The sequence below is a fragment of the Phyllostomus discolor genome, chromosome 2 (genome assembly GCF_004126475.2).
Source record: "Phyllostomus discolor isolate MPI-MPIP mPhyDis1 chromosome 2, mPhyDis1.pri.v3, whole genome shotgun sequence".
NCBI classification, from domain to species: domain Eukaryota; kingdom Metazoa; phylum Chordata; class Mammalia; order Chiroptera; family Phyllostomidae; genus Phyllostomus; species Phyllostomus discolor.
Window position 1 is genome coordinate 122,077,206 of NC_040904.2, and position 1,095,993 is coordinate 123,173,198.

At 44.1% G+C, this 1,095,993-nt stretch overlaps 6 protein-coding genes, 2 long non-coding RNA genes and 3 pseudogenes across 35 annotated transcripts in view; 7 read left to right on the top strand and 4 right to left on the bottom strand.

Moving 5' to 3' along the window:
- Positions 1-23,587, top strand: part of C1QTNF9 (C1q and TNF related 9) — a 25,298-nt gene extending 1,711 nt beyond the window's left edge. Inside the window, exons 2-4 of the mRNA XM_028533041.2 lie at positions 3,880-4,061; positions 19,444-19,506; positions 22,475-23,587. Coding sequence (XP_028388842.1) covers positions 3,896-4,061; positions 19,444-19,506; positions 22,475-23,244 — 999 coding nt within the window. The 5' untranslated portion in view covers positions 3,880-3,895 and the 3' untranslated portion in view covers positions 23,245-23,587. The remainder of the gene's footprint in view (positions 1-3,879; positions 4,062-19,443; positions 19,507-22,474) is intronic.
- Positions 23,588-26,258: 2,671 nt separating this feature from the next.
- LOC118498961 lies at positions 26,259-29,481 on the bottom strand. The gene is made up of 2 exons (XR_004901452.1): positions 28,672-29,481; positions 26,259-26,756 (listed from the first exon to the last, which is right to left on the bottom strand). It is a non-coding gene; the product is annotated as an uncharacterized LOC118498961 (long non-coding RNA).
- Positions 29,482-36,906: 7,425 nt separating this feature from the next.
- On the top strand, positions 36,907-39,478 carry LOC118498962. Its single transcript, XR_004901453.1, has 2 exons — positions 36,907-38,035; positions 39,160-39,478. It is a non-coding gene; the product is annotated as an uncharacterized LOC118498962 (long non-coding RNA).
- A 4,525-nt stretch (positions 39,479-44,003) lies between these two features.
- CACNA1C (calcium voltage-gated channel subunit alpha1 C) lies at positions 44,004-670,648 on the bottom strand. Its single transcript, XM_036018449.1, is given in 57 exon segments — positions 44,004-49,848; positions 49,850-50,056; positions 51,800-51,928; positions 51,931-52,007; positions 52,010-52,133; positions 53,946-54,049; position 54,156; positions 54,381-54,464; positions 54,467-54,488; positions 56,535-56,663; positions 61,701-62,053; positions 63,558-63,692; positions 64,114-64,241; positions 66,613-66,714; positions 73,353-73,455; positions 75,330-75,426; positions 76,113-76,240; positions 76,830-76,995; positions 104,322-104,413; positions 105,928-105,993; positions 108,169-108,297; positions 111,396-111,428; positions 124,948-125,031; positions 125,627-125,710; positions 144,061-144,171; positions 144,783-144,941; positions 146,509-146,710; positions 148,089-148,235; positions 148,536-148,588; positions 149,914-150,021; positions 150,562-150,649; positions 152,899-153,005; positions 157,305-157,364; positions 157,493-157,552; positions 158,742-158,871; positions 162,145-162,277; positions 168,200-168,269; positions 168,612-168,732; positions 169,421-169,535; positions 171,031-171,151; positions 172,093-172,300; positions 182,793-183,018; positions 184,245-184,405; positions 193,163-193,189; positions 200,575-200,665; position 229,140; positions 229,352-229,523; positions 236,867-236,970; positions 248,128-248,136; positions 248,138-248,223; positions 248,226-248,324; positions 254,699-254,857; positions 291,590-291,729; positions 300,005-300,144; positions 610,372-610,477; positions 614,889-615,210; positions 670,038-670,648. Coding segments are annotated over 57 exon segments (6,558 nt in total). The 5' UTR covers positions 670,087-670,648; the 3' UTR covers positions 44,004-49,752.
- An 80,825-nt stretch (positions 670,649-751,473) lies between these two features.
- DCP1B (decapping mRNA 1B) lies at positions 751,474-805,746 on the top strand. 2 transcript variants are annotated; one of them, XM_036018448.1, is made up of 9 exons: positions 751,474-751,707; positions 757,111-757,151; positions 761,289-761,416; positions 783,722-783,788; positions 786,121-786,256; positions 797,591-797,827; positions 799,984-800,847; positions 803,006-803,254; positions 805,517-805,746. In XM_036018448.1, exons 1-9 carry the CDS (start codon positions 751,558-751,560, stop codon positions 805,595-805,597), a joined length of 1,953 nt encoding a protein of 650 aa, XP_035874341.1. In that variant the 5' UTR covers positions 751,474-751,557; the 3' UTR covers positions 805,598-805,746. The 2 variants fall into 2 exon arrangements, with proteins under 2 accessions (XP_035874341.1, XP_028387871.1); XM_028532070.2 differs by having other exon boundaries at positions 751,482-751,707; positions 797,591-797,719.
- Positions 805,747-832,810: 27,064 nt separating this feature from the next.
- CACNA2D4 (calcium voltage-gated channel auxiliary subunit alpha2delta 4) lies at positions 832,811-961,140 on the top strand. Of its 25 annotated transcripts, none has more exons than XM_036018450.1 (39): positions 832,811-832,895; positions 833,108-833,281; positions 836,449-836,530; positions 838,280-838,405; positions 842,690-842,749; positions 844,043-844,205; positions 844,567-844,698; positions 852,499-852,559; positions 853,184-853,334; positions 854,788-854,862; positions 855,668-855,757; positions 855,868-855,981; positions 856,381-856,459; positions 856,863-856,996; positions 858,515-858,592; positions 859,356-859,436; positions 859,998-860,072; positions 865,846-865,932; positions 866,468-866,539; positions 884,845-884,906; positions 888,107-888,174; positions 890,314-890,359; positions 890,468-890,565; positions 892,136-892,229; positions 910,489-910,584; positions 912,643-912,770; positions 916,528-916,608; positions 942,873-942,934; positions 944,116-944,160; positions 944,401-944,463; positions 952,496-952,566; positions 953,367-953,442; positions 953,892-953,944; positions 954,208-954,263; positions 954,564-954,584; positions 957,210-957,327; positions 959,059-959,171; positions 959,448-959,530; positions 960,251-960,437. In XM_036018450.1, exons 2-39 carry the CDS (start codon positions 833,118-833,120, stop codon positions 960,353-960,355), a joined length of 3,363 nt encoding a protein of 1,120 aa, XP_035874343.1. In that variant the 5' UTR covers positions 832,811-832,895; positions 833,108-833,117; the 3' UTR covers positions 960,356-960,437. The 25 variants fall into 25 exon arrangements, 24 of the variants coding, with proteins under 24 accessions (XP_035874343.1, XP_035874346.1, XP_035874354.1 ...); XM_036018453.1 differs by having other exon boundaries at positions 832,822-832,895; positions 833,111-833,281; XM_036018451.1 differs by having other exon boundaries at positions 832,825-832,993.
- On the bottom strand, positions 919,801-936,245 carry LRTM2 (leucine rich repeats and transmembrane domains 2). 3 transcript variants are annotated; one of them, XM_028532435.2, is made up of 6 exons: positions 935,696-936,244; positions 929,042-929,203; positions 928,410-928,551; positions 925,311-925,901; positions 921,798-922,277; positions 919,801-920,879 (listed from the first exon to the last, which is right to left on the bottom strand). In XM_028532435.2, the coding sequence occupies exons 3-5, from the start codon at positions 928,474-928,476 to the stop codon at positions 921,823-921,825; spliced, it is 1,113 nt and encodes a 370-aa protein (XP_028388236.1). In that variant the 5' UTR covers positions 928,477-928,551; positions 929,042-929,203; positions 935,696-936,244; the 3' UTR covers positions 919,801-920,879; positions 921,798-921,822. The 3 variants fall into 3 exon arrangements, with proteins under 3 accessions (XP_028388236.1, XP_028388237.1, XP_035874368.1); XM_028532436.2 differs by having other exon boundaries at positions 919,801-922,277; XM_036018475.1 differs by lacking the exon at positions 929,042-929,203 and having other exon boundaries at positions 919,801-922,277; positions 935,696-936,245.
- Positions 961,141-972,333: 11,193 nt separating the features above from the next.
- Positions 972,334-1,054,469, bottom strand: ADIPOR2 (adiponectin receptor 2). Its single transcript, XM_028531607.2, has 8 exons — positions 1,054,296-1,054,469; positions 1,019,885-1,020,141; positions 991,873-991,992; positions 984,271-984,442; positions 980,596-980,782; positions 980,170-980,357; positions 977,450-977,643; positions 972,334-975,111 (listed from the first exon to the last, which is right to left on the bottom strand). The coding sequence occupies exons 2-8, from the start codon at positions 1,020,053-1,020,055 to the stop codon at positions 974,983-974,985; spliced, it is 1,161 nt and encodes a 386-aa protein (XP_028387408.1). The 5' UTR covers positions 1,020,056-1,020,141; positions 1,054,296-1,054,469; the 3' UTR covers positions 972,334-974,982.
- LOC114514015 lies at positions 1,027,004-1,033,463 on the top strand (annotated as a pseudogene).
- On the top strand, positions 1,037,274-1,040,325 carry LOC114514014 (annotated as a pseudogene).
- LOC114514013 lies at positions 1,047,850-1,049,047 on the top strand (annotated as a pseudogene).
- Positions 1,054,470-1,095,993: the final 41,524 nt, after the last annotated feature.

The following is a 1,095,993-nucleotide window of genomic DNA, read 5'->3' on the forward strand; positions in this document are numbered from 1 at the left end:
CTTGCATGAGTTAAGATGTAGACTTAGCTGTGTATAAGAGACCCCATGTAATGGTAGCTTAGTTAATAAATTAATAGTGCATTTCTCATGTCAAAGGTGGCCTAGTGGAACAGGTCTGGTCTGTGCAGTCATCAGAGGCCAGGACTTTTGTGTCTCCAAAGCATTGCTCTCCTTTGAGGAGTCCAAGGTGGCTGCCATTGCATGTGCACCCCAGCCACAGGAAGGGGGGAGGGGCAAGGAAGGACACTCCCTTTCCAATTAAGGCCCTAAAGCTGAACACATTCCATTTGCACACTTCTCACTGGCCAAAATCTAGTTTCACAGCAACATGTACACTGCAAGGGAGGCTGAGAACTACATTTTATTGTGGGCAGCCACGTGCCAGCTAAAATTTCTGTTACCATGTAAGAAGGTGAGAAGGGATGTGAGAGAAACTAGCAATCCTCACCAGAGCATTGACAAGGATTAGATTTAATAGCCAGTCACCTCCCCAAGTGATGACCTGCCCACAGTTAGAACCAGAGCAACCTTCCTTCCCTCCTTCTTTCCTTCCTTTCTTCCTTCCTGCCTTCCTTCCTGCCTTCTACTCATTCATTTATTCATTCAGTCATTCAACAAATATTTGACTGTGACATGCTGAAAATAAGAAAGTGGAAAGATACCGTCACCATCTTCAAAAAGCTATACTCTCATTTGGTGACTGATAAGTGACCCTTAGCTGGTGCAGTGTGGAGAAGAGACAATGTGAAGAACAGACCATCAGGGGTGGAGGTGGCAGTGATCAGGATGGGAGGAGGGGAAGGGAGGGAGGGGAAAATGGGATGGATGGTGGCCCTAGCTCTAATGCATTTTGTAGAAATACCAGACAATAAAAGTCAAGCATGGGAACTGGTTAAACTCGCAAAACAGGATCCAACCCATGGTTTTGTGAGAGTGCAAATGTAATTGTGTTATTTTCTGAAGTAACACATTGATACAAATTCCATTGCATGCCTCCTGTAAACCCTTATGTCCCCCTTCTACATTTTCTTGTTAGAGATGCTGTGACACGTTGTTTCACTGCTTGTTTGGAAGACAAATACATTCAATTATTCAAAACCAGTTGTCGAAGGTTGTCTACAGGCTAAGCAAGCTAGCTACAATCTCTGCCTATGCAAAAATGAGTGAACGAATTCAAAAAGAATAAATGCTTGTTTTTGTCTTAGCTCTTCTCTAGCTGGCAAACAAAATGAAGTTTATTAAAATTTGACACCTTTATTAACTTGTAGATTTTTTATTATTTTCACAATTGTAACACATTTTGAAAAAAATTTAAAAAGAAAAAAATACAGGGTCCAGCAGAAGTAAAGCCTGCTTGAGTGTGGTTGGTAGGGTAATAATATGGGTGTAATAACTTATAGTGTTAATTTGAACATTTCACCTAAAATGCCATATGGTGTACTTGAGTGTAATATTGTTATGTTACAGAATTACATGCTTATGATTTTGCAGTAAAAGATTTTGTAATTAAAAAGGGGCGTTATTTGTGCTGGACCCCTATATAAACCCCTGAGAGAGGTTGGTCTGTACAGTTTAGACCTGATTACTACCAGTCCCTTCTGAGTTAAACAAAAGAGGCTGATGTAAATTACTTATGGAATTTAGCTCTAAGAAAAATCAACTCAATTTCCTGAAATGGCATACATTTTTTACTTTAAAGGAAAGCATCTGTATTTCCTTTCCCAAAAGTACTCTGTTTGCTTCAAGCCCTGTGACATTTACAAGCTTCCAGAAGATAGCGATATAATTGTTTTGCATGACAGTCTATCTGAGATACATATATATATCATTTTTATTTTATTTACATATATAGGTATAATGATATATATATAAATCATATTTAAATGATATATATAAAATCATTATATATAAATCTCTCAGAGAGAGAGAGAGAGAGAAATGTTTATAGACACAGTAAAAAAGCATTTTTTCAAAAGGAAAAATGCCATAATCCTACCATTCCAAAGCACCATGTTCAATGGGACCTATTAGCTTCTAGTTTTCGTCGATATGCATGTATGATTACACAGGCACATTCATAGTGTGCATGGCATTTTAGTCTACTTTGAAAAAATTCAATGCCACATATATCTTTTACACATTTCTACATGACCTTCATAATCATTTCAGTGGTTTATAGTATTGCACTTTCTTAATCACTTATTGTTAAACATCATGTAGTATGCACTTTTTCACTACTGTAGATAATGCTGTCATTAATACCTTTGGTGCAGCCCTGGCTGGCATAGCTCAGTGGATTGAGCGCGGGCTGCGAACCAAAGTGTTGCAGGTTCGATTCCCAGTCGGGGTACATGCCTGGGTTGCAGGCCATGGCCCCCAGCAACCGCACATTGATGTTTCTCTCTCTCTCCCTCCCTTCCCTCTCTAAAAATAAGTAAATAAAATCTTTAAAAAAATACCTTTGGTGCACAAACATTAGGCTATTGAGAGGAATTTAGGGGACAAGACCACTGGGCCTTAGACACAAATGTCCTTTCTCTTTAACTTTCTGAATGGCTGTGCAGACTTCCATGCCTTGGGCAGAGGCTCTGGCTTCTGACCAGTTGCCCTGGCCTTAAGTTATTATTTGGTAAAATCCTGGATATCTGCCATGATAGATCCATTCCACTCAACACTGAGTACTGGGAATACAAGAATGAGGAAAACACAGTCAGATGGGAGCCAGATCTTTTGTTATACAATTACATACACAAATGTAGCCCCCATCCCCACTATGGTGCCGTGACGGAGAGGAGCAGGGTGTGACGGGCCCCTTCCAGGGCTGATTTGACTTGGTCAGGTGATCCTACACATCCTGAGTGTTCACACTATCATGGGGTCTTGCCCACATTCTTCTCTTTGTCTAGAACATTCCCTCAAATCTCAGCCCCCACCTCATCAACCAGCGTTATCTTAGCTTCTGCTGAGATTGAAGGGGTGACTTGAAACTGTGCCTCCCGAACTGTGGGGCCAGAGTGCATGAGCCACACCCTTCCCACAGGGGCCTCCTATGAAAACCAAACCTTAAAGGACACATCTAATCACAATGGGACCCCTTGGGACACTTTAATATTTTAAAATTTAATTGAATTTCATTGTTCTAAAACACACATAAAACTTACCATTTTAATCACTTTTAAGCATCCAGTTCAGTGGCATTAAGTACATTCACACTGATGTGTAACTTAGCATAATGTCTTCAGGATTTATCCATGTTGTGGCATGTGTCACAATTTCCTTCCTCTTTAAGGCTAAATAATATCCCTTGCCCCTGATATGCTGCATTTTGTTTACACGTTTATCTGTCAGTAGACACGAGTTGCCTTCACCTTTTGACTGTCATTGAGCAATGCTGGTATGAACACGGGTATGGAACTATCTGATAGAGACCCTGCTTTCAATTTTTTTTGCAAATATACTCAGAAGCAGATTGCTAGATCAAATGCTAATTCTATGTTTGCTTTACTGTTTATAATGTGGTGTCATGCACATGGTGATCAAATTTGGTTTTTACAGCAGCACTGGGAGGTAAGTAAGCATTAGGATGTTCTGTGGCTCTGAAATCTGGTTTGCCCAAAGTGAAATGGTAAATGGAACTGTCCCAGCTTGGAACTTGGTTCTGTCTGATTGCTCACCATTAAAAGTGGTCCCAATCACATGCACCCTTTCCAATGTCCTTCTGACTGTAAGCAGCTTCGTCAACTACTAGCTTCTACGCTAACCACTCTGACCAGGTGTCACTGCAGCTGGGTCCATTTCCCATGGTAACTATGGAGGCTGTGTCCATGGCCCCAGAGACAAAGGTTTCTCCTTTTGTCTTGTGTTTCCTTCTTTCTTCAGCTCTGTCACCTGAACCATGAGGATCTGGTGGCTCCTGTTTGCCATTGGCATTGGCATAGGGAATGTGAACTCAGAGGACACGTGCCGGCAAGGTCACCCTGGTGTCCCTGGGAATCCTGGTCACAATGGTTTGCCTGGAAGAGATGGACGAGATGGAGTAAAGGGTGACAAAGGGGATGCAGGTACTTACCACTTGGTGGCCTTTAACTACTATTCCATTTATTCCTCCTTTTTCCTCATTCATTCATTCATCACCTGTGTGGTCATCACCTACTCACTCATTCACCCACTGTTCAGCAAACGCTATTGAAGGCCTGTTCCATGCCAGATTCTGGGCTAAATGCTGACATTCAGTACAGGGCAAGACCAACAGGAACTCCATCCTCATGGACTTTCTCATCTCACAGGGAAACCCTGTTATTAGCTATCACCTCTGCTACTACAGGACCATTTTCAGGAGTATTTGATCGCTTAGCTCTTCCTGCCTCAAGTGACAGGTATGATGGATCTTCGGCACATGGGGTTTTGAGAAAGACCCAGTTGCTAAGTATTTGGCCAAGAGCACCCAGCTGCAGTGCAGGTGAGGAGTCAATGCCTTGCCATGCTGTAAGGCAAATGACACATAGTGACAGAGAATACAAAAATGGACATACAGCTGCTACTCAGGGATCTATGCCATGTGTTGGAACCTACCACAGGTCTGGGGGATTTAGGGACAGGATCCAGACCCAGGAAAGGAGGTTTGCAAAAGCCAGTATGTGGGAGTGGTTTTCTTTTTTTCCTTTTAAAGATTGTATTTATTTATTTTTAGAGAGAGGGGAAGGGAGGGAGAAAGAGACAGAGAGAAACATTGATGTGAGAGATAAACATTGATCAGTTGCCTCTTGTACATGCCTCAACCAGGGACTGAACCTGCACCCCAGGCATGTGCGCTGACCAGGGGATCAAACCAGCAGTCTTTAGCTTTGCAGAATGATGCTCAACAACTAAGCCATACAGGTCAGGGTGGGAGTGGTTTTCATAACACCAACTGATAGGCTTAGGGTTGTTTATTTAAAAAATATTTTATTGTATTTTTTTCCTTTACCATTTAGTCCCTTTATAACCCCTACTCCTGCCCCAACAATCACCACACTCTTGTCCACATCCATGAGTATTTTTTCCTTTTTGCTTAATCTGTCTACCCTCTACTGTCTTGCCCCCTTTAGCTATCATTCTGTTCTCCATCTATGAGTCTGTCTCTAGTTTGCATGTTAGTTCATTTTGTTCATTAGATTCCACATATGAATGAAATCATATGATATTTGTTTTTCTGTGACTGGCTTATTTCACTTAGCATAATGTTCTCTAGGTCCATCCATGCTGTCACAAAGAGTAACAGTTCTTCTTTTTTATGGCTGAGTAGTATTCTGTTGTATAATTGTTCCATAGTTGTTTTATCTACTCATCTACTGATGGACACTTGGGCTGCTTCCATATTTTGGCTATTGTAAATAATGCTGCAGTGAACATAGGGCTGCTTATGTTCTTTTGAATTAGTGTTTTGAGTTCCTTTGACTATATTCCCAGAAGTACAATTGCTGGGTGAAAAGGCAGATCCATTTTGAATTTTTTGAGGTATCTCCATCCTGCTTTCCATAGTGGTTGCACCACCAGTCTGCATTCCCACCAACAGGGCAAAAGGGCTCCCCTTTCTCCACATCCTCACCAGCACTTGCTGTTTGTTCATTTATTGATGATGGCCATTCTGACAGTGTGAGATGATATCTCACTGTGGTTTTAATTTGCATTTTTCTGCTAATTAGTGAAGTTGAGCATTTTTTCATATGTCTACTGGCCATATGTATGTCCTCTCTGGAGAAGCGTCTATTCAGGTCCTTTGCTGAAATTTTTAATTGGGTTGTTTGTTTGTTTGTTTGTTTTTGGTGTTGAGTTTTGTAAGTTCTTTATAAATGTTGGATATTAACTGATTATCAGATGTATTGGGAAATATCTCCTATTCTGTGGGTTGTCTTTTTATTGTGCTGATGTTTTACTTTGCTATGTAAAAACTTTTTAGTTTGATGTAGTCCCATTTGTTTATTTTTTCTTTTGTTTCCCTTCCCTGGGGAGATATACCTGATAAAATGTTGCTACTAGCTATGTAAAAGGAACTTGAGAAAGAACAACAAACAAAGCTCAAAGTGAGTAAATAGAAGGAAAGAATAAAGATCAGAGCAGAAATAAATGAAATAGAGTCTAAAACAATGATACAAAAGATCAATGAATCCAAGAAATGGTTCTTTGAAAAGATAAACAAGATTGACAAACCTTTAACCAGACTCATCAAGAAAAAAAAAAAGAGAGCAGACCCAATAAATAAAATCACAAAGTGAAAGAAGAGAGGTAACAACTGGCACCAAAGAAATACAAAGGATTATAAGAAAATATTATGCCAACAAACTGGACAATCTGGATGAAATGGATAAATTCCTAGGAACATACAATCTTTCAAAACTAAATCAGGAAGAATCAGGGAATCTGAATAGACAGATCACACTTAGTGAAATTGAAGCAGTAATAAAAAAAATCCCAACAACAAAAGAAGCCCTGGACCAGTTGTCTTCACAGGTAAATTTTATCAAGCTTGTTTTTTGTTTTTGTTTTTGTTTTTAGATTTTGTTTATTTATTTTTAGAGAGGGAAAGAGAGGAAGAAAGAGGAAGAGAAACATCAATATGTGGTTGCTTCTCACACACCCCCTCCTGGGGACCTGGCCCGCAACCCAGGCATGTGCCCTGACTGGGAATCAAACTGGCAACTCTTTGATTCTCAGGCCAGCACTCAATCCACAGAACCACACCAGCCAGGACAGGCTTGGTTTTTGAAAGGGGTTCTTGAGCCCTGGTTTCACCATCAGCATAATGATCCCTTTGGGTTCAGGAAGAAAACATCAAAAATTCTATTGACATTTTCAAAGATAAATTTAAGTTAAGAAAAAAAATGAGCTTTTAAAATATTTAATACAGGTATATATTATTTTGTTGTGCTTCACAGATGTGCTTTTGACCAACTGAAGGAAAGATCCTCCACCAGCAAAATAACATCTTGCTTTATTGTGATACTCACTTTATCACAGTGGTCTGAAACTGAACTGGTAAAATCTCGGAGGGATGCCTGTATGTGAATTGGTATGGGTGGCCCCAGTGGGTCCATTTGCAGAGGGACATGTGTCAGTCAAGGACTAAAATTGTCCTATGGGAAGAGTGGGATCCCCACAGTTCAAACAGGTGGGCTGGGAGCCCTCACACTGTCATCCACTGCCTTCAGCGTAAGGTGGTGTGTGCAGCTGTGTGTGCCCAGCCAGGGGATTTTCACACTATCCTATCAAACCATTGCAAACAGGTGTCTAAACTACTCCTGTCAAGAAAGTGAAGCTCGATAGTGGACTTGACAAGACAAGCATTAAAGACTCACACAAAAGTAGCAACACTGTCGTTTCTAGTCGCAGTGTGAACTCTGCAATAGCACATTACCAGGGAAAAATAATGACACACTAGTCAGATCTGACAAGAAAGTCTGTCAAAACCTAGAAATTAGCAAGACTTAGGGTACATGAGTTTACATTTACATTCATTAGTGTGAACCTCATCCTAACTGTAAACTACACCATGAGATACCAGTTACAAATAGGAAGAACCTCAATCAATAAGACATCTCAGGACTCTGCGTGCCATGTGAACACACCGCACTGCCACTTTTTCTCAGCCATTCATTCAGCATTGCACTAGAAAAACCTCCAAACTTAATGATAAACTTTTAGAAGGCTCTTCTGATACTTATTAACCATATCAGATTATATATTCCTATGTCTATATTAAAATGATTGAAATAATACTCAGAAGGCAGTGTCAGGGTGAACAAAATTAATTATTTGCCAGGAAATGCTGTGGGAATTTGGATTTTTAAAAAGCCTTTGTTAGGTTTAGAAAAACAAGTATTAGAAAAAATACCTAGTAGTACAGGAAGTCTACTGTGCAGATGAGTGAACATCCAGGTGTTTCTCTTTCCCTACGCATGGCATTGGGTGGTCTTGGGCATTATTGGGTGGGCTGCATGAAGCAGACAGGCATTAGGAAGCAAGGCCATTTCCTTTCTACTGTTACCCTGCAAACCTGCTCAGTGGGATCTCCTCCCTGATTGCCTCTCCAGGAAGTCTACATCATTTTTAGGCATTAGACCTGTCTCATTTCTGGGTTGTAAAGTAGCCCAGTACTAGTTCATGGCAACACCTCAACCTTAATGAAATCCTTTATCCTCCTCTCCCACTGGTACCATAGAGTGTGTGTGTGTGTGTGTGTGTGTGTGTGTGTGTGTCCATTCAGGCTACATCCCTGTCTTCCTGATTCTTCCACCTTTCACTTACATTCTTCTTTCTCACTGCAAGGACTGCTTTGACTCCATAGATGGGGCTAAGTAGGGAAGAAGAGGTGTAAAAAGATATTACATATTTGGTGCTATTGAAATCTGGCATTGGTGCCCTCCGAGGAAGATATGACTCAATGCTGGCTTTTCCTTTATGAGATTTTTTGGGGTTCTTTGTGGACCCCCTTCTGCACCATTTCTTAAAATGGGCAATGTACTCATTGCCTCACTGCATCTGAAACTCCCCCAGTCTCTTTACATACTCTCTTGCTGTTGGGGTCCCTTTGCTTGAAAGTGGTTTTTGGGAAGTTAGCCCTTATAAAACATCTCAAGCCTGGCTTCTCTGGATACACCTACCCAGCCTGCCCAGCTTGGGACCTGTGCCCTGCCAGACTCTGAAAGTAGTGGTCCTTCCCCATGCCACTGTCTGTTTTGCTCTACCATTTATGCAGCTTCATTTGGTGGCTTCTCCTTCTCCTTCTTCTTTTTCTTCTTCTCCTCCTTCTTCTTTTCCTTCTCCTTCTTCCTTTTCTTCTTCTTCCTTTTGCTCTTCCAAAATATTTTTAAAGATTTTATTTATTAATTTTTAGAGAGAGGGAGAGGAACATTGGTGTGAGAGAGAAACATCGATTGGTTGCCTCTTGTACATGCCCCAACTGAGGACCAAACCCACAACCCAGGTACAGGCATTGACCGGGAATCAAAACTGCAGCCTTTCACTTTGAGGGACAATGTCCAATCAACTGAGCCATAGTGGTCAGGGTGCTCTTCCAAAATATGATATTAAAAATAATAATTATAAGCAATCATTTCCAACCGCCCACCCTCCCCAAAAGAACCACCTCAAAGTCCACCATTCTTTTAAATAATGCAGTACAGAGCAATTTGGTTTTTACCCTATATTGCATGTGGTCCAGCCTGGTTGTGAATCAAAAGGCTGATGAGATTCAGGTCCTGCCAAGGAGGTGGACTTCACATTTGGGAAGGAGGCCAGCACCTCCTACTCCTTAGAGGTACAAAAGGCAGAGCTTAGGTTTCCATAGCAACCAGGCATCAGGTCCCTGTCATTCTTTGACAGGCCCAACTTATCTTCCATGAGGCCCCACTGGTCACAAGGGGAATAGGAACTGGAAGGGAAGGCAAATGAAATGTGGAAATCAGACTCCCAGAAACTCCCAGAGTCTCATTTAAACATTTGGAACAGATAAATTGATTCAAAAAGGCCCACCTACACAGAAAGCTGTGGTGACCTGACACACATACCGCAAGAGTTTGTGGAACCCTGAAATGGAAGGAAATGATCCATAGTTACTGCTTAAAACCCTCACCAAAACACATACACACACCCAGAGTGGCATCCAGGGATCTGGCCCACTGAGGCTGAGATGTGGAGGGAGCATCCTGACCCCATTAATGTTTTAGGCTTCCAAAATGATTTCCATGACACGGTCTAGTTCATTTCACTCCCAGGGCCCTGAAGCACAGAAGAGCTTGTGAAGAGGTACTATGGGGCCAATGCAGGACTCTACTCTACTGTGGATGTGATAACATCCAGAGAAAGTCATTCTAACCTAAGCCCCTCTGGTACCATGGGCTCAGTGCCTCAAAGAATTGGGCTGGGGCAGCACTTTGTTCTGGGGGCCTGGAGGAGCCACTGGATTCTGAGGGTCCCCGTCTTGTCCATGGAAGTCTCTCAGATCCCTGAGAATAGAGCCACTGGGGGCCAATAAGGAGAAGTACTCTCCATCCAGCATTGGGGAGCACAGGGAACAGGGCAGGTTGGGAGCCAGGCAGAGAGGGGCTGGAGTTGTGGGAGGGTATTGTGGGTGAGGACATACCTGTGGAGGCTGGGTACCGGGGGACCCAGGCTTCACTGGACTTTGCCTAGGGCAGCAGTTTTCAGCCTTTTTCATCTCATGGCACACATAAAATAATTACTAAAATTTGAGGCATACCAAAAATACATTTTTGGCAATCTGACAAAATGTATCATTTTGATTGATTTACAAAAAAATAATAATTACCTACCCTTTTTGCTTCATAGCAACTTTTAAAAAAAATTAGGTGCCTATGTTTTTATATAAGGATTTCTGGTACCAAGAATAAACCAATTAGATGCAACCTTATTATGTGACATGACCAATAAGATGCAAATATATGACCTATATATTTATAGTTAAAACAGGGCATTCACACAGGCTATTGTTGTATCAGCTGTTCTCATTTTTTATTTGACATTCTAAAGGAAAAGAGGTCACTGCCCTGACTAAATAGTCAGGTATTAGACATTTAAAAACTTCTTACAGCACAATGGTTGAAAATCACTGGTGTAGGGAGGTGTGGAGCAGGGCTTGGCCATAGCTTTGCAAACTTGGTGGACCCCAGTCCACTTTTCATCCTCCTCTACCTCCTCCAAGTCCAAGTGTTTCCTCTTTAAGCCTCCTATGCCCTCAGCTGCTTGGTTCAAACTACAAATTCCTGGACCTTTGGCAGCTTTTTGACCTTCCAGTGCTGGGTAGGGTCTTGCTCCAGTCTTCTTTAGACTCTTCTAAAGTTGAAAGCCAGGCATCAGTCATGACTTCACATTCCCAGGGTCACACTTCAGCCTCCTCTAAGTCTGCGTACACTTTTTTCCAGTCTCAAGGCAACATTTCCATAGCTCAGTGCACCTCTGGTGGAGTGTGGTGAGACTCCTGCCTTTGGGCTCTCATCTCCTCTCGGATTCAGGAGTGGATGTGTGTGTTTTATTGTCAAATATATGGAATTTCAATTTTTTATTTAAAATATTTAATATACAAGGAGACCTATTAAAGTACCAATGGCATATTTCACAGACATAGAACAAACACTTCAAAAATTTATATGCAACCATAAACAACCCCGAATAGCTGCTGCAATTTTGAGAAAGAAGAGTAAAGTAGAAGGGATCACAACACCTGACACCAAACTATACTACAAGGCCACTGTAATCAAAATAGCCTGGTACTGGCATAAAAACAGGCACATAGACCAATGGAACAGAACAGAGAGCCCAGAAATAACCCCAAGTCTCTATGGTCAATTAATATTTGACAAAGGAGGCAGCAACATAAAATGGAGTAAAAATAGCCTCTTCAACAAATGGTGTTGGGAGAACTGGACAGCCATGTGCAAAAAAATGAAACTTGAACACCAACTTACACCTTATACAAAAATAAATTCAAGGTGGATAAAAGACTTAAATATAAAATGTGACACCATTAAAGTCCTAGAGGAGAACATAGGTAGGAAAATCTCAGATAGTTCACAAAGAAACTTTTTTACTGACTTGTCCCCTAGAGCAAGGGACATAAAGGAAAGAATAAACAAATGGGACCTCATCAAAATTAAAAGCTTCTGCACAGCCAAAGAAAACAGTATCAAAATTAAAAGAGAACCAACTGTATGGGAAAACATATTTGCCAATGATACCTCAGACAAGGGTTTAATCTCCAAAATATATAAAGAACTTACAAGACTGTACTCTAAGAAGACAAGGAATCCAATTAAAAAGTGGGCAAAGGACTTGAACAGACACTTCTCCAAGGAGGACATACAGAAAATCCAAAGACACATGAAACGATGTTCAATATCGCTAGCTATCAGAGAGATGCAAATTAAAACCACAATGAGATACCACTTCACACCAGACAGAATGGCCATCATAAACAAAGCCACAAACAACAAGTGTTGGAGAGGTTGTGGAGAAAAGGGATCCCTAGTGCACTGTTGGTGGGACTGCAGACTGGTACAACCACTATGGAAAGCAGTATGGAACTTCCTCAGAAAACTAAAAAAGGGTCTGCCTTTTGACCCTGCAATTCCACTGCTGGGACTCTATCCTAAGAATACTAAAACACCAATTCAAAAGAACCTATGCATCCCAATGTTCGTAGCAGCACAATTTACAATAGCTAGATGCTGGAAGCAACCAAGATGCCCATCAGTAAATGAATGGATCAAAAAACTATGGTACATTTACACAATGGAATTCTATGCAGCAGAAAGAAAGAAGGAGCTCCTACCCTTTGCAACAGCATGGATGGAGCTGGAAAACATTATGCTAAGCGTAACAAGCCAGGCAGTGAAAGACAAATACCATATGATCTCACATTTAACAGAAACCTAAATAACAAAACAAAGAAACAAGCAAAATATAACCAAAGACACTGTAATAGAGGCCAGGCTGACAGTGTCCACAGAAGAGAGTAGAGGGAATTTAAGGGGACAGTGGGAAGGGTTCACAGGAACAAACTTAAAGGACACATGGTCATAAACTAAGGGGAGGGTGGTAATGGGAGGGAAGTGGGGAGGGCTGGGAGGGGGGACTGGATTGGGAATAAAAAGGAGAAAACTGTATTTTAACAATGATTAAAAAAATATACACAGGAGATAGGTGATAAGTAGACTAATAGGTAGATAAAGATAAGTGCTCATATATCCAACACCAAATTTCTCTATTTCTCCCCCTTTGACTTTCTCTCCTTCTTCTTCAATGGTGTCCATTCTTTCAAGTTTTACATACTTCTTTAAAGCTTATATATGTGTTTTGTACATAGTTCATATATGCTGTATATACATACATGTTTCTTAGAAGTCTATTCAATCATACATCTCATACTGAAAATTAACTTTGTCTTTATCTTATCGTTTTCAAATGTGTTTTTGTGTATGTTTTATACTGAACATTTTTAAAATATCTGCATGTAATTTATGAATACATAAATGCATATTAACTAGGTACATGTCCACTCTTTGTGACTTGGGGGCCACCATTTTAGAGAATGGGGGAATTGAGAATTAAGCAGAGAAACAAAAAAGAAGGAGGAGAAGAATTATACTTCTTGAGTGGGCCAGTAAAGAGGGAGGGAAATGAAGGAAGAAAATGTAGGGGTGACTATTGCTCAAAGACTCCCCAGTACCCAGCACCTGCCTGGAGTCCTAAGAGACCAGACATCACTGATATACATCTGCCCATGTGAACCCTTGGTCAATACCAGGAAACTGGTCCTTCCTGTCCCTGTCACCCCACAGCTGGGTCAACGGGCCTGAAACCTGGGTTGTCTGCTGCTATAGGGGAAGCCAGAGTCTGGACTGAACCACGACCCAGTGAGCCCTTCTGTTGCCAAGCCTGCAGCCACTTCCAACCTACAGCCACTTCCAACCTGCTGATTTACAACATGGGAAGCGAGAGCTCAGTGAAGCCTGTTCCCAGAATAAGGACTTGTGTGTGTTCAGCAAAACCTGACTCACTTGATGTTCCCAATGGGGACTGCCATGCCAGTTTGTTCAGTGACATTGACTATCACTCTAAAGAATTAGAGATCATTCCAGAAGCCTCCCCTCCATCTCAAACCATGTTGTGTCATGTAACCATAGTCATCTATGTTTTTGTAGTACTCTAGACAAGAGTGATAGAAAAGGAGGGCAGCCAAGTAGATAGAAGTTACATCTCAATTCTAGAGCAATGAACCTGAATAACCAGCTGAATACTAGCTGAACCAAGGGTTTATAGAAAAAAACCACATTGAGAGGATGGAGACAAGAAAAAGGCTGGCCCAGCACTGACGTGCAGCAGTTGAAAATCTGAAGGTATATCTTAGTTTCAGAGGTCCCCCCTGGGGAGTGTGGGGTCTCAATCCAATGCTGGGTTCCCAAGTTCATAGCACCAGAGCAGAGAAGAGGTGCTCACGTAACATCTGGCTGGGAAAATCAGCAGGGATTCTGTCTGCTGGGGAGAAATGAAAGTCTTCTAGAGACACAGGCACCGCCTTAAAGGGCCAATGTATCATATCACCTTCACAGCCACACACCCTGGGCTCCAGCAGAGGAAGGTGGATCAGAGTAGACTGAAGTCGTGTGAGGACAGACTGGGTGTGTGACTCCCAGGGAGAGCTAAAGGGGCAGTCACTAATGTCCCTGTGCTGAGTCCCTCTTCCACAATGCCCACAGAAGCCATCTTTCCAGGGTCAAGCACTCCTCTCAATAAGGCCTCAGCCTGAGGGTATGCACTACCCCTACCCTCCCAATTCCCTGTGGAGAACTCAGCTGCCTGAGTTCATGGTATAGACTTTCTTGGAGGGCTCCTATGGGCAAATTCATTGGGTGTCAGAGTCCAAGTTGTGTGGCTCTGGGGTAGGGGCCATTTCCCTTGCATCTGCCTGACCCACACAGCACCCCCACAGGAGATCCACTAGCCTTATCCTCCCAACTACCAGTGGCCCCACCCTGCCGAATTCACACCCTAAGGAGGAGTCAGCTGGCTGTGGTTAGCTTGGGCCCTCAGCACAGACTCTCCTGGAAGGCTCTCAAGGAGGGAGAGACTGAGTTGTATGGCTCTAGTGCAGGGACATTTTGTTTTTGTTTTTTTAAATATATTTTATTGATTATGCTATTACAGTTGCCCCATTTTTTTCTTCCCTTTATTCCTCTATCCCCTTTACTCCCCACCCACCCTCCCACTAGTGTTCCCCCACCTTAGTTCATGCCCATGGGTCATACATGTAAGTTCTTTGGCTTCTCCATATCCCATATTATTCTTAACCTCCCCCTGTCTATTTTGTACCTACCATTTACCCTTCTTAATCCCTGTACCTTTTCTCCCATTCTTCCTCCTCTCCCTCCCAACTCATAACCCTCCGTGTGATCTCCATTTCTGTGATTCTGTTCCTGTTCTAGTCATTTGCTTAGTTCCTTTTTTTCTTGTTTTTTTTTTTTTTTTTTTTTTTTTTAGGTTCACTTGTTGATAGTTGTGAGTTTGTATCATCTTACTGCTTGGAGTTTTGATCTTCTTCTTTTTCTTAGATAAGTCCCTTTAACATTTCATATAATAAGGACTGGGTGATGATGAACTCCTTTAACTTGATCTTATCTGAGAAGCACTTTATCTGCCTTTCCATTCTAAATGAAAGCTTTGCTGAATAGAGTCATCTCAGATGTAGGTCCTTGCCTTTCATGACTTGGAATACTTCTTTCAGGCCCCTTCTTGCCTGTAAGGTTTCTTTCGAGGAATCAGCTGCTAGTCTTATGGGAACTCCTTTGTAGGTAACTGTCTCCTTTTCTCTTGCTGCTTTTAAGATTCTCTTCTTATTTTTAATCTTGGGCAATGTAATCACGATGTGCTTGGTGTGCACTTCCTTGGATCGAACTTCTTCGGGATGCTGAGCTTCCTGGACTTCCTGGAAGTCTATATTTTTTTGCCAGATTAGGGAAATTCTCCATCGTTATTTTTTCAAATAAGTTTTCGATTTCTTGGGCTTCCTCTTCTCCTTCTGGCACCCCTATGATTCAGATGTTGGAATGTTTCAAGTTGTCCTGGAGGTTCCTCAGCCTCTCCTTATGTTTATTGAATTCTTGTTCCTTCATTCTGTTCTCATTGAATGTCTATTTCTTCCTTCTGCTCCAAACCATTGATTTGAGTCCGTTTCCTTCCTGTCACTGTTGGTTCCCTGTGCATTTTTCTTTATTACACTATGCATAGCCTTCACTTTTTACTCAACTATGCGACCATACTCAGCCACTTCTGTGAGCATCCTGATTACCAGTGTTTTGAACTCCACATCTGATAGGTTGGCTATCTCTTCATCGCTGAGTTCTGTTTTTGGAGCTTTGATCTGTTCTTTCATTTGGGCCATATTTTTTTTGTCTTGGCACACCTGTTATGTGATAAGGGGCAGAACCTTAGGTATTCTCCAGGGAAGGGCAACCTACATTGTTGTGTTGTGATGCTGTATGTGAGGGAGGGGTCCAAGAGGGAACAATGATGCTTACTTGGCTCTCAACTGGCTTTCAGTCCACTATCCCCCAATATACACAAACAAATTGGGCCCTTCTGGTACTGATTCCTGGGTGGGTGGGTTTGTATACATTCTAGGACCCTGTGGATTTCTTTAAAAAACCCTCTTGTGAAGCTGGGAGTTTCTCCTGCTGCCACAAACCCCACAGATTTTTACAGTCAGAAGTTTTATGGCTTTCTTTTCCTGCGCTGGAACCCTGGATTGTGTGGTCTGTTTTGCTTCCCAGTTGTTCCACCTGTTGTATCTGCATGCAAATGTGAGACCACCCAGTCTGCCACCCACCTCACCCACCCAGTTCTCCAGCCCCTGCCTTACCATGTTCTCTCCACCCAGGTTGTCCATCTCCCACCCCTCCTACCAGTCTGAATGAATGTTTCTTCTTTAATTCCTTGGTTGTAGGACTTCCATACAGTTCAGTCTGGGGGCAGTTCTGGTTATTTTTGTTTTTAAATTTGTTGTTATCCTTCTTTTGGTTCTGCGAGCAAAGTGTCTTCATCTTGGCTGAAAAGCCTTGGGCAAGGTCATTCTTCACTCACATGCCCAATTGATGCTACAATTCCTGTACAGAGCCCTCCCTTTACATGGCCAAATCTTAGCCTGTTTGGGCCTGATGAACTCTGCTGGCTACACCCTAATGATTACCAGAGACCCTGCCTCCCACCAAGGTCCACAGGTGCCCAGCAAGTGGTGCACCCTGATACTTTTGCTGAGTGGCCTCAGTCCCAGCATGGGCACTGAGTTTGAGTCTTTGTTAATATGGTGCATACCACTCATCCCTACCTGGTGACTCACTGAGAACTTACCTCACCCAACTTGTATCCCACCAGAGCCTCTTTCAGTGACTGAGCTTCACAGGCAGCCAACAAGCAGAGGCAGATGTGAGAATGCCTTGGGACTTTTGCTGACCAGCTCCCAGGATTCTTGCTGGTGGAAGCCTGCCTTGGTGTACAGGTCAGCCCATACACACCCAGGCCCAGCACAGGCAGCCACAATCTGTGGATCACTTTGTAGCTCCAAACAGGTAGCCCAGGGCCAGTCACAGGAAGTGTCTAACATTAATCTGTGTTCCAAGAAGCCCCAGAACCAACACATGCAGTGGCAGGATTCAAACCATATCAAAGCAACACCCAAGTAACTTCACAAGTGGCACACAAAAAAGGGAGATCTCAGCAGGTACCAGAGCCTTCTGAGGCTACTTCCACTTCATAAGGTCAGTCCCCACACAGGAGCTTTACACTGTGGTTGGAGTCAGTCCTCACAGACAGCCAGCTTAAGAACCATCCCCACCGAAGGGCCAGTGAACAGCAATCAGGACTCAATTACAACAGCAGCTGTCACATAACACACAGGAAGGACATTCCTGGAGTACCTAACTCAGGTCATCAGGAAGACAGAACCACTAAGCCCACAAGATACTACCTGAGGCCATCATACCATGACTGGGAGGCACAGAAGATCTACCTAATACACAGAAACAATTGCAGAGAGGCAACCTAAATGGGGAGACAAAGAAACATACCTCAATGAAAGAATAGGACAAATGCTCACAAAAAGAACTAAATGAAATGGAGGCAAGCAATCAACCAGATAGAGAGTTCAAAACAATGGTTATAATGATGCTTGAGAAACTTAGCAGAAGAATGGATGAGTTCAGTGAGAATTTAGATAGATATTAAACATAAAAAGAGAAATGAAAACTATAAAAAAACTAGTTTAAAAATGAAGACTACAATATTTGAAATGAAACATACACTAAATCAACAGCAGATTAGATTAAGCGGAAGATCCAGTCAGCAATTTGGAAGACAAGGTAACAGAAACATCCAATTAGAGCACCAAAAAGAAAAAAACTTTTAAAAATGAGAATAGTTTAAGGGTCCTGTATGACAACATGAGGCATAACAACATTTGCATCATAGGGGTGACAGAACAAGAAGAGAGAGATGAAGAGATTGGCTATCATCAATAAATCCACAAATAGTAAGTGCGGGTGAAGATGTGGAGAAAAGGGAACTCTCATGCACTGTTGGTAAGAACTTTTGAGGTTAGAACCTCAAAAATTAAAAATGGAACCTTGGACAGTATGGCTCAGTTGGTTAGAGTGTTGTCCTGTAAACCAAAACATCATGAGTTCATTTCCTGGTCAGGGCACATGCATAGGTTGCAGGTTCAGTCCTAGGCTGGGGCATGTAGAAGAGGCAAGAGATCAGTGTTTCTTTCTTGTATTGAGGTCTCCCTCTCTCTCTCTCTCTCAAATCAATAAGCAGGTCCTCAGGTGATGATTTAAAAAATTAAAAATGGAGCTGCCTTATGACCCATTGATTCCATTTCTAGATATATATCTGAAGAAATCCAAAACACTAATTTGAAGGAATATATGTACTCCCATGTTCATTGCAGCGTTATTTATTATAGCCAGCGTATGGAAGTAATCCAAGTGCCAATCAATAGATTGTTGGATATAAAAAGTTGGGGTATATATACAATGGAATATTACTGGGTCATACAAAAGAATAAAATCTTGCCATTTGGGATGGATGAATCTAGAGGGTATTATGCTAAGTGAAATAGACCAGTTAGAGAAAGACAAATACCATATGATTTCACTTACATGTAGAATCTAAAGAACAAAATAAATGAACAAACAAAATTGAAACAGACTCATTGACAAAGAAAACAGACTGATGATGATTTCCAGAGCAGCTGAGTTTGGGGGACTGGGTGAAAAAGGTGAAGGAATTGAGAAGTACAAATTGGTAGTTACAAAATATTCATGAGGATATAAAATACAGCATAAGGAATATAGTCAGTAATACTGTAATAACTATGTATACTGCTGGGTGGGTACTGGAAATACTGGGGGAACACCTTGTAAAGGACACGATTATCAAACCACCATGCTGTACACCTGAAACTAATACAAAATAGCATTAAATTTAAACTGTAATTGAAAAATAAAGTTTAAAACATAAAAAGAAACAAAGAAAAAGAGCAGAAATGAGAAAGCCACCCAGCGCCTCCAATGTGTTGGCATGTCCTGAGCTGTCTTCACATGAGAAAACACAATTGTAATTATCTGTGCACATGCTCCCTTCTTGTCCTGCCTTCTTGGAGCTGAGTGCTTGGGAAGTTCACCGAATTCATTTTATAATTCACATCTTTCACACAACTCAGCACTCTCGCTGCTTGCTCACATCTGCCTCCCTCCACCAGCACATCTGTAGGAGGTGTGTGTGTCAGGGCTGGGGGTCAGTCCCTGGGCTCTCCAGTTTACATCATTGATCGAGACCAATGCCTACAAAAATTGGAACTTCAACTTTTGTCTTTTTTTTTTCTTTTCTACCTAGGAGAACCAGGACATCCTGGTGATCCAGGGAAGGATGGAATGAATGGAGAAAAAGGAGATCAAGGTCAGAAATTGTGTTCCATTTTACCATGCACTAATTCTGAACTATCAATGATTTGGCAATAATTATTACGTTCTTACCAAGGGCAAGTTCTTTACTAGGCTGTGGGGATGATCCAACAATAAAGTGAATACAGTTCTTGCTCTCCAGAATCTCCTAATTCAGTGCAGAGATCAGCAACCTTTTTCTGTAAAGGGCCAGAGAGAAAGAATGTTCAGCTTTTCAAAGCATATGGTCTCTGTCACTTGATTCAACTCTGTCATTGTAGCAAAAATCTGCCATAGACTGTATGTAAATAAATAGGGAAGTGTTGTAGAAAAACTCTGTGAAAACTGAAATCTGAATTTTATACAATTTTCATGTATTGCAGAATATTATTTGTGACTATTTAAAAATGTAAACAATTCTTAGCTTATAGGCCATTCAAAATCAGACTGGAGGCTAGATTTTGTCCATGGGGTATCATTTGCTGAACCTCAGTTAGTGATGACATTGAGGAATGACACTGAATTTTAACTCAGTGTGTCTGGTGGGCCTACATGGAGAGGGTGGCACTTGAATGGGGCAGGAAGAGAAACGAGGACTCTTGGCAACTGTGACTGATGGGGATGGAGAATGGTCATAATGGCAAACATACAACATTCACTTTGTGCTAAGTTGTTCTAAGTGCTTTTCATGTACTGATTCACTTAATATAGCAGCCTATAAATGAAATAATGTTATTATCCCAATATGATGGAAAAGGAGGACAAAAAGAGGTATAGGTGGCTAGCCAGCTTGCCTAACATCCCACACTGTGTGTAAGTGGTGGAGAGAAGACTGAATTCTGATGTTTAACTTCCAAGTCCATGCTCATAACCACTGCCAATCAAGCTGAAGGAAACAGGGAAGCACCAAACTACTGTGCAGAATAACAAATGGTGCAGGACAGTTGGCACAATGGATGGACCAGGCTGGACAGTAGAAGATGCTGCACTGAAGACTTTATTGTTCACTCACATGAAAATTTGGGGGGATGTCACATAATTGAGTGTCAGTTTACTGAAAGTCTCCTGAGTTACCCATATTTTGTCATGTATAATGTGTACTTTTTTGCCCACATTTTTGAGGGAAAAATAATGATGCACACTATACATGGGTATAATGATTACATACCATGGTTATAATAATCCCATGCATAATGCATACAAAAACATGGGTGTGCATTATACATGGTAAAATACAATGATCTGTCCTTTGCTGTTTTTGTTTATTCTAAAGATGTGTTTCTTCAAAGCAGCATTGTTTAGTGGTCAAATATATAGTAGACTTAGATGGTAAAGAGTTGTGCTTTCAGACTCATTGCTGCTTGAACCTGAGTCTCAGACTCTTGCCTTCTTCCTTCCTGAACAGCATGTGCTTCAGCACCCACTCCAGCTTTTCCACAAACTACAGGACCCTGGGCTCTGTGCCATTGCCCAGCCACTGAGTCTGGCCTGCCAGGAGCATGGCCAGCATCTTTCAGCCATGGGGAACTCAAGCTCCCAGATCTCTGTGTCCCACTCCACTGGTGTTGGGGGAGGGGCAGCTGGTTATCTGGGGGCCTGGCTGCAGGGATGGCCAGGCATCTGGTGGGCATAGGCAGCATCCAGAGCATGAAGGAGACTATTCAATGCCTGGATGACCACCTAACCTCCAACCTGGAGAGGGTGAGAAGCCTAGAGGTTTATAATCAGAGACTGGAGAGCAAAATTTGGGAAGATTTGGAGAGAAAGGGAGCCCAGAGACTGGAAGCATTATTTCAAGACCATTGAAGACCTGAGGGCTCAGATCTTTGCAAGTTCTGTGGGCAATACCACATTGTTCTGCAGTTTGACAATGACCATTTTCCTGCTCATGATTTCAAATTCAAGTATGAGATAGCTGGCCATGCACCAGTCTATGGAAAATGACATAAACGGACTCTGAAAGGTTACTGATGACACCAATATTACTGGAGACAGAGATTGAGGCTCTCAAGGAAGAGCTGCTTTTCCAGAAGAATCACAAGGAAGAGGGAAATGGTCTATAAAACCAGATTGCCAACTCTGGGTTGACCATGAATTTGGATGCCCCCAAATCTCAGGACATCAACAAGATCATGGTGGACATCCAGGCACAGTATGATGAGCTGGCTCAGAAGAACACAGAAGATGTAGACAAGTACTGGCCCCAGCAGATTGAGGAGAGCACTACAGTGGTCACCTTGTAGACCACTGAAATGGGAACTGCTGAGATGACACTCAGAGAGCTGAGACATACAGTTGAGTCCTTGGAGATCAACCTGAACTTGATGAGAAATCGGAAGCCAGGTTGGAGAACAGCCTGAGGGAGATGGAGATACGCTATGCCATGCAGATGGAACAGCTCAACAGAATCTGTCTGCATCTGGAGTAAGAGCTGGCCCAGACCTGGGCAGAGGTACAGTGCCAGGACCAGGAATACTAGGCCCTACTGAACATCAAGGTTAAGCTGGAGGCCAAGATTGCCACTTACCACTGCCTGCTGGAAGAAGAGGAGGACTTCAATCTTGGTGATGCCTGGACAACAGCCAGTACAATCCATCCAGAAGACCACCACCTGCAGGACCATAGATGCCAAAGTGGTGTCTGAGGTCAATGACACCAAAGTTCAGAAACATTAAAGGTTGTAGAAGTGGGGCACCCCTTGAGTGGGGAATAGGAGGCCAATAAAAAATTCAGAGATCATTGAACATTAAAAAAGAGGTGTACTTTTCTATGTGAGATCTGACACTAGTTTAGTAGTGTTTTGTGTGGGTGCATGTACAGGTGCACAATTTAGGAGTGAATACGTTCTCAAACCCTGAATATATGTCAAAACTGTACACTGTTTTATCACACCTGTATACTCAATAGTAGAAAAACCAAAGTTGTTTTCACAAGGTAGTGTTTCCCAAATCATTGATTCTTTTGTTCTCTCTTCCCCTACCTAGGAGCAAATGGAAAAGTTGAAGCTAAAGGCATCAAAGGAGATCCAGGCTCCAGAGGACCCCCAGGGAAACATGGGCCCAAGGGACTTGTTGGCCCCATGGGGGAGAAAGGCCTCAGAGGAGAGACTGGTCCTCAAGGGCAAAAGGGGGGGAAAGGTGATATGGGTCCCATTGGTCCAGAAGGGCTGAAGGGCAACACTGGACCGTTGGGCCCAACTGGTTTACCTGGCCCCATAGGCCCCATCGGCAAGCCTGGTCCCAAGGGAGATGCTGGGCCACTGGGGCCTCAGGGTGAGCCAGGAGTCCGAGGATTGAGGGGCTGGAAAGGGGATCGAGGAGAAAAAGGGAAAACTGGTGAGATTCCAGTCTTGCCAAAAAGTGCTTTCACTGTGGGACTCACTGTGCTGAGCAAGTTTCCCTCTTCAGACATACCCATTAAGTTTGACAGGATCTTGTATAATGAATTCAACCATTATGATATAGCTACGGGAAAATTCATTTGCCACATTGCCGGGGTCTATTACTTCACCTACCATATCACTGTTTTCTCTAGGAATGTACAGGTATCTTTAGTCAAAAATGGGGTAAAAGTCCTGCACACCAAGGACGGTTATATCAGCTCTGAGGACCAGGCCTCCAGCGGCATTGTACTGCAGCTGAAGCTTGGGGACGAGGTGTGGATGCAGGTGACAGGAGGGGAGAGGTTTAATGGATTGTTTGCGGATGAGGATGATGACACAACTTTCACAGGCTTCCTTTTGTTCAGCAGCTAATGAGGGAGACATGTTTATAAACCTGCTTTGCCACTCATCAGAATCAGCTCAGTGAAGACATGATTGGATGATTTTTCTGTATTATTTACTCTCATTATTGTAACAATTAGTAAAAAAGGAAAAATATAAAAGTTATTCTTAAAACCAATTCTATATAATTCACAATCTTCCTTAGAGTAAATTTTAAATACTTACATTATTCATTATAGTTCATTTTATATTTTTGATTATTTTTATTACCTGAAAAATCCTTTACATGTGTGCATCTTGTGGAAAGAGTGTTTTGGTGCTCAGAGGAGCCATGTTATGATTTACCTCTCATCTGTATTTCCAAGGACATTAGGGAGAAAGAAAAGGAAAATGTTTTCTCCATTTAGTTACTAATAAAAGTTTTAAGATGGTGACAATGAGACATCCCCAAAATGGGCAGAACACTACATTCATATTCTGAATTAGGTTTCAATTCAATTCAACAAATAGTTGATCAGCAAACCATTTTTGTCAGACTTGAATTAGTATTACATTCCTAAGACTGCCATGACAAAGTACCACAATCTGGGTGGCAACAGAAATTTATTCTTAGTGCTGGAGGCCAGAAGGGCAAAATCAAGGTGTTGGCAGGGCCAGGTTCCTTATAAAGCCTCGAGGTGAAAATCCTTCCTTGCTGCTTCCAGTTTCTAGCAATGCCAGACATTCCTTGGCTTGTGGCAACATCATTCCAAGCTTTATCTCTGACTTCACATCGCCATCTTCACTCTATGTCTGTGTACATATTTCCCTCTTCTTTTTTTAAAAGATTTTATTTGTTTATTTTTAGAGAGGGGGGAAGGGAGAGGAAAAGGGAGAGAAAACATCAATGTGTGGTTGCCTCTCACATGCCGTGGGGCCCCGTACCGGGGACCCAGCCTGCAATCCAGGCGTGTGCCCTGATTGGGAATTGAACCGGTAACCTCTTGGTTTGCAGGATGACACCCAGTCCACTGAGCCACACCAGCGAGGGCTCCCTCTTCTTAAAGACACTAATTATATTGGATTGGGGCCCACTCTAATGCAGTATGATATCATCATAATCTGATTACATATGAAAGACCCTATTTCCAAATAAGGTCATATTTACAGATACCAAGGGTTAGCACTCCATTGTATCTTTTGGGGAGACACAATTTTACCCATAATAGTCTTCTCTCTGGTCCCTTCAAATTCATGTCCTTCCCATGTGCAGAATACATTCATCCCATCCCAACATCCAAAAAGGTCTTAACAATTACAGTATCAACCCTAAGTCTAAAAACCTCATCTAAATATCTTTAACTCAAAGTTCCAAATCTTATGATTTTAATCATTTAAGTCAGTTATAGTTGAGATCTATTGTGTGAACATCCCTGGGCAATATTATTCTACATCTATGGACCTGTGAAATCAGGCAGTGAATTTTGTGCTTCCCAAAACAATGATAACACAGACATAGGATAGATGCTCCATCCCAAAAGGGAGAAATAGGAAAGAAAGAAGGGGTCATGGGTTTCAAACAAGTCTGAAATCCAGCAGGGAAATCCCCATCGAATTTTTTTTCACCATTTATCTTCTAAAATTTTAAATGAGCTACACACGAGAAAAAGGTTATTGAACACAGACACTAGAGTTATAGTTTGAAGACAGAATAGAGTTGAATTTACTAAGAGAGTGGAATAAAAGAAAAACTTGCCCTTCAGGCCTACTGATAGCATATCTTGTTCATACAGGTACCATCCACTTCCCTTTCTTCTGATGAAAGTAGCCTAATGTCCACTCTTGGGCCCCCAGTCTTTCAGATGTTGTAGGCTCTATACTTGGGGGTGGGAGTGTGGGGTAGGGGACATGGGACCCAGGCCTGGGTAATAAGAACAGCACTTCCTTCTGGTCATTGTGATGATTTTTAAGATGGCACGTGATCCAGCCAGAGGCAATGAAATGCCACCTGCAACTGTGGAACACCCACTGGAAAAAAAGGCAAGGTCTTTCTCAGCCGAAATTAGGACTTGAGCTGGTAATCATTTTGCTAATATACGGAGCAGGAGAACCAAGCCAAACAGCTGGAGAGAACCCAGCCATGAGGCCATTGTTTAGGGCCCTAAATCCAGTCGTACCTAAAGGTAGAATCTCTTAGAATATTTTGTTGTGTGAGCAAGCAAATTCTCTCTTTGCTCAAACCAGTTTGATGCAGATTTTTGTTTTTGTTAGTACCACTTTCTTTTAAACGAATCTTAGGTGATTTATGGTCCAAGGAGAGGGGCAGCATGATCACAGTAGAAAAGCTCAAGACAGAATTGAGCTATGGGTTGTTGTTCCAGCCATGACAAAGGAATTTGAATGGCAGGTGTTAGTCTTTCTGTGCCCCAGTTTCCTGTTGTGCAATAGTGGCTTCAATCCTCACAAGTTAACTTGATACACTTTTCTATTAGTAGAAAGCAACTAGAATGCAAGCTCAGTGCATATTCAAGCTACAGTATTTTCTTAACCACCGACTGAGATGAGATGTCTGACATAATGTGCCATTTAAAATTGAGACTTACAGCCATTCTATCCATACTTCAACCAAATCAATGTGGTTGTGGTGATATCTTCATTCTCTGGAAAAGTCAGTCTTTTCTGGATTTTAGTATTTTATGCTTATCTCATAAAGTATTTTTTTAGTATTTTATCTAAAATACTAAAAAATTACTTGCTGGCTAGGGAATATTTTGGAAATAATTTCTATTTATAGGTATTTTATTGGCTTTCCTTATTATATTTTTCTTCCAGAACTGAGCCAGGACTAGGGTGAAGCAGGTAAGGCACCCAGAGTGTAAAGTTTAAGGAAGCACTCACTTTCAGCTGCTGTCACTGCATGCACATGACCCCAACAGTGAGTGTCTCCTTAAACTTTGCACCGCAGGTGAGGAGCTTGTCTCATGCTCTGTCCAACTATAGAATAACTGACTGATCACTTTACTTGCTCATTTAGCCAGAGTACTTTTATTCTTTGGCTTTTTTTTATTATAATAAGCCAAGCTGTTTTTCTCCTGTGGAAAGCCTATCTTTGTTATGGACCCAATAGGGGAACACATATTTTTAGTCCCTCTGTTGAAGACCACGACTTTATAGGCTGAGATAAGCATAAAGAAAAAAATACAACTTATGACTAGGACATGGAATACAAGTTTTTATAAAATAATTTTTATAGGGCAAATATAGAAGATGAGATATAAAACATGTTTTAAAGATCTTCAGAAAGGTAACATTGACTGGGGTGGAGCTGGGGGTCTAATCTGCCATTTGAGATTATTTCTCACTTGTCTGTAAATCTGAACTGCAATTATAAAAAGTCAAACAATAACAGGTTTTCTGAGACAGAAGACACCTTCTTAACTTAGCACAAGTTCATCATTACCCATTGAGGGGGTTTTCATGTTTAAATGTTTGCATTATAAATGGTTGGGTACCCTTGTATAAAAACTATTTTGGGCTAAAGAAAAGCTCTCAGATTTGAAACCCTTTTTATTTATTTATTTTAAAAATATATTTTATTGATTATGCTATTACAGTTGTCCCATTTCCCCCCTTCATTCCCCTCCACCCTGCACACCCTCTCCCACTCACATTCCCCCCCTTTAGTTCATGTCCATGTGTCATAAGTTCTTTAGCTTGTACATTTCCCATACTACTCTTACCCTCCACCTGTCTATTTTCTACCTACCATCTATGCTACTTATTCTCCATACCTTTTCTCTCTCTCTCCTCCCACTCCCTTGTTGCTAACCCTCCATGTGATCTCCATTTCTATGGTTCTGTTCTTGTTCTAGTTGTTCGCTTAGTTTCTTTTTGTTTTTATTTTAGGTGTGGTTGTTAGTAATTGTGAGTTTGCTGTCACTTTACTATACATGTTTTTGTCTTCTTTTCCTTAGATAAGGCCCTTTAACATTTCATAAAATAAGGACTTAGTGATGATGAACTCCTTTAACTTGACCTTATCTGAGAAGTACTTTATCTGCCCTTCCATTCTTTCATTTCTAAATGAAAGCTTTGCTGGACAGAGCAATCTGGGATGTAGGTCCTTGCCTTTCATGACTTGGAATACTTGTTTCCAGCCCCTTCTTGCCTGCAAGGTCTCTTTTGAGAAACCAGCTGACAGTCTGATGGGGACTCCTTTGTAGGTTACTGTCTCCTTTCCTCTTGCTGCTTCTAGCATCTCTCCTTCATTTTTACCTTGGCTAACGTAATTATGATGTGCCTTGATGTGTTCCTCCTTGGGTCCAACTTCTTTGGGACTCTCTGAGCTTCCTGGACTTCCTAGAAGTCTATTTCCTTTGCCAGAATGTGGAAGTTCTCCTTTGTTATTTGTTCAAATAACTTTTCCACTTGTTGCTCTTCCTCTTCTCCTCTGGTACCCCTATAATTCAGATGTTGGAACATTTAAAGATGTCCTGGAGGTTCCTAAGCCTCTCCTCATTTTTTTTTTTTGAATTCTTATTTCTTCATTCTTTTCTGATTGCATGTTTTTTTTCTTTCTTCTGGTCCACTCTATTGATGTGAGACCCAGCTTTCATTCCATCACTATTGGTTCCCTCTGCATTTTTCTTCATTTCACTTATTGTAGCCTTCATTTTTTCATCTAATTTGCAACCAAAATCAACCAATTCTATGAGCATCCTGGTCCTCAGTGCTTTGAACTGTGCATCTGATAGGTTGGCTATCAGTCACTTAAAAGTACTGATTGGGAGGCTTTCAATTCTGTTTGAGCCATCTCCCCCCCTCCTTTGGTCTAGTTGTACCTGTTACATATGAGGGGCAGAGCCTTAGGTGTTCACCAGGGTGGGACACCCCAGTTGCTGGGTTGTGATGCTGTGTGTGGGGTCGGGGTCCGAGAAGGAACAATGGCACTTGCTCTGCTCTTCATTGGACCTCAGTCCCTTCTGCCTCTTTCCCCCCAAGCAAACTGGGCCCCTCTGGTGCCAATTCCCATGTGGGTGGGCTTGTGCACGCAGTGGGACTTTCCAAGGCCCTCTCCTGGGGGGCTAGGAGTATCTCCCTGGGCCTCAACCCCCACAGGTGTTTTCAATCAGTGCCCCAAGGCTCTATTTCCCAGTGCTGGATCCTGGGTTGTTAGCAGTGCCTTGCTTCACAACCGCTGCCTCACTGGGTCTGCCGACTGCCACGCCTTGGCTGGGGTCTGCAAGCTGCCACTTGTGCGTCCAGGGTCTGCCTGCTGCGGTCTTGCGAGCCCTGGATGCCTTACGTGCCCAGTCCCAACTCTCTCTGCTCTCTGCTCCGGCACCCGCACCCGGCTACCCGACTACCCAACTCTGCCCCTCCTACCAGTCTGGATGAACGTGTCTATTTTAACTCCTTGGTTGTCCAACTTCCATATAGTTCAATTTTCTGTCAGTTCTGGTTGTTATTCTGGGAAACCCCTTTTTAAAAAAAATGATAAAATGAGCAATTTTTTCAAAGATATTGATGACTTTTCTCTTTCACATGACATATCTGACATCTTTGTAAGGCCTGCTATCTAGGCATTAGGTCTGCAATGTTGGGTGACTGCCACCAGGAAACATGAGTTCCCTAAGGACCAACCAGATACATATAATGTGATATTAATCAACATGGAGTTAGGGATTTGGAAATTTTAAATAACTTTAAGTCTTTGATTAAAAATTTAGAAGAAAAGGAAATTACAACTTACCATATATACACAATGAAATATGACATTTATAGTTAAGTTGTTTATAGTTAAGGATTGTAGAGGTATTGGATAGTTAATTAAATTTTAATTGTTATTTATCATCATTATCACTTGGGTTTTTCCTCTATTGGCTAAACTGAAAACAAACTCTATTTAAAACTAAACTATTGGGGGAGCAGGGGAACATTTAGAAGCTATTCATAGGGAGCGTGCACTACTCCTGGTCTTCACTTCTGGCTCTCTGGAACTTTGGAGAAGGTTCTTAGGACAGCTCAAACCCAGCAGGCAGTGTTGTTCCTCTCTGCCAAAAACAGTCTGGTGGGATAAAGTTCCAATTAAAGCACATTTAAGAACATGTAACTAGTTCGCCATAGGAATAAAAGAGTTCATTTGGGTTCTTGCTCCTTTGTACAAGTCATGTAACAGTACAGCCAAGAGGAGGAGGCCCAAACAGGGATTTGCAATGGGGTCCAGAACTCAAGGTGTCCAGGAAATATTAGAAAAATACACAGGATGTCCTCACCCACCCCCCCTGACAAAGCTAAGTTGGGGGATGGGATGACACATGGAGCAGGGCCATTGGGAGCTGTGTTGTATAGCAACAGCTTTGCAGCTAACCTTGGCATGGTCATTTAACACATCTATAACCTTTAACTGGTTTCACATATATGTTAAATAACTATGGCCATGCTTTGAGCCAGGGGGATGGAAGTGACTTCCACCCAAGATATAACTGGGAAGCAGCTCCCCCTGGTTACAGCACCTGCATGAGCTTGGAGATGATTGGCTCCATGCCATGGAGCCACACCTGCCCAGACTTGTGATGGCAGCCTAGTAGAGCTGGAAGAATACAGGAATGCTGGCAGGTGTAACTATTATAGAAGGAGTCAGAAATGGGGCTGCAGAGGAAGATTGGTGTGGGGATTTAAATCTAGGCACAGCAGCCATACGAGGGTAGAACCACATGGCTTTGGCAGAGTGGGGACCCCACGGCTTTGGGGTGCTCCCCTTTGCCACATGCCTTAGGAAGCAGGAGAGACTTTGCCTGGAAGAAAAAGGATAAAAGGACTCCTGCTGGTGGGCCATGAGAAGGTGCCACATGGCTTTGAATTAACTGTAAATCATGACAGCAACACAACTGATGGTGCCAGGAGCCCGAATCACAGACTTCTACTTATTTTCCCAGATACGGTACCCCAGACTAGGGCAGAGGGAGAAGGAACAACTGTGTGCATCTGGGGGTATGCTAAAGGACTTTAGTATTTTAATAAAGACATTTAGTCACTACTCTAAGTCTGTATAGCTTTTTTTTAAATTTTATTTATTTATTTTTTTTAGAGAGGGAAGGGAGGGAGATACAGAGAGCGAGAGAGAAACATCAATGTGTGGTTGCTGGGGGTTATGGCCTGCAACCCAGGCATGTACCCTGGCTGGGAATTGAACCTGGGACACTTTGGTTCCCAGCCCGAGATCAATCCACTGAGCTACACCAGCCAGGAGTCTGTATAGCTTTTAAATAAATATTTCCTTTCCTTTTTACAAATACCTGGCATTGAGAGACTTCTTTCCTCTGGCAGCAGGCCTAGTGAAACTAGTGGGAGGTCCTTTTGGTAATAGTACATTGTACATCCTCCTTGGGCCTGTTCTGTAACAGTCACACCTCTGGTATCCACGGGAAATGAATCATGCTTTAATTTGTTCACAGAAGACCAAAGCCCCTAATGCCCTCTGCATTCAGACAATGATTTATCCAAATCATTGAGCATCCAGTTCCTGCGTAAAGCCAGGGTGGAGAGGTGATATTATGAGGAGCTGGCTGGCAGAAGGCTGTATAACAGCTCTCCCTTCTACTTTCCTACATGGTCTTCTTCCCCACACTCAGTCATCTGGCTTCACTTCCACAGAAAGGTCAATTCCCAAAGTATCACTCCAATGTTGACTAATTCAGTAGCCCCATCCACTGAGACATCAAGTGGCAGGTGTCAGGAGACAGCCAGGCAAAATGTGAGAGAGTGTTGTTTTCACAGCCTCCCTTTGCCTGAGTCCCTTTCCCAACTATTGGTTCTCCCCTCTGCCCACAGGCGCCTCTCAGAAGAAAAACACCTTACTGCTGCCCTGGCCAGTGGTTCAATTGCTTGAAGTGTCCTTCCCCTACACCTATGGGTTGCGGGTTGGATTCTGGCCAGAGGTTGGTCAGTCAAGATGTTTTCCTCTCATATCAATATTCCTCTCTTTCCTTTCCTCTCTCTCTGAAATCAATAAACATATCCTCTGGTGAGTATAAATAAAAAAGCTTTAAAAAACACACCTTACTATAAACAAGACACTTAATGTCTGCACACTCCCAGAAGGTACATGAGGTCCCTGGTCAACTGGCTTTCTGCAGACAAAAATGTTTAAGTTCGGCAAGATAAAGCCTCAGAACCTGGGCAATGTCGCCAACTGTGGTGTGACTTCCTCTTACTTAGAGGAAGCTTAGAGAAAGTGGAAGGCCCTCAGGCCTCGCAGGCTGCCTTCTGAGTGTGTACCGCCCCTCTTGGAAGAATTCACCCTTTCCCCCACACACTCCCTAGTCATCTGGAGGAAGGGTAAACCTCAGCCATTTCTCACTCCAGGCGCAAGAGGGCGCGAGACCGCACGGCTGTGGGAGGCGGCAGGCTGAAGCTCTCGCCCAGGGCACGACGACCTGCCAGGGTTCCTGGGGCTTACTTCCTCACCGAGAAAAGAGGGCCTCACGTGAGGCGGCTGGGTAGCTGCCTCGGAAACCCTGTCCCTAGGCGGAGCGCGCGAGCACGAGCGCGGCGGGAGGGAGGGCCGGAGATTGCAGTCCCGGCAGGGCGGGGCTCCTCAGTGGACGCTGTGCGGTGCGCCGGGTGGGGCGGCTTGCAAACCGAGCACTGGTTCTGAGGCAGGCGGTGGTTCCCGCGACGCCCAGAGCGAGCCGGGCTTCCCCTCACAGGGGGCACCACCGGCTGGTGTCCGGTGGGTGCCTTCCTAGTGATCCAGCCCCAGCGCGGGAGGAAGCGCCACTTCCTTTCCAGGAGATAAACTGGCTCCCTTTTCTGTGTGGCCAGCGGGGATTGGGGCAAATTTTTGGAAGGCTGGGAAGAGCCAGGCTGGGGACCCAAGTTGTACAGGAGGGGCCCTTTGTGCTCCTGGTGACCTTATTGTCACCAATTTGAGGGGCTGTGTTAAGGGGGCAGGGGGGCTGGTAGTGAGTGGTCCCTTCACCAAAGTTTGGGACCTAGTATAACAGGGTGCAGCCAAGAGGAGGGCCCCCAAATAGGCATTTGAAATGGGGTCCAGAACTCAAGGTGTTCAGGTGATTTTAAGATGTCCTCACCCCCACCCCCCAGGTGTGAGTTGGGGGAAGGGACAAACGGAGCAGGGTCCTTGAGAGCTGTTTCCCATAGCAACAGCCTTGCAGCTACCCTCTGGGGTAGTCATTTAACATATCTATAACCTTTGACTGGTCGCTTAGATATGTTAAACAGCTGTGGCCTTTCTCTGGGCCAGAGGAATGGAAGTAACATCCCCACCAAGACGTAACTGGGGGGACAGGTCCCCTGAGTTACAGCGTCTGCGTGGGAGCTTGGAGATGATTGGCTCCAGGACATGGGGCTGCACCTGCCCAGACTCATGATGGCAGCCCAGTAAAGCTGGAAGGGTATGAGTTCTGGCATGTGAAGCCGAGTGTGGGAGGAGTCGGAAATGAGGCTGCAGAGGAAGATTGGCGCGGGAATTTAAACTGAGATGCAGCAGCCATTGAGAAGAGAACCACTTAGTCTTTAGCAGAGTGTGGACTCCCGCAGACCTGTGAGAGAGAATCACCATGCAGCTTTAGCAGAGAATTGCCACTCGGGTTTGGCAGGGTGGTGACCACCACCCCCCACCCCCCGACTGTGGCCCTGAGAGGAGAGTAGCACACAGTTTTGCCAGAGTGGGGACCCCCACAGCTTTAGAAGGGGGAACCACCACCCAGCTTTAGCAGAGATCCTGGCGACACAACTGATGGTGCCGGGAACCAAGGGAGGCCTGCCAGCCTAGGACAGGAGTACTGAGAAGAACCAGGGACTGCCTGAGCCTTGGACTTCTATTTCCTTTCCTGAAATACGGTACTCTGGACTGGGCAAAGGGGGAAGGAAGGAAGGACTGTGTCTGTTTGTGGGTGTTTTTAGGGACTTTAGGATTTTGGTAAAGACATTAGGTCACTACTTTAACTCTGTATAGCATTAAATAAACATTTCCTTTCCTTTTCACAAATCTCTGGCATTGAGAGACATCTTTCCTCTGGCGGTGGACATAACAGACCTGGGGGCTTTTTTTCAATAATAGTATATCATCCCAGGCCTCCCCTTGTTTGTTCTGTAACAACTACTTTAAGTTTGTATAGCATTAAATAAACATTTCCTTTCCTTTTCATGAATCTCTGGCATTGAGAGACATCTTTCCTATAGACAGCGGACATAACAGACCTGGGGGTTTCTTTCAGTAATAGTATATCATCTCAGGCCCCCACCTTGTTTGTTCTGTAACACTAGGACCTGTCTCCATGTGAAACCCTTGCTCCACAAGTGAACTGAAAATTATTCGTCTTGGAGATGAATTCCACCTGCCCCTCTGTCCTGCCCTCTCCTCACTCTCAGTTCGTCCACACTAAAGTTCCCCATTTTGTTTCCACTCTGTGTTTGAGCAAAAGAGGCCTCACCTTGTGAGTTCACATGGGTGTCAATTTGTCTTTTTGCAAGGACATACTTGTCTTCAGCCCTGTCAGTAATTCTGTGGATATCCAAAATTCCATCATTTTCTTTTTCAAAGCTTTGGGCTGTTGATTTTCTTTTAAAACAAAACTCTATTGAGGAGTTTAATAACCTACAGTGCAATGGCTTTGGTCATATCCATTTCCTCCTCTAGGAAATTACTGACTGAATTATTTGGCTTCTATTCATTCTGTATCCATGCTGCCCAGCATGGTGTCTGGCATTCAGTAGTCAATCAATAATATTGAATGGCTGAATGAAAGGAGAAACAAAGCAGGCTTGAAAGGGACTTACCTGGTGCCTGTTCTGTTTTGCTTTGGTGAATTTTATGAATTTTAGGTTTTTACTTCTATTATTCCTTTTTAAATTTCTTTACCATTAACTTTTATATAAAGAGGAGTCTGGGATAGATACGATTGCAGTAAACTTAATAGTGTGTGCTTTTTAAAAAAAATCTCATTCATTTCTTTGTTTTAAAATTATTTTTGTATGGAATTTGCCACACTAACTTCCATACAGGTGGTAATGTTAGTATAAGCATAATTGGTGCGAGGAGTTGAACTACTTGTAAGTACTGAGCAGGGAGAAGAGAGGGATAAGCTTGGTTTGGGGCAATAAAACTAAATTTAGCCCTATTTTTCTTTGTATATCATGATTTTAGGTACTGAAACTGATAGGGGACTCAAGACTTGAAAAATTTTAGCTTAAGGTAAAAAGCTGTAAGTCTAGCAAGTAATGTGTATGTTAAGCTTTTGTTTTAGAAACTATAGATGAGGCCCATCTTGGCTCCTGGGAAAAGCAGCCGACCTCCTGGGGCACTGATAGAGGATTACCTCCTGGGGACATGGAACCTTTGTTCTGGGAAGAGCAGCCGACCACCCCTCCCCCTTGGAAACAGCTAACTGCCCAGGACAGGAATGCTGCAGCTTCTGAAGCCCTCACTGCAACTTGCTTGTCCTTCCCCACCCCCTTACAAAAGTTCTGGCCAGGAAAGAGGTGGGAAGATGGTCTGTTAGGGTGTGAACCTGCCATCTTCTCGGATCGCCGGCCATCTGAATAAAGTGCCTATAAAAGATTCAATCGCTGTCATTGCTTATTGGATTTGGTAGTGACAGGCAGCCTGAATGCCGGTGTCTTTTCCGGTTACAAAACTAGATTTTCAGATATGTGATTTGGTTTTTGACAAAAAAAAAAAGGTTTATTTAGTTTTTTAGAATTACCGTAACTTGTAGTCCAAGATTTAGAATTCCCAAGAGTAGCATGGGGAGGTGGACTGGACTGGGAAGTAGAAATAGCCTGTATCTGACTGAAAAGCAGTGTAACGATGAAATTTATTTTTTGTTCTGATTCTACTCTGTCCACAATTGTCTTCATTTTCTTCAGCTTCTTAGTATAGCTTTGAAGAAAAGTTAACAACTTAATTTTCCTTTTTGCAGAAACTGTAGGCCTAATCTGGCCTGAAAGTTTGACCTCCTGGTACTTCCAAAATCATCATGTTAAGCATCTACAAAGTTAATTTACAAAATCTAGCATCTGCTCCATTAATTTTGGTTCATTTCAGTTTCCTCTGTATTAGGCACTGAGTTGGACAGCTGGTTAAAATGATGAAGGGCAGGATTTTTCCTCTAGGAGCTTGACTTCTCAGGAGAGAAGACTTTCAAACAGATGAATTGCAATACATAAGTATGGAGAAAGTGTGGGCTTTGGAGGTGCATGGAGCCCATTCAAGTTCTGATTTTCCCACAGTCATTCAGTGACCTCAGCCTTCTTTTTAACCTCTTAAAGTGTGTTTTATCTGTAAAAGGTGAATGGTAGTTTTTGCTCTGGGATCATGTGGCTTAGGTGAGAAACCTATGCAAAGTACATAGTACACTTCCTGGCATCCAGTAGGTGTGGATGTGTGGGTTTTATTCCTGGCCCGCTCAGGGCTAGAACAAGTGTGATTGAACTGGTACAAGTAAAAGGTCATTGATTTTCTATTAGTAATTTTTGTTTTTATCAAGATATTGAAATGCTTTTGGAAGGTATAAAATTTGCTGCCACCTTTCAGCTTATGACTTAGTTTAACATGCTTAAATTTTCCTGAAATATCTATGGGCTCGATAATCAATTCATTGTCTCTCATTTATAACTGTGGAATAATTGGTGCTTTATACTGAACCTCATTAGATGCCAGACAGTGTCCTAAGAATTTTACATATATTTGCTAATCTAGTACCCGTGTGCATGCTATCAAGATACGTATTGTCATCTTCACTGTGCTTGATGAAAAAAATTAGGCCTAAGAGAAACCTGGCCCAAATCACACAGCTAATAATGACTGTAGCTAACATCTGTGAGCTCTTTGATGCCTTGTGCAAGGTAGCGGACTTAGTAAGACTTGGTGTAAGACTTAAAACTCTGCCAAGCTATTAAAATTTAAAATTTATTAGGTTTAATACTAGACTGTAGGTTAAAAAGGTCTGAACTATTTGAGAGCAGTCAGGTATATAATTTGTTATGGTGAAGTATGTCATTAGGAATGAGAAGAATGTGTAGGAAAAAGTGATATTTAGAACTTGTACTTCAATATGTACATTTAATAAATATGCATGTAATATGTAATAAAGGCATGATTACTCATATAGCAAAGATTATTAGTATGACAAAGATTTTTCATTTGTGAAAATGTTTACCAAAATTCTAATATAAATTGATCTGTTCATTTGCAATAAAATTAATGTTATAAAAACCAATTTTTATAAACCTTTCCAAGAATTTTTTATAATTAAAAATAAGGTTTTTAGATCAAACTGATTGTAAAAGACTTTACGATTTATTTTTGTTGTATTTTTTCCATTACCATTTATCCCCTTCCATCCCCACTCCCATCTACCCCCTGCAATCATGACTTTTTTCCACATTTAGAAGTTGAAATAGAAGTGTACCTAGGTTTTTTCCAACATATATATTAGAGAAAGTCTTGCAATTCTTTTACTGTGTAAGCTGTTTTCTCCTGGGTCATACTATTGTGGAAGAAAAAGGGGTCTGTAATAAAGCTAACCAAAAGTAACCTCAGAGGGTGATCTGATCATAAATTTCTAACTGGGAAGGTCATGGTGGGTAGTCATGCCCCAAGCCTGTAACTTCTTTGGTAAAAGGTTTAAGCAGGTCCTGTCCTTTGTTTCTGTTAACACACAGTTGAAATGCCTTTTTAGGTCCCCTCAGAAGCATAACCACTTTAAGAGAGCACATAATTAACTATCCTAATGATCTGATCATGGAGGTTTCCCTGCCTGCTTTATCCTATTTTCATGTAATATTCCTTATGTTTCCTCCTTAATTCCAAATGTGTAAAAGAAACTGCAAACTGTCATTCAGGGAAGCATTTTCTGTCTGTCAGGGTCTTGCTTCTAGGCATGTTCTCTGTGTGGCTCAAATAAAGTCTAATAAACTCAAAACTTTTCTACACATTTGGACATTCTTAAATTGAGTCTGTAAGTCCCTGAAATATGCTGGTATTTGACCTGTTACGGATCTAGTGGCAACAAGAGGTGATAAATTATGGGTCCAGAGGAGGATGAGTATCCCTTTCAAGGTGACTCTGTGATAGTGTTCTCCAGCCAAGGAAGGCTAGTTATGGCACTGCTAACGTACATCCATTGTCAAGGTATGCTTAGAGTGACTCACAGATTTGAGATTCTCAGTTTCATTTGCATCCTATGAGATTTTTCCACTGAGTTTCAGAGTCTCATTATTTCTCAGTGTCATAACTTTCACATAAGAAAGTTGTAAAGACTGTGAACCTCACTGCTTTTATAATTCAAACACTTGCTCTGTTAAATTTTGTGCTTGGTGTTCAGAAATATTGGTCCCATGGTTTCAAGAAATAAGAGATTATAATAGAACTGCCAATGGAAGCTCTCTGATTCTCAGACTGTAATCTTGAACTTGTCTTTTTCTTTCTATAAGTGCTGCAGTGCACTCAGGAGAGTCCATTACATAGCACAGACCTTGTTATTGCTACTGCCATGATGGTCCAGTGTAGGAGCCACGTGGGCTCTCAAGGCATTTGTTCTAGTAAGTACTTCATCACAGTCAGCCACCGGTGATGATTTAATCGGAATGTCACTGTGCTGTCATGGGTAACTGACATCTAATTTCTTGCTGGTGAGGACCTCTGTGCTGCTCTCAAACCCAAACACAGGACCAAATCCATTCTCAAATCCCAGCTTTGAGTGGCTGTCTCCTCAGACTACTCCCAAGACCAGTTCTACATCAGGGTCCAATCAGCAGACACCAGTAATGTGAATAAAAGAAATTTGCTATGAAGAATTGTGACTTGTAAAAGGTGCTTAACTAACAATATAGAAGCAGTAAGTGCAAAAAACAGTTACTACCTCTAGGTCCAAGAAGAATAATTAGGAAGACACTAAGAACTTAGAAAAGCTCTCTCACCACTTGCCTCAAGGCTGATTCAGACCTCTGGGAGAGAGGTGAGGCTGCCTGGGGAGACCACAGCCTGCCACAGCCAAAGAAACCTGCTGGAGGGTTATGAGCCAGGGCTGACCAAGAAACGCAAGTTGGGTGGTGGTGGGAGGGTGGGCAGTGGAGAAAGTTACTGGAAGTCATCAGCAGCCTGGAGCTGGTCTGTAAGGGTTGCTGAGATGAGCACTCCCTGGCCTCTCACATACAGCTCCACTGGCTACCATGCCTAGAAACAGCACACCAAAATTCAAAAGAAAGTCCCTTTCAGTGCCCCTTCAGTGCCCTCCATTGTCAAAGCCTCTACTGACATCGAGCCAGCTGGCAAAGGAGAAATGTAGTGGTCAGAGGCAATAAGTGGCTAACTGGCAAAGGAGTGAATACATTTTATGTGTTTAATTGACTACAAGATGGCCAGTGTAGCTGGGGAGAGTGAGTGGGACAGAGACAATGGTGGGAAAAGAGGTCTGAGAAGCTGAGAAGTGGTTGAGGTCAGATCATGTGAGGCTTTATAGATTGCAGTAAAAACACTGGGTTTTAATCCAAACATGAAAAAGCATGGACAGTTGAGAGCAGAAATGGGATGTGATCTGATTTATTTTGAAAGGTCAGTCTCTGGATATGTGACTTGGGGGCAAGAGTAGAGATAAGGGAGGCTCTGATTATTGACAGCCAGCCTTCCCTTGCTCCATCTCTTCCCTGGGTTCTCATATGATCACATGTCTTAGTTGGACTGAGACAACTAAGGGGCCAGGCCTTCTTGACTTTCAAAAGTCCTACTTTTAGAGAGCATATTATATGATTACTCAGTACTAACATATGTTGAATCCTCTCCTTTTCTGAAAACGAGCCTGACATTTCAAGGTTCTTAGGTCGAGTTTCAGAGGTGACTGCTGCCTCATTGCTATGTTTGGGGAATGCCTGAAATACAAGGCATTCCTCAGGACCCTCTCCTTCAACCCCTAAGGACCTCCCCTTTCTTCATACCAGCGGGTACAGCCCCATCAACCCAATTCCTGCTGTAGAGAGCTGGCACTCCTCTAGCTCTAGAGAAGACTGGGAGAGTACCATTGACAGCAGCCTGACTTTAAGGACCACCATCCTGACAAAGGAGCTTGCAAAAGTCTTTCCAGAGTTGTAACAAGATGTTTAAGATGACAGCCACGTGCAGAATGTCAAGCCATCTTTCATTCTGCACTGGACCTTGGAACAGAGGCCAGGTTGCCTGCCTTGGCTGACTTCATTGCCTCCCTCACCAGATCAAACTTTTTAAGTAGTTGAAATAGAAGTTGTCTCATGATGCCTCTGTTACCTTTTTACCCAAACCCTCTTGTACCTTTTTTTCATGTTTCTTCCTCTCTCCCAGTCTCTCTCCTTAGTGCTGACAATCATTGTCCCCATTTCCCATCAAAACATGCTCCAAATCTTTTATTTATACCCCTAGACCTTCGGTTTCCACAGGAATATAATGGAAGGAGAAGTTTAAAGAGTTTTCTTTTTCCAAGGACCTTTGCATTTTTTAATAGAAATCAAAGTCTGACATTGTTATAAATAACTTGGTGAGCTTGCTAAAATGCAAATATTGATGGTTCTAATCTCCAAGAATCTGATTTAATAGTTTTGGGGGTAGTGTTCAAGAATATGGTTTTAATCAAGCACCCCAAGTGATTCTGATGAGTAAGTTAGAGAAGACACTAATGCTAGAATTGCATGTGTCAGTTGTGAGAGAAGAAGGCTTTATTGGGTATCAGGAATCATGCACACCAATAATTGCATGCAAATATAATAATGATGTTTTCTGATTCCAAAATTGGGTCATGTAGAGTATCCATGGGGCCTCATTGAAACACCTGGGCTAGATCTTTTTGCCTGAAAGTGACCAGAGGTGACCTCTGAAGATAGTTTGCTATTCACTTGACCCAGAAAACCCACAAAATCATGCAAATCAAGAGGTTCAAATCTCATGTGCAGTTTAAGAACACTACATGAAACTGCTAGGCCAACAAGGTATGCCTATTTGAAAAGCCACTAAGTATCTGAAAGATATCACTTTAAAGAAGCAGTGTATCCCATTCCACCAATACAATTGGTGGAGTTGGTAGCTGCACCCAGGCCAAACAGTGGGCTGGACCACAGTGTGGTGGCTCAAAAGAGTGCTGAGTTTTTGTTGCACGTGCTTAAAAATACAGAGAGTAATGTTGAGTTTAAGGGTTTAGTTGTAGATTCTCTGGTCATTGAGGACACCCCGGTGAACAAAACTCCCAAGATATGGTGCAGAACTTAGAGAGCTCATGGGTGGATTAACCCGCACACCAGCCCTCCCTGCCTCACTGAGACGATCCTACTGAAAAAGAGCAGATTGTTCCTAAACCAGAAGAGTAAGTTGCACAAAAGAAAAAGACATCCCAGAAGAAAGTGAAGAAAACAAAAGCTTATGGCCTAGGAGTAAATTCAGCATAAAATAAATACTAATAAAAGTAAAAAGCAGAAAAAAAAAGAGAAAGAAACACCTGGCTAAATGGTCAACCTACTTGATGGGTAATATGGGTTTTAATGTTATCTAAGTTATTCAAGAATACCAAGTACTACCCTTCCTCTTCTCCCTGTGGGATTGCCCAGGAAATCATGTATATGGAACTGTAGCCAATTAGAAATATAAGTGCTATTTTATTGTTAGCTGGCATAATGTCTAATAATGAGTACAGTACAGGGTTCTGCGAAGGCTGAAGTCCATCATTCTAGCTCTTAGTCAGTTTAGGGTCTTTTACTCCCCCACTCCCCACAGCCCAGATTCTTGCACTGATATGTCAAAATATGCCTGTGAAAAGCAAGAGTGAGTAACTTTGGAGCCCACTTAGCTGGCAAGCCATATGGAAACAGGGTGAGAGAGATAAGAAAAGAGATAGAGATATAGAGAGAGAATCCTTAGTTCTGCTTACTATATGGAGACAGAAAAAATAACATATAAGATAGTGTCATGTATGTATACTGATTTTTTCCTCTGCAGTAATCCAGCGCATTAGTAACTGTGGCAGTTAGTATCTAGTACTCTAACCAATCAGATCAATAACCACATCTCCACTGTGGAAAGGAAGGAAGAAATGGGCAGAAGCAGACCTCATGTCAGGAGAGGGGTTGAAGGTCAGCCAGACCTTCAGACCATAAAGCAGAGGTGAGGCCCTACACACATAAGGGGCATCTTTGCTTTGGTGACACATTCCCATGGTTGTGTTTGATTCCTTCCACCAGCTACACATCCATTCCTTTTATTCCCATTCAGGAAAGCATAGCAAAATCCAAGACAGAGTGACTTCATTATGGGGTAGATCTTGAATCTGTTTGGGTTATTAAAAGTAGGATTTGCAAAACATTGGCACTTTAAGCATTACTGGTAACAAATGGACATCTTGCACTTGGCTGTGATCGGACAATGGGTTGAGACCTTGTGGGCAGGTCCTGGTGGAGCACCCCAAACCTCCTCCAGGAGCTGGATTAAGCGGCAGTTTAAGAGAGGGTTGGTCCTCTGCTACTCTGTCCAGCCCTTGCCCTCCTCTTGTCTTCTCATAGAACCCTAGACTCCAGAGCTCAGGTCTGGGTGGTGGGGCAGGGCAGAGGGAGCCTCTAGGGAGAAAGTAAGGAGGTTGGCTCATGTCCTATAATTCCTGGACCAGACTCATTCATCCATGGGGAGAAGGTGGGAGGGTTTCTGTTCTTACAACTGTAAATAAGTAAGACACATAGTTTCTGGGACAAATTATTTTACACAGGAATTATTCTGAAAGCTTTTTCTGAGTCCGTTTAATAACAAAAAACACAAAAGAACTTGCATTTTTATACTCTTCAAAGTATGTATGTTAATATACATTATCTCTCCCCCTCCCTCCTCTTTTCCCTTCTCTCCCCCCGCTCCTCCCTTCTTTCTTTCATTCATTCAAAACCAATTTTGTGCCTTCCAAGTATTTGGAGGACAGCTCTTCTATTTTGTGGATTGTCCATTTAATTTCTCCTATTCTGTCTCCTTGTCAATTAGGAACCATTTTCTGTAACCTTTTCATTGGAAGGAAGAGATGGATGATGAGATTCATGTTGAAATAAGGTTAGAGATCACCATTGTATTCAGATTTCCCAAGTTCTCCCCTGCCTTTTCCCTTTGGGGAATGAGACAATTATCTGAGAGTTAAGTATATTTCTGTGACATCTAGGAAACAGGAGAAGGGAAGGGATGTTGAAGAGGGAAGATACAATTCAAGGTAACGTTGTTAAGAAATTTATTTGCAATTCTTATTTTTTGTTTTTTGTTTTTTTTAAATAACATTAGTCCTTAGATAAAAATGCAATCTTACAGGAATATACATAGCATCTCACACAGAGATCATCACCCTGAAGCTCTTCTGGAAAGGTGCCCCTTGTAGATTCCCTGGCCTTTCTCAAGGGTAAGAAGGCGCCAGCAGGCGAGGCCTTTGACAACAGGATTATTTGATGATTACAAAAACTGTACAACATATTTACAATAGTAGAACTGCAAATCCGTGGAGCCTGGAGGGAAGGTGTGTGGTATGCAGGTGTGTGGGGATGATGACAGGCATGGGGTGACCATGGAGGCACTGTCCCTCTTTCTACATCTCTCTGAGAACAAGTATGATACAGCTTGGTCTGGGGGCAGGAAGGTAGCCTGAGCAAGAGGACATGAGAAGAGGGATGGATGGGCTGAGCTGTCTGGAGCCTCTTACATGAAGGGGAATTTTGCTTGCTTTGTACCACTGGGGTTAAAAAAAACAACAGGAAAATTATGAGAGTAATAGACATTCCAAGTGGCTCATCAACTGAGGACCTGCCACCCTGCTTCCTGATGGAACTCGTGTGTTTTCCCAAGGTGGTTCTCAACTACTCCCATCCAGATTGTGCAATTCTGTTTATGCTGTTGGTGTCCACAGCCTTCTTCTTGTCCTCCTAGGCACTGGGAGAAAGCATGTGCTCTGGGCAAGACAAGGCAGCAGTATGTATGGTGCATAACCTGGTGAGGAGTCAAGAGACAGAGTTGAAAGGTCGGGGAAAGGGAGGTGGCTGATGTGTGATGGTGTGATGTGAGCAAGAAGGAAGGTGCCACAGCATTTGAGTTGTCTTCTGAAGGAGCCCTTTGCATGGGATTGTTGGTTTACAACTAGTCTGCCCTTCATCTCAAATTTTGTTTTCCATTCATGCTTCAGTACAATTCTTCGTGTAGAGACCACTTAGGGGGAGGGGCTTGGGACAGGACCCTTATTCCTTTGTGCCTCTACACCAAGTAGCCTTCTCTTCTCTCTCCTCCTGGCTTCTCTCTGCCCTCAGGAGGGACTTCCTCCAGGGGCCTTTGAAGTCACTGCCAAGGCTGATGTCTGCTCACCCTCTTTTTCCTTACCCCTCTGCTTCTCAACTGAGGTCTCTAAAAACCTCAGCACCAGAGTTCTCCAGGCCCAAAATGTGAATAGGAATTATTCTGTCCATCTCTGTATTTCCTTGCATAGAAATAACTCTCCCTTAGCACTTACCACTTTTCCCACCAAGGACTGCCTGTGATAATGACGTTTGCTTATTTATGAAGAGTGTGACTTTTACATGACACACTTGTAGCAGATGTCTGATTCATGGTAGATTAAGTGTCAAGTACCCATTCTAGGGGCTTGATACAAATCAGATGATTTACATTCTGAACATCAGGGTGAACAGGAGGCCCCACCGAGGGGAGCACACTTGTGAAGGGGCCAGCATCTGATATGAAGGCAGAATATTTGACTCTTGCTGATGTGACATTTCAGGCCTTTAGTTAATAGTCTTTGTCTTGTTTTCCTTAATTAGTAGAGAACAATGTTAACTATGACTCTGCTCTCAGTGGTGAACTTATTTGTTTAACTTAGCTTAAGATATTCCACTGTAATCTCTAATTTCCTTCTAGCAATGGATTGAATGGCTCTTCTAATACACCAGAAAACTTGAGAGTCGTTACCACTGCATCTGCTGTGAACCAAGCCTCTTAAAGTCATATGAAGGAATGGTCTTGATTTTAGGAGTAGTAGCATTTTCTTAATGTGGATAAATTATACTTAATTCCTAGTAATAATAGGTTCAGATGGCACTGTTCCCAGCCAAGGAAGTTACTCTGGCTCTCTCCCTACTTCTCTCTATACAGTGCGTGCTCAGCCTTCTGGGAAGAGACAGAGTCATTTGTGTAGAGCTCAGCCCCAGCATGGACACTTGTCCCTTAAGGATATGTGTGTGTGGGTGTACATGTGAGTGTATGTGTGTGTATTCATGTGTATGCATGTGAGTGTGTATGTGTGCATGTGGTATCTAAGGGCCTCCCCAACAATGTGGAAATCTGGCAGAAACCCATTAACCTGTTACATTGGTATCTGGTTCCACACAGGAATATTTCATTGCTTTGAAAATAAATAAATAAATAAATAAAGTTAAAAGAAATGGCTTAACAAAAAAACTATGTTAAGAATGGCAAATTCTCTGTCTCTCACTAGTCTGGTGGGCAGGGGAGGAAGGAAAATGGGGGCATGGGGCAGGAGGCTGAAACATAGCAGCTGAGGGAAGGGGCCAGAGCCCCCCACCCCCGCCACCCACCTGGACAGCTGCAGGACACTTCCCTCCCTGTGCCCCTGCAGCTGTGTTATGCTGGAGCCCTGGATGCAGGGGACTGCGAGCTGCACGGGTGCCAGGCCAGGGCTTCACCTCTGCCTCTGACTGGGGCTGTTTCTGTGGCATGCTGGCTAACACAAGGGCAGGGACGTCAGCAGAGAGGCCAGACAGGGGGCAGACACCCCTCATCTAGCCAGATAATGTTGATTTGGTTGGGAAAACAGTGTCAGTCAAAATGCTACTTTTCTTTTCTTCCAAAGTAGATCCTTGAGACATGAGCCTCTGCCCTGCACGGGCCATTGCGAGTAGTTGACCTGGATGTTTCTTTCCATAAAATGGGAGCAGACACACTGGAAATCAAAACACGCCCTTTTTGCCCCATTTCCTTTCCAGTTCTCTCTGGGCTTACACTTTCCCCAGACCAGACCCATATCTTCAGAAACAGAACTGGCCTGGACTCTACCAGCAATTTTTTACTCCCCTGGGGCTTAAAGAGGTCCTCTTAAAACCTTCTCTTGGTCTCCGTGCTAAACCGTTTCTACCTCTTAGATGATGTAGTCTCGTTCTCCTGGCTCTCTGAAGATAGAGAAGCCATCACCTTCCATAGCAACATGTGTGATTTGGGTTTGATGAAGCTGAAACACTGACCACCAGGGTTCTTCTTCATTCCTACCCCAAGTTCTTGTTCTATTTCTTGGCCTTTAGGAGTGACAGGCCTATGTAAAACAACCATCATCCTTTTGATGGCTTCCAAACTCCTCATTTTCTGGGCTCTCTTATTTCTGAAAGATACTACTTTGGTAGTGGAAGGTATACTTCTGTGGTCGCCTTACTATCTTTTGCTGTGTGATAAGCAGAAGTTCTGGAAGAGATGGCTGTGAGGAAGTGCTAAGTAGCTTCACTCCAAACAAGCCCCTGACATTTGAAAGCAGGGTCCCAGGGGAGGATAAAAGACTGAGGAAAGGCTGTCTTGTTCCTTGGATTTCCCAGTCAGAGGGACGTCTGTCAGACTTAGAAGCTGAAGAGGGGACTATAATATCTTCTGAAGCAAAGCAGAAACAAATTCATGAATCAAGCCAAAATCTAGGGGGAAAGTCTCTTTTTTTACTTCAAGGCCAAAAAGAAACTTCTAGGAACAGGCAGAAAGGAGACAACTGAAAATCTCTCTGCTTAATGTAGCCAAAAATGTGAATAATAATTAAAAGACCAAGGGGTAAAAATAAAAGAGGCTGGGCCTGTCAGGTGATGATAAAAATCAAGTTTACCAAAACCCAGAACTTAAGCTGCACTTCTTCAAGTCCTTCTGGTCCTCAGCACTGGCTGTTTTCTCCAGCCACTCAGAAGTTTTACGAGGTCATGAGGAGAGTTCTCCTCTAGACAGAGAGAAAACATCACCTCGTACACCGTGGATGAGGTTCGTTGGTTTCATGACTGATGTTACTAGTCTATGATGATGATAGATACCAAATGTCAGCCCTATAGGAGTCCAGCATGAGGTCTGGCTCAGAGAGGCCCTCGCCTGAGAACTTCCATCTGAAACTCCTTTCCTTTACAGCAGCATAAGGCAAAGTGCCCTGGTCACTGGTGACACAGTTCTTACCGGGGCAGGGAGGAAGGCTGGCTGGTCTTCTGGACAGAGTGGACTAGAGAACAGCAGTGAGCCTCTGGTGTGAGTGGTGAACAGCAAAGGGACTGCACTTAGGCAGGGCCCTGGGAGCAGCTGGAACAAGCCCACCTGTAGCCCCTGCTGCCGGCCAACGGATTTGGTGATGTACATGCAAAGTCCAGAAGGAAAATAGAATACAACATGAAAGGTTGAGTGTGTATGGTCAATCAAGATTCCCAACTTTATCTAGGGATCAAATGTATAGCAAGAACCAAATATTAATCCAAAGGGGCTCCCCTCTCTATCATAACTAAAATCTTAGAGGCACAGTGGCAGACATTTTGGGAAACTAAACAAAGGGTAACAGTGACACCTGAACTTAATTTCTAGAAGGTGGCTCTGAGAAGGAACCAAGAAACTTTGGATGGGTTGGGCTCGGAGAAGCAGGAAGAAACTTTTCTGTTACTAGAATGTAAGCTAACCTGGGAGTTTCCAGCACATTTCTCCACATTTTCATGAATTAGTCCATGAAAACAAAACTCATCTTCATTGAGAACTGGGCTTTCTCTGATTTAAATTTCTCGTTTGCTTACATAAGTGCCAAGAAGGGCTGTGAGGACCCTGGACTGGAATAGATTCTATGGGGAATTCTGGATGAATGGCTGGGTCCTGTTTTTCCCCAATCAGTCCCTTATTAACCATTCATTTTTCAAATCTATTCAAAGGACAGCACCAATAGCAGGAGGTTCTAGGTAGACCCAAACTGGCGTAAGAGAAGCTCCCAGGGAGTCCCTGGTTCCACCACCCCTGTGAACTCCTTGATGATGCCTCTCTTGTTCTGGTCCCCTTCATGGCTGCCACACATACCTAATGGAGGTCTGGAGGAAATCCTGTCCCAGAGTGAAGAAAAGATGGAGAGGTGAGCAAGACACGGTTGACTTTTAGATGGACAAAGATTTTTACCTGGTTGCCTTTTGTAGACCCTGCTTGTATGAGTTTGGGCAGAGCAGTTGCAGAACCAGGATTCCCTCCCCTCCCACCAGCCCAACTCTAATCCCGTCCTCCCAGTCAGAGTATACTTTCCTGAATAACTACTGGGCAAAATTTGTGCTACAGGAGTGAAGAGAAAGGTCAGCCACCCTCTTCTCCCCCTCAAGGGATGCTGAGGCTAGCTCAGGAGGAGAGGGGCTTGGTTAGAATGCCTCATGACCCCTCACCATTGTTCCTAGAGAAATACCCAGTCAGAGAACTGGTACAGAGCAGACAGAGGGAAGATTGGAATGAGCTATGTCTAGTCTCTCAAATGAGATGTAGTACAAATATACCTATCGCATAGCTTTGGAGAGATTGAGGGAAGCAGAAGCAAACACAAGATATGCAAAACAGTAATGTCCAACCCTGTTAGTGGGTAGGTAGCAGGATAATGATTTACATGGGTGATTACCCTTGCCTCATTGTACAAATTAAAAAAAAATCATTCCCCTTCCCCAACCACCTATAGAAAAGCACTTAAGAGTTCAACGGTAAAGCTTGTCACACTCCAAATACAAAATGATTTACTTACATGCAGCAAAATATACAAGAGGTGGATTCAAAAACAAACTTAATTCATTATATTCGCTTGGCACAATTGCAATTCAATTTTAAAAAAATATTTGTAAAATACTGAAACTGACCTGAATTCAAGTATAACGGTTTCTTCAACAGAAACATTATCAATGCAATAAAACATTACACGGAATATATTGAAGCAAAACGCCTTCTTGAGTTTTTCCCTTAAATTTCTGTGTTCTTTAAAATACAGTTTTAATGCCAACAAGACTCACAATTGTATTTTTAAAATGAATATTATTGCATTGTTTTTGCATATCTTGTGGGACAGAAAATGCAAAGAGTTACTGATTCCCGTTTCAGAAGCAGAGACAGTGATTTGTTTTTGCTTTCAAATGGCCCTGGATTCAGATCCCCATTAACTCAGAAACAGGGAGCTATGTACTCACTGGGCGCATGGGGGCACTGTGTGGGCACACGTCCACACATCTGACATACCCACACAGACAACCCGCCACACACATAACACACTCACGGAGACTCTCTCATGCACGCTTGCTCTCTTCTGGCACCCACCAATACACCCGACATTCAAGAGAACCCAGCTCAGTCATCCATCTGTGCAAGACCCTATCAAGTGCATTGCTGATTACCTTTAAATTATAAAACCAAACCAAAGGAATTTTTACTACCTACAGAAATGATAACAAATGGTTGGGCATACACAATGTCTGGTAAAACTCTCCTACAGCAGCTCTAGTGAACCACTGTAGAAAAAGGAAAACCACACCCATTTAAATAATATGATCATACCTAACCTCATTTGCATTTGCAAGAGTGAAAACAGTAAGGTGGGTAGCTACGGACCTTCGTAAACACTCTTCTTCTTCCCCTCCTCCTGGGAAAATAAAAACTGAAACAAACAAAACAAACAAAAAAAAAAACCCAAACAAAAGAAATACAAATTGCAACATGCTGTCAAGAAAAATGTCAAACAACAGAACAAAAGAGCGCTCAGCAGAACCCAGCACCACCTCGCTTTGTCCAGAGCTGGCTGTCCCTTCTTGGCGAGCAGCCTGCTCCCCTGGCCGCAGGCTGGCCAGCTGCTGGTGGAGCTCGGTGGCCCGGTCCAGCAGTCTGGCCCTTGCAGGGAAGGTGATCCTGATGCAAGGGGGTGGCCTGGCAGGGAAGGTGGGGGGTGAGTAGCTGCAGCGGCCACCCCACTCTTCCTCCTGGCTCCAGCTCCTGCCGCCTCTTGCTGCTTCCTCTTCCCTCTCTGGGGTGGGGCTGGGTCCAAGTTGTGCCTGCTTCTTCTGCAAATCCACAGGGCCCTGGCTCTATGGGACAGTGAGGCTTGTACAGAATATGTGCAAAATGATTTTTTTACAAGCAAAGTTGAAAGACACCCGTTTGACAAAGGTCCTTTTGGTGAGGGCTACCACAGGAAGCTGAGGGTCCCTTTTGTGCCCAAGGCAAAGGCTGGTTCCTCGCACAGGACTTGAAGTAAAACGGGAGGGCAGGTAGCTGTCTCCTGTGCTCCCTCCCCTAACCTCCCACCTCTTCTCCTCCTCACCACTCTTCCTCCTTTGACACAAACTGGGTTGCTGCTTTTCTTCCCCCACCCCTGGAAAAGCGAAAAGCTCTACTCTCCATGTCACCCAACTCTGTGTCTTGTCCCAACGAAATGAATGAAGACGCTGTTCCGTTAACTCCAGGTCACGAGAACAGTGAGGCACTTCTGAAACGAACCCTTTAGGAACATTGAAACAAATAAAAAACCCAGCATCTCCCAGCCCTGGCTCCTACAGGCTGCTGACGTAGGCTCTGCTGTCCTGCAGCTCCTCCTCACTCTTCCGACACTCCTGGCTGGGCCCGCTGAGCCCATCCTCTTCGCCCCCCTGCTCTGTCCTGCCCCCGGTCCCTGCAGTTAACAAAAGGTAATAGGGTGCCGTTGGGGCTCTGCTGGTTGCCCCCACTGAGTATGTTGTCAGCAGCGCTCTCCATCTCCTCTATGGTCATGTCGCAGGCGTCAGCCAGCTCCTGGGTTGTGACCTCGATAAACTTGGGATCTTGGGCAAACTGCCCCAGTCCTTCCGAAATCAAGACCTGAAGAGGGGAGGGCCATGAAGAAGATCCAGAAAGGTATATTATTCTTGCAGCTCAATTCACGTTTTCAGGGTTAGGGCAAGGGACTTCTGATTGGGAACTTCAGGAGTGTGTACGCCATGCTGTACTTACAGAGGAGGGTTGAGATTTGGGGGGTGTGGGCTGGAGAGAGAGACCTTTTAGCCGGGGGACTTGAAAATTGTTACCAAACACCTGAAAGCTGGGCTCACTGAGGAGCTGCAGGGATGTTGTCTCATAGCTAAAAAAAAAGGCTGTCCTTGCCTCTTCTCCTCCCTGGCACCCTGTATCAATTATGCTTTCCAAGGCCCCTCATTCTCCTTCGGTGAAACAGCTAGTCCATGCCCACTGCCCATTGCCCTCTGGTTGCCTGTTTAGGGATGAGGGTCCTGAGTATAATGCGTGCAAACACTGTGCATGCATCTGCCTCTGCTTCTGCTGGGGAGGGCCAGCGGGCTCAGCCACGTCACCCTCCTTCCTAGCAGCTGCTTTAGTGACCTGTCTGGGGAAATCGGCCACTGCACCAGTGGGTGGGGAAGCACTAGAGTGAAGTCTGGAACCCTTCCCTCCCAGTTACCTTGCCTGACTTTTCTTCGTTGCTCCCGCCCCTTCCTAACACATCACACGTTTATTCATTATCTGTCTTTCCTCACCACCAGGTGAGCTCGTGAGGGCAGAAATGCTGTTCCTCAGCAGCATCCGGCACCTAGAACACAGCTTGCAGTGGCAGGCGCTCAGTGGAGATGTGTGGACTAAACAAGGAGCAGCCAAGACCACCCGAAGCACAGGGTGTTAGGGTCCGAAGAAACATTAGGAGTCATCTGGTTTAATTCTCTCCCCCTGTCCAACAGCCTGATGACTGGATGGGCACCATCTCCATTTGCACATGTCGACTGACAAGGGGATCACTGTTTTACGGGAATCCGTCCTCATTTTATTGGAAGAGCTCTTTTGGAAAGATCTCCATGTGTGAGCTAAAATTTGCCTGCTTGTCAGTCCTGCATTTAAGACCTCTTGCCCAGGACACAGGACTCTTACAGGTTTGAGATCACTTCTTAAGTCACCTCCTCTCCAACTTTACTTCCCAAATCCCCTCAACCAGTTCTCACAGGAAATGTCTTCTAGGGACCTCGCCATCCCAGTCACCCTCCTTTGGGATTGCTCCAATTTGTCAAAGGTGCCCCTAAGATATGGTGCAAGGGTTGCATTAGGTGCTCTGACCAGGGCAGAATGTGGTGGTCTAGGAAGTGCTCTTGTTCTTGTCTCAACCCTGGCTGTATGTTAGAATCATCAAAAGGATTTTTAAAAAACCCATTTCATTGGTCATAGGCTTCTAAAACTCCCCAGATTATTCAAATGAGCAACCAGGCTTAGGAGCTAGATAAGGACTTTCTCTGTGTGAACGAAGGCAGCCCAAGCTCCCAAGTGACGCGGTCATAGCACACCTACAGAGGAGCCCCACAGCCTTCCTCGGCTTCCCTGGCCTGTGGTAGGGTATGCTGCCTCACAGTCTCTCTCTCCCTCTGCATCAGGCGAGCCCCAGAAGCAGCCGATAGTGCCTCGTGTGGTCAGAATTTCCTGCATGCCATGCCGTCCGGCAGCAGGCCCTGACACCAAGGGTCTATCTGGCCAGGAGATCCAACCTACAATCCACTAGGGAGAGAACCAGGTACTCCCCCCCGACCTTTCCCTCCCCTGTCTGCTGTGCAGCTTGGAGTCCCTTACCGCCTCCACCAGACTGCTGGCACTGCCGTGGAACTGCCTGCCCCAGGCCCCAGGCTGGCTGGGCACAGTGAGGGACACAGGCCGGGCTCTCCGGGTGGTGCTGCTGTTCTCCCCGCAGGGCGTGGGCTCCCAGACCAGGAGCCACAGTGGATGGATGGGAAGCTGCTGTTGAGTTTCTCGCTGGACTCTGTTCCTTCCAGTCGAAGCATGGGATGGGCTGAGGGAGCCAGCCTGGGCTGCCGGGAGTGGCAGAGGATGTGGCAAGTGGCCTGGGGAATGTGGTGGGAGAATGGCTTCTCTGGAGGAGGGGGCTCAGGCCTGCCACTGCCAGTGCCTGTGGACACACAAGGGGCAGTGGTTACTGGGAACGGTCAGGCCCAGAGAGGTTGGCCTCTCAGCAGCTACTGTTTCCCTCTAGTTCCACCTGCCTGGAACTCATCCGCCATCATTTCCACCCACCTGAATCCTACCTCATCAAGACCCAGTATAAGTTTCAACCACCCTAAAACATGTTCTCATTACTCCAGCTGAAGAGACCTCTGTCTCCTCTAAATTCTGAAAGCTGGGATAGACTGCAGTCAAGGCCACCTGCTTCCTGGCACTGGCCTTATCCCCTGCCAGCTGTGACTTCTCTCCCTTTGGCTTTCTTGTTGGTAGAGAGGACGATGGCTGCGTCATCTGTACGACTAGAACACAGTGTCCACTATCTCCCTGCTTTTCAGGGTTGGTGCGAGGTTCAAGTGAAGTAGGGCCTGTGAAAACGCATGCTGCGCATCCAAACAGCTAGACAAAACCAGTCCTGACTGTTTCAACTTTTGCAACTCATTGGGCCATTGGTAATGTCTTGCCAGTCTCTAGCTCACCTTGTTTTTGAACTATTGTTCAAGTCTTACACTGTATTGTGATTAAACTATTCACACAGCTGTGTCCTCTGCCCCCACTGTGCTTGGGTGTCCTGAGGGTGGTCCGTCGTCCCCATGTGAGCTGCCACAACAGCAGCCTGCTCTGATGTGACATGTCCACGGGACAGTGACACAGTGTGGTGGGAAAGGCCAGCTGGAGAGGCAGGGAGGAAGGGACAAGGCTTCAAGGGTGGGAGGGTTGGCAAGAAGGCCGAAACAGAGAAGGAAGATAAAAAGGAGTTCTCTTGCTTTCCAGAATGATAAAATAGATGAGTGAAATCAACTTACAGAAATCTCACAAATATCAAAATATCACACAGTGTCCCCCCAGCCTGCCAGTCTTCCCTAGCCACTGCTCTCAATCATCCCCACCCTGGGATCCTGGGGTCCCTGGGTCCCTGGAGATCACTTGTAGGTAGGCAATGCCACACAGGCTAAACAAAACAGTGCATTTCTTTAAGCTGACATAATATCAACTCTGCCAAGCCATACTGGCAATGCTGTGCTGATTATAAACTGTAATTGGTAGTTGAATGCCTTTGCATAAAAACTTATTATTGAAAGCATAGGCCTGTGGTAAGGGATTAAAGAGGTAAAAAATTTAGGAAGCTCTAGTTTAAAACCTAATTTTTCTGGAGGTAAGAAACTGCCTTAGACAGCTCTTTGATGTTTCCATTAGTTCTGAGACACAAAGAGCATTTCTGACACTGGTGCCTTGGACGTCACTATCTTGGAGTCATCTGTGCCAAGAGAAAAAACATCAGCTGTCAAATCTCCCCAGACCCGTGCTCCTTGGCTATCACTCCCCACTTCAGACCATGCGGCTGGCCGGTTTTGACCACTTCTGTATTTCGGTGGGTGGATTTTTGTGCAGCTCAGTTTCCGTGTGTATTGCGACTCTAGGAGGGCCACGCCTGCGTGGTTGCCCTGGTGGAAGCCGGGGTCTTGGGGGGTGGGCATCTGTGCCACTGTAAGCAGAAAACCTGGGTGGAGTCCCAGAGCTGCTGATCCTTCAGGAACCCTGTGAGGGGCTCCTGCTCCCCAGTATTTCCTAGGTTTCCAACTTGGGAAATGACAGACTTTGTTAAGGCTCTCATCTGTGTAGAGAAAGCCCCTTCCCCGAGGGCTGCTAGGGCCAGCAGTGGGGTTGCAGCCATGGTCTGAGGCAGGAAAGACTGGAATCTTGGCGATTTCTGCCTAGCCTACTAGGAGGTGGCCAGTGGCCCGTCCAAGGTGTGGGCTACCTGATGATGAACCAGGTGCAAGGGCAGGACAGTCTTCTGAGAGATGTCTCCCCCTTGATTCTTCTGCCGCTTCAGACATTCTAGGTGGAAGGAGGCCCTCCGACCTGCAAAGCCAGCCAAAGGAATTAGGATCAGAGCAGGAAAAGAACGGGTCCCTGTGATGATGGGGAGAGGGGTGGTGCTAGTGGCCTGGATACACCTCCTCCTTACCCTCCTCCTTTCTCTGACGCATACTATAGAACATATGTCCATGTCCTATCCCGCAAGCCCTGCCCTTGGAATCCCCTATTGTTGCTTTAGAAATCTGCCCAGCCCACCGTGTGGGGGTTGTTTGAGCCAGGCTACCACAGTTTCTGTCACCCCTGAGGTCCTGACCAGTCATCTGGGGTTGCCCACTGGCTAGCCACATCTGATAGGCAAGGTGTGAGGGCTTACCCAGGGAGCGGAGCGGAGGAAACCCCTCTTTGGAGATTGCCGGATGTCCTTCTTGTCCTCCTCTGGGGGTGTCAGTTGTCGGTGGTTTTGTCATCCTGATAGGACAGCCTGAAACAGGAGAACCCCTGGGGCTAGTTTCCTGGTGACTGAGAAGTGTGCCCCACAGGGACAGCTGCCAACCCAGAAGGTAGTGTGCATTTTTCCTCAGAGAAGGGAACCCCCCACTTTGTGCTTTCATGAAGGTTTGGGGAGGGGTGGAAGGCAAGATCCTGCCACCCCAGGACCCTTCTAGCTCCTCTCACCCTGCCTGCCTACTCTGAGCCCCGCATTCTCTGACGGAGGCAGTGCAGGCGCTCTGGGGCCACAGTTGCAGAAAAAGGCCACAAGGGCCTTTCCAGGGCTGGCCTGGGTCCCTCTCTTCCATGTATTGATGCTATTTACCATGACAAGTCCAAACTTCACCCCAACTTCCAACCCCACTCCATTCTCCCTGGGCCTGCCTACCCCTTCGTCATCAAGAGTGCAGGGCAGTTGCCTATGACACCACCCAATTACCCAGTCAGTGAGCAGCAGAGCTGTTGGGGACCAAAGTGGTGTCAAGTCAATGTTTCCAAGCCTTTTTGGTGGGACGCACAATGGGGACTGGATTTTACACAGTCCATGTGCCGGACACATCTGGCTGAAACTGGACATTAGGAACATACTTACCTTCACGTGTCCACACTCTGATGCTTTCTGTTTTACTTGAGTCCACTCTGTTTCTTTAAAAAATGTCAGTTGCAACCCACTAAGTTGATTTCACTACCCCTGCTGGGCATAACTGTCCCTCCAAGATTGCATTCTAGCCCCTCCCTTTTACAGATGGGACCACTGGCTCTGTTCTTCCTATGACTCTGCCTACTCAGAGGGTAGAGGCTGTGCTGTGCTTCCTGCTCCTAGCTCCCTGACTTCCAGCACTTGTAGATGTTGAGGAAAGGTTTTGAACCAAGATGTCTAAGCCTTTCCTCTCATTTTCAGCTTGGAAAGCCTTCCCTACTATATTTCTCTTCTTATCCAAGTCATATCCATTCTTGAGGACCCAGCTTTTGTTTGACTTTGTGCCTAGTGCCTGCTACGGTCACCTTGACCTTGACCTTCCCCGATGCCTGCATCCCTCATGTTGTACCACCCTGTGGGCAAGCAGTTAGAAAAATCTCCATGTTATTTTCCTCTTCTGAGATTCTCTTAGCTCCCTAAATAGTTTGCAAAATCTCCGAGTGCCGAGGCCAGTGCATTCATGATCTAGCATGGTTCCTGGCTGCCACCAAGCACTCAGTAAGGGCCAAAATGGGTAGAAGCATATGTTTTTTCCTGATTTCTAGATTATGTGGCCATGTATTAATTTGCGTTCTCTAAAAATCTAAAGCCTAAGTGGGCTAACCTTTCCTTATTACAAAGTGCTTTCAGGAAAGCTTCTAAAACAGTGCGTCTTAAACTTTTTAAAGGTAATCTGTATGGGAACTCAGTACACATATACATACATTGCATGAGGGAGAGAAACAATGCTTCACGAAATGGTACTTCCTTTGTGCCATTGGATACGTGTCTTGTTCTATTTTGATCTAGGTTACTTTGTGCTAATCTGTGATATACTTTCTTTTAAAAGTGTTGATCACAACTAAGTAAATGTCAACCTTCTGATGCCTCTAGATCTGCAGTTAAGAAACCCTTAAAAAATTATAGCACTGGACCCAACATCTCAGCCACCATTGCCAACAGCGCCATCTGCTGGGTAGCCTTATATAAGTACCAGTACTTTCATCAACATTTCTTTAATGGTCAATACTGTATGTATGTATGTAACTGAGTTTCACTTTAAAATATATTTATAAGGTGGCTGCACCCCCCAAGATTTAAGAAGCAATGTTTAGAGGTCTCTTCTGTTAGTGCTTCATTGTGAAGAAGAGAGAAGCTACCCAGGGGGCTGCGTGTGTCTGTGTGGGTCGGGCTCCCATCCCCAGTGAGAGACGCGGTGCTTTCACAGGGTGCTCTTCTGATATGTGATCGCCTCCCCCTCCCAGACCAACCCCAGGGGAGGGGGCCCCAGGACCTGCCTTTTGCCCAGACCCTCTCTACACACACAGGCTAGTGGGGGCAGAAGGCAGCAGAGCTCACCTCTCCATGGAGGCCAGGCTGGGCTCACTGCAGTACTCCACGTCCTCGCTTGCCTTTGCCTCATAGGTCTCGTCCTGAGAGAACTCTTCCTGACACACCATGCTTATCGACTCTCCCGCGGAGTGGCACCTAAGATGCCCAAGACAAAAAAACTCAGGACACCACCAGCCCTCTCCCCTTGCCTAGGCGAGTGCATCACACACACGTGCACACACAGTCACACACACAGCCGCTATGGCCACCTCCTCCTACAATCGCCCAGGAAATCAGAGCCACAGAAGCATTAGGACTGGGGTTATCATTCTATGTGGGAAAGGGGTGAGGACCCAGGAAGACCTGAGTTCTGACCCCCACTCAGTTACCCTCTGGCAAAAGTGACATAAGTGGCCATGCCTCAGGATCCCCCTCCGTGAAACTGGAGTAGCACGTGCCCTGCCTGACTCAGAGGCTAACTGTGAGCAATAAATGAAGCAACACATGAGATGGTGCTTGAAAGATGGGATAAGCTTTTTTTTAAATTATTTGTTTATTTTTAGATGGGGGAAGGGAGGGAGAAGAGAGGGAGAGAAACATCAATGTGTGGTTGCCTCTTATGGGCCCCCCACTGGGGACCTGGCCCGCAAACCCAGGCCGTGTCCTGACTGGGAATTGAATGGCGACCCTTTGGTTTCACAGGCTGACACTCAGTCCACTGAGCCACATTGGCCAGGCAGAGATCAGCATTTAAGGAAGGGTGCTGAGCTGCACTATAAAGAGTGGGGTGGGCAGTGCAAGGCTGTCCCTTCCCTCTACTATAGGCAAGTAGGGCCTTTGGGCATTGTTGGGTAGAGCTGAGAAGGTCCCAGTATCCTATTTTGACATGCTCTCGAGTTTGACATTGGACCCTGGAGTGAAGGCACAGAGAAGAAGGCTCACGCTGGAGGTGGGGGGTTGTTCTTCTGAGCATAGGGGAGTGCCCGAATCGCTGCTGAGCTGAAACCACCCCATGTCAGGACATGCTTTAGATACCCGATCTTCCCTCTGGGTCAGAGTCTTCTGCTCACCTGTCTTCCTTGGTTCTGGTCTGGGTATTCTCCTCTTTCCTGTCTCTGCCTAGCTCAGTACCCCCCCCCCCATCTCATTCTTCCTCTAGAACCTGAATACTCAGGTTCAGGAACCTGGGGTCCTCTTCATCCTCAGACTCATGAGGGCAGCAAGAACTATCCCAGTCTATCCTCTCAAAACTGAGTGCTGGATCAGTGCCCCAGCTTTGACCAGGGATGGAGGGCCACTCAGGAAGGGTAAGGGCAGTTCTCTGAGGAGGCCCTAACAGATGGCTGGTCACCCCACAGCCTGAAGGACAGATGAGATGTCAAAGGCTATTGATAGGGTGGGAAGAGAGGGACATGGAAGGAGCTTTGGTGAGGCACAGTGGGGTGTGCTGGACACAGAGAATGGCAGCAGGCACATAACATCACCTCTTGGGGGCCACTGTGAGCAAGGCGTGCTGTCCTGTCCCCAACAAAAGCAAGGCCAGTCCTGGAGCCACCACACCACACTTAGCCCTGAGCTGTGACATGAAAAACAAGCTCCCAGAGCTGGAACTTTTGGTTAAGTTGTCCCTCTTCACCAAGTTGAAGCTTACTGCCCTGAGTGTTGTTTTTACCGACTGTGACGGAAAGGAGGAGCTGACATTCAGAGAGCATTTACTACGTGCTAGGCATAGTTCTAGGTGTTTGCAGGGATCCTATTACATTAGCAGGTGTACAGTATCTGTGGGGAGATGAAGAAATCCCCTGATGTCTCTCTGACCTCCTCTCTAAAATGATTTTTTTACCTTCCTTTATTTCATACAGAACAAAGTTTAATATGAAGATTCCCTTTGAAGGAAGTGTTAGTTGGCAATGACACACTAACGATGAAAACAACAATCCTTCCTTAAGAGGTCTGATAAGGTGAGCAGGGAGAAAAATGGTTGTGAGGACTGAGTCCCTGAAGGATATAGGAGGGAGGGGAGTTGTAGAAAAGGGAGGGGTCACCAAGACAGGCACAGGCCAGCCACTTGAACTTTGACATTCTCCAATGCAAAGGCAGCCTTTCTGATCAGCACACAAGGTGCAGTGCTAGGCACACTGCTCTGCACATAGAAGGTATCATGAGTGTAACCCCAGGCAGGGCTAGTGGTGGGTGGTTCTGCCAGCTAATCTAGGCAGCACGGTGGACAGATGGCCAGTTTGACTTCTCTGTCATCAGACAGGCTAAGTGGCCAGGCTGTGTGGACTTACAAGTGGCCATGCTGGTTCCTTGAATGAAAGAAGCTCAGTACACGTCCATGGATTTAGAACACATTGGAACTTCTCGAGTTTTCTGAGCTCGAGGGTAGAAAAGAAGATTGGCTCAAGAACCAGGCATGCTGGGGCACTGCTGTCCTTCTGGGGTGGCCACCCCACCCTGGAAGAGCAGCTCAGCTAAGTGTGAAGTGGCGAGATGCAGAGGCGTATTCTCTCCTACCCGCATGGGAGCCCAGATCTGCTGACATAAATAGGCAGACCCTCGAGGGCCAAGCTGCATTCCTGAGGCTCAGACCATGCAGAGGGCATTACTGTCCAGGTGCATCATGGCAATGCGTCCTGGAGCACCAGGGAGCAGAGAACAGGGAGGTGGGAGGTGCAGTCAAGACTACCAGGAATGGGATTTCCAGCCAAGATGGAAGCATAGGTAGACACACTGTGCCTCCTTGCACAACCAAGATAGAGACAACAACAATTTAGAAACAGAATAACAACCAGAACTGACAGATAATTGATCTGAATGGAAGTCGGACAACCAAGAAGTTAAGATAGACTCGTTCATCCAGACTGGTAGGAGGGGTAGAGTCGGGCAACCAGGCGTGGGTCCAAGCACAGACAGCAGACAGTGTTGGGATGGGCTCATAAGGCATCCAGGGTGTGTAAAATCTCAGGGAGTGGGCCCTGAATGCGCAAGCGGCAGCTGGCAGACCCCAGCCCGAGGGGGGGGCAACCGGCAGACCCAGCGAGGGTGACGATCGTGAAGCAAGGCACTGTGAACAACTCAGGATCCCAGTGCTGGAAAATAGAGCCTTGGGGCACTGATTGAAAACACCTGTGGGGGTTGAGGCCCAGGGAGATAGTCCCAGCCCCCCAGGAAAGGGCCTTGGAAAGTCCCACTGCATGCACAAGCCCACCCACACAGGAATTGGCACCAGAGGGGCCCAGTTTGCTTGGGGGGAAAGAGGCAGAAAGGACTGAGGTCCAATGAAGAGCAGAGCAAGCGCCATTGTTCCTTCTTGGACCCCGACCCCACACACAGCATCACAACCCAGCAACTGGGGTGTCCCGCCCTGGTGAACACCTAAGGCTCTGCCCCTCATATGTAACAGGTACAACCAGACCAAATGGTGGGGGGAAAGATGGCTCAAACAGAATTGAAAGCCCCCCAATCAGTACTTTTAAGTGACTGAGAGATAGCCAACCTATCAGATACACAGTTCAAAGCACTGATGACCAGGATGCTCATAGAATTGGTTGATTTTGGTTGCAAATTAGGTGAAAAAATGGAGGCTACAATAAGTAAAATGAAGAAAAATGCAGAGGGAACCAATAGTGATGGAATGAAAGCTGGGTCTCACATCAATGGAGTGGACCAGAAGGAAGAAAAAAAACATACAACCAGAAAAGAATGAAGAAATAAGAATTCAAAAAAAAAATGAGGAGAGGCTTAGGAACCTCCAGGACATCTTTAAATGTTCCAACATCTGAATTATAGGGGTACCAGAGGAGAAGAGGAAGAGCAACAAGTGGAAAAGTTATTTGAACAAATAATAAAGAAGTTGCCCGTTCTGGCAAAGGAAATAGACTTCTAGGAAGTCCAGGAAGCTCAGAGAGTCCCAAAGAAGTTGGACCCGAGAAGGAACACACCAAGGCACATCATAATTACATTAGCCAAGGTAAAAATGAAGGAGAGATCCTAGAAGCAGCAAGAGGAAAGGAGACAGTAACCTACAAAGGAGTCCCCATCAGACTGTCAGCTGGTTTCTCAAAAGAGACCTTGCAGGCAAGAAGGGGCTGGAAACAAGTATTCCAAGTCATGAAAGGCAAGGACCTACATCTAAGATTGCTCTATCCAGCAAAGCTTTCACTTAGAATGGAAGGGCAGATAAAATGCTTCTCAGATAAGTCAAGTTAAAGGAGTTCATCACCACCAAGCTCTTATTTTATGAAATGTTAAAGGGACTTATCTAAGAAAAAGAAGATAAGAAAAAGAAGATAAAAAACATGTATAGTAAAATGATAGCAAACTCACAATTATAAACAACTTCACTTAAAACAAAAACACAAAGAAACTAAGTGAACAACTAGAACAGGAACAGAACCACAGAAATGGAGATCACATGGAGGGTTAGCAACAGGGGAGTGGAGGAGGAGAGAGGGGGGAAAAAGGTATGGAGAATAAGTAGCATAGATGGTAGGTAGAAAATAGACAGGGGGAGGGCAAGAATAGTATGGGAAATGTAGAAGCTAAAGAACTTATGACACATGGACATGAACTAAAGGGGGGGAATGTGAGTAGGAGAGGGTGTGCAGGGTGGAGGGGAATGAAGGGGAGAAATGGGACAACTGTAAATATATTTTAAAAGAATACTAGGAATGATCCCACACTGGGGCAGAATGAGCCAGTGCTACAGCGAAGGACGTCCTGCCACCAAAATGCCCTCCCTGGAGGTGTGAGAAGGTATAAAGAGGAGGGCAGTAGCTTCATTCCCCTCCCAATGGGCTAAAGGCCAGGTTTTCTCAGAGACACGGGAAAGGCCAGGGGAACAGCAGCCAGGATGCAAAACATCTTGGGGATCAGGGCCAAGGCTCTCTGCAAGTGTAGGAGTGTAGGATGAAAGAGCAGAGTAGGCTCCATCCTGAGCTATGTTCCTCAGGACACCTGCTGGCCAGTGGGGCCACGGTGCCTCCCCTGAGTTTGGCTGCCACGTGCAATCAAGGGCAGGACTAGGAAGTAGCATTCATCCAGCTCTGTCCCTGGGTCCAGAGCAGCAGTGTCCATTCCAGCTTGAGGGATGAGAGGTAAACGTGGAGGCCAAACTCTGTCCATCCGGACCACCTCTGAGCTGGAATGGCCCCTGTGCATGAGCTCTGGATGCCCCACCTTCCTGCTTACCTCTTGGAGCTGAGCTTCCACGATGCCTCCTGTACTCGGATAGCAGGAGACAGGGGTGGGCCGTGGCCCTCCACAGTGCTGACCTCGCTGGGGTAGCCAGTGGGGCGGGGAAAGCGGCCCAGAGCTGTGTTGTTGGCATTGTTGATGTTGGCATTGGAGCCAGTGGAGGAGTAGCTGCTGGGGGTGAAAGTGGAGTCTACCAGCTTTTCGTGGGATGGCGATTCGGTGTCACCAGGACTGTTACCCGTCTTGTTGATGTGCAGCGGGCGCTGGGTGGTGAAGGTCTGGGGGAAGGAGCTTCGGCCATCGCTTTGGTAGTAGCTGACATGGTTACCGAACAGGCCTCCGGCTCTCTGTAGGCAAGACGGGAGGGGTGGGTGCAGGAGAGCACCCCTCAGCAGCCTCTCCTGCTCAGGCAGGGCACAGAGAGTCATCTGCCCTCCAGAGAGCACAACCACACTGGAAGCATGTGGCATTCTTCACCTACGTGGCCTGGCAGCTGGAGAGGCAGGGCCCCAGACAGTCCCCTCTGAAGGGGCTGGGGGAATGGTAAGGACAGGACACCCTGTGGGAACCAGTTATAGGGGAAGCTGCTGTCCTGGAAGTTTCCACTGAACCTCCTGAAGACCAGGGTTGAGTTTCTAGGACAAGTCTAGGGTAGCAGTCCTTCCCTGCTGCAGCTGCTGGGTCTGGCAGCTGTGAGGTGCTGTGAAGTCTGAGGGGAGGGAGAAGGGGCCAGAAGATTCCAACAAGATTTTTTAAAATGGAAATCCAGCTGGCGCAGTGGGCTAGAAACTGTGTTAGTCAAAAAGTTTTGGAAACAAAGACAGATTTTCTACCTTAATTTTATACAATATTATGGCCTCCTTTCCCCTAGAAGGTTCTCAGAGATTTCAAATCTAGAACTAGCGTTTATTCCCAACATTCTTTCTTGGTCCTGGGCAAGTGGGCAAGTCAAATTTGCAAGGTCAGTCTGCGGGGTCTCAGTGGGGTAGTGTTAACCTGCCGCTGTGTCCCTCAGGCCATTCGGTCATGAACATTTCACAGTGATGGGAATGAGGATGGTGATGACAGGACTGCTGCAAGCAGGACGGGTTCATCTTCACCCCCTGTGTTTGCACAGCCGAGGAGCTCTGGCATGGGGGCTGGGCAGGCGGGGCTGAGGGGGCCCTGGGACAGTTATGGTGGGTAGCTTCTCCTGTGCTAGAGAAGAATGTTTGGCTAAATACCTTCGGAATCAGGCAGGTGCTACCAATGAATGGAGAGATTCTAGCTGTGTTTAGTTCTCACTGTAACACTGGTGGTCAGCTTCCATGTCCAGGAAAGGAGAGGGGGGCTGGGGGAGACTTCTGTGACCTGGGGAACACATGTTCTATCTCGAGAAGACAATTGCTACTTGGTCTCAGTCCCCCAGCTGCCATGTGGGAACACAGTCTGACATTGTCAGACCTTCTGATGTTCTCAAGAGAAGCCAGGAGTCTAGGTCTTTATGTGAATGTGCCAGATTTTCAAATGTTGGCAAACAAAATAGGCCTGCAGATTAGATGTGGCCCAAGGGCCAGCACTTTGCAGTTTCTAATGTAGGTTTCTCCTTGGAAACATTTCCATTAGGAAAACGAGCTTTCTAAACCCTCACCAGCCCATGGTGATCTCTGAGCTGCCATGTCCTGGAGGCCCTGGTCTGAGGAGTCTGGCTCCGACAAAGTGGAGGGATAGGAAATGGAGGAGTGGGAAGAGCTTGGAATCTGCCACAGAACTCAGGCCTTTCTCCCTGGGTTTCCTGGCAGAACAGCAGCCCACCCTCCTGCTTCAAAGGGAACTTTATCAAGGTCAAGAGTGCTGTGTGGCTCCACCTACCCTGAAGATGTCATCCTCGGAGGCAGCAGACACAGCCTCCTTCATGGCCTTGTCCAGCTCCTCCTCAGCTGTCAGGTCCCCTGAGATGGCCCTGCGGATCTCAGGCCCGATGTCGTGCAGCGTGCGCAAGCCCGCCTGGAACCAGAGGCACCTGTGAGGGCCTGGTACTCCCTCACCCAGCGGTCGACCCGCTGTGTGTGCCACGCCTCGGGCTTGCAGAAGGCCTGTCTGCGCATGCTAACCACGGATGTGATCCAGGACCTCTGTCTACTCAGAGAGGGAGAATCCACTCCTCAACCCAAGAAAGGTGGAGGCATGGGGGAAAGGGCCTTCAGCTGAGCTCCAGAGAGCTGGACACTGTGGAGTGGGCTGGACCACGGAGGCCAGTGTGTGCAGAAAGAAGGGAGGAGGGAGAGGACAGTGTCCTCTCTTCTCACACATCTATCTTCGGAAGGCAGCTGGCCTCCAATACACTGGGGAGAGGATTGGGCCTTGGCCAGAGGTCAGAGGAAGGTGAGCAGGCCTTTCCTCGGCTTGTGTTCCCCTGGCCCCTCACCTGCAGGGACAAGGCATTCCTCTGGGAGGGCTTGCCCACGAGGCCTTGCTCTTTGCGCTTCTTGAATTTCCGGAAGTACTCTTGGATCAGGAAAGTCGCATAGAACTTGCCGACCGTGACTTCGTCATCTGAGACGTTTGAAGAGAGGATAGGGGATTGGAGGCAAACAAGGGAAATTCAGTTGGGCTTTATTAATTTGTCTTCAGCATCCTAACTTTTAGATTTTTAAATTTATTTTTTGGAACAGATAGTACATTCACATGGTTCAAAAAGAAAAAAAAACATATAAAAAGTTATATAGTGAAAAGTCTCTCTCCCCCTGCTCCCTTCTGCCATGTTACTACCTCCTAATTGATAATCTTTTTGATTAGTTTTTCATTTTTCCAGAGATTCTTTATGTCAATGCTTTCTGTAAATAAGCAAGTATATTCTTTAACCCCCCTTTTATAACAGAAAAAGTAGCCTATTGTCAAAATGATTTCCCACCTTGCTTTTTTTTAACTGACATTACTAACAAGTTCTTATTTGATTCTAAAGTTTCAGATACCATCATAAATCAACCAGTCCCCTAAGTATAAATATAATTTTGCTTAAAGATAAGCAGAAGGTTTGATAGAAGAAGCACCTTTTTCCTGTACAAGTTTGGGTTTTTCTTTCAACCAAACAGATTGGGTTTTCTCACATGTGGCTTGGCTGGGTTCCTGTTGGGCTGGCCCCCAAGTTACCCAGGGCATCCTCAGTCCCTGTCTTGAGAATGAGCCATGTGGTGGTGAGCCAGTAAGTCTCTAACAGGACTATCGCATGCCTTACAAGGAGCCCCTTTGCTCCACCTCTTAGTTCTCTGTGAAGGAAGGGCAATGGGCTGGGAGACAGCTGGTTGGGTCAGATCTAGGGGCTTGTGATGATTCTCTTGCTTCTAATTATCTCTAAGGAATGCCCAAATCCACAGCAGTGATGGCCTTCCACTGGCAAGGGCCTCATTCTCATGTGGGAGGAAAACCCCCTGAGCCCTTCCTCAGAGCAGCCAGGGAGGAACTGTACCAGGAAATAGAGCCCAGTGTTCTGGCATCCCTCAGACGCAGGTTCAAATCCTGAATCTGCTAGGTACTCACCACATAGCCTTAGGCCAGCTACTTAGTTTCTAAGACTTCAATTTTTTGAGCAAACTTCATGGGAACATTATAAGGAGCAAATAAAATAATGTATGTAAGGTAGTCACCTCTGTGACACCACTTAATCCAAGTCCTGCTTTCTGTCTGGGAAGTGGTTCTCAGCAAGGGTGGTGTCACCTTTTAAAAAGCATTTTGGAAATGTCTGGGACTTTTTTAGATGTCACAGTGACTTAGGGGTGCTGCTGGTATTGAGTGGCAGAAGTGTGTTCTGCATAGCAAATAACAGCTTTGTACTCTGCATGCCTCCCACGTGTTAGCCAGGACAGCCCTATGTGGGAACAACCTGCTTGTAACTGTCTGAGCTGAGAACCTAGCTTCATTTCACATGTGAATACAAAACATTTTTTGCATAGTTTTAATATATCCAGAATATATTAAAGGATATATATATCCAGAATATATATAAAGAATATATATTAATATATTCAGGAAGATAGCCACTGTGTAAATTGATAGAAGACTTTGTTCTGTTTCAGTGGGACCAAGAGGCCTCAGCTTGGAGAGTCGCGCCCCTGACGGCAGTGCTCCCTGTGCCATGGCATTGACCACCGGCTCTGACCACCTGCCGAGGCCTGCATGGGTCCTCTGTGTGCGCACATATGTAGGATATGTATGTGTGCACGTGTGTGCAGTTATTTAAATCCCCTTAGCCCTTACTTCAAAGTGTCAATGATATTCAACAGTCTTCCTTCCTTTAAATGCACTTATTTGTCATAAATGGGCGCACACAAGGAGTTCTTCAGTTAATTTTAACTTCTGGCCTAGTTGTGCCTGAGCATGTGTATGCTGAATAACATTTGATTTTAATACAGTTTGTATGAGTTAAAGCATTATATTAATACTTTGGAAATTATATGCAACAGAAGGTTAGTTACCTGTGAGTTTCATTCAGGACAGCAGCAGGGGTATCAGACCCCATTTGTTATGGAAAGGAGCTGTAGGTGCACTGGGGGGGAGGGGCAACCCTGCTCTGGGAAGGACACAGCAAGTTTCTACCAGGAGGGGCTCTCAGGGCCCTGCCATCACTGGAGCTCTCAGCCCAGTGATTTATGGGGGGACCTTTACTTGTGATTTTCCTGAAGTTCTGCCTCTCCTCTCAGCATCAAGCGGCCTTGCCCATCTTCATCTGGGAGTTGCAGGACCAGACCAGATTTCCAGCCTGACAGCCCATCTCTGAGTTTGTGAAGGGTACGGATGGCACTCTCGTCCCTTCTAGCTGTGAGGCCTTCCAGGCTGACAGGCAGGGTCTGGGAAAGGGGACCTCCTGCAAGCCCTGTAACTCCAGAACAGGTAGGTGGTGAGCATGTGTGAATTGGAAAGCTCTTACCTCCAGCAGGGGGCACCACTTGGTCCAGCAGCTTCATGCTTGTGCGCTTCCAGATCTTCTTGATGATGGCCCGCAATTCCTCATTGGCTTGTTCCAGGTTCCCTGAGGGGAGGGAGGTGGGCGTGAGGCTGACATGACCACCGGCCCCTTGGAGGGCTCCCCATGGGGTGTGCCCCCAACATGGTCCTAATCCCTTGTTTCGCTCTCTTTCTCCCCTGTCTTCTTACTGTCTGCCCCCATCCTCCTCTTTCCCTCCCACATCCTGTCCAATGCTATTCTTTCTCTGCCTGTTGCTCAAACCAGCCAATGGCATCCCTTCACCCCACACACTGCTTTTTCCAAGCTGATAAGACTGCTGGTGCAGGAGGGAGCTCAACAGCCATTGGCCAGGAGAGCACAGGGGCTCTACACAGACGGCATTTCTTATAGCCTGTGGTTGCCAGGGAAACTCGGGTGATAGGGAAGGAGAACAGTCTCCCCCAGTGTCAAAGCCCTTTGCTGAGTCTCTGTGGGGAGGATATGGCATGACCTCAGTGTGGAAACAGAAATCAGAAGACAATGGGTTCTCTTGGTCCACTTTCTCCACTGGCAAAACAGGTGTAGTTAGGTGCCTACCCACTGCAGCCTCTGGGCTATGGGCCTTATTGCTGTATAAGAAGAAAGCTGAGACCTGCAGCTACAAAACAGGATGGGGTAGCAGGATTCTGAGATGCCCCCCAAACTCCCTCTCACCATCACCAATGCATACATACCCTGCACAACCCCTGGGGCTGTGAATATAATGGATTTTACCATGATTAGGTTATACTGTATGGCATATATGACCTTAAAGTAGGGAGATTGTCCAGGTGAACCTGACCTAATCACATGAGCTCTTTGAAAGTTCTTGGGTACAAACTTCCAGTTATAAAATATGTAAGTCCTGGGAATATAATGTACAGCTTGGGGACCACAGTTAATACTGTATCACATATTTGAAGGTTGCTAAGAGAGTAGATGTTAAAAGTTATCATCACAAGAAAAAATTTGTAACCACGTATGATGACAGACGGTAACCTGACTTATTGTGGTGATCATTTCACAATATATACAAATATCAAATCATTATGTTGTACACCTGGAACTAATATAATGCTATATGTCAATTGTACCTCAATAAAAAAAAAAACAAGACAAACAAAATTAAAAAGTAATGTGTGAAGGGGGCCAAAAGGTAAAAGTAGACAGTTCTCTCTGGCTGGGAGCAGGAGTGAGAGAGAGTGGTATGGGCCTGGGAGAAGGCACACACCGTGTTGTGACCCAACGGGGACAGGCAGCCTCCAGGGCTCAGGGCCCTGGACAGGGCCAGCCTACGACAGCAGGACATGAGTCCTGCCAACGGCCTGAATGAGCTGGATGTGGATTCTTGCCCAGAGCCTCTGTAACAGGACACATCCTGATCCATAGTTTGGTTTTGGCCTGTAAGACCCTGAGCAGAGAACTCAGCTACCCCATGGCTCCACTCCTGACCTACAAAACTGGGAGCTGATAACTGGGTGTTGTTTTAAGCCAAAAAATTGTTGGTAATTGGTTATACAGCAATAGGAAACCAATACAGGCAGACCTCGAAGATACTGCAAGTCCTATTTCAGACCCCCTTCATAAAAGCAAATATTGCAATTAAGCCAGTCACATCATTTTTTGGTTTTCCAGTGCATATACACATTATGCTTACACTACACTGTGGTCTATGAATTGTGCAATAGCATGATAGCTATAAAAACATAAATATCTTAATTGAAAAATACTTTATAGCCAAAAATTGCTAACCACCATTGAGCCTTCAGCGAGTCCTAATCTTTTTGTTAGTGAAGGGTCTTGCCTCAGCATTGGTGAAAACCTGGTACGGATCTGTAAGCACAATGATGCAAGGACTGCCTATGCCAGACTGCTTGCTGCTGTTACACAGGGAGGCGGTGGGTCCCGAGCTCTGATGTGGGACTGCCGGACTACAGTCACTCTGTGGCCATGCCAGAGGGGCTTCCCTGGAAGGAAGCCCATTGGGAGCAGGCAGAGTTGCAGTGGAGAGAGTGTGACTGACTCCTGAGTCCCCTGTGTGACTGTCAGATCCAAGCGGGACCTGAAGCCAGAGGGCAGTCCTTAGCATTCTAGTTATGCAGGGAGTCCTTCATGGCTACATTCCCTTGCTGGTGAAGGTAGTTAGTGCTTTCTGACATATGCGGTGAAGGAGTCAAAATTAATGCAACGCTCAAATACACTCATTTTCTGTAGTGGGTTCAATAGTGCCCCTTCCAAATTCATGTCCACATGGAACCTTGGCATATGACCTTAGTTGGAAACAGTCTTTGCAGATGCAATCAGCTAAGGTGAGCTCTACTTGGTTGGGCCCTAATCCAATATGACTGGTGTCCTGATTCAATGAGGAGGAGACACACAGGGAAGAAAGCCATGAGAAGACAGCAGCAGCGCCTGGAGGGTGCAGCCACCAGGAGTTGGGATCAAGGCATGGAACAGATTCTCTCTCAGAGCCTCTGGAAGGGACCTCTGGCTGATGCCTTGATTTTGAACTCTGGCCACCTGAACTCTAAGAGAAAAAAATTCTGTCGTTTAAGCATCCAATTTGTGATAGTTTGTTATGGCAGACTCAGGTAACAAATACATCTTCCAAAAGAATCTTCCATATTTTTTTCAAGCTTCAATTTATTCTCACAGTGATCCACATAATTGTGTAACTTCACCAACAGTCGTTTCACCTCATCTAAGTACAGTACTTACCTTCCTGCTGCATCCCAAAGGTGTGTGTGGCACAGGACTGGTGCTCTGAAGTGGCTGTCATTTTCTGTCCACTTCCTTTCATGCTCAAAATTGAAGGGTAAGGACTGGTGAAGACTTCATCCTCACAGATTTAGATGCTTCCCCTCATTTCTTTCTGGTTGCTTGTAGGAACTCACCTGTGTCTTCTAGACTTAGCGATGAACACTTGGTGGCGGGGCTGGGGGGTACGGGGCTTGTTGCTAATAAACGTTTGCCCCTGAGCTGGCACTATGGACCCTTTGGCAGCTATTCCTTTTCTTTTTTCCTGAATTTTAATTTATTACGGTAAGAACACATAACACAAGCTCTACCTGCCTGACAGAATTTTAAGCATGCAATACAGAGTCATGACCTGTAGGGGCAGTGTTGTGTGGTAGATCCATGTCTTTGTGTTTACAGTCTTAATTCTTGACTATAGTTCCCATGTGGCTGGCTTCTCCTCTTGTCCCAGAGTGCTCACTTCCTGGAGACGGGATATGTGCACCAGCTCCTTCAGCCCAGCTCCTTGCATGCCCTAGGTAGTTGGTATCCTTTAGGTGGGCTTGGTTTGAGCTTACAGCCTGTCTTCAATAGTAAGGACCTGGCTTCCTCCATGAATGAAAATGTCGTACCTTGAGTTACATCAAGCTGTAAGTATTGCAGGATATTCCCCCTAGTAGTCATTAAATCTTATCTCCTTAGAAAAGAAAATCCTTTCTCCTGGATGTAATTGCAATAGTCATTGTAAACAATTTGGAAAGTAATAAAAGTAAAGGAAGGAGGCAAAAGTCCCTGCTCATTCTACTACTCAGTGATAATGCCAACAAATTTCCTTCCAATTTTTCCTTGTTATACACGCAGTAGATTAAATGTGTGTTCAGTCCTTCCAGGGTGAGAAATAGGCCTATTTACACCTACTTCAGATTGTGCTATTGCTCTGGCTACTGAGAGGGTATTCTGTAGCCTTTGTTTCTTTTTAGTTTAGCAGCAGAACTTAAACTATTTTTAATGTTTTTTAAAGATGAGCTCATGATTTTGACATGTATCTTGCTTGTTTGTTCTTGTTTTCTTTCATTTCAGGTGTTTCTCTTACTTTCTGGAAGCCTTCAGCTGAGAGAAGGCACCTCTCTGGGCTGTTTACTGAATTGAGTTCTCACGTATCACTTCATCACCTTCCTTACTTTACAAATGAAGAAACTTAAGTAGAGAGAGAGTAAGTGACATCACATGTGTTATCAGATTCAGGTCTCCCATCTCCCTGCCCAGCAGTCCGGCTATTGTGTGAAAGGACAACACCATGACTGACAGCCTGAGACTCCAAGACTGAAGCATTAGAAAGGACAGACGACATATTGCTTATCTGTTCTGTGTTTTCTCTGATTTCAATACAAGAGGGTTTCAAACTTTAGTTCCTGTATGAATCTTTTTTTAACCTTCCATGTGATCTCCATTTCTTTTTTTAAATATATTTTATTGATTATGCTATTACAGTTGTCCCATTTTATCCCTTCACTCCCCTCCCCCCTGCCCACCCCCTCCCACCCACATTCCCCCCCTTTAGTTCATGTCCATGTGTCATAAGTTCTTTAGCTTCTACATTTCCCACACCATTCCTGCCCTCTCCTTGTCTATTTTCTACCTATTGTCTATGCTACATATTCTCTTATCTTCTCCCCTCTCTCCTCCTCCCACTTCCCTGTTGCTAACCCTCCATGTGATCTCCATTTCTGTGGTTCCGCTCCTATTCTCTTTGTTTGCTTAGTTTGCTTTTGTTTTAGGTGTGGTTGTTACTAACTGTGAGTTTGATGTCTTTTTTTTACTGTTCATATTTTTTATTTTCTTTTTCTTAGATAAGTTCCTCTAACATTTCATATAAGAGCTTGGTGATGATGAACTCCTTTAACTTGACCTTATCTGGGAAGCACTTTATCTGCCCTTCCATTCTAAATGAAAGCTTTGCTGGATAGAGCAATCTTGAATGTAGGTCCTTGCCTTTCATGACTTGAATACTTCTTTCCAGCTCCTTCTTGCCTGCAAGGTCTCTTTTGAGAAATCAGCTGACAGTCTGATGGGATCTCCTTTGTAGGTAACTGTCTTCCTATCTCTTGCTGCTTCTAGAATTCTCTCGATTCTCTCCTTCATTTTTACCTTGGCTAATGTAATTCTGATGTGCCTTGGTGTGTTCCTCCTTGGGTCCAACCTCTTTGGGACTCTCTGAGCTTCCTGGACTTCCTGGAAGTCTATTTCCCTTGCCATATTGGGGAAATTCTCCTTTGCTATTTACTCAAATAATTTTTCCACTTGTTGTGTTTCCTCTTCCCCTTCTGGTACCCCTATAATTTGGATATTGGAATGTTTAAAGATGTCCTGGAGGTCCCTAAGCCTCTCCTCATTTTTTTGAATTCTTGTTTCTTCATTCCTTTCTGTTTGGTTGTTCCTTTCCTCCTTCTGGTCCCTTCCATTGATTTGAAATCCAGTTTTCTTTCCATCACTGTTGGTTCTGTGTGCATTTTTCTTCATTTCACTTATTGTAGTCTGCATTTGTTCATCTAATTTATGACCAAAGTCCACCAATTCTGTGAGCATCTTGATCACCAGTGCTTTGAACTGTGCATCTGATAGGTTGTCTATTTCTCAGTCGCTTAAAAAATGGCTCTGGGGCTTTTAACTCTGTTTGAGCCATCTTTTTCATTTAATTTTATTTTTTCCTTTGGTTTGGTCACACCTGTTACGTATGAGGGGCAGAGCCTTAGGTGTTCACCAGGGTGAGGCACCTCAGTAGCTGGGTTGTGACATTGTATGTGGGGGCGGGGTCGAGAGGGAACAATGGCACCCGCTCCGCTCTCTCCAGGACTCCAGTCCCCCTTGCCACTTCCCACAAGCAAACTGGGCCCCTCTGGTGCTGGCTCCCGGGAGGGTGGGCTTGTGTACTCTCTTGGACTCTATGGGTTTCTCCAAGGAGCCTCCTGTGAGGCTGAGAGAATCTCCCGGCCTCAACTTCCACGGGTGTTTTCAATTGGTGCCTTCAGGCTTTGTTTCCCGGTGCTGGATCCCTGGGTTGCTCGGTCCGTGTTGCGCTGCCTGTTTTTGCTTAGTTTGTCTGTGAGCTAGTTCCTGTATGAATCTTAATGTGGCTAGTTGAAAGGGCAGATCCCTGAGCCCTGCTCTGAGACTCAGGTTTAGAGATCTGGGCTGGTGCTTGGAACTCAGTATTTTAAAAAACTCTAATAGGTGAATTTGAGGTAGGTGGTCTTTTGATCACACTCTGCAAAACACTTTTATAGGCTAGCAGCTCTTGGAGAGCAAGTGCATCTTCTTTGGCACATTTCATATAGCCTTTTACACAGAGTGGTTCAGAGATGCTTATCAATTATACCAACAGCCTGTTATTGCCACCAAAGCTGCTGCAGCCCACTGGGTGCCTATGAGCAAACTAGAAGAAGGTGCCCCTCCAGACGGACACAGGCCAGGGGGAACATGGCTGCCTAGGAGAGCACAGGTGCGACCTCCACCCCTACCTGTTGCTAGCAGAGCCCTTGTGCCATGACATGTGACGACTTCGACCACAGTCTCCATTCGCCACCATGACCCCTTCCCCACACAGGTCTTTTTAATTTAAAAGGAGTGTTGAGCATTTAACAGGCCCACTTGCCAACAAAATTACAATGAGGTGGACTTGGTGTTGCTTTGGCCAACACTCATTTGTTTCTGCTTTTTGAACTGTACCCTGTGACTTCAAGATGGAAAGCTAGAGTTCAAAATAAATAAACTAGAAGGAAACAGATCATTAAAGAAGCAAGGAAGACACAACCAGGCTTCTGCATCCCTGAGGTGCAGGTCATCGCTGGACCACAGCTCTGTGCAGGCAGGAGACCCTGTGACATCGCACAGGTTGCTGACTGCCGTTCTGGCTGGTATTCTAGATCTTCTGAATGGGTGATTCTTACCTTCTGTTTTGATTCTCAGGGCTGTCCGGACCAGGGCAAATAAGGTGGCATTGAACATGACTGTCCCATCACTGTTCAGAGGCATGTTCATGGAGACCAGACGCTGGAGGGGGAGTGGAAGCAAAGCTGGTGATTACAGCAAATGGTTCTCAAAGGACCCACAGAAACAGCACAGCAGGAGGATGCTGGGAGGGAGCCTCTAAACTCGTGGGCACGTGCCCACAGTGGGGCAGCGGTGTCTAATCATGAGTCACTGAAATGTATTCAAAACCTATGCTGGGGGGTCTTGGCTCTGCCAAAAGTACTCTTGCCCTGCTGCACAGAGGGAGGGAGGAATGGAGTTTGTCCCTAGTAGACCCTTGCTTCCGCCCCCTTCCCGTTCAGACACTGCTCACGCACGTGGCTGTGCTCTGTGTGGCAACAAAGGACAGCTGTGTGGCAACAAAGGACAGGCATATGTGGGTGCCCACCTTCCAACCTACATCCTTTTAAAGCCCTGATCAGAGAGAAAATAATGGAAGATGCTCTCAGGAGATGCAGTGTGTCCTTTCTCCTGTATATTAAAAAATCTTCCTCTGTACCAAGCTGGATCGGCAGCCTGCTGTCACTGGATAGGACTGGATGGCCCTCTGTCAATTCCTTCCCACCCCCCAAGGTTGCTACCATTGTGCTGTACCCGGGGGCAGGGCCCTTAGCACATACAGGGTCACTGAGAGAAAGAGCACCATAAGATTCACCCTGGCACCTGTCAGAATGTGGTCAAGGGTACTGTTCTTTAGATCACATGGTGTCCTCCTATTAATCACAGTGCCCAAAAGGGTTGTAATTCCTCTGAGTGACTGGATCTTCTTGATTCTCATGGACAGTGCGATCTTAGAGTGGTCCTCGGAAAGCATAAAGCTCAGGCAGCACCCATGCAGGCCCCTGTGAGGCCCTGAGGGACACACTGTGGCCCCACGCAGGCTGCGCTCCCCCTGCTCTTGTTTTCCACTCTCCTTTCCCTGGCATTTAATTTGTGCTCTTCTTTCCCCTCATACTTTCTATGCCCTTGGAAATCTTCTAAAATCTTTTGTTGTTTTTGGTATGAAGTGGAGGTACAAGTAAGGAAAAATGGAGTAAAACAGAGCATAAACAGAAGGTCCTATATTCCTTCATTTCTCCATTTTCCTTGAGTGGATTATCCACAGAGCTGAATTTTTCTGTTTGTGTTTCTTCCTCTGCATGGATCTCTGACATCACTTCACACAACCCCCTTTTTGACTTGTCACTATTCCAGCATGGAACGCAGAATGGTGATAGTGAGAATTACAGAAAGGGGACGAGAGTGGAAATGAGACTCCGGCAGAGTGCTGGGCTACATGGTAGGGATTACGTGAGGCAAGAGAGGGCACACAACAACTTCAGGGGGCGCTCCCTCTCAGGGTCAGGCAAGACCCCATGGGCATGAGTTGGGTCTAGCAGAACCTGGGATGTCTGTCTCTAACATCATGGAGTCACTTAGAGATCTGATGAACATGATGGACTCTATCCCTGGTGCAATTTATGAGTGTTTCAGTGATTTCATACACAATTGTAGGGCTTCATGTGTCCCTGAAACTGATGCATGGACTCTAATAGCCCTGTGATCCCAGGAAAGCACCATAACCTACCTGTCCTAAACAGGAAGCTTCCCAGGTTGCCTGGGGCACAGCCTGATGGGGCAGCAAAGTCTGCTCAGAACAAGGTCCTTTACTCTGGACTGGGCACATAGCACGCTGCAACATAGGGCATTCACTCCGTTTTCCTTTATCAGGTCTGAGAACTTATTGCTGGAAGGAACCTTAGAATATATTCTGGCTCAAGATCATTTCCTTAGGCATATATAATACTGTCTTCACGCCCTTAAAGGATCAATGGCCTGACCACAGTTACAAGACAAATAGGCATCTCACCCCTCATATTTTTTTCTTTCTCCCACCAACACAGGTTGTCTCTTACTTTGCAAGCCACACGGTGAGGGCACAGCTTCCCAAAACCCAGTGGGGGCTGAATCCGCCGAAGCAGGGTCACCACATCCAGGTGTTTGATACGACCCCTGGAAGAGGAAGGAGGGGAGGGGGAGATCAGTCAGGGGTGCAGTCTTGGTCAGCAGCCCAGGACTCGTGCACCTGAGAGGCGGTGGGGCCCACCTCCAGGAGGAGCTCTCCCAAGTGTAGCCCTATGGGTCAAACTCAGTGCAGAGCTGCAGAATCGCACAGTGAAACTCCAAACCAACAAATACATGTTTAGATTTTAATGAGCCATTTTCAAGTAGTTTATGTTCAGTTCAAGGTGGAAAGGATTTTGGAAGTGTAATGAAATTCTCAACATGTACTTGCTGCTTCAATCAACTAACTGCCTGACCAAAAGACACAACAGTTATTGTCAGCAAAAGGTGATTGATTGAGGAGGGTTTCCTTGGACCAGAGGCAGGATGGAGTTGAAATGTTCCTGGCCCTAAACATCCTAACTTGAGTACCTACCAGTTATTAGTAATACTGGGGTCTTATGTCCTTCCGTTCAACTGAAAATAGCAGGTATGTTCCTGACCTAGCCAAAGGTGCCTGGCTTCTTATTGCTGACCCTTGACCCTTGGCCCTGGGGTGTGGTACAACTCAGTGTTTCCAGTGGATCCACCCAGGCTAACTAACCTATCTTGACCCTGTCCATACCATACCATAGGTATGGTTGTGCAATCCTCTCCTTCGGCTTTGGGATTAGAATTTCCCTCTGGGAACTTACTTGGCTTCCGGGTCATACTCTGCCCAGATTCTTTTAAATTCATCCAGATGGTGGGGACCAAGGATTGACCAGTCCCTTGTCAGGTAGTCAAAGTTGTCCATGATGACAGCTACAAAGAGGTTGATGATCTGCAGAAAACAGAGAGTACAATGAGTCACCTAAGAGGGCCTTCCTGCACACTTGCCACTTGAATCCTCCACTTTGCCAGCAGTGCCCCGTGTGGCAGAGACTGACATTTCCAAAGACCAGTCACATGTCACCACTTAAAACACCAGCCCCTGGAACTTGGGCTTCTTGGCTATGGACATCACACAGCTCCCCTTTGAGCTGTGTGGGGTGAACCCACATGTGGCTGGACAGCTTCCCTCAAACCAGGCTGCCAAGGACAGAGGGCAATGTTATCCACCCTCATTGCCCAGCAAAGTGCCAAAAAGTCTTTGTTGCCTCTAGGCCTCCATGGATATTTCCTGTGTCCTCTGGGACAATGCCACCATGACGATAAGCCAAGAATGGACAAGAGACATGCTGGGTGAAGTCACTCTGGCTCAGGCTTTCTGCCCCTATCTCAGTGTGGCTGGACACTTCTACTAAGTCAGTCTTTCCAAGCCAAATCCTCGGCAGGGTTCACCTTGACCCCGAGCTGCGGGGCTGGTGGGCTCAGGCTGCCCTGAGCTTCACGCTCATTCCCTGTCACTGTTTAGTGCCACCCTGGCTTACCAGGAAGGCACAGAGCATGTAGAAGCTGATGAAGTAGAAGACGGCGAAGCTGCTGCCACAAGGTGTCTCCCCTTCCGTGCTGTTGCTGGGCTCAGACTCCGGGGCACACTTCTTCCCTGGCATGCAGGCCAGCATGATGTCCTGCCATGCCTCCCCAGTGGCGCACCTGGAGCAGAGAGGTGACAGAGCCCAACACCCATGTAGCCAGGTACACACCTGTGGGTCCTTCCCTGACCCTCTGCCCTTGCTGTCTTCCCCATGGGGAACTGCTAAATTGAACCTGGTGTTGGTCATTCCCTGAATGCTCTGATATGTTCACTAAATATGAAAATATATAGCATTGTTTCAAATGTTTTACAACTTTATACAGATGGCAACAACAGTATCTTTTCTGCAAGCTTCTTCTTTTTTCCAATCCATGTTAAGTTTCTGAGATTTAGCCATTTAGATATGTTTTAGCTATAGTTCATTCATTTTAATATGTTATAGGAGTATACTTTATACATACACCATCTAAAAAACCCACCCTCCTGCCAATGTTTTTCTTATCTTTTATTTTTGGCTAATAGCAATAATACTGCAGTAAACACATAGGTCCATGCCTAGGACATCCATGTAGCAGTGGAATTGCCAGTTAATAGGTGTGTCCTCATCTTTACTAGGTGTTGCTGGTTGAGTTTATCCAGGTGTTGGTCCAGTCTGTACTCCTGTCAACAATGACAAAGAAATGCCATTGCTCTATAAACTTATCAACTCTCATTTTTCAGCCTTAGTGAGGTATAATTGACAAATAAAACTGGAAGATACATTAAGTGCACATTGTGCCAATCTGATATACAGATGCATTGTGAAAGGATTCCTCCCACTGAGTTAATTAACACACCCATCACCTCATGTATTTATCTATTTTGTGAGTGTGAGAACACTTAAGTTCCAACTCAGAAAATTTCAATTAGATGACACAGTGTTATCACTGAAGTCACCATGTTTTACATTATGTCTTCAGACCCTATTCATTTTATAGCTGTAGGTCTGTGCTCTTTTATCAACTTTTCCCTATTCTCCCATCCCCACACTCCCTATTTCTATGAGTTTAGATACTAGTGAATTTTTTTAAATGTTGCTGATATGATGGGTATAAAATATTTCGTTGCTTTTTAATTTGGTTTAAAATTGTTAATGGGTTGAGATTTTTATTTCATCTTCTGTTGAATTGCATGTTCATTTCCTTGCCTGCATGTCTCATGGGTTATTTGTCTTGTTTGTTTGTAGGATTCTTTCTATACTTTTCATATTAATCCTTTTTCACCTATATGCATCACAAGACCTTATTCCAGTCCGTGGGTTGTCTTTAACTTTATTTATGGTATGTTTTGATGGATCTAAGTTTTAAATTTCAGTGTGGTCAAATTTATATTTTGTCCTCTGTGTTTATTTCTTTTAACTTATAATAATTTTATAAAGTCTTCCTTTATGTTTTTTTGTTTTGTTTAAAATATTTTTCTTTATTCTGGATCATAAAAACATTCCCCAATATGTTCTAAAAGTTCTAAAATTTTGTTTTTAATTTTAATAATAACCCATTAACCTGGACTATATTTTTGTGCTCCAGATGAGGTGGAGATATGCTTTCTCTTCTTCTGTATAGATAACCAATTTTCTTAATACAATTTATTGAATTGTCCATCTTCACCTACTGATTTAAAATATTTCTTCTGACATAAATTATATTTCCATACATGTGTGGGTCTCATAACACAGGTTTATTTGTCTCTCCTGGTACCAGTGGGCCACAGTGTCTCAGTCATGATAACTTTATAGTTAAATCTTGCTCTCTCACAGGGAATGGCTCCTTCCAGCTTGTTCTTCTTGCAGACTGTGTTGGTTCATCATTTTCCTTTTCTGTTCCATGGACACAGTAGAATCAACTTTGTCACATTCATGAATAATCCTGTTGAGTGTTTTACTGAAGTTGCATTAAAATATAGGTTAACTTGGAGAATTTGACATCTTTGTGATATTAAGTCCCCTGGCCATGAACATGGTACTTCTCTCCATTTATTTAGCCCAATTTCATGTCCTTTAATAAAATTTTATGATTTACCCATATATATCTTTTGTTAGGACATTTCTAGGTGTCTTGTTTAGAATAAAGTATTCTATTATAAATGGTACATTAAAAAGTTATATTTTCTGTTTGCAGCTAATGTAGAGGAAACATAATTGCCTTTAGAGAAGATTCACTGAATTCTCTTATTAGTTCTATGGATTCTTTTGTATAGTCTCCACAGGCAATCAATTTTTGAAAAATGTTTTATTTTCTCTCTCTTTCATATATATTTTCATTGTATTTTTCATTACCATTTAGCCCTCTTCACCCCTCCCTTGCCCCCTACAATCACCACACTGTTGTCCACGTCTGTGAGTCCTTTTTCCTTTTAGCTTCATCCCTCTATCCCCTCACCTCTTCCCCCACTTAGCCATCACCCTGCTCTCTATCTATGAGTCTGTCTCTATTTTGCTTGTTAGTTCACTTTGTTCATTAGATCAACATATGAGTGATATCATATGGTATTTATCTTTCTCTGGCTAGTTTATTTCACTTAGCATAATGTTCTCCAGGTCCATCCATGCTGTCACAAAGGGTAAAATTTCCTTCTTTTATATTTAAAGAAGTAGTATTCCGTTGTATAAATGTCCCATAGTTGTTGTATCCACTCATCTACTGATGGACACTTGGGCTGCTTCCATAACTTGATGATTGTAAATAATGCTGTAATGAACATAGAGGTGCTTATGTTCTTTTGAATTAGTGTTTTAGGTTCCTCTGGATATATTTCCAGAAGTGGGATCACTGGGCAGTTCCATTTTTAATTTTTTGAAGTATCTCCATATTGCTTTCCACAATGGCTCTACAAATTTGCATTCCTACCAGCAATGCAAAAGGGTTCCCCCTTTTCCACATCCTCACCAGCACTTGCTATTTGTTGATTTATTGATAATAGCCATTCTGACAGGTGTGAGGTGATATCTCATCCTGGTTTTAATTTGCATTTCTGTGATGCTCAGTGACATGGAGCATCTTTTCAAATGTGTATTGGCCATCTGTATATCCCTTTTGGAGAAGTGTCTTCTGAATGGTCCTGTGGCCATTTTTTTAATTGGATTGTTTGGTTTTTTTGGTGTTGAGTTTTAAAAGTTCTTTATAAATTTTGTATATTAACCCCATATCAGATGTATTGGCAAATATGTTTTCTCATTCTGTGGGGTGTCTTTTTATTTAGTTGATGTTTTCCTTTGCTGTGCAAAAACTTTTTAGTTTGATGTAGTTCTTTTTGTTTTTTTTTTCTTTTGTTTACCTTGCCTGAGGAGATACATCAGATAAAATATTGCTAAGAGCAATGTCCAAGATTTTACTGGCTATATTTTCTCCTAGAATGTTTATGGCTTGCTGTCTAACATTTAAGTCTTTAATCCATTTTGAATTTATTCTTATGTGTGGCATAAGAAGCTGGTCTACTTTCATTTTCTTCATGTATCTGTCAAATTTTCCCAACACCATTTATCAAATAAACTATCTTTAGCCCATTGCATGTCCTTGCTTCAAAATCTGTGGGACACAGGGAAAGGAATCCTAGGAGGGAAATTCAGAGCATTACAGATCTATCTCAAGAAACAAGAAAAAGCTCAAAAAAACAATCTGACTTTAGACTTAAAGGAACTTGAAAAAGAACAATAAACAAAGCCTAAAGTGAGTAGAAGAAAGGAAATAATAAAGACAGAGAGAAATAAATGAAAGAGTCTAAAAATATGATAAAAAGATCAATGAATTCAAGAGCTGGTTCTTTGAAAAAATAAACAAGATTGACAAACTTTTAACCAGACTCATCAGGCAAAAAAGAGAGAGGGCCAAATAAATATAATCATAAATGAAAAAGAAGAAATAATATCTGACACCAAAGAAATACAAAGGATTGTAAGAAAATATTATGCCAACAAATTGGACAACGTGGATAAAACAGATAAATTCCTAGAAACATACAATCTTCCAAAACTAAATCAGGAAGAATCAGAGAATCTGAATAGACAGATTGTGCCTAGTGAAACTGAAGCAGTAATAAAACAAAACAGAACAAAACAAGACCTCCCAACAAACAAAAGCCCTGAACTAGATGGCTTCACAGGTGAATTTAACCAAACTGAGAATTCTGAGAAGCACTAACACCTCTCCTTCTCAAACTATTTTAAAAATTTAGGAGGAGACTAGGCTCATTTTACAAGGCCAGCATTATCCTAATACCAAAACCAGATAAAGATACCACAAAAAAAAGAAATTTATTGGCTAATAGCCCTGATGAACATAGATGCTAAAAGCCTCAACAAAATATTAGTAAACTGAATACTGCAATGCATCAAAATGATCAAACACCATGATTAAGTAGGATTTATTCGGAGAATGCAAGGTTGGTAAAACATTCGCAATCAATAAATGTGATTCACCACATAAACAAAATGAAGAATAAAAACCACATGATCATATCAATAGGTTCAGAAAAAGCTTGTGATAAAATTTGGTGCCTATATATGATAAACACTCTCAGCAAAATGGGAATAGAGGAAACATACCATATTTGCCACGTATAATGTTCACCTATGTTTTTGGCCCAAACTTTCAGAAAAAAAATTTTTCATTTAAATTTTGTAATTCAATTTTTATTTATATTTAGAAACAAAACTGATGATCATATTCCAGGGTATTATTTTACACACAGATATTGTTATTGCTTTCTAGAGTTATACTTTTAATGCATAAGCATAAATAAAATAATTAAAAACATTTATATAGATACAGAATTAGTAGTACCCATGTAAAATGAGCATCCTTATTTTTCTCTAAAAAATTTGGGCAAAAAAGTGTGCATTATATGAAGCATAATGTGGGTACCTAAACATAATAAAGGCCATATGTGACAAATGCACTGCCAACATCATACTCAACAGGTAAAAATTACATGCTTTCCCCTTAAGATCAGGAACAAGACAGGCATGTCTACTTTCCCCTCTCTTATTCAACATAAGAACAATTATGTAATTATTCACAGATGACATGATATTGTACATACAGAACCCCAGAGATTCCACCAAGAAACTAGTTGAACTGGTAAATGAATTCAACAAAGTAGCAGGATACAAAATTAAAATCCAGAAATCAGTTGCATTTTTAAATACCAATAACAAACAAGAAGGGAAATTAAGAAAATAATCCTATTCGCAATTGCTTCAAAGATAATAAAATACCTAGGCATAAACTTAACCAAAGATGTCAAAGACCCGTACTTGGAAAATCATGACTCTGAAGAAAGAAATTGAAGAAAATACAAATAAGTGAAAGCATATACCATATTCATGTTTCCTTTTTTATTTTGGTAAAATGCACACAACAAAATTTATCATCTTAGCCATTTTTAAGTGTAGGGCTAGTGATATTAAATATATTCACCTTGTTGTACAGCCAGTCACCACCACCCATTCCCATAACTCTTTTCATCTTGTAAAACTAAAACTATGCCTGTTGTACAATAACTCCCCCAGGCTCTGATAGCCACCATTGTATTTCCTGTCTTTACAATTTTGACTAAGTACCTCATTTAAGTGGAATCATAATGGGTCTTTTTGTGATTGGCTTATTTTACATTAGCATAATGACCTCAAGATTCATCCATGCTGTAACATACTGCAGAATTTTCTTCCTTTTTAAAGGCTGAATAACGTTCTAGTGTATGTATATATCACAAGTGCCCATTGGCCTATGGACACTTGGGTTGCTTCCACATTTTAGCTCTGATGAGTAATGCTGTTATGAACATGGGTGTACAGATATCTTTTTGAGACCCTGCTTTCAATTCTTTTGGGTATATTCCCAGAATGGGAATTGCTGGATTGTATGGTCATTGTTTTTAATTTTTTGAGGAACTACCATACTGTCCTCCACAGTGGTTGTACCATTTTATATTCCTACCAACAGCACCCATGGTTTCCAATTTCTCCAAATCCTCGCCAACACTTTTTTTTATAGTAGCCATCCTAATGAGTGTGAGGTGTCTCGCTGCAGTTTTGATTTGCATTTCCATTATGATTAATGATATTGAGCATCTCCTAATGTGCTCATTGGTCATTCATATATCTTCTTTGGAGAAATGTCTATTCAAGACCATTTTAAATGGGTTTATTGTTTTGTTGTTGAGTTTGGCAATCAGTATTTTTGGATTTTAATTTTGTTTCTCCGATTCATACCATTTGATTCATTTTTCTCATCTTATTGCATTGGTTAAAACTTACATTATAATATTGACTAAAAAGTGATAGCATATGATCTTGTTTATTATATTTACTGATTAGTTGTAAGTTGTTATGGACTAAATGTGTTGCTCCAGAATTCATATGTTGAAGCCCTAAACCTCAATGTGCTAGCATTTGCAGGTGGGACCTTAGAAAGTAATTAGCTTTAGGTCAGGTCATAAGCTGAGATCAGTGTCTTTACAAGAAGAGGGAGACTAGAGTTCTCTCTCTCTCCCATCACGTGAGGTCACAATGATAAGGTGGCTGTCTACAGGTCAGCAAAAGGGTTTTAACCAGGAACTGAAAGAACCAGGACCCTGATTTTGAACTTCCATCCTCCAAGCATTAGAAAGCATTGTGAGAAAGAAATGTTTGTTGCTTAAGGCACCCAGTCTATGGTATTTTGTTACAACAGGTTGACCAAACTAACCATTATCAGTACAGAAAAGTGACTATTATTTTATTAATCTTCCACTTTCCCAACCCTATTAATTGTCATAAAGTCTTTTGAGTTGATTTGCTTGAATTTTCTACTTGGATTAGTCCACTGTTTGCAAACAATGACAATTATGTCTACAGATTTTCATATTTTACTTCTTGCCTTTTCTTCTCATAATGGAATGACTAGGGAGGTTCTCTACTACTTTTTATTCCTGGAAAATTTATGTAACAAAGGAATGATATACCCCTTGCTATTTTGGTAGACATTACATATAAAAATATTAAATCTTTGGCTTTTTTGAGGACTAAAACTTTGACTACCTTTTCAATTTCTACTGTGGTTAATTAAAAAATTCTTAAGACAATTTTGTGATTTGTACTTTCTTATATAAAAGCATCTACTTTACCCTGGTCAGGTGGCTCAGTTGGTTGGAGTGCCATGCCATACACCTAAAGGTTGTAAGCTCGATTTCCAGTCAGGGCACCTAGGTTGTGGGTTTGATAACTGTTCAGGGTGCTTACAGGAGGCAACCAATTGATGTTTCTCTTTCACATCAATTTCTCTCTCTCTCTCTCTCAAATCAATAAACATATCCTCAGGTGAGGATTTTTAAAAAATAGTTCAGAATAAAAGCATCCATTTTATCTACATATTCAAATATATTGGCATATATTTGTTAATATTCCCTTATCATTCTAAAAATCACTTCCACATCTGTAAGTATGTTGCATTTCTTACTTCTGATGTTGTTGTGTCTTTTTTAAAAAAACTGGATTTGAGGGATCATTTGAGATCTTGCTCCTGGCATATGTTGTCAGTTTGGCCCCCCAAAACTCATAAAACAATCTCTACAGGTTTAGGTATTTCTTATGTTGACATTTACTTGCCACTGTTGGCAAGGTTGCAAAAAGCCCACCCAGGGCCACCCTGTGGACCCGGAGCCAGTGCTAGGTACAAGCAAGGGCCCACTGTGCCCTACCAGCTTCCCACTTCATACCTGGTGAACTTAGGTGAGTCTCTCTTGGAACCCAGGGCCTCCCTGCTTTAAGCAGCAGGTCATGACTTTATTTGAGCTACTCTTAGAAAATGCTCAAGGTAGATAAGCGTTGTGATAACCCAGGGAAAGGGGAAATACAGGGTTGCTGCTTTTAACTGGATTGCTTACTAAGAGTCTCCATAAAATCTTTGGTGTTTAAATGAGAGACTGAACTCTCTTCAGCCCTGGAAGAGAAAGGATGCTTGTTTCCCCAACCTGAATAGCCAGAGGGGTTATGATAGTAGTTCAGATCTCTGAATCCAGAGCGGCAAAGATGGGTGCTAGGAGTTGCCAAGTATGGTAAGGCAGCTGATCCCAGAGAAACTGACAGGAGCCATGGGGAGAAGGACAGGGCACCCTGGAATGGGTTCACCCTGAGAGAGGAGCCCAAGAGAGGGGCCCATGCCTTGGAAAGCATTGTGGTTCCAGCAGCATCCAGTAAGCTCTCATGGGCCCTTACTTGGGCATTGTCAGGTGATAACAATCTTTGTTGCAGGAGGAAACATTTCCTGTAAGACACTAAGCAGTCCTACAGGGACAGTCACTGCATTGGGTCATCTGCAGATGTTCACACAAGGGCTGGTTTTCCCTAGAAGTTTGTTGACTCTACAGATCTCAGAATTAACACAGACAATCACATCTCTGAGGCTAACAAGTCCCACAACATTCAGCCCCCAATCTGTAACTAAGATGGCCACATGAGGATCCCTCGATACTTCTAAATTAATCTTTTGAAAAAGCTGGCTATAAAATTAGGCAGAATGCATGGAAAGCATGCTTGATTGGTCTACTGAAGCTTTAAAAGAGGGTTTAGATAAATTGATTGACCTATGATGTCCTTCAGGTGTCAACCCAATTCTTTGAGGTAATAAAAACGACTGTCCTTATTTTAAAGGGGGAAGGTCATTGGGAACTTGACTGGTCAAGAACAAATATAAATTGTAAATGTCTCCAAAACAAAATTTGGATCTGATTGTTCTTTCATAAACTAGTGAGTTTTTCTGCTGGCTAAAAGGCCTCTGTGTCTGTCTCTGTGGGTCCGTATGAGTGTGTGTAAATGTGAGATAATTTTCTGCCTCTGGGTGGCATTGTTGGAATTCGTTTAAGGGCAAGCACCTGTAAGAATGAGGTATTCTAAAATTATCAGAAATATGGACACTAACTCAAACACCTTTTAAGTTCACACAATCTAAAATTAATCCTTAGTAAATGAAAGTTAGCTTAAGTTTGTTGGTTTAAGTAAAACAGACAAATCTTTATTTAGCCTGGGTTTTATAAAAATAAGTTCATGTTGATAACAAACTTTGACATCTATGAAAAATATTTCTAGAATAGAATGTTCAAGCTAAAGAATGCTAGTTGATTGCTTCATTTTCATTAGGTAGAGAGGTTTTTCAGGGTTAAAGTCTCAATGTGCACATAGGAAACTTCGAGGGCATGTGTGTGGGCAAGCGATGGTTGGAAGTTAAAGGAGTAGTTACAGTGATGGTGCTGCTTGGTCCTCCCCTGCCCCCTGGCTCCCTGTGTTTTGGCTTTCGTGTTCTTTTACTCATCACAGCGCACTTACTCCAGTCTTAGATGAAGGAATTTATGAGCAGACAACATTGAAAGGAGCCATCTTACATGATTGCCAAGGTTGCTAACTACTTCCTTTCATTGAGAGCTCCCAGGAAGTAAGTCCTCTAGGTTTTGTTTCTTGGGAGGGACATTAAAAAAAGACATTCCAACCTTGTTGGAAGGGACCTTAGCAGGTGCCTAACCATGAATGGACATCTGCCCCTACTCTTGACACTTGCCCCCACCTACAGCGGACATCAAAGCCTTCTCTGGGATGAGAAGCTGCTCACACCAGAGGCTGCTGACAGCTATCCCAAGATATCACCAAGGCCTGTATACCTATGGACTGATATTGAATTCAGAATCCATTTTGTCTGATTGCCTTCACCTGTTTGCTAATGATATTAGTTATAAGAATAGTTAAACATGTTCTATGGGTTTTTCTGCATAGTCTAATTGTTTATGATTACAAACACTGTGTAAGATAATTGTTAATACTCTTCATGGCTTATGTAAATGTTATTATAGATGTCAAATACAGAAATATGAGACAAAGGGCAAAACTTGGATCATGATAGTTCACAGGATAGAAATGATCTAGAGTATTATTTTTTTCCTCAATGAAGGTCATAAGAACTAACTACCTTCCATTTACCTGCCCTTCCCTTCTGAGTTGATTTGGCCTCAACTCAGAGTCCATGGTTGTAGTATTGCTCCATCTCTAGTAGTCAACAAGATGAGGTTGATACTGAGAATTCCTAGGAATGAGTCTTCCTAGTGCTGTAAGACCACACTATCTGATTGAAATGTTGGCCATCAGTACATCCTGTGGATTGATTTGTGACCAAAAGGGGGATCCGTGGACAGAATAAGGGGAGGTCCTATGGAAAGTAACCTCACAGGGTAATCCCATCATAAATTCCTAATGGGGCAGGTGTTGGTGGGTATAAATTTTCAGGCATATAATTTTTTTAGTAAAAAGTTTATCTTTGCCTTAAACAAGCCCTGTCCATTGTTTCTGTGCATCTAAGGTTAACACACTTTTGATATAAGCTATAACAACCTTCAAAAAAGCACATAATCATTTTTAGTCCAAGATGGCAAAATAGATAGAAGTTGCATTCACCTCCTCCCATTACCACATCAAAATTACAGCTAAATTACAGAACAATCAGTCTGAATAACCATCTGAAGACTAGCCAAACAGAAGTCTTATAACTAATAATACATAGAAGAAGCTAAAGGAAGACTGATAGGCAGAGATACGAGATGGTATGGCCCCGCACCCACATGTGTTGGTTGAGAATCTGGAGGCATATCTCAGCTGCAAAGTCCCCCCTTAAAAGCAAGGGGTCTCAACCCCATGGCAGGCTCCCCAGTCTGGAGCACCAGTGCCAGGAAGAGGAACCCACATAACATCTGGTTGTGAAAATCAGCAGCAATTACTCAGGTGATACATAAGGCTACCAGAAACCAAGGAGTCCTCTTAAAGGGCCTGCACACAAACTCTCTTGCAGGCATTCACCCTGATCCCTTGCAAGGGAATGGTGGAAAAGGGATGCCAGAGTTATATAGGGAGAGACAGAGTAGTGAGGCTTCAGAGACAGGGCTGGAGGGACAGCCACCAACGTCCCTGTGTTGAGTCCCTTTCCTGCACCGCAAATGGATGCCATCTTTCCTGGGTTGAGCATGGTCCTTTTAGGGCATTAGCCTGGTGAGCTACACTAGCCCCACCTTGACAACTCCCAAAGGCCCTACTCTACCCAACTTCCTCACCAATGTAAGCTCTGCCAGCAGGAACCAGCCTGGGTTTGCATTACAGACTTTCTTTAAAAACCTTTGACGAACTGCAGGTGATCTTTGAGTGCAGGGTTGGTGGGGAGAGGGTGGTGGGGGCCAGACACCCTCAGGGAGAAACTGAATTGTGTGGTTTAAGGCAAAGTCTGTCTTCCCACATGCCTGACAGGCACCACCATTCCTATATTAAGCCGTCCCTCCCACAGCCAAATCTTAATCTGCTGTAGCCTGACAAATTTACTAGCTCTACCATGATGACTCCCTGAGATCCTACCCAGTACAAAGTCCCGCAGACCCCAGGCTGGTGCAACTAGCTTTGGTATACCCTGAGATTTTTACTTCAGACTCGGCACTGGCTCCTACTTCACATCTGTATTAACCTGGTGAACACCATTTTCCTTACCTGGTGACTCCCTGAGAACCTGCCTCACACAATTCACATACCACCAGAGGCCCTTTCATTGGCTGAGCCTAACAGACAGCCAGTAGGTGGTAGTGGGTTTCAGGGTGCCTTAAGCTTTTTCCTGACATGCCCCAGACCTGGTATTGGTGGCTTCCCTGTCTTAGTATGCAGGTTGGCCCCTCCTACATGTACCTAGGCCCAGCACAGGGAGCTACCAACTGTGAATTGCTCTGTAGCTTTCATCAGGTAGCCCAAAGCTGGTCAGAGGCAGCTTCTGACATTTATCTGCACTGGAGTTCCACCCAAGAAGTCCCAAAATAAACACTCCTGGTGACTGGCTTCAGACCACAATATAGTATGACATGATTAGCTCCTATAAGAAGCAAACAAAAAGGGAGGCCTCAGCAGGCACCAGATCCCTGATGGGGAAAATTCCACCTCATGGGGTCAGCCCCCACATAGCAGCTCCTACACTCTGGTCATGGTCAGTCTGCACAATGAGCCAGCCTGAGGGTCAACCCTACCCATTTACATGGTAATAGCAATCAAGGCTCAACCAGAACAGGGGGGCACACAGAACCCACATGAGAAACAACCCTAGAGCATCCAGTTTAAGGGATCCAGGAGACTATGCTACTGGGTCCCAAAGGACACCGATTACATAAGACCGACATATCAAGACTGAAAGACATAGCAGCTCTACCTAATACATAGAAACAAACACATGGAGGCTGCCAAAATGAGGAGATAAGGAAATATGTCCCAAATGAAAGAACAAAAAATATCCCCAGAAAAACAAAACCTAATGAAATGAAGGCAAGCAAACTACCAGATACAGAGGTCAAAATGGTGATTCTAAGAATGGTGGCTCAAAAAACTTAGTGAGAACATCAACAACATAAAAAAAGCACACAGAAACCATGGAAAAGAACCAGTCAGAAATGAAGATTATAATAACTGAAAAGAATACACTGAAAGAAATCAATAGCAGATAAGATAAAGCAGAGGACCCAATCAGTGATTTGAAAGACAATATGGAAGAAAACACCCAATTAGAGCAGCAAAAAGAAAAAAAAAATAAAGATAATTTAAGGCAGTGGTCCCCAACCTTTTGGTACCAGAGACCAGCTTTGTGGAAGGTAATTTTTGCACAGACTAGGGGTAAGGGGATAGTTTTTGGATGATTCAAGTGCATTACATTCAACCTCCTGCTGTGAGGCCCAGTTCCTAACAGACTCAGACTAGTACCAGTCCATGGCCCAGAGGTTGGAGACCCCTGGTTTAAGGGACCTCTGGGACAACATCAAGTATAACAACATCTGCATCATTGGGGTACTGGAAGGAAAAGAGAGACAGCAAGGGATTGAGAACATATTTGAAGAAAACTTCCCTAACCTGACGAGGAAAAAAGACACACAAGTCTAGGAAGTGCAAAGAGTCCCAAATAAGATGAACCCAAAGTGGCCCTGCACCAAGACACGTCATAATTAAAATAAGAAAAGTTAAAGCCAAAGAGAAAATTATAAAAGCAGAAAGAAAAAAAAAAAAAACAGTTACCTACAAGAAAGCTCCCATAATAATACTTTCAGCTGATTTCCTAACAGAAACTTTTCAGGCCAGAAAAGAATGGCATGAAATATTCAAAGTGAAATATTAATATGCAAGAACCTAAAACTGAGACTACTTTACCCAGCAAGGCTATCATCTAAAATTGAAGGAGAAATAAAGAATTTCTCAGACAAGAAAAAGCTAAAGGAGGTCATCACCACCAAGCCAGTGTTATACATAATGTTAAAGAGATGTCTTTAAGAAAAAGAAGAGGAAAAAAAGAGAAACATAAATGTAAATAATAAAATGGCAATAACTATGTATCTATCAATAACCACTTTATTTTTTTTCTTTAAACATCAATGTGTGGTTGCCTCTCATGTGGCCCCCACTGAAAACCTGGCCTACAACCTAGGCATGTGCCCTGACTGGGAATCAAAATGGTGACTCCCTGGTTCTCAGCCCACGCTCAATCCACTGAGCCACACTGGCCAGGGCTTAATAACCACTTTAAATGAAAACAAATTAAATGCTTTAATCAAAAGACACAGGGTAGCTGAATGGATGAGAAAATGAGACTCATCTATATTCTGTCTAAAAGGGACCCACTTCAGATAGAAAGACACACACAGGCTGAAAGCAAAGGGATTAGAAACAGATATTTCATGAGAATGGAAATGAAGAAAAAGCTGGGGTAGCAATACTTGTATCAGAGAAAATAGACTTTAGTATGCTGGCTACAATTAGAAACAAAGAAGGACATTGCATGATGATAAAGGGATCAATTCAGCAAGGTGATATAACCCTTGTAAACATTTATGCACCCAACATAGCAGCACCTAAATATATAAAGCAAATCTTGATGGACATAAATGGAGAGATCAACAGTACTACATTCATAATAGGGAACTTTAACACCCCACTGACATCAATAGATAGATCATCCAGAGAGAAAAATCAACAGGAAACAGCATCCTTAAATGACACATTAGACCAGATAGACATAATTGATATTTTTAAAGCATTTCACCCCAGACAGCAGAATATCCATTCTTTTCAAGTGTACATGGGACTTTTCCAGGATAGACCACATGTTAGGACACAAAACAAGTCTCAGTAAATTTAAGATTGAAATTATATCAAGCATCTTCTCTGACCACAATGGTATAAAACTAGAAATCAATTACAAAACATAAAAACACCCCTGGAAGCCACAGAAACACATGAAGACCAATCACAGGTTACTGAACAATTAATGAGTTTTCAGTGAGATTAAGAAGAAATCAAAAGATATCTTGAGCCAAATGAAAATGAAAACACAACAACCCCAAATCTATGGGACACCATGAAAGCATTCCCAAGAGGAAAGCATTCCCAATAGCAATACAGGCCTATTGAAACAATAAAAATCTCAAATAAATAATAAAACCCTACACCTAACAAAACTAGAAAAAGAGTGACAAGAAAATCCCAAAGTAAGTAAAAGGAAGGAAATAATTTAGATCAAAGTAGAAATAAACAAAATAGAGGGCTTTTTAAAAGCAATATAAAGATTAATGAAACCAAGAGAAGGTAGTTTGAAGAGATAAACAAGAGCGATAAACTTTTAACCAGGCTCATCAAGAAATAAGAGAGGACCCAAATAAATACAATCATAAATGAAAGAAAAGTAACAACACACAACAGAAATAAAAAGAGTTATAAGAAGATACTACAAACATATGGGAACAAATTTGGACAACCTAAAAGAAAAAGATAAATTTCCTTGAAACATAAAATCTTTCAAGACTGATTCAAGAAAAAAAAAAGCCTCAGTGGACCAATTACAACCAAATCAAATCAAACCAGTAATCAAAAAATTCCAAACAAAATAAAGTTTTGGACAGGATGGTATCACAGGTAAATTTTACCAGATATAAAAAATTTAATGCCAGTTAGGGGGGCCAAGATGGCGTCGGAGTAGTAGGAAGGAGCAGATTCGGCTTCCCTCTGCTCAGGAGAGAAAATCCTGGCCGATCTATGGAGTAGAGAAGCAAGCAACCAACATACTTCAGCATAGGTGAAATAGGGGACCAAGGATTGTGGCGGAACCGAAAAACGGACCCTAAGAAGAGTGCCTGCAACAAGAATAGGTGGAGGCAGTGAACACCAGGATACCCACTGGAAGAGGAAACCCAACAACAAAGGAACCACTAACAGATAACAACAGAAGAAAGTGAAGGAGGGAGTGGTAACCACACAAACCTCAATCCAGGACCTATCTGGAAATACAACTAAACAGTAGAGACAGTACCCAATACAAACAACTGAACAAGAGCAAGAGAGAATTCTTTAAACCTTATACACACAGAAGAACCAGCTTCAACACAACTTGCCCTCACCAGCACAACAAGATACAGGAGGTGGTGGACAGAGTGACCCCTCATTTAACCAGCTGGTGGGAGAAAACCACCAAAGAAAGACTCAACAACAATCAAAACCCAAAGGCAAAACAAAGCCAACTTAAATGACATCCAAGACCAGTGAGCTTGGGAGATCAAGGAAACAGCACCACTGAAACTCGCTGCTATTCTACTAAAGAAGTTCACACCACAAACTCAGGGAGCCAGAACAGACCAATTGAAGAAGCTGAGGCTAACAAGAAGAGTCACGAGAACAATGGGAAGACAAAGAAACAATCCCCAAAATAAGGTAAGGAGGAAGCATCAGAAAGAATGCTAAATGAAATAGAGGCAATTCAACTATCAGATACTGAGTTCAAAGAAATGATTATCAGGAAGCTCAATGAGCTCACAATGAGCTACCAGAACTACAGGGGAGCTACAATGAACTCACTGAAAAACTACATCAACATGGAAAAGGAAATAGAAATTCTCAACAAAGGCGAAGAGGAAATGAAGAATGCCATTTCTGAACTGAAGAACACAGTAGAAGGAATGAAAGCAGGGTCGATGAAGCAGAAGATTGGATTAGCGAGCTAGAGGACAAAGTAGAAGAAAACACCCAGAAAGAGCAAGAAAAGGAAAAGAGGCCTCAGAAAGAATGAAGAGGGATTAAGAGAAATGCAAGACAACATGAAACGTAATAATATCCATATAATAGGGGGTACCAGAAGGAGAAGAAGAAGAGCAAGGGATAGCAAACCTATTTGAAAAAGTAATAATGAAAAACTCCCCTAATATGATGACAGAAAACGTCACACAAATCCAGGAAACACAGAGAGCCCAATCAAGAGGAAACCAAAGAGGCCCACCTCAAGACACATCATAATTAAAATGGCAAAACCTTCAAGACAACGAGAGACTATTAAGGCAGCAAGGGAAAAAAGGAAGTAACATACAAGGGAGCCCCAATAGGCTAACAGCTGACTTCTCAATTGAAATACTCCAAGCCAGAAGAGAAGGGCAAGAAATATTCCAAGTAATGAGAACCAGAGGTCTGCAACCAAGGCTACCTTATCCAGCAAGGCTCCCAATCAAGATAGAAGGCCAAATAAGAAGCTTCCCAGACAAAAGAAGTCTAAAAGAATACACCTCCACCAAAACAGCTCTCCAAGAGATGCTAAAGGGACTGCTTTAACGAAAGAAAGGAAAAGTGAGAGAGAGGAACAAACGTACCTAAAAGGCAATGAATAAGTACCTATAATAATAACCTTAAACATACATGGATTAAATACTCCAATCAAAAGGACACAGAATAGCTGATTGGATAAGAAAAATGACCCACACATATGCTGCCTACAAGAGACCCCACCTCAGGATAAAAGACCTGCACAGGCTTGAAAGTGAAGGGCTGGAAACAAATTCTCCAAGCAAATGGACAGGAAAAAAAAGCTGGGGTAAAAATACTAATCTCTGACAAAATAGACTTCCAAAAAAGGACCATAAAGAGAGACCCAGAAGGTCATTTCAAAATACTCAAGGGAAGAATCCATCAAGAAGACATAAATATTGTAAATATATATGCACCCAACATAGGAGCACCCAAATACATAAATAAAATCTTAGAGGAACTCAAGAAAGATATTGAGAGCAACACAATTATAGTGGGGGATTTTAACACCCCACTATCAAAAATGGACAGATCTTCCAAACCAAATATCAACAAAGATATTGGGGCATTTGAACAACACCCTCAATGAAATGGGCTTTACTGATATATACAGAGCCTTCCATCCCAAAGAAGCTAAATACACATTCTTTTCAAATGTACATGGAACATTTTCAAAGACAGACCACATGATAGGACACAAAACAAGCCTCAACAATTTCAAAAAAATTGAAATCATACCATGCGTTTTCTCAGGTCACAAGGGACTGAAGCTAGAAACCAACCCCAAGGAAAAAAAACCCAAACACTCAAAATCATGCAGATTAAATAGCATGCTATTAAACAATGATGGGTCAGAAATGAGATTAGGGAAGAAATCAAAAGGTGTCTGGAAACAAATGAAAACAAACTCACAACAACCCAAAACTTATGGGACACAGCAAAGGCAGTCCTGAGAGGGAAGCTCATGGCGATACAGGCCTACCTAAAAAAGTCAGAAACATTTCAAACAAACAGCCTAACCCTACGTCTACAAGAACTCAAGGAACAACAACAAAGACAGCCCAGAGCATGCAGAAGGAAGGAAATAACCAAGATAAGAGCAGAATTAAATGACATAGAGACTGAAAGCACAATTCTAAGGATCAATGAATCCAAGAGCTGGTTCTTTGAAAAGATAAGCAAAATCAACAAGCCTTTAAGCAGACTCATCAAGATAAAAAGAGAGAAAACCCAAATAAACACAATCAGAAATGAAAGAGGAGAGATTACAACAGATACCACAGAAATACAAAGCATTGTCAGAAATTAGTATGAAGAACTGTATGCCAAGAAATTTGAAAACCTAGATAAAATGGACAAATTTCTAGAAAAATATAATCTTCCAAAACTCAATGGAAAAGAAGCAGAAAGCCTGAACAAACCAATAACAGCAAAAGAAATTAAAGCAGTAATCAAAAACTCCCAACCACACAAAAGCCCTGGACCAGATGGTTTCACAGGAGAATTCTACAAAGCATTTAAGGAAGAGCTAACCCCTATCCTTCACAGACTATTTCAAAAAGTCCAAAAAGATGGAAGACTCCCAACTCTTTTTATGAGGCCAACATCATCCTAATTCCAACAACAGATAAAGACACAACAGAGAAAGAAAACTTCAGGCCAATATCACTGATGAACATTGACGCTAAATCCTCAACAAAATACTGGCAAACCGCATCCAACAATACATTAAAAAGATCATACACCATGACCAAGTGGGATTCATTCCAGGGATGCAAGGATGGTACAATATTAGCAAATCAGTAAATGTAATACATCACATAAACAAAAGCAAAGACAAAAAACCACATGATCATAACAATAGATGCAGAAAAGCATTTGATAAGGTACAGCAACCCTTCATGATAAAAACACTCAGCAAAGTGAGAATAGAGGGAGCATTCCTCAACATAATAAAGGCCATATATGAGAGACCTTCAGCCAACATCATACTCAATGGGCAAAAATTAAAATCTTTTCCACTAAGATCAGGAACAAGACAAGGCTGTCCACTTTCATCACTTCTCTTCCATATAGTACTGGAAGTTTTAGCCACAGCAATCAGACAAGAAAAAGAAATAAAAGGCATCCAAATTGGAAAGGAGGAAACAAAACTGTCACTGTTTGCAGATGACATGATAGTGTACATACAAAATTCCTATAGACTCCACCAAAAAACTGCTTGACCTAATAAATGAATTTGGCAAACAGCGGGATACAAAGTTGATATCCAGAAATCAAAGACATTTCTGTACACCAACAATGAACAGCAGAAGCAGAAATCAAGAAAAAATCCCATTTGAAATAGAAAAAAGAAAAATAAAATACCAGGAATAACCTAACCAAAGAGGTAAAAGACCTGTATTCAGAAAACTACATAACACTGAGGGAAGTAATCAAGGAAGACACAAAAAAAAAGGAAACATATACCATGTTCATAGATGGAAGAATTAATATCATCAAAATGTCCATACTACCCAAAGCAATTTACACATTTCAATGCAATACCTATTAAAGTACCAATGGATTATTTCACTGACATAGAGCAAACACTTCAAAATTTTATATGCAACCATAAACAACCCCGAATAGCTGCTGCAATTTTGAGAAAGAAGAGCAAAGTAGGAGGGATCACAATACCCGACACCAAACTATACTACAAGGCCACTGTAATCAAAATAGCCTGGTACTGGCATAAAAACAGGCACATGGACTAATGGAACACAACAGAGAGCCCAGAAATAACCCCAAGTCTCTGTGGTCAATTAATATTTGACAAAGGAGGGCAGCAACATAAAATGGAGTAAAAATAGCCTCTTCAACAAATGGTGTTGGGAGAACTGGACAGCCACGTGCAAAAAAATGAAACTTGAGCACCAACTTACACCATATACAAAAATAAATTCAAGGTGGATAAAAGACTTAAATATAAAACGTGACACCATTAAAGTCCTAGAGGAGAACGTAGGTAGGAAAATCTCAGATATTTCACAAAGAAACTTTTTTACTGACTTGTCCCCTAGAGCAAGGGACATAAAGGAAAGAATAAACAAATGGGACCTCATCAAAATTAAAAGCTTCTGCACAGCCAAAGAAAACAGTATCAAAATTAAAAGAGAACCAACTGTATGGGAAAACATATTTGCCAATGATACCTCAGACAAGGGTTTAATCTCCAAAATATATAAAGAACTTACAAGACTGTACTCTAAGAAGATAAGGAATCCAATTAAAAAGTGGGCAAAGGACTTGAACAGACATTTCTCAAGGAGGACATACAGAAAATCCAAAGACACATGAAACGATGTTCAATATCGCTAGCTATCAGAGAGATGCAAATTAAAACCACAATGAGATACCACTTCACACCAGACAGAATGGCCATCATAAACAAAGCAACAAACAACAAGTGTTGGAGAGGTTGTGGAGAAAAGGGATCCCTAGTGCACTGCTGGTGGGACTGCAGACTGGTACAATCACTATGGAAAGCAGTATGGAACTTCCTCAGAAAACTAAAAATGGATCTGCCTTTTGACCCTGCAATTCCACTGCTGGGACTCTATCCTAAGAATACTAAAACACCAATCCAAAAGAACCTTTGCACCCCGATGTTCATAGCAGCACAATTTACAATAGCTAGGTGCTGGAATCAAACCTGGATGCCCTTCAGTAATGAATGGATCAAAAAACTATGGTACATTTACACAATGGAATTCTATGCAGCAGAAAGAAAGAAGGAGCTCCTACCCTTTGCAACAGCATGGATGGAGCTGGAAAGCATATGCTAAGTGAAACAAGCCGGCAGTAAAAGACAAATACCATATGATCTCACCTTTAACAGGAACCTAAATAACAAAACAAGAAACAAGCAAAATATAACCAAGACACTGAAATAAAGGGCAGACTGGACAGTGACCAGAGGGGAGAGAAGAGGAATTTCAGGGGAGAATGGGGAAGGGTTTACAGGAATAAATTTAAAGGACACATGGAGAAAAACTAGGAGGAGGGTGGTAATGGGTAGGGACTAGTGGGGAGGGTTGGGGGGTAGGGTTGGAATGGGAGTAAAGGGAGAGAAACTGTACTTGAACAATGATTAAAATAAAAAAAAATAGAAAGAAAAAAAATTAATGCCTATCTTCTCAAACCAATTCCAAAAATTTTAAGAGGAGAGAACACTCTGAAACTCATTTTACAAGGTGAGACTTTTCCTTATTCCAACATCAGGAAAGAAAGATCATTACAATGAAAGATAATTATAGGTCAATATCTTTGATAAGCATGGGTACAAAATCCTCCTCTACAAAATATTAGCAAAACTAAATTCAACAATACATTAAAAGAGCATACCGCATGATCAAATGGATTGTTCCTGGGATGCACTATTGGTTGAATATCCCCAAATCAATTAAACATGATATACTACATAAACAAATGAAGGATAAAAAACCATATGATCATATCAATACATGCAGAAAAATCCAGTATGCATTTATGACAAAAAAAAAAAAACCTTTCAGCACAATGGGAATAGAGAGAACGTACCTCAACACAATGAAAGCCATATCTGAGAAACCCACAGCTAACATTCATATTCAATGGAGAAAAACTGAAAGCATTTTCCTTACAATCAGGAAAAATACAGGGATGTCTGCTTTCAACACTCTTATTGAACATAGTACTTGAAGTCCCAGCCATAGCAATCACATTAGAAGAAGAAATCAAAGGCATCCATATTGGAAATGAAAGAGTAAAACTGTCATTATTTGCAGATGACGTGATAATATATATAGAAAACCCTACATATTCCACACAAAAAAGAACTGGAGCTGACAAATAATTCAGCTAAGTAGCAGGATACAAAAACATTCAGAAATGGTTGCATTTTTTATACATCAATAATGAACTACCAGAAAGAGAAACTAAGAAAACAATTCCATTGACAATGCATGAAAAAAAAATCTTAAGAATAAATCTAACCAAGGATGTAAAAAACCCTATACTTGGACTGTTCGGGGCCACCCTGCCTGGTCTCAGGAAGCTTGTAACCCCCCATGACTTAGGCTGAGTGAAAGGACCACCGGACCAGGAGCCACTAAGGAGACAAAAACTTATTTCTCTGCACGAACGCTGCCTGTTCTGTGCCGAAACCTCCTAGCTTGATCAGTTAGCCAATGACAGGTAAGATTTCCCATGGAGGGAAATGCCTAAGACAGGCATGATCATGTGGAGGGGCTGTGGAAATGAAGGGGGGTGATGGACATCAAACCCCTGACCCCTTGGCTTTGTCAAAGCCTGAGTCCTTGTTCTTAGATGTGAGAAATCCAAATCTCCTGGCTGCCTTTGTTTTCTCTGCCTTTCTTAGGCCTTCAGGGGCAGCCCCAGGACCAGAAGAACAGACCCCGACCCCCGGGGTGATCAAACCTGGGATATAGAATATGCAAGATCCTGTGATATCTGTTTGCTGGAGGATGTGTTATTAACTTGGAATTTAAAAGCACAGGCAGACAACTTTTGGAACCTGTAGCCCTTTCATATGTTAAAGACCACAAACCTTGCCCAGAATCACAGCAGGAGTTCTGTCCCCACCTTTGTAAGTTGCCTATATCTTTTGATCTTTTCTGCCAGACTGTGAATCCACAAACTAAGTCTGTTTTCTCAATAAAAATCTGCTTGGGTATGGACACAGCATGCTCCCCACTAGAGGGGTGGCCAACAGTGCCCTCCAGGAGAGAGGGTGGCCAAGGCACTCCCCACATGAAGAGTGGCCCTTCTGTTCCTATTCCCCCACAGGACCTGGTTGTCTCTGTATATGTTTTTCTCATGTTTCAATGAGCATCCACAGCCGAGATGGATACTGCAGGATGGTATCCTCCTCTACACTTGACAAATTATATAACGCTGAAGAAAAACACTGAAGAGGGTATAAATAAATGAAAAGCACATACCGGGCTCATGAATAGGAAGAATCCACATCATTAAATGTCTGTACTACTAAAAGCAATCTATAGAGTCAATGCAATTCCTATCAAGGTATCAATAGCACTTTTCACAGAACTAAACTACAACAAATATTCCAAAAATTTATATGAAACCACAAAAGACCCTGAATAGTCACAGCAATCTTGAGAAAGTAAAACAAAGTTGGAGATATCACACTACTTGATATCAAACTATACTACAAGGCCATAGTAATCACAGCAGCATAGGACTGGCATAAAAGCAGGCATATGTATCAGTGGAACAGAATAGAGTCCAAAAATAAACCGACACCTTTATGGTGAATTAATATATGACAAAGGAGGCAAGAACATACAATGGGATAAAGATAGTCTATTCAATAAATGGTGCTGGGAAAATTGGACAGTTACATGCAAAAAGTGAAAATAGACCCCTTTCTTACACCACATCCAAGAATAAAATCAAAATGGTTTAAAGACTTACAAGTAAGACATGAAACCATAAAATTCCTAGAAGAAAATGTAAGCAGTAAAATCTCTGACACTTCTCTTAGCAATATTTTTTTCTGATGTATCTCTTTGGGCAAGAGAAACAAGAGAAAAATAAATAAATGGACTACATCAAAGTACAAAGTTTTTGCACAACAGAGAAAACCATCAATAAAACAAAAAGACAATGTACTGAACAAAAGAAGATATTCTGCAATTATACATCCTATAAGGGGTGAATATCCAAAATCTATAAAAGCTCAGAAAAACTGAACACCAAAAATACACATAATCCAAATAAACAAAGGCAGAGAATCTGAATGTAGACACTTTTCCAAAAAGGACATGTAGATGGCCAACACATATATGAAAAGATGTTTACTGTCACTAATCATTAGAGAAATGCAAATTAAAACCACAGTGAGATGCAGCTTATGCCTGTCCGAATGGCTCTCATTATGCTAAGCAAAATAAGCCAGGCAGTGAAAGACAAATACTATATGATCTCACCTTTAACAGTAACCTAATCAACAAAACAAACAAGCAAGCAAAATAGAACCAAAGACACTGAAATTGAGAACAGGCTGACAGTGACAGAGGGGAGAGGGGAGGGGATACAGGGAAAAGGGGTGTGAAGGGTTTGCAGGAACTTTTATAAAAGACACATGGACAATAACAAAAGGGGGGGTGGGAACAGGGGATGGGAGCGAGGGAGGGCTGGGGGTCGGGCTGGGGGGGGGAAGGCAGAAAATTGTACTTAAACAACAATAAAAAAGCAAGAAACAATAAATCAATACACAACATGTGTTGGGTGAGGATGTGGAGAAAAGGGAGGTTCACCGTTTGTGGAATGCAGACTGATCAGTGCAGCCCCTGTGGAAAGCTATGGGAGGGTCTTCAAAGGATGAAGAATGAAATTGCCTTACTACTTCTGGGTATATGTTTGAAGAAACCCAAAACACAATTATTTAAAAAGATTTTATTTACTTAGTTTTAGAAAGAGAGGCAGGGAAGGAGAGGAGAGGAAACATCGATGTGTGGTTGCCTCTCATGCGCCCCCTCACTGGTGACCTGGCCTGCAACCCAGGCATGTGCCCTGACTGGGAATCAAACTGGTGACCTTTGATTTGCAGGCTGGTGCTCAATCCACTGAGCCACACCAGGCAGGGCCCAAACACGAATTTGAAAAAATATGTGCACCCCTATGTTCACTGTAGAGTTATTAACAGTAGCCAAAATATGGAAGCAACCCAAGTGTCCATTAACAGATGATTAGATAAAGATGTAGTACATATACACAGTGGAATACTACTTAGCCATAAAAAAGAATGAAAACTTACCATTTGCAAAAGCATGGGTGGACCTATTATGCTAAGGAACGTAAGTTAGACAGAGAAAGACAAATACCATATGATTTCACTTACATGCAGATCTAACATAAACAAATGAAACAGAATCAGAATCATATACACAGAAAACAAACTGATGGTTTCCAGGGTAGGGCTGTTGGGGCTGGGTCAAAAAGGGTGAAGGTAGAAATAAGTCCAAATTGGCAGTTACAAAACAGTCATGATGATGCCAAGTGCAAGCGCAGGGAATACAGTCAATAATGTAATAACTATGTATGGTGCCAGGTGAGTTCTTGAAAACAGTAAGGGGAACACTTTGTAAATTATATAATTTGACTGTCTAACCACTATGCTGTATACCTAAAACTAATGTAAAATATATTGAATGTCAACTGTAATTGAAAAATAAAATTAATAAAAAAGAAAGCACATAGTCTTGTTAACTATCCTGTAAACTCCATTCCTGCCCTGCTGTTTCCCATCTCCATGTAATGCTCCCTAAACTTCCTCTTTAATTTCAAATGAATAAAAGGAGGTGGAAAACTGTTATTCTTGGGAGTATCTGAGGTCTTGATCCCTGGCATGTGTCATCAGTTTGGCTCAAATAAACTCTTCAAAAATTCTGAAAAAAAATTGGATTTGATGGAAGTTTGTCTATTTATTGCTCTTTTCAAAGAATTAGTTTTAGACTTTATTGATATATTTTTAAAATATTTTACTAATTTCTACTTTTATTTTAATAAATGCATTCCTTCATTCTTTAGGGTAATTTTGCTATTCCATTTCCATATATTAGTTTAATTATTGTAAACTTTTAAAAATAATTTAATTTTGGCTCTAAATATTTCTTTTGTATTTATTGGTGCAGCTCATAAATTTAAGATATTGTTCTCTCACTCTCATTTCTAAGTAGTTTGCAGCTTCAGCTCTGAGTTATTTAGAACTTTGACTCAAAACAATTAGTGAATAAATTTTGGAGGGACTACTAATTTTATGGTTACTTTTTAATTTTTGGTGTTTTGAAGTCAGAGAAATTGTAGAATTTATTGAATTTTTCTTTTGACTTAAATCTTGGCTAATGTTTGTGACTATTTCTGGGTGCTTAAAAAGACAGTGGGTTGTTTGTTTTTTTTGCTATTTATTGAATACAAATTTATTCAATTAAGTTTGTTAACTGTGCTGTTTGGATGCCCCATTTGATCTGCCATTCTCTGCACGCTGCAGGGACGTCCCCCACTGTGCATGTGTTCGTTCCCCCCTTATGGTTCCATCAGTGTCTCACTGACACACTTCCAAATACATTGTCAGATGCACACAGTTTTAGAATTACTATATGTTCTTGGTGGATTCTATCTTTTTTGTAGACACTTAATATCCCTCTTCGTCTTGTTTAATGCCTTTCACCTGGAATTTTATTTCTACTGAAATTGTTACTACCACACCGTGTTTGGTAAGCATTATCTGGTATTCTTTTTCTATTCCTTTAATTTTATTCTCTGTAGGTCATTTTATTTTATTCTACCTATTATAAACAGGCCAGAGTTAGATTTCTTAGAGCCAATATTAGAATATCTATCTTTTAATAGAGAAATTTAATTTTTCGTGATTATTAATCTTTGTTCTGATTCCTGCCATCTTATTTGATGTTCTCATTTTCTTCCCTCCTTCCGTTAGTCCATCCTTCCTTCCTTGCTTCCTTCCTTCCTTCATTTTTTCTTCTTTCTTTCTTCTTTTGCCTTTCCATCCTTTTGCTGGATTGCTGTAGTTTTCTTTGTCCATTTTTTTTGTCCAGTGATTTAGAATGTACATATTCCATTTCCATTTTTCTTTGTCAGTTGAATCCCATCTGCTTTCTTCCACTTAGGAATTCCTCAATATTTCTGGTTCACTAATAGTACCCTTTCATGTTTTGTTTTTTTCTTCCTAGTACTGTGATGGGTTTTTAAAAAAATATCTTCTGTCATCAAGAACTTCAGAAAAGAAGGGGATATAGACTCATGTGCTTGCTCTGCTATCTGGTCTGAATCCCCTATTTAAGCATGGCATGGGCTCCAATGTTGCTCAACTGCAGTCAGCAGTGGCCCTTGTGTTCTCACAGCCTATAGTCCAAGGGAGGCCGTGATGTCAGACTGGGATGTGAAGGCCCTGCCATTTTGCTGCAATACATTTGAGTAGTAATGATGCTTGGGCTTAGGTGTGAAGAAAGGGTTCTTCAGAACATGGTCAAGATGGGGCTCTCTGAGAGAGGATCCTTGGATCTCCTGGAAAGGAACCCCAGGGGACGAGGGGCTCGCTGCCTTTCCCAGGATGAAAGCACATGAGATACGTGAACAAAAATGACTGTAGAAATCATCTGGCCCAGGGTAGGGTAAATAGTTCTCACCTCCCAGCCCTGGACTAGGTGGGATCCAGGAAAGTGATAAGAACCAAGGGAGCAGATGAGGGGCTGTCAGGAGCCAGATGAGGAAGGAGAAGCAGGCTGCATGCAGCACAGACTTGCGGACACACAGGCAGGTATGAGGAGCACTGCCTCCCCAGCTATACCTGAGGCCCTGGCTGGTTAACTGAGGGAGAACCAAGCACACAGGGACATAACCACCCAACACAGCAAATGGCACCAACACTGGCACCTGTACTTGTTTTATGAGGAAACTGAGGCTCAGAGAAGTTCGCTGTCTTACTCAAGGTCACAGAGCAAACGTGTTGCAGGCTTGGCTTTGAGTCTGTTCAGCTTCCAAACCAGCGTGCGTCCAGGATTGACTTTTGTTTTTAGGTGGTCATAGCAGCTGTGCCAGTGTCCGAGGCTGCTTGGTGGGAAGTTATACATGACAACGAATGACTCACTAGGGCAGCCAGGGGAGGGGATCCAGCACCAGTTCTCTCCCTGTCCACTCTCCTGGAGGGAGTTCCCTCTTGTTCTACACCCAGACTGCAGGGCTGGACCATGTAGGTGTGTCTGTGTGTACCTGTCCTCAGAGACCCACCTGAAGAGAAGCAGCACAGCTTGGGGGAAGGTCTGAAAGTTGTTGTTGCGGTTGATCTCTGTGGTATCATTCAGGGCAATTTTCCCAAACACCTAAAGGGGAAGAGGAAGGGGATTCAGGAACCATGGACAGCACAGCAAGGGTCCTCATTCCTATCCATCAGCCAGTAGTCTCTTCAGGGCTCACAACTGTCCCTGAGACAGAATGGCTTATAAACTGAGCAGAGTTCCCTGATGCAACCTGGCAGGACCTCAAGGGGGCAGGCACCTGCCGCCCTGCCTCAATCCCCACAATGGACCAGTGGAAGGAGAAAGGTGCCCACAGGGAGGTCCCTGTGGCCCAGCAGGAGCTGAGTCTGATAGCAGGTGCGCTCTGCTTTTGTTCAGGGACAGAGGGCTCCGTGGTCTTCTGTGGTGAGGGGCCGCACATTTTTAAGAATATTTTCTCTTTGAAAAGGACTTTACTGAGGAATAATTAACAAACATAATTGTATGTATGTATATATTTAAAGTGTACAATGTGGTGATAATTTGATGCACATATATACTGTAGGATCATTGCCAAGGTCAAAATAATGAATATCCATCACCTCACACAGTTAACTATTTTTTGGTGTGAGAACACTTACAATCTACAACCAGCAATTTCAAGTCTTACAATACTGTATTATTATTAACTATCATCACCATTAGATCCTCAGAATCCATTCTTATACCTTCTTTTCTTAGCCATTTCAGCTCCATATGTCCAAACACTCACTCTTCCAAATTTAGTTCTTGGATTGTGGAGTGATGTGCAATAAGCAATGTGGGGCTGGGGCAAATTTAGTCCATCCCTGAAACCAGAGGCTTCCTCACCCCCCTCCCTGGCTTTTACAGCAACGTTTATCTTAGAAACTGCCACCTTCCCTTGAGCAATGGAAAGCTAGTTCTTTTCATCTCAAAGGGTTGGGCCTATGAATCCTGGGGTCTTTTGGCAACAAGCAAGCAGGGGAATCCTACTCAAGGATCTGCCAAGGAAAAGCTCCTGGCTAGTGTGCAGTGTCAGTCTGGGCTGTTGTGCTGGAATCCTGAGGAGAGAGGCTGGAGAGCTCTGGGCTTGGGGTAGGAAAGGGTACAGTGGGGGCCCCTAGGTGGGGGGCTCAGCTGGAACCTGCTATGTGTTTCATGGGGAGAGCTTGCTTCTTCCCCCTCCCTCTCTCCTAAATGACAGTGGGTTGGGGGCAGTTCTCAGGCCTATGAGACCTGGACTAAGTGAGGGAGGGGTGCTGTCTGACACACATTTCCTGCTGTTCCTGGAGAAGAGCCCATGTCTCTTGAGGCCACTGCATATAACTTGGGAGTGTTTTTCTGAGAGCAAACCCAGGCCTGGGAAAATGGGGAGAGAAACTCTCTGAGCTGTATATTCTGCTCTTCACCCTACTTCCTATAGGATACCATTTGGAAGGAAGTTCCAATTCCTATGAACTTTTTGGTCTCAGAAACTGAAAGAGGAGGGAGAGGGATAGTCAGGAACAGGGGGGAGGTGAGAGGGAGGGGGGTGTCAGGGAGTAGAGGGCTGGGAAAGTAGGAGACTGAGGAATGGAGCACTGGGGAGCCTGTCCTACCTGCATTCCGATCACAGCATAGATGAAGAACAGCATCACTATCAGCAGGGCCACGTAGGGCAGGGCCTGGGAGGAAGTACAAGAGACTGCATGAGGCCGGTGGAGATGGCTGGCGGAGCACACCTGCAGCCCTAGCTGCTGCCAGGCTTGGGGGGCATTTCCAAGGGCCCCATGGAAGTTCCAGGCACCTGGGACAAGGCCTGAGCGATGGCATTGACCCCTCATTTTACTCAGTTTTAATCACCTGAGAAGCAGTTGAGTATTGAGAGAAGCAGGTCTCAGAGTAAAGAAAATAGTGTGATATTACTTAGTAAAAAATGAGCAAAACATCCTCCGACTAGACACATATCTTTGTACAGCAGGGAGAGAGCTGTGGAGGACACACACCAAGGCTTCCTGGGGAGGCACAGGTGGAGGCAGGCCACACCCTTTCTTCGTGCAGCTTTCTGCTGTTCCATTAGTTGTAAGAAAAACATTTACTAAGGAAAACTTAAGTAAACGATAGATCATGGGCTCAAATCATATTTCTGCCACTTTCTAGCTATGAGAGCTGGGGCATTTACTTAACCTCTCTGAAGGGTGCAAAGGGTAACAACGACCTCTCAGGGCTTGTGTGGAAGTTTAATGATTTAAGGTTTACAGACTGCCTTGTGTGTTGCCTTGCATGCAGTTGGGTCCCTCACATTTTGTTCACTCAAGGTGTTGTCCGCCCAGCAGCTCAGACAGCTGAATTTTCCAGAGTCCCTTCCTCTTCCCCTGGGGAGAGGTCCTTGGGACTCTGTGCTAGTGAAGGGTCTGGGGAGCCACTCACACCCACACATGTGTGCCTAGGAACTGCCTGGCTAGGCACCTTCACACCACTAGAGGGCACTGCAAGACCACATGGACGCTCTGGGTCCTTGGAGCTTGAGCTCCAGTCAGGTGCAGCTCCTCACAGGCACCAGGTCTATTGCCTCTTCCTGGCCCAGGAAATTGGGGAGGGTGGTTGAGTATGTTGGGGGCCTATATGGTCATTCACAGCTATGGGACTCCAGAAGTGCATCCTCAGAAAGGGTCAGCCCAGTCTTGCTCCCACAAAAATCCTCAGATTCCCAGGGATTAAGCATGATGCCCGGTGGGACAGGGCCAGAGGAGCAGGGAGGGGCCATGACTCATCATGAAGTGGGGAGTCAGCCTGGGTCTGGTGGGAGGAGGACCGGCTCTGAGTGAGGACAGGCTGGAGCCCTCTGTTGCTGGTTCCACTGTGGGCTCAATGAGGTCCCCAGGCAGGAGGCTGTTTGCAGAGGTGCGTACGCCTTCAGGCAGAGTTCCAAGCAAGCAGGTGCCTTAGGGCAGTGCCCCTGCCTCAGGCTGTAACTTCAGTTACAGCACAGTTGGGTCAGGGACCCATTCCATGCCTGTCCCTGGGCCCAGACCAGCCAGGGCAGGGGGCATGGATGTGATTGTTCAGCGCTGGTGAGCCCCATTGTCTTGGGAAGCCTGAGAGTGGTACTTCCGTGGGCAGGCAAAGCTGCCATCAGTGCCAGCTCGGGAATGCCTGGAAACACATGCAGGGTCCCTGCCAGACTCGTCTTCAAGGAATTCAAGTGACCTGACAGAACTTTGCTTCTCATTAACTTCAAACTAACATAGCGCTTCTCGGAGGTGGCCAGAGGTGGTCATTATCCAGCCTTTACAGATGGAAAATGATGGCTGAGTAATGAGAATTAATCTTAGTGTTGGGCAACCCTGTGCCCATTCCAGGGGACCATGTCTCATTGAGTGGTGTGAAACCTGAAGAGTCTGGCTAACTCTGTTACCAATTGGTAACTCCTGTACCAAGGAGGTACCAATGGCAGTACTGCTGCAATGCCAGAATCGGGTGAAGTCATGGAGTTCCTGTTTTTCAAATTTGTTCCACCACAAAACCCCCTTGTGCAATCAATTCTTACAGAAAAATGCATAAATGAGAGAGAAAGCAGAGCCACTCAGCCTTCCCCTTAGCTTGCAGCCTTCCCTACCTGACTTTGGGGAAATATGGGTCTCCAGAAGCATGTTTTTGAAAACCACAAACTGAGCCCTACCGACTCATTTCAGAAATGAAGCAAGCAAGATGTGGACACAGGAGGTTGCTATCACACAGAACTGAGCAGCAGAGCGAGCCCAGTCTTGACTCCTAGATGCTGCTCATTCCTTCACCAAGTCACCTCCCATTCAGGGAGTCTGGTGGAAGCTGGGAGGTGAGAGGGCAGAGATGGCTACCTGGAAGGACTTGATGAAGGTCCACAGCAGGGTCCGGATGCCCTCTCCACGGCTCAGCAGCTTGACCAGGCGCATGACCCGGAAGAGGCGGAAGAAGGTGATGGAGATGCGGGAGTTCTCCTCTGCGTTCTGGAATCCATTGGCAATAGGAGGTGGTAGTTAACACAGCAACAGAGGCGGGTGGGGCAAGAGCGGGGTGGGCCCTGCTCGAGCAACACAGCCCTTGGCTGGGATGGAGCCAGCTCAGGGCAGGGTTGGCTGCACTAGGTTCTCTCCCCTGGCCACAGATGGGAGGCCAGCACCCACCTTTTTCGAGTGGATGACCCAGCCCCTGAGGTCTCTACAGAGCCAAGTTGTGCCCAGGCCCCTGAACCCACATTCCTTTTCCTGCTTTCCCAGCTTCTCCTTCTTTCCTAGTTGTTGATCTGCTGGTGGGGCCACAGAAGATTCCCGGAGGAACTTCCATTTGCCCTGAAATCTAGGCTGGGACCTGGTCTCTGAGGGTGCCCCCTGCCTTGGCTGCGTGCTGAGAAAGCAGCCCAGCCTCTGTCCCGTGTAGCCTGGCTGAGGGTCCTGCATCCTAAATGGCATCTGGTTCTCTGTGAAGTGGCTGCATAGGTTGTGGCCCCCATCCCCGAGGGTCCTGGTAGGTGGGGTGGGCTGCCCACTGAAAGACCTTGTGCACTTGGCTGCTCAGGACTCAGCACTTCTGTTGTGTCAACTCCTGCTTCCCACAGCCCCTGCCCCACATGGCCTCAGGCAGGAGGTAATGAGGTGTGGCATAGTGCTGGGTGAGTGTCTGGTTTGCAGCCTTTGCCTTCACTGGGGCTCTGAAGCTGTTCCCCTTCTCCTCCCCCTCTGCCCTGGGGCCTCTAGGGGACACCCCTTCTCCAGGTTGCCTGAGACCTGGGAGGAGGTGAGAAAGATGGTTGGTTGGGGTGAGAAGACCAAGGGGTCCAAGCCCAGGGCAGATCATCTCCTCCAGGAAGTCCTGGATGGGAAGGCAAGGGGAAGGGGATGGAATCAAGGCTATAGCAAGCTGAGGTGGGATTATGGTGGACTGTGGGGGGCCTGCTGGCTGAGGGATCACCTCAGCATGCTACCTGGAGGGTCCTGGGGCTTGGGCATGTGCCTGGCCAGGCCTCAAGGCCCAGGAAAGGCTTCTCTGTTACCATCCGCCTCTAGAACTGAGAAAAACATGGGCTGACCCTCCAACCCTCCGACCCTCCTCCTGCCACATGGGCCAAAGAGCTGGGGGTGGTGACCCTAGGCAGCCCCTTGCCTGCTCCCCAGAGCTAGTGCAGCTCACCCAGCCCCGTCAGCATCGCACCAGGAGAGAACGGACCTTTGGGCTTCCTGTTACTGTTCCCATCGCTGCCTCCCTCTGGGTCATTGCTGGGCCCCTGTGGTGGCCCTCCTCACGTCTCAATTCACGTCTCTGGCTTTGTTTTTAATCATTTTCAGGTTGGAGCCTGACATAACCCATGCTGAAAATCCCACTAGCATGACAGCCCTGAAGGGCTCCCACAGGCCCTTCGTCTGAACCCCACTGACTGCTACTGACGTGGCTGGTTGCTCCAGAAGCCACTCATCTGACTGCTGTTCAGAATGGGAGACCCACGGGGGAGGCGGCAGAATTCAGAGGCCCTGCGGCTCCCGGGAGTGCTGCACAGAAACCAGCAGGAAAGGTCTCTCCAGACAGGGGAAGTGTTACAGTATCTCTTCTACGTCCGTACCAGAGCTGTCTCTGCTCCTCATGGGCTCCTGTTCCCCTTGGGCAGGGCAGAGTTGTGGGTGCTGGGGAAGGAAGGGCAGGCAGCCATCCTCATCTTGCCCTAAGCTCTACCCTGCTGTGGATTTTGAAGTCTTTGATGTCCGTAATCTCTGCATTTCTATCACCTGTGTATCTACTTGAAATTCTATTTTCTCTCCCTAAAAGAAGACTGTATGCCCCCAGCGGAGTGTGCAGAGGAGGCTCAGGGTTTTATAACTCAGCTGTCAGTTCCACCACGTCGGGAAATGAGAAGAAGAAAGAACAAGATTAAGCAGGGAACTCTGCTGTGAGTGTCAAGAGTTTGAGAAGTTGTGCCACAGGGGCTTCTGGATCTGATAAGTTAGAAAATAAAAATCAAGCTTGTAGTATGAATCCCACTCTGGGTTCAGAGCCCTCCCCAGCTGCTGCAGTTTCCTAATGCTTGAGAAGGAGAATCAACACGTTTCCATTTGGACATAACAATTTCCTCTCATAAACCAAATGACAATGCAGTGAGGAAGCAGGTCCCAGTGGCCATCCCTGCAAAGTGGGGAGAATCCCCAGGTCCAGACTTTCCCTTGGCAGCCTTCCAAGCAGCCTGGGATGGGCATGTCAGGAAACATACCAACTCACCCAGCCTTGCCTTGCTTGCTGCCTCAGGGCTCAGGGAATCACCCACTCACTAAATATGTGACAACAGCCTTTTGGAGAAGGCCATTCCAAGGACAGCTTAAGGTCATACCAAGTGGCGTTGCTATCACTTTAGCTAAAGTGAATCAGAGACTCCTACATTAAGAGTGATTCAATCAAACTATCGAGTTTGTTTTTCTGCTTGCAGTCTGCTGCAGAAAAGTGGGTATTGTCTAATTTCAACAAACTCGGGATTTTAGAAAAATTCACAGGCAACATCGTTGGAGTGACTGGAAATTCAACCACACTCTCAGTAAGCAGTCCCAGCTTAAACCTTTGCTGTGGCCTTCAACTCCAAGCTTGAGGGAGGCCAGTCCACACAGACACGTGGTGAAGGAAGAACATCACCATCTGCCTCTCTGCCTTCTGTTAAATCATCACCCACTTCCCTCTTCCCCCAGGAGGCCTTACGGTGGCTCTCATAGGTGCCTGTGCAAATGGTCCAATTAACCTAAGGTTAGAGTCTTAGCCAGTAGTGTCCTCAGGAGGCTAAACAGGAAATTTCCCTTGGGTCCAGTTCTCTCCCAGTGGCTCATTAGATAGTTAAGATCACAGTGAATTACCACCCAAAGGGAAGTTCAGGGAGGGAAGGAACACCATGACACACACAGCACGTCACAGCTCACACAAGACCAGGCAGGGAAGGTGCGAGATGGACGCGGTGGCCACATGCAACAGGAGCCAGGCTGGGCTCTGGGAGACTCTGAGAGTCAGGTGGGTAAGAGTGGGGGGTGTCAGAGGAGGTCACAGAAGTTCAGAGCATGGTCTGGAGGGTTGGTCTTACCATAAAGGGAGAGCATTGGGTATGTTCAGCTGGCTTTAAAGAAAGGCAGATAGAGATAAGCTGTAATAAGTCTTCAACGAGGATGTTGGTATTCTAGGTCTTGGCTAACACAGGAGCAACACAGTGGCAGGAGAGGGCAAAAGGAAACAGTGACAGAAATATGCAACCATAGGCCTGGCAGGTTCTGCACCCTGAGTGTGGGCTCTGCAGCGCTGGGCTCACTTCTGTCAAGGACCCATCTCTGGCCCCAAGTTAAATAATTCACACCCATTATTCATGAGGTCTTCTGAATTTTGTGGATGGAGGTTTTGTTTTGTTTTCTAAAACCTGCCATATGTTCTAACGTAAACTTTAAGGACTTGCACTTTATTCTCTCAAGCTTTATCCCAGCATTGCCAGCTGAAGGGGCTCACAGGCAATGACCCCTCAGGTTTAGAGGAAGGCTGAGTTTTAATTCCCACTGAGGAGGATCTAAGGGGGTGGCCCTCAACTCCCTCCAGAGCAAGGTGTTAGTCCTCAACCTGAAGTTCAGGTGGGAGGTGGTCCTGCTTGGCTACCACTCTATAGGTGTGGAGAATGTTGGCCATAGCATGAAAAATGAGTGTGGAATGGTTTTGTAAATTTGAAAGCCCCGCACACAATTTAAGGTATGATTATTAACACCCTAAGAGGTTGTTCTCATGGGCTTGACTGCTGAGCTCATTTGGGGGCAGGTGCTGCAGAAAGTGGCCACAGGTGGTTGTGCCCGCTCTCTGCCCAGGTCCACGCACCTACCTCCGGAAGGTGGAAGGTGCCCCTACTATCTGGGCTCCAGCACAGAGAGCTAAGCCCTGACTGATCCTGAACTTCTGAGCTGTTAACTCTTTCTAGGAGGTCCTGACTGCTTTTACCCTCCACTTTCAGATGGTTGCTCTTGTGTTTCTGTTTTTCAGGTACAAACAAAGAAACATTGTAATGGGATTTCTGAAGGACAGAAATGTGCACTAGACATTGGCTTGCAGACTTAAAATTCTCCTTTGGCAACAAATTTCTCAGCAAACTCCTTTTTGGGGGAAGGGTGGAGATACAGGGCAAGACAAGGGGAGAAAAGGCAAGGGGCACTCTCCAGTCATTCAGGGAGCACAGCCTAGATCTCCACTCCTGCTTCTTGAGGAACACGAGCTGCCAGGTCAGTGCACAGGCCTGGAGGATGAGCTCACTAGAATGCGACTAGCAGGCTGGGATGAAACGTGGAAACACACACACACACACACACACACACACAAACACACACACGGAGGAAATTTCAGGTGGTCTACTGCCTGTGCTCCTGTGTTCATGGGTAAGGAGTTCTGTGGTTTCTGAGGCTGCAGTGAATAAGGGAGGGTGAGGGCCAGACAGAGGTCTACCTCTACTACACACTGTGCCCAGGCATTAGGCCAGGTTGCCAGCAGGTTCAGTTCCACCCTGAGAACTCCCAAAGCCTCCCCATTACTGCTGAGAACCCTGGGCAAATGCTTGAAGGTCTCTGGGTCAATCCCATCCCAAATGGGACCAGAATGAAGACAATTTAGAGAACCCATCTAAGTCACCTGGTACAAATGAATTAACCCCCAATCATTGAAGATTTTAATATTTGTTTTATTTTAGTTTACTTCTTAAATAGTCAGGATGCTTCATTTGGGATTTTTAAATGCCTTTTTCTTATTGATTTTTAGCTTTTTATAGCTCCCATTTAAGATCTTATCTATTTAAGTCATATTTTAGTTCAAAATTTAGCTTTAGGTTGGTTCTAATCACCTTGATCATATCTTATTATTTTAATAACATGTTATTTTAAGAATCCTCATGATACGTCTCTGTAACAGGGAACAGGAAGTAGCCAGGAGGAGCTGTGAGGGCAGCACTGAGTGTGAGGACAGGGAATCTGGAATCCGTGTTGGGTCCCCACCCCTAGTGGGGACAGTGCTCCAGACTCTCACTGTGGGAGAAGCAGGAGACTCGCAGATCCAATTTTTTCTCAGGCTCTAAGCCATGCTTTGCAGAGGGCACTGTGGCTTGCTAGGCAGGGTTGCCTGTCAACCTCTCACATAAGCCTGTTCTGTATGAGTAGCTATGTTTACAAAATCCATGGTCTCAAAAATAACTAACCATTCATAATAAAATCAGAAAGCAATCACAGAATAATTTCTGAGTGGAACCAATAGGGAGGAGCCTCACACATAGGCCCTGCTTTCAAGAACCTATGGTTCACTGACACACTATCAGCCCCCAGAGGAGGTTTCTAGATAACCAGGTGCAGTTGTTTCCATCTTTGGTCCTCTTGCCCAGCTGCAGTGGAACCCCTTGGTGAGCTAGAAGGGAAGACTGCATCAGCTGGACTTAGGCACCTGTGTTTTTAGCACAGAGATGTGTTTGCATTTTGGCCACTCTCTGTGACTCCTTAGTACCTCTTGAAAAACCACCTGGCATCAGTTCCACTTTTTCAGTTAAATTCAGACTTAGCTGGTAGCCTGGAGTACTTGTGTCATCCATCTCTGACCCTTTTCCAGATTTGTACCCAGTTGCCCTGAGTTAGCTGATAGTTTCTCCATTCATGGTCTTCCTAGGGAAGACGTGTGGTAGGATTACATGAAGACGTGTGCCCCATGAGCCTGGAGACCCTGCCGGCACTCCCCTGCTCCTGGAGCCAACAGAGCTGCTTACTTACCCCCAACACTCTGGCTGAGCTTTAATGCTGTGCTTTATCCACTAATGGCGGGTGTGGAGTAAATTTTTGAGCAACCAATTCTTTCATTTTTGTTTTCTAATGATCTGGTAACTTTCAAGAGGTTAAAAATATTGGGTCAATTAACTTAATTTGTTCATGCAAGCTGTATAAATGAAATAAGATGATTATATGTGAGGCAGAAGAAACCAGAATATTTTTAGAAAGAGTCCTGGCTAGTGCTTTCAGCTAACCGTCTCAGGGCAAATTGAAAGGAAAGGCCAATTAACTTGCTGCAATATACTTATGCAGATTAGCTTGTTTTGGTATAATTGGCAAGGATGATAAGAGTGGTGCTGGGCAGCTAGTAAAAGACAGTCTCTGCATAAAGTTCAGGATCAAATCAGAAGTGTCACCTCAGTGGATGGGCCTTGGCTTCTGGAATATACTCACGGTTCCTGCTCACCGGGGTACTGTCTCTAGACTACACATAGGTGCTCAGGGAAGCTCAGGGAATACAGGAGGCTGACAGAGAGAGGCTTCTCCGAGTTGGGGGATCTCCCAAGATGATGGATACGACAGTCAGTGGAATGTGTTTCCCAGTTGTTAACATGACCTTGTCACACTGGGAAACTAAAAGCTCTTAACCGTATGAAAAGGGACTTTCCTCTTCCTTTTCTTTCCCCCACAACCACGAGGTGAAGATTACTAGGGATTTCATGGCAGGGAGTAGATATCGAGGCTGGAATACCCAACCAAGAGAATATCCTCTTGAGATCAGTTGCTTAGAGAGTATTTTGAAGAGTTCATAAGTTACTGCTGCACCTTCCTGGACACGTCGACTTTGAAAGGCACAGGCTACCTCTGGCCAGGGAAGCCTGGCTCTGGGCTGAGTCAGGAACAGGATCCACAAATGGGCTGCCCGGTTCCAATGGCTGCCACTGAGTCAATGGCTATACTATGGTCACTGGAACTCCTCATTCCTCTGAAATATGAGTCAAAAACAATGTCATGGGAGTATGAGGGTCTTTTACTGGCTTACCCTGCATTAGAGCATTGTTTCCCTTTTTTAAATCTTTTGTCTAAAACCTAGGGAGTGGATGTGATATAAATTCGATTCCAAACCATCTGAAATTCAGGTTCCAGCTGGCACTGACTCCACCACTACCCCATCCAAAGCCCTGCTTCTCTGCTTTTGCTGTCTCTACTCTCACCACAATGTGATCTGCAAGACAGGATGGCTAGTTCAGTTGTGAGAGCGCCGTGGTGTGGCGGATGGCTGAGCGGCTGGGGCTTTCTTGGTAAGACCCCAGTGAATCTGGGTGGGAGGACAATGATCAGGCTGGTACACACAGAGAGACCTGGGAATGGCAGGAGCCAGGGTCTTTAAGAGACATGTGACACCACCTTCATGGTCCCCATCTCCCCTTTCAACCAGGAGAAAAGAACACCCAGGAACTAGTGTGACCTACAGGTGTGAAGGAGTTGGGAGATGCTGCATCTTAGAGCCACCAGAGATGACAGCAGGGAAAGGCATTTTCAGCAGGCCAAAGCAAAATATGTTTTAAACTGCAACCTTCCAAAGTTGAATTAAGAGCTTCCTTGCTAAGGGAGACACAAAGTTTAAATACGCACAAGTCAACTGGGATAGAGAAGTTGAGGGTAGGTGTCAATGGCTTTTAGATATAAGGACAAATGAAGAAAAGATAGGCTCTTGAAAGTCATTCTTAAGCAGAATTTCCATTTTGGACTGGAATGAATGGAGAGGTAAATGGATCTGAGGAGGAGGAGGAGGAGTGAGAAGAGGAAGACAGGGAAATCACGAGGGGAACCAAAATGCCGGACAGAAAAGTGCAGGGAACAACTGAAGAGAAGCCCAAAGAAGACAAGGTGGGGAATGGAGAGAACAGCACCCCCACCCCACATCCACCACATTGCAAACCCACTAGATGGCATCTGTTTCTCCAAGGAAAAATTCTAGCCAGCAGAAGACGCTCCTTCTTAAATCTTTGTGGCTACAGCCACCCAAATGAAACACCCTTTCAGAGCATACCCTGAGGGGAGCTTTGGCCCCAAAAGGGCTGGAGGAGAGACATAGAACATGCTCTTCTGTCTCTGTGGGTTGCACTGTGGAGAGGGGACAGTGGCGATCAGCCTGTAGTATTAGCTGCCTAGTGGCAGCTCCTGTGGCTGGAAGCAGCTTAAACTGCAGGAGTCACTGTGTTATTCACCTGCAGCCTGATGTCTCCCCAGGTGCTATTACCTGCCAGATACTCACGCTAAACAAGACTGATTACCAAATCACTAGGGTGGTTTTATTTTCCCTTGGGAAGGACAGCCAGTGTCAAACAAACAAACAAACAAACAAAAATCCCCTTAAAGAATAAATGGATGAAATCAGCTGTCAGCAGTGCTATCAACATGAAAGAATTCTGAGAGGTAGGGAGGGAATGAGGGAGGGAGGGAGAGAGAGAATGCACAAAGACAGAGAACAAGAGTTAAGAGAGAGAAACAGAGATTCGAAAAGGAAACAAATGAAAGCAGGGTGGGGCACAGACAGGAAGAGTAAATGGCAATGCTTTGGGGGCACTTGGGGGCCTTTCTGAGCCTGCCTGAGGTGTAGCTCCCTCACCCTCTCTCCTAGGTCATGGAATATTCTAGGCCCCTTTGCTTTAAAGGCTTTCTGGCAAATATAGCAACCGGAGCTTGCTCAGCCCGTGAGAATTAAAGTAACAGACACGGCTGGACCCAGATGGCTGTCTGGTCAAACCAAGGAGTGTGTTGTGACAGCTTCCTTCCACTCTTCTATTTTAGGTACAAGGAGAAGGTTGTGTATGGATAGAAAAGATGAGAATAAAGAAGGAAAGGAAAGGAAATTAGGGGAAGACAAAAGCAAAGAGTCCTCATTAGAAGGCACAGGGCAAGGGGAACCTTGGTGGGCCATAATGGTCAGATGATCTAACACAGCTAAATGAAGAATCCAAACTGGGATGTCCACAGAAAATCAGGCTTCCATGAGCCTTTCAGATCAAGCCTGAAGGACATGTCTCAAGGCACCAGCTTTGGGAGAACTTGCTTGGATGGGGCTGCTGTATCAGGCCTGTCTATTCCACCACATCTGACCCACAGTGACCCTTTGTCTCTGCCCACACAGTGAGCCTCACCCTTCAGAGGCCTGCGGGCCTTTAAAATGGTCCTTCCATGTTGAGTTGGACCACCTGCCAATGGTCATGTGCTGTCTCATTGCTGGGGATGAGTGGCACTCTGCTACATCTCTTGAAGGCCAGCTTTACTTCCAAGCAGAGGAGAAAACTGCCTATGTAGAACAATTGAAGGCCAGGGAGTATTTTTTTCATCTGGGGGTCATGTTCCTGAAAGTCATATTAGACACACTAGATAGTCAATCTTTAGGTTGAGCATTCCCTTCCCTCTTTAAAGGTAACGTGTCTTTTTGGAAGACACGTAGCAGATCAGTCACTACACCTTAGTATTACTTAGTGTATTAGAAACAGGACACCTTGGTCGTGTTGGTTTTGTTGTGGGGGTGGGAGTGAGGAAGCTGATAGGGAGCTTCATGAGCAACAAAAGGAGGGATCTGCCCTGACCGGTGTGGCTCAGTTGGTTGTGGGTTGTAGGTTGTGGGTTCCATCTCAGTTGGAATGCATATGAGAGGCAACTGATCCATGTTTCTCTCACATCAATGTTTGTCTTCTTCTTTCTCCCACCCTTCCCCCCTCTCTAAAAGTAAATAAATAAAATATTTAAATAAAAGAAAGAAAAAAGGAGGGGTCCGGCAAAGAGAAATGGAAGTGTAGGGAGATTCCAAGGGTCCAGTCTGCCCCACCCACTTTGGACTGACACCACCAACCTTACTTTAATTTACCTTAGAATTGCCCAGGCTACACCGACCATTGTCATTTAGACAATGTCTGGCAATGTCACCATTTGAGCCCCCTGCACTAATCCTAAGAGTCAGACCAAGTTCTGACTTGGCCTTGCTGTTAGAGAGCTGTGACAATGAGCAAGTTGTCCCCTGCCTCTACCGCCAGTCTCCTTGTCTGTGAAACTGGTGCTCCTGGGCTGTGACCCAGGAGCAGCAGGAGCTCAGTGTATGCTCATGGGAGCAATCGGATGGGCGTGGGCCAGATGATCCCCAAAGGTGTATCCAGTCTAACATTTTTGGATGAATCCACTTTCTGCCTTTACCCCTCACCACAGCTCTTGGTGGGGCATTTGGCTTTGTCTTTCTTGTGCCATTCTGGCCCCTCTCTGCTATGGCAGGGACAGGAGCAGGCATACCAAGAGAGCCAGGCCGAGGGCTGGCACAGGCATCATGGGTTGACACAGGGAGAGAGGGCTGGCGTACACCGGCTGAGCTCTCTGACTCAGCCCTAAAGGGCAGCAAACCCTCTGTGACTCAGAATGACTGCTTTTCCTGTCATTCCAGGTGCCGAAGTCAGAGCAGGAACCAAGCTTGCTTTATTATTTGTATGGGAAGCCAGTCAGGGACAGTTATTTAGGGGCTCTACCTGTGAGTCTGTGGTGGAAAGGCACCACTGGCTTCAGGAGCCAGGGTTAGGAGGCTTTGGGGCCAGCACCTGGAAGCCTCCATGTGTGCCCTGAAGCTGAGCCCCATCCCCCTCTCGTCCCTGCTCTTGTCTCTCCCCAATCCTCATCCCATCCCTTGTTTTCCTCTCAAGTCCCATATGTCAGGTGGGCCCACTTGATACTCGATTTGCCCTTGTCTTCACAGCCCCATTAACTAGGCCGTTGATTCCAGAGTGTACATTGCTTTCAGTCTGAGCATTCCCACGGCAGCCTGGATGCCCTTGGTCGGGCACTGGCAGCCCCACCAGGTGTAGAGGAGTTAGACCCCAGGCCACATTGCTGGGAGTGCACTGAATGAGGACTTGTGAGTGGCAGGGGCCCTTTGGTGATGCTGTGTGCAGGCCAGCCTGGCCCAGGGAGTTACCAGTGGGCTCTGTAGAAACACAAGACTCAGTTCTTCCACAGAAATAGATTTGAATCCTAGCCTTGCCAACCATTAGCTACAGGCAAACTGTCCATCCTGAATAGTCTCAGTTTCCTCCTGTGGGCAATAAGCACTTTACGGTGTTACTCTGACCATCATGTGTGATGTCCTGGTAGGATGCCTGATATATGCTCATCAAAGAGCAGCCCTCATTTTCCTCTTTCCCTCTTCCCTTCCTACTCCCTGCCCCACCTTGTGCTAATCAGCTCAGGTCACAGCCAGGACCATCGTTACTTTATTCTCCTGCCCTGCTCCTGTCTGCAGACTAGCACTTTGGCTCCTAAGCAAAAGTTTCAGCTTTTCCTCCCTCTGAACCTTCCCCAGAAGCTCTCCATGCCTTACACCATCTCGGAACTGTTCCTCAGCCTGAAGGTCCCTCCAGGGCCTTCTCTTGGGAGGATTTCCACATGAGCCATCCCAAAGCCTTGGCAGCTTTATGAAAGGAACTCTACCTTAGATCTGGAAATGTGCCTCACAACCAGAAAATGCCCCATTCAGAACCAAGGAGTGGTAGAGTCACAAAGGCCCTGTGAGACCATCTCCACCTGCCCCCCAACTCCATTTGTATTCAAGGAAGTTGAGGCCCACAGAACGGGTTTATTTGCTCTAAGTTACATGGCTTAATAGTGCCAGAACTGGAAACAGAACACAGGCTTCTTAATTTGCAATTTGGGAGTATTTCTCTGTATACGTATGTCATGCAAGAATCCAGGCCTCTCAGCCTATCTCTTGTGCAACAGACTTTAAAATACAGAATGATAAAGAAGAGTGTTGGGTAAGGCTGTTGACCAGACGCCCAAATTGATTCCAGCTTGGGATGTTAGGGAGCAGTTTCTGATGTTATGAGAAAGCCATTAACAATCACAGGTTATGTCTCTGGGTTTTCTCTGGAAAATATGGTTTCAGACCCCAGAAATAAAGTGAGTCCAGAAGCCTTCCTTGGAGTGACCAGAGGCTGCACTTCACCCTCCCAGGGGACACAGAGGCAGGGGAGCCTCCAGCTGAGAGCTAGGCAGTGCCTCAGGGAGGAGAAGGGCAATGGAAGCAGAATGCAGCATAGCTATGCAAGGTGGGGGACTTATGACTGCCCTCTAGTTGCATTGGCAGTGGTTCAGGGGCATTCCTCCAGTGTGAACAGAAACTGAACCACAGACTGGCTCTGAGCACACAGGGTCCCCCCACTTCATGCTGGAGGCCCATCCCGCTCAGTCTCTGGCTCTCTCCTGTCTCTCTCCCTCTGAGCGCTCTTCACCACTGTCATGGCTTTGGATATTATCTACATGCTGACAACTCCATGCCCCGACCTCAGACTGTGTGCCAACTGCCTACCTGCCATCCCCACTGGGAAGTGATACAGACACATTCCAACTGAGCTCCTCACGCAAACGTGCTCCACCTCCTGTCCTTCCCAGTTCACACCAACTCCATCCTCCCATGCTTAGGCTCAAACCTCACAGTCATCCTGGACGCCTCTTCCTTCTGCTCCCATATCCAGTCTGTCAGGAGATGCTGTCAGTTCTGTTTTCAAACAGACTGAGAATCTGACCATTTTCACCACTTCTACCACTCTGCTTTGTTGCAGCGCCCATCCCCTCCCTCCGGGGTACCACATCCACCTCTACATGCTGTTCTGGTTTCCACCCCAACTCCCACATACAACAAGGCCACCCTTGAAAAATGCAAGTCAGATTATGGGACATCTCTTCTTAAAGGCACTGGTGTCTCCACTTCTTGCTCAGCAAAAAAACCAAAATCTGGCCTCCTTCTCTGATCCCCTCCCTGCTCCTTTTCACCTGCTCCTCCTGCCAGAGAAGCTGCCCTCCCAGATGTCTGCATGGGTAATTCACTCACTTCCATCTTATTTGAAATAGCACTTTCCTCACTGCTCCTTAGCACCTCAGATCCCCCTTACTCGACATTTTTCCTTTTCCAAAGCACTTAGCAGTTTTTCACACACTGTACGACTGCCTTATTTTCTGTGCTCATTGCAAAATTCACTGTCTTATTATTCCTCTGACCCTAGAAAGGCAGCTCAGAAGGAAGGGCTTTTGTTTTGTGGACTGATGTATTCCAGGTGCCTAACATCATACCTGACACACAGGAGGGGAGATGATGCGTACAGTGGAATGAATGTATGATGGTTCCTGGGGATGGGGAAATCCATTTCCCAGAGGCAGAGGTGCCATAGCCTGGTAAAGGCAAGGAGGAAAGAGGTGTCTAAGGGAAGTGAGTTTAAATGTGAGTAACAGTCAAAGGGCAGTTAGGATGAACAGGGCTATTAGGTGAGGGTAATGAGAGTTGATTTCTGTAGGCTTAAACAAGTCAAAGATGATGAGTTACAGGTGAAACACCCTCATATCCATATCTTTTAGCCTCTGAGGCTAAAAGTACAGATTCCTGCCAGACAGAACATAGGTCTGGGGATGAATATCTTGGGAGGACAGTAAGACTAGAGGATTCTGGGAAGGCCTTAGCAGCTCCTAGGGAAAACTCCCTGGAGCTATAAACTTCCTCGCACCAGGAAGTGTCCAGACTCATAAGCTGCCAGTGGCCTGCAGTCAGAACCATACAGGCAGACAGAGCTACCTCTGAGACTAATTTGCCATCCCCAATGTTGGCAGCTCTCCAAGTGCAGGGTTACACCAGAACTATGCTTGTCAAACAGGCCTATTGAGGCTGGGGTTATGGGTGGTGGTCAGTAATCTGTGCTTGCTCTGTGCTGGCCATACCTGTTAACCACCTCTAAGAGTCTAACCATATGGGAAACAAGGGTTCAGTGTCTGTGGGTAGTCAGTTATAATGAAATATAATTGGCCAGAGACTAGGCCCTCCTAGCTATTCGAGCAGAGACTGGGGGGAAATTTTGGGTACCACAGTCTCTCCCATTCAGTAGCACTTTACAGTTTACATAGAGTTTTAAAATAGATGCTGTTACTTGAGCTTCAAAACACAGTGCTATAGATATCATCACATTCCTTTGACAGATGAGGAAACTGCCTTCTTTTATAGGAAGAAGCAGCAACAAGACTCAGAAACTTGCCAGCTTTGACTTTATGTCCAGTCCTCTCTTCCCCTTCCATACCACCTTCCTGCTTTGGGGGATGTCATATTTGTTCTTCTGGTTCACAAGCCATTGATTGTGGGGAGAGAAAAGAGTGCTGGGTCTCTGGACACCTCCCCTCACTGCCCCTCACACACACTGCCCCCATTTAATCTCCAGATACCCCTTCAGTGTGACTTTTTGCCAGCTCTTCAATCAGGAGGAGTGAAGAGCACCTCACTGTGGGGTAGAGGGAAGCTGGGATGTTACAGGTGCTTCAGAACTCCAAGGGAGGGCTGATAAATCATTTTTTGTTTAGAATATACAAAAACTTGTGGTTAATTTAAATACAAATTACAGAACATAAGGGCTGAACAAATCCTGGATGGTGGAGGTACAGAAGGTGGGGCGTGTGAGATGTCTGTGCTTATCAAAAGGCATTGCATGTTAGAAAGAATGGGGAGCTGTGGCCCAGGGCCAAGTGAAGTGAGGGGGCACCCCAGGAGGTCTATACTCCAGCTGTGCAGCTCCAAAGGGCACTTAATCTCTCCACCAGCATCTTTAGCAGCAGCAAGCGGGGGAGGCTCCCTCTCACCTGTCAATCCCACAGCACAGTTCAGAGTGACATGAGACGAATGCAACGGTGAGCTGCCAACAGAAAACCAGGCACTAGTGGAAGGGTCTGCACAATGGCATTCTGCTCCTCTCCTGTCCTGCACCCTCCCTCACAGCTCCCAACATAGCCACTTTTTTTCCTACAGAAATTGTAAACCCTAAGAAGTTTCTTTTGCTTTGTCTTTTATTTTCCTTTAAAAATATCAACTGTTCAGGGGGGGAAATGGCACGTCTAGTGTTGATGTGGGCCTTGCTGACAGTGAGAACCCCAGAGGAACCCCTGAGACAGCAGAGGGTCCCCTCCGCATGCAGGGGAACAGCTTGCCGTCACCTTCCTGCCTTTTCCTGCTGTCTATCAGGCTCCAAGTCCCTGGCACAGGTTTCATAATGATCTACACTGCTGTCTGAAAAATTACAGCCTCAGAGGGCAGGGCCTATTGCCGCTGCCTCTTCCCTGTTCCTCCCCCTAAGTATGCCCTCAGTTCAGAGCACTACGCAGTGCCAGCTCCGAGCACAAACGCTCTGGCCTTTACATACACATGTGCAACTCAGGGCCGCGAACAGCACCTGAGAAATGATTTAGGGCTCATCCAGACTGCAAAACCAGGAGTGTGCTCAGGAATGGTGGAGCAGAGTGTGAGGGGAGGGAGGCACAGAGCATATGCAGGAAGACTGATTTTTTTTTTTTTAATAATCTACCATTTACTGGAAGAAGTCAAGGGCAAGTGCGCGAGCGCACACACATGCACACACACACACACACACACCATGAGCTTGGGGGACCTGGGAGACAGGGGCAACCAAATCTACAGCTACAGGGTGAGCAGCAAGGGTACAAGAGGCTAAGGGAGGGTATGAGGAGTGTGACAGCCTCCTCCAATGTTCATCTGCTGAGAGGGGAGCAGACAGGGGCTTTGAATCAGGGGAATTAGGCAGACAAAATAACGTGTCAATTCAACTAATCGGGAGCAAAATATGGAGTGGAGAGGGGATGGTGGGATCAGTGTGGGGAGAGACGGTGGCAGTTGGTAGGGTAGTCTAAACGCCTTTGATCAAAACTGTACAGCATCTGCTCCATGCTGTTATTCAGGGCTCAGTGCATCAAAGGTTTGCACAAACATTACCAAGTCTCTTAATCAAGAAAAAATTATGACAATAAAATTAACACATGTTATAGACGAACTGCAGAGAGCTTGCCTATAGATAAAGAGAGAAGGTTTAAACATGCCAGGTAACAAAAAGACATGTGCAGGAACTGGTAGAAACTGTATAGGAGGAGGCAGCTCTTGGGGGAAGGCAGGCCTTGGAGCAGAGAGCAGGGGCTGGGGTTCTGCCTGAGGCCAGGGAGCCAGGGCAGGGTGTGAGGTGGGTGGGAGTGGGAGAGAACCAGGAGGTGCAAAAGTCAGTTCTCTGGGCAGGAGGGAGGTGCTGCTGCCCCAGCAACAGGGGAAAAAAAACCTCAGAAGAACCCTCTTTCCATGGGTCACCCAGCCACCTGGCTCTCTGGCCACTCCAGGGAAGAGGACTGAAAGCAGGACCCTGAACACAACTGGTTCTCTTCTTCTCTCCCAAATGAGCCTAGAGGGGCTGGGCTGCCTGCATGGGCGGCTGATGTTAAATCAGATGGAGCCCTTTTAATGTGTAATGGACAGGGCCTGGGGCTGATAGAGCAGGCAGAGACCAAACCTTCACTCCAGGGTCCCACTTGGAGAGAACTCCTTTCCAAGATGCTGTGGGTGGAAAGGCAAGAGGGGCAGGGGCAGTGGTCTGGAGGTGAGGTGCAGTGAAAAGAGGTTTGGGTCCCCGCCCCAGCAGCTGCCCAGATGTTGTAAATGTCCCTTGGTTTTCTCACTCCGTGGTCCCCACAGCTGCATCCTCCTATACAGTGTGAGTCATGCCAGGCTGATTGTAAAGGGAGAGAGAAAGAGATGCAGCAATCAAAACTTAAAGGAAAAGGAGGCCTAACTCGTTCCAAAGTTAAAAAAAAAAAAGAATGAGGAAGTTTTCAAAATAAAGCAATATGGAGAAATTCTTAAACCAATTTAAACAAATTTAAATAAATTAAATGAAAATAAGGAGGTGGGGAGGAGAAAATATAATGACAAAAACAACAAACCAGGGAAAGACAATGAGTGTTAGAGCAGGCACGGACAGTCAGGTCCAGACGCCATGTACTTACGTTTACCTCGGTGATTGCTATATCAACAATGCTACCCACAACAATCAAGGCGTCAAACGTATTCCATGCATCACAGAAATAGTGCTGCATGGGGCAGAAAAGCCGAGGAAAGGAGAGAGAAAAGAGAAAAAAAAACCAACAAAGGAGAAAAACAAAACAAAGAGGAAGAGGAAAAATGAAAAAAAAAAAAAAAGCATGAAAGAAAGGAGAGAAGAGAAAAAAAATGAGAAAAGAAAGAGGTTACGTGGGCATATTAAATACTCTCTTACCACTCTACAGTCCTGGTGGCTCAAACCTGGGTAACCTGGTTTTCACAGGGTGGAGAGGCCTGACAAAAGCTGGGTTAGTTCAAAGGTTACGCTGAGCTGTGGCCACCCTGGGAGGGGAGCCAGCGGCCTCCCACCGCCTGCTCCCTCCACTTGGCTCCGAGCTCCTGGGCCCGGCACAGAGGGCTGAGCTGGGACAAGTGGAAAAAAAGGAGGAGAAGCTCCCACTTTTTTCCCTTCACAGGACGACGGCAGGTTCAATAAAAAGCGTGACTGGAGGCGGGTAAAAATAGGAAATTAAAAATAAATAAATAAAAGGAGATAAAGAGAGAGAGTGCGAGTGAGAGGGAAACAGAGGAGGTAGAGAAAGAAGAAAGGAGGAGGGTTCCTGGGGAGGGCAGAGTCATACTCACATTAGTTTCACTGAGAATGACGTCAATTATGCTGCCAATTACGATGAGGAAGTCAAAAACATTCCAGGGATCACTAAAGTAACCCTACATAAGGGAGGGGCAGGCAGGATGGGGATTAAAAAGGAATATTAGACAAGAACAGAGCAACAATCACCATCAGAATCACCGTCTGGGCACCTTGGTGTTGCTGCTGGAGTTCCAACACCCTCTCTGTGACCAAGAGCCCAGGAGCCCAGGAAAGAAGGAGGCCTCCAGGAGGCAACTAGTCTAGTCCTCCTGCCCTGCCTTTCTGTGGCCATGTGGCACCCCTTCCTCCAGATCCATCCCACTTTACTGCCCTCCTGCACAGAAGCTCTTTCTAAATACTTCCCAGCGAGGGAAGCATGCATGTGGGGGGCAGGCAGTACAAGCTACAGTGGTGCAGGAATGTGGCTAGACCCTCTTTTCAGTCCACATTTGGCATCTCCTATGCCCCCAGTTCTCTTCATCCAAGGGCCTGTCTAGAGGGAGGGAGGGAACACAGCTGTATGGCCCCTTGGAGGACAATGGGCTATGGTCCTGTGGATGATCTGGGAACTAAAGAGAAGTAATCAGTGTGGTCCAAAAGAGTGGCCAGGTCACCTGGTTTCCACAATAACAAGGGAACCACATCATTGAAACAATATCTATAAAAAGTTGGACATTATGCAGATAGAATGAGGGTCACCTTGTTCCAGCACTGGGCATGCCCAATATTTTCAGGGGCAGCTGTGTCCTCACAAAGTCTTTCCTACTGAAAGGACATGGAGTCCAGGTCAATCTCATAGTTTGATAGTGTGGGACGTGGCCCTAGACAATGCTCTCAGGGTGTCTCCGAAGCATGTGCCCCAGGCTCCTTTCCCAACACCATCATTCTGATATAGGGTTCCACTGAAATGCAGGTAGCACCAAAATGAATAAAGTCATCAAAGCCTTTTCTGAGGACTAGACTGATATGGGTAGTCTGGGTAGAGGGTATGGGTGGGGACATAGGCTTCTTGGGAAGGAGTGCCATGGAGGAAAGATTCTGGCACAGGACAGCAAGGACAGTGTCCCGATGACACCACTTTACCCTATATGCACAAAACCTTTTTGTTTTCCACCGTATTTAGAAAAGAGAAGAGATAAATGTTTTTGAAAGACTTTTTCTGAGGTACTTGGACAACTGGTCAACCAAGGATAGGTTGTCCCAGATTCCCTAGAGAATTCCAGGTGTCCTGGGTAGTAGACTCTGTACCACAAGTGGGTCGTCTTCCTCTCTGAGAGGTGTGGGAGTCTAGAGAGCAATGCTGTGACCACATGGACATGTGCTCGCAGTTTAGGAAGCCCTGGGAACTGGACAGCCATGGTGTCTGTGGGTGGGGCGGAAAGGACCTAGTACTAAAGACATCTCTCTTCTTTAATAAAAGGACATTTGCTGCTTTGACTTTTTAAGAAATGTCTGCAAAAGGGACAGAACAGGACTGTCCTATTCTGAGCACATTTGCTCAGCAGGACCAGAATTTTTCTCTTCTCTGAGCCACTAGCTGGAGCTCCAGGAGATGGAATTCTTGAAATCAGTGAGTGGAGACGAAAGCATTAGGGTTCCTCTGAGACTTTCCTGGATCTCTCTCCCCAGCTCTCTAGAAGGCTGCCAACTCTCTGTTTTTATTTTTTACTCACAAGAGCTAAGGGTCTGTGTCTTCCATTTCCTACTGGCTCTATCCAGCTCCCTTAACTTCCCCACTTCCCAGCCATGCCCTCTTTCCAGAGGGATCGCAAGACACACTGTCCTAGGGCTGTTATTCTTAGTGTGGGAGGTCAGGTCACAAGGAAAGGGGCCTCTCAGTTCCCAGGCATTTCTGCCAAAAGAAAACAGAAGTGCCATAGCAGAGACTTTGCACGGCCAGACTGGGGAAGCAGAGGTTGGCCAGGGCGTGGGTTAGACGAGGGTCAGTCTGAATATATAGCTTTCTTGTTGGTTTCCCAGAAGATTTTCTGAATGTTCTAGAGTCTTTGAGGCAGAGAGAGACCTCTCTCCCATTTAAATCAGATGTTATATATAGGAAACAACTGATTCTCTCACAGGACCTCAGATATCATTCTCAGGGCAAAAGGAGAGGGCTGACTTTGAATGGAGGAAGGTAAAGCATGAAGGCCCCGAATGAACTATAAATGTGCATGTGTTTTAAAATTAGATTTTAGAAAACACTGGGGAATATGTCTCAAAGACAAGAACACCAGCTTTGTGGGTAGAGTTACTTCAGAAGGGGAGAGGGGTCAAGGAAGAGAAAGGAGAGAAGTCAGAACAAGAGCAGAGTCCAGGATGTTCGGCGTCTAGCCTAGAAAACATGGTAACAAAATGTGATTTGAATGTGGGAGCAGGAGAAGAGGTAGGAAGGCTCAGGGCTCAAGAAAGAAGGAGTCTTTCACCCACCAGAGACCTGAAACAAAATGGGTAGGCTGGTCTTGGTCTGCATCACCTCTGAGAGGAGAAAAGGGGAAGGAGGGAAGGAGGGAAGGAGGGAAGGAGGGAGGGAAGGAAGGAAGGAAGGAAGGCAGGCAGAGAGCAGGCGAAGGCGAGGTTAACACATGGGTTAATCAGCTGGCGAGCACCAGTGGAGAAGCCGAGACCTAAAGGGACCCTGTCAACCTCTTGGTTGGGCATCACTTGTCACCCTTTCCCTTGGGTTTCTGGGAGTATGTGCAGATGGAAGGAAACACAACACAGTCAACTCCTCCTTGACTACGGCCCCCTCTTCCATCCCTCCATTGCTGTCTGCCATTGGGTTGGCTGGGCTCTGCAGAGATTAATGCCTCATGCTTCACCCTGGCCCTCAAGAGGCTGTGCTCCTGGAGGCTTTTGACTGACTTCTCTGGTTTGTGGCAAGTGATGCGGTGGGCCCAGTGCCTGGGCCTCCACTGGCTGCAGAAACCAGCCAGTGCTCTTATTGCCAAGGGCTCCTGTGGACCCAGCCCAGAGGAGATTCACATCAGAATGCAGGGGCGAGGAAGCATGTCTGTGGGTGTTGGTGACAGGATCCCTTTAAGAGGCAGCTTTTAACCCCGACCCATGCACCCACTTTCTCACCCCCCTATCCCATAGCCCACTGATCCTTCAAACTGGGCTGTGAAGACCGTTCAGATCCAGCTTTCAGGTCAGCCTCCTCCCCCAACTCTTTCAACATCCCATTCCTCCCACCCATTCCACACCCACTCCCAGAAACAAGGCTGGTAGCCCCCAGTGACACCAGGTTGACCAAGGAGACACCTGGCCAAACCCTAAGCAGGCAGGAGCTGGGAGAATTATTTTTTCCCCAAACTCTCTGGAGTGTAAGAGCTTAGTGTTCTCTCTCTCTCCCATTCTCCCCACCCTACCCCCACCTCTGTTTTGCCTACCTCCTTATTCATTGGAAACCATGGGTAACGTGGGTTTTGGAGGTATAATGGAGGAAGGAGGATGAAAAAAATCATGGTTTTTTTTTTCTTATAACTGTCACTCCTTTCCCTGGTGACAGGTCCCAAATGGTTGGAAAGATGTCAGGTCAGGGAAAGGGTTTCCCTGGCTCTCCCTGAAGTGGTAAACCAAACCTCTTCACATCCAGCTCCTCAGAGCACGCAGGCATGGTCGTCCAGAAGGGATGGAGCTTTCAGGGCAGTCCCTAAACCCTGCAGAGTTAGATTTCCCCTTTCAAGAAATGGGACTCTCCTCTGGCCATCCTCAGGAGGGTCTCATGCTCTTCCACCCCAGGCTGAGCAGCAGCACCCGGCATCTGCCTGCACGCTGGAAATAACCCATGCCCCTGCATGCCACTGGGCCTTCACTCAGCAGCTAACATGGGCTGAGACCATGTAGACCACATTGAAATGATTTACCTTCAGCAAATCATGATCAGGAGGGAAAAACAGTTGCAAAAGTATCCTGTGATGCATTTAGCATGCAGAAGATTTTTGGATTTTCCTCTCTTTTGGATTACCTCCATCACTGGACCTGTTCCAAGTTTAAAGAGGCAGTGTAGTAATTAAGAAGGTATCTGGGTTTAAATCCTAGCTCTGGCACTTACTAGCTGGGTAATCTTGAGCCAATAACATAACCTCTCCATGCCTCAGTTTCCCGACCTATAAAGTAGAATAACCGTAGGGCAATGGTGAGGACTAAATGAAGATGTCTGTAAGGCAATTACTTAGACCTGCACCTGGTTGAAGTAAGCTCTAAATAAGTGTTAGCTACTGTCATGATTAACTAGGATTCACATGATTAAGTAGGATTCACAGGTTTAATTTGGAGGGTGGGATTGAGGCAGAAGGGATGGAAAAGCCCAGGTGTCTGTGGAAGGAGGAGAGAAGGGCTGAAGTTTCTGGAATCCCGAGCGCTCCTTTCGTCTGTCTCTAAGGCCTTTTCTGCCCATCTTGAGTTACTACTGAGGAGTGTGACTGTCTTGAGACTCTAAAATCTGGCTGGTACTATTTTGAGATTAGTGAGTGTACAAGTTGCCATGGCTAAATTTTGAGGCTCAAGTTCATCTAGGCAGTCAACTGCCACATTCTCAGAAACCACTATTCTTGCTATGAAAGACTCAGTTTCCTCTTCTCTGCCTGGAGGCTGGGAGGAGTGGGCCTGTTCTCTAGTTCTGGTCCTGCAGAGCAGGACTGCTGTGGCAGAGGTGGCAGGCACATGCCTTTGCCCTTGGATTCGGATTCTTAGCTCCCTCCCTGCCCTGAGCAGTGCTCGCCACTGGAGTCTTCATATACACAACACAGACGTGAGAACAAGTTGGTGGTAAGAAGGGATCTGTCAGAAAATCTGTACACTGGGATTATGCTGTGTGTTCTTAGGAATTCTGAGGCAAAAATTATTTTGTTGCCATTACTTTTTTCTTCTCTTCTCTATCCCTTCATGCCTGTTGTCAGTGTCTACCTCCTTCTGGTCCAGCAAACAGGAGGGGAGTCAAAGGAGCACAGAGAAGACCTGGCCCCTCAGATGGAAGTGGACTCTGGACTTTCGGTCTGTCTGGGGTTTGTCCCCAGAGACCATTCCCTTCTAGGGACACATGGGGTCCCAGAGTGTTGTATGGGAGACCTGAGTTGAGATTAGAAGTCGAGCTGCTGGAATTGAGACAGAGAACAGGAACAGACAGGGCAAGCTGAGGGTCGGGAGAGGGTCTGAGAGGGAGGGAAAGGGCAACTGCCCAGAGATGGGGATGGCAGGGAAAGTGAAGGAATTACAGAAATCAGGAGGAGAACAAAGATAAGAAGGGTACTGATGGGAAAGGCAGGTAGAAGGCAGGAGAGGAGGAAAGACCACACAGATGGTAGAAAATGGGGAGCAGCAGAGGGGGAGAAGGGGAGAGAGAAGAGGAGCGGAGGAGAGGGGAGGGGAGCGGGAGCACAAGAGGAGACCATGAGAGCAGGCTAGGCAGGATGGAAAACTCCCAGAGTGGGCCCAGGGCCTTGGAGGTGACTCTGTGATGCAGACGGGAAAGCAGCAGGAATCCATGAAGATGGAGGAAGGGGTCAAGATCACCTGCAGGAGGCCAGGCCTAAAATGGGAGGGAGGGGGCAAAAATTGGCTTGTATTTGACCCAGGGAAAGGGGCTCACTGAGGGAGGTCACCTGGGTGAGCAAGCATTTGTGGCAGGAGGCTGAGTTAGGGCATTTGTCGGGGCTGGGGAGGCAGTGTCCAGGTGCTGGGCACACTGCTCTTCCCTGGGCTCCAGGCTGTGGAACTGGGAGGTCGGTGGGGCTGATAAACCAGGGAATGGAGCTGAACACAGCTGGGAGCAAGGCAGCAGTGCCAACGTCTTAGTGTGTGTGAAGAGTCAATCCCATGGAATATCATGGAACACAATGGTAACTGACACTTAGCAGAGATAATATAAATTGTATTACATTAGGATGCCATTTAAGCATACAGTAATCATAGAAATCAGTGGTGTCTCATGGAGAAAGCATAACTGGAGCACATAGCTGCTCCTGGGCCCTGGCCGCCTGGCAGCCATTGAGGATCTCTGCTTTCCTGGGTCAGCCCCCACACTGTGATGCATTCATTCAGAAGAGCCTGAAGGCTCACACAGCACCTACAGCCTGGGGCAGCAGGGACAGAGGGCCGGAGCAGGCAGGGGTTGCCATGGGGGCCCCAGGGGGAGGTGGTGATGGGGGCTGCTCTCAAAATTGTTAGAGGAATGTATGCTTTGAATGGGACATGATCTGCTTCAATTCTGCTTTAGAATTAGGCCTTTCCCTCCCCAGGAAAGTTTCAACGGCCCTCTTCACTTATCTCACCTACATACATGAGTGCTTATGAGGTGCCTGGTATGCAAGGTGCAGGCATATAGAGTGGGTCAGCCCTGATGCTTGCAGTCTTCCCCACTGCGAGCAGATGAAAACTGGTGGTTATTGACTGAGCTTCTTTGGGAACCTCAAAAGATTCATTCTCTGCCTCAGTTTGCACCAGAGGAAACTGCAGGTGCTCCATGCTCGTGCTGTCCACGAGCCAATCTTCGAAGAACTCCTCCAGGATAGCATGTGACATGGACATGTCCCTGGGGCGGGGCAGGGCAGGGCCAGCAGACACACTGCAGGTATGCAGGCTACTATACATTCACACAAACAGTGTTTCCTGTGAAGAGGTAGGGAAGGCCAAGGCTAGGCAGCCCTGGGAGTGGGAGAACATGGAGGAGCCACAAACAAGCTTGACCTGCAGGATCCCTCTGTGGTCTGCCTGCCTCAAACTCTCTCCTGTCCAGTCCAGCTGACCTAGACTCTCAGAGAGCATGCCAAACCCAGACCTGGCAGGTCCCATCCTATCGTCTCCATGCCCTTCCTGACCTAACAAGTCAGTGCTTACTTAGCAAAGGGACAAGTATGACCCACCAACGACCATGACAGCCACAGTCTGCACCCACTTTAGTGAACAAAATGAACAAAATGTGAACAAAAAGAGCAACTGCCCTCACTTCCAGAGAAGAGCCTTGAATTGTGCAGGCACATTACTATAACCTCTGCTTCCTTCCTGTCAAACAGGAGTGACCATAGTGCCCACCCACAGAGGGTTTGTGAGGATTATCTGAGTCCATTCGTGAAGTGTTCAGGGCCTGCAGGTAGCTGGGACTATTTCTATGGCTGCCGCAGCACTCCGAGAGCTGACTGCCTTCCTGTGCCCTGCAAGGCCTCTCCCTCCCCTGCAGTAGCAGCAGGAGCCCTGGCCTGCCTCAGTTCTGGTGGGTTGGGGTAACATGCTGCTCCGCAGCTTTGGGGATCCCTTTTCCCTTCCCAGACTCAGTGTAGTCCAGTTTCTTTCCCAGCAGCAGCAATGGAGTTGGAATTAGCACACTTTCCCACCAGGCTTCTTTATACATTGTGGATAATTTTCCACATTAAATAATTAAATGTAATAGCTAATACTACCCTTCCCACACAGGGCTTGATGCAAGTCATATAATTATTTTTTATCATTCATAGTGACTTTTAAGATCTCAAACACCAGGCAAGAAAGAAACCTGTCACAGTATTATAACAATATGCAAATCCCTGGGTACAAGAGCAGGCGGGAGGCCCCATGACAAAGCCCATTTATGCCTGTCTGCGTGCACGGCTCCAACAGGTACCCTGTGGGCATTGCACAAATAAATAATAATCAGAGTAATGCCCACTCACCAATCAGGCTGCTGAGAAACAAGCAGGAGCTCTGCCCCACGCAGCAAGTAGCTCTTGACTCAAGGCTGGAGCCACTGGCGGGGGGTGGGGGAGGGGGGGGCTGAGTTTTTCCCTGTTGTCCTTACAACCTCCCTTCCTTCTTCTTCCCTTTCCTACTCACTTGAATGGGACACATATATGTGCTGAGTTTCTGGGTTGAGGGGGTTTCATTTATGGTGGGAGACACTGGTTTCTTAAGAGTTGGGATAAATAGGTTTAAGGAAAATTGAATGAGAGGCTCAATGAAGTCCTACCTTAGCCTAAGGCTGTGGTTCTGTGTGTAGGGTGCATGCCTGCTAGGGGTGTTTGGGAACTTGCAGGGCACCCTTGTATGCTGGAGGCAGAAGTGGCATTTAGGACTGAGTGGGTGGGACCACCAGGGGATACTGTCTGTGGAGCTAGCTTTGGTTTGCTCTCATTCTGGTGACACTTACAAAGCGCCTGATGCTGCAGGTGCTAGTGTTGGGTCCGGAGGAACATAAAGATGGGTAAGAGCTAAACCTGCTCAAGGACTAGCCAGAGCTTTCCTTGTTCCTTACCCTCACATCCACCTCAACACTGGATAAAGTCATGACTCTGCCCACCTCCACATCTACTGCTGTCACCTGCAGGCTTTAACTGCTCCCCTATCACCACACTGTCCATTCTTCACTAGCAGTCAGCACACTGGTTCAAGCCCATAATCAAACAGTATGATGTCCCACATAAGGCGCCTGCTCCCTGTGGCTTCTGAGTGCAGTCAGAGTAAATCCATACCCCTTACAGGCCCCTTCAAGCTTTCACACTCTGGCCTCGCCCACGCTGCCTCTTCACTCACTGCTCTCGGTGCCCAGAATAAACAGAGCTCACCCCTGCCTCAGAACCTTTGCTCTTCTCTGGTTTCTGTTCAACCTCCAGGGCTCAGTTTAACCAGCACCTTCCTGACCACCTGCTCTCAAACAAGTGCCTCTTCCCCCACAGCTCTCCCTGTGATAACCCATCCCACAGCATGGCCCTTGCTCCATTCTGTAACCTCTTTGTTTATCATTTTCTACAGGACACCATGAGTCCTGTAAAGATGGTACCATGTCTCAACATCATCATCGAGGTGCTCAACAGCTATAGAAAGACAAGATGGAAAAAGCAATGCTAACGAGTGGAAATTACAGAGGAGCATGTTCAACTCAGTGCAAAGGAGCATTCCCAACAGAGCTGCCTCCAGAAACAGGGAGTCTCTTACAGCAGAAAGCAGGAATGTGTAGAGCTTTCTGCAGTGATGAAAGATCAATGACCTTAATGGTGTTTTCTAACATTAATATTCTGACTCTCTTTTCCTTGTTCTCCAGTTCTTTAATTCTCATTCATCTATTCACACCTGCATGCATTAAACTTTCACCAAATGCCTCTCATGGCACAAAAAGTGCATATGAAACAGTTTCAAGGAATTCAGTCCTCTAATTTTTGTCTGTGCCACTTGAGAATCTCCCAGGATAAGTGCATGTGTGTGCACATGTGCATGTGTGTGAGTGTACATACATGTGTTCATGCACACATGTGCATGTATGTAGGCTATATTAGACTATTGTTTGACTTTCCTGAGCCCACCCATCAGGTGACTGTCCCATCTCCTGAAAGTACCTGTCACTTCAGATTTGGAAAGGAAATCCAGAAGGTGCAGACCAATTCAGGGGAACATATGGGCCAAAGACAGAATGGGAGAATGACAGGTAGAGGCGGAGGGATATAGGTACAGAGTGGCCATGATTAATTTCCACAGAGTTGCTGCTTGAGAATAGCTTATTTTCATTTAGTCTCTGATTTGCTTATACTTGCTGAGACCCACTGAAGGTATAGCAACATCTCAGCTTGTTCACATTTGTCATTTCAATGGGGGTATAGTTTTAAGAGCTTGGCTTTTGAATCACCTAAACCTGCAATAAAACCCCCCAAAATATCAACAATGAAAAAACTGGCTCTTTGATTTTGGACACATTACTTAGCTTTTTTCTCTGACCTTCAGTTCCTGAAGACCATTTTATTTGTCCTATAGATTGATTGAGACAATGAATGGAAAATGTCTGATTCTTCATAGACACAATGTATATTCCTTCCTTCCTTCGTTCCTTCCTTCGTTCCTTCGTTCCTTCCTTCCTTCCTTCCTTCCTTCCTTCTGAATGTTACACTTAATTTTAGGAATTGACAAAGAACCAGTTAATGTTTTTATACATTGCTTAGGAGTACCAGGCTGAACAGCAGGTTTTCCAGGAATGAATGTGATGGTGAACTGGGGAGTCTACAAGATTCAAGAGTGGGCCGGACTCAGGAAAGTCTGTTCTTCAAATGGCAAACCAACCCTAGGGCTCACAAGCCTGTTTGTAGTCAACATTCAGGCCCCTAGTACCAAACACATTTCGGGGTACATTGAAAGCTCAACACAATACTTGTGGTTTGTCAGTTAACTTTAGGGTGCAGAAAACACTAGCCAAATGGCATACAAGCAAAGAGTTCTTGAAATACATAATATGGAGATGACAAGGCCTAGAGATGAGAAAGAAGGAAGTGGTGAAAAACTGGGCTCAAATCTTGTGAGGCCATTCAACAGTGGGTGGCATTGGTCACAGAAAAGGGCAAGCGACAGTTTTACAAATTAGTAGCTTGGTTTACGCTGCGTCTCACCACAATCAACCTTCAGGGATGCAGTAAGATGAGCCTTGAAATTACATTACAGCATGAGGCAGAAATCTGAGTGAAGGGGTAGAATATACTAGTTCAGGAGGAGAGATGCCAGAACACCGGAAAGTACTAATTTTAAAATGGAAATGAGCAAGAAGGACATGATAAGGCAGAAGGTAAAGTTCCTTTTTGTTCTGAGGTGGAGAGTTGGATGCAAACTCCCAAACTGAGGGATCGTACATGGTATACAGTCTACTGGGACAGCCCTTTCCCTAGAGGCCTCAGTGACTTTTCAGACATTGCTGTGGTCTGAATATTTGTTTACCCCCAAATTCACATGCTAGAATCCTTACTTAAGCCCAGTGGAGTTAGGAGGTGAGGCCTTTGGGAGGTGATTACCTCACAAGAGTGAAGCTTTCAAGAATGGGGCTAATGCTCTGATAAAAGAGATTTCACAGAGCTCTCCTGCCTCTTCCTCCCTGTTAGGACCCAGCAAAAGGGCACCAGCTATGAGCCTGCAAGAAGGCCCACCCCAGAGAATGCAACCACGCTGGTGCCTAGATCTTGGACTTCCCGCTTCCAGAACTGTGAGAAATAAATTTTTTACGTTTATATTCTACCCAGTCTGTGGCATTTGTTACAGCAGCCTGAATGGACTGTGGCAGACATGATCTCACTTTGTCTCACCATAAGCTGCTGATCCAGTCTTCCTACTTCACAGAGAAACTGAAGAATGAGGAGAACAGTACATGGAGGAAATATATACCCTACCTGCCCACCCCCAACTCATTCCAGGTGATGCCAATGTGGGAGCAAGGCTTTCTACTTCTCAATCTACCAGAATTTTCTTTGTGGAATCTGGGGCAGCAAATGATCAAGCAAAGAAAAGCAGTACAATTTGCTCTGTAAAGATACAAAGCCTCACAAAAAGTACTGCATCATGCAGAAATGTACAGCACACTTAAAACTGTGAGAAGGGGGAACTGTTGGTGAAGGGTATGGTTAGAGCCAGAGGTAAAGTTGGAGAGAAAGTAGATTTTAGCAGGTAATGTAATTGTATGGCAAAACATACCAAGTCTTTCAAAGGTCCTCAGCTTTTAAGAGGAGGCAATGGCCCCAGCGTGCATCCTTTCCTCATGGTCACCTCACTTTCTCCTTCCTTCTCCTGTTCCTTTACTAGCTCTAAGGAAAATTCCTCTCGACCACTCACGGAGGAGTGCTCAGGGATCAGAGTCCCTCCTGCCCCATGGAGGGAGCCGGGGCCTGTGGGATCTTGCCTACAGGGTCTTGCGGCCCCTCAGTTGCTGCACTGGTGCATTTAGAGGAACCCTGGCCCTGCCATTCCTCTTACTCCAGCTGCCCGGGCTGCCCCAGGGCCCTGTGGGCTCACTCAGGGCCTTGGTAGCAGGCACCAGCCCTCCCCCTTTTGCTCATTTGTGGCTTGTTTGACACAGGTTTACGCATATCTTTCTCCCATGCCTCTGTTTCGGTCAGAGATGGCAATATTTCAGAATGTATTCTTTAGCAGGCCCTGCACTGGCTTTCTTTGGGGGTCAGAGGAAACATCTGATTTTGGAAGTGAACGAAAACCACAGTCCAAATATGACTCCCTGGCCTGAGCAGAAGAGTGGGCTGGGCTCACAGCTGGTAAAAATGGTTGCTCTTCTCTGGGTCAGACAAGTGAATCTGCCTCTTGAATTGGGTCTTTAATCATCTGCTAGGTGCTCTCCCTGCTTCTCCACCTGCCTGGTGAGTGTCAGGACCCTGGTCCCTTTCCTAGAACAAGAAAATGCCTAGAATAGTGGGTCCATGCCTGAACAATTGGGACCTCCACTCAGCCTAAGAAGTTCCCTTCACATCCATATGGGGTATGGGGGCCCCTGGAGAATGCTAAACTGGCTAGAGATGTAGGCCATGATGTTGTCAGGTTGTGGGAGAAAACCTGTCTGCCAAGGGGAAACCAGATGCTGGATCTTTAAGGAAAGAAGGTTCTAGACATGGATAAAGCTAACAGGGGAGACGGAGGGGCTGGGCTGCAGAGTTTCTTTGCATAGAAATGTGCCCTCTCTGAGTGCTGCCTGCACTCCCCCACCCCACCATGTTCCAGTTTTCCTGCTGCCTGTGTGCAGTTAGACACAGACCTCCCCTGTCCCTTTGGCCACAAGCCCAGTGAAGAGAAGGTAGCCAGTGATGACTTCTTTCTTCTTGACCACACCCTCTGGGTGCCCCCACATGCTGCTCACCTTAGCAGGGCAATAATCCTTCCCTAAGAACAACACAGGATGCAGACAAAAGATTACTCTGGGGCCACCAGAAACCCTGGGATTCCCTGCACTGGACAGGCACAATGAGAAAGAAGAAGGCAGCCTTTGTGCTTGGTAAATCCAAGGTCAGCAACAATGACTCTCAGGCTGAGACTTTAAAGATGCAGAGAGACTGGTCCTGGCTCAGGCACTCTACAGGACTGACCACCACGAGGGCCATTCAGGAGCCTCTTCCTCCTCATGGCTCCACTGCTGCTCATGCCAGTGAGACCAAGCCAGGCTGCACCTGATGCTGTGGTGCGTGGCCCCAGTAAAGGTCCCGAGCAACTCTGATTCTGCAGCATCCCATTCGCCAGGCTCCCTTCAGCCATGGCTCTTCCACTGCTCCCAGCCCAGGGAAGGGCAGCAGGGCCATCGATGGACTCCTCGGGACAACAGCCTCAGGACATTTATCAGCATCACCATGGCTGCCAACCTCACCCTCTTTCTGTCTCTCTGCTGAGAAGCAGCCAAGGTTCCACATCCTCTTTCCTCAAAGATAACAGGGGCTCCCCCAAAGCCCCCAAAGCTGAGAAAATAGGGTGTCAGCTGAATTGCAACTACCCCATTGTTAGCTGACACTATAAAGATGTTGGCCAAATGCCCCATGTCCGAGGGCATGGGAGTCACAGGCCCAGACAATTTGGAAGTTTTGCTGAGAGGCAGGCTGGAGCCTAACAATAGAGGCCACTGGGCAGGGCAAGGGTACCAAGTGCAGTGGGTTACCCAGCTGGAAGTCCCCAGCTGGAGCCCCCTTTGAGTAATCACTTATCTGAATCTAGAAATAATGAGAACCTTCTTTGATGTAATGCGACTGGAAAGCAATAAAAGCTCATCCAGACAAGGGTCAAGGTGCTCTCCCCTTGAGAGAGTGGCCGTGCTGTCCCTTTTTCTCCACAGGACTCAGTAGTCCATGTGAATTTGTTTACCTCATCCACAACACACAGACTCTGGAGGGCTGGAGTCTGCATCAGCTGGTAGAACTGCCCAACTCGGGAGAAAATCCACAGTGGGGACCCCAAGGCAAGCAGCTGTCTCACCCTGTCAAGAAGGCTTCCATTACTAGCAGTTGATCACTGGTAGAAAATTACCAGCTGGAGAGAGCAGGGAGAGTGAAATAAACCCTTCAGTTTCATGAAGCCACAGCAGTCAGGCTGGAGCAGCCAGGACAGACAGAGGGCAGCAGACACTGGGATGCCACGGGAGGAAACAGTGTCCAGACCCACGCTGCCCTGGTAGCAGATGCTGGCCACATGCAGCTAGAGAAATATGAGTTAATTAAAGTAAGTAAAATTTAAAGATCAATTCTTCAGCTGTACTAGCCATATTTCAAGCGCCTAATAGGCACAGGAGGCTAGTAGCTGTTTCATAGACAGTGCATATGCGACATTTTAATTACAGCAGAAAGTTCCATTAGATAGTGCCGGTCTAGAAGCCTCACTTTGTCCCTTAGGTCTGAAATGCCTTTGGGCCCTAATTTGTCCTACACCATGAAAGTTAGCCCCAAGATGTCAGTTGCTCTTGCTCAAGAAAGTTGGGGGCCAGGAAGGTCAGAGAGGGTTTTCACTTTGGTTCCATTCACATCTCTGGGCTATTGCCAGGCTTGGAGAAAGCCGAAAAGATAGACCGAGGCCTTGAAGACAGAGAGCTTCCAGGGTCCAATCTCCCATCCCTCACCCTGCCCAGGTCTTCCCCTTGGGGAGGTACTGAGAGGCAGTGAGAACCACATTCCCTGTGAGCAAGCAGCAGCCAAGGGGAATGAGAATAGCAGTCCCTGCTTCTTCACCCCTCCACAACCCACAGACAAGCCTATGGGGAGTGGGGCACGGCACCTTCTATTTGGGTGAGTGCCTCCTTCCCTGGGCAGATGGCTTTCTATTGAGAAAAGAAGGCACAGCCCCATCCTCTCCTCCTCCTCCCTCCACCCTTGCATCAATAGTAAATCACAGGCAATGAAGTCACATCACCACAACCCCGGTGCTGACACTTGTGCTGAGAGCAGTGTCTGTGACTGGCACTGGTCTGGGCCTAGGTTCCTGCCTCTCCTGATGTCAGAGCTGGCCAGCTGGGTTGAAGCCTTGGAACCACCCACCCAGGGTCATCCTACTGGCCATTCAGTTCTTGTTGGGTGGCCCCCTTTTCTCCTGCCATCCTCACCTTGGGTAAGGCTTAACTTAGAGTTTTAATTGGGACTGTATTGTCTATGGATCAGTTTGAAAATAAACACCATCTCTATAACACCAAGCTTTCCAATTCATGAACATGACATTTTCCCATTTGTTAGTTTTCTTTAATTCCTCTTTCTGAAATTTTATAGATTTTCTGCAGAGATTTGAGGCTTTTTTTGTTAGATTTACTCTTAGGATTGGATATTTTTCAGCGCCTATTGTAAAGTGCATCTTAAGATTATTTCCCCATCTTTTATGATAAAATTCAGTTCATAACAGGAAGACAGTCCAGCTATTTAGTTATTTTCAAACCATTCTAACCAGAAGTTTTTCACACTGACTGACTTAGTCTTGCACAATCAGGTAGGATGCGGGTGCTATCTGCTTATCTCCCAGGTGCTCCTTCTACTCCCAGGAAGAGATTTTCTCTGGCTTGCTGTCAGGTATTCAGACCGGTCCTACTACAGCTTCTTTCCCACTTTCCAGACTTGACCAGATTCAGATCCCTGAGGTTCCCGTGGGGGACTGAATTGCTCTAAACTGGTTAATAACCCATAGTTTCCTATGTGTTTGGAACACAGTGTGATTGTAAGGAGTGGGGCAGTTGAATCTGGGGCAGGGGTTTACTTGAGTAAATTCATTTTCCACAGAATGGTGAGAACAGACAGAAATGAAGAACTAGGGAACATTAAGCTCCATGAAGACAATGAAAGAATGAAAGCAAGAGTACAAACTGACCCACTGATGGACTGACTTACCAACTAATCACACAGACAAAAAAGACAGAGAAGGAAAGTCAAGTAGTGGCAACTTTAAACAACTCCTCCCTGGCTGTGACTGATGTCACACTTTGACACCCTCGCTGCCTAACTGTCCTTTTACAGTTAATGCTTACAAGTGCAAACCCATTACCCATCCATATCATACAGAAACCACCATGCCAGTGAGCTAAAATGTGCAGATGGAATTCCAATGAATGGGGAGACAGGAAAGCTGTTCTGTACTTCAGGTCCCTGCCAGAAGCCCTGGTTCTTGGGCCAAATCCAGCTAGACATTTCTACCAGAGCTACAAGGAGTTTCTGGTATGGTTTTTTGCCTGATATTTTTGGGGATGCTTTTCTTGGAGTCTAATCCTTAATAAAGAATATTGCTTAATAAGCTTTCAGGGAGCCCTGCTCCCCCAGCACTGGGCAGCCTTCTCTGGTGAGCCAGTTCAGTGACCCATCCCCCTCTATTGCCAGAACTCATTATAGAGGTATGCACAGAAAAGGCCCACTTTCCTTTCTGTTTACATCATAAACTTGCCCTGGCCCTGGCAGGTGGAGTGCAAATGGCCCCAGGATGGCTCTCTTTCTTCTTTAGGAAGTCTCTTTTATTTTTCCCATATCTTCACAATGGATAACTAGGGATTGAGGAAACTAGGAGGTACTTTATGGTTTAGACCACCACAATTGGTTAGCTACTAGGAAAATGGCTTGTGCCTAGATGTGCAGGATTATTTAGGTGGAGTGGCTTTCAGGTGGGGACCCTTATCAGGTGGCAGGGGTCAGTATCATTTGCTTCCTAGGGAAGGTTTGCTGAGTGCAGCTCTGCTCATGGGACATGGTTCAGGAGGTCCGCTGCAGTGCTCTCCAGACTGCGTTGGGCATCATCAGAAACACACCAGAGTCAACTGTGAAATGACTCAAGGCTTTGAAACATTTCAACCATATGTCTCATGAAACTAGATGAAAATGATGCCAGTTTCCCTAGCTAGAGGCTGCCATCTGAGACTGAGGCTCAACTTGGCAACGTTTCTGCATTCCTGCCCCCACCTCATCATGTTGCTGTGCGTGGTGAACCTGTCGGTAGTCTTGGGCTGCAGGTGACCAGAGGTGCTGTGGGCCCCACAGAAGGTGGCCAGGGACATTCATGGTCTTCTATCAGCCAGGACAAAAACTTATGCCCCCAAATGGGACTAGGTGTGGGAGGGAAAGTGAAAAAGACTCTCATTGCTGCCCAGGGGGAGGAAGGAAAACACCACTCTTACCACCATATGACCTTCCTTAAGTGTCTTATTCTCTGAACATGAGCCAGAATCCCTAGGCATTCTCTGAGCGAGAGGAAGAATCAGCATTTTAAGAATATTTTCTGTCTTATCTTTGAAATACCTCAAAGCCCATTTCCCTCTTTCTGAAAAGTACTCAGCAGAAAGATGCTAACAGGTTGGTATGGAAGTACATTGACATAAGGCAGAGGTGTCAGATTCTGTTCCAAGTTATGCCACTTAGTACTGGTGTAATTAATATTATATTTAATTGCTCTGAACTTCACTTCCTTCCTCCATAAAATGGGGGGTTCCAAGACCCATCTTATAGGGGTATATAGGGGTGTTTTGAGAATTACATGCAATGAGGTATGTGTAGCACATGGTAGGATATCAAGAAATGTTAGTTGAGTATTAATTCAAAGAGGATGATGAATAGCTTGTCAATGAACATGGATCGAAGAGCCAGGGTGCACTCACCCCCCTACCCCATTTAGTTCTGTGATAAGTAAAAGTTTGAATAAAAATGGAATCTATGGCCATGGACTCCTCCTTTTTTCCTTCTTTGCTTTGTGTTGCATCTGGGGAAACTAATAAAGGAGGGGAAGAGAGGGTTCAGAAAGTCAGAGAGATTTTCTCAAGTTAGTAATGGTACAATTCTCTCAGGGCCAACTCTTCCCTTCTCATCGCTCTCCAACAGGTGTTGAGGCAGCCAGGGGAGCTGCTGAGTTGCTATACATCCTCCCTTAGAAATAGCTTCCCTGTTGTAAATTGCAGGCCAGCCAATGCCAATGATTCTGAACATTCTCGGGGGTGGAAGATGGAAGGTGCTGCTCAATCCAGCCTGCTCCTCCAGGATCCACAACAATGGAGCTGGTTGAGGAGGGCACAGATAATCCAAGGTGATAGGAAGTCCAGCCTTCCCTACCCTGCCTTGTTTATCCAAGGGTTCTACACTTCTCTTTCAAACTTTTTTTGAGGAGCTGCCTACAAGAAACAGAGCACAGATATTTGCAGGTAACTGCCCTGCCTGTACTCAAAGGTGCAAGAGAGCAATGATGTGGCCTTTGAGTGGGAACAGGAGGCCCACATGGGTTATGGCACTGAGCCCTGCGCAAATGCAGCCCCGGCTGAGTTTTGTACAATGAGGTTGGTCTTTGTGGCTGATGAAATGGGAAGAGGGGGGAACAGAGGCCGGAGTGTATCTGGGGGACTGGGCCTGGAGAGGTTTGGTTTGCCAGTCTGTGGGTGTAGTTTCTTCTAGATTATGTACTGGGTGATGCGGCCAGAGACAAAATGAGAAATGGGAGAAGAAAGAGCATCATCTGCTTCCCTCTGGGATGGAAAGGCTCAGCTCAGGGAGGAATCAGCTTCCTGTACATCTCAGCCATGGTCCAGAACATGAGTTGAGATTCTATTTTAAAAAGTTGGCCTGGTCCATTCTTGGCAGGTTTAGGAGTTGGAGCATTTACCTATCATTAGAGAAAATATGGACCTTTATGGATTATTTCTGCCCCTCACTCTCCCTCTTTCGATGCTGGCCCTCTATCCCTCTGGCACCTGTATACCAGATGCCACTTCTCAGAGGCCTACCTTGGGTTTAAAGGCAATGAGCTTCAGAATCATCTCCACAGTGAAGAGGCCAGTGAAGAGCATGTTGAGGATGTTCATGGCAATTTTAAACAGGCAGCTCTGACCATAGTGCTGAGAGGAGGGGAAAAACTGTGAAAACAAGGCAGGGACATCTCTACTCCTCACCCCCTTCATTTCAACAGAGATCTTCTTTGAACTTCCAAGATCTTCCAAGTCCTGGAAGCCCATCCACACCTCTGTGGGCAGGCAAGTGGACTCAAGAACTCGTGAAAGTTCTTCCCCTCTCTGCCATCTCTGAAAACTCAGGTCAGCAGATTCTATGTCCCGGCTGTGACTGGTTATGACAACTTTGTGGAGAATCCTAGAACTCAAAGGGGCTCTCGCATGACTGACCTCCCTGAATCAACCTCCACACGCCATGCTTTGCTGACAATAATGAGCACTTTGAGCTTACCCTCTGTTCTCCATTTTCTCCACCCTCTCCATTTTCTTAACCTAGGGACCTATGGATTCTGTCTTGAGGTCCCAGAGAGGAGCTCATCCTCAAGAAAGAACACCTGTCTTTCTCCACCTGAGATAAGAGGACAGATCTTCTGGTCTTTCAACCTTTGGCCACCAGGAAGACGACAAACCAGAGAGGTCAGTGCAGCCCCTTTCTACTGCGTTTCCTCCCACGGTACTCTCCCCATGAAGGAATCACAGCATCAGGGCCCCAGACTGACCTGCATGGCCAAGCAGATGGTGTTGAGCAGGATGAGGACAAACATCAGGTACTCAAAGTAGGTGGAGTTGACCACGTACCACACTTTGTACTGGTGCTGGTTCTTGGGTATGTATCTCCGCAGGGGCCGGGCCTTGAGGGCATATTCCACACACTGTCGCTGGGAGGAAGGGGGCGGGAATAGGAGAGTGTGGTTATTTACGGGGATGACGTGCTCGGGGTGGCAGAAGAGGGTGGGATTTTGATGAAACCATACACCTGGGGGTAGGGTTCCCTGGGAAAGAGATAATCTACTGCTATAGCTCATTTATAGGCTTCAGGTATTATTTGCACTTTTTTTCCCCTTTCACTGCCTTAATAAGTAGACTCTCGTCTAGTTAATCTTGTTACCAAGCTTAGCTGAGGAGTATGGATCTCCTTTTTTTTAAACTCGTAATGTCTCAAAACACTAAGTTGGCATCTTATTTCCTATGCCACAGACTCTCCTTGGGGCACTTCTCTCCTCAATTTTTCTTTCCTGTCCTGAATCAATCTTCCTTATTTACCAGTGTCCACAGATCAGAAGACAAAGGTCATGCATAGGCAATGAGTTCTTGGGCTAACTAGATTCTTGGGATTCCAGCACAGAACCAGCTCATTTCTCAGCACTGTGCCCAGAGTTCTAAGTCAGGAACCAGGGAGTCACTCCCGCCTCTTCTCTGATCCCTAGTTGCCACGTCCAGTCTCCAAACCTGATCCATCCCATTTCCTCCTATCCTCTCCATCTCTACTATCATTAACCTGGGAGTAGATGAGGATCTTATCATCTCTCATCTATACTTTCTAACTGGCTTCCTTCTTTCCTGTCTTTCTTCCAACCCGAAGTCCATACAGCACCCAGAATGATGAGTCTAACTAAATCCAAGATGTTGACATCAGAATCTGTGAGGGGTCCAGCTGGCCTGACTAGGGTAGAGCTGAGCATCTGTGCCCTGCTCCTTCCCATAGGCAGAACAGAAGTTGCTCATAGACAGGGATTTACTTCCCTACAAACTCTTCTCATGGAGAAACATAGCAGGGGACCTGACCCCAGTGACTACATGCTATTGCACACTCTTAACCGATTCATTCCTCACCAATGAAGCGGCCAGCTCTTGTTCACAAGCTAATAGCTCTTCCCCCATCATGGAGCACTTGAAAATGTCATGCCATGTTATGTCATGGTCCTGGGCATTACCAAAGCATCCCTACTTAAGCTTCTTTCCCACCCCCACTTCATGCACAGGCCTCAGGGTTTTACTTGGCAAACCATTTAATAGTGGTTTTCTAATGCTGTGATCTTCTCCACTCCAAAACTCTTAAGCCCTCATTGTTCCAGTTTCTTTCCTCTTTGCCAGTGGGGCCAACCCATATGGGCACTTTCTAATCATCAGCTTCTAGATAGAGCATGACGTTTCCCCGCTCCCCAGAGTCTATCATAGAGTCTCCTTAAGTAGGCACTTAAGAAGTATTTGTTTGCTGAATGAATGCACTTGGCAGATCTGGGACTTGCATTTCTTTTGTTCGGGCTCCTCCAGAAGACTAGGAGCCCTCTTCTCACTGAGCAGACAGATGCTCACAGTATGCATGTGGATCTGTCTCCTGACTACAGCCTCTTCTGGGCGGGCCTCAGGCTGTCAACTGCTGTCATTCCTCATGTGCACTGCTCCCCTCTCACCACCTTGTTCCTCTCCTTCTGAGGAGGTTACCTGGTTCTTGTCCAGCTCACAGTTCTTGTATTCCTGCTCTCCCTGCTCTTGGAAGGTGACAATGACGAAACCCACAAAGATGTTCATCATAAAGAAGGCAATGATGATGATGTAGATGATGAAGAAGATGGAGATCTCCACCCGGTAGTTGTAGATGGGGCCCTTGTCTTCTGTGTGGGAGTCGATGGAGCGGTACAGCAGCCTGGAAGAGGAGACAGATCCCACAGGGGGAACTGGAGAAGCAGCATCACCTCTGTGGAAAGGCAGCACTGATGCCCCCAGGGGTCCCTGGGCTCAGGGGTGCTAGAAACAGCTCCAGGCTGGGAGTCAGAAGGTCTGAGTTCAAGTCCCAGCTGTGCCACTTACTGGCCTTGTGACCTTGGACTAATCACATAACCTCTTTGAGTCTCAGATTTTTCATCTGTAAAATGGAAACAATAACTCCTGACTTTCCTACCTGGCAAAGTGGTTGACATAATGTATATGAAGGTGTTTTGAAACTGTCAAGAATTATTTTAATGTAACATGAGTCATGGACATTGATTTCAAACACTGGAAATATTGGTAAATATTGAAACAGCTTTGCAAACTGACAGACTCAGAGGATGTTACAGTGAACACAGAGTAAATCTATCAGAGATCTAATATCCATTTGGATAAAAATACTAGATAACCAATGACCTAGGCTTATTGAGATCACCTGCGATGGTTTGGATTTACACTTAGATGGTGTACGTGTGTGCACCCATCTGGGCCTTGGCTCTGTGCCCACCACACTGGTTCCTCCTCATGCACAGGGACTACCTCCACTCCTTCTGTTCTTACCTGGCACAGTACTTGGTTATTCTCTAGGTATCAACTATATTTTACCATATAATATTGGCAACTCTTATCTAAGATCCATGTGCTATTGTTGACTTATAAATATGTACAATTTTCTGAGTTTCAGATGATGATTTCACTGGAATACAAAAGTGGGGGGAAACAGGTGTCTGTACAAAGACATGTAGAGCTCCCGATGGACACGCTGCCTGGTACAGTGACACAGTGTAATGGCCACATGGCTGGTGGTCTAGCCATGAAAACCTTGCAGTGAAACTTGGACCTAGGCTCCCATCCCATACTTACTTCCCACCATAAACATAGGCACAGCTTTCTCTAAGGAGGCTAGTAAACCAGACATCTTCACCCACATTGAGTGCATGCTGGGGGTGATAATCTTGAATCCCATGATGATTCAAGGGTCCACACTGGAGAAGCTCTCTCCACACCCACTCCTGGGTGCCATGAGGGTGATGACAAGACACCCCTATCATTCGGGCTCACTCTGAGGTTGGGAAGAGGTGCTAAAAAAGCTCATTTTTGGTTGGAGTTTCTGAAATGTTGACACCTTCTAGAGAAAGAAGAGTCTGTGTTTCAGCAGTGATGATAGCCTACACACCCACACTCCTGGGGAGGAAGCTGGTAAGCAGGATCTCTGGGAAGGAGTGTGGGACAGGAACAAAACTCAAAGAATGTGTGTGAGGACAATGTCGTGGCTTCTAATATCAGGGTGGATAGGCCTTCATTTGCATACTCACTCCGGCCACCCCTCAAAGGTGGAGACAGTGAAAAGAGCCATCATAGCTGCCAGAACATTGTCAAAGTCAAACTTGCTGTTCTCCCAGCTGCGGGGCTGGATGATGGGGTGGTCAACCTCCCCGTCCTTGTATGTGATGTAGTTACCCCTGAGGAAGGAAGAGAAAGAGTTAATTCTGGGGGTCTCTCATCTCCTTTCACACTTGATCCACCAATGACTCTTGGCATGCTGGGTGCGATGGGACTACTTAGGCTTAAACCCTATAGTTCTAGCCATTGGGAGGAGCTTCAGTGGGTGAACCTGTTACATGTTGTGTCCATGGGACCAGATTACCCCTGGGTAAAAGTCCAGCTGCCACTGCTATTAGAGAAAGAACTGGATGTCTCTCATGTCACCGACCCCCTGAGTTGACCCCATTGGCCCTGCCCACCCACCAGCCTGCACTCACTTGCATTCTGCCTCAGTCTGCTTGGAGCTATCTGAACAGGTGTACAGCTTCCCCTGGAAGGCAGAAGAATAAAGGGATTGAAGATGTTCATTAATCAATGAATCAATAAAAAATGTGCTAGGGCAGCAGTCCCTAACCTTTTTAGCACCAGGGACTGGTTTCATGGAAGACAATATTTCCATGGACTGGGGCTGGGGGGAATGACTTTATAGCCTGCCACCAGATGCAGCTTAATTGTCACTTGCCACTCACTGATAGGGCTTTGATATGAGTCTGCAAGCACCTGATTTATTACGGACCTTGTGCAGTCACATCTCTCTGCTCATGATAATCCATATTTGCAGCCGCTCCCCAGTGCTGGCATCACTGCCTCAGCCCCACCTCAGCTCACCAGGCATTAGATTCTCATAAGGAGCACACAACCTAGATCCCTTGCATGTGCAGTTCACAGTAGGGTTCGTGCTCCTGTGAGAAGCTAATGCCCTGGCTCATCTGACAGGAGGCAGAGCTCAGGTGGTAATGCGAGTGATGGGGAGAAGCTGTAAACACAGATGAAGCTTTGCTTGCTCACCTGACAGCTGCTCGCCTCCTGCTGTGAGGCCTGGTTCCTAAAAGGCCATGGCCTGGTACCAGGCTTGGGAACCCTTGTGTTAGAAAGTGGGGACAAAAAGCACAAGGAGAGCAGCATCCAGGTGGGGAAGACCCGAGTCACATACATAAAGCAGTCAGAGCCACAGGATCCACTAGAATTCAACAAAGGGACCTCCACTCCATGAGCACTGAACTCTCTCTTGAGGAAAAGAACAGTGGAGCTGGGCTTGGAGCGATGAACTGGGTAGGAGGAAATCAGTGGAAGTTTGTTGGGTGGGTGGGAGAGGGCAGGGGGAAGAATTCTTCCAATGGGAGAGTAACAGAAATAAAAGGATTAAGGCAGAAAAGAGCAGAAGCCAAGAAGGATGGCACACCTGGAGCTGAGGAGCCTTGTCAGGAGACAGTGAGAGCGAGCCTGGAGAGAGGCGGGACTCTGAATGTGGGGCGGGAGGGGGTGACTTGGTGCTGTTGATAAAAGGGAACCACCGACGGTTTTGCGCAGGTGCCTGACATGGAGGTTTCAGAGCACAGGGGTCCCTCTCCCTTCCTTGCTAGAAGGAAGGGCAAGACCTGAAGGGCAGGCAGCACCTAGCAGGTGAGGGGTCTTTGGCAGGTGAAGCAATGCCTCCTTCCAAGCCCGTCACTCTTATGGTCTGGGAAGCTGAGAGCAGGGCTGTGACGACTTTCACCACAAGTCTGACCAGGGCACAGCCCTCTTTCTGCTGTATCTGCTGTGTCCCTTTCTCAGGAATCCTGGTAGGAAGAGAAGGAGGAGCCAAGACTTTACCTTAAAGAGCTGCACCCCGATGCAGGCGAACATGAACTGAAGCAGTGTGGTGACGATCACAATGTTCCCGATGGTCCGGATGGCGACGAACACGCATTGAACCACATGCTATAGTGGGCGAGCAGGCAGGAAGGGGATGGGGGTTCAGGAAATGCCTATAGCTGAAATTCCTTTGTCTAAGCACAAGCCTTTCCAAGGAGGCAGCATGGGCAGCCCTTCACCACAGTGGGCACCTCAGACTCAAAAAGGCAAAGCACCTACCAAAGCCACATGGGGATGAACCCAGTGGAATGCAAAGGCCCCCACTGGGCTCTAGGTAACCACAGGGATGAAAGCCCTGCTAACTTCCCATTTTGTAGGTATAGAAACAGAGGGGCCCCATCACCATTGGGGCAGGGGTGTGAGTGTGGGTCTCCTTTTTGCAAAAGTTTTGCTTAGGAGTCCAGATTTTGAGTGGTTGCCTGTTACAGTTCTTGGAGTGGGACCGGGCAAGCAGGCAGGAGAGTTCAGGTTCCAATAGGGCAGGTACTCGATCTGATCATTCCCTCCCCCTATAGTCTACCCCTCTTCTGCTTAGCTTCCTCCAGTCCACAGACTGGTGGGTGCTTGCCGGGTTGATGGCTCCCCTCTCAGGCCTGCCCTTCTCACCTTTAGTCCCTTAGCTCTATTGATGGCTCTCAGGGGCCTGAGGACTCGCAGAACTCGCAAGATCTTTACAACATTGATTGCACTGGACCTGGGAAAGAAAAGCAGGGCAAGGAGTGAGCTTAGCTTCTTCTGTTTTTGGTAAAGTAGCAGATAATGTGGAGAGGGGTGTCCTGGCAGGCCAACCCCAGGCAAAACTGTCAAGGGGGCTTTCTCATCCCAGGACCCTGCTCTCCTCCCAGCTCCCACCCACCTCATGGGGACATGAGGCTTGCCTGACACCTGGACTTTCCTATGGTGAGTAAATATGAAAAGCGGCTCACCAGGAGTCACTAGTAATATCACGTGCTTCTCAGGGGCCTCGAGACTCATCACAGAGATAGCTTTGGACATGCAGACCTGAGTTCAAACCCAGCTCTGCTATGTACCAACAAGTCACTAAGGATCAGTTTCCTAACTTTTCTGAGCCCTTGTTTCTTCATCTGTGAAACTGGGTAGGAATCCCTTCATAAGGTTGTTGCAAGAGTTAAGTAAGATGTGAGTCATCTAACAGTGTGCTTGGATACTATGAACTGAATCAATGGTGGCTTTATTATTATGTATGGAAAGACATCACTGAACTTGAAACACTACACAAATCATGGCACTGCAGGCCTGTGGCCGGAGGCACACAGCATGGCAGGAGATATTTTGGTGCTTACCTCTCAACACATGTGCTAGGTAGTTGCCCAGTATACTTATATGTAAAGTGCTCTGGTTCATAGCTCAGTCAGGACTTGGAGGAATGATTCTACACAATAGGTCCCACACACCTAGCATGCCAGGGCCACAAAAGAACCTCTGGGAGCCTTAGGCCAATGCTGTCCCTAGTAGAAAGGAGGCACTAGGGTGCCAGCCCCCAGCAGGCCCTCTGCCGAGAGGGGCTATCCATCAACCCAGGTGGCCTTATTCACCTTCTCAGCTCGGCGAGCAACTCTGAAGTGAATCCTAACCCTCACAATGCTAACCATCTGATCAAGACAATCTTCTTTAGCTTTTGGAGAGCCTTGTGCCCACCTTGGGACCTACAAATGTATGACAGGTCAGCAAGTGCTAAGTTCCTTCTTTAGGTGGTCAGGGTGATGTGCTCAAGAGGGAGCTGGTAGAAAGATCTGATTTCTCTGGTTATGGCTCTTTTATTATAAAGGATTCAAAGGACATTCCTACCTATCTGGGTGTCTCAGGGAGAGAGTCGGTTTGCATTGAATCACAGTGGAAGGGATTTAAAGGTAGATGGGAACAGCACAAACTAAAGGGGGGAGTTCTTGGTTCAAGGTTAAATAGTGATTTCATGGTTGTGCTGGGATTAGACCTGTAGGCTTAAGGGGAAGATGGTTGTGGGTCATATTATTGATGATTAGAGGAGAGTCTGACTCCTAATATCCATCCCCATCTCCACACTGTCTAGGTTGACCATGAAAACACCCTTGGGAGGGGAGACCCGGAGTTGCTTCTTTGCCATCAGTGTGACCCTGGGTAAGTCTCATCATGTTGTGAAGCTCAGTTTTGCTCTGTATAAACTGGTGATAATTGCGCTTGATATGCCTACCTCATAGGCTTTTCTGGCGACCATAGAAGAATGTGTGTGTGAAAGTACTTGAAAGTTCAAGTGCAGGATTAGCATTATTAGCTGATAAAGCTTGGGAGAAACTTGTAATCAGAGTCTTTTAGACCTGAGCAAGCTTGCAACCTTGGGTATATGGTGGAATCACTTGTAGAGCTTTTAAAAATCTTAAAGCCCAGGCTGTACCCCAGACCAATTAAATAAAATCTCTGGGGCAAATGTGTTTTTAAAAGCTACTTAGGTGGTTCCACTGTGTAGCCAAGATTGAGAATAATTCTTCCCCTCAATTCCTGCTCCTTCCCTCTCTCAACAAGGTGCTTTGACTGCAGACAGAGGTGAGAGGAAGGGAGGGAGGATGGACCAGAGATCCAGGCAGATGGTGGCAAATGGTAGGCCCATGTTGCTGAGGGCAGCCAAGGGCACTGGGCACATGGTGGAAGGGGTAGGAAGGCCCTGGCGACATTCTTCCCATTGTAATTGGGCCTGGCCCTCCTGCCATGGAAAGACCCAGACATTTCACTGTATTCTTCCTGGACTGGCATCCCTCAAGTGTGACACCACTGAGGACACAACACGGGCACAAGAAATGAAAGCTTCCGTGTACAAGTAAGAGGCCCCGCACCAACCCCATCAGAGGCCCACAGGCAGGGGGAAGGAAGGCCCTCCGGAGTCTTCTGTCCTGTCTGACAGCCATTCCTAGCTGCATGCCCCACCGTGGCAGAGGGGGCCCTACTCACTGGATGCCAAAGGAGATGAGGGACACGCTGACCACTAGCAGGTCCAAGATGTTGAAGTAGTTCCGGCAAAAGGAGCCCTTGTGCAAGAAAGCCCCATAAGCAGTCATCTGCAGGGAGGCATGGAGAGACACCAATGTGAGTGGCACCTGCCTGAGCCCCAGGGAGCCCCTCACACCACTCTTCCCTCCCGCAGCACCCCATAGCAGGCCCCGCTGAAGAGCAGAGAGGTGACAGAGGGCTGGGGTGCAGGCAGGACTGAAGAAGGATACAGTGCAAGAAAAGGGTTCTACAACTGTTTACACAGCCACCAAAGAATCCCCAGCTCAGGATCTATCAGTGGCTCCTTCTACCTACCAGGCAACTCCAAACTCTTCAATCCTGTATTTGAGGCCCTCTCAAATTAGGCCACCATCCCTTTCTCAAATTCTCTGTCTACAGTTCATCACATGTCTATGATGCCAGTTCTGAGGGGCCCCATGCTGTGCTGTCCTGACCAACCTCCTCTCCAAATTCCATCTGCCTCAGGGCCAGCTCAGGACACTAGTCATCTGGGGAAGGTGGGCATGTCTGGTAGGGTCACAACCATCCCAGTTTCCTAGGACTTTCCCAGGTCAGTTCTGAAAGTCTGGGGTCCCAGGCAGCTGCTCAGTCTCAGGCAAATTGGGGCAGGTGATCTTCTGCTGCCCAGTGAGAAGTTCTACCAGTAACTCTGGCCATCAGCATCCCTCAATGTCCTAGCCTCAAACGTACTTCTGATCCGTGCAAGTATCCTAAACTCAGTTCTACTGCCTTGCTTCTAGACTGCATGCTCTTGAAGGACAAGAGCTGTGTGTTCACAGGGGCTGTGTGGTACAGTGTTAAAGAGCACAGGCCCTGGAGCCAGGCCCCTGAGTCTGAATCCCAGCCCTATTGTTTTATTTGTATGGTGTGGGCAAGTTACTGAACTATTCTTTGTTTTGGAATGGGGGGAATTGATAATATCTTCCCTATAGGGTTGTAGGCTTCAGTTATTACATGCCAATCACTTAGCACAAAATCCTGCTGATAGTAAGTGCTATGTAAGTGTTGGGGCCAGATGACTTGGATATAAATTCTGGATTCCTTCTGCACAGGGGAAGTTGTTTCCTTGTCTATAAGATTCCCTGACTTTCTGAAGCACATACCACACACCAGAAACCACATGAGAACCCTTGGAAAACCAAAAGGGAACACGTAGAATGATGAGTATTACTCCAGGTCTTGGCTATTATTACCTCCCTCAGAGCTCCATATAAAGCCACTCTAGGCGTTCAACAAATAGCCTTTCCAATTTTGCTGACTTGAACTAAAGGCAGTGGCTTTTCAGGTTGAGGGCTATGAGAGGTCATGGGCCACAATGCGCCAGCTAAGGGGAAACATTTGAAGCTGATGACTGAGAGGCTGAGAGTGGCTCCATGGTCACCGGGGTCCATCTCATCTCTTTGAATCAGAGCATGCCCAGGGCAGCATGTCTGCAGAGCAATTCAAAAGCAAACACAGGGGAAATTGGCAAAAATAGCTCTTGCAACCTAATTCTTTCCATTTATCTCTTGCCACAGGGGGTCACAGGGGACTCAGGCACCTGTGTCCTGCAACAGTTTCTAGAAATGAACAGATTATATAAAAGGTTGCAGGGGAATGTAGTTGGAGAGCTCTCCTGCAGGTCTGCCATCTGGAGGGGCTTGCTGCCCTGCCTCTCCACGAAGACTGGGGAAGCCAGAGAGTAGATTTGGGTGGCTCCCATGGCTCATCTTAACCTAAGTGCTCTGTGCCTGCTGAAGCCCAAGGCCTTCACTAGCCATCTCACTCTTCATCCTAGAGAGGGTACTGGCTCTGCCCCCACCTTGCTCCTGGTGTAAATAGTGTGAGGACACTACTGAGCTCCGACAGAGCCTTCTGCACTGGGAAGAAAGCATTCCTTGGTAGGTGGGTGGCTGGGGCTCAGAGTGCCAACTTCTGTCCTTTGCTTTGGGTTCCTGTTTTGTCAGGGGAAGTAGTGTAAGTGTGACTATGTGCATAGGGGCACATGCCCAGCAGGACCGGAGGAAGAGTGGCTGAAGACAAAAGGCAAGTGGATGCTAAAAAATGGAGCATTTGCTTGAAAACTGCCTCTGGCACTCAGGGCACCAAAAAAGGCCAGGTTCAGGCCCCCAGTGCAAAGTCTGTCCTTTACCCTGTTTTGCTGGCTGCCCCTGCCGCACTGCCCCCACCCACCCCAAGTGCCTGTTTCCTAATAGCTCTGAGCCACTGCCTAGGAAAAGCCCGCTCACTGCTGGGGTGTTTTCAGCCTGAGGAGAGAAAAGGAGTGGGACATAGGATCCCTGACTCTGAGTTGGAAAAGTGGCCATGGGTGACCACCACTTCTGTAGGTGGCAATTGCAGTTATTGAATGCGTTTCATCTTTTGTAATTTCTGCTCACTGGTCCTGGTTCCAGCTCCCTCCTTCTCTAGATGACAGACAGTCCAACTACTGTGGTCCTATAAGCCTTTTCTCTCAAAAGTCCAACATCCCCAGGTCTTTCGTTTGCTCCTGATACTAGGTGCTCCTCTTGGATGACCACCCTTGTCTGTGTCAGGCCAGGACACTCAGCCTTCAGGCCAGGCAGAGGGACCCGGTGAGAAGGAGGTGCAGGGAGTGTACTGGGGTTGGCGTTTATGTTTAGAGAAGCACAATGAGAATAAGAGAGTAGAAGAGGGTGAGGGGGGAAGGGAAGGGAAGGGTCTGCCAGGACAATGCTTGTGAAGAGACCTTTCACTTCTGCTTGTATGGCAGAATTTACAGCAAACGGCACCATTGAAATCCACTGGGAATCTCTGTAGGGGTGCTAGGAATTGAGCTTCAGAGCTTTGCTTGTTGCAGGAAAGAATTTGGGGTGTTCATGTACCTCCCCGAGTCTGAAAAGATTCAGTTCTTCCTGGAAAGGGGGCTCTCCATCATTGCCTCCTAATACAGTCAGGCTGCTCTTGGTCCCCTCTCCCCACCCCAGGGACCAGGACCTACCCAGATCTACTTGGCTGAGCAGAGAGAAAACCTGAGAAACAGTCTTATTAGCTGGAACCAGGGACAGAGGCTGGGGGTCTGGACAAAAGAAACACGAGCACCACACTCACACACAAACACATACACACAACTGCTCCACTCAAATTGTAACTGGAAATGACAGAACTGCCATGCACATGAAAGACTCAGTCATGACTTGGGCGTTCCAGCAGGAAAAGAACAGTCAGGTGTGGGCACTGGTTTGCATCAGCCACCTGAAGGGGCAAAAAGAGAACCTGGACTCCTTGGGAGCAGCAGCCCAGGAGAGTGTCCCAGGAAGAAGACACGAAGCCGCGGCACGTGCTTCAGAGCCTTTGACCCTTCTGTTGGGTTTGTGCTGGGGTTAGGGTAAAGCCCAGGACCTCGCTCTGAGAGGAGGACAAATGTGGAAATGTACTTTTCCCAGGTCTCAGAACCCATGTGCTATATCACAGATGAGCTGGCGTGGAGATGCATTGGTTAGAGGCTCAGAAGTATACTGGAAAAAATTAGTCATCATAATAAAATAAAAGTAACCTATTAATTGTGTATTGATATAAATAATAAGAAAAAACCCCACCTCACCCCAGTGCTGCTCTAGGTGGGTTCTGCCCACTCGGGATAGAGGTGCAGCAGCATTTCTGCAGACGAGGCTGCCTGCCCCCAGGGCTGCTGGCAGTTAGCCCTCAAGTCTGGGCCCCGAGCCTGAGCGCTCCAGATTCGTCCAGCACTTGGTTCTTACCCCCTCTATTTAGGTCTCCAGTATTACTACCCTCCTTAATTCTCAGAGCAAGGGGTATTGCAACAAAGCTTTTAGGCAGGTAACCGAGGGTACAGAAGTAATGTAGAGTTGTCTATCAAAAGCTCTTGGTGGGGAGACTGGGCCCAAATTTTGTGGTAGGCCCAATGTCTGCTGCAAGGACTGAGGAAGGTGCTGACAAAGGGCATCAAGGGGGGTAGCCAGAGTGACTCTGCCATGGCCCCTAAGCTCTTCCACCTGTGCAGTTTGTGTGGCATCTCCTGGGTAGAAGGAGCGAAGGAGGGTTCCAAACAGAGTCCATCACCAACTGCCCGGAGATGGGGTGTGTGGGGCACTGCTCACCGGCCCAGGGCCAGACTCAGTGACAGGACCGCACCAGTGTTAACACCGGCAGCCAAACACCAGGCCAGGAGGAGGCAGGTGTGGGGGTGGGCTGGGTTTCTTCTGGCTTCTGAGCCTGAGCAGAGTGCTAGTGCCAAGTCAGGGGCCCTAATTCTACTGACTTCAGGCTTGAAAGTTAAAGAGAGACAGTAAAAGAAACAAGAGAAAAAAAGAGACAGACAGACAGGATGGAGATAGAGAAAGAATGCATTTCTCAGATTGCATTACCTTAAGAATAATTTCTAATGTAAAGATACTAGTGAAGACATAGTCTGCATTGCCTAGGATCTGAAAAATAAGCACAATTGGATTAGTGGCTCTGAGAGGGAACCGGGCATCAACTCGAGCACGTGTGTTAGGGACAGGCAGCGGCAGAGAGCTTGTGTGCAGGAGGAGTGGGGGGGTCAGGACTTTACCTTCAGAGCAATTTCAATGGTGAAAATGGTAGTAAAAACAATATCAAAATAAAACAGAATCTGCAAAACAAAGAAACAGAGTGGGGATGGAGAGGGAAAGGGAGGAAGCAGGACGGGAGGGGAGGTCAGTGGGTGTTCACCAGAAAAGGTATCACATTTCAAAACTGCAATACATGCCACTTGAGCCTTCTCACATGGAGACAAGTGGAAATGCGTTAGGAGACGAGTGGTGCACACACCACTGGCCCCCAGAGAGTGTTGACCTCAGGTAGCTTAGTGGCTCTGCACACAGTCCCCAGATGTGTGAGGGGGGCTTCCAGGGCAGGCCTCGGCTGGTCCTGAGTCAGCACCGCATCTGGTTTGATGCTTTTCTCATTAATCAAACCCAAATCAGACCACTGAGATAAACACTTGTCAAAAGGACAGAGAGTGGGGTTTGTTTGGTTTTGCAGGAACATGCCAAGTGCTTAACTAACACTTGTGTGACTCAGCCAGTTTTTTGTATTGGTGGAAATCTACATCGGGGTTGTATCTTTTGGGGCACATGAGGGTGCGCCCCCAGGCTGGGGCAGGCTGCATGCTTTTGTGTTTTGTTGTATCTCAGCAGATCGGACCTAAGGCCAATACCCCTCTCAGTTAAAAAGCTCTGGACCAAGCAGGACCGCCAAGTGGTTCACACGGCTATGGCTTTAGATTGGTAGGCCCCTCTCTTCATGCCCACCTGGCTGGGATTTGTTTTGAGCCTCTGAGATAGAGCAGTTCTTATTCTAACCTTTAATGTTGTTCACCGGAGCCCTGGGTGGGTCTCCAAGTTTAGTTTTCTACTCCACAGAAGGTCTCCAAAGCTCTTTTCTATAAGGTCAGCCGTAACACTGGCACCTGTTTGCCAATGCTCCCTGTCTCCCTAATGATTAGGAGCATGGAGGGAGCAAGTCAGGAAGTCAGTGGTTATTCTTTTACTAACTGTACAGGAAACCAGAGCTTCCTGGGGAACATCCACAGAGCAATGAAAGTCCTGACCTTTGCCAATCAGGCTAGCCTGAAGTATTTGGGTACATGTTCTCTTACTTGCTTGTGGTCCTTGGATAGTTTCTACCAAAGCCTTACTCTTGTAAAGAAACGTTTATTGTGCATTTGACTATGAGTTTTGGAGCTGGGCTTCTGACTGCACAATGAGGTCAGCAACAGAAGCCGTGGGGACGGTCATGTTCCCAGGAGGAGGGGTGCAGAGAACAAAGGGAATGCATACGTGGTTCCGGAAGGAGGTGTGCTGGACAGGGTCCTCAGCAGCCAGGGAAATGCTGCTGAGCAGAATGAAGAAGAGGATCAGGTTGGTGAAGATTGAGTCATTGACGATACGGTGGCACTGTAGGCGAAACCTGCGTGAGGCGGAGGAGAGAAGAAGAGAAGCATGTCAGGAAGGCAAGGAAAGCAGCCCCCTAGGTCTCAGAAGCCTCAAGTCCTCCTTTCAGCCTCCAGAAGGTGCTTGTCAGTTTGAGGAGTGGGTTCTTCAGTCTGAAGTCTTAACTGCTGCTGGGGAACAACAGCCACAGCCCTGCCCCCACCACGAGGCCCATCTGTACAGGACTTTGCTGTTCTAAAGCCCTTTCGCTAATAAACCAGGCGGTGAAAGACAAATACCATATGATCTCACCTTTCAGTGGAACCTAATCAACAAAACAAACAAGCAAGCAAAATGTAACCAGAGACATTGAAATAAAGAACTGACAGTAACCAGAGGGGAGGGGGCAGGGATAAGGGGGGAAGGGTTTTCTGGAACAACGATAAAGGACACATGGACAAAACCAAGGCCGGGTGGAATCAAGGGAGGGAAGTGGAGATGGCTGGGGTGGGAGGGAGTGGTGGAGAGTAAGTGCAGACAACTGTACTTGAACAACAATAAAATCATTTAAAAAATAAAAATAAAAACCTTTTAATTGTGAAAAAAATAAAACCTTTTCATTGACAGTAAACTTTTGACATTTTAGGGGATTACATCTGAGATCTTTCAAATACCGCTGTGACATTAACCGGCTTTTGTTGGGGGACTTCTTTTCCCTGTCATTAAAAGACCCACTTTGAGATCTATTTCATATTTTTATGTAGAGAGAACAACAGAGCCACCCAGAGATGTGGACTGCAAGAGAATGACTGAACTTACATTCTGTTGAGGCGATTCCTCTGTGTAATAGTTTCAGGGTATACGATTCAATTCCATACCTAAGCACAATTACAAAGCACTACATACATGGACCTCTGGGCACTCACCTGATAGTACCATAAAAGCTATACCCCTGAATGCCAAGGGTGCTCATGTGCTATCTCATCTTGACAATTTAGAAAGGAGATATGGGTGATACCATTGCTTTCATTTTATAAATAAAAAGAATGAAATCCAAGAGCCCACCCAGAAACACAACCTGTAGAGTGCAAGACTGAGGGCTTGAAAACACCTGGCCTCAGACCTCTGCTCCTGATGCTGTGGCTGACTAAATGCTCTGAAAGACCCTACTGCTGAAGAAGCCCCAAATCCTTGAGAAGGCAAGCTCTTTGAGACAATCCTGTTTTTTTAAAGGATTTTTAAATCCTTTTTTTATACCTGAGGACATTTTTCATTGCTTTTACAGAGAGTGGAAGGGAGAGGAAGAATCATCCATGCGAGAGAGGATCATTTGGTTGCTCCCGTATGCACCCCAGCTACAGATCACACACACCCAGACCTGGGGCCAAACCTGCAACTGACACATGTGCCCTGACAGAGAATTGAACCCACAACCTTTCAGTTATGGGATGATGTTCCAACCAACTGAGCCACACCATTCAGGGTGACAATTCTGGTTTCATGAGAGTTAGGAGATATCTACAATGACCATCTCTTCAAACAGGCAAACAAACAAACAAATCCTTCGACCTGGGGCCTGTGTGGTAGGTAGCCAGGAAGGGCAGGGCTGCCAGCAGCAGCACTGCTATCAGGAAACTTCCTTTCAAGCCAGGAGCATTTGGGAGAAAGCTTCCCCACAATAATTTGGGCTCACAGAATCTCACCAATTAATATGCACTCCTGAGCCACAGTCAAAGATCATTAAACATCTAAGAACATAAGCCACTAAGATGGCAAATCAGAAAAAAACCACAACAAATAAGTGATTTAGACTCCTCCTCTCCACCAAACACTGTGAACATTAAATATATCAGATATGGAATATAGGGCAACTCTATTAGAAATATTTAATGAAATAAAGGACTTGATCACAAAGATGATAAATTAATAGGTAGTTGTTAGATATAGACAGATGAATCCTGAAAATCAAGCAAGAAATGGAACTGCCTGAAATGGAAAATATAATAGTAGATATAAAAACTGATTTAACATAGACAAAGTTGAAGAGAGAATTAAGAAATTGGAAGATATATCTGAAGAAATTGCCCAGCATATCAAAAGAGAGATAAGGAGATGAAAGATATGCAAGACACATTAAGAGAGAGAGTGGGCAGAATGAGGTCTTACATGTGTCTAATTAGAGTACCAGAAGGAAAGAATAGAGAGAATGAGGAGGGACAATAGTAAAAGATTATGGCTGTAATTTTTCAAGAATTAGTAATTCTATTTTAATTTTCAATGTCACTCAAGAACTGAACAAAAATATAAATCCATAGACTTAGGAAGCATGACATATCCCCAGCAAGATAAATGGGAAAAAAGTCCATATCTAGTCACATGGTAGCAAATCTGCACAGTGTCAAAGGCAATGGTAGATGGTAAAAGCAGCTAGAGATAAGAGGCAGATTCCTACAAAGAAATGATAGTAGGAGTCAGGAAAAACAGCCAGTCTCAAAGTGGAGTAACACATTTAACATGCAGAGGGACAAAACCTGTCACTATAAAATTGTGTACATGTTTCAAGAACAGGAAATGAAAACAATTACACATAAACAGAGAGAGACCAAATGAAGTTATCACAAAGGAACTTCAGGAACTTCTCAAGAATGTGCTTTAGGACACCTGAAACTAATATAATATTGTATGTCAACTGTAATTAAAAAGAGAAAAAAATGAATGTATCATAGGAAGAAAAAAATGACTGCAGAAGGATGGACTGGTAAGTTGTATGTAAATCTAAACGTATACTGCCTATATAATAATAATGATAATAATGTCTAACTTGGGTTAAAAACAAAAGTCAAGACTAAACACTAATCAACAATAATAGGTGAGGCAGGAGGGGTTGACAGGACTTAAAACAGTCTAAGCTCCTATTTTGCACGGAGTTAAAGATATTGTGTGGCTTTAGACTTTGTTAAATTAAATAGACTTACTATTACCAAGAATAATCACTAAAAGAATAGAAATAGAGTTTACACGTTTCAAAAGATGAAGAGAAAAATAAATACAGGTCTTCTAATTCAGAATCCAGAACTGTTTTCCCTAAAAAGAGACAAGGGACTGATTACCTACAAAGAAATGATAGTAGAAATGGCAGCTTACTTTAAAGCAGAATAATACATTTAACATGCTGAGGGACAAAATGCCCCTCTTTTCACACAAGTTGTGGGGAGCTAGGGCAGTCCCAGGCTCCACCCAGAGCTTGGCACCTGCTGGCCTTGGATTGTGGAGAGAGCACAGGTCCCCCTACCCCACTGTTCTCACACACCTGTTGTTGGGGCTAAAGATGAAAAATGCACTGGCTTCGGGCATGGGCACTGCCTTTTCCTTGAGGTGCAGCTCAGAAAGTGGGCGTGGGCGTGGGCCCACAGGCATCTCAGGCTCCTCCTCATCCTCTTCTCCTGAAAGAAAAAAAAAAACACATTCTAAATAACTCCCACTTATTTTCTCCACTGTGCTGCCTACTCCAGATACCTTCATACTGACAGGAATCAAAGGTGTCATTATATTTCAAAAAACAGGATACCAACCACAACAGACACTCAGCTCTCTCCCTGCAGGCACTGCTGGAGATCCACCCATGTTAGAGAAAGACTGTGCTGGCAGCACACAATACAGGGCGTTTTAAGTAAGGTGGCTAACTCATGCCAGTTTTCCCAGGACTGTGCTGGTTTTTAAACTGAAATCCCTACATCCCAGGAAACCCTTTAGTCCCATGCAATTTGGGGTAGTTGATCATTCTAGCTGTAATGCACTAGAAAAGGAGACCAGGTAAGACTAGAGCATTGCCAGGTAGGGGAAAAGATATGGCTCAGTTGACTTGTGGGATCCCTTGCAAACAACCCCATCCTTGTGCTCTCCGCATACCTGAAAGTACAAAAAAGTTATGATGGGGCAGTTATGCTGACCGCAACAGGCCCTTCATTCAAATGTCTAGACACTTCTTTGTTCTTCCGGCCAGTGGCCACATTTAATGTGGACCTAAGATAAATGACTTCTCCCTATGCTCGCAAGCTTGCTGCACATGGAAGGAGACCAGTGTATGCCCTGTTTTGATCAACTGCATTTAAAATGTTTGGAAGGGGAATGGGAGTTAAGAAATGGACTCTTCAGCCAATGCCTTGATCTAAATCTTGGCTCTGTGTCTTCCTGGCTACAGGGGTTTTATTTAGTCCCTCTGTGCCTCAGTTTTGCCACCTACAAGATAGGATAATAGTTCATATGTACCTTAGAATGGTTCATATAGCATGTTACCTGTTCTTTTTACTATCTGTTCCCATGGGAGAGACTCTTATCTGTAAATTAGTGCTTAGCATCTTTCTCAGTCTGATCTTTGCCTGCCGTTACTCTCTGACAGAACTTCCACTCACATCACACTATTTTCTGAACACTCGCTGTACTAGGTTGAACAATGCCCACAACATTCATGCCTTCCCAGGGCCTCAGAATGTGACCTAATTTAGGAAATAGTACCTTTGCAGATGTAATTAGTTATGATGAAGTTATACTAGACTACGGTGGGCCCTAAATCCAGGGACTGTTGTCCTTCTAAGGAGAGACACACACACAGGAAGGAGGCCATGTGAAGACAGAAGCAGAGACTGGAGTGAAGCAGCTACAAGCCAGGAACACCAAGGACTGCTGGCAACTAGCAGAAACTAGAAAGAGGCAAGGGGGCATCCTGTCTAGAGTCTTCAGCAGTGTGGCCCTGCCAACACCTTGCCTTCAGATGTCTTGGCTCTAGAGCTTTGAGGGAATACATTTCTGTTACTTGTGGTAATTTGTCATGGCAGCCCCAGGAAATGAATTCACTCACTGTGGGCTTTCTCCTTTCACACGCTCGCTCCCTAATGGAACTGCCCGTCAACTCCCTCTTGCAGAGCTGCAAGGAAGAACCCCCATTTCAGACAGCATCATTCACCTGGTTTTCCCAAGAACCTGGGCTCCAGGGAGTAATAACCTGTGGGTTCCAGCAGCGCCTTCGGCCTCCCAGTTACTTAGGACACAGTGCCTTAGATGCTGATTTTAAATGTGCCTGTTCTACCTCTTTCTGTGCTGAAAACTGTGGAGAGCAAAATCACGCCTGGCACATAGCAGCCCTTATTTCTTTATGATTAAAATTCTACACCAACATTAGCTCTAAAAGAAAGGGGAATTTGCACAAGAAGAGGTCAGGGGGAGACTAAGCTGGTTGGAAAGGTAGTTTGGGAAGTTCATCTCTGGACCAGCCATGCTCTGCACATTCTCCTCTGGTTAAAAAGAAGCCACAAGAAAAAACGCCTGTCACAGAACGTGGTTCTCTATCAAGCAAGAAGTGTTTTGGAACCCAAGGGTTTTTTGGAGGACCAGCAGAATATAGATTGAATAAATCAGATTCTTTCCCTACAGTAATTAGAGCTGACCAGCAATGCAATCAATATTTCCAGCAGAAGAGGGGTACAAGATGAAAAACTGTGTACTGGCCAAGGGTTGAAACTTTTATAACAATCCTGGGCATGTAAAAGAAAGGTAAAATCTTTGACTAAAAGCAAAATAAGCAAAACTAGAGTTTGAGCTAAATCAACTAGACCTAAATATCAATATTGACAAGTGAAATTTAACTAAGGATCTTAAATTTCTTTCAAGCTGTTTGTATACTTTTCAGTTTTGCTCTGAATGACCCAACCCTTTCCTGTTCATGCCTTAATCATTTGTGTTTACAGAAAACATACTTACTAGCTTTATGCTTTCCTGAGGTCCTCATGAGGAATTGGGCCTGCTCTGCCCTGTTCTAGTCTGCCCTGCGCACCTGCTCTGACCCAGCCCTGGTCTCTCACCCTGGCCCTGGCCCTTTTGACCTCTCTGCTCCAGGCACACGAGCCTCTTTGGATTCCTCCACAGACAAGTGTATTTTATGCAGAGGTTCTGCACTTGCCAGGACCTCCACCAAGTAAGCGCCTTCTTCCAATTTCCATGTGTCTGGTTCAGATTTCCGTATGACTCACTCGGCTTTTGGCCCAAATGTTGCATCCTCAAACAAGTCTTTAGGGACCTCACAGCCAAAGCAGCAGCCCAGTGACTCAAACACAGTCCTCGGTTTTGGTACCTGATGTTACCTTTCTGATTGGTTTACTTTTTTGCCCCTTGTCTACCTCCCCACTGAAATGTCAGCCTGCCACAGTGCCTAGCACACAGTAGGTGCTTCCTAAGTAGTTACTAAGTGAATGAATGTCTCCAAGGGTTCTTCTAGCTCTGGGTTTATAACAGTGATATGGTCCTGAAATAACGTCTTCCCTCTCCAACTCTCTAAAGTCAAAGTCAGGCAAAACCACCCTTGCCCATGAAGCCTCCCTGATGACCCCCTCCCCCCACCTCACTGCTCTTCTCCTCAAACCCTCTGCAGCAGTTCAAGTGCTCCCCACAACATCTGGTCCTGTACTATACATTCTCTGGCATCATTCACATTTCTTCTCCACTGTGCTTGTTAATTTTAAGTCTTAATGACTCTCAAGAACATGTGTAGGTCCACTCAAATTAATTAATCAATTAAATAAAAGCACAATCGTGGCACAATGTCTATCTTCCTGGGCAGGTAGATATTTCTAAACTTTAGTGTATGCCAAGCTGGTAGGCTAAAACCAACTGGGGAGCTTTGGAGAGTAAACCAAGAGGGAAGGACTGACTGACTACCGCTGGCCTGGATAGCCACTCTGCCAAATTAGACACAGGCCCCTCCTTTGGGCGTTCACATGAAGGCAGAGGACAGAGGCCTCGGCCAGCAAAGTACAGGCTGTAGTTCAGCCCTTGCCCAGCGGCTCCACACATGACTTTGGGTGCAACCTGGACAAGTCAACACAGCAGCCTGGAGAGAGGGACGATGGCAAAGGGAGACAGGAGTGAGCAGGAGGGGAGCGTGAGGGCTCTCTGGCACTGTCCCTTTTCTCTCTGGAAGCCTGGTGGAAAGTGAGGCAGGGCAATGCTCCCTAGAGCTGCCTCCCAAGGAGCACAGGAAGCTGTGGAAGCAGAAAAGGAAGTAAGTGGAGGACAACAGCAGATCAGAGGAGAAGCAGGCAAGAAGGAGATGGTGACAAGAACAGAGACCACAAGTCAAATGACCTTGGTGGAGTCCCTTGGGTGTCTGCTGCACTGTACTAAGGGAGCATGGAGCTGCTTTGCAGAAGCAGGAAGGGGTACAGGAGGTGGGAGGAGCTGGGAAGCAGAGGCTGATTCAGCCTTGGAGGAGGGGGCAGGGCATTCAGAGCCCTTAGTTTTAAGACCACTGTCCTTGGGTGAGAAAACGGAAACCAGAAATAGTGAACATATGAGAGGGTTGCTTAAAAGCTGGTGTTGAAGGCTGAGTGGTGGTGGTGTGGGGGAGGGGAGTGGCTGAAGCAGGACAGCCTGTTTTCTATGGACCAGAGGTAGGAGAAGCTTGGGACCCCAATAAACAAAGGCCTGGGTATGAAAGAGAATGGAGAGGGGTGGTCATTTGAATGGGGAAAAGGACACACATTAAAAAAATCTAAACAATCCTGAGGAATCAGCAGATTGTGGAAATAGCTTTTCAGTTGAAAGCAAAACCATTCCAAGAATTCTTAAAGCTGGGTAAACAGAGAGACGTTTCTACGATGGCTGATACGATGGCCTTTATTTCACTAGAGCAACAAAGAAGAGAGAACTCAGGAGGATATTTAGAAAGAGGAAACTAGAGGTTATTGTCACAGGAGTGTGTCTGCCCGCTGCCATGTAGAGAGAGCAGCTGTGTGCAGAGAGGTCACCTCCTGAAGCCTCAGGCACATGGGACAGACTCTGCTTAGGGCCCAGACCAGTTTGTTTTATTACTGCCTTTCTTTTTAAACCCTAATAATAACAATCCTGCTTAGGACAATCCTGCAAGTAGAGACACTTGCATGGTGGGCCTCCATACCCAGCTCCAACAAGTGTTGACAGTTTGCCCATATTGTTTCATTTACTTCCCTGTCCCCATTTTTTAAAAAATTGGACTATTTTAAAGCAACTTCTAAATATTTTGGACTCCAGCTATAAAAACTTCACCATTTTAAAAATAGAATTACAAGATGTCATTATACTAATAAGATGAACAGAAACTACTTTAAATCATTTAGTTCCCAGTCCATATTCAATTTCCCCCAATTATCTAAAAAAATGTCATTTTAAAGTTCATTTGTTCCCCTAGACTGAGCAGACCAAGACAAAATTCTCCCATTGCAGTTGGCCAATATTTGTCTTTGAAATTCTGTAACAGTTTCCACCCAGAATGGTTTTAAAACTTCAAAAGCCTTAGTGCCCTGCACCTGGAGATGCCCTTCCTACTCTCTTGTGCCAGTCCCAGCAGGCCCGGTCCTGTTCCCCCAGCAGAGGGAGGTGAAGGAATGAAGTGACCACAGGAAGCCTGCTTCCCAGGACAACAGAAAGTGGCCACTAGTGTTCTTGCAGAGAATCCACCAGAGAACCAACTGGCACAGGGAGCGGAGGGAAAGCAAAAGGAAAACCTAGCTTTGCTTATAAATGCAGAAGGTTGTCAGCCTCCTAATGTGGTTACCAACCCAAATACAGCTGAACCTACACAGAGAAGGAAATGTCAGTGAAATCGACAGTCCCTGGATTGTGTGTAATTGACTGCAAGCTTGAAGGTGGTGATAACATCTTCATTTGTAGGTGAAAGGAAGGCAAACCCAGGGCTGGTCCAGGATGTGGGGTTCAGGAAGCAGAGAAGTGATTCCTGCAGGGAGGCCAAAGGAACTCTGACATGTAATCCCTCCAGAAGGAAGGAGACTGCCTGCCAATTTACATCAGATAGAAGATGAGAAGACTAAGTTGGTACTAGCCCTTGTTATAATCAGAGTCCTGAAAGCGTTTCACAAGCAACAAGTGGGACATCTGTGGTGGCAGCTGTCCTTGTACTCAGCACTGCCTCCTGAGTAAGGACAAGACAGATTTGGAATTTACTATTATTATTTAGTGTGCATAATGCTGCAACATATGTTCTACTAATAAATTAAATAAAGTTAATAATGACTTTACAACATAGGATATAATAAAACCTCAAATACACACAGAATCCATCTTCCAAAGGACACAAAAGCACTGCACAGACATAATTTAATTTATTTAATCTTATACTATTATGAGCAAACCAAGAATAGAGTTTTCCCCCAGATGATAATTGATGACACTTAAGTACAGAGACTGGAGACATTCAGTGATGCAAGGTACTTGTAGGGGAAAATTGGAACCGTTGGTCCCTAATATGTGGTTACTTTCACATAGGTTTAGAATCTGGGTCTCTCCCTGACCACCAGGGTTAGGCAGTGGAACTGTACCTGTAGTTTCTGGGTTGGGGTAGACACTCTTATCTTCATTTTCATTGGGCTGGAGGTCGTCCATGTTGATCTAGGCAGCCAAGGGAAAGAAGAGGAGGAGTCCAGTTAGGTATGCTCTAAGTTTTAAAGGCTTGGAGTAGCTCTGAAATACATTATAGTCAGTGGCTGAGCTGTTGACTCAAAAATACATGCTTATTACGTTTCACAGACTCTCAAAACATTAGCAGAAGGCTGGGATCCAACCACTCTGCTTGCTCTTCACGTTCCTGCTCTCCTGCTCCACCCTTGCTGACCTAGTCCCCCGAGTCTCTTTTACTCCTTGCTCTTTTCCATGGGCATCTGGCCTGGGAAGACCGTGTTCCCCGCCCCCTGCCTCCCTCCCCCCAGCTCCTGGAAGAAGATGGCTCCTCACCTTGGTGGTAGGTGGGGACTCTCCGTCAGCTGTGATGGATTTCAGCTCAATTTTCTCCTCCTTGGTCTCCTCCACTGCTGGCTTCTCCATCACCTCCTGTTTCTTCTCTGGGCTGGCAGTCCTGGCCGGTCAGCAGGGGAAGAAAATAAAGGGATGTTTACTGGAGTGATAGGGAACAGGGACGGGAACTAGCTGGGAGCCAGGGGGAGCGGAATCTCTGTGCCTGTGTCCACCTTCCTCTACCCAGGGCCCGTGCCTCGTGTAGCCTGATCACAAATGCTACTGAGCTGGGCCTAGGATCCAGGCACCGGGCCACACCTTGCTCTGTCTGGTATTGTGGTGGCTGTCTACAGCCCCTGTCTAAACCAGAGAAAGGCATGTGGCCTATGACAGTCCTACCTTAACAGTGACAGAGATAATGTGGGGCCCTGTTTTGCTTTCAAAACGGTGAGGTGGAATCTCTCTGTCACCTGGAGTTGCATTTCTCCTCTGAGCAACTGCCTCCCCCTTTCCCATCCTTTGCTCCCCTCACCTATGGTGACCTTTTTTGTCAAAGGGGAATCCTCCAACTTCCTAGACAGGAGGGGAAATGCAACACCTTCACAGAGACTGTAATTCACGATGATCCCTGCTTTAGAGCAGTGCCTAGGAGTTAGGGGAGAGGTCTAACTTACTCTTGGAAGTGCCAAACCAAGTGCCCTCCTGGGAGGTCACCAGCCAACAGAGGCCGTGCCCACATCTCTCTTTACCACCAGGGGGAGCAGCATTCCAAATCTGGGCCCTGGGCCTGGGTCAGCTCAGAAGGTTACCTGGCCAGCTTCTTTCTTTCCTTCTCTTCTTCTTCCTCTTTTTGGGCAGATGTGAGGCTCTCAGCATCAGCCAGGTTGTCCACAGCAATGGCCAAGAACACATTCAGTAGGATATCTGTTTGCGTCCATTCTTAAAGAAAATGACCCTTGGCCTTGGGGTTTTTTTTGGTGGCAATAGGGGGCAGGAAGGGGGCAGGGCATGCAGGGGTAGAGTTCCCCACAGAGACAGCTCAACAGTGACTCACTTCGAGGAGTGCTGAGCTCAGTGGTGTCCCTCCCCTGTCCCTTTCCCTCCCCATCACCCTATTAGCCACCTGGAGTTTTCTAAGAGGTTGAGAGCAGGCTAGCTTTCAGGCTAGAGCAGGGAGGGATTGAGGCAGTGAGGCCTGCCTCACTCTTTAATTGCTGGGTTTCATTATTGGTTTCCCTGCAGAGATGACTGGCTGTAATTGACATTATAAACGGCATTGTCTCTAGCAGAATGCAGAATGCTCTTAAAAGCTGTTCATTATAACTGGGAATTGAGGAGGCAGCCTGATGTCTCTGCCAACTCTTCATGTTAAGCCCACCCCTACGGAGACCCTTGGAGGGCCCAGTGGGGCTGGCTGAAGCTTGGGAACTCCTCATTGATGCAGCTGTTTGCCCTTCTCTTCTCCCTCCACCCCAGCCTTGAATGGAACACTGTGGGTCAAAGAACTGCAGAATCAAAGGAAGGAGAGCTGAAAAGGATCCTAATGTCTGTTAAGTCTGACCTTCATCCCCAGGCACCCCAGTCACACCATTCCACACACAGGGAAACCACACCCAGGGGCATAGGGGCTTGTCCAAGATGCTGCTGGATACCTGCCCTTGGGCCTTACCCCACTGAACCTCACAACGACCTACTGAGTACCAGGTACTATCACAATCACCCAGTTTATTGTTGGCAAAGGTCACCAGTGCTTTCTGCACTGCCTTAAGCTGTGATTTAAACCCGAGTCTTGGGCCAGAGCTGCCTCTACTACACCACCCACCTCTGCACACAACCCTCACACATTTATGACCAGGAGGGAGAAGAGGGCCTACGTTTGAGACCTTAAAACACTGCCAGTGGCTCTGTCAGGTCTGCCTGATGAGCCCTGTCTTCCTCTGCCTGGGACTAACGTCCCAGAGAGTGATTTCAGAGGGAGGGACATTGATCAGAAAGCAGAGAGGAGAGACTGATGATACTTTTAAGGATGAGGTTAGCCAGGGCGGCCAGAGCTCCCAAACCTAGGTGGGCTCACGTCGGAGTCTGTGTGGGTGGCTGACCGAGATACAGCCGGGGGTGTTCACCTAGAGTACGCCAAGAACACCCCTCCCGCAGCCGGAGCAGAACAGGAGGATGAACCCACCTGTGCCAAAGCTCCAGACTTCCTTCCACCAAGACCCTCCTCCAAGTAAGGTGCTTCTGGGCTGGGAAATGTTTTCTCCCCCAGAACACACCTCCTCCCACTTGCCTGGGGGCCCTGTGGACAGACCACCACAGTTTTCAGCCCCAAGTCAGGGCTCTCGGGCACACCTATTTGGCATCATGCTGTGAGCTGAGGGAGGGTGGGTGGCAGGGGTGGGGAGGCAGGAGCAAAGGATACAGTTTCCACAGATGAAGAGGATGATGAAGTAAATACAGACTAACATCCCTGGAAAAGAGGGGCCGCCATAAGCCATGATCCCATCATACATCACCGAATTCCAGTCCTCCCCGGTCAGGATCTGAATGACACATTCCCACCAATAAGGGACACAGCGTTAGACCAACAGCAAACCCCAAAACTCCCCTGCCCTGCCCCACTCTGCTGACCAGAACGCCTGAAATCTCCTTCCACCTCTCACCCTCCTCTTGCCCCCAGCTGTCCTCCCTGGGACTCTGAGCTAGTACCCTGGCAAGCTGACCCTGTCCTTAAACATGGTGCATGGCCACTGGCACACTATCATGTGAGGAGTGAGGGAAAGGGCTTCCAGGTCAAAATATCTCCTCCTCCCCCCAACACGTGATGCACAAGACGGCCACCACTAGCCGACTCTCTGGGCTCAAGATCAAGGGCCACTTTACAAATGTGAACAAATGTGTTCATTGAGGGAATAATACGCTATCCAGTTCTAAACATTAGTCATCTGGATCTCATTTTTAAGATTTTGGCAACATCCACATTAGTACTCATTTTTATCTGTAAGTTGATCTACTTTTAAACTTAAATAAGTGCTACTCTAGCTTGGCCCTAAGCCAAAATATCTATAAAATCACAAATCTGATGGGCTTGTTATAGTTTTTCTGGGGAGAAGTGTGGTGGGTAGGTGAGACAGAGCTCCATCCTCCCCTCTCACGACAGAGCAGTCTGTTTATTATTTGTTTGTATTTTGGGTTTCCATGTAGAATTTATCTGAATAAAGGGCCCCATGGCCAAGAAAGAGTTTTTAAATCTCTCAATGGTCCACCCAACAGTGAAATTCCACGGGGGACTGTGGGTAGGGGAAACTATGGAACGAACTCCAGGTTCTCCTGAGACTGGGCCCTCCATAGCTGACCTAGCTGGCTTTGGCTGCCCAGTACAAGGGTGAAACCTCCTCTCATTGTCAAGCCTCCTCCTTCCTGCGCCCCCTCCCCCCACTCAACAACCCTCCCAACTGTAACCCCAGCAGAGGAAAGTCCATACCTGAAACACAGTGAGGAGGGACTGGGGAAAGTTATCAAAGGTGCTCCTTCGGGTCTGCATCTCATCAAAGTTGAACTTTCCTCCAAAGAGCTGCATCCCCAGCAGGGAGAAGATGATGATGAAGAGGAAGAGGAGGAGCAGGAGGGAGGCAATGGAGCGCACAGAGTTCAGCAAGGATGCCACCAGGTTGCTTAAGGAGTTCCAGTACCTGAGGACCAAATGAGGGATCATCATCTTCTCCTGTGCCTTCTTTAACTTCATTCCTCATTCATGTACCCACTAGAGAGTTTAAGATAAATTTCAGCCCCCTCTTCTGTTTTCCTTTTCTTGGGGTAGTGGTGGTGGTTTGAATTGGGCTGGCTAGCTGTCAACTGGAACATGCAGCCAGTTGATTCAAGCTTCTAGGATCAATAATGTGTAACGGAGAGGAGATGGAGCTTAGCAGCCAAAAGGCTGGGTTCTGACCTAGCTCTGCCAGGTGCTAGCTGTGTGTGCCTTTGAACAAGTCAGTTAACTTCCCTTCTTTCTGTTTCCCCATCTGAAAAAACAGACTTCATTAAGTTAACGGGAGGGTTACATGAGATTATTAAAAATAAAAAGCCCCCGGGAGACACAGTTGATAAAAGTTGGTTAGTATCATTACCACAATTGGGTCTTAGACAGAAGACACGCTGCTTTTTGTTCTCCCAGAAAGGCTGTCCTCTGCAGAGCCAGGCAGCCGCTGTCTAGCAGAGGCAGGAGTTGGGTCATCCATGGGTAAGAGAGGGTGTGTTGCTAAGCAAAGTTTCCCAGAACTGTTTTTAAAAAAGACTCTTCTGAAGCCCCTGATTCAATAGCTGTAATTTGAGTCCCAGACACCTGTATTTTGAACAAGCATTGCAGAGGATTCTGATAAGCAGGCAATTTTGGGAAAACCTCTATCACCCACAGGGACAGACTGGGCAGATGGGCTGTTGGTGGGGCTCCTTAGGGTCACCAGCCTTCTCTCCACTGTAAATAAACATTGAGATCCTTCATTACAGCATGGGGAGCGTCCCTTTCTTTTGGAAAGTGATGGGGGTCTACTCATGACTGCTAGGTGAAGCTTGGGTTCCTGTGAAAGGGTCCCAAGGATCCTGGTGAAGGAAATGACCTGCAGCAAAAGGGATGCAGCCTTGGACTGCTGCAGCGTAAGGACAGGGAAACCTCACGTCCCCGCAGCTCTGCGCCACTTTCTGCCTTCCAGGTCATGGTCTGGACTTCTTCCACTCAAGATGCTCCCAGCTCACTTCCACATGCACAGTGAAGTTCTTTTGCTACTTAAGAGAGTGACACACAAACCACTCCAGTAGTCTCACAGCTGCCCCCAGCCCCCAATTCTCTCCAGACACCATTCCATAGTAAGTGACAGAACCACATGGCCAACAGTTTAGACGTAAGCATAAACTCCTTCCTGGCCAGGAGCACTTCATGCTTTTCCCCTTCCAAGCTGAGCCAGTCATCCTCCCTCTGTTTGCAGAATATTCATCTACTCTCAGTTGTAGCTGTTCTGCAAGTGCTCTTGAGTGATTTCCATGTGTGACAGTCTTGTCTCACCCAAACTGGCTCTGAGTCCTTGAGGGCAGAGACCAGAGGGTTTTCCTTCCATTCTCCCCATCCCTGTCCCGAAACGAGACTCCCTGGAGCCCCCATTGGCTAGAACACCCTTCTTGCTTACAGCTAAAGCAGTGTTCCCAAATGTGCTGGAGAGGAAGCTGCTCAAAACAGTGATTGGATTTTCCTAAATACTGATTCCCAGGTCCCCTGGAATCATGAAATCCTAATCTCTGCTGCTGGGCCTCAAGTGATTCTCATGCAAACACTCCAACACTCATCAGTCACCTGGTGTTAGAAACCTGTTACTTCAGAGCATACTGGGGATGAGAATTTCCAGCTGTATCAGAAGGGAGTGTCCTGACATGGGAGATCAAGGTGGGAAGGGCAAGTGAACATGCAGTGTGGGTGGGAACAGGGTGGGGTGGTGGCAGGACCCCTCACACGCACATACTTTGTCTAACAGTGAGGAGTGGCCATTTGAACCTCCTCCATGTCATTTCTTTTCCTATAGCTCCCTTAAACTCGTGGGTAGAGTTTCTGAGATTCCGGGCTGTTCCATTGCCAGATCACATGTCAAACTATTATGCAGCAAGAGAAGAGAATGCTGGTTGCCACGGGGTGGTGCTGGGTGGGCAGAATGGGTGAAAGGGGTCAAAAGGTACAGATTTCCAGTTAATAAATAAATTAGTCATGGATATGCAATCTATAGCATGGTGACAACAGTTAATAGCACTGTAGTGCATATTTGGAAGTTGCTAAGAGAGGTAAGTCTTAGAAAGCCTCTCATCACAAAAAAAATGTTGTAACTGTGTGGTGACAGGTGTAACTAGACTTACTGCAGTCATCATTTCACAATACAGCAGTCCCCCTATATCTGTGGGGGGGCACAGTGCAAGACCCCCGGTGGATGCCTGAAACCACAGACAGAACTGAACCCTGTATATGCTGTGTGTTTTTCCTACACATAAGCAGACTTTGTGGCTTCTCTTTGGCATATCTGAATTGCCAGCATCACTACTCTTGCACTTTGGGGACATCATTAAGTAAAATCGGGGTGACTTGAACACAACACTGTGATAGCATGACAGTAGATCTGACAATGAGACAGGTACTTAGTGACTGACAGGTGCTGGGCTAAGGGATGCTTCACGTCATGGGCAGGACAGAACGGGACTGCATGAGATTTCATCAGTTTCCTCAGAAGTGTGCAATTTAAAACTCATGAATTGTTTATTTCTGGAATTTTCCACTTAATATTTCCAGACCGTGGTTGACCTCAGGCCATTGAAACAAAGAAACCATGGATAAGAGGGACTACTGCATACACAGATGTCAAATCATTCTGTGTACTCCTAAAACTAATATAATATCATATGGCCATTATAACTCAATTAAAAAAAAACAGAAAGAAAAAACTATTATGTATCAATTTGCCCTACGGAAAATAGGGTTGCTATGTCTTTGAGACCCTTTGGGATTCCAGAAGAGCACTGTGAACAAGCATGCGTCTCCCTTTGGGAAGAATTCCTATCCAAAACTAAGGCTGAAGGCTTCAGGCACGAGGCCACCTTTGTTGAGGAGGAACTGCTGCCAGGTTCACTGACTCAGGAAAAGAACCCCGCTCATGAAAAACACCTGGCTGAACAGATGCTGCAAGTTGAACCAGTCATGCAGGTGAGATGCGGTTAAGACAAATGGAGATCATGGTTGTTTACGCTGTTTGCTTTCAAATCCCTGTTGCTTCCCATTCAACAGGGGTGGGGTGGGCGTCCGCCCAGGGCTGGTCTGCACCTGTACTTCGGTTCTGTTGAGCAGGACTAAAAGAGCAGAGTTGGTGCCAGGGGCCTGGCATCATAAAAGTACCCAGCTGGTTGAACAGAAGGCTGCCTGTCCCTCGTGTGCACATGATTGGACAGGTTTCATGTGCTCTCTAAAGACTGAGACAAAAGGACTGCTAAAGTGACACTGTGGCAAAGGATGCTCACAGGGCTCAGAGGAGAAGGGCTGGGTTTGCGGCCAAGCATGCCTGAGCTGACAGCATGGTATAGTAGGGGCGCCTCAGCACTGTTAATGTTGGTGAAGTTTGGAGGGGCCAGGTGGCAGCCCCTGGGCAGGGCGACACAGAAACACCATTCAACAGCGGGCCGGCAGCCCTGTAGATCCTCAGACACTCGCCCCTTTAACATAGTCTGGTTCATGACGGCTATCACAGCTATGGCCTGAAGGTCTGGCGATGCCGCAGGTCTCAGTCACTCTCCTTTTAGACACATGAGCTGGTGGTAAACTGGAGAGGTTAATGGCAGATTTACAATCAATGGAAGCTTTTATCCTAATTGATCAAAACTTTGAAACACACACACCAAAAAGGAAAGAGCTTTAGAGAAAAGTGAGCAGGGGCAGAACAAAGTATTTCATGTCTCGGACCTCGCAGAGCAGGGGTGTCAAACTCATTTTCACCGGGGGCCACATCGGCCTCAAGGCTGCCTTCAAAGGGCCGAATGTAATTTTAGGACTGTATGAATGTAACTACTCCTTAACTAGGGGCAAGGAGCTCGGTGCTGCCACCAGGTAGAAACAAGGTGCTGGGCCGGATAAAACAAGGTGGAGGGCCGGATTCAGCCACAGGCCTTGTGTTTGCCACCTGTGTCCTAGAGGAATCGAGGAACTTAGCATCCTCTCGTCAGAACAATGCATGTGTGTTACACACACAGAATTCTGGGACTCAAAGCCCCAGAAGCATAAGCCACCCTGTCATCTTCAGACAGTCTACCAGTACAGCCATCCTTGGGGTTAACTTTTCCTTTCAGTCCTCCTGTGGCTCTGAATCACTCTCTCCAAAGTGTGCGCAGCCACGCCCATTCCCCCATCAGACCTGGCCCATTGCTTTCTCCTTAACGTAAGGTGAAGATCAGGGCTTCTGCCCTGACCGATTTCTGTTACCTAAATTCTCTTAACTTGCTGACCTCAGCTTCCCCTCTGCCTCCCTAGCTTTAAGTTGCTGCCATCTGTTCAGGGGTGCTTGTACCTCTGTTACTCTCTTGCTCCGAATCTGTCACTTGTTTGAGTCCTATGGGTATTCTCCCTTCTCTTCAACCACAGAAAGTAGCCTGAGCTTTGCTTGAACTGGAAATTTTATCTTGTGAGCTTTTTGCTGAAATAGTTCAGGGCCAAGACCTTTTCATTCTAGGTATAGAGCAGAGCTTCGAGCTTGGTATAAAAGAAAGATCTTCACAGTTAACAGTACCAATAGCTTTGGGTGCTTTGCAAATGCACCACCCTACTTCCTCTCTGTTCTAGACAGGATCATAACTAAATTTATACCTGTCCCAACTGTTCTTGTCCCAAGAGGAGAGAAGTAAAAAGGCAAAAACACTCTTTGTGTTGGTGGCAGCGATTTATTGTTGGTAGAGTGTTTATAAAGCAAATATCATGCAGCAAATCTGTGTGGTACTAGCTTCTGTACACTGCTGCCAAGAGCGGGGGTGGGAGAGAGGCGAGGGAGAAAGAATGCGGTCATGTGAGGTAACCTGGGGGAGCAGACAGGTTCATTGGTGAGAAGCCCAGCCTTGCCCTTGCCTCTTCCTGCAACAGCCACAGGGACATTGCATGGTTGTATAAGGACCAATGCTTCAGGAAAATTGGGCTCTGCACCCATCAGACACAACAGAGCCTGGAGGTATGATAGAAAGCCGACCTGGACATATGCTGGGCCAGGAGGAGCAAAACTGAGAATTCTGGACTCTCGTGGTCAGGGTCTGGGTCAGCCTGGGGCTCAGGGCCAAAACTACCAGGGTAGTTCTAGTTGACACTTAGCCTTGCCCCTCCACTCTGGGAGGAGACACATCTTATGGGTTTCACTTTAGAGTCAAACCCTGCCTTGGATAACAAATTCAAAGGTCTTTCTTCCCTGTTTGCATTAGAGGACTTGGTCACACTGAGAACAGAACCTACATGGGGGAATGTGACCTGGTCAACCTGGCAAGGTGGTCTATTGCCTTAGGAGGCTGTCCTAGACAGCCCCTGTACCACAAGTATCAGGGTTAGGGAGGGAGTACATTAATGTCATCCTCACCTGTGCCTTATACCAGTCACCATTCCAGAAAGGGACCACCCTTCATGTAGATAGCCAGTGTGCAGGCCTTTGAGTCAGGGTTACCTTCTCCAGAGACCCTGGCCTGGGAACTGGGAAGATATCTGACCTAGCTCTTTAATAATAGCCCTTTGTGAGCTCTGAGCCTCCATAGGCCCTGAGAAGAATGGGGGCTAGAGGTGGTGGGTGGGCAGGGCGGGGCAGTGTGCGGACAGATCTGAGGCCCTCAGCCTCATGCTGACAGGGCAGTGCGGACATTTAGAGCTGGGAGGATCTGTAAAGGTGGTCACCATTCACCAGTTAGTCTGTGATGAGTCAGCCCAATTTCCCATTTCAGGGCCCGGGAAGGGGGCCGCCAGGAAAAAGCAGTAGGAGAAAGAAAGGGAATTTAAGGTTTAAAAGGTGGCTGAAGGGATTATGGTGCACTTAAAAGCCAATTGTATAAAATAAAGGAGGTATCATTAGTATATTGCAATCACATCTAGATTTAATCTAACTGAATCTCTTCTTCCTTCCCCTATGTCAGACAGGGCTGACAAAGAGTAGACAGACGAGGCATCAAAACTCAGCAACATTTAGAGCACCATCAAAGCAAGAGAAAGAACCCAATCCAACAGGTGCCAAAGGCCCACTGGCATGGGTAATCTACCCAAAGATGACAAAGATCTTGGCCACGTTCATGCCTCTCTGTTCTCCCTGAGATTGGAATCTTATCTTCACTATTCTTTCCCATTCTGGAACTTCTCACCAATAGTACTAAGAGTGCCTAGTAATCAAGTGACTTACAGTCTAGTGCAGGGTTCCTAGTCTTGTTTTTATTTTTTTTTGTAATGAAATCCATAGGATAATGACACTCACATGCACAGTATACTTCCTAGGGCACTCTCAGATGTTCACAAAACACACAAAAAATGTAAGCATGCTAATAATTCCTTTGCTGCACATGACACATTCCTATTCATCATATACCAAACTCCCTTCAAGCTGCATGGGTTAGTGGTACGTCCACCCTGTTCTTGTCCAGTCAGGAAAGCATTTGGGAAGGCAAGTGACCAAGAGGGAGGGTGTTACAAGAACAATATTGAATTTATTTGTGTTTATTTTTTAAAAGGGGAAACCACAAATTTTAATATTTTACCTCATAACAAATTATCTGCCATATACTGTTCAACTGCTCAGACACACTGTCATGTCATGACATCATGGGTGAGAGCCACTGGCCTGGAGCAGCATTCCTGGCTCTCATACCAAAGGCCTGGGTGCAGGAAGGGCAACTTGGAATTATAGGATGGGATCCTCGAATCCATGTATACACTAAGCATTGAAGCACTCTAAATAAATAGCTTGTCTTGAATTGACACTACCACCCTTCAATATATACAGGTGTATAGGAATTAATAAAATTCATACTGATTTCAACACTGCTGAATTCACAGTAGTTCTTTATCATGTGTTTTCTCAGTCAGGAATTATCAAAAGTACAATCTTAACATGGTTAGGGGCTACAATGCAGAGAAGAGAGTGGAGCTGTACGAATTGAGGTTTCCAATGATATAAAAAGGTTCATCTTTTTAGGCAAAAATGTAGACAAAGGACAGCAGCAGAAAATGAGGCCAGTGTTTCTCACAGCAAGGCTACTAGATCACCAACACAGAACCCTCCAGTTGCTGGTCAAAATCTGTAGGGGTGGTGTCTTTAATGAGACCTCCTAATGACTTCAACTAAGTCTGAGAATTGCAATCACTGGTTCAGAATACACTGTGAAAAACAGTAGTGAGACATCACAAAGTATGCTCCGAGAGGTTTTTAACGAAGGAGAAATACATTTGTTTGATGGCAGGGCCATGTGCAGATAACCCCACATCAAGGGACCATACTGTAGGCATTTTCTTGGTCTCTGGGGTGTGTTAGAGTCAAGGTTCAGAGGGAGCATGGGATTCCCCTGCACAGTCACTTTTTGTTGTTTTCCAAAAGCCCCAGAGGGTGTGGAGACTGGAAAACAGGAAGATGATGGCCTTTGCCAAAGTGCTTCCAACTAGATAATGAAATTATTCTGTTTATGGAGTTTATAGTGATCTGAAAATAACACTAATCTTTCTCATAGAGGGGCTATGGGAGGCTCTCTGATAAAGATAGATTGAAAAAAAACAATATCTTGGCAATAGTTTCAGATTAGAAATAAATCATTGATTAAAAATAGAATGAATGTTAAATCTCTTCAAGATGCTATGGCAATCTCTAGGAGCAAAAATTCTTTTCTATAGGAATTTAAAAATCAAACAAACAAAAACCCCAAATATGGACTTTTGAGAATTATTTAAGAGGCACTAGAAACTCCAAATTAAAAATAACTATCACCAGACCCAGGAGGAGAAAGTAGAGTCAGCAATTATCTAACAACAAGAATTAGGGTGCTAAAAATCGCTTAAGTCCTGTCTCAGGGACATAGACAACAAGACAGTTTAGCCATCAACTCTGCACAGAACCTGAAGCTGGGCAGAGAGATGGCCTTTTAATCCCATCGTTGCCCCTGAGCAGTTTGTGTGGCCTTGCACAACTGACTTCACTCTCTAAGCCACCATTTCCTCATCTGAAAAATGAGAACAATGACAAAGTCCCTATCCTCACCCTCTCTTACAGGTAGTTGTTAAGGATTATGGAGCAAGTGCACGTGAGAGTTCAGTCACACTCCTTGGCACAGAGACAGCACTGATGCATGTTAATGATGATTGTTTTTACATTTCTATTACTTTTATTTTAAACCAAGAATGTCTGTAATGCCAAGATATTCAGGACATTCATAAAGAGCTCCTTTGTTGGGGAGGGGGTGGTTGTTCAGGAGTGCTAAACTTGTGGGTTTAAAATCTGCACATACTCTGAGTCCATCGTCTGACAGGAAACCTTCCCCAGGGGTGCTCTCCTGCTCCCACTTCCCACAGCAGGCCTGCCACAGAGTATGGCATGGTGGCTACCGAAAAGTGGAGAGTGTGTGTATGTAGATCACCATGAGCTCTTTTCTCCTTCTTCCTTCCCCTAATAACAACAATTATAATTAGGGTTACAACAGATCTCTGGTTGTTGAGTGTCTCCTGTTCCTGGCACTGAAGTGAACACTTGAAACACCTTTTCCTACTGGACCCTGGGCAATACCACTGGAACAAGCATGTGTGGGTGCGGTTGCTAACACTTTGCAGAGAACAGTGATGTCTTGGGATGCTTCATAGGCCCCCGACTGACTAAGTCACAGTCAGAACACTCTCAGCAGGGCCTGCTTAACTCCAGGTCCCTGAATGGAAGATAACTGATGCCAGCCCCTTCTTCCAACACAATCCAAATGATGGTCTCAGTGCTCCTGTTCAGTCAAGCTACAAAACAGAGATTGGACAGGAGAGGAGGCCTATACCTCTGGGAGGCATAGTGTGACCATGCCCCCTTCCAGATGTTTCTGACATGTCCCTCTAAGGTTGACCACAGCCACAGTGACAAATATGTATTATACTGCAACTCAGATGTATATCTACCTCAAAGGTTTTTATGAAACAATGCATACATTCATGTGAAGCCTTCCGATGGTTTCTGATTCTATTTCATTCTTTCATGAAAAATAAGAATGTAGAGAAATTGCAACCTTTATACAACTGACAGGAATGTACAGTGGTCTAGTCTCTGAAAAATGGTTTGGCATTTCCTTAAAATCTTACACAGGGTTATTAAATGACCTGGAAATTCCACTGCTGAGTATATACCCAAGAGAAATGAAAACATACATGCATACAAAAACTTAAGCATCAGTTATTCACAGATGCATTATTCATAGTAGCCAAAATATAGATATAAACCAAATGTCCCCCAACTGAGGAATGAATAACAAAATGGGATCTATATCCATCCAATGGAATGTTATTGAGCCATAGAAAGGAATGAAGTACTGATCCATGCTACAAAGTCGGGGAACCTGAAACCACTATGCCAAGTGAAACAAGCCAGACACAAACACCGGGCCTTGCATGATTTCATGGGAACCATTGTATGAAACAGGAAAATCTATACTGGTTGCTGCTGGGAGGGAAGGTGGGGGAATGAGGAGTGGGTATGGGGTCTCCTTTTGGGGTGATGAAAATCTAACAATAGATGGTTGAAAAACTATATGAATGCATATAAAAATAAATTATACACTTTAAAAGGGTGGATTCGTTAGTATGTGAATTATATATCAATACAGCTATTTAAAAATGATGGCTGTGGCCCAATAAATGGATTTCATCATCCCAAATGGGTCACAACACAGTTGAAAATTATTGTCCTAGAGCACACCTCCCACTGGCCGTGCCTGTCTTCTACATGAGAATCCCTGATTGACCTGGAGAGTTAGGAAGACGGCAGTCTCTGGGTAGGCAGATGGACAGACAGATGGAGAGGGGTGAACGTGTGGAAGGAGGAATGAAAGCCATCTGTGCAACAATATCCATCACCCTTCTTTAGGTAAGGAATCTTGGCTGCACCTGTGGCATCACGTGCTCAGCTAAAGACCACGTTTCTCTCTCTCTCACCGCTGGGTGGCCATGAGAATAGAGCTTTGGGTGAGATTTCTGGGGAGCACTGGAAGGAGCTGACTCAGTGGGATGGGTGTTCCCTTTGTCCACGCCCCCTTCTTCTTGCCTCAAATCTGAACACGATGGCTCAATCTCCAGGAGCCACCTTGTGACCTAGGGGTGGGAGGCAGGCCTAAGGCTGGCAAAGCAAAGAACAAGAGACTGGGTCCCGATGCCTTCCGGAAGCCACCTGGGCTGCCCACCTCTGGACAGCTTTCATGTGACTGACTAAGCAAATCCCTAATTTGTTCGCACCACAGTCTCTGGAATTAGCAAAGGGATTTCTAACTGATATGTCATCTAAATGAATCAAAGCTCCCCTTACTGTAGGTGAGCTGAGGACAGACCCATCTAGAAACAGCAGCTGCTTTCCCAAGTAGGACCTCTGCCTCCTAGCCTTCTGCAAGAACTTCTCCCTGAGTCCCGTGTCTGAAGGGAAATACCTGGTGATTTTGAATATCCTCAGGAGCCGAACACATCTGAGCACAGAGATGCCCAAGGGAGACATGACCTTGGTCTCCACCAGGATGGTCTCCAGGATGCCCCCGCACACGATGAAGCAGTCAAAGCGGTTGAAGAGCGACACGAAGTAGGCCTGCAGGCCCAGGCTGTACATCTTCAGCAGCATCTCCGCGGTGAAGAGGGCCAGGAGGGCCTTGTTGGCTGTGTCTGGCAGGTTCAAGGGTGGGGTATGATCCAAATAGGTATGAGAGGAGGGAAAAGGGGGAAGAGGAAAAAGAAAACACAGTAATCAATCACCACTGAAAAATGAACAAACTCTCCCTTCCCTTCCCAGCCAGGACACCTCTCCCATTCACTACCACCAAAAAAAAAAAAATTAGGGCCAAATCCACAAGAAAAGGTATCTAGTTACAATCACAACAAATATTTACCAAGTGTAGTAACCTCTCCTTATCCATAGGAGATATATCGCAAGACCCCCAGTGGATGCCTGAAACCATGGATAGAGCGGAACCTTGTATATACTTATTTTTTCCTATACATATATACCCTAACAGGGCGAGATGTCACCATACTACTCAGAAAGTGTGCCATTTAAAAACTTATGAATTGTTTATTTCTGGAATTTTCTTCATTTAGTATTTTTAGACCATGATTGACTACAGTAACTGAAACTTTGGAAAGCTGAAGTGAGAATAAGTGTTGACTACAGTGTCTACTACAAAGGCTTTGCATGACTTATTTTCTTTACTCCTCATAGCAGCTCTCTGAGGTAGTTATTATTGTCATTGAGCCCATTTTTCATATATAAGAAGTAAACCAGTAAGCCAAGGGGGGAAGCCAGGCCATCCAAGTCTGGAATGCAGCCCCTGTGTCTACCAGACTCCATGGGAGTGGTGCTGAGGTGCTGGCTAGTGAGTCCTTCTCCCAGGGCTCCAGGAAAGGGCATGGGCACTGACTACCCATTGAGGACAGCTCCCTGTGCTCAGGCCACTGCTGTCCTTTCCCCTGTGTTTTGCTCACCTTGTCTTCACATACCCTGCAAGCCTACCTGGACTTACCTCCACATGTACCTGGAGGCAATAATAAAGCCTGAAGTATTGAAAGTCAATTCTGGGAGGTTAGCAGCCAAGGGTCTGAGATAGCCAAACAAGGTATGGCATGTGTCCTTGTCACCTGGACCCAACAGTGACTGTTGGGGCAGGCAGATGGTGTGGACCCAGCCAGTGAGCCACAGCTGTTTATGATGAGGTTGTGCATTTTCTTGTGGGGTTCGCAAGCTGCCAGGCCCTTGGTGTCCTGGCATGGCAACTGCCGAGAGCTGTGGCCACTGGCTACTTTCCCATCCACCTTCTGCCTGCACTGCCCCTCCCTGGAATTCAGGGCTGAGGTGGCTAGAGTGAACTGGGAGAGCGCCGGGGCCTGCTTCTCACCTTGCACTTCTGTGAGCCAGTGGGGCTGGTTGTAATGTTCCGAGGCAATGGTGAGCGTGTTGAGGAACACCAGGAAAATCACAAGCCAGTAGAAGACATTGGACTTGACTGCGGCACGACACTTTCTTCTGCAGAACCTATTCCACCGACGCCAGTAGCGACTAGAAAGGGGTAGGCAAGAAGAGAAGGATGGGAGGGAGGTGGCTATGAAATTCAGATTTCTTGCAATCTGAAAGGCACCACTGTGGCTTCCTTTCACCTCATAACTGACTTGGCCTCACTAGAGAGCAGCATAACCTGGCACCAAGGGGATAAGCTTTCAAGCTAACTGGGTTGCTGCCATTTAGCTCTGTGGCCTTGGTTTGTCCCTGCTCCTCCCTAAGCTTCCCTCCTCTCATCTGTGAAATGGGAATAGGGCCAACCTCACCAGGTTGTTGTGGGAATTGATGGACCATGTATGTGTCTGGCATAAAGCTAAAAGTGGTCAAAAATGGAATTATTTTAGAATAATGGCAGTATTAGAAATAATACTGCAAGCACTAGCAGTATTATTACTGTAGTGGTGGTAGTATTAGGACTAGTAATGTGTTGCCATGAACAAAACCTCACGTATGCTCAGTACCATATTAGGTGCCTCTCATTAAGCGCTCCCTAATTCTCTAAATAACTCTACGAAGCAGGTGTTGTCCTAGTTTTGAGGAAGAACAAACAAAGGGCCATGGAGGTTAAGTCCCATGGCCACAAGCACACAGTGGCAGCGGCCCCTTGGTCTTCCCCCAGCACCCCCATCTCTCGCTCTTACTTTATGCTGCCTCATCTGTAAACTGTAAGGGCTGAGTCTGGAGCAGAGCTCCTTTGCTGGATACAGAATCTGCTGAGAGTCTGATGAGTATTTAGATCTTCTGTTCCGAAAAATGAGGGCACCCACACATACACACACCTCCACATACAAGTTCATACAGCACATGACCCCCACAAAGTTCAGCCCTGATCCATACAATGTCCCCTTGGTCTCTTGGTCAGAGACTGCTGTCAGTGCGTCTCAACCCTAGCTGTGCATAGCATCACCTGGGAAAAGCTTAAAAGATGACCAAGAAACTCCACCTAAAACCAGGTCCTAAGCCCAAACCAATTAAATCCAATTTTCTGGGGACTAGGTGCTTTTTAAAATAGCGAAACAAACCAACAAACAACCCCCACCAAAACCTGCTGGTAGTTTTTAAAGCCCCACAGATGATGTTAGTATGCAGCCGTGGCTGAGGGCCATTAAAAGCTAGATGGTCCCGAGAGAACAGACACATTTTATAGCTCTGTGATGGAGGGGTTTAAAGCTTATCCCTAATTTCATCCTCACGATGCAGAGAAAACATATGGCCATATTTGGTAACTCTCTTGACCAGACATTTACCAAGTGTTCACACTGTGCAAAAGACAGAAGGGTAGGGACGCTAGAGCCGTGCTTGGGAAGGAGATGAGGGGCCGTGCTGAGGACTTGGACAGGGAGAATGAATGACAGGATATGATTTTAGAAAACCAAACAACTAACAAAACAACCACTCTGTCAGCTTCTAGGTGAGGAACAGCAGGAAGGGTGCTCTGTCAGACACTCGGTTGAAGAGGATGAAGGCAGTGGTCATATGCATGGAAAAAAGGACACTGAGTTGACACCAATTTTGGAGGCAAAATCAACAGTCCTTTGAATGTGCAGGGTGAGAGAGAAAGGTATGGAAGGAACACCCCAAATGTCTAGTGGGGTGATCAGAAGGGTGGCCCGTCTAAGCAGTACAGGCGCAGATAAGGAGAAGCAGTGCTCTGGGCATGGAGGTTGCTCTGAGGAGAAACTGGGGTGCTCAGCTCAGGAAATAAACTTGAGGTGCTGGCAGATTCTTTGTAGAGAAACCCACCAGGCAGTTGCAGATGGGGAGAAATAAAGGACTGGGTAATAAAGAAGGCATGGTAGGGGGAGGGAACAAAGCAGAATCTTAGAGCAATTGTCCAGGAACATCTGTATTCACATCTGTATTCTAGGTCTCCAGGCAGGTAGACCTCTGCTGTTTATGGAGCCCTTCACTCATCTCAAATTGCTTTCTGGGCTAGCTTGACTTCATCTATATTTCTACCTACTACCCATGGAAAATCCTGTTAGCAAATCTTAGTGAAAATCTATAATGAGATGAGAGAAGTGGGGAGTATATCCGTGAAGGGTGCAGCTTCCTCGGAACTGCAGAGAGAACTCCGCTTTGGGCTTGCAGAGCAAGGAAGGGTTAATTGGGTGGTGTTCTGATCTGGCCCCTGTATCACTGTGGCATTGGGATGCCCTCTTCAGCGAGCGCCAACCCTTTGTAGGGAACACTCACCTGCTACCTAGGGGAAAGTCACCACACACAGAAGAAATGCCTCAGGGTCAGAAAATTAGAGCTTTCAATGCACTTAGGGAGGCTTCCATCCTCTATACACACTGCCCTGGGTAAGAGTGAGGATGTGTGGCAGTGGAGGGAGGGGCAGGGAAAGGGGACAGGAGTCTCAGGTGGCTGGTCCTTAGTGAGCAGGAACTTCTGGAGACAGCCAGACCTCGGTCATGAGGAGTCTCATCTTGCTGAGGCAGGACTCTGCTTCTATCCTATTACTGCGGTTATTGACATTGCAGGGGAATTTGGTAACACCATTTTTTATCCTGAAAAATGAATTTGCAGGACAAACTCATATCTGACCTTAAGAAGCTTACATTGTAGTTTCAAAAAATGCTTCAAGTAGGTACAATGTCATGTTACAGAAATCACTGACATTTGTCATTCGGAATCCAAAGGGATCGAGTTTGCCTTCTGTCACAGTATGTAGGAGCTGACTTGGAGTGAGTTTAGTGCTGAGAACTTAGATTAAGCTTCTCTTCCCCCAAGTCTGGGGCAGTGGCTGCAGGGTGTGATATGGTCAGGCCTGTCCCCTGGGTCTGGAACGGCTCTGGTCCAGCCCCTGCAGGAGTGGCTGTCAGATAGGGCAGGACTCCTACTTCGTGCTGTTCCTGTGCGCAGCCGTTCAGGAGAGTCACGCGGGTTTGAGCTGTGGTGGGGGTAATTACTACCCCGGGAAAGTATTTAAAGATAATTATACACCTCCCACTCTTCAAAATATAGCTTTGCTTGACAACCGGTTTCCTGGCAACGCTTCCTACTGTATAATAAATGTAATGGTTTATTAGAATGTGTAAATTTATTTGTGTTTACATATGCATGGAGGATATAGAAATTAAATGATAAAATAGGGAGGAGAAATGTGCCTGCTGTTCACGTTCCCTTCACACTAACTGGAAAAGTCACTTACCCTAGAAATAGAACTTTCCATATGCAGACATAGGGGAGAGGGATGGCTATGAATGTGTCTAACCCACTTCTTCTACATCGTTGCATTCGATAGGATATTTCTTCTCACTCACCTCAGGTCCTCTTACCTCTTTCCAATACTGGGCCCTACTCTTGCCTTTCCGCCTACTGGGGCTGTACCCCCAGGGCACAGGACCACCCCCCTCCCACTGCTATGTCCTGTCCACCCCAGCTTCCCCACCGTGCACTTTTCTAGTCTTCCCAGACTCAGAACTACTGTCACCCTCTCTCTGCCTTATTAATTTAGTTACACATAAAAGAAATACTTACTGAACACCTACCATGGGCTAGGTACTAGATATTCAACAGTTAACATGCTAAACATGGCCTTTGTCTGCACAAAACTCATGTGGGTAATACAGACCACTAAGCGAGCAATCCAAGAGCAGGATTGGTGCCGAGGTAGGCGTGGCAGAGCACATCAGAGGGCATCCTAGCCAGTCACGGAGGAGTCAGAAAAGGTTCCCCAGAGGAAAGAGCCTCCCAGTTATTCTCTACTGTATGGATCTGCAATGATGTCATAAGGCCCATTAGGGAAAGGAACTGTGTTCAGTGCAGGCCACCTCACACAGTGAGGACACTTGCTGACAGGCTGGCAGAGCAGCGGGGACAAACTACGCAGATTTGGAGACAAGTTTTGAGAGCCTCTGGCCTCTTGTGATCCAGGGATGAGGGTGGGTATGAGGAGAGGGCAGTGCTCCTGAGAGAGTTTGCTTGGCATATAATTTTTGACAGTCATCTATAATAGTAGTGGACACTTCAGGGCCTTTATACTGGCTACAGAACTGAGAACAAGAAACACAGAAAGTCATTAAATTTAATTAGTTTATATATAAGTAACTTAAAAATGGGCCATAGGGCCCTGGCTGGTATGGTTCAGTATGGTTGGGCTTTGTCTTACAAACTGGAAGGTTGTGGGTTCGTTTCCCAGTCAGGGCACATGCCTGGGTTGCAGTTTGGTTCCCAGTTAGGGCTGCATAAGAAAAGCAACCAATCGATATTTCTCTCTCACATCAATGTTTCTCTCCCTCTCTTTCTCCCTCCCTTCCTCTCTCTAAAATCAATAAGCATGTCCTTGGGTGAAGATAATAAACAGATAGATAGATAGATAGATAGATAAAAAAGTAAAAATGGACTATTAGAGATTGGGAAAAATCTGGGTGCCTTGTTGCTCATGGGATAGCAAAAGTAGAGGGAAGCATGGAGGTGCATTTCACTGAATATGGGGCAAGACAGTCCTCCAAAATTTTAGAACCCTGTGGGTTCCACTTTAAAACTCTGTAAAATAGAGATCTGGAAACCTCAACAGGTTATCCGATTAATCCTTTCAAGTTGCATAATACTTTCAGAATTATTTGTCCCCTAACCATGTAAATCCTATTCTGGCCCTGGTTGTGTGGCTCAATGAATTGAGTCCCAGCCTACAAACCAAGAGGTCCCCAGTTTGAATCCCAGTCAGGGAACATGCCTGGGTTGCAGACCAGGTCCCCGGTCAGGATGCATGAGAGGCAACCACATATCAATGTTTCTCTCCCTTCCCCTCTCTCTAAAAATAAATTAAAATCTTTAAAAAAATAATAAATCCTATTCTGAACAGTGAGCCTCAAATGTTGCAAAATTCCTTATTGTAACTAATTCCTGATACTATAAGTCACTAATTTGCAGAATTTTCCCTAAAAGCTCTGTTCTAGTGTTTCTTTTAAATAAACTATAATTTTGTGTCTTTCAGTTTTGCAAATAGAATAGGCCAATTTGAAGCTCAAATTTTGTTATTTTCCATTGTTAAACTGAGTAAATGATCGGGAATACTTTGATTTCTTTTTTAAATTCAAATTTTAAATACTTTGAATGGGGAAGTAAAACAGACACTGTTTACAAGGTTATTTCTGAGTTGCAAAAATTCTCTCCCCAGCCCCCAGCATTAACTAACCTTGCTTTTCTCCCGTGTTCTCTCATTCTATATTTGCTTCCACAATGAGAACACACAAGGACAGATTTTTCTTGCACCTGTAGTGGAAACCTTCGCATCACACAAAAACTGCCCCCGGTATACTTGGACAATTTTGATGGCATTTCCAATTCATTGACGCCTTTGATATTTCCTAAACAGACACCATCTGTGGGCCAAAGAATCTAGACTGGAAGGCCACCATGTGATACCTGCCCAGACCCTTTATGGCCACACTGTCTGGTGCAGTGACCACTAGCCACATATGGCTGTTGAGCACTTGAAATATGGCCAGTCCAAATAAGACATGAAGCAAGCATAAAATACACAATGGACATCAAAGATTTAGTATGAAAAACTAAATGTAAAATATCTCAATAATTTTTATATTAATTAAAAGTTGAAATGATGTTTTAGAAACAGTGGGTTAAGTTTATATTAAGAGTTTCTTTTTATTTTTTAACATAGCTACTAGAAAAATGTAAAAAGTACACGTGTGGCTCACATTATATTTCCATGCAGCAGAACTGCTGTAGAGCTTCCTCCCCAAGCCCAGGATACAAGAGCTAAGCAGAAACAGACCTCATCAGTAGGACGGCACAGTAGTCAGCAGCGTGGGTCCTGGGTGTGGGTGCTGGCTGACCCTCCATAGAAGAGCCACGTGGCCCCAGCCTCTCTCACCCTCAGTAGCCTCATCTGAAAAAGCGTTCAATGACAGTGCCAACCTACCAGTGGTAAGTCTTCTGGGAATACAAAGTCTCCTCACTGCATTTCTCTTGTATCTTGAATAGAAACTGCAGAGGGAGAAACCCCTCCCAGAAGTTAAATAGCTGGTGTACAAGGGGTTAAATATATAGCAGGTCGAGCCAAGTCTCAAGGCTGAGCAGAGTTGGAAGTTTCAGGGCTCACTGTTCCTTTCCTCTTTTCAAAAGCACAGGTTACATCATAAATCACTGGATAAAAAATGTTCCCAGAGCCCCCTGCGTAATTTCTCATTAGACCGAGTCCATACAAACATGAAATTTTTCTTCCATCCTCTAGATCATGTTGATTGATTCCTTAACTCATTCATTTGTTCATTTATGGTTCACTCATTTGCATGTAATGAGAATCATATTTTGGAAATATTTTCAAATGTATTTTTGTCCCTTTACTCTTAATCTATGTGTGGGGTCTTTGGAATTATCAGAAGCACAAAATGCTTTCTCAACTTTGCTGTCCAATTAGATTTTTTGTTTGAGTATGTGTCAAGATTCATTCACTCATTTATTCACTCAACAAATAACAGGGGTGGGCAAAAGTAGGTTTACAATTGTGAGTACACAAAACAGTTTATTCTTGTATTATTATTGATTATTGAATTATTTTCCATATGAACAACTGTAAATGTACTTTTGCCCACCCTACATTTATTCAGTCCCTGTTGTGATCCAGCCACATTCCCTGATACGGGAGATAATGCTGCAAAATCCAAGCATTATTATGGAGAGAAAAAGGACATTTACATCCTGGCTGGCATAGCTCAGTGTATTGAGCTCAGGCTGCAAACCAAAGTGTCGCAGGTTCGATTCCCAGTCAGGGCACATGCCTGGGTTGCAGGCCATGACCCCCAGCAACCACACATTGATGTTTCTCTCTATCTCCCTCCCTTCCCTCTCTAAAAATAAATAAATAAATAAATAAATAAATAAATAAATAAATAAATCTAAACAAAAGGAAAAAAAGGACATTTACATTCCTAGGGCTCTCTTTCATGCAATAAGAGTAAGGCCTGGTATACTTGGCCCTAGATTTTTTTTTTAATGTAAAGCAGGTCTTAAGAGAAAGAAGAAGGAGAGAAAAGCCAAGCATTTTCCAGTTCCAGTGGAAATATGGGAGAAAGAAGGATCAGAAGTGGAGGAGGAAGTCAGATACTGGAGTCCTGGGGGTCCAGCCCCAAGGGCTTAGAGAAGCCTGCTTTAGAAACACAAAGGAGCCCCAGGGAGCCCCAGAGATAGTGGGGCCAGTTGGCAGCCTCTACTGGGTGCATACAGAGGGTCTGCAGAACCCTGGGAGAATGCCAGCCACTGGTTTAGAGCTCTGTCTAGGCTGGTGCAGACACGGTGGTGGGAGGCAGGTAGGTAGGTGAGCCTGCTTAGTGTTCCAGGTTCCCCATAGCTCGTTCATGGAGTATGAGAGACCCAGAAGGGGGTCTGTGCACTCACGTGGGGTATGAGGTGCTAATGTCAGTGGACCAACAGAGCTTGGGGGTCAGAGAACAGAGGTGGATATTGTAAGATCAGATGCGTATATGGGTGTGGGGGGGCATGGGTTCCAATGGTGGATGCCCAAACCAGATGGGCCTGCTGTGCCTCAGCAGGAAGCAGCTCAGACAGCAGCTCAGACTAGCTACTGCACAGCAGAGATAAGCAGAGGACTCAGGGGGCATTCCAGGACCAGTCCTCCCCAAGCCCTATTCACCTCCCGGGGCTTTGAAGTCCCCTGCCCCCATGTATCCAGATTCCAGGCTGGAGAGGTGCTGGGGAAGAGAAAATACGAGAAACTGAATACTTTTACCTTAAGGGACTATTTAAAATACACCATTGGGTTACATTTACCCAGTTGAACTAAAATTCAGTATTATTTACACTCCAGCTACATAGTAGGTGAAGCCAGGGAAACAAGAATAGGCCAATTAAGACATAAACCATCAATGTTTTTTGATGTATACAAACTTTGTGGTAGTAAATGCAATCTCTACATATCCATCCATTCATCCATTCAACACACATGTACGTACAAGCAGCCCACCACTGGCCAGGAACTTAGCAGACTCTCTCAAAGTAATACCTCTGGGGAATGCAGAGTCTATTGAGGGAAATGGGCTTGTGAGCCAATAATTAGTACATAGTGTGGTAAGTGCTATGATATTAGTATGAGCAAAGCACTATGGGAATTGGAGGGGGGGTGAGTAATCTCCCCTGGGGAATTTGCAGATGTCATTGATGTGGTAACATTTGAGGTTCTTAACAAAATCTGAATTCTCCTGACGAAGACATGGGGACACAGTGATTCAGGAAGGAGGCTCCAGGCAAAGGCCCTGACATATGTGTGACAGGACAGGGAACATTCTAGTGAATGCAAGTTCCATGTGGTTGGAACCAAGGGTAGGTGCAGGGAAGTGTGGGAAGTGAGGCAGAAAGGCAGAGGGAGCTGAAGACCACAGCCCCTGTGGAAGGTTTTGAAGCCCAGCAGTGTGGTGATCCTGGGTGCCTTCCATAACCCTTAAAGTTCATATCTCACTGTGTCCATGAACATGAAGTAGTCAGGAAGATTAGCAAGCATCCACATTACATTTATTTCACCTGGACTTCAACTTACAAGGTAGGGAGACGCACTAGGTCTCACAGCTTTGGGATGTGCTACCAAAAAGATTGACAAAGATAATTCAATAAATATCACTCCCTGGGTTATTTGGTTGATGTGACCCAAAAAACTCTTCTTGACAGCTACCTCCTTTGAAGAACATGCCTAAGTCTACTGCCCACCTGGTGGGGTGACTGAGATAGAGCTGACGGGCAGAAGGAAAGAAGAGTAGCATGTATCTCACTTACCTGAACTTCGACTTGGAGATCCGGTGGCTGAAAAAGGAAAAGGAGACATTAGCAAGCATTTCAAGGGTGTTCAGCAATGCCAGAGAAGTTTGATGTCCCCTGATGCCTATATATGGGCACTGGATGGATGTGTGCTGTGACTCAGAATAACTCTGGAGACAGAGAACCCTATTTGTCAGCATCTTCTCATGTGTTCGTGCATTTAAATGTAAAGACTGAGGGTTGGCCCTGCTGAGAAGTCTACAAATCTCGTGTCTTCTAAGTGGAGAGGGAGAGCCCATGTTCTGATGACTAGAGTCTACTGTGAGGTTCTATGAGGTCAGGTTAGGCAGCGTGTTAGGAGTGCTGCACCTTGAGAGGAGCCACAGAGACAGGGAGGCTGGATCCCACCAGTCAGAAGCCACAGGCAGAAACCCATCAGCACACACCCCACACTGTCTGAGCAGAAGCATGGCCAATGCTTGGTACAAGGTGAAGATGGGCAAAAGGAGCCAGCAGGAAATGCAAAGGCCACTAATGTCCTGGCCTGAGGCCAGCAAACTGGGCCTAAAGAAACAGTCACAGGCCCTGGGGAGAAACACAGCATACAGACAGTCATGTGGTGCCCAGAAGACCCTGGGGGACTTTGGGACAGGAGCACAGGACAGGCGTGTTGGTGGCAGATTCGAAGGTCTGTATGAGGGAGGGTCCACTGAAAGGTGAAACCTTCAAGGAGGCCCTAAGACAACCTAGTTCTGATAGAAGAATCCAGGGAAGGCTAGATAGAGGCAGGTTGGAAGAGGGAGAGAAGGAGAGAGGAAAGAAGGGGAACAGATAGGTAGAGAGAGAGAGGGGACAGTACAAGCACATGAGACAAAATACTGAAGGCCATGTGTCAGAAAGGCTTAGTGTAGAGGGAGGAAACACTGCAGAGGTTGCAGGTGGATGTGCAGAAAGGGGATGTGCAGAAAGGGGCAGAATGCAAGTCAGAGGTGGGAAAAGGGATGGAGATGGCAGCAGAGAGAGAGAGACACCGAGAGAAAACAGGAACAGGGACTTGGGAGGCAACTGCTGTGAGCCTGTGTCATCCCAGCTCAGCACAAAGTGAGCTCTGCTGCATAGCAAGAAAACAACCCATCTCATTGTCTTTTTATTAAAAAAATTAAACCAGAAGATGTGACAGGTGGCAAAGCCATCGAGCATGAGATAATTATATCTCTGGGGCACTGAGGATCTGAGCCAAGTGCCTTTACTGCTCTGAACCGTTAGCTAATAACCTTTTTCCCGCCTCCAACGACTGCCTGCCAGGGCTGGAGGGTTTAATCACATGTTAACAAAGCATGTGGGAGGGGGAAGGGGAGCCAGGGCAGCATTTTATTTAGAGCCACAGTTTAATGGGGAAACAAATATTTTCCAGGTGCTAATTGGGTGGTGGGGAGTCAGGGGAGTCAGGGTGCTCTGTTCTGCAGCAGGGCCATGCTGAGCATGGCACCTTCCAGGTCTGCCCTAGGCTTGCTTTTGGGCAGCTCACACTGCTGGGTGTAAACACAAGCCAATGCAGACGATCATGATCCCTGTGATTCTGTCTGCAGAGCCTGGCCCGGCCCTTGGCCTTCTCTCAGTGACCTCTCTGAGGGGCCCTTCAGTGTGGACCACTGGCCCTTCCCCATGAGGCTCTCTCTCTCTTTCAGTCCAGGTGACTCATAAGAAAAATGGGTTATTCAAAACTACCACATGCGGAAACTGAAATCTGCATGTTCATGTCTCCCAAAGAAATGACTAAGAGAGGTGGGCACAGGGAAGGATCAGGGTGAGGGGTGGCTGACTGAGGAGAGGACCGGAGCTGAGTTTAAGCATGGTCATCAGCTAAGGGTCCTTACTGTGCATTCTGGCACATTCTAAAAAGGAGGAAATGGAGCACAACTTCCTTTTCCACTTAGTTACAAGTCCTGATGTATAACTCTGGATACCACACGTGAAGACTGATTTTTGTTGTTGCTGGTCTCAGGATTGTGAGCTCATGCTTTTTGAGTCTAAAACATTTGTCCCTTTTTAAGTACCATATTACTTAAGCATCCCCACTTGAGGAGGGGGAGGGTACTGTTCAAGTGGCATGTCTCTGGAGGCAAAGGAAAACCCTGGCCCTTGGAGAGCTGAGGTTAGAAGTCTCCTAAACCTCAAGTGCCTGATTCCTCATTCTCCCTGTACAAAAATTCCACTTCATGAAAACAGAGGACCCCAATGCCCTGCAGCCCTGCACTTCCTGGGAGGTAACTATTGGCTCAGGGTTTGCAAAGTGGGTCACATTGGTCTCCTGTATGAGTCAGCAAGCCAAGCCGGGGAGTAGGCAGGTGCCTTGTGTCAGAGCACCACTCCACACCCTGGGCTTTTCCACATGTGGCAAATGCTTCCTCCTACTGAACAGTCGAGGCTTCCAGCTTCTGCAAACCCCAATGGGGCAGTCACAGCTTGCTCAGGCTTAATGGCTTTTCTCATCATGTCTTTTCTGCTCTGCTCTGCTCTATTCTATTCTATTCTGTTCTACCCTACCCTACCCTACCCTACCCTACCCTACCCTATTCTAAGAGCCCAACAAGTGGGTTCTTAAAGAGCAGAGAGGTGGAAAAAGTTAATGTGTACCACATAAGACCATCAAAATAGTTCCACTGGGCTGGACCTGGAGTTCATCCGATCCAATATATTTTCTCTGCCCACACCTCCAGGACAAACAAACCTTCTAGGAAACCAAGATTTTCTTTGACATTAAGATTCAAAATTAGAGAAAAACCCAAAACTCTTCTTTATTTTGCTTTGTCACTCAATTTGCATTTGTCGTTTTTGGACAAATATTTGAACTTCTTAGCAGCTCTTTACACTTTCAGCTTCCCTCCCCTTCCTAAAGTAACAAGCACTGTATGTTTATTACCTGCTATGGAAAGTAGTATTTGCCTGAATTGTCCCAATTTGCTTTCGACATAAATCAGATGGCATTGGAGTCGCCATGCAGGCTGACACACATCTGACTGAACCTCCTAGACTCCACAACGACAACACCGACCACAGCTGTTATTACTAGGAGGTCAAACCCCAGCTCTTGTCACTGCAGAGCACTGCTTCCACTACTAGGTACTAGACTCAGTTGTTCCACATCTCTGGCCAGAGTCTCCTCCATCAGCCCTCCTGCTCTTTCACTGGATCCAGTAGTTGCCCTCGCTGGGCCCTCCCAATCATATTGCTCACACTCTTCTGGGCTTGCAGGCTAATGGCAGGCCCGACCTCCAGTTCTCAGCCTGGCCCCACAGTCATGTCTGTGCTGCCCTCCACCCCACACAGACTCCCACGCTGCCTGGGCCTTCTGCCGGGTCTGCTTGGCAAACCCCTCCCTGGTTCACACCACTGTCTGTTTTTAGTGCTTCCAGGCTACAGAGCCTGCCAAAAAATATGTCGAATTGTTCTGCAGCCTGACTCCACATTTACGACGTCAGCCTCCACTGCGGCTTCGGCACTGCTCAGCAATCTATGGCCTCACTAGTTTGGTGACTCACTAGTTTGAATCTCCTGTACTGTCCTTCAGGTTCTTAGGACATCTAGCCCTCGCTTTCTGTGATGAGATGACAGATCATTTGGTATGACTCCTATCATGGACTCTTTTCAGCAGAGCCTGTTTTTAATTCTATATTCTTCAGAGAACTGTAGGCTTCGAGAGCTGGGAAGGACCCTTAGATACCACTGGATCTGTGGTTTGCAATTTACGAAGTGGTATGATGCTTTACTCATATGAAATCTTACATGGAAGCCCAATGTGTAAAAGAGGTAAAAGTGGTCTTCTGTAGTCGCCCCACAGATGGTTCTAGAAGCCCTAGGCCTCTGCTGAGAGCACCTTCCTTTCCCAGAGCACCAGACTGAGACGCAGAGCAGAAGTGCTTTGGTTGGTTGGTTAGCACTAGACCTTAGCACTCCTGATACCAGGTCTCTTTTTCCATTTCCAATTAGTCCCAGGGTAAATGAGCTCCTTCTTCCTGTATGAATCTAGTTCCTCCAACTCTGTTCTTAAAGTCAACACCGTCCCCCCACCCCCACCTTCTTAAACAGTTTCTTTCCCCAGAAGCCCTCATTTCCATTCCAGAGCCTTTAGCTCCTCCCTTGCATAGACTTCTTTTTTGACTTAAAGATCACCCCACTCTTTACTTTCATGAAAACAAGCCTCTTCTTTCTATGCTCCTTTTTCTTCTCTCCCTCCTAGGCCCCACTTGTGCTGGCTCATTTCCACACCCTCTCCTTTGCTGCAACTCCAGATGCTACAGCCGAGTCTTTAGAGTACAGCTCCCGAACACAAAGAGCCCACCTCCTCTGCTCCATTCACAAAGGGGACTCTGGCCTGAGCCAGCGTCATCTCATACCTCGGTGACTGCTCTGAGGCCGCTTCACTGGGAGCCTGCTTCCCTCCTGGCCTCACTCCTTCTCATTCTTTTCTTCACATCAAAGTGATCCCTCGAGAATGCAAAACTAACCAAATCAACCAGCTCCACATTCCATGATTTCTCACAGTCCTATGACAAGACCAAGATCATCAACAGTTCTACCAGGCCCCGCTCCATCTCCAGACTTGGCTCTCCAGTCTCCATTCATGCCACACTGGCCAAACTGGCCTTCTCTCCATTCTTCCGCCCAAGGGCCTGGAAATGCACTGTTGCCTCTGATTGGAACATTCTTCCTTATTCTTCACCTCAGTGATGTATGTTCAATCTTTCAGTTCTCAGATGAAGTTTTATTTCTTCACAGGACTGTTCCTAACCTGCCAGTTTAAATCAGGTCTCTCCTTGGGTCATTAACCCCACATTACAGTTACTTTTTCTTCTTAACACTCACCCCAACTTTAATGACTTATTTACTTATGTATGACAGTGTTCTATCAGATTGTGAGCTCTAGCGAGGGTGTCAATTTGCTCTGCTGCTCTGTACCTCCTTCGCCTAGCTCCAAGCTGGGCACACTACTGATGGAGTGTACAAATGGAGAGCTGTGTCTTGAAATTGTTCCTCCCATGGTTTCCAAGCAAGTGTTGCTGTCAGTTCCCCTAACACCTCTTTGTCTGTTTCATTTACTTCTTCTGATTATTCTGTATGTCCACGTCCCTTCATTCCTCTATGAACAAGCATTGTTCTAGGACCTCATGAATATTTTTTACACTGATAACCTCAAATATGTGACTCCATCCATACTCAAAGCTGGATCTTGGACTTCCATGGCTTGCTGTGTGATCCCTGCAAGTCCCTCGGGTTGGCCCTGTCTCAGATGGCACTTCAGCATCCTTATCGCGTTCGGTCTCCAAACTTTGATGGCTCCTCCTTCTGCGTCACTTGTCTTCTCACCTGCCTCCTTCACCCCAAGTATCACATTGCCATTTCTTTCTCTCTGCCTGCCCCTCTCAAGAACCATCTACATCCTGGCCTCTCACTTCATATAAATCCTTACCTGGACTCAGACCTCATCTTACTACACAACTAGCCTCACACTGTCTCCTCACCACATACCTACTCTCAGCCCCCAGCCTGTTCTCACACTGTCTCTACCACCAGGAATGCTGGCCGTCTCATGCCATCATTGTCTGAAGTGGGGCAGGTGGTGGGTGGGACATGGAGAAAGACCATAATTTATTAAGTACATATTATAATTCTGGCACTGTGACCAGATATCTTGTATGTATAGCACAGCTCTATACATGTGGACATTCATGGGAATAACAGGGACCATTTCTACAGAGCTCCTGGAGCTTGCAGAGTGTATCCTCAAGGCAATGACAGATATACAAGAGGGACTGCCAGCTTCTCTCTGTGGGGGGCAATCATACTCTTTCAACACAACCTCCCGCTCTCCTGAAACACACTGTCCAGTGACGTCCTTCCAGTTCTCCAGTCCCTCCTGGTCTGCGACTTGGGCCAGGCCCAAAAGCTAGAGGTGCAGGGTCCTCAATCATTTTCTCTCCAACCCTCCTTGGTGTCAGGATCACAGAAAGACCTAGAACTGATGGACTCTGAAGTCCTGCAATCTGCATGTCCCTAGTGTAACTGACTGGGGCCCACTTTAGAAACTCAATTGCTTGTTTTATATGGTTCCAACAGAAGAGAAGGGAAAAGAGGCTTGGACTTCTGCTTAAAATGTAATTAGCACTGTATTTTAACAACATTTGACAATAACTGCTTCCCGACAATGCTGAGAAACCTGCAGTGCAGACTCCCTGGTGCCACTGTCAGAGTGAGTGATTCTGAAGGCCCTGCGAACCCTGGAAACAGAAGTTGCAAGAGCTGGTCCGTTCCTAAGTAGCAATTCCCTTCTCCTTTGGCTCAGAGGCCATTCTTAAGGCTGGTGTGCTTATGTTTAGACTCAGCTAACCTTTTAAAAGGGGTTGGGTTTGCCCAGGCTGTGGAGTCATTTAGCAGAGGAAGGGTAAAATAAGACATCTTTCTTCTGATGGAGTGACTTAGAAACTCACTTTTTTTGAGACTGGCCCTCCTCAGAGCCTGCTGTTTGCAGTGCCTATCAGCATCTGGGTGTGCCTACAGTGTTCATGCCTCCCAAAATGGAATCTGATTTGTCCAGGAGAAGGCCTCGTGCTCTAGGTTTATTTTTAGCAGGTAGACCATTCCCCTACCCCTTCTTTTTGAAGGGAACATTTCCTGGGACTGACTACTGGTTTCCATTTTCGAGATTGAACTAAGCTAGGTGATTGTGATAATCCATGTGTGGACTGTTCCTCCTCACACCTGGCACTGTCTCAGGCCAAAGTCGGCTTGCTGAAGCCAGGGCCTGGGAAAGGGAAGTCTTGCACATCTGAGCTGGGGCTTATGTTAGAGGAGTCAGCCACAGTCTAAGCTAAGCATAGGTGAGTTTATTAACTCAAGACTGCATTTCAGGTATCTGTTTCCGTTCACTGGATAGATAACTTAGAGATGCAGGTAAGAACCAACATGTTTATCATCTTGCAGTATATTTTCTTATCTCTTTGCCTTCCTTCCAGGTCACCTTTATCAAAACAGAAAGGGTGGTTAGCAGGACCCAGGGACCCTATTGCAGCTGTCTCTTGTGAAAGGGGGTGGGAGGGGCTGGGGAGAAAAAGGCTTCAGAGACACCCTCAACACCCCCTGTCCCAACACACACACTCTGTATTTCTCTGATGTGGTGGAAAGGAGCTCAAGATCCAAGAGTTGGAGCCTCACAATTGAGGAGCAGTCTTAATTTAAGACCCATTACCATTGCCTAGGGGCTGTAGTCACACCAGCACCCTCCACTCCCCACACAGGTTTCAGTTCTTTGCTGTGCTCTGAACTGCGTCCGCCCTTCCCAGTGACGAGCCATCCCATTCCGACTTCAGGAGCAGCTGCCCTGCCCGTGCCCCCACAAAAGCCCAGCCCCTGGGCTCGCCGTGCCTACTCACGCCAGCCTGGCCCCACAGTTTTCTCCTTCGATGTCACCACCAGCCACATTCTCAGTGTTGACAGACTCCGTCTCACTTGTGGGCATGCTCACTGCAAGAGTCAAAGGGATACAGAACAAGGCATGAGAACAGGGAAGAGACAGGGAGAGAAGAGTATTAGTCTGCAGTATGCCTAATCCCAGGAGGAGCGCTGTGGGGAGGAGGAGAGCCAGTAGCACCTGCTGGTGAGGAATAGGGGTGCTGCTGGGAGCAGGCTGAGGCCCTGGCCAGGCGTGGGGTTTCTGTGAGGGAATGATATGCCTGCTGCTCAGCATAGGGTAAGCTATGCTGCCAAGGACACTTTAAACTAGTGGAATGTGGAAGGAAACCTGGTGATAAGATCATTTACCTTATAGGAGACATCCTGAGAACACTCACCATTGAACCTCTTGCTACCCTCAACTCTGCCCTAGGGGAGGCTGTGGGAGCTTTTCCATTTGCATCCACTACTTGCCATAAAATGGGAAGCTTTCCTGAAAATATTTTATTCCCTATTTGTTTCACCCACCAATTCTAAGGTGAGGGTCCCAAACTGAGGGTCCAGCTCATTTGTAGAAAGGGCATTTCTACTGCCTACATGAACTTTGAGCTAGATTTGGAGGAAGACCCTTACCTATGGTGCACACTGAGGCCCAAGTCTGTTATGTCCAGGACAGGGCCTGACAGAGAACTCAGGCAGAATCAGGCACTGCTATTCAAACTAGCGCTGAAGACCTCAGAAAGGAAGAATCCACCAAACCCGGTTCACATTTGGCTTGAAGATAGACTGCAGGGACACAATCTCCCCTTCCAGTGACCTTGAGATGCCCACCTCAACAGGCTAACTGGGGATATGAACCATCTATTTCCACTAGCACCAACCTCCCATCCATCTCCCGTCTCTTCCTGAGGTGGCAGGGGCTGCATTTCCAGACCAGCAGGACTTTTTTCCTTGGAGTCCATTTGATGGCTTAGAAGAAGCCATTTCTTTTACTATTGTTTTTTAATTCCAAATAAAAATTTACCTCAAGAAAATTCTTTTCTACCCTTTTAATATGACATATCAATGAGTTTTTGTGCCAACCCTTGTTCGCTAGGATAGCCATCCCAGCATGGGTCCTGGTTCAACTTTTCTCGCAGAACACAACTCCTCATGTGGAGAGAAATCACTAGCCCATGGCAGCCAAAGAATCTGCAGCTAGTGAGGGTATGGCATCAGGTGATGTGGGGCCACAGCCCAGGAAAAGACTTCTACTGGATAATGTTGCTGAACATGAATTTTTCTCAGTTTCTTCTCTTGTGGATGAACACAAGATGGGCAGGTGAGAAGACTCATTTCAAGAACACTGAAGATATAAAAATAAAGCCCATAACTTACCCTGTGGTTTGACTGTCATGCATGAGAGACTTTTGCACCTTAGGACTCATTTTCAACAAAGTTGGATAACAAGAAATCTAGATGCCATTTTAAAGATGTTTAGAGCTGGATGGGACTTTAGATATTATTTAGCTCTACCTTGTCCCCTTCAAATCACAGGACAGGAAGGTGAGGTCTAAGGAAGGGACAGATGCCAAGGACACAGTGTTTGGGACCTGGACTGGAGCCGAGTGTCATGACCTCTGCACCAGGCTCAGTTAGACCATCCCTGTGCTGATCAACCCCCTTCCCTACAATCTAGGATGGTTGAGGTTCTTAAAGCCAAACCAGGCTGGGGGGCCTCATCGCAGCATGGTGAGTAGCCAAATGGTAGTGTTGAATGTCACAGCTTTGCATCCTCAAGTTTGAGGGAGCTGGTCAGCAAGACCTGACTAGCACTGGGAGCTGGGAAGATAGACTTTCAGAGCTTTCCAGAATTCTTTACTCCATGCCCATTAATGAAGAAGTAATACAAAAGAAGAACCTTCAGACTTTACTCCATCTATCTGCAGCCATTTCTGACCGAAGACTCCTTTAACTCTTCAGCTATCATTATTTAAAGAGCTGAGCTGTGCACAAAAATCTATCTCACTTTGTGACACTTTGCTCCCAGAAAGCCCCTTAGCTATGGAGTAATGTGATGGTGGTGGTGCTAGGTGTGGAAAGACAACCAAATTAGGAGGAGGCAGGCCTGGGGATTAGGAAGGACCATATAACCTTCTAAATCAAGGCACTGCCTGTACCAGTACCAAGCTGGCATTTACAGTTACCTTAATCATGGCTGGCACTATCCAAAGGAAAGATTCCATGATGGAATAGCTATTGATTATCATATCTGCTGACTTTATAGATACAAAGAGATGACAAGGCAGTGGCTGTGAGTGAGACACATTGACATCTCCTCACAAAAACACACACATACATACACACACACACACAATCACTGCACCACAAGCCATCAAGAAAAATACCCTCCCATCCAGCCTGGTATATAGCAACAGACATTTATTTTACACACAGAGAGCACAGAAGAACATTACCATGGGTTTCTGTAGAGTGACTAAACCAAGCAAACTTCCCTTTCTTCTGATCAAGCAAGCCTGCTGGAGCTCCTCCTTTCACAGACAAGATGGTCATTTTCAAGAACCAGGAACAAGACATCAACAGAGAGCATGCAGTCAGCCACGGGCAAAAGAAAGAAACAGAACTCAGCTTTCACATAGAACATCCATTTTCATCTCCAAAAATAAACTAAAAAATTGTAAAAAGCAGTACACCAAAACAAGTAAGAAAACATAATAAAATAGAACCAAAACCCCAAATCACATGAACTAATGATATGAAACAAATGATGGACACTGGGGAGAAGGAGCTACTCTAGCAGAGGTTTCACTCTACGCTGGTCTATCTAGTTAGTGGCTTGGGGAGAGGGCTTCCTAGGAGGGACCACCCCACACCCCTGTGGCCTCCTTTGGGAGATGCCCTTTTGCAGGCTCCAGTGGGGTAACTGCTAAAATCAAATTGGTGTCCCCCTTTGCCCCTACCCAGCAGCCAGGTGACTGGACTTCTTCCCCACCTGCAGTAGATTCACTTACAGGTGGAAAAGAACTGTGGGTCTACTCGGCCCTTTGTCCAATTCAGTCATTCAATTCCATTTAGTAAAGACCTACCAAGTGCCTCAGGCATGATCACATCACCAACATATATACATCTATTTTTAAAAGGTTTAAAGAGGCAACCAAATTGCTCAATAGCTTGTCAATGGATGGTCTTTTGAGGAGGTTTGTATATAAGAAAGAATTCTGTATTCTTTCTTATTCTTCTCTCAGGCCTGGGCTGTAGCTGAAGAGGGGGTGCTGGTGGGAGTGTAAAACCACTGATTGTTGCAAGTGTAACAGAGGAAGTTCAGTATTTTGCCATGGACTTTGAGCTCTGGATATCAAATGCTTTAGCTAATTCCTGAGTCAGAGAATTTTCCCACTCCCTGTGATAGAACTGTGCCTCCGGCAGGCCCTGTGGAGGGTGCTGGGTAAGTGGGGAGTCAGGCACAGTCATGGCTGGAGAGTGAGGTGGGAAATCTCCTACCACTCATGAATGGAAGCATGTGCCCTGATCAGGAATGGGTAGTAGTGTCCCCCTCAGTTCCAGCAAAGGGCATAAAGGGAAGGTCAATCCAAGCTTTAGATGCTTCTTTATCTCATCCTTTCCCCCCCAGAACTCGGATGATGTCCAATGAACATCCTTGAATGCTACTTGTTGGTGAAAATACTGAAGGCTGGCTTGTGAATGAAAAGAGTCAGGTTTATTTTTAACCTGTGTAAAGGGCTATTTCCCAAACACACATCTTAAAAGACAAAACTTGGAATAAGCATCAACTTCACAATGATGAGTATTGTTTTTTTTTCACTTCTGAAAAATCATATTTGAAAAAACACTGAGAGCTAGGAACTGAAATGAATGACTTGGCTCAAATTTGCCTTCAGGAAAAGAAGATACATCTCAGTTTAGAATGATAACAGCCACTCAAGTGAACATCTCATGAGGGGCCTTCTATTCAGAAGGATGAACAACAGCCTTCCAGTCACCAAGTTTCTGTTCACACAGTTGTCTGGGTGGGGGTGGGGGTGGGGGTGGGGGTGAGAACCCTGACCAATGATGAAAAGCCAGGACCTGTGACCTGCTATACAGAAGCGTTATCCAACTTTTGGCTTTTACATCAATATTTTGCCATCTTGTTCAACTTCAGAAATAACTATAGGATAACTTTAAAAACAATAGAAAGAGCTTGATAAAACCATTGAATCTGACCAGGGCTTGTCTTTCCTGTGGGCAAAGTTGGCAACCACCTGTGGGGAGAGTGATTTGCAGAGCATCTAAATCCTCTCCCCTAACGACAGGCAGTAGTCCCCACTAGATCTGCTCTTTTGGGTGAAGTTATATGAAGATTCTGTGCTGAAATGAAGCAGCAAATAAGATGAGTAAAGATGCAGTTATGTTCCCGTTACTAAGGGATGAGACAGCAGGATCATAGCTGATTCTTTAAGGGACTTGCTACCCTAGAGAGATGAACTTGGATTCCTTCTTGAAAACTGGGTGCCCAAACAGTTGAAAGTTGAGAATTATAAATGCTGGATACTAATTCTGGGGATGAGATAGACAGCCTGACTCCCCCTTGGGACACACAGATGTTGAACTGGATATAAATCAAGACAGAAAGATGGCAAAGAACCTAGGTGCCCAGAGGCACCTCTCCTCTACAGGCAGCCCCCTGTCTGGATGCTTTGAGAAGGGAAGCTTGATGTCTGCTCATCTGCAGAAAATGTGGTAATAATATACCCTCTGTAGAATGAAATGTGCCTCATTGAATGGATTTAGGAAGAATGAGGAGAAAGGCCACTAGAGACAAAGCTAGTTTTCTGACTTTCTAACTTCTTTGTTACTAGGTACTGTGGATCAAATCTGGGTCTCAGGGCTCTCTTGTCCCTTGGCTTCTACTGAGAAGATTCAAAAAGAAAGTGAGATTCTAATGAAACAGTAATTAACAGCTGCCATTGCAGGGGGTGAATAATATAATTACCTATTTAGTAATATCACCAATGGCTACAATGAATTGTCTAGACTTCATCTTGCCAACAACTGATTACATCTTGAATTAGTGTCATCTTCCCTCCAAACATCTACTCTTGGTGGCAACTCTTGCTTGCAATGGTGCTTACTAGGACAATTTCCGTGTCTTAGTGGAGATGCACAGTTCTTTTCTCTCAGTAACCAATGCCTCCCCTGACCTACTTGGAGAATAGTTGTGCAGATACAGGGCGGGGGGATTCTAATAAGCCACAACTGACATGAGATAATCTCCTGAAACTGGAAATCACAAGAATTGTACTGGGAGAGGAGCACTAGATCTAAACTGCTGTGAAGATGGATGTTCCCTGGTATGTCTGGGTTTGCAAACCCTCCAAGGGTTTGTTCACTAAAATTTAGGAACCCTCTATTAAATGCCAGGAAATGCTTAGAATCCATGGCTGCACAGATCAGCTGGCAAGCCCTTCTGCAGCTGTGGGCAACAGAGAAAGGACAAGCTCACAGCATACAATCCTCTATGAAACTAGTGATTATCTCCAGTCAGGTTCTCATGCTGCTTAAAACAAATCTCCACATGGTCTGCTCCAGGCTATTCCAGTGTGTTAATACTCATGTTTTCCATAGCAAGAAATTAGACCTCATTTAGACAACATGATGTAAACATGATATAACATGTGTGCCCAAAGATGGCCAAACTAACATGAATGAAAAATGACTTCAGAAGGGGCCAAGGCTTGAGAGTAAGCAGCTTCAGTATTGATAGAGACAAAGGAAGTCACTAAGGTTACTTACAATCAATCTGCAATGGAAATTGGAAGCAAATCTTCTTAGGTATTCCGCCCTTTACTCTCTTTTTCCTCCTCCTCTCCTTCCCTCCCTCCCATCCTTCCCATCCCTGAGGCTGAAGGGGACATGTGGAAAAGCATCCACTCATAAAATATCTGGCCTTGTTCTTGAGGGCTTCTGTCTCAGATCTTTTTATGCAACGTAATTGACTGAGTGGTGCTAGAGCAAAGCTCCATTGAAGGAATGAGGAATGAACTTGGGGAGAGATGGAGGAAATCTGCCTAGTTCTGAAATCTTGGGTCACACAAAACAGTTTTGACTTTGTTTGGGGATGGGCCTTTGCAGTGCCCTGTTTGACTGGCAGCAAAAATGACTGGCTTCTCTTGAGATTTCCCCAGTCTTCATTCTGGAACTTAGCTGGTAGCCTCATTAGCCAAGAGCAGAGGACTCACCAACTGCTGTCAATCTTTTGTCTCCTCTTATTGGGAGAGTGTTGGTGCACCAGGGCCAGACACCCCAGGCAGTAGATGAAGGCATTTTCCATGCACCCTGAACTTCTCCAGTGGTGTGGAGTGCAACGTGGAGCTGATGGATTGAATCCTGGGTTAGCAAGCCTGCTGGGACCCATTGCCCAGGCATCTGAGCACTCCTACGTTGGGCTGAAGCACTTACTTTGCCATTTACTGCCAGATGTTCATTTTATTATCTTTTTTTTCTGGTATAATAAGTTTTCATTTTGTCAAAGTACTAATTAGAGATATGGCTGACAAGCAAAAGGATTCCTAATTTCCTGCCATACTGACTCTAATTTGGAATCTAAAATTCCCTGCAATTTGGATCCATCCCACCTGTGATGGTGAAAGGTGTCCCCTCAGAAGTTCATATGGTGAAGTCCTAACTCCTGTACCTCAGAGCTGTATTTGGAGCTAGTGTCTTTAAAGAGGCACTTAAATTAACATGAGGTCATGAGGTTGCGCTCTATTCAGTATGACTGGTGTCCTAAGCAGAGGAAAAAAAATGGACACAGCCACTGACAGAGGGAAGACAATATGAAGACACAGGGAAAAGACATCAGTCTGTAAACTGTGGAGACAGACCCAGGGCACGCCCTTCCCTCAAGGCCCTCAGAAGGAACCAACCCTGCAGACACCTTGATCTTGGACTTTCTGTTTTTCTGTTGTTAGGGCAGCTCTACCTGACGAAAGCACTGTCAATTCATCCTCATTTGCCGTTACTGCCAGCAGAAACTCTCCACCCAAGTCAGGCTGCCCTGCTCACTGCCCCTTGAATGTGCTGTCTTTATTCCAATCTGTGGGCTTTTATATCTATGATGTCCTATACCATATCCTCTCCTGGAGTGCCCGACTACCTCCCCTGCCCTACTCCAGGGGTCAGGGAACTACAGCCCTTGAGCCAAATCCAGATTGCCCCGTGTTCTATAAATGTCAAGTCCTACTGCAACACAGCATGCCACTTGCTTATGGGTGACCTGTGGCTGCTTTCATGCTACAACAGAGTTGACTAGTTGCAGAGGAGGCTCTATGTGGCTCACAAAGCCTAAAATATTTACTAACTGGTCCTTTAGTAAAAGAGGGTGCTCACTCCTGAACTCTTGAAAATTTTGCCCACTTCTAGAGGCCAGCCCTGGTCTGTGGAGGCTTTCAGGCCCACCCACTGCCCTGAGTGCCCTCTTCTGAGCTCTGGGAGCACTGGGACTGGTGAGAAGTAGAAAGAAAATTCCAAATTCAAGTTTTAGGGCCACCCTCTCCTGGCTGTGTCATTCTGGGGAAGTTATTTAAACCTTTCCAAGGTCGGCTTCTTCTCTGTAAAAAAAAGGTAACAATACTGTTTATTTCAAGAGATCCTGGTAAGAATTAAGTGAAATATTTATAAAATAACTTCATAAATTGTAAATGCTGTAAGTATTTGCTAATATTACCAACTAATTTCCTTATAGTTTGCTGAATAAGTATTAGATTTATGTCCCTAACTAAATCTTCACTTTCTCAGGGCCAGAGACTTTATATTAGAATTTGCTGGACTCCCTTTCAGATCCCTGTGGTACTCGCTATATTACTGTAACAACAACACTTTATATCTTCATGGAATTTTGAAGGAACTCTTGTGTGCTACACATCATGAGGCTTTGTCCTTCAGACACACTCTCCACCCCTCCCGCCATGCCCTGTATCCAGGAGGCTGAGTGTAAACTTCATCAGTGAGAGATCCTGTGAGGGCTTCCTTCTGCATTGGCCAATGGGAAGCACCAGCAGCATGTCTGTGAGGCCCAAGGTGCTCATGTGCAGGTTGGTGCAGATTGGCTGTGTCTTGTTGCTGAGAACCACAGGTCTGTCATGTGACAGGTCACCCTCCTGTCATGACCACCCTTTCTCACTTCTGGAAACTGCTCCCTTACATCATCCCTTCGGGCCTGTGGTGATAACAGCTCCCTCTGGGTGCTGCTCTCAGGGTTCTTCACTATCCCTTACTGACTTCCTTAAACCTTGCCTGCATCTTCACTAGCTTCTCCTTAAATCAGTTTACCCGCCAACCTGTGTGGGCAAGGTAGATAGGTGAAGGGTAGTCCCCCCAAATTGAAGGTGACAGCTAGTAATGGCAGAGAATGACTGCCCTTGAGTCCAGGCTACAGCAGAATAACTTTGCTTAAATACATATTTGCAGGTTGAGTTATTGGTAAGCACTAGTGATGTAGGGTATTATCCTGGGATTGCTTTAGCCCCATGGCAGAACAGAATTGAATATTCTGGTTACTGCCCTAGGAGGCTCACTTGGGGGAACTGTGCTATAGTTCATCAAAAATTTTTTAAAAGGTTTTATTTATGTATTTTTGGAGAGAGGAAGGGAAGGGGAAAAAGAGAAAGAAAAACATCGATGTACGATAGATACATCGATAGGTTGCCTTTCACATGCCCCCAACTGGGAACCTGGCCTGCAATCCAGGCATATGCCCTGCCTGGGAATCAAATTGGGGACCTCTTGGTTCGAACCAGTACTCAATCCACTGAGCCATACCACCCAGGGCAGTTCATCAAATTTAATTTTCTCTTGCAGAAAAAATAACTTGGGAAGTTATTCCTTACTACTTTTCTACAGTTTGAAATACAGCACATGACTACATGTAGTCTCAAGTTGATGGGTGAAGGAGCTGTTTATTTATCTTTATCCAGCTCAGAGTCTTAGGATTCTCCCTAGTACTGGAAGGCTGGAAAATTCCAGGTAGTCCTTTCCTTGGCCTTGCCAATAGATAGTTTCAAACCCTTGACAAGTCACATGATGATTTGGGGGTCTTGTTTTTCTCATTTCATATATAAATAAATTGAATGAGATGATGAATTATATATCACTTATAGGGGAAAGAAAGAGAGGGAGCGGGAGAGGAGAAAAGCAAATTGCAGGGGGGAAAAAAGGAAAGAGATGGTAAGAGAAAAAGCAAAATGGTCCTCAGCCCAGGTAGCATGTCTGGGTTGAAAGGTCACAGAGAAAGGTGTCACCAGTCTCCAAATCTGTCTCAACAACTTCCTGCCCCACCAAGGCCCAGCATGACTTCCTCCACAGAAGCAATTAAAACCTAGTTGATTCTAAGGCATCAGAAAGTAAATATAAAAGAGGATTAAATATTAAGAAGCCAAACAAAGTGGCCTTATTAAAAAAGAACAATATAAGCATGATGTGCCATCATCATTATTATTACTGCTATAAACTTGGAGGAGGCATGAATGCCTGTCCTTGATCTGAAGCTTTAATCCAAAGAAGAAAACCAGGGTCCATTGTGCTCTCAGCAGGCCATAACACCTAGCAGCCCCAAGTAGAAAATTTCTCTCTTCAGTTGTAGTACCATTCAGTGGGGCGACCTTAGTTATACCGCATCGGGGGGACGTGGACTATGGCATGAAGAGGCAGGGGAAGGAAGTTCAGCTGCATCAAGTACATACGTGGCCCTTTCCCTTACCTTTCCCGCCCCCTCCTCACCTTCATTACAGGTGGCAGGGCAGCGTGGAACTTTCTCAGGCCCTTGATCTGATCACACAGGAGGGGTTGACACTCCCAAAAGAAAACAGCTCACTGCAACTACTGGGGATGTGACGGGGATCTTCTAGACATGGATGACGGGGCCCTTTCTTTGTCAAATTCCTTTGGAAATCCAGTTCTTTTAGGCATGAAACAACTTTTAGGTTGGAGACAGGACATTATTCTCATTCCCAAGGCCAGGTTTAGCAGTAGATGGTCACCCATGTGGTATGGCATGAAAGGAACAGGGAATGACTTGAGTCCCCAGTCCTTCTCCAGCCCAGTCCTGTCATGTGGACTGCGAATTCCCTCATTTTAGGGCCTAGTCCCCTCAGAGTGCAAGTAGCAGTTGTTTTATCTTAATAACAGTAACAGCTCAGTGTTTTACTCACTTGCTCCATGTCAACTCTTTTTCCATGCACTTTACATATATGAACTGATTCAAGCCTCAAAACAACCCAGTGAAGGGACATCTGTCCTCACTATATGTTCCCAATTTATAGGTCAGAAAACAAAGGCTTAGAGAACTAAGTTATTTATTCAAAGTGAACAACTACTGAGATCAAGCATTTGAATGGCAGTAGATATTAAGCCAAGTCAGCCCTCTCAGCTACTAAATATAAAGGATGAATTTATAAAATGCTGTCCTAATCATGAGAGAGGACTAGAGAGTCCTGTGGACGGGCTTATACTGCTAGATGGAGAAGAGGGACAGAAAGTGCCAGTGGAGGTGCATGGAGAAGCCACTCATTTTATAACCCTGTCCGGGGCCTGCCTGCCAATGCTTCTGGGTGAGGAGGGGGAGGCAGGAAGCAGAGCAGTGTGGTTAGGAGCATGGACTCTGGAGCCAGGTGGCCTGAGTTTGAATCCTGGCTCTGCCCCTTTGGAGCTATATGACCTTGGATATGCTGCTTCACTTCTCTGTGGCTCAGTTTCCCCATTGCAAAATAGATTTCAATCATGCCTGAATTACAGGTCTAGATGCAGAAGGGCAGCCCTTCATTTTATAGGTGAGAATGTTAATACCTAGAGGGGGTCAGTGACTTGCCCACAGTCACATAACTAGTTAGTGGTAGAGGTCCAGGCCTCTTTCCACCATCCAGTGATCCCTCCTTTTTTTTTTTTTTTTTTACTTGTTACTTACTTGCATCATGGAGAAGCTGAAAGCCCACCCTTGGTCATCATGACAGAGCATAGACCCAGGGCTCCCTCCCTGGTCTGGAATTCAAAAGTTCCCCTGTGGGTGACTTACGCCTTGTTCTTTCCTGTTGACAATAGCTATGTAGAACTTACAATCCACTCTTTTTTCTTTGGGCTCTGTCTTCCACTTCACTGCTTTCTGCTGCTTAAGATAATTTTGACCCAGGTCACATTTCCTACAAAGAGGTCCTGCAGGGCCCAGCACAATCTCTAAGGAGGTGGGAACCCACAGAGGGGGAGCTATCTCGAGCAAGGTGCAAGCAGTACTTTCTTTGGCAGCATCTTAGTCTTGTCTTCCCTTTCACCTTTGCAAGTCAATTGCTGCCTTAAATTTCTAGGCTGCTTCCATTAGTGGTGTTTATGTGAAGGGAGTCACTTTAGCTTCTACCCCATGATACCTCTCAGCTCCATAATTTCATGAATGAGTTTATGGGAAGCTGTCAGAATATCAATCAACTTGCCCCCTTCTGTGACAAGTCATTTCCTTTAATCTCCCAACTCTGCCTTCTGGATGCTTGCAGTTATTTTTTCCCTCCTTCTTGCCTGGTTGTAAGGCCAAGGACATAGTCTACCTGGTCTACCTTGCTGACTTAATTGTCTACATCTTTCACTGAGAGGTCCTTTAGCAGTATGGGAGGCAGCGTTCCCCACCTCAGCATGTCAGACTTTGTTGGGACAGACAGTCAAAGCTCAGAGCTGCGGTCAAAGAAGGGCAACAGCCGGACGCAGATTCCCGGGATGGCAGAGGGCCGGCTGTAAGTCATGGTCTACAAAGAAACTGGAAAGGTTTAATTCAGATACAGTAGGTTGGGGGACCTCATCACCATCTTATCTTTTCACATGGGAAGAAAGAATAGTTCTGCAAGGAATAGGCATCAAAGAATGAGAATTTTGCCCTAATGCAAGAAACATTTCCAAAATGTTCTGGCTGCCTTGAGAGACTAGGAGTTGCTCATTATTGGAAGTCTGAAGCATTTGCTTGGGGTCTGCAAGGAGACTTCTAGGATTTCTTTACCTTAGAAAAAACAGAATGAGATTTCCAAGCAAGGATGCTCTGCTTGATGAAACACCAGGTTGTTGATCACCTGTGAGGGGGCAGAGACTGGGCCCAGAGAAAAGGGGCTCTTGATGCTCTTATTGAATTCTCTCATCTGATGGACAAGTCTCCCCTCAGCTCCATCTCTTCATATCACATCATTGCCACTCACTACTCTTGGCCTCCAGGATATTCCACGCTTGGTCAGTGTGGTTTCATCCCATTTGTGGAGGGCCTGACACATGCATGGTGCTGGCCAGGTCCTATGCACCTAGATCTGGTCTTTGCCTGGCTGGGACCTCCCTGGGCTCCTCCACATGCACAAGACCCCTTTTCCCTCCAAGGACTGCTGCCTTCATGAAGACTCTTAAACAACAGAGCATTCTTCTTCCAGAAACACATGCCATTTGTGCCATAGGAGTAGAACTCTGGTACACAGAGAGTTTTTTTCCTGCTCATTAGATAAGGGGATAGCACTGTGTAGTATTAGCATGCTCCTGAAATGACCCAATTTCATCCTCACAACTACCTGGGGAGACAGCCAGGGAAGATGATGTCTTCATTCCTGATTTGTAGAGAAGGAAACTGAGGCTTCGAGTGAGCAGAGGAAGCAAGTCTGTCTTCTGACCCCTGTTGCTTCATATCACATGAAGCCACATGTGCCTTTGACTGTTGCTCAGGTAGGGGTGAAGGAGTCAACACTCTCCTCAGCTCACCTCACCAGTGTCACCTGCCCTTCCCTGCTCTACTCTCTTGTCCTTGCATTTCCACAAAAATCTCAGCAAGCATGTCACCTCCTCTGGCACCAAGCTGCCAGCCAGATGGAAAGTGCTATGGGGCTGGGAACAGGACTTGTGACTTCTGCTGGAGGTATGGGAGGCACGCCACAAACACTGGTGAGCACCTGAGCACATACTGCTCATTCAGCTTTCTTCTACTTCTTCACCCTCAGAGATGGGAGGGACTGAGCATATCTGGGATGTGGCCAGGGTCAGCAGAGTTTCATTCATTCCTGTTTCACCAGAGCCGGCACTGGAATGTACCCACTCATGGTTCTTTCCTTCCTCTTGTGCTTTTTAGGGGAAGGGCCAACATGTGACCACAGGTAGGCAGTGGCTGCTCATGCCCATAGCAGCTGGAGTGACTCTGAACCAGGCACCAGGAGAAACCAACCCCAAACAAAATGTGCAAGAACATATAGATTTTAATGGTGGACAATGCCACTTTTATTATCCTGCTGAGCAGCCTCTTCCTCCAGATTCTTCCACTACAGACTAACTCTGAATCAAAGGTATTAATCACCCTTCATACCTCCTTTCTCTTTTCCTTAATCTTAGAACTCTTCTGTAATTTTGTAGGAGAGGTGGGCTTGTAGAAAAGGCTGACTGTTCTCTCTTTAGAAGACAGAGAAAGTTTCTAAAACATATAGAACAGGGACCACAGTCTTCAACAAGCAAAAAAAGCCTGGAGGCGCTGGAAGGAAGTGAAAACACTTCCAGAAATTGACTCTGAATGGGAGGCCAGACTGTTGGTTCACCTGGGCATCCTGGTGGGTGTGGGCTGCCTCTATCTTGTTACTGCTGCCCTCTGACGCCCAGAGTCTATGAGGGTTCCTGCTGCTGGCTCAGTGGCCCAGGGAACCCCAAAGGAAGGAAAGGGTACAGGGGTTGTGGTTTTTAAATGGAGCCATGGTCTTAGGGGGTGGAATAGGGTACAGGCTTTTCCTGTCAGGAAGGGGAGTATTGGCTGCATGTGGCTTATGTGATGAGCAGGTGTTACTGGGTCTGTACAGCAGGGGTAGGGGGATCTGGGGAAAATTCAAACAACTCTATCACTTTTGCAGCTTGAAGCAGCTTGATCCTTACCTATGGTTAGCTAAAAAGGTGGGAAGACAGGGTATTTGCCTAATTTGGGGAACACAGCAAGGAACAGTGGTCTTTTTCTAATTCCAATACACTGTGGGAAAGTGAGCCTCCTTGCAGATGGGAGGGACCAAGCACTGAGGTCATCAGCACTGGTGAGGAAAGAGGGGCTGCATCAGCAGGGTGTGGGAAGAAGAGACAAGGCAAGGAGGTGTCTCGGAAATGGTACCTGCCAGCCAGGGGCCCTGAGTGGTGCAGTGCTGCTCAGCACTGACCCAGTGTTTCCTTAGAAACATGTAACAGCTCAGCACTTCGATCCTGGGTTATTGGGGGGACCAATGAGAAGAGGTGGGCAATGATGTCAAAAGTACACCCCTAATGGGAATGTAAGACAGAAGGAGAACAAAGACAGAAAAATAATTAACAGGAGTCATTAGCTAAGTGAGGATAATTAGCAGTGCCACTGGGAGGTCACAGCTGAACCCATGACGCCTTGGACCAGAGTGTGGAAGTTAAACAGCCCCAAGTGTCGGCTCAGGAGAAGGAAGACTTTTCTAAGAATTGGAGTTGCACAAAATGGAAGGGGTTTCTCGTGGCCTGGTGAGTTCCTACCACAGAGTGTTCCAGAAGGGGAAGGGGGACACTGTAGAGGGGGGGTCAAGCATACATAGGAACCTGAGGTTAGGAGGACAGAGCGTCTGGGACACTTCACAGCGCTCAGATTCTACCATTCAATACTTTCAAGGCAAAGATAAAGTGGGTACTGGCTCTGGGAAAAGGGCAGAGGGTGTAGGCCAGGAAGAGGCTGTGGTTGCTGGAGAGAGGCTGCCCAACGTTCTTACGCAGAGGACGTTTTCTCTCCTGTAGCCACCTGCTGCCTGGCCAGGAGGGAGAGAGCCAGCATCTGCAAAACTACGGCACTGTCTCCCTGTCCCAGCCACCCATCACTTCTGGAATATAGAACCCAAAGAAAAAAACAGTGCCAGAGGGGGTTCCCAGGGATCAGAATACTTAAGAATTTACAGGAAACCAGAGATCATCAACCATTTTTACATGATTAGGAAATGAGGCCCAGAGAGGGAAGAATTTGTTTAAGGTCACAGAGTATTAGACCTGAAACTCGACACCAGATCTTCTGACTTCCTTTCCAGGGTCTTCTTCCCCCTTCCCACCCACATCTCACCTTCCTAGCCTGAGGTACTTTAGGGCTCCTTATTCTTTGTGCTCACCTCTTTGCTGCCTTTATAGTTAGCTAGCCCTGAGTGTGAGTCCTGGCTGGCCTAGTATTGGCTGTCTGGCCTTGGGCAAATTGTCTGAACCTCATCTTTCTCATCTGAAAAAATGGAGCTAATAGCACCAATCTTGGAGGTTTAAGTGAAAATTAAAGATAATGCGAGTCAGAGGAGGTGTTTAATAAGTGGCAGTGGAAGCTGTCATCTATAATATTCAAGAATATTATATATAATAACAGTCTGTGTGTAGAAAGCCTGGACACTGTATATATTTATTGGGAAATGAAAAAGCAAAACACAGATGAAAGAAAAGACCTTCAGGATCACTTGCTTTTCATCTAAAAGGTCGTTTGGAGCCTCAACATTCATCAGTGTTGATACAGGATTCCCAAGGCTGATATGGCCGAAGTTAACCGTGTTCTTTTGGGGCCATCAGTGTCCCAGATGTCTTCATCACTGTGACCAGTTCTTTCATGAAATGTTCATGAAGCTACCATTGTGTGCTCCCAGTAACTTACTGTGACATGGTCCCTGCTAAGCAGCTGGTGAGAAGATCATTTGTAAAAATTTTTAACTATGATTAATCAGGAAGAAATATTTAAGCTCAATGGGAAAAAAGATAGCTGTATCAGCCTCCCTTCTGTGCCACTTTGAAAAAGACCCACCGAGGCTTGTGCTCTGCCCCCATGACCTCTCTCTGTCAGGTCAGAAAGGGTTATGAGACCACAGCCAGGGCACCATGACAGCTTATCCAGCCTAACTCTGGATGCTTCACTTGGGTCCAGATGAGAGCACATGGCTCACAGGCCCCTCTATGGTGGATGGTCACTGCTGCCCATTTCTGTAGCTTTTTGGGAAAGACGTTTTGCTTCTATGAACCAGTGACACTAATAACAGAGTGATATGGGGCCTTGGTTCCACTCTGGTGTAAATAGATTTTAGTCTAAACATATTTTTTAATATGCAACAATTGGGTTAGCCTAATGACAAATGTCATCCCCTGCCATCACCAGAGCAACATGCCATTTCCATTAGGAGTAATGTTTCCTGGCCAGAGTAAGGCATGGAAAACAATATTTGGTCATCAACAATCCCCTTCAGTTTCAATGATCTGATTAAACTTAGCAACGGAAAGAGGAATTTACAAATTAGATGCTGTTCTCTATTTATTACCAAAATGGTTGCTTTCCACTACATCCAGGAGACCCAGTTGAGATCTCATTAAGTCCCAGCTTGTGATAACATTTACTCCATAAATCTCCATTTCAGCCAGTGAATGAAATGAGCATTATGCCAAAGACCACATAATGGATGAAATCAAACCTCTGCCCCCTTAGAAGGCAGTTGACCTTTTCAAGCCTTAAATGTATTCAGCTTTCTGGTCCTAAAGAAGCAGCTAGGAATTTATCCCTGGTACTCTCTTAACCATTTCCTCACTGTTATTCTTAGCTGGCTAGCTGGCTAGCTGGCCTCACTGAAAGAGAGGTAAAACAAAATATTTCTGACATTTTTCTGGGTGTACTTGAAGAAGAAAGGGGAGAAGAGGTGAGTACGTGAAATAAAACATCAAAACAGCACAAAATATTCACGTCCTCTCCTATGAGTGAGAAAGAAATAGAAGATAAAGAATTAATTTGTGTGTCTGATTCGTTATAGAGCCTCTGCATGACCAGATCTGGCCCCATCTGATTTGAGGTCAGACACAGAGACAAGGCAGGCCCCAGCCATCTGTTCTCAGTGGCAGGATTCCAAAGACTTGGAGGACAAGACCTCGATTCTCTCCCAGCCCACACGTGGTACATGTGGGCACCTTCCGTGCTTTGTCCTGAGACAGTGTGGGAACCTGCATGTATCTCCAAGAGACGGTGAATCTGTAAGAACTGTGAACGGGGCAGATCTGCCCTTTTCTGTCTTTAGAAAACAAACCATTGACGGGTCCTGTAGAGGCCCCAGGAGCACTGACAGGTGGAAGTTAGGACAGGGGATGTGTGTTCTGCCCAGAGGTCAGGAAAGAGACTCTGTGACCTGGGACCCAGGATTTTAGGATGCTGTGATTCTTCTGATTGTGATGGAGCCACCCGCTTGGCTACACAAGGCATCCAGGGCCTTATGGAGGGATAAGGGAAGATCACTGCAATGGACTGAACGTATTGTCCCCAAATTCCCATGTTGAAACCCTAATCCTTATACAGTATCTGTAGGTGGGGCCTTTGGGAGGTCATTAAGTTATGAGGATAGAGCCCTTAGAAATGGGATTAGTGCCTTATAAGAAGGGCCCAGAGAGCTAGCTAGCTCTCCTTCCACTGTGTGAGGACACAGCAAGAAGATGGCCCTCACCAAGACCATGCTGGTTCTCGGACTCCTAGCCTCCAGCACTGAGAAACGAAGGCCCATTATTTAAGCCACAATGTTCTGTGGTAATTTGTTATGATAGCCCAGACTAAGGCATGAATAAAACTAAATGTACCAGCCTCCCCTCTTCAGCTTCTCCTCTCTCCCTGCCTTCAGCACAGCCTAACACTGGCATTTCCTTCTGTTTTTAAGAATTCCACCCATCTCCCCAGGGAAGCACCCTTCTGCTGAGCAGGGTCCCTTTAGGAACTCTGTTGTGCCTGACCAGGTTTCAGCCCTGCCTCTCTAACCACAAGGCTTAGTCACAAAGTGAGCTGAATGAGCAGTCCAGAACCTGGGGCAGGTACAAGGACTTTTAAGAGGGGGGAATCATTCCAATACACAGGAACATAAACCTCCTCTGGAACACCGTGGCTACCACCAGAGACCTGTGTATTTCTGTCTGCTCAAGGAATCCTAAAGGTGTAGAGCCATCAAGCCCCATATCTGGGGTTGCTACTCAACTTTTTTCCATAAGCCACATAAGACAGGAATTAAATGAGGCGTTTGGAGTAATTAGAGTTCTACACATGGTGCCTTTCAGGGTGAGGGGACTGCTTGTTGGTTGTATTTATGGCCAAGGACAGAAAACAGGGCTTTGGACAGCAAGGCACAAAGGGCATGACAGGACTCCCCTCTGCTAAGCAGACAGGGACAGACCAGCTCTCGGGAGGGGTTTCCCTCACAGGAGGACAGGAGGTGAGTTTGGAGAGGCAGGAGCTGCTTATCCCAAAGATGGCCAGCTCTGCCAGCCCTGTGACTTGGTCTCATGAGAGCAATGGACCAGGAAGGCCACCTTTCTGATCCGTCTCCTCCAACGACTCTCATTTCAGACCCACCATCCTCTGAAATGACTCATCTCCCTGCTTCCAGCTTCTCCTTCCCTCCAACCAACTGTCCACAATCAGGGACACAGTGACCTTGTGACAGTGACCTTGTACCTCCGCTTCAGTCTCTCTGGTGGCTCCCTCTTATCCAAAGGATCAAGTCCACATCTGAGGCCCTTTGAGACAAGGCCTCCGGCTTCCTTTCTGGCATTCTCCCTCGTGATCTTTGCATTCTCCCTTGTGTTTCCTAAACTAAATCTTTTCTTTGCTTCTCTTCCCTCCTCCTTCCTGCTCCTCCCCATACTGTTATTTGCTTCTACACTTGACATATGCAGCTCCCTCAGCTTACAATGTCCCTTCTCATCCTTCTGGTCTGTAAACTGCTACTGATCTGCAGGCAGCAGAGACACTGCTGTGTGTCCACCCAACTCAATTGTTTTGGCCCCTGGGCACTCAGTGGGACTATGTTCCCCAGCCCTGTGGAAGCTGGTTGGGGCTAATAACTGTGTTCTGGCCAAGGAATGTGGATGGGAGTGATACATTCCCAGGCCTGGCCTCCAACTCCCCACCCCCCCACACATCCCTCCATGCTCCCTCTCCCTTTCCTCTTCTGCTGGCCAGGAACAGGGGTCCTCAGAGACCTCTGTGGCCCAGGAGGTGATATAGCCACTGGAGGGAAAAACCCCTGGTTCCTTAAGACTGTGGAGGTGAATTTCCCTTCCTACCAACACTGAGCCCGCAATGAACCATGCAGCAGAAACAACTTTTACTATAACAAGTGACCGAGACTTGACCTGGGGGGCGCTGCTTATTATAATTGGCCTGCCCTGACTGCTAAGGACCTCCTCAAGAATCATTCTCTGGGTGAGAAGCCCCTTCCACCTTCTTCCAAACTCTGTTCTGCCTCCTCTGTATTTCTCCAGCACTTGTTCATACCTTCAACTCATTTCTGTAGCCTGTTTATTTGTGCATCTGTCTCCTTAACTAGGCTGTACACCCCCTTAGGACACGGATTGTGTTATTTATCTTGGCATTCTGAGTGCCTACTTGGTACTTAATATGTGTTGAGTGGATGCACAAATGTCTCTCTCACCGCAGCAGGACAGTCTGGCACATGTATGGCTCCAGAGGTCTCTCCACAACTGCCATACCCTGAGGCCAGCAATCCCAGTTTCTGTGCTCTTCCCAGTGGCCCCTGTGCCATGCACCCCAGTGTTAGAATCACAGTCTGTGGCTAATCTCCCTCCATTACCATGATAACTTTCCACATCAGCAAGCAATCACAAGGGCAGGAGATGTCACTCTCTTACTCCACTAACAGCCTCCTGACAGATAATGTATCTTGATGTAACACGGGGGTTTTATCTCCTAGTGGTTATGTGCAAGGGAGGGGTGTGGTGGGAGCCAAGGGCAACTGTCTCCCGGGTAGCTCTGTGTGGAAGCTGAGCACTGGTTATTGGAGAAAATGGATCAAAAGAAAATTTAGGATGATTCATCTCCCCTTCAGTCCCCCTGCTGGGCTACTCTCAGCTCCCAGGTGTATGGATCTCTTTGCAAAGCACCAAACTAAAACCAAATCAGCACTTTATTGGGTGCCTACCCTGGGTGAGACTGAGTGGGCAGAGCAATTTGTCAAAGGGTTCTGTGGCTTCAGGTAGGTGACAGGACCTCTCCAAAACTCCACAGATAAGCCTCTCTCTGTGAGGCTGCCCCTGGCCAGAGATCCCTTGCAGCGTCCTACAATGCTGAAGCTCCGGGGCTACTGGAGTCTCAGAAGCGACAGCCCTGCCCCAGCAAAGGCAGCTTATACCATGTTCCTCCTGGTGTACTTGCCAAGACAGGAGAGTGGATGGTCAGTGAGCTGAAATACCTCATTCCCGAGTGATCTGGTCGACCACTTCACGCTTCTAATCAAGTTCAAAAGGAGTCCTAAGCTGAAAGAAACTCTGATAGGTCACAGAATGGATATGCCTCCTCACATGCAAGACTGTCTCTTAAACTATTCCAAATGGAGGCTTTTGATCTGTTGGGGTTTTTTTTTGCTTGAGGAAGGTAATTCCATGACTGCTTTCATGCTTTAAACATACTTCTTAGATCATAAAACTTACCTTTTCTCTCCCCTTTAAAAAAAAATCAAATTCATGCCCCTTTATGTTAATACTTAAAGTCAGTTTTTCCTGCTGCTCTTCTCCTTTCCTCCATCCACTTTGCTTTGCATATTAAACTGAGGCTGATCAATGCAATAACAAAGCAAATGAAGAGGCCCCTCTGGCTGGGTGATCAGAGGGACCCCCTTCTTGCTCCCCTCAGCTGTAGGAGGAGGGCAGTCATGACATGACTGAGGGAGGGACTGTGGTAGAGAGGAGTGTGGTATGGAGTCAGATGAACTGAACTCAAGGTCTACCTACCTGAGGTTAGGTGAGACACACGAGATGTATACCATGGATAGATTAACTTCTCTGAGCCTCAGTCTTCCCATCTATAAGCTGGGGGATATTCATGCTCACATGAGCTGATCTCAGGGAGGAATGAGATCATCTAGATCCTACCTCCTTATATGCCCCCGCCCCACTCCTGGCTCGGCCTGCTAGCCCAAGAGAGCCAGCCCACAGAGGCTCATATGTATCTACTGTCCATCCCCAGGATCCAGAAAGCAATTCCACACATGGAATGGCGATGGAATAATGGTTCTTCTCAGAGAGTGAAAGCGAGGGTGAGCAAGGTCATGCTCCCTGCCCCACTGAACATCCGGTTTCCTCTTCAAATGGACCCATTTCTAACTCCTCCCAGGCCTACTTTTCTAGCCCACTTTTTAAACTCCTAAATAATTTCTACCCACACAATCAATGACAACACACTCTCTGAGGGCCTGCCATGAGTACAGCGAAGACAAGACCAAGGGTGTTATTTGGCCAACCAGGTAGGAATATAGAAACTTAATTATCTTGCTTCAAAGAGGAGTCAATTAAATTCTTCAATACTTTTTGGGGGAAGAAGTTCTACTAAATATAAATCCCTATCCTGAATGCTGAGTGGGAGAGTGAATAAAAAGTTAGCAAAGCACATTCTCTACCTCCTGAGGGCTTTCTACATGACAGCAGGGCTGGCCATCCCCACTCACACTGGTGGGGCAGGCGGAAGGGCCAGAGGGCTCTGCTGGAGCCTGTCCCAAGGGTGCGGGTCGAGAGGGGCGTTAGTGAGAATGTGCTCCATGCACTGCACAGGCAGGCTGGGTGGAAGAGGGGAGGGTGTTCTCGGCAGAAGGAGGAGAGATGATCAAAGGTCCAGAAGCAGCAATCGGCAGGCTTGGTTGGACAGGAGCAGTCTGGTTTATTCCTTTTTAATGCCCAGTGATATTCCGCAGCATGGGTGCACCATTGTTTAATCACACACCTACAGAGGGAGGTCTACTTTGGTTGTTGGGTCTATTACAGATAAAGCTGCAATGAGCAAATGTGCACAGACTTTAATGTGGACGTAACTTTCATTTCTCTGGGGTAAACTGCCAGGAGCGTCACTGCTAGGTAAATATATATTTAGTTTTTTTTTAAGAAATGGCCAGACTATGTTCCAGAAAGCCTATACTATTTTCTGTACCACCAACAATGGATCCAATCTCTCCACATCCATGTCTAGCTTAGTGCTCTCACTACTGTCTATTTTAGCTGTTCTTAGAGGTGTGCAGTGATAGCTCATGGTGGTCTTAATTAGCATTTTCCTAATGACTAGTAATGTTGAACAAACTTATGTAAAGACATGAAGTTTATAATTGGTTTCAGAGTTTCTTTTGGCTAATCACTTTACTCTCTCCAGGCCTCAATTTTTTTCATCTGTAAAATGAGAGAATTTAATTATATGGCCCCTACACAAACCTCCAGCTTTAAAATCCTATGTACCCCTGGATCTACCCTGGGTGAACTTGTTTGCAAGGTGAGGAGCTTTAAATTTTTCCTTTGTGCATCACCCATTCCCATCTGTCAAGGCTTTATTTTGTAGCTATGGAGAGAGAAACAAAGCTTTTGAGCAAAGGAATGACATGTCAGCTCCAAAAAGACTGATTTGTCTGCGTTGTGCAGCATATTTGTGAGGAACACTGGAGAGCAGGGCCGACAGGTGCCTACTGGTCTAGAAGAACAGATGTGTAGAGGAGATGAGGGAGCAGGCAAGAGGGACTTCCTAGGATGCCAATTGATAAGACTGCAAATGATTGAATGCAGGAGTTGATAACCATGGAGGGAGCACAGAAAAGGGAGAAAGGAAGAGACGGAGGAAGAAGAGTAATTTCTTGCCTGGTAACTGGTAAGATGATGAAGCTACTGGAGAGAAGGGGGCTAAGAAGACACTGATTGGGCTGAGACCCTAGCTGGAAGGCAGACAGTGCCCTGGGTTGTGTCAGCAGTAGGGACACAGGTTGAACTGAAGGCAGCCAGCTGTGGCTCTCACAGCAGAGCCCAGCAGACATGCAAAGAGGGGGGCCCCAAGCATGGTGGGAACGTGGAGGGAGAGCTACAGAGGGCCTCTCTGTGGAAGTGTCTACAGTATGATGGAGAGTCCTGTGTGGGGACTCAGGGGACCTGGCCTCATCCCAATAGTTGGCCCTGGTGACTTGTTCCCCATCTTGGACACTAGTTTCCTCACTGATCTCTGTGGCAATTTTCCAGTTAAAGGTTTATTCCAGTTAGAGCTTGATTAGGAGCAGCTGAAAGTTAATGGGAGGGGCAGAAGAGATACCCGGGGTCTGCACAGAGGTGTCTGCTTTCACCAAGTGGTACAGGGTCAGGAAAGCCCTCTGTATAACACATGAAAACTTAAGGGTGCAAAATAAGAAAGGAGTCAGGAGAAAACAATAATTTCTTCTTATACCATCTAAGCCTGATGCTTGGTGGGATTCTGTCACAGAAATCTAGACATGTGGTAAACTGTGACCACAAGCTAAGTCCAAGGTAACAACTGATTGCACTGATTAAAATGTAAACTAAATCTCAAATACTAATGCACTTGCCTTTGACACGTATATATAATCTAAGTCAGTGGTTCTCAGATGACCACTCTCAAGCCATGTGGGGCCCTCTCAAGGGCAACCTGCAGCTCTATCAGCCAGCAGACCTCCAGACTCTGTAGGGCAGGCGGCAACCACGTGGCTGTGTTGTTCATGAAGACTGCAGAAGTAGCTCCTGAGTCGCGCAGTGAATGCCATTGATGTAAATATTCAACCCTGCTTATGTGTGTGGAAGTTCAAGGTTTTGGTTGCAGGGCCTGTCTGTCTTTTATATGCTCATCCACATACATGTCTGTCTTACCCAGCAAGCCTTAGAGGGCTGGAACTGCACTGAAATTGTCTTAATGACATGAGCGAGAGAGATTCCTGTATGGATATATATTTAATAAATGCAAATTTTTTTATCTCGAGGAGAAGAAAGAGAGGAGATTCCTGTCTTTATCTCTTTCTTTGTGGCTGACCTTCTATTGGACTCGATGTGAGCCAGAAAATGACCCTTGTGCCTTGCAACAGTGTATCTCTGCTGATGACAATGACCCCTGTGCAGCAACAACACTTTAGGAATTGGTTCCTTTAAAAGGGATGCTCCTTGCTGCTTGGTGGGAAGGGAAAGGCCTCAGCATTACCCTCTCTTTTCCAGAGAGCAGAGGGGTTTGGAGGCACAAAGGGCAGCAAGGTGCAGGCATGCCCTTGCCTCACCTCCCTTCTGTCTTTTGGGCCCTGAGTATAATGTACTCCTTTTGCCAAGTTCCTGGCACCCACCTCACTTGCCTTCTCAGCAGCACTGCCCCCTCCCTTGACTTTCCCACCTTCTCTCTACCATACCTTTCACCGTCTCCTCTGATGCTTCTCCCTCATTGCCCCACTCTCCAAACAGCAGCGGGTGCAGATCCTTACACCTTTTCTCATTTCTATCTATGCCGTTTCCTAAATATTCTCATCCAGGCAAACAGGTTTAAACAAACACCTTCTATATGTTGTTAACTTCTCAAAATATAATTTGCCCCAGACTTCTCCCTGGCCTCAGATGAATTACCAATTGCCTACTCACCTTCTACATTTGGGTGTCAAATAGGCATTTCAAACGTGAAGATGCAAGGTGGCTTGTTTTCCTGATATTCCTGCCCTGACACCTGTTCCTCTTACTGCCTTTCCTATCTCAGTAAATGAGGATTCCATTGCTATTTACTGCTGTTTGGGACAATTACCTTGCAAACACCCTGATTTCCCTCTCTCCCTCTCTCTCTCTCCCTCTCTCTCTCTCTCTCTCTCTCTCTCTCTCTCTCTCAGATCCCATTTCTGGTATGTGAGCAAATGATGTCATTCAGGAGCCTGACTGTACCACCCCATTGTTACAAGGACAAGGTGCCACCGTCTGCTGAGGTAGGAACCTCCCCTGGCTCCCTGCTTCACCCTTGCCCACCTCCTCTCCATTCTGCATGTGACATCATGTGAGTTCCTGGCAAATGTGGGTCAGGTCACGTCACTTCTCAGTTCACTGAGTTGCTGCTTAGCTCACTCCTAATAAAAATCCAAGATCTCACAGTGATTTTCATGATCTACTTCCTGGTTACCTTGAACCTCATCACCTACCTCTCTCCCCCTTCTTCACTCCTCTGCAGTCACATTAGCCTTCTCTCTGTTCCTCAGATACATCACCCTGCTCCTGCCTTGAGGCCTTTTCATGGGCTGCTCCCTTTGACCAGAACACTCTTTTCCCAAATAGCTATAGGATTTGTTTCCTTACTGCCTTCAAGTCTTCATTCAAATACCACCTTCTCAGTGAGGTATTTCCTGGCCACACCACCTAAATTACTGTCTCTCAACACTTCTGTCCCTCTCTCGCTATTCCATCTTTCTCCATGGTACTTACTACTCGCTGACCATACTACTTAATTTATTGTCTGTCTCCCTACTAGAAGGTAAGTTCCACGGGGCCAGGGGAGTTTGACTGCTTTGCTCATTGCTGTCTCCCTTGCACGTAAAATGGTGCCTGGCATGGAGCAGACCTTCAGTTGGCAGACAGATGGGTGGAAGCATGAACTGGAATTTATTTGTGTATGTAATTTACCAGCTGCATCACTTACTCAAATTACTTAGAAGTACTTCCTAACCATGCCCTTTCTCTCTGTCTTCCTTAGTACTGCTACCTCTATTTCCTCACTGGTTTTTGTACCTTTTCCAGGGAAAATGACTGATTGGGCTCCCACAGGCATGCTCACTACCAGGTAATGAGGTGTCACTGCATTGCCCTGTACTGCAGACACCTGTTCCTCACCAATGTCCTACACCAGTGGCCTCTTGTAAGCGCTGACAGGCTTCTGCCCAGAGGAGAAGCAGAAGCTCCCAGGGACATTGGTGAAGAGTGATGATGCTTTTTTTCCTTAAAGACTACTTAAAAACTAGCTGAAAAGAGTTGGCAAATACACTATAATGTAATCTTTTAGCAATTTCAAAGGCTAAGATACTATGTTAATTGAAAAACATGATTTATAGCAGCATTTCCCCCCCTTGTTTTGTTTCAAAGGGCAAACTATGAACTTCTGAAGACAGGAATATAGTTTCTAAGCCATAAGTTGCCTTTTCTGCAAATCTACTAGGTTGCCAATTCCCTAATAATTGAATCACATCAACTGCTTTTATTGGACTTCCACAATAGACACAGCCCTCTGGACTGGTTTCTTGGCTCCATTACTATGTCTCTCACATCCATTTCATTGCATGGGTCTATTTTATTTGATATCTTGCTTTTTTATGTACTCCTTCCCTTGCTCCACCCCTGTAGAACTCTTCTACCACCATCTCCACTGTGGAAGGAGGCAGGCTCCTATTCCATTCTCCTAAGGCAGGCTGGCTGAGGACAAGAAGCAGATACCAAAGGCTCCTCCAGCCATCAGGAAAAAGTACGAGGTGGGAGGAACAACAGTCTCCAGAGTCTGATTTCATCCATATTCGGGCTTTTGACAATCTTGGCAGAGGTTCTATCCACTGGAGTAGCAGTTCATCACATTTTTCTCAAAGCTTGGCCAGAAATGTGGGTAGAGGAGCCTTTTCCCTGTGATCTGCTCCCCAGCAGCAAAGAATTCTCTGTGCTGGAACTCCTTGGGATTTATTCATTTAATGGCAGGACAGGGAAGCAGCACACTTCTCCTCAGAAGCTCTTGTTTGAGGCAGAGAACAGAATAACTATGTGTATCAATGGGTGGCAACTAACTGCTAAGCAAGTACGCTGATGCCACACATTTTTAATAATATGCTAAGAAATTTGCTCATCAGCATGAACCATGACCTTGGGTCTCCACCCGACTTAGGATGGAGAGAGGGACAAGATACCAGTTTCTGTGTTTCAGAGGTAAGCATCTCTGTGGTATTTTATTTACCATACCACTCCATGCCCAACTAATCAACTCCTCCACAGTTCCAGCAACACTATAACAGAATCTGCCAAGCATTTTTCCAGAAAGACCCTCAGTGGCATCATTGCTCATTGTTACAATCCATTGAAGGCCTTGTCTTCCAACTTGCAAAATGACTTAGTAGAGCATGAAAACCTCCTTAGGTTATTAATTATGTTGTTACCAGTGTCTTGTTGTTTGTGTGTTTTAATTTTGTATTTGCTCATGAGCAGATATCAGAAAGGGAGCAGCTGGTGGATGGATTCTCAGTCTCTGCAACAAGGGAGCAGAGATTCTGTTCTTGTGAACATCTTTGGCTATCTCCTTCCCTACTTCCTCTACCCGACCCTTCTCTGGACTCCCAGTTAGAACTCAGATATGAATGAGTGGAAGCACACAGAAATCAGTCATGAAGCTTGAACACGAGGACATAACTCATGCCTACTCACAAGGCCGAGGAATTAGACTCACTGTATTTATATATTTGTGCTAGGACATATATGCACACACACACTTACACACAGGGATTTAAAAATTGATGGGAAAGCCGTCATTTTCTCCGGGTCAGCTCTCCTGACAGTCCTGCGGCCTTCCTGGCCTCCTTAAGGAGAGAAGCACTTGACCAGTAACGACATCCTGCTTGCCCTCCATCAGTGTCCGTGAGCCTCGGTGGGACTTGTCATCTCCCTCTCTACTCAGGGAATGCTTCTGGCTTCCCACCCTTACCTACCTGACTCCATATAGCAGCCATCTTGGTTGGCTATTTAACCTGTTTGGTTCCTGACAACCTGACATGCTCAATGTTTAGGAACTACTTTTAAGTTACAGTGCTTGAGGACAGAAACGTGCCTGTTCAACGTGTGAAATGAAAGAGAAAGATTGCACACAGAAAGGCAGGAAGTGTATGGCAGTCACAGAGATGGACACCAAATGAATCAGGGAGTAGTTAAAGCTAACCAGTGGTCCTCAAATGTACCTGGCAGCACGATCACTGGCAGGCTTGTTCAAGCCAATTGCTAGGCTGCATCTGAGTCTCTGAGGCAGCAGTTCTGAAAGTACAGGCAAGAGTTTGCATTTCTAGCTAGTTCCCAGGTGCTGCTGGTGCTGCCTGTCCTGAGAACCACTGGGCTTATCTGAGAGAGTCTGAATTCCCATGGTTCATCATCTTGCACAGTCAGTACCACCCATCACCCTCATTTCTGTCCCAGCAGTAGCATAGCCAAACAGTCTGCCTCATGCCCCCAGTGGAAGGGAATTTGGCTCCATTTCTATAACCTAACTGTCCAATGCTTCTGGGCTTCCTCAGTCTTCCCGTTTAGCACTTTGAATCTGACCTCCTTAAGAGAAACCTTTGGCTCCCTTTTCTATGGAAAAAGTGCATGGTGCTTGGAAGTCTACTGCAAAAGGGGCGAGAATCCCTACTTTCTTGCATGGTGCAAATTATTCTTTTGAACAAGGCTGGAGAAAGGCAGCTTACACATCTGCCCAAAGAGATGGATGCTGAAGGAAGATGTCTGATTTAAAAATAAGGGTCCTTTGGCCCTCGGCTCGGTGTGCTACAGGATTGAGCACAGTCTGTGAACCAAAGGGTCGCTAGTTTGATTCCCAGTCAGGGCTGCAGGCCAGGTCCACAGTGGGTGACCACATGAGAGGCAACCACACATTGATGTTTCTCTCCCTCTCTTTCTTCCTCCCTTCCCTCTGTATAAAAATAAATAAATAAAATCTTTAAAAAATATATAAAGAGTCAACCTTAGCAAAATCTCAGCTGTCTTTAAGATCAAAGACTCTACAAGGAATATGAGGCTTTATAGATCAACAGCAATCATTTCACATCTGTGACTAACTTCTATGATTAGCAAATGATTGATATCAATGAGACCAGTGTTGCTCCAGGAAGACAACTGTAAAGAAAGATTGGTGGTGAAAGGTTTCTGCTGTCCTCGCCACCATCTCCTCCCTCTCCCAGAACCCAGTCAAGACAGAGGAGGGCTGCTCACTGTTTCGGGGCTTTTCTCATCCATGCCTTCGTCCTCGTTCTCAGGGTCTATGTCTTCTGCCTGTGTGATCCAGTCCAGGTAGCCTTTCAGGTCCTCTTCCAGCTGCTGCTTCTCTCGCAACTTCTGGAAATCTCCTCGAGCCTTAGCCTTCTCCCTCTCTTTGGAGAACTCTCTGCAGAGAGAGTGGAGTGGACAGGGCAGGGCAGTGCATGGATGGAAGGAAGAAGCGGGTGGGGCATGAAGGAGAGATGGGAACAAGGGGAAACAAAAGTGTGAATTGCTTTGCACTTGAAAGTCTGCCCACGTACCCACACTTCCACAGACAGTTTTCTCTAGTCACCCCAGGTTTTGTCTTTACTCTCCCATAAATGGAGGAAGTCACAGGAAGGGAGGGATGAAATCCATTTCCCTTTTTCCTGGATTATGATTACAGGCTTTGTTTTTAACAACAACTATTCTCCAGTAACCTGGAAATTCCTTCTGAACAGTAACCTAAAAAACCTCCACCAACAGTACGGAACATGCATTTGATTTGCATTTCCCCCAGTATTGGGTGGCAGGAGAAAATGCTTGAGAGCCTCTGGATGACTGAAAGTGTTAGGAGCAGTGGTGTGCTGTTGCCCACCAACCACAGCGGCTCCTGAGAGCCGCCTGTGCACGGCTCTTCCCAATTCTGGCTTCAGTGAGGTGTCCATGGTGGCTTGAAACTGGCCATGGTGGGAATATTTACACCATGGAAAATAGCAAATGTTATAAAGTAGGGCTTCCCCCAACCCCAATGAGCCAATTGGCAATATTTACCAGTATACCACTGATTTGAGTCCCAGAGGACTGAATCCCCTCTGCCTCTATTCTCACGACTGGGTTTCCTTCTGCCACTCTTAGCTGCCTGGAAGGATTTCTAATTTAGAGAAAGTTCTTTCCCACATGGGAACAAATGAGAATTCCAAACACAAGAAAATGTCCTGAGGGTCTCTTTTATGGTTAAAAAAGAAATCTAATCAGAATGGAAAAATACATAAAATCAAGATGATATAAAAGTTAAATGCATTCATTTTTAAGTAATAATGAGTAGAAACTGGAATTGAATTGGGGTTTGCTGGAAGAAGGACCTATTGAAAAATTTACAGTGGCTATTTCTTTGTTATTTTCTATGATTCTATCCTTATTTCCTCTCTAACTTCAAATTCATTTTCTGAGCAAGGCAGGGCTGGCAGCAGAAGGTGATAATCAAGAAGGCTAATTCTTAACTTGCAAAGCCAGGAGCATTCCTGTGTTTGATACACAGTCTATGGGAAGTGGGGCCCTCAGCAGTGTGTGTGTGGCATGCACTGGGCATCTTAATTCTTACAAACATGATTCCTCCTTCTCTTACCAGTAAAGGTAAGAGAAGTATTTCAGGGTGGGAGGCTGCAGAAACCATCTTGCAAGAACTTCTTGCACAAACCAAACTCTTTATAGGAAAGGAACCTTGGAAGGAAAGACACTCCAACAAACTATAGGGAACAAAGGTTCAGCTCCTGAATTCACTCAGTGATGTTGGGTAACTCACCACACCCACTGTCTAGTATTCAAATTTGCTAGTGCCACTTGAGAGAGCACTGATTTTAGCACTCACCATTTCCATGGTGAAATGGGAGTGGGGCTGGGAGTGGCCTAGGGAACTTTTCAAATTAGGAGATGTGGGGGCTCTCAAGCTAATGAGCTCTCTTCAAATGCTGCCTTAATGATGCTCTGGTTTGGATGGAATTTTCTTCTTAAATTTGATTGAATCCATTTCTAATTGGATTGAACTTGCTCTTTCTTGGGCTTCCTGCCAACTGGCAGTACCTTCATTTCCTTCCCAGAGAGTTTAATGCCAGGGAAAAGGGGCCAGATTAACAGCTTGTGGTAAAGATGGAAGCCTTGCTCTGCTTTGCCCCTCTCTCCTTTCGTTATTGGGGGTGGGCATGGAAAGATGCCAGGCCCTCTGCCCCCAAACTTCTATACCTGGTCTCACTGTCCCAGCACATAGGCTTGCTCTCAGGACACAGCCACTTCATATAGAGGAACGCTCCCCATGCAAATCAATTCCAAAACTACACTTCTAGGCCCCCTCTCCTTCTACTCACACACATTTGTACTCTCTATTCTTTTTCCTGTGGAGTGGGTTTAGGCTGTAAGGAAACTAAATAGCTGAGTGTTTACTTTAGCTCTTTTGGAATATTTTGCAGAGTGTTCAAATTCTAGTTTCAAAACAACTTCCCATCCCATCTTCCTAGTTGGGAGACTAGAACTGGGATCAAACTGAAGTAGGGATGATTGACTCAGTCTTGTTATAGCATCTGCCCTCTGGAATAAAAACTCCCCATGTGTACCCCAAGACCTCTGGGGACCCAACATAAACAACCACTGGGAAAAAAGAAAAATGAGGTGTGTTGAGGGTGTGAGGGGCAGAGGAAAGTGGCAGTGGCAGATCTGAAGGCCTGTGGCTCCCCCTTGGCTCCCAGGGAGCGTAAGGTACCATCAGACCCCATGCAGTAAGGGATTCTGTGGGTGGCAGCGCCTGGCTCTCTTTATCTCCTTGCCTGGATATGAGCCATGCATCTGCTCTGGGGACTGAGCTAATGAAGACATGAGGCCCCAGCCTGATGGGCCATGCCCAGGGGCGGGAGCCGGCCAGACAATCAGTCACAGTTGTGGGCTTTGTCATATAGCAGAAGCACATCTCTGGCCAGCAATGGCCAACGTGAAAAATGAAGATGGAGTACAGAGCCAGAGGACCTGGACTCACTAATGCAAAAGCCAGCATACAAAGGAAGGTGCATGTGGAAAGCCCAGTCAATACAGGTGGCTGGGGCTCTAGGCCCTCTCTAATCAATAAATACAGTTGGTCCTCACTATTCAGATTCTGTATTTGTGAACTTGTCTACTTGCTAAAATTCATTTGTAACCCTTCAGTGAATAACTAGTGTGCCTTTGAGGTTATCTGCAGACATCTGTAGAATGGTAAAAGACTGGAGTCCCAGTCCTAGCTGAGGTCAGACAAGCTGATGCTGATGCTTTGTATGCTTGTTTCTGCTAAGACTGCTAACAAAGGTCTTTTTTAGGATCTATTTAGTGCCACATTTGTGTGCCCTTTTTGGTGGTTTTACAGTATAAAATGGCCCCCAAGCACAGTGCTGAAGTGCTGTCTAGTGTTCTTCAGTGCAAGAAGGCTGCCATGTGCCTGACAGAGAAAATATGTGTGTTGGACAAGCTTTGTTCAGGTCTGAGTTACAGGGTTGCTGGCCATACGTTCAATGTTAACAAACCCACATCATATATCAAATAATATGTATTTAAGTAGAAACACACAAAATACAGGTTATACACTGATCACTTGATAAACATATTGTGATCAGAGACTCGAAGGAACCTAATCTTACATTTCTCCTAAGAGCATGTTCAGTATTTGATACTCAGAGTTTCTGGTGACTTCACAGAATAATGAGAATTGACTGTCTATGTTGCCATGTCTTCTGCTTCTACCTGCAGTGCACACATGTCCTGGCCTTTCTCCTGCTTCTTTCTGGACCTGCACATTGTGCCATGGTCTAGTCATGTTCTCAGGCTATAAAATGCCTGTCTACCAGGCTTTTGGGGGGAGAGAGACATGCCCATTTCCCAGTGGGCAGAACTGGATGCCTGTCCATCGAAGAAATCCTGGGCTCCTTGTCAACTAAAGGCACATGCCTGGGGCCCTCTGTTCATAATCACTTAAAAATAAAACGTGACTGGATTCCAGAGTCCAGGGACTTACAACTGATTACGGCTTCCAATGCAATTTCAAGAATCTCATTGTCATTGCCATTTTAATTCTGATAAGATGGAAGCTGAGATTTCTCAAGGGGAAAGCAAATATAACCGGATTCACATCCGTGTAACACCAGGCCTGTGGCTTGTGAGGATCCATAGGTAATGAACATGGAAGCACTCTGAAAAAACCCACAAGATGTATATTCTTTACACTGACTCTATCATCTGGCCTTATCAGGAATAGTGTTCTGGATATGTGAGTATTCCAGGTAAAAGATACCTAAAGGATCCTCTGATGAACAAAATTTTGGATTTCCACCTTTAAATGAAAGCTTTATGGACTGTCATCTTCCCTACATCCATAAGTAGCAAGCTCCGAGAACAATTTAACCTTTTCTTGGTGACTGAAGGATACAGTTTGAGCATAAGTTTCTGTGCTGGGCTGTAAAATATTATTAATTGAAAGCTGTGGGCGTCATGCCCCCAGCCACAGAACACTCCAAGCCTGCAGTGCTACTGAGTTGGGGGCTGTTCTCTCTGAAGGACTATTAAGATCTACAGGCTGGCAGCCCCAGGGTTCACCGCCCTGCTCACTGCAGCTGTCTAGCAGTGGCTCTGCCGCTCTCCTCCTGTGACTCTTGCTCCCCTGACTCCTGTCTCCAGGAGTCTGACAGGGGCCAGTGCTGCTGCCTGCTCTCCCCCTTCCTCATGGTACCTTCCACTCTTCATACCTCCCACTTCTGGAGTACAATTTCAGAACACAGGATTAACCATTCAAATTGGTTGAAGGACAGTATAAAACAGAAGTCAGAAATAGAGCTTATGGGTTCACACTGCAGGGTTTAATCTCAGACCCTCCATTTTTCACCTGTTAGAAGTAAGGTAGTTTCTCTGTGTAAACCTCACTTCTCTTCTTTGTTACATGGAGATATGAATAGCACCCAGCTCATACAGTTGTTGTGAGTACGGCATGAGCTACTCCACCAGTGCTCCCAGCACAGGGCCTGGCATGGAGAGTGCTGGTTACCGTTAGTGTGTTGTCGCTGCAGTGAATTTCATGGGGTTCTGAGACTCCTGAAAGCTCCTGAAAGGTTCACCGAACCAGGAGCCTGACTGATGAATAAGTGGGAGTTTTGCTGCATTCTTGTGATCTTCCCTAATCAAGACACTAACTCAAAACCAAAACTGCCACCACCAGGTGGTTAGCCAGCAGGAGCCTGAGTCCAGGTTTTGTCACTTAATGGACTCAGGGTGGCCTGCTCAGACTGGCTGGCCCTCTTGACAGGTTAGAGAAAGGGCTCCTTAACCCAGGAAGGGGAGCTACTCCCCCACAGACACTTCTCCATCCGGGCAGAGGGTGTGCCTGAGGCCCAGAAAGCCTTGGGAGGTGTTCTGCTGGCCATTCAGAGCTTTGAGCAGCAAGCTGCTGCTGTGGGAATGGGTCAGGAGCAGGTGCTGGGAAAGTCTCCAGGAGAGCAATGTACAAATCCAAGGACCCTCAGGTGCCGAAGTCTGAGGCCTGGTGTTCCTGTTCTGAGTCAGTGTATATGTGAGTATTACTACTCACTAGGCTTTGGGCTAGTGTTTTTACACACCCCTCTCCCTGGGACTGGGTCAGGCCAGGACACAGTCTCCAAATGGCTTTTCTCTCACATCAGCAGCTGCTGTCATTCCATGTCACTGCTTTGACATCACCAGGAGGATGACTTTTCTTGAGGATCCAAGAAGGGCTGTGGGCATGTGCTCTGCTTGAGGAGGGGCCTCCACAATCTGGTTCCTACTCTCCAATCAGATTCTGAGGAGTGTGGTGAGGGGTGGTATTTCACTTACATTTGTTTCTAATCTCTGGGGGAAGAAAATGAAAATATAAGAAAATCTTCTAAAGGTTCAGGGCTCTGGCTTGTGTTACAGTTCAAGTTCATTCAGTATATATCCAATGGGCAATAATGGGAAAATGGGAGTCTTTTTCTGATATTTACCAGCAAAGAGACATCATGCAAGTCACTTAACACCTGTGGGCTCACTTTCCTCATCTTTAAAAGATAAGGTTGGAGTAGTTCTAACTTTTTATGGTTCTATTCACTAATTTCAATTATGACAGGCACTAAGTAAACAGTATCATTGTAATGATAGTGCCATTACTGAGCACTTACTATAAGCTAAGTATTTTACATAAATGATCTTATTCTACCACCCCAACAACCTATCATTATCTTAATTTTTTCAGATGGGTAACTAAAGTTTAAAAAAGTGGAGCTGTTCAACATTATGCATCCATCAAGTGCAGATCTGGGATATCTGAATTTCTGTCTTAAGTGAGGTGATGAGGTTGATTCTGTTCAATGTTTTCGTTGGTGATTTACATATAAACACAAGGGCATTTTCTCATGTTGGAACCCAGATAGGAAAATCCTTCCACCCTCCAGGCAGCTAATCAGGGGACTGTGTTGTCCTCATCAGTCCTACCCCTGAGGGAAGACGCTAGTTGTCTGTATATTCTTACCTTGGCCGAGGCATCCTGTCCTCAAAATCTCTAACAAGCCACCCACCTTGGGAAAGGGTGAGAGTGGAAGCAGAATCCTCCCTTCACCCAATCCCCAAGACTAAATCAGATAATCCTGCTTTGCTTTAGGCTATCGCAGGAGGTGGGAGTAGTTATTCCCAGTTTATTGCTAAGTAAAAATGAAGATCACTCTTTCTCCTTATGCCTGACTTTCTCCCAGCATTAATGTCCCGGGAGATCTAGGAAAAGCTATTGAAAGCAGCTGGCCTGTCTTGAGCAGAGCAGAAATAGATTGCAGCCCTCCCCTCATAGCCAAGGCAGCAGAGCATGTCACCATGAGCAGGTCACCAGGAGCATTTAGGTGTTAGGCCTTGGCACGGCTGGCATGGGCTTGGGAAGACGGAAGCAGGCTGAGGAAGTCCAGGAAGGCTCCTGGTAAAGGTGGCCATCCTGAGGGCTCTTTGATGCCCTGCACATCTGCTGCTTCTACCACTTTTTAAAATTATCTGAGCAAAGGCCAAAATTAGGCAGGCTTTGTACTTAGAGCTGAGGAGATAAACTGAAAGGAAAGTATATTCCTTCTCCTCAGTTCTCATATAATCTAGGGCTTTACATAGCTAAATGTCCTTTCCATTCAGACAAGAGGGTGCCAGATACGGACTTCTCAGTCTATGAATTACAACCAGAGAGAATGCTATTTTTAGTTTGTATTTGTTTATCTATATTTTAAATCAAACTCTTATTACCCTGGTTCAGCACTGACTAAGGGCTCTCTGAAGTCTTTACTGTGAGCCTGGCACATACTGTGACTGGCTCGAAGGGTCAGGCAATGACCAATCTGCAAGACTGCTGCGTGTGTTGAAAGCACACAGTCTATGAATCTTCCCTCCAGTTCCAGCTGCCAAAGCATTCCCAGCCAAAGGGTCACCATGCTACTCCTCGGGTACAAGGAGAAGCACTCTGCCTACCTGAGCAGTTGCATGAGGAAGGGAGGGGCCTGGATGACCTGGCAGGAGATAGGTGGGCCTCGGTATCTCTTGGTGAAGCCTAAACCAGTGGATTAATCCTTGTACATTTGACCCTCTGCCCAGCCAGGCCAAGGACATTCACTTCAAGGCTCCTGAGGTGGCCCCTTATCCCAGGTTCATCAGAGCCAGGAAAAGAATAAAGCCAGGAATAGCAGAAAGAATAAATAAAATTGAAAAATCAAGACCTTTTTCCTTGGTCTTGCTTACCCGCTAAGGACACCGAGAACCAAGTTAAGTACAAAAAATGACCCTATGATGATTAGTGTAACAAAATAGATCCAGGGCCAGTCCCTTCCTACGGCATCATTGACCTGGAAGAATGGAATGATAGTTAGTGAGGCACACACAGCAGTCGAGCACGGCCCAGCACCCATCACTGGCTCCAGACACTGACCCATGCAGTGCCAGGACCCTATCCTCTAGGTGCAAATCAGAGGCCAAACAGCCTGCCAGCCAATGGGTAAGAATTTGCAGTTGAAGGAGACCTTTCCCCCTGGTTTTCCTGGGCCTCATAGGGTCCCATTCCTGAGGATCCTGGCGATGGCAGAGTGGAACCTGGGACCTTGCTCGGCTGCATTGTAAGGAGGACATAGAAATGGTCAGCTTACCCGCTCAACACACCGAGAACCAGATTTAGAACGAAAAAGGATCCAAAGATGACCAGACTGACAAAATACACCCAGGGTAACTCATAGCCCATAGCGTCCTGCATCTGGAAAGATGAAGGAAAGTTAGGAAACAGAGAAAGCAGAAGTGAGTCAAAGCGAGGAGGCAGGTAGAGAAGGGAGTGGAGAGAATCTGGAGGAGACAAATGGGGCTGAACTTGGTCTTTGTGTGGATCATGGTCTATTGCTACCCTCACATTGCATCATCTATATTCAGACTACTTTCCATGACCTTGACCTGAACTGTCAGGGGCTTTTGAAAGGCTCTGCCTTAAGAGAAATCTTGTCTGACTGTCTCTGTTGTTTTATTTTCTGGAACAAAAAATAATTTCCCCAATGTTTTCTACTCACCTGTCTAGGAAGATGGGGTTGGCTCAAAAAATAATTTCTTCCACAAGGAACAGTTTTGGCTCTTTTGGGTTTATGTGGCATTAAATCTTCTATTGCACAATGAGCTTGGTGTCAGAAGTTCCTTAGCTCTTACCGTGAGAGCCAGAGATCTGGAACCTCCAAGGGTGGAGGAAGGAGGCCTTCCCGAGGGGCTTGCTGCCTGGATCTGAGCTGGCCCCAGATTTTAGAGGTGGAATGCCATGGCTTCACCAACACTACAGGCCACAAGCAGGAAAGACGGTCATTTTGGTTTATGTTTTCACAGAATGGTTCCTATAACTACAACCACTGCCTAGATGGACACAGTCCTTACCCTGGAAACTGTGACCTATAATTAACCAAATCATGAGACTTCCCAGGAAAGGCTGCAACCTCCTAGAGAAGCTGGAGGCCATGGTGTACAGAGCTGGTTTCTGTGGGCATTAGAGAGCCACCATGCATTTCCTCCAAGCTCCATGTTCAGTGACTTCACGACAGTAGCTTGAAATTGGCCATGGTGGACAAAAATGGACAAGTGATACAGATCCGCTCCCCTCCATCCTGTGGTCCCTAACAACTGGCCGTTGAACATTCACCAGCACATCCCAGGTTAGTGGGTGGACATGAAAATGAGGGTAGGGCATGGAGCAGCATTTTTATAAAAAAGAAAATTTATTCTGATTTGATTTCTCAAATCTATTTCTTTTGATGCTTTCTGACAAGACTATTTTAGTCTTACCTTCCAAAGATGAACCCCAAGTTTGTCTTTGTGAATTTGGCTTACAGGAATCCAAATTCCTGAGTACCAAGCTTCTTAAATGGTTTACATCACTAGTTCTCAGAGTAGTGTCCTGCAGACTAGCACCATCACCTTCAGCTGGAATTTGTTTTGAAATGCACATATTCAGGTTCTATCCCACAACTCTGGCAGTGGGTCTGACAACCCATATCTTATCAAGCCCTCTAGGTAAGTCTGATGCACGTAAGTTTGAGAATGCCTCTGCTTTATGGACCATTCCTTAACTCCAAATTTTAAATATAAGGACACGGAAAATATTGTGATTCACTACATACCTCTGCTCAGCTGCCCTGTGGTGTTCCTCAAAGTAGGACCCAAAGACCACCAGGACCAGAACCACCTGGGAGAGGTATGAACAAAGCGGATTCCTGGGCCCTTCCCCAAGAACGCAGTGGGCCTCAAGACTCTGCATGTTAATCACCTAGGTGATTCTAAAGCAGGCTGAAGTTGCTGACCACCACCAGGTACGTGAAATGAGTTCTAGGTGTGCTGAGATAGTGCCACCCCCAGCCCTCACACTCTGGGAAACCTCACCCACGTTCCTCAGTATGCTAGACAAATATGTTCTTTGCATGCTGTAAACAAAAAAGTTTAACAAATATGAGTGACCTACCTAATCTAATTTGAAATGTTATATTCCAATATATTCTTTTTTTATTTTAGTCATTGTTCAAGTACAGTTTTCTCCCCCCTACTCCCATTCCAGCCCATCCACCCAACCCTCCCCCCTTCCCCCCCAAAATATATTCTTTGCAAATTTATTACTATTACTATATTTTAGTTAGAGGAATCTACCAAATGTAGTCATGGTGCAAAGCACAAACAATATGCCAAGGGCTTGGGGGTCATTTCTTAGAACTGAGTCAGGAAGGAGAAAAACAATTCCCACCTATGTCTACTGAGCCATGTCAAATTTAATTCAATATGAGTTGTTGATCATTTCCACTTCCACACACCCTCCTCTGTTTTTTACATAGTACTTATCACTTTCTAATCTATAGTTTATTAATTTATTATGGGTTTGTCTTCCATGCTGGAATGTAAACTCCATGAAAACTCGCAGTTTTAATCTTATTTGTTCACTGGTGTATCCCAGGGGCCTAGAACAATGCCTTGCATGTAGCAGGTCCTCAGTAAATGTTTGTTGAATGAATGAATGAACTTGATATGTGTCAGGCACTGTGGTGTAAAGAGGAAGCCCTTGCTTGAAAGGGGAACAGATGAATAAGAGGCAACCACAATGCAAGGTGATAAGTGAAGTCAGGGAAGTAAACATGCAGGATTCTCGAAGCCCAAAGTCAAGAGTGGCTGCACAAGGCAGAAGAAGTAAGCAAGGAAGAGTCAGGCTGGGCAGGACAAGGTAGGCAGGAGCAGAGAGGAATCCTGTGATAGAAACAGGGCTTTCCTAAGAACCTGGCAATTGTTAAAAATAGAGCCTACAGCTGGAAAGCCATCCTGGCTCTGGAATGGAGGCTTTTCCCAGTGGCTGAGCACTGAAATATCCAACACAACAGCAGCTGTGAGGAGGGCAGGGCGAAAAGTTCCATGTGTGCTGGAGCTACCCCATCACAGGGAGTCTGAGAGCCTCCTTCAGCCAGGAGGTAATTAATTATATGAGCCAAAGTTGCATAGGAAACCAAAGCAGCAGAGGGAAGTCTTCACTACCAGGAGAAAAACAAAGCTGCACTAATACAAGGAGGAGCAAGACTGGTGAAGTGAAACTAGGAAGAAGGAAAGCATGGGAGCCACGGGGAGCTCGGGAGCCACACGGCACGTAATGGTGGCTATGATGGTCATGTGATACCAGGGTCTGTATGTCACATTTTATTATGGGGAACTGTGACATAATCCTTCTATAATTCTTGGCAGCGGTCTTGTTAGCGTCCATGTTGGTTCAATAAGTATTTACTGACTACGTACTATGTGTAAGACGTTGTGTTTTGTGCCACAGTGAAAGCCGCAGGGTTGGAAATAGCCCAGAGATAAGAGGAGACATCTGTGAGGAGGCTTCTATGGAAACCTGGGTCCCAGGTCATGTGAAGCCTTTCCTCTCTCAGATTAAATTCTGCCCTTGAAGGTCCAAAGAGGTCCCTTCCTCCTCCTTAACTTAGTACTCCTTTGCTCTTTTGGGAGGGTGGGGAGGTCAGGAAAAGCTGGAAAAAACAAACAAACAAACAACCCAACAACAACAACTGTGGGCTCTCACTAGAGAAAATGCACATACATGTAGCTCACTGCACATAATCTCACGGGTGTTCTGGGCCCCGTGGGGCAGGGCAGTCTAGCCTGCTTGTTCCACACTAACTGCAGGAAAGTGCTTCCTCAAGCATGGTTAGGGGGTCAGGGGTCTGTTCTGAGGAAGTTGCCCAGCTCTGCCTGGGCCACAGACCTCCTTACCTCCCTCAGGATGGCCAGCAGAGGCAGTCCAGGAGGTGACCTCATGCTCACCACAGTTCACCTTCATGGCACTGCCCCAGAGCCCGAAAGGTGGTGAGTGGGAGGCAGGGCTGGTTGGCTCCCTGAAACAAGATTTCTCCTGACTGCTTCCTCATACCCCCTCAATTTTGTGAACACTTAACCTCACAGAAAATGTGGTCCTCCTAGCTACATATATCTGATGAGCCAATAAACCCATGGGCCTTGGAGATATCCTTGGGCCCCTATTTAGTCTGCCTGCACTCTCCTCTGTGCCGTACACAACATGAGTGACTTCCAGCATCATTAAGAACCTCAACTGAGTGGAGCTACAGACCACGTACCCAGAGATATCTCAGAGTTAGCTGCATAACCCATAGATATATCCCGTAGCCACAGCTGTATCCAGGAGACTCATGTTCTCCATCTCTCCCTTGTTGTCCTATGTTTCTACTTTGGGTTTGCCCTTGGCTATGGGATAGCTCTTTCAGAGGTTCAAGATGGGGAATAGTAGGTGAGGGGTAGGAGGACAAATGAGAGATTAACAAGCCTCAAGGTGGTCCTAAGACCCCATCACTCCCTTAGTGAGCAGTGTTCAGCGGCCACCAGAGGGGGATTCTCTGGTCTGCCTGGTTCTGGCCTGATAGGAAAGAGCCCCTTTATTTCCCCTCCTACTTTCTCTTCTTTATTCTAGGCCACTTACTTTTAGGGGCCGACTGGGTAGAGTACATACAATGCTGGGTGGCTCTGAAGTAGGGCAATGCTTGGAGTGATAGAGTGATGCCTTAAATCAGCTAGAATGGAGCTATTGAGAAGGGAAAGAATAAATACATTCACACTTTCAGAAAATGACCCAGATAGCTGACATCCTTATTTAGAGGTGAAAAAGAACAGGCCCTCATGAACCATGAAAGCAAGTTGTTTCTCAGGCCTGTAACAAAAGCAGCTCTCTGACTTTCTGAAGAAAGGCCATGGAGAGCTCTCCTGATGTCCACCATTGGCAGCCTTGGCCTCCAGGACCAACAGCCAGCAGATGGCCCTGCCTTTGCTGAAACACATACCTCGCTACTCCTGTAATCAGTGGACAAAGGGAATACCGAGTGAAAAACACAGAAGATCCTTCTGAAACCAATATCTAATTCCTTGGGGGGAACCCCAGCCTTAAATCAAGGTATAGTTTTCCCCAAAAAGAAAAAATAGAGGGAACATCTCCTGGCCCCCATTCCATCCAGGCTACTCTTGATCTCAGCTGATTTCCATGAGTTTTCAAATTGTGCCACTTTTTTCCTAAAAGGTTCATGGCTCAGCCACTGTGAATCTAAAAAAACTGAACAGTGTCAGTGAACGCTGAGAGAGGCTGTCATTTGCCAACAAAGGCAGGAGGTGTAAACCCATAAAAGTCACAGCACTGTATACAGTGTCATTAGAGGACAGGATTTGCTGCTGTCAAATGCACCAGTGCTATGAGCAATGACTTGATACATTTGTGACTACTCATGACCTCTGCCACCTTGCTTGCTGGGACATGGGGTGTCCTCCCATGGGTCACTGAGTGAGCAGCAAGGCAGGCAACAGGTCCCACCTGCACCTGTTTATTGTTCTGCACAGAGAACCTGTAAGTGCCATGCAACACAGTAAAAAGCCTGGTTTGCATGGGAAAGACACCAATGAGCTCTAACAGAGAGGAAGGCAAGCCAACAATAATAACACCTCCATCTACAATCTATTTTAAAAATCACTTAACTCATATGGGATTGTGCACTGACAACCTGGGGGAGGTTAGGAGCCCTAGAGAGTGTAGTGGTAGCTCCCAGTATGACACTTGTGTAGGGAATAGCTGGCTCATAGCCAAGAAGACATGCTTGTTTGTCCTGAGCAGCCACCAGGCATGGGTTGACTATGACGCCTGGGACTGCACCTTCACAGATAGCCTTTCAACACTTGAGTGAGAACACTATTTTTTAGGTCTGTTGAGAGGCTAAACCACAGGTCTGTCCAGTCTCCTGAACTGTTACATAGCTTACTTTCCCAGGCAGAGGAGCTTTCTCCTGTCCTCCTCATTCAGCTTCAAGAGCAGCAAAATCCCACCTTTCTCTGGTCTGTGCCATGCAACGCTCTCTCTGCCCTCACCAAGTGTACTGCTCTGTGTTACTAGGACACATTTCTTTGTGCGATCCCATCTCTTCAATTAGACCCTAAACTCCTTGAGGGCAGGCCTTTTTCTCCTCCTCACTAGTCCCACCCCAGTTCCCACTCAGTCCCAGGAGCATAGTAAATACTCAACAAATGTTTGTTAAATTGAATTATTGAATAGTCGCAATGACTCACCTAATACCAGTGCAATGAATATAGTAAAACCCATTAACTAAATAAATAATAACTTTGAGAGATGCTAATTATTTTTCTTAATATGTTAATGAACCAATTATTTAAATGTTAGATAACAAATGCTCTGTGTAAAGCTGGCTAAGTGGGTAACACCCTGAGGCAGATTGAGAGTTAAAAGATCACAGGGTCCTAAGTAGTACCCACCACTTTCTCTACTCTGGTACCTGTTAAAGAGCCAAGGATACTGTTTCTGGGTTATTTGAGGATTTTTTTTCCTCGGCTCTTCACTTAGAATGACTATTAGGTCATCAATAGAATTCAGGTCCACCTTTCTGCTTTCCTGATGCCTTCAGAGTCTCATTTTCTATATTCTGTAGTCAAAAGAGAGGGCTTTTTGAAGGAACAATGGAGTAGGGGAAAAAAACAGGATAAAACCTGAATTACAACCTGCTTGGATGCAAAAGTCCTTTGTACTGAATAAGGGATACTTCAACAGCACTGAGACCAGAGATGAGTGGCTTTCCTCTGTGTGTGTGTGTGTGTGTGTGTGTGTGTGAGAGAGAGAGAGAGAGAGAGAGATAGAGAGAGAGAGAGAATGTTTGGCAGGAACATCTTCCCAGCATGTTCAGACATGTAGTGGAGTGACAAAGACAAAGTATAGTGTTGACAACTGACTTATGACTAAGTTAGAACATTATACTTTTGTTCCCAAGCTTTCCAGTTGAACCAAAAGTAATCCAGATACTACAGAAGGTGCTATGGGTGATAAAGGTGCTAAAAATATTTCCTTTAATGATTTCTCATTAAGTATGCTTTCTAATATTATTTGTAAGCACAATTGCTAATATTTTGAAATCAGTATAAGAAACCAAGGGGGTGGCAATGGGTGTTGGAAAGAAGGTGACCCTGATGGTGGTAGGGTGGGGAAGAGCATGAGTCCAGCAAAACACAGACCAGAGTGCTTTTTACTGTGCCTCACAGTGTGCACTACTCCTAGGGGCCCTGGAGCAGAAGGGCTTCAGCAGGGGAGAAGTCAACATGATCCTCTTCATGAAGAATTATGCAGGTGTCAGGACTCCTACAGACCTGGAAAAGTGTATTCTTGTGTGGTGCCTGTTCTCACTATTGCCTCCGTTTTGCACAGTTCTCACGTGTGACCTGCTCTGAGGGTTCCAACCCCAGTTCAATGGCCCTGTTAATCTGTTTGCCATGAGCATGGATGGAGCTATTTCAAGTGCTGGGCCCAAAGCCAGCACTGAACAGATAACTGACTGATGTTAAGCTATTTAATTGTGAGCTAATTGTAGGAGGGATAATGCAGAGAGTTTCAAACTGACCCTAATGTGAGAACCCAACATTTCATCTTGATCTAGCAGCCTCTTACACATTCAGGAAAGCACGTGGCTGAACCATGTAAGACAAGTAGTCATGAATCATATGCAGAAGGCTACTAGGGACCTTTGGTTAAAAAACCAAACACACCTGAAAGTAGAATTGGAAAGCAATGGTCCCTCCATACAACCCTAGCTTCCTCCCTGTCTTGGTGCTTCACTGCTTCCAAAGAAAGCTGGTACTTTCTATGAGATCAGTTCCCCTGTCTTAATTCTGAAGAGGTGTAGTTTTTCTGAGAGTAAATGGAGAGGCTTTGGCTGAAGAAGCCATTTCCTGAGGAAATGACAGTCCAAACCTGAGTTTTGTCTTAGTTTCCAAGTCCCCATATCTTGTCATTTACAGACCTCTGGAACAGGGCACTAAGTACAAGCAATGTTTTAAGCTAATTGTTCAGTTTACTGGGTTCTTGATCTAGTATATGGCCAATGGTTGAATAGCAGAAAAATATCAAGTCTTACTTGACTGAGTTAGGTTTTACTTTTAGTCCACCAACTCTTCAAAATCATAACAATGGGATCAAATAATGGATGTCAGAGAAAAAGGGAAACAGACTCAGTATCTTCCATGGCAGGAGGCAGGTGTCTGCTGTTTGCTACGGTGACCTCCTGAGTCTCTTCTATCCCAGGCAATATCTAGTGATTGAATCAATTGCTTCTTTACTGCTGTGATGATCTAGTATCTCCCTAGGATCTTCTAACTAGCTGTTTGGTGGTTCCGAAGGAACCTAACTCTGGGATTGCCATACTTGAAAACTTGGGTTGGTCCTTCCCATGTCCTCCAGACTTGTCCCTTGGATGTGAAGAAAAATGTATTCTTCTGGGTAGAAGACCCTACTTCTCCAATTTCAATGAAAACTATCTCTCTAGAATGGTTCAAATTCAGAGCATCAAAGCAGCACCACTTGAATTCAATAGTTTAAACTTCTGAGGGTTTTCAAACTCAAGCTTGAGCATCAGAATCACCTGGAGAACTTTTTCAAAATGCAGACACTGAGTTCTAACTTTGGAGCTTATAATCCAAGGCCTTAGAGGGAAGTCTTGGAATCTTCCTTTTAGAAAGTTCCATGTTACACTAAAGCACATGGAGATTTGAGAGTCTGTGGGTTTAGAGATATAGGCCTACAGGCCAGAAGGAGGAATGCTCAAGGGGGAGGAAGGACAGAGAAGAAGGAAGGAAGAGTAAAAATGTCCATAGAAAGGTCAAAGCAATTTTAAAAACTGCCTGAAAGCAGGAGCATTGGGCTGGAAGGTGCTTCCATGATAAACACTCAAGTGCAAGGCTCTCTCTCAGCTTTAGGTGTGTGTGTGCATTTGCATGTGCACACACAACATGGCCAGTTGGGAAAGGTGCTGGGAAAATCAGAGAAAGCCATGTCCCATGAGCCTGGGACTGTTCCTTCACCTCTGACACTTTTTCCATTTTCAGCCTGAGCTCTATCACACACACCCCAGGGGAGAAAACACAACACAGCTGCTTGAAAATTGGTAGTTGCATTTCTGTGCTTGTTCTCATTCCCTATTCCAGCTGTCATTATGACAGTATTTCTTTGGGTCACATCTGGCTGTTGGAGTATCAATGACTTGTAGTCGGGAAAAGGGAGGGAGTGATGAAGGAAGATCACAAAAATACACCAGGGCCATCAGCAAAGTAAATTATACCTATTCCCATCAACCCCACACCCACCCACCCACTGCCACCCTGCCCTCAATTTGCTGCCATGGAAGGTGTTTCCATAGCAACTTAAAGCATGGGTTTGAAACTCACACGATGAGGCTCCAAGGCACAGTTCCATACAATCACATTTTCTGGCCCACAGGCAGAAATTGCCCATTTGCAGAAGGAGGCTCCTGTCCTTGGCTGGCCTGAGGTATCCACCCAGGGCAGAAGCACCAGTTAGGGCCACTGGGAAAGTTGATCAGCTTTGCTAAATGAAATATATTTGCCTAAGCATAACAAGCTCAATTCCTTCTCTTTGTACAAATCATTTAAAACATGGGCCTAAGAAATGTTTTTTCCATGTTTCATTTTAGTTTGAGGAAAGGGTGATTTGACCTTTGTCTTTAGAAGTATCACCACACAGCAACTGCCCAGCATGGCTGCAGCTGTGCCACCATTACTCAGCTACAGTCTAATGTGTTTCCCTAGGCTGAGCTTTTCATTCTGAACTGGATGTTTTTTAGGTCTGAATTCTCAGTACCTAGAGGCATTCCTGGCATGCGAGGAATGTTTAATAAATGTTTGCTCGGTAGAGGTATTCAGGCAGGTTTCGAGTAGTCATTTGCAGAGAGCTACAAATTTCATAGCAACACTGGGATTTAGCATGTGGACTACAGCATAAAAACTGGGAAAAGAGGGTTTTGAATCAATAAGACATGATGTTTATTAAAAAATTTAGAAGCTACAATATGCTATACCACATCTTTGTGCTGTTACAAAACTTTTCTGATTCAGAAAAAAAGTCAACACTCCTTGTGGCATTAGTTCCTTTCTATCTGGCCCCTCTGCTTGGTGGGAGGGCATTGCTGGCCTCACCCCCACTCTCCCCTGCTGTAGTGTGCAGGCATTGTTCCCTAAGCAGGTTCTTATGTGGTTTTCAGGATGGCCGAATAAATTCACTATTTGCAAAATGCTAGGTGAGATGGCATTTTCAGGAATGGCAACAAACATTTTTCACCCAAGTGTTGGAGAACAACACTGGATTCTGGCAAATCATGTCTCATGCTGAAATAGGAGACAGTATAAAGAATTAAATTTTCTGGAGTTTTTACAAATAATGGATTTAACTCTGCCAGAGTAAAGAGAGCTCAAATATGGTGTGTATATCTGCCTACAGGGCAGGCTGTACACAAATCTGGTACTTCAGAGGTTGGCAAACTAGTGTTGGCTGGTGGGTAATAAAAGGGGTATCTTTAAAGTACATTTATTGTTGACTGGTTGACACTTAAGAAGTACTATTTCCAAATAGGTATCACATAAGCAGAAGCCTGTTTTGTTAGCAGTAAAAATGACAATAATGTATTTGCCTGGACTACTCTAATATGATACAGTAAGATAAATATAAGAAATAAAAATAGCATGCCGTAATGTTACACCATTCAATAAAAATGGCTTCTTTTTAGAGGACTAGGCCTCAAAAGGACCAGGCCTTTTCTCTTTAGCCCTAAAAATTAATACTCTATCTGTCTTTTGGGGACAGAGGCAAGAGTGGGTGGGAGAATGAATGGCAACCTTGTTCCAGGCATCAGGGACATGCCAGAATTTCTCACTAGAAACAGTGGAAGACACACTGAAAGATGGCATTTCTCTTAGGCTGGTGGGCAGAGAGAGACTCATTAGGGTGAATATCTCATGCTTTGTCTCTCATAAAAGGCCTGAAAGAAATCAAAGAAATTCATCATCCTCTCCATCAAAATCATGGGAAGGATGAACAAGGAGAGTCGAGGGAAGGAAGTCTTTGTAGCCTTCTGGACTCCCTGCCCCTGTGTGTCACAGCTACATACCCAGTAGAGGCACGTCTGTCCAGCCCTCCATGGTGATGCACTGGAACACTGTCAGCATGGCGAAGGCGAAGTTGTCAAAGTTGGTGATGCCGTGCCTGGCCCGTCCCACCCGGGCTTGCACACGGTGCCGTTCTGACACTGCCGTCCATGGCCTGTCTCCAGAGCACAAGGGGAGGGGTCGTCTTCTGCTGGAGCATCTCAAATGGTCAGGGGAGAGGAGAAGAAGAGAGGGGAGGGAGAGACAGGTAAAGAAAAAAGGAGCAAGAAGTCAGACAGGAAAGGCATAGGATAAGGTTGATGGGATAGGCACAACCACCACGGTAACAGTGATCAGAACACGTTTTCATGTGTTCCCCCATGTATGAACTAAACAATGTAAGGAACTAGGTATTCATTTTAGGGTGCTATTGATTTAGAATGTCAATATGTTCAATCAATTATTGTAAAACTGAATTTTAAGCCCAGCGATTGGTTTCAAAGACAGTAGTGTTATTGCACATTCTGTTATAACATGTCAGCATCATAGTCAAATGGCCAATCAAAAAATAATGATTATGTAACCACTTTGAGTGGAAAATGTCCTGGAAGATGACAGGAAGTCCATGTTTTATTTTGGTGGTAAAATATCTATAGGCACTTGCATTGAAATACCAGACTTTTGAGTGAGGGCATGTTGGCTGGAAGACTGCTCCACACACTTAGCCAACAGATCCCATCCAGTGGCACTTTGAGACTATGTGATGTTCCATAACATATTACATGACAGATACATCACCAGGGATACAAGTCACCTTGTCAAGGATGCCTTATGTGAATGAAGGATAAAGTAAATTCTGACTGTGGGGAAAGGACCAATTGTAGCCATCTTTATTACAGCTCTGACTGAGCACAAGCACCGCTGACTGTTTCATGCAGGTTAGGTGGAACCTGGCAGCACCACCCTTGCCTCACCAGCACGCAGACCTTTCAGAAGAAAGAATCATTTCCTGACCTCAAGTCAAGACAGAGCGCCAGTGGATGGCAGGGAGACCACCGGGCAGGTATGGACAGAGCCTTTCCAGGAAACAGTTCAGCATCTGTGGCTACAGACAGTGCTTGGGCTAATTCTGCATGCTAGAAACAGCTGCCAAAAAAAGTCAATATATTAAGATGAGGTTTATATTTTTGGTGCAGAGATCATTAGTAAATTGAAATAAGACTTGATTGATCCAAGAATTTCTATTATGGTATAATAATAGAGAAATACTGATGAAGTCTTGGCCCCAGCTGTGGAAGGGAACAGTGTAGAATTCACAGAAGTCTGTGAACTTAAGGACATTGTCTCATGCTTGTAGAAATTAACAGTAATAAACAGGACGGACCTCAGTTGTAACAAATAAATGACTGCCTCTAACCACAGTGAAAATATGGCCCCAGAGGGAATTTACTTCCAGTTCTTCATTTAGAGATGACAAGTCACCCAGAATCTTTTCTTGTTTCATACGTATCAAAGCAATGGCACTGTCTAGTCCTTCTGGACTGAAGACTGGTGGTTGGCTGGCTCTTTCTCATTTGTGGCTTCAGATTTGAAACTTCACTCCCAAGTGGAAGACAGGAAGAGAATATTAATCCTTAACTAAGAGATAATTCTTAAGAGAATGGAGTTGAGCAGTATGGCTAGAAATACATGTTAGATTGTGTCTTCTTGGTTTTTCCTTTTTTCTCTTTTTAAAAACAGTTTTATTGAAATATAATGTACATTTCTTACAATGCATGAATGTAAATGTACAGCTCAATTATTTTTAGTAAATGTGTACAGTTGTGCAGCCATCACCGCAATCCATTTTAAAACACCTCCATCATCCTCCAAAATTCCCATGTGCCTGTTTGCAGTAAACCTGCTCCTGTCCTATCAACCTGATCTGCATTCTGTCCCTATAGCTTTGTCTTTCTAGAAATTTCATATACATGTGCATTTCACTGTCTGTTTATCTATTCACCAGGTAGTGGGCGTTTGGGCTATTATGCATAGTGCTGCCTCCTGGCTCATCCTCAGCCGGGTGCTTTAGGTTGTACATGGATATTTATCGAATCACTGAAGTATACAGGTCTGCATCACTCACTGGCCCCTGAGCTGCCTGAGAAAATGAGCGTCCACACCATTTCCCAACTCCAGGGGCTAGCTCCCAGGAGGGTACCATTTCTGTAGCTGAACTCTAGCAAGTTTTTTGTGACTTTTGAAATCTTGAAATCTTTGGAGACGTGGATGTGAGTTTAAAAAAGAGGAGGCTATAAAATGAGGGAAACTAAAAAGTGAATACCAAACCTAAAGAATTAGAGAATGAGTACCTAAAAAATTGAGAGTTGAGAGGCTGGAAAACCAAGAACCAAAGAGATCATAAACTCTGTTGTGTCCCCGCCCATTCTAGTGACAGCTTTCTAGAATGATGTGTTCCATCACTGTTATGAAACTGCTAGAATGATATGAAAGATGTGGTGAAAAGAGAAGGGAAAAACAGGAGACATGCATCCCTTTTTCTCCTGTTTTGCTTTTTAGTGCAATAAAGATGCTATTAATCTTTGCATTGTGACTACTAATCTGTCATCTTTCCCTGTGTTCTCAGTTCCTGATATAAGCAGAAATAAAGAAAACATGAAGGGTGGCAACATGAGTTCTGAGTGTCTTTAAGAAAGGGAAACATATTTCAGGTTTTTAAAACTGTTATGTTGAAAAGAAACAGCATGAAGAGGAAGTGGTCTCTAATAAAAGAGAAAGGGTTAAGATTCAGAAAGATTATCTAAAGGCTCAAGGGCCATTTTGCTATTTTAAATGTCTTGAACAACAATAAAAAAAAAGATTTGAGAACAATTAAGAAGCAGTGATGATCTGGTAAAAATAGGTATCTATAAAAAGGCACTAAAGAGAACACTTAAAAAATGTGAACACACACAAATCAGCAGGTCCTTGGAACATGCACTGGAGAGCGAGGGGAAATTGGCTCTAATGGGAAAATGTGTTGGTTTTCCTAGGCAGAGTCATGACATCCTAGTGGGGGAAAGTCAGAACCTGAGGGAGGAGGAAGAAATAAAGCAATGTGAGTGAGGAGGGGGACCGTCATCCTGGAAAGTCCAAGTTAAGTTTGCTGTAAATAATGGCGGCCAGATTAGGAGAGAGTTTAGAAATGCAGTCAATGCCAATAAAACCATGAAATCTCGGAAGAATACCAGTTGGGGGTTCCAGTGAGAAATACAAAAGACTAAATCAATTACTTTTTTAGGACTCAATTTTAAGGAGTGAATAGAATGAAAGTGATTTCATTTCTAGGTTTTAGTCAGCCTGTTCTTTGCCAGTCTCAGGAGTAATTATTGTGCTGGGGACAGCCATTCAGAGTGACCTGACTCAAAGCACCATCAACCAGATGGGACAACCAAAAACAAAGGGTCCCAGCATATGGTGACAAGTCTGTGGAGGAACAAGGAAGGCGCCTTCCAGATCCCTCAAGGATTGTGGAAAGAGTGCCTCTTCTGAGACCACCTCTCTAGGGGTGCAAGGGCCACGTACACAGAAGAATGGTTCACCTGGACAGCTCCAGATCTTTCCTTATAGATTTTATGGGAAACATGGCCCAAAATCCAATGTAGTCCACAATTTACAAGCACATAAAATTCAGTCAGAAAAATAATCTCAAAATGGAAAAATCTTCCACTTTGAGGAAAATTTGGAATTTGGTGTAAATTTCATTAAATATTCTAACAAGGGCTCACAAGCTTCACATAATCTAAATTTGCAGAAAATATGCTAATTGAATCCAAAGTCTAAATTTTTTTTTAAAAATCACCTATTCCAAAGGTGGTACAAAACTGTCCAAAACACACTGGGATTGGTTTCAAAGATTGAGGGTTTTTGGTTTTCTGCTCTTACTGCATCAAGTATGTCCAGGCTCCTGTACATTTTTTCTCCTCATCAGCGTTCGTCACTGTGTGGGAATAAGAGGCCTTGCCGACAGCTGTGTCAGGTTCTGTCAGGACGATGGAGTGGCCCCTGGATTATCATCAGACAGCAGGCTTAGGAGGGAGGAGATAGGTGAGCTTCTGGCTGCAGTGTGGAGAGGAAAGGCTCCTGCAGCCAAGTGTCCTTAGTCCTTTTTCCCAGCAGAGACTCTGGCTCCACACAGAGAGTGAGATCACCTTCCCAGTGGAGCTGGTGTGGCTCCCCACTCCAGAACACTTCTCTCAGTGTCTAGCCTCTGACAACCTGACTCCCAGGGCTGATGGCTGTGTCCATGATGAGAGCCACCTCCCCTTCTGAACTTGCACATAAATAATCTGATGCATCTTCTGGTACTTTTCCTGGTTCTGTTTACTATCCAAGGCGGATAATAATATGGTTCTATATTGGCCACTGCAATTGGTGAGGCCAGTTCCAGCTTTATCCTAAAAGCAGGGAGGTCACTAACTTTTAACAGGTGAGGAGGCTCTTTCACCAGACTGTCCAGCAGTAGGACGGAGCAGAGTGTCCTGTCCTGTATCTCCCTTGTGTGCCATGTCCACCATTCCTTTGTCATGTGTGGCCACTGAAGGACTCAACAAAGGCCAGTGACTTCCAAGCAACATTCAGGGTTGCTTGCTAGCATAGGCCCTTAGAGGACCCTGCTACCAGGAGAAAACAAACTTTTGCTATTTTCCCTGCAGGCTGGTAGAAGTCATGTGCAGTTTGGGGAATAGTGCCCCTTTCTGAGTGGTGTACAGACACTGGGCCACAGGGCAGGACTGCCATCTTTGGCTGTATGGCAGGATTTCACCATTTCACTCTCCACCGCTTAGTATGTTGTTAGTGAAAGCCATATCATCACCCACTGCTGAGTTGATGGGGGTCTTGAGATACAAGATCCCAGTGACTGCCTGAGGAATTTGGGTCAAGCGGGTCATCGATCACTTCAGTACAACTATACAAACTTTAGACACATTACAGTCAGCTGCTAAATAGGACTTAGAATGAGCTCTAATGAAGCCACAAAATTAATATAAATTTACTGGTTTGGGGCTAGTTACAGATCAAACTAAACATAAAGAAGGATTTGAACTTAAGGGGAAAATACTATTCATTGCATTATTTGGTATTTCTTAAAGCAAGGCTAGAACCTCAGAATTCTAGCTAAAAGCAAGACCTGTTGTTCCAATATTAAAGAGCTTCTGTTTTTTTTTTAACATGATAGTTTATTTTATACAATTATGATCCAAGTAACTGGAAGTTCTCTCTAGAGTAAAAAAAAATAGACTCTCCATCAAAAAAGTAAAAACAGTTGTGTGTTTATGGGTTTATAGTTTTTTGTTTGTTTTTTAGGGACTGTGGCAGTGACCTTGCAAAAACCCAATATATCCAATCAAACCAGGTCATCCAGATCAGGTAATTCATTCTGTTTCCTGACTATGAATAATCCATTTTACTCCTTGTTGTATAGGTGATGTCTCTCCAGTGCCCCAAAGCAGGAAGGGTCAAACTGAATTCAATTTCTGGGCTGAATGGAAATGAGAAGTAGCAGATGGAGAGAAGTTAGGTATCTTTTAATGTTTCAGACACACTCCCCCTTCTTCACTAAGGTGCCAAAAACTAAGATGCAAGATGTTGTTTGAGGGGAAGAAAACATGAAAATTTAACATTAATAACCCCTTGTTGCAGGGGAAGGTATTTTTTCCATCAAATTTTTATGTTACACTACTTTACATGTCTGTTTAAAAGCCTTGTCAATTTCTATTTAAATGCTTTTTTAAAGGTCAAGCTGAGATTTTAGTAACTTAAGACAGCCGTTTATATTATACTCCATAAGTCAAAACTCTAGACCTACTCAAGGAAGTGCTTAATGAGCCAGCATTGCTTATAAAATATATTGATTTATGGAAGGAGCATGGAGAGCAGAATCTCAAAAAGGAAAGGACTGAAGTAGAGCAGTCCTGAGGAAATTGTGAAGTAGAGAAAAACCTCTTCCTGGAGGAAAGAAGTTTCACTGCTGGCAAGGAGGTGCTTCCCCACCCACCATCCTCCTCCCTGCATGAGATACAGGGCCAGGGATTCTGCCTAGGAGCAGAGAAGCATCTGCCTAGGAACAGAGGAGCGGAGGATATTAAGAGCAGGGGAGTTAGGGTCAGCCCGTGAGGACCCAGCCTGCTGGTTACAGGCAAAGCTGCCTTCCTGAAAGGACTTCTGGTGGTAGGCAACACTGGAGAATCAACAGAGCAGAGATCTATAGTCCCCAGGAGAGGTCTGATTCTTAAATGAACATATTCAAGATGGGCTAAGGGATGTTTCTTGAATCACACAGCTCATTTAAACAGTGGTTAGCAGTGCTGGACAAAGCTTGCATTTAGCTATTTTAACAGAGATCAATTTTAGCAAAGACAAAAACTTAAAGAGGAAAAAAAGAATACCAATCTCTGCCTCTCAATTAACCATGGTATGGAGACATGAGCACTGGAGTGGAGGAGCCTTTCCAGGCACCACTGGTCATATGGCAGCAGTGTCCCTAGATGAATGGAAAATAGTGACCACAGAATGAAGCTTCTGGAGAGCTGGCTAGCCAGCATCTTCCCTTACCTGCTATGCCTTCCTGGTTGTAGCAGGTCTTATGCATCTTCCCCATGAAGAGCTCCAGGCCAATGATAGCGTAGATGATGATGACAAACAGCACTAGTAGGGCGATATGCAGCAGGGGGACCATGGCCTTGATGATGGAATTCAGAACCACCTGGAGACCTACATCAACAAATCACAGACAGTAACGACAGTGAGAACACCAGCTTCCATGTATTGAACCACATGCTGTCTTGGATGTCATACTGTCACAACGTCATGCAATCTTCTTAGCAGCTATACCAGTAATATATTATGAGCCGTTTTTTTTAGATGAAGAAACTGAGAGACAGAGCAAGAATCTACATCCGGGGTAGCCTGACTCCAAGTCTCTCCTAGCACCATATCCAAATGAAAAGGCTGGCAGGACTATACTTTGAAAGGAAAGAATATGTTGTTTCACCCAAAAGTATTCAATTTTCTAATACCCCAGCTTAGAGACAATCTTCTCCTAGAGCAGCGTCTCACTGCAGAAAGGGCTCACTTTGACTACAGACAGCCATGCAAGGACTTACTGATCACTCAAGGGCCCATGGCTGACCCATCTGCTATAAAACAGGTGAGCCTGGTAGTATCAGATCAAGGGGGCAGGACTTCCTTTGCTGAAGCTGACTCACACCCTTAGACACATCTGGGTGGTGAGAGCTCCCTGAGAGGGCTGAGGAATTAGCTCTGAAAGCACCTTCTCTAGATAACATGAATGGACCTCTCTTCCTACAGATTTCTGACCAGGGCACTTTCCGTCAGGACCCAAGTCTGAACATCATCATTGCCTTCCATTCGAAAACCCCACTGACTCATGGACATGGACAACAGTGTGGTGATTGCTTGGGGGAGGGGAATATAAGGGGACTAAATGGTAATGGAAAAAAATACAATAAAGATGAAATTTAAAAAAACACTGAAGGAAGTTTCATTTAACAGGCATGGAATTTCAGTTTGAGAAGATGAACAAAGTTCTAGAGATGGATGGTGGCGGTGGTGGTTGCATGCCATGAGTTGACTTAGAGCCACTAAACTGTGCACTTAAAAATGGTTAAAATAGTAAATTTTGTTATGCATATATTATCACAATAAAAATTTTTTAAAATACCCAGATACCTTTAAAAAAGTAAATGAAAAACTCTATTTAGAACATGGGTCTTGTCAGTGTACCCCAAAGGTATGTAGGCTTGTACTGTTGGCTTCTGGGGAGAAGGACCCCTCACTTATAAGCTCAACCGTAAATAATACACCAAGAATGCTCCTCATTTTTTTTAAAGATTTTACTTATTTATTTATTTTTTAAAGATTTTATTTATTTATTTTTAGAGAGGGAAGGGAGAGAGATAGAGATAGAGATAGAGAGAGATAGAGAGAGAGAGAGAGAGAGAGAGAGAGAGAGAGAGAGAAACATCAATGTGCGGTTGCTGGGGGTTATGGCCTGCAACCCAGGCATGTACCCTGGCTGGGAATTGAACCTGCGACACTTTGGTTCCCAGCCCGCGCTCAATCCACTGAGCTACGCCAGCCAGGAGATTTTACTTATTTATTTTCAGAAAGAGGGAAAGGGAGGGAGAAAGACAGGGAGAGAAATATCGATGTGTGAGAGAATCATCAGTTGGTTGTCTTGCATGCCCCCTACTGTGGGCCTGACCAGCAACCCAGGCATGTGCCCTGACTGGTAATCAAACCAGTGACCCTTTGGTCCACAGGCTGGCACTCAATCCACTGAGCCACACCAGCCAGGGCATGAATGCTCCTCGTTTAAAGGGGATTTTGCAAGTTTTCAGTTGCAAATGCCAAAGAGGTGGTCACAGGCAAGTCACCCCCAGGTTACCTCTAATCCTAAGAATGTTTTCTGTCAACAGTGCACCAAGTGCACCAAGTCTTCACATCCTAGGAGAGATGTGGGGGAAAGGCAAGCCCTCCTTCCTTACATCTAGCCAGCTGTGCAGAAAATCCGTGGGCCACCTCTGACACATGTATGATAGGACACTCTCCTCTGAATCACACCACAGAGGGCACTTTCAGTGTTGCTGTCCAACTTTCCCGCCCCCACCATGGACATCGTTCCATTTCTCTAGGTATTGGAAGTTTCACCTTTGTATTCACCCACTGCCCTCCTCTCTGAGTAAACAAAGGCTGCATCGCCACTCCACAGATGGCAGGGCAGTCACTGGCACTTTAAATCTGGTGGAGTGGTTTTCACAAGACTAATGAGGAGAATTATTCCTAGCTATAGCCAAGCTGGGAGAGAAAAAAATAAATAAAAGAGAAAAGCTGGAATAATTTTACCTGTGGAATTAAGGAGTACTTTGCAGCTTCCCATTAGAACAAGATATTTTCAGATCCAAATGATTCCATTAATTAGCAAGTTGTACACATATTAGTGGTAAAGGGGATGCGAAGCTCTGAGAAAGTTGAAAACTGAACCACAAAGCAACTTTGAGAGGTGTCTGCTGTAGGGAGAGCGCACTAAGGGCTACTCACAGACGGGGAGGGAACCAACCCCATCTGGGCTACCCTGCCATGAGGGGCCTTTGCCATTAGGCCTTCAGTGCTAGGGCCTCTGATGGCAAGATAAGAGTGGGACACATAGGACGGGAAACTCTCCATTGTGCCAAGGCCACAGGGTCTGCTATTAGAATAAAGACTGATTCCTTCTCATGCCCTACAAGGCCCCAGAGGGTTCAGCCCACCCACCTCTCCACCCACTTTCATCCCCTGGCCCTCACTCTTTGGACTCCTGGTTAAACAGCTTTTCTTTTACTCAAATATGGCATACTCCCCCTCTACCTAGCTGCCACAATGCTGTTCCCTCAGCTAGAACACTTTCCCACCATTCCCTCCTCCTTACCCTTTGACTCTCAGCCCAAGCGTCTCTCTTCCCTGGGATCCTTCCCCAAACTCCCAGAACAGAGAAGTTTCATTTCTTACATGTCTTCTTAGAGCCATTTCCTTTCCTTTGGAACATTAGTCTCGGTTTGGAGTTGTGTGTTCATTAAGTGTTTTTTTTTTTTCTTTCAACATTTGCATCTCTCACATGGGGGTGAATTTTGCAAAGATGGGAACTGTCCGTTCTTTGCACCAAGGCTAAGGCTTAGCTTGTGTCTGAGCACATGGCAGGCACTCAGTAAGTGTTAGCTGAAGGAAGGACTGCTGCTTAGCAGTCCTTAGATTGGGTGTCTAAGGACTTGGGAAACACTGCTGCTTTCATGGAGCTCTGGTGGGCTTTGCTGCAATGAGTCTGCTAGACAGGTAGGGATGTGAGTGGCCAGGAAGTTCCTGGGGTTTGCAGACTCAGGCAGAGACTGCTGTGCAGGATGCAAAGAAGCCGAAAGGAAGTCATAGCACACTGGGGGCTTCCTTTCCGTCACAGGGATGCTACAGAATTCCTAAAGAGTGCTGCTCCCCTGTCTTTTGTTTCAGTTGGTGGCCACCCCACCCACCTGGGCACCCAGGCCAGGAGACAGATCTTCCAGACTCCTCCCTCCATCAATGAACAAGGCCTGTCAGTTTGATTCTGAAGTGTTATAGGCAAGTTAAATTATTTTTACTATATAAACATGCTAAATACAGAAAAAATGGAAAATACTTATTAAACAGAAATTGGAAAACAATGGGGAACAAAAAGAGAAATTACTCAGTATCCTACCACCCACACATAATCAGTGTTAGCCTTTTGGTATATTTTTTGGATATTTTGGCCCATGACTCATTTTCCTCCTCTCCATCCCTTTGGTGTCCATCATTTGGTTAACTGGTCTCCCCATGTTCAGTTTTGCCCAATCTTCATGCCACAGTTAGAATGCTCTACTAAAGCACAAACTGGAGCATGTTTCTCCCCTACTGAAGTCCTCCAAGGACTCCCATCATGTACAGGTAAAATTCACCTGTCTCCTGCCATGATTTTACCACATCTGATTCCAGTTAATACCGTATTCCAGTAATATATCAAACTGTCTGAACTGTGAGTGCAGTTCATGCCTCCCTATCTCAGCAAATGCTGTTCCCCATGCCTAGAATGCCATTCCCTGACTAACTGAGGCCCTGGAGCTTCACCTCATATTTGCATCAGTGCATAGTGGTGACTCAATGCACACAGAGCTAAATCACAGGTCAGAAGACAGAAACCTCAATGATGAATGAATTTGAAACCATGTCATTTGATGCTCTTTAGAAGGAACTGAGGGTGTATTGTCAAGAAAAGACAAGACTCATGAAATGGAATAAAGTATAGGCAGGGAGAGTGATATCAACGATTTTCACATGATTTAAACTGTGGTTTTGAGGTAGAGGAGTTTGATGAATTCTGCCATGACCATAGAGATGGGACTAAGACCCACTAGGAAGTGTTCAGAATGGATTTGGGACCAACACAAATAAAAACTCTCCAAGAAACAGACTTACGTGAAGGTGGTGTGGGCTGCCTTAAGAGGTCGTGGGTTCCCCCTTCTCATAAGTAGTCAACTACTGACTAAATAAGCTCTTGGGGAAGATGCATTGGTAGGGGTTCAGCCTGGGTAAAGGATTTCCCTGGCACACCAAAGCCCCTATAGCCTCACTGACACGTTCTGAAGACTTCCCATGGATCATGTGCAGTTCTCAAAACTCTACCTAGATTATTCTATTTCCTCCTGGCAACAACATGGAATAGGTACAATTATTAATCATATTTTACAATTGAAAAAAGTGAGTCCTAAGGAGGTTCAATGGCCTGTCCATAACTGCACAGCTGGTGACTGGTGGCACGGAGTTTAATGCCAGGTGGCCTGGCTCCAGAGCCTGTGAGCTTCCCCATGGCCTATACACTGTGATTCTCAGCCTCCATGATCTATGTCTATGAAGCAGTCACACAGGCTTATAACATCTGCCAGGAAGGTACAGGAGCCCACTCCCTGCTTCCAGAAGAGCAAGCCTTTCCAAGGCTAGTCCCAGGAAAGGCTTCACGTTTCTGCCTGCTTTTCTCACAGCCAACCTGGGATAGCAGTAGCCAGGCTGGTGTGTGAAGGCATGGGGCCAGGATTTCTTCTCTCCAGTCTCTTATAAGAATGTGGGGTCTCAAGGCCTGGACACTTATAGCTTCTTCCTGGAACTGGCTCACAGCTGTCCCACACACAGTTCTCGCTCAAGTTCTAATTTGGAAAACACAGTGACATTTCTCCACCCAAGTTTTCTCCTCAGACAGGTCATGCATACAGCTGATAAGCGATTGCTAGGCCCGTCTTCAAGGCTGGCTGATCACACTGGTGGAAGTAAATGAGCCCTTGATAAGCCTGGTGAAACAAGCTGGTTAAAAATGCCCTGTGAACACAAGATCATAAGGTTAAATATATGATGATTCTATGTTCCTCGCCCAAAATCAGGATACAAGATTCTGACAAATACACAAGTACTTATGGATAGAATATTTGATGTGAAACTCTACTGGAAAATTTGAAACATTCAGTTCCACAGAGGTTAACACGTAATCTAGAAGTCCAGTCTCTACTATTTGCAGTTACACGGTCAGATTACCTTCCTCTTCGTGGATGGAAAAAACTACCTAATGCCTAGCTGCCAGACCTTTCAGGGGAGATGGGCTTTGGGAAGTGGCACCATTAAATGCTGAAATTAGAGAAAGGCAGAGATGGAGCTTAGAGAACATATGTAACTTTGCCTTTTCTCCCTCTTATATTGATGTAAGGCCCTCTGACAAATGCCTTCCTCGGGGTCCAACTGAAATTCCAGGCTAGGAAAAACTTTTAGGATCTGCATGTATCATTCTGTTCTTCTTTAAAATAACAAGGGAAACCACCAATTATGGAAAGGAAAGCCTGGTACCTGCCTTTAAGATAGTGTTGAGATTACCCTGGAAAAGACCAGGTGACTAGAGCTGGTGCTTCCACACTTGTTACAGACAGTCCCCCATGATGGATGCACCACTGAGGACACATTATGTTCTTTTGTTTTGCTAAGAGCATCCACTAAGCCTTGCTTTGGTGATGAAACTATTCTGCTCTGGGCCCCAGCAGTAATATCAGAGCCCAAAATTACCTTACGAGTAAGAGCCTGAGAAAAAAGAACGAGAACTTACTGGGGCTGAAAGGTAGTGTGCAGAAGTGTGGTCTGGTCAAGAGCTTGTTTTTTTCCAGCAAACTCTACTCCCACAGTCCCCTCTTTAATTCAATTTTAAGTCATTCTGGTATGAAATGGGAGGGGGAGAGGGAGAAGTAACTGAAGAGCCCAAAATTAGAGATCTTGCTAATGTTAGTTTGATTTCACTGTCAGATTCTACATTGACTTACAGCTTTTTTGTTGGTGGCTAGGAATGCACATTTCTATTCCCAGCTATTCAGACTCCAAGGTTCCGTACAAGCATTAAGAAAGCAATAAAAATCATCAAGGAGGTCTGATCACAGAATCCCATAAGGAAACAATGCTGAAAATAACTGAACTAGGGAGAAGAGAAGTTTGGGCTTAGTGTGGTGGTGGTGGTGGTGCTGGATACAAGCTACTTATAGATGGAGTCAAAGTTTTCAGAACAGGGGGAGGACTTTAGAATCACCCAACTTGATGACTCCTTAATTTTCACTCCTTCAAAGGGTGCCAATTGAGGCTATATTATATGGGCCACCTGCTGTGACAAAGATAGGGGATACTGTGGGGAACAAAAGGCCCTCAGCTTGGCCCTCACAGAGCGCTTACTGGAAGCCAACATTAATCAAATAATCACACAATTGATACATGATTACAAGCTCGGCTAAGATCTTTATGGAACAGAAGGGTATCAAAGGGTCCTCCTTTAGCACTGAGAGTAGAGGAATTCTTCCTCAGAAAGGAAGGTGAAGGCCAAACAGCGAAGATGAAGAGGCCCTGGCCACATGAATGGGCAGGAAGATGGGTCTAGGAGGAGGCAGCTGAAAGTTCCAGGTGAGGACAGTTGCCAGGATGATTTTGGAGTCTCATGGGAGACCCACGACTCCTACCTGTCAGCCTCACGCTTTTACCTTGCCTTTGCTCTGCCTCTTTAAAAAATGAGTGAAAGGAGACTGGGAAACCAGTGTAGTGCTTCTACACAAAGTCTGAGGAAGCAGAAATCACTTTCATTTTCAGAGGAAACAATTCAGAAATCACATGAGAAGTGTTCTCCTAACAACTGCTTCATTTGTGAAATGGAGGAAGTAATCCCCATCCTGTGCAGCAGAGGGAGCAGAGGGAGGCAGAGCTGGGCCAAGGGGTCTCTACTACTGCTGGCTTTGGGAGGCACTTTTATCGCCACGTTCCCGGCTGACTCAAGCCAACTGGAGAGCCATGGCACCACCTACAATGCTGCCACATAACAAGCCTACAACACGGAAAGAGATGTCCTACTAGCCTCAAGCCTGGGAAAAAAATGTGCTAAAATGGGACAGCACCATTCCTGAAACAGTCAGTTTTTCCCAATGAAGTTACCGGTGGTTTCCATCACTGCTGACTCAGAACTCGCAGTGTGTTGTGGTTATTGTTAAGAAGACACATATCACGTCCAGGACTGGGGAGGATTCAGGACTGCCCTCCTAGGACATGCCCAGGAGTTTAGACAACTTCCTGATTTCAGCTGGCTGTCCTCTCCTTGCAAAATGGCAGCCAAAAAAAACATACTAATAATCCAGAAGTATGATTAGCTGAATGAGGATTAACTGAGAGGCTGACCTACCAAAGCAAGTTATACCTTCCATATTAACCAAATTTGAATGAAATTATAAAATCATTACATGGTGAGCCAACTCTAAGCTTCCTCCCCAGCCTCTCCTTGGACGTGGATGCTGTCTGAAAGAAATTTATTCCCATTAAAACAGATGCTCAAGTAAAGAATGTTGCTTTTACCACACCCATTCAGCCCCCTGGACCTCACTCACCTCGAACCTGGGCCACTGACTTTGAGAAAGTGTAGTAGAAATACAACCTTTCCCAGGAGGGGAATCTACAATGAGGGCTTTCCTTCCTCCAGGTCCCATTCTCTCTCTAAGTCTGCCCTGACCGAAATGCCATCGGAGGAGTCCTCCCCTCCCAATGTAGAGAAACCAATAGACCCAGATGTACTAGTTTCTTAACTTCTTCCTCTAGGGGTTAAGGTTGCCTTTCTCCAGTGCCACAAACAGCTATGCATCCCTCACTTGGGAACATTCAGAGCACCTAAGAAGTACCCTGTGAGTTGGCATGGGCAGTGGGGGAAAAGGGGCAGTGCAGTGCAGTGGTTAAAGCACAGGGACCCCTGGAGCCAAATGACTGGGTGAATCCTGCCTCTACCACTTCTCAGCTGGGTGAACTTGGACAAGCTATTTGACATCATCTTAAAGTGAGGATGATAATAGTACCTACCTTACAAAGTAGCTGAGGGGATTGAACAAGTTAATTCATGTCAAGTGCTCAGAACAATGGTTGGCCCATAGTAAAAGCGTTATTGTAAGTGTGGTGAGGCCACCTGTGGAACCCTAAAGTAGTGAACATGCATATGGGATTAACCACATACAGGATTTTGTTAAAATACAGGCTTAGATTTGGTCCCTCTGGGGTGGGGCTTGAGTTCTGCATTTCTGACCAGGCCCCAGGTAACAGTGAAGTTGTCATTCCATGGACTGAACTTTGGGTGCAAAGCCATAGAGCTCTCCAGCATGCTGGGAGGTCACAGCCTCATGTGGCCTGACAGGTCTGTGGTGCTCTAAGCACTCACTGGACTTACACTGGAGCAGGTGACCCTTGACACAGCACTCTTGTTGAATAATTTGTATAATTGGTAAAGCATGTGAAGCCAATGTTGCATACAGAAAATACCACACTCTAACTGTATGAGGGTCCTACAGGGTCAATGCAACTAAAAGTTTTACTTTATGGGTCAATTTTTTTCTAAACACATGATCACTGCAGAGGCAAGAGAGGGACATATGGCCTACATTGGCACCACTGGGGAGCAGCAGTGCCGATGCTAGAGGTCTCTTCTCTTCCAGCTACAATAAATTTAAGCTCCAACAGAGTGATGGAAGGGACTCTGACGTTGCAACCCACTGCTGTGAGGGTTACAGCAAGATAGGTGCAGCTTGACATCAATTTTCCCTCCTGACGGTGGGCCTGTAGCTGTATCATTACCACTCTCTAACCAAGCTAGCATCCTTAAATGTTACTTACTGCCTCCAACTGGCAAAGCCACGCCTTTGCAGTGGCCATTATGAAATTTTCTTCTCTCCTTGTCTCCATGACAAGGGTGGCGGTTTTAGTTTTTCCAACTCTGTAATTAGTTCTTTGCTCCTACTTTCCCACCCTCCCTTCTGGACCCTCTTTAGTCTGAGGAATATTAAAAAGACAAAAAAGATGAAGTCCCTGCCCATGAGGAGCTTTCAGCTACATGGAGAGGCAGACTGAGAACAGCTGATTGCAGAAGAAGGTGATAATGTTCCTAAAATTTGTCCAAAGACTGTGAAAAACAGAAAGGAGGGGAGAGACTACTTTAACCTGGGAGAGTAAGATAAAAATTCCAGTGGAGCTATATCAGAGGTGGGGGGAAGCTTCTTTCTTTGCCCTTTCATTTGGTTAATCTTTTACCCTTTGTGTGTCTCTCTCTAAACTCTCCCTTTATCAGGAATTTCATTCCTTGACTCCCTCCTGAACTTTCAATAGTCACCATTATAAGTGAGTCCAAATTTGCAATACATTTTTTTTTTTGTTTCTTCGGTTTTGAGTAGTTCTTGTTTTGAGTACGTTCAAAACAGAGTAGCTCAACAAGCTACTAGATATTTCTACTGGGTTTGTACCGAGTTCAGGTTTAGATTTCTTGAGGATAAGGAGGATGCTCACTAAATGTCTTTTGACTCTAACTCACTAGACAACTCTAGGTCCTCATATTCCAAAGTCATATGTGACTAGAATCTACAAATGAATTTTCCTTATCAGCATGTGTGGTTGTGACTACCATCATCATCGTTGTTGTCATCCTCATTGTCATCGCCATCATTGCCACCACACCATCATCAGGTTGTGACTATTGACTTATGCTTACTTCTGATCTGCTAACCAGTTCAGACTGGCTAGAAACTGGAGATAAGCCCTGGCCGGCATAGCTCAGTGGATTGAGCACGGGCTGCGAACCACAGTGTCTCAGGTTCAATTCCCAGTCAGAGGCCACATACCTGGTTTGCAGGCCATGGCTCCCAGCAAACTGCACATTGATGTTTCTCTCTCTCTCTCTCTCTCTCCCCCCCCTCCCTTCCCTCTCTAAAATAAGTAAATAAAATCTTAAAAAAAAAAAAAGAAACTGGAGATAAGAAGAACCTCATAGATCATGTTTTGTGCCTTCATTTGGCTAATGGAGCAACAGACAATAGTTTCATAGGCTTAATAACTTTCAAAAGAAAATAGATCTAGAAATAGAAAGAAGGTAGTTCTCTCTTGGGTTAATGAGTAAGTTTGTCACATTGAGCATCAAGGGTGCCTGAAGCATTTTCCTACTGGAACAGAGTCTTCCTATTAAGGGGAGAAGAACTCTTGCCTGGAATGCTTTCCTGCAGTCTCAAGGGCTTTTTTTTTATGTTCTTATTAAAATGTCCTTATTCATTAGAGGTTTTCATTATTTTTAATTGAACCTTTCCATGTTAATAAATTTCTGCATCCCACAAGTGGTTTGATGAACATTAAGGAGGTTGTTGTCTAGGGAAGACATGGTAGATATTCTGTTGCCTAATAAATTTAAACTATGAGAGTAATTAAAATATCAACCTTCATATTGAATAATTTTGTTTTGTAATTTGGGGGATGAGAAAAAATAAAAGGACTCCTGATATTAGAAAAAATTAAATATGGCAAAATGGAGATAAGAGATCCAAAACAAACAACATGATGATAATATTGGCTTCCCTCTCTGGAGGATTCAGTATATGCTTTACATATATCATCATTTCCTTTCATTATTTGACTATCTTGATAAAGATAAATGGACTAAAACAGATAACTTGTCCAAGATTACACCTTGTAAATGCCAGCACTGGAGTTAAAAGTGAAGTCAACCTTACTTTAAATCCTCTACTCTTAGCCACTGTCCTGGCAAAATGGCAAATATAGTACACTACTTCCTGATCCTGGCCATGGCAGATGTTGTTATTAATCACAGTCTCTCCCTCCTGTCCCAGAAAGGGCTTTACAATCCTTCTCAACAGTGTATCTCCATGACAACATGAATTCACTGGAGGTGATTGGATCATGACTTGGTAGCCTCTATGTCCCCCGCCCTACTGGTGATAAACTGTATCTTTTGGTGATAGGCAGAATAGGAAGCAGACCTCTTTTGGTTCCTGCTATGATACAGATGCCTAGGCCTGAACTTTCTCTTCTTTTAAGCAACTTCTTAATAAAAATTTGTGAGACATAGCATATGCAGATGCATAAAAGAAAGATGTTACAGTTTATAATTTATCACAAAACAAACAGCTATGTAACTATCACACAGGTCAAGAATAGAACATCGCCAGCTCCACAGAAGCCCCACTCACGTCCCTTACTGGGCAGTGCCCCTTCCTATATCAAAATAACCAAAAGATTATACTTAATAACAAGATAAAATATAATTCACCACATTAATAAAAACTCATGAATCTGTCAATAGATTTTGAGAATGCCATTTCATAAAATTCATAATTATTTCCCAATCATTTACATTCTTTTTCATATTTCCCATTCTTTTGATTCTCTATGCAGGATTCTCAATATTTCCCCCAATCTCTCTACAGTTCAATCATTCTGTTTTTAGTTATGCCAAGCCTTCTTTTAGATCCGTTTACTTCATTTCTGAATTTACTATTGTATTCTTAATTTCTAAGATTTACATATGGCTCTTTTCCATATTGTCTGGTTACTGTGGGGCCCAGTACTGCAGTCTGCCTGGTCACCTGAGCTGGGTGCTCCAGGTGGCTCTTATGTGGGTTGTGTGTGCCCTCCTATTATAGCTGAGCCTGAAGTGCTGTTGTCACATCAGTGGGAGGGATTTTCCCTCAGGCTGACTGGCTATGAGGAGTGGTTGTGACTATACCAGGCAAGCTATTGTGCAAGGGCTGACACCATGAAGCAGGATTCTCTTTAGCGGGGCTCTGGTGCCTACTGAATCCACCCTTTGGATGTGTTGTGTGTGGAGCTGGTTGGGTGGTACTCTGGTGTGATCTGAAGCCAGACACCAAGTGTGTGGTTTGGGTCCCTCTTGGGAGGGTGTCCTGGTGCAGGACAAAGTCAGCAGCTGCTGTGCCCACCAGGGGTCACCAGTAGGAGTTACAAAGTGATTTGTAGAATGTTGCCACCTGTTCTGGGCTTGGAGGTACCTAGGAGAGGCCAATCTTGAACTGAAGCTTGCTGCTAGTAGTGCCAGGTTGGGGCGCTTAATAAGAGGTACAGGCATGCTGAGGCTAGATGCTGCTGTTTGGGGTTTTGGGAACCTTTGAGACATTTTAGGACAGCCTGCAATGTGAGCCAAACAGGACATATAGGAAGGCTGCAGAAAGAGGTTTGCACCAGCCTGCAAGCTGGGAGGGGCAGGGCCTCAGGGAATCACCAGAGCAGAATGAATGGTGTTAGCCAAGTTAACAGAAAGCTCGGATTTGGTGCCTACCTGTGCCTGCCCATCTCTGTGGGGTTAAGGCTCAACAAAGGGAATGCTCCTTTATTGCCTGCCTCTGGTAGCCAGGGGGCTTGCATCCCTGGGTCCCACAGCACTATAGTAATCAGAAAGACAGTTCTTGGCAGGCTAGCACCCCCTCTCCAGGGCACTACACAGACAGCAGAGTAAAACTATTTGTCCTGGAGCTCCAGCCTGAGGGGCAAACTTCATGTTTGCTATGCATTTAGAAGCTATGGATGTGCTCTCAGGAACATAAGCTGGTGGTGCCATCTTTGACTCCCTGGCTCAATATAGCTTCTGGTACCCAAAGGAGCTCACTATAGCTCCTCTGAGTAAGCCCCAAAAGGAGCTTACACACTAGTCTGAAGCCCCAATTTTGACACTATCATCCCAGTAAACACCTCCAGATTGTCTGGGCTGGATACCAGCAGTTTTTATGATTGTGGTCCCACAAGACCATATATATTTGCATACTTTAAAAGCTGATGCCTAAAGGTCTGGCTTTCAATCTGCCTGAAACTAGGTGCTGACTAAGATCTCTCCCTTTGGAATACTGGCAAATGTTGGTACACCCTCAACAACAGGGACTTGTCAAGAATAAATCAGGCTGCTTAAACAGTCACAAAGTGTTTAGAGACAACCAAAGCTAGAACTAGGTTGAAAGGTAAAATTCATCTCCTACACAAGGACACTCCTTCAAGACTGGGAGAGATAACTGCTAATACATAGAAACAAATGCAAAGAGTCATGCTAAATAAAGAAGCAGGAGAATGTATTCCAAATTAAAAAAAAAAAAAGAAAAAGAAAACCTCAGGGAAAAAGACCAATGAAACAGAGATAAGTAACTTATGTGATAAAAATTTTAAAGTAATGGTCATAAAGATGCTCACTGAACTTGGGATAAGAATGGATAAACAGAGTGAGATCTTCAAAAAAGAGAGAAAATATACTAAAATAATGAACAGAAGTAATAGAGTTGAAGAATACAAGGAATGAACTGAATGAACTGAGAGCTGCACTAGAAAGGCATGACAGCAGGCTAGATGAGACAGAAGGAAGGATCACTGATATAAAACACAAGGGCAGTGTAACTCACTCAAATAGTACAGTAAAAAAGAGAAATATTTTTTTAAAGTAGAGATAGGTTGAGATCTATGGAACAACATCAAGGAGGGTAAATTTTAATTATAGGGGTCCCAGAAGAATAAAGAGAAAGCTGTGGAAAACATATTTAAAGTAATAATGGCTGAACACTTTCCCTGAAGAAGGAGACAGACATCCAGATCTAGGAAGCCCTGAGAGTCAAGACATATTATAATTAAAATGTGAACAGTAACTACAAAAGGGAAACCTTAAAAGCAGCACCATAAAATAAACCTATTGCATACAAGGGAAAACCCTTAAGACTATCAGAAGATTTTTCAGCAGAAGCTTGGCAAGATAGAAGTGAGTGGCATGATATATTCAAAGTGCTAAAAGAAGAAAAAATTTCAACCAAGAATACTCTACCCAGAAAAGTTATTCAGAATTGAAGAAAAACCTTATAAAAAAGCAAAAGCTAAAGAAGTTCATTAAAACTAAACCATCCTTATAAGAAATGTTAAGGAAACTTAGCTATAAAGAAAGGGCATTAATTAGTAATAAGAAAACGAAAAAATATAGAAATATCTAACTGGTAAAGGTGAATATATATGTATAGTGTAGATATATATGTATATAGATAGTGGATTAATCACTTATAAATGTAGTGCAAAGGCTAAAAGACAAAAGTAGTAAAAATAACTATAACTAAAATAATCAGCTGAAGGATACACAAAGTATAAAGATGTACAATGTGACATCAAAAACATAAAATGGGGTAGAGGAGTAAAAATGTGGAATTTTAAAATACTTTCCAACTTAAGTGGTTATCAACTTATATATATATATATATATATATATATATATATGTGTGTGTGTGTGTGTGTGTGTGTGTGTGTGTGTATGCTGTTATATATGCTGTTATATGTGAGCCTCATGGCAATTACAAAACAAAACCTATAGTAGATACACAAAAGAAAATAAGACAGAAATCTAAGCATAACAGTAAGGACAGTAATCAAAGAACAAGGGAAGAGAGCAAGAGAAGAAAGAGACAGGAAGTAAAAAACAGGCAGAAAACATTTTCAATGGCAATAAGTACATATCCATCAATAATTACATAAAATATAAATGGACTAAATTCTCCAACCAAAAGCCAAAGAATGGCTGAGTGGATTTTTTTTTTAAAAACTCCCTTCAAATGTAAAGACACACACAGATTGAAAGTGAAGAGATGGAAAAAATGTTCCACACAAATGGAAACCAAAGAAAGCTGGGTTAGCTATACTTATATCAGACAAAATATACTACAGAGGTGTCCAGCCTTTTGGCATCTCTGGGCCACACTAGAAGAAGACGAGTTATCTTGGCCACACATTAAATATATTGTGGCCCTTAATCACAAAAACAATCTCATAATGTTGTAAGTACATTTACAATTTTGTGTTGGGATGCATTCACAGCCATCCTTGGCTACATGTAGCCCGTGGGTTACAGGTAGAACACCCTTGCTTTAAAACAAAGACTGTAATAAAATAAAAAGAAAGGCCTTATGTATGATAAAGGGATCAATCCAAAAGAGGATGTAACATTTGTCAATATTGATTCACCCCAAATAGGTGCACCTAAGTACATAAAGTGAATATTAACAGACCTAAAGGGAAAAGGCAACAGTGACACAATAGTAGTAGGGGTATTAAAACCCCACTCAAATCAATGGATAGATCATCCAGACAGATAATCATAAGAAATATTAGCCTTAAATGACATTAAAGCATATAAACTTAAAAGATATACACAGAACATTCCATCCAAAATAGCATAATATACATTCACCTCAAGTGTACATGAAAAATTCTCCAGGATAGACCATGTTAGGCTACAAAATATGTCCCAATAATTAAATAAGATTAAATGATATCAAGCATTTTTCTTTTTCTTTTTAATTTTACTTATTTATTTTTAGAGAGGGAAGGGAGGGAGATAGAGAGAGAGAAACATCAATGTGCGGTTGCTGGGGGTCATGGTCTGCAACCCAGGTATGTACCCTGACTGGGAATCGAACCTGCAATACTTTGGTTCGCAGCCCACGCTCAATCCACTGAGCTATGTCAGCCAGGGCCATATCAAGTATTTTTTCTGGTCACAATGGTATAAAATTAGATATCAATTATACGAAGAAAAATGGAAAAATCACACAGATGTGGAGATTAAACAATGTGCTACTGAACAGCTAATAGGTAAACTAAGAAATCAAAGTAGAAGTCAAAGTATACCTTAAGACAAATAAAAATGGAAATACAACTTACCAAAATCTATGGGGTACAACAAAATCAGTCCTAAGAGGAAAATTCATAGCAATACAGGCTTACCACAAGAAACAAGAAAAATCTCAAATAAACAATCTAACTTTACACCTCAAGAAACTAGAAAAAGAACAAACACAAGAAAGAAATCACAAAGATCAGAGAGAAAATAAATGAAATAGAGACTAAAAGGACAATAGAAACAATCAATAAAACTAAGAGCTCTTTCTTTGAAAAAGTAAACCAAATTGACAAATGTTTAGCTGAACTCCTCGAGCAAAAAAGAGAGTTCAAATTAAAAAATCATACATGAAAGAAAATTTAATACCTAGCCTTCTCAAACTCTTCAAAAGAAAAAATACTGAAGAGGAGCAAATACTTCCAAACTCATTTTATAAGGCCAATATTATCTTGATACCAAAACCAAAGGAGGACACCACAAAAACAAAGAAACTCACAGGCCAATATCCCTGATGAGCACATGCAAAAATCCTAAACAAATAGTAGTGAACCAAATTAAATAATACATTAAAAAGATTATATACCATGAACAAACTGTACTCATTTCAGGAATGCAAAAATCATTCAACATCAGCAAATCAATCAGTGTGATACACCACAGTAACAAAATCAAGGGTAAAAATCACACACAATCATCTCAATAAATGCAAAAAAAAATACATTTGGGAAAATTCAACATCCATTTACAATAAAAACTCTTAACAAAGTAGGTATAATGAGAACAAACATCAACATAAAAAAGGCCATATAAAACAAACCTACAGCTAATATCATACCTAATGGTGAAAAACTGAAAGTTTTTCCTCTAAAATCAGAAACAAGAAAAATTGCCCATTCTTGCCACTTTTAATCAACATAGCACTGGAAGTCCTAACAAGAAAAGTAATAGGCATCCAAATTGGAAAGTAAGAAGTAAAACTCATTGATGACATGATTTTATATCTAGAAAACCCTAAAGATGTCACCAAAAAAACCCTGTTAAACTAATAAGCAAATTCAGGAAAGTTACACAGTACAAAATCAACATGGAAACATATATCAGAAAGATATTAAGGAAACTATCCAATTACATCAAGAGAATAAAATTGCTAAAAATAATTTTAACAAAGGAGGTGAAACACCTGTACACTGAAAACTATAACACACTGCTGAAAGAAACTGAAGACACAAATAAATGGAAAGATATTCCATGTTTATGGATTAGAAGTAATATTGTTAAAATATTCATATTGCCTAAAGCAATCTACAAATTCAATGCAATCCCTATCAAAATCCAATAGCATTTTTTTTCACAGATATAGAGCTAAAAATCCTAAAATTTGATTGGAATTATGGAAACCTTAAATAGAGAAAGCAATATTAAGAAGAACAAAGTCCCCTGGCTGGCATAGCTCAGTGGATTGAGCACGGGCTGCGAACCAAAGTGTCCGCAGGTTCGATTCCCAGTCAGGCCACATACCTGGGTTGTAGGCCACGGCCCCCAGCAACCGCACATTGATGTTTCTCTCTCTCTCCTCCCTCCCTTCCCTCTCTAAAAATAAATAAAATCTTTAAAAAAAAAGCTGGTATAAAAAGAATTAAAAAAAAAAAAGAACAAAGCTTGACACACCATGTTCCCTGATATCAAAGTATATGAATAAGCTGTAGCAATCAAGACAGTATGGTATGGACATAAAAACAGACACATAGATGAATGAAACAGAATAAAAATCCCAGAAATAGACCCATGCACATATAGTCAGTTAATTTACAACAATGAGGCAGAATATACAATAGGAAAAGGACAGTCTCTTCAATTAATGGTGTTCGAAAAATTGGACAGCCACAGCCTATCATCATATGACAAGTATCACAACCTATTTCCTTCTGATCTTCCTGGCAGCAAAACCCTCACTTGGCAGATCACAAAAAGGCTAGAAAAAAACCTTTCCAGCCTAAGTGGTCTGTACTTATTGAGGCTAAAACCCACTGGGGAGAACAGAGCCACAAACACACAAATGTGCTTCCCCCACCCCTCCATCCACCAAACCTTTCCACCCTTCTTGGAGGAGCTTGTAGAGGCAGCTAAATTAGCTAAGAGTGGCTCTGCCAGTGGCTTTGGCTACAGAAAGGCAGTGCTGGGAACAAACAGGTCAGAAGACCATAGCCCACTACTTCCAACCATGGGAAAGGTGACCTGAGACCAAGACCACTGGATCATAAGGGGACACCCACCTCTTCAGGGAGTACGGGGTATTTTCCATGGCCAAGGTGACACTGCCCACAGAGATCCCAGTGGTGCAGGTAAAAAAAATAAAAATAAAAACTTGCCTACCAGAAAAACAAAAGATTCTGCGTATCACTCTGCTAAACAGTAAAATCTCAAGTACATTAAAAATATTTTAAAAGATTTCATTCCCACAAATGATCAGGCAGATAAATAATCCATGAAGCACATTAATAGCCAAGGATGTAACTAAGGGAATTCAGAAAGAAAATAAAAAATATATGGAAAAGAAACTTAAAGTCTAGGAAGACTGTGATTAAAATGACAGGATTCAAGACTGCAGTTTTGAGAACATAAAGCAGAAGGGGAAAGGACTGAACTTGCACAGGTGGATGGAGGCAAGATGCAATTAGGAGAAAAAGGACTATTGTACATATGAAGTGTTCTTCTGCTTAAACCCAATGGTAACCACAGAAAAATCTAGAACTGAGACACATAACATAAAAAAGAAACATAAATATCATAGACTATCACCAAATTAAAATAACACAGAGAAACATAAGATAAAAGAAACAATAGAGACACAGAACTACCAGAAAAGATAAAATGTCTATAGGAAACTCTCATATATAATTAATTACTTTAAATGTAAATGATTGAACTAACTAATTAAAGGGCACAGAGTAGTGATGGATCAAAAACAAAACCCAACTGTATGCCTCTTTCAGGAGACACATCTTAGCGGTAAGGACAAACATAAACTAAAAGTGAAGGGGTGGAAAATAATATTCCAAACAAATGGCATCCAGAGAAAAGTAGGTGTAGCCATACTTACCATGTGTGTCCACAAAAAGTACAACCATGTTAATATAATGAGAATGCTTTGTGTAACATTTATGTAACCTGGAAGCCAAGGAGAGTATACTGGAATGTACATATGTGAACAATAACCACTTCACTGTAGTAGTCAGTGGAGGCAGTAGACGCCACTGAATTCAAGCATGTGTACTATGTAGCCATCATATTCAAAATGACTGAGTGAGCAGAGCAACGAATCTACATCTAATTTTGCATTAAGCTTGAACATTCCTCTGCAGAAGCTATATGGATGATTCAGAAGGCTGCAGCTGTGGGCAGCTGGTGATTGGCAGCTTCATCATGACAAGGCACCCACTCATGCACCATGTCTCATGTAGAGTTTTTTGGTGAAACATCAAATCACCGAGGTGACTCAGCCCCCCTACAGCCCAGATTTGGAGGCTTGTGACTTCTGGGTTTTCCCAAAACTAAAATCACCCTTGAAAGGGAAGAGATTTCAAACCATTGATGAGATTCAGGAAAATGTGACAAGGCAGCTGATGGTGATTGGGAGAATTGTGTGAGGTCTTGAGGTGCCTATTTTAAAGGGGACTGAGGTATCATTGTCCTATGTACAATGTGTCTTGTATCTTGTATCTCCTTCAATGTCTGTATTTTTCATATTACATGGTTGGATACATTTAGACAGACCTCATATATCAGACGAAATTTCAAGATTAAAAAGGTAACAAGAGGCAAAGATGGATATTTTATAATGATAAAAACTTAATATATATGCACCCAACCTGGGAGCACCAAAATGTATAAAGCAACTAACAGAACTAAAAGGAGAAACTGATAAAAATACAATTATACAGGACTTAAATACCCCATAGGTAGCAATGGATAGATCACTCAAACAGAAAATCAATGAAGAAATATCAGCCTTAAATGACACATCAGACCAAATAAATATAATCAGTATTTACAGAGCTTTTCATCTCAGAACACCAGAATATGCATTCTTTTCTAGTGCACACAGAATGTCAAGAATAGACCATACGTTGGGGCACAAAGCTAGCCTCAACAAATGTAAGAAGGCTGGAGTCACACCAAGTGTATCCATCAACCACAATGCTTTGAAATTAAAAAGCAACTGCAAAAAAGAAAGCTGGAAAGAAAACACCAATATGTGGTGATTGAGCAACTTGATACTAAACAATAACTGTGTCAAAAAAGAAATCAAAAGATATGTAGAGACAAACAAGAATGATAATCAATCAAACTTTTGGGAATGCAGCAAAAGCAGTAATAAGAGGAAAGTTTATAGCATTACAGAACTACCTCAAGAAAGAAGAAACAAGAAAAATCTCAAATAAACAACCTAATATTTCACCTTAAAGAACAAGAAAAAGAACAAATAAAGTCCAAAGTAAGAAGAAAAGGAATAATAAAAATTAGAGCAGAATTAAATGAAACAGAAAACTAGGAGACAACATAAACAATGCAACAAAGAGCTTATTCTTCAAAAAGACTGACAAACTTCTGGCTAGACTCACTGAGGAAAAAAAGTGAAAAGATTCAAATAAACAAAATCAGAAATGAAAAAGAAGTTACCACAGATACCACAGAAATACAAAGAACTGTACAATATATTATGAAAGTCTACATGTCACCAAATTTGATAACCTAGAAGAAATGGGTAAGTTCTTAGAAATATATAACCTTCCTGCAGTAAATCATGAAGCACTAGAAAATGTAAATGGACAGATAAACAATAAGGAAATTGAAACAGTCATCAAACCCTCTCAAAAAGTAAAAGTCAGGGACCAAATGACTTCACTAGTGAATTCTACCAAACATTCAAAGATCAAACACCTATCCTTCTCAAACTCTTCCACAAAACTGAAGAAGAGGTGATACTTCCTAACTTATTTTAGAGACCAACATTATCTTGATACAAAAGCCTGGCAAGGACTACACACATACATACACAAATTACACACCAATGTGTCTGATGAATATAGATACACAAATTCTAAACAAAATGCTAGCAAACTGAACACAACAATGACTTAAAAAAGGCAAACATCACCATCAAATGGAGGTTCATTCCAGGGGCACAAGATTGTCTAATATAATCAAATAGATCAATAGGATACATTACATTATCAAAGTAAAGGATACAAATCATATGATCAGGACTTCCAGCCAAGATGGAAGTGTAGATAGATACACTGTACCTCCTCACACAACCAAAAGAAGGACAACAACAAACCTAAAAAATAAAAACAACCACAACTGCCAGAAAATCCAAATGAATGAAGTCCAACAACCAAGGAGTTAAAGAAACATTCATCCAGACCAGCAGGAGGGGCAGAGACAGGCAGCTGGGGCAGAGAGGACATGTGGCAAGGTAGCAGCTGGCAAACAGGGTGAGATGATGGCTGGCAGACTGGGGGATCCCACATTTGAGTGTGGATAAACTGGGAGGAAAAACTGGGGAGCAAGTTAGACCACATAACCTGGGGTTCCAGTGTAGGGAAAGAAAGCCTCAAAACCTCTGATTGAAAAAACCTGTGGGGGTTGCAGTGGCAGGAGAAACTCCCTGCCTTACAGGACAGTTCATTGGAGAGACCCACAGTGTCCTAGAACATACACAAACCCACTCAGGAATCAGCATCAGGAGGGTCCAATTTGCTTGTGGGTAGCAGAGGAAGTGACTGAAAGCAGTGAAGAGACAGGCAAGCGGCACTGGTCCTTCTCAGACACCTCCCCAACATACAGCCCACCACACAATGATGTGGTTTGTCCCCCCTCCACACAAATATCTAAGGCTACACCCCTTACTACATAACAGGTGCACTGAGACAAAAAAACACGACCCAAATGAATGGAAGAACAGATCAAAGACCAGAGAAAGTACAACTAAGTGATGAAGAGATAGCCAACCTATCAGATGCAGAGTTCAAAACACTGATAGTCAGGAAGCTCACAGAGATGGTTGAGTATGATTGCACAATGGAGGAAAAAGTGAAGGCTATGAAAAGTGAAATAAAGGAAAATGTACAGGGAACCAACAGTGACAGGAAGGAAACCTGGACTCAAATCAATGATTTGGAACAAGAGGAAGAAAAAAACATTCAGCCAGAACAGAATGAAGAAACAAGAATTCAAAAAAAAAAAATGACAAGAGGCTTAGGAGCCTCCAGGACATCTTTAAAAGCTCTAACATCCAAATCATAGGGAGATGATTTGGGAGAGGGATAAGAGGAAGAACAAGAAATGGAAAAGTTATTTGAAAAAATAATGAAGGAGAACTTCCCCAATCTCTCAAAGGAAATAGATTTCCAGGAAGCCCAGGAAGCTCAGAGAGTCTCAAAGAAGTTGGACCCAAGGAGGAGCACACCAAGGCACATCATAATTACATTAGCCAAGATTAAAGATAAGAAAATAATCTTAAAAGCAGCAAGAGAAAAAGACACAGTTACCTACAAAGGAGTTCCCATCAGACTATCAGCTGATTTCTCAAAAGAAACCCTACAGGCAAGAAGGGGCTGGAAAGAAGTATTCCAAGTCATGAAAGGCAAGAACCTACATCCAAGATGACTCTATCCAGCAAAGCTATCATTTAGAATAGAAGGATACATCAAGTGCTTCCCAGATAAGGTCAAGTTAAAGAAGTTCATCGTCACCAAGTCCTTATTATATGAAATGTTAAAGGTACTTATCTAAGAAAAAGATAAAAATTATGAACAGTAAAGTGACAAAAAGCTCACAATTATCAACAACTGAACCTAAAAATAACACAAAAACAAACTAAGCAAACAACTAGAACAAGAACAGGATCACAGAAATGGAAATCACATGGAGAAAGGGGAATGGGGAAAATGTACAGGGAATAAGGAGCATAAATGGTAGGTACAAAATAGACAAGGGGAGGTTAAGAACAGTATAAGAAATGTAGAAGCCAAAGAACTTATATGTACAACCCATGGACATGCACTAAGGAGGGGGAATGTGGGTGGGAGGGGGGATGCTGGGCAGAGGGGAATAAAGGGTGGAAAATGGGACACCTGTAATAGCATAATCAATAAAATATGTTTAAAAATATCATATGACCATATCAATAGATACAAAGAAAAGCATTTAACAAGATAAACATCCACTTATGGTTAAAACAATAAAATGAGTGTGGAATGAAAGTACCCCAACATAAGAAAGGGCATATATGACAGACCCTCAGCTAACATACTCAATGATGAAAAACTGAAAGCTTTTCCTCTAAGATAAGCAACACGACAAGGATGGCCACTTTCACCACTGTTATTTAACATAGTACTAGAAGTCCTAACCAGAGCAATCAGGCAAGACAAAAAAATAAAAGTAATCCAAGCTGGGAATAAATAAGTAAAATTGTTGCTTTTTGCAAATGACATGATTCTTTTTATAGAAAACCCTAAAGATTCCATCAAAAAGCTATTATCAATATAAACAATAAACAAATACAGTGAAGTTGCAGGATACAAAATCAACATACAGAAATCCATTGCATTCCTATATACTAACAGCAAAATACAAACAACAACAGCAACAACAATTCCACTTGCAATTGCAGCAAAAAGAATAAAATACCAAGGAAAAACCTTAACAAAGGAAGTGAAGAACCTGTACATCAGTAACTATAACACATTGATGAAAGAAAATAAAGACAAAAAAGGACATGGAAGGATATTCCATATTTATGGATTGGAAGAATCAACATAATTAAAATGCCATATTACCCAAAGCAATAAACAGATTTAATGCAAACCTCATCAAAATAACAATGACATTTGTCACAGAAATAAAACAAAAGAATCCTTGAATTTCTACAGATCCACAAAACACCTCAAATAGCCAAAGTAATCTTGAGAAAAAAAGAACAAAGCCAGAGGTATGACACTCCATGATTTCAGATTATATTACAAAGCTACAATAATCAAAGCAGCATGGTATTTGGAGAAAAACAGACACATAGACCAATGAAACAGAATTAACAGCTCAGAAATAAACCCATGTGTATATGGACTATTAATTTTTGATAAAAGAAACAAAAACATATGCCAAAGAAACGAAATCCTCTTCAAGAAATGGTGTTGGGAAAAACTGAAAAGCCACAAGCAAAAGGATGAAACTAGACTGCTATTTGATATCATACACAAAAATAAACCAAAAATGAACCAAAGACCTAGACATAGAAGAAATAATAGGTATGAAACTTATAAAGTTGGTCTCAGAGATTTTATTACCTTGACCCAAGGACAAGCAAAGTCAAAGTTAAAATAAGTGAATGGGACTACACCAAACTAAAAAGCTTCTGCACAGAAAGAAAAAAAATGAAAAATCAACAAAAGAAAAAGGCAATCATCAAATGGGTGGAGATATTTGCAAAAAACATCTGCAATAATGGCCAAATGTCCAAAATATATAATAATGTCACATAACTAAACAGCAAAAAAAAAAAAAAATACTAACAATCCTATGTAAAAATGGTCAGAGAACCTGAACAGACACTTTCTCCAAAAAGACATACAAATGGCCATCAGATATTCGAAAAGATGTTCAACTTCACTAGCTATTAGGGAATTCAAATAAAACCCATAATGAGATACTCCCTCATATCCGTTAGAAAGTCTATTATCAATAAGACAAGAGGCAACAAGTGTTGGAAAAAAAGGAATCATCATACACTGCTGATGGGAATGTAAGTTGATATAATTACTATATGAAAAACAAAATTGAGGTTCCTCAAAAAATTAAGATTAGAGCTACCATATGACCCAGCAATCCCTCTTCTGGGTATCTACCTGAAAATTTTGAAAGCACTTATTTGTAAGGATATATGTACCCCTATGATTATAGTAGCCAAGACATGGAAACAACCTAGGTGTCCTTTGATAGATGATTGGATGAAAAAGACATGATACATACATTGTATACATATATATACATATATACACAAAGATATACATACACACATATATAATGGGATACTACTCACTCATAAGAAAGGTGAAATACTGCCATTTGCAACAACATGAATGGATCTTAGTATCATGCTAGGTAAAATAAGATGGAAAAGGACACAAACCATGTGATTTCACGTACATGTAGAACATAAAACAAAGCAACAAACAAACTCATAGACACAGACAACAATATGGTGGTTGCCAGAGGCAAAGTGGGGGAGGATGAAGAGGGTGATCGGGATCAAATATATGGTGATGGAAGGAGATTATTAGACTATGAGTGCTGAGCACACCATACAGGTGATATATTATGTAACTATATACTTAAAACTTAAATAATATTACTAACAAATGTCACCCCAATAAAGTTAAAAAATAGCCCTGGCTGGCGTAGCTCAGTGGATTGAGCGCAGGCTGCGAACCGAAATGTCACAGGTTTGATTCCCAGTCAGGGCACATGCCTGGGTTGCAGGCCATGACCCCCAGCAACCACACATTGATGTTTCTCTCTGTCTCTTTCTCCCTCCCTTCCCTCTCTAAAAAATAAATAAATAAATAAATTTTAAAAAGTTAAAAATAAAAAATATTCTTTATAAAGAGGATGCAATTAAGATATTTTCACTTTTAAGATAGTGAAAGCTGGGGTGATTCACCAGCACAGACCTGCGACACAGAAATGCTAGAGGCGATAACAGTGGAAGGCAATGTGACTCCACAGAAAGGAATGGAGAGCGCCAGAAGTGATAATGGGTGGGTAACAAAAAGACTATGCTTTCTTTTTTCTCATAACTTACTTTAAAGACAACTGGCTGTTTAAGGCAAAAAATATGAACACTGTGGGGTGGGGTTTATAATATCTGTGTAAGTGGAAGGCGGGTAGCAATCATACAGGACGGGGGCTGGGTAAACAAAATTATGCTGTTGTGAGGTTATTATAAATGTGTACACTTAAAATGCATAAACTTTACTGAATGTGAACAGACCTTCAATAAGGTTGATTGTTTAAAAAATCAAGGGTAAAAATTCCCCTTCCTCAAATCAATCCAACTTGCAGCCTGAGACAGGTAGAAAGGAAGTTGTACCCACATGAATATTAATATCTAATATTTGCTGAATGCTTCTTATGTGTTGAGCACAATTCTAAATGCTTTATAAGCACTTAGTTATTTAATCCTTACAACAACTCCATGAGGTAAGTGCAATTTTAACCCTGATTTATAGGGCAGAAAACTAAGGCACACAGCTAACAATTGGACTCCACTACCTATGTCCTCAACCACTAGTTGTCATGAATCAGTGAGAGGGAACAAACCACAAACAGCAGGTTCATGGGGCTCATGCTCTGCATATTGATGATCTCATGGGACACCAACCTCACTGTATCTTCATTTCCTCTCCCCTCGTTTTTCTCTGCAGCATTATAAAGCATGGGTCACTTGTAAGCCTAAGTGGCCTTTAACATTATCATTATTTTAAATTTACAGTGACCTTGCTACTGGCTGTTATTTTGTGTTTGGGAATCTTTGGGGGAGGGCAGGGCACAAAGGGGAATCCATCACGGAGCTTCCTGAATTGAAAAGTTCTGTCTTCCTTAGTGAGTACTACCACCTGCCACAGTCCTGGATGCATGGTCAGTGCTCAATAAATATTACTCACTTACTACATGACATATCCTCCCACCTCTGGACTGATTGCTACTGTACTGGGGAGCTGCAAGCGTGAAGGCATTTGTCAAAGGTCACACCTTACCCATAACTACATCTAGAATTACTGATTTAAAAATTCTCAGATCACTGCTGTTCTCTGTTCTTGAAGCACAGAATGATACTGCTCAGAATAATTTCCTCAAATGAGGAACCGGGGTCAGAGGTCAAAAGGGAAGGTCACACTACTGGCCAGACTTAGAGCACTGGTCTCCTTACCTGTGGGCCCAGAACACCTCCCCCAATAAAACAAATCCCTCAGGTGACAGTAGTACCATTTCTCTTCAGTCCCTGTGGCAAAGGGGTTCATGGACACTCAAAACATAAAGGAACCAACACCGGAACCATTAACTGTCCTCACTCTCTAAAGCCAGATGGGCACCCTGCTGAGAGAGCTGTGTGCTCCTCCTAACAGCACTGGTCAGAGTGCTGAAGGGTGTATCCTGGACCTGGAAAGGAGTCTGAGCCCTTCTCCAATTACTCCATTACCCCATCGTCATTACTGTAGGAGAAGCACTTGAGATTGTATTTGCCTGTCTATAAATTAGGGACAATGTCCTTACTTTCCTGCACCACGGGGCTGATTAATCCATGAATAAAGCTCTTGGAGTCTGAAAGCTTGGCACTGATGCTATATAGTGCTTCTGGTTGGTGATAACCCTAACATTCATCACCACCTACATTCCATTCTCAAACCAAAATGGGACATTTTCATCACTGGGAGAAATGTCTGTGCGCTTTAGTAAGTTTGTGAAGTTGTTGTGTGATTGAATGCATTCTTTGTCATTATTATTTTGTAAGCTGTTGTATGTAGAACACCACATAATAGAGACTTTCCCAGTGTAGTCACATTCTGTTATTGATATTCAATAACTTCCCAGTAGAACTCCAGGCAGCAGGACCGGAACTTTTGAAACATGCTCATTGTTTAAGTGAGCTAGCTTTGCTGCATCTGGGTCATCCATCTTTCTTTTCTGTCTACCGCATGCTGTGGCTCATCAAAATCCATAAAGTCTCTCTTCAAGAGGTGGATTGAAAAGAGGCATTGTTGCTAGATGCTACAAGACTTTGCAGGTAAAATCTTCTATGTATGCAATACCCATTATTAATATCACTTTGTAGTGATTAACTGAGGCAAAATGCGAAGCAGGGAATAGAAAGGGTGTCAGCAGGGCTGAGACTGTAACTGCACCCCCTGAACTCCAGTCCAGGGTTCCCTTCGGAGGCATCTGGAAGGGAGAGGAACAAGAGCTGTCAAATTAGAGAGTGGGGCTGCAGTGGAAGATCAGGGTTCACGCTGGACGACATGGGTGAGGGCGAGCATCAATTCCTAGATGCAGTAAACATCAAAGGTGTTGAGAGATTAGAGCAGGGAATGTGGGACCCTATTCTAAATTCTGCTCTGTGTCTGACAGGCAAGCCAGACTCTCTAGAGCAAAGCCAGCAAGCCAACTTCTTTGGAATGTTAACAGGTCATGCTGTTCCTAGTTGGCCTCCAGAGGGCTCTGCTCCACCTCAGCAACACAAACCCAGGGCTGCCTGGGGCGGGAGGTAGGAGGGGAGCAGTGACGTACCTGGGGTTTGCTCTCTTGGAGGGGCTGTGAACTGCTGTGTTATACATGAGGCAGGTCCGAAACCTCCAAAAGCTACAAAACCAGAGGGTCCCTTCAGGACTGCCATCAGTCTTAGGTATAGGAATCAAGATTCTGTCCACCTGCCACCAGGGTAGCTCTGTGTGACCTTGAGAAAGCCATTTGACTTGACGGGCTTCACTGTTCCTATCTGAAGAATGGAAACTTGTCGGACCAGATAGCTAGTCTCCTCCCACGCAGACATTCTAACTCAGGAATAGCACTGTGAGATGAACACAGGGAACAAGGTTTTATACTTCCTGTTTCAGTGAATGAAAGAAATGGTAGAGAAGTGGGCCTGGATGGTGCTGCACAAAGATTTCTGAAGGGGTGGGCAGTGGATGGGCAGCCTGTGGCTCTATGAGAATAGAGTGAGAGGTGGATGTATGGGTGGCCTTCTGCCCATGGCTCTGTCCTTGTAAGTAGTAGTATGTGTTCCCTCATTTAGGTCTAAGGTCCTCTGAGATTTAAGACCTCTTTAGAACAAAAGGGATGAAAAAGCACAGGAAGCAAAATAGAAAGTGAGGGGGGAAAGAGGGCCAACTTCAAGTGTATGAAAGGAGAAAAAGAGCAGAGGATGGAAAGGCAAGAAGGCCTGCCAGAGGCAAGGGCTATCAGCTGGTGTGGAGAGGGGAGGAGGAAGATGACACAGAGGCCAGCCAATCCAGGCCCTTCAAGTCACAGATGTGGAAGAGAGGTCCAGGGAGAGAACTGACCTTCCAAGATCACCAAGGTGGTTAGGAGAAAAGGTAGGGCTGGAGTCTGAGTCTTCTGCTCACTTCACTTATGGGCCACTGCACTACCTGCATCATGTGGCACTTTAGGGCATTAAGTCACATTAGACAGGAGTAAAGGCAGGTCTGAGATAATGATGACATAGGCAGTGGAAAAAGCTGGGAAGGGAAGTGGACCTGAGTCTCTGATGTGACTTAGGAATCTTCTCTGGGACACTTTCCAAAATATATAAATTTCAGGGGGCTGGTTACTTGATTTCTGAGTATCAGCTCTAGACAGACTTGCCCCATCGAATCTGGAATGCAGAGGTGTCCTTAAATACAAGTGAGAGTAATGAGCTGTTTGCATTTGCAGGGGCAACTTCTGGTGCCCAGGCCCTTTCCTGGACTAACAGTGCGGCCCCCCGCTGGGCCACAGAACACTATCTTGGGAGCAGTGATGGTCCCAGTGACTGCAAATCCACAGTGGCCTGACTTATCCAAGAGCAAATTTCAGGTAGAATGGCATGACTACTTTTGAACTATCAAAGTGTGAAAACACTCAGAAAAGTTGTTTTCAGTAGCTCTAATGTGCCCCCAGTGGGCCTGATTAACTGGCAATGTTAACTAATCAGTGTGGCCAATTTCACAGTTACCAAGCCCCAGGAGGGGAGAACCCATTCCGGAGGAAAACCTCCATCACAGGATGAGAGTGGTACACCTGGGTACTTGGGCAAGTTTTCCTTTTCAGCAGAAAGTGTGAAGTCAAGGATCCATCCCACCATTAACAATAAAAAGAGAGTGTTAGGTGTCCTGCAGCGTAAGTTCTCTAGCAGACTGCTCAGAGCACAGGAAGCGCAGGCTGGCCTATGGAAGGAAGGTTGTGCAGGGCAGGAGAGTATGCTGCTTTGATCTCGTTCTGAACCCAGTGTGGCTACCAGCAACCTGTATCCGGGCTAGGTTAATGAACCTCCTTGGTATTCAAAGGTCCACCATCCATTTGGACACTCTTTAGGGGATTTCTGAGACATTTAGCTGTTTCTCTGCAGTACAGTCTTTTAAATGTTTTCAATAGAGAGGGAACAGCAGTCGCTGTTTATAAGACTGCCTAATGGTTTGGATTCCTGGACCCACAGTTCCCCAATGACTTCTCTCACCTGGTTCTCACTACTTTTGGGTCCTCACTACTTCCTCCTCCATAGTGGTTTGGTCCACGCAGAGACCTATGTGCTGGCCTGGGCTGGCCTGTACTGGTGACACAAATAAATGAAGTGTTCTCTCCAATGTTCTTCCATCTCCATCCCTACCTCTTCTACATAAGCCTCAAGGTTCATCTCAATACTGACTCCTTCATAACTTCTCTGGACTGCCAGAGTCCCTAGGAACTTGCCCCTTGAATCCATTTCATTACCTATGCAATCATGTAACCATACACATGCCTTTCTGGTGTTTTTAGTCTCGGGTTGATATTTAACTCTTAAATATTATTATCTTTGGTCTTGATAGAGCTCTTGTCATGTAATTTCTATTTTACATGCATAATACAACGTAATGTAATGTAACTGCTACCATTTAACTAGCACTTACCATATACGAGGCACTGTTTAAGCATGTTGCGTGCATTAATTGGTTTTTTCTAACAATGTATGAAATAAGTTCTCTTATTATTCCCATTTTAGGTGAGAAAACTAAGGCACAGAGAGACTTAGTAACTTTTCCAAGGTCACAGGGAAAGTCTGATTGAACAGCTCATGTTCAAAACCATTGTCTGAAGTATCTGCTGGTGCCTTCTACACAGTATCCGCTTACTAGATACTTGTCAACTGATTGGTGCTGATTTGTTTTCAGAAAACAGTTCTAACCTCAGGAAGAACGAGCCTAACCCCTCTCCACACACGGTCCTCAATGCTCTTCACTTTTCAATTAGGAAGCAAACCCTTGTGTAATCACAAGCTGTTTTCTATTCTGTGTGCTTCCAGATAAAACACTTTTAACTGAGAAGAGCTAACCTTAAAAAGTGTATCATAGGAAAACACATATCTCATGAGACGTCTTTAAAGCACTCAAGTACTTTGACAGATGAGGAGAGTATTGGATGAATCTCTGTTTCCAATGCCTTGTTTAGTGCTGGGCTCACAGAAAGTGCTCAGTAAGTGTTCATGGTGAGTGGAGGGTGTTTCCCAGGTTGGCACTGGTCTTGCATAAGGTAACCGACTGTTCAGTTCCCTTCATCATCAGACCAAGGCTGGGCTACTGTGTGCTTCTCACCTCCCTCTGCCCTTTATTCAGTCCACTCCAGAGAGTTTTTCTCCCAAGAGGGCATATGGGACTATATGGAAAGGAGGAACATGACCCCTTGCTTATTGCTCCACAAACAAGGCACTCCTTGTACATACATGGTAAATATTTAACCACAACCCTCTGTATCTATTGTTCATATTCATTGCGCAGTGTTTATTGTTCCATGTGACTGGCCTGTTGGTACAACCTGCATGCATCACAGCAGCTCTGCATGGAAGAGCAGGGCTTCACAATCAGTGGGAACTGATTTCCTTCATTGTGGAAGAGTCTCAATGAAAACAACTGGACAGATCTGACAATTACACAGAATTTCATTGAAAGAGTCAACTCATTTCTACATCCACTGTGAAATCAACCCTTAAACTGTACAGCCCACCTCTGCCAATCCAGGACCACAGTCATGATTCCTGGAACACCCTCCTTGCTTATCCTTCAGGACCCATCCCAACTGCCAACCTCCTCCAAGAAGCGTTTCTTGACTCTAGCCTCACTCCCAGAAGTGTGGTGCCCCAAAAGCATGCTCATTATGGAACTCAATCCATCTTACTTGAGGGATCATTTCTGGTGGTGTGGGGGGTGCTTTGCAATTTTTGTTTCATACCATCGATTCTATAATATTTTTTCTTCTACAATTCAGGCTCTTTGAGAATGCACTTCACATCTAACTCATCTCGTATCTGCTGGGATGGCTACAAAATCTTACTACATAGGCACTCATAGGTTTTTGTTGAACAAATAAACAAGTGACTCACAGACTTGTACTCTCCCCATCATCTCTTCCCTTCCATAATCTGTGGCCTTAAGATTCCAATGGTATTTCATACACATACAGACATTTTTTAAAAAATAAATGGCAGCTTTTGGGGCTTAGTGTTACAGATCCCACAAACCACCCAATTAACCTATTGTTACGCGAAATAACCACTTCAATATCTACACATCTCCTATGTGTATGTATACATACATACAATTTTCATGAAGACTAAATAAGATAGAAGAAGAAAAACCTCTTGGGAAAAGCTAAAAAAGGCACATAAATGGAAAGTCTTTCACGCACCAGCATCATTTCAGCGACCCTCTTAGTTCTCAGTAACGGCTATGTGTAACAATGCTGCTCAGCCACCGGGGGGCCGAGTCACAGTATCCAGCCTTTCTACAAAGAGGATACAGCAGTGACAAGCAAAAACTGTCCTCACGGAGGTATAGTCTTGTGAGGCAAGTGGTCATAAATAAACAAGTAAATATATAGTAGACTGATGGTGAAAAGTGATGTGGGAAAATAAAGCAGGGAAGGGGCAGAAATGTGAGGCGGCCTGAAATAGATGGTAAGGGAAGGGCTCTCTGATAAGAGGTACATTTCACAGAGACAGAAGGAGGTGAGCAGGCCAGCCATGTGGACAGCTAAGTGAGGACATCCAGACAGAAGAAGCAGCAGGTACAAAGGCCCCATGATGCAGTGAGCTTGGAGGGTGGGACGCACAGCAGGAGGCAATGAGGCAGGTAAGGAGGGAGAGAGGGAAGGGTGGAAGGAGATGAGGTCAGGGGGAGGAGGCGATCACATAGGACCTTTCAGACTTTGGGTTCTCACTCAGTGAGGAAGCCTTGTGGGGTTCTAAGAACAGAGACATGTACAATTGTTAAGAGGACCATTTGGCTGCTGTGTCAAGACTAGGCTGTGACAAAGGGCAAGGGTAGAAGCAGAGACTCCTGTTAGGAGGCTGCTGTAATTGTGTGGCTGGCACCAAGTAAATGTGGATGTGGTAAGAAACAATCCGATTCTTAATATATTTTGAAGGTATGGCGGATAGGGTTTTCTGATGACTGGATAAAAGGATCAAAGAAAAGAAAGAAGTCAAGATTTTTGCTGAAGTAGCCAGAGACTGACCATTCATTATCAGGATGGAAAAGACTTGGGAAGACTGGGAGGTCTGTTATGATGTTGTTAATGCAAGATGCTTATTAGATATCTGAGCGAAGGAGTGGGGTAGGCAGGTAGGCATACAAGTCTTCAGTTTAGAGAAGAGGGCTGAGCTTGGTGACACATAGTTGGTGGTGATTAGCAGATACACAGATAATACTGAATGCCATGAGATTAGACATGCTAACGAGGGTCTGAGTATAGATACAGAAGAGGTCTGAGGATGGATCCCTGGAGCTCTCCAATGTTAAGAAGATGAGAAGGTAAGGGGGAATCAGCAATAATTCCTGAGAAGGGAAGAACAAGTGAAGGGCAGGACTAAGAGACAACCGATTCCAAAAGCCAAGTGATTGCAGCGGTTCAAAGATAAGAGATGACCCAATGCTGCAGGCAGATCAAGCAAAAGGCATGAGAACAGACCACTAGATTTGGTAACGTGGAAATCATGGTCTCAACAAGAGATGCTTTGGTGCAGTGGTGAGGAAGAAAGCCTGAGTGGAGTGGATTCAAGAGAGATGGGAAGACAGAATGGGAGATAACAGGCAAAGGCAATTCTTGGGAAGAATTTTGCTGAAATAGAAAAGGAGACAACCTTAAGTTATAACAAATGGGAGAAAGAGCCATTTGTCTAGGTTTGTAGTATAAAAGATATTGCTGACATTTTCCTAGATAATATCAACCAAACTAATACAGTGCACACACTCACCTTGGTCTACTTCAGTGCTTCAAAAAGTCACACAGACACTATTCTACTGAGAAAGGGTGAAAAGCTAGATTAGCCCTTCCTTGAAGCTCCAAAAAGAGCTATTCCCTTTTTATTGGTGACCCGCAGAAAACAAGACACGGTTGTTAGCCCTGTGCAGAAGCACAGAGTGACCTTTAAGGCTGCTCACCACTCCAAAACCATCTCAGTGTTACCACCTTTCATGACAAAAATATTTTCCTGAACTGCATGGCAAGTAATAATGGGACCTTACATTTGAGGGGCTTTATCATGTCTTCACATTCCTGATGAGAGAATTCCAAACAGTGTCACCTGTTCCTGACCACAGCAATACAGTTTCACCATTATTTAAATGCATGTGGAGACAAGACATCTTCTGTAGGAAGTTTCTCCTAAGTGGAGCCCCAGCTATTCTATCTAACGCTCCATTTTAATGCACTAAAGCATGAGTGGCTCTCAACCATATGCATCTCTAATCAAGAATCTCTGTACTAGAGTAATTACTGTAACTATTTCTGTTAATAACAATCTCCTCAATCCCTCTGTGATAGACTAGTATTTGTTCACAACTGTGCCCATGCTTTTCTATAAATACAGTATATTTCTTTGTCCCATTATCTTTGGGACAAAAATAACCTTGTGACTTGCTTTGGCTACTGGAACGTGAGCAGCTGTGATATAAGCTATATTTGAGCAAAACAAAATATGCTCATGTGGTTTATCTCTATGCCACTTTTGTGAGCATCTATCTGCCCTCTGCCACAAGAACAACATGGCCTGTGTGCTGGGTGCTTCTTCAAACTGGGCTCTGGAATGAGATGGCATGCAGAACCTGGCTGAGCCCAAAACAGCTACAGCTGGCCAACATCCTCATGTACCACAAGCCAGGTGTGTTTCTGGTTTTAAGTCACTGTGAGTTTGGGATTGTTTGCTCTTGCAGTGAAAGCTGGCTGATACACTCTTTTATTAGATTGTCCCATTACTCAAATGAAGGAACCATATTTATTCTTTGTGATATGTCCCCATACCCAGTGCAATGCTCTGAAATTGGGGGCCCCTAGTAAGCACATACACAACAGGGTAAGGTTCATTATGTCCATTGCAGCTTAGTTAGCTAAAGTTTGAAATCAATTCATGGTTCCTATCACTGAAACATCAGCTGCACCATCATGATAAGCTCCTTAAAGTCACGTTTAAAGCCATTCTCACCCTGCCTTCTCACTTCCAGATTGTGGTCTACTGAGTTATGGCTGATTGACCAAGAAAACTCAAATAATTTAGGCTTCACAAAAGGGCAATTGGGTCTTGGCAATCATATACACTATTTCTATTCCTAGACATCCCAAATGGTTAAGGCCAAATAGAAAGAGAGAGAATCTGCTCTAAATGCATTTGTGTGACTTAGCTCTATGTCCAGTTTAAGACAGGCCATACGCCTTGCCCAGAGGGCCTCACTGCAAAGAGTCCAACTCTTGCTTCATTTATCCAGTAAATTCTCCTACCTTGTACAGAGACCATTTAGGCACTGTGCAGAAATCAGAGGCAATATAAGGCATAGTTCTGGGCTTCAGGGGAGAAAGGATGTATATGCAAAAGTCTAAGATAATCAAAAGTTAACTCTTTACAAGAGGTCTTGTGATATGGTAGGAAAGCATTAGTTTGAAAGTCAGGAGACCTGGCTCTAGTCATGCTCTGCCACTGGTTAAGTTACTTTGACTCTGAGAACATCTTTTCACTCTTTTGTGCATGGAAAAAAAAGGACTGAACAGTTTAATGTGAGGTCCTTCATATTTCTATGGTTTTATGACTTTAAGTGATATCACCAACCAGTATAATGTCAATAAGTGCTCTGTTCCTTGTGTAGGTAGAAAGGTGGGGTGTTCAGAGGACCTCTTTGTTTTCTTGATCCCTGACTCCCAAACTGGTGTGCTTTCAGCCTGGTCACAGGGATCTCCTCTGACTTAATTCTTGAGCCAGATCTGATGGAGATGACCTGAGAGTGTAGTCTCTGCAAACAAGTCCAGAATTATGCTCAGATACCACAAATCAAGCTGTCCAAAAGCTGACTTAGACCCCAGGAGCAACTCTGGCTGGGGTTTCCTGCCGCTGATGCAGGTGCCTGAAGCTGCTGTGTTCAGTGCCCAGGGCTCACCCGTGACAGGGAGGCTTCTGGAGGCACCTCGGAAGGGGGTCTGTCCACGTGACTGGTGACCTGAGAAGGAGTGTCTTTCTAACTCCCTCCTACTTGTGTGAGATTACTGAACTCCCTCAAACCCCTGAGTAAAACCGGTTCTCATTATGACAGGCAGAATCCATAAAGAGGGCTTCTGAGGCCCCTTTTCACAGGAAAGGAGGAAGGGGCTGGAATATGGAAAAATAAGTTTCAGAATATCCACTTGTGCTTTCCTGATTGTTCTTTGGAAAAATACTGAGATTAGAGTTAATTCCATTGGTTAAAATACCCTGTGAGCCTTGGGGATTAGCTGTGTCTGCTCACCTGGCTCTTCTTGCCACAAATGCATTTAAATTCCCAGCCCAGAGCCTTGCAGGCATTGCTCAGATGGCCAGAGGATTGTTTTCTCTGTGTAGGCTGTCTTCATTTGGCTGTGTGAGTGCTCTCTTTTTAAATTTTTTTCCCCAAGTGTTTACAGGAGTTGGGACCACAGTGTGTTTTAATGGACTCACATCAGAATTAGGTTTTTAAAGCAAAGGAACTCATTTAGGAAAAACCTCCATTTATACGAAATCAGGTATAAATCTCCCCATCTCCTCTGCAAAGTGCTCTTTGCATTTGGGTGAAGGAAAGTGGGGGTGGTGACAACGTAAGAAGAATGGCTCTACTTACTCGGGACTCCAGACACCAGCCGCAAGGGGCGCAGCACGCGGAATGCCCTCAGCGCCTTCACATCAAATCCAGCCCCTTTCCCTCCTAGAGCATTTGCCCCATCAGCTTTGGTTGCTTGTTCTAAAATTGCACTAAAAAGCCTGGAAGAAAGAAAGGAGAGAAGGAGCTGTCAAAACAGTGTTTCTTTGCCCAGTTGGGCTCTGAATTCTCTGAAGGGAGCCTAGGATAGCAGAGATTGTGACTGTCTCCACTCCAGGAGCAAGTTCTGAGGTGTGTGCCCAGGAGAGTCTGTGACCATCAGAAATTGACAGTGTGTCAGTGTGGGTAACACCCTGGCCACGGGCATAACCACTGCCCAGAGAGCTCTGAGTGAGGCCACGGTCAGACCATTTGCCATCATAAAGCTGTGAGAACACATCTGGCTTTGTGTGAGCTAAGCAGCCCTCAACATAGTAAAAAGCAAGTGAAATTTGCTGCCAGGGAACCCTGTCCCTTTGTGGTGCCCTCTGACCCCCTCCATGGTATCCTAGCTCCTGCTCTCATGTGGCCTGGAGCCACATTCTTTCTCCTCCCCATCTCTTTGATTTGTACCTAGGCACAGATAAATGATCCAAAAGAACTCTATTTTGTGCTGGCACGTAATAGATGCTCAAAAGAAATATGCATATGTTGAACAAATAAATGACTGATCGAGTGGTTAAATGAGTAAGTTTTCAGTGGAAGTAAATCCATGCATTAAGGTGTGTAACCTGAGACATGGAAACTTCAGCTGTCACACTTGTGTTTCTGCTTATATATCCATTCCTCCAACAAACACAAACACCTACTATGCACCCAGCAATGTTCCAGACACTGAGGCCCCAGCAAAACAGACAGTCCTTAATTTCTTGGAGTTTGCACTCTAGTAGAAGAGTCAGAGAATAAACCAAATAATCAGTAAATGAATATCACATTTAGAGAGTGATAAATGCTAAGACAACAAATGCAGCAAGGAAGGGGGATCTGGAGTGGCCAGGGTGGGAGACCTTTCTGTTTGATATCAAAAGGCTGGGGAAGGAAGGAACTGGCTCCTAGGCTAACATTTGAACAGAGACCTAAAGAAAGTGCAGGAGTAGGCACAGAGCTATGTGAGGTAACTGCTCCAGACAGAGGGAGCAGTATGATAGTACGTTACAGGGACAAGAGGCAGGGTGGCTGGAGCAAAACAGTAAGTGGAGAACAGTGGGAGATGCAGTTGGAGAGGAAGTGGAGCCCCATGGTTTTCTCTGAGTTGGAAGGTATTGGGGGAGTTTGAACAGGAAAGTGACATGATTTGACTACAGTTTTAAAAGAATCCCACTGATGCTGTGGGAAGAGTAGCCTGCAGTGGGACAAGGCCAGGACAGGATGCTGTACTAATCCAGGGCAGGAGGCGTAGACTGGGGGTGGTATTGGAGGTAGTAAGAAATACTTGGATTCTGGATTTATTTTAAGGTAGATGTGATGGGATTAGTTGATGAACTGGATGTGAAGCGTAAAGAAGGCAGAAGAATAAAAGACCGCTACAAGGGTTTTGGCTTGAGCAACTGGAAGAATGAGTTATGGGGGATGCACATCAATGGTTCTATTTTGAATGTTGTTGTGAAGTTTGAGTTGTTGTCAGCTGGACATCTTGAGTAGGCTCTACTGGGTCCAGAGTTCTGGGGGGTGGGGACTCCAGGCTAGAGAAAAACATTTGGTAGTTGTACGGATGACATTAAAGTCAAATCCTACAAGACTGCCCAGGAGGCTGTGATAGGCGTGAAAGTGAAGACGTGATAGGACTGAGACCTGGGGCTCCAACACTGAGGGGTTGCAGAGAGGAGAAAGCAGTAAAAGGGACAAGTGGACAGATGGTGGGCTGTGAAGGAAGTGGTTGCAAGAAGGCAGCAATTAACTGTGTCAAGTGCTGCACATACAAGGATGGACACTGACCACTGAATTTAGCAAATGAAGACCACTGAGACCTTGAAAATGGGTTTTGGTGGAGTGATGAGGACAAAGCCTAACAGATATGAATTCAAAAGAGGATAGGAGGAGAAACTGAAGACAGAGAATAGACAGCTCTGTCCAAAAGAAATATAAGGTAAGCCACACATGTGAGCCACATATGTAATTTAAATTTTCTAGTAGCCACATTAAAAAGAAGTGAAAAAAAAAAAAAGAGCCCTGACTCATGTGGCTCAGTGGATTGAGTGCCAGACTGCAAACCAAAGGGTCATGGATTTAATTCCCAGTCAGAGCCATGCCTGGGATGTGGGCCGGGTCCCCAGTAAGGGGAACTCGAGAGGCATCCACACAGTGATGTTTCTCCCCCTCCCTTTCTCTAAAATTAATAGAATCTTTTTTAAAAAACGTAAAAAAAGAAATAGGTGAAATTAACTTTGATAATATATTTTATATAACCAAAATATCATTTCTAAATGTAAATAAAAAATTATTTGTCACTGTCCTTTGCTCTAAATCTTTGAAATCTGTGTATTTTGCATGTATAACATATCTCAGTTCAGATTAGCCATATTTCAGGTGCTGAAGGGCCACCTGTGGCTGGTGGCTACTGTATAGACAACTCTTTTGAGGAATTTTGCTATAAAACAGAGCAGAGGAAAAATGGTGGCTACCAGAGGGGATATGGATTCAAGAGTTTTGTTAATTAATTAGTTAATTAATTAATTAAATCCTTGTCTGGGAGTATTTTTATTGATTTTAGAGAGAGAGGTGGGGAGAGAGAGAGATAGAGAAACTTCAATCGGTCACCTCCCATGTATGCACACCAACCAGAGATCGAAATGGAAATTTATGTAAGTGCCCTGACCAAGGATCAAACCCACAACCCTTGGTACATGGGATGACACTCCAACCAACTGAGCCACCTGGCTAGGGCTTGTTTGTTTTTAAATGGAGATATATCAGCATTTTTGTGTACGATGGGACTCATCTAACAGAGACAGACAATTTTATCATGTAGACATGAAAGAGAACAATTATTGGAAGGTCTGACATCCTTTAGTAGTCAGGATGGGGACCTAATGCACATTCAGGGATGCTGGCCTTATATAGAGGCAGGGAGGTCTATTATGATTCAGATAGGGAGGCACATTATAGGGGCACAGATGTGGTTGTGGGAACACATGGAAATTTTCTTCTGATTACATCTGCTATCCCAGGAAAATAGGGAGCAAGGTCATCATCAGCTGAAAATGTGAATGGGGAGGAGGTATTGGAATTATGAAGAGAAAGCAAGGGTAAAGAAAGTAGAAAAGCAAACTGGTAGGAACATGTAGCAGGATTGCCAGGAGTCATGAGGAGCCTATTTGGAGGTTGGTGGTCATGAGTGTAAAGTGAGACCCATCACCTCAACTTTGCATATTTCTCTACCCCTTTCGATGGCACAGCTTCAGGTACCAAACAGATCTCCATCTAGTCAGATTTTATTAGGACTGATGAGCAAGATAAATGAAGGGAGGAATAGAAGGTGATTATAATAAATACAGGTGAGAGTTTACAATGATGGGACATGGCATCTGAGCTGGCTGGAAGGAGGCATGCACATGATGGCAGGGACAAAAGGAATGTGGCAGGATGAATGGGTTGTTGGAGTTAATTGCTAGAGAGAGTAAACTGGAAAAATGAGTGGTACAGCTTAGAGAGTAGGATATTTGGTTTGGGTTTCTAGGGAGGGTATAGTTATTAGGCACTGCAGGGATACTGGCTATGACCATGGGAGTGGGCAGTTGAGATAGAATGGATCCCCAGGGAAGAAGCTATTGAAGAACCAAGAAGACATTTGTATGGCAGTGGCAGGAGTAGTGAGCGTTGGAGAAAGTGGGGGTGAGCCAAGAGCTCATACCTTCAAGGAACAGGGAGTAACTCAAAGGTCTATGGAAAGCTACAATAAGGAGAAGCAGGGCGTAGAAGTGTCTAATGACACAAATATCAAAACTGGAGGTTTTTAGTGGGAGGAACAGTGGTCGGAAAGCAGAAATAAGGAGAAGCAGGGCTCTTCTCCTGACCTCTGGGCTGTGGAATGGGGAATCTGATTGAGAGAGGCTGGCTTACCTCTAGAGGAAGAAGGACCCTCAAGTTAGAGCCAGAGAGTGAGCAGAGTGATCAGAATGAACTTGCTTTGTAAATAAAGTTTGCCTGGAATCAGCTACACCCATCCTTACATAATCGCTGTTTTCTCCCTACAGTAGTTGGGACACAAACTGCATGGTTCACAAAGCTGAAAGTTGTACCCGGCCCTTATAGAATTGTCTGCAGCCCCTGAATGGGAAGGTGGACTATAGGGAACAGAAGTGCACATCAGAGGAAAGGTTCAGAACTGGGTGGAGAGGAAAAAGGGTTTAGACCAGAGGATGCACAGACCATGTGGGATGGGAGTCTGGAGTCTTAGACTCTTTGCAGTCACTAAGAAAAATGGGGAAAAGGGTACCCAGGGAATTTCTGTCCTTTGCACCCTGAGATGACTATATTGATTCACTGTCAGTAGAGTGGGTGCTGGGTCATGGCCTGGGGTCAAGAAGGAAGTCCAGGTATCAGAACTGGGTCCCCTTATTAGACCTGAACTTGGGGCCAGAGCAACTTCTTTTTGAGGACTAGGCTCAAGCCTTAAACAACTCATGCCCCAGGGCACCATCTGGAAACTGGGAGGCTGCAGGTATAGGCTTAACTGTTCAGGAGCTCAGCTCCAGGCAGGACCCAGCAATGATGAGGTTGGACCAAATAGAGGATTTTCAAACTGTGCTCCGTGGAACCTGTTAGGGACTTCATGGGCCGCGAGGCAGACATGAGTGACTGGGGTTCTGGCTCCTTTCCCTGTATTTAACAGAGCAGGCCCCCTTTGATCTGTTTTATGCATCATGCCTCTGAGTAAGGCTTGGTTTTAACAATGGGTTCTGCAGCTCAAAGGAGTTTGATAACCCTGGTCAGACCACATCTAAAGTCTCTGCTCCCTGATTCTCTCAGCTCAGCTTGGCAATCTGATGGTTTCACATGTTGGTTGGTGATACCTGGAATCCCAGGCAAGGTTACCAGGACAGGGGAATGGGCTCCTTTCTCCACAGAGAAATATTCTTTCCACTCAAGTCTAGATCTCTGAAATGAAGATCAGTTTGTAAATTGGTCAAATAACATTCCAAATCCAAACCAGATCTGGTTACTGATATTTCCTGGAAGAAAGCAATATGCCTACTGGAGTGCAAGATGTTCACAAAATGTTATTCAGTGAAGGGAGTAGAGATTGGACAACTTTCCTCTCTTTTAACCCCTGCCCCAACTTGATGCAGACTCTTATTAAGTGTCTGTGTTTAATTTTGAAGGGGTAGAAAATGCAGGAATCGGTCTAGGGGATGCTTGTCTTGGTCTGCAGGAACTGATGTTCTCCTCAGTTAGACACTATAGAGGTAAAAACACTGCTTTGTTCCTACCTGTCCCTAAGGGCCAGGTTCAGATGTGGATGTTTGGGGAGGGATTTCTACAGGAGGTGTGTCTGGCAATTCCTTAGCTAGACAGGAGAGCTTTTAAAAGAACAAAACAATGAGGCTCTAGAGGGCCCAGTGAGTCAGAGCCAACATATTAGGAGGGTGACAAAGACATAGCAAAGGCCTTGGTGGCTACAGCAGAATCTCTCGGGCAGGTGGACCTACCAAAGGTTCCTCAGTTCTTGGGGTAGTGTCGGGGGATATAATTCACAGAGGGCCCAGAAGTCCTCCCCACTTTCACTCAGCAGTACTGTCTCCCCTCATACCAAGGAGAAAACTCCACTATAGGAAGGAAATGTGTGGGGAGAAGGAAACACCTCTTGTCAAAGGCCACCAGAATGGCAATTCAGAGATGACAGTGGGCTCTCAACCTGACACTCAGGCAGCTGACAGGTGCACCTATCTCTATGGGGATATGGTAGGCTCCCCCGATATGCAGGAGGTCAGGAGAGCCCTTTCTTAAATAGCTGTGGGGGTGCCAAGGAGAGCAGATGTTTTCCAGGAGATGCAAGGGAAACAGGGATGTCCATTTAATATTGCAAAGGCAGCAGGAAAGGAGGCATGGCTGAAGACAGATGGCTGAGCTATACCTTCTGTGGGGGGATAGGTGCCATTTTTTTAATTAGTAGGATGGGCTGAGATTTAGACTGAATGGAAAGCCCCCAGGACCAATACCCACAGAGAGGAGAAAGTAGGTGCCAAGTAATAATTCCACTATTACCAAGTGTGGAATTAGTAGGAAGAACCCAAAAAGTCTTGGTGACCAAAAGGTGAGCAAGTGCTGGCATCATAACCTAAGTGGCTTCAATAGTCAACGAGGGGCATCTTTTGGAAGAATGCCAACCCTGAATGCCTCCCTTTCTTCATCAGCCTCATGGCCTAGACTCCAGAAAGATGTGACCAGAATCTGGTTGTGGGGAGGACCAGCAGCCCAAGGGATGCAGCAAGGTCTAACCAAGCCGGAGGCTAGCAGGGTTGTCCAGTGTACAGCACATGATCAGGAACCTGCCCCCTCCTGCCCTGGGCTCCTGTTGGATGCCTGCCCAGTAGCACCTGTCCTCATCTCCTGTGCTGCAGTTAAGTCCGTGCATGGGGCAAAGCAGTGGGTCTGGTCAACTCTGACTCATTCATAAATATGAGAAGATGTAGCATCTCTGCCGAAACAAAATTTGTCCCTGCAAGACACCCCATCTCTCTATGGCTCCCAGAAGCATCAGATCTCAAGCCTGGATCTCTTTTCCATATATGTGTGAAAGGTTCCCAGGAGACTGAGGCCTTGAGAAAGATGCTGGATTAAAAAGGATTTAGGGGCATTTGGAACATCACTGAGTCAAGGCATTTGATGAGTCACTCTTTGTTTATTCTGGCATGAACAGAAGCAGCCAAATCTCTCATGTAGCTGCCTCTTCACTCCAAGTCCTCTAGAGCCAGATACATACCTGACAAATACTCTCATTTTAGTATTCCTCAAGCCACCCACATATCCCTGATGTTAATGAGGCCAAAGTGTGTCACTCAGTGGTCAGACAAAAAAGGGCAACAAAGAAAAATCCCTAAAACAGTTCCAAACAACCCTAACAAGCCATCCAGATGGCCAGAGACAAGGACATGACATCTAAATAACCTCGATTTGCTCCTGTCTTATTTCCTGTGGGACAGACCAGACATTCCCATGAGATCCCAAGCAATGAGTGCTCTGGAGAAGACCCACGGGTCTTGGTCTTCACTGAGACAGCACAAAAACATTCATGAAAATAGTTTCTTAGGATAAGAGCCAAATGATATATTGACTTTGGCAATGAAGCCTATTGGGTCTCCAGGGCAGTGAAAATGCAAGGTGGCCACAACTGGACCACTCTCTGGGCTCAAAGTAACAACAGATAGCTCAAAGAAAGCATGCGTGTTCTTGAGTGAAATCTTACTGCAAAGGTATCCTCCCTTATAAAACAGATGGTCAATGGAACGTAAGCCACTGGGTGCTAACCAATTAAATTCTCACACAGCAGACATAGGCTGGTTGGTACAAATATTCCTATAGGACTTTCTATAAAGTTACACTATTCCTTGATAGAAGATCACTTCTGAATTTTATTTAAGATTTCTTACATTGCTTTTTTTTTTCTCATCTGATACTAATGCAGCTGAGTGTCATGGGGAAGCTGTGTTTTGATTTGGGTTTGGTCACTCATCGCCTTGGTTCTTTCTTCACAGTTTCCCTGTGTTCTCCTCTCTGATCTGTCTTGGTGCAGCCTGGTTTCCTTGGCCACAGCACATGGCCCACTGCAAGGGTGAGAAAGGGCATCACAGCTCTTGTGGTTGTCAGCCCCAACCATGCCCATGGACTGCATGCTCACAGACAAGCTGAACTGAATCTGCTCAGTGAGATTGCAGGGAAGCTGGTCAGAGGAGCTCTCAGGCCAGACATTGTCAGAGATGGACTAAAATACTTTACACAGAGGACTTTCCTCAGTTGCGTGAAAGACTCTGGGTTCCACCGAAAGCACTCAGATTCAACTCGTGTGTGTGTGCACGTGTGTGAATGTATGTGAGTACAACGTGCATGTGGAACAGGGGTAAGGAGGTTCCTAGGAAATAGCTCCTCTTTCTTGGAGAAGTCTGAATTTGAAGAGATATTTAACAGTCCTCTCATCCTGCCTAAAGCCCTAGTGCCCACTGTGACCAAATCAAATTATGCATATATGTATAGCTCTGGACAGAGACAATGATGGGCTGAAGGAGGGGTGCTGAGTAGAGAGGGCAGATGCAGGGGGAATGAGGACATCTGTAATAGTGTCAACAATAAAATATTTTTAAATAAAATTAAAACAAGGAGATATAAATACAGATAGGAAAAAATATGCACTGGTTGGTGGCAGGGGTGAGGGAAAAGAAATAGAAGGGTAGCTATACTTACCCTACAACCACAATTATAAAATCTAGTAAATTCCAACCATTGCGGAGATAAGCATTAGGGTGAAAGAGAAGTCCATAGGCTATTACTTTTAAAAATGCTTCCACAGTAAAAATGATGAGAAAGAGATATTCCACTCGTTCCTAGGGGGAAAAAAAAATAGGAGAGAAAAAGAAAATCATTAGATTGGGGATTTATAAAGCTCTGCCCCAGCAGACCTCATGAGGAGGTGGAGGAGAATGCTGCCCCGCCCCATGGGAGGAGTTAAAGAAACACCGGGTGGAACCTCAGCCCTCCCCACCCTCCCAACCCCTGCCGCCCAGGACAAATGGCGAAGTCAACAGTTTGTTCCTCTATTAGAACTCCAATCCGCTGGGTGTTAAGCTATTTTTTTTTAAGTCTTCAAATGTCCTCAGTTTAAGTGCAAATATTAGGGCGGTCAAAAAATTACAAATGTTTTGGAAACATCTTATTTAGTTAATCAGTGAACACGTCATTGTACCTTCTTAGAAGAGAACCCATAATGTCTTGATTTAATGGGAAGCAATGCCTAGACAGAGGAGAAGGGTGCTGAGAGATGGGGTGGGACATGACCACAGGAAAAGTATGCCACAACTTCAAGATAACAACCCCTGAAAATAACAAGACAGTCCTGGGGAGCAGACAAATCTGAGTTCTCCAAAACAGAGCAAAAACACAGCTGCAAAGCAACAGAGCCATTGAAGATCTCTCAACAGCAGCTAAAATAGGCAAAACTGCTTACACCCACGGATCCAAAAAGTTGAACTCCCTCTCTTTCCCAAGAAACTCTGTGTCCAAAGACAGAGAGGTGGTTAGCAGTGAAAACCAGCATTTCCAGGATGGAGACAGGCACTGGGAGTGGGGTGCGGACAGTGAATGGAAAAGGCTCATCTCTTTTTTCAAGGGGCAGAGATAGGTAGTCTTTTCGTCTCTCTGCCACCTTGAAGAACAGCTTTGCATTTAAGGCTGCAGCTTCTGACCCTGGGAGCCCTCACTGAACAGGACAAACTCACTGGCTCCATTAGAGTGAACAAATTCTGTGTTAATTCAACCAGCTTCTTGCGCCGCTATTTGCTTTCTCCCACAACCACCCTCAGTGCGGATACTTACTGGCCCCCACCAGGCCAAGGCTGCTGCCTAGAGGCCTTTATGCTCCACTGCTCGCCTCTGCAGAAGCCTCAGCCCATCTCTCACTGGAGCCACAAAACACCAGTCCATGTGGCATTTGGCCATAGGTCTTCTAAGCAGGTCATCCACAACCTCCAGGAAGCACATGACTCAGAACCCCCAAACCTATTCTCCCACCCTCTAGCAGGCCAGGTAGGGCTCACTGAAGACCTCCAGTTCACTCACATTGTGAAGTGTGCGCATTGCCCAAGGAGGCCTTCCTCCTTCCACCTTGCCTGCTGGAGGGTCCTCCAAGACTGGGCATTGGGAAACTGATAGGTGGCTCTGCATGTCTCTGTGTTCCCTTCATTCTTTCTGGATCCCCTAGACATTTGGTGAGTATTGGTCTCACCCCCCGGGGTGAAGCAATTTAAGGATACAAAGTTTAAAAAATGCAGATTCTGGGCCCCAACCAGACCTACTGAAGTAGATCTCCTGGCTATGGAGCCTGACAATGTGCATTATAGACAATTTCCAGATGTCTCTGAGGCTTAAGAACCTCTGACCCATGTGCTGATGTGGGCCCAGATCAGACAGCAAGCTGGAAAGGGAACAGAGAGGTCGGACTGAATCAGCACTTCAGAAGCAGGCCGTCCCATCCTTTAGTTTCTACCTATTAGAACACCGTAAAGTTGATCTGGGGACACGGCTGCCTGTGGGCTATGACCCAGGTACAAATCACAGTGTGTGGGAGTCTCCAGTCTTTTAAAATTAGGTGATGTATTAAAATGAACATCAGGATAGTGTTGAAGGGAAAGCACGTTAAGAAAGGGCACAGTGCCACCTGAGGAAGCTTGTGGAAGATGGGGGAGCTGTCAAAGAGCCCCAGTCCCCACCCCTATGGTGGTCACAGCTTTTATGTTTAGCACCAGATGACAAGACTACCTCCTCTGGACCCCGGAAACCTCCATAGAAATTCACAAAGTTGGAGCTGGAATGAGAAGGGAAGAAAAGGAAAGGGAAACAAACACGAGCTGGGTGCCTACTAGGTGCCAGGCACTTGCATGTGTTCACATATATGTGCTAGTTACTTTTACACGTCCACCCACCCATCCAGTCATTCATTTTCACTGTGGCACAACCAGTTGAATTATTTGAAAGTGACTTTGGAGCTCTGCCTGGTGTGTCTGGACAACAAGCTTTCTGAGAGAGCACCCAAGCTTAGCACCTCTTCTCCAGGGTAGAGAGAACAGTAAAATCGCAAAGGCTCTGAGGGCCCTATGTGCTGGGAAGCCAGCATTCCCAGACAAACTCCTGTGAACAGCTTGCACCCCCAATCCAGACTGCCCAGCACCAAGTATTCTGTTTATTCCCCCATCTACAAGGCTGCTCTGTCTTGCTCGACTTCCCTATAAACAGGGAAAGCCATTGGGGAGGAGGGCCCTGGTCCCCTGGGCTGCAGTGCTGCCCCATGCCTCACGCCCAGTGGCTTCCTGGACCTAGCACACCCCCTTGTGAGGTCAGGGGGCTTAGGGGACTTGCAACTTATCTTGTGATCTTTGGTCTTTTTGGTTCTCCCAGTGAAGTTTGCACTATGTGATATTTGTCCCATACCCTGGCACGTAACACGTGGAGGTCCAGAAGGACCCATCTGATATGACAGTGAGTCACTCAAACATTCACAAACACGTTTATGTGCTGGGTGCTGAAGATTTGCGAAAAAGAGCTCTGAAACTGACCCTTGGTAAGTTGGTACAAGGGATCTTTTGGTACAGTAAGAGACAAAGGAACAGATGATTCCAGTACAATAAGTAAGTGGTGCTCTGGAGGTAAGCACAGTTTGCTGTGGATGGACTTCCCAAAGGTCAGGATCTCCAAGGTGAAGCCTGAAGGTGAAGAGTTGTACAGGTGAAGAACGTGGGATGGGGTCAGGTATTCCAAGTGCGGGAAGAACTAAGGGGAGGGGAAGTATGGAGAGTTTCAGGAAATGCAAACATTTGATTTGGCTAGAGTGAAGGCTGTGAGAAGATGGGGACGGAGGGGTGGGTAGGAGCAAGATGACCAGGCTGTGTGGCCACACCTAGACACTTGGACTCCATTCTAAGGAGATGGGAAATGGCTGGGTCAGATGAGCACTGCAGCATGGCTTTGCAGTAGAGCATGGTAGCAGTGACAGGTGTGGAGAGGGTGGGCAAGTGACCCAAGCAGAGATCACAGAGTCTCGAGTCTCAGTAGAGACAGTGGAACTGGTTGAGAAGTAGGTGATTTGAGAGATACTTTATAAAAGATGTAATTTGGTTTCTGGTTGCATGTAGGGATTGGAGGAAGAGACAGTGAAAGAAGAACATGGTCCCCTCCCTGAGTTTTCTAATTTGGTGGCTCTGAATGGTGATGCCTGTCACTGCAGTAGTGGACTTGGAAGAGGAAGGGAGAGAGACACCATTTCTGGACTTGCTTAATTTAGGGCACCTGTGAGACATCAAGACACACAGAGGTGTGGGTCGGAGGAGAGTTCACCTTGCAGGGAGGGCTGAATGAGGTGGCTCTGGACAGTGTTCAGACTAAAGAGAGAAAGGTTGAGGCTGGAATCCAACTGTGTAAGGGACAACCTCATCCCTAGGAAAGCACTTCCACATCACGACATTCATCTCCTAGGCAGAGGTTACAGGATCCTGCTTCAAGCCATGAGTCTGAGAGAGGAAAGGATCTTGGAAGTTATATAATTAACCTCCTCACTTGAAAAAGTAGGACACTGACAAGATACCAAGGGCAGGGAGGCACACGCTGAGAACAGAACCAGGTTTCCTGACCCTCATCCAAAGGGCCAGGCATCTTATCTGACCTCCCTGGTCCATGTTTGTCCCCAAAGACACAACTGAGTCACACTCCTTTTGCTAAGGATCTGAGATAGAACTGAAAAGGGGCCAGAGAGTCAGTAAGAAAAGGGCTGGACAAGAACCCAGCGGAAGGGCAGTGCCTGAGGTTACAAAGTCTGGATATAGACACCTGTGCTGATTGCCACTACAAAAAGCATTGTGTTCACTCTGATCTTAGGGGCATGAATGCCCTTACAGAATTAATTTTTTAAAAAAGTGAAAACAAACAAAAAAATTTAAATAAATGAAACAGCTTAGTTAATCCTTTCAAAATATGTGTTGTAATTGCTATAGAAACATGTAAGGGTGAATATGAATGGAGTAAAGAAGATCAACACTTTGTCACAGATCATTCTCTCGCAGCTGGCGCCTCAGTGACCCCAGTCCTGTGCGTACACACTCCTTTATGGCCCTCCTCCTGAGGCCAGAGCTCCGTGGGCCCTCCTGAACCCTGAGGGGTGGCAGAGCTCTTAGAGACTGCACCCAATAGTCAGCACAGGCACTGGCCTTTTCTGTGCTCTTGGGAACAAGGGAGCTTTGGAGGCCCAGGGAACAGACTACTATTCTGTGTTGAGGTTGGAAAGGGTAGAGGAGACAGAAAAACTGCAGAAGGGAGAACAAGCAAAGCACTAGACTCTCAAGGCTATGAGTGTCAGGACCGGATTCCACAGGGCTCCTGGAGGAATCCTTCCTTGGGGCAGTGTGAGGACTTCACCCCGTCAGATGACTCCTGTCTTTCTTCTTCCTTTCTATCACTTCTCATCCTCTCTAGTGCTATTTTCCTCCTATTGCTACCTTTCCATTTCCTTATTCTTCTCCCTTTCTTTCCTCTCCCTGCTCACTTCTTAGGGCTACCATCGGCAACCAAAGCCCACGGTCACATTCCTTTCTGGAATATTTAGGAAAATTAATGGAAAGAGAGCCTCAGTTCCCAGGAATCATGGCATCTTCTAAACACTTGTGGACTAAACACTCAGTTTCCAGGAATCATCATGTCTTCTAAACTCTTGTGGAGCTAGTTTGACTCTGATGAACACAGACTACCTTGGTTTTCCCTTTATCATTTTACGTATTCATATCCAGCCTTTCAAGTACATCATAAACTTCTAGAAGACAGAGACTCAATTATCTTTTGATAGTAATAACCTTGATTTTGGCACCAACTGACTCTGTGTGTCTTTGGGCAAGTCATTTTACTTCTCTGAGACTATTTCCTCATCTGTAAAAAAACCTGTTAGGCTTTTAAAAAATATACAGTGCTGCCAAGCCCTAGGTTTCTACAGGGCTGTTTTGGGAGCAGTTACAGGTTAGGGGAAGACAAAGAGAGTGGGGCTTTGGTTCCTCACCCTGTGAACCAGAGCAGTGCCATTTGAACCCACACGCTAAGTTGTCCAAAGCTCCTAACACTTGAATGGAGTTTAGAAGTCAATCTGATGGGGGCGTAGACAGAGAATATACATAAAAAAGTAGCCACTTCTTCCTAATGAAGCTGGGAGGTTTTCACTGGCTTTATACGCTGGGTTCTGAATCAGATTTTATTTGATAAGAGGAATCACTGCTTTTGTGTTTTTCTTGGAACTTTGAACGCCACCTCCAAAGTGGTAGATGACACACAAATTCTCTTCAAAGTTCTATGGCAATTGAGGATGCTAGTGCCTGGTCTGCATGCAGTTCTGCCTAAGGCACAGTCAGATTCCAAGACACGGAAAGGAACACAGAGTTCCTGTCCTTGTTGTTCTAATGGTCACCATAAATACAAATGGATTTTATAATAAAAATCCTTCATTAAAGAGATTAGTAATATTTGTGCTTTAGGAGAACATGGACTCCCTGTGAGCAAAGGCCATGCCAGGGCAAAGCTCCTAGGACAAGGACACTCATGGAGAGCCTGTCTATTCACATGTGCACATTTCTGCACACACGCATGCATGGCCTGTCTGGGTGATGCCCACCATCTGTGTTGAACACTGTACAGCTTACATCTGCTTTATTATAGACCAGGGGCATGAAAATTGATACTAAGCCCACGTGCACCCTCTTAGATTTATGCAAGTGTACTTATTAAAGCTGCCAAGAATTCTACACCAAATAAATTTATGAGAAGCTCAGTCATACAATTCTATTTCAGTACAAGGTGAAAAGATAATAAATACAATAGCAATGCTTCAAATAGCACCTTGTATTCAGATTGTTTCATAACTTAAGTACCATTCAATCTGACCTCAAATTACAGCCTCTTCCTAAATTCTCTAATGACGGAGAACAAAGGAACTAGAAAACCATAGTTTCTCACTCTCCAATTCTCTCATTCATTCATTCAGTAGGACACAAATATTTCTTGAGGGTCTGCTCAACCCTATACCACTTGTGACATTGCCCTCTTAGGACACTGACAGACTTGTAGAACAAGAAGTAAGGATACACATTACAAGCTCCTCATTATACAGGCTTAAGGGTACTTGTCCAAGGCCTCACATCTTTCCCATTTGATGAGTACTCAGGTTTCCTAATGGCTACTTGGTGTTCCTTCTCATATAGTACAGCTTTTTCTGTCTGTGGGCTGATTGAATCCCTGAATTACTGTGTCCATGAGGGGCCACTGAGCAATAAAAGGCCACCTATATGGTGTGGCTAGAAGAATGGGCTGCAGGGATCCCGAAACTTCCTCCACCCTGTTGGTGTTTGAAAAGCAGCCATTAATAAGCCTTTCTTCCATCAGTAAATGACTAGATAAACACAATGTGGGGTGTGTGTGTGTGTGTGTGTAAAATGGAGTTCTGACACATGCTACAACATGGATGAGCCTTGAAGACATTGTGCTAAGTGAAAAGGCAGACACATTCCACTTACATAAAACACCTAGAATGAGCAAATTCGGAGACAGAACATAGATTAGAGGTTACCAGAGACTGGAAGGAGGGAGAAACTGTTTCAAGGAATAAAAAACTTTGGAAATAGTGGTGATACTGTACAACATTTTGAGTATAATAATGTCACTTGAGTATACACTTAAAAATGGTTAGAATGGCATATTTTATGTTATTTACCACAATGAATAAAAGATCCATTCCTTTGGATCTTAAAGATCTTCTAACATTTAGAAGCCTCTACCTAAAATACCTGAGGTCATATTTAAACTTGTATCAGGTACCACCTTGAAAGGGACTAATCCCCAGAATGTTGACAGCATAGCTTTTTGTTGTGAGATCCTGCCTGGATGTCTGGGTTCCTGGATTGGAAAGAGGGAGGTTGAGCAGGGAGGTGGGAGGCCAGTGAAGACAACTGCTTCAGTTTCACAATTTTCTAAGGGCAGGCCCTTCCCAAGGGCCTTGTATGGAAGCCTATTTAGAAGGTGCCTGGTGTTCAGATGCTGTGGCCTTAAAACTCAAGACATCTGGTAAAGGAAGAAGGGATAGGATAACCATTTAATAGCCTAAGAGTAAAGCAGTCTTGAAAAGAACATTTGACCGATTTATCAAGGGCAAGTAGCAATTGAGGTGAGTTGAAAAGTACACCAGTGTTTTACAGTAGCTCAGTTTAAGAAAACCAAAAACTCTCCTCCAATGGCTCTGTTTTCTTTGGGCTTGCCCATGATGCTAAGTTGAAGTGGCTTGCTCGCTTATTAATTTCTCACTTTCATGTCTACTTCTCCAGAGGTTGGTCTAGCCTCAGCTGCCCCAGCACCTCGACACAGGCTTCATCTCCAAAGCGCACCAAACGTGCTGCCTCAGTGGTCTGGGTACTGGCCTGCCCTTTCCTTCTAGGCCATTCACTGCCCCTGTCCTTGAGACAGCATCTACATCCATCCATGGGGCAGGCTGCTTCCTAGACTACATTGCCCAACTGCAAACCCCCACAGGACAGATTGGCCTGCTGGGGTTCTGTGTCTGGTGTCCCACATATGAATGGTAGAGAGGGAACAATCAGCCTTTGTCATATGCTGCCGGCATCGCTCTCTTGGAGTTCAAAAGAAGCCCAGGTTTGCACAGGCCAGTCTCCAGGACACCTCAGGAGTTCCCTCCACCTCAGGAGGTCACGCCCTTCTGAGGCTGACATCCTGTCACTGGGCAGCTCTGCTGTCAGAGTATGGCGAGCCCCTCCCTCTCCAAGGAGTTTCCTCTGGCTCAGGGATATTACCTTTTCTTTGGGGATAATGGAGTGGACAGGGTGACAGATACTACCAATCAGGGCTGAAGTATTCCTGAGGACAATGAGGCATTTGTTTAGTAACCTGTGGCCTAGTGTATCATTTCCCAAATGGAGGGAGGCTGCAGCAGTGGCCTCAAAACTCTCTCCTAAGAGCCCACCTTCTTTTGAGGAGTAGAATAACGACTAACACTTAACCCAGGGAAACAGACCCTGTCTCTTCCGTTCTCCCCACTGTCTGTCTCTATCCAGGCCCCCAGTTTAATTTCCAAACTGGTTGTTTGGATATTAAAACAGCTTCCTAACTGGTCACATGGATGTCTAGTCTGTTTTACCATTTAAAAACCTTTACGGCTCCCCTCTGCATTAAAATGGAATCCAGTATCCTGTGCCTGGCTCCCAGCTCTGTCACAGGCTGACCCCACCCTGAACTCCAGCCACACCAAAATTTTCACTCATCACACCCAAACCAGACAGGTTATTTGTGCAGCTCTCCTCTTCATGCCTGCCAAGTCCTGTCCCTTTCTCCTCAGGCTCCTGGACAGCTCCTTCGTCATCACCTTGTTACCCACCCAAGCCTCCCTGAACCTGAAGGGGCAGATTAGTTAGTACTGCCTCCCAGTCGCAGTGTCCTCTCTTCAGAGCACAGTGAGGGCAATTATTACAATGTGCTTTCTAGGTGCTTCTCCCCTGCAGGGAGGAAGCAAGTATCTTTGTCACCTTTGGCTAAGAAGTGTCTTTAAATGAAAAGCAAAATGCTAGAGGAAAAGGGCTTTGGATTCAGACACATTTGAGATAAATTTCCCTATAACAAGCTACATAACCTCCCCAAACTCTGGTTTCTTCACCAGTAAATAAGGGAGAGCCTGGGGGGTAGATTTGAGAATTAGAAATCACATAGCCATCACTCAAATGGAGCTGCTGGCATTACTGTAACCTTAGTGCCTGCACACAGTAGGTGTTCTGCCCATGTCTTTAGAGAGTGAATGTTCCAGCTGCAGTTGACTTTGAGTGTCCTCTCCAGAGGTCCTGGCTCTGCCTGCCCCCATGGCCCCCTGCTGTCTCTCCCCCTCTCCACTCCTGCCCTGGCCCCTTCAACTCTCTTGGCCTCTAAGCTGATGGCACAACTCATTTCTGTGTCTCTTTTGATCCTCTTGACTTCAACAAAAAGCAGAGAATTGAGGCCTCACATCTATTATCAAAGACAGACAAAACAAACACATAATGTCTCTGTAGACTGTTTGCTGGGTTCCCTGCATCGCAAACGTCCTTGCCCTACCTCCCTCCTTAGCCCTCAGATTTGAAGTAATAGGTTCTATTCTGGCTTAAAGCGCCTCCTGCCCCAAAGCCCTGTGAGCATTTCCCTGTGTCTCTGGGAGCCTGCCAATCCTTTGCCTCCTGAAATGACTTATTTTACCTATGTTGGACAAGGTGGAGGGCGACAGTCAGTGCTCTCAGGATTTCGGTTTGGCAACTAAGCAGTAATTAGCACAGTGATAGATCATTAGGAAGTACTTTACAGTTCACAAGGTACTTTCCATTCCTCCAAATGTTGAGTCTCATGATCACTTTGTGACGCAGAAAGGACAGACACATTTCTTCTCCTCTCACTCCTGCTTTCTTTGACTCCTCACAAAACCACCACGACCACTGTTACCACTATCACCATCACTACTGCCATCTTTACTTCCACCAGTGTCACCACCCCCACCAGCATTATCACCACCACCACCATGATCACCACTACCAGGCATGTGCCCCAACGCTGGCACTATCATCTTTTCTTTAGCTGGACATACTCATGTCCATAAACGAAGCCTGGACCCATGGCAACCATCTGGGGACCATGGAGACTACTAGTTGAGGATGAGAGAAACAAGCTGAGGATGGCAGAAAGAAAAAGTGAAAATAACTGGCATCCTGGTTAAAATTGCTGAATTAACTCAACCAATGAATTACCTTAACCAGCTTTGGTGCCATCCTAACTTGGGGCTTACTTTATGTGAAGTAGTTTCCTTATTGTAACATTCATTTCAAGGGGAGTTTTCTTGTGCTTGCATCTGAAAGCATCCTTATTGATAGGCTCTGTTTGCTATCTCTACACACTACTCCCCCTCCCACCTCTTTATCCCACTCCTGCTCAGTGCTCCCATGCCTTATCAGCCATATGCCCACATTAAAACTAAGCTGAGTCTCATCATCTAGGAAGGCAGGAGCTTGTAAACACTGTAAGACAAATGCTCCCCTGTCTCCTGGTTAGCTCTCAGCCTGTGCGTGAGATGCTTATTTCAGATTACTGTCTCAGACTAGATCTAGGGAGATCGCACCAAATCCCAATCAGACAGCAGCCATGTAAGCTGTGCTCGGCCTCTTGTCCCAGCACAGGGATGTTGAGACGAAGGGCATGGCTACATAAACAGTAACGCTACAGTCCTACAAGACACAAGGTGGGAGGCAGGGAGGAGCTCCTCAATATCCCAGTGGCAGAAGCCTAGAGATAAAGGACACACATGCAGACCTGGTATTTCTCTCCTTAGGGTGGGTTTTTTCCTCAAAGGATGAAGGAGTTTCTGAGCACAAAACTTTCCAGAATCCCACTTTCATCGCGCTACTTCCCTCCTTGGGAACTTACAGGGACTCTGCGTCAGGCCTCAACTTCTCTGCTTGAGTCTTTCCCTTCCCACCTGTATACCTGTCTTCTGATGCCACTCAAGTTATGATGTTACCTCTCTCCCTACTTAGTTCCATGCTGGCCTCTGTGGCTCACTTTCTCCAGGGCCAGAAGGATTCCACCACCTATTAGGGAGTTACTTTGACTTTTCCAGAGCTCTCAATCTCCTTTTCCTGTGGGTCCTATGGTCATATGGCCAGTCTGTCTGTGCTGTTCATTTGGATTTTTATATATGATATTATGGCATGTTTTATAAGTTCTCTCATCGCAACAAGTGTCCCAGATCTCTCTTACCCATCAGCACTCCAAGGGCAGAAGCTATGTCATTCTGACCCACAGTGCCCTGGACTGGAGGCTCCCAGAGTGCACAGTTGGAAGGACACTTAGAGGCCACCAAGGCTGACATCCCAGTCTCAGACTCTCTCAAAGACACAATTCATGGTTTACAATGGGCTTTCACATCTTCCTCTATCAGCTCCCTAGACATCCTGTGAGTCAGCTAGTTGGCCTTCTTCCTCAGCAACCTTCCTCTCCTACCCCCACAGGAGCACCAACAGGCCACGGAGTATCAGCATCATGGAGACCATGTACAGAGGGACCCACCCTGAAGGCCTCTGAGACTGAGGACTGTGATTATAAAGCATGTAAGATGCTACCTCTGCCCTCTAAATGCTCACAGTCAGTCAAGGAAGCAGGAAAGGGTGCCTGGTGGAGAGGAATTAGGACACAGGGTCACATTTGCTACTTGCCAAATGAGTACTGTGGATAATAAGCAATTTAAGAATTTGGAGAAAAGGCAGACTGTTAAGGGCTGGAGGTCAGGATAGGTGGTATGGGCTGGGCTTGCTTGAGGGTGAGGAGAGACTATAGGCTGAGCTTGGGTACAATGAGGTGATTTCCATATGGGAAACACAAATTCTCATGGAGACCCAAGAAGCAGACAATTTTTGCTAGGAAGCTGACATTGTGGGAGGTAAATCTGGGTAGACAGGAGGGCTTAAATTAAAGCAGTAGCAGGACAGAGTTTGTAATTCATACAAGGGAGTTGTCCCAAGATTTAAGGTCTATGGTGATTTGGGGTGATGATTTGTGATCAAGGGGTGATATGTGCCAAGCTAAGATAAAGACAAATGTGGAAAAACCCCACAGATGGATTTGGGAGACTCTGCAGTAGTCTAGGAATAGGTGATGGCTGTTTGAGATAGAGAGGGACAGAGCAGAAGGAGAGAAAAGGCAAAGGCAGATTCAGAAAATGCTGGGACTGGAGGTGGGCAGAGAGAGAACCATCAGACATGACATCAAGACTTCATTCAGAATGGCTAGAGGAACAAAGGTGTCATTTGCAAACAAGGCCGGAGCTGGCCAGTGCCAGCACAGTGGCTTGCACATTTCAGACATGCTCTCTGGACTGCCATTTCTTTATCTGCCAACTGTAAAGTTTGGCCAGATAATCTCCACTCCCCTTCCTGCATCCAGCTAGAAGACGACCCAGTGTAGCAGGAATTCCGTGGCACTAGCAGATCCGTTTTAAATTTTAGATCTTCTACAACTATTGCACCTTAGCCAAGTTATTTAAGTTTCATATGCCTCCATTTCCTTAGCTATAAAATGGAGATAACATTTTTCTATCAAGACTCCACAGGACTGAGGGAAAAGTATATGCTAACATGTTAAACAGAAAATATTTAAGAAATGTAGCCCTGGCTGGTATAGTTCAGCGGATTGAGCGTGGGCTGAAAACTAAAGGGTTGCTGGTTTGATTCCCAGTCAGGGCACAAGCCTTGGTTGCAGGTTAGATGAAGCCATGAAGGTTATATGAAATCCATGAAGGGGGTGTTGGACCAGGATAGCATTTCTCAAGACTATCACCAATTTTACTATGTCCATGTATGTGTAGTATGTATTTACTTAATACTTTTCTTTAAGTCAACTACCTTCTCTTATATAAACATTTAGAAATAGTTTTTAATCATAAGTATTGCTGTAATTGCTTGCCATGATAAAAGGTGCCCCCCCCCAACCAAGTTCACATTCATTCCACACTTGGGGAAACATTGGGCTCAGGGACTCTCCCTTAAAAGGATCAGGCTAACTCCATGTTGCTCCAACAAGTAGAAGAAGGAAGCAGGACATATCAGTGGAACTGAGTGGAATTTTGCCTCAGAGAAGGAACTCTCAAGGGTTGGAGCTCTTCCATAGTAGCAAGGGTTGCCTTTGGGGTTATATGCCCAGACACAGGAGTAGGTCACCTGTGGGTGTGAATTCATGAATTCAGGCCTCAGTTGGAGAGTTATACCACATCTCCTTCAAGGTTCCTGTGATAACTAGCAGTCCTTGATGCCATTCGTGAGTAAGAGGAAAGCAAAGGAAGTGAGTGAGTGAAAGAATGGGTGAATAAATGGATGGGTGGAGGCAAAGAAAGTTTATTCGTCAGATAGGCATGAATGCAGAGCAGTGCAATGCTTCTGCTATCATGGCAAGCCCCTCTCCTCCCCACCCACTGGGGGCTGCCAAGTCTGTGACTGCTCCCAGTCTTGTGTCCCCAAAAGAGCATTGACCTAAGGAGACTATCTCTGGCTCTCTGCCCCATGGATCTACCAGGCTAGATTCTCTTTTGCCTCAGCTCCTCAGCCTGCCTCTGAATCTGAGATAGGCAAGTGGCACCATAGATCCAGGCTCCTCAAAAACCAACAGGTAAAAAAATGAAATTCTCACCAGTGACAGCCCGACCACACTTCCTTTGTAGTTCAGGAGGCATTAGTGTACACATCAACTTCAACCAAAAGGAGCCTTGCTTGGGCAGCTGGCTCCTCCAGTGCTGGCTGTGGGGGCACTGGGACTCTGCCTGTCTAAGGGGCTCAGGCTCCTGCCTCAAAGAGAACGCTTCCCTCACCTAGCCTCTGTCTTGGCTTTGTTTGACCTCTTGATGCTCTGGTTCTGTCCTGGTGGTTTGTTCAAAAGGCTGGGAGGGCCACCGGGCTATGTGGTGTGCAGAAGCATCTGGGCACAAAGCATCTGAGTGGAACTGGAAAGCTCCTTGGGTCCAATGTCTTAGTTTTCCAGATGAAGACAGTAAGGCACAAAGAAAGGAATGACTTGCCAAAGCCACAACGCTGCCTCACATAAATGACATGGTAATAATGCTCATTTACAACATTCTATTTTTAATCCTTACCTGAGGATATGTATTTACTAATTTGAGAGAGAAAGAGAAACACCGATCGGTTGCCTCTCATATGCACCCCAGTCAGAGATCAAACTCGCAATCCAGCTATGTGCTCTGGCCAGGAATTGAAACTGACCTTTTGATATATAGGACGATGCTCCAACAAATTGAACAAGTTGACCAGGGCGACAGTCCATTTTTTTAAAAAAACATGTTGCTTCTATGTCTTTTCTAATCTACCACCCAGAGCATGTGCGAGTAATCCATGAGCTGATCTTCCACAGCACTTCTCTTGAAGGAATCAGTGTAAGCACATCATACTTCTGGCCTTTCTGGAAATCAGGACCCACGTTTCACCATGTATCCACACACCTGAAACAATGGTAGAATACTGGACAGGGAACTATAAGGACTTGATCCACTGTTTGTTACCACAGTTCCTGGGTATATCGCTTTGCCTTTCTGAGCCTCAGTTTTCTCTGTAAAATGTGATGACCAAACCTACCTCATAGCAATGTCATGAACTTGAAATAAAAACCAAATAATATTTATTAAGATATTTTATAACTGTCAAACTACTATACAAATGAGTTATCATTACTCTAAAAATAAGCAAAAAATTATCTAAATATGAAACAAGCAGTGAGGAATACTGATTTCTCAGTCAAGACTGAAGCATGCAGCACCAGAGCCTGCTACAGCAAATCCCACTCTATGGGGTCAGCTCCCACACAACTAAAGCCAGTCAGCTTTAGTGTCAGTTCCATCCACTGATGCACCACCAGCAATCAAGGCTCAACTGAAACAAGATAGCGGACACAGCCCACACAAAGGACATACCCAGAACACCCAGCTAAGGACCAGGAAGACTGTATCACTGGGCTACACAAAACACCTACTACCTAAGGCCACCCTGCCAAGACTGGGATAAATAGAAGATCTATCTAATACATATAAACAAACACTGGGAGACAGCCAAAGTGAGGAAACAAAGTAACATGTCCCAAAAGAAGGAATAGGACAAAACCCCAGAAAAAAAGAACTAAACAAAATGGAGATAAGCAATCTACTAGATACAGAATTCAAAACACTGATTATAAAAATGCTCTCAAGGAATTTAATGAGAACTTCAACAAAGAGATAGAAAACATAAAAATGGAGATAGATATTGTAAAAAAGAACTAGTCAGAAATGAAGAATACAATAAAATGAAAAAAACACTAAAAGGAATCAACAGCAGATTAGATTAAGCATAAGATCAAATAAGAAATTTGGTAGAGATGGTAGCAGAAAATACCCAATCAGAACAGCAAAAAAAAGAAGAAAATTTGAAAAAATGAGGATAGTTTAAGGGGCCTGGGGGACAACATCAAACATACCAACATTAGCATTATAGGGGTACCAGAAAAAGGGAGAACAAGGGGTTGAAAACCTATTTGAAGAAATAATGACTGAAGATTTCCCTAACCTGGCAAAGGAAATAGATGTACAAGTCCAGGAAGTTTGGAGAGTCCCAAACAAGATGAACCCAAAGAGGCCCATAGCAAGACACATCATAATTAAAATGCCAAAATTTAAAAACAAAGAGAGAATCTTAAAAGCAGCAAGAGAAAAGCAGTTAGTTATGTACTCCCATAAGAGCTCCCATGAGACTGTCAACTGATTTCTCAACAGAAACTTTTCAGGCCAGAAGGGACTGGCAAGAAATATTCAAAGTTATGTAAAGCTAGGATCTACAACCAAGATCTACAAGCTAGGATAGCTCCACCCAGTGAAGCTATCATTTAGAATTGAAGCACAGATAAAGAACTTCCCAGATGAGAAAAAGCTAAAGGAATTCATCACCACCTAATCAGTTTATAAGAAAAGTTAAAGGGACTTCTTTGAGAAGAAAAAGAAGAGAAGAAGAAGAAGATCTAAAAGTGAATAATAAAATTACAATAACCACATACCTATCAATAATTACTTTAAATGTAAATGGATCAAATGTTCCAATCAAAAGACATACAGTAGCTGAATTGATAAGAAAACAAGACTCATACATATGTTTTCTACAAGAGATTCACTTCAAATAGACACACACAAACCGAGAGTGAAGGGATAGAAAAGATATTTCATGTAAGTTGAAATTTTTAAAAAGCTGGGGTAGTAATACTTGTATCAGACAAAATAGACTTTAAAACAAAGGCTATTAGCAAGAGACAAGGAAGGACCCAGCAATTCCATTTCTAGGTACTTATCCAAAGAAACCAAAACACTAATCTGAAAAGACATGTGCATCCATACGTTCATTCCAACATTATTTACAATAGTCAGGATGTGGAAGCAAACTAAGTGTCCATTGATAGACAAATAAATAAAGATGTGATACATATGGAATATTACTCAACCAGAAAAAAGTGAAATCTTGTCATTTGTGACAACATGGATGGATCTAGAGTATTATGCTAAGTGAAATAAGTCAGACAGAGAATGACAAATGCCATATGATTTTACTTATATGTGGGATCTAAAGAACAAAATAAACAAACAAAAGAGAAACAAACTCATAGATACAGGGAGCAAAAATGGCACCAGATGGGAGGGGACTTGGAAGCTGGGTGAAGGGATTAAGAAGTACAAATTGGCAGTTCAAAATAGTCACAAGGATGTAAAGTACAACACAGGGAATATAGTCAATAATACTATAATAACTATGTAACTATGTATGGGGTTGAGGTGTACTAGATGTTTTAGGGGATCACTTTGTAAGTTACACAAATGTGTAACCATTATGCTGTACACCTAAAAGTAATACAATATTGAATGTAATTGTAATTGAATTTTCTAATTAAAAAAAAAAGAGAGAGACTGCAGCAAGCATAAGAGAAATGGCTTCTCCAAGGTCAAACAGGCAGGCTATGAAGAGCCCCAGAGTGGGGCCTCCAACCCCCTGCTCATGTTCACTCACATTTGGCCTCACTTTGACTCTCTGTTAGCCTCAACCACCCACTCCCCAGGGTCCTGACAGAGCAGTGTCATGGGTGGAGAATCACAGACACCTAGAGCAGGAGAAACCACAGAGTGCAGAGTCCCTTCCCCTTCCCCTGAGTTGCTAGAGCAGGTCTCCAGGTTGGCCATGAGAGGGGTGGTTAAACTATTTTCATCCCCCGTACATTGAGGGCATCTGGCACTGTAGTGAGTACCAGGGCACCTACCATGCAAAGATGTGAAGATACGGTCTCTGCTCTACAGAAGCCCATGGTCCACTTCCTGCTCTGGGAAGTCAGTGAGTTTATCCCTGATGACCACTCCTAGCCCCTCTGCTGACCACAAGTCACCTAAAAGGGGCTCAGTTGCCTGTCCTCCAAGTCAGACTTGGCTCCTCACAGTCAAGCTCTTCTTGGAAACTGGCTGACGCCTACACTGAAGGCAGATCTAATTTAATAAGTGTTTCTTGCATGCTGCAAACAGTCATAATTTTGGCTTTTTGTAGCTGTCTTCTTTCCCTTGTAAAAAGGGGCCTGTTCTGCTTGCTGATCGGTTCAATTAGAATGATATAAAACAGAGAGCAATAAAAACTGGGGACATGCCCTAAAAAGGGAGTGTGGTAACAGTGATTCACAGTCATTCCCCTTGGGCACCAGTAGGGGTGAGTGAGGTGAGCTATCTCTCCCATGTGAAGATGGATTTTGTGGCAGGTGAGAAGGAGGGTGGGAATCTCAGGATCCAGACATCAGAGACCACAGGGCCCAGGGTCCTGCCCTCACCCGGACATTCCCTAAGCCCTGTTGGGGAGCGCTCACTGCACAGCAAGCTGTGCAATGAAGCTGTGTACACTGCCTGTTGGTGAGGTTTCCACCCACCCTTTCAAGGCAAGTGAGTGAGGTGACTGGACTTGAACACCTCACGAATGGGCAAACTCTTGGCTCCAACTTTTGTCATATGCCTGGTCTGGCACACAATACTTTCCAGAGGTATTTCACAACAGCCCTGGCAGGTGGATGCCATCATTATTTTCATGTTGCAGGACTGGAACTGTGGTCTGCCTGGCACCACGCTGCTGGTTTGTGCTTCTCAGCATGCACCAACACATTTGGACCCCTGGATTCCATAGGCCTCTTGTTGCTTTTTCTCCCTCTGGAGACAACAAGTCAGCTGTGGCAGTAAGAGTACCACCCTGGAAGTCAGAAATCTTGGGTTCTAACTTTAGTTTTGCTATTAATAAGGGGGGTGACCTTGGGAGGCCACATAGCTCTGTGAATCTGATTTTTTTCATCCACAACATCCACAAAATAAAGAAGTTGGATTTTATCAGTGGATCCCAAATTTTAGTTTTCTGATGGCCACCTAGAAATGTCCTGACCAATGGTTAAAAATATAGCCTCCTGGCCCCCATCCCAGATGTGCTGAATCAGGATAGTCTGGGAGGGGCCTGGGAGTCTAGATTCCTTACATTCCTCATGGGTTCTGAAGAGCCCAAGTTGGGAACTACAGGTCAAAATGGTCTCCATAGTTGCTTTCAGCTACAAGATTCTCAAACTCATCCCTGCTTCCTGGGAGCAAAGGTCCTCTGCAGGGAACAACCTAGACCTCCCACACCTGACAAGAAAGGCAGAAGAGGTGGGGAGAGGCAGAAGCACTGCCTGAAGCTGCCCACAGAGGAGGGGCATGTGGCTTATACAGAGACCTCTGAGGGCAGTCACTGTGCTGGGACATGGAGTCAGCAGTGGGTGTGTTTCCAGGGTGGGAGGTTCAGGAGCAAAGGGCCACCACTCCTGCTCTCTGCCATCAACCTGTAGCGGAGGCTCTCAGGTCAAGAGGCAAGCTTGTTCTAGCTGAATGCATTCCACTGCCAGGCTAAAGGGGGGCTTCTCAGCGGGAGACGGAACAGCCTGGTCAGGGAGGGCTGCTGACGGCACAGAAGGAACGTGACTCTTTTCTGCAGGCAGTGTTGAACCAATAATGTGTAAGTGAATCTGATGAAAGCACTATTCAGGCAGAATTAAAACAGATTTTCAATTTACAAGCAAATAATACAAGATGTAGTCTTTCCTTTGAAAGTGTTTCTCAGCTTGAAATCCCTAAAGTGATGGAGCTAAATGTTTGCTCTGATAAGGCATCACTAATATGTTATAAACATTCCAAAAGAGACATTATCTTGCTTTCAAAAATCTGCCTCACGAAATGCTAGTCATTCTAGGCCCAGCCATGACCCGCCGCCCCTCGGGATGCCTTCCTGATGGTGCAGGTCTCTCCCTTCTGCAAATTCTTCTCCTTAATAGTCTGTCCAGAAATTCCCAGGCTCTTGTTGTGATTTCATGATTCAGTAAAATAGCAAAAAAACAAAAAAAAATGCTAGGGATGGAAGTAGGGTTGCCAACTTTTTATTCTGCCAAGTAGAAATATTAAAAATAACAATGACCATTTATTATCCCTTTGTTTCATAAAAGGAGAGAAAAACAACCCCAGAATAATGGGCAGTTGGCAACCCCCGCTGCCATCACCATGGCTCCTAGGCACACACTGCACTCTGCTTCTTTTTCCATCTAATGCAGCCTGAAAAATCTTCACTGCAGGTCAGCACAGGTCAGCAGGCGGCCACTGGGAAGCTTAGGTCCTTCCCATCCTCCAGCTCACTGCATACTTCCTGCGTCCTTCCCACTAAGGTGTTCTTTGCTATGGCACCCAAGGCTGTCTTAAGATTTGCTTCTAGCTAACCAATCAGTGGAATATGGCAAATAATGACTACAATATTTCACAGCTCTTCTTATCAAGAATCAGAGTCTATTTTCCCATCTCTTGAATCTGTGCTGACTCTGTCACTTGCTTTAACCAACAGAATACTGTGGAAGTGACAGTGTGCAACATCTTGAGGCCTTGCAGCTTCTTCTCTCACTCTGGGGCCTTCCTCCCACCACGTGAACAAACCGACGAAAGCGTGCTACAGAACAAGATGCCATGAGGAAAGAGGACTCAGCATACTAGTGAACCCAGCCAAGGCCATTATGAAGTAACTAGTTTCTATAACCCAGCATCTGACTGTAGATACTTGAGCAAGCCTAACAGACCAGCTGAACCTTTCTGGGTCCAGAAGAACCACCCAGTTGGGCCGAACCCACATTACCAACCTACAGAAATGTGAGCTACAGGAATGGTTGTTGTTTGAAAGCCACTAAGGGCTGAGGGTTTTTGTTATACAGCACCAGCTACCCATCACATCACCTTTCCAACCACAACTTGCATGTGCCTTCTATACCCTCTACTGCCCTTAAATACAACTTGAGCTTTCCTATCTCTAAGAATTTGTCTAAATTATCCTCTTCTAGGCTCAGGCCTGAAATATCTATTTCCTTTCTCCTCAGATTTTACCCATTCTTCAAGATTCAGGTCAACTGCCTCCTTCTCAGAACCGTAGCACTCACTGTCTAAGCCCCTCTCTGGGCTCTTAATCTCATACGCATCACCTTGTGGCATGTCTTATATACAGTATGTTAACTTTACATGTGTTTTTTACATCTTCATTTCTCAATAAGATTGACAGTTCTTCATGAGCAAAAGCTTGTCTTATATTTAACTCATTTTTAACCCAATATCTTGTGCAGGAGAAATATATTTATTACTCATTGATTGATGAGACTTGGAAATTCAACGAGTATCTGAGAATAACCACAGGAAGTCAGTTTTCAGTGACACACCTCCCATGCAGCTTTGAGCTATGTCCTGAATGTTCCTCCTTTGCCATGAGGTTGATCTCATTGCTACAAATGCTTTCTAGACGGGTGCAGGGCAGGCAGGGTGGGGTGGGGGGCATCCTCTGTTCCCCCTACACCTGTATCATGGGAAGTCAGAGAGGTGCACCCGAACCAAAGCACACAAAACCCTCTTGCCAAATTATACTTGATTTTCCAAGTCTCCCGGGACCTTCCAGAACTCTCCAGAAACTTTCCCTTCTCATTTCTGTGACCTTTCATTTGTCCCAGGCACTGGCATTAGATAATCTTGGCTTCCTTTGCCTTTTAGCCTTCGAGATGGTCTTTAAAGTGAACTACAAAGCTTCCAGGAAATAACAGATAAAAAGCTTAGCATTGCAAATGAGGACAGCATTAAGCCTGGGCTCCAAAAGAGGTAGGTGCATTCCAAAGAGCTCTGAAGACTGGCTGCTAAGGACTGAACAGGGAGGGTAAAAGCCAAGGTTTCTGGCTCTGCTGGTCCAGTCCTATGGTTACTTTTTCTTAAATAGCCCATAACAAAGTCAGCACTATGTGTTTTGTTATGCCACCACCCTCCCTTCAGGTGTCGCCTGCCCTGAGATCAGTGCCCCTGAAGTCCCCATACTTGAGTCCCTGTCTTTCTTGTAATCTTGATCACTTTATTTTCTAAAACCAAAGATAGCAAATCAGTTTAAAATCTAAGAAAATTCTAAAGCAAAAAAAAAGGAAAATAAAAATGAGCCATATCCTATTTCCTTTCTTTGTACATATTTTTGTCTTTCCAAAAAGACTGCCATCATACTGTTCATATTGTTTTATAACCTTTTTTAATTTTTGCTTAACAGTGGGTTTTACACATCTTCTACATTATTCAATTTTGTTTCCAGTATCACTTTCAATAATAACTTTATAGCATTCTAGTGGAGTGGATAGGTGTACTATAGTTTATTTACCCAATTTTCTGGTTTTGGTGCTTTAGGTTTCTGAGCCACACACAATTTGGAGCATGCCCCTCTTGGGGAGGTAGATGGCCAGCAGCCTGCTTTAGCCCCAGGGCTGCTGTATGAGCCTACTTTGGACTCTCCTCCTTCCCCTGGAGCAGAGTGCCCAGCTCAGTCCAATGGACCCTGCTTTCTCTGGGGTTCAAGGGAACCACTGTCTTCTGATAGGGTCTGAGTGTCCCCTGCAGGCAGCAATTAGAGCTCCCTGAGGTGCCAGGGCTCAGGAGCCACTGACAAAGATCAAGCATTCCTGCTGAAAGAGATCTTAGTGAGCATGTAATCAAATCCCCCATTTTACAGATTAGAAAAATGAGGGTAAGATATAGGGAATGATTTGCCTGGATCCTGGGACCAGGACTCCACATTCAGTACTCTTGACTCTACCTGCTCCTCCTCTACTTGACAAGGCACCTGTCCTAGTTGGGGTGTAGGGACACTCCCCACACTTCTTGGCCCTCATGAAGCCTCTGTGCCCATTGCCTCTGCCAGCTCAGACTCCAACGAAAGGCTTCCCTCACAACCCTCTGTGAGTGCCCTCAGGAAGTGCCCCTAGGAGAGGTGCCCCACCATGGACCCTGATGCTTCATGATGCAACAGGAAGAGGGAGACAGGCAGGCAGGCAGGCAGAGGGATCCTGCAGGTCCTGGCTTTCCTGAAGAGATAGGACTCCACCCATCTGGGGCTGGACCCCGGACCCTCATTCTCTTTCTTGGAACACTCAAAGTCCATGAAACATGGAGTCTTCCCAATCATGAGAACACCCAATCCTCTGGGGACTGTGGCTCTGGTGCTCAGGTGGGCCAGGGTTCTCTGTCTCCATTCTTAGCACAGCACAGAAACCCACCCCCACTTCCCTGAGAGCACAGGAAGCTCTAAGCCTGTGCTTTCTGCAAAGTGTCACATTCCTCCCTGCCTCCTGGTCCCTAAGACATCATTCAGCCAGCATATTTTTAGTCAACACACCAAACATCTAAGAAAAAAGAACAGTTTCTATCTCACGCTGGGTCAAAGTAGCCTGTCCTCCCATCTCCTGTCCCTGTGTGCAGGCTGTTGGGTCTCCATGCTTCCATTCGCCTTCTCTGGCTCTTCTCTCTGTCTTACCTCCCTCTGTCCTTCATTCTCCCTCTCCTCTCTGCCTTTCCAGCCTGCCTTTTCTTTTTCTCACCTATTCCTTCCATTCCCTTCTTCACTACTCTCAGGTTTTTCTTTCTCCACCTAAGGGATGGACAGCTGTGCACATTCAGCACTCTCTGAGTCACACGGGAGTTCAGCTAATTGAAGCATTTTTTGCAAATTGCTTAAAATTTGTGCAGACACACTGAAAATGGAAAAACACAGCCGCAAACGTCAGCATGTGCCATTAAGAAACACCAGACCCTGCTAGGTATGGACTGAGGGAAAATTTCCCGACCATTGTGGAACCACATAATGAACATGGGTTACTAAAGAAACACTGATTCTTGCGTAGCCCTGATTGAGACAGGGGAGAGAGGGGCGGAGTGAGCGTGATCCATCACCCGACCACTGTGAGCCCACAAGTACAACGATGGCCTAAATAGCAGTCCTCACCCTGCACTCACTGTCTTTACTGGAATGGCCTGAAATTTAGGAAGGAGAAGTTGGAGCTCCCCAGCTAACATTCTCTCAGTGCTATCCATGAGTGAAATATCTCCATGGCCTTCATTTTTCTTATTCTCACACTTTCTGCTCCTGACTTGTGAACATCAATCCAAAGGTAGACAGGGGACAATAAATTCAAGGGTTCTATATAGACGCTGAGGGCCACAGTACCTGAGAAGAGTCCTGGTTATGCCATTTGCCTGCTGGTTACCCTCACCACACCTCTGCTGCCGTTACTGCCCCCCACCCCCAAACACCCACCGCTAGCCCAAGCATCCTGCACATATGATTTCCTCTAATCCTGACAACATCATGATCCTACAGATGAGAAAACTGAAACATGCAAAGATGACACAGGCTCACCCAAACCCTGCAGATCAGAAGTGCTATGGCAAGTGCTTGAACTCAGGCAGTTAGTTTGAGCCCAGAGTGCTGTTACCTTACCTTTTTAGCTTTAACTTGTTCACTCATACAGTGAGGGTGAGAAAAATAAAGCCACAACATGTGGCTATGGGTACATGCATAAAAATGCCCTGTGAACTGTAAAGTGCCCTATGGAAATACTAGTTGGCATCAGCTCCTAAGTGTAGTTTCCTTTGTGGGCAGAGAGAAACTTCTCATAAAACTGTCATAGAATGACATGATTTTAGAGGTGGGGTGAGATATCATCTAGCACAATTTCCCACTAGACACAAGATTAGCTAGATTCATGAAACTGAAAGAGACATTGGAAGTAACCTGGCCAACATCAGATAGGACTCTTTCCTATCTGATCACTTATCCCACCCAAGAGGGCACTGAAAAGTAGGAGCAGAGTTAGGTCTAAACTCAGGTCTCCTGGATTTGCTCCAGTATTCATTCCATCACTTCAGTGAGTCCTGTCCTTGCCCAGAGGGCAGATGCTGCCTGGCTATCTCCATGGCTTTACCTGCTGAGCCACATGACCTCAGAAACCTTTTCAACACAGCACTCCAGGCAGCTGCTGTCAAGCTATCAGAGTCAGCTTACATGTTGACACTCTTTCACTCTCAACTATGTGATACACAAGGCGACCATGTAATTTATCATTCCAACAAGGTCACTTTGGAGAGTGAAAAGAGGGCACCTTTTGTAATTACATAGGGACACAAGTGTGATCTAGAAACTCTGGTCCCCCTAATTATACCTCAGCGAGTCTCCTGAAGCATCCAGGATACCCCTAACTCCTTGTAGAGTAAAACTGCTATGAAAATGACTTGAAGGAAAGCTTGCTGGGAGCATCCTCAGGATGGTGGGGAGGTACCAATGGGACACCAGGGAGAAAGAGAAGATATTCCTTTGGTGAGAAAGAATGAAAGCCCACCTTTGGTTCATAGACTCGTCTATAGAAGCGATGCTGCTATCATGGGGTTTTCTTCCATTCTCTTCTCATCCCCTCCACTCCGCTGGCTCTGTGAACGCTGCAGCTTCTTCCTCCTCCTCCTCCTCTTCTCTCCTCTTTATATTGAATAATTGTTTCTATGGTACTTTAGCCAATTATGAATGTGTTCAGGCATTGTATGAAGGAAGAATCACTTAATTTACTTGTTGGTAATTAAAAGGGCTACATTTGATTCCTGTTTTGGGAAATTTATGGGAATTTTCTAGATGGCAAAATTGAAAAATTAAAGTCTAATTATTGATGGAGTTTTCCAAATAGAAAAACAGAACAAGATATTTCTTTATCAAGTTCACTGTCTCTTAGCCTGGCCATAACAAGGCATAGAGAATTATAACAATACTAATGACCATTAAAGGCAAGCTAGGGGAGAGAAAAAAAGAGTTATGAGATTCAATGGAGAAAAAATCTTTTCTCGTAACGAGATTAAACTCTTGGACTATTCTAATAGGGCTATGTTGACTTTTTTCTTCTCAGCCCTTGAAAGTTCTTCTCAGATAACTCCATTTGCTCTGACAAAACACATTTGTCCCTCAAGAAAAGAACTGTGACTAAAAGATTTAATTAATAACATTAAACTTCAAGTGTGGAAGATTCTAATCAGATGTGGCCTCTAATTTGCTTTAGGATATCAACCAAGTAAGTCTTATTTTATTCTTATGTTTTCTCATTTATGAAGCAAAGTTTTAAAAAGTTATCAAACTATTGAATTAACTGAGTGGATTATTCCATAAAAACGGTTGCAAGGCCCGTTAACACAGAAAATATTATAATTACAACATGTTTTAAAAATATTTATAAGCTTCCTGTTAGAGTGTTTTGCTAAGCTTTACATTTCTGACCCTTTGGTTTGGGAATATGAGAAAAATAATCTGATTATTTTATTTAAAGGCAAATAAAAGTCTTTTTAGTCAACGGATACAGGTGTATAATACAGTATACACCTTTGGCTATTATGCCATTTAAATGTAACTCACAGGACCTGGCATAAATGTGTTTCCTGCATGCAGGGGAGAGGAAGGGGCGGAGTTTAGTGCTCCACTAGGACATCTCTGGCTGCAGGACTGCACCAAGAACTTCACACACCGCATTTCATTTCTTCCTCCCAACAACCATCAGAGATTGGGCAGGTGGTCTCCAGACAGGGAAACTGGGCTCAGAGAGGTTGGTGCCTCGGGGGAGCAGGGCTTGAGTCTAGCCCCGGTTCCCACCTAAGTCCTGGCTGTATTCAGCACACCAAGCAGAGAGTCAGTGTGGAACAGATCATGTCTGCCCATCTCCATCTCATGCTTCAGTGTGTCAACATCCACACAACATCCTCTGCTTAGAGAGACAGTGAGCAAATGAAAAGTTGCTTTTGTTCCTCACTTACAGGGTACACCTAAAGGGACTTGAGGAGTTTAGGTCCCAATAGCAACACTCTCCTCTTGCCTTGGCCCAACCACCTCTGCTTCATGACTGAGACAAGTGGTCATGGTGTGGTGAGAGGACAGAAGTCAGCCAGAGGACACAGCTTAGCAGAAGCTTCCCTTTTAGTAGGGTACCAGCTCTGTCTAGTGAAGGTGGGTGGCCCAAGTCAACCCCACCATCCCTCTGGCTGCCTTGTCATTACAGGCTGGTGGTGTCTCCCTGGTCCAATCTCCCACATGAATTAACAGTGGCAGTGAAGGGGAAAGCCTCTTCCCAGGGTGGAGGCAGAGAAGCAAGGAGAAAAGGGAGGGAAAGGAGAGTAATTAGTGGGAGTGGCTCCACGTCCCTTTAGGCTCTGTAGCTCTTTAATCCCCTTACACTCACTATTGCCCTTAATTGCCACCTCTTCCCCCTCCCTAAATGGTCACTCACACCCCGTTTTGCCTGATGCTGGTTACCATGTCCAGCTGAATTATCCTGGCTTGCAGAGGGACAGGGTTATGGCCAAGTGAGCCCATAAGAAAAAGCTTGGCAGTGCCCAGGGCAAGGTTGAATAAGTTGTATGTAGGCCAGGCTGGAGAATGTGGGAGATGAAAATGGTGGGAGAGATGCCTGCATGGGGCAGGCCCAGCACCTGCTATAGTGTATCTCTAATGTCCCAGCTCAGCCTCAGCACCAGCTGTCCTCTCTCCAGCTTGGCTGCAGTTGAGCTGCAGTCAAAATCTCCTAAGAGGAGGTGTGGGTCCTATTCTCTTCCTTAACGTCACAACTGCTGTTAATGAATGGCTTGCTTGTGTGCCTTGCACATGAGGGTGGGGGAGGGGGGAGCTTGATCAGTGCTTGTCAAATACATGGCTAGAAGGAAGTCTGACTGGGAGTACATCCTTGCCACCCCTGTGCCAGTCTTTGTCACAAGCTGCAGAGGTGGCCGCTAACAGAGGGGACTGTAGCACAGTGAAAAGTCTCCTGCCCCCAACACTCTCCTGCCAGTTCTCTGACATTCTCAGCATTCCCACTGCTCACTTCTCAAGGGCCTTCTCAAGGAGATGCGATTTTTAACTGAATGAGACCACGCTGCTACCTGGAAGGGACAATACATTAGCATGGATTAGTGTCACTGATTAACAGCCTCATTACCTCTCCCTTCTCATCTGCCTGGACCCCCTCATAGCCATGTCCTCCGTCACCAGAAGACATGGAGGACAGGAATCTGGGGCTCCTGGCTCCAAAAGGCTGGGCAGAGGCCATCAATGCTTGCCCCTTGGGGAACCTTAAAAAAAGTGTTGAGCCCCATCCCCAGAGATGAGGTTAATTGGGACTGGGAGGGGCCCAGGGCTAAACATTTTCAAAGCAACCCACAGGATTATATAGTCAGCCAATGCAAAGTGCATACTGACCAGTCACAGCTACCTGAAGCCCTCCCTGCCTTTTACAGATTTTGAGGTAAAGGTAAATGATGGTGGGGCGGGGGGGGGGGGGGGGGTTGGTGGTTGGGGGCAGATTGCAGTGTTTTGATGCTGCTCATCCCAGGCAACCTCTGCACAGGACCAACCAACATACCACACAACACAGTGTTGAGTACATAGGGGCCCCACTGAAGGATGGCTCCATGTTCTGGAAAATTCTCCTCTACTGGAATGGTATGAGCTGAACCTGATTTTACCATTGAACCATGTCATATCCTTGCCTGAGGCCCAATGCTCAACATTTTATAGAAATAACCATAGCCCATATTTAGGCAATTATAAGCACACTTGTGCCATGCATATATAAAACAAGAATTTTCAAAACAGGGAGATGCATTCACTCATGATGACAGGAGCATCTTTCATGGACAGCCAAGTAGCATGAAGAACAAAGAAAACCCTGGATTTAGAACCAGGAGACTTGGGTAGGGACCCGACCTCTGTTTCCACTGGTTATGTGACTGGCCAGCCCCTCAGCCTCTCTGATCCTCAGGGTTCTCATTTGTGAAAGGTGACACTGCTGATACCTTTTTCAGAGGGTTGTGATGAATATGAAGATGAAATGCATGAAATCCTGCATATGGCCTGACTCCCACAGTAGATGCCAAGTAAAAGTGAACTTCCCTCCTCCTGCTCCTAACAAACACAGGCCCTAGAACAGCAGGTGGAGCCCCCAGTGCCACCAGCCTTGTGCATACTATTGGAGACTCAGAGCATGGTGGTTATGAGCCCTGTTTCTGGTGTCAGACTGCCTGGTTTTGAGTCCAGGTGCTGTCACTTACTAGTGGTTTGACCTTGGCCAGGCTACCTGAACATTTTGCTCGGTTTCTTCATCTGAAAAGTGAGATAATAGGAGCTAGCCCATGGAACTGTTTGAGGATTCAGTGGGTTAATATTGTAAATAGTATAAATTATCCCTTTCTCCCTCCCTCCTTTCCTTCCCCTCTCTCTTCTTCCCTTTTTTCCTTTCTTCCTTCCTTATTTCCCTCTTTTTTTTCTCTCCTTCTTCCTTCTGGCCTTTCTTCCCTTCCTTTCCAGTGGAGCTTTTCCAATGTGCCTGACACTGGTCCAGGCCCTGGGAATATAGCTTTGAACAAAGAAAGTGAGAAAAGGAGAACAGGCAGGAAAAGGCTCCTGCTCTCACAGAATTTGCATTTGGCAGGAAGAGAGAGACACTGAACGAGGGAAAAAATACGACATTTTTTATAGTGATAAGCTGTCAAAAGAAATCCACAGAGAGAACAGGGATGGTCTCTTTGAGTAGGAGCCATGTGCGCTACGACCTGAGGGACAAAAAGGAACAGGCTCCATGTACTTGGAGGTGTCTGCTTCCCTGAAACTCTGAACCCAAGTAAGCCTGAGACCAGGGCTCCTCCGGGAAGACTGAGGGAGGGGGCAAGGGAGGGGCCAAGGAAGGGGCAAAAGAAGGAGCTGACTGTGGACAGTAAAGATCAATAAGCTGCAGGGAAAGGCAGCAGGAACTAGGCCAGGGAATGGGGGGCAGAGAGAGCATCAGGGAAACAGCAGCTGACCATACCTGGAGGAGAGAAAGAAGAGCATCAGCAGAGTGTGAGGGCTGAAGGGAGAAGCAGCAGGGATGTAAGATTGTTAGTTAAGCCACTGTAAAACAGTGAGAGCAGACATGCTCAGCCTGGGCCATGGTGGTGAGCCTCATACCCAGGGATGGCTCCCACACCATGATGGCTACCCTCTGATGCTCACGGGACTGATCACATTGGAAGGTCTTGGGTTCCAGAGCCTGTTATTGGTTGTTAATCTTGTGGTGACTTGTTGTTCCTGCCACTATTGTTGTTTTAAAGTTTCATTTTCTGTGGGCTTGGAGAAAATTGTGTAAAACATTTCCAGTTGGAAGAGAAGTCGAATATTTCATTTTCATGACCCCAGCTCAGGACAGCAGCTTGGAGGACAGCAGGGAGCCTGCCTGGGCCCCATGAGGGCAGAGAAGTCAGGGTGGCAGCCAGAGTTGAATTTGGAGACTTGAATTGAGAGTGTTGATGTGGCTCATGGAACATCAATAGGCAGGGGGTTAGTGTGCTCACTGGGGAAGAAAGAGGATGAGGGGTAAAATGCAGATAAAAATTGCTTGAATGAAAAATTGAAAAGTAAAAAAGAGAATTAAAAGGCAGAACAGCCAGGAATAGAAAATATACATGAGCAAGAAAGAAAACTGTAACATCCGTTGGAGTCAGCTTACTACCCAGAATGGACCAGAAGAGCAAGAATGGACATCCAGGGTTATAGTTCCCACAGCCACACTTAGAATGCCCCAGGGGAGTCTGGTCAACAGCAGGGGTGTGCACACATGTGTAATGGATACACAGCACACACAGGTGCCACGCCAAATGTGCACTGGAGAAAGAGCCAGCTGGGGATAAATACGCATGTCTTTGTCCACACTGCCTCCAGGAGCCCACAGGTAACCTAAATGGACATGGAGGATCACTGTTCTGGTTCTCTGGGTAAAGAGCTGGCCACATGCATGTATTCTGCACAGAAAGAAAGTCAGTGATGCCAGCACCTCTGCCCAACTGAAGCCAGGGTCCCCTAGAGACATTTGCCTACCTCTGGCTGGAAGTCACTCACCCCTCTGGCTTAGGGATGGTCACACTCGGTGAGAGGTCAGAGCACAAGCAACGTCTGCTCAAGGGCAGACACCCACTTCCGTGTCACCTTATCCTACAGCTGCCCTCTCTGACTCCTAGGCAAAGCACTCCACGGTCAGCTGAAATACACTCCATGTGCCTGGCTGGTATCAAACACACTGCCAATCCAGTCAGGTGCTCAGGCCTCAGGGCACACACGTGTTCATAATTTCAACAAACCTGGATTACTTACCATGACCCAGGAACTGTGCTGGGCCCTGGGGAGCCACAGGTGAAGAAGTGGCCCCTGCCTTGAGGTGCCTAAGCCCAAAGAAGGATTGGGACAGAGTGATGAGGATGAGTGAGACTCAGGGCTCTTGGAAGGTCCCCTTTCCCCTAACACCACCAAGAACCAAACAGGGCATTTCAGTTTTATTCCAGACCACCCACTCAGTGTCTGACACTCCTTGAACCACAGAATCCTTTTGTTTTTTGTTATCTCAGAACAGCTATTAACATCACAAAGCACACTGGCTTACCTCTGAGACGAGGGTGGGAAGCCCACTTCCCAGCATAGGCCTTGAGCTGAACTAGATTAATATTCAAACCACCTTAGAGTAAAGCACCACCCCCCCCCCGCCCCCACCCTTCAGTCCTCTATATGCATGTTACCCACCAGCACAAGCAATCACAATCCAGTCAAAGCAACATTCAGGAGCTGGTGTCTTCCCCGTAGCTTGCATAGTTTTGATCATTTGTGCAAAACTCCCATTCCCAGTGGGGAATCAAGAAGGAACAGAAGGTTGTGCTGATAGGTCTTAGTCCATTGAAAGTGACAGAGCCCAGTGAGATAGGAGAATAAAAAGAAAGAGGCTACTTGAGTGACTGCCACGTGTAGACACAGTAAACCAATGAGTTCCCAACATGCGGGTGACTAGTGTGATCCCATCTTACAGAGGAAGAAACTGCAGCCCGGTGCAGTTAAGCAACCTGTGCCACAGGTTGCTGGTCTTAAAGCAGCAAGGTCCCACAGACTAGGAATAGAACCTGGGTGTGCCTTACTCTGAACCCCACTCTCCTTGCACCATACCATGTTGCATCTCCTTTACCCAAGGCACCGCACTGAGTGCAGGGTCTGTGGGGAGACTTAAATATTCATCAGGCAGGCTCAGCTTTTAAGGAGTCTGTGGTCTAGAAGGAGAGGGTATCATATAGGGCTGGCTCTTGAAGAATGCAGTTGAAAATCCACATATGACTTGACTCCCTCAAAATTTAACTACTAATAACCTCTTGTTGACTAGAAGCCTTACTGAAAATATAGTCAATTAACACCTATTTTGTCTGTTATATGTATTATATATTTTAGTTTTATAATAAGTTAAACTAGACAAAATATATTTTTTAAGAAAATCATAAGAGAAAATACAATTGCAATGTTTACTGGAAAAATCCACGTGTAAGTGGACTTGCACATTTCAAACCCACGTTATCAGGGGTCAACTGCACCCAGGTGCTAACAGAACGTGTGGAATGCGGGGAGTGCCTTGGAGGGAGGAATGAGAGCTCATCTCCAGCTCAGAAGAGTAGGGTAACACTGCATGGAGGGGCCAGCAGGGGATCTGGGTCTTCAAGAACTGGTAGGGTCCTGGTAGCTTACATGGCAACAGAGGGCCTTACAGATAGAAGGAACACTGTGAACTCAGTCATCGAGGTGGCTTCAGAGACCCATGTGGCTCATAAGAAGTTTGTGAAGGGGCAGTGGGACTTGTGACAGATGGCAGGGTAGGGGCCAGATCCTGCCAGAAGCAGCTATGAGACCCCAAACACAGCAGCTTCACAGTGGCAGGGCATGTGGTTTCCAGACAGTGGGCTTTGGAGTGGCACGTAGGAGCACTTTATCAGAGCTATGTCGACACATGTCTGATTCAATAAATTAACATTTCCATCTCAGCTGCCTGCACTTGGCAGGAGCAATAAATTCATATGGCAATTGAAGCAGCAAACAGGAAGGGTGCAGGAGGGCATGGGGTTGGAAAAGAGTGAGAGTCATTCACAATTTATCAAATTATTTTTATTTCTTTGGTCATTCACTCGTCAAAATTTATGTTATAAATTTCACCTACATTTTAATGTATTAGGGTTGGACATAACTACATGCTTTTCAGAGTCTTTTCTCAGTGACTCCTCATCTACTCACTCTGCCGTACCACCATGAAGGGCAGCTAGGCTGGCATTCATCCAACAGATTAGGAGAACCTGGGTTCAGGCACTGTCTTTTCTTCCAACACAGCCCCTCCTTCTGACTTCAGTGTTTGAAAATGTATTAAATCCATTCTATAGGCATCTGTTAAATATCTACTTAGTTATATGTTGATGAAGATATTTCTTCCCTGGTTCAAAAAAAAAATGAGGTGATTTATTGAGCACTTACTATGGACTGGAGATGAGTGAACCAAATTGAACTGAATTAATGGGAAAGACAGAATCAGACTTCAGTTTCCATACAACCAGACTTCAATTTCCCTATGCACAGTTCAGTGTTCTTCCGTCTGCACACAAGCAGAGCCTCCAGGCCTGCCTGGCTCCAGGCAGTGTGCTGTCTCACTCACGGAGTGAGTCTCCTCACAGAGGCCCAGGTTTGAGTAGCCAGGTCTGCTGGGCATTGCCCCCTGTTCCCCATACCTCAAAAGATACAGAGAGGGCCTGACAGGCACTCGTTGGAATACAGTCACCCCTCGCTATATTGAGGTTCACTTATTGCAGCTTCACTGTGTGAACCGCGACAGAGCGAGGGACAACTGTATACTTCACTGGTGAGTACCCATATAGAAGTTTATATGTTGTTAAAATTACGTAGGTTCAAGAGTATAGAAAGAACTTAAGAGCATATGAAGTGTTTATAAGAGTGTGGGAAAGGGTTATAGAGGTGTGGGAAGGGCTTATAAAGCCTTAAAACACATATGAATAATAAAATAAATATAACACCTCTACTTCTCGGATTTTCACCCATCGCAGGGGTCTCTGGAATGTAACTCCCAAGACAGGTGAGGGATCACTGTGTTGTGTCATAAAACATACTGCCTGATGCCAGAGTTTCTCTCAGAAACTTCCTAACAGGTACTGAGTAGAGAAGCCCTCTCCACAGCAGTGGTTGTTACCTAAGGGACTCGGTCCCTGAGCCACAGTACGTTCTCTCAGGTATGATGCTATAGGTGAGACATGACAGGTCTCAAGTCAGAAGGACAAATGAGGACAAATGCTGGAAGACATGATGTGTCTGTCCCCAGGATGCCAGGCTATGATGGGGAGTTGTGTGAGAGCTACTAGTAGCTTCTTTTTCTTCTGTCCAGGTCCCTGAGGCTGACCTGTGGGATCCCCCGTTTTCCCTTGGACTGCTTAGCCTGGGGCAGGCAGTGACGATGCAGGAAGCAGACTGGACCCTGGCTACTCTAGCCAGTCAGATGTGCCCAGTCTATGCCCCAAGCTCATCTTGCTCTTGCAGCCTGTCCAACCTTTGAGCTGTCTGTGTGAGGGTGGCCCCAGGAAGGGGCTGGCACTGCATCTGGGTGGCCTTTAAAAATCTGGGCTCTGGCCATGTCCTAAGACAAAGACCCTGACCTGAGGGAGATGGGGGTAGGGCGATGCTGCCCAGTCTTCCACCCAGGACTGCACTGTGCTTGCGCAGCTGTCAATCAGAGAAGGTAGTGATCCTTTCCAAGGGGCACCCTTCCCACATGCTCCCCTTTCCTGGTTCCCCTTCTAGCTGTGTAACCTTGGGCAAGGTACTTAACCTCTCGGAGTCTGTTTTTTAATTTGTCCAGAGTATATAGTAATTATAATAAGATAATAGTGATGTTTATATTTCATGGTTGTATGCAATTTAAATGAGAACTATGTTGAGCTGACATTCATCTGGGCCACCCCACCAAAAGTACACAGGTCATTTTTTCTGTTAATCTGCTCTAACTGGTCAGCCAGCACTCCACGCTTGTTATGTATTTATCATTCCCTGAATGTATAAAAATTGAGTCTATAAGTGTGCAATGAATGGTGATTACTATTATTCCAAACTAGGGAAAAGACTCCCAGAGGTTTGTAACTTTACATAGGACACTCAAGAAAGTTAGTGACAGAAATGGAATGAGATCCTAGGACTCTGACTCCTGGCTCTTTCCTCTCCCACCTAAGCCAACAGTTTATGGAGATTTTGTGGGGTTAGCTTAGGCTGTCTCCTGTAGCAGGTGCTGGCTTGGATTCACTGCTAATTGAGGAGGTTGACATGGGTGGAGGTGGGCCAAGGCCATTCAAACACTCCAAACACCCCTCAGGACTCTGGTCAGAAGCTGAGTCCTAGCCCTGCACACAGCATGTGTCAATATTTGTGTGAAGACTGAGCTGAGCTCTGGGAACCTACTAATTTCCTCAGACTGGGGCTGCCCTCCCAGCTGGGGCAGGGGAAGGCCTGGTGCGAGGTGCTCCTGGAGAAAAGCGGTGGCCTCAGGGCTGTGGCAAGGGAGGACGAAGAGAGTCCCCCTACTCATGAAGCTGGTTTTGCTGTGGACCACTGTGGCTCACACTGACATACAGCCTGTCCAGCCCCAGGCAGCTCAGAGTACAGAGGAGGGGCAGGCTGGTGGGGAGGAACCTGGTGATGGGGAGACAGGACCAAGCTTGATTGAAAAGATGGCTCTGGGCCCGAAAGGGCTCTTCCTGCCCCAGAATGAGAACTCTGAGGGAGAGCCAGGAGGGAGAGCTCGTGCAAGCTCAAAGGCTCTCACCTTTTGTGGTCGCAGACTGCCCAGATGGTAGAAGACAGCCTTCTGAATCCTCGTCCAGCACCACCACAGAAGGAAGCCTAGCTTCTTCCTCTTTCTCCTCACTGAGGACAGGTTTAAAGGCATGATGGTAGGGATCACAAGAGGGAACCTCAAAGTAGGCTAGAGGCTTGCTTTGTTAACATACAGCTCCTCTGTTGCCAGGGGCTCTGCAGTCTTTTTGTCATGGAGACACATCTCACAGGGACCTGGGATCCCTGACTAAGAGGTGAAGGGTGGCCAGGCCATCTCATGGCTGGCTTCTGTAGCAGCTGGGAGGCTACAGCCAGCGCCGCAGCAATCCCAGGGCAGGTGAGGCCAGAAGGGGCACAGCATGAGGCTCCAGTGCTCTGCCTCTCAGGGTCTTAGTGGCTCAGGCCACACGGGCAACTGAACCATAGTAGTCCCCAGAAGGACCAGGGCTTCTGTAGTAATTATCTGTAGTTTCTATGCAGTGGACAATAGAAGCAAACATTCTGGAGTATCTGCCATCTCCAGCCCCCATTCTCTCATGCTAAATAGGCCTATTATGCACCTTGTCCCCAAAGGCCCAGGGTTCGCACTCCCTGTGAGCAGTGAGTTCGTAGGAGTTACCTTTCCCACAGCAATCCAGAGAAAAGCCTGCTTTCACTCCCACCTTGCTGACAGTTCTGCTGGGGTGGGACCTAGCACTGCAGCTGGGAATTCTGTCCTTCCCTTCTCCCAGGTGGTGGAAACTCTAGTTTAAGAGGTCAGGGAGAGGTGGGCTCTGCCGGGGAAGGTTGGACCCCACACACCCACCTGGGGGAAGTTTGATGGTGGGGGCCATTGTGACGGTGGGGTGTGCGCTGACCCAGACCCTTCTCAAGCCAGCAGAACAGGTCTCTCCACAGAGTGACAGACCCTGGCTGTCTCATGGACAGGGACAGGGCTCTTGTCTTGCAAAGGAGTGCAAAGAGAGGAAGGTGAGAGCAAGGAGAAAAAAAGGATGGGGAGCCATGTTTATAATCAGCATCATCTCCTGAAAAACATGTATGCTGAGTGTGCACACACGTGAGCACACACACATACTCACAGGGTCTGGATGCTTTTTACCCCCGCCATGCTTACTCTCATTCACTCAGATGTTTGGGTGTGACTTCCTTTACAAAGTGATCCATGGAAATCATGGTCCTTTGGAAATGAAAACTGTATCGTGTACCAATTCCTTGCAGGGATCCATTTCTTTTTTTTTTACATTTTTTTAAAGATTTTATTTATTTATTTTTAGAGAGGGAAGGGAGGGGGGAGAGAGAGAGAGAGAGAGAAAATCAATGTGCGGTTGCTGGGGGTTCTGGCCTGCAACCCAGGCATGTGCCCTGACTGGGAATCGAACCTGGGACACTTTGGTTCCCAGCCCGCGCTCAATCCATTGAGCTACGCCAGCCAGGGCTAGGGATCCATTTCTTGAAAAACTCTTAAACCAATGTCCAGTGATTTTGGGTGGGGATACTGGTTCTTTATGCCCTTTCCTGTTATGGACAGTGGGAAGCCAGGGTCTTATTTCCAGAAAATGGATGGTAAGTTCCCTTAGCATCTGCTAAAACAGTGCCCTGCAAGCATCGAAGATGATGCAGATTCTGTGATCAAAATGGGCATTTGTGACTGGCTCAGCCATGCTGTTCTGAGGAATGACTCTGTCCCTGTGGCTGACTTTACTAGGAACAGGATTCAGAATGCCACCATGCAAGTCTGGCAGCTAAAAACAACCCAGAGTCTGAGAGAGGAAGAGGCTGCCAGCTTGCTAAGGCCTGGTGGCTGACAGGTGAGGATGATTCATCTCCACCCCACAGAAAATTCCCCTCTGTTTGCATTCCTGTCTCCCCAAGCCACCCTGCTCATCCATCTCACCATTCCGTCAGTTCTCCCGCATGCTCCTCCTTTCCCTTCTGCCCCATTTTCTTTCTCACGTTGTTTTTCCTCTTACTCTGAAAGAAATTCTGTGCATCACACCTGCATTGCTTCCACCTCCCCTGGTGGACAGCAGGCCCTGGGCTAGCTCCTCTTTCCTATATTTGGTACAAGAGCCATGGGAGGCATAGAAAAACACAGGTAACTTCCTCTGCTAAGGTGAGTATTTCAGCTTCAGGAAGGAAGGGATGGGAGAGGGCTGTGAGGAGATGGCACAGAAGAGGCAAAAGAGAAAGAAGATCTGTGACTAAGATAACTTCAAGGGGAAAATGAACAAAAATCACTCATAATTTGGGTACTGCTCCAAGTGCAACTGCCAATGAAATAAAAAATTATGGTTGCACACCCCAAACAGGAGTCTTAATGGAAAGTCTACACATACTGTCCATCAACTGCTGGTCCCTCCCCATCAACAGACAACCATCAAGGAGATCTGCCTATGGTGACACCTGTGTTTTCAACCCTCACCCCTGCCCCCCATTCTGATAATGTCTTGACTTTATTAGTGGTATGCAGCTCAAACATAAAGCTGGTTCAAACAGGAAGTGCTCATAAGGATGACTGAATTTTCCTTCCCTCATTTTAATGATAAGAAATCTGAAGCTTGGGAAATGAAATGATCAGCTGGTTAATGACAATATGAGGACTAGAACCCAAATACCGTAATTTAAACCCATTGCTTTTACTTCCATACCAGGGTTTTTCACCCAAGGAATATTTTAAAAACTGGCAGTTCTGAGGAGGACAAAAGGACAAGTCCAACCTAAGTATGTTTGGTCACACATGTTAATAAAAGTATGAATTGAAGAAATGAACAGTTAGGGCAAGAAGAGAAGTGTCAGCACAAGTAGAATGAATAGTTTTGATTGTGAGAGTGTTACAGGGTGCAGCCAAGAGGGGGGACCCCAAATAGGCATTTAAAATGGGGTCCAGAACTCAAGGTGTCCAGGAGATTTTAAGATGTCTTCATCTCCATTCCCCAGGTGTGGGCTGGGGGAAGGGACACGTGGAGCAGGGCCTTTGAAAGCTGTTTCTCATAGCAACAGCCTTGCAGCTAACCTCTGCTGGTTGCTTAGATATGTTAAATAGCTGTGGCCAGGCTCTGAGCCAGGGGAGTGGAAGTAACTTCCCCACCAAGACGTAACTGGGGGGCAGGTCCCCCGAGTTACAGCGCCTGCGTGGGAGCTTGGAGATGATTGGCTCCAGGACTTGGGGCCACACCTGCCCAGACTCATGATGGCAGTCCAGTAAAGCTGAAAGGATGTGAGTTCTGGCATGTGGAGCCGAGTGTGGGAGGAGTCGGAAATGGGGCTGCAGAGGAAGATTGGCGCGGGGATTTAAACCCAGAGGCGGCAGCCATTGAGGGGGAGATCTATGCAGCTGTGGAAGTGCAGAGAGGATCACAGCCATTGAGCAGGGGGAGAACCACGTGGCCTTGACAGGGTGGAGACTCCCGCAGCCCTGAGAGAGAGAATTGCCATGCAGCTTTAGCAGAGTGGTGACCCTCCCCCCCCCCCCCTTGCAGCCATTGCTCAGGGGGAGAAGCACACGGTTTTGGCTGAATGGGGACTCCTGTGGCCCTGGGAGAGAGGACCACATGCCTTTGCCAGAGTGGGGACCCCCACAGCTTTAGAAGGGGGAGCCACCACCTGGTTTTAGCAGAGATCCCGGTGACTGAGCTGAGGGTGCCGGAAACCCAGGGAGGTCCCCCAGTCGAGATCAAGTACTAACTGGGAAGAACCAGAGGACTGCCTGAGCCATGGACTTCTATTTCCTTTCCTGAGATACGGTACTCTGGACTGGGCAAAGGGGGTAGGAAGGAAGGACTGTGTCTGTTTGTGGGTGTTTTAAGGGACTTTAGGATTTTGATAAAGACATTAGGTCACTAATTTAAGTTTGTATAGCATTAAATAAACATTTCCTTTCCTTTTCATGAATCTCTGGCATTGAGAGACGTCTTTCCTCTGGCAGAGGACATAACGAACCTAGGGGCTTCTTTCAATAATAGTATATTGTCCCAGGCCCCCCTTGTTTGTTCTGTAACAAAAGGACACTAGTCCAACACACCTGGGCTAGCATTACTGAAACATGGGGCAAAAGAGGCGCTGGGAGTGAAATGCTACAGTGGATGACCACAAGCTACTCCTCTGCTGTTAGAATGCTGCTCTGCAAATGTCTAGAAATTTTAACATCAGATTTCAGACATAGCAGCCCTTGCTATAAAAACAAAAATTCTTTCGGCCATAGTTTTATACAGTAAATTGAAATAAATGAGACTTCACTAGCTACAGAAAGAAATGAAACTTGGACAGAACTCTTTCCATAAAATGGAAAATGATTTGGAGACTTCTGCTTTGGAAAGGTAGACATATTTTTTCCTACTCCTCCCAAAAAGTGCACCTAAAATCCCTGAATGTTATCCATATAACAAACACAAAAAGACTAAATGATGGGGAGGAGAAGACAGACTGGCTAGGAATTCCCAGGACCCGAGAAATGACACCACTGTGAGCTTCCTGGGTTTCTGGGCAACCCAGAAATGCCTCAGGTACAGACAGACAGACAGACAGATGCACCCAAGTGAGGTCTGCTCTCTTTAGCCAAAGGGCGAGGAAAGGGGTACCCTGACAGCACAAAAACTTTTTCCAAAATTTTAGTAAAATATACATAACATAAAATTTACCACTATTAAAGGTTTATTTTATTCTCATTTGAGAGAAAGGGGAAGAGAGAAAAAGGAGAAAGGAGACAGAGAGAAAAGAGAGAGGGGAAAGAGTGAGAAAGAGAGAGAGATCGAATGCCTTCCACACGTGCCCCAACTAGGAATTGAACCCACAACTTAGGCATATGCCTTGACCAGGAATTGAAGTGGTGACCTTTCAGTTATGGGATGGTACTCCAACCAACTGAGCCACTCCAGCCAGGACTTAACCATTTTTAAATGTACAGTTCTGTAGCACAAGTATATTCACACTGCTATGCAACCATTGCCACCATCCATCTCATGAACTTTTTAATTTTCTCCAAGTGAAGCTCTACCCATTAAATAATAACTTCCTACCTTTACTCCCTCCCAGCCCCTGGAAACCACTATTCTCCTCTTTGTTTCTAAGATTTGACTATTCCAGGTACCTCCTGTAAGTGGAATCATACCATATTTGTCCTTTGGGGTCTGCCTTATTTTACTTAGAATGTTTTTTTCAAGGTTCATCCATATTACAGTATGTGTCAGGATTTCATTCCTTTTTAAGGCTGCATAATATTCCACCATATGGATACACCACTTTCGTTTATCTATTCATCCATTGATGGACACCTGACTTGTTTTCATGTTTTAGCTACTATGAATTATGCTGCTATGAATATGTGTGTAAAAATATCAGCAGTCCCTGCTTTCAATTGCTAGATTCATAATGTAGTTCTATGTTTAGTTTTTCGAGGAAACATCATACTGTTTTCTATAGCAGCTGTGCCATTTTATACTTACACCAACAATGCATAGGGGTTCCACCTTTTGCATGTCCTTGCCAACACTTGTTACTTTCTGTTCTTTTCACAACATCCATTCCAATAAGTGTAAAGTAGTTTCTCATTGAAGCTTGATTTACATTTCCCTAATGACTTATCATACTGAGTATCTTTTCAAGTGTTAATTGGCCAATTTTTTATCTTCTTTGAAAAAAATGTCTATTCAAATTCTTTGACTATTCTTAAATCAAGAGAGAACACTTCAGATAATAATCATTCTACTCCAGCCAAACACCTACCACCTCTAGCAAAGGCCACATGAAGAGCCAGACTTTCATCCTTGCCAGGCTATAATGAGGTTCCCTAACCTGCTGCTGGGGTAGTGTCACACAAGGCCAAGTGGGGAGCCAGGACATCTTCCCTACTGTGTAGTAATAAAGCTCCCCGGCACCCCCATGGTGTCAGTGGAGACCACGTGGAGAGTCAGAAACTGAACTTCTACTCTGACTTGGCAGCAATGAGGTACACCTCTCTCTCCCTGCTGAGGCAGGGTCAGGGGAGGCCCATTGGAGAGTGAGAACCTTCACCACTGCCCATTGGTTATGAGCTCTCTCCTCTGCTATGGTGCCCCAATCAAGGAGGTATCAGCAGAGCTCTCATGGGGAGCCTGAACTACCACCACCAGTAATGAGGAAGACCTTGCCCTACTGGATGTCAGAGGAGGCCTAGTGAGGAACCTGGACGTCCATTCCCATAACAGAAGGTTTCAAATAATATCCAGATTCTTATAACATAATACCCAGAATGCCCAGGTTTCCAGAAAAATCACTTCTCATAACAAGAACCAGGAAAATGTCAACTTGAATGAGGAGAGACAGTCACCACATACCAACACTGAGATGACCCAGGTGTTAGAATGACATCTTCCCTAAAGGGGGAGAACAATTCCAATGACAGCAGATTTCTCATCAGAAACCATGGATGCCAGAAGGAAGTGGCATAACATTTTTCACCTGACAAATGAAAAAACAGTCAACCCAGTGGAAATACTCTTTAGAAATGAAGGGGAAATAAGTGCATTTTTAGAGACGGAAGAAAACTAGTAATGTGTCACAGGCAGATCTACCTTTAAAATGGCTTAAGGAAGATGTCTAAATAGAAAGGAAATTATTTTTTTAAAAAAGGAGTCTTAGGTCACCAGGAAGAGCAGAAAGAACAAAAATATGGGTAAGTACAATAGACTATCCTTCTCCTCTTGAGCTTTCTAAATTGTTCATGGTTAAAGCAAGACTTATAACACTGACGTGTTTCTCATATTTGTAGAGAAAACATCTAAGGCAATTATATTATAAACAGGGAAGGTAAGGGGAGAAAAGCTACCTACACTTTATTTGAAGTGGTAAAATTAATACCAGTAGACTCATGATTATGTATATATAATGTTAACCTGAGAGCAGCCACTAAATGAGCTATATAAGGAGATACACTAAAAAACACTAGATATAAATAAAAATGGAGTTCTAAAAATGTACAATAATCCACAGGAAGGCAACAAGAAGTCATTTATATAACATTCTTAAAATGACAAAATTATAGAGATGGAGAACCGATTAATGGTTGCCAAGGGTTAAGGATGGTGGGGAGAAGAGAATGGGTGTGACTACAAGGGGGTGGCACATGCAGGTCTTTGTGGTGGTGGAACAGCTCTGTAACCTGATCGCAGTGCTGCTCACATGAATCTGCACATGCGATAAAGTGGCACAGAACTCTCTACACACGGAGCCAATGTCAGTGCCTGGTTTTGATATTGTACCATAGTTATGGAAGATGTAACTTTAAGGGTACATTGGACCTCTCTGTGCTGTTTTTTTTCAAATTGTCTACCAAATATTTTTATTTTCCAAAAATAAGGTGTTTGAACTATTTATAATGTGCTATCTTTGTGTGGACCCCAAGAAGACAGATTCATTTGATATGGTCCCGAAGAAGAAATTTACCTGCTGAGATAGATTCCTATGGCCAAGCAAAGGCCCAAGTTTTATAAATAGTAAGAGCCAAGTGGCCATTTGCTAACAAGAATTCTCACATACTCTGTACCCCAGCAAGAAACTCAGATTGAACCCTCAGCTTCCCACACTATGCCCAGCTTGTTTATGCCATCTGAGTCAACCAGCACTAGAAAACCCTAGTTCATCTGTCCACCAACAGGCTGAGACCTGCCCCACATAATCAGAACTATACAAACTGCATCCTCATTTGCAGCTGTACCAACCAATCAGGACTATGCTATTCAGACTGATCAGAACTATATGAATGTTGGCATCTCATTTACTTAAAACAGACCTAATAAGGAACTTGGCCAGGAACTCTCTGTATAAAAGACAACCTCCCCTCTGTCTCAGAGGAGCATACTTTCTGCCAGAAGCTTCATCTCTTCAGTTTGTAAATTTTAATAAAAGTCTCTCCTTTTTCACTCCAGTGTCTTTTGGATTTGTTTACATTTGTAAGTTCCTATAAGTCCCTAAATATTTAAAAAGAAAAAACAAAAAATAAATAAAGCGATTTGGATCAATAGAACCTATTCATGTCTCCTCCCCTAATTTTTCCTGCTTTCCTTCTGGGAGTAGCTCAGTCCTTCATGGAATCCAAACCAGCAAGCCTTGGTTGTCAGGTAAAGAAACTGAGGCAGGTGGTACCTCCCCCCACCAATAAAATAAGTTTCTCTGTGCAGTTTAACAATGCTTTTATGGAAACACCTGTTTGTGTCCTGAGCACTGTGCTAGGCATTTGAGGGAAAACTAAGAATAAGTACGACATGGATCTCTCCTTAGTCCCAAAGCATGTCTTTTTCTGGACTACCTCTCAGTTTGTCATGCTTGGCTCTTAAAAAAAATGGCCACAAATTGTGTAATCTTTCAATGGGAATCTCCATTTCTTCATTTCTTCCCATATAAACAAGCAATCCCCCAAAAGCTGACAGGTTATGTTTGTCCACTTAATCTTCTAGAACCCAATGTACATAATTCATCAGATTGGGAGCTTGGTTCTTCCTTCCCAGCCACATGAGAAGGGTTCACCTTGGAGAGGCACGCACAGTATGTCAGACCTCTGAGGTGAGATAGAACCTTGCCTTCCCATTCAACATTGAATTGTTCTGGATAGTACATGTGTGAGCATCCACAACTTAATCTTGCCTAGTCAATACTAATTATAACTACACAGGGCACATGCCCCCTCATGTGCAAATGCCTGCTCTGTGGACCCCTTATGACTTGGGTAGAGTGCTCCTTCACCCAGGGAAAGGAACACAGAGAATGTTAGACTGAGGAAGGGGGAAGAAGGGGGTATATGCTCTAGCCAGAAAGAGTGGTTTAGGCTGACCCCCATGAATATTTCTGGTTAACATAAGGAAGAGGTGACAAGGTGCACCTGACAATCTTGAAGAGCTGAAGACAGATGCCCTATTTCCCGGGGTGGTTCAATGACTGCCTTTGCTGGAGGCCTAGGAGAGACTAGCTCCCAGGATTCTCACCCTCCTTCACAGCGAGGAACACAGAGGAAATCACAGCATTTTCACAACATCTAGGGGATGCCATGGATGAGGTGCCCATGGCCAGCAGGAAGTAACCACCCAGGGACCCTGTGTCCCAGACCTAGCCTGGCCAGACTGCGCCCATGCTGTACAGCAATAACCAGCAAGGGAGTTCTGACTAGAAGACTTCTAAAGAAGCTTTCAGGACTGAGAATTAAGTGTTTGCCCCGGGCAGAAATGGGAAGCTATGACAATGCCCCTGGGGCATCAGGGAAGGGCTATGGTTCCTGGGACAATGGCCGTCTTCCATTGGCCACCATCTTCATCATCTTGCAGCGGGCAAAGGTGATGAAGCTCCCATGCTCCATAGGTCCCTGAGGGACAGCAACAGACATCTACCTGTGGCTTGTGAGTGAGAGAATTGAAAAGATGGGGGGAGGTTGGAAAGGTGGGGGCTTCAAGTGTTGACAGTCATCTTCTCATCTGTTATTTACTGTACTTGTCCTAATCATACAGTGTCAATGCATCTATAAATTACCTTGTCTCTCAGCAGCTGCCAGAAGTGATGAAAGCTGTCACTTAATCAAAAAAGTTTAAATAAAGGGAAGGGAAGGGAAGGGAAGGGAAGGGAAGGGAAGGGAAGGGAAGGGGGAAGGGGGAAGGGGGAAGGGGGAAGGGGGAAGGGGGAAGAGGGAAGAGGGAAGAGGGAAGAGGGAAGAGGGAAAGGAAAAGGAGCCTTGGAATGGTTGTCTGCGACACACTGCCAGTGTGGGAGCCATGTGCCTGCTGTTCTGTGACCAAGTTGCCCCAGATCCCACCTTCTCCACATCCTCAAAAACACCATCCTCATTCTGCCTCCCACACCTTCCTGCTACAGCCCCTTCTGCTCCCTCCACAGATGAGTGAATGCAAACCTACCCAGGTGGTTAGCTCTGTGGCAAGACCAGAGGTTAATAATACAAGATAAATCTTTGGCCTAGAGTTGCATCTGCTTCAGCTTGATTTGGGGGAGGCTGAAACACTGATCAGAAAGGAATTAAGAGTACTGAAAACAGGTAGACCTCTAGGAAACTTTGAGAAGACTGTGGTTTCTCCCTTATTATTCCAGTCCTATATTCTGGTTCCATGTGCCTCTGTGCTGCCACCTAGATACCCAAGTCCCTCTCCCTTGTCCCCACAAGGCCATTCTAATTTCCCTAACTCCAACACCCTCATGATCTGGCTGTCCCTTTCAACTCTCACCCCTCTCAAAAAAAACAAACAAAAGAAAACAACCTTACTCCAAGCAGGGGGTCAAATAGGTGGGGCAAAAATCTAATTAATTTATTACTCATAAGGTATTCTAGTAATTGATAATGACTTAAATAATGACCCGAAGAATAAATCCTCAAAGGCAGCAATGCTCTGGTGATGGTGGTGCCACAGAACCTTCCTGTGGCCCCTGAGACCAAGCCACAGAAGCTCCCGGACCCCAATCCCACAAGGATGGTTGCGGGTGGAAAGTCATTGCTAGCACACCACCCATTATCTCCAGTGTACAATGATATCAGTGTAACACTTAAGATTTATAAATTTTTCATGTGAAAAATTTAGTAGTCAGAGCCAGTATTAATATTCCAATTTCCCAGACAGGAGCCCTGAGACTCACAGAGGTGAAGTGCCTTGTTTACGGCCCACAGTAGTAAGTGGCAGAGTAAGGCCCAGGAAACCAAGCTCATTGTTTTCCACATTCACACTGCCTACAATGGCACCTCTTACCTTCCTCTTCCAGCTGGCTGGCTCCTGTTTTCCAGAGCCTGGGGCCTGGCTCTGACACCTAGAAGCACATGGCATTGCCCCTTCAAACTGAGCTCTCCAGCCAAGGTGCCTACCCAGCCACGTTGCACACGACACTCTCCCCTCACTTCATTATCATCCTCAAAGTGCCAGGAACAAGAGGAGAGGCTTAACATTAAAAGCCTGGAGTGCTGCCAGCCAATAAGATAAACAGTCAGAAAGGTCAGGTACTGCTTGGATAATGATCTAGCTTTGGGTAAGCCATAAAACCAGGCTGGAAATCAAGGTTTTCTCAAGCAGGATGTTCCAGCATGTGCAACTCACACAGACATCTTATTATCAAGACACTGTAATTCAGCTTGTGTTCCTGCTCTCTGCCCAGAGACATGGATAAGAAATATTCATGCACAGAGGACATCCATGATGTTTTGGGCAGGGATTTCAAATCACAGGCTCTCATCCTCAGGAGGCTCACCCACATCTGGGGCCTCCTTTAAAAACTAAGGGACACATTGTTCCCTTCCTTTTTATTATGGATATGTTCAGAGGTACACTAGAGGAGACGATAGAATATAAAGAACCCCTTATACACATCAAGGTGTGTAGTTTTACTGAATAAATATTCAGTGCTTATTATATGTCAGGCACATAAGCTAATAGTTGCTTTGTGGATATTAACTCAATTAATCCACATAATGATCCTAGAAGTATTATCATTCTACCCATTTAAAAGATGGGAAACCTAAGGCATAAATAATTGTCAAGGAAACAAAACTAAAAAGTTGGGGAGCCAGGATTCACACCCAGGCAGTCTGGCTCTAGACTCTGCCCTTCATCACTGACGTATCACCCAGTAATTGAGGGCAGAAATCCTGGTTGCTCCCCTGTCTGCTAGCTCTGTAACATACACCCCATGCAGACCTGTCCTGCCTATCAACCTTGTAGGCTGGTTATGATGATCAGATGAGGTCATAGAAATGAAAACATGTCTGTTTTAAAAGTGTGTCTTATCAATATCAGTATAATAAATTTTATTTCACTCATCTTTAAACACAACTTAAGTCCTCATTGGTGTGTCTGTTTTGAATTCTTGAATTTGAAACTAATCAACAGGCCTGTTAATCTTATTTGATTCCATGCCTACCAGAGGACCATATGTGATCCTCTGCCAAGTGCCAAATACATATTTTGGGATGCATGGTTAGATATTGATGGAACACGAAAAAGAAAAAGGCAAATGTTAGCCCTTTCTTCAAAAAACAATTTAACCACTCTTTTAACCTTGATCATGAAGTGTCTAGTGGGCAAGAAACAAACTGAAAGGTGAACCCCACACCCACGTAACACACCTGAAAATTGAGTTGCGAGCATCCATATTCACCGCCCAGCAGACTCAGTGCTCCTGAGAGCCTCCTCACACTCAGCCTGGCACTGGGCCTGCTGGTGGAGGCAGGAGAACATGTTCCCACCCCCACACCCCACAAGGAGGTCCAACAGACCCAAAAGAGCTGAAGAGACAAAAACACGCAGGCTATAAGTAGTAAGAGAATAATTCTGTCCTGTACCATGCCCTGAGATGTCACCAAGAGCACCCCAGTTACTCTGAAGGTCATGGGGAAGTCGCTGGGAGAGACTTAGATAAGAAGAGGTGTGCAGAGAGTTCTCACTTTTCCAGGTGGGAAACCTGAGAGAAAAGGCTAAGAGGGGGAGGTGCCTGGGCATGGTAGGCAGAGGCAGGGCAGAAAGGGATGATGCATCAGGCTCAAGTGCAAAGTAGGGTTTCAGAGCAGAAGAAACAACAGCAATAATAGTTTTAGCTAATAATTAGCCACCAAATATTTACTGACTTTTGACCAGGTGTCAGGCTGGGGACTCAACAGTAAGCAGGCCAGATGGGGCACTTGGTCTTTGGTAACTCGAGGAGGAGGCAAATGGGTAAGAGGAAATAGTGCATCATATGAGAGCAGAGAGTTCTGTGGGTGCGTAGTGGGGGCCCTCCGCTAATCTGGGTGGGCAGAGAAGACACCATGCTGAGCACTGTATTTGCATTATTCCGCTCAATATTCAGAGCAACCCTATTAGAATTAACATGTCACAGATGAAGACCCCAAGGCTCAGAGAGGCCAAGCTCACACAAATAACAAGTGGATGATGGAGCAGACCCTCAAACCCAGGTCCCTCTGACTCCAAATAGCATGCTTTTACTACTAATGATAACCTGTAAGAGAGATGGAGACAGTATGGACCACACTATACCCGGTTCTAGAAACCACCTGAAACCTGCTTCTCAGTGAGCTATTCCTCATTCTGGTTTAGCCTTTGGGGTAAGGCTAGAGCTAAATGAAGCTGTTTGAATCCAAGTCTAGCAGTGAGGAGTTGTACAGGCTAGTTATTGAACTTTGCCAAGCTTCAGTTCTCACTTCTGTAAAATGAGTTTAACATTACCCACATCTAGACTCTGCCCTTCACACTGATGTACCACGGGGGGGCGGGGGGGGGGGGGGCGCTTCAAGGCCACTCGCCCTCCCTGGCCAAGGGCACCTCCCACCCTACACGGCTCCACACCCTGCTGCCCACCACCCTGCTGCTCCAGGCATATCTTCAGACCCGCTGCCAACTCCCTGAATAATCTGCAATCTAAACAGCTTCAGCAATGATACAACTCACCTCCCTCTGGGTGCTGGGATAATGTAGTCAACATTACTAATAACAATCCTGCTTAGTGAGACAAAACTGGCTAAACACACCTCTGTTCTCCCATTCCCCCAAGACATTTTCATTCCAGCAGCCTGTCGCCTGTCTGTTTCCCTTATTTGCATGTTCTGTTCTTTGACAGGTCCTGGAGCCAAGTCACTCTTCTCTTAAGCTCCCTGTAAAACAAAACAAAACCTTCCCTCTCCCACCCCTGTCTGCTCAGTCCGCTGTGCGAGTTCTCCCCACTTTCTGGTTCAACCCCAATCCTTTAAACTTCAGGGAGAGAAGCTGCACCGAGACAGAAACAGTCCACCCCTAATGCTCTTCAAGCAGGCTGCTAGGGGACGGCCGAGGTCCTCCTCGGGGGCTGGCTCCAACCAGCTGAACTCTCACTCTTCCTGAGGATGTCAGCAAGGAAATTGGAGAGAGTCAGAGATTAGAAATTGATGCCAGTTAATTGTTTATTAGGTCAGAGGAGAGTCCACTGTGATGATGGGCAAGAATGACAGGATGGCAAGGGGCAGGGACCCATGGTTTAGAGGCCTTTTTCCCCTTTGGCCCAAGGCAGTAGCCCTAAGGTTCCTTCTGGCTCAGGAGATCCTTCACTTACTGCATCCCTGAGCCTTGCACACTGCTCAGCCTCCAAGATGTGGGGTGCTGGGCCCACCTTGACAAGCCAGGCCACTAATGCAGTGACAAAGGGTCAGGCTGAAGGTTCTGCTTACTCACTTAGACTCTGAAGGCTCCTATGAGTCCCCATGAGGAAATGGCCATTTGGTCTCAGAAGAGCAGTGATTTGGAGACAGAAGTGAGACATGAACGTCAGCCCAGTGTACAAGACCAGGGAGCGAGGCAAAGTAAGCTATGGTCAGCTGGTCAGTCTGTGTTTCCCCAGCACTTCCTGGAAGTCAGGCACAGTGCTCATGAACAAGAGTAGGTCAATGTGGAACCTGCTTGGGGACTCTCTGCCTAGTGGATCCAGGATACACGCAGAAGAGAACTGATCTGTGAGTTCATGAGAACAGTACTACCCACGCAGGACCAGGAAGGCCAGGGGGACCAGGGAAGGCTTATACTACAGAGGTGACATCTGAGTCGCTCCTTCATGGGTAGTGAAGAAGAGCATTGTAGGCAGAGCAGACAGTGTGCCGAGAGCACCGGGGAGGTTTGAGAAAGGGCAGTGGTTTTGATTGGCTGCAAGGCGTATGCTGTGTATGGGGGGCAGCAGGGTGAGCAGACCAGCACTCTGAGGGCCTTGGATATCGTGCTCAGGAACAAAGACAGTTCCTTGGGCCATGGGAGTCACTGAAGTCTTCTTAAAGGGACGCTGCACTATCAAGTTTGTATTTCAGAAATAAGACCCTATGAGTCAGTCAAAGTATGGTTGGCACTGAGTTATTGATGCTCAGGGACCCAGAACTGTCGGCCTCTCCCAGGGAGTTTCTTTCCTTGCCTGCCCGAAGGATTGCTATTTCAGCCTCCCCACCACAGCTTTAAGAACCCTTTCTGTTCTCACAGCTCTGAGTGAGAGTATGGGCTTGCCTCCAGTCTCCTCAGTTTTCTGACCTGGTGGCTCTGCCAGCCGTCTGGTCCAGGACCCACTCGGTATGGCTCTAGAGCCTGTTTGCCCTTTTATCTGGACCCAGCACATCCTTGCTTCCTTCTGCAGCTTAGAAACAGCCCAGGCAACTCTCTTCAGGTCTGGAATGGCACATTTTAGTGTTTCCATAGACAGAATCTCAACCAAGAATGACAACGGTGGAAGGTGTGGAGGACCCAAGCTGTCCAACTTTCACATGAGGAGATGCAGCTCTCAGAAGCCATCTGGCTCCCAAGTGGCAGGTCCCCTGACTCACGAACCAGAGCTCTGCCCCCTTGTTTAGAGTTCCCCAACCTCACTGTCCTTCCCTTTACAAAGGTCAAGACCATCTGTTGTTTAAAAAACATCAATAGCAGTCAGACACCTTAGCAAAATATTTGTGAGTATCTAATAGGGGAGGCTGGCAAAAGTGGTGACATCACTCACGTAGACAGCAACAGACCAGCTGTGACCACTTCTGCTCAGCTGAGCACAGGAGACAACGTGGGACAGAAAGAAAGGCTCCGTGTGCTCCCCACAACTAAACACAGTCAGGTACCCACACTCATGCCCAAGTCTTGGCCACGTCCCTCCTCCCAGGCCCTTGTTTGCAGCCAAGCATCTCGGGATGCTTAAAGGGGAGGGATAGTCTTTCAGAGGCATCTATCCAAATATAGCACATAGTTTGGAAAACCTTACTCAGTATGATAACTTTACATGTACAGGTGAAAAAATACTTATTGCTTTTCTAATACAAACTTTACAAAGCCAAGCTTGACACAGCTTTCTCATCCAGGAGGCTCGAAGTGTTGGGGATTTTTAGGGGGAGGGGCCCTCAGGGCACTCAATAGGCTTCATTACTGGGGTTTGCCCAAGGGCAATGGAACTAGAAGATGCAAATATGACCTTAAAAGCATGCATTATTTTTTAGAGCACAAAAGGGAGAAGCCCTCACCCACCCTTTCGAAAAGGCCCAACAGCCTCTTCCTCCTAACTGCCTTTCCAGCCTGCCTGAGTTTGCCCCAACCTTGAGCCTGTCCTTGGGCAGACACCAGAGATTTTCAGGGACTTGGCAGGAGGACCCTTGGGCCAGCCCTTGGGGTGCTCACACTTCAGGGCCCCTCCTGTCCCTCAAGGACACCTGCTGCAGCTCACTTGGGGGACAAATCATGCCATCTGCCACAGCTAGCTGTCCAAACACCTAATTATGCTTTCTCCCCACTGTCCTCACCTCCCCCTAAATCAAAAGCTCTGGGTGAGTGGTGGGGAGAATACATAAGATTTCCCGAAAGGCTCTTGGCTTGAGAAACCAGCAGGAAACTCTCTGTAGACACCAACACCACTCACCTGTAACATGGTGTGTTTATTACTCCCACCATCTATACCATCAGCCCTGTTTAGTTTATCGTGCTCCTACTTCGTACAGTTTAATTCCTCTGCAAACACAAGCTTGGTACCATTTACAGGACCATAGTTCTGGACTCACCGGGACCACAGAGTCAACAGTAATCAGCACCTGAGTGCAGCTGTGTTCCCTACACAGCTTGTGTTTCCCTCAGTATCAGCCATTAGCAACAGCTGAAAACCATTCCTTGCCCCAGGATGCTGTGCCTGACTTGCTCCCAGACCTCTAAAGAACCTGGAGACTCTGAACAATGGCCCTGGAGTGACTCTCTCTAGAGGGGCCTGTCACTCAACTGAGCTCCCATTCTTGCCTGTGAAGTCTGAGGTGATTCTTAAGGCTTAGGACCCATTCTGCAAGTCAAGGCCTTCTGGCATTTCAGAAACAAAGCCCTGTTTACTCTTCTCTGTGAGATAACACCCCAGTCTCAGTGTCCAACCCTTGAAGCTGCTGTTTACCACTGGGATTCTCAATGGGGACCTGTTTTTAGAGGATGGCTTTGTAAACACCTTGTGATTTTAAGTAAAACTAGGCATTTCATGTGTGTGGGTACATTTTTCTAGGGGAAGGAGCACAAAGCTTTCATCAGATATAAAAAGTGGTTCATGAACCCCAAGTAATTAAGAGCTACTAACAATAGGCTACATAACTCGAGAGAGACAGATGTACAGCAGAAGTATCCAGGAGAGGAAAGAGCTGAGACAATGCAGCAGTCCTCCCCAGGCCTCCAGCCTGGACTTCCAAGGGACCAGATTCCTGGGTTTGGGATCCTTCAACAGTTTGGTTTTATTAAGTGTTCACGTACTTCCGAATGGCGTGCCCCAGCCAAGCTTGGACCTATGCCTTTGGAAAACCACTAATGAAACATTAAATAGTTGGAAAGGCCTAGCTGCATGCCAGAGCTCTTGGCCAGGAAGAGGCTGCTGTGTGGCCACAGGCTGGGGCAGCTGGGTCCCCAGAAAATTTAATAGGTGGTGACAGGGCAAGTCCTGGTGACAACAACTCACCCTGTTCACAGGGGCCCTAGGTTTCAGGATCCTCAGCTGGTGTCTTGGAGGACCACAGGCCTGGGCAGCAAGCCTCTGCTCAGCTGAATCAAAGCTCAGCACATTCCCCAGGCCGCAGGCCCCGTTAGCCTGCCCAGCACTCTGCTCGGGCTGGACTGTCTTTCTGCCTGCCCCCCAAGCACAAAGAAAAGAACCCCAAAACCTCTGTTTGGACAGGCCTTTCTGTCCTCCGGCTTGGAAAGGGAGTAGAAATGGCTCTGCTATGGATACTCTCAAGAATAATCAAGCTGCAAGTATTTCCACATTTCCCAAAGGGACCCATCTCTTCAACTCTTTCCGTTGTTCCCTCTCTCAGAAGCCTTGGAGAGTGGATGCAGGTCACTAAAACATACAAAACTGGCTCAGCACCCTAAAATGCTTCCTATGTTGGACTCAGCGGCTAAGATGTACAAACACACCATTCACATGCACTCCCTGTGTCAGCTGAACCTCTTCAACTGGCCCGGCTATCCACTGCTAAAGTTCACTGTCAGGAGAGCAGACCATGGGGCTGGCACTCAAGCTCCGTTCAGTCAGATCATTATGTACTCACTATGCAATCCTGACAAATTATTCTTATTAGCCTCAGTTTCTCCACTTGAAAACTGGGGACCCTCATATCTGATCCTGGCTTCAACTAAATAACATAATACATGTCAGTGCATTCTAAGCTCTCGATAAAAGGCAGATATGAGTATGAGTAACTGCTCACTTGGCTCAGATCTGGGCTGATACAAATGCAAAGGAGGTCCCTGTTCACTGCCTACCTTTTCTCAAATCATAGGATTCAGTGATGCACACAAAGGTCCTGCCTTGTAAGGTATATCTGGTAAACTTCAGATAGAAAGAAAAAAACTGCTCCAGCCCAGAAAATCTGCAGTCTCCAGAACCACCTCTCCAAGGACTCTGGGGGACACTGGGCTCATTTTCCATGTAACTACTACCTAATGGCCACTAGGGGCACACTTGATTCCCTCTATCTTAAGAGTCATAGGAAAAAAATCTCTTTGCCTTTATTCGGTTAAAATAAAGCTGGGAATTTTCATATGAAAATTTCACTAGGAAACTAAGAAAAAAGACAACAAATACAAACTACAAACATGTGGAATTAGACAAGTTGACAGTGCAGAATTTGGATTCTAATTGAAGTAAAATTTAGCCTCAGACTGGTTTTGCAGATGCAGCTCATGGTATAGCTAGCCTAGTTGTCAATGGGAAAACGAACCATTCCGACTTCTAACCAGCTACAGACTGGGTTGGCATTACCCACTGCGTCTTCTCTGAAGATAGGCTTCCAGTCTCCTCCTGGAGCTCTTCCTGCTGGGCCCCACCCCTTCCTCACTGCTTGTCGGAAGGCTTGCTTGAGTAGGCCTAGGGGAGAGGCCTTCCAGAACCCCACCCATGGTTTTACAGTATTAAAACCACTTCACATTTACATATACAGTAAGTGAGATGATGTCATCTCCACAAAGGAGAGAAGGTGTCCATTTTCTCCAGGCAGCAGGGGACCTGTTTATTTTATAGGTAAGTAAAAGGTTTAATGTATACAGGTCTACTTGGTGGGAGAAGGCCTCGGGTTTGTTCTACTTCTTCTCTTGAAAATAAAGTCTCAAGAAATAGATACATTTTAATTTTGTTCGTCACGTTATTTTTTTTTCTGAGCCCCTAACATTCTGAAGCCTGTATTTATCACGGCTGTGACCAGGTAGACTGGGAGTTAGGGCATGGTTCCCGTGTTCATAGCAGAGAGAAGCCACATCAGGGGCAGGGAGAGGATAGCGATGGACCGCACAAAGCTGGCCTCAGCCCTGGCCCAACTGTGGCTCATCTGGGGTCTTGACCAAATTGCGTAGCTTCTTTCTTTCCCAGGTGCCGTTTTCAGTCTCATTTAGAGATGCAGACACTATCCTGATGGGTTTTTGGAATGACAGAATTTTAGATCTTATAAACTTACAGGTAAGAAAACCAGGACCCAACAAGGACTTTAACCTGAGAGAATAAGGGAAATTTAACATCTACTGAGCATCAATTTTGGACATCTGATATACATCATTTATTCTCTACAACAATGCTGAAAGTAAGTATTTCTATCATCTTTTACATGGTTTGCCCCAAATCATATAGCCAGCAGGGGGTGGAGGTGAGATTTGGGCTATCGGACTCCAAAGCCCTTTTCACTCATCATTTGCCAAAGGTCATGCAGCTAGTTGATGGCAGAGCCAGAAAATGAGGATTCCAGCAGTTGGAAGCCTGTATCCTATCCCTATCACTAGGTGCCATGGCTTTCTCTAGAGAAGCAGGTGTTGAGACCCAGGCCAGCTGGGGGAAGCCCATGTCTGGGTCTAGAGCTGGAAGTCACTCACACACTGCCTGGCCCTCTGCTACTCATTTAAGGAGGCCTCCTCAGCCCAGGCGTCATGTTTTTCAGGCAGCCTCTTATTGGTCTGGGGGCCTTGCCTCTCCCAATGTGCCAGATTTCTGGGGAAGATGAAGTTGTAGCCTTAACTTCAGTGCAAGGCAGTGCACTTTCACGGGCTATTCAATCCAGGAGCGGCTACCAGGGTGAGTTAGGTTGAAGGGCATTATCTATCTGGGTGTCTGAAGTGTGGGGCAGTATTTTGCTGTGAGGACTAATATTAGAGGGTTAACAGCAAGCAATGTCACAGTGGTCTTATTAGATTGCCCTAGGAGTTTAAGCAAACTAATGAAGGCCAGATGGACATAGAGTAACGCTCTCTGGTTGCCACATTTCTGCTGAATATGTCCACAAACACATCCATGTGGGATGGGACTAACCCTGAGAAATATCCAGCCAATGTGCCCTCCTCCCCTAGGTAAGGGCCACTGGGTATCTCCTCAGGTACAACCTTCTGTCTCGCACCTGGGCATGAGCAACACTTCTCCAGCCTGTGTCCAAGTCCTCTCCACATACAACAATGGAAAGACCTTTCAGACACAATCATCTTGGAGACATAAAATTGCCCAAAGACAAATTCCCTTTGAAGGATAAAGGGGAAAGTAGTTTAGGGAGAAATGAGAAGTATTCTGGGTCTGTGCCCAGAAACAATGGTTTCTCAGAAATCTGCCACCACCCGATGCATACACCCAAGGAGCCAGCAAATTAGATGCATTCAATCCCCACAGCGGAAGGTCTGCTCGAAAATGCCCAGACAGGTGGGAAGCTAGCAGGGATCTCTAGCTTCCTGGAAGGAACAAACTATGTTGCCAAATTTTTCTAATGAGCACATAACTATAAAAAAAAATAGAAAAATTAAGTTACTGTGGATGCACAAAGGCTAATAATTAGATGGAAATAGTTTGATGGTAACTATGAAAATGCTGTAAATAAATGGTCCATCAGGAATAATCCACTTATTTATACTTCTCTCTCTCCCTCTCTTTTGTTTAACATTATGAAACAATTTTTTTTAGGTTGATGTCTGGGGATAATGTTGACTTTAAAATTATAACAATTCTTCAGAGTATCGGATTAAAATATCATCTGGCTTTCCTCACTTTAGAATTAGGCTTGGAAATCAGATTAACACTGATACCACACAGAATTCCAAAAGGCAGGATTGCGAGGATAATCAAATGCGGTGAAGTCTACAGCAATGTGGCCAAGAGGACTTCTGTGACGATGGAAGTGCTCTGTGTCTGCACTGTCCAATACAGCAGCCACGAACACGGCTAGTGAGATTGAGGAACTGAATTTTTTATGTTATTTAATTTCAACTAATTTATATTTAAGTGGCCACATCTGCCAGTGGCTGATATATTGCAGAGCACAGGTCTAGAGGGCAGAGTCAAGTCTCCATTACACCAAAGAGCCCAGAGTAGGTGTTCTTTAAGAATTCTCTGTAAGGAACAAACTTGGAGGACACATGGACAAAAACTAGGGGTGGGGGGTAATGGGGGGAAAGAGGGGAGGGTTGGGTGGGTGGGCTGGAATGGGAGTGAGTGGGAGAAAACTGTACTTGAACAATGATTAAAATAAAATTAAAAAAAAAAAAGAATTCTCTGTAAAAAGGGACTTCCTTAAGACTTCATTGACCTGAAAGGAAATGCTTTTCGTTAAACCCTGGCTCACCCTCAAACTTCAAACTTTCTCCTTTCCTTCAACTCCAATGTTAAAGGAGTAGGCTACACTTTGCTATTTCCTCTTCCCCTCTGCCCATCCCACTCAAACCATGGCTCCTGCCCAATCACATTGTTAAACTGTTGTTTTAAAGATCCCAAAATGAGCATCTAGTTTTGAGACCCAGTGGCCTCTCTTTGGTCACCACTGGTGTCACTGAGTGTTTTTCTCTCCCAGCTTCCTTGACAATCTTCCTAACTGCTCTCTCTGAAAAGCCTTTCATGGTTCCCTTTCCTTGCAGTTAGGTGTTTCCCAAAGATCAACCCTCAGTTCCCAACTCCTCTCAGTGCCACTTGTTCCCTGCTTAACCCCATCTACCACCACATCTTCAATCAGTTCCCTGAGGAATCAGCATCTGCAGCAAGAATCTGTCCCCTTGGCCCCAGGCCCAGAGATGTGATGGGCATCTCCATGTGGCTGCACCATAAGCACCTAAACACATGTTCCCAACTGCCTTCAGTAATGCCAGACCCGCCTCTTATCACTCCACGTCTCAGCGAACAGAAGTCTCATCTTCTTTGACTTCAAAGTAGACTCCTCACATCTTGATACCTCAGCAGTCCTCACCCTCATGCCAGGCACTAAGTCCCATCATTTCTACTGTCAAATTCTCCTCCTTGACCCTGCCTTAGTTCAGGACCATCCCATTCCTGCCGTGTCAAGAGTCTTCAAGCTGGCTTGCCTGCCCCCAGTCATTCCCTACTCTGGACTTTTCCACACCGTCACTAGATGTGTCTAGTAACCTTCAGCATGCCACAGCCCTGTACTCAAACAAAAGACCACAAACGCATGTAATTAATGTCTCCAAAGGACCCCAATCTGTCTCCCAACTTTCTCTCCTGCCTTTCTCTTTTCTACATGCTGTGCTCTGATCACACCCTATCTTCACACACACCCCCCGCCCTTAACCCTGCTCCCAGAGAAGGCCTGACCCTTCACAAAGCCTGGCTCTCATGTCGCCTCTTCTGATTTTTCCACCCAGCCAACCTAGTCACTTCTTCTGTTGTGTTCCCAAAGCACTTAGTTCTCACAGCTATTCGTCATCAAAACTGAATTCAAAACTTATCAAACTGAATTATGCCAAAATGAGTTTGTGTATCTCTTCCCCAACAATTTATAAAGTGAAGGATTATATCTTACTTATCTTTAGTTCCAGCATCTAGAACAATGCCTGTTCTACAGTAAATGCTCAGTGACTATCTCCTGATGTTAAACATTAGCCAAAAAAGATTTTCTCAGGTTCTGTCCACCATACTCATCACATGTAGATGATGAGATATCACAGCTAGCCCAGGACAGTCACAATTGACCTCAATTGCCTGGTGTCCTATTCGGTGAGGGCCCCCTTTTGTTCTCATGTAAGTATCCCTGTTTGAATGCTAAATTACATGGTCACCTTAATCATAAGGCCTGGGGTGTAGTCTTTTACACAGAAATATTAAAGAAGAAGATCCATTTATAAAGTTAGAAACTGAACCACCTAGAATAAGGGAATGGGTTAGATAATCTCTCAACCTACCCTAGTAATAAGGTTCTAGGATTGTGTGATTTCTAGTAGTTTTAAGAAAAGCTGTAATGAAAATTCAGCTACTTTAACATCCTCAGCCTGAGAATAGGGGGCACCCTGAGCAGTGTTCTATAAACTCTGATAAATGAGAAATGAGGGAGGCAGGAAGCACACAAATACATTCTCACCCACTGGGAGAGGGAAGGAATGGAGTGATGCAGGGCCAGGGGGTTAAAGAGATGAGAACGCATGGGCCGGAGAGCAGAGCAGGAGCCAGGACAGAGCACCAACACTTGGAACTAATGAGGCCCCCAAAAACTCTGTGACAAGGAGCTTATTTTAAAAACTCTACCAAGGAAAAGAAAAATGAAGGCCCAAAGTGTGGGCAATTAGAGGCAATGAATAATCGGTAGAAGCAGTAATCAATGAGATGAGGTTAGGCACTTTGACAATTCTACATGTCTATCAGGTCAGACACAGGGTTACAGAATAACACTGATCATATAAAAGGTCCCTCCTTTGTTCAGAGGGAAGGCTTGCAATCTTCCTTTTTGTTCTAAATTCAGTCAGCTTGCTTCTTCTACTTGAAAACAAACAAGCGACAAAACCAGAAAACTTTCCTTGATGCTACAAAATTCTCCTCCATATACTGCCCTCTCTCACCCCTCTTTGCCAGCCCTGTGTCCTGAGTTTACCCGCTTCCCTCCATCATCTCACTCCTACCTATGCAATGCAGTGTATCCTGGCCTCTGCTCGCTCACCACTCCACCAACAGTCTGGCTGAGCCCACCAGTGACTGGTATGTCCTCAATCCAATGGCCACACCTCAGTCCTTCTTTTACTGACCTGTCCTATCAGCAGGAGCATGGGACCCTGTTGCCACTCACTCCTCCAAACATGCCTTCCCCCGCTCCCATGACCCCACACTCTCCTGGTTTTCTCTATACCTCTCACTCCATTCTCCCTGGAACCAATGGCCTTGGTTCCTATGGCTTCAGTTACCATCTGTAAGTGAATGACCCTCAGTCTGTATTTCTCTCCCACACCTCTCTCCTCTTAAGTTCCAGATCCAAAAACCTAACTTCCTCCTTGATAACTACACTTGAGTATGTCACAGACACACCAACTCCACAAACCCAAAAGATGAGCCCATGAACCGACCAGCAATCCCTGTCTCTCTAAGCCTTCATACTGCCCTCACCTCACCACCAAATCCAATTGTCATGTCTCGTGGGTCTGCTTCTTGAACCCATTCCCTTCCACCCATCCCAACAGCCTTGTCCTCTACTAAAGGCATGGTCTCCTGTCCTATCTTGTGTCTTGCACCACAGCTGCAAGTGAGTTCTCATAAACCCAGATCTAATGGTGGGGTTCCCCTGCTTTATGTTTTCAGGGGTGTTCTACCATTTCAAGGACAGAACCAAGACACCTGAAAATATCTTCCAAAGACCCTTCTGGTCCTGGTCCCTGACTGATTTCCCAGCCTCAGCTGTCACTATTCACCCCCAAATATGTTATGAGTCAACTTCTTTCACTTCCTTAAGCCTGCTAAGCTCTCTCAGGATACGGAGCCCTGAACTAGGATATTCCAGCCTCATGGAACATCTTTCCATACATGCCCCCTTCCTCAGGTGTCTGGCCAGACTTCATCTGCTCTGGAGACTTCATCGGCTCTGGGAATCTTGTATGTAAGCCATAGGCCAGGGGAGAAGCCCAGATCCAGGCGCCTTCCATTCTGCAGCACTCACCCAGTCAATGGTCAGTGCCTCCTTCCTCCTCAGAGTCACATGGCTGCAGGTTCTGTGAGACAGTCCCCAATGCCCATGGTAATGTTGGTGTTATCAAGCGAATAATGAATGGAGTAAAAGTCTTGTAAGTAAAAGAAATGTGAGAACAATCCTTATACTGTGCTCCATAGCAGCAGGACAGAGCATAGTCCAGTCATTGGTGTGGAGCAGGGAAAGGCTGGGTCAGCCAGGTGCTGGAAAGCAGAGCACTGCACAGGGTCCAGGGAAATGATTTCATCCACCCATTTATTCATTCAGCATGTGCTGAGGTCACCCATGTGGCCTTGGACCAGGAGTGCAGATGAGCAGGTCCTGGCCTTGTCCTCAAGATTCTCCCTGTCTAATGGTGGAGGAGGAGATACAGACAGTGAGGAGTGCTACAAAATTTTGTTAGAACCACAGTGGGAATATGTACAGGTCATAGAGGCAGGGTGGTGGCCTGGGGGGTGGGGGAGGTACTAGGAAAGGATTCCTGTGGGACAGATTATGGGGTCACATTCTGGAAAACCTAGAGGTGCTGGCCAGAGAGACAAGGAAGCAACAGGCATTCCAGGCAAAGTGTCAAGGAATAAAAATTCAGAAACGAGAAATAATGTGGCACAGTTGGGCCAGTGCACATGGTCCTGTGAGGCTGGACTGATGGAGGCTGGGGGAAGGGAGGAATCTTCCAAGAGGGTAGGCTGGAGAGGCAGTGAGGAGCCAGATCCTGGCTGCAGGTTCTCAACTCTGGCTGTTCATGAGAATCAACTAGGGAGCCTTCAAAAAATTCTGTCAGTACCCGAGCCCCACCCAGTGCTAGGAATGTTTAACTGGGTTGGGGAGGGGGCCCTGATTTGTAGCATTCATCAGTTTTTACAGTATGAATACTCCCACCCTGGCCAATTTCCAGCTGCCGATTAGAGGCCAGTGAAGATGGACTGGGAAAGGGATGCACAGCACTGTTCTACAGTATTTCTACCACACAGTTACAGTCGGTGTAAATAACCTCAGGAGCAATGTTAGCAAAAAATGTGGCAAAATCATCACAAAGTGATGAATTCTGAGTGTTTATGACCTTTGTTTTAATATAACTTAACTGTAAGCTTATCTAATTTCATCTTTAATAGCAGTTGTGTTTTAAAAACCCACTTGCAAAATTCCTGAAAACTGACCGAGTAGCTCTCCTGAGCCAGTGACAGCACAGCACCACCTGCCCCCGGGCTGATGCTGTGGGATCCTCCACTTGAAGCAGGCACAGGTGCCTTTGAAATCTCCAGGTGCTGCTAATGTGCACCCAGGGGCACAAACCACTGGTTTGTGAGCCATGTTAAGGAGTTGATAGTTATCTTAAGGGGAAACTGGGACCATTGAAGTTAAGATTTAAAGGAGAGAAGTGATTTTATCAAGACTGCATTTTAGAAAGGTAACTCTAGCTACAGAGTGGCAACTGGATTAAGACTGGAGGGAGGTGGAGAGACTGGTCAAGAGGCTGTTGCTATTTTCCAGGCAAAAGATGGCGGGGATTAAATAAGGCCACAGAGGGAGGGTGGGAGGGCGAGGTGGGGTGAGGGATGCCGGGAAACACAGCTGTAGGTCCTAGCTGTTCTGGGGGACACAGCAAGGGTGGGTCTAGGAACACATTTATTTGCTGGTGACTACTGAGAAAATGGAGGAAGTTATCTGAGAATCGCACTCTTTTTTTTGTATCTGAAATTAGGGATGAGGTTCACCTGCAGAGAGAGAGGGGTGAAAACAGGACAGAAGACTCGGGCTAACAGTCCTGGCCCCTGTCCTGTCCTGCAGTCCCTGGCCCTGTGAGCCTGGTGGGCCAGCTTTCCTCATCTCCCAAAATGAGGGAGTTTGAGCAGATCCCACTGAAGTCTCTTCCAGCCTGGAGACTATGACTCTGCCACATTGGCAACTGCTCATGCTGTCACTTTCTTCACTTCCTACTGACTCAACTTACAACCTGTTATGGGTCTGAAGACTCATTTGCTCTGGGAATCCAGATGGACACTATGTAAGCCTCCAGCACCTCGCAAGTGAGTTCCAGCCCTGGGAACAGGCACTGGCTTGCCTTTCTTCATCTCCTTTTCTTTGCCCAATTGGTTGGCTCTCAGGCCAGAAGCTGATCATTCTGACCCCTTTCCAGATGGCTTTGAGCAGCGACTATTAAAGCCAAATGGGGCACAAACATGTCCTTTGAATAAATGCTTTGGTGGTAAGTTCCAAAGGACCAAATAGTAAAAGGTATCTGCTAAAATGAAGAGTGGGATCTGTTCAGATTGCAGAGGAATTTCCCTGCAGACCTCTGAAGGTTCCTGCCCCAGAGTACCCTGTCCTTGCAGTGTCCCTCACTGGCACCGGAGATGCCAAGGTGAGAATGAAGACTTCAAAGAAGCTGATAACCCAAGTTCAGATTGGCCACGTTGCTTACTCTTCCTTAGCTTCCCTTGCCTGTCACTCTTGCTGCTCAGATGAGGAAAAGAATGGCACTGCCTACCAGGGAAAGAAAAGCATGCCACAGGGGTGAAGGGAGACTGGGGTGGACACAGAGCTATGTGCCAGACAAGATAACCATCCTCTTCTTCTATACAAAGAGTGGCTAGCAGGGTGTTAGGAGACCTCTGGAACTGTGCCCAGGGTTCAGGGTCAGAAAGGACAACTTGTCCAGACAGGGTGAGAGATGCACAACTGTGCAAGTAGCTGGAGGACCAACAGTGGAAATCAGATGTAATGACCATCTTTGAAAATATGAAGGACTCTTACAGAAAGATGATGACCAGTAGAAGAAGCAGATAGGTTGCAGGCAAGAGAACTTGGGTTGGGGGAGTAAGTGTCCCTGGTGGTGCTGCTGCTAACTTGTGTGGTGTGAGATCAAAAAGCCAAGAAAAGTAGCTTGTCTGAGAGTTAAAAGTCTGACAGACCCTCATCACTTTTCTGGGGTTCAGCTGAGGTCCTTCAGGTAGAGGTGGTGGCAATAGCATAACTTCTTAAAGACCTTGCACCAAAGACCTGTGATGTCCCTGCTCATTAGCACCTATGACAGAAAGGGAAGCCAGAGAAGCTGGGAAGCAAAATGCCAGTCAATTAGATTCCCTGTGCATGAATGGCCCTTCTGAAGTAATTAAAGGGCAAAGTTAAAGTCAATAGATAAATTCAGAACCTGGCTTCCCCTCTTCTTCTGCACCCTAGGCCCATTCATTTGCAGTGGGCTGTCTTTGTCCTGCTTTCTCTGTGAAGGCCACTGGGGCAAAGGGTACCTTGCTGTATTTTTGGTTCCTTTTTTTTCTGACCTGGTTTGAGTGTCTAACACACCCCAGGAAGGCATGGGAAAAAAGACTTTTTCCTACCCTGGCTCCCATACAAAAAATCCTTCCTTATAATGACAACGAACATTATCATTACAAGCAAGGCAGTGACAATTCCCAACTTACTCTGCTGTCTCACGGACTCCCCCTCCTCTCCGTCTGGGAATTTATGCCTTCTATTTATAACTCAAGGGGTTTATTCCTGAGTCACAGCTGACCTCTCACTCAACTGGACATGAAGGTACACACCACTCAGAAACCAAGGAGAAAGGACACACTCCTAGCACCCAGAAAGCTGCAGCCACATTGCTGGTCTTTTGTCATCCAGGAGCTGTGGTGATGAAATTGACAGCAAGGGCAGGTAAAAGGGAAGTTCTAGGCTCTAAGTCTAAATGTTTCCATAAGATTCCCTACTTCAGTCTCCACTGCTCCCCACCCACCCTTCTTTTCCTGAGCCTTCCAAATACTGCAGGGATATCCACTGTGACAGTGTAATAGCCATACTTGTTCAGTGCTTATGCCAAGCCAGGCACACCTCAGTCACCTACCATCCCATTCTATGGGTGAGAAAGCTGAGGCACAAAGAGACTAAACAACTTGCCTAAGTCACAGAGTTAGTGATAGTGCTGGGGCTTGCATTCCAGATTGAAAACTACTTCCAGATGACCCTAGAGTTCATGATTTAACCAACAGAGACACTGCCCCCTCCCACATACTGGAGGCCCCTGGCAAGCCCTGAGTAACCCAGAGACCCAGCTCTGATCTAGGTGATTAGTACGGGAGGCTCTCTCCCTCCTGTGAGACTCTAAGGGGCAGCTGAAAGTCGGTTGATGAGCTCTGCTCTAAGTCAGTCAGTCTCACACTGAGGCAAGTTCCTTTTCAATACTCATGGGTCATTTTCTTATTTAATGAGGAAGTAAAAGTGTCCAAGGCAAAATCATTCTGGGGTTTGCCAAGTTTGGAACCTTTTCCTGCAGGGTATGTGACTGGTTTCAACTCCTCTTAGAACACACAGCTTGGCTCCTAACTGCTCCCTCCCTGGACTCTGTGTCTCCCATTGGACACTCATATTAGTGCAGGGTTCGGCCCATAATACGAGCCAGACATAAGCAGCACAGGATCGAAAGTGAACTGTCCATCTGCAGCCTTTTTGTGCTCTGGATGCCCTTGGCAGAACTGCTGATCTTGTAGCTCTCTTCTGAGAATAGTGTTTTTAAAGGAAATGAAGCATTGCAAAGAAAACCAATTATGCTGAAATACAGTTACCAAAAAACTTTTAAAAGGCAAGTTTGTAATATACAAATATATGTGCTTCTTGGTTAATGTATTAATAACAAAATCTAGTGGACCAGCAGAACTCAAAGTAGCAGTGAGGGAAGCAATCCTTTTGAGATATCTGTAGCCATCATAACATGATAGGAAAATATCCATAGTTTTTAGGGATGGACAAAGTCACAGAAACAGCTAATACCATTGTGGCTTATTGCCGATATTCACCAAAAAATAACATCACAAATTTCAGTAAGAAGTCTGTGAAAATAAAGATCTAATTATTTCCCAACCAAGTTCACGGAGCCTCTGGAATTCTACCTACAGACCACTTGGGACCCAGGTTAAGAACTTGTGATTCAAGCATGGGGAGTGTTTGGGAAAACAAAGGAGAAGGAACCTGTGTTCACTTGGCTGGAGGCAGAGCTGAGGTGGAGGAAAGTTCCACTGAGTCTTGGAAAGTTCCTGGGAATCAGTGTCTCAGAATCTTCCTAGATGCTCAATTCTCAAAAATAGTTGCTTCTATTTTCTCCCAGGATTCCTTCAAGTACTCTGGGAGATTTTCTCAAGCATTCCCAATAGTCAAACTCATTATTACTTATCAGTCAAATTTCAAATGAGACATGTTGTCTGTCCACTGCTCTGCAGATCAGCCTACCTGAGAGAAAGCTATAGGACGGGGACTTGAGAGATGATGGACTTAGGGTGGCTGGTGAGCTTGGGAAGACAGGTTTAGTTCCATATTATGGGAAACCACTAAGCTGCCCAGAAGGAGGGATGGTCTTCAGGGTTACCCCAGAACTGATACAATGTCCTGGAGACTTGCATTGAGGATAACCTGAGGAGAGAAACCAGCTCCCTAGAGCTGCTAGACATCAGAGCCACCCCACTTAGGGAGCATTACTGGGGGACCCCTTAGTGAACTGTTTTAAAGCAGTTAGTTCTGGGGCACTTGACCCAAGCGTCCGTCATCCATTTCCCTGACCCCAATACTTTAGGTCTAGAAGAACAGGAAACATCCTTGAGGAGTGTCTCTTTCAGTGGCCCTTAATATTTGATCCAGGGACCTATTTGAGAATCAGATGCAAACAACGGTCTTTTAATCACTGAAAACTGCCCGGAAGCACATTCTCATTCTGCGTATAGTTTTGAGAACTCCAAGGACTCTGAGGCCTGTCCAGGTTAATAATTTTTGACTTAACTCCCACACTCCCCTCTTCATAGAGGACAGAGCTAGGGCCAGAAAAGCTAGGGTCATGCCCACAAGCCCAGGCAGCCAGAGAAGGTGGCTGCTGTGTGGTTCGCACAGGCCCAGGACAGTAGATGGCCAAGCACTGGAAAATGCTCCTCTTCTTTTACATGCCTCAGCCCCCCTCCCCTCCCCACACTCAACCAGGAGAAAACACACATCCAAGGACACAGGCCTGGCTCCGAAGGAGGCTGCACCTTCGCTAGACTGCCCTTGGAAGATGTGCCACAGTCACAAAACACCATCCATCTTACTTGCTGTAATGAGGACATTGCCTTCCTCCTTCCAAACCGGGGCTCCCAAAGAGGCCAGCCCTATTATTTAAGGCTTTATCTCTGTACAAATAATAAATGCAGAGAACATGGGCCTTGGCAAATTAATTAGTATTATTATGTCTTTAATTCTAATGTTGGTCACTGGCAGAGCCCTTTCATGCCAGCTTTCATTCCAGAACAAACCTCTGTGATACCCACTTGGACAAATTCCTCTGCAGCAAGGGCTTTTCTTACACAGAAAAGGGCCAGGGTCTTTCCTTAGGGTTGCAGAGTTGGGCAGGTGAGGCTGCTATGAACAAGTTCCTCAGTGTGGAAACCCCCTGAGGTCCACCCAAGGTGCTCAGTCACAACTGGAATGTCTAGGGTCTGCAGACATGGGTGTTCCACCTCATGGAACAGGAGAGTGTGTCAGAAGCTGCCCCAAATGGCTTATGTATTTGCTCTGCAGGGATGAAAGAGGAGAGAAGAAACATCTGCAATCTAGTCAACCTATTTAAGGACACAGCTTATTAGAAAATGTTAGTAGAAGGCTACCAAAGGGGTAAAAAGCCAAACAGAGAACTAATGAATGCCTCCAGATGCGCAGACTAAATGCTTGCATGTCCTCTCACTGTTAGTCCCATCTTTTGGAAACTATATTTGAATCAAAAGAACATTGTCCAGATACTGGTTCTTGGCCACCCAAATCTCATTGTGCTAGAAAGCAACGGACAGCTTCATAGTAAGACTGCAAAACCAAGTCCCAAAAGTGACCTGTAAGTACTCAAGCCTGTTCTGTTCCAGGTAGGGTCCAACTACACAGATGCTACACAGAGCAATTTACAGAGAAAAAGAAACGATACTTGTTTTTACAAGTATGCAATCTACCACCAATAATTCTGACATAGAAAAGTGTGCAAGGGATACTCAACCATTTTGGCAGAGTGTGAAACACATGACTGAACTGACTTGCGTACTGAGTGGCAGCAGGGAGGGGCATCAGGGCCCACAAAAAACATGGGGGTGTGGTAGAGGGCTCTCTGAGGGGTGAGCAGAGCTCCACCTCACCTCCAGAAGGATCTGCCCCACATCTGCCACCTGACTTGGGTGCTTAACCCAGGGTGTGCTTGTCTCCCTGGTGAAATGAAGGGTGCACTGGACAATCTCTAGGGCCCGGACAATCTCACTCCTCCACAGGGCAGGCCAAGAAAAGGCCATCCTAGCCCAGAGTGTCAAGATCCTCCCACTTACTTACACTTTTAACAACACATCTTCTTCCTTACCCCCAGCCCCATGTGAGTAAAATTCTCAAGGTTAAAAGCTTTTCCCACTTATGCTAAAATGTGGAAAACTGATAAAGGGATGTGAACGGTTACTTAAGATTTCTCTAAAAGGCTGAAGGAGCTAAATAAAGGGTCCATGATTATTAGCCCAGGACAGCCTATCATCATTGTTACATGGACAAATTGTATTGTATGTCAGAGCCCACAGAAGATGCACAATAATTTATCAGTCAGGGCCCAGCAAATTGTACAGTACTCGCACCTCTGCAGCACCACGCACCCCTGCCCTGCCGCGTCCTCCCTCAGCTCTGCTTATAGGGCCACTGCCAGGAGAGGCCCTGGATTTAAGCCTCGGCTGAAAAGAAAGCACTTGCAAAACTTGCAAAAACCCAAAATGAATGGAAACACTTCTGTAACACTTATAAGTAAATAACAAAAGGAGGAAAGTAGTAGTTTCCTTCCTAGCTCCCTCCATTCCTGGGGTTTCCCACCATTCTCAAGGTAGCTGCCTAAAGACAATCACAAAAAACTCAAACTGTGCAGTAAACATGGGGCTGACCAGGAGACAAATAAAACAGACTGTGGCAGTCTGCTGGCTAAAAAAGAAACCATCCCAACGAAATCTGAGAACAACCAAGCAAACAGCTGACAGGAAAATGCAGACCCCAGCACACTCACAGGGTGGTGGTGTGGGGCACGCAGCTTGCCCTTGAGGAGGAGGAATATTTTATCACTGATGTTGTTTAGAATTGCCAGGACAGGATGATAATAAAAAGCAGACTGATTTTTGTCAGTTTTATTATCATTTTTAAGTTGTCCACTTGCCTGTCCAGAGTGGACAACTCCCAGCGGTGACCTTGGCATGGCCCTGGATGTTCGATGGCATGTTCGATGGGTGATAAAGAGGGCGGTGCTGTGGGAGGCACTGTCTAGCCCTGAATGGCTCTGATGCAGAAACAATTTTAAAAGCCTCCAGGCTGGAGACACCATAGAGGTGGTTTCATCTGCCCACCCACCTGGGCACAATGCACTCACGTGCATGTGAGGGCCCAGCCATTCCTTGGGACACACCCCTCCTTGCAAGCTGGTTTCTATTTTCCCAGCTTGTGTTTCTTAAGCTATTTCTCCCTCTGGAATCCATTCCCAAGACCCATTGCTTTACTCATTCCCAAGTAGTTATGAACCCACTTGTGATCATTAATTGTACTATTTCTTTGTCATCATATTTACTGAAAGAAGCTAAAGCCCAAAAAAGGGCAAGTCATTTTGGCGAGCTCCTGAGCTGAACAGAAATCACAGCTCAGCTCTGTTGAGGATTCTGCTCTCCTCCCACCCCCACCACCCCCTGCTCAGCTCCGGACACCAGATTCCTTGGCAAGCCCACTTTCCTCAGCTCTTAGGCTAAAAGCTCATGTGGAGGCCTCAGGATGACCTTCTTTCAGGGGATCTTCCCACACAAGTGAGCCTGTGAAACTCTGCAACCTCCTGAAGGGAGATGCTAGCTGTCTGCAGAGCAGCATGGAGAAAGAGAGAGGTGTGGAGTCCAGCAAACCTGGGCTTGTGCCCCGTCTCCACCACAGTAACGGTGAGAGCTTGGACCAGCCGTGAAACACCTGCGGCCTTCTCTTTACTCAGCTGTACAGGGGAAAATACACCCTGTCTTTCAAGGGTGCACTGCAGGTTACAGGAGAGAGAAAACACATTAAGTGCTCAGTGCACAGCATTGGTGGTTGTCTTTTGGTCAGTGCTTCCTGGCTGTCTCCCCACAACTACAGTGTCAGTTTGAACAGTCCTGATAGTAAACGAAATGAAACCCTAATTCCCTCTGAATTCCAGGCCCACCACACATGGTGATGGCCTGCAGAGTGTGCTCAGAGAGCACTCGGCAGGGCTCTACTGGGAGGTGAGTCCCCTGTGGGCTGGGCCACTGTTGGGAGGCTGTGAGTGGGTCTGCTGCTGCGGTGCTACTGGGACCAGGCTCATTTGTTTTCTGTCATAGTGTTTGTCCTCACACTGTACAGGATGCCTTGGAAGCCCCCGACTGGGCCACGACAGCAACATATCTCAGTGGTTTTTCTGGAAGTCCTCCATCCTTGCCAGAATAAACTATACTCACAAACAGGAGAGGAAAGGGGGTGCTGAAATTCACCAAAGCCCAGCTTCTCGGGTGAAACCCACAGCTCATGCTGAAGTTGAAATGCTAACTGTGGGTTCCCAGGACAGCCCATTTAATTTCTCCTTTTGTTGGCTGGGTTCCAACAGTCCCTTCTTCCCCAGGCCCCTCCCTGAATATCACACCAGCTGGGGAACTGCCCCACCCCTAATTATTACCCTGGGGCTGCCAAGATGCAGGCTCCACCATGAGGATGGCAGCAAAGCAGAACGTGACAACAGCAGCAGCAGGTGGGCCCTGCAGAAAAGGCCAGATTATCCTCTCCGTGATTACTGTCATCCATCTCCAGTACAGCAGGCAGGGAGCAGAGCATGCTCCATGCTGGCTCTGCTGCTCCCCGCACTGGGGCCGCCTTCCACCTCCTCTCTGCTGAGAAGCTGGGGGCTGGGGTGTGCTGTGCAAAAGGGATGTCTGGAACACACTCCTCTAGTGAGGGAGGGAGGATCACTTAGCCAGGGTGGCAGAACCTCAGGCAAGGCCTGGTGCCAAGTGACCCTGGGGTGGTCTAACCCTCCACTCACCTCCCAAAGGGTGAGTGCTCTTTGGGCAGAAATTGACAGCAGGGCGCCATTTACAGAAAGACAGGACAACTCTTTCTAACAAAATGAGGTTTATCTTCTGCAGGTCCCAGATCATTCCTTGTCCATTTGTCTGTCCCACTGTCTCCCATCTATTCATCTATCCAACCACCCTGTTTTGTTCTGAACCTGTTAAGTGCTGGTACTGTGCCACATGGAGATATAAAGGTGGTTAGACCTTTACCTCTGCTCTCTTTCCTCCTTGCTTCCCAAACTCAGGCACATTTTGTCAGGACTTGCAACAAGTCTGAGAAGAAGGGGTGCCTGTCCTCACAAACCAAGGCTCAGCATTCAGTGACTTACCCAAAGTCACACATCAGGTCCAAAGCTGGGGCTCCAACCTGACCTTTATAAGCCAGTGCACTCTGGGGGGCACCATGCTTTCTAGGGCAAAAAAGATACCACTTACCCAAGGCTAAGCCTCAAGGGGAACTCTGGCTTTGACTTCAGCCTCTCCTATACCTGAGCAATCATGGCAATTCAACCAATATTTGCCAAACTCCCGTCAGTGCCAGGCCCAGGCAATGCAGCACCGCATGGGGTCCTCCGGCCCACTGCCCGGCCCTTCTCATTTGCTTGCTTGGTGGTTTGCATCTTCCCTGACAGTTTCTAGAGTGTTTTACTCTTTCACAATCCTCCCATGTGAGAAGATCCTGACTGGCTTCATCCCTGGAGGAAAAGACAGCTCTCAGTCCAAGTGTCCCAGAGCAACTCTCCCACTCTGAAGGGCAGTTAGCCTGGGGGCCACGGATGGTGTAGGCAGCACCAGGAGGGCTAATGGCTCTGCACTGCTGAGGGGACTACTGTCAGAGAGCCACGTTCCCTACACTAAGGCACGGAATCAATTTAATAACAATAACAACAATAACAAATATCCTCCTTATGGTGTGATGTGTGAAAAGGAGACACAGGGGGCCTGAGAAACCCACAGGTGACAATTCATTACTGACTATAAATGAGAACTTGAAAATACCTCAAAAAGGAAACACCTGCTCATCCGAGAAGAGCTTTCTAGATCACAGAATGATATCAATAAATGTGACTAGTCCAATTCTTTCACTTGGTATGAAAGCTGAGATTTAGTCTGCATATGGCAGACGCCTCACCTAAGGTCCCAGAGGGACTGGCCAGACCCCAGTCCAGGGCTTCCCAGTTGAGCCACAACATGGGACATCACTGTCATCAGGAGTTCCCAAGCTGAGCCCTACCTAGGCCCAGGGTGTCCCTCTCCAACCCAGCCTCCCGGGGTGGCTCACAGGAGAGACACTCTTCCTCTTTCTGTAGCATCTCAGCTGGGCTTTTTCCTGGCTGCTGCTCAGCACATCAGCCTTCCAGAGAGAAGGGCAGCCTTGTGAGAAGCGAGCCTTGGAGCCAGGTTTTCTTCAGCCAGGTCACCTTGGGTGAATCACTGATCCTCTCTCAGTTTCAGTTACCCCATCTGAAAACTGGGATAATAATCTTATCTTCAAAAGTTTTTATAAAGATTAAGGTATGTATTATCACTGAAAGTACTTTAACGTTGTTACTGCCTGACTCCCAAACAACACTGCGGAACTCTGAGGCTCTCCTGCCGCAGGCCCTGACGTGGGACCACCCAGTGCTCCAAGAGTCCAGCTTGCACTGGATGCCTGACTTGGAGCTGGAAGGAATGAGTTTCAACCTTGTTTGCTCTCCCAACTGTGCTGGTGGGACGCAGCGGGGCTGACATTGAGAAGCATGGTGTGTTTGTCACCTAGTGCTACTGTGTCATCCTTGCAGCTGCAGTTATTACCTCTTAGCATTATCTCACTGATAAATGACGGGCTGAGGGGTTGGCTCTGCAGTGGACAGAGGAGTGGGGAGGAGGAAAGGTGGGAACCTACACGTAGGTGTGAACTGGAGTGTCAAGACTCAGGAGTGGGCAAACCAGCTCCAGCTAAATTCCTACCCTACAGCCCAGGCCGAGACTGGGCTACGTCATGTGGGCTGGGTGTGCTACCATGAGTGCAGAGGGTCGGCAGCCTGGAAGGCCATGTTCTAGTAGTCTCCATAGCACATAATCATCCCATTGCATAGAGCTGTCCATGAACAAACACTACCACCCAGGTCCCAGTCAGGAAAATAAGCGGGGCTTAGGAAGGCACGGAGAATTTAGGAGGACTCCAATGGGAGCCACAAATAACTTGTAAGCAGAAAGGGGCAAAAACAATGACCACTACCACAATGAAAACCACAGTATCACCAAAAATGATGGCCCAACCTCTCATATACTGCAATCAACATCCCAATACCAGAAAGTTCTAGCACACTAGGTAAGAGTGGCAGGGCCTGGAGAAAGGTAGAAAAGAGTAAGCAGAAAACAGACACAAGTGGTACGTGAACACACGTGGGAAGGGTTCTGATACCACAGGCTCAGCCCCTAATTAGCTGTGTGACGTTGGCCAGGTCACTTTACGCTCCTGGTGCCTAGGCTTCCTTATTTATAAATGAAGCATTAGACCTGGTGTTCCGCCAAGGCCATGTTGCCTTCAGAATTCTATGCAAAAGAAATGTCCCTGGAAAGCTGGCATAACAAAGTTTAGCATGCACAAGGGAAGAATGTTGGGACCCAACTTGTTGAGCCTGGAAAAAAGGATGAGTGTGACTTGCAGATCATCTCAAGCACATGAAGGGCAGCAGATGTCTTTTCTTCATTACCACCAATGGAAAGGCACAGGAAATGGGCTGCAAGAGGGTTAAGAGGCAGCTGAAGCAATTTTAAAAATATGGGTCTGATTCTGTTATTTCCCTGCTAAAATACTCTCAATGGTGCCAATATCTTTCATTTTAAATCCAATTTCTTCCCGTGGCTGGCGAACCCTACCCATGTGGTCCCTGGTTCCACTCCAACCACCCCCTTGCCACTGCCCCCTGAGTTTAGAACACTCCACAATACTTCTTCAGTCTCTGCAGCTGTCCCATGGGCTCCTTCGTGCAGTCAGGTCTCAATGTCACCTCCAAAGAGCCCTGCATGGACTCAGCGTGCAGTCCCTGCTTACTCCCTATCACGTCACCTTATTTTATGTCCATAATAGCACTTTTCACAACCCTGACATTTTCCTTTCTTTGTTTACGGTCTATCTCCGTATTAGAATGTAGGCCCGAAGAGAGGACACCTATTGATGCTATTCAAAACTGTCCCTCCAGGGTCCAGAACAGAGCCTGTTGTGTAGATACTCAATGGGTATGTGTTGCATGAATGAATGGTGACACATAAGTCACTGAAGGAGAAAAACATGGGAATGTCTTCCACAAGGAAGCCTGTAAGGCTCTCAAGTGGTTGTGGGAAATCATGGGCCCTCCTTCAATGAAGTCCTTTAAGAGCCTACAGGATTCTTTTCTGTTACAGACAATGTGGGCTAATGTCCCACACTGCCTTTTACAAGTCCAGATTATGAATATTCCCCAGAACTGCAGGCCAGCTCCCCACTTAAAACACAGACCGGCTGACATGTCATTTCTTTGGAGATGAGTCAGGAGGGTCTCACCTGGGGCTGCTCTCCCATCTATTTGTTACTGTTGCTAATAAGCCTCTGGAGCAAACCTTCATGCAGAAAAGGCAGGCTTTCAGCATCTGCTCGGAACTGCCACCACCAACATGATCCACACCATGGGTCTCTGTGGCCCATGGGATCTCTCCCCTGAAGCCTGCCAACCCTGCTGGACAGGCTTAGAGGGATGGCAGGCTGATGGGTGGAAAAGGAAATTGACCTTGAAAGGGGTGCAAACAGGAATTGACCCTCCAAACTATACCTTAATCTGATGGAGACATTAAATAATTTGGTTTATTTTTGTAGGTTAAAAAAGGATGTGTGAAATTATTACTACTAGCTTTGGTGAAATGAGGAGTGGAAGGCAGGCAGGAAGGACAGGATGGGTTGTAGGACAAGAACCTTTTTCAGTGCTACATATGCCCATCTCTCCTAGATGGACTGGAGATCAAACACCACTGCTCAAGATCTGCCTGTGCTAGAAGGTGCAACCAGTCAACCTGATGTTGCTATAGGAACCAGATTGCTCCCCAGCTCCATGGCAACTGACTCCAGAGTGTGTTAAGCACACAATCTGTTCACACTCCACATCACAATCTTGAGGAGAGACCAGCAGGAGGTTGGGAAAGGGATGGGGCAAGGCAGTTCCTTCCTAAACCAATTAGCTAAAATTTCAAATAAATGAGGTTCACTTTGAATTGAGACAAGCACAAGAGGTGGACATCTTCATTAGAATTACTCACACCAAGGACATCATCAAAGTTTTGGGGTCTGTCTATAGTGCTCTATGTCATAAAGTATCTTCTGTAATCATAGCAAGGTGTTTAACTGAGGGAGGCCTCCTTCTGGGGTCAAGAAAAACAACAAATGATAAACAGCCAATCAACCAACCAACAAAATAAAACCCCACAAAGCCAACTGTGTGCCAACTTGAAGTTCAAGATCAATACAATGTTCCTTCATGAAGGTCTAAGTGACAATGAACTGCCCCACTTTGTAAGAGCACCTGCTTCCCTTAGAGTCTTTGAATGATCAGTATCACTTTATTTGGTCTGCCGGTAGGGCTGTCCTATCATTAGGGTGAAAATGTGAGTCCATTCAGACTCTGAACAGCCTATAATTGAATTCTACAAATTTCAACAGAATAGTCCGACTCGTAGCTAAGAAAGTCAGTTATTATTCAGTATGTGTCTGCCATACCCCATATATTGTTGCTGGGCTTTCTATATCATTAAGCTACAGGCTCAATAAAACTTCCATATTTGCATATTTGTTTCTATTGACCTAAATTTAGTGGTTCTCAAAGTGTAGTCCCTGAACCAGCAGCATCAGCATCATCAGGAGCTGGTTAAAAATGTAGATTTCCAGGCCCCACTTGCTCAATCAGAAACTGGGGGTAGAGCCCTGCAATCTGTGTTCTTCACAAGCTCATGAGGAGGTGCTGCTGCACAGAAAAAGCTGAGAACCACAGTCCTGAGAATCAGTGCAACCTCCAAGGTTTTACCTGCCCACCTAGACCTCCCATCAGTCACTGATGGGTCTTTCCATGCCTCCTAGGCCAATTTCTGCCCGATGTGGCCTGTCATTACCACCCCAGCAGGAGGGCCTTTTGGCCTCTGCTGTTTGTCCTGGTGAACCCACAACTTTCCAAGATGAACCCTTGTTTTCTAACACATCTAACTGTTACAACCCAAACCTTACATTGTTCTAAAGTCTGCCCCCTTTCAAATCCTCCCCAAGAACTAGTCTGTTTCCTGAAGTCACTCAGAAGATGAGATGAGGAACCTCCTCATGCCCCTAGAAACAAGGTAAACAATGCCCGAGATGTGCCTGGGCCTGCGCAGAGCACAGGCGATGGCTGCCTCCCCACCTGGACACCACAGATGGTCGTCAAGGCAGGCCGGACACATCGCCCAGCCTGCGAACAGCTGAAGCCCCCGGTGTCTTAATCAATGCCATAGTTAAGTCAGCCCTCTTCCTTTCTGTTTTCTGAGCCTGAGCACAGAACTTTGCAGTTCTAATAATAAATATATTTCATTTCTTTTGGTCCAGAACTTTTATTCATAGACTACTGAATTTATTTTTATACTGCATAGAAAATGTGACATTATGCCTATTTATTTCCCTTTAAACTTTGTTACTATGCTGTCCATATGTTTTATATCCCACTATTAATGTAAAATGAGCACTTCACTTGTAAGCTTTAAAAACATAATTTTTATTAACTCATCCCATAAATTATAACACAATTTATTTAAACATTCCCCTTGATGTTAGGCTACTTCCAATTTTTTTTCCACTATCCATAATGTTGCCATGAATACCACTGTACAGGTATATAAATCTTTACCTGATTATTTTCTTGGCCTAGATTCCTAAGAGAAAAATTATTAGTAAAATGGTATGAACATTTCAAAGACCTTGATACATATTATTAAATTGTTTCCAAAAAGGTTATATTTTTCTATTTTGACCATAGTATATATGACAGCTTATTTCACCACAACTTTTGCTAATGCGTTATGTTTTAAAATAAATCTTTGTCAATTTGATAAGTGAAAATGGCATCTTGTTCTGATTTGCATTTCTCCTTTACTGGTGAGGCTATTTTAAAAACATAAGTTGACCAATATGTAGTTTACCTTTTGTGAGTGAAGCTGCTCATGTCCTTTGCCCAGTTTTCTCATGGGGGTGTGAGTGTTTCCCTTACTAGTGTCTAAGATCTTATCCAACAGAAATATTGAGCCTTTATCTGTCATTTCTAAAAATAATTATTTTCCTAGTTAATGTTTGCCTTCTAAAGTCTCCTATAGTTTTTCTGTGGATAAAAATTGTACATTTTTATGAGTTGAATCTCTTAATCTTTCCCTTTGCATTTTCTTCCACCACTTTTATGTTTAAAAAGTCCTCTCTAATTCTAAGAGCAGTTAAATATTCATTTTCCCACCACTTTTTAATGGTTTATTATTTTGCATTTAAGTCTTTAATGCATCTGTAATTTGTTTTGGCTAAATGTAGAAGGTAGAAAAGTTAATGTTTTTCTTCCAAATACTTAATAATCCAGCCCCTTTCCCTCACCCACCTTCCCCTGGACTTACTTTTCTCCTTTATTATATGCTAGTAGGCTCTCAAGAGCTGTATTTGAACCTAAGTCAAACACACACTGATTTCTCTCTTTTCTTTGAGAAAAATTTCGGAAATTTGCTACGCGTGAACTGGAGGTGACTTCACACTGACTTTGAGAGGGAAAACAGGGTTTGTTTCCCAGTGCACAGTGTGGGCGACAACGGGAACAGGCAAGTCTCCTCCCACCCTTCCACTGACCCACTGTTTCAGGGTTGTGGGCTTCCACCTGAAAATGGTACTATTGCACACAAGTTATTTTGGACACATTTCTTTTCAAAAATCTTATTCTACACACCAGCCAATGTCATTACCAGAGTTTGTTTCCTAGCTGCTCTGTTTCCCTGCTCTACCTGCGGGCTCCATTGCCTATACTGTTCTATTTAACAAGAGGACTACATTTTCTCACATAGAAAAAGGTCCTTTCCTCTGCAGTGTTCTTTACATGTTTTCATGGCTACTTTCTGCCTGTTTATTCTTCCGGATAAACTCTAGACTTACTTTTGTCAAATACCCTCCATCTTCCTCTCCCTCCCCAAAACACCCTGGGCTGTTGATTGGAATAAAAATTATGAATTAAACTGGGAAGATACAGCATCTTCATAATGTTCAGCCTTTGCTATAGAAATATGATTGTTTCCATTTATTCAAACTGTTCTTCTATATCTTTCAGTTAAATTTTATCATATAGACTCATGTACTTAATTTTAGATACATAAAAAAGCTATTGATTTTAAAATACTTATGTTATATCCAGCCACCTTTTGGGGTGCTTTTATGAGTCCTAACCATTCTGCGTTAGATTTTCTAGGACTACAATCACAATGTTTGCACAGGTCAACTGATCTCTTCCTCCCCACTTCCTGCTTTGTCACACCCTCTAGACCTTCTACAGTGCTAACTGGCAATGGTTTAGTGAACATCCTTCCTTGTTCTTGATTTTGAAGGAAAGGCCTCCAGAATTCCATCACTAAATGTTTGCTGTTGTCTTGAGATATTCTTAATCATATTGAGTAGCATTCTATTTCTAATATATTCTTTTTAAAATAATATTGGATTTTACAGCATGCTACACTTTCAGCTGATTTTATGATGTGATATATTATAGTAATAAATTTCCCAATATCAAATAGTCCTTGAGTTCATTAGATATATCCTACCTAATTATAAATTCACTGGATTCAATTTTTCTTTCACCTGTGTAGGTATGTGAAATTATTGCACATTTTTTGTGTGTTTATTAACATCTTTGTCAGGATAGTGCTATGTTTACTAAATAAATTTTTAACTTTAATATTTTCTGTATTTTGGGACATATTATCTATAAATTGAAATTCATATTTTTACTGAAAATTACTATTGAGATTTTCAAATGTCCTAGCATACAACTGTGAATAGCATTAATGCTCTTAACCATAAAATCTTATATGTGTATGTTATTATGTTTCCTTAATAATTTTATGATTTGTTTCTAAAATTTCCAGAGGTCATGTAACTTTTTTTTTATTTCATAGCACTAGCTCTTAGATTTATTTATCAAATCTATTCTTATACTGTTTCCTATATTATTAATTTTATTTTTAGCCTTTTGGTTTTGAGTGTCTTTCTTATACAGAATATAACTGGGTTTATTTTTAAAGCTGAATCTGAAAGTCTTAGGCTTTCAATAATAAAAACATTTAGCCCACTTACATATTTTACCATAATTGATATGCTTGACCTTACTTTTGCAATTTTGTTTTATGCTTCTGGATATTTTTGTGTGTTTATTTTCTCATTTTTTAATTCCACAGACTATACTTTATTTTAGCCTCCTGGTGTTTTTGAAAGTAGAAAACCTGATTTTTAGTCTTTATGCTATTACAGAAATACACAGCAGAAACTTCTATAATCTAACAAGTCCAAAATGAAGTTCTGACTCCCCTCCTTAAGACAAGTATGTCACATGCTGTATTTAAATAAAAGCTGTATTAACTACAGTTTCTCCTAGCACCCACTATGTCCTTGCCATTATTAATTTAATCATGTATTACACATGCAGTTCCTTATCATATAATTATTTATGAAAACAGGATATTTAAAACTAAATTCTAATGTCTATTTTGTAACCACAGTTAACATAGTTATTTTTATTAATGATATTAACAGGATCAATAAGAGCTATAATTGATTGGGTACTTGCTAGGTGCCAGTTGCCACACAAAGCACTTTACCTACATTTTCTTCTTAATCCTTACAGAAATCTCACTTTTCCCATCTGACAATTAGTAAGAAGCAGAGCTGGGATTCATTTGCTGGTCTCTCTGATCCCAGGCCTCTGCTCTTAATTATTATGTCCTAGCTCTATTTAATTGCTCCATTTCAAGTTCGGCATTGGTCCATTTTATACTGTCCTGGAGTCCTTGATTTCAATGCATTTCAGTCACCTGGAACATTAGTACTAATTGATTCACTGTCTTAGAAGGACAACTTGAATGCTTTATTGCTGAAACCTTGCATATCTTAATATGTCTTTATAATACCTTTCCATCTGAGTTACATCTTGTTTAACAATCCAGTTCTTTGTGGGCTGTCAGTGAGGAATGTAGGGCAGGAATGAGCCTCTCAATCCATTCATTCCACTTGTCCTTTGATGTATGCTCTTGACTGCTCCATAATTTATAATGTGATTGCCAATTTTAAACATGTTGGTATATTTATAGATATTTTACTTGGAAGTTCTTAGGAAGCATATCAAGTATGCTTTTTAAGTAAGAAGCCAGTATGAGTTTTGTAAACATTGTTTTCTATTCATGGACTGAGTCATCTATCACAACTTTGCATCTTCAACAAAGTTTCCTTTTGCAGTTTCAATGGTAGACATGTTGATTAGGCCTGAGCCCCATGGCATTGAACTCAAGACCTCTCTCCAGACTGACATCAAGCTGTAATCCACATTCTTTAATCAGAGTTGGCCAACAAATTACAAACCTGTTTCTCAAAATTTTTCACAAAGAAATCCTGATATATGTTCCCAACTGTTTTACTGAAATCAACACTATCTTAAGTATTCTTCTAAGTCTAGTTACCCCACGAAGAAAGAAAATCCAGTTAATTCAATATGTTTTCTAAAATTACTAATTTCTTTCTAAAGCACACACATGCCATGTTTTAGGGAATGTATTCCAAGAGTTTGCCAGACAGGAACATAAAGCTTACTCCTCTACAGCCTCTGAACTATAGAAAATCAAAATGTTTGCTTTCTCAGGCCCCTAGGAACAGTCCACATTTCAGTGGAATCACTGTCAAAAGCTCTAAGAAAATGTTAGGAGGTTCTTCTCCTACTTCAGATAAAATTAGTCAAGATAAACTTTAACCCTCTAAATGGGCAAATATTGTAAATGCATTTGTTCAATTCCTCTGTAAGTGTGTGGGTTGTACTGCTTCTTCTAGTCTGTTGGCCATTCTCACTGATAGGGGCCTGGAACCTCCTTGTGCTCCTCCTTGCCTTACTCACTGCAGGAGCCCACCGGTCTCTCAGCATTCCCCACCAGCTCTGCTGGTCCAGCTCCCCCTGAGCCACCTTTGCTTTCAGAGACTCTCGTGGAATCACAAGACCATTCTCTTCTCTGCACTTTCTGAAACACTTCCTGACATCAAAGGGCTGCATTGTATGTAGTAGTCTACTCCTTTCAGGAGGAGGAACCCTAGAAGCACTGGCCACTCTCCTCCACAGCATCCTCGCTCAGAATTGGGTCCCGCATGGCAGTCTCTGCTGCTCCCCTCTCTTTCTGAGAGCTGGGACTCCCTGTAATCCATGGCAAGAGTATATTTAGATGCTCTGCTTTTAGCCTAACAAGTCTTCTAGCAGAAGATGAGACTATTTTGCCTCTGCAGCTATTTTATGAACTCCACCAAGAAATCATTCTTTATGCCTTTGTTTATACAGGTAATCTGTGGTACATTTCCACATAACTGAAGCTCTTCCTTCTTTTGATCCTTGCTGCTCTGCCCTAGGCCACTGTGCTCAGGTGGATGGGTTTGTACAGCAACACAGGCCTTGTTGGAACATCCAGCCTCACTCCCAATCTCTTCCATGGCAGCTGCACCTCCCAAACAAGCTGTACTCCATGACTGCCACTGCCCAGTCTGGAATCACATGCCAACCATCAGAGAAGCCTGTAAAAATTGCATTTTTCCTTTTATATGAACATTTCTAATTTATTTTCTTTATTCTTATAACCATTCACCTAGAGTCTGTCAGATCACATCAATTATGGAAGAAAAAAGAGCTAAAAGGGGAGATGGGTTGCCATCCTTCACTGTGATCTAGCCTCTCCGTGAGTTCTGAGGACTCATACCAGAAGCATGGACCCTGGGGCTGGGACAGCTGCCTGATGAGTCAGGGCTGCCTTTCGCTGACCCAGCACTCAAAGCTCTGCATCCTCACCATGGCCAGACATGGAGTAAGTGACAGCGCCAACCTCCTGGCTTCCAGGCATGCCGCTAAGTTTGGGATCATACAAACAGTACTTCACTGGCAGTTTGCATGAAATGCACAGGGTTTCTTTACTCCATACTCTCTGCCCTGCAGAATCTTGGTACACACTTCCACTCTTGCCAACAGGCTCAGGCAGATGAAAATCCCTGGGCTGAAAAAGAACTCCCAGGTTACCTTCCTTAACCTCCCACGTGTACTTCATTTCACATCCACTCTTATACAGGGGTTCCTGTCAGAAGGAAAGAAAGAAGGAAGACAGTGCTGGAAAACAGGAAGAGGGGAGGGTGGGAAAGGGCCCCATGCTGGGCGTGCAGTGAGCATTTGTAAGCACTCTTCCACTGAGTGCCCAAGCAGACTGGGAAAGAACTCACTGAGAAGGGAAAGAACCAGATAACCCTCACTCCTCTGACAACTCTCACTGGTTCTGTTAGTACGTTATTTGGAATGGACTATGACATTAGTTGAGCCAGGTCAAAATAACATATGATTTATAAAACTAGGAATACAAAAATGATACAAAGGAGGAAAAAAAGTATCATTCTAGTGTTTTCCAAGATCTTCCCAGTATTCTCCAATTAGCCAAGGTGGATTTCAAAGAGAATTGGAAGCCTACCAAGGTGACTTGTCTCCTGATCCTCACAGGTAAGCTTGAGAGTGAACAGTGCTATGAGCCGGCCAAGGAGAAGGCGTGACAGGGGCAAGAAGAGTTGAGGGTGGCTCCGGGGGTGAGGGCTATGGTCTCTCCGAGAGCTGAGATGTGAATGTGTGGGATTTCAAGAGTTCACTGCCAGCAGAAGGAGATAGCCCATCTTGGCCGCCTGGTACCTGCTCACCCCCAGGCCACTATTGCACATGGCTAACAGCATGTTCTAGTCACTTGGAGGGTTTGACCAAGGAAGTTCTCCTTCTTCTTCTTCTTATTTTTTTTTTTTGAGGTAGCATTGGTCAATAACATTATATACATTTCAGGTGCACAACATTATATCCACATCTGCATTCACAACAGTGTGTTTATCACACAAAGTCTAATTATTATTCGTCAACATACATTCGACCCCTTTTACCCATTTCACGTTTCCCCTACACTCTTTCCTCTCAGGTAACCTCTAATCTGTTGTCTGTATCTGTGAGTTTATTTTCATTTTGTTTTGTTTCTTCATTTGTTTCATATCCCACATATAAGTAAAATCATGCAGTTTTTGTCTTTTCTGTCTGACTTATTTCACTCAGCATGATATCCTCAAGATCATACCATATTTTCACAAGTGGAAATATATCATCAATAGATGAATAGATAAAGATCATGTGGTATGTATATACAATGGAATATTACTTGGGTAGTTCTTTTGTGTGGAGATTTCCTTCGGGTGACAAACTACTTCTTATCGTTCAGTTCACACCTAGGAAGGAGGAGGCTTACACATGGCTGCCTGGCACAGGGGCAGGGGACGTGTGTGCCTCTGAGCCAAGCATCCCTTGCTCTGCTCACTCCTTCCCTTTCTGCCTCATTATACAATTTGCAGCCATGTGAGACAGAGAAAGGCTGGATATTGCAGGCGACAGAGAAAGAACACAGGCCTCATCAAAGCTCTCATATAAAAAAAATTTTTAACCTGTAAAATTCTGCTTTCTCAACAACAAAGCTGGGCACCTACCACATAGTCCACATAAAAAAATGATAAGATCTGGTCTCTGCCTTCAAGAAGATTGTAGTCCAGCTGGAGAAAATGGACACACACACACACACACACACGTGCACGTGCGCACAAGCAGCTACTACTTTTAAACACAATGTGCCAGGTGCTAATTACATGTTATAAATATGATATCTGATACTTATGAATAGCCTGTGAGGTAGAGATTATTGTCCTAATTTACAAGTGAAGAAACTGAGACTCAGGAGGGTAATTTGGTCGAGGCCATGGTTAATCAGAGGTAGGAATATCACACCCAGGCTGCATCTGTTCCTTTGCTGTATTGAATCAAAAGTCCACTGTGCTGCCCTGACCGGTGTGGCTCGGCTGGCATCATCCTGCAGAAGCCCACTGTGCAGAGCAGTTCAGCCATGACACCTGCTCTCAAGTCCATGCTTTGTCCTTGGCTTTCACTCTCACCCTCTTAGCCAGCCCACCTAGAATCTATATGTAACTCAATATTTGGTTCAGCCGCATAAATAAAACAAAATTATTGGTGATTTTCTTTTTCTCTCAAATAAAGCTGTCTCCAGGGAAATGGGCTGGGGTGGCTGCTCCTTGGCCATCAAGACTCAGGCTCTCCTCTTTCTGCTCTGGCATCCTCAATACTTGGCTTCTATCTTATGGTCTAATGTGGCTGCTAGAACTCTAGACATTTACAATTGCATTCCATGAGGACAAAAGGAGTAAGAAGGGAAGAAAAGGGACTCATCCTTCCCCTTTAAGGAGCCTTCATTAAATTACAGCATACAGTACTTTAGTTTATGTCTCTCATTGGCCAGAAATTGCTACCAAGCCTTACAGAAGACTACAAAATCTAATCTTTTTAGTCTAGGTAGCAATATGCCAGCTGGAAATCAAGGTTCAATTACTAAGAAGGCTATATATATCAGATGCTGGCATAGACAACTATACATTTTTATTATACTCAAATTTCAATTATTTTTTTAAGTATCAAGGTGTGGCTGGTCTCTGACAGCTCAGGAGCAAAGTTAATAATTGACACTGGAGCTTCTTCTTCCCCATTTCTCCTCCTCCTCCATCCTCCTCTCTTCCTCTTCCACCTCCACCTCTTCTCCTTCTTCTTTTGATACCACTGCAGCCAGGAACTCAGCAGGGATAAAGCAAATAAAGCTATGAAATGAAGACCCCCCGCAACATTCCTGTTTGTCCATGAACAGAACTTTTTGATTATAGGCTCCACATTTAAAACATATAAAAACTGTCCCAAGGCTGACGAACAGGATCTGTAGTTTGACATGCTGCCACCGAATGAAAGAAAAGATGGTCCATGGTCCCAGGTGGTGAGCAGCAGGCTCACATACGAGCTAACTGGACACAGGCAGAGTACTGTATTCTTCCTTATGCATCTCAAGTCTCCCAAGACAAATGATGGAAAAACAGACAAAAATTACTTAATTTAAAATATTCCACTATGAAATACTGCACCGCATCTAAGATTATATACTTTTCAAGATCAGTCAAGCATTGCAATTCTTCAAATGGCCAGTAGAGACAGAAAGCTGGAGTTGGAAGCTGTTTAGAGATGATCTGTTTGGCCTCTTACAATCATGGAAGACACTGCAACCAAAGAGGTACAATGACCTGCTCATGTGCAAAAGAGACATCGGCTCTCGGTTCCCAGGCTCCTACCATTCTAACCCCTTGGGGCCGACGGTGGGCTTTGGGGGACTACTCAGTATTGGAAAACTCCACAACAGTGGTATTGAAGACTTCAGATGCCAGCCATTAAAGTTAAGAAAAAGAATGTGGGGTGGGGGTTTTCTCCAGCACCTTCATGCTTCTGCCTAAGGAGAAGCACAGGGTTTCTTCAGGGCTGGGGACAGCTGTTTTCTGGGCCCTGGAAAGGTTCATGAATGTTGAGAGAGCTTGATGGGCACTGAATAGAACAATAGGCATTTGGGTGGGTGCCTCCACACACCAGCCCTTGGTTCTCAATGAGCCTGAGACTCCCCTGGAAAAAAATTGTTAAAAACAGACTCCTGGACTTCCCTCCCAGAAATTCTGAACCACGAGATCTGGATGTGGCCCAAGAAATTGTATTTTTAAGACATGCCCAGGGGATGCCAATGCTGCCATCCAGGCACCTTACTAATCTGAGGACAAGTGATGGGATTCTCTGCACACAGTGATTCATGGGTAAGACTCCTTCACCAGTCAGTACGTCTCACTGGGGAAGACGCTGCCTGGTGGGAGATGTCAAGACCCATTCCTCATGGCATTTGCCACACTCTGTGGTAAGTTCCTCCTGCATTCACAGTCCCCTATTTCCATATTAAGCATCTTTCCTTCTCTTGCAATAATGGGAAGCCAGCTAATCACCAGCCTCCACATCCTAACCCTTCACAGACTTGAAGTCTATTACTAGGTCACCTGTCAGCCTGCTTTTCTCCCAGTTAAATAATCCCCCTTCCTCTTACTTCTCATCCATGGCCCCATTTTCTAGCCCATCAATCATTTCCACGCTTTCCTCTAAATGCTCTTCAAGCTCCCTCCAGTCCTCTCGAGTTGTCTTTGTTTCCAGTTCTTCCCTTGAACAGTTTGTGTCTTATGAGATAAAAGAAAAAAAAAATCCCTGCTCCAAAAGAATTCGAAGGCTATTTTGACAGGATTAATTTAAGAAACCTCCCTGCAGCACCACAGCAATCCTGAAAGAGGGCAGGTTGCATAAGAAAGTCTAAGGAAGGGACTACAAGAAAGACTCCATCATCTCCATGGCCACACACCCCAGAAGTTTCCTGAGTGCTTGATGAAGCAACAGGTGTGTCCACAGGGCTGAGGGTCCACCAGACAGGTAGTCAGAAAGACAGGAGGGACTGCTGAGCTTTCTAGTTGATCCAAGTGAGGTAACTCAGGGCAGGCTGGCGTTCAGCAACAGAGCCAGTGGCAGGAACATAATGGAACGTAGGAGCCAGAGAGTCTTGGGAAGCAGTGTGAGAGTTGGGGTGGGTCATTAGTAACCCCAGGGACAATGATGTCCATTCATTGTAAGCACAAGGTCACTTTTTTTTAAAGATTTTATTTATTTATTTTTAGAGAGGGAAGGGAGCGAGAAAGAGAGAGAGAGAAACATCAATGTGCGGTTGCGGGGGGGTCATGGTCTGCAACCCAGGCATGTGCCCTGACTGGGAATCGAACCTGCGACACTTTGGTTCACAGCCCGCGCTCAATCCACTGAGCTACGTCAGCCAGGGACAAGGTCACTTTGAGGAAGATTTTTTAAGGGATGCAACACCTTGTCAGGGATATGATACAAAAAAAAAAAAAATCAGCAGGCAGGAAGAAAGGAAAAAGGGAAGCAAAACAGAGGGTAGAATTCAAAGAGAAACAGAGTTCAGTGGTCCAGAAAGACCTATTGTTTTCAAAAAGCAAGAAAAAATGAGAAAATAGCAAAGAGGAGACATGGCAACAGAGGAGGCAGGGAAATTGAGAGAGAATTTGCCTCCGCAGCCTCCGGGGGCCTGGAAGAACTGCCACACCACCCAGCAAGGAAAGTGACTATGGAGCTTTGCCGAGGAAGTTAGGAAGTGGGCTTTGGTTCTAAATATTTCCCAAGAGGTGATCTCACAGGACAGCCAAGTGGGTGAGTGTACAGTGCTCACTCCCACAGCCGCCCACAGCTTCGTGGTTAACCTGCATTGTGCTGCTTCCAGAAGGCCGAGTGCACTTACAATCTCATAATTTAGTACTTTTTTTCTTTTTGAATCCTTTCTCAACAAAATTGGCATTTATGAAAGACAAATTTGTAAGACTATGGGCACTGAATTTGGAGATCAGTTAAATCCTGGTACTGCTACTCACTAGGCATATCCTTGAGGAAGCCTACAAGTCTTAATGCTCAATCTCTGGATCCAATAAATGGAAAGGGCTGTAATGAGATTTGAAAAGAGGTGATGTAATTACATGCCAAGAAGTGTTAGTTGAATATGGATGCCTCTATCCCTTTCTGCAGCAGATATATTAAAGATGAAAAAAGGGACAGAGAAAGAAAAAGAAAGAATGAGAGGGAGAAACAATGAGGGAAAGAGAGAGAGAGGTACCACTTCCTCTGGGCCACCAGTGACTAGCAGATAAAGTAGGATGAAGCACACCGTTCTGAAGAGAGACAGCCCAATCTTTTTCCATTCTGTGATGAAGCCAGACATGCTGTTTGAAAAGCCTTTCTTTCTGGGGCTTCCACTTCTAACAAGATAAGGAATCACATGAAATCCTTCCTCACATAGCGAAAACGTGCTGGGTATGGACATTCCCGGTGTGACTATGATAAATCACCAATGGGAACATGTAGATGTTTCACTGTTTCCTTTTTTGGAGGTGGGGGGTGTGGAGAAAAAGCAGACTGAGGTCTTTCTCTTCCCTTTCATTCAATCCCAAACTATGGCCCGATAGCTAATTTTGTTGGTTGGCCTCTTTGTTCACTAACTAGTAATTGTGAACAGCTGGAGAGGGATTGCTCACTTCGAGTAGAGGGGATTGTGTGCTCAAGAGAGAGATTGCTTAGGGAGAAAAGTACCTCTCCAGTTACAAGATGAAACTAAGCATGCCCAAAATTAGATGTATCCTTAAGAGGGCCAAGAAAAGAAAAAGAGCTTTATTTGCCTCCCATGTGGCCAAATGCCGCCCCCCCCTGGTTTCTGGTAGTTCCACTCTAGCATCTCACATCAGGAAACAGAAATACCAGCTGCTTCCACGCAAGGTAATTCTCTTATAATTTTAGATCTGCTTGAAACCAGGGAATATAGCTGGGGAAGCACAGATTATTCTGGATGGAACAGAAAATCTAATCTTGAAAAGAAGGAAAAGCTCCAATTCTAACCATAACAAATTTTGGCTTCAGTCTGTGAGTGAAACATAAAAAGCCCAGAGATCATTGTATATATTCCAAGGATAGTTTTAAAATACCTGGGCAGAATGGCCCTATGTTTTCAAGACTCTTGATGAGAATGGAAGGACGGGTAGAAGCTGAATTTTTGAGAAGTAGAAGGAAAGAATGAAGCAGTGTTCTAGAGTGGGCGAAGTGTGGACTCTGGGTTTGAAACCAGGCTATACCACCTTCTAGCTCTGTGATCCTAGGCAAGCCATACAACCTCTCTGTGCCTCATGGCCTCATCTGTGGAATGGGAATACTGATAGAGGGGTAAATGAAACAACGCACAGGGAACATAGTATATTTGGGGGAGTCACACAAAGTGACCAAGTCCAGTCCTGCCTCAAAGGAGGTAAGAATTTATTGTTCCCGTTTACATATGAGGGACCTAGGCCCACAAGTCTCTGATATAACAGGAATATGAACACTTTTTTTGTGGGTTACGATTAGGCAAGAACACTGATTTGCTTCAAACCATACTGCCTCTTGGTATAGATTTTGGACAGTCCTGCACTTTTCCAAAGCCTCCTACAAAACAGAGTAGGGACACAGCAGCAGTTCTTAGCCCCATCTTTTTGGGGTCAGTGAGAAAGTCACTGAGATGCACAATAAATTAGGAGCTAAAACTACTTGCTGTCACAATTTATGAGCCTTTATGTTCACACTTGCACCTAAGCCCCTGCATTCACCTTCTCACAGGCCTGGTCTGGGCCACCAAGACAGGCTTGAGCTGCACCTTTACTTCCTGTGAAGCAGCAGAAAGACTGAGCTACCGCACAGGGTAACTGGTGGGTTTGCCTAATGATCGACAGGGTAGCTTAGGTTCAATTCAACTTAATTCAATTTAACTAAATGAATTTGATTCAGTGCATTTATTGAACGTCCAACTAAATGCATAGGATCACCATGGTTCCCAAGGTGGGGCAGGGAGGAGTGGGTTGGGCATGATCCAAGCAGCAGTGCCCTGCCCATAAGGAGCGCATGGATAGCAGCTGGACAGACAGAGACTCACAGGTCTCTTTGAGTACTGGGTTTCTCCACTTCAGCACTGCTGGGCTGGATAATTCTTTGTTGTGGGTCTGTCCTGCATACTGTGGGCTGTTGAGCAGCACTCCTGGCCCCCACCCACTAAGTGCCAGTAGGACTGTCCTCTAATGTGGGAACTGAGAGTATCTCCAGACACTGCCAAACATCCCCTGGGGGGATGCAGTGTGCAAAACTGCCCCCACTGTGAACCATCCCAGTAGTATGAGGTTACCTATCATCAGTTCTATGAGAGAGGTGTAAGCCAAGTGTCGTGTGGGTGATGAAGCCGGTGACTCATTCTAACCAGGACAGACTTCACAGACAAAGTTACATTTGGGCTGGGCCTAAGAAAGCAAGTGGGGTTTTGATAAGCATACTTCTATCTTAACAAAGGAAAAATAAGGGAGCGGGAAGTGCTAGGATCCAGTGTCAAGGAACTTGGCATAACCTGCAGGCCACAGAGGGCTTCTCAAAATATTCAACCACCAGTGTGGCCTCCCCTGATGGCACGAGCCTGAGAATGGGCAGGAGCAGAGTCCTGCACAGTAATAGCCTTTAGTTGCGGAAATGCAGGGGCATGAGAGAGCCCTGGTGAGGGATGGTGCAAGGCCTTTGTGGGGCTCAGGGCAGCTGGCATTTTCCAGTATTTAACAACAGATAGGGTCACATCTGCTGAATGCCAGATTGCTTTGCCCCCTCAGGAAGAGGACACACCCAAAGCTTAATCTACTCTTGGTCTTAAATGGAGGCTTAAAACAGGCTTGGCCTGACAATGTCAAAGAGCTCCTTTCCAATTCAACAGTTTGTGCTGGTGGCACATCCAGCACAAGTCAATACTATGAACACTGGGGGAGGGCAAAGCTAGTATTGCTGCTACAGTTTTAGTAGCCAACTTTACAGAACGTTGCAGTTCCTTGGCCAGTGCTCTCCTGCACCCCCACCCCCTACCCCAAAGCTCCCATTTGGCTTCATTTCTTTCAGAATCCTTAGCCTGCCTAATGTGCAAATGTGGGTTATGTGGAGTTAGTCACCAAAACAGAAGCTAAAGCTGGACCAAACTCACCAGCTCTGAAATGCATGTGTTATTTGAACGAGAAAGGCGGAGAGGAGACCAGTGAGGGAAATGAGTCTGATGCAGACCTTGTGTCTGGAGAGAACGTACAAGGGGACGTCAGGAACAGCTATAATTCGGCATTCTCTTGCCATGCTCAGAAAATTAAATTACAATTCACCCCATGGGCAGGAGTGCCTGGCTGTCCCCGCTGGGGAGGAGGAAGGAGTGGACCCTGTTTCCAGTCTCTTCCACACCACAGGCCTCTGCACCAATGCTGAGCCATCCCTACACCGGACAAGCGCACACACTCCCGCCCTCCAGCAGAGTCAGGGAGACGCTTCCCCTTGCGGACGCAGTTCAGCTGCGAACTAGATTCCCAGTCCCTTTCTGAAACAATCTCCCATCCTACCAGCATTTCAGCACTGATTGCACACTGTGGCAGCATGCCTGGAGAGCTGATCTGCTTGCTCTTCTAAAGAAAAACCTGGCTGATCAAAACTGCAAGCAGGTGGCTGGAGAATGACCCAGAGACCCTGGAGGGAACATGGAGCCACATGTCCGACCTGCTGCCCCCACCCAGTTCCTGCTCTGTACCAGCAGCTGCAGCAGCTCAGACCAGGGAAGTGAAGAGCCATAGTCCCGAGGGAGGGGACTGCCTGACTGCCTAATATGCAGAGTGGTTATGAAAGGTGGGGGTCCCTGCTTTAGAAGTTCCTGGAAAACATTCACGTCTTCCTAAAAACCCCTCACCCCACCCCAGCTGCAGTTCAGAAGCAAACCTCCAATTCTGTCTTCTTCACCTGGCTCCTGGACCAGAAAAGATCACCTGATGGGCATCTTTCTTCAGACTCCTTCCTCCGATCCTGTGAACACAGCTGCCAGATCAATCACAAGGAACACACCTAGCATCATTTTACATCACCTTTGTCTGCACACTCACAAGGCCCCACTGCCTCTAGTGTGACGCTGAAACACTGTAATCTGACATTCAGGAGCTCCTCTCTACAGGCTCTGCTTCAGCCTGGCAGATCTAATCATAATCCCCCAGACAGGCCCTGTCCACCCAGCCCCACCCCTGGGTGTCACAGTGGAGGCACAGTTTACGTTCTGCTTCCTCCAGGAAGCCCTCCAAACCAGAGTATGCTCCCTGACCCCCAGCACCATTGAGGGGGCACTGGGTACTTCCAAGGGATGCCAGTCTGACAGCCTCCTCCATGAGACCCTTTAGGCTTTGACTTGCTTAAAGCAGACCCTCCCCTAACAAGCCTTCCCCCAGGTCAGGGTTAATCCTAAACTAGTTCTCTTTCCCAAACATTCAACTGTCTGCAGAATGTGTTTCCTTCAGCCAGTAGTCTGGTGCTGATTCAGTGGTCCCCCCTCCCACCGCCCCGCCCCCCCCCCCCCACCGTCCCCCCAGACAGACAATGAGGCTGTTACTGGCAAAGGCAGGGTGACACCAGCAAGACAGGGAGTTCACCTGGCATGTTTTGTGAAGGCCTTCGAACACCACCACTCTTTATCAACTTTCCAGCAACCCACACACATCAAATGCAGGCAGCCAGTTTTGTATGACTGATGATGACTTTTTTCTAACAAGACTTTAATTACAGGGGAACTACATTCCCAGAGGGCCTGTCAATTGAGGACTCACCATATAGACCTTCTGACAACCTCAGGCAGCCAAGGAAACCTCATTAGCTGAGCACGGGAGGAGAGGAGAAGATGGCTGCGACACACCGGGTGGCGTTTCCCAGCAGGGGTCTCTTACTAAGGCCCACCACAGAGGTTCTGGGACACTAGGTGGGGGTCTAATCTAAAGATGCCACACACTGAATCTTCTCACTGAGCTGCTGCAGAGTAGAGGGTGTGGCTCTGGGGACACCAGCAATTGCTGCATTTGGGGTGAAAGCCGGGCATTCCAGTCAACACATTTCTGAGTCAGGCCACATGGCACAGCGCAGGTGACTCAGCCTCCTGCCCTAGTGGCCGGAACAACCATCAAGAATCCTGTTTCTGTGCTTAGGCCTTTCTGGAGATGGAGACCGCTCTTTCTTGCTCCAGTCTCTTTGTCGGAGAATTTCTGGGCCCAGGGTGTGTGGGAGAGGCGATGGGTGTGGATCTGGGGCTGTAGGTGGGGAAGGAACCCTCCAAAGCAAGGCAGAACTACAGAGCCCACAGCAAGGAAACGTGTTCTCTTGGGACCAAGCCAGGACAGAAACGCTCATGATGTTCTCCACTCTGCAGCACTGGAGACACCAACCCGCATGAGAGAGTTGCTGCAGAAAAGTTCATGAGAGAGGATAAATGGGAAAGAAAATATTAGAATCAACCTGGTCCCCCCTTTGCCTCATATTCTCTCCATCCCTAGGGAAATCCTCACTCATCTAGCTGCATTAGGGTCCCTTGAGGAGGCAAGGACAGAGGCAGCAGGGACAGGGGCCAAAGGGTGGGCAACTCCAACTCCTGATGACAGGGCCATGGAAGAAGCCACACTACTTTGGGGCCTAGAGGTAGCTCAGAGGACTCCTGGCTGTTCATGTGAAGCCAGGACGCAGCACTTCAACAAAGGCCAGGTGAAGAAAGGTGATTTCTCTTTAGCCAATGGGCATTGGAAGCTGGGGTATAGGCCGCCCTCTGAGCAGCTGGCAAAGCAGAATGAGGGCTATGACTCTCAACCAGGGACAATCTGTCCTCCTTACCTCTGGGGACAATGAGCAATATCTGGAGACATTTTTAATTGTCACAACTGGGGAGGAGGGGGTGTTACTGGCATGTTGTGGGTACAGGCCTGGGATACTGCTAAACATCCTGCAGTGCACCAGGCAGCTCCTGATAACAAAGAATTACCTGTCCCCAAATGCCAGGAAGGCCAGGTCGAGAAACCTTGAACTAGAGTACCTGATACTTCCTTCAGCAACTACCTTCGGAAAGGCCCCAAGGGGCAGCACAGAGGACCTGCTGGCATAGCAGCTGAGCCACTCACAGCCAGTCAGTCTTTGGCTTGAGTTTATGAACAAGAATGTTCTAATGATTAGATGGGTATTTGAAGAAGCCTCCATGATCCTTAGATGCTTCAACAGGCCCTTCAAAGGAGACTGCAGAGGGGCAACTGAGTTGGGTGGGAGAAGGAATGGGTGACCTCCCTGGTCCTTTCCAACTCAGGGGACTCAAGTGTCCATCCGTTAGAAGGCTATGAGGCCAGGAGAGGATGAATGGGTTGGGAGGCTGACTGCATGGCAAAGGGGCAGAGTTCAGCTATTACTCAGGGGATAGGAGCTGGAGAAAAGAGGGACTTAACAGTTCAGACCAACACCAGCTGAGCCTGCAAGGAGCATCTGTTACCCATTTAAGATGGGGTGTCCAGCCATTTGAGCATTTGGGCTACTCAGGTCCCTGAAATCACCAGCTACCCAACCCAGGGTACTTCCCCTTCTCTTTCCTGTCATTGTGAGGATATTAAGCCCCACTGTCTCCCCTTCGTCCTTCTCTTTCTACTACCTTAAAGGCAGTATGACATAGTGCTTAAGAGCACGGGCTCTAGAGCCATATGCCGGGGTTCAAATCCCAGCACTGCCAATGACTATTCATCAGATTTTGGGCAAACTGCATGACCTCTCTAGTGCCTCAACTTCCTCACTCTAAAATGGGGTAATAACAGCGTCCTACCCCCTAAGATTGCTGTGACATACTCAGTATCCTGGCTAACACATGACAATCACTCAATTAGTGTTGGTTAGTGTTAATGTTGTCACAACCTACCCCTGAAGAAGGTCCAGTCAGGGACCTCTCTCAGCACTGCATCCTTGACTGATGGATGTCTCTGGTCTCAGCAGTAAGAGAAGCATGTGTAGCAAGAAGGAACTCCTTGTAATCTACACTGAATTGAAGGATGTTAGTAGAAGGAAAGGGTCACTTCACTAGAGCTTTCTGTAATTACCCAAAAAGGAATTCTGAAACCTATCATGAAACCTGGGCCACTCCTTTTTCCTTGCTCATTTCTTTCTCTGATATTCTCTGTAAGTAGTGTTAACTATACACCCTGACTCATGGAAAATCACTCTTCTTTCCTCCACAAGACTAAACAAATAGCAAATTTACAAATTCCTAGTCAGATGGCAGTATTTCCTGAGCACCTACTGTATGCAGAGCACTTTCAGAGGACACCATGTGCCATCTGCTGTGCACATGCTGTCCTGCCCCTACTCCGTGGAGGAGGGAAAGCAGGCTCAAGAACTGAAATAGCTCCAGTCTCTCTGAAGCAACTCAGCAGCAGATCTGGGATGTAAAGGCAGACCTACGTGCATGCAGAGAGCCCTTCTCACCTATCTACAGTCCCTCTCTCCTGAGGCCAGGTGCCACATGACATGTCCCTGACCATGACCATGGCCATGCCCATGCCACGAAGAGGCTGAAATCTCAGGGGGAGGGCAGAGTGGAGGTGTTGGGGCTCTTCCTACCTATGCACGGTGTGTCCCTACTAAAAATACCTCTGATTTGGCAGAGTCAAGCACTTGCCTGTACAAAATTCATCCCACGGTAGCTCTTCCATTTTCCTCCTTAACCTTTTAAAAGATGGTCCCAATTGAGACTGTGCTGGAAACTCCCTGACATTCTGTTGAAATTTCATAGACAGTTGACGCCCAGTGTGAACTGCTTCCTTATGCTAAAGCGGCTTCTGCCCACTTTCCAAGCCAAGTCTCAGTCTATGCAGGACGCCAGAGCTGCATTGTAGTGATATCTCAATCCCAAGGGTGGCTTCATTTTCCACCCTAGCAATGTGTTAACAATCTATGGGAGGCAGCAAACCAATCCTGTAACCTAGAGCCTTGGCTCTACTGCTGACAGACTATGTGACCTTGAGCAGGGGCCACTCAGTCTTTGGGCTCAGTTTCCCTATCTGTCAAATGAGGGGACAGGATAAAATAACACACAGTCCTTTCTGTGGCCACCAGCCTTCAATTCAATATAGGTCAAGACACAGCCATCCTTTTCACTGCTCTGGGCTTGCTAAACTCCACTCCAAAGCATAATCCTTGTAGTTAACACCCATAAGTCTCTAAGATGACACCCATTATTACAGGGGCATTAAGGGATTGGGTGGACTTCAAAGGAGGGCTTTTCCTGATGGAATCTGAATGCTGAAATTACTGGGTCACATCCACACACATCCCCATTTCACATTTGGGAAGTCCAGGAGAGGAGCAAGCTCTGAGATCTCTTTTCCAATGTCTCCCGGGTCCTGAGAAAGGAACCTTTCCCCCAAGACACTCCCAGCTTCTTCCCCAGGGTACCCTACATTCCAGGTCCATCCGGGAAAAATCTGAGAGTGTGGCAGGCAGACGGAAGCATGAGTTTATATTAAGCATGCCAAACATTCTCGGGAGGACTTCTAAACATAACCAGACTTAATATAGTGTATCTTCTTGTGCCAACTACTCGCCTGAAATCCTTGCCCACCCGCTCATGAGCCCTGCTCCCTTGGGGAAACTATTTGTAGCCCTTTACCAGGTGCTCCAGCTCAGCGAGAAGACACCATCCATGCCAGCAGGAAAGGGGCTCTTAAATATGCAAATCACCTCCATGTTTGGGTTGTCTGACTAAGTTGCTACGAAGCTACATGACTCAGCCATGGGCTAGAAACCACTGGAAGTCCCCTGCACACTGAGCTTGAAGGGTCTGGCTCACTGTGGCCTGTCTGGGGAACTGCCCTGCCTTTGCCCCGAGGCAAGAAGTAGGCCTGTAGGCCTGCACTCTACCTGCGAGCAGGCCTGAGGGGTGGGGCACGACAGGCCTGGCCTTCAGCACCTAGGGCGCCTCTGTCAGTGACAGTCCACTGGCAGCTAGCTCAGTTGCCCTCTGACTTGCACTACACAAGGAGAGGTTCATTCATAGCTCAATTGTGGGCCTGCTGCAGAGTCCCCTCTCTGCTGTTTCTGGGACAACCTTCTCTTCCTGAGAATATGTTCCTGGCCAGCAATGGCTCTCCCCGCACATTCCAATGGCTGTTTCCAAAGGCTGTTTCCAGTGGCCCTAAGACAATAGCCCCCTCACTCCCAGCCCCACCCAGGAACCTGATGTGTGACATCACCCCACCCACTATTCACATCCCCCCTACAGCAGGAGGTGGGGAGGAGGGATGGGGACCTGGGTCTGAGACCTGCTCCCCAGGTGGGAAGGGGCCCAGGGAAGTGATCCTGCTATAGGAGCTGACCAGAAATGTCACTGGGCACATCTGGCCCAGTGTCACAGCTCAGGCTCAAATCAGGCAGAGGGAGAACAGGACCAGATGGCCCAGTACCAGGATCCCAGAAGGTTAACGCATCCAGGAATTCTGCAGACAGGAGCAGTGAGGTCAGTCCTGATCCTTCCTGGTTCCTGTCCTCTGTGGTTCTCAGATCCTCAGAGCAGTACTCCACTGACCAGGTCAGAGGAGTTCCTGAACCACCAGCACATGGGCGTCAGGCCCAGGGCCGACTAACACTGGTGATTCTGAGCTGGCTACGCGCAAGACCTCTCTTGAAGCTTTTTACTAAACCCACAAGTAAACATGTAGAGCCTGGCTTCCTTTCTCCCTTCCTTCCTTCCCCCATCTACCTCCAGAAGGTACAATCTTATGCAGCTGGCCAATGCCTCAGAGTTGTCTTCAAGATGGAATGAATTACGGAATGTTGTGAGTGTGCCTAGCACACAGCACCCAGATGTCAGCTGAAGTAGAAACAAAAATGAGATAATCTGGAAGGCAGGGACTCACAGTGCTGGTAAGTCTCATTTCGTTCATTCCTCACAGATAAATGTGGGAAAAGTGCAGGATTTGTGAGGAGGTGAGAAGGAATACTCATTCATCCACTTGCATACTAACTGCGCACACGTGGCAGGCTCGAACCTCCGGAGACAGAACTAGCAGTGAGGCATGGTCTCCACCCTGGGAGAGCTGGGGGCAGCAAAGAATTACAACGAGGGGGGAGACAGACAACAACAGGCTATGCTACTGCATGAGGAGCGCACCTCTCTCTCTGGGAGAGAGGCAGATGTCCCAAGTCCTATAAGTGTCCTGTGGCACTAGCCAGAAGACCCGGGCTACATGGGGCACTCAAGGTTCTATACAGGGATGAGGAGTGACACAGACAAAATTCAAAGGTGAGATGACTCAAATCCTGGGGCACCCCCAAAAAGCCTCTGAGGTGAATGTGAAACCAAAATGACCAACATACACTGTTTTGTGTATATTTGTGTACATACCTATACATTCTCATCATGTAATGGATGCAAAGTCCAGGTTTATCAGAAATAAACTTGATTTCTAAAGGTTACATTGTAAGACCTCCCACACCCGCTACCGAGACCCAGCAAACCTGTGCCCTGTCTTGTTAGAAGAGAAAGAGTCCCTGCCAAGGCTTGGGGAGCCAGTGGCTGTGCTCCTGGCATGCCCTGTGCTCAAGTGGGCTTCGCACAGAACTAGGGCATTCAGAGGAGCTGAGGGGTGATGGGCTGAGTCACAGCCCTCCTGACGCAGCATCAGCTCTTTCTGGGGCCTCGAATTTTAAAAATAACAGGGCCTTTGCCCTAAAGCCCTGAGACAATGAAACATTTCCCTCCAGGACCTGTGAAATGTGAGCACGTCCCAGGCCTGGGGGCACACATGTGCATGCACACATACAGAACACATATGCATGTGAGCTCTCTCTCACACACACACAGTCTCTCCTGCCTCAGCTCTGCCCACAGACAGCCAGGCTGTGGCCATCACCTTAAGGGAAACAAGGTCTGGGGAGCAAATGTTCCAGAGAGCCTGGGAGGTGGGCTCCCTGAGCCCTCTGAGGCGTCAGTGGTTCTGGATGGAGTACAGAGGCTGGGTGTGCATCCTAAGGCCTCTCCAAGTCTCCTCTGATTGCTACCATGTGGCCTGTGTTCCTTCACACACTGTAGCCAGTGTTGGAGGGGTTCCTGTGCTGAGCAGGATCCTGAAGGGTGGGCTGATTTCTCACTTCTTTCCTCCAGGTACCAGACCTTGGAATTAGGCAGGGAAGAGGGGAGAGGCGGAGTCTGTGAAGGCCTCAATGTCTAAACATACCTTATTCCTTTTTAGAACCTCAGGGAAACATCACACTGTGACCCAAGCTGTTCTGTCACTTCCCTGTCACTATTCTGAAATGAATGGTTTCTGGTGGCCAGCCCAATCAACCTCCAGGGAGGGTCGCAGGCAACTTGCATACAAAATCACCTTGTAATTAAGAGCAGAGGGGTTCAAATCCAGCTCCACTATCTTCCAGCTATTAGATCCTAGGGACATGATTCAATGGCTTAACAGTATCAATATCTGTGAAACTGTGATGTTAACATAGTGTAACTCCTACAATTATTTGAGAAGGTTACCTAAGTTAATATATGTGATAAAGCACTTAGGAGTTAACTGAGTATTTAAACTATTAAAATATTTCAGAGCTGATTGATTAATAGCTACCGCCCTAAAGTCCCCAAGAAGCTCCCACCCCTGGCCCTTCCTTGGGGCCCCAGGACTCCCCATGATGCAGGCAGGTGGAGGGAGTAGAGAGAGCAATGTCGGTGTCTGTGAAGGGTGATGGCTGTGCCTAGGAGGGTTCCCCGTATTTTGCATGTCACCCCTGCTCCACAGATTCTCAGGAACTCCTTCTTTGCCTCTGCACACTCTGCAAGTGCTTGCAACACTCCCTCACAGTGCTCCCAGAGAAAACAAGCTTTCTAGTGAGCTTCAGCTATTCCCACGATGCACTGGTGAGAAGGGCACCTCTGCTCGGCTTTCCGTTGGTTCTGAGCAAGCGGTTCCTTTCCAGAAGGATCACACCTGGGGACATGAGAACATGGCCACAGAACTTGGCCTTGCATGATGCCCATTTCTAAATGTTTGGGGAAAACTGGAGCTTCATTTCTAAATGTTTTGGGAAAACTGGAATCAGTGTCCACACTTCTGTGAAGCTAGGAAACTCCCAAGGCTAGTCTCAGGGTCACAGCATAGGTTCCTCAAAGTAAATTCTTTTTTATTTTTTAAAAAAGAATAAATAAAAATTTATTTATTTTTAGACAGAGGGGAAGGGAGGGAGAGAGAGAGGGAGAGAAACATCAATGTGTGGTTGCCTCGCATGCACCTCCTACTGGGGACCTGGCCCACAACCCAGGCATGTGCCCTGACTGGGAATCGAACCAGCGACCCTTTGGTTCGCAGGCCAGCACTCAGTCCACTGAGCCACACCAGCCAGTGCTCAAAGTAAATATTTGTTTAAGAAATGGGAGTTCAATCCCTGTAATCCCACCACTGTGCACCATCTTCCTCCCCTGGTTTGTAGTCATTGTCTTAACTGATGACGGGGAAGGTAACAAGTGTGACAGCAGAGTCAGAAGGTGTAAGTTCAAATCTCAGTTCTGCTGCTTATTAGCTGCAGGTCATGAGGCAAGTCCCTGGCTCCCTCAGCTCTACACACATGTCCCCTCTGGGAGCAGGGATGCTGTGGGGAGGAAGGGAAGATGTAATCCCCACCACGGGACCAGGCACCTAGTTGGCACCTAAAAACCCACTGAGGGAGGAGGTTTGGACTGTGCACATCCAAGCACATCTTATGTATAAAAAGTACTCAAAAATTAGTTGAACATAAATTTCAAAAGGGAGCTGCTTGGTCCTGAGATATGTAATATAAACCACCCAAAAAAGAAAAGAGAGAGGAGAGAGACTGGGTCAAGGCCAAGAGCCACATTCCTGCTCTCATGAGCACAAGAGACCCAGAGCTACCTTCACAAAGCTTCATGGCAAACGCTGGGTGTGAAACATGTGTGCTCAGGATGCCCAGCCTGCTGTATCAGCCCACTGAGCAGGCTAGCAATTTTCAACATATCCCATAAACATCCTTCATCAGGGAATGTCACAGCAAGTTCCCTAATAGCAGGGAGAGATCAGCCTCAAAATCAGGACTTGTGAGATTTCAATAAGACATTATTGGGAAAAAAATGACATCCTAGATTTCAAGAAATTGTGGACTGCCTAGGGGACATCTTGAGTAACCTAATTCCACTTTTAAAACAGGTTGCTCCCTAACTTGACTGCCTGAGGGAACCGAATATTTTCAAATGGCCACTGACAGTTCACCCTGAGAGTGTGGGGAGGGAGGCGCTCCCCCTCTAGCCTCAGCACAGGAACCACCTGATCATTACGTCAGGCAGGAGATGAAACACTGTCGGATTTGAAAAGTAATTTACTTTTGGTCAAAGTAAACTGACCCTTGTTTGGTTTGTGCACAAGTCTCTGGGCCTCATCCTTTTCCAGTTTGCTGTTCTTTTTTCATGCAAATCACTCCTCCAGCTGGCTGCCAAACCATTTCCCTGCTGCCATGTAAACAGCAGCTCGAGACCCATCTTTTTCAGGAAGCATTATCTAATTAACACTATAGATTCTACAACCCCAGTGTGTTTTCCCAGCCTGCTGGTACACAAGGCCCCACTGTCATGCTGTGCCAAGACCCCTCACATAGGCAGAGCTGCAGACACAATACAGGCCACCAACTAGATTTGATTTTCAGATAGACAAAAAATAATTTGTTTTTATAAATGTGTCCCAAATATTACATAAGAAATATATATACTTAAAAAACTGTCATTTATCTGATATTCAATTTTAAGTGGGCATCTCAGGTGGAGTTTTTTTCTGAATCTCGCCACTCTATCTACTATCCATCTTCCTTGCTTACACATCAGAGAAAGAGGAGGAAAAGGTCTGTGAATGGCCAATAAAGACAGGTCACAAAGCCTGTGCCCTAAGTCTCAAACAGTCTTCAAAGGAGAGCCTCTTAGCCCTTCCTGCAGTCTTTTTCCACCCAGTGTTAAAGGGGTGTGCAGCAGGGCACGGCACAGGACGGGGAGGAAGGCAGGGCGCTGGCACAGAAAGAGCTGAGACCTGGTGCTGAGTCCCACTGTCCCCCTTTCTGGCTATGGGATCTCTGACACACTGCTAACTCTTAGAAATGTCAGGGGGGGCTTCCCCCACTTTTTATCAACAAATTGGTCTCCCATCCAAGCACTAACCAGGCCCGACCCTGCTTAGCTTCCGAGATCAGACGAGATCGGGCGCATTCAGGGTGGTATGGCCGTAGACAACAACAAAACAAAACAAAACAAAAAACTAGCAAAATATAACCAAAGACACTGAAATAAGGGATAGTCTCACAGTGGCCAGAGGGGAGAGAAGAGGGAATTTCAGGGGGGAATGGGTAGGGATTACAGGAACAAATTTGGAGGACACATGGACAAAAACTAGGGGTGGGGGGTAATGGGGGGAAGGGGGGAGGGTTGGGTGGATGGGCTAGAATGGGAGTAGGGGGGAGAAAACTGTACTTGAACAATGATTGAAATAAAAATAAAAAGAAAAGAAAAAAAAAGAAAAAACATTGGAAAAAAAAAACCCCAAATTGGTGACGATCCTACCTACCTTGCAGAGGTAGGTGGGTAAACTTCATATGAATAATGCATATGAAAAGCACTAAATAAGTGTAAGATACTTGTGATCACAAAAACACAATGACAGAATAAGTCAGTTCAGCCTAACACTGACTTACAAGTCATGCAGGGAAGGAATCAATCCATAAAAATCAAACCTAAGAGTCACAAAGAAAGCACTCTGAACATACCTAACACAGGCACAGAGGACCCTGTGCACCTCAGTAAAACAGAGGTGTCACCACATCTCACAACAGCACTGGTGTTCAAAATGACAGCTTTTGAGGTATCAAGAAAGACTGAATTACATTTAATATATTCTGTTTAAAAAGGCATACAGGCAAATCCATCTAGGCCCAGGGGCCCCAGTATTGACACAGCCCATCAGGAAGCATGGGTTGCTTTCTTAAAAACACTCATGAAAAACCTCATGTGTGCTAGGCATGGCCATGTTCATGTGCTTTGTTCAAAGCCACTGGCTGTTATCTTTCCAGTAAACATTCACTGAATGAAGAAGTGGAAGGACGAATTTCTGGGGTGAACTCATAGAGTGCTGGAAACATAAGAAGGACTCAGGGTACCACTGTGGCTGGATGAACTCCCCTGATACGAGAGGCGGCAGTGCACGGTGGGGAGAAGAAAAGGCCGCTGTATGGGGCGAAGTAGGAACACAAGGAGCTCCACTCCATCACCAAAGGGCACCCGACATAAGGTAAAGGAAAGGTGACATACTTCGAAGTACAACTCAGCAACTGCATTCATACTGCACTCTGCCAGATCAGACTGCCTGATGGACCAAAGGAAAGACGGGTCTAAAGATTGTATTTAAGTGGTCAATATTTAATGAGTCATACTACTTCTCTATACCTGGAAATAACTGGTTTGGTTTTGTTTTCCTAACACATGGATGTGCCCCCCTTCACCATTCTCATGGTTCTATCCCAGTAGAGGCCTGCCTAGCAACACAGGATTAGCCCCTAGAAGGGTTCCTGCAGGAGTGACATGCAGCTCCAAGCTGAAGGCGTGCTGTGGGGTTGTGCAGATGAGCTGAAATAAACCAACCTCAAGCTGCATGTATAGGAGGACATCACAGCCAGGACCAGCAAGGCTGACCCACTGAAAGAAATCCCTACCTGTCAAACTCCCTATAAACCAACTAGTTATGCCTGAATGTGGTCCATCAAGCAGGTGACATGAGCTAATGCCGCGGGAGTGTCAAGGGAGATGACTGAGAGGGGTCTGTCCTCGGGAAATTCATTTTCTAAACCAGACAACAAAACCCATGACAAAAGCCATGAAGGCAAAAAGATAATCACAAACTCTAGCTAAAGAAGCACATAAACAATGTCATTCTAAAGGAGGGCTGAGCAGAAGAATGCCTCAGGCTGGGGACAAGGCTTGTGGCAACCTATATGAAATGCAAAGCCAGCAAAAACATCACCTCCCTGAACCAGGATGCTATAGCTATTCTAAAACATGCTGAGAAAGGGAGGATCTCACTTACACTGCCCTGAAATCCTAAGGAAATTATAGATCTAAAAGGATTCTTAGCAATCAGTTAATTTAACCCCTCATTTGAATACATGATAAAGCAAAAGGGCAAAAGTAGAACTATGACTGGGTGCCAAACTCTTAAAATGCTGCTTAAACCTCACCAGCGATTCCAAGAGGTATGTAACATAATTGTTTTGCATATCACTTGCCCAAAGTCAGACAGCTAGTATGCAGGTGAGGAACTCAGCACTGCCTAACAAATGCCCAGGCTCTTTCCTCCTTGCACCAAACCTCCACAGGTGAAGGCCAGCAGGGCCTGTCAGGTTGCAGGTACTGAGCAGCACAGCCAGGCTCAGCCCAGAGCCCCTGACTCAGCCAGAGCACTTTCCACTTCACGTCACTGCTCCGGACCTGGTCTTGAAGGAGTGTGTGGTTGGGAAACAAAGGCCAGTCGAACATTTACCAGGGCATCTTTTTTCAAGGAAATTTCAGATATGGGTCAAATCAATCCCCTTTCAGCACATTTCTAGAAACTATCCAAATTCCTCTGTTGTAGCAGAATTTTGTCTGTCTTACCTATAGGTAGAAATAAGGATGTCTTTGGATGGGGTCTGGCCATATTTTGCTAAGGGGTAAATATTAAAATACTTTATATTTACATTTAATGACACAAAAGGATGTTCATAGTATGTAAATAAAGAAAAACAAGGTCACATAGTAGTATGTGTCAGAATTTTTTAAAAATTATATATTTCTATGTTTGTATGGTAAAGGCTGGAATGATATATGCATAACAAAATATATGAGGTCTGGGATTTTGAATGGATTTTTTTAACTTTTTAAATGTCTTAATTTTTCTATAGTGATTATGTATTACTTGTGCAATTATGATATACAAATTGTTTAAATTAAAACAAAGTCTATTGCTGAAATTTGGGGGAAAAAGAGGGAAGGAAGCACTTTTTCTATAAACCAATATTGTAACTGTTAATAGGTGATCAAGTTAACCCATAAAACGTGTTAAATCAGTATTTTAGAGTGATCAATGTAATAGCTCCATTTGGGAATGTGCTGTGGGGAGAAAATGGATTTCATTGAGGAAGGGACATGGGTGAGAGAGTCCTCTCATTTCCTTAAGCCCAAGACAAGCCCTGATGCCCCTATTCCACATCCAAGTGTACCCCCTTTAGGGCATCCAATATTCTCATGCCTCCTGAACCCTGGATCACTCACTGGGCTCCACTCTCCCAGTCCCTGTCTGCTCCAAATTAACTCACTTCCAACTCTCCTTCCCCACCAAAACCTATCCTCTCAGGTTTCGCCCAGTCTCTGGGGAACAGCAACAGAATGGCTTCTGCCAAGAGACCAGCCTGTGGTCACTGCCGCCTGACTGAGGAAAGGGTGGCCACGGCCCCAGCTGCACCTAGTTCCACTGTTGTTGGGGGGCGGAAGTCGGGAAACAATCCTGGCTTGAGGCCACTTTGGCTCCAAGACATCCTGAGGAACACACCCAGTCCTGCAGAAGGTACTGGCCCACTGGTCTTTGAACAAACATTCCCTTTTCCTCCTCAGCGTCTATTTCAGGCAGTCTTTCCTCACAAGGTGCCCACCCTGGGGCCTCTTCTTGCTTTTGACTCCATGGCAATGTTGTTTTGCCCACACAGATGCCCATTTCTGATAAGTAAGTTCAGATTCTCTAGCTTATTTAGAAGGGGTTTGCTACTCATTAACTGGCCCATGCTAAACACCAAAGAGGCTACAAAAAAAGGAGTTGCCCCTTTCCCACCTTGCATAGAGCCAACACTGGGATCTACAGCTGACCATGCAGGCTCCAACAGTGCAGAACAGTCCAGCCTGGCTGCAGAGAATGTATCCAATGGCAGTGAAGGGTGGGGTATGCAGAGAGGGGACTCTGATATTGAGAGCTTGGACTCCATCAGGGGGAGTTAATCTAGGTGCTGAAGGAGGACAGGGCACAATTGGAGATCAAGGTGGGGTTAGAGGAGAGGATGTGGTCACTGAAGGATTCAGAGAGAGTGGCAAAGGCCCAGATCCTGGCCCAGGACTGAAAAAGTCCTGCACCTGGCCTCACCACCCACAGGCGCTGGAGCCTGGTCCTCAACTTCTCTGGGCAGCCCATTTTCCATGAGTGACATGCACGTGACAACCCTGTCCTCAAGTGGATCTCACAGAACTGCTGTACAGACCTTTGTTAAACTGTAGAGTGCTATGCAAATGTTAGCTATTATTATTAAATATCTGAGACAGTATTTTGTCAGCAGCTTAGTTCTGGCCAGTTGAACACTACACTCCAAACATCTCACCAAATACCAAATTGGACTTTATTATTTAGGGAAGAGATTCAGGAGCTTTCATGGAACACTGGAAAATCTAAACAGCAGCTAAAAACACAACTATCCCAGCTTCCATGTAAAGCGTCTTCACTCAGATGGGGCTGGGAGTGCCTAATTGTTGGGACCCTCCATAGCCAGAGAGAGCCTGAGGGTGCTTAGCTCCAAAGAGGGATGAGGGTCTGGGAAAAAAGTATGAGGAGAGGGGGGTGCTCACATGGCCCCAGCCATGTGGGGTTGTTTATTCAGTGATTTACCCTGAACGCTCAACTGCCTCTACACAAGCAGCACCTCTACAGAGACCACTGGAAGTGCCAAAGTTCCTGACTTAGAATCATAAAATCTTAACCTTGGAAGGGATCTTGTAGCAAGACTGCCTCTCTTCCTGTCTATCTTCCACCAGGCTATATCATTCCTTAGGATCTATAAATGGGCCCAGACTACTTTCAATGTATACACTGGATGCTTGTATAACTGGGTGCTTGGATGGACAGATGGCTGCATGGTGGATGGATAAATGAATTCTACAGCATTTCTGAACCAGTCTCTGATGAAGAAAATACCAATCTGCTGCTTCCCTTCTTTCAGAGGAAGCCACCTTTGTCTTCTAATTTCTTACTCTTAAAAGAGAAAAACCTGCTCCCTGTGAGCCTCACCTGCCCCGACACCTACATTCCATCGGCTTCTTCCCTCCACCATTTCTGCCTATGAGGAGGCTGTTCTGTTAACTCTAAGGGCTGATGCGACCCAGAAACCTCTTCCCCAGGATGCCCCGGAGGGCTCCTAAAGAGAAGAAAATGGCTAATGACTTGGCACGCGTTCTTCCCTGAGTGTGGGATGGGAACTTTTAGGGATCAGGGGAGAAAGCCCTGCAGAAGGGTAATAGATTTCTATTTAAACATTATGTTTCCACTTTCATTTTCACTAGGCACAAGGTTCCCTTTAAAGCCTCATCTCCTGATAAACAGACTATTCCTGCCCATCTGAGTCACGCATCTCTGGGCAGCCAGATCTCCTGACTCACTGGCATTGAAATCTCAGATTCACAATACCACAGAGCTGCTAAGAATAGGAACCATGTACCTGGGCCCCAAAATAGGACCGAGACAAATACGGCTCTTTAAAAACGACTGCCCTACCTATAACATAAAAATCCAACAGGGACTATAACTGACCTCTTTCACATGGTGTTCAACTTAATAAAGCCACCTCGAGTCCTTTGGGAATCAGCAGGCTGCATGGACGGATAGGACAGGCAGTAAGACAGGTGGGCAAAGATGAAATAATTATGCCTAACACATTATAGTTGTTTTTATTACAAAATTCTAGATCTTTAAATTAGCACAAGGATATTTTCACAGCAGTGGCAGGGAAATGAAACCTCCCTCCATGCTTTCTTTGATGGTGATTTCTCCCTTGTGAATCGATACGGCTTAAAATAGTTTGCAAACTGTCACTGAGAAACAGAGAGGATGCTTGAGGGTTTTGTTGTTTTGTTTTGTTTTGTTTTATTTTTTGAGTGGTTTTATACTTCCTAAACTTCTGAGGTATCCTGATGTTAAAATCTTAGAGCTTTTTTCACTTACAAACTATTTGCGCTTGAGTGGCCTTTGGGCCAACCTTGATTTTATTTCAGCCTGACATCTTGAGCAAAGCCATCTACACTACTGTCACATTTGTTTGTTTGTTTGTTTGTGTGTGTGTGTGTGTGTGTGTGTGTGTTTCGGCAACACTTGTGACAACTGACTTCATTCTGAACCGCTGCTCTAGAGTGACCATTGCTCTGCCTCACCTGACCTCACCGTAACCTGGAGTGAAGTCAGGCCACTGTCATCACTCTCAGTCTGCAGGTGAGACTCTCATGCTGGAGGACAAAATACTCAGAGGGACAGGTCGCCCAGCAGGTGTGTGGCCAGGCCAGGCCTCAAACCCAGGATCTCACCCATGTGTCACACACACATGGAGATGCACCTGAGGGAAGAGCATAGAGCAGACCTGCTTCCCAGGGACAGGAGGACCCAACATTTGGACATCTTGCTCTGTCTGATAGGTTGTTAACCACGGAAAAATGCCTTTTCCTCCTCTGTATCTCCATGTCATTTTACATTTCAAGTCATATTTTTAGCTGATGGGCTCAACACAGAGTAGGTGACCTAAAGACAGTCACCTCTGGAGACTCTCTTCAAAAGGAAGGAAATAGCTCTTAACATAATAAATCACAGCTGTTTGTTTTCAGTGGTGGTTTCAATTTCCAGTGACTTCCGGCAGGTGGGACGCTGCGGGCCTGTGGGCACAGAGCACTGGGATAAGGGACATAAATCACTTATGCAGCACAGACTGAGGCTCCAGCAGCCACGGTGAGACTGCTGGAGGAGTGACGATGACAACAGGTAGCCCAGTCACACTCTGGCCTTTGGGGACTGAAACACTATGAGTGCCAACCTCTGGATCATCGTCAGATAAGCCTGGGGCCCATGAGTGGCCACCGTTAGCTCAGGGCACAGGTATGGGTCCCTGAGTCTGGCTCTCAGAGGCCTCGTCCTTGAGGTATTCTCTTAGATCTATGGAGGTTTGGGGGCAGCTGGAAGAATGAAGTGAAAGAGGCCCTGGAAATGCAGCTTAGGACATTTAAAAAATGAATCGTGGGCTGGTCTGTCTCGAACGCACAGTGGGAACCCTAAAATGTAATATTCCCACTTAAGAGTGAAATAAAATTGATGAGAGTCGATTGTGGCAGGCTTCTGGCATTTGCCGTCTCATTAGTCCTTGTAATCATACCACGAAATAGTTTGTGTTACTGCTGAAGAAACTGAGACTCAATGAGGTTAAAGATTTTGCTGGAAGTCACGCAAGTAAGAAGTGAAGTCAGCATCTGTGCCCTGATTTGTCAGACTTCAAAGTCCACTTTTGTCTCATGCCAGCACAATTCCTCTCTTAAAAAATTTGCCCAGTCTGCCAGAGGGAAGCTGAGTCATCCTAATGAACCAACACCACTGTCTTTTTGAGCCCAGAGTGAGGTCTTTCGTCTCAACCTAGGTCAAGCTTTTCCCTCCCTAGCTCCCCTCAATTCCAGGCGCTCTAGCACACGCTGAAGAACGCCTGCGGTGTCACTGTGAGGCTGCAGCGCCTTCATTTCAGGGTGGGCTCCTCTGGGACAGGACAGACTAAGGGGGGCAGGCAGGAGCTTCCACCCTCTTTCTCCTTCAATAAATCTTTTTGACTAGTTGGGAGTAACCTGCAGAAGAAAAGTTTACAGGTATGAAGAGCCCACCTTCTTGAGGTAAATTAAGGTGTCAAGGCAGGAGCAGTGTTGGAAGGAGCTAGCTCACCTTCCTGCCCTGGGAGGGATAACAGGGAACCTTGAGGGCAGAAGAAATGACCACGGGAATGTGATGTGGTCTGTCTGAGCCTCTGTTTCCTCCTCTCCTGCTCTGCCTTTCTCAGGATGTTCTCATGGGAGCCTGACCAGGCAACCTGTGCAACAGTGCTTCAAACACCAAAAGAGATGCCCAAATGTGAGACAGTTCTTCCGAAGGCTCTCTGAGGAGCATGAGTGGGGTCTCTGTGTAATTTATTTGTTTATCCACTCTCGTTGTTGTTGCAAAGAGCTCTGGAGGCCAAGCTCAGTCTGTCCCTGCAATGTCCCCTACAGTTATGCTGCTTGAGGGGACAGAGGGCACAGGGGCTAATAGCAGGGTTCCTTGCTCCTTGAAGGCTTAGTAAATCACCTTTGGAAGTGGCCTAGATGGTATGTTAATACTTTTGACACTTAAGCAGATAGTTTTACCTTCCCCTTAGGCCACTGTGGGATGAGAATTCCAGCAGCAGCAGCAGAATTCTTATTATTTATTGTCAGCCTGAGCAAACCACGGTGGGGAGGAGGAAACAAGCAGGCTGACTGGTCAGGGTGGCAGTGCAAAGACCAGCAGCTGAGCTGGCCCTGCAGGCATGGCCCGGGGCTTGGCAGGACAGGAAGTAGGAGCACAGGTTCGGAGTCACTCCACCCTAGGGGAGCTCCCGCCTGAACTCTTAGGAAATGTTGGCATTTAATCTCTCTGAGACTCAGTTTCCTCATCCACTAAGGAATTAAAAGAGATTCTGCAGTGCCCAGCATGACTCACAGGAGGGCCGCCCTCCAACCTGTCCTCCTCCCTCCCAGTCTTCACCCCTTTCTCAGGTGCTGGGCCTGAGGCCAGTCCAAGGGGGCTCCACAGCGCTGTAGGGAGGACTGTCCACACTTTACTTTCTTCGTGCGGCCACAGAAAGGCTCAAAATCTCATTGCTACTCTGTTATTGCTGTTGTCTTTTTGGCTTAAACATATTTGCTTATGATAAAAAAATGTGATATTATTGAAAACTATTAAAAAGTAAGACTTTGACTTACATTCTTCCGTAATTTTAATGTCTATTTTGATGTAATTGAGATTCTACTACAAACACATTATATTCCAGTGTTTCACGGGACATTATCCATACATGGTCATATTATTAAATAGTCTTTGGAGACACCACTTAGTAGGGTCACACCAGTCCCCACTGTTGAATATTTAGGCTGCCTCCAATTTTTTACTTTTGAAAGTAACTCTGCAATAAGATATTTGTGAGTAAATCTCTGCCTAGTTACATATTTCCTTTGAGTAGAAGTGGAGCTAAAGGTTATAAATATTTTTAAGGTTCTTAACACAACTCACCAAGTTGCATTCCAGCAACAATGGGCCACACTGCCCCTGCCAGCAGGGCTCAGGAGTGCCTGCTTCGCCCTCACGGCCTGCTGCTCTCAGCCCTCAGCCTTGCCAATTCTAGAGGCAAAATGGCCCTTGCTATTGTTTCATTTTTTTATCTTGAAATAATTTCACACCTACAGAAAAATTACAGATATAGTAAAAGGTACTCCCATATTTTCTTCACCTAAATTGCCCAATTGTTAACATTTTGCCACATTTGTTTCAGATATCCTCGCTAGACAGGTAGATAGATGTAGAGATACATATACATATGTAATATATTCAAACATATGTAAATATATAGTTTTTTCTGAGTCATCTGACACTATGTAACAAAGGCAATGGCTCTTTCTATCTAAATACACCAGTGTGTATTCCATAAAAACAGTCGCCTTCACATAGTATGATTAGCAAATTCACAAAATAAATACTGTATTTGAAGGTCCTAAATTTCACCCAATGTCCTTTATAGCAAAAAAAAAAAAAAAAATTCAAGCCCAGGATTCAATCCAAGACCATGTATTACGTGAAACTGTCATATCTCTTCGGCTCCTCTATAATGGAACAGTTCTCTCAGTCTTTCTGTTTCATGACCATGACATTTTGTGAAAAGGACAAGCCAGGATATTTGTAGAATGTCCCTCAGTTTGGGTTTGTCTGATATTTCCTCATGGTTAGATTAAGATTATGCATTTTGGGCAGGAATACGCAGCAGTGAAATTGTCCCCATTTTAGGGTATCATGATATCGGTCTCTGCCATGGTGATGAGGTCAATCTTGACCCCTTGACTAAGGTGGTATCCAGGTTTCCCTGCTGTAATGTTACTATTTAACCAACAAGCAATTTATTGGGAGATACTTTGAGACTATGTGAATGCCCTGGTTCTCATTAAAGGTCCACCTGCTGGTTTTCGCAGACCTTGACAATTCTCGTTGGAGCAATGGGATGGTGGACAGGTGGAGACTTGCTACTCCATCATTCCTTCCGCACTGGTTAGCATTTTGTTGCAAGAAAAGTTGACTTCATTCGTTCCCATTTATTTCTTCATTACTTTCCCTTTATCAGTATAGACTCATGGATTCTTATCCAATCTATTAATGTCATCTATTTTAAAGTTCAAATTGCCTCAGATTTGGCCAGTGGGGGCCACTGTGAACAGACTCCTGTGTCCTTCGACATCCTCATCATTCTGTGAGTACTACTTTCTGTCACCAGATGTTACAGGCTTCTCTCTGGCTACTTAGCCTACTTAGCCTTTGTTTCTTCTAGTGGAGAATAATACTGAGAGACCAAGATCTGGATGCTAGATTTGTTCATTGCTACCAGGGTGTCACTTCTAAGGCCTTTTCAACAGCTAGAGAGCTAGGAAATGTCTGATAGGTGTGACTATTCTATGTCATAATATGTGAAATATGCATAATGCAATACCTAAGATTATACATAAGATATATGCACATATATAATGATTTTCATGTGGCATTTATTTATAAATTAGAATTTTTTAAATTATTATTCAGTCAAACATTCTATAAGTGTTTATTAGGGCACTGTATGTACTTATTTCCCTTTTATCTCTCACAGTCTTTCTATTTCTTGTTCCTTTAGACATAATTTAAAACACAGATATAAGACAAAATATACATTTGTGGTAATTAATTTTTCAAATTCATTATTTGGCTTTTTATTCCTGAACTTCTAACTTATTGAAGTTAGAACTATGTTCAGCTTTCACTAATTTGTTCCATTGTTCTGAGCTATTAAAGTCCTCCCCCAAACAGAGATTTGATATTCATTTCTGTTTTCTTCTTTTCCCATTAGTTTACTTAATCAACTAGGAATCTGCTGTGGTGAACTCTATGAGATGAGGACAGAAACCGCTTTGATATTTTTCCCAAGTAGCTAACCAATTGTCCCAGCACCGTTTATTATATAATCCTACCCTTCATCACTGATTTATCATTGTTGTTTTTAGAAATTGTTTTTTGTATCTCCATCTGGCCAAGTGGTTTTTAGAAAGGTTGCAGGGCAAGCTGCATTTCTCCCCTAAGCTCACGTAACTTAGAACCTTGGAAAAAGAGCAGACTGGCTGAGCACGTGGCCTCTGCACTAGAGCCGGGCTTCCCGGGCTCGGGTCCAGGTCCACCACGTTCCCATGTGTAAAATGGCGGTAACGGTGTGTGAAACAAAATAATTAAAGTACTTAAAATGGAACTTAGCACATGGAAGAGCCCAATAAATGTTAGTCATTATCATAATTATTTTGTTGTTTTTTATGGTAACCTTTTATATCTTAGATGGGAAACTGAGGCTCAGAAATGTGTGCTGACTTTCCCAAGTCACACACCCAAGCCCTTCCATGCTGCCATGTCTCCCACAGAAGATGCAGGTCCTCTCTCACCTCCTACTCAGGCAGTGTCCCACTGTCAGTGCTTTTAACGCATGCAAATTCTACTGAGAGAGAGGAAGGGGGACAGAGGATAGGAAGAGGGGAGAATACAATTCATGCGGATGATGCCATCCACCCCTACACTCAACACAGGTGCACCCTCTGCAGGTGGGGAGATACTGACCAGCTGTTGACCTAGTCTTTCTTAGCTCCAATGAATCTTTCTGAGAGCTATCGTCTCACCACATTGGGTGGGTTGCTAGTGTTTACAGATGTGTATTTCTTAAAACAGCATGGCCCCTAAATGCAAACCAACTGTTGTACTTCTCTCTGGGGCTCAAGTGTCCCAGCAACAGACTTCTAATCCGTACACAGCAAACCCAGCTGCCAAGGCCTTACGGAGAAGTGGAGTGCCATTCCACAGCCTGGCAGTGTCCTATAGGATTTACAGGGGACTTTTTATTCACCACAAAGACTGACAATAATGTCATAGCCACTTAACTGGTACGTTTTTGTCCTACATCTTGTCCCTGTCCAGTTCTGTTCTTCAAAGTAAACTTCATAAAGTACATAAGGTACAATGAGGGGCTCATATATTTCTGGAGGCAGGTCACTGAGTGCAACTCAGGCTCTGAGAAGCCCTGGTACCGCACACTCATTGTTTTCAGATGCTCCAGTTTGCACAGTTACAACTTTAAAGAATAACTGTGTTATTAGTTCATGAAACTGAGAAACAAAGCAACTATAGCAAAAGATAAGTGAACTGTAACTTCCCACTCTGAAAGTTTCCCTGGCTCCCCACTGCCTAGTGAAGAATGGAGCTACTCAGCCAGGCTGTCCCATTCCGAGTCCCCAGCCCTGCCTGCTCCATCAAGATTCCTTCTAAGGACACCCAGCCCAGAGTTTGCTGAGTAGGCAGCAACATTGTGACACCTCCCTCCCAGTCACAGTTGACTTGACTGGGGTGGACACATTGCCTAATGTCATCCAGTAAGAGTCTCTCTCTCAGAAAACGTGGTACCATGAGACCTAAAGATGACTGTCTTTGCTCATCACCAGGTTTGTGAGATGAGTAGCTATGCTGGGCTGGGCCATGAGAACAATAAGGAAATAGAGGAAACCGGTGAGAGTAAAGGAAGAGTGAGGCAGACAAATAACGAAAAGTAGAGACAAGAACTCACTGCCCCTGAGAGACACAAAGAGAGCCCTTGAGAAAAAAGAGAGGAAAGAAAGGGAGGGTGGGAAGGAAGGAAGGAAGGAAGGAAGGAAGGAAGGAAGGAAGGAAGGAAGCAAGCCATGGTTTAAACTTTCCCATCCTTAAAACTTCTTACCATGTCCCCACTTTCACACAGCCACACAGCCTCCATAGCTGGTGAGCTAAAATGTTTCCCTTTTGTCAGTATGCTAAACAACAGATTTTTTTTTGTAAAATCAAAGAGTCTGAGGTGACAAGTAGGGTAGATTGTGTGGCACACGCAGAACAGGAGAGCTTACTTGACGCCAGGCCTGAAGGCACTGTGTCTGTTCCTGAGGTGGGCACACCAGTGACTGACAGCCTTGACAGTGGCCCACACCGGCAGCTGCAGCGCCAGGCAGAGGCCCTGAGTCCTTCCTTAGGAGTGAGGTTTCATGCTTGGCTTGAGCATGGCAAATAGCCTTTACACTACAAGACAGAGGACCTGATTCTGGCTAATATACTATAGAGTTACACGTGTTTAAAAATTAAAATAATTAAAGAGTAGAAAACAATGATTCTATTATCCCACTAATCAAAACCATTGTGAGATTATGCACATGAAGCAGCCCTGGTTCCGGCAGAGAGAACGGGTAGAGACTAAACTGCACTCATGAGAACAGCAGCACCACCAGGGACTGTGGTGTCTGCACATCAGCTAGGTGGCCGGAGGGACCCTGAAGCTGTTACACACAACATCACCATCAAGGGCTGCCTTTTGTTCCCTCTCACAGAACCAGGACACACTCACAGCAAACTTTGTTCACACCCATACTGTTGTTGCTCCTGAAAAAACCCATGTGAGAGGTACAATAGAACAGGGTGACAAACAGAACTAATTTCACCCGGCTCATCTGCAGGCACATTACACTTGGTCCCAGATGAGACACCGTACCGCTCTCTAGTCCTCCTGTGGAGGCTGCACTGATGGCCGTGTCTACCTGCTCTCCTTTCACAGGCTCTGTTACAGCTGGCCAGGGGCATGATGAAGAAGACACATTAACAATAACTAAGACAACTTTCTAATTGGCTGACACAATAAAACTCCCATCTAGTCATCACTATCTAATTGTGTCAGGACAGCAACTGAGTGAACAGACCCAGTGGTATTCACTCAGCTCCCAACTTCTGTGAAACGCACCAAGCCACAGGCCCACCTAGGTTCTCTGTGCTGAAGCAGTTCACATGGGTCGGACGAGAGCTAACCTGCCACGCACAATAGCACACATCTAACAGTCTGGGACTAGCCATCCATCTCCACCTTCAGCTCATTTCAACATCCATTCTGGGGGCAGAACTAAGAGAAACCTTAGGACAAATTAAAAGGGAAGAAGGAATAAAAACACTACAATCATAGTGACTTTATTGCTACAAAAACATCATGCCCCACTGGGCAGACACTGTCCAATTAGGGAGCTGAATACCCACAGAACACTCTGCTGCCTGGGTACCAATAACAAGGACTGAGCAAATCATCTTGAGAGACACATGCTGCTTGTCTGAACCTTCAAAGCTCAGGAATCATTTGGGGGGCAACAGATATCACAGTCACTCTCTCCACTCTCCATGCATGGGGAGAAAAGGAGCAAGCGGCCTTGCCTCTTTCATGGATCCAGCAAGACTGCTGTTTTGGCTGACATTCTATCAAAATTCCCCTTGATGAAGAAACAATCCCCTATCTAGGGCACATGAAAGACGCATTCTCCTAAGAAGTAATTACATAATCTCATCTTTTGAATTAGATGTTTAGGGTGACAGGCCCCAAATGAAGAAAGAAGATAAGGTGAAAAAGCCACTTGTGGGTTTTCCCTCAAGGTGCCAGTTTTCAGGTATACCTTCACCTCCCAGTGCTTTCATGTCACCGGGTTTAGTCATATTAACTTTTTTCTTCTCTCTCTTGTTTTATGGGTATGCATAATGAGGCAACTGAACTTTCATCTTGCTTTTGACAAGCAACCTTCCAAGTTCACTATCGTTCAATTAAACTGTTGCATTGTCCCCAGTTCCACCTCTTTCCTAGTCATGCTACAACCAGCAGTGTCACTGGGTGAGCTAACCAATCAGGTCCATGCATCCTAAACTCCTATCCACACCACACAGATGCCTCACAGAACTAAGGTTAGAAATGGATGGGGTGTGGAGGTTTTCTGGTAAAAAACTGTGCTTCTACAGTAGGCCACAAGTAGTTCCACAGAGCTAGCTACTGACAGAATCAGAACTTCTGACTCTACCAATGAACTTCACCGTCTTTGTGTAGAAACAGGACAGTCAACCTAATCAATCAATTGCTCAATCAACCCAAGTATTTGCTGGGTTCATTATGTATACCTGGCAGTATGTTTAACTTCGTAAGATTTTCTAAGGATGTATAAGCACAGTGGTTACTAGTGAAAAGATTTCATGACACTACTGAAAAAGCAAGAACAGGCATCCAACATTCCAGATCTGAGTTTCAAGAGGGAGGTCTGAGCCTTCTTTTTTTGTGAATTAAACAAAGTACAAATTTATGTCTTCTTTCTTATGTAAAAAGCTAAATGTAAGTAGCCACACTATACACTTTATAGACACAAGATTCCTCTAGCTCACCATTCTATCATCTCCAGGGTGTGTACCTCCTACTCATGGGCAAATATGGCAGCTGGAGCTCCAGCCATCACATCCACATTCCTGGCAGATGGAAAAAGGGAGAAAGAAGAAGGCAATAATGGATACTAGAGGCTAACTAATATATTTTCCCTAGTACTATAGAGAGAATGTTCACCAAATCATGGGCTTCCTTGAGCTTGGCCTTGCCTATTTTTAGAGAGCTTCCAGAAGAGTCATTGATATACCCTCCTGCTTAAGGACAATTAGAGTTGATCATCTTTCAGGTACCTTCCAGCCAGAAGCCGTTCTGAATGACATGAAACAAGAAAACATCAATGAAGTATCACAATGAGCTGTGTTTCAGACAGTAAATCCAGCGGGCCAATTAATGTAACCAGGCCTTGAGAAGTGGATAAAATAAGGACTGGGCCCTCAAGGCCAAGAACAACGCTGAGAGTTGCAGAGGATATTTACTAGGAGACACAGCATATGAGGAGAGCTAAGAGGTAGGGGTCATACCAATTAAATTCATGGAAAACAGTCCCTGTAGTCTAGGAACAGTGGGGCAGCCCCTCCACTGAGCTGGGTGCCCAGGCAATATGCAAGGGGATGAAGAACCTGCCCTTTAACCTGCCTTTTCCAGGGAAAGGGACATGGGTATTGGTTTTGGTTTTGTTTTTGTTTTGAGAAACCAGCATCTCAGAGGCCCAGCTAAAGTTTCAGTACTTCTCAAAGTGTGGTCTCCAAATACCTGCATCAAAATTGTTAGAAGAGCTTGTCAAAATGCAAACCCTGGGTCCTGGCTCAGACACTTCAAACATCTCAGATGATAGTTAATGAACCTGAGACCAGCGTTCCCTCTGAAGGAAGGCCAAGTCACACACCACATCGCCTTCATCCTCTTAACTAATCCTCCTGTTTCCAGTTCCTCTTCCCTCCTCTTCTCCATATGCTTTTTCACTCTCCCTGACTTTAGTCCTTCCCTCAAAATCCCTTCCTAAAAAATTAGCGATGAAAAATAAAAACACTCCCCCTGAATGTGGGTGAAGCCTGCCCTCAGCCTGCCTACTAGCTGCCCGCAGAGCCTCTGGGCACCCTCACATGTCCTTCCCCCACGATGACCAGCAGAGGGTGCAAGCAGGCTGGATCCGCTGCGAATGGTGGGGAGGACCCTTTGGGAAAAGCCAGTAGCAGATGTAGTAGGGGGCTGTGTGTGGTGGTCTGAAGAAGGTCCTACTTCAGTCCTCCTCTTCCTCCCTGCTCTAGGAAAAGCTTCCTGCCACCTGTAGAGCCAGCAGCACGAGAACCCCTAAGAGGATAAGGGCGATGTCACACCATGCATGTGGCAGAACTGGTCTTACTCATGAGTGAAGTTGGCAGCTATTACGTGACTTGCAGGAAAGCAGAGAAAAACCTGCATGCCCTCAAAAGAGATAAAAGTGAAACTACTCTGTGCTGTATGTGCTATATGGATAATTTCACTTAATCCCTGTGTCACGAGGGACACAGTGTTGAGCCCAGAGAGTCTGTATAGTTCACCCTGTTCACACAGCTATTGAGGATCAGGATCTGGTGTCTGACTCCAAGCCTGTATTCCTTCCAATAAACCATATACCATGAGCCAAAAAAGAAAAAAACGAATTCAACCATTAGGTAGTTATTTGTTAGGGACTGTCTCAAGACTCCTCTGTCAAGATAAATGTTGCCTAAGGAAATGCCCTGTTAGTGAACTAATCTACCATTTTGTGATCTCATGTTCTTACTGTATCGGGGAGTTTAGTGGATAACCCCCAGTGTGAGAGGAGCTCGGGGGACTGGAGGCTAGACAGTGTTAGTGCTGGGCAGCAATTGCTCAGGAAGGGCTGTGTGGTGAGGGTGGCACCTCTGGACACTAAGTGGCACAGAGATGTGAGGAGAGGAGCTGGGACCTGGGACGGGGCAGCACACGTCGCCTCATGGCACTAAGGAGGGTGCTCAGATAGAAAAGCTCTTTGGAAAGAAAGTCCACACTCAGGCAGAGCTTTGGAAGTAGACCTGGGTTTCAATCTTTGTGATCTGGGGTCAGTCACTTAACTTCTCTGAGCCTTGGTTTTCTCACCTATAAAAGTGGGGGTGAGAGTTCCCTTCTCAGAGGGTCACTGTGAAGGTTAAATAACTAATGTAAAAGTGCTCATTGCAGCGTTCGGTGCACAGTAGGTGCTCACAGCTCTTCCACTGGGTTCATCAGGTGGGGCACAGGACGAAGACAGGCCAACGGCAGAGAAATCCCGATGGGCTCCCCAGGCCCACTGCCACCCGCCCCAGCACCCTGCCAGGCAGGCCAGTCTCAGAGCTGATTTATGGAGGCCTGCTTCTTTCTTTTCACTTTTTAATGACCTGTGGAGTCTAACACAAGCCTGCCCAATTTCCTGCTTCAGACAGGAGAGCACAACAGAAAAGCAGCTGAAGGCATCAGAATCCTGGCATCTCCTCCTCCAGCAGGTGAGGGCTGCAGGGCGCATTTCCTCCTGGGCAGGCAGCCTGGCAGCTCCGAGCAGCAGGAGGCCGGGGGGCACTCCTCATGCACAAATGAAGCTGTGTGGGGCAAAGCAGGGCAAATCCAGCATGTCAGCCAGGTACATGCTCAGATGTCACGGGGCAGGGCAGGTGCACAGTAAGGTCATGACTATTCCCTCCTTGGCCCAGAGAAGAGAGAATGTGAAACATGAAAAAGAAACCTCCAAAAAGCAAAATGAATACAGAAACAAACACCTGTCAGTCTCCTCTAGGTGTCACTGCCCTGCGAGAGGTTTCATATTTGATGCAAGGCCCATGGGGGTACTAGGGGGACAACCCCATCAGCTGCTCTGTGGAGGGAAACTGAGGCTAGCATGAGTCACTCTGAAGCATCAGAGCTGGGACTTGCACTCATATGTTTATACTTGAAGGAAAGGATTGACAATTCTCTGGACATTTGGGTTATACAAAGAGCCAACTGGCTTGCTCGCAAATGGAAGTGTCCAGACTGACTACACAACCCAGACTCACCAGAAAAATGGAAAGGGTGACGGCACTGGGGTTGGGGCAGAAGGCCTCAGATTTCATTTGCTTAACACCCTTCCTTTCCCACCACCACCCCACTCCAGCCCCTCACGTGTGCTGGAAACAGGGGAGCTTCTGGTCCCAGAGGGAGACTCCATCCCACAGCCCTAGAGGTGGTCTGAAGGGGGCCTCCAGAAACTTGCTGAAAACCGACTCCCTGGCCCCCATAACCTCTGACTGCTATTAGAGTCCCTCTTGAACCAATGCAGTTTCCCCGAAGTTCCTGTTGCTAAGACACAATCTTTCAGAGGTACCTTGTTGAGGTAAGCCAGTTGTCACTTGTCAGAGTCTGGTCTGTTGAAGGTTGAACGGAACAAGTTCCAGGAAGAATGGTCAGAATGGTCAGCATGTGGAGGAACTATGCGGGAAAGGCAAGCATGGGAAGGTGGAGTGGGTGGGGCTGTGGCCAGCCTGAGGTCCTTTTACCAGTGTGGCTTTAAGCCAATCCTATTCTGGATGGCCCACTCTGCATGGCACCCAGTCACGCCCCACCCCCACTCTGTGGGTACTGTCGTTTTCCACACAGAGAAGCCTGGACCCTTCCCGCCCCTACCGCCCACTCTGGCCTTACCAAGAGGGAGACAAGAGTGGTGGGAACAAACCCACTGGGTCAGGTTTCATTCTTTCCTGGGAGAGCAGAGCCCAACAAAGGCTGTTCAGGTGTTTTTGTAATTTTTCTGAATTACGAGTTTAAAGAACAACTTCTAAACTTTAAGCTTACTTAGAGATGGGATCTATGATGTTGAGAAAGAGGAAGCAAGTTCTGCTGGAAAAAGCTGCAGCCAATAGTGTTTGGCACTTCTGCACATGTACAGAGGAGCAGGAAAAGAGGAGGTGGCGGAGACAGTGGAGGACTTGTGGACAGTGATAGTGAACAGGTAGATAAGTGGAGAGAATCAAGAAAAGAAGCACGTGGACCAACGCTGCGGGGACACGGACCTTCAAACAGCCTCAGCAAGGACAATGTGGTACAGGGGAGGCGTGGCCTGGCATACAATGACAGGAGCAGGTAGTGTTCACGGCATGCTCACTGCAGACTAGGCACTGCTCTAGCACTCTGCTTGTATCAACTCAGCCTCACAATTACCTCAGAAGACAGATGCTTGTATAAGCGGCTAAAGGATGGAGCTGCAGTTCGAGCCCAGGCTAGCCGGCTGGCACCAACACCACACTCCCGACCACAGTACAATACTGAATGGTAAGCACATGCTCCAGAAAGAATTTGGGATGAGCAGAAGGAAGGAAGGGAGCACCAGGGGAGGAATTTCTCAATGTGAGGCCCATCTCTACCGTGGACAGCCAACTAAGGTATGAAATTTCACATCTCTCATCTTCAGAATGAAGGTAGTGAGCCCTCTCTTGCCTCTCACAGGCTTGTTCTAAGCTCCAGTGAGGTGGTGCTGGTGGAAGTGAACTGGGACCGTACAGCTCCACAAGCACAAGGGGCATCACACTGTCAGGGGTCATGGGGCCGCTTTGTAGCGGTGGGAACACACAATCCCTGGAGTGTGTGTGCCACCCCCTCCCAGCCCCAGTCAGGCCTCTAGCTCCTCCAGTAGGAAAATCATTACTACTTTAATTAAAGACACCTTAATCTGAAGTGGCTCTGGAACCACCTGAGATTCACCCAGGTGAGCAAGTGACCTCCCCATGTTCCTGAGCACTGCTCCTTGTTCATCCGTGAGCAGACACATCTGCATGGCAATTAACTCATAAAGGTAAAACATGCACACGTAAGTGCAAGGCAACTCAGTCAAACAGAAGTAGATTAAATCAATTCCTTAAGATAGCTCTGGTCAACGTGGGACACCCACCGGTATGCAGCTCACCTCAGGTGCAGGTTCCCTAAACGTACACGCCCAAGTCGCCTCAGGATTTGATGTGAACTTGATCTGCACTATTCCACTGAGGCAGGACCCAGTTACTAACACAGCATAACCTGCTCCTTCCTGCCTCAGCTGCATTTGCTGTCTCCTCTGCCCAGAATGATCTTCCTCCAGGTTCTTTTTCTTAATTCAGGTCCAGACTAATGTCACTTTCTGAGCTACGACCCCATTTATTTTACTTTCTTCATAGCACATACACTATCTGAAATAACCTTGTTTATTTACTTATTAACTTGCTCAATTGTCTGTTTCCTCCACTATCTGCCAAATGCACACATACCAAAGGAAAGCTCTATGTTCCTGCTTCATCCCTGGTACCTAAACAGTTCACTCCTGGTACCCATCAGTGCTCCATGTTTAGTGAATCACCAGAATTAACTAATTAACTAATGTCAACACAAAGCTAAGCAGTACTGCACCAATTACTTCATTTGTCTTATGAGATAAGTATATACCCCCATTTTACAGATGAGGAGCCTAAGGTCCTGATCCAGGTTAACGTAACTTGCTGATTATGGGACCCCATGCCTACACTGCCTTAACCAGGGAACAGAGTGGCCAAGGCCAGTATGGGCACCAGCTCCTTGCCCTATCACATCCCTGGAAGTTTGCTAGAATGAGGTTCCCCTGGAAAAGTGGGAGGGTCTGAAGAGCCAACTGGGCTGATGCCAGTAGCCAGAGCAGCTGGTGTCCACTGAGCCCTCTGTTGGACAGGCCTCTGTTGGCTGGAGGACAAAGATAAGCCTTGCACACCTTTAATTTTCAATAATGCAGTGACTGTACATATGTGATTAGGGGCTATAGTCTCAGCCATCCATAACCTTAAACAATTATTGCTACAGTGGTCAAGGCCACTGAAGTACTTCCCCTGATCAAGGGCTGTGGGAGACCTAGCAGGTCTGGCTCTCACCCAGGACCTGTGACTGTCCCCAAGACATTAGTGGGAGGAGACAGTGAGGGTGCAGAAGGACTGAGGTTTGCAAGCATGTCAGCAATGGCGTTCTTCTTGTCTTCTCCTCCTCTGGGCTGCCATGGCCCAAATACCTGACTGAAACTGCAAACCCCAAAGACTTGCTTATGAGGTCTGAGCACCAGCCCCCTCCTGGAGAGGAAAAGCCCAAGGAACCAGTCCCCCTTTCTCCTTCCTCTGTGCCCCTTACAGTATCCATTGATGCCACATGCACGCTAACCGAAGGAGTGGGGGGCCCAAGGGTGACTGATCCTGTGCACACTTCACTAATTAAAATAATTGCCACTTAATGCTTTGTGTATATTTCCTCAGACTGAGAGTGTGTATGTGGTGCCTGATGCAATAGGATATGATGGTATTTGGGTATTTGCTGCCTTCTCTTTTCTTTTCTTGAAGAAATATATATTCAACAAATGCATGGGAAATAAATGAAAACAAGGCTAGCAAACAGCCATGCAGGGCAGAGCCTCAGACCTCTGGCTGCCTGGAATGAGGTCAAGGCTGGGGAGCAACAAAGGAGAAGGCTAGATCCCACAGGACCCAGAGTCCAGGATTGGAGTGCAAGTACTGGCTCACCACTGGAAATCCAATTTTTCTGCTCAGTTTGGAGCCAAGGGTCAGTAACAATGTGGCTTGTCCTCAGGCAGGGGACACACCCGGTGGCTTGAGCTCCAGGCCAATTAGAAACAGAATCCCCAGAGGGGCAGGGGTGGAAGAGGCTGGCTGTCTGAGAAGGGAAAGGAAACATGTGATGGCAGAGACTATCCTGCATCAAAGCCCAAGGGGACTGGTGCTTCAGAGGGGTGGGAGCTGTGCCAAGACCAGAATAGCTCCCGGGGCTTCCTCAGCCCTGGGAAGCATTTGTATTTTCCCCAAACTGTCGAAATGACTTCCGCATAAGGAACTGAAATGTCCAGTGGTCTTCCTGTGTGAGGGGTGCCACTGAGTTGTCTCAGCGTCTGGCCCCTTCCACCAAGTGCCCCTGTGGTGTCCTTCTCAGGGAATGCTCAGCCCAGCCCAGAGCACCCCACCATGATCCCCCACCATTTGTAAGTGCATCAGATCAGACTAAAATTCACAGCACGAGCAAAGAGTAAAGAAAATGTTTGAAGAGCATCTGACAAGTGGAAGGAAAAGATGACACCTGCTCTTGGAAGGGTGCGTAGATCTGAGCTGAGACCCCAGAAATGAGCAGCAGCCATACCCTCACGCCTGAGGCGCACCTGTCAGCCTAGCACGGGGTGCATGGAGGCAGACAACCAGGGCTGCCAGGCCCTCTTCCAAAGACTAAGAGAGTATGGGGCACAAGGAGTATCAGGGATCTGGGACCACGGAAGAGGCCATCAGCTTCCTGAACCACTGGTGGGAATGTGATCCACTCCTGTGTGGTTCGTGGCCACTGCACATCCATGGCTACTGTGGCCAGGGGAGAGAGCCCATGAGGCTTCAGTACCCAGAGGGACCCTGCCTAGTCAGAACAGGTCACAGAGCTGTTGATATACCTTGGGATAAACATACTTCTTTTCTTAAAGGGGGGCGGGGGTGGGGGGCAGCGTGTGAACCTAGTTTTCAAGAAAGAGCTGGTAAGACTTTCAAGCACCCTTCTGGAGATTTAGGATTAGTCCTCTGGAAGATATCACTACTGTCAGAAAAAGAGCTCAATTCTGAATTTCTCAGTCTTTATTCCAGAGTAGGACTTAGAGGAGTACGCCAGACTCTCCATGCCCCCCGCTCTCACCTCCCTATCTCTCCCTCTTTTGGCAAATACCTTCTGCTAGCACCTTTCTAGGTGTGGCTGCATGACTGCCACCTGCCATGCAGTATCTGTAAACTTGCCCAAGCCATGTATACCCAACTACAGGTACATCCAAGATACATCCAAGCAGCCACGCTGATTCCTTCTTTAGACTATGAACCCCCTGATAGCAGGAGCCATGTCCTTATGGACAGTGTGGCCAGTGGCCAGCATAGCACCTCATACAGAGAAAGCACTTGAACAGTGCAGGCTGGTTGGGGGAAGGATGGATGATGCCTCTCCTTGGCCTGTGCTGCCATCCTGAGAAAAAAGACCTATTTATCCCAAAGTCATTGAATCTGTCTGCCCTTCATCTTCATCCTGGAAGGAAGTTGCTTGCCATTGAAAGTGATTTTGCCTCAGGATTTGTTGCTGGGTCATGGCTCAACAGGGCCAGCTCGCCAGACTAGGAGAATTCTCCGCTGCCACCTTGCTGAAAATCATGGTTCAAGCTTCTGCAGAGTAAGCGGTCTCCTCTGACTTACAGCCACCTGTCAGGTTGTAATTACACATCATGCTTCTAACAAAACCTTTTCTGATGGTGTGGGCTCTGGCTCCAGAAGTAGAAAGACTCAACTGAGGGGCCTAAGGATAGTTCTGTAAACACCTCAGGAACTTGATCAGGCAATGTCAATTAGGCCTTGAACATCCGTGCACTTTCCTGACCTTTGGCAGTTGTAACCAAGCCACTTCCAGCTGCCAGCATTACTCCCAGCCCCAGGCAAACCTTCACATGTGTCCTGGGATCTCCAGCCCTGTTGCTGTCCTCTTGCTGCCTCTGTGGCATGTGTAGATGGCACATTTCCTCAAGCCTCAGCCTCCCTGAGCTCTCCCCGCTAATTATACCGTGATGTCAGTTACTTATTCCTTAGAATGAGTTCAAGTCGCTGCTGTGTTCTCACCTCTCCCAGGGCTGGTTTCAGTTAATTATGAAAGGAAAGGTGATCACGTTTTTCTCCCTGCTCTCCTGAAATCTCCTCAGAGAGCAAGGAACCTGAGGAGGAGCAGCCAATCCCTCCAGAGCCCGACTCTCTCCTCTGTGTCCCCAAATCCAGTCTCTAGCAAAACCCTCCCAATATCCCTGGCCTGTGGTGACCACACACTCCAAGACATTTCTCCTGTTTAAGCTGGATTCGGATGTAGTAAATATTTATTTATTGAGTTTTTGGGTGGTTTTTTTTGAAATTAGAAGGTTTTAATATCAGAGTTATGCTGTAAAAACTAGGATAAATGTTAATAAATTAACAATAGGGTTTTTCTTTTTTCTTTTTTTTCTTTCTTCTTAGGAGGTGATATTTATTTTTTTAATATGTTTTATTGATTATGCTATTACAGTTGTCCCATTTTACCCCTTCACTCCCCTCTGCCCTGTCCACCCACTCCCACCCACATTCCCCCCTTTAGTTCATGTCCATGTGTCATAACTTCTTTAGCTTCTATATTTCCCACACTATTCCTGTCCTCCCCCTGTCTATTTTCTACCTATTGTCCATGCTACTTATTCTCTATATCTTTTCCCCCTCTCTCCTCCTCCCACTTCCCTGTTGCTAACCCTCCATGTGATCTCCATTTCTGTGGTTCTGTTCCTGTTCTATTTGTTTGCTTAGTTTACTTTTGTTTTAGGTATGGTTGTTACTAACTGTGAGTTTGATGTCTTTTTTTACTGTTCATACTTTCTATCTTCTTTTTCTTAGCTAAGTCCCTTTAACTTTTCATAAAATAAGGGCTTGGTGATGATGAGCTCCTTTAACTTGACCTTATCTGAGAAGCACTTTATCTGCCCTTCCATTCTAAATGAAAGCTTTGCTGGATAGAGCAATCTGGGATGTAGGTCCTTGCCTTTCATGACTTGGAATACTTCTTTCCATCCCCTTCCTGCCTGCAAGGGGATGGTCTCTTTTGAGAAATCAGTTGACAGTCTGATGGGAACTCCTTTGTAGGTAATTGTCCCCTTATCTCTTGCTGCTTCTAGAATTCTCTCCTTCATTTTTACCTTGGCTAATGTAATTATGATGTGTCTTGGTGTGTTCCTCCTTGAGTCCAACTTCTTTGGGATTCTCTGAGCTTCCTGGACTTCTTAGAAGTCTATTTCCTTTGATAGAATGGGGAAGTTCTCCTTTATTATTTGTTCAAATAACTTTTCCACTTGTTGCTCTTCCTCTTTTCCTTCTGGTACCCCTATAATTTGGATATTGGAACGTTTTAAGATGTCCTGGAGGTTCCTAAGCCTCTCCTCATTTTTCTGAATTCTTGTTTCTTCATTCTTTTCTGTTTGGTTGTTCCTTTCTTCCTTCTGGTCCCTTCCAATGATCTGAAACCCAGTTTTCTTTCCATCACTATTGGTTCCCTATGGGTTTTCCTTCATTTCTCTTATCATAGCCTGCATTTGTTTATCTAATTTATAACCAAAGTCAACCAAATCTGTGAGCATCCTGATCATCAGTGCTTTGAACTGTGCATCTGATAGGTTGGCTATCTCTCAGTTGCTTAAAAGTACTGGCCGAGGGGCTCTTAATTCTGTTTGAGCCATCTCCTCCCCGCCCCACCCCGCCCACTTTAATCTGGTCGCGCCTGTTACATGTGAGGGGCGGAGCCTTAGGTGTTCACCAGGTCAGGGCACCTCAGTCGCTGGGTTGTGACGCTGTATGTGGGAGCGGGGTCTGAGAGGGAACAATGGCACCTGCTCCGCTCTCTCTAGGACTTCAGTCCCCTTTGCTGCTTCCCACAAGCAGATTGGGCCCTTCTGGTGCTGGCTCCCAGGAGGGTGGGCTTGTGTACTTTCTAGGACTCTATGGGTCTCCCCAAGGAGCCTCCTGTGAGGCTGAGATTCTCCCGGCCTCAACTCTCACAGGTGTTTTCAATCGGTGCCTTTAGGCTTTGTTTCCCAGCGCTGGGTCCCTGGGTTGCGAGGTCTGTGTTGCTGCCCGTTTTCACTTAGTTTGCACGCGAATGTGTGGCTGCGGACAGACAGCTTCCTTGTGCACCTCACTGGGTCTGCTCCTTGCCTCCTGCGCCCAGGGTCTGCCACCAGTCTTTCAGCTGCCCCTGTGCTTCTGGAGTCCGCCAACTGTGGTCTGCACCCTGCGTGCGAGTCTGCCAGCCACCACTTTTTCCTGCTGGGACCCCTTGACCCCTCTCCGTAGGCCTCTGACTCTGCCCCTCCTTACTGGTCTGGATGAATGGTAGTGGTTCATTTCTCTCTGTTCTGGTTGTTTTTTGTTTCTAAATTTTTGTTGTCCATAGTTTTGGTTGTGCGAGAAGGCACAGTGATACTACCTATGCCTCCATGTTGGCTGGAAGTCGAGTTTTTGTGTGTTTTAAATTGTTTCTTATTTTTTAAAATTGTGGTAAAAGACACAGAAATAAAAAAAATTACCACTTTAACCATTTCAAGGGTACAGTTCAGTAGTGTTAAGTACATTCACATCATTGGGCAATCAATCTCCAAAACTCTTCATTTTGCAAAACAAACTCTCTCCCCACCAAACAATGACTCTCCCTTCCCACCCCTGGCAGCCACCATTCCGCTCTCTGTCTCTGTGACTCTCACTGCTCCAGACACTCACACAAGTGACATTCATTATACAGTATTTGTCTTTTTGTGACTGGCTTATTTCATTCAGCATAAAATCCTTATCCATGTTGTAAACTGTGTCAGAAGTTCCTTCTTTTATAAGCCTGAATAGTATTCCCTTGTGTGGACAGACTGCATTTTGTTCACCCATTCATCGGTGAGGGTGCTTTGCGTCTACATTTTGGCCATTGTGAATAATGCCTCTGTGAACATGGGTGTACGAATACCTCTTTGCATATTTTCAATTCTTCAGGATACATACACAGAAGTAGAACTGGTAGCTATGGAAATTCTATTTTAAATTTCTGAGGAACTGCCATTCTGTTTTCCATTTCCCACTCCCACCAATAGTGTGCAATTTCTTTGCATCCTCAACAACACTTGTTATATTCTATTTGTTTTGTTTGGTGTTTGTTTTAATAGCAATCAACCTAGTGGGTGTAAGGTAATGATTTTCTTTCATGTTTCAGACACTGTGCTGGGCACTCGGCATGTATAATCTCATTTAATACTCGAACACACCAACATTCGGTTGGTGGCAGCCACCTTCTTATCTGCATCGCTGCTCATCTTTTTATGTGTGTATGTATTTCTTGCCACCAGCAAGCCAGCTCTCTTTAGAGCCTGCACATGCTGCACAGTCATGCAGGTTGCCAGCACAGCCTTGACTTAGCTGATACTTCATGAACTAACCAGTGGTATTGCAGGCTTAACGAGTAGTTAAGGATGTCTCTTTTTGGGCTGGGGACCCCTAGGGATCTGACCACACAGGTGCTACTCTCTCCATGCCTGAGCCCAAGCCCAGCACATGATAACAGGACCACGGCATTCCTTGCCAGCTGAAAGCAAACTCTTAAGTAATGACGAGCCCTAACTGAGCACTATGTGTCAGTACTGTCTTGGCTTGTGCATAAAGCAGGTACCCAAAAGCACGTCCAGTAGTAGGTGCCTGACAAATGATTCCTCTAACAACAATGAAAGCCAATACTTTTGTTTGTTTACCGTGTGGCCTGCCCAGTACATCACTGACTGATTTAATCCCCATGACCTAGTGGGGCAGGTATGATCCTCTCCATTTCACAGGTGCAGAAACTGAGGTCTCAGAGGAACATGGGCACCTTCTCTAGGCCCACAGCTAAGACGTGGCAAAGCTGGGATTTGACACCAGAGCCCATGCTCTTAACCACTCTGACCTGCCATCCTTCTGGAGGAGTCCAGCTTTGGGGGCCTACCCCAGCTCCATGAAAGGGGAACACAGGCCCAGACCTCATTCTCTCAGTGGAGCCAGTGGCCTCTCCAGTTGGATCACAGGCCCCAGTCATCTGCTCCCTGTCCACAAAGGCCCTGCCCTCTGTCCACAGCATAGCTGAGTCTTGCCCTCAGAGGTGGCCTGGAGAGCCCAGGAGAATCTTTCATACCAAGAACTGTACCACTGCTCTTTCTCTTGTTGCTGTTGCCCTTCTGCCTGATGAGTACAGATTCCCCAGGGTTAGGGAACACTGAGGGACTTTGGCCAAAAAGACATGTACTCTTAAGGCCCTTTCACCCCTAGATCTAAGTAAAATCTCAGACGATTTTTGTTATGGGGAAGTGAGCAAAAGCTCTTTTAATTGAGTTTTAAAAACTAATCATTCATTCATTCATTTGCTCAGCCAAATATATCCACATGGCTAAAATAATTCCCAGAACCTAATCTTTGCTCAACAATAGTTTTTTCTTCCCTTTCCCAGCCCTCCCCACAAGCCCTTCTAAGGAGGCTGGATGGGCGACTCCAGCGAACCTGCAGCTCTGTGCTGGGCACAGGAGCTTGAAGCTCTGCCTTCGCTTCTTTCCATAATGAAAACCACCAGTGGCAAAAAGGGCTGCTAGAGCCCATTCTTTCCCCTCGGCAGTCAAACACATTGACAATACATCAAGAAAGATGGGTAGCTGGAAGGAAAAACCACAAGTATGGGGCACGCTCACCTGGGCATGCATCAGTCTAGTTGAAGGAGGCTGGTCCCTATTGTCATCAGTTCAATTGTAAGTAAATACTCGCATCTCTCCCATTCCCACACTGCGGGCGCAACGTGAAAAGCATGCAGTTGCAGATGATATCCATCAAGGAAGGGACAGGAATTTATGCTTGTCCAAATCCTCCAGAAAAAAAAAAAATAAGGAAAAGACGACCCCTCTGGTCATCTGGGCTTAAACATCTGGAGTTCCATTCAGGCACTGGATGAAAAACTGTCAGTGCCTAAGAAGGGGCTGGGGGAAGTTTGAGGGTGATAAGGAGGATGAGTCCTTTTACCCACATCCATTGAAAGGAAGAGTCCTTCACAGGCTAATGGAAAGGTTATCAGGTAAAGGGCCGAATGATCCAACCTTTCTGACTTTGGATAAGTCAGACCTCTGTGTTTCCTTTTGTAAAAGCAGGATGGTAGATGGGGGCAAAGTAGAGAACTGTTCTTAGGTTCTACATTGGTAAAGACTCAGTGGTACAGCCATTTGCAAAACCAGCAATAATAAAGCTAAACATACACACTGATGACTCAGTAATCCCTTTAGGAATTACACTCAACTGAAGTACATGCATATGTTTACTATTTAAAAAAAAAACAACTAAGTATCCATCATAGCAGAATAAATAAAAACACTGTGGTCTATTCAGGCAGCAGAAATTTACAGAGCAACAACTATAACCAAATAAAGCTATAGGCCACAGCATGAATGAATCTCACAAAAATTATTTAAAATGAAGAAAGCTAGACCAAAAAAATACTCGGTCTAGCCTCGATTCCATTTATACAAAATACAAAAAATGGCGAAACTGTTCCACACAGTTAGAAGTCAGAACAGTGGTTACGGGAGAGAGGTGGCACAGGGGCACACATCCAGTTCTGTCTCCTGACCTGGCTGCTGGCTTTGCCCGAGAGAGCTCATCAAGCTGCACTGCACACTTACAGTTTTTGCATCCGGCCATATGCAGATTACAATTCAATAACGCTTAAATTTAAAGTATTTATTTTAAAATATCAAATCACAGACCTGTGGAAATTTGAACTAAAATAAAAAACCCTCAGTAAGATAAAAATGTGACCCTGCGGTAACCCCTATTTTTAGGCATCTGAGTAGATGAGCAGCCTTGCTGGTCCCAAGAATGAGAGAAATAGGGGCTCCCCACCAAGAGAGATGGCTGGCTTCTCAGAGAGAGCAGGTAACATGGTTACATGTTCTAATGGTGACAGGATGCAAAAATATGGTCACCAGCCCCAAAGAAACCAAGACAGGGGAGGACACAGAAGAAAGAGGAGGGAGTCCTCCAGAAAGACGGCACCCAGAGCCGGGGCCCAGGGCCCACAGGGCCAGCGGGAAGCTGTGGTCTTCTCCACAGCCAGCCTGGGCAGGAGATGCCCGGCACGTGATGGAGTTGCTGTGCCAGTAATTATGTCCTGCTCAGACAGGAAGGTGATAGATCATCTCAGGGGAGGCTCCTTAATTGAAAAAGTGTCAATAGATAAAGAGCAATAAAAGCGTTCTCAGCTGAAAGCCTGCTTCCTTAGCTCTGTCTGCTTTAGTTTCGACCAACCTGCTAATGCTGCTCCACCAGGAAGGGCCCTCTTGGGTCCCTTCTAGCTCTTCCCTGACACACTCGTGTCCTGAGGGAGGGGATGAGCAAGCACGTTTCTCACTGGAGGCCAGGCCTCCACCCTTTTCAGTCAGGAAAGTCCGCTGCCAAATCTCGGAATCAATGTTCTGAATGAACCAATGAGTAAATGTTGTCCCAAACTGTCACTCAGTTTATCCATACTGATTACAAGAATGATCTGGAGACATTCTAGACCCTTAACTTTATGTTACTTCTCCTTCCAAAGTCCTCTGAAGTCATTTCCTACCAGAGGCAGCAGGAAAAAATAATTCAAAGCCCCCACTTTACTCTGGGAGCAGTTTTGAAGAAAGTCTTTTTTGGTGAAGAGGAAGCGAAGTCTGAATTATCACCTACCCAAAGGTTTGGGGATGGCCACCATCTTCACTGATTAACTCGCCCACAGAATGTACTGGACACCCACGTGCCAGGCCCATGCTCCTCCTCCAGCCTGCCCTGCCTGATACAGGAAGCACCCATTTACCCGCTGTGGGGCAGCGGCACCGTCAATCCTTGGGAACACAGTGGAGACCCACGAGCTGAATGATGGGGCTAAGTGGATTCAGAGCTGCTTTATCACAGCCACAGAGCTTGATTAATGGTTCGCTATAAATTGAAAAGGTGGTCTCCATACTTCCTGGCCCAGTCCTGGACATTTCTATCAAATTGTGATATACAGCTACGACTCAGATGAAGATGTACTCAAAGCCGGGAAAAGAGAGTGGGATATTGAGTCGGGAATCAATATCTCAGTATCACATGGACTAATTCAACATAATGAATTATAATAATGCTTATGGTACCTGTCTGGACTTAGGTTAAATAAATTTACCTGACTTCAAGATTGGGGAGCACTAGCTCAATAGCCATTTATATATTTTCTAAAAAAAACGGAAGGATTTAGGTAACCATAAGCTTTTCTTTTTAAAGACAAGACTATCATATGATGGTTAAAACATAACATCAAGTTACAGCGTTGGATGTGTGCGGTCAAACGGAACAGTAATAAATTCCATGCACACATCTCTGAACAGACCACTGTTCATATTGTGTTTAGTCTGGCTCCACTCTGAGGAGCGACTGTGAGCCCGAAGAAAGTAGCCCAGGACAGTAAGGGGTCTGGAAGCAGTCTCATGGGAGGAGGATTTGAGAACTGAGGACAATCAAAGGAGGTTAAAACAGAAACAGAAAGTTCAAATTCATTTTCAAATTCTAAAAGTATTTTGGAAGAGGAATTGGCACTTTACCCTGTGTAATAGAAGAGGGTAGAATGGGGGCCAATGAATGAGTTACAGGGATTTGTTTTAACATAAGGAGGAACGTCCAACAATTAAGAGAGTTGGAACACGACAACAGAACAGCTCGTGGGTCCCGCCACATGAAGAATTTTTAAGTCCCTCCCCTCCTTTAGGAATTGGGTAACCTAGAGTCTCTCCTACTGGCTATAGTCAATAATGACTTTAGGTAACCACTGGTTCAGCTCTTCTTAATGGTCCTTGCCATGAGTCACCTGTCAAGACATAGAGGGGGTGTGAGGGATTGGTCTGTCTCAGGGGCCTGGCTTCCTGGTATTTTCCATATATACCCTTGAGACACCCTGGCACTGTGTGAAACCGTTCCCAGAAAGCCACAGCTCCACCCTCTTGCATGACTTAGAAGGTGTGAGGGACAGACCCAGGGGCTCTCATAATCCCAAAGAGCCTCTGCAGTCTGATCATCCTGCTTTTTTATTTGGTAGGTAAAATACAATAATCATGAAATTTACCATTTTTAAACATAAAGTTCAGGAGCATTAAGGACATTCATATTGTTATGCACCAGTACCACTATTCAACTCCAGAACTTTCATCCTACTTTTCAATGCCATAATGAAGCTAAAAAATTATCCCCCAAAGCTGTTTCTAGTATCATCAGCCACATACTAGATTCCACTGCTTTCTCTGCAGGCTCACCATAGACGTGCCTGTCCCTTTCTTTGTGCATACTCGTGTTCCTAGTTAAACAAGCTGCTGGCATCTGCGCAGCAGTAACGAGGTTCATGCCTGTCCCTGATTCTAGGTGAACATGCGATGCCCATGCACGTCTGTCTTCTGTTTGCTTTGGCAGAGAGGGTAGCTCACGGGAGCCTCTTTTTATGTGGGGACTGATGACCATTCCTGGGGAAATGGGTCAGCTTTGGTCCAATCTCACATTTTTCTGAAGGTAAAGGGGAAAAGTGATAATCAAGGGTTCAGGGAGTGTTCCAGTTGATCTGACTGGCTTGGTGTTAATGTAAACAGTTAGTTGCAGGCTTGTAGGCCTTGGAGAAACCAGGGTAGCTTTAATTAATTCCAGTACATGCCTTGCAATGTTTACATTCCAAATTACCTTCAAGTCAGAAGTATGTGGCCCAGAACCACAGTTTGGGGGCAATAAAATTCCACTGGCGGCTGCTTCCAGCATCTGGAAGTCATTTGCTAAAAGAGACAGAGTTTGCTATTTGGAAAAGTTAGCTGTGCTTCAAGAGAGATGAAGTGACACTGGCTTTCCCCTAAGTTGCTGACATACGGAAAGAACCAAACTAGTTCCGGAGTAAGAGTGAAGTCCTATGGATTCTGAGCAGAGGGAGGAAACCCCTACCATTTGCTGACCTCGGCATGAAAGGAAGTCTAGGAGAAGGGCCTGGGGAAAAGATGTTATACCAATAACCAGGATTCAATTTCTCGAAATTATTTCATGTTGGTACAGATGCCAGCCCTGGGGTCTGCTAAAACTGGGGGTTGTCTTCCTTTTTCCGCTCCTTTTCTACCTCCCACCCAAGGCCCCCTTCCAGGATTCACAGAAAACTCCACCTGCATTAAGAAGGGTGTTCAATAGCAACAGTTAGTTTTTCTGATGAGGCGCTCAGAACACTATGAGCTGCTTGCATGATCTCTAAAGCACACTGGGTCCCAGGCACTGCTTCTATGTACTGAGAGCTGGAGCCCAATGAATGAAAGAATCCTGTGAGTAGAAGGCCCTTGCAAATTTCATCTAGTCTGTGCCCCTACCTTTAAGCAGAGTGAAATATAAGCCACTCTAGACTTTCAGTCACCTACCATATTAGTTCCCTCTTCAGGTCTAAGAAAGAATGGCTGGATTATGAAAAATACTTTGCATTTGCTCCTTTGGAAGTCAACTTTCCAAATGAGTCAACAATAGTAAAGGATTTACAGTATCTCTAAGCAAATCAAAACTTCATGTAAATCCTATTATTTGTCAATGTCACTTTGCCTCCCATTCGTTCAAAAGCCAAAGTAGATGTGTTGGTGATGCACTTCAAGAGTTCTATATTCTCTCCTTCTGTCTACCCAGGAGGCAGGGGACAGGATGTTGCCCCACCTTTCCACTTGTGGGAACTGAAGGGAATAAAAGTGGCCCATGGAGTCAAACTGACCTGGATTGAGGACCTGACTTGGGTTAACTTATTTAGCTTCTCTGAGCCTCTGTTTCATTGTGTGTCGAGTGGAGATAATACTAAACTCCTCTGATGGGAGTGTTAAAAGATTAAATGAGCTAACTGTTGTGAAGGGCTTTGTACACTAAATGCTCCCTGCATGGAGCGGTCCAGGCAACTGAGTGGCTCCCAGACCAATGTATGCGACTGCAGGTGGCGCTGGGCCCACCTCAATGCTCCCTCCTGCAAACTGCCAGACCTCACAGTCCCATGCACTGTGTTGCTATGTGTCACTCCACCTCCAGTTCTGCTGACTTCCTCATCCCCTCCCTCCTGTAAGGAGTGGATCAGAAGTCAGGGACCACACCTATGTGGACCACACCTCTGTGGATCACTAGTGCAGTACAGTGCTTGCAATGCCACCTGTAATGCGATACTCAATATACTTTCAAAATGATCAAGATGACATCACTGTTACATGTTACCCACATTAAAAATTAAAATGCCTTACTTCTTTCTCTCATTCACTTGGACAATCATGGACTGAGTTCCTCATATCCTAGCATGTGGGTGTTTAAATGATTCCTATAATTAACAATTTGGGGTCTTCATTAGGTAAGTCGGCATTTCACCAAGTGTAGTCCAAAGTTGAACCACATCAAAACCACGAGCGGTGAGGGTGGGAAGAGGGCATACAATGAAAAATGCAGATTCCTGGTCTGCACCCCAGACCTCCTGAATCACAGTCTCTAGGGAGAGAGCCTGGGATCTTCCCTAAATAAACTCCCTTGGCATAGCCTCTGTGGTTCCAGGGGCTTCTGTTTCCACCCTTACTTTTTAGAGTCTACAACAGTGGGCAGTTGTATTGGTCTTGGGGTATTCAGGGTGTGGCCAATTAGTCACATAAGTGGGCTTAAACCAGAGAAATTCCACCTCCTCCCCATCGAGAGACCATGCCAATCCAAGGCACCAGAGGGCAGGCAGTCTCTCAGGGCTCCAGCATCACCAGGACACAAAGAACACTCTGTCTAGAGCCTTGGAAGATGAAGCGTCCTTCCCAGGCAACATCACCGGACTTGTCCTGAATGGCCCTCGTCCTTCAGGATGAGTGGCTCTGTAATTTTTTAGGAAGTGCCCTGGGTGTTTATGCTGCATAGTAAAATTTGAGAACCACAGTTTAAAGCCATGCACCTCTACCCGCACCCCCGCCCCCCGCTCTGACTAGAGGAAACACCATGCAGAGGGGAGCTGGGAGCTGGGCTCTAGCCCTGGCTGTGCTGTGCCCAAGGATCTGCTTGATCTTGCACAGGTTCCTGAGCACCTTGGAACCTTAACTTGTCTTAACTATTAAATAAGGGGAGTCAAACTAAATCAGCAGCTTTCAGATTTTGTTTTGGCAATGAAATCGTTCTTCCAGAGGCAACCTACCCAGTACCTGGATACAGAAAACAGACTGAAGTGCAGGACAAGCACTACCTGCAGCAGCCCTGGGGCCTCCTGAGCAGGATCCTGGATGACCCAGAATGCAGCTCTGCATTCTCTGAGCCACTTGAACTAAGGTCCAGGTCGGACTTGTAGGTTTATATATCCCCAGACTCCATCCCAGGAGTAGACAGATAGTCATCAGCACAACCACGAACTGACATGAAGAGCTGGCTGGCAGGAGGATGTCTCATGGTTTCAACCAGGTGTCCCACAGGTGGCTATATGTGGACTCTGGGTAGCAGGTGGTGGTTTGGGAAAGGAGGTCCAGCACCCCTGCCCAAGTCTAGCCACAGGGGATGTGGAGGCCCAAACAGCCTAATTCCCCTGACAGCAAGCGATCATCGTTTTGTTTCCTATCACTGCCAAGCAAGAGCTGTTCCCAGAAAAACAGACCTTAGAAGCACTTCCTCACCGTATATGAGACTTCCTGCAAAGCATATCTGCATATTAAAGACAAGGGTGGGAAATCAACCTGCTTAGCATGTTTTTAAGCCATAAAGTTTCAAACTTTTTTGAATGACCTTTTTTACAAGTAAAATTTATTGAACATTCTTTGGAAGAATGTGAAACACAGAGGTACTGTTTCAGGAGAGGGTTCTGGGAAAAGATTGACATTCTGAAGATTTAGAGGTGGGGAGAGGCAGAGGTGGAATTATTTTTAGGGTTTCTTTCCCCTTTGATTTTATATTCTATGGGACAAAAAGACTACAAGACTTAACTTTATGAAGACTGAGGTCCCAGGACTCAAACCAGCCATCTGTAAGCCATCTCCAGGTCCCTCCAGTTTGCTCTCTGGCAGAATCTCAGGACAAGGGCCACCAGCACCAGGCATCACTTCTCCCAGAAGGCCGCCTGCTGGCCCTGCATTTAGCCCCGGAGTGTGTCAGGCTGCAGAGTACACAGGCTGCAGGGGTGCTGTATCTGCTCATTCCATGCTGCCCACCATGGACCACAGTCTGGGAAACATTTATCTACACAGCCAAACACAGCTCCTGGAAGTTTCCAAAGTCCCTTCCCCATCTCAGCAGCCTATCACCCACTAGGATGAGTGGCACAGCAGCCTTCCTTCAAAGGTGAGACAGGAATGGTTAACAGCATGGGATCTAGAGCAAGACTACCTGCCTGCGCTCCAATCCTGGCTCTACCACCCAGAGCTGCATAACTACTGGCAAGTTCCTTAACATAAGTTAACATAAGTAATATGCTTAAAACAGCGCCTGGCATACAGGAGACACGAGAATGGTGCCTGCTGTTGATAACATTATATCACAGTTTGGCCTCACTAGCAAACTGTTTTGGGATGGAGAGGAAGAGATGGCCTAGCCTGAGCGGTTTCTGAACCTCTACAAATATGCATAGCTGAAGGGAAGGCATGATGAACAGGAGCACATTCAAAATAAGACAATGATGCTCACACAGGAGAGGAGCTCCAGGCTGGGGGCCAGGAGAGCTAGCCTCCACCTGAGGCCCCACCATGAACTGGCTTTGTGACTATGGACAAGTCTGAGCCTTGGCTTCCTCCTGATGGAAATGATGGAGTTGACATAAGTGATCTCAGAGTTTCTCCCAGTGTTTAAATTCCATGATCCTAGGCCAGGTACTGGGTACAGGAAGGGCTGGTGGTGGGTTTGCAGAAAGAGCCAGACTGAGTGAAGGACCACCCCCATGTTATGCACCTGTGTGCAGGCTAGCAGCTCAGGGAAACGGATGTCCAGACACCTTCCTCAGCTCCAGCTGAGGAGTCTCTGCCCTATGGTGGTCCTCGAGCAGCTCAGGATGGTGCTGATGCCCGGGCAGATAGTGTCCTGAAAACATACTTGCACAGCTGCCCTCCAGCTACTCAGAGCTGTGCTCAACTAGGTAAGAAGTTAATGTCATGTTCAAGATGAAAGCTTTGTAACAATGTAAAGCTCCCATGTGCAGCTGCTTCTCTCACCCACATCCAGTCCTTGGTTTGCTGCACACAGCATCATTTTCCCCAACCTACCCCCTTCTTTGTGCCCAGGTGTTGACACAGAGCAAACCTCTCTTCAGCTCAGTGTTTGAATGCAAACAGCATTTTTTTCTTTCAACTTTATTTTGTATTGGTTTCAGGTGTACAGCTTAGGAGTTAGAAAATCATATACTTCACAGTGTTCCCCTCGATACTTCCAGTACCCCAACTGGCACCATACATAGTTATCACAATATTATTGACTATATAAGAAGTACAAATTGGTAGTTACAAAATAGTCATGGGGACATATATAGAGCATCTTTTGAGTTTAAAAGCAAGTGGCCATTCTCGCAGGAACCTGTGTGCCTGTGTGGTGCAGAGGGCTCGTGCACTGGGAGGTGCAGACATGCGAGCCCTCTGGGAACGCCAAGGAGCCTGTAAAGAACTCTGCTCTCTGTACCTTGACAGAGAGGAGAATGAGAAGGGGGTGGAGGCTCCCCTGGATACTCGCTCACATGAACTGGTGTGGGGTCACTCTGTCTCAGCTCATGGGGCAAAACGGTGACAACACAGGGGGACAAAATATGTTACAATGGAGGGCATTTCACATATTCAGAGAAATCTGGCACCAGGAGATATTCCAACAGTGATGGCTTAGTACATCAAAGGTGCTTCTTGTTGCTGCCATTGCTCTCTTGGCAAGGCCTGATGAGTGGAGGGGAGGAAAGGATGTGCAACTTCTTTTAGGGCTTATCCCTTCCCAAATGCCCTGTACCTCTTCATACACCAAGAGGCACACGTGCACACACATGCATGCCACACACGTGTACATGGGGTCTGTACTGACTCCGGCTGATAGAACTGTAGCTCACCAGAGTCCACTCTCTGATGTCTCACTTCCCACCGCAGTTCAGAGCCCTTGACAGACATCCTCTCACCTGTCCTCTGAACTCTCAGAGCTCTGACAGGATTGACACACACTGCCTACTCCCACTGTGCCTTTGGAAGGTGAGGGAGGCTGACCCATCCACCAGGCACACATGTAGCTCTTCTTGAGAAAGTGTCCCCCTCCCCACAAGCTCCATCTCCATCCACCCACTCAAACACAGTGCACACTCCCTGTGAACAGGGAGGCATGGGGAGAAAAGCCCAATGAGATCTGTCTCAACCCCAAAGCAGCTCATTGCCCCAAACACACTAATTTTCAGGGCCACCACCAGTCCTGGGGATGATTCAATGGGACTTATTGGACAAAGGAGCTCACCTTCTGCACAACCTTCCAAGGCAGACCTGCTCAGGTAGACATATCCACTGATGTGCTTGTTCTCTTACAGCTAAACATGACCTTCCAAATTCACACCCTCAGTACCTCAGAATGTAGCCACATTGCAAAATAGGGCTTTTACAAAGGTAATTAAGTTAAAATAAAGTCTTTAGGGTGGACCCTAATCCAATTTGACTGGTGTCCTTCTAAGAAGGGGAAGTTTGGATGAAGGCACACGTAGAAAGAAGACAACGTGAGGACACATGGAGAAGACAGCCATCTACAAGCTGAAGAATGAAGCCTCAGAACGAAACCAACCCTGCCTACACCTTGATTCTAGATCTCTGGCCCCAGAAATGTAAGAAGACTCATCTCTGTTGTTTGTTTAAGTCATCTGTGGTACTCTGTTACAGCAGTCCTGGCGGACACAGACAGGTCACTCCACTCATTTTCCAGTCTGCAAGGCTCCTGCGTGGCTGGAAGCCACTAGCTTGGGCCAACAGAACACTGGCTCTGACACTCACCATGGCCTACTGGTTAATGTGGAGGCTCCACTGCACGATGCTGGTCTCTGTCCTTGGCTAAAGGAGGAGATGCAGAGGACAGGAGGGTGGAGACAGGTCATAAGCAGGCGAGCCAAAGGAGGAAACAAGGTCTGCAGCAGCACCCACAGCACCAGGCTGCTACCTCCCCACAGTGTGAAGGGCCAGCTCTGCATCTTGCTCTCCAGCCTCCGCTACTGGTACTGGGATTCATGTGCCATGTTTACAAAGCCTTCAGGCACCACACAAGCCCCTCACCAGAGTGAAGGCAGTGATATTCAGCCAGGGCATTCAGTCTCAAGGCCACCAACTCTGAGAATGTGCCACGTGCTCTCCAATCCTCAGTTACAACGTGAAGGGCAGAGAAACAAAAGGACCAAAATACCACCTTCTCATGAGGTGATGTTTACTGAAGAGTATAGATATATATGAATGAATCTTATGTGAGATTCAATATGTTCAAAGCACTAAAAGTAGGTCTAGATATATTTTGGTGAATTAGCTTTAGATGTATTCAACCCTTTTAAAAAAAGAGCCTGCATGTGTAGGATGTCAGTGACCACACCTTATCCACATGCAGCCCACCCTACCCCTAACCATGGCTCACTCTGGACCATCAGAGGCAAGAGGACACAGACAGAAGTAGGACAACCCCAACCCAGCAAAGCAGAAAGTCCCTCAGGCTTCCAACAGGGCAGAGACACAAGAGAAGAAACTTCCAGGAACTGGTGATGTCTTAAAACTCACCTTCGGAAAAGCATGGAGTAAAACGAGGCAGAGGCCGCAGCAGCTACCCTCTGCAGCCTCTGGAAGATAAGCCTGGCATTCATTCTCAGCAGCTGAGCCAGCCTGGCACTCATGGGATGGAGGTGGAGGGAGGGCAGCCATGCACAGCCTTATGCTCCTAATATCTTCTTCCCCTCCTATCAAAACACAGGCCAGGCAATCTCTAACCTTATGTTCCAATGGTGGGAGAGTCCCTCAGCTGAGGGCCACGGATGGTGAGTGGAAGGCTGGGGCTGGCGAAAGGGTTAAATAGCTTCAGGTGAGGTCTCTGGGTAGGAATTATCTGTGCAAGGTTCACAGAGTAGCCAAGGTGGTCAGGTTTTAGTTCCTAAACACTTGTCGATCACAAAAGTCATCCAGTCTCAAAAGCTGTATCCTTTTCAGAAACCCAAATACTTCTTCTTATAAGTGAACCAAAAGTTACAATTTTTTTCCTAATAAATCAGTTGGGTCATACTCCTTTTGTAATATTACTGACCCAGAAACAAATCCGAATTGTTTTCCCAATCACCTCCCAACCACAGTGACAGTTCACTCAATGGCAAAGCCTGCCTACAGTCTCCTCTCACTCTTACTTTCAGTCAGTTAACAACCAAAGAACATTAAGTCAGTAGTGAGACCTGAGCTCCCAGCCACCTCCACAGCCAGGCTGGGAAATCTTGGGAAAATCTCTTCAGTGTCCAGGGCCTCTGTAGGCCTTACTTGGAAAATATCTGTAAGGTTCCTTCAAACTCTGCTTTGTGGGACCTTATTAATTCCAATTTTTCCAAAGGAGATTAGCCTAAGACACTAGTTTCTTGGAATGTTTATAGGTGCTATGTGTGAAGTCAAGACAGTTTGGAGGTAACCAGGGCTCTTCACTGTAATGCTGCTCTGAACCTTAAAAATGCTAATAAGCATCTCTGTGATTCTCCAGGAGCAGAACTAAGCCTGTAGCATTTCTGATATAAGGGAAAAAAGCTAACCACTTTTAGAGATTTCCCAAGATTGGAAAGCTCTTAAGACTCGCAGTTAGGAAAGCAGGACGGGGAGTTGCCTTCTAGGACAGAAGCTTCTACTAATATCCCTTAAATGGCGGCACGGAGAAAGGATGCCAGCTGCCCTGAGTTAGCCCAGCCCCGGAGCTGAGCGCCTCCCCAGATAGTGTTCTCAGGGTGTGCCAGGCAATGCCCACGGCTTCCTGCACAGACCCAGCTCTGAGTACCTGCACAGGACAGAAAGCGGGGTACATGCCCACAGACCACGGGGAGCTGTCCAATGTTCACAGAATGAAGTGGCCCTGACTAGAAGTAGCTATGTGGCGTGGGGACCCTGGGCAGGCCAGCTGCCCGTGATCTCCAGTCTCAGCTGCGTCACTCTCATCCTGGCCACTGCCCTTTGACATTTCCTGTCTTTGGATTTTCTGGCAGTTTTCTGACTCGGACCCCTCTGCCCACCCTCTCAAGAGGCCTTCTCTAACTATCTTCAGGGCTCACTGAGTCCTGGCCCTTGAATCCTTTAGCCTTGGAGAGTCTGAATGACACAATTTAGCATGTAATTATACATCGTCTCATTTTGGTCCTGTTCTTCAAAGAGTGACAACTGTGCTTTCCAGACCAGATCGCAAATGCCCTGAAGGAAAGGAATGTCATCTTATTTTATGTGATACCACCAAACACAAAGCTGAGTAAATAGTAGGCACTCAATAGTGAATGTTAATTCACTTTGGATGGTAATCAGGACCTGTCTTCCCAGCAATGGCTTTTATTCATTACATATGTCTTGAGTGTGATGTGTATAATCTTGCTCCAATGCTCCTCAAAGAGGTTCTTGGTTCACATACAAATTCAAAACCAACTTAGCTCCTAGAGTCACCACAAGCTTCAGGGCCAGAATTTTTGTGTTCATACTATTTACATCTTATAAATTTCTCTTTTAGCCTACAGCTTCTATTTGAGTTACAAAATGATGACATTAATGATGATGGTGATGGTTAGTTTACTAAACATCTATGATGTGCCAAACACTTTAAGTGTATTAACTCATTGAATTTTCCCAATGCTTTTATGAAGTGGGTACCATTATGGTTCCCATTTTAGAGATGAAGAAATGAGGCTGAGAGAGGTTGAGTATCTTTCAGGTCCCACAGCTCCTAAGGGGTCTATCTAATGGCCCAAGAGCCAGCCAATGATCAAAAGGAAAGAAAAGTCTTCTCTCCTGGAAAAGGAGGACTGAGTCTCCCTCCCAGTGGTTTCTAAATCTGGTTGATTATCAAAATCAAGTAATAATAATAATAAAGACTCCCCTTCCCACCCTCTGAGATTCTGCTTCAGCAAATCTGATTGGAGCCCAGATATGTATTTTCTCAAAGATCAGTGGGTGGCTCTGATGATCATTCGGGACGGAGAAGCACCAATCTTGCCTGCGCCCTTCTGTCCACAGCACCTGATTTAAAACACGCCAGACATCAGACAAGAAACCCCTGGGGAAGACTTACAGAATACCCACGAATGGCGAACCACTGGCTGGCATGCCAGCCTCCCTCCTCCCCTCCCTCACACAGGAAAATGTACTTATTTTAGTCCAGTGGGCTGCAACCCTGGCTACATGTTAGAATCACCTGGGGAACTGACACAAATACAGATGTCTGGGGAGGGCGGGAAGAGCAAATAGAGAGGCGAGGCCCACGCTCCCCACATCAATATTTTTAAAGCTTCCTTGGTGATGCTAATGGGTAGCTCATACACTTGTCTTTTTTAGGATGAAAGACTCTGGCCATTCAATCTTGCCCTTTGAAAGCTCCTTTCTCAAGCATAAACAAAATGAGAGGTTTACTTCTTAACAGTGCACCTACTTTTAGAACTAGTAACACCAAAATGTTTTAATATCCTCACTAGCTCAGGTCAGACTCATGAGGAAGAGTAAATAAAGAGAGTCTATTATACACACAGACACACACATACAACTTAGAAAAGCAAGTCCCTATGAGATGGTCCCTATTTAACATCAATGTCCTTCTTGAAATCACTTTTCAGCATGCTACCATGCACAACAAAACTACTGGGCAGAAGGCCGGGGCTGGGAAGGGCTTTGGAGAGCCCCTCAATGAGCAGGCTGTGGTCCACAAGGAAAGTGACTTGCCTAGACCTGGTGGCAGCACGAGGACTGGACCTCAATTCCGTGGTCACAGACAGGGTCATGGCCTTGGTGCAGTCAGCCTGAGAGGCATCTGGACTCTACTCTTCACACTCCAAGTTCCAGGCAGAATTCAATAATATTGATCATTGAAGCCTTAGTGTAAGATTCTGTCGCCTAAAGGATACTTGCATTTTAAACGCTAGCACTGATCATCATCATAGGAATGACTTTTTCCTTGCTAAGGAAACCTGAGACCCTTTTTGAGCACTTTCACAGGGAAGGAGGGATCTATGTTCCCTTAATTCAGCATTCCAACAACTGATGAGCATCAGGAAGGACTGCACCCTTCCTCAGACAGGGACACTAGGCTTGGACCAGGGTCACAACAGCACACAGGAGTACCTGCAGCAACTGTCTGACTCCAGAGCTCCGTCGGTAACCACTGGGAACACTGTCTCCTTCAGATAGAATGAGCCAAGGAAGTATGTTTGGAACAATTGTTAAGGGCTCTGAAAAAGAAAGGATGACCTCTTTCCGGTACTTTTCTTTTTCCCTCCCTCTCCTCCTCTTCCTTCTTCTCTTTCTTTAAATGTGTGGGGGGTGGTTGTTTGGGGTATTTTTCCAGCCAAAGGTCAGAAGAAGAGGACCCAAGATTCTCAGGGACACAACCTGAGTGATTTCAATTATTAAAATATCACTCACTAATCCACAAGCACATTGTGAGGCTTAGTAGTGGTGAGGATATACAGCATCTGGGTGTTCAAATTTTACAGAAGAGGTTCCTTAGTACCTCTCCCCCTTTAGTCTTTCCTCTTGGGAGCCAGAAGAAACAGCCCATTTTCTCACAACCTATTGTCTCTTGAGGAATTAAAAATAACCACCATAATAACAGCTCTAGCGAATCAAGCCAGTGTACTTGTCCACCAATGACAACCCACTGATTCTGCCCATGCTTTTCTACTTGTCCTGTCCTTCTGGTGCAAGCAGAATTCTGTCTCAAAGCCCAGCCAATGCTGTGGATGAGACAACCAGCCTTTGAAGGCCACTGGTAAATGCTGTCAATAAGGAGGCTCCAGCAGGGGCAGCCCCCATGTTTTCTGGGTGCTCTGTCTCTAGAGAGTAAATAACAACAGAAATGTGGAGGGTAGGCTGAGAGGGTCATACTCAGGGAGCTTGGAAACATACAGGAGTTGCTTTTAGTATTGATTTGTTTGCTTCCTTTTCCTGAACACGACATCTTTCTTCTTATCATGGATATTTTTCTCCCAGTATCATGGATATTTTTCTCCCAGAAACTAGCCGAGGGCTACACCCCCAAGGCAGGACCCAGGCAAAAATGGTGATAAGACAAAGTTGGCTTCTAAGCCCATCTCCATTTCCTCAGTCAGTTCTGTGTATTTATTTGATCTGTGATGAACTGAGTGATTCTGATAAGGGTGTTAGCAAGTTCAACTTTTGTCTTCCCTGGAGGATTATAAAATAATGAAAGCAAAGCAATGTAAAGCAATAATGGTGGAAATTCAGGCAGTGGGGCATTTACAAGGAAGACAAATTTCCGCCCCATACAGACAGATGTTTCCCTATTGCTGGACCACAGACCAACTGGGGCACTTTGTATTACTTTGTGTCCCTTATAACCCTTGTTTCCCTTTCTCTTTCCCTCACTCCGTGGATCCATGGTAGAGAATTCATATCATCTCTGTTTGATGTGGGAGACCTTAAAGCACAGAGTCGGGACAGAGAGCCTGGCTGCAGTGTGGATGTGGATGTGGTGGTGGAGCGGGGGGGTGGGGGGGCAGCAATGGTCAGGTTGAGGATATTTGAAAGCAGCTGCAAGTACTTCCTTGGGTTGACTTGGAAAAGGAGGGACAAATGGGCCTGTACCTCTTTTGACCCTAATAACCTTCCTCCAGCTTTCTATCTGTATAGAGTTGCAAGTGGCCTTGGACTCCTTGAGGGTCCAGAGGCTAAAGAGCCAAAACCAGTATCAGGGTTAACTTTTTCTACATAACAACCGTCTTCACTGTCTATAACCTATCTTTTGGCCCATGAGGCTGGACCATTATAGAAATGCTTCATCCCTTGTTTGCAGCCAGGGATTATAGTTTCCTCTGTCCCTAGGGTGAAGATTTCTTGTACTTCCTCATAACCACTAGAGTGCAGTGGCTATCATGTCCCCACTCCATTAGCATGGATAAACATTTGTACTCACTCATCACCTGTCAACACCTCTCTCTTCCCCACTCCCTTTCCATTTTTCCATCTTTACTCTAAGGCACAGGGTACAAGTCATCCATTTTTATGACACCTCCTGAGCAACACCATTTTTCCAAACACTCTGGATTGTGACACCCCCTCCATTCTCCTGGCTTCTCACCAAGTCTGCTCCCATAATCAAGAGGAGGGCAAGATTCAATCACAGGGATAAAGAAACAACATGTTAAAAAAAGAAATGACAAAAAAAACTCCATGCAATGTGCGATAGGAGAAACAGACAGAGGATGCACACTGAGAGTGGAAGAGTATGGATTTAGAATCAGACAGTTGTTCCACTTCCACATCTGCCACTTTCTGGCTATATGACCTTGGGCTTCCCAGCATCTCAGCTTACTCATCTGCAAAACAGAGAGATGGCCAACCCACAGAGTAGTCATGACAATGAAATCATGTGATGACTGTAACAGGTCTAGCACTGTTACCAGGAGATGTAAGAAAATGCCCTGCCTGGAAATGAGCACACAGGGACACCTGCCATGTGCCAAATGTGTGCTGTGCACAGCAAGGGCTGCAAATATCAGAGAGGGATGCTGCACTGAAGGAGGCTGGTATGAATAAAACCCTGAAAGAAGATGGAGAGGCATTTTAGATGGAGGTGACAGAGGTGGGAAGCAGCATGATAGAAATAAGGAATTAATCAGGCTGGCCATTTTGGCAGATTTAGAAAGGAGAATAATGGGAATAGGTTTGGGGATGGGTTCCTAAGGATCACCTATCAGATTGAGGATATTTATTGTCTAGACTTCAAGGAGCAAAAAACAGCTTTTTTAAAAAGGAGATTAAAGGCAAAAACTCTAGCAGAAGCCTACACAAAGAGCTGGTAGTGTGAGGCTGTATGCAGGGAGCCTGCTGGAAATCTACTGCAATAATCCAGGCCCCAGAAGACATGAAGAAAAGGAAATAGGAAGGAGAGTAAGATGGGAGACAAATGCCAACCAAACCCCATCCCTGGGAAGAACTTTGAGCCCAGGTACTGCTTAATTGACCATGGAGACCCCACAACTAGGGCAGACATGATAGGCCACATATCAGTAGAGACAATATGGCACACTCATGGCTTGGTTTTCTGCATAATCAATGGTGAAAGTTGCTGCGCCTGCTTGTCTGGGTCAGTGTGATCAACACTGTGTCTGCAGTCCCAGCAGCCACTAGAGATCTTCACATTATGGTGACATATCACATATTAACTAACAAAGTCACTGTAACCAGCAGCTTCCCTTGGATTTGTCTGGCTTTGATGGCATGAGCTCTACTCTCAGGGACCACCCTCTCCATTTTCTGGCCCTACTGGTGTTCTTCAGGCTCTATGGTGTGCTCCAACAGCAGGTACAGAGTCTTCCCTACCCCACAGAACCATTTCTTTTTGGACCTGCTTTCTACCTGGATTCCCACCCTCACAGATGCAGTCCAGGTGCTCTTGACCTCTCTGACCTATCATGACGGCTTCCTCACCACTCTCTCTCCCGCCACCTTCTCTCCACCACTACCAGAGGAGCCTTCCCAAGGCTCATCAGGGCACTGCCAACTGTCCACAGGAGCAGATCCAGTTCCTTCCTGGAGAGCCAAGGCCTCCATGCTCTGGACCCAGCCTACACATCTAGCTTCCTGTCCCTCACAACACTCCCTACTGAGGGTTCCTCAAACAGATCAGCCATACTTATGCCTCAGGCCATGGGCTATCCACCCTTTTCTCTGCCAAGACTACTCTTCCTTTTTTTACTCTCCACCACCACCACCACCATTTTTTCCTGGCCAACTCCTACTTAGCTTCAAGCTTTGAATCAAATATATCCTCTATGGATATCTCACCTTTTACACTAGGCAAAAAGCACTCCCTCCATTTTAAATTATTAATGTATGCTCTATATTACTATGTTAATTGATATTTAATTTTAGATTATAGAAAGACTATATCTTTATATCAATTTGAATGTATGCCCCCTCATGTGGATGGTGAATGCCCCCCATGACTAGGACTGTGCCTTCTATTACTTTGGCTGGTGCATATTCTTATATAGTTAATAAATGATTAAATTAATATATTAGTACATATAGAAGAAGACTTGATTATTAGAGTTACTACAAGACTTCCCTTTCACCTTGTGCATAGGCACTAGCACAATCTAGAAGTGGCTATAATCTACTGGTCATTCAAACAGTATTGTTTATAACAATTAAGCACTATTCTAAGCTCTGGTAGAGATATAAATAAAAGTGATAAATGTATTAAATTGTTTGGAAAATAAAGTATATGCATATAAAAATAAGTAATAACCAAAACAAGCTATTCTAAAGGTCAAATGGTTAAAGATTCTAGGTTTGGAGGCATTTATGGAGCCACAGGATTGAAAAACACTAATTACATCAACACTTACTAAGTTTACTAGACATTTTGTTTATCCCATTGCCTACAGATAGAACCACACTTACGTCATCATGTCACAGTCAAATGAGAATCACTCATATTTACCAAAGCTTACTGTTAATAAGAAAAATGGCATTTTTATCCCTATCAGGAAAAAAACTACATGTGTCTTTTCTAGTACACCTATGCTATGCCTGAGCCCATTTCTTTTGGTCTTCAGAGAAGATTTTAAAAGTATACTGTTTTGTGTTAAGATGTCATCACAGATAGGAGGACTGTCACTTACGTACCTCTGGCCCTCTGGGCCACTGTTAGGGACAAATGCTCAGACATGAAGAAGAAACAAGAATACTAGTCCATGTGACACACTCAACCTCTGGCTCCTTGAGATTTCCGTGTCCAGGTGCCTTCTTCCCTTCTCCTTTTTCACTCTTTTCCCTCTCTCAACCCTGAGCCAAAAATGCACCACCAAGGCTCAGATTTTACAACAGCCCCATAAAGAGCCAAATAATAACACACAAGAATTTGTGCCTAGGCATATACCAAGGAAGGTATAAAGGAACTACAGAGGGAAGTGGAATTTCCTGAGTTGCCAAGGGCTTTTCAAACCAATAAATATGCCAGAAAATAAAAGAAAGGAAGCAATTATGGAAAGCTCCTTGGCAGTGCCCCTCTAACCAGGCATGCAGGTTCCCACCAGCACTCCAGTGGGTCTAGTGCTACAGGGCACAGACAAAATGGAATGAGGAGGAAGGCAGGAAGGGACACTAAAATGCCCTCCCCTTGGTCCTTCAGCAGGGTCTGCCCATTTGAGGCACAGATTTGGCAGAAAACTAGAAGATCCCTAGGCCACTTAGAAAAGACAGCTGTGCTCAGATATTGCTCCCTCAGGAGCAATACCCTGTTTCCACCCTGTTTACCTACATTTGCACATCCTTTATGCCTCCAGGTACCCCAGTTCTTCTAAATTGTCTGCTTTGGCCACCATAACACCCCAATGCCCTCACAGTAGATAATCAATATATGTTTGTTAGTTGACCACGTGAGGCTGTAGAGAGGTTCAATAACTTGGTCAAGGTCACACAACTAAGTTCTGCAGGTTTCAAATGTGGGCAGATGCCTGAAATAGTGCTTCTGACCTCTGTGCTGTACCAGCTGGGAGTGGGAGAAACACAGAGGGTACCCATCCTTATTCTTCTCCAAATACCTCAGAGCATCTACAACAATGATCTCTACACAGAGAAAATACACAATAAGTATACTTGAAATTGAGTCGTCCTCTTAGAGATCAGGAACCACATCTAACTAAACATATGCATACTTCCTTCTGAACATTCCAAAAAAGAACGGCCCTATCTGATGGGACTCATCATTCACTTCACTATTGTGTACTTGTTTAGCACAAGTTTGTCTCATTTCCTAAACTATCATCTTCTTAAGGATAAGGTCAGACCCTATGACTCTTTGCCTCCCCAGGAACCACCACAAAAACTGACACTTAGTAGTGCTTAATGGATGTCTGTCATTTGATTTTCTTTTATTTCCAATCCTAGTGAAACCTTCCTACTATATTTACTGACAGTTAAGCTCAGAGCAGCCCCAACCTAGGTCAAGTCATTAAACCCAACTGAGCAATAAGCTGAAACGACCCTTTCTTTTTTTGCCTTCTCAGTAGGAAAGATCTTTTCAAATTAAAACTCAAGACAAAATGTGGCATATTTCCCCAATTTGGGTCTCTCTGTTCTTCTGGCTGAGGATTCCTGGGAAATTCTTCTTCCTGTATGTTTATCACTTTCCCCATGTAGTAAACAGAGGTGACATTTACAGCAAATGGACCAACTTCAGCAGGCTTCTCTTGCTTCTTCCAGGGGACAAACAGCAAACCAGAAGTGGCCTGGATGTACTTGCAGAAAAGGCACTTCTCAGAGCTGCCATTTGGAAGTCACATCTACCTCCCATCACAGCCAAATCCTGCATTCTCCACTGCAGGATGTGGCTTTGACAAGTTTTAATAAAACTATATTTATGCCAAACAAAATCTCCAGACTCTAACATCTTATTTACAAACATCTCAATTTCAGGTAATCAAAACAGTTGCAAAACTACTAGTTACCTTGCTTTTCCTCGCCTCCCACCCACCCCCCCCCACCCCCCTTCCTGGCATCCTACTCAACAAGGAGCCAAAGCCAGAAAAAGGGTTTGTAGTTTCACAAAACTACCAGTGAGTGGTGCAGGCAAATCTTCCTGCTGGCTCCAGGGCAGGGCTGTGCAGTAGGGAAGCAAAGGGCCCTGGACAAATACCTATCTGGGTTCTGTTTTGATTGTTTTGGCTGGTGTTTCTGGATTTTGAGGCTCCCTCTTTAAAAGGCTGCTCCATTTCCAAATAACTTCTTTTTTGGCTTCACAGGAAGGACCTTTAATTATTTTGTTTTAATAGGGATAACCACTTAAGTGTTGCCTATGACTTGGAGACACTACTAGGTGCTTTAGATACTATTAATCCTATGATGTATTGATTATCACCTCCTATTACAAAGGATCTAGGCCTCAGCAAGTTTAAGTAAACTCCCCACATGGCTGGCAACTGGTAGAACTAAGGATTTAAATCAGTCGACAGAACTTCAAAATCCACACCAAAGCCACCAGTTTTCCCCCCAACAGGTTGGCTGGTTCAGACAACCATTTGGGAAAGCCAAGGACATGCTACCTAGAGCAGCTAGGAAGTCATCTTTGCCCCAGAGATCCTACGGCCAGTGCTGACAATGCTCAAAATTTCATTCCTGGAGCGTCACTCCTTTTATACCCATCTCAGATGCCTGTGAAAAGTACCCCCTTCTCCAGACAAAGTTAACAGCTTGCTCTGGTAGGAGTCCTGGACTCCTTTTCTCAGCACAGGTTTGACTCCTCACTCTCCATGACACTGTGTGAACAGCCCTGGGTCCAGCAAGAGGGGTCCTGAGTGGAGCAGCCCTGAGCATGTTGCCATCATAAAGCCCAGACGGGAGTTACCTGGTCACTTCTCATGGATAGTAAAATAAATAATGTTACCACTGAAGCTTTCCCACATGCCTTCCGGCCATCTTCCCCAGATCTGCATGGTTGGGACAGAAACTTCTTTACCCGAAGAGGTGATTTTCTCTACCTCCAACTAGCACTTTCTCCTTCATTCTTATACTTATCTTCCAATGTTTCACTCAAGGAACCCACCACCCTGCAGGGCTTTCAAGAGAGATCATTTACATCTCTCTCTCTGGAAACAGGCACCTGCTCTGCTGAGACCAGACGGACCCAGAGAACAGTGTCCCAGCATCTTCCCTTTCCTGATACCCCAATCCCCAACTGCCTTAACATCTGCTGAGGGGGTCAGGTGCTGGCTAGAGGTCTCTCTTTGATGTTGATTCTCCACCTGTCCACACCTTCCCACTGCAGACTACTGCTCTACTGTGCCAATTAAAATACTAAGTCTTCAGAGTCAAAGCAGTTGGCCATAAGTGCCCAAGAAGGTCACCAAATTGGCTTCATTTTTGCAAAGGTGACACCATAAGACAAAGTCTAATGAACACTGGGCTGGGAGTCAGGAAAGCAGATTTCCATCCAAGCTTTATTGCTACCCAGCTGATCCTTTCGGGTAAGTTCCTTAACTCCTCATATTTAAAGTAGGAGGAGTAGGCCAGGTCATCTTTCAAATGCAAATATTCAGTGACTCCACAAGACTTGACAAGAACTTCATCCTATCAGTAGAAGAAAAACTTGAGCTGAGTGTATTTGAAAAGCAAAATAGGAAAGTTGTTTCTTTGTAAGCAAAATAAATAAATAATAAATATCTGGGTTTAAGTGCTTAGGATCCTGAAAAGTCATTTCAAATCCAGGTGTCCTCAGTGCACCATCACACACACCTTTGAGCACGTGGCCCTGGTACATTTAGCACACACTACCCTTGGATGTTCATATCCTCTGATGGTACAGGAATATCCTCGATGGCAGGGAGTGCCTTTGTCTCACCCACTGCTGCATCCCTGATGCCTAGCACCATGCCAGCACATTGTAGTAACTTCATAAATATTTGCTGTATGAATGAATTTCCATTGTGCACATCTGATTTTATTAACATACCAGAGCCTGGGCAGCAAGCACACATTTCATAGTTCTGTAGCTCTTTCTCAACCCTTCCCTGGAGATTTCCATAGGAGATTACTCTAACAATGAGCTTTGCCCCAGAGATTTGCCTCCGAAGACAGCTGGTTCCCCTCCTCTGGCCCACTCTCTCCCAGGGGCCGCAACAAACTGGGAGTGACTACCTGGTTCAAGGTCTTGACAGCCACATACCCCGAAGGATACATCCTTTGATGGTAGGTCATGCGCTCTTCTCTCTGACATGACACATTTTCCCACACAAAACCTTGACCCTCACAGCCTCCCTCTGTGCAGCCTGCACCCTTCATACTGCATCAGGGGAAACCCAGCATTCCATAGCAGCTTCTGGTTCCAGGGGCACATTGTCCCCATATGGGATGCATTTGGTACACAATTAATCAAAGACATCCAATTTCAGTGAAGCCCTGGTTCTCATATGTGGTCCATATTGCATGAGGGAACCCTCTTGCACTGACTGGCAACTTCGCAGGCTGGCATTTCTTTATCCTTACCGGCCAGCCAATATGAGAACTGACGTTTTAAATAAAATTTGCCTTCGTATACATGTGTTGCCCTGCCATTTACATTGTATTTTTCAGGTCACACATATATGTAAGTGCTGCGTATTGGTGGCTGGCAGTAGCAGCCCTGCCAAGGAATACTACATAAATAATCTGCTCACTGGGTGTGGGCACCCTGGAGCATGGGGAGTTATCTGTATACCGACCCCCTCCCAGGGTGGAGACATAAGCACGGGGCAGTGAGTGGCCCTGGGAAGACCAGACCAAGGAGGCTCAGATCTCCCAAGGACACAAAACATAGAACACAAGGGCAGTTCTCTGCCCAACACCCAAACTGGGCAAATACAGCCCTTCCTGAAGGCCTTGGAAAACACAGACCCCATCAAGAACCACAAACCCAGGACCACAGAGTAGGTTCACAGAGGAAAATGGAACTGCAAATACACTTGATAGGGATGAGGGGAAAGGGCACTTTTGGGGTACAATCATCCTATCCCAGAGCACCTGACTGTTTTCCAGGTTGCCAGTGCTAGCTGGTTGATTGATTTCTGAATGCCCAAGGGGGCAGAGACTGCACAAGAGTTTCAACCTTCAGAGTGAGTTAAACAGCCCATCATTATGTATTTGGCAAGAAATCATCAAAGCTCAGAGAGAAGCTGGCTAGGGAAGGGAAGGAGGCTTAGGGCAGATGGCACTACTGCCAGCAGCCTGCTCACATTCTCACTCAAGGAACAGGGGCAGGAGGACAGAGCCTTCACTTCACTTCTGCAAAGGACAAGGAAAACTGCTGGTCAGGGCTCTGTTCAGTCATCAGAGGAACTCTTAGAGGCCTCTGTCACTTCAACATGGCGCCTGGCACACAATCTGAACAGTGAATAGTTATCAGGTGATGCAATAAGTCATTGATCAGAAATAGTTTTAGCCATGGCTGTACATTAGAATCACCTAGGGAGCCTGGAAACATTCTGATGCCCAGGTCATGCCAGCAGAGATTCTAAGTTGTCAGTGAGTTATTCACACTGGTGATTCTCCAAGTGTGGTGCTAAACCAGCAGCAGCAGCTGGTTATCTGTTCCCTATTACTGGCAATGTCTTACTCCACAGGAGCCTACAGCAGCAGATCCTTGGGTGTATACCTACAGACAGTGGCCCTTAAAATCTGGCATCCTGCCTAAGACACATTTCCATCTGCTTGCTCCCCTCAAAAAAACTCTATTCCAGAAATACCAGCCTCCAGGACATTTCCTCAGATTCCTTTATTACAGAAAAGGTAAGAACCTAGGAAAATCAAGGTTCTTATTTCCTATTCCCTTTTCATGTAAATAACCAAACCTAGTTCTCAGACCTGAGTTTGAAATTAACTCTAAACAGAAAGTCAAATAGGCCAGTCTAGTTTCAAAGTTCTTTGCAAAGACAAAGGACAAGTAAAGACAGAAATGACCAGACACCGATGATGACTATTTAGCTCCTGGAAACTGCCCATTCTACATCTCCAGTAGTCATCCCCAAGGCACTCGCGATAATGGCCCTTTCAAAACTTAAGCGAGAAAAGAGGCCAAGGCACTGGGAAAGCTTAACTTTTGTTAGTGTGCAGCCATTGGGAAACCTCTCTGCCTCGGCTTCCTTGCCTATAAAATGAGGGCTACCAACCTCTAGGTGACGTCCAACCTCCCAAGGTGATGACTTAAAATATTGCAAAGTCTGAAAACCTATGTTATTTAAAAAGCACTTCCCTACCTCCAGTGGAAAATAACTGAACTCCATCATCGGTGTGGTACTCCTTGGACCTACAGCTTCAATTCCTAATAAAATACCCCTACCCCATCACACCCAAAAAAGCTCTAGGTGGATATGTATCAACCTCTCTTTGAATGAGCAGACTGGTGGCAGGCTGTTAAAAAAGAGTAGAAATGATGACAGACAAGAAGATAAGTTTTGGATATTAGGGAATGGTGGGAGGGGATGGAACAGAGACTAGGAACCCTGAAAATAAGTCTGTCTGCAACTCAGCCTGGAGTTAGTCCAGCTCTGTTCCAGAGCAGAGGCCTCAAACAGAGGGACTGTATCCACCCTCCTGGGGGGAAAAAGTGTCCAAAGAGAGTCCCAGAGGACAGAGGTCCTAAGTTCATCCAAGCTCCTCAGTGGCAGCCAGCACAATCTATGGGGAAGGAAGGAGGATTCTTCTGCTACCGGGGCCCTCCCTCACCTCTATGTCACCTTCACAAGTGGTCACAATTGGGGGTTTGTTGGTAAGTACTTAACAACCATCTTCCTGGGGGACAGTGGGAGGGAAGCCCTGTAGCATTTGCCAATTTCCGTGGTGTAAATACTCCTACTGTTGTCCATTTCAAGCTATCGGTCTGATAACACTGAATGCAGAGTTCAGAACTATGAGTTCGATTATCTCTCATGACCAACCCACCAGATCCAAGGGAGAGAAAATTCCTGTCAGGTAAACTGGCAGATGGAATGGAGACACAAGAATGTTTCTAAAAAGGGAACAAGCTGCTGCCAACCCTTAGTGACCCCTTTTCCCCAGGGCAGGCACCACAGGAGACCAAGCCAGGATCCTGCAGACTTGACCCCAGGCCCCTTTCACTGCTAGGAGTACTCTTACCAGAGGGCAAGCTGGAGGGAGGAAAGGAGACACAGCCCTGGTCAGCCTGTTCCATGGCTAACAGGAAGGTAGTGGGGAGGAGGCTTGAGGTGCTCAGAAAAATGAAGTTTGGGAATTGCCAGTGGAAGTTAATTACTCCTGCCCTTGGAGCAGCAAGTGTTGGCAGTGGCCTCACATTTGAGCAAAGCTGAACTGAGAGCCTTATAGCTGAGGGACAGGAGAACTGCCTGGTCCAGCTGCCAATCAGTCAGGAAACCAAATAAAGCAAGGTTCCATGGCGGGGGGGGGGGGGGGGGTAAGACCCTGAATTATGGTAAATTATAAAGAAACAATAATCATTTACCTGTGAACATATATTACAGGGTACATGTCAGTTTCACATACTCCCCCTCCCCCTTTTCTTCCTTTTGATGCTGGGAGGAAGACCAGTACAGACAGTTCTTTCCGCCACAAAATCTGACAGCATGCCCCAACCAAGAACATTGCTGTGTGATGGCTTTGGGCTCCATCCTGCTCCCCTCACCCTCAGCCCCTCACCGCCTCTTCCTTCAGCAGCTCTTCTCATTCACTCCATCTTGGCAGCAGCCTCTTGTGTAACTCAAACCACAAGAAACTTTTTGTTTGACTTTAATTCAGAAGAAATTCCAGTAACTCAGTTCCTGCTACTTATAAGAAAAAAAAAAAAAAATCCAGAGCTCTGCTCTAGAGTTCAGCTTTTTCCCCAGGCACAAATGTTCACAGAAAATATATTTCCCCTTCCCTTCTCCAAAGCCCCACTTGAAGGCCACGCAGTGTCAGGGAAGCTGAAACATCTAAAACTCACTGGCCCCTCATGTAGCCACTGAGTCCCCAGCACTTCTGGAAGGCCAAGGCTGAGACTGGGGTGCAGTTTTTCTGCTTCATGGCTGGAGCCCAGGGAGTTAAGAGTTGTTGAAAGATTGGGTTGGCTTTTGTGGGTATGCTGCTCATTTTGTTTTGGGCAGGCAAGGGTCCAGGCAAGCAAGAGATCTACAGGCAACCAAGCCCCTGCCCTGAAATAAGCACAGCCAGCTCCTCCACTTCCCAAGGTCTACATCTGATCTGCTAATCTGCTAACATCCTGTCATGAATGAAGTAACCACTGGTAAGTTAGGGAGAAATACTTAACTCTGTATACTTTTGGCACTATCTATTCAAAGTGAGGTCCAGGACCTGCAGCAGCAGCATCACCTACAAGCTTGTTCAGAAAGCAGCATCTGGGATCTCTATCCTGGATGGACTGAACCACAATCTGCACTTTAACAAGGACCCCTTTGTTCAACTGGGCAAATTGTATACACACTGCAGTTTCAGAAGCACTGTATTTAGAAAATGTGCTAGTAATATTTCACTTTACCAGGCATTCTTCTGGGCACTGCTACTGTGCTTGGTGCTCAGGCAATGAGATTCTTTCAGTGCAATTCCAGCTCTGTGAAGTCACTCACAGCCTGGCACACACAACCACCCAACTTGGGACAAGAATACCCTCTCCCTATGGGCTAGGTGTGGACATGGTATAAGCAGGTCCATGGTCCTCCCTTGTGGACAGAAAGGCTCTAATCTGTCCCAAGTCAATCTTGTTACTTCAGAAGCTTCTGTAGCCTGCATTTTTAGTAGAACTCTAGCTAACAATTTCCTACCCAAATTCTCCCCTTCTATCTTCTCTTTTGCCCCTTCCACTATAAAGGCTGAAAAAGTGAGGTACTTTGTCAGCCTCTCTTGCAGCTAGCTATAACCATGTCACTGAATTCTGGTGAAAAAGACGAAGGAGAAATAGTATGGTACCTTGCTACTCAAAATGTGGTTTCTAGCAGCTTTAACATACACTGGAAGCTTGTTCAAAACGTGCAATTTCAGGCTCTCCCCCTGATCTATGAAATACAAACCTGTGTTTTAACAAGATTCCCCAGATGGTACTTCTGCATATTGAAGTTCAAGATGTATTATCCTAAGAGAGTTCTGAGAAAGTCTCTGTTTCCTATTAAAAGGCAGAGAGTGTTACTGGCACCATGCCTTCTAATTGTCCCTGCCTCAAATATGGGTGTGATACCTGGAGTTGCATCAACCACCCTGCAAGAATGACAGGCTTGGTATGAGAAAGTGGAAAGAGATAAAGGCCCTTGGTCCTCAGTGGCATTTTAAGCTGCTGGACCAATCCTAAGGCTACTTTCAGACCTTCCAGCCAACCAACCAACCAACCTTCCTTTCTTCCTTCCATCCATCCATCTTCACCTGAGGACATTTTTTCATTGCTTTTAGAGAGAGAAGAAGGGAGAGAGAAAAACATCAATGCAAGAGAGAAACATCAATACAAGAAAGCATCAATTGCTTGCCTCCTGTACATGCCTGGACCAAGGATTGAATGTGCCTAGAACTGAACCAGGGATTGGGAATCAAACCTGCAACCTAGGCATGTGCCCTGACTGGGAATAGAACACGCAAACTTTGGTTACAGGATGATGCTCCAACCACCAGAGACATCCCAGCCAGGGCTACTTCCAGACTTCTTAACATCCTATTACTTGTAGCCTGAAGTACATTCCTAATTGACATGTACTCTAAGTCCTTGAGAATGAGGGAGAGTCTTAATGAAGTTGACTGAGCCTGAAGAAAGCTAAATCTCCAAAAGAGACCTGCCACAGCAAGACTGCAGGTCTCCTTACCCCACCCCCTTTTCTGATAGGGATTAGTTGAGCGTCACCTATTCAGCTCATTCAGTGGGCCCAGCTGGTTCTGACACTGCACACACATGTACAAAGCATGCTTGTTCCTCCTCCTCCTAAGCTCTTACATGGACCACTATTCTCCCCTCTGATGTGACTATAGGGGAAGAAGGTCATGGTGACCTCCTTCCAAAGTCACTGTCCCAGGCAGGGCTTTCAGGCCCTACAGGGGAGCCTGAAAGTTCTCTCCCGAGTGTTTACCTGACACTCAGCTTGCAGAGCTGTCAGTCCTGCCTCACTCCTCAGGCTCCTTTCCTGTTGAGAAGGAAATCCATGCATTGAGTTCTGCAATCCAGGGAAGCATTTGGGATGACACCTCTTGGCTCACTTCAACTGTCCTTACTTTGAGGACAGGAAAGAAAGAAAATGAGAAGTCAAGAGAAACTGGATGCATCCCAACCCAGGCTCCAAGGTGTGATGCCAGGCAAAGTTCACCAAATTCCAGAAATGTCACCCCTGGATTTCACCCCTATAGAATCTTCAACCACTAGTCTGGCTTTGGGGGTGGAAGATGATGTGTTAGCCTGTGAAGTACAGATTGAAAACCTTGGGTTTGTTTTAAAATAATAAATATTATCTAATTATTAGGTAGATCTACCTAGGCTCTTCTAAAGGAAAGTGAGGAGGCAGGAAGGCAGAAGGGTGGGTAGGTGAGAAGACAGGAGGCAAAGAAGGAAGGAAAGCAGAAAGTCTTAGGCTTGGTGTATGGAATTTGATCTTCTCCCCTAATAGCTACAGCCCTTTGGATCAATCACTTGCAAATCAGTGAAAGGACTATGATACACCCATGCAATGGATTACCACTTGGCAATAAAAAAGACACGAACAGCAGATGCATGTAATAACATGGATGACTTGCTAAAAGCATTTTGTTAAATTGAAAGAAGACAGATTCAAAAGGGTGTATGATCCCATTTACATAATTTTTTGGAAAAAGCAAAGCTATAAGGACAGAAACCAGAACAGTGGTTGCCAGCTACTGGGGAAAAGGAGTACTGTATTTTTTGGACTATAAGGCTTGGGGAAACTTGTTCCCCCAAATTTGGGAGGAATAATGGTTGTTAATGCTGCTGTTGATTTCTGTTTATACTTACATTGGTGAAATATTATGTTATTTATGTTATTAAATATTTTACCACATTTTTTGCTTCAAAATTTTTTTTCCTATTTTCCTCCTCTAAAACCTAAGTGTGTCTCATGGTCTGAAAAAATGTGGTAACTACAAAGAGGCATGAGGGAACTTTCTGAGATGAGAGAAGCATTTTTCTATCAGATGTGGTGGTGGTTATGTGATTACATAAATTTGACAAAATTCACAGAATTGAAGACTTTTGCTTCTGCCTCAGATGAGATAATGGGGTCCAAATTTGCACTCTCACATGAAACTGCCAAAACCAAAAACAAAGTAGAAAAAAATTATATGAACCAACAGTTTTCAAGACACTGGACATAAGTGAACAAAGGACAATGTTTGAGATCCACAGGACACAGGAAACAAACAAGGTAAACTTTATGGCTGCCCCAGCTTACTGCCTTGGTAGAGTTTCCAAGCCACAGCATAAGTAGGGAAAACAAATTTAATTTTAAAAATATAAAACCACAGATTCAAGAAGGTTAGTGAATTCTCAGCATGAGAAACATGAAAAAATACACATCAAAGCATATCATAATCAAATCAATCAATATCAGTGATAAAGCAAAAGCATTAAAAGTAGCCAGCAGATAAAGACAAATTCATGTAGAAGAACAAAGACAAGCATGTCAGCAAATTTCTTGTTGAAAACAATATAAGCAAGAAGAAAGTGAAACCACACTTTAAATTATTGAAAGAAAAAACTGTCAACTTAGAATTCTATACTAAGTGAAACTATCTCTCAAAAATAAAGGTGAAAAATAAAGACTTTTTCCCAGACATATACAAGCTAAAATATTTCATTACCAGCATACTTTCACTACAAGAAATGTTAAAGAAAGCCCATTTAAGCAGAAGAAAAGTGACAGGAAATGGAAATGTGTATCTACAGAAAGGAATGAAGAATACCAGAAATGTATATATGATTTTTTCTTTAACAGCCTGCTTAAACAAAAATAGTAACAATGTACTGAGGTTCATAACAAAGGCGTAAATAGAATGTATGACAATCACAAAAAGTCATGAAGAAAGAAACGTAAGTATAGCATGGTAAAGTTCCTATACCATATGTGAAGTGGTATAATAACAATTGAAGGTAGGCTGTGATGAATTAACAGTATATACTATGAACCCTAAAGCAACAATTAAAACAAAACAAAATTTTAGCTCAGGAGCCAACAAGAGGTAAAGTGGAATTAAAATATTCACTCCAAAAGGAGATAGCAAAAATAGGGAAAGGGAAACAAAGAACTTAAGGGAAACAATATCAGCCAGTCAGAGAAAGGCAAATACCATATGATTTCAATCCTATGTGCAATCTAATGAACAAACTGAACTAACTAGCAAAATAGAGATAGGCTAATGGATAGAGAGAAGGCTGACAGCTCTGGGGGGCAGTAGTTAAGAGGTAGAGGGACGGAGAAAAAGGACTCGTGGACATGGACAACAGTGTGGTGACTGCAGAAGGAGGGGGTTTAAGGAGGTAAATAGTAATAAAAATACAATAAAAAATAAATTTAAAAAATTTAAAAATAGCAAGATGGTACACTTAAACTCAACTATATGTCAATAATCATATTAAATCCAAATGGTCTGAATACCTCAAAGTCAGACAATTAGACTGGATAAAAGAGCAAAATACAACTATATGCTTCTTATAAGAAATCCACTTTAAATATAAATACACAAATGGGTTAAAAGTAAAGGATGGAAAAACACATATGATACTAACATGAGTCCAAAAAAACCTGGAATGGCTATATTAATATCAGGCAACATAGAGTTCTGAGCAAAGAATATAACCAGGAACAAAGAAGGTATATTCACACCAACAAAGAGGTCAAAGTCTCCAAGGAGACATAACAATCCTAAATCTTTGACAGAATTTCAAAATACATGAAACAAAAACTTTTTTCCTAGAAATTCACAAGCAGATTCTAAAATTCATATGAAAATGCAAAAGACCCAGAATAGTTCCAACGCTGTTTAAAAGAGAAAAAAGTTCAAAGAGTAACTAACGCTAACCTAATTTCAAGACTTCCAAAGCTATGGTATCAAAACAGGATGGTGTTGGGAAAAAAGACAGGCAATGGGTCAGTGGAACAGAATGGGGGATCCAGAGAGATCCACACATTAGAAAAAACTGATTTCCAACAAAAATGAGAGAAAAGGCAATCCACAGACAAGTAAAGTATTTAAAAAACACCTATCTAATAAAGAATATATTATATAAATAACTCTCAAAATGCAATTATAAGAACACAAAACAATTATAAAATGGAAAAGGATATGAACAGGCTCTTCACCCAAGATATGAGGACGGCAGATAAGCATATGAAAGATGCTCAATATCATTAGTTATTAGGAAACTACAAACTGAAAACACAATGAGGTACCACTGCATACATATCATAATGACTAAAACTTAAAATATTGACTATACCAAGTATTGGTAAGGATGGAGAGGGACTGAAACTGTCATATACTGCTGGTGGAAGTGTAAAACGATACAACCACTTTGGAATACAGTTTGGCAACTTCTTAAAAGTTAAACATACGATATCATATGATGAAATTACCCCATTCCTTAGTATTTACCAAAAGAAGCATATGTCCATACAAGATTTGTATATAGATGTTCACAGTGACTTTACTTAAATAGCTCAGAACTGGAAAAAACCCAAATGTCCATCAACAGGTGAACAGGTATGGTACACGTGTGCACAGAATGGAATACCACTCAACAACAAAAAGGGATGAACTATCAACACATCCAACAGCATGCATGAACCTCAAAGTAATTACACTGAATGAAAGAAGTCAGAGTACATACATAAAAGGTTTAATGTATGTAAACTGTACAAATGTAAACTATTATGACAGAAAAGAGACAGAAGAGGGTGGGAGATGAGCTAGAGGGATTGACAAGGAACGAGAGAAAACTTTGGGGTGATGACAGGTAAGTTCACTATGATTGTGGCAGTGGTTTCACAGGTGTGCACACATGTCAGAACTACTCAAAGTGCATGCATGAAACATATATGGTTTGTTGTATGCTGATTATTTCTCAGTAAAGCCAATTTTCTAAAAGTTCATAGAATTGGAAACCTAAAGTAAGATCATTTACTCTATGAAAATTATACCAAACAAAAACATCTTTAAAAATAAATGGCAGATATAAAAGCCCGGAGAAAACATCTGGATATCTGGTGACTCCATCCAATGGTTTGTTCCTGCAGAATTAAAAATCAAGTGTTCTTCTGTGCCCTGCATGTCTCATAGCAGCAGTAGGGACAAAGTTCCCTGGATCTATTCTCCCTGTTGGAGACTGCCCTGTCTGGTCTCAGGAAGCTGTAACCCCCTGTGACTTAGGCTGAATGAGAGACCTCCGGATCAGGAGCCACTAAGGAGACAAAATTTATTTCCCTGGCATGAATGCTGCCTGTTCTGTGCCTGACCTCCTAGGCTTGATCAGTTAGCCAATGACGGGTAAGATTTCCCATGGAGGGAATCATCTAAGACAGGCATGATCACTAGGAGGCCTCTGGGAAGAGACTCGAGGCTGTGGAAATGAAGGGGTGATGGACATCAACCCCTGCCCCCTCAGCTTTGCCAAAGCCTGAGTCCTTGTTCTTAGATGTGAGAAATCCAAGTCTCCTGGCTGCCTTTGTCTCCTCTGTTAACTCAGGTCTGTGGAAATAGCAAGGGTGATGCAGTCCAGACCAGAAACAGCAGACCCCCGGGGTAATCAGGCCTCAGACATAGAATATGCAAGTCCTGTGAGACCTGTTTGCTGGAGGATGATTAGATTAGAATTTGAAGGCACAGACAGGAAACCAAAACTAGCCCTTTGAGCCATGTAGTCTTTTCATATGTTAAAACTCCAAGCTGTGCCCAGAATCACAGCAGGGGTTCTGTCCGCACCTTTGTAAGTCACCTACTTCTTTTGTTATTTTCTGCCAGACTGTGAATCCACAAACTAAGTCTGTATTCTCAATAAAAATCTGCTTAGGAATGGACACCAGGCGCTCCCCACTAGAGAGAGTGACTATTCCATTCCTACTTCCCCACAGGACCTGGTTGTCTCTGTGTATGTTTTTCTCGTGTTTCGATGAGCCATCCACAGCATTCCATGATCACTGCAGGCTGGTGAGCACGCGTCACTCCCAGTATGGGCAGGATGGGGAGTGAGGGTGGGTCCTTGCTACAGGCCTGAAGCATGCCAGGAATCAGTGCGCTGGGTGCTGGTGGCCAGGCCAGACGCAGTCTTTGCTGAGAGTGGTGGTTAATATGCAACCAATTCGGTGTGACCAGATTAAAAACAGTTTGTGCATCTAATGTAACATCTGAGGACCCTTCTGCTCTGATGTCAGTGCAAGTACAACAGGTTCAAGTCCAGGAATTAAATGTTACCACACAATAAAGAAGCATGGCCACAAACCCATCTGTGATGAACAGTTGGGGTTGGAGGAAGAGGACAGGAGCTACCTGTCCATGAGGTAGAGATGGCAAGAGAGAGAAGGCTCCCTCAGCTACCTGGGGCACCACCTGGTCAAGACCCAGAGGTGAGGGACTCCAGCCACACTGAGCTGGGGTGCTTGAGAGAAAAGGTACTGGGGACATCCTCTTGGAGTTCCTCATGGGAAATGATAGTAGAGTTGAGCAGGCAGGGCAATGCTGCGGGCTAAAGCCTCCTGAGATTTCTGAGCAGAGCTGGGGGTTCTGAAGATGGTGCTGTTGTCATTGTTGTTGTTATAGAGCAAAGACAGAGAAACCTGTTTAAAAGCAAGGAGCAAGATCCTTCTTCCTACCAATTCTCAGAGCAAAAAAGAGAGGTGTGTGTGTGTCCTGTCTGCCTGTATACTAAAAGGAGAGAGAGATGAATTAAACTAAATGCTTTTAGGGCATGGGTTGATAAATGTAACTGTTAGGAATAATTGTTAATAATGATGCTTCTAAGCAATGTCTCATCCTGTATTTCTACATCTGTAAAATGGGGATGATGATAATAATAGAGCCTTACATGGTACTAGCAAAATCACCTATCATGAGAGTCTTATAAATTGCAAAGTGCTATGTGAATGTCAGTTCTCAGTATTAATTGAGGGCCTATTCCTGATATGAAAGCTTAATGCTGCAATGTTTTTCAGTGATTTTGCAGCCTTTGTGACATGCTGAAAAAGTCAGCCATGGCAGAAATATTGGGGTTTGCATACTCTAGGCAATTTCACTCAGTAGCTACAGTTTATGTGTGAGACGTTCCCTGGTCTCTCTGGTCCCTGCACCCCTAGTTCAGACACTGAGCTTCCAGGCTTCCCTGTTTCTTGACCTACTCTGCCCTGAACCCACAGGCACCCCAGCTGAACCTGACCTTCCCATGCTGCAACCATTTCCTTCTCTCTCTAAGTAGCTCTTTAATTCAAAAACTATCCTGCCTGGAACCCCATTCTTTTATAGTCTTAGTCTCTGCCTTCAAGTGCTCTGACAAACCAACCCATGCTGAGGTGTAGAGGCCATGAATGTTTCATCTAGTCACCTGCCCTGGTAACAGGGGCCTTAGATATCTTCTCACTATATTCCATGGAGCACTGAAGGTTCTAGAGAAATGCCTAAGGGGCCTTCTTATAGAATCAGGGAAGCTGAACAGGGGCCTCCAGATCATCCATAACTCCTTAAGCACTTGAACCAAAGTGTCCCTCCTCTTTTCTGTTCTGTGTCAGGTTTTGCCAGAAGAAAGAGTTCTTTGATAATTAAATGTTTGTTAATCCCTGACTTACTCCAAAAGGCAGTGCTGAAGGTAGGGGCCCAGGGAGGAAATGGCAGACCCCCAGACACCAGCACACAGGCAGCTTCCATCACGAAACCAGCCGGTCCACTGCCTTTGGAGAGAATGCAACAGAGGTCCAGGTGTTAGCCCAGACCCACTGCTGTCCCTCCTCTAGGCCTCAGTTTTCTCACATAATGAAGTCATAGGCTCAATAACCTCAGAGTTTCTTTCTGATTCTAAAGCTCTTGTTCTTGAGTGTTCACTATGGCAACCTGCTCCAGAGAGGGCCTACTGGCGTACACCTACTCCTGGGAAGGACCAAGGCCCTTGCCATTCTGCAGTGCTGGCTCCCTTCTCCCCACCTAAGCTTCCATGGCAGTGTGGTGGCTCCCTTTTCATCTTGACCTGGCCACAAGAGCAAAGGCCGATACCCAGTTTGACTGAGGCTGACCTGCCCATGGAGAGTGATGCAAAGGTCTGGTGGTGCAGCAGACTGAGGGACATCAGGCTCTGCTCTCCTGGCTTCTATGAGTGGGTGCAGGCCCCTGAAAGCAGATGGTGGTGGCAGGTCAAGAGGGAGAACTGGGGCTGTGTGTGGTCTACAAGGCAGAGTGGGGGAAGCTGTGCATGAAAGGGAAGACATATGCCTGTGTGGTGGGGGAGAGTAGAAGCAGGAAGGACAAATAAAAATAGGGCAAAAGAGTTCAGGCTGGAGGTTCCCTGGAAAATCCATGGGGGCATGAACCTTCTAGGAAGACACAGCTCACAAGACTGGTCCATCTTAGGGTCATGGTGAGGAGACAGGGTACATGGATGGACAGGTAGACAGACATACCATCATCCACACAGAAACTGCACAAACTGGGAAAAGGAGGGGAAAAAAATCACATTTGCTGGGCTTACATTGCTGATGATGGCTGCTCACTAGCAGGACAATGATTACATACCAACCTCACTGCAGCAACTAATTTCCAAGCATATCAAAATAAATCATTAAACAAAACCATTCTGACAGCAGAAAAATGTGGAAACGTGTTAAGAGGTAATTACAGTCCTTTTCCCTATTTCACCCACGTTTCTCCTGCCACTGGTGCACGTGTTGAATCACAGCTGTCACTCCCTGTCAAGAGGCCCATGCATGCTAAAGGAATTGTATAGGGTGTGCCGGGGCTGGGAATGCTGCCAGCATGCTTGGCCGCCTGGGGACCAATGTCTACTAACAAAGACATCAGTCCCAAGTCTGACACCAGAGGACTGGGGGGAGCCTGCATCCCATCCCAGCCAGGAGCTCCCGTGCAGCCAGCATCTGCTGCTCCTTGAAAACAAACTCCATCACCTCTCGCTCCAGACTACACCCTTGCACTAGCCACAGGGAACACAGCCTTGGAATCAGACAGACTCAGGCTTGAATTCCAGCCCCACCAGCTTCCAGTTAAGTGTCCTTGGGAAAGATATCAGCTCTATAAGCCTCAGTTTCCCCATTAGGAAATAGGATTTAGGAATGCCTATCTTTTGCAGTTGTGAGAATTAGAAATGATGCATGTAGAATACACCCACCTGGCATGCTCTGTGAAGGATTACCATATGCATCATGATTGTTACAGTATCTTTATCAAGTCTGAACTGACAGTCACCAACCACTGAACCCTTTGATTGCACCCAGTGTGGATGTGAGAGGCTTCCTGGTAGCTGCGGTGTCTCAGGACCTTTCTCCATGGGGCAAGGATGAATGTTGCGTTTTCCAGAGCAAGCCTCCTTCTATTGACTGAAGGGAATGCTCACAGCTCAGAAACCTCTGTAGATACTTCACAGCTGAATGAGTGAAGCCAGCAAGAGCAGTTCTTATTTAATAACTACTCAGGAGTCTTAATATCTTGTGGATGCCTGGGCTCCTCAGCACTTTTTGAGATGACAGCTGAGTGTCCAGGTTAGAAATGGGATGAACAGAGTAATGACTTGCTGCTAAAAAGCAGGAAGCCATGTAGGAAGCAGCACAAGGTGTTAGATGATGATGATGAAGACGATGCTGATCATCATCACTGGTCAAGCACTCGAATATAATTTTATGTTACTCTTAACACCAGAGCCAAAGTAATTCCAGCTGAGTACTGCACAGAACTCAGGTGAGCCAGCGCCACCTACTAGAAGCTGCAGGTAAAATCCATGTCCCTTGCATTGTATAATCAACAGCTCCCCATCAAGTGCTCAGCAGGGTCAAGGACAGAATCTCCATAAAACTGATGTCCAGGCACTGGTACTGAGAGAAACAGAGAGTCCCCTTGCCCCCAACCAGACCCTACCCCTTACGTATGAGAGTCCATCTTTCAGGCCTGCCCAAAATGAGCATCTAGAAGCATCCTCAGTACAAGTGCAGCTCTCCAGCACATCAGCTTCTACACTATATGGCTTCCCTTTGGCATATCTGAACTCCCAGCATCACTACTCTTGCACTTTGGGGACAATATTAAGTAAAGTTTACTTAACACAAGCACTGTGATACTTGACAGTCCATTGGATAACCAAGAAGGCTAGTCAGTGACTAGCAGGCACAGATCATACGCAGTGTGGATGTGCTAGACAAAGGGACGATTCATGTCCTGGGCAGGATAGTGCGGAATGGTGCAAGATTTCATCATGCTACTCAGGATGGCATGCAATTTAAAACTAAAGAATTGCTTATTATTGGAATTTTCCACTTAATATTTTGAGATGGTGTTTGACCACAAGTAACTGAAACCACAAAAAGTGAAACTGCAAAGAAGCAGTGACTACTAAAATAACAATAGCAACTTGTTCAGTACTTTATATATGCCAGGTTCTGTCCTAAGCATGTAGCATGCCTTCACTCAGATCATTCTTCCACCAGCCCTCTGAGGTGCGTATCATGGTCATCACCATCTTCCAGACCAGAAAACTGGGACCAGAAGTGGTGGAGCCAGCTTCCCAGGCAGGCAGGCTGGCTGGCTGGCAACTACACTGTGCAGCTTCTCATGAACCAGCCACCTCCACAGGGCCTCCCACTGGACGTCTACTTTCGCTGTTACCTCCTGAGCATGTGTGACTCTTCAATAGCTGGGAAGGTGGCCCTCTCCCTTCTTGCAGGCACACTCCCTATGCTGCCCATTTGGATTTATAAGTGTCTTCCTCTTAGCCCACAGGACATCCTGCAGAGTTCCTTGAACATTCCTCTGTCTACTTGGGCTTTCTTTGCCAAGTTATTCCAAGAAGTCTACGTTTTTCTTCTGATTTCACTCTGATTTAATCCCAGGAAAGATCAAGGTTCTCTCCCTGTTCTGAAAGGAACGGCTTGTCCTGTTGATCCTAACCCAGCACCCAGAAGAGCTCCCCTGGATGCAGACAGAAGCAGGTTTCAGGGTCCCAGTTTCTTCTCCACCAGTTCTATTTCTTTCCCTAATGTCATGTGCCTGGTCCCTGGGTCCCCAGTTTGAGATGCTGAAGTTTAGATTTGAGGTGATCAAAAAGTTACCTGGGCAAATAACCCTTAGCCATTAATCTATACTTAATAAATGATGCTATCAATGAGACATTCTATTTCTAGTAGAGACAAAATTAAGTGTAATATATCGGCAAAATATAAGTTTCTTTTTAAGAGCCAACATTAGAGTATTACTTGCCTACAAATTGATTTCTTGTAGCTGTGGACTTATTCAACTTCTGGGTCTGTGACCACAGGCTCAATGGGACAGATAAAGACACTATAGTCCTGGTCATGCAGTAGCTTGCCTCCGTTTCAGGAAAAGACAGAGGTAGAGACGGCAGCGCCAGTCCCTCTGTGGCCATCCCACAGGTGCATGACATGCAGAGTCACTTCTGTGTTACAATAATGGAGTATTGAGAAAAACAAGAAAGAAGTCAACTGCTTGCATGTAGACACTCCTTTCAGAACCAATTGTGCAACTCTGAAATGCGAGGCCCTAGGAATTGCATCTACAAAGTTTCTCCTTTCTCTGTATTCCTAAAAAAGATTCAAAACATAGAAGTAAAAGGAAAGCTGTAGTGGGGGCCTCCGAAGATTTCCCTGGTGAGGCCAAGGTTTTGTGGCAAGAAGTAGGTAAGGCTGGGTGCCACACTTTGGAGAGAACCCAGACTATAACTTCAAGCAAGCAGCCTCGCTGAAGGAAGGTTTCTGGATGACAGACAGGCCTGGGGATGCTTGTCTCCCCAGTGGTCTCACAGGTGCCCCATCTCCCCAGGCCCTGGAGGATGCCCTGCCCAGAAGAGTCCGCCTAGTGATCACAACAGCAAACTTCGGCACTCAGCGCTCTTCGCCATACGTTACGCACTTTAAATCACTTAGTCCTCAACCAGTATCCTTAAGGTAGATAGGACGATGGTCCCCATCTTATAGATCAGGCAACTGAGAAACTCAGACACTAAATAACTTACACCTGCTTGGAACTGGCAACACAGGATGTGACTTCAAGCAGTCCAGTTCATGCCCCTCAGCCACAATGCCTCTAGGGGAAGATCCTCTCTGGGTGCTTTTCCCAAGCGCTGTCTCCACTGCTGTCTCCATTTTCTGTTTTGTGTCAAAATACCAGCTCCAGGGCTGCACCCTGTACTTAAATCTACACAAACTCTTTCCATTCAGGACAGAATTGAGAAGGAGAAACACAAATGTGGAAGGAAATTTGCGTTTCACCCAAACTGTCACTGGAAACCACAAACTTGGATTGTACACTCCACCCTACCTGGGTCATTCCCACCCAGCCTGAGCAGCAGGCTTTGAGGTTTTATAACCTCAAAAAGGTTATAAAGCCCACCTGCCCCAGGATGTCACAGAAGCACAGTGCTTGGCAAGATTCAGAGTCCAGAGATAGCAACATGAGGAAGAAGAGCATCTGCTGATATCCCAAACAGGTCCACTTCATCCTCAGCAACAGGTGTGTCTGGTGCCCTTCATCTCCCCTCTGGTTCTCACCTCACCTTCACCTCCACCCACCACCAGGACTGCTGCCCCTATGCTGCTCCAGACCTTCGCACCTGGCCAGGGAGTTAAATGACCATGCAGTCCTTCTGGATATGCTCATGACTTCACATGCCCTCCCTCTTAGATTGTTAAAGATCTCACCCCAAAAAATAACCTGAATGGTGGCAGCACAGACACCATGACCTCAGGTCGGCAGAGACATATCAGGGAGGGCCATAAGCTGGAGGACATGCCATTGTTCCCACTTCTGCTTTCAGGCTCCTGCCCTCCATCTAGCTGTGCAGCTGCAGTCTTGCACTGTGAGGACTCACTGTCACCTTCAGAGTGCTTGTGGCCCTTGTTGAGCCAGGTCGCCTCTTTTTCTCTCACAGAAGAGCTCGGGCCACTCGGCTGCATGGCTACCTTGTTGCCGTTTGTCAGTCTGGAAGTGACGTGATGAGGATTCTGAGTCACCATGTTCTGCAAAGTGTGAGACACTGTACAGAGGTGCGTGCATGAAAGTTACTGGAGACAACTGGCAATAAAAGACTCGGCTCCTGCCCTTGTACAGCTGGTACTTCACGGAGAAAGGAGGTGCATGTGGGCATTTAGGAATTCCACTTTAGTTTGTTCAGTGTGTTTTGCAAGGCACACAGGCTAGTCTTGGGGACGGAATAATTTGAAAGTGGGTAACCTCTTTATAAATTCCTCTTCTCAAGATGGCCTTTCCAGAATTGCTAAACTAACCTAATATTACAAATAAACTCTTGCTCTGTCCACTCTCCACCCTCCTCATCCCTGTGCTGTGCCTTGGAAGGTGACACCTTGGACTGTGCATCCCACGCTCTACTGCTGTCTGGCTTCAGGCTGGTTTGGCCCGTGAGGAGCACCAACATGACACTGGCACATAGGAGGAAAGACAAGTAAGGGTGTTGTCTTTCCATGGCCCCAGATATAGTGCCATGGTCCTGGCAGTGGCCACACCTGGCATGACCCCAGTTTCCAGCTCATGCCCCTCCCCCAGCTCTCTCCCCCACTGAGCTGCAGTAACACTATTTCCTCCCCTCAGACTTCAGGTAACAGCTGCCCTCGATCGCTAGCCCCAAGTGCCTCAACACCCTTGCAGGTTCCCTTGGCCCTCTGTAAATGTGCTCTTCCATAAGGTCTTTTCAAGTGAACTGTCCTTGTAAAATTCCATTGCTACTGTGATGTGTATTAAACACTTGATACCCATTCTTTGTATTTAATCAAGGAAAGTTAATAAGAGAAAACACAAGGCTTCCACTGTTGGAGGCTGACTCCTACCCTCCAGTAGTGATGGTAACTGAACCCGTCCTAATTAGGCAATCAGCATTCTTGTCTTCAAATTCTCCACAAGGCAACACATTTCCATTGTCCAGAGGACAGCGTGTGATTTCAAATGCAAAACCCAGGGGTTCAGAGTTCCTCCCCCACACCTTTGGTCAAGTACAGCAGAGACAGCCTTTCAGACCAGGTCAGCCCATCTCCTTCAGCACACACGTGAATGGTAGATTTAGCCTGGCTGCTTGCTTTCAGCTGCCTATAAATCAAGCACTAATCCCTATTACTGCTCCTGCTCCAGGATTAGCACTCCCTCTGGCCTCCGTGGAATGTCTTTTTCATATTGAAGTCATTTTGCTCACTGCTCACCCTTCCCTGAAAAGATGTGAAGGCATTTTGTAACTGTCAGTGCTTTGACAAAGTATGAATATTTAATCATATGCCCATTACACCCCTCCTCCCATGACATACGGGTTTGATGTACCTGCTGCCAGGGCAGGACAGTGGGCAGAGAGCAGGCAGTCCTACCCAGGACTGAGCAGAGTAGGGGTGAACCAAGGAGGTGAGATCCTCCCTTTGCAAGACACCGGGCTTGCCCAGGACTGTGTCAGCCTTCACTTCCCCTTGAGGAAAGGAATCCTCGGCTCAAGTGAACAGAACCAAGATTAACTAGGACAGAAAGAACCATCTCGTTCTTTCCCTTGTCTCTTCCGGATATAAATCATCTTTGGCAGATGGTGTTTCTAGCCATGGTCTCCCTGGGAAACCTCCCCCAGTGCCTAGCAACCTTCAGCACTGGGAAGTCCTGCTGTTGCAGTCTAGCCCAGGACACTCCTAGCCTCAGGCATCCATATGCCTCTCTCCACCAGACACAGCACTTACTGGAAGAGGCCCTTGGGCGCACCCTCACAGGAGTGAGGACACCACAGTCCAATTGTTCCTGCCCTGGGAGCCTGGGCCTCCAACCAATGAATATGCGACCTCTGCACACCCCGCCAAGCCCATCCTGCCTACACAACAATCCCCAGCGCACCTGCCCAGGATCATTTCCCTCTGCGGCCTCCTCCAAAGTTGTTTCTTTAAAAAATTGTTTCTTAAAAAGAAATAATTTTACAAATCCCAGGGAGTTAATCCATGAAATCCTCTAACAAAAGCAGCTGGCCCGGGCTCTGGGTAAGTCAATCAACAAACATGCCAGAGCTCCACATGGTTCAAAGTGTTCTCTGTTCCAGCTAATGGGCATGGATCTCACTGGGTCCTGCCGGTGACCCTTGCCTTGCAGAGCCTTACCTCTCCACTTCTCAGTCCCACCGTCAGCCCCGCTCCTTGAAAGATAAACTCCCTTCAGAGGGGCGGAGTCATCATTTTCCTCCACAGTCTCTCTCTCTCTCTTTCCAAAACCACTCTATGGAAAATCTTTGGAGCAAATCAAGGTTCAATGACAAGTGAAAACAAACGGGTTCCTTGCAAAAGGCACAGGCTGTCCAGTGTAAATGGAGGGCACATATGGTTGTTATTCTCAGAGAGAACCAAAGACCCTCAGACCTGTTTCTTAGAAAACAACAGGGGGGAAAAACCAAAAACCTGTTTTTAAATACCCACTGTTCATCTCATGTGCAATTGATCCTGAATGGTGTCAGATGTTTGGCGAGTACTCCGAGAAAACCAAAAGAACAGTCAGAGAAACAGGGCCGGCAAGACCAGCCAGACATCAAGATTTCCCAAGAATTACAGAGGGGGAATACCCCCTCCCAGATGTGCTGCACAAAAGGAATTCTAGCCCTGCTCTGATTCTTTCTGCCCTTGGCAGTCAGAGACATTCCAACCCCCCTTCCTACTCAGAGCGGGAAGGGACGCAGTGCAGGCAGCCACACAGGGCCGAGGGTCCAGCTCTGAGGTGAAAGAAGAACTTGGGGCAATCAATTTCCTTCACGTGGACTCTTATAACTCAGAACTGAGCAGCCCTTCAGGTTCTTTCTCTCTCTGGACCTCAGTTTCTTGTCTACAAAATTGGTATTATAAGACCTATTTTGTGGCCATCACGAGGGATAAATGGTGCATCCAGCAGGCGTTCAGAGAGGCGTCCCTCTCTGCTCAGTCCTGCTCACACACCATCCCCAAACTGCCAAGGAAGCTCTGACAAGTGCTGTGCAGTGGGGCTGACTTCACCAATTCCTAGCTGTGTGACGTTGGGAACATCACTTAGCCTCTCTGGGCCTCATCTTACTCATATGTAAAAATGGGCATAATAATCATACATACCTAATAGATTTGTTGTATGGACTGTATAGATGGTGAGTGAAATCCTCAGTCTCGCTTTATTTCATGAACATTCTAAAGCAGCTACTATGGGCCAGGCACCAGGTTGGCTCTGGGACCCCAGTGGTAGATAACATCTACGGAACCCTGCTCTCACACCACTTACTGTCTCTCCCCAGGCATGCATTACACACACCAACAAAAATCCACATGAAGTAATATGTGGCTGCAAATTCTGCTACATTCTATGGAGGTTTTATAAAGAAAAAGAATGGGTCCTGGCACATAATAAGCATTCTATAAACAATAGCAGCTCTTGTTATTAACAAGATGTAGTTTTAATATTCCTCAGCTTACAGATGAGTAAAGAGAAACTCTGAACAATTAAATATGTTTCCCCAAGTCACACACCCTGAAGGGAAAGGCCAGAATTCAAACCCAGGCCTTCCTAGTTCTAGAGGCCTTGCCCTTCCTTTGGTATCCTATGACCTCCATACAAGGTACTGTTGTTTGATATGAAAAGTTCCTTTAAGCCTCCCCAGGTGCTTTCACATGATCTCCCCAGACCCTTACAGCATTCCTGGAAATGTGAGGACCCCATTATTATCTCCTTTCTGCTTTCAAGCAGAGCTCCACAATAAGGGGAGTCATAATCATTTTGCTGATGAAGGGTCTTGCCTTCGACTTGTAAAAAACGCAATGTCTGTGAAGCACAATAAAAGTAAGTATAATACAACGAGGTGTGCCTGTAGAGGGAAACTAAGGCCCAAGGTCACTTGCTTAGCATGCCAGAGCCAGGTCTATTTGTACTACAGGACCACAGCAGCTCCTGCTTCTTTTGAAATCCAACATGCCTTCCTAGCTCCCAAGTCCATAAAGGCAGCAGGGGTGCAGGCGCATCACGCCAGCCCCAGCAGCACCAACTTCAAGAGTCCCAGGTTCCATCTAACAGGTGAGCCCTGAGCATGGGAAGGACTCTTCAGAAGGAGCATAACAGCAGGTGTTCAAGGCCCCCTGTGCCATCCTGAATCAATATTCACAGCTTAATTACTTTCAGAACCTGGCCAGTTGCTAGCACATCCAACTTGGAGCTCTACACAGGAAAACAAGGCCATATGCTCCCAACACCAGCCCTCCCAACATATTCTCAAAAGCCAACACGCCCAGAAGCATTATTCTGGAGGCAGAGGTAGCTTTGGAGAAAACAGAGGCTTTGGGGCAGAGAGAATGTGCTTTCGCCTAATGCTGTGCATACGGCCACCTGCATGCCTGCCTGTTCCTCCTTAGCAGCCCGTGTTTTCTGAGCTCTTTGACAGCGGGATAGGAGAATTGCTACTCTGTGTCCACAGATTCTGAGCATGAGGCATTTATCTCATCAGATTGTTGAGATACAGTGTGGGTGCTTTGATGTCGTCACTGCACAGATCAGTGTGCAGTGCAGCGGAGTGTAACACAGAAACCTTTTTAAAAAATACTGAAAATGAAAGACTACAGAGAACTACAGAATGAGCCAGAAGCTCCCTCCAAGATTGCCGGCCTGCCCGGCACCCACTTTCTGTAGGAGACTGCAGCCCAGGGAGTGAGAGAACTTGTCAGGTGGACCCTGACAGGGAGAGGGTAGAGCTCAGGCACTCCCAGGTGTCTTCCTTCTCATTCCCAGGCTCATTCTATCACTCCATAGACTTGAGTTCTGGGATCTACAACAGAGAAAAGATGATGGTAGAGAAGCAACCTCACCCTGTATTTGCAGGCAAGATGGTCCCCAGAAGGTGCCATTCAGCAACCACAGAATGAAAATGGTTTCCACACCTACAAAGAAGGGATGGGGTGAAAGGAGAATGAGATAAGGACACAGGAGTCCCTGATCCTTGCTCACATCCCACCTCCCCCACTATCCAGCAAAGTGGATGCTGAGGAGGACAATGCCAGACAGAGAGGGCACCTTTCCTCCTTGCCTTAGAATAAAGCATCAAGCACCTATGGGTTCAGAGAGGCCCAGGTGTAGGACTTTCTCATGAAACAGGACTGAAATAAATGCCTCAGTTTGCTGGTTCCAGCTCTGTAAGGCTCAAACCATTGGCCAGGAGTAGTGGGTTGGGAACCCTTTCCATAGAGAGGCTGACATTCACGGTTATGAGTAGTTTCCTCCCAAAGCCTTGTGTGAAGGTCAGGATTACTACCTACTTCCAGAAGGGCCATGGGCCTCCTGCCAGGCCAGCAAAGATACTGATCTTCAGGCTCACTGTCCTGGAATCCCTGGTATTGTTGCTCAATTCACAAGGTCACTTGAGGGTAGGAATAACTTCAGCTCATCAGGCAGACATCCTGAAGCTGATATTTAAGGAGAAATCCAGAGGCAAGAAGCAGTGAAGAAAGGGCACCTTGGACAACTGGAAGGACAGAGAGATTTGCAGAGAACAAGGAAGACTGGTATGGGATGGAGCAGGCCAGAGGAGATAGCTCTGGGATGGGGTAGAGTGAACTCTGGCAGATGAAGAACACCTTGGACATGAGGAAATAAAAGCCAGAAAGGGTACCATTGATTTTAAGAAAGGTATTTCTTAAGAAATTACTGGCTGTCAAGGGATTGATGTTTCATCCAATGGGGTAGCCAGATTGCCAAAGGGGCTAGGTGACCTCAGGGCTGACGACCATTCTCTGAACCCTGACCTGGCATCGACACACCCATGTGGAAGAAGGGAGGGAGACAAGAACTATGAGACCGCCGTCATCTCTAAGCTAGTACATTTGGGAAAAGGCCCACTTCCTGCCATGGTAGCAACAGTTAAGTTATTTGCCCTTCATGACCTAGAAGTCTTAGAAGTCCTAGGTCAGGAAGCTTCTTAACTTGGACAAGTCACTGTGTTCTCCGGAGCTCTGTAAAAAGAAAGGATTGGACAAGATGCTCTTTGTGTCAATTCTGACATTCTACAGATCTCATCAAGAACTTGTGATCTGCCAGTTCCACCTCCCTGGATAACTGCAGTCATCTAAAGACAGGCCCAGGAGAACAACAGTGCCAGAGGACTGGTCTGGGAAAAGCAGAGCCTGGATCCTCATCAAAAGGCCCTCTGGGAGCTCTTGCAGACACAGTCCCAGTCTTAGGGGCACCATAACACACAGTGCATCCATTCCAATCCCAGCAGGGCCTCACCCTCCTCTGCCCACTCCCTGGCAGTCAGCCCTATTCAAAGTAAGGCTTGGAGCATTATCTTCTGCAGCCCAGTAAGCAGCACCAAGAGGGAGAAGGGAGGAGTGGATGCCCCTGGGTGCTTTTCTTTGGGTTTAGGGCCAGGGTTTGAGGCTGCTCTGAGATGCATTTGATCCCAGGGGTAGGACTTGGCTTCACAGGAGCTGCTGCTGGTTCTCTTTCTCCTTTGCACCTCTCGGGTCATTTTCCTAATTCTCCCTGCCACCACTTGGGCCTCTCCAGTCCTTTCCTTGATGTCTTCACTTGGAAACCTCAAACTAATGCGTCCAAATCCCAATGCCTAAATTCTCCCCAACTCCCAACCCTCTCCTGCCCATCTCAAATAATGGCTATCTCCAGCCCTCCAAGTTGCTCAGGTCAAGAAACTCAGAGTCAATCTTTATGTCTCCTTATCCCATACCTAATATTTAATATGCATTGTTTCAGCTGTACTTCTAAAATATATTAAGAATCTAGCAACTTCTCTCCACCTCCACCATCACCACCCTGGTCCTGGTTACTAACATCTGCCTTCTGGATTATTGATCTAGCCTCCTGACTGATCTTTCTGCTTCTGCCGGCCCCAATACCCTCCTCCTTCTCTTCCCCTCCCTTTAAAAACATCATCAGATCATGTTGCTCCTTCATTTAAAACCCTTCACTGGCTCCGCACTTCACTCAGAGGAAAAGCCATAGTCAACACAACAACCTACAAAGCCCGAAATGTTCTTCCTCTATTCCTCATTGACCTCATCCCACAGGACTTGCTGTACCCCAGTCATACTTGCCTGCTCCCTGCTCCTCAAACATCTGGGGACCTTGGCACCCACTGCTCCCTGTCCCCCTCTCCAGATAGCTACAGAGCTTACTTCCTCGCCTCCTACAGGTCTCTCTGCTCAAATGTCATTTCTCAATGAAACCTTCCCTCACACCTCTCTCTTCAAAATTAGTACCCCATCCTGAAGCACCCTATCTCTCCCCCTGCATTTATTTCCCCTCTGTATCTAATACTATATATTTTACTATTTTTTTCTTTTTTCTCCTTTCCTTTATTTTCCTCCTCCCATGAAAGTATAAGTTCCTTGAGGGTGGGGCTTTTGTCCTTTTTGTTCACCAATATAACAACTGAAATAACAACAACAGTGCCTGACTAGTAGGCACTCAATAAATATCTGTTCACTGAATAGTAGCACCTACCCTGTAGGTACCTGGAGGTAAGCACTAGAGCCAGTTCCCAGATCTGCCATGTGTTTCTGATCTTCTACTTGCTGTCATTTTTTCCCCGTCTCCACTAACTCTGGATTTTTACCATTTGTCCCACACTTCAGACATCCTGACCCTGACCTTGATCCTGTGGAGCATCACTCTGGTTTCCGGCCACCTCCTGGTCTTCTCCATCACCAGTCTCTGACTTGCTGCCTCTGCCATGCACAGATGCTGATCTGTATCATGATGGGCATTGGTGCAGGTCAGATTCCTGGTCCCAACTCCTTGCCCTTCATCCTATGGCCGTACACACTCACTGCTGACACCAGAGATGCAGGCCTTTGGAAAGACAGTGCTAGCTATCACAACTGCAAGTCTGAGCCCTCACACTGATTGGTCAATGTTCCTGTGTTCTTTCCCTTGGTAAGAGACCAGGGAAGAAGCAGAATGGGGACTCAAAACACAGCAGGTATTTAATAGATGGCTAAGTGAAAAGAACTTCCAAATTACATGCCAACACAGCAGCTTGCTACAGCATTCAGCCCACTGCTTGCATTGTGGCTTTTGGATTCAAAGAAAGGCCAAGGGAAAGCTGGTTGTGAGTGCCAGCTGACTGTCACATGGCATAAGTATCCAGATGGAAGGACAAAGACATGGGCTCTGACCCATGTCTCCATCCTAGGTTGAGCTGACAAGTCCTATTTCTAGCCACTGAGTCCTAAAAGCACTACACTGTGCCCCCTGGAAGGCCCCTGCAGATCCTGCTCTTTCACACCTTACCCTGATTCCACTCTAAGTCAGGGTACGCAGGGACAAGTCCGGGCCCTGGTTTTGACTCACCATGGACCACAGTGACTTCCCTTGGGGATACTGAGAACAGGAACAAGGTGATGGAGAGGCAAGTTCTTTGTGACATCTTCAGGTTATGTTAGCATCATCCCCATATTAGTACCTGTGCACACATCCCAGCACTGCAGCCTGAAGCACACCCAGGTGCTGTCAGGGCACTCACTGGCCAGAAGAGATGTCACAGGACTACTCTGCAGCAGCAACACCTGCCAGTGTGTGGGTTGTACAAGAACCCTGCTGAAAGCAGAGCCAAGTTCTCTTCTGGAGCTCAGCCTGTATATGTACAGAAACCGCCTCTGACACTGTCTCCTAGCTAATGGCAGTGTTTGTAATGATAATTTATGGTTCAGTAAGGCAGTACACTAAACTCTAGTCAGGATTTATTGCCTCAGTGGTTCTCAAAGCGTGTTCCTAGAACGTCCCTCAGACCCTTCCCAAGCGTCTGGCAAAGTTAAAACTATTTTCAGAATAATTCTAATGCTCTCACTCTGATGCTCTCACAAGTATACAATGGAGTTTCTTTCCCATGTGCTTTTACAACCAACATATTGAGCTAAAAAGTAGCTATTACAATCCAAGTGTCTTCTATTAAGTCAGACCTTAAAGACATGTTTAATAATGTAAAGTGATATTATTTCTCACTAAATTTTATTTTTGTTTTGGAAAACAACTATTCTTTTATCATTGTAAAGATATTATTTATGTTAAGTTATAATAACACTTCTTTTTTTCACGAATTAAGTTTTTCTAATATAGTAAACATTGACAGCTATAACCCACATAAAAAAACTCTTTGGGGGCCTCAATAATTGTTGAGAGTATAAAGGAGTCCTAAAACCAGTAAAGCTGAGAACTGCTGCATTAACTCACTTAATTTTCAAAACAATTCCACACAGCATATATTGTTATCGCTCCCATTTTAGGAATGAGAATATCGAGGCTGAGAGAAACAATGGCTTCTCTAAAATCACACATTACCAAGTGGTCAAAACACAAATTGAGCCAAGTTCCATGTGGATCCCAAGTGCATGATCTTGACCATGATGTTACAGACTCCAGGTCAGGTGTCTGGCCTCACAGGCAGCAGCAAATCTTTGCCTTTGTAGGGTTGGCAGTGCACTCTTTCTTCCCCAGACTGTGACAGCAAAGTGCCTATATCATGCAAATGTGCCCATCATAGCGGGAGAAAATGACCTCATGGAAGAGCAGGACGCCTCCTTGCCTCTGGATTGCCAAGACTGCGCCAGTCAGTCCTTGTGAGGGTGCTCCCTGCTCCTGTGCACTACTGTGCGGTCTGGGGGGTGCTGGGCGGGAAACAGGAGTTCTCTGAGTATGGCCATAAAAATACCCAAGAAAGCAGAAATCTAACTAATGCTTCTTTTGCTACAAAAATAATAATAAGTTTAATTGACTAATTATTCATGATAAAATTTTTTCAAAGTACAACTCTTGCACTAAATTATACAAAAAAAGTTACAAACCTAGACCTGGTACAATGCTTAATTCAACACTGCTGGGCTCCTGGCCACAGAAAACAGTCTTCCCCCAATTTCCTCTAGCCAACAGGCCCTTAGAAATTCTCTCCTGATCTTAGCTCTCATTCTATCACTTTGGAGAAATTTTGCTTCTTAGAAAAAAATTATTTCCTGCCCCAGCCAGTGTGGCTCAGTTGGTGGGGCATCAACTTGCAAACCAAAAGGTTGCTGATTCAATTCCCATTCAGGGCACATGCCTGGGTTGCAGGTTTGGTCCCCTGGAGTGCTTAAGAGAGGCCACAGGCTGATGTTTCTCACATCCGTGTTGGTGTTTCTCACCCTCTCTTCCTCCCTCCCTTTTCCTCTCTCTAAAATAAAAACTAATCATTTCCTTACAGGTAACTTATTTCTAGTCTGTAACCACTAACTTGTAAGGTGTTTTCACTTGTTTGTTTTTAAGGACAAAGGCATTAATTTCCCTCATTAGCATTTTTAATTTGTTCAGGGATATTTTTAACTACCCTGTTCCTCTCCAAAGGAGGTGGCTCCCAACTGATCTCAGAGGCTGTTTTAAGCGGAATCGTCACAAACCTTAGCGTGTGTTAGAAAAGCCTTGTGTGCTTGTTAAAATGCTACCTGTTGGTCCCACCCCAGTGGGGCTGGTTCTGTGGAGCCAGGGCAGAGCCTGAGATTTTGCATTTCTAAGAGGCTCCCAGGTGATTTTTAATGTTCTTGGTTCAAGACCTCATTTTAAGGACCACTGCTTTAAGCTACCATTCCCTTTTTCTCCCAGGTGCAAGTAAAACACTTTTGGTTAGGAAAGGCCATCGCTGGCAATCATGCTTACTCACAAGTGGAATTTAAGAGCATACAGGTTAATTTATATTGAATTTATAACACTTGTTTATTAATCCATCTATCAAATCTACTTTTTAAAATTGCTTTTTGCCTTTTTCCATCTCTTTTGAAAACTTAAAAACTCATTTTAATGGAACAAAACTAATCAGAATTTGACTAAAACTATAGTGATTTCCTTATAAGGGGATGATGCTCATGCATCTGTAATAATAAATAAGATAGAAAATTATTCAAGTCTCTTAAAATACAGGAGGGAAGAGAGTAAAGTGATAGTGGGCCGTTGGGAAAAGGCAGCATCCCGGAGAGGAAGGAGCGCTGGGGTCAGACCTGGGCGGGCACCAGCCCAGGCCTGCACTCAACAGCTCCATGCTCTTGGAACACTCTTTTAAGTTTTATGGACCTCAGGTCCCACCTGTGTAAGATAAAGATAATAAAGTCTCCTTCAAAAGACTGTCATAGTTAAATTAATTTTTTATCCCACATCATTTTTAAAAAGGCCTTAAAAGTCTTTAATCTCACATCTTAAAAGAAAAAGGAAAAAATGACAATTAAAAATTAGTAAGTAAAATATGTTTTAAAAAACAAATATAACAACCAAAAGCATACTATAATTATTCTGACTAACCACAAATACCAGCCTAAGCTTCCTGGCAGTTAAGCTAAAGACGAAATTATTATATAACTTGCACTACCTCATTAATCGAGAGTCAAAAACAAACCATTCTTCAAAGCAAATAAATGAGATAATGTATGTGAAAGCTTTTAGCAAATAACTAGAAATAAGGTGGTGTTATTCAGGTTCCAGGAAGAGGCGAGATATGAGCTCACTGTTACGGTGGGACAGGGCAGACCCACATACCTCACTCAGGTAACAGGATTTAATGTAAGAAATCTCTGCCTACCAGGCACTGAGAATGTGCTTAAGTGATGGCAGATCCCAGAAGAAAGTTGAGAGTATAATATTCAATTGAACCATATAAAAATGCCATTTCTGTAAGACAAAAAAAATATCAAACAGCAATATGAAAACAGCAATTCCATGTACTTTAGCCTAAGAGGAAAAGCAAATGAAGTGGAGGAAGAAGAGAGATGAGGGGAAGGAGGGACTGCTGTAAGGAATATACAGTTTCAAGGCCTTCCTTCTTTGCAGTTCTCCAAGTATAAAAGAATTCGGGAGAGGTTGATGAACATGATTAAAGAGCTGTGCAAGAAGGCACTGTGCTAAGGAGTGTGGTAGAGCAGAGCTGGCTGTTCATGACACCCAGTTCCTGTGGCCCCTGGATGCTTAGATTGACCACACTTCCCAGCCTCTTTCACCACACATGTGACCTCTGGCCAATGGAACGTCAGTGGGCGTGACAGTCACCAATTCCGGGCTTGGCCCATAGGAGACACTATCATCCTTCCCGCTCATTCCTCTGGCTGACTGACTGCTAGATGCTCACAGCAGGGAGATCTTGAAGGCCATTTGTCTGAGATGGTAAAGCATCCGTCCCTCAATAAGTAAGGAGCAGAACCACTGAGCCCTTGATTGGACTTACATGAATGATAAACTGTTAAGTCACTATGATTTCAGAGTTCAACTGCTACACAGCTAATGTAATAGAAGAATGGATAAAGGAGTTGATGTTCTTGTGCCCCCAAAAGACAGAACCAAACTAAATGGGGGAATGCTGTTCACTATTTACAAATATAGTGTGCTGGTTCCCAAACCTGGTAACGCAGAATCACCAGGGTAGATTTTTAATCAGCACAGATTCCCCTACACCCTACCCTGGATCTCTTGAATTTTCCCAGGGTATTTTTTAACTTCTTTACTAGGTTGTGACTCTGGTCATCCAATTGGAATCAGAGACTGGCTGCCCAGGACGTGGCTCCAGCCCTGCCCCCTATCTATGTCTTCATTTCTCTATACCTAGGAAATTCATCTGCTCTGCATCTTGGCCCTGAATCGTACACCTTCTGCTCATCTCTAACTGGTTAACTGGTAGGTGTGTTTTATCAACCCAGGAACCCTGTAAGTTCATCAGGGACCAAGATCACAGCTTTTATATTTCTTTCTGAGCTAGTATGAGCTAGGCAGATAATAAAAGCTCAATCAACACTTCAGTTCATTTGATTTGTGCAGTTATTTTCCATACAACCAGAATGAGAGGGGGAAAAGGGCTTTCCTAACAAACTAGACAGAGGAGGCTAGATTAACAAAACCATTCCAAGTATAGATGTAATTCATTTTTCAGACACCAGTGTGCTCAGGGGAGTGACTGATCACTCTGCTTTGATGGAGAGGTGATTAGTGTCAAACTTTAATGTGCCCAAGAATAAACTATAAAACTTATTTGAAATGTAGGCTCCTGGATTTAACACCTTGATATTCTTTCTGATCTAGTAGTTCTGGGGTGGAACCCAGGAATCTTCATTTGTGGCACCCCTCCTCCCACCCCACCCAAATTCCTATGCAAGTGGCGAGAAACAACAGGTGCAGTTGTATCTTCTGTGAAGTGAGGTCAGGATCAGGCCTGTCCTGTTTAATATTACATCCACAGGGCCTAGCATACTGCACAGCTCAGAGTAAAGCTTAGTAAACCTCAGAGTAAAGCTCAGGGTAAACCTTTTGAATGATACTCATCTGTCAGATTTATCCTAAATACGCCCCCTCAGAGAAAGGAAATGAAGTAGGGGACCCCTCTGGTTCTCTGAAGGCCATCAGCTCACTGTCACACACTTAGTAAACTGGGAAGTGCCCCTCCTCAGACCCATCTGCTCCACGTTCTAATTGAGGAGCCCGACCTCCTTTGATTGGCACTTCCCTCTTGTTCTGCCAGAGACCATCTGTCCCCACCACCTCCTGACAGCTCAGACATCCCTTCCTCTCTGCTGGTGCAGACGGGCAAGGGCACTGGTAATAGATCCAGACCTGGAGTGAGAGCCTGCCTTTCACACTCTGGGATGACCCCAGAACCGTTCACAAACCATGCACGGGCTCCCAGAACACCCTGCACCTGGGAAATAATGCTTTTAAGAGGCAGTTTTTGTTTCTGTGGCAGAACTCCAAGCACTGCATTCTGTGATCTCAGTCACTCTCTCAGTACCTCAGTAAAACCAATAGGTAGCAACTGTCTTTATCCACATTTTGCAGGTGGCAAGCAGAAAGGAAATTTGACTTGCCCAAGGTCACACAACAGGTCAGCCGTGAAGCCAGCAAGGGCATCCAAGCTCTCTGCATCCAAAGCCCCTTCTTTCCCACAAAGTGCCTTTAGGTTTATGGGGAGTCATGGCTGCTTTAATGCAAGGCTGGAGCTCCTGAGTTTTGCATCAGGGCATATGTTCTTTAGAAAAGAAACACCAAGTTAACTTTTGTCTCCTCTCATTTAAAAGACCTCTGGGCTGAGTCTCTTTCAGAGAAACCCCTCTTCAATTGTCATCATAGGTGAAGAGAGGAGAAAGGAATAATGCAAGCTCTTGACAGTGGAAATAAACACATAGGTCTCAAGATGGGGAGTGGGTGGTGGGACATAGAAAATCATACAGGGAACGTTTTCAACACACATCTTCTCTCTTCCCCAGAGATTCTGACAAGTGTCAACGAAACTGACTTCAACCCTGACTCTATAATAACATGATGGAGCAGGTTTCCCTCATCCTGTGGGGTAGATAGTAACAGTCAAAGAGAACAGGTGAGAAGTAGGGGAAGCCCTGGTCCCAGGCAGTCAACAGCACAGGGTACTGGAAAAGACATGCAAAAGCCACAGGGGCCCAGACAGTTAGTCGCACTGGTTGTCTCAGATCCCACATCTCCATTCCTGGACTAAGAGACAATGGGAAAGTGCAGGGTCACAGACAGAGTGCACACCCAGAGCTAACAAAAAGAGGCAAGGACCACTGGAAGCAAGCAATGAACTGGTAGGACTGCTCCAAACAACCAAAAGCATGAGAGCAATGAGACCTCAGGCCCTGTCCTCAGGAAGCTTGCTGACTGACAGGGCTCTGTGCAGCTGTAAGATGCTCCTCTGTGCTGGTATTCCCCTCCCTGGGAGCAACTGGAGTGCACATGCCTGTCTGGAGGTTCCACGGTGATGCACACAGTGCTAGGTGCGCACAGTAAAGTTCCAGGAAAATGAATTGATTTTGCACTCCAAATTGTGGGAGAGAAAACTCTGCATTACTATAGGATACCTCCAGTAGCTTTTCCCCGACCTTCTCAACTTTTGCTTTAAATAAAGCACTCATGCATGCCCAGATGAGGTCAAACAATGGGTACTTCTAGGCCCATCACTGCATCCCACCTTCTCTGGATCCCTGCTGTTTCTCTTCCCACTCAGGACACATCCTTCACTTTTCTCTATTGGCTTTGAAGTTTTCTCTTTTGAGTGGTATACGGGCTATGGAGTTTTCTCACCATGTATTAAGCTTATAAACTGTTCCTAATGAGATAAAAGAAATGACCATCAATCACAAGAAAGGCGTGTTTTAGACTTCAGAATGAACTTTCTGACAGCAAGCACTGCACAGGCAACCAAGGGATCAGAGAAATGGGCATTTGCTGATGACCTAATTTGTGCAGATGTGTGTTATTTCACTTAGTCCTCAATGACCTCCTGTCAGGCAAGTATTATTTCAGAGATGAAGAAAAAGGAAAATAATATTTCTATAGCAGACATTCTCAGAAAACAGGAGCCATAGACTTAGGTTCTGATTAGTTTTAGATAGTACTGTGGAGGGAGAAAAGCATCCACAGATGTCAGTCGCTTGGCCTCCATTACACCCAGAGCTGTTCAGACAGGCTTCTGTGTGCATTCATCAATGAGCAAGGAGGAGGTCTGAAGCTTTGGGTAGTGGCCCAAAAATAATAATCCTCTCTTCCCTTATAAGTTCACAGCCAATTAAGAAATAAGATATGGAGGCACACAGATTGAAATCAAGCTAAAAGCTTTATTACAAGCAAATTCTAAACTGGAGGAAATGACTTAGATGTGTGGTTATAAAGGGCTACTTAATATTTCACCAGAATTAAACTTACACAACCAAAAAGTGGGACCATTGTAGGCTGTCTACAGGGCCAAAGCCAGCCCCAGCAATTTGGCAAAAGTTTCTTTGGGAACAAATACATTTTTAAAAGTCCCAGAAGACGCTAAACTAACCCACAAATCAGAAGGGTCATTTTCTCCTCCCCTGGGGTCAAGGGCCTGAGGGGACAGAGAGAAGAACTGTTCTTCCCATACCATTCTCTCCTCCCACCCATGGTAACACAGGAGTAGAGAGGAAGTGGTAGTCTTCTATGGGGGGCGGGGGGTCACTAAAGAGTTCAAGCTAGCTTGAATGTATAGGGAGGGTAAAAAAGTAGTGTAATCTGTGAACCAAGCAAAGGGACGTCCTCTAAGTGAGGACACAGAAGTCTGGGAAGGACCCAAGAAAGTGCTGGGAAATAAAATATAAATGGGGAAGAGTAGAAGCTTGGAGAAAAGGGGCTTGACCCAACCAGTCTGTAATATAAAATATACACTGTCCATACTGATACCATGATCAGATATGGCATTTGCTCTAAGTAGAACCTGAATAATCTTTTGGACAAAGCAGGCCTCTACCACCTACAGGGACAACTTTGACATTCAAAGCTCATGCCCTTGTCCCTGCTTCCTGATATACAGCAAAGGTTGTACCTAAGGACAAGCCACAAATCATGGCCACAGGTTTTCAACCCTGCTACAGTGCTCCCCAACCTCTCAGCTCTCAGCTGGCTGGTTCTCCCTTTTCTGTCCCCTCCCCTCTCCCACTCAGCACTCTGCCCACCCTCTTGCATCTTCTTTCCAGACTATCCTGGAGACCCAAACATTTGTGTATGATATCAGAGCTGATGACTTGAAGAGGCCCATGACTGTGGCCAGATCACAGAGGCCACTCTGAATAAACCAGCCCTTTTTTGGACTTTCTTCTTAGGCAGACCGAATTATTTACACACTGGGAGCAGGCCCCACAAGAGCTCCTCAGCAGATAATACATTCATGCAAGCAGGCAAGCAGTCATCTCTGGTGGAAAAAAATCATTATTAATTGGGGTTAGGGCACTCATTTTCACTGCAGCGGGAGCTGAGCTGACTCAATTCAGTGGTGTGCAGGCTTTTTCTGAACTCTAGTGGATACTTCACAAATAACAATAAAAATGTTCACAGTAGTAGGACATATAAGGAGTAGGCTACACAGCTTCACTCATTAGGCAACCTTCATCCACCATGCAGAAGAATTCAAGCAGTTTATGGGGCTGGCTGCTTTGCCTAGGCCTGAAGAGAAGAGAATCAATCTTCACAGTGTGGAGTTACAGAAAGAAACAGGTTTCATTAGCCCTGTTTAACAGATGTAGAAACCCAGGGCCAGAGGAGAGGAAGTGATTTAGGGTCATTCCAAGGTGGGACCAGGAGTCCATCTAAGCCCATCTCTCACCCCAGCCCTTATTCTGCTTTGATTTCCAACGTGTTTTTGCTTCCATTCACACTTTTCCAAAGTGTTTGAATGGAAACTAGGAAGATTCCATTCTCTGGTGAACTATAGGGCAGCTGTTTCTGATTATTTGTCCAAGAAAGACACACAATGAAAGCAATTTCTTGTCCTGCCTACTAGAAGTTATGTATATACATTCACATGGGCTGTGGCTGGGTTACACTGCAGTGACAATGTCTAGAAGGACTCCATTGAATCAGGAAGGTTAGTAATGAGGAACTCAGGGCTGTGACAGGTCCATATGGGCAAACACCAGGATGTCCAGCCGCTACCTAGTGGCCCTGCTGAACTACCTCAACCTCTCTGCTTTGGAAGCCTCTGTCAGAAATCACAAAGGAGTCCTTCCCTTAAAGCACATGCTTTTCATTATGAAGGGGGTTTCAACCTGGCTCAGCTGAGTCCTTTTATCTCAATGCAATAGCAAGCTGGACATAGGTCTGGCTAGCTGTCAAATACTCCCCCATGCTGAACAGCAGTCACATGGTCTACTGGTAACTCCACTTCCTTTTGTCCTTCATCCCCATGACCTGTAAACGTGTTCCATTTTCTCCTGTGCTCTTCAGATGCTTTCAGGAATTATTTTCCAGTCTCTGGATGCTGATGAGATAGAAATTAAATAATCAAGGGGTATCCACACACACACATACACACACAATCGGGGCTTTCCAAAGTGACACGACAACTCTACAAAAGAGCTGAGCTGACTGAAAACAAACAGTCCCCGCTTCTGCCTCACATTGGAAGCAGCTCTAAGGTGGAAGTCACTATAGTGATGGAGTAGTCTGTTTTTCCAGCAAAACCCCCAAAACAGAAATGCTGGCCTAGACTACTGGGCAGGGGACAACTTCAGGGCTGAAGATTGAAAAATAGAGTTGTTTTTTGGGTAGCTTCTTCTCATCACTACTGTGAGCAGAACAGACTCATATAGCACACAGAGTGTCTGTTACAGCCCCAAAAGTACAACAGCGAGGTTCATTACAGAATGGAATATGTGAGTGAGGTGCCTGGTGTTGGCCTCACCTCAGTGATCAAGACAGACAGCAACTGGGGGAGGGAGAATAGCTGAACTGAGCTGACAGATCGGGACTCCACTGCTGGCCCAGCCATGGGTTTAGCACATGGCTGTGGGTGAGAGTTCAGCTTCAGCTGTTGGGCACACCATCACCCACCCTGTCCTCCAAAGCAGTTGCTGTGAGGATCAAATGAAATCACAGACCTAAAAGTGCTCAGTGAACCAGAGGTCAGTTATCCCCAGCCACATGCATGACCCTGACTGAAAGTCTGGGGATAGGATAGGGCCTTGGCCTATGCCTTCCCAAATTCCATACACATGAGCCACTAGGGGAGTTCCTGGCACAATAATAAGCCAAGCCCTCCCAATTCTGCAGCAGGGAGGTGAGCAGTCAGATCTGGAAATGTCTTCACATGGACAGCTCAGTGCTGGGGCTGGCAGGTGGGGTGGGAGACATGAATTCAGCGGACACCACTGAGGCCAGGCTCCGTGTGTCACACTGTCGGTACCACAGGGAGAAGAGCAGATACAGGGATGGAGACACAGGGATACGGAGATGGCCATTCCTTGAGGAATCCACAGAGGAGGCGAGGCAGATGTTTCTGATGCAGTGCCACTAGCAGCACGAGCCCTGAACTAGATTTAAGGCCTGGCACTACCATGAGTAGGTCACTTATGTCCACCAAATCCCAGATCCTTCACCTGTGAAAGGGGAACAAACACAGCTGTCTGTACCTACCTCACAGGAAGAGTGCAAGGGTCTGCTGAGGCCACAAACCAAAGGGACAGCAGCGGTAATGATAGCAAACACTTATCCAGCACTGACCCTGTGCCAGGCCCTGCTTAAACCTTTCATAACCAGAAGTCCACAAACTTTCTCCGTAAAGGACCAGAGGAAAACTATTTTAGGATTTGTAGACCAGACAGCCTCTGTCACAATTACTCGTCTGTGCTGTTGTGGCAGAAGAGCAGCCACAGACAACACATAAATGAAAGAGAGTAGCTACGTGCTACTAAGACTCTTTTTACAAAACCAGCTGGTGTTTTTGCCTGTTGGCCAGAGCTTACCAACTCCTGCTTTATACACCTTTTCTTAATGACCCTATGAAGTGTACGAGGTCTGTCCAGAAAAAGTCCAACCATTGTTAACATAATGAGAATGATGTTTGCACAACATCCATGTAACCTGGCAGCCAAGGAGAGTAGACTAGAATGAGCATGTGTGAACAATGATGACTTCACTGTACTAGTCAGTGGGGGCAGTAGGCACCAGTTGAGTGACCATTTGTACTGTGTGGCTGTCACATTCAAAATAACTGAGTGAGTAGAGCAGTAAATCTGCAACCAATTTTGCATTAAGCTTCAACATTCCTCCACAGGAACTATTTGGATGTTTCAAAAGGCCACAGCTAAGGGCAACTAGTAATTGGCACCTTCATCATGACAACGCACCTGCTCGTGCATCATACCTCATGCAGAGTTTTTTGGCAAAACATCAAATCACCCAGGTGACTCAGCCCCACTACAGCCCAGATTTGGCACCCTGCAACTTCTGGCTTTTCCCAATACTAAAATCCCCTTTGAAAGGAAAGAGATTTCATACTGTCAATGAGATTCAGAAAAATATGATGGGGCAGCTGATGGCAATTGGAAGAACTGAGTGAGGTCCCCAAGTGCCTACTTTGAAGGGGACAGAGGTGTCATTGTCCTGTATGAAATGTTTCTTGTATCTTCTTCAATATATTTCTCTATTTTTCATATTACATGACTGGGTACCTTCTGGGAAGACCTCATATAATCCCTTGCACTCACTGGGCAGATGAGAAGGGTGAGGGCCAGAGTTGTCAGTTATCTTGCTCGTGGTTGTACAGCTAGCAAATGACAGAGCTGGATCCAAAGGCAAAGTGGTTCCAGAGTCTGTGCTCCTTACCTCTCTGCTGACAGCCTTCTCAGCATACTAATAATGAGATGTAGTAACTACTAAATAAAACTGAGATGCCAATCAAATGTGACAATAACAACAGCCAAAATTACCCCAAAGCCTACAGCACACCAGGCTCTGTGCCAGGTCCTCCCCAATATAATCTTCACTGCAGCCCTATGAGATCAGTGCTATTATTACAACTGTCATGTTTCTGATGGAGAAACTGAGGTTAAGAGTTGCAGCCACTTGTTCAAAGTCCCAGTGTTGGTAAACATCCCAGCTATAATTGAAGCTGAGTCTGTCTACTCTGGGGCCTGTCTTCACCTCGTCCCTGTGAGGCACTACAGCAAGAGGCTGTATCTGTTCCCTTCTTAGGTTCACCTCCCTCTGAGCTCCTTTTGAAAGTGGAGTTGAACATTGTTCTCAAGAGATTATGCCCCCTAAGCACACCTACCAGAGAGGAATAAGGGCATTTTTGTTTGCAGCCATCCCCTCTCCAGCATCAGCTCTTGCTTTTCCTGGATGTTACTTAGCAACACACATCACCTGTCAGTTTCCTTGGCACCATGGGCTTAACACATCACCTGTAGTCTGCTAACTAAAAATATGGGAAGTGGAGCCAAGGAATGGGCCCAGCTCTTTCACAATGAAAAGGATGTTCCTCAGGCCCCTGGCCCTGCTGTAAAGGAATATTCCTTGGAAGAACATGAAGATTCCCAATATTCCAGCTCTAACTCTGGACTCATCTGCTCCTCTCCTTAGCTGGTCAGGAGTTGAGTAGGCAAGAGACACTGATCACTGGTTGTATTTGTAAACAAGACTCCATCAGCCAGCAGGTAGAACTCAAGTGTTATGGACTGAACGTCTGTGATAGTATTTGGAGGTCATTAGGTTTAGATGCAGTCATGAGGGTAAAGCCCCATAGTGGGATTAGGAACCTTATAAGTAGAGAAAGAGATACTAGAGCTCTTCTCTCTCCGCACCCAGGCACGAGGAAAGGCCATGTGGGCACACAGTGAGGACGCTGTCTACAAGCCAGGAATCTGGCTCTCACCAGAAACCAAATTTGCCAGCACCTAGGACTTCCAGCCTCCAGAGCTGTGAGAAAGAAATGTCTGTTGTCAAGTCCCCCAGTCTATGATATTTTGTTATGGCAGCTCGAGCTGACTATAACAGTAAGAGAATGTACAGTATAAACAGAGCATACAAGGCTTGCTTCTTACCAACTTTACAAGAGGCATTTGGGCTAAACCTCTACAGGTTACATAAGTTGTTGTGGTATTCTCTTTCCCTCAATAAAAAGAAACACACACGTATGTATATACAAAGGGGTACCCCCCAAAAACCCTAGAATTTATTTATAAAAATTGTGTATTTATTCTTACATGTTTAAACTTCAATCACCTTCAAAGTATTCTCCATTTCATGCACTACACCTACCAAGACATTTTTCCCACTTCTCAAAACAGTTTTAGAACTCATCTATTTTTATGTCTTTTAGTGCTTCTGCCATTTTTTTGTTTCACCTTTTTCACATCAGCAAAACATTTCCCTTTGAGAACTTTTTCATCTCAGGCAACAATAACAAAACAACAAAAAGCTCCTCAAGGTGGATCAGGTGATAGGGAGGGTGGGGCACAGGGGTCATGCTGTTTTTGGCCAAAAAACTGCTGAACACAGTGTGGTGTAGGCAGGTGCACTCATAAACTACCCATCAAGAAATGGGCAACCACATGGAAAGAGTCTTCAAAAAATTTCACTGAAGCTGAACGTAGCCTCTCACAACAAGGCCAGCTGGTACACTGATACAGATGGGTTCCTAGAGCACTCACCTAGCAGGGAAGCCTGTACTACAAGGGGCTGGCCATCCAGAAGATAATCCCTTTTTGGGGGAGGGTCCCCCCTCTCATACACACATATATATAACTTTTGAGTTAAAGTAAGTTCTGAGTGAACAAAGATACCCAATAATCCAGCTCAATTTTAGAAATAACTTTTTTTGAGATTGGGAGAGGAAAAAAGAGTTTTGTTCCTGATCTGCAAAGGTTCTCAACCATCTGTCCACCTACTGCAGGGGTTGTAGCACTTTTATCCTTTTTCCATGTTGTGTTTTGTTCCTAAAATCCAAGCTATCTTCCCTTAGAGTAAAGAAAAAGAGCAGCAGGTAAAAAGAAGGGTAAGTGGGATGACTGAGAATTAAAGGAAGAAGGAAAAAGAGGCTTGGCAAGGATTTGGAATTTAAGAAGAAAAAAAGAATGACTGATTAAAGACCTAAAAAATTTCAGCAAAGGTTTCTTTTGTTCCTTTGCAAAATCTAGCTATCATAATCCACAGGGAACTGAGGAAGAACAAGAACAGAGGACCCTACTCTGCCTGCTTACCAGGAAGATCAGGAAGCCTGGAGCTCTGCCACAGGGACAAAGTGCCCACCAGGAGGACAAAGTCTGCAGTCACACTGCCATGTTAGCTGGGACATTCCATCACAATATGACATGGTTGTGCTCTCTTCCAACCCAGAAATCCCAGAGGAACTTCCCAACAAAACTTACATCTCATTTGGCACATGCAAATTTAGATAATTAAAGTCTATCCAGAAAATGGAGTCCAAGGACAAGAGAGAATCAGATTTATAAATACTGGGTTGGCTCGGTTGTTTTTTTTTGTTATGTAAGATGGCTCTAGGAGCGCTAAGTTGTCTTTACCTTCATTCAAAATAATTTTGTTAGATTGTATTGTGACAGCTATTATATCAGTGTGCATTTAAAACAAAAACATCAAAATTGGTGAATTTTCGTACAGTCATTTTAATATTGAAGATGGAAGAAAATATACAACATTTTCAGCATATTATCTTTACTATTTCAAGAAAGGTAAAAACACAACTGAAATGCAAAAAAAAAAAAAAAAAAGATTTGTGCAGTGTATGGAGAAGGTGCTATGACTGATTGAACATGTCCAAAGTGGTTTGTGAAGTTTCATGCTGGAGACTTCTCGCTAGATGATGCTCCACGGTCAGGTAGACCAGTTGAAGTTGACAGTGATCAAATCGAGACATTACCTGAAGAACAACCAACGTTATACCACACGGGAGATAGCCGGCATATTCCAAATATCCAAATCGATTACGTTATTGGTGAAAGTGCAAAATATATCTTTTACTTTATGGAAAAAATGAAAGAAACTTTTTGGCCAACCCAATAAAACTGCCTTTTGGAGCTGACAGGAGAGAGGAGGGGCAGAAAGTCCAAGAGTAACCTGGGAAAAATGGGAGGAGCTCCAACTTCCACGAATTGGGCCATGCCCATGCAAAGAAAGCAGGTTTATAAAAGGCCACCCCCACCACTCAGCACATTTTTAACAAAGAATACAATTTGTTTCTGTAATAATTAAGGTAAAAACTGAAAAAGACAAACGTGAATGGAGTAAAGGAAATGACAGATTTTTAGGAGTCAAAGGATTGAAAGAAGGCAGGATTAACGCAGCCGTTCTTAATTTAGAGTCTTAGCTTTGCCTAATTGTGAAAGAATTTTAATTCTACCTATCAGGGAGTTATTCCAGGGCACATAATACAAAAAATGTGAGTGCTTGAGGGAAGAAAGGCCTGGGAATGGGTGGGAGAGGGGAAGCAGGGGTATAGCCTCTAGGCATGAAGCTGTCAGCCAAGGGCATCAGTCTCCTTGGAGACATCAAATTACATTTCTTATTGATTGGGTCATAAACTTCAGGACATCACCCCTACTGCCCCTGTCTAATGTGCCTCGGTCACCAACTGTCCTACTGCACCTCCCTCCAACACCCTCCCAGTTTCCAGGGGCAGAGCAAAGTGCTCACTGAAATCATTGGAGCTAATGGGTTTCTCCACACCCAAGATGCAGTGTTGGATGCAGCTTTTTAAAAAGCTTCATTTCCAGGATATGTGGAAAAGTGTGTTAAGGCACAGGGCAGCAGTTAAAAGTACAGACCTTGTTAGCTGGGTTCTCACTACAACCTCTACACTCACTATGCAAGGGACCCAGGGCAACTGACCCACCCACCTAACTTTTCTGTGCCTCAGTTTCCTCATCAATAAAGTGAGGATAACAATAGTATCTATCTCACAGAGCTGCCATGTGTCAAGTACCTAAAGCATTGAGAACAGGTCAATAATCACATATAAAATGCTCTATCAGAGTTAGCTGTTTTTATCCAAACATGTTTCAAAAAAGAAAACATGGCTCATAAAGACAAGGGAAGCCTGGGATTTAGGTTCTAATTCATCAGCAGGTGACTCCTCTGCTCTGAATTCAGCCATGGCCTCCATGTCTACAGAACTGGGTCTGCTGAGCAGTCAGGGCCTCCAGAATCCAGGCCTTCCTACCCTCCTCCGTTCCCCCCCCCCCCCCCCCCCCCGCCCAGCTCCCAGGGACAGATGCCTGCCTCCCTTCCTTGTGGATGTCCCATGCTCATCCCAGCCTCTGAACATGAGTTTCCTGCTACCAGGGGCTCCCCTCCCCCACTTTCTCTCTTGCCTAGTTAGGGCCTATCCTCTCTCTAGGACACCCCTTCTCATGAACAGCCCCAACTCCTGTCCTCCTGCAACACTGACTATGGACCCTCTTCACCTTAACTGTCACCTACACACTGCCCTGGAATGTCATTGTCTGCACCAACTACTTTTTCTTTCTTTGTTGTGCCTTCCTCTCACCACCACAGGGCAGGTGCCTAATGAAGACTCTGGACAGGCCACTGGGTTCTGTGACCACCTCACCACAGGTGCACAGAATAGGCATATCAAGGTGCTGAGGTTTCCTGCTAACACAGTTAAAGTGTGCCCCTGGTACTCAATGTACACAGAATTTTAGAGAGGGCCACTGTCTCTTATCATAAATGCTTGGGGACAAGTGCATTTCAGAATTCGGAATGTTTTAAGTTCTAGAAAGGTATTTTGTGCATATATTGTGTATAAAACCACAGTAGAGTGAAGGATCCCACAAGCCAACAAGTTTCTGCCATAAATCATAGAGTCACTCTAAGCAGGTTAAATAAAGACTCTCACCTCCCTCGTGTCAGTTTAGGCCGATTTTGGCCCCACATGAATTCCGTCAAGTTTTGTTGGATTTCAGAATTACAAAGAAAGGACTATGGACCTATACTAGCTACTAGAGGACATAACAAAAAATAGAAATAAAAAGAAACAGGCACTATAATTGCTGCCTTCAGGAGGCACAGTGAGATAAATACAGGTTCATATATGTTACCAACCACCATCTCTGAGCCTCAGTTGCCTTATCTGGAAAATGGGATGGCACATACCTGACAAGTGAGATTTATAAAAGTGCCCAGCAAATCTCTGTCCAAAGATTTTGTAAGGATTTTTTCCTTTACTACAACTTCCACACTGGATGGCTGAGTGCACATGTGTTGAAGGAATCACTCAGGAGAACAAAGCAGAGGACAACTCATCCAAGAAGCTTCCCGGAGGATACTGACTCAGAAAACCCTATGCCTCTGTTTGTTGCATACAAAATAGGAAAAACAGAACACCATTCACTGAAATACCTCCTTTAAAGAATATAAAATTCCAAGTAATAACACATATTGCATTTGCTACCACAAATGGCATAAGCCTCTGCACTTGGCCATGCAATATCGGCCTGTCTGCTCTTCAATACTTTCCTAAGACACTTTCATTTCTAAAGACATCAAATACACAAACACAATTAGACAATCATCTCAGCAGTGGAATAGAGTTTACGGGCTGTGAAAGAAGTCGGTGGGAATGGTAGGGTAAGAAGACAAGATAAAGGCCTTGGACTTGATGAATCTGGGCTTACAGTTCACTCTGTTTGTTTTTGTTGATAAAAGTAAAGTCTTCCCCCCAAGTCCACTGTAAAGAAGTTCCTTTTTGTATAAATGAACCTAATCCCCCTGTTTATTAACATTAAACTTGACATTTATGGCCCTAGTGCTTTACTGGCATTAACCAATAATCCTCGGCACATTCCTGTGGGGTGGTTCAATGTGAGGCTTTGAACTACTCAACAAGGGCCTTCACACACAGCAAAGCAAGGACATGACTTTGCTCTTAGAGGAAGGCACTTACAGCACCTGCCCAAGGCCTTACACTTCATAAGCCCTACACATTAGGACTCTGCATACCCTTCTGCCAGCAACCAGAGTGAGAAATGTGTTAAGACTCAGTGATACTGAGCACAAAGAGGTTGACAGGACAATCCTAAGCCACTGCTGGGCCTGGGGAGCAGTTCAAGGAGGAGCTGCAGTTCACAGGAGAATCATGGAAGCCTGGCCTGTGCTGACCAATGGGATGAGGGGAGCTGTTTTTACCCGACACTCCCTCTATGAAAACAGGTTTCCCTGCTGGTGAAGCACACAGGCTCAGGGACCTACCTGCTTCGGTTCTATAACAGAGCTGCAACCAGAGGCCATATTACCTTTGCACTCTAATTAATGAAGGCCACAGGGAAGAGGATCTTGGAACAAGTGCCTGACTACAAACTGAGAAGGCTGAAGGCTCTGAAACAGAAGGGGATTCTAACAAAGAACAGGGATGGATGGACTCAGGGGATGGGTGGAGCCTCCCAGAGCAGCCAGCGACCATTCTGTTACTCACTCAGCTGAGGCTTTGACCAGATCCTTAGTAAAGAGGAGCTGGAGTTTCATCATAACTCAGCCATGTAGCCACAGTTGTGTATAGCTGGCCTTAAGTTTAAATTGAAAATAGCTCTCTTTCCATTACATAGACCAAGTCATTTTCTGCTTATTTTTATTGTCTTCATAAAATCTCAAGTTAAAAGGCTCCTCCAGGTACTGTTTTAAAGGAATATTTGGAATTAGTGAATCCGGTCTGATGCTTGCAGGGAAGAATTCAGTGCCCAGCATTGGCAAAACCAGATAGACAGTGCTTTTATGAGTTTCACTCTAACAAAGAAATTTGACTGTTGTGCATTGCACTGAGTGCCCAGTCTGTGCCACGCACCATGAAGATGCATTAGCACACGTGATGTTATTAGCCTTCCTCACATTCACTGAGGTCCACATTGTTATCCTTGTGCGGTGAAGAAGCTGAGGCTCAACAGTTAGATGGCCCACAGCCAGGAATTAGTCAAACCCAGATCTGACGCCAAAACATCTTCATGTCATTCGATCCTTCCCGTCTCCCAATCTGGTGACCTTGGATGGTAACCATCTCGATGGCAGCTGCCACACATGCTATACTGCACGTGTGACTACTGGCTACCAGTAGACTATGAATGGAAGGTTTAGAATCTCAGTCACCAGGCCTTGACTTATCCTCAGGCACAGCCTGGCTCTGGTTTTGAGTTGTGGTTCTTTCTCAAACGGCATCACCACTTTCCTTCACTTCAGTTTATCAGCAATTATTTACCAAATGCCTTGACAGGCATTTCTGCATTAGCTTTCATACCTGGCTCCAGGTATTCACAGTCTGGTACAATAATCATTTATTAGATAATCCAAGATCCATTACCATGGTGTCGATATGTATGGCATATACTTTATTGTAATAACCCATGTAACAACAAGCTCCTTCCTCCTCCTTATGTACCCACATAGTACCTAACAGTTTACCAAGATAAAGGAACTTATTGTATCCAAAGGTTTAAAAAAACAAATAAACATAACCCAAACCTCAAGAGATGAAAGATCCAAATGCTTGGTTCTGCTCTACCACTTACAAGCTGTATGGTCTTGGGTAAGTCATTTAACCCCTGTGAGTCTTGTTAAATTAAGATTAATAACACTTTCCAAGCCTGCTGCACAGGATTCTTTTGAGAGTCAAATAAAATCATGTATATAAAAGCACTTTGAAATTATAAGCCAAGCAACTGAATATAGGTCAAATATTATTGCTCCCACTTACAAATGTGGGAACTCAGGCCAACAGCAGAACCAGGACTAAAGAACAGGCCTTCAGACTCTAGTCAATGTTTCTTCCACTGCATGATGCTGGTTCTCAAGTTCTAAGGACACTAGGAAGGGAAAGAACCAGCTAAGCCTCAGTGATCTAGGAAGACTCTTTGGAGCAAAGGTTAGACACCAGAGACCAACAGGCCAATATGAGCCATGGATGTGTTTTACTGGGTTGGCACAGTTGTTTTAAAAAAAAAAATTTCAGCCAACATTTAATAGGAAGTAGGTTTCACCTAAATTCCATATTTCCTGTCTTTGAAAAATTAAGATATATAACAAGAGGTAGATATTCCTTCACGGTGGTAAGCTACTATAGCTACACCTTCAGGGGACCTGTGTTCTTGAGTTTGTCACAGGCCCTTCATCCCCTCCAGGTTCTCTAATATGGAGGACAAGTATTGATAGCTCTATACCATTATTCTTGCATTGTTGTTTTCGTGCAACAATGAGAATGAGCATCCCTCTGGGAAATTGAATCTTCTTCCTATACCTGGCCTGCTTCACTTAAGTAGCTTTTCACATGGCTCCAGTAGGCATTCGAGTTTGCAACCTCTGACCTGAAGGTCAAAGAGAATCCTGGGGGAGCAGGGGGAGCCTGTAGCAAGACCAAAGTGAGGCTGAGAAACCAGCATGGGAGTATGGAGACCCTGAGGCAGCAGCCTGCACAGGAAGAGGGGAATGCAGATGGGGACAGGGACAGTGGCAGGCCTGGGAAGACATCTAGGTCAAAAAAAAAAAATGAAGTTGCATTATGGAGAGAGCATCCTGAGTAATGATGGTGTCTACCCTTGAGGTGTAGAGGAAAAGCAGATGATGATGGCTCGGAACTAGGAGAAATACTTTTCAAGGTCATTCATTCAATGAAATCATACTGGGCAGTCCCTGTGTCCTAGGCACTGGAGTATAGGAGGGGGTAATATGAGACAAAACCCTGCCTTGCATGGCATGTACAGCCAAATTGGGAAAAATCTTGCCACAAACCCCTTGTTAATAATTGTGCCCCATTAGCCAAGAGCCTTGGATGAGCAGGGAAAGTGTTTTTCAGCAGGGAAAGACAAATGGCAGAGTTGATGGTTTTCCCCCAGAGGACTGTTGAACAGATTGAGGGAAAAATGTGATGGGGTTGAAAATGATCCGCCTGCCGCTGCTCAGCACATGAAAGCACAAAGCAACTCAAAAGCCCACTCATTAATCTTCTAAGATGTTGGACAAACTTCAGAATTACAGTGCCAACAGTGGGTCCTGTCATTCCTTTGGCCTATTTTTCCAAGCTTCTCACATTTGTGATTGATCACATATATACTCCCCCACGCAGGGGCTCTCTTCTGCTCACCCACTCTAGCTCTTGTGTGTGTGTACGCACACACACTCCCCATCTTTGAACTTTTCAGAAGGGGTCACCTTGACAAGATAATCTCATTAAGGAGTATTCTGCTATTGGGAAAATGGGGAAACATACAAGTTCCAGCTCATGGCACCCCATGATAATTTCTTTCGTTCCACTGGGGGAGGAGACAGAAGTAAGTACTGGAGCAAATAAGGAAACATGACTGAGTCTTCCCATGTACAGCAGAAGTGTGATGAAAGCTTTCTTCCACTGAAGAATGGCCAGGGGCAATGCAAAGAGAAGTGTTCATAATATTTCTTCCCTTGAATACATACATCCACAAACTATACCCACCAAGGACCAAACGCTGTCTACTCGTTTTGCTTACCAGCCCCTAGTCATCAATCACTGCAGAGCTGAGAAAGGCAAATAAAGAAGGAGCAGCTGGTGCAACCTGGTGATGTGGAGGGAAGGAACATGAATTGGGAAGACACAGCAAGGAAAACAGACAAGATGGCATCACAGGTGAATGCCTTCTGTAAATTTCTGTGCTTCCTAGTCAGACACTAGGGTTGCTGGGGTTTCACCCAGAGTGGGAGGGGAGTGGCCAAAGAACAGAACAGCTAAGATGGTAGCTGATAGGGAAGGGGCTAAGGAGGACAGAGAAGCTTGGACAATGTAGGCAGACAGGGTATTAAAGATGAGGAGGTCCTGCAGATGAATGAGCAGGGAAGTGACTTGAGCAAAGGCTACAGCAGACACATACAAGAGAGTTAGAATCAACCGGGAGAAGTCGTGTGCACACATGCATGAATGCACTATGTTGATGAACAAGGGGAGAAGAAAAGAAAAAAATGATATTTTATAATGGACAAATCTGAAACTGGGATAACTGGGATTTGAACTCTAGCTCTTCCATATAACTTTGGGCCAGTTAGTTAATACTAAGTTTCTGTGTTCTCATACTTAGAAATGAGGGTAATACTACCTCAGAATTTTGATGAGGGTTAGATGACATAATCTGTATGAGAGGACACAGCCAGTCCTGCACCAGACACAGTGGGTCTGCAATACATTCCATCCTTCTCACTGTGTTCTTTGCTCCCTGACTCATAGGAGGAGTTAGGCTTCCTGATCTACTTACAAATCAGAAATAAAGCTTCGAGAAACCTTCAGGGAAATGCCTCTCTTCTCTACCCGTCACTTCATGTTGTTAGGAGAGATGCAGCTAAGACTAGTTATGTGAACTGTGCCTCTCTCTGGAATTATTAAGAAATACTTGAAATCCCCTCAATAATAATTCCATTTGGGTTAGGACATAAATTCTCAGTAACTCCTTGTTAAAATGCAAACATAATCCCTGGGAGGGATCCCGCAATCACCCAAACACCCATTAAGATGTTGGGATGAAGGGACCTGAGCTCTGTGAGGCATTTTCACAAAGGGTAGTAACCAGGAGGGGAATTTCAGAACAAGAGCCACAGACCAAGAGAGGCAGCCTGGGTGAGTGCTACAGAATGGGGCTCTGGGTTGCTGGAGATTGGGCATGGGGGGCAAGGAAAATGGCAGAAAGAGAGTAGAAGAGAAGGGATTGAGGAGGCCAACATGGCCTACTTTACCATTTGCTAAGAACCAGTCATGGATAAAGAAGGCATCCATTCTTTTGACAAACATCCATCAGTAGCTGCTATGTGGAAAGGTCAATCTTTGGGAGATAGAAAGTGGACCCAACTCTGATACTGGCATCCAAGACCTTAAAAAATGCTTTGCCCCTTCAGGGGTCATTCCAGGCAGCATGGGTGCTCGGTCCTAAGTGCCCAGGATATAACTACCACCCCCACTGCAAGCCCTGCCACACATACAGAGCCCAGGTGAATAATTTTTGTTTGGATTTTACTGACTTCAGTAAAGTTGCCAATATAGCCTCACACATCATGGACCCCACCAGAAGATTTCCAGATGAAATCCAAATTCTTCTTCAATCTCCTTACTTGTCAAGATTGTTCAGAAGACAGTGGCATACCTAAACATGATACTTGCCTCCTCCAACCACCACATCAAAATTACAACTAAATTATAGCAGAACCAACATTCAAGATGCCCTGAAATTGAGCTGAATGGAAGCCGTACAACTAAGAAATTAAAGAACAACTCACATTGAGACTGGAAGGAGGGGTGGACATGCAAAATGGGCTGGTCCTGCAACCACATATAGAATTTAAAAATCAGGAGGATTATCACTGCTTCAGAGGACTCCCCCACAAGGAGACAGAGGTCCCAGCCCCACACCAGATCCCCCCAGCCCAGGGTTCCAGTGCAGGGAAGAGAAGGTCCCATAACTTCTGGCTGTAAAACCCAGCAAGGATTGAGGCTGAGAGTGATGAAGGGCTTCTAGAGTTCCAGGCAGTTCCTCTCAAAGGGCCTGTGCACAGACTTACACAGACTCACTCCCTCTGAGCTCCAGCACTGGGGCAGCAGCTTGAAAGGCACCAGAAACATACAGGGAAGAAATGAATTGTCCAGCATCAGGGAGAGAGCTAGGGAGAAGCTTTCTCCTAGACAGAAGTGATGGCAGAGGCCACTTTTCCTTTGATGAGCTCCCTGGTGATTCCTTGTGGCCCCACCTCACTCAATTTGTGGGCCCACCCAAGTTATTTCCAGTGGCTTTTCCATATAAATGGCCTGGCTTGGCTCATGCTTCAGATCTTCCTAAAATCTCTTAAACCAGCAGAATCTGGCCTCAGTGAGCCCTATACCTCTCACTAAGAGGCCCCAGGTCCAGTGCTGGTGGCAGCCAGCCTCAGTTCACAGCTTGGCCTTACCTAGACACCTCCAAGCGCAGCACAAGTAGAAGCCATCTACAGATCACTTTGTAGTTTATGCTGTGCAACCCCAGACAGAACATAGGTGGTGGCTGACCTGGATGTGCTAATAACAATCAATAGTGTACACATCCAACACTGGGTGCACACCTCTAGTGCCCAGTTCAGGTGATTGGGGAGGCTGTGCCACTGGACCCTACAGGACACCTCCTACATATTAGGTCACTCTACCAAGCCCAGGAGATGTATCAGCTCTACCTAACACACAGAAACAACCACAGGGAAGCTACCAAAACGAGGAGACAAAAAAACATGGCCCAACTGAAAGAACAGAACAAAACTGCAAAAAGAGAATGAAACAAAATGGAGACAAGCAATCTTCTAGATGCAAAGTTCAAATATTAGTTATAAAGATACCCAGTAAATTTAGTGGGAACTTTAATAGCATGAAAAAGGACCAGTCCTAAATGAAGGCTACACTAACTGAAATCAAGAATAATTTATAGGGAAACAACAGTCAAGTAGATGAAGCTGAGAATCAAATCAGCAATTTGGAATATAAGGAAACAATGAACACCAAATCAGAACAGCAAAAAGAAAAAGAATCATATTGTAAGGAGCCTCTGTGACAACTTCAACCATAACAACATTTGCATCACAGGGGTGCTGGAAGGAGAAGAGAAAGAGCAAGAAATTGAAATCCAGCTTGAAAAAATGTCAGAAAACTTCCCTAACTTGATGAAGGAAATAGACATATAAGTCTAGGAAGCAGAGAGAGTCCCAAAGAAGCTGAACCCAAAGAGGCCCATACCAACAACATCATAATTAAAATGCAAAAGGTTAAAGACAAAGGCAGAATCTTTAAAACATCAAGAGAAAAGCAGTTAGTTACCTACACAAGGGAGCTTCCATAAGACTGTCAGCTGATGCCTCAAAGGAAACTTTGCAGACTAGAAGGAATTAACAAGAAATATTCAAAGTGATGAAAAGCAAGAACCTACAACCAAGATTATTCTACCCAGCAAAGCTATCATTTAGAATCAAAGGAAAGATAAAGAGCTTCCCAAACAAGAGAAAGCTAAAAGGGCTCATCACCACCAAACCAGTATTATATGAAATGTCTTTTGAAAGAAGAAAGAAGATCCAAAATATAAATAATAAAATGCCAAGAATTCGTATCTGTCAACATCATATCTAAAAACAAAATAAATGAATGAGCAGAACAGAAACAGACTCACAGATACAGAGAACATTTTGAGTTGCTAGATGGAAGGGGGCTTGGAGGCACGAGTGAAAAAGATGAAGGGATTAAGAAGTACAAATTGGATGTTACAGAACTGTCATGGGGATGTGAAGTACAGCATAGGGAATATAGTTAATAATATTCTAATAACTGGTGTCAGATGAGTGCGAGATTTATTGGGATGATCACTTTAGTAAGTTATATAATGTCTAATCACTGAGGTATACACCTGAAACTAATGATAATGTATGTCAACTATAATTAAAAATTAAAAAATGATCTCACTTACAGTAGAATCCAGTGAACAAAATAAACTGAGAAACAAAATAGAAACAGAGGCATGAATACATGGAACAGACTGCCAGCTGTCCAAGGCAGGGGGCTGGTTAAAGGAGTAGCCAAAGAATATATATGCATGACCCATGGACATGGACAATGGTGTGTTGATGGCCAGAGGGAAGAGGGGGGTCAGGGGCTTGGTGGAGATAGACAAAGGGGAGGGGAGAGGGGACATCTGTAATAGTGTCAATAATAAAAGAAAAAAAAAGGGAAATAAAAGTGATAATAAAAAATATTGTTCAGTATCACTGATTTCAAGAAGGACTATGTTATGTCATTTTTTTAATAGGGGAAAATTCCAGAACCACCACCCACTGTGAACTCCAATGAGAAAAGCAGTAATGGAAAGAACCCTGTGAGCAGACCAGGCAGTGAGGCTGCAGTTTCACTGCACCTCTGCAGCTTACGGATCAAGCAGAGCACTGAGTTATCATCCCAAGCCATTTGTGCTTCATGTAATAATGACCTAATGATTCAATTAGCATCGATTCTTCAGGAGCAACAATATTTTCTGACTGATCAAGCAATTTAGCACTCACTGTTGACTGATACAATTTCTATGAGTAATAAAGCAGTTTAAAAGAAATGTGTTTAATTCTTCACAAATCACCTTTTAAAACATTTTAATTTAACTTGAATTCCATTTTTCTTTTTTTTTCCTCCACTGTAGGTCACAAGGACCCTTCATCCTCCACCTAGCACCCCTGCCTAGGTCCACCTAGCCCCTTGTCTAGGTGTCTTCAGCCTTTGCCACCCCCCACTCCCCTGCAGATGCCTGGTGGCTGCAGCCAGAGGAACAGATGGGAAACAATCATTTAGCCTTTGTGAATGGTGTCCAGCACACAGCCATTGTGGAAATGGCCCAGGCCAGAGCCACTGAAGCAGGCTTTCTGAAATCTGCCCTGGTAACACAGCTATATTTGGAAATAAGGCAGGGTGTGTAGGGTGACAGAGTGGGAAGCTAGTAAGAGAAAGAAGGGACAATCAAAAAGAGAAAAGGGAACTAAAACAGACTGTGGCATACAATTTCTTACCCGTTAAATACTGGGCTTCCCAGGAAAGGAAATAAAACCCTAGGCTGGTGAGAGAAGCCCTAGGAATGAACAGTCTTTGTGCCCCAGGGATTGGGCAAAAGGAACCAGGCTGTAGCAGCTGACCCCTCTGTGGGCTCCATGCTAACTTATTCTGATGCCATCTCCAAGCCCATCTCCTCCCACAGTGCCTCTCCCACAGTGCAAGCTGTGGCTTCCACCAAAGGCCTTTTCCAGGATAAAATGTGTATATAGAGAAAAGCATGTTTTGATGGAAAGCCTCAGGTGCTCAGAGAGGTTGCGTTGTCCCAATCTCTGCTGTCTCCTAGGCAACGCATACATCACACAGAGGCCAGTGGGCCCAGGGTGTGTGTGTGTGGGGGGGGGGGGGGGGGGCGGGGGGCACGGAGATGGAACCAAAGTGGAAAAGTGGAGTATTCTGTAGACAACTGGTCCCTATACAGTTCTGTACCAACTCTCATGTGTACATCTGGCCATCTCTACAGCTTCCTTCTTGTCCCAACTACACTTTCCCACTCAGGCTACTGTACTAGAACTACAAGTAGTAATAACTTCTAAAATTTTAACAGCTACTATGTGATAGGCATGACATTAGTAAATGACTCACATATATTATTTCATGTAATCCTCTTAACAACCTTCCAGAAAAAAATTATCCTTACTTTACAGGTGAGAAAATTAAGTTTTAGGGTTATTATGCAATTTTATCAAAGACATTTAATAAGCTCAGAAGCTAAACTACCATATTTTTTCAGACCATAAGATGCACCTAGGTTTTAGAGGAGGAAAACAGGAAAAAAAATTTTGAAGCAAAAAATGTGGTAAAATATTTAAAAACATAAATAACAAATATTTCACCAATGTAAATGTAAACAGAATTCAACGGCAGCATTAACAACCATTATTCCTCCCAAATTTGGAGGGGGGGTGTGCATCTTATAGTCTGAAAAATGAGGTAATCAAAATGAAAAACCCTGATCTCTGAAACTAAGGTTAGGGGTTCCACAATACCTCTGGATTGTCAATTCCCATATTTCAACCATAGCACAAGGAGATTTTCTCCTAACTTCAGCTCTTCTACACTCTCTGCAAGTAAAACCCTCATACTCTGGTCTCAAAAAAGATAAAAATGGATAACACCTTTTAAGACTCCCTTTGGACACAGTGACCCTCCATCCGAAGAACCAAGGAATCCATACCCCCACCCCACCTCAAGAACATCCAATCCCTTCCTCTCCCAGGTCACTTCATGGGTCCATTCCAAAGTCCCTGTCACATTCACCTGACCCTTAAATGTCCAATCAGAGCTTCCTATTGATTCTGACTCACAATGGAGTTATTGTGCCTGATTCCCTCCCAGTCTTTCTCTAAGGCTGAATGTGATTTGGGTGGAATTCCTACCACAGCCTCCCATTACCCAGCCCTTTTACCCTTCAGCCTGAGAATGGGTTGGTAAAAATTTGGGGTTTGCAGACCAGAAATCAGATTCAAGAGAAGGGTAAGAGACACACTTTTTGGCCATGCTCCAGTTCTTTTTAATTTCAGTAAACCTTTCCTCCAGTGTATTATTTCTGTGGGAAGATCATGTCCAAATTAACCAGTTATCAGTTACTCCTTCACAGGAATCACTTCAGAGTTAATATAGACATCATGCATACTATCCATACTCATACTCAGGGCGGGCAGGGGTGGGGGAGAAATGCTTCTTCTGCATAATGGCTTCCCAGTTTCATGAGCATGAGTCTTGCTCCCAAACCTGATTCTGTTGGCTCTGATGAAGAAGACTACAACAAAGAGGTCTGGAAACAGCAGTATTGTCTGGCTTTTAAATAAACTTACATAAAAAACACATGGACAGGAGCAATAGTTGAAACTGCATTTGGGATAGGTATGTAAGAGTAGAATTTAGGAGGGTAGAATTATTGTGAGGCAAACAATATAGGTCTTAATTTATACTGACAAAAAATTTGTCAATTACTGCTCTATCCAAGAATGTACTTTCCTGAAGTCTGGCTCAGCAGTGAACACAGGGTTATTAGCTAACACTGGTTTCTTAAAGCTTAGATATAAAAATGAAGTGTAAGCAAGTGAGATTAAAATCATTGTCTGTACCCAGTTCTTCCTCAGGTCACATTTTCATAAAGCAAATCATTAAAAATGAGATTCCACAAGAGGCAGGAAGGCCTTCCCCAGCTGATACTGTCTCAGAAGAGGTCAATCATAGACCACTGGGAATTGAGTGCTCAATGTCTTCTTAGAGACTGAGCACAACATTCTGAAGTATATCCATATCTAAAGGTATGTTTCAAGAAGTCACGTGGCCAAGCTAATGAAACTTAGTTCATTGTTCCCTTTCTGTAAAACAATAATAAGCAAAACCAGCATTAATGTTCCTTTGGGTCATTTTGGTTTCTTTTGTCTCAGCTCCATTAAACATCAGGCCATCTCATGGTTCTTGGTGAAAGGCTACAGGGTGCTTCTCTGATGGTGTCATCCAAATGAGATGGACAGAATGAACCCATGCCATTGCTCCTGAGCAGTGGAGGACTTGGAGGAAGGCAGAAAGGAAAGCAAGGTGGAGAAGATTGTTCCAAATGATAGAAATCGGCTTTTTTCCTTAACATACAAAGTAGGAACCTGATTCCAGAGAGTCACATTTTCACTGGTTCCACCCAAGGCTAGCACATGTTGGAGTCTGGTCTGACCCAGCCCATTGACTACTGAATTTGCCATATGCTCCACACCACCAGTAAGCAGATAAACCAAAAAATTGATGCATTAACACAGCAAGACTCAGATGTAGTTATCCACCAAAACTCAAACCAGAAGAACAAGAGTATCCCAAGGCACTGAAGTACTCTCATAGTGTTGGATGTTTAGGATCAGAAAACTATCTGAGGCTAACTTCAAGATTCCAGGAAGAAGGGAAGGCCTGAGTGCTTGAAATCTTCAGAGCAAATGAAAGCCCTTGCTGTAGGGGTGAAGATACAGTAGCCTAGTATGGGCAGGATACCACCTTCCTCCATTTCTTAGGAGAACACCTTGATTCGCTTCAACTTTCAGCTCTGCTCAGTTGCTGGGCACACTCAAGAATCAAAGGATGTGGTTTCCATGGTGACTCTGCTTTTGTGATGGAATTTAACTTTATGTTTGACCTCTTGTACACTGCTAGGGTGTGGTTGGATGAATTATATATATTCGTGCCTCAGAAAAAAATTAGGACTGAAACCAGACCAGAAGTGCTGAGATAAGCCCATGAACAAAGAAAAACAGGGAAAAGAAGACATAATCTTTCCATTTTCTAGTAAAGTCCTAGGAAACTTTGTTTTTAAATAAATATTGGTTACTCCCAGCTACTATAGTCCTTTTATTTTTCCCACCCCTCGATTCTCATAGTTGTTATTCTAAATGTAAGGGTCTTGACAACAGCCAGGTAAGTACAACCATCCATGAAAACCATAGAATACTATGCTAAGGCTTTGCTGCTTAATGTGTGAACCATAAATCAGCCACACTGACATCACCTGAGAGCTTGTAAATAAGCCTCTCAGGCCCTACCCGAGATCTGCTGAATCAGAATCTATACTGTATCATGATCCCTGATGATTCACGTGAAAATTCAAGTTTGAGAAGCACTGTCCAAAAGGGCATTGTGAATTCTCCTCTGAAAACCCTGGGGCTGAGATAGACTACAGACTATACCACTGACAATATGACTTTGGTATAGCAGACAACTCTTGAGGCCAAACATCCTGGCCTCAAACCCTACCTCCAGAAGCAAATGTTTGTGAGCAAATTTTTTAACCTTTCATTGCCTCAGAGCTCCCATTCATAAAACAGGGATAATAGTATTACCTACCTCAAAGCATCCTGTGAGCATCAAATGAGTTACTATATGGACAGCACTTAGAATACTGCCAGTCACCAGGAAGCACTATATATGCTGAGTGGACAGATGGTAGAATGGATGTGAACTGAAACTAAAGAACAAAACCAGAAGCGGCTTCTGTATTTCCTATACACCTAACTGCCTCCATCCAGCCTGAAAAGGATAAGGCTTTATTAATTATTCATTCCTTTGTGCTCTTGCCACCCCAATCTGACATGGCCCTGCTCTACACCCCATTCCCAAGGAGCCATAGACAAAGCCTGAAGAGTACTACACTTCATCTGGCTATTACCCTAACTAAACCCTCACCACACTGAGATGGTCTAGGTAGAGAAACATTATGCAGACAGCATGTGGGAGAGAGGGCTGGCCCTTCCAGTGATCACATGATCTCCTGATCTCCTACCAGGAGAGGAAAAAAAAAAAACAGCTTCAAAATAAGCCTTCAATTTAAAAGATATAATCTATGATTTTCTGGGTGAAATAATGAGCCCTGAGTGGCTCCAGGCCTTGGCATCCTCATCCTGCAATGTCCAGGTTAGTGCAGTGCCCAAATGCTGAGCTGGGTGCAAAGGCGGAAAAAAATGCATGCGGGAGCCAGGTGGAATGGCTTTCCTGACTGGTAGCTACAGATGTTAGCCTGTCATGTAGAGCAACTGAGTTAATTAGGAATTTGTGTGGAATCAGAAATCAAAGTGGAAGGGGGGAAACAGAAAACAAGAATGCAAGAATGGCTACCCTGCACTATGAACAGCATTTCCTCTCCATATCTTCCCTTAGGACTGGGAGGGAGACAGAGGGAGAACACGACCCCTTCAGAGAATCACATGTAGAGACAGCTGAAAATGAAGAATGGATGTTTGAAAATTAAGGAGTAATGTACCATAATCCTTCTCCTGAAGAGAGGTAGCTTGCCCAATCCCATGAAGATTGCAGCATAGCAAGGGATATCAAAGGCTGCCATCACAAGGACTTCAGCCACCGCAAGATGTCAAAGCATCTACGATGGCAATCAGTTATGATCCCCATCCCCAACTTCTTGTCACTTCTATTGTTTTACCTGAGCCATAGCTCCTGGGAGGGATCTTCCCCTCACTGTCCTCTACCTCTTTGCTAATCTATGCTGTCTGTAACTTTTAATCAAAATAGTTAAGCTATGTAGGTCAGGTAATTTAAAATTTTCAAGGGCAAACCACCACAGTACAAGCAGGATGGGGCATACAAAGCTGTTTTCTAAACTGGATTTCATGTAATAAAATAGATGAAAAAGAGAGAAGTCGGCAGGGGCAGAGAGACAGAGAGAGAGGAATTTTCTGTAAAAGCACCAAATAAAAACTGAGACTAAAAACTGAGATACTAAAGATTCATGTCTGTGATCCAGCCCCTGGTCATCTCCAGGATCAGCCTCCTCAGATGATGACTTCACATGTTAGAGAGCACGTCCCTAGTCGTGTGTTTTTGACACCTCTGGCAAATGGATTCTCAGATGCCTGGACTTTATGGTCTTTTTCATGGAAAGGAAGCTGATCCATATTGACCACAGCTCATGGCAATCAACTTGACCACAGATCCAGGGTTTCGTTCCTCCCAAGAACAGGCAGTAAGTTAGTTGGCCATTGTGTATACACTTCACATGCTGGGAATACGCATTTGTGCAGTGACACAAAAGACTTGTAATTTCATATATGTCCGAAAGGGCCAATCAGAAGAGAATATAATAGTTAGCATGGATTTCTAGTATTTCCATCTTTTCCAAAAAATAAAGGAGACCAACTGATGTTTCCAGACAACTGACTTGTTTAAAAGGATTGCATTTTCCCACCAAGATCCCAGGATCCCAGGATCCCAGCAGAATCCTCTTTGCCAGGGACATCTTTCTGGGCTATGAAAGTGATTTTTAGTTGATTTATGCTAAAAAAAAAAGAAAAAGAAAAGAGTCAAAGGAAATACTAATAATCAGCCAAAGTGGGAAGCACTGGAATAATACTAGATTGTATTAAATCAGATAGAAGTATAAGAGATGGGAGTAAGGATAAAGCACTTCCAAGTGATCTTAACTGACATCATTGTTAATCTCCTTCAACTGGAACCCAGATCCATCATGATGTGTAGGTGGAGTATATTAAAGTCAGGCAAGAGAATCTTTCAAAATACATTTTGCTGAAGGGATCGTACTGGGGTCTGAGAGCGGTCTGAAGGAGAACTCCTGTCCCATGCCCCAGCCTGGTGGGAAAGGGGAGTTCTGAAGATTGAGCCCTACTCTTGCAGCAAGCTTCTGCCAGCAGACTTTCTTTCACATGGTGGTTAGAGTAAACAGTCAGCATCCAAAAGTCAAAGCATTGGTCTCCAGTCTCCTGCATGAGGCCTAAGAATCAACCACTCATGTGTCAGAATTAAGTCATGGACAAGGTTTCTAATGGCACCAAGAGGTACTATGCTAGGGAATAGCCTCTTCATATTCTAACAACTTCTGAGTCTGTAAGAAAAATTAAAAATCCTCCAGGCTGAACTTAGAAGGTTTAGAATGTTGAATAATCTGAAATGAGTTCTCATAATATTCAGTGACCAAAATAAAGGAGTATTATCTCCAAGATTTAACAGAAGATACAATATTACAAGATCCTAAGGAGCAGAACTTTACTCACCATTGTAAACCCAGCACTGACCAGAATGTTTAGTGCATAGTGTGTACTCAACACATATTTTACTTAATGCATGAGTGAAAGAATAACACAGATCATAACTTTAATTTAATGCAATTTAAAATTACCACCAGAGAAGTCACATGTACATGGTGACAGAACCATTGAGATTCAAAGTGGCAGGGTCACAATTACAACTGACAAGATATGGAGCTCACTGATTCATAGTTAAAATGTGATATAAAAAAATAAGTTGATAGCCATGAGCACGCCTAGTGCCCAGGTCTTGGTTTTAAGTACATTCTCCAGTAAAAAGAACCAGGGCTTCTTGGAGAAGTGTTTGATTCCAGGGGCGGGGCAGGAAACATTTAAGGTGATCCTGGAGCATCTTATGATCCAAAAGCAAGAAAATGGTTCAGAAAGGACAAGGGCATATCAAAGGGTTCAGGAGCAAGCCTGAAACAGTTCCCAATGGTCAAACCTAGAACAATTTGAACAAAAGAATAAACAACAGTAGTACTGGATTATAACTCATAGAGCAATATAAACATGACAGTAATGGAAACAATTGAATAAAAAGAGATGGAAAAAAAGGAATAGCTCTTCCTAACAGAAAAATTCTAATTAGTAGATGTAGAGAGAAAGAGGACAACAGAAAACCATGATTAGGTAAAACAGTTGCAAGCAAGATCCATGATGCATGCTAAAATTATTAGCAAGAGTTTGAGAAGCAACGAGGTATTTATATAGTCTCAAAATACCTGCCCCTGGATATTCATTGATTAGAAATTAGGAAATAGCAGCTTTACAGTGAAGAAAACTCAACAGACACCACCTTCACCAAGTGATGAAGGTTAACAGCACTAGGAAGAAGACAACATTATTTGTCCCCAATGATAGAGACTGCGATGGGCACATCATTTCTGTGATTTTCAGATGTGATGCATGTATTCAGTATGTGCAAATGCATAACCTCAATCTAATAATGAGGAAACATCAGACAAACCCAAAGAAAGGGGCATTCTCTAGGACAACTAACCTGTACTCTTCAAATGTGTCCAATTCATGAAAAACAAGAACAGATTGAAGGACTAGCACAGATTGGAGGAGGACTAAGGAGACTTGATAAATGCAAGTGGGATCCTGAATTAGATCCTGGACCATGAAAAGAATGTAGGTGCAAAAGTTTAGCAAAGTCAAAATAAAGTCTGAAGTTTAATTAAAAGTATTGTACCAATGATAATTTATTAGTTTAAATCATTATACTATGATTATGCAAGATGTTAGCAAGAGGAAGCTAGGTGAAGGGTCTATGGGAACTCTCTTCATTACTTTTCAACTTTCATGTAAGCCTAAAATTACTTCAAAATAAAATGTAAAAAAGAAAAAAAAGATAAACTAAGTAGTGTTTATAAACATAGTTGATTTACATTCTGTCACAAGCTCACGGTCTCACCATGGATTGGTAACTGGTATCTGGTCTGCCAGCTGGGGACCACATTTTCAGTAGCACTGTGCTAGCTTGTCTGCAGTTTGCCAGGAATTAAGGAAAGAAAACACTCTGTTCTTCATGCTTAGTGAGTATCGTTAGGTCCCGTGTTCAAGCTTTTCATGCATGTGCACTGATTGCTCACAAAATGAGGAATCAGAGGATTTTGGTTCTGATCTCTGCTGATTTAAAAACAAAATTTAAAAAAACATAACATCTGCCCTGGCTGGTGTAGCTCAGTGGATTGAGCACGGGCTGTGAACCAAAGTGTCGCAGGTTCGATTCCCAGCCAGGGTACATGCCTGGGTTGCAGGCTACAACCCCCAGCAACTGCACATTGATGTTTCTCTCTATCTCCCTCCCTTCCCACTCTGAAAATAAATAAATAAAATCTTTAAAAAAAAACCATAAAATCTGTTTGTGACCCTAGGTAAATCACTTGTCTCTATCCTTGCTTTTCTCATCATAAAATTGGGAAAATAACATGTATCCCTATCCCCCCTTACAAAGGTTGGTAGGAAGATGAAATGAGATGAACTGTGTAGAAGAGTTTTGAAAATTGTAAATGCATTACTCAATGTAACCATCTTATGATTCACATATTTAAATGTTCTCCTTTCCACTGTTTTCAGAAATGAATGGCTTAAGTGAGAATTGGTTACCAAATCCATCCATCCAACTTCAGAAACTATTTCATATTTAATGAACATCTACTATGTTTAAAGCATTGGCTTAGATACTATAGTAAATACAAAAATGAATTCCACATGGACTCTGGCCTCAGTGATTTTCCAGCCTTAGGAAGGGAGTCACATGCATGTCAGTAAATGACAGCATAAAACAGGAAGTGGGAATTGCCAGCTGCCAGGCAGGTACCCCACACAGATATGGGGGAAAGGGACATGAGCCAGCTTTTTTTTTCCTTCTGTGTCCACATAATTCCTTTGTGTATATTTGTACAAATTATTTCCAAAACCTCCTTCACAAAGTTCTACATGACGAATAAGAAATAATTACAAGATTGACAAAGGAAAAAGAGATAAGGCTTATGGAGTCAGAAGCATAAGTTCAAATAACAGCCCCAGCATTTACTGGCAAGGTTTTTGAGCAAGGTCCTTAATCTGAGTTTCTCCTTCTGAAAATGGGATAGTATGCTGCCTATCTCACAGGATTGTCTGAAGATTAGCAGAGCTAATACAAATCAAGTATTCAGAACTGTACTAAGCACTATGTAAGAGTTAGTTGTTGGTGTTACTTTCTTCTTGTCTTGGGGAAATGTATTTATGGCTTTGTGACTAACAGTGGAAAAAAACCCACAAAATCAAAATAGAATAGAATTCTAGTTACAAAAGCCTTTGCTCCAGAAAAGTGCAGATCCCCTTGAGCGACCAGGAGAGAAAGAGGACAAGTCAGCAGTTCCTGATGCTGTTGATTATCGGGGTGGGTGTTGTGTAACTTCATTCACCCCTCCCATCTGTCACCACTTAGCCTTTCAGACACTTCAGGTCACACTTTCAGCTTTCAAGTTCTCAGATTCTTCTTAGGGTACTGGGGTGGTTCAGTACACGCCTTTGGAATTCCTTACTGATCAGCCATGTCCTTCTAGGCTCTCACCACCCCCTTCCCCAATGAGAATTCCCCTTCCTCCTTGTCAGGCACAGCAGTAAACTGTGGCTCAGACATCCTGTTGTTTCAGAAACACATCAGTGCAATGTGCCTTTCCATGGCCCATTCAACCACAGTCTGGACATGTTCAAGGCCCAACCCCAGACTGGTGGACAGGCTAACAGCCCCTCTCTTCCTGCTGCACATTCCAAGTCCACAGTGATAGGAAAACACACAAAAATCAAAGATGGGCCAACCCACAATGTAAACCACATTTCTCCAGACCTCCTCTTCCTCTCCCTCTGCCTCTCTCTTCCCCTCCTCTACTGTCCATTTTCATTTAGCCTTCTAACCCAAGGTACCAGTAATCTCATCCCAGCTGTGAACTATTGCTGAGATACAAACACATGCATGTGCACACATGTGCACATACTATCCTTCCCCCAAAGATTATTTCTCCACTCAGCAGCCACATTCATGTCATATGTTATATAACATATAACCTGATTATAACATATTATAACATTCATGATATCATGTTATGATATGGCAGGGCTTGGCACTCCTTTGCTCAAAATTTCCAGTGGCTCCTGCCTCATTTCAAGTACATAAAACCCAACGTCCTTACCATGGCCTACAAGGCCCTGCTCCACTGGCCTCTGGTTAGCCCTCTGTTCTCACCTTCAAATAGCACTCACCACTGCTCAGGCCACCCCAGGTGTGCTGGCCTCCTTGCTGTTCCCTGAGCATGCCAGGCTCATTGCTCTTGCAATTCCCTCTCCCTAGAATGCTTTTCTCCCAAATATCCACCTGGATGGTTCCTTCAAACATCCCCTTGGGAAACCTTCCCTAATCATTCTGTTTACAATGTAAACCTCCACTCACAACCACAACCCCATTTTCCTGCTTTACTTTCTCAATACCACTTGTCACCATCCAACAAACTATGTGTTTTACTTATTTATTTATTGTCCCTCCCCGCTAAAACATAAGCTCCCTGTGGACATGGATGTGGGGGTGTTTTAGGTCTGCTAAATCACTGATACCTAAAACAGGTGCTCAATAAGTATTTGCTGAATAAATGAAAGAAACATATACACAAATACATGCCCATATATTCCCATGTATACATATTACAGCTGCTACTTATTGAACACCAAGTACATCCCAGACACAGGATGAGGTCTGCATGAAGCACAATACTTTACATGAGAGTCAAATTCATTCTTTCAATCAGCCTGCAAGAAAAATATACTTACCCACATTATAAAGATGAGGAAACTAAACTTGTCCAAGTGAGTGGGCAAGGAAAAGACAAAGCTTGGCTCTACCCTTCAAAATTCCAAATTCTATATTCTTCCCACCTATCAGCAAGGTGTCTCAGTTCTCATGCCCCCACAACTCCTGCCTGTGACTGCTAATTGGCCAGTACACCCACAGCCTTTTCTACCAGATCAGACACTCCTGGAAATCATGGCAGTGTCTCCCCTGTCTCTGTTCAGGACCTACATATACAGGGAAGTTCCTGGCACACAGTCAGCCTTAACTGCTCATTGCTGGGAATGCTTATTTTCTTCCCATCTGAACTGACAGATCATCAAGCACTTACTCCTCTTTCCCTGGCAACTGGGGCACATCTGACTCAGGACAGCAGGAAAGAAACCACCTGCTGCTTCCATCCTGAGGAAAGAAAACCACAAAGGAACAAGTGCAACCCTGCTCCTGCCAGGCAGCCACAGCCCCCTCCCCGCCCTCCCACCTGTTCTGCCCAAGCAGGGGTCCCTGCTGACACAATGAGAGAGGTGGAGAGATAGACTGAGTGAAGAAGGTGGATAGGAGCTGAAAGTTCACTTGGGAAGGCTCAACATCTGCACTGTTTCTCTCCTTTCCATTCTCCCCTACCTCCATAATCCATAACCTACCACTCCCCAAATCTTTAGCACATGACATGTCAACTAGATTTTCAATAAATTCAAATGGATTCAGCTCCTGTGCAGTTTTGCTGTTACTGCTAGCTAAGGCACAGCGGGGAGAATGCAAGGACCACATAGCTGGCTCAGGCTGGGAAAGAGGAGCAGGACAGAGTGAGTTTGGACACTGACAAGTCAGTTAACCATTAAGCCTGTGCTTCCTTGTCTGTAAGCTAAAGATAAATTTGCATCTACTTTATAGAGGTATTGCACTAATTAATAAACTTTATATATGCCAAGTGCTCACCCCAATGCCTTGACACACAGTGATCACTCACTGTTTATAAAAAGCCTGACCTGCATATTATTATGTGAGAGAGGGGCCAAACAGACACAAAGCTGCTGCAAGTCCCCTGAGCTCAGACACAAAATGCAATCCTAAGCGCTGCTGACCCCGGTTCAAAATGTCCCAGGAGCCCAGGAAACTCCTCCTCAGCTGTTCCTCCACCCAGGCAGCAACCTGCCACAAAGGGGTGCTGCACAGGTGACCCAACAGAAAGAGCCTGGGAAGCCTCTGCATCAGGAGTCACCAGATCAAAGCAGCTGTTTGACATGTGAGAGGATTTAAACTCACATTTTTTTTATTTTTTAAATTCATATTTTAAAAAATAACTACCGTATTTTATTTTTAAAAAAAACTAGGGTTATTTTACATAACAATAACAAAGAAAAATACTGCAACTAAACTGTAACACATCATCTTATAAAAGGCATCCCAATTTTAGAGGCAATGTCCTTGGGGAAAATTGACACTGAAGGGCAAAAATCATTTTTCCAGAGAGCAGGCCTTGGTGAGTGGGAAGAGGAGCCCAGCAGGAGGTCCGGGGCAAAGTCAGGAAGAGACGATTTGGGAAAGGAGGAGACTCACTAAAAAGAGGAGGCCAGGGCACAGAGAGAACACGGTGGCCCACAAGCAGTTTGGGAGTGAATTCAGCTAGCATCACCTCCCTCCACCATGGGCCACAGTGTCAGTCCCAAGGGCAACGTCTTTGATCAAGCCCAGGACAGGTATATTTTTAAGACTTAAGCATCTTCCACCTGCACAGGAAACCAGATGCAGCTCATTCAGACTTACTGCTTACACAGGCATTCATTAGAAAAGAACTGCGCTATGATAGAGCGTTTTTCAACAGCCCTCCTCACACCAGTAGAATACTTGAAACCCTTACTGAAAAACAACAGGGAGGAAGCTTGAGAACTAGAGGAAGATGGGAGTCAAGCTCCATGAATTTAATAGCTACCGAAGACCCAAGTACAGTGAAGGACAAGTTCCTGGCTTGCTAGCTTCAGTTTGGAGTCTTCTTGGAGGAAACAATGACACTATGTAATTATTAAAAGCAGAAAGTCAGGTTTTAACCATACTGTGTGCTATGATGACAAATAATAATCATTTTAAAATATGAGATATTAAGATGAAAATCAGATATCTAGATGCAGCTAGATAATTTGTCATTGACAGTTGGCCTTTTAAATACAGGTGGCTTTAGTGCTGACAATCTTGTAGAGAGAAAGGCATAGCGAGGGAGTAAATGCAGAGTTCAACAACCTCGTCTCTATCTTAGATTTACACTGGTTCTGTGACCTTGGCCAAGTCATTTAACCTCTGAGTCAGTGTCCTCTTGTGTACAGTGGCAATTATCAATAAAAGTCTTGCCTACCTTGAGGCCTAGGTTTTGTTGTCAAAGGAGATCACATTAGCAAAACGGTGCTATAAACTATGAAGAGAAACACAAATAATAGCTACTTTAATTAATTTTCTGGCAGGTTTCACTACCCCTCTATAAAGAAAATCGTATGTATGTGTAAGACCATAGCTTGGGGGTTTGGTTTCTCTAAGGAGCAGCAGGGAATAATTTAGTACGTAACCTAGAGATCATCACCTCCTTCTCTTAGCACTGGGGAAACAAATGGCCTTCTTCTCTCTGGGGCTAACTCTTCAAAGCATTTAGCTGATGGGGAAGTCAGACACACGTAGGCTTGTAAAAGTTCCTCAGGTGATTCACACACAGATGAATCAGTTGGAAGGCATATAATGTGTGACTACAGTGTTCAGAGAACGAAGGGGCAATAACCACTGCCCTGGAGCACATCTCTAAAGCGCAGGCCTTCCTTCTTTTGGGGTCTCAAGCCTCAATGCCTGAACCTTAGTTGTGTTGAGGGAGAAGAGACAATGACGGGAACCTGGATACCAGAATCCTCTCCTTGCTTGGGTCCCAGTAGACAATATTTGACAATTTCATTACAGAAAAAAAAGGTTCCTGTAGCACTTAGTTCCAGATAGGCAAGAACTTCCCAATTATTTTATCTATAAATTTTTGATGTGAGTTCCATCTTGAAACTGAATTTCTTTCCATATCAGTTCTTCTTAATTATTTATACACTGTTATTTGTATCATATAACACAAAGATAACTTTTAAATTACTGCTCCCCTTAGCTGCCTAGCTTCTTCCTTTTTAAGAAGATAAATCTTCCTTTTTTAGAATATAATCTAGCAGGCAAGGCAGGGACGTAGTCTTTATGATTCTTTTTGTACAGCACCACATAAATGCTGAATAAAAGCTTTTAATGATGCTGCAGCTGAAAGGGTTCCACACACATTACCTTATTCATATTGAAGATATCCCGACAAAGTGAGCAATGTCTTACAGATGGAGAAACAAAGAAGCAGAAAGGTGTAATGACTTGCATGAGAACAGAAAGCAAATCAGACATGAAGGCCTGACTTTCTTCGTACTGTTCAATTTGGAGTGCTGTTGTTTATTCATTCATTCTAAAAAGCCACAACTTAAACATCCAAGTTCTCCAGCCCTGCAAATTCTGAGTGTGATAAAAAGCACTTTATAAATTGGGCAAGGAAAAAAATAGCCCTAACAGTTGGCTCAGGTACATGTTGTCTCTTTCAACTGAAACCACTTCAGAAACAAATACTACATTATCACACCCCTCATGACAACAACGGCAGCAGCACAGTGATGTCTACATGAGACCTCCCACCTCTGGACCCCAAAGTGCTTTACAATGTAATTATCTCCAACACTGCTCTGTTTGCTTATACAAAGGAAGCCAAGTTGCCTTTCCTTCATCAGGAAATTGATGGCAAACTATGTTTTGCCCAAGATCCCAAAGTGAGTCAGCAATAAAAGATCTTGACATCCAAGGTCACCTTTTTAACACAGGACTCTAGACTGATCTCCCATCTGTCCCCTAATAATAAAAAATAGTGAAAGTGACCACCCTTGTTACCACCATGAGATGTGAAGCAATGGAAACGGTGGGGAAGTTGGGGACTCACAGTGAAGGAGAATGGGGACATGACAAGTTGTTTTACACTTAAGTCTAAAGAATGCTTGAGTAACCAAGTTGAGATGCTCAGCTACATGTATTAGAAGTACAGGAGACCTGGTCAAAATGGTGATATAGGCAGACATGGCTTGCTTCTTCGTACAACCACATCAAAATTACAAGTAAAATTAGAAAACCATCACTTGGGAACATCAGAAATCGAGTTGAATGGAAGTCTGACAACTATGGGATTAAAGAAACCACGTCTATCCAGACTAGTAAGAGGGGCACAGAGGTGGTACAGGCTGGTCTCACACCCATGTGGATAAAAATTTAGGAGGGATATCATGGGAGTAGGGGAGTCCCACACCTACACCAGGCCCCGCAGCCCATGATTCCAGTGCCAGGAAGATAAATTCCCACAACTTCTGGCTGCAAAAACCAGCAGGGATTGAGTCAGTGAAGGAGGCTGCTAGAGCCCTAAGAAGTTCCTCTTGGGGAGCCCACATGGACCACACATAGACTCACATACTCAGACTCACTCCCTCTGAGCTCCAGCACTGGCAGCTTGAAAGGCACTAGTGGTATACAGAGAGAGACTGAAGTATCTGGCAGCAGGGTGAGCAGAGGCCGCTGTCCCTTTGCTGAGCCCTCTCCCCCACAGAGCCAGTAGGCTGGTGCCATATCTGAGACTCCATCAACCTAACACTGTGTTACCCACCTTGGAGATCCACAGAGACTCTACCCACCCAATTTACAGGCACACCCAAGCTACTTTCCAAGAGAAGGGCTGGTCTTAGCGCCTAAATCCTATCAAATAAGCAATAGCTGGCTTCAGTGAGCCCTAGGGGCAGCTAGATTAGAGTCATGGCTTGGCTTCACTTCCCAGTCCAACACAAGTAGCATCCATCTCAGATTGCTTTAAAGCTCAGACAAGGTGACCCAGGCAAAACACAGTTGGAAGCTAACCTTGGCCTTGACCATCTGGGAAACCCCAGGGGAACATACCCAGTGGACAGCTACAGACCACCAACCTGCCCATGCACAGCTGATCCTCCACAGAGGGTAGAGGCTGGTGGTCAGTGGTCACAGCTAGTCCTTGCAGCCAGCTGGCCTGGGTAAATCCCTCCCATTGATCTGCCAACAGCAACCAAGGCTCAACTACAAAAGAGGGGTGTACTCAGCCCACACAAAGAGCACATGTCTAGTACCCAACTTGGGTGACAGGGAAGACTGTGCCACTGGACCCTACAGGACACTTAGTACATTAGGCCACACTACCTAGATGTGGAGTCAAGCAGCTCTATCTAATACATAGAAACAAACACAGGGAGGCTGCCAAAATGAGAAGACAAAGAAATATGGCCCAAATGAAAGAACAGATCAAAACTCCAGAAAAAGAGCTAGATGAAATGGAGATAATCAATCTATCAGATGCAGAGTTATAAGGATGCTCAAGGAACTTAGTGAGGACCTCAGCAGGAAAAAAAAATCCAGTACAAAACAAAGGATACACTAACTGAAATAAGTAACAATTTAAAAAGAAACAACAGTAGCATGGATGAAGCTGAGAATGAAATAAACAATTTGGAACATAAGGAAGCAAAAAACAACCATGCAGAACAACAAGAAAAAAGTCCAAAAAAATGAGGATAAATAGCCTCTGTGACAACTTTAAGAGGTCCAACACTCACCTCAGAGGGGTGTGAAGAAGGAGAAGAGGAAGAGCAATAAATTGGAAGTCTATCTGAAAAAAATAGTAAAAGAAAAATTCCCTAATTTGGTGAAGGAAATAGACACACAAGTCCAGGAAGCAGAGAATCCCAATTATGAGGGATAAACAGAGGCCCATTCCAAGACGCATCATTATTAAAAGGCCAAAGGTTAAAGATAAAGAGAGACTCTTAAAAGAGAAAAGAAGTTAGCTACCAGAAGGTTGCCAAATGGAAGGGGTGGGGGGGAGAGAATGACTGAAGAGGTGAGGGGATTAAAAAGTACAAATAGGTAGTTACAGAATACCCATGGGGATGTAAAGTACAGCATAGGAAATGGAGTAGCCAAAGAACTTATGCACATGACCCATGGACATGAACAATGGTGGGGGGATTTACTGAGGGAGTTGGGGGTGCTGGTGGAGTGGGGCCAAGGGGGCAAAATCAGGACAACTGTAATAGTATAATCAATAAAATATAATTTAAAAAAAAGAAGTACAGGAGAGAATTCTACAATAAAGATAAAGAAGTATGATCCAGTATTACATACAGGTAATACTGAAGAGGAGATCAGAAATCATACTTTTTCATATGGGTCTCTTGAGAGAAGATTATAATAAAACTCCATTTCTGAGGTCTCAGTTGTAAACGTCATTGAGAAGTGAAATTACAAAGAGAGGCAAACCAGGGTACAGGGTCAGTTGTAAGAAATCAGCCAGTGGGCAGCAGGTTCAGTTTATAATCCAAAGGCAACCTCAGGTGGGAACTTTTACCATCTCTACGTGTCAAAATCCCTACTCTTCTCTGAGGTCTATCTCAAAAATTACATTCAACTTGCTTTTTCCTGATTTCTCCAAAAAGAGGTATTCTCTCTCCCATCTGCAAGCCCCCAAAGGATTTTACGTGTGCCTCCTTTATGAGCTGCATCACTATCTGACTGGGATTGTAGGTATCTATAAACTAACCCAGAATGTACTTTATATTACTGTTGATTCAATAATTACTTATTGAGTTCTTGCTATAGACTTAAGCTCTTAAAATAATGTGTAAATTTCTTGAGGGCTGAAACCACAATTTATTCACTTTTCTACCCAAGCAGCACCTAGTACAGAGCAGGATCTCATTAATGTATGTGGTATAGAATCAAATTTGAAACCATCATTAGCGCAAAAAAAAAAAAAAAAAAAAAAGCTCAGCTATGGGGCAGAGTAATGGAGGAATTTAAGCATATACCTATAGAGTCAGAGAGACCTGGGTTCAAACACTTGGGTTAGTAACTTTTTAGCTTTGTGACCTTGGGCAAGTTACTTAAATCTCAGTTTCCTTGTCAATGAAATGGGGACAGCAATACTTTCCTCCCAGGGTTAATACAAAGATTAACCAAGATGATGTAATAGAGTACTTGGCACAGTACTCAGCACATAGTAAATGCCCATTAGCAGGAGTTGTCATTGTTGTCATTATCCTTCTTGTATGTCCTAACAAGTGGGTCAGTAGAGTCATCTACAACAGGGAGGACAATGTTATAGCCAATGAACTGCACTATGGGCACAGCTAATGGGAAGCTCCCAGGATACTTGTTCCAAATGGCAAGTTCAGGGTTCTCTTCTCAAGGTCAGAAGGTACTACAGGGGCTCTGGCCAGTCAGTTGGGTGTCGTCCCACAAAGAGAAAGGTTGCCAGTTCAGTTCCCAGTTGGGGCACATGCCTGGCTTGCGGGCTTGGTCCCTGGTCAGGGTGTATATGGGAGGCACATCAGAGTTTCTCTCCCTCTTTCTCCCTCCCTTTCCCTCTCTCTAAAAATAAATAAATAAAGTCTTATTTTTTAAAAAAAGAAGAAGGTAATACTGAGTAACAGGGCAGTTCAAGCCAGTAGCCATTACCCATCTTGGTAACTGGTGAGTGCTGTATTTTCCACACCTCGACAAGGCTGGGAGTCCCCAAAGGAATAAACCTTAGGGAGGGTCAGGTTTGGCTGCTTGATGTCCCTTTTCACAGAAATGCTCAGCTGAAAACAGGGACTCAAACCCCCATGCGACAGCCCCAGATTCATTCTCTATACAGCTTTTCTTTGGAGGGTAACTCTCCATTAAGACATCTTAATGTGGACAGCACTATTCAGTACACTGGGAGTACTGCAGAGCCAGGCAGAATGTCCCTGGCCTTGAATAATTCTAGAAATTAAAAATCAAGTGTCTGTTACTCTTCAGTGTTTCTGTGCATGTCCATCCCAATATGTGAGGACCAGTTTCAGATCCCAGTGTCCAGCATCCATTAAAAAGTAAATGTCTCATTTAAACAGGCAGTCCATTTCTCTGTCATCCTTATTCTGACTGGTACCTCATTCTGCTCAACTCCTTTGCAGGTTTATTTCCCAGAAGTTTATGTAACAGACAGATCAGCCAAGTGATCTATCAGAGGGATTCCGGGTACAGTTGCTGCTGAGATGGCATTTCATTTACAGCTTTCCAGTGAATAAGAAAGCGTTCCTTATTTGAAAGCTGCCAGCCACTTAGGACAAACAAGCTAATTGTACCTTAAATTCAAATTGTTTGCTTTTGTAGGCACAAGGGATCAGAAGTGAGCTGACCTAACACTTAGTCAAAGTGTGGCCCGTCATTGAGTTAGATGTACACTAGAATACACACGAATGATCCCCCCAAACTACATCTGTGCCTCCATCTAGTCTGTGCATGAAGCCTGGGACCATGGAATATTAATACTTATACTGTGTTTTCCCTCCTACCAAATGTTTTCTAATTCCCTATCATTTAATCTCCACAATAATTCCATGAAATCATTATTACTGTTTCATTACCATCACTCAGTCTAATTACAAAGTAAAGAAACCAATGGTGTGTGTGTTAGAAGCTAAGTGAAAGTGGCAGAGCTGGGATTCCCGCTCCAATTTTTTCTGACTCAAACCCAGTGCTCTTCTCGACACGAACTTTCTGAACACAAACACTGCCCAAGGTATGGCAGGGTATTGAGGAGAGCCATTAGCTCACTATTTGTTCACTATTCCAATTTATACTCAGACATGGTGAAACCGTCCATCACTAGGTTTTAAAAATTATACCTTTTTACCTTTGATTTCATAATATTTATCATAGAAAATAGGGAAGAATCATAACTATTCAGAAATAAATCATTTGTAATTTCATTCCCAGAAATGGCTTGCTGTTAATGCTCTCCCTACCAGCCATGATCTAGCCCCTGCCTACCCTCCTGACCCCTTACCTGCCACCTCCCGGTCATTCACTCTGTGCCGCCAGCCTTGCTCTTCTGTCTCTGACACACACACCAAGCCTGTCCTCAGGGCAGTGGTACTTGTTGTTCTCTCTCCCCAAAGGCTCTTCCTTTCTTTCCTTGCAAGCCTAGCTCCTTCTTGTCATCCAGATTCTAGAAGGGTCTTCCCTGGCCACCAACTTAAAGTAGCTCCCTCCATACAGTCACGCTGTCCCATCACTCTGCTTTGCTTCTCTTAGATTCCTTTTTCACAGCACCTTCAATAACAGGAAGATCTCTTATTCGTGGATTTTCTTACTTCTATATTTTCTGTCTCTTCCCCCTTCCCCCACATGCAGTGAGAATGTAGCCTCTTGCTCACCACAGCATCACCCACCCATGCCCACCAGAGTGCCTGGCACATAGTGCATTTTCAGTAAATGCTTGTTGAGTAAATGAATGCAAAGAAAAGAATAACTTTAGTACTGCCCTAACCAAGCATAATAGTATATCTGAGTCTAATGTACACCATATCACCTGCTGCCTTCCAGAAATGAGGAGAAAAGACAGGAGGCACCACAAAGAACCTCGAATCAAGACTGATGGGTAACTGGAGCCCCCCAAGCTCAGGCTGTGATGCTTCGTCTGCATGAGACAGGTCTAGCAGAATCTAACCACACGTCAGATATAGATTCTTTGCCCTGGAAAACAAAAAGCTCTATCCTTTAGAAAGTCATCTCAAATAGAAAAAATTTTACCGTAAGAAATTACAATGTATATGAATACACCTGAGAGTGCATTCTTAGGTGTTTTCATAGTACAGTTGTTTAAACTGTTCAATAAGACATGCATAGGGCATACAGCTGTTTTTCAGGACTTTAAGACTCAATGTATTAATGAAACAAAAATATTAAAAAATGTACATATCAGGACAGCAAGAGCAGTGGACGGGCTTGCAGTGCCCAGCCACCTCAGCACTCCTGCATCCTGGGCGGCAGTAGCGATGCAAGTACCAATCACCTGCTGCAGAGCCCTCGCCGGGGAGCCCGACCACATGTAAGCCTCCCAAACTCCCTGGAGCACTGTATCCCCACTCTTACAGAATAGGAAACTGAGGTCACAACAAGGGAATTTTTTCAAGATCCCCAACACATACCTATCTAACTCCAAATATGTGCTTTTTGCACAACAGCCCAGTTTGCACACAGCAGTCAGTTTGAGAACAGGGTGACCAGACTCCCAGGCCCTCACCATTTCTACCAGTACATGCTGATTTTAGATGTAAGGGGCAAAGAATAATTTCCCCCACCTCTGAAGAGCAGAAAATCCCTCCTACAGACAAGAGCAGCTTTCCATGTATGATTCTTCCATCAGTGTCCAGACAATCTCCAGAGTTACCCAGTGCAGGACTGCTCTTCAAGGGCAGCCACTCTCCTGGGCGCTGCAGCTCTGGGTCAGTGCGCCAGACAACTTGTTCTCCTCACTCTCCCAGGGACCCTCCCTGAGACCGTGACTCTGTAAACCCTTCCCAGCCATCATAAAGCCCATGGTAGGTGTGAGACAAAATGTTCCCAAAGTTTTAGGTGATCCAAAGAGGAGCTTTCACAGTCATTTAAAAAAATTAGATTAGAGCTCTAATCTTCATCAATGTGAAGAGGTAACACCAAACCAATTGCGGGGAAGAAGGCTGGAGCACCCCCTCTGGAGGTCTGACAGGAAATGCTGCACAAGAGATACACCTGACCATTTTTATTTACAACCAAGAGAGCAGCACAATCCTCAAACATACTTGATCTCGTATTTTTTTAAGTAAATAAACAGCAACAACAAAATGCTTAGTTTCTAGTTGGCCAGGTAAACCATGAGAAAGGAGTTCTCTGAACTCAGTGAGCAGCCCTATTTGCTGGTCTCTGCTTCATTGAGGTCCTCTGAAGGGTGTGGACAGCAGTTGAGTCAGGACAGAGGTGCATGGAAGCCGTAAGGTACAGAGACACCGTGAAAAGTAAAGCAGTTGTGTGGGCTCCTTCCCCAGATCTCTGCATGGCCCACCAAGACACAAGGGTGGTCCTCTTCTGACAGCCACTTGCTTATAGCGATCACAGAGGGTACCCTAGTTTTGGAAATGAAACCCTACCATTGATTTTTTAAATGAATAGCCAGACACCTATTTGCTGGATCAGTTTAATTCGGCACAGGTATAGACGCAACCCTTCCTCCTGTATGTCAAGGACACAAATGCACATCACCAATTTAAAAACATAGCCTCCATCCCATGCCAAGTGTCTTGTTTTACTAGAAAGGCATTTCCCAGATCATTGATTTTCAACCTTTTTCATCTAGTTAGCACACATATTTATTAAAATTCTGCAGCACACCAAAAAATATATTATTATTTGCCAATCACAAAAAATTATAATATTGATTCATTCACACTGGACAGCTGTTGTTGTGTTAGCTGTTGTCATTTTTTTATTTGACAATCTAAAGGGAATGTCCCTGACTATATAGTCAGGTACTACAAGAATTTAAAAATTCTTGTGCCACACCAGTTGAAAATACTGAGACTTATGCAACTCATACAGTGGTGTTCAGGCTCCTGGACACTTGCCTAGTCAACCCATGGTCAGCAACTGCCAGGAGAGGGTCAGTGGGATTAAAACCCAAATCGAAAGGATCAGGTTCCTGTGTGCTGACATAAGGACCTCCCTCCCACCTTCCCCTATTTATTCCCTGTTGTTCTAACAAAACCGATCTTCTAAAATATATTTCACATATTGCAGTACCAGTAGCCTGGACATCAAATGCTTCCCAGACTTAAATTAAATATAGCATTTTATTTGGAACAAGGCAGCCTAACTCAATTTTCCCTCCCAGCATTGCCACACAGAGACCTTCCATTTGGCAGCTAAAAGATTTGCTCAGCTCTGGGCTGGACTTAGAAGTTCTTTCTATGCTCTTGATAATCCATCTGTCTCCTCTGTCCCCAGTCCAAGTTCTTCAGGAGTCACAAAGGGGCAATCTGTCCCTTTGTGCCCATGCATTGTCTGTAGTGGAAAATATCCCTCTCCCCCCAGCAGAATCTCTCCAAGCACCTCGAAAACACAGCGCTGCATCATTGAAAATTTAACTTCCTAGCAAAGGCCAATGAGTTTGCCATGGAGCAGCCTGACCTGGACAGATGGAGTGGTTCATATCTCTATGCTCTTGCATGCTGCTTAACCTAACAGGAGAGACCTCAGCAGACTAGGAATCTCACTGTCCATAAACATTACTGCACACCCACCAAGGACTCTGTGCCCCTTCAGGTAGGGAAAGGGGATGGGGAAGCAACAATGTCAGAACCACCAGGCCCATGAATCCAATGTGCTCACTTTATAGATGCAGCCACTGAGACCTAGAAAGAACAATGGTGCTCCCAGGGTCCCAGCATGGGCAGCAGCCATAGTGATTTCCCAAATCTCAGGCCAGGGCTGCTCCACAGCCCTCTTGTAAGTTTAGACAGGGGCAGCAAGCAAAGAGCAGATGCTTCTAACGAGGACGCTTGCATATCTGTTGAGGCCTATGTTGATGCTTTAATAACAACTACCACTTCCTGAGGGCCCAAGTGGGTAACTTGGCATCTCTTATCTTTAATTTCCAAAACAACCTTGGGACTTAAGCTCAGCTTCAGACCCAAGGTCACAGATCCCGAATGTCACAACTGCAATTTGAACCCAGTTTGTCTTCAACTCCAAACCTGATCACACTGTGACGCCTAGCTAACGTACCATTTCACTTAGCTGTCCCCTGAAATGGAGTTTCCTTAAGAAATGAGTATTAAACCAAAGCAAGTCCAAATGAAACCCAGTGAGCAGTCACACACACAGTTAGGGCCAAAATAAGTGTTTGTATATGTTTATACACATGAAATTAAAAAAAATCCATCTAAACACCAAGTGGTGATTTTTAATCACCATTCTTCTTCATTAATTTGTTTTTCTAAAACGTGAAAATAAACAGATGATTCTTATTAATATGACATTAAATTTTTTAATTTGGTAAAATACACATAGAAAACTTACCATCTTAACCATTTCTAAGTATACAGTTCAGAGCCATTAAATACGTTCACATTATTGTGCCACCAGTATCACCACCGTCATCTCCAAAGCACTCTCATCTCACGAAACAGAAACTCTGTCCTCATTAAAAAGTAACTCCCCAAGTCCCTCCGTCCACCCCTGGAAACTAGCCTTCTACTTCCTATCTCTATGAATTTGCCTCTTCTAGGCACTTCATATAAGTGAAATCATAGTATTTGTCCTTTTGTGTCTGGTTTCTTCCACCTAATATAATGTCCTCAAGGTTTACCCATGTTGTACCATGTGTTAGAATTTCACTACCTTTGGGGGCTGAATCGTACTCTGCTGTATGTGTGCACTCCATGTGGCTGACCCACTCACCCCTGACAAACTGCTGGGGTGCTTCCACTACTGGCTATTGAGAATAACATTACTATGAACACAAGCATACAAACAGTTTTATTAAAAGCACCTAAACTTCTTAAATTCTGAAGTACATTTTCAGAATGTGCCATAGTAGATTAAAACCAGGATATGTCTTCAATGGGTTTCAACCTGGAAAACAGAGCAAATTCTATGCTGGAGCCTGCAGATTTTGCCTTTTGTCTTTAAACACACTATAACCAGTGGTTTTCAACCCTGGCCATACATTAGAATCACCTAGGGATGCCTTTTAAAAATACTGATGCTGGACTTCCGGCAAGATGGAGGAATAGGTGGACACACCGTACCTCCTCGTACAACCAAGATTAGAAAACCAATAATTTACAACAATAATTTACTATCAGAATAACACCCAGATCCGGCAGAGGATTTATCTGAATGGAAGTTGGGCAGCCAAGAAGTTGAAGTAGACGCGTTCATCCGGACTGGTAGGAGACGACGAGCCAGCGGGCGTGGGGCTGGCTCAGGTCGGCGGCGCGCGGAGGTCGGGGGAAGGTTTGGCGCAAAATCGGTGCAAAAGCCATCGGGCGCGTAAGAAGGCAGCGGTGATCCCTGAGTACGCAAGCTGCGGCTGGCAGACCCAGAGGGGCAGCGATTGTGGACCAGGGCAGAACTCGCGGCCCAGAAGCCCAGACAAGGGTCTGAGTCCAGGGGAACAGAACTACCGCCATTGTTTTCTCCCGCTCCTGCCCCGCCCCCACATATAACATCACAATCTAGCGACCGGGGTGCCCAGCCCCGGTGAGCACCTAAAGCTCCGCCCCCCACCGTAACAGGAGCAACCAGACCGGGGAAAAAAAAAAGGAGAGACAGGGGAAAAAAAAACAAAACCATGTTTTCAACAGAGCAGATCAGTCCCCCAGGACTCATCCTTTTGAGCAACCAAGAATTAGCCAATCTATCAGATGCGCAGTTCAAAACACTGGTGATCAGAAAGCTCACGGAACTGGTGGATTTTGGATGAAATCTAGATGAAAGAATGCAGATTACCATAAAACAGATGCAGGAAGACACGCGGAAGAGAGCCAATAGTGAAAGGAAGGAATATGAGTCTCAAAACAATACAGTGGACCAGAAGGAAGATAGAATCAACCAAGCAGGAAAGCATGATGAAATAAGAATTCAAAAAATTGAGGAAAAGATTAAGAGCATCCAAGACACCTTTAAACGTTCCAATATCCGAATTATAGGGGTACCAGAATCAGAAGGGGAAAAGCAACAGATTGAGCATGTATTTGAACAAAGAATAAAGGAGAACTTCCCCAATCTGGCAAAGGGAACAGTCTTCCAAGAAATCCAAGAAGCTCAGAGAGCCCCAAAGAAGTCAGACCCAAGAAGAAACACACCAAGGCACATCATAATTACATTAGCCAAGGTAAAAACAAAAGAGAGAATCCTAGAAGCAGCAAGAGGTAAGGGGACAGTCACCTACAAAGGAGTTCCCATCAGACTGTCAGCTGATTTCTCAAAAGACACCTTATAGCCAAGAAGGGGCTGGAAAGAAATATTCCAAGTCATGAAAGACAAGGACCTACATCCCAGATTGCTCTATCCAGCAAAGCTCTCATTTAGAATGGAAGGGCAGATAAAGTGCTTCTCAGATAAGGTCAAGTTAAAGGAGTTCAGCATCACCAAGCCCTTATTTTATGAAATGCTAAAGGGACTTATCTAAGAAAAGAAGATAAAGAAAAGACATGCATAGTAAAAGGACAGCAAACTCACAAATATCAACAACCACACCTAAAGCAAAACCAAAAGAAACTAAGTAAACAATTAGAACAGGAACAGAACCACAGAAATGGAGGGCACATGGAGGGTTAGCAGCAGAGGGGTGGGAGGAGGAGAGAGGGGGAAAAGGTACAGAGAATAAGTAGCATAGAATGTAGGTTGAAAATAGATAGGGGGAGGACAAGAATAGTACGGGAAATGTAGAAACTAAAGAACTCATAAGTATGACACATGGACACGAACTAAAGGGGGAAATGTGGGTGGGAGAGGGGTACAGGGGGGAGGGGAGAGAAGGGGGGAAATGGGACAACTGTAATAGCATAATCAATAAAATATATTAAAAAAAAATACTGATGCTCAGGTCCCACTGAAGATCTCTAAATTTTGATCTCTGGGTTGAGGCAGAGGAAGTGGATATTTTTTAAAAGTCAGCCTCCTAACTTCCCGATCATTCTGCAGGAGGGAGCACTGCTAAAAACTCTTTTTTTGGGGGGGGGCTTTTCTTTATATACAAAATCTCTGTCCTGTGAGTCACTTCTCTCCTCTTCTCCCATCAGTAGTGAAAGGGTCTGCAAATCAGTCAATGCCCTAGTTGTTTGATTGATTTCATCTGAGAAAGATTCCTTCTACAGCATTACCTCCTCCGGTTTAAGCCTTTTATCTCTAATTGTGCAGTAGAGCCGACTTCTTTCTAGGAAGGAATGTTGATATGAGTAAGCACATAGGGAAGTATTCCTAGACCTACTCAGTCCTTGAGGTAATTAAAATTTAGTCCTTTTAGGGCAGCAGGAACAAGAAGAAAGACAAAGATGTGGTCCCAGGGCCAGAAGGAGGATGCTGAAGAAGCACAGTCCCTGGACTCACTGGAGAAGACAGAGAATCTGCATCATCCTCACATTCCTCCAACCTTGAATCTCCCCTGGACCTGGCCTCTCTCACTCTCACCCAAGACTCCCAGGCACTTTGAGGTGTGTCCTGGGGACACTGAGTGAGGTTTTGTCCAATTCTGTATTGGATCCTTTCCCCACTGTAACCAACACCCTGGAATGCATCCCCACACTGCCCTGCTCTCTGATTATTGAGTTCTTAACAACAGAGAGTGTCAATAAAAGAGGAGCACAGTTACTTCCCCAGTAGGATAAGCCCTATATACCTTCATCAGAAACTTCACCGCCAAAGACAGACATGACAGTGGCAGCAGCAGGACTCATCCTAGGACGCAGATTTTCCCTCTGCTGCTGCTCCCTGTGGGGCTCCCCTCTCCAGTGAGCACACCTGGAACTCTAAGACTCTTCACCTTACTTTGGGGCTCTTCTGACTCTTTGAGGACAGTCCTCCAAGCAGGATATTGGAAACCATTCATTCTATAGCCACAGCAGCAGCTCCATACTCCCAAGGACTGGCCCATTTGGGATCTGACAATAGTGTCCTTCTCTCTGCCAGGCCTGCCCTTGCATCTCAAGTCTAAGGGGCTGGGGCATGCCCAAATCCTACCAGAAAGGTCAACTCTGTTTCCAGAGGCTAGCTCTTCATCCACATGAAATGCTCATGTAATAGAATGTCAACTGTGCTGGGGGCAGGAGCCATGCAGGAGGTCAGAGGAAAGAATGAGCTGGAGGAACCATGGCAGAGAGGAGGCAGAGTGTGTGTGTGGGGGGGGGGGGGAGGGGGGGCCCATGGAGGATGAGGTAGATGAAGATGATGTAGCCAGGGCTACAGAAGGGAAGAGTGCATTTGGCACAGGGGACAGGACCATTGCAGGTATGGCTGGAATCAACAAGCCAGCTCTGAACTCTTCTGTCCTCTCAGGCATACTGGCCCCACCAGAGCCATGAGCGATCAGGTTAACAGGGCATTTGGCACCACGATAGATGGCCAGAATCTATCCTAATAAGTGGACAGGCTCATAGAAAAGGAAGGGAGGGGAAGTGTCAAGAATAAAGGAAAATGAAGACTGAAGCCCTCAATAATGCAACAGAACACTGACAAATAGCATAAGATTAAAGCTAAAGCAGGAAACTCAAACTGGCATGTCTCTGACATTCACTGAATAGGAAACCCAAGATACGTAACCATGACTGGATTTGTCTCTCCATCTAACGTAGCAAATCCTTGGTGAGAACCTACCTATGCACTCGCATACTGCTCCCCCTGCCCCCGTTCTTATGCCACCTTTCTGCTGACTTCCCACCCATAGGGTGCTCAAGTCCAGATCCAGAGGGTACCTCTCTGCCACATAAAGGGAGAGAAGAGGGAAGAAGCAGCAGTGAGACAGTGAACAGTATTTTTATCTCTTCTTCAGTACCTCTTCCAGGTGACAGTAGGACAGAATATAAGGGATGGAGTTCAGATGAACCTCATACATCAATAAGATTATGTTTGTGAACTGGAAGGGTCTGCCTTTGGACTACCACTGGACCTGCAGGGAAGAGAGGAAAGAGAACTGGGTGGGAGGAGGCCATCATGAAATTTAAATATTATAGTGGCTCCTAGGGAGTTAACTCCAGCAGCGTGACTGTGGTGGAGAGCCACTGCTGAGTGTACTTGCAGAAGAGAGGGAATGCAGCAGGACTGAAAGGGCACAGGGGTGCGAATGCAGCAGACAAGCCCAAACCGCAGCTCAGTGACATTGTTTGCTCTGACTTTGGACTTCAGCTTTAGGAGTAATAAAACACTCGTTTAGGAATTAAAAAGGATTGTAGTATTATTATCCTGGTGACACTCAATAATAGATCACTATCACTATTACCTTATTGTCAGTAATAGGCCTTCTTAATGAGCTTGTATCACAATCATTCACTTACTTATGTGGCATAAAAACTCAGTAAAACTTTTAAGTTGCCTATTGAAAATGATTGAGGTTGTTCACGTATTGATAAGAAGTAACTACCCAGATATAAAGAGGGGAGAAACAACCACAATGCAGAGCAGAATGCATAAGTGTTGCTCTCAGGAAGAAAATAATAATCGATCGATATGTCTGTGTTCACTCAGGTGTGGGTCACTTCACAGGGAGAGGCACTAGAAGGCTGGGGGGCAAGGGAGAGGGGAGGCTTTCCACTGTATATCCTTTTGTGTATTTTTTTATTATGTACCACATGCATGTGTTACCTTTTAAAAACTACACAGAATCGTTTACTTGAAAGAACTGAGCAGTTACAGGGAGCTGAAAATTTTGAACAAGCTAGCAGGAGTAAGTGGTGATGCACTTTCTTAGCCCAATGGTGAGGCAGTAGCCAGGATCCCCATGTCCTGAGAAGCCGTCCCCGGCCCCGTAGAGGTGCTGCAAGGAGTCCAACTCCTTCACTGACACAGGGCCTTGCCACCCCACACTCAAGGTGAGCCTAACAGTAGGAGCCACCTCCTTGGGGTGACACTGAATAATGACTGGAAGGAACCCTGGCTCACGCAGCACCTTCCATCCAAGGAGTACAAAGTGCTCGTGTACATTCACAAGGCTCCAAAGCCATCCCAGGGAAAGGGACAGCTCAATGGCTGTGAGGACTGGACCCTGAGGGGCATGGGGGGTGAACCACCACCAGGCTCACCAGGGCTGAGCCACCTAGGCTTCTAGCCAAGAGCTGTCCCTTCTGGGCACCTCTCTATGCCTCAGTTTCCTTCTTTGTAATTTGAAAATACAGTCATACCTCGGTACTCATCAGCTTCAGAACTTGTCAAACCTGGACTCATCTCATTTTGAGGAGAAAAAAAATGTTTCAGCCCTCACCACTTGCTCAGGACTCATCACACGGGTACGAGTCACAACATCACCCCCCAAGAGAGAATGCTTCATTGCTCCTTTGATTGGTACTCACTGGTTTCAGCACTCGCCCCGAGCTCCAGAACAAATCGACGATGGTACAGTACTTATTTTGTAAGCTAAGTGTGAAGATTAAATAATGACCAGACAGAATAATAATTAGTATGAGTGAACCATTATTTCATGCCAGGCACTGTTTTAAGCACTCAACACATATTTATCTATCATCCTCAGTTTATAAGTGAGGACACTGAGTCTCCAAGATGTCCAGGAAGCCACCCACATATAGGTGAGCAGGAGCCTGGAGCTCCTCACACAATCCCTCCTCCGCAGATTGCCACTGAGGACCATCAAGATTTCAGATTCCACCACTTTCTAGGTGGAAAGCTGAGGCACAAAGAGGCTGCAGCAGATTCCACCTGCTCTCTCTCCCGTGTTGTCATCAGACCATGGATGGCGGCCTCCACAACAGATGTCAGAGAAAGCCAGACTATGACTGATTCTCAGCGTGAGGGCCATGTGCAAGCTGTCACTCACGCTGGGAGCCCCAGCTCCCTCCAACACCAGCAGCAATCTCCCCTCCTCAGGACTGAGATTCAGAGGTTTGCTAACCGACTACAGAAAAGGAGCCATAAAAATTTGCCCAAATCCCGAGATGCTGGCACATGAGAGAACTGGTATTTGTTCCACAGCCTATGGCTGCCACTGACAAATGTGAAGGAAGTGGCCTGGTGGGAGGAGGGGCGGCATGTGAAGCCAGCAGGCCCATCTGTTAATACAGAGTAAGTTAGGAATATGTAAGCACAACTACGAGCCCCTCCTGGTCCCTGCCTCTGTTCCCTTCCTTAGCCGCAAGGGCCTGGGAGGCCTCTGGAGAAGAGAGGAATCTAATGTTTAGCCTCTGATGGCCAGAGAGGTAGCTGCACACAGAGTGTCTGTCACAGAGCACCGGGTAAAACAGACACACTGAGAGCTTCACTCATTAACACTGGTGTTGCCATGACAATAAGCTGTTGCCAGGTAGCAACGAACTAGGAGAAGAGTGAGAATTAGCAGAGCCTAAAAATAAAGCCGTTATGTTCCTCCCCAGTCTAGATGTCCATGTTTAATAGGCAATAATCCTGCCACTCCTCACCTGAGCTCCTCTCCCCCGCCCTGGGGGCCCACCTGAGACCACAGCACCCCACGCAGAAGGGCAGGTGTCTCCTCTCGGAGGCAGTGAGGAGGAAGCACCTGAAGACACACAATGGCTCATCTGAAGACCACCGACAAGCAGTACTGGAGAGAGCTGCAGGGAAAAACCCAGAAGGCACATTTCCTTCCCGTGGGGAATTGCTGACCTGGGAGGTCAACCTTGACTCCAGACTGAGGGAGGCTGTCACATATTCGCCCAACTCCTTAGCTCTGAAAGAACAGAAGTGCTGGTTTCCTCTCCTAAGCGACCACTGTTCTCTTGGAAAAATACCTAACTAGGCCCAGGCCCCAGAGGTGTTTGTGGGAGCCAGGAGCCTACAGCAGGCAGCGTGAGTGTTTGTGGTTTCTTTTATAAGTCTGATACCACCAGAAGCAGTCAGGATACTAATTCTAAAAACTAAGGTACTGTACAATAAAAATCATTGAACAGTTTTTAAACATCTCCAAGGGGCAGACAATGGAATTATCTACGGTATATTCTGGGTTGGTTCTGGTATCAAAGGAGAAAATGCATAGTTTCCAACAGTTGTATGTTTCCTTTGTCCATCTCTCTTACCAGGCTTTAAGGTCCATGAAGGCAGAAAGCACATCTGACTATTCACCTCATAACTTAGCATCTACTGTCATCCCAGACACAAAGTCAGTGCACAGTAAACACAATGAAGAAAGGCTGGGGATGGGGGGGACCAACTAACTCAAATATAACAGAGAGCCTCGTGGGCAAACAGCAAAGACATTTACAGTAATAATATTGGACCTACATAAAATACCTCTCTAAAATTACAAACTCCACATTCTAAGAACTAAATCCTATTCCCTACTCAGGTTCTTAGTCTCAAAAAAGTGATTTCTCATACATACAGGTATGTCATAAGCAGATCAGATAAATTAAAATTCAGAATTTTGTTGGCAATAATTTCCTTTATAAGTAATCATAATAAGATTTCCTCAAATGTACACTAGTCTCATTTCTTCAAAGTATGATTTGTTTAATTTGGATAGTATGTGATCATTTGAATCTATACTTTGAGTGAAGCCAGCAGCAACAATTGAATTCCTGTTTTATTCCCTTGTACCACTTCACCCTTGAGTTCTCTCTTTCTACAACTGGTCGATGTGCACTCAGCAAAGGTAAACAGTAGCTAATTTTAATATCTGTGCAGGAAGTACATACTGAGAAAACTAAAGTCATTATTCCCCTCGCCATCTCCTCAGAACAATAGAACAAAACTTTTCCTGGTTCTTAGACTGTTGGATTATCTAGTCATTAAACCTCAGACAAGTTCTCTGCCAATAAACTAAACATAGCACAGACAGAATGACAAGTGACAGAAGGAGCAGAATGGCTGAGGATCTGAGAGCAAGCCCTGCTGAACGTCTGCCCAAATCCCAACCTCCGAGCAGATCAAAGCTGTATAAATTAAGTTACCTACGCTCTTGAGACAATGAGAATCACCAGGTGGGGTCCCACTGCACAAGTTACAGAGATGCACACAACTGCTGTATTTCAACAAGACACCATAGAGGTTCATATTTTTACAATAATAAAGCAACAACAGCCATCAAGTCTGCTTTTAGTACTGTCTCTACAGAAGGTATATGGACACATCCCTCCTTCTATCAAAATGACACACTCCAGACCTCTACTGGAGGTGTCCCAAGTTCACAACACCTGATATTCTCATAGCCAGGCACAATCTGACAAATCCAAATATGCTGCTAGAACATGGTTTCTACAAGTATAAGAGAGTAGGTTAGCCTAAAACACCAATTCAAAAGAGCCTATGCACCCAATGCTCATAGCAGCATTATTTATAGCCAAATGCTAGAAACAGCCTAAGTGCCCATCATAGATGAGCGAATAAAAAATGATGGTACATTTACACAATGAAATACTATGCAGCAAAAGGAAAGAAGGAACTCCTACCCTTCACGACAGCACGGATGGAATTGGAGAGCATTACATTAAGTGAAATAAACCAGGTGGTGAAAGACAAATACCTTACGATCTCACCTATAAGTGGAACCTACTCAACAAAACAAATGAGCAAAATAGAACCAAAGACATGGAAATAAAATACAAATCGACAGTGACCAGAGGGGAGGAAGAAGGGGGATAATGGGGGAAGGACGGGGAAGGGACAAGTCAAGGAACATGAATAGAGGACTCATGGGCACGGACAATGTGGAGGATTGACTGTGGGAGTCGGGGTGGGGACAGGGCAGGGGAGAGCAACAGGGAAAAAGGTGGGATAACTGTAACTAAACAACAATAAAACAATGAATTTTAAAAAATAATAAAAAATAAAAATAAAAAAGAAAGTGGGGTAGCATCATACAAAATATAGAGTCCAAATTGTATCTGGCCCTGACCTGGCAGCCTTGGGTGGGCTCCTAATTCAGCAAGACCTGCCTAATTTATTGCTCTCACTATTGAAGCTGAGGTCTCCTGCATGCCAATTCCCACCTGGACCCCTGGGTTTCATCAGGGCCTTCGTTTGACAAAACAAATGCAAAACTCAGGCCTGACAATAACTACAGATAAGGGCTCTTTTGAAAGCATTATGGTTCTTTCTGCTAAAATAATCCCTCAAAGATAGCTCTTACCATCTCTATACCACCATCTTGATACCCAAAATCCCAGCTTGTCCTCACTACTCATCTGTATGCTTCCTTCCTTCTTTACGGCATGAAACATCGAGTTACAGCAGATTCCAACAGAAAGGAGTTACTGGAGAGCAGGTGACATTGCACCTGGCTTCCAACTACCTCAAGTATAGCCTTCAGTACTATGCTGGGCACCTAACAGGAGATCAAGAAATCTATGTTGAATAACTGAATGACTAAATGAAAAAGTAACTTAATAATTTTTCTCTAATTCACTTGATCAATGGGATGCTTCCAAACTTAGAAACTTGAGATTCTAGCTCTTTGAGATTCCACCTGTCTAAAGTTAATCAAGTTCACCTTATTACTGACTTTGAGATCATACACACTAGCACCAAGGTCAATGTCAGCCCTATGAAAACAAAAGTTGAAATCCTCTGTAACCTTGAGTCACCTAACCCTCCACCACATTTCCAGATTTCAGAGTGGAGGTACTACCAACAATTTTATGCTCCCTCCTGGGAAAGGGGAGCAAGGCAAGTTACCTGGGTGCCTCAAAGGAGGATGGCATAAAAATTAATGCTGTTGTGATTAGCATTATTGCCACCATCCCCACTGGATCCTACCCCACATTCAACTCCCCTCATTGTAAAGAGTTGTACTTTCCATCATGGTCCTGGTAAAATAAATCTTTTAACTATGACCCCAATAAAGCAGTTGAAACATAGGCAGGCCCCCAACTCTCCACTAGACCCTAGACATTGTTACAAGAGCAGTATGACAAAAATAAATCACACCACACTGAAGAGTAGCTGTCTCTCCCTGCCTTTCCTTCCTTTCTGCAACAGATAAACTTGTTTTCTTACTTTGCATTTGCCATTTTTAGAAACGGGTTAAAAGTAAAATGCAAGCTTCTCCTGCAGAGAAGATAAGGATATCAGTGTCTCTCTCTCCTTTTTCTCTCCCCTTTCTGTCTCCTCTCTGGCATGTGTTGCTAAATTTTAAATAGCTGGACTTGCTGCATTCCTGGTACAAGCTGCTCATACACAATATAACCAGACATACATTTGTAAGGGTACACAGCACATAGAATAACTGAATTTTAAAACTCCTGGTTTTATTTCAGAATTTGATTGGGGGACAGAATGGGTCCTGGCACTTGAGAAAGCAAGGCAATTACTGCTTTACAGAAATGCATGAGTAGTTCTTTCAGGAGGCCATGGACCAATATGCTGAAGAACCTGACTTGCTTTGTGCCCCACCAGACCCCCTTGGGAAGTACAAATATCCTTCCAAAGACGGTTTCCACAGATAAGTCTTCTGAAGCTCAAGACAGTTATTTTAAACTTCAGCTCCTTAAATTGTATTTCTAAAATAATTAGGGATTCTTTATCCTTGGCCGAACAACTGCTCAATAGTCGAAGTCAGTTTTAAGAACCTTATGAAACAACCCCCAGTTACACAGTGGCACTTTCATACTTTCTCACTTTCTCACTTCTTCTCTCCCTGGGCCCTACCCCTTCCCCCTCCCCACATCACCCTCTCTCTCTCTCTCTCTCTCTCTCTCTCCCCCCCTCTCTCTCACATGTACACATAGATGGAACACCACTTGTCTTCTGAGAGCCATCAAATTTCAGGCACATGGTGACCCCTCCCAATGAATTCATTATTACAACCATCAAACAGACCACTTCTGACTGTTTTTGTCTGTTCATGAGGTCTGTTCATGTTAGTGTTTGTTTTCCTTTGGTTTTCTTTTGAATTACACTGGTACACAGAGCAGATGCTTACAAATTTTTGAAAGGTGATTGACTACTGTTTTTATTAAAATAATTCTAATAATAACATACCTCACACAAAACCAAGACTTCAGTGAGGCATAGAATGACTGGTTATTTCTCACTGGAAGGAATGAGGACCAGTGGGTAGCACTTAGAATCGCCCACCATCAGAATGGACACCGCCAGCTAAAAGAGCTGGCCTGGGGCTCAGGAATCCTCTGCTCTGTTAGGCATACTTCTTGTATTTACTGGATTCAGGAGAGGTCTGGGGTCTAGGGTAGGGGCCAGAGGAGTGAAGGCACTTGAATGAGAGTATGAATGCTCAGAGTGGTTGGAAAAGGTAAGAGGTTTCTCCTTTATTTCTATGTAGGGTACTCAGGCCTTTGGTTAGACCTTCAGGACAATCCAGGCTGAAAAACCCTAGAGAAATACAAGACCTTTTTAATGGAGTAAAATATATCCTCTGGGATGGGGTGAGGGAGAATGAATAACCTATACCATAGCTCCATTGGCTTACCCACCTCAGGGGTTCTAATTTTAGCTAATTTTCAGCTACTAGGTATGATAAGTATATACTGATCATTAAATACTAGACATTTCTGTACTGGTTAGTAAATAGCCATTGCCCTAAGTTTCCCAAATGTCCTCCACTACCCATGACCCCTTCCTAAGACCCCCTGGGTCCTACCCTAAATCCTGCAAACCTAAGCCCCGCACACTGGAAGGCTCCAGAACCCACACTAGTTCCCCTGGCCAGTGGCATCCTTTCTGGTGAGGACTGCAGGACCAGCCCTTCATGATAATGTGCAGCCCTAGTCAAAGTCTTGGCTGAGTGCAGCTCATCTAACACAGCTATCCAAGCCATGCCCGGCAACCTCTCAGATACAGGCCCTCCTCTCCACAGTGCTTCATTTGGCAGTCCCTCTCTTTTAGCACCTTTTAACTTTTCTGCCTTGAATTATGTTGTATGTACATGTTTTGTTTGGGGCATTTTTTTTAAATACGTCTTCATATTCCTCTCAGACTTAAAGAGGTTCAAGGTAGACATCAGGTAAGTTTTCTCCTTTTGTTTTTGGTGTTTTTTTTTTTTTAATTAACTTAACACAGCACCTGATATATCACAGGAATGTTCACTGAAAGAAACTTTTCAAGGCTGAAATTCCAACAGCCATGGCCTATAAGTTAATTCCCATCCTATCCAGGCCCTGATGTTCTTAAAGGCCATGCAGGGTCTTGGCCCCTCCATGAAACCTCTCTGGGCTCTCCTACCCCACAGCAATTCTGCTTTTTCCAATTCCTCTGAACCGAGACCGTCCTGCACACTCCAAAACCTGATCTGACAGTGTATCATCTTGAGTTGTTCACATTCCTTCTATAGCAGTTCAATTCTGACTGTTTGTCTCATTGCCCTGACTAGACCACACATTCTATGAAGACAGGAACCATGTGTATAACAGCACATGTCAGGAATCCATCCCTGAAAGTCAGACACTCTGTGGGAAATGCTAACCTTTCCTCATTATTTGAAATAGGAAAAGTTATAATGTGTTGTATTACATCAACCCAAAACTAATTTCCTAAAATGTAACAAAAATACATAATAAGGTAGTTCCTAAAATGCAACCAAAATATAGCATGTCTATTATATAGTATCACTTAATATTATATAAACTATCATGTGTTAGTATCATATCAAATAAACTATCACATTAAGAAAGAAAATATTTTAAATAGTTTCTGATCTCTCAGTTTTATGTGCAGAGGCCCGTCACCGGGTTTCTCTCAGCCCTTCCAAAGGGCCCAAGTGGACAACCTCCTTCTAGGAAGAAAGCCAGAAAATGAGAAAGGATAAGAATGTGGGTGTGCTGTAGATTGGAATAGTATGCTGGCTTCTCAACGCCCACCCCCCCACAACCACATGTGGCCAAGACCCCCACCCCCCAGGAATAGATGAATGTTCTTTAAGACCATATGTGAAATTTCAACATGCATTCTGAGAGAAACGTAACTTGGTTCTGATTCATTCATAACTCATCAAATTGTTATTTGCAAGTGCCATTGGATGCCCAAGAAACAGCCAAGTCTCCTTCACCTGTGTCCCTCTTTGAAGTAGGGGGTGTGCAGATGTCACATGCAGCCTCTGTGCGCACTGAAGAACAGGGCCCAGAGGTGGAAAGAGGCAGACCTGCTGTGAGGATCCTTCAGGTCACAATACCCTGTGCTGCCTCTTGGGCACTGTTTAGCAATCTCTGCGATTTGGAAAGTGTCTCCAGAATGTATAAATGAAAGGTCCATGGATATGAGGAGAGGAGAGAAGTGGGGAAAACACTAATCAATGGTCATTTTATTTGCTAACTAAAGCCATAATGTGTCAGTGGCCAGGTGAACATAAAAGGGAAATGCCCTCCTCCTGCAGATTCAGAAAACTTCCCTAAAAACAGGAAGTAAAAGGACAGGGTCAGACATACGACTAAGTTGAGCTTCCAAATTCTGCCTCTTAATTAGTCAATGTCTAAGCAACATTCTCAACCAGGAACAGCAGGTACCCCCAGGAGGTGGTTAGAAGCCAGTGGGGCTCTACTGGCTGTCACCACACCTGCATCGAGTGGAGGTGAAAGCCATGGGTTCTAAACACCCTGCAGTGGGTGAGACGGGCCCTAATGAAGAATGGTCCTGGTCAAAGTGCCGACTGCACATGAATGAGAGCTGCTGTAACAGAAAGGAGACAGGTCTGTAGCTGCTGCATACAGTGGCATGGGGGGACGGTGGCACAAAGACAGGACAGGGAGACATAAAATTTACACCATCTTCTTGGTACAGCTGCCACTTCCCTGACCTAATGGTCTGAACAGTCCAGAGGCATGTCCCTTTATGGGAAAAACTACCCATGGCTCATCTGAAACAACCCCGAATGTTTCTAATACTCTAGGCAACTTTCATAAGATCCTCATGATGATTGTATTTGCATGGAAAAAAAAGAAAACTCTTGCAGAAGAGCCACATCCCAGGTTTCTGTGATCATGCACTTAGACTTTCAGAAACAAAGCATCCCAATACGGAGAAGAAGAGTCTGTCCTGGACTGTGGGACACGGCAGACTTTGTCAGGCAGACACCTTCCCCTGTAGGGCTTGGAGCATTCTCACAGCCCTCAGCCCTCTCTCCGTGAAGTCATCTCAGCCTCTGCTCATGGAGGACAAGACTCCAGAGCTCAGAACCTACCCACGAAACATTGTGAAATCAAATGAAGGTCTAAGGTTGGTGTCACACAAAACGCTTTTTCCCATGCGAGCCAAGGTCCCTTTCTCTTCTCGACTGTGGCTGATGAGAGGGCTATGGTCAAGCTTGACTTCAAAGAAGAAGGCAGAAGAGGTGCCACCCAGAAGGTGTAATTCTGAAGGACCCAAAAAAGAACTGAAGGTCTCCTACCACCCCCCCCAAAAAAAAATAATGCCCAGACCTCTTAATAAGTGCTTGAAATGATTCAAGGGAAGACTTGAAATATAAAATATCTAATATTCATGCTAGGGTATAAATGACTACTATTTAGTTCTTGTGCAGTTCTACCAGACATAAAAGGTAACACATGCACAACAGCAAGATTACCTGGAGGGCAAGGGGACCAAGCATCACAGGAACAGAAAAAGGACACAAAACTGGACATGTTTGCCATGTGAGGCACCAAAGGCATGCTTCTGTAAACTAGCTACGAGATGCCCTCCACAGCTTGAGCCTTGGTTTCCCTATTTGTAAAATAAAAGGAGTGAGCTAGCTGTCCTTTAAAGCATTCCGAATCTAAAGTCCTGTAGGTCAACCTAATTCATCAAAAGGCATATCTACACACTGCCCAGGTCCCAGCTCAGGCAAGGAGAAAGAGGCCAGAGGTCCTCAAGTTATCATTTCTCTAATCATTATAACTTTTTAAAAAACCCACATATTTTTGCACATGACAAAGGACTACAAAAATATGAATGCTCAGAATTCTCAGAGTCCTTGCCATGAAGAATAATGATGAAACTGGAATCACTGCCCCCCAGAAGTAATCCCTCTTTCTCTCCAGCTGGTAGGGCTCAGATCTTGTTTGGGTACCCACCACTCCTGAGTGATCAAGGCAAATTCTAGTTCATCTAAACCAGTGAAAACAAGCCATTCTCCTTGCTAAAGGAACATCTGACCAGCCCCTGGCCAATGAAACCTGGCGGGTGTCTGCTGGACACTTCCAGGAAAGGTTTCCTGGAAATCCTCAGGGAAGAGGTGCCTCCTATTTCCTTGGATACTGTGGCTTCTGCCTGTGGTTTCTGAAATGGTGATTACCTTGTGATTTCAAGGGGACCTCTCTGAGGACAGAGCTCCACATGGAAGATGGCAGAGCCCAGAAAGATCAGGGTGCCTCAAAGTCTGTCAGGACGTGATGGTGATGACAGAGTGACTGAGCAATTTGGAGCACTCTTTCAAGGTCAAAAGGGACAAACTCAAAACAGGTATCAGGAGAGATACGGTAGGTAACCAATACTTAGCTTACAAAGGCTAAATTATTTGTGTCAGACATTTTCTTGACAGAAGATTTGTGGAGATAAAGGGGACAAAAGTTTTACCACCCCAAAATATGACTTTTGGAATGGTGATTTTAAGCAGGTTATTAAGAAACAAAAGACTCAGAAATAACTTTAGACACACCCTACTCCTTACTTGTCCGAGGGAATTCAGATGGAAAACCTGCTTCAGGAAGAGCAGCTTAGCATATCTGCCTCAACGGGCATGAATTAAGTGTGGCAGACCGAAACACATCTAGTAACCCCTCTGTGTCCCATTGTTCCTGGCAGCCCAGTAAGAATTAGTTTGCCACATGTTCACTCCTCATCCTCCTGTAAATTGCCTGCATTGCCTTTGAAATCCCAGACCCCTGCCTCCCTCTCCATTGCCTCCTTGGGGCTCATACTCTCATAGCCACCCCAACATGCACATCCCTATGGATTTGGACATTGTTGCCTATTTTCTGTCTCATGGTAATTTGATTATTAGTCCAGCCTGGGGAACATAGAAGGTGGGAAGGGTTATTTTTATGACCCCCCCCCAGAAAACAGACCATAATATATGACTGAGAGCAATCAAATGCATTCCTCAGCTTGGAAACTTAAAGATCACATAAAATAAATATGCTGCTCTGCAAATCACCTCTCAATAACCCTGTGAAAATGGATGCAGACCACGGCAGCCCTGGACAACAGTGTTCAGTGGGATGGTTCCTTGCCCTTTGTCCTTAATACCAGGCTCCCTGGGCTGGTGCCCCCCCAACCTCCCTCATCTCTCTGCCTCACCCTGGTATAACCTAAGAGCTACAAGGTAAGAAATGAAAAGATTTTCTATCAAAGACGTTGTACCTTTTCCTCCAAACTTGGTTCAACTTGTGGTGTTTTGTTTTTTTTTTAAACTGAAGTCTTCACAACTGGGTCCAGTGGAAAAGTTCACTAACATTGTGCAACACTGAGATTGCTGTGCAAAACCACCCCCCACCCCACCCCCACCCCACTTGGCCCCACAAGCAGAAGCTACAGTATTGGGCTATAATGAATTATTAAACGGTGAGTCATCCTTACGGCCCAGGAACAACACATCTAAACAGCCCTCTAGGAACATCTCAGCAGCCTCCTTAGGAGCCACTTCCCTGCAGGGAAGCAGAGGGGGTAGTGGGGTCAAGTGGGGAGAAAGCCAGGCAGGCAGCCCCCCAGGTGCTGGGCACCTGCTGCTTTTGGAGATGCTTTCAGTTGAACTACCAGATCTGGACATTTCATTATAAAGGACAAAGGCACAAACGAGGACCTTCCTTCCAGAGGATGTCCTTCACTCCTGCCTCTGAGTAGCTGGAAGCCTTGAATGGGAACGCCACAGTCCTCTCCAAGCCAGGCCAGCGCTCCCTGTTTCAAGGCCCCGTCACGCCCAGGGCCGGCAACCCACACAATAATAGATCATTTCCAAACAAGGGCCTTCCGGCAGTAAAAATTCAGGAGGAAATAAATTTGAATTAAATTTACTAAGCCCAGAAAATGTAAATCAGGGCACATTACTAACAAAATTGTGGCTTCCTTTGGAAATGATCTTAATGTTGCATTTCGAGATGCAGGTTTATTGCTGTACTGCACTGATTCACTGGGTGGCTATTTGAAAAGCCCTGAATCTGTTAAAGGGTCCTCAAAATGTTAGATTTTGAAATTAATAAAATTAATTTCAGTTTGGTGCTTACGGTTCAAAAGTTAATTATCCTCTGATTTGGTCCCATTCAATCACTAATTTAAACTTAGGACAACCTCACTTATCTGAATGTTTTTGGAGGGAGAGGATGGAGGAAAGTTTTGTCTAAATTGATGAAAAACATTCCAAGTGGCTGATTTTTAAAAAAATGGTTCTAGGACTTTTAGTATTGAACATATAATAGACTATGATTTAGATGAACACTAATAAGTAAAATTAAGTTAGTCACTGAAAAATTACAATCAAAATAGGCCTTTATTGCATAATAATGAATTACATTATACGGCTGAGTCTTAGTTCTTTAAATCAATGGAAAATGCAGACTGTGTTGGATTTCCTGAGGTACAATTTGAATTTAAGTTACATAGCACTCAGGATTTAGTCTGGACATTTTCAATGGTCAGTGAGTGACTCTAGTGGGTGCAAGCTACAATGAGGCTGAAGAGGGAGAGGAAGAGAAGGGGAGGAGGAGAGCGAGAAAGAGAAGAGGGGAGAGGGGTGGGGGAGGGAAACAGGGGAAGGAGAAGAAGAAAAGGAGAAAAGGAAAAAGGCATAGAGAAAAGGAGAGATCTACCCAGGGAAGAACACATAAATTCTTAAGTTTGGAATCTCAATTTATAAGCCCTACAGGGAAAAGTGGCCGGGAGAGTGGTGGGATATAAATTCCCTAAGAGCACAGCACACACAGTCTAGGAGATAGTGAGGAAACTTCTGAAGTGTCCTGGTTCTGACAGCTTTAGCTCTGCATCAGAAGAGCCAGGTGGAGTCCCCTGAAAGGAGAAGTGCTGGGCCAGCCTGCACCAGGTAGAAAGTCAGCGCTGGATGTGGGACTGCTCACCTGGAAAGGTCCAGAATATGATTTGGTGGGCAGCTCCAGCCCATCCATTCTGAGCTAAAAGGTAAGCTGCTAACAGGTCTGTCCTGCATAAAAATCTAGAAGCCTAGAGCCTTCCCTCCTTCTACCCACCTTGATCCTATCAGCTCTTGACCGAGGGTTCATGTGATATCTGAAATACCCAGGGAAAATGTTTATTGGAGACTACAACAGCTGCATGTAACTTCAGTCATAAGAACACTAAACCCCACAGGCTTTTGGCTGCTTTCCCAGGACTGTGATGCAGAGACCCAGCCACCTCTTGCCCCTCCCTCACGTCCCTCTCATCAGGGGAAAGAGTAATCAGACATCCTTCTTCATCGCTTCAGTGTAAACATTCGTGTTCTGGCTGGAACAGCTGAAGGCCTTCCTTCCCAAAGCGGTTAGAGATAGAGGATGACTGTAACTGAAATTCTATATTGCTCATTTACAAAAATATTATTTTCCAGTGTGATTCATAGCCCGTATATAGTGTTTCAGCTGTGTTATGGGTTAAACAGGTCAGCCTGGAAATCTAAGTGGCATTTATCTATATAATTTTCTAAGTTCGAAATACTAACCTAACAATGACTAGAAAAGCAGTTCAAAAGTTGGGGATCATCTATATGCTATCTTGTGTGAAAAACTGCGAAGTATCTTACCAATGAGACCTCATTCAGGCTTTCACTATACCTAATGTAGAAAATCTCCACTGGACTTTAACATCCGAGAAGTAGCACTTGAATTCACTAATTCTACTGAGAAGGTGGTTCACTGTATAGTGAGCAGGCAAGTCTCAGGTATTCAGGTTAGATGGACAAGAGGAGCTTCCTGAACCACAGAGCGGTCTCCATGCTCCTTGCCCCAGGGACTCTTGGGGCAAGTGTAAACCAGCCTGGCAGATAAACTTCCACCCCATTCATTTTACTCACATCAGTCAGTCTCAAGAGTTTTCATCAGTTACCGCATAATCTCTAAAGCAGAGGCTATCAGAAGAGAAGCCGTAGAGCCTTGTAAGATCCTCATTCCTACAGTCACCGCTACTCCACCAAAGTCCACTCTTGAAGATCCATGTATCAGGGAGGCTTTGGCCTGGGAGGCCCATCTGACCTAAAATCTCCTATGTCAGAGCTCCTCTGAGAGCTTGGACCATATGCCCTGGGACATCTCTTTCTCTCCAGGGCTAGGAGCTCCACTGATGCTGGTATGAAATGAAGGGGTGGACTACGAAATGAATAGTCACTGGGGTCCCCTTCTAGACCGGACATATGAATTCTGAGTTTGGGGCTGAGAGGGATAGCCTTACCTGTTGGACACTCGCTATCTCTGTCAGGCTCAGACTGAAGAGTACAGTCAGAGATGTATAATCTTGCAGCTCCCTGAAACTCATTTCCCTGTTCATTTCAGGATGCAAGTCCATCTGTCCCCTCACCTTCATCTGTACCCCTGCTTCCTGTAGAAATGGTTTCCCATCTCTGACATGAACCTCATTCGCCATGTCCAACACTAGAAGATTTTTTGATAGAAGGCATTTTTTTTTCTTGTGACAACATTGTTTTCCAAAAGAACCTGTCTCTGAAATAACAGAGATGTTAAATCAGTCTTGTAGCACTAGGAACACTCTTAAGTGCATCTAATCCAATCCTACCTTTGCCGCAGGGGAAACTGAGGCCCAGAGGCTTACCCAAGTAGCAGCAGCAGTGGCTTCCCTCCCTCTTGTGCTGTCCATGGGAAACCATGACCTTCTGATTATGAGGCCCTGCCTCCACAAGGGGTGGTTCCTGGAGTCTAACCCTGGCAGGGCAGGTTTGATAACCTCCTGACCAAGGCTGTGGGATAGTAGTACTGCTTCTCACAACCTGCCATATGGTCTAAATGCAAAGGTGTGCACAGCACAGAGCAAGCACAGTCTGGGCATGTAATGGCTGTTACTTCATCACTACTGTTATTATCAGGGATTTTAAAACCACACATGTCTCTTCTTCCATTAAGGAAAGTGTACTTGGTTCATTTGCAAGACAATATTAGAACACATTTTCTATTTTGATAGGTCCAAACTTTCTACCAGATCCCACTGTAGCAAAAAAGACATCCTAGTCTGTGTTTGCTCTTAGAAATAAAGTGTTCCCAGCATTCTCACAGGACCTTAGTTTGGAAAGCATTTATAGTTTCTACAGTGATGAAGTTTTCAAATATTCTGGTGTACCTTGTAGGGTACCTTATGAACCTTATGAGCACTGTGTTCCTAGGAGGGCAAAAAAACCCAGTGACACTCTTCCTGGCCCCCCTCTCCCCGACCCCACCCCCCCAGCATTCAATGGCAGAGTCAGGACTTAGGGTTCGGGTGTTCCTGTATGGGAAGATAGGGTAGTCAGAGGAAATCCAGTGTTCACAGGGAAAGAGGCTCACATAGTAGGTAAGACCAAAAACTCCTCCAAGCACTGAAATACTGTATTCACAGTGGGAAAGGAAACAAGAATGTCACAGAGCAGAAGGGGAAGAAAACTAAAACGGGCAAGAGGGCCGGAAGAGGGGCAAAGTGTGTCAATGAAAAACATTTAGTGGGAAATCTCCAAGGACAGGAATGGAGAAACAAAGCTTACCAGCAGCAGCATATATGAAAGAGGACTGAGGAATTCCAGTTGCCTGAAAGTTCAACATGAATAAACAATGTAATATGGAAGGAGGAAGAGGGGGGCAAGGAAAGAGGTGGAGAGGAAGGGAAGCAGGGGAGGAAAAGGAGGAGGAGGGGAAGGGGAGAGAAGGAAGGAGGAAGGAGAAAAGGTGGAGGAACAGGAGGAGAAGAGGAAGAGAACAAGCGGGGAGGAACAGAGGTGAAGGAAGGAGGAGGAAGGAAGGCTGAACTGATGGAAATGACCTGCCCCTCACAAAAACAACAGCCTCTCCTCTCTGGACCAGGAGGAGTTGAAACACTGTGGGTCAAGGGCAAACACCAGAGTTCAGATAAGGTGGCCATGACTAAGACAAGAGGGTGCAGAGATGAAGATGGCCACCCTAAAGGAAAATGACTAACAGGCACATGAATGCGGTAGCAACAAGGATGCCATAAGGAAGAGATCATCCTTTCCTCCCCTCCAGGTGGCAAATGAAAAACAGCAGGAAGAAGATAAAGAAATGCAGCTCTAGGAAACACCTTTCTCATGATTATAGATATCCCCCAAATGGATCTCCATCCCTAGAGGTGACATGGCAGAGGCCAGATGGCCCCCGAGCCTCGTCAATGCCACAGAGAATGCCTGCTGTGCCGGGTGAGCCCCAGGGCCCCTTCCAGCTGAGAGACCATGACGTGGCACTGGCAGGAGAGAGAACAGTGCTGTCCAAGTGGCCCGTACCTGATTCATACAACTGCTCAGTCGGCTGAGGTTCTCTTTCTCTACCCTTAAGGAGAAGGAAAGGTAGAACAGGTCCCCAAACCAGCACCTACAGGAAGAAGGCCTGGGAACCTTCCAGTTTTGTCAGTCACTTCCCGCCAGGATCCCTCACTTGAACACCAGTGCCTCAAGTGATAAGTTTCCACCAGTTCTTCCAGGACAGGCCAGTAAGCCGCAGCAGGCCTGGGAGTAAACCAATGCCTGCTCCCCTAATTGCAGGTACAGAATCTTAGAGCAATGAACCAGCTTCTCCAGGGTGCTCCCTGCCAATTCAAACCTACTTGGAGCCACATCTTGAATCCTAGTCAAAATATTCTGCTAAAACAGACAGCTGTTTTAAAAGGTTCTCCTCCCATTTGTATCTGATGTGCTCTGTTTTCAATTCTGAATGCAGAGGCTAAAGGCCTTTCTCCTTGGAAACAACACACAACATGAAGCTACATGGCTCCATCATACTCCACAGCTCCACCTCTAGCTCCTCCTTCACACACTCTAGGTGTATGGTGGATCACCGCATTCCCTACCACAAAGTACCACGCCTTCTAATGCCCTGTGACCGGGGCAGGGGGGCACCGCCTTTTTAACTGAGGATCTCTTATTTGTCATGCACCATTTTACATACTTTCATATATTATTTAATTCTCACAACAACCCTGCAACTATGGTGGCAACAGCCCCATCTGAACTTTAATAAAATCAAATACATTAAAAAGTTACTCAAAAACAAAAATTGACACCATCTGCTTCTGCCTTCACAGGAACAGGAAAATGAATCTCTCTTCTGTCCCTTTTCCCTTGTTGAAGGGGATGAGCCAGACCCCATTAGATGGCCCATCATATGGGGAGGCACATCAGTGGACAGGAAGAAAAAGGCTCTGAGCTGAGTGTGCAGGTAGGGATACACAGAGCTGAACTGCTGTACTTAATAAAAATTGGAGAAGGGGTGTTCCAGTTGTTTGGGAGCAGCAACAGGGAAGAAGTGGAGAAGGTAAGAAACATATAAAAATGCTGAAGTCCATGCTGGCAAAAATGCCTGAGAGACTTTCAAAACATAGTAGTTTCAACTATTCACATTACAATAATGTGAGCTCCCTAGATCTTCCCAAAACTAGAGTATGGACTGACACAGTTACAAAAACTTTGTATGAGAGTGGAGCATGTGTGTGTATAAATCAAAGGGGATCAGGTCTGTGTCAGGGCTCATCTGGACAGACAGGCAGAGGAACAGAGCCAGAGAGAGTGATTCTTGGTGAGATTGGGGAAGACAAGTCCCCAGGTAATGCTTGCATCTTGAGAGGGCATGAAACAAAGGGCTGAAGTTGACACCTGGGACACTTAAGGAACAGGTCCAAGGTCACCACATTAGTAATTGTGGGCCAATATTTCAATCCAGTTCTATTTGAAGACACATCCAAGCTGTCTCCACTTCTTTTGCTCAGAATGCTCTTCTCACACACCCGCTGACTGACCGACCACCTGACAGCTAGCACCCAGGGTCTCCACCTGGCCAAATCTACCCCACCCTCACACTCACCTCTAACGCAGCTGCTCCTGATTTACCCAGGGTGAGCGAGTTGCTCCTTGTGGAGAAGACAACACTAATACTCACCAAACTGCTTCTCTTCCACCTGAGCACACAGCTAAGCCACACTTCCCAGTCCCCCCTGCAGGAGGCAGAGCCGTAGACAGTGGACTGGCTGCATTCCAGCCAGTGGAACATTCAGGAAATGATGAGCACCTCTCTGAGGCCTGTACCCTGAAATTCTCAGTGCAACCCTCTGCAGGTTTGCTTTCTTAACCCTTACTTGTCCCCGAGTCCTGGGCATCCAGAGGAAAATGTACAGGTTCAAGGGGATGGCACAGCCTCTGAACAGAAGAAGCCTGGGTCCCTGAATAACCCCTCTTGCCACTCTGCCTATCCAAGCTGGACTAATGCAGAAATAAACTTTTATCTTGTTAAGCCACCAAGAGGTAGGGATTAATTTATTACAGCAGATGAGCTACTTTGACTAGGGCACTCCTCAAGGATGTCATGAAAGTTTGTTCATTTCTCTACCATCCTCCTTGCCTACCAGGTTGTATTTTGATTTTCCGAAAAAACATCTGTTTTCCCACTGGGCTAACCTCCTTAAGGAAAGGAGCTATATTCTACTCCTTCTACATCCTTAACACATAGGACCCAGTGTTTATGTGTGTCTCCCTTAAATGTGTAACACATAAATGAATGATAGAGCCTGGCTGAGCCCAATACATGTCTACAAGAACCTGAAAAAACTAATTAATTAAAAATAAAAAAGCCCCAGGACCCGCTAGGTCCTAGATGAAGAGAATGGAAGCCACGTGATGAGGAAAACGTTCCCTCTTCTTCTAGGTTCCCACTGCACAGGCACATGGAGACAGCAAAAGCCTTACTAGAGGAGAGTGCTGGCTGGCAGGAACTTTTCAGTGTTTCATCCTACAATATTTTGAAATCTTTTGTTTAAATCGATTGGCAATGTTTAAACACACCATTTCACACAGAAGTGCAGTATTACTAATTAGGCAATAAGGAATAAGACAGTGTCATTTATGGTAATGCATCATGTACAAAAATAAAAAGCCCTCCCTCTTTCAAACAAATTTTAAAGGATTTCACATAATCTGAATCATAGTGTAGAAAGGGGATTCTGTTCCTTTAACAAAGAGCAAGTTCTGGGTGAGTGTGCTATTCATATTTACTTAATGGAGAAACACGAGGCATGACCCAAAAGATGCTTTTCTTGGGTCCAAGAAATGCCATGTCCAGCCTTAAAGGTCTGGCTCTGACCTTGATCAAAGGCAGCCACTCTGAGGACCTCCTTTGTTCTCTTACATCAGTAACCTTAAGGGATCTGTACTTCCTTTTCCTGTAATAAATATCCTCAGGCCTTTTTGTGATTTTTTTCTTCTTCTTTAAATATCACTAGTTATCAAAGATCTTAATGTGTGTGATACATTACCGGGGTCTACTACAACTTCATGCTGCTTTAGTTTCTCCTGTGTCAGGTAAGTCACCGGGGTTGAGGCTAGCCAAATGTTCCTTACTTTCCCTCTTCCCTGTAAGTTCTCACTCAACTTGCTGATGAAGTTTTCCAGATGGTTAGCAGCCCTCTCCTTGAAGTTGCCCTTTGGAAGCCAGACCTGGCCGCCTTGTCTTGGATTGCACAGCCAGAGCCCAGCCTCAGTCCCTAAAGTAGGAAGCCAATGTCCCTACATGGCAGAGTGTCTTCCTGTTTCCGTGAACTGGACCTTCCTGCCTATCGGGGTGAGCCAGGTCCCTTGGCCTAGAAGAGCTCTCTCCAGCCTTCCTCTCCTCATGGCTACTCAGTTCTCATCACTGGAGTCAGTTCTCTCTGGGCTTCAGTAGCCCCTCAGAGCTCAGTATTTCCACACACAACCTGCCTTGGCTGTATACAGTGCCAGGCGCTGTTTTGGAGTGAAGGAGAAATCTAGTGTCTACATTAAGCTGGAGCCACACTGAGGTACCAATGGGAGGAGGCTCATGAAGAACCAGCCCTCCCCACCTTTACCCTCCACTTCTAAAGATCTGAGCTACTTGATATGATCACATTTAGAATTTACACCCTCCCTCTGCCAAACAATTTGAGCTAACTGATTTGTTTGGGACACTGAGAAATTTTCCACATTTCTTACTGAACACTTCTTATATTTTAGAATTATAAAAACAACATTGAAAAAGGGACTAGAGAACCTGAGAACCTAGTATAATTTAGGCCTAGAAATTGAGTATCTTTTCAGTTTTTTAAAAAATAACTGGAATTTATTTTTCAAAACAGATTTGCTGGAGTGGTCTTTCTTTCGCCCTTTCTGTACCAGGGGTGGGGAGGGAAAATATATTTTCTCTACTGGGCACAAGAAGCTCAATACCCACACCCTATAAGCTTTCACTGTCCCACAAAAATACTTGAAATTAAAGATAAAACTAGATTGGATCCAAAATATAAATGAAAATGAGTATTTAACTCAATGTCTACAAAACTTAACATGTGTCAACTGGTCCAATACAGCTCAGCTCAACCCACATAATTACCTAGCAATATAACAGAATATGTTTCATGACCAAAATTAATTACTATTCACAAAACTCAACATTTAAAAAATACAATCATTTTTTCTAATTTTTTATAGCAAAAGTATTCTATTTAATGTGGTTTGTGGACATATTTTAAGATGCTGGATAAGCTGAAGGGTAGAAGTATCAGATATCAGGCCTCAGGCCTTGGAAGGTCTCAGCCCTAGAGAAGGTGGTGGTTATTATAACATGTGACCCCTTGGCTGAACAAACTAAGCCACGACTTGAAAAGAGGCTGCAGCTTTCAGAGGGCAGTTTCTAGGCATTCCTCTGTCCCTCACTGCCTCAATATCTCTCCACTCACCACCAACCCCATCTTGACTCCAAATGCAAATTACTTCCAGGTTTCCTGGCCATTACTTGGCTCAGGATGGAGCAGATGCTATGGAGAACACTGTTCCTCGGAGAGGTGGACACTCACTAGAAGAGTGCTGGACTTGAACTCCAATACTGCGAACTTGTGTCCTAGCTCCACCACACTAAAGCTGTGCAGTGCAACCTTAGGCAATCATTTAATCTCTCCAAGCATCTACTCCCCTTCTATAAGATGTGGGAAATAACATCCACTCAAAGGATGACTGCCTGGGAAAGGCTCTGAAAACATACAGGGCACACAAATTTAAGATCCCCTTCACTGTGCCTGGTGTGCCAAGGTGAGAAAGGAGTAGGGTGTGCTCATAGCCAGTTTGGGGGAAAAATGGACAGTGATGGACAGTGCAGTCCCAAGAAAAGAAGAAAAAGGTGCTATACATATTTGAAATTATAACCTCTGATTCACAAATACCAAGATTCAGAGTCCCAGCACTCTTCCATGCTAGCCACATGCCCTATGCTGAGCCTCAGTTTCCTCCTATATAAAATGGGACAATGAGAGCCCCTCAGAGGACTGTCACAAGGAGGGCATGTTTATAAATGACTTACCATAGTACTCAGCATACAGTAATCACTCAAGAAGTCTTATGACTATGAAATAGATATCCACGTTAAAACTATAATTTTGAACTCTGTATGTTTTCTCTCTCTGTCTCTCTCTGTTTTCTCCCCTCCTCCCACCTTCACCCCCTCTCTCCGTACTTCTCTCTGGCTATCTTTTCAGCCTATTGTCTTCCTGCCCTCTTCTCTTTGTCCATCTCTCACTGTCTTTCTGTGTTCCTGTTCCTTTTCCTCTGATTCTCTTTTGGTCTCCATCTCAGTCTCTGTCTCTCTCTAGAGAGAGACTATGACCTCTAGAGTTCTTAGGGTTACTTTTTCTTCCTTCATTCCTTAAAAAATAATTTAAAAGAAAATTAAATTCAAGTTCTATTTGGGCAAAGGGTACATTTTGCACTGAAAAGTGCCCTCTGTCCATCAGTGGCCACCCTCTCACGGCCTGCTTCAGGAAAACTGTCTGGCTTTCCACCAGTGAATGCTTTCCAAGGGGGGAGAAGTGTGAGCACCTACCCTTACCCAGCTACCCAAGCTCTGAAGCGGCAGGAGCCTGACTTCAATCCTGCCTGGGAAATGTAAGCTAAGCAGACCTACCATACAACCTAAGACAGTGAGCAGAAACCCAGGAAGGAAACCCACTATCTCATGTGGCGAACTTCAGCCACACAAGGCTATATGTTCAGCCACATTGCAGGCAAGGGAAACCTTTATTGCAACCATCCACTTCTAATCAGTCCTGAGCCAGGCAGATTTCCCATAGAGATGGGAGGCCTAAAAAGCAGCTCACCAAAAACCACAGCCCTCAGTGGGAGCAGCTGCTGATGGGAATCTGGCCACTGCCTCCTCAGAGGTGGCACCAGGGACAGTGCTCAAAAGAGATGCCAGGCTGTAGTTGGGAAATGACTGGTGGCCTGGCTGGGGAAAGCAGTCAGGCCACAAGTGTTTGTTGGCCACTCTTCAAGTGAGGACCGTAAAGATGTCTCAGACGTTTCAGGGAGTCTAGACTGGTCTCAAGGGTAACATGAAGAAGACATGATACATGAGAAAAGGTCACCAATCATACAGGAGGGCTTCTTCCCAGGGCCACTCAAGGCAGGAGATAAGTGCCAGAGGAGTTAGCCAAGAGGAGGCCCTGCAGACAGGCACTCATGTCGGCCCCGAAGGGTTAGGACCAGGCCCTGAAGGCATGGGGGACGGAGAGGAGAGTAGAGAAGGGCTGCAGGGAACGCACTGCAGCCTGCCCTTCCCTGCTGTGGGACTCCTCCTTCCCCTGCCTCTCTGACTTACCTGCCAGCCACACACTGAAGTCAAAATGAACTGGGGCCACCAGTAAAGTGGGGAAAAAACCAAGATGTAGAAACCCAAGAAAGACAATTGGAGGGTGGCAGTGAGACATCCATACCTTGGCATGGCTTGGCCGTGAGCATGGTGAATGAGCTATAGCCCGCCAAGTGGCATGAGCCACTTCAGAGGGAGATTCCAGGCCTCCCCAAAAATGTTAGTTTCACATCCCTTTACAGAAGACTTTGATTCCAGTTTGAAAGCAAATACCCATAGGAGGGAAGCACCTTAAGCTATTTAAGTTATTATTCGTCATTTAGACCCCAGTACTATGAGTACATTTGGAGGAGAGGAGGTGGGAACATAAATCCATTGAGCTTCCCAAGAAGAAAGTGGCTTGGAAAACAAGATTCTGCTTCATCCCATTGCCTGGTGCTCGTTTCCCCCAAAAGAATGGAAGGTCCAAGAGAGTGGGATTTGGCCTCACCCTGCACTAGACGTGCAGTGCCTCGTACTGTGCCTGGCATGGTTAGACAAGCAACGTATCTGCTGAGGGTGAATGAACAGACAAATGAACAACTACACGGAAAGATACAGCACTCATTGACTGATTCCTATTCCAGATGTAGCCTCCTGGAGGGGGATTCCGTGTAAGGCAAACCACATTCTCCGCTCCACGTGGTCTGTGATTAGCTCCGACAGCAGACAACAAAGGAACGAATACCCTGAGTCAACACCAAAGACTGCAAACTAACACAGATTTAGTTCAAGTGATCAGGGAAACAGGTCACCCACAGGGGCCGGAAGCAGCCGTGAACTTCTGCTCCTCAGTGGGAGGTGTAAGGGCAGTGTAGGCAGAGTCAAGAGTTCCTCCCATAGCTGACGAGCATCTTCGGAGACTTACCAAGAATACAAAAAAAAAAAAGAAAAGAAAAAAGCCCAAGTCTCCTAACCTCAGAAGGCATGTTGAAAAACAAGTCCCCTTAGCTGCCAAACCCAGAGCCAGCATTCCCTTCCTGCCTGCTTTTACCATCATACACCTGAAAAACCCTTGAGAACAACAACATGCCCACTCTGCTGCCTGTCGGCCTTGCCAGGAAATCAGAAGCTTCAGGCAGAGGGGGATGGGATGGAGAAAAGAGAGGAAATAGTTACAGAAAAGGATTGGACCAATTAGGAAAATTGCAAAAGCTTTCAGACCATGGCGAGGCTGGCTCTCCTGCACGCACCAGATCTGTTTCTCTCTTTCACTCAGATGAATATAATTCATAACAGATTTTACATTTACAGGAACCAGACGGAAACATTTTCCATGTCAACTTTCCAGGCTGGTTACAACTAAGTATCTTAAGAACCTCTACAGACAGAGCTGATGCGATGCCCCCAGCCCCAACAACTTACCTACTTGTCAGAGAGTCAGGTGACCAACCACCTGCTGTTATTTCTCTGGGAATCTCCCAGAGTAGAAAGCGCAGGAGGAGGACCAAGCAGTGCTAGCCTTGGGAACTGCTTCCTGTCCTGAGCCCATATTCTCCAGACCCACTTTCTGTGCCTGCTAGTACATGGCACACAAGAGCGGTTCATAATTTTTGTGGGATCATGAAGCACTTTAGGAATCTGATTAAAACCAGGTGGCCTTTCTCCAGAAAAATGCGTGCGTGCACGCACACACACTCACACACACACACTTTTGTATATATTTTCAGCAGGTTTCCAAACCTAGCTATGCCTCACAATTACTTGGGGAACTTGTTAGGTTCCTATGCAGCCCCTTCCTATACTCACTAAGACAGACTCTCCAGGGGAGGTGCCCCCAAGTCCCTATTTAAGAAAACATTCCTGCTGGTATAACATCCAGCCGGGCACCAATCTGTGACCAGGAGTGGGGCCCACTGCCTAAGGACTCAGGTTCCACCTGTCTGTTCCCCTAAGGTCAGGAAGGGAAGGGAGTGTTCCTTTACTGAACCAGACGCTATGCTAATAATAGTTTCCCTAAATTAACTCATTTAACTTGATTTTCATAGAAATCATGTGAAGGAAGTCATATTATCCCTATTTAATAGGTGGAGGCCAGCAGCTCTGGGGGCTGAGGAACTTGCTCACGATCACACAGCATGCAGTGGGTTGAGAACTGAAACCAAGTCCTGTTCGACTCCAAAGTCCTCTCTTCACAAGGACAGCACTCTCAAAGGCCTCCTGGTGACACCTGGGTTAAGTGTCCCTCCCCCATGTTTCCACAGTCTCTGTGTGTGCCTTTACCCCAGGCTTATCACACTGTGTCGACCCTGCCTGCTCACCTCCCTATCTGCCTACCCTGAAGGCTACATGAGGACACAGTTTAGTCACCTTCGAATGTCCAGCCCCAGCACAGCTCTGGTCCCCAGGAGGCACTCAGCAGAGATTTGCCAGATACATTGGACAAGGGAAAGGAGGGAGTGTAGAACTGAGCTGACCACTCCTCCCTATAAAAACTTTAGTAAGAGTTATTTCCCCAGAATCACTTCAGATTTGTGTAACCTCAATATTACGTTCTAAGATAACAATGACCTCCACATGGCTCACCAATAGGCAAGAAGACTATGAAATCTACATCAGTATCAGTGGATTTCAAACTAAGGTGGACTGGGAAAAAGAAAAAAAAAGTCCCATAAAGGGAAAGACTTGGAGAAGGCAGTGGGAGGAGGCCTGGCCGAAGCAGGAGCCAAGGACACCCGTGACAGAGCCCCTGCCCCAGCATGCACAGCTCCCCTCAGGCGGCACGCCACCCCATTCTCACCACAGGACACTAATGCTTGTGTTTTGCCTACATTAGGATTATCTCATTTGCTCACACAACTTTACTATTATGACTGTTCTTGTTGGGGATGTTATTAAAGAAAATTATGTGGATTCAAGGCAGGGACCACTGTTACTTTTTTGTGGACAGAAGCTCACATCACCTGGCCAGTTCCATCCCAATGTCAGAGCTGCCCCTCCAACAACTCAGACAGCCCACCAGCCTCTGCTGGAAGCCCTAGCATTCATGAGTTCTACGTGGACATGAGTTTACTCTCTTGCTCCCTGACTTCCCAAAATGCATCTTCTTGCTGGATTCTACAGCTGTTCGTTATGGTCATGGGCAAAACACCCCTGTTAATCCATCACTTCCCCTAAACTCCAGGCTCTCATCTATAAAATGTTAATGATAATAATCTCCATCTCATGGGCTTATTGCAGGGATTAAATAATTGGCTGTGAGTAAATGATCTCATGTAAGTAGACCTCTTGGCCTACAATAACTCCAAAATATTAGCTATTACCAGTCTAAACACTATTCGTCATTCATTTTTCATCTCTGGATGCAGCCTGGAATTGTATCTTATTTTTAGCAGCCTGCATCACACAAAAATAAAACTACCCGTAACTCTGCTCCCCCATCACGTGGTTAGGCAACTGAGTTTGAGAACCTAAATGTCAGACTCGGTCTCCTGTGATCATGTTGATCTTAACTCTGTCACTGGAGGCCTAGCTGCTGTCCCTTCCAGCTATCCCTCCAATTGTATTGAGGTTCTCTAAATAACCCAAGCTTGAGCTCAAAAATTACAGTCCTAGATTTGGAAGCTTCCCCTTTGGGATGATTTTGGTTGAGCTCCACATTTCGTCGGTGAAGAAACTGAGGTTCAAGGAGATGAGCTGGCTTACAGAAAACTGTAAAGACAGTAACCATAAGGATCGTCATTGCTGTCATGTGCTAAGCACTTCCTGCCCACAGTCACTAGGCGGATGGGTCCCCATACTGCGACCCTCCCAGAGGGGGGACCAGCATCTGGGGCATTCACCACCACGTACTCAGCACCCAACACTGTCTAAACACACGTGAGGTACTCAATAAATACCTGTGGGATAAACAAATAGGTGAGCTTATTTGACACTCACTACAACCCTCATTTTAAAATTCACAAAAACTAGGCTTCAAGAGATTAAACCATTCACTCAAGGTTCCCAGCTGGTTCTGTCAAGTGCTGTGACTAGAACCCACTTTACCTGGCGCCGAAGCCTGCCCTCGCAACCACTCACTTTACTACTGCCCTTCAACAAAAATGTTCGAGAAGGCAGCACTCTGGACAGCCAGGGAAAAGCTCCCTGCATAATGACTGGGAGCCTCCCCACTGCAGTCACATGCCCCCAAAGTTATATCTAAACAGGAGAAGTGGGAAAAACCTACCAAGACCTAAAATATCTTTAAGCAGACAAGATCCTTCAGCCTCTCCTCCCAAGTGACTCACTCTCTGGTTCCATTCTCCCACTGACTCATCTTGCTGGGGCACTTGGCTTCCTCTGAAAGAAGACAGGCTCCCTGCCAGGCTCCCAGTGCTTGGCCCTGCAGCAAACGCTGGGTCCAGGGAGAAAGTAGAACTGGAGCTTCTGTACAATGATGCTTTTCCTGCCAACCATACCCTCAGGTTGATGTTCATAGCGCTCTAGGACCTTCACCTTTGGCCAGGTAGCAGGGAAAAGGAGTCGTTTCTCTTCATCTGTGCTTTGCAGTGTTGGTGTCTGCACGTGCAGACGTATGGGTGTGCACCAACTCAGTGTGCAGGCCTTACTCATTCACTTATCTGCCATGTGCTCAGCCTTATGACAGATACTGATGGAGGTTACAGGAACTAGAAAACATGCTTCCCAGTCTAGCAAATACCAGCCAGGATTCAGAGTGAGTCCTGCTCAGGAAGCAGTGGGTGGACCTAGCTGACCAAAACAATGTCAAAGGGTAGAGAAAGAAGGCTGGGGCTTTGAAGACCAAGCATAAAAAGTTCTAACTTTCTGCCCTGGCCCATGTAGCTCAGTTGGTTGGAGGGTTGTCCTGAAAACTGGAAGGGCACAGGTTTAATTCCTGGTCAGGGCACATGCAGGATGGATCCCCACTCAGGGTACACAGTGGAGACAACCAATAAACATTTTTCTCTTGCAACAATGTTTCTCTCCCTCCCTCACTTCCTCCTTTCACCTCTGAAAAAGCAGGTCCTTGGGTGAAGATAAACAAAAAGGGTTCTAACTTTCTCCATTTAGAGAAACTATGAAAGTTTCATTCATTGCAGAAACAAACATGGGAGACTCCAGCTCTCAGGAGGTGAGTCCAGCAGTGGTATGCACCATGGTTTGTAGGGTGAAGAAACCAAAGGCAGGAAGGTAAGAGCTGCCCACGTCAAATAAGTGTGGAACAAGGATGCTTTTTATTCAATTACTTAATATTCATTCATTACTGAGACTTGATTGTTCCTTTTGAACAGAATGATTTACTCTTTCCTCATTGCATCTATATTCTAACTTTGCTAATGTCTGTTACAAACAGACATCTGAACAGAATGATTTACTCTTTCCTCATTGCATCTATATTCTAACTTTGCTAATGTCTGTTACAAACAGACATCTTCTGGACACCCTTCTTTTGAATCTCCTCCAACTTCTAGAGCCAATATTTGAGCAGCATTCAAGTAATCACAATAAGATTCTATACCAACAATATGGGCCTGGGTCAATGTTCAGAATTCAGAGCCCAGAGTTTCTGCAACGATTACTAATCAAGCATTGAATGGGGCAATGTGCTAGATGACCGCAAAGGCCCTCCCAACTTTGAAGAATCTATAAATCTAAGGTGCTGGCCCCACTGATAGGTTTGTACGTTTTCCCCTTGTAAGGCAGCTCACTTGCTCAAGAACCTGGCCAAAACCATCACTTCTCTGACCTACCACCATAAAGCAGGCCCAGGGAATATTTCAGAACTCTTTGGCAATGTACCACCCCCTTATTTCTGTGTTGTACCCTCAGCTCCAACTGACTGGGAGCCTGTCATGGCCATGAGTATTTGGAGGTCAAAGAGAGCACTCAGATTGCACTAAAATATTTTAGATTCCAAGTATTCAAACATTGATTTTAACGCTTGTTTAATCCATTAAACAAGTATTAGGTTGTTCTAACCACAGAAAAGACCCCCATTGCTCCTATCTGTTCATTTTCCTCTTGGAGCCTGTGAAATTCATCTGGAAAAAGAGAGAGAGAGAGAGACATCCACAGGTCCTGCTAAGAATCTGTACACAAACAGCTCCAAAGGGTCCCTGGAGGAACCAGGTCATGAAGGATGTTGCAGAGAATGCCTAGAGGCTAGGAAATGAATGTATTTTCCAGCCACTGAGACATATTCATGGTCTTTCGTGGCAACCCCGGAATGGGACTCAATTCCAGGTCTTAGCACCCAGCTCCCAGACACAGATGCCTTACCACCTCAAGACAACCGCTTGGATTCCAGTTCAGCTCTGTCATTGAGACTTCCCATGGATGCTGGATTGTCTACAGAACATAATCTCCATGCAGCATCAGTTCTGAGTTAAGTTCATCCCATGCAAAAAGCAAGGTTCATGCCTCCTAAAGGTGTTTTTATGAAAACAGCTAATAGTTCATGACCTCTTCCAGACACTCAGTAAATGACTGTAGCAGTCCCATCCCTTCCCCTCCTACCAGCCTCTAGCTCCTCAAGAAGCCTCTGGGTATGAGGGCTCCATTTCCTGACCTGCTACACTGATGGGTATTGGTAGCTACCGAGGACTGTCATCCATCTGAAATGTTCTGCCACTGCCCCAGCAAGCACCCTTCCTTTGAATGAGAGGCACAGAGCACATTTCTAAGTCATGATGTTCCCTCTTGGGAGAATCTGCTTCCCTTACTATGTGTTTTCTCTGCAGAACCTGCAGTTGGAGAAGGATGCTGCAGTGTAGAGAGGCCTGGCCTCTTCCAACCTCCTCATTTCTTTTGGTGCATCTCACCTTCATTCTCGGCCAGTGAGGAAGAATCTCAAGAGGTTACAAAGAAGCACGTGAAATCAATGACAGGGGACGACCAAAAGGATATGTTCACAAGCTTTCTCCGAGGTAACATCTGCCTGAACTAGATTTGGTTTATTTTTTTTTTAAACTTAAAGTTACTGTTAAGTCAAGGCCTAGTGTCTCTCTAGCCACTTTCATTCCATTTACAAACCCAGAAGAGAAGATGAGAAAGGGGAACAGCTACATGACAGGAACACAGGCTGCTTGTATCATAGCCTCTCCTAGTTGCTAAGCACCAGAAAACCACAGCAGCCTATGATAGGTGGGAGTTACAGGCAAAGACAGATGCTCATCTACAAAAAGGCTCTCTGAATGCTGAGAAGGCAGCACGGATGAAAAGGTGGGCTCCCAGCTGACTTACAAAGTCCAGATGGAAAAAAAAACAAGGGGAACCAGTTGATCTGCACCCTATGTTATCAGGCACCTCTTAGTTAGGCCAGCCCTCACCATGGTTAGAGTGGTGATCCTGGGGAACTGGATGTTCTATGCTGTCACAAATGCTGACCTAGCTCTAGTCATCAGAAATCCTCACGGGATGTACCTGGTTAGCCAACACCAATCCTTTAGTAACGGTGAAGATATGTTCCAACAGACTCGTAACCACGCATAAAAAGGGCAAGGGGTGACTTTTTCCCCATGTTCTCATATTTTAGTATGGGACAGACTTTGATTTCTCTGGGATGATGGACATAGAGTCACTCTGGCTGGAGTCTAGGGGCAGAAGGTTTCTGCCCTGGAAACTTATGTTATAAAAAGCTCAACAATGCCAAGGAGAATGCTAAACCTGGGAACTTTATAGGATGGATTAAGAGGGAAGGATTTCTTATAGTCCAATTTCCAGCCAGATTCCCCCAGTTTTTCTCAAACAAATGAAGTACTTCCTACCCCCCACACCAGGCATCAGCTGACAGGAAGGAAGCTTCTGCTTTTAAGTCTAAACTCAGTTCTTCCCTTACCTGACTACTCCATCGTAAGTCAGGTCATACCATCCCGCTGGTGAAAGTCCTTCAGTGGCTGTCCATGTCATTCACAGGAAAAACCAAAGCCCTTAAAATGGTCCACGAGGCCCTACCTACAGGGTCTTCCCATTCCCCCCTCTTCCCTCTTTTCCTACCAACTTCCCCTTTGCTCACTGCACACCAGCCACAATGGCCTGTTTTTCCTCAAACACTCCAGGTGTGCTCACACCTCAAGACCCTCTGCCTGGAATGCTCTTCTCCAACATATACACAGCTCATTTTATTCACCCTTTTAAGTTTTTAAATTAAATGTCAGCTTTCCCTAAGCCTTCCTAATCTTATTTAACATTGCAAACACAATTCCCACCCCCTCCAGCACTCTCTATACCCCTGTCCTGCTCTATTCTTCTCCAGAGCCCTTGTCATCACCTGACAGAACATCAACTTGCTGGTCTGTTATCTGTCTTCGCCTCTAGAATGTTAGTTCCAAGAAAGCAGGATTTGTATTTGTTTTGTTCCCTGCTGAACCAACAGGTTTTAGAACCATGTGTATAACTCAATAAACATTTATCTAATTAATTAAAAATCTATCCTCCTTTGATAAAACCAACTCATTATTCTGAAAATGAATAAATGATAGAAAAGCACTTGTCCTGCTTTTTCTGTCAAACTATATTTCAGGATAAGCAAACAGCTGATGGGGGAATGTTCTTTATAGAAGACCTCCAGCTACTAAAGGCAAAAGGAATGATGGAATCAAAAAATGGACCTTTCACGAGCCCTAATGAAGAAACAGTGAATCTGGGCAACAACCATCAATGGATGCCAAAACCTCGAGATGAAAGGCTCATGGGAAACTCTGTCACAGAGGGTCCGGCTGACCACCCTGAGGCCACACAATCAGCCTCGGCGTCAGCAGAAGTGCTTACTGATGTGCTGCAACAAGCGGCACACAGCCCCCAGCAGGAGGCCCCACCCTTCCTCCAGGACAAATGGAACCTGAATCTAACTTCCAGGTTACAGAAAACAAGGAGGATAAGAGGCAAATTAAATGACACAATGAGGAGGTAGTTAGCCAACTCGAAATGTGGAACATCCTACAGGACAACTGACCCAGTTTCTTCAAGAAACAAATGCTGTTCAACATGGGAGGAGGAACAATAGCAGATAAAAAGAGACTTGGGAGACGTACGAGCAAATGTAATGCATGGACCTCAATAGGACCCTGACTCAAAGTGACCAACTGTCAAAAGATGTTTGTGAGACACTATAGAAACTTTAAATGTAAACTGAATATCAGATGATATTAAGGAGTTATAGGGCTTTGCTGATGTTATTATTGTCAGGGGTGATACAGACATTTTTTTAAGTCCTTCTCTACAGGAGATACATGAAGTATTTAGGTGAAATTACATAATAAATTTCTTTTCAAACATCTCAGAAAAAAAGTCTTGAGGAAAACAGATGAAACTGAATGGCCTGTGTTGGCAGTTGTTGAAGCTGGAGCTGGGAGATGGGTGCATGGGAACTCATTGCACAAGTCTCTTTACTTTGATTGTTTGAAATTTTCCATTACAAAAACATTTTTTAAATATAACTTCCTGTTTTATAGATGACCTTAATAAAGTAAAACAAAATTCAAAGTACCTAGAATAGTTCTGTGCTATTCTGGATGGAGGTCAACTACTAGAAGCAAAAGAGCTGGTCACTTCCCGACTGCAGTCGTACCCAAGTGCCTTGCCCAGCCACCTCCCCACCCCCACCCCTGCCCCTGCCAGTTTAAAGAAAGCCCCTGCGGTTTTTATCCTCAGACCAAGGCCAGACACTCTTAGGACTTTTAAAGTCTCTCTTGCCTAAGAGTGCTGGGAAGACTGGCTATCCATTTCTCTGGTTCCTGCTTACCTTTTCCATGTAGGGCCACACACCCCTCGCATCTGCTTCCTTCCCCTCAGGCAACTCCCATGTCCCTTCAGTGAGATGTTCTTGAACTCCATCTAACTATATTATGTAATAAATCTATGAACTCATGCTTTGATGTCTGCTGATGACTCTAAGGAGGAAGGAGCTTTTATGGGCCTGAATTCCAGGCCCATAAAAGGTAAGTATTATTGTCTCTGTTTCCCAGGTAAGGAAACTATAGGGCAGAGACTGGGGAAGTCACCAGTTGTCAGACAAGTAGGTGTAACAAGAGCCAGTGCACCTGTGGTGTTTACTTTGTGTCAGTCACTGTCCTAGCGTAAGTCATTATTAATTCATTTCATCCTCACTTCAACCCTCCAAGGCAGGTACTGTTGTTATCCTCATTTTACTAACCAGGAAACCAAGGGATAGAGAGGTTAAGTAACATGCACTTATCTACTGAGTAGCCAGAGTAGTTGTGGGGTGGGTGGGAGTAGGTCCTGACAATGAGGAGAACGGGTTCAGGCAGGGAAGAAAGGAGGCTCACTCCTGGCAGCAGATGGGACACAAAGGTGGAGTCACATGCTGTACACACAGCAGGCATCGCACTGAGCCTAGTTTCAAGTGCAGTAATGTGTCCTAAGTAGTGTCACCATATATGTCCCAGCTTACCCAGGGCCAGTCTTTGTGTGCCTACTGTCCCCACATAATTATTAATAGCGCCCCCCCACCCCATTCTTTCTCAAATGAGTTTGAATGATAAATTATATGGTCACCTTAATTATATGCTGTCCTCCTTCAAATCTGTGCAAATCTTACCCCTCCTCTGGGGTAAGAAAAGCACATAATAGCCAATTAATACCTGTTGAATAAAAGGTTAATTCTTTTCCAGTGAATTCTTTTAAGGTGATGGGACTTTCCTAGAAATGGAGAACTGACCAAGTAATGGTCTCCAAGATCCTTGGCAACTCGTTTGAACTCTGTGACCCATAACCCTTTCCTAAGTACCCCTCTCAGATGTAAATGCCCACTCTCCCCAACTCCCCGGGGTTATCCCCAGCATCTTGGGGGTTCAGTGAGGAAGTACATCTGGGTTAGAGCCAAATATGAAAACATTTGACCTTTTTCTTTCTCACTCCTAAGTAAGAAACATCTCTGGGTACATTATCAATCCATCATCTACCTCCTTCACACTAAACCCTGCTTTCTCTGAGATGGAGCCAGTGTCCTGTCCTCAGCTGTTCCTGCCTCTCAGAACTTAATGTTTTCTGATGAATCCCTCAATACTGGCCAAAGCTGGTAGTTCCTTTACCCCACCCCACACCCTGCCTCCATAGACAAGGCTCATGAGGGCAAGTCTGGTCTGGTTTTCTCCACTCTTGGCATTTTGTAACATCTAATTAACTCCAATCCCTTTTTTGTGTTCCGTCTCCTTACTGTGAGGTTAAGATAATTCCATTTCCCCAGTTCTATCACACCATCCTGGCTGATAGCTAGGAAAGATTAGCTATCTTTCCAGGGTCAGAGATAAAGACAGAAGACAGATTTGAACCTTCAAGTCTGAAGTCATTTTCCCAACTTCTCTGTGGGTATTCATTTCTTTCTAAGGCACAGTTTGTAGGATATTTGGATATATATTTTAATGCTGGTATTTTAAGGTCTTTTCAAAGAAAAGAAAAGAAAAGCATGACATAAAATTGTGATATTTTATTATCATTAATAATATTAATTTTTAAAGCTAACATAATTTGGTCTTGATTCATTGCAGCCATATGGTACTTTTGGACAAGGACATTATTGCTTAATTATTGCTCCTGGTGATGTGACTGGCGTCTGGAGATGCTATGCTGCCTTTTGAACTGACATTAGGGCAGGACAGAGCATCTGGCTCAGACTACAAGAGTAGAGATGAAGAAGAGTAGAAGGGCCACCCCTTTGGCCCTTCTACACCTCCTGTTGCTGAGGTGATAACTGGCTTTTTTCCTCTCCTGGGCTCAAGTTCACATTTGCTTCAGGTCCTCTGCCCTACTAGGTACACTGAGTTACACTGCATTGCTAGGGTGGCATGAACTGCAGTAACAACTAAACCACAACACTTAGGTGGACAACCACAGTGAAGCTTATTTCTTGCTCACAGTTCAAAGCATAATCAGTTCTAGAGCAGCTTTCCTCCACTCCTGGATTCAGGCTCTACACCCCTCCTCTCTGGGCATGGTGGTCATCTGTAAACTGGTCTTCCCACATCAGGGTCATTGCATTTGCTATTGCCTATGTTGATAATGACGTTTCTCCCAGACCTATAGTGAGGGGCTCCACACATGTCAAAGCCTGAAGAGCACTACCTCCAGGAGTCCTTCCCCTGCCGCCACATCAAATAGACACAATCCCGTGGTACACTCCATCTCATAACCTGATTTTCTCCCAAGTACTTACCAGTGTTTGAAGTAGTATTACTTACTTAGTTGTGTACCTTGTTTATATTGCTCTCTTCCTACTAGAACATCAGTGTTGTCTATATTATTTTCCACTGGATGTTCATCACTTACAACCCCTGAGAGGTATCAAATATATTTGTGTAGAAAGGAAAAGGAGGGAAAGTAGGAAGAGTAGAAAGAAGATTCAAAGGGTATAAGTGATGTACTGAAGGTCACGTGTCCAGAAAGTGGCAGACCCTGAACAGAGGAGTCCCCTTGGTCTGAGCTTTTCTACTGTAGACTCTTCTTGGCAGACTCCTCAGGTGGGGACTTATCACTTCATTCCACAGGAAGAAGAATGTGACATCTGACATGCTCTTTCCATGTGGAGATGTTGTACAGTAAGCCACACCCACTCTCTTCTCAGCCTCCCATTTCCCAACTGGCTGGAGTGGGGACTCACGAGAACAAAGGGCAAGGGCATGGTGTCTAAGGGGGCCAACTTGCTCAGTTCCAAGAAAATTTCTGTCCCAGCAGACACACCTCTGACTCTGGTCAGACAGCTAGAGAACTTACTACGCTGACAGATCACACTGCCCTTGCCCCACAAAATATGCCTATTAGCTTTCCAGACCCACGTCCACCTCACCTACCTGGGATACCCCAGAGGAAAGGTGGTCTCAGTAATCCAGCCCAAACTGGCCCCCTGGTGCAAGTCCATCTCTCCCACCAAGGGGCATTCTGCAGGCTACAGTCACAGATGCCCTTCTCCCTGCCTCTGAGGGGAACAGTGACCTTCTCAAACTTAGGCAGCTGGTCCCACTCCCATCTGGAAAGCCATGCCCAAGCCAAGTACCCCCTCAGAAGCCCTGGCAGGCCTGGGATGCCCTCTCAACTTCAGGGGCCTAAAACATTGCCAGCTGCATTCCTTTCTGTTCAGCCACTCACCTACCTCAAAATGGCCCATTTTATGCTGCTTCAAACTTGCACACACACACTGTTTCTCTCCTGTTCCTGCCCCCTACTGGTGGGAGGGAGAAAGCAAAAGCAAGGCAGCAGAGTAGAGCATGCTCTTCTTCCATCTCCACCAGCTCATTATCTCTCAGACACATGCCACATTCCCGGGGGAGTAGGAACTAGGGATCTTCTACCTCGGCTCCCTACCTCTGACGTTGGAACATAATGTCTTTAAGATGGTGACTCACTAAAGCAGTGAAAAATGACTAATTATTTTGATCTCCTTGAAGCCAATTGCCTCATTAGTGGATACTCTCCATCCTGGGCCAAGACCCAGTACTGCAGTCAAATTTGGATGACTCAACCATACACAAAATGGCAGGACAGCAGACCCCTCTCCTTTCCTTAGGTCATACTTGAGCCCCCCTCTCTCTCCTGCTCTAAAATGGACTTTTCCCTCTAAAAATGGGTGTCAACCTAAATCACAGCAGGTAAATCAGAGCAGAATGAAGATCCTCATATTGGGGAAAAACACCCCTTTCCTCACAGTCTGATCATGCTGAAGCTATATTAAAAAGAATGAGATGAAGCAAAAATTCCACTCTATGAAAATGCAAAGAATTCTTTAATGACTCAATACTGGCAGGCTTAAACCAGGGCTGAGAATCACAGATCTGTCAACCAAGACTGGACCTAGGATTTTCATTTTCTGAGTATTTGCTATGTGCCAAACACTGGGCTAAGTGACAGGGATAAAAGAATGGGCGGGGGGTGGGGGGGGAGCATAGAGTCTGCTAAAGTTCCAGCTAGAGACTTCCTATTCCATGCTCTTTTGTATCACTCTCAACCCCCTGAAAGTCACTCCTACCTCCCGACTCCTGCCATACAAAGTTCCCAGATGTAACATCATAATTAAGTCAACATGCTTCCTCCCTCGACTCCTTCCAATATAACAGGCCCTATAAATAGGAGACCTTTGGAGGCAATGCCTTAACCCATAATGACCCAGAGCGTAATCCATGATGTTATGAGTTATACCAATGGCAGAAAGTTCAAGCATAGAGGCAAGGAAGTAGGAGACAAATTTGGAGCAATCCTGGTAACACCTTCCAATAATAGACAGGAGTCCAAGCAAAGGCCTGATTACACCAGAACCAATAAAACAGAAACTGAAAAATGTCAAGTATGACCTAACTTCAACATCCCATGACACAAGCACATTTTCCCACTTCCTGGAGTTTTCACCAAATTCAATTCAATGACCACAATGTGATAGAAGAGAGAGAGCCACTCTGGAAATGTTCATCATGTTTATAAGCTCATCTTGCAGAGCACAAAGCCAAGCAGCCAAGGAGAAGCCATGAGCAGGTACCTGAACTAGGGCCTCAGAATGTATCTTAATTAGTGGAATATCCCAGGGCCAGCCCAGGTGCCTATTATCTGAAATGGTGTACTCATACACTCAGGAGCCATATAAGACAGTATTACTTAGTCAGCTTTGAGTAAAATGACAATCATGACAGTGAAAAGCCAGGAAGGTAGTTCACCAGTCACCACGCCAGGCCATGCAATCCCAGGAGGAAGGCTTATTTACAAGTTGCATACAAGCAACACATGCAAGAATTACACTGATGCTTCCATAACTCCTAAGAAACCTGAAGTTTATGAACTGCACATAGGACTAATTTGTCAAGGGTGGTACATTCATCTAGCTTTACACAATATGAGGCCTGAGGTCCTACTGAATAAAAAGTGTCATGCTGAAAGTGAACTACTGAACTCTGGACTGCCCTCCTGAGCAAAGACAGATGTTGCTTTTCAGCATATCATCCACAATCTCTGACACAAGGAGTTCTTTGCTCTCCAGGAAAACTTCTAGAAGGTGCAGGCATCCTGAAGCACAGGATGCTTCACCTTCCTATTGGTTCAGAACCAGAAAGTATGAAATCAATATGCCATCACACTGCCATCAGCATCTCCTAGGCCTCTCATGGAACAGTAACAGAATATCTTCCTACCCCTCCCAATTTGGGTGCCACTACTGCAATGGGTTCTTAGCAAGCCCATTTCATCTCTTTGAGGACTGAATAATAAATCACATCCAGATTAAGGTCACATGGAACAACCAAATACCTATTGTAATAGAGGAGGTCTGAAGGGAGAGCTAGAGAAATTAAAAGGATGTTAACTACCTATGGTGTGTTCATGTATGTTGTTTTATGGCCCCATTACCTTAACCTATCCATAACCTATCCATAGAAGACAACCAACTATATTTTTTTCTAATGGCATAATTTAAAGTCTGGGAATAAAGGGCTGTGTACAGTGCTCTGCAAAACACATACCTACAGGAGCTCCCAGCTCCAATAAGGCCAGTGAGGGCATTCATGGGAAGATCAGAATACTAGAGCTGTAAGACTCATTAATGGTCATCGTGTTCAACCTCTCATCTTACAGAGGAGAAAACTGAACTGTTTTACTCATCAGCCTCCTGTCTTCCTACCTCTTCTGGTTTGTCCCTTATACAGATGTTAGGAAAGATTTCTTATACCCAATTCTCATCATTTTATTCTTTTGATTAAAGTTCCCCATCACAACCTTCATGATGAAGCTTAAATGCTTTAGTGGCTCTTAATGATCCGGCCTCTCCCTTTCTCTAAACTGTGTGTCTTTTCAATATCCTGCAACACACACATACACAGACATAGACATACACAAGCACATAAACACACACTCCCTCCCCTCCTACTATAACAAACTGCTTAAAGTTCTTAAAATACCCATTGTGGTTATTTTGCTTCCAATAGCCTAAAGTAGCTTATATTGAACCAATCCTCTGTTCAAAGCTATACCCTAATTGAAAATTTAAAATAGCTACCTGGGTGTACTACAGAGCAACCAAAAGAAGGAAAAAACAGAAAAGTGAGCACTGGATGAGGTTTCTGGGTTTTGCAACTTTTTGCTTGTTAGCAAGCCCCAATCAGCACCCCTGGGAGTGACGAGAAATCAGAAATGTGCTAAATCAGAAGACAGAGTTTGGGGATCTGGAAAATAAAAGGAGAAATACCAAAAAGGAGAGAGCCTGAAAAAGAGCTCCAAATTCTATATATAATATATAGATTTTATATATATAGATTCTATATATATATATATATAGATTCCATATAAACTCCATTCAAATCTCTAGCTCACCCCTGAGCTATACATGCATTGGAAAGATTCCAAGCACTCCAGCTAAGATTAATAGACCCACCCAGACACTTCACCTTCTGCCCACCGGAGAAAAGATGAAGTTTGGTGTTTGAGTTCAGTCAATTTAAACACCTGCTAAAATAAAAAATTAAAAAGTAATACTCTTCAGAGGAACACAATAGAATCCATAGGCTCTATATTATATCATTGGCAGTGTCCAAAATACAATCCAAAATTACTAGACACACGAACATGTCCATACAAGGGCATAGGAACATAGGTAATCGATGAAGACTGACATGGAGATGACCCAGATATTGGGATTAGCAGACAAGGATTTGTTCCACATGGTGTTCTGTCATCCATGCCTTTTCATACACAGCAACCTTTGCCTGGAACACCCCCCTTGCTAGATAAATCTTACTCATCTAATTTCAGGTACTGACTGCTCCAAGAAAGCCTCCCTAGTATACCACATTCCTCCTGATCACTCAGGAACTTGTGGCCTAATTGACTACTTACCTGCCTCCTCCTTCAGCTTCATTAAGACAAGAGAGTGGATCATTTTTACCTATAGCAACAATAGGCAGCACAGGTTTTATGGTAAGTGTGGACTGAATAAAGTGATGAATAAAGTAACTGAGAGTGATAGTAAAGGTTTGAATATTACTGACTCATGGGTAGCACCTTTGTACTGTGCTCACATGGTCTTGAAACTGCATGAGCCCTTTTCCTCTTGTTGTGTGTGATGTAGGTTATTTCTATGGCAAGCAGGATGTGGACATTTAAGTACAAATAAATGCACATATTCTGCATATTTCCAAGCTTGGAAGCCGTCTAGCCATTCTTCTCCCTGATATCCACTTTTCCCAATATGGACCTTTTTCCTTCTTAATATCAATTCCCAACATGCCTAATAACCCTTTGCCTTACACTAGTTAACTTAATTTTAGCAACTTTTATGGAGTGCCTTCTATGGTGCCAGGCACGCACAGTGCTAAGCATTTACTAAACACTAACTCATTTAATTTTCCTAACCACTCTGTAAGAGAGGCAGTATCATTATCACCCTTTACATGTGACAAAAATGAGACTGTGAGAAGGTTATTTACAAAGTTAGCAATTGGCAAATCCCTTTGCCCACCGTACAAAACAAAGAGACTTCAAGAGAAGCAAAATTTTCTCCCATTTTGACACTCCTTAGGTATTTCACTTCTAATTTAAAGAGGCATTCTGAATGAGAATAGTGTGTCTACCCATCGTGAAAATCCTCAAAAACCATATGAAGAATTGCTCAGCCAACCTAAAGATAACTTGAGCACATGCTGCCTCTCCATTCTGTTTGAGTTTGTCTTGCCTTTCAAGGGGGTTGAGCAAAAATCCCAAATGCTAAATCCTGGGAGTGGAGGCATCTCTCTGCTCCTGACTGGGTCTGGTGAGGAGGGGCAACAAGCTGGAGGAATATGGGGAAACATGGCACAAAAGCCCATCATCCCAGCAATATAGATTATTTGCTGGATGTACTGGGATTAGGAAAACAGTCAGAGGGCTGATGTAACATAGTTTCCCAGAGATCATCAATCTCTGAGAAATCACTGGAGCACTAATGGGATTAATGTGCTAGAAACACTTCTTTGAAGTTTCACCCTGCCCTGTTTTATCCAAAGCTATTTCTTCACTAGCCACAGATCATGTGCAATATGTGCTGTTCCTTTTTTTTTCCTTTTTTTTTTTTTTTTTTTTTTTGCCCTCTGAGTATTTATTTGGGTTCTTCCTTATATTCTGGAATTCTTTCTGACTCTGAGACTCAATGTTGAAACTCAGTTAAACATAAATTATCAGAGATAAGACCTAGGAAATCTGAAAGGGCTAAGCCTAGCTCACCCACCCCAGATGAAAAGACATTATTGTCATCAAACACTTTTCTCTATTTCTTAAAGACACTGTGTGCTGAAAACCTTTACAAACACTTGAACTTCAGGCTGATAACCTGCCCGCCCCCCACCACATACACATACTTGGACTCTGTCCAAAAGTTACTTGAAAGGTAACACTCACTCAACATACATCTGTCTCACTTAAACAGAAAAGGATCATTGTATCTCTTCATTAATACTCTCCAAAGCCAGGTTGCGTTCCTCATATCATCATGCCATTTTTGCAGTTGGTGAGATTGAGATATCCGGGGTTTGTAAGTGACCTTCCCAGCATCTTTGAGAAGGGAGGTTAGAAAATTTTGATTCAGATGCAATCTTTTTTCAGTCTCCATTGCTAAGCTCACTGAGCCCCCTCCAGTTTTAATATTTCAGAAGCTTCCATTACTTAAACCCAGAGCAGGGAGGGATGCTGTGGAGCAAATACGATAGCATGTCTGTTTCTTTTGGTAGTCAGGAACAAATTGGAGAGTCTCTCCTTAGCAAACCACCTCAAAAATGAAGTTTCTTATCATTGACTTTGTTCCATTTTTCACAATTTTGTTAAAAAGTAAAGGTTTACACTTGATTCATTTTCACTAGCAGGAACTAAGAGTAGCCTGTTTGAATCACTCACCAGAATTGTGAGGCTCCAGAGAGTCAATCCATGTTTATGTAAGTCTCTCCCAACTCCATAAATTATAGAACTCAATTAAAATGCTATCATGTGCATAATTAGTACTGATGGTGTTCTTAGTTGAACTGAAATGATTTTCTTCAAATCATTATACTGGTTATTAAAATAGTAAAAGTATTGTCTTTAAATAGTTTACAAATCAGAAAATGCTCACTGAATGATTAGAAGGCACACCCTTTTGCTTCCCAATTACAATTACTGTCACCACTATACTTGCAATGTATATTCTTACAATGTATGATAAAGCACCACACATGCTTTACCTCACCTACTCCCTGATCATCTAGTGAGACTTGTATTATTAGCTCCATATTTCTGATGATAAAAGTGGAGTTTAATGAAGTGAGTTGCTCGGTATAAAACTAATAAGTGGGGGGACTAGAATTTAAACCCTAGTTTGTCTGACTCCAAGTGTCTGCTTCAAAACATTACTCAGTATTCCCTCTTCTCCACTGCAACCTTCCTCTGAGACATGAAGATAATTTCTTTAAGTTACATGCAGCCAAATCATAGGTGCAGCTGATAAGCCAAAGGCAGCAGTTACAGGTCACAATATGGGGACTGCACACAGACAAGTAAAACAATTAGAATCTCTCTTGAGTAATTTATACTTAGTCCTAGAACTTTAGATTTGGAATGGATCTTAGAGATCATCCAGTTCTACTCTTTCATTTTACAGATAAGGACTGAAAACCAGAGATGTGCAGGGATTTGTCATGAGTAACAAAACCAGGAGTTGGATTCAAGACCTCTACTGTCGCTATAATGCTCACTATGTCTCACCAAATGAATTTGTCAGCATTCCCTTATGCCCAGCATACCCAGACACCCTGAGACAGAGGAAAGACAAAACAGATCCAGTGTGTGGCCCAAAGAATGCAGAATCTGTATAACTGAGCACAAAGTGATCAGAATATAGAGGGATATTTAATAAGGCAGCAACTTGGATAACAAACAGGGTCCCATGTGTTCTGGAATGAAGACTCCATGGAGGAAGGTCTTGTGGGCAAGTAGGATGGAGACAGATAAAGAGAGGGAAGAGGGACACCGCAGGCCGTAAGGATGGGAGGAGAAACTTGAGTAGCCTTGTTAAATAGGCATGATAGTAGACAACTTAGTTTTCCAATTACTCAGCAAACTTAAAGGCAAAGATGCTACTTTTGATGTCTGCTACACTCAGTGATATGTACAATTTACTATAGCTGGTTCCAGGCCAGAGCCTGAGAAGCCAGCTTTGCCTGCAGGTGGCTCCAGTTATGTTTGAGATCAGCCACTAAAAGCTTTGCTTTGTACTAGGTCCATGACTCTGACTAGCCATTATCATCACTGGAATGAATGCCTTAGAGGCCAAGGAAAATGCACGGAGGCCAGAGTCATTGCAACATCCATCCAAAATCCAGGGAGAGTGGGGAGAAGGGCCTGACTCAGCAATGGTGATCTTACTTGCCAAACTCTTCTGACACCTGGACCAGACTCGGAGACATTTCTGGATCTCCTTTGTCTGTAAACCTTCACCTCATGCTGAAAGCCATTCTCCTTAGCCTCTTAAAAAACAGAAAAGGGTATACATGATGCCTCCCATCAGGAGGTAATAAGAAAAGTAGCCAGTCTGGTTACAAGGCTATGTATGGGCAGCAGTGTGGAAAAAGCACAATGGATTACAGAAAGGAACATGGGGCACAGAGTCCAGAGAATTAGGTTCCCCCAGTCATAATCTTTCTGTATGAAATTGGCATGGTGCTTGTGTCATTTCAGTGTTGGTGTCCTTATCTTTAAAGGGAGCATACTCATGCCACATACCTGAAAAGCTGTTATGAGGTTCAAACAACATACAAGGAAATTCATGATAAACTCTAACGCATTATACCAATTTCAGTGGTTATATTTTTAAATAGGGAAGGGCTATCCATGGGTTTTCCAGATACATGGGAAAATTAGGGACAGAAATTATTCCAGTTTAAATTAAGGTGCTCAAGAAGGTCACTTGCTTTGTGTTGGTTCTCAAGTGGTCCACAAAAGCACACTGATCCAGAAATCTCATCTCAGCAAAGTTCTGTGTTCACATGCAGCATGGACATCAAATCTGGGAATGGCAAAACAACTCCTAATAAGTTACTCTTTGGGAAGCCCCTCCCACTGGCCAGGCAGTATGCTAGGGGTTCTATATTCATCATCTGTAACTCTCTTTGTGCGGAAGGTAATGTCTTCCTGTCCAGTCTTCTATTTACTACTCTGCTATTAATGAAGAGCACTTGCATCCCTCTTTCCACTCCATTTCTAATTCTCTGTATAGATGAGTAGCTGCTCTAATTAGTTATGCCCAGGGATATTCAATAGGTAGGGTTAGTGTACATCAAAAGCATGTCCTCCTTATTCATTCATTTCTGTGGATGATAAAGAAAGGACCACATCCCTCTGTGAACTTTTCTTGTTCATTTCCTCCAACTTTCTCTTGCATTCCCATCCTCTATGTACAAAGCAAGCTGAGTGGTGGCTGGTCTCTACGGAGGTGAAATCATTACCCTCACCCTAGCTGGACAAATGGGCCATGACCTCCTGCTCAAAACCACCTGGTCTGGAATCAACGGGAGGAGACAAGGGGCCTCAATGGGAAGGTGGTTATCAGGTGCTGGGTGAGCACTTCAAGAAAGCAGTCAAGTATCTCATTAGCATGCTGTTCTTTGGTAAGACCCTCTTTGAGAGAGCCCAGGAAGGGGAGAGAGTGAATGGGAGGATCTGAACTAAAAGTGAACCCCTGAACTCCTAACACAAACAAACCTGCAACATAGGCATTTTACAGATGAGAAAACTTGGGCTTACTGTTAAACAATGTCCGCAACCTTAAAATCTCATAGGAAACACAAAATAAGAAAATCATAACAGAGAATAACTAAGGACCAAAGTCAGTGACAGCAGTTCTAAGTGCAACAGGTCAGGGTGTATTTACCAAGTGCCTCTGCTTCCAAACATCACTTCTTCAAACAAAACAAAACCAAAGTTCCCCAAACCATGTCCACCCCCTTAGTCACCAACAAGGTAAACGAGCTGGCAGAGTTTTATCTACAATCTCCAGCTTGGCTTTCTTCAATATGGGCTCAGAAGCCAGACCCGCTAGAAGCCAGGGCACACCACTGTTTGCCAAATAGCATCCTGGCACATCTCCACACACGCCTCCATTCTCCAACAGGGAGCACTTTGGCTGTACCCTAGAAAGTGCAAATGACTTCTCTAAGGCAAGAAAGTAGGCCATGATCCCTATCACTTCTCATGGCTTGAGGCTCCTGCTCTCTCTGATTCATTTGCCTCTTGGAACGTTTATCTCTGCTGCCATGAGGCTGTGTGATGTCAGCTGAATTGTGGGGAGAGTGAGCAAGCTGGGCAGCAGCACTGCCCCCTCAGGCCAGTCCTTAGCAAAGTGCTGAAGCAGGTCAGTGAGGTTGATCTTTGGGGCCCTCACAGCAATCCTTGCACAGCCCCCTCTGCCCTCAGCCCAGCTCCCAACAACTCCCTAGGAATGGGTAAGCTAGTATTCAGTGCCCTCATCTCTTCACTCCCAAAGACCCCTTTCATATTGCACCACATCAACACACCTTTGGCAAGGGTTTACCAACAAGCTATATTAATAATTATTATTATCTCCCCCGTCATTCTTTTTTAAAATTTTTAAGATTTATTCTTAGAAGGAGGGGAAAGGAAGAAGAAAGAGAGGAAGAGAAACATTGATGTGCAGGAGAAACATCAGTTGGCTACCTCTCACACACCGTCAACTAGGGACCTGGCCCTCAACCCAGGCATTTGCCCTGACTGGGAATTGAACCAGTACCTTTTGGTTCCCAAGCTATCACTCAATCCACTGAGCCACAGCAGCCAGGGCCCCCTGTCATTCTTATATTTATCAAAGATAGCTGGCTACTAACCAGAGCATCTCATCAGCATGGGAAAACTAGAGCAATACCAATCAATACATAGTCTTTCAATTAAGAGCAAAAAACCTTGACATTTTAGTTACTCTTTATAGCCTCATCTTGAATAAATGGGCAGTTTCCATTAAGTGTTTTCAAATATTAAAAAGAGCTCTCTGGCCACCCTTATGATTTTTATGAGGCACAGGAGTAGGGAATTCCAGGTTGGAAATTACCATGATAATGGTTCATAGCATTTTTCTTTTTAGAGGCATTTGTGATTTGTTTAAATTCCAAATGTACTTCAAGACTCAAAGTATTGAACCTCAAATAATAAGATTTCAGGTAGCAGAAGCTTAAATATTGGTGAGTCAGGAGAGCTGAGGCAGAGCCTTCCTAATGGCCCCATTCTGCCAAAGCTAAGGAGTGTTCTGCGGATGCAGTAAGGTTGACCTTGATGGTGAGAGGCAGGAGAGAGAAAACACACCCAGGTCCAAACCCCCATGGTCTATCAAGTACTCACTATGTGCCAGGCACTGTGTCTCTAGGAACTGTGGTTATGGCATGCCTCTTCCCTTTAGAACAGGGGTGTCAAACTCATTTTCACTGGGGGCCACATCAGCCTTGAGGTTGCCTTCAAAGAACCAAATATAATATAATAATATGTAAAAATGTAACTACTCCTTAACTAGGGGAAAGGAGCTTAGTGCTGTTGCCAGGTAGAAACAAGATGGAAGGCTGAGCCCCATGGGCCTTGTGTTTGCCACCTGTGCTTTAGAAGAAAAGGCAAAAGGTATCACTCCTGACAACTACCATTCCAGAGCATGAAGAAAGCATAACTGAGACCGCATTAGAGCCACAGCCACATCCAGCAGAAATCTAGGGAGAGTCTGGGACAGGCGGTCACTACATCCTTAAATTTAGGGTCCCAGCGGCATGATCCAGAACGGAAGCAATGAATAAGGGCAAAAGCTAAAAAAGGAAACTGTCTCGATGCCTGGCACCTAACACATGCTCAAAAACAGACTTGTGAATAAATGAATGGACAACATAGAACTCTCATTTTATTTCTATGGGAGATAATTCCAAAGAAGATAGCCACTTATGGGCAATAAGCTATTTATTTTTTCCAATTTTTATCTGTTACAAATACACATAATTTAAAGAGTCCAATAGTTCTAAAAGGATCATTGCAATCAATCAAACCCACGGTTCTCCTCTTTACTCCTCATTTCCCCTTTTCTAACAACCATTTCAATTCCTTAGTTGTTTCTTAGTTGTTGGTTTAGGTATTTAATTCCGTATTTTAAAATGATATGCTCGCCCTGCCTGGCGTAGCTCAGTGGATTGAGCACAGGCTGTGAACCAAAGCATTGCAGGTCCAATTCCCAGTCAGGGCATATGCCTGGGTTGCAGGCCACAGCCCCCAGCAACTGCACACTGATGTTTCTCTCTCTCTCTTTCTCCCTTCCTTCCTTCCTTCCTTTCTGCTCTAAAAATAAATAAATAAAATCTTTAAAAAAAAAGATACACTTATATAGCTTCTTGCTGATTTTTACCCATTTTCCCTACCATGGAAAGTGAAGATTTAACACTTTCACCACACACATTGTCCTCAATAGCTATATCATAATTTAATTTGGATCAATATCCTATGTCTGCATCACAACTGAAGGACCCCCTTTCCACAATATATTGCCCCTCTCCTCCACTGGATCCCATTTCCTGAATTCCATGTCTGCCTTGATTTGGTTTACTCTCTCCTACAGTAAAGAACTTCCTCCAGTAGCTTCCTAAGAGGGTGCATAGAAACTAAGTTGTTGGTTTTTGGGTTTGGGGACAGGGGGAGGGGTTGTTCTTTTGATTGTTGTTGAGACTTCTACAGATCTGAAAATATCTTTGTTCTGACTTGTTGCTTGAGTGATAGTTTGGACAGATACGAAGTTCTAAACTGAAAATCATGTTTAGAGTTTTGAGGGCACTGCCTCACTGTCTTTTAGCTTCCCATGTTAAAATGCCTGAAACCAGGCTGATTCCTGGTTTTTCAATATGTTCTTTTCTTTCTAGAAACTTGTAAAATCAAGTAATTGCCCCTACTTTTCTGAAATTTCATAATGATTTACCCTTGTTATCGCCCTATTTCACCCATTTGTGTGCACTGAGCCCTTTCAATCTGGGGACAAATGGCCGCTAGAGCTAGGAATTGTGCTAGAGTTATCTCACTAATGATTTCCTCCCCACTGTTGTTTCAGTTATCTTTTTCTGAAAATTCTAGCATTCAAATGCTGGACTAAGACTGATCACCTAATTGTCATACTTTTTTCTAACTTCCATCTGTGATTTTTCCCCCCAACTCTTCTAAAGATTCATCAGTTTTGTTTTTCAACCACTCAGAGTCCTCACCTATCACATTTGTAATTTCTAAGAGTTCCTTTTTGTTTCTTGAATTGTCCTGTTACATAAAAATCAGCTTCTGTTTCAGAGATGTAATATCTTCTCTTATCTCTCTAAAGATGGAAAAGAATATTGGTGATAGTGGTGTCTTTTAGTTTTAAGTTTTCTTCACCTTGCATATTCTATTTTAAATATGTACCATTTGCTTGTTTGTTTTAGTATCTATTTTCATTTTAAGGGACTTACTCAAATATCTAGGTACCCTTAATTGACTAACCATATTCAAGAATTAAACAACAAAAAACTGACAGGACCCTCTGAGTAGTAAGTGGGACTTGTCAAACAGGCCTACATAACTGTTCTGTTGGGTAGACCATGATGTATCTTTAGAGCTTTCTTCTTCAGGCCATCCACTTGGACAGAAGGATGTGCAAATCTGCTGCCTAGAGTACAGGCCTAGAAGCTGGCACTGTAAGAGTCACGTGGGGAGACAGCTCAGAAGTCTCAGTCCCTATATTCACCCCTCGCATCCCCCTTAATTGTGCCAGCCACACCCAGGCCAGAGAGCCTCTCCTTCACCTTCAATAGACAGTGACCCTCCAGTCTTCATCTCAAGTGGTGAAATGTTGGCTGCTAGAACCGGAATGGGTATCTGGGATCTAAATACATCTTAAACACATTTTGAACCAATACTCCAGTTTTTAGCCCCATTTACACCACCACCCCCAGAGATATCTGATACCACTAATTCCCAAACATTTGGGGGGTTATCAACTGCAAGTTTAATTGTCTCAATTTTCCCCATTGCAGTTTAGGGCTCAGCAAATTGTATGGGCAAAGTAGTCTCGACTTGTCCATCTACTTTCCAGCTTTCAAAACATCATAGCTGCTACTACAGGGCTACATGGAGTCAGGGTCTCTCTGGCAAGTTCAGGATTCAACTCCAACACCAGGGGCCATGAAGGAATTGCTTCTTTGGTGGGGAAATGGACATTGACACTGCTTTTAAAGAGGTGCTGAAGGACACCCCCGTCCACCATGGCCTAGCTTGTAAAATTTGTGTATCCCATCAAACTGTGATGAGCCTATGTAGAAAAATCTGCTAAAAATAAGGGGGAAAAAAGCTGGTAGAGCAACTATGCACTGAACACCAGATTGATTTAATTGAGGTTGGTCATAACCAGAAACTGGGGGAATGGGTAGGCCTCTGCAAACTCATCAGTGAAAGAAAGTCCTGTAAAATAGTTGGTTGTAGTTTGTGGTTGTTAAGGACCCTGGCAAAGAATCTCAAGCCAAATATGTCATCCAAGAATATTTCAAGTACAAAAAATAAACAAATAAAAACTGAGCCCTCATGCATATATATGGTTGTTGCTGTCTTCTTTCCCACTTATTTTTGTCTTTGTGGTTTATGAAGATTCCTTTATTATCATTTAAGTGTGGTTTTGGAGGAGAGCATTCAATCTGCTAATTTTACCTGCAATTTCTAAACTGCTATCGGTTGGTTATTTGGGGGGTGGGGGGAGAGGTGGATTTCCATATCACTTTTTCTACTTTTGTAAAACATAGCATACATTTAGAAAAGTATATGACATGTTTTTGCAGATTAATGAGTAATTATAAAGCAAACTCTCATGCATCTATTATCCAGATCAAGAACATACCCTGCCAGCACCCAAGAAGCCCTTTCCCATGTGTCCCTCCCACTCTGTGACCCCGTCCCTTGTCCCAGTCAACACCACTACCTTGACTTTTGCAATAACCATTTCCTGACTTTCCTTTATGGTTTTACCACTTATGCATATGCACCTTTAAAGATAGTTTAATTCTGCCTGGTTTTAGTTTTATATAAATGGAATCCTACTGAACATACTCTTCCATATTGTTTCTTTCACTCAATGGTATGTTTGTCAGATCTGTTCTTGTTATGTCTATGCTATTGACTTTTTTCTGCATCTGTACCCTTTAATGAAAAACAGTTTATACCATTAACAACAAAAATGAGAGGTGTTCGGGAGCTGTGGAGTAAAGAAAGGGAAGTTAAATAATTTGCTGAAAGTTTAAGAGAAAATCCTCCAATTCAGAAATAGTCCTCTCTGAAGTGTGGAATATAATTAAACATAATTCAAAGCAGGTATGAAGCTCCTCTAAAATGGCTTTCCAGGGATGTTTGGCTCATCCTCCCACCTCTGGGTAGGTTAAAACTAGTCTATGTGCCCTTTCTTAATCAGAAGATGCCCTGGTTTTGACTTGGTGATATCTTCTCAGAGGTGGTCAGTGTCTTCTCTCGGCAATCCAATATATTCTTATAGTGCTTTTAAGTCAGCCACAGCCCCAGGAGGCATGGATCGCAATGACTACTAATTCTTTATATGAAAAAAAATAGGCTAAAGTCAGAAATTCCTTAGCAAACAATCCAGTTATTCTAGTCTGTTGTAAGAGGGCCAAAAAAAAATGATTAAGAATATGGCAATTAAAACTAATTTGGAATAGAATTTTAAAAACCTCCTTAAAAATCCTTTTAGGGTAATTCTATTTTTTTAAGATAAGGAAACTGAAGCCCCGGTGAGATAAAATTATCTTAAGTCACAAAGCCCGTTGGCCTCTGCTGCTCTCTAGGCTGCCATCTCCTCTTCTGTGGAGGGCAGGTGTTGTACTGCATGACCTCTAAGACCCTGTTGTCTACAGGTAAATCAACCCCACACCAAGGGAACAGCCATCAGAGAAAATGTATTCTTCATGCTCTATGTCCTCCATGAAAAACAAGGTCCATTACACATCAGGAGTATGACTGTGTGTGTGCACACACATACACTTAAGTAATTTTAAACAAAGGGAATTATGTCTACATTAGGAGAGTCTTCCCACAATGCCACAGGATTCATCCCCTTATAACTCAGTACACAGAGGGAGATCACACCGACACGCCAGGAAGGCAGGATGGGCTTTAGGAACACAGAACTGCCTCTGGAAACAAGTCTGAAGACCACACTGCTTCAGGGAGCTTTCATGAAGTAATCATGAAGCACCCACCTGCCCTGTGTCCTACAGGGGGCTTCTGTCTCATTGGCAAGCCAAGACTGATACATAAAACCGTGAGAAAACAATAAACTCTGATCAGATGTTCTGTGCCTTTGGAATTGAGATAAGGAAGAACACAGCCTGGGCAGGAATCATAAGAGGAGGGATCTTCTGGGCTTTAGTTTCTTCCCCCATAGCAAACTGCTTGGTGAACCCTCAGTGACTTCTGTCCCGTGGCCCTGGATTCTCTCCTCAGGAAATCCCACAGCACTGGAGCTGCAGCCAGAAATACCGGGGACTCCAAACTCAAACACAGGACTCCCTGCTGGGAAACCTGGGTCCTAATCCTGAGTCCTTCACTGGCTCACACCGGCCTCAGCCTTGGCAAGAAGTCTCCCTTCCTCTAACACCTCACTGTCCCTACTTCTAAGTGAGCACCAAGATGCTGACCACAGCCGGCCATGACTGCCATGAATGAGGCAGGGGGCAGGAGGACTCGAGCGTTCCCAGGAAAGAGGGAGCTCTATACATCTGAGGTGGCGCAATCCGACAAACTGCTTTCTGATCACCTACCCTCTGTCTCACTGCCAGGTCACCCGAGTCTCAGCCTTTCCAAGCCTGTCAGCCTCTCACCCTCCCCAGCCAGTCTCTGCAGCACATGACTGGAATGGGATGTAGGGCTTCTCAGTTTGTTTTCTAAGTAGCCTGTCACTGGGGGGAGATGACAAAGCCTCCTTTTGTCAGGAAGCACCCAGCATTTTTAAATGGGGAGCTTATGGAGAAAAAAATCCTCTCAGAAGGTCTGTTGACTTTTACACAGGAAATTCCCTGGTCAGACAAGAGACCCCTGAGGTATCACTAGGGGAAAAGGTGAAGTCTTACTTTTCTTCTTGAATTTAAAAGAACTTTTGCCCAGCATCTGGGGAGGGAGGGATCAGAGTGGGGGCAAGGGAAAAGAAAGGTCTGAGGAAGATGAAAGTGCAATTAAAGCAGCAAAGCCTGGAGGGATTCTGTGATCATTTAGCTTTTCTGAGATAGACAATATTGAATACTTCACCAAGTACATCCCTACTATCTTATTTATGGCCCATGCCTATGTGCCTCCAAACAAAGAAGGCAAACACCATTCTCTTCATTTCCCATAAGGAAAGTTAAAAGATGAAATGATGGAAGACATTTCAACAGAGGGCTGCTATAGCCTACACTGGAGAAAACAAGCAGAATTCCAGTTTGGAGTCTGCCTTCCCAATAAGCATAGTCCCTGGTTCCTTCCCACTGCAGGGAATTCATCCACCTCTCTCCACCTTAGTCAAAAGCACCTCCAGGCACAGAAGGAGAAATGCTGCACAATTCCACTTCTGTGGGGTCCCTACAATGTTCATATTCAGAGAGACAGAAGGTAGGCCTAATGGGTGTGGGGAATAGGGAGTTAGTGTTTACCGGTTACAAAGTCTCAATGTGAACAAATGAAAAAGTTATACAGGTGGTGGTAGTGATGAGTGCACAACAAGGTGAAGGTACTTAATGCCATTGAACTATATTGTGCTGTGTGCATACTTTAAGTGATTAATGTGGTAAATTTTGTGTTATATGTTTTACCTCAATTTAAAGAAAAGGTGGCCCACCCTAAAATGGAGGAGTTATATGAGCAGAATGCCTCTGTACCAGTGCTATCTCTCATTAATCTCAAGAATAAAAACCAGTTCTCAGGCCCTTATTATAAAAGGCTATTTTAGAACCAAGAGATACAGGTAGGATTGAAAGGAAGACCAAGCACCCCACTGACTCCTTGGACACTAACATTCATTATTAAAGTTAAATCAGAAATGAGGTTATTAGCCTTCATTCTCCTAGTCTGCACCAGCCTGAGCATGATGAAGAGCCAAATGCTTCAAACCACTTTTTATGGAATTCACTCCCTGAGCCTCCACCTATCAACCAGTGTCAATTCTCTGTGACCACTTCCAACCACTAGGAGCATCCAAAATGCGATAACAGCCCTCGTAGCTCCCAGTACAAAGGGTCGCAGTACCAGCACCAGTGGGATTTACAGTCTTTCCCACAGAGTACACCAGCCCTGTATGAGATGGGAACCAGAAGAGAAGAACAGAAACAATGGACTTCCATGATCTGGTTCTGGCATCCTGCCTTTTTCACGGCACTTCAAGTTGGCCATCCTGTGCAATTGCTGCCTCAAGTTTTATTGAGAATCCCAGTAAGGAAGGTATAAGAGAGTATAAATTAAGCTGTAGTTGACAGAGACTAAAATAACAGGGCTGACACATGTGAGTCACTATCAACTGTCACATGGACATCCAGGTTGGTATGATGTATCTCCTCCACCATCATCAGCAACACAGGTACCTTTGGCACGGTCACTCCTCCAGCCTTGGATATTGCTGTGGTCAGCAGGATCTGAAATGGCCCATCACCATAACTGTATGTAGGCCAGCAGGAAGAAGGAGAGTGGATGGGGTGGCCACACCTTTTCCTTTAAGGGCCAAACCTGGAAGCTGCACCACACTGATGCTGACACCCCATTGGCTAGAACTTAGTCACACAGCCTCACTAACCACAAGGGCTACAAACTGTAGTTTGTTATTGCAGGCAGTGATGTACCCAGCTGAAAATTCTATTACTATAACAGATAGGAAGAACAGATAATGGGTGACCCAAGTCTTTTTTTGTCACTAATGAAGTCTGCGCCCTGTGTTGTTCGAATCACCCCCACCATAACGTGCATACCATACTGTGGTCAACTGCATTGTGGCTGAACTGCACATCTGATGTCATCCTCAAGCTAAAGGACCATGACTGTGATTGTCAACGAGGCACTGAGTTCCAAACATCTCAGACTAGTTGAGGTACTAGAAGCAGGAGAGTTTAAAATCTGCCCGGATAGAATGACTGTAAGTCATCCACTGGTTGCTACACCACTGCTTACTTCAAAATCTGTGTGAAACATGCTACGTCCCTGGAGCAACAGAGATTCTGGCAGGTAACAGCTACTGAAATGAACCTCTGCCCAATCTTTGGCTCATCCACCCATGTATCAGAATGGATTCTCGAGCGTCCACTGGCCTATGCATTTGAACTGGCAGAAAACAAGTTTAAAATGTCTCCCAAAGTGGCGTGGTATTATCTCTACATTTCTATAGCAATGTCATCATGACAGGGGCCAAGACAAGGTATAAACTTCCCTTCTTCATCAACACCAAGCCATTTCTGCAAACCTGGCCCTGTGCCCACCTTTACAACTCGCTCTATGACAAGTGCTTGTTCTCTGGCTGGGATGTACTGAGCCTCCTGGCCAGATCCCTTGGCCTGGCTACTGAAAGGGATGTGTGATAGGGACAGAGTCCAAGGCCAATAAGTCTTTTCTGCAGAGTTGCTCCTGAAAAGGGAAAAATGATTTTCAGTCCTGCTACTCCAAACCCATGCAAGTGCCTTGTAAATGATCAGCATAGCATTAAGTCTATGAAATGGTTCCTCAGTCAGACACCCATCCCTGCCATCCCAAACCCCATTTTCTGGCTACCACCAGTCAGCCAGCAGTGGACACAGAGAATACTGGCTCTTTGGACCACAACAAAATCTTATCTAGCCTCAGTTTCCTCATCTTGTTAAGTCAAAATTAGATTAGCTGATCTTCGAGTTTTCTTTCAGCTCCAGTGACTCATAAACCTTGATTCCTCCCACATCAAGTTTAGCTGCATCTACAGGGATCCCATACTTGCAGAATCTGTTGTGAACAATGCACAAGAGTTCAGCGGCACTCAGTGAAGTCTGTACTGTTACTCGTTCTTCTCCATAATTGTCAAGACAGACAGAACAAGCGTGAACTCAGCTGTAAGAGATAACCAACGCAAAGGGAAGCACACAGGACACAAAGACACAGGCTGCCTCAGACCCTTGGCACCTGCCAGAGGTAACATGAACACTGTGTTTCACATATCCTCTTCCTAAGAGGCATACCCTAAGTGCTTTAAAAGGGATTGTTATTAAATCAAGAAAACAGAAGAGGTAGATACAGGTCTCCTTTGAGAAAAAGGGAAGAAGAAACTGAAAAATAAAACTTGAGGGTTAAATTTTGATTCTGTGCCACTGTCTTTAACACACCAATGTAAATATCACTGCATGCCAACCCATACATGTTTTTCACCAAAAGCCTTTCCCACCAGCGCTCACAGAGGTAATGAAATTAGCCTTACCTATTCTAAAGTCACCTGACTTTCTAGAGGAGAGGGAATGCACTGCTGCATCAATGCTGCTTTGTGGCCTGGAAGCCCTCTTTGGAAATTCTGACGACAGGGTATCATGATGTGAACAAACTCTTCTTCCTCATTGGTGGGCATTCCTCATTCTGAGCGCTTGAGACTCATCCTGGAATGTCCTCTGCTCTGTTTCCCAGGGAGTGGTGGGAGATTGGGATGCAGGGGTGGCTTCCTTATTCCTTTGAGTTCTCTTGGTCAGTCAGCTAATGGACACAGGCCTTCTTCTAGAGACCAAGGCCAAGGCTTTCCTATTCTACCACTTTCCTTATTCCAGCCAGACCCTGACTCATCTCAACATGCAAATTCCAGGCCAGCCAGACCTGGGACTAAGTGCCAGCTTCTCAGGAGCATGGAGAGCCCCTGCACTAATGGGGAGGGCACTGGTACACTTACGGGGGCTGTTCCTCTCACCACCAGATTCCATCACATCACAGCTATCTGCTGCCCATTCTGCTGGATCCCTGACTCCCACCATGTGGTCTCTGTACCTGATACTCTATCACTACTTGTCATAACCTAGATCCTTATCCTTGCTTCCTGCTGACGGACCCTCTGTGACTCATAAAGCCAGTCTGGTTCCCTAAATTCTGCCTGCTGTCCAGATTGCCCAGTCACTGGCTGCCTCCCAGGCCCAGCCTCCCAGCTTTCCCAGCAGTCTTACCTTGGGGTTTTCTCAGCCTGGACGTGCATGTGCCCTCTAAGAGTTGGGCTTCCTTATTTGGGCACTGGTTCTCATAAGTCCAGTTCCACCTGGACTCAGGTGGCACAAACCTCCCGCACTGCACTTCAGGACCTCATCTCTTACTCAAGGGCAGTCCTGATCCAAGAAACCCTTTGATGTGGTAGATAGTTAACAGTCAGGTAAATTAACATACTATTGGAAACTAGAAAAGGCAGTAGTCTTTACTCTATTACTCTAAGAATTCCTGCAGCTGGGATTCTCCTAGACTCCTGCTTTCCAAGGCACCATCAATAGACATAATTCTCACAACTGAAACATTAAATGGGTCCTGGGGGGTTTTAATGAGTCTCGGATAGGAGAAGGGACTATGTCATTTCCCATGATGTCTTGCCAGGTCTGTCTCTTTCCTTTGGCTTTGAGCCAGGAATGGACGCAAACTCAGCTTGATTTTTCATACTGGCCTGGCACAAGTCTCCACATGTGCATTTGTCTGAGCATTTCCAAAGGGTCATGAGAACAAAGCACAAAATCCTGAGACGAGTCAGGGCTGTCCTTTCCTCCTCAGCCTCAGACATTCACATCCCTTTGCGAGTTCTCAGATCTAGCAAACTCATCAGTGTCTGAGGTAATTCCACATAAGCCCCAAATGTCATCTTGAAAGATTTCTTCTGCTGTTCAGGTGACCTGAAGACCACATCTTTCCAGATGCAAAATATCATTACCCAGATGACTCTGGGAAGAAAATCAAATCCTGTGTGGAATCTCTACTAAATAAAGGCCAAAGAAACAAATTTCAGGGTTGGCCCAAACAGGCAGCAAAACCATGAGTCCCACAGTCACCCGCCACTTGCCTGCAGGAAGGCTTCTAGTAGTGCACAGGCCACAGAAGCACATGTCTCAGGACATGCCTCCAACCACCCACCTGCTTACTCCTGTGGTCTCAGACACCAGATGTTCCCCCTCCCAGGCCCCTTTGACTCCATACCTGGGGTAGACATACTTGTAAATATTTAGTACACTGAAAAGGACAAAGTACACTGTGTGACCATAGCTAGGTTGCCTTGCCTCTAAACCTGCTTCCTTGTTCACAAACAAGAGATGAAGACTTTAAAGTTTCAGAATTGTTATAAAGATTAAAGTTCCTGGTACATGGCATGTGCTCTAGAATTATAGTAGTAATAGTTATTAGTGTAATTAAAGGTGAATGGCAGCTAAATAGAAGATGTGACCCAGAAGCCCTGGTTTGTAGAGCTCTGCCCAAACCAGAAAGCCCGGGCCTAGCTGCGGAAAGAGTTTGGTTACATAGACAATGTGGACAGCAGACAATAACCCGTGGAATCTCTAAACAGTGGCTGGAAGACAAATTCAGAGAGATACCTCCTTGTCCATAAGTGGGATCAACATCTCCATGGCAGGTCTTTTCAATGCAATATTTTAATATGAAAGGCAGAGTTGACATTTCCAAAAGAACTGTCAAGAGGAGGGAGTTTATTTCACAGGAGATTTATCAGAGATTTCTGCAGTTGTGTGGATGATTGGTTTGCTGCAGTGTGATGTATTTAGGCTTTTCCCTGCCTCTTTCTCAACTCTCAAGTCTCCTCAGAGATTCCTTTATGACTTTATAATGCTAATTCCCTCAAATATTTTTGAAAGATTTGACAGCTTTTACATAAGTGCATGTGTGTGTATATATGCATGCAAACATGCAAACAATAAAAAAAGCCCTAGAAGTTGCATAAATACATTCCTGTTCCCAGCATCCTACTATCACTAGCTGTGCTGACAGCATATTGCTCTCCAGCGGGACCCCGCACAACTGACAGTGGTAATCCAAGGATTGTGGATCAAGAACACAGAAAACCCAACTGTTAAGGGGTAAATTTTTCAAAATGATTCACCTGGGAGAAAACTTACTGCCTGTTACCAAAAGAAATCTTCCAAAAGGTACAAGAGAGTTGAAAGAAGTCTCCTTTCACTCTATAATTCACATTTCCCTCTCCTTTCAATTTGGTTGTAGTATTTGCATAATTTTCTTTTACATGTTATTGTCCAAGAATATGCTTTCTCTCCACTTCCTCTCCATGGTCCCTGTTCCTCCAGTTAATTCTGAACCTCACTCAATCTTTTCTCTCTCCATTGCCTCACTTGTTCTGCCTTCTCCATCAATAACTGAGTTCACGGAAATTATCTAACACGTCATAAAGAAGTGATAGGTCCCTGGAAACTATTTCATAGCAGATCATTTTGGCGAAGCCCCAACAGCAATAAAGCTCTGTCCATATATGGCATTTTGCTCCCCAAGGCTGCCTGAGGACGCTGTCAACAATCCTCACAGTATATTAATGTCACACAGAAACTTGCTGTCTGGAAGGGAGCTGGCCTGGCTACAAGAGAATCATCATCAACCCCTGCAGTACACTGTTTCTAACTTTCCTTCATCTATGGTCGGCCCCATTTTTTGAAATTTAACTAAAAGGGCTCAATTCCATTGAGGCCTCTGAAACACTAAACAGGCAAATCTCGACATGCTGGGGGCTGCCACCTGTCTCAGAGACTTGTTTGTTTTGACTTTCCTAAATGCCAGCCTTCATCCTTAAAGCACTGAATGTTGTAGATACAGAGACAGGGATAAGGACAGAGCTAGGGACAGAGATATGCCTTAGAGGGAAATGGTTTTGCTTTGATAACTGGAGGGACTGAAGTGTTCTTCAGGGGGCTTGTCTGCCCTCTCTCTCATTGGCCCTCACCTGGGTCCCCCGCTGCCCTCTTCCCTGCTTCTATCCCTCTGTCCTCCTTCCCCACATCTAGCCTTTCTTGTGTCATATTAACCCTTAAACATTTATTTGGAATAATTCAGGACCTGAAATGTCAAAAGTCCTTCTGTGAAAAAGAGAGGAAATGCTGAAGATCCTCCATGAGGTGGGATTTATGCTCCTCTTCCTACTAGGCAAGTAAACACAATGAAGTATTGAGAGTAGACAACAATCTCTTCAAACTTAATGGAAAAACAAATAATTAAATGCTATCAATAAGAGAAACAGGGGGTGCTTTTCCAGGTGGTTTTGCTTTTGTCTCAGTCCTGCCCTCCTTCCGGTCAAGCTCCACCGCCTCTTGGTCTCCTTCGCCAGCGGCCTCATTCCAGGGCTGTCCTCTCCTCTGTCTCCTGCAGCCCCTGCACCTTCTTCCTCCGGGCACAGTGCGAGGAATTACATACAATTTATCCTGACTCCCCAACCGAACTGCACGTCCCTTGTCACATATTGCTACTCAATAAATATTTATTTTATTAATGATGACAGTAAGAAGGTTATTCTGGTTCTGATGCTGACAATAGTCATGCTCTAGTGCCACTTTCCAAGTGAAGCCTTTCCCAAGTATAACTAAAATCACAGAGAAAGAAAAGGCCCAGAGAGATTCTCAAGTCCTCTTTCCCTTCTCTCAACTACTATTGCAGGATTCTCTAATAGATTCTTGCAACTGAATCTGATCCTAAACTCAATGGTGGGACCCATTCTCTGGCCTCCACTGCAGACTCCTTCTGCAGTCCAAAGACAAGAGAGATGCCCAGCACAGTGACAGAGCAGAGTGGTGATAACAATGCCCTATCTCCTGTAGTCACCACCCCTCCTGTGGAATTAGGCACTCAATAACAAAAATAACAATACCTTCCATTTGAATAATGCTGCACAATTTTCTAAGAGCTTTTAAAACCATTATCTCTAATGAGATAATGCTCCTCACAAAAAGCCTGTGGGTTAAGTAGGTATAATTAGCAAGAGTAACAGATGGAAACTGAGGCTCAGAAAGGTTATGCAACTTGCCCAAGGGCAGAGAGCCAGGATAGCACTTCTGGTCCCAGGTCAGTAGCACTTTCTCTGGGTCTACAAGGCTTCTCCAGCTTCTTGAAAGGCCAGGCAGGAACTATCAGGAGAATTCAGCAAGACAGACAAATGCCAGGAAAATCCACACCTTCCACCAAACCTCACACTTAGCAATACCTGACATCTGCAGCAACAGAGATTAACCTAGTGTTTCCCCGACAACGTCTTCAATAACTGAATGCCCGTTGCCCAGGGCCTGGTGCATGGAAGGCACTCTGTGAGTGAAGGAGAGTTGAATGAGCAAAGGATGAAAAATAAATGAACAAGCAAACAAGTGCCCAAACCTACAACAAGAGGTATACTGTCACTATAAATGTAATCAAGAGGGTTCAAATTTAGGGAACCCACAAATTTAAGAAAAGGTTATTTCAATTTATAGAATTACAATTGTGTGACATAAAACAGATCTAACTACAAGGAAAGGCCCATCAGAGTAAACACAGAGTTTTATTAGTTAGCTCCAAAAGGCCAAACCCAAGAATCTCACATTGGAGAAAAGGAAAAGAATAAAAATCATTTGATTCAGGCAGAAAACCCTCCTGATTCCAGAAAGATAAAATTACTATAACAAAATTTTTTTAACAAAACAAGCTTTAGTACAGAGAGGAAAAAGTGACTTTGGCAACCCAGGATTTCAAATCATCCTGATGACAGCAGGCAGCACTTAGAAGCTTAGCATCTTCCTGACGGTGAAAATACCTTCTAAATGCAGAAACTCTTTTTGCAAACTGACTGAGTTTCCTGGTGAACAGTCTCTCCAGTGCAGTGCTGCCCTCCTGACTCTAAGGTGGTGGAGAGTTTGACTATGCTCTCTCTCCTTCTGGAACCCCCTCCTCATACGTATCACAGGTGTGATCTTACTCAAACAACTGCAGTCCCTTCCTTTCTCCATGGAGATTTATATTTCCTCCTCACTCTTCATCACTTTAATTCAGCAGGTCTCAAGTTTTATAATCTAAAAACCACTTTAGTATGATGAAAAATTCCACAACTTACCCTAAAACATTTTAACCATAATTTAAGAGAAATGACATCTTTGTGATATAGCCTTCCCTTCCATGCAATAAAATGATCATCATTCCAGTTTTGTTTTGTCAGTAGCTTAAAATATTCATTTTAAACAAATATAGTCATACCTATAATTTTGTTAGATAACATTCAGTACATTTTTATTTTAAAAGTATATGCAGTCTATTATAATTGAATAATTAGTTATTTAATTAGATAGATGCTGAATACCTGTCTTCCTTAAATAGACTAATGTCCCATGGAGGCAGGAAATGCATCTATGTCTTAAGCACGGCTGTGTTTTATAAATAGTAGGTGCTCAACATTTGTTGATGAATGAATGCAGATCACCCCAAGAAGGTTCTTGGGTTGAACTTTAAGAATTAATGTTTATATGTCAAAATTGTACCTTTGCGTGAATTGTATCTATTTTCTTACCTGGCCCTTCACTCATACCAGAGCTCTAGCCAATTCCTCCACAATCTTCCAAGCTTCACTTGAGCCCAGCTTCTCCCAGGAAAACCTTTTCTAGCACTTCAGTCCGCACTAATTATTTCCTTTTTTGACCTTCTACTAATCATGTTACCACTAACCCTAGAGATTAGCCCCTAGTTTTTCCATGTGTCTCATTTCTGCTTTCTCAATGCTATAGAAGAAAGTGTATGTCCCTGATGCCCACATAGAGCCAACCACAGGTGACAGGGTAAAGCTCTGTTCGCCTTTGCTGGGATGGGCCAATCAACTAGCCCACAGTGGTTATTTCCTTCAAATACTCATATCAGTGATTATGGATTTATAGTCCAATATCCTTAGGCAACTTTAAAGGAGACTAAAGAGACAACTTACAGCACAGATAGCATGTCCCACTGAGGGGTGGGGGAGGAAAGTATTTCCTTGATATGCCCTTTTTTTTGATCAATTGCTAAAAATTATATTTGTGCACTGATTATACCTTCATTTCCTCCCTTTGGAATATGTACTCTGATACTGTCCATGGCTTATATTCTGTTGGCTCATGAGAGGACTTCATATAACATTAGCATTGGAAGGGACTTCAGAGATCCTCTCACTACCCATATTACAGATGAGGAAGCCGAGGATCAGGCAACTGAAGCCACTTACCAAAGCAGTAGAGAGTCTAAGAGCATGAGCTCTGGGTTCTTACTGCCGGATGCAATCAGCCAGGCAAGTCATCCACTTCTCTGGCCTGTTTGTTTCTCTGTCACAGGGGATAAGAGCACCTGTATCTCCTGCAGCGGTTGCAGGACTCGATGAGGTGATGCATGTAAGGCACTGAGCTGTGGCATTAGAAGCTCTCACACACATCAGGAATCATCACATGGGCACATGGCCAGGTGGTGGCTGTGCCAGGACCAGCCCAGGACCTTGCCCACCTCAAGATTCACTGCCCACACCTGAGTCTTGTGCTAAGCTGGCAGCATTCCCCAAACAAGGGACTAATGGACAGGAGTGGATACCCTTTAACATTACCTCTCCAAAGACCTGGACAGGCTTCTGGTCCATGTGATCCTCATGTGGACCAGGTGATTGTAGCTTGCATAAGGCTGACCTCGCCCAACTTCCAGGCAGGTAAGGACCAAATACATTTCAGATACATGGCAATCAAGGCTGTCCAGAGTGCTTTTCATCACCACAAAACAGCTCATGGACCATGTCCTCACAGAGGCCCGCGCTGCCTACCACCCCTCCCCAACACTGTCTCCTTAGCCTCTCGTATGTACTTCTTCACAGCATTGGTTATGCTCTGAAATTATCTTGTTAATTTGCCTAGTTGTTTACTGAGTGGCATCGCAGAAAGTAAGCTCCTTGAGGGCAGAGTTTGTCTGTTTCTGCCCATTCTGTGTTTCCAGCCCCTGGCCTGGTATAAGCAGACACTCAGTAAGTGTTTCCTGAATGAATATAAGAATAACTGTACTGATACCAAGTCCAGGGTCTACCGGTCAGGCAAAGAAGCACAGATGTGAAAATATAAAAGGATCATGTGAAATATGATCCTTCTTCCTGGATTATGAGAAATGAACAAGTGAGACCAGAGCGGCCAAGACACTTGCCAAAGGTCTTCACACTAGTGAGCAGAGAGAAGAAGATTCCAGGTTCCAGACTCTTGGTCTGTGTTTCACACACACCACCCATAAACACATCTTCACAAATTCACTCAGTTATTTCATCAGCAAACACTCACTGATTTCATTCTATCTTCCAATCACTGTCCTTGGAACAGAGTCCACATCAAGGTGCTGGGAGCCCCTTGTCCACATTCCGTGGAAGCAGCAGGCTGAGTGGCCACATGTCTGCCGAGAGCTTCTCTCCATTTGGACTGAACCTTGGCAAACAGAAGTCACCACGGAGGCCTTTGCCAAACCCACTTGCACAGCTCTGAGTGCCAGGGAAGAGGAGGGGAGACGCAGGCCTGCCCTGGTCAGCCACAATGCTTACAGAACCAAATAGGAAGCCGAGGCTCCTCTCTGTGTCCCTGAAGGAGCTCCCCGCTCCCACTCACTGGAACCAGAAGGAACTGAGGAGATGTCAGGACTCTGCCTTCTGTGACCTCTAGCTCAGGCTGCATGTTTCCCTTCTCAGGGGGCACATATCTGAGGCTAGTGAGCGAAGGAGGCAAGAAGGAACAGGCAGAAGGGGGTCCTGAGCTACAGGACTGAGCCAACATCTCACATCCTCAGGGTGGGACTTCTCTGCCACCCAAGCTGCACTTCATCAGGCAGCTCTGCTGTAACAGGGCAGCAGGAGCCCACCCTGCCAGCCCCCATGCCCTCACTGCACAGCCAGGCACTCGGCAGGTAGGTAGTGAGTTCATATAGTATGGTGGCTCCATGCTGGATGCTGCACAGATGTCAGCCCTGCTCACACACAGCTTACTGTTGGTGAGTGCTATGGGTTGAAATGTGTCCCCCAAAACAGTATGTTCAAGTCCCCACCCCTCTACCTGTGAATGTGACTCTATTTGGAAACAGGGTGTTTGAAGATGTAATTGAGTTAAAATGAGGTTACACTGGATCAGGATAGGCCCGAATCCAACGACTACTGTCCCCTCATAAGAGGACAGAACCTGGGACACAGAGATACAGACACCTGGAAGAGAAGGTCACGTGCAGGTGGAACAGCGATTGGAGTGATGTGTCTAGAAGCCGGTGAACATGAGCACTGCCAGCCACACCAGAAGCTGGGAGAGAGGCACACAACAGATGCACCCTTGGTGTGCTCAGGGGAACCAGCCCTGCCAGCACCTTGGTATGCACTTCTGACCTCCTGAGCTGTGAGAAAAAAAAAATCCTATTGTTCTAAGCCACCAAGTTTGTGGTAACTTATGGCAGCTGTAGAAACGAAGACTGTCAGAGACATGTGCAAGCAAGCAGATCAAAAGGACTTAGACAGGGGACATCTTAGAATGCCATGGAAACGTGGAGGGGCAGAGAAAGTGTCCTACAAAAAGTGACTTCTAGTCTGCGCCGTGAGGATGAATAATACTCAGCCAGCAGAACAAGTACATAAAGTTGCTTTATGGGAGCAGGGAAGGCTTCCAGAGAGCGGTGTGGGAGAACCAGCAGCATTTAGCTGGGCAAAGTGGAAGAATTGGTGATGCAGGAGGAAACAATGTGGGCAGAAGCCCCAAAGTGGAGGGGAAGAGACCTGTTCAGGTCCAGCAATTCTGGTGTTTAAGTACAAGAGGGAACTGGAGAGAGAGGATATACTGGTTTTCCACTGCTGTGTGACAAATTAACACAAACTCAGTGGCTTGAAGCAAAACCCCTTTGTTAGAGTTTCGCAGCACGCCGGTCAGAGGCGGGCTGCTGTTCACAATGCGCCAGCTTTTGGAGTGCACCTCTAATGGACTGGGAAAGCAGGAGCTGCCTCACCAGTTGGTGGGGAATTCACCACTGCCCAGGCCATCCTCCCACCCACACTCTTTGGTTAGCCTGGCAAGGGTGGGGCTCAGAGTCATATTTTGATCTCTCATGCCTTTCTCTATAAGGTCTATCCTCACAACCCTGTCCGATTCAAATACAGCTGCATTTTGAACAGTGTACATACACAGCCCTCAACTATAATACCCACCCTCGCTGCCTGGCCTCTGTCCTATAACCAGAATCTGAGGTCTGTGCTCCCTGGTCCTGTGACAACCCAACCCTACCATGAGCCCTACAGCACTTGTGGTCAGATCTGCCAAAGCCTCCATACTGCTCAGGAGAGCTGCTGGTAGGCACACCCATCCTTCCGTACACTCAGTGTCCAACCCTGTTCCTAAGGGCTCACAGACGATGGGGAGAGAGTCTTTCCCAGGCCACACTTCAGCTACACTCAGCTGTTCCATACTTAAACTAGACTCAAGGAAAAAACAACATGCTGCTCCCTGAGCAAGGGGACAGTTGGTTCCAGGCCTTTACACAAAGTCAAGGGCACAAAAGCAGTCCCCTTGCCTGGCTTTCCCAGGGTCCAGCAGCCCAGCTAAGCTCTCAGCAGCAAGCATGGCCACACCACTCAGCATCCAGCTCAGAAAGGTCAAAACTAAATTTGGAGCTTAGATTTTAGTCCTTTTGCATCTCCAAGTTATCTGGAGAGAAGGCTAAGGAAGAAGGTTCACAGAGAAAGGAACATACCAGGACAAAAAGGGGTAAACAAATCAGAGACAGAATAATCTGCCTAGTTTCAACAACAGTAATAATAGCTATTGTGATCAAAGAGCATTTATACACATGTTCTCATCTGAGCCTTCCATGACAGTGAGATGGAACATATCTTCATATCACAGCCAAGAAATCTAAAGTCTGGAGAAGGCAAGTGACAAGGCCAGGCCACAAGTCAGTGGCTGAATAAGGTGCTAGCACCCAGAACCATGACTGCTGGCTCAGGCTCTCTTGCTGCCCCTCATGCCACCCTGTGGTCTAGGCCAGGGCCCACAAGGTCTTCACGTAGCATACCAGTTAAGGGCATAGACACAAGACGGGCCCCACAAAGTCTTATGCAGTGAAAGGGATGTGGCTCTCGCCTGGAGCTGTGTGCCACTGAGTTCCCTGGCATCTGATGCTCCTGGCCCTGCCACTCCACTCCACTGAGTGGGGTCCCAAGAGAGCCCAGAGTCCCAATGTGGGCCCAAGTAGCTCCCAGGACCTGTGTCCAATGACCCAGTCTCCAAGAAGGCTCATTCAGGTTTTAAGCATGTCTCAGGAAGTTGGGCTGATTCTGAGTCCCCTACCCCAACTAAAGGTTCTCATCTATTCAGGAGGAGACCTTGGGCCTATGTGGTGGGAGATCTTGGTTAATGGGAATCACTGGTCCCTGGGAGAATAAGGGCCTCAAAGCCAAGTCTCCCACTTGGGCAGCAGTGGATGGAAATGAGCCTACTCCTCATCTACCTCACACACTTTCCAAAGGGCATGGACTAAGGGCTCTGGAGCCATTCCCCTAAGACTTTCGCAAACACAACACCATCTGAGGGCTCCATCCCCTAGGTTTGCTGCCACCCCTCCTTTGGTGGCTCTTGGTAAGGAGATCATCACATATGTTACATATGTTAGTTGACATCCCAATAATTAAAGGGCCATATTCTAAGCAAACTCCTCCCTTATACACCTTGGGAGGCCACACAGCATAGCAGTCAAGAGCACAGACTGGGGAGCCACACCCCTGGGCTGGAATCCTCATTCTACCAGCTCAGGGCTGAGCGGCCTGGAGCAAGTCAGCTCACTTCTCTGTGCCTCATTTTCCTCATCTTGAAAAAGGGATGATTTTAACAAAAACACAAGCCTCCTGGGGTTGTTGAGAGGGCTGAATGAGTTAGCACTGTGACACTCTTAGAACAGTGCCAACAGTGTGAGCACAGGCAATGTGAGTGTGGATGTTAATGCTGCTATCACCATTAGTCGGAGGGCATGGCTCTAACAGCCTCAATCACACAGAAACCAGCAAGAACAAAGGGGATAAATGGGGGGGGGGGGGGGGAAGGTTTCTGAGAAGCCAAAACCAATGTCATAAACTCCATAAATTAAAGCTAATGCACTTTATTCAAAAATGTGTCTCCTCAGTCTGAATCTATTTGCTCTTTGTTTTTAGAATCTATTTACTCTTACTTTGCATATAACTATAACAGATTTGGTGATCTTGTTTCCAAGCCCAAAGGAGAGAGGGAGCAGCGAGTTAAAGGGTCAGTACTGGTGCAGGCAGACCCTCCAGGTGTGACGTGTGACCATCATGTCCAAACAAGGTGCTGGGCCCATCAGGAGGTGAGGTACCTCCTCTCTCCCAGGGGCCTCACAGTATTACAGCAGGTTCAGTGGCTGAAATTTCTAATGATTGTGCTGCCCCAGAAAAAGGATGCAATGTGTTCAGAATTTCTCTTTTAATTATTCAGGTATTTGCATTTTATATTCTAGAAGATCTTTCTTCAAATATACTCAAAATAAAAGGAGCCTGGTACATGAAAGGGGTTCCATTACATAGAGTGTGACTATATACAGAACATTTCCTGTCCTGGCTGGTGTGGCTCAGTGGATTGAGCACCAGACTGCAAAGCAAAGGGTCTCTGGTTCGATTCCCACTCAGGGCACATGCCTGGGTTGCAGGCCAGGTCCCCAGTAGGGGGTGCATAGGAGACAACCACACATTGATGTTTCCCTCCCTCTCTCTCTCCCTCCCTTCTCCTCTCTCTAAAAATAAATAAAGTGTTAAAAAAAAAAGAACATTTCCCCCCAATACCAGTGGGTCAAGTGGAGCAAGAGGAATCACCATATTTAAACTTCAAAGTGCTACCTCCTCTCACCCCACCTGCTGGCAAATGTGGAGCAGACAATGGCTTCTCTGAAATATTTAATCAGGAAACACTGAGTAAAACCAATCCCCCAGGCACTCTAAGATCTACACAGATTAGAGGAAGCATAACTCTTACCACGGAGTTTGTGATCCCCTCTAAACACCAAGGTCCTGCTGCATCACCTGCTAGGCATTGCTGCTCTCCGTCACTGCACTGGCCTTGCAACCTCCCTTATCTGCCCAGCTCTGTCCTTTGTCTTATGGCCTCAGTCCTTATGGTATCTGTCTGTGGTTGCAACCCACTGCATCACTACAGCATATTCACCATAGTATGTTCCAAAGAATACCATTCTTCAAGCTGTCTGGGAGCAGCAGGGGCTGGAAAGCTTGTGCACACCCTGCCTGGTCCAGGGAGCCCTGGGGCACCTTCACACAGAGGGGGGCAGCTGCAGCATGATGGTTAAGAACACACACCTGGATACAATCGCCTGTATCTACATGACAGTGTCATCGCTTCACAGCAACGTTTACTGGGACAAACTGATTCACTCCATTCTGAGCTTCAGTGTCCTCATCTGCGTGTAACCCCATTTCATAGGGTTATGATATGCTTAACTGCATTAATATACGCAAAGCACTCAGGACAGTGTCTGCATAGAGAAAACTCATGAATCATGCTAGAGACTCTGAGAAGTCTTACAATAAAATAACCTGTTTAAATTTGGCTACCTCAGCATTTACCAAATTTATTTTGCAATACAGCCAAGTTTTTTAAAATATCTGTTAATACCTGCCACAGTGTGTTTAATCTTTGAAACGTTTTCACATCTACCTCATTCTACGCTCATAGCAACCCTACAGACACCAGAGAACAGAACCAATAGTCCAAGAAATGACTTCGTACAGTCCCAAGTTCCAAATACAACTTTGTCACTCACTCCCCAAGTCACTTTACTTCTATATATGATGGGATATTATGTCCTCATCTGAAACAAAGGTATACTACCCAGCAGGGTTCACTCATCCACCCACAAATTCACTCAACAAATATTTATAAGAGCCTGGCCTGTGCCAGTGACTGGTGGGAAACAGCAATGACCAAGAGGGGTAAATCCTCTACACTCAAGGAAACAAACAAATAGATAATATAATTTATTGTTGTGGGAATGAGGAATATTGTATGGAAAGCACTGACACCTGACAGTCCCTCAATAAAGGTCATTATTATGACTAAGCAGTTTTATTGATCCACTTGACAGAAGAGACACAAACACAGAGGTTAGGTGACTGACCTAGGACCACACATTTCGGGTCTTGCTTCCCAGGCCAGCACCTGCCACCTGGGCTCCAGAAGAGCTGTTATGACATACCCATGCCCAGGTCCCACCGAGACCAGTTCAATCAGAATCCCAGAGTGGGGATCTTACTCGGTTTCCCCAACCCATGATGTCAACCTAATTCTCTCATCTAAAAACACCCTCTACAGCTGCCTCTCCCATCCCTTCTCTCCCTCTCACCACCCAGCAGAGAGAATTAGCATAAGATGCAATAGCTGTGTGGTTTATAATCTGCAATTATCTCTTAGTGTATTTTATGACCCTAGTATTTCTGCAGTGTGTGTGTGCCTGGTGCATTAGGATGACACATACAAGAGAGCAACAATAAATTGTGTTTTGTTATGATCATTATCGCTGATGCATGAAAGCCCCACAAAGACTTCTGGCTCTCAGGCAAACCTGATGATAGAAGAAATCACAGCAGGATGATTAGGGACACCCCACTGGCATTTCTATTCACTTCTCACACAGGGGCTCTGACTTGGGGCTGCATGTGTCTCTCAGAGCCCGGTGGGCAGACCCCAGACTCATCTCAGAACTCATGGTGGTCCAAATGCAGGACCCCCTGGGAGGGTCTTCAATCCAGCACTGCCTGGGAGTGGGGGAACCTCATCTTCACAGTGCCTCCAGTGCACCCCCGCTCCCTGCACTATGAGTAGGATTGTTCCAGGCACAAAACACCGGTGGAGGAGAGTGGTGGGGTCCCCACGGGCCACCCAGAGCTCTCCCTTCAGGCTCATTTTTTGCCACAAATGCATGTCTGCTTCTCTCCCCATGTAGTAGCGAGACAGGGTAAGGTGTGCACAGACATGTGCCAGTCTTGCCAGATTAGAGTTGCCAGAAACAGGAGCTTTCCAGTCTCCTCTCCCACCCTCCTGAGACAAAAGCTGTCCTGAAGTGCCTCCAATCCTGACTTACCCCCAGGAACATGGCAGAGGATATGGGCTTTGAGTCCTAAAAGACAACACACATTAGCCTATGCCAGGCATTTTTTAAAGCATTTTACCTCTGTTAACTGGTTTAATCTTCACAACTTGACTATGATGCCCCTCTTATGTACTACCCCAATTTCGCAGCAAAACACACACACACACACACACACACACACACATTTATGGGGAAGTCTAACATCCTGCCTTCTTCTTAGCCTAGCTGGAGCACTGCCCCCTACATGAACTTACTCCCCTTGAGCTCTCTCCTCTTAGATGCCTAAGTTGAAGAAAAGCCAACCCCAAAACTACTCCTTCCCTTCTCTCCTCCACCTCCAGTTAAAGCCTGGCTCTTGCTCAGAAAGTACACAGCACTATCTTTGCACAAGGTCAGATGCCAAATATATTCTCTTAATATCTCACTCAAGCCAAGCCTTTGTGGACTTTGGGGTTTGCAGAGAACTAGGAGTCTTCCACACACACAATGAGGTCACTCTGCTCACAGAGTTGTTGAACAGACTTCATACAATTTACCTCCTGGGCACCAGCTACTGGTGGAAAGGGTTTACAGTTGCTGTATTATAAATGATGTACTGCAAAGTAGGTGGCATTGCCAATAACGAGACTGTGAATAATGAAGAAAGAAACATCATGTCACAGGCCAGTATAGGCTTCATTATGCTTCACTAGCATGAGGAGAAGCACAAAGATGATGGATTTGGGTGCACAAGTATGTGAGATGGAGCATAAAACAAACAGTTATGTAAATAATGAGGAAAAGATCTTTAAAAATTCTACACTGAAATGCTTTTCATCTCTTGAAAAGAGAAAAAAGCAAAGTGCTAGAAACATAAATAGGGACTGTAGTAAGCATGTGGAAGAAAAGAAAGCTATGAGAGAAAGCATGAGCCAAGGTAAGGACAGATGTGAGTCTGCAAGTGTGTGTGAAGACTCTTTCCTAATTCCAATGTGTGAGTGTGCTTTGCTGAGTAGATTATTCTTGAACCTAAAAGAGTGGGAAACCTCTGGGCAGCAGGCACACCTCACCTTTCTCCTGGAAAGAGCTGTGGTCAGACAAGGGCAGACTGGAGAGAGCTGAGTATGGACACGATGGCCACATTCGCAGTCCCCATTCTCAAAGAGCAGGCCTCCACCTCTGCGTCAGATGCACATGGGAACCCCTCAACAATGCAGACTCCCGGGGCCCACCCCAGACTCACAGGATGGAAATCTCTGGGGGCAGGGGCTGGGGATCTGCATTTTCACCAACTCTCTGTTCAATTCTTGTGCACTGAGGTTTGAGAACCACTGCTGTTGATGCATCAGCATCTCTCCTTTGCTGTTTCTCATAGCAGGACTCTGAAATAGCAATAATTTTTGGAAATGTAAAAGTACTATAAAACTAGTGGGGGAGCTCTCATGCTCCATTTTAGGGGTACTTAAATGATTTGGAGACCATGTTCTGGTGTAACAAGATGAATGTTTCAGCCACCGAAGCTCAACGAATACTCATTGTGCACCTGCTATTCCATGGCCTCAGTGATGCTGCAAATGCAGACAAATGTCCTCTCGTCCTACGCTGATGCAATTCAAATATGTCCTCCCATGTGAAGCCTTGGGAGGCTTCTCTTATGTCCTTCCCAACAGCAAAAAGAAAAAAAGCAGTGCTTTCTCCCTGATACCTGGGCCCCTTATAAGACCGTGTTTATCTTTCCTGTTAGACATAAGATATGCCTCTTGAAGTATCCCAAACATAGTGCCTGACTCTCAGCACGGATGTTTGCAAGACATCCTGGCACATACAACTGTGTGCCAAGAACATACTAGGGACTTCACTGTCTGCCTTACACTCTTCCCCAGGACCCTGTGATGGAACATCCTCTCCATCTAACAAGCTGGGGAACTGAGGCCAAGAAAGGCTAAGCAACTTTTGATTAAGATTCAGTTACAAAGTGGAGAAGCCAAGGTTTGAACCAATGTCTGCCCAACTCAAATTCTGCTCTATCCAAGAGGCCAGCAGCTCTCAAAACTGACTGACCATTAATACCCCACCACACCCCCACATTTGCCTCCACAATGAGGAATTTTTTAAATGTATATTCCTTGGCCATGTCCCAGAACTACTAAATTTGAATCAGAGCTACCAAAGCATGGGAGTCCATATGGCCCAAGCTTTCCATGTGGTTATAGTAATCAAACTGGTTTCAGCCATGAATGCATTGGTCCCTGGCCTCTTTATTGTAGAAAATTCTGGTCCAGGCTTTGGAAAGAGCTTATAGCTGGAAACATAAGTCTGGGAACAACTTACCTAGAAATGGAATGTAACACTGTGGAAGCAGCTGGGCTCACCAAAGGCAGAGTATAGAAAGAGAAAGTAAGAGGGCTAGGAGAGAACCCTAATAGAAATTCCCACAGAAGCAGAGAAAGAAGCTAGAAAAAACAGGGAAAAAATGGTGAGAGAGACAGGAGACTTAATAGTAATTCTGTCCCAAAGTCAGGGGATAAGAGTTTTGCAAAGGGATATTTAATCACAGAAGATGCTGCAGAGAGGAGGGAGAGGGGGGCCCAGACCATAACACTCATACTGGTTATGTCCGCGGAACAGAACAATATCCTGATCTGTAAGCTGATGTGGAGTTCACTTGGTTGTTTGTTACAGGTGTTTTCTAATACTGCTTGACTACTGTACTCCCCCATCCAGTTGGTCCCCCCATCCAGTCAGTGGCCTTCGCTGTCACAGGGAAGGTATGACACAGTCCAACAGCAGAGAACGGGAGTCAGACTGTGGCTTTGAAGTTTGAGAGTAGGTCAGGGCATTGACGACAGTCGGAAGACCACTGGAGGAGCCTCTTGGGGGACTCCGTGCAAAGGTCCCAAGATGGCAAACAGGAGAGTATCAGCAAAGAAACAAGAGTGAGTGAGACCCTGCAGGGTGTCCTTGCAAAAGGGCCCTTTGGATCTTCTCCACTCTCCATTCCCACAGTCTCAGAGAGACTGACAGAGAGATCTCGAGTCAGAGAGACCCTGAGTTGGCAAACAAGAGGCCACTCTGCCCACACAGATGAAGGACCAAGGCCCTTCTAAGGGACAAGGCCATCTTAACAGTGTGGACTGACCATGCCAAGAGCCCCACAATGCAGGGGCCCTAGAGAAGTCCCCAGGACTAAGCCAGAACTCCAGGGAAGGGGCTGAGGGCCCCACATTACAGAGATGAGGCTTATGCCACCGAGCCAAATGAAGGCTCAAATCAGACATTTTGTTCAGTTATAGGAAAGTAAAAACAAGTTACATTTCTTTCCCTCCTGAGTTTGCCAACTGAGATCCATATCTATTACATTCCAGAGATGGGGATGGAAGGCAGAGAGCAAGGAGCTGAGGAGAGAGAAAAACCAAACTGGCAGAGGTAGCAAGTGTAGCCTCTTCCTCAGAAAAAAAAAATTTTCTTATTTGTGTATGCATCCATCAAAGGAAAGGAAGTTCAAGGACAGAGCTAGCAGAATAGGGTGCTGCGTGTGTGCATGTGTGTTTCAGATGGAAGAACCTTGATTATGCTTCCTTAATTTAGTAAATCATTGCCCAACACATGGCTTAAAAGAGGTAGGAATTGCCTCAGCAACTAGAAGCCCCTTTTCAAACTCCCATACTCTCTTCTGCACCCACCAATTCCTAGTGCAATGTCACCAACAATGTTCACTGCCTGTCCCCACCACCTCTCTCCCTTCATCTACCTCACCCTTCATCTGGAAGGAAGAGAGGAGCCAAAGGTAACACAAGCCTGCCACTTGAAAAGCTTGGGCTTGCATGCTGATGTTATTCTAAAAAAAAAAAAAAACAACTTTACTGAGGTATAATTTACATATCATAAAATTCACCCATTCTAAATATGGTTCAATTACTTTTAGTAAAGTTGTTCAGTTGTGCAACCATCACCACCATCCAGTTTTAGAATACTTCCATTACTCTGTGATGTGATTTAAAAAACTATAGTCCTACCCTGGCTGGGTGGCTCAGTTGGTTGGAGCATTGTCCCATACACCAAAAGGTTATGGATTTGATTCCCGGTCAGAGCACATACCTAGGTTTTGGGTTTGATCCCTGGTCAGGGTGTGTATGAGAGGCAACCAGTCAATGTTTCTCTCCCACATCGATGTTTCTCTCCCTCCCCCTTCCTCTATAAATAAATAAACATATTCTTGTGTGAGGATTTAAAAAAATGTTCCCTACAGCATTCTCCATACCTGACAACCTCACTCTAGCTCCAGAGTAATCCAGCATAACCGTTACTCTCCGGCCAGACCCTCTGCTTCCGGAGGCAGAGGGTTCGTGGATCTGCCAGCCCTGGCTTCCCTCTGCTGCAGCTCCCTGGTGGCCCTGCCAACCCTCCTGGGAACTCTGGGGTGCAGGCAGTTACGTGGCCATCTCTGGAGCCTGAGACAAAACCAAACTCCTTTACCTACTTTCAGCACTGCTTCTGCCTAGAGTAGACCCAAAACTTCACTGCCTTCAGAACAACACATGGATTCTTTTTTTTTTTTTTTAGTTGCAGATTAACTGCTAAACTGTAAGCATTTTGGAGGATCATGGTGGGGGAGACTGGAGGCACGTAAGATGTAGTATCACCAGTGGAAGGAGTGCCTGCTTTTCCAGCAGCCATTTGGGAGATGCTTTGCTTACATTTATTTTAACAGAGTAAAAATTCTTTGCCTGTTAAGAGATGAGGTCGTACCTCAGAAGGCTATGTGGACTACAGCTAATGCTCTCCCTGCTGACTCCAGCCACGTCATTGCTCCCTGCTCACTGGCCTGCTGTGGTGCCCAACACACAGCCACAGCCAAGCCGTAAGACACGGAGCCTGGCTCCCACCAGACACCTTACCCAATGTGGGCTAACTGGGAGACTGGGGAAATGGCAGAGAAGTTTAAAGCATGCATCAGACTTACTTGCTGAAGGGGCCAAAGTAAATGTCAAAGGATAAAAGGCAATAGATTACACCCATGAAGTCAGCAGCAGCTGGCAACAATGGAAAGGAGAACTTGTAACCTTACTGCTTCTGTCAGAAAGGAACTCGATCGACAGTCTCGTCTTGCTGATCAAGGGAAGGTGCTGGCAACACGGGAAGACGGGACTCACGGAGTGAGAGTGTCTCTACGGGGGGAGGCGAGACAGATTTTCCCCAAGTGCCACAGGGTTGCCAGCCGCATTCCAGAGCTCGATTCCTCCCATGCCCAGATGGAGCAAAGGCCTCTGTAATGACTTCACGCTCGGCCAAAAGTAAACACTCTCCACGCTTTTTCCATGGACAGATTCTAACCCCAAATTGCCAGCACTGGCCTCCAACAGTCCAAATGGAAAGCTGCCTTTCCCAAGAAAATAAGAACTTTTTAACTAAGTAATATATCTTGGCTGCAAAAGCAAACTTTCCTAAAAGCTTCCTAGAAATTATTTATCATGCAACCATGCTGCGGACTACCTGACGAAGCCCTACGAACGAACAAAGGCACCTAAAAAACAACAAATGGTCAGAGAATAAAAGCTCACTCTGCAATCCCCTGCCCAGCAACGCAGGCTGCACGTGGCAGCACCCAGAAGACCTGCTACACACACACTCACACTCCCACCCAGGGCACACTACCACCTCGTTGGAGTAGTCTTTCTGAAAACAAGTTGTGATAAAACAGGTGTTGGGTCGAATGAATAGCGGGACAGCCCCAAGATGCGAGCGCAGCGGCGCTGCTATACACGCCTCGCACACGTCTTCACACATGTCTCCCTGCTCTCTCACATTCCAACGTGAAGCCGCGCAGTTCAAGTCGGTCCTCTGCCGAAAAGCACAGACTTGGGACGGTGGACTTACCAGGTTGGAATTGGTGGCGTTGGAGTCATCTTCTGGAAAGGGAATATAGATCGCTAAGGCCACACAATTGGCAAAAATAGTCAGTAAAATAATGATTTCAAATGGTCTGAGGAAGGGAGTTAAGGAAGTTAATGTTGCAGAAAGCACAAGTGAAACAAACATACATATATGTTTTTAAATGAATCAAAGACTCATAAGAATCTTGTTTAAACAATACATTCCAAACCCCTTGTATTCTGAAAAGAAACATATGCCTTTTTAAGTACTTCTAATGGGTCCCCGCCAAAATTTTTCCTAATATGTCAAAAGCAGTGGAGGCCAGTCGCGTGCCAGAGTAAACACAGATTTCTAAAAACTTTTTTTCCCCTCTTGTGTTTATTTAGATTGCACTGGAGTTCATTCCCCTCATGTGTGCTCAGGTTGCTTTCAAAGAGCAGGGCCAGCTACGGCCAGGCCCCGAGCGCCCCAGGCACCCCTCTCCAGTGGGTGGGTACGTGCTGCCACCAGCGACAGTGCTGCTTGGGGTGGGAGAGGCCGGACAGAGGGGGACTGGAGGCAGAAACTAGACTTTTAAGATTTTTCATTTGAAATTTGGAGATTTTATTTTTAATCTTTTAATTTGAAGTTTAGAGTGCTTTTTTCCCCTTTCTGCCTTAGTCCCTGACAGCTTCCAGAGAACCTAAGATGGCCAGGGCCTCGGGACCCCCAAGAGCACAGGAGCAGGTGTGCTGTGCATCTAGGGTAGGACAGCCACCTTGTCTTTAGGGCACAGCTCCACGCAGGATGCCTAAAACCTCTCCAGGCTCTGGCGGCCCTGCCTCCCGCAGGCGAGGCTTATGTTCTAGGCCCTCTGCCCTCAGTATATGTGCCGGGATCTAGCGGGATGAGGCCTGCTCTCTGGCAGCAGTGCACTTGGGGAGGATGCTGTGCCTGAATTTATTTATCAAAACAGGGTGGAACACAATGTCAAGAGGGAAACGAGCTCATGGGATACCACCCCTTCCACCCAGCACCCACAACTGAAGACCAGAAAGGGGAAGCTTCAGAGGAAGCTCCCAGCTGATGCTCTTCCAGCCCCACCTCCCCCAACCCCTTTTAGGCTAGTCCATCGAACTTGACAGGGAGAAGAGGAAGAGGATGCAGATTCTTGGGAGAAGGAACCAGCTTCATCTCCCAGGACACAAAACCCATAATCACCAAGTTAACAAATCTTGGAGCAGGGAGAGACTTAAAGATCAGGTAGTCTAAACCTCTGAGGCCCAGAGAGCCTATAAAAGTTTCCTAAGACCCCACAGCAGGTCCTGACCAGCCAGGACTAACATTCCCCTGTCAGAGATGGCCTCTGATCTCTGAGCCTGGAAGGAATCTTAATGATTATCTAGTCCAGGCTTCCCTGCCAGTGTGCTGGTTATTGATCCCCCATGGCCCCATGAGTGTAGCTGAAGGTCCATTCACTGAGCATGCCTCATGAAGGTTGCTATTTTCTATGTGCCTTGGCATCAGGAATAAGGCACACAGTGGGCCTGCCCAACCTTCCAGCTTGACAAACATAGAAAATAAAACAATCTCTCCCAGATCCCAAGCTGGCAAACAGCAGAGCCAGGACCAGAATCAGACCTACTGACTCATCTTTTCCAACACACCCGCTGCCCCTTGAGTTAGCCAAGGAACAAGTGATGATGATGATGATGACAATGGTGATGGTAACACTAAGGGCACAGCTAATATTTACTGAGAACTTATTCTGTGCCAAACACTGTTCTAACTGCTCTACACAAACACCCTGAGTAGAACATACAATTGTTGTCTCCATTTTTAAGTGAAAGGTTGAAGGTTAACCTGTCCAAGGTCACAAGATCGTGGAAGGGTAGGATTCAAACCCAGAAAGCCTGGCTCCACAGTCTGGGCTTGTGAGGACATTTCTACAGTGATCTATCCTGAAGTTATCCTGATGCATTTTAAGGAAGCTGGTTCTTTTAGCCCTCCTACCACATGCCCCTTCCCCTCCTCCTTAGGAGAATGGTATTCAGTCCAAAGACTGACCAATTTCATTCCAATAACCTGATCCTCTGTGCTCCCCCATCAGGGCAAGGAAGGACACATTAACTCGACTGAGCCAGGCTTCACACATTCAGTCCTCAAAATGTCAGCTCGGCTGCTCACCAAAGTGGGTGAGGGCCACAGTTGGGGTGTTTCTTGCATTGTAAGTTCCACCTCCTCCCCTATTCAGGCTATCCATCCATCACCTTATGCTAAAAGTACAGACTAAAGCTGGGGGAGATGATGAGTAAAGAAACCAATCAAGCAGATAAGAAAAGCCATCAGCTGCAGTGGACCAGGTAGGCCCTGGGAGTGTTCTGTCACCCCGGGAAAACCAGACCAATTTTTAAACTGCTACCTCTTCTTAATGACAGTGTCAGATTCCACTCTTTCGAGAACACTGGCTGGCTAGTACACCAGGCCGTCTCCTTACCTGTCAGCTACCCCTCAAAGGCAATCTGGGAATGCCACCCACCAGCACTGCAAGGCTGGGTCTCCTTCCTCTCCCCTCAATGGAGGACACATTCCCTAGGAGGGTGGCTGCAGCACCCCTCTGCCCAAGTGTGTGAGGGCAGTGCAGAGAGGTGGCTGTGGCCCCCGGCAGGCACACTGGGCAACTGCCTTGTTAACACGGCCACTGACTCCTGCGTTTCCTGACCAGTTTCCATGGACAGTGCCTCACACACTTCCATTAGGAAGCCCTGGCCCTTCCATTCCTCCCCCACCTCCCCTGTGTATTACTGTCACCTCCCTCTCTTCCCTACTTCCCAGGCTTTGTATGTCACTCACTCAGGGACCCATCTGTCCCAGGAGATTAACTAGTACTCATGGAACATGTCTCCTAAGGGAGATTTAATACTTTGGGAGCCAACTGCGGAAACTGAAGCTCCAGGGGTTCAGGTGCCAGGGCCACAAGGGGATGGGTGTTCAGGCCCCAGACCCAGGATCCACTGTGCACTAAGTGGGGCTGGATGGCATCCCCTGAACATCCACCCTAGTGCCTCTTCTGTGCTATGGGCGCACAGGGTGTGGGGAGTGCATAGATTTGGGAGTTGGGGCACCTAGGTTTGAAGCCCCACTGTCAGTTGCCAGCTGTGTGATCTGGGCAAGTTCTGCAGCTTCTCCAGGCCTCAGTATCCCCTGTCTCGGAAGGCCTGACAGGCAGGGTCCCCAGCCCTCCCACTCCACAGTTCTGAGTGAGCAGCTATGACAGTGGCCTGCTAGGGCCATGCGAACTGAGCTCTCACCGTCATCTGGGAACCAGGACCATACTTGGCACTCAGGACAGACTAGCCTGCTCTGGAGAAGCCACTTGGCTTGAACTGTATTCTCCCAAAGTTACTTTTGAGTTGAGGGGTTCAAACATTGATAGAGCTAACATTTCCTGCTGAGAAAAAGGTTTCTTTTCTCCCCAAGACATCTTCTTTGACCTTTCAACCACTACCCAAGACTTCTAAATCTTTCCACTGAAACTCATGAATGGAACCTAACACCCCCATCCTGAACTTTCAGAGCCACTGTAGCCCTGTCTGAATGAATGCTCACTAAAAAATTGCCCCACATTAAGTCCCAGGGTTCTAGTCCTGTCTGACACTGACCATATGACCTAGAGAGTTGCTCCTGTGGGACTCAATTTCATCACCAGGGAAAGTCAGGGATAGACCTACTGATACTTAAGGTCCTTGCCATCTCTATCCACAATTCACATGATGTCAAGGGGCCTGTAATTCCACAGTGAGAGCCCCACCTTTCAAAACTATCTTCTCTCAAGGGCCTAGTCACTGGTTTCCATACAAAGCGGATCTGTGTTTAATAATGCAGGCCAGTGTTCTCACTTTGGCTGCACATTAGAATCACCTGGAGAGTTTTAAAATATGCCTGGGTGGAGCTCAGGCACCTGTGTATTATTACAATTTTCCAGGTGATGCTAAGGTGCAGCTCAGGCTGAGAACCACTGTTCCAGGTCCTTGAACCAAGACCTGGAGTCACTGACCACCACTGTCTTGAATTTCCTAGGCTCCTTCACCCTCGAGTGAAGGAGGTCATCACATCGTGCCAGTGCCGTGAAGTGGAAGGAAGGTTATGGGGCAGCAGCACAAAGCCACCAGTAACCCAATACACCAGTGGGTCCCTGGGCAGGCTCAGCTGAGTAAGAGGATATGTCATAACCTGTTAGGTTCATTTTCTCAAATATTGCTTATTATATGAAAAAAGAAAAAGAAAAGAAACAAACACCTAGGGAGCTTGTTACATGAGTAGATTCCCAGAGCCTATCCCCAGAGATTCTGATTCATCAAGTCTGGAGCAGCACCTAGAACTCTGTATTTTAACAGGTCCCAGCAGATGCAGTGGGTCTGATAACCACTTTACAGGCTCAGCAGGGACAACACAGCTCCCTGGCCAGTAGGCCATGGGGAGCTGGCCCCACTGGGGCTCCAGGAATGCACACCCTGCCCAGACCAGGGCACAAAGGATATTTCCATTCGACAATGCTGATGCACGCCCTCCGGATGGGGTTCTTCAGAGTGAGGCAGAGCAGGGCACGTGGCGGGCGTGTGGCAGTAGTGCTGCCCTGCTTCTTGGGTTTCCCATACTGCTGCCGCTTCCGCTGTGTGGAGCTGACCGTGGAGATGGTCGCATTGCCAGCACTTCCCATCAGCTTGGCCTGCCGGGCCGCATCAATGGCTGCCTGCCAGGACAAGGCTGCCCCTGGGGTGGGGATGTGCTCGGGGACAAGCCCTGCCGCTGCATTGGCATTCATGTTGGCATGAGCTGGGCGCGGGCTCCCATAGTTGGAACCTGTAGGAGAGGACAGAGGACAACAGTCACCAGGGAGAAAACAGGAAAGCCTGTAATAAGCTCTGTATCCCAGTTTCACAATTACTTAAAAACCTTATATCAAACTGTTGCAGTCTGGAGGAGGCACATGGAAACACTAGTGTGTGATGCTGAAAAAAAAGTCAGGAAATCTGTTCTAGCCCTGGTTCAGCTGTATGACCTTGTGAATGTCACTTCCCTGCTCTGGTCCCACTGCCTAATTCCCAGCAGATAAGACATGAGATGTGTGCATTACAACATGCATGGACCTCAGAAACAGCACTAGAAAGGCAGAATACAGAAAAAGATAAACACACAATGCGGTATGTATAAATTACAATACATTTATATAAGAATACACCAAGGGGGAGGGTGGAAACGAGGGAGGTGGGTTTGGAGGGGGTGCGGGGGAGTAGGGAGAAAATACAGACAACTGTAATTGAACAACAATAAAATAATTTAAATTTTAAAAAGAAAATGGAAAAAATAATACATAACTAAAATGATATCCATTAAAGAGAATAGAATGATTGTTTAAGGAAGGTTAGAAAAATGGGAGGAAGATACTGAGATAAAAAGGAAAAATGAATGAAGTGAATAAGAAAGCCATTACATGAATCAATAATGGCAAGTGCACAATGAATTGAAGAGTATGATTCACTCAAATCTCTGCACTTCAGATCCAAAAAATAAAAATAAGTATAATACAATGATGGGGTCAGACCAAAGCAAGGTTACACCCAGGTACCTCAAACCCATCAGGGCACTGAGTGCTGGTTTAACAGGAGTTGGTGCAGGGCATATAGTTTTAAATCATGTCAGCCAATTCTTTGACATTCACCTCCCCTTGAGAAATAGGATCTATACCCTCTCCTCCTGAAATGGGGTTGGCCTGTGGCAACTGTTTTGACCAATAAAGTACAGCAAAAGTGATGGTAATGTTGCATCCACCAACTCTTTGGCCCTAGGGGAAGCCAAACACCCCACGAGCAGCCTGGTGGCCCTAAGAAAGCCCATCAGCCCAACATGGAGAGACTGCACTCAGAGAGACAGACACCCAGCCAGCCCCCAGCTGCTCTGGTCACCATCTGACTGCAACCGCGTGAAAGACACCAAGCCAGAACCACCTAGCCAAGCCCTCCCTGTGGCGGGGCTGACAAGGTGGGGTAGAAAGAGAGACTGTAGGAAGGAAACCTGAGCGGGAACCAGTGAAATCCAGAGGAGGGACATCTGCAGTGCTCTGGTTTAAAGGCAACCAGAGCCTTCAAGACTGGCCCCAAGACCCCACAATACTCAGTCTCATCAGCCTGATGCCTCCCCCAGAATCCTACAAGGTTTGCCAAGTAATCAGCTCAGCCTGAACCCAAACTTGAATGGCCTCAGAACAGAAGCGTGCCTTTGAGACCTGTCAACTGCTCAGGTGCCTCAGGATCAAGAGAGGCAGCTGGGAATGGGGTGCTACTGTAGGTAGATTGCCCAGCATCGGGATGCCATGTCCAGTTGCCTGGAAGATGGCGGCTGGAACAGGCAGACCAGCTGCACAGGCATCACTTCCAAGTCCCCCCACTGACACCCTCCCTCTGCTCAGTATATATAAGTTCCTTCCAGGGAGCTGCTGAGCCCTTACCTCTCTTCACTGAAACTCACCAGTACTCAGATGAACACTTGGCACCTTACCAGCCAGCCAGCTCTCCCCAGCTCTTATCTGAAGCTAATTCTTCTATGTTTGACTTTAAGATAACTTTCGCTCCCAGCATGCCCTGCTTTCTGGGCCCTCTCATCCCCACCACCAGCCTTGTCCTCCACTCCACAGGGACCAGTTCAGAGATAAACACATGACACAGCTCAGCCAGTGAGAACATTTTCACCCAGAGAATGCCTGTCCTAGAGACAGACCCTAACAATGTCATTGGGCCCCTGCATCTAGCCATGCCTGATGATGACAGCCTTACCCTGAACTTTCTGCTTTTAGTATTTAAGTAACAGCTTAAGCTAATTTGAATTAGGTTTCTGTCCCTGACAATGAAAAATGGCCTAATATGCTTGCTCAGTGCCACAAAGCTTGAATCTGGCTCGGGTGTCATTTCTGCCAGATTCCAAAGTCTATGTTCTTTCCATCATCACACCAGTGACAGGCAATAAGTCCGCACTCTCATACCAATTGATTGGCACCACTGTCCAAAATGCTGTACCTAAAGGATTCTGAGACTTTTCCGAGTACAACAGGAAAGCATATCATGATAGATTAGTGATGTCTGCATGGGCACCAAGGGTAAGAAGTGGTATCACAGATGCCACATATTCACCACCCTGTGTGATACCAAGATGAGCACATTAGTTCTTCATTAATACCAACTGGTACACTGACAGTTGCCTCCTCACTATTACCCTATAGCACTAGAGCCCCACCACCGCCCCCTAAGGACTGGTAAACTGCCTCTTTGCTGTACTCAATCCATGGCTGTGTTCTCACCATGATACTGACTCCCTTCTCACCGTATGTTTGCCCTCTGCCTTCCCTCCGCCCTCTCTCTGTCCAGCTGCTCCAGGCAGCTGCCACACCCCCAGGGGTAAAGTATATTAAAAAGAACGTGAGAATCATGGAGAACCCAACACTTCCTAGGAAAAGTCTCATCTTCTACATACATCTCTACACTCACCTACACATAGAGCAAGCAAGGAAGACCCCAAGAAGGCTGGGCCTTCACCTTTCTTATAAGACCCCCAAAGGAAAAAATTAGGGGAGATGATTTACATTAACAAAGGCACCTGAAGCAGAAGAACTGCTTTAATAACCAGCGAACAGGAGTATCTCCATTTAACACATGAGAAAACAAAGAAGCATATGACTCATTAAAGGAAACCAAGTGAGACAATGGAAGATTTCTGCAGCACACACAGAACTCACAGTTAAATGCCAGACTACACTCTGCCTCCTCAGGTCTCACACATACAGTCCACATGCACACACATGTGTGTGCTCTCATACCTGGCCACAAGCAAAGCACACACCGCCTACTGGTTTATGGGCCTTGAGATTGAAGAGGCTGCATTTCTGACCCCAAGAACATCCTTTACATTTATATGATCTTCATGGGACAGCATCAGCTACATGAACAGTCCCTTTAGCAGCCCTGGGCACCTTTGGGATGAATGAAAGTGGAAGGTGGCCCTGTTCCTATTTGCTGCACTGGAGTGACTGAGCCCAACCTTATCTCTTGTCTTTTTCTTTTTTATTGTTGTTCAAGTACAGTTGGGTTCACCAGACTGGGCTGCAACTGTCATTGTGTTGATTCAATCTGTGGTATGTCCTTTTTCCTTCCTGGGCTCCCTGTTAGGCACTGGCAATGCTTAAGAAACTATTTTATTCTTGGAGTGACTTCTCCTCTTCCCCACCTACATAAAATCAGCCATGTCTCCACTGTCAGCCTTTCCAGACCCCAACTGGCTCCTCAACAAGTTCTCAACACTTCACACCTTCCAACTGTCTTCACACTCTAATCACTGTACTCACCCCCAAGTACTGTTCATTACCCTCTCTCACACTACTTGCTAGTACCAAAACCCAAGGAGTATTTTGACAATGCTAGGAAAAAAGGCAGAAAGCACCAGTGCAAGAGCATGTCCATGGCCTTGGAAAGGCTGTATGTGGGGTGGGGAGCCCACAGCTTCTGAGCACTAAATGGCCAGGGCTGCACAGAGCCAAGAGGAGTAGGCTGCCTTCTGAGCCACCCCACGCCATGCATGACCTCATTTCCATTGTGAACCGTTCCCAGAGCACAAGGACCTCTCTGAAGCACACCATCTGGAGAAAGCACATACGAATAAGCCTGTGGGGGAAAATGGAATGTCAACCTCTCCCTCGCTGGAGGACAAGGAAACAGTCTTCAGTATTTGGTCCTGGCAGGTCTGAGCACTGCTGCAGCCCTGTGACACAATCAAGGGCACTGCCACACAAAGCCACACACAGGTGAGCCAGGCACAGCCCCTCAAGGCTACTCCACTCGTGCTGTACTCCGAGGCCCAGCTTGGCCTCCCCTTCTCCAAAGCAGTTTTCCCACCAGGCTAAAGGCTCTGTGTGTACTACCAGGTCCCCCTTGACAAGGAGGCACAACTCTCCAAAAATCCCAAGAATGGAAACACTCCATCTCAGGCTCAACATTTTTAAATCCAGAGCAGTGCCACAGAGGAAAGGCAAGCAGTATTGTGTCCCTGATGGCTTTTGTTAGCACAAAATAAACCACCCAATGCAAAGAGACCAATTTTCAAATTATAAAGCTAATTCAAAGCTCTGATTCCTGGTTGCCAGCTGAAAAGACGCCACTTTTAAAGGCTGCTCTGGCTCCTGCCTTACTAGACTATTTCCACTGATGCTCTCATCCCTGAACGAGCCCCAGCGCAGCAGCTCAGAAAATCAGGCCCCACACAAACAGGTGGGTGCCCACAGCAGCGATCCCTTTCTCGTACTTATGAAAATGACTCCCATTTGTCAAATGGCTGAGCTCCCCTGAAGACAGCAGCAGCTCCCTCCTCCCACACATAGAAGCTGCTGCTTCTCCAAGCAAACAGGATGAGAGCAAGACCCCAGCACAAACTTGTCAGCTGCAGGTCATTCTGCTCCGCAAAGTCCATGGAGGAGTCCAAGTCAGGAGGCAGTGGCTTATGCTTCCTTGGTACCCAACTCCCTTCTGGGATAAGGGGCAGTGCTGAGGGCCTAGCAGGTGTTCAGTGATGAAAGGTAAATTTTTTTCCCTTTAATCCACCTCTATCCAAGCACTTGATCCAAGGCCACACCCCAGAAGATGCTCAATATCTTTTTGCCAGTGACTGTACTGGCAGTGATGACATGATAAAGATGAAGGTGAACATCAGGTAGACTTCAGCAACACTGTGAGAGTCAGCCTGTCTATGCCCTCAGGAATGGGCTCATTGAGGCCCTTGCACTAACTTCTTAGATGTGGTAGTGGGGGAGAATATCTGAGAACAGAGGTTGTGAGCAGTGACTTCCACCTCCCATGCCACCTCCCTTGAGCAGGCCACTGTCCATTTCTTGCCCAGAACATTGCAGTGGCCCCCTGACATTTCTCTCATTTCTCTTGCCTATCCCCAATCCAATCTCCATGCAGCAGCCAGAGTGACCTTTCAGAAATAAAAAACATAAATCAGGCCCTGTCATTCTCTTAGTTGAATCTCTTCAAAATCCAGACTGTACGTGATTTATGAAGCCTGTGTAGGTTGGCCCTGGCCCACTTCTCTGAGCTCATCTCATCTGTCTCTTGGCTGGTCTCATGCACCCCTAACATACTGGCCTCACTTCACCCCTCACACATGCTCAGTTCTTGTCCACCATTGTACCTTTGCACATACTGAACATGTCATTCCCACTGCTCTTTGCTTGGTGATTCCTTCTCACACTTCAGGTTGGGGCTTAAATGATTCCTTCTCAAAACCTCCAACCCTGCCTCTGCACTCTCGGTCAGTGGAGCTCAAACACTGGCTGCCAGTGTGCTTCCCATCTCCCTGCTCCAGTCTACCCTTCAAGAGAGATCCCAAACCCCCAGCATCATAAAGGGAACCCCAGTTAGGCACATGTGTGGAAAAAGGCACTGCCTCCCTCAGTTCCTTCAGATATGCACAAAGGAGATTACTACCAATGATCAGTCTTTGTTCACACAACTACAACCAAGACTGACCTACAAAGAGCAAGAAATAGCAGTTCATCCCTGGAAAGGAGAGAGCTGCACATGCATTTCTCCTAAAGCCCTGCCCATCCTCTCACTTTGTAATCCCTACACTGGAAAGGAAATGCTTTCACTCAAGCCAGGTTTCAACCAAAGATCTCTGCAAAAACCCACTTGGCTCTTGCTGTCTGTCATCTCATTGTAATGACAGGGGCCTACATTCCCTTTAAGAGTGGAGCAGCCAACCTGAAACAGCAACTACATTTTCTCTGCCCATTAAAGGCCAAAACTAGAAAACAGGAGGCCATTAATCTTCTCTATCTAGTGTATTACAAAGATAGCCAGGAAACTCACACAGGGAAGATACTGTGTCTTGGACTCAGAAGATAACCCAAGGCCCTGTAATTTCAAGCCCAGCTGTGCTCATCCTGAGAAGAATCAAGTTGGGCTCAGCACCATGTGGCAGATATAGTGGACTGGTGGACTAACTGAGAAGCTCTTCTGCTGTGCCTTCCTGTCCTGCAGAGGCGAGAGAGCTAAAAACAACAATCTCCAGTCTCCCTGTAGCTGGACTTCCTGATGTGACTATGGGGTTGGCCAACTCCAGAACTGAACAGAAATTAAGTCAGGTGGGGAGGGTATCTCTTTCGCTACTACAGGACCAGCAAGGTCCTGGCAATGGCTTCCTGATCCTGGAACCTGGATGAGATGATGTGATCCTAGAGTCTGTGACTGGTACAGCAACTTCCAGATGCCCCAGCTTTCCAATTCTTCCCAAGTCCCAGTCCTCTCAGTGGACCAGTTCTGAGTGCTGTTCTGGGAGTCATTCCTGGACCAGCCTGGAGCCTGTTCTCCCAACCTTTCCAATTACTTTCTGAGCCCCATAATTCCTATTTTAAGTAACCTTCTCTTAAAATAGCTATAGCAGTGTCTGTTGTGGGTCTGAACCCTACAATCCACAACTCCACTATGCAACAGAATATCCACAGTGATGAACATGTTCAGTAATTCTGGAATGTCTGATATGGTAGCCAGCAGTCATTGTGGCTACTAAGCACTTGAAATGTAGCTAGCACAACCAAGGAACTACATTTTAAATTTTAACTTACATTAATTTACACTTAAATAGCCACATATGGCTAAGGGCTACCATACTGGACAGCACAGGTCTATAACAAGAGAAAGACACAATGAAAAGAAAATGAAGAATCAGGTATGAGGAATGAAAATCAGTACTAACAGAGAACTTAATTCTAATCTGTAAAGAAACTTTAGCCCTAGCTGGTGTGGCTCAGTGGATTTAGCACCAGCCTGCAAACAAAAGGGTTTGATTCCCAGTCAGGGCACATGCCTGGGTTGTGGGCCAGGTCCCCAGTTGGGGGCGTGCAAGAGGCAACCACACATTGATGTTTCTCTCCCCCACTTTCTTCCTCCCTTCCCCTTCTAAAAATAAATAAATAAAATCTTTTTTAAAAAAACAATCAAGAACTGATTCAAATTCTGATGGATGGGTGGATTTTTTGATCAGAAAATAACCACCTATGCAAAGACATGTTTTCAAAACATAAGATATTCTAAGGCCCAACAAACAATATAGAAACCAGAAGTCATTCTGCAGTAGCTAATACTCTTGACAAGTAAATGACAAACTAATTTTCTCAATGGGGAGAGGAGGAAACTGACATTTTCCCCCAACCTAAGTTGGGCCTAATGTAGCCCCCAAGACATCCCAGCAGGGATGTAAGGCCTTTCCCCACAGCAAGCACCCGCTGGGTCTTCTCAGTATTTCAGCCACGGTGCTGTACATGAGCCTCCTCTGTCTCCTTCCTGAGCTATCGTCACATTCTTTTCAGCAGCATTCTCTTACTGTTCCTGCCTTTCTCATCCCTCACCCTGCTGCGAACACAGCTCATGAGAGGTAAGGATGTTCAAAACAGGCCCATGACCAAGAGTAGTGGAAGCTGCTCCAAAACAAGGAGATGGTGAAGGGCCAAGGACATCTGTGGCCATCTCCCTGATTCAATCAATTGGCACTGTCTTAGAAAAAGTGCCTCTTTTCTATTCTATATTCCACTTCCTTCTGATGGCCAGGGGCTGAGGCAGAGAACCTAGAGCAGTTCAGAAGCCCAAACCAACTGGAAGAGTGGTAAAGCTTAACTGGTACCCACCCCTCCTAGTGATTCAGAAAACTAAGCCTTTTCTCTGTTCTTCACAGGGCAGTGGGTCAAAAGGAGAGAAAGAGGGAAAAAAAAGAATCCTAGAACAGACTCCTGCTAGAAGTGAACTAGCCTCACCTGCAGACAACTGGAGGCCGATATCACCTTGGCTAGAAGACCATAATCACCAAACAATTTCCCCGGGGTCCTCAGGTCATATTGATATCAGAGAGCAGAAGGAAGAAAAGCAAACAGAAAACAAAAGAATAGATACAGATAGCTGAACCATACTTTCCAACCAAAGATAATAAATTTCAATAATAATAAAATACTTCTTTCACTTATTTTCAAGCAGAGAGAGGAGGGGAATCTCTTGCTATCTGAATGAAGGCACCTATCTGTTACCTACCACCTGGGATGGCAAACCTAAATCACAGGACCTGGGGGAGAACCATTTCAAGTTTATCAAAAGTGAGCATTTTAGCTTTTTATAATGGAAGAGCAGCCTTTGTAATGAAGACACAGATCCAGCCCTGACTGAGCTCAGGTGCTTATTTAGAAAAGTGGGAAATCCTTCAGGTTGTTGATGTCTGGGATGAGCAGGGGTTGTGCAAAGCAGCAGCCTGGCACAGCACTGATGGGGCCTATTTCCCACTCCTCCTCCCTTCTGGCTTCAGCGGGTGAGTGCCTGCAAGAAGCTACACCCCAGTGTTTGGCCCCACTTTATCGGTAGGAAAACAGAGTCACAGAGTGACGCACCTTTCCCAATCACCAGGACTAGAACATGTGAGGCAGTGCTATCTTTGGGAGGACAGTTTTTAGTCTATTCTGTGGCCTCAAACTCCTTCCTCTCACCCCCTGAGAGGATGGGTGACAGGGAGGCTTGGCCACTCCTCAGACTGCCTGCTTACTGCCACCTTCGAGAACTTATCAGGAACTCCTCTAACTCTGTTTCATGCCTGGGACGCCCAGCCATAGCCAGCAGTCTGGCTCCGAGGAACGGCAGAGCGGTCCTGCAGCGGGGCACCACCCAGCTGAGGCCTGGAGCTCACTGCTCACAGACTCAGCCCCTCGTGGCCACGAGCCTTCCTGATCTTCAGGAGAGCTCTGCCCAGAACCCTGCCCAGGCCTCGCCCACTTTACCAGAGGGGACCGTGAGCCGATGAACTCAGTCAGAAAATCCACTTAGCATGCCTAACCAGAGTTTTTAAGAAATTCTAACACTTCACCTCCCGTCTCAGAAGCTATCCTAAAGGGAGAACTGGAGAATCTGGCAAACAATGTGCCTACTTGGATATTCATCACAGCATGACTTATAGCAATGCCAAACTGGAAATCACCTAAAAGCCCATCACTGGGGGAATAGTTAGATAAATCAATGCACAGCCATATGACAGACTTTTAGGGAGCCATAAAAATTATGGTTTTGCAAAATAATATAGAAAAATATTCCAGAACATAAATTTAAGCAACAGAAACAGTCCAAAAATATATATACAGTAGGGTCCCAGTTTTTCAAGACATACTCTTTCACACAGAAGAAAGACTAAAACAAGCACATCAAAATGTTACTAGTGGTCATCTTTAGGTAACAAGTTAGACTTGTTCCCAGAAAGACAGATCTGCCTACCATACAGGCCAAGGACCCCGGATGGTGCAAACCCAGGCTCTGCCGGTTACTAGCCGTGTGACTGCACCAGCCACAAGGCCTCCCTGAACCTGAGATGGCCTGTCTGTAAAATGGGAATCATAACAGTGGCTACCACACAGTATTGCTGACACAATCAAATGAGCTAAGAAATGTAAAACTCAGGATATTGCTTGAAAGTAGGAACTTTATAAGCACTAGCTATTTTTATTACATTAGCCAAATTCTCTATGATATATAATTCTTGGTAATCAGAAATAAAACATTGTCATTTTTTGTGTGTGTTTTTAAAGTGTACTTGTGAAATTTACTGTGGCCAAACCAGCCTCAGATGCTGACCACCAGTGGGGGTGGAGAAAGGTGATGTACACAGACCCCACCGGGCAACTAGCTGCCCCGCTTTCTCACCTGCCTGGAGCCTCTCCCTCAGAATCCCCAGTACCACAGGAGAATACAAGCACCGGGCAGCCATGGAAAAAAAGAAGTCCACGAAAACTCTGTGTACACGCACCTCAGTGTGGCCCTCTGTTGATTTAAACCTAAGCCCTGGACAAAGGAAAATTTGCACCCTGTATCTCCAGGCATGTCTCTCTGTAAACTATTTAGGTTTGGGGTAAAATGAAATGGTTGATTTGAAAATTATACAAAACACATGGGCAAGGGCCTTTCCTTTTTCTTGTCATCTTAACTTTCTAACGATTCCATGTAACAGCAAGTCGGCTTCGTGAGGACGAACAGGCACGTGTGCATGGAGTGAAAGGCACCAGGACTGTGAGCAGGACACCGGGGCTGCAGCCTGACATCTGAGTGGTGCCAGCTGTGCAACCGTAGCCCTTCCAGGAAGTCCCAGCAGAACTGGACGTCAGAGGGAGCGCGTGGCTCTCCTCCAACCACACAGCCTGGCAGCACCAAAACCCAGGCCCCTCACTCTGCGAGTGTCGCTCACACCATCAGCCGCACCAGCAAGTACTAACATGTATGTTTCTCCAGGGCTCAATTTACTCACCTGTAAAACAGGTGACACATTCTTCACAGGATAATCATAAAGACAAAATGACATTATGTCTACGAAAGTGCTACCCAAATATAAAGTATTGCTTAATAAGAACCATTCCACAGATACCCACAGAGAGCCTGAGTACCTCATCTTCAGGGAAGTGAGATAAAACATGAAAGTGTTTCTTTTTTAAATCTTTTCCCCAGAAGCATACCCTCCACACTAAGCAGTCACCTATTAAAAGTTCCTGTGTCTCACATACAAATAGTAATAGAGTCCACTGGTGGAAAAGAGAAACTACCCAGAGAACTCAGAATACGGAGAGTTCAGAGGCCCCCATAACCAGCGCTCGTTTCCACGCGTACTCCCTGACTGAAAGGCTCTGGAAAGCTTCCACCGTCATGGGGCTGACTGTGTGGGGAGGGGTGCCTGCACGTGTTCACACTCAGAAAACATAACACAAGCACACCCGCACCGATGGTGCGGCCTACTCCTGGGCGTCTCTAGTTCTCATTAAGGCAGAACAAAAGAAACACATTAGCTGACTTCTCTACACTCGGAGGCCATTTAATAACGATGCTTTGTATAAAGTATAATGCTTCTTTCATTTAGAAAAGTCAAAGCCATTTATCTCATTAATCCCCACAAAACCTCTGCCAGACAGCTGGCAGACAACAAGGTGGAAGGCAGGGGAAAAAATAAGCAAGGCCCCCCTGAGACTGCTGCCTCTGATAAGTATTAAACTCCAAGTAGATCTGAAGCCACCATGACCGTTCCCTGAGTTCGGAGGGAGGACAGCCAGGCCAGAGTCCAGAGAGTGAAGTCCAGTCCCAGCTCATCGCCTATTTGGTCTGTGCCCTCAGGCAAATTGCACCCCTTCTTTGTCTCTCAGTTTCCTCTTCTTTAGAACGCAGAGGCTCAGCCAAGCACCATACGAGGTCCAAGATCCGCTGAGCTCAGTGCTCAGGTCGCAGAACTCTTTGGTCCAGGCATCTCACAGCTCCCATCACTCCTCCCCCACTGGTCAAAGCCCCACCAAGTCCTCAGTGCCTAGACCACCTTCCCATTGACCTCAAAGACCAGGGCTGATGACGTGGAGGGACAGGCACCTCCCACTGCCGCTGGCTGGGTCCTTCACTAGAGAGGCCGCCTGGGAGACCATGCGCTCAGCTGTCCTAAGTGGCTGCCTCCAACTTGCTTGTGCTTACCAAGCTAAGGGGCTGCTGAGCTAAGAAGGGCAACACAGAGAGTAGACCCCCCAGCTGTCATTTCTTTTCTAGTTCCTTATCCCCGGGTTTTCCCAGGACTCCTGAGGGATCAACATGGTTCATGCTTCACATGGTTCACATGGAAGTCCTCAAAGCCAGAGAGCATGTCATACCCATTAGGATGGTAGTATCAAAAAAATGGGAAAATCAGTGTTGGCAAGGACATGACAAAATTGCAATCTTTGTGCACTGCTAGTTGGGAATGTTTAAAATAGTTCAACTGCTATGGAAAAACTGTATGATTTCCTAAAAAAAATATATACAGCATTACCATATGACCCAGCAATTCCACTTCTGGGTACATACCCCAAAGGATTGAAAGAAGGGACTCGAACAGGCATTCTTACACCCACACTCACAGCAATGCCACTCACAACTGCCAAAAGCAGCAAACAGCCCAAGTGTCCATTGGCAGATAAACAAACAGATAAGATGTGGTCTGTACATACAATGGACTATTATTCAGTCTTAAAACGGAAAGAAATTCTGACACATGCTATGACATCAATAAACCCTGAAAACATGCTCAGTGAAATAAGCCAGTTATAAAACAAATACTGTATGATTCTACTTATATGAGGCACCTAGAGGAGTCGCATCCATAGATACAGAAAGCAGAACAGTGTTTGCCAGGACTTGAGGGGAGGGGAGTTAGTATTTGACTGGGTGCAGAGTTTCATTAGGAAGATGAAAAATTCCTGGACAGGGATGGCGATGATGGTTACACAACAAGTGGATATACTTAGTGCTATTAAACTATACACTTTAAAAAGGCTAAGATGGTAGATTTTGTTATATAAAAATTACATAATATAAACATATAAAACATTTTATTTTTTTAGAAAGCCAGAGAGGGATGAGTGTTGGATTTAGAGCTTCAAAGACATTCCCAGAGGAAAGCGATCTGAGGAGGGAGGGCTGTCTTCTCAGGAAAAGAAAGCCAGGAGGTGAAGGCATTTGGAATGAAGCTGCTCAGGAGTGAATTCAGACCCATCTGGTGGGGAGATATGCTGCAGGACAGGCCCCTGCCCCTACCCAAGGCTTCCCTGCACAGCCCTCTGTGCAGGCCCTCCGCATATGACACAGGCCCAGAGAAGGATGCAAAGAATTGGGGTCATAAATTGTTTTCAAATATCAAATAAATCACACATGCACACACACAAACATGCCATCACAGTGGAGTGAAACCAGACTCACATCCAAATACATCTACAGAGTTCTCCAGCACCACTGAATACCATCAGTGTCCTATCTCTGGTTAGAAGAGGTGGGTGAGCAGAAAACACTAGATCAATCCATGGCATCTCCATTGCTTCTGTTTAGTCCAAAAGCTCCGTTCTGGGCACTAGGAGTACCTCCATGGTAGGCCACAACCTGATCATCTCTGCAGCTCTGGTGCCTAGCCCAGAGCTGGACACATCAGGTATAAAAAGAAGTGTTTGCTGAAGGAATGCAAGTTCTCCTCAGCCTGCTGATAATTTTAGGTGAGGAGACAAACGACATGATCCCCACTGCTAATGATGGAAACAAAGCAGAGAGACTCACATGGCACCTATCCAATGAAACCCAGGCCAGAACTGACTTATCCAGCCCCCCCTAACCCTCCAATTACTCTGGCCCCTTAAGTCCTTGGAGTCTCTTGCAGCCAAGAACCTCTTGAACTCTCTCCCTCCAGGTGCATTTCTTTCCTGTCCTTTTTTATTATTAACTTTTTTTATTACTGGCTTACTATTGGGGTGACATTGGTTATTAAAATTAAACAGGTTTCAAGTGTACATTTTCCTGATACAACATCTTTATATTGCACTATGTGTTTACCACTCAATGTCATGTGTTCTCCCATCACCCTATATTTGACCTCTTCACCCTTCACTTTCCCATCTTTCTTAACCAAGCTTCCTTTTCTCTTCTTTCTGCTTGGGTTTTTATGACAACTTCTAGACCAGTAATATCTGACCTCTCCTGGCTCCTCTATTCCACCTTTTTCTCCTTGGAGGACTAAGGAAACAACTGATGAGGACCCTCCTTGTGTGGGGCAGAGACTCAGGGTAGTGACTGACACCTAGGTTGGGGGTCCTTGGAAATCCAAGTTCCCTCCTCGGGCTTCTCTCTGGTGTTGCCCAGATTTCCTCCAGGCCTCAACTGCACCTAACCCTAAGCCAAAAAAAAGTAGTGGGAAGAGAATGCAGGTAAGTCCATCCTGCAGAGCCCAAAAGTAGAAGGCAGAGGTCAATGCATTTCCATTCCTCATAGCAGAATGGTGTTATGATTCACAGAGCAGAAACCAGAGCTGTAAAAATGTTGTAAAACTCTACAAGTCTCTAACTTTGTCACTGTGTTCAAGTTACTCTCCTCTATGTCCCATAGTAATTAGAAGGGTCTGATGAAGACAAATCGGATCTGGTGCTGATCTATGAAGACGGCAAGGGAAAAGTGGGGAAGCAGAGTGTGGGATGTGGGGATACTGAAGCTTAAGGACAGACTGCAAGGGAACTGAGTGAATAATGGCAACCAGGAGAGACAGCAGGCAAGTCTGAGGTTAAAAGCACAAATCAGCAGTCATATGAGACCAAAGTTCCTATTCTATAGGGCCACTCACAAGCTCCACGAGCCTGGGCAAGTTATTTAATATCTCTGAGACGTAGAGTTGTTTCAAGGGTTTAAATACATTTATAAGCACTTAGTGTGGTCCAGCCTTATGAGAAGTTCTCAGTGAACAGCAGTCATTAATTAGAACTGCTTTAGTTGTTGATGTTGTTATTAAAGTGAGCTGAGGGCCTGAGGCTGCAGCAATGAAGGAGAGGGGTGGGGACGCCACAGGCCTGAAGAGGGCCATCAGGCTCAGCACCAGGAAGGCCTCTGCGGGCACCCCAACACAGCCCTTTCCCCAAATGCCCACAATCCACAACCTTCCACATTTCCACTGAGGTGCTGACAGCTCCAGTCACTCCCACTTCCTAGTCCACTCCCACTTCAGTCTGAAGAACTAAGGATAAAGTATAGTGGGTCTCCTCCCCATTCCTCCACTAAAAAGCTGTGTGACTCTGGACAAGTTCATCTTCCCCTCTGTGCTTTAGTTACCTCATCCATAAAATGAGGGAGATTACCAAATGATCTCTAAGGTCCTATATACTTCTTGACATTCACTGATTCTAGAATTCAAATGTGGGTGGCAAAAGAGTTTATCATTTAGAACATGCTAGCAAGAGAAATAGGTTTCCTGGATGGATCCTTAGAGTTCCCTACCCCATCCATGAATTCCCTCCTTTAATGATAATAAATACTTGAATCTGAAAGGTGTCCACCTACTAAGGCAGTCACTGAAATTGGGCCACAACCCTGAGTCTCAACAAATAATGGCTAATGGACGGGGATTGCCATGACTTGAGGGAGGGACATGCAATGTTTACAGCCCCATGGGGCCCTGCAGTGGGGCTGCAATGCCTACTGACTTAAGTTACCCTTCCCGGCCCTCTCTGGCACACTCAACATTTGGAGCAGGATGCCACCAGAATCACAATTATGTGCTTATTAGCTACTCTTGAACATCTGACTCATTTCGCAGCCTTCCCATAGGTGGTTTTCCCAATCTGTGAAATGGAGCTAATCACAACCAGCTAACAAGGGATAAATGCATATATATGGAGTCTTTGGGGTGACCTGGAAGCATCCTTCTAAAGATGAGAGTTACCTAGTTTTCATACATGTAGAAAAGGTTATTGGAGCAAACAGGGTACTTGTTTTGGTCTGCTCTGTGCACTCAGCATTCCACTAAGAAAAGTATCCTTTTGGTACACAACATGGATAGACTACACATAGTTTTGTTACTGGGTGGTCCCCTGGCCACCTGAAGCTGCAGGCCCTACTTGTTCAGCATCATAAAAGAAAGGCAGTTTTTTTAAATAAACTATGGGCTTATGGCCCTCATTCAAGATAGCAAATACCTGCTCCAACTACCCAGTTGAGCCAAGGATTTTATGAAGCCCCCACCCACTGACTATGTATCAAATCATCAGTGATACATAGTCATGTACAGGGGTCAGCAATTGGGAAGAGGACAGCAGCTGCTGCCTCCTAGGATATGGAGTCTGGGAAAGGAAATTCCTTGCATGACCATGGAGTTACACTTCATGCACACACTCACACATACACACACATACAAATATGCATGTACAAATACAGTGTCCCTAGTGTGTGAGGCACAGAACACCATCATCTTCCTCTGTGCTGTTCAGGGCATTTATCACTGCTTCCCTTCTATCTGCATAAGTGTGCATGTGCCTATTCCCCTGCTCAGACATAACCCTAGAGCACAGCCTCCCGCCTCAGTCTACTCTGTAGCCCCCCCCCACCCCCAGTGCCAAGCACAGAATGAGTGGTCAAGAATGTCTGGATGTATGCCAAGTATGGTCCTCTGGTGCAGAAACTGTGGGAAGCACAGACAAGAAGATACCCTCCCTGCCTCAGCAAGCCATCAGCCTCCTCCAGAAGGAGAGGCCACAGTTGCACATCCACCCACATGAACTTGCATACTCACTCTCCAGTAACATTTGCCTAGCCAAGGACCTTGCTCTTTCAGAGTCTGTAACTAAATTTGGACCTGAAACCAAGGCAGCCAATGTGAAAGTGGCCCAAAGGTTAGCTCCAGGCAGCTTAGATTTGAAACCATAGGTCTTACCTCTGCCAGAGCACATGTTTTTGAGCTGTCACATCAGTAACTAAGACCCCTCCCTCCCCCATCAGCATGGCTCCCACACTCTGCACCCACCAGCAACAGTTTTAGGTGAAGGGAAGAGCCCACAAGAGATCAAGTACCATACTAGAAAGAAAATGAGTGTTGGAATTTGACATATCTTGCTTTGAGTCTCAATTCTCACTTTTTAGATGTGTGATCTTTGCAAGGTTAACTTTGCAAAAGTTATCATCAGCTTGCTTAACAGTAAAGTGGGCATAATAATGTTATAAACAAAATAGGACTTATTAATACAAATTAGTGCTCACTAGTATTTAAGCCAACACTTTTTCTTCACTTGGCAATGATAAAGAGTGATGTGAGACACAAGGAGTTGCAGTCCGCCGTCCCAGCCACCAGAGGATGATGCTACCTGTCCTCTAGCACCTCTCCCAGCCAGCTCCAGGGCACAGATGGACTGCCTGTCTCAAAGAAAACACACAATTGCTAGTGATGTCTTGCCCCTTGGTGCCATGTCCAGCATTGGCAAGACTCTCTCACTTCCTTGGCGACAACAGCCCAGACCAGTCACCACACTGATGAGGTTATGCAACATCCGGGCTACTGGGAGACACATTCCATCTGGCTGGCAGTTTACAAAGATTTGACCTTATCAGGCTTGATTTAGAAAAGAAGGAAAGTTGAAGTTCCAGATGAAATCACTGAGCATGTATGACCCAATTAGGCTCACAGGGACTGTAACATTTGAATTTGTTTGTTTCAGGGATACTTTATGGGGGTGCTGCTGAAAGGAGGAAGGCCTTTATTTCTGCTGTCTCTGTCACCCTTTAATTCACTGGCACACAGGAGTCATTCTCACAAAGTCTCACATACCTGTCCTCTTGTACCTCTTCAGGACAGCCTCAGTCTCTCCATAAACTGATGGAAGAAAGCAGTGTGAGGAAATGAAAAGAGAAATGAGAGTTGGGTGAGGAAGGGGAACAGAATCAGCCATGGCAGAGCTGGAAGGGCCATAGAAGCCCAAGCATCACCTTCATAGGTGAGGGCACTCAGGCTAGAAAGCGAGCTGCTTGCCCAAGTTCCACAGCCAAGTCAAGGTCAAGTCAAAAGTTGAGCCCAAGCTTCCAGATTCCTATATGTTGTTTCTACTAATCCAGGTTAAAGTCTGAAGCTAGAAAGCACAGAAAAAGTAATCTACCCACAAAAACTGTTCTAACCACTGCCCTTTACATAGCAAAGGCCCAGGCTGGTAGGCTGAATAATGACCCCCTCCACTCCAAGATGCCCACGTCCTAACCCCTGGAAATGGTGAACATATGACTGTATTTACATGGTAAAAAGAAACTGTACAGGTGTAATTAAGCTAAAAATATGGAGATTGAGAGAGCATCTGGGACTATCCAGGTGGGCCCAATGTCATCACAAGGGTCCCTCTAAGAGAGAGGCAGGAAATTGAGAAGACACCACATGACTGGCTCTGCAGATGGGCCAAGGCAAGCACATAGCCTCTAGGAGATGGATAAGGCAGAGAAACAGATTCTTCCCCTGCAGCCCCAGGAGACATACAGCCCTGTGGACCCATTTTATATCTCTGATCACACAACTATGTATTTTTAAGCCACTAAATCCTAGGTAATTTGTTACAGGACTAATAAGAAACTAATACACCCTGCACTGGATACCTATAAAATCACTGCAAGTCAAAAGCAGCAGGAAGAGGGCACAGTGAAGCAGACTTGGTTAACTGGCCAATGGCCATACATAAGCAGTACCTTTGGGACTTCTCAAGGGCAAAGTCCCCCTGCCCTCAGCCTCTGCTGGTGCAAAACTGGTATGGCCACCTCAGCAACAGCAGGCCAATACCAGGAATCTGGGGTTATGGGCAGAACAGATATAATATTTTCTAGGTGTTGATTAAAAAATGGGTAAAGGAATCAAATAGATATTTCTTCAAAGAAATACAGATGGTCAATAAGTCTATGAAAAGATGCTCAAGATCACCAGTCATCAAAGAAATGCATATCAAAACTATAATGAGATACCACCTCTTTCCCATTAGGATGGCTACTCTAAAAAAAAAATCAGAAAATAACAAGTATTGATGAGGATGTGAAGAAATTGGAAACCCTTCCAAACTGTTGGTGATAATGTGAAATGGTGCATCGACTATGAAAAACAGTATGAAGTTTCCTCAAAAATTAAAAATAGAATTACCATATGATCCAGCAGTTGCACCTCTGGGTATACACCCTCAAAAATTGCAAGTGGAGGTTGGAAGAGATATCTATCTGTCTATATATATATATACTCATATTCATAGCAGAGTTACAAGAGCCAAGAGGTGGAAGCAACCCAAATGTCCATCTACAGATGAGTGGCTAAGAAAAATGTGGTATATACATACAATGAATACTTATTCTTCAGCCTTAGAAAGGAAGGAAATCCTGTCACATGCTACAGCTCAATAAATCTTGAGGCTACTATGCTCAATGAAATAAGCCAGCCACAAAAAGATGAATACTGTATGACTCCATTTATACAAGGCATCTAAAGTAGTCAAATTCACAGAACGAAGTGGAAGGGTGGTCTCCAGGGGCTGGAGGAAGGGAGAAAAGGGGAGTCATTGTTCATAGGTGCAGGGTTTCCACTTTTCAAAATGAAAAGATTCTGGATACCTATTTCACAGAAATGTGAGTATACTTAACACTACCAAACTGTTCACCAAAAGTGGTGAAGATGGTAAATTGTACGTCATGTGGTTTTTGCCACAGTAAAATGAGTAAAAATTAATAAAAAGTCTTTGAGTGCATGGCCCAGCTGGGGCCCCAAGGATTCTCATAACATAGCACCTGTGATGGTTCCCACTGCATGTGCCTTCACTCCTCCACTCACCGCAGCTGTTTTACCCATGAGTTCGCCTCCCCCAGGAGACCGCGAGCTCACAAGGACAGGAGTAGGGTCTAATTACTCCAGGTACCTCACCCAGCACCCAGCACGGTGCTTTACACATAAGAGGTACTCAATGAACATTTGTTCAACTTAATTTTTCAAAAGAGTGTGGCCTTAAGCTCCTCCACAATGCTATTCTGCCAGAGTGGTGTGTGTTGCGACCATTCGAGGCCAGACATGTTCACATGGGATTTAGGCAGATGGAAGAAAATTCGAGGAGCCGTAGGGGTGCCTAGTGTGCCTTTATTCATAGGTGGGGTAATCCACGCATGCTGCAAGCACGTGTTCACCAGCCAAAGTCCCAACTCCCTTATATACTAAATGCACACAAAGCTGGCAGGGTGTCAAAAGACTGCATCACAAAGTGTGACTCTGTGCATGCGGGCCCACTCCAGGTTATGGGAACACTGTTTCTCTTAGTTGCCCAGACATCAGGTGAGCGAGCCTGACCAAGTCCCTACATCAGAGGTGTCAAACTCGTTTTCACCAGGGGTCACATCAGCCTCACGGTTGCCTTCAAAGGGCCAAATATAATTGTAGGACTGTAAAAATGTAACTACTCCTTAAGAAGGGGCAAGGAGCTCAGCGCTGCCGCCAGGTAGAAACAAGGTGCCGGGCCGGATAAAATGAGCTAGAGGGCCAGATTTGGCCCACAGGCCTTGTGTTTGCCACCTACATGGTGCTTGTTCTACCACCCCCTCCATGACTTACTCCAGGGCCAGGGGCATCAGATCCAGCACCAAGGGGACAAGCAGGGGTGGATTAGGGCTTATGGAAGAGGCCAGACTGTGGTAAACACAGTATAGTTATTCTCTATATTGTCATAGACAATCACTTTTCTACCCCATGCCCTAGGCTTCTGCATGTGGCAAGAAACAGGTGAAATCACTAGAGAACACAGAATGAGAGGTAGATGCAGAATGTTTTACCTGGAACCGGAACAGCGTGGACTGGGTAAGGCTGTGAAGTACAAAGTCTCAGAGCCCCACAGACCCTATCAGAAGTAGTAACATGGGTCTGGAAGCCCTCCCCTACTTAATGAGCATTTCTTTGATTCATTTAATATCAAGAGAGGGCAAGCTCCTAGCTCCGTCTCACACACTGGAGCCCTCTGATATTCCCTCACGGTGTGACTGCGCAGAATAACCACTTCCACTGAGTGTGTTACTCCAATCACACTGTGTGTCGATGGTCATCTATGCACATAACTCAAGTCAACACCAGAACAGTGGAAAGATCTTTCTCCTCTTGTCTGGAAGCATAAAGTCAGTCCTGGGACCCTTGAAATATATGGGAGAGCCCTTTTCAGCAAGTCACACAGGAAAAAATGAGAGAGGGGTACCTTTCTGAAAATCTTGCTTTAAAATAATAGTAATACTTGCCCTGACTGAACTGGCTTAATGGGTTGCAAGTTCAATTCCCAGTCAGGGCACATGCCTAGGTTGCAGGTTGGTAGGGAATGTACAAGAGATAATCAACCAATGTTTCTCTCTTGCACTGATACTTCTCTCTTCCTTCTCCCTCCCTTCCCCTCTCCCTAAAAAATAAAATCTTTTAAAAATGGTAATACTTACAGAGAATTTACTACAGACTAGATCCTGTTCTCACAATTCTGCGAGTACATATATTGATTTACTTAATCCTCTCAACATTCCCATACAGTAAACTTTATTATTATGTCCACTTCACAGACAAGAAGACTGAGGAACTAATTAACTTGTGCAAAGCCACCAGTTCAAACCAAGTAGGCTGTCTGCAGAGCACGTGCTTTAATTGCTTCTCTTATGACATCTACAATTAGATCCCTGGCCTCAAGGTGTTCGTTTCCAGCTTCCTCCCCAACAAAACATACCACTTCAGGCCTCACTAGGAGAGGCACAGAAGTTTAAGGAGCTATTCTTAAAAATAGCAGTCACAAAAAAACTGTGCCTGTCTCAAGGCAAGACTCAAAAAAACCCCACATGCAGAGAAATGCACCAAACAAAACTATAATTATATAGGATATTTTAGTTAGGTATGTTAGAAATATGAATTACTTCTCACCCAAACCTCGTGAAAATTCATCCCATCCCATCTCCACTTAATAGATAACAGACCATCCAATGAATGGAGAACTGACCTGCCCAAGTGGGTGACCTACAGAGTGAGTGGGTGATAAAATGGGTAATGAAATTAAGGCATCATAGCTCTTGAAACCTTATAAGACAATACCCCTTCCACTTATGAAATCATTGGGAAATATTAACCACAGACAAATACTTTAAGTATGAGAATCTCTCAAAAGGAATATGAGTCAAATGCATAACACTCATCCTCCTTTTGTTTCTTTCTCTCTCTCTTTTTCAGAATCACAGAACAGGAAAAGATTTTGAGCTTGCTCATCCACCTTCTGCCACACAGCAGGTTACTGCTATAGTACCTGGGACAGGATCACCCCCTCACAGGACTTTCCAGGAAATACATGACTTAACCTCTCTAAGGAATCCATCCCCAGATCCCAAAATTCTGGAATTCATGGATTCTTTCTTCATCTCTTACCTAAAAATCCTACACAAAAATGTGAGACACTGTCTTCTTTTTCAGCATAACAAAAGAATATCTACTCCAGCACCATCATCTTTAAAACCATTTTTAAACCAACTTCTTTACATATACATAAACACTGGCTCTTCCCTTTAGGATTGTCCCCTTCAAGATACACAGCACTGATTCTTCTGGCTTCCCAAAGCTGTATTTTCCAATGCCTTACTATTTTATGGCTCTTATTGCAACTCTTTACATTCTTTAATTAGAAATGGAGTTCCAACCCAAACACAGAACTACTCATAGGAAGGACTTCAAAGCACTGGATATATTGGAAGGATTCTCCTCTGTCATGTTGGTACTTGGACTAAGGTAGGCTCTCATCCAAGGATCACACTTGCAATGGCAGGTAGGTATTAAGAATGAGCTGGTCCAGTCCTAGACCCATGAGCCAGGTGGAGGAGGTTTGCTAGTAAACTGAAAAGATAAGGAGTCAAATCCAACCAAAAGCAAGCAAAGTGGAGTTAGATAACCAGTGACCAAAAGGGTTTGAGCAAGGAGCGAAAATCCAGACTGGGCGATGAAAGATCAAATGGCTTGGAGCAAAGAAAAGTCCTGGATGAGAATGGCTTTGGAATCTAGCCCAGGATGCACGAGGTCAGACCCTAAGACTGAGTGCAATGGCAGAAACTGCTAATGCTCACAATTTTCTGTTCCTTTTTTCCTCCTGGGGTCACAGCCAGCCCACATTTTCCAGCCACCCTGGCAGTTGGACATGGTCTTGTGACTAAGTTCTGGTCAATGAAAAATGAACAGAAGTGACTGGTGCTACATCTAGTCCTGGCCTGGGAGAACCTCCCACACAGTGCCTCTGCTTTCCCATCTGCAGTCCTCGCTCTTCCCCCAGACATCAGCTGAATAGAGAGGACTCTGAAGATCTGAAAGAGGGCACAGCCACAGGATGAAAGGGACCTGGGTCACTGAATCCCCTGTGGAAAACCATTTGACAAGAAATGCCTGCATTGCAACAACTGAAAAATAAACTTTGTGTCAGTCCAGTGAGATTTAAGGGCTGCTCATTAGGGTTGATAGCCTCTCAGCTTACTAATACAGGGTCAGAGAAACAAACATGTAATTACACAGGGAGTTTAACATGCCTAGAATGGATGAGAATTCAGGTGACCTCGACCACCAATGAGAAAAAAACTAATCAATGCCAAAGTACCTCTTTTACCTTTTAAATAGGATTACAAGGCCAGAAAATCAAAGGAATGCCACAGAAAATACACAGGATCAAAAAGCACTGCTGAATGAAGAAGTGACAGTCACTCAGTCCAAGTGAAACTGTAAATGATTTGTTAAGGCACCCAGCCACACATTTGTTCAGCAGATCCTGAGTGCCTGTTACATACCAGGTCCTGTGCTAGGAGTCATGGCTACAGGGGCAAAGTAACAACCTAAAGGAACCCAATCAAGTTGAAGACACAAGCTGATAAATGTGACAAGGTATCTAGTGGGGATGCCTACAGTGTTATGACAGCTCAGAAAAGGGAGTCCTAACTCAGTCTGGAGCCAATAGGGAAAGAGTCCCACAGCAGAGCATGTTGATCTGAGTTCTGAAAAAGGAGAAGTTAGTTGGCCAGAAAGGGTGAAAAATCGTTCCTGGTAAAGGGAGCAGCATGTGCAAAGTACTGCACTTGGGCAGCAGCAGCGGACAGTACATCAGCAGTGTACTGTCAGCAGAGGGGAGCAGCAAGAGGTAAGTCTGTAAGACAAGTAAAGGCCAGGCCAGGAAGGATCAGCCACCATCCACAGTCAACAGGGAGCCAGTGAAGGGCTCAAAGAGGTATAACGCCATAATGTGATTTGTGCTTTCGCTTTCTGGTGACACAATAGAGGATGAACTAAAAGGACTAAGACCAGGAATACAGAATCTAGTCAGAGGCTCTTAAAATTATACAAGCGAGACAGATCAGAGTCTGAGGGGTTGATTATAAAATATTAAAGAAGGAGAATCTCTAAGACCAAGTGACGCAATCAGCCGTGGAGTGGGAAGAAAATGAAGACACCGGGAATGGTTCCCAAGCTTCTGGCTTTACCAGCAGGACAGAGCCATCACTGAAACAGCAATCACAGAAAGAGAGAAAGGTTTTAGGGGGCACAAAGACAATGAATTGATATTGAAACACTGAAACATTATGGAGATATCCAGTAGAAAATTAAACTCTTGAGACAGATATGTGGGCTGAAAAAGTGAATTTGAAAGTCATAATCATACCAATGGTGGGTTTGACAGTGGGCATGATTGACATTGCCTATAAAGAAAGATAAGTGGAACAGTCACAGGCAGAATTCACACCACCAGTGTGATAATACATGTAGGTGGATTGATAGTTGCTGGTACATAGATATATCGATGATTGATGCATGCATAGACACATTGGTTCTATTCACAGATGCTTAGGCCCTTGATTCACAGATATGTTTAAACTTGGAAGATCTCTACTGATGTGACCCAGGGCTCTGTCCTTGGCTGTAGATTTTCAAACACTGAATTAAATATCTGGATGAAGACAGATTTGTCAGACATGCTGATGACACACATCTGGGAGGAATTGTAAGTTGGAAGGTTGAATCAGGATTCAGGTGACCTCAATATGCTGAAACTATGGTCCAAACTGACAAGTTGAAATACAATAGGCATAAACCTAAAGTCCTGCACTTAGATGAAAAAAACATCACTGCCTAAACATAAGGTTTAGGAGGAACCCTGGCTTATCAGAAACCTACATGACAAAGACCCCAGAGGACTGAGTAGACTGCAACTTAATATGAGTCAACAGTACAGCGCAGCTGCCAAAAAGGCAAATGCAACCTTTCCTTCCCTAATCTGCATTCAGGGCCCAGACTAGGGGAAGTAGCAGACCGAGCACTCAGCCCAAGTCAGGCACAGCTAAAGCCAGGGTCGCCCTGGGCAACAGGCTCCCAGAGGGACACTGGCAAAGTGGAAGGCGCCTGGAAGAGGATAAAGAATGAAGAATGAAGCCATGGGAGAACTGGGTAAAGCAAGTGGGACAAGAACCCTGGAAAACATGCTTAAAAGAAACAGGAGGCTTGCTTCAAAAGTCTGGGGGCTAAATAATATGGAGTAAAAGTGCATTTTGTTTGCTACAGATGGAAGAAGTAAGATGAATGGGCAGAAGTTATAGGATATCAGATTTCAATTTTATTTTATTTCAAAAGATAAAGGCTATTCAAAACTGGGATGGATTGGCTGCTCTATGAAGTTAGTGAGGCTCCCTTTCCTCGAATTATCAAAGTGAAATTAGATGACTACCTGTTAGGAATGCTAAAAAGACTTCTGCCTTGGATGCGAGGTTGGGCTGGATCAGTGGCTCCTAAGCCTTTGGATTTCAAGGACCATAGTAAATTAAAAATCTCTTTTTAATTTACTATGTGAGAAATTTTTCAAAAGTCAACTACCATCTCCTATCATCATCGTTTTACAAAATATAAGACATTCAACACCAAAGAGCAGGGCAGACATTATCAGCATCAAGAACAATCCTTTATACAGGGTGGGTTAAAAGGAGGTGTACAGTTGTGAGTACATGAATCACAGTTAATTCTTGTATTATTTTCCATACAAACAACTGTAAACCTTCTTTTGTTATGTTCTATATTGAATAAACTTAACTTTCTAGAAAACAAAAACAGAAATGAACAAACCCTTATTTCTAATTTCGTGAGGGCCAGAGACAACACCAATCATGATTCCATGTGTCTCGATCACGTGTATTCCCAGCATGTGGCGTTTAGTAGACACTCATGAAATATTTGCTCAATGAATGACTGAATGAATGCGTGCATTTAATATACAAAACCCTGGCTTCCATGCTGAGTCCAACAGTGTCTCTACTTCATCATTAATCAATATTTATTGACAGCTCTAGTCGTTCTTGGCACTGAAATATGGTACAGCAAGGGCCATTAACTCCTACAATCCATTCTCCAAGCACTGAGAGTAATAATGCCTTATATTTGTACTGTGTTTTAAAGTTTACAGAGCATTTTCTCATGTTATCACCTCACTCAATTCTCTTTACAACATGGAGATTAATATCCTGAATTTACAGCTGAAGAAACTGAGGATCAAAGGCTTTCCCAAGGCCACATCTAACATGGTGGAGTCAGAACAAGACCTCCGCAAGTCCAATGGCCAGGTGGATGTCGTTCCCACCTGCCTCAAGATGTCTCCCAAAGAAAGGTATAACTTGATCCTCTGGCCACCCTGGGGAAAGTGGAATGCTTTGTCTTAGCTGCAAAACCACAGAACACAGGCCTCAGCAACACAAGCATCCCTGGTACTGATGGGATCTACAGTCAGGGCTTCTTTGGAGAAAAGCAGAGAGATTAGAGGAGCCCACACATCCATCAACAACACACCAAGAGTTTTTTGTTTACCTTCAGGATACCATCTGCCCACCAGGCCTGCTAACACTGGTAATGTAAAACCCTCAGAGATGGACTTGATGTCAGGTCAAGTCCACCAGGTGCACCAAGAGAGACAGAGAGGAGGGAAGGAGGGACGGAGGGAGATGGACCCTCAAAAGGATGATGACATTGTGTGAGAAGCTAGTAATGGGAACCTACATACACTCAGAGCTCCCGTTTCATTCTATGTGCAAACCAAGCCAAATGGGATTACCTCACCAACTGTTTTTGCCTGAAAGCAACTGGTAATTCAGGAAACCAAACAGTACAAATTTGGCCAATTAGTGTATGTATATATGTATGTATGTGTGTGTATATATGTGTTGTGTGTGTACACACTCTCTCCCATATATATATATAAAGGAGAGAGTGGAGAGAGAGATTGGTTCTCTATTGTGTGACTAGAACAGTGTAGCTTACAGCAATTACATTGCTGGTAATGTATTGGTTAAAGAAATCCAAGGTCTGGTGTTCATAGTCCAGAACGCAGTGAGGCATCTCAGCAGGGCAGGGTCAAGGTACTGAAGCAGTAGTGAGCATCCTGAACAGATGGCAAATGCAGGTGTGTGCAGAAGGGAGGAGAGAGAGCACATGCTCTAAATGCTATGATCATTATTGCATTTCCTAGCAACCCTGTGCTAGTGATACTGTCTGAGCATCGCACAGAAACTGGGAGACAGGCTTGTAAAATCAAAACAAAGATCAAGAGACTCTGTTAATCTGTGACACATGGTAAAAACACAGCCTGAGCATCAAGTTGGACTGGGACGTGTCAGAATGTACGGGAGGCCAAAGAATGTACGGGAGGGGAACAATGCAACATCAATTTATAGGAAGTCATTTACCCAGGTAAGTAAATACTGAGGGCAAAGCACTATAGAGAAGCAGGGACAGTCAGGCTAGACAGATCAGAGTTAGACAGTGGTATTAGTGCTTTTCTAATATTTTGACATGGGCAAACTGTTGACTGCATTTTAACCTCAGCTCAGTTTGGCTCACCTTCCTGAACACATTCTACTGCCATATATTATTGTGAGTGATGGGAATATGCCCCATTTTCTTACCTCTCCAAATGAGAACATGGTTTTTAAAATATAGTTGCTATGACAGTAAATGAAATAACATACATAAAATATCTTAGCACACAGTAAGAATTTAGTATACGCTGGTTGTTATTCTAGTGATAATGATGAGTAACCAAAGGTCAATGCCTGGATATTTCTCTTTTTTGTTGTAAATTAGGAAATACTTTAAATAATAGTTTAGTATTCCTCTGAAAAATACTCAGGACCCTAGAAGGCATTAAATTCTGATATTTGCACCCACCTCTAATCTACTTTTTTTTGTTGTTCAATGTTTAAAGCCTCATTTTAAAATCATCCTAAATCTTAGTCTTCTTGAAAGATGGATGGATGGAAGGAAGGAAAGAAGGAATCAAGAAAGCAAGAAAAGAAGGAAGAGACAAAGGGAGGGAAGGAGAGAGAGAGAGGGAGGAAGGGAGGGAGAAAGACTTTTCATGCTAATTCTTGCAATACAACCTAGCTTTGTACAGAATTCTAGTTTGATATTCATGAGCGCTTTGAAGATATTATTTCATTGTCTTCTGGCCTCTATTGTGGTTGATAAAGTCTGCTGTTAGTAGACAGATAATCTGTCTTTTCTTCCTGCTTGCTTTTAAGATTCTCATTTTCTTGGACATTTCAGCAGTTTTCTACATTGAGTGTCTGGATATAGATACATATTTTTAAAGATTTTATTTATTTATTTTTAGAGAAGGGGGAAGGGAAGGAGAAAGAGAGGGAGAGAAACATCAATGTGTGGTTGCCTCTTGTGCCCCCACTACTGGGACCTGGCCCACAACCCAGGCATGTGCCCTGATTGGAAATCAAACCAGCAACCCTTTGGTTTGCAGGCTGGCACTCGAGCCACTGAGCCACACCAACCAGAGCTAGATGTAGATATCTTTTTAATTACCCTACTCAACACTCAGTGTGCTACCACAATCTAAAAATCAGTACCTTTCTTAAATTTTGGAATGTTTTTGGCATTACCTTCCAAAGTAACGCCTTCATACCATTCTCTCTACTATCTCCTAGAACTCCATTTAGACATTGAAACTTTCCATTCTGTCCTTTGATTCTTTCAATTGCTCTTTGACAGATTCAATACCTTATCTCTCAGTGCTAAATTCTGGGCAATTTCCTCAGGTCTAACTTCAAATCACAGATTTTATCTTCTACTATTTCTAACTTGATGTTTCACAGATACATTGACTGTTTTTCAGTTCTACAATTACTAGGCCCTTTTGTCAAATCTCCTCTTTCAGAAAGTTCTATTCTTTTATTATGCTTTCTATTTCTTCTTTTATCTCTTTTAACTTTTTAAACAAATTATTTTATAGTCTCCTCAAACTGTACCTTCAGTTCTTGGGGCACTAATTCTCATGCCTGTTTATCCATTAGCTCTTCCTCATGGAGGTTTATCTTGTTATGGGGTTTATAATTTTTATTGTTTAGCTCTTCTTCAGCAATGATTGCTTGTTTTAAGCAAGTGTTGACAGCTCTGAGCTGCAGAACTGTGCTTCGGCATTGTTTGTGTTTATTTCTGAGGGGTCGTATGCTTATTAATTATCATCAATCTAGTTTTTTATAGTGGTGAAAACCACATCCATAATATTTACCATCCTAACCATTTTTAGTGTACGGCACACTGTGTTAACTACACACACATTGCTGTACAGCAGATTTTTAAAACTCTTTTCATCTTGCACGACTGAAATTCTATACTGACTGAGCAACAACTCCCTTTTCCTCCTCCCCCTGCACCTGGCAACTACTATTCTACTTTCCTTTCTAAGAGTTTGACCACTCTAGGTACCTCATATAAGTGAAATCATGCAGCATTTTTCTCTTCATGTCTGGCTTATTTCACTTTGTATAATGTCCTCAAGCTTCATCCATGTTGTAATATATGACAGGATTTCTTTTTAAGGCTGAATATATTCCACTGTATGTGTCTTAGTCAGCTCCAGCTACCACAACAAAATACAACAGACTAGGTTACTTAGACAAAAGAAATTTATTCTCTCACAATTCTAGAGGCTGGAAGTCCAAGATGAAGGTTCCAGCCTGACTGGTTTCTGGTAAGAGCTCTCCTCCTGGCTTACAGATGTCCTCGCACAGTTCCACTGTCTCTGCCTATAAGGACACTAACTCCACCATCGGAGCTCCACTGCCTTGATCGCATCTAAACCTAATCATCTCCCGAAGGGCCCATCTCCAGATACCATCCCTTAGGGTTTCAATAAATAAATATTGGGGGACACAATTTAGTCCATAGCAGTATATGCCACATTTTCTTAATTCTTTCATCCATCGATGTCCAAGATATAGTTTTTAATGTCATTTTTTTTATCCCAAAGTTCCTATAAAAGGCAAGTAGCATAAATTCAGACTCCATGCCCATGAGTGGTACAGGCATACAGTCCCTCTTTCTCCCGGATGGCACACTAAGCCCCAGGACCGACAGTAACTTCCTACTGTCTTCCAGAGCACTAAGCAAGCCTTTTCTCATCTCCCTCTCTTGAACAGGAAGCTCTTTAAAGCTCTGGGCTTTAAGTGAGGTCTCCATTCCAGCTCCTCTGATTCTAATGAGGCCATAGCTCTCACCCTAGCCCACACCCTATACCCTATTAGTGAGATCCAAACTTTATAAGTTTAATGGCACTAGTTGCTTTGAACCTATTCTCTCTTTTGTACAGTTAAAAATACCAACATCTATGACACAGGACTGTTTTGAAACTTAAATTACAAAATTCACATGAAGTTCCTGATACAAGGACTAGCACACATTAGAAATTCAATGAATTGTGGCTGAAACCACAGCTCTGCCCACCCCAGCCCAAACCACTCCCTTTCTTCTTAAAAAAAGTAATAAAATTTTAAAAAATAATAATACGTGACATTATGTACCTTAGACAACCCATACATAAATCCCTGCCCTTTCTCCTGAAAAAGACAGAAGCAAAAGTGAAATAAAAGAGACACTTCAATTAATTTCATAGCCTAAGCCACAATATCACTTTTATACATGGTATATCCCCAAAATGAAACATATGCCTAGAAGGTTAGCTAGTGTTCAAATTTAAACAAAATGTGTAAAACTCTCGCCAACCTGACACACACACACACACACACACACACACAGCTACTGGCTGTACCTGAATTAAATTTCTCAATTGATCACAAAAGATACACACCCTAAGTCCAAGCCCATTCACCCTCTGAGGGGGCAGCATGTTCATGTTGCACTAAACACTAGTCAGCCCTGTGACTACTCATTAATCTTCAATTAGTCCACATAACATAAACCTCGTTCAGAGTCTGTTCCAGATCATGATAGGTTGCCTTGCCCCTATCTCCTGCCCCAGCCAGGACTTCTGTCCCTCTCCTGGCTACCACAGGTGGTTGGTCCACACACCAGTTTTCGATTTCCCTTTCAGTGAAAACTACATACTGTAGTGCACACCCCATGTGCTTCAGACAGCAGCTGCACATACCAAGAACAGGTTTCCTGGGCCATTGAGATATCCCGCTTAGGAAGTTCTATTACATACAGCAGGAGTTTGTTTTAATTGAATTATCTTATAGAAATCAGCAATGGTCCCAATACCAGTGCATTTGACTCTGGAATAAATGTGAATCAAACTTGGAAGTAAAGCCAGAGGCAAATAATTTCATTACTGCAAAATATATGGTGCTAGAGCTGTAACCTCTGTTGCCCTTCCCCACCCTTGGAAAAGTGTTTTGTCTCGTGAATTAAAAATATAGTGGAAGGCTTAGAGGTATATCCATATCGTTGAGTAAGACAGTCCTTCTGTTCCTTGTTACTGAGTGGTGTTTCATTCTGTGGATGTTCTACAGTGTTTCCCATTCACGACTAAAGAACATTTGGGTGATTTCCAGTTTGGGGTTCTTAGGAGCCATTCTACTATATATGTTCTTGTATACGTCCTTACATGGATGTATCTTTTTATTTCTCATGGTTAAATGCTACCTAAACTAGAAGAGTAAGTTTCTAGCTGATCCCTTAAAAGAGAGACTGGCAAACCTTCACCCATGTGCCAAATCTAGCCTGCCACCCACCTCGGCTGTGCACTACATGATTTCTTTTACCATGTATTCATTCTGGAAAATGCAAAATATAAAAGGCAGAAATCAAATCAGTGGTTGCCAAAGCCCTTGGATGGAAAGAGTACTGAATACATAAGACATGCAGGAACTTTATATAAACGATTTATATCCTGACTATATGTGTTACGTGACTATACACATAAAATTTGAACCTCACCATATGTAAAACATGCATCAACAACCCTAATGTAAAAATATATATAGTGGAATGAAGGAAGGAAAACAGGCAAAAAAGGACTTCTGCATAGCTGTGTACACACTCCTTTATTTATTGTATCCTCTTGGAACACATTCAAAGCAAGAACATCAAGTATGTGTAATATCCAAAGTGAAAACATCCCCTCTTGACATTGCTCGGCAAGTTGCTGCCCTAAATGAGACAGTGAATCAGAAGGTTATATCTGCGGGTAGGTTGGGGAGAGAAAATACAGTCCCATGACATGTGAGCGTATTTGGAAAAAAAACTAAAAACTAAGGCAAGCCTTTGTAATGATGGTTTTTCAAGTTGAGAAAGGCAGACCCAGGTTACTCTTGCTTTACTGCAGTGCAGATAGTGACAATTCCAAAGTGATAAAGAAACACTCTAAAATAGGCCCAATGTATCAGGCTGCCATGTATCCCTGGGAAAAAAGCCATTGTGTCAACTGGATGTCAATCCAAGCATTTTCTTACTGACCCACCTCCCCGACTTTTATCTTTGAGCATGCAGATAAACACATATGACAGTCCCTAGAGATTATTTCTAAATATATCAACCCCTGTTTATACCAAAACGGATTCCCTGCCAGACACAAGCCCTGGCACATCCACTCCCAGGATAAACCCAGAGCAGAACGCAAAAGAAGACTCTGGACCCTGGTTCCCGCTGGTCTGAATCTGAGGCCATCATGCTGACACCATGGCCATGACAACACACATTCTGAACCCGAACCTCCCTCCTGCCAGGGGAAGTCTGAGCAGGTCCACTGGTCTGTTCTGCCAGCATATGGCTGCTATTTAAGCTACCAAGAAAAATCCCAAAAGTCCAACAACAAACTATCTAAATCAGGAGAGAAACAATATGATCACAGTAGGGATTTTTAAGAGCAAGCACTCAGAAAACAGGCTAAATTCAAATTCCAGCTCTACCATTTATTAGTTTGTGTGGTTTTAGACAAATTACTTAAGCTCTTTGAACCTCAGTTTTCTTTTCTGTAAAATGGGGCTAATAATATCCCTGCCTCACAAATTGGAGGTGAGGATTAAATGAGATAGTCACCATGATATACTTAGCAGAGCACCCACTGGGACCAATGAGCGAGGGCAGAGAGAGTTTGTCTGCACCCAGTGAGCACAGACATTCCAGGAGGAAGGGCTAGATATGCAATAGCTTACTATTCTTCAGAAAGGCCTCCTTACCATCTCTTGCAATCGTCAAATGCCTGATTGTAGAAACAAATCCAAATGGTGGTGTGGGCTAGGAAGAGTCGAAGTGAGAAGATGTTGGCTGTCAAGGCACTAAATTGTTTATGACTGAAGGAATGCATTAAGACACTCATGCTCAGAGAGCTGCCTCATGTTCAGTACATGGCCCCACAGCCCTTGGATGTTTCCACTTGAGCTCTCTCCACAATGTGGCCATTTAAATGCATACTGATCTGGGTCTCCACTTGGGTGTTGGCAGGTTGAAAGGCACTTCCAAAGCCAACAAATTCTAGAAAGCCAAATATGGCCAAGCTCAGACCACTCTAGGTAAACCTCAGGGAGGCCCCCTGTGGGTGCCAGGAGATGGTAAGGGGTGACTCAGACAGCATCAGCTGACAACTTCTAAGAACAAATGACCATGGGCTATTTTAACTTCCAAACAAAATTTTCCATCCTATAAACCCCAAATATTTTATCAAAGCACTGGGGTCTAATTCATCAGCCTAATGCTGAAAAGACAACTTCTCAAGCAGGGCAAAGATGCTATTTTGAGTAGCTGTGCCAACACACAGCCTCTTACTCCTGAGAGAGTATAGCAACAATAATTAATTGAATGAAAACTTCCTGGAAACCCCAGAGGAGTCACATTAAGTTCATGGTAAAAAAAGAAGAGAAAGACCAGGCATCTGGGCCAATCCCTCACCTGCTCATAACTACCTTTGGCAAGTCAGATCATCTTGAGCATCAGCTTCCCCATCCATGCACTAGAAACAAATCTCTCACAGGATTCCTGTGAGAATAAAATGAGATAACAAGTATGAAATGTATTGTAAAATATTTAGAAAGACAGTGCAATGAAACTATTATATATAGCACTGTCTAACTGACTCCTTCAGGTAAGTTAGACCAGAAATATACAAGCTCTTGGATTTAAGTCACCAGCATCACTAGCCATCAGAGAAATGCAAATTAAAACCACAGTGAGATACCACCTCACACTGGTCAGAATGGCCATCCTAAACAAAGCAACAAACAAGTGTTGGAGAGGATGTGGAGAAAAGGGAACCCTAGTGCACTGTTGGTGGGAATGCAGACTGGTGCAGCCAATGTGGAAAACAGTATGGAATTTCCTCAGAAAACTAAAAATGGAACTGCCTTTTGACCCAGCAATTCCACTGCTGGTATTATACACTAAGAATCCTGAAACACCAATCCTAAAGAACCTATGCACCTCAATGTTCATAGCAGCACAATTTACAATAGCCAAGTGCCAAAAGCAACCTAAGTGCCCATCAGCAAATGAGTGGATCAAAAAAATATGGTGCATTTACACAATGGAATTCTACACAACAGAGAGAAAGAAGTAGCTCCTGCCCTTTGCGACAGCACAGATGGAACTGGAGAGCATTATGCTAAGTGAAATAAGCCAGGCGGTGAGGGAAAAATACCATATGATCTCACCTTTAACTGAAACATAATCAACAAAAGAAAAAAGCAAACAAAATATAACCAGAGACATTGAAAATAAGAAAAATCTAACAATAACCAGAGGGGAGGGGTCAATGGGGAGAAGGGTTTTCCAGAACTACTGTGAAGGACACATGGACAAAACCAAGGGGGAGGATGGAAGCAAGGGAGGGAGGGGGATTTGGCCGGGGTCAGGGGAGGGGGAGGGAGAAAATGCAGACAACAGTAATTGAAAAACAATAAAGTAATTTAAAAATATATGTCTATGATTTACCAACCTAACTGAAAAGTGAAAAACAGAATTTATAAAATAGTTACTTTTTCCTTTTTTGTTTCTACATTATACCAAATGCACATTTCAAATAATTTTTTCACTAAATTAGCTATTTGTTTGACAGACTGATTGAATCAGTGGACTATATAAAAGACAACATAAGCACCTGTCCATCTTTACCAGAAATAGCCAAAAGAGCCAAAATAATAGCTACATACCTTACCTCTATCCTAAGTCTGTGGTAGACATCACTAATCAATCACTGTACTCTTTCCCAAGTTTAGATAACAGTTCAGAATCCTTTCAACATGCAGCACTCCAGGCAGCTTATAACCAGTCCTAAATCAGCATAGGACCTAAAACCTATTTGTCATCTAATGTGTGTGGACCCTGAGAAAAAAGATACCTACCAAGAAGGGCTCCTGGTGGCTAACTGGGCTCAAATTTTAAAAATAGAGCCTAGCAGAAGCCATTTCTACTAGGGTCCTCTCGTGCAAACCATACTTCAGGGAGAAGCCTGCACTGAACTCATGACTGCTTTCCACACAGAACTGCCTGCCCACACTGTATTACTGCTATCTGAGCCAACCCTAACAAAGGAGTTCCTGAAATTGTATTTCAACCAACAGAGCTGAGGTATTCCCTGTCCAACCAGACCTGTGCAGCTATACCTCCATCAGCATCTTCATCAACCAATCAGAGAAGCTCCATTCTGATCAATCAGGACAGTGCCTTTTGGACCAATCAAAATGCAAGAATTTGGAGTCCTCGTATACATAAGGACCAACCAATCAAGGACTAGGGGTGAGGACTTCTGTCTATATAAGTCACCTCCCCTCTGGCTCCAGGAGCACAATTTGCCTTTCCACCAAAGATTTAAGATCGTGCTTCCCAAGCTGGAGCAGGAGAGGGGCCTCACCCTAGGGCCACCTCACCACAGTGCTTTTTCACAGCAAAGCTGCTCCATAATTGAGCTGTAACACTACTGAGCTATTCATTAGCCATGCTGTTCTCACAGCCGTGCTGTATCACAATTGTGTGTTTGCACTGAATAGTTTCCCAAATTGGGTATTCCTCTTAGCATTGAATTGGTACCAATGATCATCAGTTAACAGATGTATCTTTTGCCTGATTTAATTTGAAACCATGAGCTTAGGACAATAATTTGTAGAATTATTTTCGTCTTACTAATTCCTCCTGAACTTATTTGCTGATGACTGGAATTCCTGGAAAAAAAGACCAAGCCTTCCATTTCACAATTAGACAAAAGACTGAATATACAAATACTCGAGAGGAGATAAAATGAATTTATACAAAAATGTACACAGTTCATTGCAGCCTCCCTCTGAGCAGGATCCAGGTCCTCCCGGAAGAACCACTGCCCTCCCGCTCACTCAGTGAAGTTGTCCTCCAGGGGCACAGTGCCCACCCAAGGCATGCCCAAGGATGAGCATGGACAGTGCAGCATGGCTCTGTCCATGGCTCATGCCTTTTATCTGTGCAAGTGCCTTCACAGAGGGATGGAGAGCTAAAAGCAAAGGGCCTTGGGTCCCTGAGGGTGAAAAGAGAGAGCTCCCCAGCAATGGGGAGGGTACAGAAAGGGGGGATGACAATCAGAGATGCACCTCAGTGGCAAAGAGATGGCAATTCAAACCCACAATGACATCTTTCACACCATGTTTGACTCCTGGACTAGGTTCTTTGTGTTTTTTTTTTTTACAACTTGGTCTTGATGGGATAAGGGTACCAGCCACATAAAAAACTAAGTAAGACTTCCAGAGTCTGGAGGATTCATTCACTTCTCAAACAAGTGTGGTTATAACAATGCACCATGTTACCACCACTGAGAAATCTAATGCAGCTCAGCCAGTGGCTCCACTGTAAGCTCCAGGAGGGCAGATGCCTGTCGGTTTTATCAGTGTATCTAGCGCTGTATCTGTTTTATTTATCGATGTATCTAGCACTGTGTCTGTCTGGTATCTAGTACTTAAAACATAGCTATCAAAAATCGGCTATGTTTGTTTATGCCCTCTGCCAAGTGGCCATACAGTGCCACAGTAAGCACCCACTTAACACTGACTGACTGATTGATGATTGACAGTCTGTCTTGTCTTTGATTCCCCAAGTGAGGAAAGCAGAATAAGTCAGCCTGATATAATACCTGGTTGGTGTACAGCTAATATATATAATTTACCTAACAGATACCTAATATATTTTTAATAAATGCCTAATATATGCTTCTTAAGCCTTCTTAATAAATATCTAATATATACCTCTTAAGCCTTTCAGAATGTTATATTCCTTAACATTCTGAAAGTTTAAGATACTCTAAATGAGTAAATCCTGAAAAACAGACTAAAAACCATCAAGTGCCATAAATGGGAGGTGACAGTTGAAGGAGGTAAACAGCTGGACATCATCATGTCACGTTGGTCCTGAGAGTCTCCCTCACACAAAGAGATTTGCTAAATGACCAGTTCAAAGGAAAATGGTTTAACCAACCAGACAGAGGTATATTTATAATAATCCTGACCTCATAAGTGGATCGATACTTTCAAAGTACACCCACATCAGAGACTGTATGTGTCTTCAGACGTCCTTGTGAGAGAAAGGTGAGCATTACTAGTGATCTATACGGTATAGCCGCAACTCTCCATTCTGGCAACATGGCAGGCCAAGCTCAGACCACCAAGAAATGAGGAATTCATTCTTTTTACGATGCAAAGAAACACTGAACAACATGAGCTGAGCAGAAAAGAATGAATTCTCCGCCCTGGGAAGAAAGAGAAACGTAAAGCTGAGTAATGAGCTGAGGCACTAACAGCTGTGAGGGCTCTGGGGCATATGTAGTTGATTCCAGGCTCTGCACAGAACAGAAGACAGAGCTAGGGGACCCTTCAAAGCCAGAGGGTTGAAGTGAGGACCTGGCATGAAGTTGAGAACCTGGAACAGCTGATCCCTAGTTAAAAAAAAAAAAAAAAAGGGTCTCAAACATCTGCTCATCTGCCCAAGGAGGAGATAAGAAAATGTGGGTCACCAGATGCTGATTGGGACTTTTCTTGTCTCAGAATTCCAGCTGAAGCCCCAAACCTAAGAACAAACAAGTGTCCCTTAGACAACAGAGGCACTAACAGGCAGCCACCCCACCCAGCCTATACAAAAAGAAGACAAGAAACAGGCCGTAAGGCGTGGGCTGAGGAACAGTGTGCTTCCCCCAACCTCCTCCCAAGCCAAGTGGAGTGGGCGCCAAGGGGAGCATCTTTAGAGACTAGGGTGGAACGAAGAGAAACCATCCTAAACAAATGAAAATGCCAAATAAACCTTAAAAACAAAAACAGGAGAAAGGAAAAGAATGAAAGATGCAATAAAGCTTCCTCACAAAGACTTCCTTGGTGGAGATGTGTCTTCTTAGTCACATCTGCTGCATATAAGATAAAGCACCCCAATTCAATACCCCTTCTCAATAGTTTCACACACGGGACATCCCCATGCCTCTAAAACCCAAGGCCCTCTTGCTCTGGTACTCTCTGAAGTCATGCAGCCGGGTGGTTTTACACTCTTACTGCCCCACCTCCGAGACATTCTTTCTCAGATAAAACTTAGCTCAGAAATATTCTTTAAGCGCTTGAGCCTATACAGCAATTTCCACATGCAACTGACAATATGTAAAGGACTTGACACAGAAAGCTTTCTCCTGCTGTATTTCAATTTATCCCTTTGTAATATTCAAGTAATAGCCATTTGTAATAGAGCTGAAAGAATAAACAGATTCTTAATTGGGAGACAGAGGGCAGCAGATCCCCAGATATGCAGAAGGTAAAAGATCCCATCAAAATGCCAAAGCAAAAGCCAGAGTCCCACCTAAGCACAGGTCTCCCTGTGCCCAGATATGGCTGCTCCTGTGACACATGTCATGTTTCAGGGTTTCAAGCAAGTAGCACTGCTGTCTCCTCCTCTCTGCTGCTTCTCTCTCTCTCTCTCTCTCTCTCTCTCTCTCTCTCTCTCTCTCTCTCACACACACACACACACACACACACACATGCACTGGCCCACAAGGGTTAGAGGAATCTTTCCCTAAGAGTCTTTGGTTTTGAATTTTAGTTCATTTACTTCTGAGCCTGAAAAACACAACATAGGTAGCCTTTATGGCCATTGTATCCTCTCCATTCCAAACAAACCATGACCTACATGTAGCCATGCAGGAAGTACTGACCCATGTCAATCCATGGGCCAAGTGTGCCTGCATGTGACTACACAGTGTGACACCTGTGGATGTCTCAAGAAGATCTGTGCCCACTTCTCAGAGACACCAGGCCCATTCCACTGCTTCACCCAACCCAAGAACATTTTTATCCTAGTCATTCTTTTCTTTGGGATTTTCCTGTCTTCTTCATTAATTACAGTCAAACACTATAGAAATGCCTTGGACCAGTTGTCTGGGGAGGGACAGCAGCTGGCATTGAGCAAACCTGTCAATGCAGAGTAAGCTCATTCCACAATGAATACACTGGGAAGGAAACAGTGCATTCTGCCCAAGTTTCACTGGGGTAAGAAAAGGGGAAAAACCCACAGCTTTCTGCTGCCCAGATACAGCAACAAATAGGTCTGGGGTCAGCACTGCCCTTGGGGTTCACCAGAATACAGGCAAACTCTGCAAGTAGGTTTTCTGCAAGTAGACTAGACAGGGTGAAATGGTGGCCACAGGGCTGGTCATGATTGTCTCCAGAGGCTGTCTTAACACACTGTTTCCAGACAGGCAACAGGCAACTGGTACTATTTCCCTAGACGGGAAAGGCAGATAAAGTGTGCTTCCAGGCAAAGTCATCCCCACCGCACAAGGGTCTCTGGCCCTAGGGTCAGGTCTATCTGAAGTGGAAGAGCTAGGGGATGGGCACAGGGAGCTGGAGGAAAGAGGCAGGACTTCAGGCCACTAGACTTTTTACTATGTATTTCACCGTGATGGCCAGCACAAAGAACTAGAGTGAAACTTCAGAAGCCAGGCCTCCCTGCCTCCGAGATGCCAGGCCTCTGCAGCCACTGCCACCCTGCTGCCTCTGGGCAAGGCCCTCCAGCCCACTGACACTGCATGTGTGACAAGGACTGGAGCAGAGTCTAGGGGTGCCTCCAGGTCGTCAACGCCTTCCTGGACCAACAATAAATTCACTGCTGCCCAGCAGAACATATTCCCATTGTATTCAAAGAGTGTTACTGACCTTGGCACTAAAAATTCACATCCTTTCACTAAACATTCATATTTGTCTCGATTACAGATAAATCCAAGCATTGCAAAGCTCAAATGGGATCTAACCAGAGATTTTCCAGTAGTTGGGAACATTTCTGTCACAGGACTGTAAGAGGGAATGGGATAAAGAACAAATAGTAAAGGATTATGTTCTCAGAAATATGATAATCTGATATAACTATAAGGGTATAAAAGCACAAGGCTTAACAGCCCACAAGGCTAACAAGTTCTCCAGAGAGCCAATAGCTTAGGTGGGGAAGCCTGACAGGTGTGGATAGGAGTACGGGGAGTTAGGTGGGGGAACAACATGGAGGCAAGTCATCCCTGGAGAACCACCTATGGCTGGCACTTCAGAGCTGACCTGCCCAGAATACTCCTCTCTGCTCTTAAGCCATGACTGATGCCAGCAGTGCAAGCTCCTTGTCCACGACACCAAGACAGTCTGTGACAGACTGATGGTTGACATCCACCCCTATACCAGCCCTGACATCACCTGCTTTCTTCCATCCATGTCTTGAACAGATCTATGGACCACAGGCTCTCTCTGCTTTGGTGTCAGTGCCCAGAAAACTCAGGGGCCAGGAAAGTTTGTCTCCATATGCCTATCTTTCCACACACACACATGCATCCTATTCTACCACCCTGCATCAAACCTCCTAACGCCTCCACCAACCTCACCACCCACTCGTCACCTTCTTCTTGTTCTCATGCTCCCCAAAGAAAGTCCACCCACCCCTCAGTACAACCACCCAGACCTCAAGGGGCCAACCAGCTATTCTGATGAATAATCCACGTGAACAGAATCAGGTTAGAGGAGTCACACTCCCCCAACTCCTATTAAAATTCCATGTCCTGGGACCTCCATTCCCACCAGCGACCTCAAGTTTCCCATATCAACTCTAGCTCCACTTGTCTCCTTATACAACTAGAGCTCTTTACCCCCTTGGTCTAGTTTGTACCTAGCTCACTTTGCCAATGTCAATTCTGGAGGGTGCTTCTCTAGGAATGCTGATCATTGCTGGCCCCTAACTCATGCCTCCTGACCTCAGATAGGTTCTCTCTCAGATTTGGGAACCATCAGGGATTTCTTTGGGATGTCCCTTGTGTTTTCTACTGACTGTTACCGCCTTCTGTCTTTTCAAACTCAAACTCCACTCTAGCTGCCCTCACGTCTCTTATGACCCAGTACTCCCCTCAACGAGACCCCGAATATCTCCTTTTAAAGCTCTACCTGCCAAATACCATTCTGTATTTTTTTCACCCTGTGCTACCTCATGTCTGTTTCTGAAGACAGAATTCCACCTCCTTGGCTGAGGCTAAACCTTTTATTCCTGTCCGTGGCCCCACTGCCTACTGCCACCTTCTCAATCTGCCTCCCCAACAGCCCCCTCCCTCTACCATTTCCAATCTCTCTTGTGCCAACAAATCCATCCTCTCTTTTTTCATTCACAGTCAAAATTCCTGAAAGAATGGTCCATATGTACCCCCCATTTCATGCCCACCATGCCTCAGCATTGTGCAGTCTGACTGCACGACAATCATTCTGAACCACCCTCAAAGTCTACTAATGACACCCAAATCATCAAATCCAGTGGGAGTTTACTCACTTCCTATCTTCCCTATCCACTACTCCATTCAACAGTGACCACAGAGGCTGCTCCCCACCCTCCATGACCCTGCAGTAGTGAGGCTCTCCGCCCAGCTCCCTCACTACTCTGTCGCTAGCTCCTCTATTTTATTTCCTTCCTGTCATTTAAGTGCTCTGTCTTCAGCCTCTTCATCATTTCCTTTCATTCATTGCCACAGCTTCAAATATCATCTTTAAAAACAAAAACAAGCCCTGGCTTGCATAGCTCAGTGGATTGAGCTCAGGCTGTGAACCAAAGTGTCACAGGTTCGATTCCCAGTCAGGGTACATGCCTGGGTCGCAGGCCATGACCCCCAGCAACCGCACATTGATGTTTCTCTCTCTCTCTATCTCCCTCCCTTCTCTCTAAAAATAAATAAATAAAATCTTTTTTAAAAATGGGCACCCTGTCTTTAAAAAAAAACAACTCTAATCTGGCATGTATGCTGGGTATCTTCCATTTGCCCTCCAAACCCACCCTCTACCCTTCCCATCTAGATAGAAGCAAAGGGCTCCTTGCCCTCTTGCTTTTGTTAAGAAAAATCCTGTCTTTCCTCTCTTGCCTGGACTGTGGCAAAAGCCTCAAAACTGTCCTTGTACCTACAGTCTTAGCACCTCCACATCATCCTCCACCCTGCTGCCTAACCAGCCTTCTGGAAGAGCCACCCTAATCACATCAGTCCCTCACACACTTCAAATGGTTTTCCACTGCCTACCAAATGGGATGCAAACTCTTCAGTTCAATGAAAGGACTCTCTAAATGTTATCCCTTTCCTGCCATTCCAACCTTCTCTCCCATATCTCCCCCATGCATAACCTGTGCTCTAATGAAGTACAGCTCACCATTCCTTTAAAATTCAATGCATATGCCTGTCAACACATTATTGACTATACTATTCTTTGTGTTAAGAATGTCCACCCTTCCACACTACCCTATTTCTATCCATCCTTCAAGTTTCAGCTATGTTACCACCTTATATATACTTTCTCCACTTATTTCTTATGACTATATTACCCTCCTCTAAAGCTGTGAGCCTTTTATCTTTACCTCCTATAAGATCCTTCAGGCAAACTGCCTTACATACAGCAGATGCACGATAACTTTTTGTGAATGACTAACAATCCCAATTCTGGGAGGGAAAAAAATAGGATTATTTCATCACAACTGGCATGAGATACCCATTTTCAGAGACATTTCACAGTCAATTTACCCTGGGAAAAGACTTCGTTTCTCCTGGTCTTTCAGACAGCTGGGCACAGGTCAAAATTTTTGCCTTTCAAATAATTGAAAAACAGAGCCACAAGATCCTATCCACTGCAGTCCAAATATGAGATCTGAGTCACTGTAATCCCCTAGGATGTGTAGTCAGTTCCCCAGGATGTCTTGGGCAGCCAGACATGGCGATAGAGGCTTTGACCTTGGAGAAACACTGCAACATTTCAGCTCTGGGCAGTGGCCCAGATACCCCTGTAAGCAGGACCAGAAAGGGATGTGAAGGCAGAGCTGTCAAGAGAGGAATTTACCAGTAGTTGTATTAAACTAAGCCTTCAAAGTGCCTGACCTGCATTTCTGTCTTAGCATACTGAGCTCTGCTAATCTGACACACACACACACACACACACACACACACACACACACTCATGCCCCAGGTAAACCCACCAAACAGAGAGCTGAGTATGGGGTGAAAAGATGTACAGGCTCATGCAGGTTCAACAGATATGAGGCTTTGAGATCTGTGCATAAGTTAGGACACGGTGCCCTAACAGATAATATATTCAGGCTACAAAGAGAACATGGTTTTAGAGTCAAAAGATGGGGGTTCTAGCTTACTCTGTCACCAAAAAGCTGTAGAATTTTAACAGGGTACCTTTAAGGAATAAATGAAATAACATGTAAGCAGACAAGGGTAAACATAAAGTCAAATGTACAATATTCACTCAAAAAAATCTGACTAGTTTTTATTTTTTCCTTCCCTAACCAGGCAAGTTGTTCAGATTCTCTCAGTCCAGGTTCGTTCATCTGAACAAACAGGAATAATAAAACTTGTCCCACTACTTCAACAGCTTTCTTTTAAAGAACAGTTGAAACAGTAGGCATGAAAGGATTTAAAGGTATTTTAGAACTGTCAAAATGTAAGGTGATGTTATTACTTTTAGGTAAAAGAATTACAACAAAACAAAATTGCCATCCCAAGATTGGAAAGGGCCTTTCCAAGTCACGAACCCCTCCAAGGCTACGATTCTGCCTTGTTCATCCACTCTTCTATCTTCCTCTCCTCCCTCTTTTCCTGATTCTCTCCACTGACCGCTTACTTTTCTTCCCACACTTTTTCCTCCCTTTCCACATTTTAAATGTGTGAGGAACAGGGAAGGACCCTGGACTCTGCCTCCAGGCAACTCCAAAGCTGGGAGACAGAGACCCCTCACCAACCAGGCCATGTAGCCCTCTACCAGCCCAGACACAGCATGGAGGAGGACTCGGCCCAGCAGCACGGCAGGGAGCTCACCTCTCCCAGAGTCCTGATGAATGCTGACTGGACGCCTCTGTCCAGAGGCAGGGGTGCTCCAGGACTAGTCAGACAGGCAGATGGAGAGACAGAAACAGACAGACTAAATAGCTCTGTCCTGTCAAACACCCATTTCCTGTCAAGTTACAAAGCCCAGTCGACACAGAGGTGAACACTGAGCTGGACCTAGAGAACTTCATTATTTTTGGAACAGAGGCAGCATCAGTCACTCCCCAACAAAAGGCAGCTGCTAAATTGTTCAACACCTAATTAAAGTCGGGTTTCTGATCTAGGTCCTGGGAGCCCAAAGAAAATACTACACGCTCATTGCTGACACAATGAAACTTCCTAATACTATGTTCTTGTCTACTCAGGATTCAAACCTGGGGAGCCACACAAGGAAAGGAACTCATAACTAAAAAGTCATAATTCAGACCCAGCAATTCCAAGCATAGGTATATACCCAGAAGAACTGAAAACAAGGATGCAAACAGATATTTGTATGCTTGTGTTTATAACAGCATTATTCACAACAGCCAAAAGGTGAAACAACCCAAGTGTCCATCAAGCGATGAATAAAATATAATAAACAAAGCATGGTCTATACTTGCAGTAGAATATTATTCAGCCATGAAAAGGAATGGCCCTTGAAAACATTACATTCAGTGAAATAACTCAGACACAAGGGACAAATATTATGTGATGCTACTTCTATGAAAAATCTAGAACAGGAAAATTCACAGTGACAGAAAGTCAATTAGAGGTACCAGAGGCTGGAGAGAGGGAGGAGTGAGGAGTTATTGCTCAGTGGTTACAGAGTTTCTGTTTGGAGTAATGAAAAAATTTTGTAAATAGATAGTAGAGATAATTGTCCGACATTGTGAATATAATTAATGCCACTGAATTGTATATAATTAAGAATGATTGAAACGACAAATTTTGTTTTATATATATGCATGTGTGTATGTATCTTTTACCACAATAAAAAAATGTTTAAATTGTCATAATTCACATCTTCAACTATTAGCAGATATGACTTAGAAACAGCTTTACTGAGATAGTTAAAAGAAATAAATCATGAAACCACATTCATGAAACTGAAAGAATTTAATCTCACCTACAATGACACCCAGGTCCCTAAATAATCTCATATACTTCCTTTTAACTCTATCATTTATCATGCAGATTGTCACAACATACCTAAATCTGAGATGTGTGAAATGTGCTTGCAACAGTTAGGCTACACAAGGGAACTGCAATTGTAGAGTTATTATCACTGTCAATAATGCATGAAAACCCATAGAAACAGAAAGTAAATTTGCAGTTGTCAGGGGCTGGAGGGAGGGGTGAATGAAGAGTGACTGCCAGTGAGTACAAGGTTTCTTTAGGGGGGATGAAAATGTGCAGGAATTAGACGGTAGTGATGATTTTTCACAGCTCTGTAAAAATACTAAAAACGACTGACCTGTACACTTTAAAGAGTGAATTTTATGATATGTGAATTAAATCTCTAGAGAGGTTATTTAAAAATAAATAACTAAATAAATAAGGCATAAAGTCCAGGGAGCTCAGCTTGCAAGGATGGTCCTCTGAACTCATCAGAATCTTGTTTGAGAAGGGACAGTATTTATTTTCCAAGAGGAAAATTCTGAGAAGACACTACAAGAATGGATGACGAAGCAAGGCCACACCATGAAGTGTCATCTCAAAACCCAGGCTCACTGACCTAGGTCTTCCATGAAGGTCTACAGGGGGATCTAGAGAACCAAAGAGGGCCCAGACAACCCATGAAAATAAGTGAGTAGCTAGGGAACAGGACTACAAGGAGAGGCATGTAGAGTGACCACACAGCAGCCACCTAGGAAGAACAAGCGTTCAGTTCTTTGTCTGGTGCTACCAGCAGATGCCAGCACCAGAGTTTTCCCCAAAGCGAATGCAAGCACGAGTTTATGGGGCTAACTCAAGGTAACCTTTTCCAAGGCAGATGGATAGTGGGTTCTTCTTTCTCTTCCACTCATGGAGAACAGAAAGAACACATGCTTTGAAAATCTAAAATTCCTGGATTATTTCCAGTTCCAATGCTGTCATGGTGACCTTAGCCGCATTACTTAAGGTCTTTGGTCCTCAGTTTCCCCACCTGAAATAATATTTTTAAGGATGACATGATACTAAGCGCATGAAGCACCAAGAACATTGCTGGAGACACCAGGAATTCAATAAATGGTAGTTATTGCTTGGGCCTCATTCTAGAAATATAAAAAGGTAGATGTTATTCTTCAATATAGTCTATTTTTTATTTTATTTTAAAGATTTTATTTATTTATTTTTAAAGAGGGGAAGGGAGGGAGGGAGAGAAAGAGAAACATCAATGTGTGGTTGCCTCTCACATGGCCCCACTGAGGACCTGGCCCACAACCCAGGCATGTGCCCTGACTGGGAATCGAACCTGCGACCCTTTAGATCCCAGCCTGTGCCCAATCCACTGAGCTATGCCAGCCAGGGAGTCCATTTTTTATAATAAAAATGAAAACGATGCCTTCACAGATCATAGGACCAGAGGCTAGAAGGGGGAGGGGATTGATGTGGGGAACAAGACACACATCCATCCTCTCCCGGCCACTTTTTGATGACAAGATTATTTTTGCTTTAGGAAACTAAAAGCTAATCTGTCTACTTAAGGTATGAAATTGGAGTCCCTATTTTGATAAATATCTCAAAATACTATATGGAACTGTTTCCTCCTTTTATCTACAAGCCTCCAGAACCTCTGATATATTACAAATATTAGTTTACCTTCCAAAGTGAAGTTTTATTTCCCAGGCAGTCTGTCCTTCTGTACGGAGGGGCCGTGTTTAGGTTTGGGAATTCAAGTTGGAAAGTGAGTAGTCTGTTTTCCTGGCCAGGTGGTGCCCTTCCCATTCTCAATGGCCCTCTTTCCAGATATTCGGGCCATCTGACAGGCTTGGCTTGGGACCTGAGGCTGAAGGCTGGGAGCCTTGCTAGGCAGCTGTGAAAAGATGGCAGCATGGCAGTGCCCCACTGCTGGGCCTAAGAAAACCCTGCGGTCTGAATGGTCCCACCAGTCCAGGACCCCACTGGCCTGGGACCCCACTGGCCCGGGACCCCACCTGTTCTGTTATCAGCCAGAGTAGCACCTTAGATTGTTTCTCTTTGTTTGACATCTCCATCCTTGAAATTTTGAATGTCAGCCATCCAGTAACACGTACAGTCGTTCAAAATGCTTTGAAAGTTGTTTCATGGTGCTTCTTCCTCAAACTCTGGTGCTCTGCTCTCTGATAACAGTAACTGATATTTGCACAGTGATCCACATTTATTATCCTATTCAGAGCCTCACAACTGTCCTGTGAATTTGACTAGCTAAGGACTGTTATCTCCATTTCATGGATTAAAAAGGTGAGACTGAGTCCTTCCAAACTCTCAAAGAGATCAAGTCAAAGAATATGAGTTCAGTCATTTTGCTAGCAGTAGCCTTATTTTTCTTTGTCTTTCTTTCTTTTCTTTTCTTTTTTTTAACTTTTGCTAACTAGCATCTTTGAAAGGTTTTAGCCCAACATGGGTTACTTTGGAAGGAGATATGTATATATGGATGTATGGATGTATATACGTGTGTGTGGGTGTGTATATCTGAACCTGACACAATGGTTACAAGTAAATAGAGCTTAATTGAGTAATCTAGTCAACATTTCTGCCCACGGGCAATACAGGGAAGAACATTCATTTGTGGTCTGGATTTTGGCTTGGTTCTCTAAAGGATGAGAGACAATTATTTTATTTTCCTTTTCGCTAGGTTCAAGCAGGCAGCACCAAGTTTATGAAAAGAACCAGAAACCCCTGTTGGCAAATTGGCAGCTTGAATATTTCATGAAATTATCGCAAAACTATGTTGTGAAATGGTGGCTTCCTCCAGGGATCTCAAAGGCCACATCTGGAAGCAGAGCCTGGCTCAGGCCTCTCTGTCTTAAGCTCCAGACCAGATCAGCCTCAAAGGCCCCCCAGTTTCCGGATGACAATATGTGAGAGTATCAACAAGTCAGCCAATGAGCATTTCAAGGAAGATGGGAATGTCAGATGAAGTCCCTTCCATGTGCTGAATTTAAGCCGCCAGTCTTATTTCAATGTCCCCATGGAGGAGATAAGTGTCCTAGGAGACTAGCCCTGAAACAGAAGCAAGGAGAAGCCTTTGTTTTCCCAACTCAGGTACAATTCACGGCAGCCTGTCCTCTGGCCAGCTGAGACCTAAATGTCCTCACAGCTTCTACCTGCAGTTAATTTGTGTCTCTGTGCCCTGGCCAACAGCAAAGCTGCACGGTCCACAAGGAACGCCCCACAGCTTGTCAAAGGAAGTCCTTCAGCACTGTCAGGCCTCTCATCACCCCACTCTCCCTAAGGAGCTGAAACAAGCCTAGATTGGTGCAGGAAAGAAGAGAGCAAATAAAAAAGGCTTGGAGGCATATCCATTTGCAGACAAAATAGTGATCTGAATTTTGCTGAAGTTCCTTATGAACATCTATGAATTTGTACTCCGTAGCCTGAAAAATTATTTTCAAACCTTTCCAATGATAGATACCCCACCCATCACAGTGTATTTCCAAATCTAACATCTCAGAAATGATTTTAAGCCAGTACAAAGGTTGGCAGGGGTGAGGGCAGACAGGCAGAGGTTGAGAGGTTTACTAACCAGAAACACTAAGCAATGCTCTATTAGAGGGTTTAATATACACCAGGTGTGGTCAAGAGAAAGCAAGTGGGAGAAGAGACGGAAGAACTTTTTTGTCACATCCCTGCCTGAGTGAACTGACTTTTTAGGAGCCTCTGTTTTCTCAACTGGAAACAGTGTTTGTCTTAATGGTTCCTTTTACCTATAAGATGTTCTTATCCTAGAAAGTAAATTCTCAAAGAGACATTACGTTTATTCTATGTCTGTCTGACAAACCCCTCAAAGTACATGAGTCTAGAACTGCCCCTCCCCCCCTCACTCACACACACGCATATGCGGTACAGTACAAGAAGACCATTTTACAGTGAACAATATGTCATGGAGAGCAGAGTTTGGTGGGGTCTGGGGAAGGGGAGGGCTGAGAGGTTTTGGCTTCTTGCCAGTTAACCCTCCCTTTCCTCATCCCCTGTCCAAAGCCAGATTAACTGTTCCTTTAGTTCCTCCACTCTCTGGGAAGTAAGGTGTCATTTTCAACCTCTGCTTGACTCCTGAGCTCCAGGCCCAAACTGATCTTACATCCTTTAAATCCCCATTTAAATTTAATTTAGTTCCATAAGTATTGTAGTAACTGGGCTCCCCAAATTACCCACAGACCCCCAACAGCTGGATCTCTTCCTGTGTTCCTCCATCTCCCACCAGCCCTGCTCCCTGAACTCCCAGCCATTTCACAGTTCCGCTTCTTAGAAGGCCCTCCTTGGGCATCCCCCCACACAGTCCACACGGCCAGAACTCAGCAAGGTTCTGGGGTCCCGAGGCTCCTGGGAGCCTGAAACTCTACTCCAGTTCCCTTCTTGTCACAAGCAGCTGCCTCCAAGTGCTCCTCAAGTCTAGCAGGAAAGAGTAAAGAAGTCTGCTGAAATGTGACAGGCCAGTGAGCTGGGCCTTAAACACATAAGCACCCCACCTGCGAATTAAGACACAGAAGACCTCTTCCACAGTACTTGAGTTTGAGGTTCAAACAATCACATTAATTACTATGGCCCTCCATTTTGCTTTTTCTGTGATGGGTTCCATTCAAGTCTACACGTCTGGCTTTTAAACAGCAGTTGAAAGGCATTTCGTTTTCCCAGAGGGATCTTGTCACTTTTTTTTAATACAGTATCTAACCTTGAGGTACATGTAAACAGGTGTTTACTAAATTATTTTAATAATGACAGTCATGGCTTGGAGTGTTGTTTCATTATCAGAATGTTTAACACTCATGTTGCTAAATATTTAGCACCTGATATTTTGCAAAACAATTCCCATGCCTTTTTTTTGTCAGTCTTCTGCTCTCCTCCACAGTGCCCATCATTAACTTACACAACAGTGAGGATGGACTCTAGAAACAGACTAAAGCAGTGTGATCGTTTTGCTAATTAGTCTCACTGTTAAGTCCCCAGGTGTTTCCCAAGCAATCTATAAGCTTTCCTTAGTCCACATTAGAAAATAAAATTGTCCCCTGATTTTGAATGCTGAGCACTGATTTCCAAGACCCGGAAGGAACAGTTGGAAGGACCCTGGCTGACCTGTCACTACCCTGTAACAAACAGCTGCAACACCAGGCAGGAAGAATTACTGTAAAAGGAAGAAAGTGCTGTTGGCCACTCCCTCACCCTCTCTTAACACGGTGGCAAGAGTTTCTCAGACCTCATGGATCTTGCCACAACAACTAAGCAAGCCAAGTGAAGAAAGGGATAGAAAAGAAAACACCAGGAGTTGGAAAACATCACTGAAAATGAGAACAAATCTCAGTTACTTCCTAACCTAGATCTCAGGAGCTTTTCTGCCATTACCCAGCAGGAGACCAGCCAGACTCATAAACAGAAATCAGCTGTGAAGTATACCCAGTTGTTTTTGGGGTTTTTCCTTAATAAAGTAAGAAAATGATTTCTTGTCTTTGAGCTGACAAGCTTTGTAACCCTATAGGTTAGGGTCCCCAGATCCCAAAGTTTAGGTTGCCTCATGCCCCACTAGCCCCTCTGGTAAAACCATCCATGGGAAATCAGAGAGAAAATTAATATACAGCCATAACAAGTTCAGCTAATCACCCAAAAGGCTCCCTCAAGGCTCTGTAGGATTTTGTCTGTGCTACAGATAAACAGAAACCTGAAGTAAGAGGGTGCAATAGAGTGGGAGAAATCCAAAGTGGGTTTTCATTGCCAGAGGGTGGCCAAGTTACCAGGGGAATCAGTCATACTGGTGTGAGTGTGTGGTGGCATGGAGACACACACTGGTCTTTGGTCTCCATGCCACTGGTCTCTGCATGGGGCAGGTGTGGGTGTGATGAAAGCAGCACAGCAGACAGGAAACTCTCTCCAAACCCTCCGACATCTTTCCTCCCCAACAGGAGTGCCCCTGTCCTGACTCCTAAGCCCTGGAGCGCCATCTACTGGGAGAGGCAGAAGCTACAGCAAGACATGTTAGGTCTTCCTGGGTCCGCATTCAGTGGTTCATGCAGGCAAGCATTCATTCAGTCATGCATTAAGGCCTAGAATGAGCGAGGGTCTGTACTAGCAAGTGGGGATAAAAGACTGCCAGGGCCTCAAAATCCCCATTCATTATGGCTCCTTGGACTCCTTCAGTCTAGCCCTTATACGCAGAAGGACCCACCTTAGGCAATTTTAAGTCAAAGAGAAAACTGAAGGAAGAGTCCTAAGTCATCACCAAGACTGAAAGATGACTCCAGGGGCTAGTGGCTCATCATTTCATTTGCAGAGTACTATCTCTGCAGAGCAGCATCTACCTGTAGAGAACAATTAACCATTTAACATGAGGTACAAATGTCCAAACAGTCTTAGGAGACTGCATTTCCAGTATTCCTCTCTGCAATACATAGGGTCCCCAAAGTGCATTAGGCTCCTGCGTAATCTACCTAAAATGGCTTTACCCTATTCCCTGTGTGTGGTGCATGTGTGTACAAGCACACACTTAAACAGTTAGCATGTGTTCTATGGAAATAATGAATAGTTGATTCTTGTAATATAACCTATTATGTAGTATTCTGATAGGCTGCAAAGTGAGCAATACTAGGAACAACATTTTGAACCTCAACAGCACTTTTTCTCCAGTTTCCTCCATGCAGGATCCAGAGAAAGAGAAGCCAATGCCATGCTTTCTTCAACTGGCATGAGCTGAGGTGCAAGCAGCATTGTCCTTTGACCATTTGTAAACAGAATTAACTGTGATCACTACTGTTACTTTATTATGATGATTATTATTCTGCTGTATTGATCAGTTAAAAAGAAAACACAGTGTGTCTTCCACTCCCAGAACACGTTTCCCCCCTCTGCCTTGTCTCCAGCAGATAAGGGACATACCAATGTTTTATGTGTTAAATGGTTGACTAATTAAGAAACTCATTTGCTAACTGAAGACTGAAATGGAAAATCAGCCCAGAAAAGTGAAAGGCTAGGGTGGGACCAGAGCAGATAAGGCACTAGAGGTAAGGCAAGGCAGCATTTCCAGCTGAAACCCAGGGCCAAACGGCAGTCCTTCAGGGAACTTTCGGAATGTTCCCATGAAGTGACCACCACCTCCATACCTGAATGAGAGAGACAGAGAGAGAGAGAGACAGAGAGAGAGAGAGCGCGCGAGAGAGAGAGCGCCCACAGGCAGAGAGAAGCTGCAGAAAGACTGATCCCAGTGCCATCCAGCCTGTCAGGAAGAGAAGCCCCACCACTTGGCAACTTTCTCAGTTACCCACTCTTTGGTTTGTCACCATCACTGCTCTGAGGTAATCACTTGGCTTCTCCTCTCTCCTGAAACTCTAACCCCCAATTATGTTTCACTGCCCCCTTGGTTATTAAGTCACAGCAACCCCTTCCTTGTAAATATTTATGCTCTTTCAGGTCTGCCTCTTCCCACCTTCGTCACCCTCCTCCTCTTCTCCCCCTAAAACAACTGGGCAATGCCAACCAGGCAGGAAGAGGGAGTGGGAAATGGAGGGAGACAGAGATCCTGGTGCTCTTTTACCTGAGAACTGCATCCAGGAATGGAGGCAAACCCGCTCCTGTGAATTATATAATCACTGCAGCTTCTAAGGAGAGAACTGGAATTCAGGTTGCCATAGTGTTCATTGGCATGTTGCTGGAAAGGCAGAGCTCTCGGCCCTGCTTGCTCCCTCCTCTTCCCTCCACCTTCTGCAAAAACCTCTCCAGGGTCAGCTCCTACTTTTAGTGTCTGCTCCCTGCATTTGTGTGTAGGGAGGGGGATGCTGGGGAACAAAGGGGCAAAAGAAAGGAAGGAAAACGGCTAAGAAGGGGTTTAGCTTACACTAAGAGGGGAACTTGTGAACTACTTAAGGTTATCATTAGGTGAATAAATAATTATTACCACAGTGTACTGCCATTGTTAGTAGAGTAAGGACAATACTACTGAACTCTCCTTTTCAAGGCTGCTTAAACTGAGCTGAGAACTTGGAGGGCAGAAATCCATCCCCACTCTTCAAAAATATCACCCTTTCCTTTGTGTCTCTGATTCCCTCCCTCCTACTCCATCCACTACTCCATCAGCTAAGAAGGGGAGAAGAGAACAGGTGGGGGTTGGGGCATGAGGTAGAGAAACCGAGGGACAGAAGCTGCCCTCCTGACCCCAAAGCCCTGGCTCACCCTAGAACCTATGACCCTTAACAAAATTCTTTCTACCTAAAGAGGCCAAAATCCCTGCACTGCCAACCAAGCTCCAGTTTCAGGATGGACGATGACTGGAGACCAGGCAGATAGGGTGCCTGGCAGTCTGGCTCTAAAGGTAGGGACACTGTCCCCAAATGGTGGAAATGGGAGCAAAGGAAGGGAGGAGGCAGAAAAAAGAAACATGGAGACAGCCCCTCCCCCAGGCTGGTGCTCAGAGGATCACTTTAAGTACCCCAAAAAGTAGCAGGACCAACAGCGACAGGTATTCGGGAGAAAGAGATTGAAAGAAGAGTGTAAACAGGGAGGTTCTGGAAACTGGGAGAGAAAAGGGAGCTACTACACTCAGAGACAGAGAAAGCCATGGAGAACAGCCAGAGATGGAGCTTGAGGCTGCCACACTCCAGGAAGACCACCCCCCTAAACTCCATCATGACCTTAATTGCTGAGCGACGCCAAAATAAATAAATAAATAAATAATGACTTGTTAATAAGCGGGGCGGGAGAGAAAGTTTTCAGGAAGTGGATAGTTACCTGAAAGCCTCTTCTCACAGGGGGAGCTGGTGACACTTGATGCCCAAGATAAAGATGCTTAGAGAATACTGGTCAACAGTGTGGAGCCGCGTGAGCTCGGCACACCCTTTAATTATTTCCTTAAAACATGAAAAAGCAAAGCCCACACACCGCCAGATTCTTACCGCTTACATCCTGAGGTGCTAGCTCACATGTGGGTACAAATAAGAACACACAGGGCGTGGGCACTCTCGGGGTCAACGGCATAAAGAGGTGGGTGGGTGTAGGTGAGGCGTGGGAGCGAGGAGCGAAGACTCTCATCTGCATTCCCGGACCCCAAGAGCGCGCTGCCCAAGGCAAGGGCCCCTGGAAGCGATTGGGTAGCCGGGCGGCGGCCCGAGCGCGGGCCGGCCTGGTGCCGGGTGCGCGCGCGCGCTCCCAGCCGCGCCCGGAGTGAGGCGAGGGACCCAGGCCCGCGGGGCTAGAGGACACCGGAGCCTCCTTTCCCACGCATGCGATGGACCGGGCAGTTGAGCTTTCCAGGCAAAGGCGAAAAAAGCGAGACAGGAGCAGACACTTGGGGAACTTTTCCCCTTCGTCTGTATTTTCATAAGAAACACATGCGCCGGAGAAGCCGGCACGGGAGGGGGAGGGGCGGGAATTTTCCGCTGGGTCTCGAGAGGTTCGGGTCCCAGTCTCATCTGTCTGGAGACGCAGAGGCGCCCCAAGCAACTCTGCAGGGACTGGCACCGGGGCGAGCGGGAGCGGGGCGGGGAGGGAGGGAGCCCACCCTAGGGCCTCGGCCGCACGGCGGGGCCAGGCTTACCTTGGTGGTTTTCCTCTGGGATGTACATCCTCGTGTTTTCATTGACCATTGACCAAAAATTGTTTTAAAAGGAGAAGCCACAAAGAGGAAGAAATGTCAAAGCACCCCCCCAGCGGGTCTGGATTAATCCCTCCTCCGAGGCAGGCGGTTTCGTGCAAAATTCAAGGAAGCCGTAGAGCTGCGGTATTTCTTCTTCCTTTCTGATGATTACCTGATTCCCATTATTGCATCAAACACTAAAAACTGCTCCTTTCCACTACTGCCTCCTTGAGTGAAATTGTAATGCATCCTCAGTACATCCGGGCCCCTTCCAAGAATTTAGCCCCGCACCTCTGGCGGCTACACCGTTTGAAAAAATCAACCAAGGGGAAGCAGCGCGAGAAGAGGCAGAGAGGAGGGACGAGGACAGCGATGGACCCCCAGACCGGGAAGGCCAATAGGGTCTGAAACGTTTCCGCCGCTCCTGGCCAGTCCTCCCAAGGCCCCAGCTCGGCTCTGTTCTGTCAAGAAGCTCCAGCAACTCAGGAGGTTCGGAGGCAGGAAGAGGCGCCGCCGCTCCGGGCCGCGCTGCGCCGAGCGCCGTTCTGGCAGGAGCTGTTTCTGCAGAGGCAGAGAGAGGGAGACTCGGGGCGCGCGAGAGCGCCGCGCTCACCGCCTCCAGCCCAGCCCGCCGCCGCGCCCGCGCCCGCGCCCTCCCCGCCCGCCCGGCGCGCTGGAGGCAGACGCGCTGAACGCTTCCAGATGTGGAGCGGCAGCGGCGGCGCGCAGGAACCGGGCGCACGACGCAGAGCGCACAGCACTGACTGAGCTCCGGGTGAGCACCCACTCGGCCCTTGGCCGCAACGCGGACCTGTCCAGCTGCCCACATGACGTCAAAGGGCGCAGGCGAGGTGCGGGCCTGGAGAGGCTGGCAGTCGGGGTCTGCGCGAGGCGCCCCCCTTGGTGGGGCGGGGCGTGGGCAGACGTGGGGCTCAGGCGCCGTACAGTCGCTTGCTGCGCGCCCCGCCACCTCCAACCATCAGCCCCGTTATACTCGGCAACGCCGGCGAGTCCCTGAGCGTCCGTCCATAGAGGGAAGGCCTCTGTGAGCGGAATTCCAACAGAGGGGACTACAATCTGTCCAACTACCAGAGTCTATTTGCATATCGGGCCACTGAACAAAACCGCAAAATGAGCCGTGATTCCGTGATTCTGTCTGATCAATTATAATCAGAGCGGTTGTAGAAGTGACACACTGAGGCAAGGATGGGAAGAGGGGAGGGGAGAGAGAGGGAGAAAAGGCGGGAGGGCGGAGCCGCCTAGACTAGGCAGTGGTGCCCAGATGTCTGAACAGATTAATGGACCCAGGTTTTCTAATTCCTTGGAGGCAACGGAGCACGTGTTCTACTACGGTATCCTTATCCACTTCTCTTAATTATTTTTGCCACTCTGGCAGGAGTTTATTGAACCCTCTACTTCCCGAAGAAGTGAACATTTCTTTCCATCTCTCATTGCAGCCACAGCAAGTTCACGGCACTCCCTGCAGGCCTGGGGTCCTCTAGAGTGAGCTTCCTAAACCCTGGCAGGGGAGCCTACAACTCCTCGTGAGCAAGAATCTTTCTGCCCTCAGACCTCCCCACCTCCTATCCACACTTGTTCCCTGTGTAATCCTCTCCGTCTTCATGGATTTAAGCAGTTGTCCATATCGAATTCGTATCTCCAGCCCAGACCTCTCTTCCTGAATGCCAGGTTACACAGCCAACCTCAGTCTCCACTTGGATGTCCACTGCACAGCTCAGACAATCAATCCTTTTTTCTGGGCAGAACCTGCACTTCACACAGTGTTCCCCATCGCATTTGGTGGGGCCAAAAAATCTGGAATCATCCTTGACTTCTTTCTCTCATTCTCCTACATCCAATCATTCAGAAAACCCCTTGGTTCTACTTCAGCTAAATCCACTTCTCAGTGTCTCCCCTGCTGCTCCCAGGTCTCAGCCAACATCATCCATCATCTGGGTTTGTGCACAGGCTGCTCTCCTTGGTCTCCCCTCCTCACCCCATAGTTTGTTCTCAGTACAACAGAGTAATCCATTTAAAATGTCACATCACAGCACTACTCTGCTCAGAACCTTTCAGTGGCTCCTCATTTCCCTTAGGAAAAGCCAAGATCCTTAGAGCAGCCATCAAGGACCCACATGAACATCCATGTACAACTTCTCTTGTCCCTTCCTCTCCTACTGCTCTCCCACTTGCTTCAGCCACACTGGCCTTGTTGAACACCCCAGAAACTGTGTGTGCATGCGCTCTCTCTCTCTCTCTCTCTCTCTCTCTCTCTCTCTCTCTCTCTCTCTCTCTCTCTCTCTCTCATCTTGAGCCCTTTGCTCTAGATGTCCCCACTATTTCCTCAGATATACATCTAGTGAGCTCCCTTATCTTATTCAAGACTACTTGAATTTTACATTCTCAATGGTCCTCATTCTGACTACCCTGTTTAGTACTGCCACCTGCCCACCTCACCCCCAGCACTTCCAACCTCATCCTTTCTCCATTTCTTAGGAGACATTTTATTACTCTCTAACATACTATATGATCTATTTATTCATTAATTGTACTTTTTATCATCTGTATTCCTCTCTAAAATGCAAACCCCATGAGGGCAGGGATCTTTGTCCTTTTGTTCACCAGTGTATCCCTAGTGTATAGAACAAAGTCTGGCATATAATATGTACTTAATAAATACATGTACTGAATGGTGAATGAATGAATGAGTGAGTGAATGAATGGGATGCTATCAGGAGTGCTACAGTTCAGAATGCAATTCAGAATACAAGCGTGGTATCAGAATGCTTCCCTCTGTCCCCTGCTTTTTATCTGAAACCTCACCACTCCAGCTTTATTCACCTTGCCCAAGGGTTTTGGCCCCAGTCAAAAATGCAAATGTCTCTGTGAGAGGCATTAAGCTTATCAGTCATCTTCATTCTACTCTGAACAGCAGTCTAGGTTTTGTTGGTTACAAGGGAAATCTAGCTTCTTTGCCATTCTGGTGTGTTCATACTCAATTTTCAACATAACAGAAACAATTAGAATGACACAAATCCAAATATCTTCTCCATTTAGCTTTAGGACACATTATAGGCCCATGTTTCAGAGGCCTGTGTATGTGATTATTTGTTTAAATTAATATTAAAATTGGTTTGCATCACCTTTATACACCATAGAACAGAAATAATAGTAGCTAACACTACTGAGTACTCTGTGCTGAGAGGTGCTTCACAAGCATTATTCATTTAATCCTCATTGCAATCCTATGAAGTAGTGACATTATTTTTATTAACCCCATTTTATATATTGAAAACTGAGACTTAGAGGCTTAAGTTACATGTCCAGGGTCAACCAGCTGGTAAACTGTGGAATCTGGACTTAGTCGAGAGTGTCTGCCTCCAAGCTTGCATTCATACCATAAGCCTACTCTTGGAGGCAATGACTGAGGATGAGCTAGGTTGGGGGCAGGGAATGAACAGTTTAAAATGAGAATAAAACAACTGCAAAATATGCTGCATAGAATTCACAAAGAGCCAGATAAATGAGATCAGAGTGCATGTGTGTTGGCAGCGGGGGGGGGGGGGGGGGGGGGGCGTGGGGGCACATGCTGGATTTATAGCCAGGTTTTTTCTAAAGGTAGGCACTGTATAAATCTAGCAAGTAAATATTACCTTCATGCTTCTTTAGTTTCATTTTTCACTTCTCTTTTCAGCTGTGAAATGTGTTCTTTCCAGGAAAAAAAAAAAAAAGGCATTTCCTAAATCTTTGGTCTTGCAATGTAAGCCCATATCTTGGCTTCTAACTTTGGAACACAGCCCTTGGTGCTCTCCTTCAAGGTAAAAAGATTCTCAACATGACAAATGGAAACCATTCTGCATTCCGAAATGGAGATTTGGGAAATGGCGGGAGCTGAAGAAGAAATCTTTCTTTATCTTTTATTGCATGACTTACTTTTCTGCTGTAGGTTCTCGCTCTTCTCTCCTTTCCCATAGTTCTTTATTTGTGATGCTCTATCTACATAGTGTTATATTTCTGTATAATATAATATTTGTGTATGAATGCCTTTTCTGTACCCCCACTGCATTTTAAATGTCTTCAGGAAGAGAACTGTGTTCGTTTTACTTTGTGCACAGCATAATTCTTTGTACACATGGACACTCAGTGTATGTTGAGCACATGATTCACTCTAGAAAAGATTCCTTAATGTGACCACAAATGTTCCCTTTGAAAGCAATTAAGAGTACACTGAATTTGTTAATTATAGTGTATTTGTAAGGGTGAAAAACTTGGAAACAATCTAAATATCCAACAAAAATGTTGGCTACATAATAACATTGAGAGATTATCTACATGTAAAAAGTCATTTGTTCCTCTTCCAAAGAACAACCCTATGAGGAAAACACTGTTATCTTCACTTTACAGATGAGGAAACTAAAGCACAGAAGGGTCAACTCACATTCCCAAGTTTTCACAGCTAGTAAATGTTGGAAGACCTGGGATTTGAACCCCAGCAGTCTGTCTTCAGAGTCTACGCCATTAATCACTTCATAGGTAAACTGGGGTGCGTTCATACAGTTAAATCCTTACATGGATGTAAACAATATTAGGGAATGATATTAGTGGCACAAACAAAGACTATTTACACTAAAAGAAAAACATGTTCTTTTACACAAAGTGTTACATAAAATATTATGTATGCTATGATTCCATTTTTCTTTTAAAGACAGTTACATATTTGAACTAGGAAATAGACTCCAGAGAGTTCACACCAAAATGTTGATAAGAGCTTTCTTTGAGATCGCAGGTGAATGTTTCTTCTTTTTTCTGTCTGGCCCAAGGCACTGAAAGCCAGGCTGCCAGGGATGGTCTTCTGCTCCCTGGGCACCCACACCTTCAGGCAAGAGCCCTCACCCTTCTCCCAATAACAACACCTCTAATAGATCACTCTGGACTAACTCTCCCATCAAAGCCCCAAGATGTCTCTTCCCTTCCTTTCCCTCTGCTCACCCTGACAGCCTCTCAGCACAGAATGCCACTGCCCACCTGCAAAAATCACCTCTCCAGCATCTCTTGCAAATGCTTAGGTTTCCTCATTACATTTCCAAATGCCTGATAAGTATCAGCTGCTCTGTACTAATGGTAGAGTGCCAGAAGCACCAAAGTAATGGGCAAATTTTAACAGTGTTCTTCTGGGAATATGTCACACTCTTTAATTTCAACCCATACAATTGTCTGTGTGTGCCTATAAGGGTAGGCATTTCAAACCAGGTGAAAATGCTGGGCAAACCCTGTGGCAAACCAGAGTAGGAAGAGGTGAGTCAGAAGGTTCTACTTCAATGTCCCTTCCAACAGGTTACCCTCTTTACCTTAATCAAGGACTGCAGGAGCATTCCTTCTCAGAGGCCAGAGATTGGAACATCATTGTGCTGGTCTGGTATTGGATCAACTTAACCAAGCTGGAACTCTATTTTTCAGAATTACTCTCGCTATGTGGTTCCAGGTTAGGGTTGTCCACAACAGGTATTTGTGGAGAAGTTAGGAGGTAGAAAAGCAGTAGCTTTCATGCTGTGAAGGTCAGTGCATGGCTACAGGGGCTGCTCCAACACGTGACACACTGTCACCCCTTGGCTGGCTTTCCCTGCTGATGTGGGCCCACACTCCCCCAACTCCTGCCAGCTCTTCTCCTTCAGCTACTGTGCAAAGCACAGGTGTCCAGGTGTGTGGAAAACGGTACCAGCCTTATATTTCATAGTCAAGGTTGGAAGTGGCAAGAGACAAATAGGGTTTCCATTTGTCTTTGAGGTTTCCACTTTGGCCTCACTCTCTCCCACATCACATCCACTTTTCTTCTGGACTTCTGGCTCTACCAACCTAGAGCAACTTCAGAACCATCATCAGATGCAGAGGCAACAGCCTCCCACAGACTTGTGACCAGGCCCCACAATTGGGTAAGTTTCAATTCCCTACAATCAATCCCTTAACTCATAGTTGTATTGCTTCCTTGATTAAACCTAACAGGTACATTAGTGCAGTATTCCCACCTTTTTCCAGGTTACTTGCTTAGATGTTTTTATTCATAAATAGCACATATGTGTCCTCAATATATATTTGTTGAATTCACACTAATTGCCATCATTTATTTTTAAATTTTATTTATTTATTTTTAGACAGAGGGGAAGGGAGGGAGAAAGAGAGGGAGAGAAATATCAATGTGTGGTTGCCTCTCATGCATCCCCTACTGGGGACCTGGCCCACAACCCTGGCATGTGCCCTGACTGGGAATTGAACTGGAGACCCTTTGGTTCACAGGCCGGTGCTCAATCCACTGAACCACACCAGCCAGTGCAATTGTCGTCATTAAATAACACCTAGTGACTGCCAGTTAGAATGGCATGAACTTTAACTGTAATAAAGAGCCTCGTTCCCCCTGCTATGAGCTGGGGTAACTTGTCACCTGACTTTACCACCTAATGCCCAGTTTCTACTAAATGAAGCTAACAATGATATCTACCTCCCTAGGCTGGTAGTGAGAATTAAACCATCAGGTAAAGTATGTGAAATGTACAGTGTTCTCATTTAATGTTAGCTATTATCATCCTTTAAGCCCATAAGAAAGATGTATCAAGTGTCTACTATGTGTCCTGACTTCACTGCAGGCCTGCCAAAGAGAATTACCACCCCTATTTAAAGGCATACTGTGGTAGCAAAGAGGTTAACTTTTTTGCCCAAGTTTGCTTGGTCAGTAAGTGATAGAATTGGGATTTGAACCCAAGTCTATGCAAATTCAGAAACTATGCAGTCCACTCTACTACACAAGACATTTCAGGTGCTAGAACTAAAACAGAGGGGAGAGGTAGACTTCAGGAAATCTCCCCCGCAATTCAGAAAGTAGAGCTGAAGAGGGTACAGAGTGACCCCTTCCCTTCTTTGGAAGACCTGATACCTTCACAACCCATGTCAGTATTTAAGACCTCCCCTGGCAGAGCTTTTTCCTATATCACATTGAAATCTCTCCTAATCTACTTGTCTAGAAGCCACAGGACAGACCAGATCCCTACCAACCGCTGAACTGTCTTTATATATTGCATTTGAGGAGGACTCTCCTGGCAGCTCAGCCCAAATTTCAACCCCAGGGGGAGGCCAGAGTATTTGGCATGTGAGGGGAATTCAGCCCTTATTCTACAACAACCTCAAATTGCAGGGATAACATCATGGTAAATGCCTACCCTTGTGATTTTCAGCAAAGCCGTACTTAACCCCAAAAGATAGAAAGTAACAAAATGATCAAGGGCCTGATCCTGACACTGACCCTCCTGGTAGAAGAATTCATAGAACATATGTGTTCAAGTTATGGCACTCTCTTTCTACCCCAGCAAGTCAATGGTCCAGGCAAAGTCACATGAGCAGCCTGTAACTTCTTTGCTCATCTGTAAAATGCAGGTGTGTGGCTTCATCTCCTATGGCTCTTCACAAAGAAAAGCTGATACCAAAAAAAGAGCTAAATCATTGAAGTGATTTTCTGATTTACAACTCAAAACCTTGAGAAAGTTAGTTTCAAATAAGTAACCAGCTGAGCCCCAGAACAAACCCCTTAGCCTAGGTTCAGATGCAGTCCAATACTGTGTTCACTTTTGAGGTGCTCAAACGCCATCCAAGAATGAAAGCCATTCCTACTGCATTAGTGTCCTAGGGCTGCCATTAACAGTTGTTCCAATTATTCCCCCTTTGCCCCCCTCTGCCCAGCCCCACCCACTCCCTCAGGCAATCCCTACATCACTGTCCATGTCCATGAGTCCACCACATATGTTCTTTGGCTACTCTATTCCCTATGCTGTAATTTACATCTCCACGACTATTCTGTAACTACTTATTTGTACTTCTTAATACTTTCGCCTTTTTCACCCATCCTCCCCATACCCTCCCATCTGGCTACCATCAAAACATTCTCTGTATGTATGATTCTGTTTCTGTTCTGCTTGTTTATTTTTTTTTAGATTCAATTATCAATAGATATGTATTTATTGCCACTTTATTGTTCATATTTTGATCTTCTTCTTCTTAAAGGAGACCCTTTAACATTTCATATAATACTGGTTTGGTGATGATGAACTCCTTTAGTTTTTTCTTGTCTGGGAAGCTCTTTATCTCCCCTTCAATTCTAAATGATAGCCTTGGTGGGTAAAGTAATCTTAGTGGTAGGTCCTTGCTTTTCATCACTTTGAATATTTCTTGCCAGTCCCTTCTAGCCTGCAAAGTTTCTTTTGAGAAATCAGCTGACAAACTTATGGGGGCTCCCTTGTAGGTAACTAACTGTTTTTCTCTTGCTGCCTTTGAAATTCTCTCTTTGTACTTAACCTTTGGCATTTTAATTATGATATGTCTTAGATGGCCTCTTTGGGTCCAACTTGTTTGGGACTCTCTGTGCTTCTTGGACTTACATGTCTATTTCCTTCACCAATTTAGGGAAGATTTCTTTCATTATATTTTCAAGTAAATCTTCAATTTTTTCGTCTTCCTTTCTCTTTGTGACATCCCTATGATTTGGATGTTGGTACGTTTGGAGATGTCCCAGAGACTTCTTATACTATCCTCATTTTTTTTTGAAATTTTGTTTCTTCTTGCTGTTCTGGTTGAATGCTTATTTCTTCCTTATGTTCCAAATCATTGATTTGAATCCTGGCTTCCTCCCCTTCACTGTTGATTCCCTTTAGATTTTTCTTTTTTTCACTTAGTGTAACCTTCATTTCTTCATGTTTTTGCTGGACTCATTGAGTTCTTTGAGTATCCTAATCACCAGTGTTTTGAACTCTGCATCTGGTAGAGATGAATCTTTGTTTTGTTTAGTTCTCTTTGTTTTGTTTAGTTCTCTTTCTGGGGTATCTTTGTTTTGTTTAGTTCTTTTTCTGGGGTTTTGTTCTGTTCTTTCATTTGGGCCATATTTCTTTGTCGCCTCAATTTTTCAGCCTCTCTGTATTTGTTTCTGTGTATTAGGTGGAGCTGCTTTGTCTTAATAGTGTGGCCTATTGTAGAAAAGGCACCTGGAAATTGTGTGGGTGGAGCCTGAGGTAATTGCCAGGGTGGAGCAACCTACTTCACCGCTTTGTGGCTGTGTGTGAGGGGAGGGTTCAGAGAGGTCACAATGCTACTGTCTGGCTTCTGAAGGTTTGCTCAGCACTGGCCCCATTTCCAATCACTTCACCCACTCCCTGTATGCAACTGGCACCCCTCCAGCTGTTGCCCTGGTGCTGAATCCTGGAGTGGGTGGGTGAGTGTATGTTCTAGGACTGCACAGGCCCTTTAGGCAGAGTATCCTGAAACATCTGGCAGTTTCTTCTGCTGCCCCAATCCCATCTGGTTTTTGCAGCCAGAAGTTACAGGATTTATTTTCCTGGTGCTTGAAACCTGGGCTGTGCAATCTGACCTTGTGCTGGGGATGACTCACTCCCAAGGCATCCCTCCTGATTTTTATACAACCCACATGAATGTAGGACTGCCCATCCCACCACTGCCACCACCTCTGTCCTCCAAACCACGTCTCCTTGCCTCTCTGCCCATCTCCCCATCTCTGCATCTCTGCCCCTCCTGCTTGTCTGGATATATGTGGCTTCTTTAAATCCTTGATTGTCAAACTTCCATACAGTTCAATAATCTGAGAGTTCTGGGTGTTATTTGTTCTGAGGTTTAGTTGTAATTCTCTCTATTATGTTTGCACAAGGAGATGAAGCATGTCTGCTTATGCCTTCATCTTGACCAGAAGTCTCGGATTCTTTTTTTCTTTTGCTGTTGACTGGTTGTTTTTTGCTCCCTTATATTCCAAATCACTGATTTGATTCTTAGCTTCATCCACTTTATAGTTGATTCCCAGTCTCGTTGTGGTTTTTTCTTTAATTCCATAGTTGTAGGTCTTCCATTCAGCTCATTTTCTGATAGTTATGAGTGATGGTTGTTCTATAGTTTAGTTGTAATTTTGGTGTAGTTGTACAGGGAAGCAAGCCATGTTTACCTACACTGCCATCTTGACCAGATATCTTAAGACCTCTTTTTAAAAGATGATCCTCTGTTCCATGTATAGAGGCTAGGAATTTCTTTTTTTTTTTTAATATATGTTACTGATTATGCTATTACAGTTTTCCTATTACCCCCCTTCATTCCCCTCCACCCTGCACACCCTCTCCCACCCACATTCCCCCTATTTAGTTCATGTCCATGTGTCATAAGTTATTTAGCTTCTACATTTCCCATACTATTCTTGCCCTCCCCCTGTCTATTTTCTACCTACCATCTATGCACTTATTCTTCGTACCTTTTCCCCCTCTCTCCCCCTCCAACTCCCCTGTTGCTAACCCTCTGTGTGATCTCCATTTCTGTGGTTCTGTTCCTGTTCTAGTTCTTTGCTTAGTTTCTTTTTGTTTTTGTTTTAGGTGTGGTTGTTAATAATTGTGAATTTGCTATCATTTTAATATACATGTTTTTTTATCTTCTTTTTCTTAGATAAGTCCCTTTAACATTTCATAAAGTCTTGGTGATGATGAACTCCTTTAACTTGACCTTATATGAGAAGCACTTTGTCTGCCCTTCCATTCTAAATGAAAGCTTTGCTGAATAGAGCAATGTGGGATGTAGGTCCTTGCCTTTCATCACTTGGAATACTTCTTTCCAGCCCCTTCTAGCTGTTAAGGTCTCTTTTGAGAAATCAGCTGACAGTCTGATGGGAACTCTTTTGTAGGTTACTGTCTCCTTATCTCTTGCTGCTTCTAGGATTCTCTCCTTCATTTTACCTCGGCTAATGTGATTATGATGTGCCTTGGTGTGTTCCTCCTTGGGTCCAACTTTTTTGGGACTCTCTGAGCTTCCTGGACTTCCTGGAAGTCTATTTTCTTTGCCAGACTGGGGAAGTTCTCCTTTATTATTTGTTCAAATAGCTTTTCAACTTGTTGCTCTTCCTCTTTTCCTTCTGATACCCCTATAATTCGGATGTTGGAACATTTAAAGATGTCCTGGAGGCTCCTAAGCCTCTTCTCATTTTTTTTTGAATTCTTATTTTTTCATTCTTTTCTAGTTGGATATTTCTTTCTTTCTTCTGGTCTACTCCATTGATGTGAGACCCAGCTTTCATTCCATCACTGTTGGTTCCCTATGCATTTTTCTTCATTTCACTTTTTGTAGCTTTCATTTTTTCATCTAATTTGTGACCAAAATCAACCATTTCTGTGAGCATCCTGATCACCAGTGCTTTGAATTGTGCATCTGATAGGTTGGCTATCTCTCAGTTGCTTAAAAGTACTGATTATGGAGCTTTTAATTGTTTGAGCCATCTTTTTATTTCCCCCTTTGGTCTGGTCATGCCTGTTAAGTATGAGGGGCAGAGCCTTAGGTGTTCACCAGGGCGGGGCACCCCAGTCACTGGGCTGTGATACTGTATGTGGGGGCAGGGTCCGAGAAGGAACAATGGCACTTGCTCCACTCTCGGTCAGGCCTCAGTCCCTTCCATCACTTCCCCTGAGCAAACTGGGCTCCTCTGGTGCCAATTCCTGTGTGTGTGGGCTTATGCATCCTGTGGGACTTTCTAATGACCTCTCCTGTGAGTTTGGGAGTCTCTCCCTGCACCTCAACCCCCACAGGTGTTTTCAATCAGTGCCTCAAGGCTCTATTTCCCAGAGCTGGGATCCTGGGTTGCTTCACAGTCCCTGCCTCACTGAGTCTGCGGGTTGCCACCCCTTAGCCAGGGTCTGCCAGCTGCCGCTTGCATGCTCAGGGTCCACCCACTGCAGTCTTGCACACCCCAGATGCCTTACATTCCCGGTCCCAACACTCTCTTCTCTCTGTGCCGAGACCGAACCCGGCTGCCTGACTCTGCCCCTCTTACCAGTCTGACTGAACGTGTCTATTTGAACTCCTTGGTTGTCTGACTTCCATACAGTTCAATTTTCTGTCAGTTCTGGTTGTTATTCTGTTTCTAAATTGTTGTTGTCCCTATCTTGGTTGTGCGAGGAGGCACAGTTTGTCTACCTATGCCTCCATCTTGGCCAGAAGTCCGAGACTAGGGGTTTCTTATTGGGATAACCTAAGTCAACCTGTAGCAGTCTTTCATTTGATAGTCTTTCTATTGATAGAGAGATGAGCTCATCCTCTATCAATTCTAGAAGAATACTAATATAGGCTACACAGATAGGAATAATTCCAAATATTTACATTTTCAAAAAGTAAACCCAAATGTCCTGTATTTAATTACACTTGAACACTGGATCTAGCTTAATCACTCATTCTTCTAAATTGTTGTAAGGTGATTTTCCAAGTCTCAGGGAGTGGAGAAGTTATAGCTATATATCATCAGCAAGGTCAATATCCCATAATGCATTTAGATAACAACTTAGAGCAAAGTCAAGGGGCTTACATAGCCCACAAAAAGGCTATCTTCTTAATGGTTACGATCATTAACTTACCAAATGGCTTCCATTTAGCAACCAGGTGGAGCCTGGTGGAACCAAGAACTTGGCAGAGTTTTCAAGTGTGTCAGGACACTTCCAACAATTTCCTCATATGACCCTGCAGAGCTAACTCTACCTGTTTTCCTCCCTTCTCATGTTCAGTCCTGCTTCTGTATTCATCTTTTGCAGTGACTATAACCCCATTATGTTATTAATCAACCCTTAAAATAATTTTAATGCTACTTATAAAGTGATACCTATAGTAACTTCTATAGTTTAGTTCCAGTAATAGTCTGTCCCCCACCCCTTTTTGGGCACATGGAAGAGTGCACTTCTCAACCACTCTATTTGGGTACGCTATTGGACTAGTTCTGACCAATGAAATGTAAGTACAAATACATGTGTCACTTCCAGGTTGAGATGATCAGAGATCTATTGTGATGTTCCTATTTCTCTCTTCTGCCACAGAATCCATATGGTGCAGGTACTAAATGGAGAAGCATCCCTCAGCCTAACCCCAGGGTGACTTTGTGAAGCAGAACCTCTCCCACTCAACCCTCTGGACATATGGGATGAGCAAGAAATAAACTTTTGTTGAATGAAGCCCCAAGAATTTGAAAGTCATCACCAGCTTGTAACCCTGCATATCGTGATGAACAGACTAGTCTAAATCAGCAACTCTATGCATGTGATCCATATGTAATTAGGGATTTGCCACAAACTAAGTAGAATTAGTTTCCATTCCAACTGGCATAAAATTAGTAATGATTCTAATTCACAAAAGGGCAGGTTGTAATCACAATGATCTTGTGACAGAATAATATTGAGAGCATTTATAATTTATGTAACATATAATAGTTTTTATTTGTTCTAGATAAATCAATGAAATGTATGCACTTCAACTTGATCTACAGAAGAAAGACCCCAAACTCTGCTGAAAGAAAAGGAATATATATGCAGTGTTTATATTGAATAGTTTATGCAAACTACTCTTGTATGTATGAATCAAGGACATGTAAACAATATCTCAAGTGGACTTGGAAAGTGGAGTAATTTATGGATTCTTTAAACTGGTATATAAGAATCCTCATGGTAAATAGATGGTTTTTAATGGAATTAGTTTCCAGATCCTTGACTTTCATAGATACTCAATCTTAAAACTGATTGGAGGACAACCTGAGGCAGAGGGTGGAGACCTCTACCACTTCTCCTTTCTCTTCTGACCTTTCACAGCCACCCCTCTCTCACAGTACAGAAGAGAAGTATTCCTTTCATACTCTGTCCCCCTTCCTTTCCATGGTCTATTTCCCTGTGGTGTGACTACCATCAGGGCACTAAAGAACGAGACATCTGAAATACTGGTGTCCAGAAAGCCTCTTTTAATCAGCCACCATAACCCTCTAATCATCCATCTTTTTAAGAGACATATTACTGATATTATTTAAATTTTACATTAATGATTCCTTCAAAAGTTTATAATGTAATTATATTGTTTTGTTCATTTGTACATTTATAATATTTATCATGATAATTCAACCCAGAAGAAATTTGTAGCACCAAGGCTTAAATCATGGGAAATGTTTTTAATTTAAATGTTGATTTATGTACCTCTTTCTGTTGTAGAGTAGTATGATAGTGTGATCAGTGAAAGACTTTCATGCGTAAAAATATATATTGTATAAGGGTAAAATCTTATGGAGAAAAGGAAATGAAAGTATGTTTTCTTTTTTTTTTTTAGATTTTATTTATTTATTTTTAGAGAGGGAAGGGAGGGAGAGGAAGAGAGAGAGAGAGAGAGAGAGAGAAACATCAATGTGCGGTTGCTGGGGGTTCTGGCCTGCAACCCAGGAATGTACCCTGGCTGGGAATCGAACCTGGGACACTTTGGTTCCCAGCCCGTGCTCAATCCACTGAGCTACGCCAGCCAGGGCTGAAAGTATGTTTTCAATAAGAAAAAGAAATTATGCAAAATCTTTGTTTTTTAAAAAGGAGATACTTATTATTTTGATTGGACAATAGAGGATTTTAAGTAGCTATGGTGTTTATATTTCATTAGAAACTTTTTAAAGAGTGATGCAACAATTTTGTTTTGTTTTAAACTGTCAGGATCTACAAAGCACTAGAGATTGCATCATTTATAACCATTTATACTTATTATGAAAATTTTTGGATGTCAACTTGAAAATGTGTGATGAGACACATACTTTTGCAAAATTCTTCCTGGGTAATATGCAAGCAAAGCAGTGTGGAGACTGCTGATTCAGCACAGGCTGAGGTCCTGGGAGACCCAAGCTGGCAGCCCAGCTGATGGGCTGGCCCTGACTCTGAGCACCAGTGCAAGCTCTGCTCTCCAGAAGGAAGGGCAGGGTACCAACAGCAGGTGCTTGGCATATAAATACATGTTTTTGAAACAAATGAACATATCTGGTTTCTCATTCTTCCTCTGTTTTCTATTCCTAATATGATCCTGAACAATTTGCCTCCCTCCTCAACATTTTTAATCTTCTTGAGGTCCTTGGAGAAAGAAATGCAAAGTGTTGTGTGGTCACATTATCTCACAGGGTACAGAGAACATCTTTAGGAGCATGGCAATCCAAATCTTCCTAAGGAGTCATTTTAACCCCACATTTTTATATGTTATTTCATGGCAGAATCCTTCAATTTTCAAGTATGTTTTTAATCCATAAAGACGAAACAGGGCAAACACTGGGACTTCATTGGGATTTGATTGACTTGAGATTAAATTTTCTCATCTTCAGATGGAATTCTTTCCATTCTGACATTTAGACAAGATTGATTAGACAGATATGAATCTTGTTGTATTTTCACTTACAGTCTAGAGCCAAAATGTTGGGTATTAGATTGAACTCTTGAGTTCAAAGCTTGTATCTATTCCTACCTCACTGTGTAACTTTCTTCAAGTCTCTTACATTCTTAGAGTATCAGTTCCCTCAACCATAAACTGGGAAAACCCCAAGGGAAGTGTTCTGAGTATAAGATGAAATATTGATATGAAAATGAGTGGTTAAAAGTATAGAAATAGCAGTGCATTTATTACTAGGAAGACAGAATTTTATTACATTTTGTAATATGTAGTAGGACCTAGTAATAATTCCTGGTCCAACCTAAATATAATTAACAACAATTCTACTTCTTTTCCATTCTTTGGGAAAGGGAACAATTGGCCACCTTCTCTTATATGAGTCTATTCTCTACTTGAAGAGAAGATATCTGAAACCAATTCTTCAGAAGTAGAAGTCAAGAGTATTAAACATGTTAGAGCCATTTTCAAGGATGCAGCCTTGAGAGAGCAAGGTATTGAGACTGGACAAAAAATGGAAATGAACCCAGGACTATTGGGGTTAGAGCCATTTTCAAGGATGCAGCCTTAAGAGAGAAAGGTATTGAGACTGGACAAAATATGGAAATGAGCCCAGGACTATTGGGGTTGTAAGATGGCAGTGGAGTAGGAGAATCTCTCTCACACCTCTTTCCAGAAACAAACTGGAAATAAAAATAAAGAGAACAGACACCTAAAATAACCATCCAAGGACTACCTAAAGAAGATCTATTAACCAAAGACAGGCAGAAATCACCTTGAGACCATAACTGTACAAGAGTGTACAGATGTGGTTGGATTGGGGTTGAGCCTCTCAGTCAGCCAGCCAAAGTGGAGATCCCACCAACAAATAGACCGACAACAATCAAGACCCAAATACAACAGGAGAGCCCACATAACCCACACAAGAGACATTTCTAGAGCATCCAGCTCAGGAGATTAAGGAAATTGCACCACTGGGTCCCCACAGGACTCCTATTACATAAGGCCACCCCATGAAGACAGGGAGTTAGAGCAGATCTACCTAATACTTAAAAACAAACAAAAAGAGACATATAAAAGGTGGAGGCAAAAAAAAACCTCAAAAGAAAAGGAGGAATCCCCAGAAAAAGAGATACATGAAATTGAGGCAAGCCATTTATCCAACATACAATTCAAAGTAATGGTTATAAGGACGCTCAAGGAACTTAGTGAGAACTACAAGGAACTTAATGTGAACTACATCAGCATGAAAAGGGACACCAAATCTATAAAAAAAGAACCAGTTATAAGTGAAGAATACAATACCTAAAATGAAGAATACACTAGGAAAAATTAAAAACAGGCTAGATTAAGCAGAGGATCAAATCAGCATTTTGGAAGACAAGGTAGGAAAAAGCACCCAATCAGAGCAACAACAACAACAAAAAAGACTTAAAAAGAATGAGGATAGTTGAAGAGAACTTTAAGACAACATGAAACATAACAATATCCACATCATAGGTACACCAGAAGGAGAAGAAAGTGACCAAGAACTAGAAAACCTGTTTGAAGAAATAATGACAGAAAACTTGCCTAACTTGATGAAAAAAAAAAAAGCTACACAAGTTCAGGAAGCACAGAGAGTCACAATCAAGACAAACCCAAAGAGACCCATACCAAGATATATCATAATTAAAATGACAAAGTTTAAAGACAAAGAGGGAATCTTAAAGGCAGCAAGAGAGAGACACTTAGTTAACTACAAGGGAGTTCCAATAAGACTTTCAGCTGATTTCTCAACAGGAACACTTGAAGACAGAAGGGATTGGCATGAGGTAGTCACAGAAATGTAAAGCAAGGAACTGCAACCAAGATTACTCTATCCAGCAAGGCTATCATTTAAAATTGAAAGGAAAAATAAAGAGCTTCCTAGACAACAAAGGGCTAAAAGAGTTCATTACCATCAAACCAGCATTGCAAGATATGTTAAAGGGATTGCTTTAAAAAGAGGAAATAGAGACAGAGAGGAACATAGATATATGGGAAAATAACAGTCCTGAGTAAGTACCTATCAATAATAACGTTAAATGTAAATGGATTAAATGCTCCAATCAAAAGACATAGGTAGCTGAATAGATAAGAAAATGTCGAGACTTCCGGCAAGATGGAGGAATAGGTGGACGCACCATACCTCCTCGCACAACCAAGATTAGAACAACAAAGTTTACAACAATAATTTATAGATAGAATAACACCCAGAACCGACAGAGGATTTATCTGAATGGAAGTCGGACAGCCAAGAAGTTGAAGTAGGCCCGTACATCCAGACTGGTAGGAGAAGACGAGCCAGGTGGGCGCGGGGCTGGTGCGGGTCGGTGGCGCGCAGAGGTCAGGGAAAGTTTGGCGCGAAATCGGTGCGACAGCCATCTGGGGCACAAGAACACAGCGGTGATCCCTGAGTACGCCAGCTGCGGCTGGCAGACCCAGAGGGGCAGCGATTGTGGACCAGGGCAGAACTCGCAGCCCAGGAGCCCAGAGAAGGGTCTGTTCCCTCCCGTCCCCACATATAACGTCACAATCTAGCGACTGGGGTGCCCAGCCCCGGTGAACACCTAAGGCTCCGCCCCCCACCGTAACAAGAGTGACCAGACCGGGAAAAAAAAAAAAAGGAGAGACAGGGAAAAATGTATTTTCAACAGAGTAGATCAGTCCCCCAGGACTCATCCTTTTGAGCGACCAAGAAATAGCCAATCTATCAGATGCACAGTTCAAAACACTGGTGATCAGAAAGCTCACGGAATTGGTTGATTTTGGGAGCAATTTAGATGAAAGAATGCAGGTTACCATAAAAGAGATGCAGGAAGATATACGGAGGAGAGCCAATAGTAAAAGGAAGGAATCTGAGTCTCAAAACAATACAGTGGACCAGAAGGAAGATAGAATCAACCAAGCAGGAAAGCATGATGAAATAAGAATTCAAAAAATCAAGGAAAAGCTTAAGAGCATCCAGGACACCTTTAAACTTTCCAATATCCGAATTATAGGGGTACCAGAATCAGGAGAAAAGCAACAAATTGAGCACGTATTTGAACAAATAATAAAGGAGAACTTCCCGAATCTGGGAAAGGGAACAGTCTTCCAAGAAATCCAAGAAGCTCAGAGAGCCCCAAAGAAGTCAGACCCAAGAAGAAACACACCAAGGCACATCATAATTACATTAGCCAAGGTAAAAACAAAGGAGAGAATCCTAGAAGCAGCAAGAGATAAGGGGACACTAACCTACAAAGGAGTTCCCATCAGACTGTCAGCTGATTTCTCCAAAGAGACCTTACAGGCAAGAAAGGGCTTCCAAGTCATGAAAGACAAGGACCTACATCCCAAATTGCTCTATCCAGCAAAGCTCTCATTTAGAATGGAAGGGCAGATAAAGTGCTTCTCAGATAAGGTCAAGTTAAAGGAGTTCATCATCACCAAGCCCTTATTTTATGAAATGCTAAAGGGACTTATCTAAGAAAAGAAGATAAAGAAAAGACATGTATAGTAAAAGGACAGCAAACTCACAAATATTAACAACCACACCTAAAGCAAAACCAAAAGAAACTAAGTAAACAATTAGAACAGGAACAGAACCACAGAAATGGAGGGCACATGGAGGGTTAGCAGCAGAGGGGTGGGAGGAGGAGAGAGGGAAAAAGGTATAGAGAATAAGTAGCATAGAATGTAGGTTGAAAATAGATAGGGGGAGGGCAAGTATAGTACGGGAAATGTAGAAACTAAAGAACTCATAAGTATGACACATGGACATGAACTAAAGGGGGAAAATGTGGGTGAGAGGGGGGTACAGGGTGGAGGGGAGAGAAGGGGGGAAATGGGACAACTGTAATAGCATAATCAATAAAATATATTAAAAAAAAAGAAAATGTCCCATATATATGCTGTCTACACAAGACCTACCTCAGAATAAAAGATTTACACAGCCTGAAAGTGAAGAGATGGAAAAAATATTCTATGCAAATGGACACCAAAAGAAAACTGGGGTAGCAATACTTATATATGACAAAATAGACCTCAAAACAAAGCCCATAACAAGAGACAAAGAAGGTCACTACATAATTCTAAAGGGAGCAATCCACCAAGATGATATAAACCTTATAAACATAAATGCACCCTATATTGGAGCACTTAAATATATATATTTATATTTATTTATGTATACATATATAAATATATATATTTATATTAGAGTTAAATATATTAAATATATGTATATATATATGAGCACTTAAATATATAAAGAAAATTTTGGTGGACTTTAAGGAAGAGATCAATACCAATACAGTAATTGTAGGGGGTTTCAACACCCCACTATCACCACAGAGCTTCCAGACAAAAAATCAACAAGGAAAGAATGACCTTAAATGACACACTAGATTAAATGGATTTAATTGATATTTACAGAACATTTCATCCCAAAGCAGCAGAATACACATTCTTCTCAAACGCATTACGGATCATTCTCAAAGATAGACCACATGTTAGGACACAAAATAACTCAACAAATTTAAGAAAATTGAAATCATATCAAGCATTTTCTCAGATCCCACTGGCATGAAACTGGAAATCAACCTCAATTTAAAAACTCAAAAACATTCAAATACATGGAGACTAAATAACTAAGTAGCATATCTTTGAATAATAAATGGGTCATCAATGAGATCAAGGAAGAAATCAAAAAGCACCTGGAAACAGGTGAAAATTAACTCACAAGAACCAAAAACCTATGGGACACAACAAAACTAGTCACAAAAGGGAAGTTCATAGCATTATAAGCCTACCTCAAGAAGATAGAAAAATCTCAAATAAACAGTCTAACTCTATACCTACAAGAACTAGAAAAACAAAAATAAACAGAGCCCAGAGTGAGTAGAAGTTAGAAAATAATGAAGCTCAGAGTGGAAATAAAAGACATAGAGGCAAAAAAAAAAAAAATTCAAAACATCAATGAATCCAGGAGCTTGTTCTTTGAAAAGATAAACAAAAGTGATGAGCCTTTAACCAAACTCATCAAGAAAAAAAGAGAAAGGATCCAAATTAATAAAGTCAGAAATTAAAGAGAAGTAATAAATGATACCACAGAAATACAAAGAATTGTAAGAAAATACTATAAACAATTGTATACTAAGAAAGTGAACAACCTGAGCAAAATGTATAAGTTTCTAGAAACATCCAGTCTTTCAAAACCAAATCAGAAAAAAGCAGAAAACCTGAATAGACCAATAACAACTAATGAAACTGAAGCAGTTATAAAAAATCTCCCAACAAACAAAAGTCCTGGACCAGATAGCCTCACAGGCAACTTTTACCAATCATTCAGAGAAGAACTAACTAACACCTATCCTCCTCAAACTTTTTATTCCAAAAAATTCAGGAAGAGGGAAGACTTTGAAGTTCTTTTTGTGAGACCAGTATTCTCCTGATTCCAAAATCAGGTAAAGACAAAGCAAAGAAAGAAGACTATAGGCCAATATCCTTGATAAACATAGACACTGAGATACTCAACAGCATATTAGCAAACCAGATCCAGCAATACGTTAAAAAGATCATAAACCATGATCAAGTGGGATTTATCCCAGGGATGCAAGGATGGTACAATATTCACAAATTAATAGACATAATATACTACATAAATGAAATTAAGGACAAAAATTACATGATCATATAATTACATGCAGGAAAGCATTTGATAAGATCAAGCACCCATTAATGATAAAAACTCTCAGCAAAGTGGAAATAGAGGGATCATACTGCAACATAATTAAGGCCATATATGATAAACCTACAGCTAACATCATACTCAATGGGCAAAAACTACAAGTGTTCCCCTTAAGATCAGGAACAAGACAGGGGTGTCTGCTTTCACTACTCTTATTCAACATAGTACTGAATGTCCTACCCACAGTGATCAGATAAGAAGAAAAAACAGGCATCCTAATTGGAAAGGAGGAAGTAAAACTGTCATTATTCGCAGACAACATGATGTTGCGTATAGAAAACCCTATAGGCTCCACAAAAAAACTATCAGACTTAATAAATAAATTTGCCAAAGCAGCAGGATACAAAATCAATACTCACAAATCAATGGTATTTTTATATACCACTAATGAATTATCAAAAATCTAAGAAAACAATCCCATTTATTATTGAAACAAAAAAATAAGGTACCTAGGAATAAATTTAACCAAAGAAGTAAAAGACCTGTACTCAGAAAACTATAGGTCACTGAAGAAATTGAGGAAGATACAAATAAGTGGAAGCATACAAGCTCTGTCTAGAAGGTACCCAGCCATGTAATATGAAAATAGAGACATTTATTAAAGATACAAGAAACATTGTCTATTGTACAATGACACCTCAGTCCCCTTCAAAGTAGGTAACTTGGGGCCTCACACAGTTCTCCCAATTGCCATTAGCTGCTGCATTGTATTTTCCTGAATCTCATAGATGATCTGAAATCTCTTATCTTTCAAGGTGATTTCAGTTTTTGGAAAAGCCAGAAGTCACAGGGCACCAAACCTGGAATGACAGCCACACAGTACATGTGGTCACTCATTGGCATCTACCACCCCCACTGACTAGTACAATGAAGTCATCATTGTTCACTCATGCACATTCCAGTCCACTCTCCTTGGCTGCCAGGTTCTATGTTGCACAAACTGTTCTTATTATATTAATAATGGCTGGACTTTTTCCAAACAGACCTTTGTATACCATGTTCATTGATTGGAAGAATTAACATCATTAAAATGTCCATACTATATAGATTGAATGCAATTCCTATTAAAATGCCAATGGCATATTTCACATATCTAGAACAAATATTCCAAAAATTTATATGGAATAAAAAAGACCCCAAATAGCCTCAGCAATCTGGGGAAAGAAAAATAAATTGGGAGGGATTACAATAGCTTTTATCAAACTATACTATAAGACTGCTGTGGTCAAAACAGTCTGGTAGTGGCATAAGAACAGACACATAGATCAATGGAACTGAATAGAGAGCCCAGAAATAAACTCACACCTCTGTGGTCAATTAATATTTGACAAAGGAGGCAAGAGCGTACAATGGAATAAAGACAGTCTCTTCAATAAATGGTATTGGAAGAACTGGACTGGTACATACAAAAAATAAAATTAGACCACTAACTTACACCATACACCAGAATAAACTCAAAATGGATAAAAGACTTAAATATAAGTTGTTACACCATAAAAATCCTAGAGAAAAACATAGGCAGTAAAATTTCAGATATCTCACATAGAAGTTTTTTGCCAATATATCTCCTAGGACAAGGGAAACAAAGGAAAAAATAAACAAATGAGACTACATCAAGTTAAAAATCTTCTGCACAGATAAAGACACCATCATCAAAATGAAAATGGAACCCACTGTATGGGAGAACATATTTGCCAATGATACATCAGACAAGGGTTCAATCTCCAAAACATATAAAGAATTCACATGACTCAACACCAGAAAGACAATCCAATTAAAAAATGAGCAAAAGACCTGAATAGACACTTCTCCAAGGAGAAAATACAAATGGCCCATAGACATATGAAGAAATGCTCAACATCACTAGCCATCAGAGAGATGCAAATTAAAACCACAACGAGGTATCACCTCACAGCTGTCAGAAGGGCCACCATCAATAAATCAACAAACAACAAGTGCTGGTGAGGATGTGGAGAAAAGGGAACCCTAGTGCTCTGTTGGTGGGAATGCAGCCTGGTGCAGCCACTATGGAAAACAGTATGGAGTTTCCCCAAAACATTAAAAAATGGAACTGCCTTTTGACCCAGTGATTCCACTTAAGGGAATATATCCTAAGAATCCCAAAACACCAATTCAAAAGAACATATGCACCCCTATATTCATAGCAGCATTATTTACAATAGCCAAGATTTGGAAACAACCCAAGTGCCCATCAGTAGATGAGTGGATCAAAAAGCTATGGTACATTTACACAATGGAATACTACACAGCAGTAAAAAAAAAAAAAAAAAGAAGGAATTCTTACATTTTGCAACAGTATGGATGTAACTGGAGACTATTATGCTAAGTGAAATAAGCCAGTCAGCAAAAGACAAACACCATATGATCTCATGTATAAGTGGAATCTAATGAACAAAGTAAACTAACGAGCAAAATGGAATCAGAGGCCTGGATACATTGTACAGACCAACAGCTCTAAGAGGCGAGGTGGGGCAATAGGGACTGGTTGAAAGAAGGTGAAGGAATTGATTGGTCAAAGAACATATATGCATGACCCATGGACACAGACAATGATATGGGGATTGACTGGCAGTGGGTGGTGGGCTGGGTGGAGGGCGGCAAAGATGGAAAAATTGAAATAACTGTAATAGCATAAACAATAAAGTATTTTTAAAAAAGAGTATTCAACATCTCTGCATTACCCTGGCTAAATTTAGACTTTGTTAACCAAATTTCTCACAAAAGGCAAGTTAAATTTTAACAATTTTATTCAAGTAAACATTTTCTACTTGAAAATTTCCTTTACAACTCTGAAAGCAAATTCTGTAGGGACAGTAGTCAGATTAACAAAATTGCTTGCTGTCAAGTTTATACATTTAGCTAGGACCCCAGCAAGATGAATTATACTGCACAGCACAGAGCAAGCTTCATTTCCTGGGACTGGTCAATTTTACCAAGGTTCAGTAAGCATTGGGATAAGACATTTCTCATAATACAAAGACTTCATTAAGTTATCTTCAATGCCCAAATTATAAATCTTAAAACACACACACACAGATGGAGTTTTGTTGTCCAATCTCAAAAAAAAAAAAATCTCCAGGTTAACCCTCACATTGCTGAAGTCATGGTAAACCTCTTTTAAGCAGGAAAGTAGCACCTAGGTGACAAAACACTGGATGAAGAGGGGATGACTTGGAAAAAAAATCTGACCTGTCATGCTTTCAACAAAGTGGCCAATTAGACAAATTGGTCTCTGCTATCCTCCATCTCTTTGTATAAATTCTGCCCACCCCCACTCCAAGAAGCACTCCCTGAACACACATAGATAACACACACCTACATGATATTATGTGATATTATGTTGGAACCCAGGGTTTGTAATCTTCTGCCCAGACACAGCAATGCTCCTCCCTACCCATAGAGCCCCATGGTTCAAAACCATCCCTTATTACTTCTCCCCGACATTCAAGTTGCTAACTCCCATGCTTTGCATCTGCCTGGCATCTGTCTGGCATTCTGTGCATCCTGTAAGGCTCACCCCAAGAGTCATGTCAAGAAACCTCCCGGACTGTCCCCCAGAAAGGCTTGTAGTTATCTGTATCAAAGCACCAGTTATATTACTATTACTTATTTACTTGGTTATTTGTTTACCTTCTGTCTCTTTGACTACACTTTGAGCATCTCAAGGGCAAGAACCATGTTCTACTTGCCTTTACATTTCCTTTACCAGGAATAGTATTCAGTTCACAGTATGTAATTAAGAAACATTTGATAAATGAATGGATGATTGTTCTATTAATCCCTGGTGGTGTCAGGGAGTTAGTCTAAAGGAATATATTGTTAATGGCGCAATTTCAGGCATGTTGGAGGCTGGTAGAAGAGATATTTTGGGACCAGGAGACCTGCCCTACTTCCCTCAATCATTTCACAAAAGTATCTACATGAAAGGCTGGCCTTGAGCTGGTAGCTAATGTTCCTGAAAAAGCTCCCTGGTAGGTTACCCAGGGAGATGAGTTTAAAGCAAGGTTGCTTCACCTGTCCTCTCATCATTATTTATGGGGCTGCGTAACTAAACAGACTTTGTGCTAGGGGGCTGGGACTCTGCCTCAAAGTTTTGTCTCTTATTTTCTAGTACAAGGCCCATATAATGTGCAAGAGGCTAACTGTTGGCCCCACAGAACCACATAGATGCGGTTGGCCCCACTGCATCTATCTTTTGCAGTTTCCTACCTATAAAAGCTGTGTTTACTTACATAACATTTGCAATTCTTGCATTTGCCAATGTCCCACCCAGTAACACCTGGTTTTATGCATTTCCTTTTCCCAGCATCTGTCTTTTACAAGCTCTTATTACAAAATCCATGAGAAGGGATCTCACTTCTGAGAACACCTGAGCCCAGGACACTCAGGGAATTGCTGTGATGTTGAAATGGATCCCTGGAAAGTAACTTGAACAAAAGAAAAATCAGAGGAAGCAGTAACAAAGAGACCATACAAGTCAGATCTGTTCCTGCAATGACTGGACAGAAAATGGACACTCTAAAGTCAAAGCTGCCTGGCAAAACTGCAGCACCACATTCAGCATGGATCCAGCTATCTCCAGGAATAGTTCCAGAACTGTATCTCAACTAGTGCTCTTCATTTATGTTTCTTTGGCCTATCAAAAACCCTCCTAAAATTAATTGCTTATTTTTAAAACTAGACTTTGTATATTTAAGTGGCCAAGTATATTAAAAGGGGAAGGGGCAAGTCAAGAAGCGTGAATAGAGGACTCATGGGCATGGACAATGGGGTTGTCCAATGAGGATTGACTGCAGGAGCAGGGGGGTGGGAGGAAACAGGGGCAGTGGGCAGATCAGGGGAGAGAAATGGGGAAAATGGTGGGATCATTGTAATTGAACAATAAAAACAACAAAAATCATATAGGTATGAAAGAAGTATCTGAGATGCAACACTAAGAACTTAGTGTCTGGGAGCATAGTGAGAACTTCTGAGTCTTAGAAATTTTAGGGTCACTCTTTCAGTAAGGGCCATTCTGCTATGTAACTACAGTAAGTGGTCACCTACCTGGTGTCGACTGAATGATTAAGAAAGTCTCCTTACCCCCCAGAAATCTATAGTTGGCATCAGATCAGAGTGCCCCGGTGACTCAATTTCTATGAACAAAAATGTCATCTTTAAGTCAAACAATGATTCATTAAGTATCCTATTTTAAAGTACAATGCCCTATGAGAAAGAACCCTTGAAGTTCCTAAATCACTAACAATTTAGTATGAATTACTTTCTCATGCCTCTTTTCTCCTGTATGTAAGGGGCCTAAGCCATACTGAGTGTGCAGTCTTTGTTATTGTCTGTCAGTGTTTGAGGGGGCTACGGGGGTGGCGAAGGGAATGAGAGAAGAAGAAAATGGAGGGAGAAATCTGCTTAAATGAGAGAGAAGAGCATAAAAAAGTAGAGTGGTGGTCCCTACGCAAAAAATTTGCCCGCTTCTTAGTTTTACCTAGGGCCATGCAATCAAAATCTACCTGGAAGAACCAGTGGCCTAGCCCAGTGCTCCCTGACTCTAATGTGCATTCATACCATGCTAAAATACAGATTCTGATTCTGTGAATCTGGAATAGTTCCTGAGATCCTACATTTCTCTTACAAGCTCCCAGATGAAGCTGATGCTGCCAGTCCCCAAACTTTGACAAGTGGGAAGCTATACATTACGGAAAGCTCAAGTATCTTCAAAACTTTGTACTATTCATCATGTGGGACACAATTGGAATCCTACGCTAATTTAAATCCTTTCCTGACTGTTAATTACTGGCTGTGCTGTGTCTCCCACCCTCACCACCAATCTGCACAAAGTGGGAAACACTGCCTCCTCCAGAGAGACTGGAATTCAGGTGGGACATTCTGTCCTTTCTGACCCCTGCAAAGACCCAAGGTAATTTATGGTGTCCCAAACAACTTTTGTTGCTGTTGTTTTGTTTTGCTTTATTATGTTTTTTCAAGACTTTATTTATTAGAGCAGTTTTCAGGTTATACCAAAAATAAAAAGAAGGAGCAGAAATTTCCCACATGCCCCTTACTCGCACTCACGTACAACCTCCTCCATTATCAACATCTCCCAACAGAGTGGTATATTTGTTAGTAAGGATGAATCTATATTGACACTCATAATTACCCAAAGTCCATGGTTTACCTGAGAGTTCATTCTCAGTATTGTGTATTCAGAGAGGTTAGGCAAATGTATAATGAATGACACATGTCCAACATTATAAAATCATACAGAATATTTTCACTGTCCTAAAATCCTCTGAGCTCTGCCTATTCTCCACCCTTGTCAACCACTGGGATTTTTATTGTCTCCATAGTTGTGCCTTTTCCAGAATGTCATATATTTGGAATCATACAGTATGTAGCTTTCTTAGTACCCTATGACTTTTAACAAACAGTTTCAAGACTGAGTTGGGTCCTTAATGCACTTTGCCCCCAGCTAACACTGAAATATAAGAATTGCTGTCAAGGGCCAGTGAGCCCAGTGCAGTGTTTAATGATACCAGTAATAAAAGCAATAAAAACTACAATCTCACATTTTCATGTATAGATGATTAAAATTCCTCGCATGCCTACCCAACAATGGATTCTTTATTTCTGTCTCCTTTAAAGAGCTTGAGGAGGTAAGAGTATACAAGTGAATGGCAGGTTAATCTGTCTCATGATGTGATCCACTCATTGGCCGAAGCTGGAATCACTGCTGCATGCAGATGAGGCCAGACACTCTGGCAGCTTTGCTGGTGGAATTTTGCCTGGGATGAACTATGCCTGACAACTCTCCCCTAAAACGAGGTTATCTAATGCCAGCCTGGAACAAGCTGGCTCCTTGGGACATGCATACCAAAGGTAGCAGATACGAATATTTTGAAGAAACTGGTAAATAAGTAAACTTTGTCTTCAGCATCCTTTTGCTTCTGGTGGAGACTTTGCCTTTGTTCCTGGCAAACCCCTGTTCCCAGGCATCCTGATTTTCCCACGCTAACCCCTCTGTTCTATGGACCCAGCAGCTACTCTGTGCCAGCTCCTTTCTTCCGATATGAGTTTAACAGCTCACTACCAAGTAATGTGACAATGGCTTAAGGTATTACCCTTCCTAGGACATTGGCTTTTTAAAGGTAGGAAGAGTGAGGCTGAAAATCTAGCCTACCATGTGACTGCCCTCCTCTGGGTATTCACTTTCTCAACTGGCAGGAGCTAGAAGCTGGGGCAGCAACCACAAAACATGACTATCCTTTCTCCATCCAATAGATGAGTACGGTGCCTACCCTGCAGTGACTCAGAAAGGTCCAGCTTTGAGTGGCTGCAGCCCCTCAGCTGTTTGTTCCTTTCTATGGTCTCACTCTACACCGCTAATGGAAAGATGGCTTTCTGAGCTAGGTCTGTATGTTTAAAATTGCAGCTACAAGCTTTTCATGCAACAAAGCATTATTATTTCCATGGAGCCCAGGATACCTATGCAGCATTTTTAATGTTGAGAAGTCACAGCTTTTAGAGCTAGAAGAGTCCTTGAGAATTATCCCTAACTCAACCCCCATGTTTACCAATACAGGGAATAAACCCCAAAGAAGAGTGTTGAAATAGATGGTTCCCCAGGCTACAAAATTAGGAGCAGAATCCTCCCTTCCCCTGAAGCAGAAGATCCACAGTGATTACCCTCAAGAAACAACACTTAAATCACAACCAAAGAGATTTAGTTGCGACACAAAGAACTCGCTGGTAATGAAGATGATTAAATACTAGAACAGACAGCCACAGGGAATTGTGAATCGTCCTCCCTGGAGATCTTTTAAAATAGGACAGTTAGCCATCTGTCTGAGATGGTTTAAGTACAGTCCTGCCTTGGAGGTAGGAAAATAATGAGATGATCCCCTCACCTGTCACACTGGGGGCTCTTCAATCACACTGGGATGTAGGTGCATTATGGGGATCCCAGGCTGAATCTGGGTTGTGCCCCCACTGGGATTCAGGTGTGTCCAAGTCACTGAAATTGTGGGAGGCCCACAGTACTGTCAGGATAATGGAAAAGGTGTGTGCATGGAAGAGGTTTGTGCTAGGGTTTCTATGGGGAAAGAAGAGAGATGGGAGAAATGGAGATGTCTATTTGCCAGAACCCGCACCCCTCCACCCACCTCTGGTCCCTTGTAACACCATCCTCCCCTCTCCCTGCCCTGTGAGTCCAATGTACCACAGCTGATGCCTGCACAAGCAACTGACTCCAAGAAACACAGGGACACAAGCAGCCCTGCTTTGTTTCTCAGTGACAAAATATTAAACCCAGTGGAAGAAAGAAAAATCACCCAGTTTCTTTTTTAAAAATCTCAGGTCGTATAAATCTTTAACCTTTTAAAAATCCAGAATGGCTCTGGCTTAGTAAGCATTTCAGGTGGGAAAAATACCCCTTTGAGGACTTTGACATAGAAATTTTGAGCAGCAGGAGACACTGCCTTGGAACAGATTTAAGTAACCTTGGGTTAGGCTCCTCATTGGGGTGGACAGAGAGGAGCCCCTCCCTGCAGGGACGCTGATATCTTCCTGTGCCAGCAGGGGGTGCTCACACCTGAAGTGCACAAACGGGCTACCTGCAGTTCAGATCTGGGCCATAGTTCCTCAAGACTCTAGAGCCCCAACTTTGAACTGGTGTGCCATGGCACACTGCTGTACTGCGAGAATTTTTAAAACATGCAATACCTGACTATTTAGCCAGGGGCAGTGCCCTCTTTTACCTTATTATCAAGTAAAAAGTGACAACAGCCAACACAAGAGTTGTTCAATGTGAACAAATCAAAATTATACCTTTTTTTGTCTGGCAAAAAATACATTTTCTGGAGTGCTGCAGAATTTTAGTAATTAGTTTATGTGTGCCATGAGATGAAGAAGGTTGAAAATCACTGCTCTAGGGATTTTACTTGTGCTGTTGCCTCGGCCTAGACCTTTCTCCTCTTCACTCCTCACCATACTAACTCCCAAGTCTTTTCCCACCTTTCCACAAGTTGTATTACCTCTTAGCTCCTACACTTTCCTAATTACACCTACACAAAAAACTAAAATCACCTGCTTACTCATCTCTCTGCCTTTCTGATCTGCAGACTTGTTGGGGACAGGTACTATGTGTTTGTTATTCACCACTCTATTTCCAGGGCCTGGCCTGTAGCAGGCACTCAGAGAAATATTTGTGGAATACATGAGTGAGTGAATGAATGAATTAATGGAAAGCTAAAAGTTTTAATAACACTAGATGGCACAGTTAGTCCTTGCATTGTTTCAAAGTAAATAGGTATTGTCCCAGTATATTACAGTAGCCTCTGTTTGAGATTGTGTATTTGGGGGTTTACTTTGCATAGAGGAATAAAGTGGGAAGGATCATTGGAGAGCCATCTGCTAACTCTTAGAATATTCAATAACCCCCACTGCACCCTCAACATTAGCCTGTCAGCCTCGGCCTGAAGACCACTGAAGAACTAGAAACTGAGGTCCTGATGGGGTGATTCATTGCATCTCTGGACAATTCTGACTATGAGAAAGTTCTGCATTATATCAAGTTGAATCTGTTCCTTTTATGTCTTCCCTGCAGTTCTAATTCAGTTCTCTGGCATCAAAGAGAAAGTATACTCTCTTTCACATACCAGGGAGACCTGGAAGAAGGAGCATGGCCTTTGGAACTAGAGGACTTGGATGTGAATCTTAGTTTTGACACTTACTAAGTGTGTAAGTTTGGGCAGGTCTCTTAATTTCTCCAAGTTTCATTTTCATCTTCTGTCTAATGGGATACATACCCAATGGGGTTGTGTGAGGACTAAAATGAGTTAATATATTCCAAAGGTCTAAGACATACATGATATTCAGAATGCGAATGCCATTATTATTAATAAATGTTATAACACAAATAATATGGTAAAATACTATGTATAATATCTTCCTTGCTTTGCCATGAATCTTTTCTTTCCCAGGCTGAAATATGAGCTACTTACACACCCTCTGCCTTCCTTATCTTTCTCTCTATCAGTGTTCCTACCAGACCTGACTGTCTTCCCGGGTGGGTGACTACGGCAGTGCAACCATCACTGCCTTCATTTTGGGCATTAGGCCCTACTAGGTTTGCCTAAGTTTCCTTTAGCTTTATTGGCAGCTGCGTCTAGTGTGGCCCTGGGCACTTTGGTCATGTTACTCTCATCTCTGTAGTGAGGTGGTTGCTGGAGATCTGACTTATGATTCAATGAGGGGGAGCTGGAATTTTGCTGTTTTCTCATCTGTTTGAGCATGAGGTTGCCAGGAAATCTTTGCCCTTAGGATAAGAGTATGAGTCATATTTAAGGGCCTGGATATAGTGCCCCTGACCCCACAAGGACAATGTAAGATGTTTAGCATGGAAGAAGGGGCTGAAGGTCAATTTTTCAAGAAAGGGGGTATAATCAAACTTTTCTCTTTTGAAGCTATAAAAGTAGTCTGGGTCTGTAGGGAAAAAGAGATCAGATGGTTCCCAAGGTTTCAGGTGCCTGAGCCCACACAGCACTGCAGGATATGTCTGCAGCCCAGACATGTGAAGGCTGAGGACCACTGACAGCAGGCGTCAGGACCTGTGTCAGTTGCCAAAAAGAGGACCCAGCTGGAGATATTGGGCCCCACTTCCTGTGGAGGTGCTGCCCACACACCCCCAGGGTTCCCTGTAAGGCAAGAACAGGGCAACCCATACATCCCCACTGCAGAGGTGGACTAGGCCAGCAGCACACCCCCCGGGGATGGTTCAACTACATCACTGCACCAAACCCGATGCTCCAGTCTGTGCCATAGGGTTCCCTTGGCATGTTCCTGCACCACCCACATCTTCAGTTTAAAACCCTTTTGATCATATTGGCAAACCCTAAATTTTTCACAAAGAAGGCCCCCAAGAGCAAACACTGTATGTTGGTGGGGGCGGCGGGGGGTGCTGTCTTATGGGGAAGAGATTCTCTCTCTCAACTGATTTGTGTTATTTCCAGCACAAGGGCTTTGGTGATTGTTAAATCAGAACCTAGTTCTATAAATACTCTGATTTTAAAAGCCACATTCACTTTCTATACTTCAAAACCCAAGCCTGAGATGGCAGCAGCATCTCACAGATTTGAAATACACAGAAAACACAGCACAATTGCTAGCACTAACTCCTGATGTTCTGAACGGCCATAATTCAGAGGACAAAACAAGGTCACTAATAAACACCACAGAACTGTGTCTCCTTTACTTGGTTCTGCATAAAAATATTGCAGCCCCAATGAACACCAAACAAGTGTAATGGATTGCTTTAATTCACATTTGAACACTCACAAACACAGCCGCCTAATAACATTGCTGTTTCCAGCAGGTTTTCAAGCTTGTCAATTATTCAGACACATCAGCTGTCCTACCTTTAATTTCAGTTAAAAAGATGCATTTGGTAGGTTTAGTTAGTCAAGGGGAAAAAACCCCAAAATGCTAATCCATTTTTTAAATCAAGAGCAACAGAGTCCATTCTCAATACATGCCATCTGTAAGCACAGGCTTGAGCCTCCTTTCCAGAGAAGACCCCAAACACAGCCAGTTCATGTTAGGAACTGTCTGTGGCACTCAGGCTGATGGGAGTCACGATATAAATACATAAAACCTATTTTAGGAAGTGAACTCAAGCAGACATGGATGGGTGTTTGGGACCATAAGAATTTCCCCAACTTGCACCCCAGAACATGTCCTCCATCCCTGGGAACAGGAACTCTAGCAGGCAGTGCCCCCTTCCCACTCATGTCTGGATCAAGTCTGTGCAGACCTTGCAGCATGGAGAGGGTTCAGACGGGAGCTTGTGGTTACAGCCTCGCTACTTACCCCACCCCCAAATACATACACACACACACACACACTCACAGAAAGAGCAACCATTTGTCTCCAGGATAGAGACATAGCAAACAAACATGACTATTGCATATGTAAGATAAGATTAAACAGAAGTGCCCTCTATTTCCTGAGGGCATTGTTTAGGAGGCCAATTCTCAAGGCATCTCAGGAAGGGTAGAGCAGGACTTAGAGAACTCTTCAAGGAAATCTTTTTAAGTCACCAAAGAAAGCCACTAGTACCAAATGGTACCAAAACTTTTCTTGCTGTGTAAGAAAATCCAAGGAGATATTAAAGCTTGTATTTATCAGGGATGGAATTAACTTCCACATATTTGGAACCATCAGAATGTAAGAGAATGTAGGAGAGGGTGAAAGGTCAGCAGGGACTCTTGTCTTTGATGAGGAAATTGGCACTAAGACAAAAAAGAAACCACCAAAGAGTTGAAGTTTATGTCCAACAATAAAGTTTTATGGATACAGATCATCCTATAAGAGATAATACTGATTTAGCACCTCAATGGGCTCCTTTCAAACTTTTGTGACCCATAATTCAAATGGATCCTTATAACCACCCTGCAACCCACATACAGCTATTAGCCCCACACTGTAGATGGCCAAACAGCACAGTAAAGGGAAGGGGCAGGAGCAGAATTTCAAAACAGCTGATCTGGGGTTAGAGCCAAGCTCTTGCCTGTTGTGCTGCCTCAGACACTAAAATGAACCTACAGTGTAGCTTGGTTTCCCGGTGCTTCCACTCTGAAAGGGAAGGCAGAACAATGACCTAGGCTGGCCAAGGCTGTGCTGGCTGCTGTTTCACTGAGATAGCAGTTCCCAGTAAGGCTGCACGTCATGGGATCTTACACAGCACGTGCCTGGACTCACCCCACAGGTCCTGGCTTGATCAGTTAGTGCAGCCCAGGCATCAGGGTTTTTAAGTATCCCCAGTGATTCTACTGTCCATGCAGAACCTTTTCTCTATAGTGAGGGAAGACAGAGATCCAAGCAGGTTGATTTTCAAATTTTACTTCAGTAGAAAATAAGGGTGGAAATAAAAAAGAAAATCATTCTTCAATCCTCTTCTGCGCAAACAGAAGACATGGGACAAGGAAGGAGGAAGAGGAGACAGGAAAGCCTTGTCTTCTGTGTGGTTTAGCCCAAAGAACTCAGCTCAACCACCAGCTCACCATGCTGCCCACCTGTATGCCAAGGAGCCTGGCCCACCATGGAGCTCAAACTTGCATGGACACCAGAGGACTCAGGGAAGGAAAAGCAGAAGTTCTTGAGTTTCCCCATGCTGAGACCATAACAAGGAGAAAGACAAAAATCCAGGTTGGAGCGGTAAGAAAATGAAGAGATGTCTGACCCTTTGAATATTCCAGTTTTATGATGAGGGCAGGGTCTGCCTGGTGGGGAAAGACCAAGGATGGCCACAGGCAGTTAAGCAGCAGGTCTCTAAATTCCCTTGTTGGTTATAACAGAACAAAACCCTGTGAGCAGCTCATGTTAGGTAACCTCTGAAAAGGTCTCAGCTTCTGTCCATCCTTAATTAGGGATAAGTTTCACCTGTGGAGACCTGGCTTGCCTCCCAACAGCAAACACACACCTGTGGGTTCTTGCGTGGCATGGGGAACAGAGGGCAAGATCAAAGAGATCAAGAACAAGCTTGGCTCTGCCTCAGGACCTAAACTCATGAGCAGTGTCCCAAACCTGCTGGCCCTCCAGCTGCTCCCTACATCACCTATGGGACAAAAGTTCACATTTTATCTTCTCTGCCTCAGTTACTCTGAGTTCAGCTTCTCTGAGTTCAAGTTCATGGTGTCTGGACTCACAGCTTCAGGCCTGTGGTGTGTGGCCTCATGCCTGCTCAGCCTCTGATGCCCGCCAGATCCCTGCTGCAGCCTTGACTCTCACCAGGCAGCTCTGCCCTGCTGTGGCCCACACATGTGCTCTGGAAAGATGATCACAAATGACCCCATCAACAAGACAGGCACAGCTTCACAAACACCAAAACCAGGACACAGGCCCCTGCGCATGGACAAAATGCAAACCCCAGGGCACACCCAAGAGTCCTAGAGAAAGGCCGAAGCAAGACAACTCCATTGTGGAGTCAGGAAAAGGAAAATGTTCCTTTCCTCACCACAGACCAAAACAAGACTGAATCCGTAAAACCTGACTTTAAAAATATGTTTTTGGCAAAATAGTCTATGGAGTTCCTTATTGATGAAAGTAGGGAAATTAAAATTTTAAAAATCTATGTTGGGCAAGATTTTTATCTGGGTAATGTTCCTTTAACTGATGTAAAATGTGAAAGAATTGACTGTAACTGATTCCAAGGAAGGATGCCAGAGATTCTTGTGAAATGACACTGATGTGCTGCTCTGGTGACCCATGGCTCCCCTTTAAGGCTGGGGTTATATGACAAAAAGAAGTGGCATTGATGAGAGGAAAGCTTCTCCACTACCACATGGCTTCTGTAGCAAATCCAGGTACTCTCTGGGGGCTGAACTATCCAGCCTCTGACGTCCATGTCTTCTCACGCTGTACCTGCCAGCCCAATCCTCAGAGTCTGCAAATACCTGGGCACAAGCACATGTGTGAATGTTTAATGGAGTAAGCTCCACAAGAATAGCAGGTGGCTGAGCTTTCTCTACCCTGAGAAACTAGGGACAGGTTTGTGTAAGAAATGGAACCACTGTGTAGAACCTTATCAATGACTGGAGGCTGGAGTGGGAGGGAAGAAACAGTAAAACAGAAAATTGTATTACTGGCAGTTAGCTTCACTTTAAGGGGCTCTGGGGGACAAAGGGGAAGAATGAAATTTTAACCAAAATGCAACAAGAAAATCATAAAAAGAAGTGAAACACTGATATGTGCTACAATGTAGATGAAACCTGAAAACATTATGCTAAATGAAATAAACCAAATGCAAAAGTTCACATATTTTATGACTCCATTTACATGAAAAGCCAAGAATAGTAAAACTATAAAGACAGAAAGCAGACTGTGGTTGACAGGGACTGGAAGGAGGGGGAATGGTGAGTGACTGCTTAAGGATTCCTTTGAAAGTTGGATCTATACAGTTTTGCAAATGTACTAATGCCACTGGGGTGGACACTCTAAACTGGTTAACTTTATGTTAAGCAAGTTTCACCTGAATAAAAAAATGTGCCGTAAACTGCAACATGAATGTACTGGTCCAACAAATAAGAAGTGGTTTTAGGATAGATCACAGGCCAACCAGAATTATGTCAGGTGTCTCTTCTTCCCTACCCCCCATTTGGAAAATCCCATAAGACTGAACAAATCCTTTTCTGTCATGAGGCCTCAGTTCTCACATTTATCTGGAACATAAGTTTCTAGTTCGAACAGCCTATGGTCCTGTCATTCCTCCTGCTGCGTGACCCATGGCCAGACATGAGAGGAAACATGCTGGTCATCCTCAGCAGCAAACATAATAGGATTGAGAGGCTAGAATGCATTCAAAGGAGATTTACAGAATGCACAGGATCCAAAAAGCCTGATGATACAAACTTCTAAAGACAAGCAAATGTTTATTGGGCACTTAGCACTTGCCACACACTGCTGGCAGTACTTGTGCATGCATCAACTTATTTAATCATCACAACAGCCATTGTACAGATGAAGCAGCAGAGTGCCAGGAAGGTTAAGTAGGTTATGCAAGGTCACAGAACAAATAATGGTGGAGAAGAGACTTGAACCCAGACAGTCCACATCCACAGTCTCCATGTTTAACCTCTGTGCCTTATAGCCTCTCCATAGACAGGACACATTTTCTTTAAAATTCTATTTTAGTTCTAAGGTTGGTGCAAATAGGCCCATGCTGGTCCTGGCTACAGTGAGGAATTCAATAGTCATTTGGAATAAAAAGGGCACTGAACTGGTAAGCAAGTGATCAGTGTTCTGGACCATCTTGGTCATTGGTATTGTGACTCGGGGCAGAATATAAAACCTCTCTGGCCTTCAATATCCTCTTCTGTAAAATTAAGAAGTTGCACTAGATCAATAGTTTTCCAATTATTTGAGCAGCAGAACTCATTCTTAAAATTAACCTTTACTTTGAAGCCCAATATACAAAACAGATAAAAGTGTGGAGCTATTCTGGCATAAGGTAAAGGAGGGACGATACAGAACCTCTCTCCATGCCCCAGGCAGTTCCTCAGACACTTTCTTGAAACCCTGGTGACTCTGTGAAACACAATTTGAAAACCAGTTGAATAGATATTTGCAAAGTTCTTTGGAAAAACACCCTAAAAACCTTAATTTCAAACTCTGCATCCTTAAGCATTCTTTATCATTGTGGGAAAAAACAGATTATCCTAGTCTCTTTGCTCAAAGGTTTTATTTGGATTGATGGCCTTTTGCAGAGTTGGTGAAGGTTTCAGGCAGAAGTGCAAGTGATCCCTCTGAGGACATAACCAAAAAATCAATAAAAGAATGTAGAGAAGCTAAACCTCCCAAGGGGCTCAAATCCCTCTGAAATAACTATATATTACCAGCCCAACAGACTCTTCACAGGGGACAGGCTGTTCAACTCTGAATTTGTGTTTTCTCTAAATAGTTCTAAAATTACTAAGCTAGACTATTGGTTAGAATTTTATATCAATCAAGGTAGTACCACTTCATTATTCATAAAACTTAGCACTGATATCTTGCTGGATCCCTATATGAAACTTAGTCAATGAATAATTGGACAAGAAAGGGTAGGGACAGTATGAGCCTCTCATACTCATTCCAGAAAGATCAACTGACAGAGACCTCCTGGGAAAGGAACTTCTCTTTTAAATGTCCACAACCAAGTCACCCACCATTCTCTCCTTTCACTCTACAAACATTTACAAAGTCCAGCTTGCTGCAGTGTTTGGAAGAGGTTATACAACTGTTACAATGCAATGTTCAAGGCAGATGGCTACCATAACTCAGAAGCCAAGACAAGCAGGAATATATTAATAGCAGTCATAACATAAAGATAATTTATTTTTAGTATCTTGGAGCTGAGGAAATCAGCAGACAGACTGTTAAGCATTTAGGCACTAAAGAAAATGAGCTTAATGAATAGGGAAAGACGGGGAGAGAGGTGGATAGAAGAAAAATAGATCTTCTTTGGAAATAATGGAGCATCAGAAACAATTAACTTACAGTTATGTGGTTATGGGCAGCATCACACAAAAAGAAAAAGATATTCTCCTAAACTCCCTCATTCTGCCATTTGGGTGACATATAGCACCCAAGGGGTAAAACATTTCTTTTATCCTAGGAGAGAGATCATACCAAACAATATTTTCTTTCTTTGGTCATTGTGCTAGCCAAATGGCAGTAAACAAACAAAAAATTACAGATTGAATTTAGTAAAACATCACAATACCTTTCTTTGGGAATGGCAAGGAAGAATTAGAAACCTATTCCTCTACTTTTTTCAAAACTGATAAAACCTAGTGTAAAAGAATCACTTTGCATTTTAGTTTTTTTTATTTTTTTAAATTTTTAATTATATTTTATTGATTATGTTATTATGGTTGTCCCAATTTTTCGCCTTTTGGCCCCTCCACCCAACACCTCCTACTGCCTCAGCCAATCCCCACACGTCCATGTCCATGTCCATGGATCATATGTAAAAGTTCTTTGGCTACCCCATTTCCTATACTGTACTTTACATCCCCGTAGCTATTCTATAACTACCTATTTGTGCTTCTTTAGCCCTTCACCTCTTCACCCATTCCCCGACCTTTCCCTCCTATCTAGCAACCATCAAAATGCTCTCTATATCTATGATTCTGTCTCTGTTCTTCTGGTATGCTTAGTTTGTTTTTTAGATTCAATTCTTGATAGATGTGTATTTATTGCCATTTTATTGTTCATAGTTTGATCTTTGTTTTCTTAAATAACTCCCTTCAACATTTCATATAATAATGGCTTGATGATGATGAAGTCTTTTCCTTTTTTCTTGTCTGGGAAGCTCTTCATCTGCCCTTCGATTCTAAACAATAGCTTTGCTGGGTAGAGCAATCTTGGATGTAGGTCCCTACTTTTCATGACTTACAATATGTCTTGCCCATCTCTTCTAGCCTGCAAAGTTTCTTTTAAGAAATCAGCAGACAGTCTTATGGAAACTCCCCTGAAGGTAACTAACTTCTTTTCTCTTGCTGCTTTTAAGATTCTTTATCTTTCACCTTTGAAATTTTAATTCTGATGTATCTTGGAGCAAGTCTCTTTGCATCCATCTTGTTTGGAACTCTCTGTGCTTCCTGGACCTGCATGTCTATTTCCTTCACCAAATTAGGAAAGTTTTCTTTCATTATTTTTTCAAATAGATTTCCAATTTCTTGCTCTTTCTCTTTACCTTCTGGCACCCACTATGATGTGAATGTTGGAATGCTTGATGTTGTCCCAGAGGCTGCGTACACTATCTTCATTTTTTTTGGGGGGGGGGGTTCTTGTTTTCATTGGTTGCTTTTTGCTTCTTTTGTTCTAAATCATTTATTTGATTCTCAGCCTCATCTACTTTACTGTTTTTTCCATGTAAAAGGTTCTTTATTTCAATTAGTGTATCCTTCATCCTTCATTTCTGACTGGATCTTTTTTATGCTGTTGAGGTCTTCACTAAGTTCCTTGAGCATCCTTATAAACAATGTTTTGAACTCTGCATCTGATAGATTGCTTATCTCCATTTTGTTTAGTTCCTTTTCTGAAGTTTTGATCTGTTCTTTCATTTGGGCCATGTTTCTTTGTCTCCTCATTTTGGTAGCTTCCCTGTGTGTTTCTATGTATTAGGTAGAACTATTATGACTCCCTGTCTTGGTAGCAGGGCCTAATGCAGTAGGTGTCCTGTAGGGTCCAGTGGCACAGCCCCACCCCATCACCCAAGTTGGGTAAGAAAGGTGTGCCCTTTGTGTGGTCTGAATACAACCTCTTCTTGTAGTTAAGCCTTGGTTGCTGTTGGTGGGTCAATGGGAGGGATTTACCCAAGCCAGTCAGCTGCAAGGACTACCTATGTCCACTGACCACCAACCTCTGCCCTCCATGGAGAATCAGCTGTACAGGAGCAGAGTGATAAGTGCTTTGACATGGTCTATAGCTGTCCACTGGGTACTCAGGCTCTGCAGTTTCCTGAGAGGTGCAGGCCAAGGTCAGCCCCCACCTGTGTTCTGCCCAGGGCCACCCTGCATGAGCTATAAAGCAATCTGAGATAGTTGCTACTTGTGCTGGGCTTGGAGATTCACAGGTGAGGCCAAGCTGTGAATGTAAGCTGGCTGCTATTAGTGCTGGGCCTGGGGCCACCTAGCAAGAGGTATCAGGCTGGGGGCTCACTGAGGCTGGCTGTAGCTTGTTTGACAGGATTTAGGAAGTTGTAAAGCATGACCCAAGACCAACAAATCATATAGAAAAGTCATCTACAGTGCAGGACCAACAGTGTTAGCCAGGTTGATGGAGTGTCAGATATGGGACCTACCTGCTGCCTCTGTGGCTCTGTTGGGGGAGGGATCAGAAAAGGGACAATAGCCTCTCTGTCTGGAGAAGAAATTGTCCCCCAGCTCCCTGCTTGATGCCAGATACTTCACTTTCTGCCACTCATGCCTTTCAAGCTGTTATCCTGGTGCTGGAGCTCAGAACAAGTGAGCCTGAGTAAATCCATGTGTGGGTTCATTTGTTGTTGTTGTTTAAGACTTCTTTATTGACCCAGGGGCTATTTTATTTTTATGTTTTTAATGATTTTATTTATTTATTTTTAGAGAGAGGGGAAGAGAGGGAGAAAGTGAGTGAGAGAAACAGCCATGTGTGGTTGCCTCTCACTCACGCTATACTGGGTTCCTGGCCTGCAACACAGGCATGTGCCCTGGCTGGGAAGCGAACCAGTGACCCTTTGCTTCACAGTCTTGCACTCAGTCTGCTAAGCCACACCAGCCAAGGCATATGTAGGTTCTTTAAACTGCTCAGGACTCCAGAAGTTTCTTCTACTGGCTCAATCCCCAGTGGTTTTTGCATCCAGAAGTTATGGGGACTTATCTTCCAGCCACTGGAACCCTGGGCTTCAAGGCCTGGTGTGGGGCTAAGACTCCTTGCTCCTGAGATATCCCTCCCAAATTTTTACCCACCACACATGGATGTGGGACAAGCCCAATCCACATCTTTACTCCTCCTACCAGTCTGGATGGCTGTGGTTTCTTTAATTCTATAGTTGTCAGACTTCCATTCAACTCAATTTCTGATTGGTTCTGAGTAATGGTTGTTCCATATTTCAGTTGTAATTTTGATCTGGTTGTGTAAGGAGGTGAGCTGTGTTTATCTGTGCTGCCATCTTTGTTACAGAACAAGGGGCCAAGGGGGTGACAATATACTATTACCAAAAGGACCTCCCCCAGGTTTGTTATGTCCGCCGCCTTATAGGAAAGACATCTCTCAATGCCAGAGATTTGTGAAAAGGAAAGGAAATGTTTATTTAATGCTATACAGACTTAAAGTAGTGACCTAATGCCTTCATTAAAATATCGAAGTCCTTTAGGATACCCACAGATGCCCACAGTGCTTCCTTCTGCTTCCCAGGCCATGCGGCCAAAGGGAGCACCATGGCCCTCTTCTACCAGAGCTTCAGGGGTCCCCACCCTGGCCAAAACCGCATGGTTCTTCTCTCCATTGAAGCTGTGGGGGTCTGCACTCTGGCAAAACTGCGTGGATCTCCCCCTCACATGGTTGCAGGGGTCCCCATTCTGCCAGAAGCACATGGCTCTCTCCAGTGGCTGCCATGTCTGGGTTTAAATCCCCACACCAATCTTCCTCTGTACCCTCATTTCTGACTCCTCCTACAATTAGTCACACCTGCCAGCATTCCTGTATTATTCCAAGTTTACTGGGCTGCCATCGTGAGTCTGGGCAGGGGTAGCCCCCTGTCATGGAGCCAATCTTCTCCAAGCTCTCACACAGGTGCTGTAATTTGGGGGACCTTCCCCCCAGTTACATTTTGGGGGAAAGTTCCTTCCATCCCCCTGGCTCAGAGCATGGCCACAGCTATTTAACATATCTATGCAACCAGTTAAAGGTTATAAATATGTTAAGTGATCATGCCATGGATTAGCTGCAAAGCTGTGGCTGCACAAAATAGCTCTGCATGTTCCTGCTCCGTGTGTTCCTTTCCCCAGCCCACACCTGTTGGGGGAAGGGGTGAGGACGTATTTCCTGGACAACTTGAGTTCTGGACCCCATTCCAAATCCCTATTTGGGGCCCCCCTCTTGGCTGCACCCTGTATCATCTTGACTAGAAGTCTATCCAGTTTTTTTTTTAAATAGCAGGGGACACATTTTGACTGTGTATTCTCAGATTGTATACTGTGCACTCCCCAAAATATCACAAATAGTGCTGAATGAGAAAATCATCTGACCAACAAGATGGCTGACCATCAACACTGCAAAATCTTGTACTCACACAGTAAACTCTCATGATGTTTATAATCAACTTTAAAAGTTAATATCAATATTGTCTAAATCTCAGGAGTTAATATGAAAAAAATGTCCACAAAAGTATACATCATTTGTACACAGTATTTAGAAATCAGCTGATATGTACCAGATACAACGTAAAACAGATTGAAGACTTCCAGCATCTGCAGCTTCCTCCACATTCAATTTGTCAACATTGCCAACTCACAAATGTGCTTTTTTCATTCCTCCTTAGCCACTGCTACTGTTAAAGTTCAGGACCTCTCCTCACCTTTCATCTTGCTAGTGTCATCATCTAAGCAGGAATTTGCACCTAACTGATCAACTGTCTCAAACCTTACTCCTCAACCCCAATCAATCTATTTTTCACACTGAATTCAACATCATCATTCTAAAACACAGATGTGGTCATGCCACCCCATGTTTAGAAATTTCCAAGTCTCTCTAGTACCTCCAAGATAATCCCAAAGCTTTATCAGAGGCCAACAGGTTCACCATGTTGCCCACCTTACCCTTTTGGCTCACCTCTTACTCAACTTCCTCTTTCCCCCACCCAGCACACACAGACCTCCAACTCACTCCCCTCCAACCATTGAACATAGACATTTACACTCCTGCCTCCTTCAGTTCCCCTTTCTCTTCCATCTGACAGGCTATTAAAAATGTCAGTGTCTCCATGAAACTTTCCAATATGTCTAGGCAACTGGTTTTCCTCTCGTCTTTCAAAGCATTTGCACACATGTTGACTGGCAGAGTAATAATTTGCTCTGATGTTTTTGTTTCCAATAATCACCTTCTGTCCTAGGTTATTTTAGGGAGGGGAATTATGTGTCCTGGCACAGTACCCAGCACAGAGCAGGTCTTGTAAATGACTAGGTAGAATGATGAATAAATTACTGAGAAATGCATGAACAAAAGAATTCAGGTGTTTACAACCTAAGTGAGAAAAGAAGTCAAAATATGTGAAGCTAAATACTTAACAATAGAGATCAGTAATGGTTGAAGTCAAGCAAAAAATGAAATATGATGGAATATGATGGAAAATCAATAGTCATGAAGAGCCAGGGGCTGGTATTTGGGGGAGGGATTCTCCAAGAGGAGGTACTTGAATCTTCAATGAATGAAAAGGATTTGAATCAGAACACAGAAGATGCAAGTACATTCCAGGAGGCTGGAATGTGAGAGAAAAAAGGAAAGCAGGAAGGCCCGAGTCATGTTTGGAGGCTAAAAATAGAACAATCCTAGAACCATTTTTTAAAAACATAGAGTAAACTAGTCCTCAACAAGAAAATGCCTGCTCCCTTCATTCTGCATAAGGTACAGAGCTGGGATGGGAAAAAGGATACCACCATATTCAATGCTCAAGTTCCTAATGTCCCCCTTAGTGCCCCTTGTTATTCATCTAACAGATGTCAGCCTTGCAGGAATCAGACAGCACTACCCTAACTCTGCTGACACACTGCTGCCTGGAATCAGCTCTCACAGATGTTGCATGGAACATGGAACCAAACAGCATGTTTTCACACAGCTAGAAAGCATTCCTCTGCTCTGATTCGAAGTAGAAAATAACTCTTCCTGCCAAAATGGGCCCCTTACCTTCACTACGGACACAAAGACATGAATCTCACAAGGAGATGTAGAGAATTCAGGTTAGAGGAACTAGAAGCTACAGTATTTATAAGGAAGGAAGCTGAGCTTGCTTTACATAGAAATCAGTGCTTAGAGACCACACTTTGACAAGTACCTAAATAAAGTCAAGGACTGAGTAAGATGTGTTGTATATAAAGAAGTTGACATTCCACAGCAGTTGGGATAAGAATCTTAAAGGATATCCAAAGGAGACCCTGACTGGGCCAGCAGAGAGACAAGATCCATGGCCATACTGGCTAAGGGTTTGTACCAACTCCTCAGAGGACCATGGATGGTTGGTGCCATATTGTTTTTAGTCTTCCTAATTCATTGCATGTTAGTTTATACACTCAAGTGCCAAGAGATGTTATGACAGATCAGGAGTGCAGATGCTCCCAACAGAACTTTTGTTCATCTTCATCAAATCCCAAGATAAAAACCACATGTCAGCCCTGGCTGGTGTGGCTCAGTGGATGGAGTGCTGAGGGTTGCTGAACCAAAGGGTTGCTGAATCAATTCCCAGGCCGAGCGCATGCCTGGGTTGCGGTCCACGGCCCCAGTAGGGGGATCATGAAAGGCAACCACACACTGATGTCCTTCTTTTGCTCCTTCCCTTCTCTATAAAAATAAATAAAATCTTTTTAAAAATACATAACATTGTAACTTTTTTTTTCATTGTAACTTTTTTAAAAGTCACATTTCAGAGACTGCTACCTATCTGCCAGTATCTATCAGCACATGACCCGCATGGCTGCCGAGAATAAAGAATACATTTCCCCTTTTCCAACAGACTAAATTCTGGTTGTTGGGCTGGGAGGGAAAGTGATGGGAGCAGCTTGCTTTTTGTTCCCTTCTTTTATCCTGTTGCCTGGACTGTGAACATGGTAGGAGCCATCATGGGCCATGCAGATGAAGGCAACAGTCTAGGTGTTGAGGAGCAATAAGGTAGAAGGGGCCTTTCTGACCCTGGGACACTCTGGGTTCCTTGAAAGAGAATTAAATGCCTGTCTCCATTTAATTCACTGTTATTTTGGGGTTTCTTTTCTAACAGCTGAATCTGTATCCTTATCTAAGGGTATCATATATAATACAGGTGGATTTTCCGTGGCAGTCAGAGCCAAGGTTCCATGGCCCTAAATGGAAAGCCAGGAAAGCAACCTTTTATGGAATTGTCTCATACTGAGCCTCCTGTTTGCCTGGACAAGTTACATATTACTCTAGTACTCACTAAAGGGGCCTCAGAAAAGTTCTCCTTATTGATTAAAAACCAATATACTTTGAGCCAAAATATAAGCTCAAGCTCAAAATCCGTCCACTTCCCAAATGCAATGCCCAATAAAATTCCTAGGCAGGATATGAAGTACAGGACTTACCAATTGCTTACTTCAAGCCCTCAGTTAATCAGGCAAGATAAAGCTAGTTGAAAACAAGCTTTCCTAACTCTCAGTCCAGTGCTCTTTGCAAGATACCACACTGCCATTCTGAAGGCATCCACAACCTACACAAAGACCGATCAGCAGAGAAGCATCATAACAAGCATTTATAACCGACGTTATAAAGAAGGTGTTGGGGAATGTGTGTTATTACACGTTTGTCTTTTTCTGAACTGTTAGCTGTGGACTGAACCACATTTACTTAGACACGGTTTTGTTAAACTGGATATGCTAAGCAACTAAAAGCAGACATCCTAGGAGCACTGCCCTGACCTCTCCCAGCTGACTTTTCCTGGAACAGTTACTAAAAGACCCAGCTGCAGCTGCATATTGCTCCTGGGCCAGCTCTCATAAGGCCTGCATTCCCGGTGTTTACAGCAGGCTGAGGAAGTAATGAGGAGAGCCGAGCTCCCACGAAAGCCAGAGCTCCCACGAAAGCCAAAAGGAGGAAGCTCTCACTTGGCAGGTGGAAGTTTCTCCTGGGGAAATCCTGGAGGCTCACTGTTCCTGTCAACTACTATAATGTGCCCATAAATTTCATTTGACAGAGAACATGGTGTCAAAGGAGTAGAAAGTAACACAACCCCAAAATGTAAAAGCCAGAAATCAGCTTGTCCTCCACTCGTGGTATTGACTATACAGGAAGGAAACCACCTATACCACACCCTGCACCCTGACTGTGGCAGGTGCCCACTGGGGTTTTCCTGGTAGGGATGTCAGGAGCCACAGAATGGGACATGGGTTCTACAAGGTACACCAAAACATGTTAACCTTCAGAAATGCAGAACAGTAGATCACCACACCACTGGAAAAAGGAGGCTATTAGTCAATTTGATCATTTTCAATGGTAGACCCAGAATCAGTTAATAATTTTCAGGGTTCAGTGTAAAATGAAAATTCAGGGCTCCCTGTTCAAAATGTATTCAGCATTTCAAGATGGAGGCAACAGAACATTAAACCAAAGTGGAATCTTTCTAAACAAAAAGTACAACTTGCACATCCATGAAGCAAGCCCAAGGTGCACCTGGCTCTCTAGCCAGGCACTCTAGCTCTGGATCCAGGCTGCCTATATGCAAATTCCAACTTCTCTGTCTGAAACTTGGGTGACCTTGAGCAAGTTATTTAAGCTCTCTGGGCCTCATCTTCCTTGACTGTGGGAGAGAAATGACAACATGAGAAATAATGCATACAAAGCCCCTGGCATGTAGTAAATACCCACTCAGCTATTGTCAGCTATTATATTTACCTAGCAAAAGGTGAGTTAAGAAATGTGTTGAAAATCAGTGATTAGGGAGCATTTGTGAACTCATATCTAGGAATAATTTTACTACAGGGGAAAAATAGTCCATGTGTGGATAATTCCATATTTGCCCTAGGAAATATTCTGTGAAAGACTTGTTCTGTATGGCCCCCAGAAATCAGTTCCTGGCCACTGAGTAGAAGTTACTGGTAGGTAAATATGGATTTCATACAGGAAACTTTGTAATACACTGTCTAGTGACAGAATCTAATGAGTTCTCCATCTTCAAGGGCATTAAAAAATGCTGAACAACCATCTTGTCAAGATGCAGAGCAAATTTATGTATAAGGCAGATGGCATTCCTAGGATGCTGTAGATTCAGTATAGTTTCAGTGCTTCTATTCTGTAACTACAATGTCTAATTTTATTCCCCCTGTGGCCTCCCACCAAATAATCTCTTCTGTCTCCACTTTTGTCCCATTAAAACTTTTCATTCTGGCTGAGTATATTTACAAACTTGAGAAGATTTAAAGCATTTTCTTTTCTACTATATTCACTATTGTCTTAAGTAGTCCATCTTCCTCCATTCCCCAGTACCTTCTATTTTATTCCTTTATTTGTTTTTTATTTCAAATCATTTTTAATATTTCAATTACAGTTGACATACATTACTATATTAATTTCAGGTATACACTCCAGTGTTAGACATTACATAACTTACTAAGTGATCATCCTGATAAATCTTATACCCATCTGACACCATACACAGTTGTTAGAATATTATTAACTATATTCCCTATGCTGTACTTTACATCCTCATGGCTTTTCTGTAAATATCAATTTGTACTTCTTAATCCCTTCACTATTTTCACCCATACCCCAAACCCCTTCCCATCTGGCAACCGTCAAAATGGTCTCTGTATCTGAGTCTGTTTCTGTTGGCTTTGTTTGTTAGTTTTGCTTTTTAGATTCAATTGTTGATAGATATGTATTTATTGCCATTTTATTACTCATGCTTTTTATTTTTCTTTTCTTCTTCTTGTTGCAGAAGACCCTATAACACTTCACATAATACTGGGGATGGTTAATTCCTTTAGCTTTTTCTTGTCTGGGAAGCTCTTTATGTGTCCTTTGATTCTAAATGATAATTTTGCTGGGTAGAGTAATCTTGGTTGTAGGTCTTTACTTTTCATCACCTTGAATATTTCTTGCCAGTTCCTTCTGGCCTGAAAAGTTTTCGTTAAGAAATAAGCTTATTTCTTGTGGGTAACTAACTACTTTTCTCTTGCTACTTTTAAGATTCTCTCTTTGGGCCCTGCCCAGGCAACTCAATTGGTTTGAGCATTGTCCCAATACACCAAGGTTTCAGGTTTGATGTTCAGTCAGGGCACATGCAAGAAGCAACTGATGAATGCATAAATAAGTGGAACAACAAATCAATGTTTCTCTCTCTCTCTCTCCCCCTCCCCCCTTCTGCTCTCTCTCTAAAATCAATAAATAAAAAAATTTTTTTAAAGGATTCTTTGCTTTTAAACATTGGCATTTTAAATATAATGTGTCTTGAAGTGGGCTTCTTTGGGTCCATTTTGTTTGGGACTCTCTGTGCTTCCTGTACTTATCTGTCTATTTTCTTCACTAAGTGAGGCAAGTTTTCCATCATAATTTTTTCACACATTTTTAATTTCTTGTCTCTCTCTTCTTCTTTCAGTACCCCTATGATGCTAACATTGGTATGCTTAAAGTTATCACAGAAGCTCCTCATACTATCCTTTTGGGATTCTTTTTGTTGTTGTTGTTGTTACTGTTCTGAATGGGTATATTTTGCTTTCTTACATTCCAAATCACTGATTTGATTCTCAGCTTTATCTATTCTACTGTTGATTCCCTGTAAATCATTCTTCATTTCTGTTAGTATATTCTTTATTTCTGACTGATCTTTTTTTATGCTGGCGAGGCCCTCACTAAGTTCATTGAACATCCTTATAACCAATATTTTGAACTCTGCATCTGGTAGATTGCTTGTTTCCATTTTGTTTAGTTCTTTTTCTGGACTTTTGTTCTGTTCTTTCAATTGGAAAATTTTTCTTTGTCTCCTCATTTTGACAGTCTGTCTGTGTTTGTTTCTATATATTAAGTAGAGCCGCTATATCTCCTGGACTTGGCAGAGTGACCTAATGCAGTAGGTGTCCTGTAGGGTCCAGTGGCACAGCCTTCCCAATCACCCAAGCTGAACACTCAAGGTGCACCCCCTGTGTGGACTGTGTATACTGTCCTCTTGTAGTTGAGCCCTGATTGCTGTTGGTATGTCAATGTGAGGGATTTACCCCCAGGTTAATTAGCTACAAGGACTAGCTGCAACCAAAACCACCAAACTCTGACCACCATGGAGGATCAGCTGTGCAGGGGCCGACTCCACAGAGTAGGACTACATCAGTGGAGCTCTAGTGCCTGCTGAGTCCACTCTTTGAGTGTGTCGCTTGTGGAGGCGGTTGGGCAACGGCACTTTGACATGGTCTGAAGCTGCCCACTGGGTGTGCTGGCTCTGGGGCCAGGGAGGTACAGTCCAAGGTCAGCTGCTGCCTATGTTCTGTCCAGGGCCACCCAGCTTGAGCTGCAAAATAATCTGCAGATGGCTGCTACTTGTGCTGGGCTTGAAGGTGTCCAGGAGAGGTTGAGCTGTGAACCAAGGCTGGCTGCTGCTGCTGCTGCTGCTAGTGCTAGGCTTATGGCCACTTAGTAAGTAGCTGCCATCTGCTTGTGGAAACCTCTTGGGTGTACCCAAATGTTAAGTAAGGTTTGGTATCATGGAATCACCAGAGTAGGGAAAACACTGACCCATATTAATGGAGTCTCAGATAAGGTGCCTACCTGCCAGCTCTGTCAGGGGAGGGCTCATCAAAGAAACAATCGCTTGTGCCAGCACTTCTATCTGGGAGGAACCTGCTCACCCACCCCAGCTCTCACCCTGATGCTAGACAATTCAGTTCCTCCGGGTATGTCTCTGGTGCCTTTCAAGCTGCTGCTCCAGTGCTGAAGCTCAGAGAGAGTGAGTTTGAGTTAGTTTGTCAGTGGACCCTTTAAGAGGAACTGCCTGGAACTCCGGCAGCCTCCATATCCCTCAGCCTCAGTCCCCACTGCTTTTTACATCCAGAAGTTATGGGGACTTCTGTTTTTGGTACTGGAATCCTGGACTGGAGAGCCTAGTGTTGGGCTGGGACCTTTGTTTCTCAGGGGGGAACCTCTGCAGTGGAGATATCCCTCCTGATTTTTATCCACCACACATGAGTGTGGGACCAGCTCATTCTGTATCTTTGCCCCTCCTACCAGTCTCAGTGTGGCTTCCTCTTTCATTCCCTAGTTATAGGAATTCCATTCATCCAGATTTCAGGGAGTTCTGAATGATAATTGTTCTGTAGTTTAGTTATAGTTTTGATGTGGTTGTGGTAGGAGGCAAGTATGCTATTGACTTACACCACCATCTTGACCAAAAGTCTTTATTCCTTCATTCTGAAGTTAACTCCACTTAGATCTGCTTCAGGAAACCTATCCTGATTAAATGATTTGAGAAGAGAGATACTAGAGCTAATGGTTCAGAGCAAAGGTTTGGAGACAAACAGCTATAGGTACCTACACCAGCTCTCCCACCTACCATGAGTGACCCTGCACAACTTATTCAATCTTCCTGATGCTCATTATTTTATGTAAAAAATCTATATTTGTACTTATTCCATGGAGTTATTCTGATAGTTAAATGATATGATGCATGTAAAGTGCCTCGAATGGTATCTGGCACATAGGTAGTCCTCAAGTTAGCAATTATTTCCACTGATGCCCACCAAAGGGCATTTGCTGTTGGGATCCTATTCCTGCCTATTCTTCAGCTTCCAAGAGAAGTAGTGTGTGTGTGTGTGTGTGTGTGTGTGTGTGTGAGAGAGAGAGAGAGAGAGAGAGAGAGAGACAAAGACAGAAACAGAGAGAGACAGAGGCAAAGAACCTCTAAACAAAGTATACACCTTTTTATGTTTGTCTTTAATACTATTTTAAAGATTGCCTGCCATGTTGATGGTACAAGGCTATATAGTAAAAAACTTCAAAAGAAATTTTACAAATGGTTTCTATCTACTGAAAGTTGAAAAACATGAGAAATAAATAGGAACATAAAACCATCTACCATTAATATGTTAAGAATATCATTAAATGGCCCTGCCCAGCATGGCTCAGTTGGTTGGGCGTTGTTCCCCAAAGCAAAAGATCACTGCTTTGATGCTTGCTCAGGGCGCATTCCTGAGTTGCAGCTTTGGTCCTCAGTCAGGGCACATATGACAGACAACCATGTTTCTCACCCTTCTTCCTCCCTTCTTTCCCCTCTCCCCAAAAACAAATAAATAAAATCTTTTTAAAAATGCTATTAAAGGGTACATATTTTATATTAAATACTACTTAATATATTATGGGCACTAAAAACTATCTGTGAGCAAATCAAATGAGTGCTATAGTTAACAGTCTCTTGAGATCCACGATGGTGGTGGACTAAATGGATGTTATACTCACTTCCTTGTAGGATCAAATTGGAATTACAACTAAAATATAGATCAATCAACTTGAATAATCAACTGAAAACTAGCTGAATAGAAATCTTATAACCAAGGAGTTACAGAAGCCATATTGAGAATGATGAGAAGGGTGGAAATGAGAAAAGAGCTGGCCCAATTCCAGTGAGCAGCAGCTAAGATTCCATAGAGATACCTCACCTGGAAAAGCTCCCCCTGAGGAGCATGGGATCTCAACCCCATGCCAGGCTTCCCAGCTCAGAGCCACAAAGAGGTACCCACAAGACCTCTGGCTGTGAAAATCAGTGGGGATTCTGTCTGCCAGGCAGAAACAGGTGTCTGCTAGAGACACAGGCACCCTCCTAAAGGGCCAACATGCAAAATCTCATTTGCAGAGCCACTCACCTGGGCTCCAGCATGGGGCAGGCAGAAATGGACTAGAGTCATGTGAGGAGAGACTGGGGTTTGTGGCCTTGGAAAGAGAGAGCTGACAGGATAGCTGATGGGACCCCTGTGTTGGGTCACTCTCCCACATCATAGGTGTCATCTTTCTTGAGTGGAGCACTCCCCTCTTTATGGCATCAGCCTGGGAGAACATAATCAATTTACCTCTGGATTTCCTGTCTCACTACCCTGCAGATCCCACACCCTGCTGAGAAGTCAGCTGCCTGGGTCAGCATGTAGAGCTGTGGGCAGACTCAGGGGGTGTCAGTGGCTGAGTGTAGCATTGGGACAGGAGCCATTCCCCCAACTTTCCCATAAACCTGACTGGTGCTTCCCCTTCATAGGAGATCCTCTAGCCCCATCTCTGGGCTCCTGGTGGCCCTACCCTGCTAAAGTCTGGGACAGACTGAGTGTTGTGGCTCTGGGGCAGGGACCACTCTTCCCATCTTCCGCCAAGCATGACTGTCACCTCTCCCTCACAAGGAATCCACTAGTCCCAATCTCCCAGCTCCTGGCAGCCTTCCCCTGTTGAGCTCAAGCTCCAGGCAGAATCTTGGACAAACTAAGTTGTGTGGCTCTACAATGGGGACCAGTTTTCCCTCACATGCCCAACTTGTGCAGAGCCTTCCCTTCATACAGCCAAAGCTTGGACTGTTTGGGCTTGATAAACTCTGCTGCCTCACCCTGACAACTCTCTGAGACCTCACCCACAAAGGTATGTGAGGACCTGGCAAGTGACAGCTAGACTATTTATACCCTAGGACATTTGCAGAGTGGCCTCAGACCCAGCACTGGCACCAGGTTTGAACCTGTATCAATCTGGTGAACACCACTTACCTCTACCTGGCATCTCTCTGAAAACCTACCTCATACAACTTAAATACAGCCAGAGACTCGTTCATTGACTAAACCTCATAGGCAGCCAGTAGGCGGAGGTAGGCGGAGGTGGATCTTGGGGTGCACTGGAACCTTTGGTGACCTGCTCCTGGGCTCGATGATGGTAAAAGCCAGAATAGGTGTATAGCTTGGTCCTTCCCATACATGCACAAGCCCAGCAGAGGCAGCCACAAACTGTAAATTGTTGTGTAGCTCCAAACAGGTTGTCCAGGGCCAGTCATATGCAGTGTCTGACATTGGCCAGTACCAGAGTCCCTCACAAAAGGCTCCAGAACCAACAAACCTAGTAGCCAGCTCAGACAACCTTACAGGATCCAATAAGCTTCACAAGCAGCATATCCAAAGGGAGATCCAGCAGGCATTAGATGTTGCTGAGCTAAATTTCACTTTGTGTGGTCAGTGCCTGAATAGCAGCTCATACACTGTGGTTGAGGTCAATCCTCACAGTTAGCAGGCCTGAGGGTCAATCCCATACATGAAGAGGCCAATAGCAGGACTCAATTAGAACAAGAGGCCCACAGGGGACATTCTTCAAGCACCCAGATCAGATGATCAAGGAATTGTGCCACGGGGTCCCACAGGATGCCTACATCATGAGACCACCCTACTGAGGCTGGGAGTCATAGCAGATCTACCTAATACATAGAAACAAACACAAAGAGTCAGCCAAAATGGGGACGTCAAGAAACATGCTCCAGAAGAAAGAACAGGAGAAATCCCTTTAAAAAAATCACTAAATGAAATGGAGGCAGGTGATTGATCAGATATAGAGTTCAAAAAATGATTATAAGAATGCTCAAGGAACTTAGTGAGAACTATAACAGCATGAAAAAAGACATGGAACCATAAAAAAAGGACAAGTCAGAAATGAAGGAAATAACATCTGAAATGAAGAATACACTAGAAGGAATAAACAGTAGGTTGGATGAAGTAGAGAATCAAATCAGTAATTTTGAAGAGAAGGTGGAGGAAAACACTCAACAAGTAACAAAGTGAAAACTTTTAATAAGGGTAGTTTAAGGGACTTTTGAGACAACATGAAGCATAACAACATCTATATCATAGGGGTACCAGAAGGAGAAGAGAGACAGCAAGGGATTGAGAACTTATGTGAAAGAATAATAATGAAAAAATTCCCTAACCTGGTGAAGGAAAAAGACACACAAGTCCAGGAAACCCAAAGATCCCAAACAAAATAAACCAGAAGAGGGCCACACCAAGACATTATAATTAAAATGGCAAAGGTTAAAGAAAGACAGAATCTTAAAAGCTGCAAGAGAAAGACAGTTACCTATAAGGGAACTCCAGTAAGACTGTCGGCTGATTTCTCAACATTTCAAGCCAGAAGGAATTGGCAAGAAATATTCAAAATGATGAAAAAAAGGAACTACAAGCAAGACTGCTTTACTCAGCAAAACTGTCATTTAAAATTGAAGCAGAAATAAAAAGCTTCTTAGACAAGAAAAAAAACTAAAGACGTTTGTTACCATGAAACAAGTTTTTACAAGAAATGTTAATGAGCCTTTTGAAGAAGAGAAGAAGAAGAAGAAGAAGAAGAAGAAGAAGAGAAGAAGAAGAAAGAAGGAAGGAAGGAAGGAAGGAAGGAAGGAAGGAAGGAAGGAAGGAAGGAAAGAAAGAAAGAAAGAAAGAAAGAAAGAAAGAAAGAAAGAAAGAAAGAAAGAAAGAAAGGAGAAAGAAAGAAAAGTAATGGAGGTGAGGAGGGGAAGGGGAGAAGGAGGAGAACAGGAAAAAGGCAACAAAGAAAAAGAAAGGAATATAATTAAAAGAATAAAATGGTAAAAAATACATACCTATCAATAATAAGTTTAACTGTAAATGGCTTAAATGCTCCAATCAAAAGACATAGGGTAGCTGAATGGATAAGAAACAAGATCCACAGATATGCTGTCTACAGGAAACCCACCTCAGAACAAAAGACACACAGATTAAATGTAAAGGAATGGGGAGATTTTTTTCTGCAAATAGAATGGGATAAAAAAGCTGGGTAGCAATATAGACTTTAAAACTAAGGCTATAGTAAAAGACAAAGAAGGACACTACATAGTGATAAAGGGAGCAATTCAATGAGGAGATATAACCCTTGTAAACATTTATGCACCCAACAGAGGAACACCTAAATATATAAGCAAATATTGATTGGCATAAAGGGAGAGATTTACACTAATGCAGTCGTAGCAGGAGATTTTAATATGCCATTGACATCAATGCTGAATCTTCCAGACAGAAAATCAACAAGAGTGGCTTTAAATGACACACTAGCTCAGGTGGATTTAATTATTATCTTCAGAGCATTTCACCCCCAAAGCAGCAGGATATACATTCTTTTCAAGTACACCTAGGACATTTCCTAGGATAGACCACATTTTGGGATTCAAAACAAGTCTCAGTAAATTTAAGATTAAAAAAACTAAAAACGGAAATGCGTTTTGACCAGGCAATCCCATTGCTGGGATTATATCTTAAGAATCCTGTACCACCAATTCAAAAGAACTTATGCAACCCAATGTTCATAGCAGCACAATTTATAATAGCCAAGTGCTGGAAGCAATCTAAGTGCCCACCAGTAAATAAGTGGATAAAAAACTATGGTACATTTACACAATGGAACACCACACAGCAAAAAGAAAGGAGGAGCTCCTACCCTTCATGGCAGCATGGATGGAACCAGAGAACATTATGCTAAGCAAAATAAGCCAGGCAGTGAAAGACAAATACCATATGATCTCACCTATAAGTGGAACCTAATCAACAAGGCAAACAAGCAAGCAAAATATAAGCAGAGACATTGAAATAAAGAACAAACTGACAGTAACCAGAGGGGAGGGGGAAGAGGGAATATGGGGAGAGATATCAAGAAGGGGCCATCAAGGAACATAGACAAAAACAAAGAGGGTAGGTTCAAGGGTGGGAGGCAGGGATGGGTAGGGTGAGGGAGTGTGGTGGGGTGAAAATGGAGACAACTGTACTTGAACAATAAAAAATAAAAATTAAAAAAATCATATCAAGCATCTTTTTTCACCATAATGTTATGAAACTAGGAATCAATCAAAAGAAAAAATACACAAAGACATGGGAGCTAAATAACGTTACTAAACAATGAATGGGTTAACAATGAGATAAAGGAAGAAATCCAAAGATACCCTGAAACAAATGAAAATGAAAACACAACAACCCAAAATCTATAGAACACAGTGAAAGCAGTCATAAAAAGGAAAGTTATAGCATTACACACCTACCTCAAGAAACAAGAAAAATTTCAAATAAGCAATCTAACTTTATACATAAGGAAACCACAAAATGAACTTCAAACAAAGTCCAAGGTGAGTGGAAGAAAGGAAATAATAAAGATAAATGCAGAAATAAATGAAATAGAATCTAAAACAACAACACAAAAGATCAATGAAACCAAGCCCTGGTTTTTTGAAAATGTAAACAACATTGACAAACCTTTAACCAAACTCATCAAGAGAAAAAGAAAGAATATAAGGAGGATAATGGTGATGAAAGGAGACCTGAGATGATATACACACAATACAGTGTACAGATGATGTGTTATGGAATTGTGTACCTAAAACCTGTATAATTTTGTTAACCAGTGTCACCTCAATAAATTCAATAAAAAGGACAAAAGAGAGAGGACCCAAATAAGTAAAATCAGAAATGAAAGAGGAGAAGTGACAACTGACCCCACAGAAGTACAAGGGATTGTAAGAAAATATCATGAACAACAATTTGCCAACAAATTGGTCAATCTAGATGAAATTAACACATTCCTAGAAAAATAAAATCTTCCAAAAGGGAATCACAAAAAAAATCAGAAAATCTGAAGGGACAGATTACAACTAATAAAATGGAAGCAATCATCATCATCATCATCATCATCATCCCAAGAAATAAAAGTCCTGGGCGAGATATTTCACAGGTGAATTCTAACAAATGTCCAAAGAACTAACACCTATCCTTCTCAAACTATTCCAAAATATTCAAGAGGAGTGGGGACTCCTAAGCTCATTTTACAAGGCCAGCAATATCCTAATTCCAAATACAGATAAATTCATTTCAAAGAAAATTATAGGCAAATATTCCTCATAAACATAAGATTTATCTGTAAAATCCTCAACAAAATATTAGCAAACTGGGGACTTCCAGTCAAGACTGAGGCATAGGTAGATACACTTTGCCTCCTTTCACAACCAAAAAAAGGACAACAACAAATTTAAAAACAAAAAATAACCAGAACTGACAGAAAATCGAACTGTATTGAAGTCCGACAACCAAGGAGTTAAAGAAGAAATACTCATCCAGACCAATAGGCGGGTGGAGACAGGTAGCTGGGGTGGAGAGGACTCATGGCTAGGTGGCAGTTAGTGGACCAAGCGAGGCAGCAGCTGGCAGAATGGGCAGTCCCACATTTGTGTGCAGATAAACCAGGAGGAACAACTGGGGGGGGGGGGGGGTGAGACAGACCGCACAACCCAGAGTTCCAGTGAGGGGAAATAAAGCCTCAAAACCGCTAACTGTAAAAAAACCTGTGGGGGTTTAAGCAGCAGGAGAAACTCCTAGCCTCACAGGAGAGTTCATTGGAAAGACCCACAGAATCCTAAAATGTACACAAAACCACTCACCTGGGAATCAGCACTAGAAGGGGCCCAATTAGCTTTTGGGTGTGGAGGAAGTGACTGAAAGCCAACAGAGAGCTGTGCAAGCAGCATTGTTCCCTCTCAGACTCCTCCCCCACACATACCACCACAACCTAGTGACATGGGTAGCCCTACCCTGGCTAATACCTAAGGCTCCACCCCTTACTACATAACAGGTGCACAGAGACAAAAAAAAAAAATATGGCCCAAAGGAAAGAACACATCAAAGCTCCAGAGAAAATACAACTAGTGATGAAGAGACAGCCAATCTATCAGATGCACATTTCAAAACACTGGTAATCAGGATGCTCACAGAAATGGTTGAGTATGGATACAAAATAGAAGAAAGTGAAGGCTATGAAAAGTGAAATAGAGGAAAATGAACAGGGAATCAACAGTGAAGGGAAGGAAACTGGGACTCAAATCAATGGAGTGGACCAGAAGGAAGAAAAAAAACATTCAACCAGAATAGAATGAAGAAACAAGAATTCAAAAAAAAATGAGAAGCTTAGAAACCTCCAGGACATTTTCAAATGTTCCAACATCCAAATTATGGACGTACAAGAAGGAGAAGAGGAAGAGCAACAAGTGGAAAAGTTATTTGAACAAATGATATAGGAGAACTTCTCCAATCTGGCAAAGGGAATAGACTTCCAGGAAGCTCACAGAGTCTCAAAGAAGTGGGACCCAAGAAGGAACACACCAAGGCACATCATAATTACATTACCCAAGATTAAAGAGGAGAGATTCTTAAAAGTAGCAAGAGAAAAGGAGACAGTTACCTCCAAAGGAGTTCCCATCAGACTGTCAGCTGATTTCTCAAAAGAGACTTTCCAGGCAAGAAGGGTCTGGAAAGAAGTATTCAAGTCATGAAAGACAAGGACCTACATCCAGGATTGTTCTATCTAGCAAAGCTTTCATTTAGAATGGAAGGGCAGATAAGTGCTTCCCAGATAAGGTCAAGTTGAAGGAGTTCATCATCACCACGCACTTATTATATGAAATGTTAAAGAGACTTATCTAAGAAAAGGAAGATAAAAAATACGAACAGTAAAATGACAACAAACATAACTATCAACAACCGAACCTAAAAAAACCAAAAGCAAAATGCACAGAGTAAACAACTAGAACAAGAACAGATTCATAGAAATAGAGAACACATGGAGGGTTATCAGTGGGGAGTGGGAGGGGCAGAATGGGTGGAAAGGTACAGGGAATAATAAGCATAAATGGTAGGTACAAAATAGACAGGGGGAGATTAAGAATAGTATGGGAAATAGAGAAATGAAAGAACTTATATGTACTCCATGATATGAACCCCATGTACATGAACTAAGGTGGCGGGGAATGGTGGTGGGAGAGGGGTACAGGGCAGAAGGGAATAAAGTGGAGAAAAAATGGGACAACTATAATAGCATAATCAATAAAATATATTTTTAAAAAGAGAAAAAATATTAACAAACTGGGTCCAGCAATACATTAAAAAGATCATACACCATGATCAAGTGGGCTTTATTTTGGGGATGCAAGGTTGGTACAATATTTACAAATCACTAAACCTGGTCCACCACATAAACAAAATGAAGGATAAAAATCACATGATCATATGAATAGATGCAGGAAAAGCATTTGGTAAAAATCCAGCACCAATTTATGATTTAAAAAAACCTCTTAGCAAAGTGGGAATAGAGGGAACACACCTCAACATCATGAAGGCCACATATGACAAACCCACAGGCAACATCATACTTAATGGGCAAAAACTAAAAAAGTTTCCCTTAAGATCAGGCACAGGACAAGGATGTCTGCTTTTACCTCTCTTATTTAACATAGTACTGGAAGTTTGGCCCACAGCAGTCAGACAAGAAGAAAAAAATAGAAGGCACCCATATTGGAAAGGAAGAAGTAAAACTGTCATTATTTACAGATGACATGATACTGTATATAGAGAACCCTAAAGGTTCCAGCAGAAAACTACTCGAACTGATAAATGAATTAGTAAAGTAGCAGGATACAAAATAAACATCTAGAAAACAGTTGCATTTCTATGTTCCAATAATGAACTATCAGAAAGAGAAATTAAGAAAACAATCCCATTTACAATTGCATCAAAAAGTAAATCAAATAAAATACCTGGGAATAAATTTAACCAAGGATGTAAATAACCTATATTAAGAAAATGATAAGACACTAAAGAAAGAAATTAAGAAGATACAAATAAGTAAAAGCATTTATTGTGTTCATGGATAGGAAGAATTAACATCATTAAAATGTCCATACTTCCCAAAGCAATCTATAACAATGCACACAATTCCTATCAAGATACCAATGGTGTATTTCACAGAACTAGAAGAAATATTTCAAAAATTTACACAGAACCACAAAAGACCCTGAATAGCCACAGCAATCTTGAGAAAGAAAAACAAAGCTGGAGGAATTATGCTACCTTATATCAAACTACCACAAGGCCATAGTAATCAAAACAGCATGGTACTGGCATAAAAACAGGAAAGGAACCCACTGAATGGGAGTACATATTAGCCAATGATACATTTGATAAGCGTTAATGCCCAAAATTTATAAAGAATTTATACAATTGAACACTAAAAACAAAAACAAAAACAAAAATCCAACTTAAAAATATGCGAAGGACCTGCATAGACACTTCTTTTTTTTTAAGATTTTATTTATTTATTTTTAGAGAGGGAAGGGAGGGAGAAAGAGAGAGAGAGAGAAACATGAATGTGCGGTTGTTGGGGGCCGTGGCCTGCAACCCAGGCATGTGCCCTGACTGGGAATTGAACCTGGGACACTTTGGTTCGCAGCCCGCGCTCAATCCACTGAGCTACACCAGCCGGGGCTTGAATAGACACTTCTTTAAGGAGGACATACAGATGGCCAACAAACATATGAAAAGATGCTCAATGTCACTAATCAGCAGAGAAGTGAAAATTAAAACCACAATGAGTTACCACCCCACACCTGTCAGAATGGCCATCATCAATAAATAAACAAACAACAACAAGTGCTGGCAAAGATGTGGAGAAAAGTGAACACTTGTGCACTGCTGGTGGGAATGCAGACTGGTGCAGCCACTGTGGAAAATAGTATGGAATGTCCTTAAAATATTAAAAATAGAACTGTCTTATGACCCAGTGATTACACTTCTGGGAATATATCCAAAGAAACTCAAAACACTGATTCAAAAGAATATATGCACCTCTATGCTTACTGCAGTGTTATTTAGAATAGCCAAGATTTGGAAGCAGCATTAGTGCCCATCAGTAGATGAGCAGACAAAAAAGCTGTGGTACATTTACCCAATGCAATACTACTCAGCCATTTAAAAGAAGGAAATCTTAGTTTTGCAACAGCATGGATGGACCTGGAGAACATTATGCTAAGTGAAATAAGCCAGTCAGAGAAAGACAAATACCATATGATTTTACTTATATTTGGAACCTAATGAACAAAATCAACTAACAAACAAAATAGAAATAGACTCATAATACAGAAGACAGGCTGACAGCTGTTAGGAGGGAAAGGTTGGGGGGCTGGGTGAAAAGGTAAAGAGATTAAACAAACAAACAAACAAACAAACACTCATAGACACAAGTTATGGTGATTACCAGAGGGAAAGAGGGGTGGAGGGTGGTAGAAGAGTCTAAAAGGGTGATAAATGGTGTCAGATTTGACTGTGAGTGGTGAACATACAATAGAATAGACAGATGATGTTATAGAATTTTATACCCAAAGCCTATATAACTATTAACCAATGTCACCCCAATAAATTCAATAAAAATTAATCCTCTGTGGGAAAAAATAAAATAACAATGTAAGATATATATATGTAGGATCCCCTCACAAAAATAGTGTGTTGCATCAGAGGTCATATGATTCCATTTCCCATCCTCAAGCAATGATGCCTCTTTTTCTCCCTTCCCTCCTTCCTTCTTACCAACCCATTCATTTTGCACCATTCCAGGGCACTTCAAGACAGGTAGTTTAGAGCTGAAGCAGTGACTCAGGGTATCACCCAGTTTCACTTCTATACTCTTCCCTTCAATGACATTCTCAGAAATCAAGAATCCCATCTGTGGAATAAATTTTACTCCCTCATTTGGTGATGTTTAAGGAAGGGTTAAATACTTTTTCAATTAGGGACTTGAGACCATTGCTTTAACTGGTTTCAGTATATTTGCATGTTTGTTGGAGAGCTAAATTATGAAAGAAAACTCAACATTATGGTAAGGGAAAAAAGCTCTGTCTTTTGTTTTACCATGATTGTTTTACTCATATGCAAATTTGAGTAGCATAGTTTTAAAATCAGATTTGCCACATATTAAGTGGAGTTCTCTGTCCATGCTAGGTTTTGTTGAAGCTGAACTGAGTTTTCTTCCCAAATTGGTTGAGTCATGCTTATTAAGATAAAGGGACCAAATTAGCTCTGTAATGTCAACTACTGCCTTGTGCAATGCCCATGCTTGCCTACACCTCTGTATCCACAGCCATGAACTTCATCTTTTTTCACTACTTCACTTTTACCTCAATGCCTCTCAACATTCTAATTTCCCTTCTCCTAGTAGTGGTATGCTAGAGCCAGCTTGTGCCAGCTTGTGCCAGCTTGTGAAAGAAGACTGTTAAATTTTCAGAAATTATGTGAGCCAATTGTCAAACATAAATCAGTGTTAAAATTAAATTATGAAAACTTTCAAATAAATTACGTTAAAAACAAAGGGAAGAAATACTCAAAATCCATCACTTCCTGACTGTTTACTGCATTTGAGCATCATCTTTGTTCTTGGAGTTATTAGGTCTCTAGCATCTGTATGATAGAAATACTATACCAGTACATTGCATGCTACTGCCGTAGCCAGAGTAGCCACCACCTTCCCAACACAAAATAGTCATGTTGGTCTTGAAATAAGGTCCTAATAAGGGTATCTGCAGCAGGGAAATCAGCAAATGTTACACTACACATCAGAGCCCTTGGTGTGTTGTTTTCATTGTTTAGACCAGGGGTCTGCAAACTCTGGCCACTGACTTTTTTTGTATGACTCTTAAGGCAAAAATGGTTTTCATATTTCAAGGGCTGTGAAAAATATTCAGAGTCTCACTTTGGGAGAAACATTAATATTGTGTTATGTCAGTTTAGAAGGCAACCGGTGGTTTTCTAATTTGCTGTGCTCTGCCTTCCAGCCAGGACGTGAGCCTCCAGCCAAGTTCTTCCTGCCTTCTTCTATCTGCTTTCTGAGAATGATGAATCTGGCATCTAGGACTCAACTGCCAACTGAATTTGATGCAGCACAAGCCAAATTCAATCATCTCACCACCAGAGTCATATTGTACCCAACAATGGTAAAAACAAATGTTTTGATTAGTTTTGTAGAAGCATGAAATAAGGTACCCCCCCCCCCCGAAAAAAACCAACAAACCAACCCTATCATCGCATCACAATGTTGAGTAGGTATTTGGCAATTATCCAGGTAACTGGATCAATGTGTAAGTAGCCAGACTACCCCCTTCTCTTCTCTGCCCCTGAAAAATTCTATTCAGAAGCTTAATGATTTACTTTGTCAAAGTTAGCTGGGTAATTACAAACCTGGGTCCTTTTTTTTTAAGAGTGATAACTCACCTCTGTATCATTCTGAAATCCATAAATGCCAGAGAGCCCTTGAAGGAGCTGCCCTCACATAAAGACCAACTAAATTCTGTAAATGCTTATCAACAAGGCAACAATTAAACTTCAAAGCTGAAACCCAGTGGAAGCAAAACACTTTAGTTTCTTTACTCCTTGTCTTTGCCTCTGCCTGCCCTGGTTTCTGCGCATCCCTAGCATCAGAGTCCTGCTGTTGTAGTGTAACATAGGCCCTTGGCAGCATCTGTCCCCGCAATGGATTACCCTGTCTGCAGCCCTACCCATTTTCTACATTGCAGCCAGAATTACCATATTTTTGGGATCATAAGACACACTCAGGTTTTAGAGGAGGAGAATAGGAAAAAGAATTTTGAAGCAAAAATGTGGTAAAATATTTAATAGCATAAATAACATAATATTTCACCAATGTAAATGTAAAGCTACATTCGACTATAAGACACACCCCCATTTTCCTTCCAAATTTGGGGGGAGTGAGTCTTATCGTCTGAACAATATGGTACATTCCTGAAACTGAGATTTCACTTCTCTCTATAAAAACCTTCAATTGGACCCTATTGCCCAGAGAATAAGTTCCAAATTCCCCAAATCCAAGCCAGGTCCTTGAAGCCTCATAAGCCTCTAGCCCCAGTTTCTCTTGCCAGAGTTATATCCTTAATGAGCAGGTCACACATGTATCAATTCAATCAGGGTGTCTTTGCAAGAGGTCAGGTCTGGCATCTTAGGCAATACCAAAACTATCATGGTCTTTTGGCCACCCACATTGCCTGAAGGGCTAGAAAGTGTTCTTAGAACCTTTCTTCCCCCCAAACATGTTGTTATAATAAGTATATGGTACAATAATTTGTTTTAGTCCATCTTCTCGATTCAAGTTCTCGATTTAAATTCCTGGAAGGCATAGTCTGTATTTAATCATTTTGTTATATTTATAATATTTAGGTAGTACTTGGCACCTAATGGGCACCCAGAAAATGTCTGTCAAATAAAATAACAAATGAATGAACAAATAAATAAATGAAGTATATCAAACAGCAGACTGAACTAGAGTGAAATTTGAGGCCTTAAAAATAAGAAGTAATATTTTTATTAAAGAAACAAAGCCATTCATTTTTTAATAAAGGGAATCACTGTAAAGGACCAAGCACCCCATTTTCCACCAAACTGATCACCCATAGAAAGAGATCATGGTAGAAAGAACATTGCTTAAAAATCAGGAAACCCAAAGTTTACTCCTGCTCTACCATTACCAAAACAATCTCCATAATTGTTTTAATAAAGTGCTTGATATATTTCAGGTATTTACTTATGTTTTCCCATTCAATCCTCAGCCACACGCCTACAATGTAGGTATCGTTAGTAACCTCATTTCATAGAGAAGAGTGAGGTTTACACAGGATAAATAAATAGCTGAAGTTCCCACACTAGCTGAGCCAGATTTGAACCCAATAAGCTTGTCCTTGGGACACAGGCTACCTGTTCCCCATCCTGGCTGCAGTTCAAATCATTTTGAGGAGATTACCAGGCCATACCTCAAAGTTTGATTAACTAGCCTGGGTGAGCCCTGGTCATTGGTACTTCTCTTTGAATGTCTCCCAGCCCTTCTAATGTGCATCTAGGGTTGACAGCTTCTTTTCTGGGCTCTCTCTACTCCAAGCTGATATGACCTCACAAAAGCCTCTAGCTTGGGGTTTCTTCCATAGGAAGGTGGCTTAAACCACTTCTCTTGGCGATAATTCGAGCTTGAATCCTTAGGAATTCTCCCTGCCCTTCCTCCACTACCCAACATCATGCTCAGGTGAAGAGATGCCTCCTGGAATCTTCAGATGTGGACTCCCAGCCAGACTTATACTGGATCTCTCAGCCCCACTGAAATGGGGCTGTGACAAGCTGACACTATAACTTACTTTGTGAAATGCAGTGAAGGAAATAAAAGCTGTGTAGCTCCTTAGGAAGAACAAGGAGGAATAAACAGGGCCCAGTGAGTTTACCTAGTTAGCCCTGCTTGCATTTTTCAGTCCCAGGGAAAGGGACAGAGAGCACAGATGAGTCTACTGCCTGGTAAACTAGCCCTTTCATGGAGTAACCTGGATTCTTCTGTCTGCCTTAGTAAAAAGGCAGGTGTAAAAATACAAAAACCCTAGTCTGTCCATTTTGGAAGGGAAACCCCAGGGAGCCAGGTAAGAGAGGGTTGACCAGATGGAAACTACTGATGGTTCAAGTACATACTAAGTATTCACATAAGTAAATATCTGGGACTTGGAAGTCCTGGTAGTCCCCAAGAATGAAAGGATTGGCCTTGGGAGGGTCTGTCTGAGTCTGCTATGCTCCAAGGTCAATGGGAATCAAAGTGGCTTTAGGATGATGCTTAGGGCACAACAAAGACAAGTCTCTAGCTCTTTCCTGAGGCCAAAAGTTCAAACCACTCAAGAGAAGCCTTTTGGTCTAAAAATGATTAGGGTCCAGTCTCTAACTCTTAGGACTATTTCACCCTGGTCTGGGCACGAAGATGGATATCCAATGCCTTTGTTTTATTTTAGCTGGCAATTCATTTAAAGAAACTGAAACTTCTCTTGTGCCTCTGCCATGTGCTCAATAGCATTCCAAACTCACACACGACACCAACCCCACTGCAGTGAACCCCTGTGTCTGTGTTCATTTCTCCAGGTAGACTGTAAACTGCAGGAGGGTGTGGCGTGGCTGTCTTGTTCACAGCACTGTCCTCAGCTGCTAGCCCAGTGCCTGCCCATTCTTAAGAGCTTACTATTCACCAAATGAACAAGTGATTGAATGTGAAGGTTATCTGATGAATGAATGAATACAGTAACACTTGCTACCTACTTCAAGGAGAAGCGGTGAGGTGAGCTGCTCTGCATGTGTTTAGACATGGCTCCTCTCCCAGGTTAGACTACACATGGCTTATTTGGGTTACAAAAAGATGTTTACTTTTCTGGCAGGTCTTATTTTCTTATAAAGCCAATATAATTCCTAATTCTTACTCTCAGCAATTCTTAGTAACAAAACCAAACTCTACCACCCTGTACTGCTGTGAGCAGGGCTGGCTGGAGTCATGGCCACTGCTCCTAGGAGTCTCCATAGCAGCAATGAAGGTCACAGCCTTGGGGCAAACTGTTCATTACCAGCAGGAAATGTAGAAAACGCCCTGCCCTTTAATCCTCACACTACCTCATGGAAAACAAGAGCAACACTATGAGCTGGCTTCGTCCACAGAGGAAGCAGAGCCACCTTTGGACACTCAGACCCTGACTTTAAAGCCCATGTCTTATGATTACATCAAAACATTTAAAGTGTTTGTTTCAAAGAACTCTTTCAGCAATACTCACACTAGTCACAAAAATCAACGTTATTACCCCCTTATTACGGATAAGGAAAATTGGTATGGTTTCTACATAATTTCTTCTATAGTCACAGAAGAGGTGAAAACCTAAGGATGTGGCCTGGCCATCCACAGGACTAGTCCCACTGCCTACCTGCCTGACCTCTGGAAACAGTCAATGCTGACCTCCGAAGTAGCCAAACGTCCTGCAGTACATCAGATCTCTGTAGGTCTGTATTTGCGGTTTTTATACAGTGCTCTCTGTACCAAGCCACTCAACGACATAACATAGGTAAACTAGGGGCCCTGAAAAAGGTGACTGTGAAAAATTAAGAATCACAACCATTAGTAAACTAAAAAGTGGGGAAGAATCATTTTTACTTTGCATTAGTATATGAGTACCTTTATAAACAGCAAACTACTAATCTTTGTCTGAGAAGTAAGTATAATTCTCTTGTCCAGGATACAGATCTTGCTGTTACCAAGAACAGCAGTCTGTGACTGAACATTCACAGAGCCCTGTTTTTACACCAGGCACTTGACATTCTAAGCATTTCACATGCGTTATATTGTTTAGTTCTCACAATACCCCCAAGAAGTAGTTCTCACAATACCCCCAAACTATTGTCCCTATTTTGCAGATAAAGAAACTGAGACCCAGAATTTTACAGATCCCTGCCCCCTTGCCCCCACATAAAGGTTGCATAGCTGGGAGGAGATGGGGCCAGAATTTAGACCCGAGTCTCTTTAACTCTAAAGCTCATGCTCTTAATCATTATACCATATTTTGTCTCCAAAAAAGAAAGTCATCAGGCCACTATGATTAGACTCAATTCTCTGTAGTTTAGGGAAATTAAAGGAATTCCACATCCCAGAAAAATCAGTCAGCTAAAGTTAGTCAGAAATATTTCTGGTCATTAAGGTATCCCCTGAGCAGTAGGCCAAAAATATGCGGACTTAAATGACACTAGAGTAAAAGTACAGGTCAAAGACAATTGCAGAGGATCTCAAGGGAGTATCCAAGCTCTTACTGTGTCCAGGAACTTCGTTACATTAAACACTGCCTTCCCCAAGTACTAGAGAACTCACTGATCCTCCTTCCCTTTCTCCAAATTCTGGTACTTATCAAAGCACTGCCATTTAACTTTTGATTTTATATTATCTTTTTTAAAATTTTATTTTAATTATTGTTCAAGTACAATTTTCTATCTTTTACTCCCATCCAGGCCCACCCACCCAGCCCTCCCCACCTCCCTCTCATTTCTACCCGCCCCTAGTTAATTTTACATTATGTTTTATTGTTCATGTTTTTTTATGCATGCTAATCTTTGTCTCCTCAACAAGATTTTAAATTCCCTAAGACTATAAAGTAAGCTTCATACTGTGTCCCGTTTCCAGTCTGTTGTGTGTTAACAATGTGCACAAACTGGGTGCCTACTGAGCCTGCAGAAGGCACACAGTATAAACTATTTATTGACTTGTTTAAAAAATATAGACAGGGTCAGCAAACTATTTTTGCAAATGATCAGATATAAACATTTTAGGCTTTGCAAGTCATCTGGTTTTTGTTGCAACTACTCAATTTCGCTGTTGTTGGGTAAAAGCCACCATGGGTGATACAATGGCTGTGCCTAATGAAACTTCATTTACAGATTGGGAAAAGTGCAGATTTGGCCTAAAATGTGTCAACCCAATAGAGCCTATTCACGATAGGCTTGGGGGACTAGGTTGGGAAATGTTCTCAAGACTTAGCATTATGAAAACAGCTTCTATACCCCTCTCTCCTCAGGCCTCTTGCCCATGTTTGGAGTCCTACCTCCTGACCAAGTAGAGTGTTTTTCCAAAACCTCTCACCTTGAACTGAAGTTTAGTTCAGCATAATACCTTGCAGTTTATTATCCTCTGGGTCTTCATATATCAGTTTAAAAAGAGAAAATCAACCACAAAGTAAAGAGCTGTCATGGTAAGTTGTAACAATAGTAAGTACTTGGGAAATTCTTCAAAGGTATTCCACCCAGGAGGCCCTGACACTTGTTCCAGACTGCTTTTTGTAGACTGCCACTTAACTCATCCTAGATGATCTGAAATGTGCATTTCACCTGGATTAAAAAATGTGCAAAGAGCTGATAATTCTTAGCAGGAGGCTATCTAAAGGGTGACAAGGACAGCCATTCATCCTCCCAAAGTGACTGCTGTCCTCTGAAAATAAGAGAACTCAACAAATGAAAGAAAGACCCATCTTTCTCTTAATCAAAGTATTCAGCCCTCAGTTTTGATATAATGTGAAAAAGTCGTTAATGGACTGCTACCTTGACCTCATTTTATGCATATTAAGCAGATTGTTCATTATTGTTTCTGGGCTTATCTATGTGTTTATCAAAAGAGGTGCATTTGATATGAATAGAGGTTCAACAGATTGCTACAAAATTTGGAACTGGGAAGCATCCTTCTAATTCAATCCCCTTATTCCACAGAGAAGTGAAGTGACTTTCCTAGAGCAGTGGACTCTGCTCAAATAAAACAATCAAAAGGCCATCCCTATATGACCTTAGTGCTTCTACCACAAACCAGCCAGCTCAGCACACACCCAGCTAAAGGGAAAGACAACTCAGAGTTCCTGTTCTAAGGGGCAACCCACTAACAAACCCCAAACCTCTGCCCTGCCCCAGGACAAAATTCCTTTAGTATGACATCAGCCACATTAAATAACAGCATCCTCAAAAATGTGACCCAGAGCTGCCTGTGTTTTCAGAGATATGGCAGACGCCATCTACACAATTTTCATTGTCCTTTCCAAGGTGCACATGTAAAATAGGAAGATTTATCTTCTGCTGTCTCAACTCACTTTTCCCCATCTTGCTCTCCTTCTTAGTAACCAGGTGCTGATACTAGTTACCACAGTCAGGAATTTGCATTTTAAATTTACTATCTCTTCATGTGAAGTTAAAGACACTTCCTCATGTTTTAGCATGTTTTGGGCACTGGAAACAACTAAAAAGATGTTATTGTAGAGATCCTCTAGCCCCTTGGGCCTTCACCTGACCCTGCCAATGACAGTAGAATGAATTGATTTTATGGGACTGGCAGAGAGAGGCAAGAGATGAAAAGGGAAAATGCATGAATGATGTCCCCACTCTGAAGGGCTCCGCTCAACCCAGGCCCTCCCCAGGTAAGATCAGTGGAGGCTTAGTCCAAGCAGCTGCTAGCCCTAGATTAAAAAGTACTGACCTTTTTTACAGTCACCAGCAAAGGCTCACCCAACAGGCCTCATCTTCCCCCACATCCGCCTCTTCTCATTCTGCTCTAAATCTCTCTGGTGACCGTTTCGTTTCAAATCTTAACCCCTCTGCAATCCTGTGGAACACAGAGCTATATATTCTGTAGTATGTCTCCCCCTGATTGTGAAGTTTCTGATAAATATGTGTTAGCTCACATCCTCTAGCTTATAAAAATATTGGGAATGACCTGCCTTGGGAATTAATGTATATCTTGTCATTTATGCAGGACTCTGTTGAGATGATTTGAAGTTTGGCTAAGTAATTGCACATGAAGGGTCCCTTCTGGATTTACTGTTAGAAATAATAATGACATTCTTATAAGAAGAAGCATAGCTATTTCTATCTGCAGAATATTTAACAAATCGCAATTTTTTTCAGGCACATTTTCTCACTTAATCTCATTTACCCTGTGAAACTGGTAGGGCAGATACTGTGATCCCAAGTTACAGGTGATGTCCCCTGTTGAAGATCACACAGATAAAAACAGGTTAACTCATTTCCCTTTCCAGGGGGTGTCCTTTCAACTGTGCTCTGCTGCTTAAAAAAGAAGTAAACCCTGCATTGAAGACAACTGATAGCACACAGCTTCAAGCTGTCTCCCTCCACTGAGAGAAAAGGGGTATCAGTTCGTCACGTTTGTCAGCCTTTAGTGTAAAATTCCTAACAAAAAAGGGTAATTCATACAGGCAGCACAAATCATTTATGAATCACAAACTCTTAGAGGGTGTCCTGGAAACTCCTCTTTCCCCTCCACTCCAACACATTCTACTCCAGGACAAATGCAAATCTTAGAGGTGACTTACACAGTAAGGAAAAGAGTACTAATAAAGCAGGCTGTGTATTTATGTTTTTAGATTATCATGCAATAGTCACTTATATTTTTATACAAATATTGATATGTGGCTACAAAATCAAACATTTTTCAGTAATATTCCTATTTTCAAACAATTTCAACAACCTGTGTTCTTAAAATTAAGCTCAAATGATTAGATGGTGAATTTTATCATAGTCTTTGCAGTGGTATAAAATTTCCAGGCTCAGACATCATTTTTTTAATCATACTAAAAACTTGTTTTAAATGTTGGCATCTAACTTTATAATACCAAGTGTTAGCACAGATTTTATCTCATAATTATAAAATAATCATGAAACCCCAACATTATCAATATTTGCTCAAAGTACCCTGAGGAGGCTTCTGGAAACACAGTGGAAGTATGCCAGCACTGCGGAAATCAATGGAAGCTCAAGTTATAAGGATTAAAAAGGAATCTGCTTATTTTAAATAATCTTTTAATAATAAGGGCCTGCAATTTAGTAAATTTGAATAAGTGATAATGACTTGACTTTACAAACAGATTATTCAAGGAGAAAGTAGGCAGAAGTTTGTCTTCATCCTAGAAAGTTTAGAACTTTAAGAATTTAGAAAAAAGAATTAAAGAAAAAAAGAAAAAAGCTACATTTTTTTCCTGAGTGTGACTTTTTAAAAAATATATTTTATTGATTATGCTATTACAGTTGTCCCATTTTCTCCTCCTTTACTCCCCTTGGCCCTGTACACCCTCTCCCACCCACATTCCCCCTATTTAGTTCATGTCCATGGGTTGTACATATAAGTTCTTTGGCTTCTACATTTCCTATACTAATCTTGCCCCCCCATTTTCTACATACCATCTATGCTATTTATTCTCTGTACCTTTTCCCCCCTCTCTCTCCCTCCCACTCCCCTGTTGCTAACCCTCCATGTGATCTCCATTTCTGTGGTTCTGTTCTTGTTCTAGTTGTCTGCTTGGTTTGCTTTTGTTTTTGTTTTAGGTGTGGTAGTTAATAACTGTGAGTTTGCTGTCATTTTACTATTCATATTTTTTATCTTCTTTTTCTTAGATAAATCCCTTTAACATTTCATAAAATAAGGGCTTGGTGATGATGAACTCCTTTAACTTGACCTTATCTGGGAAGCACTTTATCTGCCCTTCCATTCTAAATGAAAGCTTTGCTGGATAGAGCAATCTGGGATGTAGGTCCTTGCCTTTCATGACTTGGAATACTTCTTTCCAGCCCCTTCTTGCCTGGAAGGTCTCTTTTGAGAAATCAGCTGACAGTCTGATGGGAACTCTTTTGTAGGTAACTGTCTCCTTTTCTCTTGCTGCTTCTAGGATTCTCCCCTTAAGTTTAAATTTGGGTAGTGTAATTATGATGTACCTTGGTGTGTTCCTTCTTGGGTCCAACTTCTTTGGGACTCTCTGAGCTTCCTGGACTTCCTGGAAGTGTATTTCCTTTGCCAGATTGGGGAAGTTCTCCTTTATTATTTATTCAGAAAACTTTTCCACTTGTTGCTCTTCCTCTTCTCCTTCTCATACCCCCATAATTCGGATGTTGGAACGTTTAAAAATGTCCTGGAGGTTCCTAAGCCTCTCCTCAGTTTTTTTGAATTCTTATTTCTTCATTCTTTTCTAGTTGGATATTTCTTTCTTTCTTCTGGTCCACTCCATTGATTTGAGTCCCAGTTTCCTTCCCATCACTATTGGTTCCCTTTATATTTTCCTTTATTTTACTTAGCATAGCCTTCATTTTTTTGTCTAATTTGAGACCAAATTCAACCAGTTCTGTGAGCATCCTGAATTGTAAGCATACCAGTGTTTTGAAGTGTGCATCTGATAGGTTGGCTATCTCTTTGTCACTTAGTTGTATTTTTTTCTGGAGCTTTGACCTGTTCTTTCATTTGGGCCATCTTTTTAGTCTTAACATGCCTATTATGTAGTGAGGGACAGAGCCTTAGGTATTCACCAGGGCGGGGCAACCCACATTGCTGCATTGTGACATTGTATGTGGAGCAGGGGTCAGAGGGAACAATGGCGCTTGCTCTGCTCTCTCCCAGCTTTCAGTCACTTCCCCTGCTTCCCACAGGCAAATTGGGCCCTTCTGGTGCTGATTCCCAGGTGGGTGGGCTTGTGTATGTTCTAGAACCCTATAGGTCTCTCCAACGAACTCTCCTGTGAGGCTGGGAGTCTCTTTCAGCACCTCAACATCCACAGGTGTTTTCAATCAGTGGTTTGAGGCTTTACTTCCCAGTGCCAGGGCCCTGGGTTGTGCAGTCTGTCTTGCTCCCCAGTTGTTCCTCCCAATTTATCTGCATGAGAATGTAGGACCGCCTGCTTCACCAGCCGCCACCGTAGCCATGCCGGCCAGCTGCAACCTTGGGAGCCCTGGTCCACATCTGGTGCTGGGTCTGCCAGCCGCTGTCTTGCCATGAGTTTTTTCCAAGCGCCCGAGTCTGTCCCTCCTACCAGTCTGGATGAGTATGTTTTCTTTAACTCCTTGGTTGTCAGACTTCCATACTGTTCGATTTTCTGTCAGTTCTGGTTGTTTTTTGTTTTTAAGTTGTTGTTGTCCTTTTGGTTTGTGTAAGGAGGCACAGTGTATCTACCTATGCCTCCATCTTGGCCAGAAGTCCCTGTGTATGATTTTTAATTTTCAATATTTTTTCTTTACAATATGGAAAGTTTAAAAACAAAGAACTTCCCATTTCTTTCTGTCTTGCTCAGAATGTGAACTCAAAAGATCAAGTTGCTTTTCTATACTCTTTTTTCCCACTTGAATTTCAGTATTCTGTAAACCATGAGCTCTTTTTAAAAATGCCAACATTTAATGAGTAAAAAATCCACTAACTCATGGTTTAATTCAATAGAGTAAGCATTTACTAAATCTTCATCCAGCACAAGGCATTGGACCAACTCCTAGGGAGACAATTAGGGAGAATTAATGCTCCTTAAAATTATCAAAGGTATGGAGACAGAAGATGGCGGCTTTACTCTAGGCAGCGTTTTTCTCGGCTTCTGTGAAGAGGGGGGAAACTCGAGAATCGGTGGAGAAGCAGAGCAAGTGGGCTAGGTTACCGAATCACTTTTGAAAGCAGGACATCAAGAATTATTGCACTCACTGGAAAACCAGACGGTAAGGAGTCTGCTACAGGACAAAAGGGGCCCAGAGATCAGCGTGGGGTCTAGGGGTGTGCAGACCCCAGGCCCGCCCAGTGCTCCGGGGTCTGCCCCAGGGCTCCCAGGAGAGGGAAGTCGCTGCTCCCTCCCTCAAATATGGGGGGGTGAGCAACTCCAGGGGAGAACGTGTTGCTAGAAGGAACAGATTGGCCAGTTGGACTGGGAAAAAATCGCCCAGGGAATATGAACACCCGCCCAGAGACCGGGGAGAAGTGAAGGCCTCTAGCCGACAGGACCAGGGGCAGCCTGGAAGAGTGCCCGCACCCCTAGCCCAGTGGAAGTGCAGATCAGTGGAGAGTATGAGCCGGGCCACGCTTGTCTCGTGCCCCATAGGGAGGCCGGAATCGAGCGCTGCGATCCCGGGAGAGACTTTGTGCTTGGTGCGTTCCTAAAGTAGTGGTTCAGAAATTTCCAGCCAGCCCAACCAGGGGAGCCGGGAAAGGCGCCAACACCCAGTCGGAGTGCGGTTTGGCGGGGAACACGGAGCTGGAAACGGCTGGGCTGGCGCACCGTCGGGAAGACTGACTCTCGCGCCAGTGTGTTTGGGAGGGCCCAGGGTACCTGACAGAGTTGCTGAGATCTGGCTGGGAGAGAGAGAAGCATTTCAAAGGCCCCTCAGCCAGCTGAAGCCAGCAAGATCAGAAAAACTGGTCTGGCCAGTTAGAAACCAACAAGAGGTTTTTTTTTTTTTTGGTTTTGTTTGGTTTCTCTGGCTGTTGTTGGTTGATTGATTTTATCTTGTGTTTTATGAGACATTTTATTTTTCAATTCTTATTATTTTTATCTTGCAATCCCTTATGTTTCTCTTCCATTCAACCTAATATTATTCTTTCCACTCCAAATTTATCTCTCCTGCACTACATCTTCTGCTTTTCTTTCCTTTTTTTTTTTAATCTTGCAAGTTACTGTAAATTTGTATTATCTTTTTCTCACTTTTCCGACATTTCTTATTTTAATAATATTTTGGTATTCTTTTTCTTTCTGTATAATCTTCTTTGCTTGGCTGGTTATACTCTCATTTGATAGGTTCCCCCTGGTATCTCAGTCACAAGGTGTTGATAAGTTACTATCCTTCATCTGTGTTCCATTAATACACCTCTCAAGGTTCTATACTCTTTATTCTTGTTATCTAGACCTCATCGATTCTGCCACAAGACTGTCACTTTACTATTACTGCTAGTAAGACCTAGTCTATACAATTGCAAATGCTTTGCAATTTTCTGAATTATACTATTGTGGGGGTTGTCTCTATTCTTTTACTCACTACTCCTATATACTAATCTTTAGTCCAACCCTACCTTAGAATCTGACCTCCCACAGCTTCACAGCTTTCTAGATCCAGCTAACAATTCTCTCGTCCCCAATAAGAGTCTTACCTTCTTTCCATCCTTTCTAAAACGTGGATAGTGGGGTGGAGGATCACGGTTAACACTATAAGGAGCCAAAGGATAACCCTTCTCTTCTCTACTGGCTGCTAAAGTAAATATCATAGTATACTGTCTTGCTGTTTTAAACCATTTTGCCTTACTCCTCCAAATGATCACAAAAAAGAGTAGGGGGAAGTTGTGAATACCAGGATACACGAAGGAGATTGCACCACTGAATCTCACAAATATTCTACCACAGAAGTTCACACCATAATTACAGGGAATCAGAACAGATAAAATTAACAAACAAGAAGAAAAAAGAAGAAACCCATGAACAATGAGAAAACAAAGAAACAACCCCCAATTGAAGGGAAACGAGGAAGCCTCAGGAAAAATGCTAAATGAAATAGAGGCAACTCAACTATCAGATAGTGAGTTCAAAACAATGATTACCAGGAAGTTCAATGAACTCACAATGAGCTTTCAGAAATTAGAGGGAAACTACATCAATCTCACTGCACACTATATAAACATGAAAAAGGAAATAGAAACTCTCAACAAAGGTCAAGAGGAAATGAAGAATACAATTTCTGAACTGAAGAACACAGTAGAAGGAATGAAAAGCAGGATTGATGAAGCAGAAGATCGGATTAGCAAGCTGGAGGAAGTAGAAAACAGCATCCAGAAAGAGCAAGAAAAGGAAAAGAGGCTCAGAAAGAATGAAGAGGGATTAAGAGAAATGCAAGACAATATGAAACGTAATAATATCCATATAATAGGGATACCAGAAGGAGAAGAAGAAGAGCAAGGGATAGAAAACCTAGTTGAACAAGTAATGAAGGAGAACTTCCCTAATTTGATGAGAGAAAAAGTCACACAAATCCAGGAAACACAGAGAGTCCCAATCAAGAGGAACCCAAAGAGACCTACCCCAAGGCACATCATAATTAAAATGACAAATTTTCAAGATAAAGAGAGAATCTTAAAGGTAGGAAGGGAGAAAAAGGAAGTAACATACAAGGGAGCCCCAATAAGGCTAACAGCTGACTTCTCAATGGAAACACTTCAAGCCAGAAGAGAATGGCAAGAAATACTCCAGGTAATGAGAACCAGAGGGCTGCAACCAAGGCTACTATATCCAGCAAGGCTCTCAATCAAGATAGAAGGCCAAAGAAGAAGCTTTTCAGACAAAAGAAGTCTAAAAGAATACACCTCAACCAAACCAGCTCTGCAAGAGATTCTAAAAGGACTGCTTGAAGGAAGGGAGAAAAAAGAGAGAGAGAGAGAGAGGAACACACGTACATAAAAGACAATGAATAAGTACCTATCAATAATAACCTTAAACATAAATGGATTAAATGCTCCAATCAAAAGACATAGAATAGCTGATTGGATAAGAAAACATGACCCACATATCTGCTGTCTACAAGAGACCCACCTCAGGATAAAAGACTTACACAGGCTGAAAGTGAAGGGCTGGAAACAAATCTTCCAAGGCAAATGGACAGGAAAAAAAAGCCGGGGTGGCAGTACTCATATCAGACAAAATAGACTTCCAAAAAAGGTCCATAAAGAGAGACCCAGAAGGTCATTTCATAATACTCAAGGGAAGAATCCATCAAGAAGACATAAATATTGTAAATATATATACACCCAACATAGGAGCACCCAAATACATCAAGAAAATCTTAGAGGACTTCAAGAAAGATATGGACAGCAACACAATTATAGTGGGAGATTTTAACACCCCACTATCAAAAATGGACAGATCTTCCAAACAAAATATCAACAAAGAAATTGTGGCATTGAACAATACCCTTGATGAAACGGGCTTTACTGATATATACAGAGCACTCCATCCCAAAGAAAGCTAAATACACATTCTTTTCAAATGTACACGGAACATTCTCAAAGATAGACCACATGATAGGACACAAAACAAGCCTCAAGAATTTCAAGAAAATTGAAATCATACCAAGCATTTTCTCAGACCACAAGGGACTGAAACTAGGAACCAACCCCAAGGAAAAAAACAAAAACACTCAAAGTCATGGAGATTAAATAGCATGCTATTAAACAATGAATGGGTCAAGAATGATATTAGGGAAGAAATCAAAAGGTTTCTGGAAACAAATGAAAACGAACTCACAACAACCCAAAACTTATGGGACACAACCAAGGCAGTCCTGAGAGGGAAGCTCATAGCGATACAGGCCCACCTAAAAAGGTTAGAAACATTCCAAACAAACAACCTAACTCTATGTCTACAAGAATTCGAGGAACAACAACAAAGGCAGCCCAGAGCAAGCAGAAGGAAGGAAATAACCAAGATCAGAGCAGAATTAAATGACATAGAGACTAAAAGCACAATTCTAAGGATCAATGAATCCAACAGCTGGTTCTTTGAAAAGATAAACAAAATCGACAAGCCTTTAAGCAGACTCATCAAGAAAAAAAGAGAGAAGACCCAAATAAACACAATCAGAAATGAAAGAGGAGAGATTACAACAGATACCACAGAAATACAAAGGATTGTAAGAAATTACTACAAAGAGCTGTATGCCAAGAAATTTGAAAACCTAGGTGAAATGGACAACTTTCTAGAAAAATAATCTTCCAAAACTCAATGAAAAAGAAGCAGAAAGCCTGAACAGACCAATAACAACAAAAGAAATTGAAGCAGTAATCAAAAAACTCCCAACACACAAAAGCCCGGGACCAGATGGTTTCACAGGAGAATTTTACAAAGCATTTAAGGAAGAGCTAACCCCTATCCTTCACAGACTATTCCAAAAAACCCAAAATATGGGAGTCTCCCAAACTCTTTTTATGAGGCCAACATCATCCTAATTCCAAAACCAAATAAAGACACCACAAAGAAAGGAAACTTCAGGCCAATATCACTGATGAACATTGATGCTAAAATCCTCAACAAAATACTGGCAAACCACATCCAACAATACATTAAAAAGATTATACACCATGACCAAGTGGGATTCATTCCAGGGATGCAAGGATGGTTCAATATTCACAAGTCAGTAAATGTAATACATCACATAAACAAAAGCAAAGACAAAAACCACATGATCATATCAATTGATGCAGAAAAAGCATTTGATAAAGTACAGTACCCATTCATGATAAAAACACTCGGCAAAGTGGGAATAGAGGGAACATTCCTCAACATAATAAAGGCCATATATGAGAGACCTTCAGCCAACATCATACTCAATGGGCAAAAATTAAAATCTTTTCCACTAAGATCAGGAATAAGACAAGGCTGTCCAGTTTCACCACTTCTATTCAATATAGTACTGGAAGTTTTAGCCACAGCAATCAGACAAGAAAAAGAAATAAAAGGCATTCAAATCGGAAAGGAGGAAACAAAACTGTCACTGTTTGCAGATGACATGACAGTATACATAGAAAATCCTATAGACTCTACCAAAAAACTGCTTGACCTAATAAATGAATGTGGCAAAACAGCGGGATACAAAGTCAATATCCAGAAATCAAAGGCATTTCTGTACACCAACAATGAAACAGCAGAAACAGAGATCAAGGAAAAAATCCCATTCGAAATAGCAAAAAGAAAAATAAAATATCTAGGAATAAACCTAACCAAAGAGGTAAAAGACCTGTATTCAGAAAACTACACAACACTGAAGAAAGAAATCAAGGAAGACACAAACAAATGGACACATATACCGTGTTCATGGATTGGAAGAATTAATATCATCAAAACGTCCATACTACCCAAAGCAATTTACACATTCAATGCAATACCTATTCAAGTACCAATGGCTTATTTCACAGACATAAAACAAACACTTCAGAAATTTATATGGAATTATAAACAACCCCGAATAGCTGCTGCAATTTTGAGAAAGAAGAGTAAAGTAGGAGGGATCACAATACCCGACACTAAACTATACTACAAGGCCACTGTAATCAAAACAGCCTGGTACTGACATAAAACAGGCACATAGGCCAATGGAACAGAACATAGAGCCCAGAAATAACCTCAAGTCTCTATGGTCAATTAATATTTGACAAAGGAGGCAGCAACATTAAATGGAATAAAAATAGCCTCTTCAACAAATGGTGTTGGGAGAACTGGGCAGCCACATGCAAAAAAATGAAACTTGAGCACCAACTTACACCATATACAAAAATAAATTCAAGGTGGATAAAAGACTTAAATATAAAATGTGACACCATTAAAGTCCTAGAGGAGAACGTAGGTAGGAAAATCTCAGATATTTCACGAAGAAACTTTTTTACTGACTTGTCCCCTAGAGCAAGGGTCATAAAGGAAAGAATAAACAAATGGGACCTCATCAAAATGAAAAGCTTCTGCACAGCTAAAGAAAACAGTATCAAAATTAAAAGAGAACCAACTGTATGGGAAAACATATTTGCTAATGATACCTCAGACAAGGGTTTAATCTCCAAAATATATAAAGAACTTACAAGACTGTACTCTAAGAAGACAAGGAATCCAATTAAAAAGTGGGCAAAGGACTTGAACAGACACTTCTCCAAGGAGGACATACAGAAAATCCAAAGACACATGAAACGATGTTCAATATCGCTAGCTATCAGAGAGATGCAAATTAAAACCACAATGAGATACCACTTCACACCAGACAGAATGGCCATCATAAACAAAGCAACAAACAACAAGTGTTGGAGAGGTTGTAGAGAAAGGGGGACCCTAGTGCACAGTTGGTGGGACTGCAGACTTGTACAACCACTATGGAAAGCAGTATGGAACTTCCTCAGAAAACTAAAAATGGATCTGCCTTTTGACCCTGCAATTCCACTGCTGGGACTCTATCCTAAGAATACTAAAACACCAGTTTAAAAGAACCTGTGCATCCCAATGTTCGTAGCAGCACAATTTACAATAGCTAGATGCTGGAAGCAACCAAGATGCCCATCAGTAAATGAATGGATCAAAAAACTATGGTACATTTACACAATGGAATTCTATGCAGCAGAAAGAAAGAAGGAGCTCCTACCCTTTGCAACAGCATGGATGGAGCTGGAAAACATTATGCTTAGTGAAACAAGCCAGACAGTGAAAGACAAATACCATATGATCTCACCTTTAACAGGAATCTAAACAACAAAACAAAGAAACAAGCAAAATATAACCAAAGACATTGAAATAGAGAACAGGCTGATGGTGACCGGAAGGGAGAGAAGAGGGAATTTAAGGGGACAGTGGGAAGGGTTCACAGGAACAAACTTAAAGGACACATGGTCATATAAACTAAGGGGAGGGTGGTAATGGGAGGGAAGTGGGGAGGGTGGGACGGGGGACTGGATTGGGAGTAAAAAGGAGAAAACTGTATTTGAACAATGATTAAAATTAAAAAATAATAAAATAAAATAAAATAAATTATCAAAGGTAGTCTTTGCCCAACAGCCCCAAGACTCAGGTATAAATTCCTTTAAAAAAATGTTAAAGCCTTATTGAAAGATTTAAATGAAACTGTATATTCAGTTATGCATATACCAGAGTAAACATTCACCTTTCTCCCATGGTTTAAGAGCAAATTCCTCATCAGTCTTTCCAAATACTGACTTCATCAGAGAAGACTCAAGTATTGAGACGCTATCAAGCTCATGACAGTGAATACATGTTTTCTAAACTTGTAATGCTCACTTTAAAGCTCAAAAATTATCATTGGCAACAATAATTGTCTTTTGTTTAACTCAAAGTGGCAGGTGCACATCATTTTTGAAAAATGTCTGTCAAATGCCTGTCTGAATATCCAGTCTGTCCATCCTTCTTTCAAGTAAAAATAACATTCAATGAAAATAAAAGTAAAAACTAGATCAGCTTGCAATTCAAGCACGGAAGTGTTTTCCTGGAGATAAATATGACACTTCAGTATTCAGCACACATGCTTTATGCACACTTCCTATTTTTTCACACAGAATTTATAAAGAGTTGGACTTTAAGGAATTCAATAATTTTTACTGTTTTATCAAGACCATTTTCAAGTGACACTGGCTTTTACAGTTTGGTGCTTTTGCCTTGGTTCGCAATAAGACATCTGCACTTTTACCCACTATTTTTGCACCATTGGTGCAAATGTCAACACAGTGGAGGAGTCAGATCAGTCTTAGCATTGTCATGAAAATAATTTTGAGTTGGTAGACCCCTTAAAAAGGTTTTGGGAACCTCCAAGGGGTTTCCGAACTACATTTTGAGAAGCCTGGGTGCTTGCGCAGACAGAAATCATAATTCTTTCTCTTCAATTCTTTAATGCTTGCGGCTTATTATTGTAGGTTTCCTCACTGAGCGCCAAAGGAAAGGCACGCCAGGGCGTTGAGCACATCTAAGAGATAACATCCGATCGCCCGCAGCTTGAAGGCTTACTTAGGAAGTAAACAGGTCTTGGGAGGATGGGGGTTGGAGACAGGGGTGTCAAACCACTGCCTCGGGCTTTCAGTTGCCAGGGGCAACGATCCTCAGCTGGAGGGAACCCGACCATCGATTAGTCGTGTCTTGTGCGGTCTAAGAAGGAGAGGGAGGAGATGGCTTGAGGAAGGACGCCCCCGACGTGTGGTCGCCCCAAGAGCTGGGTGGCAGGAATCTCTCTGGTTCTGCGATCTATTGGAGTGGCTGCCGAGCGCTGGGTTGCGGTTGGGGCGGGCGGGAAGATGGCGGCGGTAGCGGCTGGCGGCCCTGTAGGGAAGGGGCGCGATATCAGCCTGGCGGCCCTACAGCGCCACGACCCTTATATCAACCGCATCGTAGACGTGGCCAGCCAGGTGGCTCTGTACACTTTCGGCCATCGGGCCAACGAGTGGGTGCGTGCGGATGCAAGGGGCAGTGGAGGCAGGCGGGGGTGGGGACGGGTCGTCACACCCAGGCGCGACAACCCCCCCCCCCCCCCCCTACGGGCCGAACGCAACGCCCTGGAGGAGGGAGGTGGGCAGTGGTGTCTCGAGGCTCCGGGCCGAAGTTGGGGCAGGGCGGGGGGGTTGCGCCCTTGAGCTCTGGGGCTTGGGGGAGAGGGAGGCCGGTCTCTGGGACCATCTGAACCTGGGGCAAGATTTAAATACCTGCAGTACCCCACGGTGGGAGACCCAACAGATTCAGGACGGGACCCTGAGAATTGAAGGAAAGGGAGGACCTGGTGCGTTAAGGCCGGAAGACCGAAGAGTGCAAAGCGGGATCTGTTACAGGAAAACGGTGGCGGTAGAGGGGGCAGGCGTGGGGTGTGGGGGAAGGGGCGGTTAGGAAACGAGGACGAGAGGAGAGTTCTGGTTCTGGTTCTGGTTCTGGAACCTCAGATGGGACGAAGAGAAACCAGTCCTTGGTAGCGGGGAGAAAGCTGAAGTTGCCAACTCAGGGAACACACCAAGGAAAGAGCGAACATCGGGGAATAAAAGAGTAAATGGGACTCAGTCTAACACTTAGAAGGAGGCTGGCCCTCTCCTAAAGATTAATACACCATAGCCCACCAAGACCGAAAATGAGTTTTGATATTTGAGTTCGTTTGGGAGCCGAAGTAGTGCTCTTGTCAAGCAGAGCCCCAGCAGACAGCAACGGAATTAGATTCAGTTTTTCTCACAATTTGAATGGGGTAGGAGTGTAAGACGTGTGAGCCCTCCTGCAGGCTACAAGTAGATTTTGAATGTAGACGGGTGGATTTTTTTTTCTCTTTACCTCCTAGTGATATTTGTCGAAATAATATTAATCTGCCCATTGTATTATTCATTCATTGCTTTTAAATAAGTTGCAAAACAATAAAAAGCACTAATCCTGGATGAATGGATTTCAGAAGATTTTTTAAAAACATTCTCCAAGAAGGTATCAAACATCAAAATTTAAGCAAGAAAACATCTATATTGAACAAATTCATTTATTTTTCATCACCCACATTCATTTATATAGCCTACTTACTCACCTGTAAGTGACTAACAAAAAAAGATAAAAGGTCCTAAAATGGGAAAGAAAATAATTTTGTCATCAATTGTTAGGAAAGATACTGACATGAGCTCAGGGCTGCTCTCCAACTGGCCAAGCAAAAAAGAAAAAGGTGGGGATAGGGGAGAGCTCTTTAATATAATTCTGTAATAGGAAGTATTCCACTCGGTAAGGAGGGGTTATTTCTCCCCAGTTTTGAGTAATTTGCCACATGAGCAACACAGGACAGTTTCATCAATGTAACTTAAAAAGATGTAAACATACTCTACATATGGCTATTACACTACTCTGTAGAAAAATCCTAAATGTATAATGTCATAATTCTGCCAAGGCAATTCTGTAGTACAGGCAGGATCAGGAATGTATAGTTCTATAAATGACCAGGATTATAGTCTGGAAAATCCTGAAACGTGTAGGATAGCAATTGAATAACAATTGTTTCCTAGAAACTTTTGGGACAGATACCTGTTAAAATAGTTGTAGAGGTTTATTAGATACCCAGCAAAGTCTTTATACTAAAGCGTCGTGAAAAGGCAGAAGTATCACAATACATTATTTACAGGATTATGTTTTCCTGCTCCCTTGACTTGTTGCCTTCAGACAGGCCATCATTCATTCAGTAAAAGGTCATTCTTTCGAAAGGACTAATCTTCAAGGCTGTGTTAGCCAGAAGAAAAAAAGAGAAGAGAGGCCCAGTTTAGACGCAGAGCAGTTGCTAGAGGTAAACAAATTATCACCATTGTCTCTGTGTGCCATCACTCAGGCCTTCTGCATGGGAGCCTCTTGAATGTAAACCTAATATATTGATAAGAACATTCTTGAGAGTGGAGGAGAAAGCATGTGTAACAAGGAAGGTGGGGTGTAAAAGGAAGGGAGTCGTTACGCTGAAAATAGGTGAAGAATGACCAGGCAGTCACAGACAGTAATTAAGAAGGAAGAGTGGAAGAGGAAGTGAGCTGTTTTAAGGAAGGATTAAAAAGAATACACCGTGTCAGGGGAATTTTAGAACTAGACCTCTTTCCCACTGCCAGGAAAGACCACGCCCCCAAAGTACCCACATGTAGAATAATATTGCCCTGATTTTATTTCTTCCTCTCAGCCCTGGGAACAGTACTTTTCAACGAGTTGATGTGACTGCAGAAAATTTTTGGTTGTCATCGAGAGAGGTATTATTGGCATCTAGGGGAGGGAGGCCAGGGATGCTAAAAATTCTACAAAAGGGCTGAGCTTGAGAAACTGCCTCACCAGCTAGCTACTGGCTTTCTGAGCTCTGTAATCACAATTTCTGGATATGAGGCCAAAGCATTTGATATTTGTTGAAATACAGGTGACTTGGATGCTACATACATGACTAAGAAAGACAGATTTAGGGGGGTAAATTATTTGAAGACAATCAGCAAGGTATAGATTGCTTTGAGTTGTTTCAGAGGGTTCAGATAGTGTTCTGAGTCCCAATAATGTGCAAATTGGCACTATTATATTTCACTGTATTTTAAATTTTGAACTGCTTAATTTTTTAGCACTTATATTTTTATAGTAAAGTATAATATTAAATCATTAAATTTTACTTTTAAAATTGAAGCTAAAATCCACCAAAACTATGAACTAATGCTTTAAAAAAATAACAGTCCTCCTTACTTGGAGGTCCTAAGGAGGACCTAATAAAGTCTCGTTTTAACTATTCCCCATACTTCCAACCCTGGGCTTTGCCCAGAATGAAAAAAATAAAAAATTTGGTTACCTAGGATAACTGGAGGGACCAGAAAAAAAAATGCATGAATTTGAGCTGTTTCAGCTATGATAGGCCAGAGAAAAATGTTTTGTCATCAAAGATCTGAGTGGTGTAGGCTGGTTATCTCTTTGCAGTGGAGAAACTGAGACATAAAATAATAATTAGCCCAGTATGACCTGGCAACAGCCCCACTCCAGGTCCAGTATTGTAATCTCTGAAACAATTCTTTTCCATGAACAACTCATGCTCTTTGTGTGTAATGCTATATAAAAATCTAATTCTTAAGAAATGCTTATTATGAGTTAGAGAATAATTTCAGGAGAAACATACCTCATACATTTCTGATTTTGGATTTTTCAAAGCTGAAATTGAGCATTAAAGTCTTTTTCTTAAAGAAAAGGTAATTTCTATTACTACTTCATAAAGAAAGAAAGGAAACAAGTCAAAAGCCATTAGGCGTTATGTCTTTACACTGATACATGTAAATATGCTCATTTGAGTCTCTGGGACAAAACAGCCCAAGGTCAAATACTGGAAGACAGGAAAGTGGTTTGGCCATGTAGCAAGTGATTCTGACAGTGCATATAAGTTGTAAGTCCTATTTCTGTCACCTTATCTTCAGTTTCCTACAAATGTAGTAAATAATACCAAATATTTAGTTTTTACAGATTTATTCCTAAAGGCTCTGTGGACTAGTAAGTACCCTAACTGTACTAGTTAAACTTTGGGGATGCCCACAAATCCTTAGATTGTGTGGGTAGCATTTATTGCACTGTAATAGCCATTTTCTCAATGACTGATACTGTGGTGGTTTAAGTAATTCTTAAAGTGCACCCAGGTTATAGATTTCTCCACAGATAGGAATTAACCATGTTTGCAAAAAAAGATAAATAATAACACTTCTGTATATATATATTTTTCATTTTTACTTGGTAGTTTTCAAAACACGGTGGCAAATGGGCGCATTTGAAAAATAAGGATATTTTTCATAGTACATTAAAGTGACTTATGCAGACCTCATAGTAAATCCATTTTAAGAGTGAAGCCTCTAACTTTCTTACCAAGGTGTTTATATCAGAGAAAAGACTGGCTAAAATTGTTTTAACTATTTATTATAAATTCTTTATTTCTAATTGCATATTCTATAATAATAAGGATTAAAAATCTTGCTACTCAGTACTTTACTCTTAATAAGCTATTTGCTCTTAATTTGGACCATAGTGGAGTTTGTTTTTATGACTGCTAGTAGAGTTCTGCAGGCAGAGATCATGTTATTGAGCAGCAGCATCAGAATCACCAGGGTGGCTTAACAAGAGAGCCTACTGGGCAGGCACCAGCCTCAGAGTTTCTGATTCGGTAGGTCTGGGAAAGGACCTGAGCGTTTGCAACAAATTCTTAGGTGATGCCGCTGCTGCTGCTATGAGGATCCATTGAACTGTGAGACCCACTGAACTACAGTGAGTAAGAAAATTGCTGAAATTAGTTGAATTTGTGAAAGGATTATGCTTCCATCTTTTGTGTGTGTGCCTTTTAAAATTATTTTACTATTATGCCTTTGTTCTTAAAGAGTGTATTTTTTGGCATACTGAGTACTTACTTAAACTTTGAATGATTTTGGTAATGAACATAAATAATAAAATACTATGAGGTTAAATAGAATGCCAAAATTAAATCATTAAATAGTAAACGTACATTTTAAATTCCGAATAATAATAGTCTGATTACGAGTTTATGGATTAAGTATCCATTACAAATGGATAACTTAAATATTTTTAGAATGCAGTGCACCAATGAACATTTTTATCAGGGCCTGAGGTCCTGCCTTTGTTAAGTTAGAAAAGAGCCTTTCCAAAGGAACTAAAATGATAGTTTATCATTTTAATTTTACCACTTTTCCCAGTTTTTCTCAGGCAGATTTCCTGAGTCCTAACTTGGTAATGTTTCTTTCTGTCTAATTTTATTTCAAATATCAGAACTTGACTCTAAATATTCTATCCAGTAGGTGATTAATTGCTGAAAATTATGACATCGTTACTGTCTTCAGTGTAGTAGTCGAAGTGGAGTTATTGGCAGATCACCTGCTCTCCTAGGCGATGGGGTATATATAGCAAGAGAAAATGAACCCGGAAAATAAAGAGAAGGGTAATTAGATGCAGGCCCCAGTGATTCCTGCAGCATGCTATGTGCGCAGTTCAGAGGGCAGAGGAAAAGGCAAAACACTTCTTAGAATCTCTTTCTAATGAGACCCATGGTGTGTTGTTATCCCTGCATTTGGTAAAGAGAGGTAATGATGGTTTATTTTGTAAGTGACAAAAGGAGAATTTCACTACTTCCTGCTGTTCAATCAGCAGAGCCAAGTCAGGTGAGAGCCTGCTTTTCTGCTTTCCCTAAGAGTAAACCCTCCTAGATCAGATGTTGCTTAGGTTTGGCCCTACGTGAAACTGGGTAGAACTCCAGTCCTATAAGAAGTTTATGTTCTTTAACCTCTGTGAATGTTTGCTATTAATAAAGAGAATATACATGTTTTGCTTGTGTTTCTATATTCTAGGAGAAGACTGATGTGGAAGGAACCTTATTTGTTTACACAAGGTAAGAGTATTTTACTTTTATAAAGAAACTGATGATCATTCTTTAATTGTAATTTTATTTCTAAAAGAAGTAAAAGAAATGAATGTTAGTTTGAAGTTTTTAATTAACATAAGGGAATACTGAATAATGTCACCTAGGATTGTGTGAGGTATACTACTTTCAGAATCAATAAAGATGAACTTAAATCTTTGTGTTTTTTCAAAAGTAGTATTAAATATTTATCCTTTTATTCAAATGAAGGGTACAAAGTTCTTGAATGTAATGCATTGGCAAGGAACTAGAAGTACACTATTAAGGATATTAGATTATTTAATCAATATTTAGAAAAGGTTCCAGATATCTATTTATCTTTTAAAATTTTATTTTTCAGTTAGTTTACATTCAATTATTATTTTGTATTAGTTTCAGGTGTACAGCATAGTGGTCACATAACCACATAATTTACAAAGTATTCCCCCAATATTTTTATCACCCACCTGGCACCATACATAGTTATTACAGTGTTATTCACTATATTCCCTGTGCTGCACTTTACATCCCTGTGACTATTTTGTAACGCCCAATTTGTACTTGTTGACCCCTTCATCCTTTTCACCCAATTCCTCAACCCCCGTCCCCTCTGGTAACCATCCATCTGTCCTCTGTATCTATGAGTTGGTTTCTGTTCTGTTTGTTTGTTTATATTGTTCTTTAGATTCCACAGATAAGGGGATCATATGGTGTTTGTCTAAATATTCCAAACCCAGTAGGGTTTTATTGATGTCTCCCCCATTACCCTTGACTATTTAAAGAAGTATGATCCAAAATTACAGATGTCTGAGTCCTCTATTATTTAGTTAATACAATGTTTCAGGATAGATTTAAGGTATTATTTTAATTATTAATAAATTTAATGATAAGCTCATGCCATTAGTAATTTATATCATTATCATTTATAGTGATGTCATTAATATTACATGCATACAGACATGTAGTATGTATATTGTCTTAATAGCTAAACATTTTATTTGCATAAAAATGTCAGCTACAGTCCATCACCATCATGCAGGGGTTCAAAGATAAATACAAAGTCTTCATACAAACCCTTCAATGGCTAACACTTTTACTGGGGAGGTGGAAAATATACACACACAGTATATACATATACTGACATTTAAAGAGAAACCATAATGCAGACAGAACTAACCCTGAGTGCCAGTTGATAGGTTACAAGCAATGAATGGGCCTCTGAGGTTGTGGAAGGCTTTATGGAGGGGTGAATACTGAGTCATCCTCAGGAATAAAGGTAGAACTGCCCTCGCACAGAAGGGCAGTCTTGCAGGAATGGTGTAAGCAGAGGCATGGAACCATTAGGGGACAGTGAGGAAAATGACTGGTGCAGAGAGTTTACATTGACAGAGAGTTACACTATATTAATTAGAAATTAACAGTGAGGGTAAGGCAATTTTGCAGGGTTGGAATGTCAGACAAGGATTTTGAAGTTTATTTTCCTAGCAATATGGAGTCATTTAAGGTTTATGAACAGGAGAGTAATAGAATTACAACAGAATGTGTGGGGAAGGTCAGTGTGTCAGCATTATGAGCACATGTTGGTAATAGAAGAAATTGGAGTTACAGAAGAACATTGAGAAGATGCTTGCAGTGGACATGAGATGATGAGAGTGTGGATCATAATGGAAGTTGAAATTGAAAAGATTTATTGAAATATTGCATGTATAGAGGGAATGGTGACATTTTAAAAACAACATTAAGATTTTGAAATGGAAGACTTGATAGAATGAGAGACATTGGTGGAACATAAAAGTAGGGAGTCAGGAATCTGATTTGAGGATAAATTTTAGTTTATTTTTAAATAATGATTTGGAGTGATAGCAGGGCATGCAAATGGAGATGTCCATCCACCCAGGGGAGGGCCAGGGCTGCTGACAGAGTTTTGAGTCATCTGCATTAATCTGGCCGTTGAAACTGTGAGAAAAAATATGTTCTTTGAAGGAGAAAGTAAAGAGGGAACTGAGGAAGGCTAATGGCTAGTTTTAGAGCCAACAAAGGTACAGAGAAGAGTCAGCCATGAAGATAAAAGCAGAGCTAGAACAGTACAGAGGCCACCGAGGGTACTGTGTGTAGTGGAAGCAGCAGTGGGAGTGGAAAGACAGGACTGGATGGGAGAGGGCATCAGAGCAGGTAAGGAGGAGGTCGGTTTATTCCATTTTAGAAAGGTGGGAGGACCCAAGAGTCATTGGCTATATTAGTTTACATTGTGTTCCAAAACATTCCAAAAGCATCAGTGAGCTTATTCAGTAGGGACTACTCTTGAGAATTCTGAAGTGTGAAAAGAAAAGCAAACAATTGAGCTCGACTGTGTGCCAAGCACACAATATGCAGTCTCATTCAGTTCTTAAAACAAGTACTATTCTTTTGAGAAGTAAAAGGAAAGATATATTAATATGCATTAATGATTTATTTTAGGGATTTTAAGTAGGGTTCCTTTTTTTTTCAGTGTACTCAAACCAAATGTAGCTTTGTATTTTCAAGTACTTAATTTACTTTGCATTCCTAGTGGAGCTGTCAGTTAAACAAACCATTAAATTCAGAAACAAACCTTCCCTATTTCTTAACCTTTTCCTCACCAATAGGAGCCCCTCCTACCTCCTCCTATCTTCCCCCAGACCCCTCACCCCAAAGTCAGATTCTAGCATGTGGAGTTCCTTCCTCTGTAGAGAACGACAGATCAAAAGGGAGTTTGGGGCACAAGTCACAGAGCTGCCAGAGGTATATTTTGCTCTGTACCCACAGTGTTAGAGAGCTGAGACCCTGTTGTGTTAATGAAATACTTCAAGAATCAAATTCCGATTCTGTGTAAAAACACCTAATCCTATTAAAAAATTTTTATTCTTCATTTCCTTCCACGTATTCCTTTTTGTAATAGAGTTCATAGAGAACCCACTGGTGATTTCTGAACTTGATGCTTCTAAAGGACTCTGTCAGAGATCTTTGGAAGTCAATTTTCATTCTTCCTCAGAATTTAAGTTGAAATGATTATTATGATTATGTCTGGTTTTGATTATATGCCTACCAGTGTACCTCTCTGCAAAATGAATTAGACAAGGACTGCCTTCCATCAATTTTAAAATTGAAAGGCTCAAAAGGAAATTCTCTATGTGATAATGTAGCTGTATTTTACTCCTTTGTCAGCATCAAATCAGATATCAAGTTTATATCAAACTAAGATATAAACACCTTTTCTTCCTATTGCTCATAACACTTCTGTGGGTGTGTTACCCAGGCACCCTAGTTTAAAGTAAATAAACATATTCTACTTCTTTTACTTTCAATATATAAGCACGTGGGGTTTCTTTTATCACCAGAAGCTGCATAGTTGAATTGCTATATGGCTGTCACGCAAGAGTAGGCAAATGCAGATGTAGTGATTAAACTCTATACTCTGTATAATTTGGGTTCTTTCTGCCTGACAGAGAGTAGGCACTGAAGGTTTATTGAATAAAATGAAAAATTAAAAGGTTATTAAATGCAACATTTTTATGGAGAAAAACTTTATAGTAGTTTACGAAGCTGTTTGCTTCATATTAAAGAAAACAAAACATCTGCTTTTGTATTGAATTATATAAATTTTAATATATTGTATTTCCTCACCAGATCATTGCCCAGAGTTGCATCATTTCTTTAGTAAGTTTCACAGCTTTTCATTTCAGACAAACACCAGGATTTTCTGTGAAAATTATTTTTATGTAACTGTGAGGTACACTCTGTATTAAAAATCATGTAGTGTTTAAAATAGTAATTACCATCTCTTCCTTAAAGGAATTTAAATTTAGGTAGGGAAACAAGATACAGACACATGCATAGTTAAATAAGTATGATTTGATTTTACCAAAGGATCAGTTATTACAGTCATGCTGCATGTGTTATATACATTAATATATTAGTGCTATTAGTTCCTAGCAAAGAATCATTGCTTTATATGCATGCAGTTTACTTGCACAAAGCTGTAGATAGGTACAAAAATGTTGAAGGCACACTCAAATGTAGGTTGAAGACACATTTGAAAGCAGTTGTACTAAAAGTGTACTGTAATGAACAACTTGTTTTTTGATATCCTCCCACCCTTGTGATTCTTAGGTCTGCTTCTCCAAAGCATGGTTTCACCATTATGAATAGGCTGAGCATGGAAAACAGGACAGAACCCATTACTAAAGACCTGGATTTCCAGCTTCAGGACCCTTTCCTTCTCTACAGAAATGCCAGATGTGAGTCTTTCTTAATGAATTGGGTAGTTTATTTCAGCAGTTTGTCCAAGTGTTTAAAATTGTACAGTGTATGTCTTTGTCTTTGTGTTTAACATCAGTGATTCTAGGGGTCAGCCCTGGTTAGCTTGGGAAATGTGTGCCTAATTGAAGCAATAGATTCTTCCTGGGAAAATTTAAATGAAAGCCATGTGAATATGATGATGTGAGTATTCAAACCCTGTCTTCTGCAGTGAGACCACTTGGTAGTGTGAGCCCATGGGAGATTCTAGCTCAGCCTGATCAGGGCTAGATGAGGAGTTTTTGGTCAGAAGACTGCAGAAGGACACATAGGTAGTACCACAGGGCATAGAATTAATGATTCAGCTGGTGGCACTTTTTGTGTGTGTGTCACTTCTGATTGAGCCTTCTGATGATATGTTTGGGGGAGAGAACCGATATTCTAGAATTGCCATCTTTTGAATACATAGTAAGTGAAAAATCAAAGCCCAAAGAATTTTGGTCATTGAGAATTTCAAAACACTTTGTAAAATGGAAGTTATATTAGGTAACTAAATTGGTCCTGGTCAGATTTGAAATGAGGTAGCAGTCACCCATCCAATATTCTGCCTCTGTTTTACTCTTGTATCTTTTCTGATCACTTGTGTTGAGCTATTGGACAGCCCAGAGAAAAAAATGATGGAAAATATGCAGACTACAAGGGCATCAACATGCATTGGTGCACATACATGCTCTGTGCTTTGTGGATAACTTTCAGAAAGACCTTGCAGTTAAAGTTTTCCATTCATTTCCCATCCTGTTCTTTGAGCTGAAGGCACAAGAATTGGCCTACTACATGCTATTCAGTGTAATTTAATAATGAATGTAATATAAAAGATATTTAATGTTTTAACCCCAATGAGTTGTTTTAAAGTATCCTTTAATACTGTATTTTCTTACATTCATAATACTCATAATAGGTGGTCATCTTATTATTTAGAGACTGTGGTTAAATTTTTATGAGAAAACAATGAAAGCTATTAAAATTGTACCATGGCTTACTAATGGTAGGTCCTGTGGGCAAAAAAAATAGAGAAATATTTTGTTTCTATTCCTGTTTCTTTGCTGGAAGGTGTAGTTTTGTCATTTGTAGCTTATAGCTTGAATTGTTTATATGCTTATAGTGATCCCAGTTATTTTCTTTTATGTCAAATTAATATATAATTCAAATCCTAATAAACAAAATAGTCACATAAATAAGTACAAAATAAACGAATATTAGTGACTTACAGTAATTGTTTTTGGTAGTTCTTACTTTGGATAAATACTTGGTCTAGTTAGTACAGATAATATTTTAAGTTCTTATTAGAATATTATATATTATATATTATGTACTTCTACCAAAAATATATAAATACAAACTCTATTTAATGTGGTTGATTTTAAAATGAACTTTCCTAAGTCCCATAGGATTTATCTGGTAAGAAGTACTATTTGGGTCTAATAAACACATAGGAAGCCTCAGCATGGTTCTAGACCAATGCTCTCTGGCTGCACGTGGTTATCGAGCACCTGAAATGTGGCTTCATCTGCATAGAGCTGTGGTATGGGTGTAAAACACACACTGATTTTCAAAGACAATGCAAAAAAATGTAAAAAATCTCAGTAATTTCACATTGATTTACCTGTTGAAATGATAATATTTTAAATATGTTGAGTTAAATAAAATGTTTTTAAAATTAGTTTCACCTGCTTCTTTTTATTTTTTTGATTTAAAATTATATGTGGCTCATATTTATGGTTCACCGTACATTTCTATTGAATGGCAATGTCCTAGTCATTTTCATTTATTTTACTGTACTTCACAGTCACAACTTTGTGAGGTAGCCATTTTCATTACCATTTGCAGAAGAGCAGACTGAGTCCCAGTGAGATGACAGACCTGACAGACACCCACAAATTCTGATTCCAGTTTTACTGCTTTTTCTGCACCACACATACTGCTCTCTCCACTATTAACATGAGTACAAAGTGAAGGCAGCCTTTGGGGTGCATATTAAAATGTTTCTAATGAATTTTTATAAGAAAGAAATCAGTTGAACAACAAAGAAGGGAAGGGAATGGATCCATTTATCTTCCTGGTTTGTTTTGCTTTCTTCTCCCTTGATATCTGCTACTGATGGACTTTTCAGCCATAGTCATTTGGTTTTAGTTTAGCTTAGTTGTAAAAGCCTTTTCAGTCTCTGATATCAAAAATTCACAAAAGGCTCTGTAGAGTCGTGAGATGCTCTCAGAGTCTCAGAAACCTCCCAAATGTTTTTAAACAATTCAAACACTTTATATAATAATTATAGATGGTTTACATGTTCTCTGATGACTCTAGATTCATTCATTATCATTTGGACAATGAACCAGCTTCACTGAGGTCTGGTTTTTTAAGACTCTACCCCTCAAAATCTGTATAGTGAAGAATCTCTGTAGGCATCGATACAGACACGTGGGAAATTTTCTCATGGAGTTTTTAGATTCACTAGGTTAAAAAACAAAGTAGTACCTAAGGAGACAACTATCCCTGTCTTGAATTGGATGAATTTAGATGAACAAAAATAAATAAGCGAAAACCTCAGCCTCTCTTTTCTTAATAAAAAGATGTTTAATAAATAACTTTGAATTTTGACTGAACACAATATAGATGATTTTATTAACAGTAAAGGATGTATAGTTTTTAAACTTGGTCATAATAGGATTTGGCATTTAAAAGTAACTAAGATAGCTGTTAGAAGTTAAACAGAAATTCATTTATTCTTTCAACAAATATTTACTGAGCATTTACTATTTGCCAGGTACTATGTCAGGGCTTCATAAGGCTTACTTAATTCTCATATGACTTTTTGTCATAAAGATAATTATTTTTGTTTTATAAGTGAGGAAACTGAGGTTAAAGGGATTATGTAGTTTACCATGGCTCATGACTATATGGAGATGGAAACAGCATTTGAACTGAGAAAACCTAACTTCAGAAGCCCAGGCCCAAGAGGTGAAAGTGCTAACATGTGACTGATGTGCTTGAGCAAGCTTTACTTGTTAAGAAATACTTAATCATTTTAGTGTACGCTCCAAAGTATAAAAAGCAAGTTTGTTTTTTAAAAAGTTGACAATCTATTGTATCACAGTTATTAGAGAAGAGAATATAAAATAAAAACTAATGTAGCAAAAAGCTGAATTTGACCACTTCTTTCATATTATTATCTTTCAGTAACCTTTTATTGTATTTTCCATCTCCCAATTAAATAAGGTTTTGGTATATGGAAACATATTTTAGAAATGTATTTTCCCAAATATATCATAAGAGTTAAGTCACAGCCAGCAAAGGCAGGTAGATATCAGAGGTAGACCAGCAGGTTGAATATGATTGTCTGTGCTTAGAGGATTAGAATGATATTCTTTTGAGCTGCTTGATTTTATTGAAGACATAAGTCTGGAGCTTAAAAGCAAATTAGAAAAGTCAAAATCAAGATATTTAAGATCAAAGCTATTTTAGAAAACTCCTCCTCAGTGTTAAAGTGAATATTGGGTAGTTTCATATTTAAAAAATACAATTTAAATACTTTATTAATATTGTAGGATCTGGGAGAAACTGCTATAAATAATGAAAACAATATTTATAGACAGTTCTTACCTTTCAAATAGGCCATGTCCTAGAAGTTACTTTTTAAAGTGATTGGTAGTATTTTAGTAATACATGGTAGATTAAAAACATTCCTAAAACTATAGAAATGACAATAAAGGGGAAAAAAAGACATAAACCCACAATGGTGGTAGATGCATTTCATGAAAAAATGGAGTAAACAAGAAAGAGGAAGACACAGTATGATATCTTTATTTTTCACAATTACTAACTTTGCCTCCTTGCAGAAGATTATATCTCTGCTCTGTTGATGCCAGACTTGACTATATGATTTGGTAACCCGCCCCACGCCCCACCCCTGCACTGACTCCTCCAGGAGGATATTATATGGTTACCTATTGAACTCAAATATCACTGTATAAATTGCTTTGGTCAATGAAATGTGGGTAGAAGTGATACAGGCCACTTATGAGTAGATACTTTGAGAACTAGTTTATGATTCATCGTCTCTCTTTTGCTTCTGCCATGATAACTAACAGTATTCTAGACAGAGGCTGCTCTGTCAGCCTGGATCCTGGAATGAAAATAACATGGCACAGAGGTAAAGGCAACCCATGATGAATACATAATCTCAATGGTGTATACAATTCACCATTGTAAGCCATTGAGATTGTGGGATTGTTACGGTAGCATAACCTGGGTTATTATGACTGATACACAAGCCATCCAAGAAAAAAGGGATCCAAACAGGATGGAGGTAAAGGAATTCTGGGAACAATGATAAAGAAGAGTCCCATGATGATGCCTATGCAATTAAACCAAAGATCATTCGGTCTAAATTAAAGTTAAAGGGTAAAACTCTTCAGTGTCCAAGGAAAAATTTATAACTGATAGTTTGAATCTACTGAGACATTTACAATTTCTTTTTAAGAGAGTTTGATGTTGATATAGGAACATTTAAAACCAAGTAAGTAGAAAAAACAGTAACAAAATGAGGCAATTCTTAATTTCTAGAAAAATAAAATATTGTACAAGAAAGGAAATATAATCAGAGTATACTATATGGATCTGCAGATGTCATAATACTTAATTAAATTATAAACACTGAATATGAATTGTACTGTTCTTATACTGGAAGGATGGAACAAAGTGTGTGTGTGTGAGAGTGTGTGTATTGTCAGAGGGCTAAATCCTCTTCATTGTGTTTAAAAAATCAAGAAGTAGTATATACATGCTATAAGACAGAGAGATTTAAACACCCGGACAAAAGTTGGATGAGAAATAAATGGAGAGTGGAAATAACTGTCATGGATATAATGAAGGTTTTTTTGGAGAAGCAGTAATTAGGAATGTAATGGCCAGAGAAGAGTTCTCTATTTTTACAAAACCTTATAGTATTGAACTTTTAAAATTATGTACATGTGTTATTTTAATAAAGATAAAATTTAAAAAATATAATTGGAGCCCTGGACAGTGTGGCTTAGGTTGGTTGAACATTGTCCCACAGACCCAAAGGATGCAGGTCAATTCCCAGTCAGAGCACACATCCAGGTTGTGGGTTCAATCCCTGGTTGGACACGTATGGGAAGGCAATCAGCCAATGTTTCCCTCTCACATCAGTGTTTCTCTCTCTCTCTCTGTCTCTACCTTTATCTCTCTCTCCGCCCCCTGTGGCCCCCACTCCTCTTTCTCTGAAAGCAATGAAGAAATATCCACAGGTGAGGGTAAAAAATATATGTAATTGGATATCAATATATTCATAAAAGCCATATTTTAATTGGTGGTTAGGTTTCTAAGTCAACTCACAAGGACCTTTTAAGCCCATTGTACACCTACCTTAAAATCGCACACTAACATTATAAATATGTACTTATGAAATATAGCACTAGCATGTACAGCATTATTTCTGCAGGAAAATTCACTCAAGAGTAAAACTTGTGTAGACTTCAAGAGTATAACATCCTTTGCAGTAGGCAGAGGACTTCTAGTGCCCATTTATTAGTAACAGATCATTTGCAAAGCTAGGTATTCCTATAAATTGTATTTTAGTACATGGTAACAGTAAAGTAAACTTTGCAGCCTTCATAGCCACTTGCTAAGCCTCGGTTCTATATTGGTTCTGCAGCTCTCTCCTCTTCATTCCTACATCCATTCCAGTTCAGGCTTTTATTACCTATTACTTGAGGTATTTTATAACTCCTCTTAACAAAAAGAGATTAAGCTTCTGGTATCAGCCAAAACAGAATAGGTTCACTACCACATCTCTATCCCACTGGTAACAATTATAAGTTCTGGACAGAATACCCCTCCCACTCAAAAATCATAATTGACGATTCTGAAAGTAAGCAATTACAGGCATATTGGAGAGGGAAGTCAGATCCTGAAGAACAGCCAGTATGGTAGTGAGTTTTCTGATTTTATTCTTTACTTTATCTCCTGGCTTTGACTCAAGAGTGTGCCAAGTCACAGAATTGTGAACAAGAACAACAAAAAGGCAAGAAAAGCCCCTCTTTCTAGCCTGGCAACTAGAGAAATCAATTCCTGTGAGCTGCAAAGTGTGAAGAGAATTGCCCCCTTCTACCCCTTTTTTTTCCCTCTCCTAGCCTTGCTCTGAAGCCACTTGCAGTGCAACACTGAACCACCTCTGTGTTGTTGGTGGTGGTGGTACAAGCACCTGAAGATCCCAGGAAACAGCCTGTCTCTGCCGGAGGAGTGGCAAACAAAGGCCCCTGTGGTCTGAAGAGTTTGGGGGAAATCCAGTTAGATATTTTCATCTTTGTTTTGCTTCACCTTGTGGGCAGCCCATGCTATGCAGACTGCCTGACAGTGTGAAAAGCTACAACTGAAAGAAACCCTGACTTTCTAACTAGAGGACTGGGGAAAAGGGCCTCTGATTGCTGGAGAGTAGGGGAGATTCTAGAGGCAGAACTGGATAAGCAGATCTCCAAATTCTGTCTATAAACTGACACAAGTCCTGGTCTCACTTACGAGCTTCATATACATGTAACAGAGCCAAAGAAACATAGAGAACTAACCTACATGATAAACCAGTATCCAAGTTCCAGACTAACACCCAGGCACAAACGGCTTTGAAAATGGAACTGACACGGGAACCATTGCACACAGAGGCAAGACAGAACTTCTTGTCTAAACATAACTAAATTGATCGCATTCTCAAATAAACAAGTAAAAATCCATATTTTCTGGACAGTTTTAAAAGGACTCAGAGTCACATAACATAATCAAAATGTCCAAGATACAACCCAAAATTACTAACACAAAGAACCATAAAACTATGCTCAAGTCTCAAGGAAAAAAGTCAACAGATGGCCACCCTGAGATGATTTAGATGTCGTTATAAGAGCATTGCTTTAAGACAACTTTTGTTACTATACTCCATAAGATAAAACTGAATACTCTTGAAATATGTGAAAAGATAGAAATTTTCAGCAGAAAAATAGGTATAAGAAAAGAACCAAATGGAAATTTTGGAACTGAAATAATACAGTATTCAGTGGATGACCTGACTCACAGAATAGAGCTGACAGAGGAAAAGAAAAAGTGAACTCAAGGACAGATCAGTAGAAATTATCCAGTCCAGAATATAGAGCAAAGCCCTGAAGGGGGTGACTCAGTTGATCTGGCATCATTCTGCAAAGCAAAGGTCACCAGTTCTATTCCCAGTCAGGGCATATACCTGGGTTGTGGGTTTGGTCTTCAACTGGGGTGCATGTGAGAGACAACTGATTGATGTTTTTTCTCTTAACATCAATGTTTCTCTCCCTCTCTTTCTGCCTCCCTTCCCCTCTCTCTAAAAATAAATTTAAAAATCTTTAAAAAATAGAGAGAGGTAAAAGATTAAAAAAAAAACATAAAAACCCTGGGGCATCCAAGATACAGAGGCAACACAAGCACCCATCAATAGATGAAAGGATAAAAAGTTGTACATATATTACTATACAATAGAGTATTACTCAACCATTAAAAGAATGAAATCTTACCATTTGTGACAGTATGGATGGCCTTGGAGGGTATTATGCTAAGTGAAATAAGTCAAACAGAAAAATGCAAACACATATGATTTAACTTATATGTGGAATATAAAGAGCAAAATAAATGAACAGACAAAACTGGAAAGACATAGACACAGAGAACAGATGGATGGTTGCCAGAGGGGATGGGGTCTAGAGGAGCTGGATGAAAAGGTAAAGGGATTAAGAAGTACAAATTGATAGTCACAAGATAGTTTTGGGGATGGAAGGTACAGCATAGTGAATATAGGCAATAATATTTTAATTACTATATATGGTACCAGGTGAGTGCTTGAAATATCAAAGGGACCACTTTATAAAGTATATGATTATTTAATCACTATGCTGTACACCTGAAACTAATACAAAATAATACTGAATATAAACTGTAATTGAAAAATAATTTTTAAATGAAAACCTCTGCGCAAAAAAAGCACACCAAAAATAATTCCCAGGGCTTCAGAAACCTACAGGACAATATCAGGAGGTCTGAATTAGTGTGATTGGAGTCCCATGAGAGGAAAAAAGACTGGTATAGAAAAAATATTTGAAGAACTATGGCTACAACTTTCCAAGTTTGGTGAGACGCAAATACATAGATTCAAAAGATGCAGTGGCTCCTGATAAGGACAAATGCAAAGAAAAAAAAGCCATGCCCATAAACATCATAATAAAACTGCTGAAAAATAGATTTTTAAAAATCTTGAAAGCAACCATTACATATAAGAAAACAATATATGACCTAGAGGAGAAAAAATGTTTCGAATACAGATTTCTCTTCAGAAACCATGGAGTGGGAGACAGAGGAGCAACTTTTTAAAGTGCTGAAATTGTCAACTCAGAATTCTGTCTTCAGTGAAAATATTCCTCAAGAATGAAGGTGAAGTAGAGACATTCTTAGATAAAAGAAAATTGAAAGAATTCTTTATCAGCAGACCTGCTCTAAAATAAATGCTAAAATAAGTTCTTCAGATTGAAGGGAAATATTAAAGAGAAAGTTAAAGCTGCAGAATGAAGAGCAACAGAAATAGTAAATGTACAAGTAAATAGAATAGACTTTTTTCTTTTCTCAAATTCTTTACATATAACTGTTGAAAGCAAAAGTAATAACATTGTGAGGAGGGGGCTTAATGTGTGCAGATGTGATACATGTGACACTACAACATAAATGGGAGCTTAAAGGGACCTATAGTTGTAAAGCCTTTATATTTTAACTGAGATGGTAAAATAAAAACTGTAGTAGACTGTGGAAAGCTAGGTATGTGTATTTTGTGATTCCTAGAGCAACCAATAGATAAATTAAAATAGAATATTTTAAAAAGTTTAAGTAATCCAAAAGAAGGCATAAAAGGAGGTAAAAGCAAAGCAAAAATCAGGGGAGACAAACATAAGGCAAATTCTGGTGCAGATAAATAGGGAGGAACAATTGGGGAGCAAGAAACACTGCACAACCCCGGGTCCCAGCGCTGGGAAATAAAGCCTCAAACCACTGATTGAAAACACCTGTGGGGGTTGAGGCAGCAGGAGAAACTCCCAGCCTCATAGGAAAGTTCATTGGAGAGACCCACAGGGTCCTAGAACATACACGAACCCACCCACACAGGAATCAGCACCACAAGGGCCCAATTTGCTTGTGGGAAGCAGGGAAGTAACTGAAAGCCGACAGGAGAGCAAGTGCCATTGTTCCCTCTCAGACACCTCCCCCACATACAGTGCCACAACACACACATGTGGGTTGCTCTGCCCTGATGAACACCTAAGGCTCTGCCCCTCACTATGTAACAGGCTTGTCAAGACAAAAAAAAAAAATGGCCCAAACTAAAGAACAGATCAAAGCCCCAGAAAAAAAGACAATAAGTGACGAAGAGCTAACCAACCTATCAGATACACAGTTCAAAACACTGGTAATCAGGATGCTCACAGAAATGGTTGAATTTGGCTGCAAATTAGATTTTAAAAACGAAGGCTATGCCAAGTGAAATAGAGGAAAATGTAAAGGGAACCAATAGTGGTGTGAAGGAAATTGCTCAAATCAACGGTGTGGACGAGAAGGAAGAAAGAAACATCCAACCAGAAAAAAATGAAGAAATAAGAATTCAAAAACACTGAGGAGAGGCTTAGGAACCTCCAGGACATTTTTAAACGTTCCAACACCCAAATTATGGGGGTATGAGAAGAAGAGGAAGAGCAACAAGTGGAAAAGTTATTTGAACAAATAATAAAGGACAACTTCCCCAATCTGGCAAAGGAAATAGACTTCCAGGAAGTCCAAGAAGCTCAGAGAGTCCCAAAGAAGTTGGACCCAAGGAGGAACACACCAAGGCACATCATAATTACATTAAGGAGAGAATGCTAGAAGCAGCAAGAGAAAAGGAGAGAATTACCTACAAAGGAGTTCCCATCAGACTGTCAGCTGATTTCTCAAAAGAGACCTTCCAGGCAAGAAGGGGCTGGAAAGAAGTATTCCAAGTCATGAAAGGCAAGAACCTACAGCCAAGATTGCTCTATCCAGCAAAGCTTTCATTTAGAATGGAAGGGCAGATAAGTGCTTCCCAGATAAGGTCAAGTTAAAGGGGTTCATCATCATCACCAAGCCCTTATTATATGAAATGTTAAAGGGACTTATATAAGAAAGAGAAGATAAAAAATATGAACAGTAAAATGACAGCAAACTCACAGTTATTAATAACCACACCTAAAACAAAAACAAAAGCAAACTAAGCAAACAACTAGAACAGGAACAGAACCACAGAAATGGAGATCACATGGAGGGTTATCAACAGGGGAGTGGGAGGGGGAGAGAGGGGGAAAAGGTACAGCAAATAAGTAGCATAGATGGTAGGTAGAAAATAAACATGGGAGGGTAAGAATAATATAGGAAATGTAGAAGCTAAAAAACATATATACGACCCATGGACATAAACTAAAGGGGGGAAATGTGGGTGGGAAGAGGTATGCAGGTCAGAAAATGGGACAACTGTAATAGCATAATCAATAAAATATATTTCAAAAAATAAAAAAAAGTTTTAAAAATTGAAATCATACAAATTATGCTCTCTGACCACAAAAGAATTAAACCAGAATATTTAGAGATTAAATAATACCTTCTAAATAACCCATGTGTCAAAAAGGGAGGAATATTAGAAAATATTTGAGCTGAATGAAAATGAAAATACAACATGGCAGATGAAACTAAAGTGGGGTTGGAGGGAAGTTTGCAGCATCAGATACTTAGACGAGAAAAGAAGAAATGTCTCAAATTAATAATTCAAATATCCACCTTAAGAAATTAGAGTAAGAAGAGCAAAATATGCCCAAAGCAATCAGAAGGAAGGAAATGATAAAAATAAGAGGAGAGATCAATAAAATAGGAAACAGAAAAACAATAGAGAAAATTAGTGAAACCAAAAGCTGGTTCTTTGAAAAGTCAGTAAAACTGATAACCCCCTGGCCAGACTGATCAAGTTAATAAAAGAGAGAAGCCACAAGTTAGAAGTATCGGGAATAAAAGAGGGAGTCTCAACAGACATGAGGATGATAATAAGTGAAGTAATATGAACTCCTCCGTGCCTATAAATTCAACTTAAATGAAATTAACTAATCCCTTGAAAAATAGAAATCAACAAAATGTACTCAAGAAGCAGATAACCTGAATAGTCCCATATCTATTAGGAAATTTAATTTGTAGTTAAAAACCATCTAACAAAGAAAACTCTGAGCCCAGATGGTTTCTCTTATGAATTGTACCAAACATTTCAAGGAAGACATAATACCAATTCTACACAGTTTTGTCCAGAAAACAGAAAAGGAAGGAATAGTTCCCAACCCATTTTATGAGAGCAACATTATTCTGATACCAAAATAAGACAAAGACATTACAGGAAAAGAAAATTATAGGCCAATATCTTGTAAATATAGATGTTTTTAAAATTTTTACCAAAATACTAGCAAAATAATATTAATAGCATTATTCACAATAGCCAAAAGGTAGAAACAACCCAAATGTTCATCAGGGGATGAATGGATAAACAAAACATCATATATACATACATTGGAATATTATTCAACCTTCAAAAGCAATGAAATTCTGATACATGCTACATGCTAGCTGTAGTTTCTGGGTGCAACATATATCTCTCTTATGCTTATTTTCATATGTGTTTCCTAAGCACTTGTGTATTAGTATTCTATACCAAGTATAGGGAGTTCAATGATGAGTAAGATGCATCCCTTCCCTCTTTTACTGTACTATCCTAGCACAAAAGACAGATGTATAAGCCTAAGTAATATGCTAAATGCTGAGCTAGAAGTACACAGCAGTCACTGACTAATACCGATGCTTTCTTCCCATGTAATATTTGTCTGGTGTCTGTGCTGGGGTTGGTGAGGGAAGTGGTGTAGTTGACTGGCAGAGGGTGATGAAAATGTTTATATCTTATTTTGGGTGATTGATTACGTGAGAGTATATTATTGTCAAACTCATCAAACAGAACACCTTAAATTCTCAATTTAAAAAAGTAGAAATAATTTAACCTTATAAAAGAAGACTTTAAAGAAATGAATATTTAAGTATAATGTGTTACCTTTTTTACCCTGGCATTTATTAGCGACTGTTTCATCTAACCTCTGCCTCTTCTTCTAAGTTTACTACAAAATCATAGCAACTCTTCTCAAATTTGTATCTTGGCTTCCTCAACATGAAAATACAACCATCCGTATTCTAAAACACATCTTCAGGACTTTAAACCATGATGACACAAAGCCTTTCATGTGATGACCTCAACTGAAAGTTTTAAGTAATTTCAGGTGATGGAAATAGTTTAATTTAATTTCCAGATTGTGAGAAAGACTGTGCCCCCTTTCCTCTGGCTTGGGGTGTCTGTTTTCTCTCTATGGTCAGAGGAGAAAGGTTTCTTTTTGCTGAAAATATGCAGACCTGTACCACTTAATCTTTCTCCCAAGTAGAAGCAATGAACTTCCCATTTCCTTCTTGGGTCAATTCTTTTTAAAGTGAATTTTCTAGCAGAGAGAATCCTTAGCATCTATTCTGAAATCCTTTCTGTAGAACAAAATGTATGTAAATGCCTAATAAGATCTTTAAATAGAATTATAGGGCTTTTCTTGATGGCTATTATAGAACAGATTATGAAATGTAACTTTAATTTCTTCAATAGCTCCAGTTGAAATGTACCTATATATACCCATAATAAATGATAGCAGTAAGAAAGTCAAATTTGCAAACAAAGATAGGTCATAATGTGGAAGTAACATCACTCACTATACTTAGAATGCATTTTGTGAAAGGTTTGCTCTGTCATTATACCACCATTAATTAGCTGAGAAAGCAGTGGCATGAGTAATAAATTACAGGTTCCTTGTGGGCAGATACTACCTTGTATATCTTATTTGCATTCTGTGCTGCCAAATAAACACAGAAAGCAAACAGAACTGGATAAGAAGTAGACACATACAATGTATTTAAAGTAACTCCCAAACCATTTGAATTAATTCTAGAAGTGTTATATTTGTATATATGTCTGATGTTTTGTCCAGCTTTGAAGGTACTCTGCTACAGGTGATTGAGAAAGAGCCACAGTGTTGCCCAGTTTTCCAAAATTCTTCCCCATTCTCACTGGGTGACAGAGATGGAAAACCCTACCTCTCAGCTAAGCAAAGTGGTAACAGAAGCTGAACTGCAGCATTCACTCTGCACGACAGACGATGCCAGGGAGGCTGTGCTTTGCAGGCGCTCTCCTAGACTTTGGGCCACATGGAGGAATACAAGGTCTTCCAATTTAACAAAGTCTAAACCCTGGAGACGTTATCTGTTTTCTTAACCTTGGAATCAATTCAGGCAATTATTACAAAAGCAATTTGAAAGGTTAAAAGCGAACCATGTGTAAGTGCATTACTAAGAAAATGAAAGCCACAATATCTGCCCACAGATAATTGAGAATTTGGTTTTCCATTCTAAGATATCTACTGGTATAGCGATAGCCTCAAACAGTAGTTGTTAACTTTCTTGGAGTCACAGATTCTCTTAAGAATCTGAATTTCCTTCATTCCTGCCTGCTTACCTCCGATGTTTTCGATTGCCTACTATGTGCCAGGCCTTGTGTCAGGGCTCCATGCTTTGTACTTCCCGACCTCCAAAAATATCTGTTTGCATATATACACACTATTTTGCATATGATTTTAGGTATTTTATTGAACTGCTGAAGCCTCGAGAGTGAAGAAATATCTTTAAAGTAATTATATGGCCTGAATATACTTGACATTTTTACTAGGGAAAATGTTAGTATTTGGAAAAATAACAGTAAAATATCATTTAAAGTAAACTCATTCAAGTCGTGTGCAGCATAGAATAGGAGACAGGAATCTGAAGTTTCATATTCAATCAGAGTAAGTAACCTGTATAGTCTTGAGGCTCTTTTACCGTATGTGAGAGGAGTGGTTGGTTGCACTAGATAACCTTCAAGAACTCTTTCGACCAGCTGAGTCTTTGCTTCTTAGTGAGGAAGAAACAAGGACACTGAAATTAAAATATTAAATGTGCTCATTCTGTGTCTGCAAGCCTCCATTGTTATTATAACTGAAAAACTGATCTATTTATTATGTGCCATTGCTCAGACAGCTAATGTGTTTTAATATATGATTAAAAGTTACACATCTACCGTGACTTGAGTGGTAAAACTTGTCACTCTGCCTTAAATCCAGAATTACTTTTTTGTTCTCTCTATCAGTGCCCACTTATGCTGAAGAGAACAGATCTAAACTCTAAAGAATACTACCTATCTAAAGAGCTGGCATTCTATCAATCAAGGATGGCTCTGAAAAGCTTTGTGTAAGACAAAATTTCACTTGAGTCCTCTGCTACCTATGGGTTTTAGGTCTTTGTTTTTCCATGTGTTGAGTTGTGATATCTGGAAACTCCAAGAAACACACACAAACACACACATGATAGGGGATAAACAGTACTTCTCTAATTTACACAGTCTCTACCCTTCCATCACTTATGATTAGAGGCTTGTTGTATATAGGACTTTCACATGAATGTAATAGGAAAAGGTGTATGCATCTCTCAACCTAACAATCTGGCATGCTTAGATGAGGAAGGACCCATGTGGTACAGTCATATGTGATGATGTACAGATGGTATGGTGAGAGTAATGTAAGGAGGGTAATACTGTGGCTTGGAGTATATTTCATATTTTGTTTTTGATCACCCAGTTTGGCATAGTAGAAGTCTGAATTTTGGCAGGGAAAAGCTAGATTCCAAAACATTTCCTAAAATGATTAATAAGTAAAAGATCTTTTAGCTTTCTGACCCTAACACAGTGCTTTGCAAATAGTAAGTGCTCATTTTAGCTACACTGAGTATTCATGTCTTTTCTTTTAGAGTCTGTTTTTTATGTTACTGACTTTTGTCCAGAAATCGCTTAGAAACAATTTTAAATAGTCAATTTGAGACTTTTGTGTTAATGTACTACTTAACCCATAGAAGGTAAAATATAATTTTTTTCATGTTCTTAGGGCTGGCTCTTTTTTGGAGAAAGAAAACAATTTTAGCCAAGAACTAGTGTTACAGTCACCCTATACAACCTTAGAGCTCTTATTTAATTGTAGAACCCAAACACGATTTAACTGTTTATAACAGAAAGAGCTTTGGGAAAAGTGTTATCTACTATTTCCATAATTATACATTAAGGTCAAAATGAAAAAAATACAGAAACTCTGGCTCACTTCAATCAAGAAGCAGCATTGTTCTCCTTTTTGTAGTCCACTACCATGTACAATCTTAGAAATTACTCAGTGATGATATATATTATAGTTAGAGTATTTTTAACAAAGCTATTTCTATAATTATTAAACACTTGATTAAATAATCTGATTCAAATATGAGGAAGTCTTTTTCATTAGAACAAATACTGACCTCTAAATATATTCTGCTTCATGTTTAGCTTAAATATAGTCTATTTCTCACAAACTACAGTGTATATGTGATGACTCATTTTGCTACATTATATTTACATAAAATAATGCATTTTCAGTGTGTTCCTGGAATAATTGACATTGTATATAAATCTTATTTTTTAAGATAATTTAGGTACTTGTATATGTAGGCTTCAGATTACTATTATCAGACATGACTGGAATATCAATATCTTTTTTTGCTAGATCAAGTACTGTTAGTTAAACTCTGAAAAGAAATGCATATGATTTTGCAGATTAATTGTATTTTTTAAGCTCTTAGTTGCCAGTGCCTGGTTATGGTAAAACTGTTGTATAATAAATGCACATGAAATGAGTACATTAGTGCCTACACAGTGCTGGATCAATAGAAATGTACAATCCTAGGGAGCTTATACCCTAAAGACAAAATCCCATCAACACTACTATGTCTAAAGTCATCAAATCTTTGAGGCAAAATAAACTCTGAGTGAAGTTATTAGGAGAATTGGAGGGGGTGTAAAGAGAATCTAGCCTCTGCTGTGGCCCCCGCAGGAGGTGTGATGTTGATACAGAGGATCTAGGCCATAGGTGGCAAGCACAAGCCTGTGGGCCGAATCCGGTCCTTCACCTTGTTTTATACAGCTCACACCTTGTTTCTTCAAGCAGCGCTGAGCTCCTTGTCCCTAGTTAAGGAGTAGTTACATTTATAGAGTCCTAAAATTACATTTGGCCCTTTGAAGGCAACCACGAGGCTGATGTGGCCCTGGTGAAAATGAATTTGACACTCCTGAGCTAGGCACATCTTGTCTGTGACATTCAATTAAGCCAGAATAGTGAAAAACTATTAATATGAGCCATTATAAGGAGTATCAATGGTATAAGTTCTTGAAGTCTTAGATTTCAGCTCAACCAAGCAAACATTTGTTGAATGTGTACCACATGGTAGTCATTCTGCTGGGCGTATTAACCAAGCCCTGCCTTCTAGGAGCTCATAGTCCAGCGAAGGGAGCAGTTGTGTAAATACTTAATTATAGCTTTTTTCCCCCTTTTTTAGTTAAAGGATATATAAATAACTGGGAGCAAAGGAAAAGTGGATACTTTTTATCCCTGGAGGAATGAGAAAGATTGAGTCTTTAAGGCTGAGGAAGAGCTCAGAGAAGGGGGAAGATACTTAAGGGAACCCATGTTGTTATTTGTGGCCCAGGAGATTTGTAATTAATCAGCAAGATTATGAACAAAATGAAAATATAAATTTAAATGACCAACAAAACAGAGTAAGTATTCCCATTAATATGTATTATTACCTATGGCTTTTCTGCTTCCTCATTTTTAAAAAAAGTTTTATTTACTGTGCTAAATCTCTTAGATTAAAGGAACTTTCCCCTGAAATAAATAAAATTAGGAAGTTAGTATATGATGAGGAAGATTCCATCTGACCTTTCATGATCCTGAGGGTAGGGGCACAGGTCAAGATTCCCATTTTGGGGGAGGATAATGACCTCTGTGGAGATTAGGAAGGTCTAATGATATAAGATGTATTTGTTATCAATGAAAACTTTTAAAAAGGTAAAGCCCTCTTTTTCTTTGAAGATAATAAATTACTATTTGTACTTAGAGATAAATATTAATCCAAATTAGTATAATGCTTTAGTTGAAAGGTTGTATTTTTATCACATTCCACAGCATTAACTTTCTAATAAAGTTTATTTACTTAGAAAGGGAAAGGTTATTTCTACTTCACAGTATTTGCTTGGATTTTGTACTGTTTCCCCAAAATGTTCATGAGATCCGTCACCCATAAAAGAAGTTTCATCTACTGTGAACCTTCCAAATTTTTGAGATCATGGGATCGCTGATTTGTGAGGTGTAGTAAAGCTATGTCATATGAAAAGAACCAGAACAGGGGCCAGAGATAACAGTGTTATGTAGACTCATGGTGGCCAGTGAAAATTTTGTTTTACAAGATTGTACCCCTGATTGGTCAATTGGTCAGTGAAGTTAAGCAGAGGTGACTGAAAGAATATTACTTTAAAAGCAGTAAAGAACATGTGGAAAGAAAGCATTTTTAGTGCAAAGCATTCCAAATGGGGTAGAAGAACATAGCATAGAGATGCCAGACAGCCTATGCTTTCCATCTGTGGATGCCATACATGGGCAACATGATTGCTGCTCGAGTATTTACTGCCATAAAAATACAGCCAGTACCAGAAATCTCCAGTCCAGTATTCCCTTCCTCTTTGTTCTTTCTTCCCTCCCTCTCTTACTTCCTTTCCTTCCTCTTACTTTCTTTCCTCCACATTCATTCCTCCCTCCCTCCCTTCCATCCTTCCTTTTTTCCTTTTGAGAGCCTTCAAGAATTCATAATAACCATGCATACACATCAAACAAGAATTGTTTCATTTGTAAAGCTAGGGGGTAGAGAAAACAGACTGAACCAAGAAAAATAACTTTGGCTAAGTCATTTAGCCTTGTTAGACTACGTATTATTCATTAGTGAAATACGTCATTGGACTGCACACTTCTTAGCTGACTTCCAACTCTAAAATTTCATGGTTCTAACTTTCTGATTTTTTAACTATCTCGTGTCCTTTCAGAAGGGTAATAACTGAGTGTGCTGGCTTACTACCACATGCCAATAACAAGTCATCATCAATGGGGTCAAACTTATAAAAACCTGCACTAGAATGACTGGTACAATAAATCAAGAAATACTGTACTTGAACAAAGCCTCAAAAATAATAGTTAGATGTTCTTGGTCCTTACATTGGGATTATTATTCCACTCATCTGAGAAAGCCTTCATGAAAATAATGGGATTTGAAGGAATTTTTAAATTTTTGGTTTATCCATAAGTGCCCAGAAGAGACTTGTGTAAGTTCCATTGCCACTTTCCTTTGGCTTTCCTAGTAAAAAGAGACTTTAAGTGACTTCTTGCTGCATACTAACCAAGAAAACTATATGTCCCTGTCATTTTTGAGAGAAGTTTGTGATTTTGAGAGAGAGAGAGGGAAAGAAGATCATTACCGCCTCAGATATGCTTATTCTGCCTATTTAAATTTTACCTATGTGATTATGCATTATGTACTTACTGTACAGAAATATGTCCTATTTTAAAGTTGTACAAATATTAGCATGAATCCTTATTAAAAAGTTGTAAGCTACCCTTTGTGATTTGGAGTTAAAAGGTGTTTCAGGTAAAATAGGGAATAAATGGTGAATGTCTTAAAAGAACAGATTGTTAGAGAAATACTTATTAGGAACTTAAACTAAACAAGGTAAATCCCCAAAGACTGTCCAGAGTGAATGATTGTGCCATGCTAATAAGAATCAAAGGGTTCCAAATGGGTGTTCATTTAAGGACATTTGATATTGGCTCTAATGACCCCTTCACTATCCTCTTAAATTTGATCAGCTTTAGATTTTTCTGCTGAAGAAATTTTAAAAAAAGAAAATATCATTATGAAATATAATCAGCTTGTTTCTCTCATCAAACATGAAGTCTAATATGGCAGCTTTGCTTTCTTTAATCTTTCTTACAGAATTAAAAGGCAAGTAGAAAATCAGTGTTTTAACAGATTTGTAGAGACAATTTGCATGGCCTATTGCCTCAAACGCTGCTTTTTTTCAATTGAGAATTTCCAAATCGTGACAGTTTTAGGCATAATTTCACAAATGTGCTGTTAAAAATCCTCTATTAAATATGAAGAGGACTGCCAAAAAGTGAGTCCTTAGGGTGGGGGAGTCACACATGCTAGGCCTCATGAGAGTATTTTAGGGTAAATTTTAACATGTTCTTCCTATTCTTCACTCCACTTTTGGGTTTCTTACCTCCAGGAGGGGTGTAGAAACAGTTGAGTTGAGCTTCGTGCACCAAAGTGCCCTTAAACTTCGCCTCTGTATCAGCAGATGGGTGACTAGGAAGCGGCTGGTATGCAGGCGTAGCAGGCTGTACAAAGGCTCGAAACATGGTGAATTTCCAGATGTGTACTGATAGGTCAATTTTTTAAAATAAGTAAATATCCTGCTCGTGAGCTTTTCTCCTTGTAACTGTTTAAAAGCTAGTGACCATTCCCACAGTCACTTTTTAGTGCTGCGCAAGTTGATGTGGCCATATTAGCATATCACTGCAAATGTAAGTGACAGTGTAATGTTAAGTTTTAGAATCCTAAAAACCACACCTCTTTTGTGGTTCTTTTCAGCCTCGTCTTTTTCTTTCTTCCCTGCTGTGCTCACTGTCTACCTACCAATGGGCCTCTCCCCCAGTGTCTTTACAGGAAAACTGTGATTGAAATGTGAGGTTAATGGTTTCTGTCAGCCTGTCAGTTCATCACCTCCCAAAGGCATGACGATCTCTGGTTTATATTTGTCACCACAGCTGTTCTGATACACCCTCTTGTGTAGAGGAGTGATAGGTTTGTCCAGGGGTCGGTGGACCTTGGGCCTAAGAGACAGAAAACTTTAGTTGGAATGTGTACTTTAATATAATTCACTGCCCCTTTCCCAGCGGAATGCAGCTCAAGAGGCAAAACTATTTTAGGGAGAAAAAGTTAGGCCCAGTGTTACATTTTATCTTGGTGCTACCTTTCAGTAGCCAGGGCTGCTGGTAAATCTGTTCCCTACAGTGCCTCACACCCCCTTGGCTATTTAAATTTTATGTTCAAACTAAAAATTAACTAGATTGAAAAGAGCTATTTCAAACTGGTTCATTTTAATCTTAAAGTCAAGTTGCTTAGAGATACATGGTCACGTCCTAAAGAAACCTCCACAATGTCTTATATAATCACCTACAAACACAGTCTTCCTTTGTTCTTTATCACCTGAAAGATGTTTTCATAACATATTCCTCCCTAAATTTACATTTCACCTTGTAGTAATGATATTTTCAAATTGCATTTCTGTTTGTACCAACAGTTTCCTTGGCATCTTCCCCTTATGAAAATCTAGTTCCTTATGTCAAGTGCCACCAATGTGTAACATCAAAAAAATGATACCAAAATATTTCTACTAATATGTTCTACTGATGAGGCACAAGTGGCTGGTTTTCCCTCTGACACTGGGCCTCAAATTTCTTAGTTGTGCTGCCACCTTTCTCCTTTGATAGCTGTGGAAGACTCTGTCTCCAGGGAAGGGAATGGGTAACCAAAAAATCAACCGGGTTCCTAGTTTTGTAACTAAGGTTAAAGCCACCAAAACACATGAAGACATTCAGACTTATTAAGCAGTTGACTGTCAGGTACTTACAAAAACATGAAGCTAGGTGGGTTAATATGTAGGAATCTGTATAGGCGAGCAGGGTAGGCAATTAATATTGATGGGCTGGAAACAGCCTTGAGTAAAAAAAGTTTCAAGATACATATTTAATGATCTTCAGATGAAAGAATTTCTTTTTGACATAAAGGCTGTTACAGCACATTGGCTTCAGAACTCAATCCTTTTTCGAAAGGTTGTCACTGTATTAAAGGGCAATATGTGTATGTATTTTTAAGAGGGTAAAACAATCCTTTTCAAGAAAAAGCTGGTTTCTTCCACTTTTTCCCCTTTACACATGCAGGTTGGTAAGATAAAGATTCCTGACACACTATTCATACAAAGAGTTAAAAACCCATTGCTACCTTTTGTCAAGTTAGTAATTCAGATTTAGTAGGTTCCTGTAAAAATATTTGCTTAAAATAGCACTAAAAAGACATTTCCTGTACCTTTTGATATCTGAATCTTTACTGACAAGAAGCAGGAACTCCACATTGAGGCATGGGTGAGTGAGTGGGGAAAAAAGTCATAGTTAAAATGTCACAGCTGTTTTAATTACCAAATAATATTCATATCATTAAATGTTTTGAAAGTATAAATTAAAAATGTTTTTCCTTTTAAAAAACGTTTTTTTGATTTTCATTTCCACACTATAACACTGCTGCTATTTTCAATGAAGATTTTAAAACGTATGTGTACTGAGTGCAATATTTACATGATTAATACTACTAGACCTTTGAGTAGGTATTTACACATGTACTTAGAACTGCTTAGCCTTTGCTATAAAAATAATGCAGATAGGTCCATATACCATGGGGTACAGTTCATTTGAAAATTGTTAAATGAATCGATAGCAGCTATATTATACCACATTTTTCATTCATTACTAAATGATAGTCATTTCTAAGCTTTCAATAGTTGTAAATTTTCTGTACAGACATTTTGAAGTCAGAGATTTATTACTGACTTTAATTTTTTTTGTACCCTAACCTGACTTACATCTTGCAAAGCCAATTTCTCAGTTAAGTTTTCGAGAAGGGAGAAGAAGGGAGAGGAGTTTCTAGGCCTAATGTATGAATCAGGTTTCTGAATACTTGAAAATAAAGATGAAATAATATGTGTGAAATGTGCAAATGGACTACAGAAATATTACACTTCCAAGCCAGGTGTTTAGAAATGCTGATTTCACTTTCAATTTCTAGTCATTTGTTAAGATGCATTTCCCAAATGCCTATTTTGTTCAGGTTCTGTATTTTTAAGGACAACATTATTGGATGTGTGTGTGTGCATAAGACCATTGCAGATTTCTCTGGGACTTAAAAAATTCCAGTGCTAGGTTTTCAAGCTTTAATTCCAATGATTGGTTTCATTTATTCAGTAATTGTGTATTTTTTTCCAAGATGGAAAGGGAATTTCTTTCCATTTTGTAGTTTTGAAGATGCTCATGATTTGTTTGATGTGTTTTTCGCAGTGTCCATTTATGGAATTTGGTTTTATGATAAGGAAGAATGCCAAAGAATTGCAGAGCTTATGAAGAAGTAAGTGCTGAAACACCACATACCATTTTCAGGACCTAGTGCTTTTGTTTGTATTTCTAGATATGTGTTACTACACCATAGTCTTAACAAAATATATCTCTAATAGCAATCCTTTTCAAGTGGTTAGGAAAACATTTACTTCTACTTTATAAATGAAAAATAGACATAGATACAACTTTTACATTTTCACTAGGTAATATTTATCATGTGGAATGGCTCACCTCATTTTTTCCTGCGTGTGTGAGATACCTGTAACATAAGTTGTTCAGATGGCAGTTTTCCTTAATATCTTCCTTATTTGTAATTTAGCAGTTTTTCCTTTGAATGTTATCAGTATGTCTATTAGTAAAAAGAACATTGAGAGTCATTTGAAAAGGCAGCCCCAGATTTTCTCAGATCTTTCATTTTCCTTTCTGCCCTAAGTGCTTTCCTTCACAATTACACAAGATGGTTGTAGAGGCTCAGAATTTCCTCACACCTCCACCTCTATAGGTGCTTTAAATAGTCTTTGTTCTCCATCTCTTTGTCATTTCCTGAGTTAATATTAGTTTAGTGATCATTAGATAGTCTCTCTCTCTTTCCCCTATCCCAGTCTCCTTTTCTTCTAATCTCATGATACCTTGTGCTTTGTCCCATTCTGCATTTTGGAGAACTTAAATGGCTGCCTGATTTCCCCACTCTTGGCTTCCCTGGTTACATAGAAAGGAGGGCCCAGGTAAGCCTGCTGCCTTCTCTGTAATTGGTCAACTTTTTGATCAGTTCTTGAGGGGTTGCATGCTGTGAGGCAGTTATTTCCCTGATGTTTATTGGGGATGGTTTAGCAGGGGTGTCCAACCTGCACCCCTGGGGGACCGCATGTAGCCTAGAGTGGCTGTGAATGGGGCCCAAAACAAAATCGTAAATTTATTTAAAACATTATGAGATGTTTTTTGTGATTATATGTTGCAATGTATTTAATATGTGGCCCAAGACAATTCTTCTTCCAGTGTAGTGCAGAGACGCCAAAAGGTTGGACACCCCTGGAGCCTCAGAATGAAATGTTTCCCACTTGTGCTGTGTCTCAGGTGGTGACTGGACTCAGCTGAGCACATAGTATGGCTGCTGCCCACACGATTTGACAAAGCAGTCCTGTATGCAAAAAAAAAAAAAAAATCCAATTTTAAATCTTGGGCAATGAAGTTACTAAAAAGTGACCCAAAAAAATGAAACTTGGGGAGCACTCTTTATCATTGATTTCTGAAAATCTAGCTTGTGATAGCTAATTTTAGGTAACTAGCTCAGGTTTCAGATGCTGATTAAGTGTGTTCAAACTGGTATTTACCACTATAACAGCTAGTTCCTAGAACATTCATGTTATTGTAAACTGTGCAATGGATAATAATAGCAGGATTTCATGTAGATTAAAAATTACCCTGTAGCTCAGCCAAGAGGCCATGTTAAAATTGTTAGCATTCTGCAGTAATTACTTAGCAGCTGGGGCAGGAAATTGATTGTTGACTAGCAATAAACAGCTGATTTGTATGGATTCCAGCCCTTCCTCAGTTAGAATTAAATCTCTCAATAAATTCTCAGATCTCTTTGGTCAGAGTTCATGGCAATTATAAGAGAAATTGAGCTTAAAGTCAAAGCACACAAAAGGAAAAAGTATTTTTATCAATGCTACCTAGCAGCGTATAGAAGCAATCTGGTCTCCCTTCTGTAGTGTTTTCAGGAACACGGAAGACATGCCTCATCGCCCTGTTTTTTTAGTGCCCCTTTTCTAGAATGGAATCTCCACTGTGTTTCTGAACTGCCAGAGAAGCACAGGATTTGAATCGCTGGAATTAAACTTCTTTTAACTTCAAGGCACTTTGGAACAAAGGGGGGAAATATGATTTGCCATGCAGCTTGTTCAGTCTTTCAGAACTCTGAAATTGAGTTTCTTCAGCAAGTAATGGTCCTTCCAAATGCTCTAAATGAGTTGGCAAACTTTTTCTTTAAGAGGCCAAGTAGTCAATATTTTTTGCAAGGCCATACTTGACTCTGTTACAACTCTTCCACTCTGCAGTTGGTGTGAGAAAGCAGCTGTACACACAGGGGCTGTGTTTGTCAGGGGGGCGGTAGGGGCTGATATGGCCTGCAGGCTGGAGTTGGCCCGCCATTACTCTACACTCATGTCTAGCCAGTGTATTTAGGACGTCAAGTCTTAAACTTTCTTCTGTCAGTTCTTAAGCAGTCTTATTTCTAATAGTACAGCAGGACAAAAACAAGTGGGTGAGAACTGGATGATTTTTAAAAATCATTTGTGTTGAATTGGTTTTTCTTGCATGGATCTTCCCCTCTACTTTTCTAGCCTAACTCAGTATGAACAGTTGAGAGCCCATCAAGGAGCTGGAGCAGGAATCTCCCCAATGATCCTCAGTTCAGGAGAGGGGAAGGAAGTAGATATCTTACGAATGCTCACCAAGGCCAAAGATGAATATACAAAGGTGAGTTTTTCTGTTCCCTTGTGATACATACTTAATTCCCACAGAGGGAAAATACTCATTAAGAAAGACTTAACTGCTCTTCCTTCCACCAAACAAAATCATGTGAAAAATAAAATATTTGCTTTTAATAGGCTAAAAGAAGACTGTTTGCTTTTAAATGGATTAAAAGGTAGCCTGAGAAATCAGTAACCTTCATACATATAAATAGTATCCAATCAAAAGATTTACTAGAAGACCCCCTAACAAACTAATATAAATTCTTTGGAATAAAATTCAAGGAATGAGCAAAACCTATATAAAGAAAACTTTTAAACACCCCTGAAAAGCATAAAAATAGATTTCAACAAGTGGAAATAAATGTCCTGATCGTAGATAAGGAGATAAAACTTCAGATTCTCACTTCCCCATAAATGAATCTATAAATTTAGGATGATTCCTAAACAAATACAAACTGGTTTCTTTCTTCCTTTCTGGGGTCAGACAAGTTGACTATAAGGTTCATGCGGAAAAATACACAAGAAAGAATTGGGAAAACCCTGGCAAAGAAGAGCAATGCTGGGTGTGAGAGAAGGAGGAGCAAGCTCTACCACCTGATGTGAAGGCATTAAAGCCTAAACACTTAAAACAGTACGGTATTGGTGTTATGCATAAGCGACCAGGTAGACCAGTGGAACAGATGAGGAAGTCCAAAATGAGACCCCCGTGTATAAGAAATTTAGGATATGATAAAGATGAAAATCCCAAATCAGTTACCTGAATAGATTTTTAAATAAAATGATGTTGAGATAACTGGTAGGCATTTGGAAAAATACAAAAGTAGATCTCTAGCTCATGCTATATGCAGGATAAATTTCAAATGTATTAGAAATTTAAATGTAAAAATAAAACTACTGAAGTACCAGAAGAAAACTTAAGTGGACTTCTTTGTTATCTGGGAAAGGAGAAATCTTCCTAACTGTGACGCAAAACCCAAAAGGCATTAATTTAACTACATGAAATAAAAAATAAATGTGTTGCACAGCTTTAAAAAACCACAAGCAAAGTGTAATTTTTCAGCTGTCATGGGATATAATAAATGAGTATTATGAATGCAGTTGACCCTTTAACAATGCAGGGGTTAGGGGCACTGACCCTCCACACACAGTTGAAAATCCACATATAACTTTTGACTGCCCCCAAAATTTACCCTATTTTTCAGACACTAAGATGCACCTAGGTTTTAGAGGAAGAAAATAGGAAAAAAAATTGAAGCAAAAAATGTGGTAAAATATTTAATAACATAAAGAACATAATATTTCACCAGTGGAAATGTAAATAGAACTCAACAGCAGCATTAACAACCATCATTACTGACTTTAAGCTTTAAGTATGGAAACTCCTCTAATCATCGGGGAACCTCAAGAACTCCTAGTCACTACAGTCCACATTTATGAAGCTCAGTTCCTCAGAATCACTAGTACCACTGTCTTCTGTTCATAAAGGATGTCATCTTCAGAGCCGTCTAAGGCATTGCTGGTGCCACATTTTTTTTAAGGATCTCACAGTTTCATCCTTAACTGACTGCCATGAGCTTTTTACCCACTCACAAACGGGTAATAGTGGGCCTCTTCATTCGTCCAGTTGGTGTCAGATCATGATCTCCAGCAGCCATCCATTTGTTCCACTCTTCTCTCATGAAAACTTTAAATGGCTTGTTGATGGAAACACCCAAAGGTTGCAACTGGCTGGTAAGCCCCCCGCCCCCCGCCCCAGGAATTACGGCTAGATGGGTTTTCTCTTCTTTAAATCTCTTTTTTGTGGCTTCAGTGATATGTGCCCTAAATGGTCAAGCACTAATAAAGCAGGTTTTTTCAGAAGCCCTCCAGGATGTTTGGACCACACTTTTTCTATCCATATCTTCATGCCATTTTCAACCATCCATTCTTTGTCATGAACATGAACAATAACTCCTCTTGGGATTGCCTCTTTTAACATGCTTTTTCTCTTGAAAATCATCATTGGTGGCAGTTTGGTGCCATCTGCACAGCAGGACAACACAACTGTGTAATGGGTCTTATCATGCCCTGAGGTTTTCACATTTATGGTTTTGGCACCTTTCACATCAACAGTCTTGTTTGATGGAACATCAAAGGTTAATGGGACTTTATCCGTGTTCCCAATCTGGCTTATTTAAAATCCATTTTTGTTTCTTACATCCAGTACAATTTGTGAAAAGACACAATCTTGGATTCATATTCTATAGGCATTTTTTGTGCAATCCTAGTTTTGGTGCGCATAGCAAGGCCCCATCTCTTCATAAATCTGTGGCACCATGATGGTGATCCAGTGAAGTCCTCAATGCCTTTCTCTGCAGCAAGAGGTTTGCCTTCATATATGATCATTTCTGTAGATACTGAAAAGCCATTGTTCCTGTGACATGTGATCCACTCTTTCATATCCACTTCTAACTGTGGCCATTTTGCAGCATGCCATGAAAACATTGTTTTGTTTTGTCTGTTTTTTGTGGTTGATCTTCCTGTTTCCTCCATTCCCGTATCATTTTCTCAGTTGGAGGTGGCCCAAAGTGTCTCTCCACTACTCTGTTCCCATGTTCTGGGCGTACTTCACTACCTCCAGTTTAAAAGGGATTTTATATGAAGTCCTTTTCTGCTTTGACATCTTTCCACAATTACAGTCAATTCAGCAGGGGACTATGGTACACTATCGTATCTTTCTACAACCAAATACAGTAATGACAGAATTATCAGTACTGTGTCCTTCATAGTTATGGGAGCACTGTAGCTAAGAACATCAGTGGATGATGCACTGTTATGGGAGGATCTGCTGCTGACACTGTTATGGGGGATCTGCTGCTGACACTGTTATAAGGGGATCTGCTGGAGGGCCACAGGTTGTATAACACTTTTGTATGGGGACAGCAGTTTTGCACAACCTGTGTGGTTCTAAAGCTGTTGCCAAATTACAGCTCCCATCATCCCAACCTGTCCAAGCATGATGGGAGTTATAGTTTTGCAACAGCTGCAGGGCCACATTGACAGGTGACCCTGCAGTGGAATTTGCATATGTTAATGTTAACGGGGAACACACCAGTCACGTCATGGAGGCACATACAAAGGCCACAGGCTTTCTTCTCCTAACGTGCCTGCACCGTGCCTGTACCCTCCTCGCTAGCATTACATAGTATGCTGCAGCAGGGACTCCGCTCCTGCCTCCCATGCTTTGCAGTGCCAGGACACCCCTTCCTCCCAGCCCAGAGCCCACAGCATCACCACACTCCTGCCACTGCCGGCTTCCTGCAGCAGTGACCCTGCTCCTGCCTCCTGTGACCCTGCTCCGCTGGCGCTCCCCACCTCCCCCCTGCCACAAGCCAGACAGGCTACATTCAGACTATAAGATGCACCCTCATTTCCTTCCAATTTTGGGCTGGGGGTGTGTCTTGTAGTCCAAAAAAATATGGTAACTAAGAGCCTAATATTGACTGGAAGCCTTACCAATAACATAAACAGTAGATTGACTCATATTTTGTATGTTATATGTATTATATACTGTATTCTTGCAATGAAGAGATAGAGAAAAGATGTTATTAAGGAAAATCACAAGGAAGAAAACATACATGTGTTGTATTTATTGAAAAAATTGCATATAAGTAGATCCACACAATTCAAACCTGTGCTGTTCAAGGGTCAGTTTTGTGGTCAGAACAAAACGTTCAGTATAGGAGAAAAAAATAAATTAGGTTAAAACTGTATAATGTTAAGTTTTAATTGGAAATGTCCGAATCAGTTGACATTTTAGTTCTTAAAGATGTAGTTCCTAACTTTTTCCCTGAAAAGACCTAGAAATAAGTGACAACCCAGTAGCAATGAACACCTCTAGCCCCCAGATTATTGCTTCTAAATACTATTTCCTCATAAAAGGTATCAGGGCTCTTTAAAGAAGCTCCTGATTCCAGGTCTGGATTATGAAAATCAACAAATAGGGTCATCAGAAAGGGGCACAGTAGTCAACTTGAAGGGACCACTAACCAGAGTGACAAATTATATCAACAAGAATGACTGCAATGGATTGAAGTCCACTGAGTATACAAAATCTATGAGTTCATGGTGATGAGAGAGAGCAACCAAAAATATAAAACAAAACAAAAGTTATTGTTGTCTATTCTTGGAGGTTACCAGATTTTTCAAAATCTAGGACACCAGATTTTTCCTCTGAAAATTGGTAGTTTAATGGAAAATAATTTAGCATTTAGACTTCCAGCCAAGATGGAGGCATAGGTAGACACACTGTGCTTCCTTGCACAACCAAAAGAAGGACAACAAATTTAAAAACAAAAAACAACCAAAACTGACAGAAAATCGAACTATGGAAGTCCAACAACCAAGGAGTTAAAGAAGAAACATTCATCCAGACTAGTAGGAAGGGAGGAGACAAGCAGGTGGAGAGAACTCATGGCAAGATGGTGGCTAGCAGACTGGGTGGTCCCACATTTGCATGAGGATAAATTGAGAGGAACAACTGGGGAGCAGGACAGGCTGCGCAACCCAGGGTTCCAGTGTGGGGAAATAAAGCTCAAAACCTCTGACTGAAAACACTTGTGGGGGTTGAGGCAGCAGGAGAAACTCCCAGCCTCACAGAAGAGTTCATTGAAAAGACCCACGTGGTCCTAGAATGTACAAAAATCCACCCACCCTGGACTCAGCACCACAAGGGCCCACTTTGCTTGTGGGTAGCACGGGAAGTGACTGAAAGCATGAAGAGAGCGGACCAAGTGGCACTGTTGCCTCTTGGACCCCTCCCCTATATACAACACCACAACGCAGCCATGTGGATTGCCCCACCCTGGTGAACACCTAAGGCTCTGCCCCTTACTATATAACAGGCATGCAGAGACAAAAAAAAATAGCCCAAATGAAAGAACAGATCAAAGTTCCACAAAAAATACAACTAACTGACAAAGAGATAGCCAACCTTATCAGATACACAGTTCAAAACACTGGTAATCAGGATGCTGATGGAATTGGGTGAGTATGGTCACAAAATAGAGGAAAAAATGAAGGCTATGAAAAGTGAAGTAAAGGAAAATATGCAGGGAACCAACAGTGAAGGGAAGGAAAACAGAACTCACATTAATGATTTGGACCAGAGGGAAAAGTAAACAATCAACCAGAAGAAAATAAACAAGAATTCAAAAAATGGAGAGGCTTAGGAACCTCCAGGACAACTTTAAATGTTCCAACATCAGAATCATAGGGGTCCCAGAAGCAGAAGAGGAAGAACAAGAAATGGAAAACTTATTTGAGCAAATAATGAAGGAGAACTTACCCAATCTGACAAAGGAAATAGGCTTCCAGGAAGTCTAGGAAGCTCAGAGAGTCCAAAAAAAGTTGGACCCAAGGAAGAACACACCAAGGTACATCATAATTACATCACCCAAGATTAAAATTAAGGAGAGACTCTTAAAAGCAGCAAGAAAAAAGGAGACAGTTACCTACAAGGGATTTCCCATAAGACTCTTAGCTGATTTCTCAAAAGAAACCTTGCAGGCAAGAAGGGGCTGGAAAGAAGTATTTAAAGTATGAAAGGTAAGGACCTACATCCAAGATTACTGTATCCAGCAAAGCTTTCATTTAGAATGGAAGGATACATCAAGTGCTTCCCAGATAAGATCAAGTTGAAGGAGTTCATCGTCACCAAGCCCTCATTATATGAAATGTAAGGGACGTATTTTCCCTTATATGAAAAAAGGGACTTATTTAAGAAAAAGAAGGTCAAAAATATAAATAGTAGAATGACAACAAACTCACAACTATTAACAACTGAACCTAAAAAGAACAAAAACAGACTAAAACAACTAGAACAGGAACAGAACCACAGAAATGGAGATCACATGGAGGGTTATCAGTGGGGAGTGGAGGGGGATAGAGGAGGAAAAGGTGCAGGGAATAAGTAGCATAAACGGTAGGTAGAAAGTAGACAGGAGGAGGTTAAAATAGTATAGAAAACAGAGAAGTCAAAGAACTTATGTATGACCCATGGACATGAACTAAACGGGGGGGGGGGGCAATGCAGGGGGGAAATAGGACAACTGTAATATAATCAATAAAATATATTTAAAAAATATAAAAGTAATTAAGCATTTATTCTACCTGGCCAGTATGGACCATATTTTAGAGTAACCAAGTAGTCCTGGTTGATGAGAGAAAGTTCTCTGTTTAAAGAATTCCAAGATTTCCCCTTCTAAATGTAGGCAGAATGGTAGAATTTGAAGATACCCTACTAAAATAATTGATCCAAGCAACGATCATCATTAAGAGAAGGACTGACAAAAACTTGACCATGGAAGGGTTAGGCTGCCACTACCTGAACCTATTGATCAGCATCATTAAAATTGAATAACCAGACATAATGTGCCCCCTAAAATGTGATATAATGTGAAATATATTGCACTACGTTGAAAGATTGTTGCGGAAACAGTTGATCCTGAATCTGAGTATTGAGCTTTAACCTTCTAGTTTTCAGAAAATGAAAGGGAGGAGGGAGGAAAGGCAGGTAGAAAACAGATGACACCACAAGGAAGCAGTCAGGAAAATCCTGAGTGAAGCAGGACATACTGAAGGACAGATGACTGAGTTTCCTTAACATATCTTAGACTTGACTGTTGGCTCAGCCCTGTTGTACAGAGAACATCCCTTATTCATCTTTATATCCATAGTCTTCTTCAAAGTTCCTGACATATGGTAAGTGCTAAATAAATAGCTGTTGAATGAATGAATGAATGTGAATACGAATGTGAATACACCAGTTTCATCATCCTATCATAGGGCTTGGACAGAGACACTTTAATTCCAGTTCAGTCAGGACCAACTATTTCTGTATTAGTTACTTTGTTTAATTCTGCAACAGTCTTTAAAAGGGCATTGTAATGACTTGACAGGTAGTCAAATAATTAATTATACTTTATTAATTGTACTTTGTTAGGCACACTAAAGATTAATCTTCAAAAGTGACATTTTACTCTCTTGGAAACTTAGGTTTTATGTGGCCAATAAATGCAAAGATTAAACAAATATTTTATTTTTTCTCCCTCCTCTCAACACAAACATACACACACTGTACTGTTTATATTTCATAATGTTTTGACAGCTTAAAAATCTTCTAGGTGGGGAGAAACTTCACCTCACTGGGCTTTCCAACTCTTAGAACCAAGGGCCCAGCCAGAAACACACCTTCATTATGCAAGCTAATCACCCAGAGCCATCCCTTCAGTATCTGGCCAGGCTACACCACCCACAAGGCAACGTTCCTCCACTTTACTCATCTCAGGGCGGGTTCAGGCAGCTGGGGACCTCCTCTATAGCTGATACCCTACTGAAATTATTCAAATGAGCTAGTCCAGGTGCAGATATTTCAGTAACTGGCTCTAGACTTGGCTTTCCCTTCCTCCTGTTTCCTCTCTCCTGACCACTATGAGGCTTCCCCACGTGGCCCCTGTGTGGTGGGCTGTGCCACCTGTTTCTAGGACCTGTGATTATAATAAACTTTGTTTCCTGAGCATCTCCAGTGCCTCCTCTTGTAGCTACACTTGACTGCCTCATAAAATAACACTGAACACACATACACACTCAGGCTTGGGAGACTTCACTTTATACTACCTACCTACCACTTGGAAAGATTTTCCTTTTGTTTAATTTGCCTTTCAGACTCTGCATATCTTTCAAGGCCCAGTTAAAATGCCACATTTTATGTGGAGTTTTCTCAGATCACTTCATTCAAATTAATGGTTCCTTCCCCTGAACTCACCAGTCTATAAGTATTTAGAAATTATTTTGTTCTTCCTCATTTATTACAGTTCAGTCAACTTCTCCTGCTACAGTGTTAACTTATTGAGGTTGAAACAATGTTCTGTTCATCATTATGCTCCAACAGATTGGTTCTTGCAATGTTGACAGGAAGTGCAGATATTCAATAAAATACATTTTATAAACATAATGTTAATTGCTACAACTGTGAGGAAAAGAACAGGAGAACTTCTTTCTGCCATTTACAGCCAGATGATATAATGTAACTGTATGATCATGTTACTGCCATGGTCTAAATCCTTCTTATTTTCTCACTGCCTAGTATGCATGTATCTGTAGGCTCTTCCAGCCTTCTAGCACATGGCTTCAGATGGTTCTTCTAACCCCACACCTTCTACCCACACTGCCCCCTACAAATATTTGAAACTCCTACCAAACAGAGTAAGAATCTTGCTGCCTGAAAGTGCATTTATGCCTTTTCCCCTGCCATCACCTTTCCTTCTTTACCTATAAAATATCAGTCGTTCAAGGCCCATTTCACATGTTCTTTGCTCATCATGATACTTCTGATCCACCTGCCCAGATGCTCATGTTCCCCATTAACATCCACTGCATCCCTCTGTTTGCCTTGTGTTTGTCCATACTCCTCTCCCACACACCAATGGATGTTTCAGAAAATGCAGCGGTCATGAGCCAGATGGTTCTGAAATACAGGAATGGGGGAAAGGGGAAGGGGGAAAAAGAAAAAGGAAACAAAATTTTTTCTCAGAGTTCTTGTTGTGAGGAAGTGAATTTTTTATTTTTGGAAATATTCAAAAAGAGATTGAATACATTTGCGTATTGGGGATAGTATTAAAAAATTTTACTTCTCTGTATAAGTGTTCAACTAAACGAATTCTGAAATCCTTTCTAATTCTAAAATTCTTAAGTTAAAATTCTTAAAATCCCAACAAGTTAGAGGAGGAAACATTTTGGCTAGAGGTATGTGATGTTGGTAAAGTGAATCCTAGTGATACCAGACACAACTTTTTATATAAAGTTAACAAAATTATTTTAAAACTCATTTGGGTTAATATTTTATGCTTTCTCCCTTAAGAAACAACTTTCTGTGAATCTGCTATAAAATAGCAATTTGAGTGTCATCTACTTTACTTCCTCCCTTCTAGTTGAGATGCAGATGAACCATAAAAGAACCAAAGCTCAGTGAAAACATGAACCCAGCCAGAAGTGACCTGTAGGCTACACAGTTAGGTTCTTAGTATTCACAAGGGGATTCTTTAGTGACTTGTGGTTTTAGGAAAGAATTAACAGTTTTCATCTGGAAATAGCCATGATCTGTTATATTTATGGAATTAAATTATTAAGTACCTTTTGATGTTCAATGAGAAAATTCAAAAAAGTGTAAAAAAGAAAATAAAGACCACCCGTAATCCTATACCCCAAAGATAACTACTTTTAACACTTCGGGTGTATTTTCTTTCATTCTTCTCTTGGCATAGGTAATATGTTTGTGTGTCTGTGTGTGATAAAATATAATTATGTGACATAGTTTTTAAGGCTTTAAAGAATTGCCTCAGGTTCTCTATGAAGAATCCATTGTAGCTTTTCCCAAAACTGTGTTTTCATCCAAGTAATTTAAAGTTGGGTCAAGAGAAGCACAGAAATTAAACAACTGGAAAATGAGTTACAAACTATTAAGGTAGATGATGTTTAATTCTGGCAATTTGATAGAGAGTGATTTTTATATACAAGCGAGGCTTCACAGATAAGTAGACAACTGCAGTGACCTGGAAAACACTTCCTGCATTTTTACCCAGAAAAGTCTATCTGGGCTTATGCAAGCAAAAGATAGAGCAGCTTCTTGGCCCATATGGATATGTGCATAGCAAAGGTGGGGAAAATATGTTTTTTCTGACTTAAAATTCAAGGTCCCTGAACATAAAGAGAAGGAAGAAGTACAGAAGGGTCATTCAATGAAAGTAAGCTTTCCTTCTTTCTTTTTTAAAGATTTTATTTATTTATCTTTAGAGAGGGGGAGGGAGAAAGAGAGGAAGAGAAACATCAGTGTGTGGTTGCCTCTCACGTGCCCCCTACTGGGGACCTGGCCCCCAAACCAGGCATGTGCCCTAGACTGGGAATCGAACCGGTGACCCTTTGGTTCGCATGCCGGCACTCAATCCACTGAGCCACACCATCCAGGGCTAAGCTTTCTTTAAAGAGGAAGCAGATGTTAAAGTCTTCTCAGGCTGTAATTTTGTAAGTGACTATCTTCTCAAGCTGTAATTTTGTAAGTGACTGTAGCTTGGGCTATACTCTTGTCTTGTGTTACTTAGCCATGTCTCAGAAAGCCAGGCCAGCTGGTCCATGTAGCCATACTGCTAACCACCATCATTCATGTAAGAATTAGAAATAACATTTTATGACCCATAAAGTGGTTTCACATCCCATTTAATACAAGTGTCAAATCCAAATTATTTACAGAATTCTTGGAAGAAAATAATTAGTTTTTGTACAGTTAACTTTACAAATCCAAGTGAACATGGTGGTAATTGACCCTGTATCTCTATGTCCTTGAACTAGAAAATGCAACCCAGTAATGGTAGAACATGTCAGACACATCGGGGTGGGGGGCTGTTGCGTTTCTGAGGGCCAACGTTGTGTTTATGGCACATTACAGTGTGAAATATTTTTTGACCTGAGGCTTTGACTATACAGTTGAAATTGACAACGAATAGCGAATCCGTAGCACAGAAGGTAGTGTTGGTACACTCTGTTGTATTTGGTGTGGTAACAAGTTAGACACTGACATCACTGCTGTGCCCTTTCTGTTGTGAATCCTGCTGTGTAAGCAATTGCATGGTTGGTTAGATTGATGCATGGTGATGATTCAGTGTTTGAAATGATGCAGCATGTCTCTTGTCTCTTTCTCTGTGAAATTCTAATTTGTAGTGAGTGGCTCAGAACACTTAGATTTGAATTATTCTGTTTATCCAAAAGTCACTTATTAAATAAAGATGATGTTAGTAATTTCAAAATCAATGGTTTGAGTCAGCTTTACTTTTTGGTTTGTAGACCAAAAAGGGTTAGTTACTTTGATGATGCAACTCTCCAATTTTAAATCAACAGATGATGGGTGAATAAAACCCTACTGCAATCCAGACATGATATTTAATAGTTTTATCATTGTTTATCATTGAAAAGCACTAGACTATATTTTTAAACTGTTACTTCTTAAGCATATCAATAGCCTTTCAAGTATTCAACTATCTAAGATCTTCTAGGTCTTGCAGGCTGATGCTGTTGGTAATATTTTAGAGCACTGAATTGTCCAACTAAAAAAAATTACATTTAAATTTTATTGATACTCAAATGTAGTTCAGTCAGAAAAAATTAAGAAATTTTCCTTTGTACATGAAGCTCTATCAAAAAATAGCTACCAATTAGATAAAATAAAGAGGAAAAAGGAAGGTATGTCCTTTTTACAAGAAAAAAAGCTTCTTTTATATGAAAAATGAGGTTCTTTTTTCCATTTCAGTGTAAAACCTGTTCTGAACCAAAACAGATAACCAGTTCATCCGCCATTTACAACAACCCCAATCTCATCAAACCAATTCCAGTGAAGCCTGGTGAGAACCAGCAGCAGCACATAGCTCGACCTGGCCAGGTATGCGGTTCCCTGCTGTTCGTGCACGGTGTAGGTGTGGGGCTCCAACAGACTTGCGCCCCGAGTCCACTGAAGGCAGGGCCTGGTGCTGTGCCAGAATGCTTTAAGGTAAATCCACAGAAGAGAGGTTTCAAGCTAGAGACTTTATTATTACTGATAATTTACTCTTCCTCAGAAGGGGTTAAAATTTTTACTTGTGGCATTCACTATGCTAATCTCTTGGGGACTTGGACTCCTTAGAGGATTAGTTTTGTTGTATTTTTTTTTTAAACAACAGTCTAGTAACATCATCAGTGTTCAGAGCAATATTACCCATGAGGCCCATATTCTGCTGAAGTTGATGGTTTTCCAAAGGCCACTGCAACAAAATTCAGTTTAACATTTCTGAGAACCTCCCTTGTAGTGCTAGGTTCAATGTTAGGCCACTGTGTCTACAGAATGGGATTCTTAGTGTATAGGATCCCACTGCACCTACAGAATGGGGTTCCTAGTGTATGGGATCCCACTGCACCTACAGAATGGGGTTCCCAGCCTAAGGAGTGGTGCAGATGTCCCCTTTAGACCTGTTGAGTCGTCGTTGTATTTGTGTCTAGTTACAAATATGATGATGGTTTTTGCATGAATATCCATATATGTGAATATATATATTTCAGAATAGTAAAGCATTAACAAAATTGCTAATCTGAGAGTCCCACTGATTGTAAATATAATGTGGCTATTTCCATTTTTTGTGCCTATTCCTCATTAAAGCTTTTTTAAGGAATTGGTTTAAATCAATTTTGAAAATTAACATGGAGCCAAAAGACATTTGGACTAGCTAATGAAGGCCTTATATTGAATTTTTTAAAAAGTCTGTTCTATTTATTTTGCTTTCTTTTATTGTTTGCTTTCCATGGGAATTTGTTGTTTTAATAGAGAAATGGGAATATGTTGCTTTGAGAATGAAACTCCTATTTTCTTAGGCCAATAATAAAGAAAGCAACAGAAAGGGGCAGAGATGGTATAGAGCAGGAAGGAAGCAGCTTTGTGACTGGCCAGGCCTACGTAGATTTTCTGATATGATGATTTTTTAAAGCTACTAGTATATAATTGTTAACCGGTTGTTGTTGGCGTTGGTGCCAATCCAATGCCAACAGGAATCCCCAGTTTGGGGTACAGTGAAGAAGGAAACTTTCTTCAGGGCAGAACAGCTCAGTGGTGATACAGCACAGGTGTGAAAACAGCATGCCTATGAGGCAGCCCTGGGGCCAGGCGCTTCTGCTGCCAGACCGCTCTGCTCTACTCTGCTCCTCACTGGTCTGCTCTGCACCCATCTGCTTTGTGCTGTGCTGGTCTGCTCCATTCTGTGTGGGTCTGCTTTGTGCTACACTGATCTCTTCCACTCTGCTCCTGTGAGACACCTTAAGGATTTCAGTTCAGCCAGGGAAATGGACTCTTCAGTCTTTGGAGGAAAGGGAAAGTGTGCTCTCAGAGCCAGAGGAGAGCTGGCCTGTGTAAACAGAAGTCCCCACCCCTGGTCTCTGATTTGTCTGTCCTCGTGCAAATGAGGACTCCAAATCCTTGCAGTTTGAGTGGTCTAAAAAGCACAGTCCTGATTGGTCAGAATAAAGCCACTCTGGTTGGTCAGAGCTGTGCAGTTCTGATTGGATGCAGAAAGCCTCAGTCTTCTTGGTTGAAATAGGATTCTAGGAAGTCCTGGCTGCTAAAAAAAAAAAAAAATTTAGCCCAGTTAGCCACCAAGAGCTACCTTAGTAGGTAGTATCTTAGAGGTCACATAGTTGAAAAGATCAAGTTAGATTAAACGACTTATGTTTCTCTTTATAAATTTCTAGAATTCTGTGAAAAGCCACAAGGAATTCTGGAATCCTCATATTCTTTTGTATTTTTAGTATCTTCCTATGTTCTGCAGAGTTAGATGGATTTCCTATTGAAGAGATTATTTACTTTCTAGTGTATATAATTTTGTACCATAGTGGTTCCCAGTCTGTGAAGCCCTGGCCCATCAGGGATCATATTCCTATTTCATTAATCAGCAGATACTAAAATATAACAGCTATTTTGGGAGTGGTAGGGGAGAATGCTGTGAAAATTATTGGCATTAAAAAGTTCTCAATTTTGTGAAGTTGATCATAATTAAGCTTTTTTATTCTCTCTAATTGATCCTTTATAAATAGAAGAAACATCAATTAGGTAAGTTATGTTTCATAGCCTCCATATAACCAAATTGTATATAGACCCATTTTGAGACATTTTTATTTTTTCAGACCTTAGACCCTGAACCCCAACACTTGTCCTTGACAGCGCTCTTTGGGAAGCAGGACAGAGCTATGGGTCAGGAAACTGTGGAATCTCCACAGACCCTCCAGCAGCAGCAGCAGCAGCAGCAAGAGAAGCTCCTGATTGGGCAGGGGGTTGTACGTTCCCTGTCCTATGAGGAACCCAAAAGACACTCACCCCCTATCGAGAAACAGCTATGTCCAGCCATTCAGAAACTCCTGGTCAGGAGTGCAGATCTCCACCCATTGTCAGAGCTGCCTGAAAATCAGCCCTGCAAAAATGGCAGTACCCATTCTGCTGGGGAAGATGTCGTTGGACCTGTCCACCCAGGCTCTCCCCGGAGGACTGGGACTTCTCATCGTGTGCACAGTGCTTCCAGAACTCAGAACCTGTTAGAGAAGCTGCAGAGTGCCCCAGGGGTGGTGAACAAGTATGACCCCAGTACACCAGCACTTGCCAGCTCAGCTGCCCCAAGCTTCAGCATAGCCCTCACTGCTGCCACCCCTGCTGCTCCAGTCAAGGGGGTGGCTCAACAACCACTGTTATATTTCAATGGCTCCCTTCCACCTCAGGCACTAGGACTTCAGGCTCATGAAAAAGAACAGTCCACACTCCCAAGACAAATGCTCCCTTTCTCTGGCAATCAGGCCAGTGGTTCTGGAGTGATCTCCCCTCAAGAGTTACTGCAGAGGCTGCAGTCTGTGCAGCAGGAGCAGCAGCTGCATGCATCCAACCGACCAGCCTTGGCAGCTAAGTTTCCTGTGCTAACCCAGAGCTCGAGAACCGGGAAGCCCTTGGACTCCTGGATTGACAGGACATCCAGCGCAGACAAGCAGCCTCCTCTTTTCCAGGTAATGTCCCCAGGGGGCGGGGGGTGGAGTTACTGTAATACAGTGAAATTTAGAATCAGTTTCTGTTCTCTAGGAATATTTCTATTCAGAAATGTATCAAGGCCTCCTAGGATCTTATTATCACCTTAAAGTCCTGCCTGGGAAGAGAATCTTTTCTTTGCTTAGCAATCTTTGCAAAATTATAAGGTCTGAAGATATGGACGTGGGAAAGAACATAGACATGGGGGGTGAACCCTAATCTTTGTGCACACTTATGGTCTGCATTGAAATCATTCTGAGATATCAAACATCTGACCTCTTCTTGTTATATTTGTCTACAGTAAATTGTTGTTTGTTCATTTATTCAGTAAATATTTCTGAGCATTTACCCCCTGCCAGGTATATGTGCTGCATAGGTACAGAGTGGGTACAGAGTGGTGAGGAGCACAGATGCACCAGCTCTGCAGAGCCCACAGGCCTGGAGGGGCTTGAAGTCAACAGAAAAGACATACATTAACTCCATAAAGGCGCAGCCGGTTTTAGTTTATATCATTTGTATAGTTTAATGAAGGTGGAGAGAGGGATAAGTATGCCATCTATCCCCCTCTCCACATGTCCACACACACAAATTTCCAGAGAGGGAAAAATATTGTGATTTTTATAAATCACTTGTCCTTCAAGGAAGACAGTTCTTTATGTTCATCAATAATTTAGAGCAGTGAGAAAACCACAAGCTAGTCCATTGCCTGTGGGTAACATCTAGAGATTGGACTTTTTTTCTCATTTGGATTGGTACAAATTCATTGAAAATGCAATAGGTTTAAAAATTAGGAAGTTCTCTCGATTACATATATCATCATTGGTTGTCATATTTTGGCAAATGGCTTATAATGGTTCCTCAAAACTCTTCCACTCTTTTTGAATACCAAGCGTCTTTTTGAATAGCGTAAGTGTCTGTGTCTGTGAGGCACTGAGTCAGATGCTCTTGTTTTTTTTTCATTAAATCTCAAATCTGGGCACATATTTCTATGGAAACAGTATTCATCACTCATCTCACCCCCATTTCAGTGTAATATGGCCCCCTTGTTTATATGACCTTTGCTCTTAGATTGGACAAAGAAAATTGGGGTTGACAGCTGGACATAAATGTCTGCGTGCACAACTCTTTTCTTCCCAGTGCTCACAGGTGGGGCGCTGCTGGGTAAGGAAGTAATTCCTGTCGGCCCATACTGTGCTGGCCGTCCGCCTTCAGGAGTGTCCATCTCAGCCCCTCTCCTCGGAATGGCAGATAGTGACAGTTAAACAATCTGCCTTCCTTTAGGCTAGTTTCTGCCCAAAAAGATACCAAGGGAGCATTTATAAAATTACAGCAGCCTCTAGATCGCTGGCCTCTGTACTCCCAACTTGAGTTCTTGTGGGGCATTATGAGGCTGATAAGGTCTTCTTTTCTCTCATCTGAGTTAGAAACAGATGAGAGAGAGCTGGAGGAGTCAGTCAGACAGGAATCAAAGTGTCACTTGTATAACTGGAAAAGCTATCGGAGAGCTTGGTTTTAGGTTTGTTAGCCAAGTGAGGCAGGCAGACTGGCCCAGGCAGACAAGTCACTGGCAGTACTCTGCATGACCAGCCCCCAGGGGCCTGCTCCTGCCATGAGAGCATGGAAAAGCAGGAAATGTATGCTCTCTGCAAGCAGGCAGATCCTTCCCATCAGGAAGGACCCAGGAGACAGGGACCTGGGAGTCATGCCTCCCTCCCAGTGAGCAGTGAGTGAGGTAGGAAGGTGTGTGCCACCAACAACTCACGTAGTTTGTTGGAACTTTAGGTCACAGTGGTAGAGACCTAGCCCTGAGGCAAAGGCCAGAAGTCCTAAATGCATGTTGCCAAGTGATGGCAGTAAAGCAGAAAAATAAAGCGTTGCTTGGAGATGAAGCTTTATATGCAGTGGGAAGAGGGTCACCTTAGCAGACTGTGCCAGAACTGCTTAGTAACAAGGGAAACATGGAGAATTGAACAGGAATCAGTTCTCCTGTGAGCTTTTCCCATCTAGTGAAGTTGTGAACAAGATTTAAACTCACCTATATCCACTTTTGTAAGCAAGCAGCCTCTTTGTCTCTGTTTGTGTTGTTTCGATGAGTAGCTACTTACTCCTGCTCTCCGTGCACATATTTGTCATGAGCAGGTCATCCCACCTCAGCACATCCCTGCTACAGCTGCTCCTTCTCTGCTCATGTCCCCCATGGTGTTCGCACAACCCACCTGCAGCCCACCAAAGGAGAGGGGCAGTGGGCTCTTGCCCCTTGGAAGCCAGGAACCAGCTGCTGCCTCTACCAGCCTCCTCCTGCCTCTGCAGAGCCGGGAGCCCTCCGTACTCAGCAGCAGCCCACTTACCAAGCTGCAACTTCAGGAAGCCCTGCTGTTCCTCATTCAGGTAGGGCAGCCCATCATCTCTCTTCTGCTTTTACCAGTCCTACTCATCTGCTGGTAGCCACTCCGAGGTAAGGACTCAGTGAGTGCCTACTTAAGTACTGCCCAAGAATAAGATGGTGATGTAACAACTCCCCTTGAACCACAGTGAGTCTGTACTTAGCTGGATGAGATTCAGAATACTAACTGTGGCTTTTAGGGTCTCGACACCATAAGGATTTTGTAATTTGGAGGACTAAGTCCTTCAGTCTGTCACCTGTCAGAAAAAAAAGGAGCAGACACTGTGTGATTAAGGATTGTAGATGCTGTGGAGTAGCCAAACCGAGAGCTCACCACTGGGAGCAGAGGTGATGTCGTCTTGAGCGAGTGGCGGTGCTTAGTTCAAGCAGACTGTTGGACAAGGAACAAGCAGGTAGGGGAGCAAGGGATGGCTGTGACTACTAAGGGCATGTTTTACAAATAATGTTGGAACCTGCTAACAGGACAGGATAGAACGACGGGCCTTCATCAGCAGGCATGTGTCTTACTTGTCTCTATGAAATAATAACGGCAGCTAACATGCATACAGAGCTTTGTGTCAGGCACTGTTGTAATGCTTTCCAGACATTCATTCATCAAATTCTTATACAACAGCACTGCTATTTTTTCCATTTTAGAGACAAAGAACCTGAGGCTGTGGCCTGAGGTCACATGGTAGTTAAGTAGCAGAGCCGGGATCCAACCCATCTGGCTCCAGAGTGCTCCCTCCCACTGCCCACAGGGGGCGCTGCAGTGGTTACAAGACTGCTGTCTGCCTGGCAAAGTATATCCCTGAGTAAATGACAGGCCTTGAAAAGTGAAATGCTTATCTCCAGACCTAAGCCCCTTAGTTAACATCTTTAGGGTATCTTTTCAATAGACAGTCTTTAAGAAAATTGTTGTGATATTTGGCATAATCTCCAGATGGCTTTTAGAAAGCAGGCTAGTGCTTTGCAGCTGTTTCATCTTAAAAAGAAAATGGTTTCTATAAGTAAAAACATTTTTTAAAGGTGATATATTTTAGAGAGAATAGAAGCAATAGGGCTAGAAGTCAGCTGTCACTAGGGAAGTGGAAGAATGTCTGCTAAAGAGGGGCAGCAAATGAGTGTGCCTTCACTAGTGCACAGATATCAGGGTATCAGCAGTTTCTGCCTTTTTAAGCCATTAGTGGTAAGTTCATGAGGACTTAGATAGGACATCTGTGAGCAACAACAACGAAAAAACAAATTTGAATTTTAATGTTCCAAATTTCTTATGGCTCATTTCATTTAAATTGCGTTGTTGCAAAGATCTCTGTGCAGGAGCCAAGATGCCAGAAGTCCAGGCTGGTCCCCAGACCTTGACAATGGGACATGGCTTTCCCTCCACTCTCTGCATACATTTTGCTTCTCTCGTGTTTTAGACGTGTTTTCCGGATGGGCTGTTAGAAGTCATAAGTAGTCTGTTTTTAGTGTTTGCCTGCTGGTAGGACACAGTAGGGACTTTGTGACCACTTTGTAGAAAAAATGGGGATAAGCAGCTCTCCTTCACTGCATGATAATAATGCTAACTCTGTGTGTGGGGTGCCGAGAGGAAATGAAGGGGAATGTGGAATGTGGGTGAACTGCTCGAGCTTTAAAGGATTTGCGTGGGAGGCAGAAGTCCCCAGAATTAAAAACAAAACCACTGCTTAGACTGGTGATTCTCTCTCAGCCCTTAGCCAGGCAGAAGAGCCCAAAGACTGCCAGTCTAACTGCTGTCCACTTGCCAAGGCCAAAAACTTTCCATAACTAATGCAAGAATTATACAGGCTTTGATGAGATTCCAGTGAAGCATATTGCAAGCAAAATCTTAAGTAATGCCAAAAATAAAGTATACGTATTGGAGGACCTTTAAGAACCACTAACAATCTATCTCCCAACCAAGCTTTGAGAACCACTGACCTGGATTCAGTCCTCCATATCTAGCCCTCTGTGTTTTCACCAACAGACCCAGGTTTTCCATGAGTGAGCCTCGTTCCATACACCCGATGGCTGGGTAGCCCATCTGTGCTGTGTGTAACATACTGGCCGTGGACAACCAGCAGCAGACTGCCTGGCCTGGCGTTCAGTCCCACCTGACACTCACGTGTGCAGTTTCAAACTACCACCTGTTAGACAGGTAGAGAGGAGCATTGTAGGGTCAAAGTGCCATTTCAGCTCTAAGAAAAGGAAGCCTTTTGTCTCTGCCCAACTCACATTCCCTCGGGTCTTCTGATTTTGTTTTCCAGAATGACGACAACTTCTTAAATATAATCTACGAAGCGTATCTCTCCAACATGACACAAGCAGCCATGAAAAAGACTATGTGAAAGCAAAACACTTTAGAACTGATTTTCAAGGTCCTCCAACTCAAGGTTCTTTCCTGTTAAGTGTTGTTACCCTAAATGTTTCTGCCTTTTTAAAAACAGTGTGTGTGATATGAAGTAAATGTTTCAGACATTTTTTTGTCAGGCTCTTTTTTTAAAAAAACAAACAAGTCCTTCAGCATACCTGGTACTAAGAATTGAATGGGTAAAAAAAGTGCTTTGTTTATATCACAAAGTAAACACCAAGCTTAATTATTTTTTTTCTTGCATGTATGGGACCATTTGGAGAAAAATTAGCCCCCATAAGAAGGGCTGTTCTGGAAATTTGGCTTCTTTTTCAAAAGCTCTGGTTAGTCCGTGCTCTGGTCAGGTTCCTGTTGCCAAGCTCCACGTGCCTCATTGCACGCCCACCACAAGGTGGCGGTGTCACCCCACAGACTCATCTGCACAGCCTTTACTCTCACTTTGGAAGTAATGCTGGTTTGCTTGTACCAGACAAAATAAACCTTTTGTTTGTAAAAATCCAATTGGCATATTTCCCCTGGGCCTCTGAAGGAGAATTATGTATAAATGTATTTATAGCTAGTTTCTAGAGGACAGTTGTTCTAGGATCCCACTAATGGCCCGATTTCCAGTAACACCTCGTTGATCCCAGCTCATGCTGTTTCTTTTCGACCCAGCCAGTAGAATATGCCTGCCTATACTTCCAGATGAACATTTTATTGCTTTTAGCAAAACATGCTGAGATGAAGGTCACTGGGTATTTTAAAGTCTTTTCTTAGCTTCTGAGGATGGTTCAGGGGCATAATGATAAGGCTTCTTCAAGCGCTGTAGCAGATTGATCTTGTTATTCAGAGATGAGAAGCTCAGCCTTGGGAGGGGTCAGAGAGCGCCCTTGCCAGGATGTTAAGGCCAAAAAGAGTGGGCCTGGGAATTACTTCCTGCTGAGTATTAGTAATAAATAAAACTTTGCATTTCTATAGCCCTTTTTATTCTGGATAATAAAAAAGATCTTTAGATGACTGCACAGAAGAAGTTCTATTCTCATTTTATAGGTCATAAAAGGAGGCATGGGAAAAGTAGGTCTCCTCACAGCTTCTGACTCAGAGAACTGGGCTTTTGGCTCTAGACCTTTATTCGGGCGTACCATCAAGCAAAGGGCTGATCTGAAGACCACCTCCAGCTTCCTGCATGAGAGTACTTCTGAGGAGAAGGGGTGGATGGGAAGGCAGTGACTCCCACTGAACCCTTGTTATGTGTGCAAGGCAAGGGAGTCTGCTGTTGTCCTCCTACGTTTGGGAAGGGACGGGCTCTTTTGTTTCTGATATCTCCAACAATATCTAGCACAGTGAAAAACCCGTGTGATATTCTAACAAAATACTTGGGATTGATTGGTAATTGTTTATATAATATCTTAATATTCTTATGAGGAGACTGGGGCAAGGAGGGAGACACTCATGGATCCATTACCTAAAGTTGATGACTGCTCACTTCAGGAATACATAGAATAAAACTGGAACAAAATCAATGATATATGTAACAGCTGGTCCCCCCTTTTTTTAAACCTCTCTTTGATCTTTATTACATGTTTAAAGTTGCTTCTCTCAATAAGGAGAAATGAATTCCATTCTAAATGTTTCTAATATATTTGGGGTAGCAAATGGCTAATTTCATGAATTTTTTTTACCTCAGCATTAAATAAATAAGATAGAAAGAAATATCAGTTGCAGCAGCTAATACGAAAAGATGCACATGATGTGATAAAGGAATGAACCCCAGCCCAGTGTGGACAGACCTGCACTGCAGGCTGCACCTGGGCCTCTGTGAGTCAACAACACAGGAATTGTTTTGAAAGTAGTAAAGTCTCCATCCTTTACTGGAATGACATACTTTCACAGTGACAGGCCCAATTCATTTTAGCCAAAGACTAAGTTACCATCTTAAAGGTAACTTAGCAAACTCAGACGCTTGGTTCTGAGGTACTTATTCCTTCTGTACAGTGAAACAGAGAAGAGCTGTGAGGAATGGATTAAAGGGGTTATCTAAGGCACCCAAAATTAGATTTCATATATAAAACAAACTTTTCTTTTTCCCACTGCCACCACAAATTCTGAGACCAGCACTGACCCCACTCCCAGGCGTCACTGACTCCCAGGCTGCAGTTCCAAGGTAAGTGAATTCAGACGGAACCCTGAGATTCTGTTCCTAAAGGCAGCATTGCCTGATGCCATGGGTTTCAACCTTGTCCAAGTTACAGAAGTCAGTTCCACTGGTACAGAGGACAGAACACAGAGGCTTTGTCAGACAGACTTGCCTTCGGTACCTGGACAAGTGAATTTTCTTCAAACACTGTTTTCATTTGTAAAAGGAAAGTAATACCTACCCAACAAGGTCCTTATGGGGATTAAGTAGGAGCAACACATGTAAAATGCCTCCTCCTGCCATGCACCAGCAAGTATGAGTTCCCTCCTGCCCTTCTGCCTCATCTGTAGTGCCCAGGCCTCAATGCCAGCTTGAGGCCCCCCGAGGCTGGGCTGCATGCACTCCAGCTGCCAGCCACCACGACCTAAGTGCTCTGCCTGACATGGACACGTGTGTGTCTGTGGGCACTTAGCTCTACTCTGTTTTCCCTTCACTTCTTTATCAATAAAATGATGCTTATCTCTTCCCGCCAAAGCAAGTGCCACAAGCTCTTTAAGACAAAGATGCCAATTTAACCCAAGATGTTATTGTTGTCACTGCCCTACATTTATGGGTGAAGTGCCATTTTAATAGCAGAGCCAGAGAAGGCGGTGCTATTTGATAGAATTTATAGTCCCTGAACAGTCTTCTGAAAGGACACACATTGCTCAGTCTACACCCTTGGAATGCCAGGCATGGTGGTAGTTACAGATCGAGAAAAACCTTTGTTAGCATCTTCAAGAACTCCTGGTGTGCGGACTCAGCTCTGCTGATACCTACAAATGGCTTCTTCCAGCTCGTTCAAAGGTAGACAAGGGCGAAACATTCCCAGACTGAGGCTCTCCCCTAAAGGTACACGTTGCTTGCATCTGGTATGTTTATTCTTCCCTTAAACACTGTTAGTGCAACACCTTTCTAATGTCCTCATACAGACAGGACTCTGCTTTCTTCTTCTTCAATGAAGAGGGTGCAAATCAAAGAAGAAAGTGCCTTTCCTCCTAAAGAAATGTCAACTATTGAATAGCATTAGCCCTCTTTGGTTCTCTTGGGTGCTAAAGAGAAAACAAACAGTTGACACATGTTAAGGCTTATGTCCCTGGGTATGTAATTCTAAAGATGGGAGGTGTCAATCAAAGACTAGGCCTCTGAATATCAGGCTTCACTTGGGTTCAACCATATGTCAGTGCAGACACAGGGAAGAAGCGGAGCTCAAAATTGAACTGTAGGGATAGTTCATTGTTTGGCAGGACTAGGGCGGGGTAGAGGTGTAGGGTTAGGAGTGATGTTTCCAGATTGTGGACAAATTGGCTGCTCGCACCTCCTGGCAATATAGAAGCCTTTTTTTTTCCATAGTTCCTGCTGTATTTAGACAGGTATCTCCTTCTCCCTTTTCAACGAAATCAGCTTTCTTCCCAGGCTTCGGAATGTTGAGCCAACTTTAAGGTTAAATTCACCATTTGTAGCCAGCAGGTTGCAGCATCACTTCATCGTGCAGAGTTGCCTGGCTACAGAGATGGGTGGGTCTCGCCAACATTTTGCTGAATACTTGATTTTTAGGCTTCAAATGCTCTCCTTACAAATAGGGGAATGAGAGAGGTGCTTTCAAATACTTTTTATATTTAACTCAACCTTGAGTATTAAATAGAGTTTTACTGGATTCAGTTATGAGTCGTGCCTACCAACAGCCCAGAGTCCTGAGCAAAGTACACAAATAAAACTGTGTGTGCAGGTGATGGTCTTAAAACATCGGGGGGAGGTTGGAAGCAGAGCACTGTTGGTAATGTTTTCCAGGGGCTGGGCTGTGCAGACAGGCACCGTGGCTCTGAGCCAGCTAGCACAGCCCAAACTATGCAGTCCAAGCTTCTCGGACAAATTAAGGGCACAGTAGGAAGGAAGTAAAGAATGTTCTAAATAACCAAGAGAAAGGGTGAGAGACCCTACAGTTGTAAGCCAAAATCTAAGAATACCCCCACAAGTCAGGACGAAGATAAAAGTCACTGAATATCTAGGTGAAAGGTGAGGTAGAACATACCAAGGAGGTTGGCTGGTGCTGAAACAGACACTTGGGGGCGGTGGTGGGAGTGCCCAGCTTTCGTGACGCTGCACTGTTGTACAACAAGGCCACCCGGATGGAAGACTAGATGTCCACAGGGGCCCATGATGGAGGCCGCAAGTCCCTTCCAGCTGTGTCCACACACAGCTCTATGGAAGACGTAGCCCAGGGAAAGGAGGCTTCAGCTCCTCCGAGGATTTTTTTCTCACTTCCTGCCACCTGGCCAATAGGTAATGCCAACCATGACTTTTCTCAGCACAGCTAGAGCCTACGTAATCCATTTCGGAGCTCCAAAGACTGAGAAGGCAGTCCCAACTTCTATGTTGCCATGAGCTCCTTACCCCACATTACTCAGGGTCAAAGAGATCTGGATTCTAATCCTGCCATCTCCTATCTTCTTCTCAACCAAGTATCGGGGTGTGGCGGGGAATTCTCATGTATGGTTATCATGCCAACATAGAAATTGTTGCTTTGGGTCAGAGAAAAGCCATCCAGTTTGTGCAGTGGCATTGTCCAATGTTGGGCAGTGACCCTGTCGAATGTGCATAGGAGGAGCTTGTGCTTCATGCCCATCTGCCTCAAAGGTTAAGTGCATCTCATTTTCTCTGTGTTGCCCTGTATAGCTCATCATAAATTTGTCCAGAATTCCGTTTCCTGCTTCCAAACTTTGTGCCCATAACACTTTCCAGAGTTATGAGTTTCTTAGGTTTTATTCCCTTCTGTGTACATAGTAGTTCACTCGGTGTGTCCAGAGACTAAGAAGCTGTGGGTTGACAGGAAATCCATAAGTAACAGACCCTTATAGGATGAGGGGCCCTGTTCTGCAGAGCCGGCCTGTGTGTGAATGTCCATGACCTGTCAGAAGCCCCTGTATTCCCTAGACCAGTCACTAATGTCAGCTAAGGGTTATTCCTAGCTTTGGGTTCCTGAAAAGTTTTCATCCTCCTCAATGCTTTTCCTTCCCCCTTAGTCTGCTTTCACTAGGAGATATCAGAGGAATGTGCCTCATTTGCTTTCATATGTTCAGAAAGCATATCTATTTTTCCCATTCATTTAAAGTGAGCTGCTTTTCCCCAAACTCTTTACCACATGCCAAGTTGGGGGTGCTTCGTTCATTCATTTATGCATGTATTCACTCAGGAATCATGTGCCAACTTCTCTGTGTGCAGACACAAAGGTAAGACCTGGTCCCCTCCCCAAGGATCTCAGTCCAGCTGGAGGGAGACATGGAAAGGGCAATAATTGATGTACTTGGGATATAATGACTCAGCTAAAGCCGACAGGAGGTTGAGAGAAGGCTTCGAGGCAGAGGGTGCCTAAGCTGGTTCTTAAAGGGTAGGTAAAGGGTTGACAAAATGGGCATAGGCAGGTGTTCAAGCAAATAAAAGATGACAGGAAATATGAAGTCAAGAAACAAGAAAGGTGTGTGTGTGTGTGTGTGTGTGTGTGTGTGTAACTGGGTGGGGCATAGTGAGGCAGAACACCTACCATGCAGAGTTGCTGAAAGTTAAGTGGAGAGAGAGAGGGTGGCAGGAGATGTGACTGGAGAAAGCTCAGGCCAAACTCTGTAGACAATAGGGACTCAATGGATCAAGCATGGAGGGCCATGGTCAGATCTGCAAGAGAAGGAGGGAGGAGGGGAGAAAGAAGGTGGGCAATAGATATGCTTCAGGAGGCAGCAGTGCTGGTCCTGCTGGGAAAGGATGATGGTCTGATCCCAGGCAATGATAGCTGAGATGTAAAAAAGAGAGAGACAGATTTAAGAGATATTTAGGAGACAAAATTGCTAAATCTTAGTTAATGATGATCTGTGATCAGTAAAGGGGAAGTCAAGAATGACCCCCAGGTTTCTAGCTTGGTTGACTGGGTTGACGATAACCTAGAGATCAAATGAGGAAATGCTGGCCAGAGTTAACAGGAATAACAGATAGCCCCTATTTAGTTCTTCATATGTACCAGGCACTATTCTCAGCACTTAGCATGTTATTTCATTTGTCCCTCACTGAAACCCTGCAAGGTGGCCCCTATTTTATGGCTGAGGAACCTGGAATTAAGTTCATTTCTTCTTAATTGTACCTTTTTACTCAGTCCATTCATTGGCAGGACTTTTCCTTCTCACAGCCCAGCCGAATGCTGGGATGGCAAGGAGGCGGCAGGATGGCCACGTTTGCAGGCTGGCCTAGGCTTGGGGAAGGGGGCCTACAGCATATGCTTCCCAAGCCTAGATTCCCCCCACAGTTGATGACAGCAGGACAGACTCGGTCTTAGGAATGAAGGGATCTGGGTCCCATGGGCCCAGACTGACAACCTCCCAGAGTCCAATCCCAACATTCTGTTGCATCCCTGGGTGTCAGTGAAGGGCCCCATGGCCCCCTCTCAGTCTGTGGCTCTCACAAAATCTCTCCCAAAAGCTTCATGACCTCCAGGGGCAGAAGGGGCTGTGTCTCTGCCTGTGTTTCCCAGGCAAAACCCCTCAGCAAGCTCTGGGGGCCTTCCACCCACTCCATCTGCCACCCCTCGGTTCTCCTGAGGGGAGCAGCAACCACTTCACATCGGGACCTCAGATATTCCTCTGGTTGAATGGATTGAAATGTGGTGGCCAAGGGAAGGGCTGGGAGCCGGGGACTGCTCCCTCCTCCTCCCCACTACCCAGGCCTAGCTGCCTGTAGGGTGCTCTGCCCTCAGTGAATGCCCCAACCAGGGCACTTGGAGGCAGCCTCCGGCAGACAGCAGGGCAAGGCCCAGGAGACCTGGGTTCTAGTTCACCCATTACTATTAACCTGCTACATGACTCCACCACCCCCCACCCTGGATGTCAGCTTCTCTGTTTATAAAATAAGATGGTTGGACACCATAACAAAGAATAACAGCCTCCCATATGAGGGGCTCTTGCAGTTTCCATGAACCAGGTCTTGCTGGGGCTGTTTCATGCAGGAGGACCTGTGACAGCTTTTGGTCCCGTGGGGCTGCCCTGATTTGGGGGGTATTGGGGACCCCTCCATATCTCAGATGCAGGGGCACCGTCCTTTGTTCCATCACACTCACTCCAATGGGGAAAAGTAAAGGCTGGCAGCTCCACAGCACAACCTGGGCTGGGGCCTGCAGAGCCTCTGAGAGGGATTCTGCAGGAAAAGAGCTCCTTTCAGTTCTCACGACCAAGGATTCTGGAGATGCAAGTCCTCCTTTTTTATGGTTGTCATCAATAGAATGACCCCATAATCGAGCATCCAAGTGAGGATACTTCTGAGCATGAACTATTCATAATTACAGCAGACAGTGGGCATAAACTTGGAACATCCTGAGCAAATGGGGACAAATCACCACTGAGTGTCTCACCATATATGCCCTGCCAATGGCCAGTCCCAAACAGGCGCTGGTTCAGCCAGTCAGTTAGCATTGACCTTAGACTAAGTCTAAAAGAAACCAGAAGGCAGACAAATAGCCACCCCTGGAATCAGGAGGCTGAGTTCTGAGCCCAGCTCTGCCATTAATTCGCTGTATACAACTAAAGCCGGGTCATGTAAACACAGTAAGCCACAGCTTCCTTTGTCAAATGAAGGGTTTGAACAAACTGTGGTTTCTTCCAGCCTCTACATACAGCTCTCTTTCTCCTTGGAGGTCCTTCCTTCTTCATTAAGGTGTAAGCTCAAGGGAGGTCACTGCCAAAGGTGGCCTTTTGTCCTGAGTGTAAAATGACCACCATGTTCTCTGCCTCCACGACCACCTGGAGACAGGCCCCTCCATGCCAAGGAAGGGATGCTTTGGAGTTCGGTGGGATGGCTTTGTATCCTGTTTGGGCTCTGCCATTGATTCCTTCTGAGGTCCTGCAAGTTACCCACCATTTCTTAGCCTCCCTTAGAGAACCAGGTGCTGGCCCCACATCAGCAGGTACAGTGGTCCTAGGCCGGCACCATGGCCTCTGCCTGCTTCTCTCAGGTGCCCTTTTGTGCTCAGCTTGAGACCCCTCTGTGACCTTGGCCAAAGGCACTGCTTATAATCAGTGAACCTGAGGAAGGATTTTGTGAGATGATAATCCAACTTTCCCATTTCCAGGTGAAGACACAGGCCTAGAGAGGGGTTTGGACCCGCCCAAGGCCATGCGACTAGTTAGTGGTGGAGCCAGGACCACTGCAACTGCCACCTGGGACTTCAGTAGCCCCTGCTCCCAGCACAGCACAGTTCTTCCCCCAAGGGACTCAGGCATCAGCCAACCTTTATCAACTGTTTATAAAGCTGCTGCATTTCCTTACAGCTTCTGAAGCGTTTTACAGGCACTAATTAAGGGAGGTTCACAGCAAGCCCAGGAGGGAAGGAAGGAAAGAAGAGTTTGGTGGGGAGGTTCTTTAAAGGACCAGTTTCCCCTGCTAGGTGCCTCTCCTGGTTTTTCTGTAACTCTTCAGTCTCCTCAGAACACACACACACACACACACACAAGCACACCAGCCTATTTCCAGCAGCCTTCTGGCGTCCTCCATAACAAAGCTCTGCTAACTCCTTTCTGATTGCATCTCTGATGCATCCTGGAGCTTTGTCCCCAGTAGTTTGACCCCAACCAGCAGTGAGCAGGGGATGCTCTGCAGAGTGACTTCACCTCACACACCCTCACACCAGCCTCCCCTCCTCCAAAAATTTATTCCTGAATGTTTTGCACACTTCAGCTCAAGTTATCTCCCACGCTGTGGAGAAATAACCCTTTATTTGTTTTCTCATTATGGTGGGAGGGGTTCACAGGGGAAGCCCAGGACCGAGAGGCAGGTACTTCATTGTCTGTGCTAGGCCACTGTGTCAGCTCCCTGGGGCTGCTGTAACAGGGCACCACATGCTGAGGCTTAAACAACAGAAATGCATTGTCTCACAGTTCTGGGGCAGAAGTCTGAGATCAAGGGGTCAGCAGGGTCGGTTTATTCTGGTGGCCATGAGGAAGCATCCATTCTATGACTCTTGCTTGCTTTCTGGTGGTTTCTTAGCAATCTTGGCCTCCTTGGCCTGCAGAGGCATCCCTCAATCTCTTTCTTCATCTTCACATGGTGCCTTCCTTGTGTGCATGTCTGTCTTCCAATTTCCATCAGGGCACCAGTAGTATTGGATCAGGGCCCACCCTAATCCAGGATAACCATATCATAACTAATTACGTCCGCCACAACCCTGTATTTGCAAATAAGATCACATTCTGAGGTACTGGGGGTTAGGACTTCAACATTTGAATTTTGGGTAGGCACCATTCAACCCAAACAACTGTGTTACTGAAATTTCACAAATCGGAAATATCAGTGCCATTAGTGTCTGGACTAATTAGTGTCTGTACTGGTGGCCTGAGTGACTCACATGAGAAATGTTCCTGTTCAGACACCAAGACCCACTGACCAGTGGCTGGGGTTACATAGCTGGAGAGCCTTCACAGCTGGCCATGGTGGGTACAAACCGATGTGGAACACACAGCTCAGGTGCAGCCTGGCATAGCTGCCAGCAAGGACACTGGGCATGAGAAGTTTGAACCCCGAGTGCCCAGCGTCAGAGCTCTGTCTTGTGTTCTTTGTCACTGTCTTGGGTTCCATTTTTGACGTTCATCAGACCAGGGTGGCCTGCTCTTGGCAAGAAGGAGCTGGTACTCTTCTGACTGCAGAGACCCGCAACTCTTGGTGTTCATGTGGTTTGCGTTTCTAATGCCTATGCTTAATTCTATGCTTATTCTACCTTAATTCCAACTCCCTATACTGCTGCTGTGGCTCTTTTGTTTTCACTGCTTCTCTCTCTCTTAGGCATGCAAAAAAAAAAAACAAAAACAAAAAACCCTGAATTAATCATACTACTTAGTTTATATAAACCTTTATTATCGGGTTGGACAAGGATCCTTTTAAATTTTACTCATTTCTTCCCTCTTATGTCCAAACCCCACCTCATCACCTTTCTTCCCAACAGCGCCCCCGGCAGCCATTCTGTTCAATCCAAAGTGCTCCTTCTTGTTCATCTGAGTTCTTACAAAATGTGTGTTGTTTTGTGTTCATCAATTTATTTTCATTTCTATTGAGGATAACATGCATACATAAAGAATGCAGGTTCTTAAGTGGAAAACTTAATGAATTTTAAGAATAACTCTACACATGGGCCAGGTATCTGTGTTAACCCGCCGCCCAAATTAAGACCTGAACACACCCTGAAGGTTGCTCACACCCCTTCTCCATGAAAACTAACCCCCAGAGTTATTGTCCTTCTGATCCCTACTATCATCGACCCCTTCCCTGAATTTCAGATAAATGGAGTTACATAGCATATAGTCTTTACCATCTTTTGTAACTGGCTTCTTTGACTCATTATTATGTTGTTTTTACCAGTGTGTGGCCTTTAGTCATGTGAACCTTTGAATTGTTAGACCTATTGATGGACCTTTGCATGTCTCCAAGTTCATGACTTTCATGAATAAAGCTACTATGAATATTTTTGTGCATGTCTTTTGGTGAACTTTTGAGCCCCTTTCGTTCAGTAATCACCCAAGAGCAGAACTGTGGGTCATGCGGCAGTAGGCATTTCCCAGTTCTCACGCTGTGTGTTGTACCAACTGATGTTTCCTCCAGCAACACACTATTTCTAATGAATACCATCCTTGTCAGCTCAAAATAGGGTCAGCCTGTCGTTGTCAGCCGTTCTGCTGAGGGAGTATGGCATCTCATGGTGGCTTGAGTCTGTATTCCCCTGGTGACTAAGAGTGTTGAACACATATGCTGTAGATGTGGACACTGGCTAATCATTTATGGTTTTCTGTGAAGTGCCTGATCAAGTTTGATGACTGGGCTATTTGCTTTTCCATAATGATTTATTTATTTTTAAATGACTCATTTATTGGATGTGGAGAGAAATATGTTTTTCTAGTCCATTGTGGGCATTTTCATCCTTTTAATGATGTCCTCAGATACAATTTCAGGTATTCTTAGTTTTCATGAAAACTAAGTTATAACTTTCTCCTCTTATGATTGGTGTGTTTTGTGTTTTAAGAAATCTTTGGCTAGCCCTGGAAAATTTTTAATTGATACATTTTTCATGTCTTTTAAAATTTATGTCAATAGTATTGTGTCATAAATGTCATTTTTTCCCAGGTGCTGCCTTTTCTTTCCATCCTTCTTGCCACCTGCGCATCCAACTTGCATCTTCTCACTGCCACATAATACCCATGATGGGCACCCCCTTTGTCCAGAGGCCGCCTTGCCAGCCCTTCTGTGTGCACTCACTCCTGCGTCACACTGGATAGCACTGCTGGTGGTGGGGAGGCACTCAGTCCAAGGAACTTCTGTCCTTAAACTCAGTAACATGCAAACGGTCGTGCAGAATCTCACTGACTGCAGGGTGTGTTGACCTTCACTCCTTTCTTCATAAGTATCACTGTCTCAATCAGGAAAGTCAGGAGGCATGGCTCCCGAACTTTGGCCAGTGCGTTGGGGTTACCTAGAAACCTGGGGCCCCGCACCTTGGGGATTTGGATTCAGTAGCAAGGCCTGCACTTTCCACAAACCCCCTTAGGTGATTCTGATATGTAACCAGGTTTTATCTACTCAAGAAGTTATTTATTGAGCCCTAACTACATGCCAGGCCCTGACCCAGGGACTATGGCTAGAGCAGTGAACAGAGCAAACAAACAATCCATCCTCGAGGAGAAGATGGGGAATAAGCAAGAGAGACAAGAAACATATGCAAGATGTCAGAGAGAGAAATGCTGAGGAGGAAAACTAAACAGGGAAGGAGAATAGCAGGTGTCAAATGAGAACTACGCTTATCTTTTTTTATTGTAACTTAAAATTTTTATTTTATGATTACAGTTGACACACAATATCATATTACTTTCAGGTGTACACCCCAGTGGTTGGACATTTCTATACCTTACCAAGTGAGGCCCTGACTAGTCTTGCACCCAGCTAGCACCATGCTTGAGTATTGCAATGGTATTGACTTTTTCTGTGTGCTCACCTTCCCCTTCCCATGACTGCTTTTATAACTATCCATTTGTCCTTCTTAATCCTGTCACCTTTATGGCTCAACCTCCCATATGGCAGCCATCAGTTTGTCCTCTGTATCTATGAGTTTGTTTCTGTTTTGTTTGTTCACTTATTTTTTTTTTTTTAGATTTAACATGTAAGTGGGATCATATGGCATTTGTCTTTCTTTCTCTATCTGACTTATTGCATGTAGCATAACACCCTCTAGGTCCATCTGTGTTGTCACAAACGGCAAGGACTGTGTTTTTTGACAGGGGACATGCATGGGAAAGTTCTCACTGAGGAGGAGACAACTGAAGAAAGACCTGAAGGTGCTTTGGTGAGCTTTGTGGGAATTGGGGGAAGAATGGTCAGGCAAAGGACACAGCTGTCACTCCTTTACTTATTAATGCTTTCCTGCCTCTCACACCTGGAGCATCGCTTGCTGTGCCCAAGTATTCCTGACACCTGTGAGGAGGAGGTCCACTAACTGGACACAGGCCCTGCTGCCCTCAGGCCAGCACCCCAGACCATGTTGGCTGGTCACAAAGCAGCCATCCCCCACTCCCATTTTTGTGTTCTGTCAAACCACAAGTTTTGGGGTGTCCTTTGTGTGGTCACATTCCCTTGGGGAGCTGGGGCCCAGCACCAGTCAGGAAGGGAATTGCAATTAGTTTAAGCTGGTCCTGGCAGGCCCCATGCTCTAGCCCATGACTTCTTCAGGCACAGGAATAGGATTCAGTCTGGCTGCTGGAAAAAAGCTGCATGATTTCTGCAGTAAGTGTTCCTAACAGGTAAGAGATGCACAGGCAAAATCAGGTCCTCTTGTCCTTCAGGATGTCGTCATGTCTGAGTGCAATGTCTGAGACAACAGTGACTATCTTGTGACCATGAGGGAGGCTAACTTGAGAACAGTCCCAAACACTGAGATAACAGGAGAAGAGAGATGGGAGAAACTTAGACCTTTGTGATGTGCGTGAGTGGATACATACACCAACCCTGGAACCATGTAGTGTTCTTACGGGAGAAGCACCAACTGATACCACTCCATTCCCATAGCCCTGGCAGATGTAGGGCACTTTGCTGACAACTCCCTGAAGACAGGGACTAGGCAGAGTCAACTCTCTCCTTTTAGGACCTAAAGGATTACCAGGCTTTCAGGCTATGCCTGGGCTCACTGTCAGACTTACACCACTTGTCACAAGGGCACCAAGCAAGTTATGTGAGGCATAGGGCAAAGACCCAGGGAGAGTTATCTGTTCTGGCTCTGGGTCCCCACATTCACCTCTTGGGTTCTTTTGTGTTTGCCTCTTCAGCAGCCCATGAGCTTCTCCCAGGGCAAGAAATACCATCATTCTTGTGGATCTGAGTCCTCAGGGCCCTGCATAATGCCAGGTACACTGTATGTGCTCCACAGAGGTTTGCTGAATGTTGGCAGTAATGAAGCGTAGTTGAGAAACAGAAGAAGGGGAGAAGGGTGAGAGGAGACTAGAAGCCAACAGCCTTGGGGACGGGGGAGAAAATGAGGAGTGAGATTCCAGATATAGTTTGCATCAAAAGGTGTATGCAGTGTGGCTTCTTCATGGGCACCAGTGGAGGCTGTGAAACAAAAGGATGAAGGACCAGGGACCCCAGAAGCCAGTGGGCACGTGCACAGGTGAGTGTGAGCAAAGAGTTACCAGCACACCCATCTGGCTCCCTTCTCCCTCCCTCCCTCCCTTTCATCCTCACCCCCCACAGCCTCCTCTCTCTCTCTCTCTCTCTCTCTCTCTCTCTCTCTCTCTCTATCTATCTATCTATCTCTCTATCTCTATCTTTATCTCTATCATCTCTGTCTCTACTTCTATCTCTACCCCGACCCCTACCCTGATCCCTACCCCTATCTCTATTTCTATCTCACAAATAAGGACACAGCTTAGGCCCAGAAGGATGAACCTCTAGCTGAGTGTAGTTCCAGCTGTGGTTCCCGGAAATGCTTTGGGGAGTCATCAGAACCCATAACTGCCTCATGTTTCCTCACCTCCACCTCTCACTCTGCTGCTCCAGAATAGCTGCTGACGCATGCAGAGGGCAGGCTGCACAGATGTCACCGCCCCCACCTCTGGGGCTGCTGCTGCAGTCTTGCCAGTGAGACTGACTGCCTGATCACAGGTGTGAGGATGATGACAATGACAAGGAGAAGCATGGTGACCATAGCATCCTGCAGCCAGCAGTGTGAAGGAATGTAATGTGTACCATCCTCATCTCCTCATGCCTTCAGATATTACTGCCCTCCATTCCACTGAGGAGGAAATTGAGTCAAAAAAATAATAATAAGAGTGACTCCAATGCTCATTTGCCACATGATCTTTTGTGACTTTGTTTCCCCAAGGTACAGGCAAGAGCCCCTTCCCCAGTCCTCTGAGGTGTAACCCAAGGCATTGTGAATTAGAACCAAGGCAAGACATGACTGTCCTGTTAGAGAATGGCCAGCCAACAGAATGAGAATCCATTGATGAGTGCAAGGGACTACTCACAAAGAGCCGATTTAGTTTATTTACCAGAGTAACTGACAAAGCTTCGCATTTCTCATGTATTTCCCCTCAGGAGGGAATGGATGAGAGCTCCCTCAGGTCAATGCTGTTCATCTGAATCGCTCATCTGTGAGGTTGGTAAGGCAGTATTTTCCTTATAGATCACTTCAAGAACGCCCTAGACTGCAGACTGGTTCCTGCCAGGTCTTCTCACTGTTAGCCCTGAATAATGCTGACCCTGGGTGTTAGCCACAAGTGGGCACGGGATGAGCCTTTTCTGACCTTGCCAGAATGCTGTCCCCGGGAAGCCCTGAGATTTAATTTCTGGGTGAGCTTCTGGCCTAGACCAGGTTTCCTCACAGAACCTGGTCCCACTCTCCAAGGAAGCATTCTGCTCCCTGCCAGGGCCAGCACATCTTGGCTACTCATTGCTTTTACCTCCTCTCCTCCTGCCTGTGTGGCCTGCGGGGCTTAGCACCGCTGGTACTGGCTGAACACGGCTACATTTCAGCACCAGCTCCCAGCCCCTCACTCTAGCTGGCACGGGCCCCAGTATTTTTAACGACAGGGCCGGGTTTGAGAACCACATTGCCAGGATATGGCTGAATGATTCTAAATTTAAGCTCATGTAATATTTCAGAAATGAGTAGTGGTGTGGCCTGTGGGGCCTATTTCTACTCTAGTCTTGGCTGCCTGTCCAGGTGCTGACATGCAGCATGGCCAGCTCACGCTGACAGTCCTGGAGCAGACACTAGACAAGTAGGTCAGAGGCTGCCCCTACCTCTTCAGGGCTCTGACTTTTGTGGCTGCAGAGGACCAAGTTCAAGGTGAAGTAGACAGCTGATTTCTAAGGATCTTCCTCCTTCACTCTGACCTCCTGAGGCACCCGGAGGTCTCTCCCTGGGATACTGCTCAGACCCCTCTGCTTCCCCTGGTTTCCTCCTCAGCCTGCTCTCGCCACCCAGTCACAGCCTCCAGCTTGGCAGGAGGGAAGAACATTGAGTGGAAGTGACTCAGAGGCCAGTCTTTGCAGTGATGTGATCCTTGCAGAAACAGCCACCTCTAGAGGACAGTAGGGGTATTTCCCAGGGTAGCTGACATACTTCACACATTTCCACAGGGAGTGAGAGCCCTGGAAACTTCCTGTTGGCCTGACATGGTGGGAATTGTTGAGGCCAGTCGACCTCAGTCCAGCCCTGCCCTTTATCTTCATCGTGTCCTTCACAAGCTCTCTTACACGGTGTGTCTCCTGGGACTACCTTGGCATACAATTTACATGTTTTGATGTGCAAGGGATTTCCATTCACAGGTACATGCTGCATACATGTGCTTTAAGTGGGACCAGGCAGGGTGAGTGTGTGTGAGAGTGCTTATTCTCCCACCCCCACACTGCGTCCACTGTGCTCCCTGAGGTAGGCACTGGGCTCCTTCCCACATCCACCATCTTATGTGGTCGTCTATAAGAATCATGTACGTTATTGCATGTAGATGATAAAATTAAGAGATAAAAGGCCCCAACTATGCAGGTGATTAGCATCAGGTGAGGACAATAAACCAGGTGTTAAGGCCAAGAAAAGGCTTCCAGAAACCCTGGGCCCTACCACTGATCCTCTGAAGAAGAGGGGCCATGCCCTTTGCCAGCTTCCCTTAAAGTGCCCTGGGAGTAAAGGTTTTTCCATCAACACTTATATAAAAAGAGAATTTCTATGTAAACAACAATAGGGAATGTTTTTGGTGCCAGGTCCTTATTCTGCTTTACACACACAATCTCATTCACCAAATGGGGAAGTGAAGCAAGCCTGCTGCCCACCTAACACTCAGTCTCCTGCTTTTCCTCGATAACAACAGTCAACCCCAGGCAGGACATTACAATTTGTCAGACCCAGTGGGACCGTCCTGTTTACCTCTTTCCAGCCAACCTTGCAGCTCTTGGTGACTTCATGGTCCACTTCTGGCCAGTGGGTCAGAAACATAAGTTTGCTGGCAAAGAAAGAAAGTTTGCTGGAGAAAGTTTTTGCTTTCATGATAAGAAAGAACAGAAGCATCTAGCACAGCCCTTCTCCTTTCCCCTACCTTGAACTCAGATGTGATATTTAGAATGGCAGCAGCTATCTTGTGACAATGAGGTGACAAGTATGAGAATGCACGTAGCAGGCCAAGGAGGGAGGGGAAGAAGGAGGGAGCACCTGCACTCCTAGGGTGTCACACAACCCTGAACCAAGATCACCAACTGCTGACTCCAGACTTCTGGCTCTGTGTTAACAAGTTATTATTTTGTTAGTTGGGTTTCCTGTTACTTGCAGCTGAATTCATTCCTGCCTGACACAGACAGATGATATCCTCCCTATTTCACAGATAAGTAAAAACAAGATGCCTTGGACAACAGAGTAGGGAAGAAACTTGGACACCACAGCCTCAGCTCTCTTATTGCCTATAGAGTCTATTAAGCAAATTACTAATATACTTAAAACTGCAAAGGGAACATTTATCCTATTTGAAAGGACACTTACAGGCTTGTCTTCATATTCATTCAAGCGCAATAGCCCCTGTTCTCAGAGCTGCTGGTGTCTTCTCTCTGGCCATAGTCACTTGGATAGCCCCTCATGAGAGGATCTGGGACTCACCAGAGCTGAGCAAATGCAAACTCTCTTCACATAAGAGACTCACTGCAGAGTCTCTCTGCAGTGAGGCAGGAGGTTAAGAGCAGCCTGCAGAGGACTCCAGCACTCCAGGTTAGCCAGCTCCTCCAGCCCCTATAAAGAAATAGGCACAGAGAGGGGAGTGCTTGGCCCAAGGTCACCTCCAGTTAAAGGCAGAGCTGAAACGCAATGCCAGGTCTCCTTCCCAGGCAGGTGTTCTCCGTCCTCTCCAGCAGTTTCTGGAGCCCCGTTCTGGTGCCACAACTCCCAGCCCATGTGACTGAGACTTGGACTGGGTCTGAGAACAGAGCCTTTGTGTTCTTCATCCATGTCCCCATCGTGAAGCTGCTATTCCTATAGATGATGGTCGGTCTCTGGCATGCCCACTGTCAAACTGCCATGATGATGCAGACACCAGCCCGCAGTGTCTGAGTCATTATGGATGAAATGAGACATTCACGCAGACTACCGAGTCCAGTGGAGGAAAAGGGACAGCATGGCTTTTCTCTCAAGGGGAGCAAAAGCCTCAGCCCTTGCTCCAATGAGCTTTTATTGTCTTACTGGGCACATTACAAGAAGGTCCTCATTAACTATGCACAGGCTCACTTTAGATGGTTACCTTATACAGAAAACAAAGGAGCCAATGCTGCTAATCACATCACAGAAGAGGGATATTTGCAAATGAAAAGGCAAGAGTACTTGGAAATGTTACACTCATCCTTGGAAGGTTTAGCATGATTTTTAGGAAGTTGCTTTGCAGTAAATGTCCTCAATCCAGGGTGAGGGAGTTTTAGCAAAAAGCAAGACTCATAGCGGCCTAGGGACATTGCAGGCCTGATTCCTCACAGGAGAACCTATCTGTGGGCCTGGGTCCTGTGCACCTCCCAGTGGGAGCTGGGCCCACGCCATGCAGAATGGTGTCCTATACCACGCTGCCCCCATTTCCCTGTGTGTGGGGGTGGGGGTCCTAGGGCTGGGAGCACATGATCCTGGCACACTTACTAGTTAAATGGGGAATTACTGGCTTGTGGCTGGTACCTGTCAGCAGGGACTTCCTCTGGTACTCTGTCTCAAAGCCAGTTCCTTGAAGCTTGAATTCCCTCTTGAGGCTTCTCCACACTCTTCCTGGACTGTGAACTGGAGAGAGATGCAGACAGCTACGTAAATGCGCCAACTCCTTTACCCCCAAGTCCTTTCCCAGCTCCTAACCCCCTTGGAGCCCTCCTCTTCTCATTTCTTCCTGCCCCATCTCCACACACTCCCTTTCCTTCCCCTGTCCAAACACACACACACACACACACACACACACACTTCCTCTAACAAGTTACCTTCAAGATATTTATAGACCCAACAGGTCCCCAGGGGCCCTCTCTGGGCAGCCAACTGCCTGCCTGACCAGCCTCTAATTAGCTTGGTGTCCTCTTGCCTGGGGCTTTGACGTGCCTCAGACTCCAGGCAGAAGGCATCGGTCTGGGGCCTGATGTCCCTCCAGCACCTGCAACAGTAAATCTAGTTTGACACTTGGCTGGTGCTTAGCTGTCACCTGCATCTGAGCTATATTTCTCTGTGGTGTGCAGGGAGGGCCTGTGCATGGGGTTGGAGGAGGTGTGTGTGAGTGAAACCACAGCATTTTGCTTAGTGGCCTCATTTCTCCCTTCCTCTCCCCTTATTCCTGTCCCCTTGGACAAGGGTAAAACTTGTCCAAACCACTATTAAGGACATTAGGAATCTAAACCCTTACTCCCTTTCAAAGCTCTAGAATCCAGTCAGAACTGGTATTGTGTACCAATAGAAGTTTTAACAATGAGAAGCTACCTCAGAGGCAGAGCAGGGGTCCAAGCTCCTGGCCCTGCTCAGGGCGCCCCCACCTTTTTTTACTTTTTAAAAGATTGTGTTTTAAAAAACCCACAAAATTGACCGTTTAACCATTCCTAAGTGTACAGTTCATTTCTGAGTATAAAATATACTCACATTGCTGTGCAACCAGTTGCTACAACTCTTTCGTCTTCCCAAACTGAAACTCCGTCTCCCTTAAACCCTAACTCCCCCAGCCCCTGGCAACCACCATTCCACTCTCTGTCTCTGTGAATTTGACTATTCTAGGTACCTTATAGAAGTAGAATCATGCCGTATTTGTCCTTTTGTAACTGGCTTATTTCTTCATGCCCTCAAGGTTTACCTGCATTGTAGCATGTGTCAGTATTTCCTTTTTTTAAGGCTGAACCATATTCCATTGTATGGATAAACCACATTCTGCTTATCCATTCAACTGTTCCTCCATGAAGAGCTGGGTTGCTTCCAGCTTTTCATTATTGTGATTGTGCTGCTATGAATATGGTGTGCAAGTATTGTAGGTGCCCTTTTTAATGTCCTATGTGTAATCTGAAGGTGAAATGACCACTTGAGACACATTTGCAAAGTGAAGGAGAAATGAATGCTTTTGGATTAGCCATGCAATGGTGGTGGTTTTCAGATGGACTGCAGAGCCCTAGGAGACCTGTCCACAGGCGCTGGGGGAATGGGGGACGGGTAGGAGTTGACCCTCACCCTCACCCTCACCTCCAACCAGAATAACTCCTCTTTCAACTAGTCATTCATTCCACAAGTATTCATCTGCTTGTGCTGGGCACTGCTTTAGGAGGTGGTAGGAATACAGCAGGGAACAAATCAGATCACAGTCCCTGTCCTCAGAGAAGTTACACTCTAATGGAGGGGACAGGACATAAACACATGACATAAAGAAAATACTGTGTGTGGTGTATTTGATAGCAACCACTAAGAAAGAAAAAAGATGCCGGGAAGAGGGGTATGAAACGCTAGGAGCAGGAAAAATTTTAGACCCAACAGCCAAGGAAACCTTCATCATTATAAAAGTGATGCTCAAAAACCATTTTTAAAACATAAAGATGTAAATTACATACCATAAAGTTTTCTACACTGAAGTGTACAATTCAGTGGTTTTCAGTACATCCACAGAGTTGTATGCTGCCACTGTCTAATTCCAGACCATTTTCACGTAGAAGGTGACTTTCTGAGTGAAGATCTCATGCTGGATGTCTTCCATCTGCTCATCCATTAGTCTCTACCCCTTGGCCTCGAGAGTACCCCTGGGCAGCTCCTCCCTGGGCTCTTCTCAGGCTTTCTTGGCTTGAACAGATGTGAGCTCCAGCAGGAGAGCAGAGAAAGGAGGAGGCGTGGGCACACTTAATCCTCCAGCCCACTCTGGGTGGGGAGGCCACTGTCTGGCTGCTCCCTGAGGCCACCACTCCTGTGGGACAGCTCTTTCTGTATAGCTTCCTCTCCCTCCAGCTTTCAGTGACTTTCCCTTCCCCTTGTCTCCTCAGGCCCAGGGACTGACTAGTTATTTCCAGCCCAGGATACTGCACAGTACACCCTGCTGATACCTCTGTAAATAGTCCGTTTATTAAACTTTTCTCAAGTCACCCAATTCAACTGTACCATCTCTTCCTTCCAGGGATCCTAATTGACAGAGACCTGGTGGAAATGAAGGAGTGGGCTCCCCAGGGACATCAGGGCAGGCAGAACCACAGAGGAGACCAGCAGCTCAAAGGCCCTAATGTGGGAGCTGGTATGGTGTACTCAAGGAGCAACAGGAGCCATGGGGGTGGGGGTCCCTGAGCAGAAGGCAGGCAAGGGAGGAGCTGGGCCCAGATTGCACTGAGCTTTGCAGGCTGTGGTAAAAACTTTGGCTTTTACTCTAAATAAGGTGGGCAGCCACTGGCTGTCTGAGCAGAGGAGTGGCATGCTGACTGACAGTTTCAGAGGAGCTCTATGCTGTGTTAAGGATGGACTGAAGAGGGGCAGGAGCAGAGGCAGGGAGACTGGCTGTGAGAGGCCAGGCCAGGCAGGAAATAAGCAGGATACTCATAATGGGATAACTGAAGAGAAGTTTCTTTTCAGCTGTATGGATGGAGAGGAAACACAAGGGTAATGTAACCTAGTGCAGGGCTTAGGAGCAGCTGAGCTATTACCTTCTTCCAAGTCATAGAAAGGAAGCAGTTACTACTGAAGTCTAAGGCCATGTGATGGTTAATTTTCTTTGTCAACTTGACTGGTTCATGGTGCCCAAAAGTTATTCTGGGCATGTTGGTGAGGATGTTTCTGGATGATATTAACATTTAAATCTATTCACATGAGTAAAGCGGATTGTCCTCCCTAATGTGGGTGGGCCTCGCCCAATCAGTTGAGGCCCTGAATAGAATAAGAGAGAACTCCTCTCACCTGACAGTGTTCAAACTGGGACATCAGGTTTTCTTGGCTTTGGACTGGAACCAAAACAATGAAGCTCTTCCTGGGTCTGAAGCCTGCCACCATTGACTGAAACTACACCATCACCTCTCCTGGTTCTCAAGCCTTTCGACTCAACTGCAACCATACCAAATGATCTCCTGAGTCTCCAGCTTCCCGGATACAGAGCCTGAGATTTATCAGCCTCCAAAGCCACATGACCCAATTCCTTGTAATAAATCTCTTTCTCTCCACATATACATCCTATTGATTCTGTTTCTCTGTGAAACCCTGACTGCCACAGGGAAAGGCAACCACCTGAATAGGAGCAGTGATGCTGGTTGAGGGATGACACTGGCCTGAGGTGATCTTGCTTTCTTTCCAGGCTCCTGTCAGGGCTCACTGTTGGCTCAGTTCAACAGAAGCCACCGGAAACAGGATTCGGCAGAGGTGGTCAGGGCAAATGAGACTCCAAGGGCATGGAGGAGGGGGCAGAGGCAGAGCCTAGCTCTGGTGCGGCAAACAGAAGACATCCAGAATAAGCAATAGGAAGGATATTGCCATAGTCCAGGGAATAAACCCTGGTATCTCAGCCAGAGGCGTGGCAATGGTTTGGGGAGGAATGGTTAGATCTGGGCGTATTTGTAAGTCTGAGCTGGTGGACTTGCTGATGGCCCGGATGCAGCAGGCCTGAGGACAAGGAGGCGCAACTGACTCCAAGGGTTTGGGCCTGAGCAACTAGAGCGAGTTGCCATTGACTAAAATAGCTTTCTTTGGCTTCTACAAAAATTTCTTTTGAGAAAAAGTTTATACAATTCCTTCCATAATATTTTATATTTTGTCAACAAAACATACCTACGTTGCTCCATTTGATCTTCATTATCCCCTGAAGCAGGTGGGGGAGGTATTGGATGACCAATGGAAAACTAGACCTGGGCACACTGCCTCAAATACATGGTTGTGCACACTCATACATATTCGTGCCATGACCGAAGGAAACAACATGGAGTACTGAGGAAAACTGGCTTATACTTTGGTGTAGAATTAAGCCTAGAGACCTGATTCATTCCCTTTGTCTGTCCTGCTGTTGCCCAGGCAGGGAGAGCTCAGAGATGAATGTGCTCCAGCCTAGCTCCGGAGGAGCTAGTGGTCACAGTCCATGTGGAGAGTCACCCAGAAACAGCAAAGGCTCTGGAGTGAAAGGCCATGAGGAAGGAGCAGGACAAGGGGGAGGAGAGGGCAGCAGCGGGGAGCTGGGGAAGGGGAAGGTGGAAGAGGGACCAGAGGAAGGAAGCAGGCAGAAGGGGAGGATGAGGGGTGGGGAGGGAAGGAGGGGTACCAGGAGAAGGGGGAGGGCAAGAGGAAGATGCCCGCATACTTCCCACTGAGCTTTTCCCTGAATGGTAGCACTGGGGGACATTCTCACTGACCAAACTCACTGAGCAGTGGAAAGGATATGACTTTGTGGTCTGTGCATGGAGTTTAGCTTAGATACCGGACATTTTTATATCTTTTACATCTGTTCCTTTTTCCTCACATTCTCCATCCCCTGTACTGCCACACTCATAAATCACTACTTTTCAATGGATGTAGAATTGCAGTAGCTGATATTTAAGTTAGAGTTTAGAAAAAACTGATATATGCCTTTATCATCTAGGTATTACCTAAGTTTCCTCCAGCTCTGTTTCCTGCAGCTCCCTTCTCGCTGCCCTTACCCCAGCCTTCCCACCATCACCATCTTCCCTTATCCCCAGCCCTGTGACCTTCACTGTGACAGTTTTTAAACATGTCTGCAAATTCCGACATTTCTCCCATTGAGAGGAAGGGTCTGTGCCTCCTCCTTTTGAGTCCAGGCCAAATTGGAGCCTGGCTAATCAGTGAAATATAGCCAAGGTGATGCTCTGTGACTTCTAGGCAGACCATAAAAGGTACTAGTTTCCTCTCTGTTCTCTTGGGATTCTAACTCTGGGAGGCCAGCCACCTCCCATGCTGGGACCATGCTGGGACCATGCTGGGACCATGCTGCGAGGAAGCCCAAGAAGCCCAGTAGAGGATAGTAGAGTCTCCCAGCTTCAGTCCAGCAAGGTCCCAGCCCACAGCCAGCACCAGCCTACCAGCCCTGTAAGTAAACAAACCATCCTGGGAGAGGGTCCTCTGGTGGCCCCTGCTGCCACTGCCTGGAATGGAGAGGAGACTTGCCTCCTGGGCCCTGCCCAAAATACACACTCATCAACTACTAAATAATTGCTTTTATTTTAAGCCACTAAGTATAGCTTAGGATGCAGTAAAAGACACTGATATTCTCAGCATTCCACAAAAGGTATGTACACTATAACATGCCTGGAGTTTCCTACTTTTGTTCCTCGTACCATCTGTTCCTTATAATTATCCCTTCAATAGTCTTCATTTGCTGAACTCCTATTCATTATTTAAAGCCTAATTCAAATGTCTCTTCCACTGTGAAGCCTTCCCTGAAATGTTCTTCCCCTTTTTCCCCCTAAGGGAATAAATAATTGTCCCCTCCACTGTGCTGCCAAATCCTTTCCTCTGCATCACAGCACTTAGCTTGCTTTAGCTGAGTGGTTTTTGTTTTGTTTTGTTTTGTTTTGTTTTTTGAAGCCCCCTGGACAGACCTTGAGTATTTACCTGAAGCATCATATCCAATCTCCATTCCAGCTGTAGGCATCACATCCCCACTGGCTGGTGAGAGACAGACACATAGAAGATACCCTAGGAACATGGGTCAGGTTAGATTACACTTAAGGGATTTGAGATGAAACACTGACCAAGAGAAAGTTGGAATACCATTTCTCTCGAAGCCCTTAAAAATAAAAGCCACAACACGGATTCACTCCTAACTGGCAGGAATGCGATACCATCCTGGCCTAGACTAAGTGATGAGCCATAAGTTTTGAATTTCAAAAGTCTCTCTTAACAATTGATAACTCCCTTAGCTCTGGGCTCTGTTCACGCTCTTCATTTGATTTCTGCTATGAAATCCCTTTTCTGAAGGTATTAAGCTTTAAAGTCCTCCCCTAACCCATCTCCTCCCTGACTCCTGCCACAGTCCTAGTGTTTCACAGTCTGCAGTAGTACGAGGGGCTACTGTCTTAAGATGCTATAATTAGCCAGGCTGACAATGCATGCATATATAGCATTTTATTTATATATATAAAACACTATATATATAAAATACATAGAAAGGTGTTTTTCTCTGTAAAACTGGTTTGGGCACACTTGTAAAGTGTAATACCTTGGTAAGTATTGTTCAAGAGAAAACCACAGGCCCCAAATGGAGTCACTTGTGCTAAAGCCATGACACTGAACTTCAACTTACTACCTGACCTAAGTACAGTTTCAACCTTATCCAGGAATGTAATTTTAGGCCTGATTTTTCTGGCCTATGTGGATGAGATAGTCTGTCACCACATGGGCCCTGTCCATCCCCAAAGGAGGCTGAGGCAGTCTGCCCGATAAGACCCCTGCCTTCCCCTGAAGGGAGTTAACCTTGCCTGAAGAAACAATCCTTTCTTTTCTTCCACTAATAACTTTCTTGTCCCACCCAGAGTCTGCCTAGAAAAACCTTCCATTTTGTCCAACTCCTCAGAAATAGGATGCTACCCAATTCATGAATCACTTAATAAAAACAATTAGATCTTCAAATTTACTTGACTGAATTTTTGTTCTTTAACAATCTTTGAAAAGACATATATTACTTTACTCACCATTATAATATCAGTATTTTTCTTTACAAGTGCTATGAGGGCTTCCCAAGCAGTTAAGGGGCTGGGTGGGACTTAGGCCACCACTGTGACTGGGAAATAAGTATGATGAGCGGGGAAAGAGCTTTCTTAGCTGCTCCCGTGCTCAGCACATCAGGGTGAGTCAGTGGCTCTGGTGAGCAGGTGCTACCGTGAGGCACAGGGCCAGGTTCTGGGGGGTTGGGAGCCACTCGACCTGGAGGTGGTCATCTAAAAAAGAAAAAGAATACAAATTACAAATACAAAAATAGATACAAAATTGAATATTTATTTATAATAAAAACATCACCCCCCCAAAATGTTAAGAAGTTGATGAATACCACAAGAATCACAACACCTAGAAAAATTACAATTTTTTTCATTAATTGTCCTACATACCTCTGTAGTACTTTTTCTAAATTTGGTATGATTTATAATCTTGAAAAATATGCAAAATGCATCTGAAATGAAGGCATTCATAGGAACAACTCAAATACACTTAAACATCGCTGCCACGTTGTATTGAGCCCCATAATTGTGTAACCAGATGCCTCTGATTCTACAACATTGACTCCCTGATGAGTATGTGTAGGAGTTCTGTCACTGGAACACTTGCTTCTTCAGACATTTCTCTGCGTTGGTGGCAATTTTGTGTGCCATTTTGCTGGAACCAGCAGATTTTGTCAGGATGAGATGCATCACGTAGATTAAGAAGCACTCTGAGACATGGAATGAATAAACTGTGACATCACATCCAGTGCTCGTGTAGTATTATCACCAATTTTGACGCACAAAAGCAAGAATTTTGATCAAATTCCATTTTGTGTAATTTCCATGGGAAGAGAAGACAATGTATGGCATGTTCATAATTACCCACATTCAATATCAACTACTTTCCTAACAGAAGTGAACTGTTTTGGCCAGACCTTGATTTGGCCGGGCAACCAAGTGCTCTGTGGGCAATTTCATTTGTTGGATCTCTGGAAGACTCTTCCAGACTAGCTTCTGGCTTGGGGTATTTCAAACCTCATTTTTCCTTCCCTCCCATGTACTTCCAGTGGGGGGCGCTGTAGGATGTTCATATGGGTAATGAACTGCTGCACCTGAGTGTCCTAATGCAGGGCGTGTCAGCACTGTGGGTGATAAGAGTGTTTCTACACCAGGATGACTGGAGATAACTTGGCTATACAAGGAAGTAACTGAGCTACATAAGTATATCCCACTAAGCCCTAATTAAATGCTTTCCCAGCTCATCTTTCTCTTAGTTGGATCCCCAAAATGTGCACAGCCACTACACATCACCCAACTGAGGTGAAATCAGACAGAGAAGAGCTGGAATGGAAAGAGACAGAGGTCTTAACCAGTAGTGGTCAATCTTCCTTTTGTATATATTAGGAACATGTTGCTGAGAGGGAAGGACCCTGAAGCATCATTGGCTTCCTGACAAATGTGCCCCTAGACCAGAACCAGGAGCAGGTACAATGTGGGATTTGGGGAGTCCCTAGGATGTTGACATGGCCAAAGTCAGCATTGGAGACATCAGCCAGAGGTAGACTCTCAACTCTGTCCCCAATCTTTCCTGTGCTTCAAGAGCCCCTGAAAACAGGACTGGATGATAGGAACCTGCCAGGGTCACTCGGAGGTTTAAGGAGAGGATCTGTTGTAGCTCTTGGTAAGTTGGAGCTCTGGGCAAACATCAGCTGGTATCCTAGGCTAGTGTCACAGGGTCTTCCCTTTGGGTGCACAAGGACTGCCTCTTCAAAGCAGGAAAGTATACTCTGACCCTGCACTGGGCAAGCCCTGTCTTCTGAAATCAGAGTAATCCTGCTGAGGTCCCTCCTGCCACCCCCTCTTTCCTGCTGTCAGCTGGGGGATTAGAGGAGAGGCCAGTGGATTAACCGGTTCATTTTGTCACAGCCTCCCCTGCCACAGTCAGCCCCTCTCCTGGAAGCCCGCTAGGCAGGTAAAGTGTCTCCTCTGTTATCTGCGGGGGGAAAAGAAAAAGCCCCTTCTCCCACCAGGCATTACAGCCAAGACCGGACTACAAGCCAGGAACCCCAGGTTTGCTAGGACCTGAAAAACAGAAGGCTTGGGGGCATCCTAAGGGTCTGAGTAACAGGCAGACAGAGCCCATGGTCTGAGGCTGCTGTCTCTCTCCACCCACCCTGATCCCAGCAGGAGCAGCATGCCTGGACCTCCCAGGTTGTCCCCAGACCCCAGCTGCCCCTACAGCAGGATGCCCTGGGGCCTGGGGCTCTCCCCGTGGAAGACTGCAGTCATCCTGAGTCTGCTTCTGTCCAGCACTGCCCTGTCCCCCAGGTCAGGGCAGACCAAGATTCCTCTGGAAACGTAAGCATCCAATTCAGCCCCCACCCCATAAAACCCTTTCCTCCTTTCCTCCTTTCCTCCTTTCCTCCTTTCCTTCCTCCAGGCAGACCTCAGTCCTCTGTCCTGCCCACCTCTGATCTACCTCCAGGCTCTCCCCTGGGCGCTTGGATGGCCCACTCTCCTTTTTTGCTCCAAAGACCTGTTCTTCACCCTCCTGTCTTCCAATGGGGAGCTCCACCTGCCCCTCCCCAAACACCTGATGGTTTTAAGCAGACCTGATCATCCGCTTACTGTCCTCACCGGGAAGGCAAGCAGCATCTCGAGTACAGGCAGGGTGATGCTCCTTCCCAGATAATCGCTGACACGAGGTGACTGGGAGTGGGAGCGGTGTTGGCTCAAAAGGATCCTTGCAGCTCCCCAAGGATTGTTAGAAAATTCATTTTAACATTCTGAAAGGGTACAGTAGTTTAAATCAACAAAATGGCTCTTGAAACCAGGGACCAGGTCAAACTGGACTTCAGTGGTTTCAATATCCCCTTTCTATACCTTTCTGCCTCCTTCCAGGCCCTGGTTCTACACCCTGTCATGAAGGCCAGGTATTAGTCATTTACATGTGGTATAAATTTAAATTACTGTGCAACCCCTCTGGGAGTATCTGTTTTTAGTCCTTGGCTCTGGTGGTTCCATTAAAGAAATTTCCAATAAAGTGGGAAGCAAAGTGCTCTAGCCTAAATAAAGGAGGTTACCTGCTCAGTTCATATCTAAGTCCAGCCACTCAAGTGCAGCATGAGAGTCAGGCTATCAGAGCCAGCTGTCAACCTCACGTGTTAACAGAAGCGGGGATGGGGCACCAGGGCAACACATAATGTTGAGCTCAACACACTTTGTTGAGCTTTGTTGATCGGTAGATTTGAGCAGCACTGTTTTCATCTTTACAAAGACACACTTAGTTCACATAGCCGTTCAGTGAGGTGGGTAACAGTGTTCCTATTCTGCAACTATGGAGTTGAGGCAACTTCCCAGGTTCATGTAGCCAGTAAATGGAAGTGCTGTAATTTGAACTCAAGTCAGCCTGGCCTGTGTGCCACTGTTATACCCAGAGCAGCCTGTAAGACTATTTTGAGGGGGACATTGAGAATAATTCTCATCCCTAGAATATACACCAACTAATAGTAGAAGGCAAACTCTAGGATGGCTGGAATCCAGGTCTTGATTGAGGAGAACTTTGGTGGACCACCGACACAGAAACTTCCAGAGTCACTGAGATCGAGGGCCCCAGACACACCCATGTCTGCACCTGCCCACTCCCTTGGATCCGGGTCTCCATGTAGAACCTTGCTCTGCCTCCTCCTTCCCACTGGATCCTTCTCAGTCTTTTCCACCCTAAAGACCCCACATTTTCCTCCTGTGAAACTACCCCATCCTGCCACTCAGCCCTCAGCCTCCAATGCCTGCCTTGGCTTCTACTGCCCTCCCAAATCTGTCCCCACCCCAGTCTCAAAGACCCTCATTGCCCAATCCAGTAGGCATTTCTGGACTTATTTCCCTGGACCTTTGTTTCAGACACCAGCCTCTCCCTTTCCCTGGAGTCCCAATGCCTCCACTTCCACAACACTGCTCTCCTGGGTCTCCTTGGGCATCTATTACCTCTCTTTCTCAAGTGTCCCTTTCCCTCTGCCTGCCCCTGAGATTGTTGGTGTTCTCCAGGGCTTGTCGTCCACTCAGACCTTCTCGTGCTACACACTCAGTCCTGGAGTGAGCCCATCTGCTCAGAATTTCCACTGCCACCCCGTACTAATGACTCTTAGCCCTGTGTCTACCTATTAGACTCGTGTATCCATTGCCTATGGACAGCTCTTCCTGAACATCATGAAAGGCTTTAAATTCAAGTTTGTGTCTTTCAAGATACAGAGTGATTGGTGCTTTCTAGAGTTGGACAACACTCAACCTGCCCAACATGCAACATAGAACATCACTCTACAATATAGCCCTGCAACAGAAACCTCATGTTCTACCTGCCCCAAGCTACACTCATCACCTTCCACCCTCCCCAACTTGCTTCCATGATATTCTTAATTTTATTTAATAACACCACTATCAGCTCAACCACCTAAACTAGAAACCTAGAAGTCATGTTTGTCTCCCTCAAGCTCTTCCAAATCTATTCGTCACACTAAACACGGGTGTCCCTTCAAATGCCTATTACTTTATCTGTATATGAAAGGACGGCCCTCTAATGGAAGGTTTTACAAAGGTGAGGACTGAGTTGTGGTTCCAGGACTATGTGCAAGGCTGAGCATTAGGACGTTAACAGATACTGGTTGAGTGACTGAATAAATGCTGATCTCGAGATGATCATGTGGGCAAACCCCTTTTGCTCCATCTGGAGAGGCTCAGACACAGCCTGTGCCTACCCCCACCAGCCTGTCCAGATGGTGAGATTTTGATGTCCTTCTGGGGACAGACAAGAGATCAGGGTTTCTCCCTAGGCTGCCTCTCATGCCCTCACTGCCTGGCCTGCCCTCAGCAGAAGCAGAAGCAGAAGCAGCTCAGAGTCTTTTCCTCTGCCTCTGTGCTTCATGCTCTCTCCGAGGTTTCAACAGACGATGCAGCAGCTACAATGACCTTGAGCAGGGAACACTAGAGAGGGAAGGACTCACTGAGAAGCTGCTGTTGTGCCCAGGCAGGTCCTATGTCTGTCCTCAGGGTCCTCTCTGCCCTGCCCTGGGCCTTTCCCCAGGGTACAGCCCCTCCCCTCCTCTGTCTCCATTCTCCAACCGTAGACCACAGCCTTCAGGTGCGTGCAGTCAGGGTTTGGTCTAGCTCATCAGCCCCTGCCTCCCACCCCTCAGTGGGAGACCCAGCCAAGGGTATTCAGCACTCAGTGCAGTTGCTGAGCCCCTGGTGGGTCCCTGCAGTCTCCTGTTCTGGCCAAGAGGGGCAGCAGTTCTGTGTGTGTGTTTTTCTAGGTGTATGTCAGTGTGTATGTGTTTGTATGTGTAGATGAGTAATGCGCGTTAGTGTACAAGCCTCTATGTATCATGTTTGTCTCTGTGTTTGGGCATGTGTGCATCAGAGGATGTCTGTGAATGTAAGCACTTGTTTTGTATGTGCATGCATATCTATATGTATGTCTCTATGTGTGCGTATGCATGTGCATATACACATATACCTTCATGGCTCCACAGGGTGAAGCTGTGGGCAGACACCTTTGGCAGAGACCTGTATGATACCGTGACCAAATACTCGGGCTCCCTCTTGCTGCAGAAGGTCAGTAGCCCCCTCCCAGGGAGCTCACAGTGTCAGAGGGCAGTCAGCCAGGGAGCCCTTCCACAGAAAGGAGCAGAGACTTCAAATTCCTGAATGTCCAAGCTGTGAGGGGACTTAGAGATCACTAATCCATTCCCCTAATTTTCATATGGGAAACTGAGACCCACAGAGGGGAACAATTTGCCCAAGTCACAGAGCAAGACAGTAGGGCAGTCAAGGGCATGGTGTCAGTTCAGACCCCTGGAAGCAGAGGTTAAGATGGAATGGACAAACAGGAGATATTGGGGGAGGAGCTGTGAAGTGCAGAAGGGTGAGGAAGCAGGAGTGAGCAGACTGGGATGCAGACCTGACACCTGTGAAAGGGGTCAGGGAGAAGGAGAAAGGGTAAGAGGGGCTTCAGCCAGCCATAGGAAAGTCCTGCAGGAGTTCCTTAGGCAGGACAAGCAGGCAAGCTGGTCTGTGACCTCTGCAGAGGGAGCTCCCATATATCCAGTTCTCAGGTGCTCCAGCCAGGCCTATGGGCTGCAGAGCCCACATGGATCCCAGCAGAGCTGTGAGCCGGTGCCTGGCTCCTGGGTAGGACATGGGGCCCAATGGAAAAGACGATGTACCAGCCCCTACCCTTACAGGTTAATTGCTTTAGTGCAGATTGACACCTAGCTGTCCTCTTACCAGATAATAAACAACCTGATTTTCCTCTGATATTTATAACTCCCAGACCAGTTTTAAGAATAGCTTACCACTCTCAATCATTACCATTTGCTAAGAGCTTTATATTCAGGATTTAATTCTCCTCACAAATTCATTTTCTAAATGATGCCAAAAGCAACTCTCAAGCTTTTATGACTGCACACGAACACCATGCAGCCCCTGCCTGTATCCCCTTCCCTGCAGCTCACTGGGTAAACTAGGAGGAGCCAGGCTGAGCCCCCTGTTCTGTGCCTCCACAGGCCACTGTAACAAAGACAGCTCAGACCAGCTTGCCACTCACACCACACTCCTACTTTGCAAAGCAGTGTTTCATTCAGTGTTCTGATTTGTGCCCTCTAACCCCAGGTGAGAAAGATAGAGCAAAATTATGTGACTGTTTTGGGTAAAAACATTCTCTAAGTCTATGCATTCTAGAACATTCCCTAAAGCCATGCCAATGTCACATCTTGCAGATGAGGAAACTGACTAAATAACTTGCCTAAGGTCACATGGCCAATAGGTTGGCAAACTGGGTCACTAGACATTGGTGATATGCACACTCAGCCTGGACAGTGAATTCGAACCCAGCTCTCTGAACTCTCCCAGGCTCCCTGGCAGTTTGTCAGGTGGCGTCAATACCTGTCGATGCTGAGCTTGGTGTGGACACGGTGTGCATCGTGGGGTGCTGGGGAAAGATGAACTGATGCTCAGGGAGGTATCACAGTCCACATAAGCATCCCCAGGGAAGTCTCAGAGACCTGGCTGTGTGACCTTGGTCAAGTTTGTTGACCTGAGTCCCAATCTACTCTCTCCTCAGGATATTAACCAAATGTGTCCAGAGCCCCTGAAACAGAGAGGGCATTTGATAAGAGGCAGCTATAGTCATTAGTGGGGGATATTTGGTGAGGAGGTGAGGGCCTGTCCTTGCCTCCGGTTAAGTAAACAAGACCCCATGGTGTGAATGCGCTAGTTGAGAGGATGGGGGCCACATGTAATTAGGTACCACACATCCTGGTGCCAGATGACAGGTGCCCGTCTCTCCCACATTCCCTCTTACAGAAATATAAGGATGTGGAGCCCAGTCTGAGGATCCAGGCGGTGGATGGCCTGGAGCTGGTGAGGAAGTTCTCAGAGGACATGGAGACCATGCTACGCAGGAAAGTGGAGGCTGTAAAGGTGCTCCAGGTCCTATGTTCTGTGGGGGGACCCACCCCAGCCCCTATCACATCAAAAGGACCCTCACTGATGTCATGACCCTGCATCCTCTCACCCACCTCATCCTTTTCTTACCTCATGAGCATCAACCTTGAATCCCCATAAGCCAAAAGGTCCTTGTAAAGGAGTAAATAATAGGAAGCAAGGGGAGAGGAGAGGGTTGGGATTGGAGCTCTGCCTTAGAGAACAGAGTCCTATGCAATAGGATCAGCCTACAGTGTCAGGAGCGACCCTGCATCATGAAATTATATTCAGTGACTGGGGAAGAGCAGGTCAAAATGAGAGCTGAGGAGTCCTCTGATGAATGAATGGGTGGGTGGGTGGGTGGTGGATGGATAGATCGTGGGTGGGTGGGAGTATAGAGATATGGAGAGCATACAAAGTAAAGCTCCCTCCTCCTCTCCCCTTTTTTTCTTCTCCTACTTATCCCCCTACCCTTTCCCTTCCTGCCATATGGACCCACCCTTCATGGCACCCAAGTGCTCCGAGGGCTTCCCAGATAGTGTAGGTGCTTACAGTGATGGGAACCCTGCTCAGGTGATCCATCATGGCATATCCACCATGCCTGGCTTGGCCTAGTTGAAACAACATGTCACTTCCTTGGCATGAAGTGCCTATGGGGATATGATGGGGACCTGGATGATTGGAAAGACATAGTTCCTTCTCCACCCAGCCAGAAATCTGGCCGTCTAAGACCAACATTGTCCCCACAAAAGTTTCATTTTGGAAGCCAGAGGAAAGCAGTAACTGTTGGAGAGGAGGCTGAGGTCAGTGCCAAGGGTAGGAAGTGTGGGGAGTGGAAGCTGAAGCTTGGCCAGCCTGCTTGCCTGTCTCCCACAGCCCCCATCAAAAGGACCATCTTGAGAGGAAAAGCTGGGGCCACATAACTGAAACCAGAAGACCAGCATTCATGCTGCCTGTCACACACCAAACCCAATAAACAGAGACAGGGATTGAATCTGTATGGGCACTTTATTCAGATGGCTGGTGATCTGAGAAGGCAGAGGGTTCATACCCTAACGGACCATGTTATGTTTTCTTCCAAGCCAGCCTTTTTATAACAGAGAAGAAAGTGCAGTAAGGGTTTTGAAATTCAAAGAAAATTAGATTTAGAAAAAAACTACAGTATTCTCACCCTGGGCAGTTAGCTGTTCCCAGAGGCAGATGGTCCTCTGTCTCTCCCTGGAACACAATGGCCCAGATGCCTCCACTTGTTCCCCAGGCGGTAATCTTTAGTGGTGTTCTAGGAGGTCAGCTGTCTCTCTCTGGAGTGGTTGGCCTTATCTGCAGTTCTTGAAACAATAACTTTAACATATGCATTACCTATTAAGCTTATTAACTATTCACCTTAAACTAAGATTTTCAAACTCTTGAGTCCCCTATCACAACTTGCAACCTCTTTTCTTCAAGCTTAGGGGCAAGGGATCTTAGCATGAGGAACTACTGAGAAGATACCAGGGGACTTGGAGAGCCCATTCTGGGCCATAGCAGGGGGACACTGAGTCCCACACAAATAGCACAGCAGTACTGCCCACCTCCTTCAGTTTACAATGCTGTGTAAACCGCCTTCCTGGGCAGAGCACAGACAATGGAATGCAGGAACACACACTGCAGGGGCTGGTCCTTGAGGTATCAGAGCACAGCAGTCCTGGCCCACTCCCAGAGGCCTGGCTCTGGGCTCCCAGGAGCTCCAGTTGTGCTGTATCTTTCCCACAGCTTCAACCTAGGAAACCCAATCAAACCAGCGCTTGCTCTGCAGACCTTCTCCAAGCACCAGTCCCTGCTGCCTGCTGGGGGTTCCCTGGGAAGCCACAGCTATGGACCCTTCTATAGGAATGCCCATGGGGAAATTTACTGCAAAGTAGCACTAAAGTAACCTTGGCCCTGTGGAATTTCCTTTTTTTAAAAGTGTGTTTTATTGATTATGCTATTACAGTTGCCCTATTTTTTTCTCCCTTTTATCTCCCTCCTCCCTGCAGCCCCCTTCCCACCAGCATTCCCCTCCACCTTAGTTCATGCCCATGGGTCATATATATGAGTTATTTGGCTTCTCCATTTTCTATTCTATTCTTAACCTCCCCTTGTCCATTTTCTACCTACCATCTAAGACCAACCTATTTTTCCCCTAATAGGAGAAAGGCTACTTATTCCCTGTACCTTTTCTCCTATTATCCCCCCCTGTTCATCTCCGCTGATAACTCTCCATGTGATCTCTATTTCTGTGAATCTGTTCCTGGTCCACTTATTTGCTGAATTTGTTTTTGTTTTTGTTTTTTTAGGTTCGGTTGTTGATAGTTGTGAGTTTGTTGTCATTTTACTATTCATATTTTTTTATCTTCTTCTTTTTCTTACATAAGTCCCTTGAACATTTCATATAATAAGGGCTTGGTGATGGTGACCTCCTTTAACTTGACCTTATCTGGGAAGCGCTTGATCTGCCCTTCCATTCTAAGTGATAGCTTTGCTGGAGAGAGTCATCTTGGATGTAGGTGCCTGCCTTTCATGATTTGGAATACTTCTTTCCAGCCCCTTCTTGACTGTAAGGTCCTTTCAGAAACCAGCTGCCAGTCTTATGGAACTCCTTTGTAGGTTACTGTCTCCTTTTCTCTTGATGCTTTTAAGAGTCTCTTCTTCTCTTTAATCTCGGGTAATGTAATTATGATGTGCCTTGGTGTATTCCTCCTTGGGTCCAACTTCTTTGGGACTCCCTGAGCTTCCTGGACTTCCTGGAAGTCTATTTCCTTTGCCAGATTGGGGAGGTCTTCCTTCATTATTTTTTCAAATATGTTTTCAGTTTCTTGCTCTTCCTCTTCTCCCTCTGGTACCCCTATGCTTCTGATGTTGGAACACTTAAAGTTGTCCTGGAGGTTCCTAAGCCTCTCCTCATGTTTTTGAATTCTTGTTTCTTCATTCTGTTCTGGTTGAATATTTATTTCTTCCTTTTTCTCCAAACTGCTGATTTGAGTCCTGGTTTGACGCTGTGGAATTTCTTCATCACATCCTAGGAACTGGGGGTTGGGAACAGGGAAGTTAAGGACCCTCCCACCCAATTTACAAATTCAGAGAGGCTTAGTGGCTTGCCCCTGACAAAACCAGAATAGGACCTCAGGTCTTCTCCTCTTTTTTCCCCATATTTATTGAGGTATAATTGACAATAAAAATTGTATATATTTATATTCATCAGCTGAAAGGTGGAAACAACCCAACTGTCCATCGACTGATGAATGGATAAACAAAATATGAGATATCTATAAAATGGAATATTATTCAGCCATGAAAAGGAATGCAGTTCTGACACATGTAAAAACACAGATGAACCTTGAAAACATTATGCTCAGTGAAAGACTCCAGATACAAAAGCTGACATACTGTATGATTCCATTTATGTGAAATATCTAGAATAGGAAAATCCATTGACAGAAAGCAGATCGGTGTTGCCAGGAGACAGGGAGAGAGAGGAATGTGAGTAATTATGTAGTAGGTACAAGGTTTTCTTTGGGGGTGATGAAAAGTCCAGGAATTAGATAGTGATAGTTGTATGATATTGTGAATGGTCCTAATGCCACTGGATTGCACACTTTAACATGACCAGAATGTATTTATATACACACACACATACTTAAATTGATTATATTTAGAGCAGTTTTAGGTTCATAGGAAAATTGTGAAGAAAGTACAGAGAGTTCCTACATAGCCCCTGCCCCTACAAACACACAACTTCCCCAACTATCAACATCCCCTGCCAGAGTGGTACATTGGTTTAACAGATGAACTACATTGACACATCTTTATCACCCAAAATCCGTAGTTTACAGTAGGGTTCACTCTTGGTGTTGTACATTCTGTGGGTTTTGACACACACATAATGACATCCATCAGCCATCAGGGATCACACACATCACACAGAATAGTTCCACTGCCCTAAAAATCCTGTTTTCCACCTATTCATCCCTCCATCCCTACTAATGCCTGGCAACCAGGGATGTTTTACTCTTTCTATAGTTTTGCCTTTTCCACAATGTCATGTGATTGGAATCAGGTAGCAGGTAGCCTTTTCAGACTGGCTTCTTCCACTGGGAAATATGCAGTTACCTTTTGGCTAGTGTGAATAGTGCTGCTGTGAACATTTATGCATAAGCTGTTGTTTGAGTACCTGTTTTCAAGTCTCTCGGGTATATTTTTAGGAATGCAATTTGAGAATCCACTGGCTTCCTTTGGCCCACTGATTCTCCCCTTTGTGTTCCTGTCCCTCAGAATCTGGTAGAGGCTGCTGAGGAGGCTGACCTGAACCATGAATTCAATGAATCTCTGGTGGTGAGTGCTATTGCTCCTAGAGCTCCCGGTGATGGACAGTGTCATCTGAGTACAGGATATGAAGAGTAGGTGGGGTAGCACTATCTTTTAATGTGCTCAGGATTTGTATGAACCTACAATAATTTGATTCTGAAATGCTCCAGAGTCTTTTGTCAAGGGATTTATGGGCCAGGTAGGTGAGACAGCAACCAAACCCTGGGGCTGGGCATGTAGAGTGGCAATCCAGCTTTCTATAGTCATTGATCACCCAGTGCAACATGCTAGCCTCTGCCCAGATAAAGTCAAGAAGCTCATAGACCAAATAACTCTAGCATGAGGCCTATAATGTGCCCATACAGGTGGTCAGGTGTTCCCACAATGCAGAAAGGAAGAGGAGGAGCTCAGAAAGTCTCTCAGACAGGGTGGCCTCTGGGCTGGCCCAGGCTGAGGGGGATTGAGCAGCTGAAGGCATGAAGAAGGGTTTTCTAAGCTGGGTGAGAAGAAATAATAAATACACAAGGTTGAGGAAATTGCCAGCAGTCAGCTCTGTATGTCCAAGGGATGGTGAAGCAGAACGTGCCTGTAGTAAAGATAGGGCTCTGGCCTTTATTCAGCCTGAAAGGCACATATTGAAAGTTTTGAGCTGGGGAGGGACAGACCCAGATTCATGGCAGCACTGTTGTGACATGGGCAAGACATGGTGGGGGTGGGGTGGGGGTGGGCACTGAGGGTGCTCTTCAAGTCTGAACCATGTGGTATGGAGAAAGTGGGGAAGAGAGTCTGATTATGGCTCCGAGGTGGTAATCCAAGCAGATCCAACACTGTGTAAGAGCAGAGAGCATACTGCTGGTTCCTCAGGGCACATGGGGACCCAGTCCCCACTCTTAAAGAGAGAGGCCTCCCTTCTCAGGGCACCACCATCTGAGTCCCTCTGAGTCTTTCTGCACTGAAGGAGCTGGTGGTGATGACAAAGCTGCCTCTGTCTTTGTCTCTCCTGGAATCTGCCTGATGTCTCTGTCTCCATCTCTGGTTGTGTCCACACATGATAAAGTGGAGAACTGAGCAATAATCTAGACAATTTTCATGAAAACACAATCAAATCAACCATCTGCTCTAATTATCTGGACATGTATTTGTCCCAAATCCTGTGAGTCATTGCCTGAATACCCCACAGATGGAGCTTGTGTGGAAGCTGTCAGTCTGTCTGATGTCTCTCCCATCTGAGTCTTCTGATTGCTTCATTTGCCTTTCTCTGGCTCACTTGGTGGGACCCTGTCTTCACTGTCTTTGTTTGGCCACTCCCCTCCACCATAGTTTGACTATTACAACTCTGTCCTGATCAACGAGAGGGATGCAAATGGCAAGTACGTGGAGCTGGGGGCTGAGTTTGTCCTCGAGTCCAATGCGCACTTCAGCAACCTGATGGTGAACACGTCCCTCAGTAGTGTGCAGCTGCCCACCAATGTGTACAACAAAGGTAGTCCCTGCCCCATGGCCTGGTATGGTTGTTGGGTGGTGCTGGTGGGGGTTAATGATTTGCCCCCATTTTCCTGACAAGCCCGTCAGGGTGTAAACTGATTCTCCAACTGCCCTGACTGAGGATGGGGAATACTTCCACAGGAGCCTGGGGTTGGAGACAGCTCTGTGCTCCTGGCTGGGAGTGTAAGTGTGGCTCTCCGAGTGAGAGTGTGAGAGGGAAGTTATGAACTACATCACTGCAGGCTTGTGTGCATGTGTGTGCACATGTGCTAGTGTGTGTGTTTAGAGGGTAAAGAACTGGTCACTGTTATTCCTGATTTAGTATCCCCTGCAATTCCTTCTATAATCTCACCCTTTAGACCCAGATATTTTAAATGGAGTCTACATGTCTGAAGCCTTGAACACTGTTTTTGTGGAGAACTTCCAGAGAGATCCAACACTGACCTGGCAATATTTTGGCAGCTCAACTGGATTCTTTAGGATCTATCCAGGTAAGGACATGGCAGGCATCTCCAAATCCTCTGGGCTTTTTCTCTGGGAATAAGGCAATAGGGGTATTGAAGATAGACCTTGGCACTCAGACCCCTGGTAAATGGAGTTGACCCTGCTATCCAAAGACACCTCCAACCCACACTTTTACACTCTTCACAACATGATATGCACATTTTCAACAAAGAGCTGTTGAATGAGTGAATGAATGAATGAATGAGTGAAACACCAAGGTAGTCAGCCAATAAATGCCCACATTGAACCCTTGTCTTATGAAAATCATTGTGGAAGATGCAAAGGAGGATAAAAAAATTCTTGATCTTAAGAAGTTTACATCTTAATTGGGGAAATGGGGCACATTCAATTTAACATGTTTGGTAGCAATGTAGAGATATCATGGGTCATGATGTGATAAGTGACCCACCTAACAAATACGATGGGGAAAGCTCCCTTGTCTACTAATAAAAATATAAAACAAAAAATCTACCACAAAATTTGTGAAAGTTCTCCTTTTTTTAACTTCCCATTTAAAATAATTCACCTCCATATTTTACTCCAACCCATTTTTATGTTTTAGCACACTGTCCAAAGTCTTGACATTGTCCTGTTTTCCTGAGACAGAAAATCAGAAAGATCCTAAAGGACCCTTCTGTGTGCTCAGCCTAGAAAAGCCAACTTCTCTCTAGGAGCACAGAGGGGCCCTGGGGCTCATGAGTCTTCCATTAGTTAGCCTGCTCCTTCCTGTTTCTCTGCCCAAACCCACTACTAGCCATTGGTTCTTCTGTTCTCTGGAGCCTCAGTAAACAAGTTTATCCCTCTTCTGTGTAACAGCCTTTCAAATACTCAAAGACAACCCATAGTTCTCTCAAGTCTTCTCTAGGGTACAATTCCTGTATATATTCTTGCCACATCAGGGTTTCCAGAGAAGTCAAGTTGTGTGCAAATAACACAATCCAGGTGTGAGCCATCATCTTAGTAGAGAGAGTATTTCGCACTCATACCCATGTTACAGATACATATCAGCCTCAGGTAGATAATGTGGGGTTGGCTATAATCTTGATCACAGTGTGCTATCCCCACGCATGCATGCAGGGCCAACACAAAAACTAGACTACCAACAATTCCTATTTATGTATGTGCTCTTTCTCTCTCTCACCCTCTCCTCACCCTCGTTCCCCCATCCCCACAACTGACTGGGTAATAGCTGAATTATGAGCTTATCACTGTATTTGTGTTTTTTGGCTGTCTGTTTACTTATTTAGTTTTATCTTATGTTTATACACATACATCTGCTTAAACAATATATTATTTTGTTTTGCTTGTTTTTAAAATTTATAAAACTGGTTTCTGATGTAGATTTTTAGAACTTGCTTTTTCATTCAATATTATACTACCAAGATTCATTAGGTTGTCACATATGGCTATATTTTGTCATTTTTGTTCCTGTATCATATTCCTTGGGGTCAATATATCCATTTATCCATCCTCCTGATCCTATCTTGATTGTTCATAGGTTTGTTTTTCTTCTTTGTTTTTTACTTTGATGAACAGTGTTGTCATGAACAGTCTAATAAGTGTTTCTCTTGGGCACATCCCCAGGAATGGAATTGCTAGATCCTAAGACATAAGACTGTTCATCTATGACAAGGAAATGCCAAATTGTTTTCCAAAATGCTTGTACCAATTATATTCCCACCAACAATGAATAAGAGAACCTGTTGATCCACATTTTATCAAATCCTGGGTATCAGTGAACTTTTAAATTTTTTAATAATTTCTTAGTATAAAATTATATTTCACTGTGATCTGGCATTGAATTTTTCTGATAACTTGTGAAACTGAGCAACTCTTTATATGTCATTTGTTGTATGTATTTCTTCTTCTGTGAAATGCCTATTAGATAATATTAGATAATAGGCATTTCACAGAAGAAGATAATAGATAATTTTGCCTAATTATCTATTGAATTTCTATTAACCCACCCTTGCATTCCTATGGTAAACCTAACTTGATTACAGTATGCTAGTCTTTTGTGCATTGTTGGATTTAGTTTACTAATATTCTGTTTAGAATTATTGCATCTATATTTTTCAGTGAAATAGTCTTGTAATTTTTCTTTTTTGCATGCCCTTTTTGTCTGTTTTTCAAAATTATACTAGCTTCATTGGATAAATGGGAGTATTTCCTCTTTTTCTGGTTTCTGGGAGTGTTTATATAAGATTAGAATAACATTTTCCTTGAAAGCTTGGCAGACTTTATTTATAAAATTATATAGACATGGTGTTTTCTCTATGGGGAGATTTTTAAATTATCACTTCAATTTATTTAATACTTGTAAGACAAATATGACTTTCTGTTTCTTCTTAATTTGATAAAATACTTTTTCTAAGAATCCACCCAATTCATGTGTCTTAAATCTATGTCCATGAAACTATTATTCTTATTATTTTTAAATCTTCACTGTATCTATAATTGTGTCTCCCTTTTATTTGTATTACTATTTATTTTTTCTTTATGAATCTACTACTGATTTCACTATTTTGTTGTCTTTTCGGGAATCATCCTTTGTATTCCTTGATTGCCTTGTATTATTTCTTTGTTTTTTATTTTACCTATTTTAGCTTTATCTTCTTTTTCTCTTTTATTCTGTTGTGTCTCCTCCTAACTTACTAAATTGAACACTTAGCTTTAATTTGTAGACTTTCTTTGATTCTAAAATAAGAGTTTATGGCTCTATATTACCCCTAGAAACTGTACTTTGGCCCCATTTCACAAGTTTTGATTGGTAGTGGGTTTTTTTTATTATTATAGTAAAATACATATAAATTTTACCATTCTAACCATTTTCAGGTATATGATTCAGTGGCATTGCATACATTCACGTTGGTGTGTGGCCATCACCAACATCCACCTCCAGAACTCTCTTGATCTTGCAGAACTGAAACTCTGTACACATTAAACAGTAGCTCACCTCTCCCTCCTACCCCAGCCCCTGACAACCACCATTCTACCTTCTATCTCTATTATTTGGCTACTGTAGATACCTCATATAAGTAGAATCTTACAGTATTTGTCTTTTTATGACTGGCTGATTTAACTTAGTGTAATATCCTCAAGGTTCATTCATGTTGTAGCATGCATTAGAATTTTCCTCCTTTATAAAGCTGAAAACTATTCCATTGTATGGATATAATGCATTTTGTTTATTCATTCATCTGTCAATGAATATTTGAGTTGCTTCCACATTTTAGCTATTGTGGATAATTCTGCTATGAGTATGGATGTACAAATACCTCTTTGAGACCCTGCCTTCAGTTATTTTAGGGATGTACTGAGAAGTGGAATTCCTGGATCACATGGTAATTTTGTTTTTAATTTTGGAGGAACTGCCATGCCATTTTCCATAGTAACTGTCAATTTACATTTTCACCAATAATGCCCAAGGATTCCAATTTCTCTACATCATTGTTATTTTGTTGTTTTGTTTTGTTTCTAAGAGTAGCCATCCTACTGTATGTGAGTTGTATTTCATCATGGTTTTGGTTTTCATTCCCCTAACAATAGCGATGTTGAGCATCTTTTCATGTGCTTTTTGGCCATTTGTATATCTTCTTGGGTGAAATGTCTATTCTAGTCCTTTGCTCATTTTTTAATGTGTTTGTTTTTCTGTTATTGAGTTGTAGGGATTTTATATATATTGTGGATATTAACCTCTTATCAGATATATTGTTTGCACATATTTTCTCCCATTCCATGGATTTCCTTTTTACTCTGTTGATCATGTCATTTAATACACAGAAATGTATTACCTGTGGTTTTAGTGTTATGGTACTATTCTATTTATCATTTGCTTCTAAATATTTTTAAATTTTCCTGTGGTTTCATCTTTTATTTTTTTGTTATTTAAAAGCATGTTTTAAAGTATCCAAATATATAAGGATTTTATATTTACGTTTTATGATAAATTTCTAACTGAATTGCTTTGTAGACAGAGAATATGGTATATGTGGTACTGATCACATGAAATTAGTTAAGATTTCATTTAGTAGCCTAGTATGTCATTAATTTTTATAAATATTCTGTATGTATATGAGAAGAATATGTGTGCTCTACTTGTGGGATGAAAAACTGCATGTGTGATTAGATAAGCTTGTTAATTATACTGTTTAAATTTTCTATGTCTTTGCTGATTTTATGTCTGCTTGACCCTGGATAGCCCTTATAACACTTTGTATTTTAAGTCTGTTCTCACTGATAATTATAAGAAATACCAACATGTTCTTGATTATCCTGATATATATTTTTCCTATCATTTTACTTTCAAACTTCTATGTCATTTTGTTTTAGTCATATCTTTTGAAAATAGCCTATAGCTTTTAAATTTTCATCCAAACTTACAATCCCATTTACTAGTTGGCAAGTTAAGCACATTTATATTCATTGTATTGATATATTTAAACATGCTTATTGTAATTCTTATCATTTGTATTTGTCCCTCTAATTTTTGTTTCCTTTTTCTTGTTTTTTATCTTTTTTAATGATTAAACTTTTTTTGATAAATCTCCTGTTAATTCTCTCTTTTTCTTTCTCTCAGTTTAGAACTTATTCTTCTATTTTTATTCTTTTAGTAATCACCCCTTATCAGGAATATTTAACAAAATATTAAAATTAAGTAATATTTTTACCCCTTTTTCAATCAGAAAGGACTTAGAGGTCTTTCACTTGCATCTCCTCCTTCCACACTGATTTCCATCCTGCTGTCATCTAATATTTTCCCTTTTTATCCCTACAAACTAAATACTGTGACTGTTACTTGATGCAAACATTGCTTGTTTGGTATTAACTACCATTTACTATTTTGTTTGCCCACTGCCCCTTCAAGCACCACCAGCTGTCTTTCCAAGGTCCTGCTCTTCCTTGAGGCAAATCTCCAGAGGTTCCTTTGTAGCAGGCCTCTTAGTGTTAAGCTGCTTTAGCTTGTGTTATCTACACATGTTTTATATTATCCTCATCTTTTTTAAAAAATTTGAAGGTATTCTTTTTTATTTTTGCAAGCTACACAAATAATTTCCTATTTCAGCAGGAAAGGTCAAATCCTGTTTCTTTCTTACTGGAGACAAGTGACGGACTGAGCCTCCGTTTAATGACACACCCCTGAGAAACGGCTTGTAGTAGATAACGGCTCAGGGAAATGGACACCCCAAGGAGAATTCAGAAAACAACACTGCAGTCTTCTACCCCCATTCTGGAGTGACAGTTCTGCTGGATATGCATTTCTAAATTAACAATTAGTTTCTCTCAAGACCTTAAAACTTTGTTCTACTGCCTTCTGGCTTCCACTGATGTTGAGAAAATCTGCTACTAGTTTAACTGCTTTTCCTTTGAAAGTAAATGTTTTAGCTTTTCTGGCTGCTTTCAAGGTATTTATTTATTTATTTATTTATTTATTTATTTCCCTTTGGAGTTCTGCAGCTTCACCACTATGCGTCTGCAAGTGGGTATCTTTTTATTTATCCTGTTGGGATATACTGTGCTTCCTGGATCTGTGGGTTCATATTTTCATCAGTTCCAGAACATTCGCTGTCACTGTCTTTGTAACCATGGTGTTTCCTTGTGTTCCCCCTTTTCTCTTTCTATGTCTCCAGTAAGAAATTTGTTAAACCTTCCCATTTTAGCTTCCACAGGATTCTGGACAAATCCTTCAAATGCCTGATTTTTTTCTTTTTCTTAAAATCATTTTATTGTTGTTCAGGTACAGTTGTCTCCATTCTCCTGCCACCACTTTCCTCCACCCCAGTCACCCCCACCTCCCACCTTCAATCCTCCCCCCCTTTGGCTTTGTCCATGTGTCCTTTACACATGTTCCCTGGTGACCCTTCCCCTTCTTTCCCCTGTTATCTCCCTTCCCTCCCTTCTGGTTACTGTCAATTTGTTCTTTATTTCAATGTCTCTGGTTATATTTTGCTTGCTTGTTTGTTCTGTTTATTGAATATTTTTCTTTACCTGTGAATAATCCACTATGCATTTATTTGTTACCTTTTTTTGTTTACAAAAATTCTGTATTTAAAAGGCTGTTTCTTTGTTTCTAATCATTTCTTGTTGTATATTTTTTCTTGTGATGTCTCCAACTAGCTATCCTATATTTTGTATTTAGTAGTTCCAACACCTGTAATCCTTAGAAGGATACATGTGGTAGTTCTTGATGCTGCTGCCTCTCACTCATAGGGGCCTGTTTCTAGTGTATTTGGTAATCTTTGTTTGTGAGGCCATGCTGCTTGTAATCTGTGGGATCCCTACAGGCCTGATTTGAAAAGCTCCCCTTCAAAAGAGTCACTTCTATTTCTTGTTGGAGTCGAGGGTACCCCCACCTAGAACCACCAAAGCCACCTTTCAATGTTCTGCTTCAGAGCCCAGAACCTCAGACTCTCTTTCTGTTTCTTGTTATTGTTAAAGGATCAAATTCTCCACAACCATGCTGCCATGGGAATGTGGCCTTAGGAAACTCTACTGCTCACCAGCTGCTGCAGGTCGATGTCAGAGCCGTGCTGCTCAGTCTCCCCCCACACAGCTCTGCCCGTGGCTCCGTCCTGCTTCCAAGGGAACTGCCAGCCTGTGCCTCCTCACTGTTCTGGCCCCTGCCCCTCCCCCTTGGAACTCTGCCCCCAGTTGTTTGGTTTGGGTAGCATGATCTGATCGTTGCAAACTTCTCCTCCCTTTGACAGACCAGCAATGCCTCAAGGTGTATATCTCATCTGAAGTCTAATTGCTGTGGAATAGGAAGATCCCTTAGAGCTTCTAGATATTCATGATATGGCCACAGTTTTGTTTCGGGGGGTTTTTCTAGCCCAAAAACAGCATAATATAACTTCACCTATTATTTTTAATATCTTATTGTGAACCCACTCTTCCCAATCACTATTTTTAAATAGGGATGCTATCATGGAGCATGTCAGTGTTACCTGTGCTTTGTGTGCATTTATCCCAATTTTTGATTAGATGAATAGAACAAAATCTACCCCAGCACTCTGCTAGTGGGTCAAGGCAAGATCTTTCATACTCATGTATTTGTTGTTTCATTCATATGACAAATATTTATTGACCATCAGGTCTTCTCGGTGCTATGTCAGACACCATGCCAGGTATAGGCAGACCTTGGAGATATTGCAGGTTCAGTTCCAGACCACCACAATGAGTTTCTCAATAGAGCAAGTCCTAATATTTTTTGCTGATGAAGGGCCTTGCCTTCAGTTTGTAAACAATGCAGCACCTTTGAAATGCCATAAAGCAAGGGCAATAAAACAAGGTGTGCGGGTACTTGGAATCCCTGACCTCAAGGAGCTTATAGTCTTGCAACCAAATCATTTCTCCCAGCCAGCTAACAAGAAGGATTGTGAGCACTAACAGGCAACCTGACTGGAGGCAGATGGGCTAGGAGTCAGAGCACCTGGGTCTCTCAACACTCTGTCTATGCTTTTGGCAGATAGTAATGGATGTTAAAAGTCATGCCTTCCTGAAGTTTCCCCTTCCACAATTGAATGTGAAGCTTAGTTCACAAGTGAATCTTAGGCACAGCATTTAGGAGCCCTACTGTGAAAGTCACCCCAACTTTGAATCTGAGGAGTGTGGGTGGTAAGTGTCCCTCCATCAATCCAGCCTCCCCCTTGCCTATTGCCTCTGTTTACAGGGTGCTCTAGACCCTGCTACACAGGTCCATGGCTGGCTTTCCCTGGGGGTCATGGCATTCCAGGGGCTCTGAACCAGACTCACTAAGCCAGTGAAAGAACCAGCCTTTGTTTCCCCAGGTATCAAATGGACGCCTGATGAGAATGGAGTCATCACCTTTGACTGCCGGAACCGTGGCTGGTAAGAGCTCCTGAGGGGAGGTCTCTGGTGCTGGCATCCATCTTATACACTTTGAGTCTTGCACCCTTCTCCTCCAGTCTCTGCCCCCCAGTCCAAGGGTCTCAGGTGTGTTGAACCTTAACCCAACACAAGAGCAGGAAGTTGTCTTCCTTCCTTCTCACCGTGGCTGTCCTTGCTGCCTGACCAATCACGTTTGTCTTTCCTGCCCCTCAGCTCCCTCCAGGACACTGGGCTATCTCCAAATCCACATTCTGCCAGGCTGTCCTCTCCTTCCACACCCCTCCTCAGGCAGATTTATAACAGAATCTGAGGGCGGGGCCCAGTTGTCTCCCTTCCTGCTGCCCACCCCTCCAGGATCCTGGCTGGTTCAAAACATGGAGGATAAGGTCACCAGCAAAACTTGACCTTTCTCTCACCTGACAGGCCCATTAGATGGGCACATGACCAGCTGTTGCTCCCAAATGATTTTAGAACTATGCTAATTGGTTATGGAACATGATACAACCTAGCATCAATGGGGCACCTATCTAAACTGAATACAAACAGAAATAATGAGACTAGGTTGGGTGGTTGCTCTTGCTCTGATCTTCCCGTCATTGACCTGTCCCTTTCTTTCTGCTAAAGGTACATACAAGCTGCTACTTCTCCCAAGGACATAGTTATTGTGCTGGACATGAGTGGCAGCATGAAGGGGCTGTGGATGACAATAGCCAAGCATACTATCTCCACCATCTTAGACACACTGGGAGAGAATGACTTTGTTAATATCATTGCGGTAAATGTGCCTTCCTACTCTTGAATAACTCTCCCTTGTTTCTAAAAAAAACTTCCGGCGCCTGCACTGTAATGACCTATACCTACAAACACACAATGCTTCATGCTGTAGAATAATTCCTGCAGCTGGGGCTCCTAGTCGAGGGTCAGACCAGGGATGGACTGCAAGAGGTCCGTAGCGTTTTTGAAATTATGTGTATGTTCACTTTTCTGAGTCCATAGAGTTCATTAATTCAGGTAAGTCTGGGATGTAACAAAGATGAAGAAGCACTGGCCTTGAACAAACCCTGATTTATCCCATCCATGTGCTCTTGACTGGTGCCCATCGCTGAATAGCCTCTGCATTCTGCTGTAGGACGAGTGATCCCTGGGCTCCTGCTTTGCAACAATCCCAGTTCTCCCACTTCCTTTATCCCAAATCCAGACACATCAGGAGAAAGGAGAAAGTGGTGGGACACATAGACAGGACCAACAAATCCTGGTCCTGCTTTCACAGCAACTCTTCCTAGCTCTGCCTGCCCCCAGAGAGGTAAAGTCTGGGAGAGAGAGCAGGAAGAAAAGAGGACAAGTTAGGAGAATGCTTCCAAATGCAATGAGAGAAGGGGGGCGTGGGAGCTGACAGCCACCTGGGGTACCGTTTTGAAGGCTATCTGATTCAAGACTTTCCTCCACCAGCCTGCCAAATGGCTGAAAATGATCATCTTTAGTGGGATTTATTTACCTCATAAAGAAATACCAAAGCAAAATGGTCTAACTTTAAAATGGCCACCCTGGGGAGAAGAGAATGACCCCCTCATCCCTGAGCTGCTCCCCGAGGCCTGCATCACTTAACCACCCACATCACTCCTGGACCCTGTGCTCACCATCTCCACTGCCAACCCATCCTTGTTCCTGACCTGCAGCAGAGAGAGTACTGCTATGGGAACAGGTCTCACCGCCACACAAGAGTGGAGATGTACCTCCCTCAGAGCCTGTCGATAGCTGAAGGACCCTCTTCATAAATGCAGAGCAAAGAGAAAAAGGAGCACAGTTTCTAATCCCTTCACCCAGGCACTGGGAAGGGGTCTATACTTGGAAGGCTCTGGGAGTCCCATGGAAGGCACTTGGTCTGGTCTTGGTGGCAGAGACCAGAGGAATTCTCTCAGTAACCTGCAATTCTCTATGTGCCCTAGGAGACAGGCACAACTCAGACACCTGAGAAAATGAACCAAGACCAGAACTTGAGGGTGAATTTTTAGAGTGAAGGCCCTGCTATTCTCTGCACTCCCACCTCTGTACTCAGAAAAGTTGCCTGTAGCATAGGGTTCCGCAAGATAATATACACAGGCGCCTAGGTGACCCCAGCCCTGACCACCTGGTGAGTTGTCTGAGCCTCATCACTGGGCCCTGACTTTCCAAATGGACCCTGTCTGTTCCCCACCCCCCCGCCTCCTCTCTGCCCTCTGCAACCACAGTACAATGACTACATCCATTACATCGAGCCTTGTTTCAAAGGGATCCTTGTTCAGGCCAATCGAGACAACCGTGAGGTGAGTTTCCATATCAGGTGAGTGCCTAATGCTTTGGAGCCCCTGTTCTGCTTAGGAATGATAGGAGTCATCTGTGCAGCTGCCTGACAGCCCCTTTCCCTCATTCCCATGGCACTTGGAAAGGGACAAAGCCCACTTGCAGTTACCCACACAAACACACTCAGGAAATTGCCCCCATGGTTACGCTGCCTGCCTATCACAGCGAATAGTTGGCAAAGAGATACCTCCCATCTGAGGAAAATGTCACTTCTCCAGGACTGGTTTGTTACTCAGTGGAGTAGCCAGTACTCAATTTTCCCCTTTGCCTCCCCCTGGGCCTTTTCACTATGGCAATTTTCATAAGGAGGCTTCCTCAGAAGGGGGAGAAATTCAAATCCACTCTATTGAGTCCTTTCCAAAGGCCAAGGGAGAGATCCTTCCCTCTGTGTCTGGGGAATTTGGGTGTGGCTTTCTCTGAATTTTGGCATTAAGTTGGAGCCCCTGGCCACAGAGCCCCTGGCCATCTCCACACCATTGGAGGAACAGCTGAGATGCTGAGGCTGCTGGGGACCTGGGAGCCTGGGCATTGGTCTGGGCTGGCCTCCTCACTCTGGTTGGATCCACACTGGCATTTCCTTCCAGTAATGGGGATAGATTTGTGCCCAGCTGCTCACACTCTCAGTTTATCTTGGGGGCATTTGAGAGCATCTGCTGTGAGAGTCCAACCGTAATGTCCTTCTGGGCAAGTAGCTCCAAATAGCCTCTGAAATTAAGTCCCTGGCCCACTGGATCCATTGACACACCTCTGGTTTCTTACCAACAATAGCATTTCAAACAGCTGGTGGATGACCTGATGGTTAAAGGGGTGGGGGTCGTGGACCAAGCCCTGAGGGAAGCCTTCCAGATCCTGAAGCAGGTACTGTCCCTGAGGAAACCAAGGGAGAGTGGAGGGGTGGGGGACAGCCTGGAGGCGTGGGGAGGGCAGCTCCTAGCCTGTAGTCATGGAGCCACCCCTCCCCTGCACAGTCCCAAGAGGCCAGGCAAGGGAGCCTCTGCAACCAGGCCATCATGCTGATCTCGGATGGAGCTGTGGAGGACTATGAGCCTGTGTTTGAGGAATACAACTGGCCGGACCGCAAGGTTACTCTCTGGTGGCAGGAGAGGGGTGAAGGGGTCAGGGCATGGGGAGCAAAAGGCAGGCCTGCCCTGAGTTCAAATTGTCTACCCACTAGCCCAATAGTAAATTCAAATGTCCCAGACTGGTGTTCCAAAACTGTGGTGACTCTAGGCACAGAGGACTCATGCAAGAGGGCTCAGGGGGAGAGACCCGAGTATCATGGTGAGACACGAAAACTGCCCTGGCCAGTCCCAGTACAGCCTGGGCCCCAGGGACCTTTCTGAGCCAAAGGAGTGAGAATGGAGGAAGCAAAGTGGGCAAAGCACTTGACAGACAGACATCAAAGACTCACATAAATTGTGTTAACATTACTCACCACCGGGAATTATGGCTGCTGAGTCTGTCTGTGTCTTGTGGAATAGGTTCGAGTTTTCACTTATCTTATTGGGAGAGAAGTCACTTTTGCAGACCGCATGAAGTGGATTGCATGCAACAATAAAGGTAGGTGGCAGAGCCTCGCAGCCTGTCCCTGAAAGTAGACCCTGGGACAGAGTTGCATGCAAAAGGGGATCCCCTTATAAGGAAGGAAGGAGAACAACATTTCGAGAGGGGGAGGCTGACCCAAAGGCCCTTGCATTGGGGGCCCTGCAGCTTCTGTGTCAGCTCTAGAGCTGGAACAGTCCCTGACAGTTCTCCCAGGTTGAGGCAGAAGCTGGGCCTTTGAATCCCCATCAGTGCCACTGGTCCATGGCTGCTCCCTGGAAAAGGGACAACCTTGGAGAAAGCAGTTCCCAGTGCTTCAGCCATGAGACATCAGCAGCTGGGGAGAGTGTGGACCCTGCAGAGGAGTTACTCATGGAGCACCCAGCTGTCCACAACCCACATGGCCCATCCCCTCTTCCAGGCTACTACACACAGATCTCCACACTGGCTGATGCTCAGGAGAACGTGATGGAGTACCTGCATGTGCTCAGCCGCCCCATGGTCATCAATCATGACCACGACATCATCTGGACCGAAGCCTACATGGACAGCAAGGTGAGGCCCTGATCCCACGCCAGAGTTAGGGGCCCCAGAGCATAAGAGGTGACTTCCTGGGTAAGGAATGGGGAAAGCAACCACATCCTTGGGACATGTGAAGGGGATGAGCACTGTCCCCCACCAGCAGACACACTGCCTGAGTGCTTCCCTGAAGGCCCTGACACCCTGAGTTGGCCTGTCCAGGGTGGCCCTTTGTGGATGGGGCCCCTCTGCTCCAAACTTGTTCACCCTCCTTCCTGTTGTTCTCACCCCCTTCATTATCCTCTCCCCCGCCCCATTTTTTAAAAAGGAGTCCGACTAGTAATTCAAGATTCTATAGCTTCATCAAGGACCCCTCCCAGCCCCTGCCTATAGGCAGCAATGATTTACACAAAGCTGATGCATCAGACTGGGATTAAGAGAGACCTGGGAGTAGTGACTTAAATAAAAGTGTGCTTTTCCCCATTGTAAGAGAGGCAGCTGGCCCAGAGCCAATAAGGAGCTCCCTGGTCACCAGGGATCAGTCCCTTTCCTGCTGTCCCCTTGGCCATCCCTACGGACCTCTTGTTCCAAGTGGATAGTGGAACTCTAGTTAACAGAAGCCATTCACTTTTAGAAAGCCTCACTTCTAAACTCTAAACTGAAAAATCTGACGAGGAAGGGGGAGGGTACCTGACAGTTAAAAGTTCTTCATTCTCTGAGTTCTACCATAGGCCTCCATGGCTGGGCAAGCTCCTTTAGTTGACCCTGAGGAAAGTCAGACCTATCAGACACACCTGCACATACTACTTCTCAGGTTCTATCTTCATGGTAAAGTGGAAACATATGTGGAGTACCTGCCAAGGGGACTGGAGGAGCCAGCACAGTGAGATGAGGAGTAGGAGGAGGGCCATGTCGGTGGCTGAGAATGATGTGGCTCAGGTGTTCAGAGTGGGGAAGAGGCTGTGGGCTCATCATGTGTGTGTGTGAGTGTGTGTGTGTGTGTGTGTGTGTGTGTGAAGGGGGCAATGGTTACTGGAGGCTAATACAACCACACCATGTCTGGCTCTGGCACTGTGGCCCCTCGCCATGTGCTTGAGTTTGCCAGTGGCTCTGTGTCAATGTCCCTTTCCCTTTTAACTCGTCTGGGCTATAGTTTGTGCCAACCCTGGGTCTAAGGCAGAGATTTTTGGAAGAGCTCTTGCTATACTCACCTCTTTGTTTCTGGGCATGCCCGGATAAGCCTATTCCATGGGTTTGTGCTCATGAGACAAGAGGGCTTAGTGAGCATGTTTGGGAGCTGGGCTGTGGGCTCTGGGATTCAGAGACTTGCCCTGGCTCAGAATTTTCCTTGCTAAGTGACATTGGCCTGGTCTGTCTCCCTAGCCCACCTTCCCTCCAGCCTTTCTGCCAGCTCTCCCTTTGCAGAGAAGGGAAACCTCATTTGGGATTGCTTCCTCCTGTTGGAAAGTAACACAGTAGTTGATGTTGGTGACTGTGGGTCCTCTGCCCTGTGGACTCTGAGCCCTCTGTCCCTTGTTCTTTCCTTCCTGGCAGCTCTTCACCTCACATGCACAGGACCTAAGGCTCCTCACCACAGTAGCCATGCCAGTCTTCAGCAAGAAGAATGAAACGGTGAGTGACCACTCTTGTGAAGCTGCAGCAAGGACTAGAACTTGGGGCCCCCACCGGCATTTTTAGATCAATGGTTCTTGGCTTGGCTGGGCATCAGAGCCACATTAGGAGAGCTGTAAATGCAGATTCAAGGCCCTGTGCCCAACCAGCTATGTCAGAATCTCTTGGTCGGGAGTGGGTAGGGGATGAGGGCTGGGGTTTGGGCTGTACTTCCCAAAACTCCCCAGTGATTCTGCTCAGCCAGCTTGGGGACCACTGTCCTGAGGATATAGGACTAATAGGGTCACCTGCCAGCTTTCTGCAAAACCATACACGCTTAACCTACCGGTTTGGGAAGGCTGTAACTTGTTTGTAAAGGCCTCTGGTAAGGGAATTTCTAGAGCCTTCCATCTTCCATCTGGTCAGGAAATGTTTCCTTATAAGCACTGTGTGTTCCGGATCATAAGTGAGGGATCCTGGGATCCTGATCCTTCAGCTTCTGCTGTGAAGGTGAATATTTCATTCAACTTTATATTTCATTTAAATACAACTTAAATATTAATGTTGGACATTATTAATCTTCCCAGCAGTTAAGATTACTCCTGGGGCCTCCCTGCTAGGTTCTTGATTTTATTCCAGAAAGCTCAGCCTAAAATCCAACCATGGAGGAAGGGCCACATACAACCTAAGAGGCCTCCTCTCCCAGGTTCTAGCAAGGCTGAGGTCCAGCCTGGCCCTGTGTTCAGGGAGGCCAGCTCTCCCCCTGACCTTTTTGTCTTTCCAGCGGTCCCACGGCATTCTTCTAGGGGTAGTGGGCTCTGATGTGGCCCTGAGAGAGCTGATGAAGCTGGCACCCCGGTACAAGGTGAGCTTGGGTCAGGTCCCTGAGTGGTGCTCACAGGCTCCCCAGGAGCTGCCCCACCAGGCTCAGGGGCCTCTATGCAGACAGCACAGCCAAGCCCAGAGCTGGAATGGGGTCCTTCTCCCCACCCCCAGAGAAGTGCAGGCATTGAACTTGAGAGTAGTGGCTTGAACACCTGGGACCCTTTGTTACCACCAGATTTGACTTGCTCTGTGGCCTTGGGCAAGTGCTTTCCCTTTCTGGTGCCTCAGTTTCTCAGTCCACTCCTCCAGGCCTTACAGTTTCATTTTGGGAACAAGTGATATTATCATCAAAGCACCTAAAACATACGGTAGGAAAGAGGCCAGGTAATGATATACATAATTATGGCTGTTATAAACAGTAGAATTAGGAAAGGAATTCAAAATGAATGACTGGAAGTGCAGCACTGGCTCAGTGATTTCCTATCTGAAAATCTCACTGCCGTGTGCTGCCATCTTTAGCCACCCTGTAGCCCCAAACCCTCCTCAACTGCAGTTCTCCAACACAAACAACTCTGACTTCCCTCCACCCCTGTCTTTGTAGCTTGGAGTACATGGATATGCCTTTTTGAACACTAACAATGGCTACATCCTCTCACATCCTGACCTTCGACCACTGGTAGGTACAGATCTTATTTTTCTTAGGATTTAAGCCTATTGGATTTGGTGTACTTCATAAAAACAGTTAAAACAATGAACACACGCTGAGCTCCATTAGGAACCCAGTGGGTAATATGAGAAAAAAATTAAGTTATGGTCCTGTGTTCAAACTCTTCATTACCTAGCAGAAGAGATGAGGCAAAAATACATGAACTGATTGATGAAGAATCCAGAGAGGATGGGAGAAGTGTGCAGTTTTCCCCATCGGACACAGCCACTCATGTTCCCGTCACTGCCTCAGTAGCGCCACACTCCTTGGAGTCTGATGGTGGTATCAACAGACCCAAAGAAGTGAGAATGTTGAGTTAACAATGAGGAGCAGGAGAGCCGAGACTCCCCTGATTTCGTTTTGGGATGTGTTCCTGAGTGCTCCTGCCTCCTTCCTCGGTCCCTCCATCCTGATACAGGGATTGGGGGCATTTTCACATGTGTTCAGCCAAACTGATGGCCAAGAGCGGAATTTCCATCATTTTATCTAAAAGCTCTGCTTCCAGGGCTAGGGGCTCCCTACTGCTCTACTTCTGGTTGCAGCACTTGGCCAATGTCCATGGCAATAATGGCCTCACCTCTCAGTGTGATTGTTGGGGGCATTAGAGGGAGAGGAATTAGAATCCTAAAGGAATATTAACACTTTCTCCTCTGCCAGTATTGTACTGAATTGGAGTGGCAGCTGAGGACAATAACTAGCAGAGCACCTTTCTGAGAACTTACTAAGGGGCTCATCTGCCTCAGGTGCCATTTGGAGAAGTCAGTCTAAGCCACATTCCATTTCGTTTGGTTCAGATGACTACTGAGTGTCCATAAGGCAACTGATTGAGCTATTTAAGGCAAACCATAGGGGTTATGAGTTGGTAGAGATCAGGACACACTGGAAACCACCCTGTCTTCCCAATTCAGACTCTGCTGGTAAAGCATATGAACCCATAATGGGTCACTGACCTATACCAGTGGGTTCTGTAAGGGACAGCCCCAGTGCCAACAAATAACTCACTAGAGAAATAATAGATAGTGTTGATCCTAAAGCTAACTTGTAGAATGAAGGGGCATTGGTCAGCAATCATCTATTACTACCTATGAAACTTAGACAAATATAAGACTTAACCTTATAATGCTCTGAGAATGCCATAAACAGAAGGTTATAATCTAATTAAGGGAACTGACCATACACAAATAGACTTATACAAATGAAACAATTAGAGAATAACACCAGGTAGAACATTATTCCATAACAAAAGATATGGTAAAGCCAACTTCATAAGATCCCTAAGGAAAGTACTATTGATTTGTGATAGGTATTAAGGAGAACAATATTTGAGTTTTTAAAAAAATAGTGCATATGCTCAGTAACAAATTGAAAGAGGGTCAAGAACCACACTTTTGGCCTGAAATCTTTCTATGTCAGTTAACAGGTATGACTAATTAACAAACTGGAATTCTGGTCCTAATATGAAGAGCTAAAGATGCTCTTTCATATACCATTGGGAACTAGGAAATGGCAATGAATGAGAATTTTGCAGTTTATTCAAAAGAAGCAGATCCAGAGTCAAAGATGGCAAGACAGTGCTGTTGTCATGAGCGGAGACATCCACAAGGGCAAGAACAGAACATCATCCACGCATGGGTGAGGAGGAAAAGAGGAGAGTAAAAGGGAGATGCTGTTGTGTCAGTTTTACTACAAATCTCCTGCATAGGCAAGGAATGAGGACACGGCTTTCTGGAAAAAAGAAAAATTGGCAGAAACAAGATGCCCAGTGATAGGGGACTCCAACCATTGAAGCATCTGCAGAGAAGCTTCATTCTGCTAAAAGTAAACCCTCTTATTAATTCTTAACTTACCCTAATGAGAAACTATTTTCTTCCTTTTTTCATTTAAATCATTTTTATTTTTCAATTACAGTTGACATACAATATTATATTAGTTTCAGGTGAACACCCTAGTGATTAGACATTATATAACTTACTAAGTAACCATGCCAATAAATCTAGTACCCATTTGACAATATGTATAATTAATTATTAGTATATTATTGACTATATTCTCTAAGTTGTACTTTACATCCCCATGACTATACTGTAACAACCAATTTGTACTTCTTAATACCTTCACCTTTTTCATCTATCTCCCAACTACCTTCCCATCTGGCAACTGTCAAAATGTTCTCTATGTCTATGAGTCTGTTTCTGTTCTGCTTGTTCATTTATTATTTTTAGATTCATTTGTTGAAACATATGTATTTATTGCCATTTTATTGTCCATATTTTTAATTTTTCCCCTTCTCCTTAAAGAAAACCCTTTAACATTTCATGTGATACTGGTTTGGTGATGATGAACTCCTTTAGTTTTTTCTTGTCTGGGAAGCTCTTTATCTGCCCTTCAATTCTAAATGACAGCTTTGCTGGGTAGAATAATCTTGGTTGTAGGTCCCTGCTTTTCATGACTTTGAATATTTCTTGCCAATCTTTCCTGGCTTACAAAGTTGCTGTTGAGAAATCAGCTGATAGTCTTATGGGAGCCCCCTTGTAGATAATAACTGCTTTTCTCTTGCTGCTTTTAAGATTCTCTTTTTGTCTTTAAACCTTTGAATTTTAATTATGATATGTCTTGGTGTGGGCCTCTTTGGGTTCATCTTTTGATGACCCTCTACACTTCCTGGACTTCTATTTCCTTCATCAAGTTAGGAAAATTTTCTATCATTTTTTCAAATAGGTTTTTAATTTCTCACTCTCTCTCTTCTCCTTCTGTCAATCCCCTTGATGCAAATGTCGGTAAGCTTGAAGTTTTCTGAGAGGCTCCTTATAGTGTATTTATTTTTATGGATCTTTTTCCTTTTTGCTGTTTTGATTAGGTGTTTTTTGCTTCCTTATATTCCAAATTGTTGTTCTGATTCTCAGCTTCATCTACTCCACTGTTGATCACCTATAAACTATTCTTCATTTCAGTTAGTGTATTATTCATTTCTGACTGGTTCTTTTTTATGGGTTTCATGCCCTTTTTTATGCTGTTGAAGTTCTCTCTAAATTCAGCTACTTTCCCCCTAAGTTCATTGAGCATCCTTATAACCAAGGTTTTGAATTGTGCATCTGGTAGATTGCTGGTCTCCATTTTGTTTAGTTTTTTTTCTGGAGTTTTGTTCTGTTCTTTTACTTGGGCCATGTTTCTTTGCCTCCTCATTTTGACAGCCTCCTTGTGTTTGTTTCTATGTATTAGGTAGAGCTGCTATAATTCCTGATCTTGATAGAGTGGTCTAATGTAGTAGGTACCCTGTAGGGAATTGCGCAGCCTTTCCAATCACCTAAGCTCTGCACTTCAGGTGCACCTCACCACCACTGTGTAGCTGTGTATACCCTTGATTGTTATTGGCACATCAATAGGACAGATTTACCCCCAGGCCAACCAGCTACCAGGACTGGCTATGACCACCAACCACTGTGGAGGATCAGCTGTACAGGAGCCCACTCCACAGATCAGGACTCACTTCAGCAGGGTTCTGGTGCCTGCTGACTCTGCCCCTTGAGTGTATTGTTGTGGAGGTAGTCAGGTGATGCCTCAGTGTATCCTGAAGTTGTCCACCAGGTGTGCTGCCTCTAGGACATCCCAGGAGGAGCAGGCCAAGGTCAGCTGCTGCCTGTGCTCTGCCCAGTGCCACCTGGCTTGAGCTACAAAGTGATCTGCAGATGGCTGCTACTTGTGCTGGGTTTGAAGGTGCCCAGGAGAGGCCATGCCGCGAACCAAGGCTGTCTGCTGCTACTGCTGGGCATGGGGCCACTTAGTGAGAGATACAGGGTTTGCTGAGGCCAGATGCTGCTTGTTTTGAGAGATTTTAGTAAAGTCTGAAGCATGAGACAAGACAGGCCATTCATATGAAAAACCATTGGAAACAGCTTGGGTGGGCCTGACAGTTTGGTGGGGTAGGGGTTCCAGAGAATCATTAGGGTGAGCAAACAGTGTTAGCCAGGTTGATGGAGACTCAGATATCGTAACTGCAGGCTCTGTGGGGACAGAGCTCATAAAAAAAATATAATACAATAAAATAAACAATGGCCTCTGCTAGCATTTCTGTCTAGGAGAAAGCTGCCCTTCCATCTCTCATCCTGATGCCAGACACTTCAGTTCCTCCGTGTATGTCCCTGATAGGCTATTTGAGCTGCTGTTCCAGTAGTGAAGCTCAGAGGGAGTGAATCAGAGTAAGTCTGTGTGCATGCCCTTGAAGAGGAAATGCCTGGGACTCCTGAAACCCTCCATCTCACTCAGCCTCAATTCCTGATGGCTTTTACAGTCAGAAGTTATGGGAACTTCTCTTCCCAGAACTGGAACCCTGGGCTTGGGGACCTGGTGTAGGGCTGGGACCCCTCGCTCCTCAGGGGGGACCTCCCCAGCCAAGATATCCATCCTGATTTTTATCTCCCATATGTGGCTGTGAGACCAGGCCATTTTGTTTCTCTGTCCCTCCTACCAATCTCAATGTGCCTTCTTCTTTAAATCCCCAGTTGTAGGATTTCTATTCAGCTAGATTGCAGGTGATTCTGAACGATGGTTGTTCTGTAGTTTAGTTGTGATTTTGATGTGGTTGTAAAGGGATCTTAGTACTGCATTCACCTATGCCACCATCTTAACCAAAGTCTATTGTCTTTCTTTATTTGATGTATGTCTAAAGTAAACCTGGGAAATGGTATAGGCCTAATAACAGATAACTTCTTGGAAAGAGAGAAAGAGACCAGAAAAATAATAACAACATTCAAAGAGTGTGGATTAATGACTCTGCATGAAGCTGTAAAGAGCTCTTTATTAAGCACTGCAGAATCTGTCTGTCCTTTGCTTTGTTCTTTTCTCAAAATCTATCAACAAGATGAAAACACAGAAGGCAGATGCCACAAAGTCTGGAAGCCATGGCTAATACATTAAGCAAAAAATTTAGTATTCAGAAAGTATTTTCTAAAACAATGGGTTAAAGTTAACAAGATGAAGTGTATTAGGGATGCGTGGAAATTCCTGTAAAATACTCAGTGTTCAAACATAATTTTGTAAAAATGTAATTTAACTGTATATCACATGAGGAAGACCCAGGGGATTTAATGGAATGAAAACTCTATTTGTGCAGTCAGGGCAGCATAGCTGTCCTGAAAGTCCAGCAGAATCAGAGGCAGCAGTCAGAGCAGTAAGATATTTGGTCGACACACCACACCAACCAGACTCCATATGAAATACTGACTTTTGTCCTGGGCACACCATTTTGGAAGTGGCATTGACAAAATAGAGCATATTCAGAGGGATTTGAGGCATCTGCATATGAGGAATGTTTAGCCTGGAGAAGTGAAGGCTTAGGAGGGACAAGCACCTTCAGAAATCGCAAGGGTTGTCAAAGGGAAGATGGTCTATGTAACTCCAGGGAAAGAACTAAGACCAATAGGTAAAATTTACAAGGAGGCAAATTTCTGTTCTGTATGAAGAAGGACTTTCTAACATTCAGAGCTGTCCAAAATTATGACAACCTGACTCAAAAGGAGAGAGCTCCTCCCATGGGAAATATTCACTCAGAGGCTGTGAGACCATCTGTCACAAATGTTGACAGGGAAGCTCTGCATTGGGTTAAAAGTTGGCCCAGATAACCTTAAGAAATCAGTGTGATTTTTTTTATCTTATAAACATACACATAAGGCTTTATAGAAGAGACAAAACATGAGCAGGGCCTTACGTTAACCTCATGTTTTTCTTCCTGACCTGCCCACTATAGTACAGAGAGGGGAAGAAACTGAAACCCAAACCTAACTACAACAGTGTGGACCTTTCTGAGGTGGAGTGGGAAGACCGAACTGAAACTGTGAGTGGGGAAGTGGGAGGAGCTGGTGTACCTCTACAGCCAACACAGAGCCAGCTGCATGACTGGAAGCTCCAAGGTTGCTCTATACCTCTCAGTGGAGCCTTTCCAAGCCCAATCCAGAAAATTCTTATAATGAACAATTTTTTAAACAACTATAAAAATATAACAATATCTTCCCGAATCACAAGGATTACTGAGGCTGCATGAGCTCATGTCTATAAGCTATAGAGTTGAAGTTCTAGTGATGTTTTGGTCTGGTTTTTGGTGTCACTAGCACATCCTAGAGGAAATTACCTAGAGGTACTATGACACTATGTTCCCTCATATATCAGTCCACTTTGGCACATTATCTTAGTGAATTTTCAGAACTATAAGCTAAATGGAGCCTAGAATCAGGTTACTACTACCTCTCAATATCCTGTTCAGAAGAAAAAGGGAAGAACCAAAAGTGTTCCTAGGGATCACCTCCAATCTGGTCAGTAAAGCTCCACACACCAGTGTAAAGAAACTAATTTCATTATCTTTCTTCTTAAAGCTGAGAACAGCTATGATCAATGGGGAAACGGGTTCTCTCTCTATGGATGTGAAGGTTCCACTGGACAAAGGGGTAAGATGCTAGAGAGGAAGAGCCAGGGTCTAGTCCCAGGAGGCAGTATTGCCATTAATTAAGGTTTGGGGCAGTGACAAGGAACTTGGACTTAGCTAAATTAGAGCTTGAGGCTTGAGGGCTTGCTGTAGCCTTGAGGGCTTGATTAGAGAGCATATCCAAGTGTGCCTCAGCCCAAGAGAAGCAGCTGGACAAGGAACTGTCGCTCACACCAGTGTTGGGTTCTTTGGTAACTACTGACCCAGGCAGTAGGTCAGCCCAAGTTGTTTACAACTCTTCTTTCTTCCTTATGCTGCCTGCTACTTGCCCCTTTTGTTGTTTAAGGTAGAAAAGGAAAAGGTGACAGTTAACTTTGCAAATTTCTAGCAGTTCCTATAAAACACATTCTATAGGAAGATGTTAAAAATAACTGTTATTCTCTATACCTGATTTTTATCCACTGTAACCACAGATGCCCAAGAATCAATACCCTCACCAATACCATTCCTGTCTTTATAGACCTACACATAAAACATCATTTCACCTTCTCATTTAAAAGGTTCTGATGCATTTTCAGTGAATTTTCATTGTCCCTTGACATATTTATAAATGTCACCTCCTCCCTCATAGCCACCCCCACCACCTCCTCCTGTTGCCCATCTGTCTCAGCTAAAAGAACAGAGGCATCTGTCTGCAACAATTAGACCCAAGTTCGATAAACACAAACCTCCATGAAAGCCAAACAAGAAAGCAATGGGAAGGAAAAAAAACAATTCATGGTATTCCTCTGAGGTACACAGACTGATTGTCACTGAGACCAATATCTGATTTCTGTGGCAGCTGCCTTCTTTTTATAAGTTCTGGGCTGAGGAGGGCCTCCTTTGGGCAAACTGGGCAGTACAGGTGTTGTGAGACCATCAGTTGCAGGCAGCTGCTTTTCTTGATCCAGAAAAAAAAAAAATAGAGGTTTCTTCCATGAGCTTCCACCTTGATCTCAACCAGACACCAGCTTGCATGCACAAGGGAGCTCTCACCTAGCCCAGCCCTGCCAAAGCTTTTAAGCACTTGTTTTTATGCTATAAGGAAAACTTCAACATGCCCACGGCATACGGCAACTTTAAGACTGATTTGAGTGTGGCTATACTATATTAAATTCAGACCAGCTTATGAAGTGGGTGTGGTTTGTTGACCATCCTTTCCTTCTCATGCTGCCTCACACTTCTCAAAACTACCAAGGGAGAGTCCTAACCATATTCAGGCAGCCTGAACTGTTCCTGAAACCCCTGCCCATCCCTTTGAAGTTTGTTCTTTGCTGCTAATAAATCTTCCAAGTCAAATCTGCAATTTAACAATGGCTTCTTGACACATGGTGCTTAAATATAAAGAAATAGGGTGATGAGGACCATGGTCACCCCATGATGGACACTTCATAACACACTCATGTTTGTGCCTTACTACTACTAACAATAAAATAATAACAACTAATAATGGTAGCTAACACTTATTAGAAACTGGACCAAGCACTTAATAAGCATTCACTGACTTAATACTTAGAACCTTATGAAGTAGGTACTATCTATCCTATCCCCATATTACAGATGAGGAAACTTTCGAGGTTAAAAACTTGCCCAGGGTCACCTAGATGATTAACTACAAAGCTTAGAATCAGATCCATGTGAATCTGGTTCTAGACTACACATTCCTGACCACTAATGTATAAAGCCTGTCTGTAGGACTGATCCTGAATTCTCAGCTCACCCTCACCCTTAAGATTTCCCGAGTCTCTTTAGAATAGCATTACTATTTAATCTTTACAAGTTATTGTCTTCTTCTCTCCCTCTACCCCATTACATCAAAACTCAGCCCTCTTTAATCTTTCCTCTCTTTACTCTCATGCCAGAAGCCACTGCACCTGCACTGTGTGGGGGGAATATTTTACTCATATAAAGGCTGCTGTCACAGTATCCAGCCTCTCACTGCTTTGATCAATAATGATGCCACTCTTCCCCAATAGTGCTCTATTTCATTCACCACCAACTGCTCTGTCTCTCCTGCATGTCCTCTCTTTTTCACAGGGTAACAGTCAGTCTCACTGTTTTCTTGCCTGCCAATCTTTCCCAGCCCTCCCTCAGCTCAGTGATACATCTCACCTGACAAGCTTGTTCCTCAGTGGAAGCAAAGTCTAGGCTAAGGGAAGCTTTCTTAAAGCACAGACCTCCATGGAAGCCAAACAAGAAAGCCCTGGGAAGGAAAAATAACTCATTGTATTCCTCTTATCACTCAGGCCATCCTCATGGTGGGTGGTAACTTGTTTTGTTGTTTTCCCCAGGGGGTTTGGCATGCATTCTTATTTCCCACCAATTATTCAGGCCTTTCTAAATCTCCCCTAAACTCCAGACAGGTAACTATGGTGACGTGACCATGGACAGTAGCAGCAACTCCAGCATGATTCAGAGAAGGACTCACAAACTCAAAAACCTTTGGGGCCAGACAGGCCGTGTTCAGAAATGTGTGTGAGCAAAGCAGGCAAGCCTCAGTCCCAGGGGTGCTCGGAACTAAGGCAAATTGGAGAGTATACGTACCGTCTAAAGGAGACAGCTAGGAATCCATATTTTTTAAATGTGTGCAGCTAATTTCAAAAATGTTAAAAACACAATCTGAGCCAATATCTAGCATATCAAACTTGTAAAGAGTCCAAGTTTGGCCTTCAGGCCTCCTACTTACCACCTTGATAGAAAGCTATTTACCCCCAAAATGTGTAGCAATATCAGGTATCATAATTCTTAACTCATCAGTAGCATCCTGGTCATATATTCTGGGATGCATTTAAAAGAAAATTCAGAAAAGCTGAGTATCCTGGAACATCTTATCCTGGACCTTTTCACTTTCGTGTTGTCTGATAGTTTAGAACAAATATTTAGTAGTAGGGGAGGGAGAGAGGCACACATGGTATTCTTTACTGGCCTTCAGGCTCTTCCAAGTTAACCCTGCTGAAGTGAGTGTGTGGTATACACACACCCACACACACACCAGCAGTTGGCACAGGCATTAGGGCAGCTTCACCGAATGTTCCTCTGCCTTCTAATCCCTATGCACTGGATTCGAGTAGACAGATTAGAGTGCTCTGTGGTAACTTCTCTCTCTCTCTCTCTCTCTCTCTCTCTCTCTCTCTCTCTCTCTCTCACACACACACACACACACACACACACTTGAGACAATCTATTAAAGATAGAGATTGTTATGACACTTCTTTACTTTCGTCCTCCAAACCTCTCCAGCTCTCTCTTTCTGTTAACGAGATTCAGGTATATCCCTCCCCATCCTTCTCTCTTTCTTTTGCTTTAGTCTTAAAAGATGATCTCAAATTTCTGATTTTGATCATGAGGGAATAGTTTGCATTTAAACTGACCTTGCAACAGATGACAATTATAAATCTGAAAAATATATTAAAAAACAAACATTTAAAGACACATGAAAGTGACCAAAAGCAGGCAGAAACAAAGGTCGAAGGGGATTTCATCTGCTGCCTGTGGTAGTGGGGACAACTTGGAGTCTGAGTCACACTAAGGTAGAGAAGCTTAGTAAACACCTCAATAATTTTTGAAGCACAGAAGAACTACATTTTAGGAGTGAAGATTATATGCCAAGACCTAGGGGATTCACCCTAAGACTAACAACGAAGTTGAAACAGATCCAATTCACAAGCTTGGAGTGACCAGCCAACAATGTATCTGCTATTAAAATAAAAATCAACACTGTTTAGAGGAAGACAATATGTCTACAACCTATTCTTTACCATAGTCAGTATACAATAAAAATTATCAGACATGTGAAGAAATGGGAAAATGTGACATATAGTTAAGAGAAAAAACATCTTAAAACTGACCCAGAGATGACCCAGTTGTTTAAATTAGAAGGACTTTACCCTTTGCAACAGCATGGATGGAACTGGAAAGCATTATGTTAAGTAAAATAAGCCAGGCCATGAAAGACAAATACCATATGATCTTACCTTTAACAGGAACCTAAACAACAAAACAAACAAACAAGCAAAACACAATCAAAGACACTGAAATAGAGAACAGGCTGACAGTGACCAGAGGGAATAGGGGAAGGAATTTCAGGGGAAAAGGGGAAGGGTTTACAGGAACAAGTATAAAGGACACATGGACAAAAACTAGGGGGTTGTAGAAATGGAAGGGAGGTGGGGAGGGCTGGGGAGTGGGTTGGGATGGGAGTAAAAGACAGAAAACTGTACTTGAACGACAATTAAAATTTTAAAAAGAAAAAAATAATAAATTAGAAGGACTTTAAAGCATGTATGACACATTTACACAAGGAATTCAAAAAAAGTAGTTGTAATGAAGGACTAGATGGAGAATCTCAGCAAAGAAATGATTAGTGTTTGACTGGAGAAGCAGAATCAGTACAAGTGGTATGAATATAGGGTTTTATTCTAGGGGTTAGAACTTATGAAACTATGGGAGCTGGTGCAGAAGCCTACAGAAGGCTGGTATTTCTGCATCCAGTAGTGACCTTGAAGTCATCGTAGGTCAGCAGGACCAGCAGCTGGGAAGGAAAGCTGGATGAAATGTGGTAGAAGCAAGAACAAACTGGAACCCATGAGGAAACACAGAAACCTATGAGGAAAAACTAAAATCCAAATTTGTCTCTCACTACCTCCAACCACAATGATATCAGTGACCTGCAGAAGGAGCTAGTGCCCTTTACCCAGAGCTGCAGGGCTCAGATCTCAGAGAAACTGAAGGAAGAGATCCAGTGGCAGCTGAAGAAGCCTTAAATGTGGCTGTTTACCCAGGCCAAGCAGGTTAGCCAACAACTCAGAGCGAGCTACATATGCCTGATATTTATCTTTAGCATGTAAAATAGTTCTGCTTCATTTCTGCCTTAAAAATCTCATGCAAGCTTCTCTGTTGGCCAACCCCAACTTGGAACCATACAGAGAAATACATCTGGAAATGTAATTCCAGCTTAGTTGATTTGACACAGTATAAACTTTCCACAATAACCAAATACAGTTTCAGAACTGAATAGTACAGTATCTGAAATGAAATTTTTACTGGGTGGGAATTCTGGTCAAGATATCAGACTAGGTAAACACTGTGTTGAGCTCCTCCTATGACCATTTCAAAGTTACAACTAAATTACAGAACAGCCATCAGTGAGAACAGCGTGAAGACTAGCTGAACAAAAGTCTTACAACCAAGGATGCAAAGAAAAGGCCATGTTGAGACTGAAGGCGAGGAGACATAAAAGAGGATGTTCCCACACCCATGTGTGGCAGTACAGAATCGGGAGGGATATCTCAGTGCAGAGATGCTCCCTGAAGAACCAGGGGTCCCAGCCCCACACCGGGCTTCCAGCCCAGGATTCCAGCATAGGGAACAGAAGTCACTATAACTCCTGGCTGTGAAAACCAGTGGGGATTGCAACTGAGTAAGCTTTTCTAACTCTGAGTAGGCTTCTGGAGTCCCAGGCCCAGCAGGTCTTAGAAGGTTTATGCATAGACTTACTAAAACTCATACCAGAGACATATGGGGAGGAACTGAATTGCCTGGCTTCAGGGTTAGGGCTCAAGGGACAGCTGGCTGGTGTCATTGTTTCTTTTCTGAGCCTTCTCCTAACACATCCTGCAGGAACAGACAGGAGTCAAGTCTGAGTCTCCATCAACCTGGATAATACCATTAACCGCATGCTGGTGATTCCAAGACCACACATAACCCAAATTGTAGTCCCACCCAAGCCTCTTTCAGTAGTTTTTCCATACAAAAAGCCTATCTCAGCTCATGCTGCAGACTTTTCTAAAATCTCTCAGCAGTCCACAAAGCCCAAACAAGCAGCATCTGGCCTTGGCATGCCCTGTACCTCTTGCTAAGCAGCTGCAAGATTGGTGTTAGTGACAACCAGCCTCAGTTTGCAGCTTAGCCTCTCCCAGGCACATCCAAGCCCAGCGCAAGCAGCAACCATCTACAGATCACTTTGTAGCTCATTCCAAGTTACACCAGGCTTGACATAGGCAGCAGCTGACCTTGGCCTGCACCAGAATCCCTCCCAAGCAGCTCCAGAACCAACACATCTGCTGCCCAGGTTAAGACCACAACATGGCACCATCCAACTACCTCCAGAAAAGACATACCCAAAGGGTGGACTCAGCAGGCACCAGAGCCCCCATAAAGCGAATCTTCTTCAATGGGATCAGCCCTAACACAATAGCTTCTCAGACACAGTCATAGCCATTCCTCACAGCCAATCAGCCTGAGAGTCAATCCCTCCCACTGGTGTGCCAACAGCAATCAAGGCTCAGCTAAGACAGGAAGGCACACATGAGGAATGAGGTTGGAGCACCTAGCTCAGATGACCAGAGAAACTGTGCCACAGAGCCCCATAGCACACCTACTGCGTAAGATGCTCTACCAAGACTTGGAGACATAGCAGAGCAACCTAAGACATAGAAACAAACCAGGACTCAGCCAAAATGAGGAGACAAAGAAACATGTCCCAAATAAAAGAACAAAACAAAACTCCAGAAAATGAACTAAACAAAATGGAGACAAACAATTTATCTGATGCAGAGCTCTAAACACTGGTTATAGAGATGCTCAGTAAACTTAGGGGAAGAGTAGATGAACTCAGTAAGACCTTTAACAAAGAGATAGGAAACATAAAGAACTAGCCAGAAATGAAGAATACAATAACTAAAATGAGGAATACACTAGAAGGAATCGAAAGTAAATTAGATGAAGTAGAGGATCAAATCAATGATTTGGGAGACAACTTAACAGAAAACACTCAATGAAACAGCAAAAAGGAAGAGACTTCTGGTCAACAAGGTAGGGTAGGGAAACATGGCTTGCTTCCTCATAAAACCACATCAAAATTACAACTAAACTGTAGAACAACCATCATTCAGAACCATCAGAAATCAAGCTGAATGGAAGTCCTACTACTTCAGAGTTAAAGAAGAAACTACATCAAGACTGGTAGGAGGGGTAGAAACATGGAATGGGCTGGTCCCACACCCACATGTGACAGAAAAATCAGAAGGTGTATCTCAGGAGTGATGAGCCCTAGCCTCACACCAGGCCACACAGCCTAGGGTGCAAAAACCAGTGGGGATTGAGGCTGTGGAAGACAGAAACTACTGGACTCCCCAGAAGTTCCTCTTAAAGGGCCCATGCACAAACTTACTCATACTCAATCCCTCTGAGCTCCAGCATGGGGGCAGCAGATTGAAAAGTACCAGAGAGACATGGGAAGAAACTGAATTATACAGCATCAGGGAAAGGACTGGGGGATAGCTTTTCCATAGAGAAAGGTTCTGGCAGAGGCCACTTTTCCTTTTCTGAGCCCTCACCCCACAGGTGCACAGAGCCAGCAGACAAGTGCCATATCTGAAACTACATCAATCTGGCTCACACTGTTATCCCCACCCTGGTGATTCCTTGAGGCCCTGCCCCACCCAGATTTTGAGCCCACCAAAGCTGTTTCCAGTGGCTTTCCCAATGAATGGCTTGTTTTGGCCTATGCTTCAGATTTTCCTAAATTTTCTGAAACAATCAGCACCTGGATTCAGCATCCCCATACCTCTCACTAAGTTGCCTGAGGCTTGGCACTAGCAGCAGCCAGCCTTAGTTCACAGCTTGCTTCACCTAGGCACCAGCATAAGTAGCAACTATCTACAGAATGCTTTGTAGCTAATGTTGTGTGACCACAGAGAAAACACTGACAGTGGCTGGTCCTAGATGTGCCAACAGCAATCAAGGCTAAGCTACAACAGGAAGGTGTACATGGTCCACACAGTGTATGCACCTCGAGTACCCACCTTAGGTAAAGGGGAGGCCGTGACACTGGATCCTATAGAACACCTATTAGATTAAGCCACTCCACCAAGTCAAGGAGACATAGAAGCTCTACTTAATACATAAAAACAAACACAGAGAGGCTGCCAAAATGAGGAGACAAACAAACATGGCCCAAATGAAAGGACAGAATAAAACTCCAGAAAAAATAATTAACAAAATAGAGAAAAGCAATCTATCTGATGCAGAGTTCAAAAACTGGTTATAAGAATGCTCAAGAAATTTAGTGATAACCTCAACAGCATAAAAAGGATCCACTCACAAATAAAGGATACGCTAATCAAAACAAAGAACAATTTATGAGAAACCAACAGAGGAGTGGATGAAGCCAAGAATCAAATCAGTATTTGGAACATAAGGAAGCAAAAAAAAACAACCAATCAGAATAGCAAGAAGAAAAAAGAATCCAAATAAAACAAGGATAGTGTAAGGAGTTTCTGGGACAACTTCAATCACACCAACATGTGCATCATGGAGGTGCCAAAAGGAGAAGAGAGAGAACAAGAAATTGGAAACTTAACTGAAAAATTAATGAGAGAAAACTTCCCTAACTCAGTGAGGGAAATAGACATACAAGTCTAGGAAGTGCAGAGAGTCCCAAACAAGAGATCAAAAAAAGTCCACACCAAGAGACATCATAATTAAAATACAAACTTCAAAGACAAAAAGAGAAACTTAAAAACAGCAAGAGAAGAGCAGTTAGCTATCTATAAGGGTGCTCCCATAAGACTGTCTGCTGATTTCTCAAAAGAAAGGCCAGAGTGGAATGGCAAGAAATACTCAAAGTGATGAAAAGCAAGGATCTACAACCAAGATTAGTCTACCTGACAAAGCTATCATTTAGAATTGAAAAGCAGATAAAGAGCTTCCCAGACAAAGAAGAGCTAAAGGAGTTCATCACCACCAAACCAGTAACACATGAAATGTTAAAGGATTTTCTTTAAAAAGAAAGAATAAAAAATGTGAACAGTAAAATTGCAATAAATACCTATCTATCAACAATTAAATCTAAAAAACAACCTAAGCAAACGAGCAGAACAGAAACAGAATCATTTTGATGGTTGCCAGATGGGAGGGGGGCCATTGGGGTAGGGAAAAAAGTGAAGGGATTAGGAAGTAGAAATTGGTAGTTATAGAATAGTCATGGGGATGTAAAGTACAGCATAGGAAACAGAATACCCAAAGAACATATATGCATGACCCATGGACATGAACAGTATGGAGAATGTCTGAGGGATTAGAGAAACTGGGGAAAGAGGGGCGAAGTGGGAAAAACTGGGACAACTTTGATAGCATAATCTATAAAATGTAATTTAAAAAACAATAAAAATTTTAAAATAAAAAATAGCTATTTTAGGAATCTTGGAGACAAAATCAAGTGTACCAATATTTGTGTCATAGGGGTACTGAAGGAGAAAACAGAGAGCAAGAGATTGAAGGCCTACTTAAAGAAATAATGTTGGAAAACTTTCCTAACCTGGCAAAGAAAATAGACATACAAGTTCAGGAAAAGCAGAGAGTCCCAAACAAGATACAGCCAAAGAGACCCACACCAAGACACATCATAATTAAAATATCAAAGATCAAATACAAAGAGAAAATCTTAAAAGCAGCAAGAGAAAAGCAGTTAGTCGCCTACAAAGGAGCTCTCATAAGACTGTCAGCTGAATTCTCAACAGAAATTCTGCAGACCAGAAAGAATTGACACAAAATATTCAAAGCAATGAAAAACAAGGACCTACAACTAAAATTACTCTACCCAGCAAGGCTATCATTTGGAATATAAAGACAGATAAAGAGCTTCCCAGTTAAGAAAAACCTAAAAAAGTTCATTACCACCAAACCAGTATTACAAGAAATGTTAAGGGAGTTCATTAAGAAGAAAAGATCAAATATATGAATAATAAAATGGCAATAATTACATATTTATCAATAATTACTTTCCATGTAAATGGATTAAATGCTCCAATCAAAAGACATAGGGTGGGTATGTGGATAAGAAGCAAGATCCATACATAGTAATGTCCAGAAGAGACTCACTTCGGATTTAAAGACACACAAACTGAAAATGAAGGAATGGAAAAGATATTTCATGAAAATGGAAATTAAACAGAATCCATGTTAGCAATACTTATATCAGACAAAATAGACTTTAAAACAAATGCTGCAACAAGAGACAAAGAAGGACCAAGAAATTCTATTTCTGTATATTTATCCAAGGAAATACAAAACACTGATTCAAAAAAGATATATTAATCTTTATGCTCTTTTCAGCATTATTTATAATAGCAAAGATATGGAAATAATCAAAGTGTCCATTGGTAGACACATGAATAAAGAAGATATGGTATATATATACAATGGACTGTTGTTGATGTGGACTCCTTCAGCAGGGTCCATGTGTTGTGGATGCAATGAACAAATTCACACGGACTGCAGAAGTCATGTGGAGAAAAAGGGGTGGCATAGCCACTCTTTGAGAGAGAGAGCACCTCAACCCTTGCCTGGACAGGCTTTTATTGCTTTCCAGTAGCATTACATCAAAGAAGGTTCTCATTCATTATACTTAGGTTTACTTTAAGTGATTCCTTCATACAGATAACAAAGAAAAAAATGTTGCAAATTCAAGAGAATGATAAAAGTGATTGGTCTGGTTACATTCCATTCTTGGGACGGTTTAGCACAGACTTTAGGAAATTGCTTCTGAGATATACATTAAACATCTGCAGTCTTAACTCAGGGTGAACTAATTTTAGCAAAAGCAAGCCTTAAAGCAACCTAGGTACAATGCCAGCCTGGTTTCCCATGGGAAAGGGGATCTGCATGCCTGGGCCCTATGTGCCACCTCACACCGCTCATTTTTCCAATTCTGTGCTGGGCTACATTTGTCATTGCTATGCTGACCAGTTCCCTATGGACTGTTTCTCATCCATGAAAAAGAATGAAATCTTAACATTTGTGACAACATGAATGGACCTAGAGGGTACTATGCTAAGTGAAGTCAGAAAGAGGAAGAAAAATACTGTGATTTCACTTATATGCAGAACTTAAAAAACAAAATGAACAGAGAAAACAGAAATAAACTCATAGATTTAGAGAAAAAAATAATGGTTACCAGATGGGAAGGGGGTTGTGGGGATGTGTGAAAAGGTGAAAGGATTAAGAACTACAAATTGCCTGTTATAAAATTAATCATGAGGATATAAAGTCAATAGTATTGTAATAACTATGTGTGGTGTCAGATGGGTACTAGACTTATCCAGGTAATCATTTTGTAAATTACATAAATCTCCAATCACTAAGTTGTACACCTACAACTAATATAACATTGTATGTTAACTGTAATTTTTAAATTTTAAAATATATTTTAAATTTTTTTACTAGATGGGCTTAACAGCAGATTGAAGAAAAATGGGGCAGTGAATTTGAAAACAGATAAATAGAAATCAACCAGAACAGAAAGAAAATTTGGGGGAAAAACCTCAGTTACCAGATACCTAACTTAGGTCCTTGGAATCCCAAAACAAAGGCAAAAAAATGGAGCAAAAAAAATATTCAAAAATTAATGCCCAGCCCTGACCAGTGTGGCTAGGTTGGTTGGACATCATTATGCAAAGCAAAAGATCACTGGTTCAATTCCTGGTCATCGTAGATGCCTAAGTTGTAGGTCCCCAGTCAAGGCACATGCAAGAGGCAATCAATCAATGTTTCTCTCTCACACTGATGTTTCTCTCCCTCCTTCCCTTACCATCTCTCTAAAAACAAATAAATAAACTCTTAAAAAAACTAATTCCCCAAATATCCTGAATTTGGTGAAAAAATATCAACCAACAGGTATAAGAACTTCAGCAAACCCCAAGCTGGAAAACAGAAAAAAACTACACCTAAGCACACCATAGTACACTGCTGAAAAATCGAAGAATAAGAGAAAATTATAAAGGAAACTATAGGAAAACAATAATAGAATGATGGCTGACTTCTCAACCAAAACGACAAAAAAATGCATAGACACAGAAAACAGTACGGTGATTACCAGAGGGAAAGGAGATGAGCGTAGGTAGAAGAGGGTAAAGGTGGGATAAATGTTGATACAAGGGGGCTTAACTTAGGGGTGAACCCACAATACAATATACAGATTGATGTATTATGGAATTGCACATTGAAACCTATATAATTTTATTAACCAATGCCACCCCAATAAATTCAATAAAAAAGTAAAAAAGAAACAGTAAAAAACAAAAAACAATAAAATAATATTTTTGAATGCCAAAAGAAAAAGACTATCTACCCAAATTTCTGTATGTAGAGAAAATATCCTCCCCTCAAAAAGGTGAAATAAAGACTTTTTGATAAAGTAGAACAGAGTTCATCATCCTCAGAACTGCACTATAAGAATGCTTAAGAAAGTTCTTTAGAATGAAGAAAAATAATGCAAATGGAAAAACTGCATGAGGAAATGGACAGCACAGGAAATACTATGTGGATTAATGTAATACTTTATTGTTCTTTTCACTTCTCAAAAATATAACTATTTAAAGCAAAAATTTTGGCATTGCATTGTAAACTTCATAATGTATGCAAGTGAAGTGTGAGGTTAATGGCAACAATAGCACAAAGTGAAGCTATCCCAAAAATGTAAGTCTAGTTTGACATTTAGAAAAGTCAATCAATCAGTGTAATTCATCACATTAACAGAATAAAGGAGCAACACCATATGGTCATCTCAACAGAAGCTGAAAAATCATTTGACAAAATTTAACTGGGAACAGTAGGAAACTTCCTGAATCTGATAAAAGATGTCTATGAAAAAACTGACTTTTACTGGTGAAAGATTGAACACATTCTTTCTAGAATGTGAACAAGGCAAGGGTGTCTGCTTTCACCACTTCTTGTCAACATTGCACTTGACCTTGCAAGGACCTATCCTTGTAATAAGACAAGAAAACAAAATAAAAGGCACAAAAAATTTACTGTCTTAATTCTCAGACAAGATATTTGTTTACATATAAAATCCCAAGAATCTGCAAAACAACTACTAAAACTAATAGGTAAATTTAACAAGTTCACAGAACACAAGATTAATATTATAAAAATCAATTGTATTTTTATATGTAGCAGCAAATTATTGGACAATGAAATTGTTTTTAAGGTTCAATTTCAATAGCATCAAACAACATGAAATATTTTTATGTTGTATTTTATACTAAGTATAAATTTAACAAAGATATATACATGACTTCTACACTGAAAACTACACAACATTGTGGAAAGAATGTCAAAGATAAAATTAACTACAAAGATACAACTATGTTTATGGGTTGTAAAATCAATATTGCTAAGATGTACATTCTCCCCCATATTGATCTATAAATCAATAGACAATCCCAATCAAAATTTGAACAGACTTCTTTTAGACATAGAATAAGGTAATCCTAAAATCAATATGAAAATTAAAATAATCTAGAATAGCCAAAACTACCTTGAAAAAAGGAGAACAAATTTAAATGATTCATACTACCTGATTTTAAAACTAATCATAAAGCTGCAGTAACCAAACAGAATGGTATTGTCATAGGAATAGAAAAAGGATCAAGAATCCAGATAGGAACTTACTTATTGTCAGTTGTTTTTTTCAATAGACACCTTGGCAAATCAATGGAGAAAGGAAAGTCCTTTGAACAAATGGTGTTAGAACAACAGCATAAATGTATGAAAAAATACACTGAGCCATTCACACCATACACAAAAATTATTTGAGATGTATAATAGCCCTCAATGTCAAAGCAAAAACAATAAGGCTTCTACAAAAGAAACATAGGAGAAAATCTTTACAACCTGAGGTTATGCAAAGATTTCATAGATAAAACACTACAGCACTAAACACAAAATAAAATTTGATAAACTGGACTTCCTCAAAAGCAAAAGTCCATCAAAAGGCACCAGTAAGAAAACAAAGAAAGCACAGACTGTATCCAGAATATTTAAAGAACTCCTACAAATGATTAACAAAAAACTAACAACCCAATAAAAAATGGTCCAAATATTTGCACAAACACTTCACAAGTACACATGCACCAAAAGCACATGAAAAGGTGCTCATGATCAGTCATCAGAGATATGCAAACTAAAACTTCAATGAGTTTCCATTTCATACTCTACAAGAACTTAAATTTAAAAGACTAATAAGGACTTCTGGTCAAGATGGTGGCATAGGCAGACATGGCTCACCTCTTCCCACAACCACAACAAAATTACAACTAAAATATAGAAAAACCATTACTCAGAACCATCAGAAACAAAAATGAATGGAAATCTGACAACTACAGAATTAAAGAAACCACATCCATCCAGCTGAGCCAGCAGACTGGTGCCATATCTGAGACTCCATAAACCTTGCTAGTACTATTTGATCTGCCTTGAAGACCCCCAAAGATTCCACCCTAACCAACTTACTGACCCATCCAAGCTGTTTTTTCATTGAATGGCTGGTCTTGGCTCCTGCTTCACAACTTCCTAAATCCTCTCAAACAAGCAACAGCTGGCCTCAGTGAGCCCCAGGCCCACCACTAGCACCAGCCACCTAGATTCATAGCTTGGTTTTTCCTGAGAATCTCCAATCCCAGCACAAGAGGCAGACCTCTCAGATTGCTCTATAGTTCATGCAAGGTGGCCCCAGACAAAACAAAGGTAGGAGCCCAGCTTGGCCTGAGCCACCTGGGAAATCTCAGAGCCTGAATATCCAGTAGACAGCTACAGACCATGTCAGAGCACCAACACACTGCCCCTGCACAGCTGATCCTCCATGGAAGGCAGAAGTTGGTGGTAAGTGGTCACAGCCAATACTTGCAGCTTACTGGACTGGGTAAATTCTTCCCATTGATCTGCTGGCAGCAACCAAGTCTCAACTACAAGAGGAGGGTGACCTCAGCCCACACGAACAGCACACCTCCAGTACCCAGCTTGGGTAATAGGGGAGGCTGTGACACTGTGACTCTATAGGACACCTACTACATTAAGTCACACCATCAAGACACAGAGTCAAAGCAGCTCTATCTAATATATAGAAACAAACATAGGGAGGCTGTCAAGACTAGGAGACAAAGAAGCATGGCCCAAATGAGAAAACAGATCAAACTCCAGAAAAAGAGCTAAATGTAGTGGAGATAAGCAATCTATCAGATGCAGAGTGCAAAACATTGGTTATAAGGATACTCAAGGAATTACTGAGAATCTTAACAGCATAAAAAAGATCCAGTCAGAAACAAAGGATACACTAATTGAAATAAAGAACAATTTACAGGGAATCAACAGAGGAGTGGATGAAGCCAAGAATCAAATCAATATTTGAAACATAAGGAAGCAAAAAACAACGAATCAGAACAAGAAGAAGAAAAAAGTCCAAAAAAATAAGGATAGTATAAGCAGCCTGTGGGACAACTTCAAGAGTTCCAACATTCATATCATGCCAGAAGGAGAAGAGAAAGAGCAAAAAACTGGAAATCTATTTGAAAAAATAATGAAAGAAACTTCCCTAATTTGGTGAAGGAAATAGACATGCAAGTTCAGGAAGCACAGAGAGTCCCAAACAAGATGGATGCAAAGAGGCCCACTCCAAGACATATCATAATTAAAATGCCAATGATGAAAGATAAAGAGAGAATTTTAAGGGCAGCAAGAGAAAAGCAGTTAGTTAACTACAGGGGAGTTTCCATAAGACTGTCAGCTGATTTCTCAAAAGAAACTTTGCACGTTAGAAGGGTTTGGCAAGAAATATTCAAGGTCATGAAAAGTGGGGACCTACAGCCAAGATTGCTCTACCCAGCAAAGCTATCATTTAGAGTTGAAGGGAAGATAAAGAGCTTTCCAGACAAGAAAAAGCTAAAGGAGTTCATCATCATCAAACCATCATTATATGAAATATTAAAGGAACTTATTTAAGAAAAAGAAGATTAAAACTATGAACAATGGGTGGGAGGGGATAATGGGAGAAAAGGGAGAAGGGTTGTCAGAAATATGTATAAAGGACACATGAACAAAGCCAAAGGGGGGTAGGATTGAGGGTGAGAGGTGGGGATGGCTGGGATTGGGGGAATGGGTAGTGGTGGAGGGGAAATGGAGACAACTGTACTTGAACAACAATTAAAAAAGTAAAAAGTAAACAACTATGAACAAAAAATGGCAAAAAATTTATATATCAAGAATTGAATCTGAAAAACAAACTAAGCAAACAAGGAGAACAGAGACAGAATCATGGATATGGAAAGCTTTTGATGGTTGCTAGATAGGAAGGGGGTATGGTGGATAGGTGAACAGGTAAGGGAATTAAGAACTACAAACAGGTAGTTACAGAGTAGCCATGGAGATGGAAAGTATAGTATAGGAAATGGAGTAGCCCAATAACTTATGCACATGACCCATCTACATGAACAATGGTGGGGGGAGTCGGGGGTGCTGGGTGGAGGGAGGCAAAGGGGAAAAATCAGGACAACTTAGTGATTATGTTGTAATAGAATAATCAATAAAATATAAATTAAAAAGAAAAATAGAACAAATTAAAAATAAAAGACTGATAACACCAAATTCTGACGAAGATGTTGAGAAATTGGAACTTGTGCATTGCTAGTGCAAGTATTGTATAAAAAAACCCAGAAAAATGGTTTTGCAGTTTTTTAATAAAAGCAAACACACATTTAGCATATGACCCATCAATTTCATTCTAGGTATTTATAAAGAAAAATGAAAACAGATGTCTACAAGAAGACTTATTCAAGAATGTTTATAGCAGCTTTATTTATTATAGCTCCAAACGGGAAATATCCCAGAGGCCCATGAATAGGTGAATGTAAAAGCCAACAAGTGTATCCACACCTTAGAGTACTGCTCAGCAGCGAAAGAAATATACTACTGATGTACTCAATAGCATAGATGGATCTTAGAAATATTATGTTGAGCAAAAGAAGCCATACACAAAAGAGTGCACATTATAAGAATGGGCAAAACAAATCTATGGTGATAGAATTTAGAACAGAGTTTACCCATGGAGGGATGGGATGGGGACTGATTGGAAGGAAATTTTAGAGAATACAAACATTCCAATCTTGACTGGGGAAGTAATTACATGACTGTATATATTTACCAAAACAAATGGAATGATACACTTAATCTCTGTGCATTTTGCCATTTTATTCAATTTTTTTAAATAAGAAGGGAAAATTTAAAAGATGATCTCCAGTCCCAACACTCAAGCCAGCCCACCTTGGAGCCCAGAGCTCCCAAGTCTATCTCTGCTCTTGCTGGCTGCTGGCTGACCCATGACTACTGTGAGGGAGGTAAACTGGAGAGAGTGTCTGACTGAAGCAGAAAGAGCAGGAGAGCATCACCAGAACTGTTCATTTGCCTGTGGGCTAAAGCCAGTTCCCTATAGAAACTAACCTTTTTTTCCATCCCTCTCCCCCATGTCCCTTTCCAATATCTTACTCCAAATTCCAAAGTGAAAGAAAAGCCAGAAAGAAGTGAAGGGAATAAGAACAGCTCCTGAGCCAACTATAGCATGTGGCTTTCCAAAGACACATGTGGACCAGACAATCCATAACACTTCAGAGCCCAGAGCAAATCCTGCTGTTCCCTGGACCCACTCCCGTCTGTTTAAAACACACTCACAGCCTCACAGCAACCATATGCAAGAGATGCTATTGTAACCCCAATTTACAAATGAGATTGCTGATGCTTAGAAAAGTGAATGACTTACTCCAGAGCACACAGCTTAACTCTAGATCTGTCTGATGCCCAGCGCATGCCCTCAGCCACTGTATACACTTACCTGATGCTCTAATTTATGAAAATTCAACTGAAACCTGAAAGTTGGCAGCATTGAAAGGAAAAAGGAGTTGTAAAGGGGGGTAGGCCCTGGGAGGGGTTTAGGACACAGATGGTGACCCCACTCCCTCTCAGCTATAGTCAAGAGAGGGAAGGGTTGTAAGTGGGCTGGACACATATGAGCTCCTAAAGCTTTTAGCACTACCTAGGTTCCCTCCAACTATAAATATTCAACTCTGCTCCCATATGCAGCCTAGAGTCACTGTCCAATACAGGAGTCACTAGCCATATTGGCTATCTCAATTTAAATGTCTCTTAAATAAAGTTTGAAAATTTCCTCACTTGCACATATCCAGGCTCTGTAACCATATGTGCCTGGTGGGCCCTTCATGAGATAGCACAGGTCTAGCCTTCAGTCCTCCAGTCAGGCCACCCCAAGGGTGGTGGTTTGCTGGACCTGCAGTGACTCTGCCTGCCCCACACAATGAGGCATGCTGGGGCCAGTCAGGGAAGAGAGAAGTGAAGGGAGTGACACAGAGCTGATGAAACCCCAAGGGTGTTAGGTAAGGAGGTGGAGGGCATGATCAGGCATTCTTCTTTCCAGCAAACATCCTTTCTTTTCTTTTTCAGAAGAGAGTTCTTTTCCTGACCAATGACTACTTCTTCACAGACATCAGTGACACACCTTTCAGGTGAGGGACACATGTTTTGCTTGTAGAGTGGAAGGATGGGTGGAACATGAATACCAACGACACAGGGTAGAACTTTCAGGTCTGGGGATAGATTTACTCAAAGTTAGTAGCAATTTTGTAGTAACAGAAAAAGACCCAGCTCTGCATTCAGGAAACTTGAGAGGTCTAGACTTGCATTGCCAGTGTAGCCTAGTGTGCAGAGTTTGGTAGTCTAGAACCAGACTGCCTGGGTTTAAACCCCAGCTTCACCACTTCAGGGTTGTGTGACCTTTGTCAAGTTACTTAACCTCCCTGTGCCTTAGATTCCTCATCTGTAAAATGAGGGTAGTAATAGTAGCTACTTTTTGGCAGTATTATGAGGATTGAATGACATAATCAAAGATCTTAATGCATGCAATTGTAAGCAATTGTTAGGGGAAAGATTATATCTGATGATCTCCTCAGTTCCCTCCAACTGTATAAATATTTAACTCCAGGCAATATACATATTAGAAAACAAATATCCCTTGCCTCTGAACTATCTCATTTCTCAATAAAGCATCATTGCCAGCCCTGACTGCTCATTAGAATAACTAAGGAATTTTATAAAATTGCCAATGTCCAGATCCATCCAAACCAATTTACTCAGAATTTCTTTTATGCACTTCTGGCCAAGATGGAGGCATAGGCAGACACACTGTGTCTCCTCATACAACCAAGATAGGGACAACAATAATGTAGAAACAGAATAGCAACCAGAACTGACAGAAAATTGAACTGTATGGAAGTCGGACAACCAAAAAGTTAAAATAGACACAATCATCCAGACTGGTAGGAGGGGCAGAGTTGGGCAGCTGGGCTCTGGGTGCCACGAGAGAGCAGAGAGCACTGGGACCAGGCACATAAGGCATCCAGGGCACACAAGACCACAGCAGGTGGACTCTGAGTGCACAAGCGGCAGCTGGCAGACCCCGGCCAAGGGGTGGCAACCAGCAGACCCAGCAAGGCGGCAATTGTAAAGCAAGGCATCATGCACAACCCAGGATCCTAGTGCTGGGAAATAGAGCCTCAGGGCACTGATTGAAAACACCTGTGGGGGTTGAGGTACAGGGAGAGACTCCTAGCCTCACAGGAGAGGTCATTGGAAAGTCCCATGGGGTGCACAAGCCCACCCACATGGGAATTGGCACAACAGGGAACCAGTTTGCTCAAGGGAAGCGGTGGAAAGGACTGAGGTCCAATGGATAGTGGAGCAAGTGCCATTGTTCCCTCCCAGACCCCACCCCCATATACAACATCACAACCCAGTGACTGGGGTGCCCTGCCCTGGTGAACACCTAAGGCTCTGCCCCTCATACTTAACAGATGCAACCAGACCAAAGGAAAAAAAAAAAAAGACGGCTCAAACAGAATTGAAAGCTCCTCAATCAGTACTTTTAAGTGACCAAGAGATAGCCAACATATCAGATGCACAGTTCAAAGCTCTGGCGATAAGGATGCTCACAGAATTGGTTGATTTTGGTCACAAATTAGATGAAAAAATGAAGGCTACAATAAGTGAAATGAAGAAAATGCTCAGGGAACAAATAGTGATGGAATGAAAGCTGGGTCTCACATCAATGAAGTGGACCAGAAGGAAGAAAAAAAACATACAATCAGAAAAGAATGGAGAAATAAGAATTCAAAAAAATGAGAAGAGGCTTAGGAACCACCAGGACATCTTTAAATGATCCAACATCTGAATTATAGGGGTACCAGAAGGAGAAAAGGAAGAGCAACAAGTGGAAAGGTTATTTGAACAAATAATAAAGGAGAACTTCCCCATTCTGGCAAAGGAAATAGACTTCCAGGAAGTCCAGGAAGCTCAGAGAGTCCCAAAGAAGTTAGACCCAAGGAGGAACACGCCAAGGCACATCATAATTGCATTAGCCAAGGTAAAAATGAAGGAGAGAATCCTAAAAGCAGCAAGAGATAAGGAGACAGTAACCTACAAAGGAATTCCCATCAGACTGTCAGCTGATTTCTCAAAAGAGACCTTACAGGCAAGAAGGGGCTGGAAAATATTCCAAGTGATGAAAGGCAAGGACCTACATCCCAGATTGCTCTATCCAGCAAAGCTTTCATTTAGAATGGAAGGGCAGATAAAGTGCTTCCCAGATAAGGTCAAGTTAAAGGAGTTCATCATCATCACCAAACCCTTATTTTATGAAATGTTAAAGGGACTTATCTAAGAAAAATAAGATAAAAAACATGTATAGTAAAATGACAGCAAACTCACAATTACTAACAACCACACCTAAAACAAAAACAAAAAGAAACTAAGCAAACAACTAGAAAAGGAACAGAACCACAGAAATGGAGAACACATGGAGGGTTAGCAACAGGGGAGTGGGAGGAGGAGAGAGGGGGAAAAGGTATGGAGAATAAGTAGCATAGATGGTAGGTAGAAAATAGACAGGGGGAGGGCAAGAATAGTATGGGAAATGTAGAAGCTAAAGAACTTATGACCCATGGACATGAACTAAAGGGGGGAATGTGGGTGGGAGAGGGTGTGCAGGGTGGAGGGGAATGGGGGGAGTAACAGGACAACTGTAATAGCATAATCAATAAAATATACTTTAAATTTTTTTTAAAAAGAGTTTCTTTTATGGGGTCCAGGCACTATACCTTTTAAAACTCCTTGAGTGGTTCGAACATTTGGCCAAGGTTCAAAAGCAATGTTCTACCATGAGAGAGGAAGGCACATGGGATTCACCAGGGGGGAAACATTTTCCTATTTGTGGGGCCCTGTGAGACCTAGAGATCTTTCTACATTTCAGAGGGTTCCTGAGAGGTTCGGGATGTATCTTGATTAAAATGGGAGCTGAGGGGCCCTGGCCAGGTAGCTCAGTTGGGTAGAGCATCGTCACAATACTGCAAGGTTGTGGACTTTTCCCTGGTCAGGACATATACAAGAATCAACCCATGAATACATAAATAAGTGAAACAACAAGTCAATGTTTCTCTCTCTCTCCCTCTCTCAAAAGAAATAAATAAAAATGGGACAACTTGTGAGGCCAGGGGCAAAGGGAGTTTGGCATGTATGCCACTTGCCATGGGTATGGAGAGCTCCTGGTCTTAGAGTTAGTGAAGGAAGAGTTAGTGAAGGACAGGACATGGACTGGGATGCTGACTTGGACTTGCTGTTTGATGAGAACATGGGTTCTGTGCTTTCCCCACAGTTTGGGAGTGGTGCTGTCCCAGGGCCACGGAGAATACATCCTGCTGGGGAACACATCTGTGGAAGAAGGTAGGTCAATGTCCAGTAAGATGGACACTAGAGGAAAAAAAAGGATGCTTCTGGGATACTGAGCAGAGCCAACCCAACCCAGATCTTATTTGACAGCCTCCAAGGTCTCCGGCTTGAGAGCAGGCTCTCAGAGCCAGGCTGCCATACAGGGAGGGGTCTGTGTGTCTCGGGCATCCTCGGTATGTGGGATCTGCCAGTCAGCCGTGCAAACTGACAGAGTCTAAGACTCACCAACCTTGCATTGTCAGGAGTTTTTGTTGGACCAGAGAGGTGGGTCTCAAGGAGGTGTGTTTTTCTGAATAAAGTTGGATTTTACCTGTGAGAAGACATGAGAAAGGAGGCTGGGAAGAGTGAGAAAGCAAATCTGTAGCAGTCTGCTCAAGCTGCTGTAACAAAGCACCACACACTGGGTGTCCTAAACAGTAGAACCTCATTCTCTCACAGCTTTGGAGGCCATGTACCCTCCAACAGCTCTCCTAGCTCCTGTTTGAGCCAGGCATTCCTTGGCTCACATGTTAGCTCTTCAATCTGCCTTCCATCATCACATGGCTTCACCTCTTGTGTGTGTCTTTTCCCTTTTCATAAGGACACCAGGCATCTTGGATTAGGGACCACTAATGACCTCATCTTAACTTGATTATATCTGCTGAGACCCTATTTCCATATCAGGTCACATTCACAGGTACTGGGGGTTAAGACTTCAACATATCATTTTCAGGGATACATCCAACCCATAACAGGGAACTTATGGGAAGTGAACCTGAGAGTATGGCAGAGAAGGGCCTCATCTTCCCTGATACTGACTGCTCAGACCTGAGCACCTTGAGAGAGCAAAACCTGTATCCAGGGCTCCCGGGTATCTTAGGAAGTCTTTGGGAGATGTGGTCACAAATCTATTCAAAGCCCACATTCTGTCCATTCTCCCTTCACTATCCCTTCAGTGTATCTCATCTATCCTCTCTGCTACTGCCCTCATCATGTCACCTCTCTCCTAGAAAACCACAGCAGCCTTCAGCTGGTCTCCTTGCCTCTTCCTTTCTTTGAACTTCTTTCTGCCACAAGGAAGTTTCTAAAACTGCCAAACTGGGTTGTGTTGCTACTACAGGACCTTCAGTAGCCTTCTGCTTTTTTTCAATGCTCCACATACTAAGCTTAAGGGTCTTCCCGTACACTGTGCTCTCCCCCAAAATGCCATCCTCTCCAGCTCTCACACTCTTATCCCATTCCTCAGGCCCCAGTGTGCACACCACTCTTCCAGGAGCTGTCCCAGGCAGACCCCTCCCCCCACCCAGGCCAGTTACATGCCCAGCTCTGTGCTCCCATGTCCTCTGCTTTCACTCTTTTGCAGAACATGTCCGTGACATTGGAACACTCTGCTTCCGCTTTCCACTGGTCCCAAAACAAACTTCCTGTGTCTCCATGATGTCTCCCTCCTTCCTCTGCTTTTCTTCCTCTACCCAGATATCCCCACCTTCATCACTGCAGGGGACAGAAGGTGCTACTCCTCACCCACTTCATGGGAGAGACCAGCCAGTGGCCCAGTGACTTGAAATCAGAGGCTCAACTGGGCTTATGGGGCTTACTACTGCAGGGAAAGGAGTGTCACCCTTTCACTGCCTGCCTGTGTCTGTGCCAGTCAGGAACTTTTTTTTTGCTACCTTGGCATGTCCATCATCCTTTCCTTCAATTTAGCAAACCTTAATTTGAGCACCTATTTATTTTAAACACTGAAGGTGCTCAGAGGGGTTTTTTTTTATTCATTCATTCAAACAATGTACTGAGCCCATGGTCCATGTCAATGCTGTGCTGGGCATGAGGCTATAGAAATTACACAAAACAGGCCTGGCCCCTTTCTGGGATCATCTTTTGACTGGCCATTTAGCTCAGTCATGAAGCCAAAATCACTGATTTGGAGGCAGAGCTAACAGGCAGGATGGCCATGAGGCAATGGGGAGAAAGGGCACTTCAGGAAGTGAAAGCAACATGGACAAAGGTGTGGTCTGTGCAAACCCAGCCCCATCCTGCAGGGTGAGTGCCTACTCTGAGCTGAAGAAGATTCCTTGCACTTGTTTATAAAGAATTCAGGTGCAATCCTCACACCAGGGTGAGTGCCATACTGAGAGTGAGCTCTGGTTTCAGGCCTGCATGACCTTCTGCACCCGGATCTGACCCTGGCCAGTGACTGGTAAGTGGGAACCTCTGTCACTGCACAAAGGAGGTGGAGTGAGAGAGGGAGGGAGGGAGGAAGGGAGGCAGAGGTTTGTGAGGTGACTTGGACTCCCCTGGGTTCCAGGATCTACTGTATCACGGATATTGACCCAGACCACCGGAAGCTCAGCCAACTGGAGGCCATGGTCCGCTTTCTGACAGGAGAGGACCCAGACCTGGAGTGTGCGTGCTGCCCACCCACTGAGGGCTTCCCTCTGCGACTCTGTAGATAAGGACTTTGCAGGAAGGGAGGGCTACCACATAGCTCTATCCTGGGAACTCACTGATAGCTTAAGGAGGACAGAGAGAATTCCAAAGACAAAAGCAGAACCAGTGTCATCATGGGGCCAAGCTGGTGACTAAGTGTCCCTAGAACTATAGCACACGGGCATATCCCCATGTCAGGGACTGGGATATCTGTAAACCTCTCTCACCTGAGCACTGATAAGACCTTGAAGGGACACTCACACTGTGTAAGGGCACCACCCTGGCCGTCCGATCTGTCCCCATCACCACCTTGTGGTGGGCCCCCAGGCTGGCAGCTCACCTTCGAAGTCCTCAACCCTGCAGAGGAGAGCGTTTGTCCAGACAGCCTCTTACAGCCTGTAGTCTATGAGTGTTTTCTAATACCTGGTTCTCAGACTGACCTTAAATTCCCCTCCACTAACTCAACTGGTGTAATTATGGGGCCACACCCTCATCATGGTGCTTCTTCTCTCTCTTTGGGAGAAGAAACAGGTCTTTTTGTCACATAAGTATCAGCACTGTGAGAAGGCTCCACCTTCCATGCTGTCCCAACATTCATTCCATGAACAAATGTGCCCTGAGAATGTCCTCTTTGACAAGCCTGGGGCAGGCACTGGAGTACAGAGATGACCCAACCAGGCAAGGCTTTTGCTCTCATGGAGTTTGTAATCTAATCTCATGGGGAAACCACGCGATGAAGAAGCAAGCACACATGTGTAGGAATAGGTTGTTACAGATTGTGCTAAATAGGAAAAAATAGGCCCTGCTTTAAATGGATGGTCAGGGAAGGTCACCTCTTTCAGCCAGTGCCATTTACCACCCAAGTGGCTTCAAGGGTACAGGACCTCCTTTGGTGGTGGTGAAGATGTTGTGGAGCTAGAAAGAAGTGAAGGCTATGCATCATTGTGAATGTATGAAATGCCACTGAATTATATACTTTAAATTGGTTGATTTTATTTACATGAATTTCACCTCAATAAAAATAAATACTTTAGTAGTCTTCTCTCCCCTAGACTACTTTAAATATAGTGAGGGAAAAGAGTGAGCCACCCATGCAAAAAATGGAGAGAAGAGCATCCTAACCAAGGGAACAGCATATGTGGAAGCTCTGAGTCAAGTTCAAATTCACAGAACTGCAAAGGGCCAACATGTGTGAGGCCAAGTATCAAGGAGCAGAGCAATGAGAGTTCAGATGGAGGGTGAGCTGGGCACAGATGAAGTCTGATGTCACTGAGGGATTCTCCTAATTTCACAGAATATTAGAACTAGAAAGAACCTTAGAAATCATTTCGTTCTACTCACATGCTGTTTGGAGTTGAGGAAATGAAGGCTAGAAGAGGTGAAATGACTTCCTCAAATTCATGTAGGTGGTTTCACATATTCTAGGTACATGTTTATGAGGCACATCTTGTTCCTTGAAGTTCAGGTTTTCTCAAAAGAGCAGATGAGCTGTGTTTATAATCATGGAGGAAATAAGTGGATTGGTCTCCTTTGATTTTGCACCCAGGTGATGAGGAGCTAGTGCAGGAGGTACTGTTTGATGCGGTGGTGACGGCCCCCATGGAAGCCTACTGGACAGCACTGGCTCTCAACAGCTCAGAGTATGTAACAGTGGGGCTGAGGGCTCCTGGAAGGGAAAGAGATTCTGGCCCCTGGTATTCCCTTGGCTGAACCAGGGTCCCACCATCAGCTGTCTGGCAGCCCAGGAGGTTACCCAGGTCTTTTGGCCTAAGATGAATGGTGATGAGGGTGGGAAGATGTGAGGGAGTAATAGTGACATTCACACAGCCCCAGTAAAAGCAGAGGCTCAGTAAACTGTCTGTACACTGCACGGGCCATTGCCTCCTCTTGGAAGAAGCACCCTGAGCAGATGCCCTGGTCACAGGACCAATCCCCCAACCCACACTACAGAGGCCCCATTCTAAGAACTCTTCTCTGGGGGTTGGGCTCTTGCTGTGAGAGCCCACCTGCTAAAGTGCCTTGAGAGTAGTTCAAGCAGATCGGTGCTTTGTCTCCAGCAGGTGAGGTCAAGACACCAGGAAGGATATTTGACCTTGGTATGTCCCAGCACCTTAGATTTCCTCACTGCCTCTGCTGATCTTTACCTGGTACTATTGTGTTTAGTAGACTGATAGAAGAGATGTATGGCTTGTGTGTTTGGGGGGGGGGTGCATGCATCCATGTGTGTGCACATGTGTATACATTACCACATGAGTGTTGGGAAGGAGTGAGATATTAATGGGGTTAAGAATACAGTGGAACAACCAAGAACAGAACTACAATAATTTACAACAATGATTTGCAGTCATAATATCAGAATTGTCAGAGGATTTATCTAAATGGAAGTTGGACAGCCAAGAAGTTGAAGTAGACCCGTACATCCAGACTGGTAGGGGATGACGAGCCGAGCTAGCGGGCACGGGGCTGGCGCGGGTCACTGGCGTGCGTAGGTGGGGGGAAATTTGGCGCAAAATCGGCGCGACAGCAATCCGGGACGCAAGAGCGCAGCGGTGTAGCAGTGATCGCTGAGTACGCAAGCAGCGGCTGGGGGAATCAGTGGGGCAGTGATTGTGGACCAGGGCAGAGCTCACGACCCAGAAGCCCAGGGAAGTGTCTGACTCCAGGAGAACGGAAGGGTCGCCATTGATCCCTCCTGCCCCCGCTCCCGCCCCTGCCCCCACATATAACGTCACAAGCTAGTGACTGGGGCGCCCAGCCCCGGTGAACACCTAAGGATCCGCCCCCCACCGTAACAAGAGCGACCAGACCGGAGAAAAAAATAAATAAGTAAAACAATAGGAGAGATAGGGAAAAACATAAGACATGTTTCCAGCAGAACAGATCAGTTCCCCAGGACTCATCCTTTTGAGTGACCAAGAAATAGCCTATCTATCGAATGCACAGTTCAAAACACTGGTGATCAGGAAGCTCACGGAACTGGTTGATTTTGGATCCAAATTACATGAAAAAATGCAGATTACCATAAAAGGGATGCAGGAAGACATACGGAGGAGAGCCAATTGTGAAAGGAAGGAATCTGAGTCTCAAAACAACACAGTGGACCAGAAGGAAGATAGAATCAACCAAGCAGGAGAGCATGATGAAATAAGAATTCAAAAAATTGAAGAAAAGCTTAAGACCATCGAGGACACCTTTAAACGTTCCAACATCCAAATTATAGGGGTACCAGAAGGGGAGGACCAACAAGTGGAAAAGTTATTTGAAGAAATAATAAAGGAGAACTTCCCCAATCTGGCAAAGGGAACAGTCTTCCAAGAAATCCAAGGAGCACAGAGAGCCCCAAAGAAGTTGGATCCAAGAAGAAACACACCAAGGCACATCATAATTACATTAGCCAAGGTAAAAACGAAGGAGAGCATCCTAGAAGCAGCAAGACGTAAGGGGACGGTAACCTACAAAGGAGTTCCCATCAGACTGTCAGCTGATTTCTCAAAAGAGACCTTACAGGCAAGAAGGGGCTGGAAAGAAATATTCCAAGTCATGAAAGACAAGGACCTACATCCCAGATTGCTCTATCCAGCAAAGCTCTCATTTAGAATGGAAGGGCAGATAAAGTGCTTCCCAGATAAGGTCAAGTTAAAGGAGTTCATCATCACCAAGCCCTTACTTTATGAAATGCTAAAGGGACTTATCTAAGAAAAGAAGATAAAGAAAAGACATGTATAGTAAAAGGACAGCAAACTCACAATTATTAACAACCACACCTAAAGCAAAACCAAAAGAAACTAAGTAAACAACTAGAATAGGAACAGAACCACAGAAATAGAGGGCACAAGTAGGGGCTAGCAGTAGGGGTGAGAGGAGGAGAGAGGGGGAAAAGGTACAGAGAATAAGTAGCATAGAATGTAGGTTGAAAATAGATGGGGGAGGGCAAGAATAGTACGGGAAATGTAGAAGCTAAAGAACTCATAAGTATGACACATGGACATGGACTAAAGGGGGGGAATGTGGGTGGGAGAGGGGGCACAGGGTGGAGGGGAGTGAAGGGGGAAATGGGACAACTGTAATAGCATAATCAATAAAATATATTAAAATAAATAAATAAATAAAATGCTAAAAAAAAAAAAAAGAATACAGTGGACCACCCCTTGTTCCTGAATAGAAAGATTTTACATCAACATCATAAAAATGCCCAACCTAGACACTTGATAAATTGATTAATACTATCCTAATGAAAACTGTAACAGAAATATGTAGGAACAATTACCTACTTTTAAAAAAGCAAGATGCAGAAAACTTTGCATAGTGGGCTAACATTTCTATAAAAATAAGGAAAAACATAGTATGTGTGTGTGCATTTACAAGGTGGGGCAAAAACAGTTGTTTGTATGGGAAATAATATAGTAATTAATAAATAATAATACAATAATAAACTTTGTTTCATGTACTCACAACTGTAAACCTACATTTTCCCCAGCCTGTATATAAAATACCTATGAAATCCTATTCTCATTGGTTGCTAAAGGCAAGAAAAATGGGCAACTGAAACAGGGATGGAAGGGACATTTTATAACTTTTTGGTATAATTTTGAACCATGTTAATGTATTACCTATGCAAAATTAAATAAACTAAAAAAAAAAAAAAAGAATACACTGGGCCAGTCACTATTCTTAGTACTTGGTGCGTATCACATTGATTCTCACAACCACCCTACTATCACTATAGGTACTATTATTATCCCCACTTTACAGATGAGGAAACCAAGGCAGAGTGAGATAAGAAACTTGCCTAAGGCCGTGTGCTTCACTTGTGCTGGAGCTGGACTCAAAATCAGGAAACCTGATTCCAGAGCTGCTAGACTCTTAGTTCGTGTACTATCCTGCCTTCTGCAGAGGGGTTTGGAGAGAAGAGGCATGATCTGCATCTTTCCAATTTCAGAGATTAGCCAGACATGTTTTTAGTATTGAGAAACACAGAGGAACAAATATTCTTAACAAGGGTGTGTATCAGAAAAGATGACTTAGAGAACTAATATAAATAGCATATTAATAAAGCTAAGAAGAAAAATCATGTACTCATTCTCATAGACACAGAAAAGGTATTTAAACAAATATTAGTATCCATTTGTGTTTTTAAAAACTGTTCAATAAAATTAAAATTGACTTAAGCTAGAAAGTCAATATCTGAATGGGACTAGAGGCTCTCTCAGTAAAGACAGAGGGAAAAAGACAAGCCCAGTGTCACTACTACCATTTAGCAAGGTCAGAAAGTATCCATTGGTGCAACCAGATAAAAGAATGCACCTAGAAGAAACAAGAAGTGAAAAGAAAGAAGCAAATGATCTCTGTTTAAGAAGATGATGTATTTATACACCTGGAAGCCCCCCCCCCACCAAATTAACAGAAAATCTGTTATTAACAATAAGAGAATTTAGTAGAGTAGCAGTTCATAATATGCACACTGAAAAATTAATAGCCTTTATCTATACAAACAAAAACCAGATAGAAGATGTGATGTGAGAAGACCTATTTAGGAGAGCAAAATACAAAATATAACAAAATACCTAGTCATAAACCGTAAGAAATATCACAAAATTTATATAAAGAAAATTATAAAGCATTCCTGAATAGTGAAAAATAGACTCAAATAAATGGAAAGATACTCAGTGTTTTTGGATAGGAAGACTCAATATCACAAAAATATTAATCCTCTGTAAGTTAACGTTATAAATTTAATGCAATCCCAATAAAAATGCCATTAACAGCCCTGGCCAGTGTTGCTCAGTTGGTTGGAGCATTGTCCCATAATCTCAAAGGTCTTGGGTTTGATTCCCTGTCAGGGCACATGCCTAGGTTACAAGCTTGGTCCTCAGTCAGGGTGTGCACAGGAGGCAGGCAGTTGATGTTTCTTTCTCACATCTATGTTTCTCTGCCTCTCTATTTCCCTCCCTTCCCTTCTCTCTAAAATCAATAAGTATGTGTTCAGATGAGGAAGAAAGAGAGAGAGAAAGAGAAAGAAAGAGGGAGAGAAAGAGGGAGGGAGGGAGAGAGAGAGAGAGAGAAGGAAGGAAGGAAGGAAGGAAGGAAGGAAGGAAGGAAGGAAGGAAGGAAGGAAGGAAGGAAGGAAGGAAGGAAGGAAGGAAAGGTGGTCTGACCAACATATTAAAATACATTACAAAGTCTATACAATTTATAAAGTGTGGTTGATACTCATGAATAGACAGGCAGACCAATGAAACAGAATAAAAAATCCACAAATTCATCTAAGTGCATGTGGAAATTTAGTCTATGACAAAGTCATCATGTCAAGTGAGTAAGGGAAAGATGGATTTTTTAATAACTGGTTTCAGAACCATATGGAGAATGATAAAATTGTATTCTTTCCTCACACCGTAGAGCTGGGTAAAGTCCAAATGAGTCAGAGAGTTAAATGTAAAAAAATGAAACCATATGAGTACTAAGAGAAAACATGAGCCAAGTCCTATAAAATCTAGGAGTGAGGAAATATTTCCCAATGATGACTCAAAATTCAGAAACAATAAGAGAATGACTGATTAATTAACAACATAAAAGTATTTATTTAACAAATTAAAAACATGAGCAAAGTTGAAAGAGAAATGACAAACCAGAAAAAAATGTTTTCAATTTGTAAGACAAATAAAAGGTTATTACCCCTATTATGTATTCATGGTACATAAAGAACTTCAAAAGCAGAGAAGTAGAAGACTGACCACTCTATAGAAAAAATGACCAATAGATATGGACCAAGAGGATACATGCAAATAGTCCTTAAATATATGAAAAAGTTCTCAGTATGTTTTGTAAAAAAAAAGGAATGCAAATTCAAACTGTACCAAGGTTGTATTTGTCACTTAGACTGATAACCATCTAAGTTTGTAGAGGTGCATGGTTGACCAGCTGTGGGGAATCAAGCAATCTAGTACATTGTCAGTAGAAATACAAAACATTTCAAAGCCTATGGAGGTGAATTGGGCAGTATTTTTAAAATTATACATGCATGTTATACTTTGACCCAGCAATCCCACTTCTAGGACTGTACCCCCAAAATATTCAAGTAAAAACAGGAAAAGATATACGCATAAGCTATTCATTACAGTATAATTTATAACAGCAAATGTTTGAAAATAACCTAAATGTCCATCAGTAGGAGCCTAGTAAAATAAATCATGATAGACCCACATATTGGAATACTAAATAGCTATAAGAAAATGAGAATTGTCACATAGCAGTCAGACAAGAAAAAAAATTAAATGCATCCAAATCACAAAGGAAGAAATAAAACAATCATTATTTTCAGATGACATGATATTACCTATAAAGCCCTTAAGATTCCACACACACACACAAAAAACTGTTAGAACTGAAAAATGAATCCAGTAAAGTTGCAGGATACAAAATTACTACTCAGAAATCAGTTGTATTTCATACACTAATAACAAACTATCAAAAAGAGAAATTAAGAAACAATTCCATTTATAGTTACATCAAAAAGAATGAAACACTTACAAGAAAATAAACTGGGAAGAACAACAGGGGAGTAAGACAGACCATGTAACCCAGGGCCCCAGCACAGGGAAATAAAACCCAAAACCTCTGACTTTAAAAACCTGTGGGAACTGCAGCAGTGGGAGAAACTTCCAGCCTCACAGGAGAGTTTGTTGAATAGATTCACGGGATCTAGAACATACACAAACCCACACACCCAGGAGTCAGTACCAGAAGGATCCAAATTGCTTGTGGATAGCAGAGGAAGTGACTGAAAGCTGGCTGAGAGTTAAGCACGCAGCATTGTTCCCTGTCTGACCCCTACCCCACATACAGCACCACAACACAGCAATGTGGGTTACCTGCCCTGGTGAATACATAAGACTCCACCCCTTACAAAGTAGTAGGTGTGCCAAGACAAAGAAATATGGCCCAAATGAAAGAACAGATAAAACATCCAGAAAAAATACAACTAAGCAATGAAGACATAACCAACCTAGCAGATGCAGAGTTCACAACACTGGTAATCAGGATGCTCACAAAAATGGTGAGTATGGTCACAAAACAGAGGAAAAGTGAAGGCTATGCAAAGTGAAATAAAAGAAAATGTACAGGGAAACAACAGTGAAGGGAAGGAAACCTGGACTCAAATAAATGATTTGGAGCAGAAGGAAAAAGTAAATAGTCAACCAAAACAGAATGAAGAGACAAGAATTCAAAACAATGAGGAGGGGCTTAGGAACATCCCAGACATATTTAAATATTCCAACATCCAAATCATAGGAGTGCCAGTAGAAAAGAAAGAGCAATAAATTGAAGCCTTATTTGGAAAAATAATGAAGGGGGACCTCCCCAGTCTGGCAAAGGAAATAGACTTCCAGGAAGTCCAGGAAGCTCAGAGAGCCCCAAGGAAGTGGGACCCAAGGAGGAACACACCAAGGCACATCATAATTACATTGCCCAAGATTAAAGAGAAGGAGAGAATCTTAAAAGCAGCAAGAGAAAAGGAGACAGTTACCTACAAAGGAGTTCCCATAAGACTGTCAGCTGATTTCTCAAAAGAAACCTTGCAGGCAAGAAGGGCCTGGAAGGAAGTATTCAAAGTCATAAAAGACAAGGACCTACATCCAAGATTGCCCTATCCAGCAAAGCTCTCATTTAGAATGGATGGACAGATAAAGTGCTTCCCATGTAAGGCCAAGTTAAAGAAGTTCATCATCACCAAGCCCTTATTATATGAAATGTTAAGGGGATTTATCTAAGAAAAAGATGATAAAAAAAATGCGAATAGTAAAATGACAACAAAATCACAACTATCAACATCCAAACCTAAAACAAAAAAAAAAAAACAAAAACAAACTAAGCAAACAGCTAGAATAGAAACAGATTCACAGAAATGGAGATCACATGGAGGATTATCAGTTGAGAAGGGGGGAGGGGAGAAGGGGGCAAAGGTAGAGGGAATAAGAAGCATAAATGGTAGGTACAAAAAAGGCAAGGGATGTTGAGAATAGTATGGGAAATGGAGAAGTCAAAGAACTTCTATGTACAATCCATGGACATGAACTAAGGTGGGGGGATGCTGGTGGAAGGAAGGTGCAAGGCAGAGGGGGATAAAAGGGAGAAAAAATGGGACAACTGTAATAGCATAATCAATGAAATATATTAAAATTTTAAAAATTTTTAAATAAATTTTTTAAAATAAAAGAAGCTCACATAATGCAGAAGCATATCAAGGTGTAAAAAAAGGTCATTTATAGGTAGAGTGAAAGGGCAGGGGATGGAGACAGAGATAGACTTCTGAATATGCCTTATTTTGCATGTTTGACTTTGGAACCATGTAAATGCTTTATATCATTATAAAACAAAATTTTTAAATATGAGCTATAAAAATTGAAAGCAAATAAAACAAACTTAGCTGTGTATCAAGTTCATGAAATACCCACACATAGATGAATTTTTTCAAGGGAGTTGAAAACACGGAACTATAAACACTAAATAAGTAAAATCTTAAACTGTGTTCAATAACCATATTGCTAGAAACAATATTGACACTGTTATTTTCAAACTATACTGACTGATAATGCAAATGATACTTGTTAATGTAAATAGAAACCTATGTTTTCAGCAAAAGGGAAAAGAGATGCAAATTTTTTACATCACAGTTTAGATGTGAGCAAAGGAGGACTTCTGACCAAGATGGAGGCATAGGTAGACACACTATGCCTCCTCCCACAACCAAAATAAGGACAACAACAATTTAAAAGCAAAAAACAACCAATACTGACAGAAAATGAATGGTGTGGAAGTCCAACAATCAAGGAGTTAAAGAAGACACATTCATGCAGACCAGTAGGATGGACAGAGTTGGGCAGCTGGCAGGAGAGGGCTCACGGGAAGGAAGGGGCTGGCAGACCCTGGGCCCACAAGGCGGCAGCTGGTGGACCCAGACAGGCAGCAGATTGTGGAGTGGGGCACAGCGTGCAAGGCTTCTGGCAGACCCAGCGGTCCCACATTTGCACACAGATAAACCAGGCAGAACTGGGGAGCAAGACAGACCATAAAACCCAGGGTCCCAGCTCAGGGAAATAAAGCCTCAAATCACTCTTTGAAAACATCTGTGGGGGCTGAGGTGCTGGGAGAGACTCCCAGCCTCACAAGAGAGTTTATTGGAGAGACCCACAAGGTCCTAGAATGTACACAAACCCACCCACGTGGGAATCAGCACCAGAAGGGCCCAATTTGCTTGGGGGAAGCAGAGGAAGTGACTGAAATCCGGCAGAGAGCAGAGCAAGCGCCATTGTTCCCTCTCAGGCACCTGCCCCATATACAGAGCCGCACCCCAGCCACGTGAGTTGCCCCACCCTGGTGAACACCTAAGGCTCTGTCCCTCACTACATAACAGGCACGTCAAGACTAAAAAGATGGCCTGAATGAAAGAACATAAAAACTCCAGAAAAAATACAACTAAACGATGATGAGATAGTCAACCTATCAGATGCACAGTTCAAAACAGTGGTAATCAGGATGCTCACAGAATTGGTTGAATTTGGTCGCAAATTAGATGCAAAAATGAAGGCTATGCTACGTGAAATAAAGGAAAATGCACAGGGAACCAATAGTGATGGGAAGGAAACTGGGACTCAAATCAATGGTGTGGACCAGAAGGAAGAAAGAAACATCCAATCAGAAAAGAATGAAGAAATAAGAATTCAAAAAAGTGAGGAGAGGCTTAGGAACCTCCAGGACATCTTTATTTTTTTATTATTTTTATTTTAATGGTTTTTTAAGTACAGTTTTCTGTCTTTTACTCCCATCCCAGCCCACCCCCCACAGTCCTCCCCACTTCCCTCCCATTTCCACTCCCCCCTAGTTTTTGTCCTTGTATCCTTTTATACTTGTTCCTGTAAACCCTTCCCCTTTTCCCCTGAAATTCCCTCCCTTCTCCCCTCTGGTCAGCCTGTTCTCTATTTCAGTGTCTTTGGTTATATTTTGCTTGTTTGTTTGTTTTATTGTTTAGGTTCCTGTTAAAGGTGAGATGGTATGGTATTTGTCTTTCACTGCCTGGCTTATTTCACTTAGCATAATGCTTTCCAGCTCTATCCAAGCTGTTGCAAAGGGTAGGAGCTCCTTCTTTCTTTCTGCTGCATAGAATTCCATCCTGTAAATGTACCATAGTTTTTTGATCCATTTATTTACTGATGGGCATCTAGGTTGCTTCCAGCACTTGGCTATTGTAAATTGTGCTGCTATGAACATTGGGGTGCATAGGTTCTTTTGGATTGGTGTTTCAGGGTTCTTAGGATATAATCCTAGCAGTGGAATTGCTGGGTCAAAAGGAAGATCCACTTTTAGTTTTCTTAGAAAATTGCATACTGTTTTCCATAGTGGTTGTGCCAGTTTGCAATCCCACCAACAGTGCACTAGGGTCCCTTTTTCTCCACAACCTCTTCAACACTTGTTGTTTGTTGCTTTGATTATGATGGCTATTCTGACTGGTGTGAAGTGGTATCTCACTGTGGTTTTAATTTGCATCTCTCTGATAGCTAGCAATACTGAGCATCTTTTCATGTGTCTCTGGATCCTCTGTATGTCCTCCTTGGAGAAGTGTCTGTTCAAGACCTTTGCCCATTTTTTAATTTGGTTGCTTGTCTTCTTAGAGTGGAGTCGTATAAGTTCTTTATATATTTTGGAGATTAAACCCTTGCCTGAGGTATCGTTGGTAAATCTGTTTTCCATACAGCTGGTTCTCTTTTTATTTTAATACTGTTTTCTTTAGCTGTGCAGAAGCTTTTTATTTTAATGAGATCCCATTTGTTTATTCTTTCCTTTATGTCCCTTGCTCTAAGGGACATATCAGTAAAAATGTTGCTGTGTGAAATATCTGAGATTTTCCTGCCTGTGTTCTCCTCTAAAACTTTAATGGTGTCACAGCTTATATTTAATCTTTTGTTCACTTTGAATTTATTTTTGTGTATGGTGTAATTTGGTGCTCGACTTTCATTTTTTTGCATGTAGCTGTCCAGTTCTCCCAACACCATTTGTTGAAGGGGCTATTGTTACTCCATTTTATGTTGCCCCCTTTGTTGAATATTAATTGACTGTAGAGACTTGGGTTTATTTATGGGCTTCTCTGTTCTGTTCCATTGGTCCATGTGCCTGTTTTTAAGCCAGTAGCAGGCTGTTTTGATTACTCTATTACAAGGCCATTTTGCCTTGTAATAGAGTTTGGTATCAGGTATTGTGATTCTCCCCTACTTTGATCTTCTTTCTCAGAATTGCAGCAGTATTCAGGGTTGTTTATGGTTCCATATAAATTTTTTAAGTATTTGTTCTATGTCTGCGAAATAAGCTATTGGTACCTTAATAGGTATTGCATTGAATCGGTAAATTGCTTTGGGTAGTATGGACATTTTGATGTTGTTAATTCTTCTGATCCATGAACATGGTGTATGTTCCCATTTGTGTCTTCCTTGATTTCTTTCTTCAGTGTTGTGTAGTTTTCTGCATACCTCCTTCATTAGGTTTATTCCTAGGTATTTTATTTTTCTTGCTGCTATATTGAATGGAATTTTTTTCTTGGTTTCTACTTCTGCTGTTTCATTGTTGATATACAAAAATGCCTTTGATTTCTGGATATTGACTTTGTATCCCACTGTTTTGCCAAATTCATTTATTAGGTTGAACAGTTTTTGGGTGGAGCCTATAGGATTTTCCATGTACACTATCATGTCATCTGCAAACAATGACAGTTTCATTTTCTCCTTACCGATTTGCATACCTTTTATTTCCTTTTCTTGTCTGATCACTGTGGCTAAAACTTCCAATACTATATTGAATAGAAGTGGTGAAAGTGGAAAATCTTGTCTTGTTCCTGATCTTAGTGGAAAAGATTTTAGTTTTTGCTTATTGAGTATGATGTTGGCTATAGGTCTCTCATATATGGCCTTTATCATGTTGAGGAATGGTCCTTCTATTCCCACTTTGCTGAATGTTTTTATCATAAACAGGTGCTGTATCTTATCAAATGCTTTTTCTGCATCTATTGATATGATCGTGTGATTTTTGTCTTTTCTTTTGTTTATGTGATGTATTACATTTACTGATTTGTGAATATTGAACCATCCTTGCATCCCTGGGATGAATCCCACTTGGTCATGGTGTATGATCTTTTTAATGTATTGTTGGATGCAGTTTGCCAATATTTTGCTGAGGATTTTAGCATCTATGTTCATCAGCAATATTGGCCTAAAGTTTTCTTTCTTTGTTGTGTCTTTATCTGGTTTTGGGATTAGGATGATGCTGGCTTCATTAAAAGAGTTTGGGAGTCTTCCAACATTTTGGATTTTTTTTAATAGTCTGTGAAGGATTGGGGGTTAGCTCTTCCTTAAATGCTTTGTAGAATTCTCCTGTGAAACCATCTGGACCCAGGCTTTTGTGTGTCAAGAGTTTTTTGATTACTGCTTTAATTTCATCTGCTGTTATTGGTCTGTTCAGACTTTCTGCTTCTTCTTCATTGAATTTTGGAAGATTATATTTTTCTAGAAATTTGTCCATTTCACCTAGGTTTTCAGATTTCTTGGCATACAGTTCTTCGTAGTAATTTCTTACAATCCTTTGTGTTTCTGTGGTATCTGTTGTAATGTCTCTTCTTTCATTTCTGATTGTGTTTATTTGGGTCCTCTCTCTTTTTTTCTTGATGAGCTTGTTTAAAGGCTTCTTGATTTTGTTTATCTTTTCAAAGAACCAGCTCCTGGATTCATTGATTGTTAGAATTGTGCTTTTAGTCTCTATGTCATTTAATGCTGCTCTGATCTTAGTTATTTCTTTCCTTCTACTTGCTCTGGGCTGTCTTTGTTGTTGTTCCTTGAGTTCTTGTAGGAGTAGGGTTAGGCTGTTTGTTTGAAATGTTTCTATCTTTTTTAGGTAGGCCTATATGGCTATGAACTTCCCTCTCAGGACTGCCTTTGCTGTGTCCCATAAGTTTTGGGTTGTTGTGAGTTCATTTTTGTTTGTTTCTAGAAACTTTTTGATTTCTTCCCTAATTTCATTCTTGACCTATTCATTGTTTAATAGTATGCTATTCAATCTCCATGATTTTGAGTGGTTTGTTTTTTTCCCTTGGGGTTGGTTTCTAGTTTCAGTCCCTTGTGGTTGGAGAAAATGTTTGGTATGATTTCAATTTTCTTGAAATTCTTGAGGCTTGGTTTGTGTCCTATCACGTGATCTATCTTTGAAAATGTTCCATGTGCATTTGAAAAGAATGTGTATTTTGCTTCTTTGGGATGAAGGGCTTTATATATATCAGGTAAGTCCATTTCCTCTAGGACATTGTTCAATGCCACAATATCTTTGTTGATATTTTGTTTGTAACATTTTTTACAGTGGGGTGTTAAAATCCCCCACTATAATTGTATTGCTGTCAATATCTTTCTTAAGTCCTCTAAGATTTTCTTTATGTATTTGGGTGCTCCTATGTTGGGTGCATATATATTTACAGTATTTATGTCTTCTTGGTGGATTCTTCCCTTGAGTATTATGAGGTGACCTTCTGGGTCTCTCTTTATGGCCCTTTTTTGGAAGTCTATTTTGTCTGATATGAGTATTGCTACCCCAGCTTTTTTTCCTGTCCATTTGCTTGGAATATTTGTTTCCAGCCCTTCAGTTTCAGTCTGTTTAGCTCGTTTGTCCTGAGGTGAGTCTCTTGTAGGCAGCATATGTGTGGGTTATGCTTTCTTACCCATTCAGTTATTCTATGTCTTTTGATTGGAGCATTTAATCCATTTACATTTAAGGTTATTATTGATAGATACTTATTCATTGCCATTTTTGACCTGTGTTCCTCTCTCTCTCTCTCTCTTTTCCTTCCTTTCCATAAAACAGTGCCTTTAGCATCTTTTGCAGAGCTGGTTTGGTGGAGGTGTATTCTTTTAGACTTCTTTTGTCTGTGAAGCTCCTTATTTGTCCTTCTATCTTGATTGAGAGCCTTGCTGGGTGAAGTAGCCTTGATTGCAGGGCTCTGGTTCTCATTACTTGGAACATTTCTTGCCATTCTCTTCTGGCTTGGAGCATTACCATTGAGAAGTCAGCTGCTAGCCTTAGTGGGGCTCCCTTGTATGTTGCTTTCTGTTTCTCCCTTGCTGCCTTTAAGATTCTCTCTCTGTCTTGGTATTTTGCCATTTTAATTATGATATGTCTTGAAGTGGGCCTCTTTGGTTTCCTCTTGATTGGGACTCTCTGTGTTTCCTGGATTTGTGTGACGTTTTCTGTCATCATATTAGGGGAGTTTTTCATCATTACTTTTTCAAATAGGTTTTCTATCCCTTGCTCTTCTTCTTCTTTTTCTGATATCCCTATTATGTGGATATTATTACGTTTTGTATTGTCTTGAATTTCTCTTAATCCCTCTTCATTCCTTCTGAGCCTCTTTTCATTTTCTTGCTCTTTCTGGGTGTTTTCTTCTACTTTGTCTTCTAGCTTGCTGATATGATCTTCTGCTTCATCAATCCTGCTTTTGATTCCTTCTACTATGTTCTTCAGTTCAGAAATTGTATTCTCCATTTCCTTGTAGCCTTTGTTGATAGTTTCCATTTCCTTTTTCATGTTGATATAGTTTGCAGTGAGTTCATTGTAGTTTCCCTGTAGTTTCTGGTAGCTCATTGTGAGCTCATTGAGCTTCCTGATAAAAAAAAATTTTTTTTTAAATAAAAATAGAATAAAATAAAAAAGCCTCTTGGTTTCAAAGTGGCCAAACCGGTTTTTCTGGTCTTGCTGGCTGCAGCAAGCTGAGGGGTGTTTGGTATGGCTTTTCTTCTTTCCCAATCTGCACTCAGTCAGCCTCCCAGAGCTAGCCTGGTGCCTCTCCCCAGCGCCTTGATCCAGGATCCAGGCCTTTCCCCTGGGGTTACCGCTGTGGGCTGGAGTACAGGCGTGCACGTGCTTGGCCAAGCTGCCTTGGTCCCGCAAGGGCACACCCTTCCCAGTGCTATGAAGATATGCAGGGTCTTCCACACAACCTTCCACGCAACCTCAGGATCACTGCCCAGCTGGGTGGCAGGGAGGCTGGAGCTATTGCTGCAGGAGAATTCCCCGAACAGTGTCTGTCTTTTCACTTTTTCTTTTTGAGAAATTCCTCCTACTCAAACCTGCCACTCTGTACAGCAGCCTGGCCTCTCCCACAGCCCAATTCTCCAACCAGACCCATGACCATAGGTGTCAGGGCCCATCACTGCAAGACTCTCAACTCTGCCAGCATCCACGAACTCCGAGAGTGTTCGCAGCCCCTGTGTGTTTACCACCTAGACCTTATTCCCTTTCAGTGACTTCAAGCAACCACTTTTCTCCTGGTGCTGCTCAGACCTTGTTTGGCCAGGGAGGGAGCAGTTGCCCTGGCTCTCTCCCAAGGACTCTATGGCAAACCCAGCATGCACCGGGCCTGGGGCTGCAGCTGCCCTGGTCCTCGAGCTAGTCCCTGGGACCTTATTGTCCTGAAGCACTCTCTTTACCATCTGTATTTTCGGTATCCGCTACAATTTTTGGTCTCTTATTTTCATATATGCTGAGGTACTGTTGGCTGTTTGCTTTTGTACTTTATAGATCAGCTAGGATTTTCTCCCATGTGTAGGAAGAAGTAGAATCTGCTCCCTCCTGCCCCAACGCCATCTTCTCATCCCAAGACATCTTTAAATGTTCCAATATCTGAATTATAGGGGTACCAGAAGGAGAAGAGGAAGAGCAACAAGTGGAAAAGTTATTTGAACAAATAATAAAGGAGAACTTCCCCAATCTGGCAAAGGAAATAGACTTCCAGGAAGTCCAGGAAGCTCAGAGAGTCCCAAAGAAGTGGGACCCAAGGAGGAACACACCAAGGCACATCATAATTACATTAGCCAAGGTAAAAATGAAGGAGAGAATCCTAGAAGCAGCAAGAGAAAAGGGGACAGTTACCTACAAAGGAGTGCTCATAAGACTCTCAGCTGATTTCTCAAAAGAAACCTTACAGGCAAGAAGGGGCTGGAAAGAAGTATTCCAAGTCATGAGAGGCAAGGACCTACATCCCAGATTGCTCTATCCAGCAAAGCTTTCATTTAGAATGGAAGGGCAGATAAAGTGCTTCTCAGATAAGGTCAAGTTAAAGGAGTTCATCATCACCAAGCCCTTATTATATGAAATGTTAAAGGGGTTTATCTAAGAAAAAGAAGATAAAAAATATGAACAGTAAAATGACAGCAAACTCACAGTCATTAACAACCACACCTAAAACAAAAACAAAAGCAAACTAAGAAAACAACTAGGACAGGAACAGAACCAGAGAAATGGAGATCACATGGAAGGTTACCAACAGAGGAGTGGGAGGGGAAGAGAGGGGGAAAAGGTACAAAGAATAAGTAGCATAAATGGTAGGTAGAAAATAGACAGGGGGAGGGCAAGAATAGTATGGGAAATGTAGAAGCCAAAGAACTTATATGTATGACCCATGGACATGAACTAAATGGGGGAATGTAGGTGGGAGGGGGTGTGCAGGTGGGAGGGGAGTGAAGGGGGAAAATGGGACAACTGTAATAGCATAATCAATAAAATATATATTTTAAAAAAGAAAAGAACAGTCATCCAAATTGGAAAGGAAGAAGTAAAACTTTTTATTTGTAGATGACATGGTATTGTATTTAGAAACCCCTAAAGACTCCACACACACACACATAAAACTGTTAGAATTAGTAAAACAAATTCAGTAAATTTGCAGGATACAATATCAATATACAAAAATCAGTTATTTTCTACACTAATAACAAACTGTCAGAAAGAGAGGTTGAGAAAACAATTCCATTTACAATGACATCAAAAGAATGAAATACTTAAGGACAAATTTTACCAAGGAGGAAAAAACCTTTTCACTGAAAACTATAAAACATTGAAGAAGGAAATTTTAAAAAACACAAAGAAATATAAAGATATTCCATGCCCATGGACTGCAAGAATTTATATTGTTAAAATGTCCATACTAGCTAGAGAAGTCTAAAGAGTCAATGCAATATCTATCAAAGTTCCAAGGGCAAATTTCACAGAAATAAAACAAACAATCTTAAAATTTGTATGAAACAACAAAAGACCCCAAATAGCCAAAGCAATTTTAAGAAAGAACAAAGCCAGAGGCATTTCATTTCCTGATTTCAAACTATATTGTAAAGCTATAGTAATCAAAACAGTATGATATTGGCATACAAACAAACACATAAATCAATGGGACAGAATAAAGAGCCCAAAAATAAACTCACATATATGATTTATGACAAAGGAGCCAAGAAATTACAATGAGGAATGGATGGATTCTTCAAAAAATGGTGTTAGGAAAACCAGATGGCCACAGGCAAAAGAATGAAACTCAATCATTATCTTACATCAATCACAAAAATCAGCTCAATATGTATTAAATATTTTGAACATAACACTTGAAACCATAAAACTCTAAGAAGAAAACATAGGGGTTAAGTTCCTTGACATCAATCTTGGCAAAGATTTTTTGGATTTGACACCAAAAGGAAAGGAAGCTAAAACAAAAATAAACAAGTGGAACTACATGCAACTAAAAAGCTCTGCCCAGCAAAGGAACAATCACAAAACAAAAAGGCAATCTACGGAATGGAAGGAAATATTTGCAAATCGTTTATCTGATAAGGGGTTAATATGTAAAATAAAGAAGTCACAACCCAATAGCAAAAAAAAAAAAAGTTTTTTTTTAAGGACAGAAGATCTGAATAGACATCTTTCCAAAGAAGATGTATGAATGGCCAGCAGGTACATGAAAAAATGCTCAACATCACTAATCATCAGAGAGACGCAAATCAAAACCACATGAGATATTTATTACCTCACACCTGTCAGAATGTTATAAAAAAGACAAGTGATAACAAGAGTTAGCACTGATAATAATGTGGATCCTGAGAAAAGGCTCTCCTGTTGGCAAACTGAGCTCAAATTCAAAACAAAACAAAATGGCCTAGCAGCTAAGTGACATATGCCAGAGAAGTGCAATCTTAAAAAAAAAAAAAAGTGAAACAAAATCAGAGCTGCAAAGTGGTTGCTGTGGGGTGGGGGAATGGGGCAAGTTAGTAAAAGGGCACAGGTTTTCAGTTATGAGATGACTAAGGTCTGAGGATCTGACGTAAAACATGATGACTGTAGTGCTAATGCTGTATTGTATAATTGAAATTTGCTAAGAGAGGAGAGTTCAAATGTTCTCACACACACAGGAAGATAAATGTGTGAGGTGATAGATGTGTTAATTAACTGGGTGGGGGAATCCTTTCACAATGCAGATGTATATCAAACCAAGACAATGTACACTTAAAATATCTTATAACTTTATGTCAATTACACCTCAATAAAGCTGAAATTTAAAAAAAGAGAGAAAGAGATGATGGCTACCATCCTGGTACATTACCATAACAATATGTCTTTAAGACCATGAAAAAAATTGGTTGCACATCAGCTGGCTAATGGATTTTTTTTTCAAATCTATTGGCAAGGTTATGAATTCCAGCAGGATTGCATAGGTTGGTGTCAACAGTGTGAATATGCAAAAAGAGTTCAAGTGTGAGGTGCTGGGTATGCGTTGGTCATGAGAAGCCACTATTCCTTAGGTCCCAAGACAAAATCTCTCTTCCTGAGTTCCCCAAAAGCTGATTGGACAGATCAGGAGCTAGAGCTGAAGAAGCAGAGTAGCATAGGATAAGGGGACTCCATTAACAAGGAGGGTGCTGCCCAGCAAAGCCCCACCCCCAGTCAGATGGCCAGGTGCTAGAGGGCCTTGGGGTCTTCCCTTCTCCATGTACCCTCCTCCTGGACCTGCCATTGTGCTGCATGGTGGTGACACCTGCTCTGTCTGCCCCACAGGGACTACCAGCGCGTGGCAGACAGAGCCTTCCTGGGTACCCGGGCCGGCCTCCTCAGAAGCAGCTTGTTCGTGGGCTCTGAGAAGATCTCCAACAGGTAAGTCTGCTGGGTGGGGCAAGCAGGGACAGAGACTCCTGGAATATAAGGAGGCTGGAAGAGCTGTGATTTACGGAGTGGGAGGGTTGGAAAGTTAACCCTTCCACCCAGGCTTGGACTCACCCTGGAGGTACCCCCAGCAGGGAGGGAGGCCCAGTCGGCAAGAGAGACCTGGAGACTTGACGTTGGGAGGGTTAGTCAAAGGTTCATGTCCACGGAGGGAAACCCAGAAATTGTTTCCCCCCCGGGGCAGGTCTCTACATGACAGCATAAATCTTCTGGCTGCAATCCATCCTTTCTTGACATCCCCCCTTCCCCTAAGCCAGCAGTTCTTAACTGGGGGTGATTTGTACCCACCCCAGGGACACTGAGCAATGTCTGGAGACATTTTTAATTGTAGAAACTGGAGGAGGGGTGCTTATTACTGGCACTTAGTGGGCAGAAGCCAGGGATGCTGCTAACCATCAGATGGCACCCAGGATGGCTCCTGACAACACCTAGTGTTGAGACTGAGAAACCCCACTCCAAGCAAAGCCTGTTTCCAGGAGAGTCCTGCTATGCCCAGGGCCCAGCCAGCCCTGTGTTCTCCCCACTGAGTGCTGCAGCAAGGGGAGAGTGTGAGCCCAGAGGAGGGTCAGGAAGGGGAGGGGTAAGCAGAGCTACCTGTTCTCTGCAAACCATGAGACTGAAATAGGCTAGGCAAGGCCACTAGGCATCTAGAGGAGAAGAACTGAGGGGGCTCCTTAGCAGACTTGACCCCACAGTCCTCACCTCCCACCCACTGACCATTCCTCCCACTAAATCCAAGTGCATTTAGCAATGGAGATCCATCTTTGAGCTTCTTCCAGGACTCTGGGACAGCTCCGTGCTTGCTAGAAAGCTGAGTCTTTCTAGGAAAACAAATGGGGTTGTTCTTCCCTCTCCCCAACTCCCCTCATTCCTTCAGAAGTGGAAACAGAGAAGCATGCGGCCTTGCTACCCTTTCCCAGGGCCCTGTCAGAGACCAGCAAAGAGCTCAGATGGACTGGACTGAGAGAAAACTGTGGCTGTGCCCTGGGACCATGACCAGCGTGGGAAATGTTCCTACCCAAGCTCACTATCCACCCATACCTCACCCCCTTAAACTGTACCCCAATCAGAAAACACACACATCTTTGTTAAGCCAAGGTTGGACAAGTGCACCACACCTGACGGCGCAAAGGAAGAAAACATCTCGGCGTTCCCCTGTGCCCTCTCTCTAAAAGACTTCTGAAAATGGAAGAGGGAAACCTCAGACAGACAGGCCCAGCCATCGTGAGTGGTCTCACACGCCCTGCACATCTCCCTTCTCCTGAACTGTGATGTGACTGGCAGCCCGGGAACTGTGCAACAAGGCAGGTCTGCTTCTGGAACATGTAAACCAGGCAGCCTTAAAATCCCACTTCAACCATCCACCTTATGGGTTATCCACAGTAGTGTTTCTAATCCCCACCAGCTTCTCCCTGCCTCCCACTCTGCTTCTGGACCAACACTCTCTTCTGCAGGCTGCTGTGTGTTCAGGGAATGCAAAACCATAATTAGCAAGATAAAGCTGCTTAAAAAGAGAAAACTCATGATGCATTCTAAAACCTAGAGGCAATGGCTTTGAAGTAACCACTTGAGGGGAATTTATGCTCCTGTATTAGCTTAGTGGTGGGGGTGACTATACGGTTTCCTCACTCAGACATGCCAATTAGCCAGACAAAAAGAAATTAGGCTATATCCAAAAGAAAAAACCTTGCAGGACAAGCCATTTACATAAGAATGGAAAGTATTCTTTCAAAATACAAGCCTCATACCTCTTCTAGCTACTAACGTGCCATCAGATGTAATGACATTTGACTCTGGAAGAAGCAGGAATTGCTGGGGACATTGTCTGGGGCACCACCAGCTAGGAGCTCATATTTTGTACCTGCAAGTCCACCAACGCAGAGGGGAATCACTCTCTTGGCCCAGCCAGCATAGCTGTGTATGGAAAAGCAAAAAGAGAGAAACGTGTTCCCAGATTTGAAGGGAACAACCAAATATTTCTCCTTACAGGAAGTTTCTGACCCCTGAAGACAAGGCCAGCATGTTCACCATGGACCACTTTCCTCTGTGGTACCGCCAGGCCGCTGAGCAGCCTGCTGGCAGCTTTGTCTTTAACCTCCATTCTACAGAGGAGCCAGGTAATCCACACCCCGTGCTGCCGGGCCAGGCAGGACCAGGGCGTCCCTCCTCCTCCTGTGCTCTTAGTGATGAAGCAGAACATCCGGGTTCCCTCCTACCTTCCTCCTGGCACATGGTAGCAATTTGAGAAAGCTCACTGGGGCCTTACCACACATCTTGTCTCTACCCTGCTTATAGGACGGGTCACTGTATCCCCTAGCCAGCAGTCAAAGTTGGCTGTTAAAAATCCAACACGGAACAAAGGAAAGAGATCTAACCAAAAGTCAAGAAGAGCTGGATTCTAGCCCAAATTCCAAATAGAAGGGTATTGGACAATTAATCTCTAAGATTCTTCTACTTCTAAACATCTGAGTATCCTTAAAAGTTCCTTAAACCACCCAGGTGGAAGTAACACTTTATTCCACTGGGCACGGCCCATACTTGCTGAGGCCCCTGCCCCTCACAGTTCTCCTTCTCCTGAAACAGGGAAAGCAGCCTGGGCTCTACCTCCTGGAGCCTTCTAGGGGCAGCAACACTGAGCTCCTGGCCTGTGCCTCAGAAACTGCTTATAATAATGGAGCGCCTCCCACTGGCAGGCCATGGTGGGTCTGGGGCTTGAAAGGTTGGAGGTGGGGCAGCCAAGGCCAGGCCCCATGGACCAAGACAGCAAACCCTTACTAGTCCAAGGACCAGGAAGGGTTCCAGAGCTGCAAGCACCCAACTCCCCCAGCCCCACTCTGAAAAATGGCCCCAAAAGGAAAAATTAAGTAACTTAACAGAGCACCAACAAAACAGTAGAATGTTTAGAACAGAAAGGAGCTTTGGAGGACACACAACCTCACACTCTTGACTTACACATGAAGAGACAGTGGCCTACAGAGGGGGAAGGCCTCGTCCAGGGGTCCAAGAGTTTGAGCAGAGCAAGCTCTCCACAAGATCACCTCTGGGGAGACTGATCCTGTCGCAGGAGAGCAAGAGGGCCTGGAAAGTATCCACACCCAGGCCAGAGCTGAGGAGGAGGAGGGACAGAGGGAGGAGAGGGGAGGCCTGAAAACATCTGAAAGGAGAGGGGCAGGCTGGGAGCCAAATAGAATGTAGAGTCGCACTTCCCCTTCAAGATGTCTCCTACCAAATCCCCTCTGGCCGTCACTTCCACCAGCCATCCTCCAGCTTCCTGATGGAGAAATGCCCCCAGCTGACAGCGGGGGCGGGGGGGGGGGCAGGGGGCAGGCTCCCTTGGGCTCCTCCAGAACTGTAACATCAAGAAGGCAGTCACCTCTGCGTCTTTTGGATGCCTTTTTCTCCTTGTGCTAAAGCCTGCCTCTCCATCCTGTGCCTGTTCCTTCCACCTGAGGTATCACTAACATGATTGACAAAATTCCTTACCACACATAACACACGTAAGTTGCACGACCCTATAAGGTAAATGCTATTATCACACCTCTTCTTATACAGGGAGAATCTGAGGCTCAGAGTTCTGTGTCTTGCCCAGGGTCACACAGCAAGGGAGCCACAGAGCCCAGCCTAAAACCAAGGTCTTCCCGAGGAAGTTCAGGCTCTTTTACTGCACCAAGTGGAAGACAGGAAGGGGATGGGGGTAACAGGGAAGCGGTTGCTCCTAGTGAAAGCTCTGAGGGAGGTTCTCAAAGCCAAGGTGAAGGTCTACCTCCCAAACTGCCCACCCTGAGCCAGAATGAGGCAGCTCTTTCTTCCTGGCACCATCTACAGCAGCACCAAGGGCTCCCTGAGGAGGGGCTCCCACAGGGTCCTGGGGACATTCTGTGGCCCTGGCCCCAGCCCAGGATGATGCTCTCTGCTGCCAGCATTGTCACTGGGAGGTGCCTGCTAGTTGCTGGGGGAGCTTTTTGTGGCGGTGAGGTAGGAGGGCGGGTGGGTGCGAACTGAGCCACAAGAAGAGAGGGAAGCTGGCAACCCAAAAAGAGGGCCAGTTGAGTTGGGAGGCAGGAGCTCACTCCTTTTTCACACCCTCGCTCATGCATATGTTTAGAGACACGTGGACACCTCTGCACACGCCCATTCTCCCCCAAAGAAAGAAAACAACAATTTTATTTTAAGGGGAGGAGGAGCCCCAAGGAGGCAGAGGAGTCAGCTCGGGGGTGGGGGCGTAAAGGCTTCCCTCTGCCTCTCTGTGCTGACTCTGCCACCCTTTGACTGGGCCTGGTGGGCTGAGCCTGCCCACGGCTCTGTCTTTTGTCAGTGCCTAAGAAACCCACCAGCACGGAGCAAAGTCTCTCAGGCCGCCCCAGGTCTACTCCACCAGCAAGTGGTAGCCCCCTCATTCACCCCAAGTGCTGGACTAAGAAGGTGGTAGGTGGCCCAGGTGCTGACACTCCTGATGTCCCCCGAGACTGTCATTATGGTCCCACAGCCTATGGAGCATACATACAATGGAAGGTCTGTCCGGGAAAGCAGCCTGTGGGCCTGGGGAAAATCACAGGGGGTCAGCAACCTCAGTATCTTCCAGAAATTTCTAGAAGCAAGGTGACAAAGCCTACTTTTTTATCTATTGTGGTCTCTTACAGCTTCTTCATGGCAAATTCCTACAATCAAGACAACTTCACACATTTCAGGTTCCTAGAATCTGAGTAATTTTAAAATTCTGTGGGTTATATGATTACAGCAAGGTGGGATGGGTAATCTTAGCAAAATAGCAGATAGGAGAAACCAGTGGTTGATTTAACTTCCATTTCAAATAACACCGTAAGAACAACCAGCACACAACAAGATTCTCATGACCTGTTTGTCTCGCCATTTCATGTAATAACATTCTAACAAGAAGCACGTGATCAAATTTTGCCCCTTCCTTAGAATGTTTAGTACTGGAACTTGACCTATAGATATAAGAGTGCTCTGGAAAGCTAATCCAGGCCCATGAATGGGTGAGAATTAAGAAGCCCAAGGTCATGTACTACCCTGTACCAGCTCAGAGCCAGAAAGCTCTGTTTAATGTAGAGCTGAAGCTGCCACCCACATGCTGCACCTTCAGTGGCCTGATTCCTAAAAGAGGTGGAAAAGCAACTTGAGGAAAGTCCCTTGCCCTTCAGGAGCCTGGCAGAGTGTCCTAAAAGAGCAGAATCCAGCTGCAAAGCCAGGAAAGACATGACTGGACAGTGGTGTGGTGGTGGTGAGTGGGCCACCAACAACTGGGATTTATGGAGGGCCTCGGATGTGTGGGCTCTAGCCAGCCAGCCTTCTGTGCCCGATGCAGCCCCGACAGCTGGCTTCCTGAAGGGGCTGTCAGGGCCTCCCTGACTCATGTGACTGATAAAGAACAATCCAGGATCTGCTGCTACCAAGTCCTGGGGCGCAGCCTGTCCTTCTTCTAGAATGAGTCATCTGATGCAATGCAACTATTCTGGTTGGAAGCCATGTCAAGAGAACAGTCACAGAAGGGTCCCCGAGTTCACATGAGCAGCAAACAGACAGATTCACTGCCAGAGACAGAGAAAACTCACAGTATCCTAGTGACACTGGCAGTGCTGCGTTGTCCAGGTGGGCAGGGGCCACAACATACACCTATTTATCTATCAGGTTCAGATCTGCATAGAGAGGGGACAGCACCTGGGCCTCAGGAGGCACTTGGCCAAGACCAAGGTCTGTGGTGGCAGAGCCATCACAGCAACAACTTCCTCAAACACCCCCTCAGTGACCCGAGGATGTCCTCACCTAGTATTTATACTTATCTGCTTGGCCCACCCCAACCACTGCTCTTCCCCAGCTGCTGAGAAAGTAACTGGGCAACTTTTGTTTCCCCAGAAGGTCCAGGTGAGCCGGCGGTGGTAACAGCAAGCACAGCTGTAGCTGTGACCGTGGACAAGAAAACAGCCATTGCTGCAGGTAGGGGCTGTTCTTTATACCCTGAGGCTGGGAAGTTGTGAGTAAATGTCAAGAATAAGGCACACAGTAATAGGAGGACTTCTGCCTACGGTCTGCATGGGTCACAGTCCTCGGCTGTAAGTTTTCTCAGGTGAAATGTAGGACTGAGGGTAGTGGGGTCTTCCCAAGCTATTTTATTTATAAAACAGTAAAACCTTAGATCTAAAAGAGTTTGTGAAATGAGTAAAATAAAGTCCAGAGAGGTTAAGAGTTCTGCTGAAGGTCACACAGGACAGAGATTGCAACCCAGACCTTTCCACCCCTCAGCAGGCTGCTTTCCTCTTCCACCACCTTGGGTCTAGTATCCTTCTGAAGGAAGAATGGGGCTGTGACTCAAATCCTAAAATAAGAACTCAGTATGTGTGCTCAGCATGTGCCAGGCACCTAGGAATCTGCCTGTCATACATGTTCTCATTCAGCCCTGGGAAGCCAAAATCCAGTGAAGCCAAGACTTTTGGCTCCATTTTACAGATGAAGAAATTGAGACACAGAACAGTTCTTTGCCCAAAGTCTTACAGCTAATGATTGACGAAGCTAGAATTTAAACTCAGATCACCTCTCGTAAGGCCCAGGTTCATTGTCCTGTGTTACCATTTGCCTCAAATGTGATGAGAGCACCCAGTGACCCTCACAAGCTCCCTTGGCTTTGTAGCTTCTTAGTGCCTCAAAAAGCCTTGGGCATCTCTGTCTTATTATCTGAGAGCTATCAGGGCTGAGTGATGAAGCCTCCTCGTCCTGCTTCCCAGGAACCCCTTAGCTTCCCAGGAGGGACTCAGCAGCTGGAGTGGGGCAAAGCAGGCAAGATCTGTGCACCTTCTCCCCTCAGGCTGAATGCAGGGCAAAGGGGATGGAGGAACAGGCTGGGCTCAGGCAGAGAGGATCTGCCCCTGCCTTCCTGTCTCAGGGAGGGCCCAGGGACATCCTGAGTCAGACTTCCGGGCTGCTTTGCCCCTGGGGATGAGAGGTGGGGGAGAATATCTTGGTCTGATGTTGCTCAGCACCCGTGTTAGGAAACACCGGCACCGTGGACGGTCTGCAGGATGCACGGCACAGCATTTAGAAGGTACCCAGGACATTTTGACCACCCTTTTTTTTTTTAGCCCATGGCAGGCTAATTCTAAACCCATTTCTGGGCCAAATTATGACCCCAAATTTGTCTCCTTAAAGACTGTTCTGTGGTCTCAGCTGAGCCTGTGCCTGTCTTCCCTTCACATCGTGGGCTTTCTCAGCTCCCACGCACCTCAAAGTCTAGGAAAGAGAAGGGATACAGGGTCAGACTGCTGGCTCTGCTATCCTGCACTCTCCAATTATTTGAAATCTTTTTTAACTCCGAGCTGAATTGGAGCTGGAAGGGGTTGCCATAGAAACTGTGTCCTTCCTGGTGCCTCTGGCTTAGTGCACTGCAGACAATCCCTCTGACACTCTGGGGTGCATAGATGTGACAAGAAGAAGATGAGGCACTGGATACCTGATATTTTAATTATTTGAGGAGTCTCCTTTTTTAATTTCCTCCCACTGGCCTATGGCTCAGCCTCCCTGATCCTGAGGCCTATGGGGGCCTATAGCTCAAGACAGGATAGGCAGCTTGTTTACTATCCCAGCACGTTCATCCCTTGGAAACTGGTGGCATTGTGTGTGTGTGAGCTCCAGGATTGGGTGAGCCCATGCAATTTTGTGCACCACAGAGGCCAGCTCCATACCAGGCAGATGCGTGTATAATGCCATAGATTTGTGCAGAAGGGCAAGCGAATGAGGAAGGATTATTTTCATCTCTAAGCAAGTGATTTATCAACAGCTTTCACAAAATTTCTATAAATCTAACTTTTAATCAGGATCTATTTTCAATTCTCCATGCCCTGCAAGTCCTTGTGTGGGAATATTGCCAAACATAATGATGGTGGCACCATAATCTGCTGAGCTTCTCTAGCACATATCCTGCAGTACACACATGCCCCTGACAGAGGCCTTCATGGTGTGGGCCTGCCGTCTGGAGCTGCATGAGGCTCCTGTCCTCAGAGTGTACATCTGGCCAAAGACCTGTGTGCACACTCTGGATGGCAACTTGAATAATGCATCTGTGCATTGCCCAGATTTGTGCCACACTTGTGAGGGGCCCTGTCCTCTGCTTCTGCAGTGGGGCTTGGGGGAGACTTGGCACGCAAGTCTGCTATAACTGTTAGGGCTATAGGAAGGCAACGCCCCACAGTCATCACCACCTAGAAAAGGGAACAGCCCAGTTCTACCAGGAGTCCAGCTGTGCCCCCAAAATGGGGACCCTGATGGTCTACTTCTCCCTGGGGTTTACTCCTGGCTCACTGGAGTACCCTCCAAAGAAAGGCTGGGAAATAGACTAATGAACCGTGTAGCCCAGGCCCTGTCAGCCAGAGGCCAACCAAGGCCTAGAAGAGGGTCACTAGTGCTTGGGGTGGCCAAGAAACCCTAGAGACCTCACTTACTCCCCCATCTCCTCTCCTGGTCCCCCCTCCCCAGCCCCTCAGTCCGTAATCCTGATTTCCTGCCTTCTGAGATGGAGAGACCGTAGTTGTAAGCTCAGAGTGTGATCTGCCTATCCCTGAAGCCAGTCTTGGAAGTGAAAGATGGTAGTAGAAGAAATGGGGCTCCTCCTTCAGGTCAGCAGACCTCCCCAACCTCACTGCAGCTGATAAAACCCAGTGCACAGGGAAGTTCCCTAATTGTTCATAGGGAGCACCCCCCGCCACCCTCCATTATACAGGGGAGTCCCTCTGAGCAGATGCATGTCTTCCTGCCACATGGGCCTGGTCTGTCCTTGCCTGTCAGAGTGGCTTCACTCAAGCCAGGGTGGATGAGCACCCTCAGGGCACAGAGCAGTGACAGGTCTCACTCACTTCACTGCCACCCAGTGAAACCAACCTGAGGCTCATGTCCCCACCACCAGGCCAGCACATACCACACTCAGGGACAGGCCCATTCTAACCCAGAACTCAGCCTTTCAATCTCTTCCGGTGGCACCCAAGGCAAGTCCATGGGTGGGAGGCTGCCACCTGTCTAGGAAGCTCTGAACATTGGGGTGATGTCTGGCAGCACTTTGTGCAGCTGCCCGAGAGGTGAGGGGGCAGGCAGCCACTCTCCCAGCACCCAAATCCCCTCCCCGCCCAAGGAATTCAGGAAATACATAGGAAAATACAGTCTTTATTGGTCTTCTGAAACAACAAACCAGAAATATAATTTTGCCTTTAAAAATCTTCCATCTCAAGATGGAGATACCACCACTGACAACATCCAACTTTCCCCCCATTCCCTTTAGGCAATCCTCAGATCTGGTTTCAGCTGGCAAACCAAAAGAAGGAAGATGGCCCCCACCCCAGGGAGGGCATTTAGCAGCCTGTGCTGGGGCTCCCTCTGCACCCCCTTTGGTGGAGAATGGTCTTTTCAAAGGCCTTTCTGCCCCCCTCCTACCCTGCTCCCCCACTATGCTCTTCTTTGAGATAGAAGTGCTGAGGGGTACAAAGGTGAGCTGGTCTTGCCCAGTCCTGCGCTGTCCTTCCTCAGACGCTGGGCCTCAGTGTTCTGCAACCTCTTCCTGGGCCACCATTGAGAACCTCCCTCCCAGCCTTAGGGCCAGAACCTAGTCCGATGTCTCCTGCCCTCTGTGGGTCATGGGAAAACCAGTGTCCTGCATCAGACTCATGAGGAAGGGCAGACCTAGAAAAAAGAACAGTGACCCCCGGGCCCTACACAGCCCTCTTCTCACTGCTACTCCCACCGCCCTGCAAGCAGGTATCCCTCCCCCTTTGGTGTAGTTTCAGACAAAGAACAAACAGGACCTGTGACTCATGCTCTGGTTTGGAGTCCAGTCCAGGGGCAATGACAGACTGAGCAAACCAAACCATGGGAAAGGGTGCCCCACCACTGAAGCCGCTGAGCAGAGCGCAGCAGTCCTGGCCCTGCTCCTGTGTCTGTGTGGGAGATGTTGGCAGGCAGTGAACTTCAGCAAAAGCTACCTGTTTTCCCAAGATGCCACCAGTCATTCACAGAGCATGACCAAGGCCCCATCCGAGGTCACAGGCCCAGAGGTTCTGGAGAGGGAGGGTTGAGCGGTGCAGAGCAATGGTTCCTGGACTGCAGGCTACAGGAGTGGAAGTGGTGGGTATCCCCATGGGGCTGGCAGTGATGATGCATTAGGCTCCCTTGGCTCTCAGGAGGCTGCCATCCACACACGCTGCAGCTTCAAGGCCTCTGGGCTGGTGTCCCTGGAAAACCCGGCAGGACAGGTGAGAGGGTTACCATGGTGACAGGCAGGCACATCCACTTGGCCCACTTTAGAGGATCTCAAAGGCATCCTGTGTTGTCAGTTTGGGTTTCTCCCCCCGTGGACTTGAGAAGATTACAGTAAAGCAAGCAAAAGTTCTGTGTTCTGAGGGCTAGAGATCCGAGGGGGGAACATGCTTCTGCTCCCTGAGTTCTCATAGCCTGTGTCTCCATGTGACTGTGCGTGTGCATATGTGTGAGATCTCTTCAACTGATGTGATCTCACCAGTGATGCTATGAGTGTTTGTGAGAGTGAATTACTGAATCCAGGAGCACTGCAGTCAGTGTGGTTTCTAGCAGATATAGGGAGATAATGGCTTCAGCCACAGGAGTGTGTTATAATCACAGCACTGTGCTAGATCCAGATGTCAGGGTTGGTATGATTGCACATGAGTACTAGCTCTTAAAAATTGGACCTAATTTTCACACTATGGATGATTAAGAATATCTCTCTGGCTGAGAAGAGAGTCACAGAAATGGACCATTGACTCTCAGATTACTTCCTCCCCAGCCCCTAAATGCAGATGAGGAGGGCTGAGCAAGAGGTATGGAAAGTGACCTAGCTGTGACTACACCCAGGGCAGGAAGGGAAGTGCTTAGTCCAGAAGCTTCCACTTGCATTCTTTCTTCCCTATGGCCAGAAGTTCAGGGAGATCCCCTAGGTGTTCCAAAGATTTGGTGGCCCAGAAAGGAGCATCAGCAGGAGCCTTCAGCATAATGGCTGCTTCCCCAGTGATGGGAAGTCCACACTGTGGCTGGTTTTCTGGAGGGCTGTGGGGAAGTGGAGTTGGGAACTATGACAGAAAGAAGGGCTGGCCCTTCCTGAAGCAGTTTCCATGAGTTCTCCTTGCCCTTCCTACCTGGGCCAGGTGGAGCTGGGCTCTTTCATGCTACAGAGGAGATCTGCTTCTGGTCCTCATGCTCGCCCTCCGGGTCTCCCATAAGGGGTTGGCGCTTCTTGAGTTCTCGGTGGTACTTGGCCATGAGGGAGGCATAGATGCAGCCATAGGCAGCAGCCACCACCATCATGATACACACGATGCCACAGACAACTCCAGCGATGATCACAGTGCCAATGGCCCGGCGCACGCTCACTGGCCGGTACCTCTGCTTCTGGGGGCAGGCTGTACTGGGCTCAGGCTCGGGCTCGGCGCCTGGTTTGGGCTTCACAGGTTCCGGGCTGGCCTTGGTGCAGGGTGGCCCAGGACTATCCAGCCCAGCCGAACTATTCTCATCCTCCAATTGGGAGCAGTAATTGAACATCTCCATGGGGACCACGCGCATGTCCTTTCCCCTCAGCTCCTTGGGTAGAGTGCAGGCAAGCTGGTCTAGGCGCCCTCCTACATTGGGGAAGAAAAAAGGAAGGGGTGACCAGGCACCCAGAAGCTGGACTCCCCCTCCCCATCACCAGGTCCCAGAAACAGAAGGCCCAGAAGTTCTAGTTTCTATCAGTAATGCAGTCAGTCTTGGGATAACATAGATAGGTGAGGAAGGGAGGAGGGAAACTAGCATCTACGGTCAGTGAGGCATATACATCTTGTCCTTTAATCCATGAAGAAGCCATAGAAAATGGATATTGTTATGATTCCCATTTTATAGAGAAGCACACAACATTTCAGTTGTCAGTCATGTTTACTTGCTCCAGAGCCACACTGGCCCACAGGGTCAGACAATCCTGACATATGTAGTGCTCAGAAAAGAGTTGTCAGTGCAAAGAGAGAGCCAAGAGCCCTGCCAGACCACAGGTCTGCTCTTCTCCTTACCCCTGAATCTGCCTGCTTACCACCTGTATGCAAGCCCGGGGCACTGTGCTCCACACAGCATCTTACTCCTCCAGGGATCCTTCCTCACAAAAAGCACAAAAGTCAAAAGCCAAAAGCCATTGCCAACACCACCACTCTGCCATGTAGGACCTTTTGGTTGCCTAAGAGTACCTCCCCAAGTACAGAGAAAAAGTGTTGGGCAAGAATGTTTTTCTTTTCCTCTTTAGAGCAATCCAGTGGCCCCATCAGCACCCCAACCTTAGCATATCTGAGTGCAGAGTCATCTTGGGAGGGAATCCAGAAGACCTTTACAGGCAAAGGAGGGGGACCAGTACTAATGGTTGGGGGGTGGGGTGCAGGCAGCAATGGGTGCACAGGTTCACTATGACGATGGTGAAGCCTGCTCCACCATGGGGGCATGGAGATGCAGAACACAGGAGGGCAAGAAAGAGAACAGTCCTGGAGAATGAGCAGCCTGGACGTGCCCTGGGAGGTCACAGTTGGGTCCAGTGAAGTCTAGATGCAGGCAACAGACTGCAGTGCATCTCCCAGCCCTGTGTCCAATAGACACACCAATCTTTTACCAGGATCCTGATGAAAACAGCCAAGATTGTTTTTTTTTTTTTGAAGGAGTACAAGGTTGAAAGCAACTCTACTATTAAAAATTTCTGAAAACATACATTCCCAGTTCATGCCCTTTCGTGCTGAGTTTAGTTCCTGATGACTGACGAAAGGGCAAGGGCGTTCCCTAGGGATAGAACATCGGTCTGGGTCTCAAGGCACTTGGCCTCTAGTTCCTCCCTTCCCCTGGCCCCACCCCATGATGCTGACTGCCTAGGTGGCCTTGGCAAGTCTTATAACTGGTGAAATGTGCCCAGGGCTGCCTTTCTATAAGCAAGAGCTGGGTATGGACACAGAGGCAACCTTATCTTCTTCCTCCAAAGACCAGAGGGTGAATCCAGGCTATGTCATCTTGTGCAAATTACTTAATGTATTTACTTGTGAGTCTTAGCTTTCTTGGTTGTAAAATAAGAAAGCTACCTCAATGAGCTTTGAGGATTAAGATAGATAATGTACATGACAAGATGCTTATAAACTGGGTACTATGCAAGTATTTATTATTTCCCCAGTCATGAAAATGGAAGAAATTACCATACTGACTAACATTTTGTGGCACTGTACAGTATGTAAAGTGTTTTAATAACTAAGACAAGAATGTTGTGCAAATAACTGAGATTGTGACTGGGTATGAAATGAAAGGAGTGAGACTTTGATGAAAAATGTTAGCATTTTTTCCCCAGAAAGTTTTGATATTGATTCATTTATTCAGCAAATATTCATTAAGTTTCTACTTTGTGCTGGGCACCAAAATATATCTTATTAAGCCCATTTAATATTATGACTACTACTAGCAAATGAGCAAATAAATAAGTTTTACTGAGAACTTAATTTATGCTGCGCACTTTTTAAGACATTTCACATGTGTTGTTTATTTGATCCTCACAATGATTCTATGAGAAGGATTGTCATCCACCCCAATTTTACACTTGAGGGCACTGACACAGAGACATGAATCAACTTTCTCAAGATCACACAGCTAGTGGGTGGCACAGCCACACATCAAACCCAGATCTGGCACTTTTAACCACCATGCTTACTCCTTTGCCCTCCTTTTCCATTTTATTTAATCATTTCATAAGTCATAGAACTTTCTCAGTCAACAAAAGCGGGGAGGAAAAGAAAGTAAAACAAAGCCATTTGACTTCTTACTAAAGGCTTTGATAACAGAAGTTCTTGGGAGAGAGAGTTGAGATCATCATCAAAATAAAAATTTGGTTTTATCTGGATTTAAATGATATTCCACACTCCTGAAACTGTGGGTATTTAAGAGATTGTTGTATTTAGATAAACAAGGGTGATTTTTCTTCTTCCTTCTATCATGCCAGAGAATCCCAGAGCCATACCTAATGGGACACAGAGAAACATTATCCTGTGTCTTCAAGTTCCCTCATGAAACCTATGAAGGGAGATGAAGCACAGTGAGTCAATCTGAAAGAAAGAGAAAAGAGCCCTGACTGGTATGGCTCAGTTGGTGGGCATTGTCCTACAAAGCGAAAGGTCACCAGTTCAATTATTAGTCAGGGTACATGCCTGGGTTGTTGCAGGTTTGGTCCTAGGTTGTGGGTTCAGCCCTAGGTTGCGGGTTTGATCCCCAGTTGGGTCATGTACAAGAGGCAACCGATTGATGTTTCTCTCTCTCATCAGTCTTTCTCTCTCTCTTTCTCCCTTCCTTCCCCTCTCTCTAATAAATAAATGATTTTTTTAAATGCTGAAAAGGAGAGAGAAGGGAAGAGAATGGAGGGGGTGGGGAGGGAAACACAGAGAAGAAAGAGGAACAGTGGGGAAGGAGGGAGACCATCATCCTGGCCTCGGCCCTGCTGGTCATTTGGAGGCAAGGCTGAGCCTCCTTCAGTATGACTGGTGAAGAGGCAAGGCCACCCCCTGCTCCATGACCTTAGCCCTGAGTCAGCGCTCAGCCTCCAGGAAACATGTTGGACCACAGGTGACCCTCCCAATCCCTCACACCCAGGCAAGGCTGGCTGTGCTCACCTCGATAGGAGAACCATTCCATCCAGTGCTTGAAATCTCGCAGGTTACAGTCACACTCCCAGGGGTTGTCCCCAATCTGCAGCAGCTGCAGGCTTGCTAGGGGTTCGAACGTAAGCCGGTCCAGGTTCTGCAGGCGGTTGGAGCGTAGCGATAGGGAGCGGAGAGCAGGGAGCCCATCAAAAAGTCCAGGGGGCAGCTGGGCCAGGCCATTGATGGACAGGTCCAGGTGGCGGAGCAGGGGCGAGTGCTGCAGCAGGTCTCTGTCCAGGGTCCTGATGCTGTTATTGCGCAGCTGCAGCTCTGTCAGATTCGACAGGTCTCGAAAAATGGAGCTTGGCAGCTGGTCCAGGAAGTTGTTGGATAGGTCCAACCGCTGCAAGCTGGACAGATTGGTGAATGCCCAGCTTGGCAGGGCACTCAGCTTATTGTTCAAGAGCAGGAGGGTTCGGGTGGCAGCAGGCAAGTCTGGGGGCACAATCGTGAGGCCTAGGCCACTGCAATCCACCTCCAGATTGCTGGTATCACACTTACAGGAGAAAGGACAGGCAGGGAGGGCCTCCACAGCATACAGGGTGATCCAGCAGGCAATCCCTGGGGGACAGACAGGTGAAAGGAAAGTGACAGGTGGGGGTTACCACCTCTTGCCTCTAGTCCTCCTCACTAGTTCATGTCATAGTGGCTTCTTGCCTTTATCTCCTTTGACCCAAGCCACAATCAATGCACACACACTTAAAAAGATAACTAACAAACCCCAAACCCTGCTGTATTAATGGACATCACATGGTGTCAGTAGAGATCCTTGCCTCATAGCACATCTGGCAAAGGAATCACTTTCGTGGAATGTGATCCTGCAGAATGGCAGGCCTGAGTCCAGAGGACAAGCAGTGCTGGTCCACAAAGATGCTTCAGTTCATGTGGCAGCCCACGGCGGATCGTTTCAGGAGCTTGGGCCCCACTGACACCATAGATGTTGACAAAGTGAAGGACATATGGATGTTTGGGAAACCTGCTCCCGTGTTTTTCTCCCAGTGTTACTGCCAGGAGAAGGTTCCCTCTGCACACTGCTCCTTCCCCTTGCACTCCCACCCCAACCTGGAGCTGAACTAGGCTGAGACATGCCACACATTAGGGAGAGAGCACAAGGGTGCACTCTAAACCTGCCCCTCAACAACCCCCACCCCCAGTGTGTCAGACCTGCATGAGTCCCACATCCAAGATGGGACCAGTGACTTAGGGTGAGGACCAGCCAGGAGCCCAGCCCACCCAGGGTCCAATCTAGAGACCACTGTGCAAATGATGAGGATGAGACGCACAATTCCACTTCCCACTGGAGAGTACTTGTTCCCAGGCCACTGTAAATCATAAGGCCTAAGACAAGTTCCATATTTATTCTCATCCTAAAACCATTCATGCCTATCATAGCCTGAGTTCCTGTTCCTAAGGGCTGCAGGGTAGTTTCTGCAGAATGGATCTGTTCACAGCATTCCTTCTGTGGTCCCATGCTTTACCCAAGACTCTTCTGAGTAACCCAGCAGAATGGCCAGGAGCAGAGGTAGGGCCTCAGAGAACTATTACAAAAGGGTAGCTCATTCCATTGTCCAGCAGACTTTTCTAAGAGTGACTGAAAAATCCCCCAAACTGTCCTCCTAAATATCAGAGAAGCCTGCTCACTGTGAAAGGGAAAAGGGATGAGTTCAGACTAGCTCAGCTTCACCAAGTCAACCTCAAGAAGCCCAGAGGAAAGGCCCCAGCCCAAGAAGCAATGGAAGTGTCCAGCCCTAGCTCATAGCCTAGGTGGCTTCACCCAGAGAAGCAACAGCCACCTGACCCTGAGTGCCTGGCTAGAATGCTCTTTAGTCTGGTAGGTGTCTGGTTATCTGGTGTTCCAAAGGGCAGAACTAGAAGAACAGGATGGACTTATGTCCCTCCCCTGCCTGGAGGATCGATGACAGCTGAGAGATGACACACTGTAAGGCTGACACCTGAGCCTCTAGGGGAAATGAGCACAGGCTTCGGCATGGAAGCCAACTGGAGACCGTTCCTGGCCATGTGGAGGCACCTGCTGCTCCCTCTCACCTCCTCACACTCTGAGCCCACATGCTGCCAGGTTAGGCTGCCCCACACCACCCTGCACTGTGCATATAAAAATCAACCTTCTTCAGACTTCACACTCCTGAGAAAAAATTTCAACCTAGTTAGCACCCCTCTCAAAAGATTCTATGTACCTAGAAGCCACTCCTCCCCCACCCTCAAGAAATTCTGAGTGGCACAAAAGTCCTAGTGACAAGAAAATATAATCCTGTATTGCGAGGTGTTGAGTGATGCCAGAATGAGGTTGAAAGGGGATCTGAGTGGCTCAGGGATCAGCCACCCTCGTGTGGTGAATAATTCAGGCCACCTGTGTTCGGCAGCTGCCTGGCTGGGCTGACCGTGCGAGGGGGGATGTCAGGCAGAGTATGTCCCTCAGGACCACCTTTTGCCTCCTACCATGGAGCCTTGGGCAAACTGGTCCTCACTGACCTTGTCCCTTTAGCTCGTACAAAGAGAATTCTTGGGGCTTCTTCCACCCTGGCAGCTCTGTAAGTTTCCTTGTGGGTAATGGAGGGTCTGTTTCCGCACATGCAGGAGGTGTTGGACCCAGCCTAAGGTCCTTTCCAGCACCACATCCCAACAGCCCACGAGTTGCCCTCATTTTAGAGTTGGGAAGACGGAGGCATAAGAGAGGTCTCCAGGTTCACCCAGCAGGTAGTCCAGTGAGACGAGAGGGAGACCCACTTTACAGCGACAGGGCCACAGGAGCTGGAACCACTGGCAGGGCTGGGGGACTTCATGGTTCAAGAACAAACCAACTTGGGGAGACAGAATCATCTGTCATGGCCTCCAGCTCCTGATCTAACCACTGAAGCTCTCAGCAGTGACCCTTTCTCTAGCTGCCACAGGTATCAGAAGCATGGCGGGTCTGCACAGGGTAAGCCCTGACTTCCCAGAGCCAGGCCTTGGGCCTACCAGGAGATCCTAAACCTTTCTGCAGCCAGGATGCCTCACTGCAGGCCAGGCTGACCCCGCCACCCGGACCCTGCCCCACCCCACCATACTCACAGGAGATCTGCCGCCACTGCAAGGCCAGCCTGGTCCTCTGCTCAGGGCCACTGCCCGGGGCCAGCATGGTGAATGCCACAGCTCTCACAGCTCTGTACCTCTGGGGACAGAGGAGCCCCTTGGTATGCACCGCCGGTCAGTCCTGAGAGAGAGAGAAATAGAAGGCGCTCCGCAGAAGCAGGCATTTGAGCCCCAGGCCCATCCAGCCCAGGGGTTAGAGAGAGGGCCCCGGTGTCTCTTTACACTCCTTGTCATCCCCTCTCCTGTTCCCAGCTACAATTCCCTGGGTGGGGGGAAGAAGAGGACTAAGGGGGCAGAGACTTCAGGAAAGCTTCCATCTCCCTGGGGTGATGGGGGCTGCAGGCAGGGGCTCAGGCGACCCGACCCGGGAGCCCTCACGCTGAGGCACAGTGCTGAGCTCTGCGCTGTGGATGCAGGAACTACCCCACACTCTCCCCAGTGTCCCCACTCCCAGCCCCTTCTCCTCTTCTGGTTGCCTCTCTGGTGTGTTGGTCTCTGAAATGTTTTCAGAGCCATATGGCCTTTCTGTGTCACAGGGGAGAAACTGAGGGACATCTCTGCTGGGCAAGCACAGTGAGATCACAGCCCCTCCCATGCTCTTACACTCTTACCATGGCCCCGAGGAGGCAGGGAGCAGGCCCTCCTCAGGTGCTCTTGCTGCCAGGCGGCCCCTGCTTCCCCTCACCTTGGCCTGAGGTGAGAGTCGAAAAGCTCGGTGTCTGCCAGCTAGTCTGTAGTAAGACTCACTGGCTCAGGGCTTCATGCTGCAGCAGCTGGTTGAGACAGGGACATGGAGGAGAGGTGAGATGTCAAAGCAGGTTTCTCTTCCAGAGAGAACAGAAGAGGGCCTCAAGGACCTGCCTGCCCCAATCCAATGACTCGTAAGTGGGGGACAGGCCCTCCTCTGGTCCCCACTTCCTTCCCGGTTTGGCCAACAGCCCTTAGAAGGAGCCAAGAGCCTCCTCCTCGCTCCCAGCCCCATCAGAGGGTGGACAAGGGAACTGTGGTTCTTGCCACTACAGCTAGCACAGAGCAAGGTGGGGAACAGGATGGTGGGGCCGAGGGAGACTCTACCAACAGCCCAGCCCCCTCTTGCTCCCAAAGGCACAGTCCTGTCATTCGCTGCTCCTGGTTGCCTCCTGTAATTTGACCTTTCTTGGTTGTCTAATTCATCCTTGGGTGATTCTTCACTGCAGCCCCTCTCTCTCCTCCCACAAGCCTGGTTAATTCTGGGAGCCCAAGAAGCCAGTGGCAGAGTTAAGCAGACAGCTGAGGAGGTGGAAAGAGCTGCTGAAATCTTGGGTGAAGCAGGGTTTCCCGCAGGCATCTAGGGTCCTGCCGCAGCTCTGGGTGTCTGTCATCAAGTCTCTGCCCCACCCCCTTGGTTGCAGCTGTCTCCTGCAGGGTGCCAGAATGCGCTGAGAACACAGCAGCCCCACGGGACTCTCTGCTGTGCTCCCAACAAGGGCAGCCTGCTCAGGACAGGAGGGGCCCTGCCTGTTCCTGGCTTCATCTTCATTCTCCCCCTCTGCCACATCAGGAGGCTCAGTTATGAAGGCCTCATGGTGGCTGGCAGTGTGTCTCAACAACTGGGTACAGATGTGTGGTGTGGGCAGCAGTCCAGTCCTCACAGTGCCTCCTGGACAGTTCCCAAGACTTGGGCTGAGGTGTGGGGTAGATGTTTTGAGTAGCTCAGGTGTTGTTCCCTGGCTGCTCTCCCAGGGCCAGGCCAGTGGGGCGCTGGTTCAAATCCTCGTCAGGTCAGTCCCTGGCTGTGCAGCCTTAAGCAACCAGCATATACTCTCTGGGCCTCAGTTATCTTAGCTCTAAAAGTGATGACTATACTACTTAATTATGTGGAATTCCTGTAAAGACCAATCTAATTAAGGGAGGAGAGTTAACATTTACTATAGTTAGAACATAAATTACCTTTCAAGATAATTCAGGTGAATGTGCCCAGCTTGGACCTGAGCCCAAGAGAGATGGGAGGAAATACCAGCAGCTCACAGCAGGCCTATGAAACACCTCTTACTGGTCCCACCAACCTCACGTGGGCCAACTGCTGTCCTCCCGAGCACGAGCTGCATTCCCGAGCCTGCCCAGGCCAGTGGACCATCGAGAAGCTCCCTGCAGGGCGGGATCCCAAATACCACCTCACAGGCCTCTGTCACAGACAGCAGTGTCCACCCTCTCTCTGTCCCTCAGGTCCAGACCCTCAGAACAATTTTTTACTCCAGCAAGAACCTTTCATAGCAAAAACTCACAGCACCCACATGGTACTAGAGCAGGTCAGTGCCCACCCAAGGCACAGAGACAATGACTAACTTGCCCAAGGTCACAAGTAGGTCAGGGATGCAATTGCAGGTTTCTGAGCCTGACTGCTCATGCACTCCCCAGGGGCTGTCACCCAGCATGGCCCCTGTGGGGAGACACTGTGTGCTCACAGAGTGGGGTGCACACAGGCTCCCAGCTCCCAGACACGTGTTTGGAGCTCCCAACACAGCACGTGGTGCAAACACACACCCACAGAGAGCCGTGCAATGAGGCATGTGTTAGCACACGCATGCATGCCCACATGCATGCACATACGATGCCCTGCTGGCAGCCCTCCAGCACTCCTCCTCACAGCCAGCTTTCAGGTAGCAGGGTGAGAAGCCTGGCAGTTCCCGAGAGCCCCAGCCAACAGATGTCCAGGGACAAGTCCAGCCTAGAAGTAAGGTGTATAGCAAACCCTCCAGGGTGGTCCCTACCCCAGGATGTGTTCTCTGTTCACACCCACACAGAGATGGGGACCCAATCTAACCATTGGTTCCCACTCTACCCAGCTTCCTGCAGGGAATCAGCGGGTGGAGAACCCCTCTCACCCAAGCCCAGGCCCTATTTCCACCTTAGCCTCCTCTCCTCTTCCAAGCAGATACTCCTTTCTACCCCATCTACCCTTCCCTGGCCTCAGTGTCCTCCAAGAAGTGAGCCAGGGGTTGACCAGCAAGCACCACTCCGTGGAGGTGGTGGCTTCAAGGGCAGGTCCTGATGCCCTGTCCCCAGAATGATGTCACTATACAAAGCAAGTCAGGCAGGTCTCTGCCATGCAGACCCACAGGTGATATCTTGCAAGGTGTTAGGACACTGTTGGCCCTGGTATCTCTAGAGAAATGTGAAAGGAATGAGGAGCCCGGGTCCATGAGGGGGACCTGTGTTCCCTGGGGTGTTGACCCTGCCTCCTTGAGCACCAGAAAAGTGGCCCTTACGGAGATATGGGCTTGAGCCCAGCACATTCTAGCTCTTGGCCTCTGTCCATCAGCACATCTCCAACCAAAGTGCCTCTTCTCGCCTCTGGAAGTCTCCAGCCTCATTAGGAAAGGGATGACCTATATGAGGAAGCTGGGGGAGCAGCTGCTACAGCAAGTGCTGACGGGCTGCTGGAATAAACTACTGCCATCCAGGAGGGCAGACCCCACCCAGGGTGGAGAATGGGGGCAGACAAAGAGTCAGGGGCCCTGCCAGAAAGCTCTCCTCTCCAAGCCCCACAGTCTTGTGGCTCTAGATGCTGGACCTGCTCCAAATCTTCATGAGACTTTTTGTCCCAGTTCCAGAGAGAGAGACACCAGAGAGCAAGGAGGAACCTTCTCCACTGGGCTTTTCTGGGAGAACCAGGATAGGGCCGAGGAGCTAAAAGCAGTCAAGTAGGGAACTCCCTGGGAACGGAAACATAGGGCTAAGTGCTCCTACCCAAAGTGTGGTCCATGAACCTGCTGCATGGGCTCACCTAGGAACCTCTTAGAAATGCAGAATCTCAGGCCCTGCCCCAGGCCAACTGATTTAGAATCAGCATTTTCACAAGATCCACACCATTCATATGCATATTCCAGTTTGAGAAACACTGGGCTGGATCACTTCTCTCCCAGCTGATCCTAGCACCCCCAGGAGGCCACGCTGGTCTGTCTGTGGAAGCCAGGCACCAGCCAGGTGGTGTCAGTGACCTGGGCAGAGAGGAGAGGGCACTGGCAACAGCCCCTCCTTCCAGAGCCTCTGAATGTGGAGGAGGCATTACCATAGCTGCAAACACCCGGGGACAGTGTCCGTAGCCCTCATGACAGCTCTAGGAGGATAGTGGTATTACTAACACCATTTTGTAGATGAGGAAAACTGAGGCACAAGAAATTGAGTAACTTCCCACAAGTTAGGTAATGGAAGAATGCAGCTCTGGGCCTCAGTGGTCTGGTGACAAAGCTCCTAACTCAGCTGCCGTTATAGGTTTTCAGGTCCTTTCTGTTCCTGACTCACTTCCACACAGAGAGGTTCCTGATACAGGAAGGAAAGGGCAGAAAAGGGAGATGCCACCTTTCATTTGTGCAGAACCTCACGGTTAATGGGCGTTTCCTCATTTGCTCTCTCACTGGAGCTGAGCAGACGCGTGTTCTTATCCCTCCTACTCTGGGCCTTGCTGGACTGAAACGCACGCCAGGTCTTACCCTCCCCTACCTCCCACCTCCCACCCCCCGCTGCCCTCTGTCCAGAAATATCACAGATGCATCAGGAAAAGCTCCAGAGGCTAAGATCTGGTCAAGAGAGTGGAGGGGGCTTTATAGAGGTCATTCTCATGGAGGGTGAGGTGCTGAGGTGAGGAGGGTGGGCTGGGAGCCCCAGGGATGCCAGGGTGGGAAGGCAGTGATGGAACAGGAGGCAGCAGGAAGAGCAGAAGGTTCCACATGCTCCCGTTGAGCTAAGTAGGTGCAGTGTCCCCTGGAGCCTAGGGGGTGGGACCCACTTCCCTGGGGGGCACCCATGGCGAGGAGCAGCCTGCCCTGCTCTCATTCCCTGCAGATGCTCAGGTTAGGATGACTCCAAGCCCTAGCCTCTCACGCCTCTGCCCCAGCCACCTCTCCTACAGATGGAGGTTAATCCTCCAAGTAAAGTGGGCTTAGGCTCCAGCTAGAAACCACCAAGCAACCCACCACAGGCCTGGTGTCCATGCCCCTTCCTCTGATGCTTCTGCATGTTCACGCCCCCAAGTCAGGTGTCCAAACCACGCAGCCAGTTAATGCCCATTGTGCCTCAACCTGGGGTTCCTGACCCCTAGGAAGGCATGCTGGCCCCACTGTGCACACCCTCCCTGACGTCTCCCTTTGATCAAGGCACCTAGACTCAGAAAGAGGGTCCCCCTCGGCACCAGACTCACTGAACCTAGAAGCAAAAAGGGACTTTGCAGTCTTCTCTGCACCCCTTTCGTTCTGCAGAGAGGTGAAGGCCACAGGCTAGTGAGAGGCAGGGCTGGGGTTGGTGCCACTTCTTAGAGCTGCAAGGACAGTGTCCTCCCGACCCAGGGGGTCAAAGAGGGACCTGGATGGCAGAACGTCCCAAGCTGAGCCACGTGTGGCAGGGACCGTGCTTAGCTGGGCTCCCCGACCTGCTGCCTCCACCCGGGGCCATCCAGGCCCTGCCAGGAGACACTCTCAGTCTTTCCCTGCCAGCTGGCCCCTAACACATGCTGCCCAGGCAGCACAAGCAGGCTTTTCAAATTCTCTATATTTGTACTTGGAATAGACAAACGCTTCTGGTTCATTTTTAAATGCATGCCCTATTCTCGCCCCTGGCTTCCTGCACCTGGTTTCTTTGTCAAGCATCCCCAGTCCCCAACAGACCCTCTGGGAAGTGGAACAAAAAGCCCCTAAGTCAGTCCTCGTGAACAAGCTGCCAGCTCACCGAGGCCCTGACTCTGGGGCCAGAGCCGGGCTGGCAGGGGCGAAGGAGGCCTGATCTGGGGGTAGAAGGAGGGGGACCCCAAGAGAGGAGACACTTCTGCTTAAGCTCCTTCTCCTCTCCCCACCCCAGAGTGCCCCAAATACCCCGACATTACATAAACTCCCTGCCCCCTCGGCATGCTGCCCACTTAGCCCAAAGCAGCCCCCAACTCCTGGCTTAGGTGCCTGGGAAATGGAACAGGGTTTGCTTATCTTGGCCCCAGACCCAGCTTCCAGACAAACCCCAAAGAAAGCAGATCAGTTGCCTAAAAAACCTCCTCCCTTCCCCTGCCACCCCCGCCTGGCTTTCCTGGTCTCCCTCTCTGGCAGCTCCAGGGACTGTGCCAGTGAGGAGACGGGGTGGGAAGAGCAGGAAGCTGCTGTGGGTTTCCCTCCAGGCTGGACTTCCCCCGCCCATCTCCACGTGCTTAGCCTCCCTCCCCTCCCCCAGCTGATGTAGTTATCTAAGCTGCAGAGTGTCAATCCGAGTCACAGCCAGCATGCCTTGACAGCCAGGAGCCAATCTCACCACCATCACCCCCAGAAACACAGAGCACACGGCTCAGGGAGGAGACAAAGCAACCACCTGGAACTGAGTGGGAGGTGGGGACTCCCAGTCAGACCCTCTCTCTGTCTTGTCAGTATGGACCTTGGGGCTGCTGAGAGAGGCAGTCCTGCTCCCACTCAGGTGTCCATGACCCACTGGGCCGGGAAGCCAGGTAGGCATAGCCTGTTTGCAGACTACCTGCTCCCCCTAAGCTAAGTCCACACCCCCACTAAACCCCAGGTGAGCTGGGAGCAAGGCCTGGGGCCCACCAAGGAAGAACTGCAAGGTTCTTCTCCCTCATCCATTCCCAGCCACACCCCCACCAGGGTGGCTTCCCCCACAGCTGTGTGGACCCACATCCAGCCAGGCAAAGGCTCCTCTGCAGCCTTGTCCAAGGACAGCCGCCCGGAGGCCATGGCCCCATACTGGGGTACCCTGTAAAGAGGCTGAGACCATAAGGTCTGTTCCCAGGCCTGTCATCACAGCCCTCCAGCCCACCACCCCACCCTGTGCCACCATGCTCTGTACCAGCCCTCTCTCCAGCACCTTTCTTCCCACAGAACCAAGTTCCTCAGGCTGTCTGCTGAGCTGGGCGGGCAGACTGCACAGGGTTCTTGGCTGGCTGTCCCTGTGCGGCAGGGACTGGCTTCTATGCCACACAGGCCTGTCATCTGGCACTGGCAGTGCCGTCCTCCCACCTGTCCTTCCCTAGCCCCCCTCTCCCCAGCAGAATCCCAGCTCCGGTCCCTAACACTGTGAGGTCAGAGTTCCCTGTGCCATGTACCTCTGGGCCGCCCAGATGCCCAACCCTGAGCCCTTCCCCAGCCCCGGCATTGCCCCCAGGCAAGGGGCAGCAGCACCTACCTGTCTGTGCAGGGCAAAGAGATCCAGCGAAGATGGGATTCAAGTCCCCATGCCCCAGCCACCCTCTACCCCCACGAGTCCTTTATTCCTTCCCACCAACGCACAGCACTCACCTTCTTTCACCCTGACCTCGAGATCCTGAAATCAAGTAGCTGTAAACTGTCCAATGAGCCGCTCCTGGGATTCCTGGAGAAACCCAGGCAGCACCGCCAAGCAGAGCGCAGTGGGCACTGAGCCCCCAATCCGGCGGGAGCAGGGACCTGGCACGCAGCGCACCGCACGGGGAGAAGGAATGCCTGCCGCCGCTGCTGCCAAGGGGACAGGGCTGCTGGGTCAATAACAAACTGAGAGGGAAAGAGGGAGGGACAGAGAGGAGAGGGGAAGAAAGGGGAGAGGAAAAGAGAGCACGCGCGAGCAAAGAGATGGAGCAATGGAGTGACAGCTGGGGGTACATCTGTGATGCCAGCGACAGTAGCACACACAGCCGGAGGAGCGCGCGCACAAGGCGCGCGCACTCACCGGAGGCGCTCAAGGCCGGGCCGGGGAGGGCAGCGCTCACCCTTGAAATGCTCACATTTCAGTGGAAAAAGGGCCTATGGATTAATAGCTCCCAACTCCAGGGAGGCGAAACGCTGTTTTACCATGCATCTCCACCTTCCTTCCCCTCCCCGCTCTGCTCCAGTGCCCCGCCCTCGGCCCCCCTCTCCAGCTCAGCCTCTCCCCTCTCTCCCTTTTCCTTTGGGGAAAGGGGGTCAGGACCCAGCTGGCAGGGGGCCCCTGGGAAGCTGGGTCTGTCACCTGTTCAAACATGTGGGGTGGCATTGCCCATCCTGCCTGTGGAAAAGGAAAAACTGAACCCTTCTCTCAGTCAAAGGGGCATTCATTTCAGGCAGGGTAATTGGAGGGGCTCAGAGGGGGGCCATGTGCCTGCTGTCCTCAGAAGGAGTTCGGAGCCTACAAGCCAGGGTCACATAGTCATGCAGAGGTCACTGAACCTCACTACCCACAGTCCCAGGCTACTTAGTGAAGCAAAATGTCAGGACCTGCTGGCGCTGGTGGGCATGCTCTGTAGGGCCCTGAGTCGAGGAACACAGGTAGGTATTCAGGAACTCAGAGGCCTCTTTACTAACCAATCAGGATGAAGACGTTGGAGAAACTGATATTCTAAGAGACAACCAGTGTCTGATCCAAAGGCAAAGGAAGCTAAGCTGATGGCCTGGGCATTGACCCCAAAGTGACCCTTCCTTGCAGTTCTTAAAGCTGGCCAGACAAGCAGATGGCAGATTGTGTGGCATGCTGGCAATGCCGGAGGTGTCGGGGGTATCCCAGAGTCCCTCTTGCATTTCACATTCTTTCCTGGGGGATTCACCATCAGGCCTGGGGGTGGGGGTGGAGAAAGCCCCCTGACTTAGAACACCAATACCAGGACACTCTTGCCCCTTCTTTCTGTCTGCTCTGCAGGCCACAACAGCAGTGGAGGGCCCGGGCTGCTGTCCCAGGGTGGGGGAAGAGCCTTTTACCTCCTGAGAACGCCCCTCACCTACACAGATGTTACATGCATCTTGCCCTTCAGGCTAAATGCTACCGACCACCCCGAAACACACTTCCCACTTTGCAGCCCCAGAACGCATGTCCTTCCCTGAAGCTGGAATGCTTCCCTGAAAAACTAAACCACAGCATGGCCTCCTCTGTGACGTTTCCCTGGCTAGTCCACAGACTGGACCTTCTCCTCTCATCTATGGCCTTTCTTTAGGCCACCCTGTGGTTATCACAGAAAATGTATGGCAGCTTTCTGTGGTGGCTTTGCCTGTTTTCCTGTACCGTGAGCAGTTCCAGAGGAGGGCCTTGGCCTCGCCCCAGCGAGCACTGAGCGGGGGAGGGGAGGGGAGACCCAGGCTAGGGCCCAGAGGCTGCATAGTTGGACTCTGCCACTCACTAACTCACTCGGTGATTTTCAAACCTCTTCATCTCATGGCACACATAAACTAATTACTAAAAATCTGCAGCATGCCAAAAAATATATATTTTTTACTGATCTGGCAAAAAAACAGGTATAATTTTGATTCATTCACACCAGGCACCTATTTTGTTGGCTGTCGTCATATTTTTATTTGATAATCTAAGGAAAAAGAGGTCAGTGCCCCTGACTAAATGGTCAGGTATTGCATGTTTTAAAAATTCTTGTGGCTCACCAGTTGAAAGTTGCTCTGGGGGTGGGGGAAATAAGGAGACTAAATGGTAATGGGAAAATATAATAAAGATTAAAGATTACTTCTGAAACACAAAAAAGAAAAAGAAAAACAGAGGAAATCGCTCAACTAGCTAATAACTGGTACATTAACTGACAACTCAGGGCCTGGGCTTTCTCCTGTAGAACAGGAGAGTGGGGTGGCGAGGCCTCTGGTCTCCCTCCCGGCAGGGGCACTCCGTGACCCAAATATTCGCTGCACACCTGCAGACTCCCCCCTTGCGTTCAGCAAGGTGGCCCCTCCTAAGGCTGCAGTCTGGAGCCTGGGTTATCCAGGCAGAGGAGGGAGAGGACGAAGTAGATATGAGACCTAGGAGGAAAAATACGGAATTTCTGACTCCTCGGGATCATGGCCCTGGCAGGCACTATTCCTCTGTGCATGTGAAGGTGAGTGTGAGTGTGTGTGTGCGCACAGCTGTTTTGTTTTGCCTTCTGTGATGACAAAGCAGCACTGAGGTGACAGCCAGGACCCAGGCAGAGCGAAGAGGTTCATCTTGATAAGCCGTCTGCCGCCTGTGGCCTTATTGAGGCTCTTTGTTAGGTTGTCTGCCAGCCAAAGAGATCTTAAAGAAAAGCTGCTTTGGAAGAAAGCCCGAGATCATTGTGGAGAAGCAGGCGAGAGAGGGGCAGGAGAGGGACGAGGCTGGGCTAGGGCCAGGAATAGGGGGTCTAATTTCTCCTCTATCAGGTTGTGGCAGTTCCCTTCAGGATGGAGGTCAGAGTCTAAAACAAAGATCCACATGCAGAGGCATGCGGCGGGTGGGGCGGGGGCTGCACGTCACCCCATGAGGGGTGGGGGAAGCTGCCCTCCAAGGCCAAGTGTGCCCTCACATTCCCTGGGGCCCTTTCACTTGGATTTCTGATGTCACCATGAGTTAGTACTGAGCCTGCCTATGAACAGTGCCATGTGATATGAGCTCCTGCACAGTAGATTTATTAGGAGGTGCTGGAGGAAGGCAGCCAGCCTGGCGCTGCCCCGGGTGAAGGTCCACCAAGGCTCTGACAATAGCTAACAACCCAAGTAGCAAGTGACCAGAACAGGAACCCAAGCTGCCCTGGTGGGTACCCCAGGAGAGAAAACTGGGCTTTCTCAGTGTCTGGGGAGGAAAAGCACTATTTGGGTTGTGAGGCAGGAGCTGAACAGAACGATTTGAAATGATTAAAGCCAAAGGGTACGTGCCATTGAACCTGGCAGAACACAGTGGGTTTGTTGTTGAGATTGTTCCCGTACTCCTTGCCACCTTCCCCATTCCATACCAGCCAGCATCTGATGGTGCCTATCATAAGGAAGTTCTTCGTGTCCCACCCAAATTCCCCATTTAGTGGATTTCCTCCTAGGTCTTCAAGGGAATCAGAGCACAGCTAAATCTCTAGGATTCAAGTCCAGCTCTGTATAGCAAAAAGGAGCTCAGCAAGGTCTCAAATTCCAGAGGCAAGGGACAAAGAGATCTTGTAGAATTTGCTTCCCAATCAAGCGGCTGATACAATGGAATTCACAGGTATTTCTTTATTTCACCCCACTATTCTGTGTGCTATTCTGTGTGCTAGGGATCAGAACTCAACCCTTTGCCTGCTGTTAGCCATGGTATGCAGGCAGACAATAAATGAGAATAAAATAAACAAACCACATTGCATAGATAAAAGGATAAATAAAAGGAGTGATGAGGTGGAGAATGAATAGCAGAGGGGAGGACGGCTCTATTTGAAGAGGCATCTCTAAGACGTGATGTTTGGGCTGAGATCTGATGACAAGAAGGAGCCAGCTGGGTAAAGTTCTAGGGGAAGAGCATTCCAGAAAGAGAGAACAGCTGATGCAAATGCCCTGGAATGGGAACAAGTTTAGCACGTTTGAGGGAGAAAGTGACTCCCACTGAAATCAGAGACATCACAGGGCCAGCTCCTTGGAGCCTTGCAGGCAACATCACAAAGGTGTTTCGCTTTTGTTCAAAGAGCAGTGGGAAGGAGTGGGAAGCTTTTAGGCAAGGGAGTGACGTGATGTGATCTTCAGGAAGATTGCGCTCATGGCTGTGTGAAGAACAGATCATGAAGGGCAAGGAAACCACTTGGGGGTCTGTTGCGTTAATTTGAGTGAGAGAGAGGGTGGTTCAGCCCAGACTGGTAGCAGGGATGGGGGAGAGAAGTGGACAGACTTACTAAGTTTTGGAATAAGGTCTTCAGAACTTGGATGGGATGGGGAAACACGGGATGGGGTATTAGGTAGAGAATCTACCCCCAAATGGGGAAATCGCAAGGAGTGGCAGGTTATGGGAGGAAGTGCCAGAGTTAGATTTTGAACATATGAAGTTTAAAATGCCTACTGTTAACTCAAGTGGAGTTGTCAGTAGGCAGCTGGAATGGCCTAAACTCTGTGAAGGATACCTGGATGCAAAGGACCCAGAGTTTGCCTTGGAGGAGCTTGTAGTCCAGCTGTGAGACAGAACCCAGGAGGGGAGAACCTTCTCTGTGCCCTACTCCTACCATTTCTACCTGAGAGCCCCCAAAACCTGTTCCATTAGGGAAGAATTAACCCCACCCCCTCAACTCTCTCTGTCAGAATCATGGAATTTCTTCCAGCTCAGAAATGTCATGCTCCTATAAGACTTGGCACTGACCCATAGGTAAAGAGACAGAGTCTGAGAAGCTTGGCCCACAGGGGCTAAGGACCGGAGTAAATAAACATTCCTAAATCCCAAAGAGCTAATCATTCTAAGCATTAGGGTGATTCCCCTCTGGCAATTTTTAGAAGGCTTCTCACTCAGTCTTTCTCTACAGGTGAAAGAAACCGGTGTAAAATGAATATCAAGAATATTAAGAGTGTTCTTAAAGGAAGAATAAGGGGGAGGGACTGAGGGACACCTGCAGCCTCAGGAGGAGAGAGATGTAAGAGGGACAAGGGGTGTGGCAACCATGGTTGCTGAGCACACCTGCTGTGTCTGTGTCTCTCATTAACCAAGAAGTGGGTCCACTTGTCCCTTCCCTATGACTCCTTTCAGCCACCTGGACCTTGAAGCAACAAAGAAGGCCCCATAGAACTCAAATGTCCCCATATCACAGGGCCATTTGAGAAGGCTAGCCCGAGTTCCGGCCACAGAATTGCCAGGAGACCCCAAGGAAAGGGAGGGGCCTCAGTTTCTTGATCTGTAAACGCAGAGCTCTAGAATTGCATTGTCCAACATGGCGGCCACCACCCATAGGTAGCTATTTAAATTTAAATTAATTTAAATTAAATTAAAAATTTAAAACTCAGGTCCTCACTCACACTAGGCACATTTCAAGGACTCAGTAGCCACATGTGACTAGTGGCTACTGTGTGGGATATTCAGACCTAGAACAGCTTTGTCATCTCCAAAGCTTCAATCAGACAGTAATGTTCTACAACAGTGGTTCCCAAAATATGGCTCCTGGACAGCAGCCGCAGCATCACCTGGGAGCACCTTAGAAATGCAAATTCTCAGGCCCCACCCCAGACCTACTGAATGAGAAACTCTGGGGACAGGGTTTTACCAGACCTTCCAGGTGATCCTGATGCCTGTGAAGTTGGAGAATCAAGGAGCTCCAGCCCCTTGACCTTCCCCTGGTCTTTCTCTCTCTCATCAAATTTCTCTGGGGCACTTCATGTTGAAAAAAACAGAAGGATACAATTCTGTATCTCTTTGCCAGACCGGAAGTTCAGTCCATTTTAGTTTTTTTATAAATTTTTAAAATTGTATGTATGTATGTATGTTTGTATGTATTTTAGAGATAGTGGAAGCAAGATAGAGCAAGAGAAACATCCGTGTGAGAGAGAAACATCAATCGGTTGCCTCTCGTATGAGCCCCAGCTGGGGACCAAACCTGCAAGCCTGGCACGTGCCCTGACCAGGGTTCAACCAACTGAGCCACATGGGACAGGGCATTTCAGTCCATTGTAGAAGAGCCATCTGAGCCTCAGGAAGTTAGAATGATTGTGATGGAAAATCTCTCCAATGAATGCCATTGGGGTGACTGTAGAATGTCTCATGAAAACAGCATGATGGCTGGAAACCCAGGTGCATTCCCATGTTTCAGATGAGGAAACTGAAGCCCAGAGTGGGCAAGTGCTTGCCTCTCAGCTCCTCAGGACCATCAGGGTTGTGTCAGGCCTAGGGGATACAGAGGTTAAGAGCCTTAGAGACAGACTCATGAGACTTGGTTCAGCATTTAGGGGCTAGGTGACTTGGGCAAGCCATGTACTCTCTGTAAGCCTCCGTGTCCTCAGCTGTGAAGTCTGAGTAATAATAGAACTGGTCTGCTGTGTGGATGAAACAAGCTCGTGGACATAAACGTCCCTGGCACTCAACACTTTTTTGGTATTATTATATCAGGCAGTAGGAAGTCAGCCTAGATTTTTACTCTTTCTTTTCAGTATAAGCTGCTTCCCCCACTCCTATCATTTGGCACCAAATTTCTCTACATCTATTTGGGAAACAAACAGGCACAAGTGGCCCTTGTAAGTGGCATCACCAAAAGAGTAGTTTTTGCAGGCTGGACAGTCTCTAGTTTCCTGGTACCTACCTACAAACCTGGGAGAAGCTGGGTACGAGAGGGGTTGTTACCTCAGCATGGAGGTCTAGGAGGCCCCACACACCCAACCCATGGTGGCCGTGAATTGCCAGCCATTTTTGGTCACATGACCTTGAACAAATGGCTCAGTCTCTCTGCCTCTGTACTCTTCCATCTGTGGGAAAGGGGGACTTGTGTGCCCGGTGCACCTGCCTTGAGGTCCCCAAGACCCGAGGGTGAGTGCCATCCTCAGTGTTTTCTAGAACCCAGGCCTATTTCTAGTACTATCTGCCGTGGAGAGGTGGAAGCCACCAGTCTGTCTTCTTTTCTCCCTGACCCCACTCCCCAGAACCTCAGCCCACAGGCTGCCATCTGACACAGCTCTCCCCACGCCTTCTCTGCCCTGGTGCTGCCCCGGTGCTGCCCCTCAGTTCCTGCTGATGCACCCCTTCTCTTTAACTGGAATCTACTTTTTTCTCTCACTGTCTCCTCCTTCCTACCACCCACCTCCCCCAAAACAGCGGTGGGCATCCAAATGAGGCTGGACTTCCTGCATCACCTGTTCTGGGCAGCTACGCAGCAGGTGGGTGTGGTGGGGGGGGGCCAGATAGGGGCCAGAGAGCTCCCCAACATATCCACAGTGAAGAGGGGCTGGCACTTTCAGACCCACTCCCCCAGCTGCCCTACTGCCTCCCAAAACCCACCTCCTGGGTCCCCATCAGCTCCTGGATCCTTTCCTCTGCCTATGGCCTCAGTCTCTGGTCCCAGCCTCCCCAGCCAGTGCTCTGTCTCAGCTTAAACCTGGGACAAAGGGCAGGAAACTGCATTCTCTCTGGGACTGACCTGCCTTTCACTGTGTCTTTGCTGCCCCAGGTCCCCCACACAGAGAGTAAGGAGATTGCCCTCCTCGGGCCCTCCAGGCAAAATCCAAGCCATGTCTGCTCTCTGCCCACTAAGAGCTCAGCCTTACCACTGCCCTTTCCATTCCACCTCTTGCTCTCCGGCGGTGGGCCCCAGAGGCCTCAGACTTGGCTCCTCCTGTGCTTTCTAGGGCTCCTCGCTGTCCTCCACAAGCTCCTCCAGCCCCAAACCTGCCCCCATAGACTGAGCCTCCTCTGTTCCCTAGGCCCCATTCACTTGTCACTTGTTGCTGTGCCCTCACTTTAAGGGCACAAGTTCCAGAAACCAGAGAGTGAAGGTGGAAGGGATGGCAGAGGGAAGGAGCAGCAGCCCAGTAGCCTGGGGTCAGCTGCCACATCATGCAGGATGACAAAAAACAGTAAGAAGCCACCCCCATGCGCCTTTCCAGCAGTGCAGCTGACCAACAGTTGCCCCTCAGCCACAGCTGCCGGGGCCGGGGCCAGGGCTCCCTCCGAGAAGGCTGACCCAGCCAGCAAGGACACTGCTGCAGTGCCCTGTCCCCACTACCAGACACCACCACACACACGTGCACATGCCACACACATCAAATACACACATGTACACACCCACATAGCTACCAACATGCAATATACACACATCACACAGCACACATACAAAGTATATACCACATATACCATACATGGATACACACTGAACATAGATATAGACACACATGTGCAGGTACCTCTAGCATACCATAAACACACATCACCAGTCCCCAGACATCAATATACAGCACCAATGCACCACACACACAGCACTCCCACAATCATACACCACATATCTACCACACAAATGCTCAGGCACACATGCACAATTGACTATTTCTCTTCTTCCTTCCAGTGCAGTGCTGGGGATGGGCTGTGCCCACAGAGCTGCCGGGACAGTGTAAGTCCTCCCCCGGTGTGAAGAGGATGGAAGCGGGAGTGTGGGAGCTGTGGGCCCCTCAACCCACGTCCTCTTGATGGGTCAGCTCCCTGGCTCCTAAGTGTACTTCCTCCCTACAGCGCTGGCTCCACAGGGGACACCTTCTCCCTAGACACAGAGGCTGCCTTCCCAGATGTCACGACAGGCAGGGACCCGTGGGGTGGGGCTTAGACCTCACCTCCTTTCTGTGTGTCTCCTCAGGACCTGGACTGCTTCGTCATCGACAACAACGGGTTCATCCTGATCTCAGGGAGGCCCCAGGAGGTAAGGCACTGGGGAAGTGGGGTTAGGGAGAAGTCCAGGCATCCAACAGCCCCAGCTTCAAAGAAAGGGCTAATGGCCTCGGGAAGCAACATTGGTTTAGAGTGGATTAGAGTGAAAGGTCTGAAGAAAATGGGGTCTCTTCTTGAAACCAAAACCACCATAGCAAGATTACAAAATTCAGACACTTTTCAACTCAGATGGCTATAAATAATAATACTCTTTAATTTTGTCCATAACTAATCAGGCCTTCTCCCATGGTTAGTGGGGAAATGGTCCACATACCAAGGAGAGGCTCAGCAAAGCCGCATCTCAGGCCCTGTTTGTTTTCAGTGCGGGGGCTGTGTCGCTGGGCGGGGCCTCAGGGCACCCCCTCCCAGAGCTCTGGGCACCTCGGGCACCTGGCTGCTCCCGCTCCTTGGCTCCCTCCTGCTGTCCCACTGTCACATCCCGCCCCAGCTGTCCATTCCGGCTGGGGCTGCCGTAACAAACATGTACCGATTGGGTGGCTTATAAAACAACAGAAACGCATTGCTCAGCATTCTGGAAGCCAGAAATCCAAGATCAGGGTGCCAGCCTGGTGGAGTGATGCTCTCGTCCATCTGGGTCACAAACTTCTCCTGGTGTCCTCACGTGGTAGGAGGGACAAGAGGGCTCTCCGGGGTGTCCTTTACAGGGCCTTTAACTCATTTCAGAGGGCTCTGCCCCCTTCGCCTAATCACTTCCCAAAGGCTCCACCTTCTACTGTCACCTTGGCGATTAGGTTTCAACACATGAACTTGGGGAAACACATTGAGACCATAGCTCCCTCCCCTCCTACCTTCACAAGGTCAGGAGGGCCAGGCCTTCCCTTTTGTGCTGTCTCCCTGCCTGGACCTCCCCTGTGGAAAATTCTAACCCAGCAGCAAACATGCCCCTCGGTGTGCCGGCAGGGAAACAGAGGCACGGAGGCAATCCTCATGTTGCAGCCTGGCTCACGTGTCTAGCCTTCCCCAGGCCTGTGGATATCTCCCTGGGCCTGGGAGATAGCTCAGAAAGGCAAAGGGACAGGTGCAATCATAATTTTGCTTTGCCAAGCCCCACATTGGGCCCCAAAATTAATTTTTTATTTAGTCAGGAATCAAACCTGAACCAAACCTGAATATCTCCGTGGGAAGTGTTTCCTTGAAACAAGCCAGAAGCATCAAAGTGGCCTTCATCCTGAGCCTCAATGGAAGGGAAATGGTATTTGGTCCAGAATGAGCTTTTCCCCTGATTAGATAGATATGTGATTGGGGTAAGCAGCTTCCATTAGCCATGCCTCAGTTTCCTCCTCTCTAAAGTAAGGGGCTGCATGACATGATGTCTAAGGTCACTCTCAACTTCCCGGGTAACAGCAGAGCTAGGGGAAGAGACCATGGCCACGGCGGCCCCCTGCCTCGGCATCAGCAGAGCCAGGGAATAGGAAGATGGGAGAAAGAGGGCAATGGAGGAAGGGGCCCCAGTGGGTCATGGAATCTGACTACCTGAGGAGAGATTTGGAATGACCCGTTTCTATGGGGCCTGTCTCAGCCGCAGGCATGAAGAGGAAGATGGTTTTGCCCATTTTCCTCCGTAGTGGGAGTCAGGGGTCAGCTGACTGTCAAGACATCTGGTGCAGGACTCGAACTGCTGATCATGCATTGCCATTCCTTGAGTGCCTCCGCTGTGCCCCCTTGTCCCTTTCATGCCCCCTCTTGGCCACATCACTCTTCCCTGGACTGAGCACCTGTTCAGTTAATGTTTCCTAGCCGCTCTGGGAGAAAACGGCAATGACAGAAGTTGAAACCGGTGGTTGGAAAGAGGCTTTGGGCCTATCTGATGCTCTCAATCATTTATGTGCCGACCCCTGCTGCCCTGGGAACTGAGATGGGCAGTGTCTCCAGGTCCCTGTGGTGTTGGTTTTCAAGGGCCAGAGTTTCAGAGAGAGTGTGGAAGGCTGGACCTTGGGGAGGAGAGCGGCAGGGCGCAGGGGGCGAGGAGCCACGCCTGAGAGGCCAGCTCTGGAGCAGCTGTCAGCAAGGCCCCCGAGCGGAGCGCAGAGAGCTGCACGCAGGCTTCCGGCCCAACAGCCTCGCCCGTCCAGCTCCGCAGGGGCAGCACAGGGGCAGCACAGGGGAAGCACAGGGGCAGCCGCCCGCCATGTGGAACTGTGAGCATGGCTTTGTTCCAATAAAACTTAATTATAGATCCTTAAATTTGAATTTCACATAATTTTTATGTCATGGAATATTATTAATATTTTGAGTTTTTTCCAACCATTTGAAAATAGAAACACATTCTTAGCTCAAGGGCCAGGTTGGCCCCCCAGCCATCGTTTGCTGACAGCTGCTTGAGAGGCAGCAGGGCAACCTGCAGGGAGCAGGGCCGGGGACAGGCGCTCCCAAGGGGCCCTTCGCTTCACTCACAGTGGCCCTGCTGAACCCTCGCTCAGCAGGCTGGACAATATATGATAGCAAACAGCTCTTCAGAGGCTTACATTTTATAAAGCCTGTGTTTACTTAGCTTCTTTGCCCATTTTCTCAGCTATTGCATTGTTTTATAATATCGTATGTAGTTTTACAAATCCCTTGAAAAATGAAGCGGAGTACAAATGAAATGAAACCCAATCTTCATGAATAGGGTTGGGACCTACTAGGACCTCCTCCAGAGCCCCAAGCTCCCACTGAGCCTGGCCACCCTCGCCTCTGTCACAGCCGGTGCCTCCCCTCGTCCTCCCCACCACCGTGAGGCCCCAGGAACGGTGGGGGAGGCTTCCTCTGATCAGCTCTGGGGGTGATGTCAGTCTCCTTTTATGCCAGGGGAAAACTGAGGCTCTGTGAGGGAAGCCAAGCTGGGAGAGCGTGGGTACTGATGGAAACCGAGAATTTGTTGGGCAAAGTGGGTGAGCCCAGGAAGAGGGGCCTTCTCTGGGGAGTGTTTCAGGCTGCAAGTCTGGGTGTAGGGTAGTCATCCTCCTGCCCAGGCCCCTGCCCTAACTCATTCTGTTCATGCTCAGGGCAGAGGTCACTCGCCCGGCCGCACTGGCCAAGTCACACAGAATTAGGACCAGTGCTCTAGGACCTTGACCACTCAGGCCAGAGACACCAACGGTAGGAGTAGTGCCCAGTAGGTGTACAGGCTGGGCCATCCATCCATCTGTTTTTGCTTTTTTAAAAAATTCATTCATTCAATAACTCTGTAGCAGTTATCTATTGCTCCATAAGAAATTACCCCAAAGTATAATAACTTAAAACCACAAGACTTACTATCCCCCAGGTCCTGGGGGTGACAAGTCTGGGTGTGGCTTAGCTGGGTGAGTGGCTCAGGGTCTCACAGGCCTGCAATTAAGGTACCAGCCAGCTCTGCTCATTCAAGCTATTTCAAAGCTCAACTACAGGAGGCTCAGCTTTCAAACTCACCCCCACAGTTGCTGGCAGGTTCTGGCTGCCAGGTGGGCTTCTCCAGAAGACAGCTCTCACCTGGCAGCCAGCTTCACTGCAGCAAGAACAGAGAGGAGAGAGGAAGACAGAAGTCAGTCTTGGGAGCCTAACCTCCGAAGTAACCTCCGAAGTGGTCAATTTTGCCATATTCCACTCACTAGAAGCAAGTTACCAGGTCCAGCCCACCCTCAAAGGGATGGGCTCACACAAGGGCATGACTAGAAGAGGCTGGGCCATTGTGAACCATTTCAGAACCATCCCACCACACATCCCTACTCATCCACTTGAACTTGCCCACCAAACACACCCAAGTGCCACCAAGGGCCACCAAGGGCCACAAGTCTGGTCCAATCCCAGCTCAGCCCTTCTCTCCCCACTCACTCCTTCCATCTCTAGACTTCAAAATTTGGGGGCGGGGGGCAGCAGCATCTGGGAGCTTGATAGACATGTATGTTCCCAGGCCCCACCCCTGACCAAAGGAATGAGAAACTCCGGGGGGCCCACCCCCCGAGCTGCAGCACACCCCCTGGCGGTTCTAGCGTGTGGCAGGGTCTGAGCGCCACCACCTTGGCCTTAGTGCCGGTTGCTGCTGATCCGGATGCACTTTCTGGACTGGGTGAATGTGCCAGAAGGTCCAGGCCACTTCTTGTCCCTGCCAAGGTCCATCCAGGGCCTGGGAACAGAAGCCTGCCACTGCTCCAGATACCGTGATTCTTTCCAGACAGAGTCCTTCCCAGCCCTTCCTCACGGAGACCCTCCTACCCAGCCATCGCAGGAGTGCAGAAGCCCAGAGCGCCCCCTGTGGCCTGACTGAGGGAGGAGTGCTTGGCTCTCTCCTCATCTTGGCCTTGCACCAGGCCTGAGGGTTAGATATTTCGCCCCTCTGGGCCTCTCTTCCAGCTCAGGACTCATTCTTATATAAAGGACTACAAACGACAGGATTACAGATGTCTATGTGGGGCCTAGAAAGAGAGCAGACAGCAAGGGCCATGAGAATGACAGCAGCTCTGTGGATCTTTGTGATGTTTACAGAGGACCTGTCACCCTGGCTTTAGGGACTCTGAGCCCTGTCATTTGCCTGTGGGTAGCACCCACACATGGGACCTTCAAAATGGACCTCTTCAAACACCCCATTGTGGTGTCTCTCTCTAAGGGCTGAAATCTCTCAGAAGGCATAGCAACCCCCCCACCCCACCCCACCGCAGCCCACAGAGCCAGTCAGTGCCTACAGGGCCCTCAGACCACGGCTGCCCTCACAGGGCCTCTGATGTGCCTGTCCTGGGCCTCAGCTGTTTGTTCTGGCCCCCTTCCTCCTCCCCTACCTCCCCAAGCCCTTTGTGCTTCCCCCACACATGCAATAGCAGGCTGTCTTTGCATCACTCCCTGGTGCCGTAGGTTCAGCAGCCGCAGTGGGTGCAGGAGAAACCTCAACCTCACTGCCATGCATGTGCTCCTGAACTTGCCCCTCCAGTCCCCAACTCCTCACTGCCTGTCTCAGCATGTCTCTGGGCTCCCCCGTATGCTCCTTTCCTGGGCCAGGGAGCCCTCATTTGGGCAGCTTGAGTGGGGTGCCTCCCAAGTGAAATCCAGCAGATCACCTGAACCCCAGACAGCCGATGGCAGCAGAAGCTTTCCAGGAGTGCAGAGCTGGTGCCCAGCCTCCACATTCTTCCCAGCCCCAGTGGGCCGAAGGGCCAGAGGTGCTTGCTGAGAGACTGTGCAGCTCAGGGGACACAGGCGAGGCGGTACAGCAGGAAGGGAAGAAAGGACTGGCCCCCACTAGGAACTGTGCACACAGATTTCACTCTGGTGATTCATTTAATTAATCCTCACACCCATTAAGAGTGTTTTCCCATTTTTAGAGAAGAAACTGAGACTGTCCCTAGGTAAGGAGGCCATATGACTTTGATCCGTTCCAACACCAGAGGGAATCTTGGCCTTACTTCACCCTCTGGCCCCACTTCTCCTTGGGGCCAGCACACTCACTCAGGCATGCCAATTAGCCCATGCCCAGGCACTCATCAGTTCTGCATTCTTGGTGCCACATGCCCCATCTGCTCCCTGCTCAAGGCTACTGGGAGGCACCTCACAGGCCTCGCCTCTCTCCGGCCTCCTTAAAGACTGGAAACTCTGGAGCCCAAGGGACCGTTGCGTATGTGGGGGTTGCCCTCAGTGAGAGTGGAGCCCTGCCCTGGGGTGAGCGGAGCTGGTGGGCAGGCAGAGCTCCCAGAAGCCCTTAGTGCTGTGGCTGTGCAGAGGCTCTAGTCCCCCGCCGTGCTGTGCTGGGTGCCCCTCTGAATTCAGTTGGGGGGGGCCTAAACTGACAGGGTACCCAAGGTTGAACGGTTGGACCTTGGCTTTGTAGATTCAGGAAATTTGGTCAGTTTACCTATTTGAGGCACTGATTCACTCTGAGTTCGGATGAAACTGTATCAGCTAGGAACTGTGTTCTACTGCCAGGAGTAGAATTCATACTTTAGTGATTTGAGCAAATTAAAGGCTTACTCCCTCATATAAGGAATGGATGGAGACAGCCCAGGCCAGGTATGATAGCCAGGCATCCCCATGCTCCACAACACAACATGGGTGCAGGGGCTCCTGCCTTCTAGTCCACTCTCCAGATGAGAAGGAGAGGGGGGCGGTGCCCCTCCTGCAGAGGCTTCTCCTTGTCAACAGATTCCCGGAAGGCCCACCAGGACTTGTTCACATTTTGCTGGCCAGCCCCAACCACAGGGGAGGCTGGGAAACGTAGTCTTTTAGTGGAGTACATTGCTATAGTAACTAAAGCAGGATCTCCCTACCAAAGACAGGAAGGATGGATATTCTCTGCCAGCATGACACATCCTCGAAGTCAAGTCGTCTATTTACAGAGGATACATTTCTTCCAGTGTCTAGAAGCTTGTCTTACTCTCACGGACTTCTCAGAATCAAGTGTCTAAACAACAAGGGTTTGGTGAATAAGCCTCGAATTAGGGAGGAGAAGGGGACAGCCTGATCAGGAGCCTCAATTCCACCTCACTGCACTTCCCCAGGGAGCCGAACACGCACGCCGCTCGCACACCCCCTTGTCTGTTCGCTCGCGCCGTCCTTCAGCAGACACGCACCGTGTGACACTGTGAGCGAGACCCTGGGTGGTCTGTGGGGAGCAGAGGCAGGTTTCTGCCCGCTGGGACGCCACCGTCCGGTGAGCAGGGACACGCACGCAGTGACTGGAAGAGCAGAAAGCGAACCCCAGCTGACGGGGAGCCCTCTGCCCACAGGAGCTTCAGACGGCTACAGGGCTGCGCCTGGAGGAACAGGCGGGGTTGGATGCCCCTCAGCTTCCTGCTTGTCGTTCTGTCCCTGGAATGCCCTTGACTCCTCCACGCTGTCCCCCTGCCGTCCACTGCCCTCTTCGAAGAAGCCTCTCAGGCCTCCCAGTCAGAGCACAAGGGCCCCCAGGCACCGAGAGCAGAGCTCAGACAAGTCTGGGCTCCCGTTTTTCTCCCATGGGCTTCTGTGGCCAGCCTGTCAGTGTCATGGTGCAGAGAAATGAGACGTTCGTTCTGACTGAAAAGGCGAGAAAAGAGGCTCCTGAGAGCAGGACGTGAAGGAACCCTCCTTGCTGTGCGGACTGGGAAGAGTAATTGAGGCAGGCAGGAGAGCCAAGATCCTGGTGACTCCTTGTCACACTGGCCGCACCTTACCCAGCGCTTGCTGAGGGCCAGCTGCTGGGCTCCCATCTTCCTCAAGCTTCCTGACCTCCTGCCCGTGGTCACACGGCAGGCAGTGGGCGCGCGGGAGGGCGGCGGGTGCAGTGGGCCTCCGGGCTGCATAGCAGGCGGGTGAGCTGACCTCCTTGGCTTGGAGGACGCCCAGCAGCAACACTCACCTAGTGTTGGTGGATTGGCTAGTGAAGGAGGGATGGACGGCAGGGTGTCCTGTTTCAGGAAACAAAGATGACAGCAGCCAAACCCCAGCTGTGTGTGTGAGGACACTGTCTGGCAGCAGTGACTGGGGCCTGGGGGAAACTGCGGAAAGGACAAGGGTTCAGGCTAAGTCCCTGTCCCTGGAGGTGGGGTGGTGAATGACAGATCCACAGCAAACATGGATTAACTGGAAATGGGGGGAGGGCGGGAGGGAGGGGGAGTCAAAGGCAGCTGAGTTCTCAAACCTCTTTCAGCTGGGTGACAAGGATGGCAGTGCGAGAGACAGAGCACCGCTTTTGAGTGTTTTGTGGCCAAGACACACACACACACACACACACACACACACACGCAAATATGCAATCAAGTTCCACAAAACCCTGTCTAACCTTGCTGCAAGTGATTCACACTGATTTGTTCAAAGGAATTGTGTAGCTTTAAAAAAAGCCTGGTAGCAACCCCTAGCTTGATTTCACAGCCAACTAATGGATTACAACTTAGAGTTTTCAAAGCACTGAGATGAGAATACAGCAGAAGAGCAGATCAGAAGACTGGCTTTGATTGTGTCGAAGGGCACCTACAGGGAAAACCCAGTGGCAGCTAAAGTCTGGAGCTCAGAAATGAGCCGTGGCCCCGGGGGGAGGTGTAGCATCCTCACCCTGTGGTCTCCCTCTCTCCCTCTCTCTCCAGACAGGAAGATTTCTGGGGGAGGTGGATGGTGCTCTCATGACCCAGCTGCTCAGCATGGGGGTGTTCAGCCAGTAAGTGGGATGCCCTTCTCCCCTGCCTGCACACTCACAGAAAAGGTGGGATCTGAGGCCACACTGTCCAGACAGGTCTCGGGGTCTTGACCTCCAAAACCCACAGTGAGAGCCCCAGAGTTCTCCAAAAACAACCTTTCTGAAGCCAGAGACTTGACACCCAGTGGGGAAGGGCATGAGGACATGTGGGCCCTTAGAAGGGAAGCCAAAGTTGCTATTCGTTCCCTTTAAAGCAAAGAGCAGAAACAGTACTTTGGGTGTGTGCTCTCTTCTGATCTCCTGTCCTAACTCACCAACTGTCGGGAATCTGGGTGAATGAAACCCTCTGCAGGCTCCCCTGGGGCAGGGCAGGGGCAGGGCAGGGCAGGGCTGGGGCAGGGGCAGGGGCAGGGCAGGGGCAGGGCAGGGCAGGGCTGGGGCAGGGCAGGGCAGGGGCAGGGCAAGGCAGGGCTGGGGCAGGGGCAGGGGCAGGGCAGGGGCAGGGCTGGGGCAGGGGCAGGGGCAGGGCAGGGGCAGGGCAGGGCAGGGCTGGGGCAGGGCGGGGCAGGGCAGGGCAGGGCAGGGCTGGGACAGGGGCAGGGGCAGGGCAGGGCAGGGCTGGGGCAGGGGCAGGGCAGGGGCAGGGCTGGGGCAGGGGCAGGGGCAGGGCAGGGGCAGGGCAGGGCAGGGCTGGGGCAGGGCAGGGCAGGGCAGGGCTGGGGCGGGGGCAGGGGCAGGGCAGGGCAGGGCTGGGGCAGGGGCAGGGCAGGGGCAGGGCAGGGGCAGGTCTGGCCTTGCCATACACCGTCTCTGATTTTCAGAGTGACCTTGTACGACTATCAGGCCATGTGCAAACCCCCAAATCACCACCACAGCGCCGCCCGGCCCCTGGTCAGCGTGAGTGTCACCCCAGACCTCCCCTCTGCCAGACCACAAGCCCTGCACCTCCCCTAAAATGAGGCCACCTGGTTCCTGATCTCACCCAGCCTCAGGCATCTGGCCTGGAGCCCCACTCCCAACCCTGACCAAAAAGTCCTCTGCCACTTCTGCCTACTGCCACCCCAGCCCTTGCCTACGGGACCTCTGGCACGGCAATGTGGTCACATAGATCATCAAGGACCCTAGGCCCCGCCTGGCCTTCTGGATAAGCTTGTCTAACCCAGGTCGCCTGCCTGGGTTAGGACTACCTCTGATAGGACTTTCTCAGATACCTCAGCTTTCCAAGCCCCCTGGCTGGAAGGGTGGGGGGCGGGCAGTGCAGCAGGAGGGGTGTCCCAGGGTTGTGGTCTCAGATGGAACACCCTGGCCGTGGCCTGGGGTGAATGGTTTGTCCCCCTCCCTCCCAGCCCATCTATGCCCTCCTGACCAGGACCAGATGGCTGGTGAATGAGCTCCTGCTGTGAGTAGGGGGTTGAGGTGGGGGAGGGGGGGCTGGGGAAGGGCTGGGGGACTTGATGCAGGTGTGTCCTCTGAGGGAGCCCAGAGGAGGGGGCAAGGCCTGGGGAGAACCCATCCTGTGTGTATGGGCCTCCTCCTCCCTGCTGCTGCCTGGGGCATCTCTCTGCTTGGCCCTGAACCCTCAGGCAGGAAAGAGAATGTCCTAGAGAACAGGGCTGGGCCGGGGAGCTCTGGAGCTCTGAGACTCAGTGCTGTGTCTGACAGGTTTCTGCTGCAGTGGAGCACCTGGGGCTCCTGGCGTGTGCCCAGCGGGGCCGAGGGTGAGTGCGAGAGACTGCACAACCACGTGCGTGACACCAATGCCATTTCACTCAGCCGCGCGGGTGACAGGCAGGGTGGGCAGTCTGGACAGTTTATTGCTCAAAGCTCATCCTGCTTGGCCTTCTCTCACCACCTCCCCCTCACTCCTGGCCCCCCTCACCTCTCTGTGACACCACACCATCTCGGGACACCACTGCTCCATGGGACATCATTCATTCCATGTGACATCACCACCTTGTGACATCCTGACCTCGTGTGACATTATGCCCGCCCCGTGCGGGGCCCTGCGCTGTGGGTAGCCAAGGCTGTCTTCCATCACAGTAAGTAGCACCTGCTGCAGAGCCGGGTTGGGGAGCAGCGTGGAGCTGCAAAGGCCCATCCTCAGCTCTCTGTTAAAGGGGCGCACTCACGAGGGCTGAGCTGTCTTTGTCCCGGACACCCCGACTCAGGGGACCGTGCCCTGGTAAAGCCCCTTCCTCAGGGGCAGGACTTCGGCCATGTCCTCGAGCGAGCGAGGGCGTTTGCAGTTCCGAGAAGAGAAGGTGACGCGGTCCAGCGGCCGTGACCACACACAGGCGAGAGACCGCCAGGCCAGCCTGCGGCACGTGAACTGTGGTGCCTCCAGCTCAGGTGTCCCCCGAGCCCTGAGCTCAGGGTCGAGGGCATGACAGGCAGAGGCCTCGTCTGGTCACAGGCACACTTTGGGGGTAACACCTCTCCAGGGACCTTCTCTCCGAGGACAGTGTCCCCCCAAGCCCTGACCACAAATCTGAGAAATATCCTCACTGTCAGCCGCTGTGACGCTGGCCCACATTCCCAGGGGAGCGAGACCCCCTGATCTTTAACTGCAGAGGGACGTCCATCATTTCCACTGGCTGGGTGGCTGGCAGGGGCGGGGCCCCCTGCACCACACAGGGCCCGTCACCGCAGCCTGCTGTGCTCAGCCCCTCTAGCTCACACGGCCTTTTCTGTTGTGTCCTGCACCTTCTCCCCGGGCTGGTGCACTCCCAACCCCTACTCGTCCACAGAGTTTGGCTCCCTGATGAGAAAATAATTTCCACCTCCGCCCCCTCTCTGGCTGTGCTCCCCTCTCTCCCTCTGGCCTGCGGGAGGCGTCCTCTGACCCTCACTCAGCTCACGTGGCCAGTGTGGGCCATGCTTCCAGACTCCTTTTGGAAATCACACCCACAGTCTCCACAGGGCCGCTCTGGGGACACTTCACAGTCACTCGGTGTCTGTGACAGGAACCATGACCCAGGTGTCACCACCCATTTAGAAGTAGGCCCCTCCTCCCCTCTGCATGGGAACACGGGGTCGGGGATGCAGCTGCGTCTTAAAAAGCTGAGAATGACCTCCCTCGCTCCACTGCTTCAGAGTCGCTCATCTTCAGGGCTGCCATTCCTGCTCCTGGCCAGCCTGCCCAGCAGGCCTGGGTCTGCCCCTCGCCCACGCCCGTGTCCTGGGTGAGCACGCACTGGGCCTGCCGCCGGGAGGGCCTGGACTGAGCACAGCTGGCGGCCCTGGGGAAGCCACCCGCCTGTTGCTGTTGGCATGGTTACTCGTGTTGTCACTGAGATGACTTACCCACAAGGTGGCTCAGCTGACAGGGTAGACAGGCCAGACCCAGCGGCTGGGTCGAGGCCAGTGTAACCGGCCCCAGAAGGAGGGGAGCCAGCCCCACAGCTTTAGCCCAAGCGCCGCTCCCCCACCCAGGGTGCCTGGAGAGTGCAGCTGCCCAGCAGTCACCCTTGAAGGTCAGTGTGACCACGGCTGAAACCCAGCCACGGGGCAGACCCCGGCTGTGGTCCTTCCTCTCGGCTGGGCCTTCTCGCCCTGCAGCCTGGACTCTCCTCTCGCCATCAAAGTCTGGTGGCGTGTCTCTGGGGTTAGAGACTTATAGCTCCCCGCTGACCTTTGTGTGACCCTGCAAAAGGTCATATGTACAAAATGGGGGGATACTGCTGGCCCTGCCTTTTTACGGGGAGACTCTGAGAACAAAAGGACAGGTGTGGACAGTGACTTGAAGAAATAGTAATGGTGTATTAAAAAATGGCCCTGCTACTTTGAACAAAAATACTGTCGTTCAGCCCATGAGCTGGCCTTGTTTGCTTCTCGCTCACCACAGGAGCAACCATGGGCCCTCCAGGGCAGGCTGCCAGGGCCCTTCTTGGTGCTGAGTTCTTTCTGACTGAACACAAGTGGACCACACAGACGTGCCCTCAGGGGCTCCAAGGGTTGGCAGCGGTCAACACTAAGGAGCCCCTGCTCTCAGCTGTCCCCTAGCTCCTGCAGCCGCACACGGGCCCTCACTGCTCTGCTCAGGGACCAGCAGCAGGGGTGGGAGGGCAGGCCCAGGGCTCGTCCGGGACATGCACTTGCAGGCCACCTTAGCTGGGCCCGAGGACATGCCACCTGTCCATACTGAACTGGAGAGGCGATGGGACAAAGAAGCTGAAGTCTCCCCCAAGCCACACCTTGGCGCTCTGGTCGCCTCTGCTTTCCTCTTGGACCCTGCACATCAATGCTGAGAGGAACCTTCCAGAAAGTGCACTCCCACGCCCCCAACTGCAGCTTACGGTGGAGGTACAGGCTCCCACAGGCAGTGAGAGGCTTTCCCAAGGTCATGAGGCTGGTGTGTCAACCACACACAATTGACTCCCAAGGCACCCTGATGCCCAGTCTGCTGCCCCTCCCACTGTGGTCCACTCCCCTCCTTTGATTCTGTTCCTTTTCCTGCCTTGTTTCTCTCCCACCCCACCTCTGCTTTACATGTCCTGAGAGCCTTCTAACAAGGGAGCCATCTGCAAAGGGACTGCGGGCATTTTGCTGTGCGGTGGTCGCAGCAGCCCTGGAGGCGCTGAGCCTGAGATCCCCGCAGGCATGACTGCTCAGGCCTTTCAGGTTCCATGACACCCTTTCTCCCATCCGCGCCTGTCTCCCCACAGCCCACAAGCACCAGAGGCAGGACGTGCTGCAGCCCTGCGACACCGAGTACCCCATGTTCATGCACCAGAGGGCCATCCAGGAGGCCAACGGGATCATCGAGTGCGGGGCCTGCCAAAAGTAAGACCTGAGGCTGCTCTCCCTGTCCCCAGCCTCGGGGCCAGGCTCGGTCACTCTCAGGGGGTTGTCCCCACGTGGGGAGAAAGGAGGGGGTGCTCTAAGGGAAAGGTCACGCTCCAGGGGTCTTTGTTTCCCTCTCTCTCAGTGAAGGAAACACAGGCCAGGGCGAGGGTATGACGGAGGCGGCCAGTGGGGGGCAGCGGACAGCCCGCTGTGCTATGTCAGGGGGGCTGTGGAACATGATCCCAAGGCCAAATCCTTGTCAGCAAGTCCATCCCTGCTCCAGTCCCCAAAGCCACCCCAGACAGAAAAAATGATCCCATAATTCAGTGTCTGTCTCACTCACACCTGTGCAGCAGCTCAGTCAGGGCCATGCAAGCTGAACTCCACCGTCGAGACTTTGGATGGACGGCAAGGGTAGACGTGAGGAAAGAAAGAAGTCAGCTCTCCCTTAGAAATCTGTCTGTGCAGAAAACAGGAAAGCTTAAGGCTGTTCTCAGGTGCGAGTAGGCTGGCGCCTCCACTCCTAGGCCCTCCGCCTGCGTGTGGGCCCGGCCTGGGCTCAGGCCGTCCCCCGTGTAGAGGCCACTAGATCCAAGCGGCTCTGCCCAGCCCTGGCCCAGGGAGGCAGGGAGGCCCGAATGAAAGTTCTCTCCTGCTGACTCTCTCCTCTGACCTCAGGGACCCCTCCCCTGGGAAGTTCTGTCCTGGCCCAGCAGGCTGTGGCCTCCTCCAGGGTGTCATCCTGGCCAGCCTTGCCATCTGCCAAGGGCTTCCCAGGACGTCCCTGACAGACCCCAGACTTCAAGCAAACCACTTCATAGTGCAGCAGTTCAGGTTCTGGCATCTCTCACTCTTGCATAATGTCAGGGAGGGTTTTAACTGTGCCACAGAGGACTTCTTGGGACTATTATTTGTGCACTTAGCTCAAAGGCTTGTAAGAGTGAAGTAAATGGTATGATGCAAAGACTTTAGAGTAGACAAACTTGAATTTAAAAAGTGGCTCTGCTGCCTCCTAGCTGTGTAAACTTGGGCAAGTTGCTTGGCCAATTCTAGGCTGTTTTCTCACCCACAAAATGGGAATAATAACCACTTCATATAGTATGGTGAAGGTTATGTACATGTATACATATGTGTGTGTGCATGAAGCCATCCATCCCAGAGGAAACACTCAGTACAGGGCAGCTGTTATTATGTAAACACAGCAGGCCTTCTGCATAATAGTTTTTCCACAACCCTTTACCCCCTCCCTCATCACAGGATTCCTGTGCAGTATGCAGGGGTACTGTGCCACCTAGTGGCCAAAACTAGGCATGGCACCTTCCCCCTGTGGCCTGTCCCCACCACATTCACCCAAAGCAAGGATAGCCACACAATGCGTATCTGCTTGGCACAGTCCTGATTTATCCTTGTTGTCCTTGCATATATTAATAACAACTCCTTTCACTCTCAAAAATGTTTGTTTGGACTTCCTCACCTTCTCCAATCTGCTGGGAAAGGAACATTTACAAAGGCTTGTGGGTAAAATAAGCCAATAGGACTGAGTCAGTTGCTCAGGGCTGTTTGTTCCTTTAGCTGCCACTGACCTAACCTCCTCGTGGTTCCACTTCTTCCCCTGCAACCCCAACTCCTCACCAGAAGTCTCCAGAAGGGGTGCTTTTTTCCCCTTGAAGCCCAATGGCAAGCCCACCATGGGGAAGTTCCCTGGCCCCACCTCTCTCTGTGCTGCAGGGTGTTTGTGATGCATCAGATCCCCAACAGCAACCTTCTCCTTCTGGTGACGGACCCCACCTGTGACTGTAGCATCTTCCCACAAATCCTACAGGAGGCTACAGAAGTCAAATATATCCTTCCAATTTCCCAGGGAGTGAGGGGTGAGGGAGGCTGGCGGTGCAGGAGACCTTGAGGGACTCAGATTTTGAAGCCCACCTACATCCTGCCCTCCCCCAGGGCATCGTTATTTTTCCTCCAACCCCTCCCTCAGGCCCCTGGGTGTTGCCTCCTGTCCCTGGAAGCCACTTGCAAGGCGGCTGGTCCTACCTCGAGTAGGCTCTTCCAGAACTTAGGCTCTAGAATCAGCTCCTATCATGAGGTATTTGCCTTAACAGTGAATTCTGCACATAATGCCTCTATCAAGTGTGACAGGATGCGCTCCCAGAAGCTCCGCCGGCGACCGGACTCCTGCCATGCCTTCCATCCAGAGGTGGGGGCTGCAGGGGGGTGAGGGGTGGGGCTCCATCTTCCTCCCCAGTCCTCAGCTCTGTGGCTGTGCCTGTGCACCTGGACACAGAAATACAACTGAACATGCACACTTTCATACATGTGCCTCAAATACTAAGTGGTCAACCAGGAGCCAAGGGGGCTGCTACAAACACCACACAGTCCCCAGGGTTTGGGCTCTCAGTGAACCAACATACAGCTTCCCCATTCTGTCCTCATTGCCACTGCACTTAGCTCCAAATGACCTCAGCGAACAGAAGGAAACCATTACCTGCAAAACACTAATGGTGACTGACATTTACTGAGCACCCCCCAGTGGCGAGCCCTGAACTGGGAGCTTCACACACAGTGCCATCTTTGATGGATGCGGCTGCCACAAAGAACCCACAGCTCAGGTGCTCCCAGAGTCGATGGCTTCTCTGAAGTCATTCTAAGAGGATGACCCCACAGCCACTCTAAGACTAGGGGCGAACAGAGAAGCCTTGAGCCCAGCTCTGGGGCTGAGTGTACAGCCCTACTTTCCCCTAAAAGGCAGGGGTCTAAGGAAAGTGGCAATGCTTCCTTCACTGCCCGAAACTTCCCTCTTTCCCAGGGTTTGGGCCCTGTTGGTCCCAGACACCCCCGCCCTACTCCTTGCCTCCTCTGGCTGCAGTGGCTTCTTCACCCTGAATGCCACCCTTTCCTCTCCGCTCTGGGTTCACAGGAGAACGCCCAGGACTGTGGCGGTGCCTCAGAAACCTCAGCCTCTCGCCCCTTGCTCCTGCTGCCTCTGTGCGCCTGGCTGCTGCCACCCCAGCTGCTGCGGTGACACTGATTCTGTCTGACCTCTGTTTTGACAAGGTGATCTTTCCAGAGACGTTTTATAGTGTCAGCAACTAATGTGGGAGCCAGCTCACTACAACTGGGCTATCACACAGGTCATTGCTCCCCTCAACCTTGAGCGAATGCTCCCTGCCTCCTGAAATTGCTGGATGCAACCAGAAACCCCTTCCCCAAAACTAGGGTGCCTGGAACCAGCCCACACATCTCGACGGACATTGTCTCAGCCTTCCCACCTCCTCTTAAAGAGCCCAGCATGAGCTCAACTAGGACCAAGACAAAACGATTTAGTACCATTTATTCTCCAGAAGTCCAGACCCAGCCAAAGAAATAGTCAGCTGCTTCTCATGAACCTGTTTGCTCTTTAGTGGAACCCAAGGACTTAAAGGTACTGAGAAAGAGGAGCAGAATGAGACCAACAATACCAACAGCAGGAATGAGACAAAGGCAAGAACAAGCCCCCACCTAAAACATACCTGCCTCAACATGCAATGCACGATGGGGGTAGTTCAGTTTCTTTCCTTCTGTTGCTCAAAAAAGTACTAATTCTGTATGTGTGCATACACACGCACGCACGCAAGAGAGAGAGAGGGGGAGAGAAAGCAGGGAAGTGAATAGTAATGGGACACAACAGGGCAGCAGATGTATGTTTGCAAACTATTGCTATTAATAAACTTCTAGACTGCTGGTCAAGATGGAGGCATAGATAGACAAACCTATAGGTCTGCCTCCTTGCACAACCATAAGAAGAACTACAACTAACCCAAAACAAAAGACGCTCAGAACTTCCAGAAAATCAAACTGTATGGAAGTCCAATGACCAGGGATTTAAAGAAGCCACATTCATCCAGGCAGGTAGGAGGGGCAGAGCCAGGGAGCTGGGGCAGAGAGGACATGGTGTGGCATTGAGAGGTGGCACCAGAATGAACTGTTCCACATTCACATGTGGTGGGTAAAAATTGGGAGGGATAGCTTGGGCACAAGCAATCCCAGCTCCAGGCCAGACCATGTAGCCCAAGGTTCCAGCACCAGGGGAAAAAAGCCTCACAACTTCTAGCTATAAAAACCAGTGAGGCTTGGGGCAGCAGAAGAAACTGCCAGTCTCTTAGGAGAGTCTAGTTAAAGGACCTACATGATTCTACAACATACACAAACCCACCCACTCTGGGAATCACCACTGGGCAGCAGCTAGAAGGGTGCCAATCGCATACAGGAAGTGGGGGGAGTCACTGGAAAAGGGACGAGTGCTAGGCAAGCCTCCAGAGGCCAGGCAGTGGCACTGTCCCTTCTCTGACCTCTTCTGGCCCCCATAGTGCCACAAAGTGGTAAAGCGGGTTGAATCACCTTTGCAAATACCTAAGGCTCCACCCCTTACAACTTAACTAGTGTGCTAAGACAGGAAGTCAAAGCAGCTCTACCTAATACACAGAAACAAACACAGGGAGGCTGTGAAGCAGGGGAGACAAAGAAATGTGGCCTAAATGAAAAAAGAGAACAAAACCCCAGAAAAAGAACTAAGCAAAACAGAGATAGCCAACCAATCACATTCAGAAGTAAAAACAATGGTGATCAGGATGTTCAGAGAATTCACTGAGTTCGGCAAACACATAAGGGGAGAAATGGAGGCTACATTAAGTGAAATAAAGAAAATTATACAGAGAACCAACAGTAAAGGGAAGGAAGCCGGGATTCAAACCAACAATTTAGAACATAAGAAATAAATACAAGGGACTTCCGGCAAGATGGAGGAATAAGTGGACGCACCGTACCTCCTCGTACAACCAAGATTAGAAAACCAATAATTTACAACAATAATTTACTATCAGAATAACACCCAGATCCGGCAGAGGATTTATCTGAATGGAAGTCGGGCAGCCAAGAAGTTGAAGGAGACGCGTTCATCCGGACTGGTAGGAGAAGACCAGCCAGGCGGCCGCGGGGCTGGCTCAGGTCGGCGGCGCAGAGGTCGGGGGAAGGTTTGGCACGAAATCGGCGCAAAAGCCATCCGGGGACGCAAGAAGGCAGCGGTGATCCCTGAGTACGCAAGCTGTGGCTGGCAGACCCAGAGGGGTAGCGATTGTGGACCAGGGCAGAACTCGCGGCCCAGAAGCCCAGACAAGGGTCTGAGTCCAGGGGAACAGAACTACCGCCATTGTTTTCTCCCACCCCACCCCGCCCCCACATATAACGTCACAATCTAGCGACTGGGGTGCCCAGCCCCGGTGAGCACCTAAGGCTCCGCCCCCCACCGTAACAAGAGCAACCAGACCAGAAAAAAAGGAGGAGAGACGGGGGGGGGGGGGGGGGGGATGTTTTCAACAGAGCAGATCAGTCCCCCAGGACTCATCCTTTTGAGCGACCAAGAATTAGCCAATCTATCAGATGCACAGTTCAAAACACTGATCAGAAAGCTCACAGAACTGGTTGATTTTGGACGAAATTTAGATGAAAGAATGCAGATTACCATAAAACAGATGCAGGAAGACACGCGGAGGAGAGCCAATAGTGAAAGGAAGGAATATGAGTCTCAAAACAATACAGTGGACCAGAAGGAAGATAGAATCAACCAAGCAGGAAAGCATGATGAAATAAGAATTCAAAAAATTGAGGAAAAGATTAAGAGCATCCAAGACACCTTTAAACGTTCCAATATCCGAATTATAGGGGTACCAGAATCGGAAGGGGAAAAGCAACAGATTGAGCACGTATTTGAACAAATAATAAAGGAGAACTTCCCCAATCTGGCAAAGGGAACAGTCTTCCAAGAAATCCAAGAAGCTCAGAGAGCCCCAAAGAAGTTGGACCCAAGAAGAAACACACCAAGGCACATCATAATTACATTAGCCAAGGTAAAAACGAAGGAGAGAATCCTAGAAGCAGCAAGAGGTAAGGGGACAGTCACCTACAAAGGAGTTCCCAGCAGACTGTCAGCTGATTTCTCAAAAGACACCTTATAGCCAAGAAGGGGATGGAAAGAAATATTCCAAGTCATGAAAGACAAGGACCTACATCCCAAATTGCTCTATCCAGCAAAGCTCTCATTTAGAATGGAAGGGCAGATAAAGTGCTTCTCAGATAAGGTCAAGTTAAAGGAGTTCATCATCACCAAGCCCTTATTTTATGAAATGCTAAAGGGACTTATCTAAGAAAAGAAGATAAAGAAAAGACATGTATAGTAAAAGGACAGCAAACTCACAATTATTAACAACCACACCTAAAGCAAAACCAAAAGAAACTAAGTAAACAATTAGAACAGGAACAGAACCACAGAAATGGAGGGCACATGGAGGGTTAGCAGCAGGGGGGGTGGGAGGAGGAGAGAGGGGGAAAAGGTGCAGAGAATAAGTAGCATGGAATGTAGGTTGAAAATAGATAGGGGGAGGGCAAGAAAAGTATGGGAAATGTAGAAACTAAAGAACTCATAAGTATGACACATGGACATGAACTAAAGGGGGAAATGTGGGTGGGAGGGGGGTACAGTGTGGAGGGGAGAGAAGGGGGGAAATGGGACAACTGTAATAGCATAATCAATAAAATATATTTAAAAAAAAGAAAAGAAATAAATACACATTCAGAGACTCCCGGCCAAGATGGAGGCATAGGTAGACACACTGTTCCTCCTCACACAGCCAAGATAGGGACAACTACAATTTAGAAACAGAGTAACAACCAGAATGGACAGAAAATTGAACTGTACATAAGTTGGACAACCAAGGAGTTCAAATAGACCCGTGCATCCAGACTGGTAGGAGGGGAGGAATCGGGAAGCCTAGAGGAGAGGGGTTCCGAAGCACAAAGAGTGTTGGGACCGGGCGCATAAGACTGCAGCAGGCAGACCCTGGGCGCACAAGCAGCAGCTGGCAAACCCCAGTTGAGGGGTGGCAACCAGCAAACCCAGTGAGGCGGCAATTGTGAAGCAAGGCACTGTGTGCAACCCAGTACCCCAGCACTGGGAAATAGAGCCTTGAGGCACTGATTGAAAACACCTGTGGGGGTTGAGATGCAGGGAGAGACTCCCAGCCTCACAGGAGAGGTCCTTGGAAAGTCCCACGGGGTGCACAAGCCCACCTACACGGGAATCAGCACCAGAAAGGTCCAGTTTGCTGGGGGGAAGTGGCGGAAGGGACTGAAATTGGCAGAGAGGAAGGCAAGCACCATTGTTCCCTCTCAAACCCCGTCCCCACGTACAGCATCACAACCCAGGGACTGGGGTGCCTCATCCTTGTGAATACCTAAGACTCCGCCCCTCATACATAACAGGCACAACCAGACAAAAAAATAAAAGAGATGGCTCAAACAGAAGAACAAATGGAAGCCCCAGAACCCATCCTTTTAACTGACCGAGAGATAGCCAACATATCAGATGCACAGTTCAAAACACTGGTGATCGGGATGCTCACAGTATTGGTTGATTTTGGTCACAAACTAGATGAAAAAATGAAGGCTACAATAAGTAAAATGAAAAAATACACAGGGAACCCATAGTGATGGAAAGAAAGCTGGGTCTCAAGTCAATGGAGTGGACCAGAAGGAAGAAAGAAACAACCACACAGGAAAGAATGGAGAAATAAGAATTCAAAAAAATGAGGAGAGGCTTAGGAACCTCCAGGACATCTTTAAATGATCCAACATCTGAATTATAGGGGTACCAGAAGGAAAAGAGGAAGAGCAACAAGTGGAAAAGTTATCTGAACAAATAATGAAGGAGAACTTCCCCAATCTGGCAAAGGAAATAGATGTCCAGGAAGTCCAGGATGCTCAGAGAGTCCCAAAGAAGTGGGACCCAAGGAGGAACACACCAAGGCACATCACAATTACATTAGCCAAGGTAAAAATGGAAAGAATTCTAGAAGCAGCAAGAGATAAGGAGACAGTAACCTACAAAGGAGTGCCTATCAGACTGTCAGCTGATTTCTCAAAAGAGATCTTACAGGCAAGAAGGGGCTGGAAATAAGTATTCCAAGTCATGAAAGGCAAGGACCTACATCCAAGATTGCTCTATCCAGCAAAACTTTCATTTAGAATGGAAGGGCAGATAAAGTGCTTCCCAGATAAGGTCAAGTTAAGGAGTTCATCATCACCAAGCCCTTATTATATGAAATGTTAAAGGGACTTATCTAAGAAAAAGAAGATAAAAAACATGTACAGTAAAATGAACAGCAAACTCACAATTACTAAAAACCACACCTAAAACAAAAAGAAACCAAGCAAACAACTAGAACAGGAGCAAAACCACAGAAGTGGAGAATACATGGAGGGTTTGCAACAGGGGAGGAGGAGAGAGGGGGAAAGGGTATGGAGAATAAGTAGCATACATAGGCAGGCAGAAAATAGACAGGGGGAGGGCAAGAATAGTACGGGAAATGTAGAAACTAAAGAACTTATGACACGTGGACATAAACTAAAGGGGGGAATGTGGGTGGGAGAGGGTGTGCAGGGTGGAGGGGAATGAAGGGGAAAATGGGACAACTGCAATAATTAATAAAATATGTTTAAAAAAAGAAAAAGCCTGGCTGGCGTAGCTCAGTGGATTGAGCGCGGGCTGCAAACCAAAGTGTCTCAGGTTCGATTCCCAGCCAGGGTACATGCCTGGGTTGCAGGCCATAACCCCCAGCAACCGCACATTGATGTTTCTCTCTCTCTCTCTATCTCCCTCCCTTCCCTCTCTAAAAATAAATAAATATTTTAAAATAATAATAAAAATTAAAATTAAAAAATAAAATAAAAAAAGAAAAAGAAGATCAAAACTATGAACAGCAAATGATGACAAATTCACAACTATCAACAACTGAATCTAAAAAACAAAAACTAAAACTAAGCAAACAACCAGAACAGGAACAGAATCATAGACATGGAGATCATTCAGAGGGTTATCAGCTGGGACAGGGAAGAGGGAGAATGAGGGAAAAGGTGCAGTGATTCAGCAGCATAATTGGTAGGTACAGAATAGACAGGGGGAGGTTAAGAACAGTATAGGAAATGGAGAAGCCAAAGAACTTATATGCACGACCATGGACATGAACTAAAGAGGGCATTGCTGAAAAGAAGGGGGGTGGGTACTAGGCAGAGGGGGACATAGGGAAGAAATTGGGACAACTGTATAGCATAATAAATAAAATATATTTTTAAAAAAACTTCTAAAAACATCTTTGCAAAGCCCTAGCATAAAAGAACTTTCACATCTCTAAGAAATGCTGCCACATTGCAAGGTAATGCAGGTTCAGCAGAGGTAGCAGTCATGGCTGAAGTGGAGCAGATAGGTCCCAGAAAAACAGCAGGCCCTCCCACCAGCATGGGATGGGGTCCCCTGAGGGCTAGCTCCACACTCTCCAGAAGGTCCAGGTCTCATGATGGTCTTTTACTGGCCACTGATCTACAAAAGAGACTCCCTGGCTTTGTTCCTGTGGCTGGAACTTTTAGGAACATCCCAATTTGTCAGGCAGATTCCACCGTTCCAGAAGGGAGCTATATATTTGGAAATCCACTCTCCACATATACACTCTTCCAGGGGCTTGAGACACTGGAATTTCCTCTTCCCTCTCCCTCAGACCTGGCTCCTAAGAGACAGCAGTCTCCACTGTGAGAGCAACATTAAAAGCAGGACTGTATAGCAATTCTGGGCGGTGGCCTCAGACCTTTCCTTGTCACCAGCCTCCAGTGAGGAGGGCTAGTCAAGCCCCATCATCGTGGTCAAGGAAAGCACAGAGCCTTGGGGGACCCTTCTTCTCAGCCCTCCACACTTCAAAGTACAAGTTTCCCTCCAGTAGTTTGCCCCACTTCTCTCTAGAGCAGGCCAACTCAATAAAAACACATTCATTATGTTTGTAAAATGCTTTATATTATCAATTATAAAATGTTACTTCCACTACCATTTAAAGCTCACAACAAGCCTGTGAGGTAGGCATTAACAGCCTGTTTGCAGCTAAGAAATAGAACCCCAGAGAAGAAGGGGATCCATGCAAGCTCACTCAGCCAATTTGAGTGGAAGAATAATGGTAGGGATAGCTAAGGTTCACATGAACTGAGTAAAAGCAGGTATTTGCTCATTCAGTCCTAGCAACACCTCTCTGAAGGAGGTACTACTGGTATTAGCCCTGCATTACAGACCACGAATCAAGCATGGGGTTGAAAATTGGCTCCCAATTATTGGAAGAGTACTGTGAGATTTGAACATGATATTCATAATAATGTGCCTAACTACTATTACCTGCTTTCACGAAGTAGGGGACAGAGAAATTAGTTTGGATGCCAGGCACAGTAGGCAAAGGTCACAATTGTCTGCCTGGTGCAGGCTAGCAAGAAAGCAGCAAGAAGCCCTTTCTCCAGCCCCTTGGCTGTCAGGGCTCAAGAGCTTCCCCACCGTCCTGTCAAAGCCCTAATTGTGACATCCATGGCAGCATGCGCACTTTCTAACCATTGCTCCAGCCCTCCCTGCAAGGGCCATGGCCACCCACCTCTTTCTCCAACATCAGTAAATGCCTAGCCTCCCACACTATTTGACCTCACCTCCACCTCCCAGCCGCCTACTGCTGGTCTCACTCCAGGGCGATCCAGTGCTGTGTTTTGAAGGGCTTATCTCCCCCACCCAAACCAAGAGAACACATTCAGGCAAATCTATCAACTATATTCGCCATAATTTAAGAACCAAGCTCAGGGAGTGCTGCGGCAGATCCCAGCTGCATTTTGTTCATTTAATCCCTGTGCCTCTGTGTGGCCAGAAGTGAGCTGTAAGATCCAGAAATCTCTTTCAGAACCAGCTGAACAAAAGGCCATTTTTAATAAACTAGCCTTGCTCTTTACCTGGGCGAACAGAAAATTCTTTTGAATTTTACCTTCCAAGGTCAGAACTATCGTCCTCTCGATTTTTAACAAAATCACTCAAGGACAGCAGGTGGCAGCCTGGCTCAAGCGAAACAGCCATCAGCTTTATACCAGAGGAACAAAAGTTCAAACCCAAGTCATTTAATAATGACATCTGGGGTACAGAACCTTGAAATCCCTTTTCTTAATAAATGTTGCACATCTTTGGCTGACCAAGAACCCAAGGCTGCTGTCAGATCCTTCTTCCTCAGTACAGCGATACATTAATTACTAAATCCACCAAATAATTTTGTATATTTTAATAGAAATGCTGACTTCCGCCCAAGATGGAGGCATAGGTAGACACACTGTGCCTCCTCGCACAACCAAGATAGGGACAACAACAATTTAGAAACAGAATAACCACCAGAACTGACAGAAAACTGAACTGTATGGAAGTTGGACAACCAGTAAGTTAAAATAGACACGTTCATCCAGACCGGTAGGAGGGGCAGAGTCAGGCAGCTGGGCATGGGTCACGTCGCTGAGAGCAGAGACCCTTGGGTGGGTGCGTAGGGCATCAGGGGCACCCAAGACCACAGCGGGCAGACACTGAGTGTGCAAGCAGCAGCTGGCAGGCCCTGGCCGAGGGGTGGCAACCAGAAGACCCAATGAAGCGGTGATTATGAAGCAAGGAACTGCAAGCAACCCAGGATCACAGCGCTGGGAAATAGAGCCCTGGGGCACTGATTGAGGACACCTGTGGGGGTTGAGGTGCAGGGAGAGACCCCCAGCCTCACAGGAGAGGTCCTTGGAAAGTCCCACGGGGTGCACAAGCCCACCCACACGGGAATTGGCACCAGAGGGGCCCAGTTTTCTCGGGTGAAGCTGTGGAAGGGACTGAGGTCTGACGGAAAGCGGAGCAAGCGCCATTGTTCCCTCTCAGACCCCGCCCCCACATACAGCATCACAACCCAGGGACTTGGGTGCCCCACCCTGGTGAACACCTAAGACTCCGCCCCTCATATGTAATAGGCGTGACCACACTGAAGAAAAAAATAAAGATGGCTCAAACAGAATTGAAAGCTCTGCAACCAGTACTTCTAAGTGACCGAGAGATAGCCAACCTATCAGATGCAAAGTTCAAAGCAATGGTGATCAAGATGCTCTCAGAATTGGTTGATTTTGGCCACAAATTAGATGAACAAATGCAGGCTAAGTGAAATGAAGGAAAACACACAGGGAACCCATAGTGATGGAAAGAAAGCTGGGTCTCAAGTCAATGGAGTGGACCAGAAGGAAGAAACCACCAAAAAGTAAATAATGGAAAAATAAGAATTCAAAGAAATGAGAAGCTTAGGAACCTCCAGGACATCTTTAAATGATCCAACATCTGAATTATAGGGGTACCAGAAGGAAAAGAGGAAGAGCAACAAGTGGAAAAGTTATTTGAACAAATAATAAAGGAGAACTTCCCCAATCTGGCAAAGGAAATAGATGTCCAGGAAGTCCAGGATGCTCAGAGAGTCCCAAAGAAGTGGGACCCAAGGAGGAACACACCAAGGCACATCATAATTACATTAGCCAAGGTAAAAATGGAAAGAATCCTAGAAGCAGCAAAAGATAAGGAGACAGTAACCTACAAAGGAGTGTCCATCAGACTGTCAGCTGATTTCTCAAAAGACACCTTACAGCCAAGAAGGGGCTGGAAATAAGTATTCCAAGTCATGAAAAGCAAGGACCTACATCCCACATTACTCTATCCAGCAAAGCTTTCATTTAGAATGGAAGGGCAGATAAAGCGCTTCCCAGCTAAGGTCAAACTAAAGGTGTTCATCATCACCAAGCCCTTATTATATGAAATGTTAAAGGGACTTATCTAAGAAAAAGAAGATTAAAAAGCATGTATAGTAAAATGACAGCAAACTCACAATTATTAACAACCACACCTAAAACAAAAACAGAAAGAAACTAAGCAAAGAACTAGAACAGGAACAGACCCACAGAAATGGAGAACACATGGAGGGTTAGCAACAGGGGAGTGGGAGGAGAGAGGGGGGAGAAGGCACGGAGAATAAGTAGCATAGATGGTAGGTAGAAAACAGGGGGAGGGCAAGAACAGTATGGGAAATGCAGAAGCTAAAGAACTTATGACACATGGACATGAACTAAAGAGGTGGAATGTGCATGGGAGAAGGTGTGCAGGGTGGAGGGGAATGAAGGGGGGTAATGGGACAATAGCATAATCAATAAAATATATTAAAAAAAGAAATGCTTTCAGGTAAAATGCTTCTGCAGCCACTTCATAAGTGAAGTTTTGGTTTATGAGGACAAGGCAGTGGACACATCTTAAAGTGGGAAAAGTATATACGGGGGAGGGGGGTCACAGACCACAAAAGGGAGGAAGAACTCGAGTGGCAGAAATGCCAGCCAACCACACAGGGAAGTTGAGAAAGTTCATCTGTAAGAGCACTTCATGGAGAGATGCAAAGGATGTTATTATAAACCCCATTTTAACAGGTGACAAAATAGACCGGGGACATAAATGACTTTTTGCCTGTGTCACCCTGCAAATGGCAGAATTGGACTCTGAACCTGTGGCTGTTTCTAGTTCAGAGTGGTTGGCAGGGATGGTCAGTGGGCAGTAATGAGAGGTTTTCATGGTCATGCAGCTGGATCCCCTGCTTCCTTGGGTCCCTGAGACCTGGTGTGCTGTCAGCAGCAGAAGTTACAAGAGCCAGGGTGCTTTGTTTCACCAGGCCAGACACTTAAGGGCAGCAAAAGTCTGTACACTAGGATACAGGGAGTGGCGGTCCATAGTGCATGCCCCCCAAAGGAAGAAAACACAGAATGTGCTATAACTGAAGCAAAATATTCTAGACAAGGACATTATTTCTGGGGTAATTTTATTTCTTTATTTTTTAGATTTTATTTACTTAAAGAGAGGGGGAAGAAGAAAGAGACAGAGTGAAACATCAGTGTATGGTTTTCTCTCGCATGCCCCTACTGTGGAACTGGCCCAATATCCCAGGCATGTGCCCTGGCTGGGACTCAAACCAGTGACCCTTTGGTTTGCAGGTCGGCACTCAACCCACTGAACCACACCAGCCAGGGCATATCTCTAGGGTAATTTTTAAAGCAACACTGTCCCCAGAGGCTTCTCTAGGCCACCCACCGGCCCCAGCATTCTATTAGTCAAAATTCAAATTTGTTCTTATTTCCTTTACAATATTCACAGGACCCACCTGAGAGAACATATATACAGCTTGTAGAAAAGACTAAGGAAAAACCAAGTGGGTTATCTGTAGGCCTCATCTTGTTGTTCAAGATCAGAATGCCGCCCCATGTTCTATACTCAGAAAATATACGGGAAACTCTTATATTTTATTTACACTTAAAGACGAGAACTCAGAGTGGATGTATTATCCCAACACTGGAAGTTCCCCTGGAAAAAAAAAAATTTACCTAAGGCAAGAGGATTAGGATTCCTCTTCCTTAATTACATAAAGGGCTAACCATCTTCAAAACTTTTTATTTATTGCTTTTTAGAGAGGAAAGAAACATCAATCTTTTTTGGGGGGGTGGGGGGCGTTGCTTATGTATGCATTCACTGGCTGATTCTTCTATGTGCCCTGACCGGGGACTGAACCCGCAACAACGGCGTATCAGGAAGATGCTCTATCCAAATGACCTGGCCCTCCAAAACTTTTAAACCAATGTACATGACTTTTTCATGTGAATTTCCTTCTTAAAAAGAGTGCCAGCAGAGTGAGCCTTAGCTTTTCTAAGCATGTTTTTGCACCTATGAAATGAGAGTGAGCTGATTAGTTCACAGAGTGATGGTTAGGATTACATGAGGTATCAAGAGTACTTAACAGACCCCTTTGCATAGCATGTTCATTGTATTAGGAATTATTTTTATAAACTTTAACAATAAATTAAGAACTGCACCCTTGGAGTTAGCCCTGCCCTCCATTCTAACCCTCGTCAGAATGGTTGAGCAAAGTGAGCCAAGCACCATGAGCACTTTGATTTGTGAATTCAGATTGCCAAGTTTCTGGTAATTCCTTAAGCTTCAGTGTCGAAATTAGAACTTCAATTAAGAAACATTAAAAGCTTTGGGGAGGTAAACTGAGGCAGTAAAAAGAAATACACGCCAAAAGTTCCTATTCCATTTGGTTCATTTTATTGGAAGTTGAGAACACAGCAAGGGCCACCCCCTGGTGAACAGCGCCGTCGCAGATGCCTTTCAGAGACCCCAGCCTTCTACGATCCCCAGCATGTGCTTTGTGGCTTCAGCAATTTATAAAGGGTAAGGGGAAAAATACTGAAAAAGGCCACTATTTAATGGTGAGAGAATGAAGCTGCAGAGGTCCTAATCAGCCTAGGGCCAAAAAAGAAAATTAAAAATCTGCAGAGCAAGCAAGCCTCTGACAGCTGAGAGTAAGGCATTCAGGCGCCAACCTGGTGAGAGTTCTCAGCGAGCACTGTAAGACCAAGTGCAGCGAGGCTGTTGGTAGTGAGTTGCACACAGACACACACATATAAATGAGCACACACGCACCCACACACACACCCTAAAGAGATTTTTACTGGATTATACATCGGTGTTAAATTTCATGTTTCTAGGGGTTTGTGCTATGTTGAACCAGATTCAGCTCCTCCTTTGGGGTGTGGGGTGATGAGGCCCAGAGACTGCTACCTCTGTTGGTGTTGTTTCAAGGCTGCATCTGACACCCCATATCCCACATGCATGACCGAAGAGCAAGTCTGGCTTCTGATATGTGCTGTTGTGTCTGTGGAACTAAGTGAGCTCCCTTCCAGATGGCCACTGTCCTACTGGACTGTCTCCTCAAATGGAGTAATACTGTTTATTCTGTTAGGCACTGAACCAATTTACCCACTTTTGCTGGGTCCACCTAGCACCCAGGGCAGTGACCTTATCCAGACCCAAAATACTCTTAAGTTCTTCCCAAGTTCTATAATGGATTCTTTCTTCCTGGTTCCCAGCTTTTGCTGGAAACTGGAAAGGGAAAGAAAAGAGAAAAAGACCCAAGAAAACCCTATCCGGAATAAACAGGAGACCCTTCCATATTCCCACACACCCGGTTGAGGATGCCAGCCTACAAGCTTAGGACCTCAATATTTAGTCCTAGCACCCACAATCCCCAGGATGTAACAATCACTTGATGAGGGTAAGTAACCTAAGACTCGAGTGCTATTTGGGCGGTTTGAGTATGAGCCAAGATGCGAGTTCCCCTACCAGGCTATGAACCAGAGCCTTCCCCCACCACTCTGCCTGACACCATAACAGGGTAAAGACACAAGCAGTCTTTCTTTTACTTCTGGCAGCCCTTCGAAGATACAGTTTTAAAGGTTCTACCAGACTCCCTGACAACATACAACTTTCCTTTTATAACTTCCCACCACACTATCCCTTATAAGGGAATGCTGATACTCCACAGTGAGTACTGGGCCCTGCTTCACAAGAGTTCTCCTGGCTTTTCTGTTCAAGAAGAGCTGATGTCTGTCATACTGAGGCTCACCAAGGTACCAGGTAAAAATCATTTTCCTAATCCAAAGGAAGCATTCTTCCAACCTAGGTAAATGAGCTCAGGAGGCACCTGGACAAGGCAGACTTTTGTGGCTGGCTCCATGCCAAGAAAAATGATGCTGAGAAAAAGTTGACTTTTAGTCTCAGGAGGAAGAAGGGTAGTTGGGGCAGTGATTTTAATAGAGGGGAATTTCCAGGGTATTGCAAAGCTCTACAACAAGGATATGGAAAACTGTGACATCCCTATAATCAGAAAAAAAACACCAAAAAACTGAACAGGATGCCAGGAAGTAATCAGATCAGCCCCTGTGCTAATGTCTCCAGAGCTTCCCCTACCAGCATAAATGACTTTCTGAGGCAGGTGGCTCTATTCCTTAAAGGGTCATCAACATAAAAAAGAAGTCATCTTAACCAGAGCCTTTATGTAACATCCTGCTAGCCACTCACGTGCTGCTTCCACTGAGAACACACATACCAATTCCCTCTACCTCAGGACTCCCAAAAGCTCTCAGCCATGAGAGTGGTCATGTGATCACTGGGCTGGGGCTGTACTTTCTGCCCCACCGAGGTCCAAGGTATGTCAGCCTTCAGAAGGCACCTTGGTGCACCAAGGCATTATACATTCTGGGGCTACCACCTGATCCTCCTACAGTCACTTTGTGCAAAATTGAAACAGTGTGTGGTACTTGCATGTTTCATCCTATACAAAAATTCTCCCTCCCTCCCCTACCCCTATGTTTTAAACATTTATATAAATTCTTATTTAAACAGTAAGTTAGAAATCTTATTTACATTGTTTGTTCTCCCAAAACAGCATCTAAAATCACACTCCCACCACTTAATAAGATATAAATGTTCACCTAAATTGGTTTGTATTATTGTTTTAAGGAGGGAGAAAGGGAGAAGGACGAACCGCCAGCTAAACTGTTTCTCCATCTTCAACAAATAAATATGATACAGATCAGAAGCCAGTTTGCCAAGGGTTCTGCAGAGCCCTTAAATCAGTACATCCCACGAATATGTCGGGGTTTGGGCCATTTCTCCTTTTCTCCTAATTGATGCACTCCATCCTTTGAGGTATGATTTATTTTTGTTTTTCTCTTCTCAGTCATGTGCCATGTGGAGCCCCTGGGGCATCACCAAGCCCATGAGGCTGTCCGAGTTTTGGAGCTCCTCTGCTACTAGCATCAGTGGACAGGAAGGGAGGCCTGCAGGTGCTGCAGGCGCTGGTTCAGGGTCCCAATCCCTGGCTACTGTAGGTGTCACAGTGCATCCTCTTCGCTGCAGCCTCCGCCGATCATGAAGCGGAACTCTTGGAGGTTGGAGACCCCGTGGAAGTGAACAAAAGCGCCGGCAACCACAAAGATGTGGAATAGCTGATGAGAGTGAAACTGGAGGGGGAAAAAAAGGTGGGGGGTGGAGAAACCTATGCATTATTAAAAGTCTGCTGAAGGTTCTTAAGACCATTTATGCTGAGCACAGGGCAAGGAATGAATGTGACAGAGCTCAAATTCAAGGTGTCCACAGATGCTGGGATATACATTAGGCATATCATATTCTGCTGAACTGAAGACCAGCTGTCCCCAAAGAAATCAAGGTGCTACTGCTAAGGTCTAGACATGAAAATGTACACACTTAACACTGCAGTATAAGGTGAACACAGGGGCAGTGCCGCACACAGACTACTGCCGACAGGCCACCAAGGCCCCAAGGGTCCCCTCATACCTAGCAGTAGGCAACGGTTAGACAGAGGGCATTTTCCTCTTTGCTGACAGACATATTTGTTATAGGCTAAAGCACTTGAGCTGTGGTCATTTAAATGTTAGAAAATGCTCTCTGTTAGAAAAACTAAAGGGATTTCCAGGACTGGGTGAAGGTCAAAACATATGGTGGCAAAGACAAAATAAAAGACTCTGGAATTACACAGACAAAATACTAAATATATCAAAAGACTAGGAAAGTAGGGTCTTTCACTTCCTTCTGAAGTCAGAAGCTGATCTACAACCATGTGACAGTAGTTCTGATTTAACCTGTGCTGCTGAATGCTCAAAAGGGGCTATCAAATGCTCAGTGCACCGAACATTACTTCAAAATCACACTATTCTCTCATTATAGTCTCAAAATGAAAAAGTACAGCAGCAAATAAAAATACAGCAGCAGAACAGTATTTATCAAGGAAAAGACATCGATTTTAGAAGTGTAAACTAGAAGGATCTATTAGACACAGCCAAAGAGATGTTTCAGAGGACACCAAAGGGGACTTACTCTCCCCAAAAGGAGAAAAGGTAAAAAATCTTCCCATATCAATGTCAAAATTATGAAGAGACAATCTCAGAGTGATAAATTAGCTAATTTCAAGCTCAAAAGATTACCTAAATTAGCATTACTGCCATTTTACAGATAGCTAAACTAAACTTTAAAGAGACTGCATGATCACCTTAGTCTATAACAATCAACAAGAGGTTAAGAAACACAATTCCAAAGGTCAGACTTCATGTCAAACAACACTCCAATTCTGTACTGTTGAAAATGTTTCAAGCCATATTCTGTCATAAAATGTTCCAACTGTTGGTCCCATGTATCTTCTTTCCCTCTCTTTCCTTTCTTACCATTAACCACAAGCTAGTTATCTCTACCTCCCACTCCAAATAAACACATCCACATACTCTCTCTCTCAAAACAAGTCATTAAACTTGGTGATCAAAAAGGATCTAGGTAAAAATCTGGCCCCAAAAAAAGGATTTCAGTAAAAATCTGATCTATCGCTTTCATTTCATAAATGAGGAAGCTGAGATAAAAAATGACTAAATGACTTGCCAGTACAGTGTAGTATACACTCTGACACTAGACCAACCTCATTCATATTCTACTCCTACCACTGGAGCCACCTACCTCCCTAACCCTCATGTCCTAATCTGCAAAATGAAAACATTAGTAACAATTATTATACCTTATAGGGCTAATGCGTTACATGAGGTTATCCGTGAGAAGTGTTCACTCAGTACTGTGCCAGACACCAAGTAAGTGCTCAATACATATTCCGTATTTTGCCATGTATAATGCACATTTTTTTGCCCAAATTTTTTAGGGAAACTTAAGGATGTGCATTATACATGGGCAGTACCTGAAATACCTTGTATTTGTTCTTGTGTCCTGTAATTGTAACATAAAATTTCTTACCAAAATGCTAAAATTCCTTTACAATACAAAAAACAAGTATCTAAATATAAATAATAATTGAATTAAAAATTAAAATGAGCCCTGGCTGGTGCAGCTCAGTGGATTGAGCACCAGCTTGTGAACTAAAGGGTTACTGGTTCAATTCCCAGTCAGAGCACATACCTGGGCTGCAGGCCAGGTCCCCAGTTGGGGTCGTGCAAGAGGCAACCACACATTGATGTTTCTCTCCCTCTCTCTCTGTCTCTCTCTCTCTCCCCCTCTGTCTAAAAATAAACAAATAAAATCTTTTAAAAAAATTTTTTTCTCTGAAAGTGTGGGCCAAAAACGTGGGTGTGCATTATACATGGGAATGCATTATACATGGCAAAATACAACAATTGTTATACTTATGATCCAGAGAAACACAAGTAATGAGGGAGAGTTAGGACTAGAATACAGATCTGGTGATTTTGAGTCTAAAATTTTTTCGGTTATTTTACTTCCCAGTCTGCCAATAACCCACTAAGAGGTATGTACGCATGTACAATAGCCACCTCTGATCATACTTACCCAGATGTCACACTTGCCAGGAAAGAAGCGTTCAGGGATGCGGGCAGCATACAGGGCAGCCCCTGTGATATAGAGGCTGGCCATGAGCATCAACCAGCCGATCTGTCCTATGGTGGCAGCCTTCAGGAACCCCTCCGAGATGACATAGTGCAAGGCAGGAATGGTTCCACTCAGGCCTAGTCCCAAAAACACTCCTGAGAATCACGAGAAATAAATAAAGCAAAAATGTAGAATAGAAATAAGGAACGAGAAATAAATATTACAACACAGAACCAACAATTCTGTAAAATGAATACTTCCAAGTATAATGCAACATTAGCTTCTTATACGAATGGAAAAAGAAGGTTCTTCAAACTCAAGCATACTGCCACACAAGACAGCAAAGTTCTATTCTAAAAGATAGATCTAGTTATAAATTCAAGGAGCCTCCTGCTAAGAGAGGCTTAACAAGTGAGCAGTCCTCAAAGGATGCTGCAGTATTTTAGGAACTAGACAGCTCTAGGAGTGTATTCAAACCTCCCTAAATGTTGCCTCTCCATAGACACCGATGGCAAAACAAAGCATAGACACAGATATTTTACATATTTTATCTTCCCTTTAAAACAACAGATATTAATGGTAATGGAAAAAATACAATAATCTTTTTAAAAAAATACATAAAACAAGAGATATTCCTGAGGTAGGAGGAGCAGGAGAGATGAGAGAGTGAGAGGTGGAGGTGAGGAAACACGAGGCAGTTATGGGTTTTGATGACTCCCCAAAGCATTTTCGGGAACCACAGCTGGAACCACACTTGGCTAGAGGTTCAACCCTCCAAGCCTAGGCTGTGTCCTCATTTCCGAGACAGAAAGAGACACAGACGAGACAGAGATGAGACAGAGACAGACAGAGATGTTTCTGAAAGTTTCCAGGCCCAAAAGTACCAATCAGTTACAGAAGTCTACAGAAGTCTATCAGAATCACTCCACTAAGCCCTATATGCCTTCAAAATCGATAGTGTTTTTCAAACTTCCAGATATAACCTAGGTTATAAGATCAACTGAGTATGGATCAGAATTTTTTTAAATGAACTAGAGTAAAATAATAAATATCACATTATGTCACAAGTGGAGAGTACTAGTTGGTAAAAGTTTTATAATTGATATTTCTGTCCATTTGTGTGTGTATTAAAACAAAATGTCACGATCAAAAAAGTTTGAAGGCAACTGACCTAAAACCACTTTGAGATGTGTGTCAACCCACACACCACATCAACTCCCTGTAGGAGCTGAAACTGCTGCTACATGTTTGACACAAAGACTTAAGAATGGCCCTTGCAAAACAATGGTAATCTTTTTGAAAAGAAAGGGGCCTACTGCTTGCTTTAGACATCATTCCACAAGCTGCTGGTATGCAACGATGTAGGCACATACCCATATTCATAAATAAAATGGACATCAACAGAGAAAAGGAAAATGGCAATGTTCATCTCATAAAAGATATAAACCAAGCAGGCCTAAATAAAAACTACTCCCTACCTCTACTCCTCACCAAAGAGAGGTAAGTCACTATGACCCTGTTTCTTCACTTGTTCTGTTCCTCTGCGTGCTAAGCAAAGGCTGCCAATGGTCCTGCCTATCGTTCTCTAAGTCAAAGCTCAGGAATTTGGTTCTTCTGATGTGTGTGAACAGCAGGATGCTCAGCTCTACTCAGCAAAGAGGTTCTTAACTCATGTACTTAAGCAAGCTTAACACTAAGGTTAAGTACTACTGTAAGCCAGCCCTGACCACTGTTCATTTGCTCACATAAACATTTAAGGAGGGAAGAGAGTAATGTTAGAGCACAGAGTTAACTCTAACTCCTAACCTTCTAGGTAACTGCAGGTGAACCATGGCTTGGATTTTAACACTAAACAGATTTTTTTGTTTTCTGTTCTAAAGACTGAAAGGAAAACTACTCCTTTTAATACTTCTTCATTCTCAGTAGGCACTGGGTTTTGATGCTAGGAACAGAAAATTCAAGACATAGACTTGGCTATAAGGACTTTCTTTCCAGTCCAGTAGAAGACAAAAACATGTCTCTGTTAGCCCTATACTCTTACAGGAAGGCTCAGGCAAGACACTGAAAGGCTTGTGGACTTTCCATACAATCTATAAAAAGCCTCTTTATCCCTACATCAGAAGAGATGTATGGTGCCTACATTAGTGGAACACAATCAGTATGAAGTCTTTTTTAAATTTTTTTATTTTATTTCTTTCCATCACCTCTTATCCCCCCATACCATTTTCTACCTCCACTCGTCCCCTCCCCACCCCACATGGAGTGAATTCTTATTTACCTAAGCAGACTGCACAATTTAAAATAAATATACAAAACAAAAATAACAACAAAAAGAACAAATCACTGCAAAAAGTATGCTTCATGCTGACAGTAAGAGGAATCACTGATTATTCTACAAAGGTTACAGAGCCCCCCAGTCTCATCGACAGTGCATGGCCATAAAACTAAAGCAAATTACACACTGCCCAGAAAACGGGGCCCACACAGCTTACCACTGTTTGTCAACTCCACTGCTTTACCACAGCTGATGAACACTGCTTTAAAAGCCCCCAAGAAAAGAACTATAATTTATTCATCTTTGCATCATAAGTACATAGCATAATGCTTAGAAAATAAATGGCAGACCTTAAGTAAATGACTGGTAAATAAATGTTTAATGTAAAACCTCCACATGCTCTTACCTGCTCTGACTCCCCGATACTGAGGGGTGGCAAACATGTCCCACTGGGAGACTATAATGGCTGCGATGCCCAGCACACAGATGACAATCAGGTAGATGAAGCAAGGTTGTGGATTACAGTAGAAAGAATAATAAAGCCACGGAACAAAACTTCCCATAATCAGAAGAGCAATGCCAGAGTAATCTAGTCTAGGATGGGAGGGAGGGAGAAATCCATTTGTTAAAAATCACTGTGCATTATACGCTCAAATTAATCCCCCATGACACAAGCCAGCAATGACAGCTAAGAAGCAAAGTGGGGTGCTTGCTTTAATTTTTTTAAACGTTCTTATCAGATGGCATTAAGAATTCTGTCAGCTCTGCTAGATGTTCACTAATTCACTAACTCTGTATCATTAATCAAAATATGGACTTTACAGATACTTACTTAGAGAAGAGTCGGGAGACCCCTTCTGAGTGGCAGTAGACTGTGTGGAAGAGCCATGAAAAAGAAAGGCAGAGAATGGCCCCCAAGAAGAACAACCCAAAGACCACCTTCTCTTGCAGAGGGGCCACAAAGGAGATGTTTGGACGGAACATATAAAAGATCCCCAGGCACAGGAAGAATACACAACCTAAGAGAAGAGTACAGGGGAGGGGGAAAAAATTATCCTTTTGAAGAGACAATATTTTTTGTTGATTACATTTTCAATCCTTCACAATTACAATGACAGTCTGGGTCAAGAGTTCCATAAGAAAAATCTTCTAAATAACCAAAGCCTATCCAAATTTTTGGCTACTTCAAGCATTGTTGGTATCATATACTTTTCAGCATCATTTTATGATGCTGAAATACAAAATACAATCACTTATTTATCTGAGAACATAATTTAAAAAGTGGTGCCACTGTTAGAAGACTACATTAGTCCACTTCTACCTCTAGATCTACTATAAAATTTCATTTGTAATGTTTTAAGCACATTATGCTGTAGTCCAGCTTACAAAGGTCCAGTTTGCATTTGCTTTTGTAATAAATCCCAATACCTCCAAACCCTGCCAAGAAATACAGCTTTTCTCCACCAATAGCTGTCAAGATGTATCTGTTTTCTCTGTTCCTCCCCAATTGGCCCAACAGATTCAAGAAGTACGGACAGTGGCCCTGGCCAGGTAGCTCAGCTGGTTAGAGTATTGTCCCAATACACCAAGGTTGCAGGTTCAATCCCCAGTCAGGGCATGTATAAGAAGCAACCAATGAATGTGTCAAGAAGTGGATTACAAATTGATGTTTGTTTCTCCCTCCCTTCCCTCTCTCTAAACATCAATAAATAAAAATTAAAATTTTTTTTACAAAAAAATAATTAAGAACCATAAAATGCCTATTCTGGCTATTTCATAACCAATTTTTAAACCATTCTTCACAGTAAGATGTCATGTTCTTACTGCTTAGGGAAAGAAGGGCCACTTAACAAATGACAGGCACAGATATTAAGAATTTAAACATTTGCTAAGTGATTCTGTTTGATCCATTTAATAAAACATTTACCCTGGAGTTAGACATCAGCAACAAACTTGATTTTATACTCTGTTCTGTTCTCACTATACTAGCAACGTAGGGGACATGGGGACACAGTGGAAATCAAATGTGTTAAGAAATGCAAGTCAAATGGGGTAAAGGCCAGAAACTATTTAGTATACAATAGTTTTCCCCCTTATCCAGTTTTGTTTTCTGTGGTTCAGTTACCCACAGTCAATAGTGGTCTGAAAATATTAAATAAAAAATTCCATTTGCTTTGAATCCATAAGCTTTGAATTGCAAACCATTCTGAGTAGCACGATGGAATCTCATGCCATCCTGCCCAGGTCGTGAACCGTCCCTCTGCCCAGCGTGCATATGCTTCTACCTTCCCGCCCCTTAGTCCCTTAGCAGCCATCTTGGTTATCAGGTCTGTTGATGGGTCTGATACCATATACACACAGACACCACATGCACACAACTTTTATTACAGTATATAGTTATAACGGTTCTATTTTATTGTAGTTAATCTACTAATGTGCCTAATTTATAAATTAAACTTATCGTAAGTTTGTATATATAGAAAAATATATAGCATATACGGGGTTCAGTTCTATCTGCAGTCTGAGGCATCCAGTGTGGGCCTTGGAATGTATCCCCCTTGGACTTCACAAGGTTGTGAAATCATCACTATTATTAAATTCCAGAACATTTCCATCACCCCCAAAAGAAGCCCTGTACCTGCTACAGTGATATCCCATTCCCCAATCCCCACTCCAGTCATCCACTAACCTAGTTTCTGTCTCCAGACTTCCCATTCTAGGCATTTAATGTACATGGATCATGTAACATGTGGCTTCTTCCATTGAGCATGTTTTCAAGCCTCATTCATGTTGTAGCATGTATCAATATCAAGTAATAGTTCACTGTATGGATTTACCACATTTTACTTTTCAATTCACCACCTGAAAGATTTTGAGTTGTTTCCACTCTTTCGCTATTATACATAATGGTGCTAAGTACATTTGTGTACTCACTCTGTGTGAACATGTTTTCCACTGTCTTAAGTCTAAAGAGGAGAACTGTTGGTAACCCTGTTGAAGCATGTGAAGAACTGCCAGACTGTTTCCCATACGGCTGCACCATTTTATATTCCCACAAGCAATGTATGCAAGTTCTAATTTTCCACATCCTTGCCAAGGCTTGTAATTTTCCATTTTCTTGTTTATAGCCATTCTAGTGAGTTTGCCATGGTATTTCATTGCATTTCACAAAGTATTTGATTTGCATTTCTCAAAATGACTAATGATGTTGAGCATCTTTTCATATGTTTATTGGCCATTTGTAGATCTTTGAAGAAATGACTATTCAGGTCCTTTATTCATTTTTCAAACTGGGCTGTCTTTTTATTGTTTAGTTGTAAGAGTTCTTTACTAGTACATCAGTCCCCAATCTTTCTGGCACAGAGGACCAGTTTCATGAAAGACAATTTTTCCACAGATGGCAGGTGGGGTGTGGGAGGGTGTTGCGGAGACAGGAGGCAGGGCTCAGGTGGTAGTGTGAGCAAAGCTCTGCTCACCCGCCACTTACCTCCTGCTGTGCAGCCCGGTTCCTAACAGGCCACTGACGGTTACATGTCCACAGTTCAGAGGCTAGGGGCCCCTGCTTTACTAGACCTTTATTAGATATGCACTTTACAGATATTTTCTGTTCTGTAGGTTACCTTATCCTTTCTGGATAATTTTTTTTTACATATAAGCTTTTAATTTTGATTAAGTCCAACTTATCCATTTTTTTCTTTGGTTGATATGCTTTTGGTATCAATTCTAAGAGACTGTCACCTAATCCAAGGTCACAAACAGTTACATCTATGTTTTCTCCTAATGATTTTATAGTTTTAGTTTGTATGATTAAGTCTTTCATCCATTTTGAGTTAATTTTTGCATATGGTATAAGGTGGGGTTCCAACTTTATTCTTTTACATGTAGCCACTCAGTTATTCCTAATACCATTTATTAAAATAATACCATTTATTAAGATACTCTTTCCCCCATTGTATTCTTTCTTTAACATACAATCATTATGGGAAAAATATTACACATTACATTCTACTTCAAGCCAAACTGAAATTTAATTGTGAATATTCTAAGTAAATACTTTGAAAAGCCAGCTTATTTCTAATAAATAACAACCTCCTCTTAGTGTTCAATAAAATATTTTTTCACATTTTGTACAGAACCTTTCTCTTGGCCTGGTTCAAACACTGTCTAGAAATCCAGTAGTGGTGGACAGATGAAGCTAAAAACAAAAAGGACTCATGGACATGGACAATAACGTGGTGACTGGGGGTGGGGGCGGGTGTGTGTAGAAGAGGTAAATGGTGATGGAAAAAATGCAATTAAAAAAATCAGTAGAGAAAAATATGACAGCTATAAGAAATTCATAGTACAAACCACAGAGCAAATCAGTGAGAAACTGCATCATTACAAATCCAGAAAACAAAATGGCAAATCCCAAATATATTTTTTAAGTTCCGTCCTTACCATCAAATAAATAAAACATTTAAAAAATAAAGAATCAGCAATTCATTACACCACTGATATTTCATACCTAAGAGATGTGTCCAGATGTTGCCCGTCTCTGTGTGTATTCTGAAAATGCTCTTGAAACAGGCCCGGAAAGAAGGCATAGGAGGCCGGTGTCCATGTAAAAGGAAGTCATTGTCCTTGAGCCAGTCTGGCAGCACATCATGGGGGATTACTCGCCATCGACCTTCCCATACCTGGAAGAAAAATATTATCAACTATCTTTGGAGTTCTGTCACTTTAGCAACACTGGTCCCAAATAATAATGTTACATTTTCTTATTAGAAAAAAACCCTTACTTTCAGAAAGACAAACACATTCAAAACGCATAATGTCCTATATTCTGAGTTTTTAAAAAACAGTTTGATCAAAATTAGATTTTTAAATGAGGGGAAGGGCTTTCCTTAAAAAAGGGAAGAGGTAAACGCACTAACAGAGCATGCCCTAAAGAGTTGCTTCAAACTGTTTCCATCTGGCTAAAGTAGGTGAGGGGTCTAAAGTCCCACTTATACAGACTCTCTCCATCCTCCACAACAAACTTTACCTCTGAATAACCTGACATTAAATATGACCATTTTTATACTTAATAGTCCTGTTGGTAAAAAAAGAACTATAAAGAATCATCCTTTTGTGTCTTTTGCTAAAATCTGTCTTAATCCTTTTACTCTCTCTTCTCTTCTTATCACAGCAAATATAATGAAGTAGAAAAGAAAGAACGTAGAAGTCAGAAAATCTCGGATGTCTGCTATTAATTGAACAAGCTTTACTCACAAAATTGCCAAGCCTCAGTTTCCTCATTTATAAAATGAAGATAATAGTGCTTTGATTACTTCATAAAGAAGTTATGAGGATCAAATGAAATGGCCCAGAGCACTTTATAAATGAGTTAGCAACCAACAGCCACCGAAGGTAGTATTAATCCTAACCTTCCCCAAAGGCTACTGTAGGAGGGTGCAGCCAGAGGGTCCCCAAAAGAAGGATTTGTAATGGGGTTCAGAACTCAAGGTGTCCAGGAAATATTAAAAAGATATATACAGGATGTCCTCACCCTCCACCACAGGTGTGAGCTGGGGGAAGGGACAAATGGAGCAGGGTCCTTGAGAGCTGTTTCCCATAGCAACAGCCTTGCAGCTACCCTCTGGTGTGGTCATTTAACACATCTATAACCTTTGACTGGTTACATAGATATGTTAAACAGCTGTGGCCAAGCTCTGAGCCAGGGGAATGGAAGTAACTTCCCCACCAAGACATAGCTGGGGGGCAGGTCCCCCAAGCAGTGCCTGTGTGGGAGCTTGGAGATGATTGGCTTCATGACATGGGGCCGCACCTGCCCAGACTCATGACGGCAGTTCAGTAAAGCTGGAAGGATATGAGTTCTGGCATGTGAGGCCGAGTGTGAGAGGAGTCGGAAATGAGGCTGCACAGGAAGATTGGCGTGGGGACTTAAACCCAGACAGGGCAGCCCTTGAGGGGAGAACCACGCGGCTTTAGCAGAATGGGGACTCCTGCAGCCCTGCGAGAGAGAATCACCATGCGGCTTTAGCAGAGAACCGCCACTGGGCTTTGCCAGAGTGGGGACCCCCCTCCTTGCAGCCATTAAGGAGAAAGAAGCACGCACTTTTGGCACAGGGGGATCACCCCCCCCCCCCCCCCCCCCCCCCCGCAGCCATGAGAAGAATCACCATGAGGCTTTAGCTGGAGATTCCTGCAACACAGCCAATGATGCTGGGAACTGAGGAAGTCCTACCAGCCAAGATGGATTACTGGGAAGAACGAGGCGCTGCCGGAGCCACGGACTTCTATTTCTTTTCCTGAGATATGGTACCCCAGACTGGGCAAAGGGGGGAAGGAAGGACTGTATTTGTGGGTGTTTTAAGGAACTTTGGAATTTTAACAAAGGCATTAAGTCATTACTTTTGGTCTGTATAACTTGAATAAATAACTCCTTTCTTTTTCACCAATCTCTAACATGAAGAGCTATAATTCTCTGGCTTAGGAAAAGGTGAACCTAGTACAGGGGAACCCCAGGAAAAACAGGGGTCAATGCGGTAGCATTGTGGGACCTTCTTCCCTAGTGGCCAGTCGGGGAGGATCATGGGAGACCACATGCACAGTAGCTTTAAAGTAATGCAACTACTTGTACATGTGGCCCACCAAAACTAGCCAGGAAGGATCAGCCCTATAAATAAGAATAGAGTCCCTCCAGCCCATGAGGTCAATCTCTGCTTGGAGTTGGCCTGCTCCTATGTTCTCTGCTATAAACTCTGGGTTTTCAGTTCAATTCTTTGTTCCTATCACTAAAAACCTGGTTACCCACCTGTGACACTACCACCTGTCTAAGAATTAGTAACTAATCCAGCCTCCTCATGCTGGAGAGATGGCAAAGAAGTTAAGCCTTAACTACCTTTCAAGTTCCTTCACCCTCCACCCCTTCTCCCTTTTCCTCACTGTCCCTTCCCCATCAAACTCTAAAGGAAAAGGGATCAGAAGTTTTGCTATCTCCTCCTTAAAAAGTCTGTCAGCCTCTGCTCTGCTTCTTTTAACATCTCTCAGCCCAGGGAGCTCACACCACACAAGGATCACTTATTCCTAAACTAACTTGCTCCTGGCTAGCCAGAAAGATGTAAGAAAAAAAAATGCCAGGCATATGGTCTACCTTTAGGCTTTAGTTTCAGGCAATGATTCCACCTGTTCCCCTCAGGGTTCTTGTGACAAACAATGTGGCTGGGCCATGCAAACTTGAATCTCACTCTACTAAGCAGAAAGATTACCGCTTAGTTACTATGCCCATTCCTTCCACTCCACAACATTGTCCTGTTTCTGCTCTCCTTAATCCTTCCTAACTGACACATATTAAAGAACTGATCCTCTGTGTAACTCCTAAAAAAGTGAGGACTAAATTTAAGAATAGAAATGGCCCTGTGGTTGCTGGTGCTAATTTGACCATTCAATGCTTGTTCCTAATATACAATAAAAAATAAAATAATACCGAAAGACTAATCTAGAGTGTTTTTTAATTATTTATTTATTTTTAGAGAGCGAGAAAGGGAGGGACAGAGACAAGGAAAGAAACATCAATGTGAGACATTGATCAGTTGCCTGATCAGCTGCCTCTCATGTGCATCCCTACTGGGAACCAAACCCGCAAACCCAGGCATGTGACCTGACTGGGAATCAAACTGGTGACCTTTCATTTATGGGACAACACCCAACCAACTGAGCCACACTGGTCAGGGCTAATCTAGAGTTTTTTGTGTACTGTTAATATTACCACTGTTACAGGGTACAGCCAAGTGTGGGGGAGGGGGAGATAGGGTTTTGGAATGTGGCCCAGAACTCAAGGTGTCCAGGAAATATTAGGATGTCTTCACCCCCACCCAACAGGTGTGGGTTGGGGGAAGGGACAAATGGAGCGAGGCCATTGAGAGCTGTTTTGCATAGCAACAGCTTTGCAGCTAACCTCTGGTGTGGTCATTTAACATATCTATAACCTTTACCTGGCTGCATAGATATGTTAAATAGCTGTGGCCATGCTCTGAGCTAAGGGAATGGAAGTAACTTCCCCACCAAGGTGTAACTGGGGGGGCAAGTCCCCTGAGTTACAGCACCTGCTTGAGAGCTTGGAGATGATTGGCTACATGGCATGGGGCTACACCTGCCCAGACTCACAATGGCAGCCCAATAAAGCTGGAAGGATATGGGAGTGCTGACACGTGTAGCCAATTGTGGGAGGAGTCAGAAATGGGGCTGCAGAGGAAGACTGGCTTGAGGATTTAAACCCAGACTCGGCAGCCATTGGAGGGAGAACCATGTGGTTTTGCCAGAATGGGGACTCCCATGGCCCTGGGAGAGAGAACTGTTGGGAATAAGGAAATTAAGAACTAAATTTCACCTTAGTAAACAAGAACCACATTGTAGCTAAAAGGAAATGATAAGGGAGACATAGTGCAGTTAAGCAAACATCCTGTGTCAAGCAGATGCTCTCCCCTGGGTAGGCTAGATAAGCAATGCTTTGTAGTTTTTAATGAGAAAATAGGAACCTAGCTAGCTAGAGCCAGGAGATTACTAGGTTAATGAACAAACATCCTGCCTTCCCGCCTTATGTAAGAATGCCTGGTTTGAAATTTCTGCACATGGTCTTTGTAAGTGAATTGCTAACTGCCACGTCTGCTTCTGTATAACGCTTACTTGCCCGCCCCTATATAAGGACGTAGTTGTAAGCGTATGGCGCATCTCTCGTTTGCAGCTCCTTGTGGGCACTGTGTCGCTGGACACTCTGAGAGTTCGCTCCTGCGCAGGTTAAATTTGGCCAATAAAGTAACATCTTTGATACCCTGAAAGTCTCTGATATTTGTTCTCGCGTTTGCTGGATGCTACAGAACCACGCAGTTTTAGCTGAGTGGAGACTCCCACAGCCATTGTGCAGAGAGGACCACGTGGTTGTGGTAGTGAAGGAGAGCCACGGGGCTTTGCCAGATGCGGGACCTCCACAGCTTTAGAAGGGGGAACCAAGACCCAGTTTTAGCAGAGATCCCAGCAACATAGCTGATGGTGCTGGGAACCGAGGGAGGCCTACCAGCTGATACGGATTACTGGGAAGAACTGGGGGCTGCCTGAGCCATGGACTTCTATTTCTTTTCCTGAGATATGGTAGCCCAGACTGGGAAAAGCGGGAAGGAAGGACTGTGTGTTTGTGGTATTTTAAGGGACTTTGGGATTTTGATGAAGACATTAGGTCACTACTTTAAGTCTGTGCAGCATTAAATAAACATTTCCTTTCCTTTTCACGAATCTCTGGCATTGAGAGACATCTTTCCTCTGGCAGCAGACATAACGAGCCTGGAAGGTTCCTTTCAGTAATAGTATATCGTCCCAGGAGCCCCTTGTTGTTCTGTAACACCACCACTTATGAAAGGAGCCATAGCTTCCGTAGGACTTTAGAGAGAGAGAGAGACATATACCAAGACAGCGAATTTCTTTTATCTAATTTAAACTTGTGAAAGACTATTATTGTTGGGATTAACCTTACAAGATGCTGCTACTCCATTGTACTTTGGGAGAAATTTATTTCCTAAGAGGGAGAGGAAGACAGACATCAATCCTTACATCTCAAGGCAAACAGCTCTACTGTGACCATATGAAAAGTGCTATTGTGTTGCCACACTGAGACAAAATGGTCAAACACTCCCTTTTTATAGTCAGAAGGAATATGCTGAGTTTCTTACTAGTTATATGTACATATAATGACAGAATGATTTCCCCCATTGTTTCTATACAAACATTCTAGTGGTCTAAAAACTGAGCCAGGGAGCTGTATTTTCTAATTACACTGCAACTGGTGTTATATTCAACAGACCCTGCACCCTCATTCTCAACTTGGAGTTGAGCCAAATGCCAACCCAAACAGGTATCCTCTTTTACTGCCTGGGGGAAAAAAGAGTAGGATCACAGCTTAGATGAAGACATGTTTATTTATAAGCTTCACAAAGACACCACCTAAATCAAACTTAGCAATGGCCCACTGGGTTTGTATTAGACCATACAGTGCACAAAAGAGAATTTTTTTTAAAAATCAAAAACTACCCACAATATACCTATTCCCACGTAGGCCAGGCTATGCTGGTAAAATCACAGCAACTGAAGGCTGAAATAGAGATCAAGATCAAACTTGGACATTCTATAAAGACTAAAATGATTTTATTTCCCCTATTCCTGTTAGAAAAGCTTTTCCTAAGGGGAAAGTTTACAACCAGTAAGGCCACAGGACATTTCATTTTAAACTGTTTCCATTTACTTGCTTCTAATCAAAAAGCAGAATCGTTGTGTCCCTGGACATGGCTAGTTTTCAACAACAGCCAGTTGCACCACTGCAGCAGGGTGGAGCAGCTCCGGAGAACACCACGTTAGGAGCAAGCCTCTTCTTGTTGTTCTCATACACAAATCCAAGGGGATGATAAGCAAATGGTTTATCTATTTCTGTGCTCCACTCATTTTTCTTCAGTAATCAGTTTGTAGCAAAAATGCTCTATTTATTCTCCATTTAGCTGTTAAACTGAAAGTTTTATTGAATATTTGCTTTATTCTTTGTTCTTAGTTCAGAAAGAGAACAAAAAAGTCAGTGAAGTTAGCTGTAGTGCCCCACTCATAAATAAATATTGAAAATCCTTAGTGGCCCAGAGAATAAAATCTCAACTTTTTTTTAAAAAAGGACTTTATTTACTTATTTTCAAAGAGAGGAGAAAGGAGGGGGAAAGACAGGGAGAGAAACATCTATGTGAGACAGAAACATCAGTTGGTTGCCTCTTATACATACCCTGACACAGGACCGAACCCACAACTCAGGTATGTGCCCTGATAGGAAATCAAACCAGTAAACATTTTGCACTGCAGGACAATGCCCAACAAACTTAGGCACACAGGTCAGGGCTAAATACTCAACTTTGAGGACTAAATCCCAAACTTGCTTTTTGAAAAACAAAATATATCTTTTTTTATCCTTCTGTGTTAATTCTCCAGAGTCAGCAATCACCAGAATGGATCTCTCATTTTGCTTGACTTTTTCTTCACCAATCTTCAAACACTGATTAAAATATCCTGGGTTTTAAGTAGACCCATAAATGTTTATACCCCTCCCCCACCACTTTCCATCAATTCCCTTCATCTCGGAAGGCATTTCTAAATTCAGATCATAATGGTTTCTTCTTATCCTCTGGTCCAAAGTTCAGTAATATAAGTCAACTGGCCCCAATTATTTCTAGTCATTGTGAATGTATAAAAACCTAAGTTTAGTTTTCAGGATCTATGACAACATGCATGAAAAGTCTTGGTTTTATAAAACCCATGAAAAAGCTTTGCACAAAAATTTCTCTCTACGTGGAAAAAAGCTTTTTCCAGAAATCTTTAATAAAGGAATTTACATACACATATACATATGCACAGACAAAATATGACTTACGTTGACTTTAAATCGTACCTGCCGGGGACCTAATCGATTGGATTAATCAAGTGGTTATAAATTTACAAATGTCCTTGCCTATTTTCTCTAAGCAAGCAACCCAATTCCAGTTACCATTTTAGGGGGAAAAAATATCTGCACAATAGGTCCTAATGGATCAGAAAATAAATTGGAAGAAAAACCTTAGAGACAGAAAATAATATATCAGCTAAATTGAAAACATTAGACATGTATGAAAATCAGGCAATTCCTATCTAAAGAATAGGTTGAAGACCCATACAATCCCTAGAATGAGTAGCAAATTTGTCATCATAGTCAACAGCAGAATAGATTCAAGGGACTAGAGGTGGCATTTTAGTATCTCCAGGCAGCCACTCCCCCCCAATTTTGATTTATCCTGTCTTGTGTAAACTATCAATAACCTATTATTAGGAAAGACTTATTTTCCAGTTGGATGTTCTACTTTTCCCAAAATGTGATCACAGCTGCTACGCAGGCAAATGTTATTATGCCTCGAACAGGGTTAAAGTCATGAGACTGCTTTTGTCTCCATTTTCCCAGATTATTCCCAAAGCAAACCTAAGGCTAAGGTACTATCATTCTCCTTTAAAGGTTTCTGTCTGGGAAGAGCTGATCATATAGTGTGAAAAAAACAAGAAATTGCCATCTTACCTTACAAACAAACTCCTCCATTCTTTCCATAGCATGATGGGCTTGTAAGAGAGGGGACATTCCCATAAACCCCTCCTCTTCCTGAGAAGCTTCATCATTACATTCATGTTCCTCAGAGCTCTGCAAGGTAACCACAGAAACAGTCAGCAACGGAGACCAGGAGCCAAAGAAACACAATCAATACACTGTCCTTGAAAAATTATAATAAAATTCTCCCAAGGTCAAAGCAAGGCCTGAGACAAGTAAAAACACAGAAGTAAAGTCTCTTCATTATAGAATCATGATTCATTATAGAATCATGAGTATTAAAAATGAAGAATAGTTACTCAAGTTTCCTCTGACAGACAAATGAACTATAACAACAGCATTCCTATGTTTGGTTCAGTAGCGAAGTTCTGGAGTAGCATAAATGATTTGTTTTTGTTTTAAGAATATTCATAAACCACATATTAATAAGCAGATAAAGTTGAGGAAATACTGAGTTGAAAATTTTCAAGCACCCCACCTGGTACATATAAAATAAGTAATTGTAGTACAATGTAGTATGTGCTCTAGGGGAAAAAGAGAATAAAACATTTACTAAATTCTTACAATATGCTGAGCACAGCCCTGGCTGATGTAGCTCAGTGGATTTGAGTGCCAGTCTGCAAACCAAGGGGTCACTGATTTGATTCCCAGTCTAGGGCACATGCCTGGGTTGTGGGCCAGTAGTGGTCTCCAGTAGTGGACACTCAAAGGCAACCTCACATTGATGTTTCTCTCCCTCTCTTTCTCCCTCCCTTCCGCTCTCTAAAAATAAAAAATCAAAAATATGCCAAGCACAAAAAAAGGGCTTTATACAGGCCATCTACCTAAATCCTAACAACCACCTTACTAGGTAAGTATCGTAAGTATCCTTATCTAATTAACATTAAAAACATTAGGCAAAGAGGTTAAATCAGTTGCCCAAGGGTAAAACTGGTAACATAAAAAAAAAAAATAAGTCTTTCCACATTCTTGAGGAAGTGATCAACTTATCTAGGAAAATAAAGAAAGAAATGCCAATCTGGTCAGACCTTAAAGGATAAAATTAACATTTCTGTTTCTAGATCAAGCTTCAGACTAGTTTAGATAGGATGATATTTGTGATAAGGGCAATGGACTCAACAGAAGTCAGGAGACCCAAGTAGTAAGCCTGGTTCTACCATTAATATCAATCTTTCCATAGGTCTCTCAACTTTTCTGAGCCTCAATTTTCTTATTCTATCTAAAAGAGGAGTTTAAACTAAACAATCTCTACATTCTTCTCCATTCTCTAAAATTCTGTGATTCTGTAACTCAAATGACTAATGACAGCATGAGAGAACTGTAATTTCCTATCTAACTAAGAGTCCACTAGATAAATAGTACTAACAGGACTGCAGGAAGAAACGGACCGACCTTTCACTTCCAATAAGAAACAAACGGGTAAGGATAAACATGCAGAGGTTACTGTTATAACCTACTATAATACCCAAATTTGCACATATATAAAAAGAAATTCTAAGATTTTGTTTTTCTACTCTTCACTTTTCAAGATAATTAGAGGCTAACAAGCTGCATGTGAGACATGTTACACATCCAATCTCAATTTCTTAAAAATTATGTTCTCCAAAAAAACTATCTTGAACTTGCTTCCCCACATTCTTACCAATAAAATGCCCCTCTTCTTTACTTACTTAAAACTTACTTATCACCCTGGCTGGCATAGCTCAGTGGATTTAGCCCGGGCTGCGAGCCAAAGCATCGCAGGTTTGATTACCAGTCAGGGCACATGCCTGGGTTGCAGGCCACGGCCCCCAGCAACCGCACATTGATGTCTCTCTCTCCCTCTCTCTCGATGTCTCTCTCTCTTGATGTCTGTCTGTCTCTCTCTCTCTCCCCCCTTCCCTCTCTATAAATAAATAAATAAATAAATAAAACTTATCTTTCAATGCCCAATCCCACCATATTTCTTGTTTAAAACTCTCTCTTAACTGTCTAGCCTAGTTGTTCCCAACCTTTCTTTCATGGTTGCAACCTCCCCCTCCCCCCAGCATTTTTAGATTGCTTCCGCATGAAATTTTTTTTAAAGATTTTATTTATTTATTTTTAGAGAAGGGAAGGGAGAAACATCAGTGTGTGGTTGCCTCTTGCGTGCCTCCTACTGGGGACCTGGCCTGTAACCCAGACATATGCCCTGACTGGGAATCCAACCAGTGACCCGTTGGTTTGCAGGCTGGTCCTTCCCCATGAAATTTTAACAATGCAGATATACCGTGTACCTGTTTATATGCTATGGCCCTTTGGAGGCCTATAAAGCACTGTATTACTTAAGGAGTTCTTCATTCCCAGCAAACAAGAAGCAATTTTCACCAGAGAATGTATGCCCTACCTAACCCACAGCAACTGCCTCCTCTTTTGAACATTTTTGACACTTAAAATCTGTACCCCTCACTGGACAACTGATATAATCTCTAATTGCAGCTTATTTTATTGACTTATACTGTTTTATTTAGTGTTTAACAGAATTTTACATTTTTAGTATATCATTTCTTAAACTAGATTTTAAGTGTCTGTCTTCTTCCCCATGGCACTCAGAACAGCAATATTTTATATAGCTACACAGTGGCTAAATTAATTAATGCTTTAAAAGACTATGTCCAATTAAACAAAGAAGTAAAATTCCATTAAAATAGCAACTGTATGAAAACTGAAAAATAGACAACAGCTTGAAATAAATTTATATATAAAACACAAAACAGCTCAAGTTCAACATGTACTTGATTCTTCACAAAGGAACAAAAAAAATTCAATCTTGATTCTCAAGCAAATAAATTATGTCAGTGGTTTTTCCACAGAACTACAAATAAGCACATAAAACAAAACCACAAGTAAATGCTTCCTGTACTGTCATACGTAACACCTGGCTAAGTTGCACACAGTTTGAAATATCAATAGGGTTATTCACAATCAGTTAATTCTGAACACCAGGTTAAATGCATTTGGATCCATAGAGGGCTGCTGATAAGAAAAGGTAAGCCAGCTTCACTAGCAAAAGAAAGGGCATTTCACACACTTAACCTTAAATTACAGACTTAGATAAAGAAAAATGATAGGGCGTCTCACTCAGCAGGCACTCACCACTACACAAGTCTATAGGAAAGAGAAATGAATGGTTCAACTTCCCAATCACAGGGAGGAATAGGAACAATGACATTGCTATTGGCAACAAAAACAAAAAATAGCTTTGTGTTTTCAGCCATGCTAATATATGTTTGTTGAAAGAAACCAGAAGTACATTCAAAATGTAGGACAAATAGTCTGAGTCAAATACCAGCCAGGGGCCAAAACACTGTTTATCCATTTTTTAGAAAAAGGTAGCTTGCCATATAGAAATTAAGAGTGAGTCTGAAGCCAGATAAACTTTAACTACTGATAAATTCTGTAATCCTTGAAAGAGATTATATACAATCTCTCTTAGCACCAGTTTCCTTACCTGTAAAATGATTTTACAATACTGTTCCTACACTGCAGATCTGCTTTAAGAATCAAAGATAATAATAAAAAGAAACTATCATAGGACCTAGGACTAAGAAAGCAACAAATGAATGATGGGTTTATTATTCTAATGACGGACTCGAGACTGTGAACATTAAAGCAGATATCACAATCTAGTGGACAGGACATGCATGTAAGTAAATAACAGCAGCAATGAACTTGTGAGCAGTATGAAAAAAGGTCTACTGCAAATAGAAGTGAGAAAACCAGTTAAGTCTGGCACTGTTGGGAAACTTTCTAGACAGGTTAATTTCTGAACCAAGCCCTAGAAAATCCATTCAAGAGTCAAAAATGATAGAGAAAAGGAATGACAGGTAAAGGTAAATACCGAGAATCCAAAAGCACAGAGGAAAGAAAAGGCATTACACAAATAATACATACTTTAGCATGGATGCAGCAAAAAATAAATGTGATATGAAACTCTAATAGGTAAGGACAAAACAATCCAAATGCCCGTAAACAGACGGACAAACACCATGTGGCATAACCACACAATAGAACACAGCTCAGCCATAAAAAGGAATAAAGTTCTAATATATGCTAATATATATGGATGACCTCTAGAACATGATGCTCAGTAAAATGTGCCACACACTCAAGGGCAAATATTGTATAATTCCACTAATATGAAATATCGCTATATGAAATTCATAGAGACAGAAAGTATACTAGAAGTTACCAAGAGCTTGGAGGAGAGAAGGAGGAAACGGAGAGTTATTTATTTCTTAGTGAGGGGAGAGTTTCTGTTTGGGTGATGAAAATTTTTGGAAATAGCAGTAATGGTTGCACAACATTGTGAATGTAATTAGTGCCACAGCACTGTACACTTACAAAGAATCAGAATGGCAAATTTTCTTATATATTTTACTACAAGAAAATAATTCAAAAAAGGTAGAGGTCCATAGCAGCATTATTCATAATAGTCAAAACCAAAAATAACCCAATTGTCCATCAATAAGAAAACAGATAAACAAGTATGATGTGTTTATGTAATAAAATACTACTCTATAATTTTTTAAACTACTGACATACAACCATATGGATAAGTAGGGAAAACATGTCGCGTGAAAGAAGACAATCATAAAGAGTATGTATTGTATGATCCCATACTAAATTCAGCAACAAGCAAAACAAATCCATACCGGTAGAAGTCAAAATAGTGGTAACCTCTAAGAATGGGGATTGGGACGAACAGAGGTTATGTGCTCAAAAAGGACATGACAGAAGTTTCTGAAATGATGGAAATAATCTGAATCTTGATTTTTTGATGGTCAATGTCATTTTGCTATATGTTTCAGATCTGGGCTTTTTAAATTATTCCAATGTTAAAAAAAACAACAAAAAAACAGAAGGGTAGAGGAATAAAGATGCAGTTAGGTAAGGGGCCAGCTCCTTAAAGGCTTTTGATATTGATGTTAAGGTACTTTAGGCTTCATCCTATAGGCAAAGGTGAGCATTTAAATGATATGAGGTTGGGGCAAGTAGAATGTTATTAAATTTGCATTTAGAAACTACTACTGTGTTAGCCAAAAAGTTCATTTGGTTTTTTCCGTAAAATTGCTCTAGTAACATTTCATTGTCTTTAACTTCATTCGAAACAATTTTGTTAGACTGTATTGTGACAGCTGTCATATCAGCGTACACTGAAAAAACATCAAAATTGGTGAATTTTTGTGTAGACCTTTTAATATTAAAGATGGAAGAAAGTATGTGACATTTTCATTATATTAGGCTTTCTTATTTCAAGGAAAATGAAAACAACACAACTGAAATACAAAAAAGATCTGTGCAGTGTATGGAAAAGGTGCCGTGATTGATCAAACATGTCAAAAGTGGTTTGAAAAGTTTCATGCTTTAGATTTCTCACATAGACCAGTTAAAGTTGATAGTGACCAAATCAAGACATTAATTGAGAACAATCAACTTTATACTATGCTCGGGAGACAGGCGACATACTCAAAATATCCAAATCATCAAGTTATTGGTGAAATGAAAAATGTGTCTTGTATTTTACGGAGGGAAAAAAAAAAAAAACACGGACTTTTTGGCCAACCCAATACTTTGGCGACAGGGAGGTCACACTGAAGAAGAGAAACAGGAAGGAGAGGAATAAATTACGAAAATACTTTAAAAGTCTAAAGCAGTTGTTCTCAACTAGGGGTAATTCTCCTCCCCGCAAATCTGGCAATACATGGAGTTATTTTTACTTGTCAAATTCAAGGGAATGCCAAGTGGTATCGAGTAGGAAGGACCGAGGTGCTGTTAAAAATTCTACAGTGCAAAACAAAGCTCCCCACAACAAAGAACTATCTGGCCATAATGTCAATAATGTCTGAGGAACTGATCTAAAGAAAAGATGAGATGACCTATACACTTCAAATTATATATACCACCATCCAGTATTATTTGTTTATATCAGAAAAAAAAATTTTATCAGATACTTTACTGTGAGGAATACTGATAAGTAAGCTACTTAAAAAAGTGGTTACTAGTGCCAGGGCTAAATGGTAAATAAGCATCCATTCAAAAAAAAATTTTAAGTATCATTGAGCAGCTACTATCTTACAGATAAGGAAACTGAGGGCAAATGATTTGTTCAAAGCCACACACTTAGAAAATGCCAGAGCCAGAGTTCAACTCAGGTCCATACAGTTTCAAAGTTCATACTTTATTCTTTCTACTTGCAGTTTTCTAGTCATGACACTGTCTGATTGTGCAGGTAACAGACATTTGACCCAAGACCTTGCTTTGCATGGTAGTGAAGGCTAGTAAAAATTAATGAAACTCAAAATCATGTAAAACAATCTTAATAACCAGTAGGAAAAATGACTATTCCATGACATTAAAAAAATTTGTCAAAACAACTGTCAGTTTTAAATGTACAGAGAAATTTAAAAAATAGCAAAATTATTATTTATTTTTTATGCTATATTTTAAAACAGAAACATTGAAAATTAAGTGTTTGTTTGTTAAAAACTTACCAAGAGTAACTGGAACCTGTCTGTCTTCTTATGGTATACTCACAAAACAAAGTGAGCAATCTTTTCTATGCCTTGGCAAATTGTTATAGTCCTTCCTAAGTTTGTATGAGCTTTCATCAGTTTATTCTTTGCATTTTCAGTGTGGTAAAATATATTTAAGTGTGTCTTTACTTGGACTTTTTTACCTATATTGCTTCTCTGGACATCTTCATCCTTTTGGTCACAAACACTTTACTCATTTATGCTGATAATTTTGCCTTCACTAAGTTTCTCTGGTTGCCTATTTAAAATCTCTTAAATGGTGGCAGTGTCAACATTACCACAGTCAGCTATTTCTTCTATAATCCATTTATGTTTGCCTTTCACTTTCAGCATCACCATTTTCCTTTCTTTGCTTTACTTTTATCTTTAGCTGATTCCCACTTTTGATTATCCATTTTTGTAAAAAAAAATTACATAGGTTTATCGCCGGGAAGCAAAACAATCATACACTTGCCTGTCTTGTGTGTTATAAATGACAAGACATTCAATAAGCAATCACTAGTGGACTTTAAAAAGTGACATAACTGGTCACTCACTGACCATGATACTCATTTATCATTTGTATAGTGACCTGTAGACTGAAGAGCTAGCAGTCAAGTTTGTGCCTTAGCAATTACAGTAAATATACTATGGTGACTAAAATTTGAATTATATTTTTGAGAAGTTACTATTATTTAACTAACCCATAGTAACAACTCATACATATTGGAAATTTTCAAAGCATTAGGGCTGCCAGTATGCATTTTCTCATCACATCTTTCACAACCACTTATCCAAAATGGCTCTGAAGAAAAAGCTAATTTCAATTCAACAGAATGCATTGTTACTGCTGGTAATATTTCCACCCGGTAGTCCAGTGTATGTTATTAGGCAGAATGTGATCAGAGGTCAGAAATACATATCACAGTAAAGATAAATACTTCCACCTACCCCAACATGTCAGCAAGATTTCTGAATTTTTATTTAATGAAGTCTCCTTCAGAAGTGTAAAGTACTTGTAAGTCTGTTGAGTTATCATGTCTCATCCCCAATTCTCACCCTCCTATAACAAAATACTCAAAAATACACCCTCAAAAAAAACTTTATAATGCTATTCATAATTATGTATTTATTGTGTTCAAGCATTATGGAGTTGTTATTTAGGGATCTACATAGGTGAGTGGTGGCAAACAGTTCCCTGGGTTAGACAGAAGATAAAGTAGTAGAGTCAAACACTGGCCAGAAAACAGAATTCAAAAAAAAAAAAATGCTTTCTCTTAGATAGAGCTATGCCATATAATGATGGTTTTAAAAGCCTACGCTAGGCACTATATATAAAACAGTCTGTTTTCCAATATTAACTCTAAAGAAGTACCTTGTCATGAGTAAAAATTACTTTCAATTTCCCACCTAGCAGCTACTAAAACCACAGTACCCAAAGTCTTTTCCTTCCATGCTAAATTGCATCTATATTAAGACAGTCCCATAAAAGTGTTAAATATATACTATGTTCTGTTCTGTTGTCATGCCACTAACCCTTATAAAAAAAATTATGAAGAGAAACAAGATATTGTGAAAGATTAAACAATTAAAGCCAAAATTGCCTAAAATTAAGGCATAAAACTTGATTCCCTAATGGTTTCTATGAATAAATCACTACATTTAAACTTAGATCAATGCAAGAACATGAGTACAAAATATTGATAAACATTTTTCTTCTCCTACATTCAGTGAAGTCCATCTGTAAGAAGACTGAGTTAAAGTTGGTTATATTCCAAAACATAGTATTTGAGTCTGGTGATCTGTCCAAAGTTGTTGGGAACTGCCCTGCCTGGTTTCAGAAGCTGTAATCCCTGTGGCTAAGGCTGAGTAAAGGACCGCGGGACCATAAGACACTTAGGAGACAAAGCTTATCTTCCTTGTAGGGGCACCACCTCTGTCCCCTTTCTCTTCACCTTGCTTGGCCCCGGGGGGGATGGCTGGTTAGCCAATGACGGTAAGATTCCTCAGAGGAAGGATGACCTAAGACAGGCACAGTCACAATGGGGCCATCAGGGAAGGACTTGAGGGGCTACAGAAAAAGGGAGTAATGGACCCTCGCCCCTCAGTTTTGACAAGCCTGAGTCCTTATTCTATCTGCAAGGAGTCTCCTAATCTGGACTTTCAGCCAAGATGGAGGCATAGGTGGACACACTGTACCTCCTCGCACAACCAAAACTAGGACAACAAAAATTTAGAAACAAAAAAAAACAACCAGAACAGAGAGGAATGAACTGTATGGAAGTCTGACAACCATTCATCCACACTGGTAAGAGGGGTGGAGCCGGAGGCCTTCAGAGAGGGGTCAAGAGTCCCGGCAGGAAAAAATGGTGGCTAGCAGACTCGGGAGCACAGGGCGCAGGCGGCAGTTTGCTGACCCCAGACGCGCACGGGCAGCTGACAGACCTGGTGGCAGACCCTGGGTGCGGGAGGCAACAAGCAGACCCAGTGAGGTGCACAAGACAGCTGGCTGTCCACAGTCACACATTTGCACAGATAAACTAGGTGAAAACGGGCAGCGACACAGACCGCTCAACCCAGGGACCCAGCACCAGGATATAAAACCTAAAAGCACCAACTGAAAACACCTGTGGGGGTTGAGGTGCCGGAAGAATTTCCCAGCCTCAGAGAGAGCTCCTTGGGGAGACCCACAGAGTCCTAGAAAGTACACATGCCCACCCACCCAAGAGCCAGCACCAGAAGAGCCCAATCTGCTTGTGGGAAGCGGCAAAGGGGACTGAAGTCCTAGAGAGAGCAGAGCAGGAGCCACTGTTCCCTCTTGGACCCCCCGCCCCCACATACAACGTCACAACCCAGTGACGTTACAACCCAGGGCACTGGGGTACCCTGCCCTGGTGAACACCTAAGGCTCTGCCCCTCATACATAACAGGTGCAACCAGACCAAAAGGGGGGAGGGGAGATGGTTCAAACAGAACTGAAAGTCCCACAACCAATACTTTCAAGTGACCAAGAGATAGCCAACCTATCAGATGCACAGTTCAAAGCACTGGTAATCAGGATGCTCACAGAACTGGTTGATTTTGGTTGCAAATTAGATGAAAAAAATGAAGGCTACAATAAGTGAAATGAAAAAATACACAGGGAACCAACAGTGATGGAAAGAAAGCTGGGTTTCAAATCAATGGAATGGACCAGAAGGAAGAAACAACCAAACAGAAAAGAATGGAGAAATAAGAATTCAAAAAAATGAGGAGAGGCTTAGGGACCTCCAGGACATCTTTAAACATTCCAACATCCAAATTATAGGGGTACCAGAAGGAGAAGAGGAAGAGCAACAAGTGGAAGAGTTATTTGAAGAAATAATAAAGGAGAACTTCCTCAATCTGGCAAAGGAAATAGACTTCCAGGAAGTCCAGGAAGCTCGGAGAGTCCCAAAAGAGGTTGGACCCAAGGAGGAGCACACCAAGGTACATCATAATTACATTAGCCAAGGTAAAAATGAAGGAGAGAATTCTAGAAGCAGCAAGAGATAAGGGGACAGTCACCTACAAAGGAGTGCTCATAAGACCGTCAGCTGATTTCTCAAAAGAAACCTTATAGGCAAGAAGGGGCTGGAGAAAAGTATTCCAAGTCATGAAAGGCAAGGACCTACATCCAAGATTACTCTATCCAGCAAAACTTTCATTTAGAATGGAAGGGCAGATAAAGTGCTTCCCAGGTAAGGTCAAGTTAAAGGAGTTCATCATCACCAAGCCCTTATTATATGAAATGTTAAAGGGACTTATCTAAGAAAAAGAAGATAAAAAATATTAACAGTAAAAAAAGACATCAAACACAATTATTAACAACCATACCTAAAACAAAAACAAACTAAGCAAACAGAACAGGAACAGAACCACAGAAATGGAGAACACATGGAGGGTTAGCAACAGGGGAGTGGGAGGAGGAGAGGGGGAAAAGGTACAGAGAATAAGTAGCATAGATGGTAGATAGAAAATAGACAGGGGTGGGCAAGAATAGTATGGGAAATGTAGTAGCTAAAGAACTTATGACCCATGGACATGAACTAAAGGGGGGAATGTGAGTGGGAGGGGGTGGGTAGGGTGGAGGGGAGTGAAGGGGGAAAATGGGACAGCTGTAATAGCATAATCAACAAAATATATTAAAAAAAAAAAGAAGTTGTCTCCTAATCTGTTGGCTGCCTTACTTCCCCTGCCTGACTTAAGCCTGAAACATAGCTGGAGGTGGGTGTGGCCCTATGCTGCAAAGGGCCAGTTCCCTAGGGGATCAAGCCTAAGAAAGAATGCATAAAATCCTATGAATCCTACTTTGCTATACCCTCAATTTAAATGATAAGGGTCCAAGTAGGAAGTGAGTTTGTCCCCCAAAGTTTTTATGGCCCTTTAACTATCTGACCCTGACTCAGAATAAGCCCTCAGAGTTCTCTGAATGTTATCTATTTGTTTAATCATTTCTGCCTGACAGAGATCGATTGGTGTACTATACACCCTGTATTCCTGTACAAACTGAATCCAATAAAAGCTTGTCAAGGCAAGGGTCTGCGTGCTCTCCTCTTGAGCAAGTGGCCAAGGTGCTCTGAAGCTTTTTCTCGCCTTGAGAGAGAAGCTGCGCTGTCCCTTTTCCTCCACAGGACTTGGCAGTCCGTGTGAATTTGTCTTGTCTCATCCATAATGTGTGGACCGCAGCAGCTGGGGTCCTAGTTACAAAGTGCAACCTAAAATGACAGTTCTCTAGAGTATATTTTATCTTTGGAAAGACTGAACCATGGAGATAAAGATGAAAGGTCTTTAACATCAGTCTAATATGAAATAATTCATGACTCTCCTGAGCGTTTATCTGTTTTAGCCTGACTCAGTTCAACAGAGCAGCAATTTTCAATCAGTGAGTCACAAGATTTTTATAACATGCAATACATGACTATTTAGTCAGGGGCACTAACCTATTTTCCCGTGGACTGTCAAATAAAAAAAATGACAGCAGCCAAACACAACAAGATCATTCACCTGGTGTGAATGATCAAAATTATACCTATTTTTTTGTCAGGTCAGCAAAAGTATCTTTTAGTGTTTCACAGAATTTTAGTAATTAGTTTATGTGTGCCATGAGATGAAAAAAGTTGAAAATTGCTATAACAGAATAATTGTTTAAAAGGAGTTTTAAAAAGAAGAGTAAAATATAGTCTCTGTTTTCCATAGGCTTACACTCTGATAAGGGGGTAAATTAGCCACATAAATGACTATATGAGAAATAAGGTATAAAAGAAAGTTTAAAGAGAAAGTGTACGACACAGGAACTAAGTTGCATGAGGAATAGAATTTGGAAAAGAGATAAACAACAGTCAAAAAAGAAAAGGAAAAACAAAACACCATTTTGAGAAAAAAAGAATAGTTCAGTTCAACTGAAACTTAGGACGCATTTAGGGATAACATATATTGAAATGCTAGTTGAAATACTCAGTAAACAAAGTGCCACAGAGATCCACAATCATAATTCCATCTACAATTGGAAGATTAAGGTCAAGGAAATGGTAAAACACCCAAGGCTGGAAATAGTAAATCTTTTCTGTCTGCCTTTACAGAGGTCATTAAGAATGGAGACCTTCTATATTTAAATAGCTTAATTATCAATAAGAATCTAAAGCCCTTAAACCTACATGACTTTATCATTTGTTCCAGGAAATTCTTGTCCAAGAAGATATGGATATAAACCAGTAAATAACTTCATTATTTGCTTTAGGAACTTCTAAAAAGATTCATTTAACTAAACAACAGCCTGCTCAACCAACTCCTTAGTACAATAAATTGCTCAGTTAGGCAAACCTGCTTGCTTATCAAATAAATATTTACTCATCAAGACTTGCTCAACTAGTCCTAAATTATCCAATCATGAGTTTTGCCTAGTGCTAACATGTTCTGTGTATTGAAAGACCTGCTTGTCTGTGTCCATATCTATGAGTTGTGTAGGATTTCTCTTCTCTTTTTTCTTTCTTTTTTTTTTAATCCCTTCACCTTTTTCAGACAACTGTACAGTGATTACCAGAGGGATGGGGGTGTGTGTCAGGGAGAGTTAGAAGGGAATAAACAGGGAAACAAATGGTGGATCTGATTTAGGGTAATGAACACACAATATATAGATGATATATTATAGAATTGTGTAACTGAAACCTACATAACTGTATTAACCAATGTCACTCCACTAAATTCAATACAGAAAAGGAAAAAACAAACAAAAAAAAACAAAAAAACCCCATGAAAGACCTGCCCTTAAACCCCTAGAGCCCAGACCCCCAAACCCTACACGCTTTCATCCAGGACCTCACTTTTTCAAACACTTATGGAACTCTTTAGGGTGATGCTCTCTCTCATTGCAATAAGTATAAATTTGGCTTAGTTTGAGCACCAGGTTATTTTGATAGTCTTTTTGGAAAGTTGACAGGCTAAATCCAATCTTAAATTCAGAGTTCTGAAATGTGTAGTAAAGGCATTAGGAAGCTGATATAGCTAACAAATACAAACACAAGGTTTAGTAGAAATTATGACATCTATAAAAATAGTAACTGAAAAAGTAAGCATCAATAAGTGTGTTATCATCCAACAGAATAAATATAGTATCTAATCTATATGAACATTCATTTTAGCCTCCCTAGAAATATATATTCTCTTAGCCTGCACAGACTACAGAAATTCCTCAAATGAGATGCCCAAGGACTTAGCTGTTGTTTGTATCAATTAGCCTACAGTAAACTTGGTTTTGTTTCGGTATGTCATTTTATCGCAGAATCTATGATGTTAAGTGAGGACTTGCTATAGTTATCTCTACCAAAGCTTGATGAAAAAGACCTTTAAAATCATCCACTTTTTTTTTATTCTCACACAGCAACTCTCTCTAATCTTAATTGAATTTCCTAAGTAGACTTTTTCCAAGAAAAGAAAAGAAAGTGACTGGCAGGCAAAAATCTATTTATAAGTTAGCTTTTGATGAACTAATATACAGTGGCATTCTTATGTGTTTGCTGAAGTCAGTTCAACAGAAAAGATCCCTCGTTTATGAAAAAGAATCTGGAGCAAAGAAAAAGTAGGACAACTATAAAAGCTGATCTCTTTATTCAATTTAACATCTTGAAAACCTAGAGATGTGAAATAAAGCGATAAAACTAATGACCAGGGCAACTTGTTTTAAAATGCCTCTTTTGTGTTTTTGTCTGAAGAAACTTACAAAATGCTTAACTTCAACAATTACAGTTAAAAGAGCCCAGGCCTTAGAGTCAGGGGCCTAGAAGCAATGGTCTATTAATTTCAACCAATATACATTATAAGTTTCAAAAGCAACTCTGGATGATGGAAAACTACTGGACCAGGAATCTAGAGAGCTAGATTTTAGGCCCCAATTGTCTAGGCTTACTTGCTACCAAATCCTCCACTCCACTGTACCCTGATCCTTCGTTCTGCTATGCTAAATATTTTACAGCTTAAGACATCAGAGTATATACATGTACAATAGCTAACATGTCAGTACATGTTAGCTATTATTATTACCACTACTCCATTATTCTTACTTCTGGGTCTTCACACTGCTATCCCCCTTTCTCTGAATAGGCTAACTCTGAAACACTGTCTGTGCAGGCACACTGGCTAACTCTGAAACTCAAGTTTTATCTCCCAGCCCCACCTGCAGGAAGAGTTGGTCCCATAGTACCCTATGCATACAGTCAGTCACACAGTATCACAAACGTACTGATTTGTCTGTCTCTCCCACTAAGCTGTAAAGTGCTTATGGGCAAAAAACGTATCTTTGTATTCTCAGAGTGCCAATACACAGTAAAGAAACTATAATCGTCTGCAGAAAAAAATAAATGCATGTGTGCACCTACTAAACTAAATGACTTGTGGTATTCCCACCACTCTGACATTCTAGAAACCAAGTTGGGTACTTGAAAGAAAGTTGGTACTATTTAAAAGAAATTGGGAAGTCAGAAGGAAAAAGCTGGTGGGGAAGGGAGCACACTAAATTAGTTCAAATTGAAAAATGAAAGGTCCAATAAAGCAGCTAGTAATAACATGACAGACTTAGAAATCACCTCTGTGAAGATTGTTAAAGTCTAGGGTGGCTGAGATACATGAGTAAGTTTAGGATGTGTTTAACCAGGATTTGCTGCAATTACATCAGTTGGGTACTATCACAAAGGATGGGCAGGCGAATTAGTATTTATTGTATACTAATGACATGCCAGGCACTGTATTAAGTATTTTTACAAATTAAAAAAACAAATCCTCACAACTACTTTCTGAGATGAGGATTTCTACCCCCATTTTGTAATGTGGAAATCCAGATGAAGTGTGATAAATGAAGAAGTAGAAGCTAAGAGAGGTTACACAACTCTTAAGCAGTTACCTGATTCCCAACCTAATGATATTATCTTAACTTTTCAAATACGTGTAGGTGTTACAGTGACTTACAAAATATGAATTCATTTAAGATGAACTAAATTCATGGTCAATTATTGTCATGTATTCTTTTCAAGCTAATATTTAAAACAGAGCTGTCATGTAGGGGGTCTGTTAAATGTGTCTGACACTTAAAGGAGGAAAGAAGTCATTTCCTGGCCCAGCAACTCTACTCCTGGGTATTGTATATAGCTAACAGAAATGCATCTATTGTTCACCAGAGACGAAAGAATATTCACAGAGACACCATACATAATAGTCCAAGCCTGGAAACAGCTGAGACAGCCTTCAACAAAAGAATGAATAAATGTGATACAGTCACACAAAGAAATACTACAGAGCAATGAAAATGAACAATCTACAGCTATACTAACTACAGATGAATTTCACAAACATGATAGTGAGTGCAATGGTTTCAATGATATCAAGTACAAAAACAGGCAAAGTTAATCTATGCTATTAGAAGTCAAAATAATTAGAGGGAGACTTGACTTTGGGTGGTGAACATACAATACAATGTACAGATGATGTGTTATAGAGCTGCACACCCAAAACCTCTATACTTTTATTAACCAATGTCACCCCAAAAAAGTCAATAAAAAAGTCAGGATGATGGTTACCTTTGGGGGAGAGGAATAGGTAGTGACTACGGAGAAGTCGGTATAGTAAAAGGGAACCTCTGGGACCACTGGTTACACGGGTCTGTCCATTTATCACTCTACCCACTTATGACACATGTACTTTTCTGTATGCAATTATATTTCACCAACGGTTTTTGTTGCCTTTCCTTTTCAAGACCCTCCCACACAAAAAGGTTGGAAAATAATGATGTAGAAGAGATCAGGGATTCAAACCAGGTCTTTCAAAATCCAAGACCCTGCTTTATTCCCCCCCCCCTTTTATCAAATTGCTCCCTTTGAAATTATCTACTGGTACACAGTAATAATCCCTAAATAAAATCAAACATGATAAAAGTAGCCATTAAGTAATGCTGCTTAAAGCAATGACACCTAATTGGACTAATCTATAAAAAATTATCTTTATTCATCTTTTATCCTTCAATAAAAAAGTGTTAAAACTATACTGGGGGATCACTGAAATTTGAAGGTTGAGAAATCCTTAGAAACCACTTACTTCAACAACTTCATTTCAATATAAGGAAACTGAGGCCCCAAGAAATTAAGAACATTGGCCAAAGTCACATAGCTGGTAAAAGGCCATGTTTTGGTAAAACTCAAGTTCAATTATTCATTCATTTCTTTACTGAAATATTTATTGGGCAAATACAACAGTCTCAGATTATTCTAGGCACTGGGGATAGACACTATGTCCAGGTGAATGGGAAAAAACAATAGCCAAGTCGATCTTTTTAAGAGCTGTCACAAAGTTTAGAGAACAATTAAGAAATATAAAACCCAAAATCTAACAGACTGACTTTGTCCTTTAGATAGGATAGTCTTGCCTTTTTAAGGTCAAATTTAAGCAAGTCTTGTCTTTTTTGACACAAATATACACTTTCAATGATGTACTACATCTAACATTGTTAAGTACTTTCCATGTACTAGGCACTGTTCTCACTGCTTCACATGTACTAACTTACTCTCACAACAGCCCTGCACAACAAGGTACATATTCTTACTATATTACTATTATTCCGTTTACAGAAGAGAATACACAGCTCCTCTGGGACTAGCATTACCCTGATGGAAATTCCATCAGTCTATAACCTATATATGCACTGTAAAGACTGTGATCATTGGCTCTCAACTTTTAAGTGTGACCCAGGATCACATGCAGGAGCTTGTAAAATATATGGAATTGGTTTCCAGTCCAGTACTTTCTCTCCAAAGACAAAAGACAAAAAAAAAAAACAAAAAAAAAAAACCCCACATACACAACAAAAAAAGCTTTTGCTTCATAAGGAACCAAAGAGATTAACATCTCCATCACCTCAAATAAAAGACTTTTAAACATTGGGAAATTGAAGGCACCTGTGCACAAAGATACTTCATTTGATGCTACCTGAGAATTAGCGCCACAATTACAATGAATCACTATCACCTATCACAGGTTCTCTTTTCCCATGATTCTGACCACCTACAGAAAAATGTCCCTTAAAATGTATTAAATGCAAATAATCACTGAAATTGCCAAATCACACTTTTGACAATAAACCAATGAAAAGAAAACCCAACCCCCAGGAAGAAAAAAGAAAAAAGATCCTCCAACAAGAGCCCTAGTGTATAACAAATTCGATGGAGCTTCAGTTTCCTTATCTGCAAAACAGAGATACTACTAATACCTATTCCATAAGGCTACTTTAGGAATAAGATAGTATTTGCAAGAGCTTAGAAAATTGCCTCTGTTGAGCCATCATTATTCTTTTGATAAAGAAAGGAATGCATTATTCTATCATAGATTAAAATAAGTATGTTAATTAAGTTTCCCTGAGCATTAAAATAGCATATCCCAATATTTTCTGTCTGTACATCTCAAGTAGTTTACGGAAACTACTTGAGACAATTTAGACATAGAACTCTAAACTGGCTGCTGATGAATTCATTCAACAGCTATGTATTATATGTCCACCATGAAAGACTGACTAGGATCTGAGGACGGGATGCATAAAAGGCAAGGTTATTTCCACCATGGAACATAGAGTTAAGCAAAAATAATTGTTAAACAAATATTTAAGTTGTGATATATTCTGTTAGGGAAAATAAAATGTATAGTTAAAGATAATATAAAAGGAAGTGAGGATAGAGATTCTGAAACAAGTTTCTCTGAGGAAGTAAAATTTAACCTGAATACTAAAGGATGAGCAGCAATTAGCCCCAGGTGGACATAAGAAACCTCCAGGCAGAGGAAATAGCCATGTTTGAAGGCTTTGAGGCTGGAGAGACCTCAGCCCATTTAAAGAAGTGAAATAAGGCCAGTGGGGCTGAGGCTCAGTGAACAAGCAAGAGTATGTGTTGAAATGAAGTTAGAAAGACAGGCAGAGTTGAGATGATACAAAGTCCTATAGGCTATGGAAAGGAGTAAGGATTTTATCCTAAGTGCAATGGGAAGCAAATGAAGTATATTTTTAAGAGTGGGAATGGCATAACAAACTCTGCATTTTTAAGAGCTCTGTTTATCAACTGTGTGAAGAACATATTGAACAGGAACAAGTAACAAAACAGAAAGTCCTATTAGAAGGTCTAGCCCAATATGCCAGACAGAAAATGGTAGTATCTTAGACTAAAGTAGTGACAGTACAGATGAAAAGAAATGGACCGTTAAAAGTTGACTTGATGCAACTTCAGTTTTGTAACAGGTTTGAAGTTAGCTATTTCCAAAGTCTTCAAAGAGGTTAAATAATTAAAATCTTCAGTCACAACTAACTTCAGTAGAACTCCTGATAAAAGCTCAAGAGTCTACTGTGACCACAGTCAGATACAACTTCATACCCAGTAGAATGGCTATATTCAAAGGCAGACAAAAGCAAGCATCGGCCAAGGTATGGAGAGAGTAGAGCCTTCACACATTGCTGGTGGGATGTAAAATGGTACAGCTGCCATAAAAAACAGCTTGGCAGTTCCTCAAAATGTCAAACATTAGAGTTAACACATGACCCAGAAAAATCATTCCTATGTATATACTTAAGAGAAATGAAAACATATATCCAAAGACTGTGTACATGCTAGTTCACAGCAACATCATTCCTAATAGCCAAAAAAAGTGAAAACAATACCACTGACTCTAGATAAATAAAATACAGGATATCTATTCAATGGAATATGACTCAGCCATAAAAGGGAATAAAGTTCTGGTACATGGTACAACATTATGCTAAGTAAAGGGGCCAGTCACAAAACACCACATATTATATGATTCCATTTATATAAAAAGTCCAGAACAGGTAAATCCAGAAAGACAGAAAGTAAATTGGAAGTAGCCCAGGATTAGGGGTTGGAATAGGGAGTGACAGTTAATGGGTAAGAGGTTTCTTTTGGGGATAAAAAAAATGTTCTAAACTTAGATTATAGTGACGGTTGCACAAATCAGTGAATATACTAAAACCATAAATTGTATACTTTAAATTGGTGAATTTTATATGAATGATCTCAGTTTTTTAAGAGTCAACTGTGAGTAAATATGACATTTTCCTTTAACAAATAACAAAGTCTAATTTTATTTCCCAAATAGTTCTTGGAGGACATGTAGACATTTGTCTTTTTGTAAAGCATGTTCCTGAGAAGTTTTGAATACATTAACTGCATTAAATAAAATAGAATTACTTTAGGCACTCACTTTTAAACAATACTGAGCATCTTCATCATTTTCACATGCAGTGAAAGTGCATACGCACAATTGGCATTTAATGCAACTAGGCGGCCTAGGAGAAACTATCATATTTTCTAAAGTCTATGAAATCTAGTTAAGTTCTACGTCCTAAAAAGAAGGAAGAATACTCAAAGAAACTGATGGAAAATCATTAGAAAAATAAAGGATTACACCATGATACAGTAGGTTTATTTACTTTCAAAATAAACAAAAAATCCATTAAAAGGTTAGAATGCATCTAAGAAAATTAACCTTAACAAAAATAAGGTGTGCAAAGGTTCCATCAAAAAACCAAGTACCAGCTGTTGACTCTAACCTCTGGACTCAACATAAACACTCAGGGGTAGGGTCTACAACTGAGCAACGAAGTCAAGCTGGTGCCAGCTGTCATAAAGGCAGCTTTGTTCAGCAGAAAGAGCAGTCAGAAAGACTTGGCACATGCTCTTTTAGCCATGTGACCTTGAGCAAATGAAGCTTTCTAAATCTTACTTTCATCCACTTTCAAAAAGAGATCGTGTCTGTTGTTCCTATTTCAGAGTGCAGTCCTGAGAAGCAAATGAAATAACAGCTATGAAAGTGCTATACACACATTTAAGGCATTATTCCAATTATTTAGAAGAATACATTCTACTTGTTAAAAGTTCAGATAGTTCCACTTCAAAACAGGAAATTATAAGAACCTTTTTCTATAACTCTATCCCTCTTTCTTTTCTAGCTCTCATGATTACTCTACACTAATAACCCTAAAATTAATAGCAATGGACAGTAATGTATATAGAGTAAATATAGAGAAGTTGCAACGAATAGAGAGGAAGGGCCAAGAAGGACCAGAGCAGAAAATTTCATTAAAACTACCTCCCAAGTAGGCAGGTAATACTGGCAGATGCACTAATTTTTTCATAAACCACCTTTGCTTCTTTGGCAAATAATTTCCACTCGCAAGAGAAACAATACATAAAGAATTTTCATCAGGAACAAAAACACAGTTTCCTCATCTGTAAATTCAGGTAGTAAACAAGATGGTTTCAGAGAAACTTGCCAGCTCTAACATTCTACAATCTATGGATCAGATAGATCCTCTCCTTGATTCCTCAGAGAAAAATCTGTTAAAACAGATGGAAAGAAATGGTTCCTTTGGTCTACCTGTTCACTTTTAGGTTGGCTCTAAGATTAAAGGGAATGGACAAAAGAGTAGTGCTGTACCTTATAAACTGTGGACTTTTCAATTCACTTAGAGTGTACAACATCCTCAATCCACAAGCAATAATGAGGTATAACAGTTTCTGCTCTCGGTGGCGAGAGACTGGATAATGGATGACAATAATGAAGGCTCTCCGGAACCAGAGACAAATCTGTCCAGCCCTACCCCTGGGGGTGCAAGGAGAGCACCTCGTAAAGATCCACCCAAAAGGTTGTCAGGTGATATGAAGCAGCATGAACCTATGTGTATTCCAGTGAGTGAAAGGAAAAAATTTCCTACGAGAGCCCGCAGGGTTTGTGCCGCCCATGGAAAAAGGAGCGAACCTAGATACTTACGTAAATTTTGTTTTGATCCCTCTTCATAGAGGAAAGTGTTTTATGCAGTACCATACGTTAAAAAAGTACTAGGAACTTTAGTTGTTTAATTAGTTAACTGTTTTTGTAAATAAAAATATTATAATTATTGAAAAACAACACCTAAAGTGCATTATGATCTGTAGTTATGATGATTTAGATAACGTGCAGTTTGCCCAAAAACATGCAGTCCCTGGCGTATGTCTTAGAGATTTCTATATGGTACGCAATGTGTTAATAAGTATTACTTTTGCAGTCCAAAACGCCTCCAAAATAAATACTTACATCTATACATTTATCATCAGTAGACTGCAAGTGTACTGATTTAAGAAAGTACAAGCCAAAAATTAAAGGTTTTTTAATGTAAGTCTATTGAATAATTGTTATTATTCTGCATGGAAAACCAGAAAATTTTAAAATAATATCAGCACACAGGAACCACACTTGGAGAAAAGTTCACTTGTTTGAACATCTTTTTCCATGACAGAGAAAGAACTGTTTATTACATGTGCCATGAATAATTATCACCTGCTATTCACAATTTGATCTTCTCCAATATCTGGCTTCTGTTCCCAACTGTCCAGCTCTTAAGTTCTGCAATGAATACCATGTTGCCAGAACCAATGGTCACATTTTCATCCTTTTCATCCTTGATCTAGAGTTGAACAGCACCAGACTCAAACTACAGCTCCCTCCTCGCTCCTTCCTGAAATACTTTTTTGTTTTTTTGTGGTATTACATTTTCCTGGGTTTTCCTCCTCTCTCACACAAACTTTTCTTTTTTAGCTTCCTCTACTTGCTTGCTCTCCTTCAAAGACCCTGTGAATGCTGACATTCTTCAGGCTGGATCCTAGCACCCTTCTCTTATCCTTCTCTTCATTCTTCCTCCCTGATGTAACCTTAACCACTTCAATAGTTATGAATAACATCTATACTGAAGCTACTTGCTAAATGATCATCTGCAGCACAGACCTCTCTGGAATTCCACACTTCAAATTCATCCTTCTTACCTTTTCCTGTCTCAGAATACAGTATCATAACACCCATTGATCCAATGATTCATATCATAACTTCAGAGTCATTCTTGTCAATTCCTTCTCCCTTATCCATCACATCCAATCCACCAGCAAATTCTGTCAACTCTACTTCCAAAGCATACCTCATATATACCCACTTCTTGCCAATTTCACTCACTATCACTACCAACCCAGACTAAACTACTCTCATGAATTTCTGTGGCAGCCTTCTAGCTCATCTACAGTTTTATCACCCCTCCTAAATGCACCCATAATATACTGTCTTCCCATGAGGGCCAAACTTAAATTTTTAGAACATAAATATGGTCTTATTACTTCCCTGCTTAAAACCTTCTAATGGCATCCAAAGCATTTCTCCATGTCATAGCTTACAAGAGTCCTTACCTACATGTTTTTTACTTCATCTTTTTTTACCATCTTCCCCCATCCATTCACTACACTTCTTAAACACGCCAAGTTGTTTTCAGACTCAGTACCTTGCACATTACTCCTCCTGTTCTGTTACTTGAAATGCCTACACACACTCTCTCCTTTCCTCCTTTCCACTTCCATCAGCCTTTCCTAAGCATTCAGTTACAGTCACTTCTAGAAACTGCCAAAGGTATTACTTTATCACTATCAGTTCTTTAAACTGGATATGAGTATATTCCAGAACAGTTCAATGTGTATTATTTGAAAACCTCTGAAAACATTTAATATCAAGAAATTGATAAAAATCTGAACCTTATTTTTAACTGGAAAGGAACACATACATCATGTACTATCCTATGCCATATGACAAAAACAACTCAGGGAAATTAAATAACCTATTTTATAAGGCTATAATCCTGTGTTCAATAACCTGATCAACCGTCTACTATTTGCTTATTGCATTTCTACTTCCTTTGAGATAAGCCCAGTCATAGAAAAAAAAAATACTAAAATTTGTATGAAATAAGGATCCTGCATAGTCATAAGGATTTGATAAAGAACAACAAAGCTAGAGTCATCGCACTTCCTTACTTCAAAACATATTACAAAGTTACAGTAATCAAAATAGTATGGTACTGCCATAAAGACAAAATATAGAACAATGGAAGAATAAAGCAGCTGTTCCCAACTTTTTTGGCACCAGGGACCAATTTATGGAAGACAATTTTTCCAGACCAGGGGTAAGAGGATGGTTTTGGGATGATTCAAGTGCATTACATTCAAGCTCACCTCCTGCTGTGTGGCCCAGTTCCTAACAGGCCTGGACCTGGACCATAGCCCAGAGGTTGGGAACCCCTGGAATAGAGAACCCAGAAATAAACTGACACATATATAGTCAAATGATGTCTAGCAAGAGTGGCAAGACTACACAATAGGAAAAAGACGGTTTCTGCAACAAATGGTGTGCCCAAAAATGAAATTATATCCATATCTTATACCATATAAAAAATCACTTCACAATGCCTTAACTAAAAAAAAAATCTTAAATATAAAACCTAAGACTATAACTGTCCTAGGAGAAAACAGAGGAAGAGCTTCATAATTTTTATCTTGGCAATGATTTCTTGGACATGACATCAAAAGCAAAATTAGACAATAGGACTACGTTATGCTAAAAAGCTTCTTTACAGAAAAGAAAACAATAAACAGGGTGAAAACATAACCTAAGGAATAAAAGAGAATATTTGCAATCCATATACCTTATAAAGGGTAATATCCAAAATATATAAAGAACTCCTAAGAACTCAATAACAAAAACATAAAAATAGTATTTCCAGCCAAGATGGAGGCATAAAGGAGATACACATTGCCTCCTCACACAACCAAAAGAAGGACAACAACAAATTTAAAAACAAAGATCACCAGAACTACCAGAAAATCAACTGTATGAAAGTCCAACAACCAAGGAGTTAAAGAAGAAACATTCATCCAGATGGTGAGGAGGGGTGGATTGAGCAGCTGAGGTAGAGAGGACTCGAGGCAAGGCAGCAGCTGGTGGACCGGGTGGAGCCACGTTTGTGTGCAGATAAACTGGGAAGAACAACTGGGGAGCGAGATAGACTGTGCAACCCAGGGTTCCAGAACAGAAAAATAAAGCCTCAAAACCTCTGACTATAAAAATCTGTGGGAACTGCAGCAGTGGGAGAAACTCTGGACCTCACAGGAAAGTTCATTAGAGAAACCCACAGGGTCCTACAATACACAAACCCACTCACCCAGGAATCAGCACCAGAAGGGCCCGATTTGCCTGTGGGTAGCAGAGGAAGTCACTGAAAGCTGGCCAAGAGCTAAGCAAGCAGCATTGTTCCTTCTCAGACCCCTCCCCCACATAGCGCACCACAGCACAGCAATGACAATGTAGGTTGCCTCACCCTGAGGAATAACTAAGGCTCTACCTAGTCACTACATAACAGGTGCACCGAGACAAAAATATATGGCCCAAATGAAAGAACAGACCAAAGGTCCAAAAATATAACTAAAGAATGAAGAGATAGACAATATATCAGATACAGAGTTCAAAACACTGGTAATCAGGATGCTAAGAGAAATGGTTGAGTATCGTCGCAAAATAGAGGAAGAAGTGAGGGCTATGCAAAGTGAAATAAAGGAAAATATACAGGGAACCTATAGTGAAGGGAAGGAAACTGGGATTGAAATCAAAGGCCCAGAAGGAAGAAATAAACAGTCAACCAGAACAGAATGGAGAAATAAGAATTCAGAAAACTAAGGAGAGGTTTAAGAAGCTCCTGGATAACTTTAAACATTCCAACATCCGAATCATAGGGGTGCCAGAAGGAGAAGAGGAAGAGCAAGAAATTGAAAACTTATTTTAACAATGAAGGAGAACTCCCCCAACCTGGCAAAGGAAATAGACTTCCAGGAAGTCCAGGAAGCTCAGAGACCCACAGAAGTTGGACCAAAGGAAGCACACACCAAGGCACATCATAATTATGTTATCCAAGATTAAAGATAAGGAGAGAATCCTAAAAGCAGCAAGAGGAAAGGAGACAGTTACCTACAAAGGAGTTCCCATAAGACTATCAGCTGATTTCTCAAAAGAAACCTTGCAGGCAAGAAGGGGCTGGAAAGAAGTATTTAAAGTCATGAAAGGCAAGGACCTACATCCAAGATTACTCTATCCAGCAAAGCTTTCATGTAGAATGGAAAGGCAGATCAAGTGCTTCCTAGATAACATTAAGTTAAAGGAGTTCATCATCACCAACACTTATTATATGAAATGTTAAAGGGACTTATCTAAGAAAAAGAAGATAAAAAATATGAACAGTAAAAAGACAACAAACTCACAACTGTCAACAACTGAACCTAAACAAACAAACAAAAAAAAAACAAACTAAGCAAACAAGTAGAACAGGAACAGAATCACAGAAATGGAGATCACATGGAAGGTTATGGCGGGGGGGGTGGGGCGCATGGGGAGAATGGGGGAAAAGGTACAGGGAATAAGAAGCATAAATGGTAGGTACAAAATAGACAGGCAGAGGTTAAGAATAGTATAGGAAATAGAGAAGTCAAATGGGTTATATGTATGACCCATGGACATGAACTAAAAGGGGGGAGAGAGGGAAAGCTGGTGGGAGGGTGCAAGGTGGAGGCGAATAAAGGGGAGAAAAATAATGGGACAACTGTAATAGTATAATCAATAAAATATATTTTAAAAAATAAAAATTTCAAATCTTGCAAGATGAAAAAAATTTTTTTTAAATAACCTGATTTAAAAATTGGCAAGACTTGAATAAACATTTCTCCAAAGACATGCAAGTGGCCAACAGGCATATGAAAAGGATGCTTAACATCAGTAATCATTAGGTAAATGCAAATCAAAACTATGAGATACCATCTCATGTGTTAGGATGGCCATTATCAAAAAAAAGTAAATAATAAGTGTTGTTGAAGCTGTGGAGAAATCAAAACCTTTGTGCACTGTTGGGGATGTAAAATAGTGCAGCTGCTTTGGAAAACAGTCTAGAAGTTCCTCAAAAAATTAATAATGGAATTGCCATATGATCAGTAATCCCACTTCTGGGTATTTATCCAAAAGAACTGAAAACAGTATCTTGAGAGATATTTGCAATATTACTCACAGTAGCAGAGGTAGAAACAACCTAAATGTCTATAGTGGGCAAATGGATAAAAACAATGTGGTAGATAGATACAATGTAATATTATTCAGCTTTTAAAAAAGAAGGCTTGTCATATGCTACAACACAGACAAACCTTGAGGACATTATGTTGAGTAAAGTTAAGCCAATCACAGAAGAACAAATACTATGTGATCCCACTTAAATAAAGTATCTAAACTAGTTAACCCACAAAAGAAGGAAATAGAATGGCAGTTACCAGGGACTGAGGGGTATAGTTTCAGTCACACAAGATGAGTATGTTCTCGAGATCCACTGTACAACAAGGTATATGTACACTAAGTTCTCACTTGACACCAATAGGTTTTTAGAAACTCCAACTTTAAGTGAAACGACGTGTAGCAAAACCAGTTTTACCATCAGCTAATTAACATAACTAAGAATTAACTTCCTATAGCAAAAACATTACCACGGGTCATAAAAACATTACCAAACTTCTAAATAAAGACCCAAAACACTTTTAATATTAAACAATGAAATAAATATAGCTGTACATGCATCCGAGAACAATTAATAAAAACAAGTAAGAGAATGATTTCCCAACTCACTTATCCCAGTTCAGGGTCACAGATAGCCAGAGCCTCTCCCAGCACAAGGTAGTAATCTACCCTGGAGTTTATACCCTTCCACCACAGGATACACTCACAGACAACCCCATTCACTCAGACTGGGACAATGTAAACTTGCCAATTAACCCAACATGCACATCTTTGGAAGGTGGGAGGGTAGATTTCATGTTATGTGTTTACTACAAGAAAGAAAAAAAAAAAAAGATTAAAAAATTTCACTCATCCAAACCTAGTGATAATTTTCATTAGCTGAATACAACTATTTAGGCCTGAGAGAAACACACCTTGCTCAGCCCAAATAGGAATGTCTTAGCTGCTAGTACATATTACTATGAAATGGCAACAAAAAAGCAAAGTCTTAAATGTGTAAAAAAATTCTTGCCTAAGATATCTGAAAAACTTCTTTTTAAACAGTAATGCTAACTTAAGACCAAATTATACTCACAGTTATTGTAGGCAAATACTTTTTTATTAATCCCATAAATTACTAATCTGCCTGTGTACATGGAGTACATGCACGCACACATCTAAATGATCAGTCACTATAGCACAATCTAGTACAAAGTTAGCTTACAAAATGTAACCAAGAATAAAAAAAGAAATGACCTTAAATTTCTTGTCACAGTAGCCTATATCGTTACAAAGCCCTGGTGAATACATAAACATTTATCTATATAAAACTAAATAATTTCATCAAATAAATGTATATTAATGTATGCATGTAGCTCAATAATATTTATTCTATTTTGCTGTTTAATATTTTAAATACTGCTTGTAGTACCAAAATTCATTTCACAAACTACTAATGGCAATAACCAACCATTTGAGCCACAACACTGAATGCATGCTACGTAATTCCAAGGTTCCAAAGCACATAGTGAAATATCTATAGCAATGACTTTCTGATGCTGTTTACAGGTATTTCTACCTTTGTTTTTTCTAGGTTTATTATGGTGGCCTAAATAAAGGCTGCTCTTTTCTCTGGGAAGTGAAAGATTAAAATCTGCCTTCCCTTCCCAGTACTCTACTGACTTCCAATGTATACACTACAGATAACCCATACATGAAGAAGTATTTCCAGAATACAATTAGAATTTCTCCAAAATATAAACAATAATGTCATCACTAAAGCACTACACATTTCCTTCCTCAAACAAGATGAAGCAGATTAAGTATGATTTTAAGTATCAACAGAAAAGGCGTAACTACGAAATTGAGTAATACCTAGCTAATTTAAGAATAAGAGACTGCAAATAATCCTGAACAAAACTTACAAATGTGCTCAAGGTTCCTTTTCAAAATCCCATCCTCTCTCCAGCCACACTCCCATAAACTTTTGCTTTACTTACCATCCTGCCACCTCAACTTACTTTTTTATGATGGGCAGAAAGAGCAGATGCCTCTAAAACAGGCTCCAAATCTCCTTGGTAGTTGCCATTATCACTTCTCTCTGTACCATCAGGTTGGTACCCTTTTCTGAGCCGTATTTCTGGCTCAGGAGTCCTGCTGCACTCCAATCGGTTTTCCGCTGTCTCGTTCATGGGATACACAAGCTTTTCTTACAAAGAGCTTTTTCTTTCTGTCTCTTCTTCTTGGGAGGATGGACTTACAGGATAGTGATTTAACCCTAAAAAGAAAAAGGTTTTAAGTTAACATTTTAAACACATTAAATGAGTGCTGGGGAAAAAGAGAGGTTATATTATTACACACTTTACACACTGAAATAATAAAACACTCAGAAATCAATAACAATAAAACATGTCTAAAAACATGCATTTGCTGACAGGAAAGACTGCCAAAATCTATTTTTAGTGAAAAAGCAGGAAACATATACAGTATGTTCCCACTTACCTATTATAAAAATATAATTGCATTATGTACATAGAATAATTACTGGAAAAATATTCTAAATTGTGCTCTTGGTACAGAAATGAACAGGAAAGAACCTAGGGCCTGGAATGAGAAGATTTACTGATCATTTTCTTCTACCTGCATATTTGTGTCACATAATACACCTTACTTTTTTTTTATTACAAGCATACCTAAGTACAGAAAGAATATATGTGGATTTTATGAACTGTAGCTGGGTTTTACATATTCATTCTCATTTAGATGTAATGATCCTCCATAGGAAATTTTTACTGTTATTTTACGAGTGAGGAAACCAAAACTCACCATGCTTTGTATGAAATATATAGGACAAAATCTCTGACTTATATAGTATACATTTTTGGTAATCTTTTACATTTAAATTGCTTAATATCTGACATTTCAATATTTTTGAGTTGTTTTGAACTCTAACTAGACTACCCTGGAAGAAACTCAGAATCGGAGCATACTTTTATATTCCTGCAAGTTCCAAGAAAATGCTATGTACATGTTTAATGAATAGTTGGTATTTAAATATTCTTAAGTGTTTTGTAAAAACACTTTCAGAAGTCCTAAATATCTCTCTAAAATGAACTGCAGTAAGCTTCCTAGAGTACAATATTTTAAGTCCTTGGCCCTCTCCCTCTTAAATAACAGTACAAAAGGAGGAGCAGAGCAAAGTGGGTGGACCTGGTTACCATAAGAGGTAAAAGGTGTACTTAGTGTTCATACATGTGAGCACACAAGACTTAGTCCAAGAGTTTTAATTAAACAAACAGTTAGCCTGTTTCATAAATCATGTGATTTTGCTGCAGGGTTCTCTAAGGGTCTTCAAAGTTTTGAGAGCAATAACAAACACAAAGAACTTTAAAGATCACCAAACCTGGGCTTGTGCCTATCACATAAGATCCCGAGCTAGCATATTTATAATACTGAGATTATAAATGATGCTATTAATGCCCAATTCTGAAAAAGAGAACAATAGTACTGATTTACATTCACTTCACATGTGCAAACTAGGCTCAGAGCTTAGGTAAATTTATTCAAAGCCATCAGTCTATAAATCAAGAGCAGCTGGAATTTATACTGAGGTCATTCTGGCCCTCATGAAGTTCGTGTGCTTTCTACTACCCCAAAAATTAAGACTAGTAAAAGAGAAAAAAGGTTTAAGAACATGAACCTGTGAACAAAAAAGGGGTTCTTTAATAAAACAGACAAGTCCAATGATGGAAAGTAGCCTCACAGGGTGATATGATCATAAATTCCTAAGTGGTGGTTAGTCATGCTCCAGGCCTATAACTTCTTTAGTGAAAGGTTTAAGCAAGTCCTGTCCATTGTTCTTGTGAATTTAGGTTAACACACCTTTGAGATGCTACAAGTAATCCTTTATCAGACCTCTCCGGACACAAATAATCTTGTTAACTACATTGTGCCTTGCTTTCTCCAACCTTAAGGTAATTTTCTTTATGTTCCCTTCTTAATTCCAAAAATATAAAAGAAACTGCAAAACTGGCATTCTCCAGAGAATCTGAGATCTTGATTCCTGGCTTAAATAAACTCTTATAAAAATTCTCTGCAAATCTGGACATTTCTTACAGAGGCAACCCCTAAAGTCATTCTGTTTACATGGCAAGCAAACTAAAGAATCAAAATCTTTATTCTCAACATAGCAAGTACAATAAAACTTTCTGCAAAGTAGCCTTGAAATATAACCACAGTGAACTTTTCATAAGCAGGAGCTATGTATAAAGGCATGTTGTTCATTAAAGAGAATATACATGGGGTGCCCTATTAACTAGATTTGTTTTATAATCCTGAACTCAGAAACAGCAAATAAATGTTTTCCAAAAAAATCTGTAAGGATTCTCCATAAAATAAAAACACATTTACAAAATCAATTTCCAGGAAAGGCCTGAGATCAAAACACAGTCCTATCAACAATGTTTTCTAAATTTACAAGTACGATAAAAGAATGCACAAAATTAGGCACTGTAAAATCTCCAAAAAATTTTTTAATTATATTCACCATTTTACATATTCTAAAGTAGGAAGACCTACCAATATATTTTAGGGTTTCAAAAATAGAATTGTTGGAGAAAAAAATGTATTTTGTGAACCTTCCGGTTCCCAAAGACTTAACAAAAGAGCCCAACAGGACACTGGAGAGAGTTGTAATTTACTACACATTTTAATTCTTTTGCATTCTCTCTAATTATAAAATGAATTCCTACTTGAATGCAATACTTTGAAACCCAAAGCAATCAATTCTAAAACCCTAAGGTAAAGGTAGAAAGTAAAAGTGTCCTTTATCACCATTATTAAACTCTGTCCTGGAAGTTTTAGACAGTTAAACAAGAGAGAAAAAATGAAAATTTTAACTATTTACACATTATAACACACTTTATAAAACGCAGAAGCAACTGAATAAAAAATTACAGTAAGAAAATTCATCAAAAAAAAATCCAAAGACACATGAAACGATGTTCAATATCGCTAGCTATCACAGAGATGCAAATTAAAACCACAATGAAATACCACTTCACATCGGTCAGAATGGCCATCATAAACAAAGCAACAAACAACAAGTGTTGGAGAGGTTGTGGAGAAAAGGGGACCCTAGTGCACTGTTGGTGGGACTGCAAACTGGTACAACCACTATGGAAAACAGTATGGAACTTCCTCAGGAAACTAAAAATGGATCTGCCTTTTGACCCAGCAATTCCACTGCTGGGACTATATCCTAAGAACACTAAAACACCAATCCAAAAGAACCTATGCACCCCAATATTCATAGCAGCACAATTTATAATAGCTAGGTGATGGAAGCAACCTAGATGCCCATCAGTAAATGAATGGATCAAAAAACTATGGTACATTTACACAATGGAATTCTATGCAGCAAAAAGAAAGAAGGAGCTCCTACCCTTTGCAACAGCTTGGATGGAGCTGGAAAGCATTATGCTAAGTGAAATAAGCCATGCAGTGAAAGACAAATACCATATGATCTCACCTTTAACAGGAACCTAAACAACAAAACAAAGAAACAAGCAAAATATAACCAAAGACACTGAAAAAGAGGACAGGCTGACAGTGACCAGAGGGGAGAGAAGAGAGAATTTCAGGGAGAATGGGAAGGGTTTACAGGAACAAATTTAAAGGACACATGGACAAAAACTAGGGGGAGGGTGGTAATGGGAGGGAAGTGGGGAAGGTTGGGTGGGTGGGCTGGATTGGGAGTAAAAGGGAGAAAACTGTACTTGAACAATGATTAAAAAAAAAGAAAAAAGAAAATTAATCAAAGTGAGTGGGCATAAATTTAATATATAGATATCAACAGCTTTCAGGCTAAAGCCCACACCAGTTGGTTATTATGTAAGAAATTAATATACACAGGAAATTTAAAATTCCCAATGCTTAGACTTCACTTCCCCTTCAAATAATGCAGTCATCCCTAGGGGTGCAAGGGGGGTTAGTTCCAGGACCCCTGCACATACTAATATCCAAGGATGCCGAAGTCCCTTTATATAAAATAACATAGCATTTTGCATATAACTTATGCATATCCTCTGATATACTTTAAATCATCCATAAATTACTAATAGTACCTAAATCAATGTAAAAATGTGTTATACTGTATTGTTTATGAAATAATGCCAAAAAGTAAAAAATCTTTACAGACAGACTACTGTAGGTCTATCAGCAACAAGGTAAAATCCATGGATACAGAGGACCAACTTATCATATTATTTAAAAGCACCAAGTCAGTTTAACTGGTACCTCAAAATCAATTTTTTATCTGTACAAATTGCTAGCTTAATTGTTTGACACCTCCAGTCTAAAAATCTACCTCTATTCCAGGAAAGGTATTTTTTAAAAAAACCAATGGCTTGTATCATCCATGAAAGCAAGGACTTCTGTTTTGTTCACTGCTGAAACCCAAATTACAATAGATACATAGTAGACATTCAAAAAAAGTCTCCTGAATAGATGAACAAATGTCCCATTCTCTAAGGGGGAGGGGGATGGAGAGAAGAAAAGAAAAGGAATTAAATTTATTTATTTAATCATAGCTAAATTGGGATTCTTGCCTAGACAGATTGGTACAATGTATTACTTCACCTATTTTGTGGCTTTAATTTTTATGTTGCCCTCATTTTTAAAGAGTAGGCAAAGCTATGGACACAGTATGGTGGTTCCTCAAAAAAATTAAAAGCAAAATTACTATATGATCTAACAATTCTATTTCTGAGTATACACACAAAAGAACTGAAAGCAGAGTCTTGAAGAGACACATACTCACATTCATAACACCATTATTCACAATAGCTAAAATGTGGAAGCAACCCAAATGCTACCAATGGATGACAGTTAAACCAAATATGGCCTATATATACAATATTATTCTGCCTCATAAAGGAAGGGAATTCTGACATGAACTACAACCTGGATGAATTTTAAGGACACTATGCTAAGTGAAATAAGCCAATCATGGGGAAAAATACTATATGATTCCACTCATATGAAGTACTTAAAGTAGTCAAAATCTTAAGAGACATAAAGTAAAATGGTGGTTGCCTTGGGCTGGTGGGAAAAGGGAGTGAGGGAGTTACTATTTAATGGGTATGGAGTTTCCATTCTGCAAGGTGAAAGAGTTCTGTAGATGAATGGTGTTAATGGTGGCAAAACAACATGAAATGTACAACATGACTGTATACTTAAAAATGTTTCACATAGTAAATTTTATGTTATGTATATAATTTTTTAAATTGAGGGGGAGGTAATCTCAAAAACTTTCGTGCTATATGATTCCATTCCAAAAAGTGCCATACTTTTTGGAATCCATTATTGTATAATATTCTTAAAACAATAAAAAATATAGAAATGAAGAAGACAGGGGTAGTCAGGAATTAAGAAAGGCATGGGAGTGACAGGGAACTGGATATGGCTATAACAGGGCACCATGAAAGATCACTGGAGTGACAGAATTGTCCTGAATCTTGACTATATCAATGTCAACATTATGGCTGTAGTATATATAGTTCTGCAAAATTTCTACCACTGGGAGAAAGTAGGCAAGGTGTATGGGGGATTTGTTGTTGTTGTTGTTGGTGGCGGTGGTGGTTATTTCTTAGATTAAAACTACAATTAGCTCAAAATGAAAAGTTTAATTAAAAACAGAAAAAAACAGAATACAAGTCCAGCTTCACGGTATTATACATAATATTCTACACCAAAAATTTCAATGCAAGGAGTAAAAGATCGTGCACATAATTTCCCAATAAAACATGTATACCACAATGCTAACAGCATCTAGGTACTAAAAATAATTTCCAAAAAAAAGATCATTAATACATCTACCTCACCAAATAATGGCAATGATGATTAAGACAATAATAGGTCCTTCAAAAAGTTAAACACAGAATTACCATGACTCAGCAATTCCACTCCTAGGTATATCCCCAAAATAATTGAAAGCAGGGGCTCAGGCACTTGTGCACTAATATTCCAAATAGCCAAAACATAGAAACACAGGCATGTGAACAGATGAATGGGTAAACAAAATGTGGTATGAACATACAATAGAATAGTATTCAGCTATAAAAGAGATTAAGTTCAGATTCAAGCTACAACAGTTAGAACAGAGGTTATCACAGCTGGGGAGAGGGAATAATGCAGAGTTATTGCTAAAGGTTAAGTTTTTGTTTTAGGTGATGGAAAAGTTTTAGCTTAGATACTGGTGACAGTTATACAACATTGTGAATGTACTTAAGGCTACTGAAATTGTAAACTTAAAAATGATCAAAACTGGGAGAGGCAGAAAAGGGTATAGAAGGAATAAGTGACAATGAAAGGAGACTTGACTTGGGGCAATAGGTGATTAGCACCCAATACAATATTCAGATGATGTATTATAGAATTGTACACCTGAAACCTATAATTTTATTAACCAATGTCACCCCAATACAAAAGAAAAAAATCGCCAAAATTGTAAACTTCATGATATGTGCACTTTATCACCATAAAAGATAATATCAGCATCCAGAACATATTTAGTATTTATTGTATGTCAGGCACTATGTCTTTTAAATAAGATACAAGAACTACCTTATTTAAAATCCTATGAAATGGGCACTACCAGAATCCCCAGTTTATAGTTGTGAAAGTAAAGCAAGACAGTTTGACTAACTAACACCAACAAATAGTAATTGGAGAGCTAGAATTTGTTTCCAGTCAGTCTCACTCCTGGTGCTACTTCTATAATTTTATTAATAGGTGATTAATATTAGCAAAGAAAAGCTCACTTCACTAATTCTTATTTGGATAATAAATAAAAAGAAAATATGCCCTTGCTGGTGTGGCTCAGTGGACCGAGTGCCAGTCTGAGAACCAGAGGGTCGCCAGTTTGATTCCCGGTCAGGGCACACGGCCTGGGTTGCGGGCCAGGTCCCCAGTGGGCAGCACGTGAAAAGCAACCACAATCAGTGTTTCTCTCCCTCTCTCTCTCCTTTCCCCTCTCTCTAAGAATAAATAAATAAAATCTTTTAAAAAATAGTAATGTTAAAAGTCAGTTAACATTAAAAATTGGTGAATAAAGGGGATAGAAATGTACTTCCAAAACCATGCTAAGTTTAAATCCCACGGAGTCCACAGCTGATAAAGTAAAGAAAAAAGATACCAAATTAAAGTTTTAAGACCTGTGAAGTAAGATAATGAAGGCTACATTTCAGTAAAATATATTCCAGTACTATACTGTCTTTTTGTCTAATAAACTTTTTATTGATGTAAAAAAATACATTCAGAAAAGCACAAAAAGTACCCAAAGTTCTCAAAGTATAAATGATGTTTAATCAGCAAGAGACAACATTCTAGTACCCAGAAGACCCCTCTCCCCATCACTGTACAGTTTTTAAAATAAAATTAAGAGGCACTACTCCTTTCCTTGCCAGTTAAAATGTGATAAAAATCTTCCAGCAAGGTTCCCTAAAGCAGGTCTGCATTAACATATCTAGTACTTCTTCTGATAATGATTTACAAAAGAAAAAAACTAGCTACTACTCAAAAAGAAAATGGGTACATTTAATATCCTTGCTGGTCCCATTACCGACATAAACTATTCCATTCCTAAAAATAATCCCATTCCATTACTGGCTCAGATTTGTAGCCACTATATTTTTACTTCACACTGAAGTCTGAAAGAAGAGGTAATGAGGGACACAACATACCAACCCTATCATGTAGAACATTTTGCACCACTCAGGTTTCCATTCAAGGAAAAACATGAACTTGATACAGAAATCTCATTAACCATGTACCAACTCCAAACACAAACTTCAGTGTGGAACGATAGGCTACACTCAAGTAATTTCAGTATACAACTTTCAAGTCACCTTGAAATTGGCTCTTTCACCTTAGAAGAAGCCAACAAAATCATGGAACATATTTTGCAGCCTATCCTCTGCCAGTGAATAATAATCTAATTATAGACCTAGACAGTGATGCCACTTGACTTAAACTACTACTCTACTCCCACTCACTGTGTATCAACCAATACAAAAAGACATGATACCACTGGCCCTTAGAATTTTAAGACTTAATGCTCTAGTTTTATTTTAGTTTTTTTTTTATTTTATTTATTCATTTCTAGAGAGAAGGGAAGGCAGGGAGAAAGGGAGAGAAACAGTGATCAGTTGCCTCTCACACACCCCCAAACTGGGGACCTGAACTGCAACCCAGCATGTGCCCTGACTGGGAATCAAACAGCAACTTTTTAGTTCCCAAGCCGTTAATCAACCCACTGAACCACACCAGCCAGGGCAATGCCCTAATTTTTAACAACCTCAAAGGTGATGGTAGATGGTAACTTAATTTTTAAGAATTAATAACAATCTCTAATTCAAACATGATTGTGAGGACTAAATAAGCTAATAGAGACAAAGCACCAAAATTAATTGAAATCATGCCCTGTGAGTTTGGTGGTAGAACAGGATCACTAATTAGAAAGCAAGGCTACCAAACATCAAGCACCTTACAGGTCAAACACGAGCAGTCACATCAGAAGATTCTAAAGTCTCTGATCACAACAAATACTAATGATAAACCAGTATTTTAAAAAAATCAACAAAGTGTCATGACATCTTAGATTTCTGCATTTGCCTTTGTTTTTAAATATTTTATTTAGTTTTAGAGAGGAAGGGAAAGAGAGGGAGAGAAACACTGAAGTGCAAAAGATACATCAATAGGTTGCCTCTCACACACCCCCAACAGCCCAGGCATGTGCCCTGACTGGGAATCAAATCTTCAACCTTTCAGTTCACAGGCCAGTACTCAATCCACTAAGCCTCACCAGCCAGGGCATGTTTTTGATCTAAAAGAAAGGATGCATCCACATGATATTTTTTAAAAAATTAACAAAACATATATTTAACTTTTAAAATAAATGTCTAGCCCTGGCCACATAGCTCAATTGGTTAGTGTCACCCTGATATGCTATGGTAATGGGTTAAATCCCCAATTGGGGTACATACAAGAAACCAATGAATGCATAAATAAATGAAACAATAAATCAGTATCTCTCTCCTCTCCAAAAAATCAATTTAAATAATTTTTTAAATAAATGGCTAAAACCCTAGCTCATAATCATATAATGAACAGGAAAAGTATGAAAATAACAAAATCCACATTAGCAATACTTAGTCTTTTTTCATTAATATTAAAAATTGAAGCCAATACATGATTTCAAAATATGTGATGGGTTCAATTCTTTATATTACCAAATGAAAACCATTCAGTCTTTCAAATCATTCTAAAACTTCTCCAGCAATGGGGGACGTACAATGGCTTCTTCAAATGTTTAATCAACGTGGCTCCGTCAAAAGACATCATCTGTTTTGTTCAGCTCTCCAGACAATTATGATATCCACTGGTTTGTTGCAAATCACTATTTAATTCAAATTTGACTAATCCAGATTTAATAATTCTTATTTAACTTTTCCATAAAGGACCCATTTTTTAATTTCTGCCCATTTCCCGGGGTCTTTCTGGAGTCTGCCAAATTCTTTCATATCCTATCTAGAGTAAGAAGTTCAGAGTTAGATTTTTTTAAATGCTCTTTACAATTACAACCATGTGATATGTGATGCAAAGTATACATGCAAAATACAAGACTAACACACTATTACTGAGGCAGCTACAATAGTTTCTCCTAAATTTCCAAATGTTTGTTTGCATAATTTTTTTTCATTACTGATTTGAGAGAGACAGGAAGACACTGATTTGTTGTTCCATTTATTTATGCACTCACTGGTTGCTTCTTGTATGTGCCCAACTGGAGATCAAACTGCAACCTTGGCAGATCAGGATGACACTCTAACCAACTGAGCTACTCAGCCAGGGCCTGCATAATTTTTATTAACTGTAATGAATTAGCTTTTTGTGTTAAGTAACATTAACAATTAGCTACATGATTTGTATTGTTACCTACTAAAATTTCTCACTTTACGAGAAGAAATCACGTCAATTCTCCCAAGGAATCTATGTCAATTTACAGCTTATAAAGAATTTACAAATCTTTCATCTTGTAATCCTTTCAAAAACTTTAAGGTAGATGGGACTTGACCAAGTTCATAAAAGTTCAAGGGAAATTTTGGTATAATGAAAAGTGTCCTGTATATGGTATCAAAGTGAGTGAGTCCAAATACAGGTAAATTCTTGGACTGTCATTTAACTTCCCTAGACAAAGCTCTCTCATGTCACAAGAGGAAAAATATCTACCTCAATGTTTTAAAGAGGATTGTGTAAGGTATATAAAGTATCTTAACAGAAGGTACTCAAATAACTGCATCCAAGCAAGTGTAAAACCAAAACTCAAATCTAGGCCTAATAACTATTTTTCTGCTTGTTTTTTCACAAGAAAAGTTCTCAAAGAGGATTCTATAGTTGCCACTTCTACTCCAAAACCTTATATTCTCATTCCATCTCTCACTTCATACCCCTCTACAATCTAGCTTCTATTCCCTCTGAGAGACCACACTCGACAAGGTCATACCAATGAAATCCTTATTACCAACTCCAGAGGATACATGTCAATGATTCCCAAATATTCTGGCCCTAACCTCTGAACTCCAGAATACCACTATATACTATTACCAAATATAAAATCTCTATCTACATGGGTATCTGTCATCTGAAACTTAACCAAATACAACTCATCACTATCCTCCTCTACCCTCTAGTCTTCCCCAACTCAGTAAACTGTACTATTAATCTTCTAATTGCTCAACTCCTCCTGAGAAAAGAGACATTACCTTTTTTTAAAGATTTTATTTATTTTCAGAGAGAGGAGAAAGGAGGGAGAAAGAGAGGGAAAGAAACTTCCATGTGTGAGAGAGAATCAATCGGTTGCTTCTCGCATACCCCTAACAGCGGACCTGGAACACAACCCAGGTATGTGCCCCTACCAGGAATCAAACTGGCGACCTTTAGGTTCCCAGGCCAGTGCTCAACCCACTTAGCCACATGTCTTCTGTCTTCTCTCCTAAATTCCCAGCACCTAAAATAGCAACTAGCACATAGTAAGTGTATTCAGTAAATACTTAGCAAATTAATGAATGAGGAATGACTGCTCACACTTCAAGAATAAATTCAGGAGCAAAGAACCCCTCAGGTTCTTAAACACTCCTTTCTTCTCACTTATTCATGTTTCTATTATAGTACCTGTCAGAATTTCTGCTGCCTATGGTAGTTATCGACAGCTACTATTATGGGAAGTTGGTGACTGCATCACTCAACATTGTTTTGTATATGTCGTCTGTACTCCACATGGACCTGATCTTTACAATACAGAACCCTAGCATTTCTATTTAGTTAGTGGATTTCTGAATTTTAATGTAGTCATTGCTTTGGCTCTCCTGGTCTTACCCACTGGCTTCTCTTATGGAGTATCTACTGCAAAGATTTTATATTCACAATTTAGGTTACCCATATTGGCTTACTTTGGCTCCAATGTGTATATCTGGTTTATAATTTTCTTCAGCCTCCTAAAGAAGAGAGATTTTTTTCTTGTATATCCACTTACATGTCTCTCTGGTGCTGTAGCCCTGTCTGCACTTCAAAAATGTCACCACTTCATGTTTCAGTGACACTGCCTGGAGCATTATGCTGTACACTCAAATTAGCTGGTGTTAGGAACACTCTTCCTGTTTATTCTCTTATCCTTTTCTCTCTGTGTGTAACTCTTCAGAGGGTATCATGGGCCATTTGATTTGTACCCAGAATTTTACCAAATTGCTACACACCCAACCATCCACAATGTCCCAGAAGGCCAACCTGTTAATGTCTGTGTAGGAAAAGAGTGACATCAATTTTCTAGCTTCAGTTCATTCCATCAGAGTTCAGGGGCTAGTTACCAAAACCTCTTGTGGAGGGCCACTGGCCACCTAGATTGTTCCTACTGACAAGAATGACCAGAACCTAGAGGAGCCATCCACATATACTGACATCAGTAAATTTATTGACACCATTATTTAGTGGATTTGGACACCATGAGAGAAACACCCAGGGAGATAAAATAATCATCCAATATGGAATGAATCAGCTAGGCCTACAGACCATTCCTTAGTGCTTCTAGATCTTCAAAGCTGCTAGGAGCACTTTAGGTCCCTGTCCCCTTCCTGTCAGATTAGTACGGAGTATATACAAACTACACCATACCCAGAAGGCAAAACAGATCAGGAAGTAAACTGAAGGTCAGCAACATGCGTGGTCCCAAAAGACAAAGATCCTGTTCTGGTGATTCCACTGACAGGACTCCCTTCCAAGTCATCACTTGTAACATTTGTAACAAAGGCCATCAAACACACACTCATATTACACTAACAGCTTTTGTAAATAGTTGAGTAATTACATATTTCTACTTTATGCTTCCACTGTAACGTATTAAACTGCTTTTCTAATATTAAACGTTCAGGCTACTTCTAATGTCTTGGATCCATAAATCTTTTGTACACATCATGTAATATGCCATCACTTTTATAAAAGGAGAAAAATAAGGGAAGACAGAGATGGCATAGGGGTGGGAGTGGGAGAGATTTTGTTATATACATTTTTATATCTTTGGAATTTTGTACCATGTGAATGTATTATTGACTCAAAATAAAAGTAAAATATCAAATATGTAATATTCTTATTGACTTTACTGGGGTGCCACTGGTTAATAAAACCACACAAGTTTCAAGTGTACAACTCAATAAAATATCATCTGCATACTCAATTTAAATACCAAGCACCAGTCTTGTCGAAAGGTGTTAAGGTATTGGCCAAGGGCAGTCAAGGATGAGTAAAAGGACCAGTGCCCCAATTACAGCACTTTTGACATAACTGAATGATGTCCTCCCGGAACCTTGTCTACAATCTAGTTGTTATTTATCATTTCAAAACTGCAAAATCAGCCCTGGCTGGTGTGACTCAGTCAGTGGATTGAGTGCTGGTCTGCAAACAGAAAGGTTGACAATTCAATTCCCCGTCAGGGCACATGCCTGGGTTGTGGGCCAGGTTCCCAGTACGGGGCGTACAAGAGTCAACAAGTTGGTGTATCTCTCATGCACTGATGTTTTTCCCTCCTGTCTTTCTCCCTCCCTTCCCTTCTCTCAAAAAATAAATACATAAAATCTTTTTTTAAAAACTGCAAAATCATTTGCAGAAGCACCAACAGAAAATACAGCCTAAGAATAGTATTTTGAAAATATAAAAATGTCTTTAAAACATGTCATAATAAATCTCTCTAAATACATCTCTACTGAAAACTTTGATTTTTTTTCTATAATACACTATGAAAGAATCATTCACTTGTTTATTCAAAAACAGCAAGTCTCTATCACTTAAGATAACATTTTCCTTTGACTTAAATCTTCATGTCAATCTTTTTCTTCAAAACAAATCTTAAAAAAGAAAGTTTACTGACTCAGAAAACCCTATTAGCATTTGAAATGTTCTGACCTGGGGTGTCATCTCTTAAAATCTCAGAATCTATTTATAAAAGCAGTTCTGGATTCATTTGGAATACCCAATCCTTGAAATATTTTTTTAAAAATGAAAACAAAACATCTTAGGGTCAAGAAGCCTTCTTTAGAATCAATCTTTCTATCTACAATGCAAAGGAGGAGCTCAAAAATTTTTGCTGAATGATGAGGAGGAGGAAGAGGATAAAATCAGCTAACATGTACTGAGTGCTTAAAGAACATTTCCCATAGATTATCTCTTTAATCCCTACAACAATCCTGGGAGATGGATTATTTCTTCCATTTTGGAAATGATAAAACACCCAGATAAATTATAAATAACTTGCCTGAGTTAACTACGTTAATAAGTCGCAAACTAATCTATCCAGCAGTTCCCAACCTTTCTGGCTTCAGGCACCATTTTTATGGAAGACAATTTTTCCACAGAACAGGGTTGGGAGGATGGTTTCAGGATGATTAAAGAGTATTACATTCGAGCTCATCTCCTGCTGTGGGGACCAGTTCCTAACAGGCCTCACCAGGCCATGGCCTGGAGATTGGGGTTAGGCAGACTAGCCTAACACCCAAGTCACTGCTCTTATCCACTACCCTCTATGTTTGAATCACAAACTGTTCTCGAATGCGTGCGAGTACCTTGTACTTTATAACAATGTTGAAAATATTAAGAAACGGTAAAGAAATGGAGAACATGAGCCCTTACTGTACACACCAGAAGCAATAAAACAATTGAGTACAATTGGAATTCTTCCCGTTCAGAACATTTATGAGCAGAAAAATGTCAATAAAACAAAACTGATAACTTAAAAAATATTTAACTGATAAAATGGGAAAAGTTCCCAACATATGTTACTGATATAATTCTTTCAAAATAATGGTACAGTTGCCCTGGCCATGTAGCTCAGTTGCTTGGAGCGTTGTCCCAGTACACCGCCAAGGTTGTGGTTTTGATCCCTGATCAGGGCACATGCAAGAATCAGCTAATGAATACATAAATAAGTGGAACAAACTGGTATTTTTCTTTCTCTCTCTTAAATCAATAAATTAAAAAATTTTTAAATTATATAATGGATAACTGAGAAGGAATAACATCTAGATTTTTAGACAGTCATTCTCAAGCCTTCTGCTCACAAAATCTTAACTCCTAGAAGCACAAAAACATTTCAAATCAAACAGCAGTTTATTTTAAAGATATAAAGACAGGCAACACTTTGTATCATATATACTACTTTTTTCCCTAGCATAAAGTAGGTCAACTTTTAAGTAAAATCACATGGAACCTGTTCTAACTTACTGCCCCCACTCTACTGACCAACTTTATTCAGATGAAACCAGGCAAATCTTATTATTAAGAAAGCCAATGAAAGCCTACCACACACTGCTACTTTCATTTACCATTGGGGAAATACCTAATGGGAATCTTCCCGTGAAGATTTCCAAAATGCTGGAAAAAATGCAAACCCTTATTGCTCAGGGCCTGCATTAGGCCTACTAGAAATCAAGTCCACTGTTGGCCATCGAAAATCCTTCAACAATGTTTGTCAAAATTCAAAGAGCCCTAGAAGGTGTGACTCAGTTGATTAAGTGTCAGCCTGCAAACCAAAAGGTCACCAGTTTGATTCTCAGTCAGGGCACATGCCTGGGTTGCTGAACAGGTCCCCAGTTGGGGGCATGTGAGAGGCAACCAACTGATAGTGTCTCTCCCTCACTTCCCCTCATTCTAAAAATAAATAAAATCTTTAAAACTTTTTCAAAGAATTGTACATCTAAAAAGGGTACATTTTACTGAATGTAAACTGTACTTCAATAAACCTAACTTTTTAAAAATCTGACAAATACCATAAACATTGCAAAAATAATTATTTCATTCTCAATTCTAAAAAAAATCTGTTTTATGACATCCCCAAAAGTACAAAGCTAAGTTCTAAGGCTTTAAAAAACAAGGGGTTAGAGAAAAATAATGAACTTTCTCTTAATTTTTTTAAGTTATAGGACTCCTATGATATGGCCATCTCAAGAAATAACTTGTCTTTCAAGAACCTGAATTGACTTCTGGCCAAGACAGAGGCATAAAATTGACACACTGTGCCTTCTCACACAACCAAAAGAAGGATAACAAAAATTTAAAAACAACCAGAACTCACAGAAAATCTAACTGTATGAAAGTCCGACAACCAAGGAGTTAAAGAAGAAACATTCATCCAGGTAGGAGGGGCAGAGATGGGCAGCCAAGCAGAGAGGACTCACAGCAAGGTGCAGCTGGTGGACCCCAAGAGGCGGCGGATTGTGCAGACAAACCCGGAGCAACCACTGGGGAGCAAGACAGAGACAGCGCAACCCAGGGTTCCAGTACTGGGAAATAAAGCCTCAAATCTCCGACTGAAAACACCTGTGGGGGTTGAGGCCACAGTGGGAGAAACTCCCAGCCTCACAGGGAGTTCACTGGAGCGACTCACAGGGTCCTAGAATGTACACAAGCCCACCCACCCGGGGAATGAGCACCAGAAGGGCCCAATTTGACTGTGAGTTGTGGGGGAAGTGACTGAAAACCCGAAGAGAGGGGGGCTAGCGGCATTGTTCCCTCTCAGACCCCTCCCCCACATACAGCATTGCAACACAACACGTGGGTTGCCCTGCCATGGTGAACACCCAAGGCTTCTCCCCTTACTACAGAACAGGCACGCTGAGACCAAAAAAAAAAAAAAAAAAAAAGGCCCAAATGAAAGATCAGATCAAAGCTCCAGAAAATTACAACTAAGCAACAAAGAGATAGCCAACCTATCAGATGCACAGGTCAAAACACTGGTAATCAGGATGCTCACAGAATTAGTTGAATATGGTCGAAAATTAGATGAAAAAATGAAGGCTAAACACTATTACACTAAGTGAAATAAAGGAAAATGTACAGAAAACCAACAGTGACGGGAAGGAAAACGGGACTCAAATCAATGGTGTGGACAAGAAGGAAGAAACAAACATTCAACCAGAAGAGAATGAAGAAACAAGAATTCAAAAAAGTGAGGAGAGGCTTAGGAACCTCCAAGACATCTTTAAACGTCCCAACATCTGAATTATAGGGGTGCCAGAAGGAGAAGAGGAAGAGCAAGAAGTGGAAAAGTTATCTGAACAAATAATGAAGGAGAGCTTCCCCAATCTGGCAAAGGAAATAGACTTCCATGAAGTCCAGGAAGCTCAGAGAGTCCCAAAGAAGTTGAACCCAAGGAGGAACACACCAAGACACATCATAATCACATTAGCCAAGATTAAAGAGGAGAGAATCTTCAAGAGCAGCAAGAGAAAAGGAGAGACTTCCCTACAAAGGAGTTCCCATTAGACTATCAGCTGATTTCTCAAAAGAAATCTTGCAGGCAAGAAGGGGCTGGAAAGAAGTATTCCAAGTCATAAAAGGCAAGGACCTACATCCAAGATTACTCTATCCAACAAAGCTATCATTTAGAATGGAAGGGTAGATAAAGTGCTTCCCAGATAAGGTCAAGTTAAAAGAGTTCATCATCACCAACACTTATGTGAAATGTTAAAGGGACTTATCTAGGTAAAAGAAGATAAAAAATATGAACAGCAAAAAGACAACAAACTAAAGGGAATGGAGGTACCAGGTGGAGGGGGCAGAAGGGGAAGAAGGGAAAAACTGGACAACTGTAGTGGCATAATTAATAAAATATATTTTCAAAAAAGAAAAGAAACACAATAAAATGTGGTTGAGAGAAATGACATTTGGGTAAAATCTATAAAATACAGGGGTAGGCAAAAGTAGGTTTACAGTTGTTCATATGGCAAAATAGATAATACAAGAATAAAAAATAGGATGCTGACAAGACAGCTGAAGTATTGACAATACCAAGGAAATGTGTCATGATTTGAGAAGATAAGCTACAGAACAAGAAGTCAAAGTGCATCCACTGTGAATTTTGTGAATGATGCTCACCACATGATGGCAAAGCATCCTTCCATTTATCCAAACGAAGAGGAACTGGAGGCAGTCCAGAACATGGTGTTCCATACAGAGCAGGTTCTCAAAGTTGTGTCAAACTGAATCAATGAGCAGGAGAAAGGCAGCAGTGAGCATGCATAGTCTTAGAACTTGGATGTGCCCTCAGAGGACAACACCAAAGAAGGGACCTGGGAACAGAAAAGAGAGCACATGACCAGTACCCTGCAGGGCATGATGCATGTTGGAACAGCTGAACCTGGAGCTGGTGCTGCTATCTAAGAAGGAGTCTACGACTGCCCTCCTGGACAAGGTGGCTGACAACTTGGCCATCTAGTTCACTGTCATTACAGAAGACAACAAAATACTCCAATCTGCTGATGCTGCTGCAATAGTGATAAAAAAAAAAAACACAAAAGAGCCTCCACTGTCCCTGACCATCCACCTCACACCCCCCATTGTCAAAGAAATGGAAAAAGTATTAGCTGGAGAAACGCTATTATTCAAGGACCCCCTGGACATCCTGGACAGGAAGAAATGCCTTGCTGCTTTGGTGTCTCTCCAATACACCAACTGGTTCCAGGTTAGATCCAAAAGGCTGCAATCACGTGTTATTGCCATCCAGGTCCTGAGTTACCTGTGTACCCAACATGTCCACCTGAGGTCCTCTAAGAGGATGGCCCCTTGAGCTTCTCTGTGAGAAGCCCATCGGCACAGCCAACACAGACATGGGTGCTAGAACATCTGGCATTAGGCATCGTGATGCCTGATGGTTCTAGTACTTATGAGCCTTGTGAAAAAGAAGCCACTGATGCTATTAGGCATCTAGACAGACAGCAATAAGAAGATATCACAGAGTGTGCAGCACTGCAACTCACTGCATTTGGCCAGCTGCATAAAGACCTGAGTATGGATCCTCTGCCTCTGAAGATGCCCAAAAAACAAAAGAATGAAAACCCAGGGAAGCCCTGACTGGTGCTGGATGAGCATCATCCTGCAAAATGAAAGGCTGCCAATTCGATTCCTGGTCAGGGCACATGCCTGTGTTGTGGGTCCAGTCCTTCACTGGGGCACATGCAAGAAGCAACTAATCACTGTTCCTCTCCCTCTTTCTCTCTCCCTCCCCCTTTCTCTAAAAATAAATAAATAAAACCTAAAAAAAAAAAGAAAGAAAACCCAGCAGACTACACAGTTTAAATCCATCCCACTATCCAGTACCACGTATGCCATTATGCCAATGAAATGCCCAATGGAGGAGGATGGAGAGGAAAAGTCTCCCAGCAAAACAAAAAGTCAGAAGAAAAGTCAGGGCCTCTGCAGGCTATGAATGCCCTGATGAGGCTGAAGTACCTGAAGCCTGGGCTGCAGTGTAAACTTGTTTCCCAAGACAGCAGCCCATTCAAGGCCTCTGGACCCCCAAAGACTGCCAAGCTGCATGTGGCTGTTAAGCTGTTACAGGACATGGGCTTGCCTACAGAGATTCCAGTAACAGGGAGGACTCACTGAGGAGACAGAGGCCATGCCAGCCGTAGTGGCCCTGCTGCTCATGGTAGAAGCTGCTTCAATCCCCAGTGCTGCCGCTAATTCATATCCCACTGCCAAGCAGGGGCCAATCCTTACCAAGCATGGTAAGAACTCTGTCATGGAGCTTAACAAGAAAAGGTATGACCTCAAGCAAGAGCACATCCCAGAGACTGGTAGCAGCCACAACAAGTACTTTGTCACAGAGGTCAATGTAGATGTACAGAAGTTTCAAGGTGCAGAATGGTGGCAAAAGCATAGGCTGCCCTTGCTGCACTGGAGAAGCTGTTCCCCGATGTCCCTCATGCCCTGAAGCCAATTAACAAGAAGAGAGCACCTGTGCCTGTCAGAGGTGGGCCAAAATTTGCTGCTAGGCTTCATAATCCTGGCTTTGGTATGGGAGGCCCCATACACAACGAAGTGCCCATACCCCCAAACCTTTGAGGGCAGGTAAGAGGAGGGAACATCCGTGGCCAAGGAAGAGGATTTGCTGGTACCAACCATGGAGGCTACATGAATGCTGACACTGAGTATGGCATCTATGGGTACGGAAACAACCTGGCAACAGTTGGCTACAGTCAGTTCTACAGCAATGGAGGGCATCCTGGGAATGCTGGTGGTGGCGGAAGCAGGGAAGCAGTGGTAGCTCCTCCCGCTATGGCTCCTACTACCAAGGCATCAACTACAACCTCTCCAGTGCCCCCAGAAACATGCCAGGAATAGGAATCAACCACATAAGGGCCACAGAAGCCCTCCTTGGGTTCAGGCTACTAATCCCACCCAGACCAGCAGCAGTCCTACAACCAGAGCCAATGCAGCAACTATGGACCCCCACAGGGAAAACAAAAAACCCCTAGTCATGGCCAAGACAACAACTACTCCTACTCCAACTCCTACAGCTCCTCCAAAGGGCGGCTGCCGCTCTGACTACAGCTAAGAGAGCAAATTCAACTACAGTGGTAGCGGAGACCAAGGCAGCAGGAACAGCTATAGTTCAGGTAGCTCACCTACAACCCAGGTTCACAGGGGGGGGTACAGAGAAGGTTCTGCAGGTGGCTCCTCCTATTAAAGCAAACAAGGAGGTAATGGTCACACTGAACTACAATTCCCCAGCATCCAGCCAGAATTACAATGGCCCTCCCAGCTCCTACCAGTCATCACAGGGAGATCACAGCAGAAACGCAGACCACAGCATGAACTACAGATAAAGCCCTGAGGGTGAAGATTTATAGCTTCTGCACTTACCCCTCCTCCCTGTAAGATTCAGTTTTATGCATCACAGTTAACATGTCTGCAGTCCCTCTAGGTCCCCTTGACCTACCGCATCCACATTGCCATGTTGTAACGTACAGCTCTGAGACCTGTTCTGTGACCCATATTTAGCTGTTTTGGGGTCTCTACATCTTCAGAGGTTTGTTAGTTATCATTACAACTAACTTTGTCCTAGTCAAGTTCTGAGGTCTTAACAGTTCAGTATCCTTCTATTTACAATCAGTGTTAGTTAACCCAATTTGGTTTGAAATAGTTACAGAAGGGATACTTCATCTATTAATGCTATTGTGGAGTGAGTTAAACAAGTTTTCTGTATTTTAATGCTTTAGTGTTTCAGTTTTATAAGTGAAATTTTTATTTTAAAAAGCCATCAAGGGAGAGTGGGGGGGTGGGTTTGTATGTCTGGATCATTCAGGCAGTACAGCTGAATGTAGACAAATAAAGAAAAACAAATAAATAATAATACAAGAAAAAACTGTTTCACATGTAAACATACTGTTGCCCACTACCTGTATGCTCTATATCTACAGCTCTAGGTTCTAGTTCTGGATCAAGTAATTGACCAATCACATTACTCTGGTCCAGAAATCACAAACTTGAACACGTGAAGCAGCCTGGTGAAAAATAAAAAGGCTATTATTGTGCTGAACTGAAACTGCTTAAGGACTGCTCATGAGTTTTCTCATGTTTCACATGCCATCTGTTAAGGACCACTCACAAGTTTTCTCGTGTTTCGCGCACCATCTGTTATGGACTTTAGATGTCAACACACTGTCTTGTCCACACCGAATGAAGCGATCTCATTGGTGGAAACCATGCAGGTCAATCTACGAAAAACCATATAATTGCACGAACCCATAAAGCATTGCAATTACATTGTATTTTGGTCATTCGAATAGTCTTCATCTTCAAGTTCCTGGTGCTTTTAGAAATGCCCTCTCTCAGAAAAAGGAAGGAAACCAACGAAACTGATACACTTCCGGAAGTATTTAATGATAATTTATCAGATATTCCTAGTGAGATCGAAGATGCGGATGACTGTTTTGACAATTCCGGAGACAATTCTACTGATTCTACTGACAGTGAAAATTATTAGATCTGTAAGGAAGCGCAAGGTGGCGGTGCTTTCAAGTGATTCTGACACTGACGAAGCTACTGATAATTGTTGGTCTGAAATTGACACATCACGCTTATAAATGTTTAAAGGTCAGGCTGGGGTCACTACATTTCCATCTCAGTGTGACTCTGTACCCTCTGACTAATTTCTTTTTTGGTGATGAATTGTTTGAGATGGTGTGCAAACAGCTGTCCAACTATCACAATCAAACTGCAATGAAACGCAAAACACCATCTAGAACACTAAAGTGGTCTCCGGTTACACAGAAGGACATCAAAAAATTCCTTGGCTTAACTATTCTGGTGGGTCAAACAAGAAAAGATAGCTTTTAAAAAACTATTGGTCAACAGATCCTTTGATATGTACCCCTATATTTCCACAGACAATGAGTCGCCATAGATTTGAGCAAATATGGACATTCTGGCATTTCAATGATAATGCCAAAATGGACAGTCGTTTGGGGAGACTCTTCAAGATCCAACCTGTGCTAGATTTTTTCCTGCATAACGATATGCAAACCAAAGCAACAGTTGTCTTTGGACGAGGGAATGATTCCATGGAGAGGACGTTTAAAATTTCGCATGTACAACCCAGCGAAAATAACAACACAGTTTACTTGTTCAGATGGTCTGTGAGAGTGACACCGGCTATATCTGCAATATGGAGATACACACTGCTGAAGGAAAGAAATTGCAAGAAACTGTTCTTTCAGTCCTTGCACCCTATCTTGGCATATCGCACCATATTTACCAGGATAATTATTACAATGCTACATCTACTGCTGAATTGCTGCTACAGAACAAAACTAGAGTCTGTGGGACTACTAGGGAGAGTAGAGGTTTACCACCAAATTTGAAAAAGGAAACATCAAGAATGAAGAAAGGTAACATAATATTTTCCAGAAAAGGCGATATTCTTCTCCTAGCATGGAAAGACAAGCAGGTTGTCCGAATGATATCAACGATCCATGACACTTCTGTCTCGACAACAGGAAAAATAGAAAAACAGGAGAGAATATTGTAAAACCTACCTGCATCAAGGAATACAATGTCCACATGAAAGGTGTTGACCATGTGGATCAATTCCTTTTGTGTTGTTCCATTCTAAGGAAAACGATGAAATGGACAAAAGAGTAGTGCTGTACCTTATAAACTGTGGACTTTTCAATTCACTTAGAGTGTACAACATCCTCAATCCACAAGCAAAAATGATGTATAACAGTTTCTGCTCTCGGCGGCGAGAGACTGGATAATGGATGACAATAATGAAGGCTCTCCGGAACCAGAGACAAATCTGTCCAGCCCTACCCCTGGGGGTGCAAGGAGAGCACCTCGTAAAGATCCACCCAAAAGGTTGTCAGGTGATATGAAGCAGCATGAACCTATGTGTATTCCAGTGAGTGGAAGGAAAAAATTTCCTACGAGAGCCCACAGGGTTTGTGCCGCCCTTGGAAAAAGGAGCGAACCTAGATACTTATGTAAATTTTGTTTGATCCCTCTTCATAGAGGAAAGTGTTTTATGCAGTACCATACATTAAAAAAGTACTAGGAACTTTAATTGTTTAATTAGTTGTTTAATTGTTTTGCAAATAAAAATGTTATAATTATTGAAAAACAACACCTAAAGTGCATTATGATCTGTAGTTATGATGATTTAGATAACATGCAGTTTGCCCAGAAAAGTGCGGTCCCTGGTATATGTCTTAGAGTTTTCTATGCGGTACGCAATGTGTTAAAAGATTTACAACCCAAGCACACTTTCCCTCCCAGGAGCATGCCTGTGCCTTTCCCTTTCTTCCTCTTCTCCCCCTACAAGTGTCAATCTCCTAAACCCTAAGGGACGCCACAAGACTTGCAACCAGGGAAGCAATGGGCAGCAGCAGCTTGTCCAGGGCTACCCAACCCCCTGAACTTGTCCCCGCAGCCCCCTTTGCTCTGACTTCCAGTGAAAGGACAGCAGCCCTGCCCTGGATGACTTCTTTTCCAGAACCTTTCTAAACAGCCAAGAAGCCCTGCCCAGGCTCTCCCATGTTGCTTCTTCTGTCCTAGGCCTTTCCTTGTTTCATTGCCCCAGCTTTAATAAATATACTCTAAAAATTAAAAATTAAAAACAATTTATGTCCTGGCTGATGTGGCTCAGTGGACTAAGTGCTGGGCTATGACTGGAAAGGTGGCACATTCGATTTCCAGTCAGGGCACATGCCTAGGTTGAGGGCCAGGCCTCCAGTTAGGGGCATGCAAGAGTCAACCAACTGCCCTTTCTCTCACACGTCAATGTTTCTTTCCGTCTCTTTCTACCTCCTGTCCCTTCTCTCTAAAAATAAATAAAATCTTTATTAAAAAAGATTAACAATTCAAATTTACAATATACTTTGTTAAACAGCTCTATGTTAAATGCCTATGCATATAAAAAAATTATATTAGATCCCTGCCTCATATCATCTACCAAAAAGAATTTTTTTCAGCCAGAAGAATCAAGACCTAAATGTAAAAAAAAAGTCTGAAACTTTTAGAAAGAAATATGGGAGACTCCCAATGATCTCAGGATACAAAATAGATTTCTTAAAACACAAACACAAACCATTAAGAAAAATGATAGATCTGATAATCACTTTTATTCAAAACAAACCATATAAAAATTAACAGATAAGACACAGAGAATAGATTTTTGCAATTCACTTATGAGACATAACCAGAATGTAAAATCAACTCCTAAAATCAAATTATAATAACAACCCAATTGAAAAGGTAGGAGAGGGAACAGCCCATTCATGAAAACCTGAATAGTCACTCAACATTTGAAAACATGCTCAATCCCATAATTAAAAAACTAAAATTAAGACAATGTGATATCGTTTCACACTCATCTCATTTGTAAATATGTAAAAAACTGACAATTTCAAGGATCATGCATGGTTTGGTAACAGGAAATTCTGATTCTAATGCTACAAAATGCTAAGTGGTACAATTTGGGGGAGCAACTTGGCAATATTTCCATAACCTCTGACCCAGTAATTCTATTTCTAAGTAATTTACCCTAGAGAACTTCATTTCAAACTTAGTACACACACAGACACACTGCAAAAACACTTATCCTTACTGCCTGCAATATAACCTGATACTGTCCCACCCCATTTTAACTCCTAAATTGATTTCCCAATCCCTTAATGGCTTCCAACATGTAGTTTGAAAAACTTAACCAATGTGCACAAGGATTCCCAATCAGGAATGTTCAATGTAGTGACAAGAGAAAAAATTCTGAGACATCCTAAAGTAAACTACAGCAGGTGGGGAGAGTGAGAGACAAGAGTGGTTAACCAGTTAACAGCTGTGAGCCAACTAACAATAGACTTGCTCACATTCCCGACGGTACCTTGGAGCTTTGAATAAACTTCTATCAAGACCACCAGACACCACCACATCCTGCTTATGCATGCACTTCTGGGACTTGCCCAGCACCAATCAACAGTAAATATTCTTCCTTAAGGACTGTGCACCTTCCTTAAGAACAGCCTTCCTTCATCTTTCCCACCCACTTATCTGTAGCCAATGCAAATTCTTTCAAAACAACTTAAACCTGTCTTCCTCAAAACATAATTTATATACATGGGTGGGCAAAAATAGGTTTCCAGTTTAAAGTACATGAGAGTTGTTCCTGTATTACTGTATATTAATCATTGTATTATTGTATAATTATTGTACTGTATTAACTGGAAACCTACTTTTGCCCACCCCTGTATATGAAAGAGCCCGTGAACTCAAGGGCACAGGACACGCTGCCTTCTCCATCTAGCCCTGCAGCTGATGGCTTAGACTGCACTCCCAGAACCTGTCCTTTCCTGGTCACCATTTGGCTCAATAAACCCTTTCTTTCAGAAAAGCCTTCTGCTATGAAAAGATTCACAAAACACTCATCCTTACTACCTGAAATACAACCTGATACTTTTCTATCTAGTATTTTAACAGTAGCATTGTTTTTAAGGAAAAAAATGGAAACAATGTAAACACCTATCAACATGAGAATAAATTTAAACTGTATTCTTACAATATAACAATATAGCAGATAGATGTAATGATGATAATAAAGTTGAACCATATGAAAACTGCCATTTTTGTGGGTAAAAATGGTAAAAGATCAATTTCATATGACCCTAAAAAGCAAGTTTCATTAAAAAAAAAGTTACAGAATAGGCAGGAAACTTTCCATAAAGTTTGAAAATATGCAAAACAGAATTACAATCTGTTTGTAAATATATTCCTATGAAGCAATTACATAAAAACAGGCATTAGGAATGATCAGCAACATTCAGGATAATCATTACTTCTGGGAAGTAAAATATAATCCAGAAAATGCTTCAACTGTGTGTTCTCTTTCCACTTTTTCTTCAAAAAATGGGAAGTATGGGGAAATGTTCAGATTTAGATTTATTTATTTTTAGAGAGCAGGGAAGGGAGGGAGAGAAACATCAATGTGTGAGACAAACATGGATCTGTTAGCTCTCGTGCCCCCCACTGGGGACCTGGCCCACAATCCAGGCACATGCCCTGACTGGGAATCAAACGAGCAACCTTTAGATTCACAGGCCAGCACTCAATCCACTGAGCCACACCAGCCAGGGCAGAATGTGTTAAGATTTAATATAGTATGATGGATATATGGATGTTAATTATACTGACTCTTTGTTCTGTATTTTTTTAAATATCACAAGAATAAAAAAGTTTGTGTTAGCCAAATAAAACACACATCTGCAACCTAATTCAAACCAACTCCCTTACAAAATCTCTTTCCTTAACTTAAAATGCTAATGTTTAGCCCTCACGTTTTTTTAACTAGGGTCTCTAGTCAAAAACAAAAATAGCACCCTGGCTGGTGTGGCTCAGTGGATTGGGGGCCAGCCACTGCATTGGGGGACAGCCTAGAACGGAAAGGTTGCCAGGTTGACTCCCAGTCAGGACACATTCCTGGGTTTCAGGCCAGGTCCCCAGTTGGGAGCATGCAAAAGGCAACTGATCCACACACCTCAATGTTTCTCTCCCACTCTTTTGCCCTCCCTTCCCCTCTCTCTAAAAATAAATAAATAAATAAATAATCTTTTTTTTTTTTAGAAAAAGTAGAACAAATCAATGTTTCAAAAATCCCTCCCTCTCAAAAATCAATAAATTTTAAAAATTTTAATTCTATTGTTCTGTGGTCATCCATTAAAAAGCTTTGAAGTATCCTTTCTCACAGGTATTTCCCCCCTGCCTGAGGATATTTTGGCAGCTTCCAGAATTTAGTTTTCTTTTTCCTCTGTCAAGACTTACTGTATGTCCCCTCTAATACATGGTATACTTCAAAACAGAAAAGTCAAAACTATGGGTTACATGAAACAAATCCCCTATTTAATCTATTCCTTAACTTCCAAAACTGAAAAGTAATCAGGTATATTAATTATTCCTAAAAAATAGGTCCTAGAATATCAGTCTTACTTATATCATTAAATAAAGCATGAACTAGAGACTATACACCAAGATGACAATTTTATACTATAAATTTTCAAGGTTATATTCCACAAAGACTCTGAAAAGGTTATTTTTAACAAAGTTAAAACACTTTACTCACTAGCAACCCCAACAGAACAAGATCCAATTTAGGTTTTAAAGAGACTGTTTACTCAAGACCTGCTATATACCAAGGTTGCTATCTGATATGAAGAAAGCTGTATACTCCTTACCCTCATGAACTAGATAGCCACTGAAAAGTCACCAGATCCTATTTTAGCAGAAGTGGCAAATCATACTGTTTTCAGGCTCCAAGTAGGGAATCTAAACAGAGGAGCAGCTCTAAAGGATTACTCGGGAGAACAATTAGAGAACGTAGGCCCCACCTAAAGTAATTCTAAATTATATCTCCCAGTGAGATAGAATATCTTGCAAGGAATGTTTAACAGCCAAACAGATAAAGATTTTTTTTTAAAGGTGGCAATGGCATGTTGACTCTAGATCTCACCAACACCCACATTTCTGATGAGAATTTACATTGCTGTGACCTTTTTGATGGCAGTCAGGCAATATACCTCAAAATGAAAAACATATTTCCTTCAACCCAGTAATTAGATTCTTAGAAAGTTACTCTGAAGAGTCATTAGCAGCAGCCACTACCCTCTATCCTGCCCACTCTCTGCATCTCTTGAGAATGTACTATCGCCTTTCACTGTAATAAATCTTGCCACTATCACTTAAAAAAAAAAGTCATTAGCATGCAACAATTGTATATGCAAGGCACATTTACAATACACAATAAACAACCTAAATGTCCAGCAATAGGAACACTATTAAATTATGGCATACTCAGTAAAATACTAAAGAGCTATCTAAAAAGAACAGAGTAGATGCAGATGTATTAACATGGAAAGTTATTCATGAATATTATTTTTTAAAGCACACTATGAGACAAGGGCTGTTTCCCCCATACCTGGAAGCATGATTCCAAACTACAGCCTGAGACGGGCTGGCTGGTGTCAGTGGTGAGGTTTTCTGAGAATTGCTCACTGAGCCCATCTGCAGACAACATGCCCAGCAGAAACAAACACAAGCCACAGGGCCACCTACATCACTTACAGAATTAATAAAGTGGGCCCTCTCACTTACACAGAGGGGTTTCTACAATAGTAGAAAGCTCCCTATAAATCCAATGTGGAGATTTTCAAATTGCAACCAAAGACACCTGCAAAGTACTGGCAAAGCTAATGATGTTTATAGCACAGACTGGTCACTGCTGCCCAAAACATCTATAACTTTCCTCAAGAGCAGAAAGATCTGCTTTCCTACAATTACACTACACTATCCTGAATCTAGATCTTGCACTAACAATTTGCAAAGCTCTGATCTCACTGAGAGGAATCCCATCAATCCATCATTTGCTAATGCAACTTCTACATTGTGCTTCTACATTGCCATAGAAGCATCTAAGACCTTATATACTCATATTGTGACTGGTGAGAATACAAGCACAAAATACAAGAATAAAGTACCAAAAATACAAGAATCACAGAATTTCACGTACATATGTCAAGAAACAGCAATGTAACTGCACTCAAGATATCTTTGGGAGTGATAACTGAACTCTACAGAAGAAATTATGCCAAAAAAATGTCACAACTGCATGCTTCTCTAAGGTCACAAATTAGTTGCTGTCTTGAAATTCTTCCTAAAGAAGGATGAACAAGAGGAACAGGACAGTAACTCAATGCTAGTACAGTATGCCGCAGGGAAGGAGGACTCCAAACACAAGAAAAGGTTGAAAACATTATGAAAGTGCTTCAAAAACAAAAGGAAAAAACAGGTGTTTTTCAGCCATCCATTAGACTCATAATCTCCAAGACTGCAAAATAACAACTAAAGCAGCTAACAATCTCTAAGGAGGTATTATAAGTAAAGATGATGCTCACAAACTTTGTAACCAGATTAGTGGGAACTCATGAGCTTTTTCTAACGTCTATCCCTTTATGCAAAGGTTTCTGCAGCAGCACCAAACCAAAGAGAAGTAACAAAATCTGTTTGCTGCACAAACATCTCGTCACATGGTACTCCTAAAGATCATTCAGTCATTCACTGAGCATGACTATGGCCTCCCATTTTATGGACAAAAACTCTGGGGAAGACATGATGGTAGGAATCAGTGCTACGAAAAATGATGGCTCAGACTCCTGGCCAAAATGGAGGCGTAAGTAAATATACTGTGCCTCCTCGCACAACCAGAAGGATAACAAAAAAATTAAAAACAAAAAACAACCAGAACTGACAGAAAATCGACTGCATAGAAGTCCAACAACCAAGGACTTAAAGAAGAAACATTCATCCAGATGAATCCAGGTGAGGAGGGACAGAGAGGGGCAGCCAGGGCAGAGAGGACTCACAGTAACACAGTGGCTAGAGGACCTGGGTGAGCAAGGTATCGGCTGGCAAACCAGGCGGTTCCACATTTGTGTAAGGATAAACCACGAGGAACAACTGGGGAGAGACAGACTGCGCAACCCAGGGTTCCAGCCTGGGGAAATAAAGCCTCAAAACCTCTGACTGAAAAAACCTGTGGGGGTTGTGGCAGTGGGAGACATTCCCAGTCTCTCAGGAGAGTTCATTGGAGAGACCCTCAGGGGCACCAGAAAGGCCCGATTTGCTTATGGGTAGCAGAAGAAGTGACTGAAAGCTGGCAGAGAGCCGAGCAAGCGACATTGTTTCCTCTCTGACCCCTCTTCCACATACAGAGCCACAGCGCAGGGTTACCCCATCCTGGCAAATACCTAAGGTTCTGCCCCTTACTACCTAACAGGCGCACAGAGATAAAAATATATGGCCCAAATGAAAGAACAGATCAAAGCTCCAAAAATATAACTAAGCAACAAAAAGATAGCCAACCTCTCCAATTCAGAGTTCAAAACACTGGTAATCAGGATGCTCACAGAAATGGTTGAATATAGTCACAAAATAGAGGAGAAAGTGAAGGCTATGCAAAGTGAATAAAGGAAAATATACAGGGAACCAATAGTGAAGGGAAGGAAACTGGGATTCAAATCAATGATTTGGAGCACAAGGAATAAACATTCAACCTGAAAAGAATGAAGAAACAGAAATTTAAAAAAATGAGAAGAGGCTTAGGAACCTCCAGGACATCTTTAAATGTTCCAACATCCGAATCATAGGGGTGCCAGAAGGAAAAGAGGAAGAGCAAGAAATTAAAAACTTATTTGAAAAAACAATGAAGGAGAACTTTCCTAATCTGGCAAAGAAAATAGACTTCCAGGAAGTCCGGGAAGCTCAGAGTCCCAAGGAAGTTGGACCCAAGGAGGAACACACCAAGACATATCATAATTATATTACCCAAGGTTAAAAATAAGGAGAGAATCTCAAAAGCAGAAAGAGAAAAGGAGACAGTTACCTAAAAGGAATTCCCATAAAACTGTCAGCTGATTTCTCAAAAGAAATCTTACAGGCAAGAAGGGGCTGGAAAGAAGTATTCGAAGTCATGAAAGGCAAGGACCTACATCCAAGATGACTCTCTCCAGCAAAGCTGTCATTTAGAATGGAAGGGCAAATCGAGTGCATCCCAGATAACGTCAAGTTAAAGGAGTTCATCACCACCAAGCCCTTATTATATGAAATGTTAAAGGGACTTACCTGAGGAAAAGATCAGTAAATATGAACAGTAAAATGACAACAAACTCAAATATCAACAACCAAACCTAAGAAAACAAAAACATAAACAAACTAAGCAAACAACTAAAACAAGAATAGAATCACAGAAATGGAGATCACATGGAGGGTTATGGTGGGGGGGATGGGGGTAAAGGTACAGGGAATAAGAAGCATAAACGGTAGGTACAAAATACACAGGGGGAGGTTAAGAACAGTATAGGAAATGGAGAAGCCAAAGAACTTATATGCACAACCCAAGGACATGAACTAAGGAAGGGGGGAATGTGGGTGGAGGGGTAGTGCAGGGCAGAGGGGAAGGGGGGAAAAATGGGACAACTGTAGTAACATAATCAATAAAATATATTTTTTGAAAAACAAAAAATAACAGCTCAATGGCAAATAACTACCTGGACACACAAAGATAAGAATATGATGTCTGCTAGAATTGATCCAGTGAGTCTGAACACTGAATCCTAAACTGTTGCAGAAGAAAATTCCAGAGTAACGCTACAGATGCCTTGATTTTATCAAGAGCACAAGAATATGGGCATTAGATGCTGAAGATTACATTCCAGAAACTTAAGTTCTGGAAGCTGAGGAAGAGAAAACCAGGAACAATAAGGATGGCTGGGGAAGTACCAGTCTCAGTGAGGGGGATTATGGTGATGGTAAATGGGTTCATGCGCACCACTCTTCTAATGATGAACAAGAAATCTCTAAGAAGCTGAACAGCTTCAAGGAAGAGCCAGAATGCCCAGTCAAAAAAATTATAAGCATTACTTCAGAGAAAAGCAGCTGGTACTACAAGATAAACATTTGAGAGAAAGATTAAAAGAATGAAGTAACTCCCAGCAAGTTTCCCATTCCAAGGAGAATGCTAAGTTTGTGTCAATCTGCAAATTAGTGAATTAAGAATGTTTATTTGCATCAAAAGTTGAGAAGTACTATTATTTTTAAAACTACCCCCAAAAACATAGTGCTAAACAATGACTGGTCTGATCTCATTTTTTAAAAAACTGCAACACCAAAAAACAAGCCTTAATATAAACTAAATTTTAATTAACAGCAATGCAACAATATTGGCTCATGAACTATAACAAATATGTCACATTAATGCAAGATGTTATTAACAAGGAAAAATGGGGGAATGGACAATATGGGAACTTTCTGTACTACCTGGATAAACTTCTGTAAATATAAAACAGCTCTAAAAAATAAAGTATTAGTTTTATTTAAACCTGCATATGTAGACAGATTTGCAATTGTTTATTTGTAAATGGAAATGGAAAAAGTGAAATAGAAAGAAGAATATAAGGAATTTTTACATAATATACCTCTGGACTGTCTAAAAACTTTCTACACTGAACAGCACTCTAAGGAGAGGCTCTGTGCATATTGTGAATCTCAGTCCTGAAATCATACTACATGGTTTCAAATCCCAGCTCCACTATTAACAAGATGACAAATTTGGGCACTGAATTTCTCTGTGCCTTAGTTTCCTCATCTGTAAATAGGGATGGTAGCATGTGTACCCACAGAACTGCTATAGGTATTATATGACTTACTAAATGTAAAGTGTTAGAAAACTAGTACATACTAAGTGCTCAATAAATGATGTCCACCACCATCACCAAGTATACATTATTATCAAGCATCTATTATTCCTAATTTTTTTAAATCTCTGACTAGCAAGACAAGTCAGGAAAACTTCCTTCATCAAGTAGAGGATCTTTGATGCAGAAAATATGTATGTATTAATTGCCAAATAAAAATAACCTGAGATTTTTTAAAGCAAATTACAAATCAACAATTTGAGCCAATTTATACAAAAATAGTCACTGACATTCTATAAGGATAATCACAAAAACAAATCCCTCTGAGTGGTGTGACTCTGGATAATTTTTACTTTCTCCTTTATACTTTTCTGACTCATTTTAATTTTCTACATAGAATGTACATCATTTTTAATAAAATAGGACTCAGGTAACTTTTTCTATTCAGGGCCAGATAATAAATAGTTTAAGCTCTGCAGGCCATATGGGCCTATGTCACCATTACTTAACTCTACCACAAAGTAACCATAGACTATATCTACATATGTATGTATATTCACATGTATGCATATTGTCTGCATATGAATATGTCCCAATAAAAAATTTACAAGGCAGCTGGCAGGACTTGGCCCGCAAGCTGTGAGGTTTGCTGACCCCTAAAATGAAGAATAAAACAAAATCATTTTCATTTGGGAAAACAAACTTTGATTTATACCAAAGAAAGTGCATTAGTTATACTGATACTATTGATGAAAAAAACTAATCACTTATTAACTCACACAAGTCTAGGGATAGAAAAACATTCTGGAAATTCTCCTGTCATCCCTACTACCCCAGTAATAAAGAGAAAATTTTCCTGAAGTCTAAATAAAAGTATGCACTGGTGGGTGGGCAGTTAAAACAGAAGTTAAAAGAAATATGCCCTTCATATTTAAATTACTTTGAAATTATTCAAAGTTCCACATGTGTGGAAGTCCTGAGTACTCATGAAATTATTTTAGTTACAAATCATCATAATCACCACTCTTGACAAATTTCTGAGAAAGAATGAAAACACCTATGAACAGCAGCATCAGAAATGAAATTAAAAATTAGAGTGAAACGAAATGAAATAAAATTTGAAATTAGAGTGAAATGAAAAATTAGAAAAGAAAAGCCTATGAAATGCTAACAGAGTAAGTGTCAGAGTCCAGTGAATGAAGAGACATAATGGTAGCCCTAAGTTTGAGGGCACTTCAAACTGCGGAAGTGACAATAGTGTGTGATCTCCCCCCCCCCCCCAAGCAAAACAAAGTTTTGGCCTTAAAGGAATTATTTCTTTGGGAAGAGTTTTGTGATCAAATTATCTTAAGTGTTATATTTTTTGGAGTTTTAAATGCTGTCGGGGGTGGGGGGCTGTTTTTGGAAGAGATAACAATGGGAATAACGCTGACGCCTGAGAAATCCAGAGTCCAAAAATAAAAACTCTAAAAACCATTGTACTTTTAAAAAGAAAGCCAACAGCCTCCAATGAAGTCAAATCAACCAGTGGACTTCCCAGGTGGAAAAGTCCCAGGTGGACACCTGAGCGTTTCTACCAAAATTCATTGTTGGGACATCACGTTAAGTTGTTAAAATTCCAGAAGCAAACGTTTAAATAAGGTCAAAAGTCAGGGGGAGGGAAAAGTACTTATTATTTTTCAATCCAAACTCTCTCACAGACCCCCAACACGGATTTAAACCCTGTTTTCGGCAGTTCTAAAAGCAGCACACAGGGACAAAAAAGCCTGATGGGGCTTGGGAAAACGAGGCCCAAGTTTCTCTGCCAACAAGGCTGCCCGAAACGCCACCTAAGACGAGAGGAAAATCTTCCCACTGCATATATTGTCAAAGTAGTGAGTACTAAGCAGAACCCATTCGAAGCCTGCACCAAAAAAATTCCTAGAAGTGACAGAAGGGAAGGAAATGAAGAATCGGAGAGCAGATTCCCTCCGTGAGCAGTAAGGACGGACAAGCACGCAAACAGAGGAGAGCTACGAGTCTCTGGACCCTCCGCTGGGAGAGGCGAGGCGGGCGGTGGGTGCCAGGCTCAGGAGACAGCGGTTGAAAGGAGGGCGGACCCAGGCCCCTCACCGTCTGCCGCGCCCTCCACCGTACTGCCCACTGCCCAGGGCGGCGGGTCGTGTTAGAAGGCCAAGTTCAGAGGTGAGACGAGAGCGCGCTCCTCGGCCCACGCTCGGACACTCGCCCCCTCAGCCGTCACCTCCTCCCCGACCCCGAGCCTCTCTCTACCTCTTCGCCCGGGAAACGGCACTCACTCTCCAGAGACACTCACCTAGAGCTTGTTGCCGCCTCGCCACAGGTCTCGAACTCCTCCGGAATCACAGCTGAGGGGAGGGGGAGGAGGGGGGGGCCGAGGAGGGAAGGGGCCCAACCCGATGGAGCCGAGCCGCTGCCGCCGCCGCGATACTAAGTGTGAGATCGTGCGCGCGCCGCCGTGACCGCCACCGCCCCGTCCGCCCGCCCCTACGACCGCACGTCGCCGTGACGTAAATCGCACGAGGCAGTAAGACCCAATAAGACCACACCTCAAGCGCAGCCGCGCTGGCCAAAACCAGAAACGTCCTGTCTGACAAAATAGAACCTGGGTGCATCTTGGGAATTGTGGTTCAACCATGGTCTGAATAAAAGCAGTGCTGAGCGTTGAGGAACCGAAAGAAAGCGCTCCACGGTCGCTCACATAAATTCCCTTTGTTTTTTCCCTCCCACCGAAAAGGGAAGGAGTTTGGATTAGAAGAAGGGGTGGCCGTCCTAGCTCGTGGATGCTTTTCCCATTGTCTGTGGGTACGGGTTACTCACCTGGACGGAAGCCAAAATTTAGGGATTTAGGCTAGGTCGTGTGTTTTTCTGCCAACGGCCAGTTTATAGTTAGGTGTCGTCTGTGAAAGCTTCGTAAATAAATCCGAAAGCAGTAGCCAAATCTTACCGAAAACAAAAGCGTTTGCCTTTCAGGTATTAAGATATTATTATTTATGTCCTATTACTTCTCAAAAACAAACGTGCGCCATTCACTCTTAAAATACAATTCAGAACGATTTCTAAAATGTTTTTCATGTAATAGATCAGAAATTATTTCAACTTTAAATACTGTGTCCATTTACCCTAAATGAGTGATTTTTCTACAAGTAAGCTTTCAATTGAGTTCTAACTTAGAAAACAAGAACGGGTCTGGTTACATACTTAATTCTATGAGAAAAGGAAATACAGTATAGGGGCTGGCATAGAAAAATGCTTTCTTCACATTCAGTTCTAAGAGGAATTCATCATACTCTGAAGAGGTAATTTCCTTAACTGTCAGAACTCTTGTTACTGACCTAACAAATAGTTAGCTTTCAAGAACACCTATATACACAGCTTGATGTCCTTCCGTTGGACCACAGCAACAGAAAACAAAGGAGAATACCCAAAAAAGCTTCACAGAAAAAGCTTCATATCAGCAGAAGACCTGAAGTCTAATATACGAGGAAAAAATAAAAGTGGAGAACTTATACTAAGAAGTTATTAAAGTGCCTAAAAGGCATGAATAATACCATCTTAATACTGGTATTTTAGAGCTAAGGCCACCCAGTTAAGCTTGAAAGAAATAAAATTAGTATAAATAAAATTACAGAACTAAATTTAAAGGAACTGATTCCCTTCAAGTGGTAGTTTACAATGAAATATTGATTATATTTTTTAAGTTTCTGTAATTTTTAAAAGAAATAATAATGACATCTATTTTTCCAGGTAAATACAAAGCTTTGAGATTGAAATCAAGGAAAATAGTCATATACTTCCACAACACATCAGAAGCAGAATATGGACATATTTGAATTAAAAATTAGATCCAGCATACCAACTTACATAGGGCAAAGTTGAGAACAAGAATCTCAGGCTTAATAAGAGGTCTACTAAAGGTAACAAAGCTATATAAAAAAGATAATTAAAAAAATAAATTGTTTAAGGACTTCGGGTCTTTTCTACATCCTTCTCTTGATTTTGCCTTGACAAAACAAAGCACTTTACTAAAGAAGCTTTCTCTGGAGCACTCCATTGTGTGCTGAAATGTGAGAAAAAGCCTTAATATTTTCCCACCAAGATTTTACCTATCATTCTCTGTCACCTTGACCCCATTCCCAGATCATTAGTCCCAATTCCTAATGCTCACAGTGGGAAAACAAACCACCTCACTTCCTCAATATGCTCATACCTTTGTAGTTAATGAGGAAGTTGCCACCATCCCTGACCTGAGGGACAATCCTGAGTTCTATGTCCATAAGTGCCTTCAACCCTAACCCTTACCTAAATGTCACCATTAAATGTTCCAAAGCAGGTTTTTCAAGGTTCTCTCAGCTACTAATCTTTATGTGCTGTCTTCTGACTAGCTGTCCAAAAACCAAGGGAAATTCAGTAAAATCTTATATCCTCCGATGTCATCTGAGGATCTTTAGAATTAGCTCTGTCCATTCTTATGGTCTCCACAGGAGGGTAAAGTCCATCATCTTCTGCAGCACCAAGAAAAGAGTCTCTTTCACATATACTCCCCATACTAGCCACCAGTGACCCAACAGTGCTCTCTGGCACAGCTAGTCTGATGTAATCATCCCTGCAATTATCAGATGTTGTTGACAAGGTGAACACATCACTGGGTGAGTAATATTCATAATCCAGTTGCAGCCATCCCAGAATGAGGCATCAGCAACACTAAACTATGTTGTTGAAATGATGATATTGGACTTGCTTTAGAGACAGATTTATACTTTGTTGTGATATGTAAGCCAAAAGTCAATGAGAATTAGAGATGTACCTAAAGCAGTGATTTAAAACATGCAACACCTGACCATTTAGTCAGGGGCACCAACCTCTTTTTCCTTAGATTATAAAAAAAAAAAAAGACAACAACCAATACAACAATAGCTGTCTGATGTGAATTCCCTGTCTTGAACCATAAATATATAGACCACACAACAGCATTGCATCTTATTGGTCAAATTGCATAATAGGTTTGCCTCTGATTGGTTAATTCATGGTACCAGAAATCCTTATATACAAATATAAGCACCTGATTTTTTAAAAAGTCACTTTGAAGCAAAAAGGGTAGGTAATTACTATTATTCTTTTTTGTAAATTGATCAAAATTATACCTATTTTCTAACCAGATTGGTAAAAATTATAATAAATATTTTGTTGTGGCACAGAATTTTAGTAGTTTATGTGTGCCATGATATGAAAAAGGTTGAAAATTACTGATCTAAACCAACAAGCAAATTAAAAATGAAACTTTCAAATTCTAAAAGGTAATAAAAGAATTTCCTAGATTCTATTGTAAATTTAAATGAGATTGTAATTCTTTTTTGCTTGTCCTTTAAAGAAAAAAAAATGATTCATTTATTATTTTTCTAATCAAAGCAATTACTATTTTAATAACAAAAAGACAAGTTATTCTGCTAGTGACAACAAAAATTAGTAGTCTTCTTTGAGTGAACTGTGTCTGCAACTTTTCCAAGAACTATTACAAAGAAAAATTAACAGCTTCGTTACAAAATTCTTAAAACTAGCCTAAAGGACAATATGGAAAATGGACCATCAAAAAGATAACTCCCCCCTCAAAAAAAAACAAAGGCTGTAAAATCAGTCCTTGTGGTTGTCTTATATATATATATTGTAGAAGAGGAAAAACTTCCTCCTACCCTCTTAGGTCCTATAGCTAGCCTAAGAATTAAACTGACAGAAGACAGATTAGGGGGCGCGGGGGTGGGGGAGGAGGGTATAGGGGAAATACATAGTGATGGACAAGGACTTGACTTGAGGTGGTGAACACACAGTACAATGTGCAGATGATGTGTTGTGGAATTGTGCACCTGAAACCTATATCATTTTGTTATCCAATCACCCCAATAAATTCAATAAATGGGGGGAAATTTTTTAATGTAAGAGATTAACAGAAAAGCTTAGTTTAGTTAATTTTTTAAAGATTGTATTTATTTATTTATTTATTTATTTCACTTTCTCTGAATTTACTTAGGGATAGAATACAGTCATTCAAATCATGGAACACTATCAATACAGAATAAGGTTGGAGAATTAAGCTGTATTGTTACATTGCATTTAAATTAATAAATATCTTAAAAGAAGCAAATGTAGGTTTGGGGGGAGATAAGATTAAGACACTAATAACACAAGTAACTAAGAGTTTCTAAGTTAGCTGTTACATACTGCTTAATTTTTAAGATTATAACAATCTATATATTTTACTTAGATGGCAGCAGATACAAAAGCATTTTAAAGAGAGGGGAAGAGAGGGAGAGAAACATCTGTGTGTGAGAGATACATTGCCTCTCTCAGGCCACCTACTGGGGACCTGGCCTGCAACCCAGGCATGTGCCCTGACTGGGAATTGAACCAGTGACCTTTCAATTCACAGGCCGGCACTCAATCCACTGAGCCACACCAGACAGGGGTAGTTAATAATTTTATCTACACACGGGAGTCTTCAGAAGGAAAATGAAGACCTGAAGAAGCCGTTAGATTCAAAAGCTTTATATAACTTTTTACACAAAGAGTGAAAAATTGTGGGGATATGATGAGACTCTGAGGACCACTCTGAGGACTCAGAACTGGTGGTAGATGCAAGCAAGGGCCCAATTGGCCCCACTGACTCCCCTCTTTACATGGGTGAACTTGAAGTTTTCCTCGGAATCCCAGACCCCCTTGCTTTAAGTAGCACGTCTTAACTTTATCTGAGCTGTTCTTAGAAAATCATCAAGATGGACAAGGATTTAGATAACCCAGGGAAAGGAGAGGAAAAAAATGGATGGTTGCTCTCAATTTCGTCTTTTCAGTGGATTGCTTACTGAGAGTCTGAACAAAATCTTTGCTGGTTAAATGAGAGACACAACTCTCTTTAGCTCCAAAACTGAAATGACACTTGTTTTCCCAACCCGAATAGCCAATGGGATGACAGTAGTTATTGCAAATACCCAAATCTGAGCGGTGAGATGGGCTCCTCCAGGCATCCAGTATGGTAACACAACTGAAACTGAAACAGCCGCTACAGGGAGACTTCATGAAGGGCAAAATGCCCTGGAATGGGCTCACCCTGACGGAAAGACCTGTGCCTAGGAAAGCACGGTGGTCCTGGCGGCATCCAGTAAGCTCTCCCTGGCCCTTGCTCAGCTATTCTTAAGTGACTAAGAATCTTCATGGGGTTGTGTTCATGAGGAAAATTTTCCCCTAGGGCAGCGGTCCCCAGCTTTTTTGGCACCAGGGAGAGTTTCATGAAAGACAATTTTTCCACAGGAGGAGCTCAGGTGGTAATTCCAGGGAAACTTTGCTCCCTGGCCCACTGTTCACCTCCTGCTGTGCGGCCCTGTTCCTAACAAGCCATGGACCTGTACTGGCCTGTGGTCCTGAGGGTTGGGGACCCCTGCTCTAGGGTATAAAGCAGTCCTAGAAGGTGTAGAGAGGAAAAGGTTTCTACAGAAAGTAACGTCACAGGGTGACCTGATGAGAAATTCCTAACTGGGCGAGACAGGGTGGGAGTCACACCCCAGACCTATAATTTCTTTAGTAAAGGATTCTCTTTGCCTTAAGCACACACTGTCCTTTGTTTCTGTGCATGTGGGTTAACACACCTTTAGAAGGAGAGGTTTTCAGACCTCTCCTTCTAAAGCATGCCCACATCAAGAGAACATACAATCTTCTTAACTATCCTATAATTGGATCCTTGCCTGGTTTTGTCTCTCCAGTAATCTTCCTTAATTTCAAATGCATAGAAAAGCTACAAACTTATTTCTTAGAAGCATTTTTCTTAGTATGTGGAGATTTTGTTTCCAGGCATACCTTCTATTTGACTCAAATAAATTATTAAAGAATTCTCTACAAGTTTGGATGTTCTTAGGTTCCACGAGGGATATTCACCACATTTGGATTGTCTAGAGATGTGCACATAAAGGCTGATTTTTCCTAGAACTTTGTTGAGACCCCACAGATCTCAAAGGAAGAATTTAAATTGACATGGGAAATCATGCCTTTGAGGCCAGCAAGCCCCAGGACAGTCAGCCTCCCATTAATACTAACACAGCCAAGATAAGGCCTTTTGATACTTCTAAATTAATCTTTTGTGTGCACAATTACAACCTATCATGTCAACCCAATTCTTCTGAGTTTCTAACAACTGTTCTTATTTTAAAAGGGGGAAGATCATTTGAAACCGGACTTGTCAAGGTCAGATATAAACAGTAAATGCTTCCAAAACAAAATTTAGATCTGTCCAGGTAAGAAACATTTAAACCTGTGGAGAATTTTTGGCGAGTTTATTTGAGCCAAACTGATGACAACTGCCAGGAAGCAATATCTCAATGAACTGAGAAAAGCTTGCTCTGGAGAATGGCAGTTTAACCTTATTTTACACATTACAGTCAAAGGAGGAGACATAAGGAGGTTACATGAAATCCATTGGTGATAGATTAGGGCAGGCGGGAGAAAGCAAAGTGGGGAAACCTCTGGGATTGGATAAAAGGTAAAATGATAGACACATACTTCTTTTACACAGGTGGGTAAACAATGGTTAACAGTCAACAATTAACATGATAACAATAACAATGAGGGGGTCTGTGGTCTCAGCTTGTGCCCAAGGGGTTTGGGATAAAAGGGAAGTTACCTTGATATTTCAAAATTATGTTGTCGTAGATGCAAAAAGACAATAGACAGGCTCAGTTAAGCTAAAAATAGACTTTTGTTAGGGAAAAATACTAGCCAAGGCATGACTACCCACCATGAACTCCTTCTAGTTAATAAGTTTTCATTTTGGACCATTCTTTGTGGTGACTTTAGGTCTCTGAGTTTGTAAGGCTGCCTCGAAGGTCTCCTCTTGTTACAGAACGCCCCATTGCTATTCTGGAACAGCTGTGGGGTTCAACTGCCTGGTGCCTTGAGGTATGACTCCCAAGAAGAGTTTGGTGAAAAAGGAAAGGGTTGTTTATTTAAAAGTTATACAGATTTAGAATGGCGGATTTCTGCCATTAAGTCCCCCTCCCTTTAAAACACCCAAAAACACATAGTCTTCCCTCCCTCAGCCAAACCAAGCTGATTTCGGAATACTCCGTTCAGAGGTACCATCTTCCAGAAGAGCAGAAGTCTGCGGCTCAGCTTTCCAGCTCCAGGCATTTCCCATGAATCTGTGCTTTGTTAGGCAGGTCCCACACAGCTCCATAAACTCTGAGGCCCCTGTTTCCTCCAGGCAAATTTCCCAGCAGGTGTCCTCTTTCTTATTCCAGCTCTCTACACACCAGGCCTCAAGGTGGACCAGGGCCCCTTCTCTATATCCTTTCAAACCACATAACTACTTCCTCCTTTTTCAGCACATCCTTGTTTTAAATGCTTAGCCCAGAACTTTCTAGGTGACTTCATATCCAGCCCCTCCTATGACGTGCTACTTTGGTGAGTCCTCCCATAGTTTACCTTCTTTTGGCTGCCATCTTTAGTCAGGGCAAGAGTTCGTCCAGCTCCTGCCTTCTGCTGTATAAGTAAACTCCGCCCTCTTGCTATGTCACGAATCCCTGAATGCTCCATAAGTCACATACACTTTTGCCAGGCATGGCAGCACAGCTTTTAACCTGCCACAGTTATGCAAAGTATCTTAAAAACCATATTGTCCACTTCCCCCTTCCCCCAATTCAGGTTTTCTTCCTATTTTGGGGGACCCCTGTTCTGAACCCAATTATACTGTGAGCTTGTCAGGTTAATATGTGGCCCCTTTTCTTCCATAGTTTGTGTACCCATTTACCCATTGATAGATGTTTGATTAATTTCCAGGTCTTGACTTTTATGAAGAAAGCTGCTATAACATTCATGTACAAGCCTTCAAGAGGCCATATGTCTTCATTTCTTTAGGGTACATACCTAGGAGTGAAATAGCCGAGTGTGGATGAAAAAGGGGCCACATGCTAAACCCAATAAGCTCAAAGGAGGCCAGTGTAGTGGCCTTACAAGCTCAGAGACTGAAATTAACCACATAGAATGGTCTGAAACTAAAATTTAGCTAAAAGAGAGTCATAGTGGGTAGTCATGTCCTAGGTCACTAGCTTCCTTGGCAAAGGTCAATCACTACCTTAACTGAGCCTGTCTATTGTCTTTTTTCATCTAAGATAACATACCTTTGGAATGTCACAGTTGTCCCTTTTTCCAGGCCCCTCAGAGCACAATCTTCCACCAGAGAGCAAGACCACTGAACCCCTCATTGTTACCTTGTTCCCCCTGCATATTACTCATATGTGCTATAAATGTTCATTGTTAACTATTCTATAACTATCAATGTAAAAGAGGTATTTGACTCTTCATTTTACTCTTTATCCTTCTTTGACTGTAATGTATAAAATAAGATGCAAAACTGCCATTCTCTGGAGCATTTTCTCAGTCTGGTGAGGTTTTGCTTCCTGGCAATTATAGTCAGTTTGGCTCAAAAAAACTCACAAAAATTCTTATGGATTTGAATGTTCCTTGAGTTGACATGGGTCATATGATAAGCTTTTATGTTTAACTTTTTAATGAATTGACAAATTGCTTCCCAATATGACTGAATCATTTTACACTCTCACCAGCAATATTTGATATTTCTAATTGTTCCACATCCTCACCAACACTTGGTTTGGTCAGATTTTTTATTTTAGCTGCTCTAGTGTATATGTTAGTATTATCTCACTATAGTTTAACTCACCTATCCCTGATGACAAATGATGTTGAAACTTTTCATGTGTTTATTGGCCATTCCTTTTTTTTTTATTATTGATTCTAGAGAGAGGGGAAGGGAGGCAGAAAGACAGAGAGAGAGAAACATCGTTTGCTTCTTGCACACACCCTAGCTGGGGACCCAACCCCAAACCCAGCCATGTGCCCTGACCAGGAATCAAACTGCCGCCTTTTGGCTTTGTGTGATGACACCCAACCAACTGATGCAAACTGATGCAACTGATGCCACATAGGTCAGGGCCCAAACACTATTAAAAGACAGACTTGCTTTTTCTTCTTCCCAAGCAAATGAAGAAAATAGGTTTTCAAGCTTTTGCGTACAAAATTAACATCTGGAAATCTTATTAAGAATGTTGATTCCTAGCCCTGGCTGGCATAGCTCAGTGGATTGAGTGTGGGCTGGGAACCAAAGTGTCCCAGGTTCAATTCCCAGCCAGGGTACATGCCTGGGTTGCAGGCCATGGCCCCCAGCTGCCGCACATTGATGTCTCTCTCTCTCTCTCTCTCTCTCTCTCTATCTCCCTTCCTTCCCTCTCTAAAAATAAATAAATAAATCTTAAAAAAAAAAAAAAGAAGCATGTTGATTCCTGCCATGGCTGGTGTAGCTCAGTGGATTGAATGCCAGCCTGCCCACTGGTCGAGTCCCAGTCAGGGCTCATGCCTTGGTTGGGGGCCAGGTCCCCAGCTGGGGCATGCGAGAGGCAACCTATCGATGTGTCTCTCGCATATTGATGCTTTTCTCCCTCCCTTCCCCTCTCTCTAAAGGTAAATAAGTAAAATCTTAAAAAAAGAACAGCAGTTTCCAAACATTATCCCCAGAGATTCCAATTCATTAATTTTCTGGTAGGACCCAGAAATCAGACTTTTACTAGTGAGATTTCAGAGATTCTGATGCCATAGGCCCCACACAGGCTCAGCTTCATGGACATACAGCCCATGCAGCTGCGCAAGGCTCTGTGCTCAAAGGGACCTACACTAGGTTTAATGCTCTCTTGTTTCTATCTTGAAATTTTGTTTTCCAAACTATAAGAGGAAGTTTTATTTAGAAAGTTCCAGAGGTAGTAGAAGTGAGCCAGCTGGGCTGTGTAGACTCCGGAAACAAATTACTGAAGCAAAAGAAGGGCCTTTGGAGTTAGGAGAGGGAAAGGCAAAGGTCATGTCCCTGGAGGGACAAAGAGAAGGAAAGGAAAAGCATGGGCATGCTCCCAGGAGACACAGCACGCCTTGAAATGTTTAATAACTTTGAACGAGAAGCCCGCCCATTTTCATTTTACACTGGGTCTTGTAAGTTATGTAGCTGGTCCTATTCCCATAGACCATTTTTAAAAACACTATAATAGGAATTAGGCCCTAGATTTCAATCTTCCAGTCCTGGAAAGATTCAAGCAATTATCTATAGATCTATCTGATTTTAAGTCTGCTAGGCAGCCAGCATCTGAATAAAATTACTTTACACAATTTCTACTTGGCACTCTTGGGTTAGGAATTCCCCGAGTGGATCTGTTCCCAGAGGCTGAGCCCAGAGAGAGAAGTAGCCATTATTGTAGAAAGCAGATACCTGGGGATGGTTGTTGTGGGAATTGGTGATTTTTGTGCAAGGAAGAAATAAAGAAAAATAGTGGGGGGAAAAAAGTAGAGGTCTCAGAAATAATACGTGGAGAAAAGAAATCACACTCAGGCCTTTGAGAAGCCAAAATTGACCCAATAAAGGTAAATAGATAACTTTGAAATTCAATTATCTAAAGAAAACCTCAAAGCTAGAAAAAGTTAAAAACCTTTGGAACAAATTCTAATCTAATCTAATTTGACTAACTCTTTTAGCAGTAGAGGTCAGTGGGTAGAAATGAGGATTTAAAGGAAATGTTTCTCAGCTTGTCACAGTATTTTGCACCAGAACTGGAAGAGAGAAGCTTTAAGACAGCTAATCAAAAGTTTACATTTTCTGTCCTGGCCAGGTGGCTCAGTTGGTTGGAACATTCTCCCCTGTACCAAAACGTTATGGGTTCAGTCCCCAGTCAGGACACATCACTAGGTTATGGATTTGAACCCTGGTCAGGGTACATATGAGAGACAACCAGTAGGGGAGGCAACCAATTGATCTCTCTCTCTCTCTCCCATCAATACACATGTCCTCAGGTGAGGATTAAAAAGAAAGCCCACATTTTCCTATTCATTGTTTATCTCGGATAGAGCCTCACCAGGCCATATTTTATGGGATGAAAAACAGAACCATTGCAATGAGTCAGTTCCATTCAGGCTAAAAAATAAAATCAGTATACATTTTAGTGAAATCTAAAAAGCAAATTGTTTTTGCCACTGTAATTCAACCTGAATACATTCACCTCAGCTGTCAAGTCAGATACTACAGGCTTAAGAGTCTGTCTGGCCCTAAATAGAACACAAAGGGGAAGTCTGTATTAGCTATACCTGGAATGGTCACCTGGTTATTCAACATTTCTTGTGGCTGTTCATTTTCATTCACTCTACAGTGTTTAGTGGCTTTGGAAAGGGTTAGGTCATCATGATTTTCACCATCATATTTACCTCATAAAGGCCTTTTAAATTTATATGTATTAATTTTAGACAAAGAAGGGAAGAAAGAGAGACATTGACTTATTGTTCCACTTATGTATGCATTCATTGGTTGCCTCTTATATGTGTCCTGACTAGAGATCAAACCTGCAACCTTGGCGTACCAGAACAATACTCTATTTAACCAACTGAGCTACTCAGCCAGGGCAATTTTCACCATCATTATCATCAATACCACACCTATGTAATAAGTATAACAACAATAGCCAATAAAGAGAGAATGCTATGTCCTGAGCATTTTCTGATACACACACACACACACACAGCAGTTCTATGTCATGGAGTAATGGTGAGGATTACATACATATATATGACATAGTACTATTGTTATCTCCATTTTATAGATGAGGAAACTGAGGCACAGAGAGGTTAAGTGATTTGTTTAAGGTCACACAGCTATTAAATAGCAGAGCTAGGACTCAGAGGGACTATAACTACTACCTAAGCACTTAACCACTAGACTATGTAGCAAAGCAAACAGAGTTGCTATTAACATTTGGGGGGTTATAGAAAAATGTATGTATACACCACATATTTACAAGTTGCCAGAAGACTGCCCCTGCTCCTCCAGGACCATACATTTATCTTTATGACTCAGTCTCAGCTATTTGATGCCTATTCTGGGCACTAGTTACTTAAAATTATAAAATAGCTATCACTATTAAAGACAAAGATGTTTTTGAAATCTAATGGCTCTATGAAGTATAGACCCCAGGGCAATAATAAAACTGCAAGCCTTATACTTGACACTTGCACCATGTCATCAAATACAAGAACTGGCTACCTTTTAAAATATATATTTTATAGCCCTGGCTGGCATAGCTCAGTGGATTGAGCACAGGCTACAAACCAAAGTGTCGCAGGTTCGATTCCCAGCCAGGGTACATGCCTGGGTTGCAGGCCATAACCCCCAGCAACCGCACATTGATGTTTCTCTCTCTATCTCCCTCCCTTCCCTCTCTAAAAATAAATAAATAAAATATATATTATATATTATATATTATAATAATTAATAATATTATATTATTATATTATATTATTATATTATTATATTATATATTATTTATTTATTTTTAGAGCGAGGGGAAGCAAGGGAGAAAGTGGGAGAGGAACATTGATGTGCAAGAGATTGGTTGCCTCAGTTGCCTCTCACATGCCCCCAAACCTGGCCCACAACCCACACATGTGCCCTGGCTGGGAATCAAACCAGCAACCTTTCTGCTCTTTCTGCAGCCACCACTTAACCCACTGCCAAATTAGGTCACCTATTTTCATCAACTGCCAAATTATTTCAAGGTGGAAGAGTAAATCACAGTAGCTTCCAGCATATACCACAGTGCTTGGCTTGTACTGAGTGCTGAATAAATGTTGATAGAGAGAAGGAAAGGGAGAAAAGGAAGGCAAAAGTATCTAAAGGTGATTTCAAAATATTATTCAACTTCTTTTTTCAGCATTTACTCATTCATTTAACAAGATTTGTTGAACATTGAAGATTTATTGAAGGTTTACTGGGCACCAGGGGCATGGATTTAAAAATTACTATGCAACAAACACACCAAAAAAAAAGGTAAAATATGTGAAAAGCTACTTGTCACATAATAAGCAAAACTAGGAATTGGAGAAGCACATAAAGGAGTATATAAAGGTTGAAAGCAAAATCCATACAGATGTTATAAATTTGGAGAGGGAACTGCATATTTGCTTTTACTTTCCAGGTTCTTTCTTCCCTAATAACAGTCTCCCCACACCCACATCTGAATCACCCATTCTCAGAATCAAGTTATTCAAATTCTTCTGCAATAAGCATAACTTCATAGACTTACTGCTTTTCTTCAGTTCACTCATTAGTTAAATCCTAAATGTGGCATCTCTAAATACCTGGTGTTTCTTTAAATTTAGCCAGTTAAGAAATAAACTGTAACACAATCCACAACAATTTGGGAATCATGAAAATAACCTCAGAACATACCGGCAGCAATGTGAAAACAAATGCAAACCAAGGCAATTTATATCACCAACATGTCAATTGGCTATCTGGTGCATCAGAATAGGTGACTGAATTGGCCTGCTAAGAAATTTGTAAGTGGGAAGTCCAGAGGAATAGTTATAGAAGATCCTGTTAGCCACAGAAGCAAATAGTAGACTACTTAAAACTCTGCTGATGCTAAAAACATTTAGTTATAGTCTGTGGATTTCTCTGTTTTACTATTTTACTCTACCTTCCCTGCTTTAAAACCCTTTTTCAAACCACACTGATACATGCTTTCCAAGCCTGGGTCCAGTGGCAGGAGAGCTCCAGCTGGTTCAGCAGGCTGATTAGCGGGCATTTTATGAAGAGCATGTCTAAGAGCCTGTAATGCCACTCCATTGGGAAGCCACTTAGCTCTAGAGAATGCGGTCCCATGTTTATGCTGGCATCTTCTCTTGACCTCAGTTTGGTTAATAACTACAGTCATGCTTTTGTCACTTCAACAGCTCTCAGCCTTTGTCAGATGTCACCCCTATTATGTGCCTTGGAAACTTCTTTTGGGGCTACTGCAATAAATTCCTGATGGGTCTCCCTCCCATCAATCTCACTATCCCCAAAACTACTCTACATACTGCAGTCATACTAATCTTCAAAATGAATCAAGTTTGAAAACTTTCAAAGGTCCAAATTCCATTAAGCTGAAAGCCAAGACCCTCCACTGTCTGTCCCTAGTTTACTATTTCAGAAATGTGCTCACATTGCTCCATGTACCATATATTGTGATCAAGCCAAAGCAACTATTTGCCATTCCCAGAATATGTCCTTCACTCTCTGCCTCTCCAGCTTCATTCCCTTGGAAAATATTTGCTTCTTACAAACCTATTAAGAAGTCCTTACCAATACTGCATACTCAGCTATATTTGGTAATCCAAACTGTTCTCCAAAGTGATTATACAAATTTACAATCCCATGTGGAGCAGGTGAGAATTCTCACTGTCTTTTGCATTTTATTCTTATTGTGTTTTATTTCTTTATTATAGTTTTACCCATTCTATTAAAAGTTAATAAGTTTTATGGTATGTGTATTTTACCTTAATTAATTTTTTAAAATGAAAACACACTCACTCACACAGAGTTAATTTATAGACTTTAAGGTTGGCAAGATGAGATGATCTTAAAATTCTCCTGTGTCAGACACTAGAACTGCTGAGTAAATTCAACATGTTTTCTTTTAAATGCAAAGCTGAATACTCAAGAAAGTTAAATTTCCAGGTGCCTGAAACACAAAAGTAATGAAAAACACTGTAGTAAATGTGAGTTAAAACTTCATTTCCTTTGGAGATTGAAGCTATAAAATAAGCACTTTAAAATTATAAAATACCTCAAAGAATAACTATTAAAAAAGAACAATAATGAATCAAGAACAAGTAAAAATGCAAAATAATCAAACTTTTAAAAATTATAAATGAAACTTAATAAGTTGAACAGGAGATTACATATAGTTGAAAAACAACCCAATGGACTAGATGGATTTACCCAGAAGGCAGCACAAAATGAGAGAGAAAAATAAATTTAGAGACAAAGAGGATAATATGTTTACTATAACTCTAATAATAATAGCAGGAGAAAAGGAAGAAGACAGAGGACTGTCAATAGTCAAAGAGATAATCACTGATAATTTCTCAGAATAGATGAATGATATCCAAGATTCCTCAGATTCAGGAATCTCGATGAGTGCTGAGTATGATAAATACAAAGAAACTCACACCTACACACATCACCGTGAAATTGCAGGCAACACAGACAAAGATCTTAAAATCTACCAGAGACGAAAGAAAAAGGAATTACATTCAGATGAAGCAATAAAGGCCCAAAGATTATGCAATAATATTTTCAAAGTGATGAGAGAAAAACAAAAAACATTGTCAGCCAGAATGCTATGTTTAGATAAATTCTCACTCAAGAATGGAGATGAAATAAAAACATTTATTTTATTTTATTTTTTATGATTTTGTGTATTTTTAGAGAGAGGGGAGGCAGGGAGAAAGAGAGGGAATGAAACATCGATGTGAGAGAGAAACATCAACTGGCTGCTTCTTGCACGTCAGCAACTGAGGATCTGGACCGCAACCCAGGCATGTGACCTGACCTGCTCTGACCAGGAATCCATCCAGCAACCTTCGGATTCATAGGCTGATGCTCAATCCACTGAGCCAAACCAGCCAGGACATAAGGACATTTTTAAAATTACACAGGTGGTAGTGGAAGGAGACTTGATTTGGAGTGGTGAACACACAGCACAATATACGGATGATGTATAATAGAATTGTACACCTGAAACCTACATAATTTTATTAATCAATGTCACTCCAATAAATTCAATAAAAATGAAAAATAAAATAAAATAAGATAAAGGATAGCTTAACAATGACATATTTTCTCTGAAAAAAAAAAAAAGCCCAGACAACTGAAGTATATAATTCAGGAAAATGGAAACTGAACCCAAAAGGAAGGAATAAAAATTCAAAAGACAATAGTAAGAATTCTCACCTTCTTCAAATAGACGTGAAAATTTTATTCACCACTTTAGGGAACAGTTTAGATTATCAAATATAGTTGAGTATGCAAATATCCTATGACATAGGAATTTTCTCTGCTTAATATATAAACTGTATATGTGTCCTGGGAGATGAACAGGAACATCTAATAACATCATGATTCATTATAGAACTGTGATTCATTATGGAACCATCCAAATAGATAAATAAGATGGCATATATTTACATAGCAGAATAAGCAGTGAAAATTAATAAATAAACAATAGCTACATGTATAATTAGCGCAATAAAGCTCAAAACATAATGCGCTTTGAAATAACTCATGGAAGAATACATATAATATGATTTCACTTACACAAAAGTTAAAAAATAGCCCTACTGGCATGGCTCAGTTGATTGAGCATTGTCCCACAAACCAAAAGATGGCTGATTCAATTCCAGGACAGGGCACATACCTAGGTTGCAGGCCAGGTTCCCTGTTGGGGGTATGCAAGAGGCAACTGGTTAATGTTTCTCTCAGACATCGATGTTTCTCTTGCTCTCTTTCTCCTTCCCTTCCCCTCTCTCTAAAAATAAATAAATTAAATCTTCTTTATAAAAGTTAAAAATAGGCAAAGCTAACCAATGTACTGTTTAGGGATAGATACACAATTGTTTGGTTTTTTTTAAAGCAAAGAAATGATGAGGAAGTTTGAGCAGGGAATGACACACAGGTGGGTTTGGAGGCATTCTAATGCTCCATTAAAAGTTTTTGGCTTGGGCACACATTACTATTTTTAAAACTGCACCATTTTTATTCATTTATCCACTAGGTGTTGAAGGCCCACTCTGGGTCAGGCCTTGTGCTGGTGTTGGAGATACAATAGTGACCAAGTTAGCCAACTTGCCAGTCCTCATGGAGAAGTTTAGTATGAATTAGATTAATGAATTCCAATGACCTATATTGCAGAAATAGAAAACTGATCCTAAAACTTACATGAAAAATCAAGGGACATGTAATAGCCAAGGCAATTCTGAAAAAGAACAAATGGAGGACTCATAGTTCACAATTTCAAAACTTACTTCAAAGCCTCTGTGATTGAGGAGGCTCTCTCTGGAGTACAGCCACTCTTTTCTTCCCTCTGAGGCATGCATCTTTACTCTTCTCTCTTAAACTTCAAGGGTTCCCATGAGACTTGCAACCAGGGAAGCAATAGGCAGTGGCATCTTCTCCCAGCTAACCACCTAAACTTGTCTCCAAGGCTGTGGCGGATACCAGCCAGCAGTATCCACGGTCGCTGTGAATGCTCGAGATACCAGAGAAATAAACACAGACTACCAAGTCTTGTGGAGGAATCAGGACGGCACAGCCACTCTCTCTAAAGGAGGGAGAGTGCCCCGAGCCGCTGCCTGAGTAGGCTTTTTATTAGGTAGTATTGGGTAGGAACACGGATACAGCTTATTAACCATTGTCTAGCAGTGAGGTACAAACAGATAACGTTCAGAGGGCTCACACTGAGTTGGGGTCTTATCACCTAAAAAACTACAAAACTTAAGAGGCTAAATTTATTTCCTTCCCAGGCCTTCATAATCTAATTAAGAGCATCCTCAGCAACACAGGTTTCACAGGATTTTATATATTCTTTTTTCAGGTCTGATCATCCTCAGAAGTCCACAGTTCCCAGTGTGGATTGCACCACCCCTTGTTATTGTTACAGGCTTGAGTTGGGCAGAGGAGACAAAGGCACCTGGGAGGTTTGGATGTCTTGCAGGCAGAATGAGGACTTAGGCTTTGTCAAAGTCAAGGGGCAGGGATCAAACACCCCCTCTTTTCCACAGCCCCCCTGAGTCATTCCCTGAGGGCCTTCCTACGTGATCATGCCTGTCTTAAGTCCATCCTCCTCTGAGGAATATTAGCCATCATTGGCTAACTAACCAAGCAATGGGGGCCAGGCAAGGAGCAGGCAGCGCTCCTGCCAGGGAGACGGGCTTGTCTCCTTAGTGTCTCCTGGTCTGGAGGTTTCCACTCAGCCTTAGCCACGGGGGGCTCACAGCTCCTGAAACCAGGCAGGGTGGTTCCCAACACAAGGCCCCCTTTTCTTTGACTTTTCAGGGACCTAATAGCAGCCCTGCTGTGGCTCACTCCGTTCCTGCAACACTTCTAGGAAGCCAGTGCAGAGCGCTACGTAGGCTCTCTTCTGTTGCTTCTTCTACTCTAAGCCCTTCCTTTGTTTCATTGTACCTAGCTTTAATAAACATCGTCTTAAAAAAAAGGCTACAGTAATTAACACACTGTGATATTGGCATAAGAATGTCAACATAAGAAATATTCGAACCTGTAGAGAATTTTTGGTGAGTTTATTTGAGCCAACTGACAATTGCCAGGAAGCAATATCTCAATGGATTGAGAAATGTTCTGGAGAATGGCAATTTAGTACCTTATTTTATACATTACAGTCAAAGGAGGAGACATAATGGGGTCACGTGAAATCCATTGGTGATAGATTAGGGAGAGAGGAGAAAGCAAAGTGGGGAAACCTCTAGTATTGGATAAAAGGTAAAATGATAGACACATACTTCTTTTACACAGGTGGGTAAAAGATGGTTAACAGCCAACAATTAACATGATAACAATAACAATGAGGGGGTCTGTGGTCTCAGCTCTGGTGCAGTGTTGTGCCCAAGGGGTTCAGAGTTGGTGGTGGGTGGGAAAGGAAGTTACCTTGACATTCCAATGTTATGTTATTACGTTATTACAGATGCAAGAAGACAATAGGCAAGCTCAGTTAAAGTGAAGATTGACCTTTGTTAGGTAAAAATACCAGCCTAGGACATAAGTACCCACCATGAACCGCTTTTAGTTAATAAGTTTTAATTTTAGACTATCCTTTATGGTTACTTTAGGTGTCTGACTTTGTAAGGTTGTCTCACGGGTCTCTCCTCAGCTTGTCAGTTTAACATGTGGCCCCTGCTTTTCCACAAGAATAGACACACATATATCAATGGAATATAATGGAAAGTCCGGAAACAAGCCCATACATCCACAGTCAATTGATTCCTGACAAGGATGCCAAGATCAGTCAATAGAGAAAGGATGAGCTTTTCAGTAAGTGACAGTGGGACAATAGATATCCACATGCAAAATAATGAATTAAGACCCCTACTTCACACAATATATAACAATGAACACAAAATGCAATAAAGACCTAAATGTAAGTACTAAAACTATAAAACTCTTAGAAAAAAAATAAGTACAAATCTTTCTGCTTTCAAGTTAGGCAGTAGTTTCTAAGATATGATACCTAAAACACAAAGAATTGAAGAGAAATACCTAAACTGGACTTGATCAAAATTAAAGAGACTTGTGTATCAAAATAGTTAAAAGGCCAAAGGAAAAAAGCCAAAAGACAATGCAATAAAATGGAAAGAGATATTTGAAATCATATATTTGATAAAGATCTAGCATCCAGACTCTATAAAGAACTCTTGGAAATATAATTAATAAAAATACAAATAGGTCAATTTAAAAATGGGCAAAGGATTTAAATAGCCATTTCTCCAAAGATCTACAAATGGCCAATAAGGACATAAAAAGATGCTCAACATAATTAGTCATTAGTCCAAGTCAAAACAACAATGAGATACCACTTTACACCTACTAGAATGAGTATAATTAAAAAATGCAAACAAAAACAAACAAAAAAAAAAGAAAAGAAAAAGTGTGTTGCTTAGGATGTGGAAAAACTGGAATTCTCATGCATTGCCGGCGGCAATGTAAAATTCTGCAGCCACTGTGGAAAACAGCTTGGTAGTTTCTCAAAAAATTAATAAGATGTTGCCATATGACCCACCAATATCTCTAGATTTAAAGCAAAGAAAATGGATAGATATGTTCACACATAAACATATATATGAATGTTCATTGCAGTATTATTTGAAAGAGCCAAAAAGTATAAACAACCCAAATATTTATCAACTGATCAGTGGGGAAACAAAATGGAGTATTATCCATACAATGGAATATTATTTGACCATAAAAAGGAATGAAGTACTGATAAATGAGTTAACCTTGAAAACATTTTGCTAAGTGAAAGAAGCCAGACATAAAATGTTGCATATTGTATGATTCTATTTTTGTGAAATGACCACAACACATAAATCTATAGAGACAGACAGTAGATTAGCGGTTAGCAGAGACTGAGGTAAGAAAAGAACGGAGAATGACTGCTAACAGGTATGGGATTCCATTCAGGGGTAATAAACTTGTTCTAGAATTAGATGGTGATGATGGTTGTACAACCTTGTGAATATACTAAGAACCACTGAACTGGATACTTTAAAATGGTGAACTATGGTATGTGAATTGTATCTCAAAAAATCAATGAAATACAATAAAAATTTAAAAAAACAATGTATGTCAATAAAAACAAACATCAAAAAAGATTTATGGTATTTCTTACCATGTCAAAGCAGGAAGGGATCTTAAATATCTTTTGGTTTTCTGGTCCACCTCGATCACTAAAATTTTTTTTCTTTTATTGATTTCAAAGAGAGGAGAAGGAAGGGAGAAAGAGAGGAAGAGAAACATCAATGTGTGAGAGAAATATCTATCGGTTGCCGGGACACATGCCCCAACCAGGGACCCAACTTGCAACCAAACCCATGACCCAGGCATGTGCCCTGACTGGGAACTGAACCCACAGTCTTTTGGTCTGCAGGATGATACCCAACCAACTGAGCCACACCAGCCAGGGCCACCTAGACCATTTTAGAGAGAAGGAAATTGAGGGCCAAAGGAGGGAAGTGACTTTTTTTTAAATAAATGACTTTATTGTTGTTCAGGGAAGTGACTTTTAAAAAGCAACACGGCTAGTCAGCTGCCAGGTGAGTATGGGGGTACAGGGCCTCTGCTACCAGTACAGTGCTTTTCCATTTTTTCTAAATTCTTTAAAGTGTATGAAAATTTTCAATTGTATATAAAATAGAGCAAATAGCATAAGCTCCCTGTATCTCTAACCCAGCTTTAATAATTCTCAGTACAGCCATGGCTGGTGTGGCTCAGTGGATATGCGCTGGCATGGGAAAGGAAGGGTCGCTGTTTCAATTCCCTTTCAGGGCACACGCCTGGGTTGCGGGCCAGGTCTCCAGTCGGGGGCATGCAAGAGGCAACCAATTGATGTATCTCTCATATATTGATATTTCTCTTCCTCTCTTTCTTCCTTCCTTCCCCTGTCCCTAAAAATAAATCAATAAAGTATTTTGAAAAATAAAAATACACAGATTAAAAATAAACTGCAAAACAACATGAACAGAACAATGACATTGATTTGAAGTAAAAAGGAAAACTTCGCTCAGAGTATGGAGAGGGAGAGGGAAAAGGACTAAGAGTGGTGGTCACAGGGATTTTTAGTGACATTCATAATATTTTACTTCTTTACAAGAAGACAAGAGAAAAAGTCAAGGCATGTATGGCAAAAGCGTAACAGTTATAAATCTTAGATTGGGAGAATATAGATGTGATATCATTTGTGTTTTCTATATTATTATTATCTGTGCTTAAATATTTTAAATATTATAAATTTCTGAACATTATGTATATTTTTTAAGGAGGACTAAGGAGTCTAAAGAGAAATCTATAATTTTGGCCTAATGTCATCTATGTCATATAAATAGTCCCTGCTAAGACACGAATTTTATTAGAGCTGCACACCTGCTCCATGGAGGGACACCCACTGCTTTTGCTCTCTGTTCTCACATTCATAGATTCTGACAAAATTGATCCAGATCATCCTGTCCTCACAAGTTTAACTCCAGAATAGGAGTCAGGTCATTTAGGAGGGAACATTCTATTTGAAGTAAAGTCAAAGTTAATATCCTAAATTAAAGAGAAATGTTTATCTAGCATTTACCTTTTGATATTTATCATATTAACATTGTCATAGTAGTAGGGATGGATTCTGTTAGGGATGGGTAGGTTTGTGGGCAAGGGTGTAGCCAAATACAAAGCAGACCAAAGGAGGTGAAGAAAAAGACTCAGCTGTAGGGGCTGGGTCTAAAAAGGGCGTCCAAAGGTTATAGCAAATTCAACTATAACTAGGGGAGACGTCAGCCTTGAGGACAAAGGACAAAGGGTTATTGGCAGTTGGAAACAACTCAGTAACTGGGTGAAGAGTGTTAGCTGTTGAGCAAGATTAAAAATAAGGCTGTGGCAACAGTGTGATTGCTGGTGACCAAACCATTTACGCCAGGATCCCAGCTGGTATACAGAGCCAACGTTCTGGGAGAGGGATTTGGCAATGAATAGTCAAGGTGATATGACTACATCCTAGGAGCTTAGGAGAGGTTTTAGCATTGGTCAGGGCTTGTTTGGTTCCTAATAATAGAAACCCAACACACATAATTGGGAGGCATTGATTTCAGATGCAATGGGATCCAGGGGTTTAAATGATGTACTCAGAACTTTTTCATTTACCATCTATGTCAGTCAGTCTGCTATAATCATACTGTGTAACAAGTAGCCCTACAGTCTCAATGCTGTGTAACAAGTAACCTCAAAATCTCAATGGCCTGTAACATCTATTTATTTATTTGTTTGTTTATTTATTTATTTATTTATAGGTCCACAGATTGGCTATGATTAAACTAATATTGAATGGGCTTGCCTGGGCTCAGCTGGACTCCAGGCTTTAAGTTGACTACAGATCTGCTTTGTGTCTTCATCCTGGAACCAAAGCAGAAGATGAATAGTTTCGCAGGGCCTGGCCTTTTCATGGCAAAGGGCAGAAGGTCCAAAATGGTTGGGGAAACTCTTAAGGTCTCAGCACACCAGTGATTTCTATGCATAGTCTATTGGTCAAAGTAACTCACATGGACAAGTCCAAAATCAAAAGACATATAAACTCCATTTACTCTGGTGGGAGGCAATGCAAAGTCACATGGCAAAAAGTTAGATAGAACACAGGTGATAGATAGACAGACAGATAGATCTCTCCATATATATAATTTCAGGGAGACAGTGAAAAGTTGAAAGCAATAATCCAATCCAACATGCTATCTCTGAACTCTGTTTGTCTCTGCTTGGCTTTAACCTATGTGCAGGCTTTGTTGCCAAGGGCAAGATGGTTGTCAACTGTCTCTATCTCACTTTCTCCAAGCTTAGCAGCCTTAATGAACAGAGATCATTTTTCCAGGTAACTTTAGTTTAAAAAAGAAAGTCTTAGAAGGGCTCTAATTGGTGTGACATGTGATCTACACCTACCCCCGGACCAGCCACCACAACCAGGGAGGACAGAACCTCTGACTGGCCAGGCTAGGTCACACACCCACACTTTACTGTGTGGGTTCAGGAGGGAGACGTGGTAAGCCTGGACACCACACCAGGACCACATAAAACTAATGAGGGGTGCCTAAAGGAACTAGCACTTGGCAGACAGCACTATAGTCTCTAATCTCAGCAGGAAACTGAGGCTAGAGAGGGAAACCAAGTAAAAACCCAGCCCTAGAGCGTCAACATGAAAGAACTACAGAGGGGACAGCAGGCCGCAGGGAACAAGAGTGACAAGAGTGACAAGAGCTGTTGAAGTAAGAAATGTCCAAGCCTGTAGAAAAATTTTATTAGTGTATCTGAGTCAAACAGGGGATATGCCTGGGTGGGGGGAGATATCAACAGACTGAGAAAAATGCTTCTAAGAAATGACAGTTTGCATCTTCCTTTATGCATTTGGAATTAAGGTGGGAATGTAGGGAGATTACATGAAGGTGGGAGAAAGCAAAGCGGGGGTTCAATGATAGTACAGTATAATCTTTTATGTGTTCTCTTGAGGGTGGTCACCTTTAGAAGGAGGAGCCGAAAACAGGCAATTCAAAGAGGCATTAGCCTAGATGCACAGAAACAATGGGCAGGGTTACTTAGGGCAAAGGTAAGTGTTTAACTACTAAAGCAGTTATACACGTACCTGGGGCTCAGCTGCCCACCAAGACCTGCCCGGTTAGGAATTTGTGGTCAGATCACCCTGTGAGGTCATTTCCACCGAAACCCTTTCATCATCAGTAGAATAGTAGGACTTAGGCTGAAGTTTCTGTGTACTTTTTATTCCTACACTTGATCTTAGCCAGAAGGCCAAGAAGTGATATACTTCTCATCATGGATCTGGGGTGGGCCTGGTGGAGATCTGGAGCTCCAGGAACATCCAGCTTTAGGACCTAGAAAGGATAATGGGAGGAGAAACAATGCCTTTTTAGCTGTATTGGTAAACTTAAAATGTTTTTTAAAAGGTAAAAAAGTAAGTGCATCCAGATCTCGGGAAAAAGCTATGCTGCTCCAACTTCAAGATTAAGGCGTTGGTGCTGGTTGAGAAGCACAGGATAAAATGAGCTCTGCCTTACCAAGGAGTAACTATAATAAGGAAAACGGGGCTGACTTTCCACCAGGCAGCAGGTATACTGGCCTTCCATAAACTCATGACTCAGAACTCTGAACTCAGAACTCTGAACTAGGCGTTGTCTGATAACACACCAACCACCTCGTATTGAAAAAAAAAAAATTAAAAAGGAAGAAAGAAAATGAACTCTGGCTGGGAAACTCAGTTGATTGGAGCATCATTCAATATGCCAAAGTTGTGGGTTTGAGCTCCAGCCAGGGCACATACAAGAATCAACCAGGGGGTGGGGGATGTAAAGGGGGCAAATGGTAATGGGAAAAAAATACAATAAAAAATAAATTTAAAAAAAAGAATCAACCAATGACCCTGGCCATTGTGGCTTCATTGGAGCATCATCCTGCAACCTAAAAGTTGCAGGTTCGGTTCCCAGTCAGGATACGTGTCTAGATTGTGGGTTCAATCCCAGGTCAGGATGCATACTGGAAGCAACGCACAGACGCTTCTCTCTCACATTGGTGTTTCTCTCTCTCTCCCTTCTTCTTTCTCTAAAAAAAGCAATGAAAAAAATGTTCTCAGGTGAGGACTAAAAACAGAAAGGAAAGAAGTAAGGAAAAAAGAAAGAAAAGAAACAACCAGTGAATGCATGAATAAGTAGAACAACAAATCAATGTTTCTCTCTCTCTCCTTCCCTCCCTTACTTTCTCTAAAATCAATTTAAAAAGGAAAAAAATGATAACTTAGCTGAAGTGTTTTCAAATAAGATGTAAATAATATCATCTCTTAAAATAGTAGAATGAAATCTAAACCTGTAGTGAATTTTAAAGTACGTGCCTGTCCATGCCTGGAGAGTGAATGAACAAATCATTGGGCTTCCCTCCATTGACCAGCTTTTCGGAAGACCTGTACCCTAAGGTGAAAGAGGGGATGACAAAAACAGAGGAGAATGAATAAGGGGGAGAGGGGGCCATGTAGATAGAGAGTTGTATGAGGTGAAAACATGAAGGCAGGCACTGATCAAGCTGAAAGTGAGTGAAGAGGTGACAACACAGTTTTTCCAAGGTGAAGAACACTTTCCTTCAGACAGAGTCTCCAAGGGAAACTGTAAGGGGCCCAAGTAGGCCCTGGGTTCCCCTCCTGTCATGGTTCCTTCCCCTCCTTCAGGAGCTGGTTCCCCTCCACCCTCAAATTCTCAGCCCCCAGAAGGTGTGATGCTAGCACTTGTCTCTCCAAGTTCTTCCAGGAGGAGGGTTAGATTCGAGTGTGGAAGGAGCCAGACATCACTCCTGGCCTGTGTTTTTGGAGATATGTGAGATTCCACAATGAGCCCTGTGTTTTCTGTAAGTACCAGAAAAAAATGAGATGTGCTGGGGGTTCTTTGGTCTGTGAAAGCGAAAGGTTGTGATTTTCTGGCAATTTTTTAGAGATTATTTGAGGATGATACAAACAAACAAACAAGCAAATGTGTCAAGGATTCAAGTTGTACCCAATTATAATCGTCTACTTCTCCCTGGCCCTCTTCCTAAGCCAGAGCTCCTATTTACCAGCTGAACAAACTGCAGCAGAAGTCGAAGTTCTTTTAGACAAGGATCAAGCCAGATCAGGAATATTTAGCTAGGTTTCCCAGTCAGCACCGGGTGTTTCCATTTCTCCCTCACTGGGGTCTGATGGCAGTGCCGTTTTCATGAACTTAGGTCTGGTGCTAATCCCCTGGCCTGAGTGGGAGGCCCAATGCCCAGAGGACAGGCCCCCTCTGGGCACAGCAGAGGGTCCTCTGATTGGTGGAGGCCGGTAGGGTGACATGCCTCAGCACACTTTGGCTCTCACTCAAACTGTTATTTCAAAAATGAGAGCAGAATTATGTGGGCTGATCAGCACTGGGGCAAGCAGGGATTGGGCCATCGATACAGGAAGGTTACAAAACCAGTGTCTGGCTGGTGCCAGTTAAGTAACACCATTCTCTCTTTCAGATACCAGATTCCCTTTGCCCCAGTTCTGTTCCAAGTCCAAAGACAGGAAGGACTCTCCGCCCTACAGCCCAGAGCTCAAGATAGCTGCTCACACACATTACGAAACTGTCTTTGAAAAGGAATGCAGTAAGGGCACTGGTGAAAAGGTCAAAAGCTGTGAAATGCCAGCCACCAGATCTTTAGCAAGGGGTACCTCTGCGTGGAAGGTGTGTGTATGGGGAGGGGGTTCTCACAGTTGCAGCTTTTCTCCTGGTGGCCCGTGCAGAAAACAGGAATAGGTTTATTGGATGCTTTCACCTTGTGTAAAGGAAACGTGAGTAAGACTCACTTCCTTCCTCTCTGAAGGGTTGTTTTTAGTTTGATGTTACTATTGTTAGCACATGTATATATTCTCGTGTTATATTATGTTGTGTTCTGTATGTGTTGTTAGTAAAGCGTATGTGTACATATACATATATATGAACATCAAAGTTGTATTTCATAGTCTTGGCAGAAAATTTATAGGAAAAAAAACAAGAGAGACTTGGTTAAATATCATGAGGCTGGTGAAGTCTTGTACCTGTAAATGTCCGGTTAAAGGTTTTAGGCTTGTCAGGATTGTAGTCAGCTGGGTGGGTAACTTAAAAAAAAAAAAAAAAAACTGTGGTAGCCCTAACTGGTGTGACTCAGCAGATTAAGTGCTGGACTGCGAGCTTGAAGGTCACAGGTTTGATTCCCAGTTAGGACACAGGCCTGGCTTGCAGGTCAGGTACCCAGTTAGGGTTGTGTGAGAGGCAACCAATCAATGTTTCGCTCGCACATCAGTGTTTCTCTCCCTCTCTTTCTCTCTTCCTTCTCCTCTCTCTAAATATAAATAAAAATAAAATATTTTAAAAATTGTGGTGAAATATACATAACATAAAATGTACCATTTTAATCATTTTGAAGTGTCTATAGTTCAGCGGCACTAAGTACATCCACACTGCCGGGCACCCACCCCCGCCCTCTCCAGGACTTCCTCACCTTCTCCAGCGGAAGCTCTGTCCCCACTGAACAGTCCTGTGCCATCCCCGTCCCACCCCAGCCCCTGCCAACCACTGCTCTGCTTTCTGTCTGCCTGAGTTAGACTGTTCCAGGGACCTCATAGGAGTGGAATCACATAGTATCTGTCCTTTTGTGAATGGTTTATGTCTCTTAGCTTAATGTCTTCAAGGTTCATTCATGGTTGTCGTTAGATTTTTATAGTCTGTTTTCCTCGATGAACTGTTTGTTTTCATTTTCTTGCCGAGGACTCTGACATTGAAAACAGGAGAACCACCTAAAAGTTTGCCTGGACACAGGGCTCCCTCCTCATTACCCTAAAATATACTTATCTTTGCCATACTGGATACTTTTCAGTGTTTTCTCCTGCCTTGTTCTCTACAGAATCGGTATGTTATTAGCTGCTCCCAGCTCTCAGCACAGCCAGCAATGTCAGGGTGGAGCAATGTCTCTTTCTCTCTATCTGCCCCATGCCCCCAAGCAAAGATTTGGAAAAACCAAAAGAAGCCATTCTCCCTCCTAGGAACCTGAGGTGCTCCTGACCTAGATAGAGGGCAGGCCTGTACTTACCTTCCTCTCTAAGCACAGCAGGCTTTTAACACAGGCTTCTTGTTTGCTCTTTATAATGATTACTTTTAAGTAGTACATTCAAATGGTTAAATGCATACACAGTAAAAATGCACATCTTCCCCGCCCCTGGCCCCACGTGTGTGTGTCCAGCTTCTAGCAGTCAGCCACTGTCGCCTCTCTTTCCAGAGACAGTGCACATGCAAACAAGGACCCTGGCGCCTTTTCCCACAGAAGGTCTGATCTCATACCCTGATTTGCAGGGAAAAATAAAGAAAAGTAACAGTGCAGTATACAAAGTTCCCACCACCCAGAGCTGGTGAGAACAGTTTAGCCATAGCTGTTTCTTTTTCTCACATAAAAGAAGTAGAATGTTACAGGTAAAGTTCAGCTATTCTGTGACCATCACGGCCCATCCCAGTTCCCTCCTGTCCCAGGGGGAGCACCCTCATGAACTGGCTGTATCCTTCCAGACTGCAGGCGTCTGTGTCTGAGAACAATCTGTGGAATTGTTTTGTGGGACTTTTCATTTTACATAATGGCCATGTTTAATACTCATTCCCTCTAGTGATTGGCATTTAGACTCCTTCAGATTTCCACTCTCCACATAGTGCTGCAGGACTTTCTTGCACACACACCTTTGTGCACACTGTGAGTGTGTGTGAGATCACTTTGGAGAGGTGGGCTCGCTGGATCCTAGGACACGCCCATGTCACACTTTGATGGACTCCTGATGCAGTTTTTACTCCCACGAGCAGCATGTGGAGCACCTGCTTTTCCATCTCCTCCCCCACCCAGTTCATCAAAATTGTGCATGTTACTTATCTAATATGTGAAAAATTATGTCTTATCATTTGAATTTATATCTTTTGTTATAAATGGGAGTGAGCTCCTTTTTGTATGTTTCAAAGTCATGCTTATTTCTTCTATGATTTTTTTAAAGTTCTTGGCTCATTTTTCTTTTGAGTTGATCATCTTATTGACTTTTAAAAATATATATTTTATTTATTTATTTTTAGAGAGAGGGAGAGAAACATCAATGTGTGGTTGCCTCTTTCATGCCCCCCTACTGGGGACCTGGCTGGGCAACCCAGACATGTGCCCTGACTAGGAATCAAACCTGCAACTCTTTGGTTCCCAGGACAGTGCTCAATCCACTAAGCCACAGCAGCCAGGGCTGACTTTTAAGAGTAGTTTTCATGTAGTAAAAATCAGCTATTTGTCATGGTATTGTGCTGAAAATATTTCCCCAGTTTATTGCTTATCTTTGGTCTTAGCTCTTTTTGCCACATGGAAATTTTAAATTTGTATACAGTCAAATTCATTGATATTAATGCTTTAAAGTGATAACACACTTATTACTTCTGTTCCTCCTCTTTCTCTCCTACCTTTGCACTTCTCCCAGTTACCAAAATTAATCTGACACCATTCTAACACAAATCATATCTCATATTTCTGGGCCTAGGGTCAGATCAACAGCTAGAAGTCACCTGGAGTTAATCTGGAAGTTCAACACAACTGCAGATCAACAGCTAGAAGTCACCTGGAGTTAATCTGGAAGTTCAACACAACTGCAGAGGCTCCGGGAGGCCTTGACTCAACTTTACTCCTGTGCGTACTTATGGGGTGTCCTAAATCAGCACTGACAAACATTGGGACTTCTTTCAGCCTGGGGGTGCTCCACAGACCCACCACCCTAGTCGGGCCTGCCCCTCCGAGGCATTGCAGAAGGGTTGGTGCAGAGGAGCTAGGACCATGGTGACCTTCACTTCTTTATTTTATTTTTCCAGCTCTTTAAAATATTCTGCACTGGGCCCTGGCTAGTGTGGCTCAGTGAATTGAGTGCCAGTCTGAGAACCCAAATGTCACTGGTTTGATTCCCAGTCAGGGCACATGCCTGGGTTGCCAGCCAGGTCCCCAGTGGGGGTGTGTGAGAGGCAACCGATCGATGTTTCTCTCAGACATCTATGTTTCTCTCCCTCTTTCTCCCCCCTCCCCCTCTCTCTAAAATAAATATAAAATCTTAAAACACTCTCCACTGGAGCCAGGTTCCTTCTTGTCAGAGGAGGGAAAGGGAGAAACCAAGACTAAACTTCACGGTGTCAGATTGGAATTGGAGTATGGTCGCCAGTGTGAACTCAGGATTCCCAATACCTAGAGAAAGATGTAGAAACTGATGCAGAGATCAAGGAGATGTAGGGGTGTGTAGGAAAATGTGAGCCTGCTCCTGTGTATTCCTTAAAGGTTTACGCACACACCCTTTCCACCCCATTCACTGAGTCACCCTCCAGGAGGCGTAAGGGCAAGGGCCTGGCCAGCTGTTTCCTTTGCTCTCTCCACATCTCTCTTACCATGAGTACAAAGGTCTACACAAAACATTACTATTTAGACATTGGAGATTAAAAAATAAGATTAAAAACAAGCAAACAAGATCATCATTTGTTGTCACAGACTAAGCGGTGCATTCCCTCACCCTTCTTGCTTCTCAGGGTCCTTCTCAGCGGTGTGACATTCTGCACCTCTGCTGGCCCTTAGATGGCTGTGTCGTCCCTACAAACACTAACCCCTAGGCTCCCCCCTCCCTCCCTCCTTCATATCCACAAATGTTTACTGAGCTCTTAACCTGTGTCAGCACCGTGCTCGGTACTGGCAGTGCAGGGGTGAACGGGTGCCCCATCGGACAGATGCGGGTGCTGCCTTTGGCATGCGCATGCATCACAGCAGACAATACCGTGAATCACTAAACAAACTGGGGCCCTTCCTTCCCGTGGCTGGTCCCTCACTAGGACAGGGCGACCGCCAGGTCTAACTGCAGCCTCAAGGGAAGCACGTTTCTCTCCCACTGGGGGAGAGACAGAGCTTGTAAGTACTCTGATCCCCTGGCTGCTATCATATTAATAAAAATTGAGATTTTGGTGGTTTCACATGCATTGATTGGCTCGCTTGAGCCTCACAGGGGAAGGGGGAAGATTCTGATCTGCACTTTACAGAAGGGAAGTGGTGGGTTGCCTGAGATAACAGAGCATTTAGTGCCGAGCTGGGGCAGTGGAAAAAGAGACTGCCGGCCCAGGTGCCCATTGGCTGCTTCAGTTTCTGCCCCAGTCTCCTGACTCTTGCACTGCTTCCCTAGACCCATGTCACTGCACCCCTTTAGCGCTGCAGTGCACTCCTCTTGTACTTTGCTTTCTTAACTTCAAAGCACACTTCTAGTTCTTTATATTCATCAGTAGGCACAGAGGGAAATAGACCAATGGGCCCATGTGTACACTGTAGACCAGGTCCTGGGCAAGCCAAGGGTAAGGAAGATACAGTTCCTATCCTTAAAGGGCTAGTGATTTAAGAGGCTAAACAGATACGCGGACAACTCCAAGCTACGGTGAGGGATGCTCATGGAGGTATGAATGAAACACCATGTCAGGAGCTGCCTGGGATTCTCTCTTCTCCACAGTGAAGGATCTCTGGGAGGAAGGGTGAAGTTAGACAGGTTTGGAGACAGGGGAGAAATTCACGGCATCTTGTATGGCTGAGCTAGAGCACAGCAGGCTCAGTGGAGAAGACCTCAGGGGTAGGGGATGGGAGAGGGACCATAGAGGAAAGAGGGGTACAGCTAAGGACCACCGAGGCCAGGTGGCCTGAATATGTCATGGGGAGAATTGGCCCAGGTGTGCGACTTTCTCCAGCAAAGTTTGCACAGGAGAAAAGAAGAAAGAGAAGTTAGACAGTGGCTGGCCTAAGGGAGGAGGGAACCGTGCGGGGTCATGCCCAATTAGGCACTTTGAATATGCAAAAGCTGTGTCTGCATGATGCCAGCACTGACAGTCGGGTCCGACTCAGATTGCTTCGCAGCTCTGAGAACGCTGTTCTCCCGGTGGGAGAGAAAGTGAAGTGCACTTCTAAGGGGCTGGGTGCTGCCGGCTTTACCCTGGTGCTTCACATGCTGCTGGGTGCAGCTCTCTTAAACAGGTGGTCCTGGGGAAAGGGAATTTGGGGAGTTAGTGGGGTGGGGTTGAAAGGACTGGCCCCTGTATGGGAAAGAAGAAAACGAGGGTACAAGAGGGCAGGGAGTTCAGGAAAAGGGGTGTGATGTGACCACGGGGCAGGCCTGAGGCATGACAGCACAGCAGGGGTGGAGGGATGGGGCTTGAGGTTGCAGAGGCACCTAGGCTTTGGAGCTGCCGAACAAAGAAATGAGGGGATGACCAGTTCCAAGCACATGGCCAGACTGAGGAGTTGCTGACATGGCCTAGTTTGCTGTCATGAGGTGGGCTAAGAGGGCATGGTAGAGGGCGTCTCGATCCCCAGCCAGTGCCTCTGCAGAGGGGCCTCTAGGTGTCAGCAACCAAAATGGGGAGAGGTCCTCTGGCCGGAGGGCTTGTGGAGCGAGGTCCGTAAGGGTGGTGCGTGGAGACCCACGGGAGAGCCCAGCCCCTCAGCACGGGCTGAGCCTTCACGCCAGAGGTTTTCTAACTCGATGACCTTGTCAGGGAAAATCCAGAGCTCAGGTCAAGGAAAGGAGTGAGAGTGTTTTAGGAAGGTCAATTAAAGCTCTAGGAGACTGCATTTTCATGAAATCTCCCTGACGCTCCCCCAGAGCCAGAGCTGGTTCTTCCATGGTGTGAGTGCAGCTGAAGCTTCAGGCCTGCCAGGCCCCATCCATCATTTTGGATTTGTACTTTCATGCCTTGCCCTGCACCCTCGGTTGTGTGATCAAGGCCCCACAAAGGCTTACTCCAGCTCCGCCTAGAACTCAACAAGTTGGGAGCATGGAAGGACCTCGGGTTCTATGAGGAAGCCCTGGGTCGTGGTGTACAGCACAGTGACCATTGTCAGCACTGTTGGATCCTAAAACTTCTCCTCACAAGGAAAAATACATTTTTCTGTTTCTTTTTGTACCTACATGAAGTGATGGATATTAACTAAACTTACTGTGGAGAGCACTACACAACAGGTGTAAGTCAAGTCATTATGCTGCACACCCTGAACTTGTAAGTGCTGTACTGTGTGTCAATTATACCTCAGCACTGAAAATAAATAAACAAACAAACAAACAAACAAAAAACTTCTCTCCATGCAATGCAAACAAGCAAACAAAACAAAAAACCCTCAGTGTTTTGATTCCCAGTTTTCCTATCCCTGAATTGTTAAAAGATAGGAATGAACAAGGATAAGTGTTCCACCTGGCAGCAATTTTTTTTAATCCTCACTCAAGTATGTATGTATTCATTGATGTTTAGAGAGAGAAGAAGGGGTGGGGGAGAGAGAGAGAGAAACATCCATCAGCTGCCTCCCATATGTGCCCCAACTAGGGATCAAACCTGCAACCTGAGTATGTGCCCTGACTGGGGATTGAAACTGCAACCTTTTGGTGCATGGGATGATGCTCCAATCACCTGAGCTACTCAGCCAGGGCTGGTAGCAAATTTTTAAAACATTTTTGGCCCAGATAAGGTCTGAAGATGTGTTGCTATGACCTTAGTAGAGGACACACTTATGAAATATTCTTTAGTTCAGAGTAATGGTTAAGTGGCATTGGCAGCACCTGTGACTGTCACATGCACAGGGTGTGTCCCCTGTGTGTTCCCAGCAAACACTGGGACTTGAGTTTCGAAGCACCACCCACTCTGTAGGGGTGACACCCTGTCTCCTTCTTCTCCTGAGACCTGTGACTGCCCAGTCAGCTGTCACTTGTACAGAATGTCCCCAGCTTATGAATGGACATTGTTCTCGGGAAGGGATTTGTAAGCCCATTGTTTAGAATTGGAAGGCAGTTCCCCTGATAAACAAGGGCAGTGTAATCTTTAGTTCTTTAAAGCCTAAAAGAACTCCTTGTGTCCCTGAAATCAAGGACACTGTACAGTGATAACAGAAACCCCATTCTGGGTAGTAAAACACCTGTGCCTCAGAAAATGCCTTTTGACTTCTAAGTGGAGATCCTGGGAATCTTCCCTTGTCACAGGCCCTCTGTAGGGCCTTCCCCAACTCTCAGCCTTCCATGTGGCTGCCATGGTGCAAGTACAAGTCAGGGAGGAGAAAGCGCTGGGCATGGGGTAGCAGCCCCCATAAGGGACAGAGTCAACCCCAGAAATCCCGTGGGATCTGGCTCGCCCCACATCATCTGAGCGCCCCAGGGATAGGCCTCCCTCTTTTACGTTTCTGGTAAAGGTGTCTTTGCTCTTTTGAAGTTTCCTGAGGTCACCGTACCCTAGAAACAAAGGCAAACAAACCGGGAGTTTAAAAACTGGCTCCCTTTTGAAGAAGAATGGAATTTTTCAGTTACTGGTCCTCTCAGGAAAGACCTCATTTGTACCTAGGGAAGAGTGGCAGATTTTGTATACAAAAGACCAAACAAATCCAGGTTAGAGTCACTGCATTTGTAGTTGGCTTTAATAAAGAGATGATTCCCAATATTTTATATGTGATCATCTTGATAATCTTTCTTTAAAAATCATGTTTTCTTTGATCTTGCCTTGATATAAGCTCAATGAGTCTATATCAATACCTCCATCTTTTAAAGGTTTATATTTTACAAATGGTTCTTATCTCCATTATCTTATTTGAGGTAAAGATATTATTACCTGTTTTATTGGTAAGGAAACTGCCTAAGTTGGTTGGTTGGAAAACTGGGTCATTTGCACCAAATCTGTGTCCTTGTTGATATTTTTTCAAAGTCGGTTAATTCCCTGCAGAGAGGCAGGTCTCCCCAGCCCTGGAGCTGAAAGTCGGTCCCCAGGGAATATCCGCTTTCCTCCCTGTTTCCAGACTCCACTGAATCATCCTCCACACCTAAATGCCTCTTGTGTTCTTGATCTTCTCTAGGGAATAAAATCTATAGCTCTCAGTTGTCTGTCCTGGTGACAAATAGCCTCTCTCTGGTTCAAAGACATCTTTATTTCCACCTTGGTTCTTTTTGTTACCAAAAAAAAAGTTTATTTGGCAAAGAAAGTGTTTTTCACTACTTCATCAGGAAAACACAATAAAGGATTTTGAAAACAAGGGGCCAGCTGGTGATTACTGGGTCAGTTCACAACAGTGCACAGCACAACTGAAACAGTAAGTGATGCAAGACAGGGAGTGTGTGCATTTTCCATATTCCTTCCTCATCTTCTATGGCAGTGAGCCTCCCAAAACCCCCGAGGGCTGGCAGAGCTGGCACCAGAGCCAGGCTGATAAGCAAGCTAAAGCTTGTAAGACTGGTGATTCATCCAAGGCTCCTGAGCAAATCAACAACAGAGCTGGACTAGGATTCTGGTCTCCGATCCTGGAGTTTAAAAGCCATGTCTCTGTGCCCACCAGAAAGTCATGCTGAGTTCTTAGCTCAGAGCCCTGAGTTCAGGGCTACTGTGGGCAGAAACAGAGATGCTCCCCAGGGACTTTCCTTACAGAAAGACTGGTCCTGGGGCAAAGCCAGCGGAGTGTCAACTGTGCACTTGCTGGCCTTGCCTCGCTCAGCTTGTGTGGGAGAGGCTCCTGTTGTCCATCAGGTCTGTCCAGATCTGCATGTGATCCGTGTGTGTATGTTTTTCAAAGACTTTATTTACTTTCAGAGAAAGGAGAAGGGAGGAAGAGAGGGAGAGAAACATCAATGTATGAGAGAAACATTGATGTATGGCCTCTTGTTCACCCCTAAATAGGGGCTTAGCCCGCAACGCAGGCATATGCCCTGACAGGGAATTGAATTGGTGACCTTTCGGTTTGCAGGCCAGCACTCAGTCCACTGAGCCACAACAGCCAGAGCACAATCCATATGGCTCTGTACAATCTGAGTGCAATACCACTTAAAAAAATTTTTTTCTTAAAAAAAAAACTTTTTCTTTTTTTCTTTCTGCAGTGCCACTTTTGATGCATACTGTGTCTTGTGCATCTGCCCAAAGCTAGAGAAAACAAAGACATAGGCCAAGCTCAGGGATCAGGTTTGCCTTAAAAAAAAAAATCCCCTCCTGCCCTAGCTAGTGTGCTAAAGGGCTGCCAGTCGGATTCTCAGTCAGGGCACATGCCTGGGTTGTAGACCAAGTTCCCCAGTAGGGAGCATGGGAGAGGCACCCACCCATTGATGTTTCTCTGCCCCTCTTTCTCCCCTTTCCCTTGTGTCTAAAAATGAATAAATAAAATCTTTTAAAAAAATCCCCTCTTCACCTGATCCTATAATGTGGTGCAACTAACCACAGTGCAGATCAGAATCAGGCCCAGGAAGTTACACTTGCACATCTTCTTATGCAGAAGGATTTGGGGAGACACTATACTGACTTTAGCCTCCAGGGAGAGTCTGATGTAAGACAGTTTACCGCTCTCTCTCCCAGATTCAATCCTGAGTGTGTAGACATGAACAATGTACTCCGAATCCCACCCTCAGTCCTCCGACAGCCCGAGGCCCTGGGCATGAGACAGGCCAGGAAGCCAGGACCAGTGGAACAGGGACACTGAGACACAGGTAAAAGGCCCAGCAGTTTACAGCCATCTAGTAAACCACAAAATCCTGTCTTTCCTAACCGAGAACACTTCAGAGTTAAAGATTCACCCTTCTCCTTCGAAACCTGAGCGTAAATAGCTTGTCACCCCACCCCACAGGTAGATAGCAGAAATCCCATTAGTTCCATGCGTGCCACCCCACCAAGGACAGATGGAGGTAAGGGAAAAAATGTCATTTTGGAGCATCAGCATAAAGCTGATGAATATTCTATCAAGATCCTCCCCAAGACCATCTCCCCCAAACCCGCAGCCTTTTAACCCTCAGGACGAAGGACCCAGAGTACACTCTCCCTCTGGGGAAGCACTCCCACGCCTTTCTACCCCCACAGCGTCAATCTCCTGAACTCGAAGGGGCCCACAAGACTTGCAACCAGGGGAGCGACGAGCAGTGGCAGCTCCTCCTGGAGGAGGGTGACCTGGGGGTCACCTTGACCCTATCCCTACAGCCCCCTTTTCTCTGACTTCTCAGTGAGCCAAAGCAGTCCCACCCAGGCTCTCTCCTGTTGCTGCTTCTCCCCAAGGCCTTCCTTGTTTCACTGTCCCAGCTTTAATGAACGCCCTCTCAGATCACCTGGACTCACACTGTGGAATCTTTCCCGCACAAAGTCAAGAACCCACACACTGCTGCCTGGCCCAAGGCAGCCCTGCCCCAGGCCCAGTTCCTGTCCCTTAACAGCCACACTTACCGTGGCCCAGACCAACTCTGCCGTCCAACAGCCGCCTCACTGCACGGAAAGGTTGCTTGGTGGAGTTGGGTGCACTGGCAATAGCCTATCAGCAATCCCCAAACCCAGCTTCTGAGCAGACTCACCCAAGGTATATTTTATTTTTATTTTATTTTTAGTTGACGAGAGGGCGGGGATTGATTTGCTGTTCTACTTCTTTATGCTTTCATTGGTTGATTCTGGTATGTGCCCTGACCGGGCTCAAACCCATAACCTTGGTGTATTGGCACAATGCTCTGACCCACTGAGCTCCCTGGCCAGGGCTCAAGGCATCTTTTAAAACACAGATCCCCAGGCCCCACCCCAAATTTGCTCAATCAGCATCTCTAGCTCTGGGTCCTGGGAGTCTGAATCGCAAAACCTCTCCAGGTGATTTTAATCCAGCCAGATCGAGGGCAAGCAATTAAAAACGCAGTGAACTCCCTCCTTACTGGTCCCACCAAAAGGAGGGGAAACCTGCTGCTGTCACCATTTGCACACATTAGAGCACCACTGCAGACTCAGACCCAGCTGTAATCCACGCTCTGCAAAATATCCACCTCAAGCATCCTCTCCCACACACGTGAACACTGTCTTGCTTTGACTTGGGCTCCTTTGTCTCTGAGCAGATAGAGAAGGAGGAGCCCCCAGAGCTGCACATCACACAGCTTTAACACCTGCACCCACCACCGGACTGGAGCTCTGAACCAAGAACCCCGGGCGAGAGCTCCGAGGCAGGTGGCAGGAGCTGCTGGTCCTGCTCTTGCACCCTCAGTGGGCACACCCGGGAAATGCGAGTCATAACACCTGACTCCTCTTTCTGCTTTCTTGTTCCTGGGCACCTCAGTTCCTCATTCCAGGGCAACTACAACCTCCACGCCTGATTGGACATTTCTGCCAGGAGAACTGGCTGCTTACTAACTGGGGAAAAGAATTCATGCGGAGATACTTGATTCCTCCAAGGCACAACGGAATTCCAACAGCCAGGTGTTCAGAGGGCCGGAAAGCCAACATTCCCAGTCTTAAGACCTCAGGTGACCTCCTCAGAGGGAAGAAATGCTGCTCTGGCCCTGGAGGCTGAGTCCTCACCCAGGAACTGTGGGACCTCCTCTCCCCACTCTCTTCTCCCTTCAGCCCAATTCCACTTGTTTTTCCTCTGTGCTCAGATCCTACAGGCCCGGGGAGGGGCAAACAATGAGAAACCTACTCCCCTACCTCAGAACGCTCCCTAATAACTGAAGGAGGAGTATTTTGTCTTTTTAAGCACCAGGTTCAGGCTGGGGCAGTCCATCCTTATCTTTCTTGTTGCTCAGGCCCTGATATCGAAAACCCTCCCACAGTTCATCCACGTAGCTCATTCCTTTCCTGCTAAGAGTCCATCTTACCACCTCCTGCTAGCCTCCTTCATGCTTTCTCCAAGGGCCATCCTGTCTGGCCTAGCCTGAGGATTTAAGTCCTTATGCTGTTAGTTACAGTGCCAAGAACAAATTGAAATGTTCAGAGAATCAAAAAAGTAAAACAATGAAAAATCCAACTCTCCTGTGAAAAAAGATCTACCATGTAGCAGCAGCTCTGCAACACACAGTGAAGTGGAGTAAGTCACCCAGTCAGTCCCGTGGCGCCAGGCATAGAGCTCCCCAAGCTCAGCATCCTACCAGTTCTTGCTTTGCTTCAACATGTATGTCAACACACTCTCTTCCCTTGTGTGTAGTTTTCTGTGCCATTAGGCCTGTACACTTTGTCCTTTTACCTTAGATTCAGGATCACCAAGTTCCCTCTACCACGTATGTGCCCGTCAGGAGAAATTCCCCTGCTCACTCTTCTCACTCAAAACTCATGGTGGCAAGATAGGGAAGATTATTTACACACCTTGAGACTTAGAAGGAAATGGGCACCTCTAGTTTCAGGTGACTAGATCCTGTAGTTACCTGGAAATCCACTAAGAAAGAGCATTGGAATAAGCATCAATTACCAGCTGAGTGAGTCAAATGTCATTACTTAACCTGAGTCTTAGCTTTGCCATCTATAAGGTGTAGATAATAATGCCTGCCTTGCAGGGTACTGGGAGAATTGTGTAGTGTAACACATGCAAAGCAGCTGGTATACAGTTAGCACTTGATAAATGGTAGCTATAATTATCTCCACCTCTACAAGGATAACCTTCAAGCATGCAAAGTATCCACTGCCTGGAAACTATTTAAGAGCAGGGAATAAACCGTGGTTAATCACATACCTAGTGTGCAGCCACTTCCCCAGCCCACGCTCCATTGTCATCACTGAGGTCTCAGTGGCCTTGTTGAGCAGGACTAGGCATTCTTAACTGCAGTACCTTTCACACTCAATATTTTAAAAATAACTAAAAACAAACAAGCACTGGCCTAACTCTTTCCAAATTTACCAAATGAAAAACATAAAACTCTGCCGCTGTTTCTGCTGCTCCAGATTCTGTTTCTGCTATCAATCTACAAGGACCCCACTGCCCCAAGTCTGAACAGCAGTGTGAGCCAGACATTTGGCTACAATTGATGAAACAGCGACACTGTGTGGCCACACAGAACTGCAGCCCAACCTAGAGTCGGTGCGCAGACCCTCGAGCAGTCAGGTCCGGTCAGTTAGAAAATAAAACAAGGAAAGGAACAAAGCACCTTCCAAGTATGAGTGAAATTACTTCCCACTTTACAAATGGGTCCCTCTTGTCCACAGCCTAAGGTTTGAACACTGGATAGCTTGTGCACTCAAATCAAAAAGGACAGAAGAAGGCTAGCCACAGGGCATATGTAAAGTTTCAAACATTTGCACATGGCTTTCCAGGAGCTGTGGAAAATTTACTGAAAAATCTTAGCAATTCTTATCCTGCTCAGATATTTCTTGGCACATACCCATACCTTTAAAAACTAGGAAAAGCCTGAAGGAAGCAATTAATTCTGTAGAGTTACACTGTCAAAGGGAAGATACCGTTACATCATTAACAGGAATCATTGGCCCTTCAAATAGAGCTCAGTGTAAAAAAATTACTAAATCTGTACAATGGAATGTCAGCCAGGAGTGGTCACTGAGTTAGCCTGATCATCTGCTAAGTAACTTGACTCCCTTAACACTATCAGACAGACAAGTGGGTATTAATCTCACCCTTGAAGGTATTTAGGAAACACAGGGCTTCCTCTTCACACTAGTGAGCTCGAGAAAAATCTTAGGACTTGTCCCATAGGTATGCATTTTCACAGATCAAAGACTACTTCTCACCAGCACTTCCAGGTGGAATTCTTAGGGGATCTTCATGCATGAAAACAAGCTGGATTGCGTGTTCTCTAATCTAACCATCAGCAGAGGAATTGATAAGGACAGAGCCACCCCTCCGCTTGATTGACTAGAACCACTGCAGGATGGTAGAGAGAGCCCTGGCCCCGGAGCTCCTCCCTGGGAATTTGGAACAAGGGTCAGGAGAGATTCTGAGTCACTTCCATGGCTAGAACTGTAGCCTGTTAACTCCAAGTTGCTGGCTGCCCTGTTTCCAACCGTGAGGAGCAGAGGAAGCTGGTCTGCAGAGACACAGAGGGAAGACAACTACAGGGAAGGGAGAGGGATGGGGGAGCAAGGCAGGTGTCTCGGTCAGTTCCTGAAGACCCTGCAGTCTAAGAGACTCTCCTGAACACTTAATAATACCTCTCTCCTTTTAAGCTGGCTCAAACTGATTTCTGTTACTTGCAAGTTTAAGAGGACACACCTCACAGTGGCCCGGGAAATTAATTTCCTTATCCTGCAATTCCCTCATCTGCTCAGTGAGAATCATCATTCATTCATTCGTTCATTGATTCAGCAAGTACTTATTGAATACTTTCTCTGTGCTAGGCATTGTTTTAGGTTCAAGGAGACATGGCTGGGAACAAAAGGGATTTTTAAAAATTCCTTCCTTTATGAGACTTCTACTAAAAAGGTCTTTGGAAATAAAGTAGACATATGAGAGAAGAGGTAGCTTCAAATCAGGTACCAACTAAAGGGCTGGTTGACCTAGAAAGTAGAGCACAAGCTCCAAGTCTTAGAAGATGTATTATAGGGCCAGAGCCACTTAAAACAGCACACAGTCCCTTTGACTTTAAAATAACATTGAGTTAAAAGGCTGGCCTTTCTACAGTGTCTTTTTTCTTACATCTTGCTGCAAGTGCTGAGGGCCCCTTCTGATGCTTTGCTGGTAGGCGCCACTTGGGCAAACTCTCCTGATACTGCAGCTTCCTGCCCGCTTGGGCTGAGGGTGGCTTTCAGTCTATGTCTAGTTATCATGGGGAGCAACAGATAATGCACATAAGTGACAAATTCAATCCACAGATAATTTCAAAATCTAATTTTAGCCACCCCTCTCCCACTCAGTGATTTGTCACTACTACTTAGGAAGCCTGAATGGACTGATCTGGTTCTATTTTCTGTTGCTGCCTCTGGAAGACTGCAAATGAACCAAGTGGAAACCAAAAGGCAGGCAGCAGGAGGGAGAAAGCAAAGAATATGGATAGCTTCCACGATGAACACCCAACCTCTCACACAATCTAGAAAATTAACTGTGTGAGGACTCGGTCTTTTCATATTGTCTGGCCCTCCTACGTGGGCTAAAATCTTCTTACTTTGGGAAAATTACCCATTTCAATCAGGAATGAAAGCACCCTTTACTTCCTTTATTTATTGCATTAGTAGAAATACAATGCAGAGATCCCTATATAATAAAGGACCAACCATCATATTTAACACTCACAGCTCAAGTAGCCCTTTTCAGCTCCCCAGGATGCCTCTAGAGATATGAAGCTTGTCATCACTAGCCAACCAGAGGGCAGGGATTTCCAATGAAGACAGACAATTCATGTTCTGCAGCATCTCAGCCAGAAACAGGGAGTTATTTTATATTTTTTACATATTGCATGCCTCAAGTACCTCTCCATCTCCCCTCCAAAGCTAATGAAAAACATTCGTTCCTGTGTGCATGGGTGTGCGTGTGTATGTGCACATGCTTGCACCCCCTTCACGTGCGCTCGCACACACACATATGCAGAGGGTCT

Bases quoted from the DNA above. Each gene is read 5' to 3' on its own strand.
- DCP1B (XM_036018448.1), top strand. From the start codon at position 751,558: ATGGCGGCGGTAGCGGCTGGCGGCCCTGTAGGGAAGGGGCGCGATATC. The intron at 783,789-786,120 runs GTAAGTGCTGAA...CTACTTTTCTAG, and splicing joins ATTGCAGAGCTTATGAAGAA to CCTAACTCAGTATGAACAGT. The intron at 786,257-797,590 runs GTGAGTTTTTCT...TTTCCATTTCAG, and splicing joins CCAAAGATGAATATACAAAG to TGTAAAACCTGTTCTGAACC.
- CACNA2D4 (XM_036018450.1), top strand. From the start codon at position 833,118: ATGCCTGGACCTCCCAGGTTGTCCCCAGACCCCAGCTGCCCCTACAGC. The intron at 833,282-836,448 runs GTAAGCATCCAA...ATGGCTCCACAG, and splicing joins ACCAAGATTCCTCTGGAAAC to GGTGAAGCTGTGGGCAGACA. The intron at 916,609-942,872 runs GTAGGGGCTGTT...CCCCCAAAACAG, and splicing joins GAAAACAGCCATTGCTGCAG to CGGTGGGCATCCAAATGAGG.
- LRTM2 (XM_036018475.1), bottom strand. From the start codon at position 928,476: ATGCTGGCCCCGGGCAGTGGCCCTGAGCAGAGGACCAGGCTGGCCTTG. The intron at 925,902-928,409 runs GTGAGTATGGTG...TCTGTCCCCCAG, and splicing joins GCAGTGGCGGCAGATCTCCT to GGATTGCCTGCTGGATCACC. The intron at 922,278-925,310 runs GTGAGCACAGCC...TCCCCAATGTAG, and splicing joins GGAATGGTTCTCCTATCGAG to GAGGGCGCCTAGACCAGCTT.
- ADIPOR2 (XM_028531607.2), bottom strand. From the start codon at position 1,020,055: ATGAACGAGACAGCGGAAAACCGATTGGAGTGCAGCAGGACTCCTGAG. The intron at 991,993-1,019,884 runs GTAAGTTGAGGT...GTTACCTTGCAG, and splicing joins TTTCTGCCCATCATAAAAAA to AGCTCTGAGGAACATGAATG. The intron at 984,443-991,872 runs GTAAGATGGCAA...TTTTTCTTCCAG, and splicing joins TGGAGGAGTTTGTTTGTAAG to GTATGGGAAGGTCGATGGCG.